The 880,991-nt window shown below is 44.2% G+C and overlaps 1 protein-coding gene and 2 long non-coding RNA genes across 3 annotated transcripts; 1 reads left to right on the top strand and 2 right to left on the bottom strand.

Annotated features, from left to right (window-relative positions):
• The first annotated feature begins 266,907 nt into the window (after positions 1-266,907).
• Positions 266,908-879,706, top strand: MALRD1 (MAM and LDL receptor class A domain containing 1). Its single transcript, XM_088478591.1, has 40 exons — positions 266,908-267,001; positions 278,894-278,991; positions 279,145-279,306; positions 302,591-302,684; positions 311,864-312,013; positions 348,094-348,248; positions 355,843-355,935; positions 361,386-361,572; positions 368,224-368,367; positions 385,354-385,460; positions 408,470-408,634; positions 410,916-411,015; positions 412,518-412,652; positions 414,600-414,752; positions 428,844-428,949; positions 443,126-443,493; positions 448,627-449,048; positions 468,825-468,912; positions 488,629-488,805; positions 490,737-490,893; positions 528,844-529,000; positions 542,659-542,769; positions 563,022-563,235; positions 578,845-579,092; positions 592,346-592,640; positions 595,731-595,976; positions 597,894-598,051; positions 636,378-636,558; positions 677,652-677,780; positions 683,977-684,129; positions 689,043-689,200; positions 693,541-693,742; positions 737,346-737,615; positions 776,285-776,407; positions 777,880-777,946; positions 846,361-846,440; positions 848,775-848,856; positions 857,944-858,025; positions 860,578-860,640; positions 879,336-879,706. Exons 1-40 carry the CDS (start codon positions 266,923-266,925, stop codon positions 879,405-879,407), a joined length of 6,231 nt encoding a protein of 2,076 aa, XP_088334717.1. The 5' UTR covers positions 266,908-266,922; the 3' UTR covers positions 879,408-879,706.
• Positions 275,321-365,812, bottom strand: LOC148517445 (uncharacterized). Its single transcript, XR_015879286.1, has 3 exons — positions 365,791-365,812; positions 351,438-351,530; positions 275,321-277,480 (listed from the first exon to the last, which is right to left on the bottom strand). It is a non-coding gene; the product is annotated as an uncharacterized LOC148517445 (long non-coding RNA).
• On the bottom strand, positions 736,062-752,713 carry LOC148517444 (uncharacterized). Its single transcript, XR_015879287.1, has 3 exons — positions 752,674-752,713; positions 737,415-737,511; positions 736,062-736,290 (listed from the first exon to the last, which is right to left on the bottom strand). It is a non-coding gene; the product is annotated as an uncharacterized LOC148517444 (long non-coding RNA).
• Positions 879,707-880,991: the final 1,285 nt, after the last annotated feature.

Below are 880,991 nucleotides of genomic sequence, written 5' to 3'. Positions count from 1 at the left end.
TATTATCGCGACCCAGTGGTCCTCAACTTTGTGCTTATATCTGTGCTTTAAACTTCATTAAAGTAATTGTTTCTTTGGTGTGGTTGGAATATTTTTTATTTTGTCACATTCTAGCCACCTTATGTCAGGTGTGTGTACAGGATTTAATTGCATTTTCGCTGTCTTAACTTCTATATCAGACCTAAATTGTTCATAATATTGTGTATTATTCATGCGGTTGCTTCTAAATAATTATATATATTGATTACACATAAACCTGCAAGTCACTGTAGTGCAAATCCCTTAAGTTGTCACTGTATAAAGTAGTACAACTGGGAGTTAATACCCTGAGATCGTTGGTATACAATATCCTTGTCATATAGGACTTGTGAGATGACCTAGTTCATTATTTCACAGTTGCTATAAATATTTCTTAAGCTCAATATTAAGTGGTATGAGCTAGAAATCAATATAATGTAAAAAGGGGGAGGTGGAAAAAAGGAGGGGCTGAGCTGCACATCCTAATCTGAAACATAATAAGAGGTGCTACCATTGCTGAGACCTGTAGTTCTACAGCAGAAAAAAAGAGGGGAGATGCAGGTAAGCACTTCTAATGATCAAAATATTTATAATAAACTCCAACAATTAAAATGTGTTTTTAAGTAAGATTCTTAGAACATAATACTGGGTTTGTGATGCGCTTCGGGGTGGTGGTGGTGGTGTTGTGGGATATAGGGGGTTGGATGATGGAGGGGGGGAAGGTGTGAGGACAGAAAAAGGAGGGAGGGGGGGGGAGAGAGAGAGGGGTCCAGGTGTGGCTGGTGCTGCACCGTACAGTAGGGGTACCTGATCCTACTATTGGATAGATATGGTAAGATTGGAGGGTATGTGCGCTCCTTGGTTGTGTGTGTGTATTGGTGGGGAGAGGGAGGAGGGAAAAAAACGGGGGGAGGTTGGGGGGAGCAGATGGCTGTGTTTTGTGGTGGATGTGTTGTGGTAGAACAGAAATTCTTGAGGCTGGATGGATGGTGGAAGAAACAAATACGTTTATTTGTATCTGTGTGTGCACATAGAGGGTGGTTGTTGTTCAGTAGGAGGCACAGTGCTCCTGGAAGATAAATGTCGCTTAGATGGTTTGTGGCAGCACACACTGCCCAGTTGTTGGTGATTTGGGGTGACAGGGCGTATCCACAGTGTGGGGAGTAGGGTCTACCCTTTCAGGGGGCTCCTTGACATGCAGTCCTGACTACTGCATGCTTCCCTGTTGGACCTATGGTCGACAGACTTTTGAACTGGGATGCCCTGTTGGAGGTGATCAGGGGTGCTCCCACTTTGCGGCGTCCCGCACTGGTGAAGAGAATTGGTGCTGACCTACCAGTAGGTGCCCAGGTCCGTTGACATGGGATCAGTTCTTCTCAAAGTCCAGTATGATGCCGCAGGGGGACGTGCACTGCTTCAGTGGCTCACGTCCGTGGATGCAGTGCAGGTGAAACCTGTGCTGCGTGCGGTGGTGTGATGAGCGCGTGCAGCGCTGTCGCTTGGCAGAGGCTGGGGCTGGTGTGAGTGGGGACCAGCGTCCGGCTAAGCGCCGCTGCTGCCGTTCAGGTGCCCAGATTGGGGCGGATGTAGATGCAGGTGGGTTCAACAAGATGGGTATGTGTCTGGGGGTCTCCAACGCGTTTCGGCACAGGTGCCTTCTTCAAGGAGGTGTGAGATGATCAATGCTTCTGAGGTACTTATTGAGTACACTTCTGGGGGTGGGGGTGTGGTCAGGTGACTCAAGGGGCCAATGGTGTGTTTGAGAGGTAATGCAGTGCAGGTGTGTGCAGGGATTTGCTGAATGGTGATGCGGTGCAGGTGTGTGCAAGGACTAGCTGGAGTGATAAGTGTAATCAGATTAGGCCAGTGGTGTGTTTGAATGGTAATGCAGTGCAGGTGTGTGCAGGAACTGGCTGGAGTGATGAGTGTTTTTTTTTCTTTGCAGTGCAGGTGCGTGCAGGGACTTGTTGAATGGTGATGAGGTGCAGGTGTGTGCAGGGGCTGATTGCGTGGTGGTTACTAATGTACAGGTTGGGTGTGTCTTGTGTATGTGATTGGGATGGGTTATAGTTGTATGTTGTGAAGTATGATGGTTTTTGGTGTATGGTGTCATCCTATGGAGTTGCAGTGGAGCAATAACTTCAGTCTTATGTTGGGGTGGTGGTTGGTTCGGGTGTGCGTTATTTGGAGATGATTGACTGGATCTCATTGTCTATGTTGAGACCGCGGGGTGTGAAAGTGTCCAGAGTGAATATCCATTTTAATTCTTCTTTATTGAGCCTTTTGGTTATGTCACCCCCTCTCCAGTTGTGAGTGATGGTCTTGATACCTAGGAATTCAATGTCTTTGGGGTTACTTTGGTGTTTCTCCAGGAAATGTAGGGGAATGTTATGGTTTTCCGATTTGTTTCTGATGCTTCTGAGGTGCTCTGCTAATCTTGTTTTAAGTGGCCTCACGGTTCTGCCTACATACTGTAGGTTGCATGTGCATCTTAATAGATACACTACGTGGCTGGTGTTGCAGGAAATGTGTTCCTGTATCTTGTATGTATTACCAAAGATGTTGCCCACCTACTACGTCGCGGTGAACCTCATAAGGTGGGTCCCTAACATTCCTAATACTGATACATTAAATACTATATCTAGGATTTTACTTTAACAGAGCCCATTAAATGTGTGTACTGCAATGTAAAGGATCAAATATAATGTGCAATATGTTAATAAATATTTTGGTACCTGCAGTTAGCCTTATCACTCGGCATATTATTTATATTCTTATTAGTTTTCAATGTGCACAGATCCTCATAGGGAAAGATTATCGGAACTAAATTGTTCGTAAGTTCTGTATGTGTATTAATCATGTGAATGCTCCTAAATGAGAGCACACAGTCGGTAAGATAATACTATATATATTATACCCCTTTTACACCTAAGTCCCGGGTTGGACCCTGGATTTTCATCACTGTTCAAAACTGGGTTAGACCCCTTTCACACTGTGGCGCTGACCCAGGTTATTCCCGGGTCGGCACCGTTTCACGCTTCACCCGTGTGCAGTGGAACTCTTCTGCTGGTGCTTGGAGATGCCATCATGTCCAAGCACTGAGAAATCCGGATCTCCCCATGCTGTAATTGGGACACGTGTTGGACAACCCGGGTTACCGGTTTACTCAGCAGGATATTGTAGCTCTACAAGTTCAAATATGCTCTGACACAAATTGGTATGCTGGCACTTATAATTCACAACAGCGAGCATACCCAAACACTTTTGGCAAGTAAGAGGTTATTCCTGGATCGGCGCCGTTCACACTGCACACGGGAGCAGTGGAACACTTCTCCCGATGCTTGGAGATGACATCATCTCCAAGCATCTGGAAATCTGGATCTCCCCATTCTGTAAATGGGACCCGGGTTACCCGTTCATACTGTAGGGTTACACGGGTCGTTCCCTTGTCAAACCCTGCAAGCTACCCAGGTTCAATTGCCGGGTCACTCTACCCGGGAACTCAACCGTGGCCCCATTTACACTGAGCAGAAACCTGGGTTAACCCAACGATAACCTGGGTTTTAGCTGCGGTGTAAAAGAGGTGTAAGCTGTTCATGAACCTGTATATCACTGCAGTGCCACTCCCAGGAGCTGTCACTGTATGGAGAGATGTATATTTATATAGTACAGCTGGGAGTAATTTCCTGAGATCGTTGTTATCTAATATAGGACTTGTGAGATAACCTAGCTCAGTCACAGTAGTAATAAATATTTCTTAAACTCACTATTTGAGTGTTATGTGCTAAAAATCAATATAAGCCATTGGGGTCAAATATAATACAGGTTGAGTCTCCCATATCCAAATATTCCGAAATACGGAATATTCCGAAATACGGAATATTTTTAGCATGACTGAGATAGTGAAAACTTTGATTTTTGATGGTTCAATGCATACAAACTTTGTTTAAGGCACAAAATTATTAAAAATAACATATAAAATGACCTATAGGCTGTGTGTATAAGGTATATATGATACATAAATGAATTTCTTGTATTTACACAAACTTTATTTGAGCCACAAAATTATTGAAAATATTGTATAAAATTACCTTCAGGCTGTTTGTATAAGGTGTATATAAATCATAAATGCATTCTGTGTTTAGATTTGGGCCGTATACCTAAGACATTTCAATATGGTATGCAATTATTCCAAAATACGGAATATTCCGATATCCAAAATACCTCTGGTCCCAAGCATTTTGGATTTGGGAGACTCAACCTGTATGTACTATAATAAAGAATGTTTTTCAGTATGCAGTTAGCCTTCTCACTTGCCATTTTATTCACGTTAACATTTTAGTTTTTAAAGTCCACAGATCCTCCAAGGAAAGAATATATCTCTTTATTATGATGATATTTAAAATACAAATAGGCTTCACACAAGTCTTAAATGCTGATGCGCCCTCTTTGGATCAAGTATATTGTGTACCGCACACTTTATATTGCAGGTTCGCAGATGTAATTAGTCTAATTGTTGAGACATATTACTCTCATACAGGTGGATAATCTAATGGTGCGCACAGATCCTTAGAGAGGGGCTGATTTAGTATTTTATGTTCACTAAATGTAAATAAATGAGTGTCTTTTCTTTGATGGTCTTAATTCCATGCACATGAATCTAGTTGATTATTATAAAGAAACAAAATTTTTTAGTGCTAAATTCTCAATACATATTCATTGACTGTTAGGCAGGGTACAGATCAGAACTATGTGTATTCCAGCTGACCCAACACCGATGGAACGATATATATCGGGCGGCTGTACACACTGCACGATCCAGTGTACGACCGCGCGATATACCGTTCCATCTCGCATTCACCTGCATGCTGCCATCAGCGATACTGTCCAATCTGACATGCAAATCTTTCTTACCATTTTAATTTATACAAGTTGATATTAGGCAGTACACCTGACAGAACTGTATTCACAGTAACAAGTATACAGGGTCATATGCATGTATAGGGACATGGGACCTCATTCAGAGTTGGTTTTTGCGGTCGCTCAGTCATGCCCAGCGATGTTCTGTAAACTGCGCATGCATAAGATTCGCAATGCGCATGCGCAAACTAGCTTTTGCGATCGGAAATTTCTCTCTCCTTGAACACAGCCAGGTCGTTAGTTTGAGTGACAGAATGAGCCATTTGTGGGTGGTTTTAGGGGAAGGTGCTTGTGAACGGGGGAGTGGAGATCCGAACACAGGCGTGTCTGACTATGCAAACGGAGTTTAATGGGAGTGCATAATTAACAAAGTAGTGTCATGGCACACGTGACATGGGTGGTTTTTACACTGACTAGATCGTAGTGCTTGAGAGAGGGTATGGTCAGCCCTAAACTCTGCGAGCAGCTCCGATGGGTTTCCCGATGGTCTCGATTAATCCTTATAACCCCGGAGATGACGTGTGTTGCGATCGAGAAGGGGGGCGTGTATTTAGTCTTACGGCAGCTTCTTACCCTCGCTCGTTCAGCTAACGATCCCATCTTAGCGACGCAACTTTCGATCGCTTCAATGGCATATCCGGCCCCTTTCCCCTACGACCGAGCGGCCGCAATGACCGATTCTGAATGAGGTCCTTGGTGCCCAATTTTGGTAAACATTAGTCAGTGCTTAAAGAATTTTTGGGGAAATGTATCAGACCTTCAAAAAAGTGGAGGTTACACTTAGCAACCAATCAGCTTCTAACTATCATTTTATAGATTGTGTAATGTCCACTCCCAGCTTACTGTGATGTAGAGTCATTTTTCCCTATTCGGCAAGCCACTGGGTTCCAGTTTACCTTCAACAAAATGTAGGAAGACCAAATATACTGGCTTGTATTCGAATGACAGAGATAAATTTATTTCAGTATATTCTCCCTAAGGAGTCAGATACCATTATACAACAGTAGGTAATTAATTAACAGCACAATACAACTATACAAACATCACATTGAAAATTCAGTCAGTAAAAGTACACGTAGGATCCCGGAGTAATTTATTTATCTGGAACACTGGATCTCCTTCGTATTTTCTGTGAAGGGGGGGAAAAGTTAACTTATATTCATCACACATCAATCCCTGCAACCGGTTAGCTACACAAGTAGTTCCAGAGTCCATTCACCTAACTGTGCACAGTAAATTATTTGAAACTATTGCATGCAAGTAGTTGTTGGAGTTTGCGCAATAAAGTAACGGTGCCCGGGTTTTAATTACTCTCCCTAACGCTTAGACTTAGTAACGATGTGAACAATAGGGATTCTCCTTCCCTTCACGTTATAGTTCCTGTGTCCTGTCTCCTGTCTCCTGTTGTGTATTAAGTAGTATCTCAACTATATAGATGTTGCTGAACCGATGCCTGTGCGACTCCTGCAAAAGTTTGTTAGGTTGTCTCTAACTTTGCGGATGAAGGGTTAATCCCAGACGATCAACACGGCTAAGCTGACTTTAATGCAATTTATCGAAGTTTATAGTCACTGAAATGGCTGTCTCAGTCTAGCTCTATGCCACTTTGTGCAATGTGTTTCTACCTGCTCTCTATTTCTTTTGCTGAGAGAGGTGTTAAACAACTACTCAGTCTATTATACTTAAGCTTACTGGAGCTGGACTAAACAGAAATCACTGAAGATATTTGCAGTCCTATCTAATAACAGGCCAAATACTGACTGCATTAGTGTTTTTTTACACTGTAGGGCTGCGCTGGGGCTATAAAGTCTTGTAATTGTGTTGGTGGTATAGTTACTGCAATTTGCAGCTGACAGACCTGCTCCGCGATTTCTATCTTCCAGCACCCAGGACAGCGCTCTCTGCTCTGTCACTCCCCTCCGGCTGCCACTCACAGTCCAAGGGGCAGGATCAGGGGAGGTCCCGGTGATGATGCCGTTTCCTGTCAGGCTCCGGATGGCTTCCTCTCCGTTCCGATAACAGGGCTCCGCACACTACGATGGCAGCTGCGACAGGCTGTGTTCCCGGCATACAGGTAAGTCCTCTCGCTCCAGGCTCTCCCCGGTTCAGCTCCGGTAAGCGCAGGACACTCTCCACTGTCCGCTTACCACAGAGTCCCACACAGGACACCCAGCAGCCCCCGCGGGTGCCTCTTTTATATCCTGGCTGTCGCGTGCGGGGCTCCTTCCCGCCGACCGCACGCGCCTGTCTCCCTATTGAGCCCCTTATCATAGACCAGAGGGAGTAGGTTTCCCCTCTGAAGTGGCCATAATGACCTGTCCCTGGCGCGTGCCTCCGTTGTGTTCCAATACAGCCATGGCGGGCTGCACCATACTTCCCTCCATGAGGGGGTCAGACAAGTGTCACTGGCAATAATTATAAAGTTCATATAATTATCTCAATCAGCATCTCCAGCTAAGAATTTCAGTGTAAATACATGAATTTTACAACAAAGCAACATACTTATTTATTTTTCTATATGACTGGCAACTTCTATGGTAAACCTTTTGTAGGTACATGAATTGGACAATAAAAATACTTTAGGGGTACCACAGATTGTACTTGATAAATACTAGCAGATTGGTTGCTATGGGAAACTTTTCCATTTGGAAGGTTTGATACACTCCCCCCTTCCTTGGTATCCTTCACAAATATATGAGATGGTATTTTGCAACTGGTGAGCAAAGGATTTTCGCCGCCCCTGTATTTTTTTTGCATCAGGAATTGAGATTGATTTGTTTTGTTTTCTCTGAACCCAGTTTGGGTTTCTCTGGTACAGGTGGCATCTCTGTCTTTTACGCGCTATCTCTCTTTCAGGGTCTATTCTGTCTGAAGCGAGCAATGATCCTTTATGACTACAAATAAAAGGACCCTCTCAGTCTGGCTCTGATACTAAGAGAAATGGATTAACCTTATTTTTTTTTTAGGCAAATGGATCTGCCATTATTTCATTAGATTCAGATCAAAACAGCAAATCATGCTTTAATCAGGAAAGAAAAGGGTTTGTGTTATGACATCTGCCATTCATGTTTTTACCCAGACTGTTCTGTGTCCTACTAATGACAGCACCATTCTTGATCCCCGCCTCATATTTTAGATCGTGGCATCACTGAGGAAATCTTATGCTGGGTAAACACGGTACGATATCTATGAACAAGCGTCGTTGGTCGTTTAGTGCATAAAAATGAACAATATAACGTTGAACGATATTGTTATCGTTCATATCATTCATTTTTATGTAGTTAACGACCAACGACACGCGTTCCCGCATGAATGATAAAGATATCTATGGTCGACCGCACATGCAGGCCAATCTAGACGATATCGTCAACTTTGTCTGTTCAGAGATGTGGCAGGATGACTTCACTGAAAGATATCTTTCAAGTCATTGGTGGTACAGATCGCTCTGTATGCATTATGCTGGGTACACAGGGAACGATCTGTACCACCAACGACTTGAAAGATATATTTCAGTGAAGTCATCCTGTCACATCTCTGAACATGCAAAGTTGATGATATCGTCCAGATTGGCCTGCATGTACGGACGATCATAGATATCGTTATCGTTCATGCGGGAACGCGCATCGTTGGTCGTTCACTGCATAAAAATGAACTATATGAACGATATATCATCGAACGATATCGTTATCATTCATATCGTTCATAGATATCATACCGTGTGTACCCAGCATGAAGCTACATGTGCCAACAGTGCCATATGTAGGGAATGGAGAATGTTGTATCCAGTGTTTTCTAGCAGAAGCCAGTTCCTAAAAGTTCTAGCCAGTGTCTGAGGCTACAGGGACCTCTACATTGTGCCAAAGCTGCGAAATGGCTATACATAGTACACAATCACTTCTTCTTTCCATTATACACCTTATATTAGAACCATTTATTCACTTCCTCTGCTACACAGGAAGATATCTTACATTTCTTGTTTAAAACTGGTGCATTATCTGAATTCTACCATTCCAAGGAGATCAGATCCTACTCTTCTATCGTTAGTAGTAGATGTACCTACTACGGCACAGACGGTGTAATGATTTGCATTACTGCCTCACAGCACTGAGGTCATGGGTTCGATTCCCACCACGCCCCTACCTGTGCGAGTTTGTATATTCTCCCTGTGCTTGCGTGGGTTTCCACCGGGTACTCCGGTTTCCTCCCACACTCCAAAAAAATATACTGGTAGGTTAATTGGCTCCCAACACAAAAATTAACCCTAGTGTGTACAGTATGTGTGTGTGCATGTGATAGGGAATATAGAGTGTAAGCTCCACTGGGGCAGGGACTGATGTGAGTGCCCAAATATTCTCTGTCACACACGGAATATGTGTGCGCTATATAAATAACTGGTAATAAATAAAAAAATAAATAATGTACCTATATGACACTTCAAAGACAGCCTACTGCTTTTAGGGTAACTCTGCTCAAAATTTTGTTTAGATAAAATAATTTTTCTACAACTTAAGCAACCCATACACCAATTGCCCGATTCTTCAATGTTCTGCAAATTCCAACATGTCAGAAATACTAGATTTGACGATTCCGATCATCTTTGGGCTGGAATCTGCAAATTGAGGATTTCTAACATGTTGGACTTTACCAACTTTTTTTTTTTTACAAGAACATCGGCAAAACGCGGGGTTGGGATGATTATTTGTTAATGTATGGGCCCCTTAAATGGAATAACGCCTGGTATTCATAATAAAAGTCTTCTGTCTGAAATTGACTGTTGAACAATTAAAAACACACTGTTGCCACCAATGAAGAGGTTGTGAATAATGCTGGCCATACACTCTGCAATTATCGGGACGATCCGCCCGATATCGGCGGATCGCCGCGATAATTGCAGCGTGTATGCGGGCGACCGAGGGTTAAATATTGCTCGGTCGGGCATGCTGGATTGTCCAGCATGCCCGTCCGATGCGATATTTACCCGGGAAACTGTCGGCCGCATCGGGCAGTGTATGCCCAGCGCGCCCGACAGACATTTCCTGTGTTCCTTCCTACGGAAGGAACAGGGAAATGTCTCCTCCCCCGGGGGCGGAGCGCGGATGTCGGGCTATACACTGTGAGATTTCTCTCACAGTGTATGCCGGCGACATCTGCGGCTGGCAGGCAGCCAGATAAAATGTCTGTCGGTCTGACAGACATTTTATCTGGCAGTGTATGCCCAGCATAACTTCATGATACTATCTGTAACCATACTGTGATTCCATGGTTGTAGTTGTTGTATAGGAAAGGTCTTTCACAACCTGCTTGTCATTCGGAAGCAACAAACATGTTTCTTATACCCCTTTTCACAGAAAAAACTAAATTACCAGGTAAAGCACTTTTACCCGGTAAGTTGCAGATTAACACGGGTTTTCTTTTTGTGTGAAAGGGTCAATCCGAGTCGAAACTGCCGGGTCTCCAACCCTGGTAAAAAGCAGGGTCGGAGAGTCGGCAATTTCGACCCGAGGTGACCCTTTCACACAGAAATAAAACCCGCGTTGATCTGCAAATTACCGGTAAAAGTGCTTTACTCGGTAATTTGATTTTCTGTATGAAAGGAGTATAAGGCTTGAACCGGCAAACCCACCCGGCACTCAAATACAGGGTAAAAGCCGGTATTTCAGTGTGAAAGCGGTATTAGTTACAGTATCAACAGGTGGTTTCGTGCAAAATCATATTTGAAAGTTTCTTGAGTTATTACAGCAAATTGCAGTACCCAACATAATTTTGATTGGGCAAACAAACATTCTTTGTGATAATCTTCAGCTTGAATAGTATTTTATTTTTGTCTGTATCCTTCTCTGCCCCTATTTTATAAAGTACTTCAGTATTAATTTTGATTTTCAAAATGAGTGCCTAAATTTTTATTGCTAAGGAAAGGGGTCAGCAATGGTGCCAGATGTGGAATGCCAAACCATTTTAAGAGGCACTCCAAAGGCTCAGATTTGCCAGTTATGACCTATATGTAAGTTCCAGATTTAATTTAGCCCTCAATATTTTATAATTAAAGGAGCAATTTGATTATTCAGTTACAGATAGCCAACAATACCAATCAGCCTATACCAACCAATTTACCATGTTTGGTGTATTTGATCTTATCTCTCTCACCACTTTCCTCATTTTCATTTGGTCTGTTTGGCATGCCAAGCTTCATTGGATTTTAACTGGCACACTGACAACTGAGGTTGTCAACCCCTGTCCTTAGGGACCTTTCACAATGAGATGGTCTGACCAAACCTGGGGCGCCTAAATTGACATCAAGCCAATGCATTGACTTCTCTTAAGAGACAATTGAGTTATTGCACATGCTAAGTGCCAAAACAAATCACCATAGACACTGACTTCAATTAATACAAGCTAGTCAGTTGGGACATTGGCCGGGGGCTGTGGTGCTTTTCATTGTATCACCAATTAGATAAAAAAACAAAAATGAAAAAAAAAACAATAATGAAAAATAAAATAAAATCTCCCAGACAAGACAGAACATAAAAAAATGTTCAGGTCTTCAAAGGCATTGGAGGATTTGAGTTTAATTTTTTTCCTTGTATATTTATTTTTTTAACTTCCTTTCCTGCCTCCAAAAGAGTAAAAAAATAAATAAACCTTGTGAAGTGCTGGTGGGAGGAGGTGAAGGATTACTGCACTACACAGTTATGTTCTAACTGGATTATATAGATAAATCCTTGGAGAGATTCTATTTTACATAGCTATTAAACTGACGTTTAAATATAAATATATTTACTGATTTTTTTTCTTTTATTGTCGGTTTTATAAGACTGTTTATATTCCTTCTTATTTATTTAGCTTTCTTTTCACATATAATTGACAGTGATTGTCTCCTGTAGATGGCGCTAGAGTATTTATTTAAACATGAACTGTATTTTATTTTTCTCGGCGACGTTATTTTAAAAATATTCTCTCCAATAGTTGTTTTGTTTCCAACCTGGTCAAATAGCATTAATCTTCCTGTTTTTGACAACTCTCTGCTGCTTTATATGTAAATGTCTTGCTCTTGTTACGGTCTGTAAACTTTCAAAACCTGTAACACGAGTCAAGGGAATATGTAATTTATTCCGGCAATCCAGAGCAATTCACTGTTTCAGTGGGTATTTTAAAGTAGAAATAACCTAAAAATTATGAAAATGTTCGTCAATGAAAAAAAAGTATTGTTCGCGTGTTTAGAAGTTCAAAATATATCATATTTCCTTTATAAGAAAATGGAATGTATTTGCTTACAAACAAAATCTGATGTAGATTATGGATTGGAAAATGGCACTGTAATAAAAATAATAGAAAATGTCAGGTCTGGTCTGTGACTTCATTGGGTTAGCGTGTTTTCTAACTTCTCAGAGATCTGGCATCGTTCAATCAGGCAAGATCTATAATATCAAGGGGCATGGTTACATCTCCAAATGTACTCCCAAGCCCCTAAATGTCTGGGTACATTGTACAAGTCCCCCCTCTTGATATCCTTGCTCAACACTACTAACCAATACAGAGCATTTCCCATAATCTAACCAATCAGAGTAAAGGGGCACTGTATTGATTAGAGTGACAGGCAGCAACGTGTCATTTTGCGGCATGGCTCCTCAAGGTTTTGGCATCCTACCCTATATGTTTTATCATATTTTTCCAAAGGGATTTAAAGACTGAAAGCAAGAAAAGGTCCCACACAGATTTAGGTGAGAAATAGAGGTGCACAAGTGTGTGTTTGCTTATTATTTTACTGTATTTTTTTAATGGTGCACTACAGGTTCCAACGGGCCCAGGGCAAGCTGGCTATTGTAGCTCTACAAGTTCCAAAATGCTCTGACACATATGGGTATGCTGGCACTTATAATTCACAACAGCGAGCATTGCCAAACACTTTAGGCAAAACAGAGGTTGCTGGGACCACTTGTGCACCAGGAAATAAATTCTCATTTATCCAATTAAATGTTATTATCCCACACCTACTACACCAGCAGGTGTTTGCACGCAGGGGGGGTTACTGAGTACCCAGAAACCTCCCTGCCCGCCGACCAGTGGCGGTTTCAGTAAGTGTACAGTGGATAGCAGTGAGTGCGGTCCGCACTACACAGTAACAAACACACCGCCGGTGGCGCAGGGTAGTACGCTCGTACTACCCGGCAACGGTGTGTTTGTTTTAGCAGCCAATGAGATGTCAGACAGACTCTCATTGGCTGCTGCACCCACGGAGGGAGCCAGGCTGGAGCTCACTCATGAGCTCTGCCTACTGGCTCCCGTAGTGGGTGATGGGAGAGATGTTATGACGTCTCTCCCATAGTGCAGACTACAGAGCGGGCCGGGAGGATGGAGGAGTGGACAGCGGCGGGCGCGGCAGGAGCGGGGATTCAGGTAAGTGTTGTTTTTCTTTTTTTGTGTGTGTCTTTGTCCTATTTATGTAAATGGCACTGCATAGGGGGTGGCACTACTGGGGGCACTGCATAGGAAGGACTACTACTGGAGGTACTATATAAGGGACACTGCTGGGGACACTGCATAGGGGGGACTACTACTGGGGGCACTATATACGGGGCACTGTATAGGGGGACCATTACTGGGGGCACTGCTTAGGGGGGACTACTACTGGGGACACTATATAAGGGGCACTACTGGGGGTACTGCATAGGGGGACTACTACTGAGGGCACTATATAAGGGGCACTGCATAGGGGGGACTACTACTGGGGGCATTATATAAGGGACACTACTGGGGGCACTGCATAGGAGGGACTATTACTGGGGGCACTGCATAGGGGGAACTACTACTGGGGCACTATATAAGGGGCACTGCATAGGGGGACTACTACTGGGGACACTATATAAGGGGCACTACTGGAGGAACTATACAAGGGGCACTGCTGAGGGCACTGCATTGGGGAGACTACTACTAGGGGCACTATAAAAGGGGCACTACTGGGGGCACTTCCTAATGGGGACTACTACTGGGGGCACTGCATAAGGGGGACTTCTACTGGGGGGCATTACATAAGGGACACTACTGGGGGCAGTGCATAGGGGGACTACTACTGGGGGCACTGCATAGGGGGACCACTAGGGGGGTCCTGTATAAGGGGCACTACTGGGGGCATTGCACAGGGAGGGGGACCACTTCTGGGGGCACTGTTTACAGGGCACTACTGGGGGCACTTCATAAGGGGCACTACTGGGGGAACTGCATAAGGGGACTACTACTAGGGGCACTGTATAAGGGGCACTACTGGGGGCAGGGTGGTCTTTAATAAATCATGCTGGCTGTATTTATTTCATGTTTTTTAGTGATAGAGGTGTGTGTGTGTCTGTCTGTGTGTGTCTGTGTCAGTCAGTGTGTGTGTACCCCGTCATAGGCTGAGTGGTATATTTTACTGTAGTGATCCTAAATCCTGTGTAAGTTGTTTCTATCTATCTATCTATCTATCTATCTATCTATCTATCTATCTATCTATCTATCTGTGTCTAGATGTTTTTTCATTGGTTCGATAACCAAGAATTTGTAAACCTCCCTTTCAAAAACCTACGTTTGCTACTGGAGACAACACTCACCACTTTATTATCTTGGTGTAGGCCAGAGGTTCCCAAACTCCGCCATTACAGTCCATGTTTTACGGATATCCATTCCTAAGCACAGGTGAATTAATTAGTACCTCATTCAATTTTAATTAACCATCTGGACTCAAGCATGGATATCCTTAAAACCTGGGCTGCAATGGCGGAGTTTGGGAACCTCTGGTGTAGGCTGTTTGTCAGGTCCAGTCCAGATTTTGCAGTGTGCTGGAATTCCCAACCAAGCCATCAGCACCACCTGTGAGCTGGGATTAAGGCTTTGCTGGAAGCAAAGCACAGTACTCCTGATGCTGGACAAGCTGGCCACGTGATAGGCCAGGGTTGGTGATTAGCATTAGGGTAATTTATGTCTGCTATGCTATTGTTGATATTCTTTCGTATAGCTAATCCTTACATACAATCTATAGGCCCCTCTATGTAAACCTGATATTGGCACTACTATGGGGCATAAAATTAACTTGGACATTACTATGCAGAGGCATCACCGGGTCTGGTGATACCAGGTGCGCACTCTGGATACCCAGGATGTTGTGTGGGCTAAATAAAGGGGGTGTGGCTCTGTGTGGAACCCCGTTAACATCACTCCGGGGGCAGCCCAGCATCCTTGGAGATGCTGGGCTGCCCCTGGAGACTGTGCAGTCTACACTGTTGGCTCCTCTGTGACAGGAGCCAGGTGCTGCAGGAGAATGTCAAACTGCAGCACCCAGCTCCTGTCACTGCAGAGGAGCTGGCATTTTGATGTCACACCCTCTGAGGGTGACACCCGGGTGCGCCCCCCCCCCCCCCGCATATCTCATGATGCCTCTGTTACTATGGGGCATAAAGTGAACAACTGATGTGGAAAGAGATGTCTCTTTTGGAGCATTGGGGCATTCGAAATGTTGCTATGGGGCCCTCAAAGTTTTGGCTACGCCCCTGTACACATGGTGATGTCATGATGTAAACAGAGCAATGACATCTCAGCTTTCAACCCATACTGTACATGAGGCTCCTCCATGCTGGTCACAGCACTGACAATGGCATTTAGTAGACCAAGGGATTAATTTACTAAGCTGCAGTTTACATGATGATTTAAGATTTAAACCACAATATTTACTATTCTGTAGTTTGGAAGCCAAAAACTAAAACAGGATCCTAAGGTCTCCATTTATTAAGTTTTAAGTGGAGTGATATTTAACGTTTTCGCTTGCTGCGTTTTTTTTGTGTAACTTGTATTTATTAATGGTGCTGTTGCCAGTGAGCGCTGGTTTAAATAAACTCTGCAGCGCTGTTTTACATACACAAGCAGCGCCAGCAAATTAAGTCGTTTTTTCTTGCTGAAATCGGCGCATGCACCATGTATCTTCTTGGCTGGCCGCTGGTTCCCTTCTATGATCCCTGCCCGGCACCGGCAGCAACCTCCCTCCAAGCCCAGCACACGGTGCTGTGTGAAGAGCTGGGAAGGGAGGCTGCCTCACAGGGAAGGAAAGGCTGGCTTTTTGAGAAGTAGGAAGGGGTTGCTCAGGCTCGGACTGGGGTGCCAGGGTTTCGGGTAATTCCCTGGTGGGCCCCAGTACATTGTGACCATGCCCCATTCAGTAAGGGGGTGGGGCTTAGTGGGCCGCTGCCATTAGGGCCTAACAATGGGCTAGTGAAACTTCAGACCCTTGCCCATGCAGCCCCCGACCGTCTGAAGCCCCGCCCATGGCCAATGAAGCTCCGCCCACCCGCGGGTGGCTGAAGCTCTGCCCACTTCCCTAGTAAAATAGGTTCCTGATGTCACACACAGCCAGTGGGGGGATGACCTGAGGCTGCTGCAGGCGCTCACCAGCCACTGTACACAAACAAAGAGCAGAGGAGCCAGGTCCATCCAATACTGAGAGACATATCCTCCCTCTGGGCAGGTAAGTGTGACTGGTGGTGTGAAAAATGTTTTAGTGTACCTAAGCTGGTTGGTATATCTGGGGGGAGAGGGGGTGGATTTGTTTTTTTCTGGGGTATGCTGTGTTTTAATGTTTATGGTGGTGTATTAATGTTGTATGTGTGTAATGTGTATGTGTGTAAAGTAAACTACGACACTCTGTATTATATAGTGAGCACTGCGACACTGCATTATATGGTAGGTACTGTGGCACTCTCTACTATATGTGGCGGTAACTGCGGCACTTTCTGTATTATATGGCGAACACTGCGGCACTCTGTAAATATATGGCGGTCACTATAGCACTCTCTTTATTACATGGCGGTCACTGCGACACTCTCTGCATTATATGGTGGGCACTGTGGCACTCTCTGTAAATATATGGCAGTCACTGCAGCACTCTAAATATATGGCGGTCACTGCGGCAGTGGCACTCAGTGTATTATATGGCAATTACTTCAACACTCTGTATTATATGATGGGCACTGCAACACTCTACATTATATGGTGGCCACTGACACTCTGTATTACATATATGGTGGGCATTGCGACACTCTGTATTACATATATGGTGGGCACTGCAACACTCTGTATTACATATATGGTGGGCACTGCAACACTCTGTATTACATATATGGTGGGCACTGCGACACTGTATTACATATATGGTGGGCACTGCAACACTCTGTATTACATATATGGTGGCCACTATGGCACTCTCTATTATATGGCAGTCAGTGCAACTCTGTATTATATGGAGAGCACTGTGACACTCTGTATTACATATATGGTGCACTGCGACACTGTATTACATATATGGTGGGCACTGCGACACTCTGTAATACATATATGGTGGCTACTAACACTCTGTATTAGAAATATGGTGGGCACTGTGACACTCTGTATTACATATATGGTGGGCATTGACACTCTGTATTACATATATGGTGGGCACTGCGACACTGTATTACATATATGGTGGGCACTGCGACACTCTGTATTACATATATGGTGGGCACTGTGGCACTCTCTATTATATGGCAGTCAGTGCAACTCTGTATTATATGGAGAGCAGTGTGACACTCTGTATTACATATATGGTGGGCACTGCAACACTCTGTAATACATATATGGTGGCTACTAGCACTCTGTATTACATACATGGGGGCCTATTCATTAAACCTAAAAATTCTCTAGAGATAATTAGATTTACAACTTGCATGGAGTTCTACCTAATTATAGGTGGAATTCATCATTCCACCTCTCCATAAATATCTATTCCGAAAAGCTGTCATTTTTGCTTTTCGGGAAATAGATACTTTTCCCTGCCTACACTACCTTATCACATCTGGAAACAGTGCTGCGCATGCGCTGTTACATCTGTAAAACCAGCGCATGCGCAGCACTGCCTACAGATGCGTTAAGTTTGTGTACCCCCCTCCGCTCACCTCCCCCCCGACTTACCTGTCCGCGCAGCAGCCTCCGGCTCCGTCCTGCTGGTCTGTCATGTGGTTTCCCAGCAGACCACATGACAGATTAGAAAGAAAAGAAAACTTTTTTTTTTTTTCTAAACTTTCTTGTGCTCTGTTGGGGAGCACACATGTCCGACCAGCCTCCGGAGCCTGAGGACGGAGCAGAGAGCCGGAGGGACTCATCGGGGGACCTACACACGCGGATACAGGTAAGTCGATTCTGCTATTCGCCACCTCACAGTGGCGAATAATAACTGCATCAAATTCCGAAAATTCATAATTTTCGGAATTTGATGAATACCACAATTTCCACATCCCCATACTAATGTACTAATGTATGGGGAGTGTGGAAATTAACGCAGGGGAACTTAGCAACGAGATATCTGTGATGTCTCCTGTGCTAAGTCTGTTCATGAATACCAAAATAACGTTATTTAAGGAAAATGTCCTTAAAAACGTTATTTTAGTGTTGATGAATAGGCCCCATGGTGAGCACTGCGACACTGTATTACATATATGGTGGGCACTGTGACACTGTGTAATACATATATGGTGGCTACTAGCAATCTGTATTACATATATGGTGGGCACTGTGGAATGGGTATGAAATACCGCCGGCCGCATTCAATTCCCGTCAGCGGCAGCCCGACAGGAGCAGAGTGCGATGCAGCGGAAGTCCGACAGCGCTGGAAATCCCGATCGTGGATAGGTAAGTATCCACTAACCTAACCCCCCTAACCCTAACCCTCCTTAGGGGTGCCTAACCCTAACTTCCCCCCCAAGTGCCTAACCCTAATCCCCCCTCTAAGTGCCTAACCCTAACCACCCCCTTCCCCGCTACCTAAACCTAAGTCCCCGGGGGGGGTGCCTAACCCTAAGTCCCCCCCGGGGGTGCCTAACCCTAACACTAACCCTCCCGGGGGGTGCCTAACCCTAAGTCCCCCCTGGGAGCCCTAAACCTAACCCTCCCCCCCGCGGCTGTCCGCTTGCGTCGGGGAAATGTGGGCGTCTACATCTAGACGCCCGGCATTTCACCCTTGCCGGGATAAGACAGTCGGGAAGCCGGCTGCCGGTATATAGGCAGTCGGCTTCCCGATTGCTTCCCGGCACTGTGACACTCTGTATTACATATATGGTGAGCACTGTGACACTCTGTATTACATATATGGTGGTCACTGACACTCTGTATTACATATATGGTGAGCACTGCGACACTCTGCATTACAGATATGGTGGGCACTGTAGCACTCTGCATTATATAGTGAGCAATGTGACAACTCTCTACACTATATAATGGGCACTGCGGCACTCTCTATTATATGGCAGTCAGTGCAACTCTGTATTATATGGTGAGCACTGCGACACTCTGCATTACGTATATGGTGGGCACTGCAACACTCTCTGCATTATATAGTGAGCACTGCGACACTGCATTATATATTGAGCAATGCGACAACTCTCTGCATTATATGATGGGCACTGCGGCACAGCAGGCGCTGGTAGCCTAACAATGGGTATTTCCCTCACCGTACATACATTTCAGACTTTACAGTGCTGATAGCTGTATCCAAGCTAACCCAAGGTGACTGGAGCTGCAGCTTCTAATCCCTATGCCTTCTGGAGACTAGACATAAACATTATTACTTACCTGGTTTTAAACTATAACTAGAATACCAGAGTCAGCGTTATTGTTATTTTTTTATTTTTTTTTATTTGGCTCTGGACCTGTGCATGTTTTTTAAATGTTACTTATGCTCCTCTGCTAGCTGGCCACTCCCCTCTAGCTTTACACCGCCTCCCGTCAGTGGGCCCCTACCATCGCATTCCTCCTGTGGGCTCTTCATGTCCCAGTCCGACACCGGGGGTGCTGCTGCTGCAGGTGGTAGGAAGAAGGGGGAGATTAGACTGCTGGCTAATGTGGGAGGGGGGGTGCTGGCTTCTGTGGGTGGTAGGTAAGGGGAGAGGAGACTGCCAGCTGATGCGAGAGGGGAGCCGCTGGCTGCTGCTGCTGTGCATAGCAAGAACAAGGGGGAGAGGAGACTGCCGGCTGATGCAGAAGGGTGGAAGTAACTTCCATGCACTGTGGGGGGAGGGGGGGGGGAGGGGAGCCGGCTGGTGCAGGAGGAAGAGAGGAAGGGGGGTCTGCTGGGACCTAGCGCTTGCCAACGCTACTTTACAGCTACTGCACCCTGGAGAGTTTCAATTATACCAACGTGCGGTACGTTCAAATTACCGCTCCTTAATAAATACACACAGCAGTGATTTTCAATGGACATATGAAGGGAAATAGCACTGCTATATCACAGCAGGCAACACAGTGCACACATCAATAATAAATACCAGGAGCTTCTATTTTACATACACAACAAATTTACACACATAAAGCTCATTAATAAATGGAGCCCTAAGTTCTGAGGTTTGCAATCCCCTATACCGCATGCTGCACCAACCAGGGATAGCAACCAATAATCCAAATATTTCTTAAACGAAGTAAAAATCCTGGGTACTGTTCTCTTAACGATGACATTGCCGAAATCTTTACAATGTGGCTCCGCACTTCTTTCACTCTATGGGATGTATGTATTAATCTCAGCACTGCTGTTATTATTAACAGACAGTATCCCGATGGATCTTTTAATGTTGAGTGAAGATATCTCCGCTATGTACTAAAGTGAACTCGCAGGGACAGCAGTAGCGCAAACTGTTGTGTCTGCGAGTTACATCTGCAGCATCATGGGGAAGTCTTTCATATTTGTGAAAGACCCCGTTGTGGAATCTGACAGTGCACATACGTGCGTTGTCAGATTATGGAGCCGGCTGGCCATGACGACTTTAGCAGGATTCAGTAAGGGGGGGAGGGGCGCCGTAACATAGGAATGCTCCGGGCACCATGGCTCCACGCTACACCTCTGCCCGTACATTACAAGGTTTTTATTCTAACCAGCCAGATTAACAGGAATCTCACAGATAATTATATAGTGTATGCCCAGCATAAGTAATGCGAATTGATGACCTGATATAACATAGCTGAGATGCTAATGATTAAGGGGTCTAGTTACTAAGCAATGTTGGGAGACAGAGTGAAAAGTGATAAGGTGCCAGCCAATCAGCTCCCAACTGTCATTTTCCAAACACAGCCTGTGAGTTGACAGTTAGGAGCTGATTGGCTGGCACCTTATCACTTTTCACTCTGTCTCCTAACACTGCTTAGTAAATAGACCCCTAAAACTTATCAGCTGGAGAGAGCAGTACACCCAATCAGCCAGTCAGAAGTGACTAGCTGGTGCTGCTGGTTGTCAAAATCATTGTGTATGGGAGATTATAGTCAATTGTAGTATATACCATCGAGGGAGGGGGCCATGCTCTGCCCTAAAGGTGTGTCTAGCTCTACCTACGGGCATATCTATTTGGTTGTGGATAGATCCCCTTCAGTATATGCACCCTGACGTCTATTCAGGGGTGGGACGCTGGCAATAACAGGAGACTAAGTTTGGATACTGCAAAATGCAGGTGCTGGTGGTTGTGGGAAAGAGTCTTGGCTTTCCAGTTGCTGTGTGTGGGCTGATGTCTCACTGCTGTTGCAGCGGTGCAGGATGTGTCGTGTATGTACAGTCTTCTTACCTCTATATAATAATAATAATTATTATTATTATTATTACATTTTATTTATAGGGTGCTACAAGTGTTCTGCAGCGCCGTACATACAGTAAAGGGTACACAGAACATTACATGACAATACAGTAACCAAAATATAAACAGGACACAAGTAACAATTAGCAACACAATTCTCAATACACAGTACAGCTCTGAAGGTGAAGGCTGTCATAGAAGTGCTAGAGAAGAAGGTTGTGAGACAGTGGGGAGGAGGACTCTGGGTCTGATTCAGAGCCGGACGCTATTTGCGCTAGCTTGTTCAGAAAAAGGGGCCGGCTATTTAAATTGAGCGCTCGCTCTTTGCGGTCTGTTGACGCCTCTATGTCTGAGCGAGCGAACTAAACATGCGCTCGCTATTTTGTAAAGACGCCCCCTGGCCGCTCGCATCCTACGTCATCTCCGCTATTTATTAGATTAATCGAGTACATCGAAAGGCGTCTGAACTGCTCGCAGTGCTTGTGGTTGAATTTTCCTACCGCAATCATGTGAACAGTTCAGGCTAAGATACAACCAAGTGACGTGGTCGATGACGCTGCTTTGTTAATTATGCACACCCTTAAAATGTCCGTTTTGACCGTTTGGCACGCCTGCGTTCGGATCTCCACTCCCCGTTTTCAAGCACCTTCCCCTGTTACCACCCACAAACGCCTCATCCTGTCACTCAAATTAGCAGGCACACGCTATTTTGCGAGCGCTCGATTTCCGACCACAATGACTGGTTGGCGCATGCGCATTACGACCCATATGCATGCGCAGTTGTGCGAACATCGCTCGGAGCGAACGAGCGGCCGCTTACGAGCGGCTCTGAATCAGGCCCTCTGCTCCTAGGAGCTTACAATCTAGGGGAGAGGGGAGACAGACAGATGACATGAGGCATGAGTGTGTAGAGGGGGACCTGAGTGCAGGAAGTACCACATATAGTGTGTGCTGGGGGCTTTGTTATTACCTTTCATATATCACTATAATCCCCTCTCCTCTTTATAATAATACCACATATCAGTGTGTGCTGAGAGCTGTATCCTCCTCCCCTCATATACCACTACACAGCCCCCTCTATTGTAAATAATAAAAATAATACCCCATGTTAGTGTGTACCGGGAGCTGTGTCCCCCCCTCATATATCACTACACAGCCCCCTCTATTGCATACCTCCGAACTGTCCCGAATCCAGCAGGACAGTCCAATTTTTCTGGGACTGTCCCGTTGTCCCACCCGCGGGCTGCAGTGTCCCGCGGTGGGGGGGGAAGTTGGGGAGAGCACAAACCGGAGGAGAACAGATGCCGTACGCATGTGTGTACAGACTGCCTGGGGGCTGCCCAGCATCTCGGAGAGTGCTGGGCACGTCCACAAAGTGACAAAAACGGGGGAAGCCGTGAGACTCTGCCCCATTTTCCATAGGCTAAACCCCTTTCGGCATAAGTCACACACCCTTTTTGGCAGCCCGCGTCTTCGGCGCGCGACCTGTCCCTCCTTAAGATTTTGAAATGTTGGGAGGTATGCTATTGTAAATAATAAAAATAATACCCCATGTCCGTGTGACTGACTCATCTCCCTCAGCTATTCCTTCCCAGGCCAGTGTCCAGTCTTTCAATGACCAGGTTCTCATGACTCTGCTGCTGCTCAGTTCTCACTATTCCTGCAATGATAGCGTGGCTGACTGCCATGGAGGAGGGAGCGGGTCCCCACTGCAATGTGGAGATAAGGGCATTGTGACCGTACAGGCTGCGCTGCCGACCACCCGCCCTTCTACCGCTTGTGATTTCACACATAGCTGTCCACACTGTGGACGGCTTCGGGGAAGCCAATGTAGTGTGATTATGTGCCGGGCTAGGTGGCTGGCCACCGCTACTCACAACCCCGCGATGGCCGGCCTATAGTAGTAAGTGTGACTTCCTGAAAATTGGTAATAATGATGAGAATACGCCCCTTTTCATTCCCTTCCTCATGCCACTGCTCCAAGGCCTAAGAAATCACAAGTGTAAAGCAGGATACACACTAGGACAATATTGGCCCGATATGTTGTTTCCAGTTGAATCTGAATTACTTATTGGCAGGATCGTCCAGTGTGTACGGGCTATCTGCATGCAAATCATGGTCACATGCGATATCATCCGGCTGGCCGTGCTGCACGGCCAACATGATGATAATGCATGCGGTGCTGTTGCAGATAATGAAGGACGGAACAAGTAATCGTTACGTAGTTCATTACATCGCTCAATGTGTACCCACGATACAATATGTCTGCCCGCCGGGCCGACATATCGTCCAGGTACACATTGCTAAGTGTGTACCCAGCTTAAGTGCCAAAATATGAATACGGACGTATATGCACTTTTTATGGTAGGCAGATGTGGTATGAAATGAATATGTGTATCTGACTCAACACAATAGATGTACGTCCAACACTACATGAGCCTCACTCTGTATATATTTCCACAGATGCATAGTATGGGCCTGAATGTATCACAGACACACACAGCGCACAGATAACACACATCACTGCTGTATGTAATGATCACATTTCTGCTCATCCCAGTTATGTGTTTTGATTTACTGATATGTGGTCATCACATTGTATTTTATATTAACCCCCAATGCCCTGTCTGAGATACATGGCAGTGCCCCCCTGCCAGGGCACCTAGTGATGTCATAGTGGCAGCTGATGATGTCACTATTGGAGGTGTGATGGGTATAACAAGGCAGCTGGATGCTTCCTGTGTCATATCTGATATTGCTGGACTAGTGACAGTACAGATATTTTTCTTCTCATTTCTGAGTGGATAAAATGATTTTACGATGAAGAAGGTGGAAAATAACCATCCTAAGGACCATCAAATGACTGTAAGTATCTCTTATAGAGCCACGGACTCAGTGTATTACTGATGGGTAATGATAATAGGTCACTGTTATATGACTTCATATAAGTTCAGAATTAGAAACATTAGTTTTAAAAACTCCGATTTCTCTGTATTAATATTAATACTATTGAGTATTAATGTGTCTTGCTTAGTAGCTTTGCAGACTTTTTAATATTTATGTTAATGTTCTGATTTCAAATGATTTAAAATAAAGCAAAAATATTGTGAAATGCTGTTATACAAGGGGAAGTGCATCTACAGTATATCACTGTTTGGTTTGCTTTATATTATTGGTTTTTGCCACTATATGGAGATTACCTTGGCATTAAAAATCCTGCATTGTTCTTCTGTCTGTTTCATTATTTCACAGGTCGCTTTACGCATCCGTCCAATTAATAGGACAGAGGCTAAGAGCAGCGCCCGATGCATTATACACCAGCTCGGGACGCAGGTAAGAAAATGCTAATAACATTATTTTAGTTTAAACAACTGAATTAGTTTAACATTAAACACAATTAATTATACAATTGTTTCTTACCAACACATTATTCTTAGATTTATTTGTTTAAATTTTACTTTATAGCACATTTATTTATTTGATTTTTCACATTAAATATATCTAAAAATCCACTGCACTCGCCACTCCCAGATTTGGGGTGCAGACCTGCACTCGCCATTCCCAGGAATGGGGTGCAAGTGGCTTGTGACCACATTGCTTAAATAAATAAAATCAGAAAACTCAGCACTCACCATGTTTAAACACTCACAATAATGTATAAATAAATAATGGGGTTTTGGTTCATGGATTGATCAATGCATTTAAGCCTGCAGCCCACTACCAAAGAGGCAGCTGACACAGGTTATTATAAATGAGATTGCACATGGGGTGCATGAGATTTTTTACTTTGTTTATGTGGTTAATTTTTAATTAACCTTTTGTGATCATAGCTTTCTCATGCACCCCATGTGCAAACTCGTCTATAATAACCTGTGTCAGCTGCCTCTTTGGTAGTATGATAGAAGCTATGGACCTCATTCAGAGCCAGATGCTATTTGCGCTTGCTCGTTCAGAAAAAAGGGGTGGCTATTCAAATGAACCGTTCGCTCTTTGCGGTCTGTTCACGCCTCTAGGTCTGAACGACCGAACAAAACTTGCGTTCGTTTTTTTGAAAACTACGCCCCCTGGCCGCTCGCATCCTACATCATGTCAGCTATTTATTAGATTAATCGAGTACATCGACCAGCGTATCAACTGCTCGCTATTCTTGTGGTTGGTTTTTCCTACCGCAATCTTGCGAGCAGTTCTGACTATAAAATAACCCAGTGACGTGGTCAATGACGCTGCTGTATTAATTATGCACACCCATAAAACGCCCGTTTTGACCTTTAAGCACACCTACGTTCGGATCTCCACTCCCCGTTTTCAAGCACCTTCCCCTGTTACCACCCACATACGCCTCCTCCTGTCACTCAAAATAGCAGGCATTCGCTATTTAGCGAACAAACGATTTTCGGCCGCACTGACTGGTTCGCACATGCGTATTACGATCCGTACGCATGCACAGTTGTGCAAACATCACTCGGAACGAATGAGCGGCCGCTTATGAGTGGCTCTGAATCAGGCCCCATGTTTGGTGACTGTCTTGCCTTTAAAAGCCATTAGCTGGCAGGTGAGCTTTAAACCGGATAACATTTTTTTAGTTTAAACTCTGTGATAGCAGCTACCAGGTTTCCATAAATATGAGAGATAGCGTAGGACCTGCAGAGAAGTTGGGTCCCGTCATGTGGGCTGCAGGCTTAAATGCATTGATCAATACATGAACCAAAACCCCATTATTTATACATTATTGTGTGTGTTTAAATATGGTGAGTGCTGAGTTTTCTGATTTTATATATATATATATATACTCTGTATATATATATATATATATATATATATATATATATGTCTGTGTTTATAAATATGATCAAAAGAAAATGTTTTGCTTTGAGTATCAGAGGTGGAACGCTGTCCCCTATATACCCATAAGCAAATCAGAGTAATGACCTGCTGCACAGATAGTGCCAGGTGTTACCTCTCTGGGCCTGCTGCAAAACACCATTGCAGGGCTCCTAAACTGCTCCTCCCTCTAATACCCCTTTTACACGTGAACGCGCATAATTCCTGGAATTTCGTCGGTGTGAATGGATCAACCCGGGTCCAGAGACCCGGGGATCCGACCCTGCTCCATCACCCTGCAATATAAGTTACGCAAGAGGTATACCTGTTTATTCACACTATTTTTTGTTTCCCGACCGGGATGAACTGTGACTATTAAGCACATGTCTTATTAGATTGATTACCAATAATCAGATTCATTTATCATTATTATTTACTATAATTCATGCATGAATATTATTCTATCAACTGTTGATTAATTGGTCCATTACCAGTGTCAATGTACTATATTATGTCCATAAATTTTTAGATAATTTTTTAATTTATGTGTTTATTATTGCTATACAAAGTAGCACTCCCTGTTCCCTTGTTTTCTCTGGTCTAAGAACCAGTGACTAGAAGAGTTTATAAAGATATCAGCAAATTGTTCCTGGAAACTGAAATACTGACAAATATGACTCTATACTCCCAGATCACATTCCCATGTGTGACTTTGCTCTTATCCATTAATATAAACTGGACTTAAGCTCCTGCCGCCGAGGTCCTTATAGAGCCTGGTGACATATATTGAACATGTGTCTTCTCTTTCCTTACAGGCAGTACTACTGCAGGACCCTGGCGAGGATCCTGATGACGTCCTGCATTGCTGCAGGACCAGGGAGAGGACATTCACCTTTAATGAGGTGTTTGATCAGGCAGCTACCCAGGTGATTGTAATCCTGAGCTATTTACAATGAATAATAAAAGTTAATAGTATATATAACACAGTACTCAGGGACATCCTATGAGAGGCGGGTTCCTGTGTGCAGTCTCTGAATGGGTCCCCCCAAACCATTGTATGCGAGGTGCAGTCTCTGGTACTGTGTCAGAGCCTATTGTGCAGTCATACTGTATATCTCTGGAAAAATGATACCACATGGTAGATTTATTTTGAGGCAGCTGCATGGTAAGTACATACAATGGGTGTATGTAGGGCCGGATTAACAATGGGGCGGGTGGAGCTACAGCTCCAGGCCACCCCATGAAAATAGGCCCACAGGACCAACTGCAGTGCAGGTAGTGGTGACAGGAAAAAAAACTATTTCCTGTCACCACCCCAGCATTCCGAAGCCCTGTCCTTCCTATCTAACCTAACGGCCACCGGAATCATTGCTCATTATACCCTGTCTCCTGCCACCCGAAGCCCCGCCTACTGAGTCAACTCTGCTCAAAACTCCTCCCCCAGACTGTCCAAGACTCTGCCTTCAGACAGCCCTGATTAGCGCTAAGCCCCGCCCCCAAAGCTCTATTTCTGGGATGACTGAAACTGAGCACACGGATCTTCTAAAGTTCCACCCACTCACCCCACCATCAGTACTGCAGCCGGGCACTAACCAGAGGTGGGTGTAATGCTGGCATCTGTATATGTGTGTGTGTGTTGCCACAACACAAGCATGACCCCTGCTGACAGCTCCCTCCTTAAACTCCCCCATACAGTAAAATGTCCTGCAAAGAGAGCTGTGAGAAATAAAACCTGCAATGCCATAAAAATACAATTGAAATCATTGAGACAGGTAACCCCAAACACACAAGCTTTTCCATCACAATTATGTACAGTGCAGGAAAGTAAAAATATTTTTTATTCTCGTTTTGTTTGTGCACCAATATGTATTTTATTTCACTGATTTTAGATATTAAAGATAATAGAATATTGTTCCTAATTGGAGGCGCACCATAATTTTTCTTTGCCTTGTGCACCATTAACTGTTGATATGCCTCTGTATGTGACGTCACATAGGTACCACCACTCTCTGAAGCAGCTGTGCCCGACCAGTGAGCACAGCCACTGATCTGTCAAGGTGGCCCGGCTGGGTGACTGATACTCCCTTGCTGGCTGCTTGGCTTCTGCTGATTGAACAGGCCCACAGTTGTTATCTGCTGGCTGCTACTAACGATGATCACTGCACTGGTATGCAGGCACTGACAAGATTTTAATGATATATATATATATATATCTCAAACAAAAGGCCTGATTCAGAACCAATCGCTAAGCTGCGGACGCTCGCAAAAGGGGCCTGGTATGCAAATCAAGTGATTGCTCTTTGCGGTGTAAGGATGCCTCTATATCTTAGTGAGCGATGGCAGTGAGCATACGCAGGACTATAAAACCTCCCACCTGTCACTCGCTGCACATGTCATCTCCAGGAAGTGTGTGTTTAATTGGGAACATCGAGGGCCATCGGAGCTGCTCGCAGCGCTTGAGGTAGACCATACCCTCCCGCAAGCACTGCGAGCAGTTCAGGATAAAAAACAACCAAGTGACGTGTACAATGACGCTACTTTGCTAATTATGCACACCCATTAAACTCCGTTTTGGCACCCAGACACGCCTGCATTTGCACAGCCACACCCCCGTTCACAATCGCCTTCCCCTGTTACCACCCACAAACGGCGCAATCTGTCACTCAAAGTAGCGGCCAGGCTGTGTAGAATGAGCGCTCATTTCCCGATCGCTAAGACTGGCTTGCACACGCGCATTGCAAACCATACGCATGCGCAGATGTGCGATTATCGGCAAGAACGAGCGAGCGCAGCTTATCGATCGGTTCTGAATGAGCTTCAAAGAACGAAGGCGCAGGCACTTAAATATAACAATGCCAGTGAAATAAATAACTCAAAATACAAAGATAGCGTCACACAGGACTGAGGCTTTATTTGTCCAGAGTGTTAAAAAAAACAACAAGTATTTTCTGATTCCACCTGTGTGCTCAAAATTAATAATATGATGTAAGGCTCATTTATTTTATCTCTGGTATGACGCCTTATTGTACATCATATTATTAAGTTTGAGCACACAGAGGTGGAATCAGAGAATACTACACTATTGGGGCGCATCATGTTGGTTTTGATATATATCTGTGTATTTTAGAGTCTTTTGACGCAGCAGCATCCTTATGCTAATGCTGCGACCCATTTCATTAATAGTGAGACGCCCACTTGCAGCGTCTTGCGGCGTTGCAGTGCGATCTCTGTGCGTCTTTAGACCATCTGTGCACCAATGGATGCATCCGATGCTGTTCTGCATCTCTAAGCGCTAACAATGGGAACGCATGCACTGTGCGCCTGGGACTCATGCACAGAATTAAAAAACATTGGCCAACTGCATGCGGTATCAGACCCTATGTGACTTTGTTTTGGATCTCACTATGGTGTCTAGATCTAACAACTTCTCAGTATATCTATTAATGGGATAAGGTATTTTTATAGAGAAAGATGTCACAGGGTCTGATTCAGAGCCGCTCGTAAGTGGCCGCTCGTTCCTTCGGAGCGATGTTCGCACATCTGTGCATGCATATGGGTTTTAGTACGCATGCGCGAACCAGTCAGTGCGGTCAGAAATCGTGTGCTCGCAAAATAGCGAATGGCTGCTAATTTGAGTGACAGGATGAGGCGTTTGTGGGTGGTAACAGGGGAAGGTGCTTGAAAATGGGGAGTGGAGATCCGAACGCAGGCATGCCAAACGGTCAAAACAGGCGTTTTAAGGGTGTGCATAATTAACAAAGCAGCGTCATCGACCACGTCACTTGGTTGTCTTTTAGCCTGAACTGCTCGCATGATTGCGGTAGGAAAATGCTGCCACAAGAATAGCGAGCAGTTCATACGCCTTTCGATGTACTCAATTAATCTAATAAATAGCGGAGATGACGTATGATGCGAGCGGCCAGGGGGCGTTTTTTTCAAAATAGCAACCGCATGTTTTGTTCGCTCGTTCAGACATAGAGGCGTCAACAGACCGCAAAGAGCGAGCACTTAATTTAAATATCCGGCCCCTTTTTCAGAACGTCCATCCGCAAATAGCGTTCGGCTCTGAATCAGGCCCACATTCATTACATCACTAAGTGACCCGTGTGCTCTTTAATAGAGACATTTTCAGATTTACAGTATGTCATCACTATGTGCCATTTTAACAAGGAGTGTTCTTCTTTGTAGACTCACGCATTACACTACTGATATAAGCAAAAAGGGAAGAGCGATTCTGGGGTCTATTTACTAAGCAGTGTTAGGAGACAGAGTGAAAAGTGATAAGGTGCCAGCCAATCAGCTACCAACTATCATCTCACAGGCTGTGTTTGAAAAATGACAGTTGGGAGCTGATTGGCTGGCACCTTATCACATACTTATCACTTTTCACTCTGTCTCATAACACTGCTTAGTAAATAGACCCCTTAGGCTTTTAAAGGTTGGGACTAGTCACACCACACAACACAGGCCACAACTGCTGTGCAGACGGGATGTAGTCAGGATACCTGCTGGCGCTATCCCGCCCACCGATATCCTGACACCGACATCCCGAAATGGGACTAAAGATATCTTTAGCCTATCTTTAGCCCCACTACAGAATCCCAACACCCGGCTTACCGATCGTAGGTAAGCCGGGCGTCGGCATCGGATAGCCGTGGGTGGGGGGAGGGTTAGGTTTAGGGCTCCCGGGGGGACTTAATGTTAGGTACCTCCCCAGGAGGGTTAGGGAAGGGGAAGGGGGTTAGGGTTAGGCACCCCTCCGGGTGGGTAAGGATTAGGGGGCGGAGGGTTAGCTTTAGGCACTAACGGGGGGGAAGTTAGGCACCCCTAAGGGAGGTTTAGGGGGGGGAAGGGTTTACTTACCTGGCGATGTTGGGATCTCCTCCGTCGGGCTGATGCCGCTGACATTTCAATCCAATTCTGTGCAGACAACACCCCCACATCACTAGTCAACCCCCCAAGCACTGGACACACCAACGCGGGGCACACAATAGGCCCTTTATAAATTTCAGCTCCAGGCCCATGTGGGCCTTAATCTGGCACTGGGTGTATGGAGTACTGTGTGGGCCCCCCTGGATTCAGGTGCCCATGTGCACCCTCCACCCATTATACTTATAGCAGCACTGCTCATACTGCATGTTGTAAGGGAGTAAAATAGCGCATGAGAACAATTTATCATCATATGTGACTGTAGCATCAGCCAGTAATGCTTGTACAGCTGCCATTTCTCCTTATTCAGTATAGGGCATATTTTTACATTATATTCATGATTACTTATGTAGCATCAATAAATGTGTCTCATTTCAGGAGCATGTCTATCAGTCCACCATGAAGAACCTAGTGGATGATATCATCTCGGGGTACAGTGCTGCTATATTTGCGTACGGCCCAGCAGGTAATATTGATGTTATTAATAGATAAGTCTAATTGTTTATATTGTATGTGTAAAAGTAGTGAACTGGTGAAATGAGTGGTGGTAAAACATGTGACCATCTGTACTGTTAGTAACTGTGAGCTAGTAGTTTCCTTACAGGCTATGCAATTATCCAGGTGGTTCCAGAAAGTGAGGCGTTAGGTACATGGCACAATCCGGGTCTGAGCACTGAATCCTCAGTCTAGTGATGACAGATATAGGATAATAGATGAACATTTGAACTGAAAACATCCAATAAGGGCACAAGTCATTGGGCCTGATTCAGACTCGCTCACGAGCACATAGCGCTCGCAAGCGGGTCGATGGCCTGGCAGTGCGCACACGTGAGCCCCGTAGCGAGTTAATTTTCACTCGCTGTGGGACTCACTACAAGACGGGGTGGCTGTCAATTGTGATTGACAGCTCGCCCCGTTTTGTAGGCGTGCAGTGTGGGTGGCTGGACAAATGGAGGCGTTCCAGAAGGAACGCCCGCCATTTGTGGGCAGCCCTACTGACATCACCAGTGATGTCAGTAGTGAACTTCCTGCTCTAATAGTGCAGGAAGTTCCTTGGGGCTTGTGGAGGATGAGACCCTACCACAAAGGTCTCATCGCAAGCCAAATGGTCGTGATAATCGCGACCATCGCCAGGCCGCCCGCTAAAGCTAAAGCTGTGGGTGGTCACCCACAGCTTAGAGAGCGGCCTGGAGGCAGGGGGGGTAAAAAAAAACAAACGCCCTGATTCAGAGCGAGCGCTCACAAGGATAACTCTTCTATTTGGGGCATGGTAATAGCATGAGAATGGTGACAAGTGTGGTAGTTAGAAGGTAAATCTCATTTACCAAAATATTGTTATAGATTTGGTCTATAGTCTAACAATATATTACACTTTGTACAGGTAAAATTGTATTGGATCACATAACTATGTCACATTGTTGTTTTGTGTTTAATAAAAGCTCCCAAATGTGCAAAAATTAGATTTTTATATAGCATCTTAAATGATGTTTCCTGCTACCGGTTACATTGTCAGTTTGTGATAGGCTGTAGTTACCACTGCTCCTAACTCTCACAGACCAGGGAATAGGTGCACCCATCACCAAATGTGGAGGCAGCATTTTATGGGCAAGACAAATATATAATAGTGCACAGTGTACCCATTCAGTAACAAGCGGTGACATCCCTGAGAGAGTGAACTGATGAGCAGTATCATGATTAATATTGGCTTAGTCACATGATGTCTGTTACTGTTCATTACTGACATGGCACATTGTATAATTGCATATCTGCCATTCTTTCTTCAGGAGTGTATGCTTAATACCTTTATATTTATCACACCGGGAAGACCTTTACTATGATGGGCAATGTCCATGAGCCCGGAGTGATATTTCGCACTCTGAAACATCTATATAAGACCATCGAGGTGCAGAGAGGGCAGAATAAGTTCTCAGTGTCAGTGTCCAATGCTGAGGTAAATATGTGAGGAATATGTTCTTGGTTTATATTCTATGTGTCCTATTTAGAGGTGGATGGAACTCTGGGGGTTTGCATAAGATATGCATTTACATACTGCACTGGCTTCCCGACTGCTTTATCCCAGCAAGGTACAAATGACAGGCGTCGAGATCTCGACGCCTGTCATTAGACCTACGTTGGGAGCCCGACACCCAGCTTAAAGTAAGACGGGCGTGGACAACCGTGCGGGGGGGGAGGGTTAGGTTAGGGGCTCCCGGGGGGAACATAGGGTTAGGCACCCCCCCAGGAGGTTAGGGTTAGGCTCGGGGAAGGAGGGATTAGGGTTAGGCACCCCCGGGGGAAGATTAGGGTTAGGCACCCCTCGGAGGAAGATTAGGGTTAGGCACCCCCGGGACACTTAGGGTTAGGCTGTGGGGAAGGGGAGTTTCCGTTTAGGCACTTAGAGGGGGGTTAGGCACTTTGGGGGGAGGTTAGGGTTAGGCCGGCGGTAAATCACACTGATTCCGCATAGGCAGAGGCGAGCATACATAGGCCAAGTAAATTGCAGTACAATTAGAAATGATGCAAAGGCAGATTTTGGGTTATGTGTCTATTGCCGATGCTGTAGGACCGGATGCAACTACACAGACTGATGATAACTGTTAACAGTGCTATCCTCTAATTGGCTGATTGTATATCTACCCCATCAGCTGATAGTAGTAGATTCATTAGAATCCCAGCTATGTTATATGGAGTCACGGTAATATATTCACATTACTTAATTGATACCACTACGACTACTGCAGGACACAATCATCTCATCTGAGTTTTGAATGAGGTAACAATATATGTTTGTATTATTATTATTATCCTTTATTTATATGGAGCCACAAGGGTTCCGCAGCACCTAACAAAGTACATAAACAATTAAGTAGACAAGAAAACAGTGACTTACAGTACAAGACAATGCTGGACAAATACACTGTATATAAATATTGCTACAACAGCGGTCATAACACTGAAATAAGTAGCACGGTTGCAGAAGTCAAGAGTTAGGTGCTGTAAGTAATAGTAAGGGAAGAAAAAGCACATGGGGAAGAGGGTCCTGCTCGTGGAAGCTTACATTCTAAATGGTAGGGGCAGACAGACAGGGGTGACACAGATGGGGACAGACAGTAAGCATGGGACAGAGTGTTAGGATGAGGGATGGAAGGCTTTGATGAAGATGTGCATCTTGAGAGCTCGTTTGACGTTTTGTAGAGAGGTGAAGAGTCTGACAAGGAGAGGTAGAGCATTCCAGAGGTAGGGAGCAACATGTGCAAAATCTTGGAGGCAGTCATGGGAAGAAGTAATCAGTTGACAGGAGAAGCAGCGTTCATTAGTGGAGCAAAGAGGACAGACTCTGGAGTGTGAAGGGAAATGAGGTCAGAGATGTAACTGTGAGAGGATTGTGTGATGACTTTGTAAGTGAGTGTAAGGAGCTTGAATTGGGTTCTAAAAGGGAAGGGCTTGTAGGAGAGGGGAGGCAGATGTAGTTAATTTGGAGAGGAAGATGAGCTGGGCAGCAGCATTGAGGACAGATTGGAGAGGAGAAAGATAGTAGTCAGTGAGGCCAGATAGGAGGAGGTTATAGTAGTCCAATCTGGAGATGGCCAGTGAGTGGATGAGGCTCTTAGTAGCATCCAGGGTGAGATTGGGTCTGATCCTGGAGATATTTTTTAGGTGGAAATGGCAGGACTGCGAAATGTGCTGGATGTGTGGTTTGAATATGAGGGAAGAGTCAAGGATAACTTCAAGACTGCTCACTTGGGAGGTAGAAAAAATAGTTGTGCCATCAATAGATAAAGAAATTATGGGTAGTGAGGTTATGTGGGAGGGTGGGAAGATGATCAGTTCAGTTGAAGACATATTAAGTTTGAGAAATGCTGGGACATCCAGGAAGGGATAGCAGAGAGACAGTTATAGATACGAGTGAGGAGAGAGGGGAGGGGGACAGGTCAGGGGAGGAAAGGTAGATCTGAGTGTCATCAGCATAGAGATTATATTGAAGGCCAAAAGAGCTGATGAGCTCACCTAAAGAGGATTTATAGAGGGAGAATAGGAAAGGTCCAAGAACAGAACTTTGGGGGGTGGTAAACAATACGCTCAAGGAGTCTGGGGAAAAAGGGAGGAGATGATGAGTTGGTAGTTGGAGAGAGTGCTAGGATCAAGGGTAGGTTGTTTAAGAATGAGGGAGAGATTGAGGAGTGGGCAAGATGGGAACAGGTAGAAGCAGAGAGTATTTAAAATAATTTAATTTTATCTGCAATCACTGTATCTCTGTACACTATATGGGACATGCCACTTAAGCATTTATTAATTGTGTAAAAAAAGGGTAATGCTACTTAATAATATACTAATAACACTATCAATCCACATCTCTACACCATCTCTGTGTTATTGTGGGGCCTATTCATCATCACTAAAATTTCCCTGGAGGTAATTAGGTTTAGAATTTGCATGGAGTTCTACCTAATTACCAGACGATTCATCAAAGGTTTTTTTTTTCTAATCTTTATTGTGTTCTGCTGGGAGAACACAGGGGGTCATTCAGACCCGCTCGCAAGCGCAGGACGCTCGCGAGCGCAGGACGCTTGCAAGCGGGTCGATGTTACCCCAATGCGCATGCGCACGACGGAGGGAGCTCCGGGTCTCGCACCAAAGGGGGCATACTGTCGATGGTGACTGACAGCACACCCCCTTTGGTGGGCGTGCCGGGGGCGTGGCTGCCAAACAGAGGCGCTCCCATGGGAACGCCTACCGTCTGGGTCCAGCCCCACTGACATCACTAGTGATGTCAGTGGGAGTGATTTTGGCTCTGATAGAGCCAAAATCACTCCAGGGCTTGCGGTCACCGAGACCCTACCGCAGGGTCTCGTCACAAGCCCGATCTTTTTGGCCGCTCGCATATGCTGAGGGTCATCCACAGCTATGCGAGCGGCCAGGAGGCCGCTCCATTTTTAGGTAGGAGGGCACTGATTCAGAGCGAGCGCTCTGGTCAGAGTGTCCGGCTCTGAATCAGGCTCACAGTGTCCAACTAGCCTCCGGAGCCAGAGGACGCACCAGACCACCGGAGGAAGACGCCCGGGGGACCTGTCCAGCTGGAAGCAGGTAAGTTTCACCTGCTATTCGCCACCTCACAGTGGCGGATAGTACCTCCATCAAATTCCGAAAATTCATAATTTTCGGAATTTGATGAATACCTTAATTTCCACATCCCCATACTAATGTATGGGAAGTGTGGAAATTAACGCAGGGGGACTTAGCAAGGAGATATCAGTGATATCTCCTGTGCTAAGTGGCTTCATGAAAACTAAAATAACATTATTTAAGGAAAATGTCCTTAAAAACGTTAATTTAGTGTTGATGAATAGGCCCCTGTGCATTATACACACTTATTACACCTGACATACAGTACACCTGCAGCAAATTCTGTATTTCAGCTGGATGCATCTTGAGATGATTCTGGACCAAAAAAATGCATGAAATAAGCTTTTTATGTATCCTCCTTACGTACATTCTACGCACATGTATGGCCAACTATAAGTGATCCCCCTACATATAATAACATGTAATTGGGCATAACTAGCAATTACCAGGCCCGTAACAAAGGGGGGCAACTGAAATCCCCTACTCTGCTTTTTTTTAAATTCATGGGGACTGGTGCAGAACTGAAAGCTAAGATGAGCCCAGGGGCTGGCTGGCAACTTTTAGCCTGGGGGGCAAATGCATGCAGGCGGCCCTGGCAAATGAGTAGCGTGTAGCCAGGGTGCCCGAAAAACGTGCGTGCTACGGCGCCGCACCCCCTCAAGTGTTCCAGGGAGGGGGCGGGTCCATATGGGATTAATGTAAGGTAAAAATAAAGATTAGTGGCAGCCCCCTGTCGTAGTGCCCATATGCAGTGCCCCCGTGTGCCACAGGAGAGAACACCCTTATGCAGGCCTCCAGTAGTTCCCCCAGTAGTGGTCCCCCCTGTGCAGTGCCCCTTTTGCCCCCAGTAGTAAGCCCCTTATATAGTGCCCCCAATAGTGGTACCCCCTATGCAGTGCCCCTTATATAGTGCCCCCAGTAGCAGTCCACCCCCATGCAGTGCCCCCAATAGTGGTAACCCTTATGCAATGCCCCTTAAATAGTGGCCCCAGTTGTAGTCTCCCCCCTATGCAGTACCCCCAGTATTGCCCTTTATATAGAGCCCCCAGCAGTGGTCCCTTGATCTAGTGCCCCCAGTCATAGTCCCCTCCCCTATGCAGTGCCCCTAGTAGTAGTCCCCTCCACCCTCTGCAGTGCCCCTAGTATTAGTCCCTTCCCCTTGTAGTGCCCTCAGTAGTAGTAGTACCCCCTTGTAGTGCCCCCAGTAGTAGTAGTCCCCCCCTTGTAGTGCCCCCAGTAGTAGTCCCCCCCTTGTAGTGTCCCCAGTAGTAGTAGTCCCCCACCCCCCTTGTAGTGCCCCCAGTAGTAGTAGTCCCCCACCCCCCTTGTAGTGCCCCCAGTAGTAGTCCCCCCTTTGTAGTGTTCCCAGTAGTAGTAGTCCCCCCCTTGTAGTGCCCCCAGTAGTAGTCCCCCCTTGTAGTGTCCCCAGTAGTAGTAGTCCCCCACCCCCCTTGTAGTGCCCCCAGTAGTAGTAGTGCCCCACCCCCCTTGTAGTGCCCCCAGTAGTAGTAGTGCCCCCCTTTGTAGTGCCCGCAGTAGTGGTCTCCTCATTGTAGTGCCCCCAGTAGTAGTAGTCCCCCACCCCACTTGTAGTGCCCCAGTAGTAGTAGTCCCCCCCCTTTGTAGTGCCCGCAGTAGTGGTCTCCTCATTGTAGTGCCCCCAGTAGTAGTAGTCCCCCACCCCACTTGTAGTGCCCCCAGTAGTAGTAGTCCCCCCCTTTGTAGTGCCCCCAGTAGTGGTCTCCTCATTGTAGTGCCAGAGCCCCCCCAGTAGACACACATAATATAAAAAACAAAATAAAAAAACCCACTTACCTGAATCCCCGCTCCCGCCGCCGCCATCCGCTCCTCCGTCTGTCCTCCCGGGCCGGGCCGCTCTGCATTATGGGAGAGACGTCATATGACATCATGACGTCTCTCCCATTGCCCACTGCGGGAGCCAGAAGATGGAGCGGCTCCTGCAGTGGGCGCAGCAGCAGCTAATGGGAGTCTGACAGGCTCTCATTGGCTGCTGATCTAAACAAACACACAGCTGCCGGAGCCGGCGGCTGTGTATTTGTCACTTGTGTAGCGCTGACCGAACTCCGTCCGGTCAGCGCTACACACGTGGTGCAGCCTGTGACACAGACGGCCCGCATGACGCTGCGGCCCGGGGGGCACATGGCACCCTGCCCCCTGGCCCAGCCCACCACTGGATGAGCCCCTGCCCTATATGTACATTCCCCAAAAAAACTTTCTTCATGATATACAGCATCTGGAGAACCACAAGTAACACATGCTCTTTCCAGAGAGTAAATGTGGATTACACACTTGTCGTGCTTGTATTGCAGACAGTGATTATCCCTTCATTACAATTTCAGGTCTACAATGAAACCATTCGGCATCTGCTAAAACCGTCCTCTGGATGTTTGAAACTTAGACAGGATCCCCATGGCAACACCAGGATAGAAGGGATCGCTGAGTTCTTCTCCAGCAGTCCTGAGGAGGTGACTATCATTAGCCTGTGCTACCCTTATGCAGCATCCATGCTTACCCACTAGTCATCCCTATCTATATCGTTATTATTATTATTATTATTATTATTATTATTATTATTATTATTATTATTATTATTATCTTTTATATATAAGGCACCACAAGGGTTCTGCAGCACAGAACAAGGGGGGTACAAATGACAATAGGTTATGTAAGTATAGACTAATATAACAGGTTTACTGTCTATAAAGAACCCATTAATGTGTGAATGAATAAGCAGAGCCCATGACTATGTGATCGCTGGTGTAGTGACCCTGCTGTAGCTATAACACATGGGCAAGTGTAACTTTTTGAGTTGTTTTGTGTAACCACAAGAGTGTTGGTGCATCTATATTACTTTCTTTTTCAGGCCATCGCATTACTGACTAAAGGGAATAAGCGCCGCTCTCATCCCGCTCCCATGCTGTTGTACAAGTCACTGTAAAGCAGATGAGCAATGATGGAGTGTGCACGGGCCGGCTGTACATGGTAGACCTGGCGGGATCAGAGCGAGCATCCCAGGTATCACTTGTATTGAACATATCATTATAATTTCTTTGTATTTCCCCCTGCAATCCCAAAGAGGTATATATTAAGAGTTTGCTATTCTTCTGCAGTGTTCATGCTTTATCACTGTCTACTCTACAGAGATAATATTTGTCTGTCACACCAGTCCCTGGCTCATTGCAGCTTACAGTATGTATATACTCTAACACACACACACACACACACATGCAGGGGCGCCGAGAGGGGGGTGGAGCAGGTACAATTTACCTGGATCCGGACTTCCAGAGGGGCCCAGTGGGGGCCCGGGTCCGGTGCCGCCCCCCCTCCCACCCTCGCAGCAGCCCAGCACAGGATGCAGTGGGAGATTGCTCGCTGCTGCTAAGCAGCAGCCACAGCAGTCTTCTATGCCTGTGGGGGGAAGTGATCACACTGATCATGCCCCCCTGGCTTTGCGCCGGGCTGAGGGGCTCACAGCGCCCTCTCCCCAGCGCACAGCGCCGCTACGCAGTGCTGCAAAAGTGTTTATTTTCTTTCTCAAGGGGGCGTGGCCACACCTCCCATGATTAGGCCACGCCTCCTCTTTACCTCGGCCACGCGGCGCTTTCTCTGCATGCACACACATACACTCACATACAGGGAACCAATTTTTTGCCCAGCAGCCAAGTCACCTGCCAGTATGATTTTGAAGAAAACCAGAGCACCCAGAGAGAACCTACGCAATCACAAAGAGGAAAATGCAATGTATTTTCAGAAATATAGAAGGTTACTAAAGCTCCACTATGCTAAATGCTTTGGTTTTGCACCAGTGAGCACAGATAGTCCACCCAGAGCATGCCTGGGCGTGTGCCTACTATCCGCTCTAAGGGAACACCTCTGCAAAATAGAGAACAATTTCCAGATGTGCACTGTGCAAGATTTTGGTCGAGGTCTGCTCTGTACGATGAGGAGCAGTGGTGCCCCAACACCATACATATTATGCTAGGGACATCTTCACTCCTCCCAACTCCTCCCCTTCTCCTTTATATTCTTCTGCTCCTCTACAAATGCCGCCACCTTGCTTGGTAAAGTTAGGAATCTAAGGCAGAGTTAGAAATCTAGGTGCACTTGAACACAGAGCCGTAATAGGGCCTAATTGAACCCTGGCCACCCCCGCCCCCTGAGCGCACCATGTCATGATGATGCATGTACTGTATGACATCATTATGTGGTTGGCAGCTCCAAAAGGTGCAGCACTGGCTGGGTGCCCTCAGGATGCCCGATGGCTGCATATACTGTGCAGGGTGCTCATCTGGAGTGTCCGCAGGATGCTCCATGGGTGCTGCAGCAGCAATCCTGGCAGCAGGGTTCCAGGCACCCTGCTAGCCAGGAGCAAAGGCCGTGAGGTGGCATTGGTGGCCCATAGCTAGTTATCACCCTGACGAGACCAAAGCTGCTGTTGCAATGTGCAATGTAAATAACAATCCATTATGTGTATAATTATCAGAGAGCTAAGTAGTTCTTGTCCTGTATTCTGAGGTGGAATGTAATGTAAGCTCTTTTCTTTGATTAAAGCGCTTATGAACGTTTTAATTTGTTTTTGCATCTTTTTGTGGTGAAGGAGATGTAACAGAGCCTTTCATGTTTATAGCTCTTTTTTTCTTGTGTTTGTAGTACTTCTCCTCTTAGAGCCGTGATTCCCAATCTGTTACCGGCCATCTCCCCCTTGGTTACATACATTTATTTCTGTGACCCCCACCCCTTGAGACCTTACTCATAACAAATTATATAACATTTTGGTTATAGTGATTTTTTCATTAATAACATAAACCAATATCAAATTAATGATACTAATAATGGAATTACATTTTTCTTTAGTATCTTGGGTTAAATTACATGCAGTAACAAAAGCATTTCGGTCAATATCACAAACTGAAACAAAGGTGAATGGGATTCACTGTCTTGGGACACAACTGAAGTAAATTGTGTAATTAATTTTATCATACAATTGTTTATGTGTTTGTACCACAACCACACTATAAATGAAGTTAGATGTGTATTAATTATCTTTTCTGTTTCTATGTCAGACTAAGAACACTGGCCAAACCCTGAAAGAAAGTGGCTATATAAACCGCTCCCTTCTGGCCCTAAGGAATAGCATTATGGCGCTACGCAAAAGACCAGGCAGCCATATCAATTATCGGGACAGCAAATTGACCTGGCTGCTAAAGGCATGTTATTACTATGAGATTTCCTACATACATATGACCATACACCTGTACCTGATGTCAGGGCCAGTAATAAGAGAGAAGGGCCCTGTGTACAGTCTCCATGCTGGTCTCCCCCTTCTCTTACAGGCACACGTACTAATTATACTCTGGCACTGCGCTTTCTCTACTGGGCATGTGCAGAACTTTGGCAATATGGCACCCATGTCATTTTCCCGGTGACTACATTGGTGATTACAGCAGTATTGGCAGAGTGTTAAGTATAAGTTATGCACCCATTATAGATACACCCAGGGGCTTATTTATAATGGGTGCAGGGTGTGCGGTTCAGGGGGGTCCAGCACCGCACAACCATAGTTTTTTTTTTTAAAACTTACCACTTTTAAGTCCCACGGAGTAGCGCTACACAAAACGCCTTGAAAATGGCCACTGCAGCCATTTTCCCGGCATTTTGCGCATGTGCAGTAGGAAATCACCAGGAAAATGGCTGACGCAACATTTTCCTGGTGATTTACACATGCGCAATAAACTCCGGGCACACTCTAGTAGCCTGAGCTTACTGCAGCTGTCAGTTCGCTGATGGCAGCTGGGGAAAGAGGAGGGGGCCGGGGAGAGAGGAGGGGGCCCGTGTTCACTCCCCATCTGGGGCCCCCTCCTCTCTCCCCGGTTGCCGTCAGCGAACTGACATCTCTTAATAAGCCCCTGGATACACCCATGGCTGACGTATAAGTAGCATTAGTCACTTCTTAAATAGCTTTTTCGGATACAAGCATTTTGAAATATGAATGTGAGTTATCAAACAGGGCCATTAAGAGACTTTATTATGCCCTGGTACTAAAGGGGTGTGTGGTCTAGTGTATGGGGGTGTGGCAAAACCCCATTGTAAATGCTGAGGTTCTGTGTACAGGGTATGTGGCTACAGCATCTATGCCTGAACCCCAGTCATCAGGAATATTGCTCCTAACACATTATTCTGTTGTGTTATCTCAGACAATGGCTGCAATCAACCATGATATTAATAATTAGTGCAATCATTAGTTTCTCACAAACATAGTATAAAATAATAGTAGTAGATCTTTAAACTGCTCATTACAATGTGTAAGGATTCCTCAGTGATCTCTCCTATAACCAGAGCTTTATCTATCACAGGGCGCACTGAGTGGCAGGAGCAGAATGGTGATGATCACACACATCAGCCCTGCGGATGCTGCCTATGAAGACTCTCACAGCACACTCACCTATGGGAGCAAGGCCAAGCACATCAAAACACTGGTGAGCAGCCCCCAAGGGGTAACTACATATTTATCTATGTTACTGGGTATAACTGTGGTGGAACAAGGGATTTATTATTAAATAAAACAAACATGATGAACATTCAAAATCAGTTTTATTAGAAGATTGGTTGGAAAGGAATGTGATCTTTTACTTTCAGCTGCTGATTAAAATCTGTTAAAAATATCTACTACATGCTCAATCAGTCATACAAGCTACATCTGTGGTATTACATGTCTGTGTGAGGACACGTAGGTTACCCATCCATAATCTCCTGTCTCCCTGCTTTCCCTGTTTGTGCAGTGCCCAGTAACTAACTCTCTGCTGTTTACCCTTCCTCCTGCAGGTGGAGAGGAACCGTGTTTGTTCCCCCCACAAAACCCCTAAGGTTGCAAGAGAAGACAAAGTGCAGCTGAAAGACCCTCGTCCTCCAGGTATTCTTGTTTCTTGTAATGAAAAGAGTGAGGGATCAGTTTATCATAGTTGTGCACTAACAATCTGCATCACCACTTTTCGCAGCAATACAAATTGTAGCAACACCATAAGTTACCATGCTGGGTGGTTGGGAGGTATGTACATATGCTGGTCTTTACAGTTACAGATTAGGCAAAGGAAGCAACTGACCCAGGAACAATAGGAACACTATAATCCATTGACTAACTGAAGCAAAATGTATACCAGACATAGTAGTAACTGTACTATTTTCTATATTCTTTTCCATAGAGCCAGCCCATAAGGACAAAATCCCGAGTTCTAGTAACACTGGTCCTTTGAGACGCTTTGAGTACTTTGTGCAGATATCAATATGTAACAATGTGATTTATGGATAGAAATGTAAAATGATGAAAATTAGTGTAATTTATAGATAAGAATAGATTGTTATGAAGTCTTTTTTTTTAGCTATTACTATATAAATGTTAATCATAATTCACCATAATATGTAGCTATGGGTAACTTATTATGTTATACTAACCTTAGCTTTTGGCACAACTCTTGGAGTTCTTTAGGTGCAAATGTGTCTGTTTTCTCTTTTTAGGGCTTGGCTACCTAAATTGTCATCCATGGTCCCTATGCCAAGAAAAGACCTGGCAGTGCCTGAGGCCATGGTCCCTATGCCAAGAAAACACCTGGAAATAACTGAAGCCGTGGTCCCCATGCCAATAAAACAACTGGCAATACCTGAGGCCGCGGTCCCTATGCCAAGAAAAGACCTTGCAGTACCTGAGGTTGTGGTCCCCATGCGAAAAAAACACCTGGCAGTTCTTGAGGCCTTGGTCCATATGCCAAGAAAACAACTGGCAGTACCTGAGGCCATAGTCCCTGTGCCAAGAAAAAACCTGTCAGTACTAGAGGCCGTGGTCCCTATGCCAAGAAAACACCTGGCAGTACCTGAACCAGTGGTCCCTATGCCAAGAAAGCACCTGGCAATACCTGAGGTAAGTGCTTTCAGTGTCATTGTGGTTACTTACCTTTTCCTTATGTCCTAGTATATATATATATATATATATCTTTGTCATACAATGTAATGCTTATTACACTGAAATTTACATCTTATATTACTCCACAGGTGTCACAATTCAGCCTGATGTTTGGCCCGACTAAAGGATTTATTTTCTCACCCTACTGGGGGTGCAGGGGAAATCCAACAAAAGTGCGCTAACAGCCTTGCGGATGGCACTTTAGTCGGAGAATGCCGGTTCTCGCAACTAAACACCCATGTTAACTTGTGAGTACCGCCATTCTCCGACTTAACAGTGTGCTGAATTGAATCATAGCCAATAAGATAAGCTAAATATATAAAACTAAGAAATGTGAACAAAGGCATAAACAACCTCCAGATAAAACTAGCAAACCAAATATATTCCGATTATATATAATATACCTAGTCATCCATTGTAGTATTATAGAATTAAATACTGAAATTCTATAAAAAAATCAGCTGCCAATTAAAATACTGTATGTTAAAAATATCTACTAAAGGCTCAATCATTCATAAAAACTACACCTGTGGTATTACATGTCTGTGTGAGGACACGTAGGCTACCCATCCACAATCTCCTGTCTCCCTGTTTTCTCTGACTGTGCCGGTGCCCAGTAACTAATTCTCTACTGTACTTCCTTCCTCCTGCAGGTGAAGGCGCACCATCTGAGTCTGGCCCACAAGATCCCTGAGGGTGCCAGAAAAATCAATGTTCAGCTGAGACTCGTCCCCCAGGTATTCTTGTACCATGTAATTAAAAGTTTAAGTAAGGGGTCTGTTTATCATAGTTGTGGACTAACAATGGACTAACAATCTGCATCACAATTGTAGTTACCCCGCAAGGTACCATGCTGGGACAGTTGGGACATGTGTACATTTGCTGGTCTTTACAGCTGTGCAATATTTAAAAAATAAAAAAGGCTGCCTTGGGGTATGATGTGTATATTGCATAGGACTGGAATGCAGATTAGGCAGAGGAAGTGACCGACCTGGGAACAATAGGAACAAATAGTGGTTTATACTTACAAACTATAATCAATTGAATAACTGATGCAAATTATATACCAGACACAATATTACCTGTACTATCTCTGTATTCTTTTCCATAGGGCCGGACTGGAAGGACAACAGGCTCAGTTCCAGGGACATTGGCCCTCATTCAGAGCCGTACGCTCTGAGCAGAGCGCACGCTGTGAATGAGGGCCGCCCTCCATGAAAATGGAGCGTCCTCCTGGACGCTCGTATAGCTGTGGGTCACCACCCACAGCCTATACGAGCGTGCATTTTGATGGCCGCGATGGTCGTGACCATCGCGACCATCGAAACTGCGAGCCGGAGCCTGCGGTTGAGGTTTTCAACCGCAAGCTCCGGAGTGATTTTGGCTCTATCCGAGCCAAAATCACTCCCACTGACATCACTAGTGATGTCAGTGGGCCGGCTTCTGACGGGAGGCGTTCCCGTGGGAACGCCCCATCAGGGAGGCATGCCCCCGGCACGCCCACCAAAGGGGGCGTGCTGTCAATCACCATCGACAGCACGCCCCCTTTCATCAGACACAACGAGCGAAGGACTTTCCTTCGCTCGTCGCGTCTGGCGCATGCGCACGACGGAGCTCCCTCCGTCGTGCGCATGCTCAGTGCATAACATCGACCCACTTGCGAGCGGACAGCCGCTCGCGAGTGGGTCTGAATCAGGCCCATTGTTCTTATGAGATGCACGTATGTACTTTGTGCTGATATCGCATGAAGAATATATGAAACAATGGGAATTATGGATAAAAATGTAACAGAATGAAAAATATGGAGCGTACACACGGTCAGATTTGTCAGACTTGTCAGATTTGTCAGATGAACGACTGCATTAAAATGAATGGAATCGTCCAAGTCTGACTGCAAACCCATCAGATGTCAGATATCGTTATCTGACAAACGGGAACGCGCATCGTTGATCGTCCATCGTTCAGGCATGTCAGATATGGCAGATTTTCCTTCAGATATGAACGACTGAACGATTTTTAATTCGTTATCGTTCATATCTGAAGGAAAGATCTGACCGTGTGTATGCACCATTAGTGTTAGTTATAGATAAGAATAGATTATTATGAAATATTTTTAGCTAGTTCTATTTAAATGTTCATCATATACCATGACAGGGCCATAACTAGGGTGCAACATGCCCTGAGGGCAGAAAAGGCTGCACAATGCAATCTCTATATGACACTGGGCACCCACTGCTATGTATTAGTAGGGGTGCACCGGGCTACTTTACTGTAGCTGCAGCCCTGCCTGTCACTCTCAGGTTGCTCCGCCTCCTGACCCATCTGCTGGGATGGGAGAGATGTCATGACGTCTCTCCTCATCTCCCACAGTTCCAAGAGAAGCTGTTTGTTGGAAGTTGGTGCATGGGTGTACAGGAGACGGCGGCAGCGGCAGGCAGCGTGACAGGTCCGGCGCCAGTATCCTACATAGAAGGGCCCAGTGTGATTGTCATTTTGACACACTGGACTCCAGTGCACAGTCACAGCAGGTAAATAGGTTACAAATATCAAAGTACCCTCATACTGACAGATAAACCATTTAACTATAGTAAAGTTAATATAAAAAAATGTATAGTATGTATGCAGCAGTTTCAGGGACTCACTGGAACCACATATATTATACTATATTACTTTACACCATGGGGATTATTAATCTACACAACAGATTCATGTCAGTAATGTAAATTAAGGACACTACTGTCAGCCTCTACTATTAGCAAATGGTGTCCTACAGAGAATAATATATTGTGTTCAATTGTGTTCTTCCATCTATGGGCCTGATTCACTACAGATCGCAATACTGAGTACACACGCAGTTCAACTGCGATAGCATTGCAAACTCAGCACTACATAAGGACGCCCACTTTACCATACGCACATCCATAATACACAGCACTACATAAGGACGCCCACTTTACCATACACACTTCCATAATACTCAGCACTACATAAGGACGCCCACTTTACCATACGCACATCCATAATACACAGCACTACATAAGGACGCCCACTTTACCATACGCACATCCATAATACACAGCACTACATAAGGACGCCCACTTTACCATACGCACATCCATAATACACAGCACTACATAAGGACGCCCACTTTACCATACGCACATCCATAATACACAGCACTACATAAGGACGCCCACTTTACCATACGCACATCCATAATACACAGCACTACATAAGGACGCCCACTTTACCATACGCACATCCATAATACACAGCAGAATAGTGAAACCATCAGTGCAAATGAGTACCATCGTACCCATTCACACACTTGCACAAGCCATGACCTTACTCAGAAATTGCTAACAGCCAGGCACGTTATGAGACCCTAGGCTGCGTATAGTATTGCAGTGACTAATTTATGCATGCTCTGAAAAGCGTGCGAACACACTGGCACGCCTGCATTTCCCAGACCACCCCCCCCCGTAATCACCCACAAACAGGACTTCCTGTCAATCAGTATAATTTGCCATGACCCCTTCAGTGTTGCAAACTACCAGTAATATCAAATTATGACATGGTGGGGAGGCACCACAATGTCTAGTTACAGCTCTGCCATCATATACTAATCTTTGCATCTCAGTAACTATCATAGAGCATATTACATTTTAATTAAATGCCATTGTAATATATTTATTTTTCTGTATAATAATATAGAATAACTGATGAGTATAAAATGAGGAGGATAGTGTCCCAATGAAGTGAATCAGCCTCATTAAGTTGTATAATGTTCTCATGGAGTCATTTAGGTACTATGGTGTCTGTTTTCTCTTTTAGGGTTTTGCGTAATAAATTGCCCCCCCCCCCCCCCCCCCGTGATCTCTATGCAAAGGAAACATCTGGCAATACGGTAAGTGCTCTCTGTGTTGTGGCTACTTTCACTTTCCTTATGACTTAGCATTTATACAACCCGTATACAACACAATACTATAAACCTAGCCCTCTCCCCTAATGGCTAACCCTAACCCTCCCCCTAGTGCCTATCCCTAACCCCACTACTTATCAATGTAATTCTTATTACACTGACATTTGCATCTCATATTACTCTTCGTGTATCATAATTTATACACAATATGGAGAAAGGAAAAATAAGTTTCTTAAAATGGAAATGACCTGGCAGAGACATAGGGCCTGATTCAGAGCCGTTCGTTAACAGCAGTACGCTCGTTGCGTTCCGATGTTGAGAAACCGCGCATGCGTCGGTGTAACACTGCGCATGTGCGTACGGCAGATTGCGAGCTTTTTTTGTCTCGTTCGTCAAATAGCGTACAGGAAGTGACATGTCAAATGTGATTGACAGAACAGGGCGTTTTTGGGCATTGACGGGGGTGGTGATGGAAAAACGCAGGCGTGGCGAGGCGTTTTTGGGGCGTACATACATTATCGGATGCGAACGTCAAATGTGTTCGTACCAACTCATACGTCACTGGATGATCCTCTTTCCCTTCAAAATGCTCGCACAGCTTAGGGTCTGGATTACTCAACCACATTGGCGATGGCCTTCTCCTCCGTCCTGGCACTCCACGATGTTGCATCGATTAATCACGGCTTGTCAGAAAATCAATTAGTGTTGTATTGAAATCCGGCTTGGTATGTGTTTTGAAATCAGTTTTTTGGGTTAGCACAAAACCGTACGCAGGTGGAAATCATAGCTGCTAATGTCAGGATTACACAATCAATTAGCGTACATTTGTGGGGGTTTATTTTTGGGTTGATATTTGGTTTTTGGCCTATTGTAACAATAATGACATCTTGTTTGTGTGTTTTTGGCCATTTTGCTTTTGCCTGGTGAATTTGCATCCTTATGTAAATTTTAAAACGTTCCTTAAAGAGCCCTTTTTTTTTTGTCATGTAAAATGTTGGTGTTGCGCGTTTTTGCCTTGTGGGCCAGGATTAAATGTAAACCATTTCTGCAATAATGTCAGAATACAATGTCGTACATTTTTGGCAAATTTATTTGAAAAAAAAAACAATTTCATGCACATTTTTTCCACAAACATTTTTTGCAGTGTTAATTCCAAAAATTTTAATAATTGTGCAAACATAAAAGTTATGGAAACGTAAAGCTAAAAATTAAAAACAATTCACAAGAAAGGAGAGGGAAGTTTTGGCCAGAAAGGAATATGGGGCAAGCACAGAAGGAGTGTGGGAAAAGTAGCCAGTGCTGTCAACGTTTTTTCCCCCGTTTGGCAGGGGGAGGGAGGGCGCCAGACCGGGTCCGGGATGTCATCGGGCTGGCCTGTCCAGAGGCAGATGTTGTGGCCTCTGGACTAGGCACAGGGCTAGGCACATTTGGAGGATTGGCTGATGTTGTGCCAGAGGTGGAGGATCCTGATGTTCCGGCAGGAAGGGAGGTCGGCTCCCCCATGTGCTGGCGAACGAGCTGCTCCAGGGCATTGGCGATGCGGATGTTGGCCCTGGTATTTTCCGCCAGGGCCTGACCAATGGTCACGTTGGCCGCCGCATTTTGCTCCAGGGCCTCAGCCACCCGTACCAGACTGGCGTCCATCCTCTGCAGAATCTCCCTCATGGAAATCCGATTTCAAATTGAGTTCTGTGAGGAGGGACACTGCCTGCGAGGGGGATTGCCCAGGACTGGCTTCTGCAGGGTCCTCAGCCGGATGTACTGGTTCCTCCCCTGTAGAGCCTGCAGAAATTCTGCGGCCAAGGCTCCCCTCTGGAGCAGACTCATCCGCCTGTGTCTCTGTTGGAAAAATTAGTAAAGAGTCACATTAGAATCTACATATTGGCACATTAACATTTCAGAGTTGGTGACATCACAATATTTACCTCGGACAACATGAGGAGCCGCAAAGTCTGGCATGTCCGTATCCATGTTGGACACGCCAAACATCTCCACAGCCTGCACACACCCCTGTGCCAGCTCTTCTAAATCATTCAACTCCAATGACACAGGGGTGGGACCCCCACCTGTCCCCCTTGCATGCCTAGCCCTGTCAGCCATTTTTTGTTTCAGGCGATAATTGAAGTCTTGCCATCTGTGGGTGAAAAAGTAGCCATTATTCATGCATTCTTTCACCCAATTTTTTTGGGTGGTCAAGTTTTTACTTACCGCCGTTTGACATCCCGGGCTAGACGGACAAAATCACCCACCCTATTGACAGCAACGGCTACCTCCTCCCACATTCTCCACTTCTGGCTTGCACTCATATTCCTGTCTGCCTGTGGCAGGCAGGATGTCCACACACTTCTGAACCAAAACCTCCATCTCCTTTCTTGTGAATTGTGGCTGCCTTTTCTTTTTGCCAGCTTTGGCCGGAATACTGGGCCCAGCAGCCTCTTCCATGTCATCCTCCTCACCTATTTGTTTAAATGTTGAGAATTGTAAGCTTCACAACTTGCACTATATTATGTTTCAAATTAATCATTGTTTCCAAATGCCTGAAATACTTACCGCCAGACTGTTGCCCATTGTTTCCCTGGTCTGTAGCCATGTCTTAGCTCCAAACAAGAAATACACCAGAACTTTTTGGTTGGCTCGTGACGTATTTATACATGCGTCCTTATTTTTCGGCCGCATCATTGATTGTGCGTTCCTATGATCCCTCCTTAATTTGTGCGGGAAACTAAACACTATTTATGGCTTTGGGCGTCTCGAGTCGAGGTGGCGTTTGTTTATTGTTGGAGGTTACGTTGGTCGGAGTTGATTGTTGGCGGGTTTTGGATTTGGCGTTGGTGGGAGTTGTTTTTGTTTGCTATTTTTCTTTATTTTTTTTCCGTTCGCTTTTTTTCTGGTGGTTTTTTTTTTGGCGTTTATTTATTTGGTAAGTTTTTGGCAGTCTAACTTTTGATCAATTTGTGTCTCCTTCTTTTCCTGAATTTTGGAACGTTAATTTATCCAAATTTCATCTTTGTTAGTTTTTTTTTGGCTCTGCCCCAACGACCTTTTGATCCGGAGACTTATATATTATCTATTGGTAAGTTTATTTTTTCACTTGGTTATTAAATGTTCATGTTTGTATTTACGCAACTTTGTTTGACCTTACACTTGTAACCTTTGTTTTTATTAGTCAGAAATGTTTCAAATAATTTGTGTTTTTCTATCTGCGTATTGTTGTACTTGTATTTGCGAAATAATTAGGGCATTTTTAACTGTTTCTATTGTGACTGGTATTTGCGAACTAATTAGCGCATTTTTAACTGTTTCTATTGTGACTGGTATTTGCGAACTAATTAGCGCATTTTTAACTGTTTCTATTGTGACTGGTATTTGCGAACTAATTAGCACATTTTTAACTGTTTCTATTGTGACTGGTATTTGCGAACTAATTAGCGCATTTTTAACTGTTTCTATTGTGACTGTTATTTGCGAACTAATTAGCGCATTTTTAACTGTTTCTATTGTGACTGGTATTTGCGAACTAATTAGCGCATTTTTAACTGTTTCTATTGTGACTGTTATTTGCGAACGAATTAGCGCATTTTTAACTGTTTCTATTGTGACTGGTATTTGCGAACTAATTAGCGCATTTTTAACTGTTTCTATTGTGACTGTTATTTGCGAACTAATTAGCGCATTTTTAACTGTTTCTATTGTGACTGGTATTTGCGAACTAATTAGCACATTTTTAACTGTTTCTATTGTGACTGGTATTTGCGAACTAATTAGCGCATTTTTAACTGTTTCTATTGTGACTGTTATTTGCGAACTAATTAGCGCATTTTTAACTGTTTCTATTGTGACTGGTATTTGCGAACTAATTAACGCATTTTTAACTGTTTCTATTGTGACTGTTATTTGCGAATGAATTAGCGCATTTTTAAATGCTTATTTAGACCCGTTAAATTGGTTGTTTTCTCTTTAGCATTTGTTGATTACATTTGGGCCCAATTTGAGGTAGTCTGCGCAATGTCGTTTTGCTATTTGGGCAAATGTGTGTTTCTCCCCTTTTATGTTTTGTCTTGCACCCAATTTTGATTAATAAATGGCCAGCCTAAATTGTTGCATTTTTATATTGTGATTATTTACAGTTTGGCCCAATCATGACAATACCCCGGCATGTAAGCATCAATGGATTGTATCATCAAGCTAAGTAAAAATCTATTTTTTTGGGGGGGGAAAAAGCCTTACATTCAAATCTTGCCATTTCAGGTTGATCTGGGTCGGATTGTTCTGGCCATGCTCCCGGAAGCCGGCCAACCTCAATCTCGTCCCAGGCGTAGGCATCGTAGGCGTGCAAGGCCCCAGATATATCGAACACATGTCACCCTTTTTGGAATGCCCGATGATGAGGTTTTAAGACGCTACCGTCTTCCTCCCAAAATCATCATAGACACTCTCTCATTAATAGAGAGTGATCTTGAGCGGCAAATTGACAGTCCTACAGCAATACCACCACTTACGCAATTTATGGCGGTGTTACATTTCTGTGCCTCAGGATCGTTTCAAACAACGGTGGGAATAGTGGCGGGCATCTCACAATCCTCCTTTTCCCGGATCCTGTGGGCAGTGATGGAGGCTCTTTTCAAGCACCTCCATCATTGTATTCAAATGCCTTTGGATATGGGTGCCCTTAGTGTGGCCAAGGCCAATTTTTACCAAATAGCTGGCTTCCCACACATCATAGGGTACTCACATACCACTTGAGCCTCCAGCACGGCTGGAGGCTATATTTCGCAACCGTAAACACTATCACTCCCTGAATGTAATGGTGGTATGTGATGCCTCCCTCCAGATCCTGTCCCTGAATGCAAAATTACCAGGAAGTGCACATGACTCATTCGTCATCCGGCAATCAGGGATATGGCACAAATTAAACAACCTACAAGCTGGTGATGCGTGGCTTCTGGGTAAGTGGAGACCTTTAGTACATAACAATGTTAAGCTTGATACACAGTGATCCTGATGTTGTCACTTCTTTTTCACAGGAGACAGTGGCTACCCTTGCACGCCCTGGCTGCTCACTTCTTATTTGGCTCCCACACCAGGGCCACAAAGTAATTTTAATGCCGCACTTACAGCCACCAGGCAAGTGGTGGAGCGCTGTATCGGCCTTTTAAAAGGCCGATTCAGATGCCTCCACCGCTCTGGTGGCGAGCTCATGTATTTGCCGGATATGGTTTCGAAAATTGTGGTCCTGTGTGGGATATTTCACAACATCGCCATAAGGAGTGGTGTCCCAATGCAGCCAGAGGATGCCTTACCTGAGGATGGCCCCCCCGAGGTTGGTCGGAGGTCAGTATGTGGGGGTCCATACGCGATGATGTGGTGGCCAGATATTTTAGGTAATTATTGGCAACACAACAGTGTTTAGACACAATGTGGTAAGGATTGTTTGAGAACATCTAATTATTTTGTGTTTTTTTCTCCATCTTCTGTTTGTTTTCATAATCTTTGGGACTCCAACGATGACTACTTCCTGCTACCCTAAAAAGACCTTCATGTGGAAACTTTGGGAATATATTATGGAACCCATATTGCAACGCCACATTTGTGGAATCATGTTGGCATGGTCCTTCGTCAACCAGTTCTTGATTTTTTGTTTTAATTTTAAAAGTTTGTTGTATGTGTTGTATTTATGATTATCACTGTGTGTTTTGTTTGTGAGTGAACACTTTGTTATTTTAGTTATGTTGTGAATAAATGTTTTGAGAGTGTAATTTTGTTCCTTTTTTTGCCCATTACAAGCAAGTGTAACCAGGTTCACACACGTTACATTTGCCTAAGGGGTAAGCCTGTAATGACGCAAGTTGAGCTAAAATGTAAGATGTTTTCTGGGTCCAAACCAACACCCAAAGGAATCCTGTACAATCAGTTGGCTTCGTAATATCGGCCTAAGCAGGTTGCCCCCCAAATAGGAACATGTAAAATGTAGTAATATATAATTTGTACAACACCAAAAAAGGCCAATCAGATTGTTACTGTTAGGTGTTTCTTGTGCCTGTTTTCCTAAAAAATACAACACACAATCTTAGTGACAATAATTGCAAATCCTTGCTGGAAGAGTCTACTTATGTCAGTGTAAACAATCTCTGATTTGGAAACAAGGAATGAGACAGAACGTTAAGTTAAAATTTTTAATTTATTTAACTTTTGTAAAAGAAAAAACTAAAACTGGTTCCTAAGGAGGACCGACATATGGTCAAGGACCACCAGCAGCCCGATGACGTGGTCACGCATACGCCCCACACATCCGGCTAATTCAGCCATACGCCTCTGTTCCTCTGTGGGTTAGAAAAGTGTGGGGATTAATACATCAATAATGAAACCACATTAATAAACAAGCCAAACCAAGCTACCCAAAAATGTCAATATTGTGGCCCAAAGCAGAATTACACTGAAAAAAACAAGCACCCCAAAATGGTCTACCCAAAAATTACAAGTCAAAAAATCAGATTCAGACAGGTGTGATATATGTATGGTGAAATCAGCAGTAACAGGTAAAGACAAACCAAAAACTCCAAAAAATTCGCCCAAAAAACACAAAAAAAGGGACAGACACATAATTACATTCAAACAGTTTTTGCCAAAAAAAAAACAAAACAAAAAAACATACCGTTCAAAATAACGGCCGCTCCAGAAGCCACTCCCTCGTCCTCCTCGGAGGTGCCTCCATTCCCCAACGAGCTTGGTGGGGTGATTTGGGATTCAGGGGAGGGGGTAGTTAGAAGAGGGGTGGTTGGAGGAGAGGGGGAATTGGGATGGAGGGGAAGGAGCCCCGAAACATCCTCCACAGGGTCTGTGCAGGCTGGGGAGGAGGGGGAAATAGGGGAATTTGGGGGTGTGGAGGTTTGGCTTGGGGTTGGGGAGAGTGGGCGAGAGCGACGTCTTTGATGGCGATGACGCCGTATTCTTCGCTGTGCCCCTAAAAGATGTGAAACAAATTGTGGTTAGATTCAACAAAAACCGAGTTAAACACTAATTTATGACAACACAAATATGAAAACATGGCCATGCAGATATGAGTACAATGAATAAATAGGCCATACATGAAAACATGGCCATGCAGATATGAGTACAATGAATAAATAGGCCATACATGAAAACATGGCCATGCAGATATGAGTACAATGAATAAATAGGACATACATGAAAACATGGCCATGCAGATATGAGTACAATGAATAAATAGGACATACATGAAAACATGGCCATGCAGATATGAGTACAATGAATAAATAGGACATACATGAAAACATGGCCATGCAGATATGAGTACAATGAATAAATAGGACATACATGAAAACATGGCCATGCAGATATGAGTACAATGAATAAATAGGACATACATGAAAACATGGCCATGCAGATATGAGTACAATGAATAAATAGGACATACATGAAAACATGGCCATGCAGATATGAGTACAATGAATAAATAGGACATACATGAAAACATGGCCATGCAGATATGAGTACAATGAATAAATAGGACTTTCATGAAAACATGCACACGCAGTTAGGGCCACAAAGATAAACATGAAAACCACAGTCCCAAAAACTTACTTTCCGCGATCTGCATGCGAAAGCATGCCAGCAAGCGGGGCGTCCGCCGTTGCAGGTCCGACCACCTGCGCTCCAGCTGGCCGATCTGGCGGCGTGAGCCGAAGGAACGCAGGCGGCCACGTACCTCCGCATATGCGGAACGCTTCTCTCTATTTGTGATGGGTGGAGGCTGGCTGGTGATCCGCCTATCCATCACCTCGGTTAACACCAGCAGCTCGCGCCTGGTGAATGCCGAGGCTCTCATGATGGCAATGGTGTATTTGTTAAAAATCATTTTTAATAAAGACCCGAAAATAAATTTGATTGGCTAATGTATTTGGGTAATTAACAGGACCAATTCTATTGGTTAGTGTATGAGTCATGTGTTCGACAGGGCCACAAATCTCTTGAGAGTTATGATAGGCTTGATGCAGTGACATGCGTAAGCAAATTTAAATAAAGAAATGAACCCAGGAAAATATGCGTGGTTAAAAACAAATAAAACAATTGTTTAATTGGCTCTAACATGTATTTTGAAAAAGAAAAGCGAATGTTTAAGCCGTACGTATTCTGCGGGTAAACACAAACACGGACAAGATTAAAGTTTATTGCATTGTCCAAAAAAAAAAAAAACCAATTAAGCTAATTGATATATTGATTGGCATGATACGATTGAGGGAGGTAGGCAGAATAAAGGAGCAGGTAATCGGAATCTGACAGTCCCACTTCCGGTTTGTACTTGTGCGTGCGTTCCCTTCAAGCCACTTCCAGGATGTACGCTCGCTATTTGGCATGCTCGTTAGTTAGAGGAGGGGTCGGTAGAGTTTGGGGAGGATGTTTAGCTGCGTTCGAAAATACGAGCGAGTGCTTGAATTTACATATTTTTTTACATACGCCGAACGTACGAACGGCCACTTGCATCCGGGTCTGAATGAGGGCCATAGTCCATTATAGTTGTAAATGAAATAAAAATAATTGTCAGTCTTACATTTATTGTGTCCAGCAGTGGATAGGTCCATTAGATAAGCTAAATATATAAAACTAAGAAATGTGAACATAAGCATGGAAACCCTCCAGATAGAACTGGAAAAACTGATATATTCCAATAATATATATGTAGTTATTCATTATAATGTTTTATAATGAAGCTATGCTTGTAGTAAAATATGCTCTATTTCTATTTAATTAATACTGCCCTTGAGCATAGTTACCCTTCCAACCTCCGCCCCAAATCCTTACTCTTTTCATGTCACCCACTTGTGCCACTATTTTAATCTATTCCCTTTTCAATGTAAGCTCTCTTTAGCAGGGCCCTCCTTCCTTTTGGCTACTATACTAAAAATAGTCCATTCTGGTCACTCAGAAGAACCTCCAGATATAGTGATGAGCTCACTTATTCTCAATTTAGGAAAAAAAATCCTGTGCCCAAATAAAATATCCCAAGGTGGAGATGATCTGCATGTATAAGGACTCCAATCTGGTGGCCAGTATACTAAGCAGACTCCAATCTGGTGGCCAGTATACTAAGCAGACCCCAATCTGATGGCCAGTATACTAAGCAGACCCCAATCTGGTGGCCAGTATACTAAGCAGACCCCAATCTGGTGGCCAATATACTAAGAAGACCCCAATCGGTGGCCAGTGCACTAAACAGACCCCAATCTGGTGGCCAGTATACTAAGAAGACTCCAATCTGGTGGCCAGTATACTAAGAAGACCCCAATATGGTGGTTAATATACTAAGAAGACCCCAATATGGTGACCAGTATATTAAGCAGACCTCAATCTGGTGGCCAGTATACTAAGCAGACCCCAATCTGGTGGCCAGTATACTAAGAAGACCCCAATCTGGTGGCCAGTATACTAAGCAGACCCCAATCTGGTGGTTAGTTTACTAAGCAGACCCCAATCTGGTGGCCAGTATACTAAGAAGACCCCAATCTGGTGGCCAGTATACTAAGAAGACCCCAATCTGGTGGCCAGTATACTAAGCAGACCCCAATCTGGTGGTTAGTTTACTAAGAAGACCACAAGCTGGTGGCCAAAATACTAAGAAGACCCCAATCTGGTGGCCAGTATACTAAGCAGACCCCAATCTGGTGGTTAGTATACTAAGAAGACCCCAATCTGGTGGCCAGTATACTAAGAAGAACCCAATCTGGTGGCCAGTATACTAAGCAGACCCCAATCTGGTGGTTAGCATACTAAGAAGACCCCAATCTGGTGGATAGCATATAAATCAGATACTCAATTAGGTATGTGTTGTATAAAACAGTCCCATAATCTGATAGCTCATGATTAGTAGATGTCCAATTTAATAGTCTGTGCATTTAACAGGCTTCAAAGATGGGTTATTAATTTATCACCTACACTTTATTCAGGTTCATCAGTGGGGGTGGGACAGGACAAGAGGCTGGGTAGAGACCCTTTGATCCTGCATTTGTATATGCTATTGGTTATACCAACATTGTGCTGTATTTTTGCAATTCTTGTCAATTGACATTCCAGTGGCCCATTTGTTGCAATGGAGTTGTGTGCTACACATAGATACTCTATTGAAATCAATACAAAATGAATTGACAGGAATGGCGCCTCATAGCATTTTTTTTAATTACTTGCAGATTACACATTAGGAAGAGTACTAATACATTGCAAGCAGAAAAAATCAATGTGACTACTAATTAAAAAGATTTTCCTGTAGATAAAAATATTTAAAATGTATTTACCTTAAAAATTAAGAAGATCCCATTGGATGACAAATTAAAAATATTTTCCTGTGGATTCCATGTATTGTATAACACGATCCCAGTGGATTACAAATCTTTAAGTTGGGATAAAAATTACTTTTTTTTTTTTACATGACTGAAACTCTGATTGCTTACACGTTGTCATTAGATACTTTTCATGAGAATTCTTATGGGAATTGTATTCTGTGTACAATTTCCCTGTCATTGCTGTTATTTTTAGAGTATTCTCACTATTGTTAGAACATAAATGTTTCATTCTTCCTAAAATTGATGATCTGAAACTTTAATTGAATTTCCTTTAGATCAAGACTACAGCTGGTTGTAGCGCACGGTCTGTCATCCATCTGGAATGTGCCCAGAGAAGGTGATGAAAAGATCCGCTTTGGCCGAGGCCGTCACCTTGCTGCATTGTCCAATAACACCATCGGTCACTTATCAAATAACATCTTACCAATTAAATAAACGTCACTGGTAATTTTAGTGGTTTCAAATCATTACATTTCATAATTGAATTTTATTGTATCCTTATTTTATTGTATTTCATTTGTAACATTATTATTAGATCTCATAAGATTTATGTTAGAGCAGTAGAGAGATGATAAGACCATTAGAATTTGAGGTCTTCACCTTTTAGCAAGCTGCCTTTCCCTACAGCAAAACGTGCTGAAGCCCTGGGGATCGTACCGTCTACATTTCCCACCCCACAAACACACTAATATATAGTATAGTAGGTTTTGGTCTGTGTGAGGGGAATGTAGGCAACATCCTGGAGCACACATTGCCGCTTCTCAGAATCCCGGCACCGGAATCCCGACAGGAGTCAGAATCAGGGTTAGGTTTAGGGGTTAGGGTTATGTTCTAAGGGTAGGGTTAGGCATAGGCTGCAGGTGATAGAGTTGGGGTTAGGCCATGGGGGAGAGGGTTGGGGTTAGGCTGCAGTGGGGGGTAGGGTTGGCGTTCAACTTCGGGAGGGAAGAGTTAGGGTTAAGCTACAGGAAAGGTGGGTTAGGGGTAGGATACTTATCTGCATGCATCAGGATTTCAGCACCGGGATTCTGAATGTCGGCATTGCATGTGCTGGGATCGCGTACACAACCTGTGGGAGGAAACAAGGCACCTGGAGGAAACCACACAAAGATGAGGAGGAAGATGTGAGAGAAAGTTGCAGCATTTATTTGGTAAGTGGAAACACCAGACACACACGATGCAGGATGTGCAACACTAAATTTGACATAATTTATTTAGTTATTAAATTCATCCTGCCGTGGCACTGCCCCCACACTGTCAGGTACAGGCCACAGTGATCGGGACACAGCAACAGCCGGAAGGAGGAGGTGGGGTGCTGCCAGCTGGACAACGCAGTAGCCGCGGTTTGCTTCCAGCGGCTCCTGCTTTCATGGAGGTTAACGGTTGCCCTGCAGCCGCAGTGGGTGTGGGGGTGTGTGTGTGTGGGGGGGTGATACCGGCTTCCCAATCACTGCTGGCCACAGTGATCAGGACACAGCAGCAGCCGTGGCTGCTAGGAGCCACGGCTGCTGCAACTTTTGAATTCATGGCTGCTCTGAGCCGCGCCGGAAGAGGGGGGGTGCTGCCGGTTTATCAATCACTGTTGATTGAGGGGAGTGCTACCGACTGTCAGTCACACTGTGAATAAATAGTAGCTGCGGGTGACTACAGTGATGGTCTATGACGCATACGCATTATGACTCAGAAGCATGCGCGGTTTACAGATTGCTCAACTGCGAAAACATCGGCTTAGTGTATTACTCTGAATCAGGCCCTAAATACCCTGTGGTGCGGGACATGTTAAGTGACATGATATGCTCTCTCTGGTAGGTGGCTGTCACTGTTATATGTATCTGCGATGCATGCACAGTACGCAACAATCGTCCGATTCCGTGCATAATCGCAGTTGCGTACGGTAGTGAATCAGGTCCTATTCCCCTTAGTATGAAAAGTAACATTGTGTAAACAAAAAAAAATTCCATGAAACGAAATTGTAAGTGTAAACCAGTCCTAAAACAAAGATTTACTTTTCTGGTGTTCAGGCTATCCAGTGGGTGCCCTGATGTTTGGGCACTCGCGTTGTCACTATGGGGTGCTAAATTAGTGTCACCCTACCCACCCAAATCTGATTTGAGCAAACCTTGAAACAACAGCAAAATATTTTTATGTTTTGAAAAGTTAACAATAGCACATAAACATAAGATAAAAATATAATACCGTGCAATACCGTACAATAAATGGTGCAAAGGCTAAATCCAAAGCGTTGGACCATAATATTGACACATGTCTTAGCAAGAAATGAACGATAGAAAATAAACATTTGTTTAGTTAATTATAAACCACAACATATTGTTTGACCTTCCATAGAAAAAAATATTGTTGTATATTTTTGGTAATTTTTTAGTTATTTTTAATTTCTGATGTTATCCTCCCTTTATAAAGATAACCCCAATGTAACCTTGTTCACGCTCTCCCTCTCCCATTGTTCCCAAACCCCTCCCTTCCTCGAACATATACCCTTGTTCATAACCTTACCTAGTGCCTGTCAGAAGCTGGAAATCTAGGGACATAGCACTGAGAGATATTACAATCTGCAGGTATTACATTTTAGACTTTTCATATCCCAAGTGACATCAGAGTCCATTGAGAGAGTATTTATGGATCAAGCAGCTGCAGGCGGTCAGGAAAGAAATGCATTGCGATAAAAAAGATGAAATCCCGCTGGGGCTGGTGTGCATTAAACTGTATACACTTCTGCTGTGTGTGAGGGATTCATGTGAACTGATGTTTCGTATGTGCTTTTAATAGTGTTGAAGTAATTGATGAAATGTATACTATTATTTCATATTATTCATTGATACACAGGTCCAAATGCAGATATATATGTATGGTAACTGCGCACGCGCCATAGAGAATAATGATGGACTTGTCCACCCATCGACTAATTGCGCTTTCTGTGAAAGGTAGGTTCCCGGGCAGTGGCCATACAATCGCATGGCGCCGCTTGGTCTATGGTAGCGTCATCAGCGCATCATGGTGGAGTATGGCGACTTATGGAGTTGGTGTAAGTCTCGGTACTAATCTTGATGGGTGTGGATAGAAAACCAGTTGGTGGCGTGACCTTCCGCATGAAGATGGACAGATAATTGTCGTACGCGGGCGGTCACTCGCATAAGCATAAGGCAGTGAGCAGGCTGCCGTGGGCAGGATGGAAGAATGGCTGCAGGTGCGTCACACCCTTTAAAACGGCGTTGAAACACTCAGGCACACCTGCGTTCGCATCTCCAACCCCCCCGTTATTAGTGTCCTGCCCCAGTTACCATCCACAAATTGCCTCTCCTGTCACTCATTACCCTGGGCTGCCTTTGCTAAGTCAGCGAGAGGGTTGCGTTCACAGTGTGTAGTTTGCGTACGCACAGAAGCGTGCACATGCGCGTACGCAGAACATTGGACCGCTTTCGAACCCACAGCGCGAACGAGCAGCTCTGAATCAGGCCCTAAATCCACCCAAGATTAAAGATGTTGGGGCTGATTCTGAGTTCCACGCAAACGTGAACGCAGCAGTGTGTATTGGCAGTTTATGCAAATGCCGGTATACCTTGTGTACAGCTATGCAGCCAAATGTGCAAGGACTGAGGCCCCCACTTTTAGTGCCTGTGCATGCTGTAATACCGATCGGTGCGTCTTTATACAGTACACCGCCTTATATGCATCATCGGCACTAAAGCTGGCCACACACTAGACCAACTTTTATCCAACCAGCCAACTAGTTGATTGGTTGGAATGAAAATCTGGTAACTTATGGGAGTAACTGATGATCAGCAATTTGCTCCTTAATGCCAGAAAACAGATGAAAATGGTCGTCAGACAAGTTTGTTTAATGTTTGATCTAAACAATTTGTTCAAACAACAGTTTTTGTCCATTTTCTGGCGTTTGGGAGCAAATTGCTGATTGTCATTTGCTTTCATCCCTTACCAGATTTTCATTCCAACCAATCAACTAGTTGGCTGGTTGGATGAAAGTTGGTCTAGTGTGTGGCTAGCTTAACACCAGCCCTATGGCTGACCATGGCCCCCTATGCCTGCGGCTTTGCGTCTGGGAATGCAGCCGCTTGCAGTGACACGCCCCCACCACTTCCATAACTTGCCCACTGAATGGACCGTTTCATTGCATGCACTAGTAGCCACCTCCCAGGAACGGCCATAATTTTTACGCCACCTTTCTGATACCGTCTGAATCGATCGCAACAGCGCCTTTGTGTGACACATGAGTTGTAGAATTTCTTGTGCATGCGCAGATGCAAATAACACTGCACAACAATGAAAATGTTTCCGATAAGAAAATAGTTACTTCTAATTGATTTCAGCATGCAAAGAATGAATATGACATTTAAAACTCTCAGATAGCTCTGAGTTCCGAGATATATCCCATTTATGACGATGTAGGGATATTCCTAGTGAAGTGGGCAGAATGGAGAGAATCTTACCAGCAATCTGCATTCCGCGCAGAGGGGGCGGGGCCTAATGACCCAATTAAATGAATCAGTAATTTGTTCCCTCCCCTATTCAAATATATGCGATTCACGGGATTACCCACACAAGATAACTGTGGTGCACTGAGTGACAAGCATAGTGAGCGATTCCACCAAGACATTTCAGCAATGGATCAAAGATATCAGGGTAGGTGATCACTACTCTTGGACAGTGACAAGAGATGCCCCAGAAGAGGAGTACAAGCGACAAGCAAAGAGAAAGCACCCCCATGAATAGGCCACTATATTAGATAGTACTTTCATATGCTGTATGTTTGTTTCATATGCTGTATGTTTGTTTCATATGCTGCATGTTTGTTTCGTTTTGTGTTCTTATTTGTGATTGATTGAATTAAAAAAACTGTTTATTTTCTACCAAGAAAATATCAGATTATTTTAAAATAGCTTTTCACTATGACTATATTACTAATGTACATACAGTATAGTGCAAGTAGTGTAGCTCCAAAAATAGAGCTAGTAAAAACATTCTCAAATCATTTTAGTTTTTCTTGACCTCAAATTAGTAATGTTACAATGTATGACTATTGTTAGAAAGGAAACAAATTAAAAGTATTAATTTGTTGTACAGTGTAATCGCTCAGCAATGTGAACATCCACGTTGCGTGCAGATTGCGTGCAACTCCGAATCAGACCCTTTGTGTTGCACTTATGGCCAGTGGAGATATAGGTTGGAAAGTTTGGTTGCACGGTCCTTGGATGGAATTACCATAGCTTCTATTCACTGAGTTTATGTCCTCCTTTTCTCCCCCACACCCGTTTTATCCTTTTATTACTCTTTTCTTTTGTGTGTGTTTGTGTAAACTTTGGGTTACATAAGGACACACATCTCTATGCTGCAGTGATGCCTGTCCCTTTGTTTGAAGTGTGATATCACAACTTTGATTACTGCATTGGAATTGTACACTCAGAGCCATAACTAGGTGCCCTGTTCCAGAAAGTGCATTGGAGTCCCCACTATTTGTTGAAATAGGGACATGAAACGCAAAAGGGGCGTGGCCACACGGGGAAGGGCCAAGACAAATATGATTTTGTCCAGTACGATGATGAAAGGGTACCAATACCATTGTACTACTGTTATCCAGGTGTTATATACAGTGTGAATCCAATGGCTGCAGTGGTGATACACAAAAATTTTGCAGTATAACTCCCCAGGAGAGCACTGGTGAAGCTGCACCTGCAACAAGATTTGTCCATCAAAACAGATGTGCACAAGGCTGGAGCCGGCACTGTAGATAACCGACTGAAGGTATAGAAAGAGCACTGCTTGTAGAAAAGGTTTTCACTTTCTGGTCCTTAGCCCTGTCCGCTGGTTTGGAACTCCTTTATGCCCGTATTCCAAGCTTGGTTTTAGCTGTAGGTCTGGGTTCCATGAGGGGGTAGGTCCGCCGTGTGGTCCATTTCCAATGCAAATACCAAATCTCCTGTTCATATGACCCTAGTACGCATTGTGGTATGCAGAAGATATTAGCAGCCCTATTAAGCGGAAAAGGGTGTTGACTCACCTTTAAAGAATTGTGTCTGGATGTGGTATTTTTGCAGAAAACCCTCCTTTCTCATGGCCCTATGGGATGGTAATTGTATTGCTGCTTCTTAAAGCACAATATCCAGAGGTGTAGACATACAGTATTATTTTGCAGAAACTTACTCTTCACGATTTTAAACCAAGTCAGTGAACCTGCGGGTGGCTATAGATGTTTGGACGCTGCTATCGATGGTATAAATTATAGACTTGTAGATTTTTATGCCCCTAATAATGATGTTCAAACTTTCTACAGTGATTTGCTTCAAATTCTAGCTCAAAGAGATAAAGGGCCATAACTCTGGATTGGTATTTTAAATCTCTCCTGGAGACCAGTCTTCATAAGTCTCCTCCAGCTACTAGACCACTTTCTTCAACCTGGGGATACAGACCTTCCATAACCTTCTTGGAGGTTGCTTAAACCCCACAGATAAATCTTATTCCACCCATTCAGCTGTCCATTCATCCTTTTCACAGATCAATTATGTCGTTATTTCGGACCCACTGGGTGATAGCCATACTCATTTCAGTCTACACCCCCATCTCTCGTAGAGTATATTTACTAAAGGTTAATTTTAATTGATTTTAATCAATTTAAAATCGATTAACTTTGATGTTGTGTTTCTGGGGCTAAATCACACATTTACTAACAGACAATTTTTTGATCGAATTAAAATCGGCCTTTAGTAGATATACCCCACACTCCCAGTTTCCCTCTTGCTCCCTCAACTGATCACTTTTGGAGATTCCCATCTTACAAGTAATTTCTCAATACCCACTCATCAGAGTTTTTGGTTATGAACATTGGGACAATCTTATTTTGTTTTGGGAGTCCTTCAAGACAATCATGCCAGGTCATATAATTAGCATGTATCTCAAAAGCGTCAGAAGACTAAGATTATTTATTGTTCCCTCATAGAGGAGGTAACGTTGTCATTTGCGACTTATTCTTCTTCGCCGGGTGATGACAAGCAGGCTCGGCAACTCCTCAAATTTTTTTTGTTGACTAAAAATGCCTTAGAAATTAATAAGCATAAATATTACCGTTGGGGTAATTAAGCAGGAAGGCTTTTAGCTTCCATAGCCCGCCCTTAGAAACCCCAATAGTCATATTACGGCAATAATGCACACGATAATGGAGCATACACACGGTCAGATCAGATTTTTCTTCAGATCTGAACGATAACGATTTAAATAATCGTTCAATCGTTCATATCTGAAGGAAAATCTGACATATCTGACATATCTGTCAGATCTGTCAGATGAACGATGCGCGTTCCCGATGGTCAGATAATGATATCTGACATTTGATGTGTTTGCATTCAGACTTGGACGATTCCATTCATTTTAATGCAGTCAAAAATCGTTCAAGTCATTCAAATATTTGGTAAAATCGTTCAAATCTTTGGTAAAATCGTTCAAATTGTTCATCTGACAGCTCTGACAAATCTGACCGTGTGTATGCTCCATAACTCTGATCTCCTACTACTACTTCCAAGGACATATTGGTCTTGTTTCAAGGTTACCTTGAGAAACTTTACCAAGGCCAACCATTGTATAGTGTAGTTCAGTCCCACAATTGACTTAATCCCGAGGTGATATATTGGCTGGTGATCAGAAAAACACTGGGACCCTGCCGGTGTTTATTTTAAATCTTCCATGATAATATTCTCCTGGTTTTTCAGGAATTATATCAGACAATTTATAGGTCCCCCTAATTATTCCACATTTACTGTGTCAAATACAATTCTGTAGCCAAAGCCTGAAAAGGATCCCAAACTTCTTCTGTCTTTTATATCTATAACATTCTTAAACACAGATTTCAAAATCTGGTTAAAAATTATGGCCATCGACTTTAGGCTATCTTGCTGAGCTTGCTTACTGAGCACCAGTTATGCTTTGTGGTTGATCGTCACTTGGTGAGGAGCATTTAAATGGCTATTGAGGTGGTGGTATCATAAATCCAGTCTCAAAATTCTAACAATATGTTATAAAGTTTAGAAATGCATAATTGGGTCTCATGAGGTCAAGATTTACGTATAACTTAATTATATATGTAGCTAGCCTCAGGACATTCTAGCTGTTATATTAAACAAAATTAATTCCTACAGTATAGCAACATCTCTGGACTAGTCAAGAATACAGATAAATGGGATTTGAATGATGTTGAGCCCCAGACACAAGGTCCTCTGATGGATCGATTCCAATTTAATGGGCTGTATCTTCCCTAATCTATCTAGGAATCGCTAGATAGACTGGTCAAAAAAACATTGCTGACAAGCTTATACAAGCCCAACATTATATCTCTACTGGTATACTAGTCTTTATTGCCAATGACTGGGCCAATCCAATAGACAAATTACTTTTAAAATGTCCCATACCTAAAAAAGACTTCTGATGTTTTCTTAAAAGAACTGATTGGTCACGAGACATCTGGCACTGGAATGAGGCAAGGACTTACTAATTTTCCTTCTACCACTACCCAAGACTTACTTCGTAATCTCAGTTTTTGACATACCTTTCTCCCCACAGACAATTCCTTGAGGAATTAAAGTCCTCTCATACTGTACTTGTCCAATATGTCATTAGGATGAGGCTGAAGTATACCACTCTCTAATGGGAGTGCCCAGTGATCAGGGGATTCTTGTTATAGGTAAAACGTGATGCAGAAATATTTTTGATTAATTATGTCCCATTCACTCTGGAACGGGCAATATTTGGAATCCCGTCCAGGTCTCAATGTGTTATAAGCGGTGGTTAAAAAATGTATCCTGGCACAAAGTTCTGCAGCTAAAAAAAAACAACTGTCCTATAGAACTGGATCCACCCTGGCCTTCCTGTATTTCCCTGGCCTTCCTGGTTTCCAGCCAGATGGACTGGCTGGAAACCCTGTTTTAAAAGCAAAAGCTGATGTATGGGCGAGTTAAAGTATATAGGAACACTGCCTTTTCCTTTGCATAGAAGGATCCATAATCATTTATGCCTCACGGTATGCGTTCCGGGTACTTGGTGTGGACCCTTTGATTACGGTATAAACCATTTGGTGGTGATGACTGCATTTATCCCCATGAAATGAGCATCGAGTTTGTTAATTTTCCTTCTTAATATTCAGCATTGTTTAAAGTTTGTAGCATTCCATGAGGGTTTCTGTCATATATTTTGGATGGTTGGCTTCCATGCTTTACTGTTAACCATTTTGATGCTTCCATTCACATACCTCCCAACATTTGCTGGGAGGGAGTCGGGAACTGCGCGCGCCAAAGGCGTCCGAAAAGGGGGCGTGACCTAATCATAAAGGGGCGTGGTCAGATGACACGCCCCCATTAACATGTGCCCAGCATCTCCGAGATGCTGGGCAGCCCCCGGGCTTCCCCCGTACTCTCAATAGATGCTGTGTGCATGCACACAGCGTCTATTCTACCTCTGCATACACGCTGCTCTTCATAGCAGAGCAGCGTGTATGCTTCCCCCAACTTCCCCCCCATCGAGGGACACTGCGGCCCGCAGACGGGACAGTGGGACAGTCCCATAAAAATGGGACTGTCCCGCTAAATGCGGGACAGTTGGGAGGTATGCATTCACAATGTAGTGTAATGTGATTATTGGTTGATGTGTTATGCTTCAATAAAATAAAATATATATTAAAGTAGAGATGAGCGGTTTGAATTCTGATGAATCCGAACCGCTCCGAACAGGTGGAATCCGAGTCCACCCGAACGTTCGGGTGTTCCCGCCTGACTCGGATTCCACCTCGAGGCCGAATGTCACCTGGCCAGCGTCGGATTCTCACGAGACCTCGCGAGACCTGGGTGATGTTTGGCCTCTATAAAAGGCGCGGCGCCCGGCAGTCAGCGCCATTTCGCGTGACTGAGGAAGCTGGGCGCTCACGCGTAGTTAGTGTTAGTGTAGTGACAGTGTTAGGTAGAGAAAGTGAGACTAGAGAGAGTAGGCAGTGTTCTTCTTGCCACTGGCTGTGACTTAAGCCCACTGTGTGTGCTCCGTGACTGGGCATAACAAGCCCACTGAGTGTAGAGTGTATACAAGCTCTGTGAAAGGGCATAGCCCACTGTGTGTATTATACAAGCCCCATGACAGGGCATAGCCCACTGTGTGTGCTCCCTGACTGGGCATAACAAGCCCACTGAGTGTATAGTGAAAGGGCGTAGCCCACTGTTGGTATTATACAAGCTCCGTGACAGGGCATAGCCCACTGTGTGTTTTATACAAGCTCCGTGACAGGGCATAAGCCCACTGTGTGTATACAAGCTCCGTGAAAGGGCATAAGCCCACTGAGTGTATTATACAAGCTACGTGAAAGGGCATAAGCCCACTGTGTGTATTATACAAGCTCCGTGACAGGGCATAAGCCCACTGTGTGTATACAAGCCCTTACTGGGCGTCTGTGCCGCTGCGCCGCTGCTCTGACGCTTGGTAACCAGTTAGCTCACTGCGACCTTTGGCCAAAAATGGTGAAAACAATAATTTAAGCTATGAGGTGGTCTAAATTGATTGTAAATGACTGGAAATTTATTTTATTGAGGTTAATAACACTCTAGGGGAAAAAAAAGACCAATTTATGTGATTTTAGCTTTTTTTGTCAATTTTTGCCAAAAATCCAAATCCAAATCCAAATCCAAGCCAGTCACCGCAGTGTGGCAAATCCAAATCCAAATCCAAAGCCAGACGACGAATTAGAACCAAATCCAAATCCGGCAAAAATGGTCCGGCGCACATCCCTAATTAAAAGAAATGTATTATGGTACTTGGAATTAGGTGGAGTAGAATGAAATTCTACATGATACGACTCGTACACGTTTTCATTGCTGTGTTCACATTAAACCAGGTTAATTTGCGCCTATACAGTATATCAGATTAAGGGTTGCAAGTATTTTACGATGTGCGTAGCTCCGACTTCAGACATGGAAAACGCAAGTGTCCAGGTGCACATTTTTCAAGCATTCAGCTCTTAGGGGGAGAATTTTTAAACCTTCTAAAGAGGATAAGTGAGGGTGTTGCCCATAGCAACCGATGAGATTGTAGCTATTATTTTATAGAAGGTACTAGATAAATGCTAGCTATAACCAGAGGCATCACTGGGTCTGGTGACACCGGGTGTGCACTCTGGATACCCCCCCAGCGCCATTGCTTAAATAAAGGGGCATGGCGTCATGAGGGATCCTGATAACATCACCCCAGCGGGGATGTAGTCTGGAACCCGACGGTCTAAATGCAGACCACCGGCTTCCAGACTGCTTTATCCCGACTAGGGACGAATGACAGGTATCTAAATGTAGACGCCTGTAATTTGCCCGACGTCGGGAGACCGGCGCCAGGCATCCCGATCGAGCGGATGCCGGGTGCTGCAGCGGACAGCCGCGGGCGGGGAGGGATAGGTTTAGGGCTCCCGGGAGGGACTTAGGGTTAGGCACCCCCCCGAGAGGTTAGGGTTAGGCTAGGGGGAGGGTTAGGGTTAGGCACCCCCATGGGGAGGTTAGGGTTTGGCACCCCCCCGGGGGACTTAAGTTTAGGCAGCGGGGAAGGGGGGGTTAGGTTTAGGCACTTAGAGGGGGGAGGTTTGGGTTAGGGGGGTTAGGCTAGTTAGTAAATACTTACCTTTAGGACGATCAGGATTTCCTCCTTTGTCGGGCAGCAGCTGTTGGGAATTGAAATGCCGGCCATCACACCCACTCCGGGGGCAGCCCAGCATCGCTGGAGATTCTGGGTTGCCCCCGGAGACTGGGCACTGTTGGATCTTCTTCTATGACAGGAGCTGGGTGTTGCAGGAGTTTTGATAAATCTCTCCCCTGTCATGAGGCTGTTAGTGAACACTGCATGGAACATACAGTATATGGGAGACAGAAGAATATGCTGTGACCATGTCCATCCAGTGTTCACTGAGGATGCTGCTTTGTGTTGCTGCTACTTTCCCGTAGGATTTGGGGTGTCTGTTGAGCTGCATTCGCCAACAGGAGATTGTAGTTCAGACGGAACATAAATAACATGTCTCTTTCACCTAATTCCACCCAAAACAACCTTTATTTGTTTAAATTGTCCTCGCCTATAGCCCCATTGCATTGATCCCCACTGTTTGCTAACATGCATACAAATAGTGATGTACCTACCATGGGTGCAAGCCAAGGGGTGTGGCTGCTATGGTGCCCGAGCTGTCTCCCTGGCCCGCCGCTCCCCCCTGAACCAAAACATGCACACAAGGTTGGCCTGTCCAGTCAGGGCCATTGAGGGGGGCCCAGGTATCAGTGATGTTGATTTGGTGCTGGCCTGCCAGCTGTAAGCACTGGCAGGCAGTCGTGAAGAGATAGCGCTGCCTGTCGTTAGGCAATCAGAGCTCGTGGAACGGTGCCAGATTCAAATTGCGCTGGTGCTGCCTGTCGGTGCGTCAGCTGTAATTATCTGGCGGCCCGACCCCAAAGCCACACTTGCTGGCTGATGATGGCGCACAGGGGGAGGCGAGAGGCTGCTGGAGAGATACTGGGAGGTGAGTTGCCTGGGGGGGCATAATGTGTAAGGAGCACTACTATTTTGTAGAATAATGTGTTATATGGGGCACTACTACTATGTGGCATAATCTGTAAAATTACTGTGTGATATAATGTGTAAAGGGCTATACTGTGTAGTGTAAGGGGCACTATGACTGCATGGCATAATGGGTATAAGGGGTACTACTGTGTGGCATAACCTGAATAGGCTCTGTGTGGCATAACCTTAAAGGGGTCTGTGAGGGGGCAAATGTATGTGGTTTTTTTTTACCTCTGGGGGGGGTCCTTTTAAGATCTAAGGCCCTCATTCAGAGCCACTCGCTAGCGGCAGTACGCTCGTTCCGAGCGATGTTCGCACATCTGCGCATGCGTACGGTTTTTAGTACGCATGCGCGAACCAGTCAGTGCGGCTGAAAATCGTTTGTACGCAATATAGCGAGTGCCTGCTATTTTGAGTGACAGAATGAGGCGTATGTGGGTGGTAACAGGGGAAGGTGCTTGAAAACGGGGAGTGGAGATCCGAACGCAGGCGTGCTTAAAGGTCAAAACGGGCGTTTTAAGGGAGTGCATAATTAATCTAGCAGCGTCATTGACCACGTCACTTGTTTTTTTTTAAATCAGAACTGCTCACAAAATAGCGGTTGAAAAAACCAACCACAAGAATAACGAGCAGTTCATATCCTGTTCGATGTACTCGATTAATCTAATAAATAGCGGACATGACGTATGGTGCGAGCGGCCAGGGGGCGTTTTTAACAAATAAACGAGCGTATGTTTTGCTCGCTCGTTCAGACTTAGAGGAGTGAACAGACTGCAATGTGCGAACGGATCATTTGAATAGCCACCCCTTGTTTTTGAACGAACGAACGCAAATAGCGAACGGCTCTGAATGAGGGCCTAAGTTCTAGTTACGCCCTTGTATGCAAACACAGAGGTTCTGAATTTAATATGAACTTGCATGAGTCATCAAGTTTTCCCAGACTGATGTTAAAATTATACTTTTGGTGCATTCTCGCAGGTTTTTGGCAGACTGCCAATTTCCACTAGAGCCAGCCCTGGAACCTGTGTAATTTAAGAGTGTCCCCATTGTTAGGGACTGTGTGACAGTGTGTGGCCCTGACAAAGTTCAAACCTAGGCAAAAACCTAATCCTGGTCAAACTACACCACCATGTCAAATTTGGTGCAGCTAGGTCCAAAACCCTGGCCATGCATAAAGGACATATAAATGGACAGACAGACAGATAGATACACTTTCTTGCTTATTATATAAATGAAGGGTCGCAGCCTAACCCTAACCCTTCACCCCCGCAGCCCAACCATAACCCTCCCCTCCCGCAGCCTAACTTTCCACCCCCGCAGCCTAACCCTAACCCTCCACCCTTGCAGCCTAACCCTAACCCTCCACCCCCCGCAGCCTAACCCTAACCCTCCACCCCCACAGCCTAACCCTAACCCACCCCTCCTGCAGCCCAACCCTAACCCTTCACCCCCACAGCCTAAACCTAACCCTCCACTCCTGCAGCCTAACCCTAACCCTCCACTCCTGCAGCCTAACCATAACCCTCCCGCAGCATAACTCTAACCCCCCCTCCTGTAGCCTAGTCCTTACCCTCATACTTACCATTAGAAGTTGTCGGCGTTCTGACCAGTTGGTATTGTGAGTGTTGGAATTCTAACTGTCAGGATGCCGACTATATCAATATACTAGTCTAATGAAGTTGGAAAAATGTACGAATTCCTGACCATTTGAAGAGTGAGTATATGCTGTTATGTTACATATATAATGTAGTGTGTGATTCTTTTTCAGTGTCTAGGACTATATTTAGCTTCTAGGCGGGTTGGAGCTTTCAATTTAAAGCGGCACTCACATTCAGTATAAAGCCCGGCATGTTATACACTGAATGTGAGTGCCGCTTTAAATTTTCAGCTTCAACACGCCGAGAAGCGACCGTGGACAGAAGCAGCCGCTTCGTAAATATAGCTCCTAGTCTAATGTCACTCTCTGAATTCTATTCTTATTTCACATATTATAATGTACTTGAGTCAGTATATTTCCTAATTGACCATAAACCATCTTTGTATCTTGATTCCACGAGGTGGACAACACTGCTTATCTGAATGCAACAGCTCTAGTTCAGAACATAGGAGCATGCAATACGCAGATTGAGCAAAGAGATCAGAATAATGTTAGATTATTGGATTACTCTTCTCTAAACTATTGATTCAGACTGGAGATGAATGGATGGAATAATGATGCAATTGTGTTCTGGTAAGCAAATTAACAGAGGGGTTCTTGGGTGGGATCCCAGCTAATTGAACACAGCTGAGGACCTGTGACAACGTTTGTCTAAAATTGTATATAAAATATAAATTACTGTACACAGTTGACACCACTGCAATGCAGTAACACAAAGTGATATCATATGGAGTGAATTCTATTGCACGAAGAGGTTCCAATGTCAAAAGGAGGTTGTCCACTCACTCGCCCAAATCGGGGACCCAATTTGTGTGTGTTTTTTTTAAATAAAAATATTACAGTATATTTTGTGAAAAGACTAAAGATATCCAGCACTAATTTTCTCAGCCCCACTTGCAGATCTATGTGTGTGTGTGAGCATGTGGTATGGAACATAGGGCCTGATTCAGAGCCGGACGCTCTGAACGAGTGCCCGCTCTGAATCAGGGCGTTTTTTTTTTTTTTTTTGGTGCGAGTGTCCATGATGATGGTCGCGATGGTCAAGACCATCGCGACCATTGGGCTTGCGACGAGACCCTGAGGTAGGGTCTCGGTGACCGCAAGCCCTGGAGTGATTTCCCATGGGAACGCCTCCGTCTGGCAGCCACGCCCCTGGCACGCCCACCAAAGGGGGCGTGCTGCCACTCACCATCGACAGCACACCCCCTTTGGTGCGAGACCCGGAGCGACAGCTTGGCTGTCGCTATCCGGGTCTCGCGCATGCGCACGATGGAGCTCCCTCCATCGTGCGCATACGCACTAGGGCACCATCGACCCCCATAGAGTGTAAGCTCCACTGGGGAAGCAACTGATGTGAATGGCCTAATATTCTCTGTAAAGCGCTATATAAATAACTGGTAATAAATTAAATAAATAAATAACTTGCTCAAGAAACAATTATCAACATTGTATAATGATAAAGTTAATGTAGACTCATCAGTGGTTTCTTTATTCCTCCCACCTTCACGAACATCTGATAACGGAACATTTGCTCATATCATGAAAAACTTATTTATGTGTTTTACGGCATACAGGGTCGCAGGCTGAGACACGCCCTGAAAACGTTTGCGACACACCTGCGTTTGAGTCACTACCACACCTTTGCTACCCACAAACGGTCTCTGCTTGTCAATTACTTTGCGGATCGTGACAACAAAAATTAAACTTGAAGCACGCGCAGTGCGACTTCGACGCATGCACAGATCACCGATAATTGCTCAACTGCGTCTGACTTCGGCATTGCGTCCATCTCTGAATCAAGCCCATAGAAACCACCTCTCCAGCGTCAAGCTCTGAGTATGCTGTTTATTTTGTTGCAAAATGAAATGCAGATGCTGTCACCGTGACCCTTTCTGTCTTTACATCTTGGATGAAGAGGTTTCTAGCAGTAGGAATTGATTGGCAAAAACATTCTTCCCATCTGTTAATAAAGTCTTTAACTGTTCCTTCTGCCGCACTTGTAAGCCGAGAAGATGCACTTAGATTCTCTCCGGCAGCTGATTTTATCGAAGCCGTATGATAAGGATAGCGTGATGGAAGTGCGCTGTCTGATTCAGGTGAAGTGATTGCTGAAGAAATTGGCTTCAAAATCTCCAGCGAGTTCTGTAGCCGGACACAGAAAACAAAATCCTCATCAAATACTGTCATTTACACTCAGTCCTGAATAATAAAACATTCAGGACAGGGATAATAAAACATTTTAAAGAGACTTCTTGGTTTTGTTTGTTTATTTCCATCAAACTACCAAAAGAGGTCACTACTACACCCCTTATAGCTTTTATGTAGCGTTAGAGCCACTTTTATATTCTTTGTATTATTTTTGGAGATGAGCGGGTCCGGTTCTTTAAGAACCGGATCCACCCGAAGTTCGTGTTCCGAGGCGAGATCTGAGACCGGCTCGAGTTTTCCCGCCTGACTCGGACTCAAAAACGAGGAAAAACGTGTCATCCTACCGCTGTCTGATTCTCGCGGGTTTTGGATTATATAAAGGTCTAAGCGATCGGCGCCATTTTCACTCAGGCTGTGGAGACAGAAGCTAGCAGACGTAATCACTCAGTTTGTGTGTCCAGTCCGGGTCTTGGCCTGAAGGCTGCTGCTGTGTTGTCCATAAAGGGGCTTAGGCTGCAGTATATACAGGGAGACTTCCTTCAGTGGGTACTGCAGCTGCTGTGTCACTTGTTCTGTAAATGAACTCTGGCTGCTGCAGTGTTGTTGTCCTGTCCATCAGGCTAGGGCTGCAGTCCATAAAGGGGTGCTATGTTGTCCAAGGGGGGGTGCTCTGTCAATTAGGGGTGCTCTTCCCCAGTGTAAAAAAAATAAAAGTACTTTTTTTAGTGTGTGTGTGCATTAGCAATTTAGCTGCGCTATTATTGTATGGTGACACTGCCGCAGTTTATCGTCCACGTATTTGTGACCCTGCAGGTGGTCTGTCCGCACTCAGCAGGGGTGCTTTGCTGTCCATAAAAAAGGGGTGCTGCCTGTGTTATTCATCAAGGGGCTGCTGCCTCATTCAGGGGTGCTCTTCCCCAGTGTCCAAAAAAATAAAAGTGCTTTTTTGTGTGTGTGTGTTTTAGCAACTTAGCTGTGCTATTATTGTTTGGTGACACTGCCGGCCAGACCGCAGATTATTGTCCACGTATTGTGACACTATAAGTGGTAGCCAGGGCCATAACAAGGGTAGTGCGACCTGTGCCATGGCACAGGGCACCGCAGGGCAGGGGGCGCTGTTTGGGCCTTTAAATTTTCCTGTTTATTATCATTCTTACTTGTAGCTTCCTCTTATTATATCCCCAGCATCTCCTGGTCTCCCTTATCTCTTCTCCAAGAAGCCATGGCCTTTTTTCAGGTGAACTACCTTATGTCCCTATTTAAAAAAATGGGGGGGAAGGGGAGGCGCCTATGCTCCTTCTGGCACAGGACACCAAAAAGTCTAGTTGTGAATCTGGTCATAGCGCAGTGTGTTATTCTTATTCATAAAAAATCTTGTGACACTGTAAGTGGTAGCGCAGTCTAATATTCAACTTTTCACTTCTTTCCTCAATCGTGAATAAATGATTAGTCTACACGCCAACTACAAAACCACAAAAAAGTGGTAAATAACATGCGTTATGTATAAAACAAAATGACATCACTGTAAGTGGCAGTGCAGTGTGTTATTCTTTTCTTATTCAAAAAAAATCTTTTGACACTAATGCTGCCCATCCACTAGGCGACTAAACCTATGGACTGAGCGATAACGACCATCGTTATCGCTCAATCGCTTGATAGTCGCCTGCAAATTGGGCAGTAAAATGTCAAAAATGACTAGCGATGCGCGCAAGCGCCGGTCGTTTCTAACATCTATCATCGCCCGAACATGACAGTCAACCTGACGACCGCCGCCAGGTTGCCATGTTTGGGGATGATTGATCTGCATACACAGAACGTCTGAACGTCTGATGTCGTAATCATGCCGTCGTCCCAGCATCTAGTAGTGGATGGGCAGCTTAAGTGGTATCGCAGTGTGTTATTCTTATTAATAAATAATATTGTGACATTAAGTGGCAGCACAGTGTGTTATTCTTTTGTTATTCATAAAAAATCTTGTGACACTGTAAGTGGTAGCGCAGTGTGTTATTCTTTTCTTATTCATAAAAAATCTTGTGACACTGTAGGTCATTGATACCGCAGAGTAATATTTAAAATTGGCACAAATTGATGTGTGTGCTGTACCCCACTTCATTCGTGTTTGTTGATATGGAGAACGATCAGTTGAGAGGAGAGCAGAAACCACATACTAGTGCTGGAGCTGCTGCCAGTGCCACCAGTCATGACAATACTAATCCATCTACATCATCTACAGTACTAAAGCCGATGCCCAAGGGCATACAGGGCTTAAGTCAGGGCATCTAAAATCAGGAACCAATCCTTTACAGTGGTAAAGAATAAAACATCAAAGGGAAAGTTAGCTGCAGAAAGACATAAAATTGTCAATATGCATTTCACCACATGAAGTGGCAAGGAAAGGCTAAGGCCTTGACCTTTATTTATGACTGGTGGTTCTGCCTTTTATGATGATGCAAGCACAAGTGAACATGCTGAAATCTAGGATGCTTCTGTGAAAGTGCACCAGGATGAGCAGGATATTTGTGTAGCTGACTCTAATAAGGAAGTTGTTGATGAGGATGTTGTTTGTGTAAATCAGGCACCAGTGGAAGAAACAGTTATTGCCCATGATAAGGAAAAGCCCATTGTCATGCCTGGGCTCAAGACAAAAAAATCCACTTCGTATATGTTGAATTATTTCTACCCAAATCCGGACAACAATTGTCAAGTCATCTGTACCCTTTGTAAAGCCAGAGTACAGTAAGTAGAGGTAGGAACCATAACCATCTAGGAATCTCCTCCCTGTTACGCCATCTGCAGCGCATCCATCCAAAAAGTTTGTGTTTTGTGTTGGCTCACCTGCATCACCAGTGGGTCTTTTGGGAAAGTTTAGCTTTTTCTCGACAGATGCACGTGCTGGAGAAACTGAAGGAGAAGCAATCGCTGCATCACATGCCACTTGACCTGACAATTTGCTTACCAACAGCTCTTTGCATCTCTTCAGATCTGTGTCCGTTGGGAAGAAGAACACAACGAATGACTTAAACCTTATATCTTAAATCTTGCGTTTGCTCTGTTCAGCTTATCCACATATCTGCATTTAAGTGGACAGTGGGTACAATGGCATTTTGGAGGCCACTAAGTTATTTTTAATGTCCCTGTACAGGCTGGGAATTGCTTTTCTACTGAAGTGGAATCTTGATGGGATTTGGTAGCGGGCACAGGACCTCAATTAACTGTCTAAAACCCATTGAATTATTGGCGAATATTGGACGCACATCTAATACCAGCATAGATGTTATGGCGTCAGTGATCTGCTATGCAACTGGGTGACTGCTGTCCAGTAGCAGATCCAGGAGGGGTGAGCAATTGGGGAGATCGCCTCCCGTAGCACTGTGCAGCTGTAATCAGGTACCTTGTGTCTGTAATGTCAGTACTTTGCCGGAATCACAGATTGCAGATTGATTAAATGGTCTGCTTCAGTCTGAGCCTGTTGAGTGCTGAGCTGCTCATTTTTAGCTAGCCGACACTCTGTTAAGACACCCCCCTGTGGCAGCCAACGGCTCCGTATACTGCATATGTAGTATCAATGCCTGCAGGGCAAGAGATCTGACAGTGAGTAATGTGCTTTTGCACTGTAGAACGTTTCATGACAATGTGGAGCAGAGGCGTCACTAGTGTTGGTGTCACCCGGTGCTATAACTCATGGTGACACCCCCCCCACCCCACCAAAAAAAAATAAAAAATTGATGCGCAGCTCCGCAAACTCTCCCCAAATACCAGTCCAGCAGACACATTTACACAATGCCCCCAGTAGTGGTGCCCCGTATGTAGTGCCCCTTATGCAGTGCCCCTATGCAATGTCCCCAGTGGTAATGCCCCCTAATAGTGCCCCCAGCGGTAGTGGTAATGCCCCTTATAGTAGTGCCCCCTATAGTAGTGACCCCATTATTAATGCCCTCAGTAGAAATGCCCCTAGTAGTAATGCCCCCATTAGTAGTGCCATCAAAAGTAATGCTCCCTGTAGTAGTGCCCCCATTAGTAATGCCCCCTAATAGTGCCCACAATGGTAGTGGTAATGCCCCCTATAATATTACCCCCAGAAGTAATGCCCCCTATTGTATTGCATAGAGTGTAACAGTGACTGCCAGATAATGCAGAGAGCATCGTAGTAACCGCCAGATAATACAGAGAGCATTGTAGTAACCGCCAGATAATACAGAGAGCATTGTAGTAACCGCCAGATAATGCAGAGAGCATCGTAGTAACCGCCAGATAATACAGAGAGCATCGTAGTAACCGCCAGATAATACAGAGAGCATTGTAGTAACCGCCAGATAATACAGAGAGCATCGTAGTAACCGCCAGATAATACAGAGAGCGTCATGGTAACCGCCAGATAATTCAGAGAGCATTGTAGTAACCGCCAGATAATACAGAGAGCATCGTAGTAACCGCCAGATAATACAGAGAGCATCGTAGAAACCGCCAGATAATACAGAGAGCATTGTAGTAACCGCCAGATAATACAGAGAGCATTGTAGTAACCGACAGATAATACAGAGAGCATCGTAGTAACCGCCAGATAATACAGAGAGCATCGTAGTAACCGCCAGATAATACAGAGACCATCATTGACCCACATATAACCCATAACATGAATACACCCCTTATACATACAGAAACACAATGAGTATACCCACGCACATACATTAATACACCATCCCCAGCATAGACACTCTCTCCTCACTGAATTAGTTACTTCCCATTACACCTACTGTATACATTAGACCATAGTCACTGTGCTGGCTGCTCGCTGTCTCCCAGCTCCTTCTCATCCTCTCTGACTGGGAGCTCAGAGGGTCACGCTGGGAAGAAGCAGGGACCGTGCACAAACTACTTGTCAGTATTCAAGTGTGATCAACAGTGTCTGAATACACTTGTAAACTGGCAAATGTTTTGTAGACTGTCCCTGCTGCTCCCAGGTGATGATCTGTACGGCAGGGAGGGAGCTGATTCACTGAAGAGAGGAGGAGCAGGAGCTCAGCTGCCATGATCCACCCCGGCGGCGGCTTCAGTCAGGCTGATCGTCTTTACACTGATAGTAGGTAATAAGCCCCGTGCCTCTAGCGCTCCCCCCCCACATGTAGGGGACTGTATGAAGAGCACAGCACTTACTGTACTGTAGGCTGCCGCTGGCTGTCTCAGTGTGACAGGCGCAGCGCAGCCGGCAGAAGTAATAACTGTCTCAGCAGCTGCTGCAGGGAGAGCGCCTCTCCAGCCTGGCGTCTCCCTGCAGCGCAGGCTCTGCTGAGCGGGGGGCGGGGATGAGTCGGATTTTGGTGTCACCCCCTTAGAGGGTGACACCCGTTGCGGCCCGCACCCACCGCACCCCCCTTGTGACGCCACTGATGTGGAGCATTGCAAACACAAGGGCTGACAGGCAAATGCAGTATGGTCACTTGAAACAACTGTACAGTATGCAATGCATAGGGCAAACAGTGTGATCAGAGCAGGATCATTCACAGCTCATAAGCACAACAAGTCCCAAACTGTGGCTCACATGGCATGCTGGAATTTGTAGTTGTAGCAGCAGCCATTAGTAGTTATTTCAGATTAATTACTGTATAATAGATGCAAAAACCCCCATTTAATAAGTGTTAAATGAACTATTAAATAGTCACATGCTGTGATTTTATTACTTTCCTTGATGATTTACAACAAGTTATTACTTAGAAATGCAGTTTTCACCAGCTCTAAATATACAGCACCTTTAGATATAATGAATAGTGTCAGTATTGCTATGAACTGCTGCTACACACTATAAAGGTTCATCTGTGGAAGCCCATTGCAGCTTTGGTGATTGCAGAAAATATTCCTGTAACATTGGAGACATTTCATGTTTTTAATCTTTGGTGGTTTACTTGTTATTTATTGCCATAGATAGGCACTGGTGCGGTCTTCTGTCCTGTACAAACTATATCATATAAGCCTGAGGTTCCTAAACTGGGTGCCTCAGAGTCCTTGCAGGGGTGCCTCGGGTAGCTGGTCCAGGACCAAATAAAATAATTTTTATAAAGTCTCTATCGGCCGATGCATCCACTCTCCACACACAACTTATCTAAAATAAAAACGCAACACAGAAGTTGGAGTGAAAAGGGGTCAGCTTTTTATTGTAAAGGAATTTGACCTAAAATTATTTATTTATTTATTTATTTAAATTACTTAAACTAAAGGTATGGTAGCAAGTAACGAACGGCCTAGCTAAGCAATACTAAATAAAAAATAACAAACAAAGGGCCTGATTCAGAGCCGGACGCAAATGGCCGATCGTACATTCGGCGTACGTGCCGAAATATGTAAATTTAAGCGCTCGCACGTAATTTCGAACGCACCAAAAAATCCACCCCAAAGACTACTGACCCCTCCTCTACCTAACGAGCGAGCCAAATAGCGAGCGTACATCCCCAATGTGGCCTGCAGGGAACGCACGCACAAGTACAAACCGGAAGTGGGCCTGTCAGATTCCGATTACCTGCTAGTTTATTCTGCCTACCTCCCTCAATCGTATCATGGCAATCAATATATCAATGAGCTTAATTGCTCTTCACATGTTTTTTTTTTTGACATGCAATAAACTTTACTCTTGTCCGTGTTTGTGTTTACCCGCAGAATACGTACGGCTTAAACATTCGCTTTCATTTGTCAAAATACATGTTTGAGCCAATTATCCATTTGTTTTCTGTGTTTTTACCCACGCATATTTTACTGGGTTCATTTCTTTATTTAAATTAGCTTACGCATGTCACTGCATCAAGCCTATCATAACTCTCAATAGATTTTTGGCCCTGTCGAACACATGACTCATACACTAACCAATAGAATGGGTCCTGTTAATTACCCAAATACATTAGCCAATCAAAATTATTTTCTGGTCTTTATTAAAACTGTTTTATTAAAAATACACCATTGCCATCATGAGAGCCTCTGCATTCACCAAGCGCGAGCTCCTGGTATTAACAGTGGTGATGGACAGGCGGATCACCAGCCAGCCTCCCCCCATCACCAATCGTGAAAAGCGTTCCGCATATGCGGAGGTACGTGGACGCCTGCGTTCCTTCGGCTCACACCGCCAGATCGGCCAGCTGGAGCGCAGGTGGTCCGACCTTCAATGGCGGACGCCCCGCTTGCTGGCATGCTTTCGCATGCAGATAGCGGAAAGTAAGTTTATTTGACTTTGGTTTTCATGTTTATCTTTGTGGCCCTAACTGCGTGTGCATGTTTTCTTGTATGGCCTGTTTATTCTTTGTACTCATATCTGCATGTGCATGTTTTCATGTATGGCCTGTTTATTCTTTGTACTCATATCTGCATGTGCATGTTTTAATGTATGGCCTGTTTATTCTTTGTACTCATATCTGCATGTGCATGTTTTCATGTATGGCCTGTTTATTCTTTGTACTCATATCTGCATGTGCATGTTTTCATGTATGGCCTGTTTATTCTTTGTACTCATATCTGCATGTGCATATTTTCATTTTTTGGGGTTCAACAATTAGCGTTTAACAAGGTGATGTTCTAAACTAACCTCAATTTGTTTTCCATCATTTAGGGGCAGAGCGAAGACTACGGCGTCATCGCCGTCAAAGACGGCGCTCTCGTCCCCTCTCCCCAACCCCCAGGCAAACCTCCTCTCCCCAAAATACCCAAAATTCCCCCTCCTCCCCAGCCTGCCCAGACCCTGTCGCCCATCCCTCTGTGCTACTTCCCCTCCATCACAATTCCCCCTCCCCTCAAACCACCCCTCTCTTGACCACCCCATCGCCGGAATCGGTCATCACTCCTCCCACCTCCTTGGGAAATTTGGCCACCTCCGAGGAGGACAAGGGAGTTGTTTCGGGGCCAGCCGTCACTCAGAACGGTATGTTTCCCTTTTATCCTTTTTTGTTGTTTAAAATGTGTTGATCTAATCCTGTGTCTGTGCCTTTTCCTTTTTTTGGTTTGCCAAAAGTTTTGTTATATATCTGTTTGTATTTACATTTTACTGCTGATTTCCCCATACACATATCCCACATGGCAAAACAGTCAAACTTGTCTGTCTGTTTTTTTTTTTTTGTTTTAATGGTTTTTTCTGTGTCCATTTTTTGGGACTTCTGGGTTTTGTTAAAAATTTGCTTTTGGTCACACTATTGTCATTTTTTGATAACTCTCTTTTGATTGTGTTTTTTGGGAGATTCTTAAATTATGTAGTAAGCCCCACAATTTTCTAACCCACAGAGGACCAGAGGCGTTTGGCGGACCTAGCCGGGTGCGTACAAGTGATGCGGGGCCACGTGATCGGCCTGCTGGTGGTCCTGGATCGTATGGCAGGGACCCTGCGTCCCTAATTTTTTTATTTATACGCAAATTAGTTTTCATAATTAAAAAGTTAAACTTTGAGTTCAGTCTCATTCCTTGTCTCCAAATCTTAGATTGTTTACACTTACATAAGTAGACTCTTGCAGCAAGTATTTGCAACTAATGTCACTAAGATTGTGTGTTGTTGATTTTTAGAAAACAGGCACATGAAATAGCTAACACTAACAATCGGTTTGGGGCATTTTTTTTGTTTTCCTTTTTTCACTTTGTAAATTTTACATGTTCCAATTTTGGGGGAAACCTGCTTAGGCCGAGATTCCAAAGCATACTTATTCTACATAATACCTTTTGGTGTTGGTTTGGACCCAGAAAGCATAGTTAAATAATGTGCAAATTGCGACATTACAGGATTAACCCTTAAGCAAATTTAACGTGGGTGAACCTGGTTACACTTGCTTGTAATGTTCAAGAACATTTTTGGAATTCCAAAAGCAAAAAATGTATTCACCACATAAATAAAAAACCAAAGTGTTGGCTTACAAACAATACACACAGTGATAACAAAATGTAAAAACCATCAAACACCATAAGAAAAAATTAAAGATAAATCAAGAACTGGTTGACGAATGAGCATGCCAACATGATTCCACAAATGTTGCGTTTCAATATTGGGTCCAGAATATATATCCAATGTGTCCCCATGAAGGTTTGTTTTGGGTAGCAGGAAGTAGTCATCGTTTCAGTCCAAAAGATTATGAAATCAAACAGAAGATGGGAAATAATAAACAAATTAATTAGATGGTCTCCAAAAAATCCTTACCACATTGTGTCAAAGAACTTCTTTTGTGCCAATAATTACCTAAAATATCTGGCCACAACATCAGCGCGTATGGCCCCCCCACATATTGACCTCCGACCAACCTCGGGGGGGCCATCCTCAGGCAAGGCATCCTCTGGCTGCATTGGGACACCACTCCTTATGGCGATGTTGTGAAATATCCCACACAGGACCACAATTTTCGAAACCATATCCGGCAAATACATGAGCTCGCCACCAGAGCGGTGGAGGCATCTGAATCGGCCTTTTAAAAGGCCGATACAGCGCTCCACCACTTGCCTGGTGGCTGTAAGTGCGGAATTAAAATTACTTTGTGGCCCTGGTGTGGGAGCCAAATAAGGAGTGAGCAGCCAGGGCGTGCAAGGGTAGCCACTGTCTCCTGTGAAAAAGAAGTGACAACATCAGGAACACTGTGTATCAAGCTTAACATTGTTATGTACTAAAGTTCTCTACTTACCCAGAAGCCACGCATCACCAGCTTGTAGGTTGTCTAATTTTTGCCATATCCCTGATTGCCGGATGACGAATGAGTCATGTGCACTCCCGGGTAATTTTGCATTCAGGGACAGGATCTGGAGGGAGGCATCACATACCACCATTACATTCAGTGAGTGATAGTGTTTGCGGTTCCTAAAAATGGCCTCCAGCCATGCTGGAGGCTGAAGTGGTATGTGAGTACCATCCACAAACCCTATGATGTGTGGGAAGCCAGCTATTTGGTAAAAATTGGCCTTGGCCACACTAAGGGCACCCATATCCAAAGGCATTTTAATAAAATGATGGAGGTGCTTGAAAAGGGCCTCCATCACTGCCCTCAGGATCCTGGAAAAAGAGGATTGGGAGATTCCCGCAACTATTCCCACTGTGGTTTGAAAGGATCCTGAGGCACAGAAATGTAACACTGCCATAAATTGCGTAAGTGGTGGTATTGCTGTAGGACTGTCAATTTGCCGCTCAAGATCACTCTCTATTAATGAGAGAGTGTCTATGATGATTTGGGGCGGAAGACGGTAGCGTCTTAACACCTCATCATCGGGCATTCCAAAAAGGGTGACACGTGTTCGATATATCTGGGGCCTTGCACGCCTACGATGCCTATGCCTGGGACGAGATTGAGGTTGGTCAGCTTCCGGGAGCATGGCCACAACAATCCGACCAAGATCAACCTGAAATGGCAAGAATTGAATGTAAGGTTTGTTTGCCCCCCAAAAACCCCCAAAATATTTATCTTTACGATACAATCCAATGATGCTTACATGCCGGGGTATTGTCATGATTTACCAAGCCTAAAAAAAAAACCCCGAACAATGAAAAAATTTTGGGTGGCCATTTAGGATTCAAAATTGGGTAAAAGACAAAACATAAAAGGGGATAAACACACATTTCTCCAAAGAGCAAAACGACAGTGCGCAGACTTCCACAATTTGGGACCCAAAAAACAAACAAGATTGCTAACGGTAAATCTCAACCAATTTAACTACAGAAAAGAAGCAGACAAAAATGCGCTAATTAGTTCGCAATTACAATACAGAAAAGAAGCAGACAAAAATGCGCTAATTAGTTCGCAATTACAATACAGAAAAGAAGCAGACAAAAATGCGCTAATTAGTTCGCAATTACAATACAGAAAAGAAGCAGATAAAAATTTGCTAATTAGTTTGCAATTACAATACAGAAAAGAAGCAGACAAAAATGCGCTAATTAGTTCGCAATTACAATACAGAAAAGAAGCAGACAAAAATGCGCTAATTAGTTTGCAATTACAATACAGAAAAGAAGCAGACAAAAATGCGCTAATTAGTTCGCAATTACAATACAGAAAAGAAGCAGACAAAAATGCGCTAATTAGTTCGCAATTACAATACAGAAAAGAAGCAGACAAAAATGCGCTAATTAGTTCGCAATTACAATACAGAAAAGAAGCAGACAAAAATGCGCTAATTAGTTCGCAATTACAATACAGAAAAGAAGCAGACAAAAATGCGCTAATTAGTTCGCAATTACAATACAGAAAAGAAGCAGACAAAAATGAGCTAATTAGTTCGCAATTACAATACAGAAAAGAAGCAGACCAAAATGCGCTAATTAGTTCAGACATTTAGGAAACACAAAACCAAAGGTAAAAACTGTAAGGTGAACAAAAGTTGCGAAAAAAATGACATGAACATTTAATAAACAAGTGAAAATCCAAACTTACCAATACAGGATATATAAGTCACTGGAGAAAAAGGTTGTTGGGGCAGAGCCAAAAGAAACCTACCAAAGGATAATTGTGAAAAAATTAGAGAACAAAATTTAAAAAAAAGAAGGATAGCCAAATTGAACAAAAGGAAGATGGCAAAAAACTTACCAAAAAAATACACGACAAATAACAGAACCACACCAAAAAAAGCGAACGGAAAGATAAACTCCAAAAAAACGCACAGAAAAAAACGCCAAACACCGCCAAATACAATTCCCGCCAACAATCCACTCCGACCAAGGTAACCTCCAACAACCAACACCCGCCACCTAGACTCGAGACGGCCAAAGCCATAAATAGTGTTTATTTTCCCGCTCAAATTAAGGAGGGATCATAGGAACGCACAATCAATGATGCGGCCAATAAATAAGGACGCATGTATAAATACGTCACGAACAAAAAAAAACGGTCTGGTGTATTTCTTGTTTTGATATAAGAAATGGCTACAGACCAGCCAAACAATGGCATAATATAGTGAAAGTTTGCAAGCTAAAATTTCACAATTTTATTGTAAATAGGTGTGGAGGATGACATGGAAGAGGCTGCTGGGCCCAGTATTCCGGGCAAAGCAGGGAAAAAGAAAAGGCAGCCACAATTCACAAGAAAGGAGATGGAGGTTTTGGTTCAGAAGTGTGTGGACATCCTGCCACAGGCAGACAGGAATATGGGTGCAAGCCAGAAGTGGAGAATGTGGGAGGAGATAGCCAGTGCTGTCAATAGGGTGGGTGATTATGTCCGTCTAGCCCGGGATGTCAAACGGCGGTAAGTAAAAACTTGACCCCCCTAAAAAAAATAAATAAAATAATGCAGGAATAATGGCTACTTTTTCACCCACAGATGGCAAGACTTCAAATATCGCCTGAAACAAAAGATGGCGGACAGGGCTAGGCATGCAAGGGGGACAGGTGGGGGTCCCACCCCTGTGTCATTGGAGTTTAATGATTTGGAAGAGCTGGCACAGGGGTGTGTGCAGGATGTGGAGGTGTTTGGCGTGTCCAACATGGATACGGACATGCCAGACTTTGCGGCTCCTCATGTTGTCCCAGGTAAATGTTGTGATGTAACCAACTCGGAAATGTTATTGTGACAATATGTAGATTGTAATGTTCCTCTTTTCTCTTTTTTCTCACAGAGACACAGGCGGATGAGTCTGTTCCAGAGGGGAGCCTTGGCCGCAGAATTTCTGCTGGCTCTGCAGGGGAGGAACCAGTACATCCGGCTGAGGACCCTGGAGAAGCCAGTCCTGGGCAATCCCCCTCGCAGGCAGTGGCACTCCTCACAGAACTCAATTTTAATTCGGATTCCCATACGGAGATTCTGCAGAGGATGGACGCCAGTCTGCTACGGGTGGCTGAGGCCCTGGAGCAAAATGCGGCGGCCAACGTGACCATTGAAAATACCAGGGCCAACATCCGAATCGCCAGTGCCCTGGAGCAGCTCGTTCGTCAGCACATGGTGGAGCCGACCTCCCTTCCTGCCGGAACATCAGGATCCTCCACCTCTGGCACAACAACAGCCAATCCTCCAAATGTGCCTAGCCCTGTGCCTAGTCCAGAGGCCACAACATCTGCCTCTGGACAGGCCAGCCAGAGGACATCCTGGAGCCGGTCTGGCGCCCACCCTACCCCAGCCAAACGGGGAAAGAAACGATGACAGCACTGGCTACTTTGCCCACACACCTTCTGTGCTTGCCCCATATTCCTTTCTGGCCAAAACTTCCCTCTCCTTTCTTGTGAATTGTTTTTAATATTTTTTTCGTTTGTGTGCAAAAAATATCATTTAATCCAAAAATATGTGTCAAATATTAGTGGGTAACAAGGACCCCAAAAATGTACATGACAATGGACATGATTTGTTTAAAAATGTGTTTGGCAAATAAAACCTACAAATTGTTCTCAACTGTATTGTGACATTAATTGACAATTGTTTTATAGTTAATTCTGGCCCACAAAAGAAATCTGAGTTTGGGACTTTCAAAAAATCAAGGGTTAAAACAAAATGTTACTTTAAAAAACACTTTGGAATAAATGTTAAAAAAAAAAAAACAATGCAAAAGGTTACAATACACACAAAGATGAATACAATATTGTTACAAAATGCAAAAATACTAACCAAATTGTAAAATACATTACTACCAAAAAACGCTAATTGATTGTGTAATCCTGAAATTAGCAGCCGAGATTTTCAGCTGCGTACGGTTTTGTGCTATTACAAAGTGGGAAAAAAAACCAAAACAAGCTGGTTTTCAATCCAAAGTTGATTGACAAGCCGTGATAAATCGATGAAACATCGTGAAGGCCCGGGCAAAAGGACAAGGCCATCGCCATTGTGGTCGAGTAATCCAGACCCTATGCTGTGCGAGCAGTTTGAACGGAAAGAGGATCAGCCAGTGACGTATGAGTTGGTACGAACACATTGGACGTTCGCATGAGCTAATTTATGTACGCCCCAAAAACACCTCGCCACGCCTGCGTTTTTCCATCTCCACCCCCGTCACCGCCCAAAAACGGCCTGTTCTGTCAATCACATTTGACATGTCACTTCCTGTTCGCAATTTGCCTAACGAGTGAAAAAAAACTCGCAATCTGCCGTACGCACATGCGCATCGTTACACCGGCGCATGCGCGGTGTCACAACATCGGAACGCAACGAGCGTACTGCTGTTAACGAGCGGCTCTGAATGAGGGCCAAAGTTGGTAATGATGAGGGCCATCTGCCCATCAGACAAAGATGAGGCCAACTACCGACATCTCTGTCCTTCGACTCGCCAGGGTGACCAGGCCACCTGCCCCCACCCTAAGCGGGGAAAAATTGACTAAAACAACAACTGCTGCCATAACCAAAAACAACTTGAAGTGCCAACCAGTCCACAGAGAAGGTAACGGACCCACCAGGACTGATGGTCCCCTCTTCATCACTGTTATTCACGCCTATCCCTCTCCATGGCACGAGCTGCACCCCAGGGCTGAAAACATCACAAATTAATCCAACAAAAGCCATTCTGCAACAGGCCACTAAAGGTTCTCTATGAACCAACCCCGCCACCATACCCTACACCCACTTCAAACTGCCCTCAAAGCTTCAAAGAAATTGTCTAAAAACAAACACAAACCGGTCTCAGACAGATGCACACCATCACCCCTGAATAAAGTCCTATCCCTGAAGGAAATTTGAGGATGGCTAATAATTCGACCACCCTGCCTCACCATTGCCCTAGACACCGGGTCTGACAGCATCACGCCAATGGAGATGAGGTATAATCTCTGACCAAAAAATCGTACAAAAAGGCCAAAGCGCCATCAATGCCAATAGCTCCCTGCAAATCCTGCATCTAAGCTCCAGCGAAGACACTGAAGTCAAGTCATTCCCCCCTAGATGTATTATAAGGAACAATGGATGCCCAAATTCCCGCACAGCTCTATGCACAGACATCTGAAAGGCATCCCTGCGCATGCCTCGATTACCTATCCACCTCACTAAACGAGTCTCTGGGTACAACCTATCATCAGCAGCCCTTCTAGACCTTGCTGCTCAAAATATGAAAGAATGCCCTAGCACCCATACAAACGAACTATCCAATCGCAAACCTTTCAAAATAATAATGAAAAATTATTAATAATGTTATAAAAAGGGGACTGGTCAATTAAACGAGGATAAACAACCTCAGCAAATAGCCTGATTAAGTAAAAATTGACGAGGATGAGGTATTGAGGGGCTAATGTGGCTCTACATTGAACTAATAAGAAGGAGGTAATAGTGATTACATTTTTTACCTGGGCCTAATCTATTTTGGGGAAGGGGGGAATCCCAGCATGACTTGAGGCAAAACACAAAACTTCCACAAGCGGCAGCAGCCTCGGTTAATACTGATGGTAAAACAAAATTCCTCAAGACCCCCACCCACTAGGGTGATGAGTAGCTGAGATTAACAGCCAGACCGTAACCTGATGTCTCTCCGGTACACACCAGACTTCCATCTGCCTAGCGCCCGAATGTTGCTCGCCGACCACCCTGCCGCAGCTGCAGCTGTAGCAGTGCCGATGCGATAGGAGTGAGTGCCGTAATCACCCAGATGTAAAACGCATTGTTTTAACATCCACGCAAACTGATAAATTCTGAATGGCAACGCATCAAGGTGCGTCAACCAAGCACCCGCTCCAGCTGGCAGAATCCGCAGGTAAGCCGATGCCAGCCTGACCGGATAAATATCCCTCTGCTGGCAATGACCTAAAGTCACCCATCGCCCCTTGGCATTTTGATCTGTCTTGGAATGCTGGATGAGACATTGTATCGAATCGAAGCATGGGCGAAACAGCCGCTCTGGAAAGGGCAACCAATTCGCCCACCCTAAATGCCCCGTGATAAGCCATCCAAAAAGCCAGTCTAAATAAACACAACTCATAGGATGACGCGCAAACCCTAGACAGAACTTTTAACATGCGACCCAACAATTTCCCGTCGATCGGGCGCCGGGGATCCAGCGTTGTAGGAGCTTCCCTAGCCCAACCCTTCAAAACCCGCGACAGGTAAAATGACTTGGTAACATCGACTTCCCCTCGTAAACGTGAAAAATAGGAAATCCCGGGCCAGCATTTTAACCACGTATGACCTAGATTTTCACGATGAATATAGGCACCAAACAAAGGCGAGTATCAATGAACTGTGACTCTTACCTCTGTTCTGCCGACGCAAGCGAAACGCATTCCATTGCTCCCAAGCGGAAAGATAGGCAATTTGCATAGCCGGATCACCTGCCATGTCCATGTCTCTCCATGTCGGCCGGATCACCTGCCATACATAAGACGGACACAACTCACCAACCAATTCAGCCCCAGGTGCCAAACGCCTAAACCTCCCCCACTCCTGGCGTGACAGCGCATCAGCAATGTCGTTCTCTACTCCAGGAACATGTTCCGCACGCAAAGCAATGTTACCCTGTAAGCACCGCAACACTATCTGCGCTAGCAACCTGATGGCCTGTAGACATGAAGACTTTTTTCTATTAATGGCTTGCACCACCTTTAGGTTATCGCAGCAGAAAATCACAGCCCGGCCCTCCAACAATCCACTCCACAGCTCTAAAGCCACCATTATGGGAAATAATTTGAGTAAAATCAAGTTCTTTGTCAAACCCTCGGCAACCCACTCAACCGGCCAAAGAGCCGCACACCACTTCCCATCAAAATAAGCTCCGAAGCTGACAGAACTTGCCGCATCAGTGACCAACTGAAGGGCCGAGCTGGACACCGGGGGCGAAACCCAAATCGAAATTCCATTAAAATTCCTCGAAAACGCCTCCCAAATAAGCAAATCCCTCCGCATTTCTCTAGTGAGGCGAATAAAATGATGCCCGTGCCGAACACCTGCCGTGGCCCACTCCAACTTACGACAGAATATCCTACCCATAGGAATTACCCGACATGCAAAATTAAGCAGGCCCAAAAGCGATTGAGCCTGCTTAAGTGTCATCTTCCCATTTGCAAGGGCCAGCGAAACCCCGTCTTGAAGGCGCAGCACTTTGTCTTTTGGTAATCGACATAAAGCTTGAACAGTATCTATCTCAATCCCCAAATACGTCAAAACAGACGTGGGTCCTTCTGTCTTCCTGCAGCAATGGGCACCCCAAAATCATGAAACAACTGCATGGCCGCTTCCAAAAACCTAACACAACATCTGGAACCCGCCGGACGCACGAATAAGAAATCGTCCAGATAATGGGCAATACTGGCCTGGCCCGAACAAATCTCCAAGCTCCAATGCAAAAAGCTGCTGAAACATTCAAAAAAAGCACCAGATAACAAGCAACCCATGGGTAAGCACAGGTCAACGTAGTACCCATTATCCAAATGAAATCCCATGAACCTAAATGCTGCGACAATAAACGGAAAGTGGACTCAACATCCAGCTTGCACAGCAGAGCCCCCAGGCCAAAATATCGCACCATGTCCAGAGCAGCATCAATAGATTGATAAACTACCCTGCACAAGTCTTCCGGTATGGCATTGTTGACCGAGGAACCCACCGGGCAAGACAGATGCTGAATGAGCCTAAACTTCCCTGCAGCTTTCTTGGGTACAACCCCTACCGGAGATAGTACTAAATCCGCTATTGGAGGCATCGCAAAAGGCCCCACCATACGCCCCAGTCGAACCTCCTGCAGCACCTTTCCTCGCAAAACTTCAGGGAAATCCCGTGCCAAGTACAAATTCTGAACAGATTTGCAACAAACTGGACGTAAAATAGGCAAGCCAAAGCCATCTGTAAAACCATCCTTCAGAAAGTTTGCCTCAGCGCGCAAAGAGTATTGCTCTAACCACGGCAGCAAAGCCCGCACGCAAATCGGTGTGGGGGCTCTATCTAGCGGGAGGGTCCGCGGGTCCGCAGCTTGGGGCGTTGGCAGGGCCACCACTCCCCCCAGTAAATGGTCATGTGCAATCTTTAATGGGGTGCGAACTCAAGGTGCATTGCCCGTTGTTAAAGGCAAAACACTTACCATGTGCAGGTTTGGTACCGGACCCCTTTGCCCCGCCCAAATGACCCCCAAACAAACCCGACCCTGACCTAGCTGGACGACGTTGACTAATGCCTTCTGCTGCTGCCTGGTCCGGCTGAATAACACCAACGAAAACTTCCACGTCCTTAGCGCCAAAATCAATAACCTCTCGTCCGTGTTGCTTACGACAAAATTCTTCGTCATAAGCCGCCATGCAGCCCCCTGAGCGGAGCTAAAGATATCATGGATGAGGCAGAAATACTGAATAATATTCATATGTTCATCCAGACGTGTCTCCAGGTAACACGCAGAAAAGACATACATACCTTTAAGCCATGTATGATAGGACCTGCCAGACTCATCGCCCCCAAAACCCTTCTTCTTGGCCGCCGCTAGCGCCTTCTTGGCTTTACTGGTTAACATGAATACATTAATGTACCTACCCCGCCTAATTCTCTCGCGCATACAAGGATGAAGGCCCCGAAGCACAGCAGTGTTGGAACAATGCAGAGCATCCGAATGCCCCGACCCTAAAGACATACTACTACTACTAGATGACCTGCGCCTCTTCTTAGAGCGCCGTTTTCCAGAACCCTGCTTACTGCTCCCGCTACCTGCAGTGGACTTAGAAGAGGTAGAGGAAAAAGCCTGCTCCTAGATCTGTTACGCTGCCTTCGCCTACCACGAGACGACTTAGCCGGCACAGCGCTCCCTGGCGACCCAGACCCGTCTGAAGCTGAACTACCACCAACACCTGGAGAAGCATTACTAGGCTCCCATTCGGGATCCGGGGAAGACTCACCAGACCCAGAGGACCGTCTCTCGGACCTCCAGCTTCCTGACGCGCCCTGATCGACATGCACCGACTCCATCGTAATACTGCCGGAATGCTCTGCAATGGAAGACCTATCGTTAGCAAGCTCAATAGCAACTCCAGCCAAACCCTGTGCCACAGCGCTGTTAACCCTTCTGCGGGAGCCTTTTGACCTACCTAATGCCGCGGTTATGACTGGGACAATAGACTGTGTCACCAGCGAGGCAATAAGTGTAGGTTCATCCTGCACCACTGTCGCCCTGCCCCCCCCACCGGACCCAGTGGTAAAAAGGGGGATGATCACTGAGACCACCGAAGCACATAAAGCAGAGACTTCCGACACGTCTAAACCACCCCTGACCTCGCGGGTCGCGTCAGCATTCGCAAGCCCAGAAGGAACTCTACGGGACAATGGAGGCATGCTTGCTACCTCTGTGTAAGTCCTCCCATCAATGCCATAACTACCTCCGCTCCTAGCATAATGCAAATCCAATTCTGACAACCCCTCGCCAGAAGACTCATATTCTGACAGAGAGGTGGCAGAGGACCCACCAGCCACACACAGCTGTTGCATGGATGCCATCTGCCCACGTCTGCGCGCCCCCCCTGCGAGCCCATGCATTAGGCCTATGTACACTCCCACCTGCTACCACGGGGTCAGGTCTGGACCCCCTGTGTCTCCTGGAAGCATCAGGTTCTGAAGCCTCCTGTCAGCCCAAACTGTGCGCTGACCTGCCCCTACTGCGCGCTCTACATCTGTGCAGTATGTCAGAGCCCCCGCCTTCCACTCCCACTGTCCCCCCCAAACCTACACCTCTCTGGTCAACCGCGCACCTAGATGAGCGCGCCGAGCGGCGACTGCCCATCACACTGGAGCTGCCATCTTGCGGGCCAAAGCAACCCAAAATGATGCCTGGCCCGCGGGCTCTCCTTCCCGCGGGAGTAACTAAATCTCTGTCTGCGGCTCCATCTGCAGCATGCCTGAACCTGACATCCCCCTGATGGATGCGCGGTCACGCGGACCGCCCCCTGCCCACACGAGCCCCGTTGTGGCCCACCGCCCCTCAACCCTCCGGGCCACGCGGCCCAGATGGCAGAGGGCTGCGGCTGTGCTCACCCTCAGCCGCGCTATTAAGCCTCCCGCTCGCCGCGATGGTATCAATCAGATATTGTGCGGGGAGGGTGACTACATGCCTTGGGAGCTGCATAGTGAAAAGGGAACAGGGGAAGGAACAGGTAAGGAATAGGGAAAGGACAGGGAAAGAAAAGAAAAAAGGGGGGGAAAGATGAATATAAGAAGGAAGGTTAAAAGAAAAGGAAGGATAGCAGCAGAACAGGGATTCAAAGGTAGTGTAGATGAGAGGAAAGAAAAGAGAATAAACCAGCAAAATACACTTAACAATGATATGAGGTACTTCTCTGTCCAACGTCAGGAAAAAAACAAAGAGAAACCTCTTCCCCACCCATGCAAAAAACCTATAACTCACCCCCCTTTCTATTAACCCCCTTGCTACTGTCTACTTCCCTCAAAACAAATTCCTTCCCAGCAACAGCTAACCCCTGATTTGTCCACGAGGAGAGCAAATGCACAGGCCTGGAGGTTTATGACATTTCTGTCACATGTATTCCCTCCATGTTCTTTCTGTGTGATATGCAAAACCAATGCTAATGACTACCAATCAAAACATATGTGGACAAAAAGAAGCACAGCCCTGTCAACCACCACATAACTGAACCTAAGGGTGACATATAAGCACAATTTTCTTCAATTAATTTTTGCTGAATTGCTCAACTAGAAACTTTTGCCCAAGGGTGTCATGGAAAAAATGCTGATACACTAGGGTGCCGTGATTCCAAAAAGTTTGGGAACCACTGATATCAGCAATAGTAAACCTGAATACATAGTTATTACTATACTAAATGTAAGCCAGTGACAAGAATGTGTTCTATAATCTAGGATTTAAGAACTATTCTGAATTGTGCATGCTGACGTACATAGAGCACCAGTGATTTGGGTTTTTTTATGGAAGAGGTCAGGACTTGAAGTGGGTGGAATAATAAGGAGATAAGGGAAGGGTTAGGATTGATCCTTAAACCGCCCCCCCTAAAAGAAAAGTCTAGATCCGCTCCTGCTGCTGTCATACTTGCTCCCCCTTGCAAAGGATTGTTTAACAGTCAATTGTTTTTTAAAATACTACTAGTAGTCTTTCTGGTCCCCTTCTGGGGTGAAAATGCACTCTCAGCAACAGCAGCAGGCATAGCGCTCAAGGATTCTTCTGGGGCAAGGACTGATGTGAATGAGTAAAATAAAAAAATTCAATCAAATGTACTACTAATCAAATCTTCCTTTCCCTTCCTTCAACTACATACATACTCCAACTCCTTCAGGCCTCTTGAATAATAAAAACATTTGTTTCCTGATGTGCCATGTTGGAAGTTGAACTGCCACTGCTGCTGCAATCTTTGACATGCGGTTCCTGAATGCCAAAAATGTCCAGAAATGATTATGGCCACAGACAGCATCTCCTGCATGTCCCTTTAATTTAAAAAAAAAAAATTCTGAACAACCAAGTTGATTTTGTGGGCAAAACATGGGACATATTGTTCACCCATGCTCTCCCCTCCACCCTCATAAATTTGCTTTGGAATAAAAAAAAGGAAATTAAATTTACTACCAATCAACCCTTCTTGTCCCTGTCTTCAACTACATACATACTCCAACTCCCTCAGGCCTCTTGATTAATGAAAACATGTTTCCTTATGTGCCATGTTGGAAGTTGAACTGCCACGTGTTTGTGCCGCCCACTGCTGCCGCTTAGCTTAGTCAGACAGCTAGCTTGGTGCAAATTTTGGGCCTAAACCAGATTAAAATAATATTGTGAGCTGTGTGGTGGTCAAAATTTACTGGAAATGAGTGGAAATTAATGTTATTGAGGTTAATAATACTGTAGGAACAAAAAAAAACAAATTATGTGATTTTTGCTGTTTTTACCAATTTGTGAAAAAAAATACAGATCCAAAACCAAAACACGCAAGGGGTCGTTTTGGTAAAACAAAATCCAGATCCAAAACACAAGGAGATACAGATCCAAAACCAAAACCAAAACACGGAGGTCGGCGCACATTCCTAATTATTTTCTTCCTGCTCCTTATTACAGACTGCTGCTATGAAATGAGTATCTTTAGTGGTTAGTACATTTATTTTGCTCTTCTATAGATGTTTTGTGGTATCCAATGTCACAATAAGTATAGTAGGGCTATCCCGTGTTATGCGCGCCCTGTTGCTATAATTTGTGGACATTTGTTCATTGCAATCTCCAATGCTGCTGTCATATTACTTACACTGTCAATAAGCAAAGGACATATGTTACCACTCCTGGGGGCTAAGTTGCACACAACGGTGTCCATGTCTGCGGATTTTCACAGTGAGGGGCGCCGAGAGGGGACATGTTTTAATTATCTGGGCCCGGGCCAATTGGAGTGGCCCAACAGGGGCCGGGTAAGTGGCTGATGCAGGAGCAGATTCAGGGGATCAGTCTGATTGCCCCCACCTGTAACACTTCATCTCTGCCCACTGCCACTTACTGCTGTATAGCAGTGCAGTCAGGGGCAGAACTATGGGAGACAATGGAGGCGCCTGCTGCCTGGCTCCACCACTGAAGGGGCACCTCACCCATTTCCACCATACACTAGTGGACAGCTGCATCTCAGACTATCAGCTGCCGCCTCTGTCTATCTATAGCCTGTCCCTACTCATTGGTGTCACTGCTCCTCAGCAGCTTCTTATGTCAGTGTGACATGTCCGGCGCCCTCCTCACCCACAACTCTCTGTCTCACTCCTCCCCGGCAGTAGCCCTAGCTGTGGACCGTGCAGCAGAGTCCTGAGTGGCTGGCCCGAGTATAAGCTTGGCTGCAGATCTTCTTCCAGGATCTGGATGTCAACAAGAATGCATAGAACAAAGCTGCGGGTATAAGAGGGCATGGGAGGCAGAGACCTGGGACACCAGCGACTGGGGATTTTGTGAATTGTAGTCGCACTACAGTGGCAGTCTTACAGTATCAGATTTAAACACTTCAAAGCTCCCACATGAGGCGTTTTCCCCTCCATCAGGGGTATCAGGAGGGCTCCCCACCCCACATCAGATAGCTTTCGCCTTCATCAGGAGGATTTTGAGCCTCATGTTGATTGCACCATACAGGTCACTATCTTATCTGTGACTAATGCATACAGATGTGTCCACATATATCTATCCTCCACACCGCACAACGCAGGAGCGTAGAGTGACTCTGTAGCACCGAGCATCTTTTCCCTTCACATGCATCTTATTCACATGGTGCACAGCAGCTTCAGCCAATTAAAATGACCTGTGGCATGCCTCTATTCTGTGTGCAGCTGCGCGTGTATCTGCTTGCAAAATGCTACATTACAGTGTCAGCGGCTGTGATGGGGGGCACCAAATTATATCTTGCCTCCGGGCGTCTACGATGAACTTACGCCACTAAGTGCAGCGGCACATCGGGCAGGGAAACTGCGGCTGCTCAGCGGCAGCAGCCTCCCTGGACCCTCCGCAGCCAGCCACTCATGCGTAGAAGAACAATATCACTCAACTGCGTCCAATATAGACAGAACGTCCGACTTAGAATCAGACTCCTAGGGTTCTTCTGTGTAATGTGCATGCGCGACGGTCGGTCTGCATATGTGCCTAGCACTCTTACCCGGCAGGGATCTGTCAGTTCCTGGAAGGCTTCGCTGAAAGGAGCACTGAGTCCACATTGCCATCAATGGGGACCGCATCACTCTCACCATCTAAAGATGGCGAGAACGATGCTGTGATAAGCAGCGGCAATCTTAGATTACCGCTGTTTATTGAATAAAGAAAGGATGACATAACCCCTTTAGCGAGTGCTGAAGGGGTTATGCATCGTTGATAAATGGGGCCCTCAGTTAGCACCACCAGTAGTCCTGAAACTCTCTTGGAGGCTTACGAGATACATGCTGACAGCGGTTAGATGCCTGATAGCATCAGTTCAACCTGATGTAACTTGTTCTCCAACTAGATTGATGGAATCAGTATTTTATTAGCTTGATGTTAGTTATTGTCTGCTGTATAATTCTTGCATTTCACTGCTGAATCAGGCCCTTAGTCCCAGAGTGTCTATGCTAGCAGAAAGACTTGTCAAAACAATACTGTATTATCTGTAAAGTGCTGTAGCAATATATGCACTATATACAGTAAATAACTAGAAATGTTATATTTATTTGTATGATGATCCTCTCAATGTACAGTGTAATATGCTGTTGATTTATCAATAAATGGTAATATTAATCTCCATATTGCTTTAGCTTGTCAGGGAGCCCAGTAATAGATACAGATTATTCTAGAAAACTATACTTAATATGAAAATAATATGTCAGCGCAATAAGTCTTGATATTGCATTTATCACAGTGAGATTTATGCTCTACCTTCCCTAGAATAATCCCCATTTACAAAGCTGCACCAACGATACTGTCTGGCTTCCAACGTTTATATAACAGGGTAGTGAGAGACTCAGCTTCTCTATCCCATTGCAATTTGCAATCGTGTTTTCTGGATGTTCCCATCGCTGCTAGTTGCTAGCATATAGCACATAACTCATGTCAGGTCTATCACACGTTGCAGGGATGTGGTTTACTGTGTTATTAATCTACCCCCGTGGTCAGCATTAAATACAAACGATCAGTGATGAAATACGATAGCAAGTCAAGGTCACATTAGCAAGAATACACCTACAGTCTATCTCTTCAAAATGTGCACATTCAGGGGTTGATTAAATTAGAATTGCCCTGGGAGTCCATACGAGTAAGGGCAACCAACTGCCACACTTTTAAGAACTCTGGCCTTGCTGTTTTTTTTTTTTTTTGCAGAACCGTAAGGCAGCGTACATAAATATGTCAGCCTGGGGTGAGATCTGGGCGCAAGGGGACAAACACACACACAAGATGAGGTGCCCTTGCTTGCATTATTACTTTGTTGCAGTGGCAACTCACCCCCCCCTCGCGTTTTATTCAATCGATCCCTTATTGTGTTCCTCTGTGTATTTTTGGAAAGGAACTCAGTTTCACTGTTTGCACTGGTCAACATTAGACTTTGAACTGACCCTGGAATCAATTAATAGTAATAAAGTTGTAACATTATGGGAGAGATGTATCAAAACTTCAAAAGAGGACATGTGTGAAGGTTTCCCATAGCAACCAATCAGTATATTAATTACATTCTAACATTATAGGTATAAGCTGATTAGTTGCCAACTTGGTGGCCAACTTCTCTTCCTGCCTTCTTTAGAAGATTTGAATAATCTCCCCTTATAACAGATAGAAACTCCCAGGGACCACAGTTGAATGACAACACTGTACATACCAATGTATGTACATATATGTGGAACAACCAAATCATTATTCTTTCGAATCACACTGTAGAAAACGGGCTGGTAAAGCCTAGAATGACATGGAAGAAGAATACAATGTAAAACTTATTTTTTCAATAAATAAGTTTTTTTTTCTGTATATATAATAGGTGAAGCATTTACAGGTAAAATCTGTAATATAGCACAACTGTAATCTTCAAGTTTAAAATTGCACATTGTTTGTTTTTGCCTTAAATATGATACCGGAGGCGAAATAAATTTCCTTTATTACTATCTACTTTCACTCTTTTCATTCCTTGGTCATAAATCCTAAAGATTTGTCTCAAGTTTATCTTTTATATTTCTATTTTCTTTCCACAACCTTATTTTATGGAAACCATTATTTTAGGCTATGCATGCATAAAATGACAAAACAAAAAGAATCTGATTTTTTAGTAGCCACATTGGGCCAAGATAAAATACAATAGTTCTCTATGACAGATTTCCACAAGCAAAATCCCATTTATTTATCATGCTCCTGAATCACATGGGTACATTATTCCGAGCTCTGCCTGCTGTTGGCTATATAAAGTGTGCAACACATTATCCATAATTCAACAAAACAAGGTATAACAAAGAACACACTATAGACAGGTTGTTAACATATGATCAAAATGGGATTTTTAAATATATTGCATCAATTTAAATATAACCAACCATTGCTATTTATTTAATTTCAATTTTTTTTATTATGTTATAGCATTCTTCTAGCCTGCAGATAACACTTACGATTGCTGTCTATTCTTATGAAATATAATTTGCAATCTATAACAGTATGTTTTCTCATATATTTTTACACCTCTATGTCCATAACAATGCTATTATATAATATTATATAACAATGATATTATATAATAAGAACATCTACTAGCTAGATTCTTCTATTAGGAACATAAACATGTGCCCCTTTTGAAACAGTCTTTAAAAAATAATGGAGAGAAGGAGCCAGGCACTGTATTAATAACTAGGAGTCAGATACCTACAAGTTACCAATAAGTCATACTGTATGTCCTCTTGAACCTGAGACCGCTTTCCAATTTGTTTTATTTTAACATTTTATTATAGTTATGTGTTTACTCAGCTCTCCCAACCATTGGGGCTTATAATGGCACACTATTTCAGACACTGAATTTCTCATATTCTGGTCTATTCATCATCACTTCATTTATACAAAAGCAGGTGAAAATTAAAATTTTCACCTACTGTTGTATAAAGTGTTAGGGCTATTCATTATAAAGGTAACGCAGGAGATATCACAGATATCTCCTGCTTACCTTTCAGCCCCTATCTGTCCCGCTGTCCCCATATGTCCCCATGTACTAGTATGGGGAACTAAATTCATTAAGCTCTGAAAATACAACATTTCCGTAACTTGACTGCGGGAACATTCGTCATCTTCAAATGGCGTTTGTTCTCGCACCCTGCTCCTTCCCTATGGGAATGAGTCCCGGGTTGCAGAGAGGGAATCTTTTGGATCCCTCCAGCGCTGTTCGGCTCCTTCCGCTGGACGTCAAAGCTTTGTGTGTCTAAGTGAGCCCCGGCTCACGTAGGCACACTAGCACTGCCAAGTCAGACTCGGCAGTGCTAAGTTTCACTTTCTTGAAACCTGAGGTGCGTACTCCAAGCACCCAGTGCAATGTAAAATTGTGCTGGAGGCTTGGGACTTTGGACCCTCTCCAAAAGGAGAAGCTGAAGCTAGGGGGGCTCCTTGACACCCCTGAAACCCAGAGCCAAATGGCCCCTTAGGGGGCAAGGCTCAGGGTCGCCCCTTTCTCCCCTGGGTTGGCTGAAGCTTTCCCATGGGCAACAGATTCTTTGTCTCTCCCAAAAAGGAGAGAGCCTTAGGCAACTTGGGGAGAGGGATGCCCATAAGGGTCTTGCCCATACCCCCAAAAACGTGAGATGCACACATGAAAAACATAAAAATGTGTGGAAAAAAAGTGCAAAAAAGTGACAGCTCATCACCCACTGGGGGCACCTTTAAGCCCCACAGCGTACATAGACATCTACACTAGATCTTAGCCAAAAGGCCGAGAAACGGTGAAAGGATTTGTGGGGACAGCTTATCTTCAGATCACTGTCCAATCAAACAAGTGCAAACCCATACAGGTAATTATGTGATGAGAGTCAGGGCCAAGGCTCAGTAGGAGCATGTCCAAATCTGGGAAGTGTGGCCAAGCCCTTTATAAAAATAAAATGATAAAATTGTGCATAAGGTTATGCTTAAAAATATTCCTTTCTTTTTCCAAAAGAAATCTGATATTTGTGAATGACACCTGCAGCTGCAGTTGCCCTAAACCTGCGGAGGCTCTGCCATTGCAGGATAGTGCAAGCATTGCTTATCATCAGTGCTGGAGTATACCTTTTCTAATATTGACCAAACCTTGTCTCTATGTAACATGACTTATATAACTGTGTAGAGTCTACATGACAAATTTTCTAAATTGAATCAAGCAATAGATTCATTGTAGCTACTGAAGCCAGATATCACACTGATGATGACCTATGTTCTCCACACAGAGGGGGCCATATCTCCAGGTGCTTATAGCTCTGCATATTGGTGAATTTACGCTATTTTTCTTTGCACATTTCTTCTGAATAATGATCGCCAGTATAGCATCCAACTCTACGTCACCCGCCATATGCACTTCTAGCAACTTAACATGGGGATTTGTAGACTCTAGCAAAGCATTAAATAGTTCCAGAGATATGAACTCAACAGTCACCTGTGTTGTGTAGAGACCATCAGGCCTTCGGGTTTGTGCTGATTTAATTTTTTTAATTATGCAGAAAATCTCTACAGGTGTGTTCAGATTCTCCTTAGATTCAGTACATTCTGCAAGAAGGGAGGAATCTTAGTGGGTTGTGAATTTGGGTCTGTACAGATTTGAAAAACACAAATTGAATATCCTTAGGGGTACACACCAAGGACCCATCAAGTTACCCAAGGAAGACTTTATCATACTGATACCGTTCATCTCAGTTTTCTTGCTAGAAGTGATACAGATTTGGTCCTGTTCATATGCATTAAATAAAAGATTTTCCTGTAACCTGATATAATTCTTTCTTCAAGTCAGCATCTCCTTTGATACTTCCAATTCTTTCAATATCTGCTCAGAGCCTCAGGATTGATGAGTCAATGTGATGGATTGCCCTTTCTGAGAAGACAATAAATCAATTGGCATTTACTTTTCCTTATTAATGAAAGCAGCAATAGATATTATACTGCCTATAATAGGTGCTTTAAAGGCTGACCAGTGAGTAAATATAGAATATCAACTTTATCTTTGAACAGAAAAATAATTTTTATTGACTTAGTGAATATGGGGCCTGTTAGAAAATCTCTCAGAAGTGTCCTTCATCTGCCACAGAGCCTGAACAAGGACTGAACACTTCCCCTGGTAAGTAACATATAGATATGATGATCAGACGGGGGTATAACTATATAGAAAACGGATTCAACATTCAAGAAACTAAATAAGCTACCTTGGAAGAAGCTTTAATACCCAAGGAGGCATACGAGTATGTGACACCAAGTGTTATTAGGAGTTTAGGAGAGATCTGCATTGGTTGCCATGATGTGAGGAGTCTGATGTGTGTGTGTGTGTGTGTGTGTGTGTGTGTATGTGTGGTGATGGGTTGTACATACAAAAGAGGCCTATATACATACTATAAGAGAATCAAGTGATATTCAGAGAGTTTATGTACATCATATGTAGATGTATGCTGAGATCCCCACTGAATAAGGGTGATAAGAATCATTTAAAATAATAAGAGTAATGTAATTCTTTCTTGAAGATGATGAGGAAATTGATCCCAAAAATGACAATTATTATGTAGAGAGATGAAGAGAAAAGCCCCAATAATAATGATTATAGATATATGGACGTGAGCAGTAGGAGGCCCGGCCACTAGCTCGGTTTATGATGCAGTGCTGAATTAAAAGGGCTACTGTACTTACACTTAAAGACCAGTACTGAAAGCCTTGTGGACACTTAAAGTATGGATCAAAAGCCCTTGTGAGTCCCCAAAGGCCGTCCTTACTAGGCCTAAGAGTAGAAGTACTACCGATTGCAGACACTGGAAAAAATCAGGTCATCCTGTGGACAACTGAAACTGTTCCGGACTCTCTCTGAACACGTCAGGATCTGAGAGTTAATCTAAATCATTTGAGGACAAAAAATACTTCTCCTGTTGCACAGCATAAATAATGGACACATGATGTTAAAGTTTTATTTCAATTATTATTTGTATGTTGACGTCCCCTTTAATTTATTGTCACAATAAAAACTGTTGAATAAAAATAATAACCATATTTCACAATGATGCATTTAACTACACAAACTGTTGTTTTTTTTTTTTTTATAAATATGTGATTGTGTTTTTGTAAAATTTTTACCTTTTGTTTCCAAACTTTCTCATTCATTTGGAAAATTAATACGACTGACACATCAAAACAGCAAGTCACAGATCATCAATAATATGATAGGCTCAGGGGATGTTTTAGAGTTATCAAATGTATGATGGAATAGAAATGTGTTCAAATTGCATTAGTGATTCTGCTGATGCAAGCAGCTTGTGAATTTATTTTCATGGCAAGTAGAAGAAATGTTGCTTTCTGTATTGGCCTGTGTAAATAAAACCCACAATGATTTAACAGCATTGCTACTTAAGTCACTGGTCCTGGTATTACTTTTTTAATTGTCATATTAAGTTAAGATCATTGATTTATTTATTCTGCATGACCACAAAAAATACTCTGACTGCGCCAGAGAAAAATCACTTAGCTGTAAAGTCAGAATCTCTTTCAAAGGCTTCAAACCGTCATAATATATTTATGTATTATACCAAATGGTTAAGAACATTTAGTCAATAAAGGAATATGTGTCACAACCTCTTGGACGGATTGTGGATGCTACCCTTATTCAGGGAATTGGCTAGACCTATTCCTGAGGCGCGGAGTCTAATGTGCCGGCGGTTTTTACCAGGGACCCTCGCAAGAAGGTTTGGACTTGGCTGCGTCCGACACACAGGTCGCGGCCCTCAGGTTAGGGTTCCCTATACAGGTGCTGGCGAACTTCGTTGGAATACAGAAGACTTTAGCGTAGTCGAAGAGCCGGGTCAGAACCAAACGGACGAGACGGTACCAGGGAGCAGGAAGAAGCCGAGGTCTGAACCAGATATCAACACGGAACCAGGGGTTTCAGCAGAATCAGAGTCACGAACAGAGCCAAAGTCAGAACCGATAATCAGGATATGCACAGGAATGCTGGAGTATGGTAATGGAGCCTATACTCTGGCACTGGACTGTTCCCAGGAACTTCCTTATAGAGGACAGAGTTCAATTTGGCCCCGAATCAGCACTTCCCTAATTTGTGCCTGTCTCTTTAAATTTCTTAGCAGAACGGCGTGCGCGCTCCTATTGAAGCCGCGGCCGCCTGCACACAGCCGCTGGAGAAGGGGGAGAACCACTGACAGCAGGCACCGGGGATCTCCCGCCCGCTGTCCCATGCCAGCCCGGACCCCAGCACCACTGAACCAGGTAAGAGGGACCTGGATTCGGTGGCACTGTGACAATATGCAGTGGTGCAATATGTTTCAAAATACGGTAATATGTCCAATTAACCACCTCAGACGTAAAATGTAGAAGGCCACAGCATACCTTCCATTTGAAACTGGCATCTTTAGAGCACTCTGCATGACCGTTTGTGAGTTTATGGGTCCAGTTCAGGGCCAATGCAAGATCTGGTGGTGCCCTAGCCACCCATGAAGAGTAAGGAGTTACTGAGGTTCTGACCTCCACACTCGATTACTTTCAGGACCTGTTGCCTATCGCAGGGTAAATGACCTTATGAGTAAAGGGACAGGGTGAGTAGATGTCTTGACAGCACTCTATCAAGATTGGTAAATGGTCATCACAGGCATAAGTGCCTCAGCCACTCTTTTGTTATCTACAGAGTGGTGTATTTTGGTAGGACAATGGATGGGAGTTTGGCCAGTCGATCATGCCTCTAAGATATTTATTTCTCTAAAACCTGGACTAGAAGAATATCCCCAGAGATCAGTCCTCAAGAACTGTATTCCCAAATCCCTCCTAATTGTGTCCATGCCTATGTGCCTCAGGAAGTTAGTAGGCCAATTGCCTAACACTCTATATAGTGATATTGATGGGGTAGAGGGAGCTGCATCCTGCTGCTTGTGTCTGAAGACCACAAGGCTACTCATAGCAGAACTGGTCCAGCTAAAAGGCAAAGGAGGCCTAAGGCTCAACTTACCACTCCTAGTGGTGGGAGATATGTCTATTGACTAAACCAACTGGGTTGAGCAGCTGCCTAACTGAGTGCAGGTCCTAGTTCCCTAAAGTGCAGCAACCTAGCACAGGCTTTAGGCCTAGTGCTAAAAATAATGTAATGCTGGCTTTGGGCCTAGTGCCCCCAAGAAGGAGGGGAATCAGTTGGTAAAATAGTGGCATCTTGAATATAAGCACTGAAGTCACAGGGGCATCTACCTGTTTAAAAAAGGCAGCAGCGGGGGGCTTCGCATAGCTCTTTTTCCTCCCACCAGTGCAAGTTCTCTCCAGCTCCAGTTCCTCAGCTTGACTCTTGGCATCAATGGAGCCTCTTCCATCTTGATTGCAATGTTTTCGATTATCTTACAGCCCCTGGCATCTTCTCTTTTGAACTCTGCATCATCTGCTGTCTTTCTTTGCCAGCCATCACTTTTCATTCAATTGGTAAACCAGATTCTGTCCCCGCCAATGAACTGACCAATTTTTGATCGCAGCGACTAATACTATATAAGACATTGTGAGTGGGTGGAAATATGAAGTAGCAAACCGCGATTGCATTGCTGTGTCCATCTCTGATTGGCTGACCCATAATGAGCCCCCGACTTGCTCACCATTGGTGCCAAATTAGAATGGCTACTCTGGAACTAGGTTAAGAGAATGTACATATTTTTCCTTTTTAAATCTTCATAATGCATTTGCCTCTGTGGGTTGAGCCACAGGAATTTTTTAAATAGTTTTTGATAGTTTACTTAAAATGATGTGATAAGTTTAATGATTCTGCCCAGTAATATCAATTAACATGTGTCAAGTATACAAGCAGAAATACTGTATGTGTGGAATTCAAATTCTTTTATGGATACAGTAATCTTTTAAATCATACCTAACTGTCAACTTTTGTTACATATATTTATATTTGTAAGATATTTTAGTTTATTTGTAATTAACATTAAATTGTGTGTGCAATATGCACACATGTGATAAATATAAATTAAGGCATTTCTTCAGTTGGTTAAAGGTAGTTTAAAACGAGTCTCAAGTTATACACCATTATTTCCTCTGATGAAATCACAATAGTGCAAAGAAAATGCGTAAGGAGTAAGATTACTATCACAAATGATCACTTAGATAATTGTTTTGCAAAGTTCTATTAAAACTTTCATAATAGGGATTTCCTTTAGGATATGAAACTCAACTCTATTTGCACATTTACGAAAGCTAACCAACAATGGCAAAAGGAGCAGAGCAGGGAACTTGCTGGTGTGAACACAGAGACTGTCCATAAGGTATGATATGCTCTCAGAAACATTGCTATTTGCGAATACAATCATAGGCTGCTGCATAAAAGCACAAGGCACGAGAGCTATGCAGATTCTGCCTTTCTCTTTGGACAACAACAGTGGCTACTACTAAACAAACTGAACTAAAGTATACAAATCTAAAATAAAAAATAGAACCTGTTATTTCAACAATTTGTAAGCGGCATATTCACTGAAACAAGTGTGGATTTACCTGGACAAGGGACAGTTTATGTTCCTGATCACTCATTATAAGTTTATTTTGCTTGTGGGATCCCATATATTAAATGTAGAAATATACATATATTGCCTAAGTGTTATTCATTGTTTTCCCCTTATTTGTGACTTGTTATTGCTTTTATTTTTGAAAATTGATTCTATTGATTCTGTTGTTGTTTAATAAATGTATTATATTTAGCATTAATTAGTTTGGATATATAATTTGTATGTTGCATTACTTTATTATTATGTAGTATTTATTTAATAATTTATCACTGATTCGTTATATACTGTACTATGGGGTTACACAGTGACTCCCTCATTATTAGCTACAGTTAATTCAACCACAACAGAAATTTGTTTGATATTATACATCTGGAAGTATATTTTATATTTGTATTGTCTTCCCTAGTATAAATAGTGTATTGTTTTAGTTTGGTGGGTGTTATCAGTGGAGTACCACCTTAGATATTATACTAAGGAATTAAAGATTTTAATTATGCCATTGTTTGTACTGCTGGCAATGTGTGAATTGATACTTAGATTGCATTCAGGGTGACTTAGTAATGTTGCTTGTTCTTAGTGAATTGATAGCCTAAATTCTCATGAATATTGATTATGCCAAGAATATGACTGCCTCTACTGTGTGAGCAAAATAAGGATACAATATGTAAGGAAAAATATGAGAAATTGCCACTTATAGCAGTATTATTATTATTATTATTATTATTATTATTATTACTACCTATTTACTCTTCCAACCTCACCTCATTGGCTGTGACTGAATATTTGTTCTGATAAGCTCCTTTCCTGTCAGGGTGGTAAAAAAATCTCTGTTGGCATATTTGACCAGTGTTTTTGTTTTTTGCTGCTTCTGTACTCCACAAACTCCCACTTTTTTTGGGCAGGCAAGTAGTAAGAAATGATTTACTTTCAATAAAGGTTAGCATATAAACAATGATTGTCTGATTCATCATGGGGATAGTAATGAAACATGTATTGATTTCAAGAATCTTCCTATCAAGGAGACTGGCAAACTTTTTCTTCATCCACCATGGAGATTTCAAAGAACCTCTTTAGTCTTCAGTCTTTTATAGTCTTCCCTAGACTCAGAAAAAAATTACTATACTTAAAACCCAGAAATAATTATATCTAGTACTAAGTTTGGAAAGTAGATGGCAGTAGTACTCTAAGTATAGAATATGGGATCCTGGGTGGAGTAGGGAAGGCTATTACAATATCTTAGGGGAGTTAATGGAAAGTACTTGTGGGAATTATAAAAGCACTGTATATGGTTACAAATGGCACATCACTCTTATGAGTAACTTATATTTCACTAATGGCAGACACTACTGGACCTGGTGGAGAGTTAATCCCAGATGACATGGGCATCCCTTGTATCTTGCTCTTCCTTAGTCCATGGACATTGCAGCCAAACATCAGAACCAGAAAGAGCAAGTGCCGGACAGGTATAGCGTGGATTTAAAGTTACACCATCTAAGTTATAGGGGCCTGCCACAAAGCGGGGAACCTGTCCAACACAAACAATATTGTTGTGTTATTGTATTGGAGTAACATTGTAAAAATTACAGAGCGACAGATATTGTAAAATGGCTGACTGAAGCTAGTGAGATTCATTATCGTTGTATCCAGCAGATCAATGAATCAAAGCAATTTGATAATTTTCTTGTACAAATAGAGAAATGTGAATTTTAGCATGGTTCATGAATTTTGAGGATAAAGGGCCTGATTCATTACGGATCGCTATTGCAGCTGCGAGTACGCAGTTCTGCTGCAAAAATATGCTAATGTCTGCAACTGCTCAGCCAGTATAGAGACACCCACTACCACTTTCTCACATCCATAAGACCTTGCAATCTTGCGTATACATCGGTAACATGGGACCCTCACATAGAATTACAGCAACTCTGACCTTTCTCAGAAATTGCAAGTCTCCTCGCATGCAGTGAATATTCAAGCTGTGAATGCAGTCACAGTGGCTAATTTATACACGCCCATGCATCGGCGTTCAAACGGACAGCCACGCCTTCATTTCTGCGGCCACTCCCCCGTTACCACGTTACTCACTCTGTGATGGCTTTTTATCTTCGTACCTGATCCTAGTGCAATCACAATGCTGACCTGCGCACTCGCACTGTGGTGGATATGCTTGAGCAGTAAGCACCATTGGTCAATCTGCGTATGCTGTTGCAATTGTGATCCGTGATGAATCAGGTCCGAAATAAGGTAATTTGGGCTGAAGAAATTAAATTGATTCATATTGATTTGATTTATACATCCCTACCAGCCACTGTCTGGAACTTAGTGCTCACTTTGCTACGTCTGCTTTCTCCGAGTGTACCATAAAGTGCACACCTGTATCCATTGTTCCAGCCATTTTACATGTGATCTGCACCTTTAAGCTCTACAGTATGTGATGTGCTGCCTAGAGATGGAGCAAACAGGAGTAACCACAGGCCTACACGTCCACTACAGGCCTGTCACCAGCGAAGCCTGGGAATAAACACAAAGAAGCATCCAACTGAAATAAAGTGCCCCCTGCTGTCTGGAGGTCAGCAATATTTTAATCCATCTAACTTGCATTCTTTCTGTACACATATGCAACCATAATAAGACAGCATTTTATAAGAAACATTTCATGGCATGCGTCTTATATAGCAGAGAATGACCGTAAATTGAGGAAAATTCTGCAATGTGCCTGACAATTGCTGGACAGTGACTGCTTGACTTCAGTGGAAAATGCAGGATTTCTTGAGGGGGGCTTACAAATGCTTGATTTTAGAGTGAGTGTGGGCAGTCCATGAAGAGGGCATAATTAGCACTTATCCAGCTTTGCATCATACAAAGTATATTGTGTATCATAATTCCAGCATATACAGGACCAGTGATCACAGTATGCCATTAAATGCAGCAGTAGGGCCATCCTGCCTGAGCTAAATGTTTTAATTTCAGATGTGGGCACCATTCCAGGGCACTGGAGCAAGTCCGGGTGTCTGGGGGAGCAGCAGAAGACCATAGCACTGCTCTGGACATATGTCACAATCCGGTGAAAGTGATCCTCTGTGGAGGACGGTGAGCCGGGGGGTTCAGGTGACTATCGGAGTGACTGTGGCTAGGTCTCCTATTTGCGGCCGAACCCCTCCAATTGGGATTTGGTTTTCCGCTGCACCAAGTGAGCAGGTCGCGGCCCTCTGGACAGGTACCTGGGAATGGCAGAAGACCGGAAACTATATTACGTTAAGTTATTGCTGGAACACTGGAGATACACTGGAACACAATTAGAAATCCTGATCACCGGCTTGCATGAGATTACTGAAAATGTACTAAGAATCACTAAGAAATCCAGGAGCTGACTAGCTCAGCAGCTCAGGGAGATGTGGACACAGGCAGGTACTGGAGTTTGCTAAATATGCAGGAATACACAAACATATACTGGGGATTGCACATACAAGAGTAGAATGGACTCAAGGAATATATTGCGAATGCTAGAAATGTGGTACTGGACAAAAGCCAAATACTGGGAGAGCTAGAAATGCTGGTACTGGGCAAAGGCAAAATACTGGGAATAATTATATATGCAGGTGCAGATTGCACAGACAAGACATATAGAGAAGACAGGCATACACTGGGAGAGTGCTAACTGCAAGTGCAGATTTGCACTGACAAGACACAGAGCATATTGACACAGACATGTGCTGGGAGGACCAGCTGTGAGCTAATTAATACCAGCAGGTAATCTGACACTTCAGTGATACAGGGTAATAGCCACAGGAAAGCTGCAATAGAATTAGCAGCACATATATAAAGACACACAGGGAAGGGACATAAAACACTGAAGTACTGTGAGAAAGCTAAAATCTCAGAGTAAGGTTTAGCATGGAAGCTAATACAGGAAACTGGGAAACTGTGAGCAGGCTGAAGCAACACGCTGAAGGATTAGCACAGAGCAACAGTGGGAGTAACACAGGCACTTGGAATAACAAAGTTGAACAGCAACTTCCTGGAGTTCTGGAGGCGGATTTATACCCAGGGGTAGCAGATTACTGGAGCACAGCATCAGCTGACTGAAATCATGCTACCATAGGTTAGGAGTACTGTCACATGAGAGGAACTGTCATGGCGGCGCCCATGATGGGAACTCCGATCCCCAGCACACACAGCCGACCATGGAAGCTCGCAAAAAGCACCTAAGGCAGAATACTCAGCCCCACATCCATCACTACACCAGACGTCTGACCGCAAGGAAGTCAGGGGAAGCCGGCAAGGAGGTGAGAGAGGCCGATCCTAGGCTGAACCCTGACAGTACCCCCTCCTTTTAGGGTGGGCACTGAACACCCATAAAGGCTCAACTGGAACTCCTCAGAAAGACACAAAAAATATACTTGAAAAACACAGGAAACTCAAAAATCCGACTTGAAAACATCAACAACAAAAAAAAAATCTTGCTTGAAGACACAATAAGAACTGGGTTCCAGCAGACTAGAAAAAATAACTTTTCAGATATCCTCCCAACTTTCGTATCTGTTTTTAGAGACTGGAAGTACTGGAATACTACATAAGGAGGCTTGTTCAAGAAGTAACTGTTTGCTGAAATAAATATCCACCAATTCAAAAAATGTATCCTCATTAATGACTTTGACCCCCAAATCTTTTGCTTTTGCTCGTCTGGATCTCCCACCATCACGGCCCAAAATAAGATAATTGATTTTACTGCTGAGTTTCTCAAAAACTTTGCTTCCATAAGTTTCTATTAAAGATTTGGCTTCATTATTCTCAACAGATTCTAAGACTCCCGAGATCACAAAAGACAAGTCCTTCAGGCAATTATCTGTTCCCAAAATTTTTTGGTCAGAGATAAGGTCTTTAGTTGAAGAACTGGTTTTATCCATAGAGGAAGGTAGGAGAACTGGTTGTGAGCATGAAATTTCTTTGGTCTTTGATATAGGGCTTTTCCCTTTTGGAATTGAAGATACCTCAGACACTTTAGTTGAGCATACTGGAATGGACAAAACACAGTTAGGAGTGGACATGGAATTATACTGGAGATCCATCGATTGATAAACAGGAGATGTAATTGGCATTAATTGATGTTCTTTATCTGCACCAGAATAAAAAAAATTGTTATTCTCAGGGATTATATGGTCAGTACCAACTACGTCATTGGACGAAGAATACATTAATTCAAACAATTGTTCCTCGTCGATGACCTTGACACCAAGATTTTCTGCCACTTTCCGTTTAGATTTATCACCGTTGGGGCTCATGATGAGGTAATTGGTTTCTTTACTAAGATTTTCCACAACTCTACCTCCAACTGCTTCAACTAGAGACTTGAGTCCTTTATTCCCCAGAAGCCCAGGGACCTCTGAGATCACAAAAGTCAAATTTTTCAAGTGGTTATCAATCTCCTGGGAAGTCTGTTCAAAATCGCTAGACTCCGATTCAAAAGAGCGTGAAGCTTGTGAAGATCCCCTGAACATAGGAACAGTAGAATTTATAACTGGGATGGACAAATTAGCGGAAGTTGTTCTTTGAAGTATACTACTCGAAATCCCCTCCTGGGGAATGAGACTGGGAACCCCATCCTGGAGTGAGACACTTGAAGTCTCCTCCAGGGGAATAACACCACGAACCCCATCTTGGGGCATTACACTGGGAACCCCATCCTGGGGTAAGACACTTGAATTCCCCTCCTGGGGTATAGCACTGGGAACCCCATCTTGGGATGAGGCACTTGAATTCCCCTCCTGGGGTATAACACTGGGAACCCCATCTTGGGATGAGGCACTTGAAATCCCCTCCTGGGGTTTAACACTGGGAATCCCATCTTGGGATGAGGCACTTGAAATCCCCTCCTGGGGTATAATACTTGGAACCCCATCCTGGGGTGAGACACTTGAGGTCCCATCTTGGAGAATAACACTTGAAATTCCCCCTTGGGGCACAACACTGGGAACCCCATCCTGGGGTGAGACACTTGAAATCCCCTCCTGGGGTGAGGAAACTGAAACACCCTCTTGGGGTGCGAGGCTTGAAACCCCCTCCTGGGGTGAAGAACTTGAAATAAGGACTTTCTCTTGAAACGTAACACTTGAAATCCCCTCCTGGGGTATAACACTGGAAACCCCATCCTGGGGTAGGATACTTGGACCCTTGTCCTGGGGTGAAGAACTTGAAACAAAAACTTTCTCTTGAAACATAACACTGAAAATCCCCTCCTGGGGTATTACACAGGGAACCCCATCCTGGGGTGAGACACTTGAAGTCCCCTCTAGGGCAAGGACACTAGGAACCCTCTCTCTGGGTAAGAGGCTTGAAACCCCCTTCTGGGGTAAAGAACTTGAAATGAGGATTTCCTCTTGGAGCGTGACACTTGAAATCCCTTCTTGGGGTATAACACTAGAAACACCCTCCTGGGGGATAGCATTTGAGGCCCCTTCCTGGGAAACAAGATTTGAAACCTTCTTTTGGGGTGAGAGACTCAATGCCCCCTCCTGGAGTACAGAACTTAACACTCCCTGTTGGAGTATGGGACCTAAAACCCCCTTCTGGGGAAGCTGACTTGGCTTTTCCTTTCGGGGTATGCAATATGAAACCCCCTTTTGGGATGCAAGAACACAGACTTCCTCCTGGGGCGAGTGGCTCAGAACCCCCTCTTGAGGTATGGAACTTGATACCCTTTCTTGGGGAGTAACACTTGAAATTACGGTCCGCTCCTGGGGCATAACACTCGAAACGAAGGCCTGCCCTTGAGGCATGAAACTGAAAACGAAGGCCCTCTCCTGGGGTGTGAAACTCGAAACGAAAGCCTCCTCTTGAGGCATGTAACTCGAAATGAAGGCCCCCTCCTGGGGCATGAAACTCAAAATGAAGACCCCTCCCTGGGGCGTGAAACTTGAAATGAAAGCCCCCTCTTTGGGTACAACACTTGTAACCCCCTTCTGGGGTGAGAGATTTGAAACCCCCTCCTGGGGCATGAAACTTGAAACAAAGGCCCCCTTCTAGGGCGTGGAACTTGAGACCCCCTCTTGGGGTGCGAGACTTGAGACCCCCTGCTGGGATAAGGAAGTTGAGACCTCTCCTGGGGCTACTGACTGGAGTCCCGTATTGGGAAAAGCAGAATCCGGACTGGGACCGGAACAGGCAGAATCCGGGCTGGGACTGATGGAAATGGAATCCGGGCCGTGACCAGTAGAAGTGGAATAAGTAGTGTCCCTAACTTTAGAAGGTTGAAATATCCTCCCAATCTTTCTTAGACGGGGGTTGAAGCATCTTGTAGCAGGGCCCCAATCGAAAACTTGAACTTTCTTTTGCTTAGTGGACATCACCTGAGTACAGTCCTTAAGAAAGTGATCGTCATAACCGCAATATAAACACAGATGCAGTTCCCGGCATCGCTGACGTTCAACCTCAGTAAGTTTAGGGCACAGGTAACTTTGATAGTTTGCTTGGAAAAGCTGTTAGTTAAGTCAGGAGTAGCACTAGAAAGCTTGGAAATAACTTGAAAAATTTTGGGACGGAGATTTTGTAGTTGTTCTAGAAGCCAGTAGAAACTCTTGAAAGGTTCAGGGTCACGAATATCAGGAAATTGGGGAACCAGAGGACACTTGAGAGGTTCACTAGCTTGCACAGAAAATTTTTCATCTGTAGGGGTAATTGAAACTTCGGAACAAAACTGTGGAGAATTCACTGGCGGAACTTGTGGTGTGTCTGGGGACAAAGCAGCTAGAACTGAATGAATAACCATCATTTGACTAGAGAGTTCTTGCAGCTGCTGTCTGACGGATTGCAAAGCTGTCTCCTGTGCAGACACACGAAAGAGTAAATCCTGAAAACCTGCTTCAACCTGGAACACGGCGGCTTGCATATTAGGCTGTTCAAACTGTCACAATCCGGTGAAAGTGATCCTCTGTGGAGGACGGTGAGCCGGGGGGTTCAGGTGACTATCGGAGTGACTGTGGCTAGGTCTCCTATTTGCGGCCGAACCCAGGTTTGGCTAGACCTGCCCAGAGGCGCGGAGTCTAACTCACTTGGTGGTTTTCTCCAGTAACCCCTCCAATTGGGATTTGGTTTTCCGCTGCACCAAGTGAGCAGGTCGCGGCCCTCTGGACAGGTACCTGGGAATGGCAGAAGACCGGAAACTATATTACGTTAAGTTATTGCTAGAACACTGGAGATACACTGGAACACAATTAGAAATCCTGAGCACCGGCTTGCATGAGATTACTGAGAATGTACTAAGAATCACTAAGAAATCCAGGAGCTGACTAGCTCAGGGAGATGTGGACACAGGCAGGTACTGGAGTTTGCTAAATATGCAGGAAAACACAAACATATACTGGGGATTGCACATACAAGAGTAGAATGGACTCAAGGAATATATTGGAAATGCTAGAAATGTGGTACTGGACAAAGGCCAAATACTGGGAGAGCTAGAAATGCTGGTACTGGGCAAAGGCAAAATACTGGGAATAATTATATATGCAGGTACAGATTGCACAGACAAGACATATAGAGAAGATAGGCATACACTGGGAGAGTGCTAACTGCAAGTGCAGATTTGTACTGACAAGACACATAGCAGATTGACACAGACATGTGCTGGGAGGACCAGCTGTGAGCTAATTAATACCAGCAGGTAATCTGACACTGAGTGATACAGGGTAATAGCCACAGGAAAGCTGCAATAGAATTAGCAGCACATATATAAAGACACACAGGGAAGGGACATGAAACACTGAAGTACTGTGAGAAAGCTAAAGTCTCAGAGTAAGGTTTAGCATGGAAGCTAATACAGGAAACTGGGAAACTGTGAGCAGGCTGAAGCAACACGCTGAAGGATTAGCACAGAGCAACAGTGGGAGTAACACATGCACTTGGAATAACGAAGTTGAACAGCAACTTCCTGGAGTTCTGGAGGCGGATTTATACCCAGGGGTAGCAGATTACTGGAGCACAGCATCAGCTGACTGAAATCATGCTACCATAGGTTAGGAGTACTGTCACATGAGAGGAACTGTCATGGCGGCGCCCATGATGGGAACTCTGATCCCCAGCACACAAAGCCGACCATGGAAGCTCGCAAAAAGCACCTAAGGCAGAATACTCAGCCCCACATCCATCACTGCACCAGACGTCTGACCGCAAGGAAGTCAGGGGAAGCCGGCAAGGAGGTGAGAGAGGCCGATCCTAGGCTGAACCCTGACAACATATATGTACATATTGGTCTCGTTATGCACTGGATAGTGTATTATTATACACAGGGGCGTTTCTAGAGAGGAGGGGGCCCGTGTGCCAGCGCCGCAGTTATAGACTTTGGGCACTAGAGTCTATAGTGTTTGCATAGGTCACTGGGAAAATGGCCGCGGCGACCATTTTCCCTGTACTGCGCATGCGCAAGCGACGGGAAAATGGCAACCGCGGCCATTTACCAGTCATTTTACAGCGCCGGACCACCGCACCGACGTGGCACTTCGGAGAGGTAAGTAATATTATGGGTGCAGGGTGTGCAGTGCGGGGCCCCCCTGGACCCAGGGGCCCGTGTTCCCCACACACCCTGCACCCATTATAAATACGCCCCTGATTATACAGTATTAATAATTAAGCCTATAGATAGTCTATAGCAGTGCACCCCTAACAGTGCATGTTTTCCAGATCTCCTAGTTGGTGCATAGGTATATTTATTACTGGCTGACACAAGTTAAAAGATCCAAAGGTGGTGCTAATTAATTAATTTGTGATACTGAGAATAACATGCAGCACTAGTAAAATTTGATTATATTACTATTTTTATTGTGGTCATGGTGTGGGCTGGGGAGGGGGGTTTCCAGGCAACCAGAAACCCCACCTGCATTTGCCTATGGACTGGGTAAGGTTTTTATCCTGTTAAATGGCATCTTATTTCCATGGATAAAATTATTAGTTATAACATACATTAAAAATGTTAATTCTGTCTGCACTCGATCCTCTTTTCTATTTTGCAAACACTCTTCTACAATTGAGAGTTATGGATAATTATTGATCATTATTTTATTATCAGTCATTTATATAGCGTACACATATTCTGCAGTGCTTTACAGAAAATATTTGTCCATTCACATCAGTCCCTGACCCAGTTGAGCTTACAATATATGTTCCCTTAACTAGAGTTATTTTTTTTTTTTTTGGTGGGAGCCAATTAACCTACCAGTATATTTTTGGAGTGTGGGAGGAAACCGGAGCACCCGGAGGAAACCTACACAAGCACAGGGAGAATATACAAACTCCACACAGTTAGGGCCGTAGTGGGAATTAAACCCACAAACTCAGTACTGTGAGGCAGTAATGCTAACCATTACACTATCTGTGCTGCCCAATAATGAAATACTTGTATCACCTTTACAGTTTGATAATCACAAGCGATTTCCTTTGTATGTTTCAAATACAGTAGATCACTACAGACAGATCTAATTGCAATTTAAGGATGCGTTTTAGTAAGGGATTATAACAAAAGTTTATCCAAGTCTTTGGGCTGCAAAATGTTTGCCTAAGTTAATTAAAGATGAAAATCTCTTTGGCTAAAATTGGGATATTTATCCACAGACTGACGTAGCCCTCAGCAGGGTATACAGGATGTTTTCTAAGTAAAATGTTTTGCAATCTTTCTCTTAAAGGGAAGTTACAGAATACAGGTAACGCTTAAATGTCTTTGATTAATGTTTCCGCTAATTTGAATTCATAATTTTGGACTAAATTACTCAACTAGAATACAATTTAATTAACAAGGTTCCGATTGATTAATTCTTACAAGACATACAGAGCTTTTGCCTTTGGCGGCTAATTATCAGAGCCATGGCGCGTGGTTGTGGCATTTCCCACAGTAGCCAGACGACAGATACAGCTCAGAACTTGGTTGGCAGATAATCAGATAATGCAGTGTTTCCCAACCGCGATCCTCAAGACACACTAACAGTCCAGGTTTTAGTGATAGCCATGCTTGAGCACAGATGGTTAAAACAATATAACTGAGGTTCTAATTAATACACCTGCACTCAAGTATGGCTATCCTAAAACCTGAACTGTTAGTCTGCCTTGATGATCGTGGTTGGGAACCCCTAAGATAATGTATCCAACAATTTATTTTAATATGACCTTCTATCTCTAGGGTCCATTTTTATTTGAGAATGAACTAGATAAAACAAGGTACGGGATGCCGACTACATCGCGATAATAATATTAACATGTTGCCTCAAATTAGTAAAATTAAAATCTATATATATATATTTTTTTATTGTTTATGAAATAGTTTAGAAATATATAATTTGCCGATAAATTCGCAACCAAAAGAATTCCTCTTTGTGAGTTTGACACTTTTACAGCTGCATTTTTAAAATGAAGTATAAACTGTTTAAAACCAAACTTTTGAAATATTTGTAAAACATTTGTGTACAGTATGTAAGCGTGAGTTATTGAACATAATTGATGAAGTCAGTGAGGAGAAAATGGTTACTCAATTAACTTTCTACAAATGTAAATGCCAATGGACCTATTTATTAATGTAAATGGATAATTCAAAGAAGGGACCCCCTACCCATGGCAACTAGCCACCTCACAATAGATTCTGGCTTAGAGAATGAGAATCTAACATATATGATATTCTTTCTTTTGCAGAAATGGGAGGAGGGGATCAAGGGACATGGCGGAGGAGCAGAGTGTCGGAAAAGTAATATGTGGTTCAGGTGACGGAGGCTGGTGGGGCGAGTGAGACTGGTAAAGCAGGTAACAGGAGCAGTTAAACACCAGTAAAATCTGGAGAGTCCTACTGGTTATTGCCTTAAAATACCTTTAACAGTTCTTTGATATTTTCTACCAATTTACCTTGTGTGGACTGTAGGTAAACCATTGAATATAAATATAAAAATGGAAGAGAACAGCGCTATGGGTATATGCAGCAGAATAAAATGAATGTAATTTAATAAATATGTTTTTTTAATAACTGTTTTATTGATTTTCCAGCACACAAGTAAGTAAACATACTGTAGATAGTGTCAGGAGTCACCGCAGATGGTCCGGACAGCCGTTTTCTGCCTGACCAGGACTTGGTGCACTGTACGTCGTGCACGCTTTCCCCGCAGCAGTGAGCGGCATCCACCGCACGGGACTCTCTAGCTCTTCTAGGGAGATCAATGCTCAGCCCCGCTATCTGTCGCTGGCCCCTGCTTCACTTACCTGCACTTTTCCTCACAGCATGGCGCTGCTCCATGGTGTCAACGCTGGCTTCTCCGATCCATGGGTGAAGCCATCTTGGTCTGGTCACCTGATCTTGCACCTGCCAATCCTGCTCAGCTCTTGGGTCAGCTGAGTGTAATTGTCCAACCAGCAACAGACACTGGGTATATAAATCCTCCCTGGACTCTCAGTCAGTGTCTATGCAACGTCTCCTAAAGGTTTCCTTGTGGCTCCTGCCGGATCCACGTTTGTTCCTGTCCTAGTTGTCTATTTACTGAACTCAGTTCAGTACTCCTAAACCAGCTTTCAACCATTGTTTTACTGAGCTTGCACAGCACCATTGCTCTAAGAACTTTGCTATCTTTTACCTGAGTCTGTCTCAGTAAAGAACACTGCCTTCATACCTGGGCTCAACCCAGTGCTCCAGCAAACAGTCCTCAGTCTCTGGTACCATTCGCAGATCAAGGTTCCCAGCATTCATCTAGTGGAGTATTCTCAGTACTGCGACTACAGATCCCTGCTGTTCTCGCCTGAGTACAATTCTACACCGGGACTGGTACTCTGCCTTTACCACTACCTCTAATATCTGGAAATCATTTTGGTCATCTCGTGTCAAGTTCTATAACCAGTTCTCCTAGCTCTGTGCCGTCCTATGAGGAAAACATATCTCAGACCTCCTCAGTTTGTGCTGCCGGTATCACAGCCAGCAAAGCCTGTTCCATCACGGGAAGCCAATTTCCCTACAGTCGTGACAGATAGATAGTGCAATATAGGTAGTGAAGTAGCAACCACCAGGGAAAAATATCCATGGCTATCACAAAGTTTACATGAGAAACAATTTGTAAATCTGTATAATAACATGTTAGTACAAAAATTATTAAAATACAGCATCCGGGAATAGCAGTACTAACAAAGTACATCTGAGAGCTGAATAACAGTTACAACATAATAAAATAAAAGGGGGAGATGGAGGAGGTGCCCCCATCCAGTCTGTGCAACCTATCGGAGTGTTCAACTCGTTCAAAAAAATCACCCGTCTGAACAGCTATTAATGTGGAATCAGAAAGTATTTAAAGGGCAGTATCATTGGAGAGTTGTCTATATAAATGCCAATTGGTATGGTCAAAAGCCTTCAAAACATCAGCCCGTGTGGCTAAGCCTAGAGACTCAACATAGACGCCCCATTTATTAGAAAATCGTTCCACACTGGTTTCCACATCTGGGAAGGTTATTCTACTCTCGAAAAAGAGAATATCCTACATTGAGTGCTTAAGCTCTGTTAATGTTGGAGGAGCAGACGAGGTCCACTTTCTGAGGTCCACTTTCTGAGGATACGGTATTTGTCTTTGCCACTGTTAGTAAGACTGTCAGAAGTGGGAAGAGCTTAGAGATTGCCTGCGCCGGGAAATGAGATACCCAAATGTCGAAATTACAAAATAACAAACTAATCACTTGGGCAGGAAGATTTGTTACAAGAACGTTGTTGATAAACCACTAAAACTTTATTCCAAAACTGTGTAACCTTCCTGCATTCCCAGAAACAGTGATAAGTCGCCTTGCTACTGGAGCATTTACGGCAGGAGCCTTTTTTATCCTGGGCAAATGTTTCCTTTGGGAGGTAGACATATATGCCCTATTTATGAATTTGATGTGGACTTCCTGCAGGGAAGAGGACTTAGGACCTCATTCAGACCCGCTCGCAAGCGCCTATGCGGTCGCAAGCGGGTTGATGGTGAGGCCCTGCGCACGCGCAGCGGCCACAGTGCGAGTGTGCTAGCTCCGGAGCGAGTGACAAATTCACTCGCTCCGGGGCTTGCTACAAAAGGGGCGGCTGTCGATGTTGATCGACAGCTCGTCCCGTTTTGTAGGCAGGGAGGGGGGGTGGCCTGACAAACGGAGGCGTTCCTGAAGGAACGCCTGCCGTTTGTAGGAGGTCCTACTGACACCAGCAGTGATGTCAGTAGGTAGCTTCCTGCTCTGTTAGAGCAGGAATCTACCTGGGGCTTGCAGGAGACGAGACCCGACTCCAAGGGTCTCGTTGCAAGCCCCGATGGTCGCAATGGTCTCGACCATCGCGACCATCACCTGGTAACTTGCGAAAGCTGTGGGTGGTCACCCACAGCTTAGCGAGCAGCCAGGAGGCCAGATTTTAAAAAGGAAGCGGCCGCCCTCATTCAGAGCGAGCGCTCACATTTTGCGAGCGGCTCTGAATGAGGTCCTTAGTGTATTAAGGCGAAACAGAGTCAGAGGGGGCGATTGAAATGTTGCATTGGAGGTGATAATTAATGAGTGCCCAGTTTTGTAATTCAGTTGTTCTGGACGCTCGTTAATTACACGCGTGGCATCCGTTCAGCTTCTCCGGAGTCCGGCACCGACACGCAGCTGTGGAGATGGGGGTCCCCAACAGCGGCGCAGTGCCTGAAAAACCGGACTGTCCCGCTGAAATCGGGATGGTTAGGAGGGGTGCGCCTTCTATGGGGTGGCCGGCCCTGGTTACGCCCATGGTTATCGCCATGATAACCTCTTACATGTATTGCGCAGTGAGTAAAAGGTCCTATTGCCCACTAAAACTGCTGTTTTGGAAGGCAATAGGTATATAACATATTTTGATAAACCTGCCGCCAAGATTCAGAATAGTTGTGTATGTTATAGAAACTTTGAAAGATTAAGTATTGATTGAAGTTCTACTAAAACAACATATAACAGGGTTGTGTCTGTTTGATCTGCTGCTTGGGTCATCCTATTCACAAATTTACTTACACTTTTATATTGATGTAATATCCATAATAAAGTAAAAATATTGTAATGTTCATCATATTTATACCTACAAGGCTAAAATTACAAAAACTGTATGAACATTTGGGGTAAAACAAAGCTATTGCTGCCTGTTTGCTTCAATATAAATATCACCCTGCTTATTCTCTTATATGTCTCTCTATATAATAAATATATGTATTCTACATCAAGTGATACATAATAATACCAAATTTACTGGAGTGGGATAAAAATAGATATAAAAATACCTCTGGGTACTTAGAAAGTTAATAACTGAAATTTTACAGTAACCAAAAGAGACCTTCATTACTTTCATCATTTTTAAGATATAGAATAATATCCATTGTGTCATTACATGTCTTATGTATTCACGTTTGTTGTGAGTTGAATATTATCATCCACCAGATGGCACAATTATATCTTTATGAACACTGTAGTCAAATTCAGAAATTACCAGTGAATTATCATAGAACCTGCTCATTATATTATAGGTTCCAAAACATTGTGTTAATAATATGATTTATTGGCAAACAATAATGATACATAGAATTTCATACATTGTAAAATATCTGTACAGGAAATATTTTCAATTCATTATTATTAGCCAGAACAAGTCAAAAGGTGACTCAACACTTAAAACTTTGCAAACATTATGACTGTATAATTAATTAATAAATAATGGAAGCATCAACATAAAGGGGTATATAAATATATATATATACATATATATATATATATATATATATATATATATAAACTATATATATATATATATATATATATATATATGATGCAATTATGTGAACTACTCTCGCTGTACTCTGCTTCTGCTCTGTGGCGTCTTATACTCCCCTTTCTGCATCTCCAGGCTTAAGTGGATGGAGGTCCACAACATGCAAATGTGCAACACACAAACACACGCACACGCACACACACACACACACACACACACACACACACACACACACACACACACACACACACACACACACACACACATATAAATAAATAGATAAAATTGACACTGATATATAAATTAGAAAAATAAAATGTATTTAATACCATTATCTGGGTCAAGAACAACATTTTATGATAAATGAACTATAATGTCCATAGAAGGTAAAAAACCCCACTAAAGTCCCAGGAGAATGACGGCAGGTTCAGAGATATCTATCTGCAGCCGAACATCCTGCTCGGCTTCCGCAAATTACCTCGTGTAGAACCAAATTTTTTCCAATTAACGGGAAATAATCAAAGGTTATCTATGCAATGATAAAGTAGGGAAATCAATCAATAATTTGTGTGTCTCCAAAACAGCTTTAAACCTCAGTGATCAATTGCTAGAACCCAGAGCTGTAAGTAGACATTTTAATGCACGTCAACAACCCTCTGAGTTGGTGTAAGTACTGTAGCTCTCTGAGTCTCTGAGGAGGAGAGGTATCAATCCTTAGAGGCCTATTCATGATATTAATTATCGGGGTCCGAACGGACCCCGATAATTACCATTCTATTTCGCCGCGGACACCGGAGCAATTCATCATTGCTCCGGCGCGGTGGCAGCTGATGTGAAATCAGCTGCCCCCGCGAGTGGCTTCACTGCTCCTTCACTGTCAGAGCAGTGATGGCTGTGCGCATGCGCGACCTACAGGTCACGTATGCGCACAAGAGCCCCGACGTCTGGCGGAAGGAGCCGGACAGGGGTGGAGGGATGAGAAAGAATCCCTTCTTGCAACCCGGACCTACCTCCCATAGGGAAGAGCGGGTTGCGAACCCCAAGCGGGGGTATTCGCCATCTGAAGATGGTGAAAGCCACCGCAGTCAAGCTCCGAAAATATAATATTTTCAGAGCTTGATGAATTCTGTCCCCATACTAGTGTATGGGGACAGCGGGCCATTCCGCAAACAGAAGGTAAGTAGGATATATCTGTGATGTCTCCTGCTTCACCTTCAATGAATGGCCCGAATACTTAATTGTCACAATTGCAGGTGAAAATTTGCTTTTTCATCTGCTTTTGTGACAATTAAGTGATGATGAATAGGCCCCTTAGAGAGAGATAAAGAGGAGAAGTTTCCTATTGCAACCAATCAGTTTCTGTCATTTTACAGGCCGTGCTAGATAAATGATAGCTAGTACTTGATCTCTTTTTAAGGATTGATAGATCTCTGCCTGAATACTCCTCTATCAAGGTTAGCCTGTTGTTTCAGTATTGTTTCTATGCTTGTACAGAGGAGGGCTGGCAGCCCAAGATTCAATACAAACATATTTATTGACTATAACAAAACTGACATTAAAGATATTTACATGGATACAATTTTACCCTGTGCTGATGTTCCTCTTGTCTTACCTCTTACCGGGTACCCTCAGGATGAACATGAGGCATATTTGGATGGCCAGCCAGTGATGAGTGGACAAAAAGAGCTGTACATTAGCCTGGCGTCCTGACAACATCCAATGCTACATCAAGCCCTCAGTGATAAAGGTGCCCCTTATATCCTGGCACTCAGGAAAAATGCCTCATTTCCATTAGTGATAGCGCCGACCTGCCAAGTGGGGTTCAGGAGGGGGTTATGGCAAAGAAATAAAAAGGCTCCTTGCAGAGTTTAGAACACCAAGAGTTTATTACACCTTTGTAGAAACTAGATAAAACACTAATATGTGTGTATACTATATTGATAGCTATATTAGACAAATATTATTGGCTCCCAATAAATGGGCACCGACACTAATATACAAAATATATCTTATAGAATAAATATTGGGTGCTAGTGTAAACTGACCCATCAGTGTAATGTCCTTAATGAAAGAAATGGGTTTCTCCTTGAATCCTGACATTTGATGGGATGAGATTAGTGGGAGCATGATTCAGCAGATACACACTGTGTCACACCAGCTCACCAATTCATCTGCCTTTACTGAGGCTGCACCACCTACATGTATAATGGTAATGAGCAACATCACTCAGTGACACCCGGGGCTGTGTGCACTGTAATGTGAATGTCTATTCTATCCGCAATGTATTAAGATTTTTTTTTTTCTTTTACTCCATTTTTTTAACTTCACATATTGCATATGTATTCTACATTTCTACTGTCATATTATAGATGTGCATGGGGAGCCTTGACTAAAAGAAAGAACATAACATAACTAATATGCTCATTAAAGAAACTCACAATAAAACAAACAAACAAATAAACAAACTTGTACTGCAGAAATTGGGAGGAATACTAGTAATATAAAGATTTAAAAAAAGTTAGAGACCTGGGGCTAAATTTACTAAGGGTCGGCTTTCAGTTCCATTCTATTTTGTGGTGATTTTGAACTGGTGGTGGTATTTACTAAAGGCAAAATCGACTGAAAGGGGAACATTTACTAAAGTGAGAGTTTTTAGAAGTGGAAATGTTGCCCATAGTAACCAATCAGATTCTACTTAACATTTACCAAGCACCTTCTAGAAGATAATAGCTAGAATCTGATTGGTTGCTATGGGCAATATCTCCACTTTTAAAAACTCTCACTTTAGTAAATAAACCCCAAAATCCCCAGAAATTTGACTTCACCCACAAACAGAACTTCAAGTAGACCATCGGTACTTCTCCATAGCCATCAGTAGAAAAAGTTTATTTACTAACCGTCCATTTGAAAATAGAACAAAAATAGGCCAAAAATCTACCCCAAATCAACATTTTCAATAGAACCATCAGAAATAGGTCTATTTGATTTTAAATTATGTAGAGATGTCTGAAAACTCAGTATGATGGACAACAACATGGAAGATGAGCATGTGGGGCACTTTTGCTGTTTAAATCAGGCATTTAAAGGCATAACATTGACTTTTTAAAAATTGCGGATATGCCAATTAGCACTAGAATGAAGGTGTTTGTGTATAATAGAGTGCAGTGCATGGGCCATGTTTTGGCCAATAGAAATGCTTTTTTTAAATTTTGTGTCTATTTTGGGTTCTATTGAGAGTGAATAGAACACAGTTAGAACTTCAAATAGAACTACAAATAGAACTTCAAATAGAAAACAATTCGCCATCGAAATCAGAATGGAATCCAAAATTGACTGTTAGTAAATTATCTGTTTTGAATAGAAACACTGTGGTCCATTTTGTGGGGATGTTGATTCTATTTTGGTGGATTCTAAATGGAACTTTTAGTAAAAATGTACCCCCTGCAGTTGTTGCTGTTCCTGATCACACACAACAGATGAAAAGAAAATTAAGATCTGGTAATAAAAAGAAGAAAATGAAATAGTCCTTCATTATTGTCCAACACAGAAATGAATAAAGCAAAAACCTTGTATGAAAAATTACATCACAACGTTACTCTCCAAGGGCATATTGAGGAATGAGGGTTCAGTTCCATATTATCTATATTACTGACAGCAGGGGAATTTTACGAAATGGGGAGTTCAATTCCCTATTGTCTATATTACCAACCAATATATTTTGGGAAGAGGTATGGTAGTGTGGGATTGGTATGAAATAACGGCTGCTGTTTAGACAGGAGAAGCCCGACAGGAGAAGATCCCGATGCCAGCTGGTAAGTACCCTAACCCTCCTCTTTCCCCCCCTTAACCCTCACTTAGGGGTGCCTAACCCTAAAACTCCTGGGGTGATGCCTAACTCTAAATTCCCCCTGGGGGTTCCTAAACCTAACCCACCCTTACTGCACCCCAAACCTAACCCTCCTGGGCGGGTGCCTAACCCTAACTCTCTACCCTAGGGGTGCCTAACCCTAACCTCCCCCCCAAAACCTAGCACTAAGGATGCCCTGGACTTACCTCGTTCAGGCTAGCTTCCTTCGGCGTTCTGGCATTGGGATTAAGATAGGCATCTGTATTTCGACACCTATCTTAAATCCCCCATCAGGCATCTCCAGTTGGGATATAGACCGGCGGCATTTAGTCCGTCGATCTATAAACTGCATCCCGATAGTGTGGTCCCCCTGGCTCTGACAGGAGCTAATGAACATTGCAATATAAGAGGCTGCCACCAGGTGGAGCCATTAGGCATTGAAACTAAGACAAACTAGCAACAGGAAAGCATGTTTGTTGTTGCACATTTGTAGTTGCGAGAGATACTGAGAATTATCAACAGATACTGAGAATTGGAAAGGGACACTAAGTTCTGCTACATTTCAAGTACTGTGTAATTCTTACTTTTGCATGAGACTGAGGGCCTGATTCAGCTTTGGAAATAGTGAGATTTAGCACTTAACTGATCATCTTGGTGAAACCATGCTGCACTGCAGGTGGGGCAGATTTAAAATGTGCAGAGAGAATTAGATTTGGGAGGGAGGTGTCCAAACTGACATCTAAAGTACAGTTTAATAATAAAGCTGTGCAGTATTTGTGGGCTACATACAAAAGCAGCCAGTATTTACACTACATGCAAAAAAAATTATGTATTTACACCACTTGCATTGCAACATGGTTTGTCCAGGTACACAGTTAAGTGCTAATATTTACTCTATTCCCAAAGCTGAATCAGACCCTGAGTTTTTGTAAACAGCATGATATTCTTCTTGTTTGATCTACTAGAGAAACAGTGCCTGCGTTTGTTAGTGCAAAGAACCTTAGCCATTTTGTGTGAATACTGAGCTGAGTTAAAAAGCACCAGTGCTGAAGACAATTTTAACTATTGGAAAGAGTTATTGCCCATTGCGTATTCACTACTTTATTGCTAACAACTGTGTTGAAATTGCTAGTTTCCTCTTTGTGCTTCAATCACCTGTTATATGTATGGCGATCATTATTTTCAAACAGTGACCTGCCCTAGATCTAGGTCCTCCTAACCCCCTTTAATAAATATACCTGATTATTCTATTTACTAAGGCCATTGCATTATGTCATGTTACTGTGTGTATGGGGCTATCCTCTCTGCTACACCCTGAGGTGGATAGAGCTTGTGGAGTAATTACTAAAGGAGAATGAAAATCCACTGAAGCTGCCATCTCAGCTGTAAGTGTCATAGACCTAACTTATCTGTGGCCACTACAACACCTGGGGTACCACAGTAGCCATGTCTGATATTCCAATGATTTTCATAACTTCGCCTGGTGCCCTAAACTAGCTATTTATATCCATAGATCAGTGATTCTCAAATCAGTCCTCAGGGTACCCTGTCAGTCATGGTTTTAAAGGGATCTATGCTTGTGCACAGGTGGTATAATCAAACTGACTGAGGAACTAATGAAATCTTCTGTACTTAAGCATTGACACCTTTAAAACATAGACTGTTATTTGCCTTGGGGACTGATGGCCTGATTCATTAAGGATTGCTATTGCGATCGCAGCTCCGTAGTTGCATGCAGGTCTGCTGTGAAATATGCTAATGAATGCAATTGCAATGCCAGCATAGAGACGGGCACTGCCTCCCACTACCGCTATCTTCCATAAACACTGGTAACATCGAGTACCATCAGCCCCTCACACGGAATTACAGCAGCACCGACCCTTCTTAGAAATTGCTAACCTCGTTGCACGCAGTAAGTACTCAAGCCGCATATGCAATCGCACTGGCTAATTAATGCACGCCCGCGCAACAGCGTTCAAATGGACAGGTACGCTTGTGTTTGCAGACCACCCCCCGTCACCACCCCCAAGCGCTCACTGCCTGTCAATCACTCTGCAATGACTTTGCGTGGTCTGTGTGATCGCAGTGATGCCTTTGCACACTGCATGCGCGGTATGCAACAACCGGCTGTTGCAGTTGCGATCCTTAATGAATCAGGCCTTGAGTTTGAGGACTGCTGCCATAGAGTATTTTTTGTTTGTCTCTGTCATTTTGGTTAATTACTGTAGTATCACATATTTTATCTAGTCTCTATATAAGAATATTATGCACAATTTTTAACAACTTGGAATGGACACACACCGAAGGGCAGTTCAGAGTTGTTTCCAATTGCAGCTGAATGGGTGTGACTGGGCGGCAATGGGGGTTTTTGCACATAAACTAGATTCAGCGAGGGCACGTAGATGGGGTTACGGGCTAAGCAGTGTTCTATGTTTGAAGAGATCCATCCAATCCAAGGATAGGGCTTGTGCATGTGGGCGCTGATACTGATGATGACGACTATGAAACAAAGAGAAAGAAGAGGGGCAGTGTGGTCATGTACTCTAGATGCATACATCTCTGCATACCGGTGTGTAAGGGATGCTGTCAGGATACCGGCAGGATATAGTCAATAAATATGTTTGTATTGAATCTTGGGCTGCCAGCCCTCCTCTGTACAAGCATAGAAACAATACTGAAACAACAGGCTAACCTTGATAGAGGATCCTGACTATGTCACACGCCGATATCCTCACACCCACATCCCAACATGGGGCTAAAGATAGGCATCGAAATCCAGACGCCCCACTACTAAATCCTGACACCCGCAGGGCCGGATTAAGGCTTGTGGGGGCCCCGGGGCAACTAAGTTGTGGGGGCCTTTTCAATAAAATTACCATGGCCCAATGCAGCAACTACTATGTCTCTTACCTTGTCTCCGGACTCTCCACTGACCCGGTAAGAGGTAAGACAAGAGGAACATCAGCACAGGGTAAAATTGTATCCATGTAAATATCTTTAATGTCAGTTTTGTTATAGTCAATAAATATGTTTGTATTGAATCTTGGGCTGCCAGCCCTCCTCTGTACAAGCATAGAAACAATACTGAAACAACAGGCTAACCTTGATAGAGGAGTCCTGACTATGTCACACGCCGATATCCTCACACCCACATCCCAACATGGGGCTAAAGATAGGCATCGAAATCCAGACGCCCCACTACTAAATCCTGACACCCGCAGGGCCGGATTAAGGCTTGTGGGGGCCCCGGGGCAACTAAGTTGTGGGGGCCTTTTCAATAAAATTACCATGGCCCAATGCAGCAACTACTATGTCTCTTACCTTGTCTCCGGACTCTCCACTGACCGGCAAGCTGGTAGCATACTACATCATGTCATGCTGGGAACCAACTCCTGGCAGCATAGCGGACATGATCTAGTACGCTGCCGGGGCAAATGCAGAATTTTGAGTGGGGCATTAGAGAGAGAGAAAAGGGGGGAGAGAGAGGGAGGTGAAAAGGGAGAGGGTGGGAGTGAGACAGAGAGGGTGAGAAAAATAGAGGAAGAGAAAGAGAAACAGAGAGTGAGGGGAAGGAGGGAGAGAGGCAGGGATGGAGGGAGTGGTGAGAAATGGAGAGAGAGAAAGAGAGGGAAGGGGAGAGAGATAAAGCATAAAGTTACTTAGTAGACAGGAGGAGTGTTGATATAGTTCAGGTAATGGAAGTAAATTAGGGGTGTGCACCGGCCACTTTTCGTGTTTTGGTTTTGGATCTGGATCTTTCTTCGTGTTTTGGATCTGGATTGGTTTTGCCAAAACCACCCTTCCGTGTTTTGGGTTCTCGGTTTTGTGTTTTGGATCTGTATTTTTTTGAAAAAAAGCATAAAAACAGCTAAAATCACAGAATTTTTTAGGTTTTTCTGCCCCTATACTATTATTAACCTCAATAACCTTAATTTCCACTCATTTCCAGTCTATTCTGAACACTGAACACCTCACAATAGTGTTTTTATGTCCAAAAGGTTGCACCGAGGTAGCTGGATGACTATGCTAAGCGACACGAGTGGGCGGCACAAACACGTGACCCAACTAGGCGTGATACTGCAGTGGCAGACAGGATGGCAGTTTGAAAAACTAGGCCCCAAACTGTACATAATGCAAAGAAAAACAAGAGGTGCAAGATGGAATTGTCCTTGGGCCCTCCCATCCACCCTTATGTTGTATAAACAGGACCTGCACACTTTAACAAACCAATCATTTCAGTGCCAGGGTCTGCCACACAACTGTGGCTGAAATGATTGGTTCGTTTGGGCCCCCACAAAACAAGCTGGCAAATAATCTGTCCCTGCACAAACTGGCTCTACGGAGGCAAGATGTCATCCTCATCCTCCTCATCCACCGATTCCTCACCCTCTTCAGTGTTGTGTACATCCTCATCCTCACAGAGTATTAACTCGTCCCCACTGGTATCCACCACCACAGGTCCCTCTGTACGTTCTGGAGGCTGGTCTCCCTGGAAGAGCTGATAATTCATTTTGATGAACATCATCTTCTCCACATTCTGTGGAAGCAACCTCCTACGCCTTTCGCTGACAAGGTTCCCGGCTGCACTAAACACTCTTTCGGAGTACACACTGGAGGGGGGGCAACTCAGGTAAAATAGAGCCAGTTTGTACAGGGGCCTCCAAATTGCCTCTTTTTCCTGCCAGTACAGGTACGGACTGTCTGACATGCCTACTTGGATGCTGTCACCGATGTAATCCTCCACCATTCTGTCAATGGTGACAGTATCATATGCAGTGACAGTAGACATGTCAGAAATTGTTGCCAGGTCCTTCAGTCCGGACCAGATGTCCAAACTTGGTCCTGCCTGCCCTGCATCACCGCCAGCGGGTTGCTTAGGATACCTAAGTTTTTTCCTGGCAGCCCCAGTTGCGGGAGAAAATGAAGAAGGAGCTGTTGACGTGTCACTTTCTGCTTCAGCTGACAGTGTTTTCACCAGCAGGTCTTTGCACCTCTGCAGGCTTGTGTCGGCCGGAAAGAGAGACACCACATAGGCTTTAAACCTAGGATCGAGCACGGTGGCCAAAATGTAGTGGTCTGATTTCAACAGATTGACCACCCTGGAATCCTGGCAAAGCGATTAAAGGGCTTCATCCACAAGTCCACATGCCGAGCGGAACCGCTCCATCTTAGCTCCTCCTTCACTTTCTCCAGCTGCTTCTGCAAAAGCCTGATGAGGGGAATGACCTGACTCAAGCTGGCAGTGTCTGAACTGACTTCACGTGTGGCAAGTTCGAAGGGCTGGAGAACCTTGCACAACACGGAAATCATTCTCCACTGCGCTTGAGTCAGGTGCATACCCCCTCCTTTGCCTATGTCATAGGTGGATGTATAGGCTTGTATGGCCTTTTGCTGCTCCTCCATCCTCTGAAGCATATAGAGGGTTGAGTTCCACCGCGTCACAACCTCTTGCTTCAGGTGATGGTGGGGCAGGTTCAAGAGTGTTTGCTGGCGCTCCAGTCTTCGGCACGCAGTCGCTGAATGGCGAAAGTGGCCAGAAATTTTTCGGGCCACCCAAAGCTCCTGCACGCCCCTGTCACTTTTCAGAAAATTCTGCACCACCAAGTTTATTGTGTGAGCAAAACATGGGACGTGCTGGAATTTGCCCAGATGTAATGCCCGCACAATATTGGTGGCATTGTCAGATATCACAAATCCCCAGGAGAGTCTAAGTGGGGTATGCCACTGGGCGATGATTTCCCTCAGTTTCTCTAAGAGGTTGTCGGCGGTGTGCCTCTTACTGAAACCAGTGATACACAGCGTAGCCTGCCTTGGAATGAGCTGGCGTTTCTGAGATGCTGCTACTGGTGACGCTGCTGCTGTTGCTGCGTAAGGTGATACATCTACCCAGTGGGCTGTCACAGTCATATAGTCCTTAGTCTGCCCTGTCCACATGTCCGTGGTTAAGTGGACATTGGGTACAACGGCATTTTTCAGGACACTGAGGACACTTTTTCTGACGTTTCTGTACAGTCTCGGTATCGCCTGCCTAGTGAAGTGGAGTCTAGACGGGATTTGGAACCGGGGACACACTACCTCCATCAATTGTCTAAATCCCACTGCACTAATGGCGGATACCGGACGCACGTCTAACACCAACATAGCAGTCAAGGCCTCAGTTATACGTTTTGCTTCAGGATGACTGCTGTCGTACTTCATCCTCCTCGCTAAGGACTGTTGGAGGGTCAATTGTTTAGTAAAAGTAGTGGTGTTCCTACTTCCTCTCTGGGATGATGAATGACTCCCAGCAGCAGCAACAGCAGCAGTGGCAGCAGGAGGCGTAGCAATGCAGGATCCTCCAGAGGAATCCCGGATAGGAGAGTGAGTCATGCCAGTGACATGGCCTGCTGGACTACTTCCGATCCTGACTAAGGAGGAAATTGACGAGGAGGAAGTTGATGGTGTGGTTTGCAGGCGCTTGGATACAACAGGACAACAGGATTTAGGTGTCCCTGGACTGCTTACGGTCTTAGCCAAAGTTTCTGAACTTGACAGTAACTTATTATGAACACGCTCCAGGTGCCGTATAAGGGAGGATGTTCCTAGGTGGTTAACGTCCCTACCCCTACTTATTCCACCTTTACATATGGTACATATGGCAAGACAGTTGTTGTCCGGATTTGGATAGAAATATTGCCAGACCAAAGAGGTGGAATGTTTGGTCTTCTGCCCAGGCATGACCGTGATGGGTTTTTTCATCCCACGGACAACAACTGTCTCCCCCGGAGCCTGATTTAAACAAACCACATCACCATCAGAATCCTCCTCGCCAACTTCCTCCTCAACGCCAGCTACACCAGTATCCTCATCCTGTTGTACTTCAACAGTGACATCTTCAATTTGCATATCAGCAAGTGGACTGTGGGTGCTCCTTTCAGCACTTGCAGGGAGTGTGCAAATGGTGGAAAGAGCCACCTCTTCCCGTCCAGTGCTGGGAAGGTCAGGCATCGCAACCACCACCACACTTGGACTCTCCTTGGGGATTTGTGATATCTTCTTAGAAAGCACAGTTCTTCGCTGTGCTTTTGCCAGCTTAACTCTTTTGATTTTTTTTAGTGGGAGGAGGGCTTCCATCGTCATGTGAAGCTGAACCACTAGTCATGAACATACTAGGGATCGACCTTAGCCGTTCCTTGCCACTCCGTATCGTAAATGGCATATTGGCAAGTTTACGTTTCTCTTCAGATGATTTAAATGTTTTTTTCAAGGTCATTTTCCTGAACTTTGTCATTTGGGATTGTATGTGCCCTCTACTATGACATTGGGCATCGGCCTTGGCAGACGACGTTGATGGCATGTTATCGTCTATGTCATGACTAGTGGCAGCAGCTTCAGCACTAGGAGGAAGTGGTTCTTGATCTTTCTCTATTTTATTTTTATCGGAGAAAGTTTGGTCCTCCATTTATGTTATATCGATTTGATATATACGTGCGGCTAAACACAGAAAATATTTTTTTATTTTTGCTGGAGAGTAGTGCACTTTGTGGGTTACACCACCCTTTAAGAAATGAGTCAGCCGGCTCTTTACTTATGGGACACAGGCGCACGCTTGGCGCTGCTCCTTTGTTGATGCACGTGCGGCTACTGCACACACAATTCACAAACACAGAAAATATATATTTTTTTGGTTTGGAGTGTACTTTGAGGGTTACAGCACCCTTTAACGGTCAAGCCTGCCGGCCCTTTTCTTATGACACAGGCGCACGCTTGGCACTACTTTGTTGATGCACGTGCGGCTACTGCGCACACAATTCACAAACACAGAAAATATTTTTTTTTTTGGTTTGGAGTGTACTTTGGGGGTTACAGCACCCTTTAACGGTCAAGCCAGCCGGCCCTTTACTTATGACACAGGCGCACGCTTGGCACTACTTTGTTGATGCACGTGTGGCTACTGCGCACACAATTCACAAACACAGAAAATATTTTTTTTTTTGGTTTGGACTGGAGTGTACTTTGGGGATTACAGCACCCTTTAATGGTCAAGCCAGCCAGCCCTTTACTTATGACACAGGCGCACGCTTGGCACTACTTTGTTGATGCACGTGCGGCTACTGCGCACACAATTCACAAACACAGAAAATATATATTTTTTTGGTTTGGACTGGAGTGTACATTGGGGGTTACAGCACCCTTTAACGTTCAAGCCAGCCGGCCCTTTACTTATTACACAGGCGCACGCTTGGCACTACTTTGTTGATGCACGTGCGGCTACTGCGCACACAATTCACAAACACAGAAAAAATATTATTTTTTTAGCACTTGGGGGGAGCACCCCTGATGGACAGAGCACCGCCTGGACAACACTAGAGCTCCCCTTTAGGACTGGGACACTGCACAGGACTTTGGAGTGGACACAGCCCCTATGGAGAACTGACTGCACAACACAGTCCAGCCAGCCCCTATGGACTTTGAAGTAGTGGACACAGCCCCTATTAACAACAGCAGCACAGCACAACACAGCCAGCCCCTATGGACTTTGAAGTAGTGGGCAACAGCAGCACAGCGCTACACTACACAGCCCAGCCAGCCCTAACTCCCACCCTCCCTCTTCACTGTCCACAGCCGAGTGAGAAAATTGCGCCGACGCGGGTGCCTTATATAGGATCCAAAACCCGCGAGACCCGGAAGGCGGGATGATGACGTTTTGCCTCGATTTCAGATCCGAGTCAGGCGGGAAAAGTCGAGCCTGACTCGGATCTGCCTCGGATCGGGGGGGCTCGGGGGGGTTCGGATTTCAGAAATCCAAACCCGCTCACCCCTAAAGTAAATATCAGTATCCCACATTGCAGAGATGTTATGGCAGAATATAATTACAGGACTGTGCACCGTAAGGTGTGCTCAGTGCCCATCACTAGCTCACAGTCCCCCAGAACATAACATTTCCTCTGCATCGGGCTTTATACATATCATTTCCTCAGGGGTATGATGCTAAGATTCTGTGGATCCGAAAACCATTGTGTCATTGACTAGCGCTGACTGGTCCCCCCCCCTCCCCTCCTTTTTTCCTCCTCTCTACTTCTCATTTCTTTCTTTTATCTTTTCTCACTTCTACTAGTTGTTTTCCTCTTCTCTACTTTCCTATACTACTATTTTAATTTTAATAAGGGAAAACATGCCCAGTGAATTACCTTTGTCATGTTGAAGTTTTTATTATAAAGCTTTGTATTGATTTTTCTGTAACTATTATATGCAGTGTGCACTCCCCGTGCGGGGTCCCCTCCCCTCTCCCCGGTGGCTGGCAGCCAACTGACGCAGCTGGCCAGCCACCGGAGCATTAGTAGACTCCGGACACTAGAGGGTGCCCGGAGTCTACTGCGCAGAACGCCGGAAAAATGTCCGCCGCGGCCATTTTCCCGCGTTCTGTGCATGCACAGTAGACTCCGGGCACACTCTAGTGCCCGGAGTCTACTGCGCATGCGCAGAACACCAGAAAATGGCCGCGGCGGCTATTTTTCTGGTGTTCTGAGCAGCGGTGACACCCAACGTGGGACCACGGACAGGTAAGTTTAAAAAAATATGGGTGCAGTGTGTGCGGGGCCCCCCATGACTTGGGGGCCCGTGTGCCACGCACGCACTGCACCCATTATAGATACGCCACTGACTATATGACATTTTCTGTAAATTTCAATAAAAAAAAAAAGAAAATGATAGTGTCCATCTTAGAGAGAGAAAGGGAGGGAGAAAGAGAGAGAGAGAGAGGGAGGGAAGGGAGAAAGGGACAGAGAGGTAGAGGGAGGGAGAGATGGAGCTAGGGACAGAGAGCGCGCACTGACGCACACACACTACCTGTTGACAGGGCCGGCAACAGAAAATTTGGGGCCCGGTACACTGATATCTCTGGGTCCCCCCCCCACCCTTGGGAATCTGGCGGTCAGAGACCTTACGCCGGTACCCTGACAAGGTTAGGATACCGTAACCCTCTCCCTACCTATAACTCTCCCTCCCCGATGCCTAAACCCAATCTCCCCCCCTTAGTGCCTAACCCTAACCCTCCCCTTAACCTCATTACTTACATTCGGAAACCCAGCTGCCATGATGTCGGCACCGGTATTCTGACAAGTGTCGGGATTCCGGAGTCGGCATTCCGAATGCCGGAATCCCCGCGGTCAGGATTATGACTACTTCCCTCCTATTCACACGCACATACATTTATCTATCTATCTATCTATCTATCTATCTATCTATCTATCTATCTATCTATCTATCTATCTATCTATACCCCATTCCAACTAACGACGGCACTCAGGGATTTGGTCGACGTTTCAATGCAACCGCCAATTGATGGCTGTGTCGTCTCTTTTTTAAAAATCTCTGAGTGCCGCCGTTAGTTGGAATGGTATGTGCGGTGTATGCTTACACTAATTACGGAGGGCAACTGGGTCCTTTCAGTGCTTTTCTGAGTGCCGGATATTTTTTTCTTTTTATATATATATATATATATATATATATACACACACACCCACACATATACACATAATTTACATTGCTGTCTTATAAAAAAAAAATACATAAAAAATAAGAGATAACAATAAGTAGTTACTTACCTGGCCTGAGAGACCCTTTCTACATGCCTTTATCAGCTGGACCACCTAATGAGGAAAACTTGGAGTGTGGGGTGGAGGCGCGAGAGAGGGGGGTCGGGTGTGCCATGAGATGGGTCGGGTGTGCCGCGAGAGGGGGGGGGGGTCCGAGGGCCCCGCCCCCTGATACACCCGCGAATCGCGTCTTTATGTCAGTGAGGGGGCGGGGCTTCGTCGTCAGCCACGGACCGGCCCATCAGTGACTGCTCACAGTGTGCTGTCTGTCACTGCTGTCGGGAGGTGGCCAGAGAAGGTATAAGTGGCAGGTAATGTTTGTGGCAATGTGGGGGACCCTAATGTGTGGGGGCCCTGGACGACCGCCCCGTCGGCCCCGCCTATAATCCGGCCCTGGACACCAGGTTTACCGAACGAAGGTAAGCCGGGTGTTTTAGCGTGTAGCCGAGGGGGGGAAGGATTAGCCTTAGGGACCCCCGGAGGGTCTTAGGGTTAGGCACTCCCCCCGGGAGGGTTAGGGTAGGGAAAGGGGGGGTTAGGTACCACTAGGGGGGGTTAGAGTTAGGCACCCCCCCAGGGAGGGTTAGGTTTAGGGTGCCGGGAGGTGGGGTTAGGTTTAGGCACTAATGGGGGGAGGTTAGGGTTAGGCACCACTAAGGGAGGGTTATGGTTAGGGGAGGTAGAGGGGAGGGTTAGGGTACTTACCTTTAGCTGTCGGGATTTCAACCCGCTGGGCTGCCACTGTCAGTACATACCGATTCCATGTGTATACGCATTTAGCTCAGTGCAGGCACTGCTGTTGTAATTATATCCAAATTGCTTGTGACTCTGAATAAGCCCAATTATGTTAAGAACCCAAACTTCCAAGCAGCCTTGATAATAACTCCCCTACCTGCTCCAGCCTGACCTTCTCTGGGTGACCTGTTAGACAATAGAGAATGATCATATCTTGCTTATATTAGGGAGGATGATTTTTTGTATTAACGAGCCCATATGATTAATTAATTAATGTTTCTGGGGGTGTGGTATGTTAGGTCAACAGTAATCCGGTCGACATGCATCATGTTTACACAGATAACATGTTGATATGATAGAATTTTCACCTAGCATCCCTGGTCGCCCAGCAGGCACTTACATGGTCCCAACGGCTGCAGCCCTTCCGAGTCCGGGCGGTCATGTGATCGTCACTGCCGGCACAGACCTCTGACAGAGCAGAGCACAGTTTCGGTAAGTGTTTTAACACTATCCTTAACCCTCTCCCTAGTATCCACAGTTACCTTATCCTCCCCCACACACAGCCTACCACTAACCTCCCCCACACACAGCTCAACCCTCTCCTCCCCTCACAGTCTAACCCTAATGCTTCCAGCAGTGCCTAACCCTAAGTGCCGGCATTCAGAGAATGTCGACATTTCACATGGAACTGTGCACACGTCAACATTCTGAGGATGTCTACATGGTGCCACTTTGAACCATGTTTACATTATGAATGTTGACAAGGTGTCGACAATGTGACTGGACCCCATTTCTAGATGCATCTTATTTTGCTGTGTAAAAGCCCAGAGGTATATGACACACCACATGGAACGTGTGAGCAAGGATCATGTGAAAGATTCAATGAATAGAGGTATTCTGGCCACCGCCAGGTGGGAGTAACACGGGTAGTGCACAGATAACAGGGCGTGATTCAAATCCGTCTCTGCAAATCCGGCCATCTCGGATTTAGGCCCATAGTATTCTATGGGTAACCAGATACTACAGTCAAGGAGAAAGAAGAGATTCCCAGTAGGCTTCAGAGAACATACTAATATCTATAGAGCAGGTTTTCAATTATTGATTTAATACTGTGAATACTGAATAACAAAAAAAAAATTAAATTTGAAAACTGGTTTTATATACAAGACACTGTTGTGAACCTGGGATTAAAACCATCTATTTATTTTGAAACGTCAAAACCGGATGGACATATTTTTGTTTCCAGCTCACTGAAGTTGGAGTGTGTAAAGTGTGTGCTTCTATCATTAATTAATTAATTAATATGGCCCTAATTACCATAAAAGTGTTTATTGGCAACACAATTTAACATTTTATTATTTTTAAACATTATTGTCCTAATTAAAATAAACTAAAATAATTATGGCTCATCAATATTTTTATAATTTTTGGGGGCACTTAATTGAGTATTGATTAGTGACACAGTAATATATATATGTAATGTGGATGTTTATTATGTTTTGCCTGGACATATAGCTCATAGTGAATGCAACAAGCTCTCTGGCCAGAGCCATTTTCTGGAGAGTTTTCTGGAGAGTTTTCTGGTTTGTTTGTCCTGCTTTACCTCTCACAAATTGTTGATTTTAATTATACGCCTTGAAATAGCCTTTATTACAACTAGTTACTTAAATTTACTAAGATTCGAGTTTGGTCAAGATGACAATCTTGGGTGAGTTTAGGCATGTTTTTTATCTCGCAAATTTACTAAAGACAAACTCGGGTGAGTTTGGGAGAGAGGACCTTATTCAGAGGCGGTCGTTAGATGCATGCGGTCGCACAGAATCAGGGCGGCCGCTTGCATCCTGAACGGCCGCCTCCTTGTCGATCGTTAAGCTGTGGGTTACAACCCACAGCTTAACGACCGACCAGGTTGATGGTCGCGATGGTGATCACCATCGCGACCAACGGGGCTTACGACCAGACCCTAGGGTAGGGTCTGGGCACTCGTAAGCCCCTGGGAGCTTTCTGCTCTGATGGTGTCAGTGCAGCCGCCCACAAAACGGCAACGCCTCTGTTTTGGAAACCACCCCCCTGGCCCACCTACCAAACAGGGGCAGCTGTCGATCAACATCGACAGCCGCCCCTTTGGTAACGAGCTCCGGAGCGACAGAGTTTCTCTGTCGCTCCAGGGCTTGCGCACACGCAGTGCGGCCACTGCGCGTGCGCAGGCCAAACCATCGAGTCAGTTACGAGCGCATCGGCGCTCGCGACCGACTCTGAATGAGGTCCAGAGTTCTTTAATCTCATTTGTAAAACTCAGGTGAGATCACAAACTCGAATCTTCTCACCATCGGGCAAACTCAGAGGTACTTTTCATGAAAGAGATGCAGTTTGCAAATTTACTAAGATTCGAAATTTCAATCTCGGGTGAGATTAGAGCAAACTCGCAGAGAAATTGAAGTTTCAAACTCTCACCCCCCTGATCTGCGAGTTTGCGACAAACATACACAGATAGTTGTGATTTGCATATGTTTCTGCATGTGTAGTTAATGTATAGTGTTTTAATTTAAAAAAAATTACGTAGCATCCCCCCCCAAAAGCCATAACCAGCCTCTGACTGGTCAGCCAGTCCTGGTTCCAAAAATTACGGGGAACAAAAAAAGTAATGTTCCTTCGTAATTTAGGGACCAGCACCTGGCTGCAGGGCCAGTGCTGGTTTTAAATATAGGGGAAGAAAATTGCGTAGGGGTCCCCCCTATACATTAAAACCAGCACCAGACCCAAACCGACTGCGCTGTAATGCCATCGCCAGGAGACCCTATTACCAGTTCTCCATGGCCAAATCATTCATACCCTAAGCTGGTCAGGCCAAACTGGGGATCTCAGGGGAGGTGGGGACCCCCAAGAAAAGAGTCCCCCCTCTCCCAAAATCCCAGGCTTGGCCTGAAGCCCGGGGCTCTTCCCCCACCCCTGGGCTGTGGGTACAAGGATAATAAAGTGTAAAATAGTATTAAACTATTGTATTTTACAGTGGAACTACAGGTGCCAGCATGCATGCCCTTTTGCACTTGTGGAACTACAAGTGCCAGCAGGCGTCCGGCACCCGTAACCCCACTGTAAAATAAATAGTTAAAAAAAGACAGAACACACACACCGTATATAGTAGAGCTTTATTACATACCTACCTCACTCACACATACTTACCTACTGCCAGATGTTCACGTCCACTTGTCCCCGTAGATCCCGTTTGGAGTACCTGTATGTTCAGGCGATGATAGATGTCAAAAACGACCAGGGGGAGCGGGCATTGCTGGTTGTTTTCGACATTTTACTGGACGATTTATGAACAATTAATGAGCGATTTAATGATAACCGATGTCGTAATTGTTCAATTGCTCATTTTAGTCTAGTGTATACGTACACATCTTAATCTAGCTGCCCAACTATAATCTATCTATCTATCTATCTATCTATCTATCTATCTATCTATCTATCTATCTATTCTGTCATAGTATTAAATAAATAAAATGGAAAATACTGTTGTTATGTTTGCACAAAATTCCTATTTACATGTCATATTATACAATTGTTCTTCCTTTACATTGTGTAACTATTGCTGCCCATTTCCAGGTTGATTTACCACTTGGGCACCCTGACTTGGATACTTGGCCCGAACAAAAGCATTTGATGTACGAGTTTTCCCTCCAAGCTGCCAACAATTTGCTCCATCTGCTCCTATGGATCTTTGCCTGTTTGCAAGTTTGTTGGTCCATTTAACTTTGAACACATGCCAATAAATCATAAACCTACAATATCAGGACTCTGCTTTTATTGTTCATTTTTTGATGCGTATGTTATCTTGATGAACTTGCATTTTTTTTACTGACTGTGGCAGTTTGAGAAAAAAAACATGACAGGTTAATCAAGAAAAGGAAAAGTACGTTATCAGTCACATCTGGGTCCAGAGCTATGTGCAGGCTGCTGATACTGGTAGTGTGGTGAGAAGGGGAGGAATCACTGGGCCTGATTCAGCAAGGATCGCAATTGTAAAGCTGCACACAAGCACACATGGTGAACGGCACCGCACCTCCTGCCAGCTGAGCAAGCCTCACCTCAGCATACTCAGAATGGCCGGCTTGTGAGCACAGGACACTGCATTGATCAACGCAGATCTTGGGCTGGCCACTCCCGGAAAAAGGGGCGGACATGCCCCTGTTAGTCCTCCCCCAAGTGGCCAAGCATTATCAACCCCCACCCCCCTAGTGGTAATAGAACCCCCACCCTCATCCCCAGTGTCAATGGGCCACCACTGTTTAGTGCTCCCCCTTCACATGTGTCACTACTTTTTTGTGGGGCAGCATAACCCACCCTCCTACCCAACACCAGTGCCAAATGATGACCCCCCCATATTACTCCCCTTCCCCTTTGTCACAGTCCCACCCCTTACATTATTGCAGAGTACAGTGGAACGTGGAGCAGGAATGACTGATTATCTGTCCCCCCTGCTGCACCTGAGATCCATGTTCACCTCCCAGCACTTTTAATTTATGCTCACAGCCTTCTGGGTGACGATTTTGGGGGTGTTGTCAGTGGCCACAGACCGCAACAACACTCCCAGGGGTCAGAAGTAGAAGATCTGTTCTGCACATGTGGAGAATGGATGTCCTCCATACAACTGGGGGAAGCAGAGGGGCAGCACAAACTAATAGGATGCGAGCTGGTCAGGTAAAGCACTACTGGCTGCAGTCATATCCTATGCGTTAGTACCAGGCAAGTGTTAAGAGCAGGGGCGGATTGGGCCACCGGGACAGTGGGATAATTCCCGCTAGGCCGGTCCAATTCACCCCTCTGCCTGACATTGCCTGCCCGGCCGCCTACCAGCAGCTGCCGGCACAGGCTAATTCCCTATGTATGCCTGTGCTGGCTGACACACTTCCTGGATTTGCGTTCTACTGTAGAGTGCAAAAAGGAAGCTGTCATAGGCTCTGGCTAGCGGGCATTTCAGAGTGCCGTTAGCCAGGAGCCGCAGCGCTGACAGAGTCAGTGTATATGGAGCTTGTGCTTCAACCAGGGAACCACAGCGGGTGCGGCAGAGTGCGGCACTGTAAGCAGGGCCAGGTGAAACCAAGGGGTTGTCCATTTTGTGAGAAGACCATCCCTTAGCAGTGCGGGGCCGAGCAGCAAACAACGCCGACGTTGGTCAGGAGTCAGACCACCCACAATTACCACAGTCACAGGCACTGGTGGATTTAGGCTCCCCTTTCTAGCGGTCCAGTGAGGTCTATCCCCTGCCACCACTGTCAGCACACAGAGATCCTGGACCCTGTGGCAGCTGCACTTAAACAGCTCTACATTTAAAGGTAAGCAGATCCTATGTGCAACTAAATCACTGACTACCTATCCAGCTGTGATGAGACTACAAGTCCCAGCACACTTTGTCAACTAGATGTGCAGGGACTTGTAGTGTCATCACAGCTAGAAATGCCCTGAAAAGACGCGTGCGTGTGTGTATACATGTATATGTGTGTGTATGTAGATATATATATATATATTTCTATATAAACAAAATGTGTGCAGACATATATACCCTCATTGTCCCTGCCCTTGCTTTCCTTGTAACTCCTCCATTATTGTCCCTGCCTTCACCCTCCCTGTTACGCCCCTCAGTGTCTCTACCGTCACCCTCCCTGTAACTCCTCTCAGTGTCTCTACTGTCACCCTCCCTGTAATTCCCCCTCAGTGTCTCTCCTGTCACCCTCCCTGTTACTCCCCTCAGTGTCTCTCCCGTCACCCTAAACTAAAAAATAGCAAAGGCGCCAGTGAAAGTGCACTGTGTGCTATACTGCTAAATCAGAAAAGCCGCACACCTTTCGGGGGTCTGCCAAACTCCCAACAATCAAAACCTCAAAACAATAAATAGACGGCGCTAATCCAACATAGCAGATAGGCAATTCACTGAAAATAATTAATATTTAATGATATACACATGTATTAAATAAATGATCCCTGAATAGGATCATATAGCAAACATAAAAAACACATAAAACACATATACTATACAAATTACAAAGAAATTGTTAATAATAAATAATAAATAAATAAATAAATAAATAGTTAACCGGTATAAAGTGATCTCCAATTCCCTTAATGCAAGGTGCCAAAGTTCCTTTGTAGATTTAAATGGTGAACTGTGCACAGTGTAAGTTGCCCATCCAGTAGTAAAAAGAATATGCACAGTGATAGTGACACTGTGTAACAACAGGCCTCAAACTGATACTTGTGGCAACTATTGTATCAAGGCACAATGGCGATGCACTGAACTTCAAAGGGGAGTATACTTTGATAGCAAAACGATAGTTATTGGGTATTAAATGCAATGGATATGAGTATGAGGGGGATCAGCAGTACTCACTATCCTCCAATGGACAAGTTAATCCAACACTAATATGTAGAGAGCAATCTCCGTGATAAACAGCTTGATGCTGAGTAAAGTGTCAAGTGTCAAACAGGATCTTTGTCTCCATATACCGCTCCGGCGGTCAGTGCACTGTGCCGTCCGTTAGCGTGACGGCTGTATCTGCAGGTGAATGAAGTGGAGGCTGAGCTCTCCTGGGTGATAATCCCGTGATCTAAATCACCTGTGCCGCTCACGAATGCCTCGGAAAGCCGCTGTAGTCAGCCTCTGTGTTGGCCATTGGGAGAATAACAGGCAGAGTTCACACACTGCGGCGTGCAGTCTGGAATGGAGTCACACTACCGGAGTGCGCACCCGTGTCCTCAACGCGTTTCTCCGCACCTGGCGGTTTTCTCAAGAGGCGGATGCAAAATATACAAAATGTGTGCAGACATATATACCCTCATTGTCCCTGCCCTCGCTTTCCTTGTAACTCCCCCATTATTGTCCCTGCCTTCACCCTCCCTGTTATGCCCCTCAGTGTCTCTACCGTCACCCTCCCTGTAACTCCCCTCAGTGTCTCTACCATCACCATCCCTGTAACTCACTCATGAGCTCCATTTTTCGGCTCCTGCAGTAGGTGATGGGAGAGACATCATGACGTCTCTCCCATCATGCAAAGCAGCCCGCGGGGACTGCCGGAGACCAGGGGACAGAGGAGCGGATGCCAGAGCGGGGATTAAGGTAAGTGGAGTTTTTTTTTTGCGTGTGTGTCTGTCTGGGGGGAGGCTACTACTGGGGGCACTGCTGGGGGAGCCTGCTACTGGGTGCACTGCTGGGGGAGGCTACTACTGGTGGCACTGCTGTGGGAGCCTGCTACTGGGGGCACTGCTGGGGGAGGCTACTACTGGGGGCACTGCTGGGGGAGGCTACTACTGGGGCACTGCTGGGGGAGGCTACTACTGGGGCACTGCTGGGGGGAGGCTACTACTGGGGGCATTGCTGGGGGAGTCTAATACTGGGGGCACTGCTGGGGGGAGACTACTACTGGGGGTGCTGCTGGGGGGAGGCCACTACTGGGGGCACTGCTGGGGGGAGGCTACTGGGGGTGCTGCTGGGGGGAGGCCACTACTAGGGGCACTGCTGGGGGGAGGCTACTACTGGGGGCACTATATAAGGGGCACTGCACAGGGGGACCACTACCTAGGGCACTATATAAGGGGCACTGCATAGGTGGGACTACTACTGGGGGCATTATATAAGGGGCACTGCATAGGGGGACCACTACTGGGGGCACTGTATAAGGGGCACTACTGGGAGCACACTGTATAAGGTTTGTTTAGCTATCCGAGGGTGCGGGGGGGGGGGGGGCGCAAGGCTGAAGAAATGCTTAGGGTGTCCAGAAACCTTGCACCAGCCCTGCCCACGCACCTCTTCATATATCTTATCCCTGCATTTGTGATATAGAAAGTATGAAAATTAGCCCAGGATGGGTTTAATAAGAACTTACACAGCATTGATTTTTTTGTAAATAACCCTCTAAAGGAATTTATGTCATTTCTCTAGAACAAAACAGAAACCAGCATCTGATTGGTGCATATGGCCGATGGCACATTCTAACTGCATTTCACGAGTGTTATTTAATGCGTCCCTATGTGCATGCTGTTAATTAGTGATGCTTCTATTGTCATTTTTAACGGATATCTCTTCCCATGTTGTTGTAGGTTTATTCTTCTCTACTTTATAGTTCTACTTAAACTATGCTATGATTCATTAAGCCATGCAGTCAATCTCATGCGTATTTTATTGCCACAAGATTCAGTTAGTCCCAGGTTCCTTCATATAGCAATTATGTTTAGTGCATCTGCAGCACTTATAAGCTCTGTGTTTCAAGCAAGAAATACGATCTGCATTGGCTTCCACAGCTAAGCTTCCTAAATATATCTTTATGGCACTTTCATGACCTACTTTGTACTTAACATATGTTACAGGTGAAGGAACAAATGCTCTAATAACACGATAATTCAAAATAAACTTCCTTGTCAGATGAGGATAAAGGTTTCTATTAAACTGATACTTGGAGATTATTTCTTCAAGGGGTTCTCTAACTAAATATGTCACAGTTTCTCCCTCTCCTATAAAGATAATGGTATTTATATTCAAGGTGAGAACTGTTAGGAGGAGAGTGCGCTCTGCACTGTCCCTCTATTGCCAAGTCCAAGACTTTGGGGTCTATTTACTAAGCCTTGGATAGAGATAGAGTGAACTGAGATAAAGTACCAGCCAACCAGCTCCTAGCTGTCATATTTCAAACACAGTCTGTGACATGCCAGTTAGGAGCTGATTAGCTGGTACTGTATCACCGTTCACTTTATTTCCATCCACGGCCCACTTCAATTTGAAGCGTTAAGTCCGGATCCGCATTAAGTTTCAGCCGATGACGTCATTATCGCCTGTTTTGGTTTTACCCCTTATTCAAATTGAAAGACTTTCCGCCTAGGCGGAAAGTCAATGCAATGTAATAGGCGGTAAAGTTTCGCTTATGAATGGCAGGCGGAAAAAAGTGCAGAATTTGGGTTTTGGGGTGCAACATTGCGGGAACCACCCAGCAGCCTTCAGACAGTTCCCCAAAGGTAAACTGTGTCAAAAAAATAAAAAAAACTTAAGGACACCCCAAAAATTTGCTTTGAAAAAGGGGGTGAAAAAAAAATGTTGGGGTACAAACTTAAAAACTAGTGAACTTGACTCTAGGGGGTCCCCAAGTATGCCCCAAGTATTTTTTTGATTGCAGGTGTTTGCTTCAGGTGGATTTTTCATGATTTTTTTCAACTTCACTTTTTCAACTTTAAATATGCTGACCCCCGTTTTCAAGTACCCCAAATTTGCTGGGATAAGTTATTTTCTGGAAAAAATACTCCTAAATACTATTCTGCATCAGGTATCGAAAAACGCTATTTAGCAGCTATTGAGCCCATTTAAAAACACCAAATACCTTCAGCAAGTCAAATCGGGGGGTACCATAGTGAACCCCCATGTCAGAGCATCATTTGGGGGGTGTCAGGCTGATTTCCGCAAAACTGACAGTACTTTCCGCTTGTTAAAGTATCGCCGGGTCCGGTTTACTTTCAAAATGAATACGGGGTAAAGCGCGAACGAGCACGATACTTTTCCGCCTCCAAAACAGGCGAAGTCGGCGTTAAGTCCGGGCCGCATTAACTTAACAAGGCTCGGCTCAAATTGAATATGGCTCCAAGGCTTAGTACATACACCCTTTTGTACCTAGAGGAAGGTGCACTAATGTCACAACCCAAGTGCGCTACTGCATGCGCAGCCTATCCGCGCATCTTCTCTCTCCATCCTCTATCGAGACAGGACGTACCCCTGAGAGTCTCACTGCACCAGATATTGGATCATACAGCTGAGGTACTGTACCATAAATGCCACTATATTACCTTTGCTTGCTTACTCTAAAACGGTCACTGCCACCACTGAATGTATTATACAGGTGTGAGCTACCTAAGGTGCACACTTCCTGCATTAGCCCCTAAAGCTCCTGGCTAGATCTTAAAAAAATAAATAAAAAGTACAAGTATATGACACTCAGTTAAGTTCCAGGATAATATTCACCAATAGGTTGCTGGTAAAGTCCAGGTGATGCATGCACACAAGAGCCCCCATGTCCGTCGGAAGGAGCCAAACAGGGTCGGAAGGATCCGATAGGATCCCTCTTCGCAACCCGGACCTTCTTTCCATAAGGAAGAAGCGGGTTTTGATGCCGGAAAAGGAACATTCACCATCTGCCCGCAGTCAAGCTCCAAAAATATAATATTTTCGGAGCTTGATGAATACTGTCCCCATAGTAGTGTATGGGGACAGCGGGTCATTCCACGAGAGGAAGGTAAGTAGGAGATATTTGTGATACTAGTGTATGGGGACAGCAGGTCATTCCACGAGACGAAGGTAAGTAGTAGATATCTGTGATACTAGTGTATGGGGACAGCGGGTCATTCCACAAGAGAAAGGTTAGTAGGACATATCTGTGATATCTCCTGCTTTACCTTCTTGATGAATGGCCCGATAACTTAATTTTCACAATTGCAGGTGAAAATGTGCATTTTCACCTGCTTTTGTGAAAATTAAGTGATGATGAATAGGCCCCTAAGTCCTAAATGCCACAAAAGTCAGGACACTTATCGTTCATTTGAGGATCAAGGGCAAAAAAGTTGTCATAGACATAGAGGATGTACTATTTGTCCCAGAATCTAGGAACCAATCTGCCATCAGTGTACTGGAAAAGAACACATACAAGATCCAATTTGCAGAGTGACAGTGTATTATGTACAATGTACAGAAGCTTCTTAACAGCATGGTGACAGAGATGTCAGTGAACAACCCAGAGAGACCAGAGTGGGAAAGTTGCGTGAAGGATAAGTAAAGCACGATAGCGTCCAGAGCAAGAGCACCATTGGATCTAGTGCACATGTACCATTGGATCTAGTGCACATGTGTGGACCAATGGAGACAGAGGGCCTGATTCAGACCCTCGATGGTGGCCCAGTGCGCATGCGCACGACGGAGCCGGGTCCGTCATGCGCATGCGCTAGACCCGGATAGTGACGGGCAAACCGGCGCTCCGGGTCTCGTACCAAAGGGGACGTGCTGTCAATGTTGAGTGACAGCACGCCCCCTTTGGTGGGCGGGCCGGGGGAGTAGCTGCCCAAACGGAGGCGTTCCCATGTGAATGCCTCCGTTTGGGGGCGGCCCCACTGACATCACGAGTGATGTCAGTGGGAGAGATTCCGGCTCTGTGAGAGACGAAATCTCTCTGGGGCTTGCGGCAACGAGACCCTACCACAAGGGTCTCGTCGCAAGCCCGATGGTTGCGATGGTCATGACCATCGTGACCATCTTCCTGGCCGCTCGCTATAGCTGTGGGTGGTCACCCACAGCTATGCGAGCGGCCAGGAGGCCGCTCTAAAAAACAAGAAGGCCGGCCCTGATTCAGAGCGAGCGTTCTGTCAGAGCGTCCGGCTCTGAATCAGGGCCAGAGGCCCTGATTCCGATTCGGGCTCAAAGTCTATGTTTTACACAGATTGAGTAATTGTCTGCCTTTGCACATGCATATAAGCCACACTGAGCATGCGTACTGATTGAATTTGGTCACAAAGAAAATGTACTTGCAAAGTGATTGACAGGTACTTGGTGTTTGAGGGAGTCAACATGGCTACAGAGAAGCAGGAGTATTGGGTCCATTTATACACTATTTTCTGGGAGTGCATACAGGTATATTAGCCACTGAAATCTTGCTTGCAACTGGAGAGCCCTATGCATGTCTGGAGAGCTGCCCTGTTTGAGACAGGAAGTGATTCTGCACAGAACTAATTATGAATTATACACCAACCATTCAACAATCACAGAGTTTTATCCATCATCAATAATTGTTGGTAGTGCTCCCAAAGCCTAATTGATACGTATTGAACAAAAAGGAGAAGAAAGTAGGGCTATTGTCTGGGGCACTCTTAAGTATTGATATTATATCAATACTTAATACTTAAGAGTACCCCACACAATAGCCCTACTTTCTTCTCCTTTTTGTTCAATCTGTTTGAGACAGGTCAAGCTTTGGGGTTGAAGGTTGATGGGCACACAATCTGTGTCGATGTTTCTGATGTTTCCGTTATTCACTTTGTCGGATGGCTATGAGAAGGCAGCAGTGGGCATCCCTATGCTCAAGTAAACTTCTGAGTCATTAGCATATATTCGCAGTTGCGTAGTGAAATCGCAAATGCAATTGCAAAATCAGGCCCAGAATCAATAAGTGAGAATTGCTACTTCATGATGCTCATAGATGATGCTACAAGACATGCTTGATATTGCAAGACAAAAAAAATGTGTGAAAGCATGACAGAAACTTAAATCACAAATACAAGTGGTCAAGCAGAGAGGTATATGAAGAGCAACAAAGGTAGACCACCTAGAAGATACAGCAAAGAATTTGCTAAATTTGTTTGCTGTAAACCTCAAACTATTCAAGCAAAGTCAAGCATACTTGTAAAATTATCCATAGATTTAAAACATGGCAACAAAGGGCCTGCAAGTGGTGGCCAAGAAAGACAGATATCCAAAGTTAAATTGTTGCTTAGTGACAGGTTCAAACTAATAAACATTGGGCCAGCACACCAACTGCTGGGTCTGAGGATCATACTAAATTTTAATGCTGGGACTGTTACTATAGACCAAAAAGGACACATTGAGACAATGCTTATCAAATTTGTAATGGCAGATACTAAACCTGCACACCAATTGACAACAGTACAAAAATAACAAAAGCTATTTGCCCAACTTCAGAGGCAGAGATAGAGGATATGAGAAGAGTTCCTTTTCAAAGTGCCATTGGAACTTTAATATATGCAAGTGTTGGCTCACATCAAGAAATCACACATGCAGTCAGTCTTTTTAACCAATTTGCAATCAATCCTGGAAGAGAGCATTGGATTGCTGTTAAACTTTTCCTCAGATACCTGAAGGGTACAAGTTTCTTTAAACTTTAAAATTCGTAAACAATGGAAGATCAGATGAGGAGAATAGACATTCTACACTGGGCCACACGGCAAGGAACAGAATATACCAACCATACAGAGAAGTTTTTTTCAAATATAAAAGAGATCAAACCAGGACCTTTCTGGATACAAGTAAGGTAAAAGAAAGCTACAGAAAAGGAACGATGAAAGCACGAGATGAAGAATTCCAAAAAGCGACAAATTTATGGAAAACATAGAAGAATGGACCTCGAGCAGATCTACCACGGTAGCAAGACAAAATACACAAGACAGTACAGAAGAAAACCTGAATCTTTTTTTAGAATTAGTCAAGGAAGACCTGCCACCCAACCTTATAATGGACACAGCACAGAAAAGAAAAAAACCCTGTACAAAAAGAAAGGAGTCAGACGAGGAGTCAGAGGGGGAACAACATGGAGAACATATAAAGAACAGCAAAGAAGAACCAATAAGGAAGAAAAAGAGGATCGAAATATAGGAATTTTTAATGTAAGTCAATACAAATTAAGCAAGGCAGAACAGAACCTATTAAGCAAGAGTCTCAAATTTGCTCCTTCAAACAGCCTAAAACATTTATAGACTTAAACATCTTTTCAAGGAAATATACGTGGAAAAAGTTTTTTCTTAGATCAGAACAGGCAGTAAAAGAAAAAGATAAAGATGAATTTGTGCACACTGATCTAAGAGAGAAATCAACTTTTTATCCGACCTACAAAAGAGGTGCTTTTATAGAAACCTTCCAGAAGGCAGTGGAACTAGATCTACCCAAACTAAAACAAAAGAAAATGATAAAAAGAGAAACAACCTGACCAAGGATGAAAATTAACCCTCAAAGCTATAACGGACAACAAAGCTATAGTAATAAAACCCGCAGATAAAGGGGGGGCATTGTAATAATGGACCTAGAGAAATACAATCAAGAGGCAAAGAGACTGCTCTCAGATAAGGAGACATACGAACCCCTCCCCTCCAACCCTACTTATAAATACAAAAAGTATTTGATGCACTACTACTTGAAGGAAGAAGAGAGAATATTCTGAACAAACAAGAATTCCAATACCTCGCACAACCATATCCAAGGATATCGGTCTTCTACTTCATTTTCAAAATTCACAAGGACCACAATAACCCATCGGGACATCCGATAGTGTCAGGCATTGCCTCACTCACCACAAAACTATCGTAATATATTGATCAGATCCTACAAACCCTAGTATCACTACAACCAAGCCATTTGAAGGACACAAGACAAATACTACAGATACTGAACGAACTGGAATGGGAAGAAGACTACCTACTGGCAACCTTTGATGTTAAAGCCTTATACACCTGCATATAACATAATAAAGGCTGCAAGGCAGTAGAAGAGATTCTGAAACCCAGTGACAAAATACCAGCAAAACAAATAGAATTCGTGATCAAAGGAATATTTTTTTTATCTTACAACACAATTATTTCTGGTATGGGGGCTCCCACCATAGACAGGTTCGAGGGACAGCGATGGGGACCAAATTTGCCCCCAGTTACGCAAACCTGTTTATGGGACACTGGGAGTCCCAAACCATTTGGAACAATAATCCCTACAAAGACAAAATTCTAATATGGAGAAGGTATATAGATGACGTCATTTTAATCTGGAAAGGCACACTTGAAGAACTGGAAGATTTTACACAATATATCAATAAAAATGATAGAAACCTTGAATTCACTGCTACTTTCAGTAACCAAACCATAGATTTCTTAGACCTAACCATATCCATAGAAAACTAAAGAATCCTAAAACCTTCACGAAACAGGTCGATTGTCACAACTTCATTCCACCTACCAGCAACCATCACCAAAATTGGATTAAAAGAACACCTAAGGGCCAATTCGAAAGGATTCACAGAAACTGTTCGGCCATTGACAGCTTTGAAGATCAAGCAACAATCCTTAAAAACAATTTTCTAGAGCAGAATTATGTGAAAACACTAATTGAAACAGCACTCAATGATGCAAGGAAGACCGAAAGAAAAGAACTTCTATCATACAAAGAAAAAAGAATCTGGAACAACCACAACCACTATTCATTACTCAGGGTCTCATTCAGACCCGCTCGCGAGCGCTGTACGCTTGTAAGCAGGTCGATGTTACCCAAATGTGCTTGCGCACGACAGAGGCGCCTCCGTCGTGCGCATGCGCGAGACCCGAAGAGCGACGGGGAAACCGTCGCTCGGGGTCTCGCACCAAAGGGTGATTGACAGCACCCCCCCTTTGGGGGCATGCCAGGGGCGTGGCTGCCCAGATGGAGGAGTTCCCATGGGAACGCCTACCATCTGGGTCCGGCCCCACTGACATCACTAGTGATGTCAGTGGGAGTGTTTTTGGCTCTGATAGAGCCAAAAGCACTCCGGGCTTGCGGCAGACGAGACCCTACCACAAGGGTCTCGTCGCAAGCCCAATGGTCGCAATGGTCTTGACCATAGTGACCATCTTTTTGGCCGCTCGCATAAGCTGTGGGTGGTCACCCACAACTATGCGAGCGGCCAGGAGGCCGCTCCAATTTTGGGTAGGCCGGTCCTGATTCAGAGCGAGCGCTCTGGTCAGAGCGTCCAGCTCTGAATCAGGCCCTCAGTACGTCAGTCAACATAAGGATCTAGAATGGATCATACGAAAAAATTAGCACATTATTCTAAAAGATGATCTCCTAAAATAGGTACTCAAGGACAGACCCACATTTGTTTACAGAAGAGCCACCAGCATAAAGCAAACGCTTGTCAAAAGTCATTTATCACCGAGAAAAAACCCTCAGGGAAACAGCCAGAATTGGCTTAGGGACAAGAGGACAGGATTTTTCTACTGCAATCATTGCAGAGCATGCAAAACCATGAACCAAAAAACCATCACTCCCATTCAGAGTTTCATTTCTTACACTACTAAAAAGTAACACCGGATCAAAGAAAAACTTAGCTGCGATTCCAAGGGAACCATCTATCTACTAGCCTGCCCCTGCGGCCTTCAGTACCTCGGATGTACTGTAAGAAAACTAAGTACACGCCTTGGAGAACACCTGAGACACATTGAAAGTGGACTAAGGACACAGCGTATCGGAACATTTTAACCTACACCACAACAGAGATTCATCCCTACTCTCATTTCAAGCTATATCTGAAGTTAAACCTTCATGGAGAGGCGGTGATCATATCAAATCCATGTCAAGGGAGGAAAGCAGATGGATTTTTGAACTAAAAACTCTCACACCACATGGCCTCAACATCGATTTTGAACTGTCCAATTTTCAGGTTCCTGAAGTGAAAGGCAGGGAGGATATGGGATTCTTTGAGCTCATGTGAAAACCCATATGGTTAGAGAGACATTTACAGTCTTACCACCCTGGAGATGCCCAAAACATACCATCCAAACTTGGAAGCTAATGAGGGTTGGGCCTGTTGAGTAGTGGGAAGGGAGACCTCCCACGAAATACAGGTACTGTAAGAAACATCTTCTCTCTTTAACACCCTCATGGAAACACAAGAGCCAAAGCCCCACCCTTTGCCAGACCTTCGGGATGCCCAGTTTGGACCATAGAAAACCATGAGAATTACCCAGAAAGGGCACATGATATATGCTAATAACAAGAATAGGCTCGAACATTTACAAAGATTAGAACCTCTTCAACCACTATTCCAATTCTAGTTTTCGGATAAATCTTCTATGCTATAAAACTCTCTGCCACCCACACTACCTCCATTGGGATACAGGCATCTGCAAACACCTTCTCACTATAATGAGTATGAGAATGCACACTACTATTTAAAAATAGATATTTCCAATATAAAAGTGGTGCATCTATTAACAAAATGAATAGATTGGAGGCTCCACCAAACAATTAACTTTTTTCTCTTAGTTTAAATTATGTCAAAACAGTCCTTTCCAACAAAACTGGTCTATTTTACCATAAAATGAATAAATTGTGAGTTTTCAACAAACAACCTCTTCTTAAGTTTCATAAAGCAAGCAAATTATTTTTTGCCTCTCCCCCCCTTTTTGCAACTAAGCCCTGCAGAAGAATCATTTTATCTATAATATAGAACATGCCTAATAGACATTTTTTCCTTCAATAATGAATACAAGTACATGACTAGCGTCATATACAATCTATTGAATACATTATCTCAGCTGAAAACTGCTAAAGTATCCGAATACAGGATCCTGTTCTGAAAATAAAATAAAAAATCAAAGGGGATATACCTGCAAATAAGATGAAACAAACTTTCTTGCAAACTAGAGACTAATGATCTCAAACAAAATACAATTAAGGAATCCATTTACGGCAATAACAGGAAATTAGCACCACAACTATTGTCTCTGACGAAGCCCGACTGGGAGAAACGCGTTGGCCATGCCCACCACACATCCGCAATCAAGTGGCAACGAGACATCACAAGCGGCAGTAAGAACAGCTCCGGAGGTACGAGCTCTGCCGGACGGAGCTACCTCTACTGCACAAGCCGCCCGTGCCTCCGGCACTCGCCCCCACCAAGGAAACAGAGACTATACACTGCCGGAGGAGAAAGCCTATGCTAGCAACACACACCGCTCCAGGACTGATGACAGTTCACGGAGGACGTAGCCCTGGCTGAACCCCCACAAGTCCAGGACAAGCCTGCAGATACCTACGAACGGGTGAAGGTAGTAGGTGCACGCACCATTTAGTTAGTGTGGCCACATATTTAACTTTTTCCTTTTTTCTCCACTACCTGCTTTCCGTTAACATGGCAGTCTCTCTCTATATGGAACTGGACTATACTCTGCTTATTATATAAAGAATACTCAGCTGGCTTGCTATTCATTTACCTATATTTGCAGACTACTTTCATGTGAATATTGCACGTTATTTCAATTTGTATATTTTGTTTATTTTTACTCACAGTATTTTATTTAGTTCAATTTAAATTTTACTGCACATATGCACTCATATACCGTTGTTTTATAATCAACATATTTATGACTTGCAGACATTTTCTAACTAATAATAAATACTAATTTAAATTTTAAACATTGATTTTTTCATACTCTTTTCTTAACTTGATCCACATATATTAAGATTACACCCCATGTGCGCCTAATAAGTCCAAGCCCATAACCTATTCTACACTGTCTACTACTGAGGCGGAGTACCATGCACTCACAGAAACAGCTAAAGTACAGTAGCGTTGTGGCTGAAGGACATTTTGTGTGAATTAGGTCTTCTTAGTGCAATAGACATTGTCAGCATTGTATGTGACAACAATGGTGCAAATGAATTGTCTTCCAGCTTTTCCCCAGAATTGAATATGGCCCTTAGCCTGTAACGTAGCAGTTAGAAATTGATTGGCTGGTACCTTATCTGTCTCCACTTTTTCTCTCTCCAAGTTTTAGTACATCTCCCCCAGTGTGTAGTGTAATGAGAAAGTCACATCAACACATCCTATGACAGCTATATAATTGTGCATGGGGCCAAAAGAGGAGATTAAAAGGACAGAGGGTGCACAGGAGCAAGAAAACACATGACCATAGGCGATTGCATGATTAAAGAGAAAGGCGGAGGATCTTTTGGGGTGAGTCTTAAATGAGCTATTGTAGTGCAGACATTAATGAACAGAACAAGTTGAGTTCCAAAGGGCAACTGGAGCCCAAGAGCAGGATGAATGGGAAGAGGTTACAGGAGGACAGAAAATACAGAGATCACCGGAAGATGAATCCGTCACTAATTAACTGCTCATAGAAAATCCTGAAATGATTTAAGGGGGTCAGCTGTATAAACCGGTGTCATTGTAAAATATATACATGTGATACTTATTATGATGCAAAGGAAAGATCTTGATGTGCTATTTTCTGTCTGAGACCGGTAAAATATTGACAACATCCAATTAAAAACTAGAACATTTTTACAATGTACTTACTCAACAAAATAGCGGCTGACACAATTTATATCATCAATTCAAGTTCCCAGCTACTCATTCTTGTCAAATAGAAACTTTATACCAATGTCCTTGATTGTTAAGTTTCAATCTTGGGGTGCTGGACTTAAAATGATTTATGAAAAGATAAATCTCATTTGTCTTTATCCTTAAACAAACAGAATTAGCAGCATTAATTAGCTCTCAACTTCAATTAAAAGATATCTCCCATTCTTCATTTCCCCCCTCCCAGGATAAAGTTGCTTGACTGCTCACTGGTGATTGAGTTTCTTTTTTATCTTTCCCATTACAGGCTGAAGTTAACTCATTAGAATTCAGTGCCATGAATTGCCTGTCTATTTGCCTTACAGAGAACAGCAATGCTAGTTTTATCCCCAGTATACCGTCCAGAGGCTGGTCCTCTTGACCCGGGCTGTCTTGTCAAATCATCCTTATTATTTGGTTATCTGCCGTCTATCCCGTTTATGCTAGAGACAGCCAGGAGATATCTGATTTGCAAAAATGTACATGTTTTCGGTTGTGCTAAATTTAAACTTTAACAACTGTATTCATTTACAGGAACAGTTTCAATATTTCCAATATATACAATAAAATACCAGGAAGAAAAACATAGACAATAGCATGCATCATTTGTTTTTTTTAAAGCAGTTGTTTTAAAACATACAGCTGTATATTAAACCATTATTTTATCCATTATTTTAACCATTATCAGAAAAATAGTTGATCCTAAAACTTCGTATTTATTCACAAACAGGGATATAATTAGAACTTTGGGGGCCCCATAGCAATATTTTGAGGGGGAACACCATGCTTCTACAGAGACACCTCTCTCCACAGTGATTGCTTGTTTTATGCCTCATAGTAGTGTCCTAGTTAATTTTATGTCCCATAGTAGTGTCCTAGTTAATTAATTTTATGTCCCATAGTAGTGCCCTAGTTAATGTTATGTCCCATAGTAGTGCCCTAGTTAATTTTATGTCCCATAGTAGTGCCCTAGTTAATTTTATGTCCCATAGTAGTGCCCTAGTTAATTTTATGTCCCATAGTAGTGCCCTAGTTAATGTTATGTCCCATAGTAGTGCCCTAGTTAATCTTATGTCCCATAGTAGTGCCCTAGTTAATTTTATGTCCCATAGTAGTGCCCTAGTTAATTTTATGTCCCATAGTAGTGTCCTAGTTAATTTTATGTCCCATAGTAGTGCCCTAGTTAATTTTATGTCCCATAGTAGTGCCCTAGTTCATGTTATGTCCCATAGTAGTGCAATATGTTTACTTTATTTCACAGGGCGTTACCAGTTCAGTGTAACACCCCTAGTTCACATTATGATTCACACTACCCTCAGTTCATATTATTCCACACAATGACCCTGTTCATATTATGCCACGCAGTGCCCCTGAATACAGCAATGTTGAGTATTAGGGTCTACCAAACAACATCCAGAGGGTTGCAGGGGAGATGGACTTTAAGCCTCTGGGCCCCATAGCAACTAGAGATGTGCACTGACCCCTGTGTTTTGGATCTGGATTTCCCCTGGTTTTGGATCTGGATTGGTTTTGCCAAAACCTCACCTCTGTGTTTTGTTTTTCTGTTTTGGATCTGGATTGTTTCTTAAAAAATAATAAAAACCGCTAAAATCACATAAAATGGGCCTTTTTTTGTTCCTACAGTATTAATAACCTCAACAACATTTATTTACACTCGTTTCCAGTCAATGTTGACCACCTCACAGCTCATTATATTGTTTTAATCCAGTTTAGGCCCAAAATTTGCACCAAGCTAGCTGGCTGAGTAAGCTAAGTGGCAGCAGTTTGCGGCAAAAACACATGGCAGTTCAACTTCAAACATGGTACATCAGGAAACACTTTTATTATTCAAGAGAGGCCTGAGGGAGTTGGAGTATGTATTGTATGTAGTTGAAGGCAGGACAGGGACAGGAAGGGTTGATTGGTAGTAAATTTAATTAAATTTTTTGATTCAGTAGAAAATTTATGAGGGAGAAGGAGAGGGGAGGAGGAATTTACAAACATTTTTTATACATTCACATCAGTCCTTGCCACAGAATAATCCTTGAGCATGGCTGCTGCTGCAGGGAGTGGATTTTCTCATCCCTGAAGGGGACCAGGAAGACTTCTAATAGTGCATTCCACATGAAAAAGCATTTCCCAACCTGTACAAGGACATTTAAGAAAACAGAGTTAGTTAGTGGCCTCAAGTGTAAGATCTTTGATTTAAGGCAGGGGTAGCCAACCCTGAGAGCTGCCAACAGTGCATGTTTTCCAGGTCTCCTCACAGAATAATAACTGTAATAATTAACTCAACCTGTGGATCTTTCCAAATGTATTGGTGAGTAATGAATACATCTGTGCACCAGCTAGGTGGTCTGGAAAACATGAGCTGTTAGTAGCTCTTGAGGACCGAGGTTGGCTACCCCTGATTTAGGCCTTCTGGGATGAAAATCCACTCCTAGCCACAGAAAGGTCTTTCTTGAGAATCCTGCACCTGCTTCTGTGGCTAGGAGTGGATTTTAATCCCAGAAGGGGTCGAGGAAGAGTGCTTCCAAAACAATTGACTTAAATAATCCTTTCCTGCAGTAATGCTGCATACACCCGGGACGATTTTCCTGAACAATATGAACAATAATGATATCATTGAATGATATATCATTCATATCATTCATTTTTAGTCAGTGAACGATCGACGAATGACCAACGATGCGCATTCCCAAATGGACGATAAAGATATCTTTCATTGTCCATTCATGCAGGTCAACTTGGATGACATCGTCAATTTTCCCTGTTCAGAGATGTGGCTGGATAACTCACTGAAAGATATATTTGAAAGATATTTTTCAAGTCGTTGGTGGTACAGATCGTACAGTGTGTATGCACCTCTAGTTAGTGGGCTTCAAACTGCCATTGTTCCCACTGTCCACTTAACCAGATCAGATATGTAAACAAGCAGAACAGAGCATTAAATGCACCATTTCAGATTTAAGGTTTAAATCTTACATTGTGTCTTTCTTGGGAATTCTTGAGCACCATGCCTGCTTGCTGGGAGTGGATTTTCATCCCAGAAGGGATGAAGAGATTGTTTTTCTTCCCAACAGACACAGATCTGAAGAGAAAGAGATATATGTAAATAACTACTGGCAGGAAAAAGAGGCAATTTGGGGCTAAATTAAGTTTCTAACTAAAGATTAAAAGTGTTCATGTTGCCACTTGCTATGGGCAACATGAAGAACGTTAACGATTTTTGCTTTACCTGAACTGCCCACCCACCTTCCAGTGTGTACTCGATCAGAAAGAGTTTTCAGTACAGCCGGGAACCTTGTTAGTGATCGGCCTAAGACTACTTCCCCAAAATGTGGAAAAGATGATGTCCATCAAAATGAACTACAAATTCTACGAGAAAGATCTTTACCATCAATTACGTGCAAAAATTACAGAGGCACCTGTAATGGTGGATTCCAGTGGGGACAAATTAATATTGTGTGAAGATGATGTATACATCACCCCAGATTATACCATCACCCAAGCCTATATCATCATCCCATACTGTGTTGTGTATAAATTACAGCTATGCTCCAAGTTAGATTGGGCATTCATTGTCCACTTTAGTGGATGTGAGCTCCATTTTAGACCATATCATCACCACACCCCCTACACATCTTCTGACCTGGGCTACAGGAGGAGCAGCTGCACTCTGGAATACGGTTGCATGGAGTTGCCCCTCTGACTCACTGAAATTCAGGTAGTGGGGCCATGGGTATTGAGTAGGGACACTGTAATCAGAGAACGCAGTTTTAGCTGCTTTATTCAATTTTGTACACCATATCCTCTATTTTCACATTTGAAAATGTTTATGCAAATCTCAGCAGAGGTGTTTGTGATGCCATGGCTAACGCACACACACAGAAAAAAAACACATTGATTGATTGAGTAATTAATTATTTTTTAGGGGGCACTTGGGAGGAAGAGCACCCAATAGAGGCAGCAGACTGTTTATAAACGCAGCACAGCACCCCTGCGCACCTACGTTGCTGATAAATATGGCTAACGCGCACACACACAAAAATTGTTTTTATTTTTTCACTGGTGGTGTGGCTAACACTCACACACAAAAAAAGTTTTTATTTTAACACTGGTGGTGTGTCAGGCTAACACACACACAGAAATGTTTTTTTTTTTTTATTTGAACACTGGGTGTGAATCCCTGTAAGAGACAGCAGCCCCTTGACAGACAGCAGCACCCCTGCGCACCTACGACGATGACAGGTGTGGCTAACATGCACACAAAAAAAAAATATTTTTATTTTTTTAACAATGGGGTGAACCCCTGAAAGAGGCAGCAGCCCCTTAACAGACAGCAGCACAGCACCCCTGCACTGATGACAAGTGTGGCTAACACTAACACACAATTATTTATTTATTTTTTTCACACTGGGGGTGGGTGAAGAGCACCCCTGAAGGACAGATCACAACCTGGACAACACAGCACTACAGCCAACTAGCCCCCATGGACAGGACAACAGCCAGCCCCTTTATAGACAACAGTCAGCCAGCCCTTATGGACAGGACAACAGTCAGCCTGCCCCTCTATAGACAACAGCCAGCCAGCCCTTATGGACAGGACAACAGCCAGCCCTCATGGACAGGACAACAGCCAGTCCCTATGTGGACAACAGTAGCCAGCCCCTATGCACAGCGTCAGCATGCAAAAACAACAGCACAGCACAGGTCCCAGCATCCTTCCTCTTCACTTGCCACAGCCGGAATGAAAAATGGCGACGATCGCGGGACCTTTATAGAATCCAAAATTCGAGAGAATCCGACAGCGGGATGGTGACATTATGCCTCGTTTTCATATCCGAGTCAGGCGGGAAAACCCGAGCCGACTCAGATTTGCCTCGGATCCCCAAAGTTCGGGTGGGTTCGGTTCTCAGGGAACCGAGCCCGCTCATCCCTAGTAGCAACTGCCCTATACCCCCTATATTTATTATTCCTGTGTTCACAAATATTACTTTAGACAGGAAACAAATTTAAAAGAATACACACACACATTAAATCAGCTTGCCAGGGCAACATGACACTCCCCTTTCTCTGTGTTTCCAGGGGATCAGTATGCGGCCGGCGGTTTAAATCCCGACAGCGGAGGCCCGGCAGTAATATCCCGACAGGTAAGTATTTTTTTCTATTTACTAACCTAACCTCCCGCCACTAATGCTCCCTTAGGGGTACCTAACCCTAACCCCCCTCTAAGTGCCTAAACCTAACCCCCCCTTCCCCGCAGCCTAACGCTATGTCTCCCGAGGGGGGCCTAACCCTAACCTCCCCCTGTGGGTGCCTAACCCCCCCTTCCCCTAGCCTAACCCTAAACTCCCGGGGGGGTGACTAACCCTAAGTCCCCCCCTGGAGCCCCTAACCTAAAGTCTCAGACAATCAGCTTCTAATTGCCATTTTTCAAACACAGCCTGTTACATGGCAGTTAGGAGCTGATTGGCTGGAAATTTATCTCCTGTTCATTTTATCTCCATCCAAGGCTTAGTAAATAGACACTTTAGTGCTTATAGGACCTCATTCAGAGCTGGCCTCCTGGCGAGCAGCTAAAAAGGTAGGAACCTCCACTGGTGATATCTCTATTAAATGTACCCATGTGCAAGATAGGACTGCAGTATCTAAAAGACTGTGTTGCAAAAGTGGGTGAGATACCTTGCAGGGACAATCAGCTTCCCATTATGTCTGAAAGAGTGAAATACACCCAAATGGATACAGTCCCAGATAATAAGGCTGTATCTAAAGTTGGTGCTGTGAAGCAGACAAATACAGATAATAGTCGTTTGTCCCTTGAGGCAAGCTACTGAAGCCTACAGAGATATTGATGGCTTCCAAGGATGAGACTGTGGTGTCGCCATTTGATCAGAGTGAACGTGACCAGGTCACACAATTTTGCAGTGGAAAGCAGAACCTTAAAGAAAGTTAATATAATATTGACAGTAATTTAAAAAGTAATACTCCTATATGTGAAACAGTGTCTTTATGCAACCAGAATGGAACTTTTAATGCAGCTGAATTTGTCTGTGAGGAAGTGGAGTTGTCCCACAGTACAAGGTTTGAAGCAAGTAAACCAGCTAAACAGAAACTGAGATTAAAGACCTCTGTAGAGGGTGAATATGAATCTGTGCTGATGGGACATGATGAAGTTGTTCACCATATTTTCAATGCCCAACAATTGGATGCCTAAGAAGATCCGAGAGATTTGAGAATTATTGAAGTGGCTGATAGCCATCAAACTTATGAGATGAAGTTTAAGGGTCAATGGAGTTAACTTAAGTATGTTATGTGGACAAGAGTCCTGAATCTGAGAGTAGCAGTGCCAGTACATCCTCTGACATAAAGCCAAGGTCTGAAGTTTATGATGATGGTGTCACAGTATGATAGTGGCTCTATGAAAGATTAAGAGAGACCAGTGAAGCATGCCAGTAGCCAATACAGTTCTCCAAGGCTGAAGGTTAGAGAGGTTTCAAGCAGAACGAAGTGGGCCATTTGGTGTGCCTGGAAGAAGAAACCAAGAAAAAGCCATTCTTTGTCTGAACCAGAAGGGTCTAAGGAAAGGTCTACTTCTGACAATAAAAGTGTACAGGATGGAGGTCCTGTCATCCTGCCCTCTGATGTGAGGAAAATTTGTGTCCTTCTTAAATACAGCCAAAAAGAGATGAAGGCCGCTATAAAGAATGTCATGCTAGATGTTCAAAAAAAAGTATTGGAATGGAAGCGTAAAAGGATTTTTTTTTTTTTTTTTAAATGTCTTAAATTGGAGAATATTGATGCGAAAGTTGAAAGTATTGTCGCACAATTTACACAAACATATAAATTTCCATAAGGTCAAAAAACAAAAAGAAAAGACAAAGGAACCTGAATGATGAGACCACCAGATGACAGACAAGTCTGGAATATATTCATGGATGTGAAGAGGGACTTCACCTTAATAATGCCTCATTCCAAATCACTCGACTTAGGGGTTGTGAGCTGGAGAAGGAAATGTGTGGCAAGATGAAGCCAGAGTAAGCAATGGGTTCTGTGTGGGGCTGGAGGGATCCGTCCACACAGGGAAGAAAAAGGAGTCTAATTGCTGCCTAGTGGATTAATTCCAAGGTAGGACTGAGGCAGACAAGTGTGTATACAGCCCAGGTGGGGTTGTGGAAGCAAGTCATTCTGGGACTGTGGCAGCTATAGTGCCCAGTGTGCCAAGCCAGGCCATTGGGAGACCAGGAGGCCGTGTTTAGACCTGCAGACAGGCAGGAAGGACCACAAACCTCTATGTATAGTTGTTGCAGCCAAGCTACAGGCCAGGAGGCCGGTGTCCATACTTGCATGTGGAACAGAGAGGTCCACAAGATTGACTTTGTTTCCAGTAGACCCTTCTGTCTCAACATGTGAGATAAAGAACTATAAAGACTGAGACTGTGGGCCTGATTTAGAGCCAGATGCTCTTTAAGAGCGCTCGCTCTGAATCAGGGTGTTTTTTTTTGTTGCGGCCTCCTGGCCGCTCGCTAAGCTGTGGGTGACCACCCAAGGCTTTTGCGGGTGGCCAGTTGATGGTCGCGATGGTCGCTACCATTGCGTCCATCAGGGTTTGCAATGAGACCCTTGTGGTAGGGTCTTGTCTGTCGCAAGCCCCAATGTCAGTGGTGCCTCTGCATGGAGAGGCACATCTCCTTCTATGCATGGAGAGCGCCCAAGGAAGCATTGGGGGTATTCATAAAAGCTTGGAGAGAGATAAAATTGCAAGAGATAAAGTAACAACAAATCGACTCCTAACTGTCACTTTCAAACACAGCCTGTAACGTTATAGTTAGGAGCTGAGTGGTTGTTACTTTATCTCTCACAATTTTGGCTGTGGTTGTTACTTTATCTCCCCAATGTCAGTGGTGCCTCCCACAAATGGCAGGCATTCAGTTTGTGTAGCCCCCTCCCGCCCGCCTACAAAACGGGCCAAGCTGTCGACCAACATCGATAGCCGCCACTTTTGTAGAGAGTCCCGGAGCGAGAGAATTTCTGTGCGCAGCGCGCGTATGCAGTACCCCACCATCGACCCGCTTGTGAGCGCTATGCGCTCGCAAGCAGGTCTGAATCAGGCCCTGTGTTACCCTTGCAGACTAGCTGCCATTATAGAGAGGGGCCAAGAAGTGAGGTAGTGCAGGTAGTTAAAGCAGTAGGATAAGTGAGGAAGACATACCTCCATATACCATCCACTGGCTGTCTCCAGGCTCTTGAGAAGTAGATGTATCATTGGAAGATGGGAAGATTATCTGGAAAATTGCAGGGGTTCTAGATATTAGAAAGCCACAGTTCTGGAATTGAGGAAAAGGGAGGGTTAATCTACTAAATACATCTTCAGGAGTCTTTCTTTGATTGCTTCTACCCCTTAAAATTGTGCATTCCTCAGAGTTAGATTAATCTTAGTGCTGTTCTGTACTATCCATCTGTTATAAGGGATGTTCCAATAACCTTGGAGTATAAATTTTCCTGACGTGTTACGTAGATTAATACCATTTCCATTATCAATATCTTCGTAATTAGAGCCACTAATTTGGATGAATTTTAATTACTGTAAACTCAATGCAAAAATACCAAAAGAAGTCACATATCTCCTTTATGTGCATGACATAATGATTAACCTTTGTCATTAGCATTGTTTAGCATGCCTGCTTGAGTAAGAGGTTTAATGTAACGAAGACATTGACAGTCTTGGCAGGCGTATATATTGGGGATTATAAAGGATCAAGTTGCATTATGCGAAAAAGTTTTTTGTATTAGTCACAAATAAATATTCAAAAGATCAAGGAACTTTTCAGACCTGATGATATATATGAGGTTTCATATATGGTGGAAAGCATTGAGGAAACAAAACAACTTACCTTGAATTCAGTCAGTTACAGAATAAACCAAAAAATTAACATATAAAAAAAAATACAATTATAAGGTAAAACTTTTAGGTGCAGTTCCTTATGGGAGACGATGATGACAGTTTAACTCTGTGGGCTAGAAGCTAGTTTGTGACATGCCCATGAGGAGATTCCCAGTGGCTCTGATGGAGAGAGGGAGAAAGATTGCTGAGTGATCTTTGAGGAAGGAAGATGGAGATGAGTGACTAGGTTGAGTTGAGACTCTATCAGGCAGGTCCCTAACACTCCTATGGAACAAATACAGAGCACGGGACCCCCCAGGCCAACCCAGCAGAACCATCCCATGGCATCACAATAGTGTGAGATTAAAATTGAGGGTTAAAGAATAATAAAGAAGAAAGCCTATGTGTTAAGTCCTACATAAGTAGGAGGTTAAAATGTTCACTTTTTCACTTCTTTAGTTTGTTTTTGTATATGTAGCACTTTATACACTTTTTATTATAACCTCCTACTTATGTAGGACTTAACACATAGGCTTTCTTCTTTATTATTATACATAAGTAGGAGGTTATAATAAAAAGTGTATAAAGTGCTACATATACAAAAACAAACTAAAGAAGTGAAAAAGTGAACATTTTAACCTCCTACTTATGTAGGACTTAACACATAGGCTTTCTTCTTTATTATTCTTTAACCCTCAATTTTAATCTCACACTATTGTCATGCCATGGGACGGTTCTGCTGGGTTGGCCTGGGGGTCCCGTGCTCTGTATTTGTTCCTTAGGAGTGTTAGGGACCTGCCTGATAGAGGTCACCAGGACGCGGTGGGCAGGCCCATAATTATGGCCATTATTATGCTAAGAACCTCTTGGATGCAATTTAGCAGTATAATTATTAGGTTCAGCATAGATAGAGTGTGCACTTGCATCTGTCTCTTTTTCTGCTTGCAGCACTACAAGTCTCAGCAAGTAGCACCTCACATTGTGCTTAGGGTGTGCAATCTAGGGCCCCTCCCCCTATAAATCCTTATTAAAAAGGTCCTTTAATGAGCCAACGTTTCGGGGTTCCCCCCCTTTGTCAGGGACAGCAATACAAATAAAACATACATACATAACAAACATATAAAGCCATTTAATCAGTCCCTAATCAACTCACCTGAAGGACGCCAGCATCCCACCTCCGGGACCCGCGAACAGAAACTCCGGCGCAGAGTCCATGACGTCATCAGTAAGCGCCCCGCAATTGAGCCGACCATGTGATCCGGTTGCCTAGCAACCATATAAATAATTTACTAAAAGCACGGTATTCAATAAGTTGCGCTTATGTTCAAAAAATTAATAAACAACACAACCACAGCACTATCACATATTACAGACATAAAGAATAAGTTAAAAAACAAAGAAAAATAAATGGCAATGGCAACAAAACATACAGCAATCAATGTATATATATATAATTTAATACAATGAATATAGTAATAGACTAGACTGAATATACAACTCCCACAATTACAGAAAACATTGCAGACCCAGTGTCTCATTGAGCCCCCTAGGAGCGATAGTATCTAACACATGAATCCATCGACTCTCCTTTTGCATCAAGATCTTATTTCTATTGCCACGCCTCACAAGGGGGGCACATGATCAATAATGATGGATCTAATAGATGCAAAACCATGCTTCAACCAGGCACAATGTCGTATGGCGGAACGGTGTAACGCCATGCGTTCCTTAATTGATGCTGAGTTTTACCCACATATGACAGGCCGCAGGGGCAGGTAAGCATGTAAATGACAAAGGTGGTAGAACATGTCACTGCAAAGTTAATTGTAAAACGTTTCCCTGTGTGGAGATGACAGGAAGTTAAACTTCTACATGTGACACAGCCTAAGCAGCGATGACATCCTACTTTAACACTCAAAAAGTGTGCTGGTTGTGATTGGCGATCAAGACCAGTTATATCCAACCGCAACACATGATCCCCAATATTTCCACTTCTGGTAAAACAAGGCATAAGCCTAGAATCACGTAGAATGGGTAAGTCTCTTTAGCTTTATTAATTCATGGCGATCATAGCCACGACAAACTAATTTTTCAACCATATCATCTAATGCTAGTTCAGCTAAGGCGTCATCAGATGTAATGCGCCTAACCCGTAATAATTGGGAATATGGTAAACCCTTTCTCAAAGGTAAAGTATGAAAACTGTCATTCCTTAATAGTGTATTCCTGTCTGTACTTTTAGTAAATAAAGAGGTTTTAAACAAACCGGCTCAATGGTTATATGCACATCCATAAAATTTACATCCGTAGAACTACATTGTTATGTAAGTTTTACTACACTATCTGACAAATTCAGATTGTCCAAAAGAGATACCAACTGTGCTTCTGGACCAATCCACATAATCAACAGATCATCTATATAGCATAGATATAATGTTACTTCAGCCTTTAAGTGACCATCCACATAAAATAATGCTTGTTCAACAGAATACATGAAGGCATTGGCAGACGATGGGGCCACAGAGGACCCCATCGCACACCCCGCCACCTGAAGATAATATCCACCATCAAAAATGAAATAATTACGGGTCAATATTAACCACAGCAACTCAATAACAAAATCAACTGATGGTCCCTTATATTCAGAATCTTGTAGAATAATTTGCTTCACAGCCTCGACACCTGCACCATGGGGGAATGAAGGTGTAGAGGCTTGTTACATCTGCAGGACACATTATTAGTGTTTATCATCAATAATCAAATCCTTCAATTTCAAAAGCAACATACTGGTATCTTTTAAATAAGCAGGTAAACGCTGGATACAAGGATTAAGAATAGAATCCAAGTATACAGCGATAGGATGGTACGGAGAACCCTGGGCAGAGATTATTGGACCCCCTGGAGGATTGACCGGGTCCTTGTGCAGTTTGGGCAAAATGTAAAATAAAGGGATAATGGGATGCTCAACCTCAAGTGAAGACTTCAATTCTAGTGTAATGACCCCCTCATCAAGCGCACGATTCAACAATGCATCTAATTCCCTCTTATAAATAACAGTAGGGTCATAACCCAAACATTCATATGTCGCGGGGTTACCCAATTGGTGATAACATTCCCCCCTATATTGTGCTAAACTCTGCACATCCACCGCTCCCCCTTTATCAGCTTTACGGATAATTAAGTCCTTTCTCAAAGACAAAGAACTCGATGCCAGTTGCTCCACTTTCATAAGGTTTTGATCTTAATAATGTTTGCTAGATGAAATAGAATTTGAGCCCTCTTGTTCCAGAAGACGCGAGAAAGTCTTGATTGAAGCGTTTTGTGAAACTGGGTCAAATTTAGACCGTGGCATAATTTTACTCAAAGACTCAGGATTAGTCACTGTTGTGTCAGCCTCAATTTTTCGTGGTTGTTTTCCAAAATGATCTTTTAGTCTGAGTGTTCTATTCAATTTGAAAGAATCCACTTTCTATTGGAAGGTATCCATATCAGAGGTGAGAAAAAATGACATGCCCTTGGATAGAAGATTATGTTCCTCCATACTTAATGGTAAGCCCAATAAATTAAATACCAGGCTCTCTACTGGCGAGGCGGTCTTTTTGCCTCGCATTTTGTTTTGCCCTCCCTCGTTGGAGTTGTATATTCAGCCTAGTCTATTACTATCTTCATTGTATTAATTTATATATATACATTGATTGCTGTATGTTTTGTTGCCATTGCCATTTATTTTTCTTTGTTTTTTAACTTATTCTTTATGTCTGTAATATGTGATAGTGCCGTGGTTGTGTTGTTTATTCATTGTTTGAACATAAGCGCAACTTATTGAATAGCGAGTTTTTAGCAACTTGTTTATATGGTTGCTAGGCAACTGGATCACATGATCGGCTCACTTGCGGGGCGCTGGCTGATTATGTCATGAGTTCCCTGGTCCCGGAGGTTGGATGCTGACGTCCTTCAAGTGAGTTGATTAAGGACTGATTAAATGGCTTTATATGTTTGTTATGTATGTATGTTTTATTTGTATTGCTGTCTCTGATGAAGGGGGGAACCCCGAAATGTCGGCTCATTAAAGGACCTTTTTAATAAGGATTTATACCAGTCTATGGAGTGCCATCCTTTTTTCTTGTTGTATATACATTATATATATATATATATATATATATATACGGATTGGAGGTATTTCTTGTTTCTTCAAAGATCGGGAAACCATCAGTGTAGCGGCTCTCCTGGACTTAAGGGGAGATGTGCCGCGCTCTACGGAGCTTAGTAAGTGCCTAAGCAAGGTTTGGAAATCCAGTATAACAGTTGCACTTACCTCCGTATAGAGACTTTTATATGCTTGTGTCTTTCAAGTGAAAACTGTAGATCCAAGACTGTCTTACTTATTTATACGTCATTCAATTTTATTTGTTTTGAGATCGCAAATTGGTGAGCTTGTATGCCATACATCAAGTCAGTCCTAGGTGATCACCATTATAGTTAGTTGTATTATTCAGCTCCCAATTGGGATACTTTTTATATATGTGTATTTGAATAGTTCGTTCACACCTTTACAGTAGGTCATGTCCTTTTAGCACATGCTTTATTGTCATATGATTTTAAATATATTGTATAAAGATTGATCATTTTTATGCTAATATTGGTGTCTTGAATTTCTTATTTTCTGCCATATCTGGTTGCTGTTTACTAACTAAGATTGGATAATTAAGATTATTAGCGCAACACCACTAGTGTTCTTTCCGTGTGTTCGATCACCTTTTGTGGTCTTAATTTGGGTGTACACAGACCCGTAGGTGTGTGCAGCTGTTTTTTTGGATTTATTATCAATCATCGTTATTAGCGCCAGTCTGATTATTGTTGCAGTTTAGTTTATTATTCATATATACGCTATATACAATCAATGGGCGCTAAGAGGGGGGGGGCGGGTACTATTACCCGGGTTCGGGCTTTTTGGAGGGGCCCAGGTCTGACGCCACCACCTCCCTATCTCTTACCTGTCAGTAGCCCAGCACAAGCTGCTGTGTGCTGGGCTGCAGTGGGAGACTCTCTGTTGGGGGGAGTGATCACATGTATCGCGCCCCCCCCCCCTGGATTTGCGCCAGGCTGCAATTTTTTTTTATAAGGGCACGGCCATGCCTCCAGCGGTTAAGACATGCCTCCTCCTTCTAGGCCCAGACCGGCTCTCTACGCCCCTGTATACAATATATATGGCAAAAGTTCAGATAACGCACAAACCATACATACAGGTATACAATACAGATAGAGAGATCTATCCATATATAGATATACAGATGTGTCCTGCTACATCTTTGCCGATCGCACTACAAGTGTATGCACGCACCACGCAATGCGATTACCCACAGCAGCATACGCTACAGTACGCTATGGTGCGCACTTTGATCGCACCATGCATTCCTACAGAGGTGCGGGTGCGAACGCAGTATGGGTATTAGCTCGCGGCTGCACACGCCTTATGCGTGGCGCGATTCGCTGCGTACAGAGCAAACATGTAGCAGACCACATCTGTATAGGTTTACCCAAGCCACATGCTGCTGGGACTTGTAGTCCCACCACAGCTGTAAGACTACAGACTAATAACTTCCACAGAAGACCAATGTGAAGTGTCATTGACTCCTTTTACCCAAGCCACATGCTGCTGGGACTTGTAGTCCCACCACAGCTGTAAGACTACAGACTAATAACTTCCACTGATGACCAATATGAAGTGTCATTGACTCCTTTTACCCAAGCCACATGCTGCTGGGACTTGTAGTCCCACCACAGCTGTAAGACTACAGACTAATAACTTCCACAGAAGACCAATGTGAAGTGCCAGTGACTGCTTTCTCTCACTATCACATCTGTTAGCAGGAATGATGTTAGGGTGTATCTGCTCTATGAAATGATTTCATGGTTGAAAGATTCAGCTCCCAGAAATGTAGAGACAATGTAACAGCTTGTTGTGTTATTGAAGTTAGAATAATCTTTTAATACTGCCTGTGCAAATGAGCTACGTGTAACATATGTGATAGATGCAGCTGGCACACTCTGAAATCAGAGCACGCCACCCACAGTAGCCCCGTTCTGTCACATAATGTAAGTGGAATATACTGTATATAATATCAAACAGCACTTTAGACCCCAAGATGTTAAAAAATTATGCCAAAACTATAATATTGAAATTACATTGTAAGGCTCAGCGGGATGTCACTTCACATTAACGGAATACAGAAATACTACTGGCAATCAGTTACTTAAGACATTTTACAATTTCAAATTCCATGAATATAAGATATTTAAGATTTTATGGACCCATGAAAGCAACTATTTTTTAATATAGAACCTTTGTATATTGTTTATTTTCACTTAAATAACTTTTTAATTCAATAAAGAAAAAAATAATTCATATTCAACCAATTCCCTGGCTTGTAAAGGGTGGCCCCTTTGGTTGGAAGGAGCAACGTGATGTCATGACATCTCGTCACAGTGAGGATAGGGGCTGGCTGGACAGGGAGCAGTGGCCATAATCCTGCTCAGTGTGCGCGGCTCCTAAGTAAAAAAAATACACAAAAGGTGGTGAGCTGAGGCTGGATGCTGGAGCAACCCCAGAATGCATTGCAGGAACTCAGAGAAAAAAAAATAGGCAAATAAATGATAGCTGGAAGGAGGGCAAGAGTGACAGTTGGAGGGAGTACATGAGTGATAAACAGAGGTGAGACTCAAGCAAGGGTGAAGTGACTTGAGCTGAAGAAAAAACTATTGAGAGGTACTAGTAGGACATTAGAGCCAAACTGATTGAGTGTGTGCAGAGGAAAGTTCCACATTGGCGCAGAAGTAGAGAAACACTGATAACAGAAGTTACTGAGAAATGCAAAGAGTGAGATGTACTAGGCTTTAGAGAGTGATAAAGTACCAACCGATCATCTCCTGTCATTTTCAAATACAGTCTGTAACATGACAAAAGCTGATTGGTTGGTACTTTATCTCTATCCACTTTATTTCATACCTCCCAACATGACCCACTCCAGGAGGGACACAATGCTCTGGTCCTGGACTTCCCTGGTAATTTATGATTGGTGGCGGCTCCAGAGGTGGGGCTGCAGCACAGTCCAAAATTCAAATAGGGGAGTCACACCAACTGCCAGTGAGTCTCAGCCAGTGATGTTTGGCAGCGTGTGAAATGACAGTTGGTGTGACTCCCCTATTTGAATTTTGAACTGCGCTGCAGCCCCACCTCTTACCAGGGAAGTCCAGGACCAGAGCATTGTGTCACTCCTGGAGAGGGTCATATTGGGAGGTATGTTATCTCTCTCCAAACTTTGATAAAAAAAGTATTTTGCTGCAAAGCATGTGTTAGAAGAGGCAGAGACTTTGTAATCTGCTACAGCAACAAGAGACAAGCTGTTGAGAAATGGCCTCCCTGGGACCTGTGGTACCACAACAGAGTCAAGTGACTGCTGTATCTCTTCTGAGAGAAAGTCACATACAGTCTCTGCTCATCAAAAGTGGTAAGATAATGTCAGTGTATCTGTATTGCAGAAGATATTATTAGTCACGTTAGTAACAGTGCTGATGTGTTTATTTCGGTATAAAAAGCCCCGCCCCCATGCTTTGAGCTTACTTCAAATGTAGCCTGGACTGCTGACTTATTTAAAGTTATTTGCAACAGTGTCCAAGACTGCTAGGACAGGGGACACATACCATCTGAATGCTAGTGAGATAGAGCTGTTCTATGATGATAATAACCAGTGCAACTGAATAGTTAATGTTAGGTCTGTAGAACTGCAGTAATCTTCCCATTGCTAAGTCAAAACAGTTATTCAAGTTAGTGCTAGGTGTATTGAAGTATACATACTTATAGCGTTATTTGTGTGAAGAGATTTACCTCTACATTCAGATTTGTTCTGCTAATGAGATTGAGTTGTGTTAGATAACTTATGTCTGAAGTGTCATTCTCCTAGAAATTGAACATTTTATTTTTTTTATATTTATTACTGTAAAAAGCTTCTGTCATCTTGCATATTTAACATTGCTGAGAATCCAGAAATATTTAAGTATTCATACCAAAAGGTAAAAGTAAATCTTTATACCTTTCCCTGGTTGTGTATTTACTTTGCGTGGGAGATGAGAGTCCTTGCCTCTCTGCTGTTATGTGGAGAGGAGGAATAACTAGTGTGCTGCTGAAGGGTGGTGTCATAGCAACAAACTGATACCTCATATACTACCTCAACCAGGTAACATCGGGCCTGTGTTATCCATAATACCTGTAACAACTATAAATATATTTGGGGGATTACAAATTGATGTGGCTGAAATAGCCAAACACACTAATTACTTTTGGCCATGTAGTGTGTGTTTATGTAACTCGCAAATAAATTAATAGTAATTACTGTACATTAGCAGTAAATATTAATGCCAGAGCACAATTCCATCTGAACTGTACACACTTTTTATATATGTGGTCAACTTTCATTTTTGCACTATACAGAATGTAACAAGAATAAATGCCTAACGTCCTAATATAGGATTTTTAAAATTGTATTCTTACAAAAAAGACCATACTTAGCAACTGTAAGAATCTCCCTGCGCAAATAGTGGATCTATGAAGAGGGGCGGGACAAAATTATACGATTATCATAGCATTGCATTATTTTGGCCCTGCACCCCTCCCACGGACCGCAATTACTCTTCACATCCTGGCCTCATCTCTAGGAAGTGGGTGGGATGCGGGTGGATTGCCTATTTTTCCAGAAGATTTTTCGGGAGTCTCCAGAAGATTCAACACAAATTGCATTATCAGCCATCTATTTAGGAAGATGGGTGGCTGTGGGCAGTCAGGGGGCACTGTGGGATACTTGTATGCCTTTCCGGGTGGCCAGGAGCAGCACTCGATTTTCGCTAGCCTCACGGACGTTCCTGCATGACAGGCAAGTATGCATTACTGTTTGGTGCCCAGGAACTGAACATTTGCAGTCTTCACCTCTAACCTCCAGGATGTCCTTGATAATGAGGTGGAACAGTAGCAGCACCCATGGGTCAGACTAGCCACGATCATCGATGTGACATTTCTAGACATCAGTTTACAAGGTGGCACTGCTAATCGTAACATTTAACTATGTCAAATAGCGGGAGGGTAAATATGCTATATCCACTATCCTAAAATAAAAACTGTTCCTTTCTGACTTTAAAAACTTAATTTAACCCACCCTGGTCCAATAAGGTTTGAAAAATCCCAGTTGGATGATATTTAACAAATATGAACAGAGTTCCTCTTTAAAATCATATAGTTGCATTATGATCTCATACAAATGAAAATGAAATCTGAAAACTGCTCATTTCTGACCTATATTGTACAGTCTCACTCTGCAAATGTTGGCCCTCGCATATTCTTACCAATAGCGTCAGTAGTAAAACACTGCTTTCTATGGAGCCCAACTGGGATTTGTGCCATTGAACATGGAAAAGATTTACGATTCCATGAGAACGAGTTTAGCAGAAGAGCAGCTGTGAAGTTTCATTTGCACTCTAAGAAGCTTGCACCTAACACAGCATTTCCTACCATTATCTTCTGTGATTTCCAATTCGTTCAGTGCTGAGCAGTGTACTTTTTATCCACATTGCTTGTGCGAATTGCGATCAGTCAGATCTGGAGTGCTGTCAGTAGATAGGAGGCTCAAGGAAGAAACATGTACCACCTATCTCTTTAGTGCAGGACACTTTTAAATTACATTTTATCTGCTCATGAGAAACATTGACTTTGTTATTTAATAAAATAACTATTTTTTAACAAAAAAAAATCTTATGTTTATATATTATGAAAACCATTAAGCATAGAATATTTTATTGTGTTGAAGTTACATCTGATTTTTCGTCTGTTCTCATTTCCCTGATAAAATATTTGCATCAGTTCTACATAGTCATTTTTTGTATAACTATTCGGTTTCTTTGGTGTATTCCGTAGAGGTCAGAGCACCTATTATATTCTTTTTTTATTTCAATATTCGTGCAATCAGCAGAAATGGGGGTGGGCATCCTGCAGCTTATCAGATCAGAATAACAGGGCTAGACCCAGTGGCGTCACTTCCCTTGGTGACATCCCCCGGTGCGGCAGGCAGGCATTGACTTGGCCTTGTGACATGCAGCCACACCCCCTCATGTGTACCAATCTTGGGGGTGGCATGTCACGCCCCCCATTCTCGGCACATGGTGGGCTTACCCACTGCTCCGGCAGCCCCAGCCTTTCCCCTGCCTCTCTCTGCAGTGTGGCTGCTCAGTGACACCATCTGAGGGGGTGACACCAAAATAGCAGAGCAGCTATTTTGGTGTCACTCCCCTCGGATGGTGTCACCCAGTGTGGCCAGCACCCCCCTAGTGGCACCAGTGGCTAGATCAACTGGTAGCTGTGCAATTAGTTAATTCAAATGTTCACAAAAAGAAAGTTAAAAGAGACATCTTATTTAGAAACTGCAACAAAATATGTATAAAAATGTCATCCATCCATATATAGCTCAGTAGCATAATATATTGAATACTATAAATTATAAACAATTATAATAGACTAATAAGTAATAGCACAAATATTAAAAGACAAGGTATGAACAAAGGGGTGTATCTATAATGGGTGCAGGATGTGCGGTGCACCCAATAGAGTCTTAGACTTACCTGTCCGACGGTGTCGGTATTTAGACCATAGGTATCCTACACGCTGGGATGCTGACCACATCCCTTTTAAAGAAATCCAAAACCAAAATACTTGATGAAGTTTTGCCAAAACCAAAACCATAATAAAGGGGTCCTCACACATCTCTTATTAAAACTTGGTACAGAGAAATAGTATTGCTGCGCTCGTGTATTAAAGCTGCTCAAATGAGGGGTAAATATTATATGAAAAATTATAATATAAACATAAAAATTCAAAATAGTAAAATAAGTCTTAAAGGTAAATAAAACTCAATAGAAGGACAGCATAAGGCAGGTGCAATCTGACTGAGCCAGTTTAAACCCTGTGGTTGTGGTAGCAATATACCTTTAAGAATTATGATGTTGGTGTTAGTCATTAGTGTTAGCCTATAAGGTTCATTGGGGGTTTGGCCTTGCTGGTATATTAGGTCTGTTATCCAAAGACTCCGCCTCTTTGTTTCTGGAAATCCCACCCTCCCTCCCTCCCTGTTTGTGGTGTGTTGTTTGCTAGGTGTGTTGTGGCGGAAAGCACGGTAGTATGCTTCTAGTTATACAAATTAGATGGGTGCGCTCTCCTTGTTCAATGATAGGCCAGAAACATCCCTACCGGGAAATGACACAGCCCGTCCGGGCGTGCTTTTGCTGGAGAGTTGAACACCAATGGTGATGTGTTTGGTCTGCGTGTGTTTTGTGGGAGTGTCCGTTCTTTGTTGTCCGCCACCATACTAACTTTAATCTCACAATCAATTTCAATTGGCAACTTCTAATTATCTAATTAGATAGTCCAACTTCAATATTATATTAATTGTTAATTAATTATTAATAATCTAATGTCAAATAAATTTGACCATTAATTTTAAATCCAACTCCTGTTGTCTGTGTGTTTATATTTAGATAAGTTTTTAGTTGTGTTAAGTCTGAAAGGTATAGTGTACATATCACCCATAGGAAGCTTAGCATAACCTATAAAATATGTCACTATAATGTAAATGATACGTTTTATAATGTTTATAGCCTTTATTGGAAAAAGTGGGGAGCAGAGCTCGGGAAAGGTGAAAAAGTCAGCTTGGTAGAAGTCCGCAGTATGCGGTAACAGCTGTCCCTAACCTTACCCTACTGGGGGCTGCTGTGGTCTTCTCCTGTTACAGCGGCTGCTGGCGGTCTGTGGGAGCATGGCTCAAATAAATCGCTGCTGCAACAGGAGAAGACCACGGCAGTAACGTTTTTTTATAGTATATGCTTCTATTGAATTTTATTTACCTTTAAGGCTTATTTTACTATTTTGCTTTTTATGTTTATATTATAATTTTTTTCATATAATTTTTACCCCTCATTTATCTACTCTTATTACTTGTAACAACTTACCTCCCACAGGGCTCAGTACCACTCTTATTAAAACTTGATAAACCTTTTCATTATAATGATATTCTTTGCTCTCTAATATACACAGTACCATCTACATAGGTGATATGTTTCAGTGTTTATATATATACAGTATACTGTATCTAAAATTGTGTCTAGAGCAGCAAGTTTGAATGGATGGCATCCATTCCACAGTATGTTTACAGTAAATTTATTGCTGGGCTTGCTATCAGCTTATGTTGGCATCTGTGTGCATCTGTCAAATGTTTGAGTGACCGGTCTCTTTGGATGTATCGGAGGCATCAGCTGCATTTATCCACAGAAAGCATTGCAACCATGTAGTTATTGTACCACACTTTTTACTTCTGTATGAAAATAGGATGCACAGTATTAAAAGAACTTGGTTGTGCGTTAGAATTACTTTCAAATTTATCTATGTGGCTTTATAATAATTAAAAACAAGTAACTCACTTGTCATAATCATGTCAGCCTGAAACATTTTTAAGTTAAAATTAATGAGTGCCTTGATTAAAAGTGAGACAGGGTAAGTAAAGTAATTTAATTGTGCATTAATCTTAGATAGGAATGCATATTGCCCTGACAGGTTTATACTACAGAAACCACAATGTGTTATTGACAACAAATATCAGATTTTTTTATTGTCATATTTTAAGACGGTTAATATATTAGTCTGGTTTATAAATTAATTCATGCACTGGACCTGTGACATTATATCTTTGTAAAATGTTTTTTTTTATTTACATAACCATGATTGCTGTAAAAATATATTGCTATTTCCATTTAACTTGTACATATTTATTAAATAACTTAGATGGTCACAGATGCATGCAATATATGACTTAGATGATCTTTACAGAAGAGAAAGAGTATATACAGATAAGGGAAGGGGCAGGTAGGGAAGGATTGATTGCACAGGAATATTGGTAGGTAAAAAAGATTGTTTTAAAAGTAATAAAGGTAGAAGGTGCACCCTCGGAGTAAATTGAGTATATCAGAGAGAAGAGAAAAAGGACTCCGTATGTGGGGCACACTCCTATACAATTACCAAGCTATAAAAAATACCTTTTATTGAAATTCATTAAACAGGAAAAGAGAAAAAAATTGGCAAAAATACCTATCAGGTTGAACAATACAAACAAACAAACAATTCTCCAATCGTAGGATATACACTGTAATATTACTGCAGTTTATGTTGTATATTTTGGTCAATACCTATGGAAAAAATATATCATGTTTATATCTTTCAAAAACCACAAGGCTGTGATTATCGACTGTTGTATATATTTCAATATATACAAAAAACAATTGTGATTGCCGATTAAATCCAAATTGTGTATCTTAATACCTAAAAGTCCTGCCTTGTGGTTTTTGAAAGATAAAGAGTATCAGTATGGCATGTAGTCAGCATCCCGGTGTGCAGAATGGCGACGGGCGAAATACGGTCGTCGAAATCCTGACAGAGCCGCAATCCCGGCACCAGAATCCCAATCGCCGGCATACCGAAGGTAAGTATTAGGTGTTATGGGGAGGGTTAGGGTGTGGGATTAGGCATTTGGGGGAGGGTTAGGGTTAGGCACTAGGAGGGAGGGTTAGGTTTAGGGGTAGGGGTTAGTCTTACCTTCTTTACTTATGGGTGTCGGGATGCAGCTGTCGGTATTCTGACCAGCAGCATCACGACCGACGGGATCTCATACCAAACTCGTATATAATTACATAAGATCTCGTTGTAGCAAGCACTGCTGTTCCTGTCTCTACTCCTCTTTGGCGCCTAATTGCTTGACCTCCCCACCCCATGAGGGCCAAGCAATAAGCTTCATCTCTTCGGCAGGGCTGAAACTAGGATTTTTGACACCCGGGGCAAGGCCATAATTTGGCGCCCCCCCAAAAAAAATACAACAAAGAGGATGAAAACGGTGTGTGGTTTTGTGACACAGTAATGCCCCTTATAACACATTACACCACACATTGATGCCCCTTACAACACATTATGCCACAGTAATGTCCCTTACAACACATTATGCCACAGTAATATCGCTTACAACACATTATGCCACAGTAATGTCCCTTACAACACATTATGCCACAGTAATGTCCCTTACAACACATTATGCCACAGTAATGCCCCTTAGACATTAAGCCACAGTAATGCCCCATATACATTATACCATAGTAATGCCCCATATACATTATGCCACAGTAATGCCCCATATACATTATGCCACAGTAAGGCCCCTTACACATTATGCCACAGTAAGACCTCTTTTACAATAAGCCACAGTAAGGCCCCATCTCCATTCTCTTACCTGCCAGGGCCACGCGGTGGGTGAGCTCAGGGTGGCACGGGACAGGACAGGGCTGCCACATGCTGCCATCATAGTAATGTGGTGCCGCTCGTGAACCAATTGGAGCTCACGGACTGGCAACCTCTGCTGATTGGCTGCTGGTCCACGAGCACTGATTGACTTGCGACCGGCACCATATTAGACTGACGGTGTCTCTGTGCCGCTCAAGGCCGGGATGCAGCTCCAAACCCACAAGAGCAGCAACCTAGCCTCCCGACAGCCTCTCCCCTCAAGTCCGGCACCCGGGTCCCGTGCCTCCTTAGCCCTCCCCTAGTTGCGACCCTGTCCTCCGAATACCACAATAAGTTATGGGAGACTGTGTGAAGTTGTCATTGTCAATATCCCAAGCATATAGCTTCACAGATTTTGCTTTATTTTTTTACTTCCACTGTCATGAACATACCTTGGCCACCAAAATGATAGATCAAGGGCAATGATGGGTTATTTACCTTAGTATAATATAAACAAAACTTCAGTTCAACATAGCCATTAAAAAAAGGCCAATAGGAATGCAAATAAAGATTCTGGTCAGGTGAATGTACATTGTAATGTAATATACAAGGAATTAATTAAAATAATGTGTTACTGTGAGGAACTGTGAGGCATGGAATACACCTGATCTGAATTTTCTTTCAAGAAAACACCTTAAAATGTAACACAATGTGTCAGGAAGTTTGATCTATTCTGCAACTTCCTGTTGGCAAGGCAATGTAGGTTGCAAATATTCAAAAAACATTGCTCATAGGCTGAAGACGTGAAGTATTGACAAATATTGTGGCAATCCTTGAGTGTGAATTGAGTATACATGAGGTTGCCTGCAGTCTACTGTAACCTCGGTCCCCACCTCCATGAGATATAAAGGATGACTAGTTCTAGCACTCGGTGCAAGGTGATTGTCTAGACTGTGTCTAGTTTAGCTGCAGATCACTATACTCCTAATGTTGTCTTTTGTACTGACAAAATTACCAGGTTTAGGACACTGGGTACGTAACCTATTAGCAGAGTATTAGCATAGTTGGGATGCTTAACAATACTCTGAGCCTTGGGAGTACTGATGGATGGATTGGTGAAGTCCAAGAAGGGGGAAAAAAAGGGAGAAAAGGGATTATTCTGCACAGGATGAGAGTATGTACCGTACATATATATAGTAGAGATATGCGCTGACTCCCTTTTTTTGGTTTTGCTTTTGGTTCATCTTCATTTTATGGTTTTGGAAAACCACCCTCAAGTGTTTTGGTTTTGGATCTGGATTTAAAAAAAAAAAATAGATAAAAAGTTTTTAAAAATAGATAAAATCATGTAATTTATTAAATCTAAAACCCACAATTTGGATTTAAAATCCGAATTTCCAACCGCAAAAAGATCTGAATTTACCCGGATCTCCTCAGAAGATCAGAACCACAACTCAGATTTACCCGAATTCACGAAATTTGGGTGTGTTTGGATTTCTGAAGAACCGAACTGCACATCTCTAATATACAGCCAACCATCATATAACTAATTAGTTATAGCATATGTGTAATGTCCCATGTGTTAGACTAGGGATCAGGTACGAATTTGATCAGAGGGGAAAGCAATGTGTTTCCCTTTTGAACAGACACTAATGACAGACACAATGAGGAAGGTACAACGCAATTTTATTATTGCCAATAAGTAAATAACAATTGACACAGAAAATGTTTACCATAAACAGAATAAATAAATAAAATAATTTACACTTTTCATTACCAAGATATTTACTTATTACCTCCCTGTCCTCTACTGGTGACCCCAGCTGGCAACTAAGGGTCAACAAAAAGAAACACAATTTATGCAGAACTTTACTTTCACTAAAAAAATTTGAAAGAACATGGAACCTGCAGGTCAAGCTTGTATCAGTAGTGCACAAGCATGTTATAGCAATGAGCTACAGTCTGTACTAATGTTTCAACTTTTGCTAAGGAAAAATGAACACAGTCTATTTATGCCACAAATTATTACCACCAGAATTGCCAGCCGGGGTTACACAGGGTTAAAGAAACATTACATTCATATACATTTCATGCCATTTCATCTTGGATGTCATCTCGCCACCTGAAACTTAATATTTCTAAAACAGAATTAATTATATTTCCACCGGCCAATAACAGTTACCAACCTGATCTCTCTATCACTGTTGATACCTTGACCATCCACCCCGCCCCACAAGCTTGCTGCCTTGGTGTCATCCTTGACTCTGAACTGTCCTTTGTTCCCCACATTCAATCTGTCTCAAAATCATGTTACATACACTTAAAAAACATATTCAAAATTCGACCATATCTCACACAAGACACTGCAAAAACTCTAATCCATGCACTTATTATTTCCCGCATTGACTATTGCAATAGCCTCCTTACTGGTCTTCCCAAAAACAGGCTATCACCATTACAATCCATTATGAATGCAGCTGCAAGGCTTATCTTCCTTGCAAAACGTTCTTCTTCTGCTGCCCCGCTCTGTCAGTCCCTCCATTGGTTGCCGGTTTTCTACCGTATTCAATACAAAATACTTTCACTTACACATAAGGCTATTAACCAAACCACACCAACATACATCTCTTCACTCATCTCAAAATATCTCCCAACCCGACCTCTCCGCTCAGCACAAGATCTGCGTCTCTCATCCCCATGCATTACTTGCTCCCATTCACGGTTACAGGACTTTCTTCGCGCTGCACCCACTCTATGGAATGAACTACCTTGCACAATAAGACTTTCATCTAGTCTCCAATCCTTCAAGCGATCCCTGAAAACTCACCTCTTCAGGCAAGCTTATCAAATTCCAGAACCTCCCACATAACCTTCATAGCTTCCATATCTAATTACATCCCCTTTTTACAGTCCACACACAATCTCACACATTGTCTTTCTCTCACATCTTCATGACATTTGGTCGACATTCCTGTGTGACTGGATCATGCAGCCAACCAAGAAACTGTGCATTCTGGCTGGACCAAATATATAACTCCTTTCCTTGTGTATCAATGCCTATTTCTCTATAGATTGTAAGCTTGCGAGCAGGGCCTTCCTACCTATATATCTGTCTGTTATTACCCAGTTTTGTTCTATTAATGTTTACAATTGTAAAGCGCAACGGAATACACTGCGCTATATAAGAAACTGTTAATAAATAAATAAATACATTGCACCACAGAAATCAACAAGGTAAATGGTTCACAGTAAATGTCAGCAACAAATTAGGCACCGGCAAGGATGAATATACATTACATTAGTGCATAAGGAAGAAAGCAGCATTTAAATGCAAGGATACAATGTATTAAAGAATACCAGCATGTAAATAGTTACCAGCAATTCATACAGTTGCACCAAACATGAGCTGGTGCAATTAAACCACATGACCACCTAGCATGGGCTGGTGGGACACAGCGTAACCCCGAGCAACAAACATGCGGACTAACCGCTGGCACACGGAAAAAGGGGAGAGTTATTTCTACCCCCCCCCTATTTCCACACCGTACTCCCCACCTAAACAATCCCCCATTTGGACAGTAAGCAGGATTATATGGCTAGTGGGAAGGATACTCCCTTTTACCCTGGGATACTGGGCCGTGACTGAGGACAGGAGGGGAGCCAAAGGGAAAGTGCAGGAGAAGGCCCTAAAGTAGGTGACAGGGTATCAATAGTACTCTCACCACACTTTGTGGCTGTTCAGCCTCCTCACGACATCCAGCGGAGCTCCGGGATGCAAGGCACCGCACCAGAGCTCCAAGAAGCAGTCCTCAGATGTCAGTACACAGGGATGCTTGCAGGGGAAATTCCCTTACTCAGGGCTCTGTCTGTCTGCAGCCCAGGGGTCCTTGAGCCTTTTCCTTTGGGGTTGTCTCTTCCCTTGCACGCTGTCCTTGGGTCCTCCCAGCGTAGCCTTGCTCCAGGTGGGCATCACCTCTGGTCAGCGCTGGTGGTCCAGCCATGGTGCGGGCTCCTTCCCCTTGATCCCGCAGGCAGCCCCTTCACTCCAATCTTCCGGATCTTGGGGCATTTCTCTGGGCAGCCCACAGCATAAGGGGTCCTACGACTCTCCCAGCATGTTCCTGCAGCAACAGTCTTCTCCTGGTGCAGAGGCCAGTGTCGGACTGGGGCATGAAGGGCCTACAGGGGAATGCAATGCCAGGGGCCTGGGGAAGGGGTGTGACAAGCCTTGGGTAGGTGTGGCCATCAAATGGAGGGGTGTGGTCATCCCACATTATTAACATTTTGGATCAGCACTCCTAATAGAAGGTTAAATGTCCTGGTGCCCGTCCACAATAGTAGTAATATGCATACATATCATGGCAGCACTCCTGGGACTTATATACTCATATTAAACACACTCAGAGAGCCATAAATAGATCTTATGTTTCGGGTCTTTAATAGGGTTGGGCATCAAGATTCTGAGCACACCCAGTGTGCAGGGGTGCCAAGATGGGGTGGGGGTGGGTACTAATTACCCGGACTTGCTGGAGAGGCCTTGCGGGGGCCCAGGTCCAGCACCGCTACCCCTACCTCTTTAGTCACAGCAGCCCAGCACACTCTGCTGTGTGCTGGGCTGCACTTGGGAGACTGCTCGCGGCTGCTAAAGCAGCAGCCGGAGCAGTCTACTATGCCTATGGGGGGTTGCAATCACGCTGATCATGCCCCCCATTGACTTTGCGCCAGTCTGAGGGGCACACAGTGCCCCCCTCCCCAGCGAGAGCAAACATGATTTTTTTTTCAGGGTTTTCTCTAAGAGGGCGTAGCCACGCCTCCAGCGATTAGGTCACGCCCCCTGTCAGCCGGCGCATGCGCTGTGGGGCAACATCAAGTCGGTTGTGAGCGCTCAGTGTGAAAATATTCAGAAAAAGTCAAGGGATGGTCTCAAATATCTAAAATAATCGTAATCTATAATAATTTGTAATCAAGCTCTGTGTGGAGTTGAACGTACGTTAAATCCAGACGGGACCCTGCCTCAAAGGCACGAGTCCTCTGCCAGCTTTAGGGCTACATTGGGAATCATGAGGATGTCACTGGAAACAGGTTATACATCTACTAGGTCCCAACTTATTCTCACGAATAGTCTCCAGTTTCTTTGCTGCATTTCACTGGATATATTTATCATCCCTTGAGTTTCACCTTCAAATGAAACCCAACATTGATGTCAGTCAGTTTTTGCAGCTCTTAATGCTGTCGGATCTGATCTTTCAGTTCAAAACTGACGGCAAATAGAATTAAAAAAATGATGACAAACCTGTCCAAACAGAAGCTCGTGGTGCCCTCCTCATCTGAGCAGCGTCCCCTACCCAATCAGGCATCTTACCTTGCTCCAGCAAGCGGGTCCCTCCTCCTCCACGGCGCCATCTTCCCAGTGATATTTGGGAAATGGTGCATGTGCACTAGAGATAAAAAGCTCTGGCACAATGCTTTGTTGTCACTGTGCAGCTCCGTCTTCCCCAAGAAATCACTGGGAAGATGGCGCCACAGAGGAGGAGGGACCCACTTGCTGGAGCGAGGTAAGTAAACTTTGGGTGCAGGGCACACCCCTCACCCATTATATGCTTCTTAGGTGTAAAAGGCTCAAAATTATAAATAGTTAAAAGATTTAAAAAAAAATGTGTGGGGGCCCCCCCTCCATACCCAGCCCTAGACCTCTCAGCCTGGTCTGGTACTGGAAAATCAGGGGAAAAGCCGGAGTGGGGTCCTCCTGATTTTCCAATTACTTGCACCGAGCTGAACCAGCCAGAGGGCTTACGCTATAGCAGGGAGTGACACAGCGTGGGGTCCCCATGTCACACCATAAACAGTGCCATATTGGACAGTCCTGGCCTGGAATTCCTCTGGAAGTTGTGACCCCATAAATAATACATATGAGGGTGGTTTTGCAATAAAAAACCCCTAAGATTGAGAACCAAAACCAAAACACAGGGGTCCGCGCTCATCTCTAATATATACTACTATTGCCACTATTACTACCTTTCATTATTGCCATACTGTGTTATTTCCCTGTCACACCTGTACACATACATTTTTCTTGTTTATATATTATCCCTTTCCTGCTTGCATACTGTTTCATACCATTTATTAAATTTGCGTTTGGACTTTAATATGACTACCAATTTAGTGCACATGACCCATGAATGGCCTTTATAGGCCCTGCCGACTGAGACTAAACCAAGTTTCCTGCCTTTAGTATCCCTTTATCAAATTCTGCAATTTAGGAGTTACATACATACATTATGTTTCTGTGGATGCATGAACGCTTGAACTGCTGTTTAACATACAGAAAGCAATTAACTGACAAATTATAGTTCCAGGAGAAAAATGCTAATGTATTTATTGGTATGACAGAAATGATTTGGTATGGGCAGCTTGTAAACACAGTGCTCACTGAAATGTGCATGTACTGTATGTGTAATTTATGAGAATAGTATACTTTCATATTCTACTAAGATCTGTAGATAATATAACTCAGACTGTAGGGTTCAATAAGGTAGCGACTGATGTGAATGATTAAATGTTCTTTGTACAACACTGTAATATATACAGTATCTATGTATCTATGTATCTATCTATCTATCTATCTATCTTAGGGTGGGTCGAAAAAAACTAAATTGCGAGTTTGAAATTCCAATAGTGCGGAAAAGTTGTGGGTTCATCACAGTGTGCAAAATTTCAGCTTGGTCGGATAATTTTTACTATCTCTAGCGGACGCTTGAAGTTTTGAAAATTTTACACAAATTAGGATATTTTGTAACCAGGTGAAGGCACGGTTTTGGGGCACATATTTTGGCAATAAAGTTGTTTTTAGGTGAAAATGCTTCAGTTGAACTCAGTTACATAGAAACTTTCGGTGTAGAGTTTAAGAGGGGGTCCATGCCCCCCCGAAAAAAGGTCAAAATATTGCAATTTTCTACAAAATGCCATCATGTCTGCTCCTGAGATCGATTGACACTATTTTCAGGTATTCTGACATAAATATTATTTTCTAGGAGGTAGGGAGGAGGGATGGACATTGGAAGCCCACCATCACATGCTGGCTGGACTTCTACTGTACCATTGAAACTTTTCATGCAATGGTAACTAACCATCGCATTAAAAGTATTTGATGGTAAAACTATTTATATGATTTGTGCATGCGCAAAAACCCTGCAGTGCAGTTGGCAGGGGGTGGTTTCAGGGCGTGGCTAGGAGCGGGGCCCAGAGCAACATACATACTGTGGGCCTGATTCAGACCCGCTCGCGAGCACTCGCAAGCGGGTCAATTTTCCCCCACTGCGCATGCACCGCCTCCAGCGTGTGCATGCGCGAGCCCCAGCGAGCGGCGGCAGCTCTGTCGCTCCGGGGCTCACTACAAGACGGGGCGGCTGTCAATGTTGATTGACAGCTCGCCCCGTTTTGTAGGCGGGGAGGGGGGGTGGCTGCACAAACGCAGGCATTCCCTTAGGAACGCATGCCATTTGTGGGCGGCCCTACTGACACTCGTGATGTCAGTAGTGGACTTCCTGCTCTATTAGACACACACCCCTTTCTTGTCACTGGGAACATTTCTTTCCGTATGCACCTTAATGTAGTGTCCCTTATACAGTCCCCCCTATGCAGTGCCCCTAGTAGTGGTCCCCCTTATGCAGGCCCCCAGTAGTGCCCCTTCTACAGTACCCCCAGTATACAATGCCCCCAGTAGTGGTCCCTCTTATGCCGGACTCCAGTAGTGCCTCTTTTACAGTACCCTCAGTACTGGTCCCCCTTATGCAGCCCCCCATTAGTTCCCCTTATACAGGCCCCCAGTAGTGATCCCCCCCATATGCAGTGCCCCTTACACAGTTCCCCCTGTAGTCGTCCCCCTTATGCAGCCCCCCATTTATTCCCCTTATACAGTGCCCCCAGGAGTGATCCCCCATATGCAGGCCCCCAGTAGTGATCCCCATATGCAGTGCCCCTTATACAGTGTCCCCAGGAGTGATCCCCTTATGCAGGCCCCCAGTAGTGCCCCTTATCAGGGGCGTATCTATAATGGGCGCAGGGTGTGCGGGGAACATGGGCCCCTGGGTCCAAGGGGGCCCCGCACCGCACACCCTGCACCCATAATATTACTTACCTCTCCGAAGTCCCACGTCGGCGCGGGGGTCTGGCGCTATAAAAACCTGTGCATCCATTATAGACTCTGGGCACACTCTAGTGCCCAGAGTCTGTAACTCCTGTGCTGGCCGCGCACAGCTCAGTGCGCTGCCTGCCGCTGGGCGGAGAGGAGGGAGCCCGTGTCGGACACTGCACACAGGCCCCCCTCTCTAGAAATGCCCCTGCCCCTTATACAGTACCCCCAGTATACAATGCCCCCAGTAGTGGTCCCTCTTATGCAGGCCCCCAGTAGTGCCCCTTATACAGTGCCCCCAGTAGTGATCCCCCATATGCAGGCCCCCAGTAGTGATCCCCCATAAGCAGTGCCCCTTACACATTGCCCCCTGTAGTGATCCCCCTTATGCAGCCCCCCATTAGTTCCCCTTATACAGTGCCCCCAGTAGTGATCCCCCATATGCAGGCCCCCAGTAGTGATCCCCCATATGCAGTGCCCCTTATACAGTGTCTCCAGGAGTGATCCCCCTTATGCAGGCCCCCAGTAGTGCCCCTTATACAGTGCCCCCAGTAGTTGCCCCCCTTATGCAGGCCCCCAGTAGTTATCCCCCCTATGCAGTGCAGCCTGTATTGGTTCTCCCTTTTCAGTGCCCCCTGTAGTGGTCACTCCTGTGCAGTGCCCCCAGTAGTAAGCACCTTATATAATGCCCTCAGTAGGAGACCCCCCTATACAGTGCCCTTTATATAGTGCCCCCAGTAGGAGTCCCCCTTGATGCAGTGTCCCCAGTAGTAGCCCCCCTCAGTAGTAGTCCCCCCCAATGAAGTGCCCCCAGTAGTAGTCCCCCCCAGTAGTGGCCCCCCCAAAGCAGTGCCCCCAGTAGTAGTCCCCCCCCAGTAGTGGCCCCCCAAAGCAGTGTCCCCAGTAGTAGTCCCCTCCTTAGTAGTATAAAAAAAAAAACACTTACCCGAATCCCCGCTCCTGCTCCCGCCGCAGCCATCAGCTCCTCTGTCCTCCCGGGCCAGCCCGCTCTGCATTATGGAAGAGATGTCATGACGTTTCTCCCATTACCCACTGCAGGAGCCGGAAAATGGAGCTCATGAGTGAGCTCCAGCCCAGCTCCGGCAGTGGGTGGCGCAGCAGTCAATGAGAGTCTGTATGACTCTCATTGACTGTTAAGCAGTGGCGGGCACCAGCTCTAAGCACGGACGAGGAGGTCCATTGCCCTGCCCTGCTCCCAGCCTGACCCAGCCCTCTACCCTCCCGCTAGCGGTATTGGGTAATCTCTCAGGGGGAGAGTAGGGGCGCGGCCATGCAGCACAGGATGGTGCTGGGCGCATGGAAGCCTAGCGCTGGTCCTGCTGCTAATTAAAACAAACACACAGCCACCGGCCGGCGGCTGTCTGTTTGTTACTGTGTGTAGTGCAGTTCGGTCAGCACTACACTGACCTCAGTGTCCTGGACCATGGCCGGTGGCGCCCCCCGCACCGCCGGTCCGATGGCGCCCAGGACACACGCCCTGCTCGACCCCCCTTAGTTACACCACTGAGTTTGTTACATTCAGCTAGTTCATGTACAGTACCATACTTTTTGGAGTGTCTAGCACCCAGATCCATTTTTCTTTTTTATTGTTTATAACTTATATTTAGCCCTATTGCTAATATTTAGCCCTATTGCACACTATGTGGCTGATGTGTGTGCACCTTTACTGAGTAGCCGCTATAATGTTCTATAACTTTATCTGTTGCTGCTGCTCTTGTATTTGTATTAGTATGCCTCCGTATTTGATATAACTTTTTGTCACCATGGTAACAGTATGCACACCCATTACCACGCCTCCCTGCTGGATCTCGGGTGTCGGCGTTTACTGAAGATGTCATCAGGACTCCAGTGTGTGTTGCAAGGGCGGGAATTTGACTGTCACTGGGTGGATACACAGGTATTTAATTATCTCTTTTGTTCATTATACTGCATGTCTTGATAAAAGAGCCAACGCTCTGAAACATTGACTATATATCCTGGTTGTGCCTGTTATCTATTAGAAGTGCTGTTGAGACCCTGAGTGCCATCCTTTTACTTCATACTACATCTATCTGCTGGAGAGGCACCTGGGGCTGGGGTGAGCGCCGGACTCTTTCTTTCACCTATCTACTTAGCAAAATTATTAGCCATGCCTCCAAGAAGTGGTGGAATACCCTTATTATGCCATATTATTCCCGTACAAAAGCTTAAGGGAATTCTAGTAAAATGCCAATTCAAGGAGCGGATAGTGCTTCACCGTTCAGGAGCCACCTCCCATTACCTCTCCCAACCGCTGACTACCTGTCACTCACTTTGCGAATTAATTCTCTGCGTGAGCGTAATCGCAATACAATCGCTGCACGTGCACAGTGCAGCTTATACGCATGCGCAATGGCTAATTATTTCTCCACGGAATTGGTATGACATACCGCCGGACAAAAGCCCGGCGGAAGTAACACCGATGCCGGAAAGCAGAAGACTGAAGATCCCGACAAGGTAAGTATTTTAACTATCTCTAACCTTCTCCCCCCCTAACCATAACCCTCCTTTAGGGGTGTCTAACCCTAACCTCCCTTCCTAGTGCCTAACCCTAACCTCCCCCCAGTGGTGCCTATACCTAACCCCCCCTCCCTGCACTCTAAACCTAACCCTCACGGGGGGGTGCCTAACCCTAACCTCCATCCGGGGGTTCCTAACCCTAACCCCCATTCCCCTAGCCTAACCCTAACTCTCCCGGGGGGTGACTAACCCTAAGTCCCCCCGGGAGCCCCTAAACCTAACCCCCCCCGCGGTTGTCCACAACGCCCAGCTTACCTTGTTCGGTATGCCGGGCGTCAGGATTTCGGCGGGTGGAAAATGATAGGCGTCAGGATTTCAACGCCTGTCATTAGTCCCATGCCGGGATTTCACAGTCGCGAAGCCGGCGGTTGGTATTTCGACTGCCGGCTTCCTGACCGCATACCCTCTCCACACAGATGAAGAGCAACGGGACTCCTAGCAGGATAATTTGCTTAAACTATAGTTTATTTGCACTTAAATAGCAGCGTTTTGGATCTGTATTAGACCCTTTATCAAGCTGTGTAATAACTAACAAGCTGAGGTTGGTGCATACCTGGTCTGTAGTTTTGGAAACTATTGTTATAGATTGATCTATTCTGTGTTATCAGGATCGCACTGATTTACTTTGTCTCTATTTGCATTTCCATCTCTCACATTACTATTTTTTTATTTATTTTTTTATTTTATTTGTAACAATTGACAAAATAAATGTGATAAAAAGAAAAATGTTTTGTTTCTGTGCTCACAAAATATTAGGCCACCTTTTAATGTATCCCCTGGACATCACAGGACAATGATTAGGCAATGTATAAGAACTTGCCTCGGGCCTGGCTCACAGCGCACCTGAAAGAGTATTTGCCTTTCCCTTCCCCCAGATCACCGCTCTAGGCTCGCTGCAAATGCCATACTGTGTTAGCTTTATTTAATCATTTTATTTCTGTAATCAATTATAATATTGTATCTTAATTAAATTAAAAATGGGTAGTAAGATATCAACCACAACAACCAAGAGAGACTAAATTGTTGGTTGTCTTGGCCATTGAAAGTTGCATTATTGCTAAGGGAGGATGCAAAATGATCCCATCCTTCTAGACAGCTGCACACTAATTAGACAGATTGGCAAAGGGCTTATTGCATTCCATGGATTATAACGCACTCACCCACACCCCTGTGTTATGGAAAACACACAAATAGTGTTTTAGATTATCTGGGTCTAATATAGTGAATATGGGATGCGGTTAACTTACCGCCGTCCGGAATGCCGGCTGTCGGAATCCCGTTGCTGGAAGTCTGACCAGGTACTAAAGATTGGCGACTAAATCCTGACTCCTATCTATAGCCAGACGCCGAAATCCCTACAGCCATCATCCCGAATGAAGATAAGTGGGGACTATTAGCTGTTAGATGCCCCAGTCTGGATTTCCACTGTTCGGGCTTCCGTTGTCGGTAATACATCTGCTGGGAACACATATGGCGGAAATACATACCGATTCCGTGAACATAATCTCTGTCACAGTGCTCCTAGTGTCAGTATTAGTACTTACATGCTGTGACATAGGCTGGGATGACAAAGGACCTAGGGCCTGATTCAGACCCACTCGCGAGCGGCTGTCTGCTCGCAAGTGGGTCGATGGTGCGCATGCGCGAGATGCGACGAGCGAAGGACTTTCCTTCGCTCGTTGTGTCTGATCAAAGGGGGCGTGCTGTCGATGTTGATTGACAGCACGCCCCCTTTGGTGGGCGTGCCGGGGGCATGCCTCCCAGACGGGAGCGTTCCCAAGGGAACGCCTACCGTCAGAAGCCGGCCCCACTGACATCACTAGTGATGTCAGTGGGAGTGATTTTGGCTCTGATAGAGCCAAAATCACTCCGGGCCTTGCGGTTGAGAAACTCAACCGCAGGCTTTGGCTCGCAGTGGCGATGGTCGCGATGGTCAAGACCCTCGCGACCATCAACCTGCACGCTCGTATATGCTGTGGGAGGACGCTCCATAATTATGGAGGTGGGCCCTCATTCAGAGCGAGCGCTTTGGTCAGAGCGTCCGGCTCTGAATCAGGGCCCTAATTCAGAGTTCTACGCAAACAACTCCGTTGTTAGGCGATATGCGCATACATGGGTTCTGCTACTTGTATTAAAGAAACAACATGTGAAGAACTCAAGAAAAATCATTATTAAAGCTAAAACGGCAAAGAGATAAAAGTAAGTGACCACAAATTTGGCATGGATCCCTGCGTGTGCTGGGCTGCTGTGATTTAAGAGGGAAGCGGGGGCAGGCGCTGGACCTGGGCCACTCCAGCAGCCCGGGCCCGGGTAATTAGTACCCGCTGCCCCCCCTCTCAGCGCCCCTGTTTGCACCTCTGCTAATATGTCATTCCCCTTTTAATATCCTTTCTAAAAATGTCCCTATTTCAAATCCTGTTTCTAATTCATAATCTTACTGTAGTATTAGTTGTTAATATAATCACTTAGAAAAGCGCTGTTTCTCCTTTCCCCGTATAACTGCGGGACTGGAGCTCTCCTAATGCTGAGAATGTAATTCAATACTATAAAACAGCAAAAAAATGGATCTTTTTATTTGGAATGAATTCCCAGACTTCCGAGTTTATTCACCTTTCACAGAATGTCACAAAACATATAAAGCTGTATTCTTGATAAAAACAACAACAAAGGTGATATAGATATAGATAAAAAATAGTTACCCAAGAGAGATACAAAGGTAGAAAAGCCTTTATGGCCTTAGGAAGTCAATAATTGGGTTAAGCAATTTTTGCGGATTGCTCCATAGATGTCACTTTGGCTAGTAATGCCGTCAGAGCCGATGGTTAATTAGTATGGGCCCCATTTAATAACAATGCATAACCCCATTAGCACTCGTTAAAGAAGCTTCAACTCCGATTATGTGCCCATGACACGCCCATGGGACGCCTCATTGCCCACCAAGTTGTCACCCAATGATGCCCATTCAGTCATCGGTGAGAAACGAATGAGATGAGTACGTCAGAATCGTTTCTAGATGCTCTATGTTGTCTATATATGTAATAACCCAATTAGGGTTCAGGACGAGTGCACAGGTAAGTATGTGTAAATGGTGACCTTACCTTTGTCTACCTCTCTCCCAACAGTTGCTTCAGTTGGTTACTACTCGTAATGTGGTTAGCACTTACAGTATTACAGCAAGACACTTTGCGCCATAAACACTGTTTCTTTTATTCACAACCGAAACTTTGCACTCAAATCGATTAGAGTAATAACAATGACAATTATCTGCAGGTATTACATATCATACATTTTAGAACATTTGCACATAGAGTAATGACACCTAACAAGATTTGGTATTTTATTGTACTGGAACCGCCTCTTATTCTGATATTAGTAACTGCGGAAAAATGGTTAATTCAATGCAATTCATGGTTCAAAACATAACCTGAATACCTGACCCCTAAAAATAGTAAATAACCCTGAACAGCTGTTTTAACGATTAGTCAATAATTTACTAAAGACCACAAATGGCTGGCCAGCTAACTCTGTACGGTGGTGCACATTTGATGACTGGTAACAGGAATAATGGTGTAAGTAATTTTACTTTGTAAATGGACTATATCTTGCAACTTTCCCTTCCTTGCTTGTAAGATTCCTGTTTATTGAAAGTTTGCAGCTCTGCTCTGTGTTGGTTACACTGTTGTTCCCTGTAATCTGGCCAACTGGCAATAATGTTCTAATTAAATCCAACACTAATGATTCCTTTGCAGTGTTTGCTTTATAGTACTAATGCCGCTGTAGGGAAAGGATGCATATAACGTAGATTGGCATTGGTAGAATGCCTGGGATACTCCAAGGATTAAGCAATTCCTGCACTCATGTAATGTCTGTAATACAGTTATCTCCAGCTATCACTATATGTAGGTAGCATTTGATTGTAGTACCCCTTTTCCACCAAAATTCCGGGTCTGACCCAGAGATGGAACAGGGTTCCTATCTGGATCAGACCCAGATTTTGCCGGCGCCGACTCGGGATATTCCCGAGTCGGCGCTGCTCACACCGGAGTCGGGTCTGCATAGACCCGGCTTTTCCGGTGTTTAAGTGGTCGCTTGGCTTGCAGCGCACTCCAGGTCATCGTGACCCGGTGTGCGCTGTTCTCACAGCAGGGTTACCTGGGTTGGATTGCCGGGTCACTCGACACGGCGATCCAACCCTCTCCCCTTTTATACCAGGGAGCTGCCCGGGTTAACCCTTCAATAACCCGGGTTTTAGCTTTGGTGTAAAAGGGGTATAACTGTGGGATATAGCTACAAGGCAGCTAACCGGTGGACCATAGCGGTATTTACTCTCTTATACACAACAATAGCTGTTCCTGGGTAGTAAACAGTACTTTGAAAACTGCAACTTCGCTGATGCTGGCTGATATTTTGATATAAGAAATTAACAAGTCCCTTCCTTTATTAATCAAGGAGCTATGGAGCTTAATGTCACTGTAATCACAGACTGGGACTGTATACTGGGTGCTGGTTATGGCAACTGACAGGCTGTGGGCAAAATACTAGATGATCACGGTTTCTTTCATGAATAAGGTGTTATTTCTGCCTGAATTATTATTAACTGAAATTATTAACTTCACTTTATTTGACAGGCTGAATCTCTAATACTATTAAGATTAGTGTTCAGGTCTGATCTAACTGCTGGGTGCACTTCTCTGAGGTGAGGTGATGTTTTGTGCTTTTTACAGACCTCTCTGGCAGCTTTTCATGTGATGGAAGGAATCCCCAGGGGAATCACCACCTCCGATACCCTCCTTCTCTCTCTGACCAGCCTCCGTCACTTGCCGCCTCCCACAGCCCGCCTTTGCGTCCCTTCGGCCCGCCTCCTCTCCCAGCAGGCACAGGACTTCTCTCAGCACCGCCGACTGGCCACCGGTCTACTGGGCAGCTCCTCTTATCTCCTCCGTCCGGGTCCTGATGCACGCGACGGCTGTATTCCCGCCGGGCGCGCGTGTCATAATACAGCCACTGGCCATAACTCACTACAGGAGGGCAAACTGGGCTCCCCTGTAAAGTCCAGTGGAGGAGTCCTAGCATCGTGCCCCTTCATTATGAATAGTCTACGGCTGGGGCTAGTCCACAAGCTCAGGGGGAGGGGGGTACATAGACATTTTGGCTAAGTTATAAGAGCATATAAACGTCTATTTAGAATATACATGCAAGGAAACACAATTAAATAGTACCCTAAAAACACATGGTACTCCCAAGACTGGGGGTATACATATAGGCCGCAGCGCATGCTGCATGTACCCATCTGGCCCAATACTGTATGTACACGGCCACGCTGCACACATGGTAACTGCACCTGCGCCAACTTTTGCAGGATTATTGGACAGAGTATTGTCACGATTACTGACAGATTACCTTTCACTCCACTCATTTCTTTTATTTTGTTTTCACTATTGTTCAGTTTCACTTTCTGTAACAATAGTAAAATTACAACTAAACTTTGATGCTCCTTTATAAAGAACACTTGGCAGATACAAAATAAACCCTGTCAGAAGTACTGTACATGCCTACCAGTGGCGTAAGTTCATCCCAGATGCCCGGAGGCAAGTTATTAATTGGTGCCCCCCGGTCACAGCCGCTGACACTGTAAAGTAGCATTTTGCAAAGAGACACACCCGCAGTTGCACACAGAATATAGGCATGCCATGGAGGAGTGAGACAGAGCGTTGTGGGTGAGGGAGCGCTGGACAGGTCACACTGACAAAAGAAGCTGCTGAGGAGCAGCAACACCAATGAGCAGGGACAGACTATAGATAGACGGAGACGGCAGCTGATGGTCTGAGACTGAGCTCTCCACTAGTGTATGGTGGCTTCTCAGGTGCCGGGAAGGGGTGCCATGTATTGGGCGGCCGTGACGGTACACTCCAGGTACATAGTTACAGCCCTAAGTGGGGTGAATATATTGTGGGCAATGGAGGAGGTGCCCCTTCAGTGCTGGCGCTCGGCGGCAGGTGCCTCCATTGTCTCCCATAGTTCTGCCCCTGCCTAGACCTCACCGCTGCTGCCTCCAAGGATGTGCAAAAATGAAGTCTTTTTACTTCAATGAAAACGCTCTGCAGCCAGCCACTCTCCTCTACCAGGAAAAACACTCTGCAGCCAGCCACTCTCCCTCCCAGCAGAAATGCTCTGTAGCCAACCACTCTCCTCTCCCAGCGAAAATGCTCTGCAGCCAGCCACTCTCCTCTCCCAGCAAAAACGCTCTGCAGCCAGCCACTCTCTCCTCCCTGTGAAAGCGCTTTACAGCCAGCCACTCTCCCCTCCCAGTGAAAACGCTCTGCAGCCAGCCACTCTCTCCTCCCAGTGAAAATGCTCTGCAGCCAGCCACTCTCCCCTCCCAGTGAAAATGCTCTGCAGCCAGCCACTCTCCCCTCCCAGTGAAAACGCTTTACAGCCAGCCACTCTCCACTCCCAGTGAAAATGCTTTACAGCCAGCCACTCTCCCCTCCCAGTGAAAATGCTCTGCAGCCAGCCACTCTCCCCTCCCAGTGAAAACACTTTACAGCCAGCCACTCTCCCCTCCCAGTGAAAATGTTCTGCAGCCAGCCACTCTCCCCTCCCAGTGAAAACACTTTACAGCCAGCCACTCTCCCCTCCAAGTGAAAATGCTTTACAGCCAGCCACTCTCCCCTCCCAGTGAAAACGCTTTACAGCCAGTCACTCTCTCCTCCCAGTGAAAATGCTCTGCAGCCAGCCACTCTCCCCTCCCAGTGAAAACGCTTTACAGCCAGCCACTCTCCCCTCCCAGTGAAAACGTTTTACAGCCAGCCGCTCTCTCCTCCCAGAGAAAACGCTCTGCAGCCAGCTTCTCTCCCCTCCCAGTGAAAACGCTTTGCAGCCAGCCACTCTCCCCTTCCAGTGAAAATGCTTTGCAGCCAGCCACTCTCCCCTCCCAGTGAAAACGCTCTGCAGCCAGCCACTCTCGCCTCCCAGTGAAACGCTTTGCAGCCAGCCACTCTCTCCTCCCAGTGAAAATGCTCTGCAGCCAGCCACTCTCTCCTCCCAGTGAAAATGCTCTGCAGCCAGCCACTCTCTCCTCCCAGTGAAAACGCTTTGCAGCCAGCCACTGTCTCCTCCCAGTGATAACGCTCTGCAGCCAGCCACTCTCCCCACCCAGTGAAAACGCTCTGCAGCCAGCCACTCTCCCCTCCCAGTGATAACGCTCTGCAGCCAGCCACTCTCCCCTCCCAGTGAAAATGCTCTGCAGCCAGCCACTCTCCCCTCCCAGTGAAAATGCTCTGCAGCCAGCCACTCTCCCCTCCCAGTGAAAACGCTTTACAGCCAGCCACTCTCCCCTCCCAGTGAAAATGCTCTGCAGCCAGCCACTCTCCCCTACCAGTGAAAAACGCCTTTCAGCCAGCCACTCTCCCCTCCCAGTGATAACGCTCTGCAGCCAGCTTCTCTCCCCTCCCAGTGAAAACGCTTTGCAGCCAGCCACTCTCCCCTCCCAGTGAAAATGTTCTGCAGCCAGCCACTCTCTACTCCCAGTGATAACGTTCTGCAGCCAGCCACTCTCCCCTTCCAGTGAAAATGCTTTGCAACCAGCCACTCTCTCCTCCCAGTGAAAATGCTCTGCAGCCAGCCACTCTCTCCTCCCAGTGAAACGCTTTGCAGCCAACCACTCTCTCCTCCCAGTGAAAATGCTCTGCAGCCAGCCACTCTCTCCTCCCAGTGAAAATGCTCTGCAGCCAGCCACTCTCTCCTCCCAGTGAAAATGCTTTGCAGCCAGCCACTGTCTCCTCCCAGTGATAACGCTCTCTGCAGCCAGCTACTCTCCCCTCCCAGTGATAACGCTCTGCAGCCAGCCACTCTCCCCTCCCAGTGATAACGCTCTGCAGCCAGCCACTCTCCCCTCCCAGTGAAAATGCTCTGCAGCCAGCCACTCTCCCCTCCCAGTGAAAACGCTCTGCAGCCAGCCACTCTCCCCTCCCAGTGAAAACGCTTTACAGCCAGCCACTCTCCCCTCCCAGTGAAAACGCTTTAAAGCCAGCCACTCTCTCCTCCCAGTGAAAATGCTCTGCAGCCAGCCACTCTCGCCTCCCAGTGAAACGCTTTGCAGCCAGCCACTCTCTCCTCCCAGTGAAAATGCTCTGCAGCCAGCCACTCTCTCCTCCCAGTGAAAATGCTCTGCAGCCAGCCACTCTCTCCTCCCAGTGAAAACGCTTTGCAGCCAGCCACTGTCTCCTCCCAGTGATAACGCTCTGCAGCCAGCCACTCTCCCCACCTATGAAAACGCTGTGCAGCCAGCCACTCTCCCCTCCCAGTGATAACGCTCTGCAGCCAGCCACTCTCCCCTCCCAGTGAAAATGCTCTGCAGCCAGCCACTCTCCCCTCCCAGTGAAAATGCTCTGCAGCCAGCCACTCTCCCCTCCCAGTGAAAACGCTTTACAGCCAGCCACTCTCCCCTCCCAGTGAAAATGCTCTGCAGCCAGCCACTCTCCCCTACCAGTGAAAAACGCCTTTCAGCCAGCCACTCTCCCCTCCCAGTGATAACGCTCTGCAGCCAGCTTCTCTCCCCTCCCAGTGAAAACGCTTTGCAGCCAGCCACTCTCCCCTCCCAGTGAAAATGTTCTGCAGCCAGCCACTCTCTACTCCCAGTGATAACGTTCTGCAGCCAGCCACTCTCCCCTTCCAGTGAAAATGCTTTGCAACCAGCCACTCTCTCCTCCCAGTGAAAATGCTCTGCAGCCAGCCACTCTCTCCTCCCAGTGAAACGCTTTGCAGCCAACCACTCTCTCCTCCCAGTGAAAATGCTCTGCAGCCAGCCACTCTCTCCTCCCAGTGAAAATGCTCTGCAGCCAGCCACTCTCTCCTCCCAGTGAAAATGCTTTGCAGCCAGCCACTGTCTCCTCCCAGTGATAACGCTCTCTGCAGCCAGCTACTCTCCCCTCCCAGTGATAACGCTCTGCAGCCAGCCACTCTCCCCTCCCAGTGATAACGCTCTGCAGCCAGCCACTCTCCCCTCCCAGTGAAAATGCTCTGCAGCCAGCCACTCTCCCCTCCCAGTGAAAACGCTCTGCAGCCAGCCACTCTCCCCTCCCAGTGAAAACGCTTTACAGCCAGCCACTCTCCCCTCCCAGTGAAAACGCTTTAAAGCCAGCCACTCTCTCCTCCCAGTGAAAATGCTCTGCAGCCAGCCACTCTCCCCTCCCAGTGAAAACGCTTTACAGCCAGCCACTCTCCCCTCCCAGTGAAAACGCTTTACAGCCAGCCGCTCTCTCCTCCCAGAGAAAACGCTCTGCAGCCAGCTTCTATCCCCTCCCAGTGAAAACGCTCTGCAGCCAGCCACTCTCCCCTCCCAGTGAAAACGCTCTGCAGCCAGCCACTCTCCCCTCCCAGTGAAAACGCTTTACAGCCAGCCGCTCTCTTCTCCCAGAGGAAACGCTCTGCAGCCAGCCACTCTCCCCTCCCAGTGAAAACGCTCTGCAGCCAGCCACTCTCCCCTTCCACTGAAAATGCTTTGCAGCCAGCCACTCTCCCCTCCCAGTGAAAACGCTCTGCAGCCAGCCACTCTCTCCTCCCAGTGAAAACGCTTTGCAGCCAGCCACTCTCTCCTCCCAGTGATAACGCTCTGCAGCCAGCCACTCTCCCCTCCCAGTGAAAACGCTCTGCAGCCAGCCACTCTCCCCTCCCAGTGATAACGCTCTGCAGCCAGCCACTCTCCCCTCCCAGTGAAAATGCTCTGCAGCCAGCCACTCTCTCCTCCCAGTGAAAATGCTCTGCAGCCAGCCACTCTCCCCTCCCAGTGAAAATGCTCTGCAGCCAGCCACTCTCCCCTCCCAGTGAAAACGCTTTACAGCCAGCCACTCTCCCTTCCCAGTGAAAATGCTCTGCAGCCTGCCACTCTCCCCTCCAAGTGGAAACGCTTTACAGCCAGCCACTCTCCCCTCCCAGTGAAAACGCTCTGCAGCCAGCTTCTCTCCCCTCCCAGTGAAAACGCTTTGCAGCCAGCCACTCTCCCCTACCAGTGAAAATGTTCTGCAGCCAGCCACTCTCTACTCCCAGTGATAACGCTCTGCAGCCAGCCACTCTCCCCTTCCAGTGAAAATGCTTTGCAACCAGCCACTCTCTCCTCCCAGTGAAAACGCTCTGCAGCCAGCCACTCTCTCCTCCCAGTGAAACGCTTTGCAGCCAGCCACTCTCTCCTCCCAGTGAAAATGCTCTGCAGCCAGCCACTCTCTCCTCCCAGTGAAAATGCTCTGCAGCCAGCCACTCTCTCCTCCCAATGAATACGCTTTGCAGCCAGCCACTGTCTCCTCCCAGTGATAACGCTCTCTGCAGCCAGCTACTCTCCCCTCCCAGTGATAACGCTCTGCAGCCAGCCACTCTCTCCTCCCAGTGAAAACGCTCTGCAGCCAGCCACTCTCCCCTCCCAGTGATAACGCTCTGCAGCCAGCCACTCTCCCCTCCCAGTGAAAACGCTCTGCAGCCAGCTACTCTCCCCTCCCAGTGAAAATGTTCTGCAGCCAGCCACTCTCTACTCCCAGTGATAACGCTCTGCAGCCAGCCACTCTCCCCTTCCAGTGAAACGCTTTGCAGCCAGCCACTCTCTCCTCCCAGTGAAAATGCTCTGCAGCCAGCCACTCTCTCCTCCCAGTGAAAATGCTCTCCAGCCAGCCACTCTCTCCTCTCAGTGAAAACGCTTTGCAGCCAGCCACTGTCTCCTCCCAGTGATAACGCTCTCTGCAGCCAGCCACTCTCCCCTCTCAGTGAAAACGCTCTGCAGTCAGCCACTCTTCCCTCCCAGTGAAAACGCTCTGCAGCCAGCCACTCTCCTCTCCCAGTGATAACGCTCTGCAGCCAGCCACTCTCCCCTCCCAGTGATAACGCTCTGCAGCCAGCCACTCTCTCCTCCCAGTGAAAATGCTCTGCAGCCAGCCACTCTCCCCTCCCAGTGAAAACGCTCTGCAGCCAGCCACACTCCTCTCCCAGTGATAACGCTCTGCAGCCAGCCACTCTCCCCTCCCAGTGATAACGCTCTGCAGCCAGCCACTCTCTCCTCCCAGTGAAAATGCTCTGCAGCCAGCCACTCTCTCCTGCCAGTGAAAATGCTCTGCAGCCAGCCACTCTCTCCTGCCAGTGAAAATGCTCTGCAGCCAGCCACTCTCCCCACTCAGTGAAAACGATCAACTGAGTGTACGCCCAACATTACTGTGCCTAGTCTGTGACCAATCAGGTTCAAAGCTGGGCTGTAATGAGGTGTGCCACACAGGGAGCAAGGCCCAGGAGGTAGCATAGTTGCTAACTCGGCAGCACCCGATTATAACTTGCAGGAGGCCATGGTATGCCACAGGACGCATCCTTAGAATGTGCTCAGTGCCCATCTTCTTATGCCCTGGGGCTGGTTTGCGGGGTCTGCACCTCTGATCTCGCCTACTGCACAGGTTCGAATCAACGAGCTACCGAGTACAGTATAAACAAGACCATTCACAAAATACTTGTTGCATGAGGTCACAACATACTACTTGGCTGGAGGCTCACAGTTTACTTCATAAGTGACCTTTTGGTGCATAAGTGACTATTGCTTTCTTTGCTGCTAGTGCATCTAATAGACCCAAATGGGCATACTGTATGTGCAATACCAATCTTCTCTTGCTTGTTAGCTACACCCTCTAGCAGACAGCGAGCATAGTTTATTTTATAATGTGAATTTTAAACTTGCTGATAACCGCAAGCAGATAACACAGATGTGGGAGCTGCCATGTTTGCAGAGTGCGTACAAACACCCTCTGGAAGCTGGGAAATGTTTACATTGCAGGTATTTTTAGATGCATTCTGCTATAGAGTGTATATATGTGTTTGTATATGTGTTTCATTCGCAAAAAACATCCTGCGCACCTATTAAGTCAATTGAGAGATAAATAAATAAATATCACATAAGCTGGACATCTCCTCACACCCGTCACATGCTAGGCTTTTTTTTGTATAAGCTGATAAAGATTTTTTTGATAGTGTAAAAAGTAATCTTATTTAGAGAACAATGTAGCTTGTAAATGTTTTCTTAACTCTCTTGAACTATATTTGTCAGTTTAAGTCAAGTTTGTTACAGGAAACATGAAAACAAATGTAAGTGAGATAAGTAAGGGGAGAGTGGCTGTTTATCTAGGAATACTTATCAGATCTCTGCCAGGCACAAGCATCATAGACCAAGCAGAATGTTGCACTCACAATAATTGATAATGCAGGAGTATCAGTACTAAGTGTCCGGCCATAAATGTCCTGGAGTTAAATATTCTCTAAAGACACACCCGCTGAATTTAGTGATAAGTTATTGTAAGAATTATCAACCTCTACACAGCGAGTGAATATTACAGCACAGATGTCACTTTTTTCCTGAATGCAGTTTTATATGGGTTTTGATTCTTTAATCAAGCCAAATGATTAAGGCATTTAGTTTATCTTACCCATTGATAGTGTTTTATATTAATGCCGTTATACGACCTTGTCACGGAAATGGGTTTCAATGCAAACAAGGGTTCGTCTTGCCTCTGGATAACGTGTGTGACTTCACTGATCACTGTGAGGATAGCAGCGATGAAAGTTCATGTAAGTATTGTAGACTGAAACATTTTTTTATTACATTTATCATAATTGATGGCATATTTTGAATCCTTTTTTTTTGGACCCGAATCCCACTCTACCCGTTTCTTCCTTATGTTTCCTACTAAACTCAGTATAATATAATGCAGATGATTGTGCTGTCTAATGTTGACATATATGGATTATGATAATATATTATTTTTATTGCACACTCATTCGCACATGGATGTCACATTTCCTATAGTTTTTGTTCAGTATTTTAGACCTATTATCTTATATATACTATTAATTGGTTTGATGGGTGTCCGTTATGCATTCGGATACCCCTGCACTGATTGGGATGAAACCACGCGTGGTGGTCCAGTTGGATCTTGGCCAGGTTTTAGGTTTCGGGTCCCAGTCGGACCTCCCATTGGTGTGAGCTGGGCAGAACTTTGACCCAGGGAGCCTGTTCTAAAGCTTCCACTGGATGGAGTTTGACGAAAACTTCAGAGTGGTAACATTGGATCCCATAAGACATACTAGGTGGGTTGTGGTCCCAGTCGGACTTTCTGTTGGTCTACGCTGGGCAGAACTTTGACCCAGGGACACTAGGCAGAACTTTAACCCAGGGAGAATATTCTGGGCCTTCCACTGCATGGATTTGGATGAAAACATCACAGAGAGGTGGCAATTGGTCAGGGATGCCTAATGGAGTGGTTGGTGTCTTAGTCGGACCTCACGGCGGAGTGCGCCGATCAGAACTTTGATCCAGGGAGCCTATTCTGGGCCTTCCAATGGATGGATTTGGACGACATCACATAATTTGGATGAAAACTTAGTAGAGTGGTAATATTGGATCCCAGAAGACATACTAGGGGGTTGAGGTCCCGGTTGGACCTCCAATTGATGTACGCTCTGCAGAAATATGACCCGGAGACCCTAGCCAGAACTGTGACCTGGGGAGCCTGTTCTGAGCCTTCCACTAGATGGAATTGGATTGGAGTGGTTGGGGTCCCGGTCGGACCTCATGGCGGAGTGCGCTGGTCAGAACTTTGACCCAGGGAGCCAGTTCTGTGCCTTCCACTGGATGGATTTGGATAACTTTATAACTTGAAAATTTAAACCTGGGCAATGCCAGGTACTTCAGTTAGTATAATATAATATATAATTAATATAATGCTTAACATAAAAACGGAACTGTATGACTGTTATTGTGCATATATCACATATATGACACACATATAGCATCTTCTTACTAAAATCTGTCACATTAATTTTATCAATTGATTTCATTCCCAATAGAATCTTGGAATTCCACAAAAAAATCTGTAAATTCTATTTTTGTTTGAAACAATTTCATTTTAAGCTACTGAAATATTTTCTTGTGTGTTTCAGTATATAATAATAATAATATAAACATAATTATTATCATACATAAAACTTGGGAGTTAGGGTTTTCTTTGTTAAAGTGTTTTTCCGTACTTTGAGCACCATATCTAATGCATTGTCCCTGGTCATTGCCTCTTGATTTAATTTCTTAGTGGTGCTCCTCACAGTGTGGCTGATTTAGAGTTGGTTGCAAATATATTTGTATGCACATTGTGATTATGGGGGGTATTTATCAGAGCTGGGAGAGAGATAAAATTGCGAGAGATAAAAGTACTAACCAATCAGCTTCCAATTTACATTTTGCAGGCTGTGTTTATAAAGTGATAGTTAGGAACTGATTGGTTGGTCATTTATTTTTTACAATTTTATCTCTCTCCCAGCTTTGATAAATACCCCCCTATGCATGTTATGTGAAACTTGCAGCAGTATTTTCTGATACATGTACTGTATTTGATACCTCTGGCCTGTTGCTCTACAAGAGGCCAATAAAGGGCATTTACCTGTCATGGGGCCTGATTCCGTACAACTCCAATGTTTGAAGATCTGCGCATGTGCAGATTTCCTCCTACAAGCTCACTTGCAGTGCCTGATGCTGCAACCAAAAAAACGGGGGCTTGTTGGCCTCGTTTTCTGGGTGTGCTGAAGCCTGGGACCGCGTCCCTATATGTAGCTTCACTGGCTTCAACTGCGTGCAAACACCGGCCATCGTGAGTAACCTGATGGTTACTCAGATGATCGATGTTCATGCAGAGTAATCCGATGCTGCATCCTTGGATGGAGCAGTGGATCACAGAAGCCAACAGAAGCCCCCCCGCATCATAAGCATAATTTAGCCTCGATGCTGCGTCCAAAGAGGCGGCAGCAATGCTAATAGCGTACAACTCTGAATCAGCTCCATACTCTTTGAGGTCAGTCCTATTAAGTGTGAAGGGTTCGAGTTGCTGTTGCAATGGCGATAAAACGCCGGCAACGGATTGGGCACCTTGCACTCTTCGCAGCCGGCTTCGAGCCTGAATTCGCTGAATTTTGCTCAGAACCCTATGGGACTGCAAGCAAAATTCAGCAAATCCAGGCTGCCGTAAAGTGCGGTTATTACCGCGATAACTCACACTGACAACATTGTCGCGGCTAATAGGATTGACCCCTATGAGCTGATTTGATATTTTCATTTCCAAGTAATGTTTGAAATAGTTGTTTATGAAGAGTAAATTCTGGGCCCATATGAGACAGGATGGATTTATTCACTATATCTTTGATTGCACTTATGGTGAGGTGTGCACACTCAGTGGTGTCACAAGTGGGGTGCGAGCAGCACCCGGGTGTCTCCCGCCGAGGGGTGACACCAAAGTGCCGACTCCTCCTCAGTGACAGGAGCCGGATGCTGCACTGTAGCATTACGTGCAGCACTTGGCTCCTGACACAGTGAGGGAGCCGGCACTGCACACAGACTGGTCCCCGGGGGCAACCCGCATCTCCGGGACCCCCTACCCTCGAGGCCAAGCCCCCTTTTTGCTGGCGTGCGGCTTTGCAGAGTGCACTTTAATCCTATAATCACCGGGTGTCACCATGGAGAAGAGCGCCACTGTGCAGCACACTTGTACATTTGTGTATCGACAAAAGGCCATCTTATATGTGCAACTGTAGAGCCCAAATTAAATTAGCCACGAACTAGGTTGCACCACTTCTTAAAGAGGGTGAGACCAGCGGGCAGTGGCGGGCTGGGCCGGGGGGCAGGGTGCCATGTGCCCCCCGGGCCGCAGCGTCATGCGGGCCGCGGGCCGGTGCAGTCTGTGTCACTGTGACACAGACTGCACCGCGTGTGTAGCGCTGACCGGACGGAGTCCGGTCAGTGCTACACAGCACAAACACACAGCCGCCGGAGCCGGCAGCTGTGTGTTTGCTGTAATCAGCAGCCGCTGAGAGTCTGTCAGACTCTCATTGGCTGCCGCTGCTCCCACTGCGGGAGCCATCTTCCGGCTCCCGCAGTGGGTAATGGGAGAGCCGTCGTCATGACGACGTCTCTCCCATAATGCAAAGTGGCCAGAGGAGCCGGTGGAAGCGTCGGGACCAGGAGCGGGAGTTTCAGGTAAGTGTTTTTTTTTTTATTAAGTCTCTCTCTCTACTGGGGGGGGGCTACTGGGGGCACTACCAGCGGGGGATTACTACTGGGGGCACTACCAGGGGGGTGGATTACTACTGGGGGGCACTACAAGGGGGGGGCACTACTACTGGGGGCACTACAAGGGGGGGACAGCTACTACTGGGGGAACTACAAGGGGGGACTACTACTACTACTGGGGGCACTACAAGGGGGGCTACTACTGGGGGCACTACAAGGGGAGGGGACTACTACTAAGGGCACTGCATAGGGGGGAGGGGACTACTACTAGGGGCACTACATAGGGGGAGGGGACTACCACTGGAGGCACTGCGAGGGACCACTGCTGGGGGCTCTATATAAAGGGCAATACTGGGGGTACTGCATAGGGGGGAGACTACAACTGGGGCCACTATTTAAGGGACATTGCATAAGGGTTACCACTATTGGGGGCACTGCATGGGGGGGGTGGACTGCTACTGGGGGCGCTGCATAGGGGGTACCACTATTGGGGGCACTATCTAAGGGGCTTACTACAGGGGGCACAAGGGGCACTGAACAGGGGGGACCACTACTGGGGGCACAAGGGGCACTGCATAGGGGGGGATCACTACTGGGGGCACTACTGGAGGCCTGCATAAGGGTGTTATCTCCTGTGGCACACGGGGGCACTGCATATGGGCACTACGACAGGGGGCTGCCCCTAATCTTTATTTTTACCTTACATTAATCCCATATGGACCCGCCTCCTCCCTGAAACACTTGAGGGGGGGCGGGCACCCTGGCTACACGCTACTCCTCTGCCAGGGCCGCCTGCATGCATTTGCCCCCCAGGCTAAAAGTTGCCAGCCAGCCCCTGCCAGCGGGCGCGACTTTTTGAACTAGGGGAAACAAATCCTTATTTTAACGTAAATAAGTTGGCTAAAATTTTAACTTGACTATTATAATTTTTAAAAATCACATCATTTGCCTGCCTCCAGCACAGTAGCTGTCTTACAAACACCCTCATACACTGTCCTGCTATTTGATTTGCCACTTTCTTGGGGTTCAGGATGATTTCCTCACAGATGGTTCACTGTAGAATTAATATGTGAAATTGGTGTGATGCTTGCAAATTGCCATTTCTCATTGCATTGTGTCGTTATCAGGAGAGAGCTTTATGGATCACACAGTAGGGAACTTGTGGCTAATTGCATTCGGCCCTAAGTCAGGTCTAGTAAGTGTTGGATAAAGAGCTTGATGATCATGTCTATCTATTGTAAGAATGATACCGTTGTTCCTGGTTTTCAGAATTGTCACGATAAAAGCTTTTTGGAGGAGCGCCTTCCTGTGTTTCAGAAAATGTAATTATAACTTAAAATAAAATGCAAAAATATATATCTAGTCTTTGTAGTGTAACCAAGGTTGTTATATGAGGGGTTGTGCGACCAGTTTCGCCGCCCAAGGCCGAGAGGGCAGCACGGTCATTGTCCTGATGTGACCCTACAGAGGCAGCCTGACACCCTTTTTCACATCTCCGCACACCCCATTGCATAGAAAGGAACAGGGAGCATCCTTAGGACATACCCGGCAACCATCTTCCTTCTCCCAGTGTGTGACATCATGGTGTCACGTGTGCCAGGAGTGGAAGGCAGGGGCTGCCATCCCAGGAAGCAGAGGACCTCTGCTACAGCACTGAGACCAGCAAGAAATTCATGGGCAAATATAACACCAGTTTATAAAACAAAAACTGTACTGACAGATCGTGCAATGTCCCCTGAATGGTGCCTTGAACTCGTTATATGCTAAATCTGGCACCAATTGCTTTGATGCGAAAAATACCTATTTACATTTCATGATTTGGTGTATATGAATTTACGTCCACATCTCACTGAGGGGCCTATTCATCATTGAAGGCCATAGCAGTTTGGCCTCCAATGATGAAGTATTGAACTCGCTGCAAGTGATTCTTAAGTATCCAACTTGCAGCGGGGGAAACGTGACACCGGAGCAATTCATCATTGCTCCTGTGAGGGGACGTATGCAGATTGAGTGGGCATCTTCATGCTCGGGTGATCTTTGCTAACAGCATATTTTATTGCAGAAAAATGCAAACATGGCCAAACATGTACTAAGAACCTCTATATAACACCATGTTAATTGATAGTTTATTACATATTTTTTATATTTATTATTATTAGTACTTAGAGTGTGCATCAGCTTCAGCCATTTTACTGCAATAGAACTACAGGTCTCAGCATGGTAGCACCTCTGATAATGTTGTACTTAGGTTGTGCAGCCCAGTGGCGGACCTAGAGAGTGGTGGGCCCAGGTTCAAGAATATGCTTTAGGTCCCCCTATGCAGTGCCCCCAGTAGTGGCCCCCCCATGCATTGCCCCCAGTAGTGCCCCCCCCTATGCATTGCCCCCAGTAGTGGTCCCCCCTATGCAGTGCCCCCAGTAGTAGTCCCCCCTATGCAGTGTCCCCAGTAGTGGTCCTCCCTATGCAGTGCCCCCAGTAGTATTCCCCCCTATGCAGTGCCCCCAGTAGTAGTCCCCCCTATGCAGTGATCCCAGTAGTGGTCCCCCCTATGCAGTGCCCCCAGTAGTAGTCCAACCAGTTGTAACCCCCCCTATGCAGTGCCCCCAGTAGTAGCCCCCCCTATGCAGTGTCCCCAATTGTAATCCCCCCTATGCGGTGCCCCCAGTAGTAGTCCCCCCTATACAGTGACCCCAGTAGTGGCCAGCCCCCCCATACAATGCCCCCAGTAGCGCCCCCCCTATACAGTGGCCATAGTAGCGCCCCCCACCCTATAAAGTGCCCCTAGTAGCTCATATGCTGTGCCAATGCCCCCAGAGTAGCAACCCCCTCCCCTTATGCTGTGCAAGTGCCCCCTTACACAAACAAAAAAACCCACACAACTTACCTGATCCCCGCTCCTGCCGATGACTGCCGCTGTCCGGACGTTCCTCCCGGCCCGCTCTCGCTTTGCACCATGGGATGAGAGAGACGTCATGACGTGATGTCTCTCCCATCACCCACTGCAGAGGGAGCCAGAAGACGGAGCTCATGAGTGAGCTCCAGCCGACTCCCTCCGTGGATGACGCAGTAGACAATGAGAGTCTGTCTGACTCTCATCGGCTGCTATTACAAAGACACAGCCACCAGTGGCAGCTGTGTGTTTTTAACTGTGTAGGGCAGACCGCTCTCACTGCGGTCTGCCCTACACTTGTGGGGCCCGGAGGACTAGCGCCGGTGCAGGAGTGGCTATGGGCCCCTGCACCACAGTGGGCCCCGGTGCAATGCACCGGCTGCACCGCCCCTGCTGCAGCCCAGCATATTTTCACAGCTGCGATCGCATTAGTGTCCATCTCTAAATCCGGCCCTGTGTACAAGTGAGTCTAAGGAGTCTATTTACTAAGATGTCATTTTTCGCTGTGAAAAGAGCCCTCCTGCTTCGCCTGCTAGCTCTGCAAAGCAGGAGCTGGCTACAGCACATATTACTAAAAATAGACCCGCCGAGGAGGGTGAACGTTAAGTCACCCCCTCGGCAGTGTAAGCAGCACATGAGACGCTGTGCTCGCCATCACCAGGTCTCCGCGCAGCAGGAAGCAGAAGAAAGGTTTTTTTTTTCCAATAAACTTTATTTATAAACGGCCACCCTGACACAGCTCAAGTTCTGCTTCCCCAATGACGAGAAGCAGGTAACAGCAGCTACAGGAGGTGATATCAGCGCTGGAGAAGACACCCAACGGTAAGTGCGCTCTCACCTTAGTAATACCTGGGACACTTAGCACTGCCATAGGTGTTTATGGCAGCACTAAGTGCCCCAGGTGCAGTGCGATATTGTAGCCTGCACTTACCGCTGACAGGCTGCAGGCAGAGAAAATCCCTTTAGTACATACTGAGAAGCGGTATGTACAGGGATTTTCTCTGTCTTTAGGTTTTCTAACCCCTTTTCTCCCCTTAGTAAATAGACCCCTGAATCTGTATACGAAGTGCTATGATGCAGTGTCCACGGCTTTATATATTTTTTGTTTTTTGGCCACAGGATTTAAAAAAGAAAAACATTAATATTAAATGCAAAACGAGGCAGTTGGCTTTGAAAGTCGCACCTTTATAAATAAACCTCATTGAAAGGTCTCTAATTGTGAAACCTCTTATTCAATTCTCTACGTAAATCTACCAGAGACTGCCTGACCTATTGTTTTGTAGTAAAATTAATAACTCTTAGCCATTCAGGATGAGAGAGGAAAAGTATAGAATACACAGCGATTTTCCTTCATGTAGGATTATTTCTAAGTACAACTGAATAAAAATTATATTTTTATGCAAACATTTCTTTGTACAAAACAGATAAGTGAACCTTCAATAAACACTAGCTTTATCCCTTCAAGAGGCTAGATCCTAAGTGCAAAACCAAGCGAGGTTTCTAAACTGCGCTAGGTGTTTTCAGTTTCCTGGCAACTGTCTGAAAAGTCCAATTGTTATGATAAGTGCATTGTGCAATGTAAGGTACTAGAGATGCAAGGTTCGTGTGATGTTTTTCTTTCTGGTAATTTCTGTAAAAGGCTGTGATTTTTTTTCTTTTACACTTACTGATTTTTTAAAATATATTCTTAAAAAATCACTTTGTAGTTGTAAGGAGTCAAACAATAGGGCAGTACAAACGGTGTAATGGTTAGCATTACTGCCTCACAGCACTGAGGTCGTGGGTTCAATTCCCATCACGGCCCTAACTGTGTGGAGTTTGTATATTCTCCCTGTGCTTGCGTGGGTTTCCTCCCACACTCCAAAAATATACAGGTAGGTTAATTGACTCCTAACAAAAATTAACTCTAGTGGGTATGTGTGTGAGCATGTGGTAGGGAATATAGATTGTGAGCTCCACTGGGGCAGGGACTGATGTGAATGGCCAAATATTCTCTGTAAAGCGCTGCGGAATATTTGTGTGCTATATAAATAACTGGTATTAAATAAATAAATTAATGCTCTAAAAACTATTGCATCATTATTATTACTCAGCGTATTATACTCATATTGAATTAATACATTCTAGTTAATTACCAGAACTCTAGTTCTATTAACTAATGTAGAGTAAGACTCCCCATATAGCTTGAGTAAATTGCAGATATTTAGTAGAGATGAGCGGCTCGGCTTTGCTAAAAACCGAACACACCTGAACTTTGGGATTCAGAGCTGAACCAGGTCCCATCTGGGATCACTTTTGAGGTTCCGAGTAGAACCAAGTCCCCACTCAGATGACTTTTGGGGTTCCGAGTAGAACCAAGTCCTGGTTTAGATCTTCCCACAAGTTGGATCTTGGATCTAAAAACTGGATCTCGCCTGTAAGTCCCTCATTTGTGATTTCAGGTGCAGAAATTGGTCAAAATCGATGTGGAAATGAATGGAAATTAGTGTTATTGATGTTAATAATATTATAGGAACAAAAACAGGTCCACGTTACATGATTTTAGCTGTTTTTATAATTTTTCTTTAAGAAAACCAAAGCCGAAACCGAACCAAAACACTTTGAAGGTGGTTTTGTCAAAAAGCAAAACCAAAATCAAAACCTTTGAGAGTGATTTTACTAAACTCAGAAAAACATGGAGGTCCGTGCGCATCTCTCAGTGATCACGATGAGTGACAAAATATGTGGGTCCCTGGGACCCTCCACTTTAAAAAAATGGGGTCCTACCTGACCATTTCTGGGTTCCTTCATAATTTATGCTTTGAGCTCCTCATATGCCTTTCAGGCCTCCCCTAACCCCTTACAAATGATGCCACATAGCCATGCCCGGCCTTTACACATTATGCCGCACATTAATGCCCTTTACACATTATGCCACACAGCCGTGCCCGGTCTTTACACATTTTGCCACACAGTCATGCCCGGTTTTTAAACATTATGCCGCACATTAATGCCCGGCCTTTACACATTATGCCACACATTAATGCCCTTTAGTCCCTCTATGCATTGCCCCCAGCAGTAGTCCTCCTATGCATTGCCCCCAGTAGTAGTCCCCCTATGCATTGCCCCCAGTAGTCCACCTATGCATTGCCCCCAGTAGTAATCCCCCCTATGCACTGCCCCCAGTAGTAATCCCCCCTATGCATTACCCCTAGTAGTCCACCTATGCATTGCCCCCAGTAGTAATCTCCCTATGCATTACCCCTAGAAGTCCCTCTATGCATTGCCCCCAGTAGTAATCCCCCTCCTATGCAGTGCCCCCAGGAGTTTACCCTCTATGCATTGCCCTCAGTATTGGAACACCTATTTGCCCTTTAGTGACCTGGGCCTAATGCCCTCTATGTAGCCCGGGCCTTGTGCCCTCCTATATACCCACAGGCCTATTGCCTGAATTTATCCCATGGGCCTAGTGCCCGACAACCCTGGTGGTCTAGGGAGGGGTTAAATAACGGTGGTCCAAGGCCGCCTACCTGTACGGTGGAAGTGGCTGTGGGGGGGGGGAGCTTTGTTAGCTCTTTTTCTTTCCACCCTCGCAGTCCTCTTCGGTCCTCAGCTTTATTCTTCTGCCACTGGCACGTCCTGGTCAGCGGCGCTGCCTCTTCCTATCTTCCTCCTTGATCACGCCATCTTCTGGCCTCTTACGCGGCCGCCGGAACTGTTGCCGCGCCGCTCTTCTCTTGTCTTCGGGAGGTCTTCACTCCTCCCCTCCGTCGCTGGACTGAACTTTCCAGCTCAGCGGTGTGTAATTCAAGATGCCGCGAGTGGGTGGGGCTATGACGTGGCAAGCCGCGATTGGCTCTTCGCGTCTGCCTCCTATTGGCTGCTGGACTGCGAGCCATGTTTGGCTTGCGGCCAGTGCCAAACAACTGCCGCCGCTTCTTGGCTTTCGGGCAGCGAGCTCTGCTTAGCTTTCGCCCGGAGCCAAGTTTCTCCCACCGCCACTTTACCGCCGATGCTGGTGGAAGGGACCAGGCGGTCCCTTCACCAGGTACCCGTCGCGGTGGCTTACCTGGCGCTGGGAACAAACACACTGTCCCAGCGCCAGGCACGGATGCTGTGCCGATGCTCGGATCAGACACTTGATCCCAGCACGGCTTTCCACAGCAGCAGCCAATGAAAGTCTACCTGACTCTCATAGGCTGCTATAACAGACAGCGTTGTGTCTTTCTCAGGGGGACGCGCTGTGCTGCAGCCAGTTGTCAGGGATTGGCCACAGCACAGTGCGTCCCTGGGGACCCGGCTACTATTTAAAAGTGAGTCCCCACTACTCAATCCTGGGTAAAATACGCACTGTAGCACGTATTTGCGAACACTGAATTCTCTATTATTTAATAAGTCAACCAAAGTACATCTTGTGCTATGTACTGTATGCATTTCTATCAGAGGCGGATTTAGACCTCATGGGGCCCTAAGCAAGATATCAGTTTGGAGCCCTACTCCCTCAACAGCATGCAATTTTACACACGCACTGCCCCATAGCCGCACACACACACACACTGCCCTCATAGCCGCACACACACACACACTGCCCCCATAACCGCACACACACCCACTGCCCCATAGCCGCACACACACACACACCCTCATAGCTGCACACACACACACTGCCCCCATAACCGCACACACACACTGCCCCCAAAGCCGCACAAACACCCACTGCCCCCATAACCGCACATACACATACACTGCCCTCATAGCCGCACACACACACACTGCCCCATAGCCGCACACACACACACTGCCCTCAAAGCCGCACACACACACACACTGCCCCATAGCCGCACACACACACTGCCCTCATAGCTGCACACACACACACTGCCCCCATAACCGCACACACACACTGCCCTCAAAGCCGCACAAACACCCACTGCCCCCATACATACACACACACACACTGCCCCCACATACACATATATGTACTGACACACACACTTATTGACACCACTTACTGACACACACTTACTGACACCACCAAGTGGCTGACACACACTTACTGACACCACGTACTGACGCAGACATTCATTTATTATACATTCACGCAGCACAAGACAGTCTTTAGTTGCTTGCAGCTAACACCCTCCCCCACATCCTGCAGAGATTACAGCAGGAGCAGGAGGGTGATAGAAACATCAAACACCCCCTCTCCCCTGTGAACTATAGCAGGTGCAGGTGGACAATTCCCTTCCTCCTCCCCAATCCCCAGCACCATAGTATGTGGCCCAACAGGCAATGGCACTCACCTTCTATTACACTCTCTCCACATGTCAGCATGGAGGGCACCTCAGCCTCTTCTAGGCTCCGCTCCTCTCTCTGCGTGTGATGTTACTGGTCACATGCAGCACAGCAGAGCAGGGGAGACTAGAGGAGTGCAGAGACACAGAGCAGCACCCGGCAGCTGTCCAATCAATGTGCTGACAGTCTGCTGGGCAAAACAATAATATAACAAGCCTCCGTTCTACAGCCCTGTCTTTGGGCCCCCAGGGACCCGCTAGGCCCTAAGCGGCCGCTTGGGTTGCCTAGCGGTAAATCCGCTACTGATTTCTATAACTACCATTCCAAACTGAATACTACTCTGCAATATATGAGCAAGTTGCTCGTCACAGTCTAAAGTATGAGCTAGCAACACTGATGTCTACTGACAACATTATAGAGTTGACTGATCAATGTTGAGCATACACTGGTTGGATCCAGTGTAATATTGGTTGGACACATGAGAGAAAAGGGTCCTGAGGTAGGTAGCTGGGTCACAAGTGTAGATATCAGAGCGTCCCTGAAACTAGTCCTGATCTGGCACAACCAGTAACATATCTGTAATGGGTGCAGGGTATGTGGTGCACATGGGCCCTTGGGTCCATGGGGCCCACAAGACACATCCATGTTTAATAATTCTCTGGAGTACTTATGAATACCCCAAAATCGCTATATGGTGACAACAGGGATATGGTCCATCCCTCCAGACGAGATAATACTACATACAAAGTACATATTCTAACCAATAATTCCCTATAATCCATAACCACCAAATGTAAGATGCGACTCCTTCACCGATAGATTCAGATATCTGGAATTAAACAGGGTGTCAGTATGATACCAAACATGACATGTCTACTAAGTTCTATACCTTACATATCATATATGTACATTTTACACCATAATGATTAGCTAACAAGGGCCCTCATTCAGAGCCGTACCCTCTGAGCAGAGCGCACGCTCTGAATGAGGGCCGGGCTCCATGAAAATGGAGCGTCCTCCTGGACGCTCGTATAGCTGTGGGTCACCACCCACAGGCTATACGAGCGTGCATTGTGATGGCCGCGATGGTCGTGACCATCGAAATTGCGAGCTGGAGCCTGCGGTTGAGGTTTTCAACCGCAAGCTCCGGAGTGATTTTGGATCTATCAGAGCCAAAATCACTCCCACTGACATCACTAGTGATGTCAGTGGGCCGGCTTTTGACAGGAGGCGTTCCCGTGGGAACGTCCCCGTCAGGGAGGCACGCCCCCGGCATGCCCACCAAAGGGGGCGTGCTGTCAATCAACATTGACAGCACGCCCCCTTTGATCGGACACAATGAGCGAAGGACTTTCCTTCGCTCGTCGCGTCTGGCGCATGCGCACGACGGAGCTCCCTCCGTCGTGCGCATGCTCAGTCCATAACATTGACCCACTTGCGAGCGGACAGCCGCTCGCGAGTGGGTCTGAATCAGGCCCAAAAACCTCTATTATTACGCTCAATGCTAGGGAACCTTTAATATGTGTGCTTGCATAAATAAATGTGAGATATTCACAGGAATTCATCAGCGTGCGTTGTACGTCTGAACGCAGTGCAAACGTGCGCTGCGTGTATGTGTCGTGTATCATGCAAATATGTGCTGTATGTCAGTTTATATTTTATTAGCTAATGTGCGTCAGTATATGTGTCATGGACTAATATATATATATATATATATATATATATATATCTTTATCCAATAACTGGTATTTTTGATATTATATCCGTCTGAACTAAGTTCAACAAATGACAGACAATGAAGTTTTTCTGATCAGAGGTGACCAGCAGATAGATACTTGATGGAGTCACAATGTCTGATGGCTAATCAAAGGCCTCGTCTGCCTACTTGGAATGTAAACGTTAGTTCCTTTAGGCAAACAATGATAGTCAGACTTATGACAATGGTTTCTAATTTTGCATTTAAAACACTCGTCTGCACCTCACAGTATGTGTGTATTTTTCAATTATCTGCCACAGACATACACAGAACCTGTCTCCTATACACTGGCTAAAAGTTGCATTTTTAAATATATATATATACCCTTGCGCATCAGATCGCGCTGACGCAGGACAGCGTCCAATCTACCCCCCCATCAGGCCATAGATGACTAGATCCTCAGATAATAATTACAAACAATCATAACCAATTATTTGACTTCGACAGTCCACCCTTTGATAGCAAAAAATACGCGATCACACTCTGATCTTAACCTTTTGTAGTCATGCAAAATAATATATTATTGAAGGTTATAAATGGTGCAACACAACTAGGTCACTGAACTGTGTTTCAAGAGGGTAGAACAACCCTTATATGCCATCTGTGGATCTACAGGGATCATTGGTGGGATGTGGGATCTCATCAAACCTATAAAGGAAGTTTGGGGGGGATTGAGACTACATTATCTAGGATGTTTACAAATAACATTAATAATACATCTATGCATGACCACACGATTTTATATTTCATCATCTGATGGTACACTCTAATTCAGGGTTGTAATACAGTTCTTTCTTGACCTTGGTATCCATAATATCATTGCTTACCACCATCATCTCTGTTTCTCTATTTGCCCTTGTACATTTTCCACACTTCAAGACATTAGGAACACACCTGACACATAAGCCAATTACTAGGATGACAATAAGTATGAGGATCAGGAGCTTACCCACAATAGCAACCAGTTCCTGGACCCACTCTCCTAGACCGGAGAACCATTTCACAGGGTTCAGCCAAGAGAACCACTCTTCTACCTTTTCCTCTACTTCAGCCAGTGAAGCATTATGGTTCTTTCGAAATTCCCATTTCAGCTGCAGAATTTCATCCATCTTCCGATCTATCACCTCCTCGGGGTCACTAGTGTTATTGGTGATGTACGTGCAACACTTGACACCAAATTGGGTGGCTACAGTCACACAGTATCCACCAGTAACAGCTGTTAAATAATTTAACACTAGCCTATGTTGCACAAGTTCTTTCTTATAAGCCTGTAACTCTTTACCTGTATACCTGAATGTGTCATCATACATCTTGGTGATATTATCTATTAATTTAGCAAGATCTTGGATGTATCTAAAATCTAAAGTACCCCGAGTGATCCTGGTGGGATCTAGTGCTACCAAAATTTGGAAACCAGTTGTTTCGCTAATCAACTGTGTAGCTGTATGTATTTCACCTGGTATCATGTTTCTTTTGTCACGGTGTTCCTAATGCATATGTAGATATGGGGATGGCGTGTATTTATGGATACCAAGCATTTCACCATGTGTAAGGGTCATAACCTTGGAAGTACCCTTCCCAGATAACATAAACCTTCGGAACTTGGAAAGAGCCACTTATACGCTTTCCTTCCACATATAGAATACACATCATCTGGGAGTACATAATGAATGGAATGCATCATTATCATCGGGCACAATTCTCTGACAAATAATCCTACCCCAGATTTTCCCATTTGACTGATACATGTTTTAGGTTGTACAAGAACTGCACAGTACCCTTCTGGTACTCTGCCAACCATTACCTTGGAGGAACTAAGTGTATACTTATACTGGAAGTATCTTCCACTGGTAATGTTGCGTATAAGTCCACCATCTACTGATTCATTATCAGCTCTGTGTGAAATAGTAATTGTCTGATTGTTCCCGGACACCTCCAAATATCCTGGTTTATTGGAATTGGTGATGTTTAAATATAACAGGGATCTATCCAACTGGTACTGATGGAGCTTAAAATTTGGAGGCTTGGACATAATAAATTTCCCGTCCAGTGTCTTCCCCTAATGTAATTCAAGGACCTCAGAGACATTTAACGGGAGTGGTACTAGTCCTACATTATGTTGTCCCTGAGGCACGTGAGAGCATACCCAACATTTAGTCTGATTTAAGACTTTGCCAACCAAGGCATGATAATCCTCTAAAGGATACCCACCCCAATACTGGGGGCTGGCACCGTTGGAGTCATCTCTCATTGATTATGGACCCACAATACTCACAAATACAGTATTCCTCAGACAATAACCCCTCACAATGTCTCCAAGATTCTGGGATAACAGATCTCTTAACAATTACTGTACTGAGTTTGGTCAGATACCGCCCTTGTGAATGTATGGCTCCTTCTCTCGACTCCACTCCATCGATATCACCATCGACCTCTCCCTCCATCATCTGCCCACCGTTACAGAAACAGGACATCCTGAAGCAAACAAGGATGATGAGAATTATGGAAGAAAATAGGAATGCAAACCCAGCCCGCCATTCCATTGCTGGAATAGTGGACTGCAAATTCTCTAGCTCAGGTATCTCACTGCAGTCTTTAACTTTCCCAGAACAAGCTTGCAATTGACAGGTCTACGTTATCTGCCTCGACTCCACCTTGTATCTCCACCGGTTGATTGACTTTTCTGCAGTGAGTGGAATGGACCCAGGTATCTCTCTCTGCCACTTTCAAGGATGTTATACATGTCAGCAACACTTGATACGGACCTTCCCACCGATCTGTCAGACAACCTGAACGTAAGAAATTTCTGATCATAACAAATTCTCCAGGTTCAACATCATGACAGTTTGTTTCTGGCATATCAGGTGACAACAATTTCAGTTTCTGCTGCTGCTGCTGTTTCAACTGTTTACTCATTGTTATAAGATACTTAACAGTAACCTCGTTGTTACTAATCAAATCTTCCTATGGACTTACAATCAAATGAGGTTGTCTACCAAACAGTATCTCAAAGGGGGACAGATTAAGAGGGGGTCTAGGAGTTGTCCTAATGCTATGAAGGACTAGCGGTAAGGTTTCTAGCCAACCTAACCCAGTTTCAGCCATGATCTTACTCAGTTTGTTCTTAATAGTACCGTTTACTATCTCCACCTTGGCACTGGCTTGCGGTCGATAGGGGGTGTGAAGTCTACTATTAATACCCATCAACTTACACATGTTCTGGAAGACATCACCAGTGAAATGAGTACCCCTATCACTTTCTATGATTCTAGGGATGCCGTACCTGCATACAAATTCCTGAAAAATCTTTTTAACAGTAAACACAGCAGTATTAGTGGCAGCTGGATATGCCTCTACCCAATTAGAAAACACATCGGTACAAACTAATACATACTTGAGATTCCTGCAGGGTGGTAATTGGATAAAAGCAACTTGTATTACCTGAAAATGTCCATCTGTCGGAGGGATGTGGGATGGCTCTGTTGGTATTGTTTTTCCAATGTTTTTCCTCAAGCAAGTCAAGCAGGAAATTGCCCTCTTCTCAGCTTGGGAAGAGAAGCCCGGTGCACACCAATATGCTCTGACCAACTTGCACATACCTTGCTTTAAAATAAGTTAGGGAAAAAGGGGGGGTGGCGATATCCTAAGCACTGGCTGAGAACAACCTAGATTACAGTCTAAGAGGTAGGTACATTCCAAATATATTTGAATTATAAAGAAATAACACTATGTTATGAAACAAAATCTAGTTATGGAGGTGCCCCTTGAGAGTAATATGAGTATGAAGCACAAAAGAAAGAAAGAAAGAAAGAAAGAAAGTACTCTCTTATTTGGGGCACTCAACCTACCTCATAAATAAAATATAACTTTTAATGGTACACCAATAAAATCATGAAGATGATGTCTTATATACAAAAAACTTTACATACAATACACATAAACACAAAACAACATAGACAAGATAACTGGTCTCAATTGGACCCAGTTGTAAAAACACTGACCGACAGGAGTCAAAACGATAAGCATATGTCCATAATTATGACTCTAAGTGCATCACTGTGTCAGACAGTAGGCGAAATATAATCAAAATATGATAATATGTCCAGGATGAAAAATCCCTCAATAGCGTACTTTGACCACCTAATACAAACACAGCATGATCAATTGAAAGTAGATGTTAATTTATATACCAAGTAATATAGGTCCTATAAATAAAGGCTATTATGTAGCGCAAACAATTGGATGTTAATGGTATATATAAAACACTGTGAGCAACAAAGTTCTGGGTATAAAATTATATTTAAAGCCTAAATGGCTATAGATCAGAGTACACAGGTATCCTCCTCAGTGGTTAATCCATATCTTGAATCATCTGGAAGGTATAAATGGCTATCTCTGCAATATGCAATACTACCAAATGAGGATATGAATGGAGAAACAAATGATACAGTTTTGAATAATTAGAAAAAATTATCTGAAAGTGAGTCTCTCTATTCTGTATGGCAGGAATGGCTGCTGCAAGGTGTCTTTCTGTGTGCAAAGAACACCCTGTGAGCAGATCCCTTCCTATACATAGAGATAGAATTAAAGATTATAGGCATCTGCTGTTGTACAGTACGTTGGGCAAGTGAATCTGGTATGATCAGTGCAGATCCACTTACATTCGTCCGCAGAATGAGAGTGCCTTAACAAGAAAAAATGTAAAGAGAACAGTAAAGTGTAGAATAGTGTGTGAAACAGGGAAAAATTTCCAGTGTGCTGCTTCTCACAGTGTGTGTGAATACACAGTGGACTGTGAGTGAGCGGTCCTGGAGGTTCCCTGTCACACTGATTAAGTACAGAGAGGAGGGAAATCCGTGCAGGAGGCTGTCCCTGCTATGCCCTGATGTGATGCTTTCCCAGGTGAGTCAGACCATGCGCTGTTTCAGCCAAGCTTGCGTAGTATGCCTTGGGAGCCATCGGCTTACCTTGTCCATCTCTCCAGAGTCCAGAGGGCATCTGTCCACATCCCTTTGATCTCCAGACTGTCTTTTTCTGAATGGAACACAAAGTTTGCATCTCAATTAATTTCTGCATATCAGTTGTCTGAAAAAACATCATTTAATTAACTGGCATGTTAATTCTTAACCCTGCTGTCCATTGGCAGCTTTGTCTGCCGTGCAATTGCCCAGAGACACCGGGTCTTCTTCACATGTATGGGCTTTACATTTGATGACAGCTACTGCCTTTTGTAACTTAGCAAACATAAGTTTTATCACTGCAGGATTTATTAAACAGAAAAAAACGGAACAGAATAAAAATGGAATGATATACCATGAATGTATGTGTGTGAAGTCTACATGTGTGTGTGTATAGGGGGAAGTGATTTTTTAGTAGTGCCCATTATGCAATGGGCACTACTATAGGGGGCCCTGCATAATGGGCACTACTACAGGGGGCATTGCATAATGGGCACTACTACAGGGGACATTGTGTAATGGGAACTACTACAGGGGGCATTGCATTTTGGGGCACAACTACAGGGGGCACTGTATAAGGGGCACTAATTTGATACACAGTTTACAGGTTATAAACTATGTTCCCAATAATCTGGTTCTACACGGTCATAAAAACTGTGCAACCTGTCTTGAGCTGAGGTGACGGACTGGCAGGAGCAGAAAGGAGGGTTGGTGAAGTAGATCTGTCAGGGTGGAATATAATGGGCATTACTGTTTGGCATAATGTGTATTTGGCATTACTGTGTGCACAATGTGCTATTAGGGGCCTTACTGTATGGCATAATGTGTAAGGGGCATTACTGTGTGGCATAATGTGTTGTATGTGGCATAATCTGTTGTATGTAGCATTACAGTGTGGCATAATGTGAAATAGGGGCATTACAGCATGGCATAAATTTGTTATAAGCGCTTTACTGTATGTCATTATGTGTTATATGTGGCATTATTGTGTGGGATGTGTAAGGGGCATTGCTGTGTGGCATAATGTGTTGTAAGGGGCACTCCGGTGTGGCACACTGTGTTATAAGTGGCATTACTTAGTGTGTCATAATGTGTAAGGCACGTTGCTGTATCATGTAACCACACACCTTAAACGTAGTCTTTGGGTGTGTTTGATCTTTGGGTGGGGGTGGGGCGCCTGAAACTTTTTTGGCATGGGGGAGCAAAATTTATAGTTACGCCACTGTTCCAAAGCACAAAAAATTATTATTGCAACAAAAAGTAAGTTACACGCTTTGATCTATTGCAATTAACGCAAAGACAATTAAATACAAAAGGTACAGCCAATACATATGCAAGCACTCTGAATCCAACGTGAAGCCTCCATCATAAGAAAGAAAGAAGATGACTGACTACAGGACTGAGAGTGCTTGAATATATAGTGGACAACACAATAGGAACGAGCTGGCATATTTCCATTGGTTCTTGTTCTTGTCATTCTGGTACGATGCAGGTCATAGGACAGTTCATATGGTGACAACAGGGATATGGTCCATCCCTCCAGATGAGGTAACACTACATACAAAGTACATATTCTAACCAATAATTTTCTATAATCCATAACCACCGAACGCAAGATGCGACTCCTTCACCGATAGATTCAGATATCTGGAATTAAACAGGATGATACCAAACATGACATGTCTACTAAGTTCTATGCCTTACATATCATATATGTACATTTTACACCATAATGATTAGCTAGCAAAAACCTCTATTATTACGCTCAATGCTAGGGAACCTTTTATATGTGTGCTTGCATAAATGTTAGATATTTACAGGAATTCATCAGTGTGCGTTGTACGTCTGAACGCAGCGCAAACGTGCGCTGCGTGTATATGTCGTGTATCATTCAAATATGTGCTGTATGTCAGTTTATAATTTATTTGCTAATGTGCATCTATATATGTGTCATGGATATATATATATATATATAATATATATATATATAGCTTTATCCAGTAACTGGTATTTTTGATATTATATCCATCTGAACTAAGGCCCTCATTCAGAGCCATACGCTCTGAGCAGAGCGCACGCTCTGAATGAGGGCCGCCCTCCATAATTATGGAGCGTCCTCCTGGACGCTCGTATAGCTGTGGGTCACCACCCACAGCCTATACGAGCGTGCAGTTTGATGGCTGCGATGGTCTTGACCATCGCGACCATCGCCACTGCGAGCCGGAGCCTGCGGTTGAGTGATGCCAGTGGGCCGGCTTCTGACGGTAGGCGTTCCCTTGGGAACGCCCCCCGTCAGGGAGGCATGCCCCCCGGCACGCCCACCAAAAGGGGGCGTGCTGTCAATCAACATCGACAGCACGCCCCCTTTGATCAGACACAACGAGCGAAGGAAAGTCCTTCGCTCGTCGCGTCTGGCACATGCGCACGACGGAGCTCCCGCCATCGTGCGCATGTGCAGTGCACAACATCGACCCACTTGCGAGCGGACAGCCGCTTGCGAGTGGGTCTGAATCAGGCCCCAAGTTCAACAAATGACAGACAATGAAGTTGTTCTGATCAGAGGTGACCAGCAGAAAGATACTTGATGGAGTCACAATGTCTGATGGCTAATCAAAGGCCTCGTCTGCCTATTTGGAATTTAAACATTAGTTCCTTTAGGCAAACAATGATAGTCAGACTTATGACAATGGTTTCTAATTTTGCATTTAAAACATTCGTCTGCACCTCACAGTATGTGTGTATTTTTCAATTATCTGCCACAGACATACACAGAACCTGTCTCCTATACACTGGCTAAAAGTTGCATTTTTAAATATATATAATATATATATATATATATATATACACCCATGCGCATCAGATCGCGCCGACGCAGGATAGCGTTCGATCTACCCCCCATCAGGCCATAGACGACTAGATCATCAGATAATAATTACAAACGATCATAACCAATTATTTGATTTCGACATACTGTTTTGGCAGCGCTGCACAAATCACCAGGAAAATGGCTTGGTGTCCATTTTCCCAGGGATTTGTTCATGCGCAGTAGAAAAATCACTGGGAACATAGCGTGGGTGCCATGTTCCTGGAGACCTGTGCATGCGCAGTAAACTCTGGCGCAGTGCTAGAGTCTACTGATCTGCGCCACAAGGAGACTACACACGGGCCCCCTCCTCTCTTAATATGTCCCAGGGCATACCCCTAGTAAAAGTGCTAAATCCAAATGTCAACTCCAGGACAGATATCCGTACTTAGGGCCTGAGTCATAAAGGAACGCAGTCGTGAATTTGCATGCACACGGTCAATATTTTCGCTCTGTGCATGCGTATAAGACGCAGTGCGTGAACCGGCCGGTGCGATCAGGGAAACGATCGCAGGCTAGATGCAGCCCCAGGGAAAATGGATTGACAGGAAGTGCCGTTTGTGGTGACGGGGGGGTGGTCGGGCGAGCGCAGGCGTTCTGTGCACCTGAACGGCATTTCAGGGACGTGCATAATTAAGCCTCTGCGATGGCAGACGCAGTCTAAGGTCTAATTAAACACAGGAAGTTTAGCTATGTCTGCGGGAGGGTCAGGTCAAGCACTATTGTCCTCATGGGTCTGATGGTCCTCGATGTTACTGATGATTTCGCTGTCTTGTGAGGTATAGAGGACGTAAGTAAAGGGAATTGGGCGGCATTATGTAGTCATGGGCATCTGCTTATTCTACATATGGATTATTCATTGCGTATGGATTCATTAGCATATATTCGCAGCGGCTGGGTGCAGACTTGCGTTCCGTGCTGAATCAGGCCCTTAGTTCCATATGCCCAAAGCAGGGGCAGTTACAGCCAACTTGTGTTCAACACAGCATCGGCCCCTCAATATTTATTCCTATTGGAACAGGGGCATTTCTAGAGAGGAGGGGGCCCGTGTGCAGTCTCTGACACTGACCCCTCCTCTCCGCCTGGCGGCCGGCAGCGCACTGAGCCTTGTGCGGCCAGTGCCAGAGTTATAGACTCTGGACACTAGAGTGTGCCCTGAGTCTATAGTGTATGCACAGGTAGCAGGGAAAATGGCCCCTGTACTGTGCATGCTCAAACGACGGGAAAATGGACTCCTGAGAGGTAAGTAATATTATGGGTGCAGGGCGTGCAGTACGGGGCCCCCCTGGACCCAGGGGCTCATGTTCCCCACACACCCTGCACCCATTATAGATACGCCCCTGTATTGGAACCATATTCTTGTAGCGACAAACATAAAAAGGTAATAAAACAAATTTTTCGGTAGATTGTTGAGTTTATTCATCATTTAATCGAGGTGCATCATACGGTCATAAGTAAATCATATTTCAGTGAATAATACAGCAAAAGAAAGTTTGGCAAAGTCAATTTTCTATAGGTCATGTACAAAATAAGCTTTGCAGTAACGTTACACTATATGACAGTACAAATGAATTGTTTCCCAGTAATGACTAAGGTTTGGATGAAAAATTATCCTAACCACAATACATTGCCCATCTGAAAGTCACCATTTTTTGGACTTTAAACTCTTTCCCTGTCTAATATCTATTTTCAGGGAGAAAAATATTGAAACAGCTATAACAGTTCAAGAACTTACTATATGGAGCCTTATTATTTTAAAGATGTCTTAATACACTTATTCTTTGACAGGAGTAAAGAAGTTATAGTTCCCTTTATGATCTGTTAGCTTTGGGAGGCCAAACTTCTTAAATCAATTTCCAGTAAAGTAACAAGACCAATACCTTTAAAAAAAAAAAACGTTGATGCAAATGAATAAAAGGATAAGACTTTTACATTATATGAAGATTTGTTGGAAAAGGGAATTTGAACTAAAAGTCTCTCAATTGTAAAATAATAGAGTGAGTGCTCTTTAGTGTCTTTTAAACTTCCTGCCGCATTTTCACTGTGATTGTTATGCTAATGCATTCATATATAGAGTATAATTATAAAGGTTGTCCTGCTCATTTGTCACTTAACAAAAAGAACATAGACCCAGAGACGTAACTGATGGTTGGCCAGGTGGCACACGCCAGGAATGCAGGTCAAGGGGGGGCTCTGCCGCTATCAGTCACTGGGGAAGGCTCTCTATAAATTACCCCTGCCATACCTTTTGGTCCAACCTCCTGGCTACGTAGAAAAACCTCAGTGATGTTGTGGCTAATAGGTAGAGCACATGTGATGTCATGGAATCGTGACACAGTTGAGCATGTACTTCCCTTTGCCCGGGGAGGCTGAACCCCGAGATATACTGCTGTATAAACCTACTTCAGCTTTGTCAATTTTCAAGACTGTGTCATGAAAATAATACTACTGGGACTCTATTTGCTGGAGAGGCCTACTAAGAGACGTGCAGCTGAGATTCTGCTGGACAATTAACTCGACTGAATGCTAATTGTGGTTTATATGGTCCCAAAATGAATGTTGATAACTCTGGGTGTATTCGTAGCCAGGGGTCTATATACTCCTTGGAGAGAGATACATGTAAAGTGGACGGAGAGAAAGTACTAACCAATCAGCTCCTAACTGTCACTTTACAGGCTGTGTTTGAAAAATGATAGGAGCTGATTGGTTGGTACTTTATCTCTGTCCAATTTAGCTCTCTCCACGGCTTAGTACATAGACCCCTAAGTGTTTGATTCTGATTCACACCCTTCTGCTGCTGCTTTCCCCTATGGCCGCAGCATTGTACTAACTTTCCTACGCTAATGCAACTATCGGCCGAACTAAGTTGCAAATTTGTGTGTATTAAAAAGCAAGCCTATCTCGTCCACTGTTCTAGCGTCTACAGATGCAACCATTATCATCAGCATCACACCAGCTGTCACAATTAGACTTCCCTTCCCTGTACGCATGGAGCTGTCAATACACGTCCGTGACACTACCTTGACACTCCCATCACAAATAGCTGCTCCCTGTGTCTTGATACTTGTTGCCCAGTTGCAGCACAGAAATGCCTATTTCACGCTGGACTCCATTTGCACAAGACGGGAGATGCATTCTTTTTCACAGATGCCGGAGATCCACAATCAGGCCCTAATTGTGCTGTTTAGAACTGAGCAATACAGCCCGAGCACTAAACAGCAGGACTGTTCTGGGTAGATTGAATATTCCGGTAGAGGCACCCAGGATTGTCCATTTTTGTGAGTGAGAATAAAACATGCTTAGATATGACCAGGTCAAAGAAACAAGTTTAATTTTCTATAAATCAGTGACCACTCTAAAATCTAATGCACATAATGTAGGTAACTGCACAAAAGTGATAATAATGGTAAGTCTTAATGGAAACAATGTAATATGTTGTGCACAGAAGGCTGATGTAATGTTTACATTTATACTGTCAAATCTGCTCCCAGAATGCTGACTGCGACAATTCAGAATGCAGATTGTGAAGAGCGTTGTCACCTCTCACCCTGTCCCAGTTTGTACAGATAATTAAATTCTGAAGAGAGATATGTATGGGGACATTAATGGTTGCTATGGGCAAAATTGTCCTTTCTGTACAATTTCCTGTTAACGATTTTCATAATGCATAAATGCTGTCTCCCTGAGGGAAGAAATAGTATGGGAGAAGGGATAAATGGAGGGGAAAAAGGACGAACAAAAGGAGAAGAACAAAGACAAGGGAGGGAGACAAGACTTAAGCATTACATTTAGAAACATCCCTGGTTGCAGTGAAAACTACGATACAAAAGGCATTTTGAAAGCAGGCAATGAAGTTAACACCAGAATTAATACCAACATTTGCAACTAAGATGATAAATAATTGTAACAAAAATTAATTTGTTTTTACCAACAAATTTGTGTCCAATCCCTATGACATTTGTATGGCAGTAGTAATAATCAAATCTGCATCTAACAATGATATATGTTAAGTAGCTTGAGAGTATGAGGGAGGTTATAGAACAGTGATAGCGACAGGTGGCACTGGGGCAAGTATGCAGTCACTATGTCGACATTCTGAATGTCAACATTCACAATGTCTACACCAGAATGTCGACATGACCTGAATGTCCACATGAACAAAATGTTGGCAGTCAAAATGTCAATGATCACAATTTCAACATGGTCATAATATTGCCATTGTGAATGTCGACACTCCATTTTAGTGACTACAATTAGGGACAGGTTGCAGTTAGGGTTAGGCTGTGGTTAGGATTAGGCTGTGTTTAGGGTTAGGCTGCAGGTAGGGTTAAGGTGTGATTAGGGTTAGGCTGCAGTTAGGGTTAGATTGTGGTTATGGTTAGGCTGCAGTTAGGGTTAGGGTGCAGTTAGGGTTAGGCTGCAGTTAGAGTTAGGCTGCGTTTTGGGTTAGGCTGCAGTTAGGGTCAAGCTGTGATTAGGGTTAGGCTGCAGTTAGGGTTAGGCTGCAGTTAGGGTTACGCTGTGATTAGGGTTAGGCTGCAGTTAGGGTTAAGCTGTGATTAAGGTTAGGCTGCAGTTAGGGTTAGGCTGCAGTTAGAGTTAGGTTGCGTTTTGGGTTAGGCTGCAGTTATGGTTAAACTGTCCTGAGAGTTAAGCTGCGGTTAGGTTTAGGCTGCAGTTAGGGTTAGATTGTGGTTATGGTTAGGCTGCAGTTAGGGTTAAACTGTGGTTAGGGTTAGGCTGCGTTTAGGGTTAGGCTGCAGTTAGGGTTAGGCTGCAGTTAGAGTTAGGCTGCGTTTTGGGTTAGACTGCAGTTAGGGTTATGCTGTGATTAGGGTTAAGCTGTGATTAGGGTTAGGCTGCAGTTAGGGTTAGGCTGCGGTTAGGGTTAAGCTGTGATTAGAGTTAGGCTGCAGTTAGGGTTAAGCTGTGATTAGGGTTAAGCTGTGATTAGGGTTAGGCTGCAGTTAGGGTTAGGCTGCAGTTAGGGTTAAGCTGTGATTAGGGTTAGGCTGCAGTTAGGGTTAGGCTGCAGGTAGAGTTAGGTTGCGTTTTGGGTTAGGCTGCAGTTAGGGATTAAGCTGTCCTAAGAGCTAAGCTGCGGTTAGGTTTAGGCTGCAGTTATTGTGGTTATGGTTAGGCTGCAGTTAGGGTTAGGCTGTGATTAGGGTTAAGCTGTAGTTAGGGTTAGGCTGCAATGAGGGTTAGGCTGCGGTGAGGGTTAGGCTGCGATTAGGGTTAGGCTGCAGTTAGGATTAGGCTGCAGTTAGAGTTAGGCTGCGATGAGGTTTAAGCTACGGAGAGAGTTAGGCTGCAGTTTGGGTTAAGCTGCGATGAGGGTTAAGATACGGAGAGAGTTAGGCTGCAGTTGGGTTAGGCTGCGGTAAGGGTTAGGCTGTGGTTAGGGTTAGGCTATTGCTAGGTTTAAGTTGCGGTTAGGGTTAGGCTGCGACTAGAGTTAGGCTGTTAGGGTTAGGCTGCGGTTAGGGTTAGGCCAGAGCCGGCCCTAGGCATAGGCATCCTAAGCAAAGTCCTAGGGTGACTGGAATGCCTAGGGGCATTCCAGGGCTCTGTCGCTGCCCCCCGGCCCCTCCGTTAAAGCTACGTGTGCTGCAAAATGTATTGGGAATCCAAAGCCCCGCCCACTTAAACCCGGCGACGCCCACCTATAACCCCTCCCTCCATGATGGAGCCTGCCAGTGACCACATAGGTCCCGCCCCCTTGCGGAGGCCCCGTCCCCATCTTGGGCCGCGACCCCCCCCCTCCTCCCCCACCGGAGGCTTAACTGAATGGGCCCCAGAAATTAGTGACTGCCAGTATTTTATTACTGGCTAGATCGGACCATTCACAGCAGCGTCGGCACAACTCCACTTCCTGGAGCTTCTCGCTCTATTCCACTCAGCCCCTCCCCCATGTTGATTGTGCACTATGCAGAAGTAGTGTGCACAGCATGCAAATAACTCATGATAATGGATGGACATGGGCAATGAAGGAGATTTCAATGCCTGACTCCTTCCCTTCTAACTTCAAAAAAATGATCTTCAGTAAAGGAGTGATCCAGCTTCAGCAATCCATATTCCAGGACTAAGTAACTAAATCAGGTGCATCTATATATAGATGTGTGTGTATAAATGTCTGTATAGATCTTTGTGTGTACAGCATATATGTATATATTTTGTGTGTATGTATATGTATATATATATATATATATACTGTGTATATATATATATATATATATATATATATATATATGTATATGCCCCACCCCATGTTCCTCCCATCTCCACCTGTGTACCTTCTGTCTTTCCATGTTGTTCCCCTTGTCTTCCTCCTGTCTTTCCCTGTTTTTCTCCCATCTCCCCTGTTCTAATCATTCCGGTGTTTAGTACAGGTTGAAAACGGCAACGTAATTTTCAGTGGTTTTACCGCATCCCGCCCTAGGGCTGTATTCAATTAGGTGCGAAAAGCCGTTTTCAGCTAAATCGCTTCGCCGGTGACGTCATTTCGCCAGCGGAAACTTTTCCCCGTATGCAATTGCGGAGACTTTTCACCGGTGCAGAAAGTCAATGCAATAAACCCTGCGAAAAAGTTAAAAAGTTTGACTATGAATAGGTGTCGAAAAAAGTACAGAATTGGGGTTTTGGGGTGCAAAGTTGCGAGAACCCCCCTGCACCCTTGGGACAGTCCCCCAAAGGTAAACTGTGTAAAAAAAAGTTAAAAAAATACTTTAGATCACCCCAAAAAAGTACTTTCATTTTGGGGTGAAAAAGTCCTAAGTTGGGGGACAAACTTAGAAACCAGCGAAATAGACTACGGGGGGGGGGGGGGGTACCCAAGTATGCCCCAGGTGTTTTTAAGTTTGCAGGTGGTTGCAGCAGGTGGATTTTTTAAAGTTTTTTTTAAAACTTCACTTTAGCAACTTTCAAATATGCTAGCACCCATTTTCATGTACCCCAAATTTGCTGGGAATACTTATTTTCACCAAAAAATACTGCTAAATGCTATTCTTCACAACTTGTGCAAAGAAGCTAAATAGCAGCTACTAAGACCATTTAAGTACCCCAAATACATTCAGCAGTGCTATTCGGGGTATCTATCATGATCCCCAATGTCAGTTCATCTTTTGGGCGGTGTCAGGCTGATTTCCCCAAATCTGACAGTACTTTTTGCCTATTAGAGTTTCGCTGTATCCCATTTTCGCCGATTTCTAATTGAATACGGGGAAAAGCGGGGATGAGCGCGATACTTTTTCGCATTGGAAAACCAGCGATGTCGGCGAAAAGTCCGGCATGCAAAAAGTACGGGACTTTTCGCACCTAAATGAATATGCCCTAGTGAGAGAATTGGTTTGGAGGCGGGGGGGTGTGTTGAAGAAGTGTTGAGGGTGACAGTGGGCAGTTAGAGGAATATGTTCTCATTATTTTTTTAAGCTAGGTACACATTAGACCACAGGTTCTCAAACTCGGTCCTCAGGACCCCAAACGGTGCATGTTTTCCATGTCTCCACACTGAATCAAGTGAAATAATTAGCTTCACCTGTGGACCTTTTAAAATGTGTCACTGAGTAATTAATACACCTGTGCACCTGCTGGGTGACCTGCAAACGTGACCTGTGTGGGGTCCTGAGGACCGAGTTTGAGAACCACTGCATTAGACTATTTTTGGTCTGAAATATCGTCAAAATCGTCTAATGTGTACCCACTATGTTGGTCAATGCGCGCTTCCGTGGGGTTGTCAGCTGCATCGTCAGATAGATGTGTGTGTATAAATGTCTGTATAGATCTTTGTATATGTGTATGTGTGTGTGTGTATGTATATATATATATATATATATATATTAGGGGTGAGCGGGTTCGGTTTTACTCGGTTTTACTCGGATCTTTTTATTGGCTATCGCCGAACACGTGTTTTGGATAGCAAATAAAATCGAGCCGAAGTTGGCGATAAGAACCGAGTAAAACCGAACCCGCTCACCCCTAATATATATATATAAAATCTATATCACACTGTATATAGTTTAATTGTCTGTCACCTCAGTCTCTGACACCCCTCCCTTCCCGCTCTGCTCTACATTTTCTCTGGCTGAGCCCACCCCCCCTCTCTGCTGTCCTCCTTCGCTTCCACCCCCCATTGCAGCCACATCTTCAGGCTCACCCCATAACGGCTCCATTTCAACACCCCTTTTCACCCCACCACTCCTATACTTACCCTGGCACCAGTGCAATGTGCCACTTCGTCGCTGCCAGCATCGGCAAGTGTGTGTGCGCTTGCTGATGTGAGCACCCCATCGAGTCCAGTCGCTAACATGGTCGGTACACACTAGTCATCGTCTAGTGCAGTGGCGGGCTGGGCCGGGGGGCAGGGTGCCACCTGCCCCCCAGGCCGGTACAACTGTGCGGCATTAGGGCCGTCCAGTCCTCTGCCGGGCTCCCTGTCTGGCCGGCTCACATCAGCCAGCAGGACAGGCTCACATCAGCCTGCCGGGACCGGCTCACATCCGCGGCTGTGCGCTTCCAGGATTTGCATTCCAATGGAACGCAAACCGGAAGCTGTGGAATGCTCCGAATAGTGGGAACTTCAGATGCCAGAAGGAGCCACCGGGGACAGCTGCAGCGGCGGCCAGGCGGCACTAGTGGTAGTCGGACTGGTGGCTGCTACATCCCCCCCATTCGGAAAAGTGACCTCAGTGTTGGTAAGTAACTGTGTCTCCATCTGGGAGGTGGAGGAGAAGTGATTGCTGCCCAACACTGCTGGTGACACCGGGTACTCACCTCCCACCTCAGTACCTTATACCTCCCACATAACTGCCTCACACCTAACACCCCCCTGCTCACTGCACCTAGGGTCCAAGTTATTCACCCACACTTCTTTTACCTGTTTATATACAGTATATATATATATATATATATATATATAGTATAAATGTGCATATAGGTATGTTTATTAAATATATATATATATATATATATAGTTATGTATATATATATATATATATATATATATATATATATATATATATTATACACCTGGTTGCCTCACACCTAACCCCCAGCTCACTGCACGTAGGGGTTAGGGTACCTGTGTGTATATATATATATATATATATAATGTGTATGTATATGTGTATATATATATAATATATATATATATATATATATATATATATACAGTCAGGTGCATAAATATTGAGACATTGACAGAATTTTCATATTTTGGCCTCTATTCACCACCACAATGGCTTTGAAATTAAACAAACAAAACAAAACAAACAAAAGAATAAAAACTAATAAAAAGAGTAAGGAGAGTATCAAAGAGATAAATGGGGACGATATAAAAACCTTCAATTTGAGTGAGAGAATCCTAACAAATGAAGAAGAGAGTATTTTAAAGAAGGGTTTAAAATTTGCACCAAGCAATCATATGAATGATTTCAATACTTTCATAGATGTGCATAAGTTTTCAAGGAAATTAACGGTAAAAAAATTCTTTAAGATGAAAGAAAATGAAAAATAAAAAGGAGGAGATGATCTTATTGAAACTAAACAATCTTTATTTAAAAAAAGGTCCACGTTTAACCCCGTACATGTGAGAGGGAGTAAGATTGATTGTTTTACTAAATCAGTTTTAGATGACTTAAAACATCTGAATAATTCAAAACAAAAAAGAAAGTTAGGAAACTTAACTAAGAAAGAAAAACAAGTGATAAAAGATCTAAAAGAGGATGAATCAATCGTCATTAAACCCTGTGATAAGGGAGGGGGAGTGGTAATTTTAGATAAAAATTATTACATGAAGGAAATTGAAGATCAGTTGAGGTCAGAGGCCTTTTTGTGCATCAATTTGGAGAACAGTTGGACTGTGGACATTACATCTTTATTAAGGTACCAGGTGTGTTTCTTGGAGACTATTCCGGAGTGTCTCTAAGCTAGCATGCCTGTTTAACAACTGTACCTGGATATTTTGTGATTTTCCCCATCCCTGAAGTTTTCCAGCTAAAGTTATAAATACTTTTAAATGGTGTTATTGTACACACATTCATTAAAGATTATATAGTGTTCATTGGACAGTTTTTGGAATTTTGTTTGGAATAATCTACCTAAAGAAACCTTGATGTGTTTGAACCATATTCCTTTGAAGTAAGTTTTGATACGTGATCATCCTGATAAAGATACCGTTTTATGAGTCACCCCTCTCTGTTTTATGTGAGTAGGGTACGTTTTCATGTGAATCCCTGATGTGTTAATTATACTATCTCTGAGAGTTTGTGTTTAAAAGAAACTGCTAGATGTTTCATGCCACACTAAATAGAAGTGAGTGTGGTACGTTATTCCACTATCTTATTGGAAATTATACTACGAATCCCTTGTAGCAATCATCTCTGCAAAGAATTTTATTGTGGACGATTCTTCAGAAAACTATTCTACACATGTGTTTTTTTCTTTGTCCTCTTTTTTCGTTTTATATACTGAATGTTTGAAGAGGATCCTCCGAAAAAAAGTGACAAGCGATTTAAGGACTACCCTTCATCTTAAGTATATTATTGTTGATTAGCGCTCTAATGACATTATCAATAAATACAAGGGAACCAGTTCCATTGGCAGCCATACATGCCCACGCCATGACACTACCACCACCATGCTTCACTGATGAGGTAGTATGTTTTGGATCATGAGCAGTTCCTTTCCTTCTCCATACTCTTCTCTTCCCATCACTCTGGTACAAGTTGATCTTTGTCTCATCTGTCCATAGGATGTTGTGCCAGAACTGTAATGGCTTTTTTAGATGTTGTTTGGCAAACTGTAATCTGGTCTTCCTGTTTTTGTGTCTCACCAATGGTTTACATCTTGTGGTGAACCCTCTATATTCACTCTTGTGAAGTCTTCTCTTGATTGTTGACTTTGACACAGGGCCAGACTGGGACTAAAAATAGGCCCTGGCATTTAAAGAACACACAGGCCCACACTGGCGTCAGCATCTGGCTCCAGGTGTAGACTCCTCCCCTTACTATTTCTGGCTCCTCCTACTTATTCTATGCTTTTATAAATAAATATAATTAATAACATAATTTATAATTAACAACATACAAGTATATAGCATTTTCTGTATTAAAATTCATACAACAGAGTTCATTCTGCAGGGGATTCATAGTACATGTGCCATAGTCAGACATTTGGTATTTGGTTGGTTCTGTTAGATAAAGCTGGCACTTCATTGATGTAGATCACACACAAGGACAAGGAAAGACATTTTCCCAATTGACCATGCCCTAGCTTAGCAATTGTAGAGGATTAGATAGTGATCACTGTAGGAATTTTTTAGGGAAGGGGTGCTGAACACGGAGGAGGACACATCTGAACAACCAAAGCAGAGCTGAAAGTACATATTTTGATGCTCTGTGTACATAAAGAGCATCGGCTCCCACCTTCACACCTCAAGGAGGGGAAGAGCGCGCCGTAGGCGCGCTTTGAAAAAAAACAAAATCAGGGTGTAGTCTCGCTGGGAAAGGGCTTGACCACACGATAGTACCCTCAATTCAAATTATGCCACACAGTAATGCCCCTCAGTTACTTTATACTTTAGTCCCTTACACATTATTATGCACACACCGTAATGGTCATTACATAGGGTGGTCCCAGCAGGGCTGCCAAGACCCTCAGCAGGCCCAGGTATGGTGGGAGTGCATGACTACATGGGAGGGCATGGCCACTCCTCTCATTTACAGCATGATTAACGTGTGAGCTGCTGTGAAGCAGAGGTGTGAGTTGAGTTTTGTGTGGTTGCTGCATATTGGAGACATTGGTTACACCTCTCCTGTACTCCCATACCCCTAAAGAGACTTGGGTACTTTGTACCCATCCTCCTAGGTCCCGGTTCCAACCCATCACTAGAACTTTTATTACCTTGACAGTTTGCCACCCTGTCTCATGACCATTATGTATGTAGGAGGACCGAGGGGTAAAATTTCGACTGGTCGGGCATGCCGGATTGTCCAGCCTGCCCGTCCGATACAATATTTACTTATTGTATTATAGCACATAGATAATAATCAGAGACTTCACATCAACATTTCAGTCCAGTACGTGGACCTTTGTCAAGATAACGACATAAGTGGACCAAACACACTATAAATCCCCCATATCTTGATAAAGGTCCATGTACTGGACTGAAACGTTGATGTGAAGTATCTGATTATTCTCTATGTAATAAAATCAGTGCTCGAAGTGGGCTATTTGAAGTGAGGATATGGAAATTTTTATTCCACCCAGCCCCCCCCCACCAGCATCTAGCATGGCTCCACCCATCCCCATATTGAGGGACAGCCTACGATGCCATGGAAAGTAACATCAATATCAATTACACCATAACAGTAAGCTAAAAACAATCAAACTGACATAATCCCCCCGGAACCCTCTAGCATAGAAAAACAATGATATATAGCACATAAAACATGAATAATAGAACAACCGACGGCTACAGAGTACAGACACAATATAAGAATCCATCTAAACGGCCAACGGCCAATCCAGAGCATGGTGCACAATATAACAATAAGCATAATGTAAAGGTGCGTATACATGGTCAGACACAGCGACGATCAGATAACAGTAACGATCATTATCTGATCATCCTGCATGTGTTGGATGATCGTTATCGAGTATCCAACACATGCATTAACCTCCTAACGACTATAACGTTCCGCGATTAATGATCGCGGGTCCCTATAGTAAACAGGCTAACCTGGTCGATATTGACCAGGTTGGCCTGCATGCACGGACTCCAGTCGATAATGACGATTCATGCCCGCACATCGACCATCGTTTGCAGGGGGCAGAAAATTTCAGATTATAACGATAGGATCGTTATTGTTAAAATATGACAGGTTATCTGACCGCGTGTACACTGCATTAGAGTACTGCACTAAAGTTCAAACTCCAATAGACAGCTCTATAATACTGGTTCAATTCCCTAAGCGCAATGTATGATGTGTGTGTGTGTGTATATATATATAGATATATATATATATATATATATATACACACACATAAATATGTATATATACACCTATATGTATATACATATATATGTATATATACACACACACATATGTATACATACACACATACACACATATATATATATATATATATATATATATATATATATATATACACACAGTACATATATATATATATATATATATTGTGATAGGATCATTGGTAAAGTGGTCTGTGGCAGGTACATTTGTCCCAGATTCCTGTCTTATGTGTTTTAAACCTCCAGGAGAAAGTCTGCAGTGTAGCAGGCTTGAGTCTCGGCTTTTTGAAAAGCCGGTTTGGGACCTGGGGGTTGTGGGTGAGAGGAGAGGGAGGGCTCCACCCACGGCCACTCCAGGTTTTGGTTCTCTTAGCCTGGTAACAGGCTTGTTAGGGTTTCCACCTGAGAGTGGCCAATATAAGCCTAGTGTGTTGAGGGCTGATTGTCTCACCTGGGAGAGCAGACAGGGAGTTTGCTCAGAGACACTTGGAAAACCTATCTGTAAGTACTGTGCTGTGCTTTGTTGCTGGCGAGGGCATTAGGCCCTGCCAGGTTCTGGTAGTGAGGGAACTACCTGTGAAGTTAGTGCCCCGACAGGGCTAGGATTTATGTTTATGTTTTCTTTATGTTATTTCTGACATTGTACAATAAAGACTGGCGCCGACCAGCTTGTACTCGCTTCCAGACTGGTGTGCTGCTTCCCTGCTGCTGTGTGTGTGTGTAAGGAAGGAGTCCCCTACCCAGGAGAGGGACCTCCTAATCTGACTGTGTCACAATATACACACATATATATATATATATATATATATACATACACACACATATATATTTATATATATACAGTACATATATATATATATATATATATATACACATACATATATATACAGATATATATATATATATACATACTGTACACATTTATACACACATATATATACATACACACACATTTATACACACACATATATATATATACATACATAAATATGACACATATGCATATATATATATATACACACACAGGACTGCAAGGGGGTTCCAACATCAGCACCTACCTGATGGTTGGTGCTGCTGTTATTACCGGTGGGGTCAGTGGTGCTCCTATGATCTCACTATTATGATCGCGGGGGGAGGAGGGGCGGCAGCACCTGCGGGGGGGCTGTTTTGATCGTGGGGGGGCACCCGTGGGGGGAGGGGCACTGTTGTATTCGTGGTGGGGGGCACTGTTGTGATCACGGGGGGGGATTTGGTGCTCTTGTGATTGGGGGTGTGTGCACCTATGATGTGCAACACCCAAGAAAGCAGTAGCTTCACCTCCAGCCGAGCATGTGCTGCCATACGGTCACTAGAGCCCACCTCTCCCTCTGGGCTCTGGCTATTACATGGTGGCCATTTTGGGAGGGATTTTTCTTATATGTAAAATGTAATACCCCAAAAGGGACAGATAATTTTAAGTGTGGTGTAGCAGATATCTCCTTACCAGTTCCTCAGTTCTGATTAATTCTCTACCTTCGGGATGGTGAAGATTAGGTACAGGCAAATGGAAGTACTTAAAAGAAGTATTTATTTAACAAATTTTATGTGGTAAAAGGCAATTTTCACATCAACATTTCACGGAATACATTAAGTACACTCTGTCCCTGAAGAAAAGTTTATTAAACAGGAACACTTCTTTCCTTGAGCTGAAAAGGAAGCTGGTTAGCACTTTCTTGTAACAAATGTATATGCAAATGAATACAACAACTTTATTATTTTTGTATTAAACTAAACTAATATGCGTGTCCTTCTATCACACTTAAGTCAGTTAAAACCCTGGCCAGTAACCTTCGCTGGTGCACATTTGAAGTTAAGTATGTTGCTCACAGTATCCTAGCACGGAAAAAACTATATTCTCGATAATATTACTTCACTAAAGGATGCTATCTGCCAATGTTATTGTTGACTTGTATGTTGCAAACCCGGGTTTGAGGAAATTTTTAATTGTCTATGGCTGATGCTTATTATCCTTGTCTTAAACTGGTGTCTGATTAAACTCCGGACATCACTATAGAGTACTGAGTTCTGTAGAATATTGTATTGTTAGAATGCAGTAATATAATACACTGCCTTATTTTTCTTTAGCAATTTGACAGGACCTGCCCTCTGTAATTTAATGTTTTATAACATGAGTAAGTCTGACTACTGGACTCACTTGGCTAGATTGCCTGAGGAGAAGTACCTTTTATTAATCACTCTCTCTTTTTACTATAGGTTAACAGCAAAGCTCAGCAATCAGTCTGCCTTAGAATAATGTTTCCTCCAGATTAAACTAGAGATCAGCTGTATCTCTTTGGTGCAGAGTTATTCAGAGTCTCAGCTGGCTACTTTAGTGGAGCGCTGTAAGACCTCACAAAACTGGCTGGAGTCCGTCCCTGCACTCTCTAAAAGAGGGGTGGGTAATGAGAGGAGGGCGTTTTTGTGTACTCACTGTTCCACCTCCGAGGCAGGGTCAGCTACAGGAAACCTACGAGGGGGATGGCTCCGATTCCCTCTCCTGGCCACCCTCCGTCACTTGCCGACGCCCACAGCCTGTCTCTCAGCCAGACAGGTCCCCTCAGCTGCTTCTCCTCCGGCCTCACTCCCAGACTGTCACTACCTCTGTTGCGCAGTAGAAGTCCCGGGACCTCCAGCCGCTCTAACAGCCAGGATTCTCAGCTCTTAGCAGCAGATCAGGTAAGCTCTGAGTGCAGGCCTGTCTCCTGCTGCCGCTACTGCAGGGCTCTCTGGTGAGCACGCACACCCCGCGCTTTACTCAGCTGCCTCAGGTCTCCCTCTGGTCCCCTGTAGTGCTCCGGACTGCGCCTCCCAGCCACTGTTGTGCCGGCCGGAATCCCCGCTCTCCTCCTGAGGTAGGAAAGACACAGCGCGGAGGTGTCCTTTTCTCAAACTGTCTCTGGCACACTACAGTACAATGGTCCGTTACTGGACCTTTTCTCACTAGCGGTCGCGTGCAGGCCCCTTCCCACCGGCCGCACACGCCGCTTCTCCTCACTTGACTACCTATATCTCTGTATGGGAACAATTTTTCCTATCCTGCAGCCGCAATAACCTGTCCCTTGCTGCGTGTCTGTTATTAGCCATAGCCCAGGTCTGGCAGCCTGATCCAAGTTCTCCTCTGTGAGGGATCAAAACACACATATATATATATATATATATATATATATACTGGCAGTTTTTCTCAGTCCAAAGGGGTACACCCTATACACTTTGGGGGTACCACAAATTTATTTTCACAAGTGGTGCGCGCCGGGCCTCTCAGGAGCCGGCCCGGCCCAACTTGGCATCGGCCCTTCTGGCATTTGCCAGAATTGCCAGATGGCCAGTCCGGCCCTGCTTTGACACATATACACCTACCTCCTGGAGAGTGTTCTTGATTTGGCCAACTGTTATGAAGGGGGTTTTCTTCAGCAGGGAAATAATTCTTCTGTCATCCACCACAGCTATTTTCCGTGGTCTTCCGGGTCTTTTGGTGTTGCTGATCTCTCCTGTGCGTTCTTTCTTTTTAAGAATGTTCCAAACAGTTGATTTGGCCACACCTAATGTTTTTGCTATCTCTCTGATGGGTTTGTTTTGATTTATCAGCCTAATGATGGCTGGCTTCACTGATAGTGACAGCTCTTTGTATCTCATATTGAGAGTCGACAGCAACTGATTCCAAATGCAAATGTCACACCTAGAATCAACTCCAGACCTTTTACCTGCTTAATTGATAATGAAATAACGAGGGAATAGCCCACACCTGTCCATGAAATAGCTTTTGAGTTGATAGTCCCATTACTTTTGGCCCCTTAAAAATTGGGAGGCACATATAGAAACCGTTGTAATTCCTACACCGTTCACCTGATTTGGATGCAATTACCCTCAAATTAAATCTGAAAGTCTGCAGTTAAAGCACATCTTGTTTGTTTCATTTCAAAGCCATTGTGGTGGTGAATAGAGGCCAAAATATGAAAATTCTGTCAATGTCCCAATATTTATGCACCTGACTGTATATATATATATATATATATATATATATATACAATCAGTCCCAATGGAGGCATTCACCAGTCAGATGTAGCCAAAATAATTTATTCCGGTGTTAGATCAGAGGCCGAAATGGCGACGTTTCGGTCATATCCAGACCTTTTTCAAGCCAACAGCGTATATCAACAACAATCAAAGGTATACACAATGCACATCCACAGCTCCAAGAACTGGCTGTACATTTTGTATACCTTTGATTGTTGCTGCTGTTGATATATGCTGTTGGATTGAAAAAGGTCTGGATATGACCGAAACGTCTCCATTTTGGCCTCTGATATAACACTGGAATAAATCATTTTGGCTATATCTGACTGGTGATGCCTCCATTGAGACTGATATTGTTGCCTGCTATCTGAAATACAGACTGGTGTGGCTGGAGTGTACCCCTAAGCTGGAGACTAATGTAGGTGTGAGTGAAGAACTTGGAGAAATATATATATATATATGTATATGTATGTATGTATATACTTGTTCCCTCGCGGGCTCACTTCCCTCACCACAGGATTATATTCCCCCTCTATGTCCAAGTGGATAGTAGGGAATGACGTTGGACAGTAACTGAAGACATCAGGGTACAGCTACAAGGAGGATCTATCCGCTACTCTTGTCCCATCTGCCCCTCTGTTTTTCTCCTTCACCCACTCTCCTCTCTATCCTTCTGTCAATGTCCCTCCTTTTTCTTGTTCCTCTATTACCCCCTTCCTACCTCCCCCTTTCCCTTCAATCCTATCTCTTTCCTGCCACATCTATTTCCCCACTACACATTTTCCACCTCCCCCCTAAAAATCCCCTTCCTCCACCCCACACATGCTCCCTCCTCCCCACTACACCTTTACTCTTCTCCCCACTACAAATCCACCTTCTTCCCCCCTACACCTCCTCTCCCATACACATCTACCCTCCTCCCCCATTCACATCCATTCTTCACGTTCAGTGCCACAAAACTGAACCTAAGGATGGCAGGTCTGTTACTAAGGGGTCTATTCATGAAGCAGTGCAAAAAGAGAGGAGAAATCAGCTTTGAGGTTTCATTTATCAAGTGAATTCTGTAAAATAATAGGTAGGAGCTGATTGGTTGACATGGGCAACTTCTCCACTGGTTTACTTCTCCACTCTTTTCACTGCTTCATGAATAGACCCCTAAGTGACTTATTTATCACAATCCAAATTCGCAATGTGTTAATTAATATTTTCAAGCAAATTTACTAAAATCTTCTTGCCAGGAGACGGGCTCCGATAAGATCCTGCCCTGAGGTAGAGCTGGAAGTAGTGTGATAGCGTAACGCCATCACACTGCTTTCTGGTTCAGGTCCTCAGCACACACTGTGCATGAGCGGCTCTCAAGGGCCAAAAGAGAGGGATCCAGAGCACCCCTCTCCAGAAGAATAGTAGACCATAGGCTACTATAGGGTAACACCATCTGGAGATGGCGTTACCCTATCGGGGCAAAGCTCCACAATGTTCTGGTAGAAAAGCCGGGGTCACTTGCTTGTGTTTGCCCCCCAGGCTAAAAGGTGCCAGCCAGCCCCTGGTCTAGTGTGTACCGGCCATAACAATGGTGGTGGGATCATCTGTTAGGGGGCACCAGTCAAATCGTTGCCTAGGGCACCAAATTGGCTAGGGCCGGCTCTGGGTTAGGGTGCGATGAGGGTTAGGCTGTGATTAGGTTTAGGCACCAGATAGAGTTAGCCTGTGGTTAGGGTTAGGCTGCAGTTAGGGTTAGGCTGCAGTGAGGGTTAGGCTGTTGTTATGGTTAGGCCTTAGTATAAAGCAGCATACACACTAGACAAATTATATGAACAATATGGACGATAATGATATCAATCAACAATATATATTGTTCATATCGTTCAGTGTGTATGCAGTGAACAACCAACGATGGGCGCTCCCGTAGGTTGTTAATGATATCTTCTGTTGTCCGTACAAGCAGGCCAATCTGACGATATCATCAAGAATTGCCTGTTCAGAGTTGTGGCAAGATGACTTCAGTGAAAGATATCTTTAAAGATATCTTTCAGTGTGTACACCCAATATTGCTTTTTCTGCACTACAGAAAGTTCAAGGGAAATCTTTCACCAATATCGTTCATACAGCACGTCGTCTAGTGTGTATGAGTATTTAGGCTGCAGTAAGGCTTAAGCTGCGGTGAGGGTTAGGCTGCAGTTAGGCTGCGATGAGTTTTAGGCTGCAGTTAGGCTTAGGCTGCGGTGAGGGTTAGGCTGCAGTTAGGGTTTGGCTGTTGTTAGGTTTAGGCTGCAGTTAGGGTTAGGTTGTTGTCAAGGCTGGATTAACAATGGGGTGGGTGGGGCTGCAGCTCCAGGCCTCCCCATGAAAATAGGCCTACAATATTCACTGCAGCGCAAAAAGGAAAAAATATATATATTCCTGTCACCACCACAGCATTCTGAATCTGAAGCCTCGTCCATTATACTACTGGCTGCCAGAATTATTGTCCATTCCACCCCCGCCGCCTGAAGCCCCACCTACTATTGGGCCTGCTTGAAGCTCTGCTCCCAGGCTGTCCGAAATTCCGCTCCCGGGCCAACTGAGCGCCCGTCCTGAGTTGCGCTAAGCTCCGCCCTCGATTCATATTAAACTCTGCATCCAATGCTGTATACTGCGTGTTGTCAGAAGCTCCGCCCCTGGGTCTTCTGAAGCCCCACCCATTCAGCCCTCACCCCCTCCGTAGACAACTACAGGTGGACACGGCCACTAGCTGTGAGAGAAAACTCAGAAAAGCAAAAAAGTGTCTGCATAACAGGAGGTGGGTGTAATGCCAGGCACCTGTATATGTATGTGTATGTAATATATATATATATATATATATATAACCATACAGAGTGTCCGCACTTGCAGCACCAGAATCAACTTGGGGGTGCTCAATTAAGGACAAAACAGCCCATGAAATATAAAAAAATGAGAAGAATTGGCACTCACCAGGTAGCTGACAAGAAAATTGGTTTTTAATTACCCATCTTGAGGGAGAAAGTGCATAGAGCCATAAAGTGCAATAGTCATAGTCTACGTTTCGGTCCTATGTAGGACCTTCTTCAGGACATCACAGCAGACATGTTTCAGCTTGAAAACCAAAGACAGTCTGTCTTTGGTTTTCAAGCTGAAACATGTCTGCTGTGATGTCCTGAAAAAGGTCCTACATAGGACCGAAACGTAGACTATGACTATTGCACTTTATGGCTCTATGCACTTTCTCCCTCAAGATGGGTAATTAAAAAACAATTTTCTTGTCAGCTACCTGGTGAGTGCCAATTCTTCTCATTTTTTTATATATATATATATATATATATATATGTGTGAATATGTATTAATGTATGTACAGTGGGTAAAATAAGTATTGAACACATCAACATTTTTCTCAGTAATATATTTGTTATGGGTCTATTGTAATGACATTTTCACCAAATGTCAGCAACAACCCATGCAATACCCACATGCAAAGAAATCAAACCATAGATGCCCATAAATTAAGTTTTCAATTAAAGAAAATATACTAAAATAATAGATAGACGAGATTCCTGTTGATTATGAGTGCGGCAGGCAGGAAAACCATACTGCAGGGATGGTTAGATAGCTCACCTCCAAAATGGTCTCTATTTATGACAAAATTATATTTTATATTCAAAATAGATTGGGTAGAGGCCATGATACAAAAGGAAAAAAGGGTGGAACGTTTCTTTTCATTATGGGAAACATACATAGACACACTTCCACTTCCCACAAGAAAACAAATACATCATAGTTTGACGAATACCATATGGTATCTCACAAGGCTGGTGGTATGTGATCCTCCAATTAATATCACCTAGATGGGTGGAGTGGGCTTTCTTTCTCTCCAGGTCCCCAGGAAAAAACTTTACTTGAACAATCACAAATTAAACAATAATCTTGTACTGACTTATGTTGTTGAATAGATAAATGCAAAAGACAAAACTGTAGATTCGTTCTCAAGTTTGCAAGATATATTTTAAATTGTAAAATTGAATGTTTTATATGAATAGAATTTTTTTCAGTATTACATCTTACTATGTATGGTTTTATATCGAATGATGTTTGAAACAAAAATGTGTTCCTTATTTTTATATAAACATTATCTCAATAAAAAAATTTTGAAAAAAAATAAAAATAAAAATAAATACACAGCAGGACATTTGTTTTGATTTTAATCACCAACTATTACTTTATTTACATTTTTTATTCTATTTAATATTTTTAAATATATCTCGCTGTCACTGGTTATATGTGGCTATTTTAAAAGGGATTAATAAAAGTTATATTTTATTATTTTTTGTGCTAGCAGACAACTCCTTTCCTCCTCGGATATAAACTATAAATTTATATTGTCTGGTAACATAACATTATATGACATAACAGATTTATTTTTCCATTTGATTTTACTTTTCTATCTTCAGTAAAGCTGTGTGCAGTTAAAAATGCAACTCTGTCTGTCAGAACACCGCAAATGAAACCAGTTTCGGATACATCACCCTATAATCACATATCTATATGAAAATAAATCTGCAAAGGTTTATCAAAATGCTAAACCTGACATTTCTATGACATATCAGAGAACACATCATACTCTCCCATGCCTTTTATTTTTCCCTATCTCCAGGGCTCACTTAACAAATGCAAAATCAAAGGAAAAGGCTGCTCAAACCTAATCTCCTTAAGGGTTCATCATCCCTGCAAAATAAACATATAGACTAAAGTTTCTAGAAACTGTATGCAAGAGAAATACAGATAAAGCGCCCATAACAGTTACACAGAAAAGGTCTGTATTTGCAGAACACAGAACTCTTTGCAGGGTTATTAATACAGAAGAGGATATATGTGTGTATATATATATATATATATATATATCCAATTTTGACCCGGCACGCACTAAAATAATCAATACATTATCCCGTTGCCCTCTTCATAACATGTGAAGCACATGTGGTTTCATAAATCAATATAACAAGCGGCACTCAGAGGTTTTTGAACAACATGACAGACACCAGTCTTGTGTCAACGTTTCAATGTATATCACACATTTTTGTCCTGACGAAAATGTGTGATATACATTGAAACGTTGACGCAAGACTGGTGTCTGTCATTTTGTTCAAAAACCTCTGCAGCTTGTTATATTGATATATATATATATATAAATCCAAAGTCCAAGAAAAGACAATCCGCAAACCTTTTCCAAATTCAAATAATTGTATTCATATTAAATGATCCAGTATATATATGCCAACAAATCACATTGAATAAAGTGCCATAGTGCAAAAAGTGCCATTTGAAAGAGAGACAGAGTACTTATCAAGTCATATGTGAGGATTTGTGGCAGAGGACCGGCAGCAGTACGCCCGACAGCCGTTTCGGTGCTAACAAGCACCTTCTTCCAAGGGCAGATAAGTACTCTGTCTCTCTTTCAAATGGCACTTTTTGCACTATGGCACTTTATTCACTGTGATTTGTTGGCATATATATACTGGATCATTTAATATGAATACAATTATTTGAATTTGGAAAAGGTGTGCGGATTGTCTTTTCTTGGACTTTGGATTTATTTAAACGAATTGGATCCAGCACCCGATTGTTTTTTGGTAAATGTATGAGTGTGCATATTTGAGACATTGGACATATATATATATATATATATATATATATATACATACATACACAGTATATACAGTATGTATATGTATGTATGTATATATATTTATATATATACTGTATATACATATATAATTTATTTATTTATTAACAGTTTCTTATATAACGCAAAATATTCCATTGCGCTTTACAATTGTAAACATTAATAGAACAAAACTGGGTAATAACAGGCTGATATATACTGTTGGTAGGAAGTATATCCTCTTCTGTATTCCTATTTCTACTCTGTGTGGGCAGAGGGTAGAAATAGGAAATGTAACCACACATAGGTGCTGCAGAGCCCTGGTGAGGCTAATAAGGTAAACCAGTCAGGCTGCTAGAGGAGACAATCCAAGTGTGGCAGCTACAGAACCCAGTATGCCTGTAGGCCAGTGTCCAGACCTGCAAGTGGCAAGGAGAACCACCAATCTCTAACTGTGTTTGAGTGAAGTTGTGGAAGCCAAACCAGGCCAGAAGGGTAGTGTTCAGACTTGCAAGCCAGACCACAAGAGAGACTTTGTGTGAAGGCCAGGAGGCCATGGCTATACCTGTGAGAGACAGGATTGAGACTTTTGAGACTGTGCTACGTTTGCAGACTAGCTGCCCATAATAGTCAGGGTTCAAGAAGTGAGTTAGTGCCCTGAATGGGGGCTAGGTGTCTGTTATTTTTGTTCTTGAATGCTGCCAGTAAAGCTCCATTTATTTTCATTTGAACCTGAAAAGCTGCTTGTGGATCTTTAATATGCACCTACTCACTGCACCACTGACCTCTCTACTGAGCTTTTTACCCCAAGTCATCACAATGCATATCTATCTATCTATCTATCTATCTATCTATCTATCTATCTATCTATCTATCTATCTATCCAATTCTATACTGTTCAAAAGTTTTAGACAGGTGTGAAAAAATGATCCAAGTAAGAATGCTTTCAAAGATAGAAGTGTTAATAGTTACATTTTTATCAAATAACAAAATGCACAGGTATTCTGAGTGCCGGAATCCCCGCGGTCGGGATATTGACCGCATCCCGTCCAGCAATGCCATCAGATCAGAACTAGCAGAAACCAATGTGACCCAGGTACAGAAGTGGTCTTCATGGAAGAATTGTGGCCAAAAAGCCATACCTTCAATGTGGGAACAAGGCCAAGCAACTAATATATAGGAACTGGGATGCAGAAAAATGGCAGTAGGTGCTCTGGACTGATGAGTCAAAATTTTAAATATTTGGCTGTAACAGAAGGCAGTTTGTTCGCCAAAGGGCCGAAGAGCGGTACAATAATGAGTGTTTGCAGGCAACAGTGAAGCATCTGATTGGCTACAAATTTATTCTGCAGCAGGACAATGACCCCAAACATACAGCCAATGTCATTAAGAACTATCTTCAACGTAAAGAAGAACAAGGAGTCCTGGAAGTAATGATATGGCCCCCACAGAGCCCTGATCTCAACATCACTGAGTATGCCTGGGATTACATGAAGAGACAGAAGGAATTTAGCAAACCTATATCCACAGAATATATGTGGTTAGTTCTCAAATTGTGTGCAAGTGTACCTAGAAAAATTGATGCTGTTTTGAAGGCAAAGGGTGGATTTCTCTTATGTTCATTCACTTTGCATTTTGTTAATTGATAAAAATAAACTATTAACACTTCTATTTTTAAAGCATTCTTACCTTGCAGCATTTTTTCCACACCTGTCTAAAACTTTTGCACAGTACCGTATATTATCTATCTATCTATCTATCTATCTATCTATCTATCTATCTATCTATCTATCTATCTATCTATCCAATTCTATACTGTTCAAAAGTTTTAGACAGGTGTGATAAAATGATGCAAGTAAGAATGCTTTCAAAGATAGAAGTGTTAATAGTTACATTTTTATCAAATAACAAAATGCAAAGTGAATGAACAGAAGAGATCTCTAAATCAAATCAATATTTGCCGTGACCACTCTTTGCCTTCAAAACAACATCAATTCTTCTATGTACACTTGCACAAAGTCAGGGATTTTGTAGGATTAAAGTCAGGTGTATGACTAACCATTCATACCAAACAGGTGATAATGATAATCATTTTCATATGTATGTTGAAACACAGTCATTAACTGCTGTGTAGGAGGCTTAAAACTGGGTGAGGAACAGCCAAACTCTACTACAAAGGTGAGGTTGTGGAAGATAGTTTCATGTCACAGGCCATACACCATGACAAGACTGAGCAACAAGACACAAGGTAGTTATACTGCATCAGCAAGGTCTCTCCCAGGCAAAGATTTCAAAGCAGACTGGGAGGGTATCCAATTAGCTGCGAACAACAAAAAAATGGGATTTCTCGCCAATTTTTCGCTGATGTTTTTTTGTCCCTATCCTATTTGGACTAAATAATAGGATATTTTGGGCAAAAGCACATATGATCCGTCATAAGTTCATGCACCTATGTATTTTCACCTTAGCAGCGACAAAAAAACTGCACTTTTCATTGATTTTTGTATCGGGACACATCAGGTCCAGAAAAAAACCCATGATAAGTGCTGGCATTGGGCTGCACTTCGAGGCTAATTGGATAGCCTCGGGAGATGCATTAGCGCCCGAAAAATGTTCGGGACTAATGGGATACCGCCCTGGGGCTTGTTTCAAAATGTGCTGTTCAAGCTCTTTTGAATAAGCACAAAGAAACGGACAGCGTTGAGAACCGTAGACATAGTGGTCAGCCACGGAAACTTAATGAATCCGCTGAAGGATATATCATGCTTACTTCCCTTCGAAATCGGAAGATGTCCAGCAGGGGATGGATATGGAATGCCGACGCTTGGGATCCCGGCGGTCAGAATCCAGATGCCGCATCCCAATTGAGTTAGAATACCGACACTTGTCAGTCAGTATTCTAACCTTCCACCTCTCCCTACCCTATCTCTTCTTCCCCGGTGCCTGACCCTAACCTCCCCCCCTTAGTGTCTAAACCTAACTTTCCCCTCCTCGCACCCTAAACCTAACTCTCTCCCCTTTGTGCCTAACCCTAACCATCCCCCTAGTGCCTAACGCTCAGGGATTAAAGTGGTCCTGGAGAGGTGGTGGAACTCATCTCTCCCGCCACTTACTTCCCAGCCCCCCACCACGCTAGTCTGACAGGCCAAAACAAGTTTGAAAACTGTTCTTTACACACACACTGTTGTGTATAGGAAGCCGTAAAGTGAATGGCTGGGGGCCGCCTAGGCCCCCAGAAGGTTTGGGGGCTATGACAGCGTGAAATACATTTTGGATGCTTTTTAGTACTCCTGACATCAGCTGAGACTACAATGTTAGATCACTTAATAAGAATTTTTTTTTTATATCATCACTGTTATTTTTCTGCCGTGCCTCCTGAGTTTTTTTATGGGGTCCCCACAAACTAGTCTATGTCACTTGGATGCCCAATGTTTTTTTGCAACCATTAATGCCTTCGCTTGATTCTTTCCTTACCTACAGTGTATGCTGGTTTCTCTGAAATAAGGGACCTCTGAAGAAATTGAGCCTTCCTAGGCAGACAGTGAGTGGACCTGGTAGAGATGGAACTAGTTCCACCTACCATTAGAGGTGACGGAACTCAGGACCTAATTCAGAGTCGGTCGAAGCGGCCGCACAGTCGTACGGGAAAAGGGGCCAGATAAGCAAATGATTCCCTCGCAAGTTGCGTCCCTAAGTTCGGATCGGTAGCTGGCCAACCAAGGGGAGGAAGCGGCCGGAATTCAAAAAAATATGCGCCCTTCTCGTACGCATTGCACGTCATCTCTGGGCATATAAGGATTAATCGAGACCATCGGGAAACATCGGAACTGGTCGTAGAGCTTAAGGTTGACCATACCCTCTCTTAAGCTCTACGATCATGTCCATGTAAAAACCTCCCATGTCACATGTGCCATGACGCTACTTTGTTAATTATGCACTCCCATAAACCATATGCACTCCCATAAAACGCTGTTCGCATAATTAGGCACGCCTGCGTTCAAATCTCCACTCCCCCGTTTTCAAGCACCTTCCCCTGTTACCATCCACAAACGCCTCAATCTGTCACTCAAACTACCGACCTGGGTGTGTTCAAGGAGAGAGAAATTTCTGACCGTAGTGGCTAGTTTGCACATGCGCATTGCGAACTTTACGCATGCGCAGTATATCGAACATCGGTTGTGTACGACCGTGCGGCCACTTCGACCGACTCTGAATGAGGTCCTCAGTTCCATCCTGTTCCTGCCCACTTTAACCTCTGCTAACGCTAATCACTAACTCTCCCCCCAACCTCGCTACTTACCTTCAGAATACCGGTGGTCGGGATGCTGGCACCAGGATTCAGACAAGTGTCGGGATTCCAGCACAGGTATTGTGAGTGCCGGAATCCCCGCGGTCGGGATATTGACCGCATCCCGTCCAGCAGTGCCATCAGATCAGAACTAGCAGAAACCAATGTGACCCAGGTACACCTATCTACTGTTTGGAGAAGTCTGGCCAGAAGTGGTCTTCATGGAAGAATTGTGGCCAAAAAGCCATACCTTCAATGTGGGAACAAGGCCAAGCAACTAATATATAGGAACTGGGATGCAGAAAAATGGCAGTAGGTGCTCTGGACTGATGAGTCAAAATTTTAAATATTTGGCTGTAACAGAAGGCAGTTTGTTCGCCAAAGGGCCGAAGAGCGGTACAATAATGAGTGTTTGTAGGCAACAGTGAAGCATGGTGGAGGTTCCTTACAAATTTGGGGATGCATTTCTGCAAATGGAGTTGGGGATTTGGTCAGGATGAATGGTGTCCTCAATGCTGAGAAGTACAATACCATCAGGGAGGCATCTGATTGGCTCCAAATTTATTCTGCAGCAGGACAATGACCCCAAACATACAGCCAATGTCATTAAGAACTATCTTCAACGTAAAGAAGAACAAGGAGTCCTGGAAGTAATGATATGGCCCCCACAGAGCCCTGATCTCAACATCACTGAGTATGCCTGGGATTACATGAAGAAACAGAAGGATTTTAGCAAACCTATATCCACAGAATATATGTGGTTAGTTCTCAAATTGTGTGCAAGTGTACCTAGAAAAATTGATGCTGTTTTGAAGACAAAGGGTGGATTTCTCTTATGTTCATTCACTTTGCATTTTGTTAATTGATAAAAATAAACTATTAACACTTCTATTTTTAAAGCATTCTTACCTTGCAGCATTTTTTCCACGCCTGTCTAAAACTTTTGCACAGTACCGTATATTATCTATCTATCTATCTATCTATCTATCTATCTATCTATCTATATTCCATATATGGATGAGGGAATACAGACTAGCATAGTTGGGAGACCACACAGCAGTAGGGATTGGGAAAGATAGAGCAGAATGGAGGCGTATAGGGGAAGAAAGTGTACATGCTTAGACAGAGTATGATAGTTTTAGCAATTAGGAAGCTGAATGTGTATTCTAAATGAGATAGATGTACAGTATGGAGTGAGAAGGATGTTGCAACCCAGTGGGATTGTTGTGGTGAACGAATGGGAAGATTGTGGGCACTGAGTGGGATGTGTGTGCCACATAACTGTTCAGAGCTCAGTTGCATAGACTGAAAGTGTGTATTCCAATGAGCACACAATTGTGTGAATTAGCAGCTCCACCATTTTGTGAGTGACAGCAATCTCTCTGTGAGAGTGCTGAATCTGTAGTTAATCACAGGTTGTGATGGCATACCATATCTGTATTATCTGTACTGCTCAAGGAACACGTCCATTAAGACGTCAGCCTTAATGGTCGGAATTTCATTGGCTTTTTAAGATTGTGGCAGAAATTCAGTAGGTTTTGTGAAATTTCAGATCATGTCTAAGAAGCCTTAATGGGACATTTGAAACTGTAAGCTTTTTTGTCTATAGAATTTAATTGCTTTTTTAAAATGTATTAACTCTCAGGGTTTGGAGGAGCAAAATGTGCCACCTGCAGGGAAGAAGGGCAACAAAATTGTATACAAGCGCAGGTGGAAGAGGGGCCAGCACACAGGAGGTGGTTTAAGAGGTGCAGAGTGGGAGACGGCTGCAGGGGCAGGCTGTAGATATGCGGGGTAACGGCAGCAGCAGAGATGCAGAGCAGTGGTGGCAGCGGGGCAGTGCACAGGCATCAACGGGGGACAGAGGGCTCAACGGTACTGGGCATGCACCTGAGAAAATAAAATAAATAAGTCACAGATAGATGGATGCCCATCTATGCATCTATAATAAAAAATGAATGTGTAAAATAAAAAAAAGATGTGCCGTCCCCCCAGTCCCGAGCTTTTGCACTGCCAGGCCTGGTTGTGAAAATACAGGGGACAAAAAGCGTAGGGGTCCCTCCTATCTAGCACAACCAGCACCGTGCTAGTCAGAACCAGCCCTTGTTGGCAAAATACGGGGGTCAAACAATGTAGGGCTCCCCTGTACTTTGAGCAAGTAGCACTGGGCTCTGATTGGGTCCTGGTTCTGGAAATACAGGGGGAAAAATGAATAGGGTCCCCCTGTCTTCTTTTTTGAGTGGGAAGCTAATGCCACAGCCAGGGAGCCCTTTCACCAGGTCACCCAGCTGAAGCATTAACCCTGGGGTGCCCAATAAAGGGGTCCCCCTCTCCAGGGCACCCCAGGCCTAGGCTGATAGCCCGGGGTTATCCCCGGCACCCCTGAGCGGTGGATACTGGGTTGATTGTGTATAGTGTATTGTTAATAAAAATATTGTCCTTTGCAGGTGAACCACAGGTCCCAGAAAGCCTCCTCTACATGCTGGTATTTGGAGAACCACAATTACCAGCCACTGCCACTGGCACCTGTAGTCCACTTGTAAAGAAAATATTAAAATAAACACAATACACTTTAATATTGCAATATTTTATTGTACTGCGTCTTCACCTGGGTGTGGCGGCCTTTTAGCTCTTTTGCATGGTCGCCATCACCCCAGGGGTCCGGCATCTTTGCCTGGTGGATGCCAACCCACCAGGGTTTTGGTGTCTTCACCTGGTGGGCACCAATCTGCCAGGGCTTCAGCGTGTTCACCTGGGGGATGGCGGTATTTAAGCTTTTTTGCATGGATGCCGCCACCCTAGAGCTTTGTCATCTTTACCTGATGGGCACCCACCTGCCAGGGCTTTGACGTCTTCGCCTGGGGGACAGCGGCCTTTAAGCTCTTTTGTGCCACCCCAGGGCTTTGGCATCACCTGGTGGGCACCAACCAGCCAGGGCTTTGGTGTCTTCGCCTGGCGTGCACCAAACGGCCAGGGCTTCGGCGTCTTCACCTGTCCTGGCACCAACCCACCAGGGCTTCGGCGTCTTCACCTCGGGGTGACAACCAACTAGCTATTTTGCATGGCTGCCACCTCCCCAGGGCTTCTGTTGTCCTCTTCAGCTAGTTTGTCAGCTCTTTTGCATGGCCGTTGCCCACTAGGGCTTCTGCCATCTTCCTTCTGCAGGAGTTCTTCATTGCTCCCTCCCAGCCGTCGGACTGCCATACCACCTCCTCGTGCTGGCTTATATAAGGGCGGGAAGATGACATCATGAGCTGTGATTGGCTCGCGGTGGTCATATTTGAATTTAATAAATGGCGCTGAGGTGCCATTTTTGAAATGGGCTCTGCTGCCGAACTCTGCAGAATGGCAGGCAAGGACTGGATCCTCTCAGATCCAGGCCTGCCGCCAATGCCCGCACCGCCGCCGGTTTCCGCCGCTGCTGGGACCCTCTAACACCAGCACCGCCACCGCTGACACCCGCGCCACCGCCGCTGACACCCGCGCTGCCGCTGCTGATGGCCGCACTACCACCGCTGCTAATTTTCGAATTAGCTGCCTAATAAAACAAACCCCAAGTCTAAATTTGCCCTGTACCCTGAGTTAAGCCTTCCCAAAAATCCCCATAGAGTACAGCAGAAAAGTAGTCCTAACTGAGAGTGTCAGAAAAAACTGACATTTGGAACTTTAGATTACTCCCAAATCCTAATTTTTTATGTTTTTGCCCTGAAATTTTGCATGCAGCACCGAGCACAGTTCTACCTGCCCATGCAAAATTTCAGCTCAGTACCTCCAATATCTTTTGAGGAGCAGCCTCTTAAACACCATGCCCCCCCCCCCCCCCCCTCCGGAAATCTATGTGGAAGAATTCCGTTTTTTTAGATTCAGCCTTAATATAAGGGCATGACTGTGCCCTTATAATATATATATATATATATATATATATATACAGTATATATATATTTATCAGTATATATATATATATATATATATATATATACTGTATATATAGATGAGAATTTCTCAAAAATGTCAAGTTGGGCAGTGTAATATAGTAGATTGCATTTGATGTAGATAAGTGTAAGACTATTAGACAATCACTGCCTGAGAAGCAAATGGTTAAAACTCTTGGGGGTTGATGTTTCCAGCAGTCAAAAGAGTGGAGAAGTCGAAAAGTGGAGTACATTCTATAAAATGTTAGAGGCTAATTGGTTGCTATTGACAACTTCTCCATTGGTCCACTTCTACACTCTTTACACATCTCCCCCTTAATTCCATATCACATGTACACACACATAGGTGCTAGGGTTAGTTATTTTGTCAGAAGCCAATTAACCTACAGTACCAATATGTGGGTGGAACCTGGAGCACCCCTAGGAAACTAACGCAAATACTGGGAGAACATACAAGCTTCACACAGATAGGGAAATGGTGGGATTTGAACTGAAGACCTCAATGCTGTGAGGCAGCAAGCTAAACATTGCTCCATTGCTGTCCTCTATTTATGTACTGTATACTCAATGAAATGCTCACTGTCTATTCTTTTCATCTGGGATTTGCTAGTAATATTTATTGGAAGTAGCAAGGAGGTACTGTATATAAAATACAATTTTTCTAATGTAACCAAATCCAGAAAATGTATGATTGGGGTTGAAGTGTATTAAGATTCTCCTCTGCATACCTTTCTTGAATATACTGACCAGCAATAAGGAACAACATCTTTCAAATGATCCTGAAATCCAAATGAATACAATGAAAAAAAAAAAGTAAAAGATACATATTAAACTAGGATGTGCCTAATCCTGGGTCACAGTGGTGGGGTCCTGAACTGTCCCAGATAGGGTGGGAGATAGATAAAGGTGCCTGTTCACTATGTATTTCAATGCCAAATGTAAAGTAATTATTAGTGAGTATAAATTTATTAAGTTGCAGTTTAGGAGTTTCTATCTGTGCCCAAAAATTCTCAATAAGCTGTAAATTCTGGTTTGGGATATAGGAATATAATTATAATGATTACACATAAATATATAATGTATAATGAAATAATATAATGATTACGCATAAATGGTGGTTAAGATAGTTTTGTCTTAAAACAGACCCATAGCAGATAATTTGTTGAACAGCAGTCATCGGGGTCTTAACCCCAGTTACTGGGTCCGGTGCCGTCACGTCACTGCCATCCCTGGTCGCTTCTGGCATCCTGAGAACTGCACTGGCACTACTGCATGTGCGCGTCCTGTCAGTTCCCGTGGTGACAAAGCATTGGTGTGGCGATCTTGGAATATCTCACATGACTACATCTGTCAACCAGATTCCAGCAGCCGTGCTGACATGACCTTCTCAATCAATATGCACTGGGAGCATCGTATTTAACCATATAAACTTATGTAAGATCTCGTCATTTGAAAAAGCAGCCCTTACAATTCTTTCATCTAATACTGTGTATGATTTAAAATCACAATTCCGCCAATGTCAGCTGGTCTGATTGCTATGACCCTTTTGTTTAATGTTTGCTAGCTGTCAGCATGTCTTTCTAGTATTTGCTGTCGCTTATGTCAAATCCTCACAAAGCTCTGTCCATTCGTTCTTATGGAACCAGTCTCTTAGACTTAGTCATTTTTTTCAAGAAATATTCTAATTCACAAAAGAACATTCACCTTGTAGTTTTGTGGAGCAGAACATCAGCCTTTTCTATAGTTAAACCTGGTGCACACCTCAAACTGACACAGGAACATGACACTTTTTCCTGACACTAGTTACTGATGCTTGAACAATTCAAGTCAGTTTAATGAGCTTGAATCAATCTTGAAATATCAAAAGTATTATTTTTTGTTTGAGAACAATGCTGTAGATTTTTTTTTTACCTATTTTGAACTGAAGTTACGGCTCGCAGATAAAATAATAATAAAAAAAAAAAGTATAATACATTGGTTTTTCTGCCCAATCAAGGGTTAGTGGCCACTTGGGATGTAGTTACCATAGCGGTGGACGGCATGCCAGCTGTCTGAATCCCGACGGTGGAAGCCCGACACAGGACTTAAGATAGGAGTTGAAATACCGACGCCTATCTTAATCCCGACGCCAGAATACAGACAAGATTCCAGCCCAAACAAGGTAAGCAAGGGGGCGTCTTAGCTGTTAGCCGCATGGAGGTGTTAGGTTTAGGTAGCATAGCGGGGTTAGCGTTAGTTTTTGGTGGGAGAGGTTACTGTTAGGCACCCCTGGGGGGATTAGGGTTAGGCACCACTGGGGAGCAGTGTTAGGAGGTTTAGGCACGAAGGGGGGAGACAGGATTAGGCACTAACTGGAAGGATTAGCGTGTGGGGTGGAGAGGGTTAGGCTACAAGAAGGGAGGGTTAGGGGGAGAAGGTGGAGGGTAAGTATAATTACCGACCCCTGTCTGGATACCAACCATTGGGATGCCGATGCCGGCATTTTGACAGGAGGCATCCCGACTGCCGGCATTACATACCAATTCCGGCTACTTTTATAGTATTTTAAAAAATGTTGAATTCAAACAACAAAGTTACTGTGTTTCAGTTCAAAGCTTGAAGTTGTAATTGGAAATCATTAAAAATATTATACAATCAGGACAGTTAAAATATCCATAGGGCCCTGGTATTAAGAGCGCATAGCCAAGTGTGGGAGCATGGCCATGTCCCCTCTGAAAGAAAAACAAAATTACAGTAAAATACTAAGCGCAGGGTTTTTTTTACATTTGTTTTCTTCAGTAGCCAGTACGATTCCCCACTGGGGCCCTCCAACAGGGCCTGGAATGGGTAATTAGTGCCTGCTCCTGTTACCACTCTGCACCCCTGTATACAATAAACCCATATACTGCAAGCTTAAACATTTTATAAACCAGTTTCAATTGCGCCCACATTTTTTGTCTATCGTACAAATTTTTTAATTTGTCTGGGGAACTGGTTGGAGATTCATTATAAAACATTTTTGAGTATCTCTAGGGCCATTAAGTAAGAGAACCACTTCCACAGGTTTTTATATTATGGAGAGCATACATACTGTAAGCACAAACTGTGGAACCATAGTACGATGTCTAACAGCAGCGTGTTTATTTAACAAATAAAGTACAATTTGAATTTAAAAAAACATGTCCTACATTTCATTAAGCACCTTTGCTATCTAAACTTTGTTGGTCTGATGGGTTACAAAATTAACGCAACTTGTTTAATATTACAATTTAATTAACAATTAGAACTTTGACTCAATCTGTAATTGTTTTTTTAGCATAATCCTGTAAAGCTTGGCACTTTTCGTAACACGATTTAATGCAGCATGAAGAAAAGTCAATTTTTGTTAATTGTGCCTTTCCCTTTCTTCTCAACGGTAGTGTCACAGAACTGCTCCCAAATATGAGGTTAGATGGATCAATTAAGTACCAATTTCTTTAATAGAAATAATTATTTCAGTTTATTTTGTTTAATCCTTGTTTCTTTTCTGTAATCTATATAATAAACGAGAAAGTGTGTGTGTGTTTGTCTGTTTGTCCTTTATGCATGGCCAGAGTTTTGTACCTAGCTCCACCAACTTTGGCATGGTGGTGTAGTTTGACCAGGATTATGTTTGAAGTTTCCATAAAATGGGGGAAGGGGGGTAAATGGGATACCCTAAGCACTGGTGCCAAAATTAAGAGAAAATATATGGTTTTAAGGTATAAGTGCTCCACAGTTGAGTATTTTGAGAGAGTATTCAATTACCAGAATGAATTTGTGTGGAAGTGCACTCATGAGAGTAAAATTGAACATAGAAAATAGAGAAAGAAAGTACTCTCTTTGCTTTAGGGGCACAATTTCTACCTAAATTGTAGTTAAAATATAACCTTTATTAATTATTATTAAATTCTAAATATTATACAGGATTGAGCTCAATTGAAAAAAACCATCATTATACGGTGAAACGCGCGTCTTGCAGGGAGCCTCCGGTGCGCATTGGGAGACTCCAGCTAGGACACAGCCACCGCTACACATTACTCATGATCAGGTATCCTTTCAGGGAAGCGCTGCCCACGTCACCTCATTAATGTTCCCACTGCGCTGCAAATTCATAACAGTGGGCTGAGAGTGACATACGTGGACCAGCTGACTCCCAGTTTTTTCTCTTCTAGGGGTGCTGGGGTGCCGGTGATTGCCTACCAGATATTCACTGGGGTTTACCTCACATATTGGGCAGTAGCATCTACAGACACCCTTACGCCCCCTCAGGGCTGTTTTACGAGAGGAGGGGGACTGTGTGTAGCCTCCGTTTGGGCCCCCTCCTCTCTGACGATGGCTCAGTGGCACTGAGCGCTGTAGATTATGGCTTCATGCCAGAATGTACAGCGCATGCATGGGTCTCCGGGAAAATGGTGTCCGTGCCTACTTTCCCGGGGACATCTTTTTTGTTCATGCGCAGATCACTGGGAAAATGGCCACCGCCATTTTCCCATTGAGCATTTGCTGCTCTAGAGTGCTGGTCCGGCGCTGTGGAGCAGCACATCAGGAATCGTCGGAGAGGTAAGTATAATTACCTATGGGTGCAGGGTGTGCGGTGTGGGCCCCCCTGGACCCGCCCACCCTGCACCCATTATAGATACGCCCCTGCGCCATCTCTCTATTCCCAGTGCACCAATCTGGCACTTTCATTTTTTCCTCTGGCCCATCAGTGACCCTGCACTGAATTATCAGACTCACAGTGTGTCAACGTGAAGGGAAAACCAGATGCCCCTTACTATTTCTATACCCTCATAGTAATGTGGAGGATCCACTTATGTCCCATTCCCTACCATACGTACATGGGACACAGCAGCCACCTGTCCCCTTGCTTTCAGTGAGTGGTACCTGCTAATACGTTCCTCCCTCTCTTTTTCCTGACATGATAACATAGCCCAGGGTTGCAATCAGAAATTGTGGGGCCCGGGACTGACAAAATAGGCAGGGCAGGGCCCTCCTCCCCACAAAGCATGGATACTTAATACCACCCCCAGGTGATCCCGCCCTGTGTGGCTACACCAGCCGCATACCCCTGCTTACGGGCCTGTATATCGGTACACAACTGCATCTGCACATGCAGCATATGTGCCTAGTACACACACACATATTATAATATATATATATATATATATATGTGTTTATATAATGTGTTAGTGTGTATATATATATATATATATTAGTATATATGCACAGACACACACGCACTAACACATTATATATATATATATATATATAAACACACACCTAATTTTATATATATATATATATATATATATATATATATACACATATTGCAGGTACAGTCCTGATAAAAAGGCTTTATTGCCTTGAAACATTGACCGTTTTTTGTACCCATGTTTTGCTTATTTAAACACCGTTTGATCCCCATCGCTGAGAGTGCCACCTTTTCTTTTCCATACTGGTGTGTTGCTACCCATAGGAGAAGTACGGTGGTCTATATATATATATATATATATATATATATATATATATATATAGAATATAGACCACCGTACTTCTCCTATGGGTAGCATCACACCAGTATATATATAGTTTGTTGGTTATGCTCTGTCTCTCCAGCCCTGTACAGTGTTCTTGCAGCCCCCTTCTCCCCCAGCCAGGCAGCATATTAATATTACCCCATGCCTTTGCTCCAGGTCCAGGCTGGTGATGGCGCGGCTCCTCTCTTCTTCATTAGAGCGCGGTGACGTAATGATGTCACGCACGCTGGATAATAAGGAGCTCACCGTCTGCCTCAATGTACAATAAAGTTACATCGGCAGAAGGGGCGGACAGGCACCTTGTTTGCAGCGGGCGGCGGGCTCCTTTCACCTTGAGGACCAGGAAGCAGGGGTGGGTTAATTGGCCCCATTCATCCAAAGTAGCGGCAGCGGGCAGGTGGTAGGAGCCGTCCGGGCCCCCTTTTTCTGTTGGAGTGTCCGGGCCCGGGACAGTAGTCCCGACAGTCCCCCCCTGATGGCGGCCCTGACATAGCCAACTACATTCTTGTCTCATTATACAGCATTATTTAAGTCTGTATCTTTAAATCCTGAAACTGTGTACAAAGTTGTTTATTAATGAGCATTGTGATTCTGAAAGGCACGGATAGTGATTGAAATGTCTATTTGTAATCTATGATGATTGCTAATAATCACTAAACCAATTTTGTGCCACACCTTGATTAATTGTGATTGTCACCTAATTCAATGTGTATTATCGATACCAATGTAACTTATTTTCCACCTTCTGTTTGTGACATACAGCTCATAATTATTACCGATAAAGCATGCAACTTGTCATTATAAACTTAAATAATATCAGAATGATGCTATTTATTATCTGAATGGTGTTACTTATCATTTATTCTTTAATATCAGTGTATTGAAATATTGACGAACTTGCTTTGTGAGACAGCTAATTTATATCTAACGGCAGTTTTCTTGATGTTTTGCGGTTGGAATTTGCCCATATATATATATATATATATCTATATATATATATATATATCAAGGGATGGTGTCACTGTAATCCAATGAATATAGGCCCTCATTCAGAGCCAGACGCTCTGAGCAGAGCGCTCGCTCTGAATGAGGGCCGTCCTCCATAAAAATGGAGCGTCCTCCTGGACGCTCGTATAGCTGTGGGTCACCACCCACAGCACATACGAGCGTGCAGGATGATGGTCGCGATGGTCTTGACCATCGCGACCATCGCCAGTGCGACCAGAAGCCTGTGGTCGGGGTTTTCGACCACAAGCCCTGGAGTGATTTTGGCTCTATTAGAGCCGGCTTCTGACGGTAGGCGTTCCCTTGGGAACGCCTCCGTCTGGCAGGCACGCCCCCGGCACGCCCACCAAAGGGGGCGTGCTGTCAATCAACATCGACAGCACGCCCCCTTTGATCTGACCCAACGAGTGAAGGAAAGTCCTTCGCTCGTCGCGTCTGGCGCATGCGCACGACGGAGCTCCCTCCATCGTGCGCATGCGCAGTGCACACCATCGACCCACTTGCGAGCGGACAGCCGCTTGCGAGTGGGTCTGAATGAGGCCCATAATTCCAAAATATTTCACCTTGGTACATTGTGATCATAATCTTTAAAATTGACCAAGTGGATCTCATGATTCAAGGATACCCACTGTATCCCTTAACAGCATTAGATTAAGCTGACCACTGGCACAATCTATTTTTAAGGCCAAAATTGGGTCTTATATACAATTTAGCTTTTTTCTAAATATATGTTGTATGTTGTATCCTGGATCATCCTATGTAATATTTAGATTTTAATAATAATTAATAAAGGTTATATTTTAATTACAATTTAGGTACAACTTGTACCCCTAAAACAAAGAGAGTACTTTCTATCTCTATTTTCTATGTTTGAAGTTTGTCATGGCCATTGAGGTCTACATGGTGCCCATCAAGTAGGCCATGGAGTCTCTGATTTTACATTTTTTCTTTAAGCAAGTTTGCTCAGGATGTCTTCCAGTGCCTAAAACTGCACTGATCCGAAGGCACAGGCTGTTGTGTACCAGTGGGGGGCAGGCTGTTGGAGGATCAACTGTCACACTGCACCTGCACAGACAGTTACTAATCTCCACCAAGCATATATAAATGTATAGATTGGTCATTTTCATGGCTAACACCATGTTAGCAAACAATGGGGTCCTTTCAGGATCAATGGAATGGGGTAATAGGTGAGGACAATGTAAAAAATTAAGGCTGCAGATTTACTTCAAGGTCCATTCTTCAACACGGGTAACGCCAGGTATTCCAGCTAGTTTATAATAATCAATGTGCTTCACATTTTTATTGCACTGTTTTATAATTATTTGTAATATTTTGTTGTAAAACTATTTAATTACAACCATTGTTACGCCATTGGTGTTACAATTTAAATAGTTAGTGTGCCCCCGATATTTAGTAGTTGAATAAGGGGCCACATTGCCATACATTAGTGCCTCTTAACATCCTTAATAAACATAGTCCTATTGGAGTTCTCATCTCACTCCTGTGTGCAGTTTGCAATTTTCTTTAATCTAGACCTATGGATAGTGACAATGAGATCCACCTTACTAAGTCAGCAGGATACCTACTACATTATAAAAAATAAAATCAGGGCACACCTTGATCCACCAAAAGCACACTCCAACAACTATTTCTGAGTCTGATGGGTATATTTACTAAAGTGCGGGTTTTTAGAAGTGAAGGTTTTGCCCATAGCAACCAATCCGATTCTACATCATTTATCTAGCACCTTCTAGAAGATAATAGCTAGAAACTGATTTGTTGCTATGGACAACATCTCCACACCTGCACTTTAGTGAACATACCCCTGAGAATCTGTCAGAATTGGGATGGGAGATGCAGTATGCTCTGGGTAGAGATTAATAACACAGTCTAATTTTTTTTCTGTTCGTACTGTGGTTGTGCTCTATGTTGTGCTCCGTTTTGCCGCTGTTAGTTTATAGTCCTAAATTAAGCATGTGTCAGTGTAGTTTCTTTTCTCTTGCTGTGGTCCATGATCTTGTGCAGCTTTTTCTCATGTCCTCCACATATGCCCTATCAAATGTGCTATTCTGTGTTTAAGGTGGAGATATTTCAGCCCTTCTAAAGAGGACAGGTAGAGAAGTTACTTATAACAACCAATTAGCTTCTAGCTATCATTTCATAGAATGATAGCTAAAAGCTGATTGGTTGCAACTTGCTATGAGTAACTTCTCTACATGTCCTCTTTAGAAGCTTTGATACTTCTTCTTCTCTCTCTGGGCTGTTCTCTAAATGCCGCAGCATACTCCAATGACGTGGCTCCACCGCCCCTCGGAGGACCTGTTGCACCACTGCTGTGATTAGCTGTACTAGCAGTTGGTGGTGTGTAAATGATCAGTTTTCAGCAATATCTGTTTGGGAACAAAACACGTAATTGCACTGCTGAACGCAGATTCCCGATGGTTGGGAATCTGCGTAGGCGCCGGGCCCGTCCTGCCCATGTGATCATGCAGTACTCCTGCATGATCGCAGGCAGAGCGGCAGCATACTGTCAATGACAATTTGCTGCCGTTTGTTTCGACGGCCTCAGTTTCCCAAAACTGTGGCGTGTTGCCGCCGTTGGGGGGAGGGGAAGAGGCCAGGAGCTCCATTGGCTGATGGAGAGATTTCCTGGCCTCTTTGTTGTATCTGCAGCCGGCTTGCGTGACCCCATTGGTCACTCAGCCGGCCGATGTGATTGCAGATTATCCGTTGCTGCTTCCTGGGACGCAGCTCAGATAAGTAATGCATACAGGGGGTGTGAGGCCTCCTGCTGCATTACCATATTACAGCTATCGCAGCTGCTAACATGTTAGCAGCTGCGATAGCTCCTGCGTCCGTCCTTTGCTGAATCACCCCCAAAGTTTTGCATCTGGTAATTGATTAAAACAATATGTTGTCTAGTTGTGTCAGTTTTCTTCAGAAAGGTTTCAGTTTGCCTGTCCATGATAAATTCTGCCATCTTCCACTGGGAAGCAGTCGGGAAGCCAATGGACGAAATCCCGACCACCGGCTTCCCGACTGTCTAATCCTGGCAAGGTACTAATTACAGGCGTCGAAATCCCAACACCTGTCATTAGACCTATTCCGGGAACCCGACACCTGGCATACCGATCAAGGGTAAGCCAGGTGCCGGGCGCGGAAAGCCGAGGTGGGGGGAGGTTTAGTACGGGGCTCCCTGAGGGGACTTAGGGTTAGGCACCCCCCCGGGAGGGTTAGGGTTAGGCTAGGGGAAGGGGGGGGTTAGGCACCCTCGGGGGAGGTTAGGGTTAGGCACCCCTCCCGGGAGACTTAGGGTTAGGCTGTGGGGAAGGGGGGGTTAGGTTTAGGCACTTAGAGTGGGGCTAGGGTTAGGCACTTGGGGGGGAGGTTAGGGTTAGGCACCCCTAAAGGAGAGTTAGGGTTAGGGGAGGAATTAGGTTAGCGATACTTACCAAACAGAAAGATCAGGATTTTCACCACTGCCGGGCTGCCGCTGTTGGGATTAGAACCATGCGGCCGGTGGTAAATCATACTGATTCCCTTCCACTTTCACTAAGGCAAAATTATGCATTGAACAATACCATGACTGACTGATATCAGAAAACACGCATGCACTTTTGTCCTAAAAAGAAATAAAAAGTGGCCTAATTTAAAATGTAAAACATTAAAAAGACTAATTAAAAGACAAAAAAAAATATGTTAATGTTTGTAATAATGGTTAAGTAGAAATTATCAGTTCACTAGTGGAATTTACATATTACATTTTCTTTCTCCCAAATAATTCATAATGTCTTTATTTTTAAATAGGCTCCCTATATGAAAGATGTAATTTTGAGACAGATTTATGTGGCATGACATATGAAGGATGGATTCGAACGAATGGTTTGGCAAGCACAACTGCACATTTTGACCACAAAAACAACAATACAGGTAAGGTGTGATGTCATACTGTACTTTCATCTATTCGTTAACATATTATAAGGGCACAGTCATGCCCTTATATTAATGCTGAATCGAAGAAAATGGAATTCTCCCATAGAGAATTCCTGAGGGGGGGGGGTCATAGTGTTTAAGGGGCTACACCTCAAAAGCTATTGGAGTATCCAAGCTGAAATTTGGCATGGACGGGTAGAACTGTCACTCGGTGCTGCATGCCAAAGTTCCAAATGTCACTTCTTTTCTGACACACTAAGTTAGGACCATTTTTGTGCTGTTCTCTATGTGGGATTTTTGGGAAGACATAAGTCAGGGTACAGGGGGCGAATTCAGACTTGGGGTTTGTTTTGTTAGGTAGCTATTGTTCCAGGGTAGGTCCTTTTAGGGTTCAGGTAAATTAGAAAGTTACAGTTTTTAAACTACTACCTCACAAATGCACCATTATACAGATAGGAAGCTTCAACTTGTTGCGCAGCGAAGTAGGTGCCTCCAGCAGGGGGGGTGTTACTCAAAGTGGCTTCACTTGGGTGCACCAAGATGGCTGTCCTTTGTGAGCGGTAGCGGCAGTGGGACTCAGGGGAAGGAAGCGGGCATTAGCTGCAGCTAGTACCCGGGGGAGGGGGAAATAGCGGACGTTAGGTGCTGCTGGGACCCGGTACAGATAGCGGGCATTAGCGGCGGCGGTGCAGGCGTTAGCGGTGGTGCGGGCTGCAGGATCCGGGGAAGGTAGCGGGCGTTAGCGGCTGACAGATGCAGGCCTGGATCAGGAAGATCAGTGATGCCTGGATCTGTGTATACATAAACAAACACAGAAGCATGGGCAGGATCAGTCATGTCAGCTCTGCAACTGCCTCCGATAAGTAGAGCAACCTAAGGACGCTCCAAGCAGCTCCACAGGCTTCAAAGTGTCTGTCCTGAGCATTCCTTGGACATTCTGCGTTGATCTGCAGTAGCACTCGTGGCTGCAGGGTGCTGTTCCAGGTGCCGTGGGGCAGAGAAGGTGCTGCCCACGGGGCCCTGCACCCGGTGCGGCGATATTGCTTGCACAATTTTTTTTTTTTTTCAGCCACAATTTTCACAGCCATTTTTCTGCAAAGTACGCAACTTAAAAAAAAATTTCCTGGTAATTTATCATTAGGGGGGATTGTCCAAAGGGTTCTGAAAGAAATCCCCACATTTTTAGCCAAACATAGGGATTTTGCTTTTTTTGCCTGGTCTGCAATGGAGAAAACTTTTCTCCATTTTTTTTTGCCTGTTGCCGTTTTCACCTGTTTTTTAGCGAAAATGTCGCTGTTTTTTTGTCGAAAACGGGCGTTTTCGACAATGGCGAAAAAACGTCAGTTTTCACCGCTAATTGAATACAGCCCATGATATTTAAGTGTGAAGCCACAATCCGAGACAGCACCAAGATTCCATACAAGTTCCGTGTTTTTAAACGCTGAACCCCCAAGCGTAGGTCCAGTTGGTTGGTATACTGTAGTTTCGTCCTTTGATGCTTAGCGATTATCATAAGGATCTCTGTTTTAGGATTCAGTCGCAGCCAACTGGCACTCATCAGCTCCTGGTGCTCAGCTTGACAGCCACTTAGAGTTGTTATTGGGTTCTCAGTACCTGGAGCAAAGGACAGGTACAGTTGTGTATCATCTGCATAGTGGTAGACCATGCCATGACGTCTGATTAATTCACCCAGTGGTAGCATGTATACTGCAAAAACCAAGGGAGATACTGTACTGTAGGATAGAACCCTGTGAAATTCCCCATAGCAGTGGCACTGGTAGTAATGATTATACCCCCGAAGTCACTCTCTGCGATCTGCATGATAAATTATTATGTATTTATTACTTATTTATTTATGCTTATACAGTGTTTGGATTAGTCCTAATTGTATTGTTTTAACACATAAGTAAACTTATTCAATCCATACTATGGGCCTCATTTACTAACAAGTTTTATCACCAAAACGAGTGATAAATTTCACTGTGTATGATAAATGGTGCTCCAGCCAATCAGCTCCCAACTGTCAATTGTTAGAAAAATTACAGTTGGGAGCTGATTGACTGGATCATCATTTATCATACACAGTGACATTTATCACTCGTGTTGGTGATAAAACTCGCTAGTAAACAGGGACCTAGATGTCTTCCCTGTTAAATCAACATCTGAGATAAAATAATGGCCTGTGTAAACAGTTGTCTTCCTTTTACTAGAGTTAAGTCCCATCATAGATACAAGTGCTCAAAATAACAACTTCAGAAAACATGCTAACTGTATTTATAAGTCCAGCCTTTGTGGGGCATCTGTACTTTGTCTGTGTCATTTTGTAGAAACCCTCTGGATTCTGGGGATGGAGCAATTTCTCCACTTTATCTCTCCAAGGCTTGATACATCTCCTCCCAAGGCTGATGAAAGTGTTATATGTTGCTATTCCATCTAGGATTATGGCACATGGTAGAAATAATATTACTATGTACTAATAATATAAAAGTACTTATGGTAATTTTATATCCCCCATCCATACATAAATCTAAAACATCTATTTTGGGTTTGTTCTTTTTAATTGTTACAGGTACATTGCAATCAGTGGTGTATTTAAGAATTTAAGAAAGGTTTAAGTTGGCCAGTGTATTATTCAACCATCTAACTAATGAACGAAGTAACTAACTAATGAATGATGTAACTTAGTTATTTAGCTACATTACGACCTAGCTACGGTACGTAGCTAGGTCGTAATGTAGCTAAATAACTAAGTTGCTATTTAGCAAACTAACTCACTCACTCACTAAGTAGCTAAGTCGTAATGTAGCTAAATAACTAGGTAAGTTGCTATTTAGCTAATTAACAGAGGGGTCTATTTACTAAGCCGTGTTAGGAGACAGAGTGAAAAGTGATAAGAAAGTGATAAGATGTCAGTCAGCTCCCAACTGTCATTTTTCAAACAGAGCCTGTGAGATGACAGTTGGGAGCTGATTGGCTGGAACCTTACCACTTTCTTATCACTTTTCACTCTGTCTCCTAACACTGCTTAGTAATCAGACAACTAACTAACTAACTGAAATCAATTCTCTATCTCACAGTTAAGTTAAAATTAAACAAATATAATAAAACTGTTTATAACTTATGATATTGTTCTAGTTAATTAAAATGTGTACTGCTTGTCAGCTACTTTTGTGCAATAGTATAATATTATTAGTTTGTTAACATCATATCAAAATAAGGTCAAAGTCCTGGGGATAGAATTTATTACAAGGAATATCATCTATTAAATCATTAACTCGGCCTTGACAATTAATTTATGGATTTGTGTGAGAAATTACTGTATATGCATTATTAACTGACAAAAGGGGCAGTAAAATATAATGGACAGAACAAAATATATTTAAATGTTACCATCTCTTCCCAATAACCCAGTTTATTTGAAATTGAATGATATAAATAATCTACAAGGGGGAAAAGACTGACAATAAACAACACGTTGCTACTAAAGATATCATAAGTGGAAAAAATGCATCTGGGAGCACTGAGCAGAGTAACACTGACTACAAAAAACTCCCCTGTTTATAGATCATTTATAAAACTCAAAGGGGTCAATCCAATTAGGTGTGAGTTGGGTTCTGCGAGCCGTTCTCATGGCGAAGTTGCACTATGAATTCAATTTGTAATCAATTCCAAACTCGCATGGCTTTTTCTGAGTAAATTCATGTTTTTTTGTTCACACCTTCCTGAGCAGATGAAAAGGTAGGTAAAATCTTTATTTTAAGCTAAACATGTGAGAACACAGGGCCTAATTCAGACCCGCTCGCTCTGATAGAGCCAAAAGCACTCCAGTGCTTGCTGTAACGAGACCCTACCACAAGGGTCTCGTCGCAAGCCCGATGGTCGCGATGGTCTTGACCATCGCGACCATCTTCATGGCCGCTCGCTATAGCTGTGGGTGGTCACCCACAGCTATACGAGTGGCCAGGAGGCCACTCTACAAATGAAGAAGGACTGCCCTGATTCAGAGCGAGCGCTCTATTAGAGCGTCCGGCTCTGAATCAGGGCCACAGTGCAGAACCTCTGGTACACACCACCCAATTAATAATTATTCACTTGGCGAGGTTTAAATACCAAAATTTGGCCAAGAAAGATATGTCAGTTTTCAGATTAATTTTTCTAAAAAGCTCAATAATGGGTTATATGATGTGAGACAGGTATGTGGAGGTGTAAATGATGTAAGGACAGGTATGTGGAGGTGTAAATGATATGGGGCAGGTATGTGGAGGTGTAAATGATGTGGGACAGGTATGTGGAGGTGTAAATGATGTGGGCCAGGTATGCCATGGTGTAAATGATGTGGAACAGGTATGTGGAGGTGTAAATGATGTGGGACAGGTATGTGGAGGTGTAAATGATGTGGGACATGTATGTGGCAGTGTAAATGATGTGGGGCAGGTACGTGGAGGTGTAAATGATGTGGGACAGATATGCAGTGGTGTAAATTATGTGGGACAGGTATGTGGAGGTGTATATGATGTGAGAAAAGTATGTGGAGCTTTAAATGATGTGGGACAGGTATGTGGAGGTGTAAATGATGTGGGACAGGTATGTGGAGGTATAAATGATGTGGGACATGTATGTGGAGGTGTAAATGATGTAGGGCAGGTACGTGGAGGTGTAAATGATGTGGGACATGTATGTGGAGGTGTAAATGATGTGGGGCAGGTACGTGGAGGGGTAAATGATGTGGGACAGGTATGCCGTGGTGTATATGATGTGAGAAAAGTATATGGAGCTTTAAATGATGTGGGACAGGTATGTGGAGTTGTAAATGATGTGGGACAGGTATGTGGAGGTGTAATTGATGTGGGACATATATGTAAAGGTGTAAATGATAGGGAACAGGTATGTGGAGATGTAAATTATGTGGGACAGGTATGTGGAGGTGTACATGGTCTGGGACAGATATGTGGAGGTGTAAATGATCTGGGACAAATATGTGGAGGTGTACATGGTGTGGGACAGATATGTGGAGGTGTACATGGTGTGGAACAGATATGTGGAGGTGTACATGGTGTGGGATAGATATGAGGAAGTGTACATGGTGTGAACAGATATGTAGAGGTGTAAATTATGTGGGATAGGTATGTGGAGGTGTACATGGTGTGGGACAGATATGTGCAGGTGTAAATGATGTGGGACAGGTATGTGGAGGTGTAAATGATGTGGGACATGTATGTGGAGGTGTAAATGATGTGGGGCAGGTACGTGGAGGTGTAAATGATGTGGGACATGTATGTGGAGGTGTAAATGATGTGGGGCAGGTACGTGGAGGTGTAAATGATGTGGGACAGGTATGCTGTGGTGTAAATTATGAGGGACAGGTATGTGGAGGTGTATATGATGTGAGAAAAGTATATGGAGGTGTAAGTGATTTGGGACAGGTATGTGGAGTTGTAATTGATGTGGGACATATATGTGAAGGTGTAAATGATAGGGAACTGGTATGTGGAGATGTAAATTATGTGGGACAGGTATGTGGAGGTGTAAATGATGTGGGACAGATATGTGGAGGTGTACATGGTATGGGACAGATATGTGGAGCTGTACATGGTGTGGAACAGATATGTGGAGGTGTACATGGTGTGGGATAGATATGTGGAAGTGTACATGGTGTGGGACAGATATGTGGAGGTGTAAATGATCTGGGATAGATATGCGGAGGTGTAAATGATGTGGGACAGGTATGTGGAGATGTAAATTATGTGGGACAATTATGTGGAGGTGTAAATTATGTGGGGCAAGTATGTAAAGGTGTAAATGATGTTGGATAGATATGTGAAGGTGTACATGGTGTGGGACAGATATGTGGAGATGTACATGGTATAGGACAGGTATGTGGAGGTGTAAAGGATGTGGGATAGATATGTGGAGGTGTACATGGTGTGGGACAGATATGGGGAGGTGTACATTGTGTGGGACAGATATGTGGAGGTGTAAATGATGTGGGACAGATATGTGGAGGTGTACATTTTGTGGGACAGATATGTGTAGGTGTACATGGTGTGGGATAGATATGTGGAGGTGTACATGGTGTGAAGTTGTAAATGATGTGGGATAGATATGTGGAGGTGTAAATGATGTGGGATCGATATGTGGAGGTGTACATGGTGTGGGAGAGGTATGTGGAATTGTAAATTATGTAAGGACAGGTATGTGGAGGTGTACATGATGTGGGACAAGTATGCGGAGGTGTAAATGATGTGGGATAGATATGTGGAGGTGTAAATGATGCAAGGATAGGTATGTAGAGGTGTAAATGATGTAAGGACAGGTATGTGGAGGCGTAAATGATGTAAGGACAGATATGTGGAGGTGTAAATGATGTGGGACAGGTATGTGGAGCTATAAATGATGTAAGGACAGGTATGCGGAGGTGTAAATGATGTAGAACAGGTATGTGGAGGTGTAAATGCTGTAAGGACAGATATGTGGAGGTGTAAAGGATGTGGGATAGATATGTGGAGGTGTACATGGTGTGGGACAGATATGGGGAGGTGTACATTGTGTGGGACAGATATGTGGAGGTGTAAATGATGTGGGACAGATATGTGGAGGTGTACATTTTGTGGGACAGATATGTGTAGGTGTACATGGTGTGGGATAGATATGTGGAGGTGTACATGGTGTGGAGTTGTAAATGATGTGGGATAGATATGTGGAGGTGTAAATGATGTGGGATAGATATGTGGAGGTGTACATGGTGTGGGAGAGGTATGTGGAATTGTAAATTATGTAAGGACAGGTATGTGGAGGTGTACATGATGTGGGACAAGTATGCGGAGGTGTAAATGATGTGGGATAGATATGTGGAGGTGTAAATGATGCAAGGATAGGTATGTAGAGGTGTAAATGATGTAAGGACAGGTATGTGGAGGTGTAAATGATGTGGGACAGGTATGTGGAGGTGTAACTGATGTGGGACAGGTAAGTGGAGGTGTAACTGATGTGGGACAGGTATGTGGAGGTGTAAATGATGTAAGGACAGATATGTGGAGGTGTACATGGTGTGGGACAGGAATGTGGAGGTGTACATGGTGTGGGATAGATATGTGGAGGTGTAAATGGTGTGGGACAGGTATGTGGAGGTGTACATGGTGTGGGATAGATATGTGGAGGTGTACATGGTGTGGGACAGGTATGTGGAGGTGTACATGGTGTGGGATAGATATGTGTAAGTGTACATGGTGTGGGACAGGAATGTGGAGGTGTACATGGTGTGGGATAGATATGTGGAGGTGTAAATGGTGTGGGACAGGTATGTGGAGGTGTTGCATTGATGGGAGAGGCATTTTTGAACTTGCAGATGGGAGGCTAAAAAGAGTTTATTACAACTCTCCAAACCTGTATAAAAATGCTGAAAAATATTTTGCAGACATTTTTCTATACCCCAAATTCTGTTAAGACTTTAATTTGCTGAAAAACACTTGCTCGCTATCATTTTTCCACCATGAATAAAACGTGTATAAATTAGCCATTTGACACCTTTTAAGAACCTCCAGTACTTTCCATATGGCTACTAACAGCCTTAGATATGGTCCTGGTAATTCAGTTGCCTCTTTTTGATGGCCTAGGATGGTTTCCCCACTCTTTCATGCACTTCTCATAGGTCGCATTTTGCGCAACCTTACTGCGACTACTGCAAATTGGTATTTATTATTGGAACTCTAATTTCTTTGATGTGCGCATTCGTGCAATGTACTGTATGCGAGTTTCATGTATCAAACTCACATTCGCAAACTCCCACCAAATTGGATTGAGCCCTAAGAGGTAGAGGGTTGTAAGTTATTATTATACATGCTGTAAAAATATCAATAAATGTATCCGCAATATACAGTAACAATTAACAATAAAATTTGGTCACATTTAACAGGTATATAAACAAATACGCCAGCACTTGGATTTACCTATAGACACAGATTTACACTGAGGACAAGCCCTGACAATAACTGTTCTGTTTTGTGTTTATTATATATGACATTTTTGCTGTCCAGCTGGTACTATGTATTATATAGGTAAAATAATATAAGTAAATAATATAAATATAGAAAAAAAAAAATTATTAATAATAATTTGATAATTAAAAGAACTTAAGATCTTTTCAAGTATAACTTCTAAATAATACAGATATAAATGGTGCCCAATGATAATATATGTATCAATTTTATTGATCATATATAAATAATTTTAATGGGAGAAAGAAATTCACTCCAAATGCTCATAATATTATAACCAATATATTTACATTCAGTATGCTATAACTTCAAGATGGTTATGGAAAATCCTATGGGACTTCAAGGACAATTGCTACACTGTTATGATAAAAAATAGCCAAATTCAATATATCATTGATTCACGAGTAACCTAATGTACATATTTATTAAAAACAAAAGATTCTATTACAAATGACATTGAAGGCTAGAATACATTTCCTGGGCTCGGTATCAGGTGTATACAGGAGCAAGGTAAAAATCCATAATAACAATCAAAATACAATCGACCACTTGAATTATAAAGTATGCTCCTAATTACTTCCTCCAGCCATCAATTTTTCAAACATTTACTTAATGGTTCGCAAAAATCTCCAAAGAATTCTAAATAAAAAACTTTCACGGACTACAGTGATTATAGAGGAAATAACTCTTACAATGTAAGATCTTGCAAGCAGGGTCCTCTCTCCTCATGTTTTATTGCATAATTATACATCTTTTATGTTGTAATTATGTATCTATGTCAGTTTGTGTCTTGTCTGCATCTGTCTTATCTGTTCTATACCCAAGTAGTCCTGTATGTTGGATGCTTATGTACTGCGTTCCAGAATTCTTATGGTCCCTCAGAAATAAAAGTTATCCATAATAATTGAAAGCATTCAAAATAAGCATCAATCTAGTGGATAATAATAACAATTGCCCTTTAGCTCCTTAAAAAAATATCTCTATTTGTATGTGGTTAGCTCAAACATTCCTCGAAGGTCCACATCTGCACTAAAATCATAGCAACCCATCAGAAATTAGCTTTTATCTAAATAAATTGAATAATGAAAGCAAAAGTGTTGCTATGCTTTCAGTGAGATTGGCATCTTTGAGCATTGTTAGTAAATAACCCTCATTAACTGGAGATTATAGATGAGGCATATTTAATAATGAGTGATACTCTTGGTATCTCTCATTACAAATCTTAAATGCTGCTCCAAACCATCAGCTCCTAACTGTCATGTGTTTGAAAAATGACAGTTAGGAGCCGATTGGTTGGAGCACCATTTAAAGCTGCATACACACTAGATGATGAATTGAACGATAACGATATCATTATCATTCATCGCGTTCAATATCGTCCAGTGTGTATGCAAGATATCATTAATGATGCGCGCTCCCGTGGATCTGTAACAATGTTTTTCATTGCCCGTACTTGCAGGGCAACTTGACTATATTGTCAGGTTGTGTAATGTCGGGGATGAGGAAGAGTCCCGTCACTGAACGATATCGTTAATGATATTGTTTAGTGTGTATGCTGAATGTCGTTAACGACATTGAGCCCGGCAGTGCAGGGGAAACACTTAACGATATGCTCCATCAGTGATGTTGTTAAGTGTGTATGAGCCTTAAGATTAGTAATGAGTGAAAACAAGACTATCACTCATTGATAAATCTGGGCCATAGTGTCTTATAGAGAAACGTTAAAATAAAAAACTTATACAAATACAATAGAGCTTATCTGTCCATTTAGGGAAGTTAGGGATGAGCAGTCTGTCCCAGGTTCCAATGCATTTCGTCCAGTGGTCGGGACTGCACCAAGGGGATAACTTGTGTGGACAGTGTGGAGATATTTATAGTAACCTGGACAAAAAGGGGGGAGGTTTCCTGCATTAACAGAAGATGACCTCATTTCCTGTCTGGTTTTCAGTGAAAATCACGATAATAAAAAGTTGAAAGCTATGAAAAACAATTCATATAGTCTGGAGTAAACACATAAAAATCCTTATAGATAGTTTATAAGGTACTGGGCATCAATAACAGGTGAAAAAGATGACGGTGAAACGCATGTGGAGCACACCGCATCACTTCTTACTCCTGGACTCCTTGGGAAGAACGTCACTTCCGGCCTCCGTAACAATGTGGGCCTAGTAAGTCTTCCCGATTGTACCAGACATATGATGGTGGACACGTCTAGCACTCTTCCAAGCGGATGGCACAGATCAATGCAGATGCTGTGCAGCTCTGTCCTGATCCTTGATTCTGCTTGGAACGCACTGACATTTTCTCTCGTTGGAGCGCACGGCCATTATTTCTTGTTGGAGCGCATGGCCATCTTGATTAGCCGGAATGCAGAGCCATCTTAGAAAGCTATGGATCCCTCCATCTCAATTTCCATATGGCCATCTTGGTTATGGGAGTGAAACAACTCCTATATTGGGAATTTCATCAAGAAGGATAAGATCTATATACACAAAAAGAAGATGATTAAAAACTAGAGCTAGGGAACATTTCATGAAGGAACATTAAAAAGGGGAAGACACAATGGGAGCATTAAAAAAGAATCATTAAAAGAGATCTTTGATGCCATCTACAGAAAAGTACAATTTTTAAAACTTTCATTAAAGCCTCAAGGGGCCAAAGTTTTTATTGCAAAAATCCAGAACATTTCGCGTTGTGACAGTTTGTTTAGTATATCACCCCCTCTCTCTCCTTGTTTCACTAATTCTATGACCTTAAAGGTAAGATCCTCTGGATTAGATCTATGCTTTTCAATAAAGTGCCTATACAGTGCATGATTAGTGAGTTTGTTTTTAATGTTCCGCACATTTTCCTGTATTCGCAAATTCAGCAGTCTCTTAGTCTTTCCCACGTATTTAGTTCCGCACGTACATTCGAGTAAATAAATCACCATTGTAGAATTACAATTTATAAAATCTTTAATAACATATTCCTGTGAATTGTCATGATTAAAACATGTTTTCCTGCTTGTGTGAGGAAACCCGCAGATGTCACAACTGCCACATTTAAAACTGCCATGGCATCTAATAAAATGTTCTGATTTCTGTGTGTTGTCATTATTCAAAAGACTTGGAGCTAAAATTTCTTTGAGGTTATTTGTCTTCTATAAATAATTTGAGCATGTAGAGGTAAGATTTACTTGAGGATTGATTCCATCATGATTCCAATTTCTTATCAAGGACCTCCTTATAACATCCTCTTGACAATTGTACATAGTGATAAATGGAATAGAAAATTTATTAGTTGCTATTTGATGGTCTTGTTCTTGAACTTCTGTATCGTGTGTTTTGGTAAGAACCTTCTGTATAACCTCTTCTGGGTATTCTCAAAATCGTTCCTCATAGATCTTCAGTTGTTGTTCACAATCTATTTTGGTACTACAGTTCTTCTTTATCCTATAGAACTGTGAATATGGGATGTTAGTCTTCCAACTTCGAGCATGACAGCTTTTAAAATGCAGATAGCTGTTTGTATCCACGTTTTTTATACACTTGCATGTTGTGATTGTAGATTTTTTATCTGTAAGTACTAGATCCAAAAATTCTATTTGAACTTTTATCACAATGATGAGTAAATTTTAATATCAGTGTATTCTTCGAGATGTATTGGAAAAACTCTGAAAAAACAGCTTCATTCCCATCCCAGATGATTAGGATATCATCAATATATCTTTTGTATACTTTTAAATGGTCACGGTAGGGGTTGTTTTCGAAAAATGACTTTATTTAGAACTCTTACCTGTGGTTGTAATTTAAAATTTAGTGATTTGAAAAATGTATCTTATATCAAACAGCAAAAGACTAAAACAAGAATACAACAATATCAAAGACTGTACGTGTGTTTCTATTTCCAACAGCTCATTTTCTGGCATACTCATCAGACAATGCACTTGGCACCAAAGCAATTTTGAGAAGTAGAAGATTCCTTCCAACTGAGGAGAGGATTCCCTGTCAGGTAAGCTATCACATTAATATACTTTGTATTTTTGTGATCTTTGTTTTTACTGTATATTTAGGACTTTTTGTAATATATATACATTATATATATATATATATATATATATATATACATATTTATATTGCTTTTTTTTATCTTTTCCCTCTCTAGCTGAGATTTTATCACTACTTTGCCGATGTAAGCTCGATGCTTGTTGTGGGACTGCAAATGCAGACTCAAGATGAGGTTAACGTCATTTGGATACAGAAAGCGACCCATAAAGATGAATGGAGAAGAGAAGTCATTACTATAAGCAGCCTGGAACCATTTAAGGTTAGCTATGTACAGATATTTTATATTTCTAATGTAGTAATAACTTTCACACGATGTTGTGATAAGATCTGGAGGGAATCAATTTGCTGGTGTTCAAGCAGCTGATAGCATATATACAGTATAATGCAATTGTTCATGCTATATACGTAACTATACAGGGTAATTATCCAGTATATATAGACTCTGTAAATTTTGTGAGTGATGGAAGCTGATTGGTTGCTATGGGTATCTTCTCTATTTAATATCTCTCAAAGGTTTGATATATCTCTCCTTTGGCGATCTACACAGTATTATAAAATAGTGGTTGCTCATATCAGCTTAACAACAGTTATATAGTATATTGATCTACCTTTTTTCAACAATCTGCTGTTACATTGTAAGTCTATTGATTGATTGTTACTTAAATAAAAGCTATATTCAGGGGTGTAACTAGGACTTTGTGGGCCCCATAGCAATAGTGTATTTTGAATAAGCCCTTTCAAAGCTCACACCCACCTAAAGGAGGTGGGGAACATCTGCACATAGATGGGTCCGCAATAGCAAGTCATCCATGAAAACATTGCAATACTGGAGGCACCATCTCCATAACTTGGGAGGGGGCTTTTAACCCACTCTTGGCCTGATTCAGAGATGTATGCTAATGCAATAGCAACTGGGATCTCTCACCAATCGCAATTGCGAAAATATGCTAATGACTTACAGTACTTGCTGTCCAGTGCTTAGAGACGACCACTGAAAGCATCTCACATCTGCCGCTCACCCACAAAACCAGAAACATGGAACACAGATCAGGCGGCCATCAGCCTTCTGAGTAAGTCTAACATGCCACAGACACAGAGGGTCTCTAGACACGCAAAGGGCTCTCTTGCTGTGAGCAAGGATGCAGTGGCTGATTTATGCATGTCCTAAAAATGGCGTTAAAATGGACCGACACATCTATGTTTTTCTTACCACACCATGTTACCTTCTCCAAATGCTGACTACCTGGTGGTGCTGGTGGCTAGAATGAGTACTGGTTCTGGGCTTCGGACACCTCCTCGAACCGGTAAGAAAAGTCCATCATGATCCACATCGAGACTGCGGAACAGCGACCAGACCAGCTGGGGTTGTTCTTCTAGATACCTGCACACCGCGGCAAAGTCTCACCAGCCCGAAGTCATTCACATCACAGGTGGCTAACAGGTTCTGCAAGTATAAGCAGGGAATATGTACTCAGCGCTCACCTGGGGTAATTGGCCAAAGAATTGTGTGTGGGTGTCAGTCAGTATGATAATTAATAATGACAAATGCGTGATATTGGTAGAAATAATGTATAATATTTATTGTTCTGGCAGACACAATGCTCCAGTCTGTGAACTATCACTATGTAAAATCCCAAGGAGCGGGAATGGTTGCTAGGGAAGTTAGATGGCTGCTTTAAGGTGCCTCTATCCATAGTGTTTGTTCAGTACTACGTCTCCTTATATGCAACTAAGGTGCAGCAGCTGAAATCTGTGGAGTCTTATTTGTGGATATAATATTGGGGTATATTCTGGGTGGTAAGTGTGCCCTTGAAGGGGGTTACTCTCCGTATATATATACGTCACCCTATGTGGAGTTAGGCTGGTTGTTGATTGTGCTATGCTGCTTAAGTGAGTTGGGGATGTAAGTAAACCTCGTAATAGCAAGGTCCCTTTACATATGTTCAAATATTCATACGTGTCCCCCCACGGTCTATGTGTAAAGTAAACACAGTCGGATGTCAGTTTGCAGCCGCGGCGTCCCGCGTGAGCGCTTACCGGTGGACATGTTTGGATTCTGGCCACCTTCTGTATCTTGAATAGCCCCAAGGGGAGGGGGAGAGATGATGGTAACTCTCAGCCCTGATAGCGTGGAACGTTTCCAGCATCCAGCAGCGGGAGCAGAAGGATCTCCTTCTTCTGAGGTGTTGGAATAAAGCCTGTTGGTTTGTCAGGTAAAGAGTCCTGCGTGGGAGAAACTGCCAAAGCGTGAAACCGTGCACTAGTTCCACAGCAAGTCTTCAGTTATGTGTGCTGAGTACCATGTGACGACGTGTTTCGGCCAAAGACTGCCTTCTTCAAGATGGGTGTGTGCTTCTGCATGCCTGGTTTATGTGCTAAGGGTCAGCCAATCCTATGTGAGGTATATCCATAGTGTCTGCATGATTAACAGACTGCAGTAGCCGGAGATTTATGTCCCGGGGATCGTAATGTCCCTTATGTATGGGTGAATGATATGCATGAAATGTTGGTCACTGTCCCTCTTAGTAGTTTATGTGATATTGAATAGATGTGTATGGTGCATATCTGGAAGTTTAAATCAATTTATATAAATAAATAAATAAATAGATAAGTGAATTTCAAAAAGCGTGTGACAAACTTTTTCTTCATATGGTAGGTCTGAATGCAAAACATGAGTTTGGCTGTTATTGTCTATATTTTAGACTTGATGTGTATTTAAATGGTTTTTTTTAGTGTATCTATGCTGTAGATGTTTTAAGTGTACTACGTTAGATCAAAAATAGGTGAGTGAGAAGAGAACTCACAAACACATATTGAGCCACAAGGGTACAGAGAAGGTAGGGGGAAAGAGGAAAGGAGAGGGGGGGGGGTAATATAGGAAGGGGAATTGTGGAAATGAGAGGCATAAGGGGGGAACCAAGTGCGGCAAGCAGGAAATGTAGACAGAAAGGATTGTCTCTAAGACCCATGTTGTAAAGGAGACTAGTTGATTAGGATTCTATTATTTAATTCAATATTCATACCTTTTGGAGCCATGGTGTGCAGGGTGTGAACCCATTTCATTTCTTGTTTGTCTGTGACCTTCAAATGATCTCCCCCTCTCCAGTTGGCATGTGGCTGCTCAATAGCCATGAAGAACAAATTTGTGGGGTCTGAATTATGCTTATCTTTAAAATGTTTAGACACTGTGGTTATCCTACCCTATTTTTATGTTCCTGACGTGTTCGTAAATACGTGTCTTAAGTGGTCTAATTGTCCGACCTATGTATTCGAGGCTACACTCACATCTCAACAGAGAAATGACACCATGGGATTCGCATGACATGTTTTGTTTGATTATGAAACTTTTGTCATTCGTGCATGAGTGAAGGTGTGTCACCTTTTTGCAGCTATGGGAATGTGTTACTTTGCAGCCAGCACATTTGTCACAATAGTGGAAACCCCTCTTTTGTCCCGTGAACGATATTGTTTTTTGAATTGCTGTTTGTGGTGGGATGTGATTCTTCACTATTTTGCTTTTGATGTATGGCGCTTTCCAATAATTGACTCTTGGTGTTTTGCCAAGGACTTTATTTAAATCCTCATCTAGTAGGAGATCCCAATGTTTACTAAGGATATTCCTAACCTGACATTGAATTGAGTGATAAAATGAACTTCCTGTTGATGGGATGTTTTGTTCGTAGTGTTACCTGTTTGGATCTCCTATCCAATTGCCCTGCCTCTATGAAAGCCTGTTGTACCAGTGAAGGATCAAATTTTTTATTGGTGAAATGTGCACTCATTTCTAGTACTTGTGTGTTATAATCTTTGTATTTTGAGCAATTTCTCCTTATCCTCTTAAATTGCCCTTTCGGTATGTTATCTAGCCAGCTCTTGTAATGGCCACTGTTAGATAAAATGTAGCTGTTAACATCTACATCCTTCTTGTAGGTTTTGGTGTGCAGTGTGTTATTTTCAATGTATATCTCGAGATCCAGAAAAACCACTGCGTCCCTACTGATGTGCATCATGAATCTCAAATTGTGGTTATTGTTGTTGATATGGTTTATGAATTCTTCTAGTGATAGTTTGGAGCCCTTCCATATAAGTATGATGTCATCTATGTACCTCCTCCATAGGATCAGGTTTGCCCCAAAGTCATGCCCCCTCCATATGTGTTCCTCCTCCCACTTGCCCATAAAGAGCTTGGCATAACTAGGGGCGACTTGCGATCCCATGGCAGTACCCATGGTCTGATGGTAAAATGTACCATCAAACCACAGGCAATTGTGGTGTAATATGAAGTCGATGGCCCCAATGAAAACTCAATCTTAGTCTGTTCTAATGTCCCATCTCTCTCCAGATAATACTTAGCACTCTCTAAACCTTGTGTGTGTTTAATCACGGTGTAGAGTGAACTGACGTCACAAGTACCTGACCAAAAATCTGGCTGCCATTCAATGGTACCCAGAGTGTTGATTATATCAGTGGTGTCTCTGATGTAGGATGGTAGTGATTTGACATTGTCTTGTAGAAAGAAAACTGCATACTGTGCTAGATTGACCATAAGGGATTAATGCCTGAGGCAATCGGATGTCCAGGCGGATGTCTAGGGTCCTTGTGCATTTTGGGGAGATAATAGAAGACGGGTATGACTGGGTGTGGATTTTGTAGAAAAGTGAACTTTTGTTCTCATTTATCCATAACAGGTTATGCAGCTGGGAGAGTTCATGTATAGATCCCATCATAGCTGGGTAAGGGAACGGGGTTGCTTAAGCTTCAGTTGTGAGCTCTCCACAAAACTATGGGTCTGGCTGGTGTCCCCAGTCACTAGGTCACAGCCAGAGTAAGCACAGGTCCTGTCAGGGCCAATGGGACATGGATAATGATATAGGGATCAGTCACCCTGGGCTGTGCGGACAGCTGAGGATGTATATTAAATTAAGTATTTGACCATAGGAAGGCCTTGGGCAGAGTGCAATTATTCAAGTAGTTAGTACATAAGTTTCAGTTTGACACAGTTGCTTGTATAAGGTGCTTATTGGCTGCCATCATACTGTCACATCTGGTGCATAGTGGATTGAGATGAGAAAAGATGCAACGCTGGATCTCGTTCATGCGCCATGTGCAAGTTGGAGGTTGTGCCTCTGCCAAACTGCTATGTCCTTGCTGGAGGCTCCAACCTGCACCTTGTAACAGGCTAGGCACCAATACCTCTGTGAGAAAGAGAGGACTGGGGCATCTCCAAACCGGGCCGCCAACCCAGAGGGAACTGTCCCTTGTTCCCAGTGGGACAATCTACCACTCACAAAATACTAATATTCTACATTTACATATTTAGAGAGACATTGAGGCTGACAATGTAGTTGGTGTACACATCCACGTGGTACTGGCCACACCCAAACATTTTCTGTAGCTTCGTGTAATCTTTAATCTGGCCCTGCCATTAAGGCATATTCAAACCTTAATGCAGAGGGGCACTGGGCATACATTATCGTTAGGCACTGCAGTGATAAATCTGCACTGTCCATGTTCACAACAAACTATGATCATCGATCCAAAAGCCAATGCACCATATTCACAGGTTTGGATTTTCGAAATCCGAGCCCCCCCTATCCAAGCCGGGAACTGAGTCTGGCTCGGGTTTTCCTGCCAGACTCAGTTACCGGAACGAGGCAAAACATCATCATCCTGGTGTCAGATTCTCACGAGATCCGGACTTTGTACATTTTGTGCTGCCCACCCTGCCATCTTCACTCCAGTCCTTGAGAGGGTAGTGAGAGGATGTGTCTCTCTAGTGTCTGTGGGAAAGTGGCGTGGCGTGGCGACCTGCTCTGCTGTATCAGTCTGGGGGCACCTGCTCTCCAGTATCAGTCCAGTCCAGTGGTGCTGTGCTGCTGTATCAGCCTGGGGGTGTCCTGCTCTGCTGTATCAGTCCAGTCCAGTCCAGTGGTGCTGTTCTGTGCTGTATATTCAGTCCAAAATTTTTTTTACAGGGGCTGCCCTGTGTGGTGTAGGGGTAGGCTGCCCTGTGCTGTGTATTCACTCCGGTCTGCAAATAAAAAGGGGTGATTTAATTCATCCAAATAATTTTTACAGGGGTTATTTAATTCATCCAAATAATTTTTACAGGGGCTGCCCTGTGTGATGTGCTGTGTATTCACTCCAGTCTCCAAATAAAAAGGGGTGATTTAATTAATCCAAATTATTTTTACAGGGGTCACTCCAGTCTCCAAATAAAAAGGGGTTATTTAATTAATCCAAATAATTTTTACAGAGGTTATTTAATTAATTCAAATAATTTTTACAGGGGCTGCCCTGTGTGGTGTGCTGTGTATTCACTCCAGTCTCCAAATAAAAGGGGTGATTTAATTCATCCAAATTATTTTTACAGGGGTCACTCCAGTCTCCAAATAAAAAGGGGTTATTTAATTAATCCAAATAATTTTTACAGGGGTTATTTAATTAATTCAAATAAATTTTGCAGGGGCTGCCCTGTGTGGTGTGCTGTGTATTCACTCCAGTCTTCAAATAAAAAGGGGTGATTTAATTCATCCAAATTATTTTTACAGGGGTTATATAATTCATCCAAATAATTTTAATAGGGGCTGCCCTGTGTGGTGTAGGGGTATGCTGCCCTGTGCCCTGTGTATATTCACTCCAAATAAAAAAGGGTAATTTAATTCATCCAAATCATTTTTACAGGGGTTATTAAATTCATCCAAATGATTTTTACAGGGGCTGCCCTGTGTGGTGTGCTGTGTATTCACTCCATCTCCAAATAATAAGGGGTGATTTAATTCATCCAAATTATTTTTACAGGGGTTACTCCAGTCTCCAAATAAAAAGGGGTTATTTAATTAATCCAAATAATTTTTACAGGGGTTATTTAATCAATTCAAATAATTTTTATAGGGGCTGCCCTGTGTGGTGTAGGGGTATGCTGCCCTGTGCCCTGTGTATATTCACTCCAAATAAAAAAGGGTGATTTAATTCATCCAAATAATTTTTACAGGGGTTATTAAATTCATCCAAATAATTTTTACAGGGACTGCCCTGTGTGGTGTGCTGTGTATTCACTCCAGTCTACAAATAAAAAGGGGTGATTTAATTAATCCAAGTATTTTTTACAGGGGTTATTCACTCCATAAAAATAATGCACTCCATAAAAATAATGGAGGACAAAAATTTGGAGGATAAAATAGGGAAAGATCAAGAACCACTTCCTCCTAGTGCTGAAGCTGCTGTCATCATAGACGATGAAATGCCATCAACGTCATCTGCCAAGGCCGATGCCCAATGTCATAGTATAGGGCATGTAAAATCCAAAAAGCCAAAGTTCAGTAAAATGACCCAAAAAAATTAATTTAAATCATCTGAGGAGAAACGTAAACTTGCCAAAATGCCATTTAAGACACGGAGTGGCAAGGAACGGCTAAGGCCCTGTCCTATGTTAATGACTAGTGGTTCAGCTTCACATGATGATGGAAGCCCTCCTCCTGCTAGAAAATTAAAAGATTTAAGCTGGCAAAAGCACAGCAAAGAACTGTGCGTTCTAAGAAGATATCACAAATCCCCAAGGAGTCCAAGTGTGGCGGCGGTTGCAATGCCTGACCTTCCCAACACTGGACGGGAAGAGGTGGCTCCTTCCACCATTTGCACACCCTGTGCAAGTGCTGGAAAGAGCACCCACAGTCCAGTTGCTGATATGCAAATTGAAGATGTCACTGCTGAAGTACAACAGGATGAGGATATTGGTGTAGCTGGCGTGGAGGAGGAAGTTGATGAGGAGGATTCTGATGGTGATGTGGTTTGTTTAATTCAGGCACCGGGGGAGACAGTTGTTGTCCATGGGATGAAAAAGGCCATCATCATGCCTGGGCAGAAGACCAAAAAATCCACCTCTTTGGTCTGGAATTATTTCTATCCAAATCCGGACAACTGTCTTTCCATATGTAGCTTTATAAGTAGGGGTAAGGACGTTAATCACCTAGGAACATCCTCCCTTATACGTCACCTGCAGTGCGTTCATGAAAAGTCACTGTCAAGTTCAGAAGCTGTGGCTAAGACCTTAAGCAGTCCAGGGACACCTAAATCCATTTGTCCTGTTGTATCCAAGCACCTGCAAACCACACCAGCAACTCCCTCCTTGTCAATTTCCTCCTCAATCAGGATCGGAAGTAGTCCTGCAGGCCATGTCACTGGCTTGACTGACTCCTCTCTTATCCAGGATTCCTCCGGAAGATCCTGCATTGCTACGCCTACTGCTGCCACTACTGCTGTTGCTGCTGGGAGTCGTTCATCATCCAAGAGAGGAAGTTGGAACACCCATATTTTTACTAAACACAATTGACCCTCCAACAGTCCTTAGCGAGGAGGATGAAGTACGACAGCAGTCATCCTGTTGCAAAGCGGATAACTGAGGCCTTGACAGCTATGTTGATGTTAGACTTGTGTCCGGTATCTGCCATTATGCAGTGGGATTTAGACAATTGATGGAGGTAGTGTGTCCTCAGTACCAAATCCCGTCTAGATTCCACTTCACTAGGCAGGTGATACCGAGAATGTACAGAGACGTCAGAAAAAGTGTCCTCAGTGTCCTAAAAAATGCGGTTGTACCCAATGTCCACTTAACCACGGACATGTGGACAAGTGGAACAGGGCAGACTAAGGACTATATGACTGTGACAGCCCGCTGGGTAGATGTATCGCCTTACGCAGCAACAACAGCAGCGTCACCAGTAGCAGCATCTCAGAAACACCAGCTTGTTCCAAGGCAGGCTAAGCTGTGTATCACCGGTTTCAGTAAGAGGCACTTTAAACCTCTTAGAGAAACTGAGGGAAATCATTGCCCAATGGCTTGCCCACTTAGACTCTCCTGGAGATTTGTGATATCTGACAATGCCAGCAATATTGTGCGTGCATTACATCTCTGTAAATTCCAGCACGTCCCATGTTTTGCTCACACAATAAATTTGGTGATGCAGAATTTTTTGAAAAATTACAGGGCCGTGTAGGAGACACTTTCGGGGCACTTTTGCCATTCAGCGACTGCGTGCCAAAGACTGGTGCACCAGCAGACACTCTTGAACCTGCCCTGCCATCACCTGAAGCGAGGTTGTAATGCGGTGGAACTCAACCCTCTATATGCTTCAGAGGATGGAGGAGCAGCAAAAGGCCATTCAAGCCTATACATCCACCTACGACATAGGCAAAGTAAGGGGTATGCACCTGACTAAAGTGCAGTTGAGAATGATTTCTGTGTTGTGCAAGGTTCTCCAGCCCTTCGAACTTGCCACACGTGAAGACACTGCCAGCTTGAGTCAGGTCATTCCCTTTATCAGGCTTTTGCAGAAGCAGTTGCTAGAAAGTGAAAGAGGAGCTAAGACGGAGTGATTCCACTCAGTATGTGGGACTTGTGGATGAAGCTTTGCCAGGATTCGAGGGTGGTCAATCTGTTGAAATCAGGGCACTACATTTTGGCCACCGTGCTTGATCCTAGGTTTAAAGCCTACTTGGTGTCTCTCTTTCCAGCGGACACAAGCCTGCAGAGGTGCAAAGACCTGCTGGTGAAAACACTGTCAGCTGAAGCGGAACGTGACACGGCAACAGCTCCTTCTTCATTTTCTCCCACAACTGGGGCTGCCAGGAAACAACTTAGATATCCTAACCAACTTGCTGGCGGTGATGCAGGGCAGGCAGGACCAAGTTTGGACATCTGGTGTGGACTGAAGGACCTGCCAACAATTTCTGACATGTCTACTGTCACTGCATATGATGCTTTCACCATTGAAAGAATGGTGGAGGATTACATCGGTGACAGCATCCAAGTAGGCATGTCAGACAAGTCTGTACCTGTACTGGCAGGAAAAAGAGGCAATTTGGAGGCCCCTGTACAAACTGGCTCTATTTTACCTAAGTTGCCCCCCCTCCAGTGTGTACTCTGAAAGAGGTTTTAGTGCAGCCGGGAACCTTGTCAGTGAAAGGCGTAGGTGGTTGCTTCCACAAAATGTGGAGAAGATGATGTTCATCAAAATGAATTATCAATTCTTCTGGGAATACCAGCCTCCAGAAAGTACAGAGGGACCTGTGGTGGTGGATTCCAGCAGGGACGAATTAATACTCTGTGAGGATGAGGATGTACACAACACTGAAGAGGGTGAGGTATCCGGTGGTTGAGGATGAGGACGACATCTTGCCTCTGTAGAGCCAGTTTGTGCAGGGACAGATTAATTGCCAGCTTGTTTTGTGGGGGCCCAAATGAACCAATCATTTCAGCCACAGTCGTGTGGCAGACCCAGGAGCTTATATGATTGGTTTGTTAAAGTGTGCATGTCCTGTTTATACAACATAAGGGTGGGTGGGAGAGCCCAAGGACAATTCCATCTTGCACTCTTTTTATTCTTTGCATTATGTATTCTTTGTGATCTAGTTTTTCAAATTGCCATCCTGTCTGCCACTGCAGTGCCGCTCCTAGATGGGCCACGTGTTTGTGCTGCCCACTTATGTCGCTTAGAATAGTCATCCAGCTACCTTGGTGCAACCTTTTGGCCTAAAAACAATATTGTGAGGTGTGAGGTGTTCAGAATAGACTGGAAATGAGTGAAAATTAATGTCATTGAAGTTAATGATAGCGTAGGAACGAAAAAAAAATAAAAATTCTGTGATTTTAGCTGTTTTTATGCTTTTTACAAAGAAATATAGATCCAAAACCAAAACACAAAACCCGAAAGGGTGGTTTTGGCAAAACCAATCCAGATCCAAAACACGAAGAAAGATCCAGATCCAGAACACAAAACATGAAAAGTGGCCGGTGCACACCCTTAATTCACATGTTGTCTTATATTAATGTCCACTGCAATGGAAAGGCTGCAAAAATAAAAAGCCAAACAACATATATCAGGCCACCTTCCTGCTGGTAATCTGCTGTGCGACTGCATTATCAGTAATATCTAGTAAGTCGCTAATAGATAGACACTAGTCTGACACCGTATTTGCATTCTACAGCCAATAATCATTAACGTACCGTACCTTCCATGCAGGATTTATGGGATCTATGGGATTTCTGTACAGATTTGCAGAGGACTGACAGACTTTATCTCACAGTACACATGACTTGCCGATATATTTCTTGTCAATGGTTACAGCCGAAATTACTTAGATTCATATTGGAAAGCACGGCTTTGAGATTAAAATGACTTTTTCTAAAGTTTGACAGAACGCAAGTGACACGAGGTCTATTAGAAAATATCAGGCTTCATTTGTTACTACTTAGATTGTTTCAGAGATCCTTCCAAACCCTGACATATATTAACTCATGGCCCAGTGCTTTAATACGTTTAAACTACTTCAGTTATTTTTCAGGAGAGATTAAACATGAAAACAATTCATTTCAGAGGGTTATTGAAGATTTCCACAGATTTTCATGTATTACAGATTTAAAATAAAATGTGTTTCCCATAATTTTTTGTTTTGCTCTTAATAAAACTTTAACCTGATTAGTACATGCATGCCATGGATTCAGTATGACCAGCGGTTCAAATCCCGACAGCGGCAGCCCGACAGAGGAGTAAATCCCAATTGTCCTAAGGTAATTACTAACTAACCTAATTCTACCCCCTAACCCTCCCTTAGGGGTGCCTAACCCTAACCTCCCCCCCAAATGCCTAACCCTAATCCTCCCTCTAAGTACTTAAAGCTAACCCCCCCTTCCCCGCCACCTAAACCTAAGTCACCCGGGAAGGGGGTGCTTAACCCTAACCCTCCCTTCCCCTAGCCTAAAACTAACCTCCCGACGGGGTGCCTACTCCTAAGTCCCCCCCGGGAACCCTAAACCTTCGATCGGTAAGTCGGGTGTCGGGCTCCCGGCTTAGGGAAAATGACAGGCGTCGGGATTTCAACGCCTTTCATTAAACCCTTGCCGGGAATCAGAGAGGCAAGCCTGATAGTGAGGGTTACCCTTTTTGCAGACACAAGGACCACACAATGGGGTAAATTTACTAAGATTCGAGTTTGGCCGATTTTTTTAGTTTTTAAACTCACTTTGCTTCACCAAAATTCGGGTGAGTTTTCCCTTATCAAACTCACAAATTTTCTTCCAAATTGCGAGTTTAGAGGAGAGTTTAAAGGTGAGTTTAAAAAGAGTTTAGGTGAGATTACTCACCCGAGATTGCAGTGTTTTCTATCTTACAAACTCACGGTGGAACCCTACTCGTTTTGTTCCCTGTAATTTTAGGTACCAGGACAGGCTGGCAAGTCCGGGGCTGGTTAGTCTTTTGGGGGGGAACCTCACATCATTTTTTTAAAATAATTAACCCTACTTAAAAAAGTAAAAAATAAAAAACACATATCACAATGATTTGTGTATATTTCAGCCAAACTCGCAGCTCAGGAGGTGAGTGTTTAAAACTTCTATTTCACAGTGAGTTTGCCACAATCTCACACGAGATTGGAAACTCGAATTTTAGTAAATTTGCGGGTTGCATCTTTTTCATCTAAAGTACTTCCGATTTTGGCCGATGGTGAGTTTTATTTGAGTTTGCAAACTCACATGAGTTTTAACAGTGAAAAAAGAGAACTCACTTAAGTTTGTCTTTAGTAAATTTGCGAGATAAAAAAAATGCCTAAACTCACGTGAGTTTGCAAATTCACACAAACTCAACCCTTAGTAAATTTACCCCAATGAAGGAGGGTCCAACACTATTTTACTTTGGACTCAGAAATGAATAATACTTACTTTATGGGTAAACAGTCAAATGATGTAGTTACATAAAAACAATACTTTGCAATATAAAACAGCTTTTCAGTAGCAAGTTCAATAACATGCAGGCTATTCTAGTACTTGCAAGGTAGTTATGGGAAAAACTAGGGATGTGCGCTGACTCCCATGTACAAGAAGCTAACAGTGGATAGTACATCTCACCCTCTGGGGTGGCTCCCCTGAGACTTCAAAACAGCAGGCAACATTCTCCAGCTCCCCATAGCCACCTGCACTGACCAGGATGGAATTCACTGCACTGGGCTGCTCCCCTGCCTGGCAGCAATCTTCCTCTGGTCTCTGTGGCACCTTCCTCTCACAGCAGTAGCAGCAGCCTCTACACAGGCAGCCCCGGCCAAACTCTGTGTCAGTCAACAGGGGTCCTGGTAGTATTCACGAGGACTGGTCCTTCTCCAATCTGACACAGCACTTCCCCTCTTGATGATAACAGCAGCACTGCAGCAACAGCCTCCCTGTCACTGGTCATTTGCCTAGCTCCAGGTCCTTTCTCTGTGATGCCCTCATTGTATGTGCATGGGATGGAGCTATCCCTCAATCTCCTGGAGCCACCCCATGTCTTCTGCCTCTCTTACCTGGTCTTCAGTGCTCCATCCTGTCAGACAAGTGCCGCCCTTCTGACAGGGGTTCTCACAGTCTCACTTCAGTGGCTGTCCTATATGCCCACAGCATCCCTTCTGTCTTCCGCGGCAGCAGTCTCCTAAAAGGGGTCCGGTCAGCGGCCAATCCTCCCAGCGCTCCTGGCAGCGCTCTCCTCATCCAGCAACATCAGCTCTCCGGCCGGGTCCTCATTGCACCGGGGACTTCCAGGAGGGGTCCTCACTGCGGGGTCCTCAAGGCAGCTTCCCACAGCTGGGATCCTCTTCAATGTGGTAGCTCCTCTGACAGTGCCACTGCCGCTGATCCCTGGCCCTCTCCTGCAGTCTATATAGAGGAGGGTGGTGTCTTGGGGTGGTTTGGTTGGGCTGGCTTGGGGGTGTCCCGCACCCTGGACTTGAACCCCTTGAATGTTAGGGATTTACCTGATGATGAGGTTACCTGGACGTGGTGTGCAAGCCGATAACTTAGCTCAAAATTATGCAAAAAAAACTCTTATTTGATTGTGCACATATATTCTGTTTGCAGTGGCGTTCTTACCTGAAATCGCACCTGGTGTGGGTAGGTACCCCTCACTGTGCGGGGCGCAGCAGTGCGCCGGAAAATTAGGGGGCGTGGCCTTTCGGGTGGGCATGTCCTCCTGCGTGGGGCATGGCCTGCAGGCCGAACCCCCATTTTTTGTTACACCGGGGGATGCTGGAGGTGCAGGCTGCCCCTGGGGACCATCCTGTTTGCGTGCCGGCTCTCTCACTGAGCTAGGAGCCGAGTGCTGCACGTAATGCAGCACCCGGCTCCTGTCACCGAGGGGAATATAGCACTTTGGTGCCACCTATCAGCACCCGCACCCCCCTTGTGACGCCAGTGTCTGTTTGTACCTCTCCTGCAGTCTGCATAATCCCGATCTGCTGACATACGTTTCACTCTTCACGTCAGTCCATGCTGCCCTCCTGGCTTCTACATCTACATGAATCTGGTGCACAGGTAGGGCTCCCATCTGTATGTTAAAGTCCACGATTTCTCTGCGGCTGCTTTCCTTTGTACTGTCTGCATGATCCACCTCTGCTCTCCCCTGTCCTGCACTAAACATATCAAAATCACATTGTAGTCCCACAAGCCAGAAAAGCAACTGCATGTTTGGGTTTCTTCCTCTTCCTTCGCAGTTGGATACATAAGACTTGGTATTTTCATGCTTCTTAGACCTTTGTCCTAGAAATCCAGATTAATAGTAGAATTCCATTCCTGCCAAATCACAGGTTGGCCCTGGATCATGAAGTCTCCGAGGTATGCAGTGAACAAGCCCAGCAAACTCCTCAATAAACTTTATTGGAGTTTTCTCCTTATTGCCCCTCATTGAACTCTAGTTTCACAAATGGTTGTTTACTTTTGTAATCTCACTGTTATGCTGGGTACTCACTGGCTGATATATTGGCTGATCAATTGATCGGCCAATATATCGTGCCCCCGTCGGCCACTGTGTACAGATGATATGTCTGTGAACAACATCGTTCACAGACATATTGCATTGGCTGTGCTGCATAGCCAATGGACAAATATTCCTCCAGACATATCTGTCCATCGGCAAGTGTGTACGGGTGGTCAGCCGATCGCCCATACACAGGGCTTCAGAGATGGGAGGGGGGAACCACGAGCGGATACTACTTACCCGGGTCCAGGCACAGCTCCCCATCCACAGCAGCCCAGCACACGCTGCTTGTGTGCTGGGCTACACTGGGAGACTGTGAAATACCTGACAATGGAGCGGTTTTTGGGAAAAAAATTGTCAAAGTCCTATAGACAGTAGCCTTTAATTTTATCACAATATGCAAGCATGATGCAGTCAATGGATTTAAAGTCAAGTTCATGTCTTCTCTCCTTGGGTACATGAGCGTAAACTCTATTTCCAAACATACGTAGATGGCTGATGTTTGACTTTTTACCTGTTCATGCTTCAATGGTGTCCTTGACTGGCACTGTAGGTGATGAACTTTTAAGGAGCACAGCTGTTCCCACTGCTTCAGCCCAAAACATTTTATTTTAAGATTTAAATCACACAGCATAGCTTTGGCTCTATCAACTATTGTTCTATTGGCTCTTTCACTAACACCATTTTGTTCCTTTGTGTAAGCAATAGTTAGTTGATGCTGGATTCCATTTTCATGCAGGTACCTAGCACCCTATTCTCATATTCTCCCTGGTTATTAGTTCTCAGAAATTTCAGCTTCTGACCTGTTTGTTTTTCAACAAGATTTTTGTCCACTTTTATTTTACTTGTTTGTTCACTTTTGTTCTTCAAGAATTAAACATGTGTCATGCTTGTAGCACTGTCTATGAGTGTCATGAAGCAACACCTTTCACTTGTGTATTAAACCTCCATTGGCCCCCACACATCAGTGTGTACTAGCTCCAATGGCACTTGTGCTATGGATGCAAATTTGGAAAATGTGCAATGGGGTTGCTTGCCTTTCACACAGCTCTCACATGCTGGTCTTTCAGGAATGTTGTCTGACATCCCAGTCACTATACCACTGGGAAGCTTCTGTACTCCATCATAGCCTAGGTGCCTCAACTGCCTATGCCACAGTTCCATTGATTAGGTAGATTCCTCAGCAACCATTGCACTGTACTTCTCAGTGTCAAGGGTATATAATTGTTGATACTGGGATGCTGCAGCAATTACAGTCCCTCTTTGGTTGTACACAAGACACGACCCTTTGCAAACTGGACTCTGTCCTCTCCGCTCCAGCACATTCACAGCAATCAGGTTGGTTCCTAGGTTAGGTAGAAATAGTATGTCTTTCACATCAGTGACAACTGCCTTCCCTCCTACTCTTAGGCATAGTGTAATTGTTCTGACATGAGTAGCAAATAGGACCTTGCCTAACACAACAGGGACTCTAGTTGGCTCACACAACTGAAATGCCTTGTGGCTCCTAAGTCCATGTAACAGCAGTCTCTATGGCAGCTGTATGCTATATTCGAGGCTGACTCATTCCCGCTGTCACACTTAAGTGATGAGCTGCACTTGATACATTCAGTCTGCAATCTGAGGTTTTGTGTCCCAATTTGTGACATTTGAAACATTGAACTTAAACTTTTTGTACTTTGAACTTTTAGACAAGAGAATTTCAGTATGTATGCACTTCATGAACTGCAAGAATTCCACATGTACCATCTCTGTAGTTTGCTTTGTAGTACTAGACTATAAGGCCACTACCAAGATGATCCTGCATAAGATTTTGCAGCATCGCCATAGCTACCTTTTCATTGTCAATACACCAACTGAAATTAACTGCTGAGAGATGGATAAAATTCTGTCTCTGCACTCACTCATGTGTTTACATGCACTAAGTTTCATTGCATATAATGTGTGCCTCAGGTTAATTTTCCTCATTAAGCCTTCATCTTCATAAGCAAAGATGCATGGAGATGCTGCTCATGTGCCCGGTCCTAGTGACCTCCAGTTCAGTTCCACCTACAGGATGATGAAGGGAGGCAGCGCAGGAGCACACTATTTCCAACATATACTGTAGGAGAATCTGATTGTGTCAAATGTTATTGAGGCTCTCCAGATGTGGACCTTGTTAAGATGCGGTCAACAGTATATAAATCAGTCAGCATTTTTTATGGCAGCTTTGCACCTGTATTGTTTTTAAAACAATTTTTTCTTTAAATCCCATGACAAAACTGCCAATAAAGTGCTGATTGATAAATAAACTGCACTGCAGTGATACATTGAATTTTGTGCACTTTCATAAATATGTTGTTAATTGGTTCAGCAGTGTAAGAGATCTCTCCTGATTGGCTGCCCAGATAATAAGTAGATGGGCTCACTGATCATAAAAACATTTCATGTTGTAAGATGTCCATATCCTCCAAAGGGACTTTCGTTAATCCCTATATGGATTACTTCGGACCAAGAAAAGAAGATGATTTCAGATAAATACTTACATGAACCCAGATTATGAGCCAATAATAATTTGATTAATCAGGAGACATTATTTAATTAAATCTGTAGTGGATGCAACATTATATTGTTCATATGATAAAGGGATCAATATTTTCCAATGAAATTAATAAAGGGAGCAGAGTGGTGGACTCCAGGAAGAGTTGAGTTGAGAGGTGACCGGTAATTGTGGTCTACCCTAACATCCAAGCCCCATAGAGGTCCTCTAAGTCCACTGTCATCCGTGGCTGACAACTTTTCTCCCTACATGGCAGTTTTTCAGTGCTGGCAAAAATACAGGACACTACTTAACCTGTCTTCATTTATGCTTAGGGTAGAGAATACAATTTTTTTTCCCCTCTATGTTTTTTTATTTTTTTATTTTGACATTTAGCTTGTAATTAAATTAAGCTAATTAAATCACAATGGAAAATCTAACACTAAGGCTGATGTTCATTATTTTTCAGGATAACAGAATATTTCTTTTGCACTTGGAAATGTTTTAAGAGCATTTTGAGAATAGTTTACATTACTGAGTGCCAGGTGCGGGTGCGCAGTAGAGTTCACAGAACAATAAAACCTCCTTAAGGGACGTAATCTATAAAACTTGACACTCTCATTGTAATGTGACCAACTCTAACTTTTGTTTTGTGTATTCTAGAGAGCTACCAAACAAAATCTAGAGAGGATTTTTTAGTACCTAAATAAGTTTTGACTTTCTAAGTATTGTTAGAAGCCATCTGGGTGGAGGGTGACCCTGGTTGAAGGCAGACTGGGCACAGTAATATACCAGTACAGTGCCCAAATACCAAATAAAAGTTCATGTTTTGGGTTGAGATATTTGATAGAGCCACACGGTGTGGAGAGAGCATAATGAGTTACTCCTTCGTGGTTTAGCTGGTGTCTGAATGACCATTTTTTCCCAGCAAGATGAATTGATTTTTGCATGTCCTCAATGTATCAGAGATGAGTGTCAGTGAATAGAATCTTAAGGCTTAAAATATTAATTAGTTGTACCTACAGTAGATATAGAAATGTGCGCGCAGACCCTCGTGTTTTGATTTTGCCAAAACCACCCACAAAGGTTTTGGCACAACTACCTTTGAATGTTTTCATTCTTTTCAGCTTTGGTTTTCTTTAAAAAATTATTAAAACAGATATAATTATGTAACTGGGACCTGCATTTCCCGTCATTTCCAGTCAATTTTGCCAAAAAAGTAGCCGTGGTCACATGCCACAAGGGGCATGGCAACTGGAAAATGGGGGCGTAGCAACATAACACACCACTGCTTCTCATCCTCTTGGAACATTCCTTTCAATTCCATATGCACCTTAATGCCCCAAGTAGTAGTGCCCCTCTTGCAATGACCACTGTAGTAGTGCCCCTTATGCAATGTCCCCAGTAGCAGTTATGCAGTGCCCCCTGTAGCAGTGCCGGTCCGATGGTGCCCGGGGCACAAGCCCTGCTCGACCCCCCCCCCCTAGTTGACGACACTGCTTAAATTAATATGAAGAGAGTACATTGCACAGGTACATGATGGAGCCAGAGCTAGTCAAAGTTTTGCCTTGTGCCATCAATCATCAATCACCAAAACCAAAATAAGGGGGTCCGCGCACATTTCAAATTTACATAGCTTTCTGCCATGCTATAGAAGTATTTGTCTTTTTTTCTTGCGCCCTTTCTGTCCAGGCTGTTGAATAAAAAGACAAGGATTTTATTTTAATAGAACAGCAGGCACTACACAATGGGAGTTTATAATGCTGTGCTTATGCTAATGTAATACAGTATCATACTGACAAAATCTTAGTTTAATTTGGTTTCGAAAATGCGCTTCGTCACAAATATTTAGCATATTTGGTTGATTGGTTGGGACATAAATATCATCTACAGATGCCAACAGTTAGTATTTTTTCTTAGTATTAGGCATTTAGTGATAACAAATTGCACTGCTTTGGCTGGAACTAGACAATGGATCAACCTTTCACGAATATTAAAACATCTGAGCTGAAGAATGAGCACAAACAGAGTAGCTTTGGCCCAAACTGTAGGAGGTGCATTTTATCGGAGGGAATTTGCCAGCGGAAACAAAATAAATTATCATAAAAGTAGACGATGCAGTTTTCAGAATTGTTACATCAAGCATAAATGTCTTATTACAATGTACAGCTAGTACAGCTGGTACCACACAATCCTTTTTTGACATATTTAAAAAAAATAACCCATAAAACTTTTCCCCTTCTTTATTGTCTTTTTGTTCCTGCAATAATGCCTATGGCACTATTCCACTACATTATTTAACCCCTTTAAGGCAAAATGACAATTGGGGCTTGTCAAGTGAGTGTGAGATTCTGAATTTGTTGTGGACCCGGGGTGGTGATAGGAGCAGACACAGAAGCAGACTTAAATGAAAAAGTGGAGTTTTTAATAAGTGGCTTAGAAGACATGGGAATGGCAAATGAAAAAGTCCAGGTATAGCACTAAAGTGCATTTGATAACTGTAGTGGGGATTAATGGGAGAATGTCCAGATAGTGACAGGCAGGAACAGTCCAGTATACAGGTATGGTGAGCTGTAACAGAATGCCGGTATGGTGGACTGTAACAAATGCAGGCAGAGGTAGTGAAGTCCGGTTGGGAGTGAAATGAGGCAAGGTGCAGGGAAACAGCAGGTTCAGGTACTCAGGAAGGTGAAAAGGTATATGGAGGGTGCAGGGTAAGTCCAGCAGGTTGGAGCAGGCAAGGTTCAGGCTAGTAGCGTTCACAAGCAGGCAGGTAAGGCACAGGTACTCTATCTCAGCAGCAGCTGAGAAACAGGTTGCACTGGCAAAGGAAGGAAGGCTCTGGACCTTCCTAAATACTCAGTGCCACGCTGTGACTGGCTGGAATGAGCACATGACCTACCAGGATTGGACAGCTAGAATCACATGGCCGCATGTAAGATGGCGGCGCCCATGCCAACGGAACGGAAACACCGCCAGACCTCACCAGGCCTAGTGACAATGTGCCCGCACAGAACCACGTGCAGCCAATGCCCCTCGCCATACACCAGCACCGCTGCCAGAGACCCCCCGCCATAACGACCTCACAGGTAATACCCGGTGACTACCATGCTGAGAAACCCTGGCCGTGACAGTGAGATTTTTTATATCAGGGATTTTTACCATGAAGAATTTCACCGATTCCCCAACGGATCAGTGATCATCGATGGGCTCCGGCCGGCATTTCCCACCAGCGGATAGGCGGTTTCTGTTCAAATCTTGGAATCGGTGAAATGGCCTGCAGAATTATGGGGCCCTTTGCTCAGAGCCAATTATGAAGTCTATTCTGCAGTCTAGTTTTGTTAGGAGCACAGAAAGATTTCTCCTGTCAGTGTATATTGAAGGTGTTAAGTTTAAGTTTGATTTCTGCCCAGACGATAGCAGAAATATGAATTAAAAGAATACACAGCTGTAACGTGTAGTATATGTAACTCATGAATATTTATATGCTCTCTGTACAATCTGTAGTTGCATGTATGTGACAGGTGGGCTGTATTTCTATTTTCCCATGAATCCACCCTATGGCCCCCATACATCTGCAATGTATTGAGACAATTCCCCGATCCCCAGACGCCGGGGTGAGGGCATCGATGAAATCCGACATGTTGGAATTCCCTGATTTACCAATCTCAACCAAAATATGATTGGGATCAGCAAATCAGGGATTTGCGACATGAAGAATTTCACCAATTCTCCGACGGATCGGCGGCTCCGGTCGGATCGGGGCATCAGCGAAACAGCCGGCAAATGTATGAGAGCCTTTATTAGTCATGCCAGTAAATTTGAATTAATTTGCAAATGTCTGTCGGCTCAGACACATTTATTATATGCTGCCTGTAAGATTAGAAACTGCAAATAGCTGGAGAACTTAAATATTTCACTGTGACTTGTTGAGGGCATGTGTTTTTGCTGTACATCATACATAAATTCAGCGTGACTGGGAGAACATGGATCTAGTACAAAATACGGCAGCTGCTGTAATTAGAGCTCCATTCAACAGTGATTGCACTGTGCATAACTTAACTATTTCCTTCTTTATTTACTAAGTGGTTATGCAACCAATGGTACTAAATGGTTATACATCCACTGCAGAGTCCATCTGTTTCCTGGAATGAAATACTTGTGTCAGTTGTTCTACCCTGGTGGCTGAATGATGAGTCACAATCAGGCCTATTTAATCAGGAAGAATACTTGTGCTTTCTGTTCCTTTGCTTTTGTCTTATTTCTATTAATGAGATTTTAATGTTGCACATATGTCAACGCCATCATTTTTATCTATTGAAGTTTAGGCTGATCTGTACTGTCCTGAAGGCTGGATTTACAAATGGAGAACACTTCTTTAATCAGAATAATTTCCCAGCACCCCGATCAAGTGCTTTTCACTTTTGCTGTGATATACAATGGAGGAGATAGCAAACCAGTACAACCTCCGTGTAACCTCCATACATCTAATGCACAATTTGTACCATACAGATCACCTATGCACATTGCAACTCTTAATATACACATAATGGACCCATGCACCATTTCTTAAAAAAAAAAAAAGGTTCTGACTGTCGAGATGGGTATGGGATGCCGACGCTCGGGATCTCCCGATCAGTGGCGTGACTAGGGTATATGGAGCCGAGGGCAAGTTGAAAAATGGTGCCCCCCTCTATGTGCGTGAAAAATGGGTGTGGTCACATGCCACAAGAAGCGTGGCCACTGCAAAATGGGGCATGTCACCATGACACACACCCCTTTCTCGTCATTCTGGGAACATTCCTTTCCATTCCATATGCACATTAATGCCCCCAGTAGTAGTGCCCCTCTTGCAATGCCTACTGTAGTAATGCCCCTTATATGTAATGTCCCCAGTAGCAGTGCCCCATGTAGTAGTGCCCTTTATACAGTGCCCACAGTAGTGCACTTTTATACAGGGTTCCCTATGCAGTGCCCCTTATACAGTCCCCCCTATGCAGTGCCCCCAGTAGTGGTCCCCCTTATGCAGGCCCCAAGTAGTGCCCCTTATACAGTGCCCCCAGTAGTGGTCCCTCTTATGCAGGCCCCCAGTAGTGCCCCCTATACAGTACCCCCAGAAGTGCCCCTTATACAGACATACAAACACACACACAAAGCACTGACTTAGCTTACCTGAATCCCCACTCCTGCCATAGTTACACCACTGCTCCCGATGCTGGCATCCTGACTAGGTTATAATCCCGATGCCTCCAGGTAAGTAGCCTAACCTAACCCCTAACCATACTCCTAACCCTCCCTCCCCACAGCCTAAACCTAACCTTCCCCTTAGTGCCTAAACCTAACCCCCCCACATCCTAAACCTAACTCTCCCCCTAGTGCCTAACACTAACCCCTTGCCCTCCCCCTAAACCCACTACTTACCTTCGTGATCCCGGTTGTTGGGATGCTGGCGCCGGTATTCTAATAAGTGTCAGGATTCTGGCATCAGCATTCTGAATACCAGAATCCCAGTGATCGGGATTATGACCACATCCCGACTATCCTACTTTCCTTGGATGGTATAAAAGGTCTGTTTTTCTTTTGGTAAATGCTTGCTTAGCGGATTTTGCTGTCCGACAGCATCACATCCCCCATAGAAACCTATGGGGGCTGCAGCTGTTGTTGGAAATTGAGGGACCACAGCAGATATCGGAATTATTTTATATATAATATATTTAAGGAAGTGTACGTGATTTTGCTGCTAAATTTAAAGCGGCAATCAGTTATAAGGCAAAACCAACCATATAAGTAACTGGCACTTGTTGGTTCCTTAAACTTGGAACCTATTACATTAGCCCCATGGATGTGTCTTCTTGAGATGTTAAAGCGGGGCTGCTGGTGGTGTGCTGGAAACTTTTTCCATTTTGTGCTATTCCAAACGAACCTTCTGCCACAAAAAAGTTCCATTGCTGTTGCTGTAGTGCTGTTATACTGTGCATGTCCTGTGTATTCTACCACTGTGGCCGGAGATCCAAGGACAGCTCGGTCCATGCAGGGAGCTTATTTGTGCATAGATAAGTTCTAATTAATTAATAAATAAGTGTGATTACTTAGGTGTCATAAATAGTAAGAAGTTACTATTGTATCAGCTGGAGAAACTATTTAAGAATATAATGAATATGCTTAGAAAGAGAAGACATGGAAGTATAAACAAGCCTAAAATAACCGATATTACAATCTGATGAATAATATACATTCTCTCTCATTGACAGATTATCATCAAAGGAGTTGCTTTGAGTACTGGTACATTTGAATCCATTGCCATTGATGACATCTCTTTCAGCGATGGATGTAAACCAGCTGATGGTAAGTACAATCAGTTTTTAGTTTGTGAAAGGGAAAGTCTGACGTTTCAAACTCCATCCTTACAATCACACCAATGCATGTAGGTCTGCGCTATCCGAAAGGCAGGATCTAACTGCAACTCTCTAATGATACCTCTCAGTGGAGTCACTCTGGGGGTGTGGGGGTGCAGGACACACTGGGCATCACCCTAGGAGGATGTGACACCAAACTGACGGCTCCTCCTCATTGACAGGAGCAGGGGCGTATCTATAATGGGTGTAGGGTGTGCGGTGCACACGGGCCCCTAGGTCCAGGGGGGCCCACAGCGCACACTGCACCCATACTTTTTACTACTTACCTCTACAAAGTCCCACGTCGGCTGGAGCAGCACTACACAAAACGCTTGGAAAATGGGCACCATGAAATCTCCGGGAAAATGGCTGCCGCACCGTTTTCCCAGTGACCTGCGCATGCGCAGTAGACTACCCGCACAGACTAGTGTGCGGAATCTACTTCTGCTGTCATTGCGCAGGGAAGAGAGGAGGGGGTCCCGGAAATGGAATGTACACAGGCCCCATCCACTCTTAATATGCCCCTGGACAGGAGCAGGGTGTTGCAGTGTGACATGCTCCTCCAGCACTCGACTCCTGTCACAGAGGAGCCGGCAGGGTAGCGTCTAGATGCATAGTTGCCTACCCTCCCGCATTCCGCGAGAGTCTCCCGCTATAAGCTGGGAACTCCCGCTACCCCGGAAAGTATAACGGATCCCCCGATTTTCCCCACTGTGCTGTTACAACTCCGCACTGCGCATGCGCTAATTGGTTGAGCCTGGACTTGAGGACGTCATGACGCGGCCACCGCGGGGTTGTGGGTAGCGGTGGCCGCTCAGCCCCAGCATGCAGTCTAGTTAATGCCTTCCTCCAGGGCCGCTCAGTGCGGAGAATGTCTGATGGCACTAGAGGCGGCAGCGTCCTCTTCTCCTCCCCGGTGGTCTCCCCCAGCATGCAGACTCACAGTCACTGCCTTTCCGCGGAGCGGAGTATGCCTGATGCAGTGACTGGAAGCGGCAGCGTCCTCTCCTCCTTCCCGGCGGCTTCATCCAGCATGCAGTGTCACAGTCACTGTCTTCTCCCTTCCCCGTAGTGGAGTTTGTCTGATGGCAGTGGGTGGAAGCGGCAGCGTCCTCTCCTCCCCGGCAGCTGGCCCAAGTCCAAGAAGACCAAGTGACTACAAACACAATGCACTATCCCACCTGCCCACCACCTTAGTAAAAATAAATGTAAGTAGAGAGTGGGACTCTGGAAGTAGATTTAGTGCTAATAATTGTATTAGAGACATTTTGGTGCAGAATTTATCTGTAGGAATTTGCAGTGGGAGTTGCTCACCCTGCATTTCCCTGTAATTCCTTCCAGTCATTACATACAATGTTGACCACAAAATGTTATATCCCATTTTTTCTTTGCATATTAACACTGGTTCCCTGAGTGCTTTCATAGTACTCCTTTTTACTGCTTCTATGTCTAATATATGTATTGGCTCCCTTGCCTGATATATTATTGCCATCAAGTCCTCTAGTGGAAAACTTTCTCCAATTATGTAGATCCTGACACTGGTGCACCCTTGGGACCCTTACTACTGTCCCTATAGTCCACTAGGCTTTCACTGCAAGACAAACCCCTGAGTGGCAATAGATATGCCCATACGTGGAGCTAGAAATGCCCTTTTCGTGGAACTGGCCACGTCCCCTCAGCAGCCTTAGAATCTCCCTGAAACTAGTTTTCAAAAGTAGGCAAGTATGTCTAGATGCCCTTCATCGAACGGACCCTGATATCATCAGTTACTATCCACGTGGACATAGAAGGGGAATAGTAACCTGTCCGAAACTCGGCGAGTGAAGCAAGCCCGCGAAGGTACAAATTTCTACTATCGGTGGCCAGATACTCCAGCTGAGACAAGATAAAAGCGCTGTGAGGGCATGGAACCGCACTTCTGCCCTCACTCCACGTCACGGTCTGGTTCTTAGGATAAAGGGGAAATAGAATCAACCGAGCCGGCAGTGCAGGCACAGTCTCCGGGGACAACCCAGCATCTCCCAGGATGCTGGGCACGCCCCTGGAGTGACGTGATCGGGAGTTCCCACAAGGCCACGCCCTTTTATGGTAGGTCACGCCCCCTTTCATAGGTGTGTTTAAAGTGCACACCGGATGTCACCAGACCTTGTGACGCCTCTGATTCCTCTACCATTGCTGAATCCAATAACAGCAAAAATAAAATGCACGTGTTCCGAAGGATTAAGGGCCTGATTCCCTATGGTACGCAACTGCGAATGCAATAACGATTACACACACAGTTCAACTGCGATAGTATGCTAATTCATTGCGATCGCTGTGCCGCCGCAGCACTACATAAGAACGCCCACTTAGTAGGCTGCGAAACCATCGGTACAATGGAGTACCACCGCAGCCTCACGCACACTTGCACAAGCTCTGACCTTACTCAAAAATTGCTAACTTCCACGCACGCTATCAGGCCTCAGGCTGCGTAGGGCATCGCAGTGGATAATTTATGCATGCCCCTGCAACAGCATTCAAACGCACTGGCACGACTGCATTTGACCCCCCCTACCACCCACAAATGGCACTTCCTATCAATCACGCTGCCATGGGTCTGCGTAGTCACTCCGATCGCAGTGGCTGGTTCGTGTACACATACGCAGTATGCAACAATCATCCGATTGCATGCGTATTAGCAACTGTGGGCCTGATTCAGAGCCGGACGCTCTTTTAGAGAGCCGGACGCTCTTTTTGAATCAAGGCGGCATTTTTTTTTGAACCGGCCGCTTGTCCGCTTGCTAAGCTGTGGGTGACCACCCACAGCTTTAGCGAGCGGCCAGGTGATGGTTGCGATGGTCGCGACCATCGCGACCATCAGACTTGCGACGAGACCCTTGTGGTAGGGTCTCTTCCATCACAAGCCCCAGTGAGCTTACGGCTCTAATAGAGCCGGAAGCTCACTACTGAGCCCGCCCCCAAACGGCAGGCGTTTCTTCGGGAACGCCTCTGTTTGGCCAGCCACCCCCCTGCCCGCCTCCAAAACAGGGCGAGCTGTCAATCACAATCGACAGCCGCCCCGTTTTGGTGCGAAACCCGTAGCGTCGGAGCGCCTGTCGCTGGCTGGGTCTCGCGGATGCACATGCCGTGCACTCGCGAGCGGGTCTGAATCAGGCCCAGTGTTCCTTGCTGAATCAGGCCCTAAGTGCTCTGTATGATGTCCAGTACCATAGCAGTCACGTGGGATTTTATGGCTATAGTTACAAACATGGCAACTGGATCCTTCCACATATTTGATCAATGTGTAGGATGCACAATATAAAATAGCTATACAGGTTTATCATCACGTGGGCAACATTGTATGGACCTCAGTAGGCCAGATGGCCCAATAGGGAAGATCCGATTTTCTGACATGTGGAAATCCGTGCTGGAATTAGGAGGTGTGGCTGCTACAGGGTCCGGAGATGAGGGGACCACGGTTATAAAGAGTAGCCAGCACTGCTGAAAGCGCTGCCGGGCCCGGTACTGGGAGGAGGCGTGGCCTCGTGGAAGTGTGGCCAGGCCCCCTTCTTACAATGAACCACAGAAAAAAAAAAAAAACTTGTGCATTACTTATATGAGCTCCGCTGTCTAACGCATCATCGGATAATCCGTGTAAAATCGGCCGGCCGCCACAGTTGAGAGGAAGAGGTCAGGAAATCTCCATCAGCTGACAGAGATCCTGGCCTCTTCCCTCCCACCCAATGGCGGTGACACGCCCCCGTTTCAGGAAACGGAGGCCATCGCCGCCCCCTCCTTGCCCACAAACGGCAGCAGACTGTCAATCACTGACAGTCTGCTGCCAGTAAATGAGCAGGATCGCAGAACCGTACTGCACGTGTGCAGGACTGGTCATGCACCTGCACAGATTCCCGATAATCTAGCCTGCACTACTGAATAAGGCCCACAGTTTGCAACTCTGAATCAGGCCCATTATTATTATTATTATCCTTTATTTATATGGCGCCACAAGTGTTCCGCAGCGCCTTACATAGTACATAGAACTAACAAGTGAACAAGAAACAAGTAACTTACAGTACAGGACAAGGACAGGATTTATATACATTGCTGCAATAGCAGTCAGACACTCACAATAAGCAGCCGGGAGATGGCAGTCACGTGTTAGGTGCCCTTATGGGGAGAAAAGAGTCTAAGAAAATGTAAAGAGAAGCACATGAGGGAAGAGGTCCCTGCTCGTGAGAGCTTACATTCTAAGGTCCATCAGTATTTAAAGCTAGCAAAGTGGAAATATGGCACCTCATTCAGAGTAGAGATCTCATATTTAGGAAACATAGAATAATACAATACAGTACCTCAATAACCTACCTCGATTTTTCAAAACCCATCCAACAACGTAATAATTATTTAGAGCCTCTGCTAAGACATTCAGGCAATGAGGTAACATGAAGTCATTTACTCACAAATTGGGGGAGACATTCTAAGCCTTGGAGAGAGATAGAGAAAGTGGAAAGAGATACATGGGGTCTAGTTACTATGCCTTGGAGAGAGATAAAGTGGACAGAGATAAAGTTCCAACCAATCAGCTCCTAACTGTCATTTTACAGGCTGTGTTTGAAAAATGACAGTTAGGAGCTGATTGGTTGGCACTTTATCTCTCTCCAAGGCTTAGTACATAGACCCCAGAGAACATACAGGTCAGTATGTCATAAAATGATGGGATGGCCAACTGTGCATTCAGATGCTTCCCTTTGACAGCAAAATAAGGGCCTTATGCAGCATTAGCACGCCCACTATGTTTTAGCGCGCGATTGCATTGTGTATACAGACGCCCACCAGCCTGTCTTAAGATGCCCACTAATACACGTCATGTCCAGGAAGTGTATGCAACCATCGGTAACATCAATTAACATCGGATGTGATCGCAGCATTTGTGGTTGACCATACCCTGCCGCAAGCACTGCGAGTGCTTCAGTGTGAAATACAACCAAGTGACGTATACTATGATGCTGCCTCTTACTTATGCACGCCTCTGAAACGGCGTTAAGACGCTCAGGCACGCCTGCGTTCGCACCGCCACTCCCCCGTTTCTAGCGACCAGCCCGTTACCACCCACAAACGTCTTCTCCTGTCACTCATTCCGCCGGGCAGTCTATGCGCAGCAAGTGAGCGCTTTCTGATCGATCACACTGGTTCGCGCATGCGCATTGCGATGCGTACGCATGCGCAGAATGCAAACAATCGGCTGGCTGCGTGCGAACGCATCCTAGTGAGCCGGTCTGAATCAGGTCCTAAGTTCCATAGTATTAGTAACAGCAGTTCAGTTCAGTGAGGTAAAATGTTCCTCTTTTCTCAGAAAATATGGAACCATTACATTCAATTGATTCCAGAGCAGTGACGGAAGTCAGACGGACCACACAGAAATGTGATGATGTTTTTTATCCCCTCCCAAAGATCTGGTTTTAATATGCTCTGCAAAATGTCCATATCAATGAAAACTATCTGTTTTCCTTATTGTAAGGGATTTGTTACATTTAATACTTGTCATATCAGCTTTAGCAGCACAAAGGCAGTCTGACGATGCATTATTTTGAATTAGCTCATATATTTTTTATTTGTCTAAAATTAGAAAATAAGTTAATTGTCCGCTCCCCAGGTTTTCTCACAGAGCTAAACTTCATTTAAACACAGATCATTAAAGTTTAGTCTGTTTAAGTCTTTAATTGGTTGAGATGCGTAATCAATATTTACAGTAATATTGATCTGAGACAAGAGACATGGTAGCGAAATTTACTGAGGAAATATTGACATTTACATTCCATTCCGTATAATTCTCTGGTGTTTATATAGTGTTGTTTTTACTTATATGATTACATTACTTCTAATTACATTACTGTGATTATAGTTGATTGCAGAACGCAAATTGTGTTTGACGTTGAACTTTCCCAAAGTAATAATATAATCAGTCCCCAAAACAGAGTTAATTTTACTTTGGGAAGCGTCTTTTCCTTTACTTAAAGCACATACTGTATAGGCAAACAGCAGGTCTCTAGTCTTCTGCATACCCAGATCTACAGTATGTTCAATCTCATGGCAGAATGATAGGCTCTGCTTATATGTGAGCAACATAATTAGACTTATTGTGACCCCCTAATCATGTCTTTTAGCCTCCACTTCATTAGAGACAGGTGAACCTAATCCTTGATCTTTAGGACAATGGGTTACATGTACTAAGCCTTGGAGAAAGATAAGTGGAGAGATAAAGTACTAACCAATCAGCTCCTACGTGTCATTTTGTAAACACAACCTGTAAAGTGACAATTAAAAGCTGATTGGTTGGGACTTTATCTCTCTCCACTTTTTCTCTTTCCAAGTCTTAGTACATTTCCCACAATGTCCTAGTGGGATCTCATCATAGGCATCTTTTTAATGGGTGCAAGATGTGTGGTGCACACGGGTCCCTGGGTCCAAGGGGGCCACACCGCACACCGTGCACCCATAGTTAATAATATACTTACCTCTCCTCAGATTCTGATGTGCTGGACCGGCGCTGTAGAGCAGCAAAATCTCACTGGGAAAATGGCGTCGTCCATTTTCACAGTGATCTGCGCATGCGCAGAAAAGATGTTCCAGGGAAAATAGGCGTGGGCGCCAGTTTCCCGAAGAACCACACATGCGCAGTAGATTCTGGCATGAAGCCAGAATCTACATGCTGACAGAGAGGAGGGGGCCTAACGGAGGCTGCACACGGGTCCCCTTCTCTCTTAAAATGCCCCTGGATCTCATATACGTAGGTCCAACAACTGAGACTGCAGTCTGTTGAGCTGCTGTGACATCTTTGGTTCTAAATTTAAATCTACCAGTCCACAGCGTACTTTTTTTGCAGAACAATCCAGTTAGGGAATCACCCTCCTAGCATGGCATATTTATGCTTTGGAATAAAAGAGAACATGGTGGACTAATTAATTATAAACTTATTTCATGTGTATATTATATTATATTATATTATTTTATATTCTATTATAATATGTATACAGGTTGTGTCTCCCATATCCAAATATTCCGAAATACGGAAAATTCCGAAATACGGAATTTTTTTGCCATGACTCAGAGAATGAAACCTTTGATTTTTGATGGTTCAATGTACACAAACTTTGTCTAAGGCTCAAATTATTAAAAATATTGTATAAAATTACCTTCAGGCTGTGTATATGAAAGATAAATTAATTTCGTTTCTGTGCACAAACTTTGTTTGAGCCACAAAATAATTGAAAATATTGTATAAAATTACCTACAGGCTGTGTGTATAAGGTGTATATAACACATAAATGCATTCTGTATATATATTTTGGTCCTATTTTCCCAAGATATTTCATTATGGTATGCAATTATTCCAAAATACGGAATATTCCGTTATCTAAAATACCCCTGGTCCCAAGCATTTTGGATATGGGAGACTCAACCTGTATTGGTAAATTTACTTATAAGCAGCAATGTTTTTAATGCTACTATGGAAAAACTTGAAATCCTGCAAAATCACTATTTAACTGTATTGTCTGTATAACATTCTCTTTAGGTGCAGAATTGGAAACTCAGAGGTCACTGCCAGGAATATGTAAATAATACAGGTTGAGTCTCCCATATCCAAATATTCCGAAATACGGAAATTTTGTAGTATGACTGAGATAGTGAAATCTTTACTTTTTGATGGTTCAATGTACACAAACTTTGTTTAAGGCACAAAAGTATTAAAAATATTGTATAAAATTATCTTAAAGCTTTGTGTATAAGGTATATATGAAACATAAATGAATTTCATGTATGTACACAAACTTTGTTTGAGCCACCACATTATTGAAAATATTGTATAAAATTACCTGCAGACTGTGTATATACAGTAAGTTGTATATAATACATAAATGCATTCTGTATTTAGATTTGGGTCCCATTCCCAAGATATTTCATTATGGTATGCAATTATTCCAAAATATGGAATATTCCTATATCCAAAATACCCCTGGTCCCAAGCATTTTGGATATGGGAGATTCAACCTGTATGTAGTAATATTTTCTGATTCAAGTTATTTTATATTCTTTCAGTCCTTTGCTAAAATGTCTGTAGTCTTTCCAAAATTAAAATTTTCACACTGACTATAAAATTGCACCAATATTGAACTCATCAGTTTTTGACTGGTATGTCTTTAAATATTAACTAAATTGGCTCAGTTAGACTTTCACTGGAAGCGGAAATAAAATTACCCGACAGACGCTCTTTGTAGTGTAAAGTAAATAATTGTGTTTAAACTAGAAATCCGTGGTTTGGTTTTGGTTCTAATTCATCTTCGTGTTTTGGTGTTGGCAAAACCACCCCCAAAGTGTTTTTGTTCGGATTCGGTTTTGGATTTTTAAAAAATGTAATAAAAATCAATAAAAAAATCAATAAGAACAGCTAAAATCATGTCATTTGTACGTGCTTACATGCAATCCAAAACTCGAGTTCGGTTTTTAAATCTGAGTTCCAAACTGACAGCAGGCCCAAGCCGGGACTCAGTTCTGCTCGGAATCCCAAAGTAATTCTGAACTGGGACTCGATTCGATTCAGAACCCCTAAGTTCAGGTGTTTTCGTATTTCAGGAAAACCGAACCGCACATCTCTAGTTTAAAAATGGTGACAATCTATTTGCTTCTTGTTTTAAATAATAGAAAAATACTAACATTAGTTGAAGCATTTTATTTAATGTCCAAAACACAGAATCAACAGACAGCGCCCTCTACAGACATTTATAAGATACTGCACTATAACAAAGAATCAGGTTTTGATGAATGAGACGGATTACATAGATGCAATACATAATAAGAAATATTAATAGAGCAATGAAGGCTGGGACCACAGAACCATTGGCAAGAGGGCCATCTGCAGGCTGCTGTGAGATACTACACCATAATAATTCATGAGTCATATTACAGCAATGAATAACTAAAAAAATGCAAATGCAATGACTAAATATAAAGAATTTATGCCTAAACCAGGCAAATTACAGAGCAAGAGGGCACTTTGAAAATGGCGTCTACAGCAAATGCCCCATTTGTCTAAGACCATGTTTTGCCATTTTGTATGGAGCCATAATAAAATATCTGCTTGTATTTTACCAGGAACAATCCTGTCGTGTCAGTTTGACGTGGATTCATGTGAATGGACTTCAGCAATATCACTCGGACATATTTCCTGGAGACATGCAAATGAAAATACTAACCTGCTACTAGACACAGTTCCTATACACAACACCAATGACAATATTACAGGTAAAAATTTCCAAACATTTTAAAAAAAAAAGGATTTAATAGCATGAATAAAACATCTGCATAAATGGAAACTTAGCATCAAGCAGGACACTTGACAATGATTGTCTTCTGTACACACTGAATATATGTGATATACTGTAGCTGTTAATACAATTTTTCAGTACAAATAATGCATTTTAGAAAGCTGAATTAATTGCCTAATAGGAACATGCAGAAAAGGTCTAATTGTGTATCTGCATAGCATCTGTAAAATAATAACCTGACGTTTTAGGAACAGATCCTGTGAGTTAGAACTAATTTGAATATAAATTCATCGACATATAAAGCATTCACTAAGAAGTGCCCCCCAACATCACTATGTTGCCTCTCCACCCCCAGGTAACTGGCCGTGATCAGTTTGGCTTCCAATCCCGGTGGTTACAGTCACTGCAGCGGGGCACAACTATGGCCCTCATTCAGAGGCGCTCGCAAGAAGCTCATTCTGAATGATTGCGGCCGCTTGTATTTTTAAGTGCGGCATCCTGGTCGGCCTCCTGGTCGCTATTTAAGATTGATGGTCGCGATGGTCAAGACCATCGTGACCATCGGGGCTTGCAACGAGACCCTAAGGTCAACCGAAATCTCCAGGGTGCTTCCTGCTGCTGATGTCAGTGCGGCCGCCCACAAATGGCAGGTGTTCCTTAAGGAACACCTCAGTTTGTGAAACCACCCCCCCGCCACACCTACAAAACGGGCCGAGCTGTCAATCAACATCGACAGCCGGCCCTTTTGTAGTGAGCTCCGGAGCGAGAGAGTTTCTCTCTCGCTCCGGGGCTTGCGCACAGGCAGTGCGGTCGTTGCGCAAGACATTTGGTTATGTAGCTAAAGTTTGCGGCATCATGGGTCTAGCTGGAAATCCGCATGCATGTAAAAATAAATGCGTTATTTAAAACTATCACTTTGCCACTACAACATTAAAATACTGCATTTTCTAGCCTCATCCATGTTTTAAATAATCCATGAAAATAATTGGAATAACTGGATGGTATTTTCTTTAGTTATAAATTAATATATATACTTTATATTTAAATGTATTAGTTTGGTAAAATTGTAATTATTAATGCTGTTTCCCATATAAATGGAACCTGGTTGGTGCAAAATCCATCCCATTTAAAATGTAGGCCCCTGCTCTATCTCCACCTCCTCTGACAATAGATAAAAATTAGGTCATTCTCAGGATGAGGAGGTAAGCTCGGTAGCCAGAACAATGACTGTCTCAAATAGTTGAACTTTTCCCTCATTTAAATACAATGGGCCCCATTTAATAACAAGTTATATGCTATCACTCATTACTAATCCTAAATGGTGCTCCAGCCAATCAGCTCATAGCAAGTAAAATGAAAGTTAGGAGCTGATTGGTTGGACCATCATTTAAGATTAGTAACGAGTGATAACAAGCATATAACTCATTATTAAATCAGACCCTTTGTCAGTTATGTATGTGTCAGTAATTAGCGCTAGTTGTATGTCATCTTTTTATATACTGTATATGGTCAAAGTTATGTGATGGGACTGTTCATGTTGTCACTGTGGGGAAGATGTTGTATATGGCGTTATGGGGTTCAGTGGTATCAGTGCACGTTATGTGTGCTGATACCGCTTCTTCCCCATGTATTAATGTGGAGATGTGTTTGAAGTGACCATTGCGCTATGCGCCCCTGTCATTTTCGGCGTTCCTATCTACAAGATAGCGCACTGATGTGTTAGCTAAAATATGAATGGTCAGTAGAAGTGACCGCTTCAACAGCTGCAGCTATCAATATTGTCCCTGGCTGCGGCGGCTGCTTGGGTCCAGGCTGTGCATGGGAGATCTCACAATGCTGGCAAGATCTTGTGCATGCCCACTTGAGCCTGCCAGAAGGTGAGACAGAGCATCAGCACTAGGATGAGACGCTGTGGGGTCTGGCAGGGATCGCTTGAGGGGGAGGTTTTCACTCCCCCACTCCGGCAGACGAGATGTTAACACATCTCATCGGTAATGCTTCCTGTTTTGTCTCGGTAAAGAGGTGAAACAAGAAGAGCTGTAGCGGTACGATACCTTTGGTGCACATTTAGACGATGGATCTGTCATATCGATCCGCCGTCAGAGCGGCCAGTTGGATAGCTGCACACTTACCAATCGATGTGTCTGGGCTGACATCACAACTAGGTGGGTATTTAAATTTGTACGCCAAGTTCAGATGTCAGTGTCGACGGTCCCTGCAGTCTTTGGCGGGACATCGGACCGTTGTCCCCTCAGTGGCCTTCACTCACCCCTCTGCCGGCTGCCGCGATCAGAGTACAGCTCCGATCAGGCAGCGTCTAGAGACAGAATGAATGAAGCAGAAGTAAAATGGCCAAGGGGGAGCTACTGTGCATGTCCAGCCGCAGCAGCTCCCCCCATGGGCCTTTGCGGAACTCGTGAGTCACTCTCACGACTCCTCCTCCAGCCAGCAATGCAGGAGGAACTGGGCCGTAAGGTTCCGGGATCGGTACCGGGGACACACACAGAGGACCGAGAGGGACACAGGCAGGAGAAGGAGGGATAAAACCACCCTGTCTATGAAAACTGACCTGCCCCTGGGGTAAGGTCACATGGGTGGGGGGACAACACCTCTATAGATGTGTGCTGCAATACCCTTATTTTTGTACAGTGTGCACGGGGTACTGCAAGGGGACTTGTGCCCACCCCAGCTACTAGCTAGATCTTTAAGGTTCCCTTACCCTATTTCCAGCACTGCCTGAGTGATATGGTAGAGCTTGGCTATGTCTCTTCCCTCTGTCTGTATCTTTCTCCCCTATCTTTGTCCTCTCTCACTTTGTCTCTCTGTCCTCTAACATCCTCTTTCTGAAGACTGTCGTAAGCAGTGCAGTGTAACCCTGTGTTTCCTAGGGCAGTGCGGTGTAATGCTGTGTGTGTTGTAGCAGTGTGGTGTAACCCTGTGTGTGCTGCTACTGTGAAGTATAATCCTGTGTGTGCTGCCACTGTATGGTGTAACCCTGTGTGTGCTGGAGCAGTGAAGTGTGACCCTGTGTGTGCTGGTGCAGTGCAGTGTAACTCTGTGAGCTGGTGCGGAGTGTTGGAGGGGGGCGGAGAGTGGGCTAGGAAGTGGCTGGTGAGATGGGCGTGGCAGCCGGCTCAGCTTGACCCAGCAGATGCCATGTAATATGGGAGTGTCAGTTGAGTGACATGGGTATGTTGCTGAAAGTGGTAGCGTACAGAGATGATTAGAGGCCATACTCGCACGATCTGCACCTAGCATAGTGCAAATTTTAATGACACGACTTATGGTGGCATCTAAAGACACACAAAGCACGATTGCAGCGTCTGTTGACATTGACAGCAGGCGTCTCGGTCCTTACACAGTGGGATGCACAAATATGCACCAGGGAAGGGCATTGTAGCGGCAATAGCATAAAGTTGCAGATGCAACTGCATCAAAATACGCAAGGAAGGCCGCGAATGCTTGCGACCAGCAGCGGCTCCTGCCCTCTTACCTGAGAAGGATGCCGCTGCTGCTGGCCTAGGTCCCGGCGCTTGCTCAATGAATCTGCCAGGCGACAGGACCTGCGCATGAGCGGCGGTGGCGCAGCGCATGTGCACGCCTAACACCAGTGACTCAGGGCTGCATTGTTTGGAGCCCCGAGAAGTCCTGTAAGGCTGCCCGAACTGCCTGTCTTCAGCGTGACTGGCAGGTGGCACTTCCAATAGGAAGCCACCTCCAGTCACAGTGCAGCCAGTGCAGTCACGGACTGCACTGGCTCACTGAACAGCCCCTAGGTGACAGCCACTTAACAGCCCCTAGGTAAGATCCACCATTGCTTACGACTCAGATTCAGGCCCTATGAGGAGGGAACATCCTGCTCCCTTCCAAACACACCACCCCCTCAGCAGACCCCGCGCTATTAGGGCTGATACCAGAAATTTCCTCGGCTGGTTTTCCATCCCAATCCGCCCCTGCCTGCAGCCAGTGTATGGGTGGTCAGTGGGTCGTCCATACACACTGCCAGATGCACTGATAAATCTGTCAGATACATCGGCATCAGCTGTGCTGCAGGGCCGACCTGATATGTCTGTGAACGACGCCGCTCACACCCGGCGATACACTCACAATATATCGCTCGTCGATAGAACAAACGATATATCGCCAACTGTGTACCCAACAGAGCTGCTATAAAGCGGATTGGTAGAGGTCCTGGCTAAATAGGAGTAGCACCACCAGGACCCTGCTAAATATAATGAACACGGAAATGAATATGGCCAAGGTATTGTTATAGGGAAGGTGGGATTTTGGTGAAATACTATTGAAGATGGAAAACCATTTTAATATGCATAGTCCTCCTAAGGTAAATGCAATGTACATTGATAACTGACCACAAAAGGAAGGCTATGTATGTATAAGGTCCTGATCACCTATGAGTAAATTGTTTAAGTACATTTTGAGTTTCATTAATTGTCTGTGTTTAAAACTGGTAAAACGTTTAATTGAATATGCCAAAATTGTTATTGTTGTTGAATTTGTTACAAAATGACTGTGTACCTTTCAAAATTGTCATCAAACTATTTTTGGAGACATTTCTAATAGCAACCAATCAGCTTCTAATTGTCATTTTTTTTAGCACAGCTTGTAAAATAACAGTTAGAAGCTGATTGGTCGCCCTGGGCAAGTTCACTTTAAAATTTCTTCAGGATTTGATAAATCTCCCCCTAAGATACATAATTGTAACCTAAACAATCATACATTATCAACGGCTTCTGAAAATCTTAACACATCTTTTTTAAACTACAATACTTTCTTTATGTTAATCGTAAATAAAATTTTTATTCCGTGAAAAGAACTATACACCCAATATGGCATATTGTTCTGCTACCTGTCAGCGCTGCTACGTTATCTCTAGCAGTAATAACACCACTATCACCCAAGATATCGTTCCTTAATTATCGACCTCTAAATGCTTTAACTGACAGCAGTTTTAATGCTTTAGATCAACACCATGTCCCATCACGTCTGATATTCAGATGGGAGTCGTTAACAAACAATTGTCTTTGTACTGTTGCCAGAAAGCGCTGCTGCTCTGCATTATAATACTTCCAGTTGGGTAGCAGTTAATCTATTGCTTTTACTGGTACCACTGAATATACCTGTGGTCATGACAGTCACATGATGGGTTCAAAAAGCTTTGTTCTAAATAACGGACGTGGTCCCCAAAGTCGTTTTAGTCTGCATTTCAGACTAGGGTGCCGCTTTCAGCTTCTTTATCTGTTAAAGGTTACTTCCATTAGCATAGTATGTAATTTCACATTACTGCTGGGACCTGCGCACCAGTGACAGAAAGGTATAATCTTCCCATAAATGTCAGAATTCAGGCAGAGAAGGCTGGGGATTGATCTTTGGCATTTCCAGAGCTGAAATCATTGAATTAAGTAAAACACAAAGTCCTGGAGAAAGGCAGAATAGAAGACTTTGTATTGCTAGGCATTTGTCATGCTACTGTAATATATAAAATGCAAACACTTCTTATTCGGGGGAGCCAAACCATCGCCATGACAAACATTATTCCAGGGAGTTCACACATAAATACTGTATAAATTACTTTTAACCTTTAGAAGAAAAATGCACTTCTTGTTTTCCTATGATAACACATCATAATATCATAATATGTTGCTTCCTTTGATATTTTTTAAATGAAAAATATTTAATTATAAAATATTGTCTATTTGATTGCAAAGTATAGTTGATCTTTCCGATTATACATACTGTCATCAATGACATTAATTTGCATACATAGACATGATCAAAATCCAGGGCATATTATTTATGCAGGACCATAGTTTTCTACCTAGTGCCACCAAATTTGGCATGATGGTGTAGTTTGACCAGGATTAAGTTTTTGCCTAGGTTTGAAAATCGTCAGGGCTACACACTGTCGTACAATCCCTAAAATTGGGAGCACTCTTAAATTACACTGGTTCCGGGGCTAGCTCAAGTGGAAATTGTCAGTCTGCCAAAATACTGCGTGAAAGCTACAAAAGTATCCTTTTAATCTCACAGTCTGAGCAAGTGTCAAACTTTATGACATGCAAGTTCATATTAAATCCAGAGTTAGTCCTTTTTATAGTGACCATATATATTAGTCAGCCCTTTGTGTTTATATGCAAGGACGTAACTAGAACTTTGTGATCCACATAACAAGATCCAAAAAGGGCCCCCAGAGGTAAAAAAATTACATTTGCCCCTACACAGAGCCCATTCATGTTATGCCACACCAAGCCCATTCAGGTAATGCCACACAGTAGTACCCCTTATACACATTATGCCACGCAGTAGTAGTTGGTAAATCCCTGCAGTCCTTAATTTCTTATAATGGTGGATGAGTCTGGATTTCTCATTATAGAGAAGTGTTAAGGTGCGTATCCACTAGGCGATAGAGGAAAGACAGTACGACTACAACATTGTAATTGTACAGTCGTTCCTCATCCTGTAAGTGCCTACACTGAACGATATGTCGTTCAGTGCAGACACCCTCCCTCATCCCCGAACATGCTCAATCTGTCGTTATCGGCAAATTGACCAACATATTCAGGCGATGATTGATGTCGAAAACGACCACCGAGAGCACACATCGTTGGTCGTTTTCGACATTAAACTGCGCGATTTGTGAACGATTAATGAGCAATTGAACGATAACGATGTCATTATCGTTCAATTGCTCATTTTAATCGCCTAGTGGATACGCACCTTTAGACATATATATATATATATATATAAATATCAGGTTTGGGAAATTAAGCAGACAGATTCGGCACTGAGTAGGAGGCTATAGCTGTGCTGATGGAAATGCCTATTGCAATGGTCTGTTTTGTGCAGATGTTGAGAACTAGGATAATTAAGGCAGATGTACAGCCATGGCCAAAAGTTTTGAGAATGACACAAGTATTGGTTTTCATAAAGTCTGCTGCTTCAGTTTTTATGATGGCAATTTGCATATACTCCAGAATGTCATGAAGAGTGATCAAATGAATTAATCAATTAATTGCAAAGTCCCTTTAGCCATGACAATGAATTTAATGCCAAAAACAATATTTCCAGTGTATTTCAGCCCTGCCACAAAAGGACCAGCTGACATCATGTCAGTGATTCTCTTGTTAACACAGGTGAGAGTGTTGACGAGGACAAGGCTGGAGATCAATCATGCTGATTGAGTTACAATAGCAGACTGGAAGCTTTAAAAGGAGGGTGGTGCTTGAAATCATTGTTCTTCCTTTGTTAACCATGGTTACCTGCAAGGAAACACGTGCAGTCATCTTTGCTTTGCACGAAAAGGGCTTCACAGGCAAGGACATTGCTGCTAGTAAGATTGCACCTAAATCAACCATTTATTGGATCATCAAGAACTTCAAGGAAAGAGGTTCAATAGTTGTGAAGAAGGCTTCAGGGCGCCCAAGAACCTCCAGCAAGTGCCAGGACCATCTCCTAAAGTTGATTCAGCTGCGGGATCAAGGCACCACAAGTGCAGAGCTTGCTCAGGAATGGCAGCAGGCAGGTGTGAGTGCATCTTCACGCACAGTGAGGCGAAGACTTTTGGAGGATGGCCTAGGGTCAAAAAGGACAGCAAAGAAGCCACTTTTCTAAAGGAAAACATCAGGGACAGACTGATATTCTCAAAAGGTACAGGGATTGGACTGCTGAGGACTGGGGTAAAGTTATTTTCTTTGATGAATCCCCTTTCAGATTGTTTGGGGCATCTGGAAAAAAGCTTGTCCGGAGAAGGAAAGGTGAGCGCTACCATCAGTCCTATGTCATGCCAACAGTAAAGCATCCTGAGACCATTCATGTGTGGAGTTGCTCCTCAGCCAAGGGAGTGGGCTCACTCACAATTTTGCCTAAGAACACAGCCATGAATAAAGAATGGTTCCAAAACATCCTCCAAGAGCAACTTCTCCCAACCATCTAAGAACAGTTTGGTGACGAACAATGCCTTTTCCAGCATGATGGAGCACCTTGCCATAAGGCAAACGTGATAACTAAGTGGCTCGGGGAGCAAAACATCAAAATTTTGGGTCCATGGCCAGGAAACTCCCCAGACCTTAATCTCATTGAGGATTTGTGGTTGATCCTCAAGAGGCGGTTGGACAAACAAAAACCCACAAATTCTGACAAACTCCAAGCATTGATTAGGCAAAAATGGGTAGCCATAAGAGCCATAAGTCAGTATGTGGCCCAAAAGTTGATTAACAGCATGCCAGGGCGAATTGCAGAGGTCTTGAAAAAGAAGGGTTAACACTGCAAATATTGACTCTTTGCATAAACTTAATGTAATTGTCAAAAAAAGCATTTGACATTAATGAAATGCTTGTAATTTTACTTCAGTATACCATAGTAACATCTGACAAAAAGGTCTAAATTCACTGAAGCAGCAAACTTTATGAAAACCAATACTTGTGTCATTCTCAAAACTTTTGGCCATGGCTGTACTGTATTAAACATTCTAAATAGAAAAAGTGGCGTAATTGCCAATACCAACCATTTAGATTCTAGTTATCATTTATCTAGTACAGTCCATAAAATAGCTACAATCTGAGTGGTTGCTATGGGTAACTTTTGATACATCCAGAGCCGTAACTAGTCTTTCTGGTGCCCTGTGCGAGAGAGCGCATTAGCGCCCCCCCCCCCCCAACCTCAACTGACTACCTAGAAAAAAATCACTAGCAAAAACTCCATCTACTTTTTCTTCTGGGATACCTTCTCATGAGGTTTAGTCTCTGCTTCCCTCTCTAACCCCCCCCCCCCCTACACCTCTCACTACCTACATCCCTCTCCCCCCCACCCTCCCTGCACCTCACAGCTTACTTTTTTCTAACACCCCCTGGACCTGCCACTAGCTTTTTTCATCTCACCCCTTGCATCTCTCACTACCTCACCCCCAGTACCTCTCAGTTCATGTATGTTGTCCACGCTGACCGGCTCCTTCTCCCCTTCCCAGTCCACCTGGCTGGCAGTGGGCTCTCTGTAGGCAGATGAACACAAAGCAGGGACACATCTTGCCAAGACCAGCTGTTTCTCCTCCTCCACTTCCCGCTGGCATTGGGCTCTCTACAGCGGCTCGGCAGCACCAAGCAGGGACACATCTTTCATCGGCGCTGGGACAGAGTATTGGATCCAGGACCAGGGCATGAGGGCAGATGCGGCAGAAGTTTAAACCAATAGCGGTGCGGACCGGCAGCCAATCGGAAGCAGCCGCGTGGCTGCTTCTGATTGGCTGCTGGTCCGCAAGCCATGATTGGCTAGCAGCTGGTACCAAATTTTTTGATTGGCCGTCGGTCCGCGATTGTTTTGCGGCCGGCGACATGTATATACTGTGTCTCCTGACCCGATACTCTTGAGGGGGCATAATTAATTGCAGAGGCAAGGCTGCCCTTGACGTCCATTGCTGCAGCATTGATCTTGGTAGTTCAGAAGTAAAATGGAGAGCTCCATGGAGTGTTCCATACTATTACTGGTGCAGTGTAGTTTTCTGCCTTTCCAACTCCCCTATTTACTAAATCCCACAATTTCTCAAATGGCCTCTCCAGATATTCTCCTTGAGTATCTCATGTAAACTCCAGGGGGTATATACACTAAAGTGTGGGTTTATAGAAGTGAAGGTGTTGCCCATAGTAACAAGATTCTACTTATTTACCTAGTACCTTCTAGAAGATAATAGCCAGAATATGATTGGTTGCTAATGGCAACATCTCCACTTCTATAAACCCGCACTTTAGTAAATATACCCCCTGGTGGCTTCAAATATTACTCAATGAGAAGAAACCGTTGGCTATGACAAATTAGCATTGTGAAGAAGTAACGTGTATGCTTGTGCATTATGGGCTTGAATCAGACCCGCTCGCGAGCGCTATGCGCTCGCAAGCGGGTTGATGTTTGGCCACTGCGCATGACGAAGCCGGCTCCGACGTGCGCATGCGTGAGACCTGGCTAGCGACGGGTGCTCCATCACTCCGGGTATCGCACCAAAAGGGGGCGGCTGATGATTTTGATCGACATCTCGCACCGTTTTGGAGGCGGGCAGGGGGGGGGTGGCTGACCAAACGAAGGCATTCCCGACGGAACGCCTGCCGTTTGGGGGCGGCCCCACTGACATCAAGAGTGATGTCAGTGGTGAGTTTCCAGCTCTATTTAGAGCCAGAAGCTAACTGGGGCTTGTTGGAACGAGACCCTACCGCAAGGATCTCGTCACAAGCCCCGATGGTCGAGACCAAAAAAGAGAAAAAAACGCCCTGATTCTGAGCGAGCGCTCTTTCAGAGCTTCCGGCTCTGAATCAGGCCCTATATTCACAGCAACATTATCATGTTTAGCCAGTATTGCATCTGATTGAAAAGTGGCAATCACAATACAGTATAACTGCAGTATATCCCAGATGCTTGGAAAACATCAACAGGCCTTTGTTTCTGTTTATAGGTTCACTTGTACAAGTAAAACCTCAACATATGTGTTTAACACAAAAGATAATTATATAGTACATGACATGATACGTTGGTACGTAGGGGGCCCATTTATCAACAAGTTTTATCATAGGCAACGAGTGATATATGTCCCTATGTTTAGGAGAGTATGTAATATACAACTGCACACAGGCTTTTTAACTAGATATTTACTTTTCAGATGGAAAGGTTTGAATTTGTATTACATTAATTAAAGTAGATTTTCTGAATAATAAACCTGAATACTGACACGTACTACATTTCCAATATTGCCTGTATTTAGTTATTGGCTAAAAAATCTTAAAATTAATTATTTATGAAAAAGGCAAAAATAAATAAATGAATAAATTAATAAATAAATAAACAAATAAATAAATAGATAAAATCATATAACTGGACTAGCATAAACAAATATACAAATATACAAGATTACTTGCAAAACATAATGCCTAAAACATTTATTTTTTTAATTAAATAAGACATCCTCTTTGAGATTTGAGGTTGTAATCCAGTGATAGGCAAACTGATTCACTTCAGGAGCCACAATAGTGACAGTCTAATCTTCATAAGGTCCACACATTACCCAATATGTTGACAATACTTTTAATTAAATAAATAGACACCTAACTGTAATGTCACAGTTACAGGCATTTTAAACCAGTTACAAGCTATAACAAACAAATCTGACAACAAAGCGATAAAACGAGCTAGGGGCCACAGGTGAAGCCTCGGGGGGCCGCATGTGGCACATCACTGTCATAAACTAGTTGTCAGTTATGTTTTGAAATTTGTTGAAAGGTATAACTTGAAATAACAGGTTTATGTAGCACGGTTTCTGTCCTAGCCTGTACTCTATGGCCCTCATTCAGAGCCGTTCGCTATTTGCGGTCGTTCGTTCAAAAGCAAGGGGTGGCTATTCAAATGATCCGTTCGCAAATTGCAGTCTGTTCACACCTCTAAGTCTGAACGAGCGAGAAAAACATACGCTCGTTTATTTGATAAAAACGCCCCCTGGCCGCACGCACCATACGTCATGTCCGCTATTTATTAGATTAATCGAGTACATCGTACAGCGTATGAACTGCTCGCTATTCTTGTGGTTGGTGTTTTCAACCGCTATTTTGCGAGCAGTTCGGAGTAAAAAAAAAACCAAGTGACGTGGTCAATGACGCTGCTGTATTAATTATGCACTCCCTTAAAACGCCCGTTTTGACCTTTAAGCACGCCTGCGTTCGAATTCCACTCCCCCGTTTTCAAGCACCTTCCCCTGTTACCACCCACATACGCCTCATTCTGTCACTCAAAATAGCAGGCACTCGCTATATAGCATACAAACGATTTTCGGCCGCACTGACTGGTTCGCGCATGCGTACTAAAAACCGTACGCATGCGCAGATGTGCGAACATCGCTCGGAACGAGCGTACTGCCGCTAACGAGCGGCCCTGAATGAGGGCCTATGTCATGCAGTATAAAAATTACCTCGGGACCCATTTTTTAATTATTGGGTTCTTGACCCCATAATTATAATTTCTTATTGCCGCCATTCCTGCGATGTGTAAAAGTATAGAAAATGATTTACGGGGGATATCTAATATCCGCTGCGGTCACCCGTAATTACATTCAGGGGATACAAATTTATACCAACATCTTCTCCCGTGTGCCAACAGCGCCGCCGAACCTTAAGGTTTTGCTGATGCTGCTTTTGTGGGTATTATGACCTCATATATACAGTAGTATTACATGTTATGAAATGTTTTATACTTTGGGCTCTATTTACTACAATCCACATATTGAATGCAGATTGTAGTGTGATATTAACGACTGAATTCGCATTGCAAATTCAGGCAATATCACAAGGATTTATTACAAATCCCTTGCAGGGACAGAGCTTGCGATAAAGCTCTGTCCCTGCGAATCCCCTTCGGAGCCTTGACACGGCAGTTTCTCAAAAAATACTGTGACTAAGTGCCCGCGCATGCGCCGACCGGTCACTACCCCCCCAGCGCTAAGCACCGTCCCTGGCACTAAGCTCCGTCCCCCACGATCGCGGACCCCTCTCCCCTCCCTGTGACCCCCCACTCCCTTAATTACACTTACCTGCATGATCCGGACCTCCGGTGATGTTCTCCATGCCTCCGGTTAGGTGATCTCCCATACTGCACTAGGACCCGATCACCTGATGACCGGGCCGCAGTGCACTATGGGAGACCAGCTGACTGGAGGGGAGTCATCACCAGAGGCCCGATCACCGGTCCCTGGAGTCAGGTAAGTCAATTTTTTTTTTACTATTTTTTTTTTCTTTTTTTTTACAGTAATCAGCTTGCGGTCTGTTTAGACCACACAGCTGATTACTGGGACTGACTCCCGGCTCTGCTCTGCCCGTTAGAGCGGAGTAGGAGTCCGGTAACCGGGGGAGACCCTGGATAACGCCACCTCCAGGTGGCGTTATTATCACAGGGCTTTCCCCGATATTTTTTCACATTTTATTTTTAGTAACTCTGGTCAGATCACATTTCCCATTACAGTTATGGAAAATGCGATCTGCTTACTAAAAATAAGTCATACTTAGGGGTTGGAGTAGAATTTTATGAATTCTACTCCAATTGCCCTGTAATAACTATAGGTGATACTAAAATATTGTGAAAAGGGTGTGAAAACACCCTTTTTCACTTTATTTTAGTCAAAATAATGTTAATAAATAGAGCCCTTTGTCTTTTACACTTTTATATTGTTTTATTTGCACTGCCTCTGTTTATGTCATGTACTATGTAAAGCAATGCGGATGCTTTGTGGCACCATATAACTAAAGGATGATAATAATAATAATAATAATAATAATAATAATAATAATAATAATATCAACATACATATGCGGAGATATCCGTGTTTAAATTAGGCTAACTTATCAACTAATTACTGTATACTCACAAAAGACTAAAATTAACTAGGTTAGCAGCACTGTGCTATAGACAGAGACAGATTGTGTAATGTAATAGATGGTTTATAAACTGCACAACAAGCATCACTGCTCTTATGATTTCTTAAATGCATTGTTTGTTATTTTGCTTATATTTGAGCCATTAACATATTAATATGTACTGTACTCTTTGGTAGGGGTGCGTTATACCATGTCAGCGTTCACAATTTTGATACTAGAATGTCGACCTTAAGGACGGCATGGTCTCACTGTTGACATTTGACATTCAAATTATGCATGCCGACAGAGAGTATGTTGACAGTGCTGTTTTACCCAAACCACAGCCTAACCCTGACGTAAATCTAATCGCAACCTAACCCAGACTGCAGCTTAACCCCAACCTAACGCTCATATGTTCCAAATGTATAATGTTGACATTTTGAACATGTCAACATTCTGACAGAAAATGTTGATATTCCGACTGTCAACATTATGAATGTTGACACAATAACTACATACACTTTGGTAGTTGTTCCTGCCATCGCTCCACCAGGAGAAGGCAGTATAAAACGAGAGAGCATTCAGTTCCGCTGTGCCCAACCCATATTAGCTGTATAAGCAAAGCTCCTGAAGGGAACAGCTGCTGCTCCTTTTTATTCAGGATGGGTGGTGCTTTCTCTATTTATATCATAGGGGTTTGAATCTCCACCCAGTCTCTCATCACCTGGCTTCTGCTCTTGGCCGTGAAAGGCTGCAATCAGTTTATCGTGGGGCTCCCTGTGATTGGGTTCCCAATAAATGATGGAAAATGTGCCTAATTACCTGGGGTGGTACATAGATGTGCAACTACTTTAATTTAATTTGACACTGTGCTCAATATCAGCCCAAAAAAGTATTTGCTGTCATTAGTCTGAGACTGTAACCTGATTAAATCTTTTCAATAGGCTGCTATGGAGATATTTGTTTACAGTAATTTTAATTGTAGTATTCGGATATTCCCTAATAGAGGAGGAATGAACAGTAAACCCTAACTTGTCCTTAGAATCCATATTTTATAACGTAATAACATAATTAGTTCTACTTTGTCACACTCTTTGTATGTTGATTAGTAACAACTTCAAGCGGGCTTGGTTTGTGTACTGTCATTATAAAATGTTTTTTTTTTAATGTATGCATAATTTAGTCTTTTTTTCATATATATATCAATCAGTGTTCCCATTGAAAAAATGAAAAAAATGTAATTTTCCTCTCTGAAGAGAGTAGAGAGCAATTCTAAAAACATTCAAGTATGGATAAAAGTTATTTTGTAAGGTCTAGAAAGGATAGAAATGTAATGTAAATCCTAAATTAAGACATTTTAATAAAAGATGTTTTAACTTTCCGATTCCACTAGTTTTATAGATTTTCTCGTGAAGCAGAAATATTTATTTACCTACAAGGTTTGTATACCTAGGGGCATATTCAATTTGGAGCGAAAAGTCAGTTGCCGGACTTTTCGCCATCATCGGAGGTTTTCCCGTCGAAAAGTTATCGCGCTCGTCCCCGCTTATCCCGGTATTCAATTCCAAAACAGCGAAAACAGGACCTGGCGATAACGAAATCGGCGAAAAGTCCTGTCATTTTTGGGGAAATCAGCCTGACACCCCCCAAAAGATGCTCTGACATGAGGGTTCACTATGGGTACCCCCGAATAGCCCTGCAAAAGGTACTTGGTGTCTTTGAATGGTCTCAATAGGTGCTATTTAGCAACTTTTTTTGGAAAATAAGTAGTCCCATCAAATTTGGGGTACCTGAAAATGGGTGCAAGCATACTTTAAAGTAGCTAAAGTGAACTTATAAAAATCATGAAAAATCCACCTGCATCAAGTACCTGCAATAAAAAAAAACACCTGGGGCATACTTGGGGACCCCCCTGAGTCTATTTTGCTAGTTTAAAAAATCTGACATATTGAATATGGGTATAAGTGAAATCGGCGAAAATTACATCATCGGCGAAAAAGTTTTGCCGATAACACTTTTTGCAGCCTAATTGAATATGGTCCTTAGTGGGAAACTTACGAAAGTGAAATTTTTTTGCTGCTTTTTTAACCACTTGCCTGGCACTAACGCATGAGATGCGACCGCAGTCTGTAGTGCGTTACCTGATCAGGTCACATGTGTTAGTGCTGTCGTGCTTGTGTCCCCCTTGTGTAATGAAGGAAGTCTGCCCTGCACATGTGGAATGGATCTCCTCCTCCTGCATACGGCCCCCTGGGAGTGATGTTGCAGTTCGAGACCGCTGACATTACCCACTAAATTGCGCCCCAGAATACCGTGCAAACAGCACTCTGGGCCCCATGCATCTAAACCAAAAGTGCAGACGGGTAACATAGTTCCTCTCCGTGCACAAATATACTGATCTCTTTATGGGTAGAGATAAGCTGCAGCAGGGGGGATTGATCGTCAGTGCTCCATGCTTCGCTGCACTCTGCAACAAGGTGGGGGGGGGTTGGTGCTGTACCACAGGATGGGATGTAAAAGAGGGGGAGGTCATCTGTTGACACTGGAGGGGTTCAGGTGGGTCATGCTGCCCCATAAAAAGATTTTTTTTGGCTGGGGGGAACAAATAAAAGATACAAATTAGAAGAGACTCATAGGGAGGGGGAGGGACTAAGCTGGGGGACTATAGACACTGGGGGTGGGTGCTCTGCCATGGGGGATCTATTACCACTGGGGGGTGTGGACTGATAATCCTGGGGATATTTTGCCACAGGGGGCTATTTCTTATGGGGGGGTGGGAAGTGATATTACAATGGGTGTCTATGGACACGGGGGTGAGGTGGGTGAGTACAAAACATCCCCTAAGTTTATTTTTTTTAAATAAAATATTTAAATATATATTTATTAAATCATAAAACCTACAATTTCTAAACGGTTTTGGTGAAAAAATGTGTCAGCTAATTGGTTAAAGCAATTTTCAATCAACAGATTGACTAAAAGCCAAACTGCTGTTAAAATAAAAAAAACAGGAAAACTACCACATTAGACCTTGCCGCCACAATTTATTACGTGGTAAAAATACAAAGCACAAATAATTTATTATTATTATTATTATTAATATTAATAAAATAATAAAGAAAAATTAATTTAAAAAGCCTTTGCTCTTTGTAACAGATCAGGTTACTCTGCATTGGGCTCAGGGAACTAACAAATGCACCTACAGATACTGTACCTAGCCCAAAGAAACGGTGGGTCTCAGGGAAATACATAGCTAGCATTGCAAAATGAGTTATTATCCAGGAAATTGTCTACTAAATAATGTAGGGATGGACATCGAAGATCGATCTTTCGGAAAGAATGATCTTCATATCCAGTAACAATTTTTGGATAAATGCATGATAAACAGAGCTGCAACGGTCTTATGGCACGAAAGCCTGACCGAGCAGCTCCGCCTCGTGGTGCTCTACTCGGCTAGCATGCATAGAGATGGAGGTGTACTGCTAGGCCATGCCCCTGTAACTCACAACATGCCCCGTGAGGCCTGACCACACCCCTTTTCCATCTGCACACCAAAGGCGTGCTCAGAGAGGGCTGCCGGGCTGTTCTACAGAACCAGACCGTCCCTGATGACATATCAATGGTATTGTTCCAAAAATCACAATTGTAGTAGTGATAATTTATACTGTCCCTGGTATCTCTCTCTCCACTGCTCATGCATGACTTTTTCTTTTTTTCCCCCTTTTTTCTTAACTGTGCATGTATCAACTCCCCAGCTGCGCATGCATGACCTTTCACTAACTCCCCAACTGCGCATGCATGACCTTTCACTAACTCCCCAGCTGCGCATGCATGACCTTTCACTAACTCCCCAACTGCGCATGCATAAAAATAATATAAAATTCGGAGAAGATTGTAATTATTTCCATGATTATTCACTGTATAAAGTACAGAGATGCCGATCCGAATCAGTCTTTTGGATTGGTTAATCCCTAAAATAGGCAAACAGCCAATCAGGAATTGTCTCATCTGTCAGCGGGGGTGTGACTTTACATCCTCCATGTCACTTTAATGTAAGTACAGAGGGCAAAATATACTGTGCAGTGGTTTTAAAAGCGTTAAAAAATATATATTTGAGATGTGCGTGGAACCCGTGTTTTGGTTTTGGATCTGGATTCATCTTTGTGTTTTGGTTTTGGATAAAAATCCATAAAAAAAGCAAAAATGTCCGAATCCAAAACCTGAGTTCGTTTTTTAAATCCGTGTACCAAACCAGTAACAGATGTGAACTGGGTCACCACAAAAGTGGATCTGAAACTTGATCCCGTTCTGCTCGGAACCCCTAAATTTGTCTGTTCGGATTTCAGAAATCCGGACCCAGACATCTCTCTCTCTCTCACTCTCTCACGCTCTCTCTCACATTCTCTCTCTCTCTATATATATATATATATATATATATATATATATATATATATATATATATATATATATACAGTATATAGCATTTAATAAACTTTCTCCCTGAATGCATATGAACTAAAAAATCTTCTTTAACTTTCTATGACTGTCTTGCAGCCTTATCAGCTGGCTGCAAAATGTTGATTTATATTTATTTTATAAATACAAATCACTCACCAGTAATTCAGACCTGTCAAAATGAAGAAAGGCAAACTTCAAATTGAGGCATTGAGGCAATTCTCTAGAGTGGGTTTCGAAAAGCAATATTAGTATACAATAGTGATTATATTCGGGAGCAATTTGAATACAAAATATTTATAGCATTCAAAGAATAAGATTTCTATGAAAAGGAAACTGTAGCTCGTCCCGTTACTGCAGTTGCGACATTGGACAGTGGAACTATGAAATGTATTCACATAAATTTCGTAATCTGCACGTCTGCACTGTTACTTTACATTTGCAACTGATTTACATATGCATTAAGTTCTCTATGGTCTTGGAATCCAATCCACAGAAAAATTATTGTCGGTAAATGCTCACTGCAAGTAAATATTAAAAAATAAAAATAGATTTGAATTTAAAATCAGCTAAATGATCTTGGGAAGTATACACAGTGCATGAATAGTTTGACAAAATAAGCAATAATGCATAATCATACCAATAACATTTTCCAAATGTTAATCGTTGTGCCTTTGAAGATTATCTACTGTGGAGATTATGGTAGGATAATGCTTTGCATCGTTCTTCCAATTACTCTTTCTACTGAGTATAATATCAAATATTTTAAGTGTTAACCCTATCACAGTCTAGCTCAGGACTAGTTTGATTTACCCTGTAAAGCATACCATTTGGGCATTTTTTTTTGGTAGAATGATCAAGTGACTATATAAATGTGACTATATAAATTGTCTTGAGAGAGGATTTAATAGACTAAGGTTTGCCAGGCTGAATTACATTTTCCCACATAGCCAATCACAAGAATTTTTTTTCGAAAATGGCCACTTGTGATTGGCTGATTACTGAGGAGGAGCCCGATTGTTCCTGGCTATTACTCCTGCAGTTCATTAATTAGGTGTTTTCCACCACAATATCCCTGTTACAGTGGAAATTGGCACACACTTTCTAGCAGTTAGGCTGATTGCAAATGTACAGCATGTAAATGGCCATTTTGTTTCTGTTTATTTTTTGCTATTATTGTCACTATTATTAGTAGTATTTTTATTATAATTCTTAGTTATTATTATTATTATTAGTGTTGTTATTAATATTATTATCATTATTATTATTTTACACAGTGCACTGAGCATAGAAGAAGCTAGTTTCTCTCATTTAAAGCTAAGCACGTGTCCAACTATCTTTGCAGGGGCGTATTTATAATGGGTGCAGGGTGTGCGATGCACACGAGCTCTCGTGTCCAGGGGGTGCCTGCACCGCACACCCTTCACCCTTATTATCTAAAATTTACCTCTCCGAAGGTCCCACGTCGGGTCTCTCAGTGCTGCTCAAAACACCGGAAACTGCCGGCATGGCCATTTTTACGATGTTTTGCACATTCGCTGTGAGGAAATTGTTGGGAAAATGGTGGCAGCGCCATTTCCCAAGCGATCTGTGCTTGCGCAGTAGACTCTGGGCACACTCTAGTGCCCAGAGCCTACTGATTCTGCGGTGGCCAGCCAGCCGGGGTAAGAGGAAGGGGCCCGTGACGGGGGATGCACACCTTCTCTCTAAAGATGACCCTGTCTTTCTGCTATGTTTTGACTCCAAATCCTTTTGCAGTGTGAGAATGAATGTGCATGACAAGGATCTCCCCTACAAAAGAGCACTCTACACCCTTTTGTTGCATTATAATGCCAGCCAAAATGAAGTCTTGTTTTTGCACCGCTTCACAAGGTGATTTATTTTTCTACCTGAAATGTTTGTACCCTTAGGCCCAGCTTTATCAACGAGTGATATTTTTGTTATGACTCTTTGCTTCTTAAATGGTGCTCCCTCCAATCAGTTCCTAACTGTCATGTGTTTGATAAATGACAGTTAGGAGCTGATTGGTTGGAGCACCATTTAAGATTATTAACAAGTGATAACAAGAATATCACTCATTGATAAATGATTCATTTATTACAAGTTATTTATATAGTGCACACATATGCCGCAATGCTTTAAAGAGATTATTTGGCCATTCACATCAGTCCCTGCCCCAGTGGAGCTTATAATCTATTTTCCCTACCACATGTACACACACATACACAGTGGCACATGATACCACAATGTCTCCTGTTTCAGTTTCTTAAAAAAATTGCCCACAAAAACCTCTACTGTGGCTCAATCTGATACAGTAAGCATCATCCCTTTGAATACTGGGGGGCCAAAAAAGGCAATTTGAGTCCATTATATAAACTAGCTTTCATTTATCTAAGCTGCCCACCCTCCAGCATGTACTTGGAAAGATTGTTTAGCATAGCCAGGAACCTTGTGAGCGGTCGGCGTAGGAGGCTACTTCCTAAAAATGTGGAAAATCTGATGTTCATAAAAATGAAGTACAAAATATATGAGGAAGACCTTTGCCACCAATTACAACAAAGTACAGAGACTTCTGTAATGGTGGATTCCAGTGGTAATGAGCTAATATTGTGTGATGATATTTACAACTATGATGAGGGTGATGATGAAGATAATAATGACATCTTTCAAGTGTGATGATGATTCACAACACTGTTGCCAACTTAAGCCCATTTGTAGCTTGGTAGACCAATAAAATCAATTGCGGAGCCGTTCTCCCTCACTATTGTAGCGCTGTAGAAAAGCCTTAAACTGACCATTTGTAGCTTGGTTTGTAGGGCCCCAAACAAACCAAGCACTTCAGTTACAAAAGTAGCAATCCCTGTCGCTGAAGTGCTCAGTTTGTTAAAACGTGCATTTCCTTTTTAATATACGACATATGGGTGGTGGGAGGTCCCAAGGACAATTGCATAGTATACCATTTTCATTATGGGCTTTGCCAAGATTGTGTGTGTTTGAGAGGCAACGTATTTTACTGTACTTTACTGGGGAATTCTTGTTCTTTTGTATCTTGCAACGCTATCCATAACCAGCTTCTCATCGAGGCATATAGACCCCATTTCCTGAAGCTTCTTCACAGATACAGAGTAGTATCATCAAACCATCAAATCATATAATTAATAATTATAGACTTCGACTAGGCTGTTATTCTGCCTTTAATTTCTTGTATTGTCCTGCGGCCTGTAATTTGCTGTTTGGATTCAGTTTCCACTTTAAAAATCTCATTGGGATTTTGGAAGTTTGTTTTTTAATACTTTTTCCATGTCTTCGATTTTTTTATCTTGATAGTTATTACAGTACTGTTAGTAATCAATCAAACCTTTACTTGGCTTGAACTAAATAATCCACCTTCATTTAACTGTTCTGGCCTCGGACCTCTGATCTAGTACTTGATGAATTAGCACATTCTATAGCATCATATAGTTGATTAAACTGCCATCCTGTCTTCCGCTACAGTGCCACTATGTTTCATGTGTTTGTGCTGCTGCTCTGTCACTTACTTTAACCAGCCAGCTCACTGCTGTAGGAATAAGAACAGGTCCAAATTACATGATATTAACTGTTTTTTTTTCCCATTGTAAAGAAATCAAAATCCAAAACATTTGAGGATGACTTTACCGAAAACAAAACTAGAACACGAGGATCTGCACACATCTCTATCATAAGTGTGCACTTGCTGTATACTAGGTGCAAAAAAGTCTGGATGCATGCATGTTTATCCTGCCGGACAACTCTGGCTCGCAATTGTGCGCCATCTCTGAACTTTGCCTACGTGTGCTACCTGTGCTGCAGCACAGTTACGCCTCTTCAGTAGCAAGTGGAGATGTGAATGAAATGCGTACAACACTGCATCTCCCCTTCGTATATATACGCTCAGTTCTGTAGTGTGCACAGAGCGAAAACACGCAAGATAGAATCCACAAATGGGCGCTCATTCAGCTTTGCATCAGCCTATGATATCACAGTGCGAACATTGCTCACGTACTAATAAAACCAAGGTAAACCTCGCGCATAAACCTCAGTGGGGAATTATTCGCCAATAGTGATATATTGAAATCACCATAAAGTCACCATAAAAAATCCATATATTGAATATTACTGTATTGGTTCATCCGGGTTAAAACAGTACATATATATGTGTCCTCTTCTTAAAAAATATACACTGGTCTGCTTCACACAACACACTGGTCACTCGCTAACTTCTTCAAAACTCCCTGGAGTGCCTCTTTTTCCTCAAAGACAGATAAGGGAGACAAGAGGGACCGCAATAGTGTAATAAAGTTTTATTATAGTGACAATGTGTTAAAATAATGTAGAGGCTGCGTACCAGACATCCAGGTGTATAATAACACCATAAAGCATATTAGTAGTAATTACAGGTTACCTCCTAGGCTCAAAATTCCACCTTCTCTGCTTGGGTCTGGGACAGCTGTTCCTCCAATATCCACCAACGCGTTTCAGCTTGCTAAGAGCCTTTCTCAAGGTGTGTTAAGCTAGACCAGATATCCTTGTTTATATCCCCCCTCCCACAATATGATTGGTCCAAACATTTAGTATTGGTGCTAATGGGGATAATGCTTGTTCCTTAATTATATACAGACAGGTACTTTATACAATATCAATACCTGCTTTTTGTGAATCCCAAGATCTCCGCTTTTAAAATTTTGTTGTAAAGACCGGCGTGTGTTCCACCATGATCTCCGTGTGGAATGCAAAACATTTCCGGTATTGGTGCCCGGAAGTGGTCCTCCTAGGTTGCCCGCTGTGCTCCACAGTTCTGTGTGGAGCGCATCCACTTCCGCCCATTGCCTCATAGCTCTGTAGGGAAATCGGCGTTGGATCCACCGCGGTCTCCGCGTGGAACGCATGTACTTCCGGCGTTGGCCACCAGAAGTTGTCATATGACCAAGTTGCGCTCCACAGCTTGTCCATGTGAAGCGCATACAATTCCGGATATAGCTGTATTGCCCTGGCATCCGGTTTTCATTGTTTGTAGGCTGCGCTTCACTCTGATAGCCTGGAGCGCTATCTCCACTGGAAGTCCATACTTTGGCCCTCATTCAGAGCCGTACGCTCTGAGCAGAGCGCACGCTCTGAATGAGGGCCGCCCTCCATAAAAATGGAGCGTCCTCCTGGACGCTCGTATAGCTGTGGGTCACCACCCACAGCCTATATGAGCGTGCAGTTTGATGGCCGCGATGGTCGTGACCATCGCGACCATCGAAACTGCGAGCCGGAGCCTGCGGTTGAGGTTTTCAACCGCAAGCCCCGGAGTGATTTTGGCTCTATCAGAGCCAAAATCACTCCCACTGACATCACTAGTGATGTCAGTGGGCCGGCTTCTGACGGGAGGCGTTCCTGTGGGAACGCCCCCGTCAGGGAGGCACGCCCCCGGCACGCCCACCAAAGGGGGCGTGCTGTCAATCAACATCGACAGCACGCCCCCTTTGATCAGACACAGCGAGCGAAGGACTTTCCTTCGCTCGTCGCGTCTGGCACATGCGCACGACGGAGCTCCCGCCATCGTGCGCATGCTCAGTGCAGACCATCGACCCACTTGCGAGCGGACAGCCGCTGGCGAGTGGGTCTGAATCAGGGCCTTTGTTTTGAAAATATGAATGATTCTGCGTTTCACAATAACAATCTCGTGAAATGCAGTTCTTAAATCTTAATTGGCACATATCCTCTAGTATTATATATGGTCATATATGGTCATCATTCTTATAAGTTTCAATTTTCTATTAAAAACGGATAGGATGGGAATCGCAATTACAAAAAATTGTATAGACATATATAAATATATGAATGACCTTAAAATCATATAGAAGAATACTAAAAACCTCTTGTTACTGATAAAATCAATAACTTAAAATGCATAAATATATATAAACATAGAAATGATCTTAAAATAGGAGCTTAAAAAATCCTTAAATGACCTTATTAACATATAGATAACCTTAAAATAAGAGCAGCTGACTAAAAACATATACAATAAAACAGAATGAATATATACGGAAACAGGTTAAAATACTAAAAAAGGCCCTCTGTTGCTGAAATATAGTAAAATCAATAACTTAATTCAAATCAAAGTAGAAACTCCTCTTTGTAGTGTTCTTATAAACCATTTCAGCTCAAAGTCCATATTCATCCCTTTGGGGTGAAGGGTCCCTATTTCATAAATCATCTTCATTTCAGTTTGTGCTAGATTGTTATCGATTTTCTTTTTTCTCCAGTTTTTTTCCAATATTTTTATCCCTATTACTCTATTGATCCCCTTAATGGAGCTGTTGTGGTGTTCCTTAAAATGATTGGACACTGAATGTTTGTCATAACCCTTCTTTATATTTCTCACGTGCTCTGATCATCTTTCCTTCAGGGAAAGAGTGGTGCGTCCAATGTACTGAAGACCACATTTGCATTCAATTAAATATATACAGTTGGTGATGTTACAAGTGATGAACTGCGTGATATCATATGTCACCCCTGTGGTTTTTGAATGATATTGTTCAAGTTTATTCTGTTGTGTTACATGATTTTCACACATCTGGCACAACCCACATCAATAAAATCCTTTAGATTTAATTCTATTAGTCCTTTTCAATGGAACTGCACTTTTTACCAATCTGTTTTTTTAGATGTCTGCTTTTCTATATACAAATTAGTTTAGGATATCAAGAATGAATCTCTATTAACCTGTTCCATTTCTTTAATGGGAATGTCTAATTCTTTTCTAGAGTACCCTTTAGCCAGAAATTTGTTTTGTAGGACCTCCACCTGCTCTGAGAATACAGTTTCATCTTATTCTTCTTATTTAGCCTCTTGGTATATTCTTTAGCCAGACTGGGTGATGGTTACTCTTCATAGTTATATAGGCATTGCTATCAGTATGTTTAGTATGATTTTTAGTATGTAAACAATTTTCCTTGATATAAATATTAAGATCTAAAAACACAATTTCTGTTCTGCTATAATTGAATAAAAGCTGAATATTAAAATCATTCTGATTTAAGGTCTCACAAAAACTTTTTAAAATTTCTTCCTCCCCTTTCCAAATAAATATATCGTCTATAAATCTATACCATAATTTAATATTATCTTTATATTCATTATTAGTCCATATGTGTTCTTCTTCCCAAAGACCCATGAAACGATTCACATATGAAGGGGCGAAACGAGATCCCATAGCGGTCCCCCTTTTCTGTTTGTAAAAGGTGCCACTGTACCACAAAAAATTGTTATTTAAAATTAAATACTATCTAAAATAAAATCAATTTTCCTCTCACTCATATCACTTTGGTTTAAGAAGAATCTTGTGGCTTCTACACCCTTAGTGTGTTCAATAATGGTGTAGAGACTACTCACATCTGCTGTCACTAGAATGTAGTCATCTTGCCATTTTAAATCCTTAATTTTGGTCAGAATATCTGTAGTATCCTTAATATATGATTTGAATTTAATAACTTCAGGTTGCAGATGAAAATCTGTGAAGTGTGATAGGTTAGAGGTCACTGATTCTGTGCCGGCAACTATGGGTCTTCCTGGGGGGTCAACTAAGCTTTTGTGAATTTTTGGTAACACACAGAAGACTGGAAAAGAAGGATTATCCTTTATAATACACTTGACTTCATTTTCCGTGATGGTATTGTCTTCTTTATATCTTTCTAGTAACCTAACCAAATCTTTCTCAATCCAATCACTAGGGTTCATTTTTAATAGTTTATAGGTCGTTCTGTCATTTAATTGGCATAGGATTTATTTTTAATAGTTATTAGTGTCCATAATGACAATGCTCCCCCCTTTGTCGGCAGGTTTGATCGTAATCATCTCATTATTCTGTAGGTTTTTAACTGCTTCCCTTTCTTTCTTATTCATATCGTTCTTAATCTTATTCCATACAGGTTTAATTTCATCAAGTTCCTCACAAATGACTTTCTAAAAACTTTCAATAAAGCATCCTCAATTGTACGTAGGATTGAAATTTGATTTGGGTTTGAATATTTTCCTTTTACTGTTATCTACTCTTTTTTGATTGAGGAAATATTTCTTATACATTTTTGAAGGTCTACATAAGTTTCAAATTTATTTAGCTTTGAGGCCGGGGCAAATTTTAATCCTTTTTGTAGGGCTGAATTCTCATCATGTGAAAGGATATGTGTGCTGAGATTATAAATTTTAGTCTCTACTTGATTTTCACAGTCTGTTTGATTTTCCCTGGGTTCTAAATTATTTTTATTGACCCCCTTGCCCCTAGATCCCCTTTTGTGATTATTTTTCTTTTTCTTTTTGCTTTTATTTATGGTCTCCTGTTCTTTTTCCAACTCCTGTCTAAAAAATTCTGGTCATTTAGAACCCTAAATCTATTTGTGGGCCTTCCTCTTTCTGGACGATAATGATCAGAGTACCATTCGTCCTTGATTATGTATCGATCACTGACATATGGTGTTCTGTGATGTTTCTCATAATTATGTGTTTCGAATGGTCTCCTATTTTTATTTGTATTGGGATACCTTTTGATTTAATTGAATCTAGATTCTCTATACGGAGTGAGTCTTTCTTTTGTCTTTCTATCTCTACGTTTCCATTCAAATCTAGTTGGGGTTTTATCATTCTTTCTAGAAGGGAGTTTTTCCTCTTCTAAACAATCACAAGGCGTACTCGTGTCTCCTTCTTGTACATACATACTGTCTGAAAGAGAATAATTTTGTTCAAAATCTCTCGGGTTATCTTCCTCATTATTGCAATCTCTTAAAAACTTTATTTGTTTTCTCAGGATGATTTCTTTTTCTTTTTTCACTATTCTCTCTTTCATATCTTTTTCTAGTATCGAGTAATCTTCTCTTTCTCTATAAGGTTGTATCAGTGTAGTGAGTTTAGTTAGTTGTTCTTCTATTTCACTTAAATTCTTTTTCCTTTCTTGTATAATAAGATTAATAAGGGCGAAAGAACAATCCTCTAAATTTTTTCCCATTTTAAATAGAATTCTTTGCTCTCACTGTTTACTGCTGGTGTTTTTTTAATCAAAAGCCCCTTAGGTATCATTCCTTCTGCCACATATTTTTCAAGTGTGGCAGTTTCCCACCATAGTTTACTTTTTTTATACAGGATAAATTCTAATTTTTTCATGTTATACTCTAAGTTTTCATCAGATAGAGAATTTTCTAAATTATTTTGTATGTTTCCTGCTTGGAATACTGAGTTCAATAACAATCTTCGTTGATCGCGATACACCAACATGATGCAGCACAGATTATAAGGGTGAAAGTTTAAACAATAAAAACAGGTTTATGTAATCCGTGTGCTTCACACTTAAGAGTATAAATGCTGCAATAGGTTAATATGGTGTACACCCACAGTTCACCAAAAATTCAACAAATAAAACCAAGGTAAACCTCGCGCATAAACCTCAATGGGGAATTATTCGCCAATAGTGATATATTGAAATCACCATAAAGTCACCATAAAAAATCCATATATTGAATATTACTGTATTGGTTCATCCGGGTTAAAACAGTATATATATATCTGTGTTCTCTCCTTAAAAAATATACACTGGTCTGCTTCACACAACACACTGGTCACTTGCTAACTTCTTCAAAACACCCTGGAGTGCCTCTTTTTCCTCAAAGACAGATAAGGGAGACAAGAGGGACCGCAATAGTGTAATAAAGTTTTATTATAGTGACAATGTGTTAAAATAATGTAGAGGCTGTGTACCAGACATCCAGGTGTATAATAACACCATAAAGCATATTAGTAGTAATTACAGGGTACCTCCTGGGCTCAAGAATCCACCCTCTCTGCTTGGGTCTGGGACAGCTGTTCCTCCAATATCCAACAACGCGTTTCAGCTTGCTAAGAGCCTTTCTCAAGGTGTGTTAAGCTAGACCAGATATCCTTGTTTATATCCCCCCTCCCACAATATGATTGGTCCAAACATTTAGTATTGGTGTTAATGGGGATAATGCTTGTTCCTTAATTATCATACAGACAGGTACTTTATACAATATCAATACCTGCTTTTTGTGAATCCCAAGATCTCCGCTTTTAAAATTTTGTTGCAAAGACCGGCGTGCGTTCCACCGCTATCTCCGCGTGGAACGCAAAACATTTCCGGTATTGGTGCCCGGAAGTGGTCCTTCTAGGTTACCCGCTGCACTCCACAGTCTATCTGTGTGGAGTGCATCCACTTCTGCCCATTGCCTCATGGCTCTGTAGGGAAATCAGCGTGCGTTCCACCGCGGTCTCCGCGTGGAACGCATGTAATTCCAGCGTTGGCCACCAGAAGTTGTCATCAATATGACCAAGTTGCACTCCACAGCTTCTCCATGTGAAGCGCATACAATTCCGGATATAGCTGTATTGCCCTGGCCTCCGGTTTTCATTGTTTGTAGGCTGCTCTTCACTCTAATGATAGCCTGGAGCACAGAGACTTCCGGTAATCTCCACCGGAAGTCCATACTTTTTTTGAAAATATGAATGATTCTGCATTTCACAATAACAATCTTGTGAAACGCAGTTCTTAAATCTTAATTCACACATATCCACTAGTATTATATGTGGTCATAATTCTTATAAGTTTAGATTTTCTATTAAAAATGGATAGGATGGGAATCGCAATTACAAAAAATTGCATAGACATATATAAATCTATGAATGACCTTAAAATCATATAGAAGAATACTAATAACCTCTTGTTACTGATAAAATCACTAACTTAAATGCATAAATATATATAAACATAGAAATGACCTTAAAATAGGAGGAGCTTAAAAAATCCTTAAATGACCTTATTAACATATAGATGACCTTAAAATAAAAGAGAAGCTGACTAAAAACATATGGAATAAAACAGAATGAATATATACGGAAACAGATTAAAATACTAAAAAAGACCCTCTGTTGCTGAAATATAGTAAATCAAGTTATTGATTTTACTATATTTCAACAACAGAGGGGGGATATAAACAAGGATATCTGGTCTAGCTTAACACACCTTGAGAAAGGCTCCTAGCACGCTGAAACGTGTTGGTGGATATTGGAGGAACAGCTGTCCCAGACCCAAGCAGAGAGGGTGGATTCTTGAGCCCAGGAGGTACCCTGTAATTACTACTAATATGCTTTATGGTGTTATTATACACCTGGATGTCTGGTACGCAGCCTCTACATTATTTTAACACATTGTCACTATAATAAAACTTTATTACACTATTGCGGTCCCTCTTGTCTCCCTTATCTGTCTTTGAGGAACAAGAGGCACTCCAGGGTGTTTTGAAGAAGTTAGTGAGTGACCAGTGTGTTGTGTGAAGCAGACCAGTGTATATTTTTTAAGAAGAGGACACATACAGTATATATGTACTGTTTTAACCCAGATGAACCAATACAGTAATATTCAATATATGGATTTTTTATGGTGACTTTATGGTGATTTCAATATATCACTATTGGCGAATAATTCCCCATTGAGGTTTATGCGCAAGGTTTACCTTGGTTGTATTTGTTGAATTTTTGGTGAACTGTGGGTGTACACCATATTAACCTATTGCTGCATTTATACTCTTAAGTGTGAAGCGCACGGATTACATAAACCTGTTTTTATTGCTCACATACTGCTCATCGCTCACGCCTATACATGGAAGCGGCTGCACGGTAGTATACTGTACATATTTTAGGCACACACGACCCGATCCCAGGGGCCAGTGCTAGTGTGGTCAGACCGTAAAAGAACATTTACTGAGATAGTGGTCATACAGTAATCTGACTTATTTCTCTGCTAGCAATAACTGACATCTGAACGTTTCCAATCATACTTACATTTCTATCCAATTAGGTCAAAAAAGGCCTAAATAGCCATTGAAATTCCAATGTTTTTGGCCACTTTCATTTATAAGCCTCCCGTTGTGAAAGGTGATGTTATCTACAGTACATACGCCTACACACATTGCCTCATCTTTGCGAAAGACAGAAGATGTTTCTAAATCATTATAAACATAAGATAAAAGTACAGATTGCACCAGTGTAATGAAATGTGAGTAAGAGACATGTCTCACCAAGTGATAAGATACATGGTGTGCGATTCCCAATACGATACGCACAGGTCATATATATCCTGTACACCCTGAGGGGCGCTATAGTTTAGCAGTCATGTCGCACTCAATCTGCTTTGATAATACTCAAAAGTGAGACTCATATCCCAAGTAGCTCATTACCTGCGTTAGTGCTTGTTCTAATCTTCCTCCAGCCTATGCATTAAACCATAAATGGGATCCCCAGACTGGGTCTCCATCTGTAAACTACAGTAAGTGTTGCTAATGTGACATCTCTGCTGACAGAGAGCATCTGACCATGGAAAATGGTTAAATATCAGGTTCACAGACTGAATCAGGGAGAGCTGTGCTGTGCTGCTGGCTTTCCTTCAGAGCTATTTATGAAATGACAGCCGCTTAAAAGAACCAGTGCTACATCCACTCTGATCTATTGTGTCTCTTTACTTCTGCTCCTTCAACTATTTGATTTCATACACTAGAGCAGCGCAGACATGCAAACATATTGGGGAAGACAGATGCAGCAGCCGTAATGGGAAATCTCAGCGCAAAAGTGGAAAGTATCAAATTAGCCTTCTCTGCCTCTTGTTAAAAGAGGTCAGGGGTCATGATTGAATGAGCCACAAAATACTGAGTGGTGTGAATGGGAAAGCACTGGGCATCTGACAGATAGGAACACAATAGTCAGCCAGTGGTCTGCTGTGGGAGATAGCAGCACAGAGCTGTGCACATAGGAGCTGTCAGCCTGATCTCTATTCTCTGCAAAAGGTTTGCCTCCAAAAACAGGTGTGATTACCAATAAAGACTGAAATATAAAGGTGCCCGTACACGGGATGATTTTTAACACGATTTGGGCAGTTTCTAAAGGTTGGACAGACCAATCGTTTGAAAATAGTTGTATTTTGAGTCTTCTGCGACCCCGATGCGTGTCCCCGCCGTCGTCTAGTTGGATCGCAGATCAGATGGTTTTGCAGAGAGATCTACGATCTTTTGAGTACAACCCGATTCACTTCTATGCATCTTATCCTATGATGGTAACGATCAATCATACACCATTTGACCACATCTTATGAAAAATTTCAAGGGAAGAATTTCAAGGGCAATCGTACAACTCATCTTACCAACTTTGAATCGGACCGTGTATGGGGGCCTTAAGACTGGTAATAAAATCGGTTACTCCTGATAAAGTGAGAGCTACAGTTTATGAAATGAAAACTGACACGAGCATCAAATATCTCCTTTTTGTTTTGATGAAAAATAATGAGTATATTTAATAAAATATTATATATTGCAGAGCTGCAAACAGGACAGCAAGTCATGGTGCGTTTATTTTATGATGACTGGGATTTAGTAGGCGTCAGTTACATTTATTTATAAGAAGAGAGCTGAATTCATTTACGGGGATTTTTAATTTGGCGGTTCAATGCGAAACCTAAAATACTGATGATACCCAACAAGACAGAAGGAAAAAGGGGCTGCATGGAATGCAGAATACCCCAGCTCTGTCATTATCTCTATGGAAGAGATATCTCCAATTGACGCAAATATTGGCATCACACAAACTGATACATTCCATAGCGCCATATGCAACTCCTTTCAGTGGCATCGTATGGGCTCTTAGCTGTTATAATAGATCTACAAGCAAGTCACTTTATACCCGCCATCATAAATACTCTGCACTCTACGCAAGGCGTGATAATATGCTGGTTTAAATTTGTTTACTAGCACAAGGCCTACAGGGAGAAGGTTTGGCCTGAAGGACTATAGGCTCCTTGGCCTTTAAATTTACCCCACTGTCCAGAGTATACGGTGATTCACATCACATACATTCCATTTTTAACATACGAATGGAGGAGAAATTGATTATCACATAATAACTAACCATTGATATCTACGGAGTGCATCTGACTCTTAGAAAAACAGATGGTGGTGCGTGGATGGGGGAAAATAGAACATGTTCTATCTCTCCTAGCCAAGTTCCATCATTTGCTTTGCACAGAACTGCCAGATGTCTCTCACTATAGAGATGAATGACCATTAAGGAATTTACTGTCTTCTCCTCCACCCACCTGGGCAGAAGCAAAAGAGTGGAGAGACCTATGTAAGCAACATCCGTGTGAACCTAGTCTGTGTGTGATTTCTTTCTGTGTTATTTTGTGATGCAGTCAGTGAGAGTAGGGCAAGAAGATGTTTGCTTCTGAGTTTTAACATAACCCTGCTTCTCATCATAACTTTAAAATTAACCTCCATTATTCCATATGACAAATGTAATGTTAAAATGCCAGGTCCTCTAGGGGGTATATTTCCACTTCTAAAAACTCTCACTTTAGTTAACATACCCCTAGATGTGGGATTCTGAGACCGTGGCTATACAACTTTTGTGGAGCTTCATAACCAACCAGTCAATGGTGACAGCATATGAACCAACCATGTTATTGTCCATCTCAAAACTGAATGCAGCACTATTTTTCTCTTTAACACTTTAATGTTTTAAATCTCAAAAGTATTTCCAGAATAGTTAATAGGAAAATACAGCAACCCGGCTGTTTTTTATCCAGGGGGTAATATTATATTTTGCCAGAGTGCAGAATCTGCAGTCAAACAAAAGTTATACTTCAAGGGGTGCAAATGTCCCGGGCCACCAAGACAAATTATGTTGGTGTTAGGCACGTACGTGACTCTTACGAGTATTAGTCCTGCAACAGCCTTGAGGGCTGGAATTCTTGGCTAGATGCGGCCGTACAACAGCTTTGAGAGCTGGCAAACAACTTGGCTAGGTGGGCCTGAAGGTGATGAAGCGGCCTTTGGGCCATGCAGCAGCCTTGAGGGCTATGGTAACTTGGCAGGTTGTGGCCTTTGGGCCGTGCAGCAGCCTTGAGGGCTGGAGTAACTTGGCAGGTTGTGGCCTTTGGGCCGTGTAGCAGCCTGTGGGCTGGGTAGCAGCCTTTTGGGCTGAATAAGCTTGGCAAGATGTGGCAGATGAAGATCTGTGCAATAATAAAGTCATTGGTACGCCGGATGGCACACTGAACACACTGGAGTGTGGCTTGTGCCGCTGGGTTGACACAAGCAGCTAGCACTGTAGTGCAGCCTGTGCCGCCGGGTTGACACAAGCAGCTAATGCTCTAATGCGGCCTGTGCCACTGGGTTGACACAAGCAGCACACGCTGGGCTGCGTACTCTGCACACAGAGTACTGTCCATACTGCCTGGATGACATGAACGACAGAGGACAGGTATGCGAACCATGCCGCCAAGATGACACTAATGGCAGGTAGATGATAAGCGAACCGCGCCACCTGGATGACACAAATGGCTGAATAACACAATACAAAAGACAGGAGAACTGGAGCTTGACTGGGTGACAGGAGACTAAGCCAGAACCGGCGGAAACACGAATACTCTATCACCGGCATGGAGTGAAGGGGCTGGCTGTAATTTAACAGATACAGGGTCCAATCAGAAGAAGCCCTGCAAGCCTCCCTAATGACAGATCAGTGTGCAGCTGGCCTGTGCACACTGACAAGATAATTAACTAGTGTGCAGTCGATACTGCACACAGGCAGACAGTTAATTACTGAACACATGTGATCAGCACACAGACAGACAGGATTAAATGCAAAGTTCTAGTAGCTGCTAGGACTGGGAACTGCAACCAAGATGATCTGCTAACCGCAGATCCTAACAGTTGGAACCTGGTACTAGAGAGCTGGCAGCCCGAGTGCTGGGGGTGAGCGTGGCCCAGGAGAGGATGCACCTATTTCCCCTTACCATAGTTGTCTTATGTGTATTCTAGCGACCCACCACAGCTTAGCACGGGAGCAATTTTGAATTTACTGTGATAATCTTGTTTAACCGAGGTCTTATAAGATTGCCTTGTAGATGACATTAGTCGTTTCTCCTCCTGACGTCAACATGAAAAGATAGAGTTGTGACGTGACACACAAAAAGGCCGCATAAAGTTGTCCGTGAGCAAAACAGTCTCCACTTAGGTCAACTCCAGCCACGTTAAGTGTCTGTCCCTGAGCTTTATTTATTGTCATGCCAAAGCAGACTCTTACTGGGAATTGGACTCGTTTGAAATTAAAGAATCGTTTTTCACATAAATAAAATGGAAATGGTAAAAAAACCCGAAAAATCTGAAATTTTATATCAGTAAACAGGGCTTACATCAATTTTTCTGGAGAAACCGGATAATAGGTATCAATCTCTACATGGTATAAAATACCGGTTTAGGCAGCGTAAGCCAAGAAAGCACTCGGGCGTCCATTTTTTCATTTACTTGCTTCACTAAAATCATCACTGCTCGGCTCCCTTTTGTCATACATTAATGTTTCATACACCTAAAATTTCCTCGACAAATGCTCTATAGAATGGTAAAAACTGCATCAAAATCCTTCTGGTGGTTCTCGAGATCAATTCGGTATAATTTACCGCCAATTTACCGCCGACAGATAAGGAAATCCCGATCGTCCTAAAGGTAAGTATAAACTAACCTAATTCTACCCCCTAACCCTCCTTTAGGGTGCCTAACCCTAACCTCCCCCCCGTGCCTAACCCTAATCCCCCCCTCTAAGTGCCTAAACCTAACCCCCCTCTTCCCCGCCGCCAAAACCTAAGTCCCACGGGGGAGTGCCTAACCCTAACCTCCCCCCGGGGGTGCCTAACCCTAACCCCCCTTCCCCTAGCCTGACCCTAACCTCCCGGGGGGATGCCTGACCCTAAGTCTCCCCCCGGGAGCCCTAAACTTAACCCTCCCCCCCGTGGCTGTCCACGCTCGGCGCCCGGAATCCCTTTGTTCGGGTTGCTGGGCGCCAGTCTCCCGGCGTCGGTAAAATGACAGGCATCTAGATTTAGACGTCTGTCATTTTACCGACGCCGGGATTAAGTAGTCAGGAAGCCGGCAGCGGCATTGCGTCCGCCAGCTTCCTGAACTTATATCCTCGAGATTACCCTGAACAAACAGACATACGCCTAACAGGGACTTTATTTTATATTAGCTGAAGTACCCGGAATTGCCTGGATTTAAATCTTCACGGTATTAAGTTTTATTATATGATGTCATTCAAATCTATCCAGTGAAAGACCCAGAACAGGCTACCTGGGTCAAAGTTCCACCCGATGCACTCCACCGTGAGGTCCAACCGGGACCTCAACCACTTTATTAGGCATCCCAGACCAATTGCCACCCCTCTGTGAAGTTTTCATCCAAATCCATCCAGTGGAAGGCCCAGAACAGGTTCCCCAGGTCAAAGTTCTGCCCAGCATACACCAACGGGAGGTCCGACCCATACCTCAACCCCATAGTATGTCTTCTGGGATACAATGCTACCACTCTGTGAAATTTTTGTCCAAATACATTCAGTGGAAGGCTCAGGACAGGTTCTCCAGGTCAAAGCTCTGCCCAGTGTACACCAACGGGTCGGTCTGACTTTAACCCCCCTAAAACCTGAAAAGGATCCAACTGGACCATCTCGCGTTGTTTTCATCCCAATCAGTGAAGGGGTGTTCGAATGCATAACCGGACAGGCAGACAAACAACAAACAAACAGACCAATGAATTTTATATATAAGATTTGTCACTCTGTCGCATTGTCACTATGTGGTCTAATAGCTTACTTTTTCGATACTAAATAACTATGTATGATTTTGAAGCTTTACCTTGAGAGCTGTGGAAGATATTCACCAACAAACAAACAAACTTCTTTTATATATGTATATATATATATATATATATATATATATATATATATATATATATGAACTATGTATAGATGTTGCGCACTTGGGGACGTGGCCACTGCATAGAAGGGACATGGATATACCTCCCTGCAATCCCTGGTCCATAGAGAGACCCTGGCCCAGGTAATCACTTCCCATCCCCCACTCTCAGCGCTCATAGCCCCGCCTCTGTGATGTAATGCCATAATGTAGCAGAGGCAGGAGGAAAACGTAGGTGAGTATGCACATCATATATATATATATATATATATATATATATATATATATATATATGCTAGGCATGTCAGGAATGAGAGGGGTACCTTTCCACTTTCCTTCTCCGACAGCTTAATGATTAGGCCCACCTGGATTGAATATCACTGCATATAACCACTTTGTTTATCATTGCAGGACATTTTATGTTTGTTGAAGGGAGTATCAGCAATTTGCACAAAAAGGCTTATTTGAAAAGCTCCTCGTATCACAACAGAAAGAGCTGTCAATTCTACTTTCATTACATGATTGAGAAGGACAACAGTTTGAGATTACTGCTGTACGCTGATGAGGTAAGATTCCATTAACTGTCTTTCACTTGTATGCTCTTCTGCACAGCTGGAATTTACTGCCATAGCAGGGAAAATAATATTATAAAATCTCAGATGAGAGAAATATTAAGTGGTTTCTTTGCCAACAGCATTCATTTACTTTCAAAGTTGAGTCAGAAGAAAACTAGGCTCTTTTATGCCCACATTCAAGAACAATATAAAACTTTTTATTCAATTATTTCACTTCACAGAAATGTTTTGCATTGATTTCCGATTTTGGTCTTTTACTGATACTGAGTCGCATGCAAGGTCAGATACGGCCGTATATTGCAATTTTTCATATAGTGCGCATGTACCGCGGGCTGTAAGTGCATACGCATCTTTATGAACGTACGTGCCATTCAGAGAGCTGACATACTGACTTTAATAACCTAAAGTTAACACATTATACATTTATATGAGCAGGTGTATGTAATGCCGGTGGCTGTTTTGCCGCTGGATCAAATACTGACAGTGGCAGCTCGACGCATCGAAATCCCGACTGCAGCAAGTAAGTACCCTAACCCTCTCCTCTCCCTACCCTAACCCCCCCTTAGTGGTGCCTAACCCTAACCTCCCCCCTAGTGCCTAACCCTAACCTCCCCCCGTTAGTGCCTAACCCTAATCCTCCCATGGAGGCCTAACACTAACCCCCCCTTCCCTACCCTGACCCTAACCCTCCCAGGGGGGTGCCTATCCCTAAGTCCCCCCGGGAACCCTAAATCTAAACGCTAAAACATCCTTTGTTCGGTATGCAGGGTGGCGGGATTTAGTAGTGGGGCTAGTGATAGGGTCGGGATTTCGACACCTATCATTAGTCCCATGTCGGGATGTCAGTGTCGGGATATCATCAGGCGGGATAGCGCCCGCCGGTATCCTGACTACATCCCTTTATAACTTTTGTATCAGTGTATGTTTATTGTTTGAACTTATATCTTCGATGCTATCTAATATCATGAAATGTAAAAAGTTAAGGGTCTGTTAACATAAATCATCCATAGAAGAGATTTTTGCTGTATATGGCTGAGATAGAACATTTTCTATCCCTGCTATTTGTCATTAAACTGTCATCGGGGCAACTGAGCTTTGTCGTTAAAATGTCATCAGGGCAAATGTGTGATGCTCTGCTGAGCAGTGATTTTGGCTCGGCAGTGGGAAACGTAGACTTACCTTTACAACAGCCAATGGTGTTCCTTCTGTACCTGTGTAACCTGGGTCACATATGTGCACTATAGTTTTATCAAGTTTTGCTTAGTTATTCAGTTTTACAATCAGCATAATTTCCCAGTTGTCAATCATACATATTAGGCATATAATCACCGTCCCCCAGCATCACCACTCCTCACATACTATTAAACCATTCACTGAGGATGAAGTCTCTGCACTAAACTCCTGTGATGTAGTTTAAATCCCGGCGTGCGGGATAACGGCGCTCAGAATGCTGGTGCCAGAATTTCAACACCAGTCAGAATCCTGACCGCTGGCATCCCCACGGTATATATTGGGGTTAAGGGGATGGTTAGGGGTTATGGTTAGTGCCTAAGGGGAGGGTTATGGTTAGACACTAGGGGGGAAGGGTTAGGGTTAGGCACTAGGGGGGAGAGTTAGGTTTAGGTACTATGGGCAGAGGTTAGGTTTAGGGGTAGTGTTAGGATACTTACCGAAAGATGTCGGTATTCTAACCCTGTTGGGATGCCGGCATTGGAATTCTGAGCACCGGGATCCTGAGAGCCGGCATCCCATACCCAACCAACTCCCCTCACTCACTACATATTCCCTTCTATCTAGTTCAATCTCTGTGTCCAATTTTAATCTACCGGTATTATCTAAAAAAAAATCCAATCTTTCCATCTCATCTGGCTTTTATCCGTCTAATGTGAAGAGGCCAATGATCACATGCGTCCCAAAAAGCCATTCTCTGACTCTACTTCTCTTGAAGGTTACTGCTCAGTCATCAACCTTTCCTTCGCATTAAAACTAATTGTCTTGTATATAATCACAAATTCAACATATTCCAACTATTTAATGGATCCTCTACAGTCTGTATCCTGTGCACTGGATTCCACTGAAATAACTCTCACAAGCATCCAACGATCATTTGGCTGCTAAAGGGTCATAAGTTTCATTTAATTCTTAGGAACTTATCTGCTGCCTTTGATACAGATGAACCCCCTGTTCTCCTGTAAGCTTTAATTGCCTTTGGTCTTAAAAACACCTAGCATTGTTTTCATCCTGTCTCCACCATCGCTCTGAACCTCGCATGCAATTCAATTGTAAAGCTCACCATGCGCGTTTCGCAGGTTAAACTCTGTCCTGTGTGAAGTACTTTGGTGGGAGTAGTTTAAAGTCTAAAACCATCCCGCTCGCACATTTCTGTGTTCACTTCTATAGCAAGTTGCCATAAGAAACCTACAACATCCTGTGAGAGGTCTGTGTTGTGCCTGAGGCTTGTCTTGACAACTATGGCCCTCATTCAGAGCCGCTCGTTAGCGGCAGTACGCTCGTTCCGAGCGATGTTTGCACATCTGCGCATGCGTACGGTTTTTAGTACGCATGCGCGAACCAGTCAGTGCGGCCGAAAATCGTTGGTACGCAATATAGCGAGGGCCTGCTATTTTGAGTGACAGAATGAGGCGTATGTGGGTGGTAACAGGGGAAGGTGCTTGAAAATGGGGAGTGGAGATCCGAACGCAGGCGTGCTTAAAGGTCAAAACGGGCGTTTTATGGGTGTGTATATTTAAAACAGCAGCGTCATTGACCACGTCACTGGGTTATTTTATAGCCAGAACTGCTCGCAAATTTGTGGTAGCAAACACCAACCACAAGAATAGCGAGCAGTTCATACGCTGGTCGATGTACTCGATTAATCTAATAAATAGCGGACATGACGTAGGATGCGAGCGGCCAGGGGGCGTTTTTAACAAATAAACGAGCGTATGTTTTGCTCGCTCGTTCAGACTTAGAGGTGTGAACAGACTGCAATGTGCGTACGGATCATTTGAATAGCCACCCCTTGTTTTTAAACGAGCGACCACAAATAGCGAACGGCTCTGAATCAGGCCCTATGTCTTATAAAAATTGAATAGCAACCTTCAATTAGTCTGAAGGAAATGCCATTGTTTTTGCCTTATACAAATTATTATATTTTTAAATAAAATAATTGTATCATACCTGAGTTTTAGCATAGCTTCTGGCCATTGACCACTGTGTCTCCATTGCAAACTCCATGTTTAACCATTCTTGATGACTTTTAGCTGCTTCTCTCTGGGAAAATGAATATAAAAAGCAGATGTATATTAGCAGCACTCTCCTCTGAAGGATGGAAAGTTTCCAATTAAATGGGAATTTATACAAAAAACTTTTTTGCGTCTAATTAACCCAATTAGAGGGACTCAACACTTAGACTGATAAAAAGGGGAGACCACATTTATTATAAATAGATACATATAAAACATAAAAACATCAAATTGCCAATATACTGTAGATAAATTTATATTCCAACACGGGCAATAAAGTGCAAGTCAAGGTACAGATGTAGCCACGCTCATCGTTGCTGCGATGCCTGTGCATGGGCACAGGCATCGCTGCATAGCGCAGCACTCGCCAGGCTGCGAATCGTAGCCAGCATTTACTTCTTAAAGTATATGACATGCCATCCATGCCGCGATGTACACGCATCAAGGCAACAATGAGCGTGGCTACATCTGTATTGTAAACATAGTCATCAATTACCAATAAGATTTGGTTCATAAAGTGCATAGCAAACATTGACGTGCATAAACTGGGAACAGCCAAGAGAGGAAATGGAGCTGCCGAATTTTGGGTCAGGACGGGCTCTTTGCGTCATTAGGTCCCGATCCCCTGTTGCGGCCAAATTATGTGAATTGTGAGTCAGTAGGGAAGGATCGGGGCTAAAATTATGTGACTTCTGTCATTTTAGCCCCACTCCTTATTTACGGACCTATTATTTTCTCTCCACCCACTCTTATGGGGGTGCGGGGGGACAACCCGCACATTCCAGGAGAGTAGGCAGGTATGTTTTTAACTCTAGTCATAAATTATGACTTAAAAGCAGGCTTCTGGACCTATACGCAGTACCCAGCATCCATCCAGTTTTCTGATTTGCGTTGAAGAGTACTTCAACTCCACAGCACCTTCCAGTAATGAACATGCAAGCAATGCAACCATCCCATGTAACTCTTGCAATATATATATTTTTAATTTCTATGCAAAAACTGTAAAAGATGCATACACCTTATTATACATTATTCTACCCTACATAAGTCTACACTTTGTTTTGGCAATAACCATCCAACTTCACTAACGCTAACCTTAACACCTAACCGTAACTCAGACCCCTAAACCTAACCCTAAACCTAATAGCAGGGCCGGCTCCAGGGGTCGGAGCACCCTGTGCCGGCTCTATTAATAGCGCTAAATAGTCGACCGCAGCGTCCGAAAATGTGGGTGTGACCTAATTACTATAGACCACGCCACCTAAGTGACGTTATTTGGAGGCGTGTCTGCATGGCACGCCTCCAAATAATGTCAGGCTGAGGGTTAGCCCAGCACTCCATCAATAGCTGGGCTTCCCTCAGCCCTCTCCCGGCACTGAAATGATGCCGTTCGCATGCGTGCAGCATCCATTCAGCTACTCCGGAGTCCGGCAACACCGCACAGCTGTGGCGGTGGTGGTCCCCAACCTCCCGATTTGACCACCTGCGGGCCAATTCGGCCCACGGGTGGAACAGCTGGACAGTATTATCCCGCTGAAATCGGGATGTTGGGGAGGGGTTCGGACTCTATGGTGTGGCGCCCCTGTTCGACTGCACTGGTCGAACACCCCAAGAGCCAGCCCTGCCTAATAATAATGTTTATATGAAGATTAAAAGGGGGATTACTTCCAGCGCAATACACTATAACATATGAGTAGGTCGTGATAAATTGAAAATATTAAATTGAAAAAAATATTAAATTGAAAAAAATTATTTCATTATTATATATGTAAAATATGTATGAATATATGTACATACAATTCATAAATCGTAAATCAGTACTGGTCCTAATACCGGTATACAACAATTAAAAAAATAAAGACACTAACAAAAGACATTTAACATATAACATCTATAAAGTGGCAAATCGATTAACTAAGCGTATTACTTGCCCCCTTCAGAGGTGTTCAGGTTAAAAAAATTATTTTATCAACTGAAAGTTCACTCCAGACTTGGATACTTTCCAGTGTCTAATAGGATGCAATTGATAGTCCAAAAAAAAAAAACTGTATAGATGGGAAATTATTTATCCAAATAATCCTGTAGGGATGTGAGGGAGATACTAATCATGTATATCTCTACCTCAATATTACCAGGATCCAGTCAATAAGTATGAAATATACTTATTGTGTCTATCTTCCTTTGTTTGGAGTGTATACCCTAAAAGGGCGATACGGTAGATGTGGAGTCTGCCGGCAGACTTGAAGCCGCCTTGTTCAACGTTTCACCCTATGGTAGGGCTTCCTCAGGAACAAAAATAATTTTTTTCAATTTAATATTTTTTTCAATTTAATACGACCTACTCATATGTTATGGTGTATTGTGCTGGAAGTAACCCCCCTTTGTGTCTTCATATATAAATTTATGAGGGTAAGGTGAAGTGTACCCTCCCACCTCCTAGCAGCAAAGTACACATAAAAAGGTATACCTGATTCAGACCCACTCGCGAGCGGCTGTCCGCTCGCAAGTAGGTCGATGGTCTGCACTGCGCATGCGCACGACGGAGGGAGCTCCATCGTGCGCATGCACGAGACCCGACGAGCGAAGGACTTTCCTTCGCTCGTAGTGTCTGATCAAAGGGGGCGTGCTGTCGATGTTGATTGACAGCACGCCCCCTTTGGTGGGCGTGCCAGGGGCGTGCCTGCCAGACGGAGGAGTTCCCAAGGGAACGCCTACTGTCAGAAGCCGGCCCCACTGACATCACTAGTGATGTCAGTTGGAGTGATTTTGGCTCTGATAGAGCCAAAATCACTCCTGGCCTTGCGGTTGAGAAACTCAACCGCAGGCTTCTGCTCGTAGTGGCGATGGTCGCGATGGTCAAGACCATCGCGACCATCATCCTGCACGCTCGTATATGCTGTGGGTGGTCACCCACAGCTATAAGAGCGTCCAGGAGGACGCTCCATATTTATGGAGGTGGGCCCTGATTCAGAGCGAGCGCTCTGGTCAGAGCGTCCGGCTCTGAATCAGGGCCATAGCGCGGTGTTCTCTATTATTTTTTATTTACCAATAATAATGTTGACATTTTAATAATACCGACATTTCAGATTTTGGCATTCTGTTCATGTCGACATTTTTCAGGTGTCAACATTTATAAAGGTCAACAGTTTAACTAGAGATATGTGTGGCCCCTGTGTTCTGGTTTTGTTAAAACCACCCTCAATTGTTCTGGTTCGGATTAGGTTTTGGTTTTAGATTTAGTTTAAAATTGATAAAAACAGCTAAAATCACATAATTTGGACCTATATACATGCAATACAAACCTGAGATTTTGTTTTTAAATCCGAGTTCAAAACTTACAACAGACCAGAGCCAGGACATGGTTCTACTCCTAACCCCAAAAGTGTTCCGAGCCGGGACTCCGATCCACTCGTAACCCCAAAGTTATGTTTTTTTTTCTTTTCAGGAAACTGAACATCTCTAATTTTAACCTAATTTTGATGTCGACATTGTCAATGTCGACAAACTGACTGCATATTCAGTAAGGTACCAGTCATTACTTGTTGCCTGAATTTAACTAAGGCTGGGTGCACATCAGACGATCCTGGATCGTGGCCGACGGGACGACCGATGTCATTATACATTGGTCACCCGTACACACAGAACAATATAGCACGATATATTGTTCAGTGGCTGCATCCAGGCGTCGGCCGAACAGCAGATGTGGCGACCCCAATGTCGGCAAGCATGGGTAAACATCAGACGATGTGCATGACACGTCGTTCCAATCTGCGGGATTGGACGACATACCCACTCTTACTTACCCAGTGGCTTTTCCAGTTATTTTACACACGGAATAGTTAGTTTTCCTTTACTGTACTCACATGTGCACTTAATTAGCACATTCCAAATAATGTCTTGTTTCCTATATAGAAAGAGCAGTTCAAGAAGCTTACAATTCAGGGGCGCAGTACATTCTCCTCTGGTATAATCTAACCCTCTCCGCACTGTGTAATTTGTGTAACTGGCTGCCGTCTCCCATACACTCTCATTACTGCATTCATCACTTTGTTTTTCAAATTGTGATTGTTTACTGACATGATCTTTCAGTTCTTAATGAACAGAGCGTGATTGCACCCTTGTTTAAGTCCTCAGGTTTAATTTACTCTGAGATGAGTGTTTGTACAAATGCGACATGTTCATATTCAACAAGTTTGTCTTTCTATTGATTTACATCACTTAGCCCGCCCAGCGAAATATAAATAACTCAGGAAAAGACTTGGTTTCCAATTACATCATTTTATACATGTCTTTACCGTGTTCCCATCTGTTTTCAGCACTTCATTATCTTTCCTTCACAGAAAGAAATAATACTTTTTGAACAAAATGTGTCAACAAAAGGTCAATGGATTGAAGGAGGAATTTCTTTACCGGAGAACTCAAAAGACTTGCAGGTACTGTATGGAGCAGTGATGGAAATTAAGTACTTCGTACAGTACATGCAGGGGAGGGCTGACAGCATTTGGCTGGAGGCAAACACAAGTTAGGGGCCTCGGCTCTCCTAGCATGGCATTACGGAGAATGTTTTATTGAGCACTATACAAGACACACTGCTGAAATATCTGGTAGCATTAGAATGCAATCCCCCCTCCTTACTCCCCAGTGTCTGATTTCTAATATATATAGCCCCCTTCCCCATCCAGATAACTGGTTGTGATACAATGCTGACCCTTGTACTCTGCTAGGGACAGGGGCATAGGAACTCAAATTTTCATTAGGGGGTGGGCAAAAGGTCAAGGACTACTATAGGGCCTGGAGCCCATTTTTCTCGCATTTGGTATCTCGTTTACGACAGTTATAACAGTGACTGTAGCTGTACAAAGACTCCTAATCCTATCTTAATTTTCATCTGTGTTTCCTTGTTTATTTTACTATAAAAATGTATTTATGCATTATTAAAAAAATATTATTATTATTATCTACCAATTAGTACAATAACTCTTAGAAAGATAGATAAATTCAATTGTTCATCTTAAAAATTTTAATTTATCATAGACATTAACCTAGTTTTTATTCAGATTTCATTGCCAGACCAATTTCCTGTGGTTGAGACTGTTTTTGATGTATGACTGACTGTGTGGCCAACTGGTGGCCGATCATCATCATGGTGTAATGATGCTGGGCCATTGTTAATCTGGCCAAGACCGGGTCCAGGAAGAAGCTGAGCATGAACAGGGCAGCTCTCTAGGCAGGGGTGTTTCTAGAGAGGAGAGGGCCCATGTGCAGTCTCCGACACGGGCCCCTCCTCTCCGCCCGGCAGCGCACTGAGCTGTGCGCGGCCAGGGCCGGAGTTATAGACTCTGGGCACTAGAGTTTGCCCAGAGTCTATAACGTATGCACAGGTAACCGGGAAAATGGCGGCGGTGGCCACGGCCATTTTCCAGTTGTTTTACAGTGCCGGACCCCCGAGCCAACGTGGGACTCCGGAGAGGTAAGTAATAGGATGAGTGCAGGGTGTGCGGTGCGCGGCCCCCATGGACCCAGGGGCCCGTGTTCCCCGCACACCGTGCACCCATAATAGATACACCCCTCTCTCTAGGCCAGAGGTATCACTAGGGGTGTGCAGGTTACACTGTGTGACACCATCTGGGTTGTGACACCAAAATAGCAGAGCTGCTCTGCTATTTTGGTGTCACTCCCCCTTGCATGATGTCACCGAGCAGAGCTGCAGTGGTGATGGATGACACATCATCCACACTGTGCTATGAGAGCCTGGGGGCTTCCCAGCAGCTCCCACAAAGATGGGCAAGCCCCCAGCGTGACAAGGAGGGGCTAAATGGCACAAATCAGGGGGGTATGGTCTTGTAGACATTAGGCAATGCCCCCTTCGGCATGCACAAGGTTTAGGCAAGTGCCGCACTGAGTGTCAGCACACCCGGTGACATTTCTGCTGTAGGCTGCTGTGTGCCATTCTAGACACTCTGCATGCCAAATACAGGTGCTACAGGGCAGTGATGGTGTTGCATCCTGGGCGACGCCATCGGTCACCCACCCCTAATTACACCCCTGTAAGACTGCACCTCCTAAAAGCCGTATATGCCTTTGTAGATTTAATTAATTTTTTATTTTTTTTTAAATGTGGGGGACAGACACGTGACACACATTCAAAGTTTTAAAATTTTAATATAGTTATCGATCACACAGAATTTTTTATGTACAAAATGTATATTTTATAAGTCGAACATATTGCAAATTTACATCAGCATCATTACATACTGCTTTCAAAGCTAAAAATAGATATTAGCCATACATTATGTATTTCATCACTTAGAAATAATATTTAAAAATATGCACATTTACATGATTATGAAATATAGGCATATGAACAAGTCACACTCCATAAGACTAGTAAAAACAATCTAACAATAATTTTGACCATATTGCTTTATTTATGGAAAACCGATTTATATGACACTGCTGAAGTTTACAGTATTCCAACCATCTTTGTGTTTGGTTTTTATATTAACTACATTTCAAGGGATGAATGTATTAAAATATTCTTCTTATAATACATAATATATGTACCTAGTTTCTAAGACAGTCCTAGGATATCTACTATTAAGGGGGGTATCCACTAGACGATAAAGTTGAACGATTGAACGATAATGATATAATCGTCTGATAATCGTTCGATAATCGTTCAAACGTCGTTTGAACATCGCTTGCAAATCGTGCAGTAATTGTTTCTAACGATTTACGATGCGCGCTCCCGCTGGTCGTTTGATCGTCTCCTCCATCGACTGAACATGCAGGTCAATTTCACTTGATTGCTTACCCATCGTTTACACATCGTTTACACATCGTTCAAGCTGAACGATCAAACGATGAACCACTATCTGCCCACTATAGCTGAAAGCTCTCAATCACAGATTGAAACAACATAGTTTATCGTTAGATCTTTTGCAAATTGTTCAGAGTGGAAGATCAAATTTCAAGGGAAACTTCAAGGGAAAATCGTTAAGAGGTTGGACAGGGATAAAATAGTCTAGTGGATGCCCCCCATTAGAGCTCATTATTCAGTAGAGCGACCATTCCGTTGTGTGTTTCCTAGCAGCATGCTTCACGTAGAGCTGTTGAGAGGAATATTGGGTCCCGCTATGGCCAATTCTTACTCACACCAGCTGCAGAAAGCAGCTTCAGCAATAGTTTACAGCCTGGGTGTGTATGACCATGGGCAGCTTGGGGAAAAGATGACCATGCAGACTAATAGGAAACTATTGGTTTCCACAATTACTTTTGGTGTTTGGGGCCAGACTCTGAATGCCGACCATAATCTGTAACCGGGAGACCTGTGTAGTTTGTACTTCCTTTCATCCATGTCTCCGTCTCATGTTAACAATTGCTGTATGTATGGCACTCTATGACAGAGGCAGGCTAATTAAGTGTAGACATAACCCGACTTTGCTCATAACAAGTACGAAGGGATAATATAAAACTAAGTCTAGCATAGAATACAGTATAGAACCCAGTGTTGAACTCATGAGTCAGGAGGAGGCCATTGCCCTACAAGCCAGTGAGCCAGTACAACTTTTCACTTTAATAGGAAAAAAAACTCTCTTCTGTCAGTCAGGACTTACACAATATTGTGCTGCAGAACCTTCATCTTGCACTGGATCTAACAGGGATTAAGTTTAAAAGGAGTTAAATCAACTAAGCTTTCCAGCATACTGGTTACAGGTCTTTCCTTACTACACTGAGTGCACAGTATGTGCAAAATTATTATTATGGAGATAAAATTACAAATCTTAGTGACTTTTAATCAAAATTTGCCTAATTGTAATTTGTAAATAAAATTTATTTAGCAAAGTTTTTTTTTTTTCAAAACAGTAGTTTTTACACAAATTTTATATTGGGGAAACATGTAACAATAAAAAAATAGTTTGTAAATACAAATTATCAGTACATTTTTGTCAGTTATCATTTCTGACAATTAACATAATTACCATGATTTCAGAAAACATCATGTCCCTCATTGCTCACAACACAGTCTGGCCACATTGAGAAATAGTTAAAAAAAAAATTATAAACTTATCTGGGATCCCATGGGTGCACAATGGGATTCATGTCCCAGTGTGGGGAGGCCATTATAGTATTCTAATTGATAAAGGGTGCTTATTATATGATTGGTGAATATTCAGAATATATGTTATTGTCTTGTTAAAAGCCAAGTTTTCTTCCAAAGTCTGTTTTTTACTAAGATCATATTTCTTTCCACAACACCTTTTGTTTACTACATTACATTGGTCATTGTTCCCTCATCGAATTCTATATTGCCCACTACATTTGCTACCATGCAGCTCCAGACTGTGAGAGAGCCCCCACGGTGCTGCACACATTGGGGCCTATTTATATACGAGTTTTATCATAAGGAACCAGTTTTAAAACTCGTTGCGTATGATAATGGTGCTCCAGCCAATCAGCTCCCAACTGTCATCTGTTTAAAAAATGATAGTTGAGAGCTGATTGGTTTGAGAACCATTTATCATACACAATGAGTTTCCAAGCTCGTTGCAAATGATAAAACTCGTTGATAAATGAGCCCCATTGTCTCACACTTCCTGGTTTTAATGGCCTCTTCTTATTTTTTCTCAACAGCTAAATGTGCCCATAGCAACCAATCAGATCCTAGCTATCATTTATCTAGTACATTCTACAAAATGATTCCTAGAAGCTGATTGGTTGCTATGGGTAATACTTGCACTTGTCTTCTTTAGGAGGTTTCATACATCATACAGAGGGCCTGATTGAGAGATGCACACAGTTGCCGTCGCTTCTGTGTCTTTTTGAGTAGCCGCCGCGGCGGTGTTAATATGCAAATGCTAGTTTTAGCCCTCCCTTTGTGTACTGTCGTGCGCCGGAAAGTGCGAGCCCTGAGACACCCACTTTCAGTGCCCCTAGATGTTGCAATACCTTCAGTGGTTCTGGACAATTTACCATCGCGTGCACCATCAACACTTGCCCCAGCACTATGGCAGGTGGGAATGGGTATATAATGCTGGCTGTCGGGATGCCTACTTTCAAAATACTGACAGCGGCATTCCGATGGTTGGTACCCTCCCCCATTCTCCACCTAACCCTCCCTTCTTGTAGCCTAATTCTCCCCACACCACACACTAACCCTCCCCATTAGTGCCTAAACCTACTCTTCCCCCTTAATGCCTAAACCTAACCCTCCCACCTTAGTGCCTAACCCCCCCCCCAGTGGTGCCTAACCCTTCCCCCTAGGGGGGGCCTAATCCTAACCTCTCCCCCCAAAACCTAACCCTAACCCCGCTATGCTACTTAAACCTAACCCTCCCCCTGCACCCTGGACTTACCTCGTTCGGGCAGCCATCCTTCTGGATTCCTGCGTTGGGAGTAAGATAGGTGTCGGTTGTCGGGCTACCCCCGTCGGGATTTAGAACGGCAACATCGTGACCGCTGGTCTCATAACTTCATCCCGGCAGGTGCAGTGTCTCTGTCTAAACATTGATTCTGTGGCCAGTTCTGATACTAGCGATCTGCAGTCACAGGCTGAGACACGCAATGGCCCCTGACACCCTTTGTTACCTCCAGCAACAGTCACTGACTTTGTCACTCTGCATCCAAATAATCACTGCGACCACCATCGGTAAACAAAGTTGGCGTGTGTGCAGTGCCACTCTGACTCATACGCCGTACAAACAAAACTGCTCAATGCTAAATAAATCGGCAATGCATCCACCATTTAATCAGACCCTCCATGTTTACATTATAAACTAGTGCTGTAACTGCCATCTATATAATCATTATTGGATGCCATTTCTATGATATATGCAGGTAGAAATGTCACAATAAATTAACATATTTCTAATATAATCTGAAGCTTGCTTTTGAAGGCACACTAAGGAGCATAGATGGATTTATCGCTCTGGATGAATTTAAATCCTCCCCTTGTAAAGAATCTTCAGGAACTCCAAACGTCACCAACAGATCGTGCTTCAGCGCTGACTCTACCTGTGACTTCCAGTATGACTGCAGCGATGGAAGTGATGAGGACCCAGCCATATGCAGTATGTTATCACTCTGTCTTGTATAGAAAGATATATAATATTGATAAAAATAATGCATTTTAATTTGGCACTGACATTATGAATTAATATATAGATTTATGTGAGCCCCATGTGAATACTTCCATGCACTGATGGAAGGTGATTGTAAATTTTAAATGTTTATCAGAAAAATACTAATATCATCCATCTATATGGTCTCCAGTCTGGTGCTGGTGCTTTTGTTGTCTATGAAGACTTAAAAAAAGAAATCATATATATATATATATATATATATATATATATATATACATATACACACGACAGGCTCAATCCACGGCACTCGACCATCTGAGGTGCCCTTGGTATGTGACCACACCATCTACATAAAAAATATCATACAAACTCGGCACTCTCATGCTTTTCAAACTGCAACTCCTTTGAACATAGGGAATGTTGGTTCCAAAATATTGCAATAATTTGTTAAGCTGGCCACCGCTTCACGGTCATTCCCATCTAGCCAGTCCCTACACTGATTCTCAGATAAATGAACTTGATCTGCCATCTTGGGCTCAAGCTTGCATACATTCTAAACATGAAACTGGGTATATATATATATATATATATATATATATATATATATATATATATATATATATATATATATATATATATATATATATATATATATATATATATATATATATATATACACACACACACACACACAGTGCATCCGGAAAGTATTCACAGCGCATCACTTTTTCCACATTTTGTTATGTTACAGTCTTGCTTCAAAATGGAATAAATTCATTTTTGTCCTCAAAATTCTACACACAATACCCCATAATGACAACGTGTAAAAAGTTTTTTTGAGATTTTTGCAAATTGAATAAAAAAAAAAAAACACTAAGATATCACATGTACATAAGTATTCACGGCCTTTGTCATGAAGCTCAAAATTGAGCTCAGGTACATCCTCTTTCCACTGAGATGGTTCTACAGCTTAATTGGAGTCCACCTGTGGTAAATTCAGTTGATTGGACATGAATTTGAAAGGCATACACCTTGATGTACAAGGTCCCACACTTGACAGTGCATGTCAGAGCACAAAACAAGCATGAAGTCCAAGGAATTGTCTGTAGACCTCCGAGACAGGAATGTCTCGAGGCACAAATCTGGTGATGGGTACAGAAAAATATCTGCTTCTTTGAAGGTCCCAATGAGCACAGTGGTCTCCATCATCCGTAAATGGAAGAAGTTCGGAACCACCAGGACTCTTCCTAGAGTTGGCCGTCCGTCTAAACTGACTGATCGGGGGAGAAGGGCCCTAGTCAGGGAGGTGACCAAGAACCCGATGGTCACTCTGTCAAAGCTACAGCATTCCTCTGTGGAGAGACGAGAACCTTCCAGAAGGACAACCATCTCTGCAGCAATCCACCAATCAGGCCTGCATGGTAGAGTGGCCAGATGGAAGCCACTCCTTAGTAAAAAGCACATGGCAGCCCGCCTGGAATTTGCCAAAATGCACCTGAAGGACTCTCAGACCATGAGAGACAAAGATTGAACTCTTTGGCGTGAATGCCAGGCGTTCTATTTGGAGGAAACAAGGCACCGCTCATCACCAGGCCAATACCATCCCTACAGTGAAGCATGATTTCAGCATCTGTGGGAATGTTTTTCAGCAGCAGGAACTGGGAGACTAGTCAGGATAGAGGGAAAGATGAATGCAGCAGTGTCCCTATTTTTTTTTTTTGACACATTTCATTTTTAGGGGCAATTCCCAGGGGTGCAGGATATTTTTTTGAAGCCTGCACCCTTAAGCCCCAATTCTGCACTTCTTTCACCATGTAAAACACGGTGAACACTTATCCCCGCTTTTTTACAAAAACTTTTCGAAACGGCGAAAAGTCTTTGTAATTGAATATGGGGATAATTGAAAAATGCAAAAATGACGACTTTTTGCATCCAAATTGAATATGGCCCTATGTAGAAAATCAACACGTATGTTATGTTGACATTGCTAGACCCCGTAATGTCTTAAAATCTGGTGTTTGTGTCTCCAATGCACTTCAACTGTCTTCTTCTGGGCAGTGTTGCATAGGGAATGGTCTGCTGAGGAGAGGCTGTAAATAACGGACCTGAGGGCCTGATTCAGACCCGCTCGTGAGCGCATAGCCCCGTAAGGGGCTCGTGAGCGCTGCATGTGGTCGAGCCCCGTAGCGAGTGAATTTTCACTCGCTGCGGGACTCACTACAATTCAGCTCGCCCGTTTTGTAGACGTGCAGGGGGGGTGGCTGGACAAACAGAGGCGTTCCTGAAGGAACGCCTGCCGTTTATGGGCGGCCCTATTAGAGCAGGAAGTTCACTGGGGCTTGCGGTGGATGAGACCCTACCACAAGGGTCTCGTCGAAAGCCCGATGGTCGCGATAATCGCGACCATTGCCAGGCTGCCCGTTAAAGCTGTGGCTGGTCACCCACAGCTTAGCGAGCGGCCTGGAGGCCGGTGGAAAAAAAAACGGCCCATCCTGATTCAGAGCGAGCGCTCGCAAATAGCGAGCACCTCTGAATCAGGGCCTGAGGGCCTGATTCAGACCCGCTCGCTAGCGCTGAGCGCTCGCAAGCGGGTCAATGTTGGCCCAGTGCGCATGCGCACGACGGAGGCGGCTCCGTCGTGCTCATGCATGAGACCCGGATAGCGACGGGCAAGCCGTCGCTCCGGGTGTCGCTACAAAGGGGGCGTGCTGTCGATGTTGAGTGACAGCACACCCCTTTGGTGGGCGGGCTGGGGGCGTGGCTGCCCAGACGGAGGCGTTCCCATAGGAACACCTACCGTCTAGGGCCGGTCCCCACTGACATCACAAGTGATGTCAGTGAGTGGACTTCTTGCTCTGTAAGACCAAGAAGTCCACTGGGACTTGCGGCAACGAGACCCTACCACAAGGGTCTTGTCGCAAGTCCGATGGTCGCGATGGTCTTGACCATCGCGACCATCATCCTGGCCACTTGCACTAGCTGTGGGTGGTCACCCACAGCTACACAGCTATGCAAGTCACCAGGAGGCCGCTCTAAAAATACAATAGGCGGGCACTGATTCAGAGCGAGCGCTCTGAAAGAGCGTCCGGCTCTGAGTCAGGCCCTGAGTCCCAACCCTGCAGTAAAATATGCATAAGCTGTCACTTTTCTCTGGGAAGTACACTTGAGCCACTGCAATATAATTTTGATAAAATAAATAGACACAAAATAATTTCTTGTCGATTCAATATATATAAAAATATGGTTTACAAGACTCCACTGCCACCCATGATGAATAACCCCCTTACACTTAGTGGTTTTTTATGGTTTTTCCTTGCTCTAATAGCCTTTTATCTTTTCACTTTTGTCCATTGAAGCAGGGTAGATAAGCCATTAAGTGGAGGCTGAGTATGCAAGGTGTAGATAATAGAGCATTAAGGGAAGGTCCATGCTTTGCCTTTATATGCAGTCCTAGTGTTCCCTTCCTTAATTTAAGCCATACATGGGGGGAGGGGCCCTAGATTGCACACCCAAAGCACAATGGGGCAGATGTATGAAGCTGTGGAAAGTGATAAAGTGCAGAGTGATAAATGACCAACCAATCCGCTCCCACCTGTCATTTTTCAAACACAGCCTGTAACATGACAGTTGTGAGCTGATTGGTTGGTCGTTTATCACTCTGCACTTTATCACTTTCCAGAGCTTCATACATCTGCCCCATAGTGAGGTGCTACCTGCTGAGACTTGTAGTGCTGCAAACACAAAGAGACAAATGCAAGTGCACACTCTAACCATGCTGAACCTAATAATATGACTGATAAATAGCATCAAAGAGGTTCTTTGCATAATAATGGCCATAATTATGGGCCTGCCCACCGCGTCCAGGTGACCTCTATTAGGCAGGTCCCTAACACTCCTATGTAACAAATATAGGGCACGGGATCCCCCAGGCCAACCCAGCAGAACCGCCCCATGGCATCACACTAGTGTGAGATTTAAAGTGAGGGTTAAAGAATAATAAAGAAAGCCTATGTGTTAAAGTCCTACATAAGTAGGAGGTTATAATAAAATGTGTATAAAGTGCCACATATATAAAAAACAAACTAAAGAAGTGAAAAAGTGTACATTATGATGCCATGAAGCAGTCCAGCCACAGCAGCCCAGAGAGCCCTGCACCCCAATACCAGTCCCAAAACTGACACACAGCATATGTATAATAGGTCTTACCCTCAGTATGCCTCATTAGATGTGCAGTCTTGGAGTGCAAGGACTCCTTGCTAATTAAACACCAAGGAACAGGTGAGAGGGGTTCTAATCAAGGTGGAAGGAGTCTCGTCCTTCCAGTGTACATACATACACACAGTACAAAATACATAGGGGGAGGGGCCCTAGATTGCACACCCTAAGCACAATGGGGCAGATGTATGAAGCTCTGGAAAATGATAAATTAGAGCTTGATAAATGTTCAGCCACTCAGCTTCTAACTGTCATGTTACAGGCTGTGTTTGAAAAATGACAGATGAAAGCTAATTGGTTGGTCGTTTATCACTCTGCACTTTATCACTTCTCAGAGCTTCATACATCTGCCCCAATGTGAGGTGCTACCTGCTGAGACTTGTAGTGCAGCAAGCATAAAGAGACAAATGCAAGTGCACACTCTAACCATGCTGAACCTAATAATATAACTGCTAAATAGCATCAAAGAGGTTCTTTGCATAATAATGGCCATAGTTATGGGCCTTCCCATCGCGTCCAGGTGACCTCTATCAGGCAGGTCTCTAAAACTCCTATGGAACAAATATAGGGCACAGGACCCCCCAGGCCAACTCAGCAGAACCGCCCCATGACATCACACATCTTAATCGTTCAAAGATCGTTCAGTAAAATGTCAAAAACGACAGGCTCTGCGTGCTCCCAATGCTAGTTTTCTACATCAATCATCGCCTGAGCATGCAGGTCAATCTGCCGATAACGACGGATTGTGCATGTTCAGGGATGAGAGAGGGTGCCTGCACTGAACGACATATCGTTCAGTGTAGGCACATTACAGGATGAGGAACGACTGTACGATTACAATGTTGTAATCATACTGTTGTTTCTCTATTGACAAGTGGATACGCACCATTACCTCTCTGGTGATCCCCCCATATCCTGTATTGCAGGACGAAGTCTGGGGAGGGAAGACTTACCTCTCTGGTGATCCCCGCATGTCCTGTATTGCAGGATTGAGTCTGGGGAGGGAAGACTTACCTCTCTGGTGATCCCCGCATGTCCTTTATTGCAGGATTGAGTCTGGAGAAGGAAGACTTACCTGGGTGTCAACTGAACATGCAAACGTTCAGTTGACACCCAGTTAAATAAACTCAGACGCAAATGGAGATGAGGCTGCGATGTGTACAACCAGTAGTTGCCCTACGTTACGTATGCTCAGTGAGGAAGCACATGCAGAATTTTGCGAGATCAGACCGCAGTAATGGACGTGCATGCACCCCTGAATTAGGCCCACATACTGTTTTGCGTAAAGTTAGTTAGTATAGGGCCTGATTGAGAGTTGTACGTTATATTGAATGCAGCTTTCACTGTGCACACTTAGGATGTGCATAATTATGCTAAAATCTAAGCCGCCAGTAACAGTATAGAGATGACCACCTGAGTCATCGCAAAGGTGCAGCAACTGCGTACACATTCGCAACCCACACGCAGATCCTTAGGGGCCACATTATTAGCATACGGGATTGTAGACGCAGCCAGCGGCACACCCATAAAAAGGACGCGACCCGCTTTTGTCTTTGCCACCACTCCCTCTTCAGCCCGGTGCTTGACTGTCAAACATTATTCGTGAAGATAGGCACTGTGAGTAGTATCGCTAATGGAGTGTAGCACATGTGCAGTGCAGAGCATACGCAGGCGCATTTTACCAATAATCGCTCAATTGCAAAAACATCGACGTAGCGTACTCTAAATCAGGCTCATTGTTAATTCCCAACCACTGACATTTAATTTTATTTATTTTAAACTTTTTTTTCCTTGCTTAAACCCAATGGCGTCCCTACCTTTTTTGTCACCCAGTGCGGGGAGTATGTACTGCGCGTGCCTACGCAAATAAGGGGGTGTGACCTCGTGTGAGTGGGCGTGGTCTCTTGAGTGGAGGCGTGGCCTTGCACCCTGAAACCCCATTTTTGTCTGTGTGAAATGCCGGCTCCCTTACTGTTCTAGGAGCCGAGTGCTGCACGTAATGCAGCACCTGGCTCCTGTCATTGAGGGGGAGCTAGCACTTTGGTGTCACCCCTCGACTTGTAACACCCATGTGCGGCCCGCACCCCGCTTGTGGCGCCAGTGCTTAAACCTCCTCTGTGCTTTCAATGCAATGTATTGCCCTTGTGGTTGCTGTATGGAGAAGTGAAAACAGTTGAAAAGAGGGACCAATGGAGAAGTACCCCAAAGCAACCAATCAGCTTCTACCTATCATTTAGAAAAATTAAATATATTGGTAGACTGCAACCTGAGCTGTATCTATATTCTCGTATAGTCCAAGCTTTTTACTAATACTTCTTGAAAGACCCTAAAACTGCACTTTTTAGTGTTCTCATTTCTATTTGACCCAATTAACAAATAAATTAAATGAATACCATGAAAAAAAATATAATTTTTTTTTTTAAGGAAATTTTAGAAGATGTGACTTTGAATCGGGCTTTTGTGATTGGAAACCAATGAGCATTAATGGCACAGTCTGGAAACGAATCAATGGAGAAGTGCACAGCGACAACCTGATAAATAGAGACCACACAACTAATAGAGAATATGGTAAGTGTTCAAACTGTACTCACATGATGTCGGTGAGAAAGTGTTGGGAAGTCTTCTGCGTTATATACTGTATGTCTCAGCTGCTGAGAATATGTTTGTGAAGCTTAGGAGAGATTTAGTGGTTGTCACAAAAGCCAGATTTTGGGATCTGTGGAGTGTACAAGTGCAGAACGAATGTCCTCTGACTACCTAGACCACTAGGCAGTGATGTGTCTGTGACCACCAACATTACTGCCAGAATCGCTCCCTAGAATGCTGTGTGAACTGCACTCTGGGGTGCATGTGCTGGGGATCAAGGTGCGAGGAGGGTAACTAAGCACTATTTGGCTGATTTGGCATGTGCAGAAATCATCAGTCCCCCCTCAAACATGCTTCTCTGCACTCTGCATGTGCAGGAGGTGGGGTTGCCCATGGGGGTGGGCAGGGCCAGATTAAGGCTTGCCCCTCCACACCCCTCTGCCACAAGGACCCCCCCTCCTCAATACTTACCTTCTGGCTCTGTGTTGTGGATGCAGCAGCACAATCAGTGCTTCATGGAATGCAGAGCAGCTCCTGAGCTCTGACATCAGTGATCAGCGTCATGGACATGATGTGTCATGTGACGCTGATGAGGGGACTCGGGATCCGCTCTGCACTCTATGCGGCAGCGCTGACTGTCCGGTAACAGGTACCACTGGACACCTATTCTTGGTAGTGTCACACCGACCCTGTGTGGGCAGGGACAAATGCATGATTTGTGTGTTAAACATGCACACATGTATATATAATATATAGGTAGCAAACGTATATATTATATATAATATACACACTAACATATACAGTATACACATACATACACACTAACACATATACATGCAGAGCATATACACACTAAAGGTGCCCACACACATATCGATGTGCTCACGATCCGATTTCTTGTCCAATTTCCTTATGAACTTTCACGGGAGCTCCCTTGCCGTCGTGATCATGATTTTGCAAAAAAGACACCCAATCTGTTTTACGATCTCACGATCTATCGGATCGTACGCATCGTGAGATTGGCCATAACAAATCGTGAGTTAAAAAAACAACAAAAAAGGCTCTTGACTATTGGTGGGAAATTTAAATAGCCATAACAATGGGAGGGGCTAGCTATGGAGTATAAACAGCAGGCACCCTAAACTCTGTGTACATTCTGCTCTGCTACTAGATGAGGCTAGGTGTATTCCTGCTGAATCCTGTACATTGCTACTGTGCTCTTTGTATTTGGCTTGCCTTTTACAAAGTGTCTTCTACCTGCAAGTGTGTGCTACCTGCATTCTATCCTGTTCCTGAATTCTGTACTGATGCATTCCTATCAGTATAGAGTGTTGGTCGCAGAAGCTGGGGTCCGGGAGATTAGGAAGAGGGCCCAGCGAAGAAGGACAAGAGCATGCTGGACCAAGGAGTGGTTTCTACAAAGGGATACTCGCTCTCACATGTCCCTGCTGATGGAGATCAAGGAGAACAACCCGGATGACTATCGGAACTACCTGCGCATGGATGACGTCACCTTCCAGGAATTGTTGCATCTGGTGACCTCCAGAGACAAGACACAAGGTGGCGGAGGGCAATCCCTGCTGAAGACAGACTGTTGGCTACCCTGAGGTACCTGGCTACAGGAAGGTCATTTGAAGACCTGAAGTTTGGGACACTCATCTCACCTCAGTCCTTGGGCGTCATCATTCCGGAGACCTGCAAAGCCATCGTTAAAGTGCTACAGTACCACTATTGCAAGGTAAGTAAAAAAAAAACAACACACCACATATTGGTTTCTTGTGCAAAGAAAATGTTTTTCTTTTATTTTTTACTCAACATAAAGCAAAAAATAGCCTACTTTTAGTACAATGTGCACTGACCTGCAGGCAACTGAAAGTGTGCACTAAACTGTGTGCAATATACTTTTTTTATACAATTTTACAAAAGAACAATATCACCAAATTTTATGCATTCTAATAGGTAGCCAGCTGTATGTGATAGGGTGGGTCAGATGCCAGTTTGAACAGGCTAATACACACATGGCACAAGTACACATTGTGGCCCCGGCTTCCAGCAATGTGTACTTGTGCCATGTGCGTAGTGACCTTGTCCAAATGGCGTCATCACCACCCTATCCCATGCAGCAAGCACCTATTAGAATTCATAAAATTTGGTGATATTAAAAGCAAGAAAAAATGTACATCTCTGTATATTGGGGCGACTCATCCGCTGCATCCAGCAGAGCATTATACAAGGTGGTGCTGGTGCTTGGGGTGCTTGGTGGGGGAGTAATATCTAACTGGGCAGGGGGGGGACGGACATACCTATTTGGGGCAGGGGAAAATAGCATAGGGTCTGCAATGTATATAGAATTTGAGATATTTTTGCTCATACAGCAACTCAACAGGTCGTAGTTGAACCTTAGAAAATTTCTTTGGATATCTGTATCCATATTTCTCAATGTGCTGTTCACATGAGCTGTGAAATCATCTATTGCATCTGGGAGTTTCTGCAGCAGCCGTTCTGCGGTTTGGAAACAATTGTCCTCACGTTCAGTAAGATTCTCCTTTCTCCCTTGTTTTTTTTTCTTTTTTTGGGGTTGTTGAGAAGATGAGGGTCCAGGTGGAAGTGGAGTTTCCACTTGTGTGGTATTCTCCAGCTCAGTGTCACCACCGAGCAGACTGAGGTCTGGTGTGGATGCCAAATCAGGGTCTTGGGTGGGAGTCTATATAGGGAAAAAAGATATAAAAAATATTATAGTTATGTTTTAACCCCTTTTTTACTATTTTTACAGTTTCCTAACACCGTGGAGGAGTGGACCAGCATCGCGGAAGATTTTGAACAACGTTGAAATTTCCCTAACTGCGGAGGAGCCATTGATGGGAAACACATCCGCATCAACTCACCTGCCAACACCCGATCATATTACTACAACTACAAAGGATTCTTCAGCATCATTCTCATTGAAGTGGTGAATGCCAATTGCGAATTTCTGTTTGTGGATGTCGGCAAGAATGGCCGTGCTTCGGATGGTGAGTCCTTCAAAAAGACAGCTTTCTACCAGAGACTCGCCAACAAAACCCTCAACTTGCCCTCACTGTACCAGACAAAGCATGGCCTAAATTACGTTTTTGTCGCAGACGAGGCTTTTGCACTACATAAACATGTGATGAAGCCATTTGCACAGAGGGGCCTGACCAAAGAGAAAATGATCTACAACTATCGTCTATCCCGGGCACGGTGCATTGTGGAAAATGTATTTGGAATAATGAGCAATCGCTTCCGCATTTTCCACACCACCATCAATCTACGTGTGGAGAAGATAGACTGGGTCGTGATGGCGTGCTGTGTGCTGCATAACTTTCTGCGATGAAAATCTACTCAACGAGTACCAGTCCCATCTAGACCAGAAGATGTAGGATCCCTGGAGGACATTGAACATCTGACATCTGTGTCTGCACAACCAACTACAACAACATCCACCGCACGTGCCAAAGAAGTGAGGGAGGAGTACATGACCTATTTTGGACCAGGTGCTGTACCATGGCAAGAGGACTGTCTGTGAACTACTGACTAAATTGGACATTTGGGATTTAACAACAAAAACATTAAGGATTTTGGTTTAAACTGTGTCACTATTTACCAAGACTTCTGCAACCTCCTCTTCTCCCTCACGCTCAGCCATCAAGATGATAGATTCCCTTTGAGGCTCTTGATCACTGATGAATGACATCATATGGTAGTACCACAGTGCAGGACTATATATTTCATCTCTGCCCGCTCCTGATTTTTTTTGAGTCATCCACCGTCTTTATTTCTTTGATGTACACGGTCCTGAGATTTTGAATCTTTTGCCGTACAGTTTTCAGGTCTGCATCAGATATGTACTTTTTCGTATACACCAAAAGTTCCTCTAGTGAGGCCAACTTGTGCGACTTGTTGTGGTACTTCCGAGAACTGATCTTCCACAGACAGACACTCTTTCGAGTGCAGGATTTCAATTAATCCTGTAACTAATTCATATTTGTGTATATAGTTTTGTTAAATGTAATGTTGTCATAATTCACATTTTTAAGGTTTTAATATTTTCTTTTTTACAGGTTTTAAAAATGTAATGTTGTTATAGTTCACATTTTTAATGTTTTAATATTTTCGTTTTTAAAGGTTTTTTATGGTATTCTAATCATGTTTTCTTTTACAGGAATGTCATGTGTTCATTGCTTGGTAATATAATGTTTTTCTTTGTTTGACAGCATGGGTCTTCCACCTTTGGGCCTGTGGCTGTTGTAGAACTACAGATCCCAGGATGCCCTAAAAACAGTTTTAACAATATATTATTTCCCAAAGGTGGGTGGCAGGTCATCCGGGGATCTGTAGTACCACAACAGCTGGAGACGGAAAGGTAGAACACTCCCAGCTTTAAATAATGTGTGTTTTTAAATGTAATGTAGGGTGATTATTTTGTAAAATACGTGTTTATTTATTTATATTTTTGTTATATTACTTAAAATGTATTTTTATTTTATCTGTATTGAATTGATTTTTAAACATGTTTATTATTAATATAATATGTTATTTCAATATGAATAATCTTCCTGGAATGTATTTGTTTTTCTTAAATATTTTTGTCTATTAATTAAAAAAAAAATTGATTGGTTTTCTAATTAATTATTAGGTTGTCCCCATGATGTGGTTAGGTAAGGGGGCACACATTGGTGGGCAGTGGGAGCTTAATGCATGACCCAGCCACCACCCACCTCATTCCAGCGGGTGGTGGCTGGGTCATGCATTTATTACCTGGGGGCACACATTGGTAGGCAGTGGGAGCTTAAATGCATGACCCAGCCACCGCCCGCCGCAATACGGAGGGCGGTGGCTGAGTCATGCATTTATTACCTGGAAGCACACATTGGTGGGCAATGGGGAGCACATATTGGTGGTCAGTGTGGTTGTATTTAAACTGTACCAAAACTCACCAAAAATTGTCCAAAACAAGAATCCAGTGTGCAGGCTCCTCAATGTGCGACTGTCTTGCTCCATACACGATGCTGCACAAGATGGCGATGGGGCGTGTGCAGGCTCCTGTCAGTCAAATTCCGCGTTGTGCGATGATTCGTACGATTTGTCGTGAGGGAAAAAAACCCTCACGATTGGCTTCCATCATGTTCATGGTTCACTAATCTGCCCTACAGCAAGGCATATCAGAGGATGTGATGTACGACGAGTGGCGACGTGCATCGGCATCATGCTCGTGAGTATAAACTAACTGTTTGTACTTTTTTTACCTGATCCGTCATCACGATTCGTCGAAATCGGCCTAATTGGATGAAAAGTCGGTATGTGTGTAGGCACCTTAACACATATATACACGATAACAGATACACTGTATATACATATATACACACACAAACACATACATACAAATTAGAGATGTGCAGGTTTGGATTTACTCGGTTCTTATCGCCATTTTACAGCAAGTTCGGATTAGTTCGGATTTATTTTATTGGCTATCCAAAACACGTGATAGCCGACAGCCAATAAAATGCCGTTGTGAGATCCGAGTAAATCCGAACCCGCTCATCTCTAATACAAATATATACACAATAAAACAGTACACATACACACTTACATATTTATGCAGCAGCTGCAGTTTGCTAATGGGGACGGGCACCTCACATCATTGCTGCAGTTGCTCCGCCCCCACTTTGGCCGATGTAGTCGGGGGGAATTGGTCTATCGGGGGGTTTAGGGATGAACATCGGAAGCCCACTATCAAATGATGGCTGGGCTTTCACCATCAAAACTTTCGATGCAATGGTAAGTAACCATCGCATCAAAAGTATTACATGGAAAAAAATATTAATTTGATATTCGCATGCGCAATAGCCCTATGTCAGGGTTGGCAGGGGATGGCACTGGGGTCAGGACAGCATTGGCGGTGGGACAGGGTGGGATCAGGGGTGGGGTAAGATACTGGACGCTGAGAGCTGCAGGCAGGGATAGTGAAGCTTTCAGTATTAAAAAAAAAAAAAACATCACAACACCATATCATTACTATTCGATGGCAGTAAACATTGGAATGCTGCCACTGAATGGTAAAAACACTACCATCATAAGAAAAACATCAATGGTCGGCAAACATCAACCATCGATGTCCATCCGTAGGGGGGTTTCTTGGTACTCAGAGTGCAACAAGTGGTGGGGTCCCCTCTGTGTCTGGGGGCCATGGGGTGACCGTCCCTGTTACCCCCCCTTAATCCACCCCTGGGGGTGGGAATGTAACCCCCTGGGGGGATCTACTGTAGCACATTTCATAGAATGAGAGATCTGCCCAAGTTCCAACTCAGAATAGGACGGACATATGCAAAAGTGTGCAAGTTCACTTCTATGCATGCACTGTATGCAAAAACTCGCCATTCGCATATGTAAAAGGAGACCCATGTGACCAGAATCCACCCAAAAATATATGGTTTTGGTTTTCTTTAAAAAATGTATAAAAACAGCTGAAATCATGTAACCTGAACCTGTTTTTCTTCCTGTAGTGTTATTAATATAAATAACATTAATTTCCAGCAATTTCCAGTCAATTGTGACAAATTTTGGCACCTGAAATCACGAGGGAGGGACTTACATGCATTCAAAAACACATCAAGATCCGGTTTTTAGATCCGAGATCCAACTTGCGAGAAGACCTGAGCCGGGACTCAGTTCTACCCGGTACACCAAAGTTCAGATGTGTTCTGTTTTAACTTTTCAGCAAAACTGAACTGCTCATCTCTACCCATAATATGTCCTGAAGATTTATTGTTTCTGATAGTCAGTGGTAATTATCTATATTAGCCTTACTCATTTCATTGGAAAAGTTCTTCATATTCATAGGACTAAAATTCATTGCCAATCCTTCCCATTTTAGAAAATGTGATCTGAACTTATTTTAGGTCTTGTGACTCACATAGGGGCCTATTCATTACATACAGTAGGTTTCCACAAACATTGTGACAATCAAATTTTTCAAATTACACACACAAGAGCACAGCTGTCTATGTCAATTGCCCTTGCTTGCAGTGATTTACATTAGAATAAGTGGGGGAAACTTCTGGTGGAAACCAGTCACTAGGATTCTATTTGTATTGTATGGAGCTCACTAGGATGCTCTATATCAGTGGTGGCAAACCTATGGCACGTGTGCCAGAGGGGGCACTCAGAGCCCTCTCTGTGGGCATGCACCATCGCCCCAGGACAGCACAGTGCTGGGCCGGGCTGCTCCCCTCCGTACGCCTAAAGACATCCAGCCAGCACTCTACACAGCACAGGATGAGGGAAGCAGCACAGGAGGTGACATCTGTCTCCGGATCAGGTTGGTGGTCTCGGGTTATGGGTGCTGCCAGAGGCCTGAGGTCATGCTATTTTTATTTATTTTTTTCAATTCAATTTGGTGAGCGCAGGTCGGAGGGTGCGTGTGTATTAACTAGGGATGGGGCTTTATAGATGTCTATGGGGCATAATATATTATAACTGGGGACACAACTATGGGGCATTATATAATTTGGGGCATAAGTATATTGCAGAACATGAACTGGGGGCACAACTATGGGGCATTATATGATTTGGGGCATAGCTATATTGCAGAACATGAACTGGGGGAACAACTATGGGGCACTATATGATTTGGGGCATAACTATATTGCAGAACATGAACTGGGGGAACAACTATGGGGCACTATATGATTTGGGGCATAACTATATTGTAGAACATGAACTGGGGGCATTACTAAGGGGAAAACCCCAGTATTCAGGTTAAATTGCTGTGTTGGCACTTTGTGATAAATAAGTGGGTTTTGGGTTGCAGTTTGGCCACTTGGTCTCTAAAAGATTCGCCATCACTGCTCTATATTATATGGCAGTCAAAAAAATTATCTATAATATTGTGGTCACTAGAATGCATTCTGTAATATTGTTACGATTACCAGTGACTACTCCTAGTAAGCTATCTAGAACTACAGGCCACGAGGTCTTCCGCCACTAACAACTGCTCGTTGTTCTCTTGAAATAATTTGCTCACCGATACTTAGGCGGCCACCTGGACTTAATGCTCAGAGTAGTAGCAGCTTACAGGAGTGTCAACTGGAAACTTGAGGTGATAAGAAGGAGTTTTGTACAAGAAGAGAAGATTATACGTTGGAGAGATGCGGCTTGGGAGCCGATGGTGTGGTGTGCCAATGGTGTGGCAACGGTGTTGATGGTGCGGCTTGTGAGTTGATGGTGCGGCAATAGCTATTGGTAGACAGTCAATGGTTATACTGTGGCTTTGGAAGCCGATGGTACGGCAAGTGTGCCGATGATGCAGCAAATGTGCCGATGGTGTGGCTTATGTGCTGATGGTGTGGCAATAGCTAGTAAATAGTCAATGGTAAAGCTGTGGCTTTGAGAGCTGATGGTGCGGCAAATGTGCCGATGATGCGGCTAATGTTCCGATGGTGCGGCTTGTGTGCCGATGGTGCGTAATAGCCATTAGTAGACAGTCAAATGGTAATGCTGTGGCTTTGAGAGCCGATGGTTTGGCAAATGTGCCGATGATACAGCAAATGTGCTGATGGTGCGGCAGTAGCCGTTAGTAGGTAGTTCAAAGTAAATGCTGTGGCTTGGAGAGCCGGTGGCAGCACAGAGGTGTAGGTGTGGCTTGGAATCCATAGAATAAGCTGGAGAGCTGGGAACAGCACGGAAGTTCTTGGTTCGGCAAATGTGCCGAAGGTGCGGCAAGAACCGATGGTAGAGGAGTAAGTAGTCAGTGCTGTGGCTTGGAGAGCCGATGGCAACACAGTGGTGAGGGTGTGGCTTGGAAGCCATAGAAGAAGCTGGAGAGCTGGGAACAGCATGGAAGCTGTTGGTGTGGCAATTGTGCCGAAGGTGCGGCAAGAGCCGATGGTAGAGGAGTAAGTAGTCGGTGCTGCGGCTTGGAGAGCCGATGGCAGCATGGTGGTCTAGGGGTGGCTAAGAAGTCGAAGGGAAGCTAGAGAGCCGGAGGTGGCATGGAAGCCACTTCGGGATGATCAAAATCTGCACAAGGAGGAGGAACAGAATGCTTATCATGAAGCCAAGCCGATGGAACTCAAAGATACGCTATAGTCGGCGAGGCAGCAAAAGTTTAGTGTGTACAAATAGAAGGAAGCACCAATCACACTGTGGATGACACGTCACTTCCTGAGGCGCGCCGATTGCCTAGTAACAGAAACTGGAGTAATCCGTCCTGACTGGGTAAACTGCTCGAAGGAGACAAGTCGTGGCCACGACTTGTAACAAATATATGACCATCATTAGCATGTTCTCTGACTTGTATGGAGCTCACTAGGGTGCTTTCTGTATTGTATGGTGCAATCTATATTGTCTGGCAGTCACTAATACACTCTCTGTATTGTATGGTGGCCAGTATTATTTGGGATCCACTAGGATGCACTCTGTATTATATTTATGTCACTAAATACAATGCAGAGTGCACTCTATATTGTTTGGCAGTCACTAATTCACTATCTGTATTGTATGGTGGCCAATATTATTTGGTATTCACTTGGATGCCCTCTGTATTGTATTTATGTCACTATGGTTCTCTATGTATTGTATATTAGTCACTATGATGTTCTCTATAGTGTATGGAAGTCACTAGTATTTATTTTATGTACTTTGTATTGTTGGTCGTCACTTGTGATCACAACTACTATTGTTTATTTGTCACTAGTTCAGGGTAAATTATAATGCATAACTGCATAACACCTCATTTGTCTTATTTGCATTATATTGTGGCTTAAAAGAGTGTCTGTTGAAGAGTTGGTGTTAGTGTGTACAATTTATCACAGCTAAATATAAAAATATTTTTTAATCTTTGAAAGCTACCCTTATTCCAAGAAGAGGTAGGGAGTACATTGAGGGTGAGGGAATGCCTACCAACATGGCTGGGAAATCCTAAAGTTTAGGATACAGGAAGGTAGAGGCATTGGGTTTTATTTTTTAATTTTTACTGATGGATTTTACATCCCTTAGGAGATTGACATTGAATGAGACCCCAGTAAGGATGATCTGTATTTTGGTGACTGGGCTTCATACAAAAGCGTGGTTATCTCAAAACTAACTACTGTCACTTCAGTGTGGATCCTGGGAATTCCCTGTAGATGGATTAAGCTGCACCACTCACATAAGTGGTGCAGCTTAATCCATGCACCACTTATGTGCATGTACTCCACCAGCAAAGTGCTGACTCTGCCTATAGTACTTGTATTTTCACCACCTGCAAGTGCAATTTTTTGCATACTTGTGTCTTAGATCCACATATTTTGAGAGGATGGACTGGGGAAAAGAGTAAATTCAGTCCCTATTTTGTAGTTCACATGGCCACTTTAAGTTCCCAATCATCCTTGGGCCTCATACAATAGAGAGAACATTCTTGTGACTTTTATTCATATAAAAAAACCAGGATCAAAATGGCCTGACATTATCTTAATCCTGCTAATGAAACTTGCTTTTTGGAAGTCCTACATTCTACTGCAGCTGGCACTGATACTGTTATGGGGTTGATTTTCTGCTGGGTCATTAGATGCATAGCATTGTCTCGATTCAGTCTGCATACTCTGTAGAGTTTATATACAAGTAGTTATGTATTGATAACTATTGTATTACAAGGGTGCCATAAGGGTGGGTTTCCTGTTGCCCAGTAACTCTCCCTAGGTGCTGAAAACAATTGTAGGGGAGGGGTAGGACTTGTTCAAGAAGGATCCATAAAGACCAATAAATTCTGGGCGCACAGCATCATTACATTAGAGTCCATATGTGTTGTTACTTTTTCAGTAAAATAACAACTTTTCTTCATTGCATTTGTCCTGGTGCAAAGCCTTTCCATTTGGGAGAGTTTATTGTATATGTAATAATTGACTATATATATTGTATACTTATATGTCATAACTGATGTTGTCACAAGGGCATAATTGCAAGTTAATAGCATTAAATATTAAAATAAAACTGTTTAATACATTATAAGGAGAGTACCTTTCATTTACATTTTGGTGTAAATACTTCATTGGTTAATCTACCTAGGCTTTCATTTACAATGACTAGCTTCTCTTACAGGGGCTATGACATTTCATCACCTAGTGGGGAAAATGTGCATCTTCTAAAAAGCATCTTCAGTCAGCCAAGTCCTGTGCTTGGGGAGCTTCCTGTTACTTAGCCGATCCTCATGGCTCCATCCAGGGGCTAGCTAGGCAGTGAACCAAGGATTTTATGACTGCCAGCTTTATCTATGTCTACATTCCTTAATATTAGTACAAAGCAAACTACAATTTTATCAAAATCTTAGTTGTGATCTGTTTTTATACTAGCATCATATATAATATTCCGAGGACTGAGAGCCGCATTATGTGTCTAATACACATATTTATCATTTACCAAAACCATATGACTTATTTCTCTATATTAAGTGTCAGGAGTTGGTAATGTGAGATATCTATGTAAAGTTAAATTAATGGTCAATCCATATAGAGTATTATCATGTTTCTAAAAATTCAGGTGAATCAATATGTAATAAAAAAAGAGTTAATATTTAAAAATTAAAGGTTAGCCAAGGACCATAAGAACCTGCCATAAATTCTGACAGCAAGTCACAGAAGTGCTGTGCATGAACTCACTAGGGTATTACAGAGGTCTTGAAAGGTCTTTGGTCATTTGATTCAGTGTCAGACATTAAGAACCCAACTTTCATTGGAAGACTGTTCTCTATTCTTGCTAGTTCCAGCAGCAGTATATGTAAAACAAATGTAAGTTAATACAGGTTGAGTCTCCAATATCCAAAATGCTTGGGACCAGGGGTGTTTTGGATATCGGAATATTCCATAGTTTGGAATATTTGCATAAAGTAATTAAATATCTTGGGAATGGGACCCAAATCTAATCACAGAAAGCATTTATGTTTTATATACACCTTATACACACAGCCTGCAGATTTTATACAATATTTTCAATAATTTTGTGGCTCACAAAAGTTTGTGTACATACATGAATTTATTTATGTTTTATATACACCTTATACACAGAGCCTGAAGGTAATTTTATACAATAGTTTTAATAATTTTGTGCATTAAACAAAGTTTGTGTACTTTGAACCATCAAAGAGGTTTCACTATCTCAGTCATGCTAAAATAATTCCATATTTTGGAATATTTGGATATGGGAGACTCAACATATATGCCAGTCTTATACCTGTTTATTTTATTCAAAACTATTGGTAAAAGGTAAGGTAAAAAACCCCCAAGGGTGTCCCTTGTCTCACTGTCTGAGGAAACCGCTGATAGGTTGGAGGCGGAGAAACGCGTAACAAGTGCCCACCGGATAAAAGACTGAAGGTTTGCAGGCTGCCATCCCCTCTGACTGTAGTTCCCTGCTCCATTTGGAAACATCGCGACTGGTAATCTCTCTGCCTTACTCAGCGGGCAGCACCGCTATTGAGACAAGGGACACCCTTGGGCTTTTTTTACCTTACCTTTCACGTGAATGAGATGATTCTTAAAATACATGCATGTTTTTTTAAATTACTACCGGCAACCCATGTGTGAACTTTACAGCTTTACCATTTACAAAGTATCTAAATTGGATCTATTTACAAAGAGCGGCACATGAAGCAAACTGATTTCTTTTAAGAATTGTGCTGTTAAGACTCTTGTGAATTTGCCATGTTTCCATAACAAGGATATCAAGTATCCATCCCAAATGGAGTCATAATGTGACATTTTATGACACTTATATTACAAGCCAGATTTTTTTCCATATGGGATCTTTTTGAGCTGCTACGCAGTAATACCTGGTCTATTTCAGAGCTGATCTTCTGATTATATAGTACCATATTAATTGTGGTGCATGCTGATTCTATTGCTCAATTGTATATTTATTTGTCCTTATTTATTTTTAATTTTATTATATATATTTTTTTATTTTTTTTATTTTTTATTTATTATTATTTTTTATTTAATATTATTTTTATTTTTTTATTTTTTCATTTCTTCATTTTTACTTTCAATTATGCATCGCTTATATTATTTTTCTGTATTGTGAATATGTATTAAAATGTACCTTTTATTTGACTAGCGCCCAATACCTTTTTTCACATTCCTGGGCAGTGACTGGGAGGTAGTTAAACAGATGTACAGAGATGGACCATCTTATTGGCGTGAAGTGAACATGTCACTGAAGTGTTTGTGTACTGTGGAGCCTAATAGCGGGAGGTGTGGCCACGCCCCTTAGAAAAAAATTGATGGGGGCGCTGTGAGTCCCCCAGCCAGAGGCAAATCCAGTGTAGAATCCCCCACACATGCAGAGGAAAGGAGACTGCTGCTGCAGTTCAGCAGCAGCAGTCTCCTTGGTCCCACTGCAGCTCAACACACAGCAGCTTGCGCTGGGCTGCTGACCGGTAAGGGAGAGGGGGAAGCGGCGGACCCATCGTCCCCCCCCCTCATGCCGTCCCTGTCTGTGTCCACCTCTGAATCAGGCCCATAATTTTGTAGGCGTAATATAAATCAGTTAATAACATATATTACTAGAAATATGTTTGAACGAAATATAGCACAGTCCTGGCACAAATAGTTGTTAGTATAGGATTTTTATGTGTGGATCATAAAAGGTGCACCATGTGTATAAAACATATGTTTATTTAAAATAATAGAAACAATTGTTTTAGACATATATAGAATGAATCAAATAATGCAATGCTATAAATGTAACAGTTCATATGGTATAATGTTATAATATTGCACTGTCCCAATGCTGCACTGGTATTTTATTGCACTGTCCCAATGCTGCACTGGTGTTTTATTGCACTGTCCCAATGCTGCACTGGTGTTTTATTGCACTGTCCCAATGCTGCACTCGTGTTTTATTGCACTGTCCCAATGCTGCACTCGTGTTTTATTGCACTGTCCCAATGCTGCACTCGTGTTTTATTGCACTGTCCCAATGCTGCACTCGTGTTTTATTGCACTGTCCCAATGCTGCACTCGTGTTTTATTGCACTGTCCCAATGCTGCACTCGTGTTTTATTGCACTGTCCCAATGCTGCACTCGTGTTTTATTGCACTGTCCCAATGCTGCACTCGTGTTTTATTGCACTGTCCCAATGCTGCACTCGTGTTTTATTGCACTGTCCCAATGCTGCACTCGTGTTTTATTGCACTGTCCCAATGCTGCACTCGTGTTTTATTGCACTGTCCCAATGCTGCACTCGTGTTTTATTGCACTGTCCCAATGCTGCAGTGATATTTTATTGCACTGTCCCAATACTGCACTGGTATTTTATTGCACTGTCCCAATGCTGCACTGGTATTTTATTGCACTGTCCCAATGTCCTGAATCAAGAGCAAGCAGTGCATTAGAGTTGCTATAGCAGCATAAAAGTTCCTTTCGGGTAAAAAACAATCAATCCAAAGTTCCGGTCTCTGGGCCTGATTCAGAGCCGGACACTCTGACCAGAGCGCTCGCTCTGAATCAGGGCCCTCCTCCCTCAACTTGGAGCGGCCTCATGGACGCTCGCATAACTGTGGGTTACCACCCACAGCTATAGCGAGCGTCCATGATGATGGTCGCAATGGTCAAGACCATCGCGACCATCGGGCTTGCGACGAGACCCTGCGGGAGGGTCTTGGTGACCGCAAGCCCTAGAGTGATTTTGGCTCTATCAGAGCCAAAATCACTCCCACTGACATCACTAGTGATGTCAGTGGGGCCAGCTTCAGACGGTAGGCGTTCCCATGGGAACGCCTCTGTCTGGCCGCCACGCCCCCGGCACGCCCACCAAAGGGGGCGTGCTGTCAATCAACATCGACAGCACACCCCCTTTGGTGCGAGACCCGGAGTGATGGAAAGCCCGTCACTCCCCGGGTCTCGCGCATGCGCACGATGGTGCTCCGTCCATCGTGCGCATGCGCAGTGGGGAACATCGACCCACTTGCGAGCGTACTGCCGCTCGCGAGTGGGTCTGAATGACCCCCTAATTCAGCAGAGGACGGAATTGCAAAGCCGCAAACAAGCAGCTTTGCAATTCCATCCTTGTGAAAATCCAAATGCACACGATGGTGGTAATGTTGGATGACGCCGACCAGCTGAGTAAGACTCAGCTTAGGCAGGCTGGCCGGCATGCAAGGCCAGGAATCAGCGTCCATGTACATTGCCACTCCTGGAAAACGTGGAACGACATGCTCCTGTTTCCAGGAATGCAGGCCGTCCCCGCACTGCCCTGTATAGGCCTGTGTCTGCCATTCAGGCAGAGGTATATGGGGGCCTGCGTGTGATCATGCAGGACTCGTTCTAATAATCGGGAATCTGCCTTCACTGCTAAAGTAGGCCCATAGACACCATAATGTTGACAGGTACATTATTTAGACAACCAAAATGTCACCATGGACTACATGTTCTCTTTTTGATACTCTGTATATCATTGCCTCCACTTGATGTAACTTTCTCAATAAACTTTATGCTGAAAAAATAAAAATGTTGACCTAGGGGTACCGCAATGAAAATGCTGATACTGTAGGGTGCCGTGATTCAAGAATGTTTGGGAACCACTGACTTAGGTCATTTAATTCTGTTGTAGCTTAATAATGCATACAGGGCTATATTCTATTAGCTGCAATAAGCTGCTTTTCGGGGAAATAATGTCTTATCGTGTGAAAAAATACTTATCGGGCTAACCTATTTGCCGCGGTTTTTGCACGTGCAAATTCTCCATAGACAAAAGCGGCAAAGAGTTTATCATCTCAGAACAGGTGTAAAGTTGTGCAAATTCCCTACTTTGGCTAAAAATGTCAGGACTTGGTTCAGAACCTCTTGGACACCCCCCTTAAATACAAATTTAAATTTGGTCAATAATGACATGTAATTTTTGGGGTGAAAAAAAGTGTTGAAAATTGGTTTTACAAAAGTGGGATAGGTATTTTGGGGGGCTGAATGGATGGGACAGGTGGTTTTTAGGACTGCAGGTGCAAGTGACAGGTGTATTTTTAACATTATTAAAAATGCACTTTTATGACACAAAAATATACTTACACCCATTTTAATGTACCCCCAAATTAAACACAGCATTTATTTTGGCAAAAATATCGCTTTTTAATATTTTTTGTTTACTGTTACAGAAAAATGCATACAGTATAACAGACATCTGACACAATGTAAGAACCCCAAACCCTTTGATTATGGCCACTAATATACTTGTACACTACTACCGTATCTTAGTTTACCTTTTTTTGGGGTACAGACAGATTTCCCCATTTTCACCTGTACTTTGACATTGACAGCATGGAGAATTTTCACACGAATAGCCGCATTGCGTCTTTTGCAATAGGATTGCGCGAATAACGGGGATGCACTTACATACGAAAAAGTGATCTATTCGGGCAAACAGTGTGAAAATTTAAGATGTGTAAGTTTATCGTTTTCGCAGCTAATAGATTATGGCCCACAATGTGCATCCATATTAACATTCAGTAAGTGTTTAGTTATTCTTTAAGAAAAGTCAGTTTATCAGTAAGTTGTAAAGTGGGGCAGTGAAAACAAAAATAAAAACAAAACACTGGAATGTTAATAATATCCTAAGGTGCCACTTGGTTCCTGGCATTGTAATTACTGATACATAGTAAATAACATTTCACTGTATCTTATACAGCTTTCTTTGACAGAGTGGATTATTTGTTTAAAGTATTCTCAGAATTTGGAAGTGAAATTTGGGAGATGTACTAAGCTATGAAAAGTGATAAAGTGGAGAGTGATAAATGACCGGCCACTCAGCTCCCAACTGTCATGTCACAGGCTGTGTTTGAAAAATGACAGTTGGGAGCTGATTGGCTGGTGGTTTATCACTCTCCAGTTTATCACTGTTCAGAGCTTAGTACATCTGGCCCAATGTACAGTACCTGTTAAAGCAACATCAGTTTCATTGTTAATTATTTGTGTCTGTTCTTTTAGGACACTTCATGTGCTTTGGTGCAGAGTCTGTAAACGGAGATGGAACACCCTCTTCACAGCTGGAAAGTCATTTTTTGGTGAAACCCGTTACTACTGCTGTTTGTCAGGTAATCATCTTGTGGTACATTTAACAAAAAAAAAAAGTGTGGTGACCTTTTCGCAATAGAACGATTTGTTAAAGTCCTGTGCCCTGGAAGTACCTGACTCCATTCTCACCCTATTATCACTCCTCCTGCTCTGTGGAGATATTTGTTCTAATCCTGGCGTCCGTATCTAATACATGTCTGCACCTGACCTACATCCTTAAATATGTCCTTTGCCTCTGCTCTAAGTCTCTTCCTATCATTTGACACAGAAGTCCTGACCCAGATATACTGAATGTGAATTAGGTTTTGTGACCTAAGAATCAGTGTTCAATAAATGATATGATTTTTTTTTTTTTAAACAGTATTTTTTCCAAAAGCAAAATCGCACAAATAACAGTAATAAACAATGATCAAACTGATGACACCATCTCATGAATGATAATACGATGCCATCAATGTCATTGTATCAGCTTGATTTGCGAACATGTCCAAAATAACAAATTGCTTGATAAACCACCCCTATAAAATAACATCACGTAAAAGCGATCATTATCTCAAACCAGATGCAATAAACCACTTGATAAATATGCGCCTCAGGTTTTCCTAGAATGTCAGACATTATTTATTTCCTGTGGTCTCTGCATCTACTGAAAATGTAGAGGGACTTAATCTTGATACCTTTCTTACATACCCACATGTATTTTATATCTTTATTCTGTATTACTTTGGAAAATAAATAAAAATAAAAATGTAGTACTTCGATTGTTACTGCTACTGATGCTACTAGTATTACTAATTTAAGATATTACTTTAGTATCATTTCAGATGGGTGTTAATCTAATTCTGTTATTGTTAAATGAATACATGTAAATTAATTCAACAAATAGTACATATTTTGTACTCATTGTTATTAGTAATAGTACACTGTACAGAAAATGGAAACAGATATAGGGGCAGATGTATGAAGCTTTGGGAAGTGATAAAGTGGAGAGTAATAAACGACCAACTAATCAGCTCCCAACTGTCATTTTTCAAACACAGCCTGTAACATGACAGTTTGGAGCTGAGTGGCTGGTTGTTTATCACTCTCCACTTTATCACTTTCCAGAGCTTCATACAGTACATCTGCCCCATAGGGCCTTATTTATCAACAAGTTTTATCATTCACAACAAGTGATAAAACTCGTTACATATGATAAATGGTGCTCCAGCCAATCAGCTCCCAACTGTCATTTTTCTAACTGATGACAGTTGGGAGCCGATTAGCTGGAGAACCATTTATCATACGCAATGAGTTTTATTCCTCATTGTGAATGATAAAACTCATTGATAAAGAAAGCCCTGTGATGTGTATACTAAATAAATATCGATATCAACTGAACCCAACCCTAATTTGAAATTAGGATTAAATACTACATCTGATTGCAATTTTAGCTCATATTTGGTCTTGTGCATCTAAATTGGACTTTTTCCAGATGTAGCCTAATGATTTGACCAAACCAGAGCTGGATTAAGACTCGACTAGGCCATAAGCAACATACTAGTCCCCCCCACCTACCCCCCACACTTTCTACTCTCCATTATATTATCACATAATAACTGGTTACAGTAATTTGGGCCATCAGTGCCAATTGGGCCATAGATGGGAGCCTAGGTTGCCTAATGTATATTCCGGATCTGGGTCAATCCAATGTCTTGCTGGGAAGCTCTGAAGTTATTTCTAACCAAATCCTGGATTAATTATATGAAAAGACATGCTACTTGCTAATAACAATGCAAATACGCTATTGACTATTTAATAACTAATCTCAGTAAATAACTTGCAATGGTTAGTTTATCAGTTTATCTAAGAAATACTATTTATTTTTTATTGTAAATTACCTTTTTGTTGGATGTATGTATCACTAGGATGGAGAACAGGAGAAAACATCTTCCACTATACACTGGGCACCATTAATTATATATTATTATTATTATTATTATTATTATAATAATAATAGTAATTAATAAATGTATTTACTCAGTTAGATTTTTGTTTAAATTCTCAGAATTCCAGGGTCATACATTGTCTTTTATTGTCCATGTAAATACTAATTGTTTTAATCATTTATAAAATGATTATTGCATCATTACCATTCCTGGGCCACATGTTGCCAGAGGCTGCCTGGTTTGCTACCCTTGCCTCACTTGCACCCAAGTCCATAGAGGACATTCCTCCTCAATGCTCCAATTTGCATCCTCACTGCAGCACTCATCGTACACTGATGCATGAGGTGTATAGTGATCACTATATTCACTGTCCTACCACCAGTGCCATCGGAGCACACTGGGAACAAATAATTGTGGGGAGAACTCACTGGCAAATGCGGGGCGAGGGTTCCAGTTGCAACCTGCTTTATTGCTACAGTATATTCATCTCTGTACCCAAATTAATCTCACCTCCTCGCTACAGCAACCCTGATATCTCATTCACATCTCTACCACAAATGCTGTCCCTCTATCTTGTGCCCTCTGGAATGCCAGATTGGTCTGTAATAAACTGGTCCCCACCCATGACCTTTTCATCTCCAACTACCTGCATCTCCTAGCCATTACTAAAACCTGGACTTCACCCTCTGACACCACTTCTCCTGCAGCTCTCTCCTCTGGGGGCCTCAATTTCTCACACCCCCCAGCCCGGGGGTCACCATGGTGGTGGTGTTGGTCATTCTATCCCTTGGCTACTCCTAACTATTCATAATTCATATCCTCAGAAAGATCCCTTACATGCTCTACATTTGAGGTTCATGCTATACGCCTCCTCCAACCAGTACACCTTTGAGTAACTGTCACTTACCGTCCTCCTGGCCCTGCCTCCAAATTCCTTGACAACTTTGCTTTCTGGCTCTCTCACTTTTGCTCCTCAGACATTCCCGCCATTATCTTAGGTGACTTCAATATTCTAATTTATAACCCCACAGAATACTTTGCCTCTAAACTCCTTACCCTCACATCTTCGTTTGGTCTCTCCCAATGAACCTCATCACCTTCCCATGTGAGTGGACACTCACTTGATCTGGTCTTCCCTCATCATTGTGATATTTCCAATTACTTAAATTCCCCCTCTCTGACGATCACCTCCTCTCTTTTAGCTTATCTCTTGCTCTTTTCCCACCTCTACCTCCTAAGGCCATCATCACTAAGCATAACATTGAGGCTATCAACTCCGTTAATTTTTCCTCCCTGCTTGATTCACTTCTCTCCCCTCTCCTCTCTCTTCTGCCCTTAACAAGCCACCTCCCTATACAATGCCTCCCTTACTTTTGCTCTTGACTGTTTCTCCAGCAATCACTACTCACCCTCGCAGAGCCACACCTCAACCCTGGCATTCCAAAATGCACCAGATACCTGCAAAAGTGTTCATGATCCGCCAAGTGACAGTGGGGAGAAAATCACTAAGGCAGATTTCCTCTCTTTCAAAATGTATGCACTCATCCTATAGTGCTGCCCTTTACCTCTCTAAACAGTCATATTTCACCTCTTCCAGTCCTCAAACCCCCAGCATCTCTTTTCCACCTTCAACTCCCTCTTTTGCCCACCCCATCCACGCTCTTTGCTCTTGACTTTGCCACCTACTTTACATCTAAAATTTACTCCATACATCAGAACACCATATCCCACCAGACCCTCAGCGCTGCACCCCCACCTTTCCCAGACCACCCCTCCCCATCCATTTTACCAACTCTGACATCCTTCTCCCCTGTATCTGTAGAGGAAGTCATGGCCCTCATCCAGTCCTCCTCCCCTTCCCCCTTGACCCTATCCCTTCCCGTATCTTCCGCTACCTCTCTCCTTCTACATATTCCCATCTTGCCCATCTCCTCAATTTCTCCATCTCATCTGGCACTGTCCCTTCTACATTCAAACATGCCTTTTTCTACCCTACTCTTATAAAACCTACCCCTGATCATAACACTCTCTCCAGCTACTGACCCATCTCTCTACTCCCTTTTGTCTTCAAACTCCTTGAGTGTATTGTTTACAATCACCTTACTGCCTTCCTTTCCTCCCACTCCCTCCTTGACCCATTTTAGTCTGGCTTCTATTCTCTCTACTCCACTGTAACTGCTCTCACGAAAGTCAGCAATGACCTCCTTGCTGCCTAGTCCAATGGCCATTACACTCTGCTCATTCTCCTTGATCTCTCTGCTGCTTTGACACTGTGGACTATCCTCTCCTACTGCAAATCTTTCACTCCCTTGGTCTATGTGACACTGCCCTCTCCTGGCTCTCCTACCTCTCTGGACATTTCTTCTCTGTCTCCTCTCATGACTTACAGTAGGTGTTGCCCAAGGTTCTGTTCTTGGACCTCTCCTGTTCTCCCTCTATATGTCCTCTCTAGGTGAACTTATCAGCTCTTTTGACCTCCAATATCATCTCTATGGTGATGATACTCAGATCTACCTTTCCTCCCCTGACCTCTCCCCCTTTCTCCTCACTCATATTTCCAACTGTATCTCTGCTATCTCTTCCTGAATGTCCAAGTGCTTTCTTAAACTTAATATGTCTAAGACTGAGCTGATCATCTTCCGACTTTCTTGAATAACCTCACTTCCCACAATTTCTTTGTCAATTGACAGCACAACTATCTCCTCTAGCCCCAAAGTGTGCTATTTTGGAGGTATCCTGGACTTCTCCCACACATTCAGCACCTCTCAGTCCTGCTATTTCCATCTAAAAAATATTTCAAAGATCAGACCCTTTCTCACCCAGTATGCTACTAAAACCCTCATACACTCACTGGTAATCTCCAGACTGGACATTTGTAACCTCCTCCTATCTGACCTCCTTGACTCCCACCTCTCTGCACTCCAATCTGTCCTCAATACTGCTACTTGGCTCATCTTTCTTTCCAAACTTTCTACATTTGCCTTCCCTCTCCTACAAACCTTCCACTGGATCCCCTTCTCCTTTAGAACCTAATTCAATGTCCTTACACTCACTTATAAAGCCTTTACCCATTCCTCTCCGATTTAAATCTCACCTCATCTCCCTTTACACTTCAGTCATCCCTCTTCATTCAACAAGTGCACGCCACCTCTCCTCCCACTCCCACCTCCAAGATTTGCCCATGCTACTCCCTACCTCTGGAACTCTCTCCCTCTGCCAATAGGACTCTCCAGTTTCCTACAAATCTACAAACTGGCTCTAAAGACCCAGTACTTCATCAGTCTTTCAGCTCTCATTCTTACCCACTGCTACATGTTCCTTTCTCCCTGTCTACCCCATCTGTGTCACACCTGTTTGTCTGCCTCTCCCCATTAGAGTGTAGGCTCTCACAAGCAGGGCCCTCTACCCTCTTGTGCTTCTCCTTACTTATACTTTTATCTACTCCTTACTCCCAACAAGGGCACCTAACACCTGGTTGCTTAAGCCCTGTTGCTTATTGATCATTATTATTGCTAATGCACAATGTATATAAACCTTGTCTTTGTCCTGCATTGTATTGTACTGTAAGTAATTGGTTTCTTGTTCACTAATTTAATAAATAAGGTAACAAGAAACCAGTGACTTACAGTACAAAACATAAATACAGTAATATTAATGTACTTTGTAAGGTGCTGCGGAACCCTTGTGTCACCATACAAATAAACTATTCATGACCACAATAGCTGTAGTATGTAATTAGATTTTCCTAGAACTTCAGACACAACATGCAGTATAAGGGACAGGACCAAACATGAATGCTGCACATGACCAGTATAGACCAGTATAAACCATCTATAGATTTAGGAAATAGAACTATGGTGTACAAAGCACCAATAGGAGCCCACCAATGTACAGGCTAAAATACAAACTAGAAATGGTACTAGCTCTAAAATTAAGTTGATACAGAGGGGTAAAACAAATGTTTGATGATCTAGGTAGACTAGAGGAATGGTCAAGAACGTGGCAACTACAGTTTAATGCCAAAAAATGCAAGATCATGCACTTGGGTCTCAAACATCCAAAGGCTAAATATAGTATTAATGGCACTATACTGGAAACTACTGAAGAGGAAAGGGATCTAGGAGTGACTATTTCAGGTGACTTAAAGACAAGCAAACATTGTAACAAAGCAATGAGGAAGGCAAGTCAGATGCTTGGTTGCATAGGGAAAGGAATCAGTAGCAGAAAGAAAGTAATGATAACACCACTGTAGAGGTCATTGGTATGTCCTCATCTCGAATACTGTGTTCAGTTCTGGAGGCCATAGATTTTCCTAAGAAGGGCAACTAAAATAGTGCAAGGTCTGCACCACAAAACTTACCAGGAAAGACTAAAAGATCTTAATATGTATAGTTTGGAGTACAGAAGGGAAAGGGGGGACATGATAGAAACATTCAAATATAACAAGGTAAAGGAAGGAGACATTCTTCAAAGATAGATAAGTATTAGAACAAGAGGACATGTTCTGAAATTGGAGGGTGGTAGGTTCAGGGGAAATTTGAGGAAAAATGACTTCACAGAAAGGCTAGTGGACAAGTGGAATAGCCTCCCATCAGAGGTAGTAGAGGTAACAATATGTTTAAAAATGCGGCAGACTAAATGGGCCTAGTGGGTCTTATCTGCTGTCAAATTCTATGTTTCAGATTTGACTTAAAACATCAAAAAACAAAAACAAAAAATAAAATTAAAACTAAAAAAGATCTGCAGCAAGCTTAAAGGGTATCTGTAATTCCCTTGTTTGGAAGAAAAAGATCAAAAGACAGAGGAAATCTGCGCTGACCAATCTCTGTATATAACGAGCCAAGATTGTGCAACAGTGCTAAAGATAAAAATCCTTTGACATTTATTCTGGAAAAAAACCCAACATAAAATCCAACAGCATCCGACATACAGATCACATATATAATAATCTTATGTTCTCACAGAACACAGTAGTAAAAAATTTATCTATTTATACTGTATATACAATGTATCAAAACAGTTTCTTCTCAGAGTGCAATAATCAGAATGTATCAGTAAGTGCACATGAGTTCAGCAACACTCCCTGATTATTCATCAGCAGTATTAAACTCCTTCTGACATTTAAACCCATTTAAAAGTCCATAATCATTATATGATCAAATAACAATGCTTTAGTTTAGAGGTTTATTCCATAGAGGACTGCAGTAAATGTTTGAGGAAGTCCTTTAGAACGTGAGAAGGACTTATAAATGAATCCACATGAAAGTGCTTAGGTTAGAGCTAAGATATTATGTCCAAGCAACATACACAGCTCCCAAACTTACAAGGAGTGATTAAAGAACACCTTCGGGTTACTCACTAGTCACTCCCGTTATTGCATGTTTAGACTGTTAGCGTTGTTAAATTCAAAGTACATTTAACAGTTTCAAATACATACATTTAACATTTTCACCTGCTTTTGTAGAAATTAAGTTTTGGGGCCTGTAGCTGGTAAGTTCAGATGACTAATGGGAGACTGAGATGATGCAAACAATTAAGCTTTTTATTCCAGGCTTGAAAAGGCAGAGTCAGTGTAATAACTTCTTACATAAGGCAAACACAGTTCAGGAACAATAATTCAGCTTACATGAGACAGCAGTTCAAATGAGCAGAGTATTCCCAGCACGGTCATGGTTCAGATTATCCAGCATAGAGAGAGTTGCTAAAGGTGCAACCTCTCCCTCACATTTTCACTGACTAACTAAACTTACCAAGTATTTATACCTTAGCTGGTCTTAATTGAGGCAAGGGTGTGGCTCCTCGCTGGCTACAGGAAGGTTAACCCTTTCCTCAGAATGTGGGAGAGATACACTCTGTACCTACATCCCTCATTAAAGGGCAAACCTAAATCGGCAGCGGCGGAAGTCCGACTCTCCAGCCCAGTTCGGGCCAAAAAAAGCCGCATGCATATGTAGACGTCCCAGTCTGTGCCGGACTTCAAAAGAAAAAGGCTGGAGAGCCAGGTACCACCTTGTCAGTCTTGCGTTAGAATTTTTCATAGACTGTAACCATTTTTACAGTGCATGATCAGTAACCACAGTAAACCTGTCCCACAAAGATAATATCTCAATGACTGAAGAGCCCATTTTATAGCAAGGCATTCTTTTCTATTACAGAATACCTAGTCTCTCATGGGAACAACTTTCTACTAAGATATAGAACAGGGTGTTCAATGCTATCAAACTTCTCACACAAAACTGTACCCAAGCCCACATCTGAGGAGTCTGTTTGTATGACAAAAGGATTGGTAGAATCTGGAGACTTTAAAACCAGGCCTATACACAATAGATGTTTAATTTTGGTGAACGCAGACTGACAGTCCCTAGACCACACAAGTTTATTTGGAGCAGAATTTTTCAAATGATCTGTTAAAGAAGCCACTAAGGTAGAAAATTGTGGCAAAAACCTCCTGCAATAGTCTGCTAAACCCAAGTAGGACCTTAACTCTTTCTTGGTAGTTGAAACTGGGGCATCAGCTAGTGCCTGTAGCTCACTCACAAGGGGCTTCAGACACCCACTGCCCACTACATACCCTAAGTTTCATTTTTACCTAGAACACATTTCTTCAAATTAGCAGTTAAACCTGCCTCTCTCAAAGACTGAAGAGCAGCCCTAAGCCTATTAACATGGGCATTCCAATGCTGACTATATATGACAATATTGTCCAAGTTTGCTGCAGCATAATTCTGATGAGGGTGAAGCACCCGGTCCATTACACTCTGAAAAGAGACCGGGGCACCATGCAAGCCAAAAGGCATTGTTTTCCACTGACAGAGGCCCAATGGAGTAGAAAAAGCAGTTTTCTTCCTTGCTTCCTCTATCAGCTCAATTTGCCAATATCCCTTCATAAGATCAAGGGTAGAAATATATCTGGCCGGACGTAACCTATCAAGCAAGTCATCGACCCTTGGCATTGGGTAGGCATCACATTTGGACACTGCATTAACTTTGCGGAAGTCTATGCAGAATCTTGTGGAACCATCTGGTTTCGGGACCATAACAATGGGGCTACACCAGTCGCTAGATGACTCCTCAATTACCCCTAACTCCAAAATTTCTTGTATTTCCTTGATTACCTGTGCTTGTTTTTTACACTTGGAAGCCTATAGGGTCTTTGTCGAACTATTATGCCAGGTGGGGTTACATTGTCATGTAAAATTAAATTGATCCTCCCTGGTTTATCAGAAAAAACATCTGAGAATTAATTAACAAGGTTCCCCAAGGGAGGCTTCAGCTTGTCTGAATTCAAAGATTCAAGGGGTGGAGAGACTCCATCGGACTGAGGTATCTGTGCACCAAGGTCACTATGGCCATTACCAGGGTCTACAAAAAACAGCTCTTGATCCTTCCATGCTTTCAACAGATTAACATGGTAAATCTGCCTACCTCTATGGTAGTCAGGTTGAGAGACATCATAATTTACTTGCCAACCTTTCTAATTACTTCAAATGGACCTTGCCACTTTGCTAGTAATTAACTTCCCTGAGTAGGTAACAACAAAAGGACTTTATCCCCAGGTGAAAAAACTTGAGTTTGAGCATTATGGTTATAGATACGTTTTTGAGCCTCCTGTGCATTTACCAAATTTTCCCGGGCCAATTGACCTAATAGGTCTATGCAATTATGAATCTGGACCACATATTGAAGGATGCTTTCACCCTCTATTGGTTGTTCTTCCGATGCTTCCAGCAGAAGGTTTGAGAACACCATGTGGCTTCCTCCCATAAAGAAGCTCAAAAGGGGCAAAGCCAGTAGAAGCCTGGGGCACTTCTCTGATTGCAAATAACAAATAGGGTAGAAGCTCATCCCAACTTTTTTCTGTCTCTATAAACTTATTTAACATAGATTTTAGTGTATGGTTGAGGGCAGGTCTCTATAGTTGTAAAGACACCAAAAAAAAAGAGCAATCCATCTGTGGACACACCTATTCTTGATGCCCACCATGGCCACATGACGAACATACGAGCTGGAGTTATTGGGGAAGTCCCAACTTTGGACCTCCATCTTCTGGAAAACAGGCGGCCATCACCTGCCCCATAGAATTACTTCTGGGCTGAAAACCCTCTTTATGTGAAGACAAGGGTGAAGCTGTGGGCCTCAATTTCCTCGGACCCATCGTCTGCGAGGGGTCCAATCCAAATCTATAAATGGGGGCACCAATTCCTAATGCAACGCCTGCTGTGGAGACAGATGGGGAGACTCCGGAGCAATTAAAGAAGAAAGGTTATCCATACCATCCTGCACCAGCAAGGCATTTTCCACTAGCCGGAAAGCAGAATCCAAATTCTCAACTCGATGCAGCTGTACCCAGAGGGCAACTTTGGCAGGGAGAGGTGCAACAAACTGTTCGGGAATGACCAACTCTACCTGCCAGGCAGAATTATGTAGGTCCGGCTGCAGCCATTTAACTGTAAGGTTGGTGAGTTTCTGGGCCAGGACGCATGGCCTTCCATCAGGATCATAGGACACAGACCTGAATTTGCGCCGGTATGCTTCTGGATAGAGGCCAAATCAATCCGCTATGGCAGCCTTCACTCGATCATATATTTTTGCATCTTCCAGGGAGAGGGAGGCATATGCTGCTTGGACCTCCCCCATTAGCAGAGGGGCTATCTGTATGGCCAATGAATATTTGGGCCATGCTTGCACGGAAGCAACCCTTTCAAATGTGGTAAGAAAGGCCTCCATGTCATCTGAAGCCTGTATTTTGGGAAGTGCTGGAGCAGTTACCATTGCTTGCTGCTATTTAAAAACATCCAACATTTGTTGCAAAATTGCTTCCATGGTGGTCTCTTTAGAATCCTTGGCACAGGACCCACTTTATCTCACTTCAGACACCACAATGTAGCTGCTAAGTTCAGACGACCAATGGGAGACTGAGATGATACAAACAGTAAGATTTTTATTCCAGACTTGAAAAGGCAGAGTCTGGGTAATTATTTCTTTTATAAGGCAAACAACAGTTCAGGAACAACAATTCAGTTTACATGAGACAGCAGTTCAAACGAGCAGAGTGCTGTGTGCCAGCACAGTCATGGTTCAGATTGTCCAGCATAGAGAGTGCTGACTAACTAAATTTACCAGGTTTTTATACTGTACCTTAGCTGGTCTTAATTGAGGTAAGAGTGTGGTTCCTCGCTGGCTATAGGGAGGTTAACCCTTTCCTCAGAATGTGGGAGAGACCCACTCTGTCACAGAGCCATTCATCTAAAAGGTAATGCAGGAGATATCACAGATATCTCCTGAATACCTTTCCCTTCCGATATGGCCCGCTGTTCCCATACACTAGTATGGGGACAGAAATTCATAAAGCTCCGAAAATACAATATTTTCGGAGCTTGACTGCGGGAGGATTCGCCATCTTCAGATGGTGTTTGCTTCCAATCGCGTTGCACACCCCAATCCTTTCCTATGGGCAGGGCCGGATTAACAATGGGGCAGATGGAGCTACAGCTCCAGACCCCTTGTCAAAATAGGCCCATAGCATCTTGTGCTGTTGTAGCCAGGATTTTTTTTACCTGCTACAGCAGGCTGCGTGTGGCTGTCCGATGCCACCCCCCCGACTACGGGACGCAAGCACTTCTCCCCCCCCCAGTAGGCTAAGAGTAGCCATCTAGAGTAGCTGGCTGATGCCCCGCCCCTCCCCCGGCAGCGGATCACACCAGGAAGGGGACGTCAGGGCACTCCCCCACAGCAGGCTGCGAGTGGCTGTCTCGAGTGGTTCTCTGATCCTCTGCCCCTCCCCCCATGGCGGATCACAAGTTGGGCATCAGGGCCGGAGCATAGATCAGCAGGCAGTGTCCACAATCTGCCTGCTCATCACGGTTTACTCCAGGGAGCTCCTATGCCAGACTGCTAGGAGAGAGGAACTAGTAGACAAGAATGGAAATAAGGATGAATTAATGAATGAAGATTCAGGTACTGGGGAGGGATGTCTGTTTAACATCATGATAAACTGTTGCCTAAGGATACAATGAAGAAGGCAGTTTTAAGATTTTTAGGATGTCTACTTTATGTTTGTTTGTTTTTTATATATTGAACGTTATTTTGTATAGTTGAATAGTAAAAAAAATAACATGAGGTACACTAACCTATCTATCTATGTATCTATCTATGTATCTATCTATCTATCTATCTATCTATCTATCTATCTATCTATCCATCTGTCGTATCAATTTTACAGCATCTATCTATCTATGTATCTATCTCTGCATTATCTATAATTATAATCACATATCTATCCATAATTATATATGTGTATATATATTATATATATATATAAACAAATATTCCCCTCGGAGCTATGTTAGTCCCAATGGAAGAAGTTAGGCGGCACTCCAATGGTGAAACAATTCAAGTGTATTTTAAATCCAAAACATCGTTACACAAATGATGTCGACGTTTCAAGGCCAACTCTGGACCTTTTCCTCAGGACTTGTGTATAAACAGTGAATAGACCAAGTGTCTTACCTTAAATAGTGTGAATAATGAAAATGCGTGTACAAGCACGCTGGACTCTCCCACCAGGTGAACGGTGCCTAGAATCAGGGAAGCTCCGGCCCATCCGTACACAATGACGTCATCTGTAACCTAAGCAAACAAGATCCCCGGTGACGCCAGACCTATCGGGGGAGATGAAAGTGAAAATTGTTACTGATAATAACAGTGAGCAGCAATGAAAAGTGCAGGTGCTTGGGGGTGCAAAATAGAAGTTAAAAATGCTGATAAATAACAGCATGCTTATTAAATTGCTAATAACATGACAATAATACTATGAAGTCTTAATCAATTATACACACATTAATTAATGGAGCAACTAACTTAAAAAAAAATAAACAAATAAAGATCATGAGCTTATCGTGGCCAAGTACAGCCAATGAAAAAAAGTAAAAACAAATGACAAATATGTGCACTAACTCAAAGCATATACAGTATATATATCTATATCACTAAATTACATACTATGAGATAGAGATCTTAAACTTTTCATATATATACTAAATACTTTAAAGCTCGACATCTAAAATATAGCCATATATCATTATAGGGTATACCTATGTTACACCCAAACACATACATCTGTCCAATATTGATAATTGATGTATCCAGTACATGACCAATTGATGAAAAATACATTCCTAAGTTATAAGAAAATGCTCCATGCGATGGTTTCACCCGTGGTGTTTGGGTGTCCAGTAGATGTATCCATTTGGATTCACATTGTGATCATTTTTTCTGACGATCTCCTCCATGTAACGGCATTGGTATATGATCTATGATTTTATATTTTAAACTGGACAATGTGTGGTTTAATGCTTTGAAGTGTCGGGCTACTGGTTGATCGATGTTTTTACCTGATAATGCAGCCCTAATTGCTGACCTGTGTAGGGCCATACGTTTCCGGAAAGTTCTTATAGTCTGCCCTACATAATATAGTCCACATGGACAAATAATTACGTAGACCACATATTGAGTTGTACAGGTAAGTACATGTTGTATTTTGTACTTATGACCTGTGTGAGGATGTTTGAAATAGTGACCCGCTTCCATAAAGCCACAGTTAACGCAGGATGGACACTTATAACATCCAGGTTTTTTAGTTTGGATGTTACTCTAGTTTTGTTTTTGCAGTCCCGATATATCAGTTTTTACCAGTAGATCTTTTAGATTTTTGCCTCTTTTATAACTAGGCATTAAAATTTTATTATGTAATCCTGGTAAATCCCAGTCTCCAGTAACCAACGGCCATAGGGCTTTAATTGCTCTAGGTACCACTGCACTAGATGCAGAATATTCTGTCATGAACAGAATTTTATTCATGATGGTATTTTTTTGTTGTTGTACCAACAATTGATCCCTTGGGATTTTTGATATTTCCTGTTTACTTTGATTCAATTCCCGGAGACTATATCCTCGGTCTGCGAACTTCGTTACCACCTGGTTAAGTGCTTCATTTACTTTTGCTGGTTCACTGGTAATGCGGGCAGCTCTCATCAGTTGTGATCTTGGTAACCCTCTTTTTAAGGCTGGTGCATAACAGCTACTGTGGTGTAGAACAGTATTACGACCAGTAGCCTTATTGTACATGGAAGTATTAATTTGATTATCTTCAATAGTCACTGTAACATCTAGGTAATTGATAGTATGATGATTAAGATGGCTCGTAAGATTAATGGGACCCGATGCATGATTGATATTATCGATCACCTTGTTGAGATCTGATTCAGACCCTTTCCACAGGAGGAACAAGTCGTCTATATAACGCATATAGACAATGATGTTATCAGTAATGGTTTCATCAGAAAAAAAGAAAGCATATTCTTGTTCCAGCATGAACACGTTGAAGTACGATGGGGCCACATTGGACCCCATCGCACAGCCGGTTAGTTGTAAGTAATACTCACCATTGTGAATACAATAATTTTGTGTGAGTGTTAATTCCAGCAGTTGTATATAAAAAGGAATATCTAACTCATCAAAATTGTTCTTATGTAGAAAAGTTGTCATGGCTGTTAATCCAGTCTGGTGAGGTATGAACGTGTACAAGCTCTTCACATCCATAGTACACAAGATCGTGTCTGTAGGTATAGTTTTTAATTATTGTAGTTTGATTAAAAATTGAGTTGAAAAATCTTTCAACACTGTAGGTTGTTTAAGAATGTTCGGTTGAATCAGACAATCAAGAAATTGTGCTACGGGTTGAAACAATCATATGTGTGTGTGATGCCAGATTTGACTACCAATAAATATATGTACAGTATATATTTATCTGTATGTTCCTGAAGACGGGGTCTCCGTATCCCGAAACGTCGAAATAATTAAACGCTCTTTGTGAAGTCTCCTGAGTGCCACTGTACCTATTGTGGACTATACAGAGGGGAGTGGTCTCCGCGTCACTGAGGGCACCTGGAGCCAGACATTTACCCAGTTGGGGATTTATGGAGTGCCGGGTCTTTCTTATGTATTTATATATATATATATATATATATGTATAGCAGAGGATTGAGAGGTGCAGTCAAATATCTGGCCTCCCCAACTCCCATCTCTCTCCTCTTCAGTCTGTCCTCATTGCTGCCGCTCGACTCATCTTTCTCTCCAAACACTCTTCATCTCCCCTTCCCCTTCAGAACCCAATTGGCTTACAAATCCCTCACACACTCCTCTCCTTTTTACATCTCTGACCTCATCTCCCTTCACTCTCCTGTCCGCCCTCTTCATTCAACAAATGCACGCCGCCTCTCATGCCAACTGATTACTTCCTCCCACTCCCGCCTCCAAGATTTTGCCCATGTTGCTCCCCACCTTTGGAACTCTCCACTTCTCTAGAATCCTTCAAACAGGCTCTCAAGACCCACTACTTCATCAATGCTTTCCAGCTCTCATCCTAACTTGCTACACCATGCTCTCTCCTCCCTGTCTTCCCCATTTGTATCATGCCCATCTGTCTGCCCCTCCCCTTGAGAATGTAAGCTCTTGTGAGCAGGGCCCTCTACCCTCTTGTGCTTCTTCTTAAGTTATTTTTATCTACTTCTTACTCACCACTAGGACACCTAACACTTGGTTGCTTATGCTCTGCTGCTTATTTGGGTGTTATGGCCACCAATGTATCAATGTATATTGTCCTTGTCCTGCATTGTATTGTATTGTATTGTACTGTAAGTCACTTTTTTTGTTATGTACTCTGTAAGGCACTGCGGACCACTTGTGGCGCCATATAAATAAACGATAATAATAATAATAATAACTACCATTAGTATATATTGTGTGATTTACTATGTAAGATAGAGACCTTTTTCCCACTAAATTAAGGTTCTATTATATAATATTCTTTGATGTCAGTCCAGGGCACACACAGATTACACACAGCACAAGCAATGGGATGCAGGATACCGAGCGCCGGCATCCTGTACCCATCCCGGGATGCGGTCAACATCCCGGCTGCGGGGATTCTGGTGGTCAGAATGCCGGCGCTGGAATCCCAATACCTGTCAGAATCCTGGCACTGGCATCCAGACCTCTGAAAACCCGAAGGTAAGTAGCAGGGTTAGGGGGAGGGTTAGTGTTAAGGTTACGTACTAGGGGGAGGGTTAGTGTTAGGGTTAGGTACTAGGGGCAGGGTTAGTGTTAGGGTTAGGTACTAGGGGGAGGGTTAGGCACTAGGGGGAGGGTTAGGGTTAGACACTAAGGGATAGAGCAATAGGTGCACTTTATAGATAAAAGCTGCCCTGTGTGAATACTTGCAGCTGACAAGTGAGGGATTCTGTCTAAACCCTCATTAGCAGAAATATAGAAAAAAATGTGTCTGTGCAGGAGTAAACACACTAAGGATTCCCAAAAGCTGTTAAAAGTAAACAATTTAATTTTCACAGTAGCAATTCATCTGCAAATTCAATAAAAAGATACATTTAGAACACAATATCTTGCAATCTTTTAATCAAAATGAGTTTAATCTTACATTCACAAGCACGGACCTAGTGGTGCGTCCAATGTATTGGAGTTTACATGGGCACTCCAATAAATAAATAATATAAGAACTATTACATTTGATGAATGTTTTTATTGGAAATCTATTATTTGAATAGTTAGAACAAAAGGAAGAAACCCTGTGTTTGATAAAACCACTGGTGATACGAGTCTGTCCACATTTAAAGCACCCTATTATTTTAGGAAGCAAATCCGACTCAGATTTGCTTATGTTTAAAAAAGCTGGGGACCAGTATATTTTTTTAGATTGTTAGCCTTTTTAAAAATAACAGTAGGTCCTGACTATAACTCCATCTTAAGGAGAGGATCCATCTGTAATATTTTAAAATTCTTTTAAAAAATATTTGCAATTTTATGAGAACAACTGTTGAATTTGGAGACAAAAATATTAGATCTATCCACATGTTTCTTAGGATACCCTTTTTTAGAAGGATTAAGAAGATTTGTCTTATTCATCCTTATTGTAGAGTCCCTGTTACCAACCGCATTTTGGCCTCTTAAATAGTGCCTGGACAGGATGGGGTTAATCCAGTGTTTTTCCAGGCCAGGACAATCAGGCACGCCCCAGGAAGTAAGGTCATGATTGGAGACCAGCTGGTTGTTTTGTGCTCCTGGATATTTAAACTCATTTGGATACATGCTGCCTTGCCAACTATACTGGATTTGTTGTTCCATCGGCTGCTGCATGGTCAGCACGTTACTTACCTATTGCTGGACACGCTGTCGTTCTGCCACCATTGTGTATCTTTTGACTTGAGACCGTCTGAATCCTGCTGATGTGCTGCCATCGGCTCTCCTTAGCCGCAGCACCAGCTAATTCCTGCTGACTAATGGCACTTGGCACCTCCTCTTTCCAGTACAGCTTCTCTGGATCCCTGTGCTGCCATCAGCTCTACTGAGCCAGAGCACAAGCTAATTCCTGCTGACTCTTGGCGCTGGGTGCCTCTTCATTCCAGTACAGCTTCTCTGGATCCCTGTGCTCCGATTGGCTCTCCTTAGCCACAGCACGAGCTAATTTCTGCTGACTCCTGGTGCTGGGTGCCTCCTCGTTCCAGTACAGCTTCTCCGGATCCCTGAGTCCCCATCGGCTTAGTGGCCGCACCATCGGTCCCTTGACCAAATCATCGACCTGTTGGCCACTCCATCGGCTCACAAGCCATCACCATCGGCTCAGTGGCTGCACCATCGGTCCCTTGACCAAATCATTGGCCTGTTGGCCACTCCATCGGCTCACTAGCCATCACCATCATCTCAGTAGGCTGCACCAGCGGTCCCTTGACGAATCATCAGCCTGTTGGCCACTCCATCGGCTCACTAGCCATCACCATCAGCTCAGTGGCCACACCATCGGTCCCTTGACCAAATCATCGGCCTGTTGGCCACTCCATCGGCTAACTAGCCATCACCATTGGCTCAGTAGGATGCACCATAGGTCCCTTGACCGAATCAACGGCCTGTTGGCCACTCCATCGGCTCATCAGCCATCACCATTGGCTCAGTAGCTGCTTCATCGGCCCCTTAGTCGTACCATCGGTCTGTAGGCCACTATCATCGGCTCCCTAGCCGCCGTATCATCGACACACCAGCCGCCACATCGGCCTGTTGGCCATCTCATCAACACACCAGCCGTCACCATCGGCTCATTAGCTGCACCTTCGGCTCATTAGCCACAAGACCAGCCTGCAGGTTGTACTATCGGCCCTCTTGACACTTCTGCTCCAACGTCTGATCTTATCAAATTCCCAGTCAATCTGGACTTTTGATGCTTACCTTAAAAGGTATATCTGGAGACCGTAACAGTCCCATGCTTCTACTAATACAGGTTCAGGATAGTTTTTCTCTTTAAAGACTTCTACAAGCCCTAGAGCAGGCCTGGCCAACCTGTGGCTCTGGAGCTGTTGTGAAACTACACATCCCAGCATGCCCTGCCACAGTTTTAGTACTCCCTAATAGCAAAACTTTTGCACGGCATATTGGGATTTGTAGTTTCACAACAGCTGGAGAGCCACAGGTTGGCCAGGCCTGCTCTAGAGCTTGTTTATGATAAATCTCCTTAGATGAACAGTTTCGACTAATTCATCTCAACTGTCCAGAGGGAATATTATCTAACCATTTTTTATCATGGTTATTGGTATAATCGATATAATTATAAGTATCTACCTCCTTACGGAACTTACTGGTTTGTATTGAATTATCAACAATATTTAATCTAATATCCAGGAAGGTAATTGTGTTTGAATCAAACGTGTTTGTGAATGTAAGATTAAACTCATTTTGATTAAGAGATTACAAGATATTGTCCCTCATTCAGAGCCGTACGCTCTGAGCAGAGCGCACGCTCTGAATGAGGGCCGGGCTCCATTTTCATGGAGCGTCCTCCTGGACGCTCGTATAGCTGTGGGTCACCACCCACAGGCTATACGAGCGTGCTTTTTGATGGCCGCGATGGTCGAGACCATCGCGACCATCGAAATTGCGAGCCAGAGCCTGCGGTTGAGGTTTTCAACCGCAAGCTCCGGAGTGATTTTGGCTCTATCAGAGCCAAAATCACTCCCACTGACATCACTAGTGATGTCAGTGGGCCGGCTTCTGACGGGAGGCGTTCCCGTGGGAACGCCCCCGTCAGGGAGGCACGCCCCCGGCACGCCCACCAAAGGGGGCGTGCTGTCAATCAACATTGACAGCACGCCCCCTTTGATCGGACACAACGAGCGAAGGACTTTCCTTCGCTCGTCGCGTCTGGCGCATGCGCACGACGGAGCTCCCTCCGTCGTGCGCATGCTCAGTGCATAACATCGACCCACTTGCGAGCGGACAGCCGCTCGCGAGTGGGTCTGAATCAGGCCCATTGTGTTCTAAATGTATCATTTTATTGAATTAGCAGATTAATCGACACTGTGAAAAATAAATTGTTTACTTCAAACAGCTTTTGGGAATCCTTAGTGTGTTTACACATGCGCAGACACATTTCTTCTATATTAGTGTGCAAGGAAGTTAGGTTCAGGCACTGGGGATGGAGGGGGAGGGTTAGGATACATATATATATATATATATATATATATATTATATATATATAATATAATTTGCCGATTTCATTAATACTGAGACGCTCACTTTCAGTGTCTTGTGGCAGTGCAGTACCATTGGCACTGCAGAATCAGGCCCCATGTGACTCTGTTTTGGATCTCACTATGGTTACTAGATCTAGCATTTTCTCATACTCATTCTCATACAACTATTAATAAGATAAGGTATTTGTATATATATATATAGAGAGAAAGATAGAGATGTCACGTCACTAAGTGACCCATGTGCTCATTAATAGATATTTTCAGATTTACGTCATCACTATGTGCCATTTTAAAAAGTATTTTCTTTGCAGACTCTCGCACTACACTATTGATATAAGTGAAAAGGGAAGAGAGTTTTTAAAGGTAGGGGCTAGTCACATCACACAGCACAGGCCACATCCCTGTGCAGACAACACCCCCACAATACTGGTTACACCCCCACATCACTAGTCACACCCGCAGGGGTTGGGTATGATTACCCGGCAGTCGGGATGTCGGCTGTCAACATGCCGACAGTGACATCCCGATGCTCGGAATTCTGTCAGGGGTCAGGTAAGTATACAAACCCTCCCCCCTTGTCTTCCTAACCCTCCCTTCTTGCACCCTAACCTTTAGTGCCTAATTTTAACCCTCTCCCCTTGGTGCCTAAACCTAACAGTCGTCCCTTAGTGCCTATTATCCCTAACCCCCCCAGTGGTGCCTAACCCTAACCACCCCCAGTGGTGCCTAACCATAACCTCCCCACCAACAACTAACCCTACACCATCCCCGCGGCTACCAGCTAAGGGCACCCCACTTACCTCCGATCACGATTCTGGCATCAGTGTTTAGGCTGGCTTCGGGATTTAGCCGCCTATGTTTAGTCCCGGGTTGGGATTACAACGCCGGGATTCCAACAGACAGCATTCCGGCCATCGGTATTTTGACTGCATCCCCACCCGCAGTGCTGAACAATAGTACCTTCATAAATTTCAGCTCTAGGCCCTTGTGGACCTTAATCTGGCACTGCCTATGGGAAGGAGTCTCAGGATGGGAAGAGAGATCCCTCTGTCCCTGTCCGGCTCCTTCCGCCAGATGCCGGGGCTTTGTGCATCTGCGTGAACTCTACTTTATGCAGGCACACTAGTCGACTCGGCAGTGTTAAGTTTCACTGCTCAGAAAGGAGCAGTGAAGCCGCTTCCGGGAGACATCTGTTTTTCGGATCAGCTGTCTCCGCGCAAGAGCAATGATGAATATCTCTGGCGCTCACCGCCAGTTAATATGTTAATAATCGGGGTCTGATAATTAACATAATGTATAAACCTCATAATAATGTGAAAAGGTCAGCAATCCTATTAGTACATGAAGACTAAAGGTATGAAAATAGTTATTATACAGTACATACTCCCACTCTACATGGATAAAGATTTGTCCTTATTTGCTCAAGATATCCTGCTTTTACTATCAATAAAATTATTGAAAAAGGTCCGAAAACCCCAGAGACCTCCGTTTTTGTACAGCGGGGGTATCAACACACTGGATAGCAGCGGATATTAATGGAGTTGGTTAATGATTGTAATTATGAACCTTTATGCAATGATTAAAGTGGACTATTTCATGGTTGGAAGTCACTAACTGCTAGTGTTGGGGTACTTGTCTACCATTACTACTTCTAGTTCATTTTAAAAGGCTGGAAATGTTGTTTCTTTCTGGTTTAGGAAGGCTGAGCACTGCAGGAGGAAACACATTGAAATAGGTGCCTGCCCTAGTAATCCAGTCATTATGTCTTGATGTCCTGACTCTGATTGTAGCAAGAAAGCAGAACAGCGGCCGGGGGAAGCAAGACACAGGCGATTTTGCAGTGTCGTAGAATAAATGTAACCTCATTACTCCAGAATGAATAATTTAAATATTCATCCAGCAAATCACAGATTTATTGACAAAGAAAGGAAATCTCTACTGTTTATTTCGGTCTTGTTATGTTTGTCCATATTTACAGTCTCAGTGAGCGTTCCAGGGTGATGCAGTCTGCTTTTGTTTTCATACTGTGATCAATTGTGCTGTGGTTAAATGTACACAATACTATATAATTCCCAAATTGTCATTCTTCCAGTCATTTGCAAGAATATAACCAATGTATACTAGAAAAAAACAGATGTAGTGCACTATATTATACAACATATATCGCCGTTTTCTATATTCAATATCAGGGGTAGGCAATCTCGGTCCTCGACCACATTTTCCAGATCACCTAGCTGGTGCACAGGTGTATTTGTTACTCACTAACACATTTGAATAGATCCACAGGTGAAGCTAATTGTTTTAATTGTGATTCCGTGAGGAGACCTGGAAAACATGCACTGTCGGTACCTCTCGAGGACCAGGGTAGGCTACCCCTTTCCTATATTATTACAAAATGAAAATATGTATTAGAACTGCTTATATTATGTAGATTGTTTATTAATCAGTGAAACAAAATAGCTTATTTACAGGATATATATATATATATATATATATATATATATTGATGGCTTCGGTGAAAAGCCAGAATGGGTCCTAGGGGTGTGGATATGAGGAGAGGGAGGGCTTCATCCACAGGCCACTCCAGGTGTTGGTCCTTTCAGCCTGGTAGCAGGCTCATTAGGGCTTGCACCTGGAAATGGCTGATTTATGCTGGGTTTAGTTAGGGTTGAGTGTCTCATACATGGGAGAGCAGGCCCACAGGTTAGCTTGCTCTGAGACACTGTTGGCTACAAACCAGAAGGTACTGTGGACGGGAATTTATTTAGTGTTCTATTAGTGAGGGAACTTACTGTCTAGTTAGTGCCCAGCCGGGCTAGGGTTTATATTATGTTTTGTTTCTTTGATTATTGAAATTGCACAATAAAAACTGGCGCCGACCAGCTTGTATGAAAATCCATGACTGGAGCTATCTCCTGGCTGCTGTGTGTAAGGAGGTGTCCATCTACCCCAGGAGAGGGACCCCCTACCCCGACCTTATCACAATATATTTTATATATATATATATATATATATATAATCACAGCACAGGGATTTAATAAGCATTGAAACACACTTAGAATTTATGAAGGTTTTAATACAACACCTGTCTCCTATCTTTTGTATTGCCGCATACCAGAGCAATCAGAAATGATTTTTTCAGCTTCATTTACAAAGTTTGTCTTGCCGGGACAATGGTTCCTATGAGAACCCATCCTGACTAAGGGTCAAGTGATACTGTAGCTTAAGTTATCACTTTACTGCTGGGCTAGGACTTAAGTTGCCTAAGGCATATACTTGTCCATCGGGTCACTCATCTGCAAGTGCACTGTAGCCCTGATACTATAAAATGCAACAATCGGATTGACTGCAATATTTAGCCAATGAACAGTGCAGGTGTCTGTACATTGTAATAGGGATGTATCAACACTGTCACAGTTGTAATTGGCTCATAATTTAAGAAAAATGTTGAGAATGTGAGGGCATTAATTCATTCATTAATCTAATAAATTAGTATTCTGTTCACAGATACAGCTTTGGTACAAATTGTGGGAAAATGCCAGACTATCAGTCTTAAAAAGGACAGATGTGAATCAGAGTTTGGAGTTACTTCATGACATCACTGGCCCCACCACTAGCACTTGGACAAAGGCAACTGTCATTATGGAGATAATTGCAATGGAACAAACTCAGGTAAGAAGACTTTTTATTTACAAGATGGCGGTTATGGGGAGATTGTACAGTACTGTACTGTATTATTGTGTTGCACTTTGATAATGCTATGATTTTTCAATTAAACATTGCAAAATGAGATCATTCCGTGTGTCATACAGTATGCAGCATGGTAACACATAGTTTATCAATATTTAGATTTTTTGGTACATTAGATAGCCTCCTACTAATGTGAATTATCATTATCTCGCCTACAGAGATGAACAGTTCGGTTTTACTGAAAACCGAACACTCCTGAACTTTTGGGTTCCGAGTAGAACCGAGTCCCGGCTTGGATCACTGGGGTTCTGAGTAGAACTGAGTCCCGGCTTGGATCACTTTGGGGTTCTGAGTAGAACGGAGTCCCGGCTCGGATCACTTTGGGGTTCTGAGTAGAACCGAGTCCTGGCTCGGATCACTTTGAGGTTCTGAACAGGACCGAGTCCCGGCTCGGATCACTTTGGGGTTCTGAGTAGAACTGAGTCACGGCTCGGATCACTTTGGTGTTCTGAGTAGAACTGAGTCCTGGCTCGGATCACTTTGGGGTTCTGAGTAGAACCGAGTCCTGGCTCGGATCACTTTGGGGTTCTGAATAGAACAGAGTCCCGGCTCGGATCACTTTGGGGTTCTGAGTAGAACCGAGTCCCGCCTTGGATCACTTTGGGGTTCTGAGTAGAACTGAGTCCCGGCTCGGATCACTTTGGGGTTCTGAGTAGAACCGAGTCCCGGCTCGGATCACTTTGGGGTTCTGAGCAGAACCGAGTCCCGGATCGGTTCTTCTCACCAAGTTCGGAGGGTGCTGGCCATGAACAGCAGTAAAATGAGCGATGTTGCTCTCCCACAATTATTAGGGTAGTGCGCAGGCTCCACATGACATGAACAGTTGAAATGGCCCCCAACAAATATTAAATCATGAAGCTGGTCACAGTGCCACAGTGAAACACTGCTAATTATCCCTGTAATAATTATATTAATTGTTTACTTACACCAAATGTACAGTATATTGTTATGTTTTGTCTAATCATTTTCCCTGAGTATAACCAGGATACTCCATGACTGAGAGTCAAACATTTTATCCTAGCAAATCAAAGTAGGGTTTTAAAGTCAAATATGCGTTCTACGGCCGAGCACTGTCCAGTTTATATATTAGGCTATACAGTGTTTCTTTGTCTTTCATACAAGTTAATTAAACATTCTAAAATAAAAGTTATTTATTTTTTTCTTTTGAATAGTGCATACCCATATGGTTTAATGCACATTTATAGGGATAATATATTTCAGATAAGCCCGGTTTCTAAAAAGTGTTTTATGTTTTCCTTAAAATTCTGTATTAAAAGAGCTTTTCGTTGACAGTTTGCACTGCTTTGTGAGCCAAAGATTACATCATGTTGCAATTGATGGATGGTTTTGATCTATTTTTCAACAGATTGTATAGCGTGCATTAGCTACTTAAATTAATGCATGCCATATTGTGAGAAAAATTGATCTAAATAATTTTTGATGTAGAAGGATGAAGGCCATATTTAGAGAGGAAAAACAGGCTTGCTGTCATTAATATTTGTACAGTTTCCGATAGAAACTTATTTCTAACATACTTGTGTGTCTTGGTCTACTTGATTTGTGTTTAAACTAATATCTCTCTTGCACATATACAGTACTGGCAAGCCTCAACAGCAAGCCATTTAGTAAGCGAGAAAGAGGATAAAGCCAGCCGTACTCCATTACTGCATACAATTTATAATGGATAAAAGTTTTCTGGGTCCTGCTGCCTTTGATTTGAGGGATGAGAATTCTCTGAAGAGACATTAAGCTGCGTTCGCTAAATACAGTTAGACAACAATACAGTATGTTATTTTTTAAAGGCCAGTTCACAAAAGAGAAAAACATCATTCTTGAGTTTGGCAGAGGAGCAGTACTGTAACTTCCTTTGAACAAGGATCTTTGAAAGAGCTTTATATGTTGCTAATAAAGATCTTTCTCAAAGTTAGCAGAATAACTATGGATTTGATCATATTTCAATATAAAGTAACAACTTTTGTTGTCAGAAAACAGTAACAATCCTTTTAGTTATACAAATACGAAGAATGACTATTTGAAAGAGAAGCCATTTGGATTTGGGCTAAACGTAAAATTTTGCAATCGGAGTAAATAAAATGAGCAATAAGTACATATTACATGTTTTAGAACTGTAATCCTACTGCTGCTGCCTTTGCAAATAACACATATTATGTTAATGTAACTTTAATGGTTGATTACATTTCAGATCATTTTGGAAGCTACACTTTTATCAGCGCAGGCCAAAGTTGCGATTGATGATATCAGTTTATCTCCAGATTGCGACTTTATCAGTAACTCACATTCAGGTAAAATAGGGACATTATATTATATTTCTGTGGTCACTTATAATGTAGGGTGCAGCACAATGTAACCTCTATTACTATGCAATGATGGGATTTACTACAAACAACTATAAGACATACAATCCAGGGTCAGGGCTGGTGGCAGACCGGCTGTAACAAATATACTATCTAGGGTCAGTGCTGGCAGATATCAGGCTTAAATGATTACACATTCCTTGGTCAGGACTAGCAGCATACAAATACATAGTCAGAAATGGGCTAGGTCAAGACAGGAGAGATCAATGGGATCTAAAACAAAACCAAGTCAGCAACAATATACAGAACACAGGAATGCAGTTTCAGCTTCCAGCAAAGCAGTAACTGTCACTGACTGCTATTTAAACCTTCAGTAGCCAATCAGCTAAAAACAAAAGCCCAGCCTATTTCTAGCCAATGGGGTCCACATGATATCAAGACCAGAATACTGAAGAATTGCAATGTCAGTATTATTGCAATACACTAGGTTCTGTCGCTAAGAGCCAGATGCATATGCTGCAAGAACCGCTGCTGCTTCTTGCTGACCACAGCTTTTTGTACAGTGCCCAAGTCCTTATTGTAATGCCAATCTGAAGGAACGATTGTTCATTTTATTTAGAGAGGTAGCTTTTCCCAATCCTAGGCATGCCTGTTGTAACTGGCATACAGCGCTGCTTAAATAATGACAATTAATTAATATTATAAACATAATTGATTGGACAAGTGAAATAAAGACTGTCTTGTGTGTGGGAAATACTCTGAAGGTGGTGGTGGAGGGGGAGATTGATTACAATCACTGCTGTAACCTTTTTGCCATCAAAGTTTTGCTTTCGTTTTCTAAGCTGTACTAGAAAAAGAGGGATGCAGTCGGGATGCCGATGGTCTTAAATCCCAACCATCGGCATCTCGACTGTCTAATCGCGGCAAGGGTCTAATGACAGGCGTCAAAATCCCGAAGCCTGTCTTTTTACTTATGCCGGGAGCCCAGCGCTTGGCATCCCGACCGGAGGTAAGCGGGGTGCCAGGCGCGGACAGCTGCAGGGGGGAGGGTTAGGTTAGCGGCTCCCAGGGGGGAATTAGGGTTAGGAAGCCCCCCAGGAGGGTTATGGTTAGGATAGGGGAAGGGGGGTTAGGGTTAGGCACCCCCGGGGGGAGGTTAGGGTTAGGGACCCCCCCAGGAGACTTAGGTTTAGGCAGCGGGGAAGGGGGGGTTAGGTTTAGGCACTTAGAGGAGGATTAGGGTTAGGCACTTGGGGGGAGGTAAGGGTTAGACACCCCTAAGGGAGGGTTAGGCTTAGGGGGGGTTTGGTTAGTTTATACTTACCTTTAGCGCAGTCGGGATCTTCACCTCTGCCAGGCTTCCGCTGTGGGATTTGAACCGTTGGCCGTATGGTCATATGGTCATAAAGGCCTCCTGCAAAGAGCAGCAAACTGTCTTCTACATTTGAAAGTTCTCTCGTGTATGGACATTAAAGCATTCTTTCTCTCAGGTCAGTCCAAAGAACCATTGTTCCTTAACTGCCCGCTAATGTCATTCTCATGTGGTGATGGGAAATGTATACCATGGGAAAAACTTTGTGACTTCACAAAAGATTGCAAGAACGGTGTTGATGAAGCATTGTGCCGTAAGTTGTTTACCTTATAAATAAATGACATTTACTTGGGATACTTTCTCAAATTGCTCAACATAAACTGCAAAACAGAGTAAAAATTTGACATACTCCAGGTCCACAGCTACATAAGCAGTGTCATGTAAGTTACTTGTGTACATCATAAAAGCCCCATATGCATGTCTGATGACCTCTTACAAGATTTGTAAAAGGAATCAAGATGCCATTTCTACAAAAGCATGTGCTAATCTTGACCTGAAGTAAGAGGAGGCCCCCATGGAATGGAAGGTTCCACAAAATTGCATGTTGCTGGAGTGGATGTGATTAGCTCACAGAGGATGTGGCTGGTGTTAATCTAGTGTGCCCTCCAGCCACCTCTCTCCGCCAAGGTATATGTATGCCATATTTGGTTACTATTCGCTGTTTAGAATCAAAGTACTGTAGAGCAGACTTGGGAGTAAGGCGGATTTGTAACAGGATGGGTGTCGGGCCCTCAGGCATTGGGATCCAAGGGAATCTTCTCAGTCCTTGGTAGTCCAGTCTGACAACCTGTGCAGCCAAATCATTTCAAGTTTGAGCTGCTAAGAGCTTGGGTGGGCACCAATACTGTGGAAAAGCATGTCTAATAATGGTGTCGCCATGCCCTGTTCGGAGCCATTTAAAGAAGGTATGCTTTGCTAAGAAGTGGCGATGTAAGCTGATTACTCATGGCCAGGCCATCACATGAGTTATAGTTATAGTTAAGCCGAAGCTCACTGAGAGGACCAGATACATTGTCCTGGCACCCCGACTCTGTTCCCCTGGAAGCTAAAGTTGCAAACTTTGTTTTGAGTATTGGTTTAGGGTGCAGAATGGCTCCCTCCATTGTATGTAGGCAAACAGTACACATAAAAAAAATCACATTCACTTGCATAAATAGTTTTGCTTTCTTATTATTTAACATTTTATCTATCCTGAACAATTGCATCCAGCTTTCTTTAAATCCTTCTCACATATATTCTGTTGTTTCAGTGATGTTTCTGGATTAGTTTTGTGGTTTATTAAACAACATAGCACTGGTTAGAGATTACAGATGTTTCCCTGTAAAATGACGCCTGATTGTGGTCTTCTACAGTAACTGCTGAATAGGTATAATGTTAGGTGTCATAAATTAACTGCCAATTTAAGATCGTTTCTTACTTAGTTTTTTTATGAGGATAAGCTATTGATTATGCACTTAGTCAAAGGCTCATCAATCCTCTTTCTGTAATAAGTTTCTTGTTAATAAAATATATAAAGCTAAAATAAAATAAAGAACACATATTGGAGATAGTTTTATGTAGTAAGCAGCCAAGCTTCAAATACAAATTCACCCATTGGTGTGTACTGGTATTACATTAATGTAGACACCAATGGATGAATTTGTATTTGAAGCTTGGCTGTGAGGCAATTATAAAAATATTTTTCTTTGTATAGTTGATTTGGAATAGTGACTTATGCGAGTTCTATGAAAACATGCAACATCAAGATCAATGATGCATACCACCATATGTCACACTTTGGCTGGGTTGTTAAAAGATGTGTACAGTATTAGTACGGATGGCAATGAATGAGTATTTGAAGGGGAGAAGAGGAGGTTAAGGCTCAGCCTAGGGCTTCAGAAGAGCTAAACACACCCTTTGCTAGTATAACCCCTCCCCTAGAGAGATGTAACCACACCTCCTTCCATTGTCTGTACTGATTCAGGACCTGTAAAGTTGGGGCTAAGCATGATGTGCCTGTAATCAATGGCAACCAATCAGATATCAACTTTTAGAAACCTGGTGGCAGACAGAATAATGACAGCCAATATCTGATTGGTTGGTTCCTGTGTTTTGGAGCAGGGATTTTACTTAGAAAATAGTACTGAATAAGCATTAACGTGTTATGGATTTGTGTTACAAAAGAGCTGAAAACTGTAGTAACAAAATATTGTTTTTACAGCAACTTGTTGTGACTTTGAATTTAGTAGCTGTGGCTGGTATGAGAAGCACTATGCTGATGCCTTTGACTGGGTTAGACAGTCATGGAGTGGCCTGTCACCTGTCTACCACTCCCAAGCCCCACCTCAGGATCATACCACAAATACCCCTGAAGGTAATTTCTTATCTGTACATGCTGGTGACGCAGAACTGTTATTCTGTTGCTGTATATTAACCGAATTGCAAATTTCTTGGAAATGTACTGTATATAAGTAAGTATCAGGAGAAAATGGAAGTTGCTATGGTTTGTCAACTTCTAGCTCTCATACATGATGACAATTGTCAGTAAATTCACAGAAAGTCAGGAAAAAAATAAGTTACGTTGTAATTACTTAAGGCTATCCACCATTGTACATACTTGCCGTCTTTTATTAAACACCCTCCAGGAGAGTCCCAGGGGGCAATCCTCTCTGATAGATGGGGGGCCTGGGGTCGCATTCTCATCATCATGGCCACACCTCTGCTGTTTAAAGTCACGATTAGCAGTATTTTACAGTGGGGACAGGGCTACATGTTATTATGTTATTATGTTATGTTATTATGTTATCACTGCCCCACCCACGATATTTAAAACTGCAACTTGCAGTATTTTTACAGCAGGAGGCTGTGTTAGGATGACATCATTTAATCCCGGTTGGTCACTTCAGTCTGGAGATGTGTGGCATCGGGAGACTGGCCATTTCTCTTAGGAGGCGAGGAGAGCCCTTCCCCAAATTCGGGGCTCTCCTGAAATATTTTGCCATATGATCTCTTTTCCTAGGAATAGGATTCCCTCAAATAGGAAAGTGTAAATTAATTTGATCACAACTAGATCTATCATAGCTATACTATTTTATTTATTGAACTGAAAAGGGGTAGACCATTAATCACTGTCTGGATACCCCACTACTTTAGAAGTGTTTTTTTAAAGTTACTTTGTAAACTTATCATCTTTTCAAATGATTATAATCAAAACGTAGGAGTCTCTTTTTGTACTTCTGGAAATTCTATTTGTTGGGGGGACTTGCAGTGGTAAAGGTAGGATTTACTGGGGTCTCTCTCTCTCTCTCTCTCTCTCTATATATATATATATATATATATATAATAAATATCCCACATAAATATATATGTATATAATAAATATCTAAAATAAATATATATATATAAGTATAAATATATATATATTTAAATATATAAAAACATGTTGAGCGCGCTCACCAGACTTGCAAGCATAGTAAAAGTTTATTGGTGGAAAGCCAACATCAGTAGTCCATCAGTAATCGACGTTTCAGTCCTTGCTAGGACTCTTACCAAGATTTTGGGGTTACTGAGCCTGTCTGAGCCTGCGACCCCAGCAACACTGACACCAAAACGTGAGTGTGGACCTTTTTGTGATTATATATAAATATATATATATACACACAAGCCACGGCCAAATGAATGGCAATTTGCATATACTCCAGAATGTCATGAAGAGTGTTCAGATGAATTGCAATTAATTGCAAAGTCCCTCTTATTTGCCATGAAATTTAATCCCAAAACAACATTTCCACTGCATTTCAGCTCTGCCACAAAAGGATCAGCTGACATCATGTCAGTGATTCTCTCGTTACCACAGGTGAGAATGTTGACAAGGACAAGGCTGGAGATCACGCTGTCATGCTGATTGAGTTAGAATAACAGACTGGAAGCTTTAAAAGGAGGGTGGAGCTTGAAATCATTGTTCTTCCTTTGTAAACCATGGTTACCTGCAAGGAAACATGTGCAGTCATCATTGCTTTGCACAAAAGGGCTTCACAGGCAAGGACATTGCAGCTAAATCAACCATTTATCGGATCATCAAGAACTTCAAGGAGAGAGGTTCAGTAGTTGTCAAGAAGGCTTCAGGGCGCCAAAGAACGTCCAGCAAGTGCCAGGACTGTCTCCTAAAGTTGATTCAGCTGCGGGATTGGGGCACCACCAGTGCAGAGCTTGCTCAGGAATGGCAGTAGGCAGGTGTGAGTGTCACACACAGTGAGGTGAAGACATTTGGAAGATGGCCTGGTGTCAAGAAGGGCAGCAACGAAGCCACTTCTCTCAAAGAAAAATATCAGGGACAGACTGATAGTCTGCAAAAGGTACATGGATTAGACTACTGAGTAATGGGGTAAAGTTATTTTCTCTGATGAATCCCCTTTCAGAAATTCAGATTGTTTGGGGCATCTGGAAAAACGCTTGTCCAGAGAAGCAAAGGTGAGCGCTACTATCAGTCCTTTGTAATGCCAACAGTAAAGCATCCTGAGATCAATCATGTTGCTTCTCAGCCAAGGGAGTGGGCTCACTAACAATTTTGCCTAAGAACACAGCCATGAATAAAGAATGGTACCAAAACATCCTCCAAGAGCAACTTCTCCCAACCATCCACAAACAGTTTGGTGATGAACAATGCCTTTTCCAGCATGATGGAGCACCTTGCCATAAGGCAAAAGTGATAAATAAGTGGCTCGGGGGACAAAACATCAACATTTTGGGTCCATGGCTAGGAAACTCCCCAGACCTTAATCCCATTGAGAACTTGTGGTCAATCCTCAAGAGGCGGGAGGACAAACAAAACCCCACAAATTTTGACAAACTCCAAGCCTTGATTAGGCAAGAATGGGCAGCCATCAGTCAGTATGTGACCCAGAAGTTGATTGACAGCATGCCAGGGCAAATTGCAGAGGTCTTGAAAAGAAGGGTCAACACTGCAAATATTGACTCTTTGCATAAACTTAATGTCATTATCAATAAAAGCATTTGACGCTTGTGAAATGCTTATAATTTTACCTCAGTATACCATAATAACACCAGACAACAAAGTTTAAAAACACTGAGGCAGCAAACTTTGTGAAAACCAATACTTGTGTCATTCTCAAAACTTTTGGCCATGGAGGTGTATATATATATATATATATATATATATCTACACAAAAAATCAGCGGCACTTGGAGACTGAAAAAAGATAATTTAATGTGTGTTTAACACATATCACCATCACCAACGTTTCGGGGCAGTGCCCCCCTTTGTCAAGGTGTAAGGAGAAAGAAAAGAAAGTGAAAACAGCTTACCTTATATCAGGAGAAGCTCACCAGAAGTGAGATATCGGACGCCGCCCAGGACCCCTTGCGATGCTGCCGGAGTCCCACAAAAGACAAAAGACGTCATCGCGACAAGCGTCACTGGAAACCAAGGCAACCAGTGAGCAAGTGCTCAGACGCGGCTGGCCGTCCTTCATGAAAAAACCAAAGAAACTAGTGCAACAAGTGTATAAGTGCGGACAAAGATACAAACATAAACAAGGTATCACATAGTGCAGAACAACATCAGGAAACAAAACTCGCCATTAAGAGAGACATACACAAACACTGATGCAAAAACTTGATAACATGGTAAATCACAATAATGGGTAGATGGGAAATGGGAAACAGACAGTTCCAATCTACCATGCAATTGCATGGAACAGACATCAGGTCCAATATGTCTAACTCAGAAAGAACGGGTCTTTTGAGCCCGATAAGTCGAAGGGACAAATGTTACCCAATGAAAATACATGAGAGTTTCCATCCATCTGACATATAAAGTCCATGAACTAATTAAACACGCTCCAATTAATTCTTTCACTAAGACCAGATGGACTGATGGTCTGTAAATTATAAATCCATCTTGCTTCTATCTGTAGGAGATGTGCTGCCCTGTCACCTCCTCTGATGTTTATGGCCATATGATCAATGCCCATATGTCTTAAATCACTGAGGGCATGTTTCATTTTGCAGAAGTGCCTGGCCACCGGTTGATCTGTGGTCCTACCAGCCAAGGCTGCTTTAATTGCAGAACGGTGCAGGGCCATACGTTCTCTCATTGTCCTGGTGGTCTTCCCAATGTAGAGAAGACCACAAGGACACCGTATCAATTAGATAATGAAGGCTGAGGTGCACGTGAGCACATGTTTGATATGGTAAATCCACTGTGATTGAGGGTGGGTAAAAGAATTACCTGTAATCATATATTGACATGTAGTGCACTTTAGGCACTTATAACAGCCCGTTTTTTTGTGGAGGAATGCACCTTCGGTGCCACTTCTGGTAATGTCAAAATTGGTGATGTTGTTATGGACCACCATGTATTTAATGTTGCGGCCTCTAGTAAAACAAGCTAGAGGTCTCTTGTTCTTCACCAATGGAAGGTCTCTGTCCGTAGTAACAATAGGCCAGAGGGCTTGACTGGCTCGATGAATAACAGCACTGCTGGTACTATATTGACTCTTCCACGGGATGGTCAATGCTGCATCCCTTTCTTTAGGGACAAATAATGCACTCCTAGGGGTATTTAAAACCTCCTGTTTTTGACAGATTAGCTCTGCCAAGTCGTATCCTCTTTGCACAAACTTTTCCACAATGTGGTTTAGGCTGATCTTAACCTCTCCGGGTTCACTGGTGATTCTTGCCACCCTTATCATCTGAGATTTCGGAAGGCCCTTTTTCAAGGCTGGAGGATTGTGGCTGTTGGCCTGTAGTAAGGTTTTTTTGTCAGTGGGTTTAGAGAAGACACTGGTGCTGATGCGACCCTTACTGATAAAAATTTGAACATCCAGTTAATTTAACATGTGGAAACTGTGCTGGAACGTGAGTCTTATTGGTGAATCTCTGGAATTGATGTTTGTCATAAGGGCCAAAAACCTCTCTTCTCCACCTGTCCACAGCATAAATAGATCGTCAATGTATCTAATGAAAAGTAAAATGTGAATGGACACCTCTGTATCATTGTAGAACATTAAGGTTGAAAGCCATTGCTTTATTTATGTTGCTTTATCTACTTTTCATTTGTCACGGGACTCTTATACAACATGACAAGTGACACTGCTTCTTCTGCGCATGACACGCCAGGATGCAGGGGGATTTCCATTCAGAAAGAAGAAACTTACAGTTTTACAGATGATGATGCGGAGTGTCTCCATTTCAAGGAACATCTCACATTCACTGACAAACACTAGGGAATTGAGGATGCATACTTTCATTTGTTAAAATAAAAGAAAAAAGAAATTGATCTATTACTGCATGGCATCACTTTATCGGACTATCATAGGGAGAAAATGATCCCTCGTGGGTTCAGGGTCCGGAATACACCCACCATAGAGAGATACAACCCGGAATTTTGTAAGAAATGGATAGGGATCCTAAATAAATGTAGTCTGGATCTCATCCTTTTAGTAATAGAGGAAGTTGGTCGTGAACTGGGATCTATTAAATAGAAGATTTCCAGCCATAAGTCTGAGTACAAAACAATTTTACAACAGGACCAGACCAATGACTGGTTGTTAAAATTACAGTCACAGTGTGAGAAGTACCGCAGGGATCTAACTAAATTTAAAAGGAACAAGTACCAGATTGTCAAAGGCGATTATGACGACAACCGCGTCTATCGGTGGCTTATGGGTGGGGACACCAGGGCACAATTTCAAAGACCGTTTAGACCAAGATCCGGCTGGCGCCAGCGGAAAGAGGGATTCAACCGTATTACCACATCCTCTAATAGTGATAGCGAATTCAATCAGGTTGATTCAGAGGATCCTTTAGAAGGAACCAAGAATCCCCCCGGGAAGTCCCGCAATATCCCTACGGTGCCAAAAAACAGGGGGTGCCCACCCACATGGGGGTCAGCACAAGAGGCTCAGCTGTCTCCACCATCAAAAAGAAGACCTAGTCTTTAACCTCTCCTCCCGGCATTTATCCGAGTTGGAGATACAGGTTTTAAACAAAGGCCTCTCATTTGTCCCCACCAGCCACCATGATGAACTTACATGGAAGATAGTCTTACACCATTTTGCTCACAAATTGCGCCTTCAGGAATATTTTGGTACTAGACCCATGCAACCCTCCACTGACCCGCATTCTGAATTTATTAAAAGTAAATCCAAATCCTCCTTTGATCCCCAATCATCCAACGCTTCGATTAGGACATTCACCCATTTATTGGACGATTCTGTGTCCAGATACACCAGCGCCACTTCCATTAAACATCATAATCTCTCTAGGACCGAATGGGAAGCATTGCGAAATTTGGCCAATTACCGTGATATCATTATCCGCCCCACCAACAAGGGGGGTGGGATTGTCATCCAGGATTTGTCCTACTATATGGATGAAATATATAAGCTATTGGCGGTCATTGATACGTACCAGTCTCTCAGAGAGGATCCCACCACAGTGTTTAAAAAAGAACTGGATAAAGTATTGTTGGGGGCTCATATGGATGGACATCTGTCCGATACACTGGTGAAAATTCTAACAACTGAACATCCCACCACCCCTATCTTATTCACCGTGCCAAAGATTCATAAGTGGATAGAAAAACCACCGGGACGTCTGATAATATCGGCCAGGGACTCTTTATACCAGCCCGTCTCACAATTTTTGGACAATATCATTCAACCTTTTGTAATGAAACAATCCACTTACATCAAGGATACATCCAGCTTTTTGAAGCTGTTAGAGGGACTAGGTGCGATTCCCAACAATACGTTAATTTGCGTCATGGACATCTGTAGCCTCTATACATCCATCCCCCACAAGGACGGATTGGAGGCTATGAAGGAGTTCCTGCAGTTTGAGAATGTTCCTAACATCAATCATGCTTTGTTTTTGAGATTACTAGAGCTGACACTTACTAGGAACTATTTCCTCTTCGACGGACGTTACTTCTTTCAACGCACAGGATGTGCAATGGGGAGTAATGTTGCCCCTTCCTATGCGAACATTTATATGTTCAAATAAGAACGTCTAATGTTCTACAATGATACAGAGGTGTCCAATCACATTTTACTTTTCGCTATATACATTGACGATCTATTTATGCTGTGGACAGGTGGAGAAGAGAGGTTTTTGGCCCTTATGACAAACATCAATTCCAGAGATTCACCAATAAGACTCACGTTCCAGCACAGTTTCCACACGTTAAATTATCTGGATGTTCAAATTTCTATCAGTAAGGGTCGCATCAGCACCAGTGTCTTCTCTAAACCCACTGATAAAAACACCTTACTACAGGCCAACAGCCACCATCCTCCAGCCTTGAAAAAGGGCCTTCCAAAATCTCAGATGATAAGGGTGGCAAGAATCACCAGCGAACTCGGAGAGGTTGAGATCAGCCTAAACCACATTGTGGAAAAGTTTGTGCAAAGAGGATACGACTTGGCAGAGCTAACCCGTCAAAAACAGGAGGTTTTAAATACCCCTAGGAGTGCATTATTCATCCCTAAAGAAAGGGATGCATCATTGACCATCCCGTGAAAGAGTCAATATAGTACCAGCAGCGCTGTTATTCATCGAGCCAGTCAAGCCCTCTGGCCTATTGTTACTACGGACAGAGACCTTCCATTGTTGAAGAACAAGAGACCTCTAGCTTGTTTTACTAGAGGCCGCAACATTAAAGACATGGTGGTCCATACCGACATCACCAATTTTGACAATACCAGAAGTGGCACTGAAGGTGCATTCCTCCACAAAAAACCGGGCTGTTATAAGTGCCTAAAGTGCACTACGTGTCAATATATGATTACAGGTAATTCTTTTACCCACCCTCATTCACAGCGGATTTACCATATCAAACATGTGCTGACGTGCACCTCAGCCTTCATTATCTGTTTGATACGGTGTCCTTGTGGTCTTCTCTACATTGGGAAGACCACCAGGACAATGAGAGAACGTATGGCCCTGCACCGTTCTGCAATTAAAGCAGCCTTGGCTGGTAGGACCACAGATCAACCGGTGGCCAGGCACTTCTGCAAAATGAAACATGCCCTCAGTGATTTAAGACATATGGCCATTGATCATGTGGCCATAAACATCAGAGCAGGTGACAGGGCAGCACGTCTCCTACAGATAGAAGCAAGATGGATTTATAATTTACAGACCATCAGTCCATCTGGTCTTAATGAAAGAATTAATTGGGGCATGTTTAATTAGTTCATGGACTTTATATGTCAGCTGGGTGGGAAATCTCGTGTATTTTCATTGGGTAACATTTGTCCCTTCGACTTATCGGGCTCAAAAGACCCGTTCTTGCTGAGTTGAACATATTGGACCTGATGTCCCGTCTGTTCCATGCAATTGCATGGTAGATTGGAACTGTCTGTTTCCCTTTTCCCATCTACCCATTATTGTGATGTTATCAAGTTTTTGCATCAGTGTTTGTGTATGTCTCTCTTAATGGCGAGTTTAGTTTCCTGATGTTGTTCTGCACTATATGATACCTTGTTTATGTTTGTATCTTTGTCCGCACTTATGCACTTGTTGCACTAGTTTCTTTGTTTTTTTCATGAAGGATGGCCAGCCGCGTCTGAGCGCTTGTTCACTGGTTGCCTTGGTTTCCAGTGACGCTTTTCGCGATGACGTCTTTTGTGCGGGACTCCGGCAGCGTCGCGAGGGGTCCTGGGCGGCGTCCGATCTCTCACTTCTGGTGGGCTTCTCCTGATATAAGGTAAGCTGTTTTCACTTTCTTTTCTTTCTCCTTACACCTTGACAAAGGGGCGCGCTGCCCCGAAACGTTGGTGACGGTGATATGTGTTAAACACACATTAAATGATCTTTTTTCAGTCTCCATGTGCCGCTGATTTTTTGTATTTATCTCTTAACTACAGAGGGCACTGGAGCACTGACCCATCAGGGTAGCAGAGTGCCGGTCCAGTGGACGTATATATATATATATATATATATATATATATATAGAGTCCAAGCTGGCCCAGCACTCGAAATATCCGTGTATGCTCCGGTGCCCTTCCAATAGCAATAAGTAGATTGTGGTGTAGCGGACGGCACTCAGTGAGACTTCACAGCTCAAGAAAGACTGAGTGCCGTCCGCTACACCACAATCTATCTATCTATCTATCTATCTATCTATCTATATATATATATGCACACACACATATATATATATATATATATATATATGTATATATATATATATGTATATATATATTTATTTATAGCACACACCCAGGGCCGGATTATAGGCAGGACGGACGGGGCGATCGTCCAGGGCCCCCCACACATTGGGGGGCCCAGCACTCAGCAAACCTAATTCTAAACTGGGCCACTCTAGATCCTCCCTAGCCTGTTCCTGGCAGTCTGTCTCTCACTGATGGACTTTTGATAATCTAAGATGGAGACAGCAGCAGCTTTTCTTTGCTTATATAGTGGGTGGCCACTGGCCGGGCAATGTCTGACGATCTCTAAGCCCCGTCCCCACACTGATGATGCCACGATTCGTGGGTGTATGAGTAGGGGGTGGGGCCAAATGCTGTGACATGCCTGCCCCTGTGAGGAACATGAAGCTGAAACAGGTAGTGTGTGTGCTTGCTGTTTCCCTCTCTGTCTCCCTCCTTCTCCCCCTCTTTCCCTCCCACTGTCTCTCCTCCTATCTTTGTCTCCCTCCCTCTCTGTCTTCCTCCTTCTCTCTCCCTCCTCTTCTCTTCCCCTCCCTTCATCTCTTTCTCTCGCCCTCTTTCTCCCTACCTATCTCTTTCTCCAGCTGTCTCTCTCTCTTGCACTAGGAGGGGCCCCCACAACTTAGTTCCCCCTGGGGCCCCCGCAAGCCTTAATCCAGCCCTGCACACACACACACACACACACACACACACACACACACACACACACACACACACACACACACACACACACACACACACACACGTGTCTTATCTCCTTACCTTAGTTTAAGAGTGGCCTATTGTGGATGGCACTAACAGCACTTCTATAGAATTTGTTTCAATTACGGTATATATGTATTACTCAGCACAAACTGTTTGCAGAAAATTGATGACTAAAGTTCAGTAGTTATAAATAATCCAGCCAGAAAAATGAATTCAGTTTTGTGTGTTTCTGTCATTGTGGCTTTATATACCAATAAGTAAATACATTTTAATTATGTAACAGAGTTTTCCAGTTACATTTCTTTAATACCCTGAAAAGATATTTGTATCTGTGTGATCCAAATGAATGCTTCAACAAATCCTCTTCCTATAAACTAACAACATTTGTGACAAATCCAAGCTTCCCAAACAAATTTTATTTCAATCGGAGTGGAGCAGTTTCTGTAATTAATTGTAATGTGCATTTATTTAGTGCTCTCCGTTCTGTTAAATCCTCAGTAGTATGAGTTTGGAAGGATAAATTAGAATGTGGATTTAGGACCTCATTCAGAGTCGGTCGTAAGCGGCTGCTTGGTCGTACGCCTAACGACCGAGAAACTGAAAAAGGAAGCAATCGCACGGCCGGTCGGTCTCAACCAAAGTGACGCTCATACATGAAGAATACACCTCCTCTAGCTAACGAGTGATAGCAGCTAGCGATCGAGTCAATCGTTGTCAGTCGTTGTCAGTCGCAGCATGTTAATTTTCTTCTGATGGTTGCGGCCGCTTGTGTTGTGTTGATGCCCACAAAAATAAATAAAAAAAGCATAGAAACAGCCATCCCCATGAAATGTATTTATTCTTATTATTCACTAATGCAAACGCAGCTGAATCAATTACAAGCCAATTAGCAGTGTTATTAGCTTCATCAATCGATTATTAGCTGCTTGCATTGTGTGGCTCACAATAGAAACATCAATCCTAACATCAATAACATTCGATAGTATCGATTGTACTGTGTGGCTTGTGGGAGCTCCTACCCAACCTCAAGCTGTACGATCAGCCAGGCCTCGAACCTGCTCGCAGAGTGACGTTTTACTACTTCCCGGCCTTCTATGTCGGTCGTAGCAGGTAATTTATGTATACCCCTAAAACGCCCTCAAAACGCTGAGGCACGCCTGCGTTTTCTGACCACCACCCCCGTCAACACCCACAAACGGCCTTTCATGTCAATCTACTCTCGGAAGCCACTTCCTGCTCGTAAGCCGTACGATCTACAGCATTTTGGATCGCAAAGCCTCGTACGCACATGCACACAACTAACCGTGCGCATGCATGGTTTGGAAACATCGGATGCGTACGACCGAGCGGCCGCTTACAACCGACTCTGAATGAGGTCCTTATTCCTTATAGTTCACATAAAATAGACAATGACCATGATGTAAATCTGTATCTGCCGATTTTGAAACCATCATGGGTTTCACCAGCGATTTGCAGCTACAAAATGATCAGAAATCCAGCATTTTACAAAATGTAACACAAAACAAATAGGTTGCACCAAAGTATTGGTACATGATACCTATATAGCAAACCCCTCTTAGTATTATAATTTAATTTAATTGTCTGGATATATATGAGGGGTGCTATCCCTGGACCATTGAAATGATACACAGCACAAGAAGAAAAAAGTAGTCCAATCATTGGGATGCATCCCAACGATTGGACTAATTTTACAAAATGTGTCAACTCCTAATTTTTCCAAAGTTCAAAGTTGCCAGATGTGCTAGGATGCGAGAGTCAAAGTTACAGGAGACGCCTCAGAGAAAAATTGTGAAATGCCTAATTGCAGCTATTGGCCTTGGATAAAAGCAACAAAAAAATTAAATAAAGTGTTGATCCCCTTCCCCGTCAAGGTGTCTCCATTACTAGCGCTCAAGGCCTATCCTGGTAGTGGCATTCTTGTTGGGACAGAGTATGGAATGAGAGAATGCAGCCTAAAAAACTGCTGTTTAGAGCATCTCTAAGATTCTCTGGGTGCTCAGTTTCTCCCAAGTCTCGATGCAGAGCTGCCATGAGTGTCCTTGGAATGCTGTGGGCACTCAGCACTCAGTTTCTCCTTTGTTCCAGTGGCCCCATCTCCTCATTGTGACATCATGACAAAACACCTATGAGGGGTGGGGCCAGCACAGGGTTCATTATCGCCCTGTTACAATTCTAGGAGAATCTGGCCCTCCAAAAAAAAATTATGCGCCCTGACCCCCAGGAAAAACCAGCCCTGTGCTAAAAGCATATACTTTTTTCTCTATTGGCATGTTCATTTGCTCAATTGGGCACTGTCTTTTTTAGCTTGCATTTACAACGATCACATTAGAAAAAAAAACTTTCAGAACAAAAAGAGAGTATAAACATCTGAGTGACTAATACAGTTTTATTATATTTTAAATCAATAAATTCTGGGACTGGAATGACTGTTGTTGACTGTTGCTGTCCATATTTAGAAGGGAACCTAATAAAGAGAAATTTTCAGAAATCGCTGTACAATTGTGGCCAAAGAGGATGAGAAAGCAAGCAACCAACCGTCAGTGCCAGACAGCTCTCCCAGGGTGGTGTCCACAAGATTCACTAATACGGTTACCCAGAAGAATATAGGAGAGGAGAGAGCACCGGGTTAGAGGGGAATGTTCCAACCCTGGGGACAGAAAGCTCAATCAGAGATAACAGTGATCATTCACCCTGTTCTACCACTTTAGTTTTCACAAAGGGAAGGTGGAATGTATAGGACTACACAGTTTTGCGAATGGCCTGGGGGAAAGGGAGGGGAACAAGACAGACACAGACTGTGCTCTCACCATTCTAATGCTTGAGAACATGCTGTACAATCTTGGCTTCACCTGCAAGTACACTCATCCCACTCGTCTTCCTTTGCTTTATACTACAATGTGCCACCCCTCTAAAACACCACTGGATGGCTAATTATAAAAACAGGCCCTAAATTAATCTGGCCTAGTGACCACACAATAACAATATAATGCAGGGTGCCCTGTACTAACTGAGAACACTCGATAATCAGATTGAAACCCTCGACAGTCAGCAAGCAAACGTCTCCCCACATGCACAATAATGACAATATTACAGCACAGTATGACAGTACAACAAAGTATTTCTGCACTACTCATGCCGGCCAGATATACCTCTAGCACCCTGAAAATAATAGCTCACTTGTCTCAGGGAGTAAGCATTGATGTGGAAACCCGATAGCCTCTATGCACCTAGGGGTTATACTGACAGTGTGGGAGCTGGAAAACCCCCTCACACTAATACATCCTGCTGTTACCTCAGGACTTTAATCTGTCTTCCTGGGCAAAAGTGAGTCTGGGCCTAACGTGCAGGAGTCAAGGGGCACAACTTTACTATGGAGCATAGTGCCCAATGAGAAGGCGCAGGCCTAGTACTTACCTATAATTGGGAGGCCTACACAATAACTAGGGCCTAACGTCCCCACAGGTTGCTTGGTCCTAGTGTTCACTTATCAATGGGAGACCTGCACAATAACTAGGGCCTAATGCCCACAGTTGGAAAATAAAACCCTTTTCAGGCCTAATGACCTCAGGTGGCTCAGGCCTAATGCCCCTCTATCAATTGGACTGTCCCTGGGGTTTGGGCCTGATGCCCACAGTGGCCACAGGCCTCGAGCTCGACAATCCTTTGACAAATCCTTTGAAAGTAGGTACATAGTTGTGATCTTGCCAGTCCTGCAGTCGTGGCTGAACCAATCATGGCTCAGGGCTTCTGGAACTCTTCACATGAGGTGTGGTATCCTCCACGACCTCAGGGCTTCTGGAGTTTTCTACCCCGATCTTCACCTGGTGGTCCATTTTCAGGACTTCAAAAGTCTTCAACCGCATCTGTGTCATTTTCACAGCCACCTTCATCATCTTCTTCCTTCGTGATGCAGCTCAAGATCTTCACGGGTCTTCTCCGCTGTCGTACTGAACTCTGCCATTGCACTCTGGCTAATATAAGCCAGCACGGGTAGGCCTGTGATATTTAGAAATTCAATCCCATTTTTAAATAACCTAAAACCATTGCAATTGTCCCAATTTGCTTGCTTTTGAAGGAAAGTTACAATTACTACCTTAGAAAATTTTAAAACTAAATTCAATATTTTATTATGGAAAATTATGTGATTTTGATTGAGTGAATTGCTGATCATTTAGTTTCACGAGATTCCCCTTATGCTCTGAGTACAACTTATAAAGACCCTTACTTGCTAACAGTATCAAAGTACTCAATTAGATTTTATGTAAGCATGACAGGTCTGCTTAAAGAGAATATTAAACAAAGATCCATCGAAAGGATATCATTTTGAAATAAGTAACTTGTAAATGTTACTCATTGCAAAACTGAGTTACTGTAGTTTGGCAAAAAAGTTTGTAATATAATAAACAACATAAAATATTAATGAAAGTGCAAAAAATCTGATCAATTATCCAACAACTTTCAAAGACATTAAAAACATGTTTTCACTGCCCTACATGTAATGTCTTACTTGTCTATTTATTAATTTATGTTATGAATTATTAGGTCATTTCATGTTTATTCAGAAAAAGAGCAGTAACATTACACAGATTGCGGAACTGAAGAGCCCGAGGTTCAGACAGGCAGGACCAGACTGTTCTTTGACCTTCTGGTGAGAACGTTTTCATATCTTTACTTTTACACGCTAATAAAACTTTCTGTGTTGCCTGCTGTGCTTCTTATCAGCTTAAAAAAATACATCATTATTTATTAACATGGATAAGGAAATACTTGCAATGTACATGTAAACATTTCAAAATAATACTTAATAAATAAAAAAAACATAAGTGTGAGACTTTAAATTGATAGAGGATTATTTGTTCATTATATTAAGGGGGCAATATTAATTGATTGTTAGTTGGGAACAATAACAGTGTACTATGAAGAAGGGCAGCAAGTATTATTTTATGATGTGGGTACGTTTATAGAGCCATAAAATAATAATCGTTTCCCCTGACATGAACAAAGTTTTATTGTCCGTAATTAACAATCAATTATTATTGCTCCCTTAATGTAATTAATAAACAATATGGTTCTCTTAATAAAATGAAACATTAATTTTGTACCCTAATATATTAAGAAAATAATAATGTCTCCATAAGAAAATTATTCATGATTCCTACCATCTTAACTAACACATAATGATTTCCCTTAAAAGATATTCAGCTTGAGCCCGTCACAACTACCTAATTTTTCTGATGTCTTTTTCCAGTGGTTTGGCAGACCGCTAAGTGATGTTTTTCTTTTTCTTAACAAAAATATCAAAATGGCTATTTTGAAAGTGAACATTTTTTGTACTGTTGTTTCTCAACGTTTTACAGTTAGTAAATCTGGTGGTTTTAAGTAAAAAAATGGCGGAGTTGCAAAATCACCATTCAGTAGCTTTACTCCTAAGACTCACGTTCCTTTATTAAATTAAACTTGCAATCTAAGATACCCTAGTGACTAGTGTAAATAATCTAGTAGTTATCTCATTGTCACAGAGTGTTCTCCATTTTTTTTTAAACTCCACTGACTGGCATAAAAGGTCCTTCTTCAACTCTGTCTCTCACCTATCTGTGGTCCCGCGTCGGGTGTGAGCGCTGCACAGAACACCGGAAAATGGCCACCGCAGACATTTCTCCGGCATTCTGCGCATGTGCAGTAGACTCTGGGCACACTCTAGTGCCCAGAGTCTACTGCTTTTGCGGTGGCCGGCCAGCTGCATCAGTCGGCTGCCGGCCGCCGGGGAGAGAGGAGGGGACCCTGCACGGGGAATGCACACGGGCCCCCTCCTCTCTTAAGACGCCCCTGATCTCTCCCCTTCCTCACAATAACGTCACCTTGTTGATATTAGCGGCTTTCAAACACCCAGTGTGAATCCTTGTTTTGTTTGGTGTCTAAAGCTGATTACATCACCAAATGGTACCACGGTGGTGGGGAGAAGAGGTGAAAGAGAGGAAGACAGTACTGTATAAGGCATCTGACAGTAAACAGGCCCATGCTGACAAAGCGATAACCGCAACATACGAGTGCTAGATAGATAAGATTTATCTTAAACCCAGACAAATTTCATTAGTTTTGCTATGTACTGGATGGTTTGTTTGTATTTTTTTTTAGATATTAGGGCATCTAGGTGAATTCTAAATAGCTTTATTTTCAGGAGAGATTCAGCTTTTTTTTGTCCTAAATAGAACGCTTATAAACATCCATTCTGGAGATGCCTTAGCCCCAAATGAATGTTTAGAAATGTCTTTTAAAGAAAATGCTTAGCTCTCTCGAGGCTGCTGCAATCTCTAGACTTCCACTGTCAATGACAGATCTCCCTTCAGGCATTACACAAAATACTGTAACAATGTTTAAAAAAATGTAATTGAATTCTACCCGGTTTCTTATACTAAGAGATGAGCCGTTTGGATTCCTAAAAAAAGAACACATCCAAACTTTGTGGTTCCAAGTTGAATAGAGTCCCGACTCGGATCACTTTTGGGGTTCAGAGTAGAACCGTGTCCCGCCTCGGGTCTGTTTTAAGTTCGGAACTCTGATTTTAAAAACTAATCTCGGTTTTGGATTGCTTGTAAACAGGTCCAAATGACATGATTTTAACTGTTTTTACCAATTTGAAAGAAATCCAAAACCAAAACAGAACAGAACTCCAAAATTAAAACACGGGTGTCCACGCACATCTCCACTTATTATACATCAAGGGGTACATTTATCAAAGTTCGATTTCGCATTTCTGGTGATTTTGCATTCAATTTGGATTCGATTCTGATCATCAGGGATTGACTTAAGTGAAAATCGAATGTGAAATCGAATATAAAATCAAATATTGTCTTACCATTGGTTCTTTTACATAGGCCAGCATAGAATCCCCTGATTTACTAATATTTGATTTGAAATCGAACAAAATAATCAACCACAACAAAATAACAGACCTGCTTCATGCTTGCAATTTTAGCATGTTTCTTGTGTGTTATGTATTAACATAAAGAAAGAAAATGGGGTCCCCCCCAAAAGCACAACCAGCACCAGGCTGTGTAAGCCGGTCCTGTATGTGAAAATACTGTGAAAAAAAGAGGGGTCCCCCAAATTTTTAACAACCAGCCCTGAGCTTCTGAGCCTGTTCTGGATGTGAAAATATTGGGAAAAAAAGATGTAGGGGTCCCCTGTATATTCAACAAATAGCACTGGGTTCCTGAGCCGGTCCTGGTTGTAAAAATACAGAGGAAAAAAAACTTAGGGGTCGCCCATATTTTCAACCACCAGCACCGGACACAACCTAACAGGGTTCAACACCCCACACTAGTCATCCCAGCCTGGGGATTCTTGGGGAAGTGGGGTGGCCCAGGTAACCCCAGGCCATGGTTGAAGCCCGAGGCTATCCCCTGCACCACTGGGTGGTGGGTGTGGGGTTGATAGGTGTAAAATATAGACTAAACTAATATTGTCTTTTACAAGGGGAGCATAGGTCCCAGCAAGCCTCCCTCGCATGGCGGTACTTGGATAACCACAAGTACCTGCATGTGGGGCATTAAGGGGCTGCTGGTACCTATATTCCCCCTGTAAAGGAAATTTTAAAAACAAAGACAGTACACACACCCCCAGGGGCGCCACAACATTTTTAGATTGGGGGCAAGATATAATTTCATTTTGGCACCCCTAAATTGCTGAATGCTGCCCCCTTAGGGCAGCTGAAGTAATCCACAGACTGCACATTACGGTGCAGCTGAAGAAGTCACATCTCACTCTATATACACAATACAGGCAGCAGCATGGGGGGAGAGCTGAGCATCCAGGCACCTGGTGGGGGTGCAGTATCAGACCTGACATATTTACTGTCACACTGGGCCTGGCACTGATATAGTGTGCTGCAACACCTCAGTCTCAGATAACTTTGCAGCATACTGTGCAAGTCATCCCTATTAAGCATCGCAGTGACCGACATATAACACAGAGAGCATTGCAGTGAGTGCCATGTATATACGGAGTACATCGCAGTGACAGCCATATAATACAGAAAGCATAGCAGTCACTACAATATAATGCAGAAAGCATTGCAGTGACCACCATATTATGCAGAGAGCACTGCAGTGACCACCATATTATGCAGAGAGCACTGCAGTGACCACCATAGTATGCACAGAGCACTGCAGTGACCACCATAATATGCAGAGAGCACTGCAGCGACCACCATATAATACAGGGAACATCAAAGTGACGACCAAATAATGCAGAAAGTGTTACAGTGACCACCATATAATACAGAGAGCAATGCAGTTACCACCAATTAATACAGAGAGAGTTGCAGTGAATGCCAGATAATACAGTGACCCACATATAACAGATAATATGAATAAACCCCCACCACACACACACAATAATACCCCCACACACACAATAAAAACCCCACAGACACACACAAAATAATAATACCCTCCCCTGCACACACATTAATACACCACCCCCAACACAAACAGTACTAAAACAACCCCCCAAGGATAAAAACAATACACCCCTCCATCCCCACTGTATAAGTACACTACCCCCCTAGATAACAATAAAACATTTTCACACCAACACTGGCACTTACCTGTCCAGAGGGAGGATGTATCTGGTACTTGCCTGCAGGGTTATGGCTAGATCCCCTTCAGTTAAGAGACACTGATATCATCATTTACTATCAATGTGGACATCTTTTGGGAATAGTAACCTGCCTGAAGTGTGGCGAGCGAAGCGAGACTGCGAGGGTACAAGTTTCTACTCTTGGTGGAGAGGGAGCATAGACTTCGGTGATGGAGCTAGGTCTTGGCCAGGGACAGGAGTGAGTGGATTTAGTAGAACAGAGTCAGGGTAGCCAGGGCCGGTGCAAGGTTTCAGGGTGCCCTAGGCAAAGGTTCACATTGCCACCCCTGTTTTCACCCAAACCCTCCGCCCAGCTCACAGACACATACACAGCACCCTAATAATATTCACATGACCTGAATTAAAGGGATAATTCCCCCTGCAGTGCCCCCAGTAGTAAGGGCCCCTGTAGTGCCCCCAGTTGTAATGCCCTTGTAGTGCGGCCAGTAGTAATGCTCCCTGCAGTGCCCCCAGTAGTAATGCTCCCTGCAGTGCCCCCAGTAGTAATGCCCTTGTAGTGCCCCCAGGAATAATGCACTTGTAGTGCCCCCAGTAGTAATGCTCCCTGCAGTGCCCCCAGTGGTAATGTTCCCTGCAGTGCCCCCAGTAGTAATGCCCTTGTAGTGCCCCCATTAGTAATGCTCTCTGCAGTGCCCCAGTAGTAATGCCCTTTGAAGTGCCCCCAGTAGTAAGGGCCCCTATAGTGCCCCCAGTTGTAATACCCCCAGTTGTAGTGCTCCCAATAGTGCCCCCATATGATACCCCCAGTAGTAAAGCCCCTGTAGTGCCCCCATATGATGCCCCCAGTAGTGCCCCGTGTAGTAAGCCCCACCCCCCGCATGCGCGCACACACACACACAAAAAAATACTTACCTTAAACACCGCTCCCGTGCCTGCTGCCGTCCATGGCGCTCGTTCCTCGGAACTATGGGTAACGTCACTCCCATAGCCGCTCTGGTGCCTATGCACACTCTGTTGAAAGTAAAATTTTATTACATACACTCACACTATACTCATTTTGCCCCCCCGGTGTTCGGTCCTCTTGTCCAGTAGAATCCCACTGTTTGTATATATATATATATATATATATATATATATATATATATTCACCTAAACCTTGGCGCAGCTCGGTCCTCTGGCATTCAAAATAACAAACTGCATTGTCCAGAGCCATAATGGACACAGAAGAGCTGTATGTGTATACACATACAGCTCTACTCTGCTGTCACGGAACTTAACGATGGAGGAGTTCCCTGGGAGTAGAAGGTGAGGCAGCAGTGTGAACAAAGGGCCTGATTCACTATGGATCACAAAATTGTGTGTGCACGCAGCACAACTGCCATAGCAAGCCACATCACTGCTAATGCAATGCAAACTCAGCAGCACATAAGGATGCCCACTTTTCCATACGCACATCCGTAATACTTAGCAGAATCGTGAAACCATCGGTACAATCGAGTACCATCGGACCAATAAGCACACTTGCACAAGCCCTGACTCAGACATTGCTAACAGCCACGCACGCTATAAGACCTCACACTGCATATGCAGGGGTGTTTCTAGAGAGAAGGGGGCCCGTGTGCAGTCTCCGTCATGGGCCCCCTCCTCTCCATCCGGTGGCTGGCTGCGCACTGAGCGGTGCACGGCCAGTGCCGCACTTATAGACTCTGGGCACTAGAGTGTGCCCATAGTCTATAGCAGATGCGCAGGTCACCGGGAAAATGGCTGCGGCTGCCATTTTTTCCTGTACTGCGCATGCGCACACAACGGGAAAATCGCCACAGCGGCCATTTTCCAGATGGTTTTTACAGGCACAGACACCGGAGCCAACTTGGGACTCCGGAGAGGTAAGTTTTATGGGTGCAGCGTGTGCGTTGCGAGCCCCCCCTGGACCCAGGGGCCCGTGTGCGCCGCACACCCTGCACCCATTATAAATATGCCCCTGTGCATATGGCACGTCTGCGTTTGGCCGACCACCCCTCTGTCACCACCCACGAATGGCAGTTCCTGTGAATCAATCTGCGTTGGGTCTACGTAGCCTCTGTGATCGCAATCCCGATCGCAGTGGCAGGTTCGCGCACTGTGCAGCGTATTCATGCGCAGTGCGCATTAAGTGGTCGATTGCATGCGTCTTAGCAACTGAGATCCTTGCTTAATCAAGCCAAAGTGTGGATGGTGAATATAGGTCCTTCTTATAAGTAATTACAGGAGCAGATCAAGAGGCCAACAAAGGAAAATACTGAAGACTTAGGAGGACTGTGGTTGATGGAGTCTGGAGGTATAGCCCGGAGTAGGCTTGTTGACAACTGGTTCAAAAAGGACACGAAGGAGCCTTGTATCTAGTCCTACCAGAAATAATGACCAAGCTGGACTCTGCGTTGACTGTACCGAATTGAATCTGAAATAATAATCAAGCTGGATTTGGCTTTGATTGTACCGACTTGAATCTGAATGATTAACCAAGCTGGACTCGGCGTGGACTGTACAGACTTGAATCAGAAATAATAACCAAGCTAGACTAGACGTGGACTGTACCGACTTGAATCGAGAATAATAACCAATCTGGACTCAGTGTAGAAAGGCTGACCAGAACGTAGCACTGGAGAAACCAGGAAGTTCAGCAGGAACAGCAACATTCTGTAGACTAGCCACAGACTGCAATGCTGGAGCCTAGAGACGTAACTAGTAGCGACATACAGGCAACGATTCCTGAAAGAGATCCCTTTTATTCCTAAAACTGCACCTTGATAGGCTGGATTACGTCAGGTGGGTTATTGTGGCTCTGCCATTGGCTAAAGCAGAAATAGATTATTAAGTGTCATGACAGCGCCCTTAGATAAGCAGACCTGGAAGGACCGGACCTATTGAACAGGAGTGCAGCATGGACCAGCCGGTGGAGTGGTAAGTGGGGAGACCACCGCAGCTGGGAGTGAGAGGTAGCAGCGAAAACAGTCAGCAGTCAAGAAGTAGAAGCAGCTGTGCCAGAACTCCACGGCAGGGACTTAATTGAACTGCCATGGCCGGGACCCGGGAGGTAGTCACACTCTGACATCTGCAAGTGACAGGACCCAGAAGGTTGCCTGCACTTGTAGGGCCGTCAGCCAATCAGCGGCCGCTACTATAGTAACTGGCCACTGATTGGCTAACAGACAGACTTGGGATGCTGGTTTATGGCTCGGGATGCCGGTTTGTTTTTTTAAATGCCAAGGGATGCTACTGGAGAATATGACTGACCTGTGCCAAGGGTGAGTATTTAATTTTTTTTTTATCCAAACAAGTGTATGTAATAAAATGTTACTTTCAACGGTGTGTGAGTTCTATCTGTATTTTAATATTTCCTTTTACATGAGGTACCAGTGGCCCCTTAATGCCCTGTATGCCAGGGAGGCTTTCTGGCACCTATAGTCCCCATATAAAAGACAATATTAGTTTTTTTCTAAATTTTACACCTCTCAACCCCGCACCCATCACCCAGGGATGTGGGGGATAGCCCTGGGCTTCAGCCCCGGCCTGGGGTTACCTGGAGAGGTGGAACCCCTTTATTGGGGAGTCCCCACTTCCCCAAGAATCCCTGGCCTGAGCTGACTAGTGTGGGGTGCTGAATGTTTTGGTAGGGTGACTCCGTGAAGTGTGTCCCCCTGTTGTGGCATTACACACCCGGTGCTGGTAGTTGAAATTACGGGGGACCCCTACGTCTTTTCCCCTACATATTTCCACAACCGTGACCGGCTCAGGAGCCTGGTGCTGGTTGTTGAAAATATGGGAGACCCCTATGTCTTTTTTTCCCCGTATTTTCGCAACCAGGACCGGCTCACACAGTCCGGTGCTGGTTGTGCTTTTGGGAGGGACCCTACGTCATTGTTTTTCTTTTCTTGATTTTTTTGTTTAATTTTATAGGTGATTTTATGTTCGATTGTGAAATGAACAACCAAAACCAAACAAGAAATCGCTAGTCAAAATCAAACAATTTAGAATTCGATTTTGAAATAGAACTCAATCAAATTTTTGTAAATGTGGGATTTTTACAGTAATAACTACATTTGATTTGAGTCAATTTCAGGTGAGTTAAATCAAACATAAAATCGAATACAAAATCGTTCTTTTGTAAATGTACTGTAAAAGTGCTTATACGTCGTATAGTCAAGAATATAAGGTAATTAAAGTTTACACAAAAGACACTGAAGTACAGTATCCTTTGACTGAAACTTTCTTATGTTTTTGTCTATATTTTCCTGTGTGTAAACAAAATGCAAATTCCAATACGCAGCATACGCCGTTAGTAGATCTCCAATCTATATTGAAAAAAATATATACAATTCAATTGGTGTGAAAGAAAACAAATAACAAAAAGGGACAGATTTGATCAGATCAGAAGTAAATTTGTACAACATAGAGATGAGTCTTTGATGCACCAGTGATGTGCGGTGAGGTGAGGCAGGTGAAGCAGAGCCTTTCCTGTCATACTTGGGTATACTCCAGAGTTTTCACTATAAAAATGATAAGAAAAAATTAAAGAAAGTATTAGAATTATCTTCTTTGTATTATGCTAATCATTTTTTTTAGTCAAAACTCTGTAGTAAAAAGTTTATGGTAGGTGAGGCACTGCCTCCCCTGTCCACCTTTTCCCCACATACCTGATCAAAACTCACCAAATTTCCAACACTAAATACTGCTGCACCTTTGTATAATGCCCACATGAACCCTCAGGTTCATACAGTATATGTATCTGTAAATCGGGCTCTGATACTAGCCAGTGCCTCCCCAGCCAATTTAGCTCACCGCACACCACTGGTATGCACACAACTTGTGCTCATATACAGAATAGCATGCACTGTATCCTGCAGGACCTTGCTTATGGAAAGGCAGATTAGGTGTGTTAACAACATGCAAACTATTCATTACCAGAGGCTGCTATGATAGCTATAGGGACATAATTATTGGGTTTTAGACCCGTTAATTATAATTTTTTATTGTCACTTATTGCTGCAAAAAGAAATTGTGTATCACTGGAATGTATTAAAAAACACTGGGGAAAAGGGCTCCGTTGTTTTAGAAGTAAAGTGATCGCTAATGCAATCACTTTACTTTCTGATTCGGGGGCCAGCACCACTACTAAGCATGACTGGTCATCAAACCAGGCATATGCGAGCAGCCATTGGCGTCAGATCCTTCTCCCGGTAAATGATGCAATGGTGTTAGCTACCAGGGCCAATCTCTGCAATGCTTTGCATTCCGGAGGTTGGTAAACTCAACGTTTTGGGGGATGCTTGTGCGGTCGAGAACAAAGGTCTACAGCAGATATCTCTGTTGCGGTCCTCACTAGATACAGGGAGATATCCCGCAAATATTTTTTGATAAATAGACCCCCTAATGCTGGGTACACACTGGCCGATATATTGTTTGTTCAGCCAACTAATTATATATCGTCCTGGCCATCGACCAGTGTATACACCCAATATATCTGTGAACACTGTCGTTCCCAGATATATCATGACAGCCGTACAGCACAGCAGATGTGATGTATCTATCAGATATATCATGCACATCTGCCTGGGTGCACAGACAACCGACAAACCCATGTGCCAGCCGCAGGTACCGCAGACAATGACATCACTACTGGCTACTGCGGCCAGTGAGGAGATACACTACCTGGTAGTTTGTGAAAAACATTTCTTTCTCCCGTAGTTACAAAGTATACTGTACATCTTGTAGCTCATATCAAACTATAAAAAATATATATCAAAATGTCTAATTTTGAGTTATATGTGAGTTACATGATTTGCGCATCAAGATTTGGAGTTGAATATCACTTATTAGCTCCAGATACATCTATACACTACAGTCAAGGTTTATAATAATAAACGCCCAGTTTAGGCTCTGTAAGGTAGGGAGTTTAAGGTAAATTGTGCTGGGGATGGGTACGGGATGCTGGGGCTTGGGATTCCAGCGGTCAGAATCTTGGCGCCGGCACCCTATCTAGGTTACGATCTCGAAGCCTACAGGTAAGTAAACTTAAAATAACCCCTAACCCTCCCTCCCCGCAGCCTAAACCTGACCTCTCACCCTAATGCCTAAACCTAACCCTCCCTCTAGTACCTAACCCAAACCCCTAATCCTAACCCTAATCCTCCCCCAAACTACAGTACTGAACTTCGGGATCCCGGCGGTCAGGAAGCTGGCGTCGGTATTCTGATAAGTGTCTGGATTCCGGCATCGGCATTGTGAACGCCAGAATCCCAGTCGTCGGGATTCTGACCGCATCCCATTCTGCTGCACATCAACATGAAAGTAAGATCATCAGATAATATCGTAGAAGACATCCTGTAGGTGATAGAATGTTGGTGGAGGGCAGGGGCGTTTCTAGATAGGAGGGGGCCCGTGTGCAGTCTCCGGGCCCCCTTCTCTCTGTACGTCAGCCGACAGCGCACTGAGCTGTGCATGGCCAGCGCCGGAGTTATAGACTCTGGGCACTAGAGTGCACCCAGAGTCTATAGTGTATGTGCAGGTCACCGGGAAAATGGCCATGGTGGCCATTTTCCCTGTACTGCGCATGCGCAAACGACGAAAAAATTGCCATTTTCCAGTCATTTTTACAGCGCTGGACCCCCGCACCGACGTGGGACTCCGGAGAGGTAAGTAATACTATAGGTGCAGGGTGTGCGGTGCGGGGCCCCCCTCGACCCAGGGGCCCGTTTGCACCGCACCCCCTGCACCCATTATAGATACGCCCCTGGTGGAGGGTAATGTAGCATATGTTAAACAATAAGCAGCAATTAACCCCTATCCAGTAGTGTCACATTGAAAACATCAATCACTTGCCAGCTCTATCCTTTTATCAACATAAATCTAAAATGCTAAATAAAGAGGGGGAGCTCATTTAATCACATTTTTTATCCCAGTTCTTGGCATAGCTCTGATAAAATCATTAAGCTAATCTTAACAAACAGTGCCCTACATTTAGCTGATTATTCAATGTAGGGCCAGCAGCAAAACCGCTCAAGCAAAATATAAAATATAGATGTGTGTAACTTCTCCTGCACCTGCCTTACACTAGTGATGAAACTGATGTTGAACAACTGCTTAGATTGTTGTACAACTTTCCAGGCTATGAAATATTGAAGATCTTATTTCCCCATCTGCTGCGTTAAAAGCTCCCGCATGACACCAGCTTTTATTATTTGTGCGCTGCCAGCTAATATCTATAGCAGAGCTGTGCACACCCCACAGCACATTTGAAAACAATTGACATTTGCTTCAGGGCAAGTGCGTCCGTAGGGTATGCCACCTATCCAATAGGGCATTGCTACTGGGCATGATTACGTTACAGTTACAATATAGGACAATACATCTACCCAACATGACCTGACCATTGGACATTTCTCATAACACAACTATTACTTTGTATACAGCTATATGACACAACTTCTTTCAATAGGATCGAGCCTCTTGACCTCATCATAATTTAATTATACTATAGTTTAAACAGCCAAAGGACACTACAACATGACCTGACCTCTGAACATAATCATAATACAATGATAAAATTATGTACACTCTATACAGATATAATAGCACACTACATTGACAAGACATGATACCGTGCCATACAGCATGAGCTGACCATCAGACATAAACATAATACAATAATACTATTCTATTAACACTCTATACATACAGTATATTGGACACTACAACTCCCCACAATGACCCGATCATAATCAGTGGCAACGCAATACTGAGTGGATGTGAAGGTTTTAGCCCATTCCTGCGTTACCCTGGCCCCATTTGGGCTTCACTGCGCCAGCCCCCACATGCATGCTAAGTAGATCAAAGTAGGGATCTAAATGTGATTGGTGGGCTTCCCAAGACCCGTAATGGCTCCAGTGCGCCCTGTGCTGCTGCTACCCTCTACCCCTGAGCGAATATCATCATAAGACTACGTCATAGGGGGTTGGTGGGCAGGAGCGCCCTGACTAGGGCAGCGCAGCACTGGTGGCTCTTCAAATGCCCCAGGCACCCTGCCAGCCAGATGCAGGGGCCAAAAGACTGCAACAGTGCCGCAGACAGGGCCCTGTGTACCACCTTCCTTATGGCCTCGAACTTCCCTATAAGTTTGCAAAGGGGGTCTACCTATTGTTTGTTATACAGTGCCTCTTATCATAATAGTATAAACTCATAGGACACAACACCCTCCTGTTATGAATTCCGATGAAGGCCATGTAACACCACAAGAGCCCAGCTAGCGAGATCTTCCACCAATAACAACCGCCCGTTGTTCCCTTAGAACTAGGATACGTTCACCAGTACTTATGCGGCTGCCTGGACTTATGCTCGAGGTAGTAGTGGCTCACATGGAGATACAGGGGAATTCAATAGGTAAAGAATGTACAGTTAGGACTGACACAGTTGATGATGATAAGGATATCGATGGTCCAGATGTTGTGAGAGTACAGTTTGGTTTTTTGGACAATAGCTTGGGAGCCGATGGTGTGGCAGCTGTGCCGATGGTGCGGCAATTATGCTGATGGTGCGGCAATGGTGCAGATGGTGCAGCAATAGCCGTAGATAAACAGTCTATGGTTTAATAATGGCTTTGAGAGCCGATAGTGCAGCAAGTGTGCCGATGGTGCGGCAATTGTGCCGATGGTGCTTGTGCCGATGGTGCAGCAATGGTGCCGATGGTGCGGCAATAGCCGTAGATAAACAGTCTATGGATTAATAATGGCTTTGAGAGCCGATGGTGCAGCAAGTGTGCCAAAGGTTGCAGCGATGGTGCCGATGTTGGGGCAATTGCTGTAGATAAAGTCTATGGTTTGATAATTGCTTTGAGAGCCAATGGTGCGGCAAGTGTGCCGATGTTGCGGCGATGGTGCCGATGTTGCAGCAAGGGAGCGGCTAAGAAGCCAAATGAGGAATGGTGGTAGCACGGGAGTTATTAGGTGCAGCTAGGAAGCCGTATGGTGAACGTTTGCAGCACGGGAGCTGCTGGACATGGCTAGGAAGCTGTTTGGAGATTGGTGGTAGCACAGAAGCTACTTGGAATGGCTAGGAAGCTGTTTGGAGAACGTTGGAAGCACAGGAGCTGCTGGACGCGGCTAGGAAGCCATTTGGAGATTGGTGGTAGCACGGAAGCTACTTGGAGTAGCTAGGAAGCCGTTTGGAGATTGGTGGTTCAGTGAACAGGAGAACAGGAACAATCTGACTCTGCAGCCAGGCTGAGGGAACTCACAGACACTCTGTAATGCAGCCTGTGTCACCTGGTTGACACAAGCAGCTAAGATGGTCTAGGTAGGGGCCTAAACAGCAGACAGGTGGATTCAGATGCTGCAGTCACACATAGTGGAGGCAGTGAGGTGGAAACAGTGCAGGTAACAACATAAATGCAGACAGACAGGACTGTGGTATATTACTGCAGAGCTGAATGGAGACAGGATCCAGATTCAATAACCAAAGTACTCAGTAGACTGGCAAGCACTAGGAACTGAACACAGCAAACATACACTGGTAATGACACAGTATAACCGGCAATGAGATCAGGGCTAGGTGTATACTTTTGAGATGCAGGATCCAATAAGAGACCATTCCTGAACAGTGATTCCTAATTAAAAGTCATGTGTGTACCTGCTCTGCAAGGAGAGAGCTAGTTAATTAGTGAACAAATGAAACAACACAAACACAGACAGACCTGAATGACAGGCAATGAATTGACACAGACAAGACAGGATTTCTAGCTTCTAACAAAAACCCAGAACAAGGATAGGACATGATGCAGAATCCCAGTAACAACTAAGACTGGGAGTTGCCACCAAGATGATTTGCTAACCGCAAATCCTAACACCTCCAACATGGCATTGATCAGTCAATGTAATCATAGTAGAATTCTTTTAAACTGTAACTTCCAATATTTGATCTGTTTAAACTGGTGCATCCATAGACTAAGAACTGATGCAAAGGAATATATGCAGCACACAATATGGCCAATATATTTGGGACATTATATGTATGGAAACACCTTCAAACTTTGATACTGCTCCAGGAAGTTAGAGGGCACTGGACACTACAAAGTTACAATTAAAATAAAATTTCAAAAGGGGCTTAAACAATAAGAATTTCCGTCTGGCACTTCTACTGAAAATTAGATACTTCCCATTGAGCCTATGATGGATTGTGCTTTGTTATTTCAGGTATTATAACTATGGACCATCAGTGGGAGCAGCAGCAATGCTATTGCATATTGAGAATGAGAATGAACCCACTGTTCTCTGGAGGGCATACTACGACCAGGGCAATCAATGGCTTAAAGGATTTATTCAGCTCGGTCGCTTGTCAAATCCATTCGAGTTTTCATTGAATAAAATCAATATGGGATTTTATGAAGGTATCACAGCTATCGACGATATTGTGTTTGAAAACTGTTCTCTCCCTCCTGCTGCTCTCAGCTGTAATGAGACTGGCCTATTCTGGTGTAGAGACACCAAGGCTTGTATAAGCGTTTTATTGGTGTGTGATCTTATCGATGACTGCGGAGATGGCTCTGATGAAATTAATTGCAGTAAGTGTCATCTTTATTTTATCTTTTTCCTTTTTAAACAAAAAAAAGTTTGAAACCCAACCTCATATAGAGTATATGTCAGCAGGGAAACAATGGATTATTCTAAAAAATAAATGGCTGTATTGTTTAATTAGATGATAATAAATGTTGATACATTAACGGCGAAAAATTTTATTTTTATGTGGAGTATAAGGAGAAGAAAACGGAAAGCCTTCTGCAACATAGTACCGTAATGGCTTGTTTGCATAATTTCATATATGTCTATGAAAGCCATATTATTTATGGGTGGTTGAGAGTAAATAAAATATGATGACTCTCTAGTGAACCTCTTGTGATTGGCTATATCCTACTACTGGTCCTCAGAAATATCTCAATTCCTACTTGCTAGTATTTGTTAAGTCCCCCCTGAGTGATGTCCCAGAGGAGAAATGGAAGTGGCCATTATTGGGGTGGTGGAACAGGCCTATTGCATCATTAGGCCAGGCCCCTTATGAAGCAATGCTGCAAATCACACGCAATGGGATGGCTTATCATAATTGACTCACATGCAATCACATCATAACGCCCCTCGGCCCATAAGGCGGTACATATCTGTGCATCTCTATGCATCTGAATAGCCACCTCTCAGTCACTGTCCAGAAATGCCCAATACATTTCCAATATATTTCAGAGACGCAATCACAATTGCGCCTCTTTAAGTACACAACACGGAACACATTGCGCTGTGAACGTTTTTAGCAGCTTAGATACACGCGCAGTTGAAAAATAATGACCATGTGCGTGAATATCGGCAGTGCGTGAATCAGATCAGCTCCCATTATGTGAATTGTAGCTAGAGAGCTTGCACAACGCAGATCACAGCAAATGTTTAGGAGCTGAAAACCAATGGACAGATCTACTGTGTGTAAAGCTGCCCATACACGGGACGATTTTTAACACGATTTTGGCAGTTTCTACAGGTTGGACAGACCAATCGTTTGTAAATAGTTGTATTTCGAGTCTTCTGTGACCCCGATGCGCGTCCCTGCCGTCGTCTAGTTGGATCGCAGATCAGATGGTTTTGCAGAGAGATCTCAACTGATCATGTACGATGTGATACACTTCTATGCATCCTATCCTATGATCTTCATGAACAATCGTACACCATTTGACCACATCTTATGAAGAATTTCAAGGGAAGAATTTCAAGGGAAATCGTACAACTGATCTTACCAACTTTGAATCTCACCGTGTATGGGGTCTTAAGTTTCGCAACCACAAATGAGACACAGACGTATATATTCCCAAATATGTGGTAAAACAAAAACAAAAATGTGGCACTCTAAAAATCCCAGTAAGGTTGCAGCAAGAACAATAAAGAAACTCACAATGATGATATAGCAACAATATATTTAGCACAATGGGCCATATATAAAAAATTTAAGTAAAAAACAGGAGTGGTAACCATTACAAGTAATTAGATGTTAGGTTTTTATTAGCCTGACTAGACTAGATTGCAAAAACATGATATACTGTATGACTGCATGCCGCATTTTATTACACTTTACAGCTTGTTATTAAGTTAACCACTTATTTTTTTGAGAGAGAGATTATATACCAAAAGCTCCTTTGCCCAGTGTTAGGATTAATACGTAATTACTGTTCAGTCACTAAACTATATTTTATCAACAGAGAGAATACAAATGAGACTTCGAGCGCTTTGTGACAAACATTCTAAGAAGTTAGTTATTTAAATAATAACAACAGTGATAATATATAGTTATAGTTATACATACAAACATTCATACATACAAGAGAACACATGTTCCATGTACAAAATTCTGAAAATCACAAAGGGGACAGGGGGCGCTAGACATAGTGCACTAAGCATTATAAAAGCATAAATAAATAATATAAATGCATATTTTTGTAGTGGAAAACAAAAAACAAAGAGCCTGATTCAGCAGTGCACGCAAGATTATCGGGAATCTGTGCAAGCGCAGGACCCATTCCATTTTGCGGGTGTGCAGAATGGGTCCTACGTAGTCGCACACAGACCTATTTATGCCTCTGCATGAATGATAGGCAGAGGCATTTAAGGGGCGGTGACGGGTCGGCCGGCACTCCCAAAAATGGGAATGCCCCATTTTCTGGGAGTGGCATACCCAGGGACTCGCAGTGCCCTGGGCTCGCAAACAGGCCATTCTGAGTATGCTGAGGCTTACTCAGCTGGCTGGCAGCCCGGCGCTATTCACCATCGCGACCACCGACTACCGATGGTCTCGATGGTGATCCCAGCCTGCGACCTCTGCATTTGCATAAAAGCAAGGACGGAATTGCAAAGCTGCCTGCATGCGATCCTTGCTGAATCACCCTCAAAGTGCTCATCTACAATGCTCTGTGCTCCTCTGATCGTCTTATCCCTCCAAATATAATTAGAGGTATTTAGGGCCTGATTCAGAGTTGTACACAAACCCGATGGTCTGTGTATATCTCCGATGGTTGCCGATCTCTACTGACGGTCGCAGTGCCCCCTAAGCCGCATTGACATGAATGACATTCTGCGGCCATTTGGTGGCGGGGAAGGGGCGGCGACAGGAATTGTTTTTGAAAATGGGACATGTCGCTCCTGTTTAAGTGGCTAGTGTTTGCTTCTTCTGGCGCAGGTTCACTGGCCCTGGCGTGAATTTCTCGGAGATCCTGATTTCTCAGAGGGTTACTCAGAGGGCCGATGTTCACGCAAATGATCTGATGTCTGCGTCCTCCGAATCAGCAGCGGATCAGAGAAGCCGACAGGAGGCGTTTACTTACACCAGATATACTCATGTAATAGCTGAATACTCCAGTATAAATTCAAGCACCTTCCCTCAGAAATACTGTATATGGTTCCCTCAATGCTCATTTAAAATTAATACTCTAAAGTTAGTACTGTAGGTCTTCTTATCCAGACAGAACATACCTCCAAATGAAGTAAGAGGTATATAGTGTAGTATGTTCAATCATACCGAGATAGAAACAGATGTAAAAAGCTGTGTATTTCAATATATATTCACAGAAGGCCCATCAGATAGATTAAATTCTAGCTCCAATAGCCCTTTGCAGGTCATTAATTGGGCTGAAATCTCTCCTGCTCCGATTTATCTTAAGGATCTCAGTCTATGAGTTTTTGTGGAACATTTGGTATCTAGGGGTCTATTTACTAAGCAGTGTTAGGAGACAAAGTGAAAAGTGATAAGAAAGTGATAAGGTGCCAGCCGATCAGCTCCCAACTGTCATCTCACAGGCTGTGTTTGAAAAATTACAGTTGGGAGCTGATTGGCTGGTACCTTATCACTTTCTTATCACTTTTCACTCTGTCTCCTAACACTGCTTAGTAAATAGACCCCTTAGCGTGGGGAGATATATCAAATCTGGAGAAGTGGAGAAGTTGCCCATAGCAAGCAATTAGCTTCTCTCTAGCAATTATTAAGTACAGTACATTCTATAAAATAAGGAGAAGCTGATTGGCTGCTATGCTACTTCTCCACTGGTCAGAATGCTGTTGAAGCTACACTTCGAAGTGCTCATCAGATACAGGGGTCTACTCACTAAAGAAGGGTACACACTAGGCGATATGTCGTCCGATCTGTTGGATCGGACGACATATAGTCGACATCGACCAGTGTGCACAGGTTACAGTATGTCACTGACAATGCGTGCTCCCGTGCGTCGTCAGCAACATTGCCTGTCGGGAAATAACGTCAACAGATGTGTATGCATTTACCGATGCCCGGACCCCGCCGGGTCCCTTCGTTAGCGACATCGTGCTGGGTCGTTTAGTGTGTACCCAGCATTCGCCTTGGAGAGAGATAAAATGGAGAAAGATAAGTCCCAGCCAATCAGCTCCTAACTGTCATTTTTCAAACACAGACTGCAAACTGAAAGTTAGGAGCTGACTGGATGGGACTTATCTTTCTCCATTTTATCTCTCTCCAAGGCTTAGTGAATAGACCACACAGTAGTTTGAAGTCTAAACTATCTATTGAGCAGATCAGAGGCTTTACTTGCTAGGTGCATTACATGCATGCTGGGACTCCTCCAACATATGGGCATAGAGGCTGCGTAAACCTGTAGCCATATTGTTGTAGATTACATTACAATTGTGCCGAACAAGATGGAGGTGCCTGTAGTCCCTATGTGCGGCAAAACAGCGCATGACCGGAAATTGGTGTGGTCTAATTAACATAGGCCACACCCTCAAAATGATGTTATTTGGGGGCATACCCACATGGCACGCCTCCCATGTAATGTCAGGCTGAGGGCGAGCCCAGTACTCCGTCATTAGCTGGGCTGCCCCCAGCTCTCTCCCTGCACTGAATGGATCCATTCAGTGCAGCATCCATTCAGCTTCTCCAGGGTCCGGCACAGCTGCGATGGTGGGGGCAGGGCCGGTGCTACCATTAGGCAACCTTAGGCAGCTGCCTAAGGGTGCCGGCCACTGGAGGGCACCACTGAGACCACAAAAAAAAATATGAATGGCATAAATCATGGCTGAGTGGAATATAATGAATTTGTGGCAGTGTTATGAGGTACATTATGATTTTGGTGCTCTGCTGTGTGTAATATTCTATATAGTATATTTTGAATTTGGGACACTGCTGTGTGGCATGTTATTTAACTGGGGAGACTGATGCGTGGCATATTATGAATTGGAGAGAGCAGGGGCGGTTGGTGAAATGTTGCCTAGGGCGCCCGTAAACTTTGCACCAGCCCTGGGTGGGGGTGCCCAACACTTCGGCCCACGGGTGGAACAGCGGGACAGTGCCTGAAAAGTGGGTCTGTCCCGCTGAAATCGGCATGCTTGGGAGGGGTGCACCTCTATGGGGTGGCGTCCCTGTTCGACCGTACTGGTCGAACATGCCTCGAGCCGGCCCTGCAATTCATACAACATTTACTTAACTGCACTGCAGTGAGAATATAGTATCAGGTTCTGTGTATCCTGTCTCCACATAGAAGTAATGACATCACTACTGTCCAAATATCAGTGTATATTTGAAAGGAGTTTTTATATATTTGTTCTCTTTTAAGTTTTAAATAAGATGTATTAACCAATTATAAATGTTATCTTATCCTAAACCATAACATTTTTTTATCTTATGTTATTTATAATTCCAGCTTCTGAATTACAATGTGACTTTGAGAATGGACTTAGTAACTGGATGCAAGACACCGATGATGACTTTGACTGGACCCGACACCAAGGTCAGACACCAACTCTCAATACAGGACCTATGAAAGACCATACTCTGAGCACAGCCAAGGGACATTATCTGTACATTGAGACGTCAGAACCTCAGCTGTTCAGAAACCAAGCCGTTTTGCTGAGTCCGGAAATAGACGCTACAGTTAACCATGAAAACAACACCTGCTTCTTCCGCTTCCATTATCACATGTTTGGAAAGCATATTTATGCCTTGTCGATCCACAAAAGGACCATGAAGAACACAAGAGGCCAATTATTGTGGCAAACATTTGGGAATAAAGGAAATAGATGGTTTAAGAAAATACTATTCCTAAATAGTACTCACCCATTTCAGGTAATTTCTAGAAAAACAAACTTTGCTATGTCCTTATTTGTTTTATATGTAATATATGTTAAAAAAAAATCACAATAATTTTATAAGTGATTTTAATGTTTATAATAAGATTACAATAAACAGCAAGGAATCGGTATGGGATGCTGGTAAACGGGATCCGGGCTGTCAGAATCCTGACACTGGCATCCCGTCAGGGCTAGCATACCAACACTTGTTGTTCAGTATGCTAATCCTCCCCCTCTCCCTACCCTAACCATCTTAACCCTCCCTCTTTGGTGTCTAACCCTAATGTTCCCCCTAGTGTCTGAACCTAACCCCTCTCCCTGCATCCTAAACCTAACCCTACCCCTCTAGTGCCTAACCCTAACCCCTCACCCTAACCGTCCCCTCCACCCAGCTACTAAACCTCCGGTATCCCGGGAGTCGGGATGTCGGCATCGGGATTGTGATAGGTGTCAGGATTCCGGCGTCTGTATCCCATTAATATACCCTGGAGTTTAAAAATCCCATAAACATTCATTGATATATTATAGAGGAAGTTGAAGATTAAAATCTTCTCTTGAAAGTCACAAAACTACTGGAAAATCAGAAAATTATTCTGAAGTTGGATATGGAATGCTGCCATAAATAATTCTGTGATACATGCCACTATTTATCAATTTGGCCACATTTTGGGACATGTCTGGACAATGGCATGTATATTTTGACCTATTACTACAAGAAACATGTACTGTTCTTAAAGTACACCTACAACATCTACTATGAAGTGGGCAAAGTTTGACCTTGGCACCAGGAGGCAGTACCAAATCCCCTATCCAGAGCAGGTTAGATTATACATCTCCAAGATGTCACAGGTGAGGGTATCCACCCCCCACAGTAATAGACTCACCACTTAGTGCTGTGCATCATATCCATGGCGGGTGATTTTATTATCCCTGGCTTTAGGGGGTGAGGTTGAAGTATGTAAATGGCTGCGTGCCGCCTCACTAACACTGCAGACACCGCATGGCACTGGACAGCACTACAAGGATGTCACATTCCTTCCCCTTCTTAGCGCCCCCTCTACATCTGGCTCCCAGAGGCACACACTTTCGCTGCCTCTGGGAATTACACCACTTGACCTACAGTATGTGCAGTTGTATATTGGTAGCACTCATACTTACCTACAGTACTCTCCTGGAACATCCGGGAGACTAGTGAATCACAGCTGTCTGTTACGATGCCCAGAAAAGTAGGGAGGTCTCCCAGAGTCCACCCAGTGCCGCCCACTGCCCCAGTGGAGTGGGCGGTCTTGGCGGCTTGATGATGTGCTTCATGATGAATCACGTCATAGTGGCCTCACCTTAAAGTGCTGGAAATCACAGCATTGTATAGTGGGGACAGGGCAACAACAACATCATTGAGGTACCACGCCACCCTCCACACCACTCACCCTTCGGTGGCAGCCAGAATATCGGCAAGATTGATTTACAATTGCTAAATTGTTCTACTAACGACAAAGGTATTGGGGTAAAGGCTCTGAGCTGCCCAGCATACTTTAGGTGAACTCTGTTCCTGCAAATATATGCTTACAAAAAACAAAAACAAATTAGAATTGTTTTACAGTACATACGGTGCTTCCTAGGTATGGAGTGCATTTCTTTTACAGAATGGCTCTGAAGCACAGTATGAACACCAAATTATTGTGTAATGACACTACCCCATAAATTATCTTTCAGTGGTATTGGACTGGCACTTGATCGTACTCTGAAAGAAGGTGCACCATCTGTATGTGTATTTCCCATCTAATCATACTTATTCACATTGCCTTACCATGAACTCTCAGGATAAACTTTCATAGATGAATCTTGAAAAACATACACAGGACTCTATTTTGCCAGTGTAAATGATGGCAAAAAGCTCTATCACTATTCTCTATTTAATAAATGTCTAAAGTTATAGAAATCAAGATGACACTTGCCTTGTGCACTGTACTGCCGTCCTCATACAATGAATAGGGTCGAATCATTTAGGGGCAAACTGCAAGCGATGCCGGTGATGCAACGTTGGGACGGCTTTGAAATGCCGACAGTGGCACCCTAAATCACCCTGATTTCGACAATAAATTGCATTTGCAGCTCATAGGGTGCATTTTATAATACGCTATTTTGGGGCATCCATATGAACAGCATAGGAGCACACTATATTGGGGCCATTGCTGCTAACTGAATTGCCCCCTATTTATCTTGAGGTGGAGTTACCTCAATCTTGCTTATAGCTGGCAATGGGGACCAGGGAAGCCATACCTTGTAAACCTGTCACCGGCAGCATTAGTTTGCCAAGAAAAGAACAGCGAGGACACTACCGGGGATCGGGAGGGGGTGAGTACTAAAGATAAATAACGGCGGTATCCACGAGATGCAGTGATATCAAATGAAAGATACCGTTGGTTGCAGCCCCTGTTAATAAATAGAGCCCAACGTGTTACTTCACCTATCTCCTAGGAGGCTACAACAACTGTGATTAGCTCAGGGGATTGGAATATGGATCAACAAAGAGGTGATCCGTGTCCATTTTCCCTGCAAAAGGAATGTTGGGGGAATCCTGTTACCAGCTTAGAATGAATGGATAAAGGGAAGCGACTTTAGTGGTGCATATTCATTGTAGATCATCAACTGCATAGTTTAGGACAATGGCCCTGATTCAGAGCCGGACGCTCTGACCAGAGCGCTCGCTCTGAATCAGGGCCCTCCTCCATTAAAATGGAGCGTCCTCCTGGACGCTCGTATAGCTGTGGGTCACCACCCACAGCATATACGAGCGTGCAAAAAGATGGTCGCGATGGCCTTGACCATCGCGACCATCGGATTTGTGAGGGAAACCCTGCGGTCGGGTTTCCCAGCCGCAAGGCCTGGAGTGATTTTGGCTCTATCAGAACCAAAATCACTCCCACTGACATCACTAGTGATGTCAGTGGGGCCGGCTTCAGACGGTAGGCGTTCCCATGGGAACACCTCCGTCTGGCAGGCACGCCCCTGGCACGCCCACCAAAGGGGGCATGCTGTCAATCAACATCAACAGCACGCCCCCTTTGGTGCGAGACCCGGAGCGATGGAAAGCCCGTCGCTCGCCGGGTCACGCGCACGCGCACGACGGAGCTCCCTCCGTCGTGCGCATGTGCAGTGGGGAACATCGACCCACTTGCGAGCGTACTGACGCTCGCGAGTGGGTCTGAATGACTCCCTCTGACAGAAACAAAAATATCTCATGACTGATATAGATATGACATTCTAAACTGGGATAGATGCCTAGTATCATGTAGGGATCACTTCTACCCTGGAGAAGTGCAGCATTTCAATGTGGCATCAATTCCACAAGTGGACAGAAGACCTCTGGAGAGATGATGACCCATGTCGTCTGGATAGCTTCCCACAGCTCCCTGATGTTTGTAGGTGCAGGATCTTGGGTGCGCATGGATCTCTCCACCATGTCCCATAAATGCTCAATTGGGTTCATGTCAGGCCAACGTGGTGGACACACCATACTTTAGAACTCTCCAGAATGCTCCACAAACCAATTCTGGACAACTCAGGACTGATGACATTAGTGCATTATCCTGCTGGAATATTTAATTGTTGTGGGGATACAAAATGTGTTTGAAAGGCTGCAAATGGTCATCAAGCAATGCAACATAGCAGTTACCATTCAATGACGTGTTCAGGCCGACCAGTGAATCCAACCCATACTATGTGAACACACCCCACACCATTATGAAACCAACACCAGCCTGCACGGTGCCGTGTTGACAACTGGGGTCCATGGCCTCATGGGGTCTGCACCACACCTGAACACTACCATCAGCCCGAAACAACTGGAACCATGACTCATCAGACCATGTTACTTGTTGCCAGTCCTCCAGGGTCCAATTAGCGATGTCATAAGCCTAGGTGAGGCACGGTGTCCGGTGTTGTAGTGACTGTTACTAAGAACAATTCTGGCCAGACGCCACTGATCACAATCATTAAGACCCATGGTCAGCCACTGCACTGTCCACAGTGGCTGGTAATGCCTTCCATGAAGTATTCTCGGTACACATGTGACTCCAAAGATCGAGGAATTGAATTTCCGCAAAACTTCGTAAATGGAGTGTCTCATCCGTTGGGCACCAAATATCATACCCCGTTCGAACTCCGATAATTCACGTTGACTTACCATGAGCAGCCTAGCCGGTGTTCAAACTGACTCATGAAATGTCAGATTACAATTTATGCAGGGATGGACATTTCCAAGACGTCACAGTATAGTGTCGCCACCTACCACTATTTTTACATATTGCTATCCCGTGACTTTTGGCACTTCAGTGTGTTGTAAATTGCATCTACACTGTAGATAGGTTTCGCATGTTAGACTTACAGACTTTACCCAATCAGTCTGTACTTCAGTTTCTATTTATAAGTGTTCCCATCATAATAATTTTTAAAAGCCTTGTTTGTAACTTAACCTAAAATACTTATTCAGCCTTTTGTATTGATTTTGGCATACATTTGTAATACTATTTTGGTATAACTGTAATATACTCTACAATATTGATCTTTTTTTTGTGAGTTATGTGTTAATTCTCGGCACTTATTTAACTTAAGACAAACTCATATATTATACAGGTCATGGGTAAACCTGGAAATGAAATGTCCCATGCACACAGTTAGAAATATATGGCACCACAGTTCTTAGCAACTCCACAAAACTTATCCTTGTCCTTGAAAATTAGAGATTAATTGAAGGCTATTAAAGAGCTTCGGTCAGTCCCAACATTTAGCTTCCATGGCTTCCGAATGTTACGCAATATAAATGTATTATTTACTATTGCTGGCCACTGCAAAAACAGCCAAACAAAATTTGCATTAAATCTGCACTACCATATTTCTCTCTATATAAAATAAAGTCCACAGTTTAGGGGTTTGTCTGTTCGTTTGGGCTAATCTCGAACCACTGGACAGATTTTTATATGATTTTCACTATTCTATACATTGGTCATGGAAGGTTTATGTGTATGAACCATTTATCTGTCCAGGGTGCTGAAACAGCAAGAGAGCATCTGAAACGGAGGCTTGGAATAAAGCATGTCACAGAAAAAACTGTTGTGCTGTGTGAGTGGCTTGCTGCTGCTGCCAGGCCGAGGGCTGCACACTAATTGGCTCTCTGAGACAATAGTGAGAGCAGATCAGAGATAGCAATGTGCCCTGTTGCTTAGAAGCAGCCTAGAGAGGGAAAGGAGTCAGGGACTGAGCAGGGTCACATCTGAGGCAGACAGAGAATGAGAGACAGCCTCTAATGAAGCCATGAAGATGCCCTGATGCAGACACAGTAGCAAGGAAGGAGCCACGGGAGATATAGCTATCAGGAATGAAAAACCAAACCCATTCATCGGAACACCATTGAATGGTTGCAAACATCGGACCGCTACCATCAAATTGTAAAAACACTACCATCGGAACAAAAACATTGAAGGCAATGTCCATCCCTGAACTGAACCTGCAGGCAGATTCCGGCCACCACTCTAGCATTATGTTCCCACTCAGCCACACGCCCTCGTGAACAGGAGGCACCTCCCATGGAAGTCAAGACTGTTCTCGGACAGGGGTACCATGGTGAGGAAGCTCAACAGGAAGCCAAGGAAATTACAGGGTACATTGTGCAAAGAGGACATTACTCATCGCCATGTTCGGCAGTTGGGGAGGAGTGTGCATGGAGGTTGCTTAAATATACACAGGTGTCCGAACCCCGGGGACATGCTGCCTTATAATGCTTATGGTAGCTGCAATACAAATCTCTCATTCATGATCCTCCTGCCCTTCCCAGTACATGCTAGAGGCCTGACCCCAGCCAGCTGCAGAGCAGCAGCAGTGGGGGTAGTGGTGACACTGATGAGCTGCAGGGAGCAGGAGTGAGAAGCAGGGGACTGTGGAGAGATGCAGGAGACTGTGGTGACATGGCATAGGTTATGAGATGCTGGGGGCTGTGGCGAGATGAAATTGCTCCCGTACGAAACTGTGATGGGTCACTAGTATTAGATAAATGTCACTAACCTTGCACCTAGCCTAGTCGGAGCCCTGGGGTCTCCTCTAGTGTTCACAGTCGTGGCGGAAAACAGGAGGGTGGGAGTGTTGGCAGGAGGACCAGTCAGATTATATGAGTCTCACTTTTTACAATGCCAACAGTTGTGTGGAGTGAGAATCCTATCACGTAGAAACCAATGTTCATATATTTGACTGTAGAACAATCCAATCCTAGTAAAGAGACAGGTTATATTGGACTTAATTTCAGGGATAAAATCTAGAAAAGCCAAGTCTTCATTCCAGACTCCCATACCATTTACCATTTATCTTGGCAACACTTAGTATATGTTATTTTATGCAAAGGCATAAGAAAACTCAAAACTCAGCACCTAAAGGCAGCAACGCTACAACGTCCAATCTCTGTATTACTGTATGCAGAGCCAGCGGGAATCCAGGGACTGACTAGAGTAAAGCTAGTACTAGTACATCAGTAGGTTGCTATGGATAATAGGTGCATACTGTACATAACATGAAGGTCATGCCCTGTGCATAAAAGCATTTATAGCATTGCAATGTACAGTATTAGTGTAGAAATTGTAATGTGATAAATTGGTTCCTAGCTGAGATAACTACTGTAACTGCACAAGATACTGTAGAGCCTCATTATACAATTACCCAAATATCAGCCTGACAATTATCAAAGCTTTACAGGATATGTGAGATCCTCAAAGCTATGAGGCACAGACTGTAAGATTGCACTGACTTAGTGATGAAAGGTACTCATGACAAGCTCAGGAATAAGGCTACCGAGTTAGAAAAGTACTGCAAGGCAATGATGAGTAAATATAAAACACACGTACTGAAGAGACCACAGTGAAAGTGGAAGGTTTCAATATATTTTTTTATTATAAATGTGGGCAAGGTGTTTGCACCATAGCAGTGTCTTGTGGTTCTGGTATGTATAGGAAATGTTTTTTATTAGGCTCAGTGGCCAGGGCCGTAACTAGGGATGTGCGTGTCACTTTGGACACTATGGGCACGTACCCTGCAGCCTTTAATGGACACTCGAGACACTCTGGGCAGTGCCGTACTGCCCAGGGCTGTTGGCCCTGCCCCCTCAGCTCGATGTCATGCGGGCATGGATTTGTACAGTGAGCACTGCATCCCGTTATGGTGCCTGCATATCTATAATGGATGAAATCCAGGGTGTTCCCCTCTGCTGGCAACTGTGGAGTGTAGATGGTAATCTGTTAAGGGGCCTCCTACCCAAGGAAGCCCAGTATACATGAAGCCAAACGTAAACACACCCAAAAATGTAAATAAGTACTGTAAATAATTTTAAATAGATTTGACTTCCCCATAACAATCTATGGTAGGCCAGGTCATTTAAAATAGTTTATAAATCTAATCACTTTTAATCTGATAATAAATTGGATTACTTGTGATTGCTTCTCAAATATTAGAATTCTGATCTTACTGGTGCATTGTGGAACACTTCTAGAATCAGTAAACTTTGATCATACTGTATGCTTGCAGTACATACAATCAGCCTGAATCCAATATTTTTGGATGAAAACTTTCCACCTATCTATCTATCTATCTATCTATCTATCTATCTATCTATCTATCTATCTATCTATCTATCTATCTCTCTGTCAGTCTGTCTGTCTGTCTATGTATCCCACCATTAAACACTGTTCTCAAGAGAAAACACCTTTCAGTAACAGAATAATAAGAGGACATCAAATTTGTCAACCAATTTTTTCAAAATTAAAGTCGGGGGAGGGGGACAGCAGAGACAGGCTGGAGTATAGGGGAGGTGAAAGGAAGGTTGGGAGGTAGGAGAATGGATCCATTGGGATTTGGATGTGTTTATGAGACAATCTGCCTACTGAGCGTGACTGAAATAAGTATAAGGTGAATGGAAGACCTTCAAAATTAATTTTACGACACACATTGAATGTACAGTATAAACTTGCCACATATATTACTCTGAGAACAATAAAAGCCATATAGATATGGCAGGCATAAGTGTTCCTAAGATTAACTAATTACACAGTACTGTAAGCGCAAATATGGAAGGAAGCTGTCAGGTTACGGCCTAGGATCGGCCGTTACTCACCCCAGCGCCGACTTCCCCTGACGTCTCGAGCGGTCAGACTTCAGGTGTAGTGGCGGGTAATGCGCTGAGGATTATGTGTTAGGACCGCTTGGACTTCCATGTGTTGCCCTGTGACTTGGTTACTGCAGTTGCCTTCATAGGGCGCAACCATGACAGTCTTTATCACCTGACGGATCATTTACCCCATGGTAGTGTGGTTGCTGTCAGCTGATGGTCCTCCAGTGGACTGCTACCTTATGGTATATAACTGGGCTCTGGACAGCAGGAAGTTGCCTGTACAACGTAGTTTCTTCTGGTGTATGCTTGCCATTACTACGTTCCAGGTTCCATGCTCCTTTCTTGTCAGAGCTACTTCTAGTATTATCCTCAGCATCTGTGCTACGACTCCAGCCACAGCGTGTGTACTCAGTATCATCATCAAGTACATCTCATGATACCATTTCTCAGTGTCTGTACTGCCACTCCAGTCACAGCGTGTGTACTCAGTACCATCATTAAGTGCATCTTGTGATACCAATCCTCAGCGTCTCTGTGCTGTGGCTCCAGCCACATTGTGTGTACTTTGTATCATCAAGTTCATCTCGTGATACCATTCCTCAGTGTCAATGCTGCGACTCTATCCACAGTATGTGTACTGTGGGCCTGATTCAGACCCGGTCGCAAGCGCTGAGCGCTCGCAACCGGGTCGATGGTGGCCCAGAGCGCATGCGCACGACGGAGCCGGCCCCGTCGTGCGCATGCGCGAGACCCGGATAGCGACGGGCAATCTGTCACTCCGGGTCTCGCACCAAAGGGGGCGTGCTGTCGATGTTGAGTGACAGCACGCCCCCTTTGGTGGGTGGGCCGGGGGGGTGGCTGCCCAGGTGGAGGCGTTCCCATGAGAACGCCTACCGTCTGGGGGCGGCCCCACTGACATCACAAGTGATGTCAGTGGAGAGATTCCGGCTTTGTTTGAGCCAAAAGCTCTCTGGGGCTTGCGGCCACGAGACCCTACCACAAGGGTCTCGTTGCAAGCCCGATGGTCGCGATGGTTTTGACCATCGCAACCATCATCATGGCCGCTCGCATTAGCTGTGGGTGGCAACCCACAGCAATGCGAGCAGCCAGGAGGCCGCTCCATAAAAAAAATACCCTGATTCAGAGTGAGCACTCTATCAGAGCGTCCGGCTCTGAATCAGGGCCTCAGTACCTTCATCCCGTACATCTCGGTATACCATTTCTCAGTGTCTGTGATTGTGTCCTCTATTCCCTCGGGTACCGGATACCTGACCAAAGGGCCGTGACCTGCCTGCTGGGTGCAGCATAAACCCAAATCCCAATAGGAGGGGTCACTGGAGAACATCTCCCGGCAGATTAGACTCCGCGCCTTTGGTCAGGTCTCGCCAACATCCGGTACTTGTGGATGAGGAAGACGAATATCCAGGCCCCTCGCCTCCGATTCATTTCCCAACCCGGGACCTTGACTTCCAACTCCTCAATAGGAGCTCTCCTTAATAGGAGCGTGACAGATGCGCTGCAGATAGCAATCTCTGACCAGACACGGATGGAAATGGAAAGTGCAGATGGACTGATCCATCCGCTGACAGACCATTCTTTCCATAAAATGAGTGTTTCTTTGCGGAAACTGGGTGGCCGCCACGTGAACTCGCAGAACTGTTGCCTGTGTAGGCGTGCAGGCTGACTTTCCTGCACTTTCACAGTGTGTGAGCGAAGGTGGAATGCTTGTTTTAGATTAATCTTCTGCACACAGCATTTGGCGTGTGTAAGTGCCGATATTAATGATGATGATGACGGCTGTTGACGGAAAATCAGTAGGTGGGCCGGCCAACCAAATGAAGATGGACGGATAATCGGCGGAGATGACCAGATACTTGCATTAGCAAAAAGCGGCAAGGAGGTTGCCGCGGCCATAGAGAAAAGCAGCTATGGATGTCCGAATCAGAACCAGCGGATATATTATTTCATTTGTACATCTGCCCCTGAAAGGTACATTCATGTCATATCGCTGCGTTGTCTTTAAGTGAGAAGCATGCCTTATTGCTAGCATGGTTTACTGACTATAATCCATACATTTCCATCTTTATAGGAGAGTGGTTCTTGAAAACCTCGGTGATTAGAAACACAGATCGAATAGAACATTAGACCACCTGCCGAACAATGTGCAGTGCTCAAATTTAAAGAAATGTATTTCTATTTGTCCTAATCCAAGTTATAAATGAGATGTGAAATTATCTTCACGCTAACTGCACTCCCTAGGGCAGGCTCCACATTGACATGCAAGTTTTGTTGGAAATGGCAATTCATTGAATGATGGTCAAAACAATTCTACCTTTGAAATCCAATTACAAAGATTTACTGAAAGGGTAAAAAAAAGTAGATGGGAAATTGACCCGGCTGCTAAATTCATAGACAGACCCAGCGTTGCAGAACTGCCAGGACCAGCCATGTGAAGCTTTTCTTGTGTAAGTTTTTTTTTTCCTGTATTAAGGCAAAGTAAATTTTGGCTGATGTTCTCAGAACACTATTGTGCGCGCTTCAGGCAATTGTCTGGTATTAAAAGATAAAAAGTATTTCATTTATTTAACTACTAGGATCACAAAGTATTCATGTTTGCATTATTTACAATGCAGTCATATTATTCCAATATTAAAATAATGAAATATTAAAGCGTTGGCTGTAGTGGGATTAAGGAACAGCAGGTGCAGCTCTGACGATTAATGTAGAGAAAATAGGACACTCTGGGTTTTGGTATTAGATAATATATTAAATAATACATAAATACATGGAATGTTATATCGCTTTAATATTACTATAATAAACATATACATAGCAGTTCAGAATGCATTCGAAAAATGAACTGAAAGAAGTCTACAACCTTCAGACGGGTCGGGTATAGTACTTAGGCCCTGATTCAGAGGTGCTTGCTATTTGCGAGCACTCGCTCTGAATCAGGGAGGGACGTTTTTTTTCCCCCCACGGCCTCCAGGCCGCTCGCTTTAGCGGGCGGCCTAGCGATGGTCGCGATTTTCGTGACCATCGGGCTTTTGACGAGTCCCTTGTGGTAGGGTCTCGTCCACCGTAAGCCCCAGTGAACTTCCTGCTCTAATAGAGCAGGAAGTTCACTACTGACATCACTTGTGATGTCAATAGGGCCGCCCACAAACGCCTCCTTTTGGCCAGCCACCCCCCCCTCCCTGCCTACAAAACGGGGCTAGCTATCAATTAACATCGACAGCCGCCCCGTTTTGTAGCGAGCCCCGGAGCAAGTGAAGTTATCACTCGCTCCGGGGCTCGCGCACGCACGTTGAGCTCGCCGCGTGTGCGCAATGGCCAACAATCGACCCACATGCGAGCGGGTCTGAATCAGGCCCTTAGGCCAGTGTTTCCCAAACTCATTCCTGAGGCAGCACTAACAGTGCATGGTTTCCATTTTCCATAGTTGGTACACAGCATACTTGCCTACTTTTAAGTTTTCCTCCCCGGGAGAAGCCTCCTGGGAGGAAAAGCAGGTGAGCGGCGATGGGAGGCAGGGCCTGACGTTGCACGTCATTAAGCCTCGTGTCTTTAAGCCCCGCCCCCTACTTGGGGACCCCCGATCTCCGTAAACTTCTCCCCATTCTGCCCACTTCACTAGGAAGAGGGCAACAATGCAGGAGAAATGCTTACTCTGCCTGTGGTGTTTGGGGTTACCCAACAAATCGCGACTTCCAGGAGAGTAGGCATGTATGGTGCACAGGTGCATTTATTTATTACTGGCTGACACATTATAAAAGATCCACAGGTGGAGCTAATTATTTCACTTGTGATTCTGTGAGGAGACCTGAAAAACATGCTCTTTGAGAAATTAGTTTGGGAAACACTGATTTAAGGCCCCCCATACACTAGCTGACAGATTGCCGGATCCTGCGGTGGGTTCGGAAATGCAGAACCACTATCCGTCAAAGGATCAGTGAAATTATACATAGAAATTTTCACAGCTTTGCAAAACACGATCATAGTGAAATCCAACATTTTGGATTTCACTGATCCTCCAACTCAGCATTGCAGGAACGCAGCATCGCGACAATCCACCGCTAGTGTATGGGTCCATTAGGCAATCTTTTATGGTTCTTCCCTCTCACACAGGCAGGTCTTTGTTATGGCTTGGGCATGATAGTAGGGAATAGTCCTGCAACAGCCTTGAGGGCTGGTATATCTTGGCTGGATTCGGCAGTGCAGCAGCCTTGAGGGCTGAATTGATTTGATAGTTGTAGCCTGATGACCGAAGATGTGATGCAGCCTTTGGGCTGTGGAGGCAGCCTTGGGGGCTGGAATGCTGTGGTTAGTTGTGGTCTGATGGCCGAAGATGTGATGCAGCCTTTGGGCTGTGAAGGCAGCCTTGAGGGCTGGTGAGTCTCTTTAAGAAAATGTGAACAAGGCGCTGAGATGCGACCAGTGTTGCCAGGTTGACACGAGCCGCTGGACACTGGCATGCGCCCGGGACGGAGGTGTACTCTGAACCGCTGGGATGACACATGCGGCTGAGGGCAGAGATACACACTGTGCTGCTTAGATGACTCGAGCAGCACACAGCAGATGGAATGCAGACCGTGCCACCTAGATGGAACAAATGGCAGTGAATAATACTTAAGCTAGACACAGATACTCGACTGAACAAACAGGAGACTGGAACAACTGGAAGCACAAGTAGAGCAAGACTCCCTAATGCGAGACCAGTGAGCATCTGGACCGTGCACAGACAGGAGAATCAATTAACGTGCACCTGACACTGCACACAGACAGGCAGTAATTAGTGTAGAGCCTCAGCAGCAATTAAGACTGGGACTGCAAACAAAATGCTGCAACCACAGATCCTAACAGGACGAATGAGGAGACTTCAGCGAACGCTTGCCCAGCGTTCACCCCGCACAGCATTGGCAGCGTGGTGGCTTGTGACAGTCTTGCTCCCTCTGCTGTTGCTATGGGAGCAGCAAGTAGTAGGAATGAAAAGCCCTGATCAGCAACAGGTAGTATTTGTGTGCCGGGGTGTTGGTAGTTAATTGGAGGAGGAGTGTGTGTCTGGTTGCTGCTCCTGCGACGTTGGCATGGCGGTGAATGCAGGGAGGGAGAGTGTGTGGGTTCTGCTGGGGTGTTAGCAGTGAAAGCTTGGGAGATTGTGTGTGTCTGGGTGCTGATAGGGTGTTAGTAGTGAATTCAGGGGGGGGGGGTTTGGTGTGTGTCTGGATGCTGCTGGGGTGTTGGAAGTGAATGCAGTGGTAGGAGCCTGTGTAACTAGGTGCTGCTGGGGAGTTGGAAGTGAATGCAGGGGAAGGAGAGTGTGTGACTGGGCGATGCTGGAGGGTTGGAGGTGAATGCAGGAGGAAAGTGTATGACTGGGCGCTGCTGGGGTGTTGGTAGTACATGTGAGTTTGGGGACGTGTGTGTGAGTGCTGCTGGGACTGGAGTGTTGGTAGTGAATGTGAGCAGAGGGGGGCACCAACTACTATCTAGCCTTCAGGCTCCTGGTATGAACTTAGGGCCTGATTCAGAGCCGGGCGCTCTGACAGATCGCTCGCTCTGAATCAGGGCCGGCCTTCTGTTTTTCAGAGCGGCCTCCTGGCCGCTCGCATAGCTGTGGGTGGCCCCCTACAGCTATAGCGAGCGGCCAGGAAGATGGTCGCGATGGCCAAGACCATCACGACCATCGGGCTTGCGACGAGACCCTTGTGGTAGGGTCTCGTTGCCGCAAGCCCCAGAGTGCTTTCGGCTCTAACAAAGCCGAAAGCACTCTCACTGACATCACTTGTGATGTCAGTAGGGCCGGCACCAGATGGTAGGCATTCCCATGGGAACGCCTCCGTCTGGGCAGCCACGCCCCCGGCCCACCCACCAAAGGGGACGTGCTGTCACTCAACATCGACAGCACGCCCCCTTTGGTATGAGACCCGGAGCGACGGTTTGCCCGTCACTATCCGGGTCTCGCGCATGCGCACGATGGAGCCGGCTCTGTCGTGCGCATGCGCTCTGGGCCACCATCGACCCGGTTGCGAGCGCTCAGCTCTTGCGACCGGGTCTGAATCAGGCCCAGTGTCTATAATTTAGATGTCGACATTATGTCCATGATGACCTTTTACTTGTCGACATTTTGACCATGGGGTCGAAATTTTGATTGACTGTCTGAATTTTGAATACATTGTACAACTTTAATTTATAGATTTCTGCATCATGCAGCTTACTGTACTATACTGTTTATGGAAAACATTGATTTCTAGCTTCTGTGCTTTTCAGTCATGTTATAACATTAGGGAGAGTTCTTTTGTTTCTGTTGCCCCCTGGGATAAAACACAGCTATTGAGCTATTCATGCTTTCTCCACATTGTATTCTGCCATGATGCGTATAAGACAGGATTATAATAAACAGCTCATGGATGGGAGAAAAAATGAAGCCTGAAAGATAAAGCAATGTATTAGTAAATGTAATGGGAGGACATTTACTAGTCAATAAATGAAAATAATAATCTAAATAGGGGAAACCTCTGTAAGAACTACAAATGATATGAGAACAGTGGAATAAAAGAAAATGTGCATTTGTGTTTTCTGTGTGAACAAGGCCATAAGGGAGGGCATTGCAGCCGCATAGGGTGGGGTGGCCTTGCTCCACCTTATGGTTTTGGTACTGTGTGGGGAGGGACTCCTACTGCAGCTGCACGGAGCGTCCTTAGGACAGTGCGGTAGTTCTCTGGCGATTGGAGCAGCGCCCACCCAACACATAGGGTGTGACTTTGTGATGGCATGCGCTCATGGGGGGCAGAGGAGGTGGTGACGGCACAGGGTGCACTGCGACCCTGCTACGGGGCTGTGTATAAATCAATAGGAGCAAAGAATTTGATGCCAGAAAACAAACTAGAATTTAGAAACTCATTTTATGTGCGATTCCCCCCATCGTTAGTGTTTTATATTGTAATAATTTATATATTTTACTGTCTGTGTCTCTACCACGTTTGGGGATTATTCTATGGATCTATCACTTTTTCTACAAAAATAAAGATAAAAATGTTTTATTTATGTTATTGTTTAGATATCCTCCCTTCAATTTTAAAATTTGCCCCCTTGTTCTAAAATTCCTCTTTTTAGAAGACTACTTTCTAAGCTGTATTTAGAGTCACCTTTGATATGTTGCATGTTTCTATCATATTACTCCTGTCCCATCTCAAAACTAATGGGGCGAGTCAGGATTGTTAACATCCCCCGACAATTCGCCAATCATCATCGGATCGGGATAGGCAGAATGGGAAATCACAGATTAGATGTATGATCCTCATAAACTGTACATGTCTTTCCAGCATTTAGCAGAAGAGATCTGTACCTAAAATAGTATTCTCTGAACAGTCAAAGGAGTCTTTCCTTAAACAACAACATACACAGTTTATATATGTACCAATTACCCATTGCCCAAACAGGATGTAGTTAGCGGACGGGATGCTGCCGGTCTAAATCCTGACAGTGGAAGCCCGACGCGGGACTTAAATGAAATACTGACGCCTATCTTAATCCCGACGCCAGAATCTAGACAGACGCTATCCTGACTGTTAGCCGCACGAGCAGGGGGGGGGGGATTGTTAGGTCTAGGCAGCACAATGGGGTTAGGGTTAGGCACCACTATCGGGGTTTAGGGTTAGGCATAACTGGGGGGGTTAGGGTTAGGCACTAAGGGGGGATGCCGCTGGTGGTGTTTTGATAGGAGGCATACCGATTCCGCTCAAACATAGCTCAAGATACAAATTGGATCAAGATAATGCATCATTGCGGATATTTTTCTTGACATTTACAGACGTTATCTTTAAAATAAATAACAACAAATTTCAGAGTTATAACCACACACATTCACTGCTATGAGCAATATATCACACAGCCCATTTCTGTCATTTATTTTCAACATTTTTATGTCAAAGAAATACAGACTTAGGGGTCTGTGAATTTTCATTCCCCCTTTTCAGCCTCTTTGGCTCAATATCGACATATATTCAAATACTCACAATATTGGTGTTCACTTTCCTGATCCCTTACCAAACTGTTATGATCTGTTGAACTAGATTACATTAAGGCAGGGCCGCAACTAGGGGGGGGCTAGAGGTGCACATGCACCGGGTGCCAGAATGCAGGGGGTGAAGAAGGGCTGACTCAGCCCCTGCACACCCCATGCAGTCTTGCAGTGTGCGGTGACTTGGGGCTACAGATTCCATGCGGACCAGCAGTCCGCATGGGCTCTGCTGAAAACGGCCATCCAAAAATGGCCGCCGCCAAGGAGGAGACAGATGCTAGAGGTCCTACTGGACCTCTAGTGTCTGTTAGGCCAGCGCAATGCACATAGCGTTCCCAGAAGTATCGGTAACGCTGGCGCTGCAGGGAGAAGATGAAGAACGCTGCATCTTCTCCTGTGAAACCCCATGGCAATGAGCATGAAACCCCATGGCAACGAGCATGAAACCCAATGGCAACGAGCATGAAACCCCATGGCAACGAGCATGAAACCCCATGGCAGCAAGCATAAGCCCCCTGGCAACGAGCATGAAACCCCCTGGCAACGATCATGAAACCCCTTGGCAATGAGCATGAAGCCCCCTGGCAACAAGCATGAAATCCCCGACAACAAGCATGAAACCTCTGGTAATGAGCATAAAACACCTGACAACGAGCAGGTAATTTTAAAGTAATTAGAAGCCTTACTGTGGGGCATAAAATGGTGTTGGGCAAATATGTAAGTGGCACTTTGGTAATAGGCATTACAGTGGGTGGCATAATGTGTAATGGGCATTATGGTGTGTGGAATAATGTAAGTCACTACACCAGGGACGTCTGACTAGTGCACTGCCTTATGGAGGAGAAAGGACAAAATCCAGGTACAGGAAGGGAGGGGGGCGCAAAATTACTGCCTTGCACCGGGTGACAGATATCCTAGTTTCGGCCCTGATTAAGGGCAGCAGTATCCTCAGTTAAGGTTTTATAGGACTGAGTAATAAAACATTTAAAAAAGGCAGTAAGTAACTAAACCAGTATGATAATACAAAGATGATACTATCAAATATTTGTATATCTAGTGCACTCGGCCAATTAAATAAACCGATGCTCTTCAGCTTTCCTTCTGTTTGCTGCAGGAATAAACACTCCATGGAATTATCTGGGGATTTATGTAAATGAGTAATTATACAATCTATAGGAGCATCATTTACTACTGTATCCTGAACAAAATCCAGATACATTTTATTTGTAGCGGCACTGTACTAATTACCGCCATTTCCAAGGTGATCTGTTCTCATGTAGCTGTAGTTTCAGTGCTAACCTTTTCTAATACTCCAGATAGTAATATAACTTCCTTAATAGCAAGACCATACATTAGCTATAGTACGTACATCAAACTATCTTTCTGATTGTATTCCAGGCGGTGGTAAAATTTGAGTATGACAAATAGATAGGACAGTTAATTCAATTGTCGACCAAGGGTGCAAATTGCCGTTGCCGCTGTGTTTAAACGCCTGCAACAGCAGCCAATCTTGCACCCTACGCGCGGATTGTCGATTGCCCCATTCGCACAAAAATGCTCACTACTTTATGAGGCAATGAACACTTTTCTGCGAGATCCTGCTGCTGTAAAATGTGGCGGCTGCTGCGCAAATTTGCCCTTAATTGAATCCCCCCCCACTCAATAATACACCATACCTAAATATGTATTTACTGTATGCCAATAGTAGGAATCTGGTTAAGGATAAGGATGTAAATTAAAATGGCTACCCTTATTGCTACAGCAGTTGTAACACATCTTCTGCTTTTCCCATGAGAATATCACTCCTACAGTATCTTTTATTTGTAGGTGATAAGGGTGACCATTATTGTGGACCACATTATGCTCACGTGAGTGTACATGCACCACTTCTAGACCTTCCAACATGACCCTTTCCACCTGGAACAAAATGCTCTGCTCTTGGACTTCTCCCTTCATTCACATGATATTAAAGAAAATTGATGAGAAGGATGTTTCAAAACAGGTGACTTCAATCATAAATGAAGTGGGAAGTCCAGGAGAAAAGAATTTTGCCCCTGGTTGAAAGGGGTCATGTTAGGGGGGTTGGCACTTCTTAATTACTGGGCTATGAGACTTACACTGGATTGTCCTCAGGTGGACTGGACTTCCCAGGTCTGCAGGACAATACATAGTGTGTGGTGTGAAGTACCTGAGATGGCCCCTTCCACCTAAGCTCCAGGGTTGACTTCCATGTTGTTGTTCCCTTGTATAGGCGTTGATTCTAAATAAGAGGCAAGTGGGTTCGGATGGATTCATAGGACCACTCTTTCCATGATATAGATGTTTATGAGCGGTAACTAGGGGCAATCAGGCGGACACACGGAACTGTTCCGTCTAGTAGGGATGTCATTGGGATGTCGTGGGCAAGTAAGCCGATGTCAGTAGCAGGCGAATAGAGATACTGTAGATCACCTATTTTAGATGTATTTTTTGCACCCAGCATGGGGTGGGTGCATGTCCAAATACTAATGGCTGCAGCTGCAAATTTTAAAACAGTGGGCGAAATGGTGTTCCACATGCATATGCATGGATATTCGGCATACATGGGTGGATTCTGGCATTAACATAAACTAGTAAGTAGGCTTTCGCCACCAAACCCAAGAGCCGCAGATGCGTCTGACTGAAGCTAGGTACACTCTACTAGACATATCGTTTGATTGAACGATGAATTATATATCGGTAGTGGATCAGCGGGTGTGTACATTGATACGTCTGTGAACAACGTTGTTCACAGACATATCAAATTGGCAAGCAGCTCAGTTGATGCCGGTATATCATGCAGAAATATATATGCATGTGTGTACGGGCAATCCCCGTACACTGGCTGAAACAACAATCGACACTGAATCACAACCGGGTGGGCATATTATATTTAAATGTCTGCCTAGTTGTGATGTCTGGCCAGACATATTGAATGGTAAGTGTGTGTAGCATACTACTCAGCTTTAGAATCAGACCCCCTATTTCCATGCTGAATTAAGTTGCAGTGTTTATCTATTGTAATTCCCTTGCATTCTGATTCTGTCCCTGTAAAGTAGCTATAGCTTTAAGGGTAACCATAGGAGACCAATCAGGTTTAAAGATAAAACACAGATCTAGCCTGAAGCGTGGGAAACAGACGCTGTTTCGGCTGCAGAGTTAGCCCATGCGTTTCTATGGCAACATTATAATGTGCTGGAGGTGAGCAAAACAGTTATAATAGCAACAGCACAGGGTAGTAACAAAGTCTTTTTTGGAGGTACATACAATGTCATTTAACCCTCGCCGGGATTAAGTAGTCGGGAAGCCGGCGGTCGGCATTGCGTCCGCCGGCTTTCTGAACGTATACCGTCACCTGTGTTTCTATGGGGTAAGAAAATCTCCTTTGTTTCCATAAGTGATAAACTTATTTTATAACTTCTCATGTGACATAAATTCTTATAGCATATCAGAATGTTATGGTGAACTACTGGTTGGGAATCAATACCTGTATGTATTTTCATCAGAACCATCCTTCAATATTCTCATTGTTTTAATATTATCACTGGAACAGTATTGAAATATTGTTTTTCATCTTTCAGCTATTAATCACAGGTATGGTAGGCGATGGATTCACTGGGGACATTGCAATTGATGATATGTCCTTCTACAACTGCATATTGCATAGAGGTAAGTTTAAAGTTGCATGCTTTATTTCTTTACATTTATTTATTTTACTTTTCCTACTTTTTTATTAGACTGTGAATGAATATGATACTGTGTGCATATATATATATATATATATATATATATATATATATAGGCTCTGTACAGGGCCGGATTATAGGCAGGGCGACAGGGCGGTCGTCCCGGGGCCTCCACACATAGGGGGTCCCCATACACAATGTCCCCCAACCCCCGGCCACATCCCCCAGATCAGGCCAGGCTAAAAGGTTGCTCACGATCTACTTGTAGCTCTCGGAGCTCCTGCCGGTTGATCGCGACCAACTTACTTAAAGCAACTATGAACGCTGGCCTCTGATTGCTTCAGAGGCCAGCATTCCCAGTGATGCAGTGCACGGGTGATGTCATGACGTCACCCACGATGAGAGGAGCCTTCGCGCGTGCTGGATCCAGTTAGAGCCAGTAGGCAGCAGAAGCGGCAGCAGAAGTGACAGCGGGACTCGGGAGCCCTGATGGCGTGGAGCAAAGGCAGATAAGTTTCTTCACAGGGGTGTGGATGGGGAGGAGTAGCTAGTACTGGGGGCACGACTACAGGGGCATTGAAAAAGGAGCACAACTACTGGGTGCATTGGAGAAGAGGCACAACTACTGCGGGCATTGGAGAAGGGGCAAAACTACAGGGGGGCATTGCAGAAGGGGCACAACAACTGGGGGCATTGGAGAAGGGGCACAACTACTGGGGGCATTGCAGAAAGGGCACAACTACTAGGGGATTTGCAGAGGGGACACAACAACTGGGGGCATTGCAGAAGGGGCACAACTACAGGGGGCATTGGACATCAGGCAAGTAGCCCGATGTGTGTGTGTATACATATATACATATACGTTAATATATATATATATATATATACAACTTTTATTGATAGGGGCCCCCACACATTTGTTGCCCAGGGGCCCCCACAGACCTTAGTCCGGCCCTGGCTCTGAATCATCATTCTTTTACACATTCGCCCATTCTAAGATTATAACCATAGTCAGTGGAATACAATATCATGAAATGGGTGAGAGTATATATGTATAATATATATGTATATATATATATATATATATATATATATACATATATATACAGAAACCAGAAGACCCGGCACTCTCATAAAGGGGATAAAAAATGATACTTGCCAAGGTGCCTCTCCAGAGGTGCAAGCTGCTATCTCCATGTAGTAGTGGAAGAAAGGATGGCACTCCATAGACTTACAATGTGATGTAAAAGCAGTCCTTTATTGACGTTTCGGGGTTTCCCCCTTCCTCAGGGACAACAGTACTGTTGTCCCTGAGGAAGGGGGAAACCCCGAAACGTCAATAAAGGACTGCTTTTACATCACATTGTAAGTCTATGGAGTGCCATCCTTTCTTCCACTACTATATATATATATATATATATATATATATATATATATATATATATATATATATATATATATATATGAACTCACCCATCAGATATATTAGGAAGAATCAGCAGCATCGAAGAAAATTTTTTTTTTTATTTCACAAGCAGTACATTACAAAAGAGACGTTCTTCTTGTGAAATAAATGTAGTTTTTTTCTTTACCGAAGCTGCTCTGAGTGCTGATCCTTCCTATCTAATATATCTGATGGGTGAGTTTATACTGATCTTCACACCTTCCCTATTTGCTGCTTTCCACACCGACTATATATATATTGTAATAGGATCGGGGTAGGAGGTCCCTCTCCTGGGGTAGATGGACACCTCCAAACACACAGCAGCCAGGAAACAGCACACCAGTCCAAGTTTTTGTGCAAGTTAGCCGCAGCTAGTTTCTATTGTGCAGTTTAAAAACAGAAATCATAAAAATAAATCCTAGCCAGTCTGGGCATTAACTAAACAACAGATTCCCGCTCTCAAAAATGGTAGTATAACACAATGTCTCTGAAAAAGCAGCCTGCTTGCTCTCCCCAGGTGTGAGACCCTGAGCGAAACCCTGACACAGCTTATATGAGCCTCTTCCAGGTGCAATCACTAATCAGCCTGCTATCAGGCTGAAAGGCCCAGCACCTGAATTGGCCCTGTGGATGGAGCCCTCCCTTCTCTTCTCACATCCACACCCCCAGGACCCATTATTTGGCATTTTCTTAAAGCTCAAAACTCCAATAAAATAGATAGACCTTTCCTGGGGGTTTAAAAGACATAGGTTAGAAACCTTGGACAAATGTACACTCCATTTAGCACTCACCAGTGCTTCTATCACATATCACTCCCCCTTTGTTTCGGCCTGTGGTGCGGAACAACTGCAGCCTCCAAACAATACACATGTGACAAAGCATCTGCATTGGCCAACTGGCTTCCTGGCATGTGTTCTACTGTACACTTAAAGTTTTGTAATGCCAAGTACCACCTCATTATTCTCCCGTTACTCTCTTTATTCTCTGACATTCATTTCAAAGGGGCATGATCAGTGATCAACCTGAATTTCCTTCCCATCAAGTAGTACCTGAGAGTTTCTAATGCCCACTTTGTAGTCAACGCTTCTTCTTTCTCAACCATAGCATAGTTTCTTTCATGTACATTCAATTTTCGGCTTAAGTAAATAATAGGGTGTTCTTCACCTGCTTTGCTCTGGGACAGGACCACTCCTATGCCTACATCTGACGCATCAGTTTACACAACAAACTCCCTGTCAAAATCAGGTGTCATCAGCACTGGTTGGGTACACAATGCTACCTTTAACTCCTGAAAAGCTTTCTCTGTTTCAGGACACCATTTAACCATAACTTTCTGTTTGCCTTTGGTAAAGGTCTGTCAGTGGTGCTGCAATGGAGGCAAAATTATGTATAAATCTCCTATAATACCCCTAGATTTCTAAGAATGCTCTCACCTGCTTCTTATTTAGGGGTCATGGCTACTTTTTATTGCCTCAATTTTATCAAACCTCTGCCAATGGTGTATCCAAGATACTTTACTTCTTCCATCCCTAGGCAGCATTTTTTGGGGGTTGGCTGTCAAGTCCTGCCTTATAGATGGAGTCCAACACTGCTTGTATACTGGGTAAGTGGGACTGCCAATCAGGACTATAAATGATTACATCATCTAGATAAGCAGCAGCATGCTATCTATGGGGCCTTAGAATTGTATCCATCATCTTTTGAAAGGTAGCAGGTGCCCCATGTAATCCAAATGGCAATATCTTGTATTATAACAACCCTTCCGGTGCAGAAAAAGCTGTCTTTTCTTTGGCACACTCAGGTAACGGCACTTGCCAACACCCTTTGATTAAGTCTAGAGTAGTTAAATACCTGGCTGTTCCTAATCATTCAATTACTGTAGCTCATCCACCCTAGGCATTGGATAGTCATCGAACATTGACACACTGTTCAGTTTATGGAAAATCATTGCAGAAGCGCAAACTCCCATCAGGCTTTGGAATAAGCACAATGATACTGCTTCCCTTTGGGCTTCAGGTAATCTGTAGGGCCTTAGGTTAATCTTAGCCCCTAGGTCAATGATTATGTCATGTTTAACAACTGTGGTTTTACCCGGTATGTCTGAGGGCAAAACCCTATTTCTCATAAAATATTTAACTTCCTGCTGTTGAATGGCCGACAGGGTTTTAGCTACTGTCACTTCGGGAACCAATGACCTTGGGCTGGGACGGCTGACAAAGCTGCTCTATCTTTCCAAGGTTTTATAAGATTTACACGGTATATCTGTTCTGGCTTTCTTATTCCAGACTGGTAAACTTTATAATTAACCTCTCCCACTTTATCTAGAATTTCAAAGGGTTCTTGTCCCTTAAACAAAAGTTTATTTTCTACTGTGGGAACCAACACTAACACCCTGTCCCCAAGAGCAAAGACGCGTAATTGGGCATTGCGGTTGTACACCCACTGCTGTGCCTGTTGGACCTGTTCCAAGTGATCTCTAACTATTGGCACCACTGCAGCAATTCTTTCCTGCATTTGGGAAACATGCTCAATAACAGTTTTATACGGACTGGACTGCCCCTCCCATGTCTCTTTGGCAATGTCAAGTAATCTCCTTGGGTGTCTCCCTTACAAGAAATCAAAACATGAAAACCCGGTGGAGGTTGGGGAAACTCTCTTATGGCAACAAAAAATAAGGGGGGAGAAGTATGAAGCTCAGAAGCGGTATCAGCGAACGTTATGAGCGCTGATACCGCTTTTCCCCGATGTATGATCTGGGGTTGAGCGGTAAATTACAGGGGTGCTATGCGCCCCTATCATTATCGGCGCTGCTATCTACAAGATAGCAGTGCCGTTAGCTTGGGCAATGTATGAACGGTCAGATCGCCTGATCATTCTGCCCACTGTCACTATCCACAGCTACAGCCTGGCATTGCCCTATCCCCACAGCAGGGACAGCGCTGTCCCTGCTGCAGTGGCTGCCGGCTCCAGGGCTGCACGCGGGGATCTTGTGATACTTGCGAGATCCCGCGCATGCTCAGTGGAGCCGGTTGGGATTGACACACAGCACATCAGTACTAGGCTAATGCACTGCGGTCTCTAGCGGGTAGCGCCGGAGGGGGAAGTTAATGCTCCCCCTCTCCAGCCGGCTCGGTACAGAGGCAAAGCAGGAAGCGTTATAGCGGCACGTTAAGTGTCGCTATAATACATCTACCCAAAGGTAACAAGTAATCCCAATCTCTACCATCTATGTCAACCACTTTCCTTAGCATTTGTTTTAAAGTTTTGTTAAACCTCTCCACTAACCCATCGGTCTGGGGGTGAAACACGGAGGTTCTTAACTAATCAATTTTAAACAGGCGGCATAACTCCTTCATGATTTTTTACATAAATAGGTTACCTTGGTCAATCAGGATTTCCTTAGGTATTCCCAACCTGCTAAAGACATGGACTAATTCTCTAGCAATGGTTTTTGTTGACGTATTGCGCAATGGTATCACTTCTGGGTACCTGGTAGCGCAATCCATTATCACCAGAATATATTGGTGGCCCCAGGCAGATTTCATTAAAGGTCCAACCAAATCCATAGCTATTCTTTCAAACGGAACCTCAATAAGTGGACTTTTAAAATGTGGCCTTGGAGCATGATACTGGCATTCAGGGGAGGATGCACAATATTCAGACACCTCTTTATGGACCCCGGGCCAGAAATGCCTCTGTAAAATTCGATCAGTGGGTTTCTCTACCCCAAGGTGACCTGTGGTTATGTGACCATGAGCCAGGTCTAACACTGTTCTTCTATATGCCTTGGGAACTACCAATTGTTCCACAATATCTTCCCCTTTTTTAGTCACCTGATAGAAAAAATCCTGGTATACTGCCATGTGAGGATATGACAACTGACTATCAGGGTCTATGGGTTTACCATCAATCACTTTTACATTATCCCTGGCTTTTACCAGAGTAGGGTAATTTTACTGTTATACAGCAAAGATCTCTTTTATGACTTCAATGTCAGGCAGAAGATCAACTGGTTCAACAACTTTATAATCTCAGTGGGAGGCTCATCATTTGGCGACCCACCATCGCTCTCAGCAGTCTCTGGTTCACCAATCATGCTAGAAAAAGGGAACATCTCAGAGTTGGAAGAAACCCCCACTGCTACTGTATCAGTAACCTTCTCAAACGGGTCGGGGTTATTTATTAATGTAACAAATCGGCTTTCCCACAGCTTCCAAAAGTGTGCAAAGTCTCTCCCCAATACTGCATCATACATCAAGCCAGGAACCAAACCCACATAGACTACAGCGGAACAACACTGCATTTTTATGTTCACTACCGCAGTAACATAATACTTAGTATCCACATGTATGCAAGTCACACCAACAGTTTTCCTCTTATGATTTAAGGAGTTCACCAGTTCAGCTTTCATAAGAATTACTAGGCTACCAGAATCTAACAGAGCCTCTACCTGGTTGCCTTCTATAGTGACTATACACATTTGCTTATCTGTCAGCCTGTCAGTCAGCAGTACAGGCTAGCTGAGCAAAGAAAGACACTCTGCGATTGACATAAGCAGTATCACATTGCATAGGTTCAGAGGTATGTTAACAATTAGCAGCAATATGGCCCAAACCACCACATCAAAAACATTGTATCATATTGTTATCAAGTCTTTTATGGGGTATGAACCTTCCTGGCCCTGCTGGCCTACTGCCAGGTTCCAAACCCACAGTCTTAGGTTCATTCCACCGCTCAGCACCCTTCTCCACTTGAACAGTCTTACCAGTGATCACCGGAGATCGTCGTTGCGGAATTGGGGCTCCGTGGGGCACACTCAACAGTTCCTCAGCCACCACATACCTCTCCACCAGTTCAACCAATTGGCCTGTTATTTTGGGGTCTGCATGGCTCACCCACTTGCGCAGAGTTAGAGATCGCAGGTATCGATCCATAATGACCCTTTCCAAGACCTGCGGTCCTGTTAGAATCTCTGGCTGCAGCCATTTTGTGGTCAGATGGACGAGGTCATGCATTTGAGAGTGTGGAGGCTTTTCTGTTTGTAACTCCAAACGGTGGACTCGTTGGGCGTGAGAAAATGCTGTAACTCCCAATCGAGTTAGGATTTCTTGTTTCAGTTTATCATAGTCTTTAGCATCAGTCAGGTACAGGTCAAAGTATGCTTTTTGCAGTTCTCCAGACAGGAAGGGTGCCACAAGCCTTGCCCACTGCTCTTCAGGCCAATTGTCTCTCTTTGCTGTTCTTTCGAAGGCAGTAAGATACGCTTCAACACCATCACTCTGGGTCATCTTTTGCAGAACGTGACTGGCCCGTATGGAATGAGTGTTAGTTGGACCATCAGTGGAAGCATCTCCAGACCAGGTTACTAGCTCTCTTAAGGCCTGGTGAGTTTCCTCTATGGCCACATATTGTAGCCTCTGGGCTGCCTCAAAGACCAATAATTGCACCCTTATGGATTCTTAATGAGCCCTGTTAGCTTTCTGCTAAATTTTGTTGGTTTCCTGCTGATCTACCGTAGCCTGGAGCAAGGCCTTAACAATGTCCTTGGGTGTAGGTTTGAAGCAGAATCTGGCTTTTCTAAGCATCTGCCTATGCCAACTCCATGGACTTCACAGAACACAAGTTGATATGCAGAATGACAAATTGGTGTCTGTCCCTTTAAATTTTAAATGTAGAACCCTTTTCTGCAATTTTCAGTGTGAGTCTGCCCGCACTCTCCCCCACTTTTAATAGGATCGGGGTAGGAGGTCCCTCTCCTGGGGTAGATGGACACCTCCAAACACACAGCAGCCAGGAAACAGCACACCAGTCCAGGTTTTCATGCAAGCTAGCTGTAGCTAGTATTTGTTGTGCAGTATAAAAACAGAAATAAATAAAAATAAATTGTAGCCCGTCTTGGCACTAACTAAACAACAGATTCCCTCTCTCAATAATGGTAGGGCCTATTGCCCTCACCACAAGCATAGGCATATGCACAGTGCTTGCAATAAATATAAAACAGTGTCTCTGAACAAGCCTGCTTGCTTGCTCTCCACAGGTGTGAGACCCTGAGCAAAACCCTGACACAGCTTATATGAGCCTCTTCCAGGTGCAATCACTAATCAGCCTGCTCTCAGGCTGAAAGGCCCAGCACCTGAAACAAAACTGTGGATGGAGCCCTCCCTTCTCTTCTCACATCCACACCCCCAGGACCCATTATCCGGCTTTTTCTTAAAGCCCAAAACTCCAATAAAATAGATAGACTTTTCTTGGGGGTTTAATAGACATAGGTCAAATGCCATGGACAAATGTACACTCCATTTAGTGCTACACCAGTGTTTCTATCACTTAACCCCCCCTCATAGGCAAATGCAGGGGGGGTTCCGGTTGCCTAGAAACCCCCCTCCCTAGCCCACACCGTGACCACAATAGAAAAAGCTATATAATAGAATGTTATTAGTGCTTCATGATCTTCTCAGTATCACAAAGGAAATAATCAGCACCACCTGTGGATCTTTTAACATGGGTCAGCCAGTAATAAATAAACCTGTGCACCAACTAGGAGATCTGGAAAACATGCACTGTTACGGGTGCACTACTATAGACAATCAATAGGGTTAATTATTAATACTGTATAATAATACAATATCCATTGCATAAGGAGACCAATATGTACATATATGTCCAGGGCAGTGATAGGTTCCCCTGCTGCACCCCCAGACTCCCGGTCTTGCTGAAATGCTCTGGAATGGTGCCCACATGTGAAATAAAAACATTAATCTCAGGAAGGATGGTCCTACCCCCGCATCTAATGGCTTACTGTGATCACTGGTCCTGTATATGCAGGAAATATGACACACAGTACACTTTGTATGACACATATTAAAACTGGTTAAGTGCTAGTTATGCTCTATTCATTGACTGGCCACACTCTAAAATCAAGCATTTGGAAACCCCTCTCTTTATTCTCTGACATCCATTTCAAAGGGGCGTGATCAACCTGAATTTCCTTCCCATCAAGTAGTACCTGAGAGTTTCTAATGCCCACTTTATGGCCAGCACTTCTTTCTCAACCGTAGTATACAGTAGTTTCTCTCATGTACATTCAATTTTCTGCTTAAGCCCAAAACTCCAATAAAATAGGTAGACTTTTCCTGGGGGCATAGGTCAGAAAGCTTGTACATATGGTACACTCCATTTAGCACTTCACCAGTGCTTCTATCACAATATATATATTCCATAGACAAAAAAACCTTATGGTTTCACATGTCCCATTAATGCTTCATAGACATATTCTGAAATTTGACAAAACCTACTGAATTTCTGCCATTTAAACTAAAAAAAGCAATAAAATTCCGATCATTAAGGCTGACTCCTTAATGGACGTGTTCCTTGCACAATACAGATACAGTATGCCATCACACCCTTTGGTTAACTACATATTCAAACACTCTCACAGAGTGAGATTGCTGTCACTCACAAAATGGTGGAGCTGCTAATTCACAGAATTGTGTGCTCATTGGAATACACACATGCAGTCTTTGCAACTGAGTTCTGAGCAGTTATGTGGCACACATATCCCACTCAGTGCCCACAATCTTCTCATTCGGTCACCACAACATTCCCACAACATCCTTCTCACTCCATACATCCATCTCACTCAGAATACACATTCAGCTCCATAATTGCTAAAACTATCATACTCTGTCTATGCATATACACTTTTTTCCCCTATACGCCTCCATGCTCCTATAACTTTCCCTATCCCTACTGCTGTGTGGTCTTCCTACTGTGCTAGCCTGTATTCCCTCAATCACACAAATCTGTCTTTCCCCATCCATGCCACCCTGTCTTCCTGCATCCATGCTACTCTGTTTCCTTCCATCTGCACCACTGCCTTCCCCCCAGCCATGCCACTCTGTCTTCCTCTCATCTGTGCCACTCTTTATTCCTCCCTATGCACCATTCTGTCCAACCCAACCATGCCACTGTCTTCCATCACCCGCACCACTCTGTCCCCCCCATCCGTACTAATCTGTCTTCCCCAATAGTTACTGTTGTGTGTTTTCCCATTGTGCTAGTCTGTATTCCCTCATCCGCACCAATCTGTCTTTACCCATCTGCACTAATCTGTCTTCACACATCCAAGCCACTCTGTACCCCATCCACGTCACTCTGTCCCCCCAAACTGTGCCAATCTGTCTCCTCCCCATCCGCACCACTGTTTTTCATCCATCTGCATCATTTTGGCTCCCCCCCAATTGTGCTGCTTAATCTTTCCCCATCACCACGCCTTCCTCTCTCCCCCATCCACACCGCTCTTTCTCTTCCCCCATCCACCCCACTCTAATCCCATCTGCGCAGTTCTATCTTCTGCTCAGACCTCAGTTGCATAGACTGCATGTGTGTATTCCAATGAGCACAAAATTCTGTGAATTAGCAGCTACACCATTTTTTGAGTGACAGCAATCTCACTCTGTGAGAGCGCTAAATCCACAGGGTGTGATGGCAAGCCATATCTGTATTGCGCAAGGAACAAGTCCATTCAGGACTGAATTGACAGCCTTGCATTCTTGTAAATATTGGTTCTGCCTCCACACCCCCAACATTAAGCCACTTGGGGACCAGTTGCCCAGGTGATCCTGTGATGTGGGAAGGAAATATAATATGGTTTATATAAAATAGAAAAAATGCTCCTATCTCTGTATTGTGGAATGTGGTAGGATAGCTACGAGAGAGAGAGAGAGAGAGAGAGAGAGAGAGAGAGAGGTGGTAGAGGATGAGGTAGATAGAGAGAGGTGGAAGGTAGTGTAAGAGGGAGAGAGAGAGAGGTGGAAGAGGGTGAGGGGGATAGGGAGAGGTGGAAGAGGGTGGGAGAGAGAGAGAAACAAGGGAAAGGAGATGGCAGAAAGAGTGAAGCAGTGAAATAGGATTAGAGATAGAGGGAGAAGGGGGATAGGGAGAGAGACCTGGGAGGGAATAGAGAGATGTTGATATAACCTATTGGGTGGTTTCGATAGGGTAATCACTGCATGTGAAATGCAGAGAGTCCTTAATTAGACTTGCAGGTTTATTGGTAACAGCTATAACACAGAGGGTTAACAGCAATAACAGCGGTATACACGGTGATGCAGGGGAACAGCGGTGGTCCCTGGTGTGCACCTGTGCAGTACTGTGACACTCTACTTAGTGGCATGCGTCTACACAGTGGCATCTCAATGACCTCATTCTGCTGGGGTCATTGCACAGAGACGAGGAGACAGCACAGGAGCGCACTCCCCTCTAACAAGAGACAGTTGGGATAAGACAAGGGAAGAGAGACAGACGGAAGAGAGACTGAAAAATGAAAAACAGACACAACAGCTTTTAACCTGAAGGTTGTGCTGGTCCAAAATACTAGTACTAACATATACTTAAAAAGGAAAAGCACAATAAATAAATATTATAAAAGTAATTTTTTTCTAATGAAATAAATGACAAAGTTTGATTATGTGCAACTTTAGAAACAGTTGTTTTTATACAAGTTCTCTAAGATATGACTTTCATTCTGTACTTGTTGGTCATAACTCTGCTACAGTAGAATAAATTCTCCAAGCCCTATGAAATTGATCTTAGAAGAATGTATCCAGCGCAGATGGCAATTACAGACCTTGTGAAGAGATCTATTATATTCCGCTTTCCTTATGCGGTGTATCCAACTGTCTCATGTAACAAATAAAACCACATCACGAAAATCAATTTATTTCTGTAGAGCATGCCGGTAGATCTATCATCAGTGAAACTTTTCTATGATTGTAACTTCTCAAACACTGCATCCTGCTATCTACTGTAATATTAGTGTTCTAAAAGTTTCCTATGAATCAACAGCTACATGAAAACAAAATAATACAAACTCACCATATACAGTATAGGACGATTACACACATTATTTCAGCTAGGACATAATACAAAACATAATGAAATATGCAGGAAACTTTTTTTTTTTATGTATACTTGTCTTTAGAGATGTATGGGTGCTGTATGTAACATTCACATACAGATGTGTCTTGGTACACCTATCCTTTTTGCACCATATGGCGTGAGATGCTGCGCTCTCTTCATCAGTTTTGTTACCTCTTCTTTACTTTTGCATCTTAGTTCGCGTATAGGGCTTAATTCAGAGATGTAGGCACACCCGATGGTTTACGTACATCTCCGATGTTTGTTTAACTATGCGTGTGCAGGGCCTGTACTGCCTATGTGCAGAACGGGTCCTACATCATCACTGCAGTCGCCAGATGCGTGACAGTCTGCAGCAATTTGGGGGCGGGGAGGGGGTGATGATGAGGAACCTTCTACAAAGCAGGAACATGTTTTACTACAGACTCTTCCTGCTGCTATTACATAGTTTCACACAGTAGCTGCATCCAAAAATTAGCTGTCCCCATGCTCCCTAATTTGTTACTTTGGTAGCAGTTAAACTTCCCCTGCCGGGTCTGCATGGTGCGCATGCATGGTCAAAGTTCACAAGCCAGATTTCCTAGCCGTAAGGAGGAAAAGGGATCCAGGAACCGATGCCACCTGAAGATGGCATAGGTTCCCACAGGGGATTCAGTATGTAATACCGCCGGCCGGCGGTTCTAATCCCGACAGCAGAAGCCCGGCAGGCATGAAGATCCCGATCGCTAATTTAGGTAAGTACCCCTAACCCTACCCCCTACCCTAACCATCCTTTAGGGGTGTCTAACCCTAACCTCCCCCCCTAGTGCCTAACCTTAATCCCCCTCTAAGTGCCTAAACCTAACCCCCCCCTTTCCCGAAGCCTAAACCTAAGTCTCCCAGGGGGTGCCTAACCGTAACCACCCCCCCTAGTGCCTAACCTTAATCCCCCTCTAAGTGCCTAAACCTAACCCCCCGTCTAAACCTAAGTCTCCCGGGGGGGTGCCTAACCGTAACCTCCTCCAGGGGGTGCCTAACCTAACCCCCCCTCCCTCCCAGCCTAAACCTAACCCTCCCGGGGTTGCGCTAACCCTAAACCTAACACCCCCCCACACACACACACACACTCGGCTGTCCGCGAACCAGCTTACCTTCATTCGGTATGCCGGGCGTCATGCTCCCGGCGTAGGTCTAATGACAGGCGTCATGTCATTAGTACCTTGCCAGGATTTGACAGTCGAGAAGCCGGCGGTCGGCATTTCGACTGTCGGCTTCCTGACTGCATCCCCTCACAGGAGTTTGCCCATTGTGCCTCTAATAATGAATGGGCCTGTTACTAAAAACATTTGGAAACTACTATTTCTGCATGTGTAATGAGCCCATTCGTGATCATGAATAGTCCCCTCAGTACATTAGCATAACACTGACCACCCAAACCTGAAAACTCTTTAATAGGTTCAGTACTTTGCAGCAGAGCCGGATTTAGGCCCCTAAAGGGCCCTAGACACAGTGCTAGTTTGGCCCCCTCCTTCTTCCCTGGCACACACACACCCCTTAGGGGTATATCTACTGTTTGGGATGGTATTAAAGATTTTTTGCTGCTACTTATTGCAGAAATAGAAAATATTCTATAAACTCAAGTTAACATATAAACAAAGCCAGTACAGCTGAGTGATGCTCAGCTTCCTGGCGCTATTGGCTGCCAGCAGTAATGAGCAACTTAACCTATAGCTTTTACCACTAGTCCCTCCTGTGTATGTGTTGCGGGATGTAGTCTGGAAGCCAACGGTCTAAATGCCGACCGCGGCTTCCAGACTACTTAATCCCGGCGAGGGTTGAATGACAGGCATCTAAATCTAGATGCCTGTCATTTTACCGACGCCGGGAGACCGGCGTCCGGCATCCAGATCAAAGTGATGCCGGGGGCGCCACAGCGGACAGCCGCGAGTGGGGGGGAGGGTTAGGTTTAGGGCTCCCGGGGGGGACTTAGGGTTAGGTACCCCCCTGGGAGGTTAGGGTTAGGCTAGGGGGAGGGAGGGTTAAGGTTAGGCACCCCCGGGGGGAGGTTAGGGTTAGGCACCCCCCCAAGGGACAGGTTTAGGCAGCGGGGAGGGTTGGTTAGGTTTAGGCACTTGGAGGGGGGGGTTAGGGTTAGGCACAGGGGGGGAGGTTAGGGTTAGGCACCCCTAAGAGGGTTAGGGGGGTTAGGTTAGGTTACTTGATACTTACCTTTAGGACGATGCGGCCAGCGGTAATACATATCACACCCTGCGTTGCTCGGCTCTGATGATTAATCTTGCTGAGCACACTGGAAGCCTTGACTAGAGCTTCCAGCAGTTTCCACAAAAAAATAAATAAATAAGATGTTCAATTGTTAAAAAATAGTAAAAAAAAAAAGATAATTAGCAAATAAAAATTATATATATATATATATACACACACACACACAGAACATACAGGTTAAGTGCAGTACTCCAGGCTAAAATAGAACTCCCAGCGACATTATTGTCAACATTTCAGTGCTTTATTTACAGTAGCACTTTCATCTCAGTGCTAAAAAAAGTGCTACTGTAAATAAAGCACTGAAACATTGACAATAATACCGCTGTGAGACTCATAGGGGTATTCAATATGGGTGCGATTACATCGTTTTTTGCGTTAATATCGCACTTTTTAACGTTTTCGCGTTAATATCACTTGTTTTAGTTTTACACCGTATTCAATTTCAAAGACTTATCGCAGTTTTGAAAAGGCTTTGATAAAAAACGGTGATAACTTTTCACCATTGAATAGGTGTCGAAAAAAAGTGCAGAATTGGGGTTTAGGGGTGCAGGCTTAAAAAAAAAAACATGCACCCCTGAGATTGACATTTAAAAAAGAACTGTGTCAAACAAAGTTTAAAAAAAAAATAGGAACACCCCAAAAAATTTATTTAAAAATTGGGGTGCAAAAAAAAAAATGGGAGAAAATTGTTAAACAATAGGGAAATAGGTTCAGGGCTATTCTGCATGTATGCGGCAGGTGTTTTCTAGAATAGAATTATAGCGGCAGGTGCACAAATGCAGAATTTTAAAAAAATTACTTTAGGAACACCACAATATGCTAGTACCCATTTTCATGTACCCCAAATTTGATGGGACCACTTAAAAAAACGAAAAAAAAACCTAAGTGCTCTTCTGCATCACTTCTTCAATGTCGGGAAAAAAACACCTTCTGCAGCTATTTAAATCCCCGACTTTCAATTAAAGGCTAAAACGGGGGTACCCATAGTGTTCCCCCATGTTTTTACAACTTTAGGGGGGTCTTACAATTATTTTAAGGAAAAATTCGTAACTTTACGCAAATCCAACTTCGGAGTTTCCCGTTTTCGTTAATTTTATTTTGAATACGGGGATAAGCGGGAGCGCGCACCATACCTTTACGCAGAAAAAACTCCGATATGAAACGTTAACTTCGCCAGGGAAGTTAACCTTTCATATTGAATACCCCTTGTGAGTTCTATTTTAGCCTGGAGTGCTGCACTTAACCCGTATGTTCTGCACTGTCCCCTGCTCGTGCGGGCTCCCGGCTGGTACTTTATCTTCCAGGGAGAGCCGGACATTTTCTAAATATACATATTTATATATATATATATATATATATATATATATATATTGCAGGATCTGGAGTGCCGAGCTCTGTGATAGTTAGATATTATTTATATATATATATATATACATATATATATATATATATATATATATATATATATATATGGGGTGAGCGGGTTCGGTTTTACTCGGTTCTTATCGCCACTTTACCGCAAATTCGGCTCGATTTTATTCGCTATCCAAAACACATGTTCGGCGATAGCCAATAAAAAGATCCGAGTAAAACCGAACCCGCTCACCCCTAATATATATGTATGTATATATATATATATATATATATATATATATATAAAACCACAGTAAACCGGCACTCTATTCCCTAAATGGCAGCTTGCCAGGTGTTCGTGACATAAACCTGCTGTACAAATATGCCTGGCACTCTGGGACCAAGTATATTGGAAGTAAGAAGCACAATGCTCACAACAGGTAGGCTACCGACGTTTCGTGGTGCCAACCCACGCACAGTAATATAATATATAAATATATATACACATGGTAATACAATATAACACACATACAGTACTAATATATATATATATATATATATATATATATATAAAACATGCCCTGAGGAAAATGTTTGGATAAATAAAGACATTGAAACGTTGGCGTAGTTGGTCTCCTGTCTACATTATTGCCAAGAGTGCCGCTTGTTGTGTTGTTACATATTGTAATCTATCCATTTGGAGGTTTATGTGAAGGCACCTGCACTTTTGAGTATACTGGCTGAAGAGGAGTGCTGCTAGAGTGATTTGTTTATATATATATGTCCTAGAGCACACACACTAACCAGGATACAAATACAAGATAGGGGAAGGGGAGGGGGGGGCGAAAACAAAGACAGATGGGGAAACAGAGGGATGGTTTAGGGCACAGTACAGAGCACCAAATGAGACATAGATACCTATAAACATAGGGGTGGACAAAGACTGGTGGTGATAAATTCATACACACTGGGAGAGGGGGTATACAAACACCTACCTACCTATTTAATGATAGCAGCACGGGGAAGAGGTGGAGCATAGATGTCCAGGAAATGCACTGCAACTGCAAAAACAAGGCAACTGCCACGATCCTCACAGCATGATGTCACAGGAATCCCAGGGGGCGTGGTCAGCACTCGGCAGACTGCTGCCTGGCCCAGGAAAGGAAAGTGAGCACCCGACCAGCAGCAGAGAGCTGGCACAGTAATGGTGTGTACACACTGGGCGATTAAAGTGGACGACTGAACGATATCGTTATCGTTCAGTCGTCCACTTTATCGCCCATTTTAACACAAAAACGATGAACGATAATGACGACGCGCGTTCCCGCGGGTCGTTCGTCATTATCGTTCATCGGTAACATGCAGGCCAACCTGACGATGTCGTCAGGTTGCTGCATGTTGGGGAATGGGGGAGAGAGCCCGGCGCTGAACGATATCGTTATTGATATCGTTCAGCGGATGTGCTCAATGTCATGAACGACATTGAGCACACCCTGCCAGGGACACACTAGACAATATCGCTCAGGGAGCATATCGTCTAGTGTGTACGCACCTTGGTGGCCACATAGTGCTTTCTCTCTAGGAATAACTAGTATTTATTTCCCCACCCCGCCCGGTCAGTGCAGATCCTGCGGCCAGTAAAAATGAGAACAGGATTTTTTTTTTTTAATCTGAACTTGTCAGTGGCGTTTGACAGGCGGGCCCCCTAGAACCACCGGGCTCTAGGCGGCCGTCTGTACTGCCTTGTGGGAAATCAGCCCCTGCTTTGTATGTGGAAAGTAAGGAGAATTGTTATTTTAAGTTAAAAATATCCAATCTTTGTTCATAGCCCCTGGGACATCTCCCCCCACTAATGGTCAATTAATCAGTTAGCTTAATTTGGCCAATTCTGTAATTTTTGGGGTGATATTCTGCAGAATAATGTGTTAAATGATGCAGGGCAGATATATGGGTGTGCTGTATGGGTGACCACGGCTCTCCAAGAAGGGGGTGTGCCTCTATTACAGCTGGCCAGCTCCCCTACCCTGCATTGACACAGGTATGGACATTGAAGGCTCAAAATCAATGTTACAATTGATGCCATAACTGACACATGACCGTCTTAGACAGGAAAAATATTGATGTTTTGGAACTTTGATATATTGTATTGCATCCATATACAGAGCTGGATGGATTCCTCACACCCGTCCTGCTCTGCAGATGGGTGTAAAATACGAGTGCTTGAGTAAAGCATTGTGATACGTTATTGTGATAGCGTCATTATGCTTTTCCGCAATGCCTTTTTTACATTTTTTTATTTTTAAAGTCTACTTTTTAAAGCCCCTCCTTCCATAGTGTAACCAGCACTAAAGTACTAAATCTAAACCAAAGCTGATAGCATCTAATTGGGGGTAAAACATGAGGTCCCACAAAAATGTTGCTATCAGTGCTAGACATTGACAGCTGGGCTGGGGACTCCACAGCAGTGGGACACACAGCATAGGGCTGAATTTATTAGGGAAATGTGAACCACAAATAAAAATCAGATTCCCACATCCTTAGAGAAAAACAGCCCAGCAATAAAACTCTTCCTACACCCCTGGGCCTCGGGGTAATAGTCATAGTAAAAAAAATGATTTAGTGTTTTATTTTTTTGCTGGTGAAGTACAGGCCGTAGCAAGTCTTGTCATGCCCAAATGTAGTGGCTGCCAGGAGCATGCTAGTATGTTGAGAACCATAACTGCCTGCATGCCTTGGTATCCAGGGCCTGCTGGGACCTACAGGAAACCTTTGAAAAAAAAAAAAGACTTTTAAATTAAAACACTGACAAAACATATACGGAGTTAAAGCATTTTATCGAAATAGATAATTATAAATGCTCCCTGAAACTTTCCCTCTTTTTCGCATTTATTACTCACTCAGATGTAGGCTCCTTTACTTTCCAACTGCCATCCAAGTCCTGGCTTGGCAAAATATAAAAAAACAAAGCATAAAAAATGTTTACAATGACAGATACTTTGCTCTGATTGGTCAGAGCAGGGAAAAAGCCTCTCTAATTGTTTACGACCAACAATGTCCTAACTAATCAGAGAGGTTTATTTTCTGCTATAACCAATCAAAACAAAGCACTTGATTTTGAACCAGATGCAGACGCAGCCAATTTTCTTCATAGCCCACTTGTAGTGTCTTGCAAAATCATTATAGACACACTATCGTAACTTGCACCAGCCCTATAGCAGGTAAGGTTCTACATCTGAACATGGCCTCCTGTGTAAGCAGCTCTTTGTCTTTGGACAAAGTCATTTTCATCTAAATGCCCGCGACATGCCAAACGCCCACTGAAATCCACTGCTCCAAATCTGCGCTGCATCTTCGTGCATTAACAGTCGGGACTCATTCGCCGCGTGACTCAAATGCATGCGCAGACGTACAACATTGGCCAACTGCTTGCGGCACTGACACTGCGTTGAATCACGCCCAGAGTCTCTCTCATTGTTGTAAACAGCCAAGGGCCTGACTTAGAGATATAACTCTATTCCTATAATGACGCATTTGAGCATATCGTCCCGACTGCGCATGTATTATGAACGTACTGCGCAAGCGCCAAGGTACCTTTGCAATGCCGATCGCTGTGAGGATTGATTTGCAAAGTGATTGACAGTCAGGGACCATTTGGGGGAGGTAATGGGGAATGGTGTCTCGGCTGTTTTTCCGGGAGTGTCGTAGCCGGCATCTACAATACCGTACGCAGATAAAGTTCCGAAATCTCAGTTCAGGCGGCCATTTTGTGTGACCATAAGGCCGATTATCGACAACGGTGGCTGCATATCTGTACGCACTTGCTTGGACCTGCGAAACCAGCGGTGAGCTTCTCAATATATTTGCAGCCGGCTACGCCATAACCATATTTTCGTACAGCAGCTGGGTATGGGATTTCAGCTGCGAATACATTAGCGTACATCTCCGAATCAGGCCCTTAATGCTAATTCCTAAGGACACACCCACCCACACTGTCTGCAGTAGAGACAAATGCTCCGACTGTCAGGATGGCGCCACAGTCCCCTAGATTCGGGACGGTACCAGCTAAATCAGGGCAGTTGGGAGGCATGTATACAGCATAGACTAATACTTACAACGTACAGTAGTGAAGATCAGTGAATTTTAGCAGCACTGTCTGTTTTTGAGGAGACAGGGCTATACTGACAATAATGGAAAGTCAGAGCATTGCAGCTTACCTAGGGCCGTAACTCATCTAATATTTATATATATATATATATTTTTTTTTTTATTACACTTGAACTAATTAGCTAATGGGAACATGAGTGCAAATAAATTACAGGAACAAACGACTAACCATAGGAACCAAATCCCTTCTTTAGACTGAAGTGTGAGACGTAATTATAAGTTCAAGTGGACAAATTACATCGATCGCCCAGCAGCCAAGTGCTTTTGTCTGACAGTGTTAGTATCTGACCTTTTATCTCATAAATAAGAGCTGGGATTTTTTGTTGCACACCACCAGCATGGTTAGATGGTTAATGCGAGTGTCAGAACTGCACGGTGGCACATGGAGATCTATCTGGTCATACATGTCATGTCCTTTCCTCAAATCTGAAGCTGCCTCTGGAGAACACCAAAGCCCACAACATGCTAAAAGGCATCAACTTGCTGGTGTGTTTCACTGCTTGCTGTGTTCAGTTTGTTGCATTAAATCATGCAGAATGTAAATAATGTTGTCTTTAGGTGCATTACCAACCTGGTCACCAATTCCACTGCAGACCTCTACTGTGGCCACACTTCCTGTCCATAACTGCACAGCGGATGAGCATGTATGCAGGACGAGCGGGCACTGCATACCAGCCACAAAGTTATGCGACTTCAGAGAGGATTGTTTAGATGGCTCTGATGAAGCCCACTGTGGTAAGTAAAATACCACTGATACAATTGCAGTTCTGCTGTGACCTACAATCGTGCTTCAGACTATAGTAGACTATTGTACTGACACAGGCCAGACTTTTTCCAGGCTACAGTATAGCCAATGATAGCATTTTTATGTTGTTTTATTCTCTTTCCTAAGTACTTTTAGTGAGCATATTGAGGGTTTGAAGATAATAAATTAACTTTATTATTACAGTTTACATTATTCAACATAAACTTTCCCACCACCAGTTTTCTATGTGTTTTTTTCCCTTTCGTTTAATATTATTGTGAGGGTCCTGTGTTTTATATGGTCTCTCATTAAGCTCAACCGTAGGGTTCAGTGAGGTCAAGGAATATTCGGATATCTGTCCTAGTACTCACCCCAGGATAGTTTTAGACCAGGACAAAAATCAAGTTGGAAAATATTTGGTACATCATACTTAATGTAAATGCAAACAAACACATATATAAGTGCAAACATTAGTGTGACTGGCATTAAAGTCTGTATTGCAGCAGGTATCTGGATAGAAGACTGACAAAAGGTCGACAGTGAATAGATGGACACTAAATGGTCGACAGGGACAGAAGGGCAGCAGGTACAAAAGGTTGACAGGTTCAAATGGTCAACACAAAATGGTCGACCCAATTTTTTAATGGTTTTTCCAACATTGTTAGGGTCAGGCACTTGGGGCGGGTTAGAGTTATGCTGCCAGAGGGGATGGTTAGGGTTAGGCACTAAGTGGAGGGTTAGGCACTAAGGGGAGGGTTAGGTTTACGCACCATGGGGAGGGTTAGGGTTTAGGGGTTAAATTAAACAAAAATGTGTTGACCATTTTTGTGTCGACCATTTGTGCATCAATCATTTGAACCTGTTGGCCTTTTAACCATGTTGACCTTTTGCACTGTTGACCTTTGGTCCATGTCATCCTTTTGTATGTTGACAATTTGATGTCGACAATTCACTGTCGACTTTTTTTCTGTTGATCTTTTATGCCACACCCATTGCAGCATAATAGACCAGGAGGCTGATGCACAGTTGAATTTACGCCAGACTACAGAGTGTATCCTGCGTGATGCTCCAGAACTGAGCACAGACTAGTACAGTACATGTAGAGATGTACGCATTTCATTCAGCTTCTCCACTTGTCGATGCAACAGTGCTATGTGCAGTTGGAGGTAAGGATACAATATGTGTAGGCATACAGTATCTTACTTACACTGATGCCCAGCACTACATAGTGCCCAGTAGTGGCAACATAACTTCACTGAACATTGCCTAAATCAGAACGTCACATTGAAGTCTTTACATCTCTCCAGTCATAAGTGAAGATGCAACTGTTATGTATATGTTCTTTAATCCCCTCACTTGCAGACGCCCAGTTCAGGAGAATGCTCAGTGTGAAAATACGCTAGTTACACTCGGTAAATATGTGTACATTTGACCTCACATCAGACCATCAATGTTTAGGGTAACGCCAACTTTGCATCCTGTTCCTATAACAAGCATGTCATGAATAGAAAGAAATAGGTTACTAATTAGACTGATCTTCCTGCTCTTTACTTGTACCCCCCATATAAGAGCTGGGGTTACACCAGCAGCCTTAGGCAACAGCTCTCTTTCCCATGACAAAACCAGGTCCTGGTTTTACCAGCTATCACAATGTAAAAACCAATGTTATCCTACATACAATGCTCTGGTACAGTACATGTAGCCTTGTATTTTATTTTGCTGCTAATTACCTCCTCCTCACTAAACAGTGAGCTACATGTTTTCAAACTAGACCTTAGTCGAATACAAAATCTGCAAACTGATAAGACCATGCGACAATTGTTTTTCCATTCATTTATTCATTGTCTGTACACGAAAGCCATGTAGAAAGACTTACTGTACGTATAACATCAGATTAACCGAAGCGCACTCAATTTCCAAGTTCCAGAGCTCTGCAGCTTTGAAAACGGGAGCATGTGCCGGTGGATTCAGCCGAGGCTTTCTTTTCGCCGAGACACGGCCTTCCAGTGGGAAGTTGGTCAAGGAATCACAATTCATCCTGGGGAAGAGAGTCACAGGCCTCTCAAAGACCAAACCACGTAAGTGTTTATTGCTGGAGACACCCACAGGAACCACCCACCCTCGTTGCAAATTGTGTCCATTGCCCAACTGTTTTCTTTCTATATTAATCAAATGTCCTCATACATCCAGCCTGCTACCCTATAGAGCGTAGAAAATGTCTTGCACAGGAAAACTGCACAGATAATTGGATGTTTTTACTGACTGTAAAATTTACTAGGCATAGTACTGCAAATCTACATTTATTATTATTATTATTATTATTATTATTACTTTTATTATTTTTTTATATGGCGCCACAAATGTTCCGCAGCACCTTACAAAGTACATCAACAAGTTGTAGACAAGCGACTTACAGAACAATACAATACAGGACCAGCACATGGATAATATACATTGCTGCATTAGCAACCAGAACACCCAGATAAGCAACAGAGCAAAAGCAACCAAGTGTTAGGTGCCCTAGTGGTGAGTAAGAAGTAGATGAAACTAAAGTAGGGAGAAGCACAAGAGGGAAGAGGGCCCTGCTCGTAAGAGCTTACATTCTAAAAGGGAGGGGAAGACAAACAGGGGTGATTTATCTAATTGCTCCTACTAGTGCATTGATTTCTTATATGTTACTTACATTAATTCCATTCAATGTAATACTTTGGTGCCTACTTCTGCCGATTATCAGTCATTTATGCTTTGATGCGCCTTTGGACTCAGGGCCCGATTCAGACCCGCTCGCTAGGCTGCATTCGCACGCAGCCAGCCAGCCAATTTTTGCAATCTGCGCATCCGTACGCATCGCACTGCATGTGTGCAAACTAGTCCATGCGATTGGGAAGCGTTTGTTCACTGCGCATAGACAGCTCTCTAGCTAGATTGACTGGAAGCTGTTTGTGGGTGGTGACAGGGGATGGTCCAAGAAAATGGGGGAGTGGAGGTGCGAACGCAGACGTGCCTGAGCATCTTAATGCCGTTTCAGAGGCGTGCATAATTAAGATGCAGTGTCATAGTATATGTCTCTTGGCTGAAATTTACACTGAAGCGCTTGCAGTACTTGCGGCAGGGTATGATCAACCACAAGTGCTGCGATCGCATCCGATGGTACTCGATTTTTACCGATGGTTGCATACATTTCCTGGAGATGACGTGCATTAGAGGGCGTCTTAAGACAGGCTGGTGGGCGTCCGCATACACAGAGCGATCGCACGCTAAGACATAGTGGGCTTGCTAATGCCTTGCCATGCGATTGCTTGCCTTTGCCAGATTTGCATACGCTGGGTGCGTGCGAACGCATCTAGCGAGTGGGTCTGAATCGGGCCCTAAGATTTTATATTATGGCAGAAGTCAGGACTTGTTTTGCAGTGGTGGATTCGTTGGCCTCACTTGTACAGTAGATGCCTGTAAGGTGTGACCCTAGCCACAACGTAAGAAGACACATCTGCATTTCTGAAATGCTCTGTTATGCTGCGAAAGGTTAGGCACACAATCAAATATAAGCAATGACCTCCTCCAAAGTTTTATTTAAACATCTTGTTGGGCTAAAAATTAGCATTTTTGCATATTTTGAGCAGCTAGGAATGCCCATCTCATACCCAAGGTTGCCCATCAGATTTGCACATCCTGACATCTCATGAACCAGCCAATATCTTGACACACAAGTCCATGCATGGCCCCATATATTACATGTTCTATTTCAAGACCCAGAATGGGTCCGAAATATTGATGGATACATTTCTTGTTGTTACGTTTACAAATAATTATTTGATGTTCTATGGCATGTTGTGCATTTATTCTACTTGGGTGTAATGTGTTACTGGTTGACTTTATATAAGTAGTATATCAGTAATAGGGATGTTAGGGACCCACCTGATGAGGTCACCGTGAAGTAGTAGGTGGGCAAATATCTTTGGCCAAACATGTACTAAGAACCTCAATAGAAAATCATGTTAATTGTTAGTTTATTATATATATTTTGATAACAGCAAAGAGTCCAAGGCGCAAATCAGTTCCTTTGTGTAGTGAAAAAAGTATCTCTCCTGACCATCTCTAAATCTGTATATTTAATTGGGATATATTGCAGCTCTCCTCCTTAGCTCTCCTCCAGAGCCGTATTAGATCTATGACCACTAATGGTAGATGCGGGTAACTAGTTTCGTCACAATGGGACTTCGTCAGTAGGCGTGTCACACGCCTACTGACGAAGTCCCATTGTGACAAAACTAGTTTGGGCACTGGAGTGACGCTTGGTATTGGTCCCACCAGCGCGAAGGAGAAAGAGCTGGTTACCTGCATCTACCATTAGTGGTCAGACGGATTAGAGGATATCCGCCGTGCGGTATTCACCTGGACTCTTTGTGATATGCTTGCTCATTTTAGACAAAATGTGAGTGTTCCTATTTAGAATGCAATAAACTCTTTGTGATTTATTTCACGATGGTGCTCTCCCTTTTCTTTGTGCCATATATATTTTGATATTTAGTGCTATTAGTGCTTAGAGTGTGCATCTGCATTCCCCCCTTTTTTCTGCATTAGAACTACAGGTCTCAGCATAGTAGCACCTCTTATTATGTTTAAATTAGGATGTGCAGCCCAGCCTCCCCCCTTTTGCCTCCCCCCTATCCTTTTTCCTATGACTTTATATATGACCATCATTAGGTCGTTTAAATTCTCTTCAAATATCCCAATTTTTAAAGGAGCTAAAAAAAATAAACAATTGTTTTATGTTAAAAACATGCATAATATATTAGTAAGATGATAGCAAAACTAACTAAGCCATCAGACCATTCTCATCTTTCTGGTGTTCAAATGATAACGAGTAAGAACTTCTGAAAAAACTATCAGACTGGAACAAGCAACATTTTGGATAACACAAAATATCTTCTTTCTGCACATGACTGCACCTTAATATACACTGGATATACATTTTCGAGGGTGATCTCCTGTATTTATAAATCAGGAGAATGTGGACAATCTTGTGAGTGGCCCTCGTGTGGTATTAACATGACCATCTATTGTAATAATTTTACAAAGTTACATTGAATTTGAAGTATGCACCCATGCACAGGGGCACCAAGAATGGTGGGGGGGACAGGAACTAATTACCTGGGGATGTTCGAATGCCAGACGGAGGCCCTGGCCACCTGTTGTAGGGGATAAATGCTTAGTGTGGTTTTTCTAATTTTTTGGGAGGAGACTAATTTCACTATCACCAGGGGCCACAGGGCCTGATTCAGACCCGGACGCTATTTGCGTCCGCTCGCTGGCTAAAAGGAGCCGGATATGTAAATCATGTGCACGCACTGCGTCACGTAAAGCCGCCCACTAAGTAAGACGCCCCTTTACCACTCACAACACACGTCATCTCCGGCAGTTGTAGGATTAATTGGGAACATCGAGAGCCATCGGAGCTGCTCGCAGAGCTTGTGGTAGCCTTTTCCCACCACAACATTGCGAGCAGTTCAGGCTAAAATACAACCCAGTCACGTGTGTAATGACGCTACTTTGCTAATTATGCACGCCCATGAAACTCCATTCTGACGGTCGTGGCACGCCTGCGTTCGCACATCCACACACCCCTTTACAAGCACCTTCCCCTGTCACCACCCACAAACGGCACTATCTGTCACTCAAAATAGCGGCCCAACTGCGGGCTACAGGCTAGCACTTTCCCATCGCGCTGGCTGGTTCGCACATGCGCATTACTACTCATACGAATGCGCAGATTGCGCAAAATCGCTCAATTTGAGAGAGAGCGCAGCATAGCGTCCGGGTCTGAATCAGGCCCAAAGTACGAACCTGTCCGTGTAATATATAAAAACGTAAAAATCACCACAACCCAGAACTAATCCTGTAGAACCTTTTAGAGGCCGATTCAATTAGGTCATGCTGCGCTGTCTCTTCTCCCAGGTAAAGTCCCCAGGGATATTAAATCACAGAACCACGAGGAAGCCATGAGCAGCCCAGAGGTGCAATTAATGCAGGTGAATGCAGAGATAAGCATTAACTACCTCACAAACCAGCATTAATGTTGTGGGTTTACAATCTTGCATTATATTTGATTAACCTTACTGACTTGTTAATTAACTGGCCACACACAAGTTGGACTAGGGGGCCAGGCCGGGATTGGAGCGGGCGTGCAGGCCCAGGAAGGAAGTACAGTAAAGGTGTGTTGACACAACTTGCGTCCAAAATGTCTGGCCAGAAAGATGCAATTGCGTCTGCTTGGAGAGACCTGACTTGCGGGTACTGAGACCCTAAAGCTAGTTGTGCATTAATTATGATGGTGATGACGGCCCCAGGGCTGCGTCTAACTAGACGAAAGTGATTGAGACACCGCCATTAAGAATTAAACTTGTGCAACTGTGCTTTAAAAGTCATATTACACTGCACTTAAAACTTGTTTTACACAATTAAAGTATGTTTCATTTATTAGTGATGTCATATATAATGTTCGATTAGCATTTCAGATGCTCCATTCCAAGCCACTTGTATACTTATTATTTGAACTATATGGTAATATAGTGGTTGTTGATTGACAGCCATGTGGCTCACAGCCAATCAGTGGCCGCTTACTCTAGGGCGGCCTCTGATTGGCTGGCGGCCTGGCAGATGACGTTACCCCATGAGGGATCCGTTATTTACCGAGGATGAGATGTATGTGGAAACACATACATCTCTTCAGTGTCTGAGGGGTACGGGCTCATTCGGCTTGTTGTTTTGCCAAGCCTCCATTGACTCTACTGGAGAAGAGGACCGACGTGCACCAGGGTATAGGTGAGTATTTAATTTTTTTATTTTTTTTTAAGGAAACCCTTGGATTACTACTATAGAAGGGGACTGATCACCAGGAGAAGGTAAGTATGTGTGAGTGTGTTTAGTTTGTAATAAAATTTTACTATCTATGTTGTTTTACTATTTTTTTGAATGTGGGGGTATGGGTGTGGCTGGCACTTGTAGTTCCACAAGTGCCAAAGGGCTGGCATGCTGGTACCTGTAGTCCCACTGTATAAAATAGTACACATCTATTATTACCAGTGTTTCTCCTGCACCCACCTGCCAGGGGTACAGGGAGGAGCCCGGCCTTCATCCTAAGAGTAGGGGCGAGTTGAATGGTGAAAGGAGTACAGGTGAATCCATTCGCAATGACTGAGGCTGAAGGTTCCATGAAAACCAAACGCCTGAAGGGTTAAGTGCATGCAAACCTTTTTTTTAAATATTAAAATATTATACCAGCTACTATTCCTTGTGTAAATTATTATATATCTTGGAAACATATTAAATAAAAAATACACTGGTACCCATTTTCAGTGTTAATACTAAGAAATTAGAATATTATTAAAGATACATTTATTTTCTGTTACCATTACAGCAGATCATTTAGTGAATTATTAGTAATTAATTTTTGATTAATTTCTTGTCTTGGGATCAGTGAGATGGAAATAAATGTGTAAGCATCACTTTCATTTTCTGTTCTTGGCTCAGTGACCAAATATGCAAATAATGTACTGATGTAGGCAGATTGTAGCAATCTGATTTATAATATGTGGCTTTAAGAAAATTCCTTAATAGAACTAGGAGACAATTACTGTAAGTAACTTGTGACAGTTTAGCCAGAGAGTGAATATGGTGTGAAAGGAACTGCAAACACAACCAGGGTATATTTACTAAAGTGCGAGTTTTTAGAAGTGGATATGTTGTCCATAGCAACCAATCAGATTCAACGTAACAGTTATCTAGCACCTTCTAGAAGATAATAGCTAGAATCTGATTGGTTGCTATGGGCAACATCTCCACTTCTAAAAACCTGCACTTTAGTAAATATATCCCCTGGTGTTATCTAGTTAGTGCATTAAAATATCTATTCAGTAAAACAAAGCTAATAAATATCCACTGCAGCTGACAGTCTTTTTTTTTCTATGGTCCCATAACCATTCCCAATCATATACGATAGTATATTCAACATTATTATTTCGGTAGGACTTTTAAGTTTGACGCTATTGTAAAAGTACACATATATTGGTCAGATGCTGTCAACTGTCTCCATCACAGTGGTGCTAGATTTATGGGTGCAATATGACACTTCGGGGTCTAGTTACTAAGTAAGCAGTGTTAGGACACAGAGTGAAAAGTGATAAGAAAGTGATAAGGTGCCAGCCAATCAGCTCCAAACTGTCATTTTTCAAACACAGCCTGTGAGATGACAGTTGGGAGCTGATTGGCTGGCACCTTATGACTTTCTTACCACTTTTCACTTTGGGCTCTATTTACTACAATCCGCATTTGTAATGCAGATTGTAGTGTGATATTACCGACTGAATTCGCATTGCGAATTCAGGCAATATCACAGGGACTTACTACAAATCCCTTGCAGGGACAGAGCTTGCGATAAAGCTCTGGACCTCATTCAGAGTCGGTCGTTGCGGCCGCACGGTCGTACGGGAAAAGGGGCCGGATATGCAAATGATGCACTCGCATGTTGCGTCCCTAAGTTCGGATCGTTAGCTGCCCGACCAAGGGGAGGAAGCGGGCGGAAGATAAAAAATATGCCCCCTTCTCGTACGCATTACACGTCATCTCCGGCCATATATGGATTAATCGAGACCATCGGAACTGGTCGTAGAGCTTAAGGTTGACCATACCCTCTCTTAAGCTCTACGATCATGTCAGTGTTAAAACCACCCATGTCACGTGTGCCATGACACTACTTTGTTAATTATGCACTCCCATAAAACGCTGTTCGCATAATTTGGCACGCCTGCGTTCGGATCTCCACTCCCCCGTTTTCAAGCACCTTCCCCTGTTACCACCCACAAACGCCTCAATCTGTCACTCAAACTACCGACCTGGCTGTGTTCAAGGAGAGAGAAATTTCTGATCATAGCGGCTAGTTTGCACAACTTTACGCATGCGCAGTTTAGCGAACATCGGTGACCGACTCTGAATGAGGTCCTCTGTCCCTGCGAATCCCCTCCGGAGCCTTATTTTTTGTGAAAATACTGTGACAAGTGCCCCGCGCATGCGCCGACCGGCCGTCGCTGCTGCCGCCCTGTTGCCAAGCCACGCCCTGTCGCTAAGCCCCACCCCCACGACATCTGCCTGTGGTCTCACGATCTCTGCCGTCAAGGCCGCACCATCCATTCCATCAAGGTCGCAGCTCGGCCCTCATGGCCACACCTCTGCCCTCAATGCTTCACATCGGCCCTCAAGGGCACATCCATTTTATCAAGGCCGCACTTCGGCATTCAAGGCCACGTCTTGGCCCTCAAGGTCACGACTCTGCCCTCAAGGTCGCACCTCTGCCCTCAAAGCCATACCTGAGCTTTTAAAGCCACACCTTGGCTCCCAAAGCCACACCTTGGCTTATAGCCATATCATTTTACTTGGTTGCACCTTCTCATCCAGCTCCCATTTCAGCGATCTATCTGCACAGTTACTATCACTCTGTCCTGTGCCAGTCTGAATCCACCACCAGCCACTAAATACCACCTGATCACCAGTATAGCCATGTAAGCGAGTATAAGACCAGACAGCAACCTAAGTACCGGTGTGTGTACTAGCCCTAAGTGAAATATGGGTGTCTGTTATTGACAAAAGACCTCGCCAGTGTGACCCTAGAGGTCATACGCGGTGACTGACTGGTGATCATAACAAATACATGCATGATTTATCAGTGGTAGATATGTCAGAGTCAATGTTGCCTCCAGGCACCAGCTCCCGAAGATGGCACCCAGACATCCATTGCCCTAGGTTCCTCTTTATGACCCTCACTCCTGGCACACTATATGCACCTCTCTCCTGTCAGCATCATAGACGTTACATGCCGTCAGAAGAGCCTATCCAACCTGGAGCCCATAGGACACAGACAGAGGAAGGGAAGAGGTATGCCGCGTTTTCGAGGTGGGATGGGCAGTTTGGTTGTAGCTGGGCTTTTGATATTAAATCCAGAGAGGCCAACCACTATCTTGTCTCTGGGCACCTGGTATGAATTTCTGCCCCTGCGACCAAAGCCGCCATACCAATAACTGACACAACATTGGTGGTGACCGAATATTGTCTATTTTTATTGTTACAGTTTTTTTTCAGCTGCAGAATGTTTAAAAGGTAATATATAACATAGAATTTATTTTTCTTAATTTAAAGTTATTTAAATTACTATTTTTTTTCCTTTGCACTTGTCATACTTGCCTTGAGCCAAAAACTTATCTTTTTTTTTATTTTTTATAAATCAATAAAATAATTACAACAGTACTGCATTAGAAAAATTTAATTATTCCAAGAATATGTGACCTGTTTAATGCTTTTGTTCTGATAACAGTATCCAATGATGACTCTTATAGAACAGGGAGTACTGCCTGCCTTGTTGCATGATAAATAGGCCTCCCCATTGCTAGTGGTTACCCTATTACTGTGAAGTGAAACAAGTCATTTTGCTGGCAAAAAAATCCTGTTAAATCAGCTCTTGTGTTCTCTACCTAAACCATATTTTAATGGGGATCAGTATGATTTTTAAACATTCACAATATAGACAATAACATTGTCAGCAGTGTAATGTTGAGCACAGTACAGTAGGCAGAGACGGTACTAACCAGTTTCAAAAATTCAAATAGGGGAGCCACACCAACTGCCAGTGAGTCCCAGCCAGTGATGTTTGGCAGCATTTGGGGTGGCAGTTGGTGTGACTCCCCTATTTGAATTTTGGGCTACGCTGCATCCCCACCTCTGTAGCCACCACTGGTACTAATGTTAGTCAAAGCATTGTAACCGGGTTGGCACTATAATGAGACCCTTAGTATGGTTTTCTCTGTCTTTCCAACTCTGGTAGCAACTGTAAATACATCCCGGTATTATTGCTTGTTGCTTCACTTGGATAAGTGGCAAAGCAGAAAGAGCCATAGCGGCACAATTAGCGCCACAATAATACATCTCCCCCGTAGTCTGAAGCTGGGTACACACTATACGACAGATCTCATTCCAATGCAAATCAGAACGACGGTCGTTCATCGCACCATCCCAAATGCTGTGCTGCACAGCAGATAGGGCGATGCAATGAATGACCTGGTGTTATTACATGCAGTATGCACAGCGGCACATGCAGTGTGTATGGCGCGCGCATCATACCGTCGTATCGTGTATACCCAGCTTTACTCTACATCGGTGATAGGCAACCTGATACTCTTCATTGGCTTTCTGGGTAGCCATCTAAGGGGTCAATCCTATTGTCCGCCAAGGGTGCGAGTTGCCATTGCCACAGCGTTTAAAATGCCAGCAACGGCACCGCATCTCACACCCCTCACGGCCCGCTCTGAGCCCGAATTCGCACAATTTTGCTCGGAGCAGTACTTTTGTGCGAGTTACGGCTGCCATTAAGTGCGGCTGTTGTTGCGATGACTCACAGCTGCGAAATTATCTCAGCTAATTGGATTGACCCCAAACTTTCAATCTCATAATAATCTCATAATAGATTAAAACAATATACTGTATATATTTTTAAAATCAGATATATTTTTGTTAGGAATATGAAGGTAAACAAACCAACAAGAGAAAGAAAATAGAACAGAAAAATAAACACATTTCAATTGCTCGCGAGCAGAATACAATGGATTGGAACATTATAATGGCTTCTAATTAGGGAGAAAAAAAAACATTCATACTTGTCGACAAAGATAATTATCTTAGTAAAGGCATAGGAAATTCAAGTATACCGAACATTTAAGCCAATCTTGTGAACATCAGAAAACGTAATAAATAATACAGTAAATAACTGCTGAAACCAATGAAAATATCAGCGGTGATATGTAAATGTTTGCATTCGCATTGCTATCGCAGCCTGACATAAGGACGCCCACTTCCCCTTACTCACATCCGTATACTAGGGCAACATAGCGAAACCATCGGTAACATCAGACAGTTAATGAAGCCCAGACCTTACCCAGGAATTGCTAACTTCTGCGCACGCTATGAGACCTTAGGCGCCATCTGGTATCGCAGTGGATAATTTATGCACGACCATGCAACGGTGTTGAAACATACTGGGACGCCTGAGCACCCCCACGTCACCACCCACAAAATGTCACTTCCTGTCAATCACTCTGTCATGAGTCTGCGTAGCCTCTGCAAACACAGTTCTGAACACAGTGTCTGGCTCTCGCACACGCTCTGCGATGCATGCGTAGTGCGAATTAATCAACCAATTGTGTGCATATACGCAACTGCGTTCCTTGCTGAATCAGGCCCTCTATCTGTAACAATACATCAGCAGGTACTTTAAACAAGTCAAGTGCTAAAAGCTAGAACCCACAAATCTGTCAATAAAGCTGGAATGAGCTGGGGGGCCATAAGCTAAGGCTCGGAGGGCCGTAGTCAGTCCTAGTGCCGTATGCTGGCAATCGCTGCTCGCATTGCCTATATGTCATGTGCATGCTTGCCCAGGAAATAACAGCAGTGAGAAAGCTGGAAGGAGAGAAATACAATGTACTGAGGAGGATGGAGCTGAAATGCTTGTACAGCACATTCTGGGAAATGTAAATAAGCTTTTGGACATGCATCAGATTGCACCTCTGGGAAATGAGACTGTGTGAAATTCTGCAAGTGGTAAAGCTGAAGAAACCGCACTGTGCGCAGAGAGAGCTCGGGAGGAATTTGTCAGATTTCAGGCGTCACCTCAGAATGAAGGAAAAAAAATGTCAGATTCCTAACAAAGACAAGCATCACCCCCTTCCATGTACACTGTGTTTTATAAAGTGGATACAGTGCAGAGTATTGCCTTATTGTTCTAGATTTGTATACTGGAATATTCCCACACAGCACTGTACACAGCAGGCTTGGTCACACGTGTGTCTTAGATTGCCTCTGCATAGTGATGTTCCTGTAATGTCAGTCACAGCAGGGAATGGAAAAAACTTCTCTCCCTTTCACAAAGGAAACACTTCAGAGTACTAATGCTATGCGAATGCTTCAAGTGATTTAAGACACTAGCAACTGTGATCCACCATTTACTACTAAAGGTAGTAGTACTAGCAATACTAAAACTGCTAAAGGTAGTGGTCGAAAGAACAGAAATACCTAGGTAACTGGGCAATGCAGGGCCAGATTAAGGCTTGTGGGAGCACTGGGGCAAGTTGTGGGGGTCCCCACCAAGCCACATGGAGCCTACCCGTCCTCCCTGCCACACAGAGCGTACCCCTACTCCACCTCCTCTGATTACTTACCTTCTGGCTCTATGTTGTGAATGCAGCAGCACAGTCCGCACTGATGCATAGAGCGCAGAGCGGCTCCTGAAGCCTGACATCAGTGATCAGCGTCACAGACATGATATGTCACGTGATGCTGATGAGGGGACTCGGGTGCCGCTCTGCGCTCTATGTAGCAGCGGTGACTGTGCTATTCCACGTCTTTATTTGTGCAATACCGAGAGCTGAGGGATTAATGATATAGGCCCTCATTCAGAGCCGTACGCTCTGAGCAGAGCGCACACTCTGAATGAGGGCCGGGCTCCATTTTCATGGAGCGTCCTCCTGGACGCTTGTATAGCTGTGGGTCACCACCCACAGGCTATACGAGCGTGCTTTGTGATGGCCGCGATGGTCGAGACCATCGCGACCATCGAAATTGCGAGCCGGAGCCTGCGGTTGAGGTTTTCAACCGCAAGCTCCGGAGTGATTTTGGCTCTATCAGAGCCAAAATCACTCCCACTGACATCACTAGTGATGTCAGTGGGCCGGCTTCTGACGGGAGGCGTTCCCGTGGGAACGCCCCCGTCAGGGAGGCACGCCCCCGGCACGCCCACCAAAGGGGGCGTGCTGTCAATCAACATTGACAGCACGCCCCCTTTGATCGGACACAACGAGCGGAGGACTTTCCTTCGCTCGTCGCGTCTGGCGCATGCGCACGACGGAGCTCCCTCCGTCGTGCGCATGCTCAGTGCATAACATCGACCCACTTGCGAGCGGACAGCCGCTCGCGAGTGGGTCTGAATCAGGGCCATAGTCTCCTTGATGTGTCACCGATATTGATAATATCGGACTAAGATTGTAATGTATATGAATAAATATAAAAAATTTTAAATAATATGTGACACCAAGCGTTTCGGGTGATAATTGAATGCTTTTTAATTTTCCCGGGACATGTAGGAAAGATCCTTGTCCCCCGTGCTGTAATGTTGTCCTACCAGTTAATGTGAAATCAATATTTTAATGATGGTTACCGTGCTATGGCCCTGATTCAGAGCCGGACCCTCTGACAGAGCGCTCGCTCTGAATCAGGGCCGTCCCTTCTCCTTTTTGGAGCATACTCCTGGCTGCTCACATAGCTGTGGGTGACCTCCCACAGCTATAGCGAGCGGCCACAATGATGGTCGCGATGGGCTTGCGACGAGACCCTGTGGTAGGGTCTCGCTGCCGCAAGCCCTGGAGTGCTTTTGGCTCTATCAGAGCCAAAAGCACATCCACTGACATCACTGGTGATGTCAGTGGGGCCGGCCCCAGACGGTAGGCGTTCCCATGGGAACACCTCCGTCTGGGCAGCCACGGCCCCGGCACGCCCATCAAAGGGGGCGTGCTGTCAATCACCATCGACAGCACGCCCCCTGTGGTGCGAAACCCATAACGATGGCTTGGCCGTCGTTATTCAGGTCTCGTGCATGCGCACGACGGAGCTGCCTTCGTCGTGCGCATGGGCACTTGGGCAACATCGACCCGCTTGCGAGCGCTCGCGAGTGGGTCTGAATCAGGCCCTATGTTCTTATTATCAAATAGCCTCTAAATTACAGTTATCATGTGTATATATATATATATATATATATATATACTGTATATATATATATATATATATATATATATACAACTTTATTATCAGCTTCCCCACAGAAGTTTATAGCTTCTATTCTTGTGATGGCTGCTTTGTCAAGGCAGTGCAACCCGAATGCCTGCCGTATCCTGTTTTTATCCCCTCTTGGAGCTCCCTATTGGTTATTTTGAATTTTCTCCTTCTCTAATAGGTTCCCTCTGGGTTTGCATTGCAGGGTACTCTGACTGGCGTGTTAACTAGCCGTTCATTGTTATTTTATCAATGCTTAGTGTCATTCCTGCTGGGTGTGGGGGCTGAGATTGATGTGGAGGCGATATGTGATTTTTGTGTTGTTGGGGGTGTTCCCGAGTGGTGTAGATGTGGCGGTGGGGTTGTGTTTGTGCTTGTTTTCTAGCTAAAGTGTGAGGGATGTAAATACTCTGAACCGGTGTAGTGGGGGCTATCAGTTGTTGTGTGTGTGTGTGTGGTAAACATGTCTAAAATTGTGTGTAGTGAGGTGGTGTGAGTGTGGACATGGGGAAGACTAAGTATGTATTTGTGTGTGTTTCCTAGCTGAGGGGTGTGTTTGGGTCTGTCTGTGTTGTGGGGTAGGTGGGGATGGTGGTGGATATGGATGTGTAGATGATGGAGGGGGCTGTGACTATCGGTATATGTGTTATGTTGCGGGGTGTGTGTGTGGTATTACCCTAGGCCAGGTGCGAATGGGGAAGGGGGGGTTTATGGGGGTATGAGATGGACAGTGTGGTCGGTGATTGAGGCTGTGGTTAGTTCAGGAGGATGGGGGCCCTGATAGATTGGGGGCCAGGGATGATGGGTTGATTTGTTATAATATAGTGGGTGTGAGGATAGGAGGGGGCGGGGGGGGTATGTGTGTTGTAGTGTAGTGCAGTTGAATGGCAGAGTGGTGGAGTGAGGTTGTGTTGTGTTATTGGTTAATATAAGTGACTTAAAACTGATTTATTTGGTTATGACGGATTTCACTTCATTATCAATGTTGAGTCCTTTGGGTGTCAGGGTTTTGAGCGTGAAGATCCACCTGAGTTCCTCTTTGTTAAGGATTCTGGTGTGGTCACCACCCCTCCAGTTTTTCTTTATGTGTCTAATCCCTGTGAACCGAATGCCCAGAGTGTTGCTTTGGTGGTGTTCTTTGAAGTGTATGGGTATGTTATGGTTGTCTGTCTGTTTGGTGATGTTCTTGAGATGTTCTACAAATGTGGTTTTAAGTGGTCTGATGGTCCTTCCTATACACTACCATTCAAAAGTTTGAGGTCACTTAGATATTTTCATAATTTTGAAAGAAAAGCACTGTTTTTTTCAATGAAGATAACATTAAATTAATCAGAAATACACTCTATACATTGTTAATGTGGTAAATGACAATACTAGCTGCAAACATTTGGTTTTTAAAGGAATATCTAAATAGGTGTATAGAGGCCCATTTCCAGTAACCATCACTCCAGTGTTCTAATGGTACATTGTGTTTGCTAAGCACATTAGAAGACAAATGGATGTTTAGAAAACCCTTGAAAACCCTTGTGCAATTATGTTAGCACAGCTGAAAATCAGTTTGCTTGTTAGAGAAGCTATAAAACTGGCCTTCCCCTGAGCTAGTTGAGTATCTGGAGCATCACATTTGTGGGTTTGATTATACTCTCCAAATGGCCAGAAAAAGAGAACTTTCATGTGAAACTCGACAGTCTATTCTTGTTCTTAGATATGAAGGCTATTCCATGTGAGAAATTGCCAAGAAACTGAACATTTCCTACAACGGTGTGTACTACTCCCTTCAGAGAACAGCACAATCAGGCTCTAATCAGAGTAGAAAGATAAGTGTGAGGCCCCGGTGCACAACTGTGCAAGAAGACAAGTACATTAGAGTCTCTAGTTTGAGAAATAGATGCCTCACAAGTCCTCAACTGGCAGCTTCATTAAATGGTACCCACAAAGCGACAGTGTCAACGTCTACAGTGAAGAGGCGACTCCGGGATGCTGGCCTTCTAGGCAGAGTGGCCAAGAAAAAGCCATATCTGAGACTGGCCAATAAAAGGAAAATATTAATATGGGCAAAAGAACACAGACATTGAACAGAGGAAGATTGTAAAAAAGTGTTATGGACAGATGAATCGAAGTTTGAGGTGTTTGGATCACACAGAAGAACAAGTGAAAAGATGCTCTAAGAGTGCCTGATGCCATCTGTCAAGCATGGTGGAGGTAATGTGTTGGTCTGGGGCTGCTTTGGTGCTGGTAAAGCGGGAGATTTGTACAAGGTAAAATGGATTTTGAATAAGGAAGGCTATCACTCCATTTTGCAATGCCATATCATACGCTGTGTACAGCGGTTGATTGGAGCCAATTTCCTCCTCCAACATGACAATGACCCAAAGCACACCTCCAAATTATGCAAGAACTATTTAAGGAAGAAGCAGGCAGCTGGTATTCTGTCTGTAATGGAGTGGCCAGCGCAGCCACCAGATCTCAACCCCATTGAGCTGTTGTGGGAGCAGCTTGACCATATGATACGCAAGAAGTGCCCATAACGCCAATCCAACTTGTGAGAGGTGCTTCAGGAAGTGTGGGGTGAAATTTCTTCAGATTACCTCAACAAATTAACAGCTAGAATGCCAAAGGTCTGCAATGCTGTAATTGCTGCAAAAGGAGCATTCTTTGACGTAAGTTTGAAGGAAAAAATTATTATTTCAAATAAAAATCATTATTTCTAACTTTGCCAATGTCGACTATATGTTCTATTCATTTTGGAACTCATTTGATAAATAAAAGTCAGTTTTCATGTAAAACACGAAATTGTTTGGGTGGCCCCAAACTTTTGAACTGTAGTGTATATTGCTTGTTGCAGGGGCATTGTATGAGATAGATGACATTGATGTTATTGCATGTGATATGTTCCTTTATTTTGTATGTTTCTCCTGTTTGTGTTGATGTGATTTTATTTAGGGCAGCACAGACGGTGTAATGGTTAGCGTTACTGCCTCACAGCACTGAGGTCATGGGTTCAAATCCCTGTGCGGAGTTTGTATATTCTCCCTGTGCTTGCGTGGGTTTACTCCGGGTAATCCGGTTTCCTCCCACAGTCCAAAAATATACTGGTAGATTAATTGGCTCCCAACATAAATTAGCCCTAGTGTGTATGTGTGTGCGCTTGTGATAGGGAATATAGATTGTAAGCTCCACTGGGGCAGGGACTGATGTGAATGGACAAATATTCTCTGTAAAGCGCTGCGGAATATGTGTGCGCTATATAAATAACTGGTAGTAATAATAATAATAATAATAATAATAATTTATGTGGTAGGTGTGGTGCTCCTGTATTTGAGGGATGTGCAATTGGTACATGTTCCACAGTGGAAAAAAGCTTCTGTGAGTTTTGAGTTGTCTAGGGTGCTCTGTGTCAGGCACGGGGGTGTGATGTGGTTGAATACCAGTTTGTTGTGGATGTTGGGGGCTTTCCGGTAAATTACTTTGGGTTTGGCGGGTAGGATGTCATCGAGCAACATTGACCATGTTAGCATTCATTATGTAGACAGACAATGATCAAATGTCGACATAACAGAATGTCGACATATTGTCCCTGGTGGCCCTGTGGTCAGTTACCTACTCCCGATGGCTGCATCGGCTCCAGTGTCATCTTCTGGGTTTCGGCGGTCATATGATCATCAGCTCTGGTGGAGTCACCTGATGCTCCAGCATTCCCATAAGTATATCTGCAGTAACCCTAATCCCTACTACTCCTAGTGCCTAACCCTAACCCCAACCATCCCATAGTCTAACCCTAATCCCTACCACTCCCTCATATGCCTAACCCTAACCCCAAGCCACCCCATAGTCTAACCCTAATCCCTACTACTCCCCCAAGTGCCTAACTATAACCCCAGCCATCCCATAGTCTAACCCTAATCCCTAGCACTCCCCCTAGTGCCTAACCCTAACCCCAAGATATCCCGTAGTCTAACCCTAATCCCTACCACCCCACCTATGTCTAACCCTAACCCCAAGCCATCCCGTAGGCTAACCCTTATCCCTACCACTCCCCCTAGTGCCTAACCCCAAGCCATCCCGTAGTCTAACTCTAATCCTTGCCACTCCCCCTAGTGCCTAACTGTAACCCCAGCCATTCCATAGCCTAACTCTAATCCCTACCACTCCCCCGAGTGCTAACCCTAACCCCAGCCATCCCGTAGTCTAACCCTAACTCCAGCTATCATGTAGCCTAACCTTCCCTAGTGCCTAACTTTATTCCTCCTGTCCCAAAGCCTAACTCTTATGTCGACATGCTGACTGTCAACATTTTGACAATGTTGACATCACATATGGTGTTGGCATTATGAATGCAACATTGGTATTGTGGACCCAAAGATTACATTCCGACAACAACAGAATTCCTTGCAGGTGTGGCTCATGCATTCAGTTAGCAAATAGAATCTCGGCAAAGGGCAAGAGTGGAAGAGCATATCTCCGGATTGTGACAGGAGTGGTGTTATTTTGGATGACAATGCCCCTCATCCACAGGTCATTAAACGATGTCTACAGTATATGAACCATGTTTCGTTGACCCAAATCCAATTGAGCTTACAGACCATATTGTCTGCACATGTTGAACGAACAATATATCGACAAGTTTGTACCCAGCATTAAAATCCCCCCTCCCCCGTGCTGATATCTGGGATTACTGTATCTTCTAAGTGCTGTAAATGATAACAGCAAGTCATTGTCTAACTTGCAAGGCATCTGTCAAGGCTAATTACACATTGTTTAATAATTTGGTTACAGGACCTTCCCACTTTCTTAGTAAATAACCCTCATCTGTGCTTTAGTAAATGTTTATGCAGCCGAAAATGTAAGATGCAAAGTGTATCTGTGTTATGCATAAAGAAAGATTGTTAGGTAAAATTTTTAGTCTACATTGTCTGGCACACATTTTGTGACCCAAAGAATTGTGCCATAGTTGAAGAGACAAATTTGATATATTGTTATTATAATACTGTTGCTAAATTGTGGCTTATTTCTTCATTTTGCACTTTCCCACATTACAATATAGCAGAAGAATAAAACAAGCTGAGTGCTCTATCTTTATCCAGTCACAAAGACGCTTAAGATCAAAATGACTCTGGCTTTTCCTCGCTATTCCCTTAAATTGCCTCAATAGATGCATTTATTATACAGTAAACTTGATTTTCTCTGGTTTTATCTAAATTTTATCTAAGCCATTGTCTGGAGAGAATCTCTTAATCCAACTATAATTCAGCACATCAATAAAAATATATTTATCATTCTAACGCTGATAAGTAATTTTTTTTTTTTTAATCCAATATTACTTTTTTTCTGCATACGTCTGCCTTGTTCACTGACTTTCACTTGGCAGTTTCAGTGTCACCTATCATTCACAACCCCTAACACAGTAGATGTTACCGTGGTAACAATTGCAAATGAAATAACAAGGTATTAAAATTTAGAGGACTTTTTACTACAGAGCCAATGGTGCAAAACATCACTCTACAATGTACAATGAATCTGTGCCTTGCTAGCCCTATCGGAGTAAAGCCCTCCTGTAATCCAATTATAACGGTGTCATTATAGAGTACAAAGTAATAAATTTTATGTAGTGCACATATTTTATACCATATACACAAAGGGGCTGATTCTGAGCTACTCGCAATGGCGTCTGTGTATATTTTGCCGGTAACACTTCTGTGACTTTATGCGAATTTGCAACCACTACACTGAGTTTGATTGGAGAGGACTCGACAAAGGAGCAATAATGGAACATACTGTAGATCGAATGCAGTTTATTTATTGGCTTACAGAAAAGTAAATTGTACTTGTATAAAATCCAGGTCATCTACCAGCAGAACAACTGAAGTATCACAAAAAGAATTAAACTCTCCATCACCAGATGCATGTCTTCCCACTCCCAGTGTAGTGCAAAACCAGTAACCATAACAGTAATGAAATAATGACACCGAGACTTGCTTAAGGGGAAAGGAAGGTCAGCTTTTATTTATTTTCCTAGTCAAACTAACTAATTAAACTAGCAGATAACTAAAATACTAAATAATCTAAGAAGAAAGAAAAGACAGACAAAGAATGGTGGTACCGAAAGAACGGCCCCACAATGCAAGATCCACCAACTGTCACTCCATACTCCACTCCTACCAAAATGAGAGGCGACCAGCCAGCCCATTACTGCGCACAAAGTATCCACCTCCCGCCCCAATGACACAACATGAGCTCACCTGGAGCGATGGTATCACTGACCCCAGTAGGGAAGAATCAGCCCAAGCCATGTATTGGGGGAGAGAGAACCTGAAGCTCCATAGACAAATGGCGACTGCAACTGTTCTTTCCCGCCAACCACAGACCTCAGCCGAGGGCCGTGCCGCCACCATGACCTAATCCATAACCTTTAAAATACCCCTAACTAGGTCCTCCACAAAAAAAAAACAACCCTCATCATTCATATGCACAACATCTGGAGGGAATAAATAGAGAAGGGATCCCAACTTGACCTGAGGCAATGACACAAAACATCCACCAGCCAGCAGCAGCCTGGGATAAAAGCCAGTGGTAAAACAGAAATTCCTCAAGACCCCCACCAGAGTGACGAGTAGCTAATCATTCATGTTGGGATGCCATACACTTACCGAGGGTGGATATGCCGCCTGTAGGCATTGGACTTCCAGCGCTCCATTGCTTTTATCTCCTCCACTGAGGAACCTGATGCAGTGGCCGACGTAGCTGCCCCGGTACAAAAGGAATGAGTCCCGTACTCTTGCCGAGAGGCCAATCGCCTCCAAGCATCATTTAAGAACCCAACCAAATTGAAAACAGGTCATTGGGGATCCATCGGCATGCATTAACCAAGCCCCTCCTTTTACTGAAAGACGAAGGTCTTCATATCTCCTAGCCCAAACCACCGGACACACTGCAGCATCTGAGCAAGCCGGCATGGAAACTCAATTACCCCTTGCCAACTGATCGGTCTTAGACCGTCGAATTCTGCACAGCAACGCCTAGTCATCTATAAAAACATGTGAAGAGAGCAGTGAAGGGAGGGCCATTTTGAGGGCATCCCAAGCTTCGAAACCCTGAAAGCCCCATGATACGCCATCAAGAACGCCATACTGAACAACCGCACCTCAAGATCAGACGAACAAACAGATAAAAAGGACTGCAACAATCGCGCCAGAATTTGCAAATCAATAGGACGCTGGGTGTCTGGAGGAACCAGAGCCAAAAGCGCCCAACCCTTCAAAGCCTTCTGCACCAAGAAGTTACAGACAAAAAGCAAGACAGAAAAATATAGAGTTATATAGTTCGGTACACTCTATTGGCTCTTATGTTCCACAAAATATTATGATAATTTATATCTGTTAAAATTTTTGATATTTATTATTATGTTATTAAAACATATTTTGTAGGGACACCAGTATGGCGAAATATTAAAACAAAATAGAAAGTTCTCAAAAAAGAATTCAAACAAAATTAATGTGAATGATATAAAAAAATAGAATAAAGTGAATTAAAAAAGGTTTTCCAAGTACCGCTGTCTAATTTATTAAATAAATATTAAGTAGCAGGATCTCTCTTTATTTATATCTCCCAGACCTGTGTCTATTATTTGTAGCTTAGTGTGATCACTTTGAAAGATATGCTTTATACTATAAATACCATATATTCCAGTTAGGTCTGTCACTGAAGAATAGACCTGCAAATCAACACACTTGCATTTTCATTATTACATGACATCATTGCCCCACTCTTACACCTAGGCATTGGTGCCTCATCTGGCTCACTTGCCACCTGAGGAAGAATGAGGTTAGTGGGAGAAACTGGCATTGTATTTGATACATCAGATTCAGTCACATAGGTAGCTCTTAAACGACCTAGGTCAGTCCCCAATAACACTTTTGTGGGTAGATGGGGCAACACACCCACCTTCCGGAAACCCCTGCCCACCCCCCAGTCCAGGTATACCCGAGCCATGGCTACTTTAGAGTGGATTCCCCCGACACCGCGTACGGCAATTAACTTTCCAGGAATAAAGTTCCCCGGGTCCACTAAAGTGAGATGAACTAAAGTCATATCTGCCCATCCAGCCATTGCTGCAGGAAGGTTGTTAGCTGTGCGGACAGTTCTGCATAAGTATCAGAGGCACTGCATGTTAGACCTCTGAACTTCTGCCTGTAAGCCTCCAGGGTAATGTTGAATCGGGCCATCAATGCCTTTTTGATTTTGGCATAGTTCCCATCCATCTCCTGCTGAAGGTCAACGAACGCATCCAGCATTTGCCCTCTTAGGCCAGGGGTTAAATAACTGGCCCACAGATCCGAGTCCAATTGAAATTGACGGCAAGTCTTTTCAAAAGTCCTGAAAAAGGTGTCCAGTTCACCATCCTTTTCCATCACTGAAAATTGATCTTGACGTGGTCGGTGGGAATTTGCATCGCTAACTACAGGCTGATGGGCGAGTTTAGCCAACTCCAACTGGAGCTTGCAATCAGCCTCCTTTTCTTCTCGGTCCATGGCAGCTCTGCATTCAGCAGCCTCCAGGTCCATGGCAGCTTTGCGTTCCGCAGCCTCCAGGTCCATGGCAGCTTTGCGTTCCGCAGCCTCCAGGTCAATGGCAGCTTTGCATTCTGCAGCCTCCAGGTCCAGGGCAGCTTGACGCTCTGCTGCCTCTGTAGTATGGAACTTCTTCACAAGCTGCAGTACCATAGCCAGGTCACACTCTTTCACATACTTCAGAGCCGCCTACGGGGCACTGACCCCACTGGAGTTATCAGAGGAGTCTGATCTACGACGAATGGGCCCCATAACTTCCAGTGTCATCTGCTCCTCAACAACAGCCACAGAATCCACTTGATCCCCTTCAGCTTCTTGTTGCGGGACTGCGTCCATGAGGGCTTTGATCATCTGTTGCCTGGTTTGGTCATTAGTGGGCAGACCCTTCTGCCTACACCACACCTCAAGATCTTCCTTCTTGAGCTCTCTGTAGATCACCATTGTTCTCCAAAGTAAAAATAATAGAACAGGGGTGGGGAAACAGAAATTGCTTTCACAGTGTGACCTAATATAGGCTTTGAGTTCTGGTAACTGGTGAACTTGGGTTCCTCTCTCTGAGTACTCCCTCCTTCACTTAACTTTTTATAAAAATAAAACACTTATTATTATCCCACTGCTGCCACCAATTGTCACGGGCCTCTGGCCGATCTCTCCAGATATGCCAATCTGAGAATCGCTGCCCGTGACTTTTACAAGTTAACTCGCGTGGTTAAATACCTGGAAGCTGCCACCAACAAAAGTAACTTTAATGCTTCAGCATAAGGTGAGCTTTTGCTCTCACCTGCATACACATTTAGAGAAATAGGTAACGTGGGCCAAGTTTAGGCCTTGGATCATAAAAACACAGTTCCAGAACTAGAATTAATGTTTTACTTCAAGAATACCTTCAAAGCTTAGTTACAAAAAATTACAAGATTATAATAATATTAAATAAAAGGTTGCACACAAGTTACTTACAATTTCAGAAATAAAATAAAAGGGAAGAAACAAACCACACCATTGTCTTAAGTGATTTGGTGGAAGGGGCAGCCCTAGTGATGAACTCCGATTCAATCTGTACCACACGATAGCCCCTCAGAAATGAACACTGACCCAGAAGTCAGTTACAGTTTTATGCCTGTTTCTCCAGGCAGCTCTGGGTCACTCCCCTCCCTTGGGGTAATTTAACCCTTCCATTGCTTAGGTGACTGTAACACAGGGTTTCTTGGTCACTTGAGCAGGGGTTAGTTCATTTAATTAATCATTGCTCACTCCACCCTGTTTGGAGCTCAGAGATTAGCTCGTGTCCACAGAACTGGACACTTCTTGCAGATGACTAGAGGAAAGATTTGACACCTGGCTGGTCGGTCTGTCTTTCCTTGGCCTGAAAGCCTGATCCCCTGTGAGGTTATAACCAGACTCCACTCTTTGATACCTGCTGCAAGTGAGTAAACCACAGACATTAACAACTTGTTCCCTGAGCTTAGGGCAATAAGTAAACACTAGCCAGTCTATTAACTCTCATTTATACAATTTGAAAAGCATTTCTTCTACAGAGAATAGATATATACAATGTAAACAGTGTCATTGGACATTTATGGCTGGACAGGAACACAACTTCCTATAACCTCTTTCAACCTTTGTTAAAAGGGCTTATCATTTTCTACATACAGAACTTTCCATACCAAGTTAAAGAAACAAAAAGAAATAACAAGTTACATGTTTATACCATTTGCATCCGGCACAGTTATGCCCATGCGGACGCAAAATCCATCTTTTCGCGACACCCGTAGTCAGACATTAAATGGCTCGGGTGTTTAATTTTACTCCTTGCATATGAAATGCACTTTGTCTTAATGATCGCGAATCAGGTTAACCAAGGTCTCTGGTGATACTTTAGTGTTACTTCTCAGCTGGATTTATACCCCAGTCTGGTAAATTACTGTATGTGCTTCATGTACAGTACATATCACCCCACACAGCTAATATAACATTATTCCACCTTACTTATATTTATTATGTTAAATATCAGGTTATTCTGACTCGCCGCGAGCACCAGAGCAATTCATTATTGCTCTGGCATGGAAACAGCTGATTTGAAAATCAGCTGTCTCCACAAATCTTTTCACTGTTACTCTCATAGCAGTGAAAAGTACAGTAGCACAGCCTAGTCTGACTCGGCAGCGCTAATGCGCCTGTATGAACTCGGGTTCATGTAAGCGCACAAAACCCCGATGTCCAGTGGAAGGAGATGGACAGGGGCAGAGGAATCCTAAAGGCTCTTCGCAACCCGGGATTGGGTGTGGGAGCATTGTTCATACAGGGTTACGGATTTGGGCGCATGCTATCAGAAATGTAAGGGGCCTTCCTGGACAGTGACTAGGAGGTAACAGGGGGGGTGGCTATAAAGATGCACTGAGATGTTGCGTCTTATGGGAATGTTGCAGATGCGTAATGGGTAAGTCACTGAAAGCGGTTGCCTACAAAGACGCTGAACCACTCCCATTTGAGGCCATACTGAGATGGAGAAACTGCAACTGCTATACGGCAGGTGCAAGTTTCGATGACATATCTAAAGCAGGCTTGCCTACCCTCCCGATTTGGCCGTGAGCCTCCCGAATATCGGGTGCCGCTACCGGCCCCCTGGATAGACAGGCAAGCATCCCGGCATCTGCCAACCCTTCCGTCCTCTCCCCAGAATTAACTAGAAATCCCCACAGCGGGGGGGGGGGGCGGTGACGCGATTCGAGCTGAATCGTGTCATCGTGGCCCCGCCCCCTGCTTCACAATGCCGAAAATATCGGCATTGTGAAGAGGGGCGGGGCCACTATGATGCAATTGCGTGGCTCCGCCCCCAATTTGTCAGCACTGGCAGGACACGCCCCCGCTGTTAGCCGACAATCAGCTCCCTCCAGGAAGGAGGGAGCTGATTGTCGGCAAGTATGGTCTAAGGACGCAGCCAGCGATATTTCAACATTTACGGATGCTGAAAGTAGGTGTCTCAGGCCCTGATTCAAAGCCGGATGCTCTGACAGAGCGCTCGCTCTGAATCAGGGCCGCCCCTGCTACTTTTTGGAGCGGCCTCCTGGCCACTCACATAGCTGTGGGTGACCACCCACAGCTATAGCGAGCGGCCAAAATGATGGTCGCGATGGTCAAGACCATCGCTACCATCAGGCTTGCGTCGAGACCCTGCGGTAGGGTCTCGCTGCCGCAAGCCGAGGAGTGCTTTTGGCTCTATCAGAGCCAAAAGCACTCCCACTGACATCACTAATGATGTCAGTGGGGCCGGACCCAGACGGTAGGCGTTCCCATGGGAGTGCCTCCGTCTGGGCAGCCATGCCCCCGGCACGCCCACCAAAGGGGGCGTGCTGTCAATCACCATCGACAGCATGCCCCCTTTGGTGCGAGACTCTTAACGACGGCTTGGCCGTTGTTATTCGGGTCTCGCGCATGCGCACTTGGGCACCATCGACCCGCTTGCGAGCGCTCAGCGCTCGCGAGCGGGTCAGAATTAGGCCCTCAGTCCTTAGAAAGGCACGGATGTACACCAGGGAAGGGCTTTGTAGTGGCATTAGCATAAAGTCTCAGCAGCGACTATGGCAACGACACTAAACTAACAATTTATTTTTCTGTTTGCCTCACTCCATTTATCTTTGGCTATAAAACAAAATGATAAAGGCCACCATTGGCCCTCCTCTATCCCCTTGTATATTTGTTTTTCCCATTTAGTTGAACTCTCTTACTGTAATGAAAACATGCTGCAATTTTTTCCCATTCAATCATCGCTCTTTGGGCCTGATTCAGACCCGGTCGCAAGCGGTGAGCGCTCGCAACCAGGTCGATGGTGGCCCACAGCGCATGCGCACGATTGAGCTGGCTCCGTCGTGCGCATGTGCGAGACCCGGCTAGCGAGGGCACTCTGTAGCTACGGGTATCGCAACAAAGGGGGCGAGCTGTCGATGTTGAGTGATGTCAGTGGAGAGATTCCGGCTCTGTTAGAGCCAAAATCTCTCTGGGGCTTGCGGCCACGAGACCCTACCACAAGGGTCTCGTCGCAAGCTCGATGGTCGCGATGGTCTTGACCATCGCGACCATCATCATGGCCGCTCGCTGTAGCTGTGGGTGGTCACCCACAGCTATGCGAGCGGCCAGGAGGCCATTCTAAGAAAAAAAAGCCTGGCCCTGATTCAGGGCGAGCGCTCTGTCAGAGTGAGCGGGTCTGAATCAGGCCCTTTGTGCGCACGTTTGCAATGTCCCGATGGATAAGGAAGCCATTGTGCAACCATTTATCGCTGCTGAGCAGTCGGTATAGAGTCTTATTCACAAGACTCGGTAAGCACAATTTTTCAGGGCCCGGCTATAGATTTGTCTATCTCCTGCAGTTAGATTTGTTGGACCTTTTGCTATATTAGTTCTAATTTCAGGTAATCGATTAACAAAATCTTTTATTTCTACTTCTATGTTTCGCTCCACGCACATGATTGATATTTAACCGTGTCGTAAATGTCGTATTCACATAGGATTAATTGATGCTTAGCAGAAACAGGTGGCTAATGTATCAGCAATGTCTAAGCTGCGCTCGATTACTGCTGCAGTCACACACGGGCAAATAATGAGGTTTGAAAATCGGTTAAGTAGCACTTGTGTACTCAAAGCTGTATTATGGTAAAAAAAAAAAACCCTAATAATTCCAGTTTACACTTGTTCAGAGTAGGGGTGTGCACCGGCCACTTTTCGGGTTTTGAGATTTGGTTTTGGATCTGGCTCTTTCTTCGTGTTTTGGATCTGGATTGGTTTTGCCAAAACCACCCTTCCGTGTTTTGGGTTCTGGGTTTTGTGTTTTGGATCTGTATTTTTTTTTTAAAAAGCATAAAAACAGCTAAAATCACAGAATTTGTAGGTTTTTCTGCTCCTATGCTATTATTAACCTCAATAACCTTAATTTCCACTAATTTCTATTCTATTCTGAACACCTCACAATAGTGTTTTTATGTCCAAAAGGTTGCACCGAGGTAGCTGGATGACTATGCTAAGCGACACGAGTGGGCGGCACAAACACGTGACCCATCTAGGCATGATACTGCAGTGGCAGACAGGATGGCAGTTTGAAAAACTAGGCCCCAAACTGTACATAATGCAAAGAAAAAAAAGAGGTGCAAGATGGAATTGTCCTTGGGCCCTCCCACCCACCCTTATGTTGTATAAACAGGACATGCACACTTTAACAAACCAATCATTTCAGCGCCAGGGTCTGCCACACAACTGTGGCTGAAATGATTGGTTCGTTTGGGCCCCCACAAAACAAGCTGGCAATTAATCTGTCCCTGCACAAACTGGCTCTATGGAGGCAAGATGTCGTCCTCATCCTCCTCATCCACCGATTCCTCACCCTCTTCAGTGTGTACATCCTCATCCTCACAAAGTATTAACTCGTCCCCACTTGAATCCACCACCACAGGTCCTTCTGTACGTTCTGGAGGCTGGTCTCCCTGGAAGAGCTGATAATTCATTTTGATGAACATCATCTTCTCCACATTCTGTGGAAGCAACCTCCTACGCCTTCGCTGACAAGGTTCCCGGCTGCACTAAACACTCTTTCGGAGTACACACTGGAGGGGGGGCAACTCAGGTAAAATAAAGCCAGTTTGTACAGGGGCCTCCAAATTGCCTCTTTTTCCTGCCAGTACAGGTACGGACTGTCTGACATGCCTACTTGGATGCTGTCACCGATGTAATCCTCCACCATTCTGTCAATGGTGACAGTATCATATGCAGTGACAGTAGACATGTCAGAAATTGTTGCCAGGTCCTTCAGTCTGGACCAGATGTCCAAACTTGGTCCTGCCTGCCCTGCATCACCGCCAGTGGGTTGCTTAGGATACCTAAGTTTTTTCCTGGCAGCCCCAGTTGCGGGAAAAATGAAGAAGGAACTGTTGACGTGTCACGTTCCGCTTCAGCTGACAGTGTGTTCACCAGCAGGTCTTTGCACCTCTGCAGGCTTGTGTCGGCCGGAAAGAGAGACACCACATAGGCTTTAAACCTAGGATCGAGCATGGTGGCCAAAATGTAGTGGTCTGATTTCAACAGATTGACCACCCTGGAATCCTGGCAAAGCGAATGAAGGGCTTCATCCACAAGTCCCACATGCCGAGCGGAATCGCTCCGTCTTAGCTCCTCCTTCACTTTCTCCAGCTGCTTCTGCAAAAGCCTGATGAGGGGAATGACCTGACTCAAGCTGGCTGTGTCTGAACTGACTTCACGTGTGGCAAGTTCGAAGGGCTGGAGAACCTTGCACAACACGGAAATCATTCTCCACTGTGCTTGAGTCAGGTGCATACCCCCTCCTTTGCCTATGTCATAGGTGGATGTATAGGCTTGTATGGCCTTTTGCTGCTCCTCCATCCTCTGAAGCATATAGAGGGTTGAGTTCCACCGCGTCACAACCTCTTGCTTCAGGTGATGGCGGGGCAGGTTCAAGAGTGTTTGCTGGCGCTCCAGTCTTCGGCACGCAGTCACTGAATGGCGAAAGTGGCCAGAAATTTTTCGGGCCACCCAAAGCGTTTCCTGCACGCCCCTGTCGCTTTTCAGAAAATTCTGCACCACCAAGTTTATTGTGTGAGCAAAACATGGGACGTGCTGGAATTTGCCCAGATGTAATGCCCGCACAATATTGGTGGCGTTGTCAGATATCACAAATCCCCAGGAGAGTCTAAGTGGGGTAAGCCACTGGGCGATGATTTCCCTCAGTTTCTCTAAGAGGTTGTCGGCGGTGTGCCTCTTACTGAAACCGGTTATACACAGCGTAGCCTGCCTTGGAACGAGCTGGCGTTTCTGAGATGCTGCTACTGGTGACGCTGCTGCTGTTGCTGCATAAGGTGATACATCTACCCAGTGGGCTGTCACAGTCATATAGTCCTTAGTCTGCCCTGTTCCACTTGTCCACATGTCCGTGGTTAAGTGGACATTGTGTACAACGGCATTTTTCAGGACACTGAGGACACTTTTTCTGATGTTTCTGTACAGTCTCGGTATCGCCTGCCTAGTGAAGTGGAATCTAGACGGGATTTGGAACCGGGGACACACTACCTCCATCAATTGTCTAAATCCCACTGCACTAATGGCGGATATCGGACGCACGTCTAACACCAACATAGCAGTCAAGGCCTCAGTTATACGTTTTGCTTCAGGATGACTGCTGTCGTACTTCATCCTCCTCGCTAAGGACTGTTGGAGGGTCAATTGTTTAGTAAAAGTAGTGGTGTTCCTACTTCCTCTCTGGGATGATGAACGACTCCCAGCAGCAGCAACAGCAGCAGCGGCAGCAGTAGGCGTAGCAATGCAGGATCCTCCGGAGGAATCCCGGATAGGAGAGTCAGTCATGCCAGTGACATGGCCTGCAGGACTACTTCCGATCCTGACTAAGGAGGAAATTGACGAGGAGGGAGTTGACGGTGTGGTTTGCAGGCGCTTGGATACAACAGGACAACGGGATTTAGGTGTCCCTGGATTGCTTACGGTCTTAGCCAAAGTTTCTGAACTTGACAGTAACTTTTTATGAATGCGCTGCAGGTGCCGTATAAGGGAGGATGTTCCTAGGTGGTTGACGTCCCTACCCCTACTTATTTCACCTTTACATATGGTACATATGGCAAGACAGTTGTTGTCCGGATTTGGATAGAAATATTGCCAGACCAAAGAGGTGGAATGTTTGGTCTTCTGCCCAGGCATGACCGTGATGGGCTTTTTCATCCCACGGACAACAACTGTCTCCCCTGGAGCCTGATTTAAACAAACCACATCACCATCAGAATCCTCCTCGCCAACTTCCTCCTCAGCGCCAGCTACACCAGTATCCTCATCCTGTTGTACTTCAACAGTGACATCTTCAATTTGCATATCAGCAAGTGGACTGTGGGTGCCACTTTCAGCACTTGCAGGGGGCGTGCAAATGGTGGACAGAGCCACCTCTTCCCGTCCAGTGCTGGGAAGGTCAGGCATCGCAACCACCACCACACTTGGACTCTCCTTGGGGATTTGTGATATCTTCTTAGAAAGCACAGTTCTTCGCTGTGCTTTTGCCAGCTTAACTCTTTGGATTTTTTTAGTGGGAGGAGGGCTTCCATCGTCATATGAAGCTGAACCACTCGTCATGAACATACTAGGGATCGACCTTAGCCGTTCCTTGCCACTCCGTGTCGTAAATGGCATATTGGCAAGTTTACGTTTCTCTTCAGCTGATTTAAATGTTTTTTTCAAGGTCATTTTCCTGAACTTTGTCATTTGGGATTGTATGTGCCCTCTATTATGACATTGGGCATCGGCCTTGGCAGACGACGTTGATGGCATGTTATCGTCTATGTCATGACTAGTGGCAGCAGCTTCAGCACTAGGAGGAAGTGGTTCTTGATCTTTCTCTATTTAATTTTTATCGGAGAAAGTTTGGTCCTCCATTTATGTTATATCGATTTGATATATACGTGCGGCTAAACACAGAAAATATTTTTTTATTTTTGCTGGAGAGTAGTGCACTTTGTGGGTTACACCAGCCTTTAAGAAATGAGCCAGCCGGCTCTTTACTTATGGGACACAGGCGCACGCTTGGCGCTGCTCCTTTGTTGATGCACGTGCGGCTACTGCGCACACAATTCACAAACACAGAAAATATATATTTTTTTGGATTGGAGTGTACTTTGGGGATTACAGCACCCTTTAACGGTCAAGCCAGCTGGCCCTTTACTTATGACAGAGGCGCACGCTTGGCACTACTTTGTTGATGCACGTGCGGCTACTGCGCACACAATTCACAAACACAGAAAATATTTTTTTTTTTGGTTTGGACTGGAGTGTACTTTGGGGGTTACAGCACCCTTTAACGGTCAAGCCAGCCGGCCCTTTACTTATGACACAGGCGCACGCTTGGCACTACTTTGTTGATGCACGTGCGGCTACTGCGCACACAATTCACAAACACAGAAAATATTTTTTTTTTTGGTTTGGACTGGAGTGTACTTTGGGGGTTACAGCACCCTTTAACGGTCAAGCCAGCCGGCCCTTTACTTATGACACAGGCGCACGCTTGGCACTACTTTGTTGATGCACGTGCGGCTACTGCACACACAATTCACAAACACAGAAAAAATATATTTTTTTCTAGCACTTGGGGGGAGCACCCCTGACGGACAGAGCACCCCCTGGACAACACTACAGCACCCCTTTAGGACTGGGCCACTGCACAGGACTTTGGAGTGGACACAGCCCCTATGGACAACTGACTGCACAACACAGTCCAGCCAGCCCCTATGGACTGTGAAGTAGTGGACACAGCCCCTATGGACAACAGCAGCACAGCACAACACAGCCAGCCCCTATGGACTTTGAAGTAGTGGACACAGCCCCTATGGATAACAGCAGCACAGCGCAGCACAGCACAGCACAACACTACTCTGCACTACACTACACTACACAGCCCAGCCAGCCCTAACTCCCACCCTCCCTCTTCACTGTCCACAGCCGAGTGAGAAAATGGCGCCGACGCGGGTACCTTATATAGGATCCAAAACCCGCGAGACCCGGAAGGCGGGATGATGACGTTTTGCCTCGATTTCAGATCCGAGTCAGGCGGGAAAAGTCAAGCCTGACTCGGATCTGACTCGGATCGGGGGGGCTCGGGGGGGTTCGGATTTCAGAAATCCGAACCCGCTCACCCCTAGTTCAGAGTGATATTTGTTAGGGCAACTTTTAGAATTTGTAGCAAAAAAAAAAAACATTTCAAAAGAATTTAAAATAAATAAATAAATAACTTTACTGTATGACCTTTCTCGCCAAGAAATTCTGAAGTATGTAAAAACTTGAGACTTGCCAAAAATTTTCTACACTCTAGGTAGGACGAGCAAAATGGCTGAATCACTTTCACCCTTCCTTATCTTACTGTATCGAGAACTTTCATTGCAGATTTTAGAGGCTGTGAACAGAAATACACAATGGGCCTGATTCAGAGCCGCTCGTAAGCGGCAGTACGCTCGCTCTGAGCGATGTTTGCCCAACTGCGCATGCGTACGGATCGTAATACGCATGCGCGAACCAGTCAGTGTGGCCGAAAATCGTTTGTTCGCTAAATAGCGAATGCCTGCTATTTTGAGTGACAGGAGGAGGCGTATGTGGGTGGTAACAGGGGAAGGTGCTTGAAAACGGGGAGTGGAGATCCGAACGCAGGCGTGCTTAAAGGTCAAAACGGGCATTTTATGGGTGTGCATAATTAAAACAGCAGCGTCACTGAACACGTCACTAGGTTATTTTATAGCCAGAACTGCTCGCAAGATTGTGGTAGCAAAAACCAACCACAAGAATAGCGAGCAGCTCATACGCTGGTCGATGTACTCGATTAATCTAATAAATAGCGGACATGACGTAGGATGCGAGTGGCCAGGGGGCGTATTTATCCAAAAAACGACCGCAAGTTTTGTTCGCTCGTTCAGACCTAGAGACGTGAACAGACCACAAAGAGCGAACGGTTCATTTGAATAGCCACCCCTATTTTTTGGACGAGCGAGCGCTAATTGCGTCCGGCTCTGAATCAGGCCCAATGTCTGAGTGGTTTGGTATGCCATTGAAGGCAACAGCACATTGTATGAGTCAACTTATAATGTAATATTTTATTAAACAATGGAAAAAATGCAGAATATGTTGGTATTAATAGTAATAATAATATTAATAATTATATGACTCAGGAGAGGAACAATGTATAATCATTGTGTATAACAGGAAAAACTAGAGGATGGGCCGACAACCCTGAACCACCTTCATAAGGGCCCAGCTCAGCTCTCCTCAGGATTTATGAGGTCTGGTGCATACATATGCTCCATTTCAGAGATCACTGCCCCAGAGCCAGAAGGGATGCGGTTAAATTACCGCCGCCCGGGAAATGCCGGCTGTCAGAATCCTGACGGTTCAAGGCCGGCCCAGGACTAAAGATAGGCATCGAAATGCTGATGCCTATCTTTAGCCCCATGCCGAAATTGCGACGCTTGGCATCGTGAACGAGGTCAGACAGGTTGTAGCCGCGGAGGGGGGAGGGTTAGTTTTAGACACCCCCTGGGAGATTTTGGGTTAGGTACCCCTCAGGAAAGATTAGGGTCAGGCTAGGGGAAGGAGGGGTTAGGCACCCCCTGGGGGAGGTTAGGGATAGCCCCCCCCCGGTGAGTTAGGTTTAGGGTGCAGGAAGGGGGAGTTAGCTTTAGGCACCCCTGGGGGGAGGATAGGGTTAGGCACCACCCAGGAGGGTTAGCTTTAGTGTGTGGGAAGTGGGGTTAGGTTTTAGGCACCCCTGGGGGGGACTTAGGGTTAGGCACCACCCCGAGAGTTTTAGGGTTAAGCACCACCAAGGGAGGGTTAGGGATGAGGGTGGAGAGGGGAGGGTTACAATACTTACCGACCTCTGTTGGGATGTCCTCCCATCGGGGTTCCGGCATCTGGATGAGAACTGATGGCTAATCAGCCATCAGTATTTCATACCAATTCCAAGCCAGAATATCCACTAAGCAATACAGCTTCTGTCCCAGTTTACTTTGTACAGTTGCACTTTCACCATACTTGTCTACTGTCTCAGAATGTCCAGGAGTCACCGACCCATATCTCGCACATTTCCTAGTGAAAGGTGTGTGACATGGGTCAGGATGATGCATTTCCAGGTGAAATGCGTCATACCTTAGCGATGCCGCTCGCAGCAAAGATTTCTGTGCAAAGTGATTGACATTCAGGGAACGTTTAGGGACCGTTATAGGGAGTGGCGGTAAAAACACAGGTGTGTCACCACTTTTTTGGGGTGTGTCCCAGCCTACTACTGCAATTCCATATGCAAAAAACATGGCGCCAGCATCTCAGTTCCTGCGGACATTCTGCTCAACCATAATGTTACTCAGATGGTTGATTATGGAAGTATCTGCGAGCACCGCTGCGTATGTAAATGCATTTGCTCAGATCTCCTAAGCCGGCAGTGGGCATCTCTATACATTTCCATGCGGCTACAGCTTTAGCATATTTCCACGCAGCAGCTGCGTACGGGATCACGATGCGATTGCATTAGCGTCCACATCTGAATCAGGCCCCATTATCCTACCTAAGGGCCTGATTCAGCACGGATCGCAATTCTGCCATCGCACTCACCCACGCGTAGCGGAAACATGCAAATGAATGCGACTCACTCATAAAGCCGCCCACTTCCCATTACATCCGCAAGTCAGTGCTGAATCAGGCCCTGTGATCTGTGTTGAATCAGGCCCTAAAAACACTACAGGCTAGCGTCTAACTTTTTGCCAAGCTGCATTGTGTCTGTGTACTGAACACATTCTTTAAATATCCCTGTGTAAACATTGTATGCATTGTATAAATCAGTTTACGTCATAAAATATCTAATTACTTTCATTGCTCTGTATGTAATTCCCTCTTCCTGCATCTTTATGATCAAGGGAAACAACTCTTAGGTGTCAGTCACTAAAATGTATTTAAATGCTTTGCTTTTACTGATGCTACAGTCAATGAGCCCAGTAATGAATTGCATTAGTCAGTAAACAGAGTAATAAATCACTTGAATGTCATTCAGTTTCATTTCCCTAATGAGTAATCAGCATGCAGTATTTTGGGGTAATCTGGCATGTGCTTCGATGTCTGTAATGAATGCTGCCAGTAAGAACAAGCCTGCCAATCCTACACATCCCTTCATTTATTTACACTATAGTCCTCAATGAGAACGCATGTGTAGATCAATGCCATTCTGAATGCCTGAGTGCTAAATGATCCCCAAGTTCCCAGTTAAAACTACAGACACAGTTGGGGAGATTGACCCAAGCTTCGATAAATCTCCCCCACAGATACAACTGACACACAGGGCCTGATTCAGACCCGCTCGCGAGTGCTATGCGCTCGCAAGCGGGTCGATGGTGGCAAACCATCGCTCCGGGTCTCGTACCAAAGAGGGCGTGCTGTCGATGTAGAGTGACAGCACGCCCCCTTTGGTGGGCAGACTGGGGGCGCGGCTGCCCAGACGGAGGCGTTCCCATGGGAACGCCTACCGTCTGGGGCCGGCCCCACTGACATCACGGGAGTGCTTTCAGCTCTGTTAAAGCCGAAAGCTCTCTGGGGCTTGCGGCAACGAGACCCTGCAACAAGGGTCTCGTCGCAAGCCCGATGGTAGTGTGGGTTGGTCACCCACAGCTATGCGAGCGGCCAGGAGGCCGCTCTAAAAAACAAGAAGGCCGGCCCTGATTCAGAGCGAGCGCTCTGTCAGAGCGTCCGGCTCTGAATCGGGCCCACAATCCAATCCCTTTTTGATGTGTGCTGGAATTTACTCACCCAGGAATAGGGACAGAAACTCTGATAATCCTCAATATGTGAGGAAACATCATGTCAAAGATCTTTTGTGGTCTTAAATAAATTATTTAAATCAACATATATGCACTCTCAAGGAACACTATATTGAAACATTCTATATTAATTTAATTATACAATAATATACTGTCTGACAAAGTTTGTAAAAGAAGATGCACTTCAGATTCACTTTATTTGTCCTGCCATGAAAATGTAGCGACTGACTATTTATGATTTATAAATGTATATTTTTAGGACAAATAATTATAGAATAAAGTGAATATATACTGTGTATATATATATATATATATATATATATATATATACAGTATATTGTGGTGAGAAGGGTGGTCTCTCACCTGAATTGCCCACATTCTGGTGGGATAAGCTCCCTCCAAGGGAGAGGAAAACAAGACCAGCACATTCTGCAGTTACAATATAAGTTTGGAACTCCTTGTTTTCCAGGTCGCCCAGAGCCAGCAGGAAGTCAGCGGCACAGGAAGGGTTTAAAACTCTCACACACCTGTTGCTCATTGCTCCTGATGCTGGACAATCTGGCCAGGCGATAGGCTGGGGGTGGTGGTTAGCATTAGGGTGCCAGGACCTGGAGGGTCCACAGACATTAGTATAACATGAATGCTGAGACATTTACTTTTAAGTTGTTTGCTTATTTTTCTGTTATGTGCCTGTGTTTGTCCAGGCCTATGCTCACGTTTGCTAAGGTGCAGTGTCTGCTACCATTAAAAAGACACTGCTTCACCAAGTACCTGCCTGTCTGCAGTCCTCATTTCAACACCCCGTGTTACAATATATACAATATATTTATATATACACTGTATATGGGTCATTCCATGAAATATAAGAAACACTACATGAAAATTATATTGTATTACTGCAGGTGCCAAGACATTTTCAACTTCATTTCTTTCTACTGATGAACTTAATGTAACTGTAACAGTGACTTCAGATAATGTAGTTAATGTTGGTGACTGGTTCTATGTTGAATATGATGGAAAGAGTTACCCAGGTGAGATTAAGGACATCAGGGATGGTGAATACTTACTGAGCACAATGGAGCAAGCTGGCAGCAACTGGAAATGGCCATCATCACCAGATGAAATATTTTCTACATTGATTAATTCACATGGATTCTACAGGTTTGAGTAATTTGTATCAGAGCCCTTTGACTGGGGATATAAATGTAACATGAGTCACATTCATATTTAACATGAGTCACGATGTCAAAACTGATTTTAAGTATAGTCTGGTTATCATTATGGTTTTTTGTGTGTGTCAATTATAAGTTTAGGGTCTTATAAGTAGCTAGTGTAACAATCATTGTAAAAATAATTAGGAGGTTAGGTTTAAATAAATATATAAGTCCCCTCAGTTTCTATGTCTAGTCTGTTGTAACATGTGTCGTGTAAATATACACAATAAAATGTAACTACTAAGAGTGTACATTTTTCTCTGCTTCTAATCATTAATTATGACGACCTACCCTTATATTATTATCATATTTTTAAAAGGTTAAATTTCAGCTTCATTTGTGTGTGTGGTGCATTTAAACTTCTAAACATTAACATGAAATGTAACGCGAGTCACATGGAATGACCCATATACAATTGTGATGAATTGGACCTTTTTAATGAACATTCATTTACAGTATGTTCTGTGATACTTATTCTATGATTGGCTTTACAGTACAGAACCACGGAATGTCACATATTTAAATGTAGTACGCCCAATGCTAACCCCTTCCTAAACAATGTCTGAGATCATACACATCTATGGGCAATAGGACCCAAAAACACTTAGTTATACATATGGACTGACTTTGCACACTAATCAATTTGTTAGTTAACAGTTATCACATAAGCATTTTAAAGAGTTAACATAGCATGCAAAGAGTTAATAGTCAAGTTTATAACAAGGTTAGCATAATCAGGGAAGATTCTTTAGTGTAACAAGGACGACACTTATTACATTTTTTATTTAATAAACCAAGGTACAGTTCATGGGATATATAATAATAAATATAAAACATAACAAATGACATACACAACTACAAAATACATACTGTAGTCATAAACAGAAAAAGGATAAAAATTAAAGATATATAACAATTAGGGAATTTAGGGGGAGATTTAATAAAACTTGTAAAGATATAAAATTGAAGGTAAATAGCACCAACCAATCAGCTCCTGACTGTCATTTTTCAAACACAGCCTGTAAAGTGACAGTTAGGAGCTGGTTAGTGCTATTTATCTCCAATTTTATCTCTCTCCAAGCTTTATTAACTCTCCCCCTTAATGTGTATGCTGAGAACAAGCAGGAAACAGAAATGGATAGTTCTTTCAACTTAATCGAGTCTCCAGAGCTGACCAATTGCCATTTTATCTATGGGGTTTAGAAACTTTTCCCCCGGACATGAATTCAGGGGGCAGTGCAGGGGGCTATGCGGGGGAGTAAATGTCCACTGGGTGTTAACCAAATTGGGTCAAGCAATACATCATAGAAACATAACTTCCCAATCAATGCATTGAGCAATAATGTCCTGCACATTTTCATATAAACAAATGACACTTTTATGGCATTTCAGAAAATACGTGATGATTGCATGTTCCCTATATGTCAGTTAGTTATTATGATTCATATATTATATATATATTATACATGTCTGATTTTGTGACATAACTTTGTCAAGCAATTTTCCCAAATCCTTGCTTTTAAGTTTCTTATTTATTTTGATAACTGCACAAAAAAAAATGAGTTTTGTGTATTTACACTGAATGACATCTCTTTGTTTGTTCCATCAGACTAGGAGGAAATGGATTTGAAATTCACAGACCAGTGGCTGTATGGCCAATTAGCAAAGATATGTTTAACTAATTACCTTACCTCTTGCTCCCCTTTGAAATGGCTAGTTAGGGACAGAAGGACAAGAGCCTGTGATCACTTTTGTTGATCGTGATAATGTTAATTTAGTTTTGTGATTTGAGATTTATTAGCATTCTCTTAATTCTCTTAACTCCTGAATTCCTGGAAGCAAGTGAAAAGACTCTATTAGTTGCAAAGGAATAATTTATTACTGGCCATATTTGTTATATAGGTGCTGGCTTGGGGATGACATGCTCCTTTGCTGGCCCTGTCATCTGGCTTTTAGCTTCTATTCATGTAAACCTCCAGAAACCTCTATTCTGACCGAGCAAATAAAACAACTGTATTACTGACTATACAACCTTAAATTTACAGATCCACAGACGAAGGTTGGTACTTATATGCGGACAGTTCCAATGGAGAATTTGGTCATACAACTGTTATCATGACTCCAGTTATTTCCAATACTGGACCCAAGTGCAAGCTGACGTTTTGGACCTACATGAATGGTGCAACTGTAGGGTCATTACAGGTTGGTAAATACAAGAAGTATTTTATAAAAAAAAGCTTTAAAACTATATGTTTTTTTTTTAAAAAGCAATACATTTATCCTGTTGCTAAGCTGTCCTTAATTACTGTGGTTGACATGACCTTTCCTCAGTTCTGTACTGAGCCTTGCACCTGTTGCAGATCCATTTCCTGGTGTTTGTTCCAATGTGTTTCAGTTTGAGGTTAGATCTAATTATTGATATAATAAACAAGTTGTGTAGTAAGTAGTGTGACCTATCTGACTGTAGGATGTTAGACTGTAAGCTCTCACAAGCAGGGCTATCTTCCCTCATGTGCTATACCTTCCCTCATTTATATCATATCCCAGGAGTGGAGAGTAGGTGTGGACCAATGCGTTTTACTCTGCACACCCAGCATGTTTTGTAAATTATACCCAATCATTTTAAGGTTTAATTCCTGTTTAGAAGAGTAGGCCAGGGTAGTAAATTCTTTGCCTTTGGTCTAAAATGATTATTGTGTGTCAGATAAAAATGCTGCATGTTACATTCCCTGTGGTGTGTTTGTAGTGAAGCCATGATAGGGTTAACATAAGGCTAACATTTATTATTATTATTATTATTATTATTATTATTATCGTTTATTAAAATGGCGCCACAAGTGTTCTGCAGCGCCTTACAAAGTACATAAACAAAAAAGTGACTGACAGTACAATACAATACAATGCAGGACAAGGACATGGATAATATATATTGCTACATTGGTGACCAGAACATCCAAATAAGCAACAGAGCATATGCAACCAAGTCTTCGGTGCCCTATTGGGAAGTAATAAGTAGATGAAAATAAAGTGAGGAGAAGAACTAGAGGGTAGAGTGCCCTGCTCACAAGAGCTTACATTCTAAAGGGGAGGGGCAGACAAACAGGCATGACACAGACGGGGTAGACAGGGAGGAAGGAACATGTAGAAGCAAGATATGATAAGAGCTGGAAGGCTTTGATGAAGTAGTGGGTCTTGAGAGCCCATTTGAAGGATTGTGGAGAGTCTGATGGGGAGAGGGAGAGCGTTCCAAAGGTGGGGAGCAGCACAGGCAAAATATTGGAAGTGGGAGTAGAAAGAAGTAATGAGTTGGCATGAGAGGCGGCGTGCATTTGTTGAATGAAGAGGGTGCGCAGGAGAGTGAAGGGAAATTAGGTCAGAGATGTAAATGGGAGAGGAATAGGTGAGGGATTTGTAAACAAGTGTGAGTACCTTGAATTGGGTTCTGAAGAGGAAGGGGAGCCAGTGGAGAGCTTGTAGGAGAGGGGAGGCAGATGTAGAGCATTTGGAGAGAAAGATGAGTCAAGCGGCAGCATTGAGGAGAGAGATGGGAGTTGGGGAGGCCAGATAGGAGGAGGTTACAGTAGTCCAATCTGGAGATGACCAGTGAGTGTATTAGGGTTTTAGCAGCATCCTGGGTGAGAGGGTCTGATCCTGGAAATATTTTTGAGATGGAAACAACAGGACTTTGAGAGGTTCTGGATATGTGGTTTGAAGGAGATGGAGGAGTCCAGGATAACTCCAAGACAGCACACTCTGGGGCTAGAGGAGATAGTTGTGCCATCAATTGATTAAGAAATAGCGGGAAGTGAGGTTATGTGGGAGGGTGGGAAGATGATCAGCATAGAGATGATAATGGAGGTTAAAAGAGTTGATGAGTTCACCTAGAGAAGATGTATAGAGGGAGAATAGGAGAGGTCCAAAAACAGAACCTTGGGGAACCCCTACTGTAAGAGGATGTGGGGGGGAAGAGGAGTCATTAGAAAAGATAGAGAAGGATCGGTCAGAGAGGTAGGAAGACAGCCAGGAGGCGGCAATGTCACGTAGACCAAGGGAGTGAAGGATTTGCAGCAGGAGAGGGTGGTCCATGGTGTTGAAAGCAGCAGAGAGGTCAAGGAGAATGAGCAGAGAGTAGTGGCCCTTGGATTTGGCAGCAAGGAGGTCGTTGCTGACTTTTGTGAGGGCAGTTTCAGTGGAGTGGAGAGAACGGAAGCCAGACTGAGAAGGGTCAAGGAGGGAGTGGGAGGAAAGAAAGGTGGTTTATCAAGAAGCTTTGTACACTGCAGCGGCATCTGCCTTTTGATAAAAAAAGACAACTATAATATTAGGCTTTGCATTTGCCAGGTAATATTTAGCACAACCTAGAAATCTGGAAAGCAATCAACACATAACTAGGGATGTACAATCCTAATGAGACCAAGACAAAAGCAAACACTAATTATGCACCAAACGGTTCTGCACATATGTTACATTAAATCAAGGTTGTGCCAATTAAAACAGTCACATTATGCTCATAAAAGTTCACTGTAAACATTCATACGCAATGATTGATGTTGTGTATCATATCCTTGTATGTCTATGATTATTATCTTAATTTGATATAAATTGACCTGAAAAAGTAATTGAAAGTCAAATCAACATTCACTTGTTCCATAAAAGCAATCAACAGCTGGTCTCTCTGCTGGTAAGGTTTTTTGAAAAGGGAAAAGGATTATAATAAAGTAAACCAATAGGAAGTCATACAAATAAAGTATGCACTACTATATGGTACTGTTCTTTCTAAACAGCGGTGTGGAAATAATAGTTTAAAATTGTAAAAAAATGTTTAAAAAATGTGCAGGGTTATACTGTACAGTAGATGCTTAATGCATCTGAAAGGGACTCTCATTAGATTAAATAAGGTCCCCAAACTTTTTTGAATCAAGGTGCCGTAGAATATTAGCATTTTTTAATGGCACCCCTAGGTCAAAAGTTTTATAATGAGAAAGTCAGAAAAAAATATTAAATTAAGTAAATTGTGCTTACTTGTCATTGTTAGGTTCAGTTATGTAGTGGTGGACAGAGCAGTGTTTTTGTTTGTCCACATGGGCGTAGGAATGGGGGGTGGAAAGGGGGCTGCCTGCCCCCCCCAAACATGTTAAAAGAGCAGCGCCCACAGGGACGGTCAGGGGCTGTGCTGTATAGCAATAGGCTGCACGGCCCCTGTACCACATGGAGGAGGTGTAATGTACGGTCTTTAAGTTTGAACAACTGCACATTACACTTCCTCTGTGTGGTACAGGGGCCGTGTAGCCTGTTTCTATAAAGCACAGCTCCGGCCTGAGTCTGAGCATCCGCGGCCACCGCTCAGCGGCACAGGTAAGAGAGAGGGAGGGAGGCGAAGAAGTAGAATGGAGGAGGAAGGAGAGGTGAGATTGGGGAAGGCAGGCACCGGAACGATATTATGTTGCCCACTCCAACATAAAATCGTTCCGATGCCCCTGTTTGACCACACATTTTATGACTGGCAGCCACCAGCATTGGTGTTGCCTATAACATTGACCAGATATAATTTCCAGTATCACTACTGTGGAACCACCGGAGCAGCCTTCAGACAATCCTGGCAGGTATCCTGCAGTCTGTGCCACTAATCCCAGGATGTTCCAATCAGTGCTGCACTTATCAGTGCTGATGGTCCCTCCCCCTCCACGCGATATAATGGCATCATGTGCCCAACGTCATGATTTAAGGAGCTAAGGGGGTTGGGTCGGCATAGGGCTCTATTTAGCCCTGGTACGGCGCTGACTGGAAATACTCTGTACTGCTGTTAAAATTCTGATGTGTCGATTGGCTACATGTTGTTCTATTCGCAGATGCTTCATATTCCGCTTGTTTGTGTGTAGGGATGGGAGAACTTGTAGCAATATCTTGATGTTAGGCCGTAGTGCAAAGTTTTGGTGATATAGGTCCTGTTCTGAGTCGCACTCAACTTTTTATGTGGCCGCATCAAACAATTATTCGGATACTATGCATGTGTCCTGGCCTGCATATGCATTATTCTGTGTTGTAGACATCTCAGCCTTTTCACAGCCGCCCCTAAATGGGCGTTTCTGAGTGTCAACTGGGTGGCAGTAATGAGAATGCGCTCAAGAGACCGTTTTGTAGGTGTGTCGTGGGCATGTAGTTAGAGTTATTCACTATTTTGAGTAGTGCTTATCAGTGGTGGCTTCAGAGGTGGGGCTACAGCACAGTCCAAAATTCAAATAGGGGAGCCACACCAACTCCCAGTGATGTTTGGCAGCATTTGGGGTGGCAGTTGGTGTGGCTCCCCTATTTGAATTTGAACTTTGCTGCAGCCCCACCTCTGGAGCGGCCACTGGTGCTTATGCATTGTGGATGCCAATTTCAGATAGCATCTTGCAGCTTGCATTTGTTAGGTGTATGTGCTGATAATGATGACTGCTGTTCTCACGTACAGATAAAAGTGGGGTGATTGCAAAGATGCATAGGCATTAGGATGTGCATATAGTGACATTAGCACTCCATTTGCAATTCATTCACATTCAGAATAGAGATGAGTAGGTCCGGTTCGCCGAGAACCAGAACCATCCGAACATAGAGGATCTGAGCAGGATCCGAGTCAGCCTCGGGTTTTCCCGCCTGACCCAGAATCAAAAATGAGGCAAAATGTCATCTTCCTGCTGTTGGTTTTGTGTGGGTTTTGGAATCTATAAAGGTCCCCGATCATTGGCGCCATTTCAATCCAGCTGTGGAGAGTGTTAGTGAACGAACTGTGCTCTGTCCATCCATCAAGGGGCTGTTGTGTCTTGCAGGGGTGCTCTGCTCTGCAGGGCCGTTGAGAGCCTGGCCGGGCTCGGGTAATGGAGGGGGCGTGGTCTAATCACGGGAGGCGTGACCACACCCCCTTGAAAAAATAAGCGCTGTAAACCCCCAGAGCCCAGTGCTAAGCAGGAGAGGGGGCGCGATCAGTGTGATCGCTCCCCCCCACAGCCATAGGAGACTGCTCCGGCTGCTGCAGCTGCCGCGAGCAGTCTCACACAGCAGCCCAGCACAAGCTGTGTGCTGAGCTGCTGTGAGGGAGGGGGGGCGATGCCGGACCCGGGCCCCAACAGGCCCCTCTAGCAAGCCCGGGCCCGGGTAAACTGTACCCGCTCCCCCCCCATCTCTAGGCGCCCATGCTGCTCTGTCAGTCTAGGGGTGCCCTGTCTGTCCATCAAGGGGCTGCTGTATCTTCCAGGGGTGCTCTGTCCATCCATTAAAGGGCTGCTGTGTACTTCATAGGTGCTCTGTTGGTCTAAGGGTGCTCTGGGTGCTCTGTCCATCCAAGGGTGCCCAGTGTAAATAAATAAAAGCTAAAAATATAATTTAAAAAAATTATAATTTTATTTTTGTGATGCTGTCCTCCAGTGTACTATATTATAAAAAATTTTTACTGTGACGCTGCCGGTCAGACCGCAGTGTAATATTCATATTATTGTGATACATATTCATTGTATTGTGACACTGTAATTGGTATCCCAATTTCATCCAAATATTGTGACACTGTAAGTGGAAGTGCAGTGTAAAATTCATACACATACTGTGACTCTGTAAGTGGTACCACAATTACATCCAAGTATTGTGACACTATAAGTGGAAGCGCAGTGTAATATTCATGATGTATTGTGACACTGTAAATGACACCCCAATTTCATCCAAGTATTGTGACACTGTAAGTGGTAGCACAGTGTAATATTATTCATACAAGTATTGTGACACTGTTGGTCAGTAATACCGCAGTGTAATATTCATAAAAATATTGTGACGCTGTAAGTGTAATATTTAAAATTTGTACAAATTGACTTGTGTGTGCTCTACCCCACTTCATTTGTGTTTGTTGCTAAGGAGAACAATCAGTTGAGAGGAGAGCAGGAACCACATACTAGTGCTGGAGCTGCTGCCAGTGCCACCAGTCATGACGTTACTAGTGTGTCTAAGTCATCTACTAAAGCCGATGTCCAAGGGCATACAGGGCTTAAGTCAAGGCATCAAAACTCATAGAAGCAACTTTTTACACAAGTAAAGAAAAAAACATCAAAGAGAAAGTTAACAGAAAAAAATGGGAGAACCTGCGCTGGATACCAGATAAAATTTGATATGTCTAATCTCATAGATATAGTAGGGTCTTTATGTCAAACAATGTATAAACCATGAATAGCATAATAGCAATCACTGATTAAAGAATCAATGTAAAGTAGTAGGTTAATAGTATGAACATATAAGAGGTATATGGCTGGGATTGAAAAGTAACATTTAATGTTGTACACTGGGCAGCAGATAAAATTTCAATAAACATCAGAAATAAAAAACATCAGAAATAAAAAATGAGTCCAATAAAAATACTGTATCCTAGATATGAGTATTGGTATTAAAATCCAAAGTGTGGTAATCAAAGTGAGATGTTAGTCACTGATCCTTAGTGGTGTTCCTGATTAATGTCCAGCAAGTATAATTACCAGCTAATATAGCAGCATCGCATCCCACTGGGTAAGTGTCCTGAATGATGTGGAAATGGAGTGGTCGCTGGAGTTTCAAAGGAATGATGCCGGCCTGGAGGTCCACAATAAAATTCACAGATAGGGTAGGTGTTGTTAGCCAGGTGATAGTCGTGTTTCACTGTGTAAAGCTCACAGCTTCCTCAATAGCTAAGGGAAAGTTAGCTGCAGAAAGACATGAAATTGGCAATATGCCTTTCACCACACAAAATGGCAAGGAAATGCCTTGGCCTATATTTATGACTGGTGGTTCTGCCTCTTAAGATGATGTAAGCCCTTCTCCCTGTAGAAGTGTAAAAAAATGAAAATCGTTACAAATCCCTGAGGAGAGTCTAAGTGTGTCGGAGGGTGCCATGTGTGAGCCTGACCTTTCCAATACTGTACTCAAAGAGGAGCCTCCTTCCACCACTTGTGCTTCGTCTGCAAATGTGGGGATGAGCAGCACAAGTGAACATGCTGACATAGAAATCAAGGATGCTTCTGTGGGAGTGCCCCAGGATGAAAAGGATATATGTGTAGCTGATGCTAATAAGGATGTTGATGATGAGGATGCTGATGATGAGGATGCTGTTGATGTTACTTGGGTAAATCAGGCACCAGTGGAAACAGTTGTTGCCCATTATAAGGAAAAGCCCATTGTCATGCCTGGGCAGAAGACAAAAAATCCACTTCTTATGTGTGGAATAATTTCTACTCAAATCCGAACAACAATTGGCAAGCCATCTGTACCCATTGTAAAGCAAGAGTAAGTAGAGGTAGGGACCTTAACCATCTAGGAAACTCCTCCCTGTTACTTCATTTGCAGCAAATTCATGGAACATTTTTGGGAAAATCAGAAATTGGTGCTAAAATAATAACAACAGACAGTCCAGCATCAGTTAGCTCCCTTCACCCAGCTAGTTCTCAGCACCTGCAATCTCCACTGCCAACACCTTTGTAATCAATATCCTCACTAATGATCAGAGTAAGTTCTGCATCCAGGATAAGGCTAGGTGACTCCTTCCTTATCCAGTATTCCTCAGAAGAATCCTTGAGCGCTAGGCCTGCTGTTGCTGCTGGGGGTGAATCTTCATTCCATAAAGACCCCAAGAACACTGCTATTAGTAGTAGTTTAATAAAACAATTGACTGTTAAACAATACTTTAATAAAGGAAGGAAGTATAACAGCTGTCACCCAGTTTCACAGCGGATCACTGACGCCATAACGGTTGTGCTGTATTACATGGTGAAATAATAGCAATTGGGCATGATAGTGTGGAGGAAGTGCAAAAGGAGGATGAGTGGGATATTTGTGTCTTATCTGATGCTAATGAGGATGTTGTTTGTGTAAATCAACCACCAGTGGCAGCAGTTCTTGCTCATGATAAAAAGAAAGATATTGTCATGCCTGGGCATAAGAACAGAAAAGCCAGGTTTTGGGTGTGGAATTATTTTAACCCAAGCCCTCACAGCAGTTGTGAAAGCATTTGTACCATTATGTTAGTAGAGGTAGTGACGTGAACCATCTAGGCACCTTCTCCCTGTTACGTCATTTGTAACACACGCAATCTCCACCACCAACACTCTCTCATCAACCTTCTCCTTAATGATTGGAGGTAGTCCTTCCAAAAAACTGTTTTATGGGGTCTCAAACAAACCAAGGACTTCAGCCACAAAAGTGTCAGTCGTTGTCGCTGAGGTGCTTAGTTTCTTAAACTGTGCATGTCCTTTTTAATATCCAACAGAGTGGTGGGAGAGCCCAAGGACAATTCCATTTTGCACAATTTGGGTCATTGGTGACTGACATTTTTATAGTTTATTAAACTACCATGCTGTCTGCCACTGCTGTGTGGCAATGTTTCATAGATGTAATATATTTTTTTAAACTGCCGTGTGTTTGTGCCACTGCTCTGCCGCTTGCTTTAGCCAGCCAGTTCGCTGCAGCCTATGGCCTATATTGGTGGAAAATAGTAAAAACAATATTGTGAGCTGTGAGGTGGTTAAAATTGACTGGAAATGCCTGAAAATTATTGTTATTAAGGTTAATAATATTGCAGGAACAAGAGCAGGCCCAACTTATGTGATTTTAGCTGTTTTTATCATTTAATAAAAATACAGATGCAAAACCCAAGCACGGAATGGCGGTTTTGCAAAACCAAATCCAGATCCAAAACCTCGAAGGAGATACAGATAAAAAACCAAAACACGGAGGTTGGTACACATCTCTAATTCAGAACTGTATATGACTCAGAATCAAACCCACCATTTTCAAGTTCCACTTTTGCTTTGCCATTCTATACTGTAGTTAAATGAAGCTGGGATGATAATGATCATTTTTCTATGCAGTGTCATTGAATTAGGAGTGGGAAAACTTAAAGCTAAATTCCCACAGTGAAATATGAAAAATATCAGGACCAAATGCAGAATGAGAATACTTTGCAGTTTGGAACATCTGAATCATCTCTATCTGTGTCATCAGTTTTGAAAAATGAATGTAAGATTAGGTCTTCATTTGGTCACAAGACCAAGTGACACCCTACTTCAGCTTGTGGAGTGCCTGGCTGGGACCACACCCTACAGCATGAAACGGTGCCCTCAGAATGCGCCTGGTCGGTGCCCAGCTACCTGGCTGCTTCTGACATGGCCATTGGCATATTTATAATGGGTGCAGGGTGTGCAGTTCATATTGGCCTCTGGGTCCAGAGGGACCCTCAGCCAGATACTACATGACACTTTGGCCGGCAAGTGGGCCCTCTACAGTTAGTGCCATCACTACAGTGATAACTTGGGAAAGATGGTGCCATGCATTTGAAGCAAAGACTCTAGCATTGTATCAGAACCTTTGATAACGTCTGGTATGTGCCATCTTCCCAGATATCACTGGGAAGATGTCTCCGGCCTCCCAAAGTATGGGGGGGGGGCACTGCACAAAGAAGATGGGGGCTATTCCACACGCCCACCTCCTGGGCTTTAATACACCCCTGGTCATGACATCACATGTTCTGAGGGTGTGGGTCTGGTTGTCTGGACAAATTGCAGACCCTGCTATGCCCCTTCTTCAAAGTTAATGCAGGCCTCCTCCTCTCCGGTAGCTCAGTAGTCTCTTTGCACCAGAGTCTACTGGGCATGCGTAGGTCTCCGGGAACATGGCGCCCGCGCCTTGTTTCTGGGGTCTTCACTTCTGTACATGCGCAAGTCACCGGGAAAATGAGCGCCGTGCCATTTTCCGGTGATTAATGTCAGAGGAACTGGCCGATGCGGGACTCCAGCGAGGTAAGTACACTAATTATATGGGTACAGGGTGTGCGGTCTAGGCCCCCCTGGACCCAGGGGGCCTATGTGCATTGCACACCCTGCACCCATTATAGATACACCACTGGATAAAGAGTATGACTGAGTAGCCACCACTCAACAATCAAGCCATAATGCACCCATTGAACATCACCAGGCACTATATGCAATAAACTTGAAGAAGACTTGCAGGTAAGTGGTACAACAAAAGCTATTTCATCAAAACTTTATGAAATTGCCATATAAGTTATAATCACTGTAATATGTAACAAATAAAACATTAGTGTTTTATGCTTTACTGTGATCTTTTTGTTTCTGAATCTTTGGGCTATATATCAAAATCATACAGTATTCAGAAGATATATCCCACCAATATATCATCAAACTCACACAGTTCAATTGCTTTGTTAGGTCGATCTATCACTAGAAATTCTCATTACAAAATGCTGCTCCAAAATCTCTAATAATTTTACTTCATTTCAGATAAAGAATAAGAAGATTACACTTTTTTTGTAAAAAAAGAAGATACCAAACTAACTATCTGAAACGCTAATCTCACAGTATATTACCATGAATGATTACACTCACATCTAGTGCAATTTATGACTGGGTCGAAATTATTTTACAAAGTATACTTTCTCTTTATCAGTGTAGTGAATAGAAGAATAATGGCATTATATTAGAAAACACAATTTGTCTAGAAGCCATTTGTCAAGCACTAAATAAACCATTTTGTAGAACAGAATAATTGGATTTAGATGTTATTTTTTTTGTTCTTGTTAGTTGTGTATTTTTTATTAGTAGATAGAAATAGGTAAAGGCGCAGTATAGAGATAAAATGCAGATTTATCCATATAGTGTTCTTTAGACTAAATTATTTGGGTAGCCACCAGGAACAAATTGCTTTTTACGGAATGTCACTGACGCCTTGAAATGGCCACTAAAACTAAAATTTGAGGCATTTTAAATAATAGAGCTGCTATTAACATTTACCAATAAAGATGTAAATGTTTCAGGATCTTATCAAAATGTAAGTTATTCCCGATAAGGCTGTATTAATGGAGGAAGCCTGTTTCCTATTGCAACAAGTATTTCAGAGCAAACATCAGCGATAAAAGAGGAAGTACAGTAACTTGGAAAGAGATACAGACTGATAAGAAGGTTACTGTATGTCCAGGATCAAGTACCATAGCTATTGTTGTGGTAAGGGAATATATACATATCAGTGATGTGCGGTGAGGTGTGACACAGCCTTTCCTGTAATACTTACTGTAGGTAAACTTCAAAGTTTTGACTATAAAAATTATAAGAAAAATGTAAGAAAATATTATAAATATCTTCTTTGTATTATTCTAATAATTTTTATAGTCAAAACTGTATGCAGGTGAGGCACTGCCTCCCCTATCTACCTTTTCCACACATCCCTGATCTAAACACACCAAATTTACATCACTATATACTGCTGCACCGTTGTATAATGCCCACATGAAGCCTCGGGTTCATATATGTACCTGCAAATCTAGCTCTGATACTAGCCAATGCCTCCCCAGCCATTTACCTCACCGCACGTCACTGACATATAATATATATATATATATAGAGAGAGAGAGAGAGAGAGAGAGAGATATTGGACAGCACTCTAGGCTTCCAAACCAAAATAAACAGACTCGCTCACTGAAAGTTCAAACTTTGCAGTGAGCGAGTCTGTTTATTTTGGTTTGGAAGCCTACAGTGCCGTCCAGTATCTCTATTGTTTGGGAAAGGCACCGGGCGACGACGTTCTCTACAATGGGGGTGCCGAGCATCCAGAGAAAATATATATATATATATATATATATATATATATATATGTGTGCACACAAGGCAGCACTCCACGGATTTCACATACAGCGTAAAAGAGCCACTTCCAGACTCCAACTTAGCATATATATATATACATGGTATTTGTGATGGTACAACGTGACTGTTCTTATTGGAAAACTGTATGTTAGGCTTAATGCCCTACAGAATATTTCATCCTTATATATAATGGTAAAACTAATTCAGTGGAAAGGCTCTGGCCTGTAGTAAGCAGAGGATGAGTTTGTTTACCTTCGTCATAGATCTTTCTTGATCTCAACTCCCTATTGACCATTTGTCTTTGAAATTTGATATCCCATTTTATCTGCCATCGTGATCTCGGAGTGTTGGGTAAATCAAATCCTGGTTCCTTGTTTCCCGGCCCCCAGCCGTTTTCTTTACGGCAGGGGTCTTTAACCTTGGCCCTCCAGCTGCTATGGAACTACACATCCCAGCATGCGCTGCCATAGTTTTAGCATGCTGTTATATCAAAAAGGTGGCAGTGCATGCTGGGATGTGTAGTTCCACAGCAGCTGTAGGGCCAAGGTTGAAGACCCCTGCTTTACGGGATGCCTGTGGTTATGTATAAAAGTCCAGTTGTTGACCAAGATGAAGCCTGTTGGTGCCATTAATTCACAATCGCTCAGCTGCAGGATCATAGTCTTAGCTATGCCAGGTGTTAGGATGGTCAGGCAATAATATAATATATAAGCTGCTATTGGTCATCTAATGACCACACCTTCCAGCATCTCCGACAATGATCCTGTTGATATTGTTAGGAGGTTTTACAGCCACAGACACAATGATATCTGGTTACTATGGGGTCTATTTACTAAGTCTTGGATGGAGATAGAGCATACAGAGATAAAGTACCAGCCAATCAGCTCCTAACTGTCATTTTTCAAACACAGCCTGTGACATGGCAGTTAAAGCTGACTGGCTGGTACTTTATCTCCATTCACTTTATCTCCATCCAAGGCTTAGTAAATAGACTCTGGTAATGCTGTGTGTGTGACCAGTGTAGAAAAAGGACCATGGTAGCTAGGCCTCAGAGGTTTGTCAATAGGTTTCTATGGGATAAATATGTGTCTGGTTCAGCTGGGTATGAACGTGCTCTTGATAAATCTTAAAACAAATACGAAAAAATTATAATAATAATAATAATAACGCCACATAATTTGGGTAAATATTTTTTGAAGTTTTTAATAACATGAATAGTGTATATTATATGTAATTTATCCCTCACAATATAATATGCAGATATATATATTCAGACAAATATTTTAATTTGATCAAAATATAACCGATGCTTAATTATTAACCTGGTGACACATTCTGTACCATTGGCATCAGAGGCGCTTTTAGAGTTGGCTGATGTCATAATTGCCATAGAGTAGACACTTTTCTCCTGAGCTGATGCAACTTAATTAGTCACTTGTGATGTATTCTCTTTAAGCCTAGGAGCTTTACAAATCCCATAGTGACCTGTTTACAAACCTTGATTTAAAAGCACTTTCTGAGGTTGTAAAGTACTCTTAAAATAATAAGTCTGACATAGGTCTCACATTACAAGGCCTAGAGAATACAGTATGGCTAGTTTCACACTTGCCGGTTTTGACCGGGCAGCAAAGAGACACCCGTTTTTTTGCCGAGTGTGAAATATAGTTAAGCAGGGAAGCAGGTGGGTCCTTTCACACGGCCCGGGCACGGCACGGTTGCCGTGTTACAGCCGGGAATATCCCGTCCCGTCCCTGCACGCCAGTGGTGTATAGGAAACAATGTTTCCTTACACACACACCGGCCGGTTTATTTTAAAAGCGGCTCAAAGCCGCAGCTTGTGAAAGGCACTGAGTGCCTGAAAAACACCGTCCGGCTTCTGCCTGTTTCTTGGCCGGACGGCCAAAACCGGCAGGTGTGAAACTAGCCTATGGGAATAATATGGAAAATAAATCAAGAAGCTTTGTTTTGTTGCAGTTAGCTAAAACTATATGGACATTTTAACGGGTAAATCATGGGTGGGACTATCCCTGGTAATTAAGGACCTTTATTACGTGTGCCATATAATGTACATCAGAGAATCCATCACATGATACTCGTAAGATACAACCAAGTCACTGGAGATCTGCAACTTGTGTCTGTGGATAATCATTAAATCAAATGTGTTTTGTCATACTGTTTTTATTTGAATAGGCTGATGCCATCTTTTCCTCTAACCTACAGGTTCTCATTAAGTTTGGCAATGTGACCTATGAAATTTGGTTCCAGAGTGGTAAACAAGGAGCACAGTGGAAGAGAGCAGAAATCTATCTGGGAACATTGTCTGACTTTCAGGTTTGTTTGTTTTTTTAACTTTTATTTAAAGTCTACTGCAGAATTGCGCGCAAGCCAGCCACAAATACATTTATATTGTGTGCAAGGAAGTAAATACGGACATATGTCCGTATGTCATTTGTACACATCTATGCAACTGCACCGACCCAATCTATACACTTAGTTAAATAGCCTTCATTATTATCTCTTGCACTAGCCCTATCCTTTGTGTAGGAGATCTGCCTGCCACCCAATAATGTCCATTCTGTCACAAGTGGAGGCACAACAGGTACGTGTACAACTGTGAATTGCATGTAGATGTGTGTGCTCAGCTTCGGAGCATGTGCTGTGCAAAAAGTTGCAAGATCCATCCGCAGAACTGACTTATGTGCAGCATTGCATGTATCAGCCCCTTAGTGTGTTTCTCTGATTCCAAATGATTCATTGTAATATGTTTTGCCCCTCAAAGCTGAAACCAGCCTCTGCTTAATATTTATACTAGAACAATATCAGTGGCTCACTGGTCGGTCTCCAGTAGAGTTCCAGTAGACCTTGATAAGAGCTGTACAATGCTACAGACCCTGGGTCTCTAGTCCTCACTGTGACTAAGCTATGGAACTGTGAAGCTGGTCATTATTTACCATTAATAACTTGTGTGGCCCCTGTGTGTAGCAAATTTGGGTTCCTCACAGATCACCACCAATCTGTGGCATTACTAAAATATAACTCCCAAAGAGTAAACCCTATCCTTCACTCTTTACCTCTATGGATGTGTTGACTTGATTTAATAATTTTTTGTTTACTTTTGAAACTTAAATAACAATTGTTGAGTGATGCGTTTCATGTGCTTTTATACTTAAAGGGGGCAAATCAATTGTTGCGTGGGAGGTGATAATTAATGAGTGCCCAGTTTGGCAATTCAATTGTTCTGTGTGCTCATTAATTATCTCCCTCTTCACACCGTATTATACCTGGTTTAACCGTGTAAAACGGCTAAACCTGTCTATAGTCCTGGTTAGGGCACCCTAACCACGGGTTTCTTGCACATTTTAGCTCACCGCCTCCTGAGGGTGCGAGCAGGAATGCCCGCACTGGCGGCTATCATGCTCAGATGGAGCAATAATTGAATTGCTCCATCGGGCGACTTAAAAATATAGCCGCCAAAGTGTGCAAAATATGTTAATACTACTATACAAATAAGTACATTGCTATACAGGGCTGTTTCTAGGGGAGGGCGAGCCGAGCAATCACACGGGGCATGCAAACCCTGCATTTGCATGGCTTGCAACCCCACAGTACTACTACAGCCAGTACTACACCTTGGGTGGGCAGTGCTGGGCTCTTCTTGGAGCTCAGTAGTGCACACGGCTGTGACATATGGAGGTGCGATGTGCCTTTCCTATGATGTCACGTCGCGTCTCCCGCCTGCCCGCCTACCTGTCTTCCCTCCCATCTGCCCACTTGCCCGCCTGCCCTCCCTCCTCTCCACCCACATGCCCACCTGCACGCTGCAGCTCTGACTGCTCAGCTCCAGCGGCCAGAAGGTAACTGTGTGTAGTTTTTTTTTTTCTGTGGGGGAGCAATGTGCTTTTACTCTGTGGGGGAGCTATGTGCTTTTATTCTGTGGGGGAGCTATGTGCTTTTATTCTGTGGGGCAGCTATGTTATTTCCTCTGTGGGGGAGCAATGTGCTTTTATTCTGTGGGGGAGCAATGTTATTTCCTCTGTGGGGAAGCAATGTGCTTTTATTCTGTGGGGGAGCAATGTTATTTCCTCTGTGGGGGAGCAATGTGCTTTTATTCTGTGGGGGAGCAATGTGCTTTTATTCTGTGGGGGAGCTATGTGCTTTTATTCTGTGGAGGTGCAATGTGCTTTTTTTTTTTTCAACAATAATTTTTTATTGAATTCAGACAAAATTTGAAAAACAATAAGATACAGAAAATACAAAAGAAAGGAAAAAACACAGACATAAGGTACACATTATCAGGACATATATAAAATATATAATTACAAAATGTTCACATAGCAACATAAACAATATATTGTACAATAAACTATCTAGAATATACATAACATTACATTGAGGGATCACAAGATTACAGGGAAAGCAGTAGCTAGACCCTCAATTTTGACTCCCAATATTCGGACTGTCTAAGCCATCTAATAGGAGGACTGGAGGCAGAGTAAAATACCCCCGCTGTCTCAAACTCGCAATGTGATTGCACCTCTTTCTCGATAGCATCTAAACTGGGAATATAGGGGGTCATTCAGACCCGCTCGTGACGGAAGTTCGCTCGAAAGCGGGTCGATGTTTGGTGAATGCGCATGCGCACGACGGAGGTAGCTCGGTCGTGCGCATGCGCGAGACCCGGCGAGCGATGAGAAATACGTCGCTCGGGGTCTCGCACCAAAGGGGGCGTGCTGTCGATGGTGAGTGACAGCACGCCCCCTTTTAGGGGGCGTGCCAGGGGCGTGGCTGCCAGACGGAGGTGTTCCCATGGGAACGCCTACCGTCTGAGTCCGGCCCCACTGACATCAGTAATGATGTCAGTGGGAGTGATTTTGGCTCTGATAGACCGCAGGGTCTCGTCGCAAGTCCAATGGTCCATCATCATGGACGCTCGCATAAGCTGTGGGTGGTAACCCACAGCTATGCGAGCGTCCATGAGGCCGCTCCAAAAACAGGTAGGAGGGCCCTGATTCAGAGCGAGCGCTCTGGTCAGAGCGTTCAGCTCTGAATCAGGCCCTTAAAGTGTACGCCACTGTCGTGCCAGCAACAGTTTAGTGGCCAGGAAGACATGACGCATAATATAGCGAACATTATTGGTCAAGCCACCATGATATAGATGGAATAAAGCTATTAATGGATAAGGTGGGATTGAGACATTAAGTATTTTAAAGATTAGGTCAAACACTGATGACCATAACACTTTGATACGAGGGCATGACCAAAATATATGGATCAAAGAGCCCACATTTCTACAGTCACGCCAACACAAGTTGGATTGAGAGGGTCAAAAAGTATGCATTAGCACTAGGGGTGTGCACCGGCCACTTTTCGTGTTTTGTGTTTTGGTTTTGGATCTGGATCTTTCTTCGTGTTTTGGATCTGGATTGGTTTTGCCAAAACCATCCTTCCGTGTTTTGGGTTCTGGGTTTTGGATCTGTATTTTTTTGAAAAAAAGCATAAAAACAGCTAAAATCACAGAATTTGTGGGTTTTTCTACTCCTATGCTATTATTAACCTCAATAACCTTAATTTCCACTCATTTCCAGTCTATTCTGAACACCTCACACCTCACAATAGTGTTTTTATGTCCAAAAGGTTGCACCGAGGTAGCTGGATGACTATGCTAAGCGACACGAGTGGGCGGCACAAACACGTGGCCCATCTAGGAGTGACACTGCAGTGGCAGACAGGAAGGCAGTTTGAAAAACTAGGCCCAAAACAGTACATAATGCAAAGATAAAAAAAAGCTGCAAGATGGAATTGTCCTTGGGCCCTCCCAAGCACCCTTTTGTTGTATAAACAGGACATGCACACTTTAACAAACCAATCATTTCAGCGCCAGGGTCTACCACATGACTGTGGCTGAAATGGTTGGTTCGTTTGGGCCCCCACAAAACAAGCTGGCAATTAATCTGTCCCTGCACAAACTGGCTCTACGGAGGCAAGATGTCGTCCTCATCCTCCTCATCCACCCTCTTCAGTGTTTTGTACATCCTCATTCTCACAGAGTATTAATTCGTTCCCGCTGGAATCCACCACCACCACAGGTCCCTCTGTATGTTCTGGAGGCTGGTCTCCCTGGAAGAGTTGATAATTCATTTTTCTGAACCCCTTTATGTGGAAGCAACCTCCTACGCCTTTCGCTGACAAGGTTCCCGGCTGCACTAAACACTCTTTCGGAGTACACACTGGAGGGGGGGCAACTCAGGTAAAATAGAGCCAGTTTGTACAGGGGCCTCCAAATTGCCTCTTTTTCCTGCCAGTACAGGTACGGACTGTCTGACATGCCTACTTGGATGCTGTCACCGTTGTAATCCTCCACCATTCTGTCAATGGTGACAGTATCATATGCAGTGACAGTAGACATGTCAGAAATTGTTGCCAGGTCCTTCAGTCCAGGCCAGATGTCCAAACTTGGTCCTGCCTGCCCTGTATCACCACCAGCGGGTTGCTTAGGATACCTAAGTTTTTTCCTGGCAGCCCCAGTTGCGGGAGAAAATGAATAAGGAGCTGTTGACGTGTCACGTTCCGCTTAAGCTGACAGTGTTTTCACCAGCAGGTCTTTGCACCTCTGCAGGCTTGTGTCGGCCGGAAAGAGAGACACCACATAGGCTTTAAACCTAGGATCGAGCACGGTGGCCAAAATGTAGTGGTCTGATTTCAACAGATTGACCACCCTGGAATCCTGGCAAAGCGAATGAAGGGCTTCATCCACAAGTCCCACATGCCGAGCGGAATCGCTCCTCCTTCACTTTCTCCAGCTGCTTCTGCAAAAGCCTGATGAGGGGAATGACCTGACTCAAACTGGCAGTGTCTGAACCTTGCACAACACGGAAATCATTCTCCACTGCGCTTGAATCAGGTACATAACCCCTCCTTTGCCTTCATCATAGGTGAATGTATAGGCTTGAATGGCCTTTTGCTGCTCCTCCATCCTCTGAAGCATATAGAGTTCCACCGCGTCTCAACCTCTTGCTTCAGGTGATGGCGGGGCAGGTTCAAGAGTGTTTGCTGGCGTTCCAGTCTTCGGCACGCAGTCACTGAATGGCGAAAGTGGCCAGAAATTTTTCGGCCCACCCAAAGCATCTCCTGCACGCCCCTGTCGCTTTTCAGAAAATTCTGCACCACCAAATGTATTGTGTGAGCAAAACATGGGACGTGCTGGAATTTGCCCAGATGTAATGCCCGCACAATATTGGTGGCGTTGTCAGATATCACAAATCCCCAGGAGAGTCTAAGTGGGGTAAGCCACTGGGCGATGATTTCCCTCAGTTTCTCTAAGAGGTTATCGGCGGTGTGCCTCTTACTGAAACCGGTGATACACAGCGTAGCCTGCCTTGGAACGAGCTGGCGTTTCTGAGATGCTGCTACTGGTGACGCTGCTGTTGTTGCTGCGTAAGGTGATACATCTACCCAGTGGGCTGTCACAGTCATATAGTCCTTAGTCTGCCCTGTTCCACTTGTCCACATGTCCGTGGTTAAGTGGACATTGGGTACAACCGCATTTTTCAGGACACTGAGGACCCTTTTTCTGACGTTTCTGTACAGTCTCGGTATCGCCTGCCTAGTGAAGTGGAATCTAGACGGGATTTGGAACCGGGGACACACTACCTCCATCAATTGTCTAAATCCCACTGCACTAATGGCGGATAACGGACACACGTCTAACACCAACATAGCAGTCAGGGCATCAGTTATACATTTTGCTTCAGGATGACTGCTGTCGTACTTCATGCTCCTCGCTAAGGACTGTTGGAGGGTCAATTGTTTGGTAAAAGTAGTGGTGTTTCTACTTCCTCTCTGGGATGATGAACGACTCCTAGCAGCAACGCAGCAACAGCAGCAGCGGCAGCAGTAGGCGTAGCAATGCAGGATCCTCCGGAGGAATCCCGGATAGGAGAGTCAGTCATGCCAGTGACATGGCCTGCAGGACTACTTCCGATCCTGACTAAGGAAGAAATTGATGAGGAGGGAGTTGACGGTGTGGTTTGCAGGCGCTTGGATACAACAGGACAAAGGGATTTAGGTGTCCCTGGACTGCTTACAGTCTTAGCCAAAGTTTCTGAACTTGACAGTAACTTTTTATGAACGTGCTGCAGGTGACGTATAAGGGAGGATGTTCCTAGGTGGTTAACGTTCCTACCCCTACTTATTTCACCTGTGTATCATATTGCAAGACAGTTGTTGTCCGGATTTGGATAGAAATATTGCCAGACCAAAGAGGTGGAATGTTTGGTATTCTGCACAGGCATGACCGTGATGGGCTTTTTCATCCCATGGACAGCAAATGTCTCCCCCGGAGCCTGATTTAAACAAACCACATCACCATCAGAATCCTCCTCGCCAACTTCCTCCTCAGCGCCAGCTACACCAGTATCCTCATCCTGTTGTACTTCAACAGTGACATCTTCAATTTGCATATCAGCAAGTGGACTGTGGGTGCTCCTTTCAGCACTTGCAGAGGGCGTGCAAATGGTGGAAAGAGCCACCTCTTCCCGTCCAGTGCTGGGAAGGTCAGGCATTGCAACCGCCACCACACTTGGACTCTCCTTGGGGATTTGTGATATCTTCTTAGAATGCACAGTTCTTCGCTGTGCTTTTGCCAGCTTAACTCATTTGATTTTTTTAGTTGGGAGGAGGGCTTCCATCGTCATGTGAAGCTGAACCACTAGTCATGAACATAGGGAAAGACCTTAGACGTTCCTTGCCACTCCGTGTCGTAAATGGAATATTGGCAAGTTTACGTTTCTCCTCAGATGATTTAAATGTTTTTTTTAAGGTCATTTTCCTGAACTTTGTCATTTGGGATTGCATATGCCCTCTACTATGACATTGGGCATTGGCTTTGGCAGACGACATTGATGGCATGTTATCGTCTATGGCCCTCATTCAGAGCCGTACGCTCTGAGCAGAGCGCACGCTCTGAATGAGGGCCGGGCTCCATTTTCATGGAGCGTCCTCCTGGACGCTCGTATAGCTGTGGGTCACCACCCACAGGCTATACGAGCGTGCATTGTGATGGTCGCGATGGTCGAGACCATCGCGACCATCGAATTTGCGAGCCGGAGCCTGCGGTAGAGGTTTTCAACCGCAAGCTCCGGAGTGATTTTGGCTCTATCAGAGACAAAATCACTCCCACTGACATCACTAGTGATGTCAGTGGGCCGGCTTCTGATGGGAGGCGTTCCCGTGGGAACGCCCCCGTCAGGGAGGCACGCCCCCGGCACGCCCACCAAAGGGTGCGTGCTGTCAATCAACATTGACAGCACGCCCCCTTTGATCGGACACAACGAGCGAAGGACTTTCCTTCGCTCGTCGAGTCTGGCGCATGCGCATGACGGAGCTCCCTCCGTCGTGCGCATGCTCAGTCCATAACATCGACCCACTTGCGAGCGGACAGCCGCTCGCGAGTGGGTCTGAATCAGGCCCTATGTCATGACTAGTGGCAGCAGCTTCAGCACTAGGAGGAAGTGGTTCTTGATCTTTCCCTATTTTATTTTTATCGGAGAAAGTTTGGTTCTCCATTTAGGTTATATTGATATATACGTGCGGCTAAGGCGCACACCAACACAGAAAATATTTTTTTATTTTTGTTGGAGACTAGTGCACTTTGTGGGTTACACCACCCTTTAAGAAATGAGCCAGCTTACTCTTTACTTATGGGACACAGGCGCATGCTTGGCGCTGCTCCTTTGTTGATGCACATGCAGCTACAGTGCACACAATTCACAAAGACAGAAAAAAAAAGAATTTTTTATTTTTTGTGGAGCGCACATTGAGGGTTACACCACCCTTTAACAGACAGACGCACGCTTGGCACTGCTGCTTTGAGGATGCACATACAGTACACACAATTCACAAACACAGAAGAAAATGTTTTTTTTTGTTGGAGTGCACTTTGGGGGCTTACACCACCCTTTAAGAGATGAGCCAGCCTGCCCTTTACTTATGGGACACAGGCGCACGCTTGGTGCTGCTCCTTTGTTGATTACGTGCAGCCACAGTGCACACAATTCACAAACACATAAAATAATTTTTTATTTTGTTTGGAGTGCACTTTGGGGGTTACACCACCCTTTAACAGACGAGCCAGCCGGCCCTTTACTTATGTCACAGGCGCACGCTTGGCGCTACTTTGTTGATGCACGTGCGGCCACAGTGCACACAATTCACAAACACAGAAAATAATTTTTTGTTTGGAGTGCACTTTGGGGGTTACAGCACCCTTTGACAGACAAGCCAGCCGTCCCATTACTTATGGGACACAGGTGCACGCTTGGCGCTGCTCCTTTGTTGATGCACGTGCAGCCACAGTGCACACCGTCGTGCGCATGCGCGAGACCCGTATAGCAACGGGCAAGCCGCCGCTATGGGTCTCACTACAAAGGGGGCGTGCTGTCGATGGTGAGTGACAACATGACCCCTTTGGTGGGAGTGCCTGCCCAGACGGAGGCGTTCCTATGGTCTCTGACCATCGCGACCATCACCCGAACGACCGCAACAGAGGCGGGCGGTCAGGATGCAAGTGGCCGCCCAGTTTCTGAGCGACCGCTTGCATCCTCCGACCGCCTCTGAATGAGGCCCTATATATGGAGAGGGAGTAATACTACCAAGCCAATGTCTCAATTGTAGGTACTTGAAAAAGTCTCTGGAAGGGAGAGAAAATAATGATTGAAGCTGGGTATATGATAACAGAGAATCAGGAGCAGTTACGTCATCTAAGGTTAAGATTCCTCGGGCCTTTCAAGTGTCAAAAGATAGATTCGGAATCAAGGTACCGTAGCTAATCCCTCAAGGGAAAAGTTAGCAGAGGGAAGGACACTGGGCTTGATTCAGACCCGGTCACAAGCGCTCGCAACTGGGTCGATGGTGGCCCAGAGCGCATGCGCACGATGGAGCCGGCTCCGTCGTGCGCATGCGCAAGACCCAGATAGCGGATAGCCATTGCTCCGGCTCTCGTACCAAAGGGGGTGTGCTGTCGATGTTGAGTGACAGCACGCCCCCTTTGGTGGGCGGGCCGGAGGAGTGGCTACCCAAACTGAGGCATTCCCATGTCAACGCCTGCGTTTGGGGCCGGCCCTACTGACATCACGAGTGATGTCAGTGGGAGAGATTTCGGCTCTGTTAGAGCCGAAATCTCTCTGGGGCTTGCGGCAATGAGACCCTACCACAAGGGTCTCATCGCAAGCCCGATGGTCGCGATGGTCTTGACCATCGTGACCACCTTCCTGGCTGCTCGCTATAGCTGTGGGTGGTCACCCACAGCTATGCGAGTGGCCAGGAGGCCGTTCTAAAAAAAAAATAGCCCGGCCCTGATTCAGAGCGAGCACTCTATCAGAGCATCCGGCTCTGAATCAGGGCCACTGTCCGATGTTATTGTGGCTAATTCAAGCCATGCTTTACGGGAGTTGGAAACTGACACTGACCTTCCCAAAGCCCTCACGGATTCTGATGAAGGAAGCCATAAACAGTCTGTAAGAGGGAATGGGAAAACCATATTACGTTCCAAGAGAGCCCACGATTTTGGATTATCCTGAGTAAACTAAGTATTAAGTTGGGAGATCATTGTAGCTAGTTGATAACATCATAAATCTGGGTAAGCTAATCCCCCCTCCGATTTTGGATAAGACAAAGTCTTCCTAGCTAATCTAGGTTTCTTGCCCTTCCATATATACTTAATAAATACTGCGTGGACCCTATTAAGAGTTGTTTTGGGTACTAATATAGGAATTGTCCGAAATAAATATAGAATTTTCGGTAGAATCACCATTTTTATGGCCGATATGCGACCCAACCAGGGTATATTTTGCATCATCCAATCAGTTGTTAATGATGTTACACTTCGCAACAGAGGTAAATAATTAGCCGATATTAAATTATTAGTAGTGGGAGTTAAATGAATACCAAGATAGTTGATACTATTCTCTTGCCAGGAATATGAATGATTCTGATTTTAGGGATTGTATCATTGTCGAAGAGAAATTAATAGGCAAAGCTCTGGTTTTGGATACGTTTAATTTATAAGATACTCTAGAGTAGGTTTCTAGTATTGAATGTAAGTAAGGTAGGAAGGTAGTAGGGTTCATGAGGGTCAGAAGGACATCATCCGCAAACATACTGACTTTATATGTCTGAATGAATAAAACTGGTCCTTGAATAAATTGGTGAGATTGTATGGTTTCCACTAGAGGTTCAATCGCTAATGCGAACATTAGTGGGGATAAAGGGCATCCCTGCCGCGTACCATTAGTAATTGGAAATACTGATGATAAAATACCGTTAACAAAAATTCCAGCTGAAGCGTTGGAATATAATGCTGCTATTGATGAAAGTGCTAAGCCCTTGAAACCAAATTTGCAAAGGACAGCATGAAGGTACCCCCAGTGCAACCTATCAAATGCCTTCTCGGCGTCTAATGCTAACAACAAAAGGGGCTGGTCTATTTTGGAGAAGGCATCCACTATATCATTCACTCGTCTCGTATTGTCAGAAGACTGGTGTCCTTGAACAAATCCAACCTGGTCCCGATGGATAAGTGTAGGAAGTAAAGGATTGATCCGATTTGCAATTAATTTAGCTTAAATTTTGACATCTATATTAAGGAGTGCAATTGTGCGATAATTTGGTAGTAAGGTCTGATTTTTTCCCAGGTTTAGGAAATGCTACGATCCTCGCCTCAAGCATTCCTTTTGGGAAAGATCCCAGCCTGGAAGCCTCATTAAACAGCTGAACTAGGAGTGGGGATAAGGTATTTGTGATTTTTTTGTAAAATGAATTGGTGTATCCATCTGGACCAGGGGCCTTCTCCATTGGAAGGGTTTTAATAACAGAATCAATTTTCTCACTGGACCACTGTTGCTCAAGTAAGCGAAGCGAGTCGGGATCTAGCGAAGGTAGGTTAAGTTTTTCCAAAACGTTTGCTACAGTATATCAACCTTCGTTGGTTGGTAGACCTCAGAATCTGCATGTAACTTGTACAGGGTGGTATAGTACTCAGCAAAGGCATCAGCTATAGAGAAAGGATGTGATATTATCTTGCCTCCTAAAGTAAATATCAATCTAATGCGGTTCCTCGCTTGTTTGTCTCTTAATTTCCTTGCAAGCATACATCCTGCCCTGTCCCCCTGAACATAAAATGTTTGTTTTAATTTGAATAGGGACTTGTGAACCTCTTTCAGTGCCAATGCATTCCATTCCTCTCGGACTTTGAGGAGTTCACAATAAATTTTATCATTGGACGGGTCCATCTTATGTTTAAATTCTAGATCAAAGAGTCGAGATTCTATATCAGCCTGAAGTGACACTGCCATCTTACGCATACGTGCTGCGGCTTGAATGGCCGATCCCCTTACCACTGCTTTTAAAGCACACCAGAATGCAAATAGGGATGTATCTTCTGGTTCATTAGTCTCCAAAACTAATGAAAGGGAGTTAGCTATAGTATGTTCAGCTTTTAAATTTAGGAGAAGATGTTCACCTAACCGCCAGGGACCAGGAGGGGTTCTGGAATGGGTAATATCCCAACATAGGGATAACGCTGCATGATCGGACCAGGTGACTGGCAATATAGAGGTTCGAGTGATAAATTGAAGTGTCCATTTGTCCGAAAGGGCCAAGTCAATATGCAAATAAGATTTATGGATGTGGGAATAGAAGGTGTAATCTTTTTCACCAGGGTGTTTGGCCCTTCATACATCCTACAAATCGTATTCACATAAAACACGCTTGAATAGGTGGGAATTGTCTTCAGTGGGTCGGGAGTGGGCTGTAATTTTAACAGATGATTTATCAAGAGAGGGACCGAGAACCATATTAAAATCTCCCAGAATCAGAATTGACCCTTTACTACAAGATTGGAGAGATGCACAGAATTTCCTAATAAAAGCGGGTTGTTTGGTATTTGGGGCATATATTGAGACAATTGTCACTTGTTTATTATCTGAAAGACCTATGAGTATTAAATATCTGCCTTCCTTGTCTGCTATTTGTTCTTGCATTACAAAGTTACAAGAATTAGAGAAAAGTATTGTGACCTCTGCTTTCTTAGAGGGTCCATTAGACATGTAGCATTTAGGAAATTTGGAATCAGAAAACTGGGGAGGGGAAGAGAGGAGGAAATGGGTCTCCTGTAGTGCAATGATGTGAGCCTTAGCTTTGGCAAAATATTTGTGGGACGATCTCCTTTTATTAGGGGAATTGAGACCCTTAGTATTCAGTGAGAGAATCTTAACCATTGGGCAAGAGCAATGACATGCTGAGGACCATTGCACATATAAACATAATGCAAGAACATATATATCTATCTGTGTACCAGGAAAAAAAAAGAAAAAAAAGGAGATTATTCAACATAATGGATAGTTAATACATACATAAAAACAGGAAAAATAGTACCAAAAATAAACTACAAAAGACCGCCACCAGTGGCGGCACATTGGGGGGTATGTGGCAGAGGATATGGACCTCCATCATTCAAAGTCAGCCATACATAGATAAAGAAGTAGTACAAACTACAATGCAAAAAAAAATAAACAGATGTTGTCCCTATATTTTGCTGGTCCCAGGAAAACTAAAAAACTGTTATCAATCTGCAGATTAATATTAATATTAATAGGGGGATATGGAATGTGGGTCTCCATATGACCAAAAAAGGATCTACTCTGAAAATGGTGGTATACTAGATAACACATTAAACCAGTAAGAGAAACCATAATACAATTAACTATCCTCTGTGGTAGAGAAGAACCAAAAACAATTTTAAACCCCATAGGATCAAGTTTAGGGCATATTATAATTAACATTTCCACAGTTGTTGCGGGGGAAAAAACAGTTAAATTCTGATTACAGTGGTTGAAAGCATTGGAGACAATACGTATGAGGTTAGTATCCCTAACAATGATCGCAACCAACTATAGAGCATTCTCGCTCATGTGAATACATTAAGTTACATAGAAACCCCTCCCCCTGAAAGTATAACATAAATTTAGGACAACATAATTGTAGTAAAGGTGAACAGAGGCGAATATGAAAGGATATCATGTCGATGAGGCCGCTTGCGACCATTCCCTTTCGATCCGCGGACTGCCTGGTAACCTCAATGATATGTCCTGTATATTCCAGGATACTAACTGCTGTATGCCATCTTCGGGGGTAGAAAAAACGTTAATGGAGCATTTCGTCTTATTAGCAACTTGGTGGGAAATCCCCAACGATAAGGAATATCCGCTTTTTGAAGGGCTCTGGTGACCGGTAGGAAGGATCATCGGAGGGCCAAAGTAGCCGCAGAAATGTCCCCGAATATTTGGAGGTCACCTAGAATCGGAGTAGAGAAATCTGATGGCCTAGCTGCACGTAGTATAGATTCTTTAATATGGAAATAATGGAGACGCATTAAGGTGTCTCTAGAGGCTCCAGGTGGAGCGGTACGCCCCTTGGGTAGACGGTGTATGCGATCCAGGAGGAAATCGGTAATTGAGGTGGTCGGAAGTAGCTTCATAAATAAATCTGTTGCATACTGCTTCAGGTCTGCATTGGAGACTTATTCCGGAATACCGCGGATATTAATATTATTGCGTCTGGACCAGTCTTCGAGGTCCACCACTTTGCTCTTGAGTGAGATTACTTATGCCTGGAGTTCCTCGTGTTGGTTGATCAATTCGTTGTGGGATTTAACCACTTCCTCTAATTTATTTTCGAGGTGATCAGCGCGGGTTCCCAATCATCAACCGATCTTTGGCACGTTTGTAGAGCAGTTGTAAAGTCAGCAGAAATATCTGCTTTAAAAGATGCTAATAGCAGCTTCATGGATCCCATTGTAACGGGGGCATCATCTGCCATATTGCACTGTTGTGTCGGCAAAGGGGGAGAAAAGTCAAAAGGTGCACTGAGAGCAGACAGTTGTTTAGAACTCCTATCTTGTGCTGGATGTGTTTTATGTGATTGAGACGGTGGTGACGGCTTAAAGAAGCTTATTGGTGGGACTGCTGGGGTAGGTTTCTGACATTTAAGACCCATAATGATACAGGCAGTAATCCGATGGAATAGTGAGAGCTAGTGATAATAAGCAATACATATATCAGAATCAATGCAGATTGCGGTGCAATTTGTATTTCAATAAAATGTCATATCATATCATAACAAGAACGATGGAGGTTATCGGTGTGTTTAACGCAGGAACATTTTCCAGATAGCTAGCTCCGGGAAGATAGTAGTAATAGTAACAATATGGAGGGCTTGTAGACTGCTGATAAATGAGACATCACCCTGCAGAGCACTTTATGTTTGGTCAAGGTAGCCACTGTAGGTATACCATCAGATTATTTTTGTAACTGCCCTTGTACTGTAAGACTGTAAAGGAAATCCAATTCCTACAAAGGCATATGAATTAGATGAAAAGCTGCCCCTGATTGACTTGGAGATATTGTGGGAAAGTACCTGTTTGCAGGAGATAAAAATCTCCTGTGTGTGTCCTCTGAGATGACCGGGTGCTGAGCTCAGCTGAGCTGATGATTCCTGTTATATGCAGTGGGGGACCTGTGCAAGCGATGTAGGGCCACCTGTCCGACAGCAGAGGCCCGGACTCCAGACAGCACAGCAGCCGCTGTCTCCTATCTGATGTCCCACAGCCAGCCGCCAGTCATGTGCGGCGCTGCTAAAGGTGGAGGAAGGCACTCCCGCGGCTCCCAGTCTCCTCCAGATCATGTCGCAGGCAGGAAGGCCGGCCGCTTCACCCCTCCAGGTATGTGGACCAGCCGTGGAAGGTCCTGTCGGCAGCACCGCGGCGGGTTGAGAGTCGGGCAGGCAGAGGATATCACTTGCGGGAAAGGCCTCAGAGTCCAGCTGTCCAGGTCAGACACATGGCGGAGGTTCCCCCGACATGGTCAGGATAATAGCCGGGTACTTCAGTGAGGCAGCTGGGATCCCGATGAGATGGCAGTGGGTATTAGCTGCTCTCCTGGGACTTACTGTGGAGCTCAGAAATAAGCGTCCACCATCTTGGGCTACCAAGCCACGCCCCCCCAGTATATCTTATTAATTAAAAATATTATTGGTAGGGCCTCTCACACACCTTAATCTGACCCTGGTGCCTTCCTTGCTGGCCGGGCTGCGTACAGCGCGCTCTATTCTGTTTGGCTACGTCACGCAGGGGAGGTGGACGGCTCTAGCTGGCATAGTTGGCGGGATCCGCCATGTTGTGGCGTCCGAACCCTACGTCACTGCAATGTGCTTTTATTCTGTGGGGGAGCAATGTGCTTTTATTCTATGGAGGAGCTATGTTATTTCCTCTGTGGGTGAGCAATGTGCTTTTTTCTGTGGGGGAGCAATGTGCTTTTATTCTGTGGAGGAGCTATGTTGTTTCCTCTGTGGGGGAGCAATGTGCTTCTCTGTGGGGGAGCAATGTGTTTCTCTGTGCGGGAGCAATGTGCTTTTTTCTGTGGGGGAGCAATGTGCTTTTATTCTGTGGGGGAGCTATGTGCTTTTATTCTGTGGGGGAGCTATGTGCATTTATTCCATGGGGGAGCTATGTGCTTTTATTCTGTGGGGGAGCAATGTGCTTTTATTCTGTGGAGGAGCTATGTTATTTCCTCTGTGGGGGAGCAATGTGCTTTTATTCTGTGGGGGAGCTATGTGCTTTTATTCTGTGGAGGAGCAATGTGCTTTTATTCTGTGGAGGAGCTATGTTATTTCATCTGTGGGGGAGCAATGTGCTTTTATTCTGTAGGGGAGCTATGTGCTTTTATTCAGTGGGGGAGCAATGTGCTTGTATTCTGTGGAGGAGCTATGGGCCTGATTCAGAGCCACTCGTAAGCGGCCGCTCGTTTGCTCCGAGCGATGTTCGCACAACTGCGCATGCGTATGGGTTGTAATACGCATGCGCGAACCAGTCATTGCGGTCGGAAATTGTGTGCTCGCAAAATAGCGAATGCCTGCTATTTTGAGTGACAGAATGAGGCATTTGTGGGTGATGACAGGGGAAGGTGCTTGAAAACGGGGAGTGGTGATCCGAACGCAGGCGTGCCAAACGCTCAAAACGGGTGTTTTAAGGGTGTGCATAATTAACAAAGCAGCGTCATCGACCACGTCACTTGGTTGTTTCTTAGCCTGAACTGTTCGCATGATTGCGGTAGGAAAATCCAACCACAAGCACTGCGAGCAGTTCAGACGCCTTTCGATGTACTCGATTAATCAAATAAATAGCGGAGATGACGTAGGATGCGAGCGGTCAGGGGGCGTTTTTTAAAAAATAGCGAGCGCATGTTTCGTTCGCTCGTTCAGACATAGATGCGTCAACAGACCGCAAAGAGCGATTGCTGTATTTAAATATTCGGCCCCATTTTCTGAACGAGCGAGCGCAAATAGCGTCTGGCTCTGAATCAGGCCCAATGTTATTTCCTCTGTGCGGGAGCAATGTGCTTTAATTCTGTGTGGGGAGCAATGTGCTTTTTTCTGTGGGGGAGCAATGTTATTTTCCCTGGAGCAATGTGAACAGGAAACAGGAAAACAGCAGTTGGTTTTGGTGTCACTAATCCTATGGTTTAGTTGGGTTGGCTATGAAATACCAGCAGTCAGGATGCCTTCTGTCAAAATGCCAACAGCGGCTTCCCAATGCTTGGTATCCCGACAGGGGTCGGGTAAGTATACTAACCCTCCCACCTTTTCCCCCTAACCCTCCTTTCTTGGTGCCTAAACCAAGCCCTCCCCACCCTGCACCCTAACCCTCCCCGTTAGTGCCTAAACCTACCTCCCCATGGTGCCTAAACCTTACCATCCCTCCTTAGTGCCTAACCCTAACCCTGTCCCCAGTGGTGCCTAACCCTTACCCCCCTTCAATGGTGCCTAAACCTAACCCCCCCTTCTCCAAAGTCTAACCCTAACCCCCCCTGGTGCTAAACCTAACCCCCCTCCACCGTGGCTTACGGCTAAGATGCCCCAGCTTACCTTTGAGTGGAATGCCATCTGTCGGGATTCCGGTGTCAGTATGTAGGCTGGCGTCAAGATTTAGCCACCTATCGGTCTAAGCTGGCATCCAGATTGGCATGCAGATTTTGATGCTGGAATTTAAACAGCGGCATCCCGGTGGTTGGTATGCCAGCAGGGGCCGGGTAAGTATACTAACCCTCCCCCCTTTTCCCCCTAACCCTAACCCGCCCTTCTTGGTGCCTAAACCTAACCCTCCCCACCCTGCACCCTAACCCTCCCCGTTAGTGCCTAGACCTTTGAAAAAGCTTCACCCCCTACACAGCGAAACGCTTTAGGTGCTCAGCCTCCACCCCACAGGGTTATTCTCCAAGTTGAGACTACAACCAACCTGGACCGGTTTACGGATATATTGAATTCTATTTGCTCAGTCCATATCAAGTGCACAGCACCTGGATTACAACAAACACCGTGGATTTTTGAGGGCTCCGAGTGCAGCATACAGGATTGTATGTTAATAGGACCATCCCTCTACCTGGTGATGGTAGCTGGTAACTATACGTTGGACACGAATGTTCCTTACATTTGCATTCGCACAACATCGACCCGCTTGCGAGCGTCCTTTGCTCGCGAGCGGGTCTGAATGACCCCGAGGTCACAGTGCAGGAGCCCTGGCAACCAGCTGACCGGAGGAAAGAGCTCACTGATCAGCGGACCCCAGCTGCAGGTAGGTGTTTGATTATCTTTTTTACTATTTTTTTTACAGTCATAAGCTTGTGGTAATTTTTCAGGGGCCCGGCTCCTGGCTCTACTCTGCCTATCAGAGTGGAGCAAGAGTCGGGGGACCGGGGTGTGGGGGGGGACAATGCTTAACGCCATCTCCTGATGGCGATGTTATAGCAGGGCTCCCATTCGGTATCTTTTCACAATTCCCCCTTAGTATATTTCAAGCAGATCACACTTCCCATTACAGGTATGGGCAATGCGTTCTGCTTATTAAACAAATATGAATTAAAAGGCTTGGAGTAAAAACTGCTCCAAAACCCCTTTAATATATTTCAATGAAACTAAAACAATGTAAAAATGCTGTGAAAACAAAACATCCGTTTTCATAATATTTTAGTAAAAAAAAAAGATTGATGACTAGAGCCCTTAGATATAACCACTCAAAATTATAGTAAAATAAGTTTTACTTAATAAAAGGTGTTAGATTTCAATCGGATATTTTTTATAATAGTACAACTTGGGAGATTGGCCCCCACCCCCCCAAACACACACAAACCTGGGAGCACAAGTTTACCGAGGCATCACCGGAGAATGGAGAATAAGCCTCTCGTAAATGAGGTCTCCTGTGTTTTGGGCGCAAAGAGCTGAGAAAAGTAAAAGCCTGGAAACAATAATTGCAACCAGAGCTTAATTATACATTTCCCATTCTGTTACCCTCATAATATTCCCCACGGAGTTTAACAGAATGTCTAATTTTCCGAAGTAAAGATGAAATACAGTATCATAAACAATGTCAGTGGTGTGGCAGTTAATTGGACTTACCATATGCTCAGCAATGTGTCTCACAGCCAAATAATTACAGCGATATGCATTTCTGTTTGGTTACCTTGTTCAGCATAGAGTAGATCTGTTAATATGAGAATAGCACTTGCCTCGGTAATGAAGCAATCTGCGGCAATACAATAAAAAAAAGGATATTCTTCAAGAAGAGATATTTTTAGCTGCAGTATTTTGTTGTTGGCTCTGCATTCATTATATAAAATTACAATAAAGATTACTCTGAAAATCAAATCTCTATCCCTATATTTTATTTTATATCCTTCGCTGAGTGTGTTAGATGGACAATTAGGATTAGCATAGATGCTGCGATCATTATCCCAACTTACATACAGTATCTTACTCTAATAATTACATCTTACTAATATATCCTAACAAATAGTATCAAAAATAAGTATCTGAAACAGCATGATGATACATCAGTTTGGAATAACTTTTGACTTACTGTACATATGACCTTAAAAAAATTATCCATCTATTAAAAATATTTGTGTAAGCATCCACGGTAAAAGACTCATCCTCTTTTACAGCTTAATGCATTTAAATATGATGTGTAGTCAGGTATATTGCTTTGGCCGGGGGACCCGGTGAAAGGGTACCCTGGCTATGGCATTACACCCCCGCTAGAAAGAGTCCGGTGCCGGTTTTGGAAAATACGGGTTAACCCTACGTCTTTTGTCCCCCGTATTTCCAATACCAGGACTGGCTAGCTGAGCTCAGTGATGGTTGAGCCAAAATTGGGGGGACCCCTACGTCTTTGTCCCCCAGATTTTCACAACCAGGACTGGCTCAGAAAAGCCTTGTGCAAGTTGTGCTTTTAGGGAAGTGGGGGGGGCCCATGTCCATTTTATTTATTTATTTATTTTAATTACAACATTTTTCCACACAGAAACATGCACGGATCTCACTGATCTGTGCATGCATCTGTGTAATTCATACCTGCTCATGCTAAAAATTCCAGCGTGAAGGAGGTCTATTATTTTGGTGATTTGACGGTCGATTTTGTGTTCAATTTTGTGTGCCATTTGGACATGGGCATGCAAAATCGAACAAGAAATCACTAAAAATCAAATTTGAGTTAGAAAAGGCTTCCAAAATCGAATTTTAGTAAATGTGGAGATTTTGACAGGGATTTCTACATTCGATTTGATTTCAGGTCAGCTAAATCGAATATAAAATCGAATGCAAAATCGAACTTGATAAATATACCCCTAAACCTCTCATATAAAGTGATTATGTGGAAGAGAAGGAAAACAGTATGATCTCTACTGAATGGGGAACTCTGTAAGCAGACTAAGTAGCACCAGCATAAGAAAAACACATCTAATAGCAAAGATATTTTTTATATATTAATTGCTTAATATTGCCATAATATAAATTCACAGGGAATTTAAAAAAAAACAAAAAAATAACAGGTAAGTGTCCCTATACTCAGGATTGCTCCTTCTAAATTTACACTTATGCCCAATGATCATATTCACAAAGGTATGGGATGGGTACAGGATGCTGGTTCTCCAGACCCCGGGGGTCAAAATCCTGACTCCCAACATATCGACAGGGTTAGGATACAGACACCTGTCTGTAGGTATTCTAACTCTCCCCCTCTCCCTACCCTAACCCTCCCTCCCCGGTGCCTGAACCTCCCCCCAGTGGCTAAACCTAACCTCCCCTCTCACCGCACCCTAAACCTAACTCTCCCCCTCTCCCTACCCTAACCCTCTCTCCCCGGTGCCTGAACCCTCCCCCCTAGTGGCTAAACCTAACCTCCCCCTCACTGCACCCTAAACCTAACCCTCCCCCTCTAGTGCCTAACCCGAACCCTCCCCCTAGTGCCTTATTTCTCTGGCTCCTCTATTGCTTAAAGTTACTATGCAGTGGTTTCACCACAGCTAAAAAGCTGATATTGGGCTCACCCAACATGGTCCATCTGTCTGTCTGTATGTACTCAGTAGTCAGGCTCCACCCTCTTGCTTTATCCCTTTGGAAATCTTCTATAGTGGAGGTCATAACAACTGCAGCTATATTTCCCAGGCCACCGTTACCGCAAATGACTTTTTCTCTTGTAGATTGTCCTGCAAGCCAAGCGCGGTGTCAGCTATGTAGGAGATGTGACTGTGGATGATATATCTTTTGAAGACTGTTCTCCAATGGTGATCCTAGACAAAGACTGCACTTCGGAGGAGTTCATGTGCACCAATAAGTACTGTATTCCAAAGGATAACATGTGCGACTTTGTGAATGACTGTTCGGATAATTCTGATGAGAACCTCTATATATGCAGTAAGTCTATATAAGCAAACAGCACTGACTGAATGAGAGCAAGTCTATTAAACTATAGCAGTTTTATCTTTCAGTGACCATTTGGGTACCTATATGTTACAGGTGCGATATACAGGGTTAAAACTAAAAGATGCTTAGAATGTAAATGAATACATGAAAAACAGATGTGTCTTGTTTTCATTTACCACATACCGTGTTTCCCCAATAACAAGACACTGTCTTATTTTTTTTTTTTTGGTCAAAAAAACTCCATAGGGCTTATTTTCGGGGTAGGGCTTATTTAAATTAACATTGACAGCAATTTCAATAATTCAATACAATTCTTTACTTACTTTTATTTTTTTTTTCCTCTTTTTCTCTCCTCTCCTCCACGGCGCTGCTGTAAATGACGCTGCCACGCACGCCAGCTGCCGCGCGCTCACTGTGAGAGAGTGAGACGCTGCAGCTGTGATTGGATGCCACTGTTAAATATTTAACAGCGGCGTCCATTTCATGCGGGGGGTGGAGCTGGGGGCATTTTAGTGTAGCGCAGGCAGGGACCGGACAAAATAGGTTTTTTGTTAGGTCTTATTTTCGGAGTAGGGCTTATTTTGGACCGTTTTCCAAAAGTAAGGGTAGGGCTTATTTTCGGGGTAGGTCTTATTATCGGGGAAACACGGTACTTGTCTACTCTCCCGGAAAGGTGCTGGAGACTCCAGAATTTGCCAGCTGTCCCGCGGACCCCGGGAGGAGTAGGCTGCCATCCTCAGTGCCAGATTAATGTACACATGGGCCTGGAGCTGAAATTTATGATGGGCCTATTGTGTGCCGCTGCAAGGGGTGTGGCAAGTGCCGTAGCAGTGTGACTGGTAATGTGGGGTCATGCCCAGTGCAGTGTGGTTGGGGTTTACATAAGGGTGTAGCCTGTGCAGCGTTCTCTTAGGACGCTCAATGCAGTGCTGCATTTCCAGGTGCCGGCGGCCTCAGTACTTTTGCGCAACAGCATGACGTCATGCACTTAAGAGGCACAGGGCCGTCACAGGGCGCTCCGGAGCCGGTCCTGGTACGCCGATGTGTATGTGTAGGCCGGCACTCCTGTGCAAAGTATAGTGCTATGGCGTCTGGTGCACTCCTAATTACCTCTGCCTGTGAAGGGAGGGAACCATGTAGCAGTCGAATGGGCGGCAGGCACTCTGGACGAATTGTATAAAACACACTAAAAATCCATTTAAGTTATCAACAATTCAGAACTTGTATTCGTCCTCTCAGTAATCCTGATGTAAGAATAAATACAAGTTCTGAAGCGTTGAAAACTTAAACAGATTTACACATACCCATACCCACACATATACACGTAAATTGGGAGGGTACAGGAATTTGAGGCACACTTAAGGGGGCCGAAGCAGGTGTGGTGAGATATGTTGACAGTCATAATGTCAACATTCATTATGTTAACATGAAAATGTCGACATCAGGGGTTAGGCACTAGGGGAAGGTTAGGGTTAGGCTACGGATGGAGGAGGTTAGGATTAGGCTACATGGGGTGGTTAGGCACCCCATGTTCGCTGACGACATCTATCATTGCCCGTACTTACAGGGCAACCTGACGATATCGTCAGGTTCTGCAAGTACGGGGTTGAGAGAGGGTGACGTCACTGAACAATATATCGTTCAGTGTGGGTGCTCAATGTCATTAATGACATTGAGCACATCACTGTTGGGGAAACACTAGACGATATGCTCATGGAGCATATCGTCTAGAGGATACACGCCTTTAGACTGCGGGGGGGAGGAGGTTAAGGTAAAGACCTATAAGGTAGGGGTAGGCATTAGGGTTAGGGGGGAATTCGCACAGGAAGGCTAGAGCAGCAGAGGTCATGACCGCTGGGACCCAGAAGCCGCACTAGAGTCACTGCAGCCGTCAGGAGCAGGTTAGACAGCACTGGGCCAACAGGGATGATATGTCGACATTCTGTCACTGACATGAATAACTTCAACACTATGACCATGTTGACAATCTCCTATCAACATGATGAATGTTGACATATCACACCACACCCGCTTCAGTCCACTTAACTGTGCCTCAAGCTCCTGTACCCTCCCTATTTAACAGTGTGTGTATGATATATATATATATATATATATATATATATATACACACATATATATATATATATATTAGGGGTGTGCACCGGCCACTTTTCGTGTTTTGTGTTTTGGTTTTGGATCTGGATCTTTCTTCGTGTTTTGGATCTGGATTGGTTTTGCCAAAACCACCCTTCCGTGTTTTGGGTTCTGGGTTTTGTGTTTTGGATCTGTATTTTTTTGAAAAAAAGCATAAAAACAGCTAAAATCACAGAATTTGTAGGTTTTTCTGCTCCTATGCTATTATTAACCTCAATAACCTTAATTTCCACTCATTTCCAGTCTATTCTGAACACCTCACACCTCACAATAGTGTTTTTATGTCCAAAAGGTTGCACCGAGGTAGCTGGATGACTATGCTAAGCGACACGAGTGGGCGGCACAAACACGTGACCCATCTAGGAGTGACACTGCAGTGGCAGACAGGATGGCAGTTAGAAAAACTAGGCCCCAAACTGTACATAATGCAAAGAAAAAAAGAGGTGCAAGATGGAATTGTCCTTGGGCCCTCCCACCCACCCTTATGTTGTATAAACAGGACATGCACACTTTAACAAATCAATCATTTCAGCGCCAGGGTCTGCCACACAACTGTGGCTGAAATGATTGGTTCGTTTGGGCCCCCACAAAACAAGCTGGCAATTAATGTGTCCCTGCACAAACTGGCTCTACGGAGGCAAGATGTCATCCTCATCCTCCTCATCCACCGATTCCTCACCCTCTTCAGTGTGTACATCCTCATCCTCACAAAGTATTAACTCGTCCCCACTTGAATCCACCACCACAGGTCCCTCTGTACGTTCTGGAGGCTGGTCTCCCTGGAAGAGCTGATAATTCATTTTGATGAACATCATCTTCTCCACATTCTGTGGAAGCAACCTCCTACGCCTTTCGCTGACAAGGTTCCCGGCTGCACTAAACACTCTTTCGGAGTACACACTGGAGGGGGGGCAACTCAGGTAAAATAGAGCCAGTTTGTACAGGGGCCTCCAAATTGCCTCTTTTTCCTGCCAGTACAGGTATGGACTGTCTGACATGCCTACTTGGATGCTGTCACCGATGTAATCCTCCACCATTCTGTCAATGGTGACAGTATCATATGCAGTGACAGTAGACATGTCAGAAATTGTTGCCAGGTCCTTCAGTCCGGACCAGATGTCCAAACTTGGTCCTGCCTGCCCTGCATCACCGCCAGCGGGTTGCTTAGGATACCTAAGTTTTTTCCTGGCAGCCCCAGTTGCGGGAGAAAATGAAGAAGGAGCCGTTGACGTGTCACGTTCCGCTTCAGCTGACAGTGTGTTCACCAGCAGGTCTTTGCACCTCTGCAGGCTTGTGTCGGCCGGAAAGAGAGACACCACATAGGCTTTAAACCTAGGATCGAGCACGGTGGCCAAAATGTAGTGGTCTGATTTCAACAGATTGACCACCCTGGAATCCTGGCAAAGCGAATGAAGGGCTTCATCCACAAGTCCCACATGCCGAGCGGAATCGCTCCGTCTTAGCTCCTCCTTCACTTTCTCCAGCTGCTTCTGCAAAAGCCTGATGAGGGGAATGACCTGACTCAAGCTGGCAGTGTCTGAACTGACTTCACGTGTGGCAAGTTCGAAGGGCTGAAGAACCTTGCACAACACGGAAATCATTCTCCACTGCGCTTGAGTCAGGTGCATACCCCCTCCTTTGCCTATGTCATAGGTGGATGTATAGGCTTGTATGGCCTTTTGCTGCTCCTCCATCCTCTGAAGCATATAGAGGGTTGAGTTCCACCGCGTCACAACCTCTTGCTTCAGGTGATGGCGGGGCAGGTTCAAGAGTGTTTGCTGGCGCTCCAGTCTTCGGCACGCAGTCGCTGAATGGCGAAAGTGGCCAGAAATTTTTCGGGCCACCCAAAGCGTCTCCTGCACGCCCCTGTCGCTTTTCAGAAAATTCTGCACCACCAAGTTTATTGTGTGAGCAAAACATGGGACGTACTGGAATTTGCCCAGATGTAATGCCCGCACAATATTGGTGGCGTTGTCAGATATCACAAATCCCCAGGAGAGTCTAAGTGGGGTAAGCCACTGGGCGATGATTTCCCTCAGTTTCTCTAAGAGGTTGTCGGCGGTGTGCCTCTTACTGAAACCGGTGATACACAGCGTAGCCTGCCTTGTAACGAGCTGGCGTTTCTGAGATGCTGCTACTGGTGACGCTGCTGCTGTTGCTGCGTAAGGTGATACATCTACCCAGTGGGCTGTCACAGTCATATAGTCCTTAGTCTGCCCTGTTCCACTTGTCCACATGTCCGTGGTTAAGTGGACATTGTGTACAACGGCATTTTTCAGGACACTGAGGACACTTTTTCTGACGTTTCTGTACAGTCTCGGTATCGCCTGCCTAGTGAAGTGGAATCTAGACGGGATTTGGAACCGGGGACACACTACCTCCATCAATTGTCTAAATCCCACTGCACTAATGGCGGATACCGGACGCACGTCTAACACCAACATAGCAGTCAAGGCCTCAGTTATACGTTTTGCTTCAGGATGACTGCTGTCGTACTTCATCCTCCTCGCTAAGGACTGTTGGAGGGTCAATTGTTTAGTAAAAGTAGTGGTGTTCCTACTTCCTCTCTGGGATGATGAACGACTCCCAGCAGCAGCAGCAACAGCAGCAGCGGCAGCAGTAGGCGTAGCAATGCAGGATCCTCCGGAGGAATCCCGGATAGGAGAGTCAGTCATGCCAGTGATATGGCCTGCAGGACTACTTCCGATCCTGACTAAGGAGGAAATTGACGAGGAGGGAGTTGACGGTGTGGTTTGCAGGCGCTTGGATACAACAGGACAACGGGATTTAGGTGTCCCTGGACTGCTTACGGTCTGAGCCAAAGTTTCTGAACTTGACAGTAACTTTTTATGAACGCGCTGCAGGTGCCGTATAAGGGAGGATGTTCCTAGGTGGTTGACGTCCCTACCCCTACTTATTTCACCTTTACATATGGTACATATGGCAAGACAGTTGTTGTCCGGATTTGGATAGAAATATTGCCAGACCAAAGAGGTGGAATGTTTGGTCTTCTGCCCAGGCATGACCGTGATGGGCTTTTTCATCCCACGGACAACAACTGTCTCCCCCGGAGCCTGATTTAAACAAACCACATCACCATCAGAATCCTCCTCGCCAACTTCCTCCTCAGCGCCAGCTACACCAGTATCCTCATCCTGTTGTACTTCAACAGTGACATCTTCAATTTGCATATCAGCAAGTGGACTGTGGGTGCTCCTTTCAGCACTTGCAGGGGGCGTGCAAATGGTGGAAAGAGCCACCTCTTCCCGTCCAGTGCTGGGAAGGTCAGGCATCGCAACCACCACCACACTTGGACTCTCCTTGGGGATTTGTGATATCTTCTTAGAAAGCACAGTTCTTCGCTGTGCTTTTGCCAGCTTAACTCTTTTGATTTTTTTAGTGGGAGGAGTGCTTCCATCGTCATGTGAAGCTGAACCACTAGTCATGAACATACTAGGGATCGACCTTAGCCGTTCCTTGCCACTCCGTGTCGTAAATGGCATATTGGCAAGTTTACGTTTCTCTTCAGCTGATTTAAATGTCTTTTTCAAGGTCATTTTCCTGAACTTTGCCATTTGGGATTGTATGTGCCCTCTACTATGACATTGGGCATCGGCCTTGGCAGACGACGTTGATGGCATGTTATCGTCTATGTCATGACTAGTGGCAGCAGCTTCAGCACTAGGAGGAAGTGGTTCTTGATCTTTCTCTATTTTATTTTTATCGGAGAAAGTTTGGTCCTCCATTTATGTTATATCGATTTGATATATACGTGCGGCTAAACACAGAAAATAATTTTTTTTTTGGTTTGGACTGGAGTGTACTTTGTGGGTTACAGCACCCTTTAACGGTCAAGCCAGCCGGCCCTTTACTTATGACACAGGCGCACTCTTGGCACTACTTTGTTGATGCACGTGCGGCTACTGCGCACACAATTCACAAACACAGAAAATAATTTTTTTTTGGTTTGGACTGGAGTGTACTTTGGGGGTTACAGCACCCTTTAACGGTCAAGCCAGCCGGCCCTTTACTTATGACACAGGCGCACTCTTGGCACTACTTTGTTGATGCACGTGCGGCTACTGCGCACACAATTCACAAACACAGAAAATAATTTTTTTTTGGTTTGGACTGGAGTGTACTTTCGGGGGTTACAGCACCCTTAACGGTCAAGCCAGCCGGCCCTTTACTTATGACACAGGCGCACGCTTGGCACTACTTTGTTGATGCACGTGCGGCTACTGCGCACACAATTCACAAACACAGAAAATAATTTTTTTTTGGTTTGGACTGGAGTGTACTTTCGGGGGTTACAGCACCCTTTAACGGTCAAGCCAGCCGGCCCTTTACTTATGACACAGGCGCACGCTTGGCACTACTTTGTTGATGCACGTGCGGCTACTGCGCACACAATTCACAAACACAGAAAATATATTATTTTTTTAGCACTTGGGGGGAGCACCCCTGATGGACAGAGCACCCCCTGGACAACACTACAGCACCCCTTTAGGACTGGGACACTGCACAGGACTTTGGAGTGGACACAGCCCCTATGGAGAACTGACTGCACAACACAGTCCAGCCAGCCCCTATGGACTTTGAAGTAGTGGACACAGCCCCTATTAACAACAGCAGCACAGCACAACACAGCCAGCCCCTATGGACTTTGAAGTAGTGGACAACAGCAGCACTACACTACACTACACTACACAGCACTAACTCCCACCCTCCCTCTTCACTGTCCACAGCCGAGTGAGAAAATGGCGCCGACGCGGGTACCTTATATAGGATCCAAAACCCGCGAGACTCGGAAGGCGGGATGATGACGTTTTGCCTCGATGTCAGATCCGAGTCAGGCGGGAAAAGTCGAGCCTGACTCGGATCGGACTCGGATCGGGGGGGCTCGGGGGGGGTTCGGATTTCAGAAATCCGAACCCGCTCACCCCTAATATATATACATACACACATATGAATATATACACGCACTATATATAAAAATATATATATATATATATATATATATATATACTGTATATATACACACACACCTAATTTAATGTGTGTATATATATATATATAGATATGTGTGTGTATATATATATATTTATATATATATATATATAGGGAGAGGGAGAGAGAGATATATTATACACATACACACACACACACACACATTTGTGTAAAAATCCACAAAGAAGAACCGCACACACTTAATAGAATTAGCGGATGCTGAGGTTACATATTGTAGCATATATCATATTCAATCCCAAGGGATCAAAAAACGAGACCAGCACACCTTTAACTTAATGCATGTAAAATGGAATGTATTAAAACACAGCCATGCTTAATCGGGTTATACACAAATGCACGTCACATCTGCTATGCAGTAGATTCCTGTTATACTTATCAGTGCCTGGTGACCATATGTATATATTCAATCAAGAGCCCGACAGGCGTTTCAGTGGCAAACCACCTTCATCATGAGCACAGAGTAAATGGGCCTATCCATCAGAACACTTTTTGAATAATCCCACCAAAACCAGGAGGTTTTGGTCGCTTCGCTCAGAAAATCATCTAATGGATAGCCGGCAAGGACCAGCGATGCGTGTGCAAGCTGGGTCCCTGCCGACTATCTGTGGAACATGCCCGTCAACCTGACGATGATCGTCAGGTTCGGAATGTTCTCAGATAGGAGGTCGGTCTCCTGCACTGAATGACGTTCAGTGAACGCCGTTCAGTGCGGGCACCGCACCTAGGCGACCTGAAGGACTGAACGCTAGTCGTTCAGTTTTTAAGTCACCTAATGGATAGGCCCCTTAAGTGTCAAAGCATGGTGTTAAATAGGGAGTGTGGCGCCAAATCAAACAAACATACATAGATCTCACCTGTCACCCGGGGGCCAGACTACATGCTGGCAGCCGTGTCCCGGAATCACTGTCACAGAGAGTTCCATCTAACCAGCCGGACACATGGTCAGGCATAATAGGTCCGCCCAGAGGGAGAAACACGCTGCAAAGGGGCCAATGCCAGTGTGTCTCCTGGGGGCCGGACACGATGCAATGTGATCACGGCCATCAAACAAGGACCAATAGCTAGAAGCACGTGACTCACATACATCACGTTTGTTTCAGTCAATGGAACATCAATGTTATAGGCGTTGATATAAATGTTATAGGTGTTGCCATAGAAATCAACATAGGTAAACATAGACAAGATCTAATGGTGGGTACACACTGGGCGATATTACTGAGCGACTGCACGATTACAACATCGTAATCGTGCAATCGCTCAGTAATCGTGCACAAATCGTGCACTTTTATGTCGGAAACGACCAGCGATGCGCACTCCCGCTGGTCGTTTCCAACATTGTCCATCGCCTGAACATGCAGCACAATCTGACGATGTCGTCAGGTTGCTGCATGTTGGGGAATGGGGGAGAGAGCCCGGCGCTGAACGATATCGTTAATGATATCGTTCAGCGGCTGTGCTCAATGTCATGAACGACATTGAGCACACCCTGCCGGGGACACACTAGACGATATCGCTCAGGGAGCATATCGTGTAGTGTGTACGCACCTTAACCATGTGAGTGTCTGACAGGCACCAAAAACTTGGCAAACAGACTAACATATAAGACAAAGATATTAAGCGCCAAGATACACAGATGGCCCAATCACCATATTAAATAAATGTGAACATATAATATGGCGCACTCAAATAAAACCCCAAAAGAGAAAATAACGACATTAATAAAACTAATAATTATTAATGGAAAACAATTATTAATGATTTTTTTATATATAATATGCATATATATATACATAAATATATACACACATATGTATATGTACATATACAGTACACACATGTATATATTCACACTGACCTGTATAAACGGACAAGCTGGGCTGATATACAAGTAACCTTGTAGGTGGTGCAAGGATTACTTTGTCAGGGCTCCCCTGCGTTTGTACTATACTTCACTCAGTGAATGCTGCACTTTCTCCCTGTACTTTGGATTCATATGTATATATGTATATATATATATATATATATATGCACACATATGTATATGTACATATACAGGATACACATGTATATGTAACATATACATGTATAATATGTTCACACTGACCTGTATAAACGGACAAGCTGGGCTGAGCTTCCTTCCCTCTTCAGCTAGGCGATTGGTTGAGAGCAGGAAGGAACAGGGGGCGGGGCTTCGGCGGACCAAAGGTGGGCGGGGCTTCATCTGCCGAGTGTGGGCGGGGCTTCGGCTGCCGCGGGTGGGCGGGGCTTCAGCCTGGCCGGCTGGATCGTCCAAGAGGGGGGGTCAGAATGGGCTAAGCTAAGCTGTTCTGGCGGCTGTTAGGTGAGTGGCCTGGGCTGTTAGTTGGTAGTGTCAGGAAAGAAAAAAAAATATTTTTTCTTGCCTGCACTGCAATGCAATCTGCGTGGGCCTATTTTCAATGGGAGGCCTGGAGCTGTAGCTCCACCCGCCCCATTGTTAATCCGGCCCTGGCCATCCTGTATCCTGCTCCGGTCCTTGTGAAGTCAGCACTCTGTGGAGGATAATGCTGCTTATCGCGTGTAAATGGGAGGGGGCTGGGCCAATATCATGTGTTTCAATAAAAATCTTGATCAACCGCGATTCACAGCATTCCCCGCCAGTGACATGTACGGCCAGACCCCACCTCCACCTCCGGGCAGCTGCATCTCTCCTCTGAACGTCTCCCGGAGAGAGATTTGCAAAAGTAGGGACGTATGAAAATGTTAGCATCAAATAGTGTTGGTTAAGGGAGGGGTTTATATTTTAATGCAACCCCAGAATATTATGCAAAAAGAGTAAAAGGCTAGTTCACTCAAGGTATGGCACAGTTGTAAGGCTTAGGGGTCTGTTCATCACTTAATTTCTACAAATGCAGGTGAAATTTTACATTTTCACCTACTTTTGTAGAAATGAAGTATTAGGGCCATTCAACATAAAGGTAATGCAGGAAATATCACCGTTATCTCCTGTTTACCTTTCACTCCTGATATGGCCCAGCGTCCCCATACACTAGTATGGGGGCCTCAATTCATCAAGCTTCGAAAATACAACATTTTAGAATCTTGACTGCGGGAGCATTCGCCATCTTCAGATGGCATTTGCTCCCGCACCCTGCTCCATCCTTATTGGAAGGAGACCCGGGTTGCGAAGAGGCAACCGAAACCGCCCATGTCCGATCCCTTCCTCCGGACGCCGGGGCTTTGTGCGCCTGCACTGCAGTGTCAGACTCGGCCGTGCTAAGTAGCAGTTAAAACATTTGGGGAGACAGCTGACTTTCAGATCAGCTGTCTCCGCGCCGGAGCAATGATGAATCACTTGGTGCGAGTTAGAATGCTAATTGTCGGGGTCCGTCTGGACCCTAATAATTAGCATAGTGAATATGGCCCCTAAAATCTTAAGTTTATTTATATTTTTACATTCTTTTTATTTTTTTAACCAGGAAGCCTTTCTCAGGTCTTCTTATTACAGAATTCCTCAACTTTTTCATTTCATGAATCCCCTAATGATAGTAAAAATGTTTAACAACTACCCTTCATTGTGTATAATTTATATGATGTACCCACTAATGTGTTTAAAAAAAACTGTACAGTCTGAATAAATGTTTGGCAACTAATCCTTTACATCTTTAAATGTTTTAAAAAATAGCACTTAAATAAACCATCATCTTAGTTTAATTAAAACAGTGGAAGTAACCACTGAATTTCTCTGAGAAACAAATGGGGCCGATGTACTATCATCTTAGAAACCCTGCCCTGTTATCATTATTATTATTACTAGATGTGGTGTAACCTGGATCTAACATGTCAGCCATGGGATGTAGTCAGTATGTTGACATTTATAATGTTGACAGTTATGATGTCAACATTGCTGAAATGTCAACATTCTGCATGGCAGCGGAAGGTTAGGGTTAGGCAGTGGTGCATGTAAGGCGTTACAGGCCGGTACAGCGTAGCTGGTATGCTGTAACGCCTACAATCTTACCACAGGAACCATTATCTGTGCCGCCAAGCGAGTCACTATTCTCAGTGGAGAGATGGCCCCAGGGCCATCACTGACTGTGACTCTCTCCTGCTCCAGTCTGTGCAGATGCTGCTGCTGCCTGTTTTCCAGGGCTCTCAGCCCAGACCCCCCTCTCCATCAGCCGAGGACCAAACCTCTGCTCCAGGACGAGAAACTCTGCAGGCACCTGCCTAGTTCTCCTGCCCCTGAAGCTCACATCAACTGGACGCAGGAAGGCGGGAAAGTCATGGAGAACACCGGCAATTTTATTGAGGATGAGCAATGGCTGCCAGCCAGTACAGTGGCAAGGGCAAGCACTGGAACCATGAGTGCTGAGGTGGGGATATTCTGGGCAGAGGGGGTGCAGAAATGATGGAGAGGAGAGGTGATGCGAGGGTTGCTGCTACTGTATGTGCATGAAAGATACTGACTGCATTGCATGGTATAGGGGATACAGGGAACCTATGGTACAGGCTATATTTCCTGGGAAAGGAGGAATATACCTTAGATTCATGCTGACACACCCCTATATTGAGTGGCCACTCCCTTCATGCCATGCGGCCACGCCCATTTTTGGGTGCGCTCTAAAGGCGCACTCACATAGTCCCACTAATAAATTGAATGTACTTGCACTTCTGGGGTTAGGATATGGGAGAGGAGGGTTAGTGTTAGGCACTGGGGGGAGGATCAGGGGTTAGGATTACTCATACTTACCCTGGTAGCCACGCAGCATGAGCCAGAATCTCTCATTAGGTGACTGCCGGACCTGGAAGACACTGATGGAGCTGCTGGTCCAGGCAAGTCACCACTAGACTAGAGATGTTTTGTCAACATTTTTAATCGTGTCAACATGTCATCAGTGTCTACATGCGTGGAGTGATTTGCCGAGAAAGTGTCAAAGATGCAAGAGGACACATCTGTACGTGCTCAATGTCAAAATGGGAAGCACGTCCAGATGTGTTCTCTTGCATCTTTGCCACTTTCTCGGCAAATCGCGCAACACGCATGGCGCGAGATGCGTGCCCCTGAGCGGGTATGCCCGCTGCATTCGCACTTGCGTCTCCATAGGATTCAATGGTGCGAATACAGCGCGTACTTCGAATACGCCATTGCGTACAGATTCAAAATTTGTTGAAATATTTTGATCATCTCAACTCTGAATGATTATGGGCCTGATGCAGAGATAAATGCAATGTCGATGATGGATGCAGTGGAGCGATTTTTTGCTTCTCATGCGCATGTATCAAAGCCGCACTGCGCACGTGCAGCGATTGGTTAGTGTTGGCGGTCACAGAGTGGATTTATTCTCAAGGTGAGCCACAGGTAGTCAGCGTTTTGGGTAGTTATGGAGGGTTGCTAAGAAAACACAGGTGTATCGGGACCGTTTTTCTGGACATGCCCTAACGAGACTCTGCATATTTGTACACAGCTGGAGAGGCCTCGGTGTCTTATATGAGACGCTTATTCTGAGACAGCATAACGGTTGCTCAAAGGGTCCGATGTGCGACCAATGTTTCTAATGTTTTAATTTTGTACTGAAGCGGTGATGTGAGACGCTGGAGGTGGGTCTCTCTGCTCAAGATGGCGGCTGAGTCATTCGCATAATTTCGCAAGTCCACTGTGTTTAGGATCGCAGCAGCGACGGGCATTGTGTGCATTTCCATTTCAGGTCCAATGTCTCTTTAGCAAAGGAATACTTTTTATGCTTCTAATTTTATGTTCTTGGAGAACAGATTGACTTTGAGCACATACAGTACAGGGTTAGATTTATTGTAGGAGTGTAGCAATAAAACATTAGAGAACAGATTGACTTTCAGCACAAACAATACATACTTCAATTTGCTAAAGTTATGCAGAGAAATGTGAAACTCAATTAAACGGTTTGAAAATGTGACTGCAACAAACAACACTAGAATACATTCCTATAGCAAACAATAGAGGTCATCTATTAAAGGGCCTGATTCGCATACCTCCCAACTGTCCCGATCCAGCGGAACAGTCCCGTTTTTCTGGGACTGTCCCGCTGTGGAACCCGCGGGCTGCAGTGTCCCGCGGTGGGGGGGCAGTTGGGGAGAGCACAAACCGCTGCTCTACATAGCAGAGCAGCGGGTGTGCAGAAGGAGAACAGATGCCGTGCGCATGCACACGGCATCTGTTCTCATGTGTACAGACTGCCTGGGGGCTGCCCAGCATCTCGGAGAGTGGTGGGCACGCCCCCAAAGTGACGAAAACGGGGGAAGCCGCGAGGCTCCGCCCCATTTCCCATAGGCTATGCCCACTTTCCCCATAAGCCACACCCCTTTTCGGTCGTGCCGCCTCCGGCGACCTGTCCCTCCTTGAGGTCTGGAAATGTTGGGAGGTATGGATTCAGCAAGCAACGCAAGTGAGAGAACTCGCGGTGCAAGCCGATGTTTGCGATCTGCGCATGCGTACCTGTGCGCAAACAGGTTGCTGAGTACAGTAAGGGCTCTATCAGAGTACACAGGGAGCCCGTAGATATACTGTATAAGGCCCAGCTTCTTATCTGTTAGTAGCTACTAACGTATTAAGTTGTCACAGGATTTTATGTGTGCCTACACCTGCATCAATTTATTGTGGATAGTTGTGATAATTCTGAGGGGAATATTTACTAAGCAGTGTTAGGAGACAAAGTGAAAGGAGGTACCAGCCAATCAGCTCCCAACTGTCATTTTTCAAACACAACATGTGACATGGCAGTTAGGAGCTGATTGGCTGGTACCTCATCTCATTTCGCTTTGTCTCCTAATACTGCTTAGTAAATAGACCCCTAAATCACACTAGTGCCATTGTGAGGTTTTGTCCTCTGTGTGTTTCTATTTTTTAGCCCGCAGAGACCTTCGATGTTGATTGACAGGAAGTGCCGTTTGTGGGTGGTGATGGGGGTGGTCTGCCGAACGCAGGCGTGCCTGTGCGTTCGCTATCCGTTACAGGGGTGTTCATAAATTAATCTCAGCAGTGCCGCACGCAGCCAGGCTCCTCTCTGCGTGCAGGAATCTCGCAAGTCCTGCAGCAGGGTCAGGTCTACCCTTAGCTTACACGCAGCTTCGACTGGTACTCGATGTTCCCGATGTGTACGCTGTCAATCACAGCATAGGTGGCGGCTTTTGCGTGGGCCCAACTCCCCTGGAGGAAGCAGCCCTGGTGCCAACTCGCTGCTGGAATGATGGTGGGGGACCCCCTCACTGCAGGTCTCCTCTCCATGGTTCCACTAGCTCTAGCTGGTCATGCCTAGTGGTTGTATTGAAAAGTCGTGGGGACTCCCGCACGCTCCACCCCCCATCATAGTCATTCCTCTGGGTTTTGGCAAAGAAACACTTCATACAACGCAACTTGTCTCTTTTGGGACCCTGCGGCTAATGAGAGGTCACTCGGGGCACTCTCCATAGTAATGAAGGGAACAGCACAAATCTGGATGATTTCTGCGATCCAAAGTCCTTAGCAAACAACTGTTGGTATTCTGAGGTGTGAGGGCAGCTGTCATCATTAGTAATGCACTTACACCTACTCATACTTACCTAATCTCCCGGAACATATAGGAGACTCACATTTTTGTGCAGTCCCTTAGACTCCTGAAGACTAGGTGGCCGGGACTCATCCCATCCTAGTGAAATGGCCCAGACATGGAGTATAATGCTGTGATTCTTGGGTCTATGAGGAGGGGGCAGGGCCAATACGATCCTGGAATTTGTATCATTTTGGTCCCTCCCCCTCTTCATAGACCGGTGAATCTTATCATTATGCCATAAGGAGCAGGGTCTAATGACAAGTAGTCACCTGCATCTCAGCCCTGGGCTTCTCCTAGACATATGCAAGTATGCACCTACCCCATGCTTGATGCAGAAGATCCAATTGAAAATGGTATGAACACTGCATACCTCCAACTAAGAATATGTCACAACCTTGTCTACACTAAACCACGGGATGCTTCTCTTGCCTGCAAATGTCACATTGCTACTCCATAATTACCATTCAGCAAGAAGAGACCAAGATACATACGATTCTAAATTGGTCATACTGTAGATGCTCTAAGTTGCAGGTGTAGGCCAGGGCACCTTGCTATAAAATTGCGTCTTGCGATCGCGTACGGTATTAAGTGCAACTCAGAACCAGGTCCAATGTCTCTAGGCTGCTGTTCAGTTTCAAGAACGTATTAACATATATACAATATTATTATCTGCCAAATGTTTACTATTACTGTATAAAGAAACCCACAATAGGGTTTATTTGAATTCATCCTGAGAATAATGTCTTATTTTAACTGAGGCTATCCTTACTAACGCCACTATTTTAGCCGTAACTTTCTATTGTCAATATTTTTATGTGACTGGGCACACAGCCCAGCTGCCTGACTCATACTGGTAATGTGTTTGCCCTAGGTGCCTATATTGGACGGTGCAGTTTTGAATTTGACCTTTGTGATTGGAAGCAGTCTCAAAACGATGACTTTGACTGGAACCTGCGAGCTGGGAGCACCCCAACTGTCGGCACAGGTCCAGTCACCGATCACACCTTGCAAACACCATCTGGGTTTTATATCTTCATCGAAGGCTCATTTCCACATATGTCAGGCCAGGGAGCAAAGCTTTCAGGACCGATGATAAGCAAATGGAGCAGAAATTGTAAGGTATGTTTAACCACTGGGAAAATGAGATGAACTTTTGAACTCAAACAAAATTAAAATAGCACATACAGTATAAACTAGTCCCATATTTCCTGGTGACTCTTTCACACATCAAGTAGTGCACATGTGGAGTTGATAAAAGCAGAGTTGTATAGAGTGTATATCAATTTAAATATTTTAATGGCTTTTTATAGATGTCCTAAGGACAAGCAATCTCTATTATGGAATGATGTCATAGGGTTCATTGACTTCATATATACAAAATCTTTCTTCTGCAATGTAAATTATGTGAAAATCTTCCTACTTGTAGGGGACCTTCAAAATAAGTTAACACTTTGTCCAACAATGTTTGCAGATTAGATTAAATATATAGTACTTGCATAGACCCATAAATATCACTAGTGTTGTAACTACGCACTGTGCCGACCCCACCCCCTACACCCGTGACATCATTACATCACGCCTAGGGGGCGGCGCCACCGACTAGGGAACAGGGCTGCTGATGCATGCTCCGTTAGGTAAAGCACTGTTCCTACCTCCTGTAGTGGCACTAGTGGCTGCAAGGTGCTGTTCCAGGCACCCTGCAAGCCACATGTAGGTGCCGTGGGGAAGGACTGTCCTGACTACAGGGCTCTACACTATGAGCGGTGTACAGATCGCACACCCCTAGTTATAGCCCTAAATTACCCGTCTTTATAAAAAGCACAGCCAGTCCTATTTCGCCAACCATTCAGAATGCAATAAAATAGTTTTTGGTTTGCATCTGCGGGGGCTGATTCAGAAAAGCACGTTAGTTGGCCACAAATGCGTCAGCATTACATGTTTGGAAATAAATCCGGATTTTTGCAGGTCTTCAGAGCCGCAACTTCCCAGTCCATCTGCATGTGAAAGTAGCCGTCATCAATATCAGCACAATTTTGCACCAGCCCTGTTTTTGGTGAAATCAGGCGGATCTGTGCATAGCTACTGTTATGCCCGTCTAGCTGCAAGCGAGATACGGCTTTGTGGCATTCAACTCTGTATCATTCTTAGTTAAGTTGACCCAGTTCCGATGCATGAGCAGTTGCTAAAAAGTCCAAAAAATTGGACTTGTATACAATATTTGAATCAGCACCTGTTGTAGGGTATACTTCCTAAGATGCCCTTATAAAACCATTATTGCCATTCTAAGAACAAAGTTCTACAATTAAGCCAGTCGATAGTGTTTGGTCTTCTTTTTCTATAAGTAGCTGCACCGCCTAGTATTTACCCACCATAGGGCAGTAAGGCCTAAACACGTCAGGTGCGATGGAATCTTTGGGTTTACTGCCAGATAAATGTTCTTTTCTACAATTGTTTGAAATGCTCAGGTATAACAAGTGGTCCCATGGCTCTGTAATGTTGCCTTTTCAAGAGAAATCTATTTCTTACCCTTTATGTTTAGCTTTATAGCCTGAGCTGATCTCTCTTGTTTGGCAGAGAGAGAATAGACATGACAGATTTTCAGCTTTTTGCTATGTGGATGAATCCTGCCCCCTACTTAGCTAAAACTGCTACAGTGGAGATGAGATTGCCTGGAAGATAGATAATGTTCATTATCAAACCTAACAGACCTCTAGGTCCCAAGACAATAGCCTTAACAATTCAACAGGTCAACAGCTCTTTTTTTTAGCTATTTAAATGCTAAATGTCTTTAATATTAACTTAATCAATTGAAATTAGAAAACAGCACAGTTTTGCACATAAATGTACATGCACAAACGACAACATATTTTTTTTAATTTTTTAACAATATGCTATCAGATGGGAATACACTAGACACTACATATTAAAGGGGATGCAAATTCTCTGTAGTCTAACAGTGAGGAAGGTATATATAATATTGAATCAAATACACTAATGACAATTTAATAACTATAAATACTGACTCATTATACATCAGCCAAAATATATTCTAGAAATAGAATTCCTTTTACTTTTAGAATATGATATTGATATTCATATTGCTATGCACCTAATATAAAACCCTCTTCCAAGCTTAGGCCCCCATTTATTAATGAGTCATTTTTATAACAGTTGACAGCTATGTGACAGGCTGTGTTTGAAAAATGTGAGTTAGGAGCTGATTGGCTGGTACCTTATCACCGTTCACGTTATCTCCTAACACAGCTTAGTAAATAGTCCCCCTAGGGGTCTGTTAACTAAGCAGTGTTAGGAGACAGAGTGAAAATTGATAAGGTGCCAGCCAATCAGCTCCTAACTGTCATTTTTCAAACACAGTCTGTGAGATGACAGTTGGAAGCTGATTGGCTGGCACCTTATCACTTTTCACTGCTTAGTAAATAGACCCCTAATCTCTTAAGCACAACTCTCTAATATTTTTTCCAAAAATGTCCCCAAAATTGTGATTTCTTTTTATAATCAAATTATGTAAATAAAAGCCTATGTAAACCAGATTCAGTATGATTTTATTTAAAAAAATGCAGATTTGTTCATGCATTGATACGGAATCAAGATTAAATAGCTCGTATTTTCATAATTTGATAATTTAAAAAGTCCACAATTTTAGGGCCCTTTTTGGAAAAAATAGTTTTATACAGTTGAAGCAGGGGGAGTCAGCTATGGCAACTGAGGGGCCAACTGGGTAGGCTGAGCCTGACAGCTGCTGGAAAATTAGCTTCCAGCAGCCGCTGGCAGCTTCTCTGACACGATCACTTCAGATGCAACCGTGTCAGGGAAAGCCTGGTAAGTGGTTAATATTACAGATGTGCGGTTCAGTTCTCCAGAAATCTGAATCCACCCGAATTTTGTGAATCCGGGTAAATCCAAGTCGCGGTACTAATTTCCTGAGGAGATCCGGGTAAATCCGGGTCGTGGTTCTGATCTTTTTGCGGTTCGCAATTCAGATTTTAAATCTGAATTTTGGGTTTTGGATTGCATAAATTACATAATTTTAGCTGTTTTTAAAACTTTTTATCTATTTTTTTTTTTATAAAAAAATACATATCCAAAACCAAAACACTTGAGGGTGGTTTGCAAAACCAAACCCAGATACAAAACCTTGAAGGAGATACAGATCCAAAACCAAAACCAAAGCACGGGGGTCGGCCAGGGCCAGATTAACAATGGGGCGGATGGAGCTACAGCTCCAGGCCTCCACATAAAAATAGGCCTATCAACATGCCAACATGATTACCTAACTGCCCATAAGTAGTTTTCTAGTTTTCCCCCTAAAAAAAAATTATGCAAATTTTCTATTTTTATGTAGTTAGGGAGACATTGTGTCTCATAGTATAGGGGGTGTACAAACCAAGGTGACTTTGACCACACCCACACAGCACCGATCACAGCTCTTCCCCTTCTCAGTATAGGCCCTTGAACATTTTCAGCTCCAGGCCCATGTGGGCCTTAATCCGACCCTGGGGTCGGCACACATACATAGCTAATACATCCAAAATTATCCTCCATTTGTATTGCAATGTAGGGAATACAACACTTCTTATTTCTAACACATATCTATACCTCCATTAAGCATATAACAATATACTGTTAAACCATAATATACTACAAAACTAAATATTAGGGGTGTGCACCGGCCACTTTTCATGTTTTGGTTTTGGATCTGTATCTTTCTTCGTGTTTTGGATCTGGATTGGTTTTGCCAAAACCACCCTTCCGTGTATTGGGTCTGGGTTTTGTGTTTTGGATCTGTATTTTTTGGAAAAAAAGCATAACAACAGCTAAAATCACAGAATTTATGGGTTTTTCTGCTCCTATGCTATTATTAACCTCAATAACCTTAATTTCCACTCATTTCCAGTCTATTCTGAACACCTCACACCTCATAATAGTGTTTTTATGTGCAAAAGGTTGCACCAAAGTAGCTGGATGACTATGCTAAGCGACACGAGTGGGAGGCACAAACACGTGGCCCATCTAGTAGTGACACTGCAGTGGCAGACAGGATGGCAGTTTGAAAAACTAGGCTCCAAACAGTACATAATGCAAAGAAAAAAAAGAGGTGCAAGATGGAATTGTCCTTGGGCCCTCCCACCCACCCTTATGTTGTATAAACAGGACATGCACACTTTAACAAACCAATCATTTCAGCGCCACGGTCTGCCACACGACTGTGGCTGAAATGATTGGTTCGTTTGGGCCCCCACAAAACAGGCTGGCAATTAATCTGTCCCTGCACAAACTGGCTTTACGGAGGCAAGATGTCGTCCTCATCCACAGATTCCTCACCCTCTTCAGTGTTGTGTACATCCTCATCCTCACAGAGTATTAATTTGTCCCCGCTGGAATCCACCACCACAGGTCCCTCTGTAGGTTCTGGAGGCTGGTCTCCCTGGAAGAGTTGATAATTCATTTTTATGAACATCATCTTCTCGACATTTTGTGGAAGCAACCTCCTACGCCTTTCACTGACAAGGTTCCCGGCTGCACTAAACACTCCTTCGGAGTACACACTGGAGGGGGGGCAACTCAGGTAAAATAGAGCCAGTTTGTACAGGGGCCTCCAAATTGCCTCTTTTTCCTGCCAGTACAGGTACTGACTGTCTGACATGCCTACTTGGATGCTGTCACCGATGTAATCCTTCATCATTCTGTCAATGGTGACAGTATCATATGCAGTGACAGTAGACATGTCAGAAATTGTTGCCAGGTCCTTCATTCCGGACCAGATGTCCAAACTTGGTCCTGCCTGCCCTGCATCACCGCCAGCGGGTTGCTTAGGATACCTAAGTTTTTTCCTGGCAGCCCCAGTTGCGGGAGAAAATGAAGAAGGAGCTGTTGACGTGTCACATTCCGCTTCAGCTGACAGTGTTTTCACCAGCAGGTCTTTGCATCTCTGCAGGCTTGTGTCGGCTGGAAAGAGAGACACCACATAGACTTTAAACCTAGGATCGAGCACGGTGGCCAAAATGTAGTGGTCTGATTTCAACAGGTTGACCACCCTGGAATCCTGGCAAAGCGAATGAAGGGCTTCATCCACAAGTCCCACATGCCAAGTGGAATCGCTCCGTCTTAGCTCCTCCTTCACTTTCTCCAGCTGCTTCTGCAAAAGCCTGATGAGGGGAATGACCTGACTCAAGCTGGCAGTGTCTGAACTGACTTCACGTGTGGCAAGTTCGAAGGGCTGGAGAACCCTGCACAACACAGAAATCATTCTCCACTGCGCTTGAGTCAGGTGCATACCCCCCCTTTGCCTATGTCATAGGTGGATGTATAGGCTTGAATTGCCTTTTGCTGCTCCTCCTTCCTCTGAAGCATATAGAGGGTTGAGTTCCACCGGGTCACAATCTCTTGCTTCAGATGATGACGGGGCAGGTTCAAGAGTGTTTGCTGGTGCTCCAGTCTTCGACACGCAGTCGCTGAATGGTGAAAGTGGCCAGAAATTTTTCGGGCCACCCAAAGCCACCCAAAGCCACCCAAAATCCTGCATGCCCCTGTCGCTTTTCAGAAAATTCTGCACCACCAAATTTATTGTGTGAGCAAAACATGGGACGTGCTGGAATTTGCCCAGATGTAATGCCCGCACAATATTGGTGGCGTTGTCAGATATCACAAATCCCCAGGAGAGTCTAAGTGGGGTAAGCCACTGGGCGATGATTTCCCTCAGTTTCTCTAAGAGCTTGTCGGCGGTGTGCCTCTTACTGAAACTGGTGATACACAGTTTAGCCTGCCTTGGAACGAGCTGGCGTTTCTGAGATGCTGCTACTGGTGACGCTGTTGTTGTTGCTAATGAATTATTAAGGTTGCATTTTAAAGAATATTCTTACCAGTGGGCCGTCACAGTCATATAGTCCTTAGTCTGCCCTGTTCCACTTGTCCACATGTCCGTGGTTAAGTGGACATTGGGTACAACCGCATTTTTCAGGACACTGAGGACACTTTTTCTGACGTTTCTGTACAGTCTCGGTATCGCCTGCCTAGTGAAGTGGAATCTAGACGGGATTTGGAACCGGGGACACACTACCTCCATCAACTGTCTAAATCCCACTGCACTAATGGCGGATACCGGATGCACGTCTAACACCAACATAGCAGTCAAGGCCTCAGGTATACATTTTGCTTCAGGATGACTGCTGTCGTACTTCATCCTCCTCGCTAAGGACTGTTGGAGGGTCAATTGTTTAGTCAAAGTAGTGGTGTTCCTACTTCCTCTCTAGGATGATGAACGACTCCCAGCAGCAACAGCAGCAGCGGCAGCAGTAGGCGTAGCAATGCAGGATCCTCCGGAGGAATCCCGGATAGGAGAGTCAGTCATGCCAGTGACATGGCCTGCAGGACTACGGTACTTTCGATCCTGACTAAGGAGAAAATTAACGAGGAGGGAGTTGACTGTGTGGTTTGTAGGTGCTTGGATACAACAGGACAAAGGGATTTAGGTGTCCCTGGACTGCTTACGGTCTTAGCCAAAGTTTCTGAACTTGACAGTAACTTTTTAGGAATGCGCTGCAGGTGACGTATAAGGAAGGATGTTCCTAGGTGGTTAACGTCCCTACCCCTACTTATTTCACTTTTACATATGGTACATATGGCAAGACAGTTGTTGTCCGGATTTGGAAAGAAATATTGCCAGACCAAAGAGATGGAATGTTTGGTCTTCTGCCCAGGCATGACCATGATGGGCTTTTTCATCCCATGGACAACAACTGTCTCCCCCTGAGCCTGATTTAAACAAACCACATCACCATCAGAATCCTCCTCGCCAACTTCCTCCTCAGCGCCAGCTATACCAGTATCCTCATCCTGTTGTACTTCAACAGTGACATCTTCAATTTGCATACCAGCAAGTGGACTGTGGGTGCTCCTTTCAGCACTTGCAGGGGGTTTGCAAATGGTGGAAAGAGCCACCTCTTCCCGTCCAGTGCTGGGAAGGTCAGGCATCGCAACCGCCACCACACTTGGACTCTCCTTGGGGATTTGTGATATCTTCTTAGAACGCACAGTTCTTCACTGTGCTTTTGCCAGCTTAACTCATTTGATTTTTTTAGCGGGAGGAGGGCTTCCATTGTCATGTGAAGCCGAACCACTAGTCATGAACATAGGGAAAGACCTTAGCCGTTCCTTGCTACTCCGTTTCGTAAATGGCATATTGGCAAGTTTACGTTTCTCCTCAGATGATTTAAACTTTTTTTTAAGGTCATTTTCCTGAACTTTGTCATTTGGGATTGTATATGCCCTCTACTATGACATTGGGCATCGGCCTTGGCAGACGACGTTGATGGCATGTTATTGTCTATGTCATAACTAGTGGCAGCAGCTTCAGCACTAGGAGGAAGTGGTTCTTGATCTTTCCCTATTTTATTTTTATCGGAGAAAGTTTGTTCCTCCATTTATGTTATATTGATATATACGTATGTTAAGGCGCACACAAACACAGAAAATAATTTTTTATTTTTGTTGGAGACTAGTGTACTTTGCAGGTTACACCATCCTTTAAGAAATGAGCCAGCTGGCTCTTTGCTTATGGGACACAGGCGCACGTGTCCCATATACGTATGTTAAGGCGCACACAAACACAGAAAATAATTTTTTATTTTTGTTGGAGACTAGTGTACTTTGCGGGTTACACCATCCTTTAAGAAATGAGCCAGCTGGCTCTTTGCTTATGGGACACAGGCGCACGCTTGGCGCTGCTCCTTTGTTGATGCACGAGCAGCTACAGTGCACACAATTCACAAAGACAATAAAAAAAGAAGAATTTTTTATTTTTTGTGGAGCACTTTGAGGGTTACACCACCTTTTAACAGGCAGACGCACGCTTGGCGCTGCTGCTTTGAGGATGCACATACAGTGCACACAATTCACAAACAGAAGAAAATGTTTTTTTTTGTTGGAGTGCACTTTGGGGGCTTACACCACCCTTTAAGAGATGAACCAGCTGGCCCTTTACTTATTGGACACAGGCGCACGCTTGGCGCTGCTCCTTTTTTGATGCACGTGCAGCCACAGTGCACACAATTCACAAACACCAAAAATAATTTTTTATTTTGTTTGGAGTGCACTTTGGGGGTTACACCACCCTTTAACAGGCAGACGCACGCTTGTCGCTGCTGCTTTGAGGATGCAGGTGCGGCTACAGCCCACACAATTCACAAAGACAGAAAAAATAAGAAGACATTTTTATTTTTTGTGGAGTGCACTTTGGAGGTTACACCACCCTTTAACAGACAGACGCACGCTTGTCGCTGCTGCTTTGAGGATGCAGGTGCGGCTACTGCGCATACATTTCACACACAAACACAGAAAAAAAGATTATTTTATTTTTGTTGGAGCGCACTTTGGGGGTTACACCACCCTTTAACAGACAGACGCACGCTTGGCGCTGGTGCTTTGAGGATGCACGTACAGTGCACACAATTCACAAACACAGAAGAAAATGTTTTTTTTGTTGGAGTGCACTTTGGGGGCTTACACCACCCTTTAAGAGATGAGCCAGCCGGCCCTTTACTTATGGGACACAGGCACATGATTGGCGCTGCTCCTTAGTTGATGCACGTGCAGCCACAGTGCAACAATTCACAAACACATAGAATATTTTTTAATTTTTTTTTGGAGTGCACTTTGGGGGTTACAGCACCCTTTAACAGACAAGCCACCCGGCCCTTGATTTATGACACAGGCGAACGCTTGCCGCTACTTTGTTGATGCACGTGCGGCTACTGCGCACACAGGGCCTAATTCAGACCTGCTCGCGAGTGCTGAGCGCTCTCAAGTGGGTCGATGTTGGCCCAGTGCGCATGCGCACGACGGAGGCGGCTCAGTCGTGCGCATGCACAAGACCCAGATAGCGACGGGCAAGCCGTCACTATGGGTCTCGCTACAAAGGGGGCGTGCTGTCGATGGTGAGTGACAGCACGCCCCCTTTGGTGGGCGTGGCGGGGGTGTGGCTGGCCAGACGGAGGCGTTCCCATGGGAACGCCTACCGTCTGGGGCCAGCCCCACTGACATCACAAGTGATGTCAGTGGGAGTGCTCTCGGCTCTGATAGAGCCGAAAACACTCCAGGGCTTGCGGCAACGAGACCCTACCACAAGGGTCTCATCGCAAGCCCGTTGGTCATGATGGTCTTGACCATAGCGACCATCTTCCTGGCCACTTGCTATAGTTGTGGGTGGTCACCCACAGCTATACAAGCAGCCTGGAGGCCGCTCTAAAAATTCAGAAGGACGGCCCTGATTCAGAGCGATCGCTTTGTCAGAGCGTCCGGCTCTAAATCAGGGCCACAATTCACAAACACAGAAAATAAAATTATTTTTTTTGGAGTGTACTTTGGGGGAGCACCCATGATGCACAGATCACCCCCTGGACAACACTACAGCACCCCTCTAGGACTACACTGCACAACACAGTCCAGCCAGCCCCTATGACAGCAGCACAACACAGCCCAGCCAGCCCCTATTAACAACAGCAGCACAACACAGCCCAGTCAGCCCCTATGGACTGAGTGGACACAGCCCCTATGGACAACAGCAGCACAACACAGCCCAGCCAGCCCTAGCTCCCAGCCTCCCTCTTCACTGTAGACAGCCGGAGTGAGAAATGGCGCCGACGCGGGGACCTTTTGTAGAATCCAAAACCCGCGAGATCCGGAAGGCGGGATGATGACGTTTTGCCTCGATTTCAGTTCCGAGTCAGGCGGGAAAAGTCGAGCCTGACTCGGATACGACTCGGATCGGGGGGGCTCGGGGGTGTTCAGATTTCTGAAATCCGAACCCGCTCATCCCTACTAAATATACAATCCTTCATTAATCAACCAGTTACAAAAACACAAATAATAATTCAGGGTGGAAATGCAACTTGCAGGCATCGGCAAGATCCTGGTGAGTCTGCCCGATTTTTTAAAACAGCAGGCTATTTCTCCCACGTGTGTTATTAGAAAACAGAAATGTCTATGAAACCATGTTACAGCAAAATCACAATACAAATAATCTATATTTACAATCAATCTATGGTTAACTATATTGTACCACCATGCATCATGCTCTTTATAACAAAATAGTAGCATACTGTATAAAACGGATGAGCTAAACACACACTATCACAAACTTTTAACTACACAGCATTACTGCTCTAAGACATACAGGGCCTGATTCAGAGCTGAGCTCGCTCTGAATCAGGGCCCTCCTACCTTTTTTTGGAGCGTCCTCATGGACGCTCGCATAGCTGTGGGTTACCACCCACAGACCATCGGGCTTGCGACGGAGACCCTGCGGTCAGGGCCGGACCAAGACAAGTTTTTTAGGTAAGCAAAAAAAAAATGTAAGCGCCCCAAGGGGTACCAATGCACGGGCCGAATGCTCACACCCTGAAAAAAAATAAAGGATTATGGTCTAGTTGGAAACATAATACACCCCCACCCCACATAATAATACACCCAAAACCTCTCAGATAAAATTAATAACCCCCATCCCACATGATACATCCCCACCAACATAATACACAGTACACCCCTCAAGTAACATTAATAAACCACCACCCAACATAACACACCCTCACCCCACATAATACACAGCACACCCCTGAAATAACAATATACCACCACACCACATAATAAAAACCCCACTCCTCAGATCACATTAATATACCCCCACTCCACACCTCTCAAATAATATTAATAACCCCCATCCCACATGATACAGCACACCCCTCAAACAACATTAAGAAACCACCACCACACATAAAAATACACACCACACATCGCAAATGGCGATAATATACCAGGGCCACATCACATAATACACCCCCACCCCTCAGATCAGATCACATTAATATACACACCACCCAACATAATACACAGCTCATCCCTCAAGTAACATTATTTACCCCCCACCCCACATAATATACAGCACACCCCTCAAATATCATTAATAAACCCTCACCCAACATAACACACCACCTCAGTGACAGTGCACACATACGGTCAGTCAGTGACAGGGCACACATACCTTTATATAGAGGCCCTGCACTGAGACAGGCTGCAGGACACGGCACCCCGCCCATCCACGATTAGCAGCAGCAGCAACCAGCAGGTCGTCCCCTGAAGACAGCACGCAGGACAGCCCTGGATGGAGGTACAGTTGGCCGCGGTGGTGTGGTGGCGCTTGTGTGACGTCACACGCCGCGACCTCACACAGTGCAGAGGAGGAGTTCTGAACGGTGCAGAGAGGGCTTGTGAAGCCTTCTACTGTGCCTTCATTTCTTACTGTACTATGCGCACACAGGATCCGGAGACACTGGCGGCGGAGCTCTCTACTCCAGTGTCTGTGGCCGCGCCGCGTTCCCGGCGGCTATTCACGGCGCCCTCTGCCGGCTGGCGCTCTACGCACCTGCGTAGTCTGCGTAATGGGCGGGCCGGCCCTGCCTGCAGGTAGGGTCTCGCTGCCGCAAGCCCTGGAGTGATTTTGGCTCTATCAGAGCCAAAATTACTCCCACTGACATCACTAGTGATGTCAGTGGAGCCGGCTTGAGACGGTAGGCGTTCCCATGGGAACGCCTCCATCTGGCAGGCACGCCCACCAAAGGGGACGTGCTGTCAATCAACATCGACAGCACGCCCCCTTTGGTGCGAGACCCGGAGCGATGGTGAGCCCGTCGCTCGCCGGGTCTCACGCATGCGCACGATGGAGCTCCCTCCGTCGTGCGCATGCGCAGTGGGGAACATCGACCCGCTTGCGAGCGTCCTGCCGCTCGCGAGCGGGTCTGAATGACCCACAGAGTTCAGAGGTAATGATAACTGTTAATCCCAACTCCACTAAACATATGGTCAGTCCTGAACACATGAAACAATCTGTTCACTATACATTGTCCCATATCATACTCAGCCTTGTGTTGAACTATAACCCGTTGTGTAATCTAAATGGAGGGAGTTAAAAATGTATGCTTGCATCTGTAGTTTGCAGGCGTGTAACAGCTAGGGATGGCCATTTACATTCAACCATCGATAGTTAGCAATCATCTATGGTTAACCGTCAATGGCCAATAGTTTCGCCACCGATGGCAGAGAGCCAATGGTTCTCTGCCATCAATGGATGAGTGGGAGCCGATAGTATTTTTTCTTGATGGGACAGAGCTTAGCCCAACCCCTGCAGCCGCTAAGCCTCACCTCCATTTTTTGATTGGCCCGGGCACGCCATGCCCCCAGCAGCGGTGGCCACCGAGGGGTGCAAATTATCGGTGGTTCACCATTTATGGTTTTTGTGCCATCGATGGCAATCACCAATGGACCCATCAATGGCAACCAAAAAGAGTCAGCCAAAATGGAAACAAGAGTCACACTTCCTGTGCTGGGCACAACTAAACACAGGAAATGGTCATAGTGCAGTATGTGCCTGAATCCAGTCTTCAGTCTATGTAAATAGGAGAGTCACTAGTATGCTAATGAATGTGTGACTTCTTACAGTATCTTTTGAGTAGAGTTGTCCATCAATGGTTGTACCATTGATGGTCTATGCTTTTCAACTATCATCGAAAAACCATGGAGACCTGGAAAATAATCATCGTTCTCCTGCCACCGACATGTAAAACCAACGCCATCATTGGTTGCCAACCATCGTTTGTAGATGCACACATCCTGCTTGTGCGCACAATTTCAAGATGTTTGACATGTTTCCATGTGGATATCTTGCAACAATACAAAATGGCTGATTCTTACATGTGGTTATGTGATAGCCAATTAAAATGAAGTATGAGAGAATTTCCTCTAACAATGCACATGGCTAAAGCTTGTGTAACTAAGAAACAGAAAGTCAGGACACCTACTGTATTTGACAAACATTTTAAGTACTGTATATTACTAAAGGCAATACATTTGTCCATCCACAGTAATTCTCATAATCCAACTGCACCCTGAAACTGAATTCTGGAAAAGTAGGTATCCCAAGTTAAATTCCAACAGCAAAAATCAGGATTACCTCAGAGACACACACACATACAAGGGATCACATGACCTAAAGACATAATACAACACATGGGAGCTGGCCATTTGAATCAAATCTCGATTGAATCTTGAGAACCTGGAACCATCCACAGCTCATGGCTTCCCCACATATAAAAGTTTAAAGTTTTCCTGCTAAATGTTGTATAACAGTATTATAAACCCAGCACTTATTTTGTTAATAACCAATTATATTCCCACCAGGGAGTCCATCTTCAGTTTCTGAATGAGCCTAATTTGTTTCATATATTAGTTTCCTTTATATTTTATTTTTCATGTTCCTTCACAAGCATAAAGTTCCAACCGAATGTGTGTGTTCTCTCTTTCAGCTCATTTTTTATTTCCACATGTACGGAGAGGGCATTGGGTCACTGACCATACATCAGGTCACCTTGACTGGGCTTGAAGTAGTGCTTTTAAACCTGACTGGTGACCAGGGGAACTTTTGGCAGAGAAAAGAGCTAGTTCTCCATGAACTGGGAGAAGAGTTTTATGTCACGTTTGAAGGGAAAGTCGGCACAGATCAAAGAGGAGATATAGCTCTGGATGACCTGGTGCTTTCCAATCAGTGTGTCTCCTCCTCTGCCCGTGTCCCTAATTCTCCCAAGCTCTGGCCTGTGAAAGGTAAGGAAAAAGTTTGTGAGCTCATTTGACAACTTTTTTCAAGTTTTTCTACAGCTATGAAAGCAGTAAGGTTCAGCAGGTGCTTTAATCTTTTTTTTATAGTTTGGTTTTTCATTCAGGGCCCGATTCACAGATTTTCGCAATGCTGATATTTATGCAGATCGAGCGATTGATATGCGATTACATTCGCACAGGGGAATCACTCACAAAGTTAGTGACAGGTAGTCAGCACTTGGGAAAGGTATTGGGGGGGGGTAGTTAGAGACATGGAGGAGTGTCAGACTGCATAAACTCTGCTTTCTGGGCATGCTCACAGCAGGATAGCCCTCTGCGTGTATGGCGACTTACTCAGAAGGCAGATGGCCGCCTGATATGCGCTCGATGCTTTCGGTTTTGTGTATGAGTGGCGGATGCTTTCAGTGGGAGTCTCTAAGCGCTGGACGGTGAGTGAGTCATATGCATATTTTTGCACCTAAACCTAACCCCCCCGTGGCTAACAGCTAACCCAGCCTGTACATACGGTCAGGATTCTGGCTGTCGGAATTCCGGCATTGGTATCTCAACTGATGTCGAGATTCCGGCGCTGGTGTTCTGGCCGCGGGTCAGGATTCTGGCACTGGGATTTCGACTGCCGGCATCCCTATCGTAGGTAAATTGACTACACCCCGGTATAAATATATAGTTCTAAAAGTACAATAGTTGCAACAGGTTGGGTATCAAATCCCGGTGGTTTAATAGCCGCCGGGTGAAATACCGACAGTGGAAGCCCGACAGAAGGAGAATCCCGACGGCACAGGTAAGTCACCTAACCCTACCCTTCTCCCCCCTCTAACCCTTCCTTGGTGGTCCTAAGCCTAAAACTCCCGGGGTGGTGCCTAACCCTAAGTCTCCCCCAGGTGTGCCTAAACCTAATCCCCCCTGCCCCGCACCCTAAACCTAACCCTCCCGGGGGGTGCCTAACCCCCACCTCTCCCCAGTGGTGCCTAACCCTAACCCCCCCTTCCCCTAGCCTAACCCTAACCCACCCCAGGGGGTGGTGCCTAACCCTAAGTCCCCCCGGGGTTGCCTGAACCTAACCCCCCCCCCCGGCTAACTGCTTAAGATGCCCGGACTTACCTTGTTCGGTCCGGCATCCATCGGCATTCAGGCGTCGGGATTAAGATAGGCGTCGGTATTTCAACGCCTATCTTAAGTCCCATGTCAGGCTTCCACAGTCGGGATATAGACCGGCAGCATTTAGTCCACCCGTCTATTGACTACATCCCGTTACAACTGCCTGAATTCTCTAAGACTTGGAAAACTGAGTTTTAGTGATGATAATCATTATTTTGTGCTTTCCTAAAGTTACTAAGCAATGCTGAATATATTCTTGAGCCACACGCCGTTGCTACCGTTTTAGCAGTTAATGCCATAGTCGCCTCTGCGACTGTATGCTAATGCTAGTAAAAGCCCTTCCCCTGGAGTATAAATGTGCTCCTGAATATACAAGGCCTGAGACGCTCACTTTGTCTGTCTTTAGTTTCTACAGTACAATCCCACTTGGTGATTCTATAAACGCAGACGTTGGATGCACATACTGATACTTGCACCTGCCCCATCCTAGGGGCAGATTCTCCATAAGAGTATGGTCTCCAATGTATGCAAATAAGGATCTGAGGGCCTGATTCAGAGAAGTACGCTGCTGTATGCTGATGTTTTTGCAGTTGAGCGATTATCGGTAAATGTCGCTGCGACTCTTTATTCACAGTGTGATTGACAGGCCGGAAGTGTTTAGTGGAGATAATGGGAAGCAAGAACGCAGGTGTGTCGCGACCGTTATTGGGGCATGTCGCTGCCTGTGCCTTCGATCCCATATGTAGAAAACATGACCCCTGGGTCTCACGTCCCACTGTCATTCTATGGGTTCATAGATTTAATAGACTTAATCAATAGGACGACGCAGCTGCAATACCTTTAGCGTACTTCTCTGAATCAGGCCCTGAGTGTGTAACCAGTTATGCAACACGCCTGTGACACCCAAAAATGAAGGACAGTACATCTCTGTGTGTCAGAATAGCTACACCCCAGTCACCGCCCAGGAACATTTCCACTACATTACTGCATCTCAATCACTACTGCAACTCTGTGTGCACACTGTGGTACGCATGTGCTGTTTAACTTTGTAGCTACTTAGATGCATGCACCATTAAAAAACATCGCCCATTTGCACACTACTGCAATGCTGACTGCAGATTCCTGATTATCGGGAATCTGCGCATGTGCAGAACGGCTCCTGCGTGATCGCACGTAGCCCCTGCTATGACATTCTCAGGGTGGTGCGGGGGCGGGGGCGGCTGGCATTCCCAGAAACAGGAGTGGCAAGGCCAGGATCTGCATCCACAGACGCAGTTTCCTGGCCTCAAGCTAGCCAGCTTTTGTGAGCTGAGGCTTACTTAAGAGGCCAGCGCTGTCCACCATAGTCGCAATGTTTATCCCAGCCTGCGACCTTGGTCGCAGTGGTGGGATCGCAAATGTAGCAGGGGATATCAGACACCTCTTGCTGCATTCGCATATTTGCAAGGACGGAATTGCAAAGCTGCTTGTGTGCAGCTTTGCAATTCCGCCCACTTCTGAATCACCCCCTTAATTAATTATTCCCTCTGTCAGTTTGATTACATCATCTGTGCACAGGCATCCTTAACACCAGGACTGTTAGGGTACCCATGATGACCGAGGTTGGGAACCTTGGTATATTGCATCATCTATTTGTGGAATTGTTTTTTGCCTCCTGGAATTTTGATACCTGTGTGCTAGCAGCATTGGAACTTGGAATTTGATACCCGAGATCAATCACATGTTGATATTGGCTATTACAAGTCTTTGAATATTCAGGCAGCTGTATCGTATTTTTTTTTTACAATTATATATTTATACCATGTGTGTGTTTTTATGTTTTATTTATAAATATATTGTAAGACCTAGTCAGAGATTTCAGTATTGTTTTATTTTGTGTAAATAGAATAGTTGGAAAACTATTAGACAGTTGAATAGCTCAAATAATGTTCTTAGAAAGACTCTCTACTGTAACTATCTAACGTTTGCTCCTCACAGGCGTTTGCCCAGCTGGCATTTGTACATGTAATAATGGGAAGTACTACAGGCCAGAGAAGCGGTGTGACTTTGTGAATGACTGCGGGGATAACACAGATGAAAATGAATGTGGCACCTCCTGCACGTTTGAACATGGCATATGCGGATGGCAGAACTCAATGGCTGACAACTTTGACTGGATCTTAGGGGGGCCCTCTTCTCAAACTCTGAGTGCTCCCATGGACCACACCATTGGAAATGCATATGGTATGATCTTCTTTTCTTTAATAATGTGTTACATAAAGTCACAGCGTGCTTTCCCGGCAATGTCATAGAACTATTATTACGGTATGCAGTCAGTTTGTCACTACCGGTATGTTGTTATGGTAAAAAGGTCAACATCATAAATGTCGACACCTGGAAAATGTCAACATGGACAGAATATCAACATACTGTATAAAATGTATGCATTGTCAAAATGTCGACATTAGGGTTAGCATTAGGGTTGGTGTTTGGCATTAGGAATGGAATCACCTTAAAACTAGAGATGTGCAGGTCGGTTCTCCAGAAATCCGAATCCACCCGAATTTCGTGAATCCAGGAAAATCCGAGTCGCGGCTCTAATCTCCTGAGGAGATCCGGGTCGTGGTTCTGATCTTTTTGCGGTTCGGAATTCGGATTTTAAATCCGAATTTCAGGTTTTGGATTGCATAAATTATATGATTTTAGCTGTTTTTAAAACTTTTTATCTATTTTTTTTTTTTTAAATCCAGATCCAAAACCAAAACACTTGAGGGTAGTTTTGCAAAACCAAATCCAGACCCAAAACCTTGAAGGAGATACAGATCCAAAACCAAAACCAAAACACGGGGGTCGACGACTTGATGCACATCCCTACTAAAAACCACATTGTCAACAGTCTGAATCTCAATATGGTCAATTCTGACATTTGGGGTAAATTTACTAAAATGCAGGTTTATAGAAGTGGAGATGTTGCCCATAGCAACCAATCAGATTCTAGCTATTATCTTCTAGAAGGTGCTAGTTACATGTTAAGTACAATCTGGTTGCTATGGGCAACATCTCCACTTCTAATAACTCTCACTTTAGTAAATTTACGCCAATGAGCATATCGGTATGTTCACAGTAGACATGATGACCATGTTGACAATCTCCTGTTGACAATATGAACGGTGAGCTAATAAACTGAGCCCGCTATACCAGGTACACAGTAGCAACACTTAGATTTTCTGTGGAAACGTCTGTGCATGGGTTACACGTGAAGATTGCCTGTATTGTGAGCGTAGCACCATTGTGCTACTTATGGTGCATGTAGCTAGCCAGACATGAGCAGATTAGGGTGTTCTGTGGTGAATGCAGAGTAGCTGGAATAATGCACCTGATGGACACGAATGTTATAAAGAGATATTGTCAAATACTGAGACGGTAGGTGAGGCATTAAAGGAAATGATAATCTCTTGGAAGGAGATGGAGACATAGGGGGAACGTACTAGCTTCCATTTACCAGAGAGAAAAAAGTCGCTGTATGTAACAGAATGCGAGTACATGCAAACTTGCCAGAATCGTGCCCCCCCCACCCCCACACACACACAACTGTGGGACCCACAACACTGCACCTGCTTCAACTATAGTAGTTATTCACTTATTCAGAGCAAGGCTGGCATGACATGATGACTCTTGAAGAACAACAAGTGCCTGCATCACTGGGCATCAAGGGCCCACTAGCACCTGTAGGCCACCTGTAAAAAAATATTAAGATAAAAACAGGACACACACACCATGGAAACAAGTATTTTATTAAATAAGTTCTCTCACACACAATCCACATTTACCCATTTATTACTCATTAATCCAATTCTATCACGGCGCTGCAATGGTGGACATTTGTGCCCCTCAGCAGCACTGCAAAAGTTGAGCCGGGCTCCTCCAACAAGCCCGGGCCGTCATTATGCCCTCCACCCCCCTTGACGGTGCCCCTGGGGGTCACAAGGGGGCGAGTCTGTCTGGAGTCAGACATACTATATTACCAATGTGCATGTCTGACTAAGGACAGACCTTGTACAATTATTATATAGGTACAGAAAATCCCCATACAGCTTGATAGTGTCTGATGTGTGTAGTTATGGTAATTGTCCTATTGTGCTGCATGTGTTCCTGATCCAGGTCACTTTCTGTATCTTGAGACGTCCTATGTTGGTCTACGAGGCGAAAAAGCTCATGTGAAAAGCTCTAAATGGAGAGAGTCGGGGAAAGATTGTAGACTCAGCTTCTGGTACTACATGTCAACAAAAGCAACTGGAAAAATACAAGTTCTTATCAAAGTAGGAGATTTGTTTTTAATACTAATGTCTCTGTCTCTTTGTCATGTAATGTATAATTCCACATTCATAACATGCCCAGACCCTGAGGGAACATTTCTTCCCATCTTCATTCATTTGCTTTATATGCTTCATGAGACCAAATCTAACAGCTGGATTCCCTGTCACTGTCATAGACAAGCAATTGAAGTGCTGGAAAATGTAGTATCTGAAAGCCCCCGTGCTGTATATTTACCAACAGCACTTAGGTTTCAAGGACTCAGCAATAATAATTATCTAGCATTTGTATAACTAAAACTACAAGATAGGTGCATTAGGGGTCTATTTACTAAGCAGTGTTAGGAGACAGAGTGAAAGTGATAAGAAAGTGATAAGGTGCCAGCCAATCAGCTCCCAACTGTCATCTCACAGGCTGTGTTTGAAAAATGACAGTTGGGAGCGGACTGACTGGCACCTTATCACTTTCTTATCACTTTTCACTCTGTCTCCAAACACTGCATAGTCACTAGACCCCATAATCTGTAATAAATACCCTTAGGCTCATTATACAAAAGAACCACACCATCAGGTTTATTTTATGTGACCTTTATCTTTCTAAAGCCAATGAAATTTATGATTACAAGTGGTGGTAAAATTAAAAGGTAACTCCACCTTCAAACAATGCCCTTGTCCAAGATGGCACATACAGTGCACTCTATGCCATGGGCAGTATTCCCACCCACACAAATGTTCAACCAGCCCCACAAACTAGGCAGCTTGGGCTTGTCTCCACTATAAATGGGAGCCCATGAGCATCATATTCCCTTGCTACGGTGGTAACCCATTTGTGGTTGGTCAGTTCATGTCTGGTATCTCTATGTTGGGAGGAGAACACACGAAAAAACAGTGTGTTGTCGACTCTCTACCAGTATTGGGTTGTCCAACCCTCTTGGGCTGGTAGTGATTAACATAGTTAGATCTTAGTATACTGGACTGGGATCCCGAGGTGTGTAGGTTTTTTGTTCATCATTTGGAATATGATATAGCAAAAACAAATATGTATTTACGTGTTTATTTATATGGCCAGTTGGGCAGCTGTCGTGATGATGGGTCTGTTTTTATGGTATGCAATCGGGAAGCCGACTGCCTAAATACCGGCAGCCGACTTCCTGGCTGTCATATCCCGGCATTTCACCCGGCTATATGTAGACGTCCAGCATTTCCCGACGCCGGTAGACCGGCGCCCGGCATCCCGATCGTAGGGATGCCGGGCGCCGCGAGCGGACAGCCGTGGGGGGGGAGGGTTAGGTTTAGGGCTCCCGGGGGGGATTTAGGATTAGGCACCCCCCCGGGAGGGTTAGGGTTAGGCTAGGGGGAGGGAGGGTTAGGGTTAGGCACCCCCGGGGGGGAGTTAGGGTTAGGCACCCCCCCGGGGGTCTTAAGTTTAGGCAGCGGGGAAGGGGGTGGTTAGGGTTAGGCACTTACAGGGGGGATTAGGGTTAGGCACTTGGGGGGGAAGTTAGGGTTAGGCACCCCTGAGGAGGGTTAGGGTTAGGGGGGTTAGGTTAGTCTATACTTACTTATCCACGATCAGGATTTCCAGCGCTGTCGGGCTTCCGCTGCTCGGAACTCTGCTCATGTCGGGCTGCCGCTGACGGGAATCGAACCGCATGCGGTCGGCGGTATTTCATACCAATTCCGTTTTTATGTTGCGGCCTGAAGCTTTAGTACCATCCACCCCATTGTTAATCTGGCCCTGGACAGTGCTTTTAATATGAGAAAACGACTTCCTTTAATTTCATTCAATTATTATTTTTTCATTCTCAAAACCCTCTTCAGCACATAATTAGTAATCCCCAATTGTACAAGGATACGTTAGTAATGTGGAACCAGGCCTTCTTCTCTTTCTTCTATCATGAACAAATGCACAATATTCATCTCCCAAAGCAGATTTACTTTCTGTTATCATGTTTGAAACTGGTGCAATTGATTGTTTTTATTATGTAGCTGAAACCGTAAGTGAAATGCATCACGGCTGAGAAAAACTAGATTTGCCATCTAGTTATTAAATTACAAAGTAATTGTGCAAGTTTCCTGAGAGGCATATGCTGAATTACCATTACTAAAAGACTTACTGCCAGATCAAGCTACTGTATTATTTCATTTATTTGTCAATAGAGAAACTACATTTTAGCGTTGTCCATGTTATGACGCTGCTCTGCCGGGATTATGAGTGATGTGGATCAATAACTGAATTGAGTAACTAAATTCTAAGTTGTCTACAAGGAACTTTTTGAAAGACACACATCTGTATTTAAACTAAGGTAGCAATTATCGATGGCCTTCAATTAATAGAGGAATCTATAAAAGCACTATAAATCCTTTGAGCACTTAAAGCCATGCTGTTCCCTGATTATAGGCTTTAAGACGCTGAGTGAACAGGCGTTTTTATTTCACAAAAGTACTATGCTTTGGTTTTTAAGTGTTTCGGTGTGAGCTTAATGGAGTTAGCTGTACAGCTTGTGAACCACAGAGCCCAGAGTGACCATGGGCCTGTTTCACTATGGATCGTTATTGCAATTGTGGCTGCAATTACGCACGCAGGTCTACTGCGAAAATATTCTAATGAACGCAAGCGTAAAGTCGTCGCACAGCCAGAATAGAGACGCTTAACACTTTGCAGTCCTGCATATACATTGGGAACATCGAGTAACATCGGCCTCTCATGCACAATTACAACAGGTCTGACCTTACTCAGAAATTTCTAACCTCGTCGCACGCAGTAAGTACTCAAGCTGCGTATGCCGTCGCAGTGGCATGCCCATACAACAGCATTCAAAACGCACACCTCCGTTTCTCCAACCACTCCCCTATCACAACCCCCAAACGCTGATGTCCCGTCCCTCGATCTGTGATGGCTTTGTGTCTGCGTAGGTGATTGAAGTGTGATAGCAATGCTAACTCACGCACGCGCGCTATGGTGCATACGCATGCACGGTACGCACCATCGGACAATCTGCGTAAGCAGTTCCAGTTGCAATCCGTAATGAATGTCAGGTGTTTTCTTGCCAATAGCAGCAAGTGACTACTGTATTTGGTGAGTGACTACTGTATTTGGTGGAACCTTGTGTTTGTCCCTCAGCAAAATGAGAAAATATCTCAATGTTTTCTTTTTACTCATTTAAAAATATTTTAAAAACGTAACATTACAGATGTCGAGATTGATAAAGAATATACAGTATTTTGGGATATTTATGAAATAATGTTCATGGGTAACTGTGAGACACAAGGTCTTGTATGTAAAGGCCCCATAGATCAGCAATCGATTTTGGCAATTCTGCGTTTTGCAGATGATTCTGTAAAAAAATCTGCAATGTATGGAGTGCACAGATCGCAGATTCGGACCAAAAAGTGATTGAATTGTGGACTCAGGTCGTCCAACATGTTGAATTTCAAAGACCAATTGGGGCTATAGATTGCTAGCTCATGGTCACAAACAGCCAATTTGCAGACCGTTACTAGAAAAAGGATGGGACTTTCAAGATTTTAAAATCTGTTTTTCCTGAAGATGCAAATCACTGAAAATTATCTGTAATGTATGGGTGCAGGTTGGAGAAACTTTAAATTGGGGTAAAAATCGCGGAATCTGTGAATCTTTTTTTGTGATTGCTGATATATGGGCCTAACACCTAACAACCAATCAGATTGTCTTTTGTTTACTACAGTTTAGAAAATGATAGCGAATGCCTGATTGGTTGTTGGGATTTATAAAACCTTTGTACAACTACCTGTCTGAACTAAATCTCCAGTGGTATTTATTTTACTGACATATTCTGACTTTAAAAGGCTCTCAATTTACTCTCCATTATTTCGAAAATGGCTTATAGATCAGAGGTGCTCAACCTGTAGAAGGACAACTAAAGGGGGTTGCCAAGATCAATTTTTAGATACCCGTTGTGCCTAAAATATACAGTAGTACACTAATCTGCAAACAGCTTCTTTTATCCAAGAACAATACTGTGGTGACACCACGCTGCAAATGGGATGTACTGTAGTCAGCATCCCGCCGCGCGATATGCTGACGGGCGAAATACCTACGACGGCATACTGAATGCAAGTATCGGGCATTATCGGGATTAGGGTTAGGGTGCGGGGTTAGGGGGAGTGGGAGGTTGGGTTTAGGCACTAGGGGGGAGGTTAGGTTTAGGCATCGGGGAGGGAGAGTTAGGTTTAGGGTGCGAGGAGGGGGAGGTAAAGTTTAGGCCCTTGGGGGAGGGGGGAATTTAGGGTTAGGTACCAGAGAAGGTGGGTTAAGGATTGGGGTAAGGACTAGTCTTACCGTCTGTCCTTACGGGTGTCAGTCACCCACAGCTATGCGAGCGGCCAGGTGGCTGCTCTAAAAAAAAGAGAAGGACGGCCCTGATTCAGAGCGAGCGCTCTGTCAGAGCGTCCGGCTCTGAATCAGGGTCTCTGTTTTAAAATTTGCAAGAAACTGAATTAAACTCAAATGTGGGTCTTGTATTCTAAAAAACTCTAAGAAATACTTTGTAGTTCTTGCTATGGAATCAATCCATCTTTACTAAAGAGCAGGAATCTACAAATAGGTTTTGAAATCTGTACTTGAAAACAATATATATATTTTTTTTACTGATTTGCACTGCAGAAAATGTGCAGGAGGATGCCCCTGAGTCCAGGTGCCTGCTGGAGATTGGGCACTTTTAGTGGCCTCCCCATCCTTGTCTCTTTTTTTGTAGTGAAGAGGACTGAGCACAGCAGGCATTGTGCCATCACCGTGATCTGACACAATGATATCTTCAATCTCCACCTCTTCACCCAGCCCCCACTAGTAAGACATACTTCGGCACTACAGGAATGATATATCCTATGAGAAGTATAGGATAATACTCACTCGTCCTTATAACTGATGGGTTACATAATGTATCACTCACTTCTAGAATGCCAGAATGCGGCAGTATATAATTACCATGTATAATCTCTTTGCTGAGAATGATGAACATACTGTACAACACTGAAAAAGATACAGTACCTTGTTTAATGAAGAAGACAATGATGATCAGTGTTGGACTTTACCTAGGGGCTGCAGTTCCCCCAGTAAAATTCGTCCCCACCCCACAGTGAGTGTTCCCTGACACCGGCCGTGGCTTCCTATTAGAAGCACTAATCACAACCAAAAGTAGGAGCCGCCATTGATGGTAATTATAGCTGTAATCCAAGAATGGATAATAAGAATAATATAATGTGGTGGGTACTAAACCCAGTTAAGGTAGCAACTGGAGCTTAATCGTACAAGTAATACTGTCCCTTATATAAGAACAGAAAAGTGCAATAGAGAAGGGAATCGTCCCTTAGACACTAAGCACTGTTCAATGTTAAATATAGGGGTAGAAGTGAAGGGCAGTACTCTACATATATTGCATGGTGCTGTGCAGTACTGTGTAGTATTTGGTAGGTCCCTCATAGCCAGCAGACTTGCCAGTTCTGGATACTGACAAGGCTCTTTAAACACTTATGAAGGCCTTGACGAATGTCCAGTGACTCTCCTCAGTGAATTACAATATATATGGAGTATAACAATAGAGACAGCAGTAACCTGGAACAAAGAAACAATCAAGTAGTAGACAACTGGAACAACTATGTGTTCTCCATGGACCTCTGGGTCACAGCTGGACTCTCGTTGTCCCTCTTGGCTGGACTTGGACTCCATCTGTTGCTCATGACCTGCACTACCTCTCTTTCTCTGGACTGGACCTGGACTTCTTCTCTTTCACTAGCAGCTTGTACAGTATCCCTGGCAGCTTACTCTCTCATAGTGACAGATTGTCCTCTGGAATTGGCCATTCTCTCTGCTACTGTATTCTGGCAGCTAGCTCTAGTAATCTGGCAAATGTTCCTGATACTGTAGATTAGAAGATATTTGAGCTACAGTACACTGCTATGCAACTTGCTCAGTCCCTATATGCTATGAATTCCAACAGAAATATTTAGAAAGATCCTGCACAGGAAAAGAATTAGTAACATATATGTAAAGACCAACTTAGTGCATAATTGACATGTCATCCTTATAGATAGGTTAGGGGTGCTCCCAGGAATTAAGCATAACTACTCCTTAGCAGATGCTAAGTAAAACCAGTAATCCCTTTGTTGGGGCACTCATTAGACAAGACAATATTTTAGTGAATTACAGAAAGAATGTTATAAGGATTAAAACAATTTTTTATTATGAACCTCTTGTTAAAATAATGGGGTAATCAGACTGAAAATGAGCTGTGAGTCTGCCCTAATTATATAGATGATAAATAGTTATATTCAGATGTAACAATAATAAAGAAATATAATAATAAATAGGTAAAAAATAAATAACAGCATACTGTGAACCAATCCACGGTCACAAGTATCCGTGTGTCTGTGGTAGAGTAGTACAGCATTAAGATGCCTAATATCCCCTCTGCTTTCTGGTGTCATTCAAGGAGAGGACACTGGATGAGAGAGGGACTGGTGGCCCTGCTGATAGAAAAGTAGGGAGAGATGCAGACAGGGGCAGAGACTCAAATTCGCTGCGGGAGGGCTGTAGTACGTTCTCCCATAGTCTGCGCTCTCTTCGTGTGGAGTACTTTTCCTCTGGATAGCTGTAGTTTCAACTTTGTTTTTTGCTTCTGCAGCTCCTCAGGGTATGGCACTGATCACGGCAAACATATCTCCTCTGCTGTAACCGGCACTTCTACTTCTCCTACACCAGCTTTGTAGCCACAATCCCTTCAGTTATTGGGCTTTAATGACTTTTCCTGTATCTTCGTTCCTCAGGCATGCTGGGAATTAGTTTGTGGCATCTGACGCAGCATTGGATAGACCCCTAGAGCTGCTCCTCCACTCTCATTCTACAGAATGGAGCCAGCTCCATCACACAGCTTATCTCTGGGTCAGAGTGCTACTTTTTTGCCCTGCTTTTGCTAAACTTTATAAACTCATGCCACCATCTTCAACTAACATAATTTTGCTACATGAGATATTTCCTGATACATTAAATAAAACATACTTGCTGGCTTATTGTATTCTAATCATGCAATGGTTCAGCACTACAGACTATCAACAAGTATAGATCAAGCATCTCTATAAATGACAAGACTCTAGTCTGTTACTAAAATGCCCTTTTATGCAGTATTTACTAGCACTGATTTGGCTCTATACTAATTGCACCAATGGAGCTGTACATTTCTGTTTTTCTTGCCTTTTTATCAGAATTCATTGATATTGTCCATGTAATCTTGTTCAAATACATAGATTTATTATAGTGATGCTCAAGAGAAAAATACATACAGGAGCTTTGCTAGGTGAAATGTTGAATAAATGTGTAGCCTCTAATGGAACAATATCTTTTGGCCAGATAATAACAGAGATGTACGACTAATGGATGGCTTAACATTAATGTTTGTTTTTTACATTCCTGGCATTTTTGTTGTTGGGATTTTGGCTGGTTTAGCAGTGAATTCTTGGCACAGACAGCAAGTTTACTAAAGTTTACGAAATAATTTATGTAAAAAGAAAGTGACTTCCAATACAAATAGATTTCATTTGAGGGATCTTAGCATTTATGGTCCACAATTAGCTGATGACAGTTTTATACTTGCAAGTCCCACTTGGTGGAATAATTTTTTTGAAGGAACACCGTACCATATGTGTAGCCTTCTTGTAGACATGGTCAGTATGAGAATATGAGTAATATTATTAACCCTTATGGATACCCTCATGGTTCTAGACCCTTAATAGAGGCCAGCTCATTCAGTTGGGTGTTTATCCTGAATACCAGAAGGAGCTGAGGATGGAGAAAATATTGCATCTGGGAAAAGAATAGGGAAGGAGAAGAGAGAATGGATCCGGAGTGGCCATTTGGCAGGACATAGTACATTTGTTGGCATGGGGGAGAAGATGGGGTTAGGAAGACAATATATACCATATCATAGATGCTGGGTGGGGGCTTTACACTTAATGGAACATACCATTCCTTTAATACATAATTACACTGAATATATGTACTATGGCTCACCTAGGGTTCAATGCTAAGTAGAGTAGGGACATGGTAGGCACCAATAGAAGAAAAGAGCTGTCAGAATGTGACGTGCTCTGGTCATTCTCTGCTGCATTTAAGACTTCTATGTCATCTATTGCACACATGACTTCTGATATAGAGTAGCAAGGTGAGGGGGTGTATGTATCCCTGTATTGCAACAGGAGCTGAAACATCCTCATCCAGTCCTGATCATTTAATACTGTTATATTACCACTTCGCTAACCATGGGCAGTACTGAGGAACTACATCACTAAACCAACCTTACAGTGCCACTACAGGGAGGTAACATTATATGACTGGCTGCTAATCTGCATGATTTAAAAAATATTTTTTACATTCTGGATATCTATGTAGTGTGCTAGTGGGAGCACATCTTTATAAGGACTTGTATTAGTATACTTACGTAACAGGTTCATGCTGTGGATCTTTACACATTATTGTTATGTAACCAATTTATGGTACTGCATGTTACTATTTTATGCCTCTTATTGTGCCTTTTTTCATTTAAAGTAAAACTGTTTATTCATACTCTTTTGAGCCTCACATTATATTTTGCATACTCTAAATGTACTGAGGCATTTACCTAGCGCAGTGTAATCCCTTTTCTCTAATGTTTTGTCATTATTGAAGTTGGGAACTTTCTACATTTGCTGCTGTTTTTTTATGCCGGTCATTTATTAATGTGTAATAGCACCAGGTGCTAGTAGTGATTTCACCACCTGCTGTATTTCTATTGTATATTCCTGACCAAGGCACTATCTGATTGGAGTTTGTATGTTCTCTCTGTGTTTGCCTGGGTCTCCTCCTGGTGCTCCAGTTTCCTCCCACACTCTGAAAGTATACTGTTAGGTTATTTGGCTGCTGACAAATAAAATAACCCTAGTGTGTATGTGTGTGTACATGTGATAGGGAATATAGGGCCTCATTTGCTAACGAGTTTTATCACCAAAATGAGTGATATATGTCACTGTGTATGATAAATGGTGCTCCAGCCAATCAGCTCCCAACTGTCAACTGTTAGAAAAATGACAGTTGGGAGCTGATTGGCTGGAGCACCATTTATCATACACAGTGAAATTTATCACTCGTTTTGGTGATAAAACTCATTAGTAAATGGAGGCTATAGACTGTAAGCTCCACTGAGCCATGGACATATGTGAACGGCTGAAATATTCTCAGTAAAGCGCTGTGTAATATGTGTGCGCTATATAAATAACTGCCAATAAATATATCTATGAAGACAGGGAAGTAACAAATGTCTCCACAGCTTTATACTTTGCCTATACTCAAATTGTGCTCTGAATACACTGTGGCATCAGCTGGCACAACTATACCAGGTGTAGAAATAGTGACGTTAGTTGGTAGAAGAAGAAAACAGAATTTCAGGGTACTGATGCTGCTCTAACTTGCTTCTGCCAGTCTGCTGACAAAGGCCCGATCTCTATGCCTATGTTTTAATGAACAAATATGAAAAGTGTAAAACCAACCCTACTAAGTAAGGATACTGCCTTTGAACCTCTATATACCCCTGCCTGTACCTTCTAATATCCTTCCTATAAACCTCTAAGGATGACGCTAATTTGCGTACGCAGTCATCCAGTAAATAAAGACTCCAGACTTAGAACATGTGGTTCCAAAGCACAAAGTATTATTCGAGTAAAGTACAGCAGTTACACGCTATGATCCTCGTATAATCTTAGCGCAAAGAGATTATACAGACCCAAGTACAATTATACATACGCAGCGCTCTTTGGTCCAGATGTTAGGCATCAGCAAGAAACCCCTCGTCAATCAGCATTCAGCACAAAGACTAGGAACCCAGGGTCAGCACACATATTTATACCCCCCCAGAAATAAACAACCTAAAAGAGAGGGCATATGTTACAAGGCATTTAACAGGTTGATTCAAATAGACACAACCCAGCCTCTAACAACTGGGGGTCTCTGGTTTCCTGACTCATGCAATCATCCTAACAGTTGTTCATATTATGTACATTTTGTTGCTTGAAGTCTCTGTGGTCCATAAGTTGAGAATGCATGATGCGATCTCCACCCCGATGGTACCGGAATACTGTTGAAAGAGTACGCATCAGTACAATACCAATCACGGCTTACTTATCATGTATAAAACCCTAGTTACCAAATAATCTTTATTTCACAGCATTTATGCTAAATGAACAAACTTAAATCTTATACTTTAAAGCTTATTAAACCTTTTATGTGAATATGTAATGTGTAAGTATGCGGGGTGTGATATTAAGACGCTAGTTCACTTGGGGCAGATGCGTGCGCATGAAGCTAATTAACAGTGTTTTCATACAGGATCTTATGCATTCGCTAATATACAATTGTGCGTATTAATGTGTGTATGAGAAATGGTGCACTCAAATCTCACTTAAACTAAGTGAACACCTAGCAGTGTGGAATGCTGAGCATTATAGTTCCACACGCCCCCCCATCTCTCAGCAGCCCCCACCCTTCCCAGGCTCAAAAGCACAGGGCCTGATTCAGAGCTGAATGCTCTGACCAGAGCGCTCAATCTGAATCAGGGCCCTCCTACCTTTTTTTGGAGTGTCCTCATGGACGCTCGCATAGCTGTGGATGACCATCGCGACCATCGGGCTTGCGACAGAGACCCTGCGGTAGGGTCTCGCTGCCGCAAGCCCTGGAGTGATTTTGGCTCTATCAGAGCCAAAATCACTCCCACTGACATCACTAGTGATGTCAGTGGGGCTGGCTTTAGACGGTAGGCGTTCCCATGGGAACTCCTCCATCTGGCAGGCACGCCCACCGGGGCATGCTGTCAATCAACATCGACAGCACGCCCCCTTTGGTGCGAGACCCGGAGTGATGGAGAGCCCGTTGCTCGCCGGGTCTCGCGCATGCGCACGATGGAGCTCCCTCCGTCATGTGCATGCGCAGTGGTGGAACATCGACCCGCTTGCGAGGGTACTGCCGCTCACGAGCGGGTCTGAATGACCCCCACAGTCCTTTGTTCTCCCAGGTTCTTGTGTAAATGCAAATTAGCACAACTACAAGACCCAAACCTCAGATAACACTCTTTGCTTTGAAGGTATTTTATTGCAGGAAGCCTGCTAATGTAAGGTGCTACAAACAACCCTCTTGCCGTATTCGAGCAGGGCCACCTGGAGTGAGAGCAGAAGTTATGTCCAGGAAGCTTATCTACACAGGCTAGTTGTCACGTGGCCATTTGCTCTGTTTAGCTAATGCAATCCAATTTTGAAAATATATCCTTTAGGGGAATTATAATAATATATACTTTATCTAGAGCAACCAAACTACGTAAAGTCATAAAATGGGCTTTTAGTGAATCGCCGTAACTTATGGCGATGGTCACAGATGCAATCGCATGATGCTAATAGTAATATCGCCACATGTACTAAAGTGTAAATTTATCTAAAATGGCGCTTAGGCGGCCATTCGCAAAATGGCGTCTTGCGATCTCATTTCCAAGATGGCGTCTTGCAGCCAGTCGCAAGATGGTGTCGCTGCGATTCAATTTTAAACTGATCTTGTCTCAGCCAATAATCCAGCTTCGACATAAGACTAACATAACCTCATATTCAACAAATTATTTTGCTATGTATATAAGTTTTGCCCGTGCAGTTTTATCTACACACACACACACATATATATATATATATATATATATATATATATATATATATATATATTATTAGGGGTGTGCACCGGCCACTTTTCGTGTTTTGTGTTTTGGTTTTGGATCTGGATCTTTCTTTGTGTTTTGGATCTGGATTGGTTTTGCCAAAACCACCCTTCCGTGTTTTGGGTTCTGGGTTTTGTGTTTTGGATCTGTATTTTTTTGAAAAAAAGCATAAAAACAGCTAAAATCACAGAATTTGTAGGTTTTTCTGCTCCTATGCTATTATTAACCTCAATAACCTTAATTTCCACTCATTTCCAGTCTATTCTGAATACCTCACACCTCACAATAGTGTTTTTATGTCCAAAAGGTTGCACCGAGGTAGCTGGATGACTATGCTAAGCGACACGAGTGGGCGGCACAAACACGTGACCCATCTAGGCGTGAAACTGCAGTGGCAGACAGGATGGCATTGAAAAACTAGGCCCCAAACTGTACATAATGCAAAGAAAAAAAAGAGGTGCAAGATGGAATTGTCCTTGGGCCCTCCCACCCACCCTTATGTTGTATAAACAGGACATGCACACTTTAACAAACCAATCATTTCAGCGCCAGGGTCTGCCACACAACTGTGGCTGAAATGATTGGTTCGTTTGGGCCCCCACAAAACAAGCTGGCAATTAATCTGTCCCTGCACAAACTGGCTCTACGGAGGCAAGAAGTCGTCCTCATCCTCCTCATCCACAGATTCCTCACCCTCTTCAGTGTTATGTACATCCTCATCCTCACAGAGTATTAATTCGTCCCTGCTGGAACCACAGGTCCCTCTGTACGTTCTGGAGGCTGGTCTCCCTGGAAGAGTTGATCATTCATTTTATGAACATCATCTTCTCCACATTTTGTGGAAGCAACCTCCTACGCCTTTCGCTAACAAGGTTCCCGGCTGCACTAAACACTCTTTCGGAGTACACACTGGAGGGGGGGCAACTCAGGTAAAATAGAGCCAGTTTGTACAGGGACCTCCAAATTGCTTCTTTTTCCTGCCAGTACAGGTACGGACTGTCTGACATGCCTACTTGGATGCTGTCACCGATGTAATCCTTTAACAGACAGACGCACGCTTGTCGCTGCTGCTTTGAAGATTCAAGTGCGGCTACAGCCCACACAATTCACAAAGACAGAAAAAAAAAAAGAATATTTTTATTGTTTGTGGAGCACACTTTGAGGGTTACACCACCCTCTAACAGACAGACGCACGCTTGTCGCTGCTGCTTTGAGGATGCAAGTGCGGCTACAGCCCACACATTTCACAAAGACCGAAAAAAAAAGAACAATATTTTAATTGTTTGTGTAGCACACTTTGAGGGTGTCACCACCCTTTAACAGACAGACGCACGCTTGTCGCTGCTGCTTTAAGGATGCAGGTGCGGCTACAGCCCACACAATTCACAAAGACAGAAAAAAGAAGAATATTTTTATTGTTTGTGTAGCACACTTTGAGGGTGTCACCACCCTTTAACAGACAGACGCACGCTTGTCGCTGCTGCTTTGAGGATGCAAGTGTGGCTACATCGCACACAAGTCACAAACACATTAAAAAAAATTTTTTGATTTTTTGGAGCACTTTGAGAGTTACAACACCCTTTAACAGACAGACGCACGCTTGTCGCTGCTGCTTTGAGGATGCAAGTGCGGCTACAGCCCACACAATTCACAAAGACAGAAAAAAAAAGAACAATATTTTAATTGTTTGTGTAGCACACTTTGAGGGTGTCACCACCCTTTAACAGACAGACGCACGCTTGTCGCTGCTGCTTTAAGGATGCAGGTGCGGCTACAGCCCACACATTTCACAAAGACAGAAAAAAAAAGAACAATATTTTAATTGTTTGTGTAGCACACTTTGAGGGTGTCACCACCCTTTAACAGACAGACGCACGCTTGTCGCTGCTGCTTTGAGGATGCAGGTGGAATCTAGACGGGATTTGGAACCGAGGACACACTACCTCCATCAATTGTCTAAATCCCACTGCACTAATGTCGGATACCGGACGCACGTCTAACACCAACATAGCAGTCAAGGCCTCAGTTATACGTTTTGCTTCAGGATGACTGCTGTCGTACTTCATCCTCATCGCTAGGGACTGTTGGAGGGTCAATTGTTTAGTAAAAGTAGTGATGTTCCTACTTCCTCTCTGGGATGATGAACAACTCCCAGCAGCAGCAACAGCACTAGTAGGAAGTGGTTCTAGATCTTTCCCTATTTTATTTTTATCAGAGAAAGTTTGGTCCTCCATTTATGTTATATTGATATATATACGTGCGGCTAAAGCGCACACAAACACAGAAAATATTTTTTTATTTTTGCTGGAGAGTAGTGCACTTTGTGGGTTACACCACCCTTTAAGAAATGAGCCAGCCGGCTCTTTACTTATGGGACACAGGCGCACGCTTGGCGCTGCTCCTTTGTTGATGCACGTGCAGCCACAGTGCACACAAGTCACAAACACAGAAAATATATATTTTTTTGGTTTGGAGTGTACTTTGGGGGTTACAGAACCCTTTAACGGTCAAGCCAGCCGGCCCTTTACTTATGACACAGGCGCACGCTTGGCACTACTTTGTTGATGCACGTGCGGCTACTGCGCACACAATTCACAAACACAGAAAATAAATTTTTTTTTGGTTTGGACTGGAGTGTACTTTGGGGGTTACAGCACCCTTTAACGGTCAAGCCAGCCGGCCCTTTACTTATGACACAGGCGCACGCTTGGCACTACTTTGTTGATGCACGTGCGGCTACTGCGCACACAATTCACAAACACAGAAAATAAATTTTTTTTTGGTTTGGACTGGAGTGTACTTTGGGGGTTACAGCACCCTTTAACGGTCAAGCCAGCCGGCCCTTTACTTATGACACAGGCGCACGCTTGGCACTACTTTGTTGATGCACGTGCGGCCACAGCGCACACAATTCACAAACACAGAAAATAATTTTTTTTTGGTTTGGACTGGAGTGTGCTTTCGGGGGTTACAGCACCCTTAACGGTCAAGCCATCCGGCCCTTTACTTATGACACAGGCGCACGCTTGGCACTACTTTGTTGATGCACGTGCGGCTACTGCGCACACAATTCACAAACACAGAAAATAATTTTTTTTTTGGTTTGGACTGGAGTGTAATTTCGGGGGTTACAGCACCCTTAACGGTCAAGCCAGCCGGCCCTTTACTTATGACACAGGCGCACGCTTGGCACTACTTTGTTGATGCACGTGCGGCTACTGCGCACACAATTCACAAACACAGAAAATAATTTTTTTTTTGGTTTGGACTGGAGTGTACTTTCGGGGGTTACAGCACCCTTAACGGTCAAGCCAGCCGGCCCTTTACTTATGACACAGGCGCACGCTTGGCACTACTTTGTTGATGCACGTGCGGCTACTGCGCACACAATTCACAAACACAGAAAATAATTTTTTTTTGGTTTGGACTGGAGTGTACTTTCGGGGGTTACAGCACCCTTTAACGGTCAAGCCAGCCGGCCCTTTACTTATGACACAGGCGCACGCTTGGCACTACTTTGTTGATGCACGTGCGGCTACTGCACACACAATTCACAAACACAGAAAATATATTATTTTTTTAGCACTTGGGGGGAGCACCCCTGATGGACAGAGCACCCCCTGGACAACACTACAGCACCTCTTTAGGACTGGGACACTGCACAGGACTTTGGAGTGGACACAGCCCCTATGGAGAACTGACTGCACAACACAGTCCAGCCAGCCCCTATGGACTTTGAAGTAGTGGACACAGCCCCTATTAACAACAGCAGCACAGCACAACACAGCCAGCCCCTATGGACTTTGAAGTAGTGGACAACAGCAGCACTACACTACACTACACTACACAGCCCTAACTCCCACCCTCCCTCTTCACTGTCCACAGCCGAGTGAGAAAATGGCGCCGACGTGGGTACCTTATATAGGATCCAAAACCCGCGAGACTCGGAAGGCGGGATGATGACGTTTTGCCTCGATTTCAGATCCGAGTCAGGCGGGAAAAGTCGAGCCTGATTCGGATCGGACTCGGATCGGGGGGCTCGGGGGGGGTTCGGATTTCAGAAATCCGAACCCGCTCACCCCTAATATATATATATATATCTCATTCTCTTTTTTTCAACAGAAAATGTCCTAGTTTATTTTTTAAGGTGACTAACCTTTCTACATATCATTATGTAATAATTTAGTCTCAATGTATAAAAAAATTATTAAAAAAAAGTTAAACCTAATGGCTGTATATACTAGAGTCTCACAACTCATATTTATAGATTCTATTAACTAAAATTTTCATGTGCGGCACATTTAATTAATTTAGGATGGCCATCAGGAGATTTTGCAATCTCTGCCATCTTTTGCAAGCAGATTAACTTCCTTAGTTACACTATACATCATCTGAATTGCAATTTAATGAAAAATACAATTTGAATTATAAGAGGCCTTGATGCAGAATCTAGTTAAAAGATAAATTCACCATCTTAGATGGAAGGAATACAGGGGTATCTTTGCAGATGATAGTACCTCGTTGGCATGCAAGAAGAAAATCTTAATACGATTTTATGTAAATTTCATGACTCTATCAGACAAGAGATTTAAAATGTGATTTATTTATTTATTTTGTTTAAACTTTCAAGGTTTTCGTTGCAGCTGTTCTTTGGAGAACCCGTTTCCTAATGTCTTTCATTGGGGCCCATTCATTAAACTGCAGTACATTTCACTATATGAATTAAACAGTTTCCAAATGTGGGTTTGATGTTAAATAGGCTTTGCAGGTTGTACAGCAAGATAATTTATGCTACTGTATGCAAAACTGGACCACAGCATTGGGCTGTCGGGAAATGAAGGAAACATATATTTTATTTTTTTTTCAGTAAGGGACATTTACAAAATTTCTAAAGAGCAGTCCCTCATTGCAAATGCTACAGTACAGGATGTTGGACATTGCATCATGTTTATAATAAAATACATGAGTTTACAGTCATGGGACTTCAATTAGCCGCTGTAATTTACCCCCGGGGCTATTCAGTTAGCCAGGGGCTGACTGGCAACTTTAAGCCTGGGGGGCAAACACAAGCATATGGCCCTTGATTTTCTACCAAATAACTGCGATGGAAAAAATAGCATAATACATTTCTCAGAGGCATGGTGTATCTAATGTGGGTGTGGTCAGAGGCATGGTGTATCTAATGTGGGTGTGGTCAGAGGCATGGTGTATCTAATGTGGGTGTGGTCAGAGGCATGGTGTATCTAATGTGGGTGTGGTCAGAGGCATGGTGTATCTAATGTGGGTGTGGTTTATATAGCCATAGAAACTACTTGTTATATCAAAGAGCTATAAACAAATACATAACCTACCAGCACATCTGACAAAACAGAAACTATACTAGTGTTCTCTCTTCTGTACAGAGATCATAACAGTGACCTCTATAGAATAATTAGACATAACACCAGATCCACAATCTGGCTGCCTTGCTCATTAAAAATTAGCCCCCTTTTAAATTAGACCCCAGGATAACACACACACATACACATGCACACACACACTTCCCTCATTAAACATAATACACTAGATTAAACATTTATCATTAGGCAGCTTACCCAAAATATGACTCCCCTTTTTATTAAAACTCATGGACCAAATCTATTCTCCTACCTCCCTCATTGCAAATAGAGCAAGCAGGCTGCTACTACTATGAACTGAATACAGTCTATTTGATTAATCAAATCACGGTGTGCCGCTGTGTTTGTTATACTGGATATCTATCCACTATAGATTCAGAGGTCCTACATTCCCACGGGTCAGAGGAGTGCCCAGCTATGTGACTATTGTGTGTGTGTGTGTATATATATATATATATTATATATATATATATAATATCACAGCATAGGCTCAGCAGTCGTCCTCCGGTGATAAGCAAGGGTGCCCTCCGCAATAATATAAGATACCAGCACACAAAGGCAGCGGCACTCCAAAAACCTCAAGTAAACTTGAGGTTTATATGACCCAGCTTTGTGTGCTGGCATATATATATATATATATATATATATATTAGGGGTGTGCACCGGCCACTTTTCGTGTTTTGTGTTTTGATTTTGGATCTGGATCTTTCTTCGTGTTTTGGATCTGGATTGGTTTTGCCAAAACCACCCTTCCGTGTTTTGGGTTCTGGGTTTTGTGTTTTGGATCTGTATTTTTTTGAAAAAAAGCATAAAAACAGCTAAAATCACAGAATTTGTGGGTTTTTCTGCTCCTATGCTATTATTAACCTCAATAACCTTAATTTCCACTCTTTTCCAGTCTATTCTGAACACCTCACACCTCACAATAGTGTTTTTATGTCCAAAAGGTTGCACCGAGGTAGCTGGATGACTATGCTAAGAGATACGAGTGGGCGGCACAAACACGTGGTCCATCTAGGAGTGGCACTGCAGTGGCAGACAGGATGGCAGTTTGAAAAACTAGGCCCCAAACTATACATAATGCAAAAAAAAGACTTGCAAGATGGAATTGTCCTTGGGTCCTCCCACCCACCCTTATGTTGTATAAACAGGACATGCACACTTTAACAAACCAAACATTTCAGCGCCAGGGTCTGCCACACGACTGTGGCTGAAATGATTGGTTCGTTTGGGCCCCCACAAAACAAGCTGGCAATTAATCTGTCCCTGCACAAACTGGCTCTACGGAGGCAAGATGTCGTCCTCATCCTCCTCATCCACCGATTCCTCACCCTCTTCAGTGTTGTGTACATCCTCATCCTCACAGAGTATTAATTCGTCCCGCTGGAATCCACAACCACAGGTCCCTCTGTACGTTCTGGTGGCTGGTCTCCCTGGAAGAGTTGATAATTCATTTTATGAACATCATCTTCTCAACATTTTGTGGAAGCAACCTCCTATGCCTTTCGCTGACAAGGTTCCCGGCTGCATTAAACACTCTTTCGGAGTACACACTGGAGGGGGGCAACTCAGGTAAAATAGAGCCAGTTTGTACAGGGACCTCCAAATTGCTTCTTTTTCCTGCCAGTACAGGTACAGACTGTCTGACATGCCTACTTGGATGCTGTCACCGATGTAATCCTTTAACAGACAGACGCACGCTTGTCGCTGCTGCTTTAAGGATGCAGGTGCGGCTACAGCCCACACATTTCACAAAGACAGAAAAAAAAAGAACAATATTTTTATTGTTTGTGTAGCACACTTTGAGGGTGTCACCACCCTTTAACAGACAGACGCACGCTTGTCGCTGCTGCTTAAAGATGCAGGTGCGGCTACAGCCCACACATTTCACAAAGACAGAAAAAAAAAGAACAATATTTTTATTGTTTGTGTAGCACACTTTGAGGGTGTCACCACCCTTTAACAGACAGACGCACGCTTGTCACTGCTGCTTTAAGGATGCAGGTGCGGCTACAGCCCACACATTTCACAAAGACAGAAAAAAAAAGAAGAATATTTTTATTGTTTGTGGAGCGCACTTTGAGGGTTACACCACCCTTTAACAGACAGACGCACGCTTGTCGCTGCTGCTTTGAGGATGCAGGTGGAATCTAGACGGGATTTGGAACCGGGGACACACTACCTCCATCAATTGTCTAAATCCCACTGCACTAATGGCGGATACCGGATGCACGTCTAACACCAACATAGCAGTCAAGGCCTCAGTTATACGTTTTGCTTCAGGATGACTGCTGTCGTACTTCATCCTCATCGCTAGGGACTGTTGGAGGGTCAATTGTTTAGTAAAAGTAGTGATGTTCCTACTTCCTCTCTGGGATGATGAACAACTCCCATCAGCAGCAACAGCACTAGGAGTAAGTGGTTCTTGATCTTTCCCTATTTTATTTTTATCGGAGAAAGTTTGGTCCTCCATTTATGTTATATTGATATATACGTGCGGCTAAAGCGCACACAAACACAGAAAATATTTTTTTATTTTTGCTGGAGAGTAGTGCACTTTGTGGGTTACACCACCCTTTAAGAAATGAGCCAGCCGGCTCTTTACTTATGGGACACAGGCGCACGCTTGGCGCTGCTCCTTTGTTGATGCACGTGCAGCCACAGCGCACACAATTCACAAACACAGAAAATTATTTTTTTTTTGGTTTGGACTGGAGTGTACTTTGGGCGTTACAGCACCCTTTAACGGTCAAGCCAGCCGGCCCTTTACTTATGACACAGGCGCACGCTTGGCACTACTTTGTTGATGCACGTGCGGCTACTGCGCACACAATTCACAAACACAGAAAATAATTTTTTTTTGGTTTGGACTGGAGTGTACTTTGGGGGTTACAGCACCCTTTAACGGTCAAGCCAGCCGTCCCATTACTTATGACACAGGCGCACGCTTGGCACTACTTTCTTGATGCATGTGCGGCTACTGCGCACACAATTCACAAACAGAAAATAATTTTTTTTTTGGTTTGGAGTGTACTTTGGGGGTTACAGCACCCTTTAACGGTCAAGCCAGCCGTCCCTTTACTTATGACACAGGCGCACGCTTGGCACTGCTTTGTTGATGCACGTGCGGCTACTGCGCACACAATTCACAAACACAGAAAATAATTTTTTTTTTGGTTTGGACTGGAGTGTACTTTGGGGGTTACAGCACCCTTTAACGGTCAAGCCAGCCGGCCCTTTACTTATGACACAGGCGCACGCTTGGCACTACTTTGTTGATGCACGTGCGGCTACTGCGCACACAATTCACAAACACAGAAAATATTATTTTTTTGGTTTGGAGTGTACTTTGGGGGTTACAGCACCCTTTAACGGTCAAGCCAGCCGGCCCTTTACTTATGACACAGGCGCACGCTTGGCACTACTTTGTTGATGCACGTGCGGCTACTGCGCACACAATTCACAAACACAGAAAATAATTTTTTTTGGGGTTTGGACTGGAGTGTACTTTGGGGGTTACAGCACCCTTTAACGGTCAAGCCAGCTGGCCCTTTACTTATGACACAGGCGCACGCTTGGCACTACTTTGTTGATGCACGTGCGGCTACTGCGCACACAATTCACAAACACAGAAAATATATATTTTTTTGGTTTGGAGTGTACTTTTGGGGTTACAGCACCCTTTAACGGTCAAGCCAGCCGGCCCTTTACTTATGACACAGGCGCACGCTTGGCACTACTTTGTTGATGCACGTGCGGCTACTGCGCACACAATTCACAAACACACAAAAAATATTATTTTTTTAGCACTTGGGGGAGCACCCCTGATGGACAGAGCACCCCCTGGACAACACTACAGCACCCCTTTAGGACTGGAACACTGCACAGGACTTTGGAGTGGACACAGCCCCTATGGAGAACTGACTGCACAACACAGTCCAGCCAGCCCCTATGGACTTTGAAGTAGTGGACACAGCCCCTATTAACAACAACAGCACAGCACAACACAGCCAGCCCCTATGGACTTTGAAGTAGTGGACAACAGCAGCACAGCGCAGCACAGCACAGCACAACACTACTCTGCACTACACTACACTACACAGCCCAGCCAGCCCTAACTCCCACCCTCCCTCTTCACTGTCCACAGCCGAGTGAGAAAATGGCGCCGACGCGGGTACCATATATAGGGTCCAAAACCCGCGAGACTCGGAAGGCAGGATGATGACGTTTTGCCTCGATTTCAGATCCGAGTCAGGCGGGAAAAGTCGAGCCTGACTCGGATCTGACTCAGATCGGGGGGGCTCGGGGGGGTTCGGATTTCAGAAATCCGAACCCGCTCACCCCTAATATATATATATTAGAGATGGTATTATATTCAACTTTTTGATTTATATCAAAATCTTCGTCAAAATAATCCTGACGAAGGTTTTGATATAAAGCGACTCATTCAATATAGGTGGTCATGTGTGACCTCAATATTACCTATTATCTGAGAGTATTGCCATCTCTGCTTTAACTATATATTAATTTGTGGAGTGCACCAGTGAGGCTACTTTTTGTATCCTGGAGTGGCGAGTTCTCCTCTTTGTTTATATACTGTATATCTCTCTCACTCTCTCTCCATATACATAAAACTACCTAGGTACCTCCTCTAAGAATGGAAATCATTCAAGTGTGTGCACCTATAAATACAGAAGTGGACAGGATCAGCGCTCTTTGGATTTCATGAAAAGGAAATATTATAAAAAGCCGACACCAAGGGCCAAATGTAATAGGGTGAGAGTTTAGAAAATGTGAGAGTTTAGCAGTAAACTCTCACATTGGTTGAGTTTTATCTTCAAAATGGGAAAACATCTGAATGAGATTTTAAATCTTGAGAGTTTTTTAAGCCTAAAATAACATGCAAGTTCGCTCTGTTACTTTGTTTTTGGACTCTATTACATTGTCATAGTTTAAAATGTGTCAGAAACTCTCACTTTTCTAAACTCTCACCCTATTACATTTGGCCCCAAGTGTTTTTTTATATATCCTTTTCATGAAATCCAGTGAGTGCCCATCGTGTTTCTTCTTTGACTATAGTTGCCCACGCTAGTATGTTAAACATTGCATGAAATAAATGCCCCCCCACACCCTTCCCCTATATATATTTCATAATTTTGTACCCTATACACCCCTTCCCTTATATATATTATATAACACTGTATACCCCTTTTATATATTTGGTGCCTATCTCTCACACCACATCTCCTCCTTACCCTTATATATTTTATATCTATAATCTTCCTTCACTTCTATATTTTATACTCACTAACTCCCATTTCTTAAATGTTTTTTTGACCATCACCCCCCTATATATTTTAAGTACTCGTTTAACTTACATTTTGCTGGGGGAGGATTGTCAAAGATGACAAGTTCTCTGCACAACAGTGGACATTTTTTCTTCCACAAGCAGGACTCAGGAGGTGGATCGATAAAGGAGGAAGCCAGGGACTTGCGCGCCACCCTGACTCGTCGCAGAGGGGTCACAGAATAGAGGGAGGAGGAGGTGATTGGGTAGGAGAACTTGGTGGGTGGGGATCACTTGATGCCGGAGCCCGGAACTAGCATCAGAGCAAAGCAAAAGCCATGGGAGGAGCTGCTGCTGCAGTTAGGTACCGTATGCGCAGCAGCCCTCCCGTGGCCATTGATTGTACCTTAGGTACAAATTCAGCGGCCCCTTACCGCTTTCCGATTGGAGCTCAGATGAGCTTCCATCGTGGTAGCCATCATTAAGCCCGGCAGCAGCATGAGCCAGTCCACAGGGGGGGGGAGCATGTGACAGGTGGCCGGGACACAGAGAGAAGAAGCTCCCCGGCCGCTCTGACTGTATGAATAATAATATGGAGCTGTCGGGGAGCATATCCTCTCTGTCTCCTGGCCACCGGGCGTGATGCGGTGTGCGGCTGCAGCCAGCCAGCGTCCCCTAACTTTAAAATTGGAGCGGCCCGGGGGGCATGTGTCACTCTGCCTCCCGGCCCAGCCTGCCACTGCAGTTAGCCCTGAAGTGCAGCGCTTATCAGGAATTTGTTTTCACCACTGAACAGGCAGTGAAAAAAAATTCCGTGATAACTAAGTGGTTAACGGGTGCCGCGACCCTGTTACCGCACAAATCCGTGAACTTTTCACCCGCTAACGCTTGTTACCACGTCAATTTAACGAGCGTTAACAAAGGTATCAGGTGAAAAAGAGAACCTAATTGAAAAGCCTCATGCGATAAGCTCGGGGCTACCTCCCTTTTTCACCCGTGAAAACTTTTGGCTGCTAATTGAATTCAGTAGTGTCGTATTAAAATTAATCTGTTATCATAAGGAATTTTATTACATGTATTCTAATATATTATGAAGAAGTGAGCATTGCTATTTATTTAATGTGTATTTACATATTTATGATTTAATATTTAATATTGTTATGCTAAAATATTCTCTCTGGATTTTATTTTTTGCTATTTTATAACCTTAAGGATTCAAGTTACTTAAAGTGAATAAGTTCACCAAAACCAGGCTAAACAGTTCTGGAAGAATTGTTATGTTAACAGCATATATTATTACAAAAGCAGACAAACAAATAAAATCCATATCTTATATATCACAGAATCACAGACGACCTTTTAAACCCATAAAACATCTTTTTATCTTCGTCTATAATATATCTGGAGGAAGAGATTATCATGTAACATCTTACCATGTGCCACCCTGTGACAACATGTACTAAGCCTTGGAGAAAGGATGGAGATAAAGTACCAACCAATCAGCTCATAGATGTCACTTTACAGGCTTTGAAAAATGACAATTAGGAGCTGATTGGTTGATACTTTATCTCCATCCACTTTATCTCCAAGGCTTAGGGCCCGATTCAGAGCCGCTTGAGCCCCGCTGAGCGACTGAAGTTCAATTGCTACGGGGCTCGCTACAAGATGGGGCAGCTGTCGATGTTGATTGACATCTCGCCCCGTTTTGTGGGCGGGTAGGGGGGGTGGCCGGACAAATGCAGGCGTTCCCTTAGGAACACCTGGCGTTTGTTGGGAGGTATTACTGACATCATTCGTGATCAGTAGTGGAAGTCCACTCGGGCTTGCGGCAGCTAGACCCTACCCCAGGGTCTCGTCGCAAGCCCGATGGTCGCGATTATCGCGACAGTCTCCTGGCCGCTCGAACAAGCTGTGGGTGGCCTCCAACAGCTTAGCGAGCGGCTGGAAAAAAAAAAACGCCCACATTCAGAGCGAGCGTCTGCCAGCAGCGAGCGGCTATGAATGAGGTCCTTAGTACATAGACCCCACAATCCATTATTTTAGAAGTTGGAATTTTCAGCATGATCAGGCATTGGTGACTACTTGACATCCAACCAATATTATTTTGTTTGAAACATTAAATTAACCTTTCTTAACAGATTGAAAAAAAACATTCATGGTAGATTGATAGACTCAGTGCTCTCCACGGGTAGCTGAATATTAAAGGGAGTGAACATCAGAGAAGGAAATGATTTGGAGTTAGATAGACCCAGGTTCCATTCAGTGGCGGCTCTAGAGGTGAGGAAGCAGCACAGTCCAAAATTCAAATAGGGGAACCACACCAACTGCCAGTGAGTCCTGGCCATCATTGTTTGGCATCGTTTGAAGTGGCAGTTGGTGTGGCTCCCCTATTTGAATTTTGTGCAAAATCACTCTAAATTCCGGGAGTTTAATTGTATCTGTGGTATGCAATTTATTTGTTGCATTGAACATTTTTATGAGACAGTGTTTGAATAATAATTGCCTGCATGTAATATTTTATAAGATGCCCTGTTTGGAAATGTTCCATGTATTCTGTCCATCGAATGACCCCCTCACCCTTGAGATACATTCCACATAATAAATTGACCAGTTGAAACCATATTAGCTTTTTCTGTAACCACCATGAAAGGACAAATTAATTAACATCACTCAAAACATGGTTGAACGAGGCTTAATGATGCAGCAGATGTGCTGTAGCTTCAGTCATATATTGTTTTATATGCAGATAACAGATACCAGGGAAAATGTACAGTGAAGAGTGAAGGTTGTTTTAAGGCACATATATAGCGTTTGGAACAAATTAGCTGTAGTTTGCTTCTAGGTCCTCCACCCAACAGATCAAAGGGTATACAAGGCAAGCTTGGATCCAGGGTGTAAGGAAGTCAGGGAGATATCATATGCAGGGCGTAATTTATGTCTGCAATTTGACACTTTTTACAGGCAACCCTGATAAGATATAGGGGGAGTTAATTGACTCTCTTCTTGTTCAGCAAGACAGTGATCCAGAACATTGACTGGGGATTTGGGAAACAGACTGCACCAGCGTGGGGCGATAACACTGTGTAAATATATTCAAATTGAGTTCAGAAAATTAATAATAGAGGAATGGCTGATAGCGGTCATTCATACTGATTCCTAGCAACATAACATTTTAAAGTAAACATAGATATATTCACATACAAGACTCACAATAAAAGTAACAAATTGAGTTAATAACTGGTTAAAATGTAATAAATCTTCACATACAGAACCACAATGTAAGAAGATATTTCACTTTGAAATTGTAAATAGTTTCAATACAGGGAGACTCCTATGATTGTTAGTGTCTCTTTCAGAATAAAAAGTCACTTAGGAGGAAAATAAATTCCCCTCTTAGTAGAGCAGTAACTAGCCTTTTTAGTGCCCTGTGCCAGAGAGAGGATTGGCGCCCCCTCTCCCCCGTTTTTTTAATAGACATAAGATAGTGCACCTGAAAAGGGTCATGGCCTCATGGGGAAGGGTCGGGGAAGAGATAGGGGAGGACAGGAGATGCTGGGGATAAAAGTAGAGGAAGCTACAAGTGAGAATGATAATAAACAGGAAAAGTGACAGGCCCAAACAGCGCCCCCTGCCCAGCGGTGCCCTGTGCCATGGCACTGGTCGTACTGTCCTAGTTACGGCCCTGCTTCTTAGCACAAAACAAGTACTAATTTTGTATCAAAAACTGTGCAACTTCAATTCAGCAACAGAACTGATATTGTACCATCCATACTAGTTTTACCTTAAAACAAACCTGGACCCTTTTCATTGTTTTTTAACGAGTACATGGTACACTGAACAATGCAAATGCCTGTCTGTGTTTTGACCAATATTAAAAATAATTGTCTTGTGGATGCAGTCAAAATTGCGGGTATGTTATTATCGTATAGAATAAAAAATCCATGTGGGCTGATTATAATGTTAGGCTTAAGAAGACAGCGTCTTAATTAATGTACCAGTCTAACTACTAAGGCCATACTGGGCAACTTTATAGACTTGCCTCAAGGAGATGCAAAAGGGTGGTCTACAAAGTCATCATGTCTGGGTGGTCTCTCAGTAATCTAGGGGTCTCCTGGACATTATGGACTATATTTACTAACAATCGTGTTGGTCCGAGATAGCAATCAAGGGAGTATTTTGTAATTTTCCAAACACGGGAATTAACTAAGAAAAAAAACGGGTGTATTTTCTATATATTTAGAGGTGATCTTGGGCGATTTTGAAGTTAAAATGCACCCGAAAATACAACTAGAAATGAATATGAATACACGATCGTCTGAACACGGCAGTAGTTTCCATAGACAGGAATACAACACTGGACTTTACCAAAAATCGTGATGAGAATCACGGGTGTAATAAAACCAAACACGGTGTAAAAATAGAACTTACAAATAGACCCCCTCCTGAGCAGCGTGTTTAGCAGAAATACACACAGATCAGTGTGATCCGTGTATGTCTCTGCCTTTTGTTGTTAAATAAAAGGTTAATTTGAAAAAAAAAATGATGTGCCCCCCTCCACAAAGCATAACCGGCCCCGGGCTCCTGACCCAGTTCTGGTTCTAAAAATACGGGGAAAAAAAACATGTAGAGTTCTTCCATATTTTAGGAACCAGCACTGGGCTCCCAGAGCCAGTCCTGGTTTTAAAAACCGGGGAAAAAATTGAATGGGGTTCCCCCTATTTTTAAAACCAGAAGCGAACTCAAATCTAGCTGGGGTGTAATGCCACATCCAGGGGACCCTTTCCCCGAGTCTCCCCGGCCAAAGCATTAATACCCCAATCTACAGTAGTCAGCACAAGCCGGGGACCTCTCTTGGGCACCCCAGGCTTACTTTGAAGCTCTTCCATGCACCCCTGGCCAGTGGGTACAGGGGTAATAGTGTCAAAAATAGAATTATACCATTGTTTTTTACAGTGGAACTACAGGTGCCAGCGTGCCTGCTCTTTGGAACTTGTGGAACTACAAATGCCAGCAAGTGGCCGGCACCTGTACCCCCACTGTAAAAAATATAGTAAAAAAAAGAAAGTACACACACCATAGAATTTAAAAGTTAATCACATACCTAACACACTCACACATACTTACCTTCTACCAGATGTTTGTGGTTGGAGTTGAGTTTTGCACAGGACACAACTAAAAGAGGGGGGGGTTGTGTAAAAATCTTAGATTAACACTACCCTAGCAGGTTAAAATTTTGACAGAAGGCTAAGATGGTGAAAGGTATAATTCGAAAACCAACTAGTTAGATTGTAATGCCGTAATTCGGATAATAAATCTTTGGAGTTGGCGGTGCTCCCCAGAGTCAGAACGACAAGATATATAGAAAAAAGAAAAAGAAGACTCTTTGTTGGAGGCACTCAAGATATACATGAAAAACTAAGATTTAGCTTTTAATAGTTATACTTCTAAAATATAAGGTTGACATACAACATACATATAATATCTATAGATATTGACAAAGATTTGCCAATAAAGGAAACTTATGAGACATATGTACTCATAGAGTTAGATATTCTGGATGATGGCGAATATTGGTAGTTAAAAGTCAATCTGTTCATAATAATACTTCAGATGTACGTAGATAAATACAACCATAAATTCGTATAGGTCAGAAAAATCTCCAGAACGATGATTGACACATATAATGTAGACAAATACAAGCATGAAATGCCTTCCTGCTCAGAGGATCCCTCAGTGCACCCACTTAGGACAGTATAGTTTATATAGACACACACGTCATGTCCTAGTGCCTGTGGGAAGAAACATTTGGTAGAATAGCATATGTTAATATTCCAAAATAAATAGACGTGATAAAATATTGAAATATATCAGTCCCACTTATTAGGATAAAGTGGTAGCAGCAGTTTGTCACCTATGGAGCATGAAATGGGTTAGATATTACAATGTCAGAATTAGATATCTCAACGTGAAAAATCAGTAGGTATACCGTGTCATAAGGATCACAATTGTAAAGGAGAGGTGCCCAGATCCTGACTACCCCACTTCTGCTGTCACCGTGTCTTGTGTAACACAGAGGACATGGGATGAGAGAGTGGGGCTGGCAGCTGGTAGGAAGGAAGGGGTAAGAGCACTTCTGCTGTCAGTGTGCGCAAACCCTGGCTATCCTGATATCAAAGACATTGCAGGACAGGCGGGGCCGGTCGGCTGATGAGAGAGTGCGAAAAAGAAATAGGATGCAGTATATGAGATAATTACATGCAGTTAAGTCACAAGATAAAAAGATTTGAATTAATACTCGAAAAGATTTTTGGTTGCCGATATATATCAGTTTGGCAATCCAAAAAGATCAAGGCTTGTTAAAGATGGAATTAGTAACTGCTAAGCATATGCTAGATATATATAGGAACATATGCTGGAAAGTAGTATCCCAGAGTAAATAGTCTAATAGTCCCCAGCGTTATGCAAACACCAGAAGGGCTGAGTATATTAATCTCTCTGTTACCTGTAATATCTAACTGAGGTCCTGTTCCTAACAGTGAAAGGACTATGTGACACAAAATACCTGCAAGCCACAACTCTCAGTGAGTGACTGAGTCCTGAGCGGGTATGCTGTGATCGCCGCACAGCTCCGTATAATGCCTGTGAGTGCGGGAATCCAAATACCTCGTGCAGCTGCACAGCGTGCAGATCAGGGCAGCTTGTAAAGAGATGTTGACATGGAGGACAGGCAGTCGCAGCTGCCGTCCTGTGATCGGGCGGCGGTGAGGTGCAGGGGAAATCCTGTGTGCACGTCAGTCGGGAAGGTGCCCTGCCTTCCGGATCACATGACCGTGTTGATGTCGTACGTTTCGCCTGTTGAAAGGCTTGTTCACATCCAGCAAAGTGTGATGTGTTCAAATGATATTTATACCCTGGCTGGTTATAGTTAAACAATATTATAATTGACAATTAAGACATAGCGTTCGTGCCCAGAGAGGAAATTATTAATTCATAATGGTATTCAAGGACATAAATGACAAGCATATCCTTGCCATATAAATAGTGATACTAGGATAAAATAATTATTAGAGTGTATTATCCTAGTGATAATAAGTTAATCACTGTAGTAATTATGATAAGGTGGTAAGCAAACATAACAAAAAAATTTTTTTAACAAAAGAATAACAAAAAAATCACCTGAATAATCCATTGACCAGGGAGTTCATGGGAAGTGCATGCATGAGCATATATGTACACATATACACAATATATACATACAAACACATATACACACACACACCTACACACATCTCCATTGGGTAGAGTTATACATATTTTTGTCAATTCTATTCCAAATCAATGAGGTCAAAAGACGGGGAGAAGGGAAAGAGGGTCTCATTCAGACCCGCTCGCGGGCGCAGGACGCTCGCAAGCGGGTCAATGTTACCCCAATGCGCATGACGGAGGGAGCTCCGTCGTGCGCATGCGCGAGACCAAAGGGGTGACTGACAGCATGCCCCCTTTGGTGGGCGTGCCAGAGGTGTGGCTGCCAGACGGAGGCGTTCCCATGGGAACGCCTACCGTCTGGGTCCGGCCCCACTGACATCACTAGTGATGTCAGTGGGAGTGATTTTGGCTCTGATAGAGCCAAAATCACTCCAGGGCTTGCGGCCATGAGACCCTACCGCAGCGTCTCATCGCAAGCCCGATGGTCATGATGGCCCTGACCATCGCGACCATCATCATGGACGCTCGCATAAGCTGTGGGTGGTAACCCACAGCTATGCGAGCGTCCAAAAGGCCGCTCCACATTTAAATAGGACGGCCCTGATTCAGAGCGAGCGCTCTGGTCAGAGCGTCCGGCTCTGAATCAGGGCCAGAGATCACTATTCCAGAAGGAACTGTGTATATATATATGTACACTGGTTAGTAATGACAGTGTGAGTCCCATACTCATTAAACTATTTATACATTTGTATGGACAGATGTATATCAAATCATTGGTTCTAAAACCTTAAATAATGATGGTATGTGGAGAAAAAAATATATGTAGAAAAAAGCGGCAGTGGTATGTAAGTAGACATATAAGGAAAGATAATACTGAAATTTAATATATACCGTTTGATCGGCAAGTATAGTGATATTAATATCCAAGGTTACTAACAATTGTACAGTCTAGACTCAGCATGGTACAGACTGTAACATGCATATACACATCTGTATGTATATCTGAAGGTACACAATGCATGAATGCATATGTATCTATAAGTGCAGAAAGGGGAGGTACAGTATCGAATTCAGGATTTTACAGAAACAAACTATAGTTGATATATTCATTTAGTCCTCCTGGTGTAAGGGTTCCCAGTTTGACAGTCCATTGACTTTCTCGTCTAATTAGTTCCTTTGTAAGGTCACCACCTCTTATACCAAGTTTGACTTTCTCTAACCCAAAGGCTTTGAAATATTTTAAATTTCCTTTGTGGGTATGATAGAAGTGCCTGGCCACTGACGTGAGTTTCTTCATTCTCAAAGAATCCTGATGAGCATTTCTAAAGGTGCCAATGTGTTCCAGGATCCTTTCTTTGAGCATCTTCGTTGTCATACCCACATATCTCATACCACATTCACAAGTAATGCAATAGACCACTCCTTTGGTTCTACAGTTGATATAGTTCTTAATTGATATGACTTGGTCATATTTATCATTTACTTGTTTCTTTTAAATCATGTGGGGACAGGCCTCACATGATCCACAGGGGTATGAGCCTTCCAATGGAGGTGGACGGGGGTTGGTACATCTATAGTGACTTTGGGTGAGGTTATCCCGTAGGTTTTGAGATCGTCTCCAACTCATCGAGACATTGTCACCTAGGTTAGATGATAAATCCTTATCCAGATGTAGAATATGCCAATGTTTCTGTATAACGTTCTTTATCGTTTTCCATTCATGACAAAAGTCTCCCACAAATCGAATAGTATCTTTTGTATCCATTCCAATTTTGCATTTATCTGTGAAGATAAGATCTTCTCTATTGGTTCTCAAGGTAGATTGCAGTCCCTTTTTAATAGACCGTTGCTGTATCCTCTTTCCTTGAGTCTAGATGGCAAAATCACACTTTGTTGTTTAAAAGTTTGAGGATCAGAGCAATTCCTATGAAGGCGGAGGAATTCACCTTTAGGGATGTTTTCCACAGTTGGTGGAAAGTGTGAACTGGTTTGATGCAATACACTGTTAGTGGCGGTGCTTTTCCTGAAGAGATCAGTTTCCAGAATCCCCCTTGAGTTCTTATAAATCTTTAAATCTAGGAAGGTTATCATGGTGTTACTGATCTCATGTGTTAATTTGAGATTAAAGGTGTTGTTATTGAGATGTTGGATAAAGTCATGGAGGAGTTTTTCATCCCAGATGACAAGAATGTCATCTATGTAGCGATACCATGCGATAACGTGGTTGGTATAGTGTTCGTTGTTATCATTAAACACATGTTCGCATTCTTCCAACCTAGATAAAGATTTGCATAGGTTGGTGCGCAAGCCGTGCCCATCGCAGTTCCTCTAGTCTGCAAAAAGAATTTGTCTTCAAAAGTAAAGAAGTGACTTAACTGCATTTAATTATCTCATATAATTCATCCTATTTCTTTTTTGCACTCTCTCATCAGCCGACCGACCCCGCTTGTCCTGCAATGTCTTTGATATCAGGATAGCCAGGGTTTGCGCACACTGACAGCAGAAGTGCTCTTACCCCTTCCTTCCTACCAGCTGCCAACCCCACTCTCTCATCCCATGTCCTCTGTTTTACACAAGACACGGTGACAGCAGAAGTGGGGTAGTCAGGATCTGGGCACCTCTCCTTTATAATTGTGATACTTATGACACGGTATACCTACTGATTTTTCACGTTGAGATATCTAATTCTGACATTGTAATATCTAACCCATTTCATGCTCCATAGGTGACAATCTGCTGCTACCACTTTATCCTAATAAGTGGGACTGATATATTTCAATATTTTATCACATGTCTATTTATTTTGGAATATCAACATATGCTATTCTACCAAATGTTTCTACCCACAGGCACTAGGACATGACGTGTGTTTATATAAACTATATTGTCCTAAGTGGGTGCACTGAGGGATCCTCTGAGCAGGAAGGCATTTCATGCTTGTATTTGTCTACATTATATTTGTCAATCATCGTTCTGGAGATTTTTCTGACCTATACTAATTTATGGTTGTATTTATCTATGTACATCTGAAGTATTATTATGAACAGATTCGCCATCCAGAATATCTAACTCTATGAGTACATATCTCTCCTTTATTGGCAAATCTTTGTCAATATCTATAGATATTATATGTAAGTTGTATGTCAACTTTATATCTGATATTATATGTATGTTGTATGTCAACCTTATATTTTAGAAGTATAACTATTAAAAGTAAAATCTTAATTTTTCATTTATATCTTGAGTGCCTCCAACAAAGAGTCTTCTTTTTCTTTTTTCTATATATCTTCTACCAGATGTTCCTGTCCCCTTCTCCAGTCTCCAATTATTTACTTGTGAAAAAAAATCCTACCTCCTGGCATAGCTTCGGTCCCATTCTCCTGTAGGCTCCACAGGACTTTGCAAAACAAAATAAAGAGTACCCGATCCATTTTGGTCTGTAGAGATGTATGTGAGATTAGTAGGGTTAGTAGGGTTCCCCCCGTATTTTAGAAACCAGCACTGGGCTGCTGACCAGTCCTGGTTTAAAATTAGGGAAAAATAAATTGTGTAAGGGTCCCCCTATTATAAAACCAGCAGCAGACTCAAATCTGGCCGGGGTGTAATGCCATAGTCAGGGGACCCTTTCACCAGGTCGCCCCAGCCAATGCATTATCAGCCCAATCCGGGGATCTCAGAGGAGGTGGGGACCCCCCAATAAAGGGGTCCCCCCTCTCCCAAGCACCCCAGGCTTAGGCTGAAGCCCGGGGCTCTTCCCTGCAGCCCTGGAGCGTTGGGTACGGGGGTAATAGTAATAAAAATAGATATAAACTATTGGTTTTTACAGTGAAACTACAGGTGCCAGCATGCCTGGCCTTTGGCACTTGATAGAGAAATCTCTATCTGCACTTGTGACTTGGGTGACAAATCTCAATCAGATACACCATCGGAAAACACACTCTCAGCAAAACACAATTCTTGGTAAATTTGAGTGTTTCAGAAGCCTTAAAATTACCCGAGTTTCAGCGAGTCAAATTGAGTTTAATAACGACAAAACTCGACCAAACTCGAAATTTACTCCTATGAGTGCATAAGCCATACACCTAATAGGATACATTGTATTTACATAGGTTTGTTTGTTACTAACTTATTATCCATTATTGGCAGCAGTTTTGGGAATGTACTAGTGATATTACAGGTTGAGTTTCCCATATCCAAATATTCTGAAATACGGAATATTCCGAAATACGGAATAATTTTGGCATGTCTGAGATAATGTAACCTTTGATTTTTGATGGTTCAATGTACACAAACTTTTTCTAAGGCACAAATTATTAAACATATTGTATAAAATTACCTTCACGCTATGTGTATAAGGTGTATATGAAACATAAATGAATTTCATGTATGTACACAAACTTTGTTTGAGCCACAAAATTATTGAAAATATTGTATAAAGTTACCTACAGGCTGTGTGTATAAGGTGTATATAATACATACATGTTTTGTGTGTGTATATTTGGTCTCAAGCATTTTGGACATAGGAGACTCAACCTGTAATAATCTTAGATTCTATGTGTCTTTGAAACAAATGTTTTTATATATATATATATATATATATAGTCAGAAGAAGCCTGTATTTAATTGATCTATCAACCACCATCACTTAATATATATTTTTCTCACCATTGCAGCGCAGTTTTTTTTCTTTCTTTCTTTCTTTCTAGTAATTACTATTTACTGCCAGGTGGCATTAAAATTAGCAGCAGCACATGGTGATGCTTGTATAATCTATCGATTGATCATTGTACGCAGCTATAGCACACTAAATATAAGTATATAGCCAGTGGTTGTCTAGCGCCAGGTTTTAGCAGCTTCGGTTTTACCGACAGTTGAAATCCATTTTTCTTAGAAATCCGAATTCACCCGAATTTCTTGACAGATTGAGTCGCGGTTCTGATTTTCCTGCGGTTTGGGATTGCACAAATTATATGGTTTTAGCTGTTTTTGAAAACTTTTTATCTTTTTGTTTTTTAAAAAAAAAACAGATCTAAAACACTATGATTAATTCAGACCCAAAACCTAAATGCTTTATGCCCTGTGTCAGATCCCATTAGTATTCTCTCTCCTAAGGTGTTATGGTGCATACACACGGTCAGATTTCCGTTGTCGATTTGAACAATAACGATATCGATCATATTGTTATCGATCAAATTGACCAGTTTCTGGCCCCTTCAAATGACCAAACGATGGTCGATGTGCGGGTACGGATGGCCGTTATCGACCATTGCCCATGCATGCAGGCCAACTTGGTCGATATCGACCAGGTTGGCCTGGTTACTACAGGGACCTGCGATCGTTAATCGCAGGTCGTCATAGTCGTTAGGGGGTTGGTGCATGTGCTGGATGTTTGATATTGAACATCCAGAACATGCAGGACGATCAGACAATGATCGTTGTCATTATCTGATCGACCAGAAGTCTGACCGTGTGTATGCACCATTAGGGGGACATTCTGTGATGAAGTGTAGATATAATACTGTACTTTTTAAAAGTAGCAGCAATCAAGTTAACACTGAACAATGTATTCATTCATGTTTCATATATACAAATGTAAATTAGTCCCACAGTATACGGATATAATGAAAACAGTGAGGATGACATTCACATACAGTAGTAAGAAAGTGGCACTGTGCCCTCTGCATTAGAACTGCTACTCAGTCTCACAACCCTCCATAACCAGAATAATTTTTACAATTTTATTTCTTTAATGACAGGGACAGTTTATTGCGTTTGCCGTTTGGTCAGCAATAATACTGTTGACACTGCTGAAGCTATTATTATAATGTAATTTTTGTTTTATTTTATGGGCACGAGAAGGAAATGGAGAAAAATAGACATATATTCTGTGCACATTTATTTCTTACTATACACATCAGATAGTATAATGTATTAATAGAGAACTTAAAGAAAAAAAAAATATTCCCAATAACGAGTAACGAGTTAATTAAAGTAGGACGAACAGCATGAGAAGTCCATTATGTGCTAATGCAACATAGCTACAAAACCAGCACTTTATATCACCCTGATTTCCCTCTATGGGGCATATTCAATTAGACGTGAAAAGCCGTTTTTCGGGGAAAATTATCGCAGATGACGTCATTTTGCCAGGCGAAAACATCTCTGTATTCAATTCCAAAGACTTTTCGCATACGCGGAAAGTCAATGCAATAGAATAGGCGAAAAAGATTTGCCTATGAAAGCAGGCAAAAAAAAGTGCAGAATTGCGGTTTTGGGGTGCAAAGGTTTGGAAACCATCCTGCATCCTTGGGATAGCCCCCCAAAGATTAACTGCATCAAAAAAATCCTATTAATAAAAAAAACACCCCAAAAAATTACTTTGAAAAAGGGGGCAGAAAAGTACAAAGTTGGGGTACAAACTTAAGTAGCAAAATAGACTTTTGGGGGTCTGCAAGTATGGGGAAGGTGTTTATTTGATTGCAGGTGCTTGCTGAAGTGCGTTTTTTAAAACTTCACTTTTGCGATTTTTAACCATGCTTGCACCCATTTTCATGCATCCCAAATTTGCTGGGACTACTAATTTTCTCCCAAAAAAACCGCTAAATGCTATTCTTCACCACTTGTTCAAAGACACTAATTAGCAGCTAATGAGAGCATTTAAGTACCCAAAATAGCTTCAGTAGGGCTATTTGGGGCATCTACAATGTTAGTGCATCTTTTGGGGGTGTCAGGCTGATTTCCCCAAATTTGACAGCACTTTTCGCCTGTTTGAGTTTCGTCGGATTCCATTTTTCACGTTCTTTGGAATTGAATAGGGCAAATAGTGGGGCCGCGCACGAAAAGGTTTAATGTCCAAAACAAGCGAAGTCGGCAAAAAGCACACACGAAGTCAGCGAGAAGTACGGCAGGCAAAACTTTTCAAACTTTTCGCGTCTAATTGAATATGCCCCTATATCATGGATTTTAGTTTGCAGCCTCATAGTAATGCATATTACAAATTGGATTTAGGGGCTACTGTAAATGTGGCTTAAAGCGGCCCATACACGGGGCGATTTTACACATGATATGCAAGATTTCGATCGATCGCAACAAACAATCGTGCATATCGTGTGTTTTGGCATGCTGTACGATGGCGATGCGCATCCCCGCCGTCCTACATCAGCATAACCATAAGATCTGCGATCCGTCATGCTAGGTAAATGAAGCTTCTTGTAAGATGCATCGTTTACCATTCACAACAGCATGCGATGCATCGGGCTGAATTTGAAAACATATAGTGTCGTACGTTTTCAATCACAACGTGTATGGGCCGCTTATGTGCGCACTATGGGCCTGATTCAGAGCCGGACGCTTTGACCAGAACGCTCTCTCTGAATCAGGGCCCTCCTCCATGAAAATGGAGCGGCCTCCTGGCCGCTCGTATAGCTGTGGGTGACCACCCACAGCATATGCGAGCGGCCAAAAAGATGGTCACGATGGTCTTGACCATCGCGACCATCGGACTTGCGACGGAGACCCTGCGGTAGGGTCTCCCTGCCACAAGCCCTGGAGTGATTTTGGTTCTATCAGAGCCAAAATCACTCCCACTGACATCACTAGTGATGTCAGTGGGGACTGACATCACTAGTGATGTCAGTGGGGCCGGCTTCAGACGGTAGGCGTTCCCATGGGAACGCCTCCGTCTGGCAGGCACGCCCCTGGCACGCCCACCAAAGGGGAGCATGCTGTCAATCAACATCGACAGCACGCCCCCTTTGGTGCGAGACCAGGAGCGATGGAAAGCCCGTCGCTCCCCTGGTTTCGCGCATGCGCATGACGGAGCTCCCTCCGTCGTGCGCATGCGCAGTGGGGAACATCGACCCGCTTGCGAGCGTACTGCTGCTCGCGAGCGGGTCTGAATGACCCCCTATGGGCCTGATTAAGATATGGATAGTATTTTACAGATGCAGGAAAGCAGCTGTGCAGTACCATCCAGCAAATATTAAAATACTGCTGGAGGCGTCTATAGAAAGCAGACGCCCCCTCACAGCAATACCGACCTGAGTGCAGCATCTGTAGACACTGCCGCGCACCACCATTGCAACCACCTGGCGACACCCTCTCGTTTCTGGTAACGCTTATCAGACACGCCCCCGCTCAGCCCTCAAACTCTGCAGCATGGGGGATCTGTGAGTGAGATCGCAGGATCCGTTCTGCACATGCACAGAACGGGTCTTGTACATGACCAGGTTTCAGATAGAGAGAAAGCTGCGTTAACCCACACATTAGCGTCCAGACCAGATCAGGCCGTATATTGCTAGTGTCACACATAATTGAATTGCATCTGAGAGTCTGTTTCCCTTTGCTGATGCCAGCAGGGTTTTATTATCTTCTATATTAAGCTTGTTCTGGGTGTTATAATTATTACACCCCCATGTTGTTTTTCATTTATTACATACACAGATTTTCCATTTTACAAATAAAATGTTTTCTTATTGATCTTATTACAACGCATGCACGCTATTCCACCCATTATTTCCCATTTTCTCCACCTGTGCTGCAGAAGTCCTGCACGCTGTCTGCTGAAAAGAAGCATTTACAGTATCTTGTCCTATGTAACTGCATCAATAATATGGCTCCTGACATGTGTACATGGATGTCACCTTCATGAAATCATGGCCTTTACCATTCCTTTGTGTCTATTTTAGACAGAAAACGGCCTAACAAAAGTGTGGGGGAAGAGCGAGAATCAGAATGGGCAGTGGAATCAAGTGGAAATTCATCTGGGGAAGCTGAGACAATTTGAAGTGATATTTGAAGGTATAAGGACGCGGGATTTCGGTGGAGGAGCAGCCATTGATGACATTGAGTTTACAAATTGCTCTACATGTGAGTAGTCTCTTATCCGACAATCTCAGCTCAGCTCCGTGTCAGGGAATGACAGGAGGAAGAGTAAGTGCAAAGTGATAACCTTTACCTACTAACGGAACAGATTTGAATTGCATTTTTTGTAAACATCTTAGGTACGAAAGAATGTAGAATATAAAATGCCATACAGTACATTTATACAGTACACAAGTACAGTACAAAGCAATTCAATTGTTATAATTTTAACACATTTGAGTGAACTGTTGCACAAATATGGCCTTACAGGGGGAGATGTACTAATATTGGAGAAAGATAACGTGGAGAGGGATAAAGGGTCTCATTCAGACCTGCTCGCAAGCGGGTCGATGGTTGCGCATTGCGGACGCGAAATTCACTCGCTCCGGGCTCGCTACAAACGGGGCGGCTGTCGATGTTGATCGACAGCTTGCCCCGTTTTGTAGGTGGGGTGGGGGGGTGGCTGGACAAACGGAGGCGTTCCTGAAGGTACACCTGCTGTTTGTGGGCGGCCCTACTGACATCACCAGTGATGTCAGTAGTGAGCTTTCGGCTCTATTAGGGCTGGGGCTTGCGGCAGACGAGACCCTACCACAAGGGTCTCGTCGCAAGCCCAATGGTCGCGCTGGTCGCGTCCATCGGGACCATCACCTGGTCGCTCACAAAAGCTGTGGGTGGTCACCCACAGCTTAGAGAGCGGCCAGGAGGCCGGCTTTTAAAAAAAAAAGCTGCCGTCCTGATTCAGAGCAAGCGCTCGCTTTTTGCGAGCGGCTCTGAATGTGGTCCAAAGTACCAACCATTAAGCTCCTAACTGTCATTTTTCAAACACAGCCTGTCAACTGACAGGAGCTGATTGGCTGGTACTTTGTCCCTCTGTCAAGGCTTAGTACATCTTCCCCACATGATGATGACTATATTGCTCAATTGACAAAATCGAATTTTATTGTGATATTAGTATACATAATCGTTGAGACTCTGTTATGCATCTGGAAAGCCTCAATCTGTACATCACCCAGAGTAATAGGGCTCATACTGTACATCACCCAGAGTAATAGGGCTCATACTGTACATCACCCAGAGTAATAGGGCTCATACTGTACATCACCTAGTGTAATGGGGCTCATACTGTACATCACCCAGAGTAATAGGGCTCATACTGTACATCACCCAGAGTAATAGGCTCATACTGTACATCACCTAGTGTAATGGGGCTCATACTGTACATCACCCAGAGTAATGGGGCTCATACTGTACATCACCCAGAGTAATGGGGCTCATACTGTACATCACCCAGAGTAATGGGGCTCATACTGTACATCACCCAGAGTAATAGGGTTCATACTGTACATCACCTAGTGTAATGGGGTTCATACTGTACATCACCTAGTGTAATGGGGCTCATACTGTACATCACCTAGTGTAATGGGGCTCATACTGTACATCACCTAGTGTAATGGGGCTCATACTGTACATCACCCAGAGTAATAGGGTTCATACTGTACATCACCTAGTGTAATGGGGCTCATACTGTACATCACCTAGTGTAATGGGGCTCATACTGTACATCACCCAGAGTAATAGGGTTCATACTGTACATCACCTAGTGTAATGGGGCTCATACTGTACATCACCTAGTGTAATGGGGCTCATACTGTACATCACCTAGTGTAATGGGGCTCATACTGTACATCACCCAGAGTAATAGGGTTCATACTGTACATCACCTAGTGTAATGGGGCTCATACTGTACATCACCTAGTGTAATGGGGCTCATACTGTACATCACCTAGTGTAATGGGGCTCATACTGTACATCACCCAGAGTAATAGGGTTCATACTGTACATCACCTAGTGTAATGGGGCTCATACTGTACATCACCTAGAGTAATAGGGTTCATACTGTACATCACCCAGAGTAATAGGGCTCATACTGTACATCGCCCAGAGTAATAGGGCTCATACTGTACATCGCCCAGAGTAATAGGGTTCATACTGTACATCACCCAGAGTAATAGGGTTCATACTGTACATCACCTAGTGTAATGGGGCTCATACTATACATCACCTAGTGTAATGGGGCTCATACTGTACATCACCCAGAGTAATAGGGTTCATACTGTACATCACCTAGTGTAATGGGGCTCATACTGTACATCACCTAGTGTAATGGAGCTCATACTGTACATCACCCAGAGTAATAGGGTTCATACTGTACATCACCTAGTGTAATGGGGCTCATACTGAACATCACCCAGAGTAATAGGGTTCATACTGTACATCACCTAGTGTAATGGGGCTCATACTGTACATCACCTAGTGTAATGGGGCTCATACTGTACATCACCCAGAGTAATAGGGTTCATACTGTACATCACCCAGTGTAATGGGGCTCATACTGTACATCACCCAGAGTAATAGGGTTCATACTGTACATCACCCAGTGTAATGGGGCTCATACTGTACATCACCTAGTGTAATGGGGCTCATACTGTACATCACCCAGAGTAATAGGGTTCATACTGTACATCACCTAGTGTAATGGGGCTCATACTGTACATCACCTAGTGTAATGGGGCTCATACTGTACATCACCCAGAGTAATAGGGTTCATACTGTACATCACCCAGAGTAATAGGGTTCATACTGTACATCACCCAGAGTAATAGGGCTCATACTGTACATCGCCCAGAGTAATAGGGTTCATACTGTACATCGCCCAGAGTAATAGGGCTCATACTGTACATCGCCCAGAGTAATAGGGTTCATACTGTACATCACCCAGAGTAATAGGGCTCATACTGTACATCGCCCAGAGTAATAGGGTTCATACTGTACATCGCCCAGAGTAATAGGGCTCATACTGTACATCACCCAGAGTAATAGGGTTCATACTGTACATCGCCCAGAGTAATAGGGCTCATACTGTACATCGCCCAGAGTAATAGGGTTCATACTGTACATCGCCCAGAGTAATAGGGCTCATACTGTACATCGCCCAGAGTAATAGGGTTCATACTGTACATCACCCAGAGTAATAGGGCTCATACTGTACATCACCCAGAGTAATAGGGTTCATACTGTACATCGCCCAGAGTAATAGGGTTCATACTGTACATCACCCAGAGTAATAGGGCTCATACTGTACATCACCCAGAGTAATAGGGCTCATACTGTACATCACCCAGAGTAATAGGGTTCATACTGTACATCACCCAGAGTAATGGGGCTTATACTGTACATCACCTAGTGTAATGGGGCTCATACTTTACATCACCCAGAGTAACGGGGCTCATACTGTACATTACCCAGAGTAATAGGGCTTATACTGTACATCACCCAGAGTAATGGGGCTTATACTGTACATCACCCAGAGTAATGGGGCTCATACTGTACATCACCTAGAGTAATAGGGTTCATACTGTACATAACCCAGAGTAATAGGGTTCATACTGTACATCACCCAGAGTAATAGGGTTCATACTGTACATCGCCCAGAGTAATAGGGTTCATACTGTACATCACCCAGAGTAATAGGGTTCATACTGTACATCACCCACGGTAATAGGGTTCATACTGTACATTGGCCAGAGTAATAGGGCTCATACTGTACATCGCCCAGAGTAATAGGGTTCATACTGTACATCGCCCAGGGTAATAGGGTTCATACTGTACATCGCCCAGAGTAATAGGGCTCATACTGTACATCGCCCAGAGTAATAGGGCTCATAATGTACATCGCCCAGAGTAATAGGGTTCATACTGTACATCGCCCAGAGTAATAGGGCTCATACTGTACATCACCCAGAGTAATAGGGCTCATACTGTACATCGCCCAGAGTAATAGGGTTCATACTGTACATCGCCCAGAGTAATAGGGCTCATACTGTACATCGCCCAGAGTAATAGGGCTCATACTGTACATCGCCCAGAGTAATAGGGTTCATACTGTACATCACCCAGAGTAATAGGGCTCATACTGTACATCGCCCAGAGTAATAGGGTTCATACTGTACATCGCCCAGAGTAATAGGGTTCATACTGTACATCACCCAGAGTAATAGGGCTCATACTGTACATCGCCCAGAGTAATAGGGCTCATACTGTACATCGCCCAGAGTAATAGGGCTCATACTGTACATCGCCCAGAGTAATAGGGTTCATACTGTACATCGCCCAGAGTAATAGGGCTCATACTGTACATCGCCCAGAGTAATAGGGTTCATACTGTACATCTCCCAGAGTAATAGGGCTCATACTGTACATCACCCAGAGTAATAGGGTTCATACTGTACATCACCCAGAGTAATAGGGTTCATACTGTACATCGCCCAGAGTAATAGGGTTCATACTGTACATCGCCCAGAGTAATAGGGCTCATACTGTACATCGCCCAGAGTAATAGGGTTCATACTGTACATCGCCCAGAGTAATAGGGCTCATACTGTACATCGCCCAGAGTAATAGGGTTCATACTGTACATCACCCAGAGTAATAGGGTTCATACTGTACATCACCCAGAGTAATAGGGTTCATACTGTACATCACCCAGAGTAATAGGGCTCATACTGTACATCGCCCAGAGTAATAGGGTTCATACTGTACATCGCCCAGAGTAATAGGGCTCATACTGTACATCGCCCAGAGTAATAGGGCTCATACTGTACATCGCCCAGAGTAATAGGGTTCATACTGTACATCGCCCAGAGTAATAGGGCTCATACTGTACATCGCCCAGAGTAATAGGGTTCATACTGTACATCACCCAGAGTAATAGGGTTCATACTGTACATCACCCAGAGTAATAGGGCTCATACTGTACATCGCCCAGAGTAATAGGGTTCATACTGTACAACGCCCAGAGTAATAGGGCTCATACTGTACATCGCCCAGAGTAATAGGGTTCATACTGTACATCACCCAGAGTAATAGGGCTCATACTGTACATCGCCCAGAGTAATAGGGTTCATACTGTACATCGCCCAGAGTAATAGGGTTCATACTGTACATCGCCCAGAGTAATAGGGTTCATACTGTACATCGCCCAGAGTAATAGGGCTCATACTGTACATCGCCCAGAGTAATAGGGTTCATACTGTACATCGCCCAGAGTAATAGGGTTCATACTGTACATCACCCAGAGTAATAGGGTTCATACTGTACATCACCCAGAGTAATAGGGCTCATACTGTACATCACCCAGAGTAATAGGGTTCATACTGTACATCACCCAGAGTAATAGGGTTCATACTGTACATCACCCAGAGTAATAGGGCTCATACTGTACATCACCCAGAGTAATAGGGCTCATACTGTACATCACCCAGAGTAATAGGGTTCATACTGTACATCACCCAGAGTAATGGGGCTTATACTGTACATCACCTAGTGTAATGGGGCTCATAATTTACATCACCCAGAGTAACGGGGCTCATACTGTACATTACCCAGAGTAATAGGGCTTATACTGTACATCACCCAGAGTAATGGGGCTTATACTGTACATCACCCAGAGTAATGGGGCTCATACTGTACATCACCTAGAGTAATAGGGTTCATACTGTACATAACCCAGAGTAATAGGATTCATACTGTACATCACCCAGAGTAATAGGGTTCATACTGTACATCGCCCAGAGTAATAGGGTTCATACTGTACATCACCCAGAGTAATAGGGTTCATACTGTACATCACCCACGGTAATAGGGTTCATACTGTACATTGGCCAGAGTAATAGGGCTCATACTGTACATCACCCAGAGTAATAGGGCTCATACTGTACATCGCCCAGAGTAATAGGGTTCATACTGTACATCGCCCAGAGTAATAGGGCTCATACTGTACATCGCCCAGAGTAATAGGGTTCATACTGTACATCACCCAGAGTAATAGGGCTCATACTGTACATCACCCAGAGTAATAGGGTTCATACTGTACATCGCCCAGAGTAATAGGGTTCATACTGTACATCACCCAGAGTAATAGGGCTCATACTGTACATCACCCAGAGTAATAGGGCTCATACTGTACATCACCCAGAGTAATAGGGTTCATACTGTACATCACCCAGAGTAATGGGGCTTATACTGTACATCACCTAGTGTAATGGGGCTCATACTTTACATCACCCAGAGTAACGGGGCTCATACTGTACATTACCCAGAGTAATAGGGCTTATACTGTACATCACCCAGAGTAATGGGGCTTATACTGTACATCACCCAGAGTAATGGGGCTCATACTGTACATCACCTAGAGTAATAGGGTTCATACTGTACATAACCCAGAGTAATAGGGTTCATACTGTACATCACCCAGAGTAATAGGGTTCATACTGTACATCGCCCAGAGTAATAAGGTTCATACTGTACATCACCCAGAGTAATAGGGTTCATACTGTACATCACCCACGGTAATAGGGTTCATACTGTACATTGGCCAGAGTAATAGGGCTCATACTGTACATCGCCCAGAGTAATAGGGTTCATACTGTACATCGCCCAGGGTAATAGGGTTCATACTGTACATCGCCCAGAGTAATAGGGCTCATACTGTACATCGCCCAGAGTAATAGGGCTCATAATGTACATCGCCCAGAGTAATAGGGTTCATACTGTACATCGCCCAGAGTAATAGGGCTCATACTGTACATCACCCAGAGTAATAGGGCTCATACTGTACATCGCCCAGAGTAATAGGGTTCATACTGTACATCGCCCAGAGTAATAGGGCTCATACTGTACATCGCCCAGAGTAATAGGGCTCATACTGTACATCGCCCAGAGTAATAGGGTTCATACTGTACATCACCCAGAGTAATAGGGCTCATACTGTACATCGCCCAGAGTAATAGGGTTCATACTGTACATCGCCCAGAGTAATAGGGTTCATACTGTACATCACCCAGAGTAATAGGGCTCATACTGTACATCGCCCAGAGTAATAGGGCTCATACTGTACATCGCCCAGAGTAATAGGGCTCATACTGTACATCGCCCAGAGTAATAGGGTTCATACTGTACATCGCCCAGAGTAATAGGGCTCATACTGTACATCGCCCAGAGTAATAGGGTTCATACTGTACATCTCCCAGAGTAATAGGGCTCATACTGTACATCACCCAGAGTAATAGGGTTCATACTGTACATCACCCAGAGTAATAGGGTTCATACTGTACATCGCCCAGAGTAATAGGGTTCATACTGTACATCGCCCAGAGTAATAGGGCTCATACTGTACATCGCCCAGAGTAATAGGGTTCATACTGTACATCGCCCAGAGTAATAGGGCTCATACTGTACATCGCCCAGAGTAATAGGGTTCATACTGTACATCGCCCAGAGTAATAGGGTTCATACTGTACATCACCCAGAGTAATAGGGTTCATACTGTACATCACCCAGAGTAATAGGGCTCATACTGTACATCGCCCAGAGTAATAGGGTTCATACTGTACATCGCCCAGAGTAATAGGGCTCATACTGTACATCGCCCAGAGTAATAGGGCTCATACTGTACATCGCCCAGAGTAATAGGGTTCATACTGTACATCGCCCAGAGTAATAGGGCTCATACTGTACATCGCCCAGAGTAATAGGGTTCATACTGTACATCACCCAGAGTAATAGGGTTCATACTGTACATCACCCAGAGTAATAGGGCTCATACTGTACATCGCCCAGAGTAATAGGGTTCATACTGTACATCGCCCAGAGTAATAGGGCTCATACTGTACATCGCCCAGAGTAATAGGGTTCATACTGTACATCACCCAGAGTAATAGGGCTCATACTGTACATCGCCCAGAGTAATAGGGTTCATACTGTACATCGCCCAGAGTAATAGGGTTCATACTGTACATCGCCCAGAGTAATAGGGTTCATACTGTACATCGCCCAGAGTAATAGGGCTCATACTGTACATCGCCCAGAGTAATAGGGTTCATACTGTACATCGCCCAGAGTAATAGGGTTCATACTGTACATCACCCAGAGTAATAGGGCTCATACTGTACATCACCCAGAGTAATAGGGTTCATACTGTACATCACCCAGAGTAATAGGGTTCATACTGTACATCACCCAGAGTAATAGGGCTCATACTGTACATCACCCAGAGTAATAGGGTTCATACTGTACATCACCCAGAGTAATGGGGCTTATACTGTACATCACCTAGTGTAATGGGGCTCATAATTTACATCACCCAGAGTAACGGGGCTCATACTGTACATTACCCAGAGTAATAGGGCTTATACTGTACATCACCCAGAGTAATGGGGCTTATACTGTACATCACCCAGAGTAATGGGGCTCATACTGTACATCACCTAGAGTAATAGGGTTCATACTGTACATAACCCAGAGTAATAGGATTCATACTGTACATCACCCAGAGTAATAGGGTTCATACTGTACATCGCCCAGAGTAATAGGGTTCATACTGTACATCACCCAGAGTAATAGGGTTCATACTGTACATCACCCACGGTAATAGGGTTCATACTGTACATTGGCCAGAGTAATAGGGCTCATACTGTACATCGCCCAGAGTAATAGGGTTCATACTGTACATCGCCCAGGGTAATAGGGTTCATACTGTACATCGCCCAGAGTAATAGGGCTCATACTGTACATCGCCCAGAGTAATAGGGCTCATAATGTACATCGCCCAGAGTAATAGGGTTCATACTGTACATCGCCCAGAGTAATAGGGCTCATACTGTACATCACCCAGAGTAATAGGGCTCATACTGTACATCACCCAGAGTAATAGGGTTCATACTGTACATCGCCCAGAGTAATAGGGCTCATACTGTACATCGCCCAGAGTAATAGGGCTCATACTGTACATCGCCCAGAGTAATAGGGTTCATACTGTACATCACCCAGAGTAATAGGGCTCATACTGTACATCGCCCAGAGTAATAGGGTTCATACTGTACATCGCCCAGAGTAATAGGGTTCATACTGTACATCACCCAGAGTAATAGGGCTCATACTGTACATCGCCCAGAGTAATAGGGCTCATACTGTACATCGCCCAGAGTAATAGGGCTCATACTGTACATCGCCCAGAGTAATAGGGCTCATACTGTACATCGCCCAGAGTAATAGGGTTCATACTGTACATCACCCAGAGTAATAGGGCTCATACTGTACATCGCCCAGAGTAATAGGGTTCATACTGTACATCTCCCGGAGTAATAGGGCTCATACTGTACATCACCCAGAGTAATAGGGTTCATACTGTACATCACCCAGAGTAATAGGGTTCATACTGTACATCACCCAGAGTAATAGGGCTCATACTGTACATCGCCCAGAGTAATAGGGTTCATACTGTACATCGCCCAGAGTAATAGGGCTCATACTGTACATCGCCCAGAGTAATAGGGTTCATACTGTACATCACCCAGAGTAATAGGGCTCATACTGTACATCGCCCAGAGTAATAGGGTTCATACTGTACATCGCCCAGAGTAATAGGGCTCATACTGTACATCACCCAGAGTAATAGGGTTCATACTGTACATCACCCAGAGTAATAGGGCTCATACTGTACATCGCCCAGAGTAATAGGGTTCATACTGTACATCGCCCAGAGTAATAGGGCTCATACTGTACATCGCCCAGAGTAATAGGGCTCATACTGTACATCGCCCAGAGTAATAGGGTTCATACTGTACATCGCCCAGAGTAATAGGGCTCATACTGTACATCACCCAGAGTAATAGGGCTCATACTGTACATCACCCAGAGTAATAGGGTTCATACTGTACATCGCCCAGAGTAATAGGGTTCATACTGTACATCACCCAGAGTAATAGGGCTCATACTGTACATCACCCAGAGTAATAGGGTTCATACTGTACATCACCCAGAGTAATGGGGCTTATACTGTACATCACCTAGTGTAACGGGGCTCATACTTTACATCACCCAGAGTAACGGGGCTCATACTGTACATTACCCAGAGTAATAGGGCTTATACTGTACATCACCCAGAGTAATGGGGCTTATACTGTACATCACCCAGAGTAATGGGGCTCATACTGTACATCACCTAGAGTAATAGGGTTCATACTGTACATAACCCAGAGTAATAGGGTTCATACTGTACATCACCCAGAGTAATAGGGTTCATACTGTACATCGCCCAGAGTAATAGGGTTCATACTGTACATCACCCAGAGTAATAGGGTTCATACTGTACATCACCCACGGTAATAGGGTTCATACTGTACATTGGCCAGAGTAATAGGGCTCATACTGTACATCGCCCAGAGTAATAGGGTTCATACTGTACATCGCCCAGGGTAATAGGGTTCATACTGTACATCACCCAGAGTAATAGGGCTCATACTGTACATCGCCCAGAGTAATAGGGCTCATACTGTACATCGCCCTGAGTAATGGGGCTCATACTGTACATCACCCAGAGTAATGGGGCTTATACTGTACATCACCTAGTGTAATGGGGCTCCTACTTTACTTCACCCAGAGTAACGGGACTCATACTGTACATCACCCAGAGTAATGGGGCTTATACTGTACATCACCCAGAGTAATGGGGCTTATACTGTACATCACCCAGAGTAATGGGGCTCATACTGTACATCACCTAGAGTAATAGGGTTCATACTGTACATCACCCAGAGTAATAGGGTTCATACTGTACATCACCCAGAGTAATAGGGCTCATACTGTACATCACCCAGAGTAATAGGGTTCATACTGTACATCGCCCAGAGTAATAGGGTTCATACTGTACATCGCCCAGAGTAATAGGGCTCATACTGTACATCGCCCAGAGTAATAGGGCTCATACTGTACATCACCCAGAGTAATAGGGCTCATACTGTACATCGCCCAGAGTAATAGGGTTCATACTGTACATCGCCCAGAGTAATAGGGTTCATACTGTACATCGCCCAGAGTAATAGGGCTCATACTGTACATCGCCCAGAGTAATAGGGCTCATACTGTACATCGCCCAGAGTAATAGGGCTCATACTGTACATCGCCCAGAGTAATAGGGTTCATACTGTACATCGCCCAGAGTAATAGGGCTCATACTGTACATCGCCCAGAGTAATAGGGTTCATACTGTACATCTCCCAGAGTAATAGGGCTCATACTGTACATCACCCAGAGTAATAGGGTTCATACTGTACATCACCCAGAGTAATAGGGTTCATACTGTACATCACCCAGAGTAATAGGGCTCATACTGTACATCGCCCAGAGTAATAGGGTTCATACTGTACATCGCCCAGAGTAATAGGGCTCATACTGTACATCGCCCAGAGTAATAGGGTTCATACTGTACATCACCCAGAGTAATAGGGCTCATACTGTACATCGCCCAGAGTAATAGGGTTCATACTGTACATCGCCCAGAGTAATAGGGCTCATACTGTACATCACCCCGAGTAATAGGGTTCATACTGTACATCACCCAGAGTAATAGGGCTCATACTGTACATCTCCCAGAGTAATAGGGCTCATACTGTACATCGCCCAGAGTAATAGGGTTCATACTGTACATCGCCCAGAGTAATAGGGCTCATACTGTACATCGCCCAGAGTAATAGGGTTCATACTGTACATCACCCAGAGTAATAGGGTTCATACTGTACATCACCCAGAGTAATAGGGCTCATACTGTACATCACCCAGAGTAATAGGGTTCATACTGTACATCGCCCAGAGTAATAGGGTTCATACTGTACATCACCCAGAGTAATAGGGCTCATACTGTACATCACCCAGAGTAATAGGGCTCATACTGTACATCACCCAGAGTAATAGGGTTCATACTGTACATCACCCAGAGTAATGGGGCTTATACTGTACATCACCTAGTGTAACGGGGCTCATACTGTACATTACCCAGAGTAATAGGGCTTATACTGTACATCACCCAGAGTAATGGGGCTTATACTGTACATCACCCAGAGTAATGGGGCTCATACTGTACATCACCTAGAGTAATAGGGTTCATACTGTACATAACCCAGAGTAATAGGGTTCATACTGTACATCACCCAGAGTAATAGGGTTCATACTGTACATCGCCCAGAGTAATAGGGTTCATACTGTACATCACCCAGAGTAATAGGGTTCATACTGTACATCACCCACGGTAATAGGGTTCATACTGTACATTGGCCAGAGTAATAGGGCTCATACTGTACATCGCCCAGAGTAATAGGGTTCATACTGTACATCGCCCAGGGTAATAGGGTTCATACTGTACATCGCCCAGAGTAATAGGGCTCATACTGTACATCGCCCAGAGTAATAGGGCTCATACTGTACATCGCCCAGAGTAATGGGGCTCATACTGTACATCACCTAGTGTAATGGGGCTCCTACTTTACTTCACCCAGAGTAACGGGACTCATACTGTACATCACCCAGAGTAATGGGGCTTATACTGTACATCACCCAGAGTAATGGGGCTTATACTGTACATCACCCAGAGTAATGGGGCTCATACTGTACATCACCTAGAGTAATAGGGTTCATACTGTACATCACCCAGAGTAATAGGGTTCATACTGTACATCACCCAGAGTAATAGGGCTCATACTGTACATCGCCCAGAGTAACAGGGCTCATACTGTACATCACCCAGAGTAATGGGGCTTATACTGTACATCACCTAGTGTAATGGGGCTCATACTTTACATCACCCAGAGTAACGGGACTCATACTGTACATTACCCAGAGTAATGGGGCTTATACTGTACATCACCCAGAGTAATGGGGCTTATACTGTACATCACCCAGAGTAATGGGGCTCATACTGTACATCACCTAGAGTAATAGGGTTCATACTGTACATCTCCCAGAGTAATAGGGTTCATACTGTACATCACCCAGAGTAATAGGGCTCATACTGTACATCGCCCAGAGTAATAGGGCTCATACTGTACATCGCCCAGAGTAACAGGGCTCATACTGTACATCACCCAGAGTAATGGGGCTTATACTGTACATCACCTAGTGTAATGGGGCTCATACTTTACATCACCCAGAGTAACGGGGCTCATACTGTACATTACCCAGAGTAATGGGGCTTATACTGTACTTCACCCAGAGTAATGGGGCTCATACTGTACATCACCTAGAGTAATAGGGTTCATACTGTACATCACCCAGAGTAATAGGGTTCATACTGTACATCACCCAGAGTAATAGGGCTCATACTGTACATCGCCCAGAGTAACAGGGCTCATACTGTACATCACCCAGAGTAATGGGGCTTATACTGTACATCACCTAGTGTAATGGGGCTCATACTTTACATCACCCAGAGTAACGGGGCTCATACTGTACATTACCCAGAGTAATGGGGCTTATACTGTACATCACCCAGAGTAATGGGGCTTATACTGTACATCACCCAGAGTAATGGGGCTCATACTGTACATCACCTAGAGTAATGGGGCTCATACTGTACATCACCCAGAGTAACGGGGCTCATACTGTACATCACCCAGAGTAATGGGGCTTATACTGTACATCACCTAGTGTAATGGGGCTCATACTGTACATCACCCAGAGTAACGGGGCTCATACTGTACATTACCCAGAGTAATGGGGCTTATACTGTACATCACCCAGAGTAATGGGGCTCATCCTGTACAGTAGATCACCCAGAGTAATGGAGCTCATACTGTACTGTACATCACCCAGAGTAATGGGGCTCATACTGTACATCACCCAGAGTAATGGGGCACATACTGTACATCACCTAGAGTAATGGGGCTCATAATGTACATCACCCAGAGTAATGGGGCTCATACTGTACTGTACAACACCCAGAGTAATGGGGCTCATACTGTACATAACCCAGAATAACGGGGCTCATACTGTACATCACACAGAGTAATGGAGCTCATACTGTACTGTACATCACCCAGAGTAATTTGGCTCATACTGTACATAACCCAGAGTAACGGGGCTCATACTGTACTGTACATCACCCAGAGTAATGGGGCTCATATTGTACATCACCCAAAGTAATGGGGCTCATATTGTACATCACCCAGAGTAACGGGGCTCATACTGTACATCACCCAGAGTAACGGGGCTCATACTGTACTGTACATCACCCAGAGTAATGGGGCTCATACTGTACATCACCCAGAGTAACGGGGCTCATACTGTGCATCACCCAGAGTAATGGGGCTCATACTGTACATCACCTAGAGTAATGGGTCTCATACTGTAAATCACCCAGAGTAATGGGGCTCATACTGTACTGTACAACACCTAGAGTAATGGGGCTCATACTGTACATCACCTAGTGTAATGGGGCTCATATTGTACATCTCCCAGAGTAATGGGGCTCATACTGTACATCACCCAGAGTAACGGGGCTCATACTGTACATTAACCAGAATAACGGGGCTCATACTGTACTGTACATCACCCAGAGTAATGGGGCTCATACATCAGCAATCAATTGGGGAAATTCTCTGTTTTGCAGATGATTATATTAAAAAAATGGACAATGAATGGGATTTTCCGATTGCAGATTCTGACCAAAAAGTGATCAGAATCGATGGCCAGCACAGACGGTGTAATTTTTAGCATTACTGCCTCACAGCACTGAGGTTGTGGGTTCGATTCCCACCACAGCCCTATCTGTGTGGAGTTTGTATATTCTCCCTGTGCTTGCGTGGGTTTGCTTCGAGTGCTTCGGTTTCCTCCCACACTCCAAAAATATACTGGTAGGTTAATTGGCTCCCAACACAAATTAACCCTAGTGTATATGTGTGTGTGCATGTGATAGGGAATATAGATTGTGAGCTCCACTGGGGCAGGGACTGATGTGAATGGCCAAATATTCTCTGTAAAGCGCTGCGGAATATGTGTGTGATATATAAATAACTGGTAATTATAATAATGAATCAGGTTGTCTAATATGCTGGATTTTCCCAACATATCAGGGCTGTAGATTGCTAGTGTATGGTAACTAGCAGCCAATTTACAGACAGTTACTACTATTTTACTAATAAAACGGGCTCTGATCTGTGGATGAAAAAGGTCTGCAGATCACTGTACAATATCAGCAATGTGCAGTGTTTGCTGATGGATGGGCTCCATAATTACCATTGCAAAATAAATCTTATTGTTATTGTTACTTGACCTACAACCTGGAGCAACAGGTGCTGCAGTCAGAAGCAAGTGAATTAGGTCACAACAGAAGCATTAGAAAATCTACAACACCCAAGTGAAAATTGTCTTAATTATGTAGATTGTCTCTCACACACATATCACATATATGTTCCTAAAGGCCCCCATACATCAGAGATTGATTGCAGCAATCGTGCAATTTGCAATCGATTGTGTATAAAAATCTTTCCCTTTTTCAATCGATTGTGGCAATTTTGCAATCTGCAATCGATTGAAAAAGGGAAAGATTTTTATACACAATCAATTGCAAATTGCACGATTGCTACAATCAATCTCTGATGTATGGGGGCCTTTAGGAACATAAAAAAAAATTTGGAAAAGTTTTTCTAGCCTCAACTCTTTAGCCAGTACATTCCTGCAAGCAGTCTCCTCGTTTCTTCTGTCTCACATTATGCTCTTTATTGTAATCTGGTACTGTAATATATAGTTATTTCCCCATTGTATTGTGTCATGAAATATGCCGGAGCTTTATAAATAAAATAATAACCATAAACAATTCCATGCAGAAATTGATAAGAAATCCTGCATTGCAGAATGTCTGGCTGTGGGTTTACATATAATATGCCAGGGAGATAAATGGAAGATGGGAAATTACCAGAAATGTACTGCACAGGTTTTATATATATATATCAGTACACACTGTTGTGCCTAGTATCACTGTACAGAACATTAAACACATACAGTAATAAACAACTCTATTACACCTTCCCGATTAAACTAGTTTTGCCCTTATACCAATACTAGCGACCCTTCCTGGCTTCGCAGCGGGAGCAATTTTGATTTACGGCGATAGCTTTTTAACCAAGGTCTTATAAGATTTCCTTCTGACATCAACATGAAAAGATTTAGTTTTAACGTGACCCACAAATGGGCCACTTAATGTTGTACATGAGAAACAGTCTCCACTTAGGTCAACTCCACCCACGTTATGTGTCTGTCCCTGCACTCTATTTATGGTCATGCCAAGGCAGACTCTTACCAGGAATTGGACTCGTTTGAAATTAAAGAATAATTTTTCACATAATTGACATAACAAAGGGAAAAACTTACATTTTGTATCAGTAAACAGGGCTTACATAAATTATTCTGGGGAAAAGGGATAATAGATATCAATCTCTATATGATATAAAATAAAGTCCATCGTTGTCATGTATCTTTAACAGTGGTTCTCGAGATTAGCCCAAACAAATGGACAGACGCCTACCAGGGACTGTTTTTTCATTGACTTGCTTCACTAAATCATCACTGCTGGGCTCCCTTTTGTCATACACACCTAAACCTTCCACAACAAATGCTCTATAGAATAGTTAAAACTGCATCAAAATCCATCCAGTGGTTCTCTAGATTAGCCCGAACACACAGAGAGATGCCTACCAGGGACTTTATTTTATACTACGTATGTATAGATGTTTGGTTTTGAATTAATATAACATGGGTAACAAACATTCATTTTCTCAGTCACTTACATTGAAATTGGGGAAATGCACAAAAAAGGTATAAACAAAAACCACACATTTTTTAAAGGACAACAGTGGATTGATAATGATGACATGCATCTGATGTGTCTTCGCTTATCTTTGCCACTGATGTGGCAAACGTGCGCACGCACCGCGGTATGCGATTTGCTGCGCACAGATATGTCACAGTACCCCTGTCCGCGGCAGCATACGCACCATGCAATCGTGGGAGTGAAAAGATGAGCAAGGATACATCTGTATACATACGGTATGTGTCTTTATACACTTAGTGTATTTATGGCAACCTGCGCAAGTCGCTTGGAGTAACTGATACGCTGCAACGGAGGTAATGTTCTTTTTCACTAAATATTGCATCATAGCCGCATATATTACAAAGCCGCTCACAGTGCACCAGTGTAATTTATAGCTGTGCCTTCCTGAAGGAATTTCCTGTTGAAGACAAATTTGAGTAGCTAATTGGTCCTAAATGGCCAGGAAACCCTATGAGGCTTTCCCCTCATCCAGAACAGGCACCAGTGAAGGGATTTTATCTGGGGCGTATTGACACTGGAGGGAGCCCATGTGCAGTGGGCCCCCTCCAATGAGCAGCCGGCCGCCACCAGCTCTGCGTCTTACCTTGTGTGGCACACAGGTCTCTCCTCCTCCGCGACGCCATCTTCCCAGTGATTTCCATGAAGATGGTGCATGCGTACAAGAGAGCAAAGGTTCTGTCCCACTGCTGGAGTCTTTGCTGTCACTGCACGGCACCATCTTCATGAAGATGTCACTGCTATAGTATGCTAATCCATTGCAATCGCTATGCCGTCGCAGAACTACATAAGGACGTCTACTTTACCTTACACACATCCGTAATCCTTAGCAAGACTGCAAAATCATAGGTACTATCGAGTACCATCGCAGCCTCACACACACTTGCACAAGCTCTGACCTTGCTCAGGAATTGCTAACTTCATCCCACGCTATGAGTGCTCAGGCTGCGTATGGCATCGCAGTGGCTAATTTATACACGCCCATGCAACGGTGTTCAAACGCACTTGCACGCCTGCGTTTCTCCAACCACCTCCCGTCACCACCCACATACGGCACTTCCTGTCATTCACTCTGCAATGGGTCTGCGTAGTCACTGCGATCGCAGTTCCGATCGCAGTGGCTGGTACATGCAATACATGCACAGAACGCAACAATAGGCCGATTGCGTGTGTAATCGCAGTTGCAATCGGTAATATATCAAGCCCACAGTCTCGTCCAGTCTCACCCAGTGTCTTTCCCACAACACAAGCAAATAGCTTCTCAAGGTTAAACTATGTAAATATTTCCACAATAACACATTAGAAGTGTTGTGAAATCATTTGCATTCTGCAGGAATTGGAGAGAGTTAGGCACATTGCATCATTACTGGAAGCTCTGGCAGATCACGTACTGTTCAGTGAAGCTCAGAGTCAGTGTTATGTAAAGAACTCATCTTTACCCTTTCGTACCGTACGTATGTATAGTAGTGCATTAATCCTCAGAGTGATTGTGTGTTTTAATAGTTTATCTTCTGTTTCATAAAAGTATTAAACTATTGACTGGTAGAGCTGTGAGCATTATACTTTGGTTGAAAATCTATTCCGTGTTTGTTTTTCTGATTGAGTTATCAAAAGCAATATCGTTGCTGGAAATTACATATTTTCTCAGAATAGGATTTATTAACTTTCTAAACTGCCATGCAAAACGTATTACCTCAAATGCTACAAAGGGTAAGTAAGTTACACACTAGAAATAGGGCAGTTATTTAAAGAGAAGATGTGTTTAGTGGTTGAAGCAGAAGAAAACCTTATTTGTCAGAGTAGAATTGCCATAAATCAGATAAGATGACTTGCGCTAAATGCAGGACGCACCTAGATTCTTAGAGCAATGGAAAAACATGATTTGTAATTGTAGTGCAAAATGATTAAAAGGAAATTAAAAGGAGATAAAGGGCTGGAGAGGGTTCATTATATAGGGACGTTCCGTTCAGTGCGAAGGTTGGCACTGCCATTTCTCCTCCCCAAAATAATAAGAGTTTTGGGTCTAGTGCGCTCATTTAATTGACACTCCTTCTGCCTTCCAGTTGCGCTTCGGCAGTGAAGATGGCAAATATTTTCCAAGATTGGCTTATTGACAGTCAAAGCCCTACTTAACCCGGGTCCTGTGTACTTGAAGCAGCTTCTGATTTCCTTTACTCCCGCCCGAAGATGAAGGATTATTAGCAGCACCATGAACCTCCATACTTTGTTTGAGGCTTGATCTTTTAGCTTTGCAAGCTTTTCAAAAGAGACTCAAGACTTTTCTATTTGCTGAAGATTTGTAATAATGCCCCTTTTTCTACTTCGCCGGTACCAGAACGCCGGTACCGATCCGGGGATGCTGGTGAGCATCTGGGGTCACAGCTAACGGTGACCCCAGATGTTCCGGACCATGGCCGGATTCAAGGGGGACAGCAAGGTAAGCAGCGGGGTCCCGCGGTGGGTCCCCGCTGTTACATGGTCCAGAGTCCCCAGGCAGGGGGCTCCCTGGGGACTGGCTGCAGCGTGGAGCCAGGTATGAACCTGCGCTTCCACTACCCCCTGGGACAGCGGACCGCAGCAGAGCGGTAGCGCTGCGGCGTCCCGGGGGTTAAAAGCGCATGCCAGGGGAGCGCGCCTTCCCTGTCTCACAGCCGGCGCCTCCCCCGCTGCACACAGCCCTCTCTGCACACTGCCGACTGGTCCTGTAGCAGCGCTCCTCCCTCAGGTCAGCCTCCTCTCTGCTCCTCAGCGGCCATCTTTCCAACGCATGGTGAACGCTGCTGGAAGCACTGGACGGAAGCATCGTGGTCTGGGTCCCCCCGCATACCTCTCCTCCGATTTGGGTCAGGTCTGTGTATGCTGCGCTGTGTCCTACCAGGTCCTGTGTCTGCGTAGTTGAGTGATCAGCGCTGTTAGTGCAGGAATTGATTTTTCTTTGCATTGTATGTGACTGTGCTAGCGCTGCTGCCTGTAACTTTTCTTCTAACTGTCAGCTTTATTACTGTCCCTGTCCTTTCTGCTAAGCCCTTGCGGTGCGGTGCTGCAGGGTGGTCTCTCGCCTATTTAATATATAATTGGTGAGAGGGGTCACATACTTGGTGCCATCATGTCTGAAAGTGATTTTCCTCTCAGGCTACAGTGTGCTACATGTAAAGTACCGTTAGCGGAGGGGGAGGGTAGCGCGGAGGGCCTCTGCCGGCAGTGTTTGTCTATGGCGTGGCCTATTACGGTTACAGCACCGGTACAGGAGCCGCCCTGGGCTTGTTTCGCTCAGGCGCTTACAACCTTAGTGGGCCAGTTAGCTCCGCAGCCCGCGTTTCCACCGATGGGTTTGGGACGCTTACCTGCATGTCCCTATTCTTTTGCGCCATCAACAGTTCCTCAGGTTTGCAATCCGCAGTGACCACTTCCAGTTTTGGGCGTTACCTTTTGGCCTGGCGACAGCACCACGTGTGTTCACCAAGGTGATGGCGGTCATGGCGGCTTCTCTGCGGCTGCAGGGAGTCTGCATGTTGCCGTACTTGGACGACCTTTTATTGGTGGCAGGATCTCCAGAGCTCCTTCTACGCCACTTGGACCTGACCATTGCGCTACTGCAACGGCACGGCTGGCTAATCAACTGGCAGAAGTCCACTCTCATCCCGTCTCGGCGGATTCTGCACCTCGGAGCCTTATTGGACTCGGAACAGCAAAGGATCTTCGTGACGGGGGAAAAGATCTCTGCTTTACAGTCGAGGGTGCGCAGTTGTCTGCACCGCCGCCGGGGTGTCTCTACACTCGGCGATGAGGTTACTGGGCTCCATGGTGTTGGTGTTCGACATGGTGGAATATGCCCAGTTTCACTCCAGACCTCTGCAGCACCTGATCCTGTCCAAGTGGAACGGGCTGCCTCAGTCTCTGAAGTCTCAGACGATTGTGCTCACCCCGGAGGTTCGCCTGTCCCTTGCCTGGTGGTTACAGACGACCCATCTCAGCAAGGGACGTCCGTTCTGGGTTCCAAATTGGGTCCTGTTGACAACGGACACCAGTCTTCGGGGCTGGGGAGCAGTTTCGGGTCCACACTTGTTCCAGGGCAGGTGGATGCCGACAGAAGCGGAGCTTTCAATCAATATCTTGGAACTCCGTGCGGTCTTCAATGCTCTCCAGGAGGCACATCGGGTTCTCCAGGGTCGTCCGGTACAGGTCCAGTCGGACAACGCTACCACCGTGGCCTACATAAACAGGCAAGGAGGAACCCGAAGTCGGGCGGCTCTCGTGGAGGTCTCTCGGATCCTGGTATGGGCGGAGCGCAAACTTCCGGCCATATCAGCGGTCTTCATCCCGGGAGTGCTAAATTGGGAGGCGGACTTTCTAAGTCGCCAGGACGTTCATCCGGGGGAATAGTCCCTGCACCCGGACGTTTTTCAACTGCTGGTGGACAGGTGGGGTCTTCCAGAGATCGACCTCATGGCGTCCCGGCACAACAACAAGTTGCCGGTGTACGGGTCTCGCACAAGAGACGAAGGGGCGTCTCTGGTGGATGCTCTGTCCGTCCGGTGGACGTTCCGGTTCGCATACCTGTTCCCTCCGGTCTCCCTTCTTCCACGGGTAATCCGGTAATTCAAACAGGAAGGAGGGACGCTCCTGTTGATAGCTCCCACGTGGCCCTGACGGCACTGGTTCTCAGACCTTCAGGGTCTGTCCGTGGACAGTCCTCTGCGGTTGCCGCTACGACCGGACCTTCTGTCACAGGGTCCTTGTCTTCACCCGGACCTGACTCAGCTGTCTTTGACGGCGTGGCTGTTGAGACAGCCATGCTGAGGTCCAGGGGGTTTTCCAGTTCTGTAGTGCGTACCATGTTACGAGCTCGGAAACCGTCTTCCGCGAGGATATACCATCGCGTGTGGCATACGTTCTTCCAGTGGTGTCTACCGTCTGTCTCGGATACTCGCCTTCCTACAAGCGGGACTAGATCATGGGCTTCGCCTTGCTTCTTTGAAGGTACAGGTTTCGGCCCTGTCTGTCTGGTTTCACCGTCGGATTGCTACAATCCCGGATGTGCGCACCTTTATGCAAGGTGTTCTCCGCATTCAGCCGCTCTTTGTTCCACCTGTGGTGCCTTGGGATTTGGCTGTGGTCCTGAGGGCTCTCCAGGGACAGCCGTTTGAACTACTGGGCTCAGTGGATCTTAAATGGCTAACAGCTAAGACTGTTTTCCTTCTGGCTATTGCTTCGGCCAGATGTGTTTCTGATTTAGGGGCTCTTTCTTGTAGACCCCCTTTCTTGGTTTTTCATGGGAACAGGGCAGTGCTCCGCACTCGGCCCGAGTTTCTTCCCAAAGTTGTTTCCCAGTTTCATGTTAACGAGGAAATCGTTGTTCCGGCCTTTAACTCACCTGGTCTTTCCGTGGGTGAGGCCTCTTTGGATGTTGTGCGGGCCTTAAGGACTTATGTTGACCGCACTTCTTCGTTTAGGAAGTCGGACGCCTTGTTTGTCCTCTATGGCTTCCGTAAAAAGGGTTGGCCTGCTTCAAAGCAAACTTTGGCAGCCTGGATCCGTATGGCTATTTCTGAAGCTTATCTTCATGAAGGCCTGCCGGTTCCTCCTTCTGTGAAGGCTCATTCCACTAGGTCTGTGGGTCCTTCATGGGCAGCTCGATGTGGTGCCTCTGCAGTCCAGATCTGCAAGGCTGCTACGTGGTCCTCTGTCCATACCTTCGTGAGGTATTACAGGTTTGACACCTTCGTCTCTCAGGATGCTTCCTTCGGGTGGCGGATTCTCCTTTCTGCACAGGAGCGTCCCCACCCTTAAAGGATACTGCTTTGGGACATCCCCAAGGTATCCTGTGGATACCCTATGGACCCTGAAGTAGAAAATATGAGATATGGTAAGAACTTACCCTTGTTATCTCTATTTCTACGAAGTCCATAGGGTTCCACAGGACTCCCGCCCTGTCGCACCTGTGCTGCAGATGGGCTTTGCTCTGGTCACCGGTTTTTCCGTCTCCCTCTGGTGAGAATGTGATTCTTGTGTGTGTCCAGATCTTTTTTCTCTCTCTTCCTTCTCCTCCGGCCTATGGCTTGGTAACTAACTGAGGTGCCTTGGCTCGGGGGCGGGGTATAGGAGGGGGACCCTAGTGCATCCTGGGAGGCTGAAAGCTTAACTCTATGGTGCCCGATGACTGACGTCACACCTATACCCCAAGGTATCCTGTGGAACCCTATGGACTTCGTAGAAATAGAGATAACAAGGGTAAGTTCTTACCATATCTCATATTATTTCCAAGCTTAACCTCAAATGGTTACCTCTGTAATCTGTACTCTTATAATCCTTTATGTATTTATTTTGTTTCATGTTTTTTTTAATCTGTAAATGTAAAATGCTTTGAGTGCTATTATATGCATACACTTATTATCACCACCACCACCACCACACAAGGGGTGAAATTAAGGTTCAGACTTCTCCTCAGTGAAAGGAGCCAGGTGGTGCACTGTATAATCAAGTGCAGTACTCAGCTCCTGACATTGTAATGGAGCTGGCACTGCACACAGGGCATTCCGCACCTCCGCCCCCCCTCCTTCCCCCTCGTAATCACCACGGTGACGGGACCACGGGGGATCAGGCCGCGAGGTCACACCCCATGCTCACAATACCACACCCACTTTTTGGTACAGCATCCCTCTACGCACCGGGTGACACCACGGGGAGGGACGCCACTGGCAGACACACAGTATCAATAAGGAAATGTTGGCTCAGCGCTGGCAGCAAAGAAATGTATAATCCATAAACAGGCCAAGGTCAGGGCAAGAAAAAGACAATAGAGTCTGAAAGACAAACCAAGCCTGCAATGAGTAATAGGACACAGGAATGCAAGTTCAGCTACTAGCAAAGCAGGAATTATGACTGGCCCAGATACTGCTGCAGCGGTTTGGAGTCTGAGCAGGAGTAAATAATGTAAGTTTACTGTATCATTCATTTATCTCATTTTAAACTGTTATGGGACCAGCATCAATGAGCAAGAAGAGAAGAGCAGCAGTATTCCAACAATAAACCATTGCATTACGCCACCACTTTGTACATGTGATCAGGGCCAGATCAACAATGGGGCGGATGGAGCTACAGCTCCAGGCCTCCTCATAACAATAGGCCCATTGTCATGACAACATGATGTTGACTGGCCATCTGCTGTCCACACGGTCAGCCATAAATAATAAGTAGTAAAATTGTATTTCTATTTACCTCACAAAATGAAGCATTTTTTTTCTTTTACATATTAGGGAGACATTTGGGCTGAGTATAGGGGTGTACACCTCCCCACATGGCACTGGCCACACCCACACAGCACTGGTCACACCTCCTCTGCTTCTCATAAAAGGCCCTTGGTCACTTTCAGCTCCAGGCCTATGTGGCCCTCAATCCGGCCCTGCATGTGATGGGGTTGCCTGATTCTCGATTTGCTGTAAAAAAGTTCATCAAACGTTTGTTAAATCATCAGCGAATTGCAAATTTGCAAATCACTAAAATTCCTCCCAATTCACAAGTCACCTGAATAGGATCACCCATCACTAATAAACCTTTACTTTCTCTCACTAACATAAATGTATTTAATATCATAAACTTTCCACGCAATGTTTACATTAATGCATTACTCTCTATCATCTCAGACATCATTCTGTATTTAAATTCTACAAATGACTGCCGCCGTCTTATAAAACTTGTGCAAATTACTTTGTTTGAAAATGTAGACCCCCCACCCCTCCTCATTGAATCATTTGTTTATTTGTAACTGTATTTGGAAAATACAAGACTCAGATTGCTGAGTGCTTTGCAATTCAGATGGTGTCACGTCATCTGATGATGTTCAGTCCAGCTACTTGACAGTAAACACAAAGCACAGAATGCAAAAATGCTCCAAATTGATCAATAAGGCCAACCCGAATGTTTATATTTGTGTCTGCAGAGCATATAGCTTGACATGGTCCATCCACCCTGTCGTCTGGTATCTGCTGCCATCAATCAGTTTCATCTGCACTTGCCTTGACATGACCTTGTTCTGCCAAGGCATCAGCATCTGTGGACTGTAAAACAGGATATATATCATGCAATGCCGATAACATCCCGGGTCTTCTAGTTTTCTGATGTCTGAACAAAAAGTAAAACTGTTTCGGAAAAAACTCATGAGGTTCTTAGTTACAGACACATCTTATGTTGTTTCTTCAGCTTATTCAAATCTATCATTTATAGTTATGAGCAACTGTACATCAGGCTTAGCCAGCCTGTGGCTCTCCAGAGGTTGGCAGGGAAAGTTGGTTCCCCGACAGCTTCAGAGCCACATCATTCTCTATTTGTCAAAATGCTGTTCTGTCAAACAAAGCTGGAGTTTAGGCCGGTCAAAGAGGACGAGTGCCAAAGAAGCGCATAAGGCCCTTCTCTTGCTTAACTCTAAGGAAGATATTTATCAAACCCACTGAGGGCAAGTGGAGGTGTTGCACATGTCACAATCAGCATATTTGTGCTCAGAGGGGAACTATGGTTTATGAAGCATGTGCTATAGAGTGCCGTTCGCACAGCATTCTGGGGCGTGATTTTGGGAATGATGTCAGTGGTCACAGACTGAGATATTACTCCTGTGGTCCCGGGGCAGGAGGAGGAGATTCATTCTGCACATGTGCTGAATGGATTTCCTCCAATGAAGACGGGGGAAGCAGCGGGACAGCACCATCCCATGCTATACAACTGTGTCAGCTAAAACCCATCTGGTTGTGGTCACAGCCCATGCGACAGTGCCAGGTAAGTGGTTAATAATTAATGCAGGTGATATTGATATACAAGTGAAAAGGTGGAAAGGTGTCAACCATACTGTTGTAGTCAGGGCCGCCATCAGGGGGGGACCGTCGGGACTACTGTCCCGGGCCCGGACACATAAACAAAGACAGGGGGCCCGGCCCGCTCCTACCAGCCACCCGCCGCGCCTCTGTCGACGGATGCACAATAAAGTTTATTCAGTGCGCGTGACGTCACGATGTCGCCGCGCGCCACTGCAGTAGAGAAGAGCCACGGCACCGGATGAGCAGCAGCCGCCTGGAACAGAAGAAACGAGGTAAGATTCACATGCTGGCTGAGGCTGCAGAGGGCTGCAACACCACTGCAGAGGCAGAAAGGGGCTAAAAACGAGTGAGTGCAGGGCTGGATAGACATGTAGGCTGTTAGAGATTATATATTAATATATATAGTCCACAGTAAAAAATAAATATGCTGGCACTATAATCAACTTTATTGATTTTTTATTATTGATGCCAGGAGTTCTGCGCCTTCTGTGGACCGTTTGCATTTCTGTGAGGGCACTATATATATATATATATATATATATATATATATATATATATATATATATATTATATAGTATGTTTGGAGGCATATCATTGTTATCATTGGCATCTAGCAATATCAAAGCAGGCACATATGCTGCATGTGTAGTTGCAATTGCATCTTGAAGTGCGTATAATGCTGGGTACACACTGGCAGATATATTGGGCAATCAGTTGATCGGCCAATATATCGGGTGCCCGTCGGACAGTGTGTACCAGCGATATGTCTGTGAATTACGTCATTCACAGACATATGTCGGCAGTGTTGCACAGCCGATGCCCAAATAAATCTGCAGATATATTGGGGCATCGTGCTGTGTGTATGGGCGGGCAGTCGGCCGACCACCCGTACACTTGCTGCAGGGCCGTGGGGAGGGGGAGGGCACCACACCCCCCGGTCAGCGGGACCTGCGGTCAAAAGACAGGTGATGGTTGTTCAGTGTGTATGAACAACCATCATCTGCAGATATATCCGTTAGTGTGAACCCAGGTTAACTCTGCACATTGATATACATGGCCGTAAGGAGGGGTGGGACTAGCCGTATCTGCCGTCGATTTAGCCCACGCCCTCATCTGGCTCACTGTTTCCGCACTCTGTGGGGGGGGCCCTGACAATTTTGTGAGTCCCAGGCCCCACAATTTCTGATGGCAGCCCTGGTTGTAGTGTAAAGATGGCCCTGCCACCATCCTTTGTAGTCGACACAAAGAAATAATTGCAAATGATAACTTAATGAAGCCAATGCCAGACTAATATGTTTCCTTTTTTAGCTCTAAGTTGGCCATCCACTATACAATTATCTGTCAGATATCTGTCCAATCTGGCTGGTTGGAATGAAAACAGAAAAAAAAAATTGTTCAAATTGGTTAAATTTGTATCTATTTTCCAGTGTTTGTGAGCAAATGGACAATTGTCATTTGCTCCCATACATTACCAGGTTTTCCTTCCAACCAGCCAGATTGGACAGATATCTTACAGAAAATTGTATAATGGATGCCCAGCTTTACCCTTAATGGTAAATAGTTGGCAAATGATCTTACAACTAGAGATGTGCGGTTCGGTTCTCTAAAATTTCGTGAATCCAGATCCAAGTTGCGGTCTTAGGACCTGATTCAGAGCCTCTCGCAAGCGGCCCGATGGTATGCGAACGCGCATGCGCATGCTTCTTTCTACACATGTGTGAACTGCTCTGTGCAATCGCAAATTGCTCGCTCGCCAAGCAAAGACAGCCCAGTGAAATGAGTGATAGGAGAGGCCGTTTGTGGGTGGTAACAGGGGCAGGACACTAATAACGGGGGGAGTGGATCTGCGAACACAGGCGTGCCTGAGTGTTCAAACGCCGTTCCAAAGGCATGCATAATTGACAGGCAGCATCATAGTACACGTCACATGCCTGTTTTTTTACACCGAAGTCCTCGCAGTGCTTGCGGTAGGGTAAAGCAACCACAAGCGCTGTGATCATGTACCAATGTTTTAAAACACTTCCTGTAGATGACGTGCGCTAGTGGGCGTCTCAACATATGCTAATGGGTGTCTGCATACACAGAGCGATCGCTCGCACAGTCAAAGTGGGCGTGCTAATGCCTTTCCGAGCGAGCGTCTGCCATAGTGTCACTGCCAAATTTGCATACGCTGGATGCGAGCCATCGCATCTAGTGAGCGGCTCTGAATGAGCTACTTAACCTTCTGAGGAGATCCAGATATATCCGAGTCACAGTTCTGATCATCCAACTGTACGGAATTCGTATTTTTGATCCGAATTTCGGGTTTTAGATTGCAAAAATTACATGATTTTAGCTGTTTTTAAAAATTTATTTTTAAAAAAAAATCTCTTTGGCCTTTTTTTTATGTATTTCTAGTGATGATTTCCTAGTGATGACCGCCTAGTGATGACTTCCTAGTGATGACCTTCTAGTGGTGTAATGTTAGTAATGACCTCCTAGTGATGACTTTTTAGTCCTGACTTCCTAGTGATGACATCCTAGTGGTGTCATGTTAGTGATGACCTCCTTAGTGATGACTTTTTAGTCATGACTTCCTAGTGATGACCTAGTGATGACCTCCTAGTGGTGTCATGTTAGTGATGACCTCCTAGTGATTACCTCCTTGTGATGACCTCCTAGTAGTGTCATGTTAGTGATGACCTCCTAGTGATGACTTTTTAGTCATGACTTCCTAGTGATGACATCCTAGTGGTGTCATGTTAATGATGACCTCCTATTGATTACCTCCTAGTAGTATCATGTTAGTGATGACCTCCTAGTGATGACTTTTTAGGCATGACTTGGTAGTGATGACCTAGTGATGACCTCCTTGTGGTGTCATCTTAATGATGACCTCCTAGTGATTACCTTCTAGTAGTGTCATGTTAGTGATGACTTTTTAGGCATGACTTCCTAGTGATGACCTAGTGATGACCCCCTAGTGATAACATGTTAGTGATGACCTTCTAGTGATGACCTCCTAGTGATGACCTTCTAAGTGTAAAGTTCACATGCATCTTCTTATTTCAATGATTGAGGGCCTGATTCAGAGATGGACAGAATTGCACCGCAGAACACAAGCAGCTGTGCAATTCCGTCCATTTAAAATGCAACTGCAGAAGGAGGAGTCACACACCTCCCTGCTGCATCTGCGTGATCCCAGCACTGCGACCGCAATCCCATTTCCGGGAACGCTGCCAGGGAACGCCCCGCTCCGCCTCCCAAATGCTGCAGCCTGTCAATCAGGCTGCGGCTGAGAGACACTGCGAGCAGACTCGTAGACGGAGGGCTGCACATGTGCAGTACACCTCCTGCATATGTGCAGTCCTCCCACCATCAGAGAGGTGCGCTAACCAATTTGTTAGCGTACATCTCTGAATAAGGCCCTGAGTCAGCACTGCTAATTGTGTATTTATACCATTTAATATTTATTTAATCCTACTCAAAATGTAACATAACCTTATTACAGAATTCTCTAGATAACGTTATTGTCATTTTATTATAGAAAATTCACTGTCTGTGCATTTCAAAGAAGGAAAATATTTTAAAATATTCTGGAGAATCCAAGTACATTAAATATGATTTTACAAAATGATTATGATAAATCCCCTTTAGTTTGATGTAAATGAAACAGACAACTAATGCTGATGACTTAAGAGAGCAGTGAAATAAATAGTCTTTTGAGAAAATACTGAGACTGAAAAAAGTATCAAATGAGTAGTTTGTCCTCCACACTCACTGGAAAGTTCACAAAAGTGTTGAGTTTGTTTATTACTGGACAAGCAACCTCTGATCTGTTTATTTCCATTCACCTTCAAGTTTCTAAGTTAGAGTCACATAGATGAAGCTGAGTTCACTTAAGCTGGCCACACACTAGACCAACTTTCATCCAACCAGCCAACTAGTTGATTGGTTGGAATGGAAATCTGGTAAGGTATGGGAGTAAATGATGAATTTGCTACTAAATGCCAGAAAACAGATGAAAATGGTCGGTCAGACAAGTTTGTTAAATATTTGATCAAAACAATTTGTTCAAACAACTGTTTTTAGTCCATTTTCCGTCGTTTGGGAGCAAATTGCTGATTGTCATTTGCTTTCATCCCTTACCAGAATATCATTCCAACCAATCAACTAGTTGGATGGTTGGATGTAAGTTGGTCTAGTGTGTGGCCAGCTTTACTCTTCATCTGATGGAACAGAAAGAAGACACCTTCTAATAACATTGTGTCTCAATAATCTTTTTCTGCTTTTTGCCTGACCTTGTTCTTTACTATCAGTAAAAGTTGTGCTGCTGACTAATACAGTAAGGTACACCAGGAAAAACATATGTTGTAGAGGGGAGTGAACTTTTCTATCTAACTTGAGGTTGAGAACATGCCTGTATATTAAGAAAATGTTTTTAAGTTGCTTGCTGTATGCTGTCATACTTCTGCAAAGTCTTTCTTGGATTAACTGTAAGGATACCAGTCTAATTCTTCTCTCTATTTGCCCTGCCAGCCAACTGGCTTGCCCATAAGCCAACCTATTGCATGCCCACTGGCTATCCTGTTTTCTATACATGGGTTAAATAAATAACGTAAGCAAATAGTGGGTGAAAGAAATGCATGGAGAATTTTCAGTCCAAACATTTGCCAGATTGTGACCAGTTCACTGGAGCTGTAACCCTGAGTTAGCGGTGTCCAGGAGAGTGAGACTCCTTGCCTGGCCTCTGCACCTTTTTATATCCATCTCATGTTCCATAGTGGGGTGGCTTCAGTCAGTCCTTTAGCGTAACACCCACCTGGGATTGTGTTTTCACTTTCCAGGTTCTGTCTGTGGACCTCCCTTAGTCCTCAATTGCAGGCACTCTACATTGTGTGGCTTCAGCATGTATGCTAAAGCATGCTCTAAATCAATGGGATGCCTGCTGCCTGCAATCTCTTCAAATCCAAGTCCACAGTGCATTGATGTGCCCACACTGAACCTTGCCTACATGAGAACTCCCATTACTGCTCAGTTATGCCAATTCAGTTCTAAGTGTACAAAGCATGTAAGACTCAACTCTGCATCAGCCCAATAGTTTCAAGAACCTGTATAGTCAAATTGAACTTTTAACCTGTTAACAGTGCTGGCGCCGATCATTAGGATCAGGGCCAGATTCAGGGTCAAATGGTCCTGGGACAGGGAATGACAGTATCAAGGGCTATATAAAATGCATCTCTAAATACATAACTAAAGATAAATTGTATCACTGTGTGAAGAAAATAGAAATAACATTTTAATACATACAATTTATGTCTGAATACCAATAGACCACCCCACATGCACTTTAAATGTCCATCAGATCCCCCCCATATGCTCTCCTGCCCTCAGACCTCCCTCATGTCACTTAAAAGTTCCTCAGAATGGCTGGACCAGTGGTCAATTAAAATATCGGGCAAGGAGGTTCGACAACATGGTGCATCCCCACCACCTCCCCCACCATCATGCAACAATGAAGAGGATGGCTGTGCATCATCATCATGGTGAATGGCCTATTTTTATGTGCGGGCCTGGGGTTGTAATCCCATCAGGCCCTCACACTGTGTCTGTCAGCCCCCATGTTAGCAGTTAGTGCAGTCCCCAACTTACCCTGCCCTCTTATATAGACTAATAACCTCACTCTTTGTGCACATGGAGTCACACTCTGAGATTAAGCCAGGCATGCTGAGCAGCTGTAGACAGTTTATGTACTATTGATAGAGAAGAACACAGCAAGTTTAACTTGGCTTCGGTTCAGTGTCTGTTATAATGAATGTTTTTTTTCACTATGCTTTCTCCGTACCCAAGTGTAAGTAAGTATGAGGTACTGTGGGTGATTAGAGTAGTAGACAGCTTAGTCGTAGTTCCACTTGCCACTGAAAGGACGCAATGGGGCGTTCGCACATAGGTTTAGTGAAGGCATGTCATGGGCTTGTAGTCGGAATTGCGGGCTACACAGAGATCTGTCTGAGTTTGCATAGATCTCTTGCACCAGGTATAAGGCCGGTGCTACTGTGCTCTGATAATGATGTTGGCTACTTCCACAATGGTTAGGGGCGGTCATGAGCATGTGTGCAAATCGGCATATGGGTGATTATGTGCACACAGAGTCTAACACAGAGATGAATGCAGTAGCAGCCACGGTCACAGCTGTGGTAATATGCAAATGCCAGTTTCAGCCCTACCTCTAGTTTTGCTGGACTGTGAAAGCCCTGAGACACCCACTTTCAATGTCCGTATACAGTGTAACTCCGACGGTGCTTCTGAACTCTCCACCATCAGCGCCCCATCGACACTTGTACCTATGGCTGCTGCAGTGACTCCATCTGCGGCTCCAGGTATGCTCCAGGCTGTGCGGTCGCACAGGGGCGCCAGGGTCCGGCAGTAGGAAAGCCCTGCCCTCCACCCCGTCAGTTGCTGTGAATAATGTAAGCACAGGGGGAGGGAACAGTGAGGGAAGGGGCGCAGGGAACTCGGGATGGCTCAGGGAGCCAAGACACCTAGCGCCGGACCTGGCTGTGGCTCTGCATTCAGGAATGCGGTTGCATTCGCTGATACGCCTGTGATACTTCCGTAACACGCCCATGAGACGCCCCTTTTCTTGTGCTTACTTCGGACCACCTCCCAGTCACTGCCCAGGAACACCCACGGTTTTGCCTTTGCCAGTTCTAATGTCAGCGCCTCCGTACACATCAGCGTACTCCATGTACACTCAGTGACATGCATGCGCCGTAGAGGTTTTCAGGACCTTCCGCGCATGCACAGTAGCAATTCATCGGTCAATTGCGCAAACATCGCCATTGCCCCCACCTGTGAAATCAGGTCCACTGTGTGCATTTCGTAATCGATATGATTTACCGCCGGACCCCTGGCCGGCGGTTCAAATCCCGACAGTGGCCCGACAAGTATGAAAATCCCGATCGTCCCCAGGTAAGTATTCACTAACCTATTCTACCCCCTAACCCTCCCTTAGGGTGCCTAACCCTAACCTTCCCCCCCAGTGCCTAACCCTAATCCCCCCTCTAAGTGCCTAAACCAAACCCCCCCTTCCCCGCCGCCTAAACTTAATTCCCCCCGGGGGGTGCCTTACTCTAAGCCTCCCTCCCCCTAGCCTATACCTAACCCCCCGGGGGGCCTAACTCTAAGTCCTCACCGGAAGCCCCTAACCTAACCCTCCCGCCCCCCTGCGGCTGTCCGCGCTCGTCATTACTTCGATCGGGATGCCGGGCGCCGGTCTCCCGATTTCGGTAAATTGACAGGCGTCAAATTTAGACACCTGTCATTTAAAACTTGCCAGGATTAGGCAGTCGGGAAGCCGGCTGTCGGGATTAGGTCCACCGGCTTCCCGACTGCATACCGTACATTTCATATGCTCATACTCTGTCTTCCATTTTTATAATTGATAACAAAAAGAAAATTATAGCAAATTTTATAAAATAACCACACTGCGAATTTGTTACAAGGAAATAACACAATGTGCTGCCTCAGAATATGTTTTTGTCTGTGCTAAGAGAACAAAACATACTGTACGGTGATATCCGACCAAAATGTCTAAAATGTATAACTGGAAAATGACATTATGCTGTACTACACAGGGTGAGTATATTGTATGGATAACATAGATTATTGCAGTGAGCGATGCCCTATAGCCAAGAATTAAATAGAGATTATGTTCTATCTTGTGACAGATCTCTGATCTCAGAATAGTTTCGCTCTTAGTAGTCTGGAATGCTGGAGTTGATTGCAAAAAAAACCGTTGTGCTGTGTGCTGCAATGCAATCTGTATGGTGATTAGGTCATGCAGCGCATTGTTGTACCATGTTAACTATTGACAAAAGCATGAAAACAATGTAATTACAATGATACGGTCTAATGGCTAATTGAATATGTTTTTATTTGCAAGTGTTGGGGGTAGATTTACTAAAGCTTCTAAAACAGGCAAGTGGTGGTGTTCCCCATAACAGCCAACCCGTTTCTATTATTTCTCTGTTGCATTCTAGAAAATGGTAGACATCATCTGATTGGGCAACACCACAACTTGTCCAATTTTTTAGCTTTAGTAAATCTTCTCCATGGTTTCTTTGTCAAACATATAGCTGGTGTCAGAATCGGGGAAATCAGCCTGTACCCCCAAAAAAGATACAGAAACTTGGGGAACAATCTAGTAGTGCCTGTTTAGCCCTAATAAAACTATTTGGGGTGCATAAGTTCACACAATTGCCACCAATTAGTGTCTTTGCACAAGTGATGAAGAATGGCATAAAGCCGTATTTTTTGGTGAAATAAGTGGTCTTGTACCTCAAAATGGGTGCAAGCATCTTTTGAAGTCTCTAAAATGAACTTTTAAATAAACTGAGTTCGCATCCCCATAAATGCACCTGCAATCACCAACACAATAGACCCCTTCTTAGTGCACCACCCTTATTTTGCTAGTTTGCGAACTTGTCCCCCCACTTTGCACTTTTTTGCCCCCAAATTCAAAGTACTTTTTTGGGGTGGTGCTAAGTTATTTTTTAGGAATTTTTGATGCAGTTATCCTTTGGGGGGCTGTTCCAAGGATTCTGAGTGGTTTCCCCACCTTTGCACCCCCAAACAAAAATGTTGCACTTTTCTCCACCTATTCTTTTTCGCCTATTACATTGCATTGCGTTTTCGCGTATGCGAAAAGCGAGTGGAATTGAATATGGCGATACTTTTCCGACAGATGAAAAGTCGTAATCCGCGATACTTTTTTGCGGATCTCGACTTTTCGCTTCTAATTGAATACGGGCCTTAATTTGATGTTAAGTTTTTCCAGTCTCACCTGAAGAACAAAGCACAGCATGATGAACTGACCATCGTCGTCCCAGTGTTAGTCATAGATTCAACGTGACCGAAAATTTCCAAAACTTTTTCAGCAAAATGTTTTCCTCTTTTCCCATTTAGCCATAAAATTTGGCAGTCATACCCCAACCATACCCCCACAACAGAATGCATTGATTGTCATTGTCCCACCGTCATATATAATTGGCTGGACAGTGTAGATAATAAGTTCCCAAGGGGTCTATTTACTAAGCAGTGTTAGGAGACAGAGTGAAAAGTGATAAGGTGCCAGCCAATCAGCTCCTAACTGTCATTTTTCAAACACAGCCTGTGAGATGACAGTTGGGAGCTGATCCAGTACCTGCAAGTCAGTCCCCTCCAAACAGGAGGATTCCCACTTGTTAGGTGGGACGCATTACTCTCCAACTTTCATCCCTTCCTCCTTGGTGCAGTAAGCCATAGATGTAAAATGTATCTGAATCACCAGGGCAAAAGACACTCATTGTGAAAAGAATTGCATGCATACTAAAAATAATATTGTAGGTTCGGAGAAAAAAAACCGCAATATCCATTTACTGTACATCGAACTCTGAATGAGGACCACAGTGTGGACTGGAAGCAAAAGATTCTATCCCTGAAAATGTGCGCCTCTGTGAAGCAGCTTGTAGCTGTACTTGAAGCGCTCTTTTCAGTGGCGTATCTATAATGGATGCAGTGTGTGCGGGTCCAGGGGGGCACCGCACTGCACACACTGCACTAGGGGTGAGCACCGGCCACTTTTCGTGTTTTGTGTTTTGGTTTTGGATCTGGATCTTTCTTCGTGTTTTGGATCTGGATTGGTTTTGCCAAAACCACCCTTCCGTGTTTTGGGTTCTGGGTTTTGTGTTTTGGATCTGTATTTTTTTGAAAAAAAAAAAGCATAAAAACAGCTAAAATCACAGAATGTGTTGGTTTTTCTGCTCCTATGCTATTATTAACCTCAATAACCTTCATTTCCACTCATTTCCAGTCTATTCTGAACACCTCACACCTCGCAATAGTGTTTTTATGTCCAAAAGGTTGCACCGAGGTAGCTGGATGACTATGCTAAGCGGCACGAGTGGGCGGCACAAACACGTGGCCCATCTAGGACTGACACTGCAGTGGCAGACAGGATGGCAGTTTGAAAAACTAGGCCCCAAACAGTACATAATGCAAAGAAAAAAAAGAGGTGCAAGATGGAATTGTCCTTGGGCCCTCCCACCCACCCTTATGTTGTATAAACAGGACATGCACACTTTAACAAACCAATCATTTCAGCGCCATGGTCTGCCACACAACTGTGGCTGAAATGATTGGTTCATTTGGGCCCCCACAAAACAAGCTGGCAATTAATCTGTCCTTGCACAAACTGGCTCTACGGAGGCAAGATGTCGTCCTCATCCTCCTCATCCACCGATTCCTCACCATCTTCAGTGTTGTGTACATCCTCATCCTCACAGAGTATTAATTTGTCCCCGCTGGAATCCACCACCACAGGTCCCTCTGTACGTTCTGGAGGCTGGTCTCCCTGGAAGAGTTGAGAATTCATTTTGATGAACATCATCTTCTCCACATTTTGTGGAAGCAACCTCGTACGCCATTCGCTGACAAGGTTCCCGGCTGCACTAAACACTCTTTCGGAGTACACACTGGAGGGGGGGCAACTCAGGTAAAATAGAGCCAGTTTGTACAGGGGCCTCCAAATTGCCTCTTTTTCCTGCCAGTACAGGTACGGACTGTCTGACATGCCTACTTGGATGCTGTCACCGATGTAATCCTTTAACAAACAGACGCACGTTTGTCGCTGCTGCTTTGAAGATGCAGGTGCGGCTACAGCCCACACAATTCACAAAGACAGAAAAAAAAAGAAGAATTTTTTTATTTTTTGTGGAGCGCACTTTGAGGGTTACACCACCCATTAACAGACAGACGCACGCTTGTCGCTGCTGCTTTGAGGATGCAGGTGCTGCTACAGCCCACACAATTCACAAAGACAGAAAAAAAAAGAAGAATTTTATTATTTTTTGTGGAGCGCACTTTGAGGGTTACACCACCCTTTAACAGACAGACGCACGCTTGTCGCTGCTGCTTTGAGGATGCAGGTGCGGCTACAGCCCACACAATTCACAAAGACAAAAAAATATATAATTTTTTTATTGTTTGTGGAGCGCACTTTGAGGGTTACACCACCCTTTAACAGACAGATGCACGCTTGTCGCTGCTGCTTTGAGGATGCTGGTGCGGCTACAGCCCACACATTTCACAAAGACAGAAAAAATATATATATTTTGTTTGGAGTGCACTTTGGGGGTTACAGCACCCTTTAACGGACAAGCCAGCCGGACCTTTACTTATGACACAGGCGCATGCAGTCGTTGAATGGCGAAAGTGGCCAGAAATTTTTCGGGCCACCCAAAGCATCTCCTGCACACCCCTGCCGCTTTTCAGAAAATTCTGCACCACCAAGTTTATTGTGTGAGCAAAACATGGGACGTGCTGGAATTTGCCCAGATGTAATGCCCGCACAATATTGGTGGCGTTGTCAGATATCAAAAATCCCAGAGAGAGTCTAAATGGGGTAAGCCACTGGGTGATGATTTCCCTCAGTTTCTCAAAGAGGTTGCGGCGGTGTGCCTCTTACTAAAACCGGTGATACACAACGTAGCCTGCCTTGGAACGTGCTGGCGTTTCTGAGATGCTGCTAGAGGTGACGCTGCTGTTGTTGCTGCGTAAGGTGATACATCTACCCAGTGGGCTGTCACAGTCATATAGTCTTTAGTCTGCCCTGTTCCACTTGTCCACATGTCCGTGGTTAAGTGGACATTGAGTACAACCGCATTTTTCAGGACACTGAGGACACTTTTTCTGACGTTTCTGTACAGTCTCGGTATCGCCTGCCTAGTGAAGTGGAATCTAGACGGGATTTGGAACCGGGGACACACTACCTCCATCAATTGTCTAAATCCCACTGCACTAATGGCGGATACCGGACACACGTCTAACACCAACTTAGCAGTCAAGGCCTCAGTTATACGTTTTGCTTCAGGATGACTGCTGTCGTACTTCATCCTCCTCGCTAAGGACTGTTGGAGGGTCAATTGTTTAGTAAAAGTAGTGGTGTTCCTACTTCCTCTCTGGGATGATGAACGACTCCCAGCAGCAGCAACAGCAGCAGCGGCAGCAGGAGGCGTAGCAATGCAGGATCCTCCGGAGGAATCCCAGATAGGAGAGTCAGTCATGCCAGTGACATGGCCTGCAGGACTACTTCCGATCCTCACTGAGGAGGAAATTGACGAGGAGGGAGTTGACGGTGTGGTTTGCAGGCGCTTGGATAAAACAGGACAATGGGATTTTAGGTGTCCCTGGACTGCTTACGGTCTTAGCCAAAGTTTCTGAACTTGACAGTAACTTTTTATGAACGCGCTGCTAGTGCCGTATAAGGGAGGATGTTCCTAGGTAGTTAACGTCCCTACCCCTACTTATTTCACCTTTACATATGGTACATATGGCAAGACAGTTGTTGTCCGGATTTGGATAGAAATATTGCGAGACCAAAGGGGTGGAATGTTTGGTCTTCTGCCCAGGCATGACCGTGATGGGCTTTTTCATCCCACGGACAACAACTGTCTCCCCCGGAGCCTGATTTAAACAAACCACATCACCATCAGAATCCTCCTCGCCAACTTCCTCCTCAGCGTCAGCTACACCAGTATTCTCATCCTGTTGTACATCAACAGTGACATCTTCAATTTGCATATCAGAAAATGGACTGTCGGTGCTCCTTTCAGCACTTGCAGGGGGCATGCAAATGGTGGAAAGAGCCACCTCTTCCCGTCCAGTGCTGGGAAGGTCAGGCATCGCAACCGCCACCACACGTTGATTGCATGTTATCGTCTATGTCATGACTAATGGCAGCAGCTTCAGCACTAGGAGGAAGTGGTTCTTGATCTTTCCCTATTTTATTTTTATCGGAGAAAGTTTGGTCCTCCATTTATGTTATATTGATATATACATGCTGGTAAGGCGCACACAAACACAGAAAATAATTTTTTAACAGACGAGCCAGCCGGCCCTTTACTTATGACACAGGCGCACGCTTGGCGCTACTTTGTTGATGCACGTGCGGCTACTGCGCACCCAATTCACAAACACAAAAAAAATATATTTTTTTATTTTTTTTGGAGTGCACTTTGGGGGTTACAGCACCCTTTAATGGACAAGCCAGCCGGTCCTTTACTTATGGGACACAGGCGCACGCTTGGCGCTGCTCCTTTGTTGATGCACTTGCAGCCACAGTGCACACAATTCACAAACACAGAAAATAATTTTTTATTTTGTTTGGAGTGCACTTTGGGGGTTACACCACCCTTTAACAGACGAGTCAGCCGGCCCTTTACTTATGACACAGGCGCACGCTTGGCGCTACTTTGTTGATGCACGTGCGGCTACTGCGCACACAGGGCCTAATTCAGACCCGCTCGCGAGCGCTGAGTGCTCGCAAGCGAGTCGATGGTGCCCTAATGCGCATGCGCACGAAGGAGGGAGCTCTGTTGTGCGCATGCGCGAGACCCGCATAGCGACAGCCAAGCTGTCGCTATGGGTCACGCACCAAAGGGGGCATGCTGTCGATGGTGACTGACAGCACGCCCCCTTTGGTGGGCTTGCCGGGGGCATTGCTGCCCAGACGGAGGCGTTCCCATGGGAACACCTACCGTCTGGGTCCGGCCCCACTGACATCACTAGTAATGTCAGTTGGAGTGCTTTTGGCTCTGATAGAGCCAAAAGCACTCCTGGGCTTGCGGCAGCGAGACCCTACCGCAGGATCTCGTCGCAAGCCCGATGGTCGCGACCATCTTTTTGGCCGCTCGCTATAGCTGTGGGTGGTCACCCACAGCTATGCGAGCGGCCAGGAGGCCGCTCTGTTTTTAGGTAGGAGGGCCCTGATTCAGAGTGAGCGCTCTGGTCAGAGCATCCAGCTCTGAATCAGGCCCACAATTCACAAACACAGAAAAAATATTTATTTTTTTTGCACTTGGGGGGAGCACCCCTGATGGGCAGAGCACCCCCTGGACAACACTACAGCACCCCTTTAGGACTGGGACACTGCACAGGACTTTGGAGTGGATACAGCCCCTATGGACAACTGACTGCACAACACAGTCCAGCCAGCCCCAATGGACTTTGGAGGAGTGGACACAGCCTCTATGGACAACAGCAGTGCAGCACAGCACAACACTACACTACACTACACAGCCCAGCCAGCCCTAACTCCTACCCTCCCTCTTCACTGTCCACAGCCGAGTGAGAAAATGGCAACGACGCGGGTACCTTATATAGAATCCAAAACCCGCGAGACCCAGAAGGCAGGATAATGACGTTTTGCCTCGATTTCAGATCAGCCACGGATCGGGGGGCTCGGGGGGGTTCGGATTTCAGAAATCCGAACCCGCTCACCCCTACACTGCACCCTTATTATTTTAAACCTACCTGTCTGTGGTCCCACGTTGGGTGTTAGCGCTGCTCAGAACACCGGAAAATGGCTGACACGGCCATTTTTCCGGTGTTCTACGCATGCGCAGTAGACTCTGGGCACACTCTTGTGCCCGGAGTCTACTAAGACTCTGGTGGCTGGCTAGCCGCATCAGTCGGCTGTCGGCCACCGGGGAGAGAGGAGGGGGCCCCACACGGGGAGGGCACATGGGCCCCCTCCTCTCTTAAGACGCCCCTGGCTCTTTTGCAAATTTCTCTGCAACTTTGGTAATTTGTAACAGGAATTCTGGTGTGCAGGTCCCAGTTCGCCAGTTAAAAGGTCGATACTGATCATGCAGGCACTGTTAGGTTGAACACGTGAAGCCGACCTTCTAGTTATGCAATTTACAGTATATTACCAGTGTTGGCTCTACAACATCAAACACGGTGGTAAGTACTGTAAATCACATTTTGCCATTAGTTCATTGTGTCATATACTCAGTGTGGGATTAAACCCTGTGGAGGCCCATAGGCAGTCGGAATCTCAGGGCCTCCTCACAAACTATTTCCTAATACGTTTTTAATTTTACCAACCAACAATTTAAAAAAAAAACGTACATGAGCTTTTAAGAGACAAACTGTAATGTGAATCCGATGTCTATGGTTTATCTACTTTCAGTTATTAATGGGTACATTACACTAATACAGTATTTTCTCTATAAAGTCTTTAATGTAAAGTTTGTGTTTCTTTGAGTTGCTCATTATTTCTCTCTTTTGGAAACAGTTTAAGAAAGCTTGATTGTAATTTTCTTTCTAAATCAAATCAATATTATTTGATCCGTTATCGAGGGGCCCCTAAAAGACAAAGGGCCCATAGGCCGGTGCCTATTCTGCCTATTTGGTAATCTGACATTGAATATACTATATAGTCGTTCTGCTCTGCCCCACATTGTACATTGCTGTGGATCCCTTGTGACACCCTATAAATGTATAATGATGATAATAATAATAAAATACTTACATATACATATACTGTACATATACACTGCCCAAAAAAAGATTATCACACATCACAGTGTGTACCAACGTTTTCAATGACCATAGAAAGCAGCTTAGTTTATGCTGTATGTAGTAAAGTGCTGTAGAGCATAGTAAAGGTATGGCAGAATGCTAATAGAATTAACTTGTTAGTAAAATTAAATGGGACAAATAAATTGGATTGATTCACTTAAGTTTTGATTGTAATGTCTTGTTGGTTGCAGACGGAGAGGTGCCTGGAAAATGCCTAGAAGATACAGATTTTAGGTGCAAAAACAAAAAGTGTATTGAATCCCACCTGGTCTGTGACTACAAGTACGACTGCAAGGATCGTTCAGATGAAATGGACTGTAGTAAGTATATGCTAAACTGTTTAACATAGAGATGTTTATTTTTGCAGTCACCCAATACAGTCATTATTGCTATTGTTATTTTTGTATTGTTGTCTGGTGTTTCCTGCTTTGCCTACACATACTGGAGAGTAATTTTTGTTGAAATATCGAGTGCGCTCCTACGTTAGCTCCACAATGCTACTCCAATAAAGCATTTGCCCTTCCAAAGATGGCGGGCAGTTAAGACTTCTGCGCATGCGCAGCGCCATCTTGTCCGACTTAGCTCCAGAGAGACCCTGCAATGTACCTCAGAGAGATCGGCTACAAAGCATACCACTATTACAGGTTGAGTCTCCCATATCCAAAATACTTGGGACCAGGAGTATTTTGGATATCGGAATATTCCGTATTTTGGAATAATTGCATGTCATAATGAAATGTCTTAGGAATAAGGCCCAAATCTAAACACAGAATGCATTTATGATTTATATACACCTTATACACACAGCCTGTAGGTAATTTTATACAATATTTTCAATAATTTTGTGGCTCAAACAAAGTTTGTGTACATACATGAAATTCATTTATGTGTCATATACACCTTATACACACAGCCTATAGGTCATTTTGAACTTTATTTTTAATAATTCTGTGCCTTAAACAAAGTTTGTGTACATTGAACCATCAAAAATCAAAGTTTTCACTATCTCAGTCATGCTAAAAATATTCCGTATTTTGGAATATTCCGTATTTCTGAATATTTGGATTTGGGAGACTCAACCAAGGGCACCCCAGATGTTGAGTGCCATGGATTAAGCCTCTCGTTTATTTAAATTTTGTGGTCACACTTGCTAGGGCACCCTGTTTTTGAAATGTAAGACAAACTTTTTTCTTTTTCCAGGTGCTTGTTAACTGATAGCCCTGGGTGTGGTCCTGTCTCTTTAAGGCAGGACCCAGTTTCATGTTTAAAATGTATGCAGCTTGAGCCAAAGGTGGCAGATCAAGTTCATTTATCTGAGAATCAGTGTAGGGACTGGCCAGATGGGAATGACCGTGAAGCGGTGATCAGCTTAACAAATTATTGCAATATTTTGGAACCAACATTCCCTATGTTCAAAGAAGTTGCAGTTTGAAAAGCATGTGAGTGCCGAGTTTGTATGTTATTTAAATTATATATATATATATATATATATATATATAATATATATATATATATATATATATATATATATATACACAGTCAGGTGCATAAATATTGGGACATTGACAGAATTTTCATATTTTGGCCTATATTCACCACCACAATGGCTTTGAAATGAAACAAACCAGATGTGCTTTAACTGCAGACTTTCAGATTTAATTTGAGGGTAATTACATCCAAATCAGGTGAACGGTGTAGGAATTACAAAGGTTTCTATATGTGCCTCGCACTTTTTAAGGGGCCAAAAGTAATGGGACAAACTAAACAATCCTAAATCTAACTTTCACTTTTTACTACTTTGTTGCAAATCCTTTGCAGGCAATTACAGCCTGAAGTATGGAACGCATAGACATCACCAGATGTTTCATCCCTGGTGATGCTCTGCCAGGCCTCTACTGCAAATGTCTTCAGTTCCTGTTTCTTCTTGGGGCATTTTCCCTTCAGTTTTGTCTTCATCAAGTGAAATGCATGCTCAATCGGAGTCAGGTCAGGGGATTGACTTGGCCATTGCATAGCATTCCACTTTTTAGCCTTAAAAACTCTTTGGTTACTTTTGCAGTATGCTTTGGTTCATTGTCCATATGCACTATGAAGCGCCGTCCAATGAGTTCTGAAGCATTTCACTGAATATGAGAATATAATATTGCCCAAAACACTTCAGAATTCATTCTGCTGCTTTTGTCAGCAGTCACATCATCAATAAATACAAGGGAACCAGTTCCATTGGCAGCCATACATGCCCACGCCATGACACTACCACCACCATGCTTCACTGATGAGGTGGTATGTTTTGGATCATGAGCAGTTCCTTTCCTTCTCCATACTCTTCGCTTCCCATCACTCTGGTACAAGTTGATCTTTGTCTCATCTGTCTATAGGATGTTGTTCCAGAACTGTAATGGCTTTTTTAGATGTTGTTTGGCAAACTCTGATCTGGTCTTCCTGTTTTTGTGGCTCACCAATGGTTTACATCTTGTAGTGAACCCTCTATATTCACTCTTGTGAAGTCTTCTCTTGATTGTTGACTTTGACACATATACACCTACCTCCTGGAGAGTGTTCTTGATTTGGCCAACTGTTGTGAAGGGGTTTTTCTTCACCAGGGAAATAATTCTTCTGTCATCCACCACAGTTGTTTTCCGTGGTCTTCCGGGTCTTTTGGTGTTGCTGAGCTCTCCGGTGCATTCTTTCTTTTTAAGAATGTTCCAAACAGTTGATTTGGCCACACCTAATGTTTTTGCTATCTCTCTGATGGGTTTGTTTTGATTTTTCAGCCTAATGATGGCTTGTTTCACTGATAGTGGCAGCTCTTTGAATCTCATATTGAGAGTCGACAGCAACTGATTCCAAATGCAAATGTCACACCTAGAATCAACTCCAGACCTTTTACCTGCTTAATTGATAATGAAATAATGAGGGAATAGCCCACACCTGTCCATGAAATAGCTTTTGAGTTGATAGTCCCATTACTTTAGGCCCCTTAAAAAGTGGGAGGCACATATAGAAACCGTTGTAATTCCTACACCGTTCACCTGATTTGGATGTAATTACCCTCAAATTAAATCTGAAAGTCTGCAGTTAAAGCACATCTGGTTTGTTTCATTTCAAAGCCATTGTGGTGGTGAATAGAGGCCAAAATATGAAAATTCTGTCAATGTCCCAATATTTATGCACCTGACTGTATATGTATATATATATATATATATATATATATATATCTACTGTGCAAAAGTTTTAGGTAGGTGTGGAAAAAATGCTGCAAAATAAGAATGCTTTCAAAAATAGAAGTGTTCATAGTTATTATTATCAGCTAATAAAATGCAAAGAGAATGAACAGAAGAGAAATCTAAGTCAAATCAATATTTGGTGCGTCCACCCTTTGCCTTTAAAATAGCATAAATTCTTCTAGGTACACTTGCACACAGTTTTTGAAGGAACCCGGCAGGGAGGTTGTACCAAACATCTTGGAGAACTAACCACAGATCTTCTGTGGATGTTGGCTTGCTCAAATCCTTCTGTCTCTTCATGTAATCCCAGACAAACTCAATGATGTTGAGATCAGGGCTCTGTGGGGGCCATATCATCACTTCCAGGACTCCTTATTATTCTTTATTCTGAAGGTGGTTCATAATGACATTGGCTTTATGTTTGAGGTCATCGTCTTTACGCAGAATAAATTTGGAGCCAATCAGACGCCTCCCTGATGGCACTGCATGATGGATAAGTACCTGTCTGTATTTCTCAGCATTGAGGACAACATTAATCCTGACCAAATCCATTGCTGAAATGCAGCCCCAAACTTGCAATGAACCTCCACCATGCTTCACTGTTGCCTGCAGACACTCATTATTGTACCGTTTTCAAGCCCTTTGGTGAACAAACTGCCTTCTGTTACTACCAAATATTTAAAATTTTGACTCATCAGTCCAGAGCACCTGCTGCCATTTTACTGCACCACAGTTACTATGTTTTCGTGCATAGTTGAGTCACTGGGCCTTGTTTCCATGCAGAAGGTATGACTTTTTGGGCGCAATTCTTCAGTGAAGACCACTTCTGGCCAGACTTCTCTGAGCAGTAGATGTGGACATCTTCAGATTTTGAAGGCAAGTAAGCATGATGTGTCTTTCATGTGATGCACTATGTTTCCTTGGCTGACCACTGCGTCTATGGTCCTTAACGTTGCCACCTTCTTTGTGATTCTTCAAAAGAGCTTGAACAATACATCTTGAAACCCCAGTCTGCTTTGAAATCTTTGCCTGGTAGAGACCTATCTGATGCAGTATAACTACCTTGTGTCTTGTTGCTGTTCTCAGTCATGACATGGTATATGACATGTGACATAAAACCGTCTACCACAACCTCACTTTTGTAGCAGAATTTAGTTGTTCCGCACTCAGTTTTAAGCCTCCTACACAGTTGTTTCTGTTTCAGATAATGACTGTGTTTCAACCTACATATGAAAATGATCTTTTACATGTTGAAAAAATCTCCTATTAACATATGAGAGACAAGCTTTATATAAGAGAAGTATATCTATATTATTACCTCCTCCCTTTATCCTCCTACCCCCACCTCCAGAAATGCCAAAGGATTGATACTACAATTTTTTCCAAATCAGACTTCCCCTAAGTATTTGAACCTCAGGCTGCCTCTTTGGCTGTGCTAGGCCTATTTGCATCCAATACTTTTATACATCATACTCTTATTCACATCGCAGAAGCAGCGTAAAGCCACTTAAATTGTACCAGAGATGCTAGGCTGCGATTTTAATGGTAGAGGAATTGGTTTTACTTATGTACAAAGTCACACATGATGCACAATTTATTAATCAGCGTATGCTAGAAATTTAGTTTTATCGGTTCTGTGTGTCTTAAATATGTGACTAAAATGGGCATATTCAGCAAAAAAGATACTTACTGCGGCTGTCACACAGGACCTGGCACCCGAGAAGGGCTATTTTGAGTGACTGAAGAAACAGAAAGAAGGAACACTTCTGTGTGTATAAAGTAATTACTAAGAATGACATGCAAAGATAGTCTTAGGCAAATAATATTTTTATAAACAAAAAGGATAAAAATTAACAGAATAGCCTCACTTACATGAATCTGTTCACTGAGAGAAGCAGGAAGAAGATGCAACGTTTTGCACGTGGAATATGGTATTTATCCTTATCTGTATGTCAGGTTGTCCCCCACACCACTGTTTGCATTCTGTGTCAAATCAATCTAGCCAAGAATTTGCTTGCAAACATAAACCTTCTTTAGGTGTTGTCCATAAGGTGAGGAGGGGTGACACTCCCTAGGCCAATCTCATGTTTGTGAGAAGGACAAGCCTAGAATGTATAAGACCTTTTCATTTTACCATTATCTGTTTTTTTAATCATTTGCTGGCAGTCCTAATGGGCTATACATAAATCTGCCAGCCTCCCCATCACCTGGCATCTTCTCAGACAAGTCATTACCCCAGCAGCTGGACATACACATAAAGGTTAATTTGCAGGTCACCATGCTGGTAATTAAAAGAAACTCAAAGTATTACACTGTTAATAAACACAAAGGTTTCCATGTTACCTAATATCCTGTGATCCATAACATAATCACTGCACACATCCATTCATGTCCTAAATTAATTCAATCACCAGCTACACCTCTTTCTAAGAAGCATTCTTCAGTTACAGTATGTCAGTCCTTTCACAGGGTAGGACATTAGTGTCACTGCCCTGAACAATGTACAGTACCCCCTCCTAAGACAATGTTCCTTAGATAACTACTATATCTGACTTATTACATCAATACAACTTTTTGCCATTTAGCTCATCTCAAACTTTTGTTTCTATTGCCTTATTTACTTTTTCTTGTTGATAAATGGAGACTCTTTGACGTACATAATGTGCATGGATTGGCCACTCTCAGGCACACCCACTACAGTACCTCAATATTTAATCCATGTTTAGCTTTGCATATTATAGTACAGAGATTATGTAATGGGGACAAAATAGATGCCATCCTAGAGGCTGTATCCTCCTTCCTACATATGCAATCTGCTTTTTTCCTTAGATATCCCACGATAATATATCTGACAGAGGATCCTTCATTTTCAAATAAACCATAAAGTATTAATGATAATATCCAATGTGGATCAAATAAACTTTTCTAAACCAGATATATAAATTTATTTCCATTTTACATCTGATTTACAATGTGCACACTCTGTTGAACAATCAGTGAAGCAAGTACTGAGATAATAAATGGGAATTCCTCAGTGAAATTAAGTAAATGTGCTAAACTAGGATGAGTTAATCCCTTAATAGACTTATAGGAAATCGTACATGGTTCCAGCAACAGAATATGGAGTTGCTCAAGAGCGGGGTAAATCAGAAGTTGATTTAAGTAAATGAAGCATTTATCTTGCTGTTTGCTCTCATACGGAAGTGATTCTTGTGCAAATAGCTGAGAACATATTGATCAGAAGCCTCATGTGTTTATGTAAGTCTGCTGCTATTTTACATATCCTTAGGTGAGTACATTAGCAGACCTGGAAGCTGCAATTTTGAACAACAAGATCAGGACTTTCTTATTGGATGTGGTCTGTCGCCAAACCAGACAGATGGTTTGGAATGGACCGTGGCACGAAGAGGTCATCTTCATCTATATTCAGATCACACACCAGGTAAGAAAATACTTTAATGTTTGTCTCAGAAAAAGTCTGTCTTTTTTTTAGGGATATAGGTAGAAAAATCACCCCTAAAGGGGCTTTTTGGTTTATAAATTCAATACAATCACATGCTTGCGGATTTTATAGGAGGAATCCAATTAGCCATGGGGTTTGTTGCACAAGGAAAAGCTCCCGATTTCACGCCCGGAGCTATTCAATAAAACTGCCTTTTCCCTGCGCTGCAACCCCCCTACATTTATACGCGCTAACCCATTCATTCTGTGTAAAATTTTGTATCAGTCAGTTTCCCCGCACGCTAAACCTCATTAGGGCGTCTTTTATTGAGGACTTTTCCTCCTCTGGGGTTTAACAAGTGGGGTAAACTCTAATTGAATCTGTTGTGCGGGTAATTAGCCGCAGTATTTGAATCTCCCCTTAAAAGACAAATTGTCCTTTGTCAAAGCCCTATATGTTATATATGGGGATATATGAGATTAATATATTTTATTGTGATATTTTGAAAGAGCCCCCTCTTTCGATTATGCGGCCCCCTTAGCAGCTATTGTCTGGTGATCATAGGTGATCACCAGACAATATCGCCCAGCGCTATGGAAAAATGGGGGAGCGGCACATTGTACCCTATCTTGAAAGAGGGGAGTCTCCTCTTTCAAATGATGTGCCCCCTTAATAGTCATTGTTTGTAGATCACCAGACAATACTGTAAACAGTACACAATAAAATCACATTTCAACAGATTGAGGGGAGAGATCTAAAGAACATATCCCTGCCCATATTTTGTCAAATAAAAAAAGTTGTCTCTCATTTAATTCAATAGGTTGTCTAGTTTGTAAAATGATAGTCCTTGTTTGGCTACCATATTCTTCCTAATCATAGGAAGCATTTAAATCATCGCAGAGAAATTTTTAAGAAAAAAAAGCATTTACAAGTGCAGATATTTGGTTTTAGTAGTGGAGATGTTGCCCATAGCAACGAAACAGATTCTACTTATCATTTATCTACCACCTTCTAGAAGATAATAGCTAGAATCTGATTGGTTGCTATGAGCAACGACTCAATTTCTAAAAACCTACACTTTAGTAAATATACCCAATAGTTTCCTGCATTTTACTTTTTTGGAGATGTGGATTATTGGCAAAACAAGAACCACAAAGTATTTCTATGTAATATTTATAATTATAATACAGATAAAATCACTTTGCTTTTGCTTTCTTGACCATTCAATTAAAAAAAATTTTTTTGCCCATTTGTATTAAAATATTTTTGATGTGTGAGCAGGGATTAAAGCAGAGCTCTACTCAAATTTTTTAAATCTCTTAATAAATAACAAAATGATTTGCAAACATTAGGATTCATTTTGTTGCAGCGTTATGCATGAAAAACATTGTATCAAATCAGCTTCTCCCATTATTTGTTTTGCAGAGAATAAGAACATACTTCCAAATAATAATAATAATAATAATAATAATAATAAAATACTATCTTTTCAAATGTATTTGATAGATGTTGGCTGAAATTTTGTTCGATTTTAAAACAATTAAAATCAACCTTTAGTAAATCTACCCCTAAGGGCTGGATTCAATTAGAAGTGAAAAACCGTAATCAGCGAAAAAGTTTTGCCTATTGCCGCTTTATCTACCCCTAAGGGCTGGATTCAATTAGAAGTGAAAAACCGTAATCAGCGAAAAAGTTTTGCCTATTGCCGCTTATCGCCAATTCGGAACTTATATCCAAATTCAATTCCAGGTGGAATTCGCCTAAGTGGAAACTCAATGCACTGTAATAGGCGAAAACGTTTCTCCAATGAATAGCAGGTGAAAAAAAGTGCAAAATCTTTATTTTGGGTTGCAAATGTGGGGAAATGACCCAGAACCCTTGGGACAGTCCCCAAAGGACAAATCTGGCAAAAAAAAAAACCCTAAGAACACCCCAAAAAAGTACAGTACTTTCATTTTAGGGGTGAAAAGTAAAAAGTGGGGGGACAAGCATAAAAACTAGAAAGATAGGCTTCTTGGGGGTCTGCAAGGATGGGTCAGGTGTTTTTAGGATTGCAGGGGCATGCCGCAGGTGCTTTTTTTAAATTTATTTTTAAAGTTCACTTTAGAGACATAAAGATATGCTAGCACCCATTTTCAAGTACCCCAAATTTGACTGGAGTACTTTTTTTCACCAAAAAATACAGCTTTATGCTGTTCTTCACCACTTATGCAAAGACACTAATAAGAAGCAATTTAAACAACTTAAGTACCCCAAACACTTTTATTAAGGCTATTAGTACACATCTACATTGATTCCCTATGTTAGTGCATCTTTTTTGGGGTACAGACTGATTTCCCCAATTCTGACAGTACTTTCTGCCTGTTCTGCATTCGCCGTTTTCGCCTGTTTAGGAATTGAAGGTGAAAAGCGGGAACGCGAACGTAAAGTTTTCGCCTCTGAAACAGACGAAGGAGGCGGAAAGTCGGACAGGCAAAACTTTTCCGACTTTTTGCCTCTAATTGAATACGGGCCCAAGTGTTTAATGAAGTTTAATAGTGTAGGAAATTAGTAATATATAGGGATAATGGGTTTCTCTTGAAGATGTACAAATTTGTGGTGAAATTTTGCACAAATCAAGCTTCACAGCGGAACAGGCTGCTTGTCAAAGTTGCAAAGTTTATTGTGATAATTAAAATTTTCCAATTTTGCATCGATTCTCTGCAAAATGCCATTTAACACTCTTCCAGCAGCACTCTAGTTGTTACTGAATCATGCAGATATGCATTGTTTAAGAATGATGGGAATTGTATTGTTGTTTATTCTTGGCGGATAATTATAATTAATGGCATATAATTAGATATCTGGCCACTTAATGAATGAACGGATAGAACAGAGTATTCTGAACATTGTAGAACATAGTGTCTGCCCATTTAGTTTCAGCATTTGGATCACATACTTGTGTCAGACATTTGGAGTGTAACATGTTTGTCCTTGAGAACTAATTAGGTAGAGATGATTGTAAACCACATAAGCTTTAAAGAAAGCCAGGTCTATCTACGATGTGCACTCTCCAAAGAGTCAGGCAGAACTCAGTCTTCTGAAGCAAGAGACTGACGTTCTAGTCTTATTTAAAAAAAATAACTGTTTATTAAAGGCATCAAAAGATATAGAGTCAAACTGAAGAAATATCAATAATACATAATACAGACCAAGAAAAGCCAATTGAGATAAAAGGTTTAACTTTTTGTTAAAACATTCATGAGTCTTTCTGGAAGCTATCATGATCACACTCCTATTGTTTTTGAAGTTACATCTGACGCATAACGTCATGTGGATTAATCTGTGAATTTATTTTGTATTGTGAGAATAGCAAGATACAGGTATGTACAACTCAAAATAAAAGTGTAAATGTGCTGGGTTTTTTTACAGGATCCATTTTATGCCTATGCTTTAGGAATAAATGTGGCAAACTCTAAGGGGGAGATGTATCAAATATTGGAGAGAGCTAAAGTAGCAATCAGCTGCCACTTTACAGGCTGTGTTTGAAAAATGACAGTTAAGAGCTGATTGGCTGGTACTTTATTTCTCTCCAAGGTTTGATATATCTCCCCCTCAATGATCCCCTTTATGAATGAATCACATTGTCTAGTATAATCAGGGAGGATTGAAAACTTCAATCATTCAGCAAAAAATGTATGTTAGCACTGGCTATGGCGACTTCTCCGGGCATACTATCAAATCCAGGGAACGATTGGAAGCAAGAGGCCAGAGTTGATTGGCTGTTAAAACCAGGTGACTGGAAGGCAGCGTGACTTGTCTGGTATGCTTCACTGGCAACTTGTCCATGTAGAGAGTGTACAAACATATAGCTGTTACTAACTGAATGGCGAAACACTGCAGTCCAGAGCATTAGATACAATGGATATTACTAGGCACGGGACTGGAGTTTATCTATCAAATGTTAGATTTGCATTAAGATCTACTTTAATCTTACTAATAGCTCCTTCCAAGCAGCTTGACCTTTAAGTGTTGTCTTGCCTGAAATAGCACTTCAAAAGCAATAATGTATTTCTTATATTGATTAATAATATAGTCAAGAGATGCACACCAATATTTGTCCCCGTTTTGTTGAGGAGTTCAGATACTTTATGGTTTAGGAACGTTTGAATTACTAATAAATTGTTTATCGATGATCATGTCTTTGTGTTCTGCTATATTTGAAATCCCAAAAAAACTGAAGCCTAAACCTATATTGACTGACAAAAAACCCCCAAAACACTGTAGTTTGCAGCAGAAAAAAAAAACATGAAAAGAAAATACAGGGCTATTCCCACAATGCACTAGAGTCAATGTCACCGTATTATCAAACTAATTGTAAATTGTCCTTCAAAGGATTGCGTTGCTTTGAAGTCAGGAGCTTCAAAAACACAAAAGAGGGATGAAGTCATTTTAACTGAAGAAATATATTGGATATATTAAGTTTTTGTTGGTTATAGAGCCAACATTACAAATTTTACTTGGAAATACATATCAGTATTTAGTCGATAAATAGGCTGCTGATCGGATTTCTCCATCGACAAATAGAATAGTTTAGTATTCAAAGCTCAGATATTTTTTTTATGTCTATGTCATTATGTTGATCTAAGACGCAAAGTGCCTGATCAGAAGTGAGGGCTCTCCTGCCAGTGAGTCCCGGCTGGCGATGTTTGGCAGCGTTTGGAGTGGCAGTTGGTGTGGTTCCCCTATTTGAATTTTGGACTGCGCTGCAGCCCGACCTCTGGAGTCGCCACTGCTAGTTACCCTGATGGTGAAGATCATAAAAAAACATAGCAAAACACTATATGTCATTTTAAAAGGGGGGATGGAAACTGTGTTGCTTTAATAAGTACTTGTTTGCGGTGACATTTCTGTTCATACATTTCATCTGAAAGGTAGAAGAGGGTCCTTTCTTCATGTCAATACATCCACTTGTCATGCTGGGGACACTGCTCGGATATTTACCACCAATGTCTTTCCTGCCACTCGTGAGACATGCAGAGTGAGGTTTTGGTATTACATACATGGACCTCCGCAGTCTGGAACACTAAAGGTGAGACAGAATGTATTCTACTAGCGAAATAGTAAGTTCATTTTAAGGTAACGTGTTTAATGTGTTTTTCATTTTCACTAGTGGTCATTTTGTGAAAGGGTTTGTGAACTATCAAACAACCCCTCCTTAGATAAATATGTCCCTGTGTATACAAAACAGGGGGAGCTCCCACCTGTTATATGGAGCTGAGAGCCAGCTCATGCCATGCTGACTGCTCATTCCCCCTGCAGTGAATCTGGGGAAATGAAGACCTCTACAAGCTGTAGTTAGCTCTTCTGTAGCATTCTATGGCTTCCACAGGGCTATATTGACCAGCTTTGGTTGGACTGAATTCTACGGTCTGACGGCCAAGGTTTGACCTGCCCTTGATTTCAAGAAAAAAAAGTGTAAGTTCCCGATGGAGAACCCCCTTCCCCTATATGCTGCATGATGTCAATGTGTCTTCCATCATTTAATTTCAATCACTAGGAAGTCTGGTACTGTATGAATTAAAATAAATTCAGTGTATATTATTTTATAAAAGGCAGATTTCATACTTGTATTACAGTATGTAGCTGCATTGTTAAGATCTTTTTACTTGGCCAAATGCAGGTTTGTGGAAAGGATATTTATACCTGGGCAGGGGGAGGCAGATGGGTACCCTTATAATATTACCTTTTAGGGGCCCATTTATCAATGAGTTTTATCATACGCAACAAGTTTTAAAACTTGTTGCGTATAATATATTGTACTACAGCCAATCAGCTCCTAACTGTTATTTTTCAAACAGATGACAGTTGGGAGCTGATTGGCTGGATCATCCATTATCATACACAGAGTTTTAAAACTCGTTGTGTATGATAAAACTTGTTGATAAATTAGGCCCTTAGAGGTCTATTTACTAAGCAGTGTTAGGAGACAGAGTGAACAGTGATAAGAAAGTGATAAGGTGCCAGCCAATTAGCTCCCAACTGTCATTTTTCAAACACAGCCTGTGAGATGACAGTTTGGAGATGATTGGCTGGCACCTTATCACTTTCTTACCACTTTTCACTCTGTCTCCTAACACTGCTTAGTAAATAGACCCCTTAGTTTCTTATGCATATAACATTTGTCAATATATAACAAAATACACCAGAATGTCCATTGCCTGGCAGAAAACATTTATATATATTACACAGATGGAGGAGTTTGGGACTATGAAAATCAGACAGGTAGGGCAGTAAAAGAGGCTTTGGGTGGCAAATTGTAAGCACAGCGGTTGCAGCTAGAGAGCAAATGGAGCCCATAGTGCAACAAGCAGGTGCAGTGGTATTACTCTGCTGCATTCACAGTAGTCGCCCATTTATGTTGTTGCATCATTCTTAACAAATGTACTGTAACTAAAACTGATATTGGGATGAAGGATTACACTGCTGAGTGAACATATGTAAATTAGTTAGTAATCCAAAATCATACTGGTAGGTTAATTGGGTTCTGCCACAAAAATAACCTTATTAGAGTGCATGTGTGAGACTGTGTATTAGGGAACATAGATTGTAATACGAATGACCCTCTGTAAACTGCTGCGTAATATGTGTGTGCTACATGAAAAAGTGTTAACAAATGAATAAGCATTAGTGATAGGTTACTTATAGATAGAAATGGTTGAATTGATTTAGATTTAGAGATGTGCGGTTCGGTTCCCCAGAAATCTGACTCCACCGTGAATACGGACAGATCCGAGTGGCGGTTCTAATCTCCTGAGGAGATCCGGATAAATCCAAGTCGCGGTTCTGATCTTTCAGCAGTTCGGAATTTGGCTTTTAAATCCAAATTTTCGAGTTTTGGATTACAAAAATTACATGATTTTAGCTGTTTATAAAAACTTTAAATATTTTACAAAAAAGTCCTGATCCAAAACCAAAACGAAAACATGAAGATAAATCCAGATCCAAAACCAACACAGCTTGGATCATTTAGCGGTTGCACATTTTGAATGGGTGGATCATTTTTATGTGCCATTTTCTCTTGTGCTTCCCTTTTCCATATACAGTATTGACTACAATAGTTCACAAAAGTTATAAATAACGGTTTCAGGAGTCGATTACACCTTGTTTGATAATTGTGTTTTTATTTATTCCACTTAGGATTCACTATGGAACGCAAATGTGAATGCAATAGCGATTACTCACGCAGTTCAACTGCGATAGTATGCTAATCCATTGCGATTGCTATGCCCTCACAGCACTACACAAGGACGCCCACTTTACTTAGCACACATCCACATCCGTAATGTTTAGCAAGACTGCGAAGCCATCGGTACAATCGAGTACCATCGCAGCCTCACGTACGCTTGCACAAGCTCTGACCTTACTCAGCAATTGCTAACAACCACGTACACTTTGAGTCGTCAGGCTGCGTAGGCCATCACAGTGGATAATTTATGCATGCCGCTGCAATGGCGTCCAAACGCACTGGCACGCCTGCGTTCGGCTGACCGCCCCTCTGTTACCACCCACCAATGGCACTTGTCAATCATTCTTCGATGGGCCTGCGTAGTCACTCTGATCACAGTCCCAATCGCAATGGCTAGTTCACGCAGGCGCATTGCATTACAAAGTATGCAACAATCAGCCGATTGCTTGCGTATTGGCAACTGCGTTCCTTGCTGAATCAGGCCCTTAGTCTGTAAAAATCCTAATACAAATGTTACTAATTGCAGCATGAGCACCTCATGGTCATCTTATTACAGTGGAAGCCAGCCCAGACTATAAAGCGGAGGGGTTTGTTGGCAATAGGAGGAAGAGGACTAAGCAGCTAATTATTAAACCTGTTGTTCATTTTACACAGATTCCCCTGCTTAAGGATTGTTTTAAGGGGCACATCCACTAGCAGACATAGAAACTACTGCACAATTACGACATTGTAATCGTGCAGTCGTTTCACAGTCTGGTGCTGTGCCTACACTGAACGTTCAGTCGTTCAGTGTAGGCACATCAATCATCCCCTAACATGCCCACCCTGACGTTATCGTCAGGTTGACCAGCATGTTCGGGCGATCATTGATGTAGGAAACGACCAGCAGGAGCGCGCATCGCTGCTCGTTGCCAACATTTACATCCCCGATGTGTGCCCGATTACTGAACGATTGCACGATTACGATGTCGTAATCGTTCAATCACGCTATGTTATCGGGTACTGGATACGCGGCATTACTTCAGGTTGTGATTGTGTCTATATTTATCCCTTTTACAACTATAGACATTTAGATTTTTTTTTTTTTTCCAAATAGGACCAACCCTGTGAAAACAGGGCTGGCATAGAAGTCACTTTTTGCTTCTTTGAGTTTCTAAAAAAAAAAAATTACATAAATTGCAACTTTTGCGCCAGAATTCATAACAAACCAGATATTTCATACAACATAGGGTAAGGAAGGGTACAGTGTCAAACTGTTCAGAAACAAAGTTTCAGCCATCTATTGACTAGAATTTATTTTTACATGCATTAAATACATTGCCTTATTTGTCTTGCTACCTTTTGCATTCTTTTCCAGCAAACTATATTTAACAAACAGACAGGGTTGTTTATTTTACTGGCCTTGGATATGATGAAAAAGTCAATATAGTTGTACACAATGAACAGAACACTGCACTTATATCCATGAACAACCATAAGACATAACTCTGCCTGGAAGATATAAGTCGGTTTCTGATCAATACAGCAAGAAGTCTGAGCATTAGATTAATACAGTTATTAAAAGTTTCGGAAGGCCACATGCAGAGTCTAAACAAATACTGAAGTTATCTAATGGTGGGAAGTCATTTTTTTTTTACAATATTATGAAAATTGTGTTGTTGATAAGAATTGTAGACTATTAAGTGTATTTGTGCAACTACTCTATATGTAACAGGAAAAACAATTCCTTTCCATGGATCCCTCTGATCGTCAGGGGACAAAAACAAATTCTACTCTCTGAATGTTATCATTTTATTGGCTGTATTCTATGCATATTAAACATCTGTTTACACATATTTACATATTGTGTTTGCTCACGTTTTTTCCTTTTTCACATCATCTTTTTGTGTCACTGGAATGTGAGACAAAATTGATTGTTTATATGTTTGCCTTCTGCAGGTTCTCAAAGTCATTCACTTTTTTATGATAGGTTTTCATGCATCACGGACAATCCTTTAAAGCAAGAGTGATTGGTTTTATCATCAGCATAAATTGCAGTCAGGTTGACGCTGCCTGTATCATCAATCAGCACATAGAGTGCAGGGCAATGGAGATCATTCTAAGTCTTGTAAATAGTGATTAATGATATTTTTCTTTTACTTTAAGTCAGTAACACACACATATTTTTTTAACATTTTTAACAGGTATATATAGTCACCGACTATAAGCTGAATATTCTTTTGTGGTCAGCGACTGAAAACGTGGAACACAGGTGGATGTACAGCAGCATTGTTTTGTCCAGTGGCAGCCCGTTTCAGGTGGCATTTGAAGCTCAAGTAGGGCTGGACCAAATTGTCGACATTGCATTGGATGATATAACATTTACATTAGACTGTTATTTAGAAGGTGAGTTCTCTAATTCCGGCTTTAATAAATCTGGGGTTACATCTATATTATTGGCAAACTAGACACAAGTCTAAGGCTGGGTACACACCTAAACGACCGGCAATCGTGCCGATGTTCAGGGCAATTTGTCTTCACCCTGGACATCACATGATTGCTGGTACACCCTTAAAAGATGTTTTGAAAGACGGAACAATCACTGTTCCGTCCTTCATTAACTTGTACAGACTCAAATGCGACATTGTGTGATTGACTGTACAGCACAGCCAATCACACGATATCGCATGCGAGCACAGTGACGCGCAGATTGGGCATACACACTGTACGATATGCCCGATTTGTCATTACGATTTTGGCTAAATCGGTCAAATCGGACCGATAACGTGCAGGTGTGTATGCACCCTAAGGCAGCACTATTCACAAAGCAGCATTCACAATGGAATAGTTGTTTGTTCATAATATATTATATTTTTTAATTTTATTTCTATGATCGAGTGGACTCTTGCTATTTTTATTAAGCAACCCTCTATTTTTCACAGCAAAAACTAATACATTAATCGGTTTTGGAAAGAGGGACAGAAACACATATTATTATTCTAATAATATAATATAATATTGTGTGGTGTAATCACTCTTAATGACAAGCGCACCGTCAATTATAAATAGAACCTAAAACTTTTTTTCTCTGACATATACAGTAATGTAGTGGATTTTTCTTGAACTGAACAAGAGTAATCCCATTGTTGAGATATTATTACAGCAGTTGAAACATTGTTGCATTACACATTCTAAATTGTAATGATGATTGGCCAATATAGGCAATGTTTCAACAAAGTCTAAGAATGGTATTTATTTATTTTTTTCCATCTGTGCAAACAAAATTACTCTTATGTTTAAGTGTTAAAGGGGGTGCTATTTTTTACAGATTTGGCACTGAGTGTGATAATACTGAAGCAAACATATTAATGACCATTTCATAACTCACAAAGTGTATACAAGAAATATAATTATTTTCCTGCTATAAGTTCACTTGAGACATGATAATCATAGTATTAAATATATGTAATAAAAATTGAATGCAGATTTAGTTTCACTTAAGAAAGTTTTCAGTCTTATTAAAAATGATAAAACTCGCCAACATATAACATTTATACAACAGTATTGCACAATACAAATGGTAATATATTTCACTACTCTGGGTGTGAGTATAATATTTCCTAGATTCTGCCCATAGTATTGTGTGCGAATGTCTCATCCTGCTGTCTATAGTGTATGTATGTGTAGACCCGAATGTGAGTTCTGTGTTCCCCGGACTGCCTATTGTGTTATGCACTGATGTGCACCAGCAAGCAAGTATATAGTGTGTGTCTCAAGCTATGTATATTGTATGGGGGATGTATGTCCCATTGTGCTGCACACAGGGTTTGGTCAAAAGAATGGGTCACCAGAAAAATTCCATCTTGACGACAGCATCCCACAATTGTAATCATATGTTATATCTCATATCTCAACTACATAGATGGAATTTGTTGATAGGAGAAGATAAAGGTGTCAAAATACTTTTAGTACAAATACCTTAAACAAGCACTTGCTACATGTTATTTTTTTGAAAATGAGACACCAGTATATACTATATACTATATATAAAGACTAATTATATTCGTAAGGTATGACTGCTCATTCCTGAAACCATGTTGAGTTATAAAACAATTATCTACAATAGTGAAATATTATCCTCCCAAAAATTTGCCCCCAACAGAAGTCAGGTTCAAAGTAGAGATGTGCAGTTTGGTTTCCATGGAAAACAAACACACCCGAACTTAGGGGTTCTGAGTCAAACCAAGCCCAGACTCAGGTCTTCCTGCCAGGCTTGGGCTTGGATCCCAAAATGAGGTAAAACATTATCTTCCCATCATTGGGTCTCGCATGTTTTGGTTTGCATATTAAAGTCCCTCCCTCGGAATCGGGCACCATTTCACACAGGAGACCGATGAAAGCAGGTGTGGGACTGGGCTGCAGCTTTAAAAAACTATTAGCAGCACTGTGTTAAAGGGGCACTGTAGAGGCAGTGTGGACTGTGGGCTGTAGCACTGTGAGACACTGTGTTGTGTGCCCAGGGCCACACACTAAAACATGCCATTAGGAGCACTGTGTTAAAGGGGCACTGTGTCATAAAAAAAATTATCATAGAGGCACTGTGGACTGTGGGCTGCAGCAATGTGAGGCACTGTGTTGTGTAGTCATGACTAGGCACTTTGTTAAAAACACTGTGTTGTGTGTTCAGGCACTGTATTCCAATTTTTTTTAATAAAACTGTTGTGTTTTCATGCACTGTTTTAAAAAAATAACATTATTAGGATGTTATTACTAGGAGCACTGTGAGGCACTGTGTTGTATGTTCAGACTAGGGATGTGCAGGCTCGGATAGGTTCGAGTTTGCACGTGGAGTTCGGATTTTTCCCTCCAAAAAAACGGAACTCAGAACGAGGCAAAACGTCATCTTACATGGACGAACATCATCATTCCTGGTCTTTTGTCCAGGAATGATGATGTTCGTCCATGTAAGATGACGTTTTGCCTCGTTCTGAGTTCCGTTTTTTTGGAGGGAAAAATCCGAACTCCACGTGCAAACTCGAACCTATCCGAGCCTGCACATCCCTAGTTCAGACAGTGTTAAAAATATTAAAACAAAACTTTTTGTGTGTTCAGGTACTGTGTTAAAATAACGTCATTAGGATGCCACCCTTATACTAGGAGCGCTGTGAGGCACTGTGTTCTGTGTCCAGGCACTGCTATCAAAATAATACAATTTTAAAACCTGTGTGTTAAAAAATAATAACACTTCTGGGTGTTCAGGTTTAGGCACTGTGTTAAAAAATAACGATCAGTAGGTGCACTGACACTATTAGGAGAAACGCTGTGAGTCCCAGTGTGTTAAAAAAAATGGTGTTTTTTTTATGACACTGTGCCCCTATAAGTTAAACAGTGCTCCCAAATGCCTTTTTTTTTTTTAATGACAGTGCTCACACAGTGCCTCTTTAAGATAAACACAATGCTCCTAATGACGTTTTTATATGACATAGTGCCTTGCCCCTGCCTTTATTGGCTTGACAAACACAGCACAGTGCTTCAGCTCCAGTATGACTAGTCCACTCCTCCTAATGGCATTTAGTACCTCTGAGTGTTTGGAGCTCAGAATCCCAAAATGATACAGTGCCCCTAAATTAGTTAACAATGAAAGTAACTCACAACACAGTGCTTCCCACACCCTCTCCCTCGGATCTTCTGTGTGAAATGGCGCCTCATCACAAGGGAATTTTATATGCAATCCAAAACACGCAAGGTCGGGCACTGGGACGATGACATTTTGCCTCGTTTTGGGATCCGAACCTGGTGGAAAGATCCGAGCCCCTAAGTTTGGGTGTGTTCGGAAACCAAAGCGCACTTCTCTAATATATTGTGAAGGGTGCCCTCTCCTGGGGTAGATGGGCACTTCCAAACACACAGCAGCCAGGAAACAGCAGGGTTTCTGTGTAATTTACTGAAGCTAGTTTATTGTGCAGTAAAAGAAAAACATAAAATAAAATCCTAACCCATCTGTGCTCTAACTAAACACAAAGGTTCCATCTGTCAAAAGTGGTAGGACCAAATGCCCCTACCACAAACATAGGCATATGGACATTACTCATGGTCAGTAAATCACAGTGTCTCTTATTAAGCCTGCTGCCTGTTTCCCGGGTAGTGAGACACTGACTAAAATCCCAACACCCTTTTATCAGCCTCTTACAGATGCAGGTTCTAATAGGCCTGTTCTCAGGCTGAAGACCCGAAACCGGAATAAATAGATGGAGCCCGCCCTCACTCTCCTTCCATAACCCCCGGTACCCTTAACTTGCTTTTACTAAAGCCCAAATGACTATGAAGTCTGTTTTGCAATCACAGACGTTCTCCTGGGGTTTTAATACAAATAGGTCAGAAACATGGGACACATTTATTTATTTATTAACAGTTTCTTATATAGCGCAGCAAATTCTGTTGCGCTTTACAATTTGAATCAAGATTAACATTATACTGGGTTGTAAAAGACATACATACATGACATACATGACATACATAAGGGTAAGAGGGCCCTGCTCGCAAGCTTACAATCTATAGGGAAATAGGTGTTGATACACAAGGAGAGGTGCTACATATTGCAAATTGGTCCAGCCCAATTGCAGATATTGTTGGTGGGCTGTATAATCCAATCACACTGGAAAGTTGGCCTAGGGTTAGGAGGATATTCAATTGAAGAAAGGGAAGATGTGATAGGAGTTTACTATAAGAAGAGAGTTAGATAGGGAGCTATAAAAGGTTAGGTGGGCGGTCCTGGAATCTGATAAGCTTGTCTAAAGAGGTGAGTTTTCAGAGAACGCTTGAATGTTTGGAAACTAGTGGAAAGTCTTATTGTACGTGGGAGGGCATTCCACAGGGTGGGTGCAGCCTGAAAAAAGTCCTGTAACCGTGAAATATCTTGGGAATGAGACCCAAATAGAAACACAGAATGCATTTGTTTCATATGCACTTTATACACACAGCCTCCATGTAATCTTATACAATATTTTTAATAATTTTGTGCCTTAAACAAAGTTTGTGTACATTGAACCAGCAAAAAAGCAAAGGTTTCACTATCTCAGTCATGCTAAAAAAATTCCGTATTTTGGAATATTTGGATATGGGAGACTCAACCTGTGTATATATACTGTATATTAGAGATGAGCGGTCCAGATTACCTTGAATCTGGACCGCTCCAAACTTCTTAATCCGAGCCACGTCCAAGTCCTGGCTCGGATGTCAGATCGGGGACGAACATCATCCTCCTGGCTTCGGATTCTCGCGGGGTTTGGATTACATATAAGGAGCTGCAGCCGGGATTCGGCGCCATTCACTCCAGTCCAGTCACACTTCTGCACTCTGTGCTCTGCTCTCTGGTGTCCAAGTGGGGCTGTGTTCTCTAAAGGGCTGTGTCCATCTCTAAGGGCTGTGCTGCTTTGTGTCCATCTCTAAGGGGCTGTGCTGCTGGGGCTGTGTCCATCTCTAAGGGGCTATGCTGCTGGGGCTGTGTCCATCTCTAAGGGGCTGTGCTGCTGGGGCTGTGTCCATCTCTAAGGGGCTATGCTGCTGGGGCTGTGTCCATCTCTAAGGGGCTGTGCTGATAGAGCTGTGTCCATCTCTAAGGGGCTGTGCTGCTGGGGCTGTGTCCATCTCTAAGGGGCTGTGCTGTCACTATGTCTATCTAAGTGGCAAGCTGTGTTTAGTCCCTTTAGTCTAATTAATTTCCATCACAGTGGTGCTGCACTGACTTTGCAGGCCCCACCCACTGCGTTCACAGTGTGAATTTTACAAAAGTAAAATAAAATTTGCTGTATTTGTTTGTACAGTGCACTGCACCCAATGCGCTGTATTATCCCAGATCGTGTGCGTAAAAGCAGTTTGACTCCACGCAACTGTGCAGGGGGGAGGGGGGTTCCGTCTTCCAGAAATCCCCCTCTGGAAATCCTGCGTTTGCCACTGAAATTACTGTAGATTAATGTTATTGAGGTTAATAATACTATAGGAACAAAAAAAAGGCCCAGATTATGTGATTTTAGCTTTTTTTGTCAATTTAGAAAAAAATGAAAATTCAAAACCGGACAACGAATCAGAGCCAAATCCAAATCTAGCAAAAATGGTCCGACGCACAGTTCCAATATATATATATATATATATATATATATATATATGACGCCAGTAGTTATCAGCACTCCACGGGATTTGTCCAAGAATAAAGACACAGATTAAGCTGTTTAGGTCAACGTTATCAAATCATAACGCATATATGAAAAAACAACATACATAAATATTTACTCACCGCAGTACAGCCCTCCGCCTTGGCTCCTCAACAGACACCGATGGGCAGACTAGTGCCGACGTCCCAGCAGCCTTCAGGGGGCGTGGCCATGCAAAGTGAGCCATCACCATGGTTACAATAATACATAGACGGACTGTATTTAGGAACTAGAGTGTGAGGTTCTGATTTTGTTGTGGACCCAGAGTTTTTAATAAGTGACTTAGAAGACATGGGAATGGCAAACGAAAAAGTCCAGGTATAGCACTAAAGTGCACTTGATAACTGTAGTGGAGTAAATGGGAGAATGTCCAGTTAGTGACAGGCAGGAACAGTCCAGTATGCAGGTATGGTGAGCTGTAACAGAATGCAGGCAGAGGTAATGAAGTCCAGCTGGGAGTAAGTGGAGGCAAGGTGCAGGGAAACAGCAGGTTCAGGTACTCAGTCAAGGGGAAAAGGTAAATGGAGGGTGCGGGGTAAGTCCAGCAGGTTGGAGCAGGCAAGGTTCAGGCTAAGTAGCGCTTCCAAGGAGGCAGGTAAGGCACAGGTACTCTCTCTGAGCCACAGCTGAGAAACACGTTGCACTGGCAAGGAAGGAAGGCTCTGGACCTTCCTAAATACCCAGTGCCACGCTGTGACTGGCTGGAAAGAACACATGACCCACCAGGATTGGACAGCTTGAATCACATGGCAGCAGGCAAGATGGCGGTGCCCATGCCAAATGGAACAGAAGCACCACCAGACCTCACCAGGCCTAGTGACAATGTGCCCGCACAGAACCACGCACAGCCAATGCCCCTTGCCAAACACCAGCACCACTGCCAGACACCCCTCGCCACAATGACCTCACAGGTAATACCTGGTGACCACCATGCCGAGAAACTCTGGCCGTGACATAGAGAATACATAAATACAAACATATACTTAAACATCTTAACAGTAAAACTGCTGAAAGCGCTGAAACGTTCATCACAGATATGACCTAACATTGAAGTTCGAAAAATGTAAAGCTATTTCCAACAAATGATTCTATATACAACATAAAAGACTTACCAAAACATCCCCATGATCTGTAGGAAAAGAATGATATTATCCTAGAAAAAATGCAATACATAGGTACTAAAAAATATTTGGCTATATAAGCCTGTCAAACCGTAATACAGGTGTCCTAAGGCAAGCACAGGGAGGACAGAAACCTCCCGTTGAGCAGATTATTGATTATATCAATAATCATGAACTTATTTCTTCTGGAGACAAAATGTACTAGCACATAAGAAAATAACTGAAAACAGACTGAACCTGATAGGTTAAGCCTTATAGAGACATGGTTACCCACATAGATAACCTAATCAAGCTAAAGGAAGCAGGCAAAAGATAACAATTCATTGAGGCCAAATGGGTGCACAGTATTAAGGGTGTGTATCCATCTGGCCTCCTTTTGTAATAGGACCCGATCTCTATCTCCCCCTCTGTTATTGGGGAGGACCCAATCCATCATTTTGTATCTCTGCGAGACCACGTTTGTGATCTCTAAAATGCCTCCAACAGGTTGTTCTGACTCCTTACCTGCAAGGGCCATTATGATACTAGACCTATGCAAAACCATATGTTCCTTGAGCTGTCGCAAGGTCTTTCCTATATAAATTAGCCCGCATGGGCATCTTATATAGTACACAACAAACTTGCTACAGCATGATAGAGCAAATCTGATTTTACATCTTCTTCCAGAATGAGGGTGCACAAACATATCGCCACTTTCAAGGAAACTGCCGGTCATGCATCCAGTACATTTGTAGTTACCCGGTTTCCGTGTGAGAAAGTGGTCAGATCTTGGGACCCTAAAAGAAGAAATGTCTGAAATAGGGCATAATTGAAGTGTCTTTTAGCATGCTGTAGGAAGAGATTCATCGGTGGAAAGAATAGGCCACAGTTGTCTTGCAGATCGTTTCAGGTATTTACTGATAGGACTGTAATCCTATGTCCAGACGATTTTCTTAGTGCAATCCAATTTATGTGACGGCTTTAGGACCTCGATCTATTCAATGAAAGTGCTTTTTCCATCGCAGGTTTAAGGGATTTAGGATGCTATCCCCTAGAGAGAAACATATTCGTCATGACGTGCGTCTGGTGTATGGCGTCATCTCTGTTACTACAGATCCTCAGGATTCTAGCAAATTGAGGGTAGGGGAGACCACTAATAGAAGCAGGTGAATGACAACTTTCTGCCCTTAGAAAGGTGTTCCTGTCGGTGTCTTTAGTGTAAAGCAGTGTTATAAAATGTTATAAAATCCAGAGATTCACCAAGTCTCACAGTCATATCTAGGTAGTGGACTTCCTCAAAGCTGCAGTTGAAGGTAAATTTTATTGCCAGAGCTTTGCGCTTTACAAGGTCCATCAGTTCTGAGAACTGTTGTTTGTCTCCTGACATAACATAAAGATGTCATCTATATAACAGCAGTAAAACGCAATATATTTAGCTATATTGGAATCTGCAAAGAACAAATCTCTTTCCCTTTAACTGCTTTGGTTATAGAACCTGCTGTCAAAGATGAAATAGTTGCTGGACAATGTCAATCCTAAAAGTGAAAGGAAAAGATCCAAATCATTGACCTTCAAAAGCAGGACTATTGGTCAAAATTTGCGGAATGGATTCAAGGCCCCTATTGTGTTGAATGCTTGTATACAAGCTGACCACATCAATAGTGCACATCAGGTATTGTATTGAGACTGGGGAGATATCCTGCAATTTACATAAAAATGTTGGTTCTTTTTGGACCACAGGCTGTAAGAAAAGTCAAAAAATTGTGAGACCATATAATTTAAGGAATCCCGGGCTGCAATGTCCTTATGCAGCTTTGGGATGGTATATAATACCGGTACCTTAGGATGATTTTTTTTAATGGCCTCACACACTTTGGATGTAATCATACCATCCTCTACAGCTGGATGTCCAAGATGGCATCCAATTCATGTTTGTGCCTGATGGTAGGGTCTTGAACTAAAGGTTGGTAAACCTGAGTATCTGATAGTTGGTGATAGATTTGATAATATATATATCAGACCTATATATATATATATATATATATATATATATATATATACAGTTCATAGGTCCACACTCATGTCTTCAAAAGTCCAAATAATCCTGGGGTGACAACCTAAGTGAGCACAGCGGCTCCAAGGGCATAGACGGAAATTGAGGTGCACTCACCAGACTTGACTAAATGACTAAAAAATTAGTTTTTCTTTATTCACATTGCAGGTACAAAAAGCATGCTGCTGTTTGTACTAACGATGTGAATAAAGAAAAACTTGTTTTTATACTCTTTACAAGTCTGGTATTATATATATATATATATATATATATATATATTAGGGGTGTGCACTGGCCACTTTTCGTGTTTTGTGTTTTGGTTTTGGATCTTTCTTCGTGTTTTGGATCTGGATTGGTTTTGCCAAAACCACCCTTACGTGTTTTGGGTTCTGGGTTTTGTGTTTTGGATCTGGATTTTTTCTTAAAAAATAAAAAAAAACGCTAAAATCACATAAAATTGGCCTTTTTTTGTTCCTACGCTATTAATAACCCCAATAACATTAATTTCCACTCATTTCCACTCTATTCTGAACACCTCACAATATTGTTTTTAGGCCAAAAGGTTGCACCGAGATAGCTGGATGACTATGCTAAGCGACACAAGTGGGCGCACAAACATGTGGCCCATCTAGGAGTGGCACTGCAGTGGCAGACAGGAAGCCAATCAGCGTTATGGTGCCCATTTGCATGTAGCACGAACCCGGGAGATCCGTGCTACATACATCTGTGTCATTGACACAGAGCACTGACGGGTCCGTGAGACCCATCTGTGCTGCTGTGGTAAAAAAAAAAAAAAAAACCTGTGTAAAAAAAGAAAAAAATGGCGTGCACCCCCCCAAAAAAGAGCAACCAGCCCCGGGCATTAGTAACCCAGTGCTGGGTGTGCTTAAATACAGGGGACAAACGACATAGGGGTCCCCTGTACTTAAGCACAACCAGCACCGGCTAGTCAGAACCAGCGCTGGTTGCCAAAATACGGGGGACAAACGACGTAGGGGTCCCCCGTATTCTGCGCAACCAGCTCTGGGCTCTGATCCGGTCCTGGTTCTGGAAATACAGGGGAAAAAAATTAGTAGGGTTCCCCTGTATGTTCCAGAACCAGCACTGGACTTTTTCTAGCGGGGGGCTGATGCCACAGCCAGGGGAGCCCTTTCACCGGGCCCCCCAGCCGCAGCATCAGCCCTGACCGCTAGTCAGCCCAGGCCGGGGATCCCTGGAGAGCTGGGGACCCCCCCAATAAAGGGGTCACCCTCTCCAGGGCACCCCAGGCCCAGGCTGATAGCCCGGGCTATCCCCGCCACCCCTGGTGGCGGTGGGTGGCGGGTTGATTGTGTGGTGTGGTGTAAATAAAGAATATCAAACATTGTCTTTACAAGTAGAACTGCAAGTCCCAGCTAGCCTGCCCCGCATGCTGGTACTTGGAGAACCACAAGTACCAGCATGCAGGGCATTAAGGGCCCACTAGTAACTGTAGTTCACCTGTAAAAAAAATGTTTAAAAAAACACAGGACACACACACCGTGACAGTATAAGTTTATTAAACATACATACACACACACACACACACACGTACACATACTCACCTATGTAACCTGTAGCATCGGTCCACTTGTCCGGTAAAGTATCCATAGGGGACCTGTGAAAAAAAACATACTCACCATCTCCTATGCGAGGTTCTGTCCTCTTCGTTCCAAAGTAGGCATCCCCGGACTTGGCAAAAAAAAAAAAACGAAAACGCGATCCACAAACTGGTGGGAACCGCAGGGTAAACTTTAATAACCTTGCGGCTCCCACCATTGACTACAATGGAGGGAGCCGTTCATTGGCTGAGAGACGGGAGATGGCTTCTCTCAGCCAATGAACGCTTAGCAGCGGGGTTTCCATGGTGATACCCCGCCGCTAAGCTCTCATTCGGGAAGTACCGGTCTATAGAACGGTACTAAGTTCGTGGATCGCGTTTTCGTTTTTTTTTTTTTGCCAAGTCCGGGGATGCCTACTTTGGAACGAAGAGGACAGAACCTCGCATAGGAGATGGTGAGTATGTTTTTTTTCACAGGTCCCCTATGAATACTTTACCGGACAAGTGGACCGATGCTACAGGGTTACATAGGTGAGTATGTGTACATGTGTGTGTGTGTATGTATGTTTAATAAACTTATACTGTCACGGTGTGTGTGTCCTGTGTTTTTTTTAAACATTTTTTTACAGGTGAACTACAGGTACTAGTGGGACCTTAATGCCCTGCATGCTGGTACTTGTGGCTCTCCAAGTACCAGCATGCGGGGCAGGCTTGCTGGGACTTGCAGTTCTACTTGTAAAGACAATGTTTGATATTCTTTATTTACACCACACCACACAATCAACCCGCCACCCACCGCCACCAAGGGTGGCGGGGATAGCCCCGGGCTATCAGCCTGGGCCTGGGGTGCCCTGGAGAGGGTGACCCCTTTATTGGGGGGGTCCCCAGCTCTCCAGGGATCCCCGGCCTGGGCTGACTAGCAGACAGGGCTGATGCTGCGGCTGGGGGGCCCGGTGAAAGGGCTCCCCTGGCTGTGGCATCAGCCCCCCGCTAGAAAAAGTCCAGTGCTGGTTCTGGAACATACAGGGGAACCCTACTAATTTTTCCCCCTGTATTTCCAGAACCAGGACCGGATCAGAGCCCAGAGCTGGTTTCGCAGAATACGGGGGACCCCTACGTCGTTTGTCCCCCGTATTTTGGCAACCAGCGCTGGTTCTGACTAGCCCGGTGCTGGTTGTGCTTAAGTACAGGGGACCCCTACGTCGTTTGTCCCCTGTATTTAAGCACACCCAGCACTGGGTCACTAATGCCCGGGGCTGGTTGCTCTTTTTGGGGGGGGGGGGGCACGCCATTTTTTTCTTTTATATACAGGTTTTTTTTTTTTTTTTTTTTACCACAGCAGCACAGACGGGTCTCACGGACCCGTCAGTGCTCTGTGTCAATGACACAGATGCAAGTAGCACAGATCTCCTGGTCCGTGCGTGCATCTGTGTCATTGAAATACACAGCAGCACAGACGGGTCTCACTGACCCATCTGTGCTCTGTGTCACTGTCAATCACACAGATGCATGTAGCACGGATCTCACGAGTCCGTGCTACATGCAAATGAGCACCATAATGCTGATTGGCTGAGAGCCGTGACCGACGGCTCTGTCAGCCAATCAGCACTTTGCCCATTAAAGGCAAAGGCATTTTTTTTAAAATGGCCGCTCGAGGCAAAACCTCGAGATCCGACAGCAGATCTCGAGGTTTTGCCTCGGGAGAGGGATCCGGGGCAGACAGGGAGACCCGAGCTTGGGCTCGGATCGCCCCGGATCCCCGAAGTTCGGGTGGGTTCGGTTCTCAGGGAACCGAACCCGCTCATCCCTAATATATATATATATATATATATATATATACACATTTATGGCCTCCACAGACCTCAATCCAGCCCTGTACATTTCCATGGTTAGGTAAGTGTAATGGGAGTGGTTAGGCAAACATGTAGTTAATAAACATTTGGTGACTGCCCACATCAGGGATAATTATGGCAGGACTTCATTGCTTTTTTTACTGCACATTCCTGGAGGGCTGCAAGATGAAGGAATGATGTGACGCTTGTAATATGCCCCCACGCGAGCACTTGTATGGCGTTACAATGCCACTACACAAACTGTTGATTCAACAGTTTATATAGAGTCATGATGTGAGGCTACTTTCAAATTGGTGGAGGAAGATTGTGCTGTCACCATCTGTTAGAAATATAGGGCCTGATTCAGACCCGTTCGCTAGGCTGCGTTCGCACGTAGCCTGCCGATGTTTGCAGTCTGCGCATGTGTATACAACGCAGTGCGCGAACCAGTCCATGCGATCGCCCCTAGTATATAACCGCCTCGCAAGAATGAGTGAGAGGACAAGCCGTTTGTGTGTGGTGACAGGGGTTGGTTGATAGAAACCGGGGAGTGGTGGCGTGTCTGAGCGTCTTAACGCCGTTTCAGAGGCGTGTATAATTAAGACGGAGCATCATAGTACACGTCACATGGTTGAATTACACACTGAAGCACTCGCAGTGCGATAGGGTATGGTCAGCCACAAGTGGTGCGTATGGGTCCGATGGTACTCGATGTTACCGATTGTTGCATACACTTCCTGGAGATGACGTGTATCACTAAGGGAAAGTGGGCGTGCTAATGCCTTGGCGTGCGATTACGGAATTTGCATACTCTGGCAGCTGACTGCTGCGTGCGAACACATCTAGCGAGCGGGTCTGATTCAGGTTCATAGCTCATACGGTACATCCAAGTTGTTCTAAATACTAAGCAGAAAGGGATGCTACAGTATGGCTGTAGAAAGACCAGCAGCTAAATACACTATACAAATGGCTGATTATTACTGACTGACAGGACAGTGTTTGTTGTTATTTTTCATTTCCTGAACCTTAGGAAATGTAACATTCTTTTTAAAACTTTAAATATATCCTCATCAGTCATTTTATATTAATTGTTTTTGTTTTGTTTACTGAATCACTGCAATCTGTGCTCTGTATAATGGGAAAGCGCGTCTGCAGAAAAGCCAAACTGCGGAAGAGATTTATCGATAGTCTTCCTATTCAATTAAACAAACAAAATTGGGATGAACAGTTGGATTGGAACAGTACATCCCATCAAGTCACTTAATGAAAATAAAGGACCACAGAACAGATGCCTAAAGAATTTAATCACACAGGCTTTGGAAGTCAGCTAAAGAAGATGTTACATTGTCACAGGGAGAGGAGCAATTTCTCTACATTTAAATCTTATTTTAAAGTATGTGACATAAAAAGACTAAGGTCTTCAATCCACTGGAGTTTATTACTGGTGTATCACTAGCGATTTTGTCTCCGGTTAAATGAATGTAGACCAGTCTGATATTAGAATTCACTGTTACCAAAAACACTAGCGCTCAGTTTCCAGGTCTAATAATGCACAGTTGGTGTAGTGATTAGCATTGCCAGCCCAGTTGAGATGTTGGTGTCGTCGGTCCCTGCAGCAAGTGTACAGGGGGTCGGCGGGTCGTCTGTACACAAATGCAGATGTGCCGATATATCTGCAGATATATTGGCATCGACTGTGCTGCAGGACCACCTGATATGTCTGTGAACAATGGCCCTCATTCAGAGCCGCTCGTTAGCGGCAGTACGCTCGTTCCGAGCGATGTTTGCACATCTGCGCATGCGTACGCTTTTTAGTACGCATGCGCGAACCAGTCAGTGCGGCCGAAAATCCTTTGTACGCTATATAGCGAGTGCCTGCTATTTTGAGTGGCAGAATGAGGCGTATGTGGGTGGTAACAGGGGAAGGTGCTTGAAAATGGGGAGTGGAGATCCGAACGCAGGCGTGCTTAAAGGTCAAAGCGGGCGTTTTATGGGTGTGTATATTTAAAACAGCAGCGTCATTGACCACGTCACTGGGTTATTTTATAGCCAGAACTGCACGCAAATTTGTGGTAGCAAACACCAACCACAAGAATAGCGAGCAGTTCATACACTGGTCGATGTACTCGATTAATCTAATAAATAGCGGACATGACGTAGGATGCGTGCGGCCAGGGGGCGTTTTTAACAAATAAACGAGCGTATGTTTTGCTCGTTCGTTCAGACTTAGAGGTGTGAACAGACTGCAATGTGCGTACGGATCATTTGAATAGCCACCCCTTGTTTTTAAACGAACGACCGCAAATAGCGTACGGCTCTGAATGAGGGCCAATGTCACAAATATATTAGGTGTACATACTACACCCCCGCCCATGTACTAGCGATATATCGTTTGCTGATTAATATATCGACAAGTGTGAGCCAAGCATATAACATGACTATTTGTTAGTAGTACTGTTTTTCCAAAACAATTTCCATTATAGGTATAATGTAATTTGGACAGATATGTTTTATATTTAATAATAGTTTTGCTAAGGTTATAACTCACAGTTGGTCGTCGCCACAGGAAAAAATGGATCAATATCATTTAATTCTGGTCACTGCAAAGATGTTTACAATTTAGTTGGAGTTTTTCCCACAGCCAGGGAAAGAAGCTGTATTCTGTATTCCCACTGATTTCATAATAACTAACATATGCTTCAATTTACAGTTTCCTTTACCCAATATACTATATGTATTGCTCTTTTGCCCTGGCTATTAATATAAGAATTCTCTGGTTTCTTCTTTGTACATTTTTGGGTGGTGTCAGTTGTGCATTTTCAGAGATGGACGCAAATTGCTCCACTCCCGTGTCTTTGTACGCAGCGACTGTGCGAAAATATGCTACTGTCACTACATTTGGAACTTGTATTGAGATGTGTACATCGGTCAATCATTGAACTTCTGTGTAACCCTATGGTTACTTGGAATGGCCATCGGAACTGAGACCCCGAAGCCTTCACAATTGCATATGGGGTCGCAAGCTGAGACATGTCCCGAAAATGGTTGTGATACACCGGCGATTGAGTCGCCAACTCCCCAAGTCCTCACTGTGACCGACACTGCACCATCGGAGCACATGTACAGTGCGAATTACGCATGCGCTGTATAAAAAACATCACTCAACAACCTAAACAGAAGCATTGCGTCCGTCTCTGAATCAATGCCAGAGGGAATTACGCGCAGAACACATTATTTTCATCATCTCAAGAGCTGGCAATCAGATATCAGCCTAGTAGTAGAGTACTACTGTTTTTGTTTCACAGCTCCCACTATTTGTGGAACTTACACCAATGTGAAAATATTCTACTTTAGGGTTGTCCACAGTCCAGCTACTATCACCTGAGCTGGATGTGGCCCCTTGACTGGTTATTGTGATTCCAACTTACAACTGAAGTTCAATAGACTCTGCTGGGTGGCTTCATTTTTAGAATATCTTTTGAGCCGCAATGATGTGTATTCAGGAAAGTTCTGTCGTTCTCATAAAGTTCTAGGGTAGCCCAATTATAAATCCTATAACTGAGGCTAGTTTTCACATAGCATATACTGTATAACATGTCATTTCCATTTTATATATTCAACGTCTCTTAAGACTTTGTAGCCTGACACACCTGTTGGGAATCATTGATGGTTATAGTGCATTGTCTTTTCTAGGTAATGGGGTTATACATTTGTGGGAATTATCTGCTGCGGATGTTTTTAAAACACATTGGGATCCATATCTATTGCGGTTTTACCCAATTTTAGGGATTGATACAACCCATCCTGGAGCACATAAGAAATGTACAACCTGAATTCAGAAGCCCACCACTTGCTGATATGCTGATCAGAACCTATTTGTCAAAAGTGCAAATACATAATAATAATGGAGAAAGAAGCATCCCTGTCCTTATGTTACATACAGTGGTGACCAGCACTAGTCTATGACTGGAAACCTGTAGCATTATTTTCTGTTGGTGCTATTTCTGCAGTGATAATTGAAGTGGTAAATGATTACAGTCTGGTTTCTTGGGCACCCCTTCACCGGCCAGCCAATCATAAATGTTCTCTGATGCTAGTTTTCTGAAGCTGGCCGGGGGACTGTGAGACATTTAGCACATATGTGGAACCAGGGTTGTCTTTTGAAGGGAAATTTTTGTTTGTTAGAAGTTTTTTTGTTTTCTATTTGGACTATATTGGAACAAGTAAGGAAAAACTATATATATATATATATATATATATATATATATATATATATATATATAAGTCCACAAAGTGAAGGCACTACTCCTTGTTTCAATATTCTTATCACAAAATGTGTTTTATTCACCACCCAGTAAACACAACACCATTACTGGAGCATATTGTCCAAACCTTGTAAAATGCATGTAAAGCGGTTCATATAACAGTCAAAATACTTATGCAATCAATGTCTGTCGACTTCGGTCCACTTTAGGGCCGTTCTAGACTCACAAAGACTTGTCAACAATCCAGCGTGGTATACTGCTAAGGCGCAACAAACCCCCATATTAGCAGGACTTTTAAACTTTATCCTTGATCTAATCATCACACCTGTGTTTCCGGCTGGCGTGCGTTCCAGCCGTCTGCGCATGCGCATGTTTAATTCAGTCTCCCATGTCCGCTCCGTGCTCCCGCGAGACAACAAACCTCCAACCCACCTCGACGTCACACACTTCCATGTGACCATCAAAGCATATGGAGAGCTTGCCTGCGTCACTGCGTTATCATGGCAACGCAATATGTTAACTCATGCACTAGCATCACTGCGTTATTATAGCGACCCAATTTGTTAACCCATGCATTCGCGCACTTATTCATTTTATTAAATAAGGGAAATATGTTTATCAATCCATACGTACTTATATCGCTAATCCTTACTATTGGGGGGTTGTGCGCCCTACCTATAGTCCAAACTCTAGACAATATAATGTGAAATATATCACCTTTTACATTTAATGCTATCACTAAATATATTAAAAAACATCTATTAAACATTAAAAAGATATATTCGTGCAAACCTATTAACCACTTTCTTTATATTACCTTAATTATACAAATAATTTATGCTTGAATCCTACAGACCCATGTTCACTTTAGGAACCATTATTAATTACTACATATATCAATGTGTTATAATCACATATCTCCACATTGGATCTGGATTAACAAGAAAAACAGACAGAGTATTTTTATAAGAAGCAACGGTAGTTAATGTTCTCATTCAATCCCCTAGGAGCAATCGTATTCAGATTAAAAATCCACCGTGCTTCTTTTTGCAACAAATATTTTTCACGGTCACCACCCCTTTCTAACACTGGGACATGATCAATTAACATGCTTTTCAACATCGATACATGATGTCCCTTTTGCATGAAATGACGAGCTACAGGTTTATCGCTTCTACCATCATTGATGGCCTGCCTAATTGACATTCGATGATTTGCCATGCGTTCACGGAATGTTCTTACAGTCTTTCCCACGTAATAAAGGCCACAAGGGCACATCAAGATGTAGATAACAAAGGTGGATGTACATGTTAGCCAATGTTTGATCCCAATTCTAATTCCTGTATGTGGATGCGCAAAATCCTTGCCAGGGATCATACTGCTGCAAGTCGTGCAGCCTAGGCAACGAAAACATCCCAATTTCTTCCTTTGTAGCCATGTGCCTTCCATTTTCTTGTGGAAATTTTTTGTTGGTTGCATAAGTAGCTGTTTGAGATTTGGACCTCTCTTGAATGCTACTATTGGCTTCCTCGCCACACTTTTGAACGCCACATCTGTGCCTATAATTGGCCAGTATTTGTTTACCGCCTTTGCGAAACCTTTTGCTCTGGTGTTATACTGGGTGGTTACTATCATTCTGTCACTAGTTGTTTTCTCACTCCGTTGACTTTTCTCCCGATGAATATAACGAGCTCTACTCAAACATCTGTTCACCACTTTTTTAGAATAGCCTCGTGTCAAAAATCTTTGCGCCATCTCATTTAACTGTATCTCTGATGATTCCGTCTCAGTGTTGTTACGTAAAACACGAATGAACTGTGACACTGGAAGGCCCTCTTTTAGAGCCTTAGGGTGGTGACTTGTTGCATGCAAAATTGTATTCCTGTCTGTTTTCTTCCGAAATAAAGTGGTTCCTAGTCCATTTTCACCCTTAAATATACATACATCCAAAAACTCTAACTTCTCAAATTGTATATTTCTCGTGAATTTAATTGGACACTGTAACTCGTTTAGTTCATCCACCATCTGGTGGAAAGAATTTTCAGTGTCACGCCATAGGATCAGTATATCGTCTATAAAACGAAAATAGTGCAGAATGCTGGGACCGTATTTTGGATATATATATTTACATTCATATTGTATCATGTATGAATTTGCGTATACTGGCGCCAAATTAGATCCCATCGCAGTCCCAGCATTCTGCACAAAAAAAGAGTCACCATATTGGAAATGATTATTTTCCAACACACAATAAACCATGTCACATAAAAAATCTATCGGGGGGCCCACATACTCAGAATATTGCACAACCTCCCTTATTGCCTCCACACCTTGTACATGCGGGATCACCGTGTAAAGTGATGTAACGTCTAGCGTAGCAAACCATAGATCTTCTGGAATATTATCGATGTTTTTTAATTTAGCCAACAAATCAGGAGTATCCTTGATATAACTTCTACTATTGGAAATTATCGGCTGTAATAGTAAATCAACATACTGTGCCAATGGTTGTAGGACTGAGGATCTAGCGGACACTATGGGGCGGCCCGGTGGTTGCGCCAATGACTTATGTATCTTCGGTATTGTGTAAAAGATTGGGCATACTGGATGCTCCGTAGTTAATATTTTAGCTAAATATTCATCCAAGTATCCTGCAGACACACCTAGTTGAATTAACGGGTCTACCTTCGATTTTACCGATGATACTGGACTATTATTTACTTTAGTATACACATTCCTATCACTTAATTGTTCCTTAATTTCTTGATCATAATAGTCAAAGTCTAGCACAACCACCGCCCCGCCCTTGTCCGCCAGTCTTATTACGATTTTATCATTATTCTGTAAACTCAAAATCGCTTTTCTCTGTCTAATCGTCAAATTATTGTACACTCTATGTCCAATATTCCCCTCAATATATTCCCTTTCCACCAATCGTAAGAACGTTTTAATGCTACCGTTGGTGGAAACAGGATCAAATGTGCTGGAACAATTACCCAGATTGATCTTCTGTCTACACATATCAGAGTCACTGTCTTTAAAGTAATCACGTAATCTTAATTTTCTACCTAATTTATATAGATCAACTGAAAAATCAAAATTTTGACCCTTGAAAGTAGGGACATAGGTAAGTCCTAACGTTAGAACTGATATTTCATCTTCAGTTAATTCATATTTTGATAAATTGAAAACGTTATCTATCATTGTCTTCGTCTGACCTTTCTTCCACCTCCTGCCCCTCCGCGTGTGGGACCTCTTTCTTCCTGTATACTCTCTACCTCTACCATTTGCGGGGTCCCTAAAAAAGGAGTATTACCACTTGGGGGTAGGCGACCATGCTGTTCACTCTCAGAAGAGGAATACGACGAATCCACTGAAAATGGCAATCTACGTCTATTGTTCCTAAATCTCTGTCTGGGTACTCCAGCCCCATCACCTGTTAGCCACCGGTATACATTATGATTTTTATAATCATTCTGTACTACCTCAAGTTTATTCCTCTTAAATGCTATAAGATCTTTTTTATATCTTTCAATATTTGCATTCAACTTGTCCATCCATTTTTCAGTTCTATCTAAGCTAAACACAGTAAGACTTTCTCCCTTTATTACACTTAACTCATTTCTGGTATGCTTCAATTCCATGCCCACTTCTTCAATTACCAAGAGGATTAGGTCCATAGAGCATTTATTTAATACTCCACACCATTTACTACAAAATGTGGGGTTAGTGCGCCCTATGGTGGGAATGTTCTGGATCCTAAATCCTCTTGGTATTTTTTTCTGCCTGAAGCAGTCTGATAAAAACTGACCATGGAGGACCAAATCAACCTCCCTTTTGGTTAGCCTTAACAATTTATTGTATACATCCACCGGTGTTTCTTCCGGGAGTTCCCCAAATTCCTCCTGCTCAAATAGTACTTTCTCAGCATCTGTATCAGTTAAACTCAATTGTGCATTTTCTGCCTGATCTAATAGATGTTCATCCAAAAATCTTGCTCCCCCTTGTGACATATTGATGCCAGATATCCCCTGGCGTGACACTTACAAACAGTTACTTCAAATAACATTAAATAGGTTAGCACTAAATATCCATTAAAATCTATTGACACATTAAATCCAGACGTTTAGATCTTCTTATTACCAAGTGAAAAAACCTTGTTTCCTTATTCATAAAATTCTCTTGAAAAAAATCAGCAGGGTGCAAAAAAGCAATATATTGAACCATATATGTCCTGCTAATATGGGGGTTTGTTGCGCCTTAGCAGTATACCACGCTGGATTGTTGACAAGTCTTTGTGAGTCTAGAACGGCCCTAAAGTGGACCGAAGTCGACAGACATTGATTGCATAAGTATTTTGACTGTTATATGAACCGCTTTACATGCATTTTACAAGGTTTGGACAATATGCTCCAGTAATGGTGTTGTGTTTACTGGGTGGTGAATAAAACACATTTTGTGATAAGAATATTGAAACAAGGAGTAGTGCCTTCACTTTGTGGACTTGTTTGCAGAAGTATCAATTGTGGATACTTCCATGAAAGAGCACACCCAGGATGAATATATAAGGACAGTGCATAAGCCTACAATTGCATACAGAATGTTGGACATATATGGTTCAATATATTGCTTTTTTGCACCCTGCTTATTTTTTTCAAGAGAATTTTATGAATAAGGAAACAAGGTTTTTTCACTTGGTAATAAGAAGATCTAAACGTCTGGATTTAATGTGTCAATAGATTTTAATGGATATTTAGTGCTAACCTATTTAATGTTATTTGAAGTAACTGTTTGTAAGTGTCACGCCAGGGGATATCTGGCATCAATATGTCACAAGGGGGAGCAAGATTTTTGGATGAACATCTATTAGATCAGGCAGAAAATGCACAATTGAGTTTAACTGATACAGATGCTGAGAAAGTACTATTTGAGCAGGAGGAATTTGGGGAACTCCCGGAAGAAACACCGGTGGATGTATACCATAAATTGTTAAGGCTAACCAAAAGGGAGGTTGATTTGGTCCTCCATGGTCAGTTTTTATCAGACTACTTCAGGCAGAAAAAAATACCAAGAGGATTTAGGATCCAGAACATTCCCACCATAGGGCGCACTAACCCCACATTTTGTAGTAAATGGTGTGGAGTATTAAATAAATGCTCTATGGACCTAATCCTCTTGGTAATTGAAGAAGTGGGCATGGAATTGAAACATACCAGAAATGAGTTAAGTGTAATAAAGGGAGAAAGTCTTACTGTGTTTAGCTTAGATAGAACTGAAAAATGGATGGACAAGTTGAATGCAAATATTGAAAGATATAAAAAAGATCTTATAGCATTTAAGAGGAATAAACTTGAGGTAGTACAGAATGATTATAAAAATCATAATGTATACCGGTGGCTAACAGGTGATGGGGCTGGAGTACCCAGACAGAGATTTAGGAACAATAGACGTAGATTGCCATTTTCAGTGGATTCGTCGTATTCCTCTTCTGAGAGTGAACAGCATGGTCGCCTACCCCCAAGTGGTAATACTCCTTTTTTAGGGACCCCGCAAATGGTAGAGGTAGAGAGTATACAGGAAGAAAGAGGTCCCACACGCGGAGGGGCAGGAGGTGGAAGAAAGGTCAGACGAAGACAATGATAGATAACGTTTTCAATTTATCAAAATATGAATTAACTGAAGATGAAATATCAGTTCTAACGTTAGGACTTACCTATGTCCCTACTTTCAAGGGTCAAGATTTTGATTTTTCAGTTGATCTATATAAATTAGGTAGAAAATTAAGATTACGTGATTACTTTAAAGACAGTGACTCTGATATGTGTAGACAGAAGATCAATCTGGGTAATTGTTCCAGCACATTTGATCCTGTTTCCACCAACGGTAGCATTAAAACGTTCTTACGATTGGTGGAAAGGGAATATATTGAGGGGAATATTGGACATAGAGTGTACAATAATTTGACGATTAGACAGAGAAAAGCGATTTTGAGTTTACAGAATAATGATAAAATCGTAATAAGACTGGCGGACAAGGGCGGGGCGGTGGTTGTGCTAGACTTTGACTATTATGATCAAGAAATTAAGGAACAATTAAGTGATAGGAATGTGTATACTAAAGTAAATAATAGTCCAGTATCATCGGTAAAATCGAAGGTAGACACGTTAATTCAACTAGGTGTGTCTGCAGGATACTTGGATGAATATTTAGCTAAAATATTAACTACGGAGCATCCAGTATGCCCAATCTTTTACACAATACCGAAGATACATAAGTCATTGGCGCAACCACCGGGCCGCCCCATAGTGTCCGCTAGATCCTCAGTCCTACAACCATTGGCACAGTATGTTGATTTACTATTACAGCCGATAATTTCCAATAGTAGAAGTTATATCAAGGATACTCCTGATTTGTTGGCTAAATTAAAAAACATCGATAATATTCCAGAAGATCTATGGTTTGCTACGCTAGACGTTACATCACTTTACACGGTGATCCCGCATGTACAAGGTGTGGAGGCAATAAGGGAGGTTGTGCAATATTCTGAGTATGTGGGCCCCCCGATAGATTTTTTATGTGACATGGTTTATTGTGTGTTGGAAAATAATCATTTCCAATATGGTGACTCTTTTTTTGTGCAGAATGCTGGGACTGCGATGGGATCTAATTTGGCGCCAGTATACGCAAATTCATACATGATACAATATGAATGTAAATATATATATCCAAAATACGGTCCCAGCATTCTGCACTATTTTCGTTTTATAGACGATATACTGATCCTATGGCGTGACACTGAAAATTCTTTCCACCAGATGGTGGATGAACTAAACGAGTTACAGTGTCCAATTAAATTCACGAGAAATATACAATTTGAGAAGTTAGAGTTTTTGGATGTATGTATATTTAAGGGTGAAAATGGACTAGGAACCACTTTATTTCGGAAGAAAACAGACAGGAATACAATTTTGCATGCAACAAGTCACCACCCTAAGGCTCTAAAAGAGGGCCTTCCAGTGTCACAGTTCATTCGTGTTTTACGTAACAACACTGAGACGGAATCATCAGAGATACAGTTAAATGAGATGGCGCAAAGATTTTTGACACGAGGCTATTCTAAAAAAGTGGTGAACAGATGTTTGAGTAGAGCTCGTTATATTCATCGGGAGAAAAGTCAACGGAGTGAGAAAACAACTAGTGACAGAATGATAGTAACCACCCAGTATAACACCAGAGCAAAAGGTTTCGCAAAGGCGGTAAACAAATACTGGCCAATTATAGGCACAGATGTGGCGTTCAAAAGTGTGGCGAGGAAGCCAATAGTAGCATTCAAGAGAGGTCCAAATCTCAAACAGCTACTTATGCAACCAACAAAAAATTTCCACAAGAAAATGGAAGGCACATGGCTACAAAGGAAGAAATTGGGATGTTTTCGTTGCCTAGGCTGCACGACTTGCAGCAGTATGATCCCTGGCAAGGATTTTGCGCATCCACATACAGGAATTAGAATTGGGATCAAACATTGGCTAACATGTACATCCACCTTTGTTATCTACATCTTGATGTGCCCTTGTGGCCTTTATTACGTGGGAAAGACTGTAAGAACATTCCGTGAACGCATGGCAAATCATCGAATGTCAATTAGGCAGGCCATCAATGATGGTAGAAGCGATAAACCTGTAGCTCGTCATTTCATGCAAAAGGGACATCATGTATCGATGTTGAAAAGCATGTTAATTGATCATGTCCCAGTGTTAGAAAGGGGTGGTGACCGTGAAAAATATTTGTTGCAAAAAGAAGCACGGTGGATTTTTAATCTGAATACGATTGCTCCTAAGGGATTGAATGAGAACATTAACTACCGTTGCTTCTTATAAAAATACTCTGTCTGTTTTTCTTGTTAATCCAGATCCAATGTGGAGATATGTGATTATAACACATTGATATATGTAGTAATTAATAATGGTTCCTAAAGTGAACATGGGTCTGTAGGATTCAAGCATAAATTATTTGTATAATTAAGGTAATATAAAGAAAGTGGTTAATAGGTTTGCACGAATATATCTTTTTAATGTTTAATAGATGTTTTTTAATATATTTAGTGATAGCATTAAATGTAAAAGGTGATATATTTCACATTATATTGTCTAGAGTTTGGACTATAGGTAGGGCGCACAACCCCCCAATAGTAAGGATTAGCGATATAAGTACGTATGGATTGATAAACATATTTCCCTTATTTAATAAAATGAATAAGTGCGCGAATGCATGGGTTAACAAATTGGGTCGCTATAATAACGCAGTGATGCTAGTGCATGAGTTAACATATTGCGTTGCCATGATAACGCAGTGACGCAGGCAAGCTCTCCATATGCTTTGATGGTCACATGGAAGTGTGTGACGTCGAGGTGGGTTGGAGGTTTGTTGTCTCGCGGGAGCACGGAGCGGACATGGGAGACTGAATTAAACATGCGCATGCGCAGACGGCTGGAACGCACGCCAGCCGGAAACACAGGTGTGATGATTAGATCAAGGATAAAGTTTAAAAGTCCTGCTAATATGGGGGTTTGTTGCGCCTTAGCAGTATACCACGCTGGATTGTTGACAAGTCTTTGTGAGTCTAGAACGGCCCTAAAGTGGACCGAAGTCGACAGACATTGATTGCATAAGTATTTTGACTGTTATATGAACCGCTTTACATGCATTTTACAAGGTTTGGACAATATGCTCCAGTAATGGTGTTGTGTTTACTGGGTGGTGAATAAAACACATTTTGTGATAAGAATATTGAAACAAGGAGTAGTGCCTTCACTTTGTGGACTTGTTTGCAGAAGTATCAATTGTGGATACTTCCATGAAAGAGCACACCCAGGATGAATATATAAGGACAGTGCATAAGCCTACAATTGCATATATATATATATATATATATATATATATATATATACATACACAGTATATATATATATATAATCAAAAAGATCTGAGGGCGCTAGAAAGGTGCAGATATATTAATGTAGACCCAGTTTCTTAACTGTATGATTAGTCAATTAGTTCCTTGTTGTGGTGAACACGTCTTTAATTGATTCTGGTTCCTGGGACCAATGAGAGTGAAGTCTTCTTGTGTTAGTTCCAGGAATACTCCATCAATGGATTAAATGAAACTTCCTGGAATTAGACCCTCTCACCAAAGAAATCACCCAAAAAATGGCCGAATGGCCTCTTGTTTGTAAAATACCAATTTGTTTATTTTTGATAAAAAGTTTTTCAAAAATTTTAATTTGCTTACATCCAATAAAATGATGACCAATATGCAACGTCTATGTGGGGTAGATGTAACTTCACACCATCACCCCAAAGGGTGTGAGCTCTATGGTTGAAAACCTCACTGGTGGCAGATGTATTTTGGCACCAAGAAAGACCCTACGCGTTTCGTCCCCAGCATGGGACTTCTTCAGGGGTACAATCTTTAAGCGGGTGATAAATATATACATGAGAGAGTGAATTTTTAAAAAACAGTTGGTATGTCAGCTAGGTAAAGCATGCATACAAATATTTATACATACCAAAAACAGACAAATTACTCCACAGATTCATACAGGGAACAATGTCCCAAAAACATGGTGTAATAAAAAAAAATATACAAACATGCACGTATGTACATCAAAACCATATTTATACATAAATATATAAAAGTAACAAATTGGTAGACCAATATTAATAAATAAATATACATACCAAGAATACAGTGTGTCAGAATGAGACAATTGCTCCACAAATTCATGAAAAGACTAAAGCTCTAAATGTAGCCTAAGAAAATATACATATTTATATAAAGACTTCTATCTGGTATTCCCGTAAAGTATGTAACACAACTTGCATGAACATATATGTGGCAGAGAATATATATATATGTATGTATTCCAATTAGGCTAGTGCTTCAAAGAATGACTTATAACCATATATACATATTTGTAAATGGCTTCCCTCTGGCATTCTAATACAGCAAATAGCACACCAATATAAATATATGAATAGCAGAGAAGCTTTTTATCTCCTAATATAACCTTTTAAATAGGATGTAGGTATACATAAATGGAAGAAAGTTCTTTTACTGAAAGTGATGTACAACGGTTGTGGAACCATATTACAGGGTCAATATATTCAAACAGAAATATATATATGTGTATCATCATGATTAAGGGGTTGAGAAGGCTTATTCATATAGTTTATATCAAAATTAAGTGTGTGTTTCTTTTTCTTTTTTGTAAAATAGACAAAGACTTTAGAGAACACTGTATGTTGTCCTGGGGCCTGTGCTTTGGAAGTTGCAACTCTGGGTCTGATTGATAGGACGCAGGACACACAGCTGTTTGTAAATACGTTAATGCTGCAGGATGTGTCTTGTGTAAATAGATGCCTACTGCCAGCTTTTGTGATCTGCTGCTGCATCGGATTGCTTGCGAGAACATCGGCTATCTGAGTGACCCTCAGGTTACTCAGAATGGCTGTCTTACATCCGTAGCCCAGGCCAGTAAATCTGCATCGGAAGACACAGACACTGGTCTCAGCGCTCCCAGAAAACAGGGGTGACACGCTTTTTTCAGGAATGCTGCCTGGCACCATCCAATCCCAGCCCCAAAATGGCCGCAGCCTGTTAATTAGGCTGCGATTCAGGGGGCAGTGCATGCAACAACGCAGGATCCGTTCTGCACATGCGCAGTCCTCCCACCATCGGTGTTGTACACAAACCATTGAACTCTGAATCAGGCCCTCAATCCAGGCTGTGAAAATTTGAGTCTGGTTGTTGATATAGGGAGCATTTCTTATGATAATCAGCACTCCCCCCCTTCCTTCTCCCCCGGTGAGATGGAGAGAACTATTTTTTACTGACGTATCCAAACACGTCAACGTGACACCAACGGGCCAAGCTGCAGATTGATGGGGCAGAAGCAGGGGCGTATCTATAATGGGTGCAGGGTGTGTGGGGAACACGGGCCCCTGGGCCCCGTACCGCACACCCTGCACCCATAATATTACTTACCTCTCCGGAGTCCCACGTCAGTGCGGGGCTCCGGTGCTGTAAAACGACTGGAAAATGGCTGCGGTGGCCATTTTCCCGTTGTTTGCGCAGGCACAGTACACACTCTAGTGCCCAGAGTCTATAACTCCGGCGCTGGCTGAGCACAGCTCAGTGCGCTGCTGGCCGCCGGGCGGAGAGGAGGGGCCCCCTCCTCTCTAGAAACGTCCCTGGGCTGAAGCCTGAAATACACTATTTAATAAAGGTCTAAGAAGAACCCTCTATCGATCCCCACCGGTTTCAAAACCCTTAACCTGAAGCAAAGCCGCCTCAAAACCCCCGCAAACCTGCCCACAGCCCATGGCTCATGCACTCACTCACGGTTTTGCTCTCCTCTATTTCTCTATCTATCTCTCTCTCGAGGGGGTGATGTACTAAGCTACGGGCGTAACTACCATAGGTGCAAGCGGTGTAGCTGCTATGGTTCCCAGAGCTGAGGGGAACCATCTTACATGTGCTATATACTTTTTTCACCATTGGGTGGTACATGGGGGTCCTTACAAACTTTTGCTATGGGGCCTTCAAATACCTAATTACGTGCTTGTACTAAGCTCTTGCAAGTGATAAATTGGAGAGTGAAAAACTGCCAGTCATTCAGCTCCTAACTGTCATGTTACAGGCTGTGTTTGAAAAATGACACTTAGGAACTGATTGACTGGTCGTTTATCACTCTCCACGTTTTCACTTTCCAGAGCTTAGGACATCTGCCCCGGAGCTACCCTCTACTTCCCCTCTCTCTCTTTCTCTCCTTTATCCCTCTCTCATTTTTCCCTTTTCCTCCTCGCTCTCCCCCCACTCCCATCCCCATTTGTCTCTGTGTATCACCTCCTCAGTCTCTCACACTTCCTCGCTCTCTCTTCTCTGTCACTTTATTTCTCTCTTTCACTTTTTCATCTCTCCCTCTCTTTCTCGCCATCTTTCCCCCTGCTCTATACTGTAACCCCTTCCCACCTCACTTTACCTCAATATCTCACTTTATTTTCTACTTCTTTCATCAGTTGATTTAGGCAATAAAAAAAACAATCCTTCAGTTACAGGCCCATGTCTTTATATGTACATTTGTCAATTCCGCCATGTGGTGTCAAGCAATTTGACCCTGACTCATTTTGTTCCAATCTCTCATGGATAAATCAATGGACTTACCAATAGGTTGTGCTAATCTTCAAAATGCAATCAGAAGGACAACAAAATTCAATATACATAGTTGGTCGTCCAATTGCAATAGTAATTGTGTCCCAAATAGTAAAATCATTCATAGAGATTCCAGTCACGCACAGACATACTACAGTTAGGTGAAAGCAGCAAAACATTAATGAGAATATTCTGCAAATTGTTTTTCAAAGTGTTTAAACTGTTGCAAACTCTGCAGCTTTTAATATCGCTGACACTCCAAGTCCTCTGTCAGTTTTATTTAATATAAAATATTTAGTTATAATAAATGTGTTTCACAAAGAGCTTCATTATCATCCAGTGTTGACAGTTGTCTTAGTAATAGACTAGAATGCGACTTCTGGAGATTTGCAACTTTCACCTGCAGTTTTTGTATTTATTCAAATTCAATTTGTTAGTATTCCAAGGACAAATGTATGAATAATGTACTTAATTTGTGCACCCTCCTGAAAGATAGTAGTCGGAGATACCAAGTGTCAAAAGAGGAAACAAGCAATTATAAAACCAATTAGATTCTCATGTATGTAATTTACACAAATTGACTGTTCCCCTCGCCAAAAAAAAAACTTGTTCTGATCCAAAATTGACTGTCGATTCCATTCCCGGTTACTGAAATTATATTAGTATATCTATCTCAATCTACTGCATGTGATAATGAAATATCATTTGCTGGTACAGCTAGTTTATTTGCTACAGAACACAAAATCACACAATATGCCATACTTCTCATAATTCCATGAGGATTAGTCCATTATAACCCTCCATCTGCAGCAGTTTATATCCAAATTTCAGCTCTCGGCAATGACCCCCGGAGGAGTGTAGGTGCCGATGGGGAGAAGTTGGAGTTTTGTACGCTGACGTGAGGTGTGTATAATCCACCATTGCTTCACCCTGTATTCCTGCCTTATACGTGTTGGTTGTGTTGTTGTTAAAAATGAATAAATCAGACACAGGGTCTCATTAAGACCCGCTAACAAGCCGGTCAATGTTGAGGCCCTGCGCACGTGCAGCGGCCGCACTGCACGTGCACAAGCCCTGGAGAGAGAAATTCTCTTGCTCCGGGGCTCACTACAAAAGGGGCGGCTGTCGATGGTGATTGACAGCTCGCACTGTTTTGTAGGCAGGGTGAGGGGGTGGCTGGCCAAACTGAGGCGTTCTCGAAGGAACGCCTGCCGTTTGGGGGCGGCCCCACTGACATCTATTAGAGCCGAAAGCTCACTGGGGCTTGCGGCAGACAAGACCCTACCACAAGGGTCTCGTCGCAAGCCCCGATGGTCATGACCATCGCGACCATCAACCTGGCCGCTCGCTAAAGCTGTGGGCGGTCACCCACAGCTTAGCAAGCGTCCAGGAGGCCGGATTTTAAAAAGGAAGCGGTCGCCCTCATTCAGAGCGAGCGCTCACATTTTGCGAGCAGCTCTGAATGTGGTCCACAGTCAGGACTGTTTCATTTAAGTTCCTCTACTGACTCGGGACAGCGCCAGTGCTGGAAACTTCAGCACAATCTGCTTTAGAATTGAAATGGTAAAAGAAACTTTAATACTCAAACTCTTCTGGGTTTCTGTGTGCATGTGGTGATCCCCTTGTCTGTTAACAGGGTTAGGTACAGCATCCCGTTGGTCGGGAGGCTGACCATCAGAATATTGACCACGGCATCCCGACAGTCAGAATTCTGACGTGCAAATAGGTACCTTGAATCCTAACTCTCCCCCTAATCCAGCCTAACCCTAACCCTCCCTCCCTGCAGCCTAACACTCACCCTCCCCTCTACCCGCAGCCTAACGTTAAGCCTCCCCATAGTACCTAACCCTAACCCCTACTACCAAACCTAACCCTCCCTCTAACACTAATACTTACCGTTGGGATTTCGGAGCCAGGATTCCGACCGCCGGAATACCGACTACCTCGCCTGTCAAAATGATCCGTTCTCAGGGCGTCATTCAGACCCGCTCGTGAGCGGCAGTACGCTTGCAAGCGGGTCGATGTTCCCCCACTGCGCATGCGCACGATGGAGGGAGCTCCGTCGTGCGCATGCGCAAGACCCGGCGAGCGACGGGCTCTCCATCGCTCCGGGTCTTGCACCAAAGTGAGCGTGCTGTCGATGTTGATTGACAGCACGCCCCTTTTGGTGGGCGTGCCTGCCAGACGGAGGCGTTCCCATGGGAACGCCTACCGTCTCAAGCCGGCCCCACTGACATCACTAGTGATGTCAGTGGGAGTGATTTTGGCTCTGATAGAGCCAAAATCACTCCAGGGCTTGCGGCTTCGAGACCCTACCGCAGGGTCTCCGTCGCAAGCCCGATGGTCACTATGGTCAAGACCATCGCGACCATCATCATGGACGCTCGCTATAGCTGTGGGTGAGGACGCTCCAAAAAAAGGTAGGAGGGCCCTGATTCAGAGCGAGCGCTCTGGTCAGAGTGTTCAGCTCTGAATCAGGCCCTCAGACTATAGAAGAAATGTCACACATGAAATTTTACAGCCTTTCTTCGGGGCTGGAATTAAGGCATAAGTGGCCTAAGGCTGAACTATTGGTCCCCATCGCCGCTTTATGAGTTTTTAGGATTATGCCATCTGGCTGTCCATTTTATAGACCCCAACATCAAACATATTGCATAAATTATTTCCCCAGTCTAAACACATTGCACAAAAAACCTTTCTTTGTCAGCCACATTACACAGAGACTACCTAATGACTGCCTTTAGTGCACAAAGACACCCCCATCCCCACAGGGCCAGATTGACAATGGGGTGGATGGAGCTGCATCTCCAGGCTTCCACATAAAAATAGCCCCATCATAATGACTGCATGATAATGACAAGTGACCAGTTGGTCAGACAGGCGACCATAAATCCTAAGCATTAATATTGTATTTCTATTTTTCTCACAAAATGATGCACTTTTTTGACTTTGGGGCTGATAGTATAGGAGGTGTACACGCCCACATAGCACTGGCAACACCCACAAACTACGGGTCACTCCTCCTACTTCTCACAATAGGCCCTTGATCATGTTCAGTCCCAGGCCCATGTAGCCCTTTATCAGGCCCTACCCCACCCCCTCCCTTTCCAGCTACGTTGTATAGAGAACATCCTCCCATTGACATTCACATTGTGCAGAAACCCTAATCAACTGACAACCTTATTGTACATAAATCCCCATTGATGGCCATATTGCACAGAGATTACCGTTGGCTGGTTCTAGCAGGTTATTTGCCACTGTGACCTTATATGGGGTTTCCTGGGGCAGGATTCATCAAGCATCGCATATTGGATGGGCTGCATCCTGCCAATGATTGCATACATACCGGCGTTTAGTAACTCCGTATGCATGATCATTTAAGCAATGGACAGCTCTTCCGATAAGAGCTGTGCTGTGCGGTGACCAGAGACGTAGCTAGACTTTTTGGTGCCCTTTTTTTAAATAGGGACATAAGATAGTGCACCTGAAAAAGGGCCATGGCCTCATGGGGAGGGGCCAGGGAAGAGATAGGGGGGGGGGGGGGGGGGGGCAGGAGATGCTGGGGACAAAAGAAGAGGAAGCTACAAGTGAGAATGATAATAAACATAAAATTGACAAGCCCAAACAGCGCCCCCTGCCCTGCGGTGCCCTGTGGCACTGGCCGCACCACCTTAGTTATGGCCCTGGCTGTGACAGGAATTCCGGGTTTATGACTCAGGAGTCGCTCTGTGCATGTGCGGCTGTCAGCCAGTGGGGGACACTGGGAAGGATCCTATTGCATCCCGTAACTAGTGAAATTGGTGGGACAGGGGGTATAATGCAGCAATCCGCAGACCTATGGGAAGGGTGAGGTCCAATATAATACGATTGTATGTGAACTTCATCATTTTGGTCCCGACTCCTCTTCATAGACCAGCGATTAGCTGCATTATGACGTGAAAGGGTGAGAGATGATGAGAGATGCCTGGCCCCCATCACCTGTCAGCTGCATCTCCAATCTGGGCTTCTCCTGGAGGAAAGAAGGAAAGTATGGTGTACATACATATATCCACATCAGGTCCAGCAACTTCAGCAGGAGCTTCTCAGTAGTAACATCTGTGTGTTTAATAACCCTCTCTTCATTATCTTGTGTATCGGTGCTCCTCACAGTGGGCGAGATGCATCAATGGGAAAAATGCGGTCAAGCCCCAAAAATGCGGGTTTGACCACATTTCTCATATGCACCAACCCCCGGAGTGCAATGCACTCCGGGACTTAGCTGCGGTGGGTGACGCCATCTTCCTGATGCGTTACTCCCAGGGGCGTCGAGAGGGGGGGAGCGGGTACTGTTTACTCGGTCTTCCTGAGGGGCCCGGTGCTGCAAAAGTGCTTTTTTTTTTGCTCAAAGGGGCGTGGCCACACCTCCCGCTATTAGGCCATGCCCCCTCTGTACTTGGGCCCGCCAGGGCTCTCTACGGCCCTGGTCACCCCTATTGGCTTCTTTCTGCAGAGTGCTGATAGAGGGATCCCTCCCAGCACTCCCCACGGCACGAGCGTCCTTCTGCGCACGCGCAAAAGGATGCCAGAGGAGTTTCTGGGTAATAGATTCAGAAGTCCCTCCACCGCAAAGGGCCGCTCTTACCGACAAAGCGGTCCTTTGCGGGGATCATCATGCATATCGGCGTTACCAACGCCGGTATGCATGCGATGACTGGCGGAATGCATCGCATCGCGTGTGCGATGCATCATGCATCCTGCCCAGTGACTTTCATATGTGTTGATGCCTGTATATATGACATGATAATCAAGCAACAGCCATTATTTATTTACTTGTTTTTCTTTTGCATTATCCGAGATGTCTGGATACTGAGAAACTTGCTTAAGAGCCCATAACTGTATAATTTATTATATAAATCCTAATACAAAAAATATCAACAAATGGTGTCAGTTCAGGTTAATGAGGAGTGTGAAAGTAAGTGTGAGTAAAAACAGTTATTGCCATGGAAACCTCAGTCAGGACACATGGGGACACAGTCATATGATAGTGTGTGTGTGGTGCCCAAACATCTCTTTACAAGCAATGTTAACAGTGATTACTGTCTAGAATTTTAACACACTGTAACAAACAGACATCCTGTGCTTGGTGCACTGAGACACTCATAGTTGTGCAATCTCTTTTTCTCTCCCAGTTTAGCTGTAGGGTGTAAGGTGGTAATGCAGAGCCTGTGGAACGTACAGACAATGCTCTAAGAGAATCAGACATCAAATGTGAACACGTTTTCTGCCTTAGGATTTTTTCTACAAATTCTTTCTACGGCATTTCAGGTTTAAAGCTGTGTGTGGTTTTACTTCGCAATTTTTGATTTGTATAGCGCGTTAACCATGACTGTACCACTGAGCTCTGAGCTATATTTCGAGTGTAGCTCTTTCACAGTAATCTTCTTCATTCTTACACAATAGTGGGTGTTGTATGTTAAATTGACAGCTATAGTGTCGACATGCATTAGGTCGACGCAAGACTGCTAACACTGCCGGAATGTTGGCATGAAAGTATGTTGCATAATGTCCCTGTGGTCACTTATCTGGTCCTGACGGCTGCAGCAGCTTCAGCCTGGTCCTGGTGGTCATGTGACTGTCAATTTCGGTGAAGAGTTCTGACTGAGTGGTGGTTTGGGTGAGTATTTTTTACCTATCCCTAACCCCCTCCCCCCATCACAGCCTATCTGTGTTGTAGGGAAAATAGACCATTATAGGCAATCAATAATAAATACAGGGACGCAGATATGTGTATAAATGGGCTTCAGCCACATCTTAGCCATTACGAAGACATACACATAAAAATAAAGTCAGTAAATAAAACAATGTTAAAAGAAATGAAGGTTCTGTGTACTGTGAACTAGGGGTGAGAGGGTTCGGATTTCTGAAATCCGAACCCCCCCGAGCCCCCCCGATCCGAGTCCAATCCGAGTCAGGCTCGACTTTTCCCGCCTGACTCGGATCTGAAATCGAGGCAAAACGTCATCATCCCGCCTTCCGAGTCTCGCGGGTTTTGGATCCTATATAAGGTCGGCGCCATTTTCTCACTCGGCTGTGGACAGTGAAGAGGGAGGGTGGGAGTTAGGGCTGGCTGGGCTGGGCTGTGTAGTGTAGTGTAGTGCTGCTGTTGTCCACTACTTCAAAGTCCATAGGGGCTGGCTGGGTTGTGCTGTGCTGCTGTTGTTAATAGGGGCTGTGTCCACTACTTCAAAGTCCATAGGGGCTGGCTGGACTGTGTTGTGCAGTCAGTTCTCCATAGGGGCTGTGTCCACTCCAAAGTCCTGTGCAGTGTTCCAGTCCTAAAGGGGTACTGTAGTGTTGTCCAGGGGGGGCTCTGTCCATCAGGGGTGCTCCCCTCAAGTGCTAAAAAAATAATATATTTTCTGTGTTTGTGAATTGTGTGCGCAGTAGCCGCACGTGCATCAACAAAGTAGTGCCAAGCGTGCGCCTGTGTCATAAGTAAAGGGCCGGCTGGCTTGACCGTTAAAGGGTGCTGTAACCCCCAAAGTACACTCCAGTCCAAACCAAAAAAAAAATATTTTCTGTGTTTGTGAATTGTGTGCGCAGTAGCCGCACGTGCATCAACAAAGTAGTGCCAAGCGTGCGCCTGTGTCATAAGTAGAGGGCCGACTGGCTTGACCGTTAAAGGGTGCTGTAACCCCCAAAGTACACTCCAAACCAAAAAAAAATTATTTTCTGTGTTTGTGAATTGTGTGCGCAGTAGCCGCACGTGCATCAACAAAGGAGCAGCGCCAAGCGTGCGCCTGTGTCCCATAAGTAAAGAGCCGGCTGGCTCATTTCTTAAAGGCTGGTGTAACCCACAAAGTGCTCTACTCTCCAGCAAAAATAAAAAAATATTTTCTGAGTTTAGCCGCACGTATATATCAAATCGATATAACATAAATGGAGGACCAAACTTTCTCCGATAAAAATAAAATAGAGAAAGATCAAGAACCACTTCCTCCTAGTGCTGAAGCTGCTGCCACTAGTCATGACATAGACGATAACATGCCATCAACGTCGTCTGCCAAGGCCGATGCCCAATGTCATAATAGAGGGCACATATAATCCCAAATGACAAAGTTCAGGAAAATGACCTTGAAAAAAACATTTAAATCAGCTGAAGAGAAACGTAAACTTGCCAATATGCCATTTACGACACGGAGTGGCAAGGAACGGCTAAGGTCGATCCCTAGTATGTTCATGACTAGTGGTTCAGCTTCACATGACGATGGAAGCCCTTCTCCCACTAAAAAAATCAAAAGAGTTAAGCTGGCAAAAGCACAGCGAAGAACTGTGCTTTCTAAGAAGATATCACAAATCCCCAAGGAGAGTCCAAGTGTGGTGGTGGTTGCGATGCCTGATCTTCCCAGCACTGGACGGGAAGAGGTGGCTCTTTCCACCATTTGCACGCCCCCTGCAAGTGCTGAAAGGAGCACCCACAGTCCACTTGCTGATATGCAAATTGAAGATGTCACTGTTGAAGTACAACAGGATGAGGATACTGGTGTAGCTGGAGGAAGTTGGCGAGGAGGATTCTGATGGTGATGTGGTTTGTTTAAAACAGGCTCCGGGGGAGACAGTTGTTGTCCGTGGGATGAAAAAGCCCATCACGGTCATGCCTGGGCAGAAGACCAAACATTCCACCTCTTTGGTCTGGCAATATTTCTATCCAAATCCGGACAACAACTGTCTTGCCATATGTACCATATGTAAAGGTGAAATAAGTAGGGGTAGGGACGTCAACCACCTAGGAACATCCTCCCTTATACGGCACCTGCAGCGCGTTCATAAAAAGTTACTGTCAAGTTCAGAAACTTTGGCTAAGACCGTAAGCAGTCCAGGGACACCTAAATCCCGTTGTCCTGTTGTATCCAAGCGCCTGCAAACCACACCGTCAACTCCCTCCTCGTCAATTTCCTCCTTAGTCAGGATCGGAAGTAGTCCTGCAGGCCATGTCACTGGCATGACTGACTCTCCTATCCGGGATTCCTCCGGAGGATCCTGCATTGCTACGCCTACTGCTGCCGCTGCTGCTGTTGCTGCTGCTGGGAGTCGTTCATCATCCCAGAGAGGAAGTAGGAACACCACTACTTTTACTAAACAATTGACCCTCCAACAGTCCTTAGCGAGGAGGATGAAGTACGACAGCAGTCATCCTGAAGCAAAACGTATAACTGAGGCCTTGACTGCTATGTTGGTGTTAGACGTGCGTCCGGTATCCGCCATTAGTGCAGTGGGATTTAGACAATTGATGGAGGTAGTGTGTCCCCGGTTCCAAATCCCGTCTAGATTCCACTTCACTAGGCAGGCGATACCGAGACTGTACAGAAACGTCAGAAAAAGTGTCCTCAGTGTCCTGAAAAATGCCGTTGTACCCAATGTCCACTTAACCACGGACATGTGGACAAGTGGAACAGGGCAGACTAAGGACTATATGACTGTGACAGCCCACTGGGTAGATGCATCACCTTACGCAGCAACAGCAGCAGTGTCACCAGTCGCAGCATCTCAGAAACGCCAGCTCGTTCCAAGGCAGGCTACGCTGTGTATCACCGGTTTCAGTAAGAGGCACACCGCCGACAACCTCTTAGAGAAACTGAGGGAAATCATCGCCCAGTGGCTTACCCCACTTAGACTCTCCTGGGGATTTGTGATATCTGACAACGCCACCAATATTGTGCGGGCATTACATCTGGGCAAATTCCAGCACGTCCCATGTTTTGCTCACACAATAAACTTGGTGGTGCAGAATTTTCTGAAAAGCGACAGGGGCGTGCAGGAGACGCTTTGGGTGGCCCGAAAAATTTCTGCCCACTTTCGCCATTCAGTGACTGCGTGCCGAAGACTGGAGCGCCAGCAAACACTCTTGAACCTGCCCCGCCATCACCTGAAGCAAGAGGTTGTGACGCGGTGGAACTCAACCCTCTATATGCTTCAGAGGATGGAGGAGCAGCAAAAGGCCATACAAGCCTATACATCCACCTATGACATAGGCAAAGGAGGGGGTATGCACCTGACTCAAGCGCAGTGGAGAATGATTTCCGTGTTGTGCAAGCTTCTCCAGCCTTTCGAACTTGCCACACGTGAAGTCAGTTCAGACACTGCCAGCTTGAGTCAGGTCATTCCCCTCATCAGGCTTTTGCAGAAGCAGCTGGAGAAAGTGAAGGAGGAGCTAAGACGGAGCGATTCCGCTTGGCATGTGGGACTTGTGAATGAAGCCCTTCATTCGCTTTGCCAGGATTCCAGGGTGGTCAATCTGTTGAAATCAGACCACTACATTTTGGCCACCGTGCTCGATCCTAGGTTTAAAGCCAATGTGGTGTCTCTCTTTCCGGCCTACACAAGCCTGCAGAGGTGCAAAGACCTGCTGGTGAACACACTGTCAGCTGAAGCGGAACGTGACATGTCATCAGCTCCTTCTTCATTTTCTCCCGCAACTGGGGCTGCCAGGAAAAAACTTAGGTATCCTAAGCAACCCGCTGGCGGTGATGCAGGGCAGGCAGGACCAAGTTTGGACATCTGGTCCGGACTGAAGGACCTGGCAACAATTTCTGACATGTCTACTGTCACTGCATATGATACTGTCACCATTGACAGAATGGTGGATGATTACATCGGTGACAGCATCCAAGTAGGCATCTCAGACAGTCCATACCTGTACTGGCAGGAAAAAGAGGCAATTTGGAGGCCCCTGTACAAACTGGCTCTATTTTACCTGAGTTGCCCCCCCTCCAGTGTGTACTCCGAAAGAGTGTTTAGTGCAGCCGGGAACCTTGTCAGCGAAAGGCGTAGGAGGTTGCTTCCACAGAATGTGGAGAAGATGATGAGAAAATGAATTATCAGCTCTTCCAGGGAGACCAGCCTCCAGAACGTACAGAGGGACCTGTGGTGGTGGATTCAAGTGGGGACAGGTTAATACTTTGTGAGGATGAGGATGTACACACTGAAGAGGGTGAGGAATCGGTGGATGAGGAGGATGAGGATGACATCTTGCCTCCGTAGAGCCAGTTTGTGCAGGGACAGATTAATTGCCAGCTTGTTTTGTGGGGGCCCAAACGAACCAATCATTTCAGCCACAGTTGTGTGGCAGACCCTGGCGCTGAAATGATTGGTTTGTTAAAGTGTGCATGTCCTGTTTATACAACATAAGGGTGGGTGGGAGGGCCCAAGGACAATTCCATCTTGCACCTCTTTTTTTTCTTTGCATTATGTACAGTTTGGGGCCTAGTTTTTCAAACTGCCATCCTGTCTGCCACTGCAGTATCACGCCTAGATGGGTCACGTGTTTGTGCCGCCCACTCGTGTCGCTTAGCATAGTCATCCAGCTACCTCGGTGCAACCTTTTGGACATAAAAACACTATTGTGAGGTGTTCAGAATAGACTGGAAATGAGTGGAAATTAAGGTTATTGAGGTTAATAATAGCATAGGAGCAGAAAAACCTACAAATTCTGTGATTTTAGCTGTTTTTATGCTTTTTTTCAAAAAAATACAGATCCAAAACACAAAACCCAGAACCCAAAACACGGAAGGGTGGTTTTGGCAAAACCAATCCAGATCCAAAACACGAAGAAAGATCCAGATCCAAAACACAAAACATGAAAAGTGGCCGGTGCACACCCCTACTGTGAACAAAAAACAGCAGCAACACAAGATGTAGGATGTACACAACCTAAACTGGTCACACGCCTAAGGATTTTCTGATGATGTCATTCATAAAATAATAGGACAAATGACATAATTCTTGATGTCACAGGTTACGTCACATTTCAGCCATTAATTACATCACTGGTCTCTGCGATATCAACCATTACTGTACATCAGGAATCATAGGTTATAACCACACAGCAAGTTTAGAAATAATAGAATCATAGTTTCACAGCCCAAAAAAACTTAATTTAAATTGTTGTATTGCTTTAGATATAGGAGTACAAACTAGAGATAAGTGGTTCAGTTATACTCTGTAATGTTCAGGTCTCAAAAATGGCATTGTATTGACTATTTGGCTCTTTGTTTAGACACTGGTCCTCGAAAAGACAAGACAATGTAACAATGGATAAGGGATAAAGTTTTTGTAAAAATTATTTGGAAACCACTCCTAGTAGTACAGCCAGCAACACCCAGAGACAAAGGCTAATTGCTTATATTAGTAAATAACCCTCATGGTGAGCTTATCTAAAGGCACAATCATTTACTATCTTTAGGTATATTATCTACAGGCACACTGTTCTTGAAGAAAGTTTTATTATGGTTCTCTCTGACTAATGTGATTGCTGACAACCTAGAAGGTGTTGTGGGATCTAGTACCGGAAGATTGAGATTCCACACTGGTCTTCAGAAGTCTGCCTAAAGTAATTGCGATAGCCAACAGTTTATAGGAGTCCATGTTTCCTTCCAAAAGGGATCCAACTTCTACCGTCATTGGCGATGCTCCCTAGAGTCAGAACTAATGACACAAGATCACGAGGAGAGGAAAGAAGATTCTTTTTTGGGGGGCACACTTGATTGTGTCTATTTTGGGTCCCAGTGCTAATTTGCATATCCACGATTTTTAAAAAGTAATTTTTATGCCTTTTAATGCCTGATTTATATAGCCAAAGTGTCCCACATGCTTCTCTCCCATGTCTATATCCATCATAGTGAGTTGCCAGACAATTCTACATGATTTAAAATCATATAGAACTGTGTCTGATGGTTCTATTGAAAATCATGATTTTGGGTCAATCTTTGGTCTATTTTTTGGTCTATTTTCAAATTGACTGTTAGTAAATAAGCTTTTTTTACAAGTTTTTTCTACTGGCTATGAGATAGTACCGGTGGTCTATTTGAAGTTCTATTTGTGTGTGAAGTCAAAGTTCTGGGGATTTTGAGTCGGTTTTGCCATTGGTAAAAACTTGATTGTCAAAGTCACCACCAAATCACCACAAAAAGAAATGGAACTGAAAATTGACCCTTAGTAAATTACCCTGAAAATACTTCCCAATCACTTCTGGTAAACTCCAAGCTAATCTTGATAATCTTCTTGACCATTTTTGAAAAAATTCTACTCAATGAGATACAAATATTTGAACCACTTTTTATGGACTCCTTTACGTACTGTACATAAATTTTCAGGAAGTCCCAACAGTATTCCAGGCTCCTGACAATATTTTCCCTGTACAGTAGTATCAAGTGCAGTATTTCGATAAAAAAAGTATTGATTTTGTGCTTGTAGAGTAATTTGCTTGAGGCTCATGGCCTTGATAGCCTTCTTGAATGTCTGAATTAATCTGTCAGATAATACATTGATGTCTCGTATGGTGCTGAAGTGAAGTGTTTTATATCAATATTTTTCAAGAACCTCTGAAACTAAGCCTATATAAATGTCAAACAGCAGTAGTTTTTTTATCACCTTGTGGACATCAGTCTACTTGGAATATGCAACCACCATAATTAGAAACATAAGATCAATGACTGGATTTGTGGAGCCAATATGAACTCTTTGCCATGGTGAAAAAGACTATTCCCATTGGAGTAACAAAGATGGTGGAGGTGCAATATTTTTTGATATTTTCTTGATGAGAATCCAGTATACAAAGAGGGTGCTGGCCAGGGCCGTAGGGAGGATGGTGCGGCCGGTGCCTCCGCACAGGGTGGAATCCTCTAGCGGTGCTGGTGCTGGCCAACCTATAACTGTAATTTCATAAATTGTAGATTATACTGGATCATTAATAGTTTCTTGGTTGATGACCACATTAATTATTGCAAGCTACTATCCCAATATTGGGTTATACATACCTTCTCTGTCCTTTGGACAGACTCATCATCTTGTTGTAGAGGGCATTGTATCAATCTAACAGCATTGGCCTGCCCTTAAAATCAATCTCTTATGGGTGATCTCCCAAGATCAAGGACCATCTTTGTAATTGAAAACCATCATAGCAGGTACTGTTTACAGATGTATCCTCATACATTATTACTGCAGTCTAACCAAGCAACCCCTCTTAGCGGGCCAGGTCCTGTGCCACTCTGCTAGTGCCGGGCCTCTTTTTGCGTGTTTTTCACCCTAAAAATTTGTCTTAATCATAGCATATCGTATACAGTTTCAGACTCAGTCACATACAGATATACAAGTGGCGCATATCAAATTAATCAGCTCAGTCCGCTGGTGAATCCTAGTCGCAACTAACACACGAAAAAGTCGCGCCCGGTGCCAGCAGAGTCACATGGTCCTGGCGGCTCCCTCCCGCCAAGCGTTTCGTACTTCACGGCATATTGAGTCTAGATGTATGAGGACACATCTGTACTTAGGAATCATTCTAGAGACACGATGTCAGTTCTCAGTGACCAATGTGAACTTCTGTCCTTAAAGATGCTTGTGGAATTTCCTATACAAGATGTAAAACTTCACAAGAGATTTCTACAAATGTATTTTTTACCACTGTTGCGATTCTTGATGCAAATGCAATTGGTCACTTACTGGCATCCGGCAGACTACGTGTGTGTGTACCTTGTCCAATGTGATTAGCTTCTTTGTCTCATTCAACATGTGCAGACCTTTCTTGTCAATTATATGTTCACAGTAAGAAAAGATGTTCACAGTAAGAAATGTCTTCTTTAAAGAACCCATATTTATCTCGACTGGCTCTCAGACGATATTCACGTGATCTTGTCAGTACATTTTTAAGATTGTTTAAGTTGTATTTTTCTGCAATAAAAATATCAATAACAGAACATATATTAATACCAAATATCACACATGTAATACAGCTCCTAATAAGAGTGAATCTGGAAACCTAAGAATAGACAGAAATGTTTTTGGTAGAGAATAATATATACAGTACATATAAGCATAGCCGTTGTTTTATTTGCATTTGAATTTTTTTTTTCCTGAAAGTATTAAATGATAAGTATTTATTATTGATAGTTGAAGCCTTTACATACACGTGTTTCTTTCGTTTTCCATGGTTATGTGTTTATTTGAGTTTAAGTAATATTTTTGTTCTTACATATGATATGTGCTTTTGATAGTTAAGGGATTTATTCACATTTCTCTCAAGTCTACAGTATAGTGTGACATAAGGGCAATTTATAATCAGCACTCCTTCAGTGATTGTTGTGTGTGTGCATGTGTGTATCATAACAAGTATCACTGACATGATATGCTTTGCCATTTGAACTCTTTAGGTGCATACACACAACGATTTAGTAAATGAACGATTTAAGTAAACGATTTTCGTTCATTTTTTCAAGGGAAAAATGAACAAAAATCATTTATTAAAATCGTTCATTTACTAAATGTAATGAATGATTTTTTTGCAATACAAATTATTTTTGAATATTCCCTTACTGAATTGAGTTGGTCAATCTGATTGAACTACAAACGTGAACGCGCATGAACGATAATCGGTCATCGTTCTAACTTAGAAAGTGAACGATTTTTTCAACGATTGAACGATAAACGATATCATTATCGATAATCGTTCAAAAAATCATTGTGTGTGTATGCAGCTTTTGTATTACATATATAAGCATCTTGTTACCTACTATCTACTAGCTGTGGGAGGGAGTTCTTAGCGCATTATGATGGAGGCAGGAGGAAATCTCCCATTACGCTTTAGTTATTAGCAGAGCTGAAGTGTAAAGTCAGTTTAAAACACTTCATGTTTCGTATATATATAAAAAAAAATATTAATAATCATTAATATTTTCTAAGTTGGAAAGTTTCATGAAGGTGAACTTGATATGTTATTTTAATTTCAGGACCATCAATGCCAACCCCTTCATGCCCTCAGGATTTTTTCACTTGCATATATGAAAAAGAATGTGTACCTTTATCTGCAACATGTAATGGGACGGATGAATGCCAGGATGGTACAGATGAAATCTTTTGCCCTTCCTTGGTTCCGAGCACAACTCCTGAAATGCTCTGCAAAAGGACGGAATTCCAGTGTCTCAATAAATGTATCCCATTAATGATGCGGTGCGACGGTGTCATAGATTGTCTGCTGGGGGACGATGAAACTAACTGCAGTAAGTTACCATCAATGAGCAAAGAGTATATAGGTTGTAACATGATGCACCATCACTGTCTTAGAAAGCAATAGATCAGCTGTAATTTGTAAAAGGTGTTGCACTCCCAATCTCGGAACGCTTCTCCCCGTCCTGTAATTTACAATTTAGAGCTGCCTGGGCCCTGCTAAGTACAATATTTTTTCTGTAGATATTCTTTAAAGCATAAAGATGTTCAGTAGCTTATTTTGCATAGAGAACCTATTTTTTCTACTTGTATTAAGTTATAGAAGGGGCATAACTGAGACTTTGTGGGCTCCATAGCAACTTTTAAAGGGCCCCAATGGTTCAAGAAAGAAACCTCTATCTGCAGCGGTTTTAAACTTTATGCCCAGCAATAGCGGCCTAGATCAAATGATGGCACCAATTCATATCGTGCACATTGTATTGCCCCCATTTCACAGTATGCAACAGGGCCTCGGTTTATATTATGCCATACAGTGCCAAGAGTTAATTTCGGGCACACTGTAGAGCCTCACTCAACAGTATGCCACAGTGACCCACTTCACATCATGCCACACTGCCCCTGTTCACATTGGCAGACTCCTGCTTACCATGCAAGGTGGCGGGCTGGTAAAAAGCCAGCGCTGGCTGCGATGCGTGTGTTAAACAGCAGCCAATGAGAGTCAGATAGACTCTCATTGACTGCTGCAGCACCCACTGCAAGAGCCGGACTTCCGTCCGGCTCCTGCAGTGGGTAATGGGACAGACGTCATGACGTCTGTCCCATTATGCTGAGCGCGCCAGCCCGGGAGGACTGGCGGGCGGCGGCAGGAGCGGCGTCGCGGACTGGAGGAGCAGCAGCAGCAGCGTGGATTCAGGTAAGTTTTTATATATATATTTTTCAAAACCTGTCAGCACTACTGGGGGCACAACGGGGGTGGCTACCACTGGGGGGACCTCTACTGGGGTGGGGGCACAATGGGGGGGGTGGCTACTACTGGGGGCACCATTATGAGGAGGACCTCTACTGGGGGGGCTATTACTGGGGGCACCATTATTAGGAGGACCTCTACTGGGGGGGGGGGCTATTACTGGGGGCACCATTATTAGGAGGACCTCTACTAGGGGGGCTATTACTGGGGGCACCATTATTGGGAGGACCTCTACTGGGGGTGGCTATTACAGGGGGCACTTAATAGGGAGGGGGAACCTCAACTGGGGACCACTACTTGGGGGGGGAACTACTACTGGGGGCATTATAAAAGGGGCCTACTACTAGGGGCACTGCACTGGGGGGACCACAACTGGGGGCAATAACAGGAAGGACCACTACAGGGACCACTGGATAGGGGGGTCACTACTGGGAGCCTGCATCAGGGGGACCACTACTGGGGGCACTGCATGGGGGGGGGGGGGGACTACTGCTGGGGGCACTATATAAGGGGCTTACTGCTAGGGGCTCTGCGGGGACCACTACAGGGGGCACTAGATAGGGGGGATCACTACTGGGTGCCTGCATAAAGGGGACCACTACTGGGAAACCTGCATGGGGGGGGGGGACTACTGCATGGGGGGGGGACTACTGCTGGGGGTACTATATTAAGGGTACTGTATAGGGGGGGACTACTACTGGGGGCACTATATAAAGGGCACTGCATAAGGGGATACCACTACTGGGTGCACTGCATTGTGGGGACTGCTACTGGGGGCACTGCATAAGGGGGAACACTACATAGGGCACTGCATTTGGGGGGACCACTACTGGGGCACTGAGTAAGGGGAACTAATTGGGGGCTGTATAAGGGGGACCACTACTGGGGATACTGTATAAGGGGCACTACTATGGGCCTGCATAAGAGGGACCACAACTGCATACTGGGGGTACTGTATAAGGGGTACTACTGGGGTTAAGGTGCATATGGATAGGAATGTTCAGCGTGAAAATAAAGGGGTGTGTCATGTTGACACGCCCCATTTTTAAGTGACCACGCCCATTTTTTTCCCCGCGTGCGCACATATCGTACTGTTGGGGGGGGGGGGGGGCTCCCTTTTCAAATTTGCCCTGGGCTCCAAATACCCTAGTTACGCCACTGGCACCCAAACTGGTTTGAGAACCCCTAATAAAATAAAGTCTCCACAATAAAGGGGCTAGAGTTATGTTAGGATAGAACCATCAGAGCATAAGGTGAAATACGAAGCTCTCACAGTAAATGCCATGGAACTTTAAAATGTAATTGCAATGGATGTCTGAGGGGACCTAGCGACATGGCAACGGTAGTGTCTGACTAATATGCTGCTCCGGCTGCTCTGCATGTTGGTTTTCCTTTGAGGAGTCCAAATTTTATTAGGGTCTCCACAGCAGTTAAGGAGGGGAATGAAGAAAATAGATACTGAAGGTATATACAGTAAGTCCATTTACTCCAGAGTTTATTATAAGTAGATCTGTCTCATAGGCAAACGTAGGGGGGTTTCTGGTTGCCTGGAAACCCCCATTCCCCAGCCCATACCATGACAACAATAGAAATAGTAATATAATAGAATGTTACTAGTGCTGCATGTTCTTCTCAGTATCGCAAATTAAATAATTAGCGCCATCTGTGGATATTTTAACATGTGTCAGCCAGTACTAAATACACCTGTTCACCAACTAGGAGATGTGGAAAACATGCACTGTTAGGGGTGCACTGCTTTAGACCATCAGTAGGGTTAATTATTAATACTGTATAATAATACACTATCCATGGCATAAGGAGATCAATCTGTACATATATGTCCAGGGCAGTGCTAGCTTCTTCTGCTGCTCCCCCAGACACCTGGACTTGCTCCAATGCTCTGGAATGATGCCCACATCTGAAATGAAAACATTAAGCTCAGGCAGGATGGCCCTACTGACACATTTAATGGCTTACTGTGATTTCTGGTCCTGTATATGCTGGAATTATAACAAACAATACACTTTGTATGACGCTTATTAAAGCTGGATAAGTGCTAATTATGCCCTCTACATGGACCGGCCACACTCACTATAAAATCAAGCATTTGGAAACCCCCCTCTAGAAATCCATCGTTTGCCACTGTGTCTAATAAGAAGCATACAGTATTACTGATACTGTATCTTCTGTTTCAGCCAAGGTTTGCCTAAACGTTCCAGTTCTATGCTATTGGAGCTGCAGGTTTGCAGCATTGCTGCTCATTTCGCTATGTTAAACAAACTGGTGGTAATGTTGCCAGAGCAATTGATGGTAAACATTATGTACATATAAAGAAAGTAACAAAAATAAAACTTATCTTTGTAAAATAGGATTACCAATAAATGACTATTGTCATGGCATCGCATGGACGTGGTTACACCTCTGGTGCACTCCCATGCTCCTGCAAGGGCCAGGGCCTGGTTAATCCGTACCCTCCTCCGTTCATCTCTGCGCTTCTGCTTGCATAATGCATATGAGATGTGTGTGACTCTGTGTGTTGCCTGCAGATGCTCGCTCTCAGCTATGGATCATACAAAGTGCAAAAAAAGATCCTCTCTCAAGTCTTGCGTTCAACTGTGTATCAAGCCCATATTGTTCTGGGTCTAAAACTGTGTTATCTTATAGCCCCAACCATATAAAACATTAACTAAGTATATGAAAACTTTGTGTGTTAGGAATAAAACAAAATATATAAGGAACATATTTATTTACTAGTCTTACCACTCTCATCAGCGGGGCTGTAACTAGAGGTGGATGAGCAGTCCAGCGACACTATTGCTGCCCCGTACTACCTATATTTGGCATGAAGAGTGCCTGGAATGGCACCCTGCAGCCTAGAGAGTCTTTGTCGTAGGACGATCCAGACACTCAGCTTCTGCCTAGTCCCAGCTACAAGCCACCACAAAGTCATTCGAACCATCCTTGGGATGCCTACTGTGTCCAGTGCCGACAGCAAGCCGCCACTGAGCCACCCATTCTTCTGATCCCTTTATCCTCACCCCCTCATTGTGATGTCATGATGTCACATGTTTGGGGGCGTGTCTGGCATGCTTGCATGCTTTCTTATGAATCATAGGCCACATAATCGCCTGCCTATTTATCATAGCAGCTTACAGCTCCATTTCACCCAGGCATAGTTTATTTAACAGTCAGGGAGAACACTGATTCAGTGGTGGACGCAGTGTCGATGTTTGCATAGTTGAGCAATTATATGCTACTGCTTAGGAGCAAAAAGTCTTGGAAACCCTTATGGTGCACACGTGCCACTGATTGTATGCAGAAACCCTTGTTGCGTACGCAATCGCTCCCATTCGAGCTGGCGCCAGAAAGCAATGGGCGTTCCAAGGCAATTACTAGGAGGTGGCCTGAAAAAAATGCAACAAAACCCCGTCTCATGGGCTTATTATGACAATATCATGGCCGTGTCAGTGTTCCCAAATGCAGATCCACAACCACAGAGGCCACGTTTAGAGGATTTTCAGAAGGAAACACTACGCCAGCCATAGGCTGTCATAAATGTCAATGGTGCAAGTGATGGTGCGCCGATTGATGGTGGAGTGTTTACAACCGCCAGCACTGTCCACTAGCATTAAACGTGGGCATCTCAGAGCTTGAGCAGTCTTCTATACACTAGTAAACAGGGGGAGGCTGAAACTAGCTTTTGCATATTACCTTCTTTGCGACTTCACAAAAATTTACAGCTGCGCATGCATTAGAGTCCACCTTTGAATTAGACCCTAAGGGGTATATTTACTAAAGAGTTTTTAGAAGTGGAGATGTTGCCCATAGCAACCAATCAGATTCTACTTAACATCTAACTAGCACCTTCTAGAAGATAATAGCTAGAATCTGATTGGTTGCTATGGGCAACATCTCCACTTCTAAAAACTCTCACTTTAGTAAATTTACCCCAAAATCTGGATTATTGCATTATGACTAAATTTACATCATGTAGTCAGGACCCTGGCGGTCGAAATGCCGACCAGCCGCTTCACTACTGTCAAATTCTGGCATGGGACTAATGACAGGCGTCGAAATCCCGACGCCTATCATTATCCACCCGCCGAAATCCTGACGCCCAGCATACTGAACGAAGGTAAGCCAGCCGTCGGGACCTCTTAGCCGCGGTGGGGGGGGGGTTGGGTTTAGGGTCTCCCGGGGGGAGGTTGGGTTAGGAACCCCCCCGGGAGGGTTAGGTTTAGGGTGCGGGGATGGAGGGTTAGGTTTAGGCACCCCTGGGGGTAGGTTAGGTTTAGGCACTTGGGGGGAGGTTAAGGTTAGGCACCTCTAAAGGAGGGTTAGGATTAACGGGGGGAAAGGGGTAGGAATAGCCTACTTACCTCCGCTGTCGGGATCTTCACCCATCGGGCTGCCGGCATTGGGGTTTCAACCGCCGGCCTGACGTCCGGCAGTCATACATACCGATTCCTACATTTAGAACCCCATGAATAATACAGTTTTCTGCTACCGCTATCCCCAGGAAACCTTGGGTGACCTTGCATACTTTCTTACTAAGCACATTTTTTCTTTTTATTTATTATTTATTTAGTTAACATAATGAAACCAACTGTACTAACACATTGGTTTTAGAGGACAAAAAAGTCTCCTCCTAATGATTTCATTGACTTTGAAATGTAATCACAGAGCTACAAATGGCGTCTTTGCTTTATAGTCGGAAATGCACTTTACTGATAAAATAATCTTTTTAAGGTGAAGACTATTTTGGAAAAAAAAAATCTGTATTTCTGAGATAAAATACAAGGGCTGAAAGAGGGGCAAAGAACAAAAGTAAACAACATGTATAATTTAGTGGGATTGGGGGGGGGGGGGGTCATATCTGACTAGATGCAGAGATGTGAATCTCATCCAAGTTATTTTTTCAGCCAGTGAGATTTTCTTGTAAGTGTCGTGAAGGTTACACTGTGGTTTCTGTTTCTCTACTTTAAATCAACAATAAGGAAAATAAACTAAAGGAAAATTACAGGATGCCCATCCAGTGACAAAACAAACAATAGTTTTCTACGAGCTATATAATGATTTGTTATATTATCATATCAGGAATGACTGAGATCAAGTGATACCTGTTATTGGCTTACTGAGAAGAATTAGATGGCAACCTCTTGAGACTTTATTGAGTACTTGTGTGCCTAACTATCAACAGTTTACATTACTAGTTGTGTGTAGGAATAAAAACCATATAACCTTGGGTATTTAAGAATGACAGGAATCACGTTCTGAATGACAACATGACCACAGTAAGCAGCCCAGGATGCATTCAATCTATGAGCTACTGTAGATTTACTAAAACCTAAAAACAAGGGAAGGGGAGGTGTTGCCCATTGCAACCAATCATTTACTTAGAAAATGATAGATACAATCTGATTGGCTGCTATAGGCGACACCTTCACTTTTCTTCTTCTAGAAGTTTTAGAGGTACTACCCATTGATCTCACAATCAATATAACATTAAATACATTATGTCCCCCTGATCAGTGGTTAGCAGCACAGAACCGTTCTGCATTATTTCTGATGTTACATTATCATAAGTATTATTAACAAGCCTGAGCAGGGGTGTGATATTCCAACTCTGGGCCCCACTGCAAAATTTAGGGATAGATTTAGGGATGTTTGTGTTTATGACAGCGCACTCAGACTAGAGAAAACATGGTGTGCTTCATTACTGGAGAACGGAATATGAGAGGGATCTCCTTGGGGAAAATGGATGTCAGAATGATGTGCTGTCTTGGCAGGGGTGCCACTAGGAACTTAAACTGGCCCTGGAATAAATGATGAAAGTTGTCATGTAGGAGGGACCAAATCAACTCTAGGCAGATCAACACAAATTTAGGCATGGATAAATACATTATCCCTATCAGTGTGAATGGAAGAATAAAACCATATTCTCTATATACTTGTATCTAAAACTTAGAGTCCTAGTGTAAAGTACAGACTGCATCCCAGTGATTGCCAAACAATACAGAAAACATCCTAGTAACCACCATAAAATACAGAGAACCTCCTAATGACAGCCATACAATACATAGGGCATCCTAGTAAGTGCCATACAATATATAGGGCATCCTAGTAAGTGCCATACAATACAGAGAGTATTCTAGTGACAGCCATAGAATTCAGAGAGCACCCTGGGGACCACCATATAATACAGAGAGCTTGGTTTGACATTGTGCCTCCCCTAACTTAATTTTTGCGACACACTGAACCCCTATATTGTTTCAATCCCATTCTTTTTAACACTTGTATTCATTCTACAGATATCAGGGCTCCCATTTTATTAATTCACCCCCAAAAACATGCCTTTTATTAATTTTCTACCATAACTGCCCCACATGTATTGGTGGTGATGCTTTCACATATAATGCCCCCCACACACATACACACGTATTGATGTTCCCTCATGTCTGCTCCCATATTGATCCTCCCCATTTTATACAGACGTCTTCATTTAAGCCATTACTTAAATCAAATTATTAGCGCAAATCGTGTACTTTAGCAAAATGTGCAAATGCGATTTTTCGCCTATCTTTGGGAGATCACAGTTGGCAGATGTTTGCTGGACCTCTCTTTGGGTGAAATGGGCATTTCTAGGTAGTAACTGGGAAGTGAATATGCCATTGCACTGTACTGCCCCGTAGGCTTGTGGTGGGCATGTAGCTTAAGCACTGCACTATTCTGAGTTGTGCGTATGGGGCAGGGCAGCCCATTTCTGATGGATCTCTTCTACCCAGCATGGGGTTGGTGTGCATGCCAATACTACCAACAAAAGTTGCGGCTGTGGATGGAAACACAGTGGGCGGTGCTGCTTCCCGCGTAAAGCTGTAAGGATTCTTGCACTGGTCCTTTGGAAGCTAACATAAAGGACTTCTGCCCCCCTGAGACTGATTAATAGTCAATCAGTTATATGTTGCACTGTCATTAGCTAAAATGCCGTTGACAACAGCCATATTTATAGATAAGCTTTCCTTTACCTTTAGTTTGGTACGCCATATTCTGTCTCAGGAATTGTTATTCTTTTATTTTTCTGCTACACTAATATTGGTGCTTCTTTCTCTTAAGTCACCCATTTGTTTTATTATTCCCTTTTGCTAACTTAACTTAAGCCTAAACCTGGAAATAAACACACCGACACATGTATATGGAATTAAAGAGGTCACAGACAGAATTTATTGATCAAGTTGAAATTTAGAAATAGCTGTCAGGAAGAAAGCAGTGCTCCGAGGCCACAGCCCGATGGATACTAATACTAAATAATAGGGCTGGCTCCCCGCCCTGCGCAGACCTACCTGAGGTAGTACTATCCTCCCTTAATTGGCACAGCCTTGGCCCGACCTTTGGAATGGAGACCATGTCCCCGCTTTAGGCGGTGACCAACTTGCCGCTCTCAAAGGAAAGATACCACCCCAGGCACTCCTGCACTAATAATAGGCCACCCAGGAGCACTGCTTCCCGCCAAATCCCGGTTCATAGAACCAGGCCCGCCACCAAACTGTGACCTTAGAACATTAAGGAAAACTGCGGAGGTCACTGATGAACAGCTCTAGCCTCACGCACGTGAGGTGTACCCCATCGGGCCTATAAAAGCTTTCCTCATAACGCAATCGTGGGTGCCATATGACGCATCCGCCAACACTATTGACAAAATGGGCAATGGCCATATTGACCTTCCTCCGACGGACTCGGTCTAATGCCACACCACCCTGGGATCCCCTCCAAAACCGACACGGGACAATATCCGACCATGCAACGCCGACGCCAGGCCAACGATTGACGAGCACCTGCAACTCATCCCTAATAGCGTGTATCAGCTCAATGCCCTTGCACGTGCCCAAACCGTTGCCTCCCAAGAGTATAACCACCCAGTCAGGGGCCCCAAACTTCTCCTCTGCTGCCCATAAGGCATCTATCAGGCACTTCCAGCGCATTCCTCAGAAACCAAACCAACGTACATTACTTGTACCCACAAACGGGGGGCCTGTAATGCTAAGAGGTACTGACTAGCCCAGTAAATATAAGAATGGCCCACGAACCACACCCGACAGTTAGCATTCCTGGACAATCCTGTAAGATCACCTAGTCAAAAATCGGTACTTACATAACAACAAATTAGCCCAAGGAAAGGGAAACAATAGTTGGGTGACCCAGATGAAGGTGAAAAACGTAAAACCTCTGAGGATAAAACTGAGAAGCCCCTCAAACTCCAAAGCAGAAGTAGGCATAAGGCCCCTGGGTTGCCCAACAAACTCGCAAGGAGCTCAGCTACTTATGCAACTCCATCGACCTAGCTGTTTTAATGTGTCGACGAAAGCACCTGCGACCGCTGCGCAAGTTGCTGCCCCTATCCTGAATGAATGAGTCCCAAAATGCTCCGTAGGCAAGCCTAAAGCAATAAGACAATTGTGAAACACCCACATAACTGAAACCTGGTCAAATTAGCATGGATAAACCACTGGTGGTAGAACATTATTAAAATGCCCTGCAGGAGCAACTGGACAAATCAAGGGATCTGAATGCGCTGGAATAGAAATCCATTGCCCCCATGCCAGCTGATCCGCCTTGGACCTATGGATTATGCATAAGATCAACGCTTAACTACCACATTATTTAACATTAAACCTGACAGCATGGAAGTCTTATTAGCTGCCAGTAGCTCGCCGATTTTAAAAGCCCCAAAGTAAGCTAATGAAAAAGCTAAACTAAAAAGGGCTGAGTCACACTCACCCGCCCGAAGCAACCCCCATTACTGCCATAATCAATTCCTTTAACAGGGTCGGATCAATAAGTATTCATGTATCGCCTGCGCTAGGTTGCTCCTTTGCCCACCCTTTAAATGCCTTAGTTAGCACGAATGATTTGGTGGGATCCGCCAAACCTTGCAACTTGGAAAAATAAGATATACTGGATAGCGCTGCAGACATAGCCTCCTTGGAACGACTCCCTTCATACCAGTTCCAGACGAACTCTACCATACAATCATCAACCGTCTTACCTCCCCCGCTCATGAAAACCAAGAAACCCTGCCAATCGTCCCAAGCCGCCGTGTAGGTCTTTAAGGTACTAGGGGCCAGTAACTTTAGTGCGAGGCCCTTCATGCCGGCGCAATGATCTGCCCGACATGGGAGGGGCAGCTTAAACCATGTAAACTAGCGAAAGGCATGAGCGAACAAAACCTGTCCCACTGCAAACAAGATAAGGCATCCGCTATTTCGTTTGAACCACCTGGAAAATGCTGCGCCTTAAACTCAATATTCCTCTGCAAGCAAAGAAGTGTCAAATGCCTCAACAAGCTCAAGGCTGGGGTTTGATTATTGACAGCCTGAACCACACCCAAGTTATCGCACCAAAACAGTATTCGCCTATTGCAAAGCTTGTTAGCCCACAGCTCATCAGCCACTGTGATCAGGAAAAGCTCCAGGAGCAGGATGTTCTCGGTTAGGCCTAGAACTCTCCAAGACTCTGGCCAAGGCTCCGTGCACCACTCCCCTTCCAAAAAAACACCGAAGCTGAAGGACCGGATACATCCGTAAACAGTTGAAGTTCGGAATTGGCTACCGGGACGCATAGCCATATCCGTATGCAGTTGAATTCACGCAGAAACATCATCCAAATGCGCTGATCCTCTCTCAGATCCTGCGATATGCGGTTGAGATGGTGAGGTTTCCTAACTCCTGACGTGCCCCTTTCCAACCGACTCTAGAAAACCCGACCCATAGGTATGAGACTACAGGTGAAATTAAGGAGACCTAACAGTGACTGCAACTGCTTCAGCGAGACATATTTTGCTAAAACAAATGCTTCTAGCAACTCCCCCAAATGGTGCACCTTCTCCATAGGCAAGTAGCATAATCCCAGCAAGGTATCGATTTCAATATCTAAATAAGACAAGCGCGTAACTGGACCCTCTATCTTGCCGCAAGCAATCAGGACTCCCATAATGATGAAAAAAGCAAATCCTCGCAAACCCGGATATGTGCTGGCCCCACTAACAAAAAATCGTCCAGGTAGTCGGACACACCAGTATGTACTGTACCCGTCTGGACGCACCACTGCAAAAGGAAACTAAAACATTTGAAGAAAGAACAAGAGATGGAACAGCCCATCGGTAGACATCTGTCAACGTAATAGAGCCCTGCTACTTTAAACCCCATATATTTAAACGACTCGCGGTGAGGCAACAGCTGAAAAGCAGATTCGATATCCACTTTAGCTAATAAAGCCCTCCTTCCGAAACCTTGTACTATTTCCAGGGCCTGTTCAAAAGATTGGTAAAGGACGCGGCAATCCGTCGGATCCAACGCGTCATTGACCGACCCTCCAGCCGGGTTAGAGAGATGCTGTATCAACCAAAATTTACCCGATTCCTTTTTCAGCACGACCCCTAAAGGCGATACACATAAACCTTCCAAAGAAGGGAAAAAAAAGGGCCGCACATGAGTCCCAACCTAACTTCCGCCTAAATCTTAGCTTTAACTTCTGTATGATCACGGGCCGACTTACAGTAAGATTCTTCTTAGATACCACTGAGACCTCTCGCATCAAAGGTAAATGAAAGCCCTCACTAAACCACGTAACAAAAAAGGATTTCCTCCCTAAAAAGATATCGTCCCAACCAACTCTTCAAAACCCTTAAGTCAACCGGCGAAGATGCTTTACTTAACATATCCGCGCTGTTTGTTGCGCTGATCACCTCTACCCATCCCTGCACAACCGACTCGCCCACATTCTTTGGCTGGGTGACCGCTCCCGCAGAGCATGCATATGTGTCTGTACCGACAGCCCGCACCTCTATTACATTGTGTGTTATTAAACGCATAGCATTTGCCTCGGCCAGCGCCCGCACCTCCAGGGCGGGCCAGAAAGGGCTGCTTACTCCCAACTGTTGGGTCCGCAGGCACACGAGGCTGTTGGTTGACTTAAAGGCCAAATCTCTACATCCTTGAACCCGAACTGAAATAGTGTTCACTCTAGCTCCGTAGGCAGGCAGGGCGCCGGAGCTAGAGAGGGCAACCTTGCGCGTGCCCGAAAAGGGGGCGTGGTCATGAAAAGGAGGCGTGTCTATAAGACGCATCCCCTTTTCTTCATACTTGGGGGCGTGCCCAGCGCTTACGGACATGCCGGGCAGCCCCCAAGCGCTGCAGAAAGGGAGAATAGATGCCGGGCGCATGCGCCCTGCGTCTATTCTCCGGCGGTGACCGGGTCACCGCATGTTTTTCCACCCGCGGGACACTGCGTCCCGCGGGTGAGAACGGCACCTGCAGGCTGTGAGGGCAGGGTGCTTTTTGCCCTCCAGAAGGAGGGCAGGGCACCTCGCCCCGCTAATACAGCCTAGCGGGAACGCTATGAAATACCGATTGCCCCCAGGGGCGTATCTATAATGGGTGCAGGGTGTGCGGGGAACACGGGCCCCTGGGTCCAGGGGTCCCCGCACCGCACATCCTGCACCCATAATATTACTTACCTCTCCGGAGTCCCACGTCGGCGCGGGGATCCGGTGCTGTAAAACGACTGGAAAATGGCCGCGGTGGCCATTTTCCCATCGTTTGCGCATGCGCAGTACAGAGAAAATGACCGTCGCGGCCATTTTCCTGGTGACCTATGCATACATTATAGACTCTGGGCACACTCTAGTGCCCAGAGTCTATAACTCTAACTTTAGATCTTAAACCCCTAAGGATGGCTGTATTCGCACAGTGAACCATATCTCCCACTGCAACCAGCACTTTCGTTGCCAACCTCTTAGGGCTCCATTGCTTTCAATTTATTTTATGCGCTAAGTAAAGCATAAGCTTGTGCGGCCTTTCAGATGAACTAGAATCGCTGGAATCATCAGAGGATGGGAAACGTGCACTGTGCGATGGGGTAACACCATGCTCACTGGATCCAGATGATGAAGGACCAGCCACTGGCTAATGTGTGTCCACCAACTGTCCCTCGCTGCGAGGTGCGCCCACCGCGATTTGACTCGACGCCAGCACTTCACCTTCTGTTCGCAGGCCTGGAATGCTCTGAAACTGTGATCTGTGGGCTCGAAAAAAAAAAACGTGAGTCACGTGGAACAGAAAGTCCCTCCGAAGGAGGTGTAGCAGGGGATGCTGCAGCCTTCAGGAGGAGGGGAGCACGTGCTGGCGGTTGCAGGGGCAGAGGGGAAGGAAGGGGAAGAGGGGGTTGAAGCATGTGAGGGGTTAGGGAATATGCAGCTACCGGTGTATGTGGCCGGGGGATGGGGAGGTGGTAAGCCCAGTAGTAAGGCGCTGACCCCTGTAAAAAGGGGTCTGAGCTGTGATATGCGGTGGGGGGGGGAGTGTACTGCACTGGGGTGGTGAGCAATGGCTGGTGGTACAGGGGAGGGGGGCAGAACGGAAAGAGGCAGAAAATTGCCATGGAAGTGTGTGCGGCGGCCCGGTGGCAGGGAAATAAGGGGACCAGCCAGGCTGCTGCGGAATTCTGGGATGAAATGGAGCAGAATGAATCTGCTGCGAGCCAAATGCCCCCAAAGGCAAGGGAGTGTAACCCCCACCCATGGGTGCAGGGGAAACAGTGGGGACCAAGTTGGAGGGTGGTGCGCTTGGGGCTCCCGGTGATGTGGGACCCCAAGAGGATACTACACTAAGGGGGGGTCCCTGGGGCTGAAAAGCTGCAGTGAGGACTGCGCAGGAAGGGGCCCCCTAGCTCCTGAAGCAGTGGGGAACTGGGTGGGGGGCGGGCTGTGCTGGGTGGCAAGAGGTGCCCGATTTGTTTCTAAAAATGGCCCCCGTGGCCCTGTGGGCAGGGCTAACCCACGATGCAGGGTCTGGGCTGGCCAGACGATGTGGGGATGGGGAGATGGGGCCATCTGGGTTGCTCGCGGTGCTGCCGGATAGCCAGGCGGCCATGACAGAAGGTGAAGCCATGGGAGTGCGGGGCACTCGGGAGCCGACGGCGGGGGTGCGAGCAGATGGCCACAGCCCGCAACTGGTGGGGAGTGGAGATGCGGAGCTGAGGCCTGGCAGCCTCCATCAACCAGCAGGGGGGGGGCTGAATGGCGGGACCGGGGCATGCTGGCACTGGCAGGGGGAGGAGGCACTGGTGATGGCACTGACAGGGAAGAGCGGAGAAAGGGGGGCTGGGTTACTGAAAAAAAGGGAGGAGGGGGAATCAAAAACAAAAAGGTAGGAAAGGAGAAAATAAAAGAGTACAGAGATGGTGAAAGGAAAGGCAAGAGATGATGGAGTGTGAAATGAGATGAAAACCATAGGAAGACTAGACAGATAAATACAATACTATATGACACTTAGCCAGCCTGATTGAATAAACTGGAAAGAGGAAGATGGCTCCTCTCACCAGGCTATTTATATTGGACCTGTAAGCCCTCCCCTTGCAGCCTTATAATAGGCTTATACTACTCAGGTGACCAATACCTAACCGCAGCCCCCTCCACAGCTTTTAACCCTTAACTACCTACCAAAATTACATATCAAACAGGGTGCTTATCTATCCTCAAACTTATTCAAGTATTTGGATACTTTTCTTTCTATTTTATGTTTGTTTTTTTGTCCCTATAGCAGCTGTTGTCCTGTACATTCTGTCTCTTTTGATTTGAAAACTAAAAATAAATTTTCAGCCTTCATGTCTGTGTGTAGCTGCTAAGTGTAATACACAGTACTAGCCCCCTCATCCTCACACATTAGAGATCTCCCTGCTGTTAGTTGTCACTGCTGTTTAACAAAGGACAGAATCTAGTTTACAAGGGTGAACGATTATAAACAGTTTGCTAATTGCTTGTCATTGAGTCTTCCAGGACTATGAAATAAATTATATAATATGTTTGTTTTAAGTTGGAAAGGGGTGGGTGGGGGTAGTGAGTGTATTTTATAAATAAGACTGTTTAATTAGTTACCTCAAATCTATATAATATTCCATACTCATCTTTTAGATATATAGGGATCTTCTTACCTTTGGTGCGGCATTGTAACTACATTTATGTATCGCTGCACATCGCATTATACACACATACATGTTTACCCCCAGGCAGTGTCCATTGTCTGTCTGCAGACTTGAAGGGGACCTCTCCTCCCCTTACCCCCCTAGGATCAGCCACTGGGTGGTCCTACCTGGAGGCAGAGGGTCTTCTCTCTTCAAATTCTGTCTTCATGTGTTCCACTCTTACTTATTCCTCCTGTTTGCAATTTACATGCTGGGCTGCTTCGGCGGCGGCCATCTTTGAAAAGGACGCAATGACTCATGGGATTTGTAGTTTCTCTTTTACTGCTGAGAGTCTGAGCAGTAAAAAAAAAAAAAACCTACAAATCCCATGTCACTCCACTTTCTTCTCTGGCCGGTTGGGTGCATGGACTGACAGCTGACTCGTCTCAGCTGTCCAGTGCCCACCCCTAACTGTATATGGACAGCGCGGCCAGGTCCCGGCTGGTACCCGCAGCTGACCTGACCTGGCCACATGCTGAGCTGCCGACTGGAGCTGAGCTCCGATTGTGGCAGCGCCAGGGAGGCAGCGGCAAGTGGGTGAGCAGCGGCAGCGGGGGCAGCAGCAGAGCCGTCGGATGCCCCTGGGCATTCCAGTCGCCCCTAGACATTAGCTTATTATGCCTATGCCTAGGGCCGGCTCTGTACATAATGATATAGAGCCGTTATTTGCCTAAGGTAAGTATTGTGTTTGCATTTTTCATTTTTCAGAAGGCAGGCATGGGGGCATTACTACTGGGGGCATGTCTAAAAAGGGGGCATTACTACTGGGGGCATGTCTAATAAGGGGGCATTACTATTGGGGGCATGTCTATAAGGGGCATTACTACTGGGGGCATGTATATAAGGGGCATTACTACTGGGGGTATGTCTATAAGGAGGCATTACTACTGGGGGGCAATACTACTGGGGGCATGTCTAAGGGGGCATTACTACTGGGGGCATGTCTATAAGGGTGCATTACTACTGGGGGCATGTCTATAAGGGGGCATTACTACTGGGGACATTACTACTGCGGGCATGTCTATAGGGGGCATTACTACTGGGGGCATGTCTATAAGGGGGCATTACTACTGGGACATTACAACTGTGGGCACTACTATGGGGGGCATTACTACTTTGGGCACTACTATAGGGGGCATTCCTACTGTGGGCACTACTATTGGGGGCATTACCAATGGGGGCACTACTATAGGGGACTTTACCAATGGGGGCATTAACACTGTGGGCATTACCACTGCGGGCACTACTGAAGGCACTGCATGGGGGGCACCACTACCGGGGCCATTATGTAATCGGCACCACTGCTGTGAGCATTCTATAAGGGGCACCACTACTGTGGGCATTGTATTAGGGGCACTACTACTGTGGGCATTGTATTAGGGGCACTACGACTCAGTACTGTGGGCCTTGTGTATAAGGGGCACTAATTTGGGCATTGTGTAAATTGGGCACCACTGCATTTCATAACATGAATAAGGGACTAATGTGTGGCCTAATTTGCATTGGGGATACTGTATTATAAAGGGCATTACTGCGTGTGGCATAATGTGTTATACAGGGCATTACTGCGTATGGCATAATGTGTTATGCAGGGCATTACTGCATGTGGAATAATGTGTTATAAAAGCCATTACTGCATGTGGCATAATGTGTTATACAGGCCATTACTGCATGTGGCATACTGTGTTATACAGGGCATTACTGCATGTGGCATAGGGCTCTATTTATTAACATTATTTTTACTAAAATAAAATGAAAAAGGGTGTTTTCACACCCTTTTCACATTATTTTAGTTTCACCTGTAGTTATTACAGGGCAATTGGAGTAGAATTAGTAAAATTCTACTCCAACCCCTAATTATCACTTATTTTTAGTAAAGCAGATCGCTTTTCCCATAATTGTAATGGGAAATGTGAACCGACCAGAGTTACTAAAAATAAATTGTAAAAAAATACCGGGGGAAGCCCTGTGATAATGCCACCTGGAGGTGGCATTATCCAGGGTCTCCCCCGGTTACCGGGCTCCCACTCTGCTCTAACGGGGAGAGCAGAGCCGGGAGTCGGTCCCAGTAATCAGCTATGTGGTCTAAACAGACTGCAAGCTGATTGCTGTAAAAAAAAGAAAAAAAAAATTAAAACATTTTTTTACTTACCTGAATCCAGGGACCGGTGATCGGGCCTCCAGTGATGGCTCCTCTCCGGTCAGCTGGTCTCCCACAGTGCACTGCGGCCCGGTCATCAGGTGATCGGGTCCCAGTGCAGTATGGGAGATTACCTGATCAGGAAGCCCGGAGAAGATCACCGGTGGCCAGGAGGATGCAGGTAAGTGTAATGAAGGGAGGGGGGGTCGCGGGGGTCCGCGATCGTGGGGGCGGGGCTTAGCGTCGGTGGGGGGTAGCAGCGACGGTGGGTGGGTGCATGCGCGGGCTCTTAGTCGCGGTATTTTTTCCGAAAATACCGCGACTAGAGTGCGGATGGGATCCGCAGGACAGAGCTTTATCACATTATAGTAAATCCCTGTGATATTGCCTGAATTCGCAATGCGAATTCACTCGGTAATATCACACTACAATCCGCATTCAATATGCGGATTGTAGTAAATAGAGCCCATAATGTGTTATACAGGGCATTATTGCATGTGGCATAATGTGTTATATAGGGCATTACTGCATGTGGCATAATGTGTTATACAGGGCATTACTGCATGTGGCATAATGGATACAGGGCATTATTGCATGTGGCATAATGTGTTATACAGAGCATTACTGCGTGTGGAGTAATGTGTTATACAGGTTATTACTGCGTGTGGCATAATGTGTTTATAAAGGGCATTACTGCGTGTGGCATAAGGTGTTATACAGGGCATTACTGTGTAAGGCGCATTTCTGCACATGGCAATTATTCGCCACGAGGGGAGAGCTTCGGAGCACCTTCATAAGTGCTGGGCATGCCCCAGAGTGTGATGAATTGGGGGTGCTCCGCAAGGACACGCCCCATTTCCGGAAGCGTGTGCGCTTTCAGCGCGTGCAGGGGAACGTCATCTAATAAAAGTTGGGGGGGGGGGGTTTGGGGGGGCGCAACTGTGAACTTTCACCCTGAGCTCCACAATGTCTAGAACCGGCCCTGACAGTGTTTGATTTCTGACTAGCAGGGCCAGCGCTACCATTAGCCAGCTTTAGGCAGAAGCCTAGGGTGCCAGCCACTAGGGGGCGCCATTGAGGCCACCTACCACAAAAGTAAAGGATGTCTCTGAAAGAGACATCATTCTTGTAGACATTGCTAGCCACAGCTGCAAGTAGTAGACGCAACTGGTGCTATCTCAACATTTCTCCCTGCTCTATGCTCCCTGGCTCTTTCTTACATGTGTGCTGTACAGCGCCAGTGCTGCAGCTTCTCTTGAGTACTCCCCTCTCTCATGCTTTTGTGGCCCCTCCCCTTCCCTCCCAGCCAGGCAGAAGCTCCGCCTCCCAGACAAGGAGCTGTCAACTGCCGCTAAGAGTGATGGGTCACAGAAGGGGGGCTCTGGGGGCATGTGTCCTGGGCCACTCTCCCTCAAGGACCCCCTCTCAGTCATTATTTCAGCTAAACTGCCTTGTAAGCAGAAGGATGAGTAGAAGGGGGCGGGGCTACCCAGAAGAGGATACAACACTCACTCCTGCAATGGAGATAGGAGGTATGGAGCTGTACCAGTCCACTACCAGTGACAACTCCCAATTTGTAAGGTATGAGGGATATTAAATTATATTGTATTGCCCCAGAATGTGAGAATGTGTCTGTTTAGATATGTGTTTATGTATCTGTATCTGTGTATATATATATATATATATATATTTATATTAGAGATGAGCGGGTCCGGTTCCCTGAGAAGCGAACCTGCACAAAACCTCGCGATCCTCTGACGGATCTCAAGGTTTTACCTTGAGCGCCCATTTTTAAAAATCCCTTTGCCTTCAATGGGCAATGCACTGATTGACTGACAGAGCCATCTGTCACGGCTCTCAGCCAATCAGCGTTAAGCCCATTGAATGCAGGGAAAAAAGAAGATGATGCTGGTTCCCGTTGCCGGCACCCCCACGGCCGGCACCCCCCGCTACCGACACACCTGCTGCCGCCACCCCCTGCTGCCGACACACCAGCTGTCGGCACCCCCACTGCTGACACTGCCGGCAGCCCTGCTGCTGATACCACTGGCTCCCCCATGCTGCCGACATGCCGGCACCCTGCATTGAGAACACCCCTGCACGGCCGACACAGGCAGCAAACCTGCACTGAGGAAACCACTGGCACCGCCACTCTGTCGACACCGTCGGTACCCTGCACTTAGGACACTGCCAGTACTCCCACACTGCTATTCCATGTACTGAGGACACCATAGGCATCCCCATGCACTGAGGACACAGCCAGCAAACCTGCACTAAAGACACCGCTGGCACCCCCGCACTGCCGACACCGCCGGTACCCTGCACTGAGGGTACTGCCAGCACTCCCACACTGCCATTCCATGTACTGAGGACACCGTCAGCAACCCCCTGCACTGCCGACACAGCCAGCAAACCTGCACTAAAGACACCAATGGCACCCCCGCACTGCCAACACCGCCGGTACCCTGCACTGAGGACACTGCCAGCACGCAGTACTGCCATTCCATGTACTGAGGACACCGTCAGTAACCCCCGCACTGCCGACACAGTCAGCAAACCTGCACTGAAGACACCGCTGGCACTCCCGCTCTGCTGACACCGCGGTACCCTGCACTGAGGACACTGTGTCGCTTAGCTTAGTCAGCCAGCTAGCTGGATGCAACCTTTTGGCCTTAACCTGATGAAAAAAATAATATTGTGAGGTGGTCAAAATTGATTGGAAATGACTGGAAATAACTGTTATTGAGGTTAATAATACTGTAGGAACAAAAACAGGCCCATTTTTTGTGATTTTAGCTGTTTTTATGATTTTTTAATAAAAAATCCAGATCCAAAACCGAAAAACAAAACACGGAGGTGAGGTTTTGGCAAAACCCGTCCAGATCCAAAACCATGGGAGATCCAGATCCAAAACCAAAACACAAGGGTCCATGCACATCTCTATATTCATATATCAAATGAAAGGAAATGTAATGCTGAATTCAACACAATAAACAGAGGTCAAATATTTGCATTACAAGGGAAGTTATGCAGAGAAAACAACACTTAAGGTGAAAATCCCTGTGTACTTATGATGTTACTGTCCTATCAGTATTTTGTTGGGTATCCTTTATTTTTCAAGACAGCAGCACAGCGACGTGACATTGAGCCAACCAATGTTTGGAGCTCTTCCTTCTTTATTATGTGGTGCCCTGAGACAATTATAGCCTCAATTAATTGTCTTTTATTGGATGGACGCCTCAGATGTACCAGTTTTTTCAAACGGAACCACAAATGTTCTATGGGGTTCAGGTCTGGGCTGTTTCCTGACCATCCCAGCACATGTATGTCATTCTCCGTGAACCACTGTTTGCATATCCGTGCAGTGTGGCATGGAGCTGAATCCTGCTGGAAAAAAATGGGGCATTATCTGGAAAAAGATCCCTGATAGAAGGTAGAAGTTTTGGTTGTAGGATGGTGTCAATGTACTCTCTGCTGTTCAGTGTGCCATCTATGACATAAAGGTGGCCTACAGCATCTGCTGTCATACATGCCCAGATCATAACACTTGTAGGATTCTTTGTTGTCACTTGAGTGCAATCTGGATGTACCTCTTCCCCGATGCGACGACTCACATATTTTCTCCCATCACTACCAAATATTGATATCTTAGTTTCATCACTCCATATCACTTGTTTCCACTGATCTTCTGTCCATGTAATGTGTTCTTTATTGCCTACTGTATTCGTTTGTGCAACTGCTTTTTATTCAGCAATGGCTTTTTTCGGGGAATCCTACCTTTTAGGCCAACCTCCGTTAGTCTTCTCCGTTCTGTTCTTGCACTGACAAAAACACCAGTTGCACTCAGGCCCTGATTCAGAGCCGCTCGTAAAAAGTGAGCGCTCGTTCTGAATCAGGGCCGGGCCCTTGTTTTTTATGTTGCGGCCTCTTGGCCGCTCACATAGATGTGGGTGACCACCCACAGCTTATGTGAGTGGCCAGGTGATGGTCGCGATGGTCAAGACCATCGCGACCATCGGGCTTGCGACGAGACCCTTACGGTAGGGTCTCGTGGCCTGCAAGCCCCAGTGGACTTCCTGCTCTAATAGAGCAGGAAGTCCACCTACTGACATCACAAGTGATGTCAGTAGGGCCGCCCACAAACGGCAGGCATTCCTGCAGGAACGCCTCCGTTTGCCCAGCCACCCCCCCTCTCCGCCTTCCAAACGGGGCGAGTTGTCGATCAACATCGACAGCCGCCCATTTTGGGTGCGAGCGCCGGAGCGAGTGCTCTTTGCACTCGCTCCGGGGCTAACACAAACAGTGCGCACTGCCTAACAATCGACCCGCTTGCGAGCGGGTCTGAATCAGGCCCTCAATTCACTGCTAATGGCCACAGATGACATCGATCTGTCCCTGACGCAAATTTGTTTTATTCCTATCAACAGCTTTTGTGCACTTTTTCCGGCCTTTTCCTTCTTTGTTTTGTATAGATTGTGTTTCCTGATAGCGTAAACAAAACTTTCGTACTTCTGATGTACCAACATCCCCACCAACTTCTCTCGCAATTGCTGCATACAAAAGACCATTTTCATGTAACACTACAATCCTGGATCTCTTCCTGGGTGACCAGTTACCACTTTGCCTGGATGATTCCTTGGCTGGTAGTAGCTGTTAATTCAATCCGCTTCTTGAATCTCACGCATCTGTGCTTCTTTGTCTGACTGAAAGTAGCATAACTTCCCTTGTAATGCAAATATTTGACCTCTGTTTATTGTGTTGAATTCAGCATAAAATTTCCTTTCATTTGATATATGAATCATTGCACTGTGGGCCTGATTCAGAGCTGAAAGCTCTGACCAGAGCGCTCGCTCTGAATCAGGGCCCTCCTACCTTTTTTTGGACCGTCTGCATGGACGCTCGCATAGCTGTGGGTTACCACCCACAGCTATAGCGAGCGTCCATGATGATGGTCGCGATGGTCTTGACCATTGCGACCATCGTACTTGCGACGGAGACCCTGCGGTAGGGTCTCCCTGCCACAAGCCCTGGAGTGATTTTGGCTCTATCAGAGCCAAAATCATTCCCACTGACATCACTAGTGATGTCAGTGGGGCCGGCTTGAGACGGTAGGCGTTCCCATGGGAACGCCTCCGTCTGGCAGGCACGCCCCGGCACGCCCACCAAAGGGGGGGTGCTGTCAATCAACATCGGCAGCATGCCCCTTTGGTGCGAGACCCGGAGCGATGGTGAGCCCGTCGCTCGCCGGGTCTCGCGCATGCACACGACGGAGCTCCCTCCGTCGTGCGCATGCGCAGTGGGGAACATCGACCCACTTGCGAGCGTCCTGCCGCTCGTGAGCGGGTCTGAATGACCCCCTGTGTGCAGTGAAACCGTTTTTATAAGCATTCAAAGTTGAAAAGCATTAAAATTTCAAAATGTGTCCGCAATTTTGGCCACCAGTGTATATAATGTATGTGACTGTGTAAATGTACATTCGTGTCTGTGTAACTCAGTTTATATGTGTCAGGATTGTGTTATGCTCGTATGACCTGAAGAAACTCCAGTATTGGGAATTAGGGTTGGTAGAGATGCATTTTTTTAGTGTGCATGTGTGTCTTTTCTCATTGCATGTCTTTATGCAGCGCAAGTCTAACTTGTGAATATGTACAGCTGGAGTTGGCGTGTATGTGGGAACTGGGCAGAGGGTATAGGGGGAACAAGGGCGGTATTTACGTAGCTTTGCCTAGGGCGACTAGAAACCTTGCACCGGCCCTGCTGACTAGGCATGTGCCTAGTGCTCTACTTGCTGGGAGTGGCACAGCAGGCTCCACTGCATCAGCGCCCCAGTAGGCCACTGGCCTGATGGGGCTGCATGGAGGCCGGTTGATTCCATATCTTTGCCATTAAACAGACTGACACTGGCAGCTGCAGAACTCTCGGGTTGAGGGAATAGCATGCAAGTAGATAGAAGCGTATGCACTTGCAAATGCACTGGAGCCATTGTGCATGAGCTGTCACCTGGAGACGTGAGTGTGTAACGTGTGACATGTGCCCAGCCAACACCTTCCACACAGGGGATACTAGACACAGGAACTAGCTATTTATCATCTGCTGCACAGCAGCATATGTTTCAACTTTCACCTCCCAGGCATGTAATTACAAGCATGTTATTTTAATAATGAAAATAATAAACATTTGTGGACGGGGGGTGCATCTACTTAAGTTGTGCTTAGTGAAGAGGTTTCCAAACTCCGTCCTCACGGCATCCTAATGGCCCAGGTTTTAAGGATATCCATGGTTTAACACAGATGGTTAAATCAAATTGACAGAGGTACTCATTAAGTCACCTGTTCCCAAGCATGGTTATACTTAAAACCTGGACCGTTAGGGTGACTTGAAGATAGACTTTGGGGACCTCTGGCCTAGTCATTAACCGACCTCAAAATCTGCATCAGGTTACAGAAGATCAGGAATAAGCAGTAGTACAGTTGAAATATTCCTACAGGGACAAGTTGTCACAATTCACGGATGGATAGTGTATGCTAGCCGGTACTTGGCGAGACCCAGTACTGAGGAGCTCGGGTTAACGTGCTGGCAGTTTTCTCCAGAGACCCCTGCAAGGAGGTTTGGACTTAGCTGCGTCCGACACTCTCAGACTTGTGCTGGTGTTCTCTGGATTGGAGCGGAGTACGATGAGGTCGTACAACATAGTCGACAAGCCCAATCAGAACCAAACAGACAAGATGGTACCAGGGATCAGACGAAAACAAGTCACGGAGAATAACCAAAGTCAAAATCAGAGTACCAAGCGCAGTACCAATGAGGAGACGGAATCAGGTAACAAGCAAAGCCAAGGTCAGAAACAAGCAGTAGGGATCACTAGGAGTGCTCGAGTATGGTTTGAGAGCCTATACTTTGGCATTTGACTAGTGCCCAGTGATATTACCCCTTCCACTAGGTGTGGGCACCGACCCAGGGTCGTATCTATAATAGGTGCAGGGTGTACTGCAGGGTGTACTGTGCACATGGGCCCCCATACTGTGCACCTGCACCCATACTTTGGAATACTTCTCCGAAGTTCTGCATCAGTTCTCCCAGTGCTGTTCAAACACTGGAAAAAGGAATTTATTTCACCCCAATGGTACGTCACCGGGTTGATCACTTGGAGGTTCTGAAAGGGCCCAATGAACCTGGGAACAAACTTCATCGTGGGCACCTTGAATCGCAGATGTTTGGTTGACAACCAGACTCTCACCTGAATTTCATAAAGGGCCCTTCTTCCTCTTCCTGTCTGCAAACAGTTTGTACCTAGAAGAGGCCTTGCACAAGTTCCTCTTTACGCCTCTTCAAATGTTGAAGAAACAATTTACTGTACGAATAAAAGTGAAACCGACCGGAGAGCTGGTAACTCTGGTAACACAGGATGCAGACTGTACTGAAGGAAGAAAGGAGAGTGACTCGATGCCTCATGAAACAGATTATTGTGGGCAAATTCTGCCCATGGCAAGAAAGATACCCAATAATCTTGATTGGCTGAAACATACAATCGAATAAACTTCTCCAGATCCTGGTTTACTCACTCCATCTGACCATGGCTTTCAGGGTGATAGGCTGATGAAAAACTCACGTTAACTCCAAAGCACTTTCATAGTGACCTCCAAAACTTAGATGTAAATTGTACCCCGCAGTCTGAGATGATGTCCTTGGGGAACCCGTGCAGCCTGAAGATTTCCCTTATGGGACAAAGGATGATCAGGTACTGACAATGGATACAGACATCCCGAGGGCGGGTGGGATGGGACCTTGTGCTGAGCACAGACAGTACAGGCTGCCACGAAGTCCTTGACATCTTGATGGATAGTAGACCACCAATAATTTGTGAGGATTAACTGTGGGGTTCTCTTCACTCCCGCATGACTGGTGAAGCGTGAATAATGTGCCCTTTGAAGTAACTTTGCATGGAAAATTGTGACTTTGTTAGTTACTGTTATAAAACAAGTAGGATTCAGAATAGGTTTATCTTCTAGAAGTACTGTACATCCTCCTAGATGGAACAGAATGCCCTGGACTAGGTGTCAGCTATGGTGTTTTTGCTACCCAGGTGGTAGGTGATCACCAGGTTGAAGCGATCGAAAAATAGCGACCATCTAGACTGATGGTAATTCAAGCAGTGAGCTGTCTTGAGGTACACTAGACCCTTGTGGTCAGTATAAACCGTGACAAGGAATTTTTCCCCCTCAAGCAGGTAATGCCATACTTGCAGTGCCAGTTGATGGCTAAGAATTCCTTATCCCTATCGACATAGTTCCTCTCAGGAGCTGAACATTTATGAGAAAAGAAGCCACAAGAGTACCACTTTCCTTCTTTGTCTTTTTGCGAAATCACTGCCCCAACCTCAACTTTAGAGATATCTACTTCCAAAAAGAAATGTTGGTTACAGCTATGCTGTCTTAGAATGGATGCTGGGATAAAACACTGCGTTAAGCGAGCAAATGCTTTTTCCACCTCTGGCTGCCATACTCTCGTATCCTGACCCTTTTTGGTGAGAGCAATGATGGAATCTGCAACAGATGAATAGTTCCTGATGAACTGCTGGTAGAAGTTACAGAAGCTCAGGAAACATATCGCTTTCAACCCCACTGGACTAGGCCAATTGGCAATGGAAGAAAGTTTCTCATCTGAATGCTAGAACTCAGAATTATGTATCCCAAGAATGCAAGCTCCTTTTGCTCGAAGGAGCATTTCTCTAATTTGCAAAATAACTGGTTAGCCTGGACTTGAGACAGCACCTCACATGTGCTGGCAATGGCTTACTACTGTATATCTTTGGACAATATCAGAATATCATCTAGATATACCACCACGTACTTGTATAACAGGTCTCGGAAGAAGTTATTCATGTTCTTTTGGAAAGCTGCTGGAGCATTACTTAATCCAAAAGGCATGACCAAGTATTCGTAGTGAACATCACAAGTGTTGAAGGCCTTCTTCCACTCATCCCTGCCCGGATCCTGATTAGGTTGTAGGCCCCGTGAAGATGCAACTTGGAAAAATCTTTGCCCCTTTTAAACGGTCAAAGAGTTCTGAGATCAGGGGTAGTGGGTACCGGTCCTTGATAATTATGGCATTTAGGCCCAAGTAATCAATACACGGTCTTAGGCCTCCATCCTTCTTTTTAACGAAGAAGAGACCAGCTCCTGCAGGTGACTTGGATTATTGAACCCCAGATCAGTGTTCAGCCTGATGTATTCGGATACAACCAGGGTTTCAGGAAGTGAAAGAGGAAATACTCTACTACGAGGTGGAATTTTCCCAGGTAGCAGTTTGATACAGCAGTCTCATTCCCGATGTAGGGGTAGTGTCTTAGCAGCTTACTTACTGAACATGTCCCTGAAGGATTGAAACCGATCTGGCAAGAGGTCATCTGGTAAAACAGCCGAACTCTGAATAATCCAATGCGGAGGTCTGATTGTGGACAAACACCTCTGATGGCACTGCGACCCCGCGACAAGATTTTGGGTTTACTCCAATCTAGTGTGGGAACATGTTTGTGTAACCACGGAAGACCCAGGATGATTGAGCTTTTGGCTGAAGGGAGTATATAGAAGGAAATTACTTCCTCCTGAAGAATGCCCACTTACATTGTGACTTCTTCAGTCCGACAGTGGATGGTAGTCGCAGAAAGTTTATTTCCCTCCACTCCAATAATACAGAGTGAAGACGGCAATGGCACTCTAGGAATCCCTAACTCTTGGGCTTCCTCGGCTGTAATGAAGTTGTCATCCCTGCCAGAATCTAAGAAGGCCTTAAGAGTTTCTGATGACTTCTCGAGTAGCAGAGTCACTTAGATCGAGAACTGGTTATAAACATTACCTATTGGGGTGAGTTGAAATGCACCTTATCTGACCACTCTTCAATCAATTAGGCCCTCTCATTTCCTGGACATTTTGGACAGTTAGTAAGAAGGTGACCTGATTTACCACATTACAGACACAGCTTGTTCTTAAAACCTCTTCCGATTCTGCAGTAGAAAGGCATGATTTCCCGATCTGCATAGGCTCTTCAAGAGGATCAATTGGTCCCATTAATCGAGGAGCCGGTTTGAAGCTGGAGAGACGAGACTGTTCCCTCTCTCGTGCTCTTTCTCTATGATGATGGTCTACCTGGATGCATAAGGATAGAGCATCCAGAGATGTTGGTAGTTCTCTGGATGCCAGTACGTCCTTAATTTGCTCTGAAAGTCCTTGCATGAATGCAGAAACCAGGGCATCATTGTTCCATCCGAACTTGGAAGCAAGGGTTGGAACTGCACTGCTTATTGACCAGTGGTCAGGATGCCTTGCTTCACTTGGAGAACACCCGATGTGCGGGGGATACTTGTCCAGGTTCATCATAGACTTTATGGAAAGCTGCTATGAAATCAGCTCTATTATTGACCAGAGGGTCCTTTCTTTCCCACAATGATAAAGCTCATGCTAGGGCCTGTCAGGACAGCAGTGACATGACGTAAAACACCTTCATCCTTTTGGAAGAGAATTCACATCCTGGACCTCAAACTGAATCCAGCACTGATTTAGAAAGCCCCGACAGCCTTTGGGATCACCATCAAATTTAGCAGGATTCAGTATCTGTAATGGCACGGAAGTACCTGCAGCTTGAATGGCCACCACAGGAGGTGGTCCTGGTTGTACCAAAGGTGGCTGGGTGGTACAACTCGTTGCATAAGTGTCTGTAGGCATTGCATAATCTGGGCATGATCTTGTTCTTGTTTCTTGACTCTGGCACCTCGCCACAATTTGACGGGGATCCCAAAGGTTGTCGGGGCTTCCTAAATCACTGCTGGATTCAGTTTGAGGTCCAGGATGCGAATTTCTCTTCCAAAAGGATGATGGTGGTTTACGTCATGTCACTGCTGTCCCCATTGTGGGAAAGAAAGGACCCTCGGTTCTCCAGCAGATTTCATGGTGAAAGATTACCAATGAGAATAGCCTCCAATCAGAGGTGGTAGAGGCTAAGACAGTAGAGCAACTTAAACATGCTTGAGATAGGCATAAGAAAATCCTTACAAAGAACTGAGGATCACATACGGTTGAAGTTACCAAAAGGTAAATAAAGGGCAGACTAGATGGGCCAAGTGGTTCTTATCTGCTATCAAATTCTTTGTTTCTATGTTTCTATCCATGTTGGGGCTCAGAGCATTCTGTCACAACTCATGGATGGATAGTGAATGCTAGCCCGTACTACGGGATTGGTGAGACCCAGTACTAAGGAGCAAAGTCTAATGTACCGGCGATATTCTCCAGAGACCCCCCCGCAAGGAGGTTTAGACTCAGCTGCATCCGACATGCAGGTTGCAGCCCTCAGACTTGGTTCCCTAGTACAGGTGTTGGTGTTTACGATGAAGGTGTACAACTGAGTTGAAAAGCTGGGTCAGAACCAAACGGACAAGACGGTACCAGGGATCAGACAAAAACGGATCAATAGAGAAAAGTCAAAACCGGTATACCAAGCGCAGTAACAGGGAGGAGACGGAATCAGATCACAAGAAAAGCCACGGTCAGGAACGAACAGTAGGGATCACTAGGAACGCTGAAGTATGGTTTTGGAGCCTATACTCTGGCACTTGTCTAGTACCCAAAAACTCCCTCTTATAAGGAGGAGTTAAAAATTGCGTCAAATGATCACGTTTGATGCACCTGTCCCTTTAAATTTCTCACAGGTCGGCACACGTGCCCCCAGGGAAACCGCGGCCACCTGCACACTGATGCCAAACACTTGGGGAGGAAGCCAGAGGACAGAGCAGCAGGTGCCAAGGACTCCCCGTCTGCTGCCCTGCTGCTGATCAGCACAGCCATAGCTGGTAAATGTGTGCCGGTTTTAATGAGTTAACGGCATAGTAACCCCAGCTGAGAGATAACCGTCCCGGTGTCTTTGCCATCAAGGTTATACTCAGTTTGTTTATCATTTATGATATAAATTCAATCCAGTTATTTAAACCATAAGCGTATAACTTGATTTATATAGGTGAAACCTCATTTTCCACTTAAACCCTGAACTTTCCACGATGCAGGGCGCCACATCATTTATGAGCTGCTGATTTATATAGTTTTGTGCCACCTGCAAATACAGAGACATTGCGTTTAATACCTGCTTGTACAGTAAGTCATTTATAAAAAAGATTAATAAGAACATCAAGACAGCACCCTTCAATATATCTCTAACAAATTACATCTATTGCAGTAGTGTCCAACTTCCACTAACTTCTTTATAAAAATCAATTACGCCTGTTTGACAAGACCTAGCAGTCATAAAACAATGTTAGTAGCTATTTATAATGTTGTATTTTTAATAACATTCTCACATAAAATCCTTTGAGGCCTTTAGATATTTTTTCTATTACAGAAGTCAAACTTACTAAAGTTGTATAAACCCCAAGGAATTATGTATCGGATGATTTTCATGCAACTGAATTGCAAATCACTAATTTTCTCCAATTCACTAATCCAAATCAAAATTTGCCTCACCCAGTTTTGGTCACGGGCATGTTAATTTGTGATTCATGCTGGATGCTAACCACATTGCCCAGGGCAACTGAGAGCTCCCCCGGGCCTGGATGATGAGGAGGCAAGGCTAATATGGACTTGGCCACGCCCCTTTGGGTGCCATTCGAAGGAGCTGCACAATGCAGTGGTGCATTTTGGGGGAGCATGGCTGTGCCACCTTGAGGGCATAGTTATCCTTTCCCAGCAATCCTAAAACCAACCCCACCCCCTCTTGGTGCCCCTCAGTGTGCCTATCTTAAATGCCCAGTAAACATCAAGGTGCATGCCTGCTTTTCGGCCTTCACAAATCAGGCATGCTTTGTACCAAAACGTAAGCATCAATGTCCCTTCTCCCAATAGTTTAGAGCACTTCTGTTTAGCCTCATTGTAGGCCTGATTGGCAGAACCTATTGGTCTTGATACTGTAATTGTCTGCAATTAGCATACCTATAATGGGTGCAGAGGATTGTTTATTAACCAACAGGAACAAGTGCAGGGTAAACACAGCAGGGAATGCAGATATAGTGCCTGATTCAGCAAGGATCGCAAGACCTAAGACACGCAGTCAGACGATTTTCGCGTTCTGTGCTTGCGTATGCATCACAGTGTGGGTGTGAAAACTAGCCACTGCGACCGGGAATGAGAGCGCAGTGTGTACGCAGACCCATGGCAGAGTGATTGACAGGAAGTGCCATTTGTGGGTGGTGACGGGGGGTGGTCAGGCGAACGGAGGCGCGTCAGTGCGTTGGGACGACATTGCAGGGGCATGCATAAATTAGTCACTGCAATACCATGCCCAGCCTGAGGCCTGATAGCGTACGCTTAAGTTTGCAATTCCTGAGTGATGTCTGATCTGCCTTAACTGTGCGTATAGGTCCGATGTTACTGATTGTTTCGCTATGTGTGCGGATGTGAGTAAGTGGAAGTGGGGCGTCCTTATGTTAGGCTGTGATTGCAATGCAAATGCAAACATTTACATATCACCGCTGATATTAGCAACTACATTGCGTGCGTATAAGCAGAATAGCGATCCTTGCTGAATCAGGCCCATTCAGAATCTTATATATAGTGTATACTCTCCGGTGGTAGAGGACATAGAGAGACACGCTGCTATCACTATGGAGCAGAACGCTGGAAGTCGCGCATGTGCAGTAGCGCATTTGGTCCAGAGGTCGAGTTGATATTAGTGTGACTTCAGTACTGTACGGAGTTCCACTGGCAGCACAGCGGTCTCCGACCAACAGATACAGAGTTGGAAGTGTTAGTAATTACTAGTGCAAAATCCCACAAGATAAACTCCACAAACCGACGTTCTTTCATCAAACTCTTTGCCTTTTATTTATTATGAGACTGGACATTATGACTGATATTATTAAATGCATTTTTTATGTTTAAAGTTTTGGGCACAACACATGTAGAAACGTGTTTCCGGATGGATGGAGGAAGAGCTTTCCTAGCAAAATAGACTTGCAACTAGTTTTGTAGACCAGTGCAATATCTAGACCCTATTCATTTTAGAGCCAGGATACTAAAATAAGATAAAGGGAAGTGGAGGGGCGGGGGGGGTTGCTATGAGGCATATTTATTACAATCCACATTTTCAATCTGGATGTAATATTTTTTGCGTAAATTCGCACCATGAAAATTTCTATTTTCACATGAATTTACAATTTTGCTCTTGCAGAGCCGTCGACAAGCGTATTAGTCACCGGTGGCCGACAGAGCTTGGTTAATCTGCGCCATCGAGAGCTCCGATAGGCCCAGATACTGGGGGGGGGGGTGACAAAAGCCAGAAGGGCTGGGCCAGCCCCCATCTGCAAAAAGTGTAAATATACTATGCACAGGGGCGGCTACAAAAAGGGGGTTATCAGTGCGATTGCCCACATTTGTAACCTTCCCTCTAATGCTGTATAGCAGTACAGCTGCCTGCAGCAGCACATCCGGCAGTGAGAGAGAGGAGACTGCTGCTGACCTGGTCCCCTCAAACCGGTAGTAGTACTGCCCCCCAGTCCTTTTCAGTGCCCATGGCCCCCGCATAGAAACCTATTGGGGAAGCATTTCCAGTCAAAAAGGGTGCAAATATTGGATGATAAATAGGCCCCTTGGTGTATAGGCCCTCAAATGCAAAATAAAGGTTGTGAAATCCATCCGCATTCAAAATAGAGATGAGCGGGTCCGGTTCTATGAGAACCGGAACCACCCGAACTTTACGATTCGCCTAACTTAGATCCCAAAACGAGGCAAAACGTCATTTGGCTGTCGGATTCTCACGGGTTTTGGATCGTATATAAGTCTCTCCCAACGGTGATCGGCGCCATTTGCTTGCTGAGTCCCGTGCTGTCAGGGCTGTGCTCCATCCAAGGGGGGCTGTGTTGTCCAATACAGGGGCGTGCAGTGCTGGGCTGTGTTGTCCAATACAGTGGTGTGGTATGCTGGGCTGTGTTGTCCAATACAGGGGTGTGGTATGCTGGGCTGTGTTGTCCAATATAGTGGTGTGGTATGCTGGGCTATGTTGTCCAATACAGGGGTGTGCTGTGCTGGGCTGTGTTGTCCAATACAGTGGTGTGGTATGCTGGGCTGTGTTGTCCAATACAGGGGTGTGCTGTGCTGGGCTGTCTTGTCCAATACAGTGGTGTGGTATGCTGGGCTGTGTTGTCCAATATAGGCAGGGTGTGCTGTGCTCTGTCCAGAGGGCTGTGTTATTTATCATTGCTTTGCTAATCCCGGGGAGTGCTGTGCTGTCCATCAAGGGGTGTGCTGTCCAGGGTTGTACTGTCTATCTAGTGTGCTGTCCGTTCATGGGCTGTAAAAAAAATAATAATAACCCACACTGTGATGCTGTAAGCCATACCCCCGCCCCCAGTGTATCCGCAACACTGTGACGCTGCTGGCCATATTGTGAGTAACGCTGTAGGTTCATCATATTGCTGCGTATAATTCGTAAAGTATTGTGAGTCAGTCAGTGTAATATTATTCATACAAGTATTGTGACACTGGTTGTCAGTAATACCGCATTGTGATATATTCATAAAAATATTGTGACACTGTAAGTGGAAAACGCAGTGTAATATTCAGCAAGTATTGTGACACTGTAAGTGGTAGTGTAGTGTATTTATAAAAAATATTGTGACACTGTAAGTGGAACGCAGTGTATTCATAAAAAATATTATGACACTGTAAATGGAAACGCAGTGTAATATTCAACACGTATTGTGACACTGTAAGTGGTAGCGCAGTGTATTCATAAAAAATATTGTGACCGTTTAAATGATCTGGTCACTGCCAAGGCTAAAGGTCATTACTCACTCCTAATTCTTCTAGATCTCTCTGCTGCTTTTGACACTGTTGACCACTCTCTTCTCAAACAAATACTACAATCCCTAGGTCTTAAGGACAAAGCTCTTTCTTGGTTGTCTTCCTACCTATCTGATCGCTCTTTTACTGTTCATTTTTCTGATTCTGCCTCCTCTTCGCTACCGCTATCAGTTGGAGTACTGCAAGGCTCTGTCTTAGGTCCTCTGCTATTCTCAATCTATACCTCCTCTCTTGGCAAACTAATCCGTTCTTTTGGATTTCAATACCATCTGTATGCGGATGATACTCAAATCTGCCTATCCTCCCCAGATTTATCACCATCTGTATTGGTCCGTGTCACTGAATGTCTTTCTGCGATTTCATCTTGGATGTCATCTCGCCACCTGAAACTTAATATTTCTAAAACAGAATTAATTATATTTCCACCAGCCAATAACAGCTACCAACCTGATCTCTCAATCTCTGTTGATAACTCGACAATCCACCCTGCCCCACAAGCTCACTGCCTAGGTGTCATACTTGACTCTGAACTGTCTTTTGTTTCCCACATTCAATCTGTCTCAAAATCATGTTACATACATCTAAAAAACTTATCCAAAATTTGACCATATCTCACACAAGACTTTGCTAAAACTCTAATCCATGCACTCATTATTTCCCGTATTGACTATTGCAATAGTCTCCTTACTGGCCTTCCCAAAAACAGGCTATCGCCATTACAATCCATTATGAATGCAGCTGCGAGGCTTATCTTCCTTGCCAAACGTTCATCGTCTGCTGCATCACTCTGTCAGTCCCTCCATTGGCTGCCGGTTTACTACCGTATTCAATATAAAATATTTTTACTTACACATAAGGCTATTAACCAAACCACACCAACATACATCTCTTCACTCATTTCAAAATATCTCCCAATCAGACTTCTCCGCTCAGCACAACATCTGCGTCTCTCCCCACGCATTACCTGCTCCCACTCACGGTTACAGGACTCTTCGGGCTGCACCCACTCTATGGAATGCCTTACCATGCACAATAAGACTTTCTTCTAGTCTACAATCCTTCAAGCGTTCCCTGAAAACTCACCTCTACAGGCAAGCTTATCAGATTCCAGAACCGCCACATAACCTTCATAGCTTCTATATCTAATTACATCCCCTTTCACAGTCCACACATAACCTTACACATTGTCTTTCTTTCACATCCTCCTGATATTTGGCCAACATTCCTGTGTGACTGGATCATGCAGCCCACCAAGAAACTCTCCATTCAGGGTGGACCAAAATTGCAATATATAGCACCTATCCTTGTGTATCAATGCCTATTTCCCTATAGATTGTAAGCTTACGAGCAGGGCCTTCCTACCTATATATCTGTGTGTTACTACCCAGTTTTGTTCTATTTATGTTTCCAATTGTAAAGCACAACGGAATATGCTGCGCTATATAAGAAACTGTTAATAAAATAAAATAAAAAATAAGTGAAAACACAGTATAATATTCAACACATATTGAGTAACTGTAAGTGGCAGCGCAGAGTATCAATAAAAAATATTGTGACACTGTAAATGGAAACGCAGTGTATTTTTCATAAAAATTATTGTGACACTGTAAGTGGAAATGCAGCATAATATTCAACCCGTATTGTGACACGGTAAGTCAGGGATGAGGAACCTCAGGCCCAGGGGCCGTATAAGGCCCGTGGAATCATTTGATCTGGTACTCAGCTTTTTTCTGCTAGCCTCATCTGACTAGCAGGGTGCCTAGAATGGCTCCCTGCAGCCAGAATCTATGCAGCAGTGCCGACTGGAGCATCCTTAGGACACTTCAGGTGGTCACTCCGCTGCCTTTACAGCTTCCCAGAGCATCCTCAGGATGCTTCGGGCATTGCTATAATCACCGGCGATTGTGACCTCATACTGTGTGATGTCACACGGAGGAGGCGTGGTCTGCACCAAACCCAGCAAATGTTATATATATCAAAATGGCCCTCGGCAGAAAAAAGGTTCCCCACCCCTGCTGTAAGTGGTAGCGCAGTGTATTTATAAAAAATATTGTGACACTGAAAGTAGAAACGCAGTGTATTCATAAAAAATATTGTAGCACTGTAAGTGGAAACAGTGTAATATTCAACACAACTTGTGACACTGTAAGTGGAAACACAGTGTAATATTCAACACGTATTGTGGTAGCGCAGTGTATTCATAAACAATATTGTGACACTAAGTGGAAATGCAGTGTAATATTCAACATGTATTGTGACACTGTAAGTGGTAGCGCAGTGTATTCCTAAAAAAATGTGTGACACTGTGGGCGGGATGAAAATGTGGTAAAAACCCAGTTTTTGGGGTTTTACCACATTTTCCATATATATTATCACCTAGCTAGCTTTTGCTGGCATTACCCTATAGAAGCCTATGGGCTTCTACCACATTGCGCTGCTATGAGGGATCTGATTGGATCCCTCCCAGCATGCCCTGCGGCCGCCTCATCACTCGGCGCATGCGCAGATGGACTCCCAGGTCATAAACGCGGAAGTCCACATCACAGCGCACATTGCAAAGGACAGCTCTTATCGAAAGTACTGTTCATTGCGCTACTGATCGCATATGTTAATGCATATGCGATCAGTAGGATTGCGAAGCATGGTGGGATGTACTCCACAAGGTTAGTACATCCCACCCTGAAACTGGTAGCGCAGTGTATTCATAAAACAACCATTTACATATGACAATGTAAATGGTTGGGCAGTGTTTGATTCATAAAAAATATTGTGACACTGTAGATCATTGATACCGCAGTGTAATATTTAAAATTGGTACAAATTGACGTGTGTGCTGTACCCCACTTTGTTCGTGTTTGTTGATATGGAGAACTATCATTTCAGAGGAGAGCAGGAACCACATACTAGCTGGAGCTGCTGCCAGTGCCACCAGACATGATGATACTAGTCCGTCTATGTCATCTACTAAAGTCTGTGCCCAAGGGTACTCAGGTCATTCTGTGTATCACCGGTTTCACTAAGAGGCATACCGCTGACAACCTCTTGGAAAAACTCAGGGAAGTCATTGCAAAATGGCCCATGTTTTGCTCACACAATCAACTTGGTGGTGCAATTTTTTTTTTAAATGACAGGGACATGCAGGAGATGCTCTCTGTGGCCCACAAAATTACTGGATATTTTTGCCATTCCGCAGGTGCATGTAGAAGAGTGCAGCACCTGCACAAAATGTTGAATTTGCCCTGTCACCAGATGAAGCAAGAGGTAGTTACAAGGTAGAACTCCACCCTTTATATGCTTCAGCAGGTGGAGGAACAGCAAAAATCCATCCAAAGCTACACAACGAACTATGACATAGGAAGAGGAGGGGGAATGTACCTTACTCAAGCTCAGTGGAAAATACTTTCTGTGTTGTGCAAAGTGCTGAAACTCTTTGAAGTAGTCACCTGTGAAGTGAGTTCAGACACTGCCAGCTTGAGTCAGGTAATTCCCCTAATTAGACTGTTGGAAAAGCAGCTTGAGAAACTGAAAGAGGAGCTTAAATGAAGCGATTCCGCTAAGCATGTCAGACTTGTAGCTCAAGACCTTTATTCGCTTCACCAGGATCCAAGGGTTGTTAGGATCTTACAATCGGATCAGTACATTTTGGTGACCGTGCTGGATCCCAGGTTTAAGTCATACGTCGTGACTTTCTTCCCAGCGGACACAGATCTGAAGAGATGCAAAGAGCTGTTGGTAAGGAAATTGTCAGCTCAAGCAGCATGTGAGTGTGGCTGCCAAGTGTGGCTGCCAGGAAAAAACTAAACTTTCCCAAAAAAAGACCCACTGGTTATACAGATGAGTCAACACCACCAAGTTTTGACATCTGATCAGGTCTAAAAGAATTGGCTACAATTAATGAGACTTCTACCGTGACTCCCTCTGTTATGGTTACCATTTAAAGAATGGTTGAGGGCTATTTTAATGATAGCATCCAAATATGTAAGTCAGACAGTCAATTTTACTACTGGCAGGGAAAAAAGTGCAATTTGGAGGCCCTTGCATAAACTGGCTTTGCTTTACTTGAGCTGCCCACCCTCCAGTGTGTACTCAGAAAGAGTTTTCAGCACAGCCGGGAACCTTGTCAGTGATTGGCGTAGGAGGCTACTTCCTCAAAATTTGGAGAGATGATGTTCAGCAAAATGAGCTACAAATTTCACGAGGAAGACCTTTACCGCCAATTACATCCAAAAATTACAGAGGCTCCTGAGGCTGTAATGGTGGATTCCAGCAGGGACGAATTAATATTGTGTGAAGATGATGTACACACTGATGAGGGTTAGGAATCGGATGATGATGGCGACAACATCTTGCCTCTGTAAAGCCAGTTTGTGAATGGAGAGATCATTACCAGCAATGTCAGGTGCCCATTGGTAGCTTGTTTTGTGGGAGCCCAAACAAACCAATCGCTTCAGCCACAATTGGCAGTCCCTGTCACTGAAGTGATTGGTTTGTTAAACTGTGCATGTCCTGTTTACTATATACAACATAAGGGCTTAAGGACAATTCCATCTTGCACCTTTTTTCTTCCATCTTGCACCTTTTTTCTTTGCATTGTGTGCTGTTTGGGGCATTGCTGCTTGACATTATTAATTTTATAGTTTATTAAACTGCCATCCTGTCTGCCACTGCAGTGCCACTCTATGCCATGTTGGAAGCTGAACTGCTACCTGGTAGTGCTGCCCACTGCTGTCACTTAGCTTATTCAGCCAGCTAGCTCGATGCAACCTTTTGGCCTAAACTAGATGAAATCAATATTGGGAGTTGTGAGATGGTCAAAATTGACTGGAAATGACTGGAAATAAATGTTATTGAGGTTAATAATACTGTAGAAACATAAACAGGCTCAAATTATTACTAATTGTTTTTATGATTTTTTTTGAAAAAATATAGATCCAAAACCAAAACTAAAACATGCAAGGGTGGTTTTGTACAACCGAATCCAGATCCAAAACCTTGAAGGAGATACAGATCCAAAACCAAAACACAGGGCTCGGCGCCATTCCCTAATTCAAAATGACGTGAAACTCAAAACCAGGACACCATTATGCACATTCTAGGTTGCATAGTTACCTCTGGAGAGTAGGAACGTATCTTGCTATGGAATCGGTATGAAATACCGATGGACAGGATGCCGACTGTCAGTACACTGATTGCGGCATCCCGACGGTTCAAATCCCAACAGGGGAACTGTGGGTACTGTTCCCCTGTCCATTTTACCCCCTAACCCTAGCCTAGCCCTCCTTTCCTCTACCCTAATACTAACCCTCCCTACCCTGCACCCTAACCCCCCATTTAAGTGCATAACTCTAACCCTCCCACCTTAGTGCCTAAACCCCGCAGGTAGTGCCTGAACCTAACCCCCATGCCCGGAGCCTAACCCTAACCTCCCCCCTCCCGCAGCCTAATGCTAACACCCTCTGGGGTGCCTAAACCTAAGTCTCCCCCCAGGGCTGATACTCATTTTTCCGTGGTGTCCTTACGATTGGGATGCCGTCTGCCGGGATCCCGATGTCGGCATCCCAAGTCATGTCGGGATTTCGGTGCCGGTGTCTCGGAGTTCAGGATTCCGATGCTGGGGTTCCGGCAGACGGCATCCCTCTTGCCGCGATGCTCACCGCATCCCCCTTGCTATGCAGTGCGCACTGGATATGTATTTTTTGTGTGTTTGTGTGACGTGTGTGTTTGCTTTACCTGATAACTGTACTGACTGGTTTATTTCAGCTACTTTGGTTATCGTCAATGGTTCTTTGCTGTGCATCCCTTCTAATACATGGATAAGTTCTGACCTGCGGTGTGACGGGACGCCCGATTGCAGTAACCTCATTGATGAGTCTGGCTGTTCAGGTATCTAATATTACTCGTATTATGGTTAAGCTGTATAATATATTATTATGTTATGGCATTTATTATTTTCCTGCAATAGGCAAATTGAAGTATTATATATCCTGATAACTGCATTTTGCAAGTGTGTTACTATTCTTTAAAAAATGTGTCATTATTTTGGGCAGGTTGTGTGTTAACTAATGGAAAAAAAATAAAGTGCTTTTATCATTGACAATGAACAACATAAGACAAACCTGCACCTGTCACTGCTCCTTTTTTAATGTTCAATAAACAATGATCTTCACAGCTTTGAAATAAAAATATCTCAGTGTAAGGTTTGTTATTCAGTGAAATGAGAGGATTGGTCAGGGGTGTGAATAATTGGGTTAGGCACTAAACCTTACTCCAACTAGTAGCCATGCATGCCAATGAGCTCCATGGATTGATTATAATGATTCTGATTAAATGATTAGTACATTTCCTTTATGTCTGTGCACACCAGCTGTCCAGCCAGTGATGTCTAGAGAGAGATTATCTGATAGTGTTGCGGTTTTGGAACTTCTACCGATCTGATTGTCAGAGATCTAAATTTGAATCCCCAATTCCTCCCTCCCAGGTGTTCATCCTGTTATTCTAATTATTATAATACATTATTTCCATTATTTTCTTAAAACTCCATGCAGTAGCTATACAAATACTGTACTGTATGTGTTAGTTTGGGATGCAATCAGGAAGCCGACGGTCTAAATGCCGACTGCCGGCTTCCCGACTGTGCAATCCCGCCAGGGGTCTAATGACAGGCGTCAAAATGCCAACGCCTGTTATTATATGTAAACCGAGAGCCCAACACCCGGCATACCGATCGGGGGGGGGAGGGTTAGGTTAGGGGCTTCCGGGGGGGACTTAGGGTTAGGCACCCCCGCCGGGAGGGTTAGGCTTAGGCTAGGGCAGTGATTCCCAACCTCGGTCCTCAAGGCACACTAACAGTCCTGGTTTTAGTGATATCCATGCTTAAGCACAGATGGTTCAATCAAAATAACTAAGGTACTAATTAAGTCACCTGTGCTCAGCTATGGCTATCCTTAAAGCCTGGACTGTTAGTGTGCCTTGACCGTGGATGGGAACCCCTGGGCTAGGGGAAGGGGGGGTTAGGCAACCCCGGGGAGGTTAGGGTTAGGCACCCCCTCGGGAGTGTTAGGTTTAGGCTGCGGGGAAGGGGGGGTTAGGTTTTGGCACTTACAGGGGGGGTTAGGGTTAGGCACTAGGGGGGGAGGTTAGTGTTAGGCACCCCTAAAGGAGGGTTATGGGGTGGAAAAGGTTAGTGATAGTGGGGTACTCACATCTGTCGGGATCCTTACTGTCTGCTTTCCAGCGTCGGTATGACATACGCCGGGCTAACGTCCGGCGGTTTATTATACCGATTCCGTTGGTTTAGTGCTATATACCAGTATAATAATAATATAATATTGCCCTGATCTAGTGTTGTTTTCCAGAATGTCCTGATGGATATTGCACAAATGGGGGGAAGTGTTTCCTTGAAAATGAAGTTCCAGTGTGCAGGTAAATTTCACAAATACACAGTTTGAATTAATTTTAATGAATACAATTTGGAAATACATAACATGATGTAAAGAATATAAACTGGGTTATTGATTTTTGTATATTGATTTTAATGGTAAGATTTAAAGGGACCATTATTTAATGGCTCCTGCACATCGGGTAGCCCTCCCAGCCGCCCAGAAAGGTGGGCAAATCTCCCACAGGCTGGAGCCACCGGACGTGGCTGATGACGCAATTCGCATTGAATCGCATCATTGTGGCTCTGTCCCGCTCTTCACAATGCGGCGTATAGAAGGGAAGGGGCTCCAATGACACGATGCATCACCAAACCCCCCAGACCCATCCTCCTTTGCCACTCCCCGCCCCCCCACAGTGCCGTCCTGGCTGCCGTATCCCAGCTGCCTCTCGAAGGGGGCAGCCAAAAGATTGGCAAGTATGGATATTAGACTGTACTGGGGGCATATTAAATAGGCAGGGGGCGCGTCTGCAGACTCTGTCAGGGTCCCCTCCTCTCTAGCTGGCGGCACAAGCAGACTTTGTCGCTGTCCCCCCCAGCAGCTGACCATGGACCCCGCCAGGCCCCTCCAACTGGTCCGGGCCTGGGTACTTAGTACCTCTCGGCGCCCCTGGAGGACAACCTAGAACAGTAACTTATGATAAAAAGAAAGGTACAAAACTTTCTGTTTGGAGAAAGGTCTATGTGAGATTGCAGCTATAGTATAACAGTTCAATATTTTACAGAATTATAGTGGTAATATTACTTTTGCGGTTGGAAATGACAGTCCAGGTTTTTAAACCTCCACAGATTATACTTTACAAGCTAATTTTAACTCCACAATGTAGTCATTAATCACTCGGCAATGGCCTGTCTAAGATGCTATGTGCGATTTCATGGGCTTGATTCTCTAGGTCCCATGTGGGACCGTTACCGGTTATGGAAGTGAACATATTAACTCTCCAAATAATAAAATTCAAATAGATTACTTAGGAGACGTAAATGTACTCACTGCAAAATAATTCACGGTATTTCCACAATAGCATTCCACTATCAAGACAGATATTACGGTGTATGAAAACTGTATTATGTACATGGCAGTTTTCAATGATTTATTAAATTAATCAGTGTGTGTTTTGACAGTTATGTGAAATACAAAACATCGGCCTGTTGTCTATAGACATGACTGCTGCATAATCTGAGTGTTCCGTGAGCTATTTATAATGTGCTAAAGTCTAGGAACATTATTTACTCACTGAAATTAGAAATGAGAGGTTCTGTCACTTTTAGTCCTAGGTTTATACAACTGTAAATACTGTTCTGGGATCAACCAAGGAAATTACACAGTATATGTACAGTAGACTTTGTAAAACGTATAGTATTTAATAGAAATGAAGCACACTAAGGGGTATATTTACCAAGCAGCAGGTTTTCAAAGTCCCCCAGTTTTAGGCAGTTTCACCTTAAAAACGGAAATAATATTGATTGCAAATGGCAAATTGTATCTGAGCTGTTTATTTGCTGTTTTGCAACATTGATCACTTATTTTTGCAGTAAGGCCATTGCTACTGCTTGTCCAGTGTAATGAGAGGAAGCACCAATTAGCATCTGTAATAGTAGAAGGCGGCTGGATTGACCCATTCCCAGCTATATTAATGCTTCTTGAGTTGTGTTTAGATTCAAAAAAAGAGATTGTGGGCCTGATTTAGAGGTACAGGCAATTCTAACACAGTGTTGATGGTGCAAGCGATGGTGGCGTGTCACATATCACAGGAGCTGTGTTTTGTACAGTAGTCAGTAACATATCTCAAAGACATTCAAGAGGCAAAGACTACAGTTCCTCCTCTTTTCTACTAATGGACTTTGGGCCTGATTTAAGGGGCCTACACACGGTACGATTTGCAAATGATCCAATCTCGTTTGCAATTTCCCTTGAAATTCTGTACAAACAATAATGTGCCTACACATGGAACGTTTGCACAAACGATATAGATGGCTCGTTAACAACAGCAAATCGTTAATGATATATCATTTGCAGCAAACAACCTCACGATGTATCTGTTGGAAATTAAATAATGGGAGGGCTTAACTAGGGGGTATATAAAGTAGGCGCCATTTTAGGTCGGTGCACTTCTGCTCTGTGACTAGTGACTTGGTGTATACCTGCTGAACGCTGTACATTGCTATTGTGCTCTGCTTTGTTTTTGGCTTGCCTTTAACAAAGGGTGTTTATTCTATCCTGTATTCTATCCTGCATTCTGTGGTGATGGATTCCTATCACTATAAACTTCTGCTAGCCTGGCTTTATGAAGCTGAGAGATGAGGGAGCTGAGGAAAGGAAGAGGATGAGGTCCTGCTGGACGAAGGAGTGGCTGATGAGGAGGGAGACTCACTCCCACATGCTGTTGCTGATGGAGATTAGGGAGAACAACCGGGACGATTACCGCAACTACCTGCGCTTGGATGACGCCACCTTCCAGGAGTTGCTGCATCTGGTGACTCCCTATATCTGGAGGCAGAACACTAATATGCGGAAGACCAACCCTGCTGAGGAGAGGCTCATTGCTACCCTGAGGTTCCTGGCTACAGGAAGGTCCATGGAAGACCTAAAGTTTGAGACCCTTATTTCTCCCCAGGCTTTGGGCATCATCATTCCGGACAACTGCAAAGCCATTGTGACTATCCTGAAGTACCAGTACTGTAAGGTGAGTAAAAACACTACACATGTTTTTCTTGTGAAAGAAAATGTTTTTATTTTCTTTTACCAAAATGTAGAAAAAAACAACCAACATGGCTGCATATTTGCAACATGGCAACCTTTATGGCTGCATATTTGAAATGTGGCCACCAACATGGCTGCAGCTTCTTAAAGCGTTAACCAATATGGTTTAAATTGTTAATATAAAACTGCATTATCAACAAGTTTTATCTGTCCCAATAGCTATGCTGCTCTTTGGTATCTGGTGGGTCAGACGCCGGAATGAATAGGCCAAGAAACACATGAACGAAAGTACAGATTGTGGCCCCGGCTTCCAACAATCTGTCAATAGAGTAGCTATGTTGACAGATAAAACTTGTTGATATTTTTAAGAGCAAATATAAAAATTAAAATAAACTTATCAAAAATTCAAAAATAGAGGTGGCTCCTCGTCAACTTACAGCATGGCTCTGTAGAGGGGTAAGTGGGTTGGGGAGTAGGGTAATTGGGTTGGGGAGTAGGATGGGAAGGGATTGGACCCATGAGTGTAGTAGGCTGGTAGGTGGCTGGCCGGTTTGAATGTGATGTGGAGGAACCAAACATCTGAAGTGACTGGACAGTTGGCTGGGGCAAAGGCACATCAGTAAGCCTTGTGGATCTGCTGTTCTGGATCCATTTCACGGAAAGAACTTGCGATATGGATACCCAGATTATCATACATATTGGGTTTTTTTTTTTCTCAGGGCCTCCTACACTTGCTTCATTAGTCCCGATGAAGACTGATAGGTTGGAGCCTTGCACCTGTATCTTCACCTGGTAGGAAGCTGACTAGATTCACCCTCACTTTCAGTGACGGTAGCCAATTTGGGGGGTAGGGCTCAGATCCAGGTCAAGTGTACTAGACTGTTGGATAGGAAAAAAAAAATGCATAAATAACATGTTAGAATATATATTTTTTCTTATTTTATTCTAGTTTCCCTCAGTGGTGGAGGAGTGGCAATCCATTGCTGAGGAATGTGATCAGAGGCTGCAGTGGAGCGATTGATGGAAAACATATCCGCAGTACCCCACCTGCCCACAGCGGAACTTATTATTATAATTACAAGGGGTTTTTTAGTATAGTACTCATGGTGGTGGTGAATGACCAACTATGAGTTTATATTTGTTGATGTAGGGAAAAATGGCAGTGCATCTGATGGTCGGTCCTTTAAAAAAAACCCTCTTCTATTATAAGCTTACCTCCAATCGCCTGAAATTGCCAACTACAGCGGAAACAAAGCATGGGCTAAAATTTGTTTTTGTGGCTTACGAGGTGTTTGCACTACACGAACACTTGATGAAGCCGTACGCGCAAAGGGGCCTGACTAAAGGAAAGCTCATCTGTAATTACAGATGCCTTTGGCATTCTCAGCAACCGTTTCAGAATCTTCCAGGCGGCCATCAATCTATGTGTCGACAAAATTGATTCGGTCATCTTGGCATGCAATATCCTACATAATTTTCTGAGAATCAAAAAAAACAGCCAACAGAGGATATCTGGCACAGCTATGCCAGACGACCCGGACCAGCCAGAGGAGAAAGTCGGTACTTACCACATCCAAAGACGATGATCCGCCCATTTCCTCTGTGTCCTCTTCCGGCTCTCCTGGCACATTCTCAACCATTAGACACTGTGAAGCTTGTGGTTCTTGATCGTGAATGAACCAGAGCAGGTCAAAGTACCATAACGTGCAGTTATATACATCACCAGCCCCTGCTCCTCAAGCTCGCAAGTCCTGTTGTTTTTTTATACTCTTTCAGGTAGACTGTCCACAGATTTTGAATTTTGGCCTTTACCCATTTTGGGACATGCCTCATTGTGGTAGGGCTTGCTGAATGTTACAAGCTCCGTGATGGCTACAGCTTTTTTTTCCTTTAGTTTTATTTTCCATAAACACTCATGCCTTTGGAATAATTCCAGGAATCCAGTCACAAATTATCTTTCTCTCGCACTAGTCATGTCTGTGTAGAAATAAAAACTGATAATATACACCAATTTTTTAAAATGTTTTCATGTTTTTAATGTTTTTACTGTTATTACTGTAATGTTTGCACTGTTTTTAATGTTACTGTTAATGTTTGTAAGGTTTTAATGTTTTAAAAAATTTTATGTTTTTACTGTTTCTATTTCTAAAAATGTTTATCTGTTTTTTGGATGTTTTTTTTAAATACTGTACATTAAAAATCATTTTACAGTGTTTATGATTTACCTTTGCATTTTAACATCAAAATTTGTGGCTGTAAAAAAAAAAAAAAAAAAAACAAACATTGGTAGAAACACTGACGTAACAATGGTGGCCCAGTGGTGTAATACTCACAATGATAATAAAGCAGATTAATAACATTGGTGGTACAGTGGGTTAATAACATTGGTGGTGCAGTGAGTACATTGGTGGTACAGTGGATTAATAACATTGGTGGTGCAGTGGGTACATTGTTAGTACAGTGGATTAATGACATTGGTGGTATAGTGGGTAACATTGATGGTGCAGTGGGTTAATAACATTGGTGGTATAGTGGGTAACATTGGTGGTACAGTGGTTTAATAACATCGGTGGTGTAGTGGAATACATTGGGGTACAGTGGAATACATTGGCGCTATGTATACTCAATAGAATCAACAAGCCAAATCTCCCCAGACGATCCATGCTGCTGCTTTCGCTGTCGTCCTCATCGTCTGGCACAAAATGGAGGAGGGGAGTGGCCAGGATTAGTGACAACAAATCGTCTATCGCATCGTTCATCGTGTATACACACGAAACAATGTATGCCAAATCGTGAAAGATAGGTCGATATATTTCTGCTGCTTCAAGAGATCAGCGACCACGGTCAGTGACAGCGGGAGAGCTCCTCCGCAACGTTATCATCCCCACACATGGCACTTTTTAAACGAATAGTCGTTCCAATCGATCGAAAATGAACAAATCGTGTAAAAATTTGTACCGTGTGGGGGCCTTTAGAGGTGGACGCTATGCCGATGTTTTCCATTTGAGTGATTTTTAGTTACTGTGCATGTGCGAGAGTTCACTTAACCCATACTGCGTGCACGCAAAGCTAACTGTATGATAGCGGCCGCAGTTGCGTAAGGGATTGGCATCACTAGAAAAAGACTACGAATCATGAGCATTTCTGGGAAGTGCCCTGAGGTGAACACAAAAAGAGGCCGTCTTATGGGCATGTTATGGGAGTGACATGGGTGTGTAAGTGCATGAGGCCGTGTTCTCTGTCGCAGCACCGCAGCCACAGAGGCCATTTTTTGAGGGATTTGCGCTGCTCAAAGGGGTTAATGGTGGGAGAGATGGTGCGAAGATGATGGAATGTTCTTAACCACCAGCGGATTCACACTGTGGGCCTGATTCAGAGCCGGACGCTCTGACCAGAGCGCTCGCTCTGAATCAGGGCCCTCCTACCTAAACTTGGAGCGGCCTTTTGGATGCTCGCATAGCTGTGGGTTACCACCCACAGCTTATGCGAGCGTCCATGATGATGGTCGCGATGGTCAAGACCATCGCGACCATCGGGTTTGCGACGAGACCCTGCGGTGCCCTGGAGTGATTTTGGCTCTATCAGAGCCAAATTCACTCCCACTGACATCACTAGTGATGTCAGTGGGGCCGGACCCAGATGGTAGGCGTTCCCATGGGAACGCCTCCGTCTGGCAGCCACGCCCCCGGCATGCCCACCAAAGGGGGCGTGCTGTCAATGGTGCCCTCCGTCGTGCACATGCGCACTAGGGCACCATCGACCCGCTTGCGAGCGGTCAGCGCTCGCGAGCGGGTCTGAATTAGGCCCTGTGCTCATATAGTGGAAGTGGGTGTCTCAGGGTTTACTCAGTCGAGCGCTATTACAGAAGGTGAATGCTGACACTGGCTTTTGCATAATTTCGCAGTTTGGAATCTGTAAGAAATCAGAGCCGCACATAAATAGTGTCCACATCTGAATCAGGTGCTCAGATGTCAGTAATCAGATGTCCTCTTTCACCTTCAATTATTTTGCCCTCTAAGTGTATGTGTTGCAGTTTATGGGCACAAATACCCGTGTAAGCAAGCCGGGGCTGTAACTAGGGTAGTGTGACCTGTGCCATGGCACCGCAGGGCAGGGGGGCGCTGTGTGGGCCTGTCAGTTTTCTGTTAATTATCATCCTCACTTGTAGCTTCTTCTTATTTTATCCCCAGCAACTCCTGGCCTCCCCTATCTCTACCCTGGCCCTTCCCCATGAGGCCATGACCCTTTTTCAGGTGCACTATGGAGCTTATTCAGACCCGGTCGTTAGCTCTACGAGCTCGCAACCGGGTCGATGTTGCTCCAGTGCGCATGCGCACGACGGAGCCGGCCCCGTTGTGCGCATGCGCGAGACTCGGCTAACGACGGGTGATCCGTCGTTAGCGGTCTCATAGCAGATGGGGCGAGCTGTCGATGTTGAGTAACAGCTCGCTCCATTTGCTGGGCGGGCCGGGGGCATGCCCGGCCAAACGGAGACGTTCCTGTCGGAGCGCTTGCCGTTTGGGGGCGGCCCCACTGACGACATCAGTAATGTCAGTGGGGAGCTTCCTGCTCAAACAGAGCAGGAAGCTCCCTCGGGCTTAAGGTTGACGAGACGCTACCTTAGGGTCTCGTCGTAAGCCCCAATGGTCGCGATGGGCTTGACCAACGCGACCATCACCCTTAGCGGTCGTTAGGGCTGTGGGTGTTAACCCACAGCCTAACGACCGACATGGAGACAGCCGTTCAGGATGCAATCGGCCGCCCTGTTTCAGAACGACCGCTTGCATCCTGCGACCTCCTCTGAATGAGGCCCTGTGTCCCTATTTGAAAAATGGGATGTGGGCGCCTATGCTCTTTCTGGCACAGGACACTAAAAAGTCTAGTTACGGCTCTGAAGCAAGCATTCACTAACACAAAAGTGACAGATGTATTTCTGATGCCCCCTTATTCTTATCATCATTTAGGAATAAATAAGAACATTTTTGCAGGATAATAATGTATATTGCTAAAATGTTGACCAATGTTGAAAAAGGCAAGAATAATATGTAATAATATTTATCTATGAATAATAGTTATCATGTACATTAAACTCATATTTGAAATTATTTGCCTATACTTGTTTAGGTGCAGCATCTATGGTATCTCTATTTACAGAACATAGGGCCTGATTCAGAGCCGGACGCTATTTGCGCTCGCTCGTTCTGATAAAAGGGGTGGCTATTCAAATGAACCGTTCGCTCTTTGCGGTCTGTTCACGCCTCTAGGTCTGAACGAGCGAACAAAACTTGCGGTTGTTTTTTGGAAAAAATACGCCCCCTGGCCGCTCGCATCCTACGTCATGTCCGCTATTTATTAGATTAATCGAGTACATCGACCAGCGTATGAACTGCTCGCTATTCTTGTGGTTGGTTTTTCCTACCACAATCTTGCGAGCAGTTGTGACTATAAAATAACCCAGTGACGTGGTCAATGACGCTGCTGTATTAATTATGCACACCCATAAAACGCCCGTTTTGACCTTTAAGCACGCCTGCGTTCGGATCTCCACTCCCCGTTTTCAAGCACCTTCCCCTGTTACCACCCACATACGCCTCTTCCTGTCACTCAAAATAGCAGGCATTCGCTATTTAGCGAACAAACGATTTTCGGCCGCACTGACTGGTTCGCGCATGCGTATTACGATCCGTACGCATGCGCAGTTGTGCAAGCATCCCTCAGTATGAACGAGCGGCCGCTTACGAGCGGCTCTGAATCAGGCCCATATGGCCTGATTCACTGCCGATCGCAACTGCGAATGCATTAGCGATTACGTATGGACTTCAACTGCGATAGTATGCTAATCCACTGCGATCACTATGCCGCTGCAGCTTAACATAAGGACGCCCACTTCACCTTACACACATCCATAATGTTGAGCAACACTGCAAAACCGTCGCTACAATCGAGTACCATCACAGCATCACGCACACTTGCACAAGGTCTGACCTTACTCAGAAATTGGTAACTTCAGCGCACGCTATGACACCTCAAACTGCGTTTGGCGTCGCAGTGGCTAATTTATGCCCGCCCCTGTGGCAGCGTTCAAATGCACTGGCACGCCTGCATTTCCCCGAACCCTCCCCCCGTCACCACCCACAAACGTGACTTCCTGTCAATTACTCTGCGAAGGGTCTGCATAGTCACTGCGATCGTTGTCGCAGTGGCTGGTTCGCGCACGCGAACTGCAATGCATACGCAGAACGCAACAATCGGCCAATTGCGTGCGTATTAGCAGATTCGATCCAAGCTGAATCAGGCCCATAGTCACTCTATGCATGATGCTGTCTTAGTGGACTTTGAAGCATTATAAACTTATAATTTTATAGGATGTATTTGATAAATGATAGCTAGAAGCAGATTGGTTGCTATGGGAAACTTCTCATGTCCTCTTTAGAAGGTTTGATTTATCTCCCTCTTAGTTACAAAAGGTGATACAAATATATTTAATTACATTTTAAACACCCTTTTCTAATACTGTCAGAGCCATCATGAGCCATGGCCAAATCTGTCTTCATCTCTGAAAAAAAGTTTGGTCTGTTGGGGGTGGTTGAACACTCAGAACCCCCCTGCGTGCATCACTAAATAAGTAGTAACAAGTACTAAAGGTGCATACACACAACGATTTTTTGAACGATTATCGTTAACGATATCGTTTATCGTTCAATCTTTGAAAAAATCGTTCACTTTCTAAGTTAAAACGATGAACGATTATCGTTCATGTGCGTTCACGTTTGTAGTTTGTAGATCAGTCAGACTGACCAACTCAACAATTTTCAGTAAGGGAATATGCAAAAATCGTTTGTAGTTCAAAAAAATCGTTCATTACATTTAGTAAATGAACGATTTTAGTAAACGAAAATCATTTACTAAAATCGTTCATTTACAAAATCATTGTGTGTGTATGCAGCTTATCTTTTAAAGTACAGAGAATAATAATAGATGGTAAGGGGGAGTAGGGAAGGGTCTAGTGATGAAATTATCTCTCAGACAGTTCTTAAAGAGATGAAGACTGGGGAGAACTACAATAACTCTATACCTCTCAATAGTCACACCTTTAGCTTTACTGTCTAGATTTGGGGAACCTATGAAGAGGTAGCTTTCCAGAAAAGTGGGTGTGGACTGGTATGAATTACCCGGGCCTGCTGGAGGGGACCTGTGGGGGCCCGTGTCAGCTGACAAGGGGACATTGTCTCCCTTTGCAGCGCTGCTGAGGGGGACAAAAGTTCCCCTGTGTGGCTGGAGGCTTCATTAATGGCCTCCAAATAGCTTAATTTGTTCAATGTTACTGGACTGTTCATCTCTGTATTTTAATGCTGAAAGATATGATGTTTGTTCATGAGTAAATGCAGAGATTAAAAGATTACTAAGCATTGCGCAGCATGTTTTATACTAGACGCTGGCAGAGCTAGCATTGGTTGACAATTTAATTCTACTGTGCTAAATTAGATATATATCTGTACTAGAGGCATTTCTTTCTTTAAAGTCATACCATGCTGACACAAATCAAAATGACTGCAATTAATACAGGAAACTGTCATAAAAGAACCACTTCATTCACATCGGTTTTATGAACCTAGGAAGCAGAATTTCCACTTATATCAGTTAATTATTTCCCTGTTTTGCATATAATATAAGCTATCCTGTGCATTACTTATTACATCCTAAATGGGATCTAATATATCTAATATATGTCAGAATGTGGATTGACTTGCTCTTGGTGAGAATGCCACATTAAGCAGAATTGTAGTGTGAATGCATCCAGCGGTCCCGCGGTGTCGGGGAGTAGTGTTTTATATGTTTTATATTCAGCCGAATACGTTATTATTACCTCATTTTGATTTGTAGTGGACTCATTTCCTGCTTTGTCTAATTCCCCCAGTCTTTCCCTCTGCCTAGTGGGACATGATGTGTTACATGCATAAAGACATTTGTTCAGCATCAAAGTGTCCCGGGACAACTTCGTTCAAATGTTACCATCAATTGTATGATTTAGGTAGATCTGTGTTCACACGATTAACCCTGAGTCAGGCGCAGCTGGCCTGACAGGCGCCACAAAGCTGTTCTCACTCACCTCTCCGCCGCCTGCCCCTCCTAGTACCTTCCTATCTCTAGGTGCTGTTTGAAACCCCCCCAAGTCAGTTTTCCCGCCGGCTGCGTGGAGTGCAGTAGTGACCTTCCTGGCCTCTCAGGCTAATTGCGCCCAAACTCGTCCGACTTTTGAAGGTACGTATTTCTTTTTATTTTCTCACAATTTTGTGTATTTTGCTCATTTTATGAATGAAAATGACAAAGGTTGTGGGTATTTTGCGGAAATATGTAGGCTTGTCCAGGGTGGCCTCTTAGGCACACTGCGCCTCTTAAAATGTACTGTTTTTTGTTTTATTTGCTTTAAGGTTAATAAATGTGGTTTTGTGAATCAGATTTCCATATATTCTCTCTTTGTACATCCTAATGAAGGTCACTGATCACTTTAAGAATGTTAGAATTTAGTTAATTAGGTGCTAATGACGATTTTATAACGGTGCCTGGGAGTCCCAGAGGTGCGCCTGACGCAGGGTTAACACAAAAAATTATTTCTTGATCATTGAAAGAGATATCCGACAAAAGAAAGAGATTAAGAAAACAAACATATAGAGACAGAAGTACATTTTTTTTGCATTTATTTCTGCACTGCCAAAAATGTGAACGAAATGAATACATCCGAACTCAGACTTTATCACATCTTACGCTTATCACTCTCTACAGCTAGAGAAGCGGAACAGGGGAAGGGGAGAGCAAGTGGCTTGTTCATGTAACTGCAACTGAGACTGACCTGGATGCAGGCGCATATACAACTCATACTTGCCTACTTTCCTGGAAGTTGCTGGAGGCTCCTGATTTTTTTTCGGGTAATCCACCGCACCCCGAGGAAGAGTAGGCAGATCTGCTGCATTCCGCATACTTCCTGGTGAGGTGAGCAGGATGGGGTGATATGGGGATTTTTTGGGTCTGTACGGATGGGCGGGGCTAAAATAATTGGATTGCGTCATTTAGCCCCACCCCCTTCTCACAGACCCGCGAATAGTGGCATTTTGCAGTGGCGAGACCTAATATTGTGGAGAGCCTGAGCCACCCCCTGAAGCCGTCAGCATCATCTCCTCTCCTGGCGAGGAGTTAATTAAAGCCGACAAGTATGATTCCCCTGTCAAGAGGCGTATATCTAAAGTGTGCTGGAGGGCTGGTGCAAGGATACGCCATGATGATGATAACATTTAGCACCACTAGCTAGCTGCCTCTAATTGGCTGATTGCAGAATGACTCCTCTAATTCATTAGTGTGGCTGCTCTATTATATGAAGCTGTGGCTGCTCTATTATATGAAGCTGTGGCCTTCTAGTTGCTTAATTGATATTTCTGTTTTAACTTTGTCAGGAAGTTATTTAATGCTGTAGTGGAAGAGACCACTACATGTCCTGGCGCTATTGTGAAATTAGTAATAAAATTCAATATCACCAGCTGCAAGTAGAAGATCTAGGGCCTGATTCAGAGCCGCTCGTAAGCGGCTGCTCGTTCGCACTGAGCGATGTTCGCACAACTGCGCATGCGTACGGATTGTAATACACATGCGCGAACCAGTCAGTGCGGACGAAAATCATTTGTTCGCAAAATAGTGAATGTCTGCTATTTTGAGTGACAGGAGGAGGCATATGTGGGTGGTAACAGGGGAAGGTGCTTGAAAACGGGGAGTGGTGATCAGAATGCAGGCGTGCTTAAAGGTCAAAACGGGCGTTTTATGGGTGTGCATAATTAATATAGCAGCGTCAGCGACCACGTCACTTGTTTTTTTTTAGTCAGAACTACTCGCAAAATAGCGGTTGAAAAAACCAACCACAAGAATAGCGAGCAGTTCATACGCTGTTTGATGTACTCGATTAATCTAATAAATAGCGGACATGACGTATGATGCGAGCGGCCAGGGGGCGTATTTTTCAAAATTTCGACCGCAAGTTTTGCTCGCTCGTTCAGACTTAGAGGCGTGAACAGACCGCAAAGTGCGAACGGTTCATTTGAATAGCCACCCCTTTTTTTTAAATGAACGACCGCAAATAGCAAGCGGCTCTGAATCAGGCCCCTAGTTAGGACCTGAAAGTGTACAAAAAAAAACTAAAAGAAACATTGGATACTGCGCATAGTGATATGAAATAATCACAATCAAATATAATAGTGTTTGCTTTCTATTAAAATACCGGAGGCTTGTATATAATAAACCAAATAATTTTATTCACACAAATGCCTAAACACTGTAAAATCAATGAATAATTCAGTTGATAAATTACATAAAATCTAAAAAATAACAATATTGACACTAGTGTGCAAAAATTGGCCATAGTAATTGAAGAATGAATGGAAATTTTTTTTATAAAAAACATGTATACAGAGATGTTAAATCCCCACTCCTGTGTGGAGATAATCAATGTTCCCAGTTCTTTGAATGTGAATGGTAACAAAAAGAAACTTAATAGCTCATAATTGTCAGCAAGTGACCAGATTGTTGGAATAATGAGTAGTCTCAAGAAACAAGCCTGAAGCATGCACTCACAGCAGTAAATGATATACTGGTGTCCCAGTTATATCTGCATGAATCCCGCAGTTTGGAGTAAAAGTATTATTACCTCAGTCCGAATGGTCAGGTGTGTGGCCACCTTAGAATATCCCCAGCGCACTGATAGATGCGATCTTATGGAGTGGCCAGACCTGTAAGTCCTTCTCCGTACCGAGCAATAAATCTCTGTTGGTGAGCAGCAGTGAAGGCTGTGTGCGGGGATAAACAGCCGCCGCTGTCTGTGTTCCTCTGGACCAGATGACAGCGTCTGCACAAAGACGGGTATCCGGCCACAGCAGAGGGAAAGCGGTGGATGCGGCAATGATGTCCGCTGATGCGGCGGCTCTCAGCCCTTAATGAACGGACTCCTAGATGTTCAATTCGGCTTTGATTTGGCTTGTTAGGCTTGTCTGAAGCAACAAACGTGGTTGAAGGGTTAAAGGTCAACGCGTGTCGTCCCGTAGAATACCGGGACTTTCTTAAGACTGGAGACTCAAGTCCATAGTGTCTCCTTATATTCCTCCAAGAACACCTTCATTGGCTGATTGATTATCACACCTGATTGTAATTCTTCATGTGTTGTCACTCTAATTAAAGTACTTATATCTCCGACACAGGCCTTGTGCACACTACTCTCCAATAAAAAGCTATTTGTTAATTATACACAAAGTTACCCTTATTACTGGTTTGCAATGAAAGAAACTAATATGTGATCATAAATTATTATATAAAAATGATTAACTAAATATTAATATTCTAAACAAAATAATAAACAAACAATAATCTTAAAATACATTAAAGTCATCCATAGTTTTATTATTTTCACCATACTTAACTTAAACTTAACCAATCTAAAATAACGACACTGACAACTGAATAGATTTGCAAAAAAGAGGTTGCAGCCAAATTTATTTAATCGGATTGTAATTGATCTGTAAATATTCGAGCATGGTGGCGAAAAAGCAGTGCTAACTCTGCTACAGCCCATATGAAGAATGTATTACTAAGATGGGGGTGGAGATTCCACCCCCAAGTGTGAGCTATCTCGAGTAGTACCATCCCCACTTAATCTAGCAAAGTGCTGTTCCCTCCATAAGATGGAGACCTGGTCCTCCCCTAAGGCAGCCACCGACTCTCCTCTCTCAAAAGGGGGATGCTAGCTGAGTTCAGCTGCACTAAATTGAGCCGCCGAGGAGCACTGCTTTCCGCCAAATACGGGGTCCACTGACGACGTACCTCCACCAGCTAACTAGGACCACTAACTGCCTCCAATACAAGACAAAAGAGCTGAGACAAATAAGACCAAACCTTCCCCTGCCAAATGCACTCCATCAGATCTATAGAAGTCAATCTCTTCATAGCGGAGAAGGGGGTGTTTGATAACACACCCGCCCAGACTCGCTACGGAACGAGACACCGCAGCATTCAGTTTTCTCCTCACTCTATCTAAAGCTGCACCACCTTGGTCCCCTCTCCAGAATCTAAGGGGAATTACTTCTGACCAAACTAACTGAACCTGTGGCCAATGCTCAGCAATTATTTGGAAGTCTCTCTTCATAGCAATGATGAGCTCCACACCATTACACGTACCCAAATCATTGCCTCCCAGATGGATGACCAGCAGTCTGGGGAACCCCATTTTTTTTCTGAATCCCAGAGAAGGGTCAAAAGGCCATTCCATCTGAATCCCTGCACCCCAATCCAGTGGACATTAAAGGGGGTCTCTCGAGCAAGGGGGTGTATGCCAGCTCAATACACATACAAATGTCCCACAATCCACACCCTATCAAGTACCCTACCACGATCTGTAAGGAAAAAGTTTTTAAAGGAACATTAGGGCTTATACACCATAACATTTTAACCAGGGAGGGAAAACTGAGTTGTTTGAGTGACCCAGATGGAGATGAACAACACCAAAACCTCATTGAGGGCAAAAGGTGAAAAGAACTCCAATCCCTCCTAGTGGTGGGAAGAGGGCAGTAATGCAGGGCTGTGCAGACCCTGGGGTCCTACCAAGGCTGTTGTTAGGAGGGGGGCGGGGCCAGGGATGGGAATCAGAGACCCCACTCTCCCTGCTCCCTGATCAATTGCTGCCATTAATGCAGGGTCATGAAGTCCCTGCACACCTAAGATGGCCGCCGCTGGTTGAGGGGCGGGGCCTACGACGGGAGCCGCGGGGATTGCGACTATGCTCCCGCTGCATGCCCCTGGTGATCAGGAGGTGCTGGGGGAAAGGCCCGCACCGCGGGCCAACCATGCCTGGAGGCCCGACGGTGAGGGAGCCGGAGTGCCAGGAGCCGAGCTGAATGCGGCATAAGCCGGCGTCCTGGTGGCCACACGTGCGGGCGCAGTGAAAACCTTGAATTCTGAAGGGGAGCCAGTGGAGAGTTTGTAGGAGAGGGGAGGCAGATTCAGAGCGTTTGGAGCGGAAGATGAGCCGAGCAGCAGCATTGAGGACAGCCTGGAGAAGGGAGAGAAAGGAGGCCAGATAGGAGGAGGTTACAGTAGTCCAATCTGGAGATGACTAATGAGCAGGGGCGCCGAGAGGGGGGGGGAGCAGATACAGATTACCGGGGCCCAGGCTTCCTGAGGGGCCTGGCGGGGGCCCGGGTCCGGCGCCACTTCCCCTCCCTCACAGCAGCCCAGCACACAGCGTGTGCTGAGCTGCAGTGGAGACTGCTTGTGGCTGCTGAGCAGCAGCCACAGCAGTCTCCTGTGCCTGTGGGGGGGGAGCGATCACACGATTAGGCCACACACGATTAGATCACACCCCCTATTACCCCGGCCCGCCACGGCTCTCAGCGGGCCTGCCAATGAGTATATGAGGGTTTTAGTGGCATCCTGGGTGAGAAAGGGTCTAATCTTGGAAATATTTTTAAGATGAAAACGACAGGACTGCGAGAGATCTGGATATGTGGTTTGAAGGAGTCCAGGATAACTCCAAGACAGCGCACTTTGGGGCTAGAGGAGATAGTTGTGCCATCAGTTGATAAAGAAATGGTGGGAGGTGCCGTTATGTTGGGGGGTGGGGAAATGATCAGCTCAGTCTAAAGGTGCCCACACACATAGCGACATTTTACACGATTTGGCCGATTTTGCCGAATCGTGCCGACGAATCGGGTAAAAAAAGTACAAATCGTGAGTTTATACTCACGAGCACGATGCCGATGCGCGTCCCCGCTCGTCGTACATCGCATCTTCTGATCTGCCGTGCTGCAGGGCAGATTAGCCAATCTGGGATACAATGCATTGGCTGCAAGATAGATCTTTAGTCAGATTGGACATTTTTAACTCCAAATCGTGATCACGTCGGCAAGGGAGCTCCCGTGAAAGTTCATGAGGAAATTGGCCATAAAATCGTATCGTGAGCACATCGGTATATGTGTGGGCACCTTTAGACATATTAAGTATAAGAAATTGCTGGGACATCCAGGAAGAAATAGCAGTGAGACAGTTGGAGATACAAGTGAGTAGAGAGTAGGGGAGGTCGGGGGAGAAGAGGTACAGTAGATCTGAGTATCACCAGCATAGAGATGATATTGGAGGTCGTATAGAGTGAGAATAGGAAAGGTCCATTACTATATTGTGTACAAATAAGTTAAGGTGACTTAAGCATGACAGCAAACACTGTCATGTTGCATTTCTGTTCTTTCTGTAGTAACAGCACTTGTTACTCCTGGCATGCATCTGGCACATAGGGCATTGATATACAGTGGGGCGCATGTGTGTGACTGAACATATGCACGTAAGTGAGTCGTTTCCTAATTACATTCCAGTGCAAATGCGTCCTACTCTATACGACCCCATTACTTTCAAACCATCCTCTCCTAAATGTCAGAACTGTAATAGGGCAGAAATCCATTCATGGCTTCTACGCTGCCAGCCTGCGCAAGTTATTTTTTTAGGAGGATTACTTGAAGCCCTATTTATTAATTTCATTATATACAAGGGAGGCCAATCCCGGGCCGGTTTTTCAATCCTGGGATTGGCTTTGTTTTGATAGAAAAAAAAATGCCCCCTGCCCATCCCCCACTGTGATTTACCAGGCAGTGGGCAGCTGGCTGCTGACGGTGGGCGGCACAATGTGTGCCTTGTAGAAGGGTGGGTGGGAGAGCAGGAGATTCAGCCGGCACAGGGGGGGGCTGCACAGCGTGACGTGAGGACAGAGGTCACGTTGCGTAGCCCTGCGTCCACCAAAACACCCTCCCAGTGCACTGCACACAGCCAGGGGAGCGGGGACTAAGAAGGAAGCTGGGCTCACTCACTAATCACCGCTAGGGAGGCCAATTCCGAATCCCGGCCTATTATATACTGAGGTGCATTTCACACACATAATAGCATATTTATTTAATGTGAGCTTATGTACCAATATCTCTAGCAAGTAGCAATTGGTATCATTTGCTATTCTTAAAGTGACTTGGGGGAAGGGGCGTATTAAGTAGGGGTGTGCACCGGCCACTTTTCGTGTTTTGGTTTTGGATCTGGATCTTTCTTCGTGTTTTGGATCTGGATTGGTTTTGCCAAAACCACCCTTCCGTGTTTTGGGTTCTGGGTTTTGTGTTTTGGATCTGTATTTTTTTGAAAAAAAGCATAAAAACAGCTAAAATCACAGAATTTGTAGGTTTATCTGCTCCTATGCTATTATTAACCTCAATAACCTTAATTTCCACTCATTTCCAGCCTATTCTGAACACCTCACAATAGTGTTTTTATGTCCAAAAGGTTGCACCGAGGTAGCTGGATGACTATGCTAAGCGACACGAGTGGGCGGCACAAACACGTGACCCATCTAGGCGTGAAACTGCAGTGGCAGACAGGATGGCAGTTTGAAAAACTAGGCCCCAAACTGTACATAATGCAAAGAAAAAAAAGAGGTGCAAGATGGAATTGTCCTTGGGCCCTCCCACCCACCCTTATGTTGTATAAACAGGACATGCACACTTTAACAAACCAATCATTTCAGCGCCAGGGTCTGCCACACAACTGTGGCTGAAATGATTGGTTCGTTTGGGCCCCCACAAAACAAGCTGGCAATTAATCTGTCCCTGCACAAACTGGCTCTACGGAGGCAAGATGTCATCCTCATCCTCCTCATCCACCGATTCCTCACCCTCTTCAGTGTTGTGTACATCCTCATCCTCACAGAGTATTAATTCGTCCCCGCTGGAATCCACAACCACAGGTCCCTCTGTACGTTCTGGAGGCTGGTCTCCCTGGAAGAGTTGATAATTCATTTTATGAACATCATCTTCTCCACATTTTGTGGAAGCAACCTCCTACGCCTTTCGCTGACAAGGTTCCCGGCTGCACTAAACACTCTTTCGGAGTACACACTGGAGGGGGGGCAACTCAGGTAAAATAGAGCCAGTTTGTACAGGGACCTCCAAATTGCTTCTTTTTCCTGCCAGTACAGGTACGGACTGTCTGACATGCCTACTTGGATGCTGTCACCGATGTAATCCTTTAACAGACAGACGCACGCTTGTCGCTGCTGCTTTGAGGATGCAAGTGCGGCTACAGCCCACACAATTCACAAAGACAGAAAAAAAAAGAAGAATATTTTTATTGTTTGTGGAGCGCACTTTAAGGGTTACACCACCCTTTAACAGACAGACGCACGCTTGTCGCTGCTGCTTTGAGGATGCAAGTGCGGCTACAGCCCACACAATTCACAAAGACAGAAAAAAAAATAATATTTTTATTGTTTGTGTAGCACACTTTGAGGGTGTCACCACCCTTTAACAGACAGACGCACGCTTGTCGCTGCTGCTTTGAGGATGCAAGTGCGGCTACAGCCCACACAATTCACAAAGACAGAAAAAAGAAGAAGAATATTTTTATTGTTTGTGTAGCACACTTTGAGGGTGTCACCACCCTTTAACAGACAGACGCACGCTTGTCACTGCTGCTTTGAGGACAGTATCATATGCAGTGACAGTAGACTTGTCAGAAATTGTTGGCACGTCCTTCAATCCGGACCAGATGTCCAAACCAGCCCTTGAATTATGACACAGGCGCACGCTTGGCGCTGCTACTATGTTGATGCACGTGCGGCTACATCGCACACAAGTCACAAACACATTAAAAAAATAGTTTTTTATTTTTTGGAGCACTTTGAGGGTTACACCACCCTTTAACAGACAGACACACGCTTGTCGCTGCTGCTTTGAGGATGCAAGTGCGGCTACAGCCCACACAATTCACAAAGACAGAAAAAAGAAGAATATTTTTATTGTTTGTGTAGCACACTTTGAGGGTGTCACCACCCTTTAACAGACAGACGCACGCTTGTCGCTGCTGCTTTGAGGATGCAAGTGCGGCTACATCGCACACAAGTCACAAACACATTAAAAAAATAGTTTTTTATTTTTTGGAGCACTTTGAGAGTTACACCACCCTTTAACAGACAGACGCACGCTTGTCGCTGCTGCTTTGAGGATGCAAGTGCGGCTACAGCCCACACAATTCACAAAGACAGAAAAAAAAAGAACAATATTTTTATTGTTTGTGTAGCACACTTTGAGGGTGTCACCACCCTTTAACAGACAGACGCACGCTTGTCGCTGCTGCTTTAAGGATGCAGGTGCGGCTACAGCCCACACATTTCACAAAGACAGAAAAAAAAGAACAATATTTTTATTGTTTGTGTAGCACACTTTGAGGGTGTCACCACCCTTTAACAGACAGACGCACGCTTGTCGCTGCTGCTTTAAGGATGCAGGTGCGGCTACAGCCCACACATTTCACAAAGACAGAAAAAAAAGAACAATATTTTTATTGTTTGTGTAGCACACTTTGAGGGTGTCACCACCCTTTAACAGACAGACGCACGCTTGTCGCTGCTGCTTTAAGGATGCAGGTGCGGCTAGAGCCCACACATTTCTCAAAGACAGAAAAAAAAAGAACAATATTTTTATTGTTTGTGTAGCACACTTTGAGGGTGTCACCACCCTTTAACAGACAGACGCACGCTTGTCGCTGCTGCTTTAAGGATGCAGGTGCGGCTACAGCCCACACATTTCACAAAGACCGAAAAAAAAAGAACAATATTTTTATTGTTTGTGTAGCACACTTTGAGGGTGTCACCACCCTTTAACAGACAGACGCACGCTTGTCGCTGCTGCTTTGAGGATGCAGGTGGAATCTAGACGGGATTTGGAACCGGGGACACACTACCTCCATCAATTGTCTAAATCCCACTGCACTAATGGCGGATACCGGACGCACGTCTAACACCAACATAGCAGTCAAGGCCTCAGTTATACGTTTTGCTTCAGGATGACTGCTGTCGTACTTCATCCTCATCGCTAGGGACTGTTGGAGGGTCAATTGTTTAGTAAAAGTAGTGATGTTCCTACTTCCTCTCTGGGATGATGAACAACTCCCAGCAGCAGCAACAGCACTAGGAGGAAGTGGTTCTTGATCTTTCCCTATTTTATTTTTATCGGAGAAAGTTTGGTCCTCCATTTATGTTATATTGATATATACGTGCGGCTAAAGCGCACACAAACACAGAAAATATTTTTTTATTTTTGCTGGAGAGTAGTGCACTTTGTGGGTTACACCACCCTTTAAGAAATGAGCCAGCTGGCTCTTTACTTATGGGACACAGGCGCACGCTTGGCGCTGCTCCTTTGTTGATGCACGTGCAGCCACAGTGTACACAATTCACAAACACAGAAAATATATATTTTTTTTGGTTTGGACTGGAGTGTACTTTGGGGGTTACAGCACCCTTTAACGGTCAAGCCATCCGGCCCTTTACTTATGACACAGGCGCACGCTTGGCACTACTTTGTTGATGCACGTGCGGCTACTGCGCACACAATTCACAAACACAGAAAATTATTTTTTTTTTGGTTTGGACTGGAGTGTACTTTGGGGGTTACAGCACCCTTTAACGATCAAGCCAGCCGGCCCTTTACTTATGACACAGGCGCACGCTTGGCACTACTTTGTTGATGCACGTGCGGCTACTGCGCACACAATTCACAAACACAGAAAATATATATTTTTTTGGTTTGCACTGGAGTGTACTTTGGGGGTTACAGCACCCTTTAACGGTCAAGCCAGCCGGCCCTTTACTTATGACACAGGCGCACGCTTGGCACTACTTTGTTGATGCACGTGCGGCTACTGCGCACACAATTCACAAACACAGAAAATATTTTTTTTTTTGGTTTGGACTGGAGTGTACTTTGGGGGTTACAGCACCCTTTAACGGTCAAGCCAGCCGGCCCTTTACTTATGACACAGGCGCACGCTTGGCACTACTTTGTTGATGCACGTGCGGCTACTGCGCACACAATTCACAAACACAGAAAATAATTTTTTTCTTGGTTTGGACTGGAGTGTACTTTGGGGGTTACAGCACCCTTTAACGGTCAAGCCAGCTGGCCCTTTACTTATGACACAGGCGCACGCTTGGCACTACTTTGTTGATGCACGTGCGGCTACTGCGCACACAATTCACAAACACAGAAAATTATTTTTTTTTTGGTTTGGACTGGAGTGTACTTTGGGGGTTACAGCACCCTTTAACGGTCAAGCCAGCCGGCCCTTTACTTATGACACAGGCGCACGCTTGGCACTACTTTGTTGATGCACGTGCGGCTACTGCGCACACAATTCACAAACACAGAAAATAATTTTTTTTTTGGTTTGGACTGGAGTGTACTTTGGGGGTTACAGCACCCTTTAACGGTCAAGCCAGCCGGCCCTTTACTTATGACACAGGCGCACGCTTGGCACTACTTTGTTGATGCACGTGCGGCTACTGCGCACACAATTCACAAACACAGAAAATAATTTTTTTTTTGGTTTGGACTGGAGTGTACTTTGGGGGTTACAGCACCCTTTAACGGTCAAGCCAGCTGGCCCTTTACTTATGACACAGGCGCACGCTTGGCACTACTTTGTTGATGCACGTGCGGCTACTGCGCACACAATTCACAAACACAGAAAATTATTTTTTTTTTGGTTTGGACTGGAGTGTACTTTGGGGGTTACAGCACCCTTTAACGGTCAAGCCAGCCGGCCCTTTACTTATGACACAGGCGCACGCTTGGCACTACTTTGTTGATGCACGTGCGGCTACTGCGCACACAATTCACAAACACACAAATAATATTATTTTTTTAGCACTTGAGGGGAGCACCCCTGATGGACAGAGCACCCCCTGGACAACACTACAACACCCCTTTAGGACTGGGACACTGCACAGGACTTTGGAGTGGACACAGCCCCTATGGAGAACTGACTGCACAACACAGTCCAGCCAGCCCGTATGGACTCTGAAGTAGTGGACACAGCCCCTATTAACAACAGCAGCACAGCACAACACAGCCAGCCCCTATGGACTTTGAAGTAGTGGACAACAGCAGCACAGCGCAGCACAACACTACTCTGCACTACAGTACACAGCCCAGCCAGCCCTAACTCCCACCCTCCCTCTTCACTGTCCACAGCCGAGTGAGAAAATGGCGCCGACGCGGATACCTTATATAGGTTCCAAAACCCGCGAGACTCGGAAGGCGGGATGATGACGTTTTGCCTCGATTTCAGATCCGAGTCAGGCGGGAAAAGTCGAGCCTGACTCGGATCGGCCTCGGATCGGGGGGGCTCGGGGGGGTTCGGATTTCAGAAATCCGAACCCGCTCACCCCTAGTATTAAGCAGTGTAAAGTGGAGAAGTTACCCATAGCAAACAATCAGCATCAAAGTAGCATTTATCAAGTTGGTATGGACAACATCTCCACTTGTCCGCTACTCTGTACACTGTTTAATACATCTCCCCCAGTGTTAGTTTATTTAGGCTGTAAATAAATGCTGGATTCTGGAGCACACCATTGGACAACAGTGCTGGACATTTGGACTACTATGCTGGTTAATGAAGTCTGATATGTTGGACATTGGGGCCACAGTGCTGGATATTAGCTGCTAGTGGAGAAAGCTTGGAGGTTTCCCTGGTGGGGAGCGGGTGCTGAACTCTCAGTGTACAGTATGGGAGCAGGAGGAAAGGGCGCGGATAAGATAACTGTTGGATCCAGCTATTGCAGGACATATCTTACAGTGCATAGGTAGAAGTGAGTGATACTAATGTGTAAGGTACCGTAGTGGCAGTTTGATCTGACATGTGCCATACTTGCCTTCTCCCCCGCAGCTGGGGCCATGATGACGCAGTCTGCAGCCCCCCAGCCTCAACCTATTTCTCCGACCTATGCACTTTTTAAAATGTATCCACCCCACGACAAATCTAATGCTTTTTTCTATGGTAGCTCCTTGGTTAAAGTTCATGGGCTGGGAACTTTATTATGCTTATAATTAGCATGTACAGGAACACATTGGTCTTGAATGAAGCGATGTTCAGTGGTTAGAGAGCATTGCTAACATTGAAGATGTTTATATTTTGTGGGTTAAAAATGCAGCCAATTCATCAGAAAGTAAAAAAAAAAAGCATGAGGCAATTTGTGCCTCATGCCTCAGTGATATCATTGCTTGATATTAAATGATAAGCAGAAGTCCCATGACTGGTCATGCAGCCTACAAATGGCTGTCTCCATTGAATAGGTGATGGGTGTACATGAATACACTGAAATACTGGGGATGAGCAGGTTCGGTTCCCTGAGAACTGAACCCACCCGAGCTTTGGGGATCCGAGTCGGCTCAGGTTTTCCCGCTTGACTCGGATCTGAAAACGAGGCAAAACGTCATCATCCCGCTGTGGGATTCTTGTGGATTTTGGATTCTATGAAGGTCCCGCGATCGCCGCCATTTTTCATTCCAGCTATGGAGAGTGAAAAGGTAGGGAGCTGGGACCTGAGCTGTGCTGTTGCTGTGCATAGGGGCTGGCTACAGTTGTCACTCAGGGGCTGGCTGCTTAATGTCCATATGGGGCTGGTTGTTGTTCTGTCTATAAGGGCTGGCTGGCTGTTGTCTATAGAGGGGCTGGCTGGCTGTTGTCCTGTCCATAGGGGCTGGCTGTTGTCCTGTCCATAGGGGCTGGCTGTTGTCCTATCCATAGGGGCTGACTGGCTGGCTGGCTGGCTGTAGTCCATAGGGGCTGGCTGTTCTGCTGTGTTGTCCAGGGGGTGCTCTGTCCTTCAGGGTGCTCTCCACCCACCCCCAGTGTGAAAAAATAAAATGTCATCAGCGTAGGTGCACACGGGTGCTGTGCTGCTGTCTGCCAAGGGGCTGCTGCCCAAAAAAACAAAACAAAATTTCTCTGTGCGTGTTAGCCACACCTGTTATCAGCGTAGGTGCACAGGGGTGCTGTGCTGCTGTCTGTCAAGGGGCTGCTGCCCAAAAAAAAAAAAAAAATTTTGTATGCACATGTTAGCCACACCTGTCATCAGCGTAGATGTGCAGGGGTGCTGTGCTGCTGTCTGTCAAGGGGCTGCTACTCAAAAAAACAAACATTTTTTTATGTGTGCGTGTTAACCACACCTGTCATCAGCATAGGTGCGCAGGGGTGCTGTACTGATGTCTGTCAAGGGGCTGCTGACTCTTTCAGGGGTTCACCCCCAGTGTGCGTGTTAGCATGCCACACCACCAGTGAAACAATAAAAAACAAGTTTTTGTGTATGCATGTTAGCCACAGTTGTCATCAGCGTAGGTGTACCGGGGTGCTGTGCTGCTGTCTGTCAAGGGGCTGCTGTCTCTTTCAGGGGTTCACCCCAAGTGTGAAAAAAAAATAAAAAATTTTTTTCTTTGCGTGTTAGCCACACGTGTCATCAGCATAGGTGCGCAGGGGTGCTGTGCTGCTGTATGTGAAGGGGCTGCTGCCTCTTTCAGGGGTTCACACCCAGTGTGAAAAAAACAAAAAAATTGGTATGTGCGTGTTAGCCTGACACACCACCAGTGAAAAAATAAAAACAATTTTTTGGTTGTGTGCGTTAGCCACAATTGAGCCGCACTATAATTGCTTGGAGACACTGCTGTAAGACCGCAGTGAGTATGGAGGTCAGTCACATGACCGGAGAGCAGGATCCACATACCAGTCTTGTAGCAGTCACGATGTCGATGCAAGGCCGTCAACGTAATCTATGAAGGCCGATGTACCAGGGCTTAAGTCACGCCAAAAAGTCAGGCTAAAAAAATCAACTTTTACCCTTTTAAAGCAAAAAAAATATAAAGCTGTCAGCTTTAGAGAAACAAAAAATTGTCAATATGCCATTCACTACACAAAGTGGCAAGGAATGGATAAGGCCTTGGCATAGTTTATTTATTTATGACTGGTGGTTCTAGTTGTGATGATTTAAGCCCTTCTGCTTGTAGAAGAGGTACAAAAAATATTCAAATTGTCTCTGAAAAGTCACAGATCCCCGAGGAGAGTCCAAGTGTGTCCGTGGTTGCCATGTGTGAGCCTCACCTTTCTAATACTGTACTTGAAGAGGATCCTACTTCCACCATTTGTGTGCCCTCTGCAACTGTGGGGATGAGCAGCACAAGTCAGCATGCTGACGTAGAAATCGAGGATGCTTCTGTGGAATTGTACAAGGAGGATGAGGAGGATATTTATGTAGTTGGCGATAACAACAACAAGGATGATGAGGATGTTGCTGTGGAGGATGTTTGTGCAAAAACTGTAAATCCTGCAACAGTTGTTGCCCATGGTGGGAAAAATTCCATTGTTGGCATGCCTGGGAAAAGGACCAAAAAATCCACTTCTCAGGTGTGGATTTATTTCCACCCAAATCCGGACAACCTTTGCCAAGCCATTTGTAACCATTGCCAAGTAACAGTGAGTAGAGGTAAGGACCTTAACTATCTTGGAACTTCCTCCCTGTTATGTCACTTGCATCGCATTCATCAAATAGGAAAGGGTATTTCAAATTCTGGAACTTTTGGGACAAAAAAAACTAACAATCAGTCCAGTGTTACCTAACTGCTCCCTTCTCTCTGGATCCAAGTGCCTGCAATCTCCACCACCAACACCTGCATCATCATCAAAATCCTAATTCATGTTCGGAAGTAGTCCTGCATCCAATTTCATAAGCATGACTGACTCCTCTCCTATCCGTGATCCTTCAGAAGGATCCTTGAGTGCTACGCCTGTTGCTGCTGCTGGGGCTGGATCTTCATCCCAGAAAGGGACCAAGAAGACTACTACTAGTAGTAATTTAAAAAAAAAAAATTAACTATTAAACAGTCCTTTGATAGAGGAAGTAAGTATAACAGCTGTCACCCAGTGGATCACTGACGCCATGACGGTTGTGCTAGTATTAGATGCTGAAATAATAAAAAATGAGGATGATAGTGTGGATGAAATGCAAAAGGAGGATGAGTTGGAAATTTGTGTCCTATCTAACGGTAATGAGGATGTTGATGATGAGGATGATGTTTGCGTAAATCAGCCACCAGTGGCAGCAGTTCTTGCTCATGATAAAAAGAAAGCCAGAAAAGCCACATCTTGGGTGTGGAATTATTTTAATCTAAATTCTGACAACAATTGTGAAGGCATCTGTTCCATTTGTAAAGCCAAAGTTAGCAGAGGAAGGGACATTAACCATCTAGGGACCTCCTCCCTGTTACATCATTTGCAGCGAGTTCACGCAATTTGTTTAAAAAAATAATTTCTAAATTAGTAACAAGCAGTCCAGTATCAGCTACCAGCAGTTTGGAGTGGACTAGCACATGCAATCTCCACCACTAACACCCTCATCATCAACCTCCTCCTTAATAATTGAAGGTAGTCCTTCCAAAAAATGTTTTGTGGGGGCCCAAACAAACCATGGAGTACAGCCACGAAAGTGTCAATCCTAGTCGCTAAAGTGCTTGGTTTGTTAAACTGTGCATGTCCTTTTTAATATCCCACATAAGAGTGGGTGGGAGGGACAATGCCATCTTGCACCTCTTTTCTTTACATTTTGCACAATTTGGAGCAATGCCGACTGACATTATTATAGTTTATTAAACTGCTATCCTGTCTGCCACTGCTGTGTGGCAATGTTTCAATATTTTTTTAAACTGCCATGCGTTTGTGCTGCTGCTCTGTTGCTTACTTTAGCCAGCCAGCTCGCTGCAGCCTTTGGCCTATATTGGTGAAAATTAGTGAAATCAATATTGTGAGCTGTGAGGTGGTTAAAAATGCATAGAAATGCCTAAAAATGATTGTTAATAAGGTTAATAATACTGTAGGAACAAAAACAGGCCCAAATTATGTGGTTTTAGCTGTTTATATAATTTTTGGAAAAAATACAGGTCCAAAACCAGATCCAGATCCAAAACCAGGGGAGATCCAAAACCAAAACTCGGGGGCCGGCGCACATCTCTATGAAATACCAGACAATAATGTAAAGTAGAATCGGTATGTTATACTGCCGGACGTCAGCCCGGCGGATGAAATACCGACACCAGAAGGCTGGCATATGGAGATCCCGACAGGGTAAGTATAAAGGCTATCCCTAACCCTTATCCCTATCATTAGTCCCATGCCAGGATTTCACTGTCGGGAAGCCGGCGGTCGGCATATCCACCGCCGGCTTCCTGACTACATACCGTCCAACATAAATGTTTTCCTCCATTTGCACTTTGGATGGCTTCTTCGTATATTATTCTAAGGAACATCAGGCCATAGTCAGTTTTCCTGATTAACTTAGACAGTACCTTGTTCTGTTACAATGTGACCGCAAAATAAGAGCATGGACTGAGGCGCTTACATTGTAATGCCAATAACTGTTCATTACAACACCACAAACGCGGTTTGACTGCAGCCACCACAGAACACATGCTCAATCTGTGGCTCCTGATTTGCATTGAAATAACCACCCTCAGTACATTATCTGTCTGTTCCCGTCAGGTTTTGGCAACAATTTCATGAAAATAGGCGTCTGTCCAAGCCACCAGAGACATGTCAGCAAACAGCTCAACTTCCTTTTTTCAGTGTGTGTGACCAGAGTAACGGAAAAGTGTTTTTTATTGAAACCTCATGCGTATTCCTGTAACATCTATTACTGCTCCTGTACATATGATCCCTGTGATGCTAGGTAGACTGATGAATATATGTGAGAAAGACATACAGTATAATGCTGGCCATACACTCTGCAATTATCGGGACGATCCGCCCGATATCGGCGGATCGCCGCGATAATTGCAGCGTGTATGCGGGCGACCGGGGGTTAAATATTGCTCGGCCGGGCATGCTGGATTGTCCAGCATGCCCGTCCGATGCGATATTTACCCGGGAAACTGTCGGCCGCATCGGGCAGTGTATGCCCAGCGCGGCCGACAGACAGACATTTCCTGTGTCTCCTTCCTACGGAAGGAACATGGAAATGTCTCCTCCCCCGGGGGCGGAGCGCGGATGTCGGGCTATACACTGTGAGATTTCTCTCACCGTGTATGCCGGCGACATCTGCGGCTGGCAGGCAGCCAGATAAAATGTCTGTTGGTCTGACAGACATTTTATCTGGCAGTGTATGCCCAGCATTAGATAGATAGACAGACAGACAGATAGATAGATAGATAGATAGATAGATAGATGGCTTTCTTTCTGCGTGTGTGATTGCAGAGCATTCGCAATGCTATGTCGCGCATGGGCACTGCAATGGATACGCATGCACACATGGTTGCAATTGCGATCCATGCTGAATCAGGCCCCTAGACTTGTGCGTTCCCATATAAATGTGTATGGAAGGTGCAAAAGACTTCCCACTGACAATATAAGCCAAGACCTGGTCAACAACATCCCTGAGAATGTGTAAAAAAACAAGTCATTGGCAGCAAGATCCGTAAATGTCACCTCTCGCCTCTGTGAAATCTCTCATGCTGTAAATCAAGATATCGTTTTAGGCGCACATTTGCAGCTACCCTACATTTCGTTTTTTGCCCCCTCCCCCATTCTGCTCATCTCCTCTTATTAGGACATGATACAATTTAGCGCATCCACAGGTCCTGCTGTTTTTTGAAGTGCAAACATCATGTGCTTGCCCACAAAATATGCACTTTTAACTTTGTATATCATGTGACAACACAAAACCAAACCATGGGCTTCTAGTTTTGTCGTTTCAGAAACGTCCCTTCTTGCTTGTTTTGCATAAAACCTCTACTTTCCTCAAGTCATGTTAAGAAATGTTATGATGCATGACCGATGTTTTTTCTTCTGCGCTTGCGTCAGAGTCGGACTGAGCATATTCCGTTGTGGTGGTCACAGAGAGGACACAGGAGCTCATTTAGACCCGGACGCTAAGCTGCGCTCTCACGCAGCAAAAAGGGACCGGATATGCAAATGCCACAATCGCACTGTCTGGTGAATGGACGCCCTCTATGTCTTAGAGAGCGATGGCAGAGCGAACACACGCCAGTATAAAGACGCCCACTTTTCTCTCTTAACACACGTCATCTCCAGGAAGTGTATGGACAATCGGAACCATCGAGAGCCATCGGAGCTGCACGCAGTGCTTGAGGTAGACCTTACAACGCCGCAAGCACTGCGATCACTGCAGGCTGAAATACAACCAAGTGACGTGTACGATGACGCATCTTTGCTACTTATGCACACCCATAAAACTCCGTTTTGATGACCAGACACGCTCCCCCGTTCACAAGCACCTTCCCCTGTTAGCACCCACAAATTGCACTGTCACTCAAAGTAGCGTCCAGTCTGTGTACTACGAGCGCACGATTCCCGGTCACGGTAACTGGTGTGCGCATGCGTACTTTGACACATACGCATGCGCAAATGTGCGAGAATCGCCCATAGCGTGCGTTCTCAGCTTAGCGAACGGGTCTGAATCAGGCCCACAGTGATTAGCATTCAGGGACCGCTTGTGGGCGGTTATGGGGGGGGAGTGATAACTAAAAGGCAAGCGTGTCGCAACTATTTTGGGGGCGTGTCAGCGGTGTTGTATCCAGGGGGGTCGAGTGGGGCATGTACCCTGAGTGCTGTCAGAGCCGGCGGTGTGCCATCCAGGGCAGGGCAGTCCGCGGCACTACACACTAAAACAAATACGGCGGTGTGTTTGTTTTAGCACTGCAGCCAATAAGAAAGAGTCAGATAGACTGTTATTGGCTGCTGCACCCAGGCCCGGAGTCAGGATGGAGCTCACTCATGAACTCCCGCAGTGGATGAAGGGAGAGACGTCATGACATCTCTCCCATAGTGCCGAGCGGACCAGAGGAGCGGACGGCGGCGGGCGCAGGAGCAGGGATTAAGGTAAGTATAATTATGTCTGTGTTTCATGTGTACGTGGTCACTGTATAAGGGGCACTACTGGGCGCACTGCATAAGGGGCACTGTATTAGAGGCACTACTAGGAGCACTGCATAAGGGGCACTACTGGTGGCACTGTATAAGGGGCACTACTGGGGGCACTGTATAAGGGGCACTACTGGGGGCACTGCATAAGAGGCATTACTGGGAGCACTGCATAAGGGGCACTAATACTGTGGGCACTACTACAGGGGGCATTGAATAATGGGCACTACTGGGGGCACTGCAGAAGGGGTACTGCTACAGTGGGCATTGCCTGAGGGGCACTACTACTAATGGCATTGCATAAGGGGCACTACTACTGAAATCAGTGCATAAGGGGCACTGCTACAGTGGGCATTGCATAAGGAGCACTATTACTGGGGGCATTAAAGTGCATATGGAATGGAAAGGAATGTTCCCAGAGTAACGAGAAACAGTGGTGTGTCATGTAGACAGGCCCCCATTTTTTTCAGTGACCATGCCCACTGATTTGGCGTGCGCACATTGGGCCTCATTCAGACCCGCTTGCAAGTGCTGAGCGCTCGCAAGTGGGTCAATGTTGATGCCCTGCGCACGTGCAGCAGCCGCACTGCGCATGAGCCCCAGAGCGAGCGAGAAATCACTCGCTCCGGCGCTCGCATCCAAAAGGGGCGGCTGTCGATGTTGATCGACAGCTCGCCCCATTTGGAAGGCGGGTCAGGGGGGTGGCTTGCCAAATGGAGGCATTCCCAAAAGAATGCCTGCCGTTTGGGGGCGGCCCCACTGACATCACTCGTGATGTCAGTGGTGAGCTTCCGGCTCTATTAGAGCTGAAAGCTCACTGGGGCTTGCGGCAGACGAGACCCTACCACAAGGGTCTCGTCGCAAGCCCCAATGTCGCGATGGTCTTGACCATCAACCTGGCCGCTCGCTAAAGCTGTGGGTGGTCACCCACAGCTTAGCGAGCGGCTAGGAGGCCGGCGCTTTACAAAGAAGCGGTCGCTCTCATTCAGAGCGAGCGCTCGCATTTTGTGAGCGGCTCTGAATGAGGTCCATAGTGTGTGGGGGGGTCTTCGTTTTTCTTCTTGCACTGGGCCCCAAATACCCTGGTTACGCCAGTGCGTGTCAGCCTGCGACTGCAATCCTGTATGCCATTGTTAAGGCTCCGGTTGGCCATTCTGCGCGACCATAGGGCTACACAGACGTTAGATGATTGACTGGTGCACATCCAATAGTTGCAGCTTTGTACACTAGCGTCAGACTTGAGTCGTCTCAATTTGAATCCCAGTGGCTGCCACATTTGCATATTTTCACACAGCCATTGCGTATGGGATCGCAGCAGTGACAGCATTTGTGGCCATCTCTGAATCGGGCCCACTGTGAGGCTGAAGCAGCGCTGAACGCAAGTCCTGCATGGGAGTATAGCTAGAGAGGATACTCCATCTCCTATAACTGTCTTCCTGATATCAATCACTGCCTGCTTCACACTACAGGATTGATCTGTGCGCAATTGTAAAAATGTAATTATCGGGCCATTCATCAAGAGGGTAAAGCAGGAGATATCACAGATAGCTCCTGCTTACCTTCCTCTGTCGGAATGGCCCGCTGTCCCCATACACTAGTATCACAGATATCTCCTGCTTACCTTTCTCTGGCAGAATGGCCTGCTGTCCCCATACACTAGTATCACAGATATCTCCTACTTACCTTCCTCTGGCAGAATGGCCTGCTGTCCCCATACACTAGTATCATAGATATCTCCTACTTACCTTCCTCTTGCGGAATGACCTGCTGTCCCCATACACTAGTATCACAGATATCTCCTGCTTACCTTCCTCTGGCGGAATGGCCCACTGTCCCCATACACCAGTATCACAGATATCTCCTGCTTACCTTCCTCTGGCGGAATGGCCTGCTGTCCCCATACACTAGTATCACAGATATCTCATGCTTACCTTCCTCTGGCGGAATGGCCCGCTGTCCCCGTACACTAGTATCACAGATATCTCCTACTTACCTTCCTCTTGCGGAATGGCCCGCTGTCCCCATACACTAGTATCACAGATATCTCCTACTTACCTTCCTCTGGCGGAATGGCCCGCTGTCCCCATACACTAGTATCACAGATATCTCCTGCTTACCTTCCTCTGGTGGAATGGCCCGCTGTCCCTATACACTAGTATCACAGATATCTCCTACTTACCTTCCTCTGGCGGAATGGCCCGCTGTCCCCATACACTAGTATCACAGATATCACCTACTTACCTTACCTTCCTCTGGCGGAATGGCCCGTTGTCTCCATACACTAGTATCACAGATATCTCCTGCTTACCTTCCTCTTGCGGAATGGCCCGCTGTCCCCATACACTAGTATCACAGATATCTCCTACTTACCTTCCTCTTGCGGAATGGCCCGCTGTCCCCATACACTAGTATCACAGATATCTCCTGCTTACCTTCCTTTGGCGGAATGGCCCGCTGTCCCCATACACTAGTATCACAGATATCTCCTGCTTACCTTCCTTTGGCGGAATGGCCCACTGTCCCCATACACTAGTATCACAGATATCTCCTACTTACCTTCCTCTGGCGGAATGGCCCGTTGTCCCCATACACTAGTATCACAGATATCTGCTACTTACCTTCCTCTGGCGGAATGGCCCGCTGTCCCCATACACTAGTATCACAGATATCTCCTACTTACCTTCCTCTGGCGGAATGGCCCGCTGTCCCCATACACTAGTATCACAGATATCTCCTACTTACCTTCCTCTTGCGGAATGGCCCGCTGTCCCCATACACTAGTATCACAGATATCTCCTGCTTACCTTCCTCTGGCGGAATGGCCTGCTGTCCCCATACACTAGTATCAGAGATATCTCCAACTTACCTTCCTCTGGCGGAATGGCCTGCTGTCCCCATACACTAGTATCACAGATATCTCCTGCTTACCTTCCTCTAGCGGAATGGCCCGCTGTCCCCATACACTAGTATCACAGATATCTCCTGCTTACCTTCCTCTGGCGGAATGGCCCTCTGTCCCCATACACTACTATCACAGATATCTCCTGCTTACCTTCCTCTGGCGGAATGGCCTGCTGTCCCCATACACTAGTATCACAGATATCTCCTGCTTACCTTCCTCTGGCGGAATGTCCCGCTGTCCCCATACACTACTATCACAGATATCTCCTGCTTACCTTCCTCTGGCGGAATGGCCTGCTGTCCCCATACACTAGAATGGGGACAGAATGGGGAGGGCCCAATGAACTATGGGCCTCATTCAGACCCACTCGCAAGCGGCTGTCCGCTCGCAAGTGGGTCGATGGTGTGCACAGCGCATGCGCACGACAGAGGGAGCTCCGTCGTGTGCATGCGCCAGACGCGACGAGCGAAGGACTTTCCTTCGCTCGTTGTGTCTGATCAAAGGGGGCGTGCTGTCGATGTTGATTGACAGCACGCCCCCTTTGGTGGGCGTGCCGGGGGCGTGCCTCCCAGACGGAGGCGTTCCCAAAGGAACGCCTACTGTCAGAAGCCGGCCCCACTGACATCACTAGTGATGTCAGTGGGAGTGATTTTGGCTCTGATAGAGCCAAAATCACTCCAGGGCTTGTGGTCGAAAACCCCGACCACAGGCTTCTGGTCGCACTGGCGATGGTCAAGACCATCGCGACCATCATCTTGCACGCTCGTATGAGCTGTGGGTGGTGAGCCACAGCTATACGACCGTCCAGGAGGACGCTCCATTTTTATGGAGGACGGCCCTCATTCATAGCGAGCGCTCTGCTCAGAGCGTCCGGCTCTGAATGAGGGCCCATGACTGTTGGATCACTAAACATTGCTCTGTTGGTTGTCTGTGAATGATTTTATATGACAAAACCTAAATAATTCTCTCTATATAGAATATAGATGTGATGTGATGTTAGAAACGTGTGATTGATATATGAAAATGTGTGTGAGCGTGGAAAGCCAGCAGTACACAATAGGAATTATTATTGATATTATCATTAATAACTTGATACAGAGGAAACAGATTGCATGGGATTTGCAGATTTGGCACAGATATTTCTTATGTTATCAAACTAAATAATAGTTGCACTGTCTGATGTATTCTAGTTACTTCACAGATATTTCCTACTTACCTTCCTCTGGCGGAATGGCCTGCTGTCCCCATACACTAGAATGGGGACAGAATTCATCAAGCTCCGAAAATATATTTTCAGAGCTTGAGTGCGAGAGCATTCATCATCTTCAGATGGCATTTACTTCTGCATACTCACTTTTTCCTATGGGAAGGAGTCCCGGGTTATGAAGAGGGATCCTTTCGGATCCCTCTGCCTCTGTCCTGCTCCTTCCGCCGGACGTCAGGGCTCTTGTGCGCATGTGTGACCTGTAGGTCACACATCCTCACTTGTCTCACTGCTCTGAAAGGAGCAGTGAAGCGCTTCAGGGAGACAGCTGATTTTCAGATCAGCTGTCTCTGCACCGGAGCAACGATGAATTGCTCCGGCGCTCACGTTGAGATGGTCATAATGAATGAATTGATAATTAAAATGATGAATAGACCCCCAAGTGTTTATCTGCAGGTGTGGGGAGGGCCCAATGAACTATGGCCCTCATTCAGAGCCGCTCGTTAGCGGCAGTACGCTCGTTCCGAGCGATGTTTGCACATCTGCGCATGCGTACGCTTTTTAGTACGCATGCGCGAACCAGTCAGTGCGGCCAAAAATCGTTTGTACGCTATATAGCGAGTGCCTGCTATTTTGAGTGACAGAATGAGGCGTATGTGGGTGGTAACAGGGGAAGGTGCTTGAAAATGGGGAGTGGAGATCCGAACGCAGGCGTGCTTAAAGGTCAAAACGGGCGTTTTATGGGTGTGTATATTTAAAACAGCAGCGTCATTGACCACGTTACTGGGTTATTTTATAGCCAGAACTGCACGCAAATTTGTGGTAGCAAACACCAACCACAAGAATAGCGAGCAGTTCATACGCTGGTCGATGTACTCGATTAATCTAATAAATAGCGGACATGACGTAGGATGCGTGCGGCCAGGGGGCGTTTTTAACAAATAAACGAGCGTATGTTTTGCTCGTTCGTTCAGACTTAGAGGTGTGAACAGACTGCAATGTGCGTACGGATCATTTAAATAGCCACCCCTTGATTTTAAACGAACGACCGCAAATAGCGTGCGGCTCTGAATGAGGGCCTATGACTCTTGGGCCCTGATTCAGAGCCGCTCGCTCTGACCAGAGCGCTTGCTCTGAATCAGGGCCCTCCTCCATTAAAATGGAGCGTCCTCCTGGACGCTCGTATAGCTGTGGGTGACCACCCACAGCATATACGAGCGTCCAAAAAGATGGTCGCGATGGTCTTGACCATCGCGACCATCGGACTTGCGACGGAAACCCTGCGGTAGGGTTTCCCAGCCACAAGTCCTGGAGTGATTTTGGCTCTATCAGAGCCAAAATCACTCCCACTGACATCACTAGTGATGTCAGTGGGGCCGGCTTCAGACGGTAGGCGTTCCCATGGGAACACCTCCGTCTGGCCGGCACGCCCACCAAAGAGGGCATGCTGTCAGTCACCATCGACAGCACGCCCCCTTTGGTGCGAGACCCAGAGCGACAGCTTGGCTGTCGCAGTCCGGGTCTCGCGCATGCGCACGACGGAGCTCCCTCCGTCGTGCGCATGCGCAGTGGGGACCATCGACCCACTTGCGAGCGTACTGCCGCTTGCGAGTGGGTCTGAATGACCCCCTTGGATCACTAAACATTGCTCTGTTGGTTGTCTGTGAATGATTTTATATGATAAAACCTTAATCATTCTCTCTATATAGAATATAGATGTGATGTGATGTTAGAAACGTGTGATTGATATATGAAAATGTGTGTGAGCGTGGAAAGCCAGCAGTACACAATAGGAATTATTATTGGTATTATCATTAATAACTTGATACAGAGGAAACAGATTGCATGGGATTTGCAGATTTGGCACAGATATTTCTTATGTTATCAAACTAAATAATAGTTGCACTGTCTGATGTAGTCTAGTTACTTGAAAGAGGCATAACGTGAAATGTATACAAATGTGGTTCTCTAGTTGTTTTAGTGGGGGGGTATGAAATCCCGGCAGCCGGGATGCCAGTGGTCAGAACACAGACAGCGGGAGAGGGCGTGGCATCATGGTCCGAGTCCCGTTTTTGTCACACCGGAGATGCGGGCTGCCCCAGGGACCAGACTCAGGGGTGCCTGAGAGGGGGGGGAGCGGGTACATATTACCCGGGCCCGGGCTTCATGAGGGGCCCGGCGCTGCTCCCCGCTCCCTTCTCTCTCTCTCAGCAGCCCAACACACAGCGTGTGCTGAGCTGCAGTGGGAGACTGCTCGTGGCTGCTGAGCAGCAGCCACTGCAGTCTTCTTTGCCTGTGGGGGGGAGCGATCACACTGATCGCGCCCCCTCTGGCTTTGTGCCGAGCTGAGGGGCTTACAGCACCCCCTCCCCGGCGCGCAGCGGCACTGCAAAACTTATTTAATTTTTTTGCTCCAGGGGGTGTGGCCACGCCCCCTGTGATTAGGCCACACCCCCTGTGATTAGGCCACGCCCCCTGTGATTAGGCCACACCCCCTGTGATTAGGCCACACTTCCTCTGTACCTGGGCCCGCCGCGACTCTCTGGCCCTGACCAGACTGTCGGAGGTGCTGGCTCCCTCACTGTGTCAGGAGCCGAGTGCTGCACATAATTCTACAGTGCAGCACCCGGATCCTGTCATTGAGGGGGAGTCTGCACCTTGGTGTCACCCCTCGGCGGGTGACACCCGGGTGCGGTCTGCACCCACCTTGTGATACCACTGCTATCGTTTACCCCTAACCCTCCTTCCCTGGTGCCTAACTCTAACCTCCCCCCCTAGTGCCTAAACCTAACCTCCCCTACCCGCACCCTATACCTAACACTCCCTCCCTGGTGAGTAAACCTAACCTCCCCCCTACTGTCTAAACCTAACCTCCCCTTCCCCGCACCCTAAACCTAACACTCCATCCTAGTGCCTAACCCTCCCCCTAATGCCTAACCCTGCACCCTAACACTCCCCCTAACGCTCAATACTTACCTTCGGGATGCTGGCGGTCGGGATTCTGGTGCCGGGATCTCGGCGCTGTCAGGATTTTGAGGCTGGGATTACGCCTGTCGGTATCCCACACGCTGGGATGCTGACTACGTCCTGTTTTAGCAACCTCACAAATTAATGTGAAGCTAGTCACACATGCAGCGATACAACTGGTGGTGTCAGGGTATTGGCCTGATATTGCAGCATGTGGGCCGAAACTAACTGTGGTACCCAGTAATGATCAGAATCAACAGACCCACATTTTCTGGCCACCCTAACAAGATTCTCTCTGCTTGTCTAAGCGTGACTGGGACCCAGTATGGGCGGCTCCTCTGGAGGGTGGTTCTATCATGGTACCCAGTCATGCTGTGTTCTGTTCCTGATTATCAGGTGGAAATTACAGTTGGAACATGGTGGCCATTCTGCCTGTTTGTTTATTCTGTTCTGGCCACACTCATATATAAGCCCTAACGTGTTTTAAAAATGATCCAGCTGTGTAACCCTAGAGACAAATGGCCATATCTCATCCAGCCTGGCATCCCTACATGTGTGGTCTAGCCTGTGAATAACAGGCTTCAAGATTACTGAGCTGAATAAAATACAGGAAAGATGGAGTGTTTTATACTTTCTTAAATATATCAATCTTACATGTTACCACCTCTCTGCAGCAGGTTACCATACTACCAGACAAGTGTTTCTCTAATACAGCAGGCACAGAGTAACTGATAGCTTGGGAGACTTGCTTAAAGGAATTTCATACAGGGATAGTGATGTCCCAGGAACTCAGATGACTGCAGTCTGAGCTTTTAACTATATTGCTCCCATGAAGCTTGTGTCCTATCTATGTACAGATGAGCGGCTCGGTTTTGCTGACAACCAAACACACCCAAACTTTAGTGTTCCGAGTCTAACCAAGTCCCAGCTTGGATCACTTTTGGGGTTCCAAGTAGAATAGAGTACTGGCTCAGGTATACCTGTAAGTTCAGATCTCGGATCTAAAAAACATATCTGGGGCATTGGATTGCAGGTATAGTTTGTATACAGGTCCAAACTTAATGATTTTTTGTTGTTTTTATCAAATTCAAATAAAACCAAACCAAGGGCCTGATTCAGAGATGTGCGATAATGCAATCGTATCAGCGATCCTGTACGCAGATGCTGTGTGACAATATTCTAATACGTGCAGCCGCCTGGAAATTAATGGAGACGGTAACCGGCGGTTTCGCAGATTCAACAAAGTGCTTATAAATATGGAGAGGTGGTCGCAGATCCTTCCATAATGGACCATCTGGGTTGCCCTACGGTGACGCAGAATGGCCGCGGGAACTGAGACTCTGGCCCCATATTTTCTGCATACAGGATTGCAGATGTGGGCAGATACACGCCCGGAAAACGGTTACGACATGCCGCCACTCCCCGTAACCTCTCCCAAATGGTCCCCGAATGTGAATCGCTTTGCGATTAAATCCTGACAGCGAGCGGCATCACATAGATACCGTGACGCATGCGCAGTGCTATCAGCATTGTGTCCACATCTAAATTGGGCCCTAAACACTTGCCAAAACTATAACGTTTGAGGGGGGTTTTACCAAAATAAGGGGGTCCGCGCACATCTCTAGTCCTATGTCACTCATACCCTCACACCACAGGGCACATTACATTTAATGCACTGAAGGCGGTATAACAATTTCAGCTAATATAAAGTAACTCAGCAAAGAAACATAGGGCCTGATTCAGCAAGGAGCGCAATGGCTAAGCTGCACGCAGGCTATAGATATATGATGTATGTACGCAGGCTATAGATATATGATGTATGCACGCAGGCTATAGATATATGATGTATGTACGCAGGCTATAGATATATGATGTATGCACGCAGGCTATAGATATATGATGTATGCACGCAGGCTATAGATATATGATGTATGCACGCAGGCTATAGATATTTGATGTATGCACTCAGGCTATAGATATATGATGTATACACGCAGGCTATAGATATATGATGTATGCACTCAGGCTATAGATATATGATGTATGCACTCAGGCTATAAATATATGATGTATGTACGCAGGTTATAGATATATGATGTATGCACGCAGGCAGCTTAGCTATTCCGTCTGTGCAGATATGCTAATGCACAGGAGGCACCATGCCACCTGCTGCATTACTTATCCGCGGATCATTGGCCGGCTAAGGTGTCCCATGGGGTCACGCAAGCCGGCCGACGCAGATGAGAGGAAGAGGCCAGGAAATCTCCGATCCTGCTCTCTTCACTCCCCCCCCAACGGCGGCAACACGCCTCCGTTTCGGGAAACGGAGGCAATAGCCTACCACTCCCCCTCTCACAAACGGCAGCAGACTGTCAATCAATGACAGTCTGCTGCCAGTCTGCGTGCGGGATCGCAGACCCGTTTCGCACATGAGCAGAATGGGTCAGGCGCCTGAACAGATTCCCGATCATCGGGAATCTGCATTCAGCAGTGCACGCTGGATAATACTTCTACAAGGAAATTATATTTATATTTAGTTATGGGATTCTTTTTAACAAAGTGAAAATAATTTTTGAATTTCTCATTTGTTTTATTAATTTATACCTGCAAGAATTAAGTTTAACAGTTTCCAAAGAATAATAAACAGCCCCTTTGCTTTAGAATTTACTGTTCTATATACAGTAAATGTAAATTGGATATTGTGCATACAACACAAATCGTATATTACTGAGCTCCACTGCTTGGAAACAATAATTTATTAATGTATTGTATCTCTCACAATTACAGTAACTGTGGTAACGCTCCAATAAAATAGATTGTATTTACACCATCTAATATGATGTTAAATTAATGTTTACCAATATTCCTGCTATAGGATCTTTCTTAGTTTCTTTGAAAGTGCTCATAAGTTTACATACAAGGATCACCGCTCAGTAGAGGTGCCATTGCTTGACTTCTTTTCCCCATAATCTTTTTATGACTTTCCAGAACTCACATACTAGTCTTTTTAAAATGTCATAATACTACCAGAATGCTATTGGGGTGTAGCCAAGTACAGGACGGATAGAAAATACATCAATAGCTACAAATAATTAAAGCCCCTTGAGTTGTGCCCATAGCCTGTCAAAAGGATAACATTAAATTATATTTGACATACACATTCCCTTGCAATAGGCACAATTAAGCAAAGTACATTTAATAATAAACATGAATTTTGCCCCTATAGACAACATAACAATGGTTTACACACATTGGGGTCAATCCTATTAGGTGTGAATAGCGAATAGCGAGTTTGTTTCTTGAAACTCGCATACTGCGCAGCGAAGTGCGCTCCCAAAAATTCTCCAATCCAATTAAAAATGCCTATTCGCACTACTCGCAGCGGAGGGGTGAGAATTGACTGCCAAATGAGATTTGTGAGAAATGCAAGAAAATGTGGGGAGACTATCCTGGACCCCCCAAAATGGATAATTTCGTTAGCAGGATCGTATAGACGGCTGTTTGTGGGCATTAGGAAGGTACTATAGGTTTTCAAATGGTGTCAAATGGCTGATTTGTGGTTTTTTTTAAAATGCAAGAAAATAATTAAAAAAAAAAAAATTTTTCGTTTAATCTCAAACGAATTATATGAATAATGCAAAAAAAAGTAGAAAAATTTTTAAAAAATATATAAAAACAATTATTGTAATTGAATTTGGTGTGCATAAAGTAACAAAAAAGTAGATTTTGGGGTAATTTGAGGATATATTTTTTTGTACTCCCAAAAATGACGTAATTATTGGAAACTTCCAATTGCCTAATTAGTCATTGGGGGGTGTCCAAGGGGTTCAGCATGGTGTCCCCACATTTTAACCTTAAAATAAAGATTTTCCTTTCCAACTTTTACCCTCAGGGAGGTGCGAGTGGAAATTTGCGAATTCAGTCTGACTGATTCAATGCGAGTTGCTAATTGGATTGCTAAATAAGTTTGCTATGCGAATTCAAAGTGATAATATCAACTCGCAATTCGCACCGAATAGGATTGACCCCATATTGTTAAAATGTAAAAAATCACATTCATGTAGAAAACAAAATTCACATCCCGGTCACATTGTGCCACATACATTAATTATACGATTGTAAATGTATAGAACTTGATTACATTACAAGTAAAATCATCGGGCCTCATAATGAAGCCTAACACAATGGAAAGTCCATTTCTGGTAGTAGAGTGTGATCTGGGCAATAGGGAGAGTTGAGTCGAGAGGACTTTCCTTACAGAGTAGATGAACTGGGTTTTTTTTCTGCAGGATGTTGTGGTACAAGCAAGAAAAGAGGTCTATATAGCACAGTTGGGATCTTGTTAGGGGGCATCTGGCTGATCAAAGGGAGGGTTTGGGTTGGGCACTGAGTGGCAGGGCCGGATTAAGGGAGGGCAACAGGGGCAGTCGTCCCTGGGTCTCCACACACTGGGGGCCCCCCACACAGGCTCACTGCAGTAGCGGATTCACGCTAAGAATCCCACGCGACTGCTTAGGGCCTGGTGGGTCCCAGGGGACACACCGACAGGTGCACTGAGAGAGCATTTTCCGGCGGAACTTGAGCTTCTCCAAAAATGTCCAAGCACTGGGCTGGCTAAAGCCCGGCAAGCTGTCAGTGATGACAGCTGACGTGTGCCAGCTCCAGGGAAGCGTACGCCTACATCCTCTGTGCCCCTTGTGTGTGACCCGTCATGACGCATGTGCGTATGAGAGGATCCGGGTCACACGCCGCAGAGGAGTGAGCCGCTGCCTGTGCCTGCTGAGGTATGCGGTAGGCCCCGGGTGGCTAAGGGGAAGAGGGTAGCGGGGGGCGACAGACTCTGTGTAACCAAGAGGGGGGTGTCTATGTAGGCTCCGCGTGGTAAGGGGGGAGGAGGGGATGGCTATGTGGGCTGCTTGTGGCTTGAAGGGGGTCCCTGCAATTTAGATGCCCTGGGGTCCCCACAAGCCTTAATCCGGCCCTGCTAAGTAGAGAGGGTTAGATTTAGGGTGTAGGAAGGGGGAGGTTAAGTTTAGACACTGGTGAGAGGTTAGGTTTAGGCACCGGGGAGAGAGGGTTTGGTGTAGGGAGAGGGGGAGGGTTAGGATGCTGACTGACATGTGTTGGTAACCTAACCCTGTTGGGATGCTGGCGTTGGGATTTTGACCGCTGGCATCCCGTACCCAACCTGTATAGAGAGGGATGTCTATATTCATACTCTATATTCATACTTGCAGCGATGTTCTTATGCTCCCACATTGTATACTGTAGCTCATTACATCCACTGAACCCAAATTGCAAAGCTTAACAAAGCAAGTTACTTTGTATCTGAAACAAACTATGCTTCAACACAAGGGGTGCAAATACATTTATTTTTTTGCATGCAGTGTAAATACTGACTGATTTTGCATATAGCTATATTTTTACAATTTAGATTTGGGTTTGGACACTCCCCTCCAGGGGCTGGCTGGCAACTTTTAGCCTGGGGGGCAAATGCATGCAGGTGGCCCTGGCAGAGGAGTAGCGTGTAGCAAGGGTGCCCGGAGCACGTGCGTGCTTCGGCGCCCCCCCTCAATTGTTCCAGGGAGGAGGCGGGTCCATATGGAATTAATGTAAAGTAAAAATAAAGATATGGGGCAGCCCCCTGTAGTGGTGCCCATATGCAGTGCCCCCTGTGCCCCAGGAGAGGACCCCCTTATACAGGCCACCAGTAGTGATCCTCCTATGCAGTGCCCCTTATACAGTGCCCCCAGTAGTGGTCCCCCCTGTGCAGTGCCCCTTGTGCCCCCAGTAGTAGTCCCCCCCTTGTAGTGCCCCTTGTGCCCCCAGTAGTACTCCCCCCCTTGTAGTGCCCCCAGTAGTGCTCTCCCCTGTTAGTGCCCCCAGTAGTAGCCCCCCTTGTTGTGCCCCCAGTAGTAATCCCCGTGTAGAGCCCCCAGTAGTGCTCTCCCCCTTGTAGTGCCCCCAGTAGTAGTCCCCCCCTTGTAGTAATCCCCGTGTAGAGCCCCCAGTAGTGCTCTCCCCCGTGTAGAACCCCCAGTAGTGCTCTCCCCCTTGTAGTGCCCCCAGTAGTGCTTTCCCCCTTGTAGTGCCCCCAGTAGTGCTTTCCCCCTTGTAGTGCCCTCAGTAGTAGTCCCCCCCTTGTAGTGCCCCCAGTAGTGCCCTCCCCCTTGTAGTGCCCCCAGTAGTGCTCTCCCCCTTGTAGTGCCCTCAGTAGTGCTCTCCCCCTTGTAGTGCCCCCAGTAGTGCTTTCCCCCTTGTAGTGCCCCCAGTAGTAGTCCCCCCTTGTAGTGCCCCCAGTAGTGCTCTCCCTCTTGTAGTGCCCCCAGTAGTGCTCTCCCCCTTGTAGTACCCCCAGTAGTAGTCCCCATAGGCAAACGCAGGGGGGGTTTCCGTCTGCCTGGAAACCCCCCTCCCCAGCCCACACCATGACCACAATAGAAATAGTAATATAATGGAATTTTACTAGCGCTGCATGTTCTTCTCAGTATCATAAATGAAATAAATAGCACCACCTGTGGATCTTTTAAGATGTATCAGCCAGTAATAAATAACCTGTGCACCAATTAGGGGATTTGGAAAACATGCACTGTTAGGGATGCACTGCTATAGAGCCCAATATGTACATATATGTCCAGGGCAGTGTTAGGTTCTTCTGCTGCTCCCCCAGACTCTCGGACTTGCTCCCATGCCCTGGAATGGTGCCCACATCTGAAATAAAATCATTCAGCTCAGGCAGGATGGCCCTACTGCCACATTTAATGGCTTACTGTGATCGCTAGTCTTATATATGCTGGAATTATGACACACAATATACTTTGCATGACGCATATTAAAGCTGGATAAGTGGTAATTATGCCCTCTTCATGGACTGGCCACACTCACTCTAAAATCAAGGATTTGGAAAGCCCCCTCTAGAAATCCTGCGTTTGCCACTGGTCCCCCCCTTGTAATGCCTCCAGTAGTAGTCCCCCCCCTTGTAATTCCCCCAGTAGTAATCCCCCCCTTGTAGTGCCCCCAGTAGTAGCCCCCCTTGTTGTGCCCCCAGTAGTAATCCCTCTTGTAGTGACCCCAGTAATGTTCTCCCCCTTGTAGTGTCCCCAGTACACACACACACGTAATAAATAATAAAAAAAAAACACTTACCTGAATCCCCGCTCCCGCCGCCGACATCCGCTCCTCCGTGTGTCCTCCCGGGCCGGGGCGCTCTGCATTATGGGAGAGACGTCATATGACGTCATAACGTCTCTCCCATTACCCACTGCAGGAGCTGGAAGATGGAGCGGCTCCTGCAGTGGGCACAGCAGCAGTCAGTGAGAGTATGACAGACTCTCATTGGCTGCCACTGAAAACCAACACACAGCTGCTGGAGCCGGCGGCTGTGTGTTTGTAACTGTGTAGCGCTGACCGAACTCAGTCCGGTCAGCGCTACACGCTCGGTGCAGCTGTGTCACACAGACACAGACTGCCCGCGGCCCGCATGGCGCTGCAGCCCCGGGGAGGCACATGGCACCCTGCCCCCCGGCCCAACTCGCCACTGCTCCCCTCTCACATCTAAATCTCTCTGCACATTTTACATCTGCCCCACCTATAGTGTAACACGGTTTTGCCAAGGTGCAAAGTTACTGGTTTTTGTTTTCTTTCTGCTTTTCTCCCAACTCAGATTCAGCCCCTAATGCAATGTACACACCTGACCAGCGCGGCGGCCGGACATCCGAGCGATCAATTTGGACCTCATTCAGAGCCGCTGGCAAAATGCAAGCGCTCGCTCTGAATGAGGGCGGCTGCTTCACATTTAAAATCCGGCCACCTGGCTGCTTGCTAAGCTGTGGTTGACCACCCACAGCTTTAGCGAGTGACCAGGTTGATGGTCACGATGGTTGAGACCATCGGGGCTTGCGACGAGACCCTTGTGGTGGGGTCTTGTCTGCCAGAAACCCCAGTGAGCTTTCGGCTCCAATAGAGCCGGAAGCTCACCACTGACATCACGAGTGATGTCAGTGGGGCCGCCCCCAAACGGCAGGCGTTCCTTCGACAATGACTCCGTTTGGCCAGCCACCCCCCACCCCACCTACAAAACGGTGCGATCTGTCGATCACCATCGACAGCCGCCCCTTTTGTAGTGAGCCCCGGAGCGAGAGAATTTCCCTCTCGCTCCGGGGCTTTGCGCGCGCGCATGGACTCAAAATCGACCCGCTTGCGAGCGGGTCTGAATGAGACCCTATGTCTGGCCAGACATCACAACTAGGCGGGCATTTATTTATGGTGCTCCTGCGGCCAGCATAATGGTTTGCTCGCTTGCCCATACACACAGGCAGATGTGCACAATACAGCTCTCAGATATATCGCATCTGTGCTATATACTGTATCGTGTATACACAGCAACATGCCTTGAACGATATATAGTTCGTTGTCTGTACAAATGATCTATCATACAGTGCATACCCAGCATTACTCTCATTGTGCTGTACAAAGAAAGGGTTACAATTGTTAAATATCGACTCATCTGTTTGGCAATTAGAGTTTGGGTGGGTCACTAAACGCTGGTGTTGGAAGGAGACTGCTATTACAAATGAACTATTTCTTCCTCCAAGTTTTTGGGAACGTTGTCAAGTCACAGCACACATCTACCATTCCTCATCTGTTCCGGCCAGCCCTTTGTCTCCTCTCCTAGATGCTGTATAAAACTCATAAATAACGGAGAGCTTATTGGCAGAACCACGCATTAAATACAAGTTTTACTAAAAAAATAAATTACATACTCACGCTGTAGATTGTAGCTTCAGTTTTGCCCCTGATTTCGACAGTATACATCTGAGACAGAGCTAAGCGTTTTGATTTAAAGTTGTCTCCTGTGGGAAGAGATGAATTTTTGATTGTCTGGGAATGACAAAATGATTTATAATCTTCCCAAACTGCACAATGCAAGCGTGGTGGGTAAAGCTGACAAACTCAGGCTAAGGATGTTTGGATGATGTTAAATACAGAGTATATTGCAATAAAAAAATAGTGTATTTGGAAGCAGATTAAATGATTAGCTAGTACAGAAAGATGCACATAGCTGTGCCTGCATTAAACCAGTCAACATCCTTAGCTCCTCCAAAATCTGCATTCCTTGTACTCAGAGGATGTCATCAGTCCCAGTATGCTTGGACTTGTAGTTCCATAACAGTTAGAGGGAAACAGGTTGCATTCCGCTACTCTAAAAATATATTAGACACTGAAATTCCCAAACCATTTTTCTGAGTAGCCGGAAAAGCCAAAAAGAGCCTCTGATGTTTGTGTAGAACGGGATGTGGTTAGGATACAAGCGGACGGTATCCCACCTGCCGATATCCCGACAGCCACATCCCGACATGGGACTAAAGATAGGATGCGAAATCCCGACACCTAATGAAGGTAAGCCGGGTATCTTAGAGTGTAGCCGCGGGGGGGGGGGGGGGGTGGAGGCTTAGTGTTAGGGACTTAGGGTTAGGCACCCCCCCGGGAGGGTTAGGGTAGAGACAGAGGGGGTTAGGGTTAGGCACCACTAGGGGGAGTCAGAATTAGGCACCCCCCCGGGAGGGTTAGGTTTAGGGTGCAGGAAAAGAGGGTTAGGTTTAGGCACTAATGGGGGAGGTTAGCGTTTGGCACCCTTAAGGGAGGGTTAGGGGGGGAGAGGGGAGGGTTTAACTACTTACCTGATGCTGTCGAGATTCCGACCCCTCTTTCTGCTGCTGTCGGTATTTGATCCGACAGCATTACATACCGATTCCGCGTAGACCTGCTCTAAAAGTCACGGTGGTGAAAATGGCATAAGGAAGACACTACTGTACATGGGCCAGATTCAGAATAGTACGCATACCCGATGGTTTTCCATCAGGGCCAGTTCTAGGGGAGTTCGACCAGTGCGGTCGCATAGGGGCGCCACCCGTAGAGGGCACACCCCTCCCCTTCATCCCGATTTCAGTGGGACAGTACTGTCCCGCTGTTCCAACTGTGGGTCAAATCGGGAAGCTGGGGACCCCCACTACCGCAGCTGTGCGCCGGTGCCGGACCCCAGAGTGTGAATGGATGCCGCACGCATGCTCGCGGCAACCATTCACTGACGGGAGAGAGCTGGGGGAAGCCCAGCCAGTGATGGTTATTTGGAAGTGTGTCATGCGGGCATGCCTCCAAATAACGTCACGTTGCGCGCGGCGATGCCTTCTCAAGGGCCAGCACAAGGTGTCCGACCCCTGGAGCCGGCCATGGTTTCCATACTACTCCGATGTTAGAAGATCTCTCCCAGTTCACCAAAGCTGCAGCCTGACTGACAGGCTGCGGCCGTTTGGGGGCAGAGAGTGGCCAGGGCCGACCTGCGTTCCCATTTTCTGCGAGTGCCGAGGACAGAGTCTGCATTTTCTCCTGTAGATTTCCTAGCCTCGGCTACGGATGTGACACGGCCTGAGTAACCTAAAGAGTTACTCTGATGGACAAATGTCTCACAAGTGTTCCGATGGCTGCGACCTCAGATGCTGCAGCGGATCACACAAGCATGGAGGAGGCGTCTGCTTACACTCCTGCTGCATTACCATATTTTAACATCACTGCTGTGACAAGGACATGGCAGTAACGCTAGCAGAGCACAATTCTAAGATAGATAGATAGATAGATAGATAGATAGTTTGATTCTGAATATGCCAGTATGAATCTTTTGTACATATTCAATACAAAACATCTTATCCGTTATGGGCCAGTAGTAGAAAGCCGTCTTTATTAATCCACTTGATACAAACTCAAGGTCAACATTCATTTGTTAAAATATATCACACCTTTATAATATCCATTAAAAGCATTATATTTATCATATGCTGTATACAGGCTGAACCCTGTCTGATTTCACATACTATTAATGCTTCACCTGGGCAATTAGCAAACGTTCGTCTGGAACTTTTAAACAGTATCTGACATCCACCAAGTCCCAAATTGATACAATGAATCCAAATATTGAAACTAATACCCCTTTCACATCTGTGTGCCAGGTCGCACCCGGGATTTTGTTGACGCACCCATACCGGGTCGATGACGTCACTGCCATCACGTAGTGATGATCTCATCTGCAAGCGCCGGCTCTTCCTATGCAGTGAACGGGACCCGGATCCCATTGACCCAGGTTATCCGTTCACACTGCCCTGCGAGCCTGGTTGAACGCGCGTTCAATCTTTCTCGTGACCAGGGTTGAAATGCCAGGTCTCTCAACCCGGCTTATTTCAACCTGTCCCTTTCACACTGTGCAGTAACCCGGGTTGCTGCGCGTCCACATGCAATAACCCGGGTTATTGCTTGTAGTGTGAAAGGGGTGTAAGAAACATAAGAACCACTAACATGCATACAGACATAAACGTCTATGCGCCTGATTCAGAGCCACTCGTTCTTTCGCTCCGAGCGATGTTTGTCCAACTGCGCCGAAATTCATGTGCTCGCAAAATAGCGAGTGCCTGCTACTTTGAGCGACAGGATGAGGCGTATGTGGGTGGTAACAGGGGAAGGTGCTTGAAAACGGGGAGTGGAGATCCGATCGCAGGCGTGCTTAAAGGTCAAAACGGGCGTTTTATGGGTGTGCATATTTAAAACAGCAGCGTCATTGACCACGTCACTGGGTTTTTTTTTAGCCAGAACTGCTCGCAAAATTGTGGTAGCAAAAACCAACCACAAGAATAGCGAGCAGCTCATACCCTGTTCGATGTACTCGATTAATCTAATAAATAGCGGACATGACGTAGGATGCGAGCAGCCAGGGGGCGTAGTTTCCCAAAAAACGACCGCAAGTTTTGTTCGCTCGTTCAGACCTAGAGGCGTGAACAGACCGCAAACAGCGAACGGTTCATTTGAATAGCCACCCCTATTTTCTGGACGAGCGAGCGCAAATAGCGACCGGCTCTGAATCAGGCCCTATATTTTTTAGGGGTCTATTTACTAAGCTGTGTTAAGAGATAAAGTGAACGGTGATAAGGTACCAGTCAATCAGCTCCTAACTGCCATGTCACAGGCTGTGTTTGAAAAATGGCAGGAGCTGATTGTGATCACCGTCACTTTATCTCCTAACACAGCTTAGTAAATAGACCCCTTAATCACCAAACTGATATCATCCCATAAGTGCCTTTAAAGTTCTATATATTTAAATAAATAATCAATGCAAGCCAATTTAACCCTGTAGAGCTTGACACATCCAATCTCATACATATCATATATGATACAGATGGAATTATAGGGTTAATACATCAGCAGAAAGCCAGTGTGCATTAGCCCTAATTATAAGGGCACATACAGTTTTGAATGTCTTGCTTTCAGTATGTGTGTTTTTACAATGCTATACTTGGCATGTTAACATTAGACTGTTTATGTAAGATCAGCTTCTGTACAGATTTAGTGAACCGTTACAAAATATGTGTAATGTAAACATTTCTCATTTATAAAAGCGCGTTTTCAATGTTAACAGTATTGGTGGGAGGGGAGTAGTCCTAATAATGATTCATTGCTTAACACCATCTGCAATTACACAAAGTAATTAGTCTGCACTTGCTGATAGGGGCAAGTGTGCTCTGTCAGCAAAAACACGAAGACATTCAGTCGCTTTGCATGTGAATCATTTATCAATATCCACTTGCTGAAGTCAGCGGGAGGCAACTATTGTACATTTAAAAGACAGAAAACATATTTTTCCTATTATTTTCAAGCAGTTGTAGCCACCTTTTATTACACAAACCGATCATTATAATGCCGGCAGTCAGTATTTACCATTCAGCTAGGACAGCAATGATGGTAATGAGCAAGCTTTAATTGAATTAACAACATGATAAGGCAGTCGATTTGCATATGCCTGAAGTGCTGTACAGTCAACATTACTTGTAGCCACATATTTTATCTGCACAAAAAGTGGATTTGCTTATTATTTTTTAGTTAAATTATCATATCTAATGAAAATTGAAAAAAGGCATAGAAGGAGTAGGAAAATAAAATACATGAATTTGCATTTTAATTATTGTAGAAAGATTGGTAGTTCCAGCACTTCTCCAACCGTTAATTCATAGAGTGTTTCGTAAGTACAGAGGAAAAAAATAAATGTACATAGTGTACACTGTGTAATATATGTAATAAGTAAAAAAATCATCCAACAAGTGGTATGCTCACTATTTGGTGTAGAGAATTTCGCCTTGGATATAATTGCAACAATACCTGCCGGTGGTCGTGGTTTGCAAGTGGTCTCCTGGAATTCCAGTTATTGTAGTCCTCAATGGGTATATTGAATACACTGGGAGAAAAACATTGTGCACTTTGCTGTAAAGAATGGACCCACCAGATAAGGCTTTATCAGTCTATATGCTAACCCTTTATGAGACGTATGTTCGCTTTGGACATTAATTTGGAACTCCAATGTCCTTTGGTGTCTTTATTATGAGTTGTAGGGATACCCTCTCAATTGTAGGAAGAGTATTGCGTACTATGAATGCTACACAGTACTCCCTTATTAATAATATATTTATAAATAAATTATAATAATCTTAATAATAATAATAATAATATATCAATCAGTAGTAAAGTTATAATTTATTATATGCAATTAATTTTTATGTAATGTGAAAAAAACTTTGAATTGCTTGATAAAAACGGGAAATTAACAACAAAGATATAAAAATTATTATGGATAATAAAAAGTAATAATAAAAAAATATTATTGTAAAAAATATAAAATTGGCAAAGTAAATACTGTTATCAAGGTGGGGGTGCCCTCTCGTGGGGTAGATGGGCACTTCCAAACAGCAGCGAGGAAACAGCACACCAGTTGAGGGTTTCCGTATAATAGGTAGAAAACCAAAACCCCCGTGTTTTGGTTTTGGATCTGTATCTGTGTTCTGGATCTGGATTTGGTTTTGCTCAAAACTGCCCTTGTGTGTTTTGGTTTTGGATCTGTATTTTTTTCTAAGAAATCATAAAAACAGCTGAAATCACATAATTTGGGCCTATTTTTGTTTCTACAGTATTATTAACCTCAATAACATTTATTTCCAGTCATTTTCAGTCAATTTTGGCCACCACACAGCTCACAATATTGGTTTCATCCAGTCTAGGCCAAAAGGTTGCATCAAGCTAGCTGGCTGTGTAAGCTAAGCAACAGCAGTGAGCGGCACAAATATGTGGCAGTTCAGCTTTCAACATGGCACATCTAGGAAACAGAGTGACACTGCAGTGGCAGACAGGATAGCAGTTTAATAAACTATACGACCCATAGGAAGTTAAAACCAAGAATGTTTTCATTAATCAGGAGCTTGGTCAGAGACCCGAGGGAGTTGGAGTATGTTTATGGAGTAGTTGAAGATAGGGAAAGGACAGAAGGAATGTTTAGTTTGTAAATTAATTTATTTAAATTTTTTGATTCTGAAAAACATTTATGAGGGTGGATCAATGTAGGATCAAATTCTTTAATTACTGAAAGACATCTTTGATCTGGAGGAGGTTTAGTGTTCGCATGTGGATAGTTTTAAGAAGATATTATGCAGTGTCTGCACCATGGCACAGAGATCCTTGGGGCGTATATGGGAGCAGGCTCACTGAAGCCCACTTGTGTCCTATGTGAACCAACCACCTAAAACCTGATCACCTGAGTGACATCTGCAGACCACCTGTCACTAACACACATTGAGGGCAGCCACATCCTCATTGAATATTGATTCAGCCCAAATACGCTGTGTATTTTTTACATCTAATAGAAATGTGGTGGCTTTGCTTGTGGAGGTGCTACATAGTACACACTATGAATAGACGTTTTACTTTGTGCTCAGGGAGGTTGTTGGGGATAATGGGACCATGACTTGCTGTTTACATCAGAGGAAGGAAGCCTGTAGCTCTCCGGCTGAACTACAACTGCATCTGTGCTGTTTGCTGGGCCTTCTGGAAGTTGTTTGTCAACAACGGGTGGAGTACTGTACCTCAGCCTGCTTTACGCATGGTATGTATCATGTAAATGTGTATGTTTGTGACCAATATACACAACTCATTTTTGTATTAAACGTATGTGCACTACATCCTGGCAGGAAGATGCTGTGTGCTGCTGCTCATATATCTGATCTCTCGCATGACACCCACCATCTACATTATCCAGTTATTCCGCTTTGAGTCGCCTACATACAAAGGAGGCAAGCGTTTATTTAGCTGAACCATTATTTATAACAGCCTATCAATTCACCAGGGTCATGGGGCAACCAGTTGGGGTTGAGGAGGGGGGGAGCAATTAAAAAAACTGGGTAAATTTGAAAATATACCATGTTTTTCCACCCAATCAACATGGTGGTTCAGAATTTTTTTTAAAAATGAAAGGGGCATACCTGAGATAACAAATCTGATTACAATTTCTGTACATTTTTGGGATTCATCAGCCGCATGTAGAAGATTTCAGCAGCGGGGCAGTGCGACTTCCAACATGGCACTTCTAGGAAACAAGAGGATGGCAGTTTAATAAACTATAAATATGTTTGTCGTCTGCAAACAGACAGTTAGCAATGCTCCAAACAGCACATAATGCAAAGAAATGAGGTGCAAGATGGAATTGTCCTTGGGCCCTTCCACCCACCCTTATGTTGTATATATTAAACAGGACATGCACAGTTTAACAAACCAATCACTTCAGCGACAGAGACTGACAATTTTGGCTGAAGTGATTGGTTTATTTGGGCCCCCACAAAACAAGTTACCAATAGACAGCTGACATTGCTGGCAATGATCTCTATGTACACAACCTGTCTCTACAAAGGCAAGATGTTGTAGCCATCATCATCTGATTCCTCACCCTCATCGATGTTTACATCATATTCAACAATATTAATTTGTCCTCACTGTAATCCACTATTACAGGTGCCTCTGTATCTTTTGGACGTAATTGTCGGTAAAGGTCTTCCTCATGGAATTTGTAGTTCATATTGATGAACATCATGTTTTCCCGGCTGTGCTGAAAACTCTATCTGACTACACACTGGAAGGTGGGCAGCTCAAGTACAGCAAAGCCAGTTTGTGCCTCCAAATTCCCTTTTTTTCCTGTCAGTAGTCAAACAAACTGTCTGACATACCTATTTGGACGCTATCATTAAAAAAGTCCTCATGACCTTATCAGATGAAGTTACTGTAGAGGTGTCATTAATTGTCGGCAATTCTTTTAGATCCAACTAGATGTCAAAACTTGGTTTTGTTGACTCATCTGCATCTGTGGGTCTTTTGCTGCAGAAACTGAAGGAGCTATCGCTGCATCACATGCCGCTTGAGCTGACAATTTGCTTACCAACAGCTCTTTGCATCTCTTCAGATATGTGTCCATTGGGAAGAAAGACACGACATATGACTTAGACCTAGGATCAAGCATGGTCACCAAAATGTATTGATCCAATTGTAAGATCCTGACAACCTTGGATCCTGGCGTAGCAAATAAAGGACTTGATCTACAAGTCCAACATACTTAGCAGAATTTCTTTGTTTCAGCTCTCAAGCTGCTTTTACAGCAGTCTAATTAAGGGAATTACTTGACTCAGACTGGCAGTGTCTGAACTCCCTTCACAGATGGCTACTTCGAAGGGTTTCAGCACCTTGCACAACATGGATGTATTCTCCACTGAGCTTTAGTAATGTACATTCCCCCTCCTTTTCCTATGTCATAGGTCACTGTGTAGCTTTAGATGGCTTTTTGCTGTTCCTCCATCCGCTGAAGCATATGAAGGGTGGAGTTCCACCTTGTTACTACCTCTCGCTTCAGCTGGTGGCAGGGTAAATTCAACATTTCTTGCAGGTGCTGCAATCTTCTGCATGCACCTCCTGAATGGCGAAAATTACCAGACATTTTTCGGGCCACAGAGAGTATGTCCTGCAAGCCCTGTCATTTAAAAAAAAAATTGCACCACCAAGTTGATTGTGTGAGCAAAGCATGGGACGTGTTGGAATTCACCCAGCTGTAATGCTCTCATAATATTGGTGGCATTGTCAGAAATCACAAATCCCAAGGAGAGTCCTAGTGGAGTAAGCCATTTTGCAATAACTTCCCTAAGTTTTTCTAAAAGGTTGTCAGCGGTATGCCTCTTAGTGACGCTGATGCTGCTGTTGGTGCCGCTGATGGCAATACACCCACCCAGTGGGCTGTTACAGTCATGCAGTCTTTAGTTTGCACTGTTCAGCTTGTCCACATATCTGTGGTTAAATGGACAGTGGGTACAATGGCATTTTGGAGGACACTAATTAAGTTTTTTTTAACGTCCCTGTACAGGCTGGGAATTGCTTTTCTAGTGAAGTGGAATCTAGATGGGATTTGGTAGCAGGGATACAGGACCTCAATTAACTGTCTACTGCATTAATGGCGATAATGAATGCACATCTAATACCAGCATAGATGTTATGGCGTCAGTGATCTGCTGTGCAACTGGGTGTCTGCTGTTATACTTGTTCCCTCTTGCACAGTCAATTGTTTTTTATTTAACTACTACTAGTAGTCTTCTTGGTCCCCTTCTGGGATGAAGATCCACTCCCAGCAGCAGGCATAGTACTCAAAGAATCTTCTCAGGAATCCTGGATAGGGGAGGACTCAATTAGCCCTATCAAATTATTTTGATATTGTTGATGAAGGTGTTGGTGGTGGAGATGGCAGGTGCTTGTATCTAGCAGAGAGAAGGGTGCTAGCTGATGCTGGACTGTTTGTTGTTACTTTTTTAGCCAAAGTTTCTGAATTTGGCAAAAACTTTTAATGAATACACTGCAGATGACGTAACAGGGAGGAGGTTCCTAGATGGTTAAGGTCCTTACCTCTACTTACTCTGGCTTTACAAACACTACAGATGGCTTGACAATTGTTATCCGGATTTGGGTAGAAATAATTCCACAATTAAGAGGTGGATTTTATTTGTCTTATGCCCAGGCATGAAAATGGTCTTTTTCTTATCATGGGCAACAACTGTTTCCAATGGTGCCTGAATTACATAAACAACATCCTCATCAACAACATCCTAATCATCGACATCCTCAGCATCAACATCCTTATTAGCGTCAGCTACACAAATATCCTCCTCATCCTAGTGTACTTCCACAGCAGCATCCTCAATTTCTATGTAAGCATGTTGACTTGTGCTGCTCATCCCCACATTTGCAGAGGGCACACAAATGGTGGAAAGAGACTCTTCTTCTAATACAGTACTGGAAAGGTCAGGCTCACACATTGCACCTGCGGTTACACTTAGGGGTAAATTTACTAAGATTCAAGTTTGGTAGAGTTAGCAATCTCTGGAGAGTTTGGGCATTTTTTTTCACTCGCAAATTTACTAATGACAAACACGGGAGAGAAATCTCCTTTGCTATGGGAAAATACCAGAGAGTTAGCAAACTCTCTTCACTTCACCATCGGCTAAACTCGAGTAACTTTTCACTAGTGAAGATAGGATTCGTGAATTTACCAAGAGAAGAGTTTATAAACTCTCATGAGAATGGACAGCACTCCTGTAAAAATTCATGAAATCAATTCACCTGCCTGTGGGCTGCGAGTCTGGCAGAAACATACACAGGTCAGTGTGATCCATATATGTTTCTGCCTGTATATGGTAAAAAAAAAGGGTTAAATAAAATTTTTTTAAAATGATGTAGGGTCTCCCCCAAAAGCATAACCAGCCCCGGACTGCTCAGTCAGACCTGGTTCCTAAAATTACGAGGAACAAAATGAGTAGGGTTCCACCGTAATTTAGGAACCAGCACCTGGCTGCAGGACCAGTGCTGGTGTTAAATATAGGGGGAACATAATGCGTAGGGGTCCTTCATATTTAAAATCAGTCAGGGACCCAAACCGACTGGGGTGTAATGCCAGGGCTCCATGGCCAAAGCATTCACACCCCAAGCTGGTCAGCCCAAGCCAGGGATCTCAGGATAGGTGGCTCTTCCCTGCACCCCTGGGCTGTGGACAGGGCCAGCCCGAGCCAATTTTATTTGGTAAGTGGATATAGATTTTGGCGCCCCTTAGTGGACCTTCATCTCAGCTCACTCATGAAATGGAGCCCCTTACAGCCAAGCATCCATCATCACAGCACTCCCCATCACAGCACCCCTCATCACAGCACCCCTCACCATAGCCCCAGTCATCACAGCCCCTCTCATCACAGCACCCCTTATCACAGCCCCTCTCACTCACCTCATTACAGCCCCCCATATACCCTCATCACAGCCCCCACATCCCCCTAATCACAGCCCCTCTATCACAGCCCCTCATATCCCCTTTTCACAGCCCCTCATCATAGCCCCTGCTGGCTTCAGGCTGTTGTTAACAGAGGCAGCAGAGGACTGGCTGCGGGGACTGGTCTGGCAGCGATGTCAGCGGGTGCCCTCCTGAGCGCTGCAGCGCGACTGCTCAGGCAGCTGTGTCACAGTTGCCAAAAAAATGTGGGGGGGGCAAATCTCTTTTTTTTCTGTGAGCTTCAGTCTTCCCAGAGGCCGCTTTGCATTTCACTGGGCGCGGCCGGGTCAGGGCACCCTCCTCTAGGTGGCACCCTACTCGGCTGCGTAACCAGCATATATGTAAAACCGGCCCTGACTACAAGAGACTACAGTCTTCAAGTAGGATTATCATCAGAGTCGCTGTGACCTCACTGTGACATCATGTCGACCCTCTCTTGGCTACGCTCAACAACAGCGGGTAAGGTACGTGCAGACTACAGATTCTCTGTGGTTTTGACCCTGATATTTAAAATGGAAATAATGTTAAATGCAAAACCAGGCATTTAATGTTATTGTCATTCTAAATTTTGAGGTTAACACCTGCGAGAATCGGTGACTTGCAAAGGTTGCTGCTTAGTAACACTAACTCATATACTCTATTGTTTAACACAATCGCATGTAGCACTATTATAATATCAGTAAGCAGGATATTAGTGTGCTCAGACACATCTCTACAATTTGGTTTACCCGCATTGAGGTTTGCACACGTCATAGACTTGCTTACTCATCTGCTCTCCCTCACAAATTTATAGAGCAAAACATCCTTTATCATTTGCATTAAAGTAAGGTATGATGGGTAGTGACACTTAATGCACGCTTTCTGAATTTGTTTAAAGTTTGTGGTTCCTAATTGTCCATATCGTATGTAGCTATAGACAGCACTATCCTTCATATCCCCTTCAAATACACAGGCAGCGCTGCGTATGCTACTGTTTTGTGCAGGCAATTCTACAACTGCAGGCAAAGTGACACAAACAGGACATATATCCCAACTGTCCCTGTAGCTGTAGCAAAGTCCTTACTGGGATGGATAGTAAACCAAAATTCAGGACAGTTGGTAGACTGTACTGCTCCCTCCTGCCTGCTCCTGTAGCTCTGACAACCTGATGCTGCTGCTTGTGTCTTCAGCTGTTGCTGCTTGTCTGAATCCAATAATGTTGGGGCCCTGTTTAGGAAAGAAAAAAAAAATCCTCTAGAACTCTCTACCACCAATAAGGCCAACATTAAATCAATAGCACCCATATTGAAATTAGAACTCCCTTTCTGAAACCAGCACTGACATTAAGCTATAGACCTTTACTGACACAACTTTAAAGTTTAACAAATAATATTTGCATTCATTAAATGAACCTTTTTCCATCTCAGTTTTAATAAACATGAAATAATTAGTATTTATATTTATTAAATAACCCTTATTTTTGCCAGTGTTAGTCCCACATTCAATTAATAGCCCCCAAAACACTAAACACTAAATTGTTAATACCATTACCACACTTTAAATGAATCTACAGTATAACTCTTATACCATTTTCCACCAAAAACCCGGGTCTTCAGACATGGTTCCAACCCAGGTCAGAGACCGTTTACACAGCACCATCGATCTGGGTTATTCTCAGGTCAGCCCCGTTCACACTGAACCTGGGTCTACCCTGCTAAACTTGTGAGGTCATAAAAAGTGGGAGGTGATGCTCCACAACCACCAATTAGCTAATTTTACGCATGACCCAGGTCGGATAACGCGGGTTGCATCGTTTACACTGCACCATTACCCAGGTCCATCGTGGGTCCAACCCTGGTAGCTACCTGGGTTGGATTCCCGGGTCACTTGACCCGAGATATTTTTCAGGGACCCTTTTACATTGAGCTGCGACCCAGGTAGGGTATACAGACAGGAAGCCGATGGTCGAAATGCCGACCGCCAGCTTCCCGACTGTCTAATCCCGGCAGGTGTCTAATGACAGGCGTCGAAATCTGCCTGTCATTTTATCTACACCAGGAGCCCGGCGCCCAGCATGCCGATCTAAGGTAACCCCGGCGGTGCGGACAGCCGCTGACAGGCATCGAAATCTGCCTGTCATTTTATCTACGCCGGGAGCCCGGCGCCCAGCATACCGATCTAAGGTAACCCGGGCGGTGCGGGCAGCCGCGGGGGTGGAGGGTTAGGTTAGGGGCTCCCGGGGGGAACTTAGGGTTAGGCTAGGGGAAGGGGTAGTTAGGGTTAGGCACCCCCGTGGGGAGCTTAGGGTTAGGCACCCCCCTGGGAGACTTAGGTTTAGCCTGCGAGGAAGAGGGGGTTAGGTTTAGGCACTAACAAGGGGGTTTAGGGTTAGGCACTTGGGGGGAGGTTAAGGTTAGGCACCCCTAAGGGAGGGTTAGGGTTAGGGGGGGTTAGGTTAGTGAATATAGAAAATACTTACCTGTCGGGATCTTCACTGCCGGTCTTCAAGCGTCGGGATTTGTCCGGCCGTATTTCATACCGATCCCCCAGGTAGACCCATCAAAAACCCAGGTTTTTGCTCTGGTGTAAAAGGTGTATAAGATGCCTATATGAAACAGCCCCCCACCAATAAATAAATAGTTTGATTAACCGCTAACACATTAATAAATGAAAAGTCTAACCCCTCGCACTATTGCATTAAATGATTAACCACTGCCACATCTATAAATGAATAGCCCTGCCCCACCTCTAGTACAGTAGATTAAATGATTATCCCCAAAACACCAATTAATTATTAGCCCAGCTCTCCACCCCCTTTAGATTACATGATTAGCCCCCAACACCAATGTATTAATAGCCCAGGTCTCCGCCTATCATTACATTAAATAATTAGCCCCATCACACCAATAAATTAATAGCCAACCACCCCATTACATTAAGAGACTTCACCTCCCCCCTCCCCTTCACACTTACCTTTATTCACCCAGAGTTACAGCTATCAGCAGGGAAGATAGAGGGTGCCTGATTGGTGCAGCAGGTCAACCTAGAGTTCCCAGGGTGGAGAATATGTTATTATTAGGTACACCGCATCCTACTAGATGAAAATTCAGGACTGCTTGCTCACTTATGGCCGCTGCCAGTATTAAATATAATAAAAGGGTCTATGTACTAAGCTTTGGAGAGAGATAAAGTGCATGGAGATAAAGTACCAACCGATCAGCTCCTAATTGTCACTTTACAGGCTGTGTTTGAAAAATGACAGTTAGGAGCTGATTGGTTGGTATTTTATCTACACCCACTTTATCTCTCTCCAAGGCTTAGTACATAGACCCCAAAGTCTTAATTTCACTGCACTTGGCCTGGTTGTGTAAGTGACCATGCATAGGCTGCCCGTGGCTGCATAACATACTACACAGCCACCTAGCACATTTAGTTGGGGTCCGATTTGGGAGGGGACATACGCATTACTTTTTAGGATATACACACATTTTATTTCTTGTAATAAACACTCAAGTGACGACATCAGAACTCTATGTATTAACATTATATATACAGTACAGGTTGAGTCTCCGATATCCAAAATGCTTGGGACCAAGGGCATTTTGGATAACAGAATATTCCGTATTTTGGAATATTTGCATATCATAATGAAATATCTTGGGAATGGGACCCAAATATACACACATAATGCATTTATGTGTTATATACACCTTATACACACAGCCTGCAGGTAATTTTGTACAATATTTTCAATAATTTTGTGGCTCAAACAAAGTTTGTGTACTAACATAATATTCATTTATGTTTCATATACACCCTATACACACAGCGTGAAGGTAATTTTATACAATATTTGTAATAATTTGTGCTCTAGACAAAGTTTGTGTACATTGAACCATCAAAAATCAAAGGTTTAATTTTCTCAGTCAAGCCCAAAAAATTCCGTATTTCGGAATATTTGTATATGGGAGACTCAACCTGTATAATGTTGGGTTTCCCATTGTGGAAGATGATTCATATAAGTCTATATGGAGAATACCCTGATTTATTTTTCTGCAAATTAATACACTCAGAGTGCTGTCTATTACAGTAATGGGATATAGGGCCTGATTCAGAGCCGTTCGCTATTTGCGGTCGTTCGTTCAAAAACAAGGGCCCTCATTCAGAGCCACTCGCTAGCGGCAGTACGCTCGTTCCGAGCGATGTTCGCACATCTGCGCATGCGTACGGATCGTTATACGCATGCGCGAACCAGTCAGTGCGGCCGAAATTCATGTGCTCGCAATATAGCGAATGCCTGCTATTTTGAGTGACAGAATGAGGCGTATGTGGGTGGTAACAGGGGAAGGTGCTTGAAAATGGGGAGTGGAGATCCGAACGCAGGCGTGCTTAAAGGTCAAAACGGGCGTTTTATGGGTGTGCATAATTAATACAGCAGCGTCATTGACCACGTCACTGGGTTATTTTATAGCCAGAACTGCTCGCAAGATTGTGGTAGCAAAAACCAACCACAAGAATAGCGAGCAGTTCATACGCTGGTCGATGTACTCGATTAATCTAATAAATAGCGGACATGACGTATGGTGCGTGCGGCCAGGGGGCGTTTTTAACAAATAAACGAGCGTATGTTTTGCTCGCTCATTCAGACTTAGAGGTGTGAACAGACTGCAATTTGCGAACGGATCATTTGAATAGCCACCCCTTGTTTTTGAACGAACGACCGCAAATAGCGAACGGCTCTGAATCAGGCCCTAGGGGTGGCTATTCAAATGATCCGTTCGCAAATTGCAGTCTGTTCACACCTCTAAGTCTGAACGAGCGAGCAAAACATACGCTCGGTTATTTGTTAAAAACGCCCCCTGGCCGCTCGCACCATACGTCATGTCCGCTATTTATTAGATTAATCGAGTACATCGACCAGCGTATGAACTGCTCGCTATTCTTGTGGTTGGTTTTTGCTACCACAATCTTGCGAGCAGTTCTGGCTATAAAATAACCCAGTGACGTGGTCAATGACGCTGCTGTATTAATTATGCACACCCATAAAACGCCCGTTTTGACCTTTAAGCACGCCTGCGTTCGGATCTCCACTCCCCATTTTCAAGCACCTTCCCCTGTTACCACCCACATACGCCTCATTCTGTCACTCAAAATAGCAGGCATTCGCTATATTGCGAGCACATGAATTTCGGCCGCACTGACTGGTTCGCGCATGCGTATAACGATCCGTACGCATGCGCAGATGTGCGAACATCGCTCGGAACGAGCGTACTGCCGCTAGCGAGTGGCTCTGAATGAGGGCCATAGTGAGAATAAGACAAACAGGAGAAAGCTATAAAACAAAATACAGAACACTTTAGCAAGTACTTTTGCCAAGAGTCCTTCATTATTTATCTGCAGGTAAATGCATTTTGTCACTAAAATACACAGACAATGTTTAAGTGAGTGCAATTTAATATATTACTGCTAGTTTTGCATTTTCTTTATATTGATAAATTGTGTGGTGTATGTATGTTTTTAAGATACAAAATGTGGTTTATTTTAACATACTTAATATTGTTGTACTACATTTATAATGTAGAATTATTGGTATTGCAGATACTAATTTTGAATAGCAACTTTAATTTAAAAAAAAAAGCAAAGTATTAAGTGTATCTATAATGACCAAACATATGCAGCTTTCTCACACTAAGGGAACAATTACTAAAGGTCCATTTTGATCAATTGAAAATCGATCTAAATCGATCAATATCGATGTTGCGTTTCTGGGGCTAAATCGCACATTTAATAATAAACAATTTTTGGATTTATTTCTTTTTAAATATTAGTAAATCAATTTTAGGAAAAATACAGAGTAGCACTGATGTGCCCAGCATACACCATCGGGAGGTCCGACCGGGACCCCAACCCCCTAAAACCTGGCCAGGATCAAACTGGATCACTTTGCGTTGGTTTCTTCCCAATCGGTGCAGGGGTGTCCAAATGCATAACCATACAGACAAACAAACAAACAAACAGACCGACCAATTAATTTTATATATAAGATAATAATTGTAATAATTTTTGTCATATAGCGCTTTTCTCCAGCAGGACTCAAAACCGCTTTCCAAGCATGAAAATCATAGTACAGAGGTCTAGTATTACAGCAAGAAAAAAACAAAAGGAAAAACAATTAACTTATTGAATGGGGACAATGGACTTAATGCAGGGTTGGTGGAGCCATTTTGGGTAATAAATTCCACTAGTTACATAACCCACCAGCAAAAGGTACCAGGTGAGACAGCCATTTTGGGCGCGCTACATAGGTTACCCTGGGTGGAATATGCAACAAAGATGACACAAAATGTGTAAGTTGCAGCATACTAAAGGTAGAAGCAGAGCCCTTACACAACCAAGTATTTTTCATCCCACTCACGGGTGTACCATCTTGGGCGCACTACAAAGATTACAATATATGGGATAAGTTATGCAAGAACCTAAGATATATACGGGTGACTCAAACATGTGTAATATGATGCACACTGAATGAATAGCTTTACGTGTTGTTCATCCAGCCCAAGAAAGAGGATCGGTTGAAATCCCGACCCCGGAAGACCGGCAACAGAAGATCCCGACAGGTAAGTATTTTTACTATTACTAACCTTACCCCTACCCCCTAACCCTCCCTTAGGGTGCCTAACCCTAACCTCCCCCCCAAGTGCCTAATCCTAACCCCCCCCCCGTAAGTGCCTAATCCTAACCTTCCCTAACCCTCCCAAGGGGTTGCCTAACCCTAACCTCCCCCCGGGGGTGCATATCCCTAACCCCCCCTTCCCATAGCCTAACCCTCCCGGGGGGGTGCCTAGCCCTAAGTCCCCCCCGGGAGCCCCTAACCTAACCCCCCCCTGCAGTTTACCTTAGTTCGGGATTTCGACACCTATCATTAGACCCCTGCCGGGATTAGACAGTCAGTAAGCTTTCGGCTTCCTGACTGCGTCGCCAAGAAAGAACCATCTGAGGCAGTCATCTGGGGAGCACTGCATAGGTTACATCTGGCGGGGTGTACAATTAGCGGGAGTATAACATCCAGGCGGAGAGAAGAGGAAAAAATTAATTAAAGAGAAGTTAAATACAAAGGTACAAAACTGAAGTAGTAAAACAATGTTGACAGCATTATAAAAACCTTAGATGTGCACTGACCCCGTGTATTGGTTTTGACTCTAATTAAGCATCGTGTTTTGGTTTTGTCAAAACCAATCCCAAGAGGGGTATTCAATATGAAACGTAAACTTCGCTATCGAAGTTTACGTTTCATATCGGAGTTTTTACCTGCGTTAAAGTTTCGGGCGCGCGCCCGCTTATCCCCGTATTCAATATGAAATTAACGAAAACGGGAGACTCCGAAGTTGGATTTGCGTAAAGTTACGAATTTTTCCTTAAAAAAATTGTAGGACCCCCCTAAAGTTGTAAAAACATGGGGGATCACTATTGGTACCCCTGTTTTAGCCTTTAAATGAAAGTCGGGGATTTAAATAGCCGCAGCAGGTGTTTTTTTTCGACATTGAAGAAGTGATGCAGAAGAGCACGTAGGTTATTTTTATCGTTTTTTTAAGTGGTCCCATCAAATTTGGGGTACATGAAAATGGGTACTAGCATATTTTTAAGTCCCTAAAGTAAGTCTTTTAAAATTCTGCAATTGTGCACCTGCCGCTATAATTCTATTCTAGAAAACATCTGCCGCATCCTTGCAGAATAGTCCTGAACCTATTTCCCTATTTTTAAACAATTTTTTCCCATTTTTTTTTTTCACCCCAATTTTTAAATTAATTTTTTGGGGTGTCCCTATTTTTTTTTAAACTTTTTTTGACACAGTTCTTTTTTAAATGTCATTCCCAGGGGTGCAGGCTATTTTTTTTTAAGCCTGCACTCCTAAACCCCAATTCTGCACTTTTTTTCGACACCTATTCAATGGTGAAAAGTTATCCCCGTTTTTTAGCAAAGACTTTTCGAACCTGCGATAAGTCTTAGAAATTGAATACGGTGTAAAAGTCAAACCTGCGATAATGACGTCAAAAGTGCGATATTAACGCAAAAACTATGTTTTCGCTCCCAAATTGAATACCCCTGTAAGTGTTTTTTGGGCCTGATTCACTACAGATCGCAATACTGTCTACGCACGCAGTTCACGCAATGCAAACTCAGCACCACATAAGGATGCACACTTTACCATACTACGCATATTCGTAATACCATACTCTCCCATATAGCGCATATACTGTATATTGCGCAGCGCTTTTACAGAGAATATCTGGGCATTCACACCAGTCTCTGCCCCAGTGGAGCTTACAGTCGATGTTCCCTACCACATGCACACACTAGGGCCAAACAACACTTTTCGCGTATGGCTAGTCGGGTTTAACTGCTTTGTGTGGCTAAATCCGATGCTTTCGGGTGCGTGAAAAGGGGCCCGATCGGAGCAACAATTGAATTACTATGTTGGGTGCCTCAGAGTGATGAAACGGTGGTGTGAGGCAAGGCCACGACCCCTTTGCGGACTGCGCAATGTGCCCGCTAGTTCAAGAGATTAAAGGATTGCTCATGGGTACGGCTTTTCCCATGAGACCACACTCCTTTCCTTTTTCAGACTTGTCTTTTCGGTGCGTGCAAAGTCCACCAAGGGGCACCGAAATCTATCTTCGCTGACCAAAATAATTAGGCTTGGGCCAGCCCTGCTGTCACCACCCCACGGCCCTTGCTTCTGGCTAGCAGGGTGCCTAGAATGGCACCCTGCAACCATTTTCGCAGCGGCACTGTTGCCTGTAATGTCCATTGGATGCTACAGGAATGCATCCTGCCATAATTACAGCTGCCCGGAGCATCTTCAAAACTCTCAAAGCACTGCTACAGTTCCGGGTGCCGGCGGCCCCGCCCCCTATGCGCGGCGTCATGCGCAAAGGGCTGGGGGCGGCACAGGATGCTCAGAGCCCTTGTTACGGCACTAGCAGGAATTGATGCATTGGGATGAATATGCCAGGAGCAAAATTAAAACACAAGCTTGTTAGTGCAAGGGCCCTTTAAAAAGTTAGTGGTTTCCCTTTTAATGTTAATTTGGTGATGAGGTTGTGTACTGACAGACTATAACAAATTGGGGTTTGGTTTTTCAAGGATTTTTATGCCAGTATAATCTCTCTTTCTTGCTGGAAACCCTTTTAATATAGTTTTCTGGGATTTTTTGTCGCGGTAATGGTAAGAACAGCTGTTTAGATGAATTGTTAGTTATTCCATAGTTGATGTGCTCTCCTCAACCAATGATATAGGATTAAGGACCTCATTCAGACCCGCTCTCAAGAGTGTCGATGGTGAGGCCCTGCGCACGTGCGCAAGCCCCGGGGCGAGTGAGAAATTCACTCGCTCTGGAGCTCACTACAAAAGGTGGCGGCTGTCGATGTTGATTGACAGCTCGCCCCGTTTTATAAATGGGGAGGGGGGGTGGCCGGTTAAACGGAGGCGTTCCTGAAGGAACGCCTGCCATTTGTAGGCGGCCCTACTGACAGCAGTGATGTCAGTAGGTAGCTTCCTGCTCTGTTAGAGCAGGAAGCTACCTGGGGCTTGCGGGAGACGAGACCCTACCCCAAGGGTCTCGTCGCAAGCCCCGATGGTCGCGATGGTCTCGACCATCGCAACCATCACCTGGTCACTCGCTAAAGCTGTGTGTGGTCACCCACAGCTTATCGAGCGGCCAGGAGGCCGGCTTTTAAAGAAGAAGCGGCCGCCCTCATTCAGAGTGATCGCTCGCATTTTGCGAGCGGCTCTGAATGAGGTCCTAAGTCCCATCAGGGCATCCCAACACTGCCCGTTTAGGTGTGTCTAACATTAGAGTTGTACACCAATGATGGAGTTTGGAATGAATGACTGTTTGGTTTTGTTTTACCCCTGCATGTATTCAAAAAGAAGTTATAAAACACTCACACAGAATTTCCCATAAGGAAGTTGCAGGACATTTGTAGCAGAGACTCCAAAATATTGGGGGACTCTCCAGACTCCAGAGAGAGTGGGCCAGCCTCCCACATGCCACCCACTTTCTGAGTGAAATGAGCAAAACTTTGATTACGCAATTTGCATTGATCGCTGCCTAATCCCCCACTTTACAGTGCCAGGAATCACGACTTAGGACAATGGGTGTTTGGGTCACAATAAAGTGGTCACAGCCTTGCCCACCCCTCCCTTCCCCTGCACAACCTACTTCTGTCAAGCTAGCCATACACTAGATCAACTTACATCCAACCATCCAACTAGTGGGTTGGTTGGAATTAAAATCTGCTATTTGCGCAAATGACAATCAGCTTTTTGCTAACAAACCCCAGAAAACTGACCAAAACTGTTGTTTAAACAAATTGTTTGAATCAAACATTTAACCCACTTGTCTGAATGACCATTTTCGTCTGTTTTCCGGTGTTTGGGAGCAAATTGCTGATTATCATTTACTCCCACACGTTACCAGATTTTCATTCCATGCAGCCAACTAGTTGGATGGTTGGATGAAAGTTGGTATAGTGTAGCTTTAGTCCTCTTTCTTGTAGTGTAAAAATATACATAGAGACATATTTATCAACAAATATTTTAGGGATATCCCTTGAAAACATCTGTTTTCGAGGGGATCCGCAAATATAAAGCAACTAGAGGAGGACAGCAGTAGATATTGGAGATATTTTCCATGGGGGCTGATTAAATAGTAGAATTTACCAAGCTCCGGAATGTGAAGCACTCTGAATCTTGGCCCCGGTAGCTGGTCGCACATGCGTGGTCTGATGACTGCGCATACTCAGTAGCACGGCTCGGTACCTAAGAAGAAATAAAGTGATTGCATTAGCTTGTAACACATTGCAGGGACAGCTTCCAAATGGAGCCACTGTGTTTTTTAATAAAGCAATCCTTAATTTCATATTCCCACGATATTCAGTGATAACCCGTTAATTAATAAATATACCCCACAATAACATAATTACTACCATCAATATACTGCTGTATAGGGAAGTGTGCATAACATGGTGCTGTTACCCATAGCAACCAATAAAATGTTTTCTCCAAATTGTAAACTGTGCAAGAAAACTGCTGGTTGCATATTTGTATCTGTTTATCAGTGTTCCGAAATGTCCCCATTAGCTTTTATGAGAATGTCTCTAGAGTTAGTTGCTGTATATGGTTATTATTTTTTTCCTTACTTAGAGGTATGCCCTCCATATAAAGCCTTCTACAGTATGTGACCTTTACGTGTAATGCTCGAAATACATTGACATGTTTCTTTTTAAATGAGCATGCCTATTGGCCTCCTGGCACAGGTATAATGACTTATCCATCACTGTGCTGTCCCTGGAATACAGATAAAAGCATGGCACATCCACCAGTAAATTAGTTTATTATTGCATCTGGGATCCACCGCGGGAAGAGTCAGCACATCTCCGACACTGTGTCTGCAGTCACCTAAACACGTTCAAATGCAAAGAAAATGCAGAGCATCATAAAACATGTTACAGTATCTCTGAGGGGATTAACTGCACAAGAGCGAAGCCTAGCTGGTAAACCCTGGCCACTTCACTTTAATGGCTTCATTTGCGTTTTCCTGATTCTTTTTATTTTTTTCAGATGTAAGAAAAACTGGCAAGGGACCCGCTGTCATATCAGCTCTCCACACTTGCCACCCACGTCAGAAGCGCACACTAAGGGTAAGGAGAATATTCCAGAGATATATCCTGCAGCACATGTGTGATGAAGCCCCTTCTAACGCTCTCACAGTCAGCTGATGGCCTATGTTCTTTGGGTGGTGTTGGTCTCTTTGCAATTAAGAAAACAAGAACTAATATAGATCACTGTTATCATGTATTTTGCAATTTTGCAGTAACTCACACCCTTTGGCCAGCCAACACAGCCATTGTATCAATGTTGCAATGACTGTTCCCAGCTAATTGCTGTAATGTATTTAGCTCAAAGGCAAAAATAATCACACGCACATAAAAACTAAAAAAAAAAATAGTGTCTATATAGAGAGAGAGAACTTGATAAAAGTCGAACAGACTGAAACATCGGATGATGACACAGTTTGTTTAAAATTTTCTTTAAAGAACCTGCGAGTGCCGCATTTTTTTGCTCTCTATTCTTTGGTATTTTCTTTACCTTCCGAGGGCACCTGGGCATTTTTCTCATATTACTTTGGAGTGCCGGCTTGGCGTTGGTTTGTGTGTATATATAATATGTGTATATATAATATATATACAGACATTCCTCACTTAACGACCGAGTTCTGGCCCTGATTCAGAGCCGGACGCTCTGAAAGAGCGCTCGCTTTGAATCAGGCCATTTTTTTTTTTGGAGCGGCCCCCTTTTGGTGCGAGACCCAGAGCGACGGAGCACCCGTCGCTAGTCGGGTCTCGCGCATGCGCACGCCGACTCCGGCGTGCGCATGCGCAGTGGCTTAACATCGACCCGCTCACGAGCGGGTCTGAATCAGGCCCTCTGTTCCTACGACTAGGTCGTTAAATGAATTGGTCACTAAACGAGGAGTCATATATACTTAATAAAGGTAATCATTTTTATTTATTCTGAAACAAACTTGATACTGTAACTGTTTTACTTTGCATAACTCTTACATACTGTACAGTATAATTCAAGTTATAAAACAAAAGACATTCAGAATAACATTTTAGTCATTGTACTATGGGTTCCAGCTGCTCAGATTGCTGGTCGTAAGTCTGAACGGTTGTTAAACGAGTAGGTTGTTAAGTGAGGAATGTCTGTATATATATATAGTGGCAATACCAAGCTAGGTGGTGATAGTGAGCCATGGATTCTGTGCTCGGCTGGAGGGATTCCCCCACATAGGGTAGAAATAGGAAATGTGACCACACCTAAAGGCTGCCTTGTATGCAGAGCTCAAGTGAGGCTGACTAGGAGGACCAGTCAGGCTGTCAGAGGAGAGTCCAAGTGTGACTGTGGCAGCTATAGAGCCCAGTGTGCCTGGAGGCCAGTGGGGGGGCCAGGAGGCTAGTGTCCAGAACTGCAGTCAGGCAGGGAGGACCACAAATCTCTAAGACTGTTTGTGGAAGTCAGGCCAGGAGGCCTGTGGAGACCTGCAGTCAAGCAGGGAGGACCACAAGAGAGACTTCGTGTGACTTTGTGGCAGTCAAGCCAGGCCAGGAGGCCAATATCTTTACCTGTGAGAGACAGGACTAAAAGACTAAGACTGTGTTACATTTGCAGACTAGCTGCCCATTATAGTCAGGATTCAAGCATTGAGGTAGTGTCCTCAGCATGAGTGGCTAGGTTGTTTATTATTCTGTTCCTGATATGCTGACAAGTAAAGCACCATTTGTTTTCATTTAAACCCGAAAGCTGTGTGTGGATCTTTATTATGCACCTACTCACTGCACCACTGACCTCTCTGCTGAGCTAATTACCCCAAGTTATCACTATATATATATATATATATATATATATATATACAAAATTTTATTTGTTTATAGCAAAAACATATGGAAATGTTTTTCATGAGCACATACAAGATTGCCAATATTAAATATGCATTTTCAGCTCTCTTTACTGTAACTGACTTAATTATATATTTTCCCCAAAACAGGTCCCTGCCTAGTTTGTTTCTTTCATGTGACAGCTAACTTTTGTATTTGTATCTGCTACACAGCTGGAGTTGGCTTCCCCTCATTTTCCAGGGAAACCTTCTCCTAACTCAGAAATCTGGTGCATATGGACACACGATGTCTCAGAATGGAGATTCTCACCTCTGCAAAATAGTGTTGGGTGTTTGAATACTAGCATTTTGTAAATGTCACGTCATGTGCTGATGGTGGTTCCAAAGTTTTCAGTACTAAGCAGCCATATGGGAACCATTTCCAGACCTGATGCCATCTAGGCCAATACACAGCTGGTCTGAGCATCTGAACGTACAGAGTAGTGATAGAAGGCCCCTGGGTGGGAAAATGTTGGAGCTACAGTAAATAAATCAGTATCTGAGACTAAATTGATATAAGCAATTCTTTTCTGTACAGGTCTATGGATAGGTGTTGGCATCGGCTTAGCGTGTTTGTTTACGGAACTTGGGATTGCATTCTTATGTTACTTTTGCAAAAGGTAAGATGGTATCTTTTTTGTTTGAGATTAGTCAGATTATGCTAACTGAATTGTTCCTATAGCACATATTTCTCTTGTGCTTTAATTTTTCGTTAAAACTTTAGGTAACTCAGCATACCCGCAGCCTTATCCTAACCCTCCCCCTAGTGCCTAATAATTATGCCTAATCCTAGTGCCTAACCCTAACCTTCCCCACCCGAAGCCTTACCCTAACCCTCTCCCTAGTGCCTAATCCTAACCCTCCCCTCCCTCAGCCTAATCCTAACCCTCCCCACCGGAAACCTAAACCTAACCTTCCCTCCTGCAACCTGACCCTCCACTCACACAGCCTAACCCTATCCTTCACTCCCGCAGCCTAACCCTATCTTCCCCTCCTGCAGCCTAACCCTATCTTCCCCTCCTGCAGCCTAACCCTCTCCTCCACTTCTACAGCATAACCTTATCCTCCTCTCCACAGCCTAACCCTAACGTCCCCTCCCGCAGCCTAACCCTCTCCTTCGCTCCCGCAGCCTAACCCTAACCCTAGTGCCTAACCCTAACCTTCCCCACCCGCAGCCTTACCCTAACCCTCCCCCTAGTGCCTAAGCCTAACCCTCCCCTCCCGCAGCCTAATCCTAACCCCCTCCCCACCCGCAGCCTAATCCTAACTCTCCCCATTGGCAGCCTAAGCCTAACCTCCCCTCCTGCAACCTGACCCTCCACTCTGGCAAAGCTAACCCTAACCTCCACTCACACAGCCAAACCCTAACCCTCCCCTTCTGCAGCCTAACCCTATCCCTCACTCCCGCAGCCTAACCCTATCCCTCACTCCCGCAGCCTAACCCTATCCCTCACTCCCGCAGCCTAACTCTATCCTTCACTCCCGCAGCCTAACCCTATCCCTCACTCCCGCAGCCTAACCCTATCCCTCACTCCCGCTGCCTAACCCTATCCCTCACTCCTGTAGCCTAACTCTATCCTTCACTCCCACTGCTTAACCCTATCCCTCACTCCCACAGACTAACCCTATCCCTCACTCCCGCAGCCTAACCCTATCCCTCACTCCCGCATCCTAACCCTATCCCTCACTCCCGCAGCCTAACCCTATCCCTCACTCCCGCAGCCTAACCCTAACCTTCCCTCCTGCAGCCTAACCCTAACCTCACCTCCTGAAGCCTAATCCTAACCTCCAATCCCCTAGCCTAATCCAAAAGTCAGTATTGTGCAGAATGTCAACATGTAAACAATACCGACATCATAATGTCATCATTGTTGTGTCAAGAAAATTATGTCTATGACCATTTTCATGAGTGCCTCCTATTACAGAGTTATTATATAGTTGGTCCATCAAATGCATTTTTTAAGAATACTTTCACATTTCTGCACTTTTATTTAACATCACAGTTTGAGGAGAGGTTCCCAATAGCAACCAATCAGCTTCTAGCTATCATTTACCAAGTACATTCTATAAAATGATAGGTAAAAACCGATTGGTTGTTATGGGTACATTTCTCCTCTTTGGCAAGTTTTGTAAACCTCTCCCCAAATGAGTAGCAAAAGTTCTCCTAAATCACAACTATAATCACTATAAAAATAATACTATAAATAAAAATCATAATAATATTAAATATTTAAGAAACATATTAAAATAACACAAATCAGACGTTACACTTAAGAGCATACATTTTTAAAAGACACGTCCTCATATTTTTTATGTTTGAGAGACAATGATATATAATAATTTTGCCCCTACTTACATATAGAGGTTACGTTTTATAGGGGTTGTTCAGCAGTTTCTTATGTAACATAACAGATATGTTGGGTACAGTCTGTACTGTACAGATCGGAACACAGGCTGCTGTGTTATATGACCCTTATCAGCCACCTCTCGCCCATTAGCTAAGAACTGTGGGCTGTGGGCCCGATTCAGAGAGCACCACACAAGTGGCTGTGCAATTCTGTCCATCTATAATACTAATGCTGCAGGAGGTGTCTGTAGGAAAACAGAGACCTCCTTGCTGCATCTGCGATCCCAGTGCTACAGCAGAGCTGCAGCTTACCGTAGCCTGACCGGGTCCTGGTGACTTGCGAGGCCAGGATATCTGCATCCCCCGGTGCAGAACCTCATCCCTCCTGGAAAACGGGGGCAACTTGTCCCCTTTTCTAGGAACAGTTGCAAGCCACGCCCCCCCTGCTCCACCCCCCCCGAACGCCGCAGCATGTCAACCATGGGGTTATCGTACATCTCTGAAACAGGTATCTTTACTCCTTAACAGATATGCGGTGGACAATGGGGTTCAGGCTGCATTTTTTTTTATTCATATATAAAGATTTCAGTCGTCTTTTAGTATTTGTGCTGTCAGGAGATGCAGCAGAACTTTCTATTTGAAAGTAGATGAAAGCGGAGAGTATCTTTGGACGGGTTATTGCACATTGCTTTGCCCACAGCTATCCTATACGATGAGGATGGAGCAGTCGTCTAGACAGCACACTCCGCTAGATGTAGGTGACCATGGTAATTACACCATATATTTCACGTACACTCAGTAAATTGCCTCAGACATTCAGTTGGGGCCAATTATGAGAACTAGTGCACAGGTAAAAGGTGCCGTAACCCATAGCAGCCATACAAGTGTTTGCTTTCATTTTTCATCTGTGCAATTAAAAAATAACAAGAAAAACTGGGCCTGATTCAGAGCTGGACAGGATTAAAACATTGGACGTAAGTGCCCAAATGTTTCAATTCTACGCATGCGTCCAAGTTACACTGCACATGCATCCCGATGGAGCAGATCACCATCGGATGCAGATCGGGATTGATGCAATTTCAGAGGGGTGATCCTCGGCAGTGACTGGGGGGCTGGCTATCGGCGGAGGGCGTGTAGGGGGCACGTCGGTGTCAGGGACTGTGTTCACTGGCATCGGCGGACATGTACTGTCTGACATTCTGAATAACGATTGGGCTGCTCTAATGTCCAATGCTGCGGCTGATGTCCGATTGATGGCACAACAATTTGCGCAGGGCAGTGGATAAGAGCGGTGGATGTCTCAGTAGGAAGCCCATCCACAGCGGCATTAGCACAAATTCACAGTAGCGGCTGCAACAAATGTCGTAGCCACCCCCGTGCAATCAGGCCCACTGTGACTAGCTGTTATGAGTCACAATACAATGTACAATATATTACTCCTGTGCCCCAGTATTTGATTTCTGCTATATATATATATATATTTATATATATATATATATATATATACAGACCAGGAGGTGCGGCACTTACGGACCCATACAAAGAAACACGACGGTGAGCCAGATAATAACGTTTCAGTTCTTTATGTAACTGTCTTCAGAAAAGTACAAAACAAACAAACAGCATACCTTAAGTAGCCCATCACCAATCACCAAGTGTCCAATCCGCGCCGCATGTTCAGCGTCCTCATTCCCGCTGAATCGCCGGCGCTGACGATGACGTCACCACTCTCGTCGCACACCACGTGACACCCACACCAAGCGTTGCTAAGCAACAAAGTAACAAGTTGTTTAAACACATCACCACCTGCGCATAATACATAGTTATATTATATATATACAGCAGTACATACAGGCTAATTAGGCGCTAACAATATCAAAATAAACTACTCACATAGCCTATTTACCCAGATATACCATAGCTATAATTATAAGAACAAGATGTATTTTAAAACGGGACATATCTCAACACATAGGTCATAATTGCTTCAACATCAAGCTCATAAAGCAATATACAAAGAATGCAACAATGCTGAATTTTCACCTACTACGAACCGATGTTGCTTATATTAGTACAATCTCAAAGCACATCGCCATGCTATATAAGTGGGCAATTGAATACCTGCACTATCCTGTATAAACACCATTAAATGGAAACACAATATATACATACACCAAAAAACTCTATCATCATAAATCATTAGCCAAAGGGAACTGTAGTCTAACACATAATGGCAGTGGTGCATCAAAATTTAACTAAAGCCAACAAAGGAGATATTATCATTTAAACCTTTAGGGTATAGTACATCAAGTCTCAGAATCCATTCTGCCTCTTTTCTTAATAGTAATTTCCCACGATCCCCACCCTGCATTAAAGGTGGGACATGGTCAATCATCCAATATCTTAATGACGTTAAAGTATGCTTGGATTCCTGGAAATGTCTCGCCACGGGTTGGTCACTTGTACCATGGATGATTGCTGCTTTAATTGCAGACATATGGCCCGCCATCCTTTCTTTGAATTTTCGCTGTGTCTTCCCAATATAGGAGAGCCCACAAGGACAGATTATTTGATATATCACGAACATGCTGTTGCATGTAAGGTGATGCTGTATGAAATTTTTTTTACCCGTATGCGGATGGTAAAATATATTACCCTGAATCAAGAATCTGCAGGTAGTACATGAGCATCTAAAACACCCATATTGTTTAATACTAAGGAAATGGAGAGGGCCTGATGCATCCTTAGAGCTGTAATTTGTTTTCACCAATAGATCTCTAAGATTTTTTCCCCTGGAATAACATGGCATAAGATTAGCCCTGTTCAGATCAAGGTCTGGATCTGTTGCTACTATTGGCCAGAGTTTTTTTGATGTTCTATTAATCATTGTAGAATGTACATTAAAACGAGTTACCCATGGGAATCTATTCTTTACATCCTTCTCATGCTGTGTGCATAGTAGTTGGTCTCTATTCAAAGCTAGAACCCGGTTTTTAGTGGTTAACAATTGCTGTTTATTATAACCTCTCTGGGCAAATTTTAATATCATTTCATCTAATTGTTGAGAAGCCCTCACTGTATCTCTGTTCGTTCTAACTACACGTAGCATTTGTGAATATGGGAGACCTGCCTTCAGTTTATAGGGATGGCAACTTTGATATTGTAACAATGTGTTACGATCCGTAGGTTTGGTAAATAGTGTAGTGATTAATCTGTTGTTTTCTCTTATTAATCTGATATCAAGAAAATCAATACACTCTTGGCTCATTTTGTATGTAAGTTTAACAGGACATTCAGTCGCATTGTGAGTCTCAATCAATTTAATAAATTTCTCTTCAGTACCTCTCCAAAAGATAAGGAGATCGTCGATGAACCTCGTATAGAACACAATTTCATCGCAGATGTCCCTATTCTTAAAGAATAATTCCTCCTCAATTCCAAACATATAACAGTTGGCATATGCCTGAGCCACTGAGGACCCCATGGCACAGCCTGTGATTTGTTGATAAAATATATTGTTAAACATAAAAAAAAAATTTGTTAGAATAATTTTAAACAGGGAAAGATACACCTCAATTTGATTCAAGGTAAACAAATCACTATTTCTTAGCATCTGTTTCACAGCATCAAGACCATCACAGTGAGGTATGATAGTGTATAGGCTAGATACATCAGCCATAATAAACAATAAATTTTCTGTGAGAACCTCAAATGGTTTTAGCTTATTGAGTAAAGAGGTACTATCTAACAAGAAATGAACATGGTTTTGTACCAGCGGTTGTAATACTGAGTCCAAAAATATAGACGTTGGCTGGAATAGTGACCCCCTGGCCGATATAATCGGTCGGCCTGGAGGGGGTAAAATGCCCTAATGCATTTTGGGAAGGGTGTATATCACCGGGGTGACTGGAAAGTGTGGAATAAGAATATCAAAAAGTTCCTCGTCGATGACAGCACGATCCTTGGCGGACAAAAGAATCTCAGTCAGTTCTTGTTTGAACTGTAAAGTAGGGACACTACTAAGTTTATAATAAACTTTAGAGTCACTGAGTTGCCTGTTAATTTCCATCACATATTCAGGAGTATCCTGCAGCACAATTGCTCCCCCCTTGTCCGCGGGGCGGATAGTTAGATTAGTATTCTTAGAGAGCGATTTTAGTGCCTCTCTTTCCAATTTCGTAAGGTTAGGGTGCGGGCCCTTGTGTTCATTCAATTGAAGGGCCACCTCATGATCCAAGGAACGTATAAAAGTTTTAATCGAAGGATTATAGGAGACTGGGTCAAACTGTGATCTCTCTTTCAACTTTTTAACTTTATCTGGAATGCTTATGGGGGGGGCACTGGTTCCTGTTTACTGGGGTTTTTAAAGAAAAATTCCCTCAGTTTTAACTTTCGTTGTAGTTGGTATTTTTCGATCTGCCAGTCCACCTCCTTTAACTGATTTGAGGGAATAAAAGATAGACCCTTCTTAAGCAAACTGATTTCACTTTTTGTTAATATATGAGAGGACAGATTAAAAATTACTTCCTCCGTGGTAGCGGGGGTTTGTTGCCACGTTTGCCCTCGGCAGTTTTGGCCACCTAGTCTGGTATAACGTTTGGAACGAAAGGCATTCTGGTACGAGTGGTAACCCCTAAAGGGCCAGAGGGTTGTCGTCTCGCACCTCCCATAGGTCTGTCTGTATCGCTAGCAGTACTATATAATTCCTGAGATGATTCACTATCCACTGCTGGATAAGGGGGTCTCCGTCTCCTAAAGAATGGTACCCTCCGTTCATATTCCTGTTGCCCTCCTGCCAGCCACCGATATACCTGATGTCTCTCGTAATCCAATTCGACCTTCCGCAATTTTTCTTTTTTAAATTTAATCAAGTCTCTCTTGTAAACATTTAATTGATTGGACAATTTTTCCATCCAGTCTAAATCTTTATCAGCTCTTAACGTGGGCAGATGTATGGATTCAAAACTATCGATTTTCTCAACAATCGTTGCTAGTTCTTTTTTAGACTGTTCAATCACCAATAATAATAAGTCATACGAACATTTATTTAAAATGGCGATCCATTTCTTACAAAATGCTGGATCATTCTGACCGATTGTTGGGCAATTCCTAATACGGAAACCTCTAGGTATTTTTTTGGTCTTAAAGTAGTCACTGAGTGAGATACCATGTAGCTTGAAATCGATTTCTTTTTTCTTTAATCGTAATAAATCTCGGTAAATCACATCTGGTGTGCAAGATTCAGCCTCATCATCCAGTATCTCTTTATAGAGAATGTCCTCTGCCTCGGACTCTGAGTATGTAAAGGCATCACCCACTGGATAGTTACTGGGGTTAAATAGAGTTTCAGAAGCATCAGCCTGTGATTCTGCCATTTATGAAACAATGTCACACCAGTAGTTAATATGTGCCACAAATTGTTATTATTTCCAATCCAGTGAAAAAGTGTCACAACACCAAAAACATATAGGAAATGTGTATCACAATACTTTTTTTTAAAAACACGGAGGGACTGGAGATGAAGACAACAATTTATATTAACCCCTGATATAGGAGTTATATGGTGCCTTGTCAGGAAAATGCATCTTCACCACAGAGCATAACCAACTACAAACAACACAGGACCGGCACTCATCAAAAATATAGGCAGCTTTGCCGGGTGCCCCCACAAAATAGTAAAATACAGACCAAGAGGTGCGGCACTCACGGACCCATACGAAGAAACACGACGATGAGCCAGATAATAACGTTTCAGTTCTTTATGTAACTGTCTTCAGAAAAGTACAAAACAAACAAACAGCATACCTTAAGTAGCCCATCACCAATCACCAAGTGTCCAATCCGCGCCGCATGTTCAGCGTCCTCATTCCCGCTGAATCGCCTGCGCTGACGATGACGTCACCACTCTCGTCGCACACCACGTGACACCCACACCAAGCGTTGCTAAGCAACAAAGTAACAAGTTGTTTAAACACATCACCACCTGCGCATAATACATAGTTATATTATATATATACAGCAGTACATACAGGCTAATTAGGCGCTAACAACGCTTGGTGTGGGTGTCACGTGGTGTGCGACGAGAGTGGTGACGTCATCGTCAGCGCAGGCGATTCAGCGGGAATGAGGACGCTGAACATGCGGCGCGGATTGGACACTTGGTGATTGGTGATGGGCTACTTAAGGTATGCTGTTTGTTTGTTTTGTACTTTTCTGAAGACAGTTACATAAAGAACTGAAACGTTATTATCTGGCTCACCGTCGTGTTTCTTCGTATGGGTCCGTGAGTGCCGCACCTCCTGGTCTGTATTTTACTATTTTTGTGGGGGCACCCGGCAAAGCTGTCTATATTTTTGATGAGTGCCGGTCCTGTGTTGTTTATATATATATATATATATATATATATATAGAAGAGGGGAGAGGGGACAAGCGCCTGATAGTGTGGTATTGTCAGATAATACAATGAACAATTTTTTAGAAGTGAGTACCCGTACCATAAGTACACTTGTATATTAAGCGTAACAATAAATCCATCTTTGGACAGGAATCCCTCAAGTTCCACCTTTCTAATTGCTCTCTTCCCCCTACTCCAGCATGCCACCAATTTGGATATCCTTAAAAGTGAACTACAGTCACTAGTATCCAATAGTTAATGTTTTTTATTTCATGGCAAATAATTTTTAAAACAGTGTTACAATAGAAATTCAAAAACTTATCTTAAAAACAAGGTGGCTGGTCCTAAGGGAGAGTTTTCTTGTAGAATCGTTATTTCCAGGGATATACAGGATAGTCTCTTAATCAATGGTGCAGGGTGTTGGACAGAATTCCCAACATGTTTCGCCTCATAGGCTTCCTCAGGGGTTAGGGTTAGGCTTCCTGAGGAAGCCTATGAGGCGAAACATGTTGGGAACTCTGTCCAACGTTACGGGTACTCACTTCTAAAAAATTGTTCATTGTATTATCTGACAATACCACACTATCAGGCGCTTGTCCCCTCTCCCCTCTTCTAAATTTCAGCACATACCGTTATACCAGACGGTTTATTGAAGGGACAGACCTGCCACCTTTTAGCAGAGGATATTATAGTGTGATCACCAGAATAGACCTTGCATTTGCATTACCTACAATATATTTTCCGGCCACGGCGCCAAAGTTCCACTATATATATATATATATATATATACACTGTATATATATATATATATATATATATATATATATAGACAGATATACCTACACACAAATATCTATGTATAAATAAGAATAACAGGTCGAATACTTATGTTAGTCATCGCTCAGTTTAAAACTTCATGTTCTCATGATTAAAGTTATAGCCGTCTATCATTTCATTTTCCAACAGGAAACATAAAGGCGATATTACCATTACCAGTGGGTTTTCCAATCCGAATTATGCAGGAAGCAGCACGGCTCCTGAGAACGAGGTACATAAAATCTTTATCAGCCATTACAGTACGATTGCTTTGAGTCGGAGAGGAACAGTACAGGAGAGCTATCGCTTTACTCGCTTGCTTACTTTTTCATGAGGTGCCAAGCAGTAATATATGACATAATATTCTGTATATAAAAGCTCATTGTTTAGCAAACAAGCAGGATTCCGCTGCATCTTATTGTGATATACTGGTGACCAGTGGCGTATCTGTAATGGATGAATGGTCTGTGGTGCACATAGGACCCTGGGTCATGGGGTCCACCGCACACCTAGCAAACATTGCTGCATTTACTTTCCCGCCAGTCGGACAATCCTGCTGGCTGCCAAAACCATTATGGCAATATCTCTGGAACTATGGCGCCGTCGCCATCGTGTTCTAGTAATCACTATAGATATAGAGCAGGCCCCATATTTCCGCACCAGTCGGAGGGGACATCTGCACACAGACCTCCACCAGTCTTATAACATCCCTGCTGGTAACTGAACTCAGGGTTGTACGCATGCTACTTCTGTGAGTTTATGGTCACATGACAAATTAGCATATTGAAAGCGAGCAGTCAACGAAGAGTCAGACACAACCTAAAGACCAATGATGCGTGCTCCCGCTGGTCGTTGGTCGGCATCTGTCATCGCCTGTACCTACTGTCCAACCTGACGATATCGACAAGTTGTGCAGGTTCGCGGATGAGGGAGGGTGCCGGCACTGAACGACATATTGTTCAGTGTGGGCACAATATCCATTGCACAGTATAATGAATGATTGAATGAATGATAACGATGTTGTTATCGTTCAATCGATCATTAATTGTGTAGTGGATATGCACCTTAAGGGGTAAATTTACTAAAGTGAGAGTTTTTAGAAGTGAGTTTTAAAAGTGATGTTGCCCATAACAACCAATCAGATTCTAGCTATTATCTTCTAGATGGTGCTAGTTAAATGTTAAGTAGAATCTGATTGGTTGCTGTGGGCAACATCTCTATTAAAACTCACTTCTAAAAACTCTCACTTTAGTAAATTTACCCCTAAGTGTGCACATAACCTGTTTAGAAGGATGGTATAAAATTATATCTAACATATTATTTCCCCTGAGTGCCGGGAAAGTAAAAAAAAGGCTGTTTTTTGAAATCACAGGACTATTATTATAATTTTTTTTACATATCCCATGCAATCTGACACAGGGCCTGATTCAGATCCCCTCGTGAGCGCTCGCAAGCGGGTCGATGTTGTCCCAGGGCGCATGCGCACGACGGAGCCGGCACCGTCGTGCGCACGCGCGAGACCCGGATAGCGACGGGCAAGCCGTCGCTCCGGGTCTCATACCAAAGGGGGTGTGCTGTCGATGGTGAGTGACAGCACGCCCCCTTTGGTGGGCGTGCCGGGGGCGTGGCTGCCAAGACGGAGGCATTTCCATGGGAACGCCTACCGTCTGGGGCTGGCCCCACTGACATCACAAGTGATGTCAGTCGGAGTGCTCTCGGCTCTGATAGAGCTGAAAGCACTCCAGGGCTTGCGGCAACGAGACCCTACCACAAGGGTCTCGTCGCAAGCCCGATGGTCGCGATGGTCACCCACAGCTATACGAGCGGCCAGGAGGCCACTCTAAAAATGAAGGACGGCCCTAATTCAGAGCGAGCGCTCTGTCAGAGCGTCCGACTCTGAATCAGGGCCACAGTTTCCTCCCATTTAGAGCTGATCTCATTTAGAACTGCAGATGTATCCTCCTACATCTATTGTCAATGCACCATGCAGCGCGACATGCCTGGTGTGAGTGAGCCGCCAAGTCCCGTGCAACTCTGCTAGCGTCTGGCGGAATTTTATTCTGAAAATGCGTCACAAAGCGATGCGACTAGGACGCACCAGGAGACTGTGGTGATTAATTCCATATGAGTCATTTTCAGCAAAAAAAGATGCCTGGCACTAGCAGAGTCTCACAGGACCTGATGCGCAGAGAGGGGCTGTTTTGTTGGACTGCAGCAAAGATGTGCTAGGACACATCTGTAGTTTAAGTTTGGTTCCGGGTACATGGAAGCATAGAAATACGTACAAAGCTGCAAAGAGCTACAATTGGGTATGAATCATATACAGCAACAACTCTCATGTACCTTTAGGTAGTGCAGCCAACCATTTACTGTAGCTCCATGTGACATATTTACCTGTGTTAGGGTACACACCCAGCTGGCGTTATGTTTTACCGATTGGTTTTTATTGAAAGATAAATGCTCGTGAACGTTTTTCACAATAAAACTTAATTTGCGTTTTTACATACATTTACCTTGTCTTGCTGTGCATTTATTGGGATAGTATTATTATATGTTCTAGTTTAGTGCACTTGCGGTGCTTAGCAATCATACAATTGTCTCTAAACTGCTAGTAAAAATACAGATCACGTGTATGTGGTTTAAGTGCATTTTTACTGGCAATTCTGCTAGTGTTAAAAACTGCAGCTGAAACGCCATTGGCTATGTAGGATATGTAGGTTATGCTAAAGGTACTGCATTTCCCTATGGTGATGTATTTTAATGCAAACTAATTTTATCTTTCAGTTTTGTGATACTGTGGATCCTAATGTCCAAATAAGTGTTTTTCCCTGGAAAACAGCCAATGAGGTGACAGTTCAATAATGTTTTATCCACTGAAAATAGAATTTAATTTAAAAAAAAAATCAAAATAATCAGTTTGATGGTTTAAATGTATTAAGTGATTCTAACTGTATACTTTTTAGAAATCAGGGTGAGCAGGAGGACAAGGGGCTTACTGAGGTTTATGGGACAGCCCTAGTAATTTATTTTTTTCTAGAGATGCCATAGGATTGAAGGACACCTACCCACTGCCCAACAAACAATGTAATGGTATTTCACTTGTAACCAGGTGATCTCATATTTAAAGCGACAGTGCTATAAACACCTCATGGTTTACAACTAACACAACATTGGCTGCTTAACAGATCATGTGGCCCAGTCTATGTTGACTCCACCAACTTCCACCAAATTAAAATGAGTATACAGTAGCAGTCAGGGTAACCAGATTAAAGATCAACAGTGTCTAGATAGAAATTCAATAGGTTAACAGGTCAAAAGGTCAACTGACAAATGGTCAACAGTGCAAAAGATCGACAAGAACACATGGTCAACACACAAACGGTTGACACATAAATGTTCTCCAAGTGTTTTCCAAAATTTTTAGGGGTTAGTGTTAGGCGCTTGCCAGAGAGTTAGGCTGTAGAAGGGGATGGTTAGGCACCAGGGGGAGGGTTAAAGTTAGGCTGTGGAAGGGGACATTTAGGGTTAGGCACCAGGGGGACTGTTAGGGTTAGGCACTAGGGGAAGGGTTAGGGTTAGGCACGAAGGGGACAGTTAGGGTTAGGCACTAAGGGGACGGTTAGGGTTAGGCACTAGGGGGAGGGTTAGGGTTATGCACTAAGGGGACGGTTAGGGTTATGCACTAGGGGGAGGGTTAGGGTTAGGCACTAGGGGGAAAGTTAGGGTTAGGCACTAGGGGGAGGGTAAAAGTTAGGCTGTGGAAGGGGACATTTAGGGTTAGGCACCAGGGGGACTGTTAGGGTTAGGCACTAGGGGAAGGGTTAGGGTTAGGCACTAAGGGGACAGTTAGGGTTAGGCACTAAGGGGACGGTTAGGGTTATGCACTAGGGGGAGGGTTAGGGTTATGCACTAAGGGTTATGCACTAGGGGGAGGGTTAGGGTTAGGCACTAGGGGGAAAGTTAGGGTTAGGCACTAGGGGGAGGGTTGGGTTAGGCACCAGGGGGTGGGTTAGGGTGAAGACTAGGCTTAAATTTTGAAAAAAAGTCAACAATTTGTATCTCAACCATATATGTGTCGACCATTTTTCCCTGACGACCTTTTGTACCTATCGGCCTTTTACACTGTCGATCATATGTGTGTGAACCATTTGTACCTGTCGACCTTTTGTCCCTGTCTACCTATTGTCTGTCTACCATCTGTTGTCGATCTATTGAGTGTCTATCTAGACACTGTTGATCTTCTATACCACACCCGGCAGTCACATACCTCCCAATGAACCCGATTTTTGCAGGCCGTGAAAGGTGTGCAGATTCAGCACAAAGTAGGTGCCTTTGCTAGATCTGGACGTGGTTTGGAAAGAGATCTTGTTTGGGTGGAGTGTCCCTATTTGGTATTTTAAAATGTTGGGAGGTATGCAGTTCTACAGGGAGTTACTTGGTTTCAACTGGGTGGCAAGGGGCTTTTGCACATAAGGGACACGCCCCGTGGGCATATGGTGGGCTTGTAACCAGTGTTGCCACCTACTGTAATTGTGCTCATGCACAATATTCAGTCGTATCTTCTGCACCAAGAATGGGTAGGTGTAAGTGCCAATACTAGTAACGACGGCTGCTCTTGTACTTGGAGGGCTGTGGTCATAGGCGTCTTTATAATGGGTGCAAGATGTGCGGTCCAGGGGGGCCCTCACCGCACACCTTGCACCCATAGTTAATAAATACCTACCTGTCCGCAGATTCCGATCACGGCGGCCATTTTCCCGGTGACCTGTGCATGCTCAGAAGAGATGTCCCTTGAAAAATAGGTGCGGGAGCCATTTTCCCGGAGACCTGTGCATGTGCAGTAGATTCTGGCATGAAGCCAGAATCTACCATGCTCACTGTGCCGACGGAGAGGAGGGGGTCCAAACAGAGGCTGCGCACAGGCCCCCTCCTCTCTTAAAACGCCCCTGGTTGGGGCAGTGCGATTGCATAAAACTTGTGATCTCTGCAAGCGCCCGGAAATTGCGACCACATTATGTGCATCTCAGAATCAGACCCAAAGGGCGCGCTGTGCTCTAGTACTATGAAAATAACATAGTAGATATGTATTTTTTTTTGTCCTGCTGCATTTTGAGTAGGTTTAGATGAAACTTCAATGAATTACCTTCAAATAGTTACATTTTAAAAATTGTGAACTACAAATGTATACTTATTTATTTTATTAACATTTTATTATATAGCGCAACATATTCCGTTGCGCTTCACAATTGGAAACATTAATAGAACAAAACTGGGTAATAACTAGGGATTTGCGCCGACCCCCGTGATTTGGTTTTGGTTTTGGATCTGTATCTCCTTCGAGGTTTTGGATCTGGATTTGGTTTTACAAAACCGCCCTAGCGTATTTTGGATTTGGATCTGTATTTTATTCAAACATTTGTAAAAACAGCTAAAATCACATAATTTTTGTTTCTACAGTATTATTAGCTTAAACAACATTAATTTCCAGTCATTTCCAGTCATTTCCAGTCAATTTGACCACATAACAGCTCACAATATTGTTCACTAACATAGGCCATAGGCTGGCCGGCTAAAGTAAGCAACCAACAGAGCAGCGGCACAAACACACGGCAGTTATTTCTCTTTACATATGTTTAACAAATTAGCAATGTATTAGCAATAACCAATCAAATCAACTCACAAGTACGTTCAATAGAAAACAACACAACACAGAAATTTACTAAGAATCGTTGCGTGGAATATCCTTGTTCAAAACAAGTAGTCATAGTTAACAAGCAGCAAACAAAAAAACCCTAAACCATATGTAAATAAATAGCAACAGCAGACATGAATGCCCCCTACACAAGTGCACATGCCCCCAGCACATACCTATTCTCAGTGCCCAATCTGTATTTTCCTCCTGGGGATTCTGGGCCACTGATTACTGGCACTGTGCGCCAGGGGCTGGCTGGCAACTTTTGTCCTGGGGGGCAGACACAAGTAAGTGGCCCGATTTCTCCACCAGCGCATTGCAATGGAGAAAAGACACATTATAATAGCCTAATTAGGTGTGCCTAATGTGGGTGTGCTTTAAATAATGTAGAGAGGTTTGCAGTGACAGCCAGATTAGGGAGCGTCGCAGTGACTGCCATATAATGCAGAGATGTTCGCAAGGACCATCAGATCAGGGAGCGTCGCAGTGACTGCCATATAATGCAGGGACGTTCTAAGTGACCACCTGATCAGGGAGCGTTGTAATGGCTGCCAGATAACGCAGTAATCACCAGATTATGCAGAAATCATCAGTGACCCACATATAACACAGGTATTCTGAGTATACAGTAGCCATCACACACAATAATAATACCCCCCCCCACACTCACACACATTATTACATCACCCCCAGCACCGACAGTATTAAAACACCCCATCCCCCCAAAGATAAAAATAACTACAGCCCCCCATTGCATAAGTATTCCAACACCCCCCCCCCTTCTCTCTCAAATATCATGTAAACATGTACACCTCCACTGGCACTTACCTGCCTGGAAGGCTGCTCTGTCTCTGGTCCCTGCAGAGCAGATGTGACACAGACAGGTTAGACTAGTGAAGGGGCGGAGACTCGTGGTGAGGGGGCGGAGTCTTCAGCAGGGACAGGAGGTGATGGATTAATATAGTCAGACAGGGTAAGAGAGGGGGCGGGGCCTCCCGGAGAGGGGGTGGGGCCTTAGCCGGGGAGAGGAAGGAGCCCGGGGAAGGGACAGAGGACACAGAAGTAGGTGCCCAGCCCCTGCAGCGGAGCGGCCTCGGAAGGAGTGCTGCTCAGTGTGCAGCCACAAGCTACATAGGGTGACAGACAGCCCGGTAACAGGCAGAGAATGCTGCCCAGCCGCTCTGATGCTGCTATAGTCGGAGCGACTGAGAGCACTTTCTGTCTGTCACCCGGCCGTCAGTCATGCCTGTGCACTAGTGATACCGGCCCTCACTGAGGCAAAAGTCTACCGGCCCGGGGGGCATATGGCACCCTGCCCCCCGGCCCAGCCCGCCACTGCTGTGCGCCCATGTAAAGGCCTGTTCAATCAGCCTTTTTGTTGAGCAGTTCCGCAAAATCTCCCCAACCATAAAAACAGCATTCCGCACCTGTGGGTCAGATACAGTGCGGGTCAGATACAGTGCAGGTCAGATACAGTGCGGGTCAGATACAGTGCAGGGTAAAGTCCGGGTCAGATGCAGTGCAGGTCAGATACAATGCGGGTTTGATATAGTGCGGGATACAGTGTGGGTTGGATACAGTGCAGGTCAGATACAATGCGGGTTGGATACAATGCGGGTTGGATACAGTTAGGGGCGTTTTAAGAGAGGAGGGGGCTGTGTGCACTCCTCGTGCGGGGCCCCCTCCTCTCTCCTTGGTGGCTGGCAGCCGACTGACGCGACTGGCCAGCCACCGGAGCATTAGTAGACTACGGGCACTAGAGTGTGCCCGGAGTCTACTGCGCATGCGTAGAACACCGGAAATGAGCAGCAGTGACACCCGATGCGGGACCTCGGACAGGTAAGTTTCAAAAATATATGGGTGCAGTGTGTGCGGTGCGGGCCCCCCCTGGACCCGGGAGCCTGTGTGCCTCGCACACACTGCACCCATTATAGATACGCCACTGGATACAATACAGGTCGGATACAGTGCTGGATATAGTGCCGGTTTGATATAGTGCGGGATACAGTGTGGTTTGGATACAGTTCAGGCCTGATACAGTGTGGTATACAGTGTGAGTTGGATCATACTTGCCTACCCTCCCGATTTGGTCGGTAGCCTCCCGAAACTCTCCCGGGAAGAAGAGGCAGGCAAGACTCCCGGCTACCGCCGACCCCTCCTATCCCCCCGTAATTACATGTAAAATCCCCGCAGCGGGGGGAGGCGGTGACACGATTCACGCGGAATCGCATCATTTTGGCCCCGCCCCCTGCTTCACACTGCCTATAAAATGATGCGATCGCGTGGCCCCGCCCCGCCTGCAAACACTTGTCGTCTGGCCGCCCCCGTTTGCTGGCCACGCCCCCCAGTCATGCCGATCCGGCTGCTCCCTCCCGGAAGGGGCAGCCAGATAGTCGGTAAGTATGGGTTGGATGCAGTGTAGGTCGGATACAGTGCAGGATAAAGTGTGGGTCTGATATAGTTCGGGATACAGTGTATGCACTGCTGAACACAGATTCCAGATGTTTGGGAATCTGTGCAGGCTCCAGACCTGTTCTGTGCATGTGCAGAACAGGTCTGCGAGGCCGCACGCAAACTGGCAGCAGACTGTCAGAGATTGACAGTCTGCTGCCATTTGTGGGCGTGGAGGGGGCGGCGATGCGCTCCGTTTCCTGAAACAGAGGCATGTTACCGCCGTTTCGGGGGAGGGTAGAAGCCAGGATCTCCATCGGCTGTCGGAGATTTCCTACCCTCTTCCCCTAAACTGCGGCGGCCGGCTGTGAGACCCCATGGGTCACTGCAGCCGGCCGATGGTACGCAGATTAGCTGATGCTACATTGGACAACACCAGGGCCGGCTCCAGGGTTCGGAGCACCCTGTGCCGACCCTTCAGAAGGTGCCCTAACATCGACCGAATTTGGGGGAGTGGCCTAATTACCATAGGCCATGCCCCTGTGTGACGTTATTTTGAGGCGTGCCCACATGGCATGCCTCCAAATAACGTCAGGCTGGGGGAAAAGCCTTAGCACTCCGTCACTGGCTGGGCTTCCCCCAGCCGTCTCCCATCAGTGAATGGTTCCATTCACACTCCGGGGACACTCCGGTGGTCCGGCACCGCCGCACAGCTGTGGCGGTAGGGGTCCCCAACCTCCCGATTTGACCACCCGCGGGCCACTTCGGCCCGCGGGTGGAACAGCGGGACAGTGCTGTCCCGCTGAAATCGGGATGATGGGGAGGGGTGCTGCCCCTCTATGGGTGGTGCCCCTGTGCGACCGCACTGGTCGAACACCCCTAGAGCCGGCCCTGGACAATGCAGCTCGGTTAAGTAATGCACAGGAGGCGTGATGCCTCCTGCTGCATTACTATATCTACAAGGATCGCAATTGCAAAGCTGTCTGCATGCAGCTTTGCATTTACGATCTTACAGAATCAGGTCCACAGTGTAGGCCAGATACAGTGCTGTATACAGTGTGGGTTGGATACAGTGCGATATACAGTGTGGGTTGGATGCAGTGCAGGTCGGATACAGTGCGGAATACAGTCTGGTTTGTATCATAGGTATCAACAATTAATATCATGCCTATTAACTGCCTTTGGGACTAGTATTAAGGGCCTGATTCAGAGCCGGACGCCCTGACAGAGTGCTCGCTCTGAATCAGGGCCGGCCTTCTTGTTTTTTAGAGCGGCCTCCAGGTCGCTCGCATAGCTGTGGGTGACCACCCACAGCTATAGCGAGCGGCCAGGAAAATGGTGGCGATGGTCAAGACCATTGCGACCATCGGGCTTGCGACGAGACCCTTGTGGTAGGGTCTCGTTGCCTCAAGACCCAGAGAGATTTCAGCTCTAACAGAGCCAAAATCTCTCCCACTGACATCACTCGTGATGTCAGTGGGGCCGCCCCCAAACGGAGGCGTTCACATGGGAACGCCTCCGTTTGGGCAGCCACTCCCCCGGCCCACCCACCAAAGGGGGCGTGCTGTCACTCAACATCGACAGAACGCCCCCTTTGGTACGAGACCCGGGCGACGGTTTGCATGCGCACTGGGCCACCATCGACCCCGGGTCAGGCCCTGAGTCTCTTAGTTCTATAGATAATTATTGAGGACCCGGCGCAAGTACCACCAGGGATGGGGGGAGGGGTTAACAAAGCAACGTACTTCGCAAACAATAATGTGATAAGTAAGACCTAAATCATGCAAACAAATACCAGACTTATAGATAAAACCAATAAACATACATTTTTTTAATTTATATTTTTCTTACCACAATGGTGAAGATTTTCTTGCTGCTTGCGTCTTGTGCTGTGAAGCGATTTTAGAACAGCCACTCAGTTGTTTCATGGTTCCGGCGTGAGCAGGGTTTGTTCCATACTTCCCTTCCCTGTTTAATACTGCTGGCTCTTTTAGTATGATAATGATGTAGAAAATTAATTTATGAAAACTAAAAGTTGCTGTAGATGCCCCTGTAGCGTGCAGAGAGATAATAGTATGGGGCTGATTCTGAGTCGTGTGCTGCTGCGACCGCTTTCATGTTTTTTTGCTGCAGTCGCGTTTTCAGCTCTATGCTAATTCTATTGTCAGCCCTTCTCCTGGTGTACAGCCGTGCGTCTGACTGTGCATGGACTGACATGCCCCCTTTGCGCGTCGTCAGATGCTGTAATACCATTTGGTGCATCTAGAGATGCCGCCATCAGTCGCACCATCAAAACGTGCACCAACCTCATGCTGGGTGCAGATTCTCCGTCGGAGAACGGCCTCCAGTGTGAGTCATTAAGCGTCTGTGTGCGCAGCCAGTTCAGGCGTGACACACCCACGATACTCCCATAACACCCATAGGACGGGCCCTCTCCGTGCACCTGAATAGCCGCCTACCAGTCACCGCCCAGTACATTTCCAATACATTACTGGTACCGTGCGTCTCAATCACAGCTGCGCCTCTGTGTGCACATTCAGAGTCTCTCGCTAGATGCGATCGCTCGCCCCCAGCGTATGCAAATTTGTCAAAGTGACGCCACAGGAAGCGTTCGCTCACCAAGGCACACCCATTCTCACAGGCAGAGCCACCTACCAGCACACGTCATCTCCAGGAAGTTTATTAAAACATTGGTACATCGAGGACAATCGGAAGCGATCGCAGTGCTTGTGGCTGCCTTACCCTACCGCAAGCACTGCGAGGACTTCAGTGTAAAAAACAGGCATGTGACGTGTACTATGACGCTGCCTGTTAATTATGCACGCCTCTAAAATGGCGTTGAAACACTCAGGCACGCCTGCGTTCGCACCTCCACTCCCCCGTTATTAGTGTCCTGCCCCTGTTACCACACACAAACGGCCTCTCCTCTCACTCATTTCACTGGGCTGTCTTTGCTGGGCGAGCCAGCGGCCTGCGATCGCACAGAGTAGTTCGCGCACGTGCAGAATAAATCGTGCGCATGCACGTCCGCAAACCATCGGGCCGCTTGCGAGTGCACAGCGCTAGCGAGAGACTCTGAATGAGGTCCATAGTGTAACACGCGCGCCGCCACCAGAGTTCTTAGGGTATTTTGCACGCGCAGTAGCAGAACATCAGCATTGCGTGCGGCTCTGAATCACGTCCTATATCCTTATGTCTGCATGTGTGCTGAGTTGTACCTTATCTTTGCAGTCCGCCTGCCCCTATCTGTCACCTTAGTTTGATACATACCCATCATCATCACTGCTCACATGCACCAACCTATACTTGGCACAAGACTTTCTGCACACATCTCTGCAGTATCCTCAAAATTGTATTTTGCTAATTCTTTATGAGCAAGGATATTGTTTGATTCCAGCCAGGGTATGTTACATCTAGGGATGAGCGGGTTCGGTTCCCTGAGAACCGAACCCACCCGAACTACGGGGATCCGGGGCGATCCGAGCCCAAGCTCGGATCTCCCTGTCTGCCCCGGATCCCTCTCCCGAGGCAAAACCTCGAGATCTGCTGTCAGATCTCGAGGTTTTGCCTCGAGCGGCCATTTTAAAAAAAATGCCTTTGCCTTTAATGGGCAAAGTGCTGATTGGCTGACAGAGCCGTCTGTCATGGCTCTCAGCCAATCAGCATTATGGTGCTCATTTGCATGTAGCACGGACTCGTGAGATCCGTGCTACATGCATCTGTGATTGACAGTGACACAGAGCACAGATGGGTCAGTGAGACCCGTCTGTGCTGCTGTGTATTTCAATGACACAGATGCACGCACGGACCAGGAGATCCGTGCTACTTACATCTGTGTCATTGACACAGAGCACTGACGGGTCCGTGAGACCCGTCTGTGCTGCTGTGGTAAAAAAAAAACCTGTGTAAAAAAAGAAAAAAATGGCGTGCCCCCCCCCAAAAAAAGAGCAACCAGCCCCGGGCATTAGTGACCCAGTGCTAGGTGTGCTTAAATACAGGGGACAAACGATGTAGGGGTCCCCTGTACTTAAGCAAAACCAGCACCGGGCTAGTCAGAACCAGCGCTGGTTGACAAAATACGGGGGACAAACGACGTAGGGGTCCCCCGTATTCTGCGCAACCAGCTCTGGGCTCTGATCCGGTCCTGGTTCTGGAAATACAGGGGAAAAAAATTAGTAGGGTTCCCCTGTATGTTCCAGAACCAGCACTGGACTTTTTCTAGCGGGGGGCTGATGCCACAGCCAGGGGAGCCCTTTCACCGGGCCCCCCAGCCGCAGCATCAGCCCTGACCGCTAGTCAGCCCAGGCCGGGGATCCCTGGAGAGCTGGGGACCCCCCCAATAAAGGGGTCACCCTCTCCAGGGCACCCCAGGCCCAGGTTGATAGCCCGGGGCTATCCCCGCCATCCCTGGTGGCGTTGGGTGGCGGGTTGATTGTGTGGTGTGGTGTAAATAAAGAATATCAAACATTGGGCCTGATTCAGACCCACTCGCAAGTGGCTGTCCGCTCGCAAGTGGGTCGATGTTGCGCACTGCGCATGCGCACGACGGCGGGAGCTCCGTCGTGCGCATGCGCCAGACGCGACGAGCGAAGGAACGTCCTTCGCTCGTTGTGTCTGATCAAAGGGGGCGTGCTGTCGATGTTGATTGACAGCAGGCCCCCTTTGTTGGGCGTGCCAGGGGCGTGCCTCCCTGACGGGGGCGTTCCCAAGGGAATGCCTACCGTCAGAAGCCGGCCCACTGACATCACTAGTGATGTCAGTGGGAGTGATTTTGGCTCTGATAGAGCCAAAATCACTCCGGGCCTTGCGGTTGAAAACCTCAACCGCAGGCTCCGGCTCGCAGTTTCGATGGTCGCGATGGTCACGACCATCGCGGCTATCAAACTGCACGCTCGTATAGGCTGTGGGTGGTGACCCACAGCTATACGAGCGTCCAGGAGGACGCTCCAGAATTATGGAGGGCGGCCCTCATTCAGAGCGTGCGCTCTGCTCAGAGCGTACGGCTCTGAATGAGGGCCATTGTCTTTACAAGTAGAACTGCAAGTCCCAGCAATCCTGCCCCGCATGCTGGTACTTGGAGAACCACAAGTACCAGCATGCAGGGCATTAAGGGCCATACTTGCCTACCTTCCCGATTCGGCCGGTAGCCTCCCGAAAATCGGGTGCCGCTCCCGGCCCCCCGGAAAGGTAGGCAAGTCTCCCGGCCCCAGCGACCCACCTGCATAAACCCCGGCAGCGGGGGGCCGATGACGCGATTTGTGCTGAATCGCGTCATCGTAGTCCCGCCCCCTGCATCACAATGCCATTAATATCGGCATTGTGAAGAGGGGGCGGGGCTACCATGACGCGAACAGGCTGTCACGGCCCATGCCCCGCCCCAATGACGTGTCATCCTCCTAACCACGCCCCCTTTTCTCACGCGACATGCCCCCTTTTTGCAGTGAGACTTTCCACTGTGATTGCCCGACAGCTCCCTCCCGGAAGGAGGGAGTTAAATGTCGGCAACCCTGATTAAGGGCCCACTAGTACCTGTAGTTCACCTGTAAAAAAATTTTTAAAAAAAACACAGGACACACACACCGTGACAGTATAAGTATAAGTTGTTGTTTTTTACCACAGCAGCACAGACGGGTCTCACGGACCTGTCATTGCTCTGTGCCAATCAGACAGATGCATGTAGCACGGATCTCCCGGGTTCGTGCTACATGCAAATGGGCACCATAACGCTGATTGGCTTCCTGTCTGCCACTGCAGTGCCACTCCTAGATGGGCCACGTGTTTGTGCCGCCCACTTGTGTCGCTTAGCATAGTCATCCAGCTACCTCGGTGCAACCTTTTGGCCTAAAAACAATATTGTGAGGTGTTCAGAATAGAGTGGAAATGAGTGGAAATTAATGTTATTGGGGTTATTAATAGCGTAGGAACAAAAAAAGGCCCATTTTATGTGATTTTAGCGTTTTTTTTTATTTTTTAAGAAAAAATCCAGATCCAAAACACAAAACCCAGAACCCAAAACACGGAAGGGTGGTTTTGGCAAAACCAATCCAGATCCAAAACACGAAGAAAGATCCAGATCCAGATCCAAAACCAAAATACAAAACACGAAAAGTGGCTGGTGCACACCCCTAGTTACATCCTACCTATAGTACCACAAAGTGCTTTTTGGTAAATGACTTGGAGATTGCTGACCCACAAACCTTATAGTCTATCTGATTCCAGTGGATTCTGTAACTCATTTAATGATACTGGTGGCCTCGCAGAAACTTTCTCAGGGCCAGTGACACTGTAGTTACGTATTTACACTTCAATGTTGTTTGAGCCTCTTCACAATCGGGATGTAGTCCGCATCCCGACAATCAGGATGCTGATGGTCACAATACCGACAGCGGCCTCCTGACTCCCGACAGGTTGCAGAGGTAAGTATTAGGGTCAGGGGGTGACTTAAGATTAGGGGGATTAGGCACTGGGGGGAGGGTTAGGGTTAGGCTGCTGGAGGGTAGGGTTAGGCTGCTGGAGGGTAGGGTTAGGCTGCGGTACAGGAGGGTTAAGAAGGCGCTGCCGGCCGCAGTCCAGGACTGTGGCTTCAAGGCAGTGTAGTGCAGTCTGCACTACACAGTAACAAACTCGTACTACCCGGCGGTGGTGTGTTTGTTTAGTCATAACGTCTTTCCCATAGTGCAGAGCGTGAGGACGGAGGAGCAGGCGGCAGCGGGCGCAGGAGTGTGTATTCAGGTAAGCATACCTCCCAACTGTCCCGATTTTCGCGGGACAGTCCCGTGTTTTGGGAGCTGTCCCGCTGTCCCGCCCATGGGCTGTAGTGTCCCGCCGGCGGGGGAGGTTGGGGGGAAATCGCTGTCACCACTGCTGTGCTTGTTTGCGCACACAGCGGTGAGCTTACCGCACTGTGCGCACACCTCACCCTGCATCCGGCAGCTCCAACAGGGCTGGCCCGCCCATCTGCGTCATCAGCGTGATGATGCAGGGACGTTCCGGCCAGCCACGTCCACCCTCCCCAATACTGATGGCAAGCTGCAGAGAGCTGCTGGTGACCTATTAATACTAAAGACGCTCGGCCACGCCCCCCAACCGTTGCCTAACTGCAAGGGCAGAGATTTTTTCTCTGCTTTCCACGGCTGGCTCTGTACATACCATGTGGTGTATATAATACTCACCTGGCATCATGATTTTTGATTGATATATTGCAGGTAATAATTATAGTGTAAAGGGTCAAGCCATGTATTTAAAAGGGACAAGGTATTGAAAATGAATAAAAATTAATAGATGAAGGATGTTCATGTTTTTAATATAAACATGAACTGTTCATGTTTATATTATAAACATGAACATCCTTTATCTATAATTTTTTTTATTTTCAATGCCTTGTTCCTTTTAAATACATATATAATAGACTGATTTGTTTTTTCCAAAATTAATAATGCTGGGCACTTTAATTTTATCTACTGTACTTTGCTTATAGTCATTGGGGGAGATGTATGAAGCCCTGAAGCGGTATCAGCGCACGTTATGTGCGCTGATACCTCTTCTCCCCGATGTGTGATCGGGGGTTTGCATACCTCCCGACTGTCCTGCTTCCCGTTTTTCTGGGACTGTCCCGCTGTCCCGCCAGCGGGCCGCAGTGTCCTGCAGTGGGGGGGAAGTTGGGAGAGCACAAACCGCTGCTCTGCACAGCAGAGCAGCGGGTGTGCTGGAAGAGAACAGATGCCGTGCGCATGCGCACGGCATCTGTTCTCTTCTGTACGGAGAGCCTGGGGGCTACCCAGCGTCTCGTAGAGTACTGGGCACGCCCCCAAAGTGACAAAAACGGGGGAAGCCGCGAGGCTCCGCCCCGTTTTCAGTAGACCACGACCCTTTTTCCTAAAGCCACGCCCCTTTTCGGCCGCGCACGCCTTCGCCGCACGACCTGTCCCTCTTTCCCACCCTAAAATGTTGGGAGGTATGGGTAAGTGTTGTTTTTTCCCTGTGTCTGTTCTATATATGTAAGGGGCACTGCATAGGGGGTGCCACCTTTTCTGGTCTTGACACTGTCTTGCACTCGCTCTACTGGGGGCACTGTATAAGGGAGACCACCACTGGGGGCACTGTATAAGGGGCACTACTGGGGGCACTGCATAAGGGGCACTGTATAAGTGGCACTACTGGGGGCACTGCATGAGAGGCACTACTGAGGGCACTGTATAAGGGTGCACTACTGGGGGCACTGTATAAGGGGAACAACTGGGGCACTGCATAAGGGGCACTACTGGGGCACTGTATAAGAGTGCACTACTGGGGGCACTGCATAATGGGCACTACTGGGGGCACTGCATAGGGGGACCACTACTGGGGGCACTGTATAAGGGGAACAACTGGGGCACTGTATAAGGGGCACTACTGGGTGAACTGCATAAGGGGCACTGTATAAGGGGCACTACTGGGGGAACTGCGTAACAGGCACTACTGGGGGCACTGTATAAGGGGCACTACTGGGGGAACTGCATAAGGGGCACTGTATAAGGGGCACTACTGAGGGCACTGTATAAGGGTGCACTACTGGGGCACTGTATAAGGATGCACTACTGGGGGCACTGTATAAGGGGAACAACTGGGGCACTGCATAAGGGGCACTACTGGGGCACTGTATAAGAGTGCACTACTGGGGGCACTGCATAAGGGGCACTACTGAGGGCACTGTATAAGTGGCACTACTGGGTGCAGTGTATAAGGAGCACCGGGGCCGCCATTAGGGGGGGACAGCCAGTACTCCTGTACCAGGCCCGGACAGCTGAGAGGCCAGGCATCCGGCAGAGTTAATTAATTGTTAATTATTCACCCTCACGCTGTCCGGAGATATGAATGAGTCAAAACACACAAAGCTCCGCTGTGTGAGACATGATGAGTCATTCATTAACTCTCCAGCCAGCAGCACTGCTAAAGCATACCCTCCAACTATACCGATTTAGCCGGTACAGTACCGTTTTTTAAAGGTCTGTACTGGCAACAGGGGCTGTACCGTTTTGTACCGGTGGGGTACAATCTTCTGAATTATTTAGCAGCGCTGCTGGGACACAGGACTCCCACAGCGCTGCTGAGTGACAGGCGGCGCCGCTCCATCCTCCCTGGTGGTCTGTAGTGCAGTTAGCACTGACGCTGACGTAATCACGCCAGTGCCGGTGATCAGAAGTCAGAGCCCAGCCAGTGCCAGCTGCCTCCAGCCCCCATGTACAGCCCCGTGGACACACCCCTTTAAATGTAACCATGCCCCCTTTTGAACGTGGCCACGTCCCTGTACCGGGTTTTCTCTATGAAATGTTGGAGGCTATGCTAAAGCACCCACATAGCCGGCACCAATGTCTGGCTGCTTCTGATAGAATCAGAAGCCCCTGCAGGAGGACAAGATTCTAATAAAGTTAGTTGCACTGGGCCTCCTCTCGCAGGCAGGTTCCCCTCTCAGGACCCCATAAAATAAGTTAAGTTTCTTCTTCACCTCTGCTGCCTCGATAGTTGCTCCACCCTCAGCTCTCCTACTCTCCTCCCCCTGCTCTCATTGGACAGTAACTGTGTGCACTGCACTGACTGAAGAAGAAAATGTAAGAGAGCGACTGCGGTGCACACTCAGAGGTGTGTCTGCCCCCCTGCCTCCTTTACTATTCCAAAATAGTGCCTCTGCCCCCCTTCAGCCCTAAACAATCTGCCCCACTGTCCCCTGTATTATTCCTAAATCCTTCCTCTGCCCCCTCCCCCCTAAACAATCTGCCCCACTGTCCCCTGTATTATTCCTAAATCCTTCCTCTGCCCCCTCCCCCCTAAACAATCTGCCCCACTGTCCCCTGTATTATTCCTAAATCCTGCCTCTGCCCCCTCCACCCCTATGCAGTCTGCCCCACTGTCCCCTGTATTATTCCTGAATCCTGCCTCTGCCCCCTCCACCCCTATACAATCTGCCCCACTCTCCCCTGTATTATTCCTAAATCCTGCCTCTGCCCCCTCCCCCCTAAACAATCTGCTCCACTGTCCCCTGTATTATTCCTAAATCCTGCCTCTGCCCCCCCACCCCTATACAATATGCCCCACTGTCCCCTGTATTATTCCTGAATCCTGCCTCTGCCCCCCACCCCTATACAATCTGCCCCACTGTCCCTTTTACTATTGCAGAATCCTGCCTCTGACCCTCCCTCCCAAAATCTGTAACTCAGCACCCTTCCCATATGTCTCTGCTCCCCCATATCTGTGCCCCTGTTCCCCCATACCTGTGCCTTTGCCCCCTCTCCATACCCCTGCCTCTGCCCTCTCCCCACCTGTGACTCTGCTCCCTTCCTATCTGGGTCTGTGTCCTTTACCCAAGTGGGCCTCTGCCCCCTTGCCATATCTGTGTTGTGTTCAAAGTCACATACAGTATCCGAATCTAAGGATGGCAGGTAAGCACAGTCTTATGTTATTAAATCATTAGGCTTTTCTCACCTTAAAAAAATCCATTATTCATTTGTAATCTTAAAAGTCAAATATCTTAATTTGTTTATTTTATATATAATCCATATAGCAGAATCCATTCATAAACCTAGAATAAGCAGCACTCTCTTCTATGCAATCAGATACATTTATTAGTAAAGTACATACCCATCTGTAAGCTGTGTCACGTCCATGTCAAATATTGCTGCCAAGTGTGGATGGGCTCTTATTTTGTGCGTGTATGTGTGAGTCTGAGGGGCATGTGAGGCACGTCAGTACTGTGGTGGGAGCTCATTGCGTGCACTTGCTTCAGGTACCAGAGCTCAACGCTGCACCTCTGCATCCACCAGGCCTTTGAGGGGAAGAACCAAGGAGGTGGGGGGGGGAGCTGCCTTTTTCATTTGTACTGGGCCCCACGATTTCTGATGGCAGCCCTGAGGAGCACTACTGGGGACACTGTATAAGGAGCACTACTGGGTGCACTGTATAAGGAGCACTACTGGGCGCACTGTATAAGGAGCACTACTGGGGGCACTAGTATACGGGGCACTGCATAAGGGGCACTACTGCAGTGGGCATTGCAAGAGGGGCACTACTGGGGGCATTAAGGTGCATATGGAATCGAAAGGAATGTTCCCAGAGTGATGAGAAACGGTGGTGTGTCATGTTGACAACCCCCCATTTTTCAGTGGCCACGCTCTTGTGGCATGTGGCCACGCCCACTTTTTCGGTGCACACGCACATACTTTGGGGGGGGAGGCCTCAGTTTTTTACCTTGCCCTGGGCTCCAAATACCTTAGTTACGCCACTGGCTGCAGGACCTCACAGAGAGAAGGATATTTATATTTAATTGACAACATGAGACTCACTCATTTCACCTGTGGAAATTTTAACTTGCTATTACAAGATGTACACATATATTTTTGCATTTGATCCGTTTGTTCTTCATTTTTGCAGCTTGTTGAAAGGTTCTTGAATCTTTATTTTTATTTGGGATGGTCCTTAATACAGTGTGGAGCGATGCCTAGAATTCAGATCTGTTTTGAATTCAGATCGGCAGCAAGAAAATTTAAAACATGTGTTAGGGGCTGAATACTTTTCAAGGCACCGTGTTTACAGTGTAGTGTGGTGGGAAGGATTTTCCTGGCTCAGTGCTTGGCCAGAAATTCCTTGTTTAATGAAATTTTAATGCATCTGGATTTTACAATGTCAGTTAGACAACGTATGATTGGCCTGAGCATCAAGTTACATCTTGAGCAGGTGTTATAGGTGTGCATCCTAATAACACATAATTCGTGCTGTATGTGCATCATAAACACATACCGCATGTACCTGCTGTATGTAGTACTTTTATACATTATAAGGGCTAACGCAGAGGTTTTTTTTAACTGTGTTTTTGCTCTGCGCATGCTCCGGAACTCAGATGATACAAAGTTGCATGCACTGTAATTATCCGCATCTCCACTTACAATCAGGAATGTAGCAATCAGTCAGATCGTGTCCATGTAACTGGGACTATGAAGATTCGGATGTAAGTAAAGTAACGTCTATCTCCAGGTGTGTCTTTTGCACCTAGTATAGGGTTAGTGCAAGTGCTCACAAGTGTACAGATAGGGTTGGACGCAACGTACGATAGGTACAACTCTGCATGATGGGGAATATAGGTCTTTATCCCTGCACACAGTTTGGGAGCAGCTATTTTCAATCTCTAGAAACCGCTTCCTCTTGCCCTTAGTATTTCTATTATGTATTGTGTTCAGACTTAATATAGTTAATTTGTTGGAGGAGAATGTTCTCGCTCTACAATAACGGAGGTGCGCTCACTGCACCTGCGCGTCCTCCAACCCAATACGCCTTCTGCTCATGCACGCGCTTTATGCGCTTTCCTGCTAGGACGGTCTCTGAGTCATTGAGCCAAATACTGTATAGACGCTGATGTGCCACCGCTTACCACTGTATCACCACCTAGTGGAACTACAAATCCCACTGCCACCACACAGCACACTATCCCTGTTATCCCCCTCCTGGCTAGATCTGCTTGTCTCACACCCTTTTATTCTACCTCAGGGGTTCCCAACCACGGTCCACAAGGCACACTAATAGCCCAGGCTTTAGGGATAGCCATACTTGAGCACAAATGCCTTAAATAGTACCTCAATTATTTTGATTTAACCATCTGTGCACAATCATGGATATAACTAAAACCAGGACTGTTAGTTTTCCTTGAGGACCGTGGTTGGGAATCACTGGTCTACCTGGTTAATAACCCAATCACTGGTTAAGCTATACAGCGTGTGACCTCCATCACACACAGCTGACACCTATCAACATAGGTTCTGCCAATATAATTTATATTGCATATGAACTGGAGAAAATTTTTTATGTGAGATCCATTTTGTGAGCCAAATGGCGCAATCTGCCACCCATTGAATCTCACCGGGCATGCGGGATCACTGGTGCTGTCAAGACTTATAGTAGGTCTGAGTGATATTGAAGGGGTGTTATAAGCCACCCCATTAATTAGTACCCGCTCCCCGCACCCATGGCCGTAACTAGACGTGTGGGAGCGGTGCTGCCGTACAGAGTGCAGGGCTCTGTGGGTGGTGCCAACGATGGTACGCCAGCCTGCAGCCCTGTGTCACTAGTGCTACTGCAGAGCCTATAGCCTGTGGAGCTGTCCAGAGAGTCTTTAGGATGCTTCGGGCAATGCTGTACTTACCCATAGGTGTGATGTCATTTAAGGGGCGGGGCCAGCACAGGGCAGCATAAAACCTTGTTATGGCACTGCCCCTCCTCTCAGCGCCCCCTGGGATCACACATACATAGCTGCCCCTCAATCCGGTTAGCGGGGCGGGAAAAGCGCACTTGACTGCTACTCCATCAAGCTGATAATTTTTTGGGGGGGATAACTGAGCAAATGTAATTTGCACATTTTATTTGATAATTATTTCAAATACTTTATGCCAGGCAGTCTAAAGTCTAATTTTAATTAAAACCTTATTTTATCCCCTAGAACTGCAAGAAAGAGCTGAAGGTCTGTTCCTTTCCCAACCCGCTGTATGGCACAAAAGAAGAGAACATATAATTTTCATGTCACAATCATCTTGTTCAGTACTGAAATTTTCTTGAGATGAATTATAATATCATTTACAGCTCCAGTGCTTGTCAATGTAAATACCACCTGCTGTTCCAGATACACAGATTAACTAACAAACGCTTTCTGAGCTGCCTATATTAGTACACGCCAATGGCTCACCAGAAATAACATCAGTGGAACTACTGTATGTGTTACTGAAGGATATTTTATGAACAAAACATAAAGAGATGTAATAAATACATATTTCATAAGTTCTATACAAGTTTTTGGTTACAGAATTAATACACTAAAACAGAGGCCTTAAAATTATATATGATTAAATATTATCTAAATCATTGTTTTGTGTCTTCGTTATATTGATTATTGGGCTTTGTAGAGTTAAATTTTTTGAGTATCTAAAAAACTTTTTAACAATGTGCTAAATTACGCAATAGTGTGAATAAGGTGCAGACAATGGAGCCAGCATTATTCCTAAGCACGCAGCCCATCAATTCTATAGGAGTCGGTGATATCTGTGAGACCACCAGTGTTGGTTGGCTCTTGTGACAAGATTAAGGATATAGGGTGAGAGATTGGTGGGAAGATTTGACCACTACGGCCATTACCAATAAAAGAGCAAGTTTAACGATAGAAAACGTAATTATCCTTTAAAGTACTGTATTGCACACTGGCCGTTCCAATGAGCTCATAACTTTGTATGTTCATTGATTTCTTACATTCACTCGTACAGCACTTTTATTATTGATTTAATTCACTCATTGTAGTCACTGCATCTCCTGCTGTTTTATAGATGTGCTCATTGGATAAGTAAACAGAAAAAGATTACAATTTTGACCCTATTAGACCTATTTTGCCCCTTTGCTGACACATCCAGGTCCTGATTCCAAGTTGTACGCTGGGCCTATGTTGCTGCAGTTGAGCGATTTTTTGCTACTGCACGAAACGGCGTGGAAAGTCCCACTTTGCACACGCAAACTAAAGTTTGAGGCAGCATTCGCAATGACTCCATGAACACAAGGCACTGAGCAGACCACCATGATCCATGGGCGTTCCAGGGTGGAATCAGGGAAGTGGTCATAAAAGAGGCCGGTTCGTGTTATGGGAGTTCCATGGATGTGTCTGCAATGACGGCTGTATTCCCAATCCCAGATCTACAGTCTCAGAGGCCAGTTTCAGAGAAACAGTTGACCCAGAATCTGCACAGCCCAGGACTTACTTGGTGTATCCATGTGCGTCCGATGTTGCATCAATGTTGGTGTTCTCAATCACTAGAGAATCTGCACACAACACAGATAGAGGAAGTGGGTGCAGCAACATTTGCACAGTTTGTCGTACACAATTTCAGGCGGGGAGTCTGTTAGAAGGCATTAGTATATTTTCATAAATACACTGCAAGTGCGAACGCACTTGAGAATGCAATAGCGTACTATTATGAATCAGGCCCCCAATGTGAATATACAGTAACCAGTAGATGTCATCTAATAGTAATTTAGCCCCTTCAAGGCCAAGTGTGGTTTTCGTATCTCTATGACCAATGTTTGCTAGTTGTAATGGAAATTTATTTTTCACTTC

This window comes from Taudactylus pleione, unplaced genomic scaffold (genome assembly GCF_031769625.1).
Source record: "Taudactylus pleione unplaced genomic scaffold, aTauple2 ptg000216l, whole genome shotgun sequence".
Lineage (NCBI taxonomy): Eukaryota > Metazoa > Chordata > Amphibia > Anura > Myobatrachidae > Taudactylus > Taudactylus pleione.
This window is presented reverse-complemented; position numbering and strand designations above follow the sequence as displayed.

Excerpts from the sequence above, each read along its gene's own strand:
- MALRD1 (XM_088478591.1), top strand. The coding sequence starts at position 266,923 with ATGACATATGAAGGATGGATTCGAACGAATGGTTTGGCAAGCACAACT. Across the intron at positions 684,130-689,042 it reads ATATTCAGATCACACACCAG|GTAGAAGAGGGTCCTTTCTT; the intron begins GTAAGAAAATAC and ends TTCATCTGAAAG. Across the intron at positions 846,441-848,774 it reads GTCAGAAGCGCACACTAAGG|GTCTATGGATAGGTGTTGGC; the intron begins GTAAGGAGAATA and ends TTTTCTGTACAG.